The 865,151-nt window shown below is 36.1% G+C and overlaps 29 protein-coding genes, 2 long non-coding RNA genes and 1 pseudogene across 47 annotated transcripts; 18 read left to right on the top strand and 14 right to left on the bottom strand.

The window, feature by feature from the left end:
- Positions 1-7,624: 7,624 nt before the first annotated feature.
- On the bottom strand, positions 7,625-451,069 carry LOC129748583 (uncharacterized). 2 transcript variants are annotated; one of them, XM_055743239.1, is made up of 12 exons: positions 449,796-451,068; positions 430,211-430,358; positions 393,912-394,823; positions 213,318-213,421; positions 142,403-143,130; positions 62,321-63,096; positions 53,068-53,225; positions 52,865-52,986; positions 52,686-52,749; positions 43,309-43,488; positions 18,536-18,640; positions 7,625-10,435 (listed from the first exon to the last, which is right to left on the bottom strand). In XM_055743239.1, exons 1-12 carry the CDS (start codon positions 449,956-449,958, stop codon positions 10,302-10,304), a joined length of 3,594 nt encoding a protein of 1,197 aa, XP_055599214.1. In that variant the 5' UTR covers positions 449,959-451,068; the 3' UTR covers positions 7,625-10,301. The 2 variants fall into 2 exon arrangements, with proteins under 2 accessions (XP_055599214.1, XP_055599216.1); XM_055743241.1 differs by lacking the exon at positions 43,309-43,488 and having other exon boundaries at positions 449,796-451,069.
- Positions 53,731-57,039, bottom strand: LOC129748584 (protein CDV3 homolog). The gene is made up of 2 exons (XM_055743242.1): positions 56,543-57,039; positions 53,731-54,763 (listed from the first exon to the last, which is right to left on the bottom strand). The coding sequence occupies exons 1-2, from the start codon at positions 56,925-56,927 to the stop codon at positions 54,390-54,392; spliced, it is 759 nt and encodes a 252-aa protein (XP_055599217.1). The 5' UTR covers positions 56,928-57,039; the 3' UTR covers positions 53,731-54,389.
- Positions 79,344-80,047, top strand: LOC129748591 (uncharacterized). The gene is made up of 2 exons (XM_055743250.1): positions 79,344-79,420; positions 79,516-80,047. Exons 1-2 carry the CDS (start codon positions 79,382-79,384, stop codon positions 80,002-80,004), a joined length of 528 nt encoding a protein of 175 aa, XP_055599225.1. The 5' UTR covers positions 79,344-79,381; the 3' UTR covers positions 80,005-80,047.
- On the top strand, positions 80,882-81,625 carry LOC129748587 (uncharacterized). The gene is made up of 2 exons (XM_055743245.1): positions 80,882-80,969; positions 81,032-81,625. Exons 1-2 carry the CDS (start codon positions 80,925-80,927, stop codon positions 81,533-81,535), a joined length of 549 nt encoding a protein of 182 aa, XP_055599220.1. The 5' UTR covers positions 80,882-80,924; the 3' UTR covers positions 81,536-81,625.
- On the top strand, positions 100,303-101,008 carry LOC129748586 (uncharacterized). The gene is made up of 2 exons (XM_055743244.1): positions 100,303-100,376; positions 100,441-101,008. Exons 1-2 carry the CDS (start codon positions 100,332-100,334, stop codon positions 100,942-100,944), a joined length of 549 nt encoding a protein of 182 aa, XP_055599219.1. The 5' UTR covers positions 100,303-100,331; the 3' UTR covers positions 100,945-101,008.
- LOC129748588 (uncharacterized) lies at positions 102,439-103,084 on the top strand. The gene is made up of 2 exons (XM_055743246.1): positions 102,439-102,502; positions 102,564-103,084. The coding sequence occupies exons 1-2, from the start codon at positions 102,458-102,460 to the stop codon at positions 103,065-103,067; spliced, it is 549 nt and encodes a 182-aa protein (XP_055599221.1). The 5' UTR covers positions 102,439-102,457; the 3' UTR covers positions 103,068-103,084.
- LOC129748593 (uncharacterized) lies at positions 117,096-117,802 on the top strand. The gene is made up of 2 exons (XM_055743252.1): positions 117,096-117,205; positions 117,268-117,802. The coding sequence occupies exons 1-2, from the start codon at positions 117,161-117,163 to the stop codon at positions 117,742-117,744; spliced, it is 522 nt and encodes a 173-aa protein (XP_055599227.1). The 5' UTR covers positions 117,096-117,160; the 3' UTR covers positions 117,745-117,802.
- On the top strand, positions 130,748-131,487 carry LOC129748595 (uncharacterized). The gene is made up of 2 exons (XM_055743254.1): positions 130,748-130,894; positions 131,104-131,487. The coding sequence occupies exons 1-2, from the start codon at positions 130,850-130,852 to the stop codon at positions 131,437-131,439; spliced, it is 381 nt and encodes a 126-aa protein (XP_055599229.1). The 5' UTR covers positions 130,748-130,849; the 3' UTR covers positions 131,440-131,487.
- Positions 151,522-152,233, bottom strand: LOC129748592 (uncharacterized). The gene is made up of 2 exons (XM_055743251.1): positions 152,115-152,233; positions 151,522-152,056 (listed from the first exon to the last, which is right to left on the bottom strand). The coding sequence occupies exons 1-2, from the start codon at positions 152,157-152,159 to the stop codon at positions 151,580-151,582; spliced, it is 522 nt and encodes a 173-aa protein (XP_055599226.1). The 5' UTR covers positions 152,160-152,233; the 3' UTR covers positions 151,522-151,579.
- Positions 193,740-194,282, top strand: LOC129748594 (uncharacterized). The gene is made up of 2 exons (XM_055743253.1): positions 193,740-193,844; positions 193,907-194,282. The coding sequence occupies exons 1-2, from the start codon at positions 193,809-193,811 to the stop codon at positions 194,264-194,266; spliced, it is 396 nt and encodes a 131-aa protein (XP_055599228.1). The 5' UTR covers positions 193,740-193,808; the 3' UTR covers positions 194,267-194,282.
- Positions 228,379-229,065, top strand: LOC129748590 (uncharacterized). The gene is made up of 2 exons (XM_055743249.1): positions 228,379-228,461; positions 228,529-229,065. Exons 1-2 carry the CDS (start codon positions 228,417-228,419, stop codon positions 229,015-229,017), a joined length of 534 nt encoding a protein of 177 aa, XP_055599224.1. The 5' UTR covers positions 228,379-228,416; the 3' UTR covers positions 229,018-229,065.
- On the bottom strand, positions 237,023-237,832 carry LOC129748585 (uncharacterized). The gene is made up of 2 exons (XM_055743243.1): positions 237,769-237,832; positions 237,023-237,558 (listed from the first exon to the last, which is right to left on the bottom strand). The coding sequence occupies exons 1-2, from the start codon at positions 237,811-237,813 to the stop codon at positions 237,040-237,042; spliced, it is 564 nt and encodes a 187-aa protein (XP_055599218.1). The 5' UTR covers positions 237,814-237,832; the 3' UTR covers positions 237,023-237,039.
- LOC129748589 (uncharacterized) lies at positions 262,030-262,921 on the bottom strand. Its single transcript, XM_055743247.1, has 2 exons — positions 262,842-262,921; positions 262,030-262,770 (listed from the first exon to the last, which is right to left on the bottom strand). The coding sequence occupies exons 1-2, from the start codon at positions 262,884-262,886 to the stop codon at positions 262,282-262,284; spliced, it is 534 nt and encodes a 177-aa protein (XP_055599222.1). The 5' UTR covers positions 262,887-262,921; the 3' UTR covers positions 262,030-262,281.
- An 8,460-nt stretch (positions 451,070-459,529) lies between the features above and the next one.
- Positions 459,530-463,759, bottom strand: LOC129741997 (uncharacterized). Its single transcript, XM_055733841.1, has 3 exons — positions 462,823-463,759; positions 459,927-462,734; positions 459,530-459,711 (listed from the first exon to the last, which is right to left on the bottom strand). The coding sequence occupies exons 1-3, from the start codon at positions 463,757-463,759 to the stop codon at positions 459,530-459,532; spliced, it is 3,927 nt and encodes a 1,308-aa protein (XP_055589816.1).
- A 7,087-nt stretch (positions 463,760-470,846) lies between these two features.
- On the bottom strand, positions 470,847-473,170 carry LOC129745875 (protein brambleberry-like). Its single transcript, XM_055739245.1, has 3 exons — positions 472,805-473,170; positions 472,666-472,748; positions 470,847-472,604 (listed from the first exon to the last, which is right to left on the bottom strand). The coding sequence occupies exons 1-3, from the start codon at positions 472,828-472,830 to the stop codon at positions 470,977-470,979; spliced, it is 1,737 nt and encodes a 578-aa protein (XP_055595220.1). The 5' UTR covers positions 472,831-473,170; the 3' UTR covers positions 470,847-470,976.
- Positions 473,171-474,245: 1,075 nt separating this feature from the next.
- Positions 474,246-476,831, top strand: LOC129747792 (zinc finger protein ZFP2-like). 3 transcript variants are annotated; one of them, XM_055742139.1, is made up of 3 exons: positions 474,246-474,502; positions 474,600-474,771; positions 474,910-476,831. In XM_055742139.1, exons 2-3 carry the CDS (start codon positions 474,631-474,633, stop codon positions 476,677-476,679), a joined length of 1,911 nt encoding a protein of 636 aa, XP_055598114.1. In that variant the 5' UTR covers positions 474,246-474,502; positions 474,600-474,630; the 3' UTR covers positions 476,680-476,831. The 3 variants fall into 3 exon arrangements, with proteins under 3 accessions (XP_055598114.1, XP_055598115.1, XP_055598113.1); XM_055742140.1 differs by having other exon boundaries at positions 474,591-474,771; XM_055742138.1 differs by having other exon boundaries at positions 474,246-474,771.
- Positions 476,832-476,884: 53 nt separating this feature from the next.
- LOC129747791 (zinc finger protein 62 homolog) lies at positions 476,885-479,316 on the bottom strand. 2 transcript variants are annotated; one of them, XM_055742137.1, is made up of 4 exons: positions 479,048-479,316; positions 478,523-478,969; positions 478,425-478,457; positions 476,885-478,360 (listed from the first exon to the last, which is right to left on the bottom strand). In XM_055742137.1, the coding sequence occupies exons 1-4, from the start codon at positions 479,162-479,164 to the stop codon at positions 476,954-476,956; spliced, it is 2,004 nt and encodes a 667-aa protein (XP_055598112.1). In that variant the 5' UTR covers positions 479,165-479,316; the 3' UTR covers positions 476,885-476,953. The 2 variants fall into 2 exon arrangements, with proteins under 2 accessions (XP_055598112.1, XP_055598111.1); XM_055742136.1 differs by having other exon boundaries at positions 476,885-478,363; positions 479,048-479,315.
- Positions 479,317-480,028: 712 nt separating this feature from the next.
- On the top strand, positions 480,029-480,734 carry LOC129749080 (uncharacterized). The gene is made up of 2 exons (XR_008737919.1): positions 480,029-480,421; positions 480,489-480,734. It is a non-coding gene; the product is annotated as an uncharacterized LOC129749080 (long non-coding RNA).
- A 2,757-nt stretch (positions 480,735-483,491) lies between these two features.
- Positions 483,492-487,598, top strand: LOC129741996 (uncharacterized). The gene has a single exon (XM_055733840.1). The coding sequence runs from the start codon at positions 483,492-483,494 to the stop codon at positions 487,596-487,598; it is 4,107 nt and encodes a 1,368-aa protein (XP_055589815.1).
- A 933-nt stretch (positions 487,599-488,531) lies between these two features.
- Positions 488,532-491,463, bottom strand: LOC129745367 (zinc finger protein 678-like). Its single transcript, XM_055738392.1, has 3 exons — positions 491,007-491,463; positions 489,629-490,942; positions 488,532-489,506 (listed from the first exon to the last, which is right to left on the bottom strand). The coding sequence occupies exons 1-3, from the start codon at positions 491,239-491,241 to the stop codon at positions 488,677-488,679; spliced, it is 2,379 nt and encodes a 792-aa protein (XP_055594367.1). The 5' UTR covers positions 491,242-491,463; the 3' UTR covers positions 488,532-488,676.
- Positions 491,464-496,846: 5,383 nt separating this feature from the next.
- LOC129748699 (guanine nucleotide-binding protein-like 1) lies at positions 496,847-499,822 on the bottom strand. 3 transcript variants are annotated; one of them, XM_055743383.1, is made up of 5 exons: positions 499,671-499,814; positions 499,513-499,598; positions 498,564-498,910; positions 498,359-498,505; positions 496,847-498,298 (listed from the first exon to the last, which is right to left on the bottom strand). In XM_055743383.1, the coding sequence occupies exons 2-5, from the start codon at positions 499,589-499,591 to the stop codon at positions 497,108-497,110; spliced, it is 1,764 nt and encodes a 587-aa protein (XP_055599358.1). In that variant the 5' UTR covers positions 499,592-499,598; positions 499,671-499,814; the 3' UTR covers positions 496,847-497,107. The 3 variants fall into 3 exon arrangements, with proteins under 3 accessions (XP_055599358.1, XP_055599357.1, XP_055599356.1); XM_055743382.1 differs by having other exon boundaries at positions 499,665-499,812; XM_055743381.1 differs by having other exon boundaries at positions 499,513-499,822.
- Positions 499,823-499,932: 110 nt separating this feature from the next.
- Positions 499,933-502,132, top strand: LOC129748702 (40S ribosomal protein S5). 2 transcript variants are annotated; one of them, XM_055743388.1, is made up of 4 exons: positions 499,933-500,031; positions 500,516-501,015; positions 501,271-501,369; positions 501,840-502,132. In XM_055743388.1, the coding sequence occupies exons 2-4, from the start codon at positions 500,521-500,523 to the stop codon at positions 501,906-501,908; spliced, it is 663 nt and encodes a 220-aa protein (XP_055599363.1). In that variant the 5' UTR covers positions 499,933-500,031; positions 500,516-500,520; the 3' UTR covers positions 501,909-502,132. The 2 variants fall into 2 exon arrangements, with proteins under 2 accessions (XP_055599363.1, XP_055599361.1); XM_055743386.1 differs by lacking the exon at positions 499,933-500,031 and adding an exon at positions 500,290-500,425.
- A 162-nt stretch (positions 502,133-502,294) lies between these two features.
- LOC129748703 (uncharacterized) lies at positions 502,295-511,789 on the top strand. The gene is made up of 21 exons (XR_008737792.1): positions 502,295-502,606; positions 502,855-502,916; positions 504,383-504,440; positions 504,679-504,740; positions 504,996-505,041; positions 505,231-505,289; positions 505,520-505,558; positions 505,803-505,873; positions 506,189-506,236; positions 506,425-506,467; positions 506,679-506,734; positions 506,990-507,065; positions 507,896-507,956; positions 508,324-508,362; positions 508,745-508,821; positions 509,093-509,137; positions 509,324-509,379; positions 509,660-509,710; positions 509,926-509,978; positions 510,228-510,263; positions 510,444-511,789. It is a non-coding gene; the product is annotated as an uncharacterized LOC129748703 (long non-coding RNA).
- A 4,133-nt stretch (positions 511,790-515,922) lies between these two features.
- LOC129748701 (uncharacterized) lies at positions 515,923-574,153 on the bottom strand. Of its 2 annotated transcripts, none has more exons than XM_055743384.1 (6): positions 573,760-574,153; positions 534,759-535,273; positions 534,528-534,694; positions 520,958-521,426; positions 520,371-520,778; positions 515,923-517,476 (listed from the first exon to the last, which is right to left on the bottom strand). In XM_055743384.1, exons 1-6 carry the CDS (start codon positions 573,784-573,786, stop codon positions 517,443-517,445), a joined length of 1,620 nt encoding a protein of 539 aa, XP_055599359.1. In that variant the 5' UTR covers positions 573,787-574,153; the 3' UTR covers positions 515,923-517,442. The 2 variants fall into 2 exon arrangements, with proteins under 2 accessions (XP_055599359.1, XP_055599360.1); XM_055743385.1 differs by having other exon boundaries at positions 515,923-517,095.
- Positions 574,154-587,044: 12,891 nt separating this feature from the next.
- On the top strand, positions 587,045-589,720 carry LOC129745375 (dnaJ homolog shv). Its single transcript, XM_055738430.1, has 4 exons — positions 587,045-587,465; positions 588,300-588,957; positions 589,021-589,231; positions 589,296-589,720. The coding sequence occupies exons 1-4, from the start codon at positions 587,323-587,325 to the stop codon at positions 589,358-589,360; spliced, it is 1,077 nt and encodes a 358-aa protein (XP_055594405.1). The 5' UTR covers positions 587,045-587,322; the 3' UTR covers positions 589,361-589,720.
- Positions 589,721-614,713: 24,993 nt separating this feature from the next.
- On the top strand, positions 614,714-661,586 carry LOC129747787 (uncharacterized). Of its 2 annotated transcripts, none has more exons than XM_055742132.1 (3): positions 614,714-615,802; positions 653,974-654,770; positions 660,065-661,586. In XM_055742132.1, exons 1-3 carry the CDS (start codon positions 615,789-615,791, stop codon positions 661,327-661,329), a joined length of 2,076 nt encoding a protein of 691 aa, XP_055598107.1. In that variant the 5' UTR covers positions 614,714-615,788; the 3' UTR covers positions 661,330-661,586. The 2 variants fall into 2 exon arrangements, with proteins under 2 accessions (XP_055598107.1, XP_055598108.1); XM_055742133.1 differs by lacking the exon at positions 614,714-615,802 and adding an exon at positions 653,720-653,829.
- A 12,384-nt stretch (positions 661,587-673,970) lies between these two features.
- On the bottom strand, positions 673,971-680,102 carry LOC129747482 (enhancer of mRNA-decapping protein 4 homolog). Of its 5 annotated transcripts, XM_055741728.1 has the most exons (11): positions 679,910-680,102; positions 679,751-679,856; positions 679,495-679,663; positions 679,218-679,423; positions 677,856-678,492; positions 676,834-677,798; positions 676,525-676,767; positions 675,493-676,460; positions 675,206-675,371; positions 674,609-675,143; positions 673,971-674,545 (listed from the first exon to the last, which is right to left on the bottom strand). In XM_055741728.1, exons 3-11 carry the CDS (start codon positions 679,548-679,550, stop codon positions 674,362-674,364), a joined length of 3,960 nt encoding a protein of 1,319 aa, XP_055597703.1. In that variant the 5' UTR covers positions 679,551-679,663; positions 679,751-679,856; positions 679,910-680,102; the 3' UTR covers positions 673,971-674,361. The 5 variants fall into 5 exon arrangements, with proteins under 5 accessions (XP_055597703.1, XP_055597702.1, XP_055597701.1 ...); XM_055741727.1 differs by having other exon boundaries at positions 679,751-680,102; XM_055741726.1 differs by having other exon boundaries at positions 679,495-679,856.
- A 359-nt stretch (positions 680,103-680,461) lies between these two features.
- Positions 680,462-681,507, bottom strand: LOC129741994 (probable methyltransferase-like protein 15 homolog; annotated as a pseudogene).
- On the bottom strand, positions 681,326-682,446 carry LOC129747455 (ubiquinol-cytochrome-c reductase complex assembly factor 2). The gene is given in 3 exon segments (XM_055741692.1): positions 681,326-681,831; positions 681,924-682,188; positions 682,252-682,446. A coding segment is annotated over 1 exon segment (306 nt). The 5' UTR covers positions 681,813-681,831; positions 681,924-682,188; positions 682,252-682,446; the 3' UTR covers positions 681,326-681,506.
- A 6,275-nt stretch (positions 682,447-688,721) lies between these two features.
- On the top strand, positions 688,722-769,856 carry LOC129749969 (rRNA-processing protein UTP23 homolog). The gene is made up of 4 exons (XM_055745128.1): positions 688,722-689,056; positions 689,571-690,543; positions 690,608-690,734; positions 769,735-769,856. Exons 1-2 carry the CDS (start codon positions 688,937-688,939, stop codon positions 690,222-690,224), a joined length of 774 nt encoding a protein of 257 aa, XP_055601103.1. The 5' UTR covers positions 688,722-688,936; the 3' UTR covers positions 690,225-690,543; positions 690,608-690,734; positions 769,735-769,856.
- LOC129749967 (protein PALS2-like) lies at positions 702,157-864,250 on the top strand. Of its 4 annotated transcripts, none has more exons than XM_055745126.1 (10): positions 734,684-734,767; positions 759,965-760,318; positions 769,735-769,856; positions 843,687-844,373; positions 854,445-854,702; positions 854,771-854,981; positions 855,042-855,212; positions 855,278-855,441; positions 863,037-863,111; positions 863,218-864,250. In XM_055745126.1, the coding sequence occupies exons 2-10, from the start codon at positions 760,222-760,224 to the stop codon at positions 863,392-863,394; spliced, it is 1,962 nt and encodes a 653-aa protein (XP_055601101.1). In that variant the 5' UTR covers positions 734,684-734,767; positions 759,965-760,221; the 3' UTR covers positions 863,395-864,250. The 4 variants fall into 4 exon arrangements, with proteins under 4 accessions (XP_055601097.1, XP_055601099.1, XP_055601101.1 ...); XM_055745125.1 differs by having other exon boundaries at positions 734,718-734,923; XM_055745122.1 differs by lacking the exons at positions 734,684-734,767; positions 759,965-760,318 and adding an exon at positions 702,157-703,225.
- On the top strand, positions 793,175-810,977 carry LOC129749968 (uncharacterized). The gene is made up of 2 exons (XM_055745127.1): positions 793,175-793,531; positions 809,672-810,977. The coding sequence occupies exon 2, from the start codon at positions 809,707-809,709 to the stop codon at positions 810,487-810,489; it is 783 nt and encodes a 260-aa protein (XP_055601102.1). The 5' UTR covers positions 793,175-793,531; positions 809,672-809,706; the 3' UTR covers positions 810,490-810,977.
- Positions 864,251-865,151: the final 901 nt, after the last annotated feature.

Genomic DNA, 865,151 nt, shown 5'->3' with positions numbered 1-865,151 from the left:
CCTAGTGGCTCCAGAGAATCGTATCAGGAGCCACTTTTGTTGCAAGAAGTCATAAAAATATTTTTTTTGAAGAAGAACACTTCTGGAAGTCAACTACATAATGGGGTAAAGCTTTTTCAACCCCGTTGGATACGATATCACCACTGCGCAAATTTTGTGGAGTAGAACATACCTGAATCGTCTAAAAATAGGAAAGGTACAAGTCACAATAAAAAGGTATAATAATAATGTGTAACTTTTTCAGTAAATTCAGTAAATAAAACCCAAGCAACCAAATGTCTCGTTAAACACTCAGGTTTAACAAAGCTTAATCAGTTCAACCAATTAGCTGAAGTTCGTTTTACAAAGCCCAAAATTTAAGTTCTCATTCATTATTGTTGTTGGTATACCGACTACATAAAATAAAATTGCTTTTTAATCGGTTAGGTTTAGTATTTGTTCAGGATAATTAAGATTTCCCACACAGAAGTGGGATAAGACTTTATAAACACTCAGTACATAAAATGATCTTTAACATTGTCTTTAGAATCATTTATACATTTATCTCATGAAACTGTGTACAACAATGTACAGCTCTGTTTAGTCTGTTCATTTTATTGAATTTTGTGAAAAATTAGAGATTCCTATGTCATTGATAGACTTTGTATGATAATTTAAAATGTCAATTTAGATTCTCGGTCAGGGCGAGTTTTTTCAAGCAATTCACTTGCTCCCAACTTTGTGGACAATAATTACTTTTGAGCCGAAGAAAAAATTCTTCAAATGGTTTGATCTTTAAACGGTGAGAAACGATGAGTATTTGGAATTTTTTTAAATATCAGAGTCTATTAGTTTTATTTTTCATAGCCAAATTAACAGAAGTTTGCGTCAAATTTTTTAAGGAAAATGGTTTTTTTTTGATTATCATCGTGGACCGACATCTGTTCATTGGAACTTTTCGCTTTTTGAAATGAGAAGCAGCATTACCATTTTTGAAAATTTTATATTTTTTTCGTGGCTGAGCTCCGCATCGAATAATTTTCAAATAGTTTTTTCACATAATAATAACTGTCTTCGAATTTTGAATAAGTTTGATCATACTTAGAAATAAGTAATTGCTGTTTCAAAAATGTGTCACAATGTATTTAAAAAATTACAATTTTTGTAGTTACACTTCATAAAATGTTCATCATGTTTACTTTCAGTCATCTTTATGGGAATCAGTAATATCTTAAATTGATTTGCGAATTAGTCGATGCAATAGGGATCACAATTAGAGAAACCAGCTAGCCTTATTATGGCTATAATTTTCATTAATTGGACAGCTTTATTACACGATGATGCCAATAAATGCCTCTTAGATTGAAATACGAATTTCCTTAAGAAATATAGAGGATCATAGAAGGTTTAGAAAAACCCCACAAGATCATACCATTTTCCAAAGTGAATCCTGACTCAAGAAACAGTTTTAGCTTTATTGTGGTTAGCACAACTTCGTAAGAGCTATAGCATTAGCAAAAGCGCATTCTATATATCACCAGAAGTCTAATAAGGCTATTTGGCTCTGTTCTAGAAACGTCATCATAAAAATAATAAGTAAGTTAGTGTTAGCAATTTTAGTTTTTGTTTCGATTCCTTAGGTTTTCCGATTTTTTAAATTTTTTCCAGCATTAATGATGGTTGATGAATGATTATTACATTATTGAGATATGATGGTCTGGTAAAATTAATACAAAAAGCAATATTTTAACACCATATTATGAGTATCTTTTCTACTGCCAGTCGATGTGTATGGAATAGTATCTTAAAATAAATACGCCTCTTCGAACCTTTAGAATAAGGGAATTTTTACGAAATATTTAGTTAAATGAAAAAATAAAATTAAAAATATGATAATTTATCAAAAAATCTTTTTCAAAAGTTTATTTATTTAATTATCATTGCCGTTTCTGTGTTGGTTATGAAAAAATGCACGGTTTTTTAGCGTGGATTTTCGCAAATAACGCGGTGTCAGTCTTTTTCAATTGAAACAAAATCTAACTGACAATAAACGACCGGTGCCACAATATGTGTATAGGGTGAAGGGGCTGAACGGGCTGAACGGATAGAAGTTGGAATTCGCTGTCCGACGCCATCTTGAAATCCAATATGCCCCCTTCCATTCAACTTTAAAATGCAGGAAGTGACTGAAAAGCACACGAAACTCCCACAATGGGGTGATATTGGGTGAAAGGGCTCAATAAGTAGAAGTCGAATTTGGCTGTTCGACGCCATCTTGAAATCAAAGATGGCGGTTTCCGCTTAATTCAAAGGGCAGCAAATAATTGAAAATCGCATGAGCCATCCACAATATAGGAATTAGTAAAAGGGCTCAAAAGTAGATGAAAAAAGCACTGAAAAAAATAAAAAAAATATGACAAGTGATATAAAAATAAAGCAATAATGACAAAAATATAACAATACTGTGGCAAAAATATGAATAAGTATTACTAAAATTTGACAAATGACAAAAATTTGAAAGAACTACGACAAAAATATGACAAACAAAATAATGACAAATGACAAAACTTTGAATAAAACACGACAAATGTGCTGAAAAAATTATGCCAAAAAATATGACAAATATTACAAAATTAGACAAAAATATGAGAAAAATTTCACATAAATGGCAAAACTATGACAAATGTGAAAAAAATATGACAAAATTATAATAAAAATTTGACAATAAAATGACCTGACAGAACTAATTTAAGAATAAATATTTGACAACTTATTTACAAAAATGACAAAGTAATAAAAAATTTACAATAAAATCACAAAACTGCGACACATATATAAAACTATAAAAAAAATTATTTCAAAGGTGGTAAAAACATGGCAAAAATTTTACATTAAAATGAAAAAAATAAGACAAATGGGCTAGAATATGACAAAGTTCTGAAAAAAATATGACAAAAATTTGACAAAATAATGACAAAAATCTGACAAATTAATAAGAATGAGATAAAAATATAACAAAATACTTTTAAATATATGTAAAAAAAATTACAAAATGATGACAAATACGACAGTCAAATTACAAAAGTTTAACAAAAAATGACAAAAATACTAAAATGTAATGAAGAATGTGTTACAAATATATGGCAAATATGACGAAATAATGACAAAATATGACAAAGACAAATCTATGTTCTTGTAATATGTGTAGCTCAGTTGGCGAGTTCAAACACAAGAGTAATCATCGAACACAGTTGTACCGGGTAAGACTTTCAGTATGAAGAGAAGATAGTAAAACGACTATAATCGAACGAAAAATGACAACTATAAAAAAACTTATAATCAAATGAACAAAAATCTGACAGAACTATGAAAAAAAATACGAAAAATGTTATGATGATGTTATTTATGTTATTTTATTGCAAAATTGTGTCATATTTGTAATTTTTGATTAGTTTTTATATTTGTCATATGCATTTATATTTCATTTGTCATATTTTCCATAATGTTGTCAAATATTTGTCAAAGTTTTTATTTCGTGTTTTGTTATTATTTTAATTTTTTTGTTATTTAGCTTAGTCAGTTTTAATTAATTTTTGTCAGATTTTTTTAATATTTTGGTCATGGCTTTGCCATTTGAATGTCAAATTTATCAAAGTTTTGGTATATTTTTCTAATATTTTTGTAATATTTTTATCACCTTTGCCATATTTTTCTCAAAGTTTTGTCAGCGGTTCGCAATTTTTGTTGTCATAATATTGTAAAATTTCTTTTCATAATTTTGTTATATTTTTGTCATAGTTTTGGTAGATTTTTTTTCATGCGATTTTCAGTCATTTGAAATATTTTAAAGTTGAGCGAAAGCCGCCGAATTGGATCTTAAGATGACGTTTCATAGCGTCAGACTGCAAAATTCGACTTCTACTAATTGATTCCTTTCACCTAATACCCACATTATGGGTGTATGCGATTTTCAGTCCTTTAAAGCATTTTGATGTTAGGCTGAAGCCGCCATCTTGGTTTTTCGAAATTTACGCGGATTGTTTTTTTTTTTCGCGGTACGTATTCCCCGCTCACAGTGTTGATTCTGCAAATAAATTTGCAAAGATTTTTTCACGTGTGAATAATTTTTGCAAAACACAGAAGGTTTTTTTCAGTGTTGAACCGCTTCGCAATTCGCGTGCACTGTGGCCGGCCTTCAAAAACGAACTTGCGAAATTCATCCGGTGAATGAATATTTCGCTTCGCAGTTCGCTTCGCGCTCACTGTGTTCGTACCAAGGGATTGCAGTGGAGAGAGAATTCTTTGCATTTGGAAAGGTAATGATCAAAATTCAACAACTGCTTAACAAATCGCAACAATTTGCAACAAATAGAACATTTTCACTCTCTCTGAGCACCGGTTTCTCTCATTTTAACTTAAACCTTCTAATTCTCTCTAACAAAGTGCAACAAATTACCACAAATTCAATCATTGGAAGCAAAATTTGTTTGATCATTGACGATGATTCTCCGTTTATCTCAGTCCCCTGGTTCGTACCCTTACTGTATGCTGCAAAAGATAAAAATCGCATGAAACTCTCACGATGTGGGTATTGGGCTAAAGGGCTTAGCGAGTAGGAGAAGAATTTCGCTATCGGACGCCATCTTGAAATCCAATATGGCGGCTTCCGCTTAAGTTTAAAACGCTGTCTATCACTGAAAATGGCAATAAACTCCCACATGGGTATTGGGTCAAAGGGCTAAACTAGAAGAAGGCGAATTTCACTATCTGACGCCATCTTGAAATCCAAGATGGCGACTTCCGCTTAACTTTGGAATGCCGTAAATGACTTAAAATCGCATGAAAGCCTCACAATATTGGTATTAGGTGAAACTGCTAAACACGAAGAAACCAAAAATCGCTTTTTGACGTCATTTTGAAATCCAAGATGACAGCTTTTGCTTAACTTTAAAACGCAGTTAATCACTGAAAATCGCATGAAATCCCCACAATATTTGTATCGAGTGAAAGGGCTAAACTAGAAGAAGTCGGATTTCGGTTTCTGACGCCATCATGAAATCCAAGAATGAGCCCAGCAAACAAAAAATCTATCTGAAATGATAAATTAGGTCGTTTGCAGTGTTGGTGTTGCGAATCGCATTTCCAACTGCATAATGAAAAGATCGTATAGAATGTCAGTTTAAATCGGATATGATAGAAAGTCCGCCAAGTTTGTAAATTTGGAAATTATTTAGTTCCCGCACGGGCTTCAATTGAGAAAATCATTGTCATGTTCTCTCTGCAATCAGCAGTGTATCCAGATGGCTGAAAATCAGATGGCAATTGAGTAATATTGACCAATGAGAGAACTGCAAAATATTGTCGCTGGCAACGATTTGAAGGCTATGAGAGCAAAATCTTGCGCTCTCCTGCATTCTTCCGATAGGTACGAATAAGGAGTCGGGTAACGCCCAATTGGTGTAGTTTTCGTCGCTTTAAAAAGAAATTAAATGTATGTATGTATATTGCCTCCACTTTGGTAGGTAAATGGTGTTTTTTCGAGTTTTATACGATCATTCTATAATCTATTGCTACATAAATGTTTGCTGGGAGTTTTCAGTGGGGATTTGGAATAAACAGCCCACATTTCACAGTTCCTCCCAACGTTGAGATGTCGTCGTCGATTTTCGGCCAGTAAACGTGACTTCAGGTTATGGCTTTCATCCGTTCCATCCCCGGATAACCTCGATGAAGTTGTTTCAGAATCCGTTGATGGTAAAGTTCTGGGATGACTAAACGACTCCACATCATGATGTAGTTCTTGTGAATTGCGAGGGCATCACGATGAGGGCAAAATGGCTTCACTCATGGGTTACCAATTTCCCGTTTCGATTAATTGACTGACTTGCTTTAGTGCACTTGCACTTATGTGTTGCATTGGTTACCATTTTGATTGTCATGGGAACCGAACTGATGGCTTCTTGAAGCGGGAACACTACATCTCCTTCCAGTTGGACCGAAACATTAACAAACTCTACGTCTGGATTTCTACGTTCTGTCAATCAGGCGGGAAAGGACGTCTGCATAGCCGAACTGAGATGTGGACATATACAAGAACTCGAAGTCGTAGCATAGCAGTGCTACAACAGCCCACCACTGCAGTCTGTTCGCCGTTTGAACTGGAATTCTTGGATCAAAAAATTCGGAGAATGGGTTGGTGATCTGTTTGCAGCAGGAACCTGCTTCCAAGTAGCATTCGATGAAATTTGATCACAACTTATCCTTTGTTCCGATTTGCTCATACTTTCTCTCGGCGTTTGCGAGGGGTCGGAATATGAGCAACAGTTTTGAATGCACCGTTTAGAAATTTGTGTAAAGGGTGAACACGAAATTATTGCGACACCGAGATGTCTTGCCAATTTTCTTATGATGTTTAGAGTCAAACCAAAATTGTTGGGTAGTTTTATACATATATTTACTTCAAAACTTAAAAGACAAGTTAATCGATGGAGCCTTGATTGTTAAATTGAACGCATTTTCGCTTGATGTGGCTTGATGTCCTCCATCAAAGTCTTTACAGTCTCATCCCCGGTACCAGTTTCTAAGTTTTTTTATTCTCCATTTTTTTACCATGTCCTTCTCGTCTTTGACTGTCTTCTTGCTCAGTTTGGTAGGTTCAAGTCTTTTGGAACAAAACGGACAAAATTGGCCTCATATCACTCCAGGACAAAAGACGCTTCTCGCTTCTCGCGGCACTCAGATTTGTAGATCTCGGCATTTACTTTATCGGCTTTTATATACGTTTCGTCGTCCATCACACAGCAGCCATATTTTGTCAGCATTTTCTCGCTTCCGTTCCTGAGTTTTAGCCGTCGGTTGTTGCCGTTTATCGCGGTTTGGGAAGTTCTGTACCTTGTATGTATGTAGTCCAGCTCTCTTCTTTGCATTCTGGACATAGCTCTGCGACATGCCTATCTTTTTATCCATATCACGGCTTGAGACGTTGGGATTTGCTTTAATCATTCGCTTCACCTTTCCCTCCGTCTTTTCGTTCTCCGGTACCGGTTTTCTACCAGCCGTTTTTTCGTGGTTCAACACGTCAACTGCTCCTGGAACCGCTTCAACACTCTGGAGATGATTGGATGGTGAAAGTTCAACATTTTGCCCAACTGCCGGTGCGACAGGTCAGGAAATTCCAGGTGTTTGGAAAGAATTTGTTCTCTCGACTCGCGTTGGTTCACCTCCATTTTCGTTGAATCGAAATACAAGACTTCGAGTTTGACAGCAGAGAGTGTGCAAAATTTGGTTCATTTTTACCCAATGATAAAAAAGTTATGCCCTGTTGAATAAGTCGCAATTATTTCGTGTTCGCCCTTAATATTATAATAATTGATTCACTTCAAAATTGCTATTTTTCAAATTCAATATTGGTTTTAGTTCAAATTTTGAAGAAAACGATTTATTGTATGTAGAAAATCCCTGCAAATGTAGCTATTTGTGCAAGGTTCCAAAATGGTAGTCACTTACACGGACATCTTTGTTGATGCACTTTCCAGCAATGTTTGGCGATTGACCTAGTAAGCAGTGATGGCATACTTCCATAAATTAATCAACATCTCTTCTTAACATTCAACGACACTTTCGGATGATGAATGACACCTAGGGATTATTTTTTTTTTTCAATTTTATTTCAGCGCGGAAGTACAATTATCATTTTCGGACAAAGTAATATTTTCTTAGAAAATCAAGAAAATAACTACAAGGTTACAATTAGTTAGTAGTGGTGTCAAGAAGTCATAAATACAACGAGGAGAAAACATTTCCGTACAGAAAAAAAAAAATAAAAAAAAAATGATTACAACCTCTTCTTGTAATCGTCTGTTCATCATTGATGGCTAAACAAAGGGTGAAAATTTGTTTTACGTTTAATTTTTCACGTTTACTTTTTTTCTGTACAACTGTTCTGCTCTTCGTTTAGTTTGTCACTTTCACTCTGAGCTGTTCCCAATATTTTTGTCTGTCCTCTACACACATTTCAACAAATAAACTTTCCCTGTTTTTTGTCAGCATTTTTTTTTTACTTTTTAACATGCATGCCTGTTCTCAGATTTTACCTGTTCGTACAAGTTGTGTGAACTAATCGAAAAACTACAAAATCCTAAAAAGTGTATTTGGTAGCAAAATTACACGTTTTTTTTATCTAAATTAGGCGTTTTGTATTTTGCTTTCAAATATTAAAGATACAGCTCATCCGTTGTTTTTGTTTGTTTGCTTGTTTGTAAGTAACATCTAATCTTTGGCTTGATTCTGCTTGCTTTTTTGTTGCTTTTCTGTGAACTTTTTTACCTGTGGTTTATGTTTTGAACCGTTTACTTTCGTTGAAATATTTTTGAGTTGAACCAAAGATTGAACTCGGATAAGATTGTATATCAATTTACAAATAACTAATTACTAATCATTCAAAAATTAATAGAAAATAATTGAAGAAAGGAAAAACTATTCTAAGGTTGTTACTGTGTTGAGTAAAAACCACATCCAATTAACCAAAATGTTGTTCAATTAAAAAAATGTAAATAAATTTAAAAACAATCTTCAACTGATAGAAAGAATTTCGTTCAAATAACTTTTCAAATTCTTTCCTTGGTCGCATCCAGTTTCAATAGTGGTTTTTCTAAAGTTTGTTCCAACGAAGAAGCGTTCGACAATTTTGATTTCAGCCGCCTAGAACAGTAATTTGCTTGTACAAATTTAGAAACGTTTTTGTTAAGCATTTTCGCAGTACTTGATACCAAGACAGAAAAGAAAATAGTTCACAATATAAAATGTTTTAAAATCAAAGATCATCGAATACCTGTTATAGCACAATAAGCGATATATAAATACGTTTGTTTTTTTTCTTGTTTCTAAATCTTTCATATAAACACTTTGTTCATCGTTTTAAGTTTTTGTTTTTTTTTTGGGATTTCAATAAGAGTTTGCAAATTGGGTGTGTGTATATGTATATATTTGTTTTGCTTGATCAGCGTGCAAAATAGTGACCGTGGTGCGGTACTTGAAAGTGTATAGACTTTTTTTTATGTAATAATAATTGGTAATTACTTTTTACTTCGTTTTGCACAAGCAATTATTAAACTACGACAATTTGTTTTCAGCTTTTTAGTTTTTGTTTGTTTGCAGTTGCAAGTTTCGTTTTTGGTTTTGCATTCTTTTCTAATAACTCGAATAACTCTCGCAGGCGTTGTTTTGTCGAAACACATTTTGTTCCGAATTTTTGTTCTTCGATACATTCTCTTAGCTTTTATCTCTCAAGTCTTCCCGATGCGTACGTGTGTGGCATTATCATAATTGAACTGTATTGCTGATATTTATTTTTAAATATACTTACCTGGCGCGAGAAGAACGGGATGCCAAAACATGACCGATTCGATTATGTTGGTGGGGTGCTGAATGATAACGATAACAAGTGATGCGGCTCTTCTTAGAAGGGTGTTCGTCACCCTGAATCGTCTTCCACTGCCATAAATATGTGAATGATATGATGATTTCCATGTAGTATCCATGAGGTAATCAAAAGACGATGGCTGTCGTTTTTTCCGTCAGGTATCTACTGGGACCGAATGCAGCTGCCGATGATCTTGGCCGTGTCCTTGAAACGTAGATATTATTCTTTGTTTTCATTCTATCAGAGATAATGAAGGCGTTTCATTCAGAGAAGAAAAACAACAACATGAAGGACATGCATTCTTTAGAGGCCGGAAAAGCATTCGTCAGCTTCCGACTGAATATAGTAGCTAGTAGTTTCAGAAGAATTCTTCCAGACGACGACGACATAATCCAAAAAGTTCTGAACCAAAAAAAGCAACAATGCCTCGTCGAGATGAGAGTTTAACTAAAAATGAGAGGAAGATGCTCAAATCTGTTTTCCTTTTCCTCTGAGTCCCCCCTCATCTGACCCCCGATGAAGATGATGCGGTAATGACTTCATTGTATCCTTTCTTAGTCGTTGTTTCTGACGAACATGCATTTTCTACTTGTAATTTTGAGTATTCTTTCTGTTTGTGTTCATGCTTCTTTTGTTTTACAATGTTTGTTACTTTTGTTTTCCCCTCTCTGGCTTTGTTTTTGGGGTAGCACAATTTGCACTTTTTTTCACAAAATTTTCTTGCCCCCTCCGGAATTCTGGACATTTGTCTTCAAGTTATTTTTAGTTTCGAAACAGGTTTGGTTTTAGACGTGGGAACGTTTATTTTTTGTTCTACTCTGGGCTGGGTAATGAGGAGATGATGGACGTGGACGTTGTTGTTACTGGGTTATGCTCAGGTGTTTTTTTTGTTGATTTACGTTTACAGTTCCGCTAGTTCCTTACTGTCTAGTTCAAGGCGTTGTTTTCTTCTGTTCCTGTAGCGCATGATGACCGCGAACACGATGCCATTAACAATAAATAGAGCGGCGATGATCAGCGACGGGATCAGGATATCTGTCGGAAAGAAGGAAACAAATTGGGTTCAGTCAAAATTTCAAAGTCGAAATTCAAAAGTAAGAAGTCAACATCCCGAGTTACAACAAGTGAAAAATAAAAGTTAAAAATTATAAAGAAAAATAAAAATAAATAATAAAAAGTAAAAACAGCAAAGAACAAAGTGAAAAGGAAAAATTAAAGAGTAAAATGTTGAAAATTGAAGATAGGAAGTAAAAAAAAATGAATGATAAAAGTTGAAAATTGGAAGCTGAGAATAGGAAGTGGAAAGTTGGAACTTGAAAGCTAAAAGTTGATGGCAAAAGTTGAAAGATGAAAGCAGGAAATTGAAAGTAGAAAGCTGAAGGTTAAAAGTTGAAAGTTGAAAGTTAAGAGTTAAAAGTGTGAAGTAAAACAAAAATTTTTTATTGAAAGCTGAGGTTTGAAATACACATGGATACGAAAAAAACAGTAAAATAAAACATAAATGTGAAATATAAATAAATGTCACTATTTAAAAGTAAAAACAGAAATTTGAATGTTAAAAGTTTGAAGTTGTATGTTAAGTTAAAGCTGAAAGTTGTAAGTGAAAGAAAACAGTTGAAAGTTGAAATCGTTCGTTTAAAGTTCAATGTAAAGTCAAAAGAGGAAAGTTGAAAATGGAAAGCTCAAACTTGAAGGGTTAAAGTTGAAAGTTCAGAAATGAAAGTTGATATTTGTGAGTTTCAAATTAACAGTTTGAAGTATACAGTTGAAATTTAAAGAAGCAGAGCTGAAAACTGGAAGTAAAAAGAGAAATATAAAATGTGAAAAAAAAACAAATGAAAAATAAAAATGGAAAAGTTTTAATTAAAACCTGAATGCAAAAAGTAAAACGAAAATATTGAAAAAACAAATGTTTGAATAAAATAAACCATAAAAGATATTTGAAATTTGAATGATAAATGTTGAAAATAGGCAGTAGAAATTTGAAACTTGTACGATGAAAGTTAAAGGATGAAAGTTGGAAATGGAAAATTACAGGTAGAAAGTTGAAAGGCGAGAGTTACAAGTGAAAAGTTGAAAACTAAGTGTTGAAAGTTGGAAGTAACTGGTTGCAAATAGAAAGTTGCAAGGATGTTGGAGGTTGAAAATTAAAAGTTAAACGTAAAAAGTGAAATTTAAATCTTTAAAAAGAACAGTTGCAAATGAATAAAGAAAAAAATATAATTGAAATCTGAAAGAAGGTAGCAGAAATTCAAACGTTAAAAAAAATTAAGAAAGAGCAAGCCATGATTCGTTGGCAACAGACGCGTTTTATTTTTACTCTGTAGGGGAAAATTTAATTTTTTCAAATATCAGAGGATAAATTAAAATATCGTACTTCCAAATGTGTCAATCGTTAAAAGTGAACGACAGGAAAGTAACAGTCTCCCTCGGCGAAGTATTTAAAGACTTTGAGCATCGTTTGTGTAGAGCGGAAATCCCCCAAGAGCGAACTGGAAAGTTGAATACATGGACGACTACAAGTGCTCAAAGATTATTCGGTGAGTTCGTTCCATTATAATTATTATACGTAAATTTAAAAGAATGAATGTTGCCTGGAATTTTCTCATAGAAATTTCCAAATTTTCAATACATTTGATTATCTCAGATTTTCAAGAATAGTTAGCTTAAAAATGGTTGTACGTTCCAGCATTATCTAGCTCAGCATTTTTTTTTTTCTTTAAAAACGTAGTCCCTTCAATCAATTGAATTTGAATGGTTTTCATTTTTTTTTGTGTTTCTAAAGTTTATTTCCTTTTTCTGGTGGCATTTCGTTTATGGCGTATTTTATGTTTATCACTTCTTTGTGACCCACGTGCGCGTGTGTGAAAACTTTCAGAGTGCTGCGATTGGAATAAAATCTGCGATAGAAGGACAAACGCACTTAATTAGTAAGATTGAAGTAGGTAATTAAGCTTTCAAAGAAATTTTTGGTTCCGTTATTCGTAAGTACAAAGGTTTGTCTAATAAATTCTTTTATATTTACCATTAAATCTTCTGAAAGGGTAAAGTTTAAAAGATTGCATGTATGTTACGATAAAGTTTTTTTCTTTTAAATGTTTTTTTTTCCACGAGCGAGCAATGGCGCTATATCCATGGTCGATGACTAGGTATATTGAAAAATTGATAAGTTCTAAAGTTTGAAATTTCTTTGCAAAATAATCCCGTTCCCACCCAAATAAGAAATATTTATCGGGGATCGGAGTCCAGGAGTACACTACTTTCTAGCATTTGTGCTCCCAACGTTAAAAGGATAAACCTCCTCCCCATGGAGATTTTTTCCAAGTATAATTTTCACCGTAGTATCGGGAAATAACATGATCTTAGAAGGTGCTTAAAAATAAGTGTTAACAAGCAAGTCAGAAATTTGGCTCGCGTCCGGCGGAATTTGATTCTAAATCATCCTAGGTTTGAGCCATTTTCTTGTACAACACTATTTGACGTTCATGAATTGAAACTAATTTCTAATTGTAAATTTCGATTTACAATTCAATTACCACCCTTTTGTATTAATATTCTAAACTTGGCATACAAAAACCTTACCTCGTCTTTTGAGGGGGTTTTTATTAAGCAGCGTAACTAAACAAGAATAAAGTGAATTCATCAAATGTCGAATCGATATTTGAGTATGGAAGCCCCGCTTTCTCCGTTTATCTATATCTTTCCGCTGAAAAAAAGGTGGGGCTTCAATTTATATAGAAACATTTCTCGTATCCAAATACCTTTGCAAGCCAAATATGGTTCCACTTGCTTGATCAGCTCCTATTTATACTGAAAACTGTAAGGGAAACCCCTCCTCCCCCTTTTCATTCGCCTCTTTGAAATAGTGAGGTAAACGAAATATTCATAGAAGCATTCCTCGTACCCAAATATCGTTCCATGCCAAATTTGGTTCCATTTGCTGTTAGAGCTCTCGAGTTCTGCAGTAAAAAATTATGAAACTTCCCTCCCTCTTTCTTTTCTCCACACTGAAAGAAGGAAGAGATCTCAAACAATCATTAGAAGCCGTTCACTAATTACGTAAGCACGATTTTGGAAATTTGGAAGCCCTTTTTAAGTAAAATTGAAAAACTGTTTTTAACAAGCACAGTTTATACAAAACAACAGATGAAATGTTATAAACGATAAAATTGTAGATACCATTACACAATGTATCTACCACTGCAAGGTAGAAGCCCGTGAGGAACAAAACGATGAAATGTGATGAAAAGTTTTTCAAATTAAATTTACCCTTCCGCTCATTTTCAACACCTTTTACCTTATTCTAATCTTCTATCCTTCTATAAACTTTCAATTCTTAAAATATTCTTTCTCAAAGAATATAAAATTTCACCGATATAGCCGATACAATAATTTCAGAAAATAAATTTACGGTGATAAACTCTTAATTTCAAAAATCATAAAAATCATCAAAATAATATCATTCTATACTACTAAAATTGGGGCAAAAATGTTTAACGACAATCACGTTGTCAAGTAACCCAAAAGCTCAGACTCATTCAGCGGTAAGCGATAAAGTTTTAGGATTTTTTTGGTAAATCGTTTGTTTAATTTAGAGTGTCTATCAAAGAAAAAACTGTCTCGAAATTCATTATTGAAAGCGCCTTATACTGATTTTTAAAGATTTTTCTGATTGAAGTCATTTTTGAAACATGATGGATTCAAATCGTGGTGTAACAACGAGCCATTTTCCTTTTTGTTTCGAAAAGCGACGATCTTTTTTAATAATATGATTTAGTGTTATCGATGGCATGTTGGTTTGAATTGGTTCTCTATAAGGTTATAGAACCTGCGATTTTTTTATTAATTCAAAGACATTAAAAGATAAATAACATTGCATAAAAAATAACCAATAAATAGGTAGAGAGTAAAAAAAACCTTAGTAATATGGTTTCGTATGGCTCAGGCTGTGATTAAATTTTAATGTAACATTTCTTACGTAAGATTTTTGGAAACCCCCCCTACCCCCCTAGTAAGAGATCGTAAGCAAATGTGAAACCCCCCCCTCCCCCCCTATGTGCTTACATAATTAGTGAACAGCCCCTTAGAACATGTCTCGTTCCCAAATACCCTTCCATGCCAAATTTGGTTCCATTTGCCTAATTAGTTCGCCAGTTATTTAAAAAATATAAAAATGGTCCCCTCCCCCCTTTATATGTTTCTACTGGAAAGAGGAATGGATCTTAAATAATCATAGAAACATTTTACGTATCCAAATATCCTCCCATGCCAAATTTGGTTCCATTTGCTTAATTCGTTTTTGAGTTATGTAAGAAATTATAAGAAGACCCCTCCCCCCTTTTTATCTTCCTACTGAAAAAAGGGAGGGTTCTCAAATAATCATAGAAATATTTTTCGTATTAAAATACCCTCCCATGCCAAATTTGGTTCCATTTGCTTTATTAGTTTTTGAGTTATGTAAAAATTATAAAAGAGGCCCCCTTCCCTTTTCTACTGGAAAGAGGGAGGGGTCCCAAATAATCATTGAAATATTTTTTGTATCCAAATACCTTCCTATGCCGAATTTGGTTCCGATATCTTGATTAGTTTTCGAGATATATGAAAAATTGTAAGGTAGCCCCTGTCCCCCCTTCCTATCTCCCCACTGAGAGGAGGGAGGGGTGCCTTATATTCATAAAAACATTCGTCGTTCCCAAATATCACTCCATGCCAAATTTGATACCGTTTGCTAGATTGGTTCTCGAGTTATGCAAAAAATTGTCTTTAATTTGGGAGGCCCCTCCCTCTCTTCATGAGAAAGGGAGGGGTCTCAAACCATAATAAGAACCTTCCCCTGCCTCCAATACCCCCATCTGCCAAGTTTCACGCAAATCGGTTCAGTAGTTTCCGAGTCTATAGGGAACAGACAGACAGACAGACAGACAGAAATTCATTTTTATATATATAGATATCTTTTTAATTTTCATATTTTGTATCAATTTTCAAATGAAATTACCGAATTTAGTGCAGTTATTTTTAAATAAAAAAAAATTACCGCATTTATTAGTCAAACTATTTAAATTCAATTTTTTTTTAAAGTTTGTCTATGTTTTTCAATTCTGAATATTTGGTGTTCTAAAAACCTAATCCTTTAGTTTTTTTTCCTATCTATCTATCTATCTCTCTATCTATCTGTCTATTTAGTTTTTTTTCCTAATCAAAAATTCACATTTCAAATCGCGATTTTTTTTTAAATTCAAAACCCTGCACTGGAATTTATCAATCAACCCTTCAGTTGTAAATGAAGAAAAGAAATTAAAATTAAGTTGAATGAATGAAACAATTATAATCATTTTCCTAACAATTAATCATGGTAATTTTTTTACCTGATCTGACATTTATTTAACAACTAGCTGACCCGGTGTGCTTTGCTACACCTTTCAAAATCAAATTATGTTTTCAAAAATTATTCAAATTTTTATTGGTTTGTTGGCATTATTTTAAATCAAATTATAACATAATTCATAAGCAACCGCTATAAAATGAGAGCTGCAGCTGGAGTTTTGAATTGCAACATAAATATGATTGCAACATAAATATAATTTAAACCAATTTTCTGAATCTTTATTAATAAATTTGGGTTGGAGATCTGATAATGTTAATCTGTCTGGAGGGTCTCAAATTAATCGTACGCAAACAATCGAACTTATAAAATATGGTTGTTTTTGCTTGATATGTTCTGGATTTATGATAAAACTGATAAAAGAGCCCCCTCTCCTGTCCTTCCCTTCACCTTCTGCTGAATGGAGGTCGTGATCTTTAATAATCATACCCATTTTTTTCGTTCCCAAAAATCCTTTTATATCAAATATAGTTCCATTGCATTGGTTGATAAGTTTTTAAGCTTTACAACAAAATGTATATGGAGCCTCCTCCTTTCTTCCTCTCTCTACACTGTAAAGCGTAAGGATCTATAACAATCGTAGAAACATATCTCGTGACCAAGTACTTCTCCATGGCATATTTGTTTCCATTTGTTGGCTTCGTTAGCATAAATTGAGAACTTATGCTAACAAAATTGTATTGGGCTCACCTCCCTTCTCCTTTGTACCTACTCACTGAAAATGTGTCAGATAATCATAGAATCATACCAAAATGATTTTCCATGTTAAGTTTTGTCCATTTCTCGGATTTTGTAAAAAAAAAAAAGTTAAATGTAAGCCTCCTCTTCCCTTCCTATATTCCCAATTCTATCATCCTACTGCAAGAAAGGAATTGTTTCACATATAAAAAAAATTATTTTTCGTACTCAAATACTTTGTGATGCCAAATTTGGTTTCATTTGCTCGATTAATTCTCGAGTTATGCAAAAAAATTGTATGGGAGCCCCCTTTTCCCCTTTATATCTTTCCGCTAAAACAGATGGGGCCTCAATTCATAATAGAAACATTTCTCGTATCCAAATACCCTCACATGCCAAATATGGTTCAATTTGATCGATCAACTCTCCAGTTATACTGAAAATTGTAAGGGAGACCTTCCTCCCCCTTTTCATCCACCTCTTTGAAGGAGTGACTGATACCAAATAATCATAGAAGCATTTCTCGTACCCAAATATCGTTCCATGCCAAATTTGGTTCCATTTGCTGTTGTAGTTCTTGAGTTGTACAGTAATAACTGTATGAAACTTCCCTCCCTCATTCTTTTCTCCCCGCTGGAAAAAGGAAGGGGTCTTAAACAATCATAAGAATATGTCACGTTCCCAAATACCCGCCCATGCCAAATTTGGTTCCATTTGCTTGATTAGTTATTGAGATATGTAAAAAATTATAAAAAAGGCCCCCTCCCCCCTTAACATCTCCCTACTGGAATGAGGGAGGGGTCCCAGATAATCGTAGAAATATTTTTAGTATCCAAATACCCTCCCATGTCAAATTTGGTCCATTTGCATTATTAGTTTTTGAGTTATGTGTAAAAATATGAAAGAGGCCCCCTCCCCCTTACTACTGGAAAGAGGGAGGGGTCTCAAATAATCATAAAAATATTTTTCGTATCAAAATACCTGTCTATGTCAAATTTGGTTCCAATATCTTGATTAGTTTTCAAGTTATATGAAAAATTGTAAGGTAGCCCCCCTCCCCCCTTCCTATCACCCCACTGAGAGGAGGGAGGGGTACCTAATATTCATAGAAATATTACCCGTCAACAAATACAACCACATGCCAAATTTGATACCATTTGCTTGATTGGTTCTCGAGTTATGCAAAAAATTGTTTATTATTTGGGAGGCCCCTCCCCCCCTTCCTGTTAGGGAGAGGGGTCTCGAACCATAATAGGAACCTTCTCCGGCCTCCAATACCCCCACCTGCCAAGTTTCACGCAAATCGGTTCAGTAGTTTCTGAGTCTATAGGGAACAGACAGACAGACAGACAGACAGACAGACAGACAGACAGACAGACAGACAGAAATTCATTTTTATATATATAGATAAATTCTATTCTTAAATCAGTGTTTTGGGAGTATTTGGTTTAAATTTTTTAACTAGATTGCTTTGAAATAATTTTGAAGCAAATTTCTAGTTAAGAATAAGAAACATCATTTTGAAAAAATAATCAATAACCTGCCAAAAATACCTTGATTTTGAACTTTCATTGTAATTTGTTTTGGAAGTTTCAATTTATTTTATCAGTAAAAATTATTATTTTTTAGTTTGTGTGAAAATTATGAGAAATAAAATGGTGTAAGAAATCCATTTTCTTATTTATTGTGCATTTTTGGTATTGTTATCATTTTTTGCTTTGATTTCGATTTTGATTTGATTTCGAAACCCCCCACTCCCCATTCATGTACAGGTCCTTCGCACGGGTCTGTTTCAGACACATATTAAAATTGATTTGAGATTTCTAATTCAGATTCGAATTTGAAAGTCAGATTTAAAACTTAAAATTTGAATTTCACACTCAAACTTCAGATACAGAATTTAGATTCAGATGTCGGATGTGTGATTGATATTAAGAAAATTCAGAAATTATTACAAATCTGAATTTGATTCTGATTCGTAGCGACAAAATTCGACAGTAAAAATGGGTACACTTTAACAGTTTTCGTTGTGTTTTTTATCAAAGGAAATAAACTTATTATACTGTTTCACTTACCGTAAATGGTATCCGCTTTTTTGTCAGACATTTCGTCCAAATCACTTATCTTCCGTTTCTGCTCGTAATGAGATACTAGGCCACTTCCTTCGGTGGCTCGTTTTTCTGTAACAAAAAATAAAGAGAAAAAATAGTTTAAGGCAACCAATTTCAAATTGTCATATTTTTTTTTAAATAACAGGTTTTAAAATCACATATTTTACGAAACGCCTTATCACTTGCTTCTTACCGGAGCAAAATACAACCTTCGAGTGATTTTGTGTTGGATTATTCAGTCAATCAGTCTTACCCGACTGTGCTTGTATTTTTGCAATCAACTGACCCCCAGGCAAATGTTTGAATCAATATCAACATAACTGCCGCCCAATGGTAGACGTGTTGAGATTTCCATTTCCGAAAAATGGATTTGTTTCGTTTTCTTTACAAAACTATCCCTTGAACTCAATTTCAAATGTTCCATCAACTTTCCGAATTATAACGACATGCCAAAAGTTGCTACATTTACCACCATCATTCAATCACACACAATACAGCGTCCATAAAAAACCAGATCGTTCGTATGGAAGTGATAACGAAGAAGTCAAGCAAAGCTCTCTATATTGGCCTATACATTTTGTCAAATGTAAAGCTGCGGCTTATCGTTAAAAATGTGCATCAATGAATGAATGATTGTGATAAGTAGCCGTGCCTCTGAAGTATTAATCCTAAAATGTTGATAGCAGTTTATGGATTTTAGAACATTTTTTTTAAAGTTTTATTAGTGACGCTTTACCATTCGAAAATTAAGACAAATGTTTTGTTCTGTAGCTACGTATATTGACAAATCCTTAGCACGCTTCTCTAAACAAGATTTTTCTGCGAAGTTGTCCGTTTTTTACTTAATTCGCTACCTCGCTAGGAGTACCTTAAGGAAGCCACCTCAGACTTCTACTTTTCTAAATTTTCGTGAATGACCTATGAGCAACGCTCTATTTTGAATAACTATGCCGACGATTTGAACCTTTTTAGCAGGGAACACAGTGCAATATACTATCTTGCATTACACGCTAACATCGATAAGCTAAGAAAAGTTCTTTTTTTTTCTATTAAAGGGTGATACGGTCAAAATTTGGTCAATATCAACTTGACGTGTTTCTTTCAATTTTGCATTTAAAAAACCTGAACACCCCACATTTTGAAGGTGTGTGTGTGTGTAGAATGTTGCTCCTATTTTGATATTGGAATTCACTCTTCAGTTGTCAAAATGCCGTCCAAGGAAGACGAGCAGCGTATCAAAATTTTGCTCGCGCATCGCGAAAATCCGAGCTACTCGCACGCAAAGCTGGCAAAACCACTAAAAGTTGCCAAATCAATCCTTACAAATGTAATTAAAGTGTTTGGGAAACGTTTGTCGACAGCCAGGAAGTCTGGATCGGGGGGAAATCGAAAACCGGAAGCCGCTTAGACGACAAAGAGAGTTGCCGGTAGTTTCAAGCGAAACCCTAACCTCTCTCTCCGAGATGCCGCAAATAAGCTGAGTGTATCGTCTACAAACCGTGCATCGAGCCAAAAAACGAGCCGGACTATCGACTTACAAGAAGGTAGTGACTCCAAATCGCGATGATAAACAAAATACGACGACCAAAGCGCGATCCCGGAGGCTGTACACAACGATGCTGACGAAGTTTAACTGCGTGGTAATGGACGACGAAACCTACGTCAAAGCCGACTACAAGCAGCTTCCGGGACAGGAGTTTTATACGGCAAAAGGAAGGGGAAAGGTAGAAGCTATTTTCAAGCACATGAAACTTTCAAAATTCGCGAAGAAATATCTGGTTTGGCAAGCCTTCTGTACCTGTGGCTTGAAAAGCAGCATTTTCATAGCTTCCGGGACTGTCAACCAAGAAATTTACGTGAAAGAGTGTTTGAATAAACGTCTGCTGCCTTTCCTGAAGAAACACGGTTGTTCCGTACTGTTTTGGCCGGATTTGGCATCTTGCCATTACGGTAAAAAGGCCATGGAGTGGTACGCCGCCAACAATTGCAATGTGGGGTGGTTCCCAAGGACAAGAACCCTCCCAACACGCCAGAGCTCCGCCCAATTGAGAAATACTGGGCTATTGCCAAGTGGAACCTAAAGAAGACCAAAAAAACTGCTAAGGACGAGCAACAGTTCGAGGCAAACTAGCTTTCTGCGGCGAAGAAGGTGGACAAGGTGGCTGTACAAAATCTGATGGCAGAGGTTAAGCGTAAGGCCCGGCAATTCGGATTTGGAAAAGCGGAAGCCTAACTGAATATTTTTCCTGAATTTTATACTAATTAAACTTGAAAAAGAAATTTAATTTAATTTTTTAAATAAACGATTTCACCGATTTACACGCGATTCCCTTGTCCAAATTTTGACCGTACCACCCTTTACAAGAAAAACCCAAAATATAAAAAAAATGAAAACTTAAAAGACAAAAACACAGATTATCAAATCAAAACGAATTAAATGAAATGAACAAACATGACATTAATTTAAAAAAAAACAATGGTTACCAAAATTATTATTATTATTTTTTTTATATTATTGCCGTTTACGTTATTTTTGTATTTTTAGGTAATTTCGGAATATTTTGTAAATTTGAAACTTAATTTTCGTAGTGTTTCGTTTTACAAAATATCCTAAACATTGCTTTTAAATCCCCTGAGTTTCGAATTAACTCGACTTATTCGATTTCCTACAAACATTTTTATATTTGAAGAAAACCCAGATCTCGACGTTTTTTAATATCAAAATAAATACAATATTTAGTTTTAAACTGAAATTTAAAAAAATGCCCTATTAACTAAATGTTTCAATAATTCACAAAGTAATACCGATTTCGAAAGGGTTCTCTATCATCATGTAGCCTCCGAATTTCGCTGCCGCTTTTCACTCTGTTTGTGTTTCAGAAAGCAAAGATTTACCTACATTATTCAAGTTGAAATAATTCGTTGCTGTCATCCGAATAATAATTTCGCAGTTTCCCGAAACGGGCGCCAAATTACTACCTTGTTTATCTTTTACCCAATTATTCAACGGGATGACGACGACGACGACGACGGAATGATTTTCCCGCTTTCCGTCATAGCCTAACTTTCTTTCGTCCGCTTGCTGTCGTCACGTCAGGCAATATCAATTTCGAATGCGTAGGAAAAGTCGCAATCGAGGGGAATTGTTTTGGGCGAGCTAGATCCGAAAAAGATGTAGAAAATGTTTGAAATGAAAAGCATTTGGATCTTGCAGTTCGTAATCATAAACAATCAGCTTCTTTCATAAGACATTTTATTACTTTGTGTGATTTGACGTGGTTCATGTTTGATTTTAATGTATACATCATTTCTCAATGTTGATATCGATTTCGGTACCGCGAAATTTTCACCTTCCTTCCTTTCACCAATCACCGACATCAGCCTTAGCACAAACGAAGATATTCTTTCATCTTTGCTTTTTGGGGTATCATAGCATCATTTTGTCACGTTTTGTGACGTTCTCTTAGAGGGAAAATAAATGCTAAGGTAACGTGCCCAATGTGAAGATCATATTTAGGGAAAATGACTTCGCTAAAGTTTAATGCCCTCAAAACACAACGAATTTTGAAAAATTGATCATTCCAGTAACTCCAAATAATATCTTCTACTAGGAGTTACAATCCAAAAAATGTCATCAAACCCCTTCTGTTATTATTAATACACAATAAAGATGTACAAAACCTTTTTAAAATTTTTAATAAAACAGAACCCTTTTCCCGTCTCAATTGAGGGATTTTTTCAACAGTCAAAGTGAAAACAGAAAAAAAACTGACGAAGTTGACGAGAGAACAGCCGTAATTACGGTTATTGGTAGGACAGAAACACTTCACCATATCCTGTTGCTTGCTTGCACAAGAATCCAAAACCAAAAACAACGACAAGCTGTTTTAAAAGAAGGAAACAAGAGGAGGAAATCCGCACTTTCCCTTGATGGGAAATCCTCAAAGCGAGCGACACAAAAACAACAACAATGACACAAGCGTGGGTTTAAAAATACCTCGCACTGTTTTAGGGAAACGGTCTCGTTTTAGAGCGACGAAAGATTTAGGCATTGTTGTTACGTGTTTGAGGAGTTTTTGTTGATTTCCGTAATGGGAATTTCCGAAGTGGGTAAATTACTTGCCGAAGTTAAGTTATGTCAAATGTAGTTTTTAAAAGAAAAGCTAATCAAATATTTTTCGAAACGCTTTGAATAAGGAATCCGAAAAAATAGATAGTAGATTTGCATCCAAGTTCAGGATACATATTCACGATTCAAATTCAAGTTCTAAGGCTATGGTCATTTAGAATCCGGGCAGATACAAACGTGTGTATTTTAAAAACTATTCATTTGATCGAAACACTTTCTATAGAGGAAATGAAGGTGTTAATATGAAATTTGTTGTAAAAATATTAAAAAAAAATTATCATTGCTTACAAGATTTACTCTTACTTTATTATAAAATCTCTTTTTTTATCTTTGCACACTTTCAGTCATATATTGATCTATTATTTTTACCACAGAAGCAAAACCTTTGCATAATCATGATATTTTACACAAATTCACCTGGGAAAAGCAATTGGAATCTGGTTGAAACCTTTTGATGTGTAGGCATCTCGAAGAATTTGACCGCTTAAAGCCGGTTTTAACATAAATTTCTTTGTTCATCAGAACACATCTGTCACATTACGTAAAAAACGGTTGCACAGATTGCGATCTATGAAACTGCTCACTGTTAGTTATTTACTCGGTGTCTACTAGTCACTTTTTCCTGCTGGAAACGGATTTGCTGCATCATTGAAGGGGTCTGCATTCAGTTATCCACAATAACCATAGGTTTTTAACCATATTTGAGATCAAGGGTTCTACTCCGATGCTTGGTTTGAACTTCATGAGCATCCTAGAGTGGCTCCTTATACTTCTTAACCATTTGGGCCAAAGAAAAAATTAAGAAAAATTACAGTTCATGAGTTTTCAAGTCGATAATGAAGAATCTCCGAGGCGACAGTGCAAAATTATTTTTAACATGTCTTTTTGCATCGTAAATATCTCAAACACACGTTAACTTAAAAATCTAAAAAAATAGGCAAGATAGTCCTTTTCATAACCAACACAACGCTGCTAAAGGTTTACATATCCAAGTTCTAGTAACGTAACTATAATCGAAATAAAGTGCCCGGATACTAAATTATCATAGCCTTAATGCAGTTTTCAATTTTGATTTCATTTCTAAATTAGGATTATAACATCTAATTTTGGATTCTGATTTGAATTCAGAATTTCAAACGTGGATAGTTTTTTTAGCTAACTTATGAATAAGAATTTTAAATACATAGGGAAATTTAATTGAAAAAAAGGGGATCACTAATGAAAAAGAAAAAATACATCAAGCAACACTGTAGTGTATTTCTTAGTTTTAAGTATCAAACTTTGTTTTTAAGTACACCAAGGTTTCTTTTACACGGGTATAAAACCATGCTAATTGAGAAAATCGTCTGAAAAAAGTGCTTATTCCGATGCTTTGAAACTTGAGACTATAAGACATGCAACCTGACCCCTAAGGTATCAAACCTGCAACCTGAAACCTTAGATTCCGGAGATGAGACATGAGACCTAACACCTGAAGTCAGAAACTGGTACATGAGAACTAAGAAATGAGATATAAGTTGTGAGACAAAAGAAGTGAGACGTGAGCGTGCGAAGAGTGACATGAAACGTGAAAAGTAAGGAGTGTATGAGGGATGAGAAGTGAGATGTGAGAAATAAGACGTGAGACCAGTCGCATGCATTACTTTTCATTTTTTGCAACCCTCATGTCTCAGGTGAAAAACCCCATTTTTCTATTTTTTGGTCCCATGTGTTAGGTTTTATGTCCTGGTCTCATTTCTCAAATCTCAAAACTCAGGTCTCAAGTCTCTAATCTTCTCATGTCTCAGGTCTCAGCTTTCAGTTCACAAGTCTTATGTCTAGAGTCTAGAACCACTAGTCACCGATACACTTTAAAATCATGATTTCCGAAAATTTGTATCTGACGAATCATTTCTAATGTCCCATGCCTCAGGTCTCAGGCCTCATTTTCTCAAGCCTCAGAGCTAAGCTTCTTCCAGCCAAATCTTAATCCTTACACTCAACCTGATCCTAGCCTCATCCAAATCCAGGTCTTGATCTTGATCCAGATTCCAATCATGACCTTGATCCTGGTCCAGATGCTGATCCTAATATTTATCTTGATGATAATTCTGATCGTGAATCGTTGGTCCTCAATAAGATACTGCACCTTAATCTGGTTCTTATTATCCTAATTCTGATAAGGTAGGTACCTGATTCAGCTCCAGTTCTTGATTCTGATCCATTTCCAGATCTTGATCATGATCATGATCCTGATCATCTTGATCCTGATCCAGATGATTCTTATTTTTATCCTGATATAGAAAACAATAAGTCAAGAACAATGCTTTATTCCAGTTGCAAGGCTAAAAGTTTGTCAATTTTAGTAACTTTGCCACTTTTTTCAAGCTGGTCACTCACCAGTTACTTTTTTTAGACTGGTAACTAAAATCACTCTGAAAAAAATCATACGAATTTGTTATTTAAATTATCTTATTTTTTGTATTTATTTATTTTATTCTATAGGTCGCATTTGATTATCCGTTGGCTCGATTATTTGTGACTCGATTATTCGTAAACAATGAGGTTTTTTTTAAGCGGTATTTTTTACGCGGATTTTCGAATTAACGCGGGTTTTTTACGCGGATTTTCGAATTAACACGTTTTTTTTTCACGGATTTCGCGAATTAACACGGTTTTTGAGAGAAAATATTCGAAAAGTTTTTCAAAGGAAAACACTTAGAATCTTTTTGTAGTTGGGAAAATCTTAGCTTTGAGACTAAGATACATGAGACTTGAGACCTGAGACCTGAGACATGAGACCTTAAATTTGAGACCTGAAATATGAGACCTGAGATCTGAGACACGAAACATGAGACCTAAGGCATGAGACCTTAGACTTGAGACCTGAAATATGAGACATGAGACCTGAGACTTTAGACCTGAGACCTGAGACTTGAGACTTGAAATATGAGACCTGAAATATGAGACCTGAAATATGAGACCTGAGATCTGAGACACGAGACATGGGACCTGAGACTGGAGACCTGAGACTTGAGACCTGAAATATGAAACTCGAAATCTGAGACACGAAACATGAGACGAGAGACCTGAGACCTGAGACATGAGACCTGAGAAATGAGACATGAGACATGAGACATGATACATAAGACACGAGACATGAGACATGAGACATGAGACCTGAGACTTGAGACTTGAGACTTGAGACCAGAGACATGAGACATGAGACATGAGACATGAGACATGAGGCCTGAGACATGAGACGATCTGAATTCCTCAATTCAAAAAAGCCTCACTAAATTCCACTATTCTATTTATCTAATTAAGTTTTGTTTTTTATCTTAAAATTAAACGATCATTGTTTGCAAATTTTTAAATAATCATGGTTCTTACGCGTTTTTTTAGTAACGTGCTTTTTTGCTTTAAATTCAAATGGATTTTTCACGGGGATTTTCGAATTACGGGTTTTTTTACGCAGATTTTCGAATTCACGAGGTTTTTTTACGCGGATTTTCGAATTAACGCGGTTTTTTTTACGCGGATTTTCGAATTAACGCGGTTTTTTTTACGCGGTACGAAACCCCGCGTAAAAAAAACCTCAGTGTATTTAGAACTGAATTTCATTAATAAAAACGTGGAATTCTATGTTCGAGAATATGAATTGGTACATATTTACGTTTTTAAGATATAAAATTTTAAACCTTTTTCGATAGTCAATTGTTTCAAAAGGTTTTGTCAAAAGTCTTATATTTTTGCTTCTTAAATTCCACTTGAGTATTTTTAGCTTAGACGTTTTTCTACACACATAGATATTTTTAAATACAGGTTTGGAATTTATTATTCTCAATTTGAATTTTAAAACAATCATTTCAAATCTTAAATATTTCGAAAATTTATTCAAGTTTTCCTATTTTTTAGTACTTATTTCCTTTAAAAAGTTTTTCTTTAATTTCCTCATGAATCAATGAAGGTCCTCAGGTACAATTTTTTTTTGTTTTGGATATTGTAACTTGTTGATTCTCAACACGGTTGGTCACCTTAAATCTAACGTCACATCTTTTCAACCGGTTCTATTTTGAAGTGTTATCCATGTTGCCAGTCTACCAAGTTTTTAGGCATTGATATGTTTAGGAGGGAAAAGGTGTAATGGTAGATGACCCCATAATGTTTCGCTCTTATTCTCTTAACTTTCAATAAGTGTAGATGTTTTACCAAATAAAATGTTAACGTTAATTTTATTATGTTGTCGATAATGTGTTCGTTTGTGAAAGCCGAGAAAAAAAACCGTTTCACCGACATAGCTCGGGAAATAAACCCTGGAATAAACATAACTAAAAGATACGAAGTTAAGTATGTACAGCGGAAAATTTTGTTTTAAAAATTTATAAATTGGTACAAAAACGATTTCCTAAATAGCTTGGTTCCAAAATAAAGGGAAATATCATTCTTTTTTTCATTTTTTTTATTTTTACGTAATAAACTAAATTATGAGATTTACTCTTGAAAACATAACTTATGATTTGCTTAAAATATGGATGAATTTTGAGCTTAAACATAAACAAAAAAATTTAAACCGCAGGACCTGAAAAATCAAATCACTGGTCAAATTGAAAGTTCCTATTGATGTAATTTTTGACTACACTTTTAACTACACTAAGACGTCACTAATTTCGCCCAAATTTGATTAAAAAGTAACTATTTGCCCTACTTTTTTGCTTCATGGTGACAATTTAAAAAAAACCTGTAAAGGTAAAATCAAATCTAATGTTTTGAATTCGTCTTGGTACATCTTCGTATCTAAAAGTGCTCACATTTTCAAATGTGATGGGAAGTATTAGAGAAACATGAGATACCAAAGAAAGAAAGAACATAAATAGTAAATATCATAAATTTATCGACAAAGATACAACGGCTCCCAGGCAGGGATTTGAACCTGTGTTCTGTTTTTCTTTCTTTGATATCGCTTTTTTCTCTAATACTTCCCATCACCTTTAATCTGTAAAGGGGATTTTGCGTCAACAGTTTCATCAGATGTTTTGACTTTCCAGGAGAAACATGGATTAAAACTCATCTCACCTCTTTCTGGAATCTTAATGTCATTTGGTTTAAGGGTTGACCTAAAATAAAATTTTCCTTAATCTCAATAATCTGCAAAAATGCGTCATATCGTTCTTTTCATAAATGTATAGGGGAGAATGAGGATACTTGATCCCTGGGGATACTTGATTCCTTAGCTATATCTCCAAACTGGAATGTCGTACAGAGCTCAAATGTTCTAGAAAAATGTGCCGCCAAATGGAATAAAACAGCAATGGTTGAAGCTCAAAAATTTTTAACAAAATAAGTTTTTGGGTTATTGAACTTTGTTTGAAAAATTTCACAAAATGTGACTTGAAGATCTTTTTTCATCATTTTAAAATGTTCCTAACATGGAAATATTCTTACAAAAATATTTATTCCAACACATCAATCTTTCGAGTGTAAAATGAACTTCAAAATACAATATTTTTTTTTTTTTTTTTTTTTTTTGATTCTTTTTTCTCAGGGATTTTAAACAATACAATATTTTCAAAGCGATGGAAAACTCCCAACTTTTTTCAGAAAAAGTTTTCTAAAATGTTGATTTTGGGTACAATTGATCCCTAATATATGGGTACAAATGATCCCGGTATATTCTTCTTCTCAATGGATCGTGGTCATTGCTGATTACGAGATTATTAATATTTATCCAATAGCTAATATTCATCCATCAATTATCTGGAGAAAAGGGCTAAAATAATTGACTTTCTCTTGTTTATAAAAAAAAATTGCGCCCGTAAGTATGCAATGTCATAAGGGTTGAGAATAAGCTATAGAATTTATTTTCTGACAATTATAGATTGTGAAATGAGAACAAACATGACCAAAATAGTCAATTAACATTCTATCTTGGGGTTTTGTTTGATTTTTCCATGAATTAGGGCTTCCTGAATAAAGGATCAAGTCTCCCCTAACTTCAAAAATATCGCATTTTTTTTACTCCCACGAAAATGCTACTAGATCATCTACGGGTTCAAGTATCGTTCTAATTTTAGGAGCATAGAAACTTGAAGTTACACGCTGTCAGAAAATGTAAAAGAGTGCTAGTTGCTAATTTTTTCCAAAAAGATATGGAGAAAATAAGAAAAAGGGATCAAGTATCCCCACTCTCCCCTAAACATTAGAGGCGTGCGCACTGTATCTCCAACTTTTAACTTCCATATCTACCAATACCATACTTTCACAAAAATAGTAGTTCTGAAAATATTTTTGACTGATGCGTTTCGTTGTTTCTGAGATATTACAGTTTGAATGGTAAAAATCGAAAAAGTATTATTTTCGTAGAATTGCTGTATCTCAGGTATAACATATTCTGGAAAATTAAATTTTGTGAGAAAGTAGCGTGATAGTCCGTCTAACGTTTGAATAAAAATAGAGCAAAATATATTACAAGAGTAAACAGTTTTGTAAGTTCAAAATTGAAGTGAAAGTGAGCACGCATTTCATTTCTGTATACAATTATGAACGGTAGGGGAGAATTAGGATATTTCATCCTTGGATATACTGCTATATCTCGAAACAGGAATGTCTTAAATAGATCAAATGTTATAGAAAAATTCGCCAAATAAAACAAAACAACAAACCTGTTATCTAAAAATATGTATATATAATTTTTATTTATTTTTAGTTATTGCACTTTGTTTGAAAAATCAAACAAAATGTGACTTGAGGATTTTTTTTTTCATTTTAAAATGTTTCCCTCACGAAAATATAATAAAAATATTTATTCCAATATAACAATCGTATAGAGTAAGGTTGTCAGAATTTTTTCAGCACGTATCCGGGCCGGACAAACCGGTCAATTTTTATATAAAAACCTGGCAAAATCCGGACATTCGATTTCAAATTGATGATCATAAATCCGGGCAAATTTTGTCAAAACTCAGAATTTCCTCAACAAAAATCAAGAAAAAAAAAATAGAAAAAAAAATTTTTTTTCATCAAAACCCATCGATAGATTCTTAAACGTATTTTAGGCTTCCAAAAAACCTTTCATGATTATTTTTATAAAACTTGCTCAAAAAATTTCGTTTTGGAGGTGTTTGTTTGTTTTTTTTTTGTTTAATTTGATGAATAAAGTGAATAAATCCGGGCATTTTTCAATGAAATCATGGCAACCGGGCCGGGCCGGAATGTTCTCAAATTTTGTATTGAATATCCGGGCAAACCCGGATAAAACCGGGCAATCTGGCAACCTTAGTATAGAGTAGAATACGAACTTCTTGACGCCATATTTTCAAAGCAATAGTAAACTCTCAATTTTTTTTTAAGAAAAAGTTTTCACGAAGTTATTAATATCTATCGAATGACTTATATTTATACAGTAATTTCCAGATAAAAATGACACAAAAAGTGCTTTTATCTGAAAATTAGAAAATTGCGCATTTAAGTATGCAAAGAATATAGGGTAGTTTAAGAATTCTTTATTCTGAAACTTATAAACTGTGAAATGAAAACTATTATGGCCAAAACAGCCAATGGAACTTTTATCTTTCGAATTTGCGTGATTTTTGCCAAAGCTTAGGGCACCCTGATTAAAGGGTCAAGTCTCCTTTTACCTTCAAAACGATTCTAGTTCATCTACGGGTTCATGTATCGATATAACTTTTGCAGCATCTAGATATTCTTTAAATAACACGCTGTCAGAAAATGCAAAAGACGGCGATCTGAATTTTTTTTTCCAAAAAGATATGATGAACATAAGAAAAAGGGATCAAGTATCCCCACTCTCTACTACTGTATTTCTACCTTGTTTTACCTATCGTATTGTGTTGAGTTTTATTTTTGTAAACAAACATTTCAACAAAGAAATTACAGTGATAATAATACCATCGTCTAGTCCAGAAGAATCGATTGAACTTTCTTAGTTGAATCGAAAATTGAGAAAAATGATCAAAGGTCAAGCAAAAGTTCAATAGAAAATAGATGGACATATCCGTCAATTGTTGTTCGGGACAAATGATGTTGATTAAATCAATCAATTAATTGAGTTAAACTACCACATACGAACGCATCGAGAAAATATGTATTTACTCGATGTACCAATTATCTACCAACCTCATAAGGGAAGGTAACTTCATTGACCATGTACGGCAAAAATAAATTAGAAGACAATGGCATTGACAATTTATGACCACAATTTCTAAACTTCATGATGGTCCAAAACGTGAGAATCAAAGTCTCGAATTAAAAATTGTCCTACCTCATTCAATGAAGAACTTTTTCATAGAATAAAAAAACATAATTCACTCACCAGCTCAATTCATCACCGACCGTATCAATCAAATGTGAATGAGAGTGCTATTCCTACTAACTCATACATCACTGCATACATATGTTGCATGTCGCTTTCTTTGTTCTTTCATACTGTAATAATCATTTGGAATGGTCTGGGAAAACTGACGACAGTCAGACTGTCTCTCCGATCCAGGCGCGGTCCTATGGGGGGGGTGATGGGGGTGATCACCCCCCCCAAGCGGCAAAAAACCGTTAAAAAATACCCGCAAAAGCTCAAATTTCTATAAAAATTTGGAACTTTTCTTATAAGATGTGCTTATAAATTTTCAAAATTTTCCACTCCGTGGGGGTGTTTATTCAACAAAAAAGTTAATTTATCACTTAAAACGCTCAATATTTAAAATAGTCGGCCCATCAAACTTAAGCAGCAATAACTTACAATTCCCTGGACTGAATGATAGGTACCAAATCACTTTTGTTGATAAGTAACTCAATAAAAGTGTGTTGTTGATTTTTGATTTTGAATTTGCTATTAATGAAATGTAGGGACAATTTTTTTTAAATTGTCAAGAATTTCCCTCATATGCCTAAATTAACACGAGCAAATCGTAATAAATTTTATATTTGCTTCAAATTCAGAGCTTCTAAATTCTTGTTTTTGTTTTGAAATTTAATGAATTGAAAAAATTGAAAAAGTCATATAGGGGGGTGAATATGGTTATAACACTGAAATACTTGAAATATTTGTTCTGCTGTCATCATACATTTATTACCTTCAATATGCAGTTTTTCAGTCGTTAAACTAAAAACGTACGGAATCATGTGATTTTCAATTTTCTTTATTTTTAGAAATTTCTACCATGTTTAATGGATTAACAGATCTTGGTTGTTCTAAGAAGTATAAAAACCTTTGACCTTGAAGTGTTAAATTGCCTTTATTGTAAGAAATTTAAATTTTAGTCAAGTTATCCATCAGAGTGTTCAGTTTTCCAGTAGACGTTTAAGAAACTTACAACTTTAATTTTCTAACTTTCTAATCTTTTTTTTTGTCTTTTAGTCACCAATAAAACAAATTCAATCGTAATAAACAACAAGTGTTCATGCCGGATTAAATTCATTTTTGATGAAGTTTTGAGCAGCGAAAAGCTTCCCGTTAGGATTTTTTTGTGTTTCAAAATATTTCTTAAATCGAAGTAAAATTATCAACTCAGAATCAGGAAAAATCATTATAATAAAACTTTACTTTGAGAATATAAAGCCAATACATATCTGAAATTTAAATATAAATATGGATTTAATTTTTTTTCTTTTGTTTACAGATGGTTTATTGCGAATTTTTAAACTTTACAAAATTATATCAGATGTCTAATGCTTATCTCTTTTAAAAATCTAAAGTAGTACTATTTTTCACTTGCGTTTATAAGGAATGCATGACTTATTGCAAAATAAGAATTCAGGTTCTGAATCACTATAAAGATTCTCTTTCGCGAGTTTTTTTCACCCTGAATTTTCACCATTCAATTATGAATTGTAAACTTAAAATTAATAACCTATTTTATGAAATTCAAAAACATAAATTTAAATTACAAATCTGATTTTATTTAATTCTATTTAAAATGTATCACATCAAACATTCATTTTATGGATGACCATTAAGAAACTACAAGTACTGCCAAACATAAATCGAATATAAAATATTCATAGTAAGAGTTTAAATTAAAAAGAAAATCTTCTCACGAGATTTCAGCAACAATAAATCGAAAAAAGTGATAGCGTGTTATGACTTTTGCGTTCCCTGTGAGTTTTTAGAGCCAAAAAGGAACAAAAAAGTATTTATAAAAGTTGTTTCAATATGAAGGAATTCATCTCCAGAACCCAAATTCTGCATTTAAAACTATAACACAAGGAAACAAAATCTACATTTTCCGAGGTGCAAAGAATTTGAAAACTGTTTTCGTCTTATTTAGGAGCACTAAATGCAAATTTGTATTTTTTTCAGCTCTTGTTTCCGGTAAAAATTTTGAAAATACAAGGTTCATTGAACAAATTTGTGCTTTTTTTTAGCAAAAGTGTAAAATATCAAAAAGATTTAAAAAAAAGGTTTAAACTTAATTTTAAATTTTCATGAAGACTGTGAGTAATTTACCACGAGAAAAAATTAAAGAAGTAAGTATCTTTCCCCATTTTGTAAAGTACGAAGATTATCTAGACGAAATCTGTATTTTTTTCAGGAATTTGTCGATTTTTGGCATTCTTCCCTCTAATCTGTATCGTTGATTGAATAAAGGATCGTGAAAAGATTTTACATATTTTTTATTGTTCATGTTTTGATAGGTTTTAAAATTACTAAATGCCAGTAAATAAGAAAGGAGAGAAAAAATCGGACAAAAAAATCGAAATAAATTTTAAAATATCAGAGCTCTAATATTTGAAAGCTCTGGAAAAAATCAAGATAGCTTGAAATTTTTTTTCTACATTTTCATCTCTCAAGAACGTTTGTATTATTTTCATTGAAAAAATTACATTTATAACGAGAAATTATTTAATGAGCTCTTTAAGTGACAATTTTGAAAACCAGATATGCCTACAAATTAAAAAAAAAAACTATCAACATTTTTTCGCAGTGGATATTATAGATTCGCTGGATAATTTATAAAAGGATGTGTAAGTTGTGTAGAAGGATATTGAAATGAGTAAATATATAGAGAAATTTTGATAAAGTTTTCATTATTCATCTCTGGTTTCATACTTTTTTAAATATCTGTTGCTCAGTGAAATTCATGGGGAAAGGAGGAGCAGTGTGCAGCTTATATTGTAGACTCATTTGCAACTGACCATCCCCCCCGCAACCCCTCCCCCTCTTTTCACTCACCAAATGATTGTTTTGACCAGATATTAACGTTCCTTCACATTGACTGATTTTTTGAAAATTGGAAAATCACCCCCCCCAAGAGCCAGCTCTAGGACCGCCCCTGCTCCGATCACACCCATGAAGTCCCCTCTTTCATGCTCTAGCTTGGCTATAGTTATGTTGGTTGTTGAGTTTGAATCCTTTTACGATGATAGAGCCGAAGTTTTACTCGGTTTGTTGATCCCTTTATTCCGTTCGACTCAATGTGGTCGATGTGTACGTATGCTATACGCGTCCTGTATCATTCATAAACGAAATCCAGCAAATGAAGCATAATTCTCACACATAGACTAAACAGAAAACGCGTGGCCGAGAAGTTGATAAACGGTGAACGTACCAAACATGTGTCGGATTCGAATGCACTTTTATGCAATCAGGAGTAGAATGCATTTAAGCTTCATTTAAAAATTCCCGCTTGTCCTGATTGTTTAAAATTGGTCTATTAAATTTCCTGAATTTTCTTGATTTTCAAAAAAACATCTCAATTATAATCTTATTCGTAATTGAACTTTAGGAACTGCGAACAAATCTGTAAGAGCAAGTTCACTGGTGTTGGGAAAAAGTGGTAGAAATTTTGATACTTACGGCACATTTTGAAAATTTTCCCATGCAAAAACATTTTCAAGATCTGAGGACTTCTAGTTTTTTTACAACACGTGTTGTATTTTCGCATGCTGTGATGCAAAAATAGCAATATTTCTATCACATACGGCTGAAATAGAAACAGTGCTGTAAAAAAATACAACGCCCCAAGATCTTGAAAACATTTTTGCATGGTAAAATTTTCAAAATGTCAAAATTTCTACCACTTTTTCCCAACACCAGTGAACTTGATCTAAGAAAATAGTTAAACCCATTCAACCGATGGAAATCTTCGATTCAGATGATATTTTAATGTCGTTTTTCGACAAGAGCTGCAGGCCAGCCAAGAAGCTGCTCACTTCTGTTGCATAAATTAAGACGTTCACAGCACCTGTATTTTGCCTATATTTAGGCAATCCTAGCAGAGCTGCATATTGTTTCCATAAATCTATAGAGGCGTCCTGAAAAATCCTGATTTTTTTTTCTTCATGGTGTTCTGATTTTTCACAAAACCACCTGGCACCCCTGCTATCAATACAGTATATCAATGCCAACACGTGTTTATTTATGACGTTACAAGAAAAACGCGTTTGAAAATTTTGTCACCTGTAACCCGCATACGAAGAATATAACCTTTCTTTGCTTAGAAAACAAAGAAAGGTTATAACATTTATAAATACTTAAAATTATTGAAAAAAAAAAGATTCTTTGAACCATTTTCGAATTCGGTCTATAGAATTTGTATCAAATAACTACTCGTAATTTTAGAGGCAGTAAAATATTAGAGCAAGTTCACTGGTGTTGTGAAAAATTCGTAGAAATTTTGACACTTATGGCACATTTTGAAAATTTTGACATGCAAAAACATTTTCAAGATCTGTGGACTTCTAGTTTTTTTACAACACGTGTTGTATTTTCGCATGCTGTGATGCAAAAATAGCATTATTTCTATCACATACGGCTGAAATAGAAACATTGTTGTAAAAAAATACAACGCCCCAAGATCCTGAAAACATTTTGCATGGTAAAATTTTCAAAATGTCAAAATTTCTACCACTTTTTCCCAACACCAGTGAACTTGCTCTTATTGGACTTGAAAACCCGCGCGAACTTTTCAACGCAACGATATTTGATAGCTTGAAACAAAGGACACACATAATAAAAATGGATTCTGATAAATACACTAAGAGCAAGTTCACTGGTGTTGGGGAAAAGTGGTAGAAATGTTGTCACTTTTAGCACATTTTGAAAATTCTTCCATGCAAATATGTTTTCAAGATCTTTGGGCGTTGTATTTTTTTACAGCACTGTTTCTATTTCAGCCGTATGTGATGGAAATATTGCTATTTTTGCATTACAGCATGCGAAAATACAACACGTGTTGTAAATAAACTTGAAGTTCGCAGACCTTGAAAATGTTTTTGCATGGCAAAATTTTCAAAATGTGCTAAAAGTGTCGAAATTTCTACCAATTTTTCCCAACACCAGTGAACGCTCTAAGTTAATTTTTTACTAAAAATTGGATTTTGTGAATAGATATTCATAGGAATTATATCGTTTGGTCGTTTCGTTTGGTTTTCAATGCAATTGCAACACTGTTCTTCGTTAACGTAAGCTTTATTGCGTTTGGAACACTGTGAATTATGCTGTGATATCCAAGTTAAAAGAAAAATTTCATCAAGCTTGTTCGAAAGAAAGCATATTTTGATAAAGCTTATTTTGATTTTGTGACCCGCGGGACTTTCTTGTGCAGCCCGCGAAGCTTTTCTCTTATTGAATCAATTTATCTTAATGTTTCTCAAAGACTTCACACCAAGGCTGCTAAATATCAGTCATTATCGGTCCATCTGACTAACGTCTAGTAGTCAATGTTATCGAAAGATTATCAATGTCGTCTACCAGTTGAATGACCAAGCTACAATGTCAGTCAGGCAGCAATGTCAATATTGAATGACATTTTTGAATTCCACGCGACCCACTCATACGATCGACTTTCTATTCCATTTTCAGACTGAGTTGGGATGGATTTTACGTAAGAAGTTGCGCATCAGTTGAAAAAATGTAGTTTTAGGCTGTAAGAAAAAAAAGTCATAGCAAGCACGATGTCGTTCATTCAACTTGGTCATGACATTGTAAGCTTATGTCGCTGACCGAAAATCAGTATCGCATGACATAGACATGCTAAGCAGTATCAAAGTCGGCTGACATTGCCTGTCTGACACTGATAATTTGAAGCTCTGCTTCACACTTCGAAAAAAGCAAAAGCAAATTTAAAAAAAAATCTAAAGACTGCTAATAAGCACATGCAGATGATTATTATTTTTTTCACTTCCGTCAAACAAAGATGAAGCAATATAATAAATCTGCTCAACAAACATTTTTTTAAATATTAATTTAAAATCAAATAAGGTAAAGGCCGCTAATTTCGTGACACTTGAATTCTGAAAAAAAAAAACAATTTAATCCTTAAGAAGTTAAATATATTTTTTACGAGAAATTGAATCATTTCACTTTGAAAACAACAAATTCAAAAGATTCTCATAAATCAGCGATACCAATCCTATCACTGTATTTTTTCCCTTTATAAAAAAATACAAACAGTCTTGATATTTTATCATTTTGAGCCGACCACTTTTTAAACTTTATTAGAAATATTTATACATTCTGGAAAATTGAATATTATTCTTCTTCTTTTGTTTTCAATTGTTTCTATAATTTTGAGATTTTGCAGTTCATTCTACAGTTTTTCAGTCTTGAATTTTGCATTTCCTTATCCAATCTGCAATCGTTGTCGATTTATCCCCAAGTGCATAATTTCTCTTCCGGATATTCAGAGTTGTGGATCAAAATTTTTTTGGAATTTGAATTCCTAATCCTATGCCTTTCCCAGTATTTAGTATAAACATTTAGATTATAAAATCTTTTCGAATCTTAAGAAACAATTAACCAATCAAGAATGTAAACTGTAACCAAGATTCTTTGACATAATTTGTTTAATATTCTGTGAAATTATAGTTTTTCTCGGATATCGACAGCATTTGTTCAAATCAGGGCCTGGATTGCAATTTTTGTTTTTAAACAACGAATCAACGTCCAACTCAGAAAAGACAACGGTTTCGAAAGAAAAAAATAACCTCAGAAAATTTTCGTTTTTGTGGAAAAAAGCTAGTCAAATATCTTTGTTCAAAAGACGATGGTTTGGAAAAAAATCAAATTGCCTATTTGAAAAAAAAAAATCATTTTAAAATGATCACAAAAACTGACTTTTATTTAGTGATCCATCTTATCAATATCGGCTGATATTGCCTGTCAAACTTGTTAAATGATGTGAAATCCATTTCAAGTTTTTCTGCAAGATACTTGTAGTTATAAAAATAAATGGTCTTATGTTCTTGCGCTCTGCTGATTATCTGCAGTGTTATCTCGAATGCGGCCCGCCGACGAAATTTGGAACTCAAATTGGCCCGTTAGCTCAAAAGGTTACTCACCCCTGATCTAGACGATGTAGACCGCTTGCTTTGTTTTGGAGTAAAGGGTGTATAATCAATTTTTCGGGGAGAAATTTTCATTTTATGGTTTTAATTATTTTATATCTTTTGCTCAAAGTACACTTTAAATCTTATGAAACATTTATTTTAAATGGTTTTTGTGACAAGGAAGAGCTTATTTTAATCCACTGAAAACGGTTTTTTTACGTTGGCTTTTATTCCTTTTTTAAAATATTTGTGCTGAAATAATCTTGTTTTATAGAAACTTATTTGTCAACTCAATAAATCATCTCATCGTGTCGAAATGCTCTAGTTCATCAATTTCTAACAAGAGCCCATCGAAAATTGTACAAATTTTGTGATATTTAGAAACCTTTACTGGTCTTGAAAACGACTACGTACCAAATTTCACGTTTGATCAGTTCAGAAGTATTTTAGTAGTCTATAGGGAACATACAGACAGACAAACATTCATTTTTATATGCAGGGTTGGAATAAATATTCCGTAATTTAAAAAAATGCTTCAAAACCGCAATCCTCCTTAGCAATTGTTCAAATTGACTCACCTGAATTAACAAGCAATATTCTTTGGAACCTTGGCAACAACATCAAACACAACAAAAAATTAAGATTAGCTCGAACTTCCCTTCCTTGACCTCAATACAGTTGCGATTGCCTCCGACGATGATCGACGATGATGAAAATTTTTCCTACAAGATGGATTACATGGAAGGTTGTTTTAGGTATACTGCCCTTCTACGCAAGATTGTCCCATGTGGAAAAACGAGCAAGCGAGAAAAACGTGATTGAAATTTTGATCTGTTTTTCGGATTTTCGTTAAATTTATGGCTCTTCCGCACCTTTCATGCATATTGTTTTTGTAGTTGGTCAATTTACATTGGAATCTATACTTACATTTTGATTTTTCCCCAAAGCAGAAGATAATCGTCAAAAACGCTTCGTGTGACACTTTTGCGTAGAATATGAGCGTGTGTTTTTTTGTTTCTATGGAAAAACTGTCACACGAGCTCTTTTTTCTTCTTTGTTATTGTGCGGAAACGGGAAGGATTTTAAAGTTTTCCGGAAAAAAATTATAATTGAGCGTTCAAAACTATAGATAAGATGAGTGCATTATTGATGCTGAAGGTTTACGGTTTGGAGTCAAGTTTAGAGAACAGTGACAGACAGTAATGACGATTTCCTCGGATTCAATGACACCGAAATCAGAATTGGATCAGAACGGTTTTTAAAATGTTTTTTCTAAGTTTAAGGATGATCCGAATCAATCCGATTCAAGTTTTTTTTAAACTTTTTTTAGAACCATGAAAGAAATAATCAAGGAAGATTCTACGCGGAAGCGCAATATTGCGCATGGATTAATTGTTTTCCTGTGGATGCAGGAAGTATTGCCATAACCATATTAGCCGGGATGATCGAGCTCATTTGAATAACACATTCTGGAGCTTCGATAACGTAGGCCAAAAAATACTATAAGTATCCGAAAATATGCTTATTATGAGGAACCAAAAATAAGACAAAATGATGGATCTGAACCGGAAGAGGAGAAAAAGCTTTCACTGAAGTGACCCCCTCTCCCTTGTCCATCCCTCTGACCTTCATTAATAAAAAAAAAAGTACATTTAACGTTCAACATTACAGTACAATGTGTCACTGAAGCGATTTTTGAGGAATTCTGTTACAGTCGAGTGGTGTTTGAAGAGTTTTTCTCAGTGGGACATTCTTGCGTAGAAACATCAACATAGAGACAACCACTTAGATGAAAATATCGTAGATGTTCAGAAGAAAGTATACTTTTTTGTGTTTGTATTCGAAAGATAACACCATAATAAGCAGTTTCCAGCAAAAAAGTGAAAATGACCCAAAAGTCACACGGGACATTCTTGCGTAGAACGACTATGAGCGATTGAATCGAGAAGTTATTTAGAAAAATCCGTAAGATCTGTCAAAAATTGGGTGAAATTTTAGCTGCATCCCATTTGCACCAATGTGAAATCATCACCCAAATTCGGCAGCGCATCCATCGCCTATGGTCGATTTTGCGGAATTCCTCAAGCTCCAAGCCTACTGAAGCTGTGAATAGGAGAAAATGTTCCTAAATGCGCCTACGGCCGTTAGACGAAATGGCTGACAAGACAACAATCAATGCATTTTGAGGGCGATATGCTTTGGACATAAGGCAAGAAAGAATTTTATGAATTTACCAACTAAAAAAAATTATAAATTCATACAAGGTTTTGATACCTTTTGATGTAATATTTGTACTTTTAAAAATTATACGTAAAGAAGCACAAAACAAAAACTTGGGTTATTTTTGTTACTTATACAAATGAACTTAAAAAAGAAAACAAATTTAGGGTTTTTGAAGGTTTTATAACGATAAGAAAGTGGAATGCGGGCGTATTTTTGTGTGACCCTATCATTTTTGTAAAAAGCATCTATCCTTAAAAAACAGGTTAAATAGAATAAGCATATGATTTTTATTATAGACACGAAAGCCACAACCGTGATGAAATGTCTATAATAAATTTAAAAAAAATATATCATTCAAACTTCGAATCTAAGCCCTAATTAACATCTTAAGAGAGAATTGAAGATCTCAAAACAGATTTGCTAAGGTTTTTCTTATGGATGAACTGCCTCCATAGTATTGCATCCCCAATTTTTGACATAAATTTTAAATAAACAGCAGCTTTGTCGTATGAAAGTTATACGGAATTATACGGAAATATTGCCAGCAAAACAGAAATTTTGCCACAACATAAACAGGCGCATTTGCATAGCGGCTCGAGGTTCAGCTTTTTAGACAACAGTTATAATAAAATCGTTTTCTCGAAAACAGAAGGAGATTTCAAACAAAAATGTACTCCAATGCCAATGTATAGAAAACAGATGCCTGCTCATGTTTATATAGTTTTAATACACATATTCGATGTAATATTTGATTGAATCAGTAGTCTACTTAATAGGTGCATATAGCCTGCTTCTTCCCTACATCTGGACCAAAGTGCTCCGTTGTCACGAAAGGTCCGTTGCTAAGTGGTAAGCAGGAAGTATTGGTCTTGAAGTTACATTCAAAAACCAGCACAGGGGTCCTGCCAGGCACACAGGTTTGGTCTTTTTCATGAAATAAGCTGAAATTTTTTGAAGATTTTTTTTGCTGTTGAATGCTTCTGCTGACTCTCCTTGAGGAATTGGTGGTAGTGAAAATCTTGGCGTTGATGAAGAAAACCCTGTGAAGAGTTTTAGTAGCAAACGACGTCGAAACATGTTCGACTTACTGATTAAATGTATTTCAAATGGATTTCATTTTATTTTTCTTCTTTTAGTTTCAAAAGATTCTACGTGTAATTTTTAATATTTCTCAATTCTAAAGGTTATAATCAATGAAGTTCTGCAAATTATTCGGTCCGAATAAATATAAAAGATTTTATAAAAGATATATATTATAAAAGATTTTATAAAAGATATATATTATAAAAGATTTTCTCATCCCAGCTCTAGAATGATGTCTTTTCAAGCAGCGTTTCGTGACGTTCGGCCTGTAATTTGAAACGCTTCAAGTTTTTCTGTTGCTAATATTTTTAAATAACGTCTTTCGGGGCATCATTCAACAGCAGGGTTAGATGCAACATTTTTATACCACAACACTTATTCAATTTTTATTTTAATATTATATAATAAATTTATCATTATATGATCAGAAAAAGATAATGACATAGTTTCTCACAACGTGAGATAGTTTTTTTTTTAATTTTTCATACTCATAGAAAATTTAAAAAATCGAGCAATAGATTTACACATTTTAATATTTTTCGATGCCGTTAAAAACTTTACCCGGTATGACGGATTGGCTTCATGTAATCACCTACAAACGTTATATTGCTTTTATTATCCTTTATCAACACTGTTGGTGGAAAAAAAAAATGTCGGACAATCACCAATCTTTTTTAAAATATTTTTATATATTATATAATATTTTTATAATTCAGTTACCAGTCTGGGCTAAAATGCATCAAAATGCAAATCAAAGATTCGCTTTTTAAATCTCGTTTCCATATACATACTGGAATATGATTGTTTTGCATCACGCGTTTGTGAATTTCAAAATGTCATCCTTGAAAACATTAATTTTTATCATAACAGCTAGTAGAGTTTTGTGCATTATTTTTTACCCCTAAATGTATGCAGCACCCTTAACCTTTAATTCGAACAAAAACAAAAATTACTGCAATTGGTGCTTTATTTATTTGAAACTATAAATTTACAAACGTTTTCATTAGATTTTTCATTTGAAACTTTGTTGCAACTTACCCCTTTTTCTTAGTACGGTGAAAATCGCATGTTTTTCTAAAATTATAAATAACTGGTAAAACCTATAAATTTTCTGACGTCATTTTTTTTTAACCTTAAAACTTTTTATGAACTTAAAACTTTTTATTACTCACAATTAAACTTAACGATAATCGAAATTTTTTCAAACAATGCCCTAACGATTTATAAATGTTTGTTTTTGGGTAACTTCAAGATCCCTGATGCACTTTCCACTGCCAAACTGACATCAAAATAAGTGCATCTACCATTTGTTGATAGTAAAAGCTCGCACACAGCTCTATGGGTACAGCATGCTTATCTTCCCTTCCCGATTGGATGGAGTTCTGCTGTCTGACTGTCAATAAAATGCACCATATGCCCTTCTTATGGGTTTCAGCTGGCCCAGCACAGCACACACAACAACTTCAATATGCTTCATCAGTCTGTCTGCTGACTGCATCACAAACGACTAACGAGCAAGAATTCTTCATCACATTTGCTATCGTCGTCGCCGTTGGTTTGATTTAGGTTTCGATTTCGTTTGTTCGATTGAGACTTTTTTTGTTTTTGTTGCTTGTTGTGTTTGACTGCACACTGTTTTGCTTTATACTAAGAACGACGACGACGACGTCGATTTGCTTCTACTCTGGCATGGGGTTGGGAAAGATTCGATCTAAATTTGACGGTAAATTTCTTTCTTTCCTTAGCACCCCGTTGCATGCTAACCATTTATATGGGTCGTCTTGTATACTATAGGTTCTTTCATGCGTATCGATGCACTAAATAATTATCACGATTAAGAGCTAGGTCACTTTTCACATCGCTCCCAGAATCTATTTGGGAAGAAAGTTTGAACGAAGGCTCACACACAGGTTGCATATCGAGCACGAACACCACCCCGAGTGGGATGATAAATCTGGGAGAAAGGACAATGTCCTGCTTCGAGAGGATATTTTCTATGATGGTATAATGTAATATATCTTAAAGTGGGAGCACTTACCAACACAGGCCGGCAACGGACGGTTCCACGTGTGCCTGGAAGTGCAGACCAGCTCGCGACTGGGCTCAGCTGTGTCGGGAAACACAAACAAGGGATCACAGACGTACTTCGCGCGGTGCTCGCTTCGACGGACCAGCGTCATGTGCGGCGGTGTCGGCGACGGCAACTCGCAGCCGAGAGCTAAGGTAGGTGAATACAAGGATCGTCGTCGTTCGTATCGGGTGGACAAAGGCAGGAACAAGGAACGGCAGGAAGGGTGTGGTGCAAACGGCAGATGGCCGCACGGGTTCAAGTGTAAGGGGGAGAGAAAAAATACGAGAAGCGAATAAGCTATAGTTTCGTGAGGTTGCTGTGCATTGCCTAAGTATGGGTGAGGAAGCGTGGATCAGCTGGTGTGTGAATTAATGGAGTGATTCAATCTTGGAAACATGGATTTATGTAACATTAATGTGAACATCGAAACATAAGAGTACTGTTTTGTTTTAATTTTATTTAATATGGAACTGAACTTCTTTTAAATTTTAGTTCATACAGCTTAAATAAAAATACCTATTATTCACTTTATGGTTTCGAATGAAACCCTCTCGAAAGAGTTTATTGAAAACTTTATTTTAATACAGATAAGTGATCAAGAATTATTAAGAAATTTGATGTACGGAATCATACATTTTTATAAATAAAAATCAGTTTCGTTCAAAACGGTCGTTAATGACAAAGCAATAATTGTTGCAAACAAAACAAAAAACAAGGCAAGTTTTCTATAAGGTGTTCACCCAAATCATAAATTCTTATTAGCGAATTTGTAATCTGTATCTAAAGTTAAAGCGAGTAAACTGACCTCAAGTTCCACGTAAGGCCTCAGGCGACCAGCGCCAAAAGTTGGCCCACCCAACCCCGAATTACTCTTTTCCACTCTGTTGTAGAGGAGGTCATGTCTTATTCGTGTTACTTCTACTGTAGGCACGACAGCACTCGCATGGCCTCCCGAAGGATAGCTACGACTGTGATAATTCCCGGCGCAAATGTCATTCTACACCGACTCAGATGATTCACCCAACATCGAGAGCCACTCTACTTCAGCTGCACACCCTGCAACTCCCTAGTCGAACGCGCCCTCTGTGACGGAGGCTGTGAGGATAAGACAAGACCTTCTCCGCAGTCGAACTCGTAGGGAGAAGAGTATTCACGTCACGGAATACTCTCGGGTTCAGTGGTCTCACGTCGCCGTCGGATGAGCCACTCGAGTCGTAAGCGTAAAAGACCCGTACGTGAGCTGTGACAGGCGCGAGTCCAAGAAAGCTGCTCTCGATTCGGCACACGACGGGCAAATTTGCTAGCCAAAGGAAGGTGGAAGACCGGACCACGGTCGGAGTAGAATGCCCTTTACGCCGTGACTTCACGTCGTCGGCGGGTGAGTCACTCGAGTCGGTGTAGGACAGCCCAAACCAAGGTGTAGCCAAACCAAACGGAGCCAAGATCTCCAGCCGTTAGATGAGATGTCATTGGTCTCTTGCAGTGGTCTCGACAGAGGCGGAGTCGTGGTCGCGATAGTCGTGGAAACCAAGCGAGTCTCGAGTTACGAGTAAAGGCCGTACCTCGATTCGTCAGAGGACAGGTCCTTAGTCTTGAATCGTAACAAGAGGCAGCGTATATATGCTGGAGTTTGGACTTGAAACTGAGTAAACCGATGAGCGCATAAACGTGGACTTGGTCTTCCATCTCGGGTGCCTTCGATGCAGGTCCGGAAGGGAATTATGACCAGGTCCCAGGTGGATTTCATGGCGTAGGGGTACAAAGTATCTAGAGTCGACCAATTGCACCCATGAACCCAGAGTAGCATACTGGGGAGACGCGGTGGCTCGCCGTGCCTTAGGTTGCAATCCTTAAAAAGAATTTATCACCTGGGTGATCAACTAATAAAAAAAATCCTGCAACTCCCTGAGATTCGCTGTGGAGAAGTTTATGTATTACTGTGTTTAGATGATTTCTGTTACCGCAAGTTGAGCAGAATGGCGAGGTAGTCATATGTCCGAATCATGGAGCGTTCGGGGCCGGCCAAGAACTGCGATAAGTAGTACATAACTCACTTCAACGTGTTTTCAGTTTATCCAACTCCCGACATTGAGGATCAGACGCCTTCCTGTCTCTATTATATTGTCCCATCAGCTGCTATCAGTTAGTCATCGAGGCTTCTCAAGCGTATTCCGCACATTGGGCGTGTTCTCTACACGTTCCTTTGAGATGGAAACAAAACCCGCGACTTCGCAGGTCAATTCCGAAGAGACGACGCAGTAACCGCTAATGATCCACAGGCTCATCAGCCATTATACTCAGCAGGTTACTGCTTATCTAACGGGTGGCAACTAAAATTTTGGATCTTTTTCAAAGCCACAGTACTCAAACATAAACGAGCTCAGAGAAAAATGAGAGTGTGTATGTGTGCTTTTCTTCTCCTCTTTTCGTCAGTATTTTTGTTTTGTTTATGTTACCCAGCTTTGCTCAAAATGTTCTACGAACTGCACAAAAATCTTTGCAAAAAGTATACAGTACAACATTTTAAAAGTGAAAATGTGCCGGCCTTCACTGTTTACCATATTCTAATATCCCCAACAACTACTCGCAAGCAAGGTTGTGGCAGACCAGCGAAAATAATCGACGCAAAAGTACTTCGTTCTCTTTCTCGTGCCTTCAAGAACAAGGATTCCCTGAGCCAACGGGATGCCGCCAAAAAGTTAAATTGTTCTAACCAGTACATTGGCTAGACATTGAAAAATGCCCCAGAATACACTGAGGATCAGATATGACTCTTAATTCCCAATACCGGGGTATAGTAAAAAAATATTCCTGAAAATTAATTGTGGATAGTTCTACTGCATCTCCGAACAATAAATACAAGTTCAAACATAAGTTTGACAGAAAGTGATGCCGATGCCATACATCGTCATTTCCGAGAGAGGTATTGAAAAGCCATGGTCCAAGCAATCTGCTTTCGCTATCAATCAAAATGTGTACCAGAATGAATGTTAGAAGAATATTTTTATGCCGTTTTTATAAAATCATCATGCATTTGGACAATAAATGTTTTGACCGGAAAAAGCGTTATCGCATTATGCCAAAAAAACAAACAGAATCCTTTCTGAATACTCATTCGATCCCATTTGTACCCAAGAACCACAACCCGACAAATCTGCATCTGTGTCACCCAATCGAAGATTTTTTCGGAACTTTGAGCTCATTGGTATTCAAAAAAAGTTGACAGCCGAACAGCCGATTATGGACCGTTTTCAACTGTTCACTAATTTTTCTTCAACAATGGACAATGTACCTTTACATAATTCCAATAAATCAAATCTTCTTCAAGTACACTTGAATTTTTGTCACAGCTTGAAAGAGAAATTTCAAAATTGTGGTTGCCACCCGATAGGGCAGCTTTTCAAGCCACTTCACCGTATAGCAGGTTAGACGAAGTCACGCTGCTGGTCACAAGCTGGTCGTCGATCATACATGTCAAAGGTAAAAACGAGATCCAAACAATTTTGGGAAAATCAGCTATTTAAGAGCAGGTCATGTGATTGAATCTAGACTTTACTCCAAAATTCTTAAAACACATTTGAAAGGTCTTTGTTATTCAAAGTTTCAAAATTGTTCAAGATTCAGACTTCAAAATGATCAGTCGAAGAGAGCGCGCTGTAGCTGAGTTTGAAGAACCGCCAGAAAAAAATTTGAAGACAACGTCGTTCCTGAGGAAGAAAAAGTGTTTGAGTCTGCTAATGAGCAAGAAAAGGATTTCGAAAATTCCATCGAGGATGAGTGTGGCATTCGAGACTGGCAATAAAAGGTCCTGGTCAGCTGCCTGCTTGGCTTATCGAAGAAACCAACGAATGTAGGAGAAGAATGAGCACCGGAAGTCGTTGGATATTCAAGATCAAGGCATGACTGATACTCCAAGGCTACTATCAGTGACCAGAAGTAGATTTTGAGGAAGCGTACACTCCAGTAGCAATTCAAACAAAGTTTCGCCCCTTGCTAACTGTAGCCAGTCTTCGTAAAAAGGTCCTGAAGCATTTGACGTTTAAACCGTCTAACTTAACGGTCAATTTTCGAAGAAAGTTTTCATTCGACAACCTCCCGGGTACGCAAAACAGGGTAAGGAAGAATTGGTATGTCGACTGAATAAAAGCGTGTATGGCCTAAGGCAATCAGAAAGATGCTGGTACTTCCGTACGAATGACGTTTTAAAGCAGATGGGATTTACGCCAAGTTTGGCAGATCCTTGCATTTATGAAACTGATCGAAATAGTAAAAAAGCTTGCATTTTATTCTTTATGTTGACGATGTTTTAATAGGATGTGGAGATGAGGCCGAGATCGATCCTATCCATGAAGAGAACGGCAAACAATTTGAAACCACAGGTTTAGGTGCACTGAAGTACCTCCTGTACCTAGAGGTTAGCCGTGTAAATGGTCGCTGCGGCATATGTTCGAAAGGTTACATCTCAAACGTATCTAAGCATTTCGGATTGGGGAAGGCCAAGGTTGCGAAAACTCCAATGGGAGTCCCCGCACGGGACGATAATCATTATCCGAAATTGCCGAACAACGTCGGCTATCGCAGTCTTGTAGGATCGCTGCTCAAATTGTCAGTTAACGTTGAACCGAACATATCAGCTGCGGTTTCCTTTCTTGCCGGAAAAGTCGCGCAGCCTCCAGTTGGCGGACAGTTATTGAAAAACTTATCCGAGACAACTGTCTCTATTATATTGTCCCATCAGCTGCTATCAGTTAGTCATCGAGGCTTCTCAAGCGTATTCCGCACATTGGGCGTGTTCTCTACACGTTCCTTTGAGATGGAAACAAAACCCGCGACTTCGCAGGTCAATTCCGAAGAGACGACGCAGTAACCGCTAATGATCCACAGGCTCATCAGCCATTATACTCAGCAGGTTACTGCTTATCTAACGGGTGGCAACTAAAATTTTGGATCTTTTTCAAAGCCACAGTACTCAAACATAAACGAGCTCAGAGAAAAATGAGAGTGTGTATGTGTGCTTTTCTTCTCCTCTTTTCGTCAGTATTTTTGTTTTGTTTATGTTACCCAGCTTTGCTCAAAATGTTCTACGAACTGCACAAAAATCTTTGCAAAAAGTATACAGTACAACATTTTAAAAGTGAAAATGTGCCGGCCTTCACTGTTTACCATATTCTAATATCCCCAACAACTACTCGCAAGCAAGGTTGTGGCAGACCAGCGAAAATAATCGACGCAAAAGTACTTCGTTCTCTTTCTCGTGCCTTCAAGAACAAGGATTCCCTGAGCCAACGGGATGCCGCCAAAAAGTTAAATTGTTCTAACCAGTACATTGGCTAGACATTGAAAAATGCCCCAGAATACACTGAGGATCAGATATGACTCTTAATTCCCAATACCGGGGTATAGTAAAAAAATATTCCTGAAAATTAATTGTGGATAGTTCTACTGCATCTCCGAACAATAAATACAAGTTCAAACATAAGTTTGACAGAAAGTGATGCCGATGCCATACATCGTCATTTCCGAGAGAGGTATTGAAAAGCCATGGTCCAAGCAATCTGCTTTCGCTATCAATCAAAATGTGTACCAGAATGAATGTTAGAAGAATATTTTTATGCCGTTTTTATAAAATCATCATGCATTTGGACAATAAATGTTTTGACCGGAAAAAGCGTTATCGCATTATGCCAAAAAAACAAACAGAATCCTTTCTGAATACTCATTCGATCCCATTTGTACCCAAGAACCACAACCCGACAAATCTGCATCTGTGTCACCCAATCGAAGATTTTTTCGGAACTTTGAGCTCATTGGTATTCAAAAAAAGTTGACAGCCGAACAGCCGATTATGGACCGTTTTCAACTGTTCACTAATTTTTCTTCAACAATGGACAATGTACCTTTACATAATTCCAATAAATCAAATCTTCTTCAAGTACACTTGAATTTTTGTCACAGCTTGAAAGAGAAATTTCAAAATTGTGGTTGCCACCCGATAGGGCAGCTTTTCAAGCCACTTCACCGTATAGCAGGTTAGACGAAGTCACGCTGCTGGTCACAAGCTGGTCGTCGATCATACATGTCAAAGGTAAAAACGAGATCCAAACAATTTTGGGAAAATCAGCTATTTAAGAGCAGGTCATGTGATTGAATCTAGACTTTACTCCAAAATTCTTAAAACACATTTGAAAGGTCTTTGTTATTCAAAGTTTCAAAATTGTTCAAGATTCAGACTTCAAAATGATCAGTCGAAGAGAGCGCGCTGTAGCTGAGTTTGAAGAACCGCCAGAAAAAAATTTGAAGACAACGTCGTTCCTGAGGAAGAAAAAGTGTTTGAGTCTGCTAATGAGCAAGAAAAGGATTTCGAAAATTCCATCGAGGATGAGTGTGGCATTCGAGACTGGCAATAAAAGGTCCTGGTCAGCTGCCTGCTTGGCTTATCGAAGAAACCAACGAATGTAGGAGAAGAATGAGCACCGGAAGTCGTTGGATATTCAAGATCAAGGCATGACTGATACTCCAAGGCTACTATCAGTGACCAGAAGTAGATTTTGAGGAAGCGTACACTCCAGTAGCAATTCAAACAAAGTTTCGCCCCTTGCTAACTGTAGCCAGTCTTCGTAAAAAGGTCCTGAAGCATTTGACGTTTAAACCGTCTAACTTAACGGTCAATTTTCGAAGAAAGTTTTCATTCGACAACCTCCCGGGTACGCAAAACAGGGTAAGGAAGAATTGGTATGTCGACTGAATAAAAGCGTGTATGGCCTAAGGCAATCAGAAAGATGCTGGTACTTCCGTACGAATGACGTTTTAAAGCAGATGGGATTTACGCCAAGTTTGGCAGATCCTTGCATTTATGAAACTGATCGAAATAGTAAAAAAGCTTGCATTTTATTCTTTATGTTGACGATGTTTTAATAGGATGTGGAGATGAGGCCGAGATCGATCCTATCCATGAAGAGAACGGCAAACAATTTGAAACCACAGGTTTAGGTGCACTGAAGTACCTCCTGTACCTAGAGGTTAGCCGTGTAAATGGTCGCTGCGGCATATGTTCGAAAGGTTACATCTCAAACGTATCTAAGCATTTCGGATTGGGGAAGGCCAAGGTTGCGAAAACTCCAATGGGAGTCCCCGCACGGGACGATAATCATTATCCGAAATTGCCGAACAACGTCGGCTATCGCAGTCTTGTAGGATCGCTGCTCAAATTGTCAGTTAACGTTGAACCGAACATATCAGCTGCGGTTTCCTTTCTTGCCGGAAAAGTCGCGCAGCCTCCAGTTGGCGGACAGTTATTGAAAAACTTATCCGATACAACTGTATTCGATATTTACTCTCGGGCTCGAACTCGCGTTCATCGGCTCAGGAACCAACAGATTTGCCTACTGAGCTATATCAAAAGCCCGATGTCGATACTTAGGCTGTACTATTGATTCGAAGTTTGATGGCGCCGTTATGAAATTTCGAAGATATACGGACGCAGACTAGTTTGGAGCTCAACGAGCCCGGAAATCTACTTCGGGATACGCTCTTACCGTGAGGGGAACTGCCGTGGGCCATAGCCTGGAGGAGCAAGAAAACAAGTTCAGTTCAGTCGAAGCAATCAATGGAACAAATAACAACATACACATAATTAATAAACAACTGGTAATTGTGACCATCAAAATGATTTAATATATGAGGTAGCGAATTATTAGAAATAAAGTATTCCAAGAACAGAACAGTACAAGAACAGAACAAGTCTCTCCTTTCAACAGCCCAAACAGGTTATGGGCCCAGCACTAGTTAAAGGAGGAGTACCGGAATCATCAGTGGCGAATAGAAGAGCCAGCGCCGAAGGAAGGACAACGAACCGAAGCTCGGAAGGACAACGTGCCAGGAACCATTGGAAGGTCATCGAGACAGGAATCAGAACCACTGGAAGGTCGTCGGTGCAGAGCCATTGGAAGTTCGTTGTGTCGGACCCATTGGAAAGTTGGTGAGCCGGGAATCGTGGAAGATTGTCGGATCAGGAGCCAACTGGATGGTCATCGAACCGGGAAGCGAGGGAGAGGTCAACAAGCCAGAAAAAAACACGGGTTGTTGGGTTGGATCTATTGGAAGCGGACCGGAATCCATTGGAAGGTCGGCGAGCCGGGAGCCAGAGGAAGGGCGTCGTGCCATTGATGAAGCGTCGGGTCTAAATAAGAGCGTCGAGCCGGAACCCAACAAGGTCGTCGGACCGGAGCCACTGGGAGGTCGTCGGACCGGTGTCATGGAAGGTAGCTGGGCTGAGACAACGAAGCAGTCGTCGGACCAGATTTACTGGTAGGTCTTCGAAAACCATGAAATGTTGGTAAGCCGGTATCATCGAACGTCGTCAAGTCAAGAACCAGGTGGTGGTCGTCGATCTAGAAGCCACTGGTGGACTTGCGAGTAGGGTATCACGGAAGGTCAAGGTGGTGCCATCAAAGGTCTTCGGATCGGATAGCCAAGTGGAGGTCGTCAGGCTCGAAACACTAGGAGGCACAGAGGAGCTAGATGGAGGCCGTCGGATCAGGGATCATGGAAGGTCGTCGGACCAGGAGCCAATGGGAAGGTCGTCGTACCTGGAGGCCAGTTAGAGGTCGTCGAGCCAGGAATCATGAAAGATCGACGGGCTGGAGCAACTGATAGATCGTCAAGCCGGAAGCCAGAAGTAAGGTCGTCGAGCTGCAATCCGGTGCGTGTGTTGAAGAGGAGAAGTTTCATCTTCAGGTGAAGCCGCGTTCGTACGTTCCGAAATACTAATCGTTCCAAACATATTGAGATGAACCAGATGTTCGCTTGGAATACTTGCGTACCCAAGAAATGATTCCTGACGCGCTGACAAAGCCTTTGGATCGGTCAAGCACCTGAAGTTGATGGAATCGATGGGTAATCGACTGGTAATATATCAAAATTTACTGTAAGTATGCTGTTTTTGAATTATAGGCGTCATAGACAGGAGTCAAACGTTACTTCAGAATCTTTTAAAGCGACTCTTTCAAGTGAAGAATTAACTGATTACTTGCACTTTCCAGCATGTGCCATGCTCTATTCATGTCTTATTGGAGCGCAGCAAAGCTCGAAGATAAGCTTACCCGAGTGACAAACTTGTGGAACAAGAGACGGCATATCGTAGAATTAGTTTGAAAAATGTTTATAAAGCCTTGGTGTTTCAAAAGTAGGAATGTAGCCATTAAGTTGCCTGCTCTGAAAATCCATCGCGCTTACGTTGTCCCATCTCTTATGAGGTATTAACCCTTGATTTAATGATTTTTTTCTTTTTAAATCATTGTAAATAGTTGGAAATGATTTGTACATCAAGAATTTATAACATGTACCTGAATAGTGTATCAGCACTCCCCGTTTAGGATAGGCCACTTTAGTTGTCGTTCGCACGTTGACCTATTTGAAGAAAGATTGAAGAAGGTATGTTGTTAATAAAGCAATTTCTAATGAATGAACGTAAGAAAATCTTAGGGTTATTCGGAAATAATTTTTAGAGTCTACTTTAACTTACTTCCACACGTTCCTGCGCGCTCACCACCACAATAGGGCGCGTGCTCTCGGCGCAACTGCTAAACAGGGTCTGATTTGTGTTCAAATCCCTGATCTCAACGTAATCTCTACATGGTTCATCGACTGGAAAATTTGAAGAAGAAAAACCAATCATTTTAAAATATTGAGATCAACCATTTTTAAATATCAACTCAAGATACTTACACCGCAATGCTAAATCTAGTATAGTTAACCTAATTTTTTGGTGCCGCTGAGCGTAGAGTGTCCACCGGCAGACACTATCACCGATGTAGTACTTGGGATAACCGGGCGTCATCAGGAAGCCCTGGCGCAGAGGGTGCTTTAGAAGCGTGCGCTGAATACTGAAACGAGAACAAGTGGAATGAATAAATTATTAACATGTTACTCAAAACTGTTTGGCATATAAATTAAACACAAACATCATCTTAAACATTATTCATATTATTTTCTTAATAAAAAGTTTACCTACCTAATAAAGGTTAAGTTTACTTAAAGCCAAAAATCTTCCAAAATTCATTTTTAACATAAATATTTTACTCTATACGAGAAAGAAATTATTTACACAGTTGTAACGAAATAGATATTGTTTGATTTTTTAAATTCTTGTAATCCTCATTTTCAGATAGGTACGTGGTAGGTGATAAAATAGTCGATTTTTCCTATATAAAATCACATTTCCAGAAAGGTTCCTTAAAGTTCGAAGAAATAGAGCTAGAGAATTTGCATCGCAAATTTTTGCTATTTAAATTATCATGTTTAATCTAATTATGAGGAGATTTGATTTATGCAGAAAAAAATGTTTTTTAAGTTTGGTAGGATTTCTTTCAAGCAAGCCAATCTAATACAGATTTGTAATAAGTTGTTTATTTTTGTTTTCTCATTTCTATTTTTAATACATTACGAACCAACCAAATATTCAAATGGATCTTGTTGATTAATTATAATAAAACACTGTTATGGAAAAGAGGGACAAAACAAAAAACCACGCGGACTAACAAACTAGAACCAATCCCGCTGTCTGCCTGGCAAATCATAGTTGAAAAAATGAAGAGCAAAACTCCTCTTCTATAAATGCGTTCGATAAAGAAAACCAATTTCTTTGGATGTTTTCTTTTCTGTTTTTGCTATGTCCAAGCGTGTTCCCCAACAGCCCACTAATCCTGGTCAGTCGTCTGCCATGAGTTGCCACGGTTTTAAATAACAGTGAGTTGCAATTAGAAGAGTCTATTTTCCCCTAGTCAGTAATGAGCAGTCTGTGTAGAGCACAAAATACAGAATTGTAGTATTTGCCATATGTATATTTTTTAGTTTCAGAAATAGTAAAAAAAAAACAATACAAAACCTAGAAAGCGCCTAAACGTGGATCGTTGTTGCTCGCGCCGCAAGGAAGATTTTCTTTTTTTTTTTTTTTCATTGGCCAATTTCAACGACCAGTCGATGATGCAAGAGTGTGAAATTCTAATAATCAGAATGGTTTTGTGGTGGCCCCCCTGAGGCGGAAGTCTCTAGCTGGCGTCATTGCTCAGGGAGGTAAATCGATTACCTACAGACAGCGGAGCAGCCGACGGCAGATCCGACTGCCGGACTCGGCCACCGTGTTTCACTTCTTCGAAGGTGGTATCCTTCTTGATCTTCGGATCCGGCACCTCGGTACCGAGTGTGGGGAAGAACTCTTCGTTCTTCAGATCTGGGGCGGTCTTCTTGGTCGGTCGATTGCGCAGTCCCAGGCCCAGTCCCATGTGGATGCTGGAGCCGGGGCGAGGCTGTTGTTGCTGTTCGTGCTGTTGCCGATCTCCTGACGCTGAGCTGTCCAGTTTTTTCCAGGCCCCGGCACCAGTTTTATCCCCACTGCCACCGCCACTTTCGCCATCGTTGCCACCTGTGTTTACGCATAGGGGGATTAGTTTTAATATATGGGGGAACGCCACGTACACATGTGCTGGTTGGCAAAAGACGCTTAAGGATATCGATCCGAAATTTTATTTGCGGTCTCAACAACTTTCTAACAGCTACGGAGATACACGTGACATGTGACTTTTTGCCGCAAGATACTTTTTTACAAAGATTTGAAGAAACTTCTAGCCTCTTGATTCGAGACTCAAGAGGTTGTTCTTATTTGGTTTTGGTTGTTTTCCTAAACAATAGACTAATAATACTTATTCCGTTGCAAGTAAGGATCTGAAGCGCTCATGACTAGAAACGAATCTTTCGGTGGATAAAGATGATTATCACATTCACATATGATTAAAAAAATAGAACGAATTCAAATTTTACAAAGGTGATGGAAAGTGTAAAAGAAAACGTGAGATTCAATGATTTTTTGAAAAAGATACAACGGCTAACCAACGGGACTTGAACCCGCAATATTGAATATCAATGGCATTAGTCTATTCCTCATTTTTTTAGATTACGTTTCAAAAATCGCTCTTATCCATCTTTCAATAAAAACTTTAATAAAATATGAGTTTGTGCCCAAAATGTATGAATGTTTCGGCTCACCGAATATTTCTTTTTGTTTCGGTAAAGCAAGTTTCTTCAATTTATACTACCTATAACAATTATTTTTATTTTTCAAATGTTGTTGGATAAGTCATAAGTCATTTCTAAGAGTAATATTGAAAACAAAAACAAAAAAAAACTTAAGGTTTTGGTTTAAGCATTTTTACGAAAAACATGCTACTTATGAATGCGAAGCTCTTGAACTTATCCCTAAATTAAAAGATATCTTTTACTTTCGATTTTTCTGGCGGATGCTGACAAGTACAACATAAACGCAAATAAAAACTTTGATTATTGTTTATTTTAGCAGGTCGAATTGTCGAAGCAAATCCTGTCCTGTTGTGAAAAACAGCTTAAATTTTGTTTGAGTTTATGCTACTTTGTTCTGGCTTTTCGCACCTTTTTAGAGAACCTTAAATCATATTTTTTATATTTAATTTTCCATTTTATTAGAATTAATTGCACAAGACAACAAAGTTTATTTTTTTTCAAAGTGCAAAGAATTCAACAGCTGATTTTGCTAACTTGGAGTGCTAATGTTTAAATCTAGCCGTACGCGTTGCTGTGCAAGTGTAGTTTTGTTGTTTTAAACATAATTTTAATATTGTTCTAATCTTTTTTGAAAGAATCTACTGGTTTCTCTAATGTAAGGTTTTTCACATACTCTAATTTCTATTATAAACAACATTTACTGATTTTGTGAAGATTATGTTCCCAACTTTGCATAATGATTGACTACATTAATCAAAATTAGACTTAAAGCTGAAATTCAGTTTTGATAAGTTTTGATTTTTGCGTCCAAAAACGGTTTTTTTTAAAGTTAGTTGTTGCAACAACAACAACAACAACAACCTAACAAAATGTTTCCGTTCTTGGAAAAACTAAATGTAAACACATGATTTAAAATGAAACAAAGGACATTGGGATTTACTCTGTTCGTCAAACCGATAAAAATCCATCAATTTTCTGAGGGTTTGTAATATGAACGAAAGTATCCTATTGTTTGTTTACATTCAATCAATGATAATCTTCCTAGCTCGCGATTTTCTGCGTTATCATAGCAATAAATTAAATCCGAATAGAAAATCCCTGCTCCTGGTGCCAACCAGCAGTCTGTCTTCTAGAAACTCAGCTACCCGCACCCGCCCCAGATACTTACCTCCCATTTCGTTTCCGTCCTCACCCGAAGCATTTTCTCTACTGTCCTGGTTCAAAATATTTAGCTGGGCCAACTTCAGTCCACTGTAATCCTTGCGTTCCTCCTCGAATTCCTTCCACTCTTCCTCGACCACCGGTTCGACCGGTTTGCTGGCCACCGGAGGATCGACGGCACCGGTTCCATCACCTCCGGCAGCAGAAGCAGCCGTAGCAGCTGCAGTTCCATCGGCACCAGCTCCCCCGAGAATGGTTGGCTTCCTCTTGGCATCCGCTTTCTTCGCCGTGTCTTCGATCTTCTTGGCCAGTTCCTCGGCCGTGGTAAACTTTTTCACCGTCTTACCCTTTTTGCGGTCCTTTTTAGCGAAGAAATCATCTAAATCGGCCATTATTACCAGAGCAGCTTAACAACAACGTGGTGGCAAGTGTCTTCTTTCTCTCTGTACCAGGCCTGTATGAAATTCTCTGCGACTGACTGAACTGACACGGCCAGCAGCAGCAAAAAGGGGCAACGAAAAATTTACACACACGCAAGGAATATTTAAAGGAGGTAGTGCCGAGGCAGCCTTGCTTTAGTATTAGTACCGCCTGTGACGTCACTGTTGCCAATAGTCTATGAATTTATATGGAAATTTTTCCTTTTTTGTTAGCAATTAAAAAAAAATTGAAGATTTTTTCAACTTTTGATTCACACAATTCTAGAAATATTAGTGTTCTTCAAGACTGATACTAAAAAAGTTGAATGTAGAAGTTGTTTTGCTTTAATTCAGACGATTGCAGTTGCTTAGGCATCCTAACTCAAATTGACAAAACTTGATAATTAGTTCAAAATTTTGCTTATAAATGTTTAAATCAGTTAGGCTTGAATTGTTGATAAAATGAAATAACCAAAAACTGTATTTTTCGAATCCAAACACAATCTTTTATTGGAATTAAGCCAAGTAAGGAAGTAAACCAAAGTTGCAATGGTTTTATTGGGGTTAGTTGTTCTAAACTAGAAATTCATTTGGTACACCATGTTAGATTCAAATCATGACGATGAGGTGCACTACCATAAGCAACCAATCAGACCTTTTGAAAGGGGAAAATTATTATTTTTGCTCGTTTCACATAGAGCATGACTGTACATTCAATAACAAATTCAAGAATAATACACACTGCAGTCTATTAAACACAAAGAAACCTCATAGCACAATCAACTAGTGGCCTTACAACATAATCCGAATCAAATTGGATTTTAATTTAGTTCTTTAATGTGTTTAACTTTGAAATTTGAGTTTTACCAGTATAAACCTGCGACAGCTTGGCAACAGTGACGTCACGAAAAAAATCCAATATGGCTCTCGGCACTACCTTCTTTTAATATTCCTTGACACACACGCACAGCCGCGCACTTTTGACAGCGTTACGATTTCACGGAGAATCTGCACGCATGCGGCTTGCGACCCTTTTTTGGGGGTAATTGTAACCCAATATACCGGGGCGTTACGTTTTTCCGCAATGGGCCAAATGTAGTATTTGGTACTAAAAAAAAATGTGAGCAAATTTTATAAAACGACAACACGCGTTCGGATCAACAGTTTTTTCAATGGTTTGGATATTTTTTTCTGGAATATCTTTAATAAATAAAAATTTTATGTAGGAAAACCTGAAATTTCAATCTTTAACGCTTCTGCAAATTGAACGATGGATGGAAAAAAGTGTCTGCCAAACATCAAATAAAATTATGGGTTTTATTTGATGGTTCTATTCTTCGAATAGAATACACGGAGGTTTTGATACCTTGCCATGAGACGTGAGACTTGAGACATACGCCTAGAGAACTGAGACATGAGATATGAAATGCCAAGATATGCTTTAAAACCTAAGACGTGAGACTTGAGATTTGAGATATAATACCTGGAACCTGAGACATGATAAGTGAGACTTGAGACATGAGACTTGGGACATAATACCTGAACCTTAAGACTTGAGATATGAGACCAGAGGCATGAAACATCCCAAGCAACCAAAAGTCGCGTTCTTTCTGAAAGATGGAACTCCGAAGTTCATATTCGCTGAAAAAATGTTTTACGGGAAGTTCAGGTGACTTATGTCGCGTAAAAGTTATTCAGGAAATTCCATCGCCTTTTGAAAGGTTGAAATATCGATAACGGCACTTCTAAGCGCTTTTAATGAAACTTCTTTAAAGAAGGTCGGTTGCGATCGCTAATCACACCCTGATGAACCATCCAAGATCCTTCTAGGTATTGTGAAGAACTTATTTGGAACTTTCTAGCGACATGTCAAATATTTCTGCCAAAACTTATGTTGATTGTTTACATCAGCAGAAAAACAAAAATCAATAAACGAAAACGAAGCAAAAACGAATAAATAGTTTTCACTCACGCTACGCAATTTTACAACTAAATATATAAATACCATAATCGATGCAAATGGTGCCTTAAAAAAGAGGAACAATATTCCTGGACGATTGGCGCAGTTCATCGATTCCGGCACAATTGACAAAAGGAGTTTGAGAGACACTTTCCAGACAATACACAGCTGATCGTCAACTTCAACAAAGCGTTCCTCCTACCCGGGGAATTTCGAAAACGAGCGCTGTTTTGGCCAAATCCGGTTCAAAAAGAAAACCAAATGCGGTCCCGGCTATTTGGAATTGTTGAGGAGTGTCCTGTGTATGTGTTTATTGTGTGTAAATGTTTGAAAATGATTAATTTAATAAAATTGTTATGATGAATTTTGTTGTTATTTATTTAATGTAGAAAAAACCTTCAAAATAGAAAAAAAAAGTTGATTCATCGACTTCTTAATTTCAATTAATAGGCTTACACGCAAAATAATTTAGAAATTAAATATACGGGATTTTTCACGTAAACTGAGCTTTAGATGCAGCACATCGATTCTACGTTTGCTTTGTAGTAGATACTGTACTTCCATATAACTGACACATGAATAAAGTCTAAGTGGATGGTAGAAATCATTTTTTTGCATTTTTCTCAAGCGTGTAGTGAAGCGTGAAATACCGGTTTTTCATGTGTCTCCCGAACAAATTGTCTCAAAATCCCATACAAACTTTAGGCTCGTTGAGCGACCCCTTCCCGTGATTCGATCTGGCCCAAATTTGGCATGAGATCTTGCACTAGGCCTAGGATGAATTTTAGCCTGCAGCACATAACTTTTCAAAAGTCGGGCCATTTGGGGCACTCTAGTGTTCATTGATGGCAAAAGGAAATGATTCACTGATCCTAACCAGGTAAACTATTTATCAATTTGATAATCTTATATGTATTAGACATTAATTACCTTAAACTTTTACAGGATTCAACAACAAACTCGCCGGTAAAACGTCCCGGAGTTAAGTTTTCATTAAAACTACTAATGATAGTGAAAGTGGTGTGACGATGTGAACAGTAAGGATAATAAAAATAAATTTTATTTGCGATTACAATGAATTTATTTTCATTTTTTGAATAACGAAAGTAAAAACGAATTTAAAAAAATAATAGATTAGATCCAAATATCATTTATATATCAAACACTTTTCACGTAGCTTTCATCATCACATTAAACTTACTAAAAATTCACGTCAGTTGCACGTGATGTTCACAAAGCAAAAATTCCTTACTTATTTTATCCGTATAAATTACGTGAAAATCAATTGGATAAATATTATGTAGTTTTTTACGTAGCAGCTATGTGCAGATTATTTTGAGTGTACTCATGACCTTAAACCACTGACCGCACTGACTGGACACTCGATTTCGATTTTTGGCTGCTCGAAAAATTAACGAGCAATGTCGATACTTGAGGCGCTTCGATCGATGTTGTAGCCCGGCTGGAAAATTAAACCAGACATTTGATAAATATCCTCCTTCCTTTCCTCTAGTTAAATTAACTAACAGTTGAGTAGCCGCGACGATTACGGCCCCCCTCTTACTAACACCACACAAAAGTGTAAATGAATACTCGGCACAAAAAAACTTTATGAGGTAAATGCCTTAATAAAACTACTTGTAAAAAAAAAAATTGATAAATATCGATCAGTTCAGGCTACTCGAACGGACTGAATAGGTTGGAGTCCATGCTATTGAGTTGAATTTTGCTGCCGCGCAATGTCGACGGCAGGAGGCTTTTAGACAAAATTTGAACGAAATTTTGTTTTAAGTGTCATGTCAGTGTGATCAGTGCTTAAACTTTTCATAAATTAAGTTTAAATACTTCTTAAAAAGCAGTTCTATATCTAGTCTCGAGACTATTGCTGGTTTGGTCGAGAGGCTGGTGAAATTCATAGCAACCTGGAGAGTAGCGGTCAAGTCTCATAGCATGACTAGCTTATTTGTTATAAAATCTGTAAAAAGTAAACATTAAATCAATGAGATAAACTTGGACTCTCCCCTACAAGGAAAAAAAAATGAGATAAACTTAGATAGACCGACAGGCTAGCAGTTTGTCATCTGATTGTCAGAGTTTTTTGACATTCTCTTAGAGGCTGAATAGCATTTTCTTCAGCCGCTTAAACGAATTTCAAAGTAGCTTCAAGAACTTAAATTTTGGGCTGATTAGCATGCTCTTCAGACAGAAAGCTGAGAGCTGATTAAGCTTCTATGGAACCTTTTTAAGGGAATTTTGGTTGCTTGGGAAGATACATTGTTCATGAGGCATAATAAGACATGAACCAGACATGAAAAGCAAGGCATTAAATAGGTCTCACGTGCCACCTCTTATGTCCCAGGTCTCACGTACCACCCAACAAACATTTTGGCTGTACAAGAAGAACAAATTGCTGAAAAATTGCTGAAACAAATCTACTTGGCTGAAGACACCATTTATTTGAACTACAAAGATATAGAACGTTACTACAGCAATAGCAGCCACTGTTGTTCATCAATCGATGGATTTGCTGAAAAAAGATGGCGTAAACGTCAGTACACTTCTAACTTCCCACGTTTCACTTTTTACGTCTCACATCTGGAGCATATATAAGTAATTTTTTTCACGTCTCAATTTTCACGGCTTATTTCACGCTTCTTACGTCTCCTGTCTCAGTTCTTAAGTCCCATGTTCCATGTCTTATTTTTTAAATCTTGCTCATGTCTCGTCTCACGATTCAGGTCTCATGTCTTAGGTTTAAGGTCTCAAGTATCAGGTCTCAGTTATTAGATCTCATGTGTCAGGTCTCAGGGGTAAGATTGTCCCAAGTTTGAAATTTTAATTGATTTCGGAATTAGCATGGTTTTTACACGGCTTTCTGCAATTATCACACTTTTACACGGTTCTTAGGAATTTACACGGTACAGTAAAACTATGTTAATATTTTATTTCAATTTCTGTTTCAGAGCTGAGCATTTAGCTAAAGCTGAGGAATTTGTGTTTCAATGGTAATTGGCACGCATGATTACAAATCAAAGAGAGCAGGGCTAAAGTGTTAACACGAAAAGAGTTCGACAGGGAAAGCCCTTTGACCGCATAGAGAAATCGTCAAGTCTTTACATCGGCCCAGGAATTTACCCAGGCCATTGACGGCCGAACCTCTTCGGCTACCATTCCTTCTATCTCTATAACCTGTGCTATAACATCATACACGACCGGGAAAGTAAACGCGATACTCGATCGTAAACATCTCGCTGGTAGCTACAACCCTTACTTCTTCAGACTACCAAGTTGTTAGAAGCTCTGAGCTTCTTGAAGAGGAAATTTGTTTGAGGTAAGAAAAGAGAACGATGAAGTCGTTTCTCTTATGAAGGTGACATTAGAATAGTTTTCAATTCACAAAACTTACCTGATATACTTTTTATGGCCACGCCTTTCACCGTCAGGATAGCCGTCCTCCTCATCTTCTTCGTCATAGTCGTCTTCTTCCTCAACGTCGTCCTCTGAATCATCCTCCTCGTTCTCCTCCTGTCGACCATCGGCCGTTTCGCTGCCGTGTATTCCTTCCATCATTTTTCGGAACGTTTTGTTATTGAAGCTGAAGCTACTCTCATCGATCGCCGATGCTTCGATGCTTTTATTCGGCCGTTCACCGTCCTCTCCTTCGATTTCGTTGGACTTCAGGTCCGGATAGGCTTCCAAATATATTTCGGCAACACCTCTAGTGCTCGTTAACGTTGGTGGCCCAAGGGTGGAAATTGTCGACTTTGGTTCAAGATTTGATGTTGGAGATACATCAATTGGGGTTTTTGAACTTGGGTTTTCAGTGTAATGATGCGTGCTTTGAACTCCGGACGGAATCGTCGTTGGTGTGCTTGGAAGCAACTGACTTGATCTACCAGCGTTAGAGGTGGTTATTCTAGTGCCGATCCCGTCCGGAGTAACATCTTCGAATTCTTCATTGTCGTACACATCGGAGTCCTTCGTTGGCGGAGGAAGAACCACAATGTCCAGTGTTTCTGTAAATTGGTTGTTCGTTGCGTTGCTTTTTATGTCGGATGCGATTTCGTTTTCCGCGTCGTCCACAACTTCGATGTCCTTCTTGAAGAAGTATTCGTTGCCAATTTGTTTGATGTCCTCTACCTGGTCTAGGTTGCTTGGCAGAATTTTTAGAACTCGGAAATCCTGTAATGTATCAAAAAGAAAAACGAAATCAAAATGAAATGTAATTTATTTTCCGAGTTATAGATTTAAAAAATTGAAACAAAATTTTTTGAGCATTTGAAAAAAGAATAAATAAATTTTTTATTTCAAAATCGGTAAACTATAGAAAATTCACCACGAAAATATATACATATTATGTTTACTCATATCAATTCAGATACCTTAAATTTGAGAAACATATGTTCTTGTTTTCAAGCAATTGAAACACTTGTGGGTTTCCTTTGGAAAGTGTATGGTGAATATTAAATACTGAATGTTTTTATATTTAAACAGATGAAATAATTCAATTCTGAACAATGATGTTGTCAAACAAATTGGCTTCTCCATTTGATAATTAAAAAAAAAATAATAAGCTGGACAAATCTTATGAAAAAGATAATTAAAATTTCCTCATTTATGGTTATTCTTTTAAACCAAAACTGTTTTTTATTTGTAAATTCAAAACTTCAAGAAAAGGTTTTGAATCAGAATGTTTCCCTATGATTGTGTTCAACTTCACAAATTTAATTTCAAACTTGAATTCGATACGAAAATTTAAAATAGAATTTTTTATTTTTTTTTTGTATCGTTTATTTAAAGAGGGATTAATCAAGTGTTTTCACTCTCTAGTTTTAATTTGCAGTTTTACAATTTTTCAAATATCACTGTACAATTCACTTAATTTTAGGAATCTAATTAATTTTTCTTCACTTTCTTTGCTATTTTGTAGTATAATTTCCAACCCTCCTTCTGGTAATATATCCTGCCTAAGCTCAGAATATTTTCGACATTCTAGTAGAAGATGTTTCACTGTAATTGTAAAATAGAATTTTTAATTTGAATTCTGAATCCGTATTCCAAATCTGCATTCTAAATGAGAAGTTTGAGCTACGTATTTAAATGGTAAATTCTGTATAGAAATTTTAAAATTTTATATCTAACTTCTTTATTCTGAATCTCAATTTTAATTTTGAATTTCAATTTGAATCCTGAATCTGAATTTTGAATTCATATTCTGAACTCTGTAGAGAATATTGTTGGTGTATAAATATATGGAATTAATTTGTATTTAAAGAAAGTATAAATGTTATACTTTTCATAAATGTGTTACTTCAAACATTATGACACACCCTGTAATCAGCAGAGAGCATTTACACACGGAAAATAATAAAAAGGTAAAATTTACCGAGATAAAAAGGTGAACGCTCGTGAAAGCCAAAAAGGTAACTTCTACCTCTTCGAGGTGAAACTCACCTCACAGCGAGGTAAAGTTTACCTGAATTGAACTGGAAAAAAAGGTTCAATTCACCGAGAAAAAAGGTGAATCCACAAAAGGTAAATCTTACCTCGTTGCGAGGTGAAGTTCACCTGAATTGAGCTGAATAAAAAAGTATAATTCACCTAGAAAAAAAGGTAAATCCAAATAAGGTAAAACTTACCTCGTAGCGAGGTTAAGTTGACCTGGTTTGAGCTAAACAAAACGGTACAATTCTTCTCGAAAAAAGGTAACAATTTGCCGAACCCGTTTATTGAGGTTAAGTTGTTTTGTCATTCAGGAACAAGTTTTGTTGTGTGCCTTATATGTGAAAATCGGAATAGAATGGTAAGTGTTTTCTTAGATATCATTTAGTTGTGCTGGTTGTCGTCATAATATATTGCTTTTGTTCCAGATCGGCACCGGATGACGGTGTATTCCACGTCATCCTCCAGCCGGAAAAGCCGAACCTGACCGGATTAGGCGAACGGAGGAGATCGTGAATGTACGCAACGCAGGAGGATTCAGCGGCCATGGCGGCTCAGAAGAACGCGAAGCCGAATTACCAGTCCTTATTTATCTTCAATAAATATAATTTTTGAATTAATTTTGTATTTTTTTTTATCCTTATTGAAGAAACCATTGCAATCAAACCAACCAGCATCTACCTTTTAAATCAGTAAATGGGAAAACAGTATTATTTACTATTTTGCTAGGTGAATGCGAAAAAGGTAGAATTTACCTTTTTGCTAGGTGAATTGAAAAAAGGTAAAATTTACCTCGAAAGAGGGGTGGAAAAAATTCACCTCGCAAAAAGGTAAATTTTACCTTTTTTTTATTTTCCGTGCACGACAAATAAAATAATGAGAGTGTCTGTAAACTTTTCCGAGTAAGTGGGAGAGCTTCGGCAAATTAGAAGAGAGTGATACAGCTTCGGCAGAAAAACAGCGAGTTTAAGAAAGTCAGTTGACAAAGAGAGCTAAAGAAAAACGGACGATGAAATTTAAACGTTTCTTGATAGTTCAAAAAAAAAGAAAGGTAGAAATAAAAAGTGAAAAGAAAGTGTTTGTGAATGTCCCGGCTAAAATGTATACGGTCAGACGGACCAGTCACGACAATGGCGCGGTCTAGTCTCCCTGAGGGTATGTATTTATGAATAATATGCCGGCTTGTGATGTAAAATATATGACGCCGTATGATAACCAAAATGGCCGAATTGATTAAAAAAAAATAATGGTTTAGGTACCAGGTGAGTGTTCAAGATCCATAAAGACGGAATCTCAGGTTATTATGAAAACCAATGAAAATATTGCAAATATATCATTCAAAAAAATAGAGTTTTTTTAAGTGTTTGTGATTTTAAAGTGATTTTAGCTCGTTCTTTTGAAGATCTAAAAATATTCGGTAAGCTAACTCTGACGGCTATCCAGAAAAAAAATGTGGGTGAAATGAGTATACAGATATATGATGAACAAAAAAAACAAAATCCTAAAGTCCCATAAGGGTGAATTACAGTCCCTTGTGGGTGGGAAAATTGTAAAAATGTATGGTGAACAAAACCGAAAATTCTTAAGTCCCATAAGTGTGAATTACAGTCACTTGTGGGTGGGAAAATTGTAAAAATGTTAATGAACAAAAAAAAGGAAATTCTAAAGTCCCATAAGGGTGAATTACAGTCCCTTGTGGGTGGAATGATTGTAAAAATGAAAATGAAAAAAAAAAACGAAATTCTAAAGTCCCATAAGGGTTAATTACAGTCCCTTGTGGGTGGAATGATTGTAAAAACGTATGATAGAAAAAAAGGAAAATTCTAAAGCCCCATAAGTGTGAATTACAGTCACTTGTGGGTGGGAAAATTGTAAAAATTTTGGAAAAACGGAAATTCTAAAGTCCCATAAGGGTTAATTACAGTCCCTTGTGGGTGGAATGATTGTAAAAATGTTAAAAAAAAGGAAATCCTTAAGTCCCATAAGGGTTAATTACAGTCCCTTGTGGGTAGAATGATTGTTAAAACGTACGATGAAAAAAAAGGGAAATTCATAAGTCCCATAAGTGTGAATTACAGTCACTTGTGGGTGGGAAATTGTAAAAATGTTAATGAACAAGAAAAAAAATGGAAATTCTAAAGTCCCATAAGGGTTAATTACAGTCACTTGTGGGTGGAAAAATTGTAAAAATGTTAATGAGCAAGAAAAAAAAACAGAAATTATAAAGTCCCATAAGGTTGAATTACAGTCACTTGTGGGTGGTTAATTGTAAAAATGTATGATGAACAAAAACGGAAATTCTTAAGTCCAATAAGTGTGAATTATAGTCACTTGTGAATGGGAAAATTGTGAAAACGTATTAGAAACAAAAATGGAAATTCTAAATTCTATGAATGTGAATTATAATCACTCGTGGATGGGAAAATTGTAAAAACATTAATGTACAAAAAAAAGAGGGTGAATTATAGTACCTTGTAGGTGGAATGATTGTAAAAGTGTAAGACTTATAGTTAAACCAAATTTTAAAGTTAAACTCTATAGTCATACCAAGTGCCAAGTTAGCATTAGTGAAACAAACTGCGTTTGAATTTAACAAGGATAAATGATAAGTCTTAATCTGATATTGAAACTGAAATTCAAACTTCAAGTAAGATTGAGAAATTTTAAGTAACAAACTGATGCAGAGTTTCAACATGAGGTATGCATCTTAACTGAATGTCTATGTTAAAAAATGAGTTTGTTCTATTTGAACAAGAATTTCAAAGCTGGATTTCGAACTTAAGCTCTTTGCATAAACATGTGATATGATATGAGTTTGAAATTGAAGTTGGAAGCATTAAGTAAAGATAACTGATTTTAAATTATGTTTCTGTTTCCTACACCTCAAGTTTTAGTTTGAGTCGCGGGATCGGACGTATGTCACTATCAATTCATTATATTGTTGAGAGAATTATGAGAGAATCCTTTTGTCTAATAAATTTGTATTTATAGATGAATAGGTGTTGTAGTAATACATCATAACAAGTATATTAAAAAAAATGTTATCCATTGTTTGCATAATTTTTCTGGTAGGCTTCACAATTTTGCATATAGACAACGATATCGGAAGTTTCGTATTATTTGAGTTTTGGTTTGATATATCTCTTAGTGTAAAATGAAACTTCATTCGATGTTCAAAAAAAATATCCATTTCGGATAGTGCTAGCAAAATGAATAAGAAAAAGTCGTACTATGGTAACGTATAATTTCAACGGAAATATCAATTGTTCTATTCCAAAAATCAACATAAGAATGGCACAGGATTAAAAAAAAAATTAAGATTTTGACTCTTCCCAAATAAAACATATCGAATAAATTTAATCGGAAGAATTCCTAGAGTTGAGATAATTAATTACGGCAGCAAATTGACATAATTTACATACTTTGTCGTTTTGAGTTAACAAAAAAGGCAATTCTCGTTTTGTCAAAAATTGTTCATTCATATTTATTTCTCAATTCATATGAGTGCAGTATGCAGTCCTCAATGTATTCGGATATCTATAATTTAAAATGACTATGAATAAGGTAAAGTCTCTATTGATTAGTTAAAACAAATGTTATTTAAAAATTTAATGAATGCAGTAGTCCCTAAAGGTTAATTAAAAAGCTAGATAATATCGTATGATAAACGACGATGAACTTTCCTGAAATCTGGATTCCAAAGGAAGGTTTAAAAAAACGTCTCAAAAGGTATAAAAATGACTATATAGTTAATAACTATTTCAAATTATAAGGAAAACGTTACGGTGGAAAGTCCCAATAGAATTACTTCAGGTCGGTTTAGTAAAATTCAATATTAAGGCCTGTGTGCGAAAAACGTTTAACGATCATTTAAAACAAGAGTTCCTAAAGGGTAACAGCGGTAATAATCTGCGCTCACGTAATTTAATGAAGATTAAATTAAATTTCATATAGAAAAACAAATAACGATTGAAAGAGTCTAATCCTGAATCTAAAACATTCTAATTGACCTGTTCAGGTTGTCTTATAGGTTACAATTGATACAAACGAATTAATAAAAAAAAACGTTCTGCTTAAAAAAAGGAAGAGAACTTATTCTTCAAAACGGTGGAATGAACATTTACCAAAAGTAAGAGACATATGAAATATAAAGATTAACTGTTCAGCGTTTACGCTAGATATATAAGCATTCATACCTTGAACATTGGTGGTTGAGAATTAGCAGACACCGATAGATCAATGTTAAACCTTATAGAGGTTGACACCCTTAAGAAGTTGCTGTGACTAGCTGACGGATGCCACTGTTAGGCTTAGGTGCAGTTTTCTCAGTAATTCCGCTACCCAAAGATGAGCTGGCTGCACATTTTAAATATTTAGCTTGGATTGTTGGTTGTATAAATCGGAATCTACTGAACACAGCGTTCTAGACGGGAACGTTATAACGATCAACTACTGCGTCAACTGTTGAAACAACTAGTTTTCACGAGTAACATGTCAAGGACTCTGGTGGCGCATCCTTGACGTGCAGGGATCGGGAATCGTGATACCGTAGAGCTACAAATAAATAACCGGCCTGGCAGCGATCTGTACTTTTGTTGGAAGATTGCACTGTTTTGCATGCAGAGAAAAAAAAAGGCGAATTTGAAAGAAAACAAAACAAACTTGTATGCAAATTTCACACGCTTATTAGGAATTACCCAAAGTGTGTAGTAAATTTACAAAATAAATTAATATAACAACAAATCTGAGTAAGTATTTTAGTTCATATGATATGCTGAAGAATAAGAGGTTTCTTATGATTCTTTAGAAAGGTATTTAATAAGGAAATAATTCAAATTTTAACCAATCATAAAAAAGATACAATGATAAAACTATATATGAAAAAAATAGAATTAGAAAAAAAAACAAACAAACAATTACCATCACATTTACAATCACATGATCAGAGCCCAACTTAATGCTTATTGAGTTAGTGTTAATATATTTTTTTGTAACTTCTCTATACTGTTAGTACAAAAAAATTTTTTTTTAGAATTTATAATTCGAACAGTTTGATTATTTATTAAAATTTTATCAGGAAACGAACGCTATAACTAAGTTTAGTTCAATACGAATATTTGCCTATAATCTCTTATAAGAACACTTGAAGTGATAACGATGTCAATAACAAATTTGAAGGGAAATTCCCTGTACTTTTCTTTGAATTGAAATTACACAATATTATTTGAATATAATGGAATACGAATTTCTTTCAATCTTTTCTTCAATGTAAATCTAAAAAATATTAATATTAAACATGTTCATTGTTAAGATAAATAATGAGAGTAGGAGTGAAGGCGAATGTAGAGAATATTGTTGGTGTATAAATATATGGAATTAATTTGTATTTAAAGAAAGTATAAATGTTATACTTTTCATAAATGTGTTACTTCAAACATTATGACACACCCTGTAATCAGCAGAGAGCATTTACACGACAAATAAAATAATGAGAGTGTCTGTAAACTTTTCCGAGTAAGTGGGAGAGCTTCGGAAAATTAGAAGAGAGTGATACAGCTTCGGCAGAAAAACAGCGAGTTTAAGAAAGTCAGTTGACAACAGCGTTGCCAACCTTCCAGATTTTTCTGGAATCTTCCAGATTTTCATGTGTCATCCAGAAATACAGACCTCATGTTGTCTGGTCCAGACTTTTCATAAATTATCCAGATTTGTCCAGAAATTTCTATAAGCTCAACGTTTTAGTAAAAAAAAATGCTATTAAAATCCAATTGCTCATAACTGCAAGACTGAATTAACTGTGAAGCAGAATACAGAAGTTATTTTGACAGGTGAATGGGTCTTAGCTTTCGGTTGTTCAAGCTTTCCGGTCACATAATCTGTAATCAATGTAATAATTGCGATTTGACGACCAAAAAAAAAAAAAAAAAAGGTCATCACCTACAAAGATAGCCATCCAGACTTATCCAGACATTTTTATCAAAATCTTCCAGACTTTTCTGAAAAACAGTTGGCATCCCTGGTTGACAAAGAGAGCTAAAGAAAAACGGACGATGAAATTTAAACGTTTCTTGATAGTTCAAAAAAAAAAAGAAAGGTAGAAATAAAAAGTGAAAAGAAAGTGTTTGTGAATGTCCCGGCTAAAATGTATACGGTCAGACGGACCAGTCACGACACTCAAATACTGGATCTTAATTCTGAATCTGAATCTTTCAACAGAACTCTAATCGGAACCTTTGACCTGAAATCTGATCCTGAATTTTGAGTATAAATACCGAATCATAATTTTGAACTTTGAATCTGAATTACAAATATGACTTCTAACTTAAAATTCCTTTATCTTAATTATGAATTCTGATGATGAACTCTGTTTAAAATTTTAATTTCATTATTTAAAGTATAAAAATTAAAGGGCTTCTGAATTTTGATTTTTGATTAGGTATACTGAATTCTTTACCAAGAGTTTCATCTCTGGGTCAGAGTTTTGATCCATAAATTTCAATATTATTTTGTATTTGCTGATTTGAGTTATGATTTAAATTTTGATTTCTTATTCTCAGCAACAATCTAGATAACCTATCTTTAATTGTATAAACTTTCCTGTTATCTTTGTTTTGTTCTTTTCAACAGTGATTCAAGAAACATGCGGTTCCGATTCTAAATCTGGATATTTTTTGTTTTTGAGCGTTGAATCTAATTTTGAGGCCTGAATTAGAATGTTGCATCTACATTATGTTTAGAATGTTGAATCCAGATTATGTTTCTGAATTTTGAATCTCAATCTGATTTATATTTTTACACTTAAATTAGGTTCTAAATCCGACTTTAATTGGAATTGTTTATTTTTTATACCTTTTTTGGCTTTTCCCTAAAATTGAAGTCCTCAGTATCAGGTAGTCGGAGTAGGCGTCGATTGAAAAGCGAACACGAGAATATTTTTCTTCTGCCAAAAAAAAATTATTTATAGTGAAATAGTGGAAAATAGTTAAATTGGGAATTTTGAACATTTCTTAACACTGATTATTCCTTAAGATGTTTTAGCCGTTGCTTAAGTTCTGAATTAGGTCTGTTGCGCAAAAAAATCCGGGAATACTGTTCCCTGTTCCGGAAACCGTATCCATCGGATCGTTAACCGAAGCACCAATCTTTCAGACAAAATTATTCAACATCTAGAATTGGCCTTTTATTTGGCATTTCCGGTGAGCCCGTACCTTTATGTTACTTTTTTGTAAAACTTTCCATTTATACCAAGGCCGTGCAAACAGCGGAGTTTTAAGGTAGTTGTAGGGTCAAATTTGTACCCATTCAAATTTTTTCAGCTCAAATAATATTTTCAAAACCTTTAACATAGCTGTGATGTTTGTTCCACTTGTTCTATTCACAATGTCGTAAAATTGCCAATTGAGATAAAAGATTCTAGAATTCGATGTATTAAAAATAGGAAGAAAAAAAATGAATTTGTGTCAGCTAGCGACAATAAGATTTACTTTGAATTCAGATATCATCATCGTTAAAAGATAATTATTTTAACACTAGAAAGACCGCACCAGTCAAAATGACTGGTTGGAAACTTTGTTTGTTGAATATCTTTTGCATACTTCGCTTTAAAAATTCGCAAAAAATACGACTTTTCATTAATTTTGAATCTCTACAAAACTGTGTATTTTTTATTTCACGAGTACTTTTAATAAGCGAGAAAAATTTCGCCATGGACACTCGGACCGTGACCAGTCAAAATGACTGGTAAAATTCAAAACCCTATAACTCAAACGAGATAAATTTTTTTCGCTTGCTTTTGGATTCATTTGCAAGCTACATTCAAGACAATGAGTCCTAGTTGATTTATGGTGGGCAGAAGTGTGTCATTCGTTATGAAATTATTGATTTTCGATTCGAAGTCGTGATGATTTGAAGAAAAAGTTCTCGGATTGGCCGCTGTGTGGCGCTTCAAGCACTTGAATCCCAATTTTTTTGGTCTGTTTTGTTGCTCAACTATAATCGAACTTTCTGTCAAAATTTGGCGAAATTTCATCAAGATTTGTAAAAGTTATGTTAGATTTAGTACATGTCCATTCGAGTAATCGAGTAGTTTTAGGTGATAAATATGTTTATACTAAACTAGAATGAGTAAAATTATTTTGAATTGAGTACTTATTTATTCAAATTTGAAGACATCAGCTATGAAACTGAATAATTAAAATGATATTTCAACATGTGTGCACGATATATTCTTATATGTTGGTTATCCACCATGGGTGCACGGATTCATCGCAGTTTCTGCCCAAGTATGCATTCTTAGATTATTAGGCTCGACAAATTTCCAATGCAAGTTCACTTACAGGTATTCCGGCACCCGTGTATATACCTGGCCAGCTGGCAACTGATTGAACATTCTTATTATAAGAGGAAACACATCTTACCTGTCGGAAACTCATGGGGTTTGAACCCAAGACTTTTCTTGCCGATACAAGAAATCGAACCCAGTACGCCTGGCATACCTTGACCAGACTCGCGCCAGCCTATCTGATAGACCTCATCGGATGCGGATATTTCAACATGGGTGCACGGAATGGTTGGAAATCCGCCGTTGTAAATTATATAGAGTGAAATAGTTTCCAAATTGCTTCAAAACACAACATATTTTTGAGTTAGATATGATAGGTATTGGAAATCTAATATTTGTCAATCGTAAAACTTTTAAGAAAAAACAAATCAACGTGTACACTTGACAATGTTGATTCATCACTCACTCAGTCCATGGAAACAGTTTTGCAATTTCTTGGATGTTGATAAGATCTTATCAGATAAATGTACGATTGCAAAAACCTGTTTTGTAATAATGAATAAATAAATTTATTATTTCAAGATAAAATTGAAATATTTCTTTTCCAGGAATGAAAAAACGGAACTTTAAATAAAAATCGTTATTTAAATCAATATGTCTCAACATGAAAGACATGGTTTCGACGTTGGTTTGATTTGTAAAAATGCTTTTTAAAAATTTGTAAAAAGTCCAATATTTGATTGAAACGCGGTGAATCCGTGCACCCATAGTGAAAAACCATGTATATAACACAAATGTTTATTTGAATCTATAAAAGTATTTATTCTTTACCTTTAGCATGCAAAAAAATTGATTTTGGATGAATAGCGGTGAATCCGTGCACCCATGGTAAATTGCTCTACTTATTGAAAAAATACGCTTCAAAACCTACAATATCAGGTATAATTTACAGGCAACGTGTTGAAAAATTTCAGAGCGATGGATGCTAGAAAATATCTACTAAAACAAAATTGAAGTGAAACCGTGCACCCATGGTCAATATCCATAGCCGTCTAACATGATTTTATAATTAGATTGATAATGTGTTTTAATTTTTTGATAATTATTTGAAATATTCATTTTATGACATACATGCATTCGTCAACTATGCGAAATTGAGGTGATACCGTGCACCCATGGTGAAAAAATATTTCCATTTTATAACAAAAATGATATCGAATAAATAACAAAACAATTTCAAAAGAAAAAAGTTTAAAATATTATGATAGAAAAAATTTCCCCTTTACCAGTCATTTTGACTGGTAACGGTCCGAATAGGTATATTCAATTTGCCGGTCCGTCTAGTGTTAAACTATTTGTGAGGGATAGTTTTGCCAAAATCATCGCATTACAAGTTTTCAATTTGTTATCAATGTTCGTCCGTTCATCATCACTAAACTTAATGCTATTCAAGAAAGGTTTTTCATATAGAGCACTTACATTAAACATGGGTTTATCGTCGACTTGATATGCCACTGGATTATTTGACTATTATTCGAAACATACTAATAATAAATAATACATACATTTTCTGTAACCATGCATTTCGGGGTTAACGGTTTAAGATGAACGTAAGTTGTTAATCAAACTAAGCTAAGCTAAAATTGGGGCCTCAAAATCTGCGGGGGATAAGTGCCGAAATAATCGATTTTCAGTTTACTAATCGATTTTTTTAATCTACATACATCTGGTGCAAAACTCAGATATTTTTTTTTAATTTTTTTTCTATACTTTTTCGATTGAATTAAACTTTCTCGAATAAAAATAATATACAAAAAATCGAGCACCTGACAACATGAAAGCGCATTTTCGCAAAACTATCATTTGAGCCCTTATCCCCCTCTGATTCTGAGGGCCTCAATTGTTCATAAGGTGCAGGAAGATGTTTGTGATTGATTCAGACCAAAAATTTTACTATAATTTTGAAATCCGTAAAAAAGCTAATGAATTTTCGAAAAAAAAAATTTTTTTCTTGAGTTTTGCATTTTTTGCATATCTTCTCAAATTTTGAATCTTTGTGTCAAATCAGTTATAAAACAACCATGGGTAAATTCCTTTTAATCTTTTTTGGTAAATAGGGTAAGTGCTCCTACTTTGGACCTAGAGCAAACATATTATAATCAACATTGGTAACTCTCAGCATGCTTCATATACTTCAGCAAGGACATGTATTTCAGCACCACCTCCTGGAGAAAGTTCTTACTAGAAGGAAATTTCAAGCATTGAGGTACTGAGGAAACTCTGATCATTCTTTCCATCAACCGTGGGTTCGCGTCTTAACAACAAAAGTTCGTGTTTGAACTTGCATTTCTATGACCACGCAGAAAATTTTGTTTATGTTTTATTTTCAACATAGGAATTTCAGCCTACTCCAACTTTTCTTCGTGTAGCAAAGTATGTTGCTATGGTTCTTAATTTGTGTTGTTTTCTGCCGAATGGAAAAAAAAGGTCCCGACTGACGGAGTATGCTAATAAATCTACAATTTGAGATTCTAATGTCATTTGAATTGGAAAAATCATTGATGGAAACTTCACTTTTTGGACAATACTGAATTTTTCATAAAAGAGACGTGTTTAAAGAAAATTTTCGAGACCGTTCAAATCCAAGTTTAAACCATATTAAATTTTTGTGAAGTTTATTTCAAGTCGATTCCGAAGGTTTTCCGGTATCAGCCCAACAGGACGGAACATTTTTCAAGAGCTCTCAACCCCTTATTTCAAAACATGATTTGTCCTGTCTTCCTGGAATGCTGTCGGCCACTCATACTAATCGGGGATGAAACCTTCGGAGTCATCCATTGATGTTTGGCATCCGGGAAACGTTTAAGCTAAGTATTCTCATTTTTTTATAATAAGTTGATCAAAACTTGTAAATTATACTTAAATACTAGAATGTTGTCAATGTGAAAAATTATTCACAAATGTTCGTGCCACATTAATAATGTCGTAAAAAAACATTTTGTAATTTTTATAGAATAATTTTAAATGTTTTCAAACCAATCGTTATTTCACAAATTCCAAAAATTAATTTAATCAGTTCTATTACAAAATTGATCCCTTTTTTGGTTTAAAAATACATTTTATTCTTGTATCAAAACTAAACTTGGATTAACTTATTCAATAGCTTGTTTAGAATTTCTTAATTTCCCATCATTTTTTTTTTATTCAAATGTCCAAAACTTTGAAGCGATCGTTATTCATGTACATTATGATTAAATCATAAAAAAGATACAAGTTATTTCTTAATGTTTCTGATCAAATGGTGGAAGTCGTCACATGAATCTTTCAATCAAAATTGCTAAAAAATTAACATAGTTTTTATATGTGATACCATTCTCACCATTTCTCTTTAAAAAAAAAGATAAAATGTCTATTTGGACTAGATTTCTCCAATAGTTCAATTCACTTTTTTTTCAATCTCTTTTTGAATTTTTCTCGAAAAGATTTGAACTTTTACACCTTTCATACGTTTTTTAATTCCTACATAAATATGATTTAGAACATCAGATCGAATATCATTTCGAACTTTGAATTATGTGAGCAACAACTATTATAGATACAGATAAAGATGAAAATCAAGTGTATACGATTGACTTCGAATGTGTTTTAGTCATAATCACCATTCAAAATTGTTGTTTCTTATTTCGCTCAAATGATTTAATAAATAAAAATATATTTCAGGAGAAAAAATTGCTGATAGCCACTACTGAACACTAGTCAAAAGTGTTTCCTTTTTTTCCTTTCCCCCACATTCCCAACCAAATTTTTTGCAAGGGTGCAGAGGTAACCTCGGTCCTTAAGCACAAAGTTGTTCTTTCATCCCTTTCTAATTTTTCTAACCTATCTATTGACTACTAGGACGTGGCCGGCGCCGTAATTGATGTTCAAAGAGAGAGCATCAGTTTTGTGCATTGTGAATGTGTAGCCAATCCCAGGTTCCGTTCATTTGACCTCTGAACAAAATTGATGGCCTCGGTCAATCACGGAGTAGCAACCATTGGCGATGTGGAACTCGTTCTACTGAGCCACGCCTGTGATCTTGGAATCCGAAATGTATTGACTTGTATTTAAACCAAATTTAGAAATCAATCACCGAGTATACTAGAATACTTTTAAATTCTTTATCAAAACATCTTAAGGTGCATTTCGGGTTCAATGATTCAAGGTGGATGTGAGTAGTCAATCAAGCTAAGCTAAGCTAATACTGAATTTTTCATAAAAGAAATCATAAAAAGGCAACAATTTACTAAGTAAATTGATCTGAAAATCTACTTTACAATATAATTTGAGATTTATTGATAACCACATCATCATTGTTGTTTATATTTTTTGTTATCTGAAGCACGTTTGGTAAATGGATATCAGCATTTCTCTAAAATGAATAAATTGGTAAAGGAAAAAGAATCTTCGTGTAGAATTAGCTCTTTTTAATACTTTTCATTTAGGCACATATAATTTTTTTAAAACTCCAAAACATGATGAACCGATAAATCAAAATCATATTTTGAGTATAAAATTTATTAACGAAGTCAACTTACTTATCATGAAATATATTATGAAAAAAAAAAAATAGTAGATATACTTGTGTTGTATTTAGTATAATTGTCAGATCGGGACACAAAGTTTTGGTGATAATGAGCTTAACAGTTTTCACCAGAAGCTTTCGAAATTTAGTCTAAGGCAACTTAGGTCTTCTCGATAGCATTTTTTCATGTTCGTAAGAACTTTCCTCACATGGAGGCGCGTTTCATGTGTCCTTCAAGTTTCTGGGGAGTGAGGAATATTACTACTTTTATTATATTTGCCTAGAGCCTACTTAAGTCCTAAAATGCCGAAAATTGTAAATAATTCATTTTTCTAGCATAGTATAAAGATACTACTATGCACACAATGAACTCTTATTCTTCCTGAATCCAATCATACCGCTTTTTGCCATAAAAAGTGTTTCTAATAAAATTTTCGACGTGTTTAAAAGTGCACCTCCTCATCAGTCGTAAATCAGACAGCTCAATTAGTAGGGTGCGTTTTGTGAAATTTAAATGAACAAGGAAAAATCTCGTTTTTTTTCTGTCCAAGCCAAATTTTTAAGGGAAATTACTCTCACTGTGAAGAATACGAACCATACTACCTATTTTTCCTAAAATAAATTAAAATCAATGGAATATTTGTAATGGGTCTAAATATAGGAGACTTTTGACTATGATGTTCCATTTTTAGACCTAACATTATCAAAACTTTGTTCCAATACCAACAATTCAACAAAAGTGCGAATTTTTAATTGAAGCATTATTCAGAACCCATATTTATAGAACATTTCAGCTCTACACAAAGCTTTACACAAATAAACTTCAAGTAAGTAAACAAAAAAAGTTTCAGCTATTGTTCTGCTGATCAGATAGGGCTGACATGGAGTAAAAGTGTTTGAAATATTCATAACAGAAATTTATGTGTTTTAATCGTTAAAAATCTTTGATATTTTTTTTACGATAATATTTGATTAAAGATTACATTTTTAATGAATTTGTTAATTTGTTTTCGAAAATTCGTACTTTTTATAGGAATTTCAGGTCTAAGTCCAATGAAAGGAACCAGTTAAGTACCAAAATAGGAACAGTAGGTTCGGAAATTTATATCATCCATATTTTTGCAAATCTTTTAATAATGGCGATACTTATGTCGAAAATTTTCATTGATACTTGCAGAACAGATCATGAACTATAAACAAATTTCCTTAAAAATATAAACCTCACGCCTTTTATGAAAAAGCATGATTATTTAAAAACCACCGCTTAAAGGGTCCAAAGTAGGGCAACTAACCCTATATGACTCAAAAAAAATCGCGCTTTTTCCGAAATAATTTTAAGTAGATATTTGTTTCAATTTAAACTTGAATTTTCAATTTTGTATCTGAATTCTACATCTGGATTTTGAGTTCGACTTTTGAATGAATGATTGAAGTCCAAACTGAATCTAATTTGAGTTTTCAATCAAAATTTGAATTTTATTATTTCTAATATTAATCCTAATCTTAAATTTGGGTTTTAAATTACAATTTGAAATTGTGTTCTAAATTACAGGTTGAAATTGTGTTCTAAGTACTGTATCTGAACATGAAAATTCGAAACATGATTTCTTAGTTCGAGTTCTAAGCTACAGTATAACGTGAATTGAGACCTTAGATAGAGGTCTCACTACAGGTTATACTCTAGCAACCGAGTGGAAGTCTTAATCTAAATTTGTATTTTTGAACTAAACTTTTATACGCTCAAACTGATTTTCATTAGGTAGTAACTCAAAGTACTGTGTTTAACGAACATAAATCTCAACCAATTGTGATGTTGTTTCATAAAAACTAAACTAAATTTGCCCTTATTGCGCATTCCAAGAAGTAAAGGATCATGATAGAATTTGTTTCGAATGCAATAAAATTGTTCGATTTCAAGACAATGACGATGGACAAACTGCAAAAACAAATGTTATAACACAGCTCTTGTTTGCGATAGAGATAGGTATTTATTTTTAGAAGAAGAAAAAATGAATCATCCCAACAGAACACATTTTTTTGATAAAAACTTTTCTCTTATCGGTTAGAAGGCAAATAACGTATTATGTAAGTATCATTCGGAAGAAACTTCAGATATATAAATACGGTTATAAACTTCACCAGTTTTAAATCGCTCGAGAGGTTAAAACAACAACATCATAATGAAGTGCCTGTTGTTCATCGGATTCTGCCTCTTGGTGGTAAGTAACTCAAAATAAATTAAAATTATCAGCAGAAATGATTGCTCGAAGAAAAAAATTGACATTGAGATTGTTTCCTGCAATTTGCTTTTCAGGTTTCGTGCAGCCAAGCTGCCCAGTCCCCACTGCTGACGTCCTTCACAAATCTTGCCTTAGCAGATAAAAAGGCTGTCCAAATTGTCCTAAAGAATAAGGATTTTATAATTGCCCAAGGAAATCCGACCTTGGTAACGGCCCTTAAAACCACTCGGGCAAACTTGCTCGCCTTCGTCTCCCAGGTTTCGTACAGTTCCGATGCCATCCAGGCCGAACTCAGCAAGGCTTCCAGAAAACAGCTCATAGCAGCGATGAACGAGCTCACTGTCTTGTCCGACACCTTGACCGCATCGCTGAGTGTCTCATTTGCCGAGGGATCTCCGCTGAATGTTCAGGATGCCCTCAATAGGTTCATCGCGAGTGTGGAACCCATTGTGGAAGCCATTCAGACCATTTTGGTCCAGAGCGGCGGAACTGCCTGCAGGAGCCTAAACGATGCTATTGTTCAGCTGAAAGGTAACTTTCTGGCGATTCAAGCCTCTGGATGAATGATGTTTCGGAATCAATAAACAATAAAAGGTTTTCTATTTAGTTTTTATGTTTCTTTCATTTATCTGTACTTTAACAGCACTTATCTTGTGTGAAATCCTTTGCCAATATGATTTTGTTTTTACATATTTGATGACTGATGATTGTTTAGTCGTAACGATGCATGGTTGATTTAGCTATGTAATTGAGGTTGGTTGGATCAAAATTCATTTTGTTTGTTCTTCATCTATGTCTCTAATATATGGTTTGACCACACTTGCAATTTATTGTGCAAGGTTGATCACAAGAGATAAACTTTGTCATTTCCATTGCCAAACATGTCTTCACGAGGTAAAATAACAAATTTTGATTCTGAAGCTGCTGGATCTCATGCTCAGAGGAAAATCAGTGCATATTTGAATCAGCAGGGTTGAAATAGTTGACTATGCTAAAAGCTAAACTAGCCATGTATTCTTTTTGTATAACACGTCAATTTCAACCTGATTTAATTAAGTTTACTGATTAGAACCAGACAGCCATATTCATGGCTAAATTGAGCGTATTTTTGTGGATTTGTCATATATTTTCCCCTATTTGTTGACATTCTCAACGTTGAGAAGCACCGGTTGAACGACTTATTACGAAATAAATCAACGAAAATATGGGCCATGCTTGGCGAGCACATGTTTGGTAGAAAATATGTTATGTCATTTATGACGCTCGAATAACTGGAACATCATGCGATTTGTTTGGACAAATGCTGCTGGATACAAATGTAATAGAACCATTTTTTTTTTCAAATCAATACATATTTTGATTAAAATCAATATTGACAAACTGATCTGGTATTACCAGGTGGTCTACCACACCGGTATAAATTCACCTCAACTCGGCGATACCTTTACTTAGCTGAGTTCTGCCTCTGAAGGAAAGTCTCAAGATGAAGTTCGTCCTGTATTCCGGTTTGTGTCTCGCCTTTGCCTCGGTAAGTACAATAACATGTTCGATTTGTAGGAGCCAATACCTAAATAATTTTTAAAATTTCAGGTGACTTTGGCCGCTGTTTCGAAGCCCCAGGCCGCTCAACTGGAAACGACGTTCAAGGCCTTTGAAAAGTGCGCTTTCCAGGTGGGCAACATTTTGGATAACAATGAAAAACCCATTCGGAAACTGGCCGGTTCATCTGTGGCCAAGCTCTGTGAGGAGGTTGGAGAATCCGTTGTGGTCCTGAATGAAACGATCTATGGTGCCTGGGATGAGCTGATGGCGGTGAGCAATGACGCTCAGGCAGCTGCGCTCGGTGCCAACGTTAAGACCCTCTCGGATGCTACCTGCAAGCTTGGTACCGACCTGGCCGCAGCTCTCAAGACTAAGTCGTTGACTAACTTCAAGACAGCTACGGCTGGCTATATCAAATCGGCTGGCCTTGCTGGAAATACGCTGGTCAGCAACCTGAACAAGATGAACAATGTTGATGCTAAGAATGTTAGCGACGTCATCGTGGATCTGGTTAAGATTGTTGGCAAAATCCGGAAGGCGTTGAGTATTTGAAGATAAGTACCCTGTTACTGACTCAGTTGAGAATTGAAAAAGGTTTCAAATGGTGGTTTAATAAAATTGTCTAAAACAAAGAGAAGTCAACAGCCCATAAGACATTAAAAAATGCGCTCCATGTTAATATCATTCAATGAAACATTCTGTTCAGCTGATCCTCGTCGATGACCTTTTTTTCTTGACAAATCAACGAAGGCTTCCTTTGTCAAGGCATGTCTTAACGAACATTTTCATTTTCAACCAAACATTTTGAAAACAGCTACTAGTGGCATCAAGTTCCGGTCAGATTTGAAAAACTTACTAAGGTAGCTCAAGGGGACTAAAACTACTAAAACATGGGTGGCCAAAATTTTCGTTGAAATAGCCTGATAGCTTATTTTTAAGCCAGCGACAACAGAAAATGTATTTCTTCAAAATTAAAAATTTCGCAATATGGATCAGGCTGTTGGCTGTTTGGGTATATTGAAGGAAAAAAAATGTTTGCATTCTTCGGGGGGTCATAAAGTGTCTAAAACTTTGTGGTCCGTAGCTTTTAACGAGGCCTTAGATGCCTTGTTGGGGAGAGAGAGATTACTCGGGGAAAGTACTGGGATAATATTTTATCCTTGCAATGGCTCTGCTGGTATAACACTAGGATAAATCTTTTAAACATTTTCTGAAACTAGCTTAAAACTAAAAGTTGCTGGCTACGTTTATGGTTGATTAATCGAAACGCCATCTTGCTGGATTCACAATTTTAACAACGGAAAACTACTTATGTTCAACAAATATCTGATTTTTTGCCATAAAGTAGTATCAAATCGAAAAAAAATCACGTCTTTAATTGAAATCACCTTTTAATGAAAAAAAAAAAAACATTAATTGGCATTGACAATTCATGCGTAAAATTTCGTTAGTTTGAAGGGCGCTTTTTAAGCTTATTGCATATTTATATACTCCACCAAAAATCTCGGGCGGCAGGAGATTTTTATCAAAACATTTCGATGTACTTTTCAAGGACCAACATTTGGTTGGGAACAATATCATGAATCCAAACGTTGATAATAATTTGATTTCATTGTTGATTTCGTAGTTTGAAGGGCTAGTTTATAAGCTTCCATAAAAAAACTCTGTTTTATTGAAGCCTATAAATAAGCTTTATCAGGGCCGTAAGAAGAACCGGCTCAAGGGGGGGGGGGGGGGGGGTGGTCTCGGTGACAATATTTTGTTCTATAACATTTTTGCTTGAACAATGCATACATAAAGAATAGTAAAAAAAAAAGGTTCTTCATAATTTGTCAGGTTTGAGTCGTTTTACAGAAATTGCAAGGTATTTATTTAAATTTCTCACTATCGAAAAAAAAAGTCCTAGAAGAAACCATTTTTTTCAAAAAATTTAAAAAAAATTTAGGATTTGAAGATTTTATTTAAATTTTTTTTTATATTTTCTTAAATAAGAATGTAATAAGCTGGTTCTTTTTTCACCACAAGCATGACCATTTGAAGCATTGGTAAAAAATATCAAATATTTGGGAATAATTAGTAGAGAGATAAGGTTTGCGGTTCAAATCAGATCAATTTTCTACTCTTGTAAGTCAACTAAAATTTTAGATTTAAGTTTGAAATTTTGATTAAAAAGAATCTGCAATATAAAAAATGTTTAACAAAAAACCAGTTAATATGTTTTCAGTTGAATTTAAAGAAATAAAATCTAGTTTTCTCTAAAAAAATATTTAATTTTGTATCTGTTATTTCTTTTGGTTTGTGTTTCAAACTAACTCTGATTGAATGTACAATTTTAGTTTTGAATCCAGAATCAAAATTATGAAACTGCGATCGCATGTAGTTTAAATTCATGATAAAATTTTCACATTGATGTTTGTAAACTGCCTTTTGAATCTAAGTTCGAAATTTGAATTCCGAATTTTGAATCTTAGTTACAGATAATAATTTTTACTAATTATGAGCCAAAAGACGAAAATTTGGATCAGATTTCTCAACCAGAAATTTCATATTTGATTTCAGATATTTCGTGATCATCATGAAACCTTGTTTTGATATCCAGTTCTGTATAAGAATCAAAAATCAAAATTTCAAATCTTAAAAATGGAATGTAATTTTAAATAGTTTTTTTTTCATGATCCGAAAGGATAAGTCTCGAAAAAAAAGTTTGAAATGCAAAACCGAAAATCGAGTCAGGATTTTTTCTTCTATAATGATCCAAACTGAAGTTCTGTAGCAATAAACTGGATTTGATACAGAATCCGAATTCTTATCACAGACATCGTATTTTATTGATCATAATCAAATTTGAAACCCCAAAATCCGGAATTATTCTAGCCAAAGCTTTCTAGATATTTTTCCTCAAGTATACGGGCCGTGCAAATCCGGGATTTTTTTTTCAATATCCGCCAATATCAAATTTATTAAATAAAAATCATGAAGAAAAACGCTTGACTTTTTTTTATCGAAATGCATCAGTAAATTTTATATCATATTTGAAGCTTTAAAAAAATCGTTAAAATAATTTTTATAAAATTTACTCAAAAAATTTAATCGCAAACAACATAATTTTAATGTCTCACTTTAAACTTTTGTTTGATTTTCCAAATAAAGTGCAAAAATTTGGACAAAGTCTGGGCAATTTGGTAAGTTTAGACTTATCTTATCGGAATTCGATACTCGGGACTAAATTTCTATCAAGAAGTTAGATTTTTTTTGCAAAACTGTAGTAGAATTATTCACCTGGGATAAGATTTCAAGGCTCTGAGTCGAGATTGTTACTCCTGAATTCGGAATTTTTCGTTAAGAGAAGAACATTTTGCTTGGCATATTTTGACACTCATGTAGGGGGTTTAGCTAAAGAAATTTGATTCAAATAGGGCTTTTTGAGGTTAGGTTTATGTTTTCGACCGGGAATGATACAATGGTTTTTGAAATACCCGACGTTTCGACCAGTTTTGTTGGTTTTTTTCAAGGGTAGAACGAAAAAGCCAAATAAAACTACTATATAGGGCATTTTTCCGAAGATTTATCGCGGACCTGCCCACAAGCAGAGTTACTGGAAAATGTCCGAGGCATGGATGTCATGAGTTCAATTCCAGGTTTTCTTGAGCCGAAAAAAAAACATTCAAGAAGGAAATTCAACCTGAGAGATTCCCTAATACGCAAAAGCGAATATAAACAAAATCATGGCAGAAAAATGAAACCAAAAAAAATCCTTTCATCAGCCAATGCAAATACAGTGCTTTTATAGGGTTATACTAGGCTTGCCAGATACTTTCAGAAAAAAGCGGGACATTTCACGAAAAAAAAGCGGGACACAGCGGAAAAAAGCGGGACATTTAGGAAAATTTTAAAATGAGCCTAATTGTGTAGCCAAACTTATACGTTAACAATCAGCCAAAGTTATTCATAGAAAGTACACTGAGGTTTTTTTTAAGGCAGATTGATTTTGCTCAGTTTTTCTTACATGACATCAGTTTACAGTGATTCTTGCACCGTGTTGTTTTCCACGATTCACGCAAATAACACGTTATATGGGAGAAAATATTTCAAGTCGTACATGTGAACGGTGGATTTTATACCGCGTTAAACACCATTGTGTAATTTTTATAGAATTAGTTTGTTTGGTAATTTGATTAAAAGTTTGAAAACATGAAGAAAACTTCCATCCATCAAAGTATATAAGGACAATTGAGTCAAAAAAGGTGGTGTACAATATTTGAAAATTTAACTAAGATTCCGTCGAAAGAGTTTATCTCTAAAATTCTATAGTTTATAATTATCTGGAGGCAACTTTAACAAAATATTTTTTCATACATTGGCTTACGTACTGCAAGAACATTTAACTGAATCAGAATCTTACTGTAATGCTAAGAGCTTTTGATTTATTCTGTATTGTCTTATATAAGCTATGAAAAATGCTGCTTATTTGGAGAAAAAAGTTGATTAGAAAAATTTCTGTTCATCATTTAATTAAAAGTGAGACTAAAGTTCGTTTTTTTAATGTGTCAGTCAGTTAACTTTGTAAAAGTTTTCCAAGAAAAAAAAGCGGGACATTTTGAGGAAAAAGCGGGACAGCGGGACATTCAACAAAAAAGCGGGACATGTCCCGCTTTTGCGGGACGGATGGCAACCCTAGGTTATACTAGTTTCTGCACTAGGGCAGCAGTTAATTTCGCTTAATATGGCTCACAGAGCTAATATGATGCACAATATGATGGATCAAGCTCTATAGCTGATGTCTGACATTAGAGCAGAATTGGTACTAGTTTTTCGTGCTTATGGTTACTTGGGTAGCTCAGAAGGTTCATGGGTTGTTACGTTTTTGATCGTTTGAAGTGTGTGTAAAAAACACGCTCTCAAACCATCGGGCTCTCTATAGGATATCTGAAACCATCTTATGCATGGGTAGCTGTATAGACAATAAATTTAATATGGTCTGGCAAGATAATGAAGGGAGCCAATCGAACTGTCATTCGCGCGGAGCCCATCGAGAATTCTATGATAATGTTTAAGCTCCTCAGTAGCAAAATTTAAAAATAGTTTCTCAGATTCGTAAATTTCTTCAACTCAAAATCGCTTTTGAAAACTATTTCAATCATTATGATCTATAGACGACAAAAATAGGGAAAATTATGCTGAATAACTTTAGTTAATGCTCCTTAAAAGCTTTGTGGATAACAATACTTCAACCACGATTTTCCGATATTTAGAAAGTTTACTCGATTGGTCTCCGCGAATGACAGTTCGATTGGCTCCCGTCATTCTCTTTGCCAGACTATATAAAATTATAGTTTCTATAGGTAGCTGATGTAGAGCCAAGGCGGTACAATTCATGGGAGCTTTTCATCAACATGCCCTCAAGCTTAAAATTTCAACACCTATTAGGCTTTCTTCTATTGGCACAAAAATGCCTATCTATCCACCTTGCTTTCATATTCTATATAAATAAATTTCTCTCTAGTGCTCCATTCCGCCGAGCATGCCACCTAAAATTTGAATCATTATTATTGTTTGGTCTTCTTTGATCTTGGTCGCAGAATCGGCCAACTAGCCGCTGGGGTACTGTCAACGCTCTCTCGTGCTCTATTTTTATCGACGAAGTTTCAGAAACTTCTTCTTTCTTCTTCCCTTTTTGAGAACTTGATGCTTTCCTACCACGTTTCCCATTTTCAACCAAACTATCTTCTTAAACCTATATTCTTCTTCGGATTTAAAAAACTTCTACGGATCTACAGGATCGATGCTCGAAATCTACGGATTTTCTACGGACTATCGAAAAAATTAAAGGGAAATTGTCGAGACCGAATGAAAACCATCGCCATTTTCTTTTTAATTATTCGGAACTTTTATTTGCGCGAAACTGACGCGATCCGATGCACACAAAATTAGTCTGTAAACTGATTTCCAACCAAGTTTCTCGTTCTCACCATACATTAATTTTTCCTTCTCTCTTCTGGAATAGACTCGTCTCTTCTTCTCCTTTTCAACATAATGTACTCTCGAAAGGGCACCCAGTCCGTGAGTCCGTTTGTTTCTCGTGCTCCCTCTCTTTGTAAACCGAAGGAAATAGGCACGAATAGGGATGTCAATCTTATAATGTTAATACATTTTCAGATTCGTTTTTCTTTAAAGTATTTTATCTAGCTTTATTCCCTACATTCGCCTCCGCCTCTACACTCTCCGGCGTCAATCACAATTTTAAAATTACACAAATCTAATCTTATCAGATTTTTTGATTTATTTCCGATCTATTTGCAATAAATAGCATTCCAATTAACTAGTTGTATTAAATTTTATCTAGGAAAAAATAAAACTAAGAGTGAATAATCATGGGTTTCATTACCGATCCGAAATTGCTCAGTCTCAGTCCGCTCTCTTAATTTTTTCACGTGAAACGAGAAGCAATCGTTAGATATGTCCGCGAAGCTATGCAAAATATTGTACAAATATTAATACCTCAAATTTTTATTTTTAGATCAACATGACGGATTCTTTTTTTTTTTCGCCTCTCGTACAATAATTAGGTCTCCGAATTCTTAAGTTGCCCATCCACATTCACACATTTATTATGCATTATGACTTCACATTTTTTTTTCAGAGGCCAACTATAAAAAAAGAATTCGCATGTCGAATTCAGATTAAAATAAGGACCATGATTTTCGACTAATAATCGAACCTGGGGTTAACATTTAAGAATAAAAAAAACTCAATCTTTTAGACATAATTTTGGTCAACCCAGCCAACCTACTTGCAACCTTCTATCCTTCCATCCTCTGATTTTCAAATCCTTTCATCTTTTTGTCGTTTCAGCACCCAGTTTGGATCTTTATTATCTATATTTTATTTTCTTATCTCTTTTGTTTCAACCTCTCTTATTTAATCGCCTTTCCCCTTAATCTTCTCATCCTATAATCTTTTCTTCCACTTCTCTTTACATCCTCTCACTTTTTAATATCCAAATTCTTTTTTCGCTAAATTTCTGTTTTTTTTTGTCACCTTTAAATCTTTTCTTTCACTCATTTTGAAATCCGGTTATTTTTTGGTCGTCTCAAAACCCAGCTTCTTATTGTCGTGACCTTTTTGTTTATTTTTTTAATATCTTGGTGTTATTTTATTTTATTTTTTATATATAAATTCACTTGCTTCTGAGCTTAACAAGGTCAATTAATAATACTTTTTATACCGTCTCAATTTTACACCTTATTATTATTATCCCCTTTACTTCATCTTTCCAGGTTAACTATTTTTTTTTAAGTTGTTTCAGTTTCTCATCGTTTTATTTTTCTCACCACATATCTCATCTTCTATTCTTCTAGTCTTCTCATCCTATCATCTATTCTTCTACATTTCTCTTTTTTATCCCTCCATTCTGCCTTTTTTTTATTTGACTTTTTTATATCTTCATTACCTACTTCTTTCTTCTGTTTTAACCTCTCTTATTTTTTATTCGTTTCATATCTCCCGTCTCAATTCACATCTTTTCAACCTACCATCTTTTCTTCCACTATTCTCCTTAGCCTTTCATATTCCAAATTTTGTTTATTCACTAGTTTTTTTTTTTCTCATATCGTCATCTTTCAATCTTTTGAAGTCCAGTTACTTTTCACACTCAATACCCAGCTTCTTCTTTCGTGACCTTTTTATTTATTCAATAATTTTTCTTAATTACTTGTTTTTATTTAATCTATTTTTTTTTGCTCATAAACTTAGCAAAGTCAATGAATAATACTATTTATACCGTCTTAATAATTCATCTAACTATCCTCTTTATCATTCACTTTTTTTTAAAGACTCTTATTTATAATTTTTATCTTTCAATTTTTTTTTCAAATCCTGTCTTCTTTTTTTTCGTCTCAGCACCCAGCTTTGATCTTTATTATCCAATCCTTTCATCTTCCTATCTCTTGTGTTTCAACCTCTCTTATTGAATTGAAAAAAATCATCGTTGCATCCTTCCCGTAACTTCCTTCCAAACTTCTCCTTCACTAACTTTTCATTTTTCTAGTGCCCAGCTTCAATCCTTCCACCTTCTCATTTTGGAATCCAGATATTCTTCGTCTCCTTAATGCCCATCTTTTCATTGTCGTTCTCTGTTTATTTATCTTTTGTACTTCTAGGCACTAACTATCTTCTTGATCAATTCATTTGCTCATGAGCTTAACAAGGTTAATGAATAATACCTTTTATACAGCCTCAAAATCTGATCTTATCAGCCTCTTTTCGTCATCTCACCAGCTTAACTTCTTTTCCTTAAAGCCGTATAGGATTCTCATAGTTTCATTTCTACCATCACCTTTCCCATCTTCCTGTTTTCTCATGTTATTATCTTTTCTTCTACTTTTCTATCCAGCCTCTCATCGTATAGTTCTTATCTTTAAATTTTTTTCAAGTCCTAATACCTTTTTATAGTCCCAGCAACCAGCTTTCATCCCTATTATCTTATGTTTCAATGTTCTTATTTCTTCCGTTTTAAACTTTCCCATATAATTTCCCTTTTCTTTTTTCATCTCTCCCGTTTCAATTCACATCTTTTCATCCTTTCATCTTGTCATCCACTTTTCTCTCTAACCTTTCTTAGTCAGTTCTCTTCCAATTACCAAATTTTTCTTTCACTAGTTTTCTATACTTATATTGACATCTTTCAATCTTTTCATTTTCTGATTTTAAAGTTCGGTTACTTTTCGCCATCTCAATACCCAACTTCTTCTTGTCGTGAGCTTTTTTTTATTTAATTATTTTATTTCTTTATTAGTTATTTTTTTTATTAATCAATTTATCTCATAAGCCAATCAAAGTCAATGAATAATACTATCTCTACCAGCTCAATATCTCGTCTTATTATTCTCTTTTCGTCAACTCTTCAATTTCTTCACTTTCCCATCACACTTCTGATCTTCTTGTCCTCACATCTTGTCATATTTTCTTCCGATTTTCTCTCCAGCCTCTCATTATATTTATCATTCTTTCCATTTGCTCAATTTCAAATCCTGCCATCTTTTAGTCGTCTGAGCTCTGATCTTTATTATCTAATGCTTCGATCTTCCTATCTCTTTTTTTATTTATTTATTTTTATTTATCGTTTCGTATTTCTCGTTTAACTTCACATATTCACAACTTATCATCCTTTCTCTCACTTTTCTCTCCAGCCTCACATCTTTTAATTTTTAAACTTTTCTTTTACCATCCTTCTGTTCTTAAATCGTCCTCTTTTAATCTCATCATTTTCTCATTTAGAATTCCGGTTACTCTTCGTCGTCTCAATACCCAACTTCCAATTGTCGTGGCCCTTCTATTTATGTAATTCCTTTTTCTCAATTATTATTATTTTACCAATTTATCAATGTGTTTGCCCATGACATCCCGTCTCAATATTTTATCCTCTAATCCTCATTACGTCATCTCTCCCACCTTTCTTCCATTCTTTTGTCTTCTCATCTTATCTTCATTTCTTCTACTTTCCTTTTCAGACTCTACTCCAATAATTTTGAATTATTTTCTGATTTTCAAATTCTGTCATTTTTTCTGTAGTCTCAGCATCCAGCTCTTGTTTAATGTTTTTTTTACTTCATCTTGCACTTTTTTCTCAATCCTCTCATCTTCTCACTAACCAAATTTTTCTTTCGCTGATTTTCTGTTCTTTTATAGTTATCTTTCATTCTTTTCATTTTTGCTTTTGAAATCTGGTTATTCTTATTTTCCCGTTTCCATTCTCAGTAAAACTCCTTCTTTCAATACGTACTACCTTTTTTTTCATTGTTAATTTTATTTTTATTCGTGATTTTCAACTCCCTTTTTTTATTAATATTTTATATTTATTTTTCAAACTTGAACCACATTTTATTTTATATTTCTCATCTTTACTTCAACTTTTTTGTCCCACAAATCAAATTATCCTAACTGCCCCACTCAGAGATCTGTCCCATAAAGGAAAACTCTCGACTCAGGAGTCTATCTGTTCCAAAAATCAAAATATCTAGACTGCCTCACTCAGATGTTTGTCCATCAAGAAGTTTCCCGGACTGTCCCGCTCAGGGGTCTGTCCCATCAATTCATTTATTGTGGACTGCCCCACTCAAAGGTTTGTCACATACATCAGACACTTTGGACTGCCCCACTCAGAGGTTTGATTATTTTATCGAATTATTTTGACTGCCCCACTAAGAGATTTGTCCCATGAAGAAAATTTTCAAGACTGCCCCACTCAGGGGTCTGCACATCCATTCATTTATTTGGACTGCTCCGCTCAGAGGTTTGTCCGTCACATCAGACTCTTTTGATTGCCCTACTCAAGGGTTTGCCTATTCCATCAAATTATCTACTGCCCCTCTCAGGGGTTTATATTACAAATCAAACTATTTGCCCCACTCAGAGGTTTGTCCCACACATCAGACTCTCTGGACTGCCCCACTCAGTGGTTTGACTCTTTCATCGAATTATTTTGACTGCTCCACTCAGAGGTATGTCTCATCAAAAAGTTTCCAGGACTGCCCCACTCAGGGTGTCCCATCCATTCATTTATTTGGACTGCCACACTCAGAGGTTTGTCCCTCACATTAGACTCTCTAGACTGCCCCACTCAGGGGTTTGCCTATTCTATCAAATAATCTAGACTGCCCCACTCAGAGCTTTGTTCCATGAAGAAAAAAATCCGGACAGCCTCACTCAGGAGTCAGTCTCTTCCATTCATTTATTTGGACTGCCCCACTCAGGGGTTTGTCCTACAAATCAAAATATCCGGACTGCCCCACTCAGAGGTTTGTCCCATCAAGAAGTTTCCCGGATTGCCCCACTCAGGGGTTTTTCCCATGCACTCATTTATTTGTCCTGCCCCACTCAGGGCTATGTCACACAATCAATAGATATAGACTGTCTCACTCAGAGGTTTGTCCCATCAAAAAGTTTCCTGGACTGCCCCACTTAGGAGTCTGTCCCATCCATTCATTTATTTGGACTGCCCCACTCAGAGGTTTGTCCCTCACATCAGACTCTCTAGTCTGCCCCACTCAGGGGTTTGCCTATTCTATCAAATTATCTGGACTGCCCCACTCAAAGGTTTGTTCCATGAAGAAAATTTTCCGGACTGCCTCACCCAGGAGTCTGTCTCATTCATTCATTTATTTGGATAGCCCCACTCAGAGGTTTGTCCTGCAAATCAAAATATCCGAACTGCCCCACTCAGAGGTTTGCGCCATCAAGAAGTCTCCCGGACTGCCCCACTCAGGGGTCTGTCCCATACACTCAATTATTTGGCCGGTAGGGCCTGTAAAGTTTCCTGGACTGCCCTACTCAGAGGTTTTTTTCCATGAAGAAAAATTTCCGGACCGCCTCACTCAGGAGTCTGTCTCATTCATTAATTTATTTGGACTGCCCCGCTCAGGGGTTTGTCCTACAAAATCAAAATATCCGGACTGCCCCACTTAGAGGTTTGTCCTATCAAGAAATCTCCCGGACTGCCCCACTCAGGGTCTATGTCACACAATCAACATATATAGACTGCCTCACTCAGAGGTTTGTCCCATCAAAACGTTTGCTGGACTGCCCCACTCAGGGGTCCGTTCCATCCATTCATTTATTTGGACTGCCCCACTCAGAGGTTTGTCCCTCACATCAGACTCTCTTGACTGCCCCTCTCAAAGGTTTGCCTATTCTATCAAATTATCAGGACTGCCCCACTCAGAGGTTTGTCCCATGAAGAAAATTTTGCGGACTGCCCCACTTAGGAGTCTGTCTCATTCATTCATTTATTTGGACTGCCCCACTCAGAGGTTTGTCCCATCAAAAAGTTTGCTGGACTGCCCCACTCAGGGGTCTGTCCCATTCATCCATTTATTTGGACTGCCCCACTCAGAAGTTTGTCCCTCACATCAGACTCTCTTGACTGCCCCTCTCAGGGGTTCGCCTATTCTATCAAATTATCAGGACTGCCCCACTCAGAGGTTTGTCCCATGAAGAAAATTTTCCGGACTGCCCCCACTCAGGAATCTGTCTCATTCATTCATTTATTTGGACTGCCCCGCTCAGGGGTTTGTCCTACAAATCAAAATATCCGGATTGCCCCACTCAGAGGTTTGTCCTATCAAGAAGTCTCCCGGACTGCCCCACTCAGGGCCTATGTCACACAATCAACATATATAGACTGCCTCACTCAGAGGTTTGTCCCATCAAAAAGTTTGCTGGACTGCCCCACTCAGGGGTCTGTCCCATTCATCCATTTATTTGGACTGCCCCACTCAGAGGTTTGTCCCTCACATCAGACTCTCTTGACTGCTCCTCTCAGGGGTTTGCCTATTCTATCAAATTATCAGAACTGCCCCACTCAGAGGTTTGTCCTATCAAGAAGTCTCCCGGACTGCCCCACTTAGGAGTCTGTCTCATTCATTCATTTATTTGGACTGCCCCACTCAGAGGTTTGTCCCATCAAAAAGTTTGCTGGACTGCCCCACTCAGGGGTCCGTCCCATCCATTCATTTATTTGGACTGCCCCACTCAGAGGTTTGTCCCTCACATCAGACTCTCTTGACTGCCCCTCTCAGGGGTTTGCCTATTCTATCAAATTATCAGGACTGCCCCACTCAGAGGTTTGTCCCATGAAGAAAATTTTCCGGACTGCCCACTCAGGAGTCTGTCTCATTCATTCATTTATTTGGACTGCCCCACTCAGAGGTTTGTCCCATCAAAAAGTTTGCTGGACTGCCCCACTCAGGGGTCTGTCCCATTCATTCATTTATTTGGACTGTCCCACTCAGAGGTTTGTCCCTCACATCAGACTCTCTTGACTGCCCCTCTCAGGGGTTTGCCTATTCTATCAAATTATTAGGACTGCCCCACTCAGAGGTTTGTCCCATGAAGAAAATTTTCCGGACTGCCCCACTCAGGAGTCTGTCTCATTCATTCATTTATTTGGACTGCCCCACTCAGGGGTTTGTCCCACAAATCAAAATATCTAGACTGCCCCACTCAGAGGTTTGTCTCATAAAGAAGTTTCCCGGACTGCCCCACTCAGAGGTCTGTCCCATCCGTTCATTTATTCGGACTGCCCCACGCAGGGGTTTGTCCCACAAATCTATTTTTCGGAACAGCTCCACTCAAGGGCTTGTCCCTTGTTAGATTCTTCATTCATTTCCTTTTATTTCGATACTAAATTGACTTTTCTTGGCGGATTAAAAAAAAAAATTCAACCATCCTTACTCAAACGATCGTTCATATTTTTCTCATTTTATTATTAATCGCAGAAATATTCTAGAAATCATCTTTGTAATATTTCTAGAGTTAGTTTTGATTACGTCGTATGAACCAATGTAAACAAAATTGAGTTATTGGCTGCAAACGATTGATAAACATGTAATCTATCTTAGAAAAAACTTTCATTTTATTTGATCAATGCATAAATTCTACAAAATGGTTTGAAATTAGGACGTATGATGACTTTCTCATTTTCGAGTGCAATTTGGTTTTTACGACTTTTTGCATTGCACTGGATTGGCGTGCAAAACAAAGGTCGCAAAATATTTGTTCGGTTCGTTGGTTTTTGCGACCTTATGCGTTTTCTCAGAAAATGCAGCGGTGAGTGATGTAATGTTAAAAATTTAAAAAGAAATTGTTTGTGAGAGTTGTTCCAGTTAGTATGATTATACAAACTTCTTCTTTTTATTGTGAGGTAAGTTCAATGCGTATCTTTTATGACTGGACTGATTTTCAGTTTCATCATTTTTACACCACAGATGCTGCCAACAAAACTAAAAGCGTTTCGTAGAAACCGGAGATTCCAAAGAGAGCATACACCCGCGAGGACCTAGACAAAGCTCCAGGGATTCAAACGTAAGTCATTTTTTCTTGTTCTATACTATGCCGATTGGCACATGACGAATTCCTTTAAAACCCATTCCGGTAATTACCATTATTCAGATGAGCCATACATAATGTTAGAACTTGAGTGCTTGAAGCTAAATAGTAAGTGATAGAAATGTTTAAGACACATGTTATACAGTTTAGAGATAAAATTTAACAGCATGCAAAACGACGTTAGAGCCAATCATGCAATGCCAAAAGTCGTAAGTACATGTTCACTCGAACAACTAAATGTATGCCTGAATCAAATACACTAGTCTAATTCTCAACTATTTTCTTATCACATACCGATTTCTAAAGATAATTCCGAGCAATATTTTAAATAGTAGATTTAAAAAGAGGTTACAAAACTTCAACAGTGATTTTCTCGAAACACGTCAGGTGGCTCATACGACTTAATAAAAAAAAACTCTAGATTTTATTTATTTTTTCATTTCCGGTAAGCGGCAATAAAAGAGAAAATTAAACACACCTTTTATGTATCTATTTAAATTCGCATCATCAGCAAAAACTAACTCAGCGCAGAAAACAACACGAAACGCTGGTCTACCCTTTTAAACTTCCTCACTTACTTTTCTTCATTCCACCAGATCGAAACATTTTAAAGTCTGCTTACCCGTTTGAGTCTCCTTTTTTTTTCAAGAAAAACACCACTCGTTGCACGATCGGCGTGCTAATTTCAACTAAATTTTCCGCTAAGACTTATCAAAAAACAACACAGGTACGCTCATCGAACCGACCACGCCATTGTCGAGACCGAATGAAAACCATCGCCATTTTCTTTTTAATTATTCGGAACTTTTATTTGCGCGAAACTGACGCGATCCGATGCACACAAAATTAGTCTGTAAACTGATTTCCAACCAAGTTTCTCGTTCTCAACATACATTAATTTTTCCTTCTCTCTTCTGGAATAGACTCGTCTCTTCTTCTCCTTTTCAACATAATGTACTCTCGAAAGGGCACCCAGTCCGTGAGTCCGTTTGTTTCTCGTGCTCCCTCTCTTTGTGAACCGAAGGAAATAGGCACGAATAGGGATGTCAATCTTATAATGTTAATACATTTTCAGATTCGTTTTTCTTTAAAGTATTTTATCTAGCTTTATTCCCTACACTGACGAACAACAAATTTCAGAATTTTTCAGAAATCCAGTGCACTTTTCTGTTAATAGACGATCGTTCCGGGCATGACGCAAGAGGGTAAACTCCACAACTAAAGCATTTGGAATGCAATTCATCATAGTACAATCTTATCTTATCTTATCATTAAGGTCATTCTTCTTCATGCGATTAAGGGGTTGTGCAAGATGGTAAAAATTGAAATTGTTACTTGGGTTAGAAAAATTCTTGAACGGACTCACAAGATAAGAGTTTCTGAAAAGTCCCGGAAGAATCCCTAAGGTACTCAAAAGGATTCCTAAAGGTACTAGTAAAAGTTGTTCAAGGAACTTAAAAAAGATGTTTTCTGAAGAGGTTCAGAAGAGTTCCTGGAGGAATTTAAAAAATGTCTATCATGGAATCAGAAGGATTTATAGATGGCATCTCAACACTGAACCCAAATTCACTCTTAAAATACACATGATTTTTCACTTAAAAACAAGGATCCAGTGATTTTCTTCCATTTAAGTGAGACATATACATTTCACTTGGCAGTCACTTAAATTTCAAGTGAATTCATCCACATTCACTTCAGTCGTCACTCGAATTTGAAGTGAGAAAAAATGTTCACTGCCCCATCACTTGAATTTCAAGTGAATGTCGGGTTGTAATTGTGTTTATTTTCAGAGTTCAAAATGGCAAATTCTAAAGAGCAGCGTTTAAAGCTTATGCTGGATTTGGATTTTCCCAATTCTTTACTAGGCGATTTTGGCGGTAGTTGTGTTAAACGTGATGTAAGAAAAAGTTTTTTAAAGATGTTATTATGTTTCAGCTTGTGGATTGAACTGGACAGATTTTCTGGTTTGCAGCAGGGAAGATTTAGAAGTCGAGCTATCCGCAGTAACCGATCTGCCTTGGGATTACGATGGAATTTTCCAATCAATAAATTTATGGCGAAAACGTAATGTAAGTATTTGAAATTGAAGTGGTGTTCTATAAATGTTCTTTTATTTAAAAACGCGAGAGATTAATTAGAAATTACTTAGAAATTCAGATAAATTTCACTCGAACGTCATAGTGTAATTCACTTGACCGGTCACTTAAATGAATTCACTTGACCCATCACTTAAAATTCAAATGAAATTACGTATGGCGAGAATTTACTACAGATGTCACTTATATTTTCAGTGAAAATTATTTTGCGTGAAGGTTATCGAAGATATAATAGCGAAAGCACTAAATTTTACTTCGGAAGTCCGGACTTCCGACTTCCGAAAGACATCCGACATAGAAAAGTGAAGTACTAGATTGTCGGAAGTCTGTGTTTTGTTGCCAGTTCACCAACGACGATTCTAAAGTTTTGATTTAAATTCACAATATTGAGAAGAGTTCCGTAAGGGGTCTCAGTAAAGTTTCTGAGAAGACTCTGAAGAGTGTCTGAACGATATCAGAAGTATTCTTGAAGAGGATTGAAAGTGATCCTAACGAAACCCAGGAAGTTTTCTGGAAGGATAGTAAAGATTTTGTGACGCTTCTCAGAAGCATTTCTATGAGCATTTTTATGAAAAACTCAGGAGTTCTTGGAGGTAATTAGAAGGTTGTTAAGTGGGAATCAATATAGTTCTTGAAGGATATCTCTTAAGGAGTTTAGTGGAGTTCCTCAAGAAGGAGTCTCTTGAAAGACTTGAATAAAGAAAATTAATTGAAGTGAATAGAAATAAAACATTCCAGTTTTAACCACTGAGAAAAAACGTTTTTCTGTTTTGAGTTCACTTACAGGTCAAATTGATGTTCTCGATAACTTTCGATGCATTATCACAACAGTTGCCTCTGAGATTTGGGGCTGGACAATTTCTATCGACTTCGTTATAAGGACGATTTATTTTTTTTTTTTCATAGTTTTCCGCCTCACGACATAACTTGATAAACATAATTCCTAAAATTTACTCGGTCCATGACAACCGTTCTCCAATTTTTCGGGTATCCCCATTCGCCAGATCACGCTCCACTTGGTCTAACGACTTCACTCGTTGCACCCATACTCGTCTCGTTCCTACCGGATTCGCAGCGAACATCTGTTTTGCATGAAAGTCGCCCGGAATTCTTGCTGCATGTCCTGCCCAGTGTTTCCGGAGTACCCATCCAGTTTTCGCCACCTTCTGGATACTGGGTTCGCCATAGAGTCGCGCGAGCTCGTGGTTCATTCTACGCACACTCCGTTCTCCAACCCGCCGTCAAAGATGGTCGCTCGAATACTTCTAGTGTGCACAGTCCTCCTCGAGCAATATCCACGTCTCATGCCCGTAAAGGACAATCGGTCTAATGTGCGTCATGTAGAGGTTAGACTCGTGCGAGGGCTAAGTCTTCTCGACCGCAGTTGCTTGTGGAGTCCATAATAGGCACGACTTCCGTCATTGTCTGCAGTCACCAGTAAGGCGAGATAGACAAAGTCTTCGACTCTCTCCAGCTTCGATCGTGACCTTGTTATTACTGGACCGGCAGATGATCTGCCGACTATTTAAATCAATATCGTTGGCAAAGCAGATAAGTTGACTAGATCTGTTGAAAAATTGTGAGCCACATCCGCCTTTTAAGAAGTGTTCATTTTATAAAACGGACACTTTATTTTGACGATATCTTATTCATTTTTTGACCAAATTACATAGAGTTTTCTGTAAAACATTGCAAAACTAATCCAGAACCAGGAGAAAGTGAGAAACTTAACCAAAAGTTTTCAACGATAAAATTGGTGCACTTTTCCTCGAACTCCCCTCATAAGCCTCTTAACAGTTTCCGGCTTGGCTTTTCGGCTGGTTTTTGTCCACATTTTGTTGAATTCGTCGATGGACTGTGCTTCTCTGCCATCCTCCCGAAGATTGCGCTTAATGATTGCCCAGTAACGCTCTACCGGACGCAGCTCAGGACAATTTGGCGGATTGTCCTCTTTCTCAACAAAACATATCTTGAAGGATTTCAGTATTTTGAGGGTAGCTGAAGCGTAGTGTGCGGAAGCAAGGTCAGGCCAGAACAATGGTGGGCTTGTATGATGACGATAAAGAGGAACAAGGCGTTTTTCGATGCATTCCTTACGATCACTTTCACTTTCACTTTCATTGATGGTACCTATTGTGAATATAATGGACTTCTTTCTCCGCAAGAGCAGATTGCTTGCCAAACAAGCACTTTTTTGCCAAACTTTTCGATTTTAATGGATCGTTTATCATGAGGTACCTACCAACAATTGCATTGAAAAATTGCGGCCCAGGAAGTGCGGCTATTTCCAATTTTCAATAAGTTTCATCGTCCATCAAAATGCAACGGTTACTTTGCTTCTTCAAAATCGTATCCAGTCTCCGACATCGCTGCTTTGCTCGTTCGTGCTGTTCCGCGCTCCGTTTAGGATGTCTGTGCTTTCTGTAGGTCTTAATGTGGTTCCTTTGTTTTATGTTTCGGACGGTTCCAACGGAAATTTTCAGTTTTTTGGCAATTCTTCGAACAGAGTTGTGTTCATGTGACAACAAAAGCTTAACACATTTCTTCTCGATTTGTGGATTCACTGTGCCTTTTCAGGTTTCGGATCTTGGCAAATCTTCAAGAGTATGGTGCTCTCCAAACTTCCTGATAATTTGATAAACCGCAGACTTCGATCGTTTCACAAGCTTTGTAATATTTCTTCACGATAGTCCATCTGAGCAGTACTTTTGAATTTAAAAAACACGGGTTCGTCCCATTTTACGGAATCCAGTTGCTTTCTCACAAAAAAATATGTCAGTGCTTTGTCAACAAACTTTTAAACACGATGAAACCAGTTTCATCAAATTTGGGTTAAACGTCAACTTTTTATCGTTGATTGCTTCCCAGCTGGCCCTATTTAGTGAAGTTGCGCATTTATGCAAAGTTGGGAGGAACAGCTTACAGTATAACTTAACATTATAGCATGGGTGTTACAGCACTATTTTGACCATTGGTGAATGAGGCATAAACAGTAAAGAGTTTTCAATCCCACGATCAATTATTTTGGAATACAAATACAAAAATTCGAACTGGCTAGATTAGCGATCCCTCGTTTCAAACTCCTAATTGAAAATAAGTCAATGTCCTATCTATCGGTTGTCCATCACCTTGAAATACTCATTTCGAATTCTTCTATTGCAACTAATTTGTACAGATGTTAACGGATGCAAGTTGAGTCATCGATAAATAAAATAAATTTATTTCCATGAAATATTTTTCACGAAAATCAATATTGACAAACTGCTTCTGTACCACCAGGTGGTCTGCCTCGTTGGAGATATAAATGTATCAAAATTTCATGCTGTCTTTACTTAGCAAGGTTCTGCTTTCCGAGGTAAAGTCTCACGATGAAGTTCGTCCTGTATTCCGGTTTGTGTCTCGTCTTTGCCTCAGTAAGTATACTTTTTCAATTTTTAGAGCGACTAACAATACTTTCTATCGATCGTAATATTTTAGGTGACTTTGGCCGCTGTTTCCAAGCCACAGGTTGCTCAACTCGAGGCGACGTTCAAGGCCTTCGAAAGCTGTGGCTTCAAGCTGAGTACTGCCTTGGACAGCAATGAGAAGCTTATTCAGAAACTAGCTGGTCCAAAAGGGGCCAAGTTGTTTGCTGAAATCAGTGAAACCATTGTTGTTCTGAATGAAACGATTTACGGTGCATGGGATCAGCTTGTGGCGGTAGCTACTGACGCTCAGGCTATCGCAATCGGAACGAACGTTAAAACCATTTCGGATGCCACCTGTAAGCTTTACACCGATGCAGCCGCCGCTATTAAGGCTAAGTCGCTGGCTAACTTCAAGTCGGCTGTGGCGCTCTACGTCAAGTCTTCGAGCCTTGCTTCGCGTACACTGATCAACGTTTTGAATGGGATGAAAAATGTTGACGCCAAGAATGTCAGTGATGAGGTCCTGGAACTGGTCAACATTGCCAGCAAACTGAAGAATGCGTTGGGCGTTTAAAGATATCAACTATGATTTAAAGTTTAAAAAAAAACAATGCTTCAATAAAATTTCTTTGTCCAAATTTTTTGCATGATTTCGTTGTTAAATCAGGCATGGTTTTGTTTAAATTATGGAATCTATATATGGAAGATGTGTAATTTATTCCAACTGTATATTAAATTGAACACATTTTCCAAATTGACTTAAAAAGAAAGCAAAACCAATACAAAACGTATTTCAACCTTATAATGTTCCGTTACGAAAAAAGGACCACATTTTTCAATACGCGGAAACATTTTTTCAAGCAACAATTTCAACGACTATAGATGAGCTGACCACCTGAAAAACAACGCTCAATGAGAGCCTTACATAAATTTGAAGGACATTTATGTAAGAAAGCTTACATAAATGCCCTCCAAATTTATGTTTGATTCTTATTGAACGTTTTTTTTCAGGTGCTCTGCTCATTTGCATTTAAATTCTATAGTCGTTGATATTGTTGCTTGAGAAAGTTTTTCCGCGTATTGAAAAATGCGGTCTTTTTTCCATTACGGCACATTAGAGCAAGTTCACTGGAGTTGGGAAAAAGTGGTAGAAATCTTCACACTTTTAGCACATTTTGAAAATTTTACCATGCAAAAACATTTTCAAGATGTGTGGCCTTCAAGTTTTTTAACAACACGTGTTGTATTTTCGCATGCTGTGATGCAAAAATAGAAATATTTCTATCACATACGGTTGAAATAGAAAAAGTGCTGAAAAAAATACAACGCTCAAACATCTTGTGAACTAGCTCTTATTAGAGCAAGTTCACTGGTGTTGGGAAAAAGTGGTAGAAATTTTGACATTTTGAAAATTTTACCATACAAAAATGTTTTCAAGATCTTGGGTGTTGTATTTTTTATAGCACTGTTTCTATTTCAGCCGTATGTGATAGAAATATTGCTATTTTTGCATCACAGCATGCGAAATTACAATGTTGGTACATGTAAGTAACACAACTCAATTTTGAACATAACATTCAATATTTAGATGAAATCCTTCGCCTCCACGTTCCGTTCTCCTGCACGCTGCCAAAGATGGTTCTTAACACTCGTCGCTCGAATATTCCGAGAGGTTATTTAGAGAGAAATGTTTCCGAAAGATGGAAATAGACAGTATATGGATTTTCACAATGTTTTAAAGGCAGATGAAATGCTGGGCATCTAAATCGTTATTTGTTACAAATTTCAGTAGCATGATTTATGTAGTTTGGATATTTATCTCATTTAAAAACATTTTTTTGCCAAATTCTCGTTGCGTTATTTTTTAGAATTCGTCGCCTTCGAAAATCTCGAAAATATTTGTTTGAACAAATGCTACTGAATGCAAATTTTATGGGATACTTTGGTCATAAACATTTTGGTAAAAATCAATATTGGATAAACTGCCTCGTCGTCATCAGCGTATAATCTTTATACGAAATATAAATTCACCACATGTTTTTCCAGTCTTTACTTATCAAAGCTCTGCATTTGAGGAAGGTCTCAAAATGAAGTTCATCCTGTATTCCGGTTTGTTTCTCGCCTTTGCCTCAGTCAGTATCCAAAATGAGTTTTTTTAAATAAACTTGATAAGAATGCCTCCTTAAATTTTAGGCGACTTTGGCTGCCGTATCGACCCCGGTGGCCACTCAGCTCCAGGCAACACTGCAGACCTTCGAGGGATGTGGCTTCAAGGTAAGCAACTTCTTGGATAATAACGCCAAAACTATTTCCGTGCTAGCGGGTCCGAAAGTTGCCCAGTACTGTGGGGAAGTGAGCGATTCCATTGCCATAATCAATGCAACGATCTATGGTGGCTGGGAAAAGTTGATAGCGGCGGCAACCGACGTTCAGTTCACCGCAATCGGAAAGAACATCAAGACTCTGTCGGATGCTACCTGTAAGCTAAATGTCGACGTGGCCGCAGCTGTCAAGGCAAAGTCGCTGCCGCTCTTCAAGACCACGGTGTCTGTTTACATCAAATCGTGTGCCCTTGCCACCGGCAATTTGATAGACAATCTGAACAAAATTGGGACCGATGAAGCAAAGGATATTAGCGAAGAAGTTGACGATCTGTTATATATCGCCGCGAAGCTGAAGAAAGCATTGAGTATTTGAGGAGTTTGTATCCGTAGACTTGTATTTACTATGCTTAAATAAATTGATTAAGTAGAAAATTCACTTCATTTTACTAGTCTTTACTGCGCTATCCCTTCAGGAAGGGACCTACTCATTCATCATAGATTCATTCCACAGATGTATATATGTTATACACCATGGGTAATAACCGCAGGTTTGGCCTAAGTATGCATTATTTAGATTATTAAGTTCGAAAAATTTGCAATGCATCGCGCCTCCATACCCGAACCCCATGACGTATGAACTGTTATGAAGCGAATGTATTGAGGATGCTGATGTATAGGTATATTTTGGAAAAACGAGTCAATCAGGTGGACTAGTTTATTACAGGTATTCCGGCATCCGTGTATATACCTGGCCAGCTGGCAACTGATTGAACATTCCTATAATAATGTCAGTTAAAAACACATCTTACCTATCGGCCACTTATGGGGTTCGAACCCAAAAAATTTTCTTGTCGATACCGGTGGTCGTTGATATAAATTGTTTGATGTTTTAGAAATAATCGACACGGGAGTTTTACACGGACGGACGACGTATTCCTGATTTCAAATTTTGTATCAGACGACATAAAAAGGGGTGGTCCATAATAAAAGTTCGATGTTTTTGCAATAATTTCGTTATTTAGCATCCGAACAAGACAAAGTTTTTTACACGGATGTTCTTCTTGACGGTCAATCAGGGTTCGCAGCAAGTTGTACTCAAGAACGGTCGAATTTTTCTGTTGTCGCGTTCGTTCTCTTGTTTTTCTTCTGCGGTGTTGAAATTTGTTTGACAGCCAGTTGAGCTCACAATACTTTATTGCAAGTTTTAAAGTCCTGTGATCAAAACCCGCAGACATAAGGTCGAAAGAACAGCGCGTGCGTGATGAGATCTTGCACATTTATCACGAGAACAAAGATCACTCGCATCGTTCCATCGTTAAAACGTTGGGAATCGCGAATTCCACGGTGTCGAGAGTGATTATGCGGTTCGAGGAACGATTGACCACCAATGGGGGAAGCCCAGAAGTGAAGGATAAAGTAAAGAAGGCCAAAACTAAGGTTGAGCTTCGAACGTTCAAGGTACAAAAGGCCCCTAATCGCGACGAAAAGCAGAACAAGTCCGCCAAAACCTGTGCCAGGTAGTTGTACCTCAACATGCTGACGAAAGTTGAATGCTGCATCATGGACGACGAAACATATGTGAAGGCCGTCTTTAAACAGAACCTGTTTTTCACGGCCAGGGATAAGTTAAGCGTTCCGGAGCATGTCCGCACTCAGAAGATGTCCAAATTTGCGAATAAATTCCTGGTTAGTCAAGCCATCTGCACGTGCGGGAGGCGGAGTGCACCTTGACGCAGGACACGTGTTAAAGATTTTCTTAACTTGACTAATGTGTGGGAGTGTGCAAAGGCATCGGAAATAACTCCACAACAACAAAATAGGCCACAACAAAATCAAAACTAATATTCATAGCTTTGCATGTTTTCAGGGAAATTATTATGAGCACTTACTCTTTGTCATCACGTGACCTCCGCAGCATGCAGCGAGACGAGCGCCGCTTAGCAGCGACGATTTTCCGCAACTGGAACACGCATGTGAAGAAGCGTGCCGGCCTCTTCGTAAGCGCTTTCAAATCCTGAGAAGAGCTTTGGTGGATTGTCGAGCATGCCACACCAATGAATTGTCCTCCGCACATCCGGGAGATCCGGGTCAAGCATGCAATGCCCTAGGCACCGAAACTTCTGCTGGTGCTGCCACCTAGCGACGAACGGTAACACTTGACACGGCACTTCTTGGCCTTGGTGACGAATCAAGGACTTTCCCTGAGACAGAGTCCTGTACCGGTCCTCCTATGGTAAGTCAGAGTCCTGCACCGGTTCTCCTATGGTAAGCACTTTTGAATGTCGGAATGCTTTCTCCCTCGATGATTACAACTTTGCTGATGCCGCTTTGACGGTCACTCCTTCCGACGATGCTGGCTCAGATCATTTCTTCCCGAGGACACAATTCGACCAGTATGTTTCCGGACACTGTTGCTTCCGTCCTGTTCTTGGCGATCGGTGAGTGCGACGAATTCTCGATGGTGATGCGTCGCCGGTTGAAGCCAGATTCACCACACGATCTGCGAGGTAACCACATCCACGGACACGCAGTAGCTGAAGTGGCAAAACAAAACCCTGGCGGAGGAGCCAAATTAGTTATCGATTCTGTTTGCTGTTCTTTTCGGAACTTACCATAGATTGGGGTTGTTGTTCAAGGGTTCTGCCTCCTGACCAGTGTGTTGTGCTGCACTCTGCAGTGAATTGTGGTTATCTGCGTGCACAGTAAGCGAAGTGAGGTTAGCTGCATGTGCATGTGCATGTCACATCGAGGTTAACTCACCTGTCTAATTTCGCTTCCGTCCTGACCTTAACACGGACGATTCAATTTGATTGATGCAGCTTTCGTCGGTTGCGCTGCTGGCTGGTCCACCCAATATCAGCGCTTTGTAATCCGACGAACGAATCTGTCCAAAATACTTGGTGAGATTTTGCGTGTCGTGGTTATAGCGATCTTGGCAACTCACCCAACTTTTTCGCTGAATTCTTTTGTCCGGATGGAATCCTGCACTCGCCGATGCCGCGCGGATTTTGTGCTGTACGGATGCTTACTAGCCGCGTCGGTTCTTTTACGGTAGCACCGATTCCGTCCCGCAGCGCACACAAAAACCACACCAACCGAGAACCGACACTCCGACCGATTTTTGCCACGCTAATCGCTTCTTTTTTCCGTTTTTTCATGCACGGAAGGAAATGTCTTTCGTTTTTGACATCTTTCTTTTATTGACACCTACCTCGAACGAGGGGTGTGTGAAACTGTGTGAAACTATGTGAAAAGTCCACACTGAAGCAATTAGAGTATTGGTTTGTTATATTCTTAAGTGCGAATAATTCTTACTGAATACATGAGATATTAAACATAACTGTTACACACGATGAACGGACAGGAGTACATAAAAGAGAACCTCCAGAAGCGGCTGCTTCCTCTCCTGAAGGCCCACAACGTCCCAAAAATCTTATGGTCGGATTTAGCCTCATGTCACTACTCCAAAGACGTGCTGAAGTGGTATGCGGATAATAAAGTAAATTTCGTGCCGAAAATGTTTAACCCTCCCCACACTCCGGAGCCCCGCCCCATCGAGAAGTACTGGGCGATTATGAAGCAGCACCTTGTTAAACGACCTAAGGTTGTGAAGACAATCGAGGAACTGAAGAAAGTATGGGTTGTATGCAAAAAAACGGTTGATTCATAAGTTGTGCAGAATCTTATGGCCGGGGTAAAGGCCAAAATGCGGGCATTTGCGTATAGACTGTAAATAAAATACGAGTAAAATCGTAAAATGAAGTTTAATAATCATTTTTCAATCCCCGAAAATTTGATGACAATCGGATGAAAACTCGAATTTCGCGAATCAATTTTGTGTGTCGCAATTTTGTCGTGGACACCCTTTAGCCTTCATATGAATCCTCGGAAAAAATCACACAAAATCGGTCTATTTTTTATTTTTATTTTCTAGTCCGAATCAGTGTTTTTCTATTTTTTTTATTTACAAAATATAGGGGAATTAGAGATTAAAAAGGCATTGCATCTATAAGCTCATGCGGCGTCTGAAACTATGTCCAATCGATTTTCCGAACATTTTAACTGAATGAAAGTATATTTTCATAGATTTGGAACATGTTGGAAGGAAGTTATTGAATTTCTTCGTGGTTTATACACTTTTTCCCCATTGTGCGTTGTATAAAGGATAATAAAACTTTAATCTGATATCCAGCATAGCTTCAAAGCGTACATGCAGAGTCTTATAAAAATTCTGACGACATCTTAAAAAGTACCAAGCGATTTTTTAGGAGAAACTGAGCTGCAGCTGTCCTGAAACTTAATTTAGCTTGTTATATTTATTGTTGTTCATCTGTGATTGAAGCCTCAATTGTTGAAAATGTTTGGCAAAGTCAACAGTTTATCGTTTCCTCAATTTTCTTCTCAGCTTCTGGACAGTTGAATAAATAAGTTCCAAATCGCTAGAGGCTTTGGGAAGTTTAGGGGATGTTGGTACAAGTACGTAACACAACTCAGTTTTGAATATAACATTATATGAAATCTATGTGAGATGGAGGTTGGATAAAAAAAAAATTCGCTCTTTTCCAGGTTATTTAGAGAGAAATGCTTTCGAAAGATGCAAATAGACAATATCTATAGATATGGATTCTTCCAACCCCCTGGCAACTTGACGTTTCCCATACAAATCGCGTGTGCCAGTTTTTTCTGGTTCTCTGGTTCTGTCAAATCGAAAATCGAGCTACTCAACATGTCGAAAGGACCCATATTGAAATATGTTTTCTGTTACTGGTTCAATAACTAAAAAAAAGTTTTGAAATTAGAACTTTTTTCTATGTTTTATGTGAAGTGAATCTGTTTTCAAAAGTTTAGTCTAAGAAAACGAGTAGAGCGTTAATTTGTGTGTCCTACATAAGGTATAAAAGTTCTGGACTGCTTTAAATAAATTACTGATATCCAGTAGTTTTTTGGGACAAGTTTACCTTCCACCGAAACTGTTGAAGACACTCAAGCACAATAAATGTAAAATACAACACAACCCTATCAAACATTAAGAGATTTTCCTAAAGTGCGATGCATATGAGCATTTTAAATAACAAAACAATCACATTATCGCAGAACTTTTGCCATTTTATAGAAAAACTGTTCCTACACAATATATAAATCGGTAGAATATTGAACAAGATTAACAATTTTGGTTAAAACTTTTTTTTATTCATTCAAAAGTTATGAATTTGCCTGATTCTCACTACATTTAATAGTGTGCCCTTTCCATATGCATGACTCGGAAAGTATGTAAACAAGCGGCACACATGCGACATCTGCGATTTTGAAACAGACACACGAAACTCGACCAAACTGTCAAGTTGCCAGGGGGTTGGATTCTTCAGAATGTTTTAAAGCTAGATAGACTGCTGCGCAGCAACATCATTATTTTATACAAATTTGTTTGGATAATTATTTCATTTGTAAATTTCTTTTGTAAAATTCTCGTTGCATTATTTTTTAGCATTCGTGGCCTTCGCAAATCTCGAACACATTTGTTTGAACAAATGTTACTGAATGCAAGTTTTCTGGGATACTTTTTTCATAAATATTTAGGTAAAAAACAATATTGGATAAACTGCTTCGTCAGCATCGTATAATCCTTATCCGAAGTATAAATTCACCACAACTTTTTGCAGTCTTTACTTAGCATAGCTCTGCATTTGAAGAAAGTCTCAAGATGAAGTTCATCCTGTATTCCGGTTTGTTTCTAGCCTTTGCCTCAGTCAGTATCCAAAATGAGTTTTTTTTAATAAACCTTATACGAACGCCTCCTTGATCTTTACATTTTAGGCGACTTTGGCTGCCGTATCAACTCCGGTGGCCACTCAGCTCCAGGCAACACTGCAGACCTTCGAGGGATGTGGCTTCAAGCTGAGTACCACCTTGGATAATAACGACAAAACCATTTCCGTGCTAGCGGGTCCGAAAGTTGCCCAGTACTGTGGTGAAGTGAGCGATTCCATTGCCATAGTCAATGCAACGATCTGGTGCCTGGGAAAAGTTGATAGCGGCGGCAACCGATGTTCAGGCCACCGCAATCGGAAAGAACGTTAAGACCTTGTCGGATGCTACCTGTAAGCTGAATGTCGACGTGGCCGCAGCTGTCAAGGCAAAGTCGCTGCCGCTCTTCAAGACCGCGGTGTCTGTTTATGTCAAATCGTCTGCCCTTGCCAGCGGTAATTTGATGGACAATCTGAACAAGGTTGGAGCCGATGAGACAAAGGATGTTAGCGAAGAATTTGGCGATCTTGTAAATATCACCGCGAAGCTAAAGAAAGCATTGGGTATTTGAAGAGATTGTACCCGTTGAATTGTATTTCCTATGCTTAAATAAATTGATTAAGTAGAAAATTTACCTCATTTAACTAGTCTTAACTGTGTCAACCTTTCAGGAAGGGACCTACCCATACATTGTAAAGGGCGATCAAAATTTGGTCAATATCAACTTGACGTATTTCTTTCAATTTTGCATTTTAAAAACCTGAACACCCCTCTTTTTGAAGGTGTGTGTGTAGAATGTTGCTCCTATTTTGATTTTGGAATTCAATCTACAGTTGTCAAAATGCCGTCCAAGGAAGAAGAGCAGCGTATCAAAATTTTGCTCGCGCATCGCGGAAATCCGAGCTACTCGCACGCAAAGCTGGCAAAATCGCTAAAAGTTGCCAAATAAACCGTTACAAATGTAACTAAAGTGTTTGGGGAACGTTTGTCGACAGCCAGAAAGTCTGGATCGGGGGGAAATCGAAAACCGGAAGCCGCTGAAACGACAAAGAGAGTTGCGGTAGTTTCAAGCGAAACCCTAACCTCTGTCTCCGAGATGCCGCAAATAAGCTGGGTGTATCGTCTACAACCGTGCAACGAGCAAAAAAAAGAGCCGGACTATCGACTTACAAGAAGGTAGTGACTCCAAATCGCGATGATAAACAAAATACGACGGCCTAAGCGCGATCCCGGAGGCTCTACACGACGATGCTGACGAAGTTTGACTGCGTGGTAATGGACGACGAAACCTACGTCAAAGCCGACTACAAACAGCTTCCGGGACAGGAGTTTTATACGGCAAAAGGAAGGGGAAAGGTAGCAGATATTTTCAAGCACATGAAACTGTCAAAGTTCGCGAAGAAATATCTGGTTTGGCAAGCCATCTGTACCTGTGGCTTGAAAAGCAGCATTTTCATTGCTTCCGGGACTGTCATTCAAGAAATTTACGTGAAAGAGTGTTTGAATAAACGTCTGCTGCCTTTCCTGAAGAAACACGGTTGTTCCGTACTGTTTTGGCCGGATTTGGCATCTTGCCATTACGGTAAAAAGGCCATGGAGTGGTACGCCGCCAACAACGTGCAGGTGGTTCCCAAGGACAAGAACCATCCTAACACGCCAGAGCTCCGCCCAATTGAGAAATACTGGGCTACTGTCAAGCGGAACCTAAAGAAGACCAAAAAAACTGCTAAGAACGAGCAGCAGTGTAAGGCAAACTGACTTTCTGCGGCGAAGAAGGTGGACAAGGTGGCAGTACAAAATCTGATGGCAGAAGTTAACCGTAAGGCCCGGCAATTCGGATTGGGAAAAGCGGAAGCCTAACTGAATATTTTACGATTTTTTTACCAAGAATATGATTCAACAACCAAATAAACATGCTTTTTCTTCATATGATGCATGATCATCTATATATAGAAACATGAATTTCTGTCTGTCTGTTTGTTCCCTATAGACTAGAAAACTACTGAACCGATTTGCGTAGAAGTTGGCAGATGGGGGTATTGGAGGCCGGGGAAGATTTCTATAATAGTTTGGGACCCCTTTCTATCCCTCTCAAATAAATGTAATAATTTTTCATAACTCAAGCAAATGGAATCAAATTCAATATGGGTGATTATTTGGGTACGAGAAAGGTTTCTCTGATTAATTTGGACTCCACCCTCTTCGATTGGGGAGAAATAGAGGGGGGAGGGAATCTTCCATATAATTTAATGCATTATTCGATAACTCACCATGCAAATGAATCCAAATTTCACATAGTAAGGTATACAGTTACGTATAAAGTTTCTACGATGTTTAATACCCATCTGTCCTTTCACTGGGGGTATAAGAAGGGGAAAGGGGTCTCCCTTGTATGCTGTACTCGAGAACTAATCGAATAAAAAACCAAATTTATCATGGAGGTGTATTCGAGTACGAGAAATGTTTTTTTTATGTTTCGAGACCCATCTCTCTCTCTCTCCAACGGGAATACAATATTTTTGGATCACTCGAAAACTTATTCTTCAAATAATATAGGAGAGGGTATTTGAGGAGAATTTTTTCTATGATTGTTTAAGGCATCTTCCTCCTTTCACTGATTTAGTAGGAAGGAGGTCCATACATTTTTTTTAATAACTCTTTTAATCTACGAGATGGTAAAAAATTGGGAAAAGTATTTCAATACAAGAAATATTTTTAAGATGATTTGGTTCCCCTCATTGGGGATTGTAAAAAAGAGAGATGCCATACGTATTTTTTGATTAATTCAAGAGCTCATCAAATAAATTTTACTAAATTTTACAAAGGGAGAGTATAAGGGGACGAGAAATTATTCTATGGTTATTTAAAAACCCTTATCACCTTCCACTGGGGGATAAGAGAGGGGAAAAGGAGTTCTGCACATTTTTTGTATAACTTGAGAACATATCCAACAAATGGAACCAAATTCGAAAGAAAAAGAATTCGAGTACGAAAACTATTTCTGTTTTTCCGAAGAAAAGATTCCATACAGTAAAGAGCCGAGAAAGGGGGATGTTCTATCGCATAGTTCTGAAAACTTTTCAAGCTAAAAAACCATATTTTACATGAGAGGTTTTTTATGATTCAAGACCTTTCCTTTTTCCAAAGGAGAAACGGTAAGAAGAAAAGTTAGTGTAGCTAGAAAAGTTATCAAGCAAATGGAGCCATTTGTGAAATTTGATGGTATTTGGTTACAAAAAATGTTTTATAGCAGTTCGTGGAACCTATCTCCTACAGCAGGGGAGAAAAACGAGTTCTTAATGTCAAATTTTAAACAATTCTTGAAAAACAATTTCAGATCCAGTTAAAAAAAAATTCATTACAGATAAGCTTATCTTTTTTGTATTCCAAAAATAGTTTGATGTGAAAGCTGTCATTTTACAATATCTTTTTTTTGTGGCGTTTAAATAGCTCGGGGAGCTGACGCTGGAAATGAAAATTAGAGATAGTTTTTGGAGAAGAAGATTTTAAAGTTTAGAGTAGGCAGCGTAGAATAGTAAGCGATCATGAGACGTTGGTTAGACCATCATGCACTTCATTATACCCATTCCGGCTGGATATGGACAGAATGCAGTTCAAGATAATAAACCAACCTCTCCCGATACCAGTTGGAGGAAGGAAAAGGGTGGGTTCGAGACTGGCCTCTACTTACTCCCCAAGCATCTACATACTACGGTTTATGGGCGGATTTGGAAACTTTTTTCACCCACGTGTTGGGAAATTCATTACCTTTCACCATGTATTTATGTCATAACACCAAACGATAGCATTTTGTAAACAACCGCCATGGAAGCCGAACGGAGAGATCAAATTGTGCACAGTTTTCTTGAAAATCCATTGTTGTCGGCATCGAAGCTAGCTAAACAGCTTAAAATGCCCAGAAATACCGTATGGCGTGTTATCAAGCAGTACAAGGAAACATTGACGACGGCTCGGAAGCCGCATTCGAAGCGTTGGAGTGGAACTGTCGACCGGAAACTGCGTGGGAAAGTCATGAAGGCCGTCAAGAGGAATCCCAATCTTTCAGACCGCGATTTGGCCAATAAGTCCCAGGCCGCTCACAGTACGGTGCGACGAATTCGTCTCCGGGAAGGAATAAGGTCATTCCGAGCCAGCAAACAGCCAAATCGGACGCTGAAGCAGAACAATGTGGCCAGAATCCGTGCTCGAAAGCTGTACGACCAAGTGCTGACCAAGTTCGACGGATGTAAAGTCTGCTTCATTTAATATTGGAACACAAACAATTGCGTGTAGTTCAGTCATTTATTAACGAATTCATAATTTGTTTTTCATACAAATGTAGCATTTTCTTTACTCTTTCATAAAAAAATTAGAAAAATTATTCATTGCTGTTTCGAAGAAATTCTTGTACTCGTACTCGTAAGAAAACTGTGCACAATTTGATCTCTCCGTTCGGCTTCCATGGCGGTTGTTTACAAAATGCTATCGTTTGGTGTTATGACATAAATACATGGTGAAAGGTAATAAATTTCCCGACACGTGGGTGAAAAAAGCTTCCAAATCCGTCCACTAGGAGCGCCACAATGAGCAAAAGAATTTGTTCCAATATTAAATGAAGCAGACTTTATCATAGAACCATACTATTTTACCAAAATATGGATGTGAGAGCCTGTTTTGCTTTTTGAAGCAAGCCTATTTCAAACTAATAAAAATTCTAGCTCAAATTAATAGTAGAAGTAAGCTACAGGGCCGTAGGAAGAACCGGCTCATGGGGGGGGGGGTTTTGATGACAAATTTTTCTCATTAACTAGGGTATAACGGGTATAAAGAAACACCATTTTCACGATTTATTTCTAGAGCTATCGTTCAAACAAATGTATTCAAATTTTTTGCATTATACAAAGCATTGTTAAAAGAACATTTAGTAATTTTTTCGTAGAAAAATATTGAAAAATGAGCCGCTGACGGAGCACTTTCGAGGATGCCTTTTAGAAATCAGGATTTGCGGTGGACACTGTATCTTAGCACAGAATCATCTGAAGTCAAAATATCAGAGTAAAATATTTTTAATAGATGTTTTTCTGAACCCCAACGTTTTTATTTAACTTAAAAAAAATTTTATGAAATTTTTGTGGCTGTTTGAAGTAAAAACTACGTTTTTTCACGAAAAAATCCGCCATTTTTCACCTGTAAAATCTCCCCAAAGTAAAAAAAAACAAAAAAGAAAAACGTTGGGGTCTGTTATTTTATATGTAGAAAATATGTTCCAAATTTGAAAAGAATCGGATAAGTAGTTTTCAAATGACGATGTCCACGGACTTTAAAAATGTGTCTTCGAGAAAAACGCGTTTGAAGTTTCTGCTCTTGCTTTCTTGCAGTATTAGATAGGAGGAGATAAAGGTCTATAATTTCTACAGTTTTGCTTCAATTGACTAGAAAATTTGACACAATATTCTTGTAATGTTTTACAATAAGAAAATAAAAAAATAAAAAAATCGATTTTTTGAAAGTGTTAGACCCTAACCCCCCCCTTAACATTTTTGCTTAAACAATGCCTACACAAGTGAAAAATTGTATATGTACTTAGTCCAAATTATTCAAATTAAAGTTATTTTGCATAAAAAGTTGTTTATTTTTTGAAATGAAGTCCTACGAGAAGCCAATTTTGTTCATGAAGCTTTCAGAAATTCAGGTATTTGTGATATAGCTCAGTTGGTAAATCAGTTGCCTCCTGAGCTGATATCCGTGAGTTCGAGCCCAAGAGTAAACATCGATCACAGTTGTTCCAGATAGGTTTTTTAATACCTGGTGCGCCAACTGCATCGAAAATCGAGACAAAAAATTGGATTTTGAACCTTCATTCAGAAATTTTTGTTTGTAAACTCACTTACTTTAGCAAGCTTCTGAACCATAAGCATAACCGTTTTATGCATTGGATGAAAATGTATCAAATATTCAGAAATAAAAATAAAAAATAAGATTTGCGGTTCAAATAAGGTTTTTTTACTACTCTTGAAAACTCGATTAAAATTTAAGACTAAGTTAGAACCTTTGATTTTGAAGAATCTGCAATATATGTAAATTTTGTAAATAAAATTTCCAGCTGAATTTTTACATAACGATAAAAAACAAGTTCAAAAATTATCAATTAATATTTAATATTTCATAATTTAAATCCTGTTATTAAAGTTTTCAAAATCAAAATCTAGATTTTTCAGAAAACAAATTCTTTGAAATGCATTCAGATCTTATTTTTTATATGTGGTTTTCACCAGGTTTGTGTTTCTAATCTAACTTTGATAAATTTAAAATTTTAATTTTGAATCAAGAATCAAAGTTATCAAACTCCAATCTCCTTCAATTTGAATCCCTGAAACTTAAATTTGAGCTTAATCTGAATACAAACCTAGAATTTTAGTTCCAAGTCTGAATTCTGCATTTTGAACCCAAATTCTAAGCCTGAATCTAAATTCCGGATAAGAAATCCTATGAATTTGAAAACAAAAAGCGAAATTTGTTTCAGAACCCTTGACCAAAAATCTTTTATTTGAATTTGAACTTATGGTTTTCAATATGATTTTTTTTTCAATTATTTATTCGTAATTGAACTTGAAAAATTTTAATAAAATTGTGAATAACGAAATTTTTACATATTTTTAATTTCTGGACTCATGAAACTTTTTTAATGACTCAACTCTACACATAAATTGAGAATAAAAATTTCAGATCCAAATCTTGAAAGTGGTTTGAATTTCAAATATTTTTTTTCATATTTCGAAATTCAGAGTTTTGAATGTGGAAAATTCATCACATTTAAGATTGAAATGCAACACTTATGTTGGATCAAGTATCCGGGCTTGGCAAATCCAGGCAATTTTATCCTGAAACCTTGCGTAATAAGGGCATATTGTTTTAAGTTTTTCTTAAAAACCCGTCCAATACGCAGGCAAATTTCAGAATTATTCCTCTAAAATAAAGAAGAAAAACACACGGATTATTGTTTTTAACTTTTTCGAAACACATCAGGCGATACAGAATCATTAGAAAAATCAATCTTTCAAAAAATCGTTTATGTTTTTTGATAAAATTTGATTAAAAAAACTATTTGGAGACAAGATGACATGATTCTAAGGACACAATTGAAATTTTCGTTTGATTTTGCAAATAGAGTGAGAAAATCTGGTCCAAATCCGTATAATCTGGTAAGCTTAGTCTAACTTTATTGGGATTCAATATTTGGGACACAATTACTGTCAACAAGTGAGAAATTTTTTGAAAAACTGTTGTAGAATTGTGGTCCTGGAATGAGATTTCGAGGTTTTGGAGTCAAGATTGTTACACTATTGTTACTCTTGATTCATTTACGTAGTTCATCAAAATTTGATTAGAAAATTCATATTTTATGTTTAGTACTACACTTCACTTGGCATCTTCGGGCCTTCATGGGGGGGGTTTAACCCCCAAAACCCCCCCCGTTCCTACGGCCATGGTAAGCTACCTTATTCCTATCATAACATCACAAAATCATGCGAATTTACCAAAATATGGATATAAGCCTATCTTACCGTTTGAGCATCGCCCTACCCTACCTGCCTCACATAGTTGAATGCCTACTTTTGAATGAGATTTAAAAATTGTCAAGACTGTTTGCTTCGAACTATAATACTATCAAAACAACTCAGGAGACAGATCCGTTTCACAAACCTTAAACCACAAAATATCATTTCCATCTAATTAGCCCCCAGTGATTGAAAAAAGCTAGATTTAAGAATAAGCCATCGTAATTCATAAACCGCAAATACACATCCACTGGAGCATTGGGGAGGAATATGGTATTTGAATATATTAACCTACTCCTTTCTTACTTTCCAACTATTTGAATATATCTGAAGAGAAAAAAAAACTTCACCTCCGAATGATCTGAAAAATAGAAAAGAACATTAAGAAAAATAGAAAAGAACATTAAAATAACAATAAAAGGTCAAACAATCATTTCTGATCGGACCAGATTGACCATGTGATTGAGCTTTAGTTAAAAGCCGTGGGACCGGCATCTAGGGGTTCCTTTTCACTTATGGTCGAAAGTGATATAAATGAGCACTCAATCACGCCCACGGTATTCCAAAAATAGTTTGATGTGAAAGCTGTCATTTTACAATATCGAATATTAATTTATAATAAAAATTATTTTCACGCAATTTATTCATTTTTAGAAGGTGTACTTTCCCAAAAACAATAGCTTCATACGTCAATGGTCGAAAATAGGGTAGATTTATTTATTCAAATGTTTCGCATAATGAATCAACACGTAGCAGATATTTGAACAGTTGGTTTTTTTTTTCTACTAGCCTTGAGTACCGTCACTGATTGTGAATTTAATAACTATTCAAAGGAACCAATCATTTGGCGGTAGTAAGAATAATTTCTAAAAACTTTAATTTGTTAGAAAAAAATCTTACATTTCTATAACATATCAAATTTAAACATCAATTCGGTATAGTTTTTACAAATGCGGATTTCAAACCAACAACGAAGGTTGTTTTCATCCACAGAATAAATGTATTCCACTGTACTATGAAACTTATTTTGACTGTTTTCAACAATAAAGCTAGTAAAACCAATAATCTGAAAATAGCTTAAACTGTTCAGCGTAAGTATTTAGCTGGAAACATTCAATCTGTGATTTTCCTTCGATTCAGGTGTATCTCTTGACAAAAAAAAATGAAATCATTAATTTTTGTTGGATTGGTTTTCGGATTGGTGTCTGTAAGTTTCTTAGACTTGTGATAATTTCATCTTTCGAATGTTTCAACCTTTCTTGTTTTTAGGTCTCCCTAGCCGGATCAGCCAAAACCGAACTTAAGACAGCAATCGAATCGCTAAAAAATGCAAGCATCGTTCTGGTCCAGTCTGTGATGCAAAGCTCCGGCCAATTATCGAACGGCAATATGCTAGTCGCCAATAGCCAGCTAGTGATCAAACAGCTGAACAATCTTAACGTTGGTCGCCTGGACGGTTGGATCAATGGACTAACTGATGCTCTGGCCACCAAAATTACCAAAGAAGTGGTAAAGCTAACGGGTACTTTCCAACAGTTGGGACCCAAAATGGTTAAAGCCGCCAGAAGTAACGCTCCAGTCGCCATGCTAGCTCCAACGCTCGACTTCATTAATGCCATTGCTATATCGGTAAAATCTTTTGCCTCACTCATCCCTGGATTTAACTTTAATCCTGTTGCAGTGGGCAGTACGTCCGATCCGCTGGCACAGATCAATAGTTTGCTCAAAGGACTTTTGGTTGGTTAGGGCATTTTAAAAATCATCTGAATTCGAAAGTGGTTCAATAAACTTATTTTCGTATTAATCGGTCGTATTTTTCCTTTTTTGATGGAATTTGCTCTATAACTGAATTTTTCATACATGTGTATGTATGTAAATGAAGCTTTATCTCTGCTAACCTGTTTCGAAAATTGTGAACATTTTCTTAAGGTTAACTAGCTCAACAAGCTTTTCGTTCAATACGATTTTCCAGTGTTCTTCAAAACATTGTTATTTAGGTGCAGAAAGATGTTTGTGATTGATTGAATCTGAAGAAAAAACAGCGTTTGTTTTAAACAATAGATATTTTGCAATTTTTTGCATACATACTTTTATATCTCACACATAACTTTTATTAATATAAAAACGAACACCCATATTTAGGATCTGAGTGATATTTCAGTTTCTTTGAAGAGACCTATTTTTTCCTTGACATCGTATACATCTTTCAAGGATGTGGATGGCAAGCATCTGCTGCATCAAATGCTACACTTGGGTCGATCGATTTTTTTATTTTTTTATTTTCTTATTGTAAAACATTTCAAGAATGTTCTGTCAAATTTTCAAGTCAATTGAAGCAAAACTGTAGAAATTATAGGCCTTTATCTCCTGCTATCTAATACTGCAAGAAAGCAAGAGCAGAAATTTCAAACGCGTTTTTCTCGAAAGCACATTTTTAAAGTCCGTGGACATCGTCATTTGAAAACTACTTATCCGATTCTTTTCAAATTCGGAACATAATTTCTACATATAAAATACCAGACCCCAACGTTTTTCTTTTTCTTTTTTTTACTTTGAGGAGATTTTACAGGTAAAAAATGGCGGATTTTTTCGTGAAAAATCGAAGTTTTTACTTCAAACAGCCACAAAAATTTCATAAAATTTTTTTTAAGTTAAATAAAAACGTTGGGGCCCAGAAAAACATCTATTAAAAATATTTTGCTCTGATTTTTTGACTGATGATTCTGTGCTGAGATGATTCTGTGCTGAGATACAGTGTCCACCGCAAATCCTGTTTCCTAAAAGGCATCCCCCTTAAAGTAATCAGGTTTCGGATACGTTTTCCGATGATGATTTATTTTGGAAATATTCAAGTACAGTGAAGTTAAAGTAAGTATCATGCAAAACAATAAATACTTGTTAAATTTAATTTTTTTTATTATTTTTTCAGAAAAGATCAACCAGAATGTCTCGTCAGGAAGTGAATGATTTTTTCAAACCGAAACATCTATTTGAACCCTAATAAGGAAAAAAGTGAGGGGTTTTACATCGTTTTTTTTAAATAAATATTTTTTTTAAAGAAACTAAGTTGATTCATGTTTGATATTCCGAAATTTCACCTTAAAACTACTACAACTGAAAGATATGACCTGAGAAAACATTTGAAATTGACTTTGTCACTCAATTGAAATTCACTTGATCGGTCACTTAAGCGATTTCACTTGACGGTCACTATCATTTTTTTTTAATATACAAAGCAACTTAATGAATAACTTATTTTCAATGATGATATAACAATATAATTTTTGTTTTCTTTCAAAAATATACAGGTATATATATATATATATATATATATATATATATATATATATATATATATATATATATATATATATATATATATATATATATATATATATATATATATATATATATATATATATATATATATATATATATATATATATATATATATATATGTATATATATATATATATATATATATATATATATATATATATATATATATATATATATATATATATATATATATATATATAAAAGACAGATGAATAAGATTCGGTACAGGTTTCTGCTGTTTCTTCTTGGATTGATTCAAAAAAGAGAATAATTAATTATTGAGAGCTCATTTCTTAGACCAAATAAATTAGAAACATTTCACAACTAAAATAGCATCTGTTTATATCCAGATCCAATTGGATATAGAAATATGTGTCATGGAGCAATAGTTATTTCAAATACATATATTAGTTTTTAATTTTAGGTTGAAACTTCTTTTGGGTTAATTTGGTGCAGAAATGCCTAATAATTTGAATTCTAAAATACATTAAGCCCTTGTCATGGTCGTACAATTTTTCAAAATCTAAAAATTCTGATTTTTATTTTTTGTATATTGTTGAGTTATTTAATTTTTCTTAAAAAAAAAGGCAAAGAAAATGATGTGACTTTTTTTGTTTCGATTATAGTCGTTTTACCATTTTTAAGGCATTCGCGACTTTATCAACGTTGAAGTTGGCAAAAATGACGTGATAATATGTATCAACTGCAAGCGTTCTGAAAAAAATTCAACTCACTTCTAACATGTGCGAACTGCTTCACGAATGTCCATTTCAAATATAGCAATTTTATCGGCAGCAAGAATGAATGATCCTTTTTTTTTTTGGCAAACCAAGTTGTTCAGAAACTTATTTTAAAATTATTAAGTCAAAAGTGATAGTTTCAAAACTGAACTAACTTCAACAATTCAAAATGCAGTTTCAAATGAAAAGCGTACTATAAAATCGGATTTTTAAACAGTGATCGCGGCTATAGAAACATCTGAGGAATTCTTTTTTAGAAATTTGACACTATCCAAACAGATTTTTGAAAACTGAAGAGGTGTTTGATATAAGATATTCCGTAAAACCTGTATTAGAAATCCACATAACTTTGATATTACAATAAGGCACATCAAAACGCATAGTGAAAATCTATGTGAAAATTCATAATCAAGCTGCAAAAACTGTTAAAAAATACCGTCCACAAAAATGAGCAAATTTTAAAATTGAGTGAAAATTCGAAGACATACTGTGCACATTGTCATTTCATGTATCTATTTTTCCGTAATATTTATGGTACGGTAAAAATGAAAAGTGAAGTAATTTCTTCGCTCTAAAACTCACAAAATACTAAACTTTGATGTAAATAAATGTTTTTTTTTTTCGTGTCAATCGCATATCGCTATACTGGCCCTACTTTCATAACAGTCCCATATGCAAAAACAAGCAAGTGAGAAAATCAGCTTTTTCTGTTTTGGAATATATTTTTGAATTGTGACCACAACGTTCAGTATAAACGAAAATCGTTTGATGGAAGGTGTTCTAGGTTGTCATAATAAATCGTTAAACCTGAAATTTTTAAAATTGGAGCATTGATAAGGCCGGGAGCACCATTTTTATTCGTTATGGGACTGTTATGCGAGCATATTTCAAACCTTTTTCCCAAACCCATACAGAATATGTTTTGCTCACCAAGCTACTTCCTAAGACTTAAATTTGATCATTTTAGAACTTCTAAACGCAGTTATCAGAAAAACAAACATATTTTTGGAAAAAATATTGTGAATTTCTTAATTTAAGTTCATGATTTTGATTGTATCTGATAGTTTTTCGCTGAGGAAGACATTCGATCCTTCTGACTGGCCTGCTTTCGAATACTAGTGTGCATAATTCGACATCAAATGAGTTGAATCTTTTTAAAATGATTCAAAGCAATAAATCAATGACTTTTCCGCCGAAAAAAAACTTTGAAAAGTAAATAAACTCGTGGTATTTCACATATGGGACTGTTATGCGGGTATATTTCATATGGGACAGCCACGAGTTGATATTTTTCTCGAAATTTCTAGAACAAAATCTCTTTTTTTTATGTTTTATATTGAAGCCCTATGTTCAAAATGCGAACTGTCAGGTTAGATGAAAAATGACGAAAATTCATATGGGACTGTTATGCGAGTAGGGGCAGTATAACTTCGTACTAAATTTTAGTTTTGAAAAATTCATATTATTCTTTCCATGGAGCCTTCAAAAAATAGTCAAAATTCAAACAAGTTATATGCACTCGTTCAGGAGCTCATAAGGGAAATTCATCGCAATACACATCTGTTATTCGAAAGTACTACTCATGTGTCAAATATTGGAAAATTAAAAAATATACAAGTTTTTCTTCTGCTTTTGTTTCGATACAGATTTTAAAAACCTTCATCTGAAAATGGCACAAACATTCAAAAACCTCAACTATTTAATAGAACTAGGATTCAGTTGACGATCAGACTTGGTTCAAGCAGGACGTGTTATCGTTCAAGCTCTAAGATAAAGCATTTTGCAAGTTGTGGTTTCAATTGTTATAACTTCTTTTTGACGGAACACGTGTTCCAAAATGGCTGACAGCCTGGTAAGAAATACGATATCGTTCTGGTTTCCGGACGGTGCTGCTGGTCCATCTCTGGTAGAGGTGGCCAGATTTGTTAAAGCCTTCGATGCAGATAGAAACACCATGGAAACGACGTACAAAATTGCAGAGGAAAGGTCAGTCTACATAAAGTTTAAGTCTCAAGAATTCATGAAGGACGCTCTGGCACAAAATCCGAAAATGCACACATTTGAATATTCCAACGGTGATAAGGTGTTTGTTAAAATGGGCATTGCTGGAGGACTTACCAAATATGTGAGGATATTTGATTTGCCTCCAGAGATTCCAGACTCAGATTTGATAGCGGTACTTTCGAAATATGGCAGCGTAAAAAGGGTTGTACGTGAAAAGGTTCCAGCAGACTTAGAACTGGATTTGTTTACCGGAGTTCGAGGAGTGTACGTGGAGCTCAAAAAGGAAATACCGTCTACGCTGTATTTTCTCAACCGTCGTGGGCGCATTTACTACGAGGGCTTGAAACAGAAATGCTTCTTATGTAAGATGGATGGTCACCTTAAAATAGAATGTCCACAGAACAAAAAGCAAGAGAAGAAACAAGAAAAGAAAACAAGTCCAGAAACACAATCGGCACAAATCACGGATGGAAACAATAAATGCCAAACATATTCAGCTACTCTGCAAAAATTCGGATCGCCGTCAAAAACAATGGGTAAGGAGTTGAATATCGTTCAATCGGTATCGGTGCGTAGCGGACCAATGGAGACTGTGCCTGAGGGGGGGAAAAAAGACAACCGAGTCGAGGTAAAGGCGTCATCAAAGTCGGGCGAGAAGCTTTCGAATTCTTCGTCTGAAAGCTTAAACGGAGACAATGGCGTTATGGAGACTGATTTCGATACCACTAGTACTGGACTTAAACGAATACACTCAGACGATTCTGCAACATCAGTAAACACCGAAGATGATGGTTTCGTGAGAGCTGGGAGATCTAAGACGCGTCGAGCTAAAAAAAGTTCACTGGAAGCTTTAGAATCAAATTTAGAAATTTTCTCTAAGAGGAAGGTGGGACGAAGATCAAGCAAATAGAATCATTACGTGTTTAGTGCAACTTGAAGATAGTGCCTCGATTGTATAAGTTGGATTAGCTCTTTAAAGTTTAATCTTATAATACTTTTAAAAGATGCTGCTTATTTGTGCGTTCAATTTCATTATGATAATGCAGTCAAATTGAAAATGTTTTTTTTTTCGATAAAGTTTTGTTGAAACTGACCGAGAAAGTTATAATGCTAAAAAAACAGTAAAAATCTATTCTAATGTAATCTAGTTTAAGATGATTGAATAATAAAATTGATGAAATGAAAGAAAAAAAAAAACCTTCATCTGAAAATGGCACAAACATTCAAAAACCTCAACTATTTAAAAGAACTAGAATTGGAACATGGTTATTCTTAAAAAAGCTTCGCGGGCCACAAAAAGACAGCCGTGGGCCACATGTGGCCCGCGGGCCATGGTTTGGCCACCCATGCTCTATATGGTATTCGCGACTTGTTATTAGTGTTGCAGTTGGCGGGCAGTTTTTTTTTTTGGGCTCGAACTCGGCGGACATCTTATCAGGATCGCCCCTGATTGCATGTATCGATAGCATCAGACCTTCTTCCGAAGATTAACAACCGTACACATTCTTTATACAACATTACAAACTTCTAATGGCGGGCTGTATTTTATCGACATTTTACTTAGATTTAATTAAGAAAATGGACTTTTGGCAAACACTGACTTAGGTCTTTCTAGGCCTCCGGCACATATCACAACGAACTCTGACTTTGGCCCCAGACAAGGGCCGCTGATATTGTTACCGTCTCCACTACTGGTGATTGACTTGGAAAAAAGAGATCGAGCCTAGGGCTGAATTTGTCTTCACCCTTTAGCGAATCTGGGCCAAACTAATTTTACTCAGACTCCAGTTTTTAAAAATTCCCAGAAATGAAAAAAAAATGTTTTGCCACATTCAGATTTCCGTATTAAAATTAAGTGTCAAATGCTTGATAGATTTAAAAATCGATTTTCAAAAACAACTCTTAGATCACGAATAGGTCAAATTGAGTTTATATTCTTATCTTGAGTAATGCTCAGACAACTTATATTTGATACACGCAGTTGAGTCTTCCCTTCAAGCCCTTTGGGTGATTGAGCTTCTCGAGTGTAAACGAAATATGATATGTCTAGCTTATGCGATTTTATGAATAAAATCGGTTCAAGCAGAGAAATACAAATTAAAGTGATTTTAGGGTATGAAAATAAGCAGAAGACACATGTCTAATTTTAATTTTTTTTCATTATTTCAAAACATGATTTACAAAAAAGTTTTGAATAATTAAAAAAGACGCCATTGTCAAGTGTATTAAATCAGTTTTGAAGTACCTACATATTATGCATTCAGAAAAAATCCAAAATATGAGCGCTAATAATCATAGCCATAGCAGCTTTGGCTACTAGCGACACGTCGCATACGTCGCGACGTTGAAAATAATAACGACGCACCGCAAGTTTCCTAGGAGACCTGTAGCATGCGATTGATAGCTTAAGGAAAATGTACAGGAAATAACATAAGCAATGTTCGAGTACTGTATGTTGTATGTTGTATGTTGATAATCCACCATGGGTGCACGGATTCACCGCAGTTTGATCAAAGTATGGATTAAAATATATTATATAGACAGCAGAACTCCATACCCGGCACCATGGCTTCGTGTAAGCTGTTATGAAATGAATGTAGTATGTGTTTATGTACGTATATTTGGAAGAATGAATCAATCAGGTACAAAACCAGTTAAAAATGAATATCATATTGAATGACACACATTAACTACAGGTATTCCGGCATCCGTGTATATACCTGGCCAGCTGGCAACTGAATGATCATTCGAATTTATACAGTTATACGGGAAAAATACATCTTACCCATCAGCTACCAACAGAACTAGAACCCTTACAGCCGAACCCAGGATTAAAAAAATAATCTACTTAGAAACGTTGGCCAGGAACACACTACTTTTATAAGTATTATTTTATATTTTTTCTGCTATCTACACTTCCTTCTCACCAAATCACTGTTTAATTCACTCAATTTATTTTGAAAATTACTCATACTCTTCTTTTTCTTCTTTCAATTTTTTCCTTCTTTTTGCTTCACCGCACTAGTTATACAAACTTTTTTCTCTCACATCCCTTCCTTTGCATACACTTCCATTTTTGTGTTTCCTCAATCAGCGTAAATTTTTCTTTTGAGGTAAATTTATTGCATACATTTATAGCATGAACAAAACATTATGCATAATAATTAAACAACGACGCAGGGTTCGCAAGTTGATGTCATATACACAGACATGTCTAAAGCTTTTGACGTTATCAATATTAAAGCTCTTCTGTCAGTGCTGCGCAAAAATGGAATCACCGGTGTTAGTCTACAATGGATACGTTCGTACCTGATGGAAAGAGTTCAGTTTGTAAAACTTGGGAACGCGAGATCCAGCGTATTCCTGGTCAACAGCGGCGTACCTCAAGGGAGTCACTTGGGGCCCCTACTTTTTATAACTGTAATGAACGAGTTCCCCGAAGTGCTGCGTGACGTGTTTGTGCTGATCTACGCGGATGATTTGAAAATGTTCCTTCCTGTTCGGTATCCCAAGGATTGTATGGTTCTACAGAATGCGCTTAACAAATTTTCTGAGTGTTGCAGCCATTTTGGTTTGAAAATCAATGCCTCAAAATGCAGCGTGATCACCTTTTCAAGGAAAATGAGCAACATAGTGCACGATTATTGTCTTGAAAACAACTGTTCCGTAACAAGAAAATTCTCAGTGAAAGATCTAGGCGTAGAGTTGGATGCAAAACTTAGTTTTTCGAAACATATCGAACAAGTCGTTGCCAAAGCCAATTCCATGTACGGTATGGTTAGCAGGATTTGTCACGAGTTGGACAATCCTTATACTATCGTCTCGATTTATGTTGGACTTATCCGAACCACTATCGAATATGCCAGTATTGTGTGGCAGCCATACTACAATGTTCATAAGAATAGAATCGAAAGAGTTCAAAAACGATTTCTAAGGTACGCCTTAAGAAACCTTGGCTGGCAAGAAGATATGCCAGAATATCGAGCTTTGTGTATGCTGGTTGGCTTGGAATCATTAGAAAATCGCAGAAAATCAATCGACATGTTGTTTTTGAAGGATTTGACCTGTGGAAAATATTTTTCACCGTATTTGATGTCACAGATTTCTCCTAACGAAGGACGTAGCAGTCTTCGCAGCATACGACCGTTCCAGCTCCCTAACCGAATTCAAAACTACGCTTGCAATGAACCAATATACAGAATGATGGCGCTCTACAATGCACATGCTAACGTTATAAAACTGAATATGTCCAGAGAACAAATCAAAAATAAACTTAAGCTAGTTCTTTCATAAATATATTGTAAACACCATTAAAGATAAAAGGCTGAAGCCTAGGATCTATCAATAGTAAATAAACATAAACAAAGGAGAACTTTCTTGTTAACTCCACTAACTTCCGGGACGCCATTCGTTTATTTACCAATCTTGCATCTCCCCATGAAAACTCTCCCCCTTCACTTCATCTTACCATTAGCATTTCTTTCACATGTTCTACTTTTTTTTTATCTCCCAGTAAACCACACAATTTTCATACATTGAGTTTGCCTTATTGACGCACGATGGTCAACAGCGCCTGCTCTTTTCACAAATTCATCAAAGCAGGCACTGATTTTCTTTTGAAATTCTAACAAAATCTTCTCTATGTCGATAGTTACCATAGCAACACATTCAAGCACGCGTCACCACACGCATAACCAAGCCATCTGTTTCGAACGCACTAATTTCATTCATATAACTGTTTTATCTTGTACAATGTTGATTCCTTTAAGTATTCGGGCAAACACAAAGCAGCAACATATTTTTCCCTCCCACACTTTGTGCCAGTTCCACTCCAAAAACCATACACACGGCCACACACCATAACACAATTTTCAATTTCCTCTTGTAGATAAATAAAATTTCAAAAAATTTCTATTTTTTCAATTCAACATTTCTTCACAATCAAGATTCAAAATAGAATCCGTTCAAGCTTTTCACAATTCGCTTCAAATCTTCCACTGGCAATTTGTGCGTGTCGTTGCCCTCCAAAGCCTTCACCACACCATCGAAACGATAAGAGAAACCAAAAACCGAACCATTCGCAGAGAATGTTCAATGAAGGCTGACATAAACAATGTTCGAGTACTATATCGAAATCGCCTACTGGACTGAAAAAAGAAAAACAAACCTGCAAATGACAGAAATCTCGCTAGTAAAAAAAGCGTCGCTAGTCCTACTGTCGCTATTCGGTTTGGTGCTATACACATAATATATCATTTTGCTTATTGAAACATATCATTTTCCGTAATAATAATTCCGTAATTCATGTATATCTCGCATGCAGGGTTGCCAACATTTTTTTTTCAAAATTCAGGGACATGAGAAATGGAAATCAGGGCGCATGGATTAACGGAAATTTCACGAAGTGACCTTATTTTTTTATGATTATCGATCCACATTTTGACGTCGACTAATGTCTTTAATGCAGTTCCGTACTACTCATTTTCCATCATATCCAAAAATATCCGGGAAAATCAGACTTATATCCAAAAATCAGGGAAAATTGGAGGCTTATAAGGTTGAGCCTAAAAACATCAGGCGCATTGGTAGCCAGCTCGCATGTGTTCTTGCCTCCTATTGATCTCATATTGTTTCTCTATAATAAAACCACCACCCATCGACTCGGGATTTTAGCCGAACGAGCAAATGGTCGATGGCTTCGGTCTTGCCGCTACTTACTGACAAATTGGTGATCTTCGAGAAAGTCTTTCATTGAGATAAAACTTTCATTTTAAACGTCTCAATAAAATTCTTTTACCAAAACGTGCATAAACTTTTTCACAGTTTTTATTTTTCAAACTTGAATATGTTTTTAAAGTTGACCTTTGATGCTCATAGAACGAAAGCTGGAATCAGCGCCAATTTGCCTATAATAGCTCTTGGATTATTGACATCTCATAAATTTTATTCACATGTGTTATTTGCATGTTTATTCATTCTGGTTTTCGAAGATATAACTACTGAAGTTTGCGAAATAAAATAAAATATTGAACTTCAATGTTTGAATTTTTTTTATTTAATTCAGCCGCTGAGTGTAAACATAAAATAAGAAAATAATTTAAAGAAAATTCTAGATAAAACAGCAATATTTATTTTTTTTCCAAGAAAACTTAAATTTAAATGACTCATTAAAATTTGCTGATTTTACCGTACATGAAATTTCATTTGAATTTACATAAATTATGGATAATTCAGCATTAAAATGAAGATCATTTAGGTCAGGAAGAAAAAAAAAGTTGATTATTATTTTCTTTGCCAAAATCCGTTCAAAGAAATAATTTTTTGTAATAAAAATGAAGAAGGAAAAGCTTTGAATGTTGAAAGGTTTCCTTCTTTAACATAAACAAGCTCGTCTACTGATCATTCTTCTCATGGTTTTGGGATTATAGAGAAATAAAACGGCAATACATTTTTTTTAGAAATAGATTAAGACAAAGGCTTTACTTGCACACGACGACAGATGAAAACAAAATACATATTTTACCAATTGATCAAATTAAGGAGTGTATTTGAAAAAAATATTTCGTGAATAATTTTTGAATTCATTGACGTACATTGATGAAATTTTCAGCAAAGTTACCTGGTTATAAATTTTTGTGATGTTCTATCAAGTGGTTTTTAAGATATGTTGAAAAACGCAGGTTTCAGTGGTGGAATAGAGTTATCTTTATTCATGTTTCGTCTATGAGGTCACTAGATTACAACTATATTAATAAGCGATAGCTAATTGTCACTTCCACATCTTATAATCCATAACCGGGAAAGTACTCATTTCTCTAATTTGCCTCAAAGCATGCGGAACCAAAACAAACTGTTTTGATTTCGCTCGTGGCAGCATAAGTTTGCTGCTGTGCCGCTGTGCTGCTGCTGTTCCGGAGGAAACCGTAAGTTTCAACAAGATAGCGTCCAATGAAGAAATTTCACGTGCGCCATCTATAATGCATACTATGAAACATCTTTTTTTTTCAGATCAAGGATATTTATGATTACGTTTGCTGTTTCCTGAAGCTTGAATTTCAAATTTAGCCGATAGTTCTCTTTCGGCACAAAAATAACATATTTGACTTTTTATCACTCCACCACCGTTTTGCGTAATGGCACGATTTCAGATCCAACTTAAATAGAGTATACACTTTGTGGAACCTTTTAACGAGCTTTGCAGAGAAAACGGTCGCAATTGGAGGCAGTCTTCTTTGTATTTTACGCCATTAATCGTGTCAATCGTTATGAAAAACTGAGTAATTTGCAGTTTCCACATATAGTTAGCCTCCTCAAGTACTAGACATTAAATTTTTCATTTTTTTTCTCCTTTTTTATCTCCGGACCAGTCAACGAAAATTTTCTGGTTGGTAAGCAGTTCGTTTTGCTGTCCATTACAATTAGTTTCAAAATGTCTCTCTACAAGCAGTTTAAATATTTTGCGCACGATTTGACAACCGTATTTTGTACATTTTACCGGTGGGCAGTTTTTCTACCTTGTAGAAATGACGTCAGGCCTATTTATAAGTCACCTAGATGAACCAGTCAGAAAAAATTGACTTTTTATAACTTCCTCTATTCATATTTTGGATTGAGCTTCAAAAAACCAATCCCATTCCTCACACTTCATGAAATCAATAATCTTCACTTTCAGTTAAATTTTGGCTCGAAATCGAGTACTCTATAACTTTCAAAATGATTTACCATGTGAACTTTGACCGAATAGTTGATTTCCAGCTGTTTTATGTCTCCTACTAGGTCTTTCCTGGATTTTTCCTCGATCCTGCCAAAAAAATTTGTCAATAAACTGCAGTATTGGACGCTACCTCAAAAACCACTTGACAAATTGTAACCAAATTTTGTACACTTACACATTACTTTACTAGGTAGCTTCACTGAAAAATTAATCAATTTTCGTCCATGCATTTAAAAGATATTCACGAAACAAAGTGTAACATTTTTTTCGAATACACACCTTATGAGTTCGAACATCAATAACATGGGAGAACTAATTATAAATATTTTTATAAAATCAACCTTAATGAAATAGCCTAAGCTTCTAGCTGATTTAATTTGAATTTCAATTCTGATTGATCGAAATGTGAGGTCTAATTTCAGCCACATGAAAGAACCAACCATGTGAATTTCTTGTAACTATTTATCAGTACATAAAATACGTATAAATGAATGCAATGATAAATATTCGAATAACTGGTACGGCATTTCAATAAAAATTATCAATCCTAGAATGTTTAACCATTGTAAATCATTTACAACTTTGAAAAAAATCCGTGTTTGATTTAAACACCAAGTATTTTACAAATACACCACGAGTTTCCTGGAAACTTCAACCTTACCCTTGCAGTTCACGCATATGTGTATCTTTCAAAACATGTTTACGATCAATCTATTTCCGGTAAAACAATGAGGTCCATTCAATTGAAGACATTGTTTTCACTCGACAACTGAATGAAACCCAGTTTCAAGGACAAGCCTTCTTTTTTTTCAAGAATGATTTCAATTGTTTCGCGGGATTTACGAAATGGTGTCACTCTGACGCTGGGACTTTCCAGAGGGTTACTCAACGTGATCTGGATTAGACAAGTGAGCTTCAGCTGGATTAGGAAAACTTTGTGTGTGGACCCACACGTGGCAAGGTCAGCTACTGGATATAAAATCTACCGGGAGGGGATTCAAACTTTCAGTTCCATTTCTGAACCGGAAGATAATCGATCTGTAACTGCCTCAAAATGAAATCCCTGTTCGTTGTTGCACTGACGCTGAGCGTTGTAGCCGTAAGTTAAAACTCTGGGGATACTGTGCTCGGGTTAAAATCGTTGTTAACTGAAATGCAAGTGAATGTAGGAAGTGACCTCAAGTGAAAATTGTATTTTAAATCAACCATTGATTTTAAAACCTTGAAGAGGATTCTTTCAATTCCAAATTCAAATAAGTGTTTTCCCCTAATCGGTTTACATCAACTCAATTCTATTTTCCTCTTCAGGTGTCCTTTGCCGGCAGACCCCTATTGATAAACGATCTATTCGAGGCTGCTCAAAAGTTGAAGAGCGCTTTGCCAAACATCATCTCGGCAGTTAAGAATGGAGGTGACCAGGACTTGACCAACGCCCTCAACAACACCGCAAACGCCGTCGATGCCGTCTGGGATAACCGATTCAGAACCTCTCCCGAGGATCTGCCAAATATCAAGAAAACTGTCAAACTGCTGGAGAAGATCAGTGACACGATCCAGAATGCCGATGCAGAAGTGGCAAACAAGCTGAACAAGCTGGCCGCCGAAACTCAGGAGCGTGCTAACAACATGAAAACCAAAAATTAAACATTTTATAAATGCCAGACAAATATACAGGAGTTCATTGAAAAAGTATTTTTTCTTATGTTTTTTTTTTGTTGGAAATTTTGATTATAAATTTTGAGAAAAAGAATTTTGAACCAATTTCTGATATTTGTCTGAGTTAGCTAAAAAAATTCCGACTTCTTCATTTTTTTTTTGTTTCGATTATAGTCGTTTTACCAAAGACTTCCTTATTGTTTTTAAAATTTCCTTACTGAAATCTCTTGATTCAATTTATCGTTATTAATTTTAGTGATAAAAGTTTCATTTCCATATTCATAATCCAAAAAAATCCAAAACTTTATAACAAGCAAAAAACAGCAACTTTGAATGTCTTGTATGAATATGGAAAATAGAAAAAAATAATAGTTGATTCTTACTTATTTCGGAATTTCATAATTCGGAACAAAGATCGAATTGAGTGAATATTGGATCGCGGCCGGGCGATTATCCTTGAAATGCGCGTACAGAAAGTGTCTTGATGATTTCTGGAACCCTGGGTTTGTGATATAGCTCAATTGGCAAGTCAGTTGCTTCCTGAGCCGATGTCCGTGAGTACGAGTCCAAGAGTAAACATCGATCACATTTGTACCGGATAAGTTTTTAATTAAATATTGTCTACCAACTGTATCGTTTATATTAGTCGCGAATGGCATAAAGATGTTAAAACGACTCTAATCGAAAAACAAGGTTTCTGGAAATATTGCATTGAAAACAGTTTTTTTCTGGAATCTATTTGTTTAGATACATTATTATTTGTAAACTACGTATAACTTACAATTTTTTCATGCATTCTATCAAATTTCTCTCTTACGGTTTCACTGCCTTTACGTTGTATGTGACTTATTTTGCTCAATTCCCATGAGTGAACTATTTGTACTCATTATTGAACTTGAAAGCTGCAAAAGTGCTTAATATGTACGTTGTAAGGGGCTTAAGTCAAAAAAAAAGGGACAGTCACAAAAATCATATCACCACTTCAAATTTTAGGTTCAGTTAGAACAACATCTAAGCGTGGCCTTGTGGTAGCGTGTTCGATTCTCACCACGAAGGTTGGGGTTCGATCCCCAAGCCGGGCAAGATCTTTTTCAATTTGATATTTGAGTGCCCGTTCTGATGCGATATATGTAGGAAATGTAAAAACGAAGCAATTGAGCAGCAAATTGAACAAATCTCGGCAAAATTTGAAATCCGGTGCGTGGAATCATGGTGCCACGCGGGACCATGCACCGGTGCCCAGGGTGCAATTGAGAAGCTGAAGCTGCTGGAAGCTGAATAGAAGGTCATGAGAACTTGTTTTGAAACTTGAAAGTATCAATAAGAACTAAAACGTTGATCTGCATAGAACGTACTTCATATCAGTGATGAGGCTGAGTTAGCTTTATTGTACTTGTTTAATGGGACTTTTGGTCGCCTGGGATGGAATTCATCAAAATTCTACTTTGACTTCATCTGAAAAATTATATCTGTTGATACTTACGGGTTCGGCAGAGGAAATCTGCCGCTACGTCGGCGAAACCAAAACAGTTTGTTTTGGTTTCGCCGATGGTGGGTTTCTCGGATGAAATGTTTTTCATAGTTTAGGCTTTAAGAAAACCCGTTTTTGAAAGAAATCGGTCGAAGGGAACCAAATTTATTGATGAAAAACTGGTTTTTCATGTTTCTCCCGAACAAAATGTCTCAAAATCCCATACAAACTTCAGGCTCGTTGAGCGACCCCTTCCCGTGATCCGATCTGGCCCAAATTTGGCATGAGATCTTGTACTAGGCCTAGGATCAATTTTAGCCTGCAGCGCATAACTTTTTCAAAGGACGGGTCATTTGGGGCACTCTAGTGTGGGTACATGGAGGTGTCGACGTTCGATGGATTTCAGTATTTCGTCACCTTCATCGACGATTATACACACTCCGTGGTCGTCTATCTAATGAAGCACAACAGTGAGGTGTTCGAGCGCTTCAAGCAGTACGAAGCTATGGCAACTGCACACTTCGGTCAGAAGTTTGCAAGCTGCGATACGACAATGGGCGTGAATACATCACCAACGAATTTCAAAGACATTTTTCAGAGAAAGGAGTTCAGATGGTATTCACGGTCCCGTATACTCCGAAGCAGAATGGCGTCAGCGAGCCAGCCAATCGAACGTTTATGGAGAAGGCAAGGGCGATGATACATGGCAGCAGGCTACCGAAAAGTATATGGGGCGAAGCCGTTTTGTGCGCTGCGTATCTCACAAATCGATCACCGACTAGAGGTCTTGTGGACACCTTTTGAGAGGTGGTTCGGTCGGTGGCCGAGACTGAGCAATCTTTGTATTTTCGGGTGCCCAGCCTATGCGCAGATCCCAAAGGAAAAGCGGCAGAAGCTTGATTCCAAGTCTAAGCGACTCGTTTTCGTGGGATACGCGAATAACGGATATCGGCTTTGGAATGGTTCGAGCCGATCCATCGAGATTCACCGGAACGTGGTCTTCGGCGAAATCAGCGTTTTGGAGCCAGTGCGTGATGGTGCTGCGCCAGAGGAGGGCATTGAGAAGCCTGTCGAAGAACCACCAGAGACCATCACATTTGAGCGGTTAGCTAATGTGTATGAGCCAGAACAACATCCCACATCCGAGCAGCCCATCGAAGTGCGTGCACCTGAAAACACATTCGAGAAGTCAGCTGATGTGCCAACAACAGAAAACACATCTGAGCGGTTAGCCGATGTGCCTACTGATCCCGATCACACTGTGGTTAACAGTGTGGTTGTTGATGATCACGGCGAGAGCGACTACGAGAGCAGCACGGAATTCCCGGACGATGACGATGATGACCAAGATTCCGTCACCCGTGAACCGACCCTGAGACGAAGTCTGCGAACAAGAGGGACTACATAGCAATAACGTAGCTGCTGTTGATGATGAGGAGCTACCTCAGAACATAACGGAGCTGAAGCGCCGGGAGGACTGGGATTCCTCGAAGGTCGCCATCGACGAGGAGATGACAGCCCTGAAGGAGAACAAGACTTGGGAAGCGGTTAGCTTGCGCTCGGGCCACAGGAAACCCATCCTGTCCAAGTGGGTGTTCATCGTGAAGGACGATGGTCGCTATAAGGCTCGATTGGTCGCGAAAGGATGTTCCCAAAGACCAGGATTGGATTACTGGGAAACCTATGCACTGGTTGCCAAGATGGAGAGTGTCCGAACCGTCTTGGCGTTGGCGAACGAATTCGACATGGTCGTTCTTCAGATGGACGTCAAAACTACATTCGTGAATGGAAATTTAGAGAAGTTATGTTTATGCAGTTGCCAAACAATGACGTCGGCAAATAGAATGTCGTTAGATTACAGAAAAGCCTGTACGGCTTGAAGCAAGCGGGTCGTGCTTGGAACCAGCGATCCGACGACGAGATAAGAAAGCTTGGTTTCTATCCGTTGAAGAGTGACTGCTGTGTTTACCGATCCTGCAAGCGAGGACTCACCCTCATCCTGTACGTGGATGACATCCTGATTGCCGGAAAAGACGTCTCAGAGGTTATTTGGATCAAGACCGAGCTTGGAAGGCTATTCCAGATGAAGGATCTCCTAGAAGTCAAGACTTTCTTGGGGATGACCAACAAGCGAGACTTTCCGAATAGCGTCATCGAGATTTCGCAATCAGGATACGTCGAGAAGGTTCTGCAACGATTCGGTATGGCTGACAGAACAACCGTTCAAAGAATTGATCGGTTATCTACAATATCTGGCGACATCTTCGAGGCCAGATATCTGTGCTGCGGTTAGCGCACTGAGCAAGTACCAGGCAAGCCCGGCGGATAGGCACTGGCAAGGCCTGAAGCGTAATCTGCGGTACCTTCGAGGTACGACCGATACGGCGTTGGTATTCCGCAGAAACGCGAAATCGGAACCATTCATCGGATATGCTGATGCAGATTTTGCCAACGACAGTTTTCCGAAAATCACTCGGAGAAACGCTCATGATAGGTTTCTAGTTGGAAAAATTCAAAGCCGAATGCTGCTGCCTGTAGTTCCTTAGAGAGTCGGCAGAGTGACAATGCGAAGTCAATGTAAACAAGATTCAAAAGCGAAAGCAGATTCGCTTAAAGTCTATCTCTCAAGCCCAACGACTCCGATGATCGAAGATCTGTATCAGGCTACGCTTACATGATCTTCGGGAATCTTATTTCGTGGTCAACGAAACGTCAGCAGACGGCCAGTCTGTCATCGACCGAAGCTGAGATAGGAGCCCTTTGCCATGCGGTCAAGGAAGGTTTGTGGTTAACAAACTTCCTTGGTGAATTGAGTGTGGCTAGCACTCCTTTCAAGTTAATGGAGGACAACATCCCTTGTATCCAGTATCTGGAAGAAGCGCGGACTCATCAGCGGATGAAGCATCTGGATGTGAAGTATGCTTTCATCAGAGACATCATAAGAAGCGGTCAGCTATCTTTGCGACACATCTCTACTGAGGATCAGCCAGCTGATGCGTTCACGAAAGCGTTACCAAGGGCGAGGCGCGTGAAGCTGTTCAGCATTCTCAATCTGCGAATTGAGGGGAGGTGTTGATACTTACGGTTTCGGCAGAGGAAATCTGCCGCTACGTCTGCGAAACCAAAACAGTTTGTTTTGGTTCCGCATGCTTTGAGTCAATTCGCAATTGAAACAATAGCGGTGATGATTGATGATGACAGCTGATGATGACACGGTACAAATGTTTACATCATCACACTGTGAAGCCAAACAACTCAATTAAGGTTCGTGTTAACTCACCAGTGTTGCCAGATATTCTGAGTGGTTAGCTCAGAATATCACACGAAAATGAGAAAACTAATGAGTGAGGATATCACTTCAGTGAATAATGTAAATAGCTATCGCTTATGTTATAAGTAGTTATTTAAGGACTTGACGAACAAAACGAATAAAGATTAACTCTATTCCACCACTGAAACCTGCGTTTTCAACAATATCATTATCAAATTCACCTTTATTTAAAAAAACCATCCGTAAAAATAATTTTATTTAAACTTGAATGCTGCGTACGGTGACATGGCGACCGTCAAAAATAGGTTTAACGGCTATAATGTCTTGATGTTGTATGGATTTATCGCTTAAAAGGTTGCCATGGGTCATTTTTTTATTTCTCTAATCCCTTCTCTACGTTTTGGTTCAAATCTCATTCGAGATTTTTTGCATGAGTAAATTTTGACTTTTAGGTTTAAATGTTCTGAAACATCAACATCATTTTTGTTGCTTCGTTGGAACCGATCCAAATGAGTTTTATAAATTTCTCTTTAACAATTTTCCGCTGAACGACTTTGTCCAAGACCATAACTTTGTATCTTATCAGGAAAAAAAGTTATTAACTGTTGAGTAACAGTATGTCTTTTGGCATTGAAAAACAATCAATTCAACTGAAATCATTACTGTACCTAGCGAAGTATCGCTTGAAAAGTAGTCATCATGCAATATCTCGCTAAGCACCATGTTGAATATTTTATAAATGTTGGTGACGAAACTCTACTTTTTTCTCCGTGTTCATCAGAAGACATCAACTCTCTATGAGTTGATTTAAAGAAGTTACGAGGTTTTGTCCTGCACAAAGCAGTCCTACTCCACTGTGCGCCCCCTGGGGGCGTTGAGGTCTGCAAGGGGGCGGTGGAGAGGCTCATGGCTTTTGATTTTCACTGTACATGAAACCACTGCTCTAGTAGTGCTCTGCCAAAATAGTCAGAAATTCATTGATGTGAAATAACAATCAATCAATTGATAAATTAGGTTTTTTTTTTTTTTTTTAATTTTAATGATAATTTGGCTTCTTGTTTTCACATTTTTGGGCCAGGTGTTTCGATTTTACGGTTCACATGTCTATATCACATTTTATAAAGAAGTTTGCCACTGTTTTAAACACTTTAGGGTTCCGGTTTTGAAGGATTAGTTGAATCTGTGGTAACGTTTTCTCCATTCTAAGCGTCGTCCAAACGTCCCTTCGATGTTCTTCGTACATGCTGCATTCGAATAGGAGGTGGTGTGGAGAGGAAACACCGAATCCACACGCGCAGCTATCGTCGTCGATGATGTTGTTCCGTTTGAGATGTGATGGTATTCGAGAATGATTGCTGATGAGTTTTGAAAGTACGACAATTTCTCGGCGATTCAGGTTGAAAGCACCAAACCAAGGCTCAGGGTACACTCGATCAATGATTTTGAAGCAAAATCTTCCTTTAATCCCATTCTGCCATTTTGATTGCCACGAAACTAAAGCCTTCTCTCGGCTAGGGTAGCTAGCATCCCACGTTGTAATAGGTACTGGTGGCTGGTCTCCGTTCATACAAGCCAGTTTGGCCTCGCGATCTGCTTTTTCGTTGAGTTCAACATTGGTGTGTGATGGCACCCAGAGAAAGCTGATATTTTTACCTTCATTCTCCAGCTGATGAATTTTCATTCGGATTTCATACCACACATTTGGTTGATTTGAGATTTTTTTTCTGTTGCTCAGGCTTTTCAAACTGCTTAGGCTGTCCGTAAGTATAAGAAAGTTGCGGTTTGTTGATACCTCTATGTATAAAACAGACTGGTAGATCGCCATCAATTCAGCCAAGTATACGGAGGAAAATGCTGGGATTTTAACACGCTTCACAAAATTATCCTCATCGACAACAGCGTATCCACATGATATATTGTCCTTCGATCCGTCTGTTGCTAATATGGAACAGTTGGAATATTTTCTGCGGATAATGCTACCGATAATTCGTGGAATGTTTCTTTTGGTCTGTCCCTTGATTGCATTCTGAGTTATGAGATCTATTGATAGGATTTTAAATCTGCTCTCTATAGGATACCTGAAGCAGGGCAGAACTGAGTGTGTATCGATCGGTCCAAATGTAGTTCTTATGAGAAGAATGGCCCTCCTTATGTTCGAAAATGGTCTTCGTCCTTCGAGAGCTGGAGTAGCATATTTTGTGTTCCATTCTTGTAAGGCAATTCTTCGATTGACAAACTTTTGTGCAGCGATTTGTCTCCGTTCTTCTAGCGGCATGACTCCCGCCATCACTTCTAGTGAAGCAGTATGTGTCGTCTTGGTTGAACCTAGAGCAATTCGTAAGCAATTCCATTGAATGCGATCAAGTAAGGTGAGTTCCTCTTTTGTCGCATCAGCAAAGAATATTCCACCATATTCGAGAGCTGGTCTAACTGAAGATTTATATAGAGCTAACAGTGCACTAGGATGACATCCCCACTTTTGGCCAGCCACCGACCTCATGAAGTTAGTGTAGAGTGAGGTTTTCTTCTTCAAATGTTTGAAATGAGTTCCCCATGAAAGAGTGGGGGTGAGATATAATCCAAGAAGTTTTACACAATTCTCATAATTAACGAAAAATCGGTTGATTGATAACCGGGGAGCTTCGTCTGCTCTTATTCGGTTTTTTGTGAAGATCATTGCAGTACATTTGCTTGGTGCAATGTCGAGTCCCAATTCTTGAATTCCTTCGATCATTTCATCAAGATCAGTTTGCAGTATTCTGACACTATCAGTAATTAGTGTTCCAGTTACTGCGATGGTTATGTCGTCAGCGAAGCTAATTTTAATTGATCTACTTGTCGTTTGTTCCATTAGTCCACTGATGAGAATGTTGAAGCATAGAGGGCTGAGCGGTGAACCTTGAGGAAGACCCATCCATGTTGATCGATTCACATAAGTGGAACCATCAACTGACGCTGTCAGAATTCTCTCCCGAAACAAAGAATATACCATTTGCACTAGACATTCGTCTACTCTGAGCCTTTTCAGTTCTCGAACTAGTATGTCTATCTTGACATTGTCATACGCGCTTTTGATGTCAACACTACACATCACTACGTGCTTATTCGAACCAAAAGCCGAAGTTACTTCATCAAGTAACCCGTGAAGGGCATCCATAGTTCCTTTCCCTTTCCTAAAGCCGTTGATCGCCATAGGAATTAATTTGTTCGTTTCAAGTTGCAATTCTAGTCGGGTTCTTATCATGTTTTCAAACAGTTTTCATAAACAAGAGGCGAGTGAAATTGGGCGGTAAGAGCTGGGATTGTCTCTAGGTTTACCAGGCTTGAGGATTGGTACCACTTTGAAAATTTTCCAAGAATCTGGGATGCTTTGCGTATGAAAGTTTTCATTGTAGATTTGCAACAAACAAACTTGGGCACAATAAGGTAGATTTCTGATGGCGGAGTAGCTTATCATATCGACGCCTGGAGATGTGTCCTTTCCATCTCTGATGTTGAGTTGTAGGTCATGTATTGTAAAAAAGTTGGTACTTCTTCCACACAAACATTCCGATCTTTCGACACAAGGAGGAATTACTGATGGGGGCGCTAGCCGATCTAAAAATTCGATAAGTTGATCTTTATTTCGAAATGATTTTTGCTCACCTATTTGTCTGCCTTTATAGAGCTTAGCCCATCTCCACAGATGTTGCACGGACGTTTGTGAGTCAATATCATCGCAACGTTTTCTCCAAGACTCTTGTTTTTTGCGTTTTACCATTTGCTTGAAATTATTTTCCGCTTGCCTGTATTCGTTGAAAGCTTCGTATTCCAAACACCTACGCCACAACTTGAACTTGTTTCTCGATTCTCTTAGGGCTGTTGTTAGTTCATCGTCCCAGTAAGGCATTGGAATTTTCCGATGTTTCCGGGAATTCGATGTTGGTGATGCTTGTTGAAGGCTCTGCAGTATTGCTTGGAAAAAATCTTCGTAGGTCATGTTCGTTCTCCTGTCTACTTCCGCTTCCATTTTTCGATTGTAATTTTCCCAGTCTAATTTCGAATAATTAATTGTATGTTCTCGACGTACTCCACTTATGGTTTGCGTTCCAAAGACAATTGGAACATGATCACTGCCGAAAGGGTGTTCTAACGTTTGCCATTCGAAATTAAGGCTGATAGATGATGTCACCAAGGTAATGTCTATTGCACTAGGGGCATGGGATCCATCAAACCTAGTGTAATCTCCGGAATTTAAGACAACGTAATCAGAGGCTTCCAGTGCTGCTTCCAGATGGGTTCCTTTAGAATTTTGTTGATGATCACCCCACAGTGCATGTTTCGCGTTCCAGTCTCCTCCAACAATACATGGTTGTGGTAATGATCGCAGAAATGATTCTATGTCAGCACATGATAACGGAGAGTGAGGGTGGATATATATTGACACAATCGTTAATAATCCGATGTCACATTTGATCTGGCACGCCACACCTTCTATCGTTTCAGGAATGTCAATAAATAGTTGAGTTGCCTGAAATTCTTTCCTTGCTGCTATCAAAACTCCCTTCGAGTTTCGAGTGTGATCTTTCCTGAATGTATAAAATCCCGGTAAATTGTAGCTCATCGAATTCTCCAAATGAGTTTCTGATAGTAATAAAATGTTCGAATTTGTGTTGTTTATTATACTATTTATACTCGCTATTTTTGACGTTACGCCTCTGCAATTCCATTGCATGAATTGTAGTTGGACTGATGAGTTTGAGGTGGTCATTGTGAAGGTGTTATAATCGTAAGGAGCCAATGAGCTGCTTCATTTTCGTCATGAGCAGCTCTTCAGCTTTTGTTCGGAATTTGTCCACATCTGGAGCACTTCCGGAGTTGGCCAACTCTTGAATCAAGATTTCCATGGCCTGACTGCTTACACATTGTTGTACTACTTGACCAACTTGATCTTCAAGATGTAGTTCCAAAGACGGCATATCGAGGCGACTGCTAGAAAGGCATCTTTTCTTCTGTCGTCTAGCAGATGAAATTGTTTGGGTATCACCCGACAAGTTCTTCATACTGCTTGATCTTTGAATCACTATCTGTGGAGTGAGTGTTGCTTGTGATGATTTCACCTCAAGACGGTTGGTTGGTGTATTTGTAAATTGACGAGGAGCTTCTTTTCTCCCCATATTCGAAAACCAGTCAGTCGGTCCTTGGGAGAAACAGTTTTGACGTTGCTTATCCGCTTCTCTTCTTTGTTGAGCTTTCGGACATGCTTTCAGATTGTCAGCTTTGTGGGCACCGAGGCAATTTACACACTCAGGCTGGCTGAGCTGACACTCATGCTCTTCAGTCACTTCATTTATCGTACATGTATTGCATCTTTTTTTGCTCCGGCAGCTTTTCTCAGCGTGACCCAGTCTCCAACACTTTTTACACTGTCGGAGAGGGTACATGTATGGTTTTATAGCATACAGTGTTCTGTTCAGTTCAAGATGAGTTGGGAGTGATAGACCACTAAAAGTAAGGATCACTGTGGTGAGAAAAATATCTTTTTCTCCTTCTTTCTTCTTGACACGTCGAGATTCCAGTAACTTTGGATTATCCACTTGCTGATATTTGTTCTTATCGAAAGCAACCGCGTTGGAGATTTCTTCATCTTCCACGTTCAGTTCAATATGCACTACACCCAGCACTTCTACAAGCCTTTGGGGTATCACAAAACTTAAGTTTTTTGCTTTATAGTCCACAAGGCTATTAGCCGCTTGAGCCGTTTTCATAATAACTTTCATTTTTTGTTTCGACATTGGCATAGCTTTGACAAAATCATCCTTAAACACTTGGATCAACCGTTTTGCTACCGACGACGGCGATAACGTATTTTCATCTTTCGCTTCGACAATAATCACGAAAGGACCATTATGCGACGATTGGTAATATCGTTTTCTAGGTTGACCAGTATTTGGTGCTTCATCGTTCGTCATTTTGCTAACACCGGTAAAGCGATTAGATCACACGATGTGTTTTAAATAGCTTTTCTTAGCTCGAGAGAACACGTCTTGTGTCTTTCGAGCATCAAAGAGAACTGATAAATTAGGTTCGTAATTATGTTACCTATAGGTAAATAACGGGTCTGTCGCTTCTATCATAGTTATGTGATGAACATTTTGTTTATTAACATTTTGTTTATTAACAGCAAATTTCCGCTGCATTAGTTAGCACTGGAAACAAAATAAACTCACCTGGGAGAAAACTTTCTGCCGCTTCCGGTCAATTGTATCGCTGCTTTCTGCCGGCACCGATGGTGGTCGCTGCTGGTTTTCAGTTTCGTTCACTGGAAGTTCTGCCGTTTCCGAGGGGAAAGTTTTCAGTATTTTCAGATTGTGGAAGGCGCGCATCTGCCGGAACTGCTGCCTGGGCTGCTGCTGGATCACAGCCTCAACCCTTGGCTCCCCGGCCGGCACATCGTTGTACTGGTCATCGTCAACATCACCATAATCGTCATCAGCGCCATCGTTGCCATTCCTGCCGTAGTTGGTCCCATAGGCATCGCCATAGCCGTCATCCGGGTTCTGCTCTTCGGAATAATCTTCTCCGTTGTAGTAGACGTCGTCCTGCGGTGTCTGTCCACCGCCATCGTAACTCCACTGATTGCGGTCCCCGGTAAAACTAACCGGGTCGTTAACGTTATCTCCGTAATAGTTCCGGTCCCGTGGCACTTCCAGGAGCAGCTGATGCCGCTGCTGTTGGAACTTGTTGGTATCGTTCAGGGAGCCCTCTCGGGGGACGTCGCCGGTTCCAGCCATCACCGCATCCGAGCCAACGACGGAAACGTCCCGCGGTGACGTGCCCGAAGTGGAACGGTTCCCTCCGGCTGCTGCCGACTGATGCTGATTTTTCCGGCGCTTTTCCCAGCGCCGTTCGTTGCCGATTATCAAATGTTCGTCGCAGTACTTGCTAATGCGAAAATCTGTGAATCGGGAAAAGGAAGCAGATAAAGAAGACAAGAAAAAAGGTTTGAATGATTTGTGACTGTGGGAATTGTTATCGCAGTTTTTCATTTTTTATCAGCGCTTTCTGAGCTTCAGCCATGGAGCTACTTGTGGGATCAACAATGCTTCCATCTAGTAAATCATTCTTTTCCCCGCCAAGAATTTATCGATTCCTTCATTCAAAAAATACATTCTAATAGATTTGTTCAAATCTATTTCAAAATGTTTGATGGGTGCGTTTATTTTAGCCCTTAACACGTTACAAACTTTTCGTTTGTTCATAATATTTATATATCGTTCAAAAATTCAAAGCATTAAACTGAATATCATTTTAAATCTGATAGATATCTTAAAATCCAGAGTCTGTATATCCACAATATCACTTCGACATTGAGCCTTAGGAACTTGCACCCGGGCGTAATTGGCAGAAATTCAAAATAAATTTTCATATGTAGGGGAGTTAAGGGTTTGATTGGAACCTTAAGAAGGTCGCTTATTTAACCATACCAAACAGCTAGGATATGTGAGTTGCATCACTGTTTCGTGTTTAGACACTAAGGAAATTTGTTTAAAAATGTATTTTTAAATATTTTTTCAATTGCTGAAAATTGCAGGAAAAAAATGATAATACTTTTACGTTCGCATAAAAAAAAATAAAAAATTTTTCGAAAATTTAAAAGAAAATTGCCAAGCATAACAATTTGAATGCGTGTTTTTTCGAAATTAGCTTTCATGCACTTATATCCCTTTGGCTCCCAGGACCTCGTATTTGAAGATCAATCGAATATGATTTGGATTTGGTACAAATATTACATTGAAATATTTGTAAGCCACTTTGGACAAATACAGTGGAAGAAATTCCTATACGCGCACACTCATTTTTGAGGTTTCCATTCATCAGTAATTAAATATTTTCAAAAAATTGATACCAATTGATAGATCTTTCAAAATTACACTCATTTTAGCATAACCCAATTAAATTCTTTTCTCATTAGCCGAGCTAATTTAAAAATACACAATTTTGGGGTGAAAATTCCTAAAAGCGCACTTCGTGTTTTATTAAGAAAACATCAAAATTAATAATTTAAAAACCAAAAACGGTTAACAAAAATGATCGATGTGAGTACCTGTTATCGAAAAAGTGTAAAATATTTGATTTGGCATTGAGTCAATTGGATTAACCCGAGGTTTTGGAAACTTTGTATAAAAAAATTGTAAATTTTTTACCTCTGCTAATGATTTCTTAATAAAAGTGTATTTTTCAATTTACTCAGTCAGCTAAAGAAAAAAGCATTTAGTTGTGTTATGGTAAAATGAGTGTATTTTCGAAAGATCTATCGACGATTTTCAAAAACTGTTAAGAATAAATCTAAAAAAATGAAAGTGTGCGCATAATTTTTTTTTACTACTGTATTCATCAAAGCTATAAGTGAGACTAAGCGAAATTGCTATGATTAAAATATTTCTTAAAATATCGATTTAAAAACAAAACATCATGATTGATCCAAGACCCAACCTGTTCAATATATTTGTTTTTGTAAAAGATCAGTGTATGAAAAATCTATTTTACCTCTGATCTTAAATTTCGGAATCAAAATATAATTTCAAAAACCAATCCCATCTAAAGCCAATTTATAATTTCATTTTTGTTTTTTTTGTAATTTTGACAAAATTTTGACTCTTTGGAAATGTCTAAAACTTTGAGTATGTTGCTGAAACAAAGCAATAAATGTTTTTAATATCAATCGGTAGAACAAAACTGAACAATCATTTTATTATAGGACTAGCTGATCCCGTACGAACTTCGTTTCGCTTTAAATCATTGGTACGTCAAAATGAGTTTAGAAAATGAATTCAAAACTTTCTTTCGACAATTTTGGGGAAAAAATTCAACAGTGTTTAAAGTCTACTATTACTATTACTTGAAATTCGAATTTAACGGTTGATTGGCTTTTTATTAAAATTTATGTGAGAGTGTTTTCTTCTCGATCGGTTGCAAAATCTAGACATTATGGCAGAAACATGTACTATTTGTTTGTGTGCACGACTCTTTTGCTTGATCTTCACACTTAAATTGGTATCAATTAACTGCCTCCAACAAAATTATTGCACAAAACACTGAACTTTCAATGAAACCCTCTTTTTCTGTCCCATGGCACGAAATTCAATAATTGAAACCAATTTTACGTTCCTCAAAACTCCCTTGTGCCATTTTTTCTTTTCAAATTATATGTAAAATAACGTCAAGAACTTGAAAACAGTGATCAGTGAATATAGACGCCCCTTTCGCCGACCCTTGACACGGGACATGCTACCTGGAGTCAATTGCTCATAGTTTATAACCCTCATCTGAACATTTTCATCTCAATCCGATGCATGATCACGACAATATCGCGAAAACAGTGAGCGACTAACATGAACGGCCTTTTTTTTGACCACGATTCAAAACTTGACATCTGAAATTAATTATCTTTTCTGTTAAACTCCCATGTGCCAATTTTCATTACAATTCTATGCTCAATCAAGAGAATATCGTAAAAACAGTGAACAGATAATAACCCCTTTTGCCGACCCTTGAGTCAAGATTTGAAACCTGAAAGCAAAAGAGCGTCCCTCAAAACTCCTATGCGGAAATTTTCATCTCAATCCAATGTAGAATAACGTCAAAATCGCAAAAACATTAAAGTTGGGTATGGACGACTCCTTCAGCAGACTTCTGATCCGCAATTCGAAACTTGAAATCGATTGCTCGTCTTTCAAAACACTCGTGTGCAAATTTTCATCACAATCCGGTGTATAATAACACCAATATCGCAAAAACATTAATCAGTGAATATGGACGACCCCTTTGGCCAACCCCTGACCCTAAATTTGATAACTGTAATCGATTGCTCGTCTCTCAAAACACTCATGAGCAAATTTTCATCACAATCCGATGTATAATAACGCCAATATCGCAAAAACATTAATCAGTGAATATGGACGACCCCTTTGGCCAACCCCTGACCCTAAATTTGATAACTGTAATCGATTGCTCGTCTCTCAAAACACTCATGTGCAAATTTTCATCACAATCCGATGTATAATGACGCCAATATCGCAAAAACATAAATCAGTGGATATGGACGACCCCTTTGGCCGACCCCTGACCCTAAATTTGATAACTGTAATCGATTGCTCGTCTCTCAAAACACTCATGTGCAAATTTGCATCACAATCCGATGGAAAATAACGTCAATAACGTGAAAACAATATTTGTCTTGTATGGACGACCCCCTTCAGAAGGGGTCGTCCAAAAATCTAAAAACATTTTTCATCATTCCTGGTCCTAATGAGCATCCATGCCAAATTTCAGATCTCTAGCTCTTAAGACGGCTGAGTCTATAGAGGACAAACAAACAAACAAACAAACAAACAAACAAACATACAGATAATTGCTTTTTATATATATAGATTAAATCTTTGAAATCTTCATTTGCGTTTTATTCTTAAGACACAAATGCTTGAAGCCATACATTCTTATTCATATTATTTCGAAACAACTTTTTATTCCGTTAAAAATATTGAGATATATGATCCTAGTCTATGTAGTCAGAAAAATGGAAAAAAACTGTGAGAAAAGTTACAAAAATGACAAACCCGAATAAACGATCAAAATAACAAAAATGTACCAATTTATACCGCCGAAGGTCAAATGACCCCTAACACTTTTTCCGCTAAAACTATCTTGTTTCTTGTTACAATTATTTATTGCAATGTTATTCAAAGTCGAAGGCATTTTTTGGACAAAACATGCTTCGGGAAAAAGGCTGTAAGCCAGTTATTAAGTGCTCGAAAAAAAAATGCACTTAGTGCCTGAGAAAGTTGCACTTAGAAGCTGAAAGGAAGTGAAGTAGGCGTGTGCCAAGAAAGACGTGTTTTTTTTCATTTGCCAGATTCAAACTTGGAAAATTTTAAAATTTCAGTGGAAAAATCCATGATTTGTTGGAAAATCGTTTATAATTGTCTTCACTAGGATTCGCGGCTCCGGAAGATCGGAAAGGATGGCAAATGAAATGATGATGGAGCATCTGCAAGAACAGCTGCTGACCATTCGGCAGGAGGTACATGAAAAATTTGAAGCCAAGGAGGTCTGAGTTTCAAATTTTCGAGGATGTAAAGCTAAGTCTTCAGTTCTTCTCTTATTTTATTTTTGAGGCCATTTTTCCTAGTAAAATTCACAGATCTTGAAAAGAAACCAAACATGTGTCTTAGATTTTATAAAATAAGTTGAGACTGCTTTGGACTCCCAACTTGTATGAGTGATTTTTTAAATTACGCATTTTTTTTCACTTTTTGTAAAAAAAACTTTACAATTCACAAACATGTGAATTAGAGTGCCCCAAATGACCCGACTTTTGAAAAAGTTATGCGCTGCAGGCAACATTGATCTTAGGCCTTGTACAAGATCGCATGCCAAATTTGGGCCAGATCGGCTCACGGGAAGGGGTCGCTCAACGAGCCTGAAATTTGAATGGGATTTTGAGACATTTTGTTTGGGAGGAACATGAAAATCCTAGTGGGGCTAGTGAACGGTAGACAATGTGCAACTCGAGACACCATACACCCAACCCTCGGGTAGTGGTCATATCACCTCTTGTCTGCAACTCCGATTCTCTACCTCCCCGTGGTGCTAGCTGGGGTGCGAGCAACCTTAGCGGAGTTCGGGTACCCAACCCCGGTGGATGCTTTGGTCGCATGCAGACTGAGTCAGGGGGCTTCGTACGCGTCTGTTCTCCATGTCAGGGGCGGCGTGCGGAGTGCAACAACGTCCTGGTGGTGTTCGGGACCCAAAACAGCAACATCACGACGGTCCTCCTGCGAGATAGTGGGGTTAGCTGCGGGCCTAGCGAGCCTGTGACTACAAAAAACATAAGCAACGAACAACGAACAACAAATTTCGGATGGAAATCGGCAAAGACCCACGCGACGAAAAGGGACTAGCGATTGGAAACTTGGAACATGGAACTGCCGATCTCTAAATTTTGTGGGCAGTACCCACCCCAGTACCCACGAGCTATGGAAAATCATGGACGAGAACGGCTTTTCCGGGAAGCTGATCAGACTGATCAAGGCGACGATGGTTGGAACGCAGTGCTGTGTGCGGATTTCGGGTGAATTGTCGAGTTCATTCGAATCGCGCAGGGGGCTTCGACAAGGTGATGGTCTATCCTGCATGATGTTCAACGTGGCGCTAGAAGGTGTTATTCGACGAGCGAGGGGCGAAATGCGGGGCACGATTTTCAACAGATCCAGTCAACTTATCTGCTTTGCCGATAACATTGATATAGTCAGCAGATGCGGCGGTGGAGGAGATCTACCGCAAACTGAAACGCGAAGCAGGAAGGATTGAGTTGATGATTAATACGTCCAAGACGAAGTATATGCTGGCCTGCGGATCCGAGACCGACCGAACCCGCTTGTCCAGTAATAACAAGGTCACGATCGACGGCGCCGAGCTGGAGATAGTCGAAGACTTTGTCTATCTCGGCTCACTGGTGACCGCAGACAATGACACCAGCCGTGAGATCCGGAGGCTCCACAAGCAACTGCGGTCGAGAAGACTTAGCCCTCGCACGAAGTGTAACCTGTATATGACGCTTATTAGACCGGTTGTTCTCTACGGGCACGAGACATGGATATTGCTCGAGGAGGACCTGCGTACACTCGGAGTATTCGAGCGACGAATGTTAAGAACCATCTTTGGCGACGTACAGGAGAACGGAGTGTGGAGGCGAAGGATGAACCACGAGCTCGCTCGACTCTACGGCGAACCCAGTATCCAGAAGGTGGTGAAGGCTGGCCGGATACGCTGGGCGGGACATGTTGCGCGAATGCCGGACGACTGTCCTGCAAAACAGGTGTTCGCTACGAATCCGGTAGGAACAAGACGAGCGGGGGCGCAACGAGCGAGGTGGTTAGACCAAGTGGAGCGTGATCTGGCGAACGTGGGGTGCCCGAGGAATTGGAGAACGGTTGCCATGGACTGAGTGAATTTTAGGAATTATGTTCGTCAAGTTATGTCGTAAGACGGAATACTATGTAAATAAAAAAAATAATGAAAATCCAGTTTTTCATCAATAACTTTGGTCCCTTTCGGTCGATTTTTTTTGAATATGACTTTTCCTTTAGCCTTAATTATGAAAAATATTTCATATGAAGACTGCATTTCGATTTGTGTTAGGATAAAAAAGTTATTAGGCTTAAAACGCTGTGTCGAACATTGCGACGCACCACAGTGATGAATATCACCCTTAAAAAGATTAGCCCATTTTTAAAGCCTAATAACTTTTTTGTCTTAAATCGAATCGAAATGCTGTCTACGGATGAAATATTTTTCATAATGAGGACTTTAAGAAAACCCGTATTCAAAAGAAATCGTTCGAAGAAGATCAAAATTATTGATGAAAACTGGTTTTTCATGTTTCTCCTGAACACAATGACCCAAAATCCCATGCAAACTTCAGGCTCGTTGAGCCACCTCTTCCCGTGATCCGATTTGGCTAAAATTTAGCATGAGATCTTGTACTAGGCCTATGATCAATTATAGCCTGCAGCGCATAAAATTACACAGTTTGAAATTTCCCATACAAATTTGAGGCAGTCTAATGTGTACTATACGTTAAGGTTTTCAATCAACAACGAACTCAAGAGTTGCGCGATGTTATGAAGTGCCTTTTGACTTTTTTGATTTTTTCACTTTCATTTTCCCTTATGTTCGGTGTTATGATTTTCTGATTAAATGATTTTGTAAATCGTTAACTTGTTGACATAACGACTTTTTGACTTTCTAGTTTTGTGGCCATCTGACTTACTGAATCTCTAGCTTTCTGAATGTTTTATTTTCTGACTTAAATGAATTTTGCTGGAGCAGGTAAAATTATAGAGGCACGGGAGTCTAAAATAAAATTCAAAATGGGTAATAATTTTCTACGTAAAATTTGTACATTACGACTAGCAATTCTCATATGAAATTTTAACTTCAGTATTTATACATTAAAAACGAAAACTATATCAGCTTTTTTAACATATTTCACACATTATACATTTTTTTTTCTTTTAATTATGACCGGGAGAAGAAAATATCAGTTTTCAAGGAATCTTAGTAGCTTAAGGACTTAGGAGCGCAGGTTTTAATAAAGTTGTTCATCACTTACCAACGTGATTTTCTTGCCACATTACCCTTACCCTTTTAACACTCAGCGTGAAATTTATGGAGGGATGGCGTACTGCGCAAAACAAATCATCACATGAGCTGCACCCCCCTTCCTCTTATCGACTACACGGACTTGGCCGGCATCGTTATTGGTTCATATTAAAGTCTGAAATTTTCAAAACTGTACAGTGAGATTGCGCTGCTTGTTTGCAGCAAACTTTCACTTAGTTCATTGTGCAATGTTGATTATTTCGAACCGATCTCCGGAGTGCAACCATTATGCCATTGGCTAGATGGAGCCGTAGGTGGACCGTACGTAGTTGATAACAAGCTCAAGCTTAAGAAAGCTGAAGTTAGAAGCTGTTGCACATATGGAAATATTTTAAATTTTTTTCTTAAGATTATGGCCACAAAAGGTGTAAAAAAATGGTGTAAAAACCGTACTTTTTAAAGAATCAACTGCCATCGTTCATCTGTTTCAGTCCGGCATAGTTATACTGTAATATTCTTATTTTTTCCTTACTTTTCAGGAACATCCAGACGAGACTGTCAACGAAAAATTTCTTATCAAAGCTCGGCAAGGGGCTTGCTCAAAAGTTCGTTTAGCAGAACATTACAGAATTGTTCGACATTTTGTTATTGGTCCTATATTCTTGCACAGGATTCCACCACCGTATTAATCGTGGAACAGCTTTTATACCTTGTTGACATGAAGTCCGGCCTCTTTGAGATCTTGTATCTAAATCTGTTCATCGACTTCAAATCCGCATAGGACACAATCGACCGTGACGAGCTATAGAAAATCATGGACAAGAACAGCATTTCCGGGAAGCTGACCAGACTGATTAAGGCGACGATGGATGGAATGCACTGCTGTGTGCGGATTTCGGGTCTATTGTCGAGTTCATTCGAATCGCACAGGGGATTCGACAAGGCGTTGGTCTATCCTGCATGATGTTCAATGTGGAGCTAGAAGGTGTTAATGCCCTTGACAGGTATTTATTTAGGCGGATATCGAAAAAAAAAACAAGACGAGAAGCTCATGAAGACAAAACCTAGCCGTAGAAATTCGAACTACCGACGATAATCGGCGCTGTTCCCATAAGAAAGTCAGCAAATTCAAGGGTTATAATAAATTCATAGTCTTTAAACGATGAAATCAAAACTATCTGACTTCTAATGTATCGGAAAAATGTTCCTTTTATTCAAAATGAACTCATAACATCCCTTGTTTATCCAAACAAATTTCTGAAGATGTTGAAGGGAGTGGCGATGATTTGGCTCAGGATCGGTGCTGGTTGAACAACTGGAGCAGTGTAGTTCAGGTACAGTTGGTTCAGTTCAGCAGCGATCGCCTGGTACTGGCTGGACAGATTCTGCCACAATGTGGTGTTGTAATTCTGGGTACAGTTCAACGAGGCAGCCAGTTTAGCAGCCAAAGTTGTCGTACGGTTCTGGATTTGGGCGTAAGCAGCCTGGAAATTGGTATTAGCCTGCAAGGCAGCATTTTGGGCGATGGATGTAGCGGTTGCAGTTATGTTGTTGATAGAGTTGTTGATTCCTGTGAGCACTTTGCTGCTAACGGCATCCACATTCTGTATGGCAGAGGTAATCAACGTTTGCACTGCACCGATCACACCAGTAAGTGTGGTACCAACAGCGTTAACAACATCTTGGAAAAGAGTCGCAAGCAGTTGCCCTTGCGTTGCCTGAGAAAAGAATCGCCTTAAAATTCAAATTCATCATATAAAAACCAACGAAACTTACCCCAATCAGGCACAGAGCCAAAACGGAAACAAGAACGAGTTTCATGGTTCAACCTGTGGTATCGATCTGTAAAGCTGCCAACCTTCAAATGATACCTTTGCAACCATTGGTAAGCCAATAAATACAATTCGATGATAAATGAAGCGGTCTGTTCATGTTCTCTATCCTTTAATTGAGTTATGTTGAGCTTGCGCGACAAAACAACATTTGACTAAATAGAGCGTTCTATGTCACTTTCTGAAAAGGAAGCTGGTAAGAGGCCAAATGCGTAAGATATTCGGAAGCTTCCAGACGTTATTTACCACGGACAATGGTTAACATTTATTCGAAAGCTTTAGCGATTCTCATTGGGATTCTCATTGACGTAAACTGAATACGATAACAATGCGCATTCTGCGCATTGACCTGTCTGTTTGCCTATTACTATTTTTAGAATCTAATTTGTCTGATAATCCAGAAATCAGGCATTATTAGACATTATAGTTATTTTTACGAATAACGAAAAATTAATGAACAAACATTTTTCTATAAATCTTTGAGAAAATATTTGCTGAACGATACTAAATAGTTGGTTATCTATTAAACACTTCAGAAATTACCAGATAGTTCTTGTCGAACCACCGGAGACAAATTCGTTCCGTATTCAGCTAGGTTCATCATCATCAGTGAGCCTCTTGTTTTGATTCAAGCAAGCTTGCTATCAACTACAGTCCACCTACGGCCCCTCAGGCATAATGGTTGCACTCCATGATTGGTTCGAGATAGTCAACATTGCACAATGAACCAAATGAAAGGCGCTGGGATCAAGCAACAAAATCTCACTTTACAGTGCTTATGACCCCTTATTTTAATATGAACCAATAACGACGCCGGCCAAGTCAAAGTAGTCGATAGGATGAAGGATGCAGCACATGTAAAGATATGTTTAGCGGAGGCTGGCTGTACGCCATCCCTCCACAAATATCCAGGCTAAATGTGTGGTTAAATGTAATGTGGTATGGAAAATCACCTTTGTGGGCAATGAAACCACTCGAAACCTAAGTTCCTAAAGGGCGAACACGAAATTATTGCGACACATTTAACAGGGCATAACTTTTTTACCATTGAGTAAAAATCAACCAAATTTTGCACAATTTCTCATTGATGTGTATTGTTTACATGTGTCAAACTCGAAGTCGTGTTTTTCAATTCATCGAAAATGGAGGAAAACAAACGCGAGTCGAGAGAACAAATTATTTCCAAACACCTGGATTTCCTGACCTGACGCACCGGCAGATAGGAAAAATATTCAACCGTCTTCAGAGTGTTGAAGCGGTTCTAGGAGCGATTGACGTTGGACGTGGACCACGGCAAAGGAGCTGGAAGAAAATCGGGACCGGAGAACACAAAGACGGTGGGAAAGGTGTAGCGGATGATTAAAGCAAATCCCAACGTCTCAAGCCGTGATTTGGCCAAAAAGATCGGCATGTTGTAGAGTGAGGTCCACAATGCAAAGAAGAGAGCTGGATTACATATGTACATACAAGGTACAAAACTTCCCAAACCGCGATGAACGGCAACAATCGACGTCTAGCTCTACGAGAAGATGCTGACAAAATATTTCTGCTGTGTGATGGACGACGAAACGTATATAAAAGCCGATTTTAAGCAAGTTCTGGTTGGAGTTTTTCACCGGCAAGAGCAAGATGGATGTGGACGACAAATTCAAGAAGAAGAAAATTTCGAAGTTCACCTCCAAATATCTCGTTTGGCAGGCCATCTGCTTTTGCGGACTGAGGAGTGAGCCTTTCGTACATAGCAAAGTAGAAACACACACAGTAAATGGCGAGATCTACATATCTGAATGCCTCGAGAAGTGCCTTTTGCCGTTCTTGCAGCACCACGACGAAGTTCCCCTATTTTGGCCAGATTTGGCATCGTGCCACTATTCCAAAAGTGTCCTGGAGTGGTATTAGGCCAATTCTGTCAATTTTGTTGAAAAGGACATGAACCCGCCAAACTGGCCGGAGCTGCGTTCGGTGGAGCAATACTGAGCAATGATGAAGCGGGAACTTCGGAAGAGCAAGAGGACAGTCAAAGACGAGAAGGGCATGTTGAGAAAATGGAAAAACTGAGAAACTGGCGGATGGGGGGCCTCAAGTAAAAATGCGTTCAATTTGACACTCAAGGCTCCATCGACTAACTTTACTTTTGATTTTTGAAATAAATGAAACTACCCTAAAATTTTGGTTTGATTCTAAACATCATAAGAAAATTGGCATAACATTTTCAGTGGCGCTCTTTAATATCTTAAAACGTTTAAGTTTCCTGTTGAAGCTCCTGATGAAGCCTAGAGAGGCCATAAGAAATACGTACTAATATATTGTAAACTGTACGGTATGCTTTAAAGATAGAAAGGGTTGTTATTCTCTTGTTTTTGAATAGGGTTTCACGTAGAGGGCCCAACGACCCAACTTTTGAAAAAGTTATGCGCTGCAAGCTAAAATTGATTCTAGGCATAGTACAAGGTCCCATGCCAAATTTAAGCCATATTGTACCACGGGAGTTTGTATGAGATTTTGAGACATTTTGTTCGGTAGGAACATGAAAATCCAGTTTTCATCAATAACTTTGGGCCCCTTCAGCCGATTTATTTCGGATACGGTTTTTCTTGAAGCTTAAATTATGAAAAATATTTCATCCGGATACCGCATTACGATAAGAGTTAAGATAGAAAAAGTTTATAAGATTAAAAAATGTGTTTACATATTTAAGAATGGTATTCACTTTTATAATACTTGGCTGTGCATTATATTCACATGATGGATTAAACATAGCAACAAAAATTCAAAACCTCAACGCAATCTTAAACACGAGTGATATATTTTTTTCACCAGTGTAACGTTAAATAGAAAATTTAGAAGGTCCACAAATGTTTAGGAATGCACAGTAGTGTAAATAGAACAGACTGGCATTTTCAGAAATGTTTAAAAAAAATTATTTAGTGCAATACTGACGGTGGCGCATCTTGTCGGCTCTATGCATTTTAAACCCAGTTCCCCCACTGGGTGATCGTGAGTGAAAAGGCAAATAATAAACACATGAATTTTTTTTTTCCAATGCACATTAGCGACATCAATATTTTATCATACAATTTAAAGAAATGTATGCGAATTTATTTCTCTAAAACAAGTTAAAACAATTTGTCATTTGACGCAAAAATCTTGAATTTTGTGAACTTCATTTGAATTTTTAATTTGGATTTTGCTAAAACTGTGAAAAAATCCGGCCAAAAACTGGGTTCTTTCCCCGATAACCGGACCACTTTATTCTTTGAAAATCACAATTTGAACCCAATTACGGTTATTTTTTTTTTTTTTGTACATTTCATTTTGTTCAAAACTTAATGCGTTTTTTTTAACGAAAATCTAAAACGAATGTCTGCCCAGCTAACATGAAATCGTATTAGCAATGATAATCCAAATCGAATATTAAGACATTTTCAATAACCATCGTTAACAGGTTAGTATTGAGTGATTTTCTATCGTTTATTTACGACAAGCTTTACCCAAAAAAGTTGAATCGGATAGCAGATAAGTCAATTCGTAAATATGTCTCCAAATAGTTGAGAATATGCTAATTCGACATTTACGATTTGAGTGAACTAATTTACGATAAATGGGTGATCCTTTCTTCTTTCTTCCTTTCACCGGTTCGTGAACAGAAAATCTTAGATATAGAGCTATAGCGCGAATAATATCAACTGATGAGTTGGTATCGTGGTAAGATTCCGGACAGTGAACTCGGAGGACTGGAGTTCAATTCTCTGTCGGGGAAATTTTTTTTCGTTTTACTAAAATTACTTAAAATCGAATCGTTAAAATCTTGTCATTGTAGATTTATCGCCTCCACTTTTGTAGCTATATGCTATTTTGGTAAGTTTAATACAATCTTTTCATCTGGTATATTTGTTTGTGTAACTCTGTTGTTCCTGCGATATACCCTCTTAAATGTTTGCTGGGTGGTATTACGAACTAATTTCAAAACCATTTGTTTGGAACAATGATTTTATTTTAATTTAACCAATCGAAATTTTTTTTAACCGCTTCTATTATTTTATAATTAGATCTGGTATATAGAAACCTTTTCCGTTACCCCCTGTTTATAGCGCCATGCGCCATATTACATCTCCAGAAATAAAAAAATGATTTGAGAAAAATTGAAGATTACATAAAAAATTGACTATTTAAACGAGAAAAGTCTGATTTGGCATGTTGAGGTTTTATCACTTTAATCTGTTTATTAAATAAATATTCGTTACTGATATTTTAATTTGATTGATGAAATTTATCCACGATTGTGTTAGCTGTTATCGATTAATCAAATAAATTGTAGATCAATAAATTATCCAGCCCCTATGTCAAGGTCGTGATGCAGACGATGGCTTTTCACGATTATGAAGGAAGGGACGGAATTCGCCGTAACGAGGCCATACGTCCGACGCGTGACTCGTGCCATTGACACTGGTGTCGTTTTGGCGTGTCGTCAATCCATCTTCAAATTGGTCACCAGGGAATTATGGCTCAAACAGCGTCGTATCTCATAGTAAGCTGACGTACGTCCGTTCAACGCGCGTCCGGTTGGAAGATTGAAGCAATTCATCAGCAATAAACGTTGGTGATTATCTTATTTTTAAAGACCACAGGTATCGGTTTAGTCGTTTATCAGACCTATCCACTTCAGACCTAAAATCTTTGTTTTTATCTGAAAAGATACTTTACTATTTTCTTGAAAAATCCTAAATGTATAGGTTCATGGAAAAATTCAAATATTTGAAAAAACAAAGACTTTTTGTCCACGAAACACTCCGAGTCGTTGGCTGTTGCTGCCAGCCTGTCGCACATATCAAGCGGAACAACCCATAAAGTCACATAAAATTGGTTGATGGACGGAAATTTATGACCTGGCAATGCCAACGGAAGCCAAAAGTGTCACTGCCTGGCTACGAATTCATTAAACTTTTTCCCTGGCGCTTCTCTCCATCTCTCTCGCGGTATCATTCATGTACCATAGGAGGACCTAACTCAGAACGAAAACCCGAGCAGATACCTTCTGCCTAGAAAGTGGGTACCTAATGGCTACGTTATGTTGTTGCGAGGTGACAAAGTTGAACGGCGACGTTGTCTCGCGGCATGAGTGGGAAGATGCCAAGAGCACGCCGTCATTTCCGACAATTTAAATTCCTCTAACTGATTCCATAACATCTGCGGTTGATTGCGGGAATATTTCAGTCTGTTTATTTGAGGTGGAAAAACATTGAAGCTGGGAACATACAAACATACATATTGGAGGCGAGACATGAAATTTAAGATTAATTTTCATTCATTACAATGGGTAAATGAGTGTAAGTTATTGCTAATGATATTGAAGGTATGTATGTACGTTTATGAATAACTTAAAATAAAATGAAGTAGATGCACATAAACTAAAATTTTAAATTTTTATTATATTTCTGATCAGAATATAAATTTTATCATCCTTGGAATATTTAAACCGAAATGCTTGAAAACAATCCTAATCATCAATTCAAAAAGTTTTGTTGAAAACGCAGGTTTCAGGGATGCTGATTGCTAGTTCCATCAGCAATCGACAATAGGCGAATTGGCCAATCGTGGGTTTCAACTCCTCCCCTCAATTCGCAGATTGCGAATGTTGAATTGCATCGTAGATTGTCGAGCTTTTCCACAATACTAACAACTTCTTACAGTTCTTACAGCTGAATATCGCAAGATCAACTCTGAGCTTTTCCTCCCAAACTCGATTCGCAGTAGTCATCATCACGCTTGGTTCTGGAGTTGGCAATGGGCGAAGGCTGGCAACTGACCGTGCGTCGCTCAAACAACCTTCCCCAAAGTGCCAGAATGCTCTTCCAGCAGTTGAATGCGAGTTCACGCATGCTGACCGCAGTGTAACACTACACCACGAGAGTAACCCTCTCTGGACCATTGAATCTCTGCGCTGACCAATCCTAATTACGGATCACGGGAGTTTTTTCCGGCTGTCGGAAATGAACTCACGCTTCTAACCTCAGATTTATTCGTAACGGCATCGAGAGTAACCCTCTCGAAACTAACTTTTTCGGCCTGGAGCATATCGTGCCCTCTTCGCTGACGATCCTCTGCGCTAGTACCTCTGCATTGGCTCCTTTGGTTGGTGGACTCCCCTGCGCTGGTAACTACCACACTTGCTAACCGCAAGTTTCTTGAGAGTACCCCTCTGGAACCTTTATTCTCATTCTTCGTCTACTCATTAAAATGTAACTTGTAACATTAGTGATAACTTATTCGTCACTTTTCATAATTGGATTCCCTGACCGAAAAAGTACCCATTTCTCATATCAAGAGTATATGGCAACTCTATTGTGTTACCACGTACCTCATTAGAGTAGTCTCGCTTAACGATGTGAGAATGTAAACATTTGTACTGTCATCATCATCACAATTCTCTTCAATTCAATACTCTATTTCCTGAGACACATGGAAAATAATAAAATGGTAAAATTTACCGAGATAGCGAGGTGTACGCTCGTGAAAGCCAAAAAAGGTAAATTCTACCTCTTCGAGGTGAAACTCACCTCACAGGGAGGTAAAATTTACCTGAATCGAGGTTGGAAAAAGGTACAATTCACCGAGAAAAAGGGTGAATCCAAAAAAGGTAAATCTTACCTCGTAGCGAGGTGAAGTTCACCTGAATTGAACTGAATAAAAAAGTATAATTAACCTAAAAAAAGGTAAATTCAAATAAGGTAAAAATGACCTCGTAGCGAGGTGAAGTTGACCTGGATTGAGCTAAACAAAACGGTACAATTCATCTCGAAAAATAGTAACTTTTGCCGAACACGTTTATTAAGGTTAAGCTGTTTTGTCGTTCAGGAAGGAAGTTTAGCTTCGTGCCCAATATGTGAATATCGGAACAGAATGGTAAGTGTTTTCCTAGATATTATTTAGTTGTACTGGTTCACGTCATATTTAATACTTTGCTTTTGTTTCAGATCGGCCTACAGAGCTTCAACGTGTATTCCACGTCATCCTCCAGATATCATTCCGGAAAAGCCGAACCTGACCGGATTAGAATGGTTAAGGGCAAGAATATGTTAACGCAATGCAGGGGGATTAGGTAAAAGGTATTTATTTCAAATAAATATTATTTTTTGAAAATGACACGAATGCCATGAAGATAGTAAATTGTCACTATTAAAACTTAATAATAAAATTAATTTTTGAATGTATTGTGTTTTTATTTTTATTGAAGAAACCAAGTAAACCAACTAGCAATTACCTTCCAAATCAGTGAATAGGAAAACAGTATTATTTACTATTTTGCTAGGTGAATGCGAAAAAGGTAAAATTTACCTTTTTGAAAAAAGGTAAAATTTACCTTTTTGCTAGGTGAAAAAGGTAAAATTTTCCGTGCAGATTGTGGTAGGGTAGCTTTTTGTTTTTGTTTTGAAAAATGTAAACACCAACTGGTCGCCATTTTTATCTTTGATGATATGCACTGTTCAATGCTTTCTTTCAAAAACTTCTTTAATTAAAAGCATCAACAAACCTTCATGTCTTAACTTGTTGTGAATTTACAAATCATTAAATAAAGAATGTATATGCTCCTAACCAAGGTGCGCTTGCAAAACTACTACAATTGCATTGCGAATTTCATATCGTTACTATCTGGTCATTGAACATACGTAATGTTGTTGTTAATGTAAACATGAGAAATCAGTTGTTCGTCTGACAAGTGGGCAAATGCCTTATTGTTCGGCAATCATCAACTGCAATTGCCCCAAGCGTAACAAACATTATTTTGGTGCATCAGAAAACTTCTGCCTCATGGCTAGCGTGTTTGTAATCAGACGATCGGGGATCGAATCCCGCCGCCTCTCACTAAGTTAAGGAAATTTTGTAAGTCCAAAGACGTTAAAATGAACACACAACGAAAAAAGTAACACACGAAGAAGCAATAAAAAAAACTATAAAGATTATAAAAGAATGCAAAATATCTCTACGGAGTATATTCTAATCCCTACGGAGTATAAAAGGAAATGTTGGTCTCTGTAACTGAACCAATATAGGAGCTAGTCGCTAAGACAGTCCCGGTTCCGTGTCGTGATAAAAAAAAAGCACAGGCGAATAGAATAAAGAGTTATGCAGGAACGAGCCTTTTTCTATTAGAGGAACCGAACGGTGCGTTTCAATAAGTTTTGATCGATATTCTAAATCTCCCGGTGGAAAAAAAAATCTAAAAAATACGGACTTTCAATTTTGACTTTGCGTCGCTGTTTTTCCTTATCCAATAATTTTTTTCCCTAACTTATATTTAAGTTTTCTCTCTTTGAGTTCATTACTATTTTTTTTAAATATATTTGATTTCTAAAAAATCTCAGTTCTTCAGTTTATTGGAAATATGATGAAAGCCGAACAGTTTACGGGGGTTAACAACACTTATAACTAATATCATACACGGAAAATAATAAAATGTTAAAATTTACCGAGATAACAAGGTGAACGCTCGTGGAACTTCTACCTTTTCGCGGTGAAACTCGCCTAGCAGTAAGGTAAAGATTACCTGAATCGATCTGGAAAAAAGGTACAATAGACTACCCCAAATTTGTATGGGAATTTACAAGCTTTTGAAATTTAGTACAAGGTCTCATGCCAAATTTGGGCCAGATAGAATCACGGGAAGGGGTCGCTCAACGAGCCTAAAGTTGGTATGGAATTTTGAGACATTTTGTTCCGGAGGAACATGAAAATCCAGTTTTCTTTTGTCCCCTTCAGCCGACTTCTTTTGAAAACGAGTTTTCTTAAAGCCTAAACTTTGACAAATATTTCATCCGAAGACTGCATTTCAATTCGACTTTTGATAAAAAAGTTATTAGGCTTAAAAAATGGGGTAAATTTTTTAGGGCGATATTCATCACTTTTAATGAGAGACACTGCTTCGAACATTTTTTCACGTCATCCTCCAGATACCATTTCAAAAAAGTCGGACCTGACCGGATTATAACGGAAAGGACTTGCCTTAAAAATATTGTTTAACACGGATACATTCCAAGAACAAATATAAGGTAAAAGTCTTATTTATTTCAATGAATTCAATTGTTGAATGAATTTCGTTTCGTTCGTTTTTGAATGGGAAAACGGTATTATTTACTATTGCTTGGTGAACGCATTAAAGATAAAATTTACCTTTTTGCTAGGTGAAAGAAAAAAAATGGTAGAATTTACCGAGAAAGATAAGTGAAAAAAAATTACCTCGTTTCTCGGTAAATTTGACCTTTTTTATTTTCCGTGTACAGTTGCAGTAGCATACTGAAAATAATTATCACTTAAAATGTAAGTGACCTTTTAAGTGAATTTTGGCCATTTATTTATTCATGTGAATTGAAGTGACCGTCAAGTGAAATTCACGTAAGTGACTGTTCAAATGAATTTCAAGTAACCGACGAAGTGAATTCCAAGTGAGCCTGAAGTGAATATGAAATGTATGCTCAGCTTTCAGTAATAGTGATTTTAAGATGAAATTTCGGAATATCAATGATCAATCAACTTTGTTTAATCATAACGATTTTTTTTTATTTGCGAATTGATTGGTTCAAATCAATGTATTAACTTATTTCGTTTTCGTTTTTTCCAAAGTTTTGGTTGATGTTTTCTGAAAATAATAAAACATAAATTATGTTTCGATGCTTTTTCTTTTTCATTATATGTACTTTACTTTCATTTGCTACTGTACATGAAAATTCCCAAATTAAAATATCATCGTTAAGCATTTCCGGAACCTGTTTTAAGGGGGGGGTAGGGTCTAACGGGTATAAAAAAACACCATTTTCACGATTTTTTTCTAGAGCTATCGTTCAAACAAATGTATTCAAATTTTTTGCATTATACAAAGCATTGTTAAAAGAACATTTAGTAATTTTTTCGTAGAAAAATATTGAAAAATGAGCCGGTGACGGAGCATTTTCGAGGATGCCTTTTAAAAAACAGGATTTGCGGTGGACACTGTATCTCAGCACAGAATCATCTGAAGTCAAAAAATCGGAGCAAAATATTTTTAATAGATGTTTTTCTGGACCCCAACGTTTTTGTTTAACTTAAAAATATTTTTATGAAATTTTTGTGGCTGTTTGAAGTAAAAACTACGATTTTTCACTTAAAAATCCGCTATTTTTCACCTCTGAAATCTTCCCAAAGTAAAAAAATCAAAAAAGAAAAACGTTGGGGTCTGGTATTTGATATCTAGAATATATGTTCCAAATTTGAAAAGAATCGGATAAGTAGTTTTCAAATGACGATGTCCACGGACTTTAAAAATGTGCTTTCGAGAAAAACGCGTTTGAAGTTTCTGCTCTTGCATTCTTGCAGTATTAGATAGGAGGGGATAAAGGCCTATAACTTCTACAGTTTTGCTTCAATTGACTTGAAAATTTGACACAACATTCTTGAAATGTTTTACAATAAGAAAATAAAAAAATAAAAAAAACGTTTTTTTGAAAGTGTTAGACCCTACCCCCCCCTTAAAGGAAGCAAAAAGAAAAGTAAAAGTTAAATTGAAATATTTTGGTTATTTAAAATTTATCACAACTCACATCCAACAAAGATTTTGCACCATTGCAAGTTTATTCATAGTTGCTCTGCCGATTCCTATTTTGGTCCCTCATTCGGACGAATAGTTGCACTACGACGTGTTACTCGATTCGCGGGATATTTTTCTTGGGCTCTGGAAGTATATAATTGCTACGAAACTTTTAAATTGCATTTTTTCTGCACCTACCAGCTCAAACACAACTCTGTTACGTTTCCATAATAAAACAATCTTTCAAAACATAGCTGACATTCGCTACCCGTAAATTCATTTCAATTTTAAGTGACCGGTCAAGTGAAATAGATAGTTGAGTGACGGGTCAAGTGAATTTTAAGTGAGCATGTAATGAAATTGAAGTGGGCGGCGAAGTTTGTTGACATTCAAAGGAATTTCAAGTGTCAGTCACTTAATGATGAGCTAGTGAACATTGATTGGATCACTTGAAACTTAAGTGAGGGGTAAGTGAAATATACATGAGCCACTTGAAATGAAGGAATTCACTGAACTATTTTAAGTGTGATTTTGGGTTCAGTGCAGTTGCACTTTTTTGTAAATTTATTTTTCGGCATATCGGTGAAATGTACAGTTGCGTTCAAAAAAGAATGAAATCGCGTGAAGCTGCGCACCCTCTTCCAACTTTTACATGCTGCCATTTCTCTCTCGGTTGATATTTTTTCATGAAAATTTCACACAATCTAGTTCAACTATCCAACAAACACTCCACAAAATTTGAAGTCTTTACAATGACGGAAAACAAAAATACAGCTATTCCCGTAAAAAAAGGAAATTTGGAGTTGCTTCACTAAATTTGCTGTATCTTTGACAATGTTCATTGAAAAATCTTGAAATTTGGTCCAAAGATGTAAAAATGTTTGATCTAATACCAGGCCAAGTTTCGTCGAAATGGATGAACGTGATCAAAAATGGTGCCGGGTTGAAAATGTGGTTCATTATCGCCCAGCAGACGATTTCATTCTTTTTTGGACGGATGTTTATATGGAAACAAAACTAAAATTTATCACAAAGAATGTTGGAAATTTCTAAAAACTTCATTCGTACTTTGTTTTGAAAGAGAAAATGTTTCAACAGAGTTCAAAATTAAAAGAACAGAGTTTCAGAAATGTCCTGCCAATTATACCGATAAACGAATTTGATCCACAATTAAAGCGAAAATTCATTTCGCTCTTGTGTTGCAATACCAGTTCTGTTGGAGCAATTTCTGTTTCCAAACGAAGCAAGAATAAAGTTCCTATAAATTTACACTATTCTTTGTAATAAATTTTGGTTTTGTGAAAGAAAATACCAAGAATACATGGATAACGTTGTTTTCAATATAAACATCCGTCCAAAAAAGAATGAAATCGTCTGCTGGGCGATAATGAACCACATTTTCAACCCGGCACCATTTTTGATCACTTTCATCCATTTCGACGAAACTTGGCCTGGTATTAGATCAAACATTTTTACATCTTTGGACCAAATTTCAAGATTTTTCAATGAACATTGTCAAAGATACAGCAAATTTAGTGAAGCAACTCCAAATTTCCCTTTTTTACGGGAATAGCTGTATTTTTGTTTTCCGTCATTGTAAAGACTTCAAATTTTGTGGAGTGTTTGTTGGATAGTTGAACTAGATTGTGTGAAATTTTCATGAAAAAATATCAACCGAGAGAGAAATGGCAGCATGTAAAAGTTGGAAGTGGGTGCGCAGCTTCACGCGATTTCATTCTTTTTTGAACGCAACTGTATATTCTTGAAGAAAGAATATCAGAAATGAAAATTGATAAAGATGGATAGAGAAGTGAGAAGAAAATTTACAGATGTTGAAAAGAGCAAGAGAACATTTTTGCGAGGAAAACTTATTAACGTACACCATACTTTACCCCGCAACATTTCATTATTTAGGAGAAGTAGGACCGGGATAGAGGTGGCACTACCTCAACCTATACAATGAAATCTGGTTGGTCCGAAGTCTACATGTGGTGAACACGTATACTCCGGATGGGACTGCACTGAAAAATAGACTAAATTTGTCTAGTTTAAGGCTACCAGATTGCCCGAATATATCCGGGTTTGCCCGGATATTTATTTAATAAAAAATTTGGAACGGTTGCCCGGATTTATTCACTTAAACTGTGTTGCAACATTTTTTATTGATATCTTCGAAACGAAATTTTTTGAGAATTTGCAAAAATAATCATGAAAGGTTTTTTTGGAAACCTAAAATACAATTTGAAATCTGTCGATGAGTTTTGATGAATTTTTTTTTATTTTGATTTCTTCATTTTTGTTGAGTAATTTCTGGGTTTTGACAAAATTTGCCCAAATACTGCCCGGATTTTTGGTCGTCAATTAAGAAATCGAATGCCTGGATTTTGCCAGGTTTTTAAATAAAAACTTAGTCTACATTTATTGTTTTTATTGTCGCATTTTTTAATGTTTATTTAGAAATTGAAGTAAATTAGCCAACTTCACATTTTAAGGTATTTTTCAAAACATGCCAACTTTATCCAAATCTTATGATTTTTTATTTAAGTTTTGAGACTAAGAAAGTTTTCGTTTGTAGAGTTCAATTTAAAGACTTTCAAAGTAGGTCGAGGTAAAAACTTTTTCTGAAACTTAATTTAACACCTTCAGATATCGTACCGTCAAATGAGGCATCATTCAACAACAGGGTTAGATGCAACATTTTTATACTACAGCACTTATTCAATTTTTTATTTGTAATTGTTATCATTTGTAATCGAGTTTTCATTTAATGATATAAAAATGGCGATGACACAAGTATTCACATCTTAAGCTAGTTTTCGAAAGTTTCTGATTCTCATAGAAAGTTAAAAAAATCTAGCAAAAAATCTAGAAATTTTTTAACATTTTTCGATGCCGTAAAAAATAATACCCAGTATGTAAATTGGGTGGGAAAATTTCAAATATTACTAAGAATAAAGGACGTCACTCTTCTTTTAACTCTAGAACCAAGTCATTTAATCGTTTTTGTGACGATAAAAAATCCCGAAGATTTTTTTTCTATTGAATAATTTTACCGAAGATCGTAACTTAATGTATCTCTTCAGACACTTTTTTAATGGAGGTTCGTCTTTTGGCATTGAAGGCAGTTCAATTAGATCCACTACACTGCCAGGTACAAACGAGACACTAGGCACATAATATGAATGAGAAACAAGCAACTGCTTCGTAAGCTTTTACTTAGCTCGATTTTTAGAATTGCAGAAAATGAAATTTTCCGATTAACTAGACATTAAAAGTACACAAAAACATTCATTTGACTTCTGATCCACAGTTAAACTTGTCTCACGGAACTGTTTGAAAATACAGTATTGGACGATACAACTGTACCCATTTTTACAACTTCATTAAATTCGCTGAATACACTATTCAAAACATCTATTGGCATAAATTAAAAGTAGGTTACTTTGGAAAACATGTTTTAAATGAATCTCATGAAACACGGAGACGATTTGTTCTACAATGGCGATAGCACTAGGAAACAGCATTTTGGGTGCCAATGTTTTCATAACTGTTATTGGAAGATTTTGGCGTCCTGAACTCGGATCATTTTGCCAGATTTTTTCTATCAGCTCTTGTTCTAGTGATACGGCGTGTGGAAATTTTTAAATTGATCGATTTTGAGTAAATTTGATAATAACTGATGCATCAACGAACCAACATGAAATACAAAAACTGTTTTAGAATCTATTTCTATCTAGAATCCAGAATCAATCATGCTCCATTCAATCAAGGATCCAGATTTTGCCTAGACTTTCAGAGATATATCGCTTTTTAAAAAATTAATTTCTACAATTTTTAGAAATTTTAATAGAAAACATGACAACTATTTTTGACACCGCTGAAGAAATTCTTTGAGTATTTGATGTTGAATGACCGAACTTATTACAAAATTGACACCTATTTTGAAAACCCTTCTTGGAAAACTCATTGTTGCTTGGCCAGTTCTTGGTTTATTTATTGCTATCGATGGCTAATTTGGATCATAGTAAAGTGTTCTCCATCCTTCAATGGAATTTTCGGAGTATTTTGCCGAAACAGGCAAATCTTCGTTCCTTCTAGAAAGAAATTGATGCATCCTGTTTTCACGTGCCTTCCTTTAAAATTATTCGACTAGATCGCGATACCAGAGCTGTAGGAGTATTATTAGGAATAAGAGATGATTTTTCATTTAATAGAATAGTTTTATCCAATACAAGTCAAATTGAAACTGTTGCATGTTCTTTGAAAATCAATAACGAATCAATTTCGGTAGCATCCATTTATATTCCTCCAAACGTTAGATTAAATACAAATATGCTTCGTAACGTAATTTCCCAACTTCCTCCTCCAGTTTTGGTACTTGGGGACTTCAACTCACATGGTTGTGCGTGGGGGGAACCAGAGGATGACAGTAGAGCTGCCATAATATATGATCTGCTTGAAGAATTTGAATTGACAATTTTAAATACTGGACAAATAACCCGCATAGCTTGTCCTCCAGCGAGATGTAGCAGGGTTAATTTATCATTAAGTTCATGTACCCTAGCATTGAATTCTACTTGGTCAGTTCTACATGATCCGGGGGGAAGTGACCATCTGCCTATACCAGGGGTCGGCAACCTTTTGAGTCAGAAGAGCCAAAAACTTAAAATTATCAAAATTTCAGAGATTGAAAGAGCCACATTAAAGATTTATTGTTTTGATGTTTCGATGAACTTAAGTTTTACGAAAATTACTTCAAACCATATAGAGATTTTTCTTACTCATGAATTATTTTTTTAATTTGTTTCTGATTACCATTACGTTTGCAATATTTGCAAGCTTTTTCATGCCCATTCCCCAGAATTAGCAAATACTTGCTAAAATCCAGAAGTTTAAGGTTAAATTAAACTGAGTTTAATGTAGCCAAAATTTTAAATCTTCATAATCATTGTCCTGATAACAGGTTAAATATGTCATTCCAAATTTAAAATTTTCGAAATTCATGACATCAATCGAACGGGTGTTAAAAATTTTTGGGATATGTGAAATTTAAAAATCTCATTTTATGTCACATTTGATATCTTCAGCATTGTGTGTCAAATTAAATAGAAAATGAAATTTCAAGGGTATTAATCCGCGTAATCTCAAATCAATAAAAATTTGTGGCAAATAATAAAGAAACAGTAAGTTTAAACCTGCAGGAATAGTTCAAGGACACTTGGAGTTTCGAAACAAAAATTAATAAAAATAAATCAACGGTAATTACCGAACTCCTAATCAAAAAAAAAAAAATGTACGTTACTGAAACTTTGTGTGCTTTTGATGAATCTTGGCTTCAGGCATCACACTTACAATTTAATTTTTTTTAACATACAATTGAATTAATAATAAAAAACTGCTTCGGGGTGTAAAAGTCAATTTAGTTTTCGATTAAAAGTATTTTAACTGTGATGGGAGTTTCAAATGTATTTTAAAAATTAAATTCTCATTCATTCTCAATGCTAATTCGAGTTTGAAAAGTTGTCAAACTTTGATTAGTAATTCTCAAATCTTAGTTTTGGAATTTGGTATTTGAATTTTATGCATCTATTCACTTTCTAACCCGTTATTTATTGAATAAACTTTGCAGATTTTTTTTCTAGACGTATTCAGGCTTGTCAAATCCGGGCATTGGGTTTCTAAATTTTTAACTCAATACCAGATAATATCCGGGCAATCCAGCCAAAATCTAGGTATTTTGCATGAAAGGTAAGAGAAAAGCTAAAAATTGAACACTCGAAACTCCGAGGCACATCAGCGGCGTTCAAACCTTACAATTATCTCACAGTTTAAAATACTGCATGCGAATTCATTTCGCTAAAACAGGTTGAAAATTTGGAATTTTGTAAAAATTGCGAATATTCCTGGAAAAAAAGTGCCTTTTTCCGTGATATCTGGGTAACCGGACTGGACCTGGCATTCCAATTTTTTTCTTTGAAAATCTGGGCAAGCCCTGTTGAAACCGGGTAATTTGGAATGCTTTTGAGGTATCTGTATTTTTTTAAAAATTATTTAATTTGAAATGGCTCATACGTGGTATCTGTATTCGAAGAGATACATTAAAATTATCATTTTCAATTCATAAAAATGAGAAAGGATTGAGGTAGATTTCCCAAATTTTTTATGTTTTTACGAAGTTGTAAATATTTTCAAAAAGGTTGATTAGTTTAAATACGATTTTGCAGATTTCAACTGATAAATTTTCACAGAGGGCATAAAATGTGATTACGAGTGCTTCAAATATAAAATTTGATAAGGTTTACGTTGTTTGATATCAAAATAGAGGCTGTCTCAAAACCACTTTTTTGTAAATGATAAACTTTGATTTCCCTGTTAGCAACTATTATGTTTGATTTACTCAAAAACATCCACACGTTTTATAAATAAATAAACTGATTTGAGTTTTTTTTTTTATTTAAACAACAGTTATTCATTGCATTTACGGTTCATGATAAATTAAATCTTGATAAACTGTAAATTTAGGCTTCAAAAATGCAATTTTGCCAATTGGTCTTTTTCGCTTGTTTCTACAGCTGATGAAATTTGAAAATTCTCTTCCGGACCTATATAAATCTGTGGGCCAGGTCACAAGGCGCAACTTTCGATTTAGCACGAATTTCTAGATATTTCATTCAAAAATATATGCAAAATTAACGCAGTGAGCTGAAGAGCCGCAGTTTTACATCAAAAGAGCCGCATGCGGCTCGCGAGCCGCAGGTTGCCGACCTATGGCCTATACACATAAGTCTAAATTATTCTCAACAATCCGCAAGTATTTCGATTCTGTTTGATTTTTGTAAAAATATAAATTGGAAAAATTATTCAAAATTTATTTCTGACACAATATCAGACACAAGATCCCTTGATCAAAACGAAATCTATCCATTTCTAACAGCTTTGATCATACAAGCAGCAACACATGCTCAAACAAAGCCTATTTTAAAAAATTCAATTCCACGAAAACCACCTACTCTTTGGTGGGACAAAGAATGTAGTGAAATTGTCAGAAAACGCTCAGAAGCATTTAAAAATTTCCGTAAATTTGGAAGAATAGATTTGTTTCTAACATATAAAGAAATTGAGGCAAAGAGTAAACGAATGTTTAAAATCAAGAAAAGAAATTTTTGGAAAACTTATGTAGAGTCACTTACAAAAAGAAACTGCTATGTCCAGCCTCTGGTCAACAGCAAGAAAAATGAGAAATTTTGTTCCCCCTCCAAACAACATAGACGAAAATAATACAGATTGGTTACTACAATTCTCTAGCAAAATATGCCCATCCTTTGTTCCTGTGGAAAATCCTAAATTTGATCAAAACACTGATAGTTATAGAAGTCTAGCTGATGATTTTTCCGTAATGGAATTGGAATACGCATTGGAAGCTTGTAATAATTCATCACCTGGATTAGATGAAATCAAATTTTCTATGATTAAAAACTTACCTACATCAGCGAAACTGCTTCTCATTCAATCGTTCAATTGGATTTTTAGAACAAACACAATCCCAGATTCATGGAAAAATATAAAAATTGTGGCTATCATTAAACCAGGTAAAAATCCTAACCACCCTGATTCATATCGACCTATCGGACTGATTTCTTGTTGCAGAAAAACTTTGGAAAAAATGATACAATTTCGCCTGGAGTGCGTATTTGAAAGCAAAAATGTCTTATCACCAACTCAATACGGCTTTAGGCAATCGCGTAGTACAAGAGATTGTCAAGTTTTATTAGCAACTGACATACAAATAGCATTTGAAATGAAACATGAACTAGCTTCAGTATTCCTTGATATAAAAGGAGCATACGATGCTGTGTTAATTGATATTTTGTGTAAAAAGAACAACTTTGGAGTACCATGTCAGATGACATCTTTTTTATTTTCTCTCTTATCTTTCAAACGGATGATTTTTTTTTATAAAAATGAAGTTAAAACTATTCGTGACAGTTTTCATGGGTTAACACAGGGTTCTGTACTAAGTCCTTTACTATACAATGTCTATATAAATGATATTGATACATGTATTCAAAATGAATGTATGTTGATTCAATATGCAGATGATAGTTGCCTCTATTCAAAGGGACACAATGCAACACAGATTGAAAGGAACCTTCAAATTTCATTTAATAATCTTTCTGAATGGGCCTTGAAAAAAGGATTTGAATTTTCGTCTTCTAAAACCGAAATGGTTGTATTTTCTAGAAAGCGTTCACCTTCTTCATTCTCTCTTGAGATTAATGGAAATAGAATAAAACAATCTACCAGTTTTAATTATTTAGGAGTGTGGTACGATTCGAAATGTACTTGGAAAATACACGTAAATTATCTCCTGTGCAAATGTCAACGCAGGATGAATTTCCTTCCCTCCATATGTGGAACATGGTGGGGTTCACACCCTAATGATATGATTAAATTATATAAGACTACTATTTTATCAGTACTCGAATACGGATGTTTTATTTTTCATCAAACGCAAAATCTCATTTTTTAAAACTTGAAAGGATTCAATATAAAAGTCTACGAATTTGCTTAGGTTTATTAACATCAACCCACACAATGTCGGTGGAAGTTTTAGCAGGAGTTTTGCCGTTAAATATTCGATTCATGCAGTTAAACAGTCGTTATTTGATTAACATTCATGTAAGAACTTCGAACATTATGGAGAAAATTGATACATTATTTGAATTGAATCCAGAATCATCCTTTTTGAAGTCTTATCGACAATGTTTGTCGATTCCGACGTCTCCAGAAACCCATGTTTATTATTTTAACTTTAAATCAGATGACATTTTTATAAACATTAAAGTTGACACATCGATTCACGAAATCGTTTCTAATTTGAGGGAAAATTTTCCAAGGAGGCAGATTCAGCTTATTTGTGAAGAAAAATTCCTAGGATACTCAACTGAAAATTTATTTTTCACCGATGGTTCATTTAAAGATAACGTTGCGGGCTTTGGGGTTTATAACTCAAACCACTCGGTTCACTTTAAGATGAGAAGCCCCAGTTCAATTTATATGGCGGAATTGACAGCCATTTGGTATGTATGTGAACATATAAAATATTTACCTATAAATAAATATCTGATTGTCACTTGGATCCTTGAATGCTTCAAGTAAATTGACAGTTTGTAGTAAAACCAATCAAATAATTTTCAAAATTAAGGAAATAATATCGCATCTCTTTAAGAAAGGCTCGGAAGTTTCCTTTCTGTGGGTTCCTTCTCATTTCGGTATTGAAGGAAATGAGAATGCTGATACCCTAGCAAAAAGAGGAATCATAGAGGGAGATGAATTTTTATCGCGATTTGGATCCAGCTGACTACTATTCAATTATAAACTCTATTGCATTCGAATCATGGCAACATCAATGGAACGAAAGTCAACTAGGAAGATTTTGCTACAGAATAATTCCAACTGTAAACGATTAATCCTTGTTTTCTCAAATTAAGTGTAACAGAATGTTTGTTAAAAATATGTCACGGATCATGTCTAATCACTCGACTTTGAGTTCGCATCTTTTCAAATTTCATATTACCATTTCCAATCTATGCGAGTGTGGCGAGGACTACGAGCACTTAGACCACGCCGTTTGGAGATGTCCGAGGTTCGAAGAACATCGAACGGTGCTAACCAGGGAAATGGATCGTTTTGGAAAACCTATTAATGTGCCTATAAGGGATATTTTAGGCATGAGAGACACACATGGCATGTTATTGATCCATGAATTTTTAATGAAATCGAAAGTGAAGTTGTAAGAGAGTTATTCATTTTAAATATTTTTTTTTAGTCATAAAAATGTTAATTTCATATATTATTCAAAACAAAATGTAAATGATACCCGGCTCAGTGATGGTTTATACCGATAGAGCCTTTAAATATATTTAGAAGAACAAAAAAAAACAGTAATGAATACCATCCTTAAAAATATTAACCCATTTTGAAGCTCAATAACTTTTTTATCTTAACTCTTATCGAAATGCGCTCTTCGAAAGGAATATTTGTCATAACTAACGCTTTAAGAAAAAGGGTACTCAAACAAAAATCTTTGGTCCTCTTTTTTCATGTTCTTTTCGAAAAAAATGTCTCAAAATCCCATATAAACTTCAGCCTCGTTGAGCGACCTCTTCCCGTGATACGATCTGGCCCAAATTTGGCATGAGACATTGTACTTGGCCTATGATAAATTTTAGACCGCAGTGCTCAACCTTTTCAAAAGTCGGGTCATTCATGCTCTCTACTCTGGATGCAACAAAAAAAAAAAAACTAGAGCGCATAGCGTTTTAAAGCTGGACAGAAAAAGGCCGCCAAAGTTGTAGGAACGGTTTTTGAATTTAAACCACCTAATTATCCACAGACTTTATTCCACAGCGTTTGCCAGTCATAACCGTTTATCAAAAGGCATAGAATTCTTGGAGATGTTGATTAGCTAAAAGCGACACATATCCCAACAAGAACACTTTCGAGTTATAGGACGAATTACTTTGTTAAATAAAATCCTTAATAAATAAGCTAAATAGAATAGAATAGAACTTACGAGTTAGGTTCATTTCCATCGGTATTTTATCCCTTCAATTTGTTAATTTTTTTCCTCTCTCAATAAATTCAGAAAATTTGAAAGTTGAGAATAAGTACTCAAATAAGTAACCTTACCATCAAAAGTGAGTAGGTGATTCCAGCATCTTTTAAGTTAGTCAATGTTTCCAGGCTTCCGGAATTCCTTTCGCCAAGAAAAAGTGGTGACTTACGAAGCCACAAGTAATAAATGTGTTCACGCGGGGGAAAATTTTTCCACTAACTTATTTCTTCCCACAATCAGGTCTGGCTGTGGCGGCGCGAAAAAAATAGTAAAGAAAAACGAATGAAAGCGGATAAGCTGGAGGAAGCATGTGTCAAGTAGCGAAAGGCGAGAAAATGACTCGTGTTTGCTCCTGTTTAACATGGGAAATGTGTCAGGAAAATGCGAGCGCGTCTCTGTTGAAGACTCTAGATGCCAGCAAACATACAAACAAACACACATAAATGAGCTGGTTTGGTGGTGGCGGTGCGGCGCTTCTGGAATGAGAAATTGTAGTGTGAACCCTTACCCGCGCACAAGGCTCTGGCGTGTGATCATCACCTGTTCGTTAGTGTTGAGAGAAAAGTGGTTAATTTATTATCCCGCTGCTGATGCTGTTCGGGGAACAATTTTTCCGGAGGCTAGGGAAGGACGGTTTTTCCTTTTCCGGTAATTGATTATGTAAATAAGAGCGCCTTTGTCGGAAGACATCGAAAGTTAGAGTCAGCTGACGCAAACACCAACCCAATTGTAATGAAGATGGATTAAGATGGAAGGCGGTTTCTATGATGGTGTATTTGAATTAGGAATTGAATTAATTGAAAACTTTGAATTGGAGGATTGAACATTGGGCTCATATGGAAATTTCATTTCCGCAAAACCCACCATTTAAAATCTTCCAATGAATGGTGTAAGTTGATGGAATATTTTTGTTTCAGCTCAAACCATTACGTTTTATTTTTCGGACAGCAGATACCTATAGCTACTAAGCTCAACGTTGCCTCTACATAAGCGTTTAACATCGCTAGCATCCGATAGTACAAAACACTAAAACTTTGGAATCAAAAGTCTAAATAAAAGCACTGTCTTTCAGAAGTTAATGAGCATCACAGTGATATTAAACATGATTTTCGCGTAATGATCAGAAAAAAAATCATACCCGTTGAACATACTCAATTCATTTTCAATTACAGTTCAGCATTCAGCATCGCAAACACTTTAGTGCCAAAGTTACGCCATGAATTTCTTCACTCTAAGATCATAACTTTTCATCCACGAACGGAAAACAGCTGCTCAAACAAACCAACCCGTCTCACGCCAGTTGTCAGCAGCAGCGAGCTAGCAGTAGGTAGTCAGTGACAGGATGAACCTTTTCCGTGGCCCGGGCCGTTCTTTTTTACAAGCCCGGAACACAGATACATAAAATACCAAGAATGACATAATAAAATTTTATGTCATAATCGATAGCTCAGGAAACTAATCCGATCATCACTGGAGCAGCAGATCCAGAACCGGGGCAAGCAGCTTCGCACCATACGATGATGATGATGAGAGCAAAGAAAACAATGGAGCAGCAGCAGCCTGGAAAAAATATGCTGGAAACGTGGCAACCCAACTGTAAAATTGGATACACCGCGACCTTTTTTAATCGTGCGGATAGAGTTGTCGGATGATTAACTTGGATGTTATTTAACGTACTTTTTTGTAAAGTGAATAGATCATCAATTTTCAAATCATCAAGGAAAATCAGTTTTTCAACGCAACTTATTTTTTTAAATGTGTACACTAGGGTGGCAGCTAAATGGGTCATGTCGAATTTCGCAAACCGACCATAAACATTTTGTAGAATGGCTCAAAAAACTGCCCAATGCAAAATTTAAGCTTAATCGTATTTGATTTAGGGCTGCCTCAAAGCTCTCAAAGTTTCGGTTTTTGATCCTTGAAAATCACCTATAGGGGGACCAAAGAAATAGGAAAAAACGGAATTTTCATTTTGATGACAAATGACTTAGAAATGCATGAAACGTCGATCTAGTGTTATCTCAAAAAAGCAAAGACCCAGAAAGTCGATTTTTGGAATATTTTTTGTTTTTTTCGAGATAATATAAGAACTCGACGTTTTATGCATGTCTGAGTCATTTTGCATAAAAATTGATATTTCGATTTTTCGGATTTCCTTTGGTCCCCCTTACGTGGTATTTTAAATCCTTAAGTCGATTTTTCACAAAAAAAAATTGTTTAACCCTCATCCGCATTAGAGTGTCATTTTGACACTATTACAAGTTTGAATGCTTGTCACTTTTTTTCAGAAGCTTCAAAAAAGAAAAATTTCTTCGGGGACCCTAAATGAATTCAAAAGTTCTTTAATATTGCATCTTTACTTTATTTATGGACGAACCCTGGAAGCCTGGACAAAAAAACTCCCTTTTCCGACTTAGAGTGTCATTTTGACACTCCAAAAGTAAAATCTATTTAATTCGTTAGAATTATTTTGAACTTCATACAAAACTTATACCAATAGAAACCTTGTAATGTCAGTAAAATATGTTTAGAACATTATATATAGCTAAAGCTTATAATTTTCTCGTTATTCAGCATGAAATAAAAAAAATCCGAAAAAACATGTCTCAGGAAAAGTGCTGTAGTTTATATACTACACGTCCAAAAAATATTTGTTTTATGCATATGAAAGCTGAAGTCAATGTCTACATCATGAAGCCAAGAAATAATTTTTAAATTTTTTTTCAATGAAATGGTCACAAAAAGTTTAAAAAAAAGTGGTCTGAAAAACCTACTTTTCATTAGATTGCTAGTAATAACTGTTTGAGCGGTGCTAGAGCTTTTGAAAAAATATCATTACAAATTCTATTCTAATTCTGACATTTTGTTGTCTTTAGATTTTTGATGCAACAAAAATTGAATTAACGGGAATTTTGCAAAGTTGACTACTATACGCGATTTTTTTACAAATTGAAATTTCATTTGTTTTTGTGGTCCACCCTCAGGTTGTACTCAGATTTTCAGTGTTTTTACTTTGTTTGGACCAATCAAAAGTATATTCATTGGAAAGCAAATTTAATCTACATTCTAGTGAGGTGCTACAATTCACGCTGTGAGATTTCACAAAAACATGAAAATTATAAACGTAGAATCATTCCTGAATTTCTAGAACCACAAGCAGCGCTTCCAGCAAAACGTGTTTGTTTGCTTTCTGAGTAGGTACGGTGGGTGGTGATTTGGTCAGAGAGCGAAGCCGAGAGACAAAATAATGATGCGTGTCATACGTTTCTTGGTTGGAAATTTTCTATTGATAGTTCACGTTTGCTTGTCACGACACGCATTTTGTAGTCATATTTTTTCAAAAACTCTAACATCGCTCAAACAGTATTTACAAGCAATCGAATAAAAAGTAGGTTTTTAAGACCACTTTTTTGAACTTTTTGCGACCATTCCATTGAAAAAATTTAAAAAAATATTTCTTGGCTTAATGATGTAGACATTAACTTCAGCTTTCATGTGCATAAGGCAAATATTTTTTTGGACGTGTAGTATATGAACTACAGCACTTTTCCTGAGGCATGTTTTTTTCGGATTTTTTTTCTTTCATGCTGAATAACGAGAAAAATAAACGCTTTAGCTATATATAATGTTCTTAACATATTTTACTGACATTACAAGATTTCTAGTTATGTAAGTTTCATTGTAATCGGTTAGATATAAAAAGAGTTATGACGATTTTAGCTTGGAGTGTCAAATTGTCACTCCTAGTGCTGATTAGGGTAATGAAATTTAATGGGGATGAGGGTTAAGTAAACAGCAGATCTCAAAGTTTTATGCATTTTTAATCATTTGATTTAAAAATTCAAGTGTCAACTATCCGATTTCCATTGGTCTCCCCTGAGATGATTTTTGAGGGTGAAAAAAACCGAAACTTTGAGCGCACAGGTTAGTTTTTTAAGCCAATCTACTAAATGTAGGGGAAAACTGTACAAGACGCACCAGCGGGGTAAGATGGCCCACGTCATTTTTTCTCAAATATACACTAACCTAAGGCTTCGAATGATGTTTTTCTTCATTTTAATTGTAGCAAACAAGCTTTTTCATCATTCAATAGATGAAAAGTTCACAAAATCTACTTTAGTTCTTAGAAACAGAGGAATTAATGGAATCAGCGTGAAACTTGTAATTTTTCATATGTAACATATAAGGTTTTATGGTAAAACAGCCTGCGCAATCTGACCAAACTACAACTTTCGGAAGACTATAAATATTTTGTTGTATTTTATTAACTTCGTACAAATTTTATCAAAAATCAATCATATGAAAATTGGGACAGAATGCCCACAAGACCACCAGGCTCAAATTTTGAATGCTGTTAACTTTTGAGAAAACCCGAATATCGAAACAAAATGCCATTCTTTTTATTTGCTGACTCCCAAATAACGATAACAATGCATAATTACAACAAATTTCGTCCTTGTTCGAGTTAAAACGGTGCACCAATATTCGATTCGAAAAAAATATCGGCCGCCATGTTTGCCGCGATATCACTATATCAGTCAAAAAAATTGAATTTCGTTGCCTACTTGAAAGCGTTTTATATATAAGGATATTCAAAAGTGTATTTTGAAAAGCGAAATTTTCGAAGAGTTTAGCAATACTAAATGATTTTTAGCCAAAGAATGGTAGTTTACAAAAATACGATGAACATGTAATTAAACATTTGGTGTTTCAATAATTACATTCCGTATAATCATTGTTCTATTTCTTACCACCCTTCCTGTTTGGTGCGTTCTGTCCACTAGTTTTGGCATTCTACCCCGTGGTTTGTTTTCTGGCTGTTTTATTTTTTTTTACAAAAATATAGTCAAAATCGAGTTTTTATCATATTTTTTCTTTTCGGTAATACGAAACTTTCATCCTTGAATCGTCGTCAACTTTCAATTTGGTTCTTAAATGATTGGTATCGCTATAAATAGCAATTATGCTTGGCTGGTGCGTTTTGTACAGGTTTACCCTATATGGTCGATTTTACAAATTCTATCATGACTTTTTTCGCATACAACCAGTGTACACACCAACCGGGAAACTGATTTTATCAGATAAGTAGTTATTTATAGAACTTCTACGTTTGTTCTTTAATAATTACCGATAAAAGTTTTTCAAATTATCGGCTGATTGGTTAAAATATTCAGTTTTACAAACTATCTATTATTCGATCAAAATAACCGAAAAATCGGAAAAAATTGAATTTGATTGAAATTTTTTTAAGTGGAACAAATTTCGTGTTAGCTTTACAAGTTCAACGAACCTTCACTAAAGGACGATTTTCACACCCTTCCGTGAAGTACCTTCCGAAACTTATATAACTTATAATATATAACTTAAATTTCACGAAAAACGAAAACCAATTTTTGTGGCATTTTTTTGAAACTTTCACAACACTTCTCGATAGAAATTTTACAACCTATGAGCAGAAATCGTTACCTCTTATCAGGACCGTAGGAAGAGCTGACTTATATTGGGGGGGGCAGTTGGGGGGGGGGGGGTGGGGGTTTGGTGTTTGGTGACCTATTTTTTTCTACGAAATTTTCGCTCAAAAATGCATGAATTAGAACTAGAAACTAGTTTTTCGTGTTAAATAGAAACTGTTGGAAAATACATCCTAAGGTCTTTCAGATGATGATGAGAATTTATATAAAGAATCCTTTAGCACCAAAAGGGGAAACTCTCTTTCATGGATGGTTGAAACCTAAATTTACCATAAAATCTGGTGAAGTTAGCTTAAGATTACCAGAAGTTCTGCCGCCCGTATCCGGGCCGGGCAAATCCATGCTATTTTATTTAAAACTTGGCAAAATTCGAACATTCATTTTCCAAATTTTTAAATCTTAATCCGGTCAATATTCGAAATAATTAGACAAAAATCCAAGAACTTTTCAACAAAAATCAAGGAAAAAAATTCGAATAATCTTTTATCGCAGATAAACACAACCATATTTTAAATCGTGTTTCAGTTTCTCAAAAAATCGTTTATATTTATTTTAATAAATCTAGCTTGTAAAATTTTATTTTTGAGCGATCAAATTGAAAGTTATAATGATACTATTTAATTTTTTTTATTTTGCGATAAAATGTGAAAAAATCCGGAGAAAAATAGATTTTTCAAACAAAATTTATGGGGCCGAACCTTTTCCTACTTTTTTATTTTAAAACATCCGGAAGAGTTTGGGTAAAACCGGGAAATCCGGCCAGCTTAGTTTTGTTTATATGATCGGAACTAACAAGAGGTTTTTTTTTTCAAAGAAAGCCTTCAATTTCGAAAGAAAATTTTAAAAATAAATCCAATTTTCAAAGGTAAAAGTAAAAGATTCAAATTTTGAAACACAAATCGGATTTATGCAAACTCAATTTAACTAAATATTTTAGTTTGAAATTTGTCTCTTGAAAATACTATAATATACTATATTAATAATGTTGAACAAAACGCCAAAACATATGGAATCCCCAAAAATTTCTTGAAGAGAAGATACATGTTTCTTTATCATCAATTAATTTTCATTTAAAATCAATTCCTGTGGAAGGATTTTTTTGCACAATGAACTATAATTCTACTAAATTATTGTCATTTTCAGTTGAATTGTGCAAATGAACTGACTTTGACTAAATTTTAAAATCGAAGTAACACTCAGAATTATCATCCTGCAATCTCATGCAAACGTTTTCTGAAATGTAGGCACATAAAAACGATTTCTGATTTTAAAAATATGAGCCAAGAATTTAATCAGTTTCGTAGCCCTTTAGCATGGATTAATAATATAAATTCGGATGTTTTGGGTTTCAATGATTATTTTTTATTTCATGCGTATGAGTCTCGAAAATCGTGAATCAAATTTTGTAGGAAATTTAAAACTAAAGATAAACGACGATTTTAAACACCGCTTTTTTTATGATGATTCGAACCGAAATCAAGAATCCTAAACTGGATACCTAATCCGAAATTTGAAAACACAAATACAATTTTAATTTTGATAGTAAGGAACCAGAATAAAATTTAGTATAAGGAAATGAACAACTATCCATAAGTTAAAAAAATTTGAAAATCTGTAGCTAAATTCTGAACCTGGGATTAGTTTTCAAGGTTTTGAAGTCAGTTTGCAGTCAAGATTGTTACTGTCGAATAACCTTACTCCATCATCAAAATTTCATTAAAAATTTATAATGTTGAGTGAAAAGAAGAATACTTCGCAAGCTTTTGATAAACCCTCATGAGAGGGGGGGGGGGGGGGAGGGGTGCCGTTCCTACGGTCATGCCTGTTATCTATGCTCATGTTGAATATAGTTTTGATATTCATCATATTACACAATTTTTTTTTCTTTTTTTTCGATTACAGTCGTTTTTTAACATTTTTATGTCATTCGCTATTTATATCAACGATGCAGTAGGCGGATAGTCATTGAAAAATTGATCCGGTTCAATTGTGATCGATGTTTACTCTTGGGCTCGAACTCACGGACATCGGCTCAGGAAGTAACTAACTGCCAACTGAGCTATATCACAAGCCCTACACATGTGAGTGCGTGAAAGACCTCTAAGGTTAAAGCGTCAATAAACTATATAAAAATAAGCCCTACACGAAAATACTTTATTGATTTATTATTTTTCTTACTTTAACGATTTTTGACTAAACATTTCGAGGAAGGGCGAAGTACGGCATGACCGTTTATCTACAAACTAGTTCAACAGGCGATGGGCACGCTCGCAATCTCGATATTCTCATGTGTTAAACAGAGAAAGCAATAGCCTTCACTCCAATTTCACTCAGATTAGCCGTCATTTTTTTGGGAATCTGTGTAAGAGTAAAGAGCTAGCTTTATTCTTTTTGCAGGCTTAAGCCCCTACGTTTAGCATGGCCGTATTAGGGGAGGGGGGTTCGGATGTTAAACACCGCCCCCCCCCCCCTGAGGGTCCTTCAAAAGCAAGCGAAGTATTCTACTCTACACTCAAAATTTTAAATTTTTAATCAAATTTTGATAATGAAGTAAGGTTATTCGATAGTAGCAATCTTGACTCAAAACTGACTTCAAAACCTCGAAAACTAATCCCAGGGTTCAGCTACAGATTTTCAAAATTTTCTTACTTTTGGATAGTAATTCATTTTTATAATGTTTATACTAAATTTTATTCAGGTTCCTCACAATTAAAATAGAAATTGTATTTGTGTTTTCTAATTTCGGATTACGTATCCAGTATTTTTATTTTTTTAAATTCATGCATTGTTTGAGCGAAAATGTCATAGAAAAAAAACAGGACACCAAAACCCCCCCATGAGTCAGCTCTTCCTAAGGCCCTGACGTTTAGTCCACTTATAATCACTAATAATCAAATCTCTTCCAAAGAATTTATTACGTTGAATTGGGAACAATGGGAAATGGGAATTTTATGTGAATTTAAGACACATATGCGCACTTTTTACCAAACTAACCGGAAACCATGCTTTAGTAAGCCTGCAAAATTTAACAATCCAGAAAGGTTATATAAATTCTGATGAAGAACAGTCTTTTTTTTAAACTAGTGTCGGATTAACTGGATTATATTCTTTATTTCTAGTAATAAAACAGTCAAATATTGTAGAAGGTATTGTTTTTTTACCATAAAATTTAGAATAAATATGCACAAAATGGTCACCCTTTTTTAAGAATGATAAGTGCTGGTATGCTTTTTTTGCCGACGGTTGCAAATTTTATCCATCCCCAACCTGCTCCATTTCACTGCTCGCATAACAAGCTGCTGCTTCTAAGTGAAATGTTTTCAAAGTTTGCCAAAGGATAGCTTACCCTTTTTTTTCGCTGTCCGTCCACTGTCAGCTGGAGCTGATAGCGTTACAATATGGGCAAACGTTTTAATTCCAAGCGCTGGAAGCGCCATTTTTTTCAATTTTAAATCTTATGGAGCTTGAAATCACGACATGGCTTCTGTTGTATCTGATTTAGAATTATCAATTCAAATTAAAAAAAAATGTTCACGTTATGAGTGTATTACGAAATAAATTAAAATAAAAAAAGCTGATAAACAGATATTTCCATATGGTGCAAGTGACCTTCAGAGAAAGCAGTCAAAGGATTCGGCCAATTTTCCACGGCTTCTGTCTCTAGCCAAAGTCAAAGATCAGCACAACTTGCAGACGTGCTGAGCAGACTACAAAATCGTAGCGCCAGTCGAACGATACCGGCAGACATCCATTTGCTCGGCGGCTCCTCCAAGGCAAACAAAGCCCCAACAAATTAAACGTTAGTAGAGAAGAACCATCGGATTCGGATAAGCAACGACCGACGCTCTGACTAGAGGAACCGTCTTTGATCCAATACGGATTAAATTTCATTTTCTTGCGAAGTTTGGGAAAAATTTCGCCGTTTATTGTAGCCTGGAGCCAACAAAAGTCCGGCATTTGACTCTTGACGGTAGGCCTCCTATCGTGAATATAGGCATTTATGTATGTATGCCTAGGAACATGTTTGTGTTTACCCAATTGACGATGATGTCGGTTGTTTTAGGCTAGGAAAGTCGTTTCGGCGACCTTGAAAGTTGATCCTGAGCGAGGCTTATTTAGGAGGTCTAACAAAGAGAGCCCCGTTCAATCTTCATCAGCTTCTAGATGTACAAGGGATTGCTCGATATTTCAATTTGGACCTTTAGCGTAATGACCGTCAATAAGGTAAATTGCCTGAACTATATCATTTTTTCTTGAAGTCAGTGACTACATAAATGATTGACAATAAAATATTTAAACATTATCTTAGAAAAGTAAGGAAGTAGTAGTTTATTCAACGCATAAAATAGATGATGAAGGTCCCCTACGTTTCTAAACAACGGTGCGCATACAACACTTAATAGTAAAGTTAAAAGCTGTAAACGATATAGTTTGACCGTATGCTGTATTACGGAACATAAAATTGTTATATGATTTTAATCGCCAACATAAAATTTGAATCGTTTGAGACCCAAACCACCTCTCCCCATGGCCAGATCGATCTGGCATGTGACCTTCTGCTTAGCTAATAATTAATTTTGTCTTGGAGCGAGTGAGATTTATTATGTTGAATTCTTCCTTTATTATGATAAGTACACCGGGGTTCTTTAAATTATTTAAAAATGTAAAAATTACTATTATGGTCAAGAAACCATAACTTCTTCAATTTTCAATAAATTTTAATAAATAACCCCTTGAAATCTTTGTTTTGAATTGATTTTTAAGACCAATAGAAAATCAGATTTTTTTGAATGTTACTTTCGAGTCTAAAACTTTCGCCAAAATAGAATTTTCTCTTAAAAATTGCGTTTTTTATATTTTTTTTTCTTTCATAATGTCACTAATATCAACAATATTGTCGATTATACGCAAAGTTGAGATGATCGATAGAAAATTTATTCACCTTTAATATGCAACAAAGAGATTTCGAATGAATGTTATGCAGTCAGGGATATTTGAATTTGAGTACAAGAACCTACATTTTTTATTCCTCCAAAATTTAATATTTGGAGCATAACTTAAAATCTGTTCTTTTGAGATTTTTCTAAATCTCATTTTCGGATTCGGCGTCCGATTATACATTGAAAGTGATCTTCAGTTTACTTAGTTCAAAAATGCTGTAAACAAGTGTTATTAACACTAAACGCACCGGAGGGGGTCAAATGACACTTTTTGAACTTCAAATGACCGTGAATACTGACTGTAATTGTTTTTTTTCGCAATTTTTTTCATTGCTATTTTTATTTTCAAAATGTATTTTTTCATTAAAATAACTTTCTTAAAGTTTGTTGATTCCGAAACCCGTATGTGGTATACCTATTTAAAACACCAGGGGTCAAATGTCACTTTTTCTGCTAAAACTCTCTTGTTTCTCGACCGAGGAGTTGGCCATGAGAAAAATAAGTGATCGTTCGTGTTTGTGACAGCTCCGCGAAAATTATCTTGTAGTTTTTTTAGATAGGAAGTGAAATTTTCAAGTTAGAAAAACGTCAAATCGGACTATGTGAACGTGGACAGAAAAAATCGAAAACGAGTTTTCAAGCAGATATCCGTTTTAATTCACCATGGCGTTACTACATTTCATTTCCGGTAATCGAAGTGCCACCAAATCGGCCAACAAAAGAGCCTCAAGAATTGGACGGGACTGGACTCGATGAATTTGACCTTGAAATGAATCCACTTTTCCTGCCTTGATGAGCCCGTTCTGATCTATTTGAGAATTTGTTTATTAGATAATCTTAAATCTTAAGTCAGCATATTTATTTATTGTTTAACATTCTTCAATCGATTTTCTCCTTATAATATTGACTAAGCATCACGAATTCTACTGATGTGTAAAGAGAGAGCATCAGTTTTGTTCATTGCGAATGTGATGTCAATCCCAGATACCATTCATTTGACCATGGGACATAATAGATGGCCTCGGTCAATCTCGGAGTAGCAATGACGTGGAATTAGTTCTACTGAACCACGCCTGCGATCATGGAATTTTAAATGCGTTTGTTTTTATAGCGATAAAAGATACATTAAAAGGTTGACGAAGCTTATAAGGAACTATTGATTTAGAATATTTTCCATGTTGCATTTCAAGTTCATTGATTTAAGGTGGATGTGAGTAGTCAATCAAGCTAAGCTAAGCTAAGCTGAAACTCTCTTGTTTCTCGACCGATTTCAGCAAGAATTTGTGTTGACTTTTCAAAACTTAGAAGCTACTTCACTGTTTTATCTTATATATATGGAGGCATAAATATGTGCGAACACGAATAACTCTTGCAGGGTTCATCTAATTTCCATGCATTTTTTTAATTTGTTCGTCTTCGCGCGGAGAAAAATACAACGGAGAATTTTTTTCGAAAATGTTTTTGTGGGATAATTAATTTATAGTTTTAATTCGTATTAAATAAAAGTCATGGTACTCCAATGTGGTACAAAGAAGGTGATGAACAAACACGCACACTATTACAGAACTCTTTATTCAAAAAGTAAAAAGGTAAACAAAAGCCTACGTCACTTGCCAGCATGTTTATGTATCCTAGGCGAGAATCTTAAACAGCAGTTGGCAATGATTTGTTCTCTAGTTTTCGCTGGTACAGCGATGATGGTTGTTTGTTTGAAAATGCAACTGACGCCACAAATTGTCTTAGTTACAATGTTTACTAAAAAAAACTTTTACTAACACTTAGCACGGGATTTCCATCGCCACCTGAGATATGTATACAGGTTGATGGCACCCAATTTCCATGATTTTTTTTATTCAAACACCCAGAGTAAGAAGGCGCCAAAAGGCTTGCTAATGCTCATCCATCTTTATATTAGAAGTTTTGGCGTCCATTTTCAATGCAACTGTACTCTTCATGTGGGACCAGTAAAAAGGATACATGGAGGTGATTGTAATTCTTTCTTATGGAGTGAAGAAAACGTTATTAGATCTAAATCAACTAAATATTTTTTTTTTGTTTCGATTATAGTCGTTTTACCATCTTTATGGCATTCGCGACTTTATCAACGTTGCAGTTGGCGGATCGTTATTGAAAAACTATCCGGTACAACTGTGAACGATGTTTACTCTTGGGCTCGAACTCGCGAACATCGGCTCAGGAGACAACAGACTTGCCAACTGAGCTATATCACAAGCCCCCAACAAAATAATGATGATCGTTTTGTGGAAGGGAAGCTAGAATGGGATATTTCGAAATCAAATGCCCGGATATTGTCAGAATTCTTTAAAAATAACCCGGATTGGCTCGGCCCGGATAACTTTAACGGTTATATTCAAGAATATAATTTTGCTCAAGGAAAAAAATATTCAACGATATGACTGTACAAATTTTCACATACTCCGAACAACTAATCGCATTTTACCAGGATTTATTCACTCTGAAAACGCATGATTTAATTTTCAAAAGTGATTTAAAGGAAGAAACAAAACAAATGCTATAATTCTATACGTTAATTGAGAGTTTTCAATGCCTGTTTGAAAATTTCATAACCCTATGATTTCAAGTTGCTGTGAATCAGAATTCTATGAATATTTATACTGTTTTAATATTCTATTCTAAAACATAAGCATTCATATATTGACAAATATAATTAAATGTAAATTGAAAAGATGATCAAGTTATTCAAAGAAGATAATCAATCAAAAGCATTTCAAGAAACAGGTAACTGAAAACAGAATGTGGAAATTTGTTAAAAAAAATACCATGAGATGCCCTTTTTGATAACACTGCAAATAGTAATGTAGTGTCTGCAAATTTGCTACACGGTGAAAAATACATTTAAAATGATTTTAGAGTTAAAGAACATTGATTCAAACTGCTTAAAATGGCAACACATTTCAACAAAACATTGTTTGGCGCTCTTTTTTTTGGGGTTAATCGAAAATTGACTAAACAGTGTAGGATCCTCTGTAAACGAAAAAAAATGTAGAACGGATTCGCAGTCAGCTTCCGCTGGAAATAAAAAAAAATTACCCATTTTAACAATCTGAAAAATGCTAAATGTGTCAAATTACGTCAACTTTTCAATATTCTTTTCAAAATTCATACAATTTTGACGGTTCATTGATTGAAAAGTACGTTTTTTACACCACTTATTTACATTTTTTGTGGCCATATGGTGTTAAAAAATCAAAAAAATATATCCTTATGTGCAACGTATAGCTTCGCACTTCAACTTTTTTGGACACTTAGTGATTTTTTTTGAGCATTCCTTAGCTACAGTTCTACAGTTCAGATCTACAGTGTTCTTTCGGATTTTTTTTTCTTAGACTTTTAATAACGAGAAACTGTTGTACCTGGATATTGTCTAAGGAAACATATTTGAGTTACATAACAAGGCTTCAAAACTATAAATTTTGTAAAAAATTGGTTGGGAAACAAGAGAAATTGATTTTAGTCAGTAGTGTCAAATTCACACTCCAGGCACTGTAATGGGTAAAAATTTCAAAGACGGATGAGGGTAAAAAGCCACTGTCGCTATCGATAGTAACAAATCCGAACTACTTTTTTTTTTCTCTGATTGAGTTTTGTTAAGGAAAGTGGGCCTAAAAGGCTCAACAAAGTTTGACGGGTCATTATCATATTTTTGTCAAGCATTGCACCGCCAATGTAATAACATCACCAGAACCGGTAAAAAATTTCCTTTCTTGTGCATATTGTTTTATTGCCTATTTTAAATATTGCGTTAACATACTCAAAATCCAGTGCTGAATGCAGCTGAATTTGGGTGTTGAAATAGTTTTAGAAAATGCAGATTGATAAACATTTCTTAAAACAGCTACCTTTAAATACTCGTCAAAAATTTTATGTTCCATGTTTGATAAATCACAAGATGCCATATGTCACACTTTCCAACTCACTTTTCAAAGATTTTCTACTGTGACTGGAACCACGTTTTCGGTTGATGCATTAAAAAGTGCGGTTTGTACACCACATTTTTACACTTTTTGTATCATGGCCACAAAAACAAAAAAACTTCAAAAAAATATTTCCATATGAGCAATATATAGCTTCTAGCTTTAGCTTCCTCAGCCACTAAGTGCATTTTTTTAGAGAACTTATTAACTGACATATAGCCTTTTCACCGAAGCATGAATAACTTTGAAATAATCTAGCGGTTTTGCATTGTGCAAAAAAAAAAATACAAGCAAAGTGTGTTACGTGTCTAAATTCTAATATATTTGATCAACTAGAAACGCCTATCAAAATACCAATAAAGTTTAGACCGAAAAAAGAGAAACAAGTGGCCGCCCATTTGGCTATCACACTGAAAACACCATCATGAATGGAAATTGAGCAAGCTGCTCCAAAACATCGCAATACTAAACGAGTTGAAAAAATAACTACGTCGATGTTTGCTTAACTATAGAACAAACGCTACCGCGACATCTACGTACATACTATAACGATCTGTATTTTTGTGATCACATCATTAATTAGGCCCGAAAACTAAAACAAATATACACGCATGGATTCAATGAACGCCGACAATGTTCATGTAGGATTTAGCAATGGAAATGCAAAGCGCGATGCCGTTTTAATCGAATCGATTGAGAGATAATTGGGAGGTTTTTTTTTGGAAAACGTGTTGGAACATTTTTCTAGCTTTACATTTGTCTGTTAAAAATTTAGTGACAATATTCTTTTATATTCCAGCCAACTTTTCATCAAACCCAATACTTTAAGCTTGTAATTTATTCATTTTTATGACAAAAAAGTGTTTGAAAATGGAGAGTTAAATCAACGATATTTAAAAAAACATCTGCTATATCGAAGATATGCCCTCTTTTGATTGTTTCGAATGCTGTTCAGAAGAATACATGTTCTATTCATACTATCCGAGAAGGTTCGATGGAGTTTTCATTCGTAACGCATGGTGATTTATTCTTAACGGTCATTTCCAATCAGAAGAACATGTTCTTTCACATAATTTTCACAAAAATGCCAGTGAATAAGTTTGAAAAGGGAAGATAATTGTTCCCAGATTAGATAACTAATTAATTCGCCCAGCAGAAAACGACTATCAACGCCCTTGGAACAACAAATGCCCAAATGTTCGCCGGAATCCGTTGGACAGGAAATTTAAAAAACGGCCTCCCTCCCTCGCTTTCGTTCGGAAGCAAACCTTGAACATAAAACAGCCCGAAAACCATTCTTGCAACGGTGAATGGTGTAAAATTAATTTGCCACCGAGTGAGTACCTCTACATTTTTCAAATTATCTCGCACCCTCATTCTGTAAATTTGGCCAACCAACATACGCTCGTTCTACCTGTGCACATTCGCTTGACCAACCTCAAATGTACGAAGACGATGAAAATTACGAACGAAAGGTGGAGGAAGGTGCAAACTAGAATCTGAATTATGGCCCTAATTTAAAACACACCAATTCTGCTGTACCGGACAAATGAAAGCTTGAAAAATTGAAGGGTCCCACCGAATTTAAACGGTTTACTTAATCTGGCGAGGTGTTACTTGTTTGTGGTTGCAGTGTCAATTTAAGACACTTCTGTTGTTCAACATAAAGTTTTAAGCTTGACACTTGATTTCTTAGCTGTTATATGTTTTTAATTGTGGATGTTTCTTAAGCAATTAAACTAAAAAGTTCTAAAAAACACAAATTACACGGTCATCTTTTTCTAATTTCTACTAATAATTAATAAGTCCTAGATATTCCTAATTTTTCATTTTCAGGGCTTAATGTACTGCAAGTCTTTCAAAAATAAATTGTATTTGACAAAATTTTGATGAAAGCAATTGTTTAACCAAGCAAATATGTGCAAATTTCAAAGAAATTTTAAAATAACCATTAAAAGTTAGCTAGAAATTTCCTTAAATATTATATTTATAGGCAACACTGTAGCAAATTTAAGAAAGCACTTTCATAAAGGTATATCTTCTATGTTCATTTTAATTTAAGGGGGGGGGGGGGGGGGGGGTAGGGTCTAACACTTTCAATAAATCGATTTTTTTATTTTTTTATTTTCTTATTGTAAAACATTTCAAGAATGTTGTGTCAAATTTTCAAGTCAATTGAAGCAAAACTGTAGAAATTATAGGCCTTTATCTCCTCCTATCTAATACTGCAAGAAAGCAAGAGCAGAAACTTCAAACGCGTTTTTCTCGAAAGTACATTTTTAAAGTCCGTGGACATCGTCATTTGAAAACTACTTATCCGATTCTTTTCAAATTTGGAACATATTTTCTACATATAAAATACCAGACCCCAACGTTTTTCTTTTTTATTTTTTTTTTTACTTTGGGGAGATTTTACAGATAAAAAATGGCGGATTTTTTTTTATGAAAAATCGTAGTTTTTACTTCAAAAAGCCACAAAAATTTCATAAAATTTTTTTTAAGTTAAATAAAAACGTTGGGGTCCAGAAAAACATCTATTAAAAATATTTCGCTCTGATTTTTTTACTTCAGATGATTCTGTGCTGAGATACAGTGTCCACCGCAAATCCTGTTTTCTAAAAGGCATCCTCGAAAGTACTCCGTCACCGGCTCATTTTTCAATATTTTTCTACGAAAAAATTCTTAAATGTTCTTTTAACAATGCTTTGTATAATGCAAAAAATTTGAATACATTTGTTTGAACGATAGCTCTAGAAAAAATCGTGAAAATGGTGTTTTTTTTACCCGTTAGACCTTACCCCCCCCCCTTAAGATAGAATGGTCTTTTGAGGTGAGTGAAGTAAATTAGAACTTATTTTTCAACAGTAAATTGTTTCTTTTAAAAAAAAACTAAAATTATTATCTAACTCGCTTTTTATGAATTCCATGAATGTGGACAGGCTCTTTATGGCAGTAAATCATTTTTAAAGATACAAAATTACAATGCCGATTGTTTGGTAACTCTCATTGCCTTCAAGTCAGTCTGTAGTAGAGTGTCCATTTCCCGGTCATTTAAGCTTTCCCGGGAATCGGAAGATCTGACGATCCTTTTCCCGGGAATTTCCGGGATCCCGGGAAAAATTGAAAATGAAGATTTCTACATGTAGATCTTAACCCTCTACTGCGTAGGAATGCTTATCAATGTGATATTTTTTAATTTAAGGTACTACCTCGTTTTGCAAAACAGTTCAAACTTTTTTAATGCCTCAAAAATTCAATAAGCAAACCAAAAACCCAAAAACAAAGTACTTTTACCGACAAACTGGTCTGATTCTAGCTGCAAAAATTTAAAATAATTGAGAAAGACTTCTTACTATCGATAGAAGTTATTTATCAGGACTTCGCGTTATTCATCAAATATCGTAAATTTTGAGGTAACTATCCATTTGTTTTACAATATGTAATTTCTTTGTTGATTTTGCTACTGTAAACTGTATCCCAAACGGAAGTTCTAAATGATGAGTATTGCAAAATAGAACATTCATAATCTTTCCGTAGCGTTTCATTATTGGAATTCATTGTCATTGTCGTTTTTCTCTTTACACGGAATTTTCATTTGGAAAAACATTTTTTCATCAAATTCAATGTATTAACCAGATTTATGAAAAAAAAAATTGAGATTAAGCCACCAAGGTAGAACCAATGATCAGGTAGGTAGGTGGTGTCGATCGATGCGCACTCTAGAATCGATATTGCGTACTGTTGGAAAAATTATCCAACAAACCAAATCAAGTGCCCAGTCAGTATGGTCAGTGGTAGAACTATCATTTTCCTTGCTCAATCTGATGTGCATTTTGGTCTTTTCGATTTCTAGCTGTTTATAGGTCTTCCACTGGAACTTTTCTGGATTTTTCTCGATTCTGCTCAAAAAATTTTGTCAATGATCTTCAGTATTGAACGCTATCTCAAAAACCACTTGACAGATTGTCACCAAATTTTATTCACGTGCTCATTACGTTACTAGGTAGCTTCACTGAAAAACTCATCATGTCCATGCATTCAAAAGTTATTCACAAAACAAAGTGTAGTATTTTTTTTCGAATACACCCCGTTTATGAAAATCGGTTCAGTAGTTTTGATTTTCTATCTAAAACAATAGGATAGAATGGGATACTTGATCCCTTTTTCTTATTTTCATCATATCTTTTTGGAAAAATTTAGCAACTTGTCGTCTTTAGCATTTTCTGACAGCGTGTAATTTCAAGTTTATATGCTCCAAAAGTTGGAACAATAAATACATGAACTCGTAGATAAACTAGAAGCATTTTCGTAGCAGTAAAAAAAATTGCGATATGTTTAAAGTTAAAGGAGACTTGATCCTGCATGAAGTATCAAGTCTACCTTGATACATAAAAAATATCGCAATTTTTTTACTTCAACGAAAATGCTTCTAGTTCATCTACGAGTTCATGTATCGTTCCAACTTTTGGATCATATAAATTTGAAATTTATGTTTTGATCCTTCATTCCGGAGGCCCTAGTCCTTGGAAAAAATCAAACAAAATTTGAAAATAGAATGTCAATTGACTATTTTGGTCTTGTTTTTTTTTTCATTTCACAAATTATAAATGTCAGAAAAAGAAAATTTTAAAACTATGTCTCAACCATAGTTTCATTGCATACTTCAAGGCGCTTTTTTCTGAATTTAAGAGAAAATCAACTTTCTTAGCCCTTTTTGCCAGACAGTTATTGCATAAATATCAATTATTGGATAAATAATCGTTATCTTGTAATCAGCAATGATCACGATCTATTTAGAAGAAAAAAATACCATTTTGAACTCTAGGGATCAATTGAACCCATAATAAACATTTTAGTAAACTTTATCCAAAAAATGTTGAGAGTTTACCATGGTTTAGAAAAAATGGTAGTATGAAGTTAATATTACACTCTAACGATTTATGTATTGAAAAATATTTTTGTTTTAATATTTTCATGTCAGGAACATTTTAAAGTGATAAAAAAGGGGGCTTGTAATATAATCGCAATAAAAAAAAAGTGATAAAATGCCGCATTTTGTGAAATTTTTCAAACAAAGTTCAATAACTCAAAAAATTATTTGGTTAAAATTTGTAGAGCCTATTGCATAGTTGTTTTGCTCTATTTAGCATATTTTTCTAGAACATTTAATCCTTGTAAGTGATTCCAGTTTCGAGATATAGCTAAGGAAACAAGTATCCCCAGGGATCAAGTATTGTCATTCTCCCCTAATCCGGGTCTGTATGACCCTAATCGGCTAACTGAATTATTTTTGGTTTCGTGACCCTGGTAACCTTATTCAAAAATAAAAAAAAGAGAAATTGTAGAATTTAGTATTTTAGGAAAAGTTAGAAAATTACATGTATCTAGCTTTAACCGATCTTGAGATATCGCATCGAGAAGGTACAGTTTGGGCCTTAACTGCATGGGAAGGTAAAATATAAAAAAAAATTATTACATCTCTAAATTTTTCATTCAGAAGAAATTGAACAAACAAAACTAAGTTCGAAAACAATAATATAGTGATAGAACATATGATTTTTGAATATTTATCTTTCCAAGAAACTTTATGCGCGCGCATCAATGAAAAAATTAAAAAAAAAATTCAATAAAGAAATTTGTAAGCTGGATTTCTGTTTTCAATTACATACAGCATCTTTTCATTTACTCTTTTGAGAATTACCATAACTATAACCAAGGGTATAAAAGTTAATACCTATTTTTCTTAAAAGGTTAATTGACCTAAATATGCTAATTATGATCTGATGTTTATTCGTTCATTCGAAAACAAACTTGTTGAATTACCGCCACCATGCTTAGCCGTTACACCACGCTTGCACAATATCTTTTCTCGGAACTTTTTGGTCTGCAGCTTGTTGCAGATTTATGTCGCCTATCAAAGATCACGTTTCATCAACCAAAACTGTTATCAGTTGAGCACCACGCCCAATGTGTCTGGTGATTTAAAAAGCGGCGCTGTTCGATGGAGCTGTCATATGCAAATTTGCATTGTCGGTAAATAGTTGTTACCTATTATTAGAACGATTCAATTAGAACAGATCAGCAAAAGTAGAAATATGAAATTCCATATTCCACTGCTTTGTTTGATTGGCGTAAGTTATCTAGGAAAAAAAGGAAACGTCAAACAGTAGAATCAAATCCAATTTTTTTTCAGGTCATCGTAGCAGCTCCGGAATATTCGTTCAATGAGACATCTATCCGAGGACCGCGGAACGACTTCCGGCAAACGATTAGCGATGCGCTGGAGGGAATGCACAAGGGTTTGCTGTTTCTTGTGTCCAACTATGAAATTCTGGAAGCATCGGTAACGAATAACTTGGCAGCATTTCCGGACATCCGGGCCACTCTGGATGATTTCACGCTGAACATCAATGGAATTGTCGACACGTTCATGGAGATATCGGCTCGGTTGTTGGATAACGAAACCGTGAAGAGCATGATTCACGGGAAACAGATCGACCAATTAAACAGTAATCAGATTGGTGATGATGAGGTTATCCAGATTGAAATTTAGAATGCTCCAAGCACATAATAGGGAACATTCCTCAGATTAATTTGAAAAAACCAAAGAGTAATGGAAATCCATCCGAATTAATCAATAAAGGAAATTTTGTTTGTAACACGAAATGCAAGTCTCTAGGGATTACACAAGAACAATTAGCACAATTTATTTTTAATTGAGCATAAAAAGGCAAAAATCCAAAAATAGCTGAATAATAGTTACGTCAAAAGCCCTCTGTCCCAAACACGTGTTTGCTCAAGTAGGCGCTTCAATAGCATTGTAACACTTGTATACCCCTCTTAAGTCCCACTAGTCACTTTTCTTTTTCTGTTGTTCATTTCCTAGTGCCAACTTCTAGTATTCGTTCTAAGCCGGCGGGATTTGAACTTGACATTGCTGTCAGTATTAAGGAAACGGCAGCACAACGAAATCCAAGCACAGGAAAACAAAGGGCTTTCTAGTGGCAAATTTCGTTCTTTCAACAATCGGAACGAACAGTTGAAAATGAAAACCATTTCCTCCTCCTCCTGCTGCTCCTTGCTTGGTTTTTTGTTGGCTTAAGAAACATGCTAATACCTTCGGTTGGCCACAGTTTATAGCCGAGTTGTGCCAAAATGTTCCATAGTTATACATATAGCCCAATCCTATCGACAGCTCAAGGGTAACAAATTTGAGACAAAAAATTGCGCATTCTGTAATGAGATTCCCCAAATTAGAATTGAACTTGTTTGCTAAGTTTGTTTGCTGCCTACATCGAAAATTTGAATAAAATGACATCTCAAGAAAAAAAAAACCCGTCACAAATCTTCAAGTGTCCAAATTTGGGAACTTTTAGGTTCTCAGATCGTGCTCGGGAAGGCGGGCGCTTCGCAATGAAGGATCAGGTTTCACCCAAGTGCACCATAGTGAGTGCCATTGGGGACAGAATGGTGTTATACAAGCTATATGCATTGAAATGCTTCTTCGTTCTCGGTTTTCTTTGAAGAACTCTAATCGGATTTTAGCACTGTTTAGCTCGCTGAGGTTTTGTTGCGAAATGTGCTCATTGATGTACGAAATGAATATTGAAAGGCGATTGCGAACAAAGAATGGGAACAGTGAGTCTGCTAATTTTTTTTTCATAGCTTTTTAACAATTTACTTGTGGAAATAAATTCCAGAAAAATTCGATATGAATTGAAAAAAAATTGTAAAAACAAATTTTAATGAAAAAATTCCAAAATACAGTATACAGATACTAAATATCAATCAACAGTACATCCCAATTAAATGTTCACAATAATTGATTTTTTAAATATTGATAAATCGTGCTGGAAAATCTCGTATTGGTACCATCAGCAATTTGTATCACTTCGATAGCTTTGGCAGAGTTGAAGCCAGGTAATTTTTCGACAAGATCGTATTATCGCTTCAAGGCCCAAGATCTTGTTAATTTTTTTTTACAAGTCCTAAAATCTGTTGATTCGCAAAACATGGCAGAATTTCATAAAATTAAAATAAAAAAATGAAAATCACACGATTCCGTACATATATAGTAGACTAGTTCGCTTTTCGGCTTTTTTCGCAGATCAAAATCGGACTCATATGCGTGGTTCCTCATGCATTTTGAAGTAAATAATTCTGCCAAATTTGAGATCTATTGAACTTATCTATGTCCTGCGCTTTGAGTTTTTGTGAAAAAAGTCCGTTTTTTTTACATTTTCTTATAACATATTCCTAACTCGCTTGAAATTTCTATCGATATGATCAGGCTGTCCTCTCAAATCGCCTTTTCAATTTCAAGCTGTTTCTTAACTCGCTTGAAATTTCTAACTATATGTTAAGCTGTCCTCTCATCTCGTTTTTTAAATTTCAAGCTGTCCTCTCATCTCACTTGAATTATTTTCGATATGTTCAGGCTGTCCTCTAAACTCACTTTTTATTCAATTTCAGCTGTCTACTCAACTCGTTTAAAATTTCTATCGATATGTTCAGGCAGTCCTCTCAACTCACCTTTTCAATTTCAAGCGGTTCTCTCAACTCGCTTGAAATTTTTATCGATATGTTCAGACTCTCCTTACAATTCGCCATTCAATTTCAAGCTGTCCTCTCAACTTGCTTGAAATCGTGAACATGGTTAAGCTGTTCCTACGACTCGCTCAGCATTTCAAATTTATTCTTTTTTTTTTAATGAAACTTGAATTAAGCTGAATATATTTTTTCCCATCAATTCCAGTTTCGGCATTATTTTTAACTTGCTCATTTGCTTTTTTCATCAATTTATGCAACTTACAAATCACTATTTACTAATTCTACGACAGTTTTTCGTACTGGGAAATCAATCAAGTGCTTGTTTTTTAAGCAAAATGATGAAAATTATCTCAGCGTGAAGAGTTGATTTTTTTTAAATTTTTGGGTTCAAATTTTTTTAAAAATTGTTCCGCAATCTTACTGGAGGCCTTAAAAACGTCAAATTCATCACTTCGGATATATGTACCTGTCACAAATAGCTACAACCCGATAAGAAATACACCCTACTATTCACCATACTTAGTCGTGTCGCGAAGAGTGCGTCGGCCGATTTTCGTTCATACTAATCGGCCTATTGTTGCAACGTCGCTTATGGGAGTTTTTGCTGGGCATCAGCCGAATAATAAGCCGATTTCATAGGCCTATCAAATAGGGTGATAATTGTGTAGAAACCGATCAAATCGCCTGATTAGTGTGTGTATGGATGGAATCGAGACTTGGTCATCCGACACGAGCGTGTACGCGGGCTAGTGAGACAGTGAGCGAGTGTGAGCGGGAAAGCGAGTCAAGCGGGACATTGCGTAGTTTCCCCGGCTGGGGCAGCCAAGTGGACCGATGGCGTCACTGCGGCAGGCTTGGCCAGTCTGCCCATTTGGCGACCGTGACAGGTAATTTCTCGTGAACTAGATTAAGCGAATCAGGAAAAATAAATAAAAGCGATCAACGATTCACGTTGAACAAATTTTCAGCACAGTTGCTTAAAAACAGACACTTTCTGAATTACCCATTGCGAAATAACTGCGGAAAAATGGGTAGTTCGTAGATTAATTAAAAAAGTTACACAGTCGGATGATTTTCGGAAGCTATTGCGTGCAAAATGAAAACATAGTGCATTATGTGATAGAAAACTAGTGTTTTTGCAAATAAGCAAAAAGTGTTTTATGAAATAGGACCGAAATAAGAATGATAATGAAATAGTAAGCGAGTCGTAGGGATAGCATGGTTATGTTCACAATTTCAAGCGGGTTGAGAGGACAGCTTGAAATTGGAAGGCAAGTTGAGAGGACAGCCTGAACTTATTGATAAAAAAAGCTTGAAATACATTTGAAAATAACACCAATAAGCGATTTGAGAGGACAGCTTGGTGATCAAGCGGGTTGAGAGGACAGCTTGAAATAAATTTAAAAATACACTAAAAAGCGAGTTGAGAGGACAGCTTGGTGATCAAGCGGGTTGAGAGGACAGCTTGAAATAAATTAAAAAATACACCAAAAAGCGAATTGAGAGGACAGCTTTGCGGTCAAGCGAGTGGAGAGGACAGCTTGAAATAAATTGAAAACACCAAGAAGTGAGTTGAGAGGACAGCTTGGTGATCAAGCGGATAGAGAGGACAGCTTCAAATAAATAAAAAAACACCAATGAAAGGGTTGAAAGCACAGCTTGAAAGAAGTAAAAAAAAATCATCTTAGAACGATTTGTTAGGAAAATTTGAAGAAAAAAACTCGTGAAATTATTTAAGAGGACATCTAGGAGAGGATGGAAACTCAAGGGAATTGTATTCATTTTGAAACAAGGCAAAAAAAAAAACCTGTTGAAAAGAGTTGAGGAGACAGCTTGTGATGAATGTGGCTCAATTAGCCTATAAAGAGTAGGTTTTCTAAAAACAATCTTGCTCATCTTTCTTGTGCTTGAAGGTTATTTATGGTTCTTCATGGTATCGAAAAACTTTTTTTTTGTAATAATTTTTTTACATTTTGATAGGACAGGAGGGGGATGTGTGTATGGATGGAACCGAGACTTGGTCATCCGACACGAGCGTGTACGCGATCCAGTGAGCCAGTGAGCGAGTGTGAGCGGGAAAGCGAACCAAGCGGGACAATGCGTAGTTTCCCCGGCTGGGGCAGTCGAGTGGACCGACGGCGTCGCTGCGGCAGGCTTGGCCAGTCTGCACAATTAATAGGGCGATAAAGTTGATGAGATATTCCTACCACACCCTACCCAGTCGTACTAAATAGCCGGATTGATTGACAGCAAAAATCGATTTTTCTTCGTACCACCCAACTCAATCCGACTAAATACCAGAATTGATTGGCTTCAAAAATCGATTGTTTTTCCTACCTCGAAACTCAATCGTACTAAATAGCCGAATTGATTGACCACAAAAATCGATTGTTTTCCTACCCGACCTACCCAACCCTACTCAGTACTAAATAGTCGGATTGATTGGCCGCAAAATAGAACCACCCGACCAAAAAGGTTTGTTAGTCACATGATTTAGTCAAACAAACCTGGGAAGCCATATTCAATAGCAGTATGGACTGGACTGGAGCGAGTCCAGTAGAGATTTTTCTTATGAGAATGCCGAATTCTCCATCTAGAAATTGGCCCACGGTGAGGGCGACGAAATTCATAAACGATGCCTCCATCGAAGTCAGGAACACCTACTATTACGGCTTCAGGCCTATCCGGCAAACGTCCGGGAACTTGATCAGGTTGCCAGTCGTCATGACGGAACCGATAGAAACGCGCTCTCCACTCCAACGAACCGCTGATGAGCACCGACGAGGCCTTCCGTGCTATCGTGGGCCAAGCTTTTCCATCGATGAACTCCATCACACAACAGATGTCAAAAACTAATTCAGTTATGACCATTTCATACTAAAAAGGCTTAAAGTATGCCAATTAAATAGAGTCCTACGAAAACCTACTAAATTGACCGATCCTCCCCGATAACGTAGATCAACATATTATTGTGCTACTTAATCATACGTAATTGTGTTAGCCTACTCATCAGCCGATTTAGTATGGCACCTATTTCATATTCAAGCGTAGCCCGATTAATCGGCAAACTAAATAGGGTCATTGATTTAGTAGGGTTTAGACTAAAACGGCACCCAACTAAATATGTGAACGGCAAAATTTTTCATCTGTCAAATTTCCTATTGGGAACCCCCCTTTTTTAAACCCCCTTTCTGCCAACCACCACCTGCCAGCAACCACCACCACAAACCGCCTCCACCAAACGACACCAAATCGTCACAAATCACCACAACCGCTCTGTTATGTCGTAGGGAAAAAAGAAAAAAAAATACTGAATTCAAACATTGTAAACTATGATAACAAAAAATGAATAAATAGTGAGAAAGTTCTATGCCTACGGGAGAATGATTCTAGAGAGGAAACCAACACGCGTGGCTTTTCCCTACTCTTGAAAATAAATCTTCTAAGTTCAGAATCCAGAGCACTGAATTGAATGCAAATGCTTTACGCTGTATTTGAAATTCTGTACTCTCTAATAATTTATTTTGGTCTGATCAAAGCAAAAATTAATACCATTGCCCAAGCGCAAATTAGAGATTCAATTAGATTGATCAACTTGATTGTCCAAGTCATTGTTAACCAGTAGTGGCATATGGTGAAGTTGAGCTCCATAAAACATGTATGGCTCATATTAAAAGTATAGTTAGAATCATCACTTAGAAACGTAAAAGTATAAATGAACGTGGAAAGAGACGTGATGTACATGCATGATAATAAAATATTCACGGCCTCGAGGCGCATACTGTGAAGTAATAAACGAGAAAGCGAAATGGGTATAACCTTCAGAAGCCCGAAAGGCGAGCATGACAAATTTGGACGGAAAAATATTCCAAAAAGGGCTAAGTGATTAAAATAGTGGAATAGTGACATCACTTTGTTTCAATTTATTCCACAATCGACAATGTGCTACTTGAACTAACGGAAAAATGAATCTCAATGTTTTAGTTAGGACATTTTGAAACTCGTCAGTCGAAGTGATGTAGCCCCAAAAGGTGGCTCCCCGGTGTCTGGTCCCATAAGCTCATTCTACGTAGGGGTACTATCCTCGTGATAATAAAATAACAACGCGGTTGCCATTAGCGAAATATTGTGGAAATATTCTAAAAATGCGTTTTTTAACATTTTGTAATACAATAACTATTTAGAGCTGAAGAATTTTTTTAAAAAATATATTCATCCTATAAAAAATTTGATAAAAAATGAAAAATTCAATATTGTAGTCAATTTTGGCAACAACGTCCCACAAAATTGGCAAAAGAAAAGTCGAAGGGCTGAGACGATGGACAGACAGAACCATCGAAACGACCTTGGCGTCCCAGCCAGCAGCGATGGAGCTGGCCCCATGTTGATGAGTCATTCTTTAGCTCAGCCTTCACATTATTCAGCAAAAACCGGGGGGCCTTTTCTGGCAGAGACTCAACTTTTTCCTGTCTTTCTTCCGAGAGGGACATGACCTTCACTGTGCTACTATATTCATTCATACGCATTTGGTTAACAGGGGAAAAAATACGGCGAAACTTTACGCAGCGATTCGTGATTGCCGGAGATGTCGCATTTGGATCGAAGTTTTGACACACGCGAAAAGGTTGACATTTTAGTAGTTTATTCAGAAATCGCCATTTTGAGATAATCGACTGGAACCTATCTGAAAGATATAAAAAGCAAAGTTCAAATTTTGTCAGTATTTAAAAAAATATGATGTTTTTGCGATTTTATTCTCGCGCTAGACTTTAAGCAAAAAAATTTCGTAAATCTCAAATTTCACCTTACGATTTCGCTCATTTCTTTCGCCAATAGATGTGTACACCTCTTGAATTTGAAAATTAACTATCCTACAATTCAAAATGGTCTTATATGGAACTTAGAGAACTTTCATTTTTTTTTTTCAAAAAAATCTTATTTAAAAAAATAATAGAAAAAACTTATAAAATAGTTTCAACAGTTTGAACATCAAGACTTAAAAACATTGATTCTACATTAGACTGGCCCAAATTTGTATGAGATGATTTTTACAACATTTTTTTAACGTGTCACCCCTTGGATTGGTGTATTTATGTGAAAAAATGACTTTCTGAAAGTTTCAGATCATTTGGCAGTAGCCCGAGCTGGCGCAAAGGACTTGAAAATTGTATGGGGATTTGCGGCAAAATGTATGAAAAATCGACATACTTTCACATTTTGTGTTCTAAAATATGTGTCTGGAAGTAGGCGACGCCTTTTGCGGGCCGCACGCGTTTATTTTTCGCTGACAGTGAAAACTTTCTTTAAAATAAATTTTAAAAGTGATTTTCAAATTAAATTGAGGGAAAAAGTTGCCGATAGTTAGCTAAGTGGAATCCCAATAGTAGTAGTAGTAACTAGTAGTACTTACAGGACGTTTTGAGGAGTTTTTTGTGAATTGAGGTGGAACAGAGGATTTCATTTTTAATTTGATTAAAATGTTGTTTTCCGGTAGCATGAAGACGAAATGGTTTCTATGCATTCTCAATTTGGGGGAGTCGAAATATTTTCGTACGAGTTTTGAATAGTTGGAAAAACAGGTGTTTTTGGTTGCAATAGTGATTTGGCTACCAAGCTGTGTCGCTTTTTAGTGTTTTTATTATGAAATATTGCCGGAAGTTGCCTTCCGAATTTTTTTTTGTGATGTCGTGTGTGGGTTATGAATTAGAAACAAGAAGAGATATGATGAAATCGGAGAAGAAAGCATGGTTGCTGTGATGTGTTTCGGGTTGGATTCCGTTTTAATAGAATGGTTAAGTTTCATCAATCGGACAACTACATAGACGGCACACGAATGTTCACATTTATGCTGATACTACCAAATGATTGCCGGAAGTAAGTAGAACCATTTACATTAGGTCACCTTGTAAGATTGAATTATGTGTTTTTAATGTGGTTTAGATAAGAGTGTTGTTCAAGAATTTTTAAGCCATTTCATTAGCGATCCAATAATAATTTTTCAAAGTTTTCTAGAGCTTCGTAGAACACTTGCCTTTTTGTGTGACTATCCATCTTTCTTGCTATTTTTTGAGCCAAACTACTTCTGCTTTATTTTATACTCACAACACTTTTCATCATTATGTGAAACGTGGGTGAGTGTTCAGGGGGTGTTAAAGTAATCTAGTTGTATTGGCTTAGAATGATTTGAGAAGCGGAAGTGTTTGAGTGAAGATGAATGAGATACCTAAGGGGAGCGATTTCTTCCGATTCTCAATTTTAATGTATCTCATACTGAAGATGAAAAAATTTAATTTTGACTGTATATTGTGTATACATAAATTTTTTATTGACATTTTCACAGGTTTTTTTTTAACACCGCTTTTATTATACTGCCGAACAACGTGACACTTGATTAATTAAACAGTGTATAATGGTTCAAGAAATTTCTTTTATTATTGTATTGTTAAATTTGGGATTCTCTGTAGAAAAACCTCATTTCCATCCCCTGAAGGAAGAATCGCAAGGCCCAACACCAAGGAGCATAGAAATATCTTAGCATCTATGCTCCCAACGAATAAATATCAAATGAATATGGGAACGTATGGTACTGTTGTCCACGTTTCTTCCTCCCCTGGTTCCAGTCGTCTCTGCGTCCAATACTGCACAGTGGGCCCGGCCTTGTAAAGATGTATAGTAAATGTATTTTTACTATTCACCGGGATGCTGACAAGATCTGGCTGTGTATGTATCATAAGCATAAGCATAAGCATAAGCATTGTGTTCTAAAATATGTGTACAGTATGCTAGAAATCTCAGAGTTTTAGGAATTGTAGTTCAAACAATGACAAACAAGTTTGTAGAGGATTGTCACGCGATACGAGTTGACTGTGATGAGTTATCCGCAATTGAATGTGCGATTTTTTTTTCGCATGCCTTTAATAGACTTATAGGTTATGTTCGGCTTTCGGTCTTTCGGTCAAGTTTTACAACACTTTTTATGTGTTCTTCATCCAACGTTTCGAATTAATGGCCTGGGCGGCGGCGCCTAACCCGTATTCCGAATTTGGAATACGGATACGGATACGGAATACGGATTAGGCGCCGCCGCCCAGGCCAAATTATAGTTTCGGATACCCAGAAACCGACGATTGATGAACGCTTTAGGAGCGCATCTGTTTCGGACTATAGCACGAATGTTCGATTCCTTGAAAAAGAATAAATATTAATTCGAAACGTTGGATGAAGAACACATAAAAAGTGTTGTAAATCTTGACCGAAAGACCGAAAGCCGAACATAACCTATAAATTATTCCCGGTCGAAAAATAAATAAGTAGAAAGATGGCTAACTTTTACACCCAGATTTAATAGACTTAAGATATGCAATTTAGTTGTTTAAAATTCTAATCCTGACGCCAAGGGTAGACATATCTACGCAATATTGATACCAGGCAACGTAATAGCAGACATTTCTTATCACGTATACAAATGCGTTATAAAAAATGTCTGCTATTACGTTGCCTGATTTCAATATTACGTAGATATGTCTACCCTTGGCGTCAGGATTAGAATTTTAAACAACTCAATTGCATATCTTAAGTCTCTTCATAATGTTAGGAGACATTACACATTTCCGGACGGGTACCAAAAACACATATCACCAGGCCCGTGCGAAGGACTCATCCTTCTGGGTTGGTTTCAAAATCTAAATCCAGCTTGAAATATGTAAGAAAAATTCCAAAATTGCAGAACAATTAAGCAAATTGATTTCTTAAACCATTTTTTCAAGGAATTTTAACAGCTTTTTACCTCGATTTTTTAAAGAAAAAACTACTGTTTTTGGCTGCAGTCGTTTTTACTTAGAAAATCCGAGTCTGATAGCCGTTAAAAACCTTAAAAATCAATCCAAATCAAATTCATAAATAGAACCAGCATTAAACATGCTACTTCGAATCATTTTTCGAACTTTTCATAGATCAGGGATGAGAAAAGCGCGGCCCTCGAGAGGTGCGGCCGACGATGCTTTTTTCAAATTCCATTCTTTTTTCGACTTTTTTCTCGATAGATTGTAAATTCTAATTAAATTCTTGTCCATCCAAAACCTAAAAAATATTATACGTCTGTAACTTGATCAAACATTTGACTCACAATTATTCCAATTATTAATTTTTTCTAGCGATTTGAGCATTTATTGTATTTTCTTAAGAAAAAATATTAATGTTTTTTTTTTGTTCAGATTACATTTTTTTCCTTTTATTCAATTAGCACTTTAAAATTCACAATACATGAAACTTGGACGGAAGAAAACAAAAACTTGAACAAAAATTGGAAGGATAGAGAGAGATGCTCACAGACAGTGCTAAGTCCTTTGCTCAAATGTTGGCAATTGAAAACCTTTAACAAAAATAAAACTATTTCCGTTCTTGAATATAAAGGGTTCTCGACATGGGATTCTTATCGACATGACTCGACATGAGCTCTTCCCCCTTATTCTGCGCCGCGCGTGAGGTGACGATAGTCTTGTCACCTTATTCCACCTTATCCCGAAGCCGATGTGACAGAGATTCTATTCTCGTCTGTAAACGTCACTACAAGCATCGATTTGTCACACACGGTGACTACTAGATTAGGATAAGAACTCAAAAAATTCATTCTCAAAGACTTTTCTCACCTAAAGCGACTACTGGAATCGGGTGACTCGACTATCGTCACCTCACGCGCGGCGCAGAATAAGGGGGCTTGACAAAAATAATATCTGTGACTTGTCTGATAAAGTCTGGGACGACTATTTTCAGAAATTTCATATGGGAATCATGCCAAAAATCGCAAAATTGCGTCATTTTACTTTGAAATTAGCAATCCACATTATCAAAGTTAGATTAGCTTTAAAAATCCTATCCCAGTGATATCTTAGTTAAATTTAGAAAAATATAAAATTTGAATATAACCTTTGGCGAAGTATGTTTAAAATCTGTAAAATAATTATTTTAATGATGCTAATCATCTCAATGCAATTAGCTCATACGAAACTTCAAATTTAAATACAATTTTTCACCATTTGTTAGAAAAGATATTTTTTAAATAAAATAATAGGAAAGCAAATAGTGGCTATTAAGAGAGGGAAAATGGTAAGCTTTCGATACAATGTTAAACTCTTCCAAAGGCGATGAAGTAACTTTTCGTTATTTAGTCAGTTAATCAGGTTATTGATGATGTTTTTTCTAAGGGAAAATAGCGGGAAGTTTACATGGGATTCAAGAAATTAAGATTAAGAACTGGAACTTTCGCGAAATTTGCTCTTCTGTAATTTCGACAACTTATCTCAACGTCTTATCTCAAACGGAGTTTCAAGTAAAAAAAAACAGGGTTTTCATCGCAAAAAAGTTGGGTCTTCTAGAAAGATTTAAACTACAACAAAATAAAAAAAACGTTAAAAAAAGAACTTTAGTCAATAAATCTTGATAAAGATTCAAAATGTTACGCTTAAAAGAGAATGATTTTAAAAAATATGTTTTTCTTACTGTAACTTATCACTGTGGTATAGCTCCAGAAGACTTTAAAGTGTTTGTTTTTTCAGTAAAAAATTTGTATTGAACTTTACAAAGGCCTCGAAAAATGTTCAGTTTTGATAAAAAAAAATGATGTCTTTTTTTGGGAAAAACAAATTTAAATCAATAAACAAATTGGATTATTCCAAAATTTTCATAAAAACTTACTAAGACTAAGTTATTTACCTGATCAATTTGATCTGGTATTGTTCGTTTTGTGTTTAAAAAATTGTATTGAACTTCCCTTCAAACTGTTATTTTAAAAGAATGACGTTTAATTTGAAAATTTTTTCGAACGCTACCAATGCAGTTTTTTAAATTTTAATAAGTGATATTTTAAGTGCGGCCGCAGGAAAAATTAAAAATTCAAACCGTCCCGTTGGTCCAAAAGGTAGCTTACCCCTGCCATAGATTATTAAGAAAAATATGATCGATTCAAGAGAGATAATTTAAAATAATAAACATTGAAACATTGTTGATTTTTCTGCGCTAAATTTGTAGTTGAAAATTTTAAGCTCTGAGTCTTTTGGAATATTCGGTCCTGAATAGGACAAAATGTAGAAATTATGTTTTCTCATCAAAAAATGAGATTTATAGGCTTCCAAGAATATTATTTTTTCAAAACACAGAAATTGAGGATTGAAAAACGAAAGACAAACTTATAAATAATATTAAAAAAAAAATTTAAAAAGTTTGAATTAAATAAAACTAAATAAACGATTCTTTAAAATTCGGTAAATTTATTTGGTAATTAATACAAAACATGATAATGAAAAAGATATTTTTTTTTAACAAATCAGAAGGAAATTTTTCAAAAAACACATTTTGACATTTTAAAAACTTATTTAAAGAAATAAATTGATTACTCATGGAAAAAGCTTTTGGAGCTTTTTGCCTTTCTAACAGAAAGGTTTGGTTATCGGTCGATTGGGGAGATCATTAATTATGGGTTTTAGGCATACCTTTATAGGTACCTATCGACTCAGCTCGACGAGTTCTGTTGATGTCCGTGGATTTGTATGTGCCATTTTAAAAATGTCAAGAACGTTTTTGCGAAACTGGGCTGCGCAATTAAAATGATTTTAGTCTCAAAAGAATGCATTTTTTTTCCTACACAACCCTTTCAAAAACGGGAAAAAAACAAAATAGTTGAAACCGTTTTCTTTACGAAATACATATCATACTTATTATGGCATAAAAAAAAGTTGCTAGTGGCGCCTCGAAGCAGCAGCACCAGCAATCATTTATAAATTAGAGATAATCAAAATAAAAAATTAAAATTTACTGACTCGAGAATTGAACCGAAACCCTTCAGATCCAAAGTTGCAAGCGCTATCCAATAAACCATCGGCACGCTTGATAAAGAGCGGCTCAAACTCAAATAGGTAAAAGGCATTACTAAGACGCACCGTGGTCTGGGCAGTTTCTCAGTCTGCTGGGGCAAATACGGCAACAGTGTTTATATCTTACACTTCTTGCTTTTCAATGCAGCAAATGGCGGATGGGCGTTTCCTTCAGAGTCCGCCATGCCTATTAGACACTATAATTTCATATATGAAATTATAGTGTCTATAGCCATGCCGGGTGTCAACAAAATGCAGAGCCGTACAGAAAACTGCGTTGGGGGGGAATTTATATGAAGATCTTATGACCCTCGTTTTTTTTACCCGCGTTGAAGAATGAATTTATGTTTTTTTTTTCATTTCTACATACTCATACATAATTTAGATTCAATTTCAGATGCAGAATTCAGATTCAGTTTTCAAATTCAGGATACAGGTTTAGGAATCAGAATTCAGGATTCAGAATTCAAAATTCAGATTCAGAACTCATATTCAGATTCAGAATTTAGATTCAGAATTCATATTCAGAATTCAGATTAAGGATTCAGATTCAGAATTCAGATTCAGAATTCAGATTCAGAATTCAGATTCAGAATTCAGATTCAGAATTCAGATTCAGAATTCAGATTCAGAATTCAGATTCAGAATTCAGATTCAGAATTCAGATTCAGAATTCAGATTCAGAATTCAGATTCAGAATTCAGATTCAGAATTCAGATTCAGAATTCAGATTCAGAATTCAGATTCAGAATTCAGATTCAGAATTCAGATTCAGAATTCAGATTCAGAATTCAGATTCAGAATTCAGATTCAGAATTCAGATTCAGAATTCAGATTCAGAATTCAGATTCAGAATTCAGATTCAGAATTCAGATTCAGAATTCAGATTCAGAATTCAGATTCAGAATTCAGATTCAGAATTCAGATTCAGAATTCAGATTCAGAATTCAGATTCAGAATTCAGATTCAGAATTCAGATTCAGAATTCAGATTCAGAATTCAGATTCAGAATTCAGATTCAGAATTCAGATTCAGAATTTATGTAAATTTATTTTCGGCATATCGGTGAAAAATTTAGATTCATGGAGAAAGAATATCAGAATTAAAAATTGATGAAGCTCGTTGTTGCGAGGTAAAGTATGGTGTACGTTAATAAATTTTCCTTGCAAAAATGTTCTTTCGCTCTTTTCATCATCCGTAAAATTTCTCCTCACTTTATCAATTTTCAATTCTGGAATTGTTTCTCCAAGAATACCAATTTTCACAGTTTTTGATAAATTTGCGATGACTTAAAGATCATTACGCATGAAAACACGATTTTGTTTTGTGAAAACCTTTTTTCACATTTTTTCTGAAATTAAGTTTGCTGCATACTTTTAGGGGTAAAACCATACTACTAAAAGTTGTAAAATCCGAAATCATAAAAAAAAAATTTTGGATGAAAGAAATTTCAATGTTGAAAACCGCGTGATGCAAAACAATCAAAATGAGATTCAGATTCAGAATTCAGATTCAGAATTCAGATTCAGAATTCAGATTCAGAATTCAGATTCAGAATTCAGATTCAGAATTCAGATTCAGAATTCAGGTTCAGAATTCAGATTCAGAATTCAGATACAGAATTCAGATTCAGAATTCAGATTCAGAATTCAGATTCAGAATTCAGATTCAGAATTCAGATTCAGAATTCAGATTCAGAATTCAGAATTCAGATTCAGAATTCAGATTCAGAATTCAGATTCAGAATTCAGATTCAGAATTCAGATTCAGAATTCAGATTCAGAATTCAGATTCAGAATTCAGATTCAGAATTCAGATTCAGAATTCAGATTCAGAATTCAGATTCAGAATTCAGATTCAGAATTTAGATTCAGAATTCAGATTCAGAATTCAGATTCAGAATTCAGATTCAGAATTTAGATTCAGAATTCAGATTCAGAATTCAGATTCAGAATTCAGATTCAGAATTCAGATTCAGAATTCAGATTCAGAATTCAGATTCAGAATTCAGATTCAGAATTCAGATTCAGAATTCAGATTCAGAATTCAGATTCAGAATTCAGATTCAGAATTCAGATTCAGAATTCAGATTCAAAATTCAGATTCAGAATTCAGATTCAGAATTCAGATTCAGAATTCAGATTCAGAATTCAGATTCAGAATTCAGATTCAGAATTCAGATTCAGAATTCAGATTCAGAATTCAGATTCAGAATTCAGATTCAGAATTCAGATTCAGAATTCAGATTCAGAATTCAGATTCAGAATTCAGATTCAGAATTCAGATTCAGAATTCAGATTCAGAATTCAGATTCAGAATTCAGATTCAGAATTCAGATTCAGAATTCAGATTCAGAATTCAGATTCAGAATTCAGATTCAGAATTCAGATTCAGAATTCAGATTCAGAATTCAGATTCAGAATTCAGATTCAGAATTCAGATTCAGAATTCAGATTCAGAATTCAGATTCAGAATTCAGATTCAGAATTCAGATTCAGAATTCAGATTCAGAATTCAGATTCAGAATTCAGATTCAGAATTCAGATTCAGAATTCAGATTCAGAATTCAGATTCAGAATTCAGATTCAGAATTCAGATTCAGAATTCAGATTCAGAATTCAGATTCAGAATTCAGATTCAGAATTCAGATTCAGAATTCAGATTCAGAATTCAGATTCAGAATTCAGATTCAGAATTCAGATTCAGAATTCAGATTCAGAATTCAGATTCAGAATTCAGATTCAGAATTCAGATTCAGAATTCAGATTCAGAATTCAGATTCAGAATTCAGATTCAGAATTCAGATTCAGAATTCAGATTCAGAATTCAGATTCAGAATTCAGATTCAGAATTCAGATTCAGAATTCAGATTCAGAATTCAGATTCAGAATTCAGATTCAGAATTCAGATTCAGAATTCAGATTCAGAATTCAGATTCAGAATTCAGATTCAGAATTCAGATTCAGAATTCAGATTCAGAATTCAGATTCAGAATTCAGATTCAGAATTCAGATTCAGAATTCAGATTCAGAATTCAGATTCAGAATTCAGATTCAGAATTCAGATTCAGAATTCAGATTCAGAATTCAGATTCAGAATTCAGATTCAGAATTCAGATTCAGAATTCAGATTCAGAATTCAGATTCAGAATTCAGATTCAGAATTCAGATTCAGAATTCAGATTCAGAATTCAGATTCAGAATTCAGATTCAGAATTCAGATTCAGAATTCAGATTCAGAATTCAGATTCAGAATTCAGATTCAGAATTCAGATTCAGAATTCAGATTCAGAATTCAGATTCAGAATTCAGATTCAGAATTCAGATTCAGAATTCAGATTCAGAATTCAGATTCAGAATTCAGATTCAGAATTCAGATTCAGAATTCAGATTCAGAATTCAGATTCAGAATTCAGATTCAGAATTCAGATTCAGAATTCAGATTCAGAATTCAGATTCAGAATTCAGATTCAGAATTCAGATTCAGAATTCAGATTCAGAATTCAGATTCAGAATTCAGATTCAGAATTCAGATTCAGAATTCAGATTCAGAATTCAGATTCAGAATTCAGATTCAGAATTCAGATTCAGAATACAGATTTAGAATTCAAATTCAGAGTTCAAATTCAGAATTCAGATTGAGAATTCAGATTTAGAATTCTGATTAAGAATTCGGATTAAAGATCAACCTGGAATTTGAATATATTCAAATATTAGACTAAGTGTTGTAACTCAAAATTCAAACTTTAGAATCAGAATAAGATTTCAGATTTAGTTTCCAGAATGAGATTAATCATTTAATAGTCATATTACTTTCCCGTCCTTTTGTGGGAATTTTTCCTCTATGCATGGTTGAGCTCTAAAAAAGGTATCATGCTAGGGCACGCGTCACGGCTATCCATCAATATTGTAGTTGGTTTTACTTATTCAGTAAAAAAAAGCATAAAAAAACAGTAAGATTCGAACCGTGACCAGCAACGTGAAAGTTCTGGTTGCTACCACGGCACCATTTCAGCGTGTTATAAATCTTGGAAATTCTACTGTTTAAATACCATTCTTTCCATACATAAAATGAGCTCCTTACATACCAGTTCGCTTTTCCCCAAAAAAACGTACCAGGCATCATTTTTTTATATTGAGATTGGAATTTTTCGTGTTTGAATATCTGAAATCATTCTTATATGATTCAGAGGGAAGGAATCTATCATGTATATTCTATATTATTTTATATATTTCCAAATATAATTTAAACTCTGTTAGAAAGGCTCCAATCCACTATTAAGTGTATTAAATCGGGTTTTTTATAAGTGTTAAAATGCAGTTGAGTTAAGCTTTGAGTGCAATCAATCAATGGTAATTAATGAGCTAACAAATCTATTAGCATGGAAAAACTGATCCTGAATTTGTTTATTATACTTATTCAATTAAGAAATTATAATTTGTTAAATATGTATAAAAAATAGTATTAAAAAGTTATATCCTACAGTTTAAAAAAAAATTGAAAACTATCATCACTAGTATTACTGACATTACTGAAGAAAATTTGAAAAAAGGATTTTATTCATTCAAATAAATATGTTAAATCCTGCAAATCCTGTTTGCTTTAAAAAATATCTAAAATTCAATTTGGTTAAACACTTTTTAATGAAACTGTTAAAACACCCGTATTTCACAAAATGAGGGAAAAATAAATAGAAATTCTCTAAAACTTTTTTTCGCAAAAGTTGACGCAGTACTCGCGGTCTTAAGGAAAGTTAATAATTAGTTTCAACCTTTTTCAAAATTATAAAGATTTTGCCAAAAACCGCAGAAATTTTTTAAATTAATTTAACTTATTTTCAAAAGTGATTTCAGGAATTAAAGATGATAGAAAAAAAACTAATTGAATATTTGAATTTAGGGCATCCAAATTAAACAAAATAAATTCCTCAATTCTTGGCACATTGGAAAAAGGTGAATTTTTTGGCCTTGTGTAATTTAACAAAACTCTTTTGAATGTGAAGTTGAGCATTGAGAAGAACAGCAAAAAAATATTCAAGTCCTAAATTGGTTTCTTGAAGAATATTTCATTTTAGCATAAATTTATTAATGACATATTTAAACGATTTTTAATATTATCAAAAAGAAAAGTAATAAAGTAATGGATACTAGGTTTAAGATTTTATTTGCAAATTCTTTTGACTATTGTGAGTATCGAACTCCTGTCATATGACTTATGACAGGTGCATGGGCAGGTGATGTGTAAAATTACTATACGATGCATGAATTTTGAAGTTAAAATTGTTGGTTTCGAATTCTGAACTTATTTTGTTACACTTCTTAATAAAACCCCATTCATAAGGTAAAGTTTTTGTGTGTCAAGATTTGAGTTCAATACAAATGGTTTATTGATTTGCAACGCAATATAGGGGAAATAAGTGCATAACGAGCACCCGGGGCATTATAAGCACTCCTCTTTTCTACAAAAGTACGTATTTTCTTAAATAAATTTTCATGAAGATTTTTTCTAAGCTTACTTTACGTATCAATAAATCTAGTTTATCGCTTTCTTCAGAAAAGAGGAAGGCGGACTGAAAATACGTCAACAAACGTTGACTTTGACAAATTCCTTACATGTAGAAACTAGCTGGGAAAAATTTCGAACTTTTGCATTTACTTTGTTTAATTGGTTAAATATTGTATCAGACGTTTATTCCTAACAAATATAAAATAAATGAGAAAACCGGGATAAGTAAGAAACCTCTTTAAGAGAGAAAATAGTTCAGTCCCTTAGACTCTCGTTTATCCAGGTTCGACTGTATTTAAATATTTAATGTAGATAATGTTGTTCTTTGATCGAGTTCAACAATTCAAGAAAAATAAATCAGAGCTCTGAATTTAATACGAATTCTAAACTTTAAAATTTCCGTTTTATATTCTCAGACATCGATCCTTCGCTCATATTTATGACGTTAATGATAGAGACCCCATAAAGATAATCAATTAAGTGAGGCAGCCGTTTTTCCGGTTCCACTAACACCTTTGATCCCTTGGCAAGGTCATTCAAGAAACCCGAAGAAACACCGTAGCCCCACAGCTGCTTCTCAAAAAGCAGCCTTCCTCCATAGAGTGAGGCGAGGGTTGCTATCGAAATTATCACAAGGTAAAAATCTAGAAACAAGGATCATCCTCTCGAGGTCCTACTCACCATCCATGCAGATGTATTTGACACGTACGGTTCCCTCGCGCCAGACGACCGCAAACGGGTGGTCCTGGGAGAAAACGAAGCTGCAATGATTCTTGCCGGAACATCTGAAAGAAAGAAACCGAATCGAAGGGAAAAAGAAAGAAAGTGAGTGAGAATGCTCGCTACGTGAGAATCACTAATAATGTTGGGGTGTGTCAGTGTCAGAACCATCTAGGCACATTTAGCCAGTTTCAAGTTATTTGATAACGACAGTAAATTCATTGCGAAGAACACTTTTTAGTCGTTGAATTTGGACAAAATTTATTTTGGGAAAAATCGACACGTTCTCTCATTCAATCGATTGACCTACCCAACGTATCGGATCAGAAAAATCTTGGCATCTGATTTCTTTTTCTTTCGCCCCGATTCCTCACATCAGTCGCAAAGCCGTGACTTTTCGATGGAAGAAAAATGGGCGTATGAATTATGGGTGGATGTAATTATCGGGAAATATTCCGTCTTGTATCCGGGCTTGTTAATAACCAACCCCAGCAAAGGCGCCTCGCGTTTTTAGAAGACCGGAATAAAATGTTGTGACACAAACTGTTGAATTTGATTGGGAACCTTTTAATTATGTATGAAGGGAAAAAGGTCGTATTTTACGATGGAAGAACAGTTTTGAAGGACAGGTGAATCTGGATATAAAGGGTGATACGGTCAAAATTTGGTCAAGGGAAAACGCGTGTAAATCGGTGAAATCGTTTATTTAAAAAATCAAATTAAATTTCTTATTCAAGTTTAATGAGTATAAAATTCAGGAAAAATATTCAGTTAGGCTTCCGCTTTTCCAAATCCGAATTACCGGGCCTTAAGCTTAACCCCTGCCATCAGATTTTGTACAGCCACCTTGTCCATCTTCTTCGCCGCAGAAAGCCAGTTTGCCTTGAACTGCTGATCGTCCTTAGCAGTTTTTTTTGGTTTTCTTTAGGTTCCGCTTGACAATATCCCAGTATTTCTCATTTGGGCGGAGCTCTGGCGTGTTGGGAGGGTTCTTGTCCTTGGGAACCACCTGCACGTTGTTGGCGGCGTACCACTCCATGGCCTTTTTACCGTAATGGCAAGATGCCAAATCCGGCCAAAACAGTACGGAACAACCGTGTTTCTTCAGGAAAGGCAGCAGACGTTTATTCAAACACTCTTTCACGTAAATTTCTTGGTTGACAGTCCCGGAAGCTATGAAAATGCTGCTTTTCAAGCCACAGGTACAGATGGCTTGCCAAACCAGATATTTCTTCGCGAACTTTGACAGTTTCATGTGCTTGAAAATATCTGCTACCTTTCCCCTTCCTTTTGCTGCATAAAACTTCTGTCCCGGATGCTGCTCGTAGTCGGCTTTGACGTAGGTTTCGTCGTCCATTACCACGCAGTCAAACTTCGTCAGCATCGTCGTGTACAGCCTCCGGGATCGCGCTTTGGCCGTCGTATGTTGTTTATCATCGCGATTTGGAGTCACTACTTTCTTGTAAGTCGATAGTCCGGCTCGGTTTTGGCTCGATGCACGGTTGTAGACGATACACCCAGCTTATTTGCGGCATCTCGGAGAGAGAGGTTAGGGTTTTGCTTGAAACTACCGGCAACTGTCTTTGTCACCCCAGCGGCTTCCGGTTTCGATTTCCCCCCGACCCAGACTTCCTGGCTGTCGACAAACGTTTCCCAAACACTTTAATTACATTTGTAACGGTTGATTTGGCAACTTTTAGCGATTTTGCCAGCTTTGCGTGCGAGTAGCATGGATTTTCGCGATGCGCGAGCAAAATTTAATACGCTGCTCTTCTTCCTTGCACGACATTTTGACAACTGAAGAGTGAATTCCAAAATCAAAATAGGAGCAACATTCTACACACACACCTTCAAAATGAGGGGTGTTCTGGTTTTTTAAATGCAAAATTGAAAGAAATACGTCAAGTTGATATTGGCCAAATTTTGACCGTATCACCCTTTATAGTCAGTTATATGAGAAAACATATCTTACCTGTCGGCCACTTATGGAATTCGAACCCAAAAGTTTTCTTGCCGATACCGGGAATCGAATCCGAAACGCCTGGCGTACCAAAACCAGACTCGCGCCAGCCTATCCGCTAGACCACATCGGCGCTTCAGCTGAATTCGCTGCAAGATTCTAGGCAAAAAATGCTCATCGTGCCTCGATAATTGGTGCGCTGTTCGCCCCGAGTTAACAAGTTAGGATCTAGTTAGTTTTTTTCAACGTTTCTGTGAAGATGATAAGGAGAATTCTTTTTTGCTGAAAAATTAATGCCATGGGAGCTACAAAACTGTTCTTCGGAAATATTTGTGACTCCGTAGCAATATTTCAACCAGTTTAAAAATAATTATTTATCAAATGAAGAAGAATTTGTTTACTTGAGGAAACCCAGGCACATGCAAAAAATTATTATTTCTGAAAATGTATTAAAAAAATTTATTTTTATTTCGATTTCCTTTAATGTAAAAGAAGAAAAAATGTTGCTTGACCCGCTAGCTGATATTATTTCTTAAATTTGGCCCGCCTGTTAACGTTTATATTACTCGTATCACTTCGTTTCCCAAAAATATGCAAACATAATTTCTTGATTTAGTTTCGTTGAATAATCTAAAAAAAACCGCGGCCAATAACGACGAATTGTATATGGCGAAAATCGTCGCTTGTCTTGTAAACACGATATGCTGTTAACAATGGAACTTTACACGCTCGGCGAACAACCACTACGGATTAATGGAAATTGGAAAAATTCGAACATTTGCGCGGGTGGGAACGATGGCAATCCAAATCCTAGAATCTTCCGAAACCAACTGATCCGTCGCGTTGTTGACAGGTTTTTGCTATCGGCCTGACCCAAATTCAATCAAAATTCGATTTTCCAGCATCAATACAGTTATTTACAGGACCCGAAAGAATGAACGTGGTCGTCCATATGGATTTTTTTCCCTATCGTCGCGCCGTGCGGAGGGCTTTTGTGAATGGATGTAGGATGAAGTTATACAAATGCATAAATTCATGGATGCAGTAAGGCCAAAATAGAGGCATCCGATAGCTATAGGTAGGTACTTGTCGAACGTGTCCATAGAGCATCTTTGCGCTGTTTTGCTGCGATGTATCAATGAAAAGGGCTGAAATAAATTTTATATTTGTCAAAATCGAGTATTTGTAAGAAAAGCTATCTCTATAAAAGTTTTATAAGCTACAAATTTCTTAAGTTCCCAAGCTAGCAGCAAAACAGTCATAAAGCTGCTTATTAGAGTGATTTAAAAGTGTTAATACTTTTTGTTTATTCATCCAACCAGCCCATTCGAGGTGGTAGTCCAACTATCAACATATGACACGAGATATCGTTGTGATGCATTCGCCGCAGCAAACTACCGCATATGCAGAGCTTAGAGCGAGCTGATCTAGGAAAACCGAAAATATGTATAACGAAGAACCCTTAGGGAACGCCCTCTCCGGTCCGGTTATTCTTCCAGTTCGCTCTGTCCTCGCTTCGCGTGCCCCGTCTCGAAATCCCGACATTAACAACAGCAGTGAGTGGCCTCAGCGCAGCACTATTTTCCCTGTTCGTTCTGTTTCCGATGCTGGAAATTCGGATTTGTGAAAACTGTCACTCCGTTTCCCCAGAGCGATCAGAGTGTTTGCTTGTCCTATCTCGTCGCTTAGTTAGCTGGAACAGGGTAAAAGCAAATAGCGAGAGAAGCAAAAAAACCATAAAAGTTATGCCAGGAAACCTTCCTTTTTCTTCCAAACTAACACTTAATTAGTGGACCATTTGGGTTCGTAAATTACACAATTATGCAGTGCAGCACCAGCTGATGGGAGGGCCGCAGAAGAGGGGTGGAATGGGTAGCGTTTTTTGCTTTATAAACCAATTATCTTTTTATTTTGGTCGACCTTCGGACCGGAGACTGGAGGTTTCGACAGAAGATTGTCCGGAACTTTTTCGTGTTGCACGCGGCGTTCCGTAGAAGGCCAAGGCGAGTAGAGGTTTTGCGCCAATTAAAGGATGTACCTACCTGAAGTTGCCACGAACTGGGGGTATATCTTATGAGGGTTCATAAGAGTTTTGTGGTTGAACTGTTATATTTGACGTAACAAAGTAATTTATAAAAACATTGAGAAGAAAAAATTCTCAAAACGATCTTCATCGGCCATGGTGAAGAAAAAAAATCTACAAACATAAACGGGAATAGTGAGCCGAATGTTGGTGTTCAAAATGCCAAAATAAAAGCCTGAAATATAAAACATTTAAAACTTAAAGAAAACCAAAATCAAAATGTATGAATATGTCAATATTCTACATATGAGGCACTTGGAGTCAAAAGGGCTTAAGGGCATGAAAGCTGATTTGGAAGGAAAAGCACTTGAAATTCCTTGGGTTCCAATAAATTTCGTATTCTTTTTTTCATAAATTTGACCTTCTAAATTGAAAACAAAACATTTGATATCATTTTTACAAAAAAAAAAAACATTCGTATATATTATGACCCTTACCTTTACGGAAGCGTTAAACTCTCATACGTCCCTGAAATTTGTACCTGTTACAGTCCCTGGAGTGTCGATTTGACATTCCTGACTAAAACCAATATATATCTCTTGTTTTTCAAATTTATAGTTTTGGTAATGTAACTGAAATATTTTTCTCAGACCCTATAACCTATAACACTTCAGTTTTCCGTGAATCATAGTCTAAGAAAAAAAAATCCGAAAAAACATGCTTCGGGAAAAAAAGTGGCACGGAATTTTTAAAAAAAAATCACTTAGTGTCCAAAAAAGCGGAAGTTAGAAGCTATACGTTGCACATATGGAAATATTTTTTTGAAATTTTTTAAGATCATGACCATTAAGAATGAAAAAGTGGTGTAAAACCGTACTTTTCAATCAACGAATTGTCAAAATTGTTTAAGTCACACCAGATAAATTTTGAAAAGAGGATTGGAAAGTTGATGGAATTTAACACACTTTTTGCATTTTTGAATGGTCGAAAAACAAAACACAGAATTTTTGACGAACTTTCAAAGGTCGCTGTTTTTTTTAACCTTTTTCAACTTACAATTTCTCAGATTTTCCGAAAATCAAATTCAACTTTGCAGTAGATTTTGAGTATATTAACGCAAGATTTTCATTATATTCACCCGAAAGGTTATCTCATACCGATTCTAGTGGAGTAATTACATTAGCGCTGCGATATCTTATAAAAATATAATAAGAAAAAATGTGACTTACTTTCTGAACATTCACAAATCAGGGAAAACTATCGCTAGCAGCTGCTTATTCGTTTCAAAAAGTGGCCGGACTGATCGGCAAAAACGACCAAATCATAAGAATGGTTCATACCAGTTGAGTATTTTGGCGTTGAACGTTGCCTACACTCCTTTATATCTGCGCCAAAAAAGCTGAATCTACCTAAGATTTTGTAATAAAGATTAACAAACAAGTCAGAAATTTGGTTCGCCTCCCTAAATCATTCTAGACTTGAGACATTTAATTTTACAACACTATATGAAATTCACAAATTGAATTTCAATTTACAATTCAATCAACCTTTTGTATTAAAACTCTTAACTTGGCATACAAAAACCCTACCTAGTCCTTAGAATGGATTTTTATTAAAAAATGTAACTAAAAAACAACAGAGTTTAAAACTAACTATTTGAACTTCAGAGAAATTAATCGAATACGAATTTCAGACATCGACAAGTTAGACACCATGTAACAGACATTTACCCTACACGATGGTCCACAGAATTAGCAAAACAAATTTTAAAATCTAATTATCCTCTACTTTATTACAATTAAAATTTATTAAAAAAAAGTCGGTTATTTCAAAGTTATGCTTATATAGAATACTAGCTGACCCGATGTGCTTTGCTACACCTTTCAAAAAATTTTGAAACTTGTGGTACCTAGAAATTTAACTTGTTATTTATTTGCACAAATTTTTAAGTTCAATTTCAAAATCACAAAATTTTTTTTTTTTTTCAAAATGCATTTGAATTTTTTTTTTATTTTGAAATCTTAATTATTTTTTTTTAAATCCGTGTTTTTTAATCCTTTTTATGACTCTTGATTTCTTTGCTTCATAAGTTTATAACTTATGCCAAAATATTTTTTTATATAAATATGAAACTATCTCAAATTATCATATAAACATTTTTAGTAACAAAATAACATCATGGGACATTTATTTTACCTATTCGTTCTCGAATTATCATACAAATTACCCCCAATCCTATATTCCTAATTGAAGGAAAAAGGGTCTTATAACATCAGAAAAACACTTGTTGTATGCAAATACGATCCCCCGTCATATATGGCTCCATTCTCGATAAGTTCTCGAGTTATTCAAAAAATGGGTGACCCTCTCCCCACTGTATATCTCCCCTCTGGCAAGAAAAGGGGTTCTCAAACCATCGAAGAAACATTGCTCGTACAAAAATTTTCTCCCATGGTAATTTAATTCTATTTTCTCGATAAGTTATCGAAACATTAAACAAATTGTATCAATTGTATCAATCCCTCTATATCCTCCACTGATTTGTGGTAGTGATGCTAAACTACCGAAAAAAAAACATAACTTGTGCTCGAATGCCCTCTCATGCCATATTTGGTTTCATTTGATTTATTAGTTGTCGAGTTATGCTATAAAATTTGTATCGGAGCCGCTCTTCCTACCTATCCCCTACCTGAAAGAAGGAGATCAAGATTGAACATTCCGTGTATTCAAATACACTCGTATGCCAAATTCTTCCCCAGTTGCTAAATTGAAAGATTGTTCCCATGTCGTACTTGGTTCCATTTGTTAGATAAGTTTTTGGTTAATGCAAAACAATCATACACATATGAGCTTCCGTCTTCCCTAACTGCATTCTCAATTGAAGGAGAAAAAAGTCTCAAATAAGCTTATAACCAATTTACGTATCCAAATGCTTTCCCAAGCCAAAGTTGTTTCCACTTGCTTGATTAGTTCTCGAGTAATGCGAAAAATTGTAAACGAGCCCCCCCCACCTCCCATTCCCTTCATATCACCCCTGTGCTCAAATACCCTCTCAAGCCAAATTTCGTTCTTTATGCGTATTAAGTTCCCGAGGGATGTAAAAATTATACGGGAGGACCCTCCTCCCTTAAGATTTTCCGACTTGAAGGACGAAGGGTTCTCAATATATCATAGAAACATTTATCGTAATCAAATGGGTGCCATTTGCTTGATTGTTTACCCAGCTATGCCGAAAATTGTAAAGGAGCACCCTCCCCACTTTCTATATCCTCACTGGATGGAGGGAGGGGTACCAAATATTCATAGAACTATTTATCGTACCCATATACCCTTCCTAGCCAAATTTGGTTTCATTTCCTCAAATAGTTTTCAAGCTATGCAATAAAAAAGTTGTTAAGGCCCCCCCCCCCCCTTCTTTCGGTATCTCCAATGAAAGGAGGGAGGGTTCGAAATAATCATAGAACCATTTTTCGTATTCCACTACCATCCAATGATAAATTTTGTTCCATTAGCTTGATTAGCTTCAGTTATGTAAAAAAATGTAAGGTAGGCCCCCTCCCCCCTTTCTATCTCCCCACTGGAAGGAGGGAGGGGTACCAAATATTTTTAGAAACATTCCTCGAACTCCAATACCCACCCATGCCAAATTTGTTACCATTTACTGGATTGGTTCTCGAGTTATGCAAAAAATTGTCTTTTGTTTGGGAGGCCCCTCCCCCCCTTCATGAGAGAGGGAGGGGTCTCAAACCATAATTGGAACCTTCCGCAGCCTCCAATACCCCCAACTGCCAAGTTTCACGCAAATCGGTTCAGTAGTTTCCGAGTCTATAGGGAACAGACAGACAGACAGACAGATTTTAGAGATTTATATTTATACTAGCTGACCCGGTGTGCGTTGCTACACCTTTCAAAATCAAATGATATTTTCAGATTTTATTCAAATTATTATTGTTTTGTTGGCATAATTTTAAATCAAATTATAACATCATTCATAAGCAATCGCTATAAATGAGAGCTGCAGCTGGAGTTTCGAATTGCAACACAATGATAACTTAAAATTATATTCTGAATCTTGATCTATAAATTTGTGTTAAAGATCTGATAACTTTAATCCGCTCTAAAAAAGGAGGGTCTCAAATTAATTGTATGCAATGAATCTAACTTATAAAATATGGTTGATTTCGCTTGATATGTTGTAGATTTATGCAAAAAAAAAAATGATAAGAGAGCCCTCCTGTCCTTCCTTTCACCAACTGCTGAATGGAGGTCGCGATCTTTAATAATCATACCCATTTTTTTATCGTTCCCAAAAATCCTCTTATATCAAATATAGTGCCATTGGTTGATAAGTTTTAAAGCTTTACAACAAATTTTATATGGAGCCCCCTCCTTTCTTCCCCTCTATACACTGTAAAGCATAAGGGTTTATAACAATCATAGAAATATATCTTGCAACCAAATACCATTCCATGCCATATTACCTCCCTCCTCCTATGTACCTTCTCACAGAAAGAAGGATGGGGTGTCAGATAATCATAGAATCATACTAAAATGATTTTCCATGTTAATTTTTGTCCTTTTCTCGGATTTTGTAAAAAAAAAGTTCAATGTAAGCTTTCCTCTTCCCTTCCTATATTCCCAATTCTATCATCCTACTGCAAGAAAGGAATTGTTTCACATAGAAAAATTTCTCGTATTGATGTACCATCCCATACCAAATTTGGTTTTATTTGCGTAGTAAATTCTTGAGTGATGCATAAACTTGAAAGGAAGTACCATTCCTTCTTCCGTTCTCCCCATTGAATGGAGGGGAGAGCTTAATATTCATGAAGTATTTTTCGTACTCATATACTTTTTGATGCCAAATTTATCATTCCGCTGAAAAAAAGTGGGGATTCAATTTAGAATAGAAACATTTTTCGTATCTAAATACCCTCACATGTCAGAAATGGTTCAATTGACCCGATCAGCTCTCCAGTTATGCTGAAAATTGTGAAGGAGAACTCTCCTCCCCTTTCCATCCACCTCTTTGAAGGAGTGAGGGATACCAAATATTCATAGAAGCCTTTCTCGTACCCAAATATCGTTCCATGCCAAATTTGGTTCCATTTGCTGTTGTAGTTCTTGAGTTATGCAGTAAAAATTGTATGAAACTCCACCCTCCCCTCTTCCCTCTCCCCGCTGGAAGATGGAAGGGGTCTCAAACAATCATTAGAACATGTCACGTTCCCGAATACCCACCCATGCCAAATTTGGTTCCATTTGCTCACTTAGTTTCTGAGTTATGTAAAAAATTATAAAAGTGGCCCCTCCCCCCTTTACATCTCCCTACAGGAAAGAGGGAGGGGTCTCAAATAATCATAGAAATAGTTTTTGTATCCAAATACCCTCCCATGCCAAATTTGGTTCTATTTGCTTTGTTAGTTTTTGAGTTATGAAAAAAAATATAAAAGAGGCTCCCTCTCCCTTTCTACTGGAAATAGGGAGGGGTCTCAAATAATCATTGAAATATTTTACGTATCCAAATACCTTCCCATGCCAAATTTGGTTCCAATATCTTGATTAGTTTTTGAGATATATGAAAAATTGTAAGGTAGCCCCCCTCCCTCCTTCCTATCAGCCCACTGAGAGGAGGGAGGGGTACCTAATATTCATATAAATATTCCTCTTTCCCAAATACACCCCCCTTGCCAAATTGGATACCATTGGATTGATAAGTTCTCGAGTTATGCAAAAAAATGTCTTTTGTTCGAAAGACCCCTCACCCCTTTCATGAGAGAGGGAGGGGTCTCAAACCATAATAGGAACCTTCCCCTGCCTCCAATATCCTCACCTGCCAAGTTTCAAGCAAATCGGTTCAGTAGTTTCCGAGTCTATAGGGAACAGACAGACAGACAGACAGACAGACAGAAATTCATTTTTATATATATAGATATGGGGATTTTTTTTTATTATCTGACGGGTTTGCGCCGGGGGTCTTCGGAATTTCTCCAATATTTCAAATTTTGTTCGTTTTAGCACCATAAAAAAACATGTATTTTTGCAGATTTCTAAGACTTTCATTTATCGAGTGAGATAACGTTCAAGTTTTTCTGAAAAAAAAATACCCATTTTTCAAATGCCCATAACTTTGTCAATTTTCAACGTAGAATAAAAAATAACACATCAAAACGCATTAAAATTTTACCAGCTATCCAAATAAAATATTAACAAAAAATTATATATTGATTCTCGGTATAAAATAATGTAAATATGCTAAAAACAACGTCCAAAATTACCGTCTGCACCACCAAAACTTTCTAAACATATTTCATTTTATAGTCCTTTTAATTTCACAACTTTCATCTGAAGACACCAAAGTGGGCCAAAAACTCCTTCAAGAGTTATAAAAGAAACAGTGAAAAGAAATCTCTTTTTTAACGTTAAAAACTACAATTTTCGAACAACTGCACTCACATATAGGGACTTCTTCTCCTATCGTACGCATGTGCACCGGGAGTTGAAAATCTGCAAAAAATACCATCGAATTAGTTTTGCAACTTTCACCTGAAGACACCAAAATAAACCAATCACTCCTTAAAGAGTTATGGAAGAAATAAGGACCATAATGTATTCTTGTGCCCGCGTCAGGGTATAACGATTCTCGCACAGTCACGCGCGTATACGCAGAACACCATTTACACAAACGTCCATTCTTAAGCATACTCTAGAAACGATTGTGTTCATTGATTGTTCTTTGATCTATTTTTTTCAAAAGAGAAGATAAATAACTTATCAATAACATAATATCTACGTGCTTTGTTTACAACTCTGCACCCACACTGGGTACCTCAATTTTAACAATGGTCGCATCGCTAATCGAATCTTTTTGCAGATTTCATAACTTTATACCTTTAGTAATTAAAAAATCAATATCAGATATATTCTTGAATGTAGGTTTGCAAGTTAATCAGCTATCAATTATTGATTTCACTTAAAACTTACACATTTTTGAACTCCATATCGTCAAAGTTGACTTAAAATTCGAGTTCAGGACGCTAACATCTACCAAATCTGAGTCAAAGCAATCTCGATATCTGTGATTCAGTAGAATTATTTAACCAAGTAGGCTCACGATACATATAAGAGTCTACCAAATTAATCATTAAAATATAAGCACCAAAATGCTTCTCCCTTGAGTCAGACCAAGCCCACCGGGCGTTCCTATTTCGGTCGGTATTTTAGATGGTTTAATTGGTTGCCTTTTTATCTACTTTATCTATTTTCGCACCCATTGTAGCCATCCAGGTTGGTATTTTTGTTTGTTTATTTTCTCATAGCGATGGCCGGTTGTGTTGCTACCGGGTTGCTACATAAACGCATCCAGTAACAACCTACTGCTCGAATGCTATTTCTCGAATCAAGTTAGCGACTGTTGGTGCGATGATGGGTTGATAGATATGTTGCTAAATGTACTCGATTCGAGGTTTAGCAACCATTGGTGGGCTTGGTCTTAGACCAAGCCCACCGGGCGTTGCCATTTCGATCGGTATTTTAGATGGTTTGATGGGTTGCGTTTTTATCCACTTACTGATTTTCGCACCCATTGTTGCCATCCAGATTGATATTTGTATTTGTTTATTTTCTGATAGCGACGACCGGCTGCGTTGCTACCGGGTTGCTACATAAACGCATCCTGTAACAACCTACTGCTCGAATGCTATTTCTCGAATCAAGTTAGCGACTGCTGGTGCGATGATCGGTTGATAGATATGTTGCTGAATGTGCTCGATTCGTGGTTTAGCAACCATTGGGTGGGCTTGGTCTCATTAATTAAATTCTATAAAAGAGTTTTTAATGGTACAACGTGTTTATTGAAAAAAAAAATCCTTCTGAAGTGGTAAATAACTTGTCTATACAATCTAATATAATTTATTTTTTATTTTTAAAATTATGTAACGAATTCTAAAGTCAAACTATTTGAAGTTTTATGAAATATTTTTGATATTTTTGTCTTTGTTTTTGCATTCTGTATTTTTTGGTGATCTAAAAACATAAACCTTTTATTTTTTTCCTAAACAAAAATGCACATGTAATATAACAATTAATTGTATTTTTTTTTTTCAAATTCAAAACAAAACGGATTTTTTCAATCAACCCTTCAGTTGAAAATGAAGAAAAGAAATGTAAATTAAGATGAATACTTAAACACAGTTGTTATCATTTTCCTAACAATTAATCATGGATTATTTATTACCTGATCTGACATTAATTTTAGATTAAATTTTTTTTTTCTAAATCTGTGTTTTGGGATTTTTTTTTTCAAATTTTAAAACATGACTTAGCTTAGCATAGCTTAGCTTGATTGACTACTCACATCCACCTTCAATCATTGAACTCGATTTTTCAAATTTTAAAACATGACTGCTTAGAAACTATTTTGAAGCAAATTTCTAGTTCAGAATAGGTAAGTAACATCGTTTTTGAAATTTTTCAATGAATTACAGAAAATATGAATCTTTCATTGTGATTTGTTTTGGAAGATTTGATTTATTTAATCCTTTCTTTTTAGTGTGATTTTTTTTTTTTAAATTATGTTAGAAATCCATTTCCTTATTTATTGTGTATCATAATTTAAATCAACACTAAAGAGAAGCTAAAGTATAATAAAAATATAATATAATAACAATAATTTTCAAAAAGAAATGGTCTTTCCAAACTCCATTGCAAAGTGATAGGTTTCGCCAACGCCGTCTCCCTATTCTTCTTGATTCCGGTTATCTTGAATTTGGTTTCCTTTGAAATACTCTCAACTCAATATCAGCTTCATGTAGAGTGAGAACTTAATGAAAAATTATGGAAATTCTTGATTTTATCATACAGCACAAACAAAATCAAATTATTAACTATCAAAATTTAGATTACTGAAAAAAGTATCCTTGGTTCTCAATGGATCACTGGTAAAATCTTATTTTCTGAGAGGAGTCAACCTCATGATTAAAGTAGTAAAGAAAACACAGAAAATTCAACAAAACATGGCACTGTGTTGTACTATGAGAAATCACGCGGACAAAAATCTAAAAAAAAAAATCAAATCAATTTTTATCAGAAAGTGGAAACTTTGTTTAAAACTAGCTCGTATTTCAGAAATCTTTTATTCTTAAGATATTTTAAAATGAGAGACAATTGCAAAGAAAGAAAAAGTGATAAGTCAAATTTAGGATCACTGATTACAAAAAAAATCTACGTACAATACATTTAGGTAAACGTTAATCTGTTAAAAAAAAACAATTTATTCTAAAGTTATTAAAAGTCCAATTTTTTTAAACATGTTTCGTGTAACTCATTTATTAAGTGCTCGAAAAAAAATTTAACTTAGTTCCTAAGATAGCCGAAGTAAGAAGCTATATGTTGCACATACGGAACTTTAATTTTTTAAATTTAAGATCATGGCCACAAAAAAATACAACAAGTTGTGTAAATCCCGTACTTTTCAATCAACCAACCGCCATAGCTATTCCAGTTTCAGTAGAAAGTTTAAAAAAGTGTATTGGAAAGTTGACGTAATTTATAACATCTTGGCATCTTTAGATTTTTGAAATATAAAACACAAAATTTATGAAGACCTTCCGAAGGTTGCTGTTTTCAAACTTTTTATCGATCTACATTTTCTGAGACGATATTCATACGCCTAAATTCAGCTTTGCACTGGATTTTGAGTAATTGTGAGAATCAAATAATTTCTGAAACGCAACTGTTTAAAGAGCTTTATTTTGATTTGAAGCCATTCAATGAATTTTTGAAGAATTTTATGGTAATGTTTACATAAGTAAATTTCAATTCAGGTTTGTATGGGAAAATTTAATTTTTTTTTCGAAAAACGAACATATTGTTTTAAAATTTTGGAACTCAGCCTTTTAAACGTTTTTGCACTAATTCACTTTGAAGGAAATTTTCTGCGAAACAACTATGTCGAAGCCGTAACTTTGTATCTTTTCAATTAACCGATTTAACCTTTTGAGTGGAGGTATAAATTTTGGCATTAAAGGCAGTACTATTAAACCGACAACGCAAAAATCCCTTTGCAAGATACTTGGCAATTCAGAACGTTTTGGGGTGAAAAATCGGTGAATATATTTTAAATCGTGGAAGAAATTGATGGAGTACCTGTTTTCAGAAGCTTACGTATTCTTCGTTGCCATTTCACAGATTTTTAAACTCCTACACATGTACGTGGACGTGAAAGCCAGCGAAAGCCTATGCGTTTTTATGTTCTGGACATGTCATCAATACTCCAACATATTAGGTTATCGATGCAGTTCTATCTACCTAAATTTGCTAATAATTTTGTTAATTTACAGTTCTAATCAAAACATTTCTACCCAATTTTGCTTATATTTTCGAAAATTATTAACAAAAGGTAAACCAAATACCCAATCACTTGCACTTCCAGATTTTGTAAGTTTCGTAAACACCTGTGCCAATGTGGAAATTGGCAAGGTGGCAAAAATAGCCGATCAAATATAGCTTCAAGTCATTATTTATTGTCTCGATCGGTTATTTACTTTGCAAAAACAGACAAATTTGCACAGTGATTCAAAATTTAAAAAAACCGAATCAAAAGATTTTTTTAATTTGTCTTGTTTATCATTAAAAATCTTATCTAATATTTTAAACTGTTTGAAAGTATGGTTTCAATATTCTTAATAGGATATATTGATTATAGCTCGAGAGATTTTCATGGGAGATCGTTGATTTAGGAGAATCACTCAAAGGTTATTGAGGGATAAAAAATATTTTTTGAAAGTCATGAGCTGGTTATTCAAAAGCAATAATTTCACCGATAATGCTCAAATGGTCAAAGGTAAAACGGTTTCGAATTGACGTATCTTCGCACAATTATTCGTATCAGTAAAAAAAAACACAGCTTTTATCTATTACTTTGTACCACTCTGCTGCAATTCGAAGAATTGATGTGACGCAGAAGATTGCCTTGAACAACAGATTTGTTACATTTCGTGTAGGTATAAATACTCAAAAAATTTCAGTTTAGATGGAATTTTAGGTTTTTGGAGACTGATTCGAAAAGCTGTTCATAATGAAGTTAACCGCGATGTTTGTGTTTGTTACGTGTATAGTGGCGGTATGGTTTAATTTGTTTTTATTTCAAAGTTCCGTTTTTAATTAATTTATTTCTTTTTCTCCGATAGGTTACAAATGGGCAAGTAACTTTTGCCACTATTATCAACGATAACATTAAAGCCATAACAGCTTTTGTCAACACCATTAAGACGAATTCTGTCGCAATCCAGCAAATGTTAGGATTACAGGTGCTTATAAGTTTGCAGAACTTCCAACGAGAACTGGGCACATTTTCTTCCCTTCTGTCGAACAACTCAGCGGAATTGCAGAAAGCATTGCAGACCTCAGCTACTCAAAACCAGGCTAGAAGTTTGCTCATCAGGTTGTCCGATATTGTAGAGGAATTTAACCAGGGCATAACGGCTGCCATCAAAATGAAATCGATTCCCTTGCTGAAAGCGACCGTCAATGCATTCGTGGTGCAAGTAAGTCCAGTGATAACAGCAATTATGAATTGGCTCAAAACGATCAACGGAACGGCTTCCTTCAACATTTATCGGAGCCTCTTGGACTTATTGGTAGATTTTAATGCTCTTAAAAAAATAGTGACTGGATAAAAAATGAAGAAGGATATTTGTGCGCTTGAGAGTGTACTGCTCATAAAATGTGGCATAGTTTTAAAATACTTGAACTTTCCTTTAAGCTAACGATGTAAAATTCTTAAAAATTATAAATACAATGTATTTCATAAAAAAATCTTTTAACCTACTTTTTTGATTGTATGTTGATATATCTGTGTTAATAACACAGATTTCGAAAGATTTGTTGAGCGCGCAACTAGGGATAGTAAAAACGGTTATACCGAAACTAGAAACCAGTATTACCGGGGTATTTTTCGAATACCGTAGCCAAAACCGGTATTGAGAAGTAGCTCAACTTATAAGCTTGCTACTTTTTAGAGGCTTCCTTCGTAAATGTTGCACCAGATTAATTTTATTTGTTTCCTTAAAGCTTTGTCCCAAAACTTTAAATTTTTAAAACTTGTTAGTTCAAATTTCGAAATCGCTTAAATCGCTGTTTATCGATCTACTCTCGACCGATATGTTTAAAATGTAGTTTTTTGAAGTTGTGCTTTATGAATGAAATATGATTCATACACTATATTTGGCTAAGATCATTTGTTTTTACGTGATTCGATGCTGAAGAAAGAAACGACCATTCTTTTGAGGAATTTTGAAAGTACTTTTCATTGATATTTATGGCAAGTTCAAAAAATATCTTTGAGCTTATGCTTTTGCTGCTCACTGAACCGGCATTTAAGTAGCCTCTTCAGGATACAGGTTTCATAAGAAAGGTCCTTAAATTCTGAGTGCAAGTTGAATTGAATTAAGTAAAAAATGTATGAGTATGATGAATAGAACTATTTAAAAACTTATTACAATTTAGAAAAAAATGTTTATTTTCTGACTGAAATACAGTCTTGTCTTTAATATTGTTTTTGGTTTTCGAAAAATTCCTTAATACTGGTATTACCGGTTTGACGAAAAATAAAAATCGAATACCGGTTTTGTGAAAAATTCGCTGTATAATCATTCCTACACTCAGAAAAATACTATTATGTATGCCATAAGATTCTCTTATGAAGTGGCGCCATAAGAAAAATTAATGAAATTCATAAGATTGTCTTATGATGCGAATGAATTCTGAAGATGAACGCCTACTTCAATGAGAGGTTGTTGCTTTTCATAAGAGATTCTTATGGAAACAGTAAACCACTTTCTAATAAGAAATATTCTCGATATTTCATGCTAAAAACATTCACTTTATTGTTTGCCAAATTTGTTTAAAATTATATCCTTCATGGTCACCATCAGCAGCGCATCAACAGACGGCTCCATCAAAGTTTTTTTTTGCCGCATCTTAATCTTCGACCTTTCGTTTTTTGCCGATCAGCTTGCTGAAAAGTAAACAAATAATGTATTTTAGTTTACTAATATATTCAACGTTCACACCAAAAACATCAAATCGAACTTACCTTTCCGGAGATAACAATAACATTTAACATTGAAGGAAAACTATAATAACTATGAACTGGCGATTGCTTCGTACTGTTAGATGATGAAAAAAAAACTGATGCTATGAATGAATGTGTTCATCATTTTTTCACAATGCCGTTTCTTCTATTTTTTATAAGAACATCGTATGAAAATTGAAAGAATTTCATAAGACTCTTATGAAAAATTAGTTTGGACGCAAAAAAGTGGTTCATAAGATGTATCTTATGAAATTTATAATAAGATTTCCTCTGAGTGTACGTGCAACCGACCGATGGAATTCAGCGACAGATCAAGAGGTTATTATTATCATGAGATAAACAACCGTTGTATAAAGGGCTTTCTCTAAAAAGATTTTAAAAATTTCAATACCACCAGATATTACTTAGAAAATGCATTGGAAATCCGTAGATTTCGAGCATCACTCCGTAGGTTCGCAGGAATATTGAAAATTTGGTGATCTACGGGCCACTCGAAGCAACCATAAATCATAAATGAATGAATTTCGAAAATATTGGAGAGCTATTCTGATTTCTCAGTCCACAAGGTCACACGATGAAGTTAATCCAATAATGTAGAACAATCGACTCTTGAGGACAAAATGTCAGCAACAACAGCAACAACCACAGTGACTTTTAAGCGGAATTTATTGAGTTCGTCTTTGGTTAGATAACCGTACAGATTTTGACTTAAAACTAAGGAAAACTGCTTAACTTAAATCTACGCTTACACATATCAAAATTAAAAAGATGATACAATGAATTAAAAAGTTCACAACATTTATCGATGGGATAGCTTCGGCCATATGCAGTACGGTGGAAAGGTATCCAAAGGAATTGACGTTGTCGAAGTGTCCTGGAGGATATGTAAATGTTGACACGTTCTAGCATGTAAGGGAAGTCGATACGATTTGTTAAGACATCAAAAATAAAAACTTGTTGTAGTTCAGTCCGACGTTTTTCTAGTGAAGCCATATTTATCAGGGCACACCTTTGCTCGTAAGGCGGGAGTCGAAGTGGTTCGTTCCAAGGAAGGCGCCGTAGGGCGTACCTTACGAAGCTTCGTTGGACACGTTCAAGGCGGTAGCAGAGTGTGCTCTGTGAGGGAGCCCACACCTGGGCGGCGTATTCCATCATGCTTCGAACAGAGGAGAAGTAAACTGCTTTGAGCGCATAAACGTCGTCGAAATCCTTGGTGATACGACGCAAAAATCCCAGAGCAGCAAATCCCTTCTTGGACGTAAGCGCGATATGCTCAGCGAATGTTAATCTACTATCGATTTTCACACCAAGGTCGAGAATAGATTTCACATCTCCAAAACAGATCCAGAGAGTTGATAGTCGAAATTCACTACGTTGCGTGCACGAGTAAAGTTGACTATCTAACACTTTTTAACGTTTGCCGTCATTCCATTGAAGAGGCCCCAGTTTTCTAATCGTCCGATATCAGTTTGTAGCGTAAGACAGTCAACAGCACTGATAATTTTTCTGAACAGCTCCAGGTCGTCGGCATAGAGCAGTGTATCGGACTGAAGCGTTTGACACAAATCATTCACAAAAATTACGAACAGAAGAGGTCCAAGGTGACTTCCTTGCGGAACACCAGATGGCGTAGCGAATGTTCTTGATCGAGCGTGTTTATTTTTTGTGAACGCATGACGATGAGTGAGGTACGATGCGATCCATTCGAGGGACCAAGCTGGGAAACCTAGTCGATCCATCTTTGCCATGAGATTTCTGTGCGGGACACGGTCGAAAGCTTTCGCAAAGTCGATATACAGTACCGTTCATAATTGTATAGAAATTGGAAGCAAGCGCACTGTCACTTCGACTTTGAACTTCCATCACTTTTTACTCTGATGATATTTTTTGATCAAATTTTCTGCGTTAGATAGATCAACTATCACACTATTATATCACAAAATTTGAGCTTTCTGGAGTTTGTGAGGCCTGAGAAACAGTAATTTTACGAAAATCGGACTTTTTGGACTTTTCTCATTCAAACTGCAATATCTCTGGAACCACGCTACATTTTTTATTGAAATTTTGCACAATGACTGTTGAAATATGAAGCTAGCATGTCTGAAGTTTTCGAAAAGTTCTATCGATGAGATCAAAAGTTACGCGAGGTGCAATATTTCAGGCATGAACCTTGAAATGCGATTTCTATAGAATTTTGGACGATTTATGAGAACAATATCATTTCCTCCACCAATCAGACAAAAAATGTCTGGCAAAAGCAATGAAGAAAAGAAAAAATGGAATAAATGGTCCATTTGTGTTTTGAAATCAGAATCACGCGATATTGTTGTGATTTTTCGGTTGAAATAGATTAACTGGTTGTTAAACAGAGAATATGATTTTCCTATGAAAACATTCGTCCAAAATTCTATAGAAATCGCAATTCAAGGTTCATGCCTGGAATATTGCACCTCGCGTAACTTTTGATCTCATCGATAGAACTTTTCGAAAATTTCAGACATGCTAGTTTTATATTTCAACAATCACTGTGCAAAATTTCAATAAAAAATGTTGCGTAGTTTCAGAGATATTGCAGTTTGAGTGAGAAAAGTCCAAAAAGTCCGATTTTCGTAAAATAACTGTTTCTCAGGCCTCACAAACTCGAGAGAGCTCAAATTTTGTGTGATAATAGTGTGATAGTTGATCTATCTAACGCAAACAATTTGATCAAAAACTATCATCAGAGTAAAAAGTTATGGAAGTTCAAAGTCGAAGTGACAGTGCGCTTGCTTCCATTTTCTATACAATTATGAACGGTACTGTATGTAGATTGAATCCACTTGGCATCCTTTCTTTAAGCTATTACTAAGTAAACTAACGTAGCGCATCAAATTGCTAACAGTCGACTGTTTCTTAACGAATCCCTGTTGGGATTACGAAATTAACGGTTTTACAGCAACATACAATCGTTCGTGCATCATGACTTCAAAGATTTTCGAAGTTGAGTTTAAAATTGAGATGGGGCGATAATTTTCTACACAGTGAGAATTGCCCGATTTATGTATCGGAGTTATGGCAGCAATTTTCCAAGAACTAGGAAAAGTTCTTTCAGCTAGATAGCGGTTTAGGTTGCAACAAATCGGGGCAGCTAAAGATGCAGCGAAATGTTTTAAAATCACGGGAGGTATGCTATCAGGACCAGAACTTTTCGTTGCATCTACTGTTGACAACTTCTCATACACATCTTGTTCACAGAAGCGTGGAATGGGCATGCAAGTTTATATCATGAGAATCCAAAGTTGCGAGGTAGTTTCTATCAGTGCCAATAATTACTGAACAGTAGAAGCTTTGGAAAAAGTCAGCAAACATGTTTGCTGAATCAGTCAGGTTAGATGCAGTGACACCGTTAAAACTCACATCGACCGGAACAGTGGCGTTACGTTTCCTGTTGTTGAAATGTGTTCAAAACGATGACGGATCATTTTTTCAGGTTTTCTCGGAGACGCAAGACATACTGTCGGTGGAGCAGTTCATTTAAATCTTTAAACTCGCGTTCCAGGAGCCGCAGATGACCACGATCAACTTCAGAGCGATTTTGATTGTAACATTTACGAACCTTTCTAAGCTGATTCCGGAGGCGTCTAAGTTCAAAATTCCATCATGGATGTCTCGTTTGTTCGAATCTCTGGGGACGTTTCAAGGGTATGTTGTTTTTCAAAACAGAGTAGAGTTTCACGTAGAAAATCTCGACGGCGGAATCCACATTGTCAGCAGCTCCTACAGAATCCCATTCAGTTGATCCGAATGAAGCGACAACCAGATCTAAGTCGCACCGTTTAAAATCAAAGTCGAGCTCTCCAACGGGCCTCAAGACATAAAATGTACGGCTTGTGATGTCGGTCGACAGGACTTTCCAACTAAGCTGAGTAGTCGGAGTTTAGGTGGCCTATTTATTTATTTATTTATTTTATTTACATGGTATTCCGTCTCGCGACATAACCTGATGAACAATATTCCTCCAATTCACTCGGCGAAGGGCGTAGTTCATAAAACGTCGCTGGATGGTCTCGTTACGCCACTTTGATAATATTGGCATAGGACAGCTAAAGCAAACGAGAAGATCGAAGTTTTTGTCAACGACACCTTCCAAGTGTCGGAAGCAAACAAAAGGAACGGTTGCCGATTGCCGAAGTGTTTGCTGAATTGATATGCATTTTCCATCGTCACTGGCTAGCAAGGTTGCCAATCACCAGCGCCAAAACTTCAGATCTCAACTGCATTGACGATAATTGGTGTGAATCTTAAAGTACAGCATTTGCTTAAAAATTACACCCAAATCTTTTTCGTCCGTACTCGGCTTAGCGCTTCATCACTGAGAAAACACTCGGCAGATGAGTTGAAAACAATTTCATTGCTCATTTACTGCAATTCAATGGCAGAAGGCTGTTAATATGGCTTTGTAGGAAAATAAGATCATCGAATCAGTTGATCGAGTAAAACAGTTTCAGGTCCATCTAGAAGCAACAGCACGTCATTGAAGTATATCAAGAAAATATTGGTCCTAAATAGAGATGTACCGAATAGTGGTATTCGGCGAACGGCCGAATACCGAATATTAACCTTTTCAACTATTCGGCCAAACGAATATTCGGCCGAATATTCGGTCGAATATACTGTTGGGTTTTCAATGAAAATACAAAAGCGATAATTTCATTTTCCTTCTATTTCTTCCATCTTAATACTTTTCATTTTTTTTGAGTCGATTAATTTCAATCAGATGATGTATTACAAAATCTTTTTCAAGTAGGGGTCACTCTGATTTTAAAAAAATCACCAATAACTGAAATGGCATCAGATGATCAAAGAAATGGGTTCCTCTGATATCTGGCAAAAACACGTCGAAACTGATGACAAGCAATACGAAATTGCTTATTTGATATCGAATTAGATGAAAGTCGAATAGTTGTTAAAAAGTATGATGTTTTTTAGCAGTCTGTGCTTTAACCTTGGGCAAATCAGGACAATTTTAGGAAAAATAAAAATTAAAAAACGGCAAATGTGAACAAAATCAAGGCAAAAAACATACAATTGGAAAATGAAAGAAAATAACTTGAAATTGAATATTTTCGTTGAATAGCAGGAGCAGTATTAAAATCGTATCGTATGGATTAAACTAAAATTAATGATCATTTTTGAATTGATTAAAAATCGTGATTCTTGAAATTTTCAAAGAAAAATCAGAATTCTTTATTTGATTTAGCAAATTATTTGAATAAATCCGGGCCAAATTCCGGGATGTTTTGAACAATATCTGAGCATCCTGGTCAGATTCGACTTATCTTGAATTCTTTATTAGATTTACGGGCAAGCCTGGGTATTTCAGAAAAATCTGAAATAAACTATAATCAAAGTATAAAGCATTATTTATCAGCATTCTCCTGTACGATCTACTGTGAAAGATACATGGATACACCTAAGGTGCTTAACTGAAACCATAAGTTTCTGATGATTGTGTAGCTTTTTCAACATTACTTTTGACTATTCTATAAATTATCCAAATTCATTTGAAAAATTTGACAATTATGTTATTGTATAGATTTAAAAAAATAAATATTCGGCCTATTCGGCCTATTCGGCCGAATACCTAGCTCAACTATTCGGTGGGCCGAATATTCGGCTTAACGGTTTTTTGGCGGTATTCGGCGCCGAATATTCGGCCAACCGAATATTCGGTACATCTCTAGTCCTAAATGGCTCCCTCGAGGCACACCTGATGTTGCAAGAAATTGATTGGAAAGTGACTCGGCTATTGGGACCGTGAGCATCCTTCTTACCAGGTAACTTTGAAACCAATCCAGCAGAAGGCCACATGTTACTCCAAACTAGTATGGTTGTGTATTGTTGCCACTGGGGAAGAAGCAGACCAGCTAGCTAGAGAAGGATTTCAGGAACTGTCAATTGAACCTGAACCTTTTTGCGGAGTATCGAGGAGTGCCCCTTGACTATGGAGCTCAAGGACTCGGAAAGCACTACTATTGTTTCCAACTGGAACGGAGCAGCTCAGGCGAAAAGATTCACTGAACCAAGCGTACGACTCTCCAAAAAACATGTTGAACTTAAATAAGCACGAGTTAAGTACTTACAAACTGCAGAGCATCTTCGAGGCTTCATAAGCATCCATGGAGAGGCACAATCTTCAGTGTTCGATATGTCGTCTGGAGTCCCACAAGGAAATCACTTAGGACCGCTAATCTTCGTACATTTTGTATAAATGACTTGGCAACCCTTCTCAACTCTTGATGACTGCTTCTGTGGAGCTTCTGTATGCTGATGACCTGAAATCCGTTCATGATGTGATTTAGCAAAGTGTTCAAGGAAGGAGCATTACTAGCGGTTCTACTTAATTGGCCTTGGCTGCAACGTTACTAACGTTAGTATTAATCGATTGCGAGATTAATCGATAACGTCCAGCCTATGAGAAATAGCAGCAAAATCGGAATTCTCAAAGTCAATACAGACAAGTGCGGGATTTTTGATTTTCAACTGGGCTTTCGAATATATTGACGAATCAAAACTGCAAATAACTAAAACAAAAAGTCTTGTGCATTATCAATTTATGACTACCCTACCCTGCTAGACCAAGAACTGCGTTGCCCAAGGTGTTCACATCAACAATCAGGGCCGTAACACCGCGAAGCACATTGTAGGCTGCGGTTCCGGGAGTAGTTTGCAGCAATGCCAGAATTTTGTTAACCGTCGGGGTAGCCTTTTTATAAAAATTTGCCAAACCGTTAATCAATTCCTGACTGGACAGACCTTTGTCAGCTGCCTTGAGGTCAGCGTTCAGTTTGTTGAGTGTACTGGTCAAACCGTTGAGGGAGATCGCTACTTGGTTTGACGTTACGGTTCTACTTAAGGCCGTCCGCAAGTCCACTGCATTCTTCGACAAAGTGGTGCCAAAATTTTTCAGCTCTGTATTCAAATTCTTCAAAGCGGTCACTGTCTTTGAGCCGGCTAGCTTCTTGATTGTGGTAAGGTTAGCCTTAACCGTCGTGGTTAAATCTCCAAGGGCACGGCCAAGATTTGTTATGGAAACTGCCAGGGAAGATTGTGCGGGTGTTTGCCCAGATTGGCCAGTTGTAGCCTGTGATGAAAGGAGTGGTATAGTTATTGAATCAAAAAATAATGTGAATTAGAATTGAGACTCAAATTTGAATTTTGAAAGTTGGATATTAGTCTTAAGATTCGATCGAAGCCAAAAAAAAACTTGCAAGAAATAACCTTTATAATATAAGGAAACACTGCAACCACTAACTAAAGTTATATTCTATGTTGTAAACACCTTTGTACATACCACAACCAAGAAGCCGCACAGCACGAGGAAATAACCGAATTTCATTTCTGTCGATTTTACTCTACAAACTAGTGCGAAATGTATCTAAACGGCTTAAATAAGGAGCTATTTATACCACTTTTAAGAGCCTATTTTTTCATTCTTGATCAACGTTTAAAAATCCCTAAGAAGCATGTGTTAACCATTTTCATCTTCACCCAGGTGAATTGTATATTTAATCAGATGTTCCAAAGGCAAATCAACTTTCTTATTAATGCACTGAAATATACATCGTTCTTTCTGGGGATCCCCACTCAGTTTATTCGGTGCACTTGGGGATTCCACAATTTTTCGGGAATGAAACTCCTGCTCACTGCTCTATCCTCACCAGTTTATTTTTTGAAAACTTTTACTTAGTTTTCGTTAAATTTATTCTTGAAATCCATTATGTAGTCTTTTTGGTTTTTGGCGAGATAACCTTTCTAAATAATACCGGCGCCTTATCACAGATGCCTTATATAGCACAAAAACGCCTTAAAAAGTAGCCTAAAAATGTTTCCTATATTGACCCAATTATCTCGTACTATCCTTTGTCTCATCTCTACATTCCTTTTCACCTCTTACCTCAAGAAATTTTGTTTAAATTATGGTTTATTGATAGGTATTTGAAATATCAATTACATTTGAATAAAATTGGATTGTTATCAAAGAAATTCATCGAAAACATGTTTCAAAATAAACTCACCAGTCCTTTCGTCCTACTGGCGTGTACAGACGAGAACGGGAAAATTATCCTCCAAAATTTCAGAACAAAAATTGGGCAGATGGGCAGCAAATAGGACTATAACTGCATTTTCCTACAATCAGTATCCATTTTACCTATCCCGACATGATTTTGCATGTGATACAAAAAATTAAAACATATATTGAAGTATGTTGGGAATTGTTGGGAAAAATTTTAATCAATTTCCAAAAAAAATTAAAATGAAAGTAATTCCTAAAATATTTGGTAAAAAGTACTTTTTGACATTTAAAAAATTAGGTTCCGAGCATGGATAACATTACAGTTTTCTTTCTGTGGTATTGTTATTTTCCAATGATTTTTCTTTTGAACCTAAACAAAACTGATTTACAAATGAAAAAATACGAACCAGTAAAACCTACTCACACCTTTACAGATCCTGACTTTAGAAATTTAATGGTGTTCTCGGATTGTGCAGATCATGTCAACTATCCGCTCTTTCGAAGCTGCGCTGCTGCCATCTGGGGTAGTACGATGTAGCGTGAGCAACATTCTGGGTGAACGATAAATTATAGACAACTTTACATTGCTTCGAGTTAAGTTTTCATAAATCCAAATTATTTTGAAAAAAAAACACTCCTTTGAAAAATTGGAGTTTGTTTTAAAGTAAATTTAAATAAATTAGTCTGGTAGGAGAGTCAATTCTATCTGATAATTCCATTTTAAAAAAGTCCTGGACAACTTAGGTCGATGACATAGTGAATGCGATGCGATGCGAATTGGCGGAAAATTTACGGACGCAGCCTATGCGAACTCGAGCGGCGAAACAAATTTACATCTCCTTCGCCGCGTTGAGTATGTCAGGTTTAAGCGATTCACATACATTTTCATCAAATGTGATTCATCGCATTGAATCGCATTCACCGCATCGCATCGCATCGTATTCACTATGTCATCGGCCTTGGGGGGGAGGAGGGGGTATGAAAATATCCGCGGAGAGGGGGGTAGGGGTTTGGGTAGTGTCCACGTGGACATACTTACTTTCAAAACATTTTCTTAAGGTGAATAAATATTAAGATGTTTTAATCAAAATCTTAAAATTGCAAAGCTTCCCAGTTTAAGTTTAAGCAACTAGTAGCCACTTGAAAGCAAGCTAAAAATATGATAATTTTGAAATTAATAATAATTATTACAAATTAGATTAAAAAAACAATTTCAAATCTGTCCACGTGGACATACGGGGAGGGAGGCAGGGGTTTGCCAAATGTCCACGAAGGGGGAGGAGGGGGTCAAAAATCTCATTTTTCTGTCCATGTGATATCTGAACGGCCCCTATGTGAATCAATCTTTTCGTCCATTTTCTTAACTTTTAATTTTTGCCAATAATCAATGTTTTTTATCATATCTTCATATTAAACTTTATGCGATTCTCGTTGGTCTATATAAAAGAACGATTTTCTCGTTGTTACTTTAAACTAGAACTATTGGATTTGGTTTAGTTGTTTCATTTAATAAATACGTTATATAAAAATTTAAATAGTTTCAGCCTAAGACAGTATAAAATGTTAAGTTTTAATTTAAATATAAATATAATTTTCATTAAAATTTTCCATAAAAAAAATGTGATCATGAGGTCCGATAAAAATACAAAAAATTTTATAACCCTTGAACGTTGGCAATTGAAAAGCATTTAAGTAAACTTGAATTGTGTAGTAATCCAAGGATATAATTTTTTTTCATGCCAACCACCATCAAATATAAAAATCCGCTTTCCAGCTTTAAAATTATCACGCCTGATTGTATGCAGCTGCAGAAGGAAACCTAATAGAAAATAGCAAAAATTTATGTTTTTTCGAATAAAAAATTCTACCTTACCAATTGTTGGGTCTTTCCCAAATTTTAAAGGAACGTTAATTGACTACTCTTTTAACAAACTGCAATTGAAAATGTGCATTTGGCTCGAGTTTTCATTCAAAAATATGTGAAATACTCAGAATAGTTTTTGGAGTAGTAAAAAATTGACCTTTTTTGATGTCGTTTTGCGATGCTTCACGGTACATACACATTTTCTCCTATAGCTCACAATAATCTCTGAACCTTCTACTACAAATCTGTATCCGTCATTTTCTGAAAATCCTAACCAAATCAAAGAAAATAATGATTTATTAGAAGCTAGTATTTCCACCCGTTTGTTTACATTTTCTTGCACACACACGAGCTGTCAAAAATTAGCTTCGAAATCGCGAATTAAGTCTACAGGGTGAAAAAAAAGTCCGGTCACACAGTAAAACCTCAATATCTCAAAGAATAAGAAGAAAATCTTAATCTGGCTTTCATAGCTTTATTCAGTAACTCATAAAGATACTTCACAGGCGATATTTCGGAATTACACCTTTGCTTGCTTGTTTGTTACGGGACTTTAACCTTTTAGGTTATTCGTCCCTGGGAATTACACCACCTTTATCTGATCGAACCAGCTTCAGACGTCTCGGAGAGACGTCGCAAGCGGCGCGCACCTGCTCCACCGGCATCTCGTTCCAGATTTTCGTGATAACTCGCTTGAATTGCTCCAAATTTGCTATTTTATAGTCGTTCAGCTTAGACATCATATACTCCCACACGAAATAATCCATTGGATTCAGATCCGGAAACGACGGAGGCCATTCATTCTTCGAAATGAAATCGGTCAAGTTTTCCTCACACCACGTCTGAACAACCTTTGCAGTGTGGGATGCTGCGCCATCTTTCAGGAAGCAAGACTGGCGTCTTATTTTGGAACCAGGAAACGTTCAGCTCATCCGCAGGAGCTTGCTGGAGGCTCACACTCCAAACTCGATCATTTTGAGGATTGACTGTTTGCTCCAAAACGAACAGCTTCTCGTCCGAAAAAAAAGCTCGTCATCTGCGCGCCAAACCGAGCAGCGATAACAGCTGCCCTTAACTCTGCCATAGCTCACAACTCAATGTAAACAAACTGCACAGGAATGAAACTCTGCCACTTTAGGCAGCGGAGTTAGCCCTTTCATTTGACATATAGAAGGCACCCTGTAGTTAATTTTTACAAATCATTTTATTTTATACAAAACAACAAGCAAATACAAACTTTAATCTGCTAGGGACCTTGCTACGAGCAGACATGTTATAGGATTCAAACGCTGGAGTTTGTTTGAAAAAGGATTTTTCATAAGCTGTGTTGTCCATCAGAAATCATTTGTCTCATTGCCTCGGTACGGAATATACAGCTAACGACCTCTGGAATTGGCAAAAACATGTTGTTTGAGGTAAGGTTTGAATGACTCATAACTAGGGAAAAGTTTCGGGTTATCGGAGTAATTTTGTTTGACATTTCAGAGATCTACACTTAGTTTTTCGCTTATTAAAAATTAAAAATTCTAGTATGAGCCTTGACTTTCCTGATGACCTTAAACCATAATTGCCGATCATGTGCTTCACTCCAATGCTTGATTTGAACTTTGTGGACATTTTTGACAGTGTTTGCATACTTTTCCACTAGTTTTACTCAGTAATTATTTGAATAATCAACGGTTTTGTCAGCTATCAATTTGAAACTGATGAATTTTGAAGAAAACTGTGCAAAATATTTTTTTTTCTTTTTCTCTTGCATTGTAAATATCTCAGAAACGCAAAAATTTAAAATTTTGAAAAAAAAAACAGTTCTGATATTACTTTTAACAGGCATCAAAATGCTGTCAAAATTTTGAATGTCCGATTAGTAGTGAACGAGCTATTAGCAAAAGAAAGTGTCCCATTTCTAAAAGAACTAAGCTTAATGTTCGATGTTTTCTCTCGGGCTCGAATTCGCGGACATCGGCTCAGAATGCAACTGACTTGGCAACTGAGCTATATCACAAGCCCCGATGAAAAATACGATTTTCGAATCTTGCACCAAATTGAATATCTCCCTTCCTATTTTTCTTCTTCTTTTTGTTAATTAAGAGCAAAATCATGCTAGCTTGCTCAGTAAACTAGGTTTATTAAAACAAAACAAAAATCTGATTTCTGGGATCCAAAAGTTATTTATCATTGATACACATACACACATCATATTTTTTTAATATTTGAGTTTTTTAATTAAAAGTGTAGCTCTTTGCGATGCTGAAGAAAAAATTATCTAATTTATTGAGTGTGAATTCCACATTTAATTTCAAGGTTCAAGTTGCGATTTTCATACAGAATGCCATAAAAGGAACCAAAAAATCAACCTACAAACCTATTACTTTTATTTCCAATGTTGAAAATTCAATATAAATGCTCACTGATAGTTTTAGAAATAAATATTCTGTGGAATGACTTCAAATTTTTTATCAAAATGCAATTAAAGAATTACTGATTCAATTTATTAAAAAAATCTCTTTTACATTGTTTAAAGTACTATTAGGGTAACGGACCTATTTTGGACCGCTTTGGGAAGTGGCTATGCTATTTTCTGAATTAATTAAGTACACGTTACAATTTTTGACTACTTTATCCGTTCATTACGAAGATCAGGGCTTTTTCTATCGAAACATATCGCCGTTTGTTGTAAAATAACAAGATTTAAGCCTAAAAACTCGATTCTTCGATCATTAGACTGGTCGGTATTTTGGACCACCAGGTTTCTATTTTGGACCACCCTTTGGACCTATTTTGGACCACCCCTATACCTAATACGTTTTTTTTTCTAAATTTTCTATAATCACGACAGCGATGGATACGCAGTTATACGAATGATTCAGTTAATTTTCCCTTTGTTATCCGTGTGGTCAAGTTTGGTTTGTTCACGTTAATTCTTTCCTGAACTAACTTTCTTCAACTTTTCCATAGCCACTATTTAGGTACACTTGTTTGTTGAATATTTCATACTACAATCTTTTTTTTCTAAAACTTATTATATTGTAAAACAATAATTTACGAAAAGATTAGCGTAAAAACCGAAATACTCCTCTGTTAAATATTGTGTTTCATGTTCATGTTTTGAAAATCATGACAGCATCTGGACGAAATTTGTTCTATAATGTTAAATACTGGTCAGTTGGTTGATCTTAGGATATTAAGGATCAATTTTCAGAACGCAATCTCCTTCAGGTGACCCAATTATAAGTAAATAAAGTCTGACATCATCAACTTCGTGACATCAATTGATGCAATTTGTCTTCCAAAACCTTAGTGGATTTGGTTTGGCATCAGCTCTGTATAAAACATAGATTTAAAGAAGACAAAAATGTACGAAAATTATTCGATCCCTTTAAAAATTTAAAAGCCGGGGCTTATATTTCGTCTCTTATACCTAACCAAGAATTTTTTTATCTAGAAAATCAACCCTGAATAGTTGTTACTTTTAGACAAAATTGTCAATGCTATTTCATGAAGAAAAAAAAAGGTTAAGCCTAAAAAATAATGACTTAGTAAAAAAACGGTGCATATCCACATTTTTCAAGTTTTTAAACATCTTTAAGGTGTAACTTCTGACAACTGCTTATCAAACAGTTGCCATAAGTGTGGATTGTTCGATTATTAAAACACAAAAAGTAAGTTAAGACAATAATTGGCTTGGTTTTATGCCGATTGAAGTAAACCCCGTCTAAAGGCGGGTTTGGGCTTTAGCGAGTTGATTGAATAAAATATGCCAAAATAATACCAAAATTCCAAATTTTATTCTCAATAAGCCTTTGAAATAGTGCACAACATTTTTTTCATATCGTCGTACAACGTATTATTAAGTTCATGAGCATTTAACAGCAAGTGTAATACCCTGGTTATATTGAGTGGTCCAAAATAAGTCCCTAAAGAATTAAGTAGGACCTATTTTCGACATGGGTCAAATTACTATCAAAACAAGTTTTTTTTGTTCTTCGAGCTTGTAAACTAGTTTTCAAGTGTTTTTTCATAGCTGTGAACATGTTTGTAGATGTTAAATTCATCACAGCTATACAGAAAACTTCTTGAAAGTTGTCTCCAATAATGACACGTTCTCCTGAAATGGGCTTGATTTGGCCCAACTGTGAAAATTCAAAACTTTATTTTCAATTTACTCTCCCTTACATTCTTAATTAAATAGAATGTTAGATATGATTAGAATCATAAGAAGTAGCTTTGACTATATGTGCTCAAAATTTTCATGATTAAAAAGATTTATGAGCGAAATATTGGAAAAGGCTGAAAGGTGGTCCAAAATATGTACCCGGTCCAAAATAAGTCCGTTACCCTATGTAAAATTGACAAATGTCCTAGAACATTTAAAATTTGTTAAGATATTATGTGTGGTGAATGTATTTGGCAGCGTGACTACTCGCGGTAAATTCTGTTTATAGACTGATCATCGACAAATCCATACATAGCCAAGGGAAATGTCAGACGCTCACCAACACCAATACTATCGTATTAGTGAATTTACAAATTCATAGCACATTTGTCCCAATGAATACAGGATGTCGACACACTAACACTACTTTAAAGGTGCATCCCATCTTTCATTTATTTGTCGACTGCACGGTGAATTTATTTAACCCACAGTGCACGATGGAATAAAATAATTCAATTTTGCATAATTTGTCGTCTTGTATTCAAAATCAAAATTATTTAAACATATTTTGATTATTTTCTAGGCATTTCCCGGATTCCTAATCTACACTACCACATTATGAAAAATATATGAAAACAATAACATATATATTCCGCTATTAAGCCTACCCCTTTTCTGATACCTGATACCTGATACATATATATTTCTTTTTTGTTGTTGTTTTGATTATAGTCGACATCTTTATGTCACTCGCAACTTATATCAACGATGCAGTTGGTGGACAGTCAAAAATGTTATCCAGTACAACTGTGATCGGTATTTATTCTTGGGCTCGAACTCACGGACATCGGCTCAGGAAGCAACTGACTTGCCAACTGAGCTATAGCCCACATGTTAAATGCAATTCTTTTTACACCCTTAGAAAATTTAACATACACAAAATCAAAAATCAATTCATTCTTCCAACCTCCTTAAGGGGGGAGTAGGGTCTAACGGGTAAGAAAAGACACCATTTTCACGAATTTTTTGTTAGAGCTATCGTTCAAACAAATATATTCAAATTTTTTGCATTATACAAAGCATTGTTAAAAGAACATTTAGTAATTTTTTCGTAGATAAATATTGAAAGTTGAGCCGGTGACGGAGCACTTTCGAGGATGCCTTTTAGAACACAGGATTTGCGGTGGACACTGTATCTCAGCACAGAATCATCTGAAGTCAAAAAATCAGAGCGAAATATTTTTAATAGATGTTTTTCTGGACCCCAACGATTTTATTTAACTTAAAAAATTTTTTTTTGAATTTTTGTGGCTGTTTGAAGTAAAAACTACGATTTTTCACGAAAAAATCCGCCATTTTTTATCTGTAAAATCTCCCCAAAGTAAAGAAAAAAGAAAATCGTTGGGGTTTGGTATTTTATATGTAGAAAATATGTTCCAAATTTGAAAACAATCGGTGAAGTAGTTTTCAAATGACGATGTCCACGGGCTTTAAAAATGTGCTTTCGAGAAAAACGCGTTCGAAGTTTCTGCTCTCTCTCTCTCTCTTGCAGTATTAGATAAGAGGAGATAAAGGCCTATAATATCTAGTTCTGCTTCGATTGACTTGAAAATGTGACACAACATTCTTGAAATGTTTTACTATAAGAAAATAAAAAAATTAAAAAAAAATCGATTTTTTGAAAGTGTTAGACCCTACTACCCCCTTAATGCGTTACTGAATGATTTTCTGTTTATCAGTATATTTGTAGATAATCCACCATGGGTCAACGGATTCACCGCAGTTTTGCCATCGTATGTGCGGAATTGTTGGTTATGGCATTCAAAGCTTTAGTAATGAAAATTTGAGTTTTTTTTTTACTATTTAATCTTTTATTTTAAAACCTCAAGGTATGAGCCGTTTCAAATAAAGAATTTACAAAAAAAAAAATCTTTTATTTTAGGATTGAGGCATTTTACAAACATGATGAAGGCAAATATTTGTGCCACAATTATAATGTCGTAAAAATACATTTCGTTATTTTGATAGAATGATTTCAAATGTTTTCAAACCATCCGTTATTTCACCAATTAAAATTATATACTCAATCAGTTATGTATCCACCATGGGTGCACGGATTCACCGCAGTTTCTGCCTAAGTATGCGCTCACATGCATTCTTAGATTATAAGGTTCGAAAAATCTCCGACGTAGCGCATACACCATACCTGGACCACATGGCTTTCTTTGAACTGTTATGGGATGAATGTATTGCGTGTGTTTATGTAAGTATATTTTGATGATAAGTTTTAATCGCCGATAAATTTATTAATTTAATATGTTCATTGACACGTGCGGCGAGATGAAACGCTAGGTAGAAGAATTTGTAAAGGCATGAAGAATAGGCGGATAGGCAAGCATCAGATGAGCTTCGTAGGATAAAGTTTGGATAGGTGTTGAAACTGTAAGTCTAGGGCATTTTTTATTGGAAAGCATGAAAGTGTGGTGGTACGCCTTTGCCGTACAACAGACTACTCTGTATAGGAAGCGTGATCGACTTTTGATCAACACATTCCTAAACACAGCAGGCCAGTTGGATTGTGTACTGTCAATACACAGCCTGACTGTGTATTGACAGTACACAATCCAACTGGCCTGCTGTGTTTAGGAATGTGTTGATCAAAAGTCGATCACGCTTCCTATACAGAGTAGTCTGTTGTATGGCAAAGGCGTACCACCACACTTTCATGCTTTCCAATAAAAAATGCCCTAGACTTACAGTTTCAACACCTATCCAAACTTTATCCTACGAAGCTCATCTGATGCTTGCCTATCCGCCTATTCTTCATGCCTTTACAAATTCTTCTACCTAGCGTTTCATCTCGCCGCACGTGTCAATGAACATATTAAATTAGTAAGTATATTTTGGAAGAACGAGTCAATCTGGTGGGCTAGTTTACTTACAAGTATTCCGACATCCGTGTATATACCTAGCCAGCTGGAAACTGAATGAACATTGTTATTATACAGTCAGTTATATGAGAAAACACATCTTACCTGTCGGCCACTAACGTCATGTTGAATATCATTTCGAACTTTGAATTATGTGAGCCACAACTTTTTGAGATATGAAGATGGAAATCAATCTTATACGTTGACTTGCAATGTGTTTTAGTCATAATCACCAGGCTATCAGCATAACGCTAGTCAAAAGTGTTTCCTAATTATTTTTTTTCCCCACATTCCTAACCATTTTTATTTTTGCAAGGATACAGAGGTGAACTCGGTCCTTATGCGCAAAGTTGTTCTCCGATCCCTTTCTCATTTTTCTTAACCTATCTATTTACTACAAGGACGTGGCCGGCGCCATCATTGATGATTAAAGAGAGAGCATCAGTTTTGTGCATTGTGGGTTTGTAGCCAATCCCAGGTTTAGTTCATTTAACCAATTAACAAAATTGATGGCCTCGGTCAATCACGGAGTAGCAGCCATTATTGGCGATGTGGAACTTGTTCGAATGAGCCACGCCGGCGATCTTGGAATCCGAAGTGTATTTACTTTTATTTCAAACAAATTTAGCAATCAATAACAGAGTATATTAGAATACTTTTGATTCTTCATCCAGACATCTTAAGGATCATTTCGGGTTCAATTATTCAAGGTGGATATGTGTAGTCAATCAACCTAAGCTAAGCTAAAACAAACAAAAATTACCCAAGTTTTTGTTTCGGGATTGGTAACGTACAATTAAAAAAATATCAAAATTTTACCTTAAAAAAGTATCAATTCGAATGAATTTTTAATTTTTTATGAGTATTTAAATTCACAAAATTCTTTCATGCTTTATGTTCAAATCTTACTATTCTCAAAAAGCCATGATAAGATATATTGATTTACCAGTCGTTTCGCCAAAAGATAGTAGGAGCATTTAGAACCCGTTTCCCCTATTAGAATATAGCACAAAAGTTTTGAAAAGAGTCTGCAGTGCGCAAAGTACGACATAATCATCGTATCGAGATTCTCTGCTTCAAGATAGTATAATTGTACTAGCTAGTTAATGATTTTTTTTGAAAAATATTTTAGGATTTATAAATCCGCTATTTTAATCACATTTCAAGTAAAAACATTCGCGTTGGTTCGTGTTATTTTATCTCATGGACTTTTCGTACTGCAGTTTTTCACCTTCTTTTGTCTTTTGATAGGATACTGAGAAAAGCTCCAATTCCTCTTTTTTCTGATAGGTACTCCTAAGATGAGCTGGCAGTCGTGAACGGGTCAACATAGGAAAATTATAAACTAGTCCAATGCAAATTTTCACAATTCTGATTGTTTCATTTGTGGGCATCTCCCTGTGCCAATTTTGCCATCAAGTAGAGATGCCATTTTTGGCGTTAGAGTAGACCTAAGGTGTTCAAAAAAGCTGATTCGCATAGTGGATGATTCGAACGTTTGGCGTCAGCGAAGAATTTATGAGCGAAGCTCGATTTTTGAAGACTATATAATTAATGATCGCGGACTTCAACTCAAATGTCAAATCCGGTGACGACGCGAAAATTGCAAGTATTTGCGAATCGCTGCCTGCAGAGTATAATCCGCGCTTGGTGGCCTGGCAACTGGATCTCGAATAAGGAACTTCATCGCCGATGTCATCAAAGGGCGTTAGAAATCGAGATTCGGGAACGTAAGTGGAGATGAATTGAGCGCACGATGCGATGAGATGGGAACGAGATTTACAGAGATGCGCTAGAATAGAATCCAGAAGGACATCGAAGAAAAGGCAGACTCAGAAACTCGTTGCGGCGAAACCTAGCCGCCGAAATCCCAACTGTCGGAGCGAATCTTGATTAGGACCAAGTGAAGACGTTGGTTCCGGATCGTCAACAGTGAAGGTCTCTTACCACCCTTTGCGCCGAAGAATCGACGCGGGATCATTAAGTTAGGAAATGGTCGTAGAGAAAATGAAAAAATGACTTGTCTGTTTTAAGTTTAGTTTGTTTGGAAGCTACAAATTTTTGTATTTAATAAATTTAAACATTCGAAACAACTTACTTCAAACGAATTAACACAGGTGACATCCACCTAACCATAGATGGCGACGGCAGCACCCAGGGCGTTGACATCGACGACCAGAGCCTGGATACCGGTTAGGACATTGTACGCTGCAGTTCCGGAGGTGTTTTGCAACAGCATAATGATCTGGGTGACCGTCGGGGAAACCGCATTGTAGAAACTGCTCATGGCAGCGATCAATGCTGGGCCGGACTTAACTCTGAAAGCGGCTGCCAGATCAGTATTCAGCTTGTTGAACGCCGGACAGTAGCAAAGTTAGCTTTCACTGTGTTGACAACATTAGCGACGGCTGTTCCAAGATTTTTCAAGACTAACGGAAGGGTGGTTTGTCCTGATGTAGCCTGAATAACAGATTAGAAGAACTTTGTATCGTAAGTACTTTAAATGTACCAACATTTCAATAACATACCACAACCAGGAATCCGCACAACACGAAGCACAAAGCGAGTTTCATCTTTCTTATGGCCTTCAGGTCTACTAACTTGTCCTAAAATGTACCTTTTCGTTCTAGATTAGGACTTATTTATACCCCTTGGTTGAACATCTTCTAATGACTTCTAATGAAAGCTTCAATTGGCAGCGTTTGTTTTCGCAAAATTTTGAGAAACAAATAGGTGTGTTGAACCAGATGGTTTCTAGTTGAGGTGCTTTTTACGATTATGTAATGCTCACATGTTAGTCTTTTTAGTCAATCAACAATCGAACACTTTCAACCTTTTCAATTTATCCAAATAATTGCATGGCACTCTGGAAGGTGTTGTTTTTCCACTTGAAATCGGACGTTGATGTTTACTTTTAGAGCAGAAAATGGCTTCAAATTAGGACTGTACTCGAAAAAAATGCGACTGTTTCTTTTGTGTATGCTGCATAGATGAAAATTAATGAAACTTCCAACAAAGCTTGATTTTAAAAACAAATTTATATTTACAATATTTTATTACAGTCTGTTAGGTGGTTTTTGAGAAAGCTAGCAAACAAGAATTTAATGGACTGAACATTTTTTGGAAATAAATTACGTAATCTTTCTTACACTTTGTGTCTGGGAATTGACCTTTGCCAAGTCTTGGTCATTTTTGAAGATCCTTCATTTAATAACAATTCCATCGATTTCTATACAACACTGCTTGTTAAGGTTTTTTCAAGCACAGCCCTTTTTACCTTTGAATAAAACAAAAATTATATTTACTCATAGCTATCATTTTTAATGATTGTGACTCAAGTCTGATGCTATTATGAAAGCAAAACGATCAGAAAGGCGAAGTTAATTGCTCATTACTTACTAACTTACTTAAAAAGCCAGCGAAATAAAATATGACGCAGTGCGAAGATTTGGATCCGAAAAAAAAATCGAAGCTGCAGGCTTGAGGACCTACAATAACACATACCCTACGTGAAATTTATTCAGCAATTCTAATCTCCCGTCGAATTTGAACCCAGGAATAAGGTGTTTTCTTTAATTGTCCCAGAGACATGAAGTTTTGAGTCATTGCAATTCCGTAAAATAATTGAATGGTTTTAGAACACTTGAAATTATTTGAAAAGCAACGTTTACAAATGATAATGTTTTGACTGGGTGTCTGTTTTGCCTCCTTTTAACCTTATAAAAAAGACGTAGCCTACGCCTAAGAGAAAGCAATGCATTGTTTATTGCAGTGTAAGCATTTCAGATACTTTGGACATGTCTGGATTTTTAGAGTAAACTGGACAAGAATAGTAAACTACAGTCTGGTTGGACCATCTGCCAGAGTATTTACTTATATTGGACTCAATTTTTTGTACAAGGTTTATCTGAATTGTTTTTTTGGGAGTTTCGAAAACAATTTGAATGTGGTCGAAATGTTTTGAAAAAAAAAAAATTATGAGAATTTCAGGTGTTTTTTGCTCATATTCATTTTGATATTTTTTCGCCAAACTGGATTATTGAGATTTGTAACGAACTGTTTGACTCAGAGTTGCAAGTTTTCAGATAATCATTTGAAATTGATACTCACCGTAATGAGTATCAATTCAACAGCACAATGAATTTCGTTGTGACGCTCAAAGCTTTCGATGTCAAACGAAATTCGCTGAACATCACATCTAGAAAAAAATCACAAATCCAGAATCCCATGAGAGAAATCTTCAGCTATATTCCCCACTTTTTCCACTACTATTTTTTGACGACAATTTTATTTGAAACGAATCTATGGAATATTTGAATGTGTCATATAAATAATGTGATTAACTTTTCACACTAGCGGCACGCCAAGTTGAACGACTCCAAACGCTTCGATATAAAAAAAATACGAAAGCGTTTTAATGATTGGAGTTCATGGAAACTTTTTAATAACGAAAGTGTTAAAGCTCGTGGGACCTATGCTTCAAAAACAACAACAACACTTTAGTTTTATAATATTATTTGCAAATACGGCGCTTTGGTATTAAACAATTTTTAACATAATTTTATAGTCAAGAAAACTTAAATGAAATAAATTATAATATTTAGCGCTATATTGGTTTAAAAAAAATTAAAAACAAAAACGTAATATGGGATTAAAAACAATATTTCAAATCGATTTTCTGGCTATTTAAAATCAATAAAATATGCTTGGTTAGCTAAACATAGAATACATTAAATGAAAAATCGATATTTATTTTAACTCTCAAGGGCTGAGATTATAACAAAAAGATACGATCAAAATTCAGTTTTTTATTTTTTTTTTGTATTTTCTCGGCTGTTGACATACAAAAAAATAACATATGTTGAACAATATTATGATCACACTCATCAAATCTCATGAGATCTCTTCTCCAGAGCATGTTGTGTACGAGTGTAACGTATCTAAATTTGGAAATATTAATGAAGATCATGTATTCTAAAAAAAAATGCATCTATACATTCAGAATTACAACCTTTTCTTCTATAAATTAAATCAAAATTTAATGATAGTAGCCGTGATGTCCGTGATAAGCTTTCCTTTGTTTCAACCAGGCTTCGGACGGATCCTGAGGCGCGACTCAAAAGAGGCAGAGCAGTACCACTCATAGAGGAGGAACTCTCAAACTCCTGGCGGTCGAAAATAACTCTTTCTCGCTTCTCTTAACCCTAGAATCTCTAAGAGCGCCAGTCACTCTTTGCTCTCCCAGAGGCTCTGCGTTCCTCCCAAAGAGGCCTCCCTGGGAGGAATCACTTTACGTGTGACGATTCAGAATTGCGTTCGAGTTAGGTACATATTTGATTGCTTCAACTAACTCACAACTTCTGGCTGGCTAATGGGGAGGCTGGGCTGCGATGTAAGCACAACGAATTTAAGACTATTTTTAATTGTAACAACGTTTACATAATTAACTTTATTTACGTTCAATGATCATGTAAAATGTTTGTCGTATTTTAGGTTTTCAGATAATATGTATCACAAAGAAATCGGCCGGTGTTGAAAGAAGTACCGTCAATTGGGCCATCAAGCACACTTTTCACCTTGAATGACTTCTAAAAACTTAACGTACACAGATAATCATTGCTGATTGGACATCAAATTAACGTAGACTGAAAAATTATTGGTTTCCCCAGTTATTTTTGAATTTCGAAAACATGCGATTATCATCCTGCTAAAAAGGGGCAAGTTGAAACGAATTTTGTTTTTAATGAAAAAAACAAATAGAAAAGTTTAAATATTTATAGCTCTAGATATATTTGTGATGTCAAAACGTATAAAGCACTAAATTTATTAAGTTTTGATTTTGTTCGAATAAAATTTTACATTTGTTCTGTCAAAAATGATTTAAAAAAAAAAGCATAAGGGTGCTGCATACATTTAGGGGTAAAAAATACTACAAAAAAAATCAACCAATCATAAAAGTTCATGTTATGATAGATGAAATTTTGAAATCAACAATCGCGGGATGCAAAACAATCATATTCCAGCATATGAAATCGAGATTTAAATTTGATGAATTTTATCCCAGACTGGTAACTGAATTATTATTTTTTACATTCATTTAAATATATTTGCATCAGAGATGTTCTAGGGTAATAAAAGCAGTATGAAGTTTTTATGTGATATCGTAAAGCAAATCCGTCAAACTGGGTAAAGTTTTTTACGGCATCGAAAAAAGTGAAAAATTGTACATTGTACATCTATTGCTCAATTTTTTAAATTGAGAAAATGGAAATCAAGATATTAAAAATCCATCTCGCGATGTTAGAAACTGAGTAATCATCATTCTGTTATCATTAAATGATAATTTTATTACATTTGATATATTTATTCAAATAAAAATTGAATAAGTGTTGTGGGGTACAAAAGTAGCATCTAACCCTGCTGTTGCATGATACCCCGTTTGACGGTTATTGAAAAAATACTAGCTACCCGAACAAAATATCTCTAATTTCTTTACAAACTTGCTATCGGACTTAAATTTTTCATGTAAACTTCACACAGCAATCTGCTTATTTGGGCCACTCTACTCAACAAACTTATCAACAAACGATCGAGGGCCAGCCAGATTCCTCGCATATAACGCTTGCTTTATAAGCGTGCTCCTAGGGAGCTACTCCCGTAGAGCGCTCATTTCTCTTTTCAGAGCAGAGCGAGAGGCTAACAGAACTCCCTAGGCATTGCATCATTGAGGCAAATGGTAACTCCTTCTCATTCCATCTTGCCGCCTAAAGAGTGGGAGCTGATTTGAGCTCTGTGGGTGTTTGCTCTCAAATGAATCCGAAGCCTGGTTTCAACTTCTTTTAATTCTCTTTTCAAACTATCTTTTTTAAACGTCCTTTGTCCTTGACTTCTTTTCTCTTCTCCAATTAACTCATTGGTGGTGTAGTTTTCTGCAGAATTTTTAACAGGAATAATCTCTTAGATACTGTTAAAGATCCGGAACAACCGTAGAGAAAATCAATTTTCGAACAAAATTTTAACATTCCCGGTTTCACAAAGACCAAATTTATCTACTAGGCTGTAAATGATCAATTTACAGTCTAAACAAGCCATTTTACAAAAATAAACAATGTTTTTTTCCAATAATTTCACGATTTTTTTAAGGGTATTTTTTAAACGTACAAAAACTTGTTTAAAATAATCCAGTTGTGATTATTTGATGCATGTGTCTAAGAAGCTCATAAGATCATCTATATACAGTTGCGTTCAAAAAAGAATGAAATCGCATGAGGCTGCGCACCCACTCCCAACTTTGATAAGCTGCCATTTCTCTCTTGTTGTATATTTTTTCATGAAAATTTTACACAATATAGTTCAACTATCCAACTAACACTCCACAAAATTTGAAGTATTTACAATGACGGTAAACAAAGATACAGCTATTCCCGTAAAAAAGGGAAATTTGGAATTGGATCACTTAATTTGCTGTATCTTTGACAATTTTCATTGAAAAATCTTGAAATTTGGTCCAAAGATGTAAAAATGTTTGATCTAATAACAGGTCAAGTTTCGTCAAAATCGATGAACGTGATCAAAAATGGTGCCGGGTTGAAGATGAGATTCATTATCGCCCAGCAGACGATTTCATTCTTTTTTGGACGGATGTTTGTATGGAAAGCATCGTAATCTATGTATTCGTGGTTTTTTCTTTCATAAAACCAACGTTTATTACAAAGAATGTTGTAAATTGATAAAAACTTCATGCTGGCTTTGTTTTGAAACAGAAATTGTTCCAACAGAGCTGGTGTTGAAACAAAAGAGCGAATAGAATATTCGCTTTAATTATGGATCAAATTTGTTTATCGGTATAATTAGCAGGTCATTTCTGAAACTCTGTTCTTCTTGTTTTGAACCCTGTTGACACATTTTCTCTTTCAAAACAAAGTACGAATGAAGTTTTTGGCAATTTACAACATTCTTTGTGATATATTTTGGTTCTGTGAAAGAAAAAACCACGAATACATAGATTACGATGTTTTCCATACAAACATCCGTCCAAAAAAGAATGAAATCGTCTGCTGGGCGATAATGAATCTCATCTTCAACCCAGCACCATTTTTGATCACGTTCATCGATTTTAACGAAACATGGCCTGTTATTAGATCAAACATTTTTACATCTTTGGACCAAATTTCAAGATTTTTCAATGAAAATTGTCAAAGATACAGCAAATTAAGTGATCCAATTCCAAATTTCCCTTTTTTACGGGAATAGCTGTATCTTTGTTTATCGTCATTGTAAATACTTCAAATTTTGTGGAGTGTTAGTTGGATAGTTGAACTATATTGTGTGAAATTTTCATGAAAAAATATAAAACAAGAGAGAAATGGCAGCTTATCAAAGTTGGAAGTGGGTGCGCAGCTTCATGCGATTTCTTTCTTTTTTGAACGCAACTGTATATAAAAATGAATTTCTGTCTGTCTGTCTGTCTGTCTGTCTGTCTGTCTGTCTGTCTGTCTGTTCCCTATTGACTCAGAAACTACTGAACCGATTTACGTGAAACTTGGCAGGTAGGGGTATTGAAGGCCGGGGAAGGTTCCTATGATGGTTTGGGACCCCTCCCCCTAACAGGAAGAGGGGAGGGGCCTCTCAAACAAAAGACAATTTTTTGCATAACTCGAGAACCAATCAAGCAAATGGTATCAAACTTGGTATGGGGTGGTATTTTGGAACGGGGAATATTTCAATGAATATAAGATACCCCTCTCTCCTCTCAGTGGGGTGATAGGAAGGGGGGAGGGGGGCTACCTTACAATTTTTCATATAACTCGAAAACTATTAAAGATATTGGAACCAAATTTGGCATGGGGTGGTATTTTGATACGAAAAATATTTCAATGATTATTTGAGACCCCTCTCTTTCTGCAGTTGAAAGAGGGAGGGGCCTCTTCCATATTTATTACATAACTAAAAAACTTATAAAGCAAATGGAACCAAATTTGGCATGGGAAGGTATTTGTATACGAAAAATATTTCTATGATTATTTGAGACCCCTCCCTCTTTACAGTAGGGAGATAAAGAGGGGAGGGACCCTTTATATAATTTTTACATAACTCAAATACTAGTCAAGCAGATGGAACCAAATTTGGCATGGGTGAATATTTGGGAACGTGATATGTTCTTGTGATTGTTTGAGACCCCTTCCTTCTTCCAGCGGGGAGAAAGGGGGGTAAGAGGGAGGGAAGCTCCATACAATTTTTATTGCATAACTCAAGAACTACAACCGCAAATGGAACCAAATTTGGCATAGAACGAAATTTGGGTACGAGAAATGCTTCTTTGAATATTTGGTATTCCTCAATCCTTCAAAAAGGTGAATGAAAGGGGGGAGAAGAGATTTCCCTTACAATTTTCAGTATAACTGGAGATCTGATCGAGCAAATTTGAGTCATATCTGGCATGTGAGGGTATTTGGATACGAGAAATGTTTCTATTATAAATTGAAGTTCCACCCTTTTTTCAGCGAAAAAATATAAAAAGGAAAAGGGGGCTATCATACATTTTTTGCATAACTTTAGAATTAATCGAGCAAATGAAATATAACTTGGTATCAGAAATTTTTTGAGTACAAAAATACGTTTATGAATATTAAGTTCTCACCCCTTCATTCAATGGGGCGAATGGAAGGGGGTTTGTACTTCCTTTCAAGTTTATGCATAACTCGAGAATTTACATCGCAAATAAAACCAAATTTGGCTTGGGATGGTATTTCAATACGAGAATTTTTTTCATGTCAAACAATTCCTTTCTTGCAGTGGGCTGATAGATTTGGAAATAAAGGAAGGGAAGAGGAAAGCTTACATTTAACTTTTTTTTTTACAAAATCCGAGAAATGGACAAAACTTTACATGGAAAATCATTTTGGTATGATTCTATGATTATCTGACATACCATCCTCCTTTCAGTGAGAAGGTACATAGGAGGAGGGAGGTGAACCCAATACAATTTTGTTAGCATTAATTCTCAATTTATGCTGACGAAGCCAACAGCTGTAAACAAATATGGCATAGGAAGGTACTTGGTTACGAGATATGTTTCTACAATTGTTATAGACCCTTACGCTTCACAGTGTAGAGAGGAGAAGAAAGGAGGGGGTTCCATATAAATTTTGTTGTAAAGCTTAATAAATTATCAACCATTGGAACAATATTTGATACAAGAAGATTTTTGGGAACGAAAAAAAATGGGTATGATTATTAAAAATCACGATCTCCGTTCTCCATGTGCTCTGTTATCAGTTTTTAGCATAAATCCAGAACATATTAAGCAAAACCAATCAGATTTTATCAGTAGGATTGTTTGTTTACGATTTATTTGGAACCCTTCTTTTTTAAGGGCGGAGCATAAAGAAACAGATTTAAATTATCAGATTTTTAACACAAATCAAGATATAGCGGTTGCTTATGAATTATGTTATATTTTGATTTAAAATAATGCCAACAAAACAATAAAAATTTGAATAAATTCTGAAAATATCATTCGATTATGAAAGGTGTAGCAAAGCACACCGGGTCAGCTAGTAATCAATAAATTAGTAGTAAGGCAGCTTAACAAAAGAAGCGATTTTACAATTACTTCAAATGGTAGTACAAAATTATTTTATCTATCTTAATATTCAATAGCACTTTATTATTTCCGTCATATTTTCTATTAAGAATTCTATAAATCTTCTACCTTATACCTTATAAGAAAAAAGGTCGACCGAGTTATACTTGGAGACTTTCACTAGACCAGGATTTTGAAAGATACCCAAACATACCAGAAGAAGAGTGGTTAGAATTGGCAAAAGATAAATTGAAATTGAAAAAAAAGGCAGAAGAACTTTTCAATAGAAGTGATAGTGAGATATCAGATGGAGAGGAAGAATAATCTAGAGGGGAAGTAAGCAAACAAATTCTCGATAAAATCTAGTAGTATAAAATAAACCAAAGTAACTAAATATATTAAACAAAATAAATAAAAATATTTAAAACAAATAAATATAAATATTCATATCCAACTAACACAGGAAAGTTCAACAAGAAACTAGAGTTGCAAATCAAAATCATGTAGCAATATTCAAGAGTACAAGTCATGAATCATTATAGTGTGAAAAAGGTACGGCTTTGTCGGTTTTTTTTTTTTTTTATTTATTTTTTTTTTTTATTTTTTTTTTTATTTAATTGAGGCTAATGGGAAAGTGCAAAAAGAAAACGTGAAACATTAAATTCCAAGAGAAATAAGAAACCCGGTTCAGGTTAGCTAGTAGAGTTAAACCAAAAAGGAAGCTCAAAGCTGGTAAAATTATTGGTTTGTATCAGGTAAGGTTGGTCAAAAACCAGCAATAAGGTAAGATGTTCCAGTCAATATTATATTTTTCAATAATTATATGACTATATAATAGAATTTTCAATCATATGCCAACTGGCCAGGTATATACACGGATGCCGGAATACCTGTGAAAATATATGAAATTAAAAATTTCATAAATTGTGAACTGGTTGAGCAGATGATTGGAACATTCGTCCAGAATATACATACAGCAACACGATATACATACATCCACAACAAAAAACACGAAGCCATGGTGCCGGGTATGTCACATTCTGCATTGGAGATAGGCCGAAACTTTTGATCTAAAGGATGCAGAGATGGTCATACTTTGGTAAAACTGCGGTGAATCCGTGCACCCATGGTGGATTACCTACATACAGAATTCTATAAATCTTCTAGAAGCGCTCCTTATAGAATAAGTGAATTTATCGGACATTAGATAGGCTGGTATGAATCATATCCTACTTTTTGGTGCAACGATCATGTTTTCTACTTCAGAAATTCCACACAGGGAATTTCAAACATCACGCGAGTCGAGATAATATTTGAAAAAGATTTGTGAGCCGGTGCAAATAAAACCAGCTTTCATACTCTTGAAAAAAAATCTTTAAAATGCATAAAAAATCATAAAAATGTCTGTTTTTAAATTGAATTAAAAAAGTATAACCGTTAGGATAGAAGCTACAAACCAGCCGGTTCCAGCCGGTTGCATAAGCTGGGATGCCATGCGTTTTAATTGGAATGGTTTTTTCGTTGGTTATAATCTTTTTATTCAATACTATAAATCAATAAAACTATTTTCTACATTTATATTAAAACTCTACATAGCTACCTAAGAATTACAAATTCGTTTTTTAGGTTGCCACTACAAGTAGAAGCAAAGCATAGCTCGAATGCTATAAATAAAATCTTGAAACTTTTTTCTGCAAAACTGACAATACACTTTCGGTAATTCAAAGTTACTAAATTTGTAAAATCAGGGCCAGTAGATCCTGAAAATTTTAATGCTGAATTTTGGTGTTTTCCAGCTTAGTTGTCTTTGCGGTAATAAATGTGTTAATATTTACATAAAAAATTATAATAATCAAATATGTAGCTATTCAGATTTTGATAATTTTGTTTCTGGTTTCTTGTAATGTCCAGGAGATTTGAGGTGTTTTTTCTGGCAAGCACATTAATTAATTGGGGTTTTTTTTTTGAAGAATTATGAGCTTGGGCATTTCATGGCAAAAACATGAAATGGCAAAAACTTTGCATCAACGTTTTTGAAAGATTTGTACATTACTGTAGGAAATACAATATCATATAACTTGCATGACTTTAATCTTCTGAATACGAGCGAGACTTATCACATCAGAATAACATATTTCAGTGCTAAGTGTGGTCATTCATAGCTTTTGATCATTCTGTAAAGTAATCAAATTCCTACAAGTCATGATAATACATTCTTCAGAAAGATGTTCAAAATGAAAACTTTCATTCACAATCAACGTTAACGTTTCACACTGAGATTCAAAAAGGAAAAACCTCACTCGATAAAATCTCAATCAAATGAGATTTCGCAACCTTGCTTAAGAAAGAAATAAATTAAACAAATTCTTATCATTAACCTGATTAAACTGATTTTTTAAACAGTATGTTCTCTATAAAAATGTTTTAAAAATGTATAACTGCCCTAAACATTCATCAGTTTTAACTGTCAGTGTTTTGGTATGTTTAGATTTTTCTGAACTGGAAAACTCGTTTCATTGTTTCATTGTTCAAGAGTTTGCACAAATATTATTCCATGGCATCTCTGCCCTCAAAAAAGTAGTTTTTCTGCTTGTGACTCTCAGGCTGAGAAGGCGTCGACATTCTAGACTAGAACAGTTTGTGATGCTCACGATGAGATTACCTAACATCACACTGAGATTCAAAAAGGGAAAATCATGAGATTTCGCAACCTTGGTTTGACTAAATAAAATAACACATGATGATCCACCTTATCCAGGATAAGATGTAAGAATCGCGCTGGTCTAATCTGAACCGTTTGTAAGCATTCAGTGCCATCTAATGGCCGATAGCGCTTTAGCCAAGACTCAACCATTCCGGAAGTGGCGCCCTAAAATAAGTTGCTGACATTGTTGGCGAGACAAAATAATTCGTTACAGATTTGTCGGGATTTTGTGTGGCAAAATTTCTGATTAAAAAATAATCTCTGATTTGCTCAGCTCAGCTTTTTTTTCCTAAGGGGGGGGGGGGGGGCACCAGAGCCAGGGGAAAAGCGGTGCAATTAATCCACCTTGGCGAGAGAATCAATAGACCTTCGCTTGACGCCCATATCGAATAGTCGAGGGGGTTCAAATCCGGACTGCTCGGAGGCAAAAGATTCTTCAGCCTATACTTTATATTCTCCTTCAATCAAGTTTGGGTCCGTTTGAAGTATGGCATGAGGCTTCATCTTGTTGAAAAACAACATTCACGGGTTCATCGAAGTTTTTCCGAATCCCCAGAAGCACTTGATTCTTCCAAATGTCCATATAGACTTCAGTACAAACTTTTACCTCAACTTTTGTAAATAGGAGGCATCTTCAAACAATTCGATTCAACCGCTCCAAACGCCTTGACTACCCGGCTTCCGAGGACATGGCCCATTAAAAAGAGAACGTTTCATGTGATAAACAGCCGCTGGATGGCATCCTAGAGCCTCCGAAATCAGTATGGGGGCCGTTGACATACTACGTGGACTGAACAACAAGAATCTCGTGAATAAATATTTAGAAAAGGTAAAATTTAAAACAATAAAGCATTTCGAAAAGCAATAACTTTCTTTTTTTGGGAACTTATTATAGGTTTCCTTTTCAATTTTTGGAGTTGACTAAACAAAATTAGAATATCTATCTGATCTTATATTTGAAAAAGAAACATATCTAAAGTATATTGAAATTATCCAAGTGCCCATACCTTCTTCTCCATGGACAAGCGTGGACATTTTGAAAAACCCCTCCCCATAAGTTGTCCACGTGATATTGGGCCCCTTGGGATATTTTTAGGAGAGAAGCAAACTGGTCACTATCTCCTTCGCGTACATGTTGCCGATATTGCGTTGTACCACTGACATCACACTTAGAACAAAATTTCGATCATTTTCTGGCTTATTTCGACACCTACCGTAGTTATAGCGAACCTGCGAAATTTGATAAAAGAATGTCCTGTAGGAAAAATTTACTTGTTCAGTCCGATTGTATCGTCGTGATAGCCTATTTTTTCTTGAAAGTTTGGTTGCGCTTCCAACTAGGATTGTATTTCATCAAAAGCGATTGATGCGCACTCTGGAATTTCGATTTTTGAACACTATGAGGTCTACTGGGGACGCCATTGGAGTGGGGACAAAATACTGGACTCGCGTATTACAAAAAAAGAAATTTTATTAGTTGCTCTTTAAGAAATGGATGAGACCATCATTATCAATTGATCTAAAAAGTGGTGTCAGTGGTAAAGACCCTACTTAACCAAGGACTGCAACACCCAGTGCGTTGACATCAACGAGTAGAGCCTGGAGACCGGTTCGGACATTGTAAGCGGCAGTTCCGGAAGTTTTTTGCAGCAGCGTCATGATTTGGGTGATCGTCGGCGTAGCCGTTAGGTAGAAATTGCGCATGGCGTTGATCAATGCCTGCCCAGACTTTATTCGGAAAGCTGTTGCCAGATCAGTGTTTAGCTGGATGAAGGCAACTGTCAGACTATTGAAAGCAGAGGTGACTTGAACGTTGGTAACGGTACTGCTCAAAACTTGCGTCAAGTTCACTGCATTGGCGGACAAAGTGAAGGAAAATGTTCCAAGTTCTACTTCCAGATTTTTCAAAGCCGAAACTACATTAGCACCTCCCAGCTGCTGGACAGTGGCAAAGTTAGATTTTAAAGTGTTGGCAACATTAGCGACGGCTGTTCCAAGATTTTTCAGGACTATCGGAAGGGTGGTTTGTCCTGTTGTTGCCTGAGAGATACAAAAAGAGTGATTTTATTCGACAGACCTTGTTTAAATGCGCAGCAAATATAACAACATACGACAACCAAGAATCCGCACAACACGAAGCACAAAGCGAGTTTCATATTATTTGTGGCCTTCTGATGTCTCACTCAGCTCACTTAAAAAAATGTACCTTGTGGTTCAAGATAAGAAGCTATTTATACCCCTAAATTAGTCATAATTATTTAATACTTTATCAACAGTGTTCAGCAGATTTTCATTGTTTGTTTCGCGAAATTTGAGGAACGATAAGGTTTGTTGAATCAGATGATTTCCAGCTGTGGTACTTTCCACGCAGTATTAAATAACATGCTAACCAAACAACAATATTGTCAATGCAGTTGAAATCCGAAATTTTCGCACTTGTGATTGGGAACCTTGCTAACCAGCGAAGATGAAAAATTCATCAAACATATCGACAGTAGTTTTATTTTTAGGTATAATCAATATTTTAAATAGTTTACATTTTATATTATTTTTCTCATTCTAGAAACGTTTACCGAGCTTTGATCTAATGTTTCGAATTTGATAACACCTCTACATATCGAACTTCAAAAGTAAACTTCATCAGATCCGTTGTTTTTTTTTTTTTTGAAGGTTTCTGTTCTAGGGGTTCAAGGTAAAAACGGTCATAAACCCTCAGAAAACATGCGCACTTTTACGCACCCAGTCATTTCACAGACGCGTGTATGCAAAACGGAAGGACCCTTTCAAGAACGAGGCGCTCATTTTCCGTTTCCGTCTGAGGCCGCTTGAAAATTTTGCGTGCACAAAACCTACAGCTGTCGGAAAAACGTCTGCCCTCATGCTTTGTGGTAGCCCCGAATTTTCCTGGCACCGTAAGGTCACGTTTCGGGGGCCGGGCAGGAGGAGAATGAAATAGAAACCGCAATTTAAACGACATTAGAGTATTAGGATGCCCCCAACGATCCCCAACCCCGCCCGAATTCAGTCCTCGTTTTTGGGCGGCTGTTGGTGTTTTTTTTTGTTAAACTTTCCCTTTATTTATTCAAGGTTTTCGAATGAAAGCTTTTCCCAACCAAGCAGCAATGGTTGTTATCTGTTGATTGCATCCCAAGAGGATTGTTTTATTTTTTATAACTGGCAAACCCTTATACGGCTACCTTCATACCTGGCCTGGAATGCTTTCCCGTTTTTGATGAGAGTTTGTTGTTTGTTGTGTGCTATTACATATTTGGCAATTAACAACACCACAAAGATGAGGAAAAGGGTGGCCAGTGGCAAATATTTGTACCGGTTGAGAGCATATATGTTGAAACTCTAATTAAGGCATTGAAAAGTGAAAACATTTTAAAGGAAACATTACATTAATCCTTCAATCTGAACCTTTCTCATCACATGGCTTGAAACTACTTTAAGCAAGCAGATACTGTAAATAGATACTGTATGGTATGCTTAAGGAGTGTTCGAATCCGAAAGTTTGGGTGAAACTATCATGAAGATTTTCAATAATTGACTAGAATACTAAATATTTCGGAACGATTTTCATTTGATATAATAATTCGATCCGAGTAATACAAATGTGTCTCTATTTTCGCCATATTAGTTCTTAATTAGTTGCAATTACCGTTCCTTCAATGCGATAACGAAACGATAACGATACGATAACGATACGATAACGATACGATAACGATACGATAACGATACGATAACGATACGATAACGATACGATAACGATACGATAACGATACGATAACGATACGATAACGATACGATAACGATACGATAACGATACGATAACGATACGATAACGATACGATAACGATACGATAACGATACGATAACGATACGATAACGATACGATAACGATACGATAACGATACGATAACGATACGATAACGATACGATAACGATACGATAACGATACGATAACGATACGATAACGATACGATAACGATACGATAACGATACGATAACGATACGATAACGATACGATAACGATACGATAACGATACGATAACGATACGATAACGATACGATAACGATACGATAACGATACGATAACGATACGATAACGATACGATAACGATACGATAACGATACGATAACGATACGATAACGATACGATAACGATACGATAACGATACGATAACGATACGATAACGATACGATAACGATACGATAACGATACGATAACGATACGATAACGATACGATAACGATACGATAACGATACGATAACGATACGATAACGATACGATAACGATACGATAACGATACGATAACGATACGATAACGATACGATAACGATACGATAACGATACGATAACGATACGATAACGATACGATAACGATACGATAACGATACGATAACGATACGATAACGATACGATAACGATACGATAACGATACGATAACGATACGATAACGATACGATAACGATACGATAACGATACGATAACGATACGATAACGCTATGATAACTGACAGGCTACATTCAAGTTTATAAATTGTTAGGTATTTTTGGATGAGAAAAATATTCATTTCGTTTTAAAAAAGAAACTTCGGTAACGTGGGTTATTTTATTAATTTTTTAAGAAAAAAACTATTTTCTGAAATAAAACGTTGTTTCAATCGAAACCAGTTCTGAGTTGAGAGTTGTAATGTCCGAATTAAGTAAAAAAAAAAATTCATGACGGTATAATTTGAACTCAGATTGAAACCAAAAAAATCCATTCCAAATTAAGGATTAACTATCTGAAAGCAAAAATCAAACGCAGAGGACATCAAAATCATTTTTATCTTGATTTCATAATTGAAAAAAGTAAAAGGATACTCGAAATGAAGACTTTTCTAATGCGTTTCGGATTGAAAAATTTAATTCGACAATTCTTCAAAGGGTACTTTCTAAGGTTTTTTTTGCGAAAATTAAAATACCATTTTCGTACAAGCTAAACGGATAAGTTATATCTACAAACAATTAAAACCGGACATTTTATTAAATTTATGAACCTCATCTCCGCCACAACTTTTCACCTATCCAAAGCCGAAAATTCCTTTTACAATGGCCACAGAACAAAAGACACTCCCCTTGGAACGTTCATCAGCAGCCGGCTGCTATTGAAGAGCAATAAATTGGCCAAATTTTTGTGTTTTTGTTTTTGAAGCATTTGAGGCAAACCCCCAAACCACCCCCACACTCTCTCTTTCTCTGGGAAGGCATGAAAAAACAAAACGTTCAAACAACAAAAGAAATTGACTGTACCGTGCCGTTGTGCTCGCAATAAGTTTGGCTCCCTTTTTTTAGCTGAGTTGGAGCCAGTTCATCCAAACGATGAACATCAGTAAAATTCAAGAAGGAGGAGGCAACGTTATTTACACTTTTGCGGCTGTTTGGTAATGAAAAGGCAAATTGCAACCCATCCTCTTGTGATCCTGTTCCTTCGGCTTTTGTCAATTTTCCTCTAGTGAAAACCATCCGCCTTCATTTAGCCTTACCGCCCCACAACAACCGGGGGTACTGAAATGGCTTTTTTCTGCTGCATTTTCACCAACTGGAAGTAATTGGGAAAATAATGTCCTAGCGCTTCGTTCCGGGGCCATATTTTATCCTTCGGTGAGCTGTTCGATTACTTTTCGAAGAACTGAGTGTTGCAGCATGAGACACTCGAAAAGTTGCGATCCAACCAGATTAACCTTGAGTGTCACGCTTGCTGGTCAGGGTTGTACTGTTGATTTAGCTTTTTTGATAGTTATAAGGATTCTTTGTGAATAATATGAATTTCTATTATTTTGAGAAGTGTTTTGTTCACTTTAACTGTCCAGGATATGTAATGAGGCACAACATTAGACTGAGTCGATTCGGGTTAATTTTTGAATTTCTCAAACCCTGGTATCTTAAAAGCTCCGTTTTGGTTCAAAACTCATCCATAATTTTTTGCAGAATTTTAAAGTAACGTTTACATGAGTAAATTTGAACCTTTGGGTTTGTGTGGGAAATTTGAATATTTTGTACTGAAAAATCAACATCATTTTTGCTTCTTCTGTAGAACCGAGCCTGCTAATAATTTTGTGTGTCAATTTATAAATTCTCGAAAGGAAATTTTCCCATGAACAACTCTGTCCAAGACCGTAACTTCGTATTCTATAAGGCAAAAAAGTTATAACCTATTTAACATGACGATTTTTGATGCAATACCTCGCTATGCCCCCAGCAGTGATGTCAATGAACTTATTGTTTAGCAATGCAAAAAGACATACCCCTGTAAATCAGCTAATAACTTTTTTTTCTAATGAATACAAAGTTACGGTCTTCAAAAAAGTGTTCAGAAATTCATAAATTGGCACAAAATCCATCTGCTGGCTCGGTTCTACAGAAGAAACAAAAATTATGTTGATTTTTCAGTACAAAATATTCAATTCTCCCATACAAACCTAAAAGTTCAAATTGACTCATAAAAACGTTACTTAAAAATTCTGCAAAAAATCATGGATGAGTTTTGGACCAAGGCGAAGCTTTTAAGATCCGAGGGCTTGAGAAATTCAAAAATGACTCAAAATCGACTCAGTCTAGCACAACATACCAATTTTTCTTAATCACAACTCGTTGATTAAAAAAAAAACAGATTAGACCCAATTCTTAGGGATCCATTGCACTTGGAAGAGGATTGATCCAAAATTACATAATTTAAATAGAGTACAGTATTATCGTTTATTTATCCTATTGAAAGGATGCACTTTTTAAGATATCAGACCAAAATTTTTACTGTTTTTTTTTTGTTTCTTGCTCAACACATTTAGGCATCATCTCAAGATTTTGAGTTAGAATGATGTGGATGACTCATAGTAAAAGGCCGATGTAATCATTGATTTGGAGTGTGGTACAACGATTCAGTATCTAAAATATTTTAAAACTGGCTTCTAAAATGATTTCAAACTTACTCAAAACCACATAAAAACAACTTGAAAATGTATGAGGCATCATTAACTAGATTTTGCTTTGGAGTTGTCCATTCATTTTCAATGGGGGTGGTCCAAAAGAAATTAACACATAGAGGACCAAAAACAAGACATGGAACAATTTGTTTTATGTGATTTAAATTATCAAATTTACTAACGAGTTCAACATTTTAAAATGAGCGAGCTAATAAAAAAACAATCGTGAGCGGTACAAGCTCGTGGAATGTGTCAAATGTGGAAAAATCACAAAACAGACTATATTAACACTAAACATACCGACATTTTGTATATACCACTATATACCTATTCATACCGCGAGCGGTCAATGACGACAAACACCATTTTCGCTAAAACTCTCTTGTTTCTCAACCGATTTCTACAAAATTTATAGTTTTGAAAAGCCTATAATCTGACAAATCGCTCAACATAGAACTAAATGATAACGTGATTATAGATCAAACTATTTAAAATATGCCAAGCTAGATCGGACTAGAACCTCACGAAGCTTTCATATGATTGGATAAACAGCAAAGCTATCTCATGAAGACATTTCTTCTAGTCAATTTGTCTATACATGTTAGCTCCAGTGATGAAGGCAAAGATATTCTAAAGGTGAGTCACCGTTGTACTCTCATCGGGCACGCAAGGATGGAACCTTCTAATACATTTTGATTTAAAGAGATCTTAAGGAAAAATAGGAAAATCTTTGAAAATTCGATTTTATTCGGGACGTGCAAATAAAAAGTATTTATCAACGGAAATGTTGTCGATGTGTGTGACTAGTGAAAAAAGCTTCATTTTGATCTGATAAATGTCTGTGAGAAAATGGTAAAAACGAAGAATCTACGAAATAGTTAAATGAAAATTTCCTTTCGAAGTGCTAACAAGTCCGGACATGATTTCCTCAGATTTCATCCATACGTTCGCGGGTCACGCGTGTGCAAATGGTTGCCTGGGCAACATGTGACATAGTTAGTATTTCCTATGCACGAAAATCACCGGTTGCTGCGATGGATTTTTCGTAGAAGTTGCTAAAATTTCTTGCTGCTTGTGGTGGATGTTTCGCTAAATCGAAAATAAAAGAAGTGGAAAAGAATATCGCCAAAATCTCGCATAAAGTGCGTACAGACTTAGAAAATACGAAATTGTTGAGTTTTTTTACAGAAAAAGTTCAAAGTTCATTCCAATTGGATGTGTTTTTATTTCAATAATTTGACCTTGGAGAAGAAAGGATAACTCCTGAAGATTGATTATGAACCAGATGCTCTGGGCAGATTTTGAATTTTGGTTAAGAGTACTGATTAAAAGCGATTATTATTAAAATAGTGAATCGTATAGAGTAGTGACAGCCAGGTTATGGTAGATCTGAATGCATACGGCGCGGGTTGTAAGGGGTAGCTTCAATTAAAAGCGGAAGATAAGAAGTTTTTCAGTTTAGAGGGAAGAAAAAGAAAAAGGGGAGAGAAGAAAAACAGGTGATGATCATAAAAAGGTGGATCGAGAAGAAAAGGGGAAACTTAAAGAAAAGGTTGCCGACTAGGTGAATTTGCGCGATGGGTGTTATGAATAACATTGAGAAAAGTTTAAAACATCCCATTGTATTTTGGAAGAAAATTGCATATGAATAAAAAGCTTCTACAGTGTACAAAAAAAAAGTTAAAATGGTAAAAATTAATTTAATACACGGATGCGGAATACCTGTCGAAGATACATGACATTGAAAATGTTATGAATTTATTTAATTTCTTTATCTATATATATAAAAATGGATTTCTGTCTGTCTGTCTATCTGTCTGTTCCCTATAGACTCGGGAACTACTGAAACGATTTGCGTGAAACTTAACAGATGGGAATATTGGAGGCAGGGGAAGGTTCCTATTATGGTTTGAGACCCCTTCCTCTCTCATGAAGGGAGGGAGGGGCCTCCAAAACAAAACACAATTGTTTGCATAACTCGAGAACCAATCAAGCAAATGGTATCAAATTTAGCATGGGGTGGTTTTTGGATACAAGAAATGGTTCTACGAATATCAGATACCCCTCCCTCCTTTCAGTGGGGAGATAGGAAGGAGGGCTGCCTTACAATTTTACACATAACTCGAGAACTAATCAAGATATTGGAACCAAATTTGGCATGGGAAGGTATTGGAACACAAAAAATGTTTCTATGGTTATTTTTGACCCCTTCCTTTTTTCAGTGAGGATATAGGCAGGGAGAGGGGTCTTCTTTACATTTTTATTACATAACTTGAGAACTATTCGAGCAAATGGATCCAAATTAGGCTTGGAGGAGTATTTGGGTACGAAAAGGGTTTTATGAATACTTGATACTGTTCTCTCCTTTTTGTAGAGAGATAGGAAGGGGGGAGGGGGCTCCTTTACATTTTCGAGCATAATTAGAAGAATTATAAAGCATATGGATCTAAAGTTGGTATGGGAAGGTACTTGAATACGAGAAATGTCTCTATGATATTTTGAAAACTCTCTGCTCTTCCTTCGGGGAAATTTTAACGTGGGAGGGTGTACTCATATAATTTTTTACATCACTCGAGAACTTATCCAGCAAATAGAACCAAATTTCGCCTGTTAGGGTATTTCAGTAGTTACGAGGAATATTTCTATGAATACTACTACTGCCTCCTTCCAGTGGGGTGATAGGAAGGAGAGAAAGAGGCTTCGTTACAATTTTTCGCATAATTCGAGAAATAATCGAGCAAATGGAAAAAAAATTTAACATGGGGGGGGGGGCATTTTGATACGATAATCGGTTATATGCTTATTCGGGACTCTTTTCTCCTACAATTGGGGATAAAGGTAGAGAAGAGGGGAGCTCACATAAAACTGTTTTGCATAGACCAAGAACTTATTAAACAAATGGATCCAAATATGACATTGGAAATCATTTGGGTATGAGGAATAGTCCATGATTATTTGAAACACTATCTTTTTTCCAGTGAGTACATAGGAATGGGGAGGGGTGCAACTTTATTTTTTTGGCATAGAACTAATCAAGTAAAAAATAAATCTAATTTAACATGTGAAGCTATTTAAGTACAAGATATGTTTCTATTGAATTTCATAGACCCTTCTGCCTTGCAGTGTGGAGAGGGGAGGGACGGAGGGTGTTCCATATAAATGTTGATGTATTGCTTAAACCTTATCAACCAATATAACCAAATTTGATAAGAGAGTTTTTGATTACGAAAAACTGGGATCCCTACCACCTTCCAGCATTTGCGGATGGAGAGAGGAAAGGGGGGCTTCCATAAAAGTTTTTTGGCATAATACCTACAAAAAAAAACAAAATTTAAATAATTTCTTGAAATTTCATTTATTTTTGGAAGGTGCTGCAACGCACACCGGGTCAGCTAGTAATTAATAAAAAGAGAAATAAAAATTGCAATACAGGTTCAATAAAAAAAATTGATTGTGTATTTTCAAAATTTATTTGCTCTTCACATTTTCAGGAAATTATGAAATAAAGATTCTTACTATCTGTTTTTATATGTGATTTATCATTTATTTCAGATTCATTTGATACTTCTTAAGGGGGGGGGTAGGGTCTAACGGGTATAAAAAAACACCATTTTCACGATTTTTTTCTAGAGCTATCGTTCAAACAAATGTATTCAAATTTTTTGCATTATACAAAGCATTGTTAAAAGAACATTTAGTAATTTTTTCGTAGAAAAATATTGAAAAATGAGCCAGTGACGGAGCACTTTCGAGGATGCCTTTTAGAAAACAGGATTTGCGGTGGACACTGTATCTCAGCACAGAATCATCTGAAGTCAAAAAATCAGAGCAAAATATTTTTAATAGATGTTTTTCTGGACCCCAACGTTAAAAAATTTTTTATGAAATTTTTATGGCTGTTTGAAGTAAAAACTACGATTTTTCACGAAAAAATCCGCCATTTTTCACCTGTAAAATCTCCCCAAAGTAAAAAAACAAAAAAGAAAAACGTTGGGGTCTGGTATTTTATATGTAGAAAATATGTTCCAAATTTGAAAAGAATCGGATAAGCAGTTTTCAAATGACGATGTCCACGGACTTTAAAAAAGTGCTTTCGAGAAAAACGCGTTTGAAGTTTCTGCTCTTGCTTGCTTGCAGTATTAGATAGGAGGAGATAAAGGCCTATAATTTCTACAGTTTTGCTCCAATTGACTTGAAAATTTGACACATTCTTGAAATGTTTTACAATAAGAAAATATAAAAATAAAAAAATCGATTTTTTGAAAGTGTTAGACCCTACCCCCCCCCTTAAACGTGTTTTAATTTCCGGAGTTCTATCTCAATTTTAAAGATAACAGTTTATGTTTCCTGTTTTGGATTTCTATTGTCCTAAATATTTCTAATTGCACGAATAATAACTTTACATTCTTAGCATTTTCAGTAATTCTCTTTTTTTAATTAAACTTTTTTTTTATTCGATTATAACCGTTTGCACATCTCTGAGTCATTCGCGACTTTTATCAACGATGCAGTAGGCAGACAGTTATTGAAAAACTTAAACGGTACAATTGTGTTCGATGTTTACTTTTGGTTGCACGAAAATCGGCTCAAGGCGCAACTAACTTGCCAACTGAGCTATATCACAAGCCCAATTTAACATTAATTTCTAAAAAATGCAGGTCTTAGTTTGAAGATTATTTTTAAAAAGCATCCTTACATGAATTTTAAAATATGAACTTAAAACTAATGACCCAACCCACAACGTAACATATGAATAAATACATTCTCACACAAAGATTCGGTGGAGAGAAAGATTGGAAGAGAATTCAGTAGCTGTCGATTCTGAATTACCTCAGATTGAGCTTCCACCACTTCAACTGAGCTCGTAATTTTTTCAACCAAATGTAACAATCTCAAGAATTTCACCGTCACCGTCTAACGTTAGCATTTGCTGAGCAACTCCTGGCTGCTCCAGATAAAACGAATAATAACGTTTCGAAAATTGATAAAATCGGCATAATTCAAGGAAAAAAGCCCGCTGTTGATGAACTAAGGGATTTCAGAGCATGATAAAACTGAATGGTGCAGGACATCTAAGTTGTTCAAATTGAGCTAAGAAATACAGATCGATGGGCTCTTTTTCGGTTTTATTTAGTGAAATTGTCACATGAGATTAAACATTGAACAGAAATTTGATTTTATCAAGAATATTTTGTGACCTCGAGTAAATTTAGTTTTCAGATAGATTAGATCAGGGGAAATCAATCAAAAGTTTGCAGCCTGACTTGTAGGATAGGCCCTACTTCAGCTTGGAGTGAAATATTGATTCATTCAAAGGGTGAAAACTATTAAAATTCTTATGATATAGGTTTCAGCGAAAGGTCATAATATTGAAACCATTTTACGAGATACATGCATGTGATAACCTATATAATTACATTATTTTCCAATTCTGCGCAACTTTACAAAGAACTGCTCATCTACTAAATCTAGTCATAAATCTTAATATCTGCAATTTCCGTTGATGTTTTTTTAATAAGACAACACCAAACCATCCTACGCAAATATGTATGAACGTCCCTTTCCAGCTTAAACCCAATGAAAAATCAATCCCTTCGAGATTGGAAGCACCTCAAACGAAACCCCAAATCTTTAACGGCAAAGCTACATAAAATTTTGAAAGTATAATTTACTGCTTAAGCAGCAGGAGCAGCAGCAGAAGACATCCAGACACCCGAACGCAGAAAAGAATAAAAAAATCCCCCCCTTGACAACCGAAGTCAACTGAAGTTGGGGTTCAAGTTTTCCTTTTTTTTCATTCCCCTAACGGCTCTTCCTATCACTCAAGCTGTGACCCAGCCAACCTTTTCCACTGCAGCTTAAAGATTTAAAGCCCTTCGTCCAGGAGTGGTTGCGGAAAAGCGAGAGTTTTCCATCACACAAACTTTGTTGCACTTATCAGCTCCCTAAGCGGGCGAAAAAGAAAAACTGACGAACGATATTTTCCTCCGGTTCCTCGATTTTCCTGGGAAGGTTTTCACCGGGGGAAAACTTCCTTCTATCTATCGAGGCAACACACCTTACCGAGCCACTTTTGCTCCATTCCTTCAGATTATTAGCAGCATAGAGGGGTGAAAAGCGGAAAACTTGTTCTATTATTTTATGTTTTGGTACACGCAGTGGAAAGCCGGCTTTTTTTTGGGTGGATAGGTAGGTACTTGAAACTTGACTGACGACTATCCTGGGGGACGAGAACGAAGAGACGACTACGAGCGACGGCTTTTCCTCGAATTTCCAGCAAAAAAAGCTGCCAAAAATTCCCCTTTTTCATCGACAAAAACAAGGCGGTTTCCATCTCTTCCTAACTTGTCGCTGGCTGGCTGTAAATATGAAAATTGCTTTACATGGGCATTCCAGAGAAGTGTCTGCCTGTGTCTAGTTCCAAAAAATTGAAATTGTTTTACAGGAAAACATGTTTTCGAAACTTTTTGGAATTTTTTAATAAGGTTTTCCGTTAACAACTTTTGGTTTTGTGCTTAGCGAAATGCACTGTATGATTGAATTAGCACTACCAGAGTTTTCCTCAATTGTTTTCATAAATAGTTTTTGTTCAAATTTTACTTTCTAAGTTTCTAAAATGTATTGCAATGAGTTCATCGAGGGGGCTCCAAAGATTCAAAATTAAGCGCGAACCGAACCTATGTATAAAAAATGGCGCTTTACAACGCATATGTCGAAGAAGTTAACACTAACCACAACTTTGAACTAGAGATGTACCGATTAGTGGTATTCGGCGAACAACCGAATACCGAATATTGACCTTTTCAACTATTCGGCCAAACGAATATTCGGCCGAATATTCGGCCGAATATTCGGTCGAATATTCTGTTAAGTTTTCAATAGAAATACTTCTATTTCTAAATGAAATCTTCTATTTCTGTCATCTGAATGCCCCTAAAGTTTTTAAGTCGATTATTCCCAACCAGATGAATCAGACCTTTTTTAAGTAGAGGTCTCTTCGATTTTCAAAATGTCACCGTTAACTAAAAGGACATCAGATGACTTTTCGCTTTTAGGACGTTCATCACAAAAGACATTGGGTTCCGGTGAAATCTTAGACAAAACATCTCAAAATAGGTGCCAAGCTATTTGAAATTGCTTTTTTTTATACCGAATTAGATAAATGTCTAATTCTTGCTAGATGTCATCAACATAGTTGCCAAAAAGAACGATGATTTTTATCCTTAAGCATACAATACTTTCTACGACACGTATCCACACGACCGGGTCTGAATGATTTTTTTTTTTTGAAAAACTTGTAAAAAAGAGAAAATGCGAACAGAAGCTAGTCGTTTTCCTCAAACATACAAGAGGCTAAAAAATTACTTGAAATTGAAAGTTTTCATCGATATATAACAGCAGTGTTCAAATCGTATCCAACGAACAAATTTACTTTAAAAAATTGTTTTGTAACAGAAAATTTAAAAAAAATCATGGAGACATTTGATTTTTTCAATTTGATATAGCAAGAAATCTTAAATATCCGTGTTAAATCCGAAAACCTAAATAAAAAAAAGGGGGCCATCCCGGTCAGATAAACATCTGGGCGGCGCTAAGGCGAAGAGGAGTACCACAAACTACTCCATCTCATCTAAGCACAATAGCCAGATAACGCCTGATGGTGGTACCAGGAAAGACATCGAAACCCGGATCAGCAAGGCCCGATTTGCGTTTGCGAGTCTCTGAAACATCTGGCGATCACGCCAGATCTCTCTACGAACGAAAATCCGAATCTTCAACTCAAACGTCAAATCCGTATCCGGTGCGAAACTTGGTGCACATATCCGGTAACGACGCGAAAACTACAAGTATTTGTAAACCGCGGAATATCATCCACGCTTGGTGGCCTGACAACTGGATCTCTAATGAGGAACTACATCGGCGCTGGACTGGAAGTCGAGATTCGGGAACGTAAGTGGAGATGGATTGGGTACACGCTGCGAAAAGATGAAAACGAGATTTGCAGAGAGGCGCTAGATTGGAATCCAGAAGGACATCGAGGGAGAGGCAGACCCAGAAACTGAAATCCGAACTGTCGACGAAAATCTTGACTTGGACCAGTTGAAGACGCTCGCTCCGGATCGTCAACAGTGGAGTGGTCTTTTAACACGGCCCTATGCACCGGAGGATCGGCGCGGGATCATTAAGTAAGTAATACTTCTAAAATATCCAGTCACATAGAATACGAATCTCATTAGAAATTTTATGCGAATATCAACTTTGTTCCTTTCCTCTTTTCATCATTACTAACATAACTCGTAAAAAAGTTAATAAATAGATGGAAATTGAAATATATGTAACTACACTCACTCTTTTTATCGGAAGATTGCTCGTTTCGTTCCGTACATATTTTCAACTTTAGACCAATCAACCATAGGTCAAAGTGTTACCAGAGCATCGGTAATACGAATCATTTATTGCTGTTCCGGGAGCTATACCGGTCCAAACGAAACAACCAACACCCCTCCGGTTCCGGTTGGCATCGAACCTGATTTCTCTGCCACGATAAATATTGGACCCACACACTGCTGGATTCAGTCAGGAACTTGCGTGCATGCCGGTTGGCCAGACCAGATTCGAACCGACAGCAGTCCCGGGAGCGGATCCCCAATTGGTAGATGAATTATGGGCGTAAATCTGCGTTGCCCCATTTCCGGAAATGTTCCGGGCCGAGGGTCGAGTAAATATTGACATATGTGCACGGATGGGATGTTTTGTGCGTTTTTTTTTGTCCAAAGAATTTTACCCCACTCGAGGCGAATGGTAGTGTGAAATCAGACAACCTGCGACCAAGATATACGTTCAGTAGTAGGACGAATCTTTCTGGTGAAACATGGCTCAAATTTCCACCCCCGCAAGATATAAAATGCGGAAATCACACTCGGCTAAAGTCCGCGAAACCCAACACAACAAAAAAATCAACAACAAGAGCTTTTCCGACGAAGGGTTGCTGCTAGGCGTAAAAATTTTATGACTGATAAGATGCTTCCAAATGATACAGACGTGAAGAAAATGGCCTAAGGATGTGTGGGGGAATGTGTTGTTGGAAATTATCTTAACTGATGGCGTTTTTATATGAGCCTGCCACAGGCACACGGTAGATGGAAATAAAAATATATAAAGCCATTAAGCTGTAAACAGGAGTCACACCAGAGTCATTCGATTGAATTTATCAAAACTCATCTCTGGTAGTGAAGAATCTCACAAACCCGCGCTACAGATTGTCAAAGAGCGGGGGAGTAGGGATGAATATTAAATCATAATACAGTATCTAAAAGAAATTGTAGTACGAATTTACAATAGGAATGCGGAAGCGAAATTCAACAACAGAATAAACAAAATTATTGTATGACTTCCATCATTAACCCAACCACGCCACACCACGGTTTTAAATTCAAATCCTTAAAAAAATAATAAATTTTGCATAGTAATTTTGTTTTGGGTTTTTCGATTTGGATGTAGATCAAACAACGGCGTTTTTTGAAACACCCGGCGTGTCGACCAATTTTTTGGGATTTTTCAAGGGAATTTTCTGTTTGTTGTTTTTGCCGATTTCGTTTTAGTCCAACGGCTAGGAGTCCATTGATTGCTGTTCGTATATTTGAACGGACGGAGAGAAAAACCTATCATTCGCATTAAGGCTATGATCATTTAGTATCCGGGCAGTGACAAACGTGTGTATTTTAAAAACTATTCATTTGATCGAAAAACTTTCTATGATGGAAATGAAGGTGTTAATATGACATTCAATGTAAAAATATAATAAAAAATATTTATCAATGATTTCAAGAAATACTATAACTTTTTCATAAAATCTCTTTTTTATCTTTGCACACTTTTTTCAGTCATGTATTGATTTATTTTTTCTACCACAGAGGCAAATCCTTAGCAAAATCATGATATTTTACACAAACTCACATGGAGAAATCAATTGGAATCTGGTTGGAACCTTTTCATGATTAGGTATCACGAAGAATTTGATCTCTTAAATCCGGTTTTAACATAAATATTTTTGTCCATCAGAACACATCTGTCATATTGTGTAAAAACCGAAGGCACAGATTGCGATCTTTGAAACTGATCATTATAAGTTAATTACTTGGTGTCTACTAGTCAGGTAACACTTTCTGCCTGCCGGAAATGAATATTTTTTATTATTTAAGGAGTCTGCATTCAGTTATCCCCAAAACCATAGACTTTTTACGATATTTAAGACCAAGGGTTGCACTCCGATGGTTGGTTTAAACTTCGTGTGGATCCTAGAGTAGCTTCTTATACTTCTTAACCATTTGGTTGTAAGGCGAGACCTATCCTTGGAAGACTGTGCAGGTTTTGCTAACGGCTTAATGCGCCACTCCCTGAGGAGACCGTTAGCCTGGTTATGGTTTGCCCGGCCAATGAGACCCACCAAAGGGCGAGTTTTTCCTTCTTCTGCTACACTTCTCCTGAAACGACCGTTCCCCAAAAAGTCAAAAAGTACTCCGCCAAAAGCGTCAAGTGCTTCAAAAAAAAATCCAAATATTAGGAAAATTTAATTGATCAACCAAAATAGATCAGGTCGGCAAAAAAGATCTGACATCGCCGCTTAGCATCAGCAGTTGAGCGTCTGCCGACCACCAATCTTAGTCGCATTTCAAGTCCGATGTGAGTTGGAAACAACTGGAGTCCAACGCTCTCCTTAAAAAAAACCGCTGCAAAACGTGAAATGCCTTAAACAGGAAAGTTCTCAAAAAAAGATAAGGCTTCGATTTTAGGGCATTCCACCGTTTATTTAAAAAAAAATCTTCCAAAAAAAATTATTTTCTCGACAAAAAACTTTATTCTATTTCGAGACTCGAACTCATGTTCTCTGGGAAGTTGGAGATTTTTAGGCTGCCACTCTAACCGCTCGACCACATTAGCTGGTGGTGCTGCGGGCTGCTAGCAATCGTTCGGGTTTGGTGGAGGGGCAAAGGTGTAGTGGTCGTGCATATCCCTTACGGCATTTGATTACACAATAGGGTCAACGACCCGAAAAACTGAACACAACTCAGTACCCACCCAAATTTATGCGCATAAATATATTAAGGGGGGGGTAGGGTCTAACACTTTCAAAAAATCGATTTTTTTATTTTTTTATTTTCTTATTGTAAAACATTTCAAGAATGTTGTGTCAAATTTTCAAGTCAATTGAAGCAAAACTGTAGAAATTATAGGCCTTTATCTCCTCCTATCTAATACTGCAAGAAAGCAAGAGCAGAAACTTCAAACGCGTTTTTCTCGAAAGAACATTTTTAAAGTCCGTGGACATCGGCATTTGAAAACTCCTTATCCGATTCTTTTCAAATTTGGAACATATTTTCTACATATAAAATACCAGACCCCAACGTTTTTCTTTTTTGATTTTTTTTACTTTGGGAAGATTTAAAAGGTGAAAAATGGCGGATTTTTAAGTGAAAAATCGTAGTTTTTACTTCAAACAGCCACAAAAATTTCATAAAAATATTTTAAAGTTAAATAAAAACGTTGGGGTCCAGAAAAACATCTATTAAAAATATTTTGCTCTGATTTTTTTACTTCAGATGATTCTGTGCTGAGATACAGTGTCCACCGCAAATCCTGTTTTCTAAAAGGCATCCTCGAAAATGCTCCGTCACCGGCCCATTTTTCAATATTATTTTACGAAAAAATTACTAAATGTTCTTTTAACAATGCTTTGTATAATGCAAAAAATTTGAATACATTTGTTTGAACGATAGCTCTAGAAAAAAATCGTGAAAATGGTGTTTTTTAATACTCGTTAGACCCTACCCCCCCCTTAAGGGAAGGGTACTTACGGCAGTTGGATGTGTTGTTGATGCAGGCTGTTTCGATGTCGTTCTCTACGGGCTCATCGGGAAATCGGCTTGATTCGAAGATGTTTCAGGCGAACATGTGATGTTTTTGTTGCTTCCGCTCTAGCGGAACCTAGTGGTGCTGTTGCTCGATGTCGAACCCAGATGTTGTTATGCTGGCCTTCTTCATCGAGTCTCGCGACGATGGTTGGAAACTTACTTTACGGGCGTTTCCGTTTAGTTTCGAATCCCGTGGTTGTTGTGGGGGAATCCGAAATTGTGTTGGGGGGGTTTCCGGACTATGTTGACGGAGTCCGGATTTCCGGCGGGTTTTGCTCCGGAATAGGTTGGTCCGCGTGGCGTATGGTGTTGTTTCGTGAGCCAGGGGAAGTGTTGTTGGTGCGTACGTCGGGTGCTTGTCGCCTCCTTCTCGCAGGTAAACCTTTTAATGAAACCGTAAGGGATTATTGCGTGCACGTTTCCCTCCCACAAAACTTTTACCTTTTTCGCAAATCGGTTGTTGCGAATGGTTTGCGACGGTTTATTTTCACAGCCTGTCGTACGACCCTAAAATCTAGGCCAGAACCAGTTAGTGATCCCTTTCCCATGAAAAACACCTCACGTTTTACCTTCTACTAATCGAAACTCTAGCCACACACCTGACTCAATCCACGGTTTCAGACCAAATGATCGAACTGCTCCAGGTCTTCAGAAAATTGCAGCCGTCTATTCATTCTTTAACCGGAACTGCGTAAAGCGAATACTTTACGAAGTTCCCCGAAATATTTTCTTAACCAACTCTTATTTTTCTGATAGTTTGGCTTTCTCCCGAAACTCTCTCTTCCCTTTTAACAATTCAAGTCCCGATCGTTCAAGAGAAAGCTCGCTGCGAAGTAGAGAAAACTTGCGCTCTGATGTTTTCATCGGCGATGCAATTCCACCCAGGTGGGAGGTTGTTTGTCAGATAGTGGCAATTAAGGCGTTATAAACCTGCACTCTAAATATTTGGTGTTTTGCTCGAGTGAAATGTTGGGTAGCTAATTCTAAATAACTGTAGCTTGCTACATGGTCCGAAAAAATAATCAGAAAAAATCAACAGTTCATGAGCTTTCAAGTCAACAATGAAGAATTTTCGAGGCGCAAAATGCGTAAAATGAGCAAATTTGTGCAAAATTATTTTTACCATGTCTTTTTGCATCGTTAATATCTCAAACACACGTTAACTTAAAAATCTCTCAAAAATAGGCAAGATAGTACTTTTTATAACCAACACAACCGCTACTAAAGTTTTGCATATCCGAGCTCTATTAACGTAGCTGTCACCGAATTAAAGTGCCCGGATACTAAATGATCATAGCCTTACTATGATCACACTGTTAACGTTCGGTTTGAATTCGGATTTTGCCTTTTTTATTGAATTCTTATTAACAGTAAAATATCAATAATCGAAATTGCAAATCAGTAGATATTTTCCAAGCAAACAAGGTTATTTTTTTTCTTTATTATAGAGACTTTCAGCCTCGGGCTGGTTCGTCTCTTTAGCAAACAAGGTTCCTTATATAATGATAAATGCCCAATTTTGAAAAAGAGATTTTTCAATTCAATTTCCCCCAAAAATTTCATATCGAACTTCAAAATGGCGACTTACGTGACTTCAAGATGTATTTAGTGATGGATGTTCAACAATGATGACGACAATGATGATTTTTTTTAAGAGTTTCATAAGGTTTCCATTCTAATTTATTACTACTAAATTTCAATTTTAAGCAGAATATGCGAATAATTTCTAAGCGCTTTTCTTTTAAATCATTGTGAAATTCAGAGGTTTACCAACAACTTCTTTAAAGAGAAAACTTTCGATAATTAACCAAATTTGAATCAATCCCTCTGAAATTTCAAAAATAATGACGATTATCAACCTTTATCCTAAAGTGGTTCCCATTCCTGAACTTTTTTTTCGAAACTTTGCATTCAACTGCTAATCTTTTTCATATCATTTATAAAACAAGAACAAGAAATCGTGGAATGGAGCGCACAAGAAAAATCGAAAAAAAGACTAGAAAACATACCCGTAAACAAATATTGACCGCAAGGTGAAATCGCTTGGCTCGTCGAAGGACCTCGGATAGTGGAGAACGGAAACGGAAAGGCCTGGTAACGATAAACTCACTCCGAAAAGGTATTTATACTTAAACAACTAATAAAAACGCGAAACCAAAGTTACACCGCCCGTCGTTGTTCGTCCATTGTTTCTGGCTCTTCTCGACGTTGTGTCATCAAGTGAGTTGTGAGTGCAATATTCGACGCGCCAGTCCAACCGTTGCGATGCTTTAACTCACTCTCGGTTTTCGCTATCAGTGGTGCCAAATTAGCTGGGAAATAGTTTACAAATATGAGTTTCAATGATAATGATGATGTAAATGTAATCATCTGCTTCGTTTGTGGCTTTACCGAAAAAGATCCGCTACGCGTAATCGAATGCGTTTCATGCAATATATCCGTTCATTTTCGATGCAAACAGATTCGTCGAAATGCTATTGCGCGTACTAGGAAAAAACCCTTCTATTGCTCAACGGAATGTTTTGAAAAACAGTCACAACCTTAAACACAACAAGGAAATTTCAATGAGATTATCGAAGCACGGAGAAAAAAGACGACAGTTGTTTCAATTATTCCAGCTTGTTATACCAATAATCGAAATGCAGTTGATTTTTTCGCATTCAACTACTTATATAATAGATTCAACTACAAACTTCTAATTGTTCTTACGCAATCAACTATCAATATAATGCATTCAACTGTATGATTTATTATATGCATTCAACGATAAATACAATGGATTCAACTACAAACTGCTGATTGACCTTATGCAATCAACTATGAATATAATAGATTCAATTGTAATGGTATAATTGATTCAATTGTAATGGTATAATTGATTCAACTGTAGATATGGTAGATTCTATTACAATTGTATGATTGCAATTGCAATTGTATGATGACGAAGTACATGCTGGCCTGCGGATCCGTGACCGACCGAACCCGCTTGTCCAGTAATAAGAAGGTCACGATCGACGGCGACGAGCTGGAGATAGTCGAAGACATTGTCTACCTCGGCTCGCTGGTGACCGCAGACAATGACACCAGCCGTGAGATCCGGAGGCGAATTATCAGCGGAAGTCGTGTCTACTATGGACTCCACAAGCAACTGCGGTCGAGAAGACTTAGCCCTCGCACGAAGTGTAACCTGTATATGACGCTCATTAGACCGGTTGTTCTCTACGGGCACGAGACATGGATATTGCTCGAGGAGGACCTGCGTACACTCGGAGTATTCGAGCGACGAGTGTTAAGAACCATCTTTGGCGGCGTACAGGAGAACGGAGTGTGGAGGCGAAGGATGAACCACGAGCTCGCGCGACTCTACGGCGAACCCAGTATCCAGAAGGTGATGAAAGCTGGCCGGATACGCTGGGCGGGACATGTTGCGAGAATGCCGAACGACTGTCCTGCAAAACAGGTGTTCGCTACGAATTCGGTAGGAACAAGACGAGCGGGGGCGCAACGAGCGAGGTGGTTAGACCAGGTGGAGCGTGATCTGGCGAACGTGGGGTGCCCGAGGAATTGGAGAACGGTTGCCATGGACCGAGTGAATTTTAGGAATTATGTTCGTCAAGTTATGTCGTGAGACGGAATACTATGTAAATAAAAAAAATAAAATAAATGTTTGATTGATTATAGGCATTCAACTATAAATATAATAGATTCAACTGTAGTGGTATAATTGATTCCACTGTAGATATGATAGATTTAACTACAATTGTATCATTGATTTTAGGCAATCAACTATAAATATAATAGATTCAACTGTAGGGGTATTATTGATTCAACTGTAAATATGATAGATACAACTGTAGTGGTATAATTGATTCAATTGTAAATATGATAGAATTAAGTACAAATGTATGATTGATTCTAGGTATTGAACCATAAATATAGTAAATAAAACTGTATTGTTATGATAGATTGTGTGTTACTTGAATACTATAGTGTTCATCAGCAAAAACAAAAAAAAAAGTAAGTGTGGGACCCAATACGTGTTCCCTGTAGCGATCGGATCGCTGTTTTTAGGGCTCTCTCCGGTGATGGGGATACATTTTCCTCTACCAGTTCGTGGCAGCGGTCTTGTAGAAGGCCGACAGTTCCTGCAATTGGGAAAAGTACACCTACTTTAGCTACCCGGGAAATCGACGTGGGTCTCGACGTTCTTTTACACGATCCTGGCAATATCCCATAGGAAACATTACGGTAAGTCAGCGTATGATAGATTTATGTCATGATATTGAAAAAATTTCCCCCCCACTAGGTCAATCTTCGCCGAGTGCAGAAGCATGGACATCTTCCGGGACCGATTAGTTAAGACGCAAAATTTCCTGGGCAACCATGCATCAAGATCCAAAAAGAAAAACAGCGGAGGAACCAGGACATGGATATCGGGATTTCCGGTCAGGTTTTCTAGCATCATGGCGGCTAAAACGAACTAAATGCAAAATGCTGAAATAATAAATTTAAAAAAATTAAAACGTAGCCATAAAATTATTCTGAAAAAGTGCTTCAGATATGATAATTTCCAACAGAAATTAACACCCTTATTCTTGTTTACGGCGTATCTGTCGTTCGTTCGAACGGATACATTCGATCGAATTCGAAAAACCTATTCTTGTTTTCGTTCGAACGCGATACGTTCGATGTTGGTGTTACCAGATGAACTTCGAAACTTCTAAGCACCGTTGCCACAAAAAAGTTGTATCTATCAGTGTATTTTTTCGGTTTCACTGGAACTCTTATGGGAAAAAATGAGATAATTGACAAAAAAACTATTTTGTGGCATCGCTGCTTCAAAATGACAGCTCTGTGAAAACATTTTTATTTTTGCTGTTGTGGAAAAAATCATCGGCCCGCGACGCGAGAAATGTATCCTGATGTCAGGATACAAACGGATCTTAGTGTGCTTGTGCTCATCCAATTTTTAGAATGGTTTCCGAAGATACCGAAAAAATCATCAGTAGTGTCTGCTGGAAGGTCGGAAGGAGTTTCGGCAACGAATCTAGCCCACCAATCATACCGTGGTCAGCAACAACAAACGAAGCTCAATATCAAGGCTGTTTGCCATCGCAACAAGGTGCCATCCGGTGATAATGAAGGCGCCGGTGCTAGTTGTGCTGTTGTGAAAACCAATTCCGCCGAGATGTTAGAAGGATTAAAAAAACGCATAGATCTGACGAGTTTGGTTTAAAAATAAAGCCCAATTTTGAATAAAATGCCTTATTTGTTTTTAATTTCAAACCACACATTTTGCCTTATGTAAATTTAAAAAAATGTATTTTACCTCACAACATTTCATTTACACATTTTGAACCCAAATTATTCTCTTCTTCACAAACGCGCCCCGTTCGCAGCATCAGACTCGCGTTTGTCTGGCGGTAGAACAAATACGTTCGATCGAAAACGAGAATGCATAAATTCGTTCGATCGAACTATGTTCGAAAGATCGAACTGTTCTTATACGTTCGAACGAAAACAAGAATACGAATTGGGGAAACTTTCGAACGAATGTCATTCGAACGAAAACAAGAATAAGGGTGTAAATGTACAATATTTATAGTTGACCTCAGTGAATCAACCATAGAAATAAATTTGAATTTATCATATTTATAATTAAATCAATCATATTATTATAATTAAATCTATCATATTTATAACTAAATCAATTATATTATTATAGTTAAATCTATCATATTTATAATTGAATCAATCATATAATTATAATTGATTCTACTATAATTATTGTTGAATGTATAACATCAATCGCACATTATAGTTGAATCTATTATATTTAAAGTTGAATGCACAAAATTAATCATACAATTATAGTTGAATGTATTATATACATTGTTTACTGTACGAAATCAATCAGATTGTCTATTATATGTATTGTTGAAATTTTAATAATTATAGTTAGCCGAGAATTAATCAGATATATGATTGAATATAAGTGGATTATTGTTGGAAATACTATACTTTTTTTTCCGTGAGAGATACGTGCCTTAGGGCAATCGGTAAGGGAGTCAAGACAGGAATCTTCAAATGTACGAATCGCACTAGAGCAGTCTAAGCAAACAGATTGAAGAACTTATTGAAACTAATAGACATATAGAAGATAGTTCGCAAGAGTTCTTAGCAGATAAGTTCGACCAAATTAGCAGAGGATTTGGAAATTTGAAGTTAGAGCTAGCTGCCCTAGATCTGAAAACCAGGAACTAAGGATGGAGATAATCAATTGCAAGGACCAAAACGGCGCTTTGACGAACCGGGTTGATGTGTTGGAGCTGGAATTGGATCGGCTTAATCATAAGGAGATTTCTCGTAACGCAATAGTTCTAGGTATCCCAATAATGGTAAACGAAAATCCGCGAGCCCTTGTTCAACAAATAGCGGTGGCTGCGATATTGATGAGAAGGAAATTTTAAGTGCAAGGCGTTTAATCGGAAACAAAGCATCAAACAATGTACCTCCAATGCCAGTTGCCTTCAGTTCTGAAGATATAAAGAATAATCTGTTTGATAAAAAGCGTGCTCATGGTGCCCTTAAAACATCCGCAATAGGAAATATATTCAACAAATCGTCCCAAACAGTTACAATGCGGGATGAAATGACAGCATTTGGAAAGGATCTACTGAAAGAAGCAAGAAAACTACAAGAAGACGCTGGAATTAAATATGTATGGCCAGGACGGGATGGAAAAATTCTAATCAAACGAACTAACGGTGCAAGAGTCGAAAAAGTTAGCTCTAAACAGGAACTGATTAAACTAATGGAATCTAAAAAGCGTGCCCTAAACTTCTCAAACGCTTCATCGTTCACAATGTCTTCGCCGAAGCGTCCCCACGTACAGAATTAGCTTCACAACACAGACAACAAAATTACTTTTTATATAAAAACATGGATTTTACACCCAATAATAATTATTATAATATGGGAGAGTGGGGAATCATGGGCCACATTTTTTCGTTGTTCCATAACTTCTTTATTATGAAAGATAAAATGAAAATAAAAAATGGTATGGTTTTCTACATTTTCAAGGTAAAATAAGGTATTTTTTTAAAGTTTTTAATAAATTATTTTCCCCAAATTCTGACTGTTTGAAAAAAAGCAATATTTTTTGGATTTTGAAAAATGGTGGGGAATCGTGGGCCACCGAATCCAAATTGACCAAATAACATGCAAAGTTTATGAGTTTACCCAAAACTGTGATTTCATAATTCATTTAGTTATTTTAAAGCAATTTCAGATGATGAAATAAAAAAGAGAGCTGTGTATGATCGAAAAGATTTCAAAACCTGGCTCGCAAACGTGTTGGCAAAATTTCTTATATAGGATGGACAAAATATTTTTCATAACTCTTCAATTGGCATAAGAAAACTTTAAAGATAGGAAAAACGTATTTTAAGTTCTGAATGTGTATTAAAACATAAAAATATCGGTGGTTCAAGATGTGTGGCCCACGATTCCCCACAAGCTATGATTTGCAAATTGGTTGCGTTTGTGTGACTTATTGATGTTTCATTAAAAATTCCTTTTCCACGTGAAAGAACATGACAAAACTAAGATCATAAGCGTTTAAGCATATTTTTGTTATGCACTATAGGTTCCCCGTCGATGAAATTAGCGGATATTTTTTTAATTATGTAAGTAAATTTTTTCTAACTTTTTTTAGCTTGATAAATAAAAGAAGCATATGATGCGTATTTCAGTTAACAACATATAAAAATATATGTTCACGCGAAGCGACGACGATGACAGTTGGATTGAGATTTTTTTCTCATCATACATCTGAGATATTAAAAGTGGCCCACGTTTCCCCATGGCCCACGATACCCCACTCTCCCCTACAATGTACAAATCCAATATAATAAACGATACTGTTTTGTCTGACATCAGCGATCATTGCCTTATTATTTCCTCAATATCCTTGAAAAAAAGGTAACCACTCGCAAACTTGAAAAAGTGATTGTTAACAACACAATATTAAATCAACTGTTTGCTGAAAAAGCTCGTGATCTTCAAGCTAATTCTGCAGAAGAACTTCTTGCTAAAATAATCTCATTCTACGAAGAACTTAAGATCAAATGTTCTAAAGCTATTGTAGTAAACGCCAGAGTTAAAGGAATATGCCCCTGAATGACAGCTGAGGTTTGGGAATGGATGGAAATCAAAGATAATCTGTTCGTTAAATACAAAAGAAATCCTTTCGATTTAAACACGCGTAGCTTATTGCAAAATGCAAAAAAAACTTGCTAAAGTAATCTGTTCCACAATTCCAACAGAAAAAATATATGGAAGTGTCTGAATAGCCTGACTGGTAACGGATCCAAAGAAACTGCTCCGCTGAAACTAGTAGTCAACGGTAATGTCACAAGTCATGAGAAAACTGTTGCTGACACCTTCAACACTCTTTTTAGCAATATTGGCATAAATACGTACTTCACCTAGAATCGTTACTAGATGCATTCAAAAGCCGTTTTCGTGACTTTAATTCATTCGAGCAAGAATTTTCGTTGTTTGTAGCTATCTATGTGAGCAGTTTTTTTCCATAATGAAAGCTACAAAAACTCCTCATCGTTCGAGATTATCTGATAAAAATTTATCATCAATAATGAAAGTGTCAGTGACAAATAAACTTCAACCTGATATCAGGACAGTAGATATAATGCATTATAATATAAGAATGTTAAACATTTTAAGCTTACATAAAAATTTAACGCAAAATTTCATTCCAAGTTTACTTATACCTATTTATATTCCATTTTATTGTATCTAATTTCCACGAAACTAATATGTTATGTTTTCTAACTGATTTAATTGGCCCTCTACGTCATAGAAAATTTTTAATGCGTCCCGCACACTTAAACGAGTTTGACAAGCCTGGCTTAACCCGTTTAACCGGTGATAATTTTCGGGTCCGATGATATTTGAATGGCGTTTTTAGTATAAGTGCAGATCAGTCTAGATTCAACTCGCTTCAGTTGCATCAATTAAGGCGTTTACAGTACCTGTATTTCGCCTTCACTTATGCAACCTAAACACAGCAGCATGTTTTTTACATCGTTCTAATAGTGTCCTGTAAATTCTGATTTTTTTTTCATTGCAGTGTCCTGGTTTTTGCGAAACCTCCCTAGCACCTCTGAACATTTGTCCCCCAAATATTTATCTTATTCCTTTGGAGCTGTTTGTGGATAACAATCTGCTCTGCTTCTTCTACAAATCCCGTTGAGGATTGATGTGCATAAATTATGTTACCTACCAGCTTCGATTTGAATGGTGTTTCAACTATGTACATACCTGAAAATAGATCGAAAAATTTAAAATTAATAAACTATTGGCAGTAGGAGCAAATAAGAACATGAGTATGTTTCAGTATATTTAATTCCAATAGGTTTAAAATATTTCATAAAAATCTGCTGTTAGTTACACGATATTGCTGAAATACTTCAGAATTAAATTTTACTTTCTAAGTTGTGTACAAACTTGTGGCTCCCACATGCTAGAAGATTAGGTTAAAATATTTTTCTCAGCAGTTTTACATTTGATTGCTACACGACACTAAATTTTTTGCTTATAAATAAAAAAAGGAAAGGGATTTAAAACTTCCCCTTTTTTGACCGGTTCCGGGCTCTTTTTTGTCTCTGCTCAGAATTTACTTTCGCCTTTAAAGTTTGTAAAAAAACTTTTTAATAATGTGTAAGCACGGAACAGAGACAAAGTGCAATTGTTTAAAAAAAAGTGACCACTGCTGCAATCCCAACTTCAATTTGCGCTTTGCCATCGAAATGTTTCAAACAATCTACCAATACCCAAAGCTTTCAAAATCTTTTACAGCTGATATGTGAGACCAGCACTGAATGGAGAGGTGCTTTGTGGAAATCGAATTCCGAGCTGCTGCTTTTACTGGTACTGTTCTCAGTTTATCTGGCACCATGCACTCTGGTGCCAAAACTTATCAGCAAACTTATAGACAACAGACAGCAGTAACTAGTTTTGGCAACAGTGGGGGAATGTGGGGGTGGTAAGTATCAGAAATACCAACGCCAGCCAGCTAGCAGTTTCTAGCTACCAACGTTTTCCTCCCCAGGGCGATTCCTTTATTCTATGCTGAATCCCAGCATAAGGTGGAGGTTAAGCTGCTGCTGTTGCTACATTTTCGGTACCATTATTGCATTGACTTTGCAGCATGGCGTTGGTACATAAGTACGAGTGCTTTCTTCAAGTAAGTAGAACATGTGTGGGTAGGTGCCTTGGGGGAGGTCTCTAGATCTAGCCAACAGATGTACACACAGTTGTTCATTGCTTGGTGAAAAGATAGATACCTACTCACTTATTAGGTGGCTGCTAAGCTGCCAAGTAGATTGTTAGCACTCCATTGTTTCCTAATGGACGTGGAGTTTGGGTTAAACCCATTCCGAAATTTCTTCTTCCTGTCAATTTCAGCGATATTTGTTTTTATCCTTACTTTCCCCACACTTTATCCACGTACTCAGAAAAATTCTTCTTATAAAAAGAAACACGTAACAAATCCTTCTGAAATTGCTTTACGCAGTTCCCTCACAAACGTTTCCCGATACTTGAACTTCAAATCTGACAGATACAACCTAAGAAGCTTATGACCGTAGTTTGATTGCAATGGCATCGCTCATTCGTTCGTGGATACGATTCTATACAAAGTTTGAAACCCTTACAGCTGTATCTCGGTTCGCTCATTAGGTTGGCTTTACATCATCCTCCCTAACTTTATGTAGTTGCTAAATTTCCACTCGGCATGATCCAGTCGGAAAACCTTGTCACTTTGGCAAACAATTAGGAACGGCCTCAAACACTCAGAAGAGCATTAGCATCGACTTTCGCAAACCGAGGAATGTTTGCGATCAACTTTTACCCCAATACCGGCGAAGTTTGTGTCCCTAAAGGAAGGCATCACCAAAAATTCCGACAGGCCCCCCATGTTCTTGGTAGCTACATAGTACATTTTGGTGGTCCATAAACTGGAATGCGACACGAATACGAGGGCGAATGATTTTCGGATCGAACAACCGGAAGGCGGTAGTTCATTGAACTGTAAGAAAAGCCGCCAGTGGGCTAGCAATTTTTCATGTGCTTCGTTCAAGAGTTTTCTTTTGCGTGCTCTCTTTCTCTGCTCCTGCTTCATCAATAGTCAATGGCACGTGTCAGCTTCCGGGGAGGAGTTTTATTCCACCAGGAATGGAACGATGTGTTACTTGCAACACAAAAATAACAATAACGGTTGAATATAGAATCATTGAAATAAACACTTGTAGGACTTCGTTACAGAATATGACTTTTAAATTGTATAAAGCCCAATAAACTATAGAAAAATAAAAATATTCTTCTTCTATTGCCCTTTAAGACTACAATAATTTTCTCGAAAACAAAGTTTACACATGTCAACATCATGCTGTGTTGAAAAAAAGAGTAGGCGGGTGCTGAACCGTCAGCACGTGTTTTTTTTTTCGTGTGATAAAATTTCCATCAAATTTATTTGCAGAAATATTATAATTTCGATAATTTCTGTAACAGAAAATATAGTGATCGCTAGGAATTCGTGAAGAAAGTATTTGTTACTAGTTGGGGGCTTAGTTTGATTACAGGAGCTGATCCAAGTGCCGAGAGAAACGAGCGAGGTTTTGTTTGCTCTGTGTGTGTAGTTGACTTGGGGAAAGTGTTCAAAATTATAATTAAATTTTAAAATTATATACTAAATAATGTGAAAAACATGTTTTAGAGCGTTTTTGTTCTACTGAAGAAATGATGAAAAATGTGAATTATTGGCGGCATGCCTTGAAATTATGGGAGAAAGTGAGAACATATTGATTCGTTCATGGGGACGAGAAGTAGTATTCAATTCAAGAACAAGCTCGAAATAATGAAGATTGAATTTTGAAGAATAAGTCGGATATTCGATTTTTTTTGGGTTCTTAACGAAAAAACAGGGGATGATATTTTTCATCGGTCAATCTGTGGTTTCCGATGTTGGATTTCGTGATAATAGCGATATTTAAAGTATTGGGGGAAAAGCGATGCTGATGGAAAATGATTGGAACTAAAAAAAGGATAAAGTGTAGTGTCTTCTGTTTTTCTTATGGGTATAAAATGATAAAGTTTTTTTTTTTTTTTTTTTTTTTTTTTTTTTTTTTTTTTTTTTTAATTAAAATTAATTATTTAAAACTAAATGTTCGGGTTAACAATTCATCGTTTTAACTTGCTCTATTCTACTCTTCCAGCTCTCGCAACACGACTCATAAAGGTTCATCAACAAATATTCAACTCATTACCGAATTCTTTACTGAACCATCTACTTTTGTTCCATCTCATTTCTCTTATTTCTTTTTTGAAAACATACAAATCAGGTTCTTTTACCCTCAAATTGAAAGATATTACTTTCGTTAACAACCATAATGAAGCCACAGATTTTTTTGACTTCCTTGAAACAGGGATAAACAAAATCTCTTCTATATCATGACAACTTATTTTGTAACGACTTTTGATTATTGAAGTACACCAATTCCAGACAAATTTCGATTTGGGGCAAAGTTCAATTCTATGTTCGATCGTATCCATTACATGACATTTATCACAGGAAATGTTAGTTAAATTACCGATATTATATTGTTTTAATTTATATTTATTCGGGATCAGATCATTTACAAACGTAAAAATTATTTCACGGTCTTTGAGAGATATAACTTTATCATTTAAATTTTCCCATACAATATTCCAAGGAGCTATTATCTTCTTTTCAATCTCAGGTTGATAATTTTGTTCTTTGATGAAGTATTCATAAAGTGATTTGGTAGATGTTAAATCAAAATTATTATCTAAGAACTTACCTACAGATATCCAATCTCTTGCATTCCGTGTGAGTCTTTGTTTAGAATTGAAATCAATTAAATATTTATCTTTCGGGTAAGTACCATCCTCATTTAAATTGTAAAAAATATTTTTCAAAAATAATGCCTTTGCTTTGGACTCTGGATCTATCAAACGTAAACCACCTTTACAATAATCCAAATAAAGTTGTCTTCTATCCAATTTAAACATATACCCGCTCCACAGAAACATTCCGCAAGCTGATTTGATTTGTGCTAAGTGCTTATTTGAAGGAGGAAATATTTGAGCAGTGTACCACAACTTAGATAATATAAAAACATTTAGAACAATACATCTTTGATAAATATTCAAGGAACGGATGCTGTGTAGCTGTAACGTCGATTTCATTGTATTTATCAAACGGTCAAAGTTAGTTGTAACTGAAGATGTCCAATTTTTTTCAAACGTAACTCCTAAAACTTTGAGACTTTCTAACTCTTGAATTTTTTGAGGACCCACTCGGGCATTATTTAATCGGATGAAACCGGATTTTTTATCATTTAATTTAATATTAGCAAACAAACTATAAGAATCAAGTATTTCCAATAACTTATCAAATTCACAATCATTTCGAACAAAAATCAATAGATCATCGGCGTAAGCAATTACATTAAGGAATTTTTCATCAACAAGAACAGCAGAAATGTTTTGTGAAATACTACGAATAAGGGGTTCAATATATAGAATGAAAAAAATCATACTCATCGGACAACCTTGGCGAACTGAACTTTTTATTGATATTTCTTTAGTGAAAAAACCATTAATAAGAATTTTTGAAGAGGCGTAACCATACATATTTTTAAAACAATTAATTAGACATTGGGGAAAATTAAATTTTTCTAAAATTGTCCAAAGATAACCATGATTTACCCTATCAAATGCCTTGTTTAAATCTAAACTCACCAAACAGCCCTTAAATTTTTTTGATTCTACAGATTTTGTTATAATTTGTCTGACATCTTTTAAATTTTCTATACATGGATTTACGTTTAAATATGCTGCTTGACCAGGCCCTATTATTTTCCCTAAAACTGTTTTTATTCGTTCTGATATAAGTTTCATGAAAAGCTTATAGTCCGTATTTAGTAAACTGATCGGGCGATAATCGTTAAGCTTATACGATTTTTTACCTTGTTTTGGAATAAGTGTTATGATTCCTTCAGTGAAACTTTTAGGTGGTTTACTAGCCCCTGAAAGATATGAATTGAAAATATGTAACAAATCGTTTTTTATAGAATCGTAGTTTTTTATATAAACCTCATAGGTTAAACCATCTGGCCCGGACTCTTTTTTTTAGAGCAACCTAACAAGACAGTTTTCAATTCCTCTTCCGTTATAATACTCATAAGCATATTTTTATCATTTTCTGATAGTTGTTTTTGTAACATATTAACTGGGTCATTATATGTATTATTCAAAGGCGAACAGTTTTTAAATAAATCAGCATAATAATCGTATGCTTTATTTAAAAGTATATTGTTATCAGTTACCATAATATTATTTTCTTTCAATTTAAATGAGCCACTATATTCTAAACGTTTGATGTGAGCTGAAACATGAAAAATATTAACTAATTCATCTTGTACTAAAGTAGTTTCAGGTAAATGATTTGTAAAATGTTTAAGTCTTTTTGCTTCAATTTCCATTAATCTCGATTTTATTAGTTTTATATCCAATAACGTTGGAATATCATTATTTTTTTTATCCATCCATTCATACAATTTCCCATAGAAATAATTTTTTTCGTTAGTTATCATGCTATTAAGAATCCAACTTTCATGTTTAAAAAATTGCCTTAGTTTGATTTTTGCTACCTCATTCCACCATCTATTCCTATCGCCTGTGTAAGATTGCTGCAATTGCCAGTTTTGATAATTTTCTTGGAGACGATCACACACTTCCGGATTGTGAACGATAGAGCTGTTTACCTTCCAATACCCACGTCCTTTGAGGGAAACTTGATCAATTTTAAGTTTCAACATTATTCCACAATGATCAGAAAAGGGAGCTGGGATGGTGTCAAAAGAAAGAGAGTTTTCGAGTACATTTGAAGAAACATAGAACCGATCTAGCCGAGATGAAAACTCACCGCGGTAAAAAGTAAAACATTTTTTCTTGAGTTCAATTGCAACATCTTTCAACTTTACTAAATCAACAAGTTTTTTCAAAGCCGTGAAATAATTTTTACTGCTCCCTGTAGAATCCATAGAATGTAAAATACAATTGAAATCACCCCCTATTATTATGCGAGTGAATTGTTTTTTGCTTAAATGTAAACTAATATTATTTGTAAACAAATTTTCTCTTTCTTTTTTTTTTTTTTAAATATGTCTTTATTTGTATCAAATCATGATTACACTTATATTACATTATTGCATTAAACTAGGTGTTCAGCTCAATAATGAACTGTTCATAGCCCTATAAGTAACTAGATTATAAAAATTTATTTATAAGATTTAAATTTGCTGAGCGCAATCAAGTTTTTAATGTAGGAGAACATCCTGTAATAGCAAAAATATTTTATACTTAAAACTAAACACTATCTTAAAATTAAACTAAACATAAAGAGAACGAATCTCTGCGATGGAAGACTGCATCGATTTGCTTCTGAAGTTGGAGATGATTTTGTTGGCCATCTCTTCGATAGATTCAATGCCTGCAATCCGATGAAGATCTTCGGTGCTGTGCCAAGGTGGAAGCCGCAAAATCATTTTCAGAACTTTGTTCTGAATCCTCTGGATGACTTTCTTCCTCGTCGCGCAGCAGCTAGACCAAATCGGAACTGCATACATGATCGCTGGTCGGAAAACTTGTTTGTAGATGAGCATCTTATTTCGCAGACACAACCGGGATTTCCTGTTGATGAGAGAATAAAGAGATTTAGTGTATTTATTACATTTAGATTGAATAGCTTCAATGTGATTTTTAAAAGTAAGATTCCGATCAAGTGTAAGTCCCAAGTACTTCACGTGATCAGACCATTCTAATGAAACCCCATTAAAAGTTATGGAATGATTTTCATTAGGTTTTAAAAAATTTGCTCTTGGCTTATGGGGAAATAAAATAAGTTGAGTTTTGGAAGCGTTAGGAGAAATTTTCCACATTTTCAAGTAATTCAAAAAGGAATTTAAATTTTGTTGCAATCTACTGCGTACCACCCGTAAATTTCGACCTTTGGCTGAAAGCAAAGCATCATCAGCAAATAATCTTCTACCTTTTCCTTCTGGTACATCAGGAAGATCAGAAGTAAAAATATTGTATAAAATTGGCCCAAGTATACTGCCTTGAGGGACACCAGCTCTAATGGGTGTCCTTTCAGAGCATGAATTTTGATAGCTAACTTGTAAGGTTCGGCTAGTCAAATAATTTTGAATAATTTTGGTGAGATATACAGGAAAATCAAATCGAGCTAATTTAGCTACTAAACCTTTGTGCCAAACACTGTCAAAAGCTTTTTCAATATCAAGAAGAGCAACACCAGTTTAATAACCTTCAGATTTGCTAGCGTTAATCATATTAGTTACACTCAAAAGTTGATGTGTAGAAGAATGTCCATGACGAAAACCAAATTGTTCATCAGGGAAAATGGAATTCTGATTAATGTGAATCATCATTCTATTCAAAATAACTCTCTCAAATAGTTTACTTAAAGATGGAAGCAAACTAATTGGTCGATAACTTGAAGGCTCTGAAGCACTTTTTCCAGGTTTCAAAATTGGAGTTACTTTGGCATTTTTCCATTTATTGGGAAAATAGGCCAAAATTTTCTCTTTCAATTTTTCGATTTGTTCCGGAATGGGCATACACATTTATGAAATTTATGTTATTTACAACAACAGAAATTATTCTACCACCTGGATCAAGCAACGGTTGATCAAACTCCAGCGAAGCTCTTATCAAAATGGCGGTACCAGAACCTGTATCATTTAAATTTACCAAAGACACATGAGATGGGACAAAAGAAAAATTTGCAAAACAAACTTCTTGAAGAAATAAAATATCTACATCATTATAATAAATAAAATCGCGCAACAAACCTTTACTTACCGTGTTGTTTGAGCTGTTCAAGTTGATAGAACCTACTTTTAGAACAAAATTCATTTTTAGATATGATACAAATTTTCAAATTCGATTCACTTATTATTTGCCGCACTGTTCGGATTTGTTTCAGACGTACCGTCTCTGCTAGGCGTACATGAAGTGTTGTCCACGTTCCCATTACTGAGGCGCATCTTCAGTATTTTTTTCTTTTGGTTCCTGGTGCGAGCGGACTGCATTCCGCTTAGAGTGTTGAGTTTCTCCGTTCCACTGTCGGATTCCGATGCGTCGTACGATGTAGACTCCGTTTCGACGTTTATTCCACGCCTCTCGCCCTTCCGGTCCCGTTTCAAGCTGCTTTCCGTCACTTCCATTTGCTCGCTAGCGGTTGAAATTTCCTTCGGCTTCGTGGCATCGTTTTGCAGTAACGAAGATTCTCCGATGATGGGTGTAACATTCGATGTTGTTTCCAGTGGCTTGTGTGTTCCAGCCCCAGCAGCAGCTGGAAGTGAGTTCCGTCTTGGTTTAGAATCCGGAAATAACACATTCAGGTTCGTCAATTCACTCTGAGCGGCTACATTTTCTGTAGTCGCTAGAGGAGATGTGTTATGAACTCTCACTTTTGTCCACACGCTTGCTACTTGACTGTACGTAGGTTGCGTTTGGACAGTATCAGCGTTGACCACGTGGCTTATCTCATCATCGTTGGTGAGGCGTAATCTGTCGTTAACCGATCGTCTACTCGAACAATCGGCTTTTAAATGACCAACATTACCGCATTGGAAGCACTTGTTGATAAGGCCTTCGTAAAATATACGGGCACGAATGTTACGAACGTGCACTGATGCTGGGATCTCCACTCCTTCGTTAAGCTGGATATATACTCCTCTCGCCGAAGTCCAAATCGGGAAACCCGATTCCGCCCCATACTTTTCGCGAACCGTTCTTTGAACTTTCCCAAATCTCGCCATAACCGACCAAACTTCTCGATCTTCAATTTCTGGTGGTAAATTGAAGAGCCGAACATAACGAACCACTGCATTGGCTGCGGATAATTCCACTTCACAACTAGAGTGTTCATCGAAACAAAAAACCATAGTACCACGATGGATATCCAATATGGCTTTCAGGTCACTTTCAGATTTGAACTTAACAATCACCGAGAGTTCCAATTTTTCTTTGTACATGGCCAGTAACATTTCATGTTTCAAACCAAGCTTCGTCTTCATAAATTCGAATATTTGCTTATCATTTGGTTCTTTGCATCCACGTGGGAAACGAATGCGTAGCGAATTAGATTTTAGCTCCAAGTCCGCCATCTTCCTTTATGTTCACTTTAATAAACTCCAGTAACAAAGGTATAGATCAGCACTTGGCTGAGAACTTTTACAAAGGGCACTCAAACTAGCCAGGTTGTATAACGCATCTGACTTGCACGAGATCTAAACACGAACTGATAAAGTTCAAATATAGAAGAGGGATGTGATTATATTTTCACTTGAATCAAATTACAATGGCGAATGACTTTGAACGAGTTGTGTTTTTTTTCTGCACCGGTAACCAAAACGTCGTTTTTGTCACGGCTTGCTTTTACCTAGAAGATTACTAAAGATGCTGAACAAAGATAAGTATCCTTAATATTTTTTGTTGATGGTATTATATTATCAAATGTATTATAGCTTAACTCTATTACTGGGGATAAGTGGGGGGGTAGGACAGGACATCAAACGAACTGAAAACTGATATACAATGGATTGTGGGTTCAAGCCAGCCGGAGTATCTCGGCAAACTTGGAATCATGAGTAGGTTACTTAGGTACCTTTTCAGGATTCTTGATTTGCTTCGAACAGTTGGAAGGGAGTAAGATTAGTCAAGCCTGTCCCAAACCAGTGGTAACGGACCCCTTGGTAGTGCTGCAATTATTGTTGATGAGTTAAGCATGAACAATATTTGAATGTGCGATCGAGACTTCCCGTACCGCCTCGGGTCGAAAGACCTATCAGCCACTGGTGGGTTTTCATACATACATACATACATACATGTCAACATCATGCTGTGTTCAACTCATTGTGTTTCTCATAATAAGAATGAAAAAGGTAGGTAACCGTATGAAAAAAAAGTCAAAACATATTATTAATATTAAAAACAGCCAAAATTATACAATAAAGCATCAAGTATAACCACCTTTGGTATTCACGAGTGCACGAGAGCGTCTTGATGAAGTTTTGGTTGGTTCTCTCTGGTCTTCTTAGTGTTCCTGTGTCTTTTTTCGGAGATTCTTACCCACCATTGAAAATGCTCCTCAAAGTTGAATTTTGACGATTTGAAGGTTTTTTAAACGTTCAGGAATTTTTTAAAGTAGTTACTCTCGTTCTTAATAAACAATATCCTCGGGTTCCATTATTACCGTATTGGGAAGAGTTATCACGTGACAAACCTAATTTCTTCGCGATAAGTTGCAGGTTATGTAATAGAATGGTTAAAAAAAAAGCTTTTGGAACGCCGTTTTGCGGAAAAACTCCATCTCTACAGATCTATCTTTAAACCAAAATATGTATATCACAGTGTCTTTTTTGGACTTTTAAACAGAAAAAAATTGGCATCTCTGAAATTTGCCAAATTATAGAGGAGACTCTACCCTATCTAACGGACTACTCAGTTAAAAAATCGATTAGGGGGTCTAGAACAACTTTATTTTTGAAGATTTGCGAGCAAAATAAACAAATTTTCAAGTTTTCACTAATATTTCCTGAGATCTTCAAATTTTACATTTTTGAGCTTTGATGTGTTAAGATTTCTTCAAAAAAAAAAAAAAATTGCAAAACTTCAAATAAAAATGTTGAGTTTTGAAGAAAATTTAATGATTACCGTAAAACGGGATAACATTGATCACCGGGGTAACTTTGATCAACATGAAATTTTTCCACATAGTCAGCAATAACTAAGTCTAGAGTTGAAATATCTTAAAACTTTTTTCTACGTTTAAAAACCTACATGTTGAGTTTAAAATTGGGAAAAATTTGGTTTGTTTTTGAAATTTAAAATGTAAGTAAGCATTTTAATTCAAAATCTTGAAATGTCGATTTTTTTTAAAGGTCGCAAACAAACACCCTTCCTGATAAAATCAAAGCGTTTAGAAGCAGCAGGTTGATTTATGTGACAGTTGAACTTTTTTTCTTAATAAATTTATAGTTTTTTTTGTCGAGTCGTGAAATATAGAAAAAAGTTATCAATTTTACCCCGTGTAATTGTAATACTATTATCTAAAATATTCTTTCAATTCACTTTAAGTTGTCAGATCTAAAATCATCAGATTTTTTGAGAATTTTTTATTTCATTTTCTGTAAATTTTACATTTTTGTTTAAACCTTCAATGCATGACTTTTTTTAAATGAGAATTGCAGTTATTTATTCAGTGAAAAAATAACATTTTAATTCGAATAACAAAACTCATAGGTTTGAAGTCGTTATTTGGAGTATTATAAAAGTTGTATCCTTTCAAAGATGAAAAATCTTGCTTATTTCTTCAAAACCTTGTTAATTGGGTGCAGGAAGGTGTTTGTGATTGATTGAGATTAAAAAAATTCGTAAGAACTTGTAAATCTGGAGAAATAACAGCAATTTTTATAAAACTACTTTTTTTTAAGAAAAATAACAAATAAATTCGATTTTTGCAATTTTTCCGCATACTTTATTCGATTTCTCACACATACATCAAAATTTCGTGATAAAAAACCCCGGGCTATTTTATTTTGATCTCTAGAATATTTTTTGTAAATACATCACTCAAAACTATCCACGCGTTTTCGAGATATTTGGATTTTGATTAGTGTTGTTTTAAAACAACATTAGTTTTAAAACAACAAAAAACCGTTTAAAGATAAAAAATTTGGAAAAAATAAAATGTTCTAGACTCCCCGGTGGATCATTTCAAATTTGGGCTCAAATGAAAGGGGAAAGTCCCAGCATTCGAATGGTGCAAAAATTAGCGATGCTAATTTTCGATAAATAGAATCGTTCCATCAGAGACACCGTGACCTTATAATCGCAACGATTGGGTTATTAGAAATTTTCCAGTTTTTGAAAAACATATATTTGGATCGTCAGAGAACGAAAAAAACGCTCACCTATCTTAAAATATATATATACGATTTGAATTAAAATGATAAATTGCAACGAGCTTTGAAAATTATCTCAAAGATAAGCCTTAAATCTTGGTTTAATAGATTATACCTGAGTCGGAATTTTATTCGTATATTTTCGCATCTCATGTCCAATCATTATTCCTTCAATATGGTACTCTATCGTATAAATATTGCTGGCAGCAATGTATACGGTTGCGGCCTAGGTTACCATGACATCGACCATATTGTTTGGTCTTTTTCGACGTGTTTCGATCACCGTTTGATTATATTTTAGGATTTTTTGTTGATATTGTTCGTTGATATAAATGACTATATGCTTTGTTCTTTTACGTTTCGATTTACTATTACTTTTCAATCATCTTCAGATTTACAATAAAATATTTAAAAAATTAATTAAACTAATTATAAAATGAATTACAATACTAATGGTACACTAATTTCTATTCCCCTATCTATGCGCATGGGGCCACAGATTTTTGGTCTTGTTAGGACCATCATGTCGTGAGCTGTGATGGACTTGGAATACATGAACGAAATTTTTTGAAATAGTGTCGGACGCTAGCCCTTTATCCAAACTGCCGAGCCACGTTTCAAGTGGAGAAAAGGAGAAGAAAAAGTAGGTGTATATTAGGGTGGCCCAAAATTGTACTACGTCTGGAATTTTGGGGGCTCAAGCTCCAAATGATAGCTTAGGGTGTAAGAAACAATATTTCATATGGCGGCGACTCAGAAAAATGATGTTTAGAGGTCGCACTGGTTCGCTTTTTGGAAAAAGGCCATTTTTTCGTCATTTTGTCCTAATAACATTTTCAGATCTTGAACAAGTATCAAACATGTGTCCCTAATATTTTTTAAATTTTCATTATAATGTAAGTTTTAAACTAAAAATTTATTGAGACTGTTTTGGACTCTCAATTTGTATGTATGATTTTTTAAATTACGCAATACTATGAATTTTTGTGAAAAAAAATTTACAATTCACAAAAAAGTGTACTTTGGATTGAGATTTTTAATCAACATTGAATTCAAAAGTTGCGCAACATTATGATGTGCAACTTAGCAAAAGAAAGTGTATAGCTATGACTTGTCGTTTCAAAGTAATTCAAGTTTCACTGTGGGAAAAAGTCACAATTTTTAAATTTTTGCTAAGAATTGCTCTATATTATGATGCGGATGAATTTCGAGCAATCTAAACTTCTGATATCAAACTTTTTCATCTTTTTATCGATCCTTCAATCAGCAGAAACAACCATGACTAGTTCCTAGATTTTTATTTTAAATTTATTTAATGATTGTAGCCATAACACATTCACCAAACCGTCACCCAAGTATGGGTAACACGACCTTCAATCAATAAAAAATCTAGAAACTTGGAATGTTTCTTTCTGGTGATTTAAGGATCGATAAAAAGATGAAAAAATTGGATATCTGGAGTTTATTTGGTTCTTGGATTGCTCGAAACTCATCCACATCATAATATAGAGCAATTCTTAGCAAACATTTGAAAATTGTGACTTTTTTCCACAGTAAAACTTGAATTACTTTGAAACGACAAGTCATAGCTATACACTTTCTTCTGCAACGTTGCACATCATAACGTCGCGCATCTTTTGAAGTCAATATTGATTAAAAATCTCAATCCAAAGTACACTTGTTTGTGAATTGTAAATTTTTTTTTCACAAAAATTCATAGTATTACGTAACTTAAAAAATCATACATACAAATTGAGAGTCCAAAACAGTCTCAATAAATTTTTAGTTTAAAACTTACATTATAAAGAAAATTTAAAAAATATCAGAGACACATGTTTGATACTTTTTTAAGATCTGAAAATGTTATTAGGACAAAATGACGAAAAAATTGCCTTTTTCCAAAAATCGAAACAGTGCGACCTCTAAACATCATTTTTCTGAGTCGCCGCCATATGAAATATTGTTTCTTACACCCTAAGCTATCATTTGAAGTTTGAGCCCCCAAAATCCCAGACATAGTACAATTTTGGGCCACCCTAGTGTATATAGTAGAGATGGACCGAATAGTGGTATTCGGCGAACGGCCGAATACCGAATATTGACCTTTTCAACTATTCGGCCGAATATTCGGTCGAATATTTTATTGAGTTTTCAATGAATAAACCTTAAGGGATTATTTCAATGCTTTCTATTTCTTCCATATTAATGCCCCTCATGTGTTTTTTTGTCGATTATTTTCATCCAGCTGATATTATCGGATGATGTTTTACAAGATATTTTTCAAGTAGGGGTCTTTCTGATTTTTAAAATGTCACCAATAACTGAAAAGACATCAGATGACTAGTCGCTTCTAGGGCGTTTATCATCAAAGAGATTGCGTTCCTGTGAAATCTGCGGTAAAACAGTTCGAAGCAGGTACCAAGCTATTTGAAATTGCTTCTCTGATATTGAATTAGATGAAGGTCGAATTTGAGCAAGATATCTTCAAAATAGTTGTTGAAAAGATAGATAATCGTTAACATTAAGCAAACCATACTTTCAACTACACTAATGACCAGACGGCCAGGCATTCAGAAACATTTTTGAAAAAAAAAATAAAAAAGGGCAACATTTATGTATGTATACTTTGAAATTTTTGAAAAGTTGAACACAAAATCTAAGAAATTTTAAAGAAGAATTTCAGTTTTCTAATTGATGTAGCAAATAATCTGAATTAAGCAAAACTCGGGAAGTTTTAAACAATATCTGGATATCCCGTCCAGTTTGACTTATCTGGATTCTATACTGGATTTATGGGCAAGCCCGAATATATCCAGAAAATCTGGAATAAGCAATAACCAAAGCATAACGCGATATCGTACAGGAGGATGCTTCTACAGTAAAAGATACGCTGATACACCTTAGATGTTTAGCTGAAACCATCAGTTTTTAATGATTGTGTAGCTTTTACAACATTACTTTAGGATAATTTATAAATTACCAAAAATTATTTGAAAAAATTACAAGTCTGTAGAAGATATTCGACCTATTCGGCCGAATACTTTACTCAACTATTCGGTGAGCCGAATATTCGGCTTAACGGTTTTTCGGCGATATTCGGCCGACCGAATATTTGGTACATCTCTAGTATATAGCGTCCAATGAAGAAGTGCATCGACTTCGGTTTTTAGGCGGTACGTGCACCATTTTTATTCCACACTATGAACCAATCCTTTTTAAAATCAAGGTAACTATGGATGACGTTCTCTATATCTTGGCACTTGACCTTCAGAATATTTAAATCTCTATTAGTTTAAATCAAAGTCGAAAAAATACAGCCTACTATTGTTAATGTTTTGGGAATGAATGTGTGCAGTATCATTTCATGAAAGAACGGTTTGATGCTATCGATCAATGCCATCAGGGGTGATCCTGCAAAGAAACTTTATCGAGTTATTCACGAAGGCACCCAAAAACGCTAATCCATGGACTTCTTCATTGGTTCTATTTAAAAAAAATTACTACTAAACAGATCACTAAACAGCAATGCATATTACATTACTAAGAATCGAGGAAGCCATCTGGATGTATCCAATTTCAACGTGGAATAACTCCGCTATTTTTCAGCCGATTTTTAAAAATAAACAAGATTTTTTTGTAGAGAAATGAATCCAACTTAGATGAAATTTCAGGGACTAAATAAGAGAAAATCGATGTTGAAAAACATGCGAAAAAATTCGCCTTGTCTCCCGGTAGGACTTGAACCCACATCTTGCGCCTCTCCGGGGCCCATGTATTAACATTCTACTACAGAAATAGACCAAGAAAAATGATTATGATCACATGGGAGAACTATTCCCTTCATTCCGATAGACATCGGCACTCAACCAGTATAATATTCATACGCCAGGTTGGTCTCCTGTAGTAGAATGTTAATACATGGGCCCCGGAGAGGCGCAAGATGTGGGTTCAAGTCCTACCGGGAGACAAGGCGAATTTTTTTCGCATGTTTTTCAACATCGATTTTCTCTTATCTAGTCCCTGAAATTTCATCTGAGTTGGATTCATTTCTCTACAAAAAAAGTTTCGCTGACTGAATGTTTGAGTCAAGACCCATCTCTGGGTCGCAGTTTAAAAATAAACAAGATTCTTTCAGGATATTTTATGCCTATCCACCTCCATTTGATACGTAAAAGCAGGTCTTTTGAGGGTTATTTCAGCTTGTAAAGACTGGCTTGACGAACCTTGCAATGTTTTCGGTTTGCTGGTGTAAAGTTTACTTTAAAAATGTAATAGGTACCTTCAAATCTGGAGAACAAGGAGGACAGTTCAAATCACCATTTTTTAAGACAATGAATTTTACGAAGAGTATGCACAGTTTTCAGAATTGAAAGATCGTTTTCGATGTAAAGCATTACAATTTCAGCGTGTTCTTTTGTTCTGTATCGAATCATAGCTAAAATGGCACTAAATGACGTTTTGAGAATATGTTTATCTGTTAAAATCGGCTGAAAAATGGCAAAGTTCTGGGACGTTCAAAGCGCATACATCATGGTGGCGCACTCTGTAGTTTCACTAAAAATTTCACCATTTTATTTGTATTGATACTGATTGATGCTATCCCCTAGGCCACGGTTGGCGGCTTCAAATTTTAGTAACATAATTTTGGTTCCCTTTTGTATGTACATACATAAACATTTCTCTTTGTTATTTTGACAGATTTGAACATTTTGATTCCATTTTTCCGTATATCTCCAAAAATAAAAACAGAAAGAAGATTGGCAAATTTAGTCTTCGGCTGTACACACGGATATGAAATAGACTGTTCGAAAAATCTTGACAAGACAAGACAAAGTTACTACCGAGCCTGGAAAATCAACCATGGAAAAAAAGTTTTTAATTGAAGAAGTTGTAAATATTATATCAAGAAAAAGAGCGGAAGAGTTTTTCTACAGGCCAATTTTCAAATGTAGTCGACATGTAGATGGAAGTTTATTTTGTAGTGATTTTAAAGCAATAAAAACTTCCTAAAATCCTAACCCTTTCTCCCCAGTATTTTTTTTGTCCTATAGTGACCTGTTCTTGCCTTGTCAAGATCTTTCAAACCATATATTGTACATCCGAGTACGTCCGAGAACGAAATGTCATGCATTTTTACCCAATCTCCTTTGTTTCTACATATAATGATTACATGGCATATTAATCAGGAAACAGAACCACAAGAATTATGGAAATATAATTGCTTCGGGACCCTAACCATCCGAGCATAACCCTTAGTTACCATATTGCTATCGTAAGCCGAAAACCCCGAGAGAAGCGAGATTTTACTTATGCTAAATAGTGTGTCCTTCAGATTCCAAGAGGACCCCATTAAATGCTGACAAGTGAAATTAATTAGGCTCATAACTTGTATGTATTTGATTACCAATCCATTCGTACGTAAACTTATAGCCTTCGGAGTGTGGGTGTGGATGTTTGAAAATTGCTGACAAGTAGCAAGCAACTGAAATCTAATTGCTGGAATCGGTTTTATGCACTGCATATCATGTAGATGCGATAAATTATATTCTACCGGCTGTTTCTGACATGGCTGCCTTTTGGCACTTCAAGCTGTGGTGTATGAGTGTAAGCTCTAATCGGTATCATTTCATAGCTCATTTGCTGAATTATACGCAGTCGGAAGCATGTGAACTGAATCTGATATCCATTAGGTAATTGAGCTACTTTAAACGAATGCATTGTTTGGAATTTTTTTTTCAAAGTCGATATCCAAATCGTATGAATAATTCATCCATAAAATGTTTTATTGCGGAGATATATTTAACGCCTAGGCACGGGTCAGCGGATCGCTCGTAAACAAATTTTATTAATGCTCAATTACTCATTACCATCATGACACTTCGTCTATGAAAATTTACACCGGACCATTCATATGACTTTGCCCGCTTCGACTAGCTCTTCCTAATGAAGTATTCAACCATAAAATGGACACGTTTTAAATAATTTCATGCCATCCTCCCATATCGGCGCCTCGCTCTCTATATTATTTAAGTACGCTTCAACTCCCACACGTTCATAAGTAGCACAGCACAGCATATATGCTTAACTCTTCGGGGTTCCATGAAAGGGAAAATTATTGCTTCCACTTAGTGCCATTTCCCATGGAAAGCGGTAGTGATTTTGAGTTATTATTCACATTTCCATATGTGGCCACACAGCATGAAGGGGGGACTGTAAACTTTTCCCTTCTCCTAGCTTTTTCACCCACATGTACCCAGCATAGTTTGTAAGTGCATCAAAAACCGCTTCTGTCATAAAAATCCCATAAACCTTTTCCCAGATAGTTAGTTTCGGCTGCGGTTTTTCCTTCCCGTTTGAGAAAAAAATATCTTCCAAAGTAGCGCCATAACGTCTCAATAAAAACAAACATTACCGAATTACTCTCGGCTCATCAGAGTTCGCGGGACGTGTGATGAGATTTGTGGAAAGATTTAAAACCATTTGTCATTTTTGCCGAATCCGGACGGATCCCATCTGACTGCGTAAAATAAAACATGTCAGTAAAGATTTTTTCCTAAACTTCCTCCCCACCAACGATTTTTTGTTCCATCAATTTTCTATTTTGTCGAGGGCGGGAAATTTGAAAATCATTTAGCCAACCGGATGTTGCTAGAAATGGCAGAGGGCAGCTTTAATTAAAAATTGTCAAGCGTTTTGAGGAACCTTCTTTAAGACCATGATAAAATGATTGACAGCTGGAAGAGCTGCTTTTAGATACGAATCTTCTAGATAGATGGGTTCTAGATGGGTTTTAAAAGCTTTCAATCAACCGAATCGCAAATAAATTTTGCTAGCTAACGATATTTGATCTACAGTGTTTCTTGTATATATATGAGTATGACTACTAATCGGAAATCTGAAATCTGAATCTGAATCTGAAATCTGAATCTGAAATCTGAATCTGAAATCTGAATCTGAAATCTGAATCTGAAATCTGAATCTGAAATCTGAATCTGAAATCTGAATCTGAAATCTGAATCTGAAATCTGAATCTGAAATCTGAATCTGAAATCTGAATCTGAAATCTGAATCTGAAATCTGAATCTGAAATCTGAATCTGAAATCTGAATCTGAAATCTGAATCTGAAATCTGAATCTGAAATCTGAATCTGAAATCTGAATCTGAAATCTGAATCTGAAATCTGAATCTGAAATCTGAATCTGAAATCTGAATCTGAAATCTGAATCTGAAATCTGAATCTGAAATCTGAATCTGAAATCTGAATCTGAAATCTGAATCTGAAATCTGAATCTGAAATCTGAATCTGAAATCTGAATCTGAAATCTGAATCTGAAATCTGAATCTGAAATCTGAATCTGAAATCTGAATCTGAAATTTGAATCTGAAATCTGAATCTGAATATGAAATCTGAATCTGAAATCTGAATCTGAAATCTGAATCTGAAATCTGAATCTGAAATCTGAATCTGAAATCTGAATCTGAAATCTGAATCTGAAATCTGAATCTGAAATCTGAATCTGAAATCTGAATCTGAAATCTGAATCTGAAATCTGAATCTGAAATCTGAATCTGAAATCTGAATCTGAAATCTGAATCTGAAATCTGAATCTGAAATCTGAATCTGAAATCTGAATCTGAAATCTGAATCTGAAATCTGAATCTGAAATCTGAATCTGAAATCTGAATCTGAAATCTGAATCTGAAATCTGAATCTGAAATCTGAATCTGAAATCTGAATCTGAAATCTGAATCTGAAATCTGAATCTGAAATCTGAATCTGAAATCTGAATCTGAAATCTGAATCTGAAATCTGAAATCTGAATCTGAAATCTGAATCTGAAATCTGAATCTGAAATCTGAATCTGAAATCTGAATCTGAAATCTGAATCTGAAATCTGAATCTGAAATCTGAATCTGAAATCTGAATCTGAAATCTGAATCTGAAATCTGAATCTGAAATCTGAATCTGAAATCTGAATCTGAAATCTGAATCTGAAATCTGAATCTGAAATCTGAATCTGAAATCTGAATCTGAAATCTGAATCTGAAATCTGAATCTGAAATCTGAATCTGAAATCTGAATCTGAAATCTGAATCTGAAATCTGAATCTGAAATCTGAATCTGAAATCTGAATCTGAAATCTGAATCTGAAATCTGAATCTGAAATCTGAATCTGAAATCTGAATCTGAAATCTGAATCTGAAATCTGAATCTGAAATCTGAATCTGAAATCTGAATCTGAAATCTGAATCTGAAATCTGAATCTGAAATCTGAATCTGAAATCTGAATCTGAAATCTGAATCTGAAATCTGAATCTGAAATCTGAATCTGAAATCTGAATCTGAAATCTGAATCTGAAATCTGAATCTGAAATCTGAATCTGAAATCTGAATCTGAAATCTGAATCTGAAATCTGAATCTGAAATCTGAATCTGAAATCTGAATCTGAAATCTGAATCCGAAATCTGAATCTGAAATCTGAATCTGAAATCCGAAACTGAAATCTGAATCTGAAATCTGAATCTGAAATCTAAATCTTACTCTTCACGTTCTGGTTTACGTTTCCAACGTTTCGATCTTCATTCGAACTTCTTCAGGGACTAGTAAAGTGTTTATTTAGTTGGTTTTGCTTATTACAATTTACGATATAATCTCGAAAAAAAATTGCAGTTTTCTTGTGTTTTATTTTATTTTTATTTTTTTGGGATTTTAAACCTATAGGTTTATTCATCCCCATTTCAATGTTTTATTTCAATTTATTCATAGTAAGCTCTTTTTTTAATTGAAATTATCTTTTGAAACTTTCCTCTTTATTCATTCAAGCTATAAAATTCTTTCTTGTCGCTTCATTGATGACAGGTAACATTATTGATAACATTTTCCCTCCTTTGGCTATCAACGGAGAACCGGAAAAGATACTTAAAATCTAAAGAAACTGGAGAAAACACTCAGTGGTCATGTATAAATAATGCTACCCGACGATGATGGCGTGACGAAATATCGAATGCTACTTGGGCCTTTAAGAGGCTGAAATTGGGAAGTAAATTTTTTGCTCCTTTTTGTATGCCCACGTTTGTTTGACCCAACTTAGATCTTTCGGACAGATGGTGTTAGTGCAGTTCTGAAGATTTTATGCTGCGAGTAGGAATATTTTATTTATTGACACTAAGTTTGGAAGAAAATCAGAGAATGGTTCGATTCGTATAAGTAGAAATGGATTTTTTATGCTGTTACGAGAACGAACAAATACCAAAAAAATGTTTAAATTTGTCCTCAATTTAGTAATCTTAAATTTTTCTGGATCACATTGCTAGAATATTCATATATCAACAAATGTCTCGAAGCCAGGCTCGGTAGAATAACTTTATTCCTATCGATTTATGGAAATATTTTCCGGTTTCCATATTTTTTCCTGTGACTTCAATTCCCCTTTCTGTTGTTGAATTTTAGGGCATGGATTCGGACAATAAAAAAAAAACCCCATCTGGTGGATATCGCACTCAACCTTCAACGGCGTTAAGAGAAAGTTGTCGATTGTCGTCGCCATCGTCGTCGTTTTACACTTAGAAAAGGGGAAAATCGTTGGCCTCTTCAAACTAACTTTCCTCGGGGTTGAATGGAAAGAGTAAGTACCCTTTCCTTCAATTCTAATACCGGTGCTCAGCTCAGTGTTTTATCTAACCTTTGGGAAAGAACTTCAGGCTGACGAAAGACGTGGAAAGATTCCCGGGAGTTCTCCATCTTCCTAAGACTGTTCCTGCTGTTCCAAACAAACACGTTGGAAAACATTTTCCTTTACAAAGCTAACACCAAACAACCAACCTGAGCAAAGAAAGTTTTCCACTCTAGGTTTTTTTCCCTTCATCTTTGTCGTTGGTATGTACATTTGTTTGAATGGCGCATCGATGCGATTGAGGTTTCACTGCTGCAAATTATTTTTGTGATCTTTCTTTCATTCTCGAGAAGTTGGTACCATAAACACGTTTGAAGAATTACCCCGGAATATATTCAGTGTTTAGTAAGTACGATTTTCCAGCCACCAAAACTAAGTTTGTTTGATTATTGAGGGGGTGGTGACTCTGGCTGGCTAGAAATGATTGAGCTAAACTTCTCCGACGACGACTGTTGCCTAATTGATAAATTTTCCTGCAGAACTTTTATGATTTCACCTGCCAATGGCTCGTCAGTCGAGCAGGTTCATTAACAGTTCGATTCTGATGGGATGTGTCCCGTTTTCCGAAAGAGCATTTGTTTCCGAAAATTAGAAGTGTAAGAAACCAATCAAAGGGAGTATTTCAAAAGGGCTTGTGATATAGCTCAGTTGGCAAGTCTGTTGTCTCCTGAGCCGATGTCCGCGAGTTCGAGCCCAAGAGTAAACATCGAACACAGTTGTACCGGATAGTTTTTCAATAACGATCCGCCAACTGTAACGTTGATAAAGTCGCGAATGCCATAAAGATGGTAAAACGACTATAATCGAAACAAAAAAAAAAAGAGTATTTCAAAAACAAATTTTAAAGAAAAATTGAACGGCTTTCAATAGACAACATAAGAATTTGGTTCCTATATTTGGTGAAAGGTTTTCACAGATAATAATGTGACGTATTTGTATGGCGACCGTGGCAGGACTATATTCGATTTTTTGTCAGTTTTTCTAACTAATTTTATTGGACGAATGATAGTATATGTGCGATATGTTTCATAATGGGAAACACATGTTTCCGTTATTGCTCAAATTATAATTTATTTTCTAAATTTTCTATTTTAAATGATAAAATGATGGCATTTGATAACAGATAGTTGGAGGATCACTAAGATTAGTTTGAGAGTTATTTAAGAAGAGTAGAAGAGTGTCAAAACAACTGCACCATAAAACAAACAATCCAAAGCAGAATTTTTGTCAAATTCTTTTGCCTCTGGAATGCCTAAATCCAAAGAAATCCAAATTCTCTTAATAAGAAGGATTCCCAACCCTCTGTAAGAAAATACTAAATACAAATGTTTTAAATTGCAGTAACAGCTGCACACAAGCTCAAATCTAGATCCACTTAAGCTTTTATCCGCTTAAATGATTCCAGCCTAGCTTAAATCTTAGATGAAAATAATTCCTAATTCGCTCTTACTGTTTTATCATCAAAAGTCTTAATCTACGAATTTCACATAATTTCAAATCATAAGTAGCCTAAATCATCTTTCACAATGAGTCCATGTCTGAGAATTTGAGTGTAAGAGTAAACATTTAACACAGTTGTACCGGAGTTTTTCAATAACTCTCCGCCAACTTCAACGTTCATATAAGGTCGCGCCATAAAGATGATAAAACGACTAGACATATAATCAAAACAAAAAAAAGGTAACGAAGTTTTTTTTCTTTTTTCAGCTTAACTCATTACTTTTAATTATTGAAAACTTATTGCAAAACCAAAATTCAATAAACAACAAGTAAATTCAAAAAATATGTTTAAGTTTTTGTATCTCGTTTCTAACACTATTTAAACAAATAAAAAAATGTAATAAACAGTTTTATTTTATTTTATTTTTTTTAATTTTTTTTTTTGCTCAAATCTTATTGTTAGAAAAAAAAGTTATTTCCAACGACAGAAAAATAAATTTTCAACGGATTCATAGTTCAGGCAAAAGAAGGTTGAGCGAACAGAGATTTTAAGTTGCTGTTATACTTTTTCATAAAAAGAAATATTAAACTGCGCTTAGCACCCACTAATACAACAACGGCCCCCACGAATTCGTTGATAATATCTCGGAAGGAAGCACAACAATGTAGAGGAGAATGGGGATATTTGATCCCTTTCTCTTTTTTTATCATATCTTTTTGGAGAAATTTTGCAGACCGCCGTTTTCTGACAGCGAGTAATTTCAAGTTTATATGTTGCAAAAGTTAGATCAATACATGAACCCATAGATGAACTAGAAGCATTTTCGTGGGACTTAAAAAATTGTGATATTTTGAAAGTTAAAGGAGAATTGATCCTTTGTTAAAGGAGACTTGATCCTTGAATCAGGGTGCCCTAAGCTTTGGCATAAATTATGCTAAATCTAAAGATAAAAATTCAATTCAGTTTATATGTGCAGATAAAAAGAATTCTGAAAGTTTGTTAACTACACTATATTCATTGCAAACTTAAAGGAGCAATTTTTTTTAATTTTATGTATAAAAGCACTTTTTTGAGTTCATTTTTATCAGGAAATTATTGAATAAATATTAATCATGGGATAAATATAAGCAATTTCGTACTACATTGATCAACATCCATTCAGAGGAAAAAATATCTTTTTGGACTCGAGGGATCAAATGTACCCATAAAATACATTGTGGAAAAACTTTTTCTTGAAAATATTGTGAGTTTACCATTGCTTTAAAAGCATGTTTATAAGATGTTTATATTATACTCTTACGATTGACATATTGGAATAAATATTCTTGTTGTAACTTTTCCTGTGGGAAACATTTTGAAGTGATAAAAAAGAATCAAAATTCAAAGTTAAATTTGATGACAATAAAAAAAATACACAATAAATTAGGAAATTGATTTTTAAAACCAATTCTACATCATGAACCTCACAAAAACTCGAAAAAATGATAAATTTCACAGATACGATCATAATAAATCAGAATTGAAGCTTCAAATGCTTTCTATTTCCGATAAGTCATAGATAAATTTTCCAGAACAACGTTTCTTATTCTAAACTAGAAATAAGCTCAATAATAAATTTTAAGCAGTCTAGTTTTCAAATTTGAAATCAATACTTCCAAATCACCAGTAATCAAATCATAATTAACATTTTGAATAAAACCAGAATTTGAAACTTCATCAGTGCACTCAGAAACTTCAATCAGTGCACTGGAATAAAAAACATGAAGTATAATAATACCAATAATTAAAAAAAATTAAATAAATTTAAATTTCAGATCATTTTAAAAATAAACCGTGATTTAAAATTGTAAGGATAATGATAATTATTGTTAATTATTAACCATGTTATTTAACATTCCTTCCAAGAAGATCATGTTTTTGGAACACAACAAATCAGATTTGAATAACAAAGATCGATTTTGGATTATATATTTGAAAAGTAAAACAAAATACGAAGATAAATTTTTTTAAACATTTTAGAATGATTTTCTAAATGAAAACTAATTTGTAGAATTTGACTGATAACTCAAGGGAACAGAATTTTTGTGCCTATGTTTTTATTGATTTGGTAGGTTTTGGCGTTCTGAACTTGAATCTTTTGTCAGATCTTGCCTGCCAGATCTTGCAAATTTGTTACTTTATGAAACAAAGGGCTAACACCTCTAGTTTTTTTTTAATGGATTTTATAAGTTTGGAAATGAGTCTTCGCGATATAAAAAAACAAATCTACACGATAGAGAAAACCCGATTCTGAAATTGTTTTTAATACTTCATTCAATTAAGGAATAATATTTTGAATGTGATGACAAAAGAATGATCTGAAAAAGTTAAATTCAGTTGAAAAAGTTCAGTTCAACAAATTTGTTGAAGCCTTCAAAACGATTTGCAGAAGTTAAAAAAAACTTAAATACGATTTGGTTTAGATCTTCTTTGAACGTTCGTTAAAATTCAGAATGGAGAAATTTAAAAAAAAAATCTATAACTTTTTATTCGCAGAAGTCAAAATAAAGTGTGGTCTTGGTAAAACCGATAGTTGAATTAAAATGTTCATTTTGAAAATAATTGTAATGTTTTAAAGTTTTGTTAAAAAAAAGCAGAAATTGTTAAAAGAGTTTTACCTTCTTTTAATTTTATTTCGATAACTAAAGCTGATATTTAATGCAAATTCGGATTCAGGGCACCCAAATTAACCAAAATTATCTCTTTAATACTTGAACATCGGGAATTGTGAATTATGGGTATAGGGTTGAACATTTAGGAAATTTTAAAAATAAAATTTAGGCTGAAATTGGTTTCTTGAAGAATGTTTCATATTAGCTTAACACATTACGGACCAAATACGAGATATCTCGTTTTTCTACTCACCGCTAGTCTGCTACACCGCTAGTGTATATCGAGAAGCATAACTCTAATGTTATAAATTTAATAATGAAACTGTATTCGACAAAGTTCAACTCTATGCTTTTGGTAATTTAAAGGTACTAACTTCGATCAATTTGGTCCAGCGATTTCTTAGATATCAAATGCCAAATTTCGGTGTTTCTCGGCTTAAATTTCTTCGTGGTTATTAATGTGGGGGGGATTGGTTTGGAAATCAAAATACGTCGAGCCTTATTTCAAAATGCTGAATTTTTAGGTAGGCATTGTTATAATAATTTCAACAGTGAGAACCAAGATATCAATAGGCTCAGGATCCGGAAGATTTTTGACTTAAAAGTTAATTTCAATTAGGAGGGATTCCTGAAGTCGTGGCAGTGTTGTTAAGTTTTCCAAGTATGGTGCCGGAAAATAAATAAAATTTATATACCATGAATAACGAAAGTTTCACGACATTCTAATATAACATTTTATTTTTTTATGAAAAATTGAGCATTTTGATTAACGGTTTTTTATCAGATCATCAGGTCAGGTCGATATAATGCTGATCAATTTTTGCTGCAAAATTGGTGCTATCTGTACTGAAAGTGAACTAGTTGGATGTCCAGCATAATACTTCCCCAGAGAGTTCCCCACAATCATTAACAAGATAAGTCATTGAACTGTAGATAACTACTTTGTTTATTATTAATATTTTTCAATGTTTACATAACTGTAGGAATCGTCCCGCTGGCACGAGCGTACGGAATGTTTTTTTTTTCACGAAAAATTTAGTTTTGTGGTAGTGTGCAGGGAGTCACTGTAAAACAGGTGAAAATAAATACTGTTACTTAGACATTTTATTGTTTTACCATAAGGGGCCGTCCATAAATGATGTCACGCGTTAGGGTGGGAGAGGTGGTTTCGATTTTTGTGACAATTTGTGACATGGGGGAGGGGGGATCAGCTTGAACGTGACATCACATATTGTTACAAAAAAAGGCAAAACAATAACAAATAATCTTATCATAAATTCAATTATACTACGTAAACTTTATGATCATAAGTAAGGACACAAGAACACTTCCACTGCAACACTCAAGAAAGTCCACCCCACTAAAATTGTGGCAAAACGTGAACAGGAATGCTTGGCTATTCTAACCTGGGAAGAAGATTTGGATTGCGAATTGATTGAAGAAAAGGAACTAGATTTGAATGGTTTCTCAGACATTGTTGCTGATGATGCAGCTACTGCCTCAACATTCCCGGTCATTGACATGGAAAGTCATCAACATAATCTTTGGACTAATGATTGAAATGTGTTTTAAGCAATGATTGAAGGCATGTAAAAAGTTGGTAACCTTTTTTTCAATTCTTTGCATAAAACTGATGAATTTAAAATAAAGATACATTTTTAATAAAGATAAATTTTTAATCTAATTTCTCCTTGATAAAAATAAATCAAATTTCAAAAGAGCTGAAAATTTTATCCCGGGGGACGGGGGGTTCAAGAAACGTGACGTAATACTCAAAGGGGGGGGGGGGGGTGACGGTAGTTGTGAAAATTTGTGACAAGGGGAGGGGGAGGGGGTCTATTTTTTTCCAAATTTGGCGTGACATCCTTAATGGACGACCCCTAAGGACGGAACAAATGTCAATTTATTTTTTGTCAACTCTTGTCAAGACTTTAAAACTTGCAGGATGTTCATGCACTATGAACTAAACCCACCAAAATTTTCATTAAATTCTACCCAACGGTTAAAAGATAGAGCAATTGCATAGTGTGGCAATTTTATCGTGGACATATGGGCTTGTGATCTAGCTCAGTTGGCAAGTCTGTTGCTTCCTGAGCCGATGTACGTGATTTCGAGCCGAAGCGAAAACATTGATCACAGTTGTACCGAATAAGTTATTCAATGACTGTAGGCCAATTGCATCGTTGATATAAGTTGCGAATGAAATAAAGATGTTAAAACGACTATAATCGGAAAAAATATGAGGGTGAGTATTGCAACCATATATTTGCATCGTCCCGGGTGACGATTTTGTTTGTTTATTAAGAAAAGGTTTGCCCCCGTGCCCGTGGAGAAAACGAAAACGCTAATAGACTCAAATTCTTTCTGTTCTCATCATAAAAGCAGGATTAAATTAAGGTAAAAACAAGATAAATTTGTAATGCGTCAGCACTGCACGGTGGTCCAAAACCCCAAAAAGTTGGCAGAAACTAAATTTCGAAACGGTTAAAATTATACATTCGAATATTTTAACATGTTCCGACTTTTTCAGGCTACATGAAACCTTTAATTATAGTGATGAGTTTACCCGTTTTGAATTCTTAATCAAATCCATAATTTTACTATTTTTCAGAAATTTCAAAATTTTTCTTACAAAATTTGCTTACTGAGAAATAAAATCACGGATGTATTTTATTTCAATTTCAATCAACTTTTTTATTTTTAAACATATTTTACACCTAATATAAAAAATCAGTAAAAAAAGATTTTACGGGTTAAAGCTTTCATCATATACTTAAAAAAAATCCACATAAGTTTCTCTCTCTCTTACTCTTATATCTCATATTATCTAAAGAGCTTAAAATATACAGAAGCTTGAAACACGTCCAAACAGATACATTCATTCTTATTAGGGGAGATGGGGGCATAATGGCCACCTTAAGGAAAACGCTTATTTAACCATAGAGAACAGCTGTAATATGTGAATTACATCATTGTTTCGTGTTCAGACACTCAATTAGTCTATTGCCTAAATGGATGAAACTTGAAAAAGTAGATAAAAACGTTTAAAAATGAATTTTAAAAATTTTTGCCGAAAGCTGAAAACCAGTCACTGTAGAGGCATAATGAGAAACCCCCCCGAGGCAGTATGTGCACCATTGATGAAGGCATAATGAGCGTTTTCTGCCGGGGATTCTAGCAGCGAATTCGACTCGATGAAGTCAACTGACTAATAGAGCTACAGCTTAATTTGTATCGTCTGACGATTTGGCCCATTGGTTAGATGTCGGAGAGGTAATCAGTAGGCTCGAATTCGATTCCTGGTCGAGGTGATTTTTTTTTTCATTTATCATTCGTGATCATGATTGCACTAAACGGTGAGGCGTAGATTCATCAAACAAAGCAATAACAAAATAATCTAGATCTGTTTGTAGAATTCAAAGGATTAACACATACATTATGTTTCTGGTGTTTTGTTTGACGGATGATGCTTTGATGCTATTAGCCGTATAATGTAACAATAAAAAAAATCACTCATGAATGGTATGTGCAAAAAAAAATCCCCTCGAACAGGAATCGAACTCGAGTCTACTGATTACCTCTCCGACACCTTACTAATAGGCCAAATTGACAGACGAAACAAGTCAAGCTGTAGCTCTATTATTCAGTTGACTTCATTGAGTTGAATTCGCTGCTAGATTCCCCGGCAGAAAATGTTCATTATGCCTTCATTGCTAGTGCTCTGTTCGCCTCTAGTGAATAAATTAAAGTAAAAAAGCGTTTTAAAATTGATTAAAGTGAAAAATCAAAAATTTTATGATGTCGAAAATTGAGAAACAATGTGTAGATCATGTTGCAGTGCGTACATTTCAGATCAAGATGATTTAAAGGTCATAAAAGCTTATTTGGTGGTGGTCAAAAATTATAATATTTTCGTCACTGGAGAACCTAGCTGATTATTATTTAATATTTCTATAAAGATGAAAAGGATATTTCTTGTTTGGTGAAAAATTAATACTATGGGTAGTACGAAACAAGTCCTTATGAAAATTTGTTTAAGAAAATACGTACTTATGTAGAAAAAAGAGTGCTCATTATGCCCTGGGTGCTCGTTATGCCCTCATCTCCCCTACTTTATTGGTTTTAATATGGTTTTGAATAGCACAAAAATTCGCCTGGACATTTTTTTAAAGAATCTGAAGCAAGCAAATCATGACTTGATTTTGGAGTGAAAGTGAAAATGATTTTAAACAATTGGAGATTCTAATATTTAGAATGTCTTCGAAACTAAGCCAATAATAATCATCATTCATTCCATCCATTTCTTCCTTCGCGTTCGGAGACACTTCAAAATTAAAATTAAAAGCAATGCAAAAGTGCAAAGGTAGCACTAGTTCATGCAGGTCGTTTTTTTTTATGTGTGGCACACTCATGGCCTACTACGACGTTGCGCTGAAAATTGATTAGAAGAGCAATGTTCAATCGTCTAGAAAGAATACCAAGGAGAGTGAGGGTTCCCTATGCTTGGATAAGACGGTAATGTCTGCTGTTCGATTGTCGGTTTGCTTAACTGATGTTTCACGCGGCTCAAAAAAGCCCAATTTGTGAGAGAAGTGTGAGAAGAAGAAAGCAGTGAATTTGGAGGCTAATCCAGGGTTGAATGTTCTTTGAAGAAGAAGTTAGAATTTGCTAGCACATTGAGATGTTGGCTTTATGTAGGAGCTGTTACCCATTGTAGATTAGTGAAGCTATACGAAAAATGTAGGAATCAATGCCTACAACTTGGTGAGAGTGTTCTTTTTTTGTATGATTATATGATATTTTTGATTCGATTAAAAAATAAAAACGTTCAATCAGGTGCCCGCTGGCCAGGTATATACACGGATGCCGGAATACCTGTAGTAAATGCATCTGTTTGAATTGTTCGTCCGAATATAAACTTACATTTGAACACTATACAAACACTACATAACAGATCGCACGCAGCCATGGTGCCGGGTATGGAGTTAAAACTTACTTAAATAATGCATGTTAATCCATACTTTGGTCAAACTGCGGGAAATCCGTGCACCTATGGTGGATTATCAACATACATACATATACAAAAATTCGCCTGAACATTTTAGAAAAGTTCCGAATTAAAATATCAAAGAAGTTGCATTTCAACAAACCATCATTCGGGAAAACTGATTTCCGGATATCCTACCTAGAAAGAGACCTTCAGAGCAATTTCCGTCTCGAGTCTGGCTGATGATGGGGCTGAAAGTTTACCCTCTCACACCAGCCAACCAGCCAATATTCTTCGTAAAATCCAAATACGGCAGGAACTTTTGCTGATTTCCGAGTTCTTGATATCAACAATACAGCCGGAAAAGTAAAGGAATCATTCCATGGCCAATGTACAAATATATTTATATAGGAACACTTTCTAGGTAGGTACCTACCTACAAATAGAAACGGAAACAACCCAACTGGTTCAACAAAATTTTGCTCCTGCCAGCAGCTAACAAATCTATTCTGAGAGTCGGGGTTTTGAGTGCAAATGACACCTGTTTACGAAAAAATAATTGGAATGCTATTTTGATAGAGACTAACATAATTCAATTTAAACACAGTCTCAAAGATCTGAAAGTTCCAAAATTTAAGACTCAGTTTACCCTTCAATACCCAGAATCTCAAATTAATCCAGTCTGCAAGTTTTCCGGGTCCTATCCGTTCCTAGAAGTTTTCTCTATCTTGTATTTCTTTCTGTTCCTGTGTCTGATTTCGTTTGTTTGCCCGATAACGGAAAGCTATTTGTAAGGTCTAGTAAGGCGAACAACACAGAAGTAAAATATTTGCATCATCTATTGAACCAATCGTGTTCGGATCGGTTACACTTTTCAAATGTGTTGAATTTAAATGCGGCATGCTGTTTTACAGTTCTTTATTTTTAAGACAACGTAAACTCAAAGTTTTATAACAGGCTAAAAAACAATTAGTTTTATAAAGCTCCGAGTTCACATTGCCTATATTTGTATATACATTTTCAAAAGGATGTTGTTGCTAAACATTGTTTATTATTTACGCTGTGAAATCTGGTTGGTTTGATCATGCGACATCAAACAAGCTAGTTTATCATAATAACCACCAATGAAAATGAAGCAATTACATTTCGATACCAGTAACGTTCCCCTATTCCTAGATATTGACATCGAACAATATTTGTAATGTTACGATGAGAAAAGAACTTAATAGAGGAAGTTGAAAAAAACAATCAAATCCTGCTTCCGAAAGCTTTTCTCCCTTTTCTAAAGAAATTAGGTCCAAGATTCGACGCCATTCCCTTACATTTCTAAATCCATTTGAAACATTCACTGCCAACGAGAAACCCCGCGATGCGTTTGCTGATGGCAAACCACAACAATTGGGCTAGCGAAAATGAGATTAATTTATTATGCGTTGAACTAAATTTTCTCTCCGGGCGACACCGACAAGCTTGTTTGGAAAATTGCAGATATTTCCCGGGGCAGTCGCCGGGAGACAATTTGAGGGGTGAAAAGTCGTTTAAAGTTTGCTCAAATCTGATTGAAGCAAGCCGGGCGGGATTGCAATTTAAGACCGTATCGTTGCCGAAAATCTGGGGTCTCCCATTTTTGGGTTGAGAATTGTTCGTTCAAAATTGTATCGGTATGGTTCAAGGTTTTAGCTCTAACTTTTCAAATTAGAAGGTTCCTGATCTAAGCTGAATGTTCCTCAGATGAGGACACAATTTATTGTGCTATTCGGTTTTATGGTATTGAAAGAAAAGTTTCGATTGCATTATTGAAACAGAGTTGCTTGAACCTACGATATTCGTTTGATTAAATTGTAAATAATAGCATTTTACGGTCTAGACCAGGAATGAGCAACTCGCGGCCCACGGGCCGCATGCGGCCCTTGAGACATGTTTGTGCGGCCCGCGGAGCTTATCTCACATTAAATTTATTTCAATATTTTTTTAACGATAGATTGTTAATTATCATAAAATAGCAGTCCCTACTTTACCAAAAGTATGATATACCAATAAGTTGATATACACCTCACTTGTTTGCATTTGCATTTGTCTTTTAATCATCCAGATTGCTGACTGTTTTATAGGATTTGAGTTTTTTCTTGAGTTCTCTGAGATGCAATAATATTTATAGGAAAAACGTAATATTTAGTAGCATTTCAAGCAAAGTTCAAATTGTATGATTAAGTTTAGAATTTTTATTCTGGATTAGTGCCGGAAATGAGGAAAATTTTACAATAAAGACTTGGTGAACGATTATAGATTTCTTATCGACATGACTCAGCGAAATTCTAATTTTTCGACAAAAAAGATATCTGTAATTCTGTGATTCATCCCAAAAAGTTTGTAACGATTACACAGGGGAACAGCATTGTTGGTGCCTATGTTTCAATAGCTGATTTTGTAAGATTTTGGCGTCCTGAATTAAAAACGTTTCACAGATTTCGCCTATGACTTCTAATTTCGGTGATATGGCAGGTGGAAATTATTATATTGATCAGTGTTGGGTACAATTGAACTTTCCTAACTGATAAGCCAATAAACCTACATCAAAACCAAAAGCTGATTTTCAATCCATTAACTACCCTTCATTCAATCAAAGACTCAGATTTTGCCAAGATATACTTGTATCAGAGATACAACGCTTTAAAAAAATTGAATTCTACAATTTAAAAAAAATCCCAAAAATAATATTACAAACTTCTTCTGACGTCGTTGAAGAAAGTTATTGAATATTGGATATTAAAGATTAAACTCATTCAACAACTTTGTTGAAGACTTCGGAATGATTTGACTTTCGGGTTTGAAAATATCTAAGGTTCAATTTAGTTTAGTTTTCCTTTAAAATTTCGTCAAAACTACCGTTTTGTGCAGGTACCTTTTTTTTTAAATTAAATTAAATTAACTTTAAAATCAGTTCAATTTTGGGATTCGCCCCTGTCTTGTGTTATGAATGATGCTGTTTTCAGAAATCAGGCAAATCATGTCAAACATTGATTAAATTGAGTGATTTTACTTCAAAATTACCAATTGACATTACCAAAGTCATGAGATTTTCATGATTCAGTAAACAAAAGCCTATCCGAAAGAAATCTAAATTAAATTGATTGAAAAAATCTGTAAAAAAATTCCAGAATAAAAAATGTAAACTGTAACATTGACAAATCTGGTTAAAAATATGTGAAAGTATGAATTTTCCATGATAATGAAACCTTGCTCAATATCTCAATGCAATGATTTCATACGGAACTTCAAATAAAAAAAATCATCGTTTATAGAGGCTCGCGAGGCTTCACGACAAAATTTAAATAAATTGTGAAAAACTTTTCGAAAATGTAAACAGAAAAAATGGCCATGGTTAAGCTCCATGAAACTTTTAAATAAAAGTGATGAAAAAAATACCATCACATTGGTTCGAACAAAAAAGGGATTTTCTCAGGAAACGGCTCATAGAAAAACTTTCAAAAAATTTCGTTATTAATAAATAAAAGGGAAGCAAATAATGTTATTTTTTGTTAAAAAAAATAATATTCTCTTTACATATCAAATCAATTAAAACAATTAAGTAATTGAAAAATTATCAAGAATGAGTGATGAACCTATTAAATTTCTGGTTTAATCACCTTAAATTTAAAAAATGTTTATGCAAGTACATGAATTCGTTTTATTTATCTTTTTCCAGTTTTGTGGTGTTAAAAAATTTTCTTTATACAAAAATACATAAAGCTCTGCAAACTATTATTATTTAAATTTTATTTTAATGCGGCCCGCTAAAGCAATTTCAAATTAAAAGTGGTCCATTGCTTCAAAAGGTTGCTCAACCCTGGTCTAGAATGTTAACACTGTCGACAAATAGGGTTAAAGACATCTCTTGCTGAATTCATATGAAAAATATTGTGAGTGAAAAGTAAGAATAATAAAAATGAAATTGGATAAGCGCCTTATTAAAATATCTCAAAGTGTAAATTTCCTATTCATTCTGCGCAATCTAATTTTAAAATTTAAAATGTCAAATTGGATTTTGTTATTACTAAGTTCGAACAGAATTTGAACATGTTTGTTAACCTAAATTTTAAATTGAAGCTAGTTTTTTTATATAAAAAAATATAATAAGGATGCCGTTAGAAGTTATTTGAGGTTATAGGCAATTGATGTTAAAACACCATATGTATCAGTTGAACCTTACCCTTTTTGTGGTTTTTTGAAGCGATGCGGTAAGTTTTCGTCTTACTCATAGAAAGTCAGAAAAACTTGAATCCTTCATTTCATGATGATTATTTTTTTCTGGTTCTAGAACCAAATTTTTTTCTGAAAAATTTACAGAAGTTGTTTTTTGTGATAACAAACAACTTTTGTTCTACGAAAAACAAAAAACATATTTCTAGGCAAGTTTTTCAATTCATCATTTTTAACCAACTTCGGTTGGTTTTTTTGATTTTTTTTTAAGATCAATCCACATTTTTAAGGAATCTTTAAGGCTAGGCATATTTATATTTTTATCAGAACGAAAAACTTTATGAAACTATGGAACAGTAGGCGAGTGCTGCACCGTCAACGCGCGTGTTTTCGTTTTGCGGAAAATTTTCCTAAATAAGGTGGGGTAAGAGCAATGTGGTGAAAAGAGAGGTGATGAGAAGGCAACATTGCAAAAGTAGAAGTAAAGTTTTTTCTTCGTATACATAGTTACCATGACAGAAGTGACGTCACTACCGACCATTTTCGTGGCGCATTTTGCCTAGGATAAATGAAGCTCCCTGACAACGACGCGTCACGACGCAGGGCTTGTTTATGTTTATTTTTATTTTTCTCTCCGGCATGCAATAGTGTGTGTTCCTTTGCGCCACCTTAGTAAAAGTGTACCTCATTGGGGTAAGAGTACGTTTCGATAGCAGTCAGGAATTTTCACTTCACTGCTATCAAATGCGTCGATCGATTATCTTCGTATTTTTTAGAAGAGAGATAAAAGTCTAAGAAATTGAAAACTGTTCTTGGTTTTTAGATAAAAATAACTGCAAAATTTTCTAAGAATAGGATAGCACTAAGGTCGTACTTTTACCCCACCATACTCTAATATTTGATTTGGTAATAGAATATTTCATAGTTATCTAATTGAGTTGTTTTGATCTGAAAAAATTTTAGCCATTCAGTTGTTATGTTATTTTCCTTGAGTTTCTTAAATAATATGACACTCACTGATATGACCGCAAAATCTACAAATCAAATAAACAGTTACCAATCATCTTTAAAAATGTCATGATTCTTTAGCAAATACTAACAATTTTTGGCAATATGCTCCGTACCGTCTAGTTGCGTATTTTTTACCCAATAGGGGAAAATGGGGGTCAAAACTTCAAACATACAGAAGGATGTGCATCCGTAAGCCTTAATTGCTTATGACGCCTTCTTATTTTGGGTGATTTGGATGAAAAAAATTGACGGAAAATTCGACTTTTATTTTTTACTAATAACAACTTAAAATGAAATATCTAACTCAACAAAGCATTTCGAAATTACACCTCCAGTGTGTTTTTTTACGAAGACAAATAAACGAATTGCATGCGAATCAGATGAACCCTGCAAAAGTAGTTCGTGTTTGCTCATATTTAATCCTCCATTTTTATATACAGGAAGATGAAGGGGAGATGATGGCATAATGGGCACCTTAAAGAAGAGGCTTATGTAACCATACAAAACTCTTATAATATGTGAATCACATCACTGGATCTTGTTCAGGCATTGAAAAAGTTCCCCCCTTATTCTGCGCCGCGCGTGAGGTGACGATAGTCGAGTCGAGTCGGAGTCACGTGAATCTTGTCACCTTATTCCCGAAGTTGATGTGACAGAGGTTCATGCCCAGCTGACTACTAGATTACGATAAGAACTCAAAAAGTTCATCCTAAAAGACGTTTCTTCTAGGTGACTAGGGTGATTCGGCTATCGTCACCTCACGCGCGGCGCAGAATAAGGGGGTTCATTTCGTGTCTGGTTGAAAATTTTAAAATTGGGTAGGGGAGATGAGGGCATAACGAGCACCCAGGGCATAATAAGCACTCCTTTTTTCTACATAAGTACGTATTTTCTTAAACAAATTTTCATAAGGACTTGTTTCGTACTACCTATAGTATTTATTTTAAACAAAAAAAGAAATATCCTTTTCATCTTTACAGAAATATTAAGTAATAACCAGCTAGGTTCTCAAGTGACGAAAATATTATAATTTTTGAGCACCACCAAATAAGCTTTTATGACCTTTATATCATCTTGATCTGAAATGTACGCACTGCAACATGATCTATACATTGTTTCTCAATTTTCAGCATCATAAAATTTTTGATTTTTCACTTTAATCAATTTTAAAACGCGTTTGTTCACTGGAGGCGAACAGAGCACTATCAATGAAGGCATGATGAGCTTTTTCTGCCGGGGAATCTAGCGGCGAATTCAACTCGATGAAGTCAACTGAATAATAGAGATACAGCTTGATTTGTTTCGTCTGTTCGATTTGGCCTATTGGTAAGGTGCCGGAGAGGTAATCAAGGTTGCCGAAATCACAGAAAAATCTGTAATTTCACAGAATTTTGAGCAAATTTTCATCACAGAATCTGTGTCACAGAACACAGAATTTTGAAATTTTCACAGATTTCACAGAATTTTTAAATTTTGAATGGATTTTCGAAATTGTAATTTTTTTGGAATAGTATCAAATTTAGATTTCTAACCTTGAATTAGAAACGTATGATAAGATTGGTAATGGTAATTGATTTTGCCCAACTAAATTGTGAAAAATACCCAACTTATCATGAATTTTCTATGAAATTCAAGAAAATAGCATCACAGAAATCCATCACAGAAATTTTAGGTAAAATCACAGAAAGTCAGAATTATTTTTCTCAAAATCACAGAATTTTTTTCGGCAACCTTGGAGGTAATCAGTAGACTCGAGTTCGATTCCTGTTCGAGGGGATTTTTTTTTGCACATACCAACCCGGTTTTCCTCCTGTTTGTTTGCACCATACTGAACTACTATATTGATAAAATGAGCAAACAAAATTACAGTAGTTTTCCGATTTTATCACTGTTTGATTTTATCAATACTCGCCAAATTCACCCTCGATTTTATCACAGTTATTGTTTCGATTTTATCACGTTTTTTTAGAAATCATTCCGAATGACCCGGGTGGTTAAAAGGTCTCACTTTTTTGGTTATGAAAATTCTTTAAAGATGTGGGTGAATTTAAACGTTTTTGAAAAGAGGTAAGTGTCTCAGATTTCATTGTTTAATTTGTTTATTTAAAAGGATGGCGTGCGCAATTCTGAATTGGACAGCCTTTAGTATTGTCTAAATGGATAATTTTGAAAGATCAAAATGAAACTCTGCTAGCTTTGCCTTAAATTATGTAAAAAAAAGACTAAGATTTCTGTTTTTCTACATATGAAATCCAAAGACTCATCAGCCCATAAAGCAAATTTCGAGAAACACACATTAAAAGTCTAAGTTGAGCAAATTTCAAAATATTTTTCGAAAAAGTAAACTTTTTAGTTAATCAAAAGTGTGAAAATAAAAATATTGAAATTTGAAATTTGCAGAAGAAATTTTTTTGATGCATTTTTCAAAATCGACATAAGAGATAACGACTGTTAAATTTCCATAAAAACTAAATAATTCACTTTAATTAGATGTAGACTATCAAATGGATATTCTATATGGTTTTATTTCAAGAAAAAACCTTAAAATTGCTAAAGAGAAGAATAATTTGAACTAAAATCAATCCATTGTGTTCAGTAATCTTGATAATTACAGCTTATTATCAAAATTTATTGATACTGAACGTTTTCATTACTGAAAATATTATAAATTATTGATTAAAGACATTCTCCACATTAATTTTTAGTTTCGCCAAATTCACGGTGAATTTTTTTCTGACCGTTATAAAATCGAAAAACTACAAGCCTACCGAGTTGGGTAAGCTGTAGAATTCTACGTGGAAGGTGTTTAATTCGTCAAAACTAATGGTGTTCTTTTTGTCTCTAGTCCCCAAGTTTAAGTAAAAACGAATTTTGACATTAAGTTAAGTGAAAAATCAAACCATGAATAAAAATGGAACTTGAGGAACATTCGCACTGCAAGTTTTCTTCTTGTGGGGAGAACCACGCTTGGCCTACTTATGTAATGTGATGCAACTCTATCTGTATATAAGGCTTTGATCATTTAGTATCCGAACATTTTATTTCGGTGATAGCTACGTTAAAAGAGCTCGAATATGCAAAACTTTAGTAGCGTTGTGTTGGTTATGAAAAGGGATATCTTGCCTATTTTTGATAGATTTTTAAGTTAACGTGTGTTTGAGATATTTACGATGAAAATAGGCATGGTAAAAATAATTTTGCACAAATTTGCTTTTTTTACGCATTTTGCGCCTCGAAAATTCTTCATTGTTGACTTGAAAGCTCATGAACTGTTGATTTTTTCTGATTTTTTTAGGACCAAATGATTAAGAAGTATAATCAATATATGGCTGAAAAAAGTGTGCAAAGATAAAAAAGAGATTTTATGAAAAAGTTAGAGTATTTCTTGAAATCATATATAAATATTTTTTTTTATATTTTTACCTTAAATTTCATATTAACACCTTAATTTTCTCCATAAAAAGTTTTTCGAACACATGAATAGTTTTTAAAATACACACGTTTGTAACTGCCCGGATTCTAAATGATCATAGCCTTACCACTTCATAGTAGTTGGCCTGTGCTGAACAAAAGTTTTATATGTGATGATCATGTTTCTAAATAAATTCTACCCGTTTATTTTCACTATCTTTCATTTCTTCTAGTTTTCTATCCATCTTTAAAAATGTCATTATCTCGAGATGTCTCTACTAAAAAGAACATCACTTTTCTCCTATAAAGCCGATAAATTAAATAAAAAACCAACATTACGGTGATTAATCTCTTCATAAAGTTAAACTGATGAAATAGCTAGATTAGAATTCGCTCAGCAGCAGGTATGCCTTCCACAAAAAGGAGTCACAACACGATTTTTTTTTTTGCTATCAATATTATTTTGGCTGAATCTAATTGTTTCATGTAGATCAAACATACGCTGCAAATCTAAAAAGAATCATATTCCTCCAACTCCTAAATGTAAATCATTTGTGGCAACGTTTGGATGCAAGTTGAATGTGACAGTTGTACAATGGCAGTCAGAAATATTCTGCACGACCTTCCCTTGCTTGAAGTTTGAGGTTTTCCGGCACTGCGGGAATCAACTCACAGATCAACAGATTGGGCACTTGCAGAATTTAGGTTTTTGCAAAACATTTTGTATTATTTTTCCGCCATCAGAAGCAGCTGCTGTGGCATGGCGTGAGTAAGGATCCGGCTAAATCCTTTTTATCACGTCACTGAGCTGTATCCCTCACAAAAACGTTGCTGTCTACTCGAATGTGCAAGTTGTGCTTCGTCCTCAGCTAACCTAAACGGATTTTGCAGTTTCACCCTCGCTCTTTTGCGACCTTCCGTTCATAATTTGCGTGACATGGCAGAAAAAAAAAACGTAGAACCTTTGGAAAAACGAAAGTGAATTTCTCCGAATGATGGTGGGTGAGTTGGCGTGTATACATTATGTACGTTGTCACCGGATGGCTTCACCTTTGATCGCGTGTTGGCACGAAAACTTTGCCACAAATGGCATATTCGGTGGCGTTCCATTTTAAAACATTGCATTTTTAGCTACGGGTTCTGTTTCTCTCAATGTTATGCTCCCACCCAATAACCGATGCGGTGTGGTAGAAGAAGTTCTTTTGCAATTCTAACGCATGCATGCTTGGGGGGAAAATGCGTGGACAGGTCTTAATGACCGTTAACGAATGCGAATTACGTTAAACCGAATGCAATTTTCGGCAACAGATGTGAATGTGCGATTTGTGATGGGAAAATAATGGGTCCCGCTGTTCAATTGGTTTTGAATTGGTGCCCGCGCCGCGAGGGAGGGTTGATTTTAAAATCGGACTTCAATGCCATGTTCAATTGGTTGAATCGAAATCTAGGTCGATCCGAGGACCGAAGAATGTGCGACATTGAAATTTGATTGTTTTGCGGCAGTAATCAATAACCTCAAAGGAGGAAAAAATGTTTAAAAATATTTTAAATTGATTTTAACATTTTTGCACGATTGATATCATGTAGCAAAATTATTTTTTCTGGAGTATTTGAATAAGCATCTCTAAACGAATAAAGGGTGCCCTACTAGACTGAGTCGATTTCGAGTAATTTTTGAAATTCTCAAATCTTGGGGCCTTAAAAGCTTTGTTTTGGTCCAAAACTCATCCATGATTATTTACCGAATTTTTAAGTAACGTTTACATGAGTAAATTTAGACTTCTATGTTTGTATGAGAAAATTTAATATTTTATACTGAAAAATCAACATAATTTTTGTTTCTTCTGTGGAACCGAGCCTGCTCATGGTATTTTTGCCAATTTATAAATTCACTAAAGGAAATTTTCCGCGGAACAACTTTGTTGAAGATCATAACTTCATATCTTATTAGACAAAAAAGTTCTTAGGTGTTAAATCGGGGCATGATGTCATTTGGCATTAAAAAACAATAAATTCAATTTACATCACTGCTGGGTGCCTAACGAAGTATTGCATGACTACTTTTCATGTAACACTTCGCGAGGTACCAGCAGTGATGTCATTTGAATTCATTGTTTTTCAATGCTCAATGCCCCTGTTAAACAACTAATCAGAATCACTTTTTTGCCTAATAAGATACCAAGTTACGGTCTTCGACAAAGTTGTTGAGCGGAAAATTTCATTGAAAAAAAATTATAAATTGGCACAAAAACCATGAGCAGGCTCGGTTCCACAGAAGAATCAAAAATGATGTTGATTTTTCAGTACAAAATATTCAATTTTACCATACAAATCTAAAATTCCAAATTTACTCATGTGAACGTTAATTAAAAATTCTGCAAAAAATCATGGATGAGTTTTGAACCGAAATGAGGCATTTTAGACCCCAGGGTTTGAGAAATTTAAAAAAATGACCTCAAATCGACTCACTCTAGTGTCCCACATCAAATTGCATCACTTCGCAAATGCTGTCAAAAATCACCCATCGAGTATTTTTTACTTGAAAACTTGTATGAAAATAGCTGAAAGTGAATTGTTTACTATACATTTCTTTTATTTTTCTTTTTCGTACACTAGATTTTTTTTTGAACGATTTTGTGTACGTGTAAAAGAAATCGTTTGAAAAAAGTTCAAAACAACCGGGCAAAAAGCATCGCTCATTTCGAGTAGTGGCCAACTTGGATTGTAAATAGATCATTTTCAACCTGGTAGCCCATTCTAAAGTGAGGTTGCCAGATTTTTTTCAGCGCGTATCCGGGCCGGACAAATTCGGGCAATTTTATATAAAAACCTGGCGAAATCCGTGCATTTGATTTTATAATTGACGAACAAAAATTCGGGAACTATCCGGGCGAATTTTGTCAAGTTGGTACACCCACAAGGGTATATACGATAGATGGTATTGATGACTGGTTGGCCTCATCAGAGTTGCCAGGTTGTTATGACAAAAATGAATATTTGCTCGCTTTTTACTCGAACATTTGAACTTCATTTTCAACTATCAACATTACCTACACATTTGATTGCAACTTTGGAGATTTTTAAGATTCACGTACGCGCCTTGCGTATGCAAAAACTTATTTAAAGTAGATAAAGAAAATGTATAATTTCTAAGCATGGTATCCTTGGAAATTTTGAATGTTTTTGCTGTAGTAAGTGATAGAGACACTGAAAATGTTTCATATTATGATACAAACTACAAGAAGTATGTGCATATTTCACATGTGCATATTTTTTCAAATAAGTAACAATTACAAACCTAAACAAATTGAATACGGAATCGAGGAATGAAGTTACTACTAAACATAAATACATTTGGCGTAATTTTTTTTAACTTGAACTGAAATATGAAGAGGACTTTTCAAAACATTGTTAAATTTGTTTTGAATTATGATTTTCAGATGAGATTTAAAAAAAAAATCAGTACGAATATTTAAAAATTGTTTGAGTTAGCTCCACTGGGTAGAATTCAAAACCAAAACAATGAAAACTCAACCGGTTTCTCGAAGGGGAGAAAACGGTAATTTTGTGTTAGGAAAATCGGGTTTTGAATACGTCCTTCTGATTAAATTCATCTTTTCATTCTTGTTTAGAGGTTAGGACTGAGGCCTTTCGGTAAGTTAGAATTCGTTCGCCAATAATAGAAGAGGTTGCAAAAATCCAATGCCAATCTCTGTGCCAAAGCGCTGAAAAGTGCACTGTACCAAAGACGATATAATTGGAAAGCACTACTGACATTGAGACTCGAGCTCCCAAGCAAAATGATGCATGACCACTACATTTAAGCGCAACAAGAAGAACTTCATCCTATAAGGGTTTATACGGACGATAATATTGGCGAAAAGTTTTCCTCAGCCATAACCTCAAATTTTGATTTGCTGGTGGCCTCACGAGCAAAGTTGCCGAAAAACAAATTCTGTGTTTTTGAGAAAAATTATTCTGACTTTCTGTGATTTTACCCAAAAATTCTGTGATGAATTTCTGTGATACTATTTCCTTGAATTTCACAGAAAGTTCATGATAAACTGGATCTTTTCCACATTGTAGTTGGGAAAAATCAATTAGGGGAACTAGGGGTAAGACGCCCACGTTAAGAAAAATCTTTTATAACTCATAAATGAAGAATGCAATCCAGTAAATTCGATAAAAGTTTTGAAAGTTTTTCATCATCATAAATATATAAACTGGAACACCTAAACCAATAATATAAGCCTTAATAATTAAATTATGAAAGGCTTATGACAGGTGAAAACACTTGTATTTTACTTTACAGATTAAAAAATCTTTTTCTGTGGGCTGGTGGTGTTAGCATGAGTAAGATGCTAGCCATTATATCCCTGAAACTGGGGAAGGAAGACTGCAATTTTCTGCATCGTTTTCTGCATCGTTTTTTTTTACTGTTCGGCAAAAAGCCAGCAATTGTTGAAAAGATTTGTAATCGTTCAAATTTTAACTTCAGATGATCAGTTTCGTGTTGCTAGTCATGTAACTCAGTTGTTTGGGTGCTAAATTTAGATTTAGCTAAATTTTTAGAACAACAATTAATCAAACCATTTTTATTTATCAGCTTAAAAACTTTGACGAAATTTGAGCGAATTAATACGCCATATCATGCAAGAATTTTCCAGAGCAAAACAAAACCTAATTAAATCATTGTTTTATACAAAACAAGTGCTTTTCAGCATCAAACAAGTTCTATTAAAAATCACTAAATATGAAAGTAAAATTTTGAACCTCCGCACTGGTCGGTAGATTGATGAGAGAAATTTGACGTTTGAAAGATTTTTTTCTTTTTTTGATCAGTCTTCCTCCCCCAGCCCTGAAAGATGTACGCTTTAGTGTTAAGTGAAATTTAGATCTCTTCAAATAAACATGAAGTTCCACAGAGATCCTATATATGTGTGTTCGTTAAATGTATTGCTACGCGCAGTGCTGCCAGATATACTGACATTCTTGTGAAAAGTTAATTAAATCTTTATGAATCTTTATGAAATTCCGGAATTTCAATTAATTCAGTTTATATTAAAGTTCTGTATTCCAAATAAAAACATAGAAATTTGTATAGTATTGCGATGAAAATTGTACATATATTTAAACAAATATGAAACATGCTTGAAGATAAGCGGACATGGCGCGCTTTACCCCTCCTCGACATTTTTATTTAAAATCGCCAACAATATAAATAATAATTGAATTACGAATTTTTTTTTTTATGAATGTTAAGACCCATGTTCGTCATTAGAACAGATAACAGGTGTTTTTTTTTGCTTTTAGATGCCTTACGAGAAAAGTTGAACAATTTTAAGAAAAACTCCTAAAAAACTTTGATTTCGTTTTTCGTCAAATTTACGTGAAATAAGAAACTTAGAATATTGGCTAATGTTTATGAACGCATAAAAATTTAAATAGAACGCATTCTGGCATTTTCAGAAATGTTGAAAAATGTTTGATTAGTGAAATACTGATGTACCTAATTTGTACCTATTTCTTTTCTAATTCGAAATAAAAAATCTAAATTTGATAATATCCAAAAAATATATAATTTCGGAAATCCATTCAAAATTTGAAAATTCTGCAAAATATGTTAAAATTTCAAAATTCTGTGTTCTGTGACACAGATTCTGTGATGAAAATTTGCTCAAAATTCTGTGAAATTACAGATTTTTCTGTGATTTCGGCAACCTTGCCCACCAGTGAAGCTATGTGCGTTAATAAAATCAGTATTTGCTTGTTTTAAACTAATTATAATAGCAAGGTCACTCGTGTAAGGAAAATGCGGTAGAAATTTTGACACTTGTAGCACATTTTGAAAACTTTACCATGCGAAAATATGTTCAAGGTCTTTGGGCATTGTATTTTTTTACAGCACTGTTTGTATTTCATCCATATGTGATAGGAATATTGCTATTTTTGCATCACATCATGCGAAAATACATCACGTATTGTAAAAAAAAAACTTGAAGGCCACAGATCTTGAAAATGTTTTTGCATGGCAAAATTTTCAAAATATTTGAAAAGTGTCAAATTTTCTACCACTTTTTCCCAACACCAGTGAACATGCTCTAATATTTCTGAATTGATTAAATTTTTTAACTATCAACAGCTAAACGTTTGAATTCATTACGGGGCGTCCCTAAATGGATGAAGATAAGCCATCTTTTGCAGATGAATTTACAAGGTGCATTCAAAACATCTGAAGTATATTTTCATGTACAGCTTGGTAGATTAAAAAAGAGTTGTTTATAACTTCTAAACGAACGCAAAATCATTCACTGTTACAAACAAGTAAATTAACGAAAGCCCCGTCTCTGATTAGTTAAAAATATCCACATAATTTGCTGCATCGTTTATATGTATTATACTGAAAGTTGTTATTTCGTTCAGATAAATGATGCGTTTAATTTGACATTAATAGAAATCTACGGGAATGCAATTCTCTACAAATTCTCAGTACTCATGAAAAGGTTTTTCAATAACAATGCAATAAAAAAAATAAAATATAATCATTTTTTCAAACATCAACTTGGCACCCCTGAACACACTGAAAAATCAAAACACGAAAATCTGTGTATTGCTTTTCCACAGGGCGAATTTGTAGATATTAGTACAGGAAAATCGCGTTTATCGTGCACCATTCTCAACAATCAATTCAGTTCTCCCATGGTTTTAGCACTGACCATACTGACTGGACACACGATTTTGTTTGTTCGATAATTTTTTTCAAAAGTACGCGATAGCGATTCCAGAGTGCGCATCGATCGATTTGAAGAAATGCTCTTCCAGCTAGAAAGTGCCACCCAACTTTCAAACAAAAAAAGGCAATTCCTACGATAAAATCGGGCTAAACAAGTACATTTTACCTACAGGGCATTTGTATCGGAAAATGGTAGGTTCGCCACCTACCCGCGGCAATTAGTCAGAAAATTGTCGAATTTTTGTTCTAAGTGTCCTGTCAGTGTGATCAGTGGTTTGAGGTTAGGGCTGAGGCCTCCTGCTAAGGTGGTGTTCATGTAGAACTGTCAATATATCCTAATTGGATAATTCATTTAAAAAATAAAATACAGTGAGAATCGAACTCACTGCAACATCTCATCTCTGCTTGCCAGTCCGGTATCATACCCAGTGTACCATCTGAGTCGGTTAGCAAACGAAAGTTTATTGTCATAGCCCTTCTTCCACTGCACAGTGGTCCAAAAAGGCTAAAAGTGGAACTTTTTTCGTAGTGCCTCTGTTTTTCATTTTATCTCTTAAGTGTCTTCAGAACATTTGCTTCTTCAAACATGCTTCATAATTTGAAATTATCAAAAGTTAGTCAAAGCCTACGATGAGGATTTACATGAATAAAATGTTCTAAACATTTGTTGAGACATTAAAATCACACGTTTTGCACAAGATTGCAACATTCTACATTCGACCAAGAACATTGTTTGCTGCAAAGTGAAATAAATAATATTTAGGTATTATAAGAAGATTGTTTTTTATTTCAAAATGAGAAAACTCCATTGAGTCAGATTAATGCAAAAATAAACAAAACAAAATCCAACAGGATTTTCCCCCAAATTCAGTGCTTTCAAAATTTGCATCGTTTTTATTTTACACGTTGCAAAATTTTACCGGCATGTAATATTTAACTCGCACTGAAAATTACGTCATATGTGATGCTTCTTTTTATTTACATCATATGTGATGTTATTTTACAGATTTTTTTCGTAGTGTGTAGGATATGTAATACGGTTGCGCTGCTTGGGAGGAAAATGCCAGTTATAAGAAAGCTTGTTAATACCGGTCCGCCATAGAATGTTATGCCGATAATTCCACCTATAAGGAAGTCCAGTAGAGTCTGATTTGTGGGTATGGTAGAGCATAACAGAGGTATTCAATTCAAAAATAAGTTGATATTTCAGAAAAGTCGATTGTTTTGAAATTATAATCGAAGTACTAAATAATTTAGTTTTTTTTTCTCGAGTCTCACAATAGGGGGAAGTGTTCCTAAATGCGCATGTTGGGTAATATGCGCATACAGCCGATTGACGATATGGCTGGAGATTCATCATATCTAATCAGTGCAAATTGAGGGTAATACGCTTTTAACACATGGCATGAAAAATTGAATTGTTATATGAAGTCGAAAAAATTTAAAAATTCAAACAAGATTTTTGTCAGTTTTGTTAGAATATATTGAACTTTAGTTATTGTGCGTACATATTCTGGAAAAATTTTTTTTTATAGATTTTCTTTCTTATTCATCTGGAAATCGGAAATTAAACAAATTGAAGCTTTTGGCAAAGTTGTAAATGATAAGGTATTGGAATAAGAGACAGGTTCTTAATGCCCATATCAAGGCAGGTGAAATGCCTATATCAAGAAAAATAGATTAGTTTTATAATTTTTTTACTTTTTATCATTCAAACACTAAAGCTACGCTCAAATCACCATCTTACAGCGAAAAAATAAGAACTTCATACTGATCCGATAAAAATACGATATGAACAAAATATTACCATGAAATATGGCCATATGGCATACTTAACAATGAAACAAAAGAACTAGTAATGTAAAAAATTTCACCGAAATTTCAGCCCTGACGTATGCTTAACACCCGTTTCTACCATTTTCAATTAAATAATATCAAAACATTGCAAGCGTTAATGAAATATAGCTAAAAACAGAAATATGCGCATTTAGCCCGCCAGTTTCGGAAATCGGCTATTTTGACTTCTTTTATTATAAAATTAATTTTCACAAAAACTGTAAGAGATTTTAACAGAAAAATGGCTCTAACGTATATAAAACAGATGTCCGCTCGTGTGTATAAAGTTTTCAGACTCCTATCTATTGGAATATGGGAGAAATTGAGTGCTTTCCTTAATATGCGCATATAGCCCGCCTCTCCCCTAACTATCTTCTTCTTCTTCTTTCTACTTGAACTGCTTATGCAGCATCGCACAGTAACTATAAAAATCGTAAGAATACATTTTGTCTTTTTAGGGGGCCTGACTCAAACATCGTCATTCTTTGAATATAAATTATAAAACACAACATTAGTTTGTGTGGAAGTCTTGATGTGTCTTTCCTTATATCAGATTTCTATTAAAATGAGTTAAAAGTACTTGGTATCTAATGTGAAAACTGATCTGATTCTTCACATTAAATATCTAGTAATTGAAACTCAATTAAAAAAATCAGTTTAAAGTCCACCCTTCACGTTACTTCAAGATGACCCGATAATTGATTTTTTTTCTAACAGCAGCAACAAGTCCCCCAAAACACAACTTTGCTCATGAATTTTCCCTCCGATAATGTTAACGAGTTGACAAAACGTCTAGCAGCTCGAAAGAACAGCCGTTCGAATTTACAACACACGTGCAAACACGCACACTTGCTTGATAGACACACCCACACAAACTGATTGACTGATCCAGAGTTTAATGAAATTTTCTCAGGTAGCGCTCCCTCGTTACTGATACGAGAAACAGCTCCCCCGATGGCAAGGTGGTTCGAGATTCTTGGGTCAGAGTTTTCCATATGTTTTCCTAGGGGTGGCTTAACTTTTTACAATGTTAAACCACTCTACTAGCACAGGTAGTTTCCCTCGATCCCCGGTTAAAGGGCGTGGGAGTAGTCGTCGTCATCACATCGACTACACCTGGAGGCGTAATTTGCAGCCGGCTCTCAAGTACGGTACCTACCCAAGTCAAGTGAACTCACCTGCACATTTTTCCCCGGTCCTGTTGTCGTTTGCCGCTAAGATTCAAATGAGCAGTAGGTAGTGGTCCTCCCTGATGGCATTCTGCCGTTTACCAGGGCCAGATTGTTGAGCAGCAAGCAGAATCCCCCTTTTCCCAGCCAGCCAGCCAGGATGTTTTCCTCGCCTGAGGCCATCATATTTAGGAGGACGCGATCGCAAATTTGATTTATCGGTTCAATTAACAATCAAAGCCGATTAGATTGGCGATGAAAGAGCATCTGCATTGCATTTTCGCGCGGGGGTGATTCTAGTTTCTAGTGACTCTGAATGACTATGACGCCCTTTTGTTTGGTTTAATTGGAGTAACCTGCAGCATCGTCACATACAAATTGGATATCGAGTTTAGCACTTGAAGGTGTAAACTAGAAATGCAAACATAGAATAGTTTCTGGCAATCTAGCAATTTTGAATAGTTTTCCAATCAAAAATTAAAAAAATATTGAATTTTTAGAAACAGAAGCTTCCACCTTATTCCATCTATCTGTTTTTTTTTTTTTGTAGAGAAATGAATCCAACTTAGATGAAATTTCAGGGACTAGATAAGAGAAAATCGATGTTGAAAAACATGCGAAAAATGCGAATATTTTTCGTATCGCTTATCCATATGGGCCGAATTTTCCTAAAAAATTAAAAAAAATAAATTTTTTTTGAAGCTGTGGGATTGCTCATATTTTTCATTAATTTTGGTAGTACTTACAAGCCAAACAAATGTAGCTGAGGTCCGTAATCCGTTGCTTAATTTTTGAAATGAAATCAAATTTGAACGTCAACAGAGGAAAACATTGACTACTTGATGTGATATCACATATAAGGTTGTGATATTACACTTCAAGACGTATTTAGATGTATCATTGCAACAGAAATCTGTAATCCCCATAAATTACATCGTCCATTGTTACATAATTTTTTGCTGTGTACGTGAAGATGCATTTTCTTGACAATATTGCGGACATTTAACAGGGCATAGTGGTCTAAGACGGAACTTTGTCGTGACAAAATTAATTACGAAGACACTATCAGAGAAAGCCAAATAGTGTCTTCAGCAAAAATGCTAGGGCGTGTCATTTTTGCATGACTTACACATAAAAACTTTTTCCAGTGAAAAGAACTGGAGTGCCAAACTGTCTTGTGCAAAGTTGTAGTCAATGCTTTTTGAGGCAACTAAAAGGTTGCCAGATTGCTCGGTTTTATCCGGGGTTGCCCGAATATTTAATACTAAAATTGAGAATAGTCCGGCCCGGCTCGGTTGCCCGGATTTCATTGAAAAATGCCCGGATTTTGTCCGGATTTATTCACTTTATTTGGAAAATCAAACGAAAAAAAACAACAAATATCTCCAAAACGATTTTTTTTAGCAAGTTTCATAAAAAATATCATGAAAGGTGTTTTTGAAGCCTAAAATACAGTTCAATATCTATCGATGAGTTTTGACGAAAAAACATTTTTTTTCATTTTTTTCTTGATTTTTGTTGAAGAATTTCTGAGTTTTGAGAAAATTTGCCCGGATATTGCCCGAATTTATGTTCGTCAATTTGAAATCGAATGCCCAGATTTTGCCAGGTTTTTATATAAAAAAAATCTGGCAACCTTCTAAACCCAAGACACACATACGATTATTCGTATGCGAGTTATGATTTTTTTCAATGTTAAAATATTAGGGTGTTTCGAAAAATCAGCATTCATTGTGAAGAATTCAAGAAAAATGTCTCTTAAGCATTAATATTTAAATCAAAACGCGCACATTTTTTCTTTCAGAGAGCAAACTTGTATCAGGAGGCGATCGTTAGTTACAACAGATTTCTTAACATAAACTTGTATTTTTTTAGATTGTCGTTTAGAACTCAAGGTAAAAAATCCAAAGTTTGTTGATTTTCAATACAAATTCATACATTCAAAGAAACATTTCACGCGCTTGTCCGTTCGCGTATCAAAAAATCTCAAAAAACCTTGCCAAATAATTTTGAAAATTCAAATCACACAAAACCATCGGAAAAAGAGGAAAACATTTTTTAACATGATTTATATAATTTTGAAAATCAAATTATTTGTTGAATAAAGTGAAAATGTTGACATGTTTTACAAAATAATTTGTTCAAATAAATGGATTGATTTGTTTTTCAACTTGTTTTGAAGCCAACAAATGCTGCTCCATTATAAAGAAACGAGAACTTGTTTATATCGAATGGGGTTGTTTTTAAAAAGCGATCAAAAACAGTCGCAAATTAGTTGATTTACGTCACAAGAAAAAGATTTTTTTTAATTAACGAGAAAACTTTGACATTTTATAAAAAAAAATCATTTTAGAAAATGATGAGACGATTCTAAAACACTAAATTTTACACTTAAGAAATCGGTAGGAATCCAGCTGAGTTACAAAAGCGCGAATGAGTCAATCAATTCTCGTCACAAAATTTGATTTTTTGTAAAAATTTATAAAGGAAATATGCTCTAAAAGCTTTTTGACCTTCCACATGATCCGATGTTTACAAATCGAACATAATTTAGTTGATTTTTGAATTAGTTTGTTATTTTCAAATAAAAAAACAAACACATTGAAACAAAAATTTTTAAAAAATCTTTGTGAATCTTTAAATAAAGACTGTGAGAAACAGTAGTAATTTTAACGATATGATTCCTCAATATGTTGCTATTCAAGAGCCAGTCAAAATAAGGAAAAAGATAGGTAAAGATACTGAAACTTTATGATTGTACAAGTCCGAATGAGAAATTATCACTTTTTGAAACGTACCTACATAAAATTTGAAAGCTCTAAAGCATGGGTGGTCAACATTTTCAACAGGTGGGCCAAATTTTGGAAATTAGATTTGCTCGCGGGCCAAACAACTAATTTTTCTTTAATATTTCAAGAAGCAAAAAAAACAGATTTTTGAATACGCTAAAAAATAATTACAATTTATGTAAGAGGGTGAAAACATTAAGTTAATCCCTCTTTAAATAAAGTGGACAAAAACACAATTTATTTAAGTGCAAAAATTGTACTTAGGTAGTAAGCAGTTTTTATTCCAAGCATTTTAACAAATTCGTTTGTTTCTGGCAACTCGCCCGGCAATTTTATGTTGCCAAAGTTGAATGTTGCTTAAATCCAACGTTTTTTTGTCACTTTTTTATTTTTTATTCTCATTTCAAATTAGCTGACCCGGTGTGCTTTGCTACACCTTTAAAAAATAAACGACATTTTCTAAAAATTATTCAAATTTTAATTGTTTTGTGAGATTTATTTTGAATCAAATTAAAACATAAATCAAAAGTAACCGCTTTAGAATGAGTATCTTAATAATGTTAAATGCCACATTTGGCTCCATTTGTTAGATAAGAGTTTTCAAGTTATCTTCTTCTTTCTTTTTCTTTCTTCTAATATATAAAGATGAGTTGGACTATATATGTTTGTTTGTATGCACCTTATACAAATCCACACCGCTTAACCGATCAGCCTGAAATTTGGTACAGTTATGTGTTTGGGCCATGGTAAGGTTTTAGTAATAGTTCTGAGCCCCTCCCACCGAAGAAAAGGGACCCTCCCATGCAACTTTCGTTTTTATTCAGACGAATCAAAAGTCATGGCACCCATTTTGCCAACCGTTTTTCGTTTCCTTTGGCGGGGTTGTTTTCACCATCACCATGCGCTGGGCATTAGAAACGACCATCCAGAGTTCACGTGTACCGGATAGCAAATCAAAGCCTGCTAGCGATTTAAAAATTCATAGCGAAGTTTTTGGCGGGTTTTTTTCTTTCTACTGTTCTAAGCACGTGGCACTGGTACGAGGTATTTGATTGCAATAATGAGCCTTAATTAAGGATTGAAAAATACAATTACCCTTTTAGAAATATATTGACTAGAATTTCAGTGGTTTTCAAGTGTTCCCTACCGCCGCCCGGGGGCTTTGAGAGTCTACAAGGATACACAGTGAACTGAAAAGTGAACAGTGAATAACTATTTGGACTGGAGGCTGAAAAATAATGAACAGCGTTTTCAAAGATCCCAGCTTTTAAAAACCAACCATTTTCATATTTTTAGGATTCCTTATAAAGAAAGAAAAAATTAATAAGATTCAGAGTTATACGTTGAAGGCTGCAATTTCAATGCTTTGATAGCCGCCGGGAAATTTAAACGGGGGAGTAGAAATTTTATTAGATGGTTAAATTTCATTGACCAATTTTAACTTTGATTTATTTTTGGCCATCAATGTGTTCAATTCTACCATCCAATTTGGAAAAAAAATCGTTTGGTAATGCGAGTTCAAACAAATGATATCAAAGAATTTTAACATTGATCACTCTTCAAAATAATTAATAGAATGATTGTGTCCGAGGATAAAAAAAACTTAAATAGAACTCAAATAAGACCATTTCCATAACATTTAAATGGTAATTTCGGTTTAGAGATGATTTATTTTTGATAACTTCAAGAAACTTTTAGTAAAACCTTCTACATATAAGAAAAACTAATTATAAAACAGTGTTCAATTAAAAAGCGAAAAAAGCACACATACAATTAAAAACATGCAAAATGAGTCTTAAACATAGTTCAACAAGGTTCGGAAGTGTTTTCTGGAAATTTTTAAGTGAATAAAACTTAAATATACCATTGTACAAGTAGATCATCCATTTTGAAAAGTGGGATAATCTCCAAAAGAGATTTTCATCGAATGGAGGATGGGAAAGATAGAAAATTATTTTATCATTTGCATTTAAAAAATTAAAGGCCAAATCTATTCGAGATACTTAGAAAAAAGGTGGGTTAAAAAAAAGTTTTTCGTGATAGGGAATGGGAAAGAAAATTATTTTGAAATGCTATTGATAATCCTCAAAACTATATGCTTCTTCAAAAAAAAAAATCGATAAACACAGTGAATAATCTCAATAAAATCTTTCAAAAGACTTACAAAACATACGTGGCCAAACATGACCCAAATTTCTTAAAATGATGAATATAAAGCTTCCAACATTTCAAAAAATTAAACGACTCACTTTGATTTATATTTTTTGTGAACCCGAGCAAGGCCGGGTAAAATAAGCTAGTCTAATATATAAAGATGAGTTGAACTATATATGTTTGTTTGTTTGTATGCACCTTATACAAATCGATACCGCTTAACCGATCAGCCTGAAATTTGGTACAGAGATGCATTCGGACCAGGGTAAGGTTTTAGTAATAGTTCTGAGACCCTCCCACCTAAGAAAAGAGACCCTCCCATACAACTTTCGTTTTTATTCCCACAAATCAAAAGTCATGGCACTCATTTTATCAACCGATTTTTTTTTCCTTGGCGGGTTATTTTCACCATCACCATGGGCCGGGCATTAGAAACGACCGTCCAGGAGTTCACGTGTACTGGAAAGCAAATCAAAGCTTGCTCAGCATTAAAAATTTGAACGGTAAAATTTTGGCGGGTGTTTTTTGTACATTCTACTGCTGAAAGCATGTGGTATTGGTACGAGATTTTTGGATGCAATAATGAGCTTACATTTTGGATTGATACAACTAGCCTGTTAATTACTTACTTATTGACTAGGACTTGAAGTGGTTTTCAAAGTACTGGGGGACTTCGAGAGTCTACAAGAATATACAGTGAACTGAATAGTGAACAGTAAACTGACTACTTCAGCCGAATAACAATTTGGACTGAGTGTTGAAAAACTATTGAACAGATTTTCATAAATTTCAGCTTTTAAGAACAAACTATTTTTATATTTTTAGAATTCCTCAGGGAGAAAGAAAAAATAATAAGATTTATAGTTAAAAGTTGAAGGCTTCGATTTCAACGCTTTGATAGCCGTTGGGGAATTTAAACGGGGAATTAGAAAATCGATCAGATAATTAAATCTGAGATTTTTAGTGGTAGGTATACATTTCAAATTCATTGACCAATTTATAATTTTTGAGTTATTTTTGGTTATCAATGTGTTCAATTCTACTTTCCAATTTTGAAAACAATTATTGTAAAACCATTTAGAACTGCGAATTCAAACAAATGATATCTAAAAAATTTAACATTGAATTTAACAAGAATAGAAACATTGAAATAAAACTCAAATAAAACCTTTTTCATAACATTATAATAGTATCTTCAGTTAAGATGATTCTTTTTCGAAAACTTCCAAAAACTATTAGTGGAACTTTCAACATTTAAGAACAAATACTCATAAAACAGTGTGAAATTAAAAAGCGGTAAGGCAAACATACAACTGAAAACTTGAAAAATAGGCTTTCAACACGATTCCACAAGATTCGGAAGTCTATTAAGAAATTTTTCAGTAAGTAAAACTTTAATATACCATTGTACAGGGAACCATCATGAAAAGTAAGAGATTTTTTTTAGAGGGGGGATGGGAAAAATAAATAACAATTTTACCATTTGAAGATAAAAAAAATAAGACGAAATGAAACAAATAAGCGCAGTGAAAACGATAAACACAGTGAATAACCGCAATAAAAACTTTAGAAAGACTAACAAATTTCTTATAATGATGAATAACTTCTTATTATGGAAATATTTCTCATATTGAAATACTATCCCATGCCAAAATTGGTTCCATTTGCTCGATAAGTTCTCGATTTTTTTCCCCCGCTTTCCAGCCTCCCCGCTGGAAGACGGGAGGTGTCTCTAATAACTATAGAAACATTTCTCGTATTGAAAAATCCTTACATGCAAATTTTGGTTTCATTTGCTTGATCAGTCCTCGAGTTATGAAAAAAAAATCTCTCCGCTCATCTTCCCATCTCCCCACTTTAGCAAAGGAGAGGTAGGTACCGAACCATCATAGAAACATTTCTCGTACCGAAATACACTCTTATGCCAAATTTGGTTCCATCTGCATGATCAGTTCTCGAGTTATGAAGGCTTATTACTTTTATTTGAGAGACCCTCTCCCCATTCCAGGGAGAGGGAGGGGTCGCAAACTATTATAGAAACCATCCCCGGCCTTAGAAGCCTCCACCTGCCAAGTTTCACGTAAATTGCTTCAGTAGTAGTAACCAGAAATCGTAAAATAGTGTTCATTGTAGATTGTATAAGCATCCAGTTTAGATTGGAATTGTATAAACATCATGTTGTAGCTAAACCAAGTTATATTTTATCGGTTATGGTTTGTATAGTTCATTATATACGATAACATTTTGTAAATCGTATAGAAAGTTCAATAAGGTTGTTTTGAAACGCAGTAGAATTGTGTAAAGCTTAATATTTAATCCCACTGTACAATTAAGCAATCTTTCATGCTTGCGATCTATGATGACATATTATTTCCATGAAAGGTCGTACAGTAATTGTAAGAATATCGTATAATGGAATTAAAAAAATCTGCAGATTGTTGAATTGTTTAACAGTACAGCACTGAATACAATTATTGATTGTAATAGAATTGTCTATGAGATAGGTTAATGTTGTATATCAAAAAACGGCATCTATAAATAGATTTGGAGTCCGAAATGATGCAGTCAGTGGTATTTTAAACGATCAACTGAAATTTAAACGGCACTCTCAACTGTACATGAACAAATTTGCTTGTTTGTATCAACATGAAATGGCGTCGAGGAAGTATCGAAGGACAGGGATCGGAACGTTGTGAGTTCGAGACTGATGGAAAGTATAGATGAAGTTGTATATGGTTCAATTTTATTTTTGCAGTAAACATTAAATTCTATTGTATTTATGTTCACGGCGTTTCATAGTAAAATCGTTGTAAAGAAAAAATATAATTGCTTTGGGATACAGTAACAATAAATTGTATTAAATGGCGAAGAAAGTTCTACAAACCTCAGGCTACCTGCAAATGGAAATTGTAATCAAATTGTAAGACAGGCAATTGAAAGTTGTACGTTGTACAATCCTAAGATTTTGTGCAAAGCAAAGTTGCTATCAAATTGTTGAAAACGCAATACACAGAAACTGCTGCAAAAGTTATTACAACAACTTTAAAGTTTGTATTTTACATGTAAAATATGTTGTTAAGACTACAACTAACCTAAATGGAAAGAAGTTGCGACTAGTTTATGTCAATTTTTGTGTTATTCTGTGATAAAACTGTTTGTTTACATTTTGTTTATACGACGTAATGAAAGCTCACGCGAGATATGTAGATCTTAATGTATACATTTCTTTTCATAATTTTCAACTGAAGGTTTGATTGAAAAATTCCGCTGTAGTGTTTTGAATTTCAAAAAAATAATCGCGATTTGAAATAAGAATTTCTAATAAGGAAAAAATTTAAAGGTATGATAATTTTCAGGTACGAAGTTGTACCGAGACAAACTCAGAACATCGATTTGAAGGTTTAGGTTTTTAGAACACGAAAATTCAGAATTGAAAAACATTGGCAAACTTCTCAAAAATATTTCTAAAAGTTTAAAAAAATATTAACTTTAAAATTTGGTAAATTTATTTAAAAATTTTAAAACTATAGGTATTATTAAACGGTAAATTCGTTTGAAAATTAAAACAAAATATGAAGATGAAAAAAAATGTTTTTTTAACATTAAGTGTGATTTTTTTAAGAAGTTAATTGATGACTCAAGGGAACAACATTTAGTGCTTATGTTTTAATGATTGATTTGGTTGATTTTAGCGTCCTGATCTAAAATCATTTGTCAAATTCGGACATTAAGTTTTGGTATTATGGAGTTTTAAATTGTGTCAATTTTAAGTGAAATCAATCATTGATAATTGATTAACTATCAAACCTACATTTAAGAAAAATCTGATTCAGATTTTGTTTATTAAACATTTCATTTAATTAAAAAATAAAATGTTGATGATGATGAAGACGTTACAGCAGAAAGATCTAAAAAAAACTAGATTTCATTTTACAAATTTGTTGAAACCTGGAAAACAATAAGATTTATGCTCTTAAAATCATCTTAAATTCAATTTTTCTTTCAAAATTCGTTGAATGAGGTAAGTAAACAAATAGAGACTTCTTAAACTTTTCGCAGAACTCAAAATTACTTAAAGTCTTTGGGAAAGTTGATAATTGATATAAAACTTTATTTTTAAAATGTTATGTTTTGTCAAAAAAGTGCAGATTTTTTAAAATATTTTAAACCTATTTTCAAAAGTTATTTCAGTAACAAAACCGGATAGAAAAATTGCATATTTACATTTAGGGCACCCTAATTAGTCAAAAATACGTTTTAAAACCAATACACCTCAGAGAAATGTAAATCGCAAGAACTTTGAAATACATTTAACCTTGAAATAATATCTTCAACTTCTAGGGATCGATCGAAAACGATCAATCAGTAAATCGAAAACGCTCACTAAAGCCGATAGTAAGTTGCTATCGAAATACCGGTATGCGGTATCAACATTTTTCTAATACCGTGGTTGAATTAAAAGGAACCTTTCGATTGCTTTGAATCAGTTTGTTACCATCTTTCTAAGAAGGAATTGGCTTCTGGGGCTTGTTCAATATTTTGGTTAATTTACAAAATGACTGAGTAGTGTTTTATCTTCTATTGTATTTGCATAATTTTCATTACGAATAAAATTTAAACGACGATTGATCTCTTTTTGAAGGTCGCAATAAATAAATTTTAAAGAAGGATCTATAGTTCGTTAATATTGGCGTTGGCGAATGCTTTTCATTTGTTTAAAAAACTGAAGATTATCATTGATGAAAGATTGATTAACGGCGTGTACGTAAATTGATTTTTTCTATCGAAGTGATTCTTTCTATCGATGCTGGCGTTCATAAATTAAACAAACTGTATGCAAAAGCATTGGAAGGTGATTTGACATTTACCAAACAAATCGATGCATCACCCAAAAAATCAGTTTACGAACGCGCCGTAAATTTATGTTTAACTTTGGGTATAGAAGCGGCATTTGCATTGATTATTGAGAATTTTAATCCAACCTTAAAAAGAAGTTCTTAAAAGAAAATACTGTATAACAAAAGTTTAACAGCAATTAAAAATGTCAAAACTCTAACTACATTTCAACTAATTTAGTTCTGTAAACCATCATGGTATTCAAAAAAAAGAACTTTAACGATTTTGTTTTACTTTTTATAATGTACATTTATTTAAAATAACAGAAAAGGATTTTCAAAATTTTACCATACTTTTTGTGAAAAAAATAAAATTTTGAAATTTAAATCCCAACCGTATCCATCCCGTCTAAAAACCTTTTCAGGAACAGTTAATTGCCTTTCCCTCTTAAGTTAAATCGTTTGAAGCGTTCTTCAAAAAGTGAAATCGTTGGTAGATAAGTAAAAGGCCATTCAGTAAATTGGACCAAATTAATTGTATCCATCATGCCCGTGTCGATGGTCCACTACATAGTTGTGGAGTGGAATGTCCGACTGTCCGTTGCGATGACGCGTGAGTTTCTTTCCAAGGATTATGTAGAAGGGGGGCCGGACATTCGGCCGAAGGCCGATAGGCCGAAACATGTTAGGCCGAAGGTCGCTAGGCCGAATGGGTTGAAAGGCCGACGGATGTTCGGCCGAATAGGACAATAGGCCGAATGCGACATTAGGCCGAAGGTTATTTGGCCGAATATTATTTGGCCGAATGGTCATCAGGCCGAATGGGCGATAGGCCGAATGGTCATTAGGCCGAATGGTCACTAGGCCGAATGGTCATTCGGCCGAAAGGTCACTAAGCCGAATGGTCATTAGGCCGAATGATCGTTAGGCCGAATGGACATTAGGCCGAATGGTCATTAGGCCGAATGGTCACTAGGCCGAATGGTCGTAAGGCCGAATGGTCATTCGGCCGAAAGGTCACTAAGCCGAATGGTCATTCGGCCGAATGGTCATTAGGCCGAATGGTCGTTAGGCCGAATGGTCATTAGGCCGGATGGTCACTAGGCCGAATGGTCACTAGGCCGAATGTTCATTAGGCCGAATGGTCACAAGGCCGAATGGTCGCTAGGCCGAATGGATGCTAGAAGGTCGTTAGACCGAATAGCCACTATGCTGAATGATTGTTAGGCTGAATGGTCGTTGGACCGAATTTATGCTAGGCCTATAAGGCCTACTTCAACCATTCGGCCTAGTAACCATTCGGCCTTACGACCATTCGGCCTTACGACTATTCGGCCTAATGACCATTCGGCCTAATAACCATTCGGCTTTATGACCTTTCGGCCTAGTGATCATTCGGCCGAACATCCTTTCGGCCTTGCGTCCTTTCGGCCTAACAGCATTCGGCTGGATAACCGTCGGCCGAATAACCCATTCGGCCTAGTGGCCTGTTCGGCCAGGTAGCCCATTCGGCCTAATGTCCATCGGCTGAATGACCTTCGGCCGAATGGCTTTCGGCCTCATGACTTTCGGCCGAATGACCCAGCCTCATGTAGAAGCTCTTTTCCTCTCTTTCCTCAAGCAACACACTTAATATGACTTGTTTATTCATCATTATTTTGATACGAGTTTAAGCGTTAGGAAAATAAAAATGGACATATAACTTTCAAACCGATCTGTTTTAAAACTAATATTTGTTATATCAGAAACAAATACATTAACGGCGTTTGTATCTGCTTTGTGATGTGAGTATTTGAAATTTACTATTTTACCAGAACTACTTAACCAATATTGTCAAAACTGCAAAATTCTGTTCACCAAACAGGATTCATACACCGCTTTGATAAGTTTTCAATTCCACAAAACCGAAACGTTTGTGCGCCCAATAGAAAAGTTTAAATTAACAATTGGCGATGGCAACCTTACCGAGAAAAAAAGAACCTTTACGTACCCGGACCCGGAAAAGCCACCGGACAGCGAGCAATGAACGGTCAATTACCTATTTATTGCTGCAAACAACGAACCAACATCCGGTGCGATCTGTCGTCGTCGTCATCGTGCGGTATTTCGTGACAAGTGTCCGTTTCCTGCTGCATCGAGGGAAAAGGATAAAAAAAAACGGTGACCGTGGGGCGATGAAGTGAAAGCTATATTTTGCTGACGTGCCACTTGCCATTCTACCAAATACTATTTGTTCGATGCGATTGTTCCAATGCAGCACGTACTACATGGTAGTTTCACTTTATGAAGGTGACGACGACGACGAGGGGTGCCACTCGGAGGTTATTCCAGTCAATTTGTTACAGTAGGTTCACAGAGAAAAAATGGTTTCTTGCTGGATGTGCTTCTACTAAAACCTTTTCACTCGTGTTTAGTAGCCATTAGTCGAATAAAGTGCATTATGAATGTTCTCCATCAGTCATAAACTTCGTATAAAATACCTTCAATAACATGATGATGGGCGTGATGTGCAAGCATCACGAATTTCAATCAATATGGTGTTGAAATCTTTATGTCTGCAAATCGAAATATTATTACTACACATGCTCATTAGGAGTTCTTTCAGATAAAGGTAACAAAATAGTTACATTTTAGACTCATTCCTTAGTGGACAAGTTTGAACGTGTGTATATATTTAGTAAGCCCTCCCGAAATGTTCTCGTGAACATTTAAGAAAAAGCATTTTAAAAAGTATTGAAAAAAAAAAATATATTAAGCTTAACGTTTCTTCTAGTTCATAGAGCCTATGCTTATCACATCGCAATTTTTATTTTATTTCTCAAGCAAGAAGGCATCGGCTTTTCCTCTCTTTACTTTTTTTTGCAGAAAGGAAAGGCATCATTCCTAATTTTGTTGTGCACCCGTTATAATTTGGTTGTCAATTTAAGCATTTCAAAAGTCACATTCGAGCATTTTTTTTTTTTTTCATAAAAAGAAAATGATTCTCTTTTTTTTTTTGAAACATTCTACGACTCAAGTCGAACTATGATCTTATTTTGATCATGAACTTTCAATTATGTATAAGCAGTAATTTTGATATTGAGTTTTCGATTACCCGTTTGCGTTTTGATATTTGTTCAAAACTAAAGACAGTTCATAAGCTATTCATTTACATTTTTATTCTTCTTTTTAGACACCTGCCATCAGATTGTGTACAGTCACCTTATCCACTTTGTTTTGCGGCAGAACGCCAGTTTAAGGCCTACGGGTTCTGCTTAGCTATCACATAATATTTTTCGATCGGGCAAAGTTCTAGTGTGTTGGGAGGGTTCTTATCTTTGGGCACAACCTGAATGTTGTTAGCGGCATACCACTCAATGGCCTTTTAACCATAATGGCAGGATGCCAAATCCGGCCAAAACAGCACAGAAAAGTAATTTTTCTTAAGGAATAGGAGCAAACGCTTTTGTGTCTGTGTTCGTTAAAATGTTGATAGTTTAATAATATGCTTGATAATAATATGCCCCTTATTGATTCTTTCGTTCAGCATTCAATCGAGCAAGTAGGATTTGCTCCAACAAAACTTATTCATGATGTTGATTTTTTAGTTTTCGACTGTATGTTTTGATACTTTAAGGGGGGGGGGGGGGGGGGGGTAGGGTCTAACACTTTCCAAAAATCGATTTTTTTATTTTTTTATTTTCTTATTGTAAAACATTTCAAAAATGTTGTGTCAAATTTTCAAGTCAATCGAAGCAAAACTGTAGTAATTATAGGCCTTTATCTCCTCCTATCTAATACTGCAAGAAAGCAAGAGCAGAAACTTCAAACGCGTTTTTCTCGAAAGCACATTTTTAAAGTCCCTGGACATCGTCATTTGAAAACTACTTATCCGATTCTTTTCAAATTTGGAGCATATTTTCTACATATAAAATACCAGACCCCAACGTTTTTCTTTTTTGTTTTTTTTTTACTTTGGGGAGATTTTACAGGTGAAAAATGGCGGATTTTTTCGTGAAAAATCGTAGTTTTTACTTCAAACAGCCACAAAAATTTAATAAAAAAATTTTTAAGTTAAATAAAAACGTTGGGGTCCAGAAAAACATCTATTAAAAATATTTTGCTCTGGTTTTTTGACTTCAGATGATTCTGTGCTGAGATACAGTGTCCACCGCAAATCCTGTTTTCTAAAAGGCATCCTCGAAAGTGCTCCGTCACCGGCTCATTTTTCAATATTTTTCTACGAAAAAATTACTAAATGTTCTTTTAACAATGCTTTGTATAATGCAAAAAATTTGAATACATTTATTTGAACGATAGCTCTAGGAAAAAAAACCGTGAAAATGGTGTTTTTTTATACCCGCCCCCCCCTTAAATTAACGGCAAATCAGTCCAATTTTATTGAATCCAAAAACATTTATTTTTGATCCAAAGTTTCGGTGTTGGTTAACACCTTCATCAGGGATCAAAATGATTGATTCTGAATTGCTTTAGTAAAAGCGTATTATCCGGATGTGTTGTGGTGGAGTTTTAATTCAAATTTGAAATTTAAAATTTTTCTAACACTAAACACAAATAAGGACATTTACGTAGAATTGCTTAGAACAAACCCTTATAGGTGAGATAGAAAATCTAAGTTCTATACCTAATCCTTCCAATCTCTTTGCAGTCTTCGATCAACTTGTACAGAATTCAATGTTATGAGAGGTGTTGGACGTTGAGTTTCTAAATATGCATCTTCCGAGTTACATAGTAAAATATGAAAATAACCCACAAAAATCAGTTTTTTTATCATAAATTTTCTTCGATAATTTTTAAATTTTCAAAATATTCAACAAAATTGTTCAGATAAACCAAATACATATTTGTATTGAACATTATAAGTATGTAAAATGTAAGCTTTAAGAGTTATGTTAAGAAAATTCATAAAAAAAGGTGCTATTTCAGCCTCAATTTTATGAACTTTCGACAACTTTCGGCAGCTCGCACTATATGCAAATCGATTATCAAGGTTTTGCGGATGAATATTTTAGAAACTCAATGTCCAAGACAAAGTTCCATTGGATTGTATCCTGAACAAGTTTGTCGAAGACTGCAAAGAGTTTGGACTATTAGATTTTCTATCTCACTTATATGGGGATGAATAAAAAAAAACATTATAATTTATTCAGCTCATTATACTGTAAAACTTCTTCGAAAACACCAAGAAGATCAAATGTAATACAAAAAGTTATAAGCAAACGTAATATTTTTTACATTTTTGGCCACTGTGCTATGCTTTAAAACTACAACCTTCTATAATTAAAAAAAAAACCGAAATCTCCGGAGAAGTTTGTTCCAATCATATAAACAAATTTCTTGAATTATCCCAGGCACAGAAGAAAATCCATGCCTATGATTGTTTAAGATGGAGAGGGTTAACTTTGAAACGCTCAATAACTTTGAAAAGCTCAAACGCTGCATAATTTTTATGTCAAACAACACATCTGATTCAACTGAGTTTGCGAGTCATAGGCGATATAAGGGCATAACGAGCTACCGGGGCACAACAAGCACTTTTCTTTTCTACAAAAGTACGCATTTTCTTAAATAAATTTTCATGAGAAATAGTTTCGTAACTCCTATAGTATTAATTTTACACAAAAAAAAAGAAATCTCCTTATCATCTTTACAGAAATATTTAAATAAAAACATCAAGAATCTCAAGTGACGAAAATATTATAATTTTCAAGCACCAGGAAATAGGCTTTTATGATCTTTGAATCATCTTGATCTATAATCAGGGCCGGATTAAGCCATCGGGGGGCCCCTATAATTCGATTTTTTTTTTCAAATGCTACTTAGAAAATAAAAAACCTTTCAAACGTGTAAAAAAACTGCAGATGAGTGCAGTATACTATCTTCAAATAGCCATGTTGTCTGCGTAGAACATAGTTTCTGGTATATTCAAATAAAAATTGGTAATCAATCACGTGCAAACATTGGGGAAGAGTTTAGAATTTTTTTAGCAATGAAAACTCTGATTTAAGCTGCAAAATGCAAAATTTAATTCTCTTTTTTTAACCCTTATCACCAACTAAAATTCTTTAATTTCAAAAAATGACCGGATTGTATTATAAATGATTTTCATATCATCATTGATCGTTTGATTTGTGCTTGTTCGAGAAATATTTACCTAGTGACAATTATCAAGTATCATGAAGATTTGAAACATAGAAAACAAAATTTAAAAAAAAACTAAATAATTAAACCTACATTCTATAGTGATACAGATATAAGAGTCCAAGAATTCAAAACTTTTAATCACTTATATTCAGAACCAAAATTCAGTTTTTCAAATCTAATCATAATTTCAAATCAAGTTTTGAAAAAAAAAGAATTAAATTTAAAAAAAGATACAAAGTTACAATCAGAGCAAAAGCAGAAATTGCACCAAATGTTAATTTCAATTCTATGTCTTTGAAACACAAAAAAAAAATCTTTTCCTGAGATGTTTTTGAATATGATTCTCATCACATAAATTTTTTTTAATCAAATTGTTATTCTAAATGTGTCGAAAGTTTCATTCGATTTCCTCAAAGCCAAAGGGGTGTTAGTGCAAAAATGATCGGTTGAAAAAATTGAGAATAAAGATTAAATGTTCAAAACACAGAATCAGTTATTGAAAAAATCAAATAAGGAAACCAAATAAATTTAGTACCTTAAACAAAGATCCTGAATTTTCAAAAATCTGAAAAATGATGAAACTGAACTTCAGTAACTGAAGAAACAACACAAGACTTGAAAATTCCAAGGAATTGAATCGGAAAAGATAAGATTAAGATCATAGAAATATTCATCTTAAAAAAATCACTCAATGATACTAGCAACTCAACTATCAGATCGTTTTTATGATAATTTAAGAATCATCATTCACTTCAATGGATGATAAAATTTTGGCTGAATCAGTTGCAAATGTTCCAATACCAATTTCAAGTCTAAGACAGATATTGGGATGGAAATTTAATCAAGAAACTCTGTACTGTCGATTGATCCAATTTTAGCAACTACAGTTTTTTTTTTAATATTTTACTTTCAAAAATAGGGAGGGAAAAGGGTTTAGAATTTCTAAACCAATGAAAATTTCAATAATAATGATTGAAAGGTGAAAATTTATTATAAAACACGGTATTAACTCGGATACTTCCCGGGTAAAATTCTGAAATGTTTCTCATAAAGCGAAATTAGCTGCTATTATAGTGCAGTAAACCATAACTTGGAAACTTAACGTAACAACAAACATTATTGTTGTTCAAGACGTTTGAATGTAATGATAATGAGGAGATGTTTTTTTTTATTTTACCTGTTCTGTACAGAATATCGTAACTGATATTCTTCGATAAAAAATAAAAATTTGAGGTGTTTTGCCTCAAATTTTTCTTAATTTTTTTTCGAATTCGGTTCTGTCCAAAAGATTTTGATATTCTTAGCTCGCAAATAGTGGTAGAGCTCCTCACTGTTAACTCTAGGGAGCCCCCTTAAATTTTTTTAAGACAAAAGCTAATCTAGATACTATTTCACGGGGGCTCTTTAGTTTTTATATTTCAAGTTTTCATCCAGATTTTCTAGTTTTGATTTCTTTTCATGGATTTGTAGTAGTATGATGATGTATGATTTTAGTAATGTTAAAACTTTTTTTTCCCTCGGGGGGGGGGGGGGGGGGGCTGAGCCGGGGGGCCCGCGGCAATTGCCCCTTTTGCCCCCCCCCCCTTTAATCGGCCTTGTCTATAATGTACACACTGCGACATGATATATACATTGTACCTTAATTTTCACCATCATTTTCCACTTTGTTCAATTTTAGAACGCGTTTTTACTTTAATTTGTTGACTAGGGGTGAAAAGAGCACAACTAATCGGAGCACAATGAGCGTTTTCTGCCGTAGAATCTAGGAGCGATTCAACTCGATATAGTCAACTGAAGTTACAGCTTCACCAGTTTACATCTGACGATTTGGCCTATTGGTAAGATGCCAGAGAGGCAATCAGAGGACTCGAGTTCAATTTCTGGTCGTGGATTTTTTTTTTTTCATTTACCATTCATGATCGATTATTTTGGTTGTTGCTTTATACTGCTAGTAGCATCTTCCGCAACAAAAAGTACCAGAAACCAGAAATGCATGAGTGTGTGTGTGAATTGTTTGTATTCTACAAACAGTCATACATTATTTTAGTATTGCTTTGTTTGATGGATCTATGCCTCACTGTTTAGTGCAAAATGATTGATGAATCATGAATGGTAAATGAAAAAAAATGCCTCGACCAGGAATCGAGCCCGAGTCTTCTGATAATCCCTCCGACACCTAAGCAATAGGCCAAATCGTAAGATGAAACAAGGCAAACTGTAGCTCTTTTATTCAGTTGACTTGATCGAGTGAAATTCGCTCCTAGATTCCACGGCAGAAAACGCTCATCGTGCCCGATTAATAATGGTTATTTTTTCAAGTATCAGTCAGTTAGAAAATAGACTTTTTTAAGTATCTGAACACGAAACAATGATGTAAGTCACATAGTACAGCTGTTGTCTATAGTTAAACAAGCATCTTCCTTAAGGTGGCCATTATGCCCTTATCTCCCCTAACCAGATTTTTTTATCACTGTTTTTATGCCAGTATAAAATACCAAAACTTCTCCAAATAATGAATCTGAATGTCTTGTAGTATTCTCGGAGTAAACGAATAAAGAAAAAATGCAATCCATTTTTGATTGTTGAGTTTTGGAGAAAAAAAAACTTGATTTGTTTTCTAATTTCCAATAACAGTTGCCTCTAAATTTCAACTCTGAGTGTTAAATCTGGATTTGCAATTCTAAATAGGAGTTCTGATGTTCGATTCTATCTTAATTGTTGATTCATTTCTGTTGTAAATTTGTTATTCATACATGTTCCAATCACATTCAATGATGTTGGACTCTTGTTTCTATTTTGACTGTTTGCATCTGAAATGAGTTCATCGGATGATTCTGACCTTCCGAGAAAACCTGCTCAACTAACATTTTATGTCATTCAAATTCCAACATTAGGGAAAACTCTAAGCTCTGACATATGTATGTTTGCATGACTTATGTAGGTATTCTATTTTCAGATTACAAAAACCAAAGAAACACAATTTTACCATAGAAAGCACAAGCACTGACCGGTCCCAAACTGCAACCCATCTACACGAGCAGCAGTTCTCCAGTGCCAGTCAGTGGAGCCGGAGATTTTGATTGACAGTCGGCCAAAAAGTTGATCCTATAATGCTCCACCCGTCGTGCCTGTGACCCGTTAAAGGGGGAGGGAACGAATGGGCCTCAGTGAATCTTTTTGGGTGGATCAGGTTTAATCTCATGTGAGAGAAGAAACACCTGTGGTTGTACGGCCATCGAGTCGGGTACGATTCTTCAGTTTGGCATTGAATTACAGCCGCTGCGAAATATTTGGTTTATGAGAACAAAATCGAAAGGTGATATATGCGTTTGTTTATCTTGTTTTGAGGAAGAATCTTAATCGAAAATGAGACCTAACCCATACCTAATACTTTTAAATCCATTCAGAAAATTCAAAGGATTTGAAATTAGTTCAAAAATCAATCTGAATAGATAGGTTTGTCCAATAAAAATGAATCCTAGAACGGAACAAAACCAACGCGAGATCATTAAATAAAATCAACCTACCGATTTTTAACTACCAAAATAGTCTTTATGCAACCTTCGCAACCTACCGATGATTCTCCATGACCGCGGCTCCGAAATCTGATAAACCCATATCCAATCTCAATCAGCATTTCGCCAGTTCCCCTGGTTCCTCATAAAATGAATGGAAGTCACAATCTGGATAAACGGATCGGCACTTTGAACCGAATCCAATTACAGGGTACCCATTTTCCAAAGTGGTAACGAAATTTTGCCAAAGAATCGAAACCACATAAAAACGATAGAGTTCCACCGACCTCCCCTTCTTCTTTAATAAAAAAGAAAAAAAGAAAACGGAAAAAGCAAATAAGAGGAGCAAAAATATACACCGCAACGAACAGTTCATGGCAAATTTCGTTGAAACCACATCAGTAAACAATTACACCCACGAAGGCCGCCTTTTTTTGGGCTGTTTCGCAGCTTTGTTGGCACAGTTTTCTTGGTATTGTATGGGTCCCACAACCAAATTCGTATAAAGTGTTTTTCAAATAAAAATTATTTTTGCGCCAACATCTCCTGTTGTGTACCAACAGCAGCAGGTTCAGCTGAAGTACCAACTTCATTGTGTGTAATATTTTTACGCTTCAATTGCCACGTTTTTTCTCCTCTTCTGTAAATTCGAATAAATCTTTGTGAGAAATTTTTCATTGCCACCGGGTAACGCAAACATCTGACCAAAGTTTTTTGTCCATTTCTCTATTGTGGTTATTGATAGCAGCGTGTGGTACCTACAGCATAAAAAAAAGCCGTGAATGAACATAAATTGGGCGTCTGTCAATAGAAACGCAAATCCTTTATGATCCCCATGGAAGCGGACCAACACACAGCACAATACGCCATCGAGTTTTAACGTACAGATTTTTTTATCAACAGTTTTGGGAGCTTTTTTATCGACAGTTTTCGGGAGCTCAATAGTTGTCCCGGTATTGAATTTCATATTCATTGAGTGGAGATCGAAAAACAAGCTTCCTAAAATTGATTCGTTCTTTGAAGTGAAAACTATTTGTTTGTTTTTATTTTAAACTAGCTGATCCCATACGAACTCCGTTTCGCTTTCAACTTGGAATATGTCATGAAAGTTTGTATTAAAGTCAATTGCCAAGAATTTTACAGATTCATTGTTAAGTAATAATTGCAAAAATATTGGACGATCACTTCGTCTGTCGTCTGTAACTAAATATGAAATCAGGAATCAAAAACCATGTGTATAAATTTCGACTAAATCACTGCATAACAACGCAATTATTGCCAAAAAGCTAAACCCCTTTCGGGGGCTCTTATATAAACTTTGATATCTGAAATCGATTGCCCTTCCCTCAAAACTCCCGTGTGCAAATTTTCAAAGCAATCTATTTTATAATAACGTCAATATTGCTCAAAAAAGTGAAAAATTAATTTATATGGACGACCCCTTCCGTCGACCCCTGGCAAAATATTTGACATCTGAGATCGATTGTCCGTCCCTGAAAACTACCGTGTGCCAATTTTCATCCCAATACGATGTATAATAACGACGATATTGCAAAAATATTGAAAGGTTTATATGGACGACCCCCTTTGCCGGACCCTTAAACTGAATTGAATACCTGAAATCCATTGCTCATCTCTCAAACCTCTCGTGTACCAATTTTCGTCTGAATCCGATGTATAATAACGAAAATATTGCATCAACAGTGAATAGTTAACATGGACGACCCCTTTGGCCGACCCCTGATTTTAGTTTGGATAAGTGAAATCAGTTATTTGTCCTCCTAATAACTCCTATGTGAAAATTTTCATCCCAATCCGATGTATAAAAACGACAATATCACTAAGATACTGAAAATTTAATATGAACGACCCCTTTTGCCGGCCCCTTACACTAAATTTGATACCTCAAATCGATTGCACGTCACTCAAAACTATCATGTACCAATTTTCATCTGAATACGATGTAAGGAAATTGTAATATCTGTGATAAGCCAGAAAATGCAGAACATCTGATTTTATTTTGCCCCCGATTCAATAGAGTTAGAAGCAACTACACATTCGATGGAAAATATGGAAATATTATTGATATACTAAAGCAAAAAAAATATTGACCAACTGAAAGAAATATTAAGTTTCATAAAAACTGCCAAAATCCATATATAATAAAACCAAACGAAGATGGCTGTGAGGAGTGGACATCAAGTTCGTCGCCACTACCATATCGGCCTAGTTTGGAAGTAAGCCTGTAGACCTTTAAAAAATACGGATTCTATGAAAAACAAAAGTGATAAACCAAACCCACATCGTTAACAAGAACCGACAGTCAAATGACTTTAAACGATATTACTGGACATATGGTCAGAGATACCGGTCCACAAAACTTCAGCAGACCCCTGCTGAAACCAGAAAGAAGAAGAAGAAGAAGAAATTGCTTTTTATATCTATATATATAAAAATGAATGTTTGTCTGTCTGTCTGTTCCCTATAGACTCGGAAACTACTGAACCGATCATCGTCAAAATTGGCATCTGAGGGTTTTTGAGGCCGGGGATGGTTTCTGTAATAGTCAAAACTCCATCCGACTTAAGGGAGGGCGGACTTCCATACAAAATTTGTAGTTTTTCGGAACAAATTAAAGTCATGACATCCATATTCTCGAGATTTTTTCTTCCTTTGGGCGGTTTGTTTTTCGTTTCCAAGGTCTCGCGACGCCTCGACCTCGACCAACGTCGCAAAAGGATAGTAACCGTGTCATAGCATACTGATCAGTGGGAATATTTTGGCGCGTATTTCTCAACCAAGAATATTTTCAATGACAGGGGTGGCGATATGAAGCCTTGATGTGATTTTTTTTCTACATGATTCCTAGCTCATTTGTACAGCACATGGTTATGAATGACGCCTAGATGAGACGCAGATTGACATTTTCTTTTATTTGAGGGGTTTGTTTTTCGTCTCTTTGGTCAAGCAAACGTCGTCGCAAGTGGATAGTAACTAAAGCATACTGTTCATTGATCGCTGGAAAAATTTAACAATTAGGCGCCTGTTTCTCAACCAAGAACCTATGTTTCTTATGCACGTGGGAGCGATCTGCAACCTAGATGTGTTGCGGATTGGTATTTTATCAATCGAATCAAAACCAATTGAAAGCTTTTCAAAAATACAGTCCCCCCACAATCATGGGTCACACACAATTATTAGTCACCGATCATTAGAACTGCTGATATCTACTAAACCATAAGAAATTATATCATTTTATTATTTTTAGTTAATCGACAATATCATCAAAATGCATTCAAAATATTATTTGTGCGTTTAATAACAGTAGAATTGCTGTTTGAATACTTTTCATCAAAGGTGAACTATAAGCTGTGGAACTATCGCATAAAATTCCAAAGTTATAAGGTTGACATCTAAAACCGTTAAACCCCTTATGCGGGTATTTCAAAGATTCCAACCAAATAAATTGGTCCCATATAAGCACAAAAGAAGAGTTTACATTTTCCAAATAAAACTGAGCGAATGCAATGCGAAAATTCAATAATATTTAGCTAAATAAAAGTGACCCATAATTGTTACAGAATCCACCAAGTTCTACACAATCATGGGTCACTTTTTCGCAAGCAAAACAAAACATTTCTTGGTTGCTAGCTCAACCCAATTGCCCCTTGAACGTATACTAGCAAAGAATGCCCCTGAATGTTTGCCAGAAACTTGTTGATTTTCATTTTGATATTCGGATGTTGCCATGGACTTCTATGTGACTAATAATTGTGGGCAATATGACTAATAATTGTTACAAGCTTCAATTTTGACCCATAATTGTGGTTTTGAAAAACGTTGATTGTTTCGGTAAATTATTTTATTTTTCAACAAAATTGGAAACAAAATCATGTTTGAAATCAAAGAGGGAATATTTAATGACTGAAATTCATGCAAAGCTTGATGTTTGGTCCACTAACACCCGAATGAACGAACATTTTGTGGTGAAATGATACGTTAAGTGACTAATGATTGTGGGGGGACTGTACATACTTCCATGTTTAATTCGTGTTAATGTAGGTAGCATTCGACTTTTCATTCAAGGAACATTAGAACATGTTCAAACGTTCAACTTTTTATGTTAAAAAAAATTAAAAATTATGTTTTCTTCTAGAAATTGTTACTTTGGCCCATAAACACAACTGAAACGAATTTAGAAATGAAACTGGGTGCTTTTTATTTAAAAAAAATTCTGAAAAAACCATCGTACTTTTTGATTACATACCAATTCAAGTACGTACTTAAAATGAAAAGTGTTTTTGTGTTACATGGCTGCATAAAAGAGACTTTTGATCCGCTTCGTTTTTGAAAAGCGAGACTTTAGAACTGATATTCAACTGGACGCAAAATTTTTATTAGAAATTTTTAGTATACCCTTAAAGTGTTAAAAACCATATTCCCTTCTGTCAACTTACACGGTAGGGCAAGGGCAAACGTCGAACTTTTAAGAAATTCATCTTCAAAATGATTCAATATGTTGAAAAGACCAGAAGGGGTATTCCGAATGTTGAAACTGAAGCGGATATCGAAAATTCTTAAATGTCTTTGTAAATGAAGGTCATTCCCTTTAAACGGCATTCGTTAAAAGTGGAGTAAAAACATAAATTTATACTGCAGGAATACTGAAGATATATCGTTGAAACTTGATAGAACAAAAAACAGGAATACGTATTATATTCATTTTAAAGCCATTACTCTGACGCATCTGTAAATAAGCTTTGCATTGACACTTGCCCCAATATACGGGACAAATGTAAACTTAAAAGTTTGTTTTTGCCAACATTTTTGAATATTTGACTTTCTGCAACTGATATTTTTTTGAATATTTATATTTTTTGCCGTAGTAAATTTATTAAAAAAAAGAAATTTGCACTGTATTTAATACATAACTTACTTAATATATTTTTCATTACCATAATAAGTGCTGTTTGGGAAAACTCCAAGCTATAATGTCTTATGTCCACGAGTTTGGAATATGGCAAAACATTTTTTTAACATAATTTTGGCGCAAAAAGGATAGATATTCAAACTGCTTCGTAGGCGAGGATGATGAAAAAGCTGTTTGAAAATGGTTATTAAAAAACCTTTTCATCGTTTTTTTTTTTAAATTTCCTTAGCTTATTTTTTCAAACCCAAAAAATACCCCGTCTAAAGCTTAACAGGAGCTGGAAGTGCTCATAATACAGACTATTTGGAATATACTCAAAAAACTGTCACGATTCACGCTATTCATCGATTTAAAAAATTCCATAAAGTACAACTTGCATTAATTTCCAATATGCAAATCTTTTTCTTTCCATTAGTATTATGTAAACTCGAGCCTGTTAAATTTGCCTACCTTCTTCAAGCAGTGTGTGACAAAATTGGAAAAGATGGGAGAGCTCCCATGTAAATTTGAGATAAAGAGCTTTTGAAAGAAGGGACCATATTTAAAAAGGGTTTTTTGGGTGCAGAGTACAAATTTCAGATCTTGAAAAACGAGTTTAGAGATCAAGTTTCAGTAATTAATATATACCATCTTTGAATTGCAATTCAGAACTGCAGCTGCAGCTGTCATTTCAAAGTTGTTGGTTCTGAAGTATGATAAGGTTTGATTTAAAAAAATGCTCTCTTAAATCTAAATTTGAATAGATTTTTATAAATTAAATTTATTTTCGGAAGGTGTGGCAAAGCACAACGGGTCAGCTAGTATATAGATAAAGCACAATAATCGAATGATTGTTTGCATTGGAAAAGCATTCATAAATGTTTGGTACACAAACAAGCTTTGACATAACGCGATGATTTGTTTACCTAAGGATCCTTTCCAAAACGGGGAGGTCTTAAACGAAATCAACACCAAACAAGATTCAACTCGAAAAAAAATCAATTGATTTAAATCAAACTTAGAAGTTTAAACAAAACAAAATGGGAGGCTCTCATAGAAAATAAATATGAAAACTACTAAACTCAAAATTTTTCAATTAGTTTTTAACAGATTTCAAACGCAATGACCCCTGAATGACCCGTCCCTTCTTCCAAAACAGGAAGGTCCTATACAATATCAAAAATAAAACGAAAACTGTCATGAATTAACGAGAGTCACGTCTAAAACAAATAAAGCGTGGCAACTTAAATTTTGATTTTTTTCGAGGCCCCAATACTCAAACATAAAGGTGCTCTGAGAAAAATAAGAGTGTGCATGAGTCAGCTTTTTTTTTACCTCTGTTACCAGTGTTTTTAGTTTTGTTTATGTTTGCCCAGTTTTGCCCAAAATGCCGTCGAAACAAGAAGCGTTTCGGCAAAAAGTATACAGTACAACATTTTAAAAGTGAAAATGTGGTGGCTTCTACTGTTTACCATATTCTAAAATCCCTAACAACTACTCGCAAGCAAGGTAGGAGCAGACCAGTGAAAATTATGGGCGCAAAAGGACTTCGTTCTCTTTCTCGTGCCCTCAACAACAAGGATTCACTGAGCCAACGGGTTGCCGCCAAAAAGTTCGATTGTTCTCACCAGTACATTGGCAAGACATTGAAAAAAGTTGGAATTAAGTGCAGAAAGAAGACAAGAGCTCCATGTAGGAACAATAGCTTATAGTGTAAATCAATTATTAGGTGTAACAATTTCATAGCGTGAGAGATAAATATTCAAATAAATTTTGGTTGCACTGGTAGGCTGACTGCGCAGAAATGAGCCGTTATCGGAAAGAGAAAAATAACGGCGAGAGGAAAAGGGAAATCAATAGAGAAAACAAACGGCTGTAACAGGGAAAGAAAAAGGAAATAAAATCAGTTTGCAAAACGTTGTTGACAGGAACGGTTGTGTTTTGAATGAAATCCGAAAATCCAACAGACGCGAATCTGAAGTTGTTTCGAGGCTGGTGTGTTGTATGTGGTAAAATGGAGTGCAAAAATCACGACACTCCAGAATACTACGAGGATCAAATTTCGACTCTTAAATCCCAATGCCGCTGGATGATCATCAGCCGTCCCAGCCCTGAGTTCGATCGTGGTAATGAGGCTCTCCAGCCTGCATTCCAGGCAAGTATTTATTTTCTTCGAGAATATTATCTCTGTATGAAAATATTTTTCACCATCACAGACGCTTCGAGGGCTACCAGCATTTATTGCCCGCAAGTGCCTCGGCATTCTCTTCTTGGGATTCAACACCAGGATGCATCGACTTCAGCTTTATGGAGACCCCAGAGCCCATCAACTCAGTCGCGCTGTTTCCTGCCTGCGTCTTCAGTCGTCCTGGCCCTGAGTTCGTTGGAGGTGATGGGGTTCTCCAGGCTTCTTCTCCAGGCAAGTACCAGTTTATGTTAAGAACATGCCCCTCGCGTATCCTGTATCCACTCTACCACAGATGCACTCCGTCAAATCTTCCGGACCTCGTTAATCCTTCGACTTCTTCTGGGCCTCCAGCACCGGGACGCAACGAACTAGGAATTACGGAGACCCTTGAGCCCTTCCACACAGTCGTGCTGTTTCCTGCCAGCGTCAACAGTCGTTCCGGCCCTGAGTTTGTCTGTGGTGAAGGGGTTCTCCAGCCTGCGTTATCTGGCAAGTATTATATATTGATGGTGTCAATTCTTGCTTGATTGACTATTTCCTCGCCACTTCGTGTTCCTGCTACGACATTATCGCTTTTACCGAAACATGGCTCAACGACCGCACTCTATCTAGTCAGGTTCTGATTACGAAGTGTTTCGTTGCGATCGAAGTCCACTCAACAGCAAAAAATCGACCGGATGCGGTGTGTTACTTGCTGTTAAATCTAAACTCCCCGCCATGCTTATTGAAGACGACTCCTGGGTTAATCTGGAAATTCTTTGGACCCGCATCGATCTTGGTGATCGGAAACTCTATATGTGCGTAGTGTACGTGTCTCCTGATCGTTCCAGTGACCTGGTTGTAGCCGTATCTTTTCACGTTGCCTCTCTAAAGTCAGTTCCATTTGCTGAAGATGACATCCTCGTCATCGGCGACTTCAACATGCCTGGCTTGAAATGGTGCTTTTCACAGGGCGGATTCCTGTTTCTAGATCCTGCGCGTTCTTCTTTCACGGCACCTTGCAGCGTCTACTTAGATGCCTTAAGCACAGCGACTCTACGACAGATAAATAACATTGAAAACGAGAACGGCAGGATGCTCGACCTCTGCTTTGTTAACGAAGGGTTCAGGATTCCGACGATCGATTTAGCTCCCGCTCCACTCGTCAGAGATGTCCTACATTACCGAGCACTAGTGGTCTCACTCGGTGCCGCTAGGTTATATTCTTCCATTGAGAAAACGCCTTACTATAAAGATTTCAATAATATGGATTCCGATGCTATCTTGCGCGTTCTGGAATCCATCGAATAGGAAGTCGAGCTCGATCTTTCTGATTCAACGCAGCTGCAGACATTTACGAATATCCCTAATTATACCATCGATCGCCATGTGCCGAAACGCAGCGTAGGTGCTTATCTACGGGCTCCGTGGGTCACGAAAGAGTTGCGCGAACTGAAGACAGCTAAAAAACGTGGCCTTCGTAACTATAACAAGCACAAGTCGCTCTACGCTCAGAACGAATACCGCAAAATGAACTCGACTTATAAAAAGACCAGTAAGCGCTGCTACCAGAATTATCTTAATTGGCTCCAGCGAAATTTCAAGACCAGTCCGAAAAATCTTTGGAAGCACGTAAAAAATCAGCGGAAAGAAACAGGGCTCCCGTCCCACATGTTTCTGGACAACAACACAGCTGCTTCCGACCCCGAAATTTGTGAGCTCTTCGCCGGAAAATTCTCAAGCGTTTTAACCACCGAGGGCATTTCTTCAGAGCAACTATCCAGGGATGTCCGGAATATTATACCTCTAGGTTCATCTTTGAATGGATTCCTAATTGAAGATGCAGTCATCTTGAAAGCGACAGCAAAGTTGAAAAATTCTACCTCTACGGGCCCGGACGGTATACCAGCAACTTTTTTGAAGCGTTTCATACCACTTTTGCTGACTCCCATCAAATGTATTTTTCAATCATCGCTGGACAACGCAATTTTTCCTACACTGTGGAAGGAAGCTCATATGTTTTCCGTCCATAAAAAAGGGGACGAGAGAGATGTGAGCAACTACCGTGCGATATCAGCTCTATGCGCGATATCCGAACTCTTTGAACTGGTCGTCATGGATTCTGTTTTCTGGTTTTGCAAGCCTCACATTTCCAACGACCAGCATGGATTCATGCCTAAACGATCCAAAACTACCAACTTACTGAGCGTCACATCTTTCGTTCAAGACTGTTTTGCCAGAAAGACCCAAACTGACTGATATCTCAGCTGCGTTCGACAATGTGAACCATGATATTGCTATCGCAAAGCTCGGACGCTAGGATTCTGTGGATCTCTACTGAATTGGTTCCGGAGTTATCTAACGGGACGGAAATTATCCGTTCGAACTGGTGAATCCTTTACCAGGAATCTCCCTGCCCCCTCAGGAGTACCCCAAGGAAGCCATTTAGGACCGATAATTTTCGTAATCTACTTCAATGACGCGTTCTCGCTCCTTGAAGGCTCAAAACTTGCTTATACGGATGACCTGAAACTTTTTCACGCCATAAACAACCAAGACGACATCGACTTTTTACAGCAGCAATCAACTGCTGGAGTTCAAGACTCACACGAACTATGTTGTTGACAAAGCTTCTAGAAACCTTGGATTGATGTTTCGCATGACCAAAGACTTTAAAGACGTGTACTGCCTTAAAAGTCTTTATTGCTGCATAGTTCGTTCCATTCTCGAGTACGCATGAGCTTTCAGAACGGAGCTGAACAAATTGAGGCTATCCAGCGGCGCTTCCTGCGGTATGCCCTACGTCACTCGAATTGGCATGATCCGTTTCGTGTGCCAAGCTACGAAAATCGTTGTCGCCTCATAGACCTGGATACGCTTCAAATTCGTAGGAACGCTACTCGAGCTCTCGTTGTGGCCGACCTGCTGACATCGAGAATAGACTCTCCCGCGCTGCTGGAGGCTGTCCCTCTCAGTGTACGACCCCGAGGATTAAGAAATCAGCATTTTCAGCTCTTCTTTCCCATTCGTCTGAACAACTATGGAGCCAACAGCGCTTTTGTCGGAATCTTGAAAACTTTTAATAGTTTTTCTGAGCATTTCGACTTTGACGTTTCGAGAAATGTGTTCCGAAGGAAAATATTAGACGTGTCCAAAACTGTGTCGAGTGGATTTTAATTTTGATAAATTGTTTAGGATTAAGTTTTCATTATGATCAAAATTGGAGAACGGTTGCCATGGACCGAGTGAATTTAAGGAATTATGTTCGTCAAGTTATGTCGTGAGATAAATAAATAAATAATTGGATCAACATGTGATCCGTTGATTTTTTATACAGATAAACAAAAAATCAAAAATTATTCCGGAAAATGTTTGTTTCGGACGACCAATGTTACTCCCCTCATCCGAAGACGCAAATCCCCGGAAACGATCGACACTATTCCAAGGATAGTTCTACTACATCTCCGAACATTGAATACAAGTTATAAATACAAATACATCGCCATTTCCGAGAGAGGTTTTTCTAAGCCATGGTTCAAGCCGTCTGGTTTGGCTACACCCAAAATTCAGCCTCTGTGCCAATGGCGTGTAGTCAATTTCATAGCATCATTGGTACAAGAAGATAACGCGACCGGCACTGATTCGATTTGCGCCCACCGGCATTAACCTCCCAAGTGACCCGAATTGCGTATGTCTGAATGAAACAAATAAAAACGTTTTCGCGTCCCTCCCCATCGCATCACAAGCCGAAGAAGGATGGAAATAAATACCGGCCAACACCAGGCAGCCAGCGAACCGAGCACTGTGCGTGTGAATGTAGCAAAAGCAACAACAAAAACATCCTTCTAATTCAATCAACCGGCAAACACGGCTAAGCTGTGCGTGTGTATGTAGCAAAAGCAACAACAAAAACATTCCTTCGATTCACCAGCAAACAACCAACGGCCAAGCTGCCCGGCTTTAGCAGCTGTGTATATGTAGCGTGTGTATGTAATAGCAGGCAGTAAGCAAAGCACAGTTCTCATTCAATGGGTTTCCCGTTCCTTCACTCCCGTTCCCTTTCCCGTTTCCATCTTAAGGCAAAGGAATGCATTGAAAGGAGGCCAAACGCCGGGAAGCCGCTGTTGTACGTTTTTTGTGATTGATCGGTAACAGAAAGCCTATGACAAATATCCCTCGTCCTGCATGAAGCTCGAATAGTACACTGGTTAGAATGTCGGACTGGCAAGACGATACAATTGGTGATGTGAGTTCGATTCTCACTACAGCGCTGTGGTTTTAATTTTTATTTTCTTGTTTCTGGGATGAATTATCCAATAGGAAAGAAATCCCATAAAATGTTTTTCTTGTTTCGCTTGAATGTAGTGGTCATCATTTTGGTTGGGAGCCGAGTCCTTATGCCAGTTACGGTTTTTCAAACATACCGTCTTCGGCACAGTGCACATTTCAGCGCATTATCGGCACAGAGATATGCTAAATAGGCATTGGATTTTTGCAACCTCTTCTATGGGTGTATCAATCAAGAAGTGTATCAGAATGAATGTTTGAAGAAATTTTTGATGCCGTTTCTACACAAACATCATGCAGATGGACAATACGTGTTTTGACCGTAAAAGCGTCATCGCATTATGCCAAAAAAACACAATCCTTCCTGAATAACCATTCGATTCCATTTGTACCCAAGAACCACAACACGACAAATCTGCCTCAGTGTCGCCTAATCGAAGATTTTCTTTGGAAATTTGAGCTCATATGTGTACAAAAATAATTGGTGAGTCAAGAACTGCAAACAATTGAGTTGATATGAAGGCCGTACAACGCTCCTGTTCCGACATCAAACGGAAGCTTCGCCGAACAGTCAATTATGGACCGTTTTCAATTGTAAACTAATTTTTCTTCAACAATGCACAATGTACCATTAATTTCAATAAATCAACTCTTCTTCAAGAACACTTGACTTTTTTCACAAATTGGAAGAGAAATTCCATAATTTTAATTGCTTCCAGTAATACAAATTCGATAAACTTTTGATGCAACCCAAGAAATATAGGCTGCATCAAAAGTTTATGCTAATAGAGGAAGGATAATAATAAAAAAACAATTTTTCTATGAATTGGAACGATTTGGACGAAAGCTTCATCAAACTTGCACAATTAGATTAGATCGGAAATTTGAACAGATCTCGGTTACTATTAGTTTAGACTTGTGCGGAATTCACCATGATTAAAAATTGTTCACCAAAATAATAACAATTGATCATTTCAATTTTAATTTTTAATTTCTTCATTTTCAATTGACGGGTTCATAAGGAGTGTATTCGAAAAAAATGCAACACTTTGTTTTGTGGATAAATTTTGAATGCATGGATGGAAATTGATGAAATTTTCAGCAAAGTTATTTGGTAATGTAATGTTTACTTGTGCAAATTTGTGTGATGATCTGTCAAGTTGTTTTTGAGATAGCGTCTGATGAAGAAATTTTTTGACTTTCATTTTTGGGCAACACGTGTGCCATCTATAATGCATACTGTATACTTATTTACAATTGAAGCTATGCTTGATTTCGTTTTCTGTTTCCTAAAGCTTGACTTTCAAAATAACTCAAAAAATTTTATTTGGTCGCAGTATAATGAATTTAGCCGATTGTCCTTCTTCGGCACAAAAACCACATAATTGACTTTTTATCACTCCATCACCTATTGAAGTGATTTTCAGGGAAAACAGTGGCATTTCGAGGCAGATTACTTTGTATATTCAACCATTTATCGTGTCAATTGATATGAAACACTGAGTGATTTGCAGTATCCACAGATCTTTAGCCTTCTCAAGTACTAGACATAATTTTTTTAAATATTTTTCTTTGTTTATCTCCGGAAAATACAAGCTAGACTTTTCAACGAAAAGCTTCTGGCTGGAAACCTGTCAGATGACCGCTAAAGAGTTCGTTTTGCTGCCCATTACGACTCTTTTCAAAATATGTCCCCGCTAACAGTTCAAATACTTTGCGCACGGTTTGACCACCGTATTTTGTTTATTCTATCGGCGCGGGCAGCTTTTCTACCTTGCCTTGTCAGGCCAGTTTATTTATCAACTAGACGAACAAATCAGAAAAATTTATCTTTTTTATCACTTCCTTTATTGATATCTACGGATTGAGGTGGAAAAAACCCCTCACATTCCTTAACTTGATGGAATCAATCATCTTCACGATTATTTGAATTTTAGCTCTCTTTTGGATCCTCTAGGACTTCTTGAACGATTGTCTAAGTGAACTTTAGTCGAATAGTTGATTTCCAGCTGTTTTTGGGTCTCCCACTAGGACTTTCCTTGATTTTTTTCGATGCTACTCAAAAAATTTTGTCAATTAGCTTCACTTTTGAGCGATATTTCAAAAACCACTTGACAGATTGTCACCAAATTTTATACACGTACACTTTGCATTACTAAAGCTTAGTTCTTTTAGAAATGGGACACTTTAATTTGCTGATAGCTCGTTTACTAGTTATCGGATATTCAAAATTTGGACAGCATTTTGTTGCCTGTAAAAACTACTATTCGACCTATTTTTTTCAAAATTTTAAATTAACGCGGTTTTTAATTATCTACGATGCAAGAGAAAAAGAAAAAAATTATTTTGCACAGTTTCCTTTAAAATTCGTCATTATCAAATTGTTAGCTGACAAAACCGTTGATTATTCAAAGAATTACTGAGTTTTTGTGGTGGATAAGTATGCAAACACTGTCAATAATGTTCACAAAGTTCAAATCAAGCATTGGAGTGAAGCACAAGATTGGCAACTACGGTTGAGGGTAATCTGGGAAGTCAAGTCTCATACCAGTATTTTTAATTTTCAATAAGCGAAAAACTAAGGGTAGATCGCTGAAATGTCCAAAACAATTTTCTCCGATAAGCTGAAAGTGTTGCCTAATGATGACTCATTCAAACCGAACCTCAAACATTCATTTTTTACTAGTTCCAGAGCTCGTAAGCTGTATAGCCGGTACCGAAGCTATGGGACAGATGATTTCTGATGAACGACAAAACTTATGAAGTACCCTATTTTAAATAAATTCCAGCGTTTGAATCCTAACCATGTCTGCTCGTTGCAAGATCGCGAGTATATTAAAGTATGTATTTGCTGGTTATTTTGTATAAAATTATAATGATTTGCTAAAATTCTTCTCCTGCGAAAAATTAACAAAAATTTTCAAAACGAAACTTTGGTTTTCGCTGTTTTGAAAAGCCAAAAAAGAGTAATCTTGTATGTACCACCCGCAACCTACGATTTATACTAACCGATTTTATCTTATTATAACATCTTATGATGGTTTTACTTCGTTTTTGTCAGATTTTGCCAGAAGAAATTCCATTAAAAACGTTCAAAAATGTGGTCGAAAATAATCAAATTTGTTCATTTCGAAACTACTGTATCCACTAAAATGCTTCCAGTTTCTTTTAAAAGAGAAGTATTGGACCAAAAAGTATCAGAAATTGAAGAATGAGGGTGAATCCACCTAAAATATAGATTTAACGAAGTATAAGTTGGAAAAACTGATCAATACCATGACTGAAAAAAGTGTGCGCCGGCCAATGGGAAATACCAAGAATAAAATAGAAATTTCTCTAACAAAAAACTATAAACAATTTTTTTCAAATTTTTTCAGGAAATATCATAACATTACCTTCATTTTCTTCATAGAAAGTATTTCGATCAAACGAATGGTTTTTGAGATACACGCATTCGTAACTGTCCCATTTCTAAAAGAACTACGCTTTACTACACTGAAAATTTCATCAATTCACAATAAGGTATGCATTCAAAAGTTATACATAAAACAATTGTGGCATTTTTATACTTCTTTTGAAAATCTTTTGGGATCAAAATTTCAGGTTACAATGGTAAATTCATTTCTTGATTTGAAAATATTACTTGAAATCTCCATGCTCGCATCAATCGAAAACGTTCACTAAATAATATAGTAAAGGATCATGCTCTATTATGCCCCACCTAAGCGAATCGCTGATTTGCTATGTATTTTTCTTACATTTGGGTAAGAAACGAGTGTACTCGATGAAGAATAGTGTTTTCTACAAGTTACTATCATTTTTTATAACTCAAATTCAGTTTTCGAAAAGGCGTAATCGTATATGAACTCACAAAAAGTTACAGCAATGTCTCAGTAAAGTGGACGGCTTTAACTTATTGCTAAATAAATGAAATCAGATTTTCTTTTGACTGGGCGAAATTTAACTTTCTTATGTTTTCACTTCTATGACAGTTAACATAACTAACAGCTTTGGTATAAGTTTTCGCGCTTCTTGAACAGTAATTTATGTTAGAAAATGCATCACCTATGTCCAGTCAAATACAAGAACATTCTTAACGATCAGTCTCATCCAGCAGTACTGATTCTAGGCTTCTCAAAGCGGGTTACTTTCACATATCACTTTACCATCCAGCTGTTTTAGATGTGAAGGAAAAATATAATAACTTTTATGATTATTTTTTTCTTCAACATGATGAACGTATAACGAAACTTCAACAGCGATTTTATTGAAGCATGCTAAGCAGCTCATACGATACGATCTATAGAAAATTGACTAAAACTTAATCAATTTTTCTTAGCTTTGTTTAGACAGTTCTCTTTAGTGTGTTTGGAGACATCTGGTGAATCATCCAAAAAACAAACATTGGTTTCAAAAAGGGTGGTGGAATTTTTACACAAGTTTCGTGAGCTAGCTTGTATGTCTGTTCTCTGTGATTTTAGTAAGAACATTTCAATATTTCAAAATTATAGATGGAAAGATGAAGAGTATAAGATCAATGACAGGTATCTAGAATGTGCGAGAAGTCATTTTTATCATCAGACATCTACATACATTGTGATGAATAGTAAATAATCAATGACTAACAATTTGGAGAAAAGACCGACAACGTTTTACAGCTAGTTTTGTACTTTAATCTTCCACATCAATTCGAAGCTGATTCGATCTTCTGAAATTGATATATGAAATGAGCTTAGAGCTAGTGTTAAAAATCACCAACTAATTCATTAACTCATTCGATTCCCATAATTGCCAATTAGTTAACGTAGGCACCAAACAGTTTTGAGGATACCAAAACACATTAGCTTGATGTATCATTTTCGATATAACTAGTGGGTCAACTAACTAATCAATCCATCTGCTAAATCATGCACAATATTGCAAACGCATAACCCAACTCAATGTGGGGTTTACCAATCTATGAAAATGTTTACCGATTTATAAGCAAACCAAACCCTTACTCAATGTAATTGGTTTGCTGCATGTAGTGGTACATCAAGTTGAGTTATCATTTAAATTCTTCATTTAATAATCTAGAAGTTTAAAAATGAAATAGAATAGAAAAAAAGAACAGTTGAACGAATATGAATTTTCACCAGAATTCGTTGCAGGTTAAGTAAAAAGTTATCTGCATACCATGCAAACCAATAACAAATTCAGACCACTTCGTTCGTTGTCCAAGTAAGCAAATTTTATTTATTTCGTATAAATCAACCGTTGCATGAATCGGATTCCGTAACTCATGTACGTGCATAAACCCAACTGGCCCTCAGAAAACTGCCCGACTTCTGACGTTCTGCTGATGATCTTTTTCGGAAGGAATCTCATCCATGTGGAAATTAAGATGAACAGCTTGTGTCATGGGAAAAGAACGAATCAATATTATTCGGTAGAGGAAACCCAACTGTTGTTGGTAGCTACAAAGTTGTTTGGGATTTTTTTTTCTTGGTCCATTCCTTCGTTTCGTTTCGTTCAATCGTCAAAGTCACTGGAATCTTCCAGTCTCTAAACCTCCAGACCCATTCCTCCGCATCTTCGAAAGAACCCAAAGAGAACGTAGGTAATACTCTCTCAGCAAAGCGCCATACATATTCCGATTCCGACGGATATAAATTTCTACTCTATTAACTCGCAATCGATTTCGGCTCATTTGAATTGCTGAACGCAACTCGACTCGACTCGAATCCGGAGGGAAAAATTCCGGTATAGACGATGGAAATTGTCCAATCAATCAATTCGCTGCTCGGAACTGATCCAAAAGACAAATCGTGTTTGGTGCAACAATTGCTGTACCTATGGTGGAACAGATTTATTTCAGGTTCTGAGGGGAATTTTATTTTATTTGGGAAGTAGGTCAGTAGAAATTGGTGAAGTGCCTACTAAGTTTAATAAGTTAGATGTATGTAATTGTACAAAAACTTCTAACTACTTACTCCTCTACGTATCTGATAAGTTCATTGATAAGTGAAATCAGAAATTCAAGCAAACCCTATATCCCAACTTTAGAAGACACCAGTTAATAATTTTGTAACCTTGAAGACTTTTGAGATAGAAAATTCGACTAGAAATATGCTTTTTTGGGAAGTTTTTTCGGCTTGCAGTCTTGTTTCAGGCAAAAACTCGACGTAATGAATTACGTTCTCAACGTTTCGTTCCTTATTGGATCTTCTTCTGAGACGAAAAATGCCGTTTTCTTGTGAGTGTGGACTCGGCTGGTCTTTTGAGATTGCGTACAGATGTTTGCGGATCGTTTTACGTTAGAAACGTAAATAAATACGTCGTTTTTGCTGAAAACAAGACTGCAACCCGAAAAATGTCTCCGAAAAAAATGTTACCTTTAAAAAAATCAATACCTATTATTTAAATCTATGAACCTAACATGAATAAAGTTCAATCTGTTTATAAACTGAGCTAAAGAAAAATAATTAAGTAAATCCATTGGAGCGCGATCGAATGGGTGTAGGTAGGCATCGAAAATCTTCATCGTAGTATTCATTCGTTGTCCTCTCCGGCTGGTACGGATGGAATTCATCAATCATCAAGTAATTTCGCTAACCTTTTCATGGCATCCGTGCAAATCCATTACCATGCTTTTCGAAACAGTATGACTCGAAAATGGTTTCCCATCTTCTGAGGGCGGATGAAATCAAAATTGAACATGACTAACCTGATAGAAAAGGAAATTTAATCTACATTCGGGATGCTAGATAAATGGCTTTTTCTAAATTTTTTTGTTTTTTTTTAAGGTTTTCCTTTCTTTGACGTTTTGCAGTTAGGAGAAAATATATGGCTATTCCCAAAAGCTTTCTTACTAATCTAAACTCTACTATGGAGGACATGGTTTCGTCAGTGTTTGTTTAATAACTCCCATTATTCTGTATTGTTCAAAACACAATCATACCCCATCGTAAAATAAAGAAGAATGCTGGACACCCTGTTTCCAGGTGAACGCGTTTTTTGTTGACAGTTTTAATACACGATTTGGAGGTGTTAGAAATAGTTTTTTGAAGAAATAATTTATTTGAAAATGTGAGTGAAGTGTATGTTAATGTGAAAAGAATGTAGTCAACCATCGAGATATCTGAAACGCACCTGTTTTGCATTTAACAATTATTTAATGAGGATTCGTTTTGTTCTAGCATTTTCTGGCAGGTTCATGCGTGTGTATTCGCTCAAATTTCGTTGAAGTTTTTGAAGCTGATAAATAATAATTGTTTGGTTAAAGGATGATCTAAAATAGTCAAAATAACAGATTCAAAATTTTTGGTAGTTGACATGAACCGAACAACATTTTTATATATGTAGTTGAAAATTTATAATTAAGACAGAGTTGGCAAACTGACATTGAATAATCTAGCTGGTGTAATCGATTTCGATATTTTTTTAACGAAAAACGAACACAAACACATACAGGATCTCAATGAAATATGACGTTTCCTCGAAGAGATACCTTTTATCTTAAGTCTAAGTGTACATCTTTCGATGATATGATGGCTAGCATCTTCCAAATGCTAAAACCACCAACACACCGAAAGTGTCCTATGTATGCCGTGACCGGGATTCGATCTCATACCCCCTGGCTTAGAAGACTTGAAGGCTATCCTCTACGCCACGGGTGGCGGCTATTTACTTTTGCATTAGCTGCCATCAACTTAGAAGACTTAAATTTAGCGCCTAAACAATTGAATAATGCCAGATGAACATATTCGAATTGCATTACGAGGTTTCCAAACTATAAATTTTGTAAAAATCGGTTGAGAAACAATAAAGATATATCGGTTTTGAGCGAGGAGTGTCAATTTGACACTCAAGGTCTGATTAGGTACTTTTTTCCTGGGATTTCAGAGTGCGTCATTAAAAAGGTAATGACGAAAAATTGTAGATTATAAGAATTCATTGAGTAACCAGCCGCCAAACTTCCGAAAGTGTCATATTGGCACTCAAGGGCGGAACAGGGTTAAACGATTACAAATCTTTTAGAAAATTGCTAACTTTTTGTAGCGTTATCATGAATTACATTTTTCAACTTACCGTACTGACCCAGGACAGGAAGACTGAAATTCGCTGCATCGTTTTTTTTTTTTGCTGTTTGGTAGATGGTCAGCAATTTTTCGAAAAAATTTGCAATCGTTTAAATTAAAACTTTCGATGATAAATTTCGTGAAGCGAGTCATGTAACTCAGTTATTTTGAAGCAAAATTGAAGTCTCCTGAGTTGATAACAGTGAGAGAAATTTGTCGATAAAGATTTTTTTTATTCAGTCTTCCTACCCTGGGTTTTGACATGTGGTTAGTATTTTTTTTCCTTCTTTTTTATTTGACATCTGGAGAAGAAAAGGAAAAGTTTACTTATGAATCCAAAAGGGGTAAATTTCACGTTCAATGTCTTTGTCGAGATTTAATGTAAAATATAAAAATTATATTGATTTTTTTTTTCTTGAAATTAAAATTTAGGCTTTGCAGAAGATAACATACATTCATTTGCCTTCATTGACTTGAGCTTATAGAATTCTACGAAATATTGCCACATTCACAGTTTTTTTATGGAATTGTGATTACAGAAAAAAAAAGTTTTAAAGCCAAAATTAGAAAGTGGACAAAAAGTTGCAACAGTTTTCTATGGAGTTTAACAGAAATAGCATACGTTAAGTTCTTTGATGTCAGGAGCGGCTAAAGCTAGATAGTGTAAGTTGCTCTACTTTGGACCCTTTAAGTAGTGGTTTATATAAACCCCTATTTTTTCTCATACATGGAAGGGTATTTAGTGGTTTAAAAAAATCCATTCGTAGTTAATGGTCTTATCTGCAGATTTCAATGAAAATTTTCATCCTTGGTTTTGCTGTTTTTGATTGATTCAAGGAAGGGCAGCGGATGTCCATAATCAAATTCCCGTTTTTTGCGGTTTTCCTGATAAAGATTTGAATCTTATTTCTGGTTTCAATATACCCAGATAAATACTTTTTATACCGTAGAAAAGGCATTTTACAAATTTTTAAGGTAAAAGTGAATGAATCGAATTTAAATTTCCAAATTTTATTCTAAATTCAATTACTAACACAGGTTTACAAAGGATTCTTTTAAGTAAAAAAAATACAAAAATAAAATAAAGGTTTACAAATTTTACCCTTTCGGAAGAGTCAAGAATTTAAGAGCTGATTTCTATTTGAGGCGCTGAATCTATGCAATCAGCTTTTTTTATCAGCTAAAGAGTTGATTGAGGTTTTGTTAACCTTTTGAAATACCGTTTTTTAGAAAACTGAACATCATTCGAAGGATTTAAAAATTTTAGATGTTTTGTCATATCGATTTCATTGAAAATCGTGAGTTGTATTGATTTCCGAGTAACATCAGTTTGAATTTCGTTTATTTTTTTTCCTATTCTGTAAAATACAGAAATTTCGAAGACATTCTAAAGAATTTAACGCCAAAAGGAAGGCATCGTTTTATGAGATCTACAACATCTAGGAAACATCTGAATCCTCGAGGGCAACATAAGTTGATAGAAACCAAAGGGATTTAAGTGCATAAAAGATAATTTCGAGAAAACACACTTTTAAGATGTGGTGTTCGGTTATTTTTCGTATATAAAAAAAAAACTTTTGAATGTTCAAACACGTAAATAAAATTCTTCAAATCTCAAAAATCACAAAATATGGTTTGAAATATAAAAAATCGATTGGCGTTATTGAACATTTTTAACTAATTCAGGATTGAAAAATCCAATGAAATAAAAAAAAAAGATTTGTATTTTTGCTTTTTCATTTCAAATTTTCAACTTTAAAATCTAGGTAAATTTAAGTTACATAAATTGATTTGTTTTACAAAAGTTTATCTTTTCCACAGAAATTCTCAAAACAGCCTCTGATTTTGAAGCTGAAAATTTGTTTGAAAATGGCAGTTCATTCTCAATCTTAGATTGTAAATTTGAAATTTCAGTCTGATTTCTGAATAAGAAATCTTAACCTTAAACCTGAATTCTGAATTAGAATTCTTCATCTGCATTTTAAGACGGACTTTGGTATAAATAATTGAAATTTCAATCCTATCTCTTAATTTGAATTTTCAACCTAAACTTTGAGTTCAAATCGAAAATAAATTTCCTACTTTTAGCCTAGTGTTTCTGTTTTGGTACTGGACTTGTACCCTTTATTGGACCTAGATCTAAAATGCCAGTAAAAAGTTAGATTTCTCAAAAAACATAAAAAATCCGGTTATCAGGTATCAGAATGGGGGTAGGCTTAATAGCGGCACGTTATCCAAACATACGGGAAAATTGTACCTAGCCTTTTTTTTTATCCAAGATTTCATCATTTACCTGAGAAACCTGAAAAACCTATAAAAGGAAGAAATAAATTCAATCTATTTAAGATGGCATAAAGCCTTTCCACTAGGGATTATTAGCATTAAAGCTCTTTTCTACATTCGGTAAGGAATGATAGAATGTTTTTTAAGTTTAATTTCTTAAACTCAGATTCGCTTAAAGCGTAAGATCCCAGAGTACGAAAACGTAGTCTGGCAAATGAGGGACAGTTACATATAAGATGGAAGGGATCTTCCACATCTGATTCACAACTACCACATACTGGAGATTCAGCACGCTGAATGTTGTGCATGTGATAGTTGAGTTTACAATGACCGGAGAGTGCTCTGATCAAGATGCTGCAATGAGATTTATTTAAAGTTAATAAGTAACTCGATATGATTGGAGATGGTTTTTCAAAAAATAATTTTGTTTGACGACAAGTGTCCAACTCTTCCCAGTATCGTTCATGCTGGTTAGAGGACCAAGTTTGAATTTGGTTTCTGAACCAACATGGCGATATTGGGACAGCCGGCTCTGGTCCGTAAAATTCCTTTTCCGACCCAGCTCTAGCGAGTTCGTCGGCGCATTCGTTTCCAAAAATTCCCTTATGTCCGGGTACCCATAGAAGGTTTAATCCATTGCCTTCAGCAAGTTCTTCGATTGCTTTCCGGCATGCGATTACCAGTTTTGATCTAGAACTGGAAGCACTGAGTGATTTGATAGCTGCTTGGCTATCTGAACAGAAATAAATTGTTCTGAACATAATCTTCTTTTGAAGTGCAATTTGCACTCCATACATAATAGCATATAGCTCAGCCTGAAAGACTGTACAATATTTTCCTAGAGGTTAAGCATGTTCTATGTTCAACTCGTGACAGTAAATTCCTGCACCTGCACGGCCGTTTGATAATGAACCGTCAGTATAGAATACAATATGAGAGGACATTTGGTCCTCTACGAAACCTGATAACCATTCTTGAGGAGAAGGAAATTTGACTTTAAACCCCATGTAGGGAAAACTACTCGAGAGTGTTAAATCGTTTGGCGCTAAATTAAACTTGTTTAATCTAACTAATTCAGGCCACACATTTGTATGACTCGATGATCTTTCGATATTTCCTGACAGCCAGAGACCAACTGCCTGTAGACGAAAAGCACATGAGAAGGCTTCCTGTTTTAGGAACAAGTGTAGAGGTTTGATAGAAAACAGAGCCTCTAGTGCTGCAGTAGGAGTTGTAGTAAACGATCCGGACATCCCCAAAAGACACATTCTTTGAAGGTGATTTAGTTTAGTCCGAACTGTTGCAACTTCTCCTTTCTGCCACCACACTAGACACCCATAGGTCAGAATTGGTCTTACTATTGTGGAGTAAATCCAGTGAATATGTTTGGGTTTGAGTCCCCAGTTTTTCCCGATTGCACGTCGGCATTGTCCGAAGGCCATGCATGCTTTTTTGATTCTGAATTCGATGTGATCAGACCAGTTTAATTTGGAGTCAAGAATGACACCCAAATATTTAACTTGATTAGACACGGTGATTTCGGAACCATAAAACAGCAGAGGGCGCACCCCGCGGGTGATACGTTTTTTAGTAAATAAAACAATATTAGTTTTTAGAGGATTAACTGAAAGTTCTACATGAGAACACCATCGTTCAACGGAGCGCAGAGCTTGTTGCATTATATCAAATAATGTGCTTATGCACAAACCTCTTACCAGCAGAAGATAATCATCTGCGAATCCATAGGTTGGTATTCCACGGTCATTGAGTTTTCTCAACAAGCCGTCTGCAACTAGGTTCCACAAAAGAGGTGATAGTACACCTCCCTGTGGGCAACCACGTGTGCTAACTTTTGTTATTGAAGCCTGTCTTAAAGACGAATGAAGATTCCTGTTACTTAGCATTGCGCTAATCCAGTTAGTTATAACACTAGGCACTCCATGAAGTAGTGCCGCATCCATTATTGATGTAAACGAGACATTATCAAATGCTCCTTCTATGTCTAGAAATGCTCCTAGACATGATTCTTTCTGTGAAAAACTATTTTCAATATTATGTACTACGTTGTGCAGAAGAGTTAATGTTGATTTTCCTGTTTGGTATGCATGTTGTGTCACATTAAGCGGATGTTGGACAAGGCATTCTTGCCTGATATGATGATCAATTAAACGTTCAAGTGCTTTTAATAGAAATGAACTTAGACTAATAGGACGAAAACTTTTGGCTTCGTCGCGTGATGATCGTCCCCCTTTAGGGATGAATTTCACGGCTATCTGCCGCCAAAGTTTAGGAATATATCCATGAGCAAAACTGCTTATCATTATTTTTCTTAATATGTGTTTGAAATGATCGAAACCTTTTTGAAGCAAAACTGGAAATAAACCGTCACTTCCAGGAGATTTGTATTGAGCAAAACCATCGATTGCCCATTTGATCGATTCTGTAGTAACTATTTTCCGAGCAAAATGCAAGGAATCTAGACTTCCAGAAAAGAACTCAGGCTCTATCGATGAATCTTGATCAACACATCCTGGAAAGTGAGTGTTGAATAGACAACTTAATGTTTCTTCGTCGTTTGATGTATAATCACCACTAGGGGTTTTAAGGTATGAAACCTGATAATCTTTTGATTTGGCTAAGACTTTATTTAACCTACTTGCTTCGTGCAAGCTTGAAATGTTTGTGCAGTAGTTCTGCCAACTTGAGCGTTCGGCAGCTCTTGTTGCTTTCCGGTAAGCTCTGCGAGCCAACTTGAAGGCATCAAAACCTTCCGTGCGCCTTCGGTTCCAAGAGCGTCTGCAGTTTTTTCTTAATTTACTGAGATTTGAGTTCCACCATGGTGTACTGTTTTTGTTGAATTTCAACGTTCGTACGGGACACGCTTCTTCATAAGAATTTAAAATAATTTCGGTGGTTTTTGCAACCACTTCATCCAACTCAGAAGGAGTAGTAATTTCAGGTGTATATCCATGAAATTTAATAGCAATATGCTCCAAATATAGGTCCCAATTAGTTGTTCTTGGGTTTCTGAATGTAATTGTTTCTAAAAACTCACCTGAGTGTTCAAAATAGATAAACCTGTGGTCAGAAATCGATTCTTCGTTAGGCACATGCCAATTTGAAATTTCCTGAGAAATTGTTCTAGAACAAAGTGTGATGTCAATCACCTCTTCTCTGTCACACCTAACAAAAGTTGGTTTATTTCCTACATTTAGAATTTCTAAATCAGTGCTGCTTAAATATTCCATTAAATTTAAGCCTCTCAGATTGATATCTGAGCTACCCCATACAAAATGATGGGCATTGGCATCACAGCCAATTACAAGAGGTATATTTTGTGATTCACAGAATGAAATGACATTTTTTAAATCATCCGTAGGGGATGATTGTTCATATGGTGAGTATGCTGAACAGTAGATGTATTTTCTATCAGGCAGCGAAACCTGAACGACGCAAATGTCTCTTGTTGTTAGATTGGGTATAAGTGTTGCATTTAAAGAATTGTTTATCAATATACATGCACGAGGCATTAATCGGGCACTAGTCATTCCAATTACACTGAACACAGTAAAGTTTGGTTTGAGCAAATTCCCTAAGTAAAAAGTTCCATTTCGGAAATAGGGTTCTTGGACCAAGGTGATTAATGCAGTTCCATTAAGGATTAAACGACATAAGTTAAGTGTAGCGGTTCTCTTGTGCTGCAGATTTATCTGTGCAACCTTAATAGAAAGCATTTCTATCAAAGAATTCCACACATATTTCCATCACACACAAGAACCTCTGCACCTTCATATCGACGCATGAAGCGGGGTATCCCATACAGGATGAAAATTTAAAAATCGTGTGTATAATCTGAATCCCACGAGTTGCCAGGAAAAATACGGCCCTTTGCACCAGTGCCTGGCTATAGTGCAGACCTTAACAACGTTCTGCTTAAGATAGGATTATTATACACCCTCCTACCCCCACTTTGGGGCCCGCAGGCACAGAACCACCTTGAAGCGGGTGTTTACAAAATTTAGGAGAATACAACTCGTGCATGCGCATTAATAGCAATAAGCACAATTGGTGAATCCTCCCTGAAGAAACTTGGCTTGGAACCAAGCCAAGGTTCCCCCCTCCCAATGTGATAGTCGCATTTGAAGAATGACTAACGCATATGGGAAGTACTGGATAAGTCGCCTTTTACGACGTGGACCAGTATCCCAGTGGTAGTATTCTATAAGCCGCCACCACACAGCAATAGATTGTAAATTTGAAATTTCAGTCTGATTTCTGAATAAGAAATCTTAACCTTAAACCTGAATTCTGAATTAGAATTCTTCATCTGCATTTTAAGACGGACTTTGGTATAAATAATTGAAATTTCAATCCTATCTCTTAATTTGAATTTTCAACCTAAACTTTGAGTTCAAATCGAAAATAAATTTCCTACTTTTAGCCTAGTGTTTCTGTTTTGGTACTGGACTTGTACCCTTTATTGGACCTAGATCTAAAATGCCAGTAAAAAGTTAGATTTCTCAAAGAACATAAAAAATCCGGTTAAATATTTTATTTAAAATTTAAAAAAAAATGTAATAAACTAATACCACCGACCGCACTGACTGGACACTCGATTTCGATTTTGGCTGCTCGAAAAATTAACGAGCAATTTCGATACCAGAGGCGCCTTGATCGATGTTGTAGCCCGGCTGGAAAATAAAACCAGACATTTGATAACCATCGATCAGTTCAGACTACTCGAACGAATTGAACAGGTTGGAGAACATGCTATTAAGTCAAATTTTTATGCTCGAATTGCAGCCGCGCAATGTCGACGGTAGGAGGCTTTTAGCCAAAATTTGAACGGAATTTTGTTCTAAGTGTCATGTCAGTGTGAGCAGTGCTAATATTAGGGATTATTACCGCTTTGAATAAACTTCTTAATTTCTGTTATGGATGTCTCATACTTTTCCCTTATTAGCACATTACTCAGTAGCATACTAGTAGGAGGGATTTTTATATTTACTTCTAGCTTATTTACCAAAACCTGACAAAAATGTTGGAAATGTTCAATATAGGTTCTTTATTAAGCTTTTATGAAAATTTGCCCCAAATTGATTGATTAGTATTGAAAACAAATGATGTCAGGTCTAAAAATGGAACATCATGGCCGAAAGTTTCCTATTTTTGGACCCTTTTCTATTTTCCGGATTTTCCAATGATTGTCTATTATTTTAGGAAAAATAGATAGTATAGTTCATATCACAGCAATGGTAGTTTTCCGTTAAAATTAGGCCTGTTAAAAACGTGATTTATTCTTAATCTTTCTGCTTTCTTGAAATGCTACTTTTTATAAAACGTTTAAAATTTTATCAGATTAGCGTTTAGCGTTAATAGCGCAAATAGCGTTTTGATAGTATAAAGGAAGAATGAGAGTTCATCATTTGCAAAGGAGTGTCTTGAATCTAGGCAAACTGAAAGAGTAATTTCCGATTATCGGAATTTTAGAAGTAAAGTCGGTCCAAAGTAGGAGCACTTACTACCCTACATGAAATTTTGTGACTTTTCCTAAAATGAAGAGCACAAATAAATCAGTATAAAAATAGGCCCTAATAGTATAAAAATTTCGCTCATGGCACTATTTTTATGACGGTCCTGTCTTGATATTAAGTAAATTGTTGAGAAAACAGTATCTGAATGATGAGAGAAAAAACGCGCTGAAAAAATTTCTTGTCCCATATTTACACATTGCGCACAAAAACATTGAAGTTTTCTTCTGATATAAGTTTTCTTCAAATGTTAAATTTTTCAGAACAGTATAATGTTTATTATTATTCTAGAATTTATCTGTTTTTCTACCTTTTTTTTTAATTTTAGCTAAGATTATAGTTTTAAATTAAAGTTCGCTAATTTTTAAAAGTACATTTTGAGTTTAAGATAAGAGATCGCTAACTTGATCAAGTTATAGATTTAATTAGCGCCGCTCACTTTTCTGTGACCATACACCATGCTCAAAAACTTAACATTCAGTACTTTAATAATACCTATACATGCACGTAATAATTTTCTAAGCCTAGATTTCTTTGTAAAATTGATATCAAACTTACTTCCTCGAGAATATGTTATTTCGATGAAAAAAAATCTATGTTAATGAGCTCAAAATCTGGCTACTAGGAAGAGGAGAAAAATGGGAAAAAATGGCATGGTAAGCTTGAAAAAACAGCTTCCTTTCAAATGGTCAAAAATTGCGATTTTCGCTTTTCTAAGGATCTTAATCTTTGCTTTATTTTTCACATAGAAGTTATGAGTTTTCGGCTGTGATATACTTTTTAAAAAAGCAACTATCAATCTGACGGTCAACCAAAAACTGAACTGGTCAATCAATTTTTATTTCTATTTATGTCAATCGCATACATATTTTTCTTACTACTAATGATACGGTTTTCCCACGCGCCGATAGCGTCAGCATAGAATGTGTCTCTGGATACGCGCAGCTAGCGTCAGCATAAAATGTGCCTCTTGATCCCGATGCGTCGCTGGATTTCTTCTGTCGTATGATTTAGGCTGGCTTAGATTGAAATGGTGATAACTGCTCACCCTCTAAGTGTTGAACCTCCTGGTTCAATATTAAACTGCTGATAAAGATGAATGAGCGGAAGCCGGTTGGTAATAATGATAACTTTTGGTTTCTACTGGTTTCTGAGGTTCCTTTGTTTGTTCAATCTGAACGATTGCGCCTTGGGAATGCGATTTTTTCAGAGTGTAAACTATGATCATAATGATAATCATGGATGAACATGAAAATCCTCCTAATAGCGACCAGCCATGTACTGTGGTTGTTGATTTTAGATGATCCAAGTGCTTTAGGTGTTTTTGTTGCATTTGGTGAAGTGTTTGGATATCGATTTTATATTCGATGTTTTCTTGCATCGCTACCAAACTAGTTGATGGGATGAAGATTCGTTGGCTTATTGTTTTGATGATATCATTTGTATACGTGAAGTTTTCAACTGTTATTGAACAGTTTTGGAATACAATGATGAATGATCCTGTTAAGTTTCTGTTGGCGATTCCACATGTGGAATGTAAAGTTGTACTGACATCGTTTACAAGTACTGTCGTTTGGCTCATCTCGACTGTAGGTGCATGTTGAGAGAAATGTTCGTAAGAACAACTGCTTTCGACTCCTTTCACTATCTTTGAAATGCAACGGTCATTGGAAACATCTTCTAAGTCTGATCTGTGACATAAACTCCAATTTCCGAATCGTTCGCAATGGCTTGTTTGGCGGAATAGTTCAATTGATCCTCTGATATAATCGTTACCCTTCAGTTGGATGCGTTGAGAGTTTTTGTAGATTGCCTCAATTTTTAGTTCCTCGTATGTTTCCGGATAGAATTTTGGAATTTTTATGATGTAAAGTAGTGTGTCTTTGTGCGATCCGATGGTGATTCTCGCTAGGTTGAGCGCTTCTTCCAAGAGTTCTAGATGTACGCCTTGACTGCTCATGATCCCGTCAATTTGATTTATCTCCTCCGTTGTTAGTAATTTGTAATTAACTATGCCTATCTTTGCTAATGTTATCGATTCTTGGATAGCTGCTATTTCATCGTTTAACATATTTATGTTTAAAATAAGTTTTAAAATCGTGTTGTCTTCAATAGTTATTTTGGAATTGACTGACTCTATTTCAATAAGTTCATTTATTGTTTTTGTTAAGTTGTTTATACTACCATATAATTGATCATTTATTGATATCTGTTTGTTGCTATTATCGGATATGGAATTAATTCCATTTGTCATCAATATCAAATCATCAGCGTCTGGTGAGCCGGACATCCATTTCCAAGCACGTCCGAGGGCATCCCAGCGACTTTGTCTTGTTCTGGGTTTAAGCCTTCTCACATTGTCAATTAGGTCATTAGTTTTTTGGTCGAGAAGTCTTTTTAACTCGGGGTTACTAATATTCGTAGATGCAGCTTCGATTTGGTATATAGTGTTTTCTATGACTGTAATGTTTATTGTATGTATAAATTTTTGATATCCTTCAATTATCTTAGCCTCTCCTGTTTTGACAATGGCGACTACATCTTCTCTCACATTGTGAATCTCGATATTTTGTCCACTAATCAGCGGTAGCCTGTAAATGTTTAATATTTATATTTTTGACATTAGATTTGTGTAATTTCGCATTATGTTCATTTCTAAAAGTGACTTCGTTATTTAGTTGTACATAGTTTTTCTTAAATCTCGGCTTGTGTTTAGCTTTAATAATTTTGTCTTTTACAAATACCTTTTTCCCTACTGTGAACTGAGGAGCATCTGCTCGATTTTTATTAACTTTCGATAGTTGATTTTTTTGAGTTTTTGTCAGGCTTGCTAAAACGTCATCGTATCGTTTTTGTCGGATTTCTTCTAGTTTGTCGGGGTCAATTTGTTCATCAGTATTTCTCGTCTTCCCAAATACAATTTCTTTGGGGGTCATGGATGTTGAGGAATGTATCGTATTGTTATATTTTTCGACGACAGTTTGAACAAGATTTCGAACAGTTGCGTCTGGGGTTATCTGTTTTTGAATACGGTACATTTCGATAACAGTAGAATGGAATCGTTCTACTGCGCCGTTAACTTCTGACTTATGGGTAGGTGTCAAATACACTTGAATTCCTAAATCTATCATCCAACCACGAATATTTGGTGATTGAAGACTTCTTTCATTGTCTAAAACGATCGATTCCGGTACTACATGGGATGTAAGAGTCGTCCACATTCCTTTTTCAATGTGTGGTGCGTTTCTGGACTGTACGGGCACCATACGACCATATTTACTGAACTTGTCAATACTTGAAAGAAAGTATTGTTCTTGAATAAGAAAAATATCAATATGAACAATTTGGAATGGATATCTGGGAATGGGCGTTTCCTGAATTGGTAAAACAAGTGGGTGTCGATCGTATTTTGATTCGTTACAGACGTCACAGACTCGGATGAATGTTTGAATTTGATGGGTAATTTTTGGAAAGTAGAACTCACGCATAATTTGTTCTCGATTTTCATTAACACCGCGATGAGCTCTCAAATGAGTTTCTCTAATGATTTTTTGTTGTTCCTCTGGATCTGAGACGTCTTTCAGAATTCTTTGTGTAAAGCGGATTTTAAGAAGACCAGCCTGACTGAAAAACTGTTTGTATACTTCTTGAAGTTTCCCCAAAATCTCCTCGGAGGTATGCAAACCGTTTAATTTTGTAGGATCAAAAAATTCCTTAAGTAATGTTGCCAAAGTTTGGTCAGTTGAGCAGGTTCTCTTAATGACAGTCCGTCTTATTCCTGGAAAAGGATGTGTTACTATTGTGTCCGGTTTATCGTTTACTTTCTCGATAATTACTTGGTTTCTAAATGCGTTGAGTGGGGCCTCTGTTGATAAAATGTAATTACTATCATCGTCCTCTGCGGAATGTTGCGTTGGCGTGAGCGAGTGGATTTGAATGCGACTTAAAGCGTCTGCTACCACATTGCTTTTTCCGGGTTTATACACGATTTCATAGTCGTGCTCTTCTAAATACGATTTCCAATTCTTCAATTTTGCATTAATATTTCTAGGTGACAATGAAAATGTCAATGGTTGATGGTCCGTGACAATCTTAAATGTCTGACCATAAATGTAATTCCTAAACACTTTAAGAGCCCAGTAAATGGCAAGCATTTCTTTCTCCGTTGCCGAATAATTCTCTTCAGCTCTATTCAATGTTCTTGAAGCAAAATGAATTGGTTTGTCTTTTCCCATTTCACCTTGACTTAACACGGCACCAATAGCGAAGTTTGATGCGTCGGTAGTTATTAAAAAGGGCTTTTTGAAATCTGGATAAATTAAAATGTGACTTCCAGTTAGTATCGTTTTCATGGTTTCGAAACAATCTCTTTCCTGTTGGTTTAACGTGATTTTTTTCTTGGAACTATTTGAATCCGAATTCCTCTCACCTCTCAAAAGATTTGTTAAAGGTTTTGCTACCTTAGCGAAATCTTTCACGAATCTCCTGTAGTATCCTACCATGCCTAAGAATCCTCTTAGTTGTTTGAGGTCTTTAGGTTCTGGATAGTTTTTAATTACTTCAATTTTTTTCTCATTTGGTTTAATTCCATTGTCGGCAATTACATATCCTAAAAATTCAATCGAGTTATGTAAAAATTCAGATTTGTCCAATTGGACTTTGAGGTTGGCATTTTTTAGAGTTTGTAGGACAACTTTCAAGTTTTGATTGTGTTCTTCTAAATTTTTCCCAAACACAATAACGTCGTCAATATAGACATAACAACGTTTTCCAATTTCTTCTCGAAGGACATCATTCATAGCTCTCTGAAAGATCGCAGGAGCGTTTTTAAGGCCAAATGGCATACGAAGGAACTCGTATTTGCCATAGTTGACAGAAAAAGCAGTTTTTTCAATGTCCTTTGGGTTCATCTTAATTTGATGAAAACCAGAAGCTAAGTGCAAAGTAGTAAAGTATTTGTTCCCTCCAAGTTGGTCAAGAATGTTGGATATTTCCGGCATCGGATATTTATCAGATACCGTTTTTTGATTTAATTTCCTATAGTCTATGACCAGTCTAAATTTTTTCTCTCCGGAGGCATCCATTTTTTTGGGTACAATCCATACCGGAGAATTCCATGGTGATCTAGATGGTCTAATTACACCAGAATTAATTAGTTTTAACATTTGCTTGTCCACTTCATCTTTGTACGCCATAGGATATGGGTATGATTTTTGGTAAATAGGTAAATCATCGATGGTACGAATGTCACATTTAACATTTGTAGCACACGACAGGGTATCATCCGGATCGTGGAAAATTTCTTGGAATTGTTCTAAAATTGGGACAAGTTCTGACACTTCTTGTTTTGTAAGGTGTTGAAGTCGCAATTTTTCAGTAACAAGTGCCGAATTGATTTTTCGTGGCATTGGCGAAGGTTTATAAAAATGAATTGGAATATTCAGCGTATAGCCTTTGCCAAAAACTTGTAGTACTTCTTGATTAGATATTAGATTGAAAGCGTTATTGAAAATAATGCCTGTTCCAATGATTCCGTCAAAAAATGTATGGAAATCAAAAATGGAAAATTCGAAAGTGTCCTTAATTACTGGTTCAAATATTGGAAGATGAGTTACTTCTGAAATAACGTTTTTTCCAGTTACTCCTTTTACAGTTTGTTCTGGAATTTTCAATATATTAGTTCTACTATTATATGCCCATTTTTTTGAAATTATATTAATATTGGCTCCACAATCAACTAGTAATTTTATATCGCCTTTAGTTGTAGGTATTTTTATATATGGAAGTGGAGAAATAGGTTTCAGTTGTACCATTTTGTTACCCAATGAGTTTTTTCTAAAAAATTATTTTCATGTGAACTTGCATTTTCTTCTTTATCTGTGTTTCTTAAATCTAGATTCGCCAAGGATTCCAAATTCTCTTCATAATCAAAATAGTTTTGATTTGATTGAGATTGTTTATCGTACCACTGTTGGTACTCTGCGGAATTGGCGGTTTTCTCTAATGTGTGTGCTGTTCGCTTGGGTTGAGGGTCATGAACTCTCATAGAGTCACTTGCCCTTCGGCGTTGGGCTACTGGCCGATTGCCATAATTAATATTATGAGTCCGAATAGTACTCGTGTCCATAGGTTCAGGACGAGGTTGAGCCTGAGCAAAAGTCCTATTTGGAGCAAAAACATTCCTTTGAGCTTGTGGAATAAAATTTCGATGATAATGACGCGGTGGAGCTTGTGGGTGTGGTCTTTGTGGAAAGTGTTGAATTTGCCGAGGGGGTAGTGGCGGTTTATCATGATAATTTCTAGGAAACACCGGCGGTGCATTGTGCTGCCTTGGTGCTGCTGATGGAATGGGGTGCCAACTTGCGATGCCTACTGGGGCATTTCGTGCGTCTAAATTTAGATAATCAACACAATAACTGTATGCCTGTGCCAAGCTTTGCGGTCTAAAATTTTTGCAAAACCTGGAGAGTGGATCTCCAAGTCCCCTAATAAAAGTATCCAATGCTATTTGGTTATACAATTTCATCAAAATAATTTCATTACCACGCCACTGGTCATCCATCGAGATGGCTGAGCTTATAAGGGTGACAAGCTCCCTTACTCTAGAGTAATAGCTCTCGATGCATTCCTGCTTGTTCCTGCTCAAAGATTTAAGCTGGTTGTCGAGGGTCATAAGGTCCCTCTTATCAGCGTAATAAAGTTTCAGAACTTCTTTAATATTTTCCCATTGTGTGGGGGTGTTGCTGGTTATGAGCGCATCATTGGCCTCACCTTTTATCTTCCTACGGATGGTTTTGATTAACAGGTGATACTGAAATGTATCCCTTAAATCGTCGAAAAGTTCAAGAACGTCTTCGACGTCCAGCATCCACGAGCTTAAATCTCTCGGATTGCCATTAAAATCAGGTAAATCCCTTACAACTTGAGGGATTTTACCGCGATCTTCAAAACTAATATTCCTATCAACTTGGAATCGGTTATTTTGGCTAGCGGGCCCCGGGTTTGGAACCGAAAGCCGTGGTGGCCTAAGAATCTGGCTAGGTTCCACCATCTCAATAAAAAATAAATATTTTATCGTTATTACACTCGCGGTTCACTATCGCTGTTGCTGTTTGATCGTTATTACACTCGCGGTTCACTATCGCTGTTGCGTCGCGTCGCGGGGAGGTTTTTTTTTGTTTTTGTTTGGATTAGTTTGTTCACTTTGTGATATTATAGCAGGTCGCTTACGGTTGGTCCGGGCTTGCTGCTGTGTTATTAGTATGCGATTTCGCGTTTATAAGGTTTTAATTATTTTCAAAAGATTTTTAGTTTGTTTCAACTTTGGTTTAGTAAATCACTTTGTGATATTTTAGCAGGTCGCTTACGGTTGGTCCGGGCTTGCTGCTGTGTTATTAGTAGGCAATTTCGCGTTTATAACGTTTTAATTTTACTTAAAATTATTTCTTTCATGAAAGTTATACTTACAGGAAGTACAATAAAGTACTGCGGGACATCGCTTAGATCCTTTTGGTCCTATTTAGTTTGTCCGGGTTGGTTCCTTTTTTCCAGCGTGCGTCTTTGCCTTCCTTCGGGGACGCAAGTCGATCGGCTTGGCGATGATGGAGCTGGGTCCGGTCCTCGAAGTCCTACTCGGTGGCTCAGGGCAGCTTCGCTTACTAACTTAGTTTTGCTAAGTTTTGGGCTTATCCTTTTACTGGAAGATGGTCCCGACTTTCGGGCGCCAGTTATGAGTTTTCGGCTGTGATATACTTTTTAAAAAAGCAACTATCAATCTGACGGTCAACCAAAAACTGAACTGGTCAATCAATTTTTATTTCTATTTATGTCAATCGCATACATATTTTTCTTACTACTAATGATACGGTTTTCCCACGCGCCGATAGCGTCAGCATAGAATGTGTCTCTGGATACGCGCAGCTAGCGTCAGCATAAAATGTGCCTCTTGATCCCGATGCGTCGCTGGATTTCTTCTGTCGTATGATTTAGGCTGGCTTAGATTGAAATGGTGATAACTTAGATAAGTTTTTATATTTTGAGGAATTCTAAAGCAATAAAATTTGTCGGGTCTGAGAAATTTGTAAATACAGCGATTTAAAATCTGGAGTTTAAAATTTATAACATAAAAGATTTTGCGAATTCATTAGTAGTCTTTCCACGGATATATTAAGACTACTCCGGATGAGGGTACGTGAACCATGAAATCTCAAATATTAACCAACGCATAGAAAATTTCCACCGAAACCGAAATAATGATTTGATCTTTTAATTGGCAGAAAAGTTGTTTATCGAGTTGTTGGTATGACATCAAAACACAAACCACTCTGACCTACTTTTCAAAATTCATTCATCCGTTCTAAAGCTCTTCAAACACACCTCTGGCGTCTCGTCTCAAAATTTTACTCCTACACTCATACATATGTGAAGACCTTTTGTCAAATAAATTTCATCTCCTTCCTACCGGGGCGAGGTGCAGCACTTCAACGGAACAAGACGCCAGAAAGTCATTACGGATTCAGTAGCTTCACAACTGACTGTACGCAAGTAGAATTCGGAACAACGACGTTCAGAGGTTTTTCTTTCTTTTTTTTTTTTTTGGTTGGTTCTCTAGTCTCGTGTTTCCGATAGCATGCTTCGAACAGCTCCATTGCAAACCGCCTCCGGTGCTGTAGTAGAACTCCCGAGACATATTAACATCATTCAAAACGCGTGCCACACACCCAGCAGCACTCGGTTCCGTTTAAGAAGGTACGAACGTGCTGCTCTTCTTGGCATATGTCCGAAAAAATAACTTGAAGAGGGAACAATCCCGAAACGGTTATCCCGTTACTCATCTTTACGGGTTATGCTCCGGGGGAAAAACAATGCAGTACTAAACTGAATCGATATGGGGTCATTTTTTAATTTCTCAAACTCTAGGGTCTAAAAAGCTTCGTTTTGGTTCAAAACTCATCCATGGCTTTTTGCAGAATTTTTAAATAACGTTTACATGAGTAAATTTTATCTTTTAGGTTTGTATGGAAAAATTGAATATTTTGTACTGAAAAAATCAACATTATTTTTGTGGCAAATTAAAAATTCTTTAAAGTAAATTTTCTGCTGAACAACTCTGTCGAAGCTCTTAACTTCGCATCTTATTAGGCAAAAAAGTTATTAGCTGTTTGAAAGGGGTCATCGAGAGCGAAATTAAAAACCTGAATTGAATTAAAAATTTAGGATACAAAAAATGTTAAATCTATCATTTCGGGTTTTCTAGTTTGACATCAAGTCATCCACGTTTAAAATATTTTTTCGCGGTGGTCCCTTGAAATCAGCTTGTCAGCCCATCGTTATGGTCAAATGACTATTCATTCTTTCAACCAAATTGACCGAATGAGCAGTAAATTATTTCTAGGAAATAAATTAGAAACTTACCTGTAATTGAGTGCATTCCGAATGTTGTACTCCCGCAAGGAATCATTCTGCATTGATTTCTCCAACTCAAATCGATCCAGCTGTGAAATCCGTTTGCGAATACTGGTACACTCTGGCTTCTTGTGGCCTTTATGACGATGTTTGCCACCACCCCCACCACCAATCACTAATTTGGAACTTTTCTCATCAACTACTACTGGCTCAGCAGCAGAGACTGGCAACACACTTGTCACTGCACTTTCCGAAGTCGAAGTCGGAATCTTTGTGGCCTCCCCTTCCCGTGGCCCCTCTTCCCTACCCCAATCACTACTTCTACTACTGGCACTGGTCATGCTACTATCGTTGCCAATATCGGAATCATTGGTCAGCAATGTGATATCCACCAAACTGTCCGGCCCTTCATTTCCGGTGACATTGGCCCGAGCCGCAAAGCTTCCGTTGTCATCCTGCTCCTCTTCATCCGAGCTTGTACCATTCATAATCACATCCAGCAGGGCGGCCTGTCGACGGTATCGTACCGAATCGGTCGATTCATATCCGCCAATCTCGTCCTCCTCTTCATCTTCCCCATCAGTGGTAATCCGCCGCAAATAGCGAACAATCAGGTGCTCCAAAGTGGCCCTCAGGGAGCTTCGTTTATCTTTGGCATTGACCCGGACGATGCTGGTGGTGCCGTTTGCCGGTGGTGGTCCAGCAGCCGGTGATCCCACAAAACCACCGGAAGGCACCGGGGAAGACTGGACCGCTTCAACTGTCGGCATCGTTTCACCATTCTTGCTACCATCATGGTGCCATTTCTTCTGCTGTTTGTGCTCGTGATTTCTCCGGAGCGTCTGGAGAAACCGCTGTCCAGCTTCCCGCTCTTCCAGCGTCAATTTGTCCACCTTCCGGGCAGCGTACGATTGGGCCAGGCTAGAATGAAGATAAAATATAGGTATTTTCTTTAGCAAAACGGTCGGTCCGAGGGCATGATTTATTCATTTCGAAAGCTATATATTTTAACCGGGTCCGGGGATTGCATCAACCGGCCACGCAGCAACTTTTTCCTTATTTCCCACGGGGAAGATTAAACTTAACACGGTAACAGTGTCAGCGGGAAAAATGATTCCAATTTTTTATCCAACTCTTATAGAAATATTTGTTGAAACATTTATTGATAGAAAAAAATAAAACCTAAATTTTTGTGCAATTTTTATTTCATATTCATTGAAATGGACATCCTAGGAAAAAGTATTGTATTCTTCAAGAACGCTACACCCAAAAAAGAAGTTGCAAAATTTCAAATTGCATTGCGCCAACGATGATATGATTGCTTTTCCGTCACTCTGTCATAAAAACCTGAGCTCTCCAGCAGATTATGCAGGAAACCATTAGACACAGAGATGCCAATATGCCTGATTTTTCAGGGATTGCCTGATTTTTCGAGGCTCTGCCTGACAACCTGAAAAGCCATTGAATTTCCCTGATTTTTCAAAAAATGCCTGATTTTTGCGAATGTGATGAAAAATGGGTAGTAAGGAACTAAATTAGGTACCATTACTGAAGTTAAAAAGCGAAAATGTGGCTGAATGAAACCAATCGAAAGATTCCCATTAATTCATATCTTAAAAAGGGAATGAAAAGGAATCTTTCGGCTTTGATTCAGTAGAATTATGCAACCAAGTAGGCCCACAACACAGTAAAAATGTAGAGTGATGACCAAAAAAAAAAAAAAAGGTCATCACTTTTAGAGGAATTTCCGTTACTTATGTAGCCTGATTTTGCATGATTTTTATTTCACCAGTTCCCTGATTTTTGAAAATATATGTTGGCAACCCTGATTACACACAAACATTCTATCGAAACAAAAAAAAACATTTTATGGAATTTTCCTCCTACTGGATAATTCATCCCAAAAACGAGAAGAAAAAATACCATCGTTAAGAGTCGAACTCCTCACAATTTTCCAGCATCATCTTGCACATCGGACAGCTTAGCCAGTGTACCACCCTGGTTTGTCAGATGCCCTGATTTGTAAGTAAAACACAGACTTTTGACCCTTCGTCCAGGTTTTACACACTTTCAAAATCGAATTTTGAAGTCAATACAGTGACCGAAATAAGAATAGTACCACTATGTGTATTGCTTGATAAAACACAAATGATTGTAAATCACCAAAATTTTCTTCTACAATTTGTTTTGAATTTTTAACGGATATATCAAGCATAACTTTACCTTTTTTCGGACGTAGCAATTGGCGTTGAGGACCAAAAATATGAAAAAAGGGTGCAAAATAAGAATAGTACCACTTGTTTGTTCAACTAAAAGAAGATTATTTCTAAAAAAATACTGCATAAAAATGAATAATAATATTTCTACGAGTTATTTGAATAGATAATTGCATTTTAAGGAGTTTTCTAGAATTCCAAAGGTTTCAAAGGTTTTAAAAGAGGGTTTTATGAGATGCTCCTCTAGCGTTAAGGGATTTGATGGTTGAGCTTGAATTGAATCGGAAGTTGAGTTGAGCAGGAATTTTTGCGGTGGTATATTCTTGTGCTTGTGATTTTTCACAAATCCGGAAAAGCTTCTGCAGCGTGAAGTCGAAATGATGAATATGGACCTAAATAATCTGGAAAAACAATATGAAGACGACTTGAAACTGGAAAAAGTGTGGTTTACTGAAAATAATCTAAGTTTTTGAATTCTAACATGTTTTTTTCTGATTCACAATAAATCCAGAATGTTTGTTTCATCATTTCACGTCATTTTAGCTTAGCTTAGCTTAGCTTGATTGACTACTCACATCCACCTTAAGTCATTGAAACCGAAATGTCGTTAAAAATTCGGAATCATACCTTTAAAATGATATAAAATTCTTGCTTTCCATAGTTTTCATCATAATAGTACTCAAGCATTTCGAATTCCATTACCGCTGGTGTGGGTCAGTAGAATGAATTCTACATCACCAATGGTTGCTAGGGTAAGTGAGCCTTAACTTGGCATGCTCCTTATCTTGGCATGCCAAAATGCATTTTGGTAATTTATATGTCAAACATATGCCTAAAAATATAAAATAAATCAAACATAAAAGAAAATCGCATTTGCCTACATTCTGCATAGCATTTGTCCGCAATTGAATCCAAATAACTGCGTAATAATTTTTTTTCGCATGACAAACTGGAAGTAAAATTACGATTTTCGCAGAAAATCTGAAATGAACCTACCTTGCTAGTGCATCTGCCATCTTCGGATCGATTTTAAAAACACACTTCCCTATAAAAAAAATTACTAAAAATTACCGTTGGTTACAGCAAAACGTGGCAAAAAATATAAAATTATAACCTATTCCAAACAACGTACATATTTGATCTAAAATTGAAGAAAATAGAAACATTTTTTTCGCCTAATCTTGGCATGAAATTCCACTAATTGAGGTTTGTATGTATGTGTGAGAACGAAATCAGCAGGCAGACGGTAGCCTGCAGTCGGCAGCCGAATCGTCGGCCGTTAGTGCACAGTGGTCTGGAAATTAGAAAGCCGGTCGAAAGTAAAAAGAATGGTTTTAATAACTTAAGAATACCATAAATGTATTTTGGACTATAATCAATTAATTTGTCTCTCAAGCGTATTTGGCATCTTAGTTTTAATGCTTCAAGTGCCTTTTTTTTTTAGCTGCCTTTTTCTTTTGTAAATTTCTAAAACTTTTCCTCTCAACAAAATTTACTACTGAGCATGAAATCAACCGGATCCGGATCCGAATCGATATCTTGGATCTCAACCTTGAAGTTACTTTATCCATACACAAAAAAATCTACATTTGGAAATAAGGTTCAACGTATTTTGATTTCATTTTATTTGTGCTGGAGACGAACATTCGCTGCATATGTGTCGCTTTGAAAGGAATGGTTACAAAGTTCCAATTATGACATTCTAAATATTATTTTAATTAAAAAAAGTAATTACATTACAATGTTGAAAAACTATGTTATTAAGAGCTAAATTTTATTGTTTTCAATTTCATGTGAATTCAAAAATAATATTTTGACCAAGATTGTTTTATATTATGGATCACTGTGCATCAGCAGAGGTGACGACGTTTGTTTCCCGTATGAAAAGAATATGCGAAGGAAGCGCTGCCGAGTTTGGGTGATGATTTTGCATGAGTGCGAGTGGGATGCAGCTTGAATTTCACCCAGCTTGTAAATTTGCTGTTCGCTTCCATTGACTATAGTTCCCAAACGAACGACTGAGATGCAATTTATTTCTATCAGGCTGGCTGTAGGAGCGATAGTTTGTCTTGTTTTGCTATCCGGGTGTACGATTGCTTGAAAATTCCTAAGGGCGACATTTTAAATACATATGATTCAAAGATTCGTTCGCTGACTTGAGTTTTAGCTTTAGCTTGCTGCTTGCCTCGGTCATAATGGTTTTTAAAATGTCTCTCCTCCTTTTATGGGAGTTGAATAAAAAAAAATATGAACATTCACTATCGTATGTTAACTTCAATGGGAACAGATCTATCATGATTTTAAAAAAATTGAACAAACGATTTGTTTGCTCGGTTAATAAACATATTTATGTTAACCAATGCAATATTTTGGAACCTATTTGTTCTAGATCGTCATTCTGATAATAGAAATTTTAAACACACCAAAAACTGAAACAAACAAGTGAAACTTTTTAACGTAAGGTTATAATTCTGCACGCAAATGTCAATTCTTAAAATTGATTGACACTTTGTACTTTCGACTTTTTGAAAATAACACAGAACATTGTTGTGCTTCCTTCCAGGATATTACACTGAAAATCGAAAATACCCAAACTTGAGAACTGCCACCCGCCAAACCTAAGTTCAAGATTGACAACTTAAGTTTGTGAAAAAATCACAGCTTGCCAATAAGCCAAACTTGTCCTTAAAGCGAAGAACTGTTTTTTTGGGGGGTTTTGTTGTAAGCGCATCTGATTCTGTTACCTCCATCGTGGCAGATTTAGGTTTGGGGGGTAAGTTGAAAGCGAAGAACTGTTTTTTTTGGGGGACAATTTTTATTCTCGCTTCATTCGCAGAAAGTCTCACATATACGATGATGTAGCTGCCTCTCTCAACAACTCTCCGGTGGTCGAGCGGTTAGCATCCTGAGATGGTAATCGCAAAGCCATTGCAGGTATGGGTGTGATTCCTGTACCTGGCGATATTTTTTTTTTTATTTTGATTTCCATTTTATTGTGGTATCAGATTTTGGGGGATGAGTTCTCCTTTAAGAGCTTAACTTTGTGCTATGCCACCAATAGCCAAACCTGTAGGGAGGGAATTTCATTCGGGTTGGCGGGGAAAGTTCTCAAGTTTGGGTATTTTCGAGGTTCAGTGTATCAACGAATTCGTGGGGGCTGTTGTTGTATTAGTGAGGAAAATTTCTTTTAGAGGCGGCCAATTTAAGGAACTCATAAAGGGCCACAATTCGGAACGGGGGCCACAATAAGGAGCATTTCAATCAATAGTTTGATCAGATTTATCTCAAATTATCCACCGCTTTAAAGCAAGGACATATTTTTACTACATTTCAGGCTAGTTAGCAATCATATTTGTCGAAGGACTTTTGAAGGTACATATTACAGGAAGACAACAATCATGGGAAATATAGCCAACCATGCCTTAGGGGCCAAGTTCGGGTACATTCACCCTACTCCGTGATTGACCGGTCAAAAGAATGGTGTCTGGGATTGACAACACATTCACAATGAACAAAACTGATGCTCTCTCTTTATACATCAATAACAGCGCCGGCCACGTCCTAGAAGTCAATAGATAGAGAGGAAAATAAGAGAAAGGGATGATAGAATGTAAAATTATGCTTTAGGACCGAGGTCACCTCTGCATCCTAGCAAAACAATTTTTGTAGGGATGGGGGAAAAGGGATATGATCAGGAGACACCTTTGACAAATGTATAGATCTTAGTAAACCTATTTTCCGGTGCTTTCATTGTTCCTTACAAAATGTTTTTTAACTCTACACAACAAAACAAAAAATCAAGAGACATGTACATCAGTTAACGGAAAAATCATAAAACTTGTTGTGAATAATATATATCGGCCCACTAGTGTAACAATCTCTCTATAAAAACAGTGTAGATAAAATAAAAATAACAAATATTTAATTTAAAGTTTTTCTTCAACTGATATTTGTAAGCTACTTGGTACGCGATTGACCACTTTAAACAAAAACTCCTAAGCTTCTGAACTTTGTAGGTTTCCTAATCAAACTTCTGAACAATCATAAAACACCTTTATTTAATAATAATGATGAGAGAGTAAGCTTGGTAGAATTTTCAAATGATTTCTTTCAATTATGATACATTATGAATTTTACAGGTTTGAAGGCCTCAGCCTAACCTCAAAATATGATAGATCAGAATCGATTTTCGAAAAGGGTTGTTGTAATACAACAATGTTGTATGCTAAAATGCGCCATTTCGGGAATAATATTGACATAATCTTCCTTTTAATAAGCGACACACGAATGTTTAAGCTATGTTTTTTGCGAAGTTCAGTCGTGCCTTGTATTTTGAAAATTATCATGTTTTTAATGAATTCTTTTAATGATTTTTAATTTTTTTTGTATTCGTATAGTATAGTATAGTTTAATATTTTTTTCGATTTAATTCTATTGAAGTCTGAAATTGTGCACGAAATAAAATTAAAACTTAAAGCTGACACAAAATGATACCAAAAGATTATAAAATAATATCATATGTCATTATGTTGTATGCTATTTAAATCCAAATATGAAAATGACATTTGTTGCCCAAAAAGCATTTTTGGGCCGGTTCAAAAAAGAAATTAGTATTTAGTTGGATTCGACCCAAGTAACTTTTTAAATTCTCAACTATAATATATTTTGAAGTATCCACAGTAAATTCTTTCAGATAAAAAGGCAAATAACATCTTAGATGAAATAGAAGTCAACACTATAAAAGAAAAATTTCAAATAAGTTCTTGTATGAAATTTATAACTTTTAGAATATTTTGTGATTATTGAAAAATAAATATTATGTTTAAAAATGGTTGGGTCTTACCAATTGCTGCCATAGTTTTTGTAATTCTTCTGCTTCTTATTTCATTTGATGTCTCTTGAAAGACACGTCTGTTGATTCAGATAAAACATTTTGATCAAATGATACACATAGCTAAAATTTAAAACTTGCTAAATTTCCTGCTTTGAGTTCTGCAATAAAATATATTAAAATTTATTTAAAAAGAGTTCATAAAAAATATGTCTGTTTACGATGGAAAAAATAATGACGCCCAAGAAAAAACATGATAATTTAAATAAAAAACAGCTAATGAATGATTTTGATGGAAGATAAAACAAATAATGAAATAATAATACTTAGCTTTTGATATGAGTGTAAAGTTCAGATCTGCTTCGCAGAAAACCAAGGAATACAGATTCCATTTCTATGCAAAACCACGAGTTCACATCCCTGTCGGAGACCTTGGATCTGTCCGTCTCTTGAATATCCGTCCACAATTGCTAAGCTCGAAAGGATCGAAATATCCATTCATCAATATTCTTCAATACCATTGAAACAAAACTAAAACAACAAATTCTCGAAAAAGTTGATGAGCTTGAAAACTGTGCGTCATTTCTTGGCGATGATTACTTTGATCTCTGTTTCATCATTTCACGTCATTTTAATGGAGAAAGTAAGTAGTTCGATAAAGAATTACAGCTCAAATACCAAATTCCTTAGTTCTAGAAGAGCATCTCTTAAAACCCCCTTTTAAAACCTTTGGAATCCCAGAAACATTGTGGTACTATTTTTGTTTCGCTCACTGTATTTATGTACTGATGTAAGATCGGCTTGCTATGGCGAAATCTGTGTTTGTTAATAGTTCTTAAATAGAAAACAACCCAATTAAAAAACCACCAAATTACTAATCTAGAATTAGTAATCGCACTAAAATTAAACCAGGAAAATAAAGAATGAGCATCAAATTTAAAAGTAACCAGGGAATTCTCACTTTTTAAAATTCTTGGTAGTCCCACCTGAAACTAAAACTTCAGAATTTCTAGAACAAATTTAGACGACCAGGCCAGACTACCAGACTGTTTTAATAAATTCACGACTATATTGGTGAAGTTTACAGACGAATAAGGGGTTAGAAGAAAACCTCAAAGAAAAATTACCAAATTTGTTCATTCAACGCTTGGTATGCGCGTCACGAAAATAGAATAATAAGGGGGTATTCAGATACCACGTGGACCGAAAATGGGACTTTTGACCCCCTCCCTCCTCCTCCGTGGACAAGCGTGGACATTTGGGCGGCGAATCCCTACCTTCCTTCCCAGATGTCCACGTGGACTAAACTGAAAATCAAAAATACCCAAAGTTGAAAACTCTCAATCCTCAAACCTGAGTTCAATATTGACAACTCAAGTTTCTGAAAAATTACAGCTTGTCAATATGCCAAACTGGCCCTTCAAGCAGAGAACTGTTTTTTGGGGGATATTTTAAGGCTATGATCATTTAGAATCCGGCAGTTACAAAAGTGTGTATTTTAAAAACTATTCATTTGATCGAAAAACTTTCTATGGAGGAAATGAAGGTGTTAATATGACATTTAATGTAAAAATATAAAAAAAAAATTTATCAATGATTTCAAGAAATACTCAAACTTTTTCATAAAATCTCTTTTTTATCTTTGCACACTTTTTTCAGTAATGTATTGATTTATTTTCTTTACCACAGAAGCGAAACCTTTGCAAAATCATGATATTTTACACAAACTCACCTGGGAAAAGCAATTGGAATCTGGTTGGAACCTTTTCATGAGTAGGCATCTCGAAGAATTTGATCTCTTAAATCCGGTTTTAACATAAATTTTGTTGTCCATCAGAACACATCTGTCATATTGCGTAAAAACCATATGCACAGACTGCGATCTTTGGAACTGATCATTATAAGTTATTTATTTGGTGTCTACTAGTCAGGCAACACTTTTTGCCTGCCGGAAATGGATTTTTTGCATTATTTAAGGAGTCTGCATTCAGTTATCCCCAATAACCATATACTTTTACCATATTTAAGATCAAGGGTTGCACTCCGATGGTTGGTTTGAACTTCGTGTGGATCCTAGGGTGGCTCCTTATACTTCTTAACCATTTGGTCCGAAAAAAAAAATCTGAAAAAATCAACAGTTCATGAGCTCTCAAGTCAACAATGAAGAATTTTCGAGGCGCAAAATGCGTAAAAGGAGCAAATTTGTGCAAAATTAATTTTACCATATCTTTTTGCATCGTAAATATCTCAAACACACGTTAACTTAAAAATCTATCAAAAATAGGCAAGATAACCCTTTTTATAACCAACACAACGCTACTAAAGTTTTGCATATCCGAGCTCTATCAAAGTACCTATCACCGAAATAAAGTGCCCGGATACTAAATGATCATAGCCTTATGTTGGCAAATCTTATTTTACTACCATCATCGTGGCAGATCTACGTTCAAGTTCAAATCAAGAACTGTTTTTGGGGGGTAATTTTTATTCCTGCTTTTATTCTTAGAAATTGATGTAGCAGCTCATCCCAACAACTCCTTGGTGGTAGAGCATCCTTAGATGGTAACCGCCGTGCCACTGCAGGTATGGGTTTGTTTCCCGTACTTGTAGTGATTTTTTGTTTCCATTCTATTGCAGTATCAGATTTTGGGGTATGAGTTCTCTTAAAACAGCTTAGTTTTGGGCTAAGCGGTCAATAGTCAAACCTGTAGGGAGGGAATTTCATTCGGGTTGGTGGGGAAAGTTCTCAAGTTTGGGTATTTTCGAGGTTCAGTGTATTGGTTGCCTGAGGAAATCAAGATTTTCTTTTTGTTGGTAAACAAACTCCATGTTTCTTTTGTTCAGAGGTTTGTTGGTAAACAAAATCCATGACTTTTGCAGTTGCAAAACCAAAATGTTCAAAATGGCTGAATCGGGAATTTTACATGCGGTAACACCTCGTATATATTTATTTATTTATTTATTATTAAATCAACAGATCATATATTGATCCAAATGATATTTTAAAATTAAAAACTAACAACAAATACAAATCTACACTGAACTTAGAACACTAAGAATTCTTCTTCGGAATAAAACCTTCGAAACGTCAAAATCAAAATGTTCTGAGAAGCGGTTAAAAGTCTTGATGACGCCAATTATTGCAGAGTTGGCCCCGTAATTGTTTAGTCTAACAGGAACGAAGAGCTGAAGATCCCGATTCCTCAAACCACGAGGTCGGACGCTAAGTGGAAGAACTTCCAAAAGTGCAGGAGAGTCGATTCTTGATGAAAGCAGATCAGCGACGAAAGAAGCACGAGTGGCGGTCCTGCGGGCTTGCAGCGTGTCGATGTCGATCAGGCGGCAGCGGCTTTCGTAGCTGGGAAGTCGAAAAGGGTCTTGCCAGTTTAAGTGTCGAAGGGCATACCTCAAAAAACGTCGTTGGATGGCTTCGATGCGATCAGAGCCGTTTTGATAATATGGGCACCAAACCGCAGAAGCATATTCGAGGATCGATCGAACCAGACTGCAGTAAAGACTCTTCAGGCAGTAGATGTCCTTAAAGTCCTTCGTCATGCGGAGAAGAAGACCCAGGCTTCTGGAGGCTTTGTCAACGATATAGTTGGTGTGATTCTTAAAATCCAGCCGCGCGTCGAGGATCACACCAAGATCTTTCACGTGTTGAGCTCGAGAGATTGCATCGTTTCCAAGGAAATAAACGGCTGAGAGCGGGCGTCGTTTGCGGGAAAATGATATTACTACACATTTATCACGGTTTAAAGGTAGGCGATTGGCATCACACCAGGAGGCAAAGAGGTTAAACTGGTTCTGCAGGAAGTTCACATCCTCGGAGCCATTGATAGAGTAGTACAGTTTCAAGTCGTCGGCATACGCCAATTTTGGTCAATCGAGGAGTTGCAGCACGTCATTGAAGTAAATTAGGAATACTAACGGCCCTAAGTGACTTCCCTGAGGCACGCCTGATGAAGCTGAGAACTGCCTGGAAAAACAGTTACCCGTACGAACTGTCAATTTACGTCCCGTAAGGTAACTGCGGAACCAGCCAATGAGAGATCCACAGAATCCTAAACGCGCGAGCTTTCCGATGGCAATATCATGGTTCACCTTGTCGAATGCGGCAGACAGATCGGTATAGATGGCATCAGTTTGGGATTTCTTTGCAAAACTTTCATGCACATACGAGGTAAAGGTTAGTAAGTTAGTTGTAGTTGAGCGTTGAGGCATAAATCCATGCTGGTCGTTGGAGAGGTTGTGCTTGCAGAACATGAAAATGGGATCTAAAACCACCAATTCGAAAAGTTTGGCAATAGCACACAGAGCTGAAATTCCTCGGTAATTATTAACATCTTTCCTATCTCCCTTTTTATGAACCGGGAACATGTAAGCTTCTTTCCACAGTGAGGGGAAGGTGGCCTGGTCGAGCGAAGCTTGGAAGATAAGCCTGATAGGAGTCAGCAAAGAAGGCATAAAACGCTTCAGGAAGGTAGCTGGTATCCCATCCGGGCCCGTAGAGAAGGAGTTTTTGAGCTTAGTGGCTGCTTTAGAGATGATTGTGTCCTCGACTGTTATACCGTTTAAAGAAAAGCCCAGTGGTGAAACACTCCTGACGGCGCGATTCAGTTGGTCGTCGGTTATTGAAGATGTATCAAAGATGCTCGAGAATTTATTGGCAAAGAGATCGCAGATTCCGGAGTCGGAGTTCGCCATGATGCCATCTAAGAACATGCAGGACGGTGTTCCAGGTTCATTCCGCTGATTTTTAACGTGATTCCAGAAGGATTTTGGGCTAGTCTTGAGATTTTGCTGAATTCGACGAAGATGGTTTTGATAGCTACGTTGGCAGGCTTTTTTATAGGCGGAGTTGAGTTTGCGATATTCTTCCTTGGTATGCGGCGATTTGTGCTTGTTGAAATTTCGAAGGGCACGCTTTTTTGTCGCTTTCAGTTGTCGTAAAGCTGCTGTAGCCCATGGAGTCCGAGGATTAGCATTGGCGGTGCGTTTCGGCACATGACGGTCGATTACGTAGTTGAGGATGTGCGAGAAAGTTTCGGCTGCAGCATTAGGGTTAGCTAGTTCGAGTTCGGATTCCCAGTCTATAGTGGCCAGTACGCGAGAAATGATATCGAAATCGGCGTTTTTATAGTCCAAGTAGAAGGGTGTGAGTTTATCAGCGGGGTTACACAATCTAGAGATATTAATTGTAACCAGTAAAGCCGGGTGATGTGGGCCTACTTTAACTAGCGGTGCCGGTGCTGATTCGATAGTTGGTAAACGGAATCCGTCATTGGCAAAGCAAAGATCAAGCATCCGGCCGTTCTCGTTTACAACACTGTTGATCTGACGTAAGGTTGCTGTACTCAAAGAGTCTAGAATAATGTTCGAGGAAGCCGAAAAAGTGGAGCGTTCAGGATCGGGATACAGGAAGCTAGCTTGGCTGGAACACCACTTTATACCTGGCATGTTAAAATCGCCTAAGACGATCATGTCATCTTCTGGAGCGCAGAAAAAGCTTATTTTAGAAATGCAACTAGAGAATGATTCAGCTAAGGTAACGTCTCTCGAGCGATCAGGAGGCAAATATAGTACGCCAACGTAAAGCTTCCGGTCGCCGAGCTCGATGCGGGACCACACCATCTCAAGATTATGCCAAGATTCATCATCGATTGGCATGGCTCTGAATTTGGACCTTACGGCGAGTAACACCCCACCACCTGTGGCCTTTCTGCTGTTACGGGAGCTTCGATCGCAGCGGAACACTGAATAATCGGATCCGAAGATCTGGTTGGAGAGAGTGTGATCGTTCAACCATGTTTCGGTAAAGGTGATAATATCGTAGCAGGAACATGAAGTAGCAAGCAGATAATCAGTCACGCAGGAATTGATACCACCGACATTCTGATAGTAGATGTTGATGAAATCAAGCGGTTCTGATGCCGATCTGGAGCCGTTGTCACTGAAATGGAGAATACCATCACACGGAGGAAGGCAGTCAGGAGCAGCGTACTTGCCTGGTAAAGCGGGCTGGAGAACCCCTACGCCACAGACGAACTCAGGGCCGGGACGACTGGTGACGCTGGCAGGAATCAGCTCGACTGAGTCGAAGGGCACAGGGGTCTCCGTGAGGCCCGATACGTTGCGTCCCGGTGATGAAAACTCAGTACCAGTACCAGTACCAGAACCTCCAAGGTGTGGTAAAAAATCGATGAATCTGTCGAAAGGCAGGAAAACATCAGGCGCAGGAAGCGCTCTCAAGATTGACGAATACTTGCCTGTAAGGGCAATCTGGGGAGCCTCATCACCACAGACGAACTCAGGGCCGGGACGACTGAAGACGCTGGCTGGAAACGGCGCGACTGAGACGAAGGGCTCCGAGGTCCCCAAAGTGCCAGATTTGTTGCGTCCCGGTGATGGAACCCGTAATGCGGCAGCAATAAGATCAAACTGGAGGATGTCGTCACAACAATCGAACTCAGGGCCGGAACGACTTTAGATAAGGGCGGGAAGCAGCGCGACTGAGTCGACGGGCTCGGAGGTCTCCGTAGTGCTGGCTTTGTTGCGCTCCGGAGAAGAAACCCTGGGAGACGCTGGCGGGTTCAGTTCGGACGAGAAACACGGAGATTTTATGATGAAACTAGAAGCATTTGATGTCGAGGCCATCGAAGGCCCGCTGTCAGAGAACGTTGAATCTACGGTTGTGGCGGTCAATGAAGCGGTGTGACTGGAGTTGTCGAACCACCTGGAGTTGACCTCATCTATACACACACCTTGGGAGAATAATTCTTGAGCCATATTATTAGAATAGTAGCACTTATCTAAGCTCTAGTAGTACTGATTTTAGAAATCTTAGAGTTGTAACTAGGCTTAACGAATCAATAAAATTTTCACTCTTGATAGAACTCTTTTAAAAGCAAGTATCGTAAAACGGGGTAACTTTGATCACCGGGGTAAGTTTGACCATCGATAAATTTTTCTACATTATCATCAATAACTTAGTCTATAGTTTGAGTATTTGAAAACTGTTTTCTACGTTTGAAAGCCTATTAATTGAGTATCAAATATAAAAAAAATGATTTGTATTTGAAATTGTTTTCTGTTAGTAAAAATGTAATTTCTAAAACATAAAATATCTATTTTTCCAAGGCTCGCAAAGAAACAGCTCTCCTGATGATACCAACAAGCATTCAGATGCAAACGGGTGATTGAATGTGAAAGAACAACTTTTTTTTTTGTATGTGTATAGTTAAAGTGCTGTTTTTAAAGTCATTCAATGATAAATTTTTGATATTTGAAAAGTAAGGACATTTTACAAGAGTAAGCCCTTATTAGACAAATGGATAGGAATCCTATCAAATGATAAACTTTGAAGAAAAAAATGATAATGGTAATAGTGGGAGGGCCTAGGATAATGTGTGAAGGAAAAATTTCATTGGAATTTTGAAGCTTAAACTATTTAGCAATTATTATAATTTTTGCCCCTAGATGTATGCAGCATGATTGTTTTTTTTTCGATTAATTCGAATAATAAAATGTTTTGAAAAGGAAAACGTTCAAAAGCATGTTAAAATTAATAAATTAGAATTTGTAAACAATTATGAAGGTGTTTCTTATCCTTTATGAACAAGAAAACTCGTTAAAACCTTAAAAATGCAGACTGATCAATGTAACCCCAAAGCATCAATTCCTCAACAGCGACGAAATCGATTTTTAAATCAAATTTAAAGGAGTCAAATAAATTTCTTCAACCATGTTTTACGTTCGTAGAAGTCCAGTACTGGTTTAAAAAATATGAAACATGTCACATTCCTATTATTAGGAAAAATATTCGAAAAATATTCGAAAAATATTGAAAAAAGTGATCAATATTACTCCGGATTACAGTAACCTTTATTCTTTGCGCCCCACATCTGCTTAAAGGTAATGGGCCTATTCTAAAGAGTTTTTAATCAAGATTTGCAATAAGTGAAACTTAATCGAAATGGCTTAAAGTTTTTCAAGCAATTCCTCAAGCGCAGCTGGGAAATAACGGAGTCCCGAATTCGGCGGGTTTTTCTGGAATCGAACGCCTACAAAATATCAAGAATTGATTTTTCATTTAAAAAAATTCTAGGACAGAAAAAAAAAAGAATTATTTATGTAACATAATTACCGAATGAAATTCGGAGTGAAGTTATGTGATTGTTTATCTGAAGAGAATAATTTGAACATGAACATAGAAAAAATATTATCATGATTTTTTTTGTAAGATGAATTCAGGAGAACTACATTTGAGGATAATTTTAAGAAGGAATGCTAAGAATAAAAAAAGAAAACATCGTTTATAGCAGTTCAAAAACTTTCAAATCGATTTTCATAATCTAAGCATGAACCGAAAAACTGTATCGTGAAATATGGACAAAGACTACGTCGTTTGGTCCGCTGTGAACACCAAAAATAAAGTTGAAACAAATAACGAAGAGAAAATGTTGTTTGATTTTTTCAAAAGTAAGCATTCCAGGATGCCGGATTCATCAGAACTACCCCGAGTTTAAAAAAAAAAAAAAAAAACAATTTAAAAAAAATCTGTCCCGACTCGATTGGCAGAGGTATTCTTTGAAATAAATTTGATATTGGCCAGAAATCTACGTTATGATTGTTTTAATTTCACTTTTAAATACGATTTCAACACTGCTGATGTCCTTTGCTTAAAAAAATACATTCCAAGGGTTATTCTTCACATCCCCTATTTTTTTCTGAAAATGAAACCTTCAAAATCTCTAATTTATGTTTAAAAAGCATTGGGAACTTCTATGACTTATTTTCGAAAGTGAGGATTCGAAATAAATTACCAACTTTACTTTTTTTACTATTAGTTATGCATGAATTGCTCAAGCAAAAATGTTTAAGGAGAAATTTTGCCATCAAACTCCCTATGAGCTGCTTCTTCTTACGCCCTTGCCCCCAAATATTCTCAAAATTTCGCAAACCGTCCATATATATTTTGTAGATCGGCCCGAAAAACTGACCTGCGCAAAATTTCGAAGTTTCAATTTTGATGCCAACCCAGCCACCATGAAATCGTAAAAGAAATCATCACAAAACTCGTATATGAATGCGACTCGAATCGGAGTCGTAAATCTATACACTTTACATTGGACAATATCGTAGAAGATGTTAAAAACCAAATGAAATACGATTAAGTTTCGATATATTGGTAGAAGTCGTATTTAGTATGGCCGATGTCAAATGAAATCTTATAACAATCACATAAGATATTTTATATCGCATGTTACTCGTACATAAATTACTATCGTATCGAAATCGTAATTGACTACAGACAGAATCATAAAGAATCTCACATAAGAATCATTCATTCTCACTTTTGTATATTGCAAACAATCTTCGCATAAAGGGGCGATTCAATGTCACTTAGTGTAACATAATGAGTAGCGGCGTTTAGCCGTGCAATCATCATCGCAAAAAATGATGAAATTTGATTTGTTTGCGTTCGGCGTTTTCGGGAAGTTGTTTTTGGCCAATTTTTCGCGGTGGATCGATTCCCACCGGTTTATAAATGATTTCCGAGGAGTTCTATCTGTTCGGAAGGTCTCAGCAGTAGGCTGGAGCGAGATCCAGCATGTCAGCCCTGAGGATGTCGGCTTTGGTTATTCTCGGAGATTCATCGCCCAGAAGAAGATTATTTAATTCGCTGTCATCGATGTCGAAGTTTTGTTTTAATTCCCCCAGAGTAAAATGAATCAGGTGAGTGGTAATCAGATTTGAGAATCTAACATAATACTAAAGTTAAATTTGTCCTGACAGGTACTACTGGAGTCGCGCATGTTGTCCCGAGCTTGTGGAAGATAAACTAGACTACGTTGCAATGAAGAACAGAACAAGTAACTTGAATTCATCCGAAGCATCACGCCCGGATGGGCGAGAATTTTACTAGAAGGTGAATTTTTTATTTGATAGTTTTTATGTGAAAAAAAAATATCAGTGAACTCAATTCGATAATTAAAACTTTAATAATAATTATTATAATATTATAATATTATTATTATAATTAAATCCAATTGTTTTTTATTTGCATGCGTATCATTATTCCAGAATCGTATTTGAATCACAATACTACACATAACATGCTACATACAGAGGTTCGCAAAATCCTTTTACGCTCCATTTCGTACAAGACTACAATACACCTCGCACAAAGTGTCGCTTAAACAATCAATCGAATATCAAATTACTTCACATCGTACATCGTACATCGTACGTACATGTTCAGGATCGCCCCTGATGGCAGGATCGATAGCATCAGACCTTTCTTCGATAAATGAAAAACCGCACACATTCTTAACACTAGAAAGACCGCACCAGTCAAAATGACTGGTGGGACACTTTGTTTGTTGAATATCTTTTAAACACTACGCTATAAAAATTCGCAAAAAATACGACTTTTCATGAATTCCGAATCTCTACAAAACTGTGTATTTTTTATTTTTCTAGCTCTTTTAATAAGCGAGAAAAATTTCGCCATGGACACTCGGACCGTGACCAGTCAAAATGACTGGTAAAATTCACAACCCTATAACTCAAACAAGATAAAAAATTTTCGCTAGCTTTTGGTTTTATTTGCAATCTTCATTCAAGACAAAGAGCCTTAGTTGATTTATGGTGGGCGGGAGTGTGTCATTCGCTATGAAATTATTGATTTTCGATGTGAAGTCATGAAAATTTGTAGAAAAAGTTCTCGGATCGACCACTGTGTGGCGCTTCAAGCACTTGACTCCCAATTTTTTTAGTCTGTTTTGTTGCTCAACTATAATCGAACTTTCTGTCAAAATTTGGCGAAATTTCATCAAGATTTGTAAAAGTTTTGTTAGTTTTAATACATGTCCATTCGAGTAATCGAGTAATTTTAGGTGATAAATATGTTTTATACTGAACTAGTATGAGTAAAATAATTATGAATTGTGTACTTATTTATTCAAATTTGAAGACCTTATGTCTATGAAACTGAACAAATTAAATGATTTTTTTTATATTTGATTATTCTTCATATGTTGGTTATCCACCATGGGTGCACGGATTCACCGCAGTTTCTGCCCAAGTATGTATTCACATGCATTCTTAGATTATTAGGTTCGACAAATTTCCAATTCAAGTTCCCTTACAGGTATTCCAGCACCCGTGTATAAAGCTGGCAACTGATTGAACATTCTTATTGAACATTCTTTTTATAAGAGGAAACACATCTTACCTGTTGGCAACTTACGGGGTTTGAACCCTAGAGTTTTCTTGCCGATATCGGGAATCGAACCCAGTACACCTGGCATACCTAGACTAGACTCACGCCAGTCTATCTGATAGACCACATTGGCGCTAAGATTTTTCAACATGGGTGCACGGAATGGCTGTAAATTCGCCGTTGTTAATTATATAGAAATAAATAGTTTTCAACTTGCTTCGGAACACAAAATATTTTTGAGTTAGATATGATAAAATGCAACATTAGTCAATCGAAAAACTTTTAACGAAAAACAAATCAATGTGTACATTTGACAATGTTGATTCATTATTTTTATTTCCACTGTTTTCCGTCGCACGACATAACTTGATGCATATAATTCCTAAAATTCACTCGATCCATGATAACTGTTTTCCAATTTCTTGGATGTTGATCAGATCTTATCAGATAAATATACGATGGCAAAAATATGTTTTTTAATAATAAATAAATAAATTTATTATTTCAAGATATAATTGAAATATTTCTTTTCAAGGAATGAAAAAATGGAGCTTAAAATAAAAATCGTTATTTAAATAATTATGTCTCAACATGAAAGACATGATTTCGACTTTGGTTTAGTTAAGATTTGTAATAATACTTTTCAAAAAATGGCAAAAAGTCCAATATTTGATTAAAACGCGGTGAATCCGTGCACCCATAGTGAAAAACCATGTTTATAACAAAAATTTTCATTTGAATCTTTAAAAGTCTTTATTCTTTGCCTTTAACATGCAACAAAATTAATTTTGGATGAATGGTGGTGAATCCGTGCACCCATGGTAAATTGCTCTACTTATATAAAAAATATGCTTCAAAACCTACAATATCAGGTACAATTTATAGGCATCGGGTTGAAAAACTTCAGAGCGATGGATGCTAGAAAATATCTACTAAAATTAAACTGATGTGAAACCGTGCACCCATGGTCAATAATCATAGCCATCTAACATGTTTTTATTATTAGATTCCCGATCAGAAGGGAAAAACAAAATTATATCAAAATGAGATATTTTGATACTGATTTTTTTTGTATCTGAATGAGTTATAATTCAGTACTCGTAGGATGTTAAAATATCTCAAATAATATCAAAAAATCTATACGATTATAGCTAAATTATATCAGTTTTTGATATACTCCTATCAAGATTATATCTCGTTCAGATAGCATAGTTTGATATTGGGCAGAACAAATCCTATCAAAATTATAACTTATCAAGATATGAATGTTTCGAAAAAAATTTCTATTGGAATGTCAGTAACCCACACTATTTGCTTGAACCATGCTCCATTTTTGGTTTCCCGAAGATTCGGTTCAATTTTATGAATCTGTTAAGCGAAACTCGTTAAAGTACGGTTTGGGCCGTTGACTTCGATGTCCGTGTTTCATAAAAAGTTGTACGCATATCAAAATAAGATATAATCATTTTATTTTAGGAAAATCCAAAAAAAATCTTTATCATTGAAAATGAGCTCAACACCATTCAAGTCTGTCAATCAGAATAAGATATAATTCAGATTGGAGCACTTTTAAATCAAAATGATCGAGTACTTAATTATAACTGAATCAAATGTAAATATCTTGGTAAGATACGTTTGAGTTATTATTTTGATATGATCTCCTGATCGGGTTGATAATGTGTTTTAATTTTTTGATAATTATTTGACATATTCATTTTATGACATACACGCATTCGTCAACTATGCCAAACTGAGGTGATTCCGGGCACCCATGGTGATAAAATATTTCAATTTTATAACAAAAATGTTATCGAATTAATAACAAAATAATTTAAAAAGAAAAAATTTAAAAATATTTTGATAGAAAAAATTTTCCCTTTACCAGTCATTTTGACTGGTCACGGTCCGAATAGGTATATTCAATTTGCCGGTCCTTCTAGTGTTAAAAACGTTACAAAAAGTGGACTGTATTTTAAAGACATAACATAAACTGATACAAACTAGTCCCTTATGGACTTCTGACAATGGCCTTTCCGGCCTCTGAATTGGCCTCTTGGGCCTCTGACTCTGGCCACACGGGCCGCTGATAGTTACCGTGGTCCGTCTCCGATGGTGGTTGGTTGGAATAAGCGTTCAGATATACACTAGACTGCCCCAAATTTGTATGGAAAACTCAAAACCTGTGAAATGTTATGCGCTGCAGGCTAAAATTGATCCTAGGCCTAGTACAAGATCTCACGCTAAATTTGGGCCAGATCGGATCACGAAAAGAGGTCGCTCAACGAGCCTGAAGTTTGTATGGGATTTTGAGACGTTTTGTTCGGGAGAAATATGAAAAACCAGTTTTTCATCAATAACTTTGGTTCCCGTCGGCCGATTTCTATCAAAAATAGTTTTTAATAAAGCCTGAATTATGAAAAATATTTCGTCCGAAGATTGCATATCGATAAGAGTTAAGATAAAAAAGTTATTAGGCTTCAAAAATGGGCTAACTTTTATAAGGGTGGTATTAATCACGGTTTATGCTGCGATGAAATGTTCGACCGCCCCGACTCATTAACAATGATGAATACCATCCTTAAAAAAGTAAGCCCATTTTTGAAGCCTAATAACTTTTTTATCTTAACTCTTATGGAAATGCAGTTTTCGGGTGAAATATGTGTCATAATTTAGGCTTTAAGAAAAACTGTTTTCAAAAGAAATCGGCCGACGGGAACCAAAGTAAATGATGAAAAACTGGTTTTTCATGTTTCTCCCAAACAAAATGTCTCAAAATCCCATACAAACTTCATGCTCGTTGAGCGACTCCTTCCCGTTATCCGATCTGGCCCAAATTTGGCATGAGGTCTTGTACTAGGCCTAGGATTAATTTTAGCCTGCAGCACATAACTTTTTCAAAAGTCGGGTCATTTGGGGCAGTCTAATATACACTTTATAAAAAATACCATGTTCAGGATCGCCCCTGATGGCATGGATCGATAGCATCAGACCTTTCTTCCTTCGATAAATAACCGCACACATTCTTTCAAAAAACATTACAAAAAGTGGACTGTATTTTAGAACTACAATACAATTTTGGACTTCCGACAACAATTATTCTGACACAAACTATGGCCATGCTGGCCTCTGACTTGGTCGCTCGGGCCTCCGACTTGTTACCGTGATGACAAGTCAGAGGCCCGATGGTGGTTGGGTGCGAAAAGAGAACGAGTCAAGGATCGACGGTGGCTCGATTCGGACGGAGCTCCTTCGTTCCAGAACAATGTCCAAATCTCTGAACATCGTATAAGACCGTAACACACCTCGCATTAAGGGTGACTTAAATCGTTAATTTATCATCAGATCGCTTCAAGTCGTAAAACGGTAAAACACACATCGCATAAAGTGTGGTTGGAACTGTTAATCATCCCATTATCGTAAATGTGTATGAATCGAATGGTATAATGTAACGTACAACATACCACCAATGCAACGTAACGTACCAAAGTAAATCAATCATCGTAATAACATTGTATATTAATTGTCGAAGTCGTAAACCAAAAAATCATCGTATATGTACGTATATCGCCTTCACTTTTGGTAGGTATATGCTTTTTTCTAACATCATATACGATGGTTATTACCGACATAGATGTACGTATATCTTTTGATATACCTACCAAATTGTTGGCTGGGAAATGACTTAAAAATACATAAAACGTCAAAACGTGTTGTTATCTTGAAAACAAATTTTTAGTAAAAAAAAATCGACAATGGAATTTCGAATATCACTTAAAATACCAAAGGAAATCAGGAAAATCTAATTTTACAATTTTTAAAGCCAAATGACTTAAAATGCATTAGACGCGAGATCTAATGTTATCTAAAAAAAAATGTAGGCCAAAAATCGACTTTCTGGTAGAGAAACGGCCGGTTTCCTGAAAAACGGTGAATTCCCTTAAGGTTTTTTCTATTGAAATTTTTTTTCGAGATAAAACCAGATCTCAACGTTTTACATATTTTTAAGTAATTTGGCATAAAAATTCAAACTTCGATTTCTCAAATTTCTATTGGATTTTTGAGGGTCAATAAATCGAAACTTTGAGCGCTTTGAAGCATCTCTAAATCAAGTCCGATTAAGCTGAAATATTGCACAGATAACTTTTTTTGGACCAATCTACAAAACGCATCTGGTCGGTTCTTGAAACTCGACATGAACCATTTGGGTGCCACCCAAATGAACATAACTGAAGGACGCACATTGAAAAATTTGGAAACAATATATGATAGGAGTTATTAAAAAGCTTATTAAATTTTTCGTCAATTTCACTTTTTCGGCATTAGACAAGCATCTGAAATATTAATAAATAAATATCAACACAATTATCCCCGAACTCGCAGTAACAATTGTTTTTTCCAACATTCACGTACCTACTCCTTCCAACCAGCCATGAATGTTCAACTTATACTTCTGCTAAGCACCATTTTTGCAGCCGTAAGTTTTAACAGCTGTTTTTTTTCGAAATTGATTGTTTTTGTTCTTCCTCATTTTTTCAGATTGTTTTCGCTGCTCCGGTACCCCAGACTCTTCTCTCCGTAGCATTATCCGACGCACCAACGTTCTGGCGGGTAGTTATGGATACACCAAGTTTTTTACTCTCAAAAGTTGTCACCACGTTTAGCACTATGATTCCTATGTATCTTGGATTGATATCGGGTTAAATGTTAAAGTTTGGTTCGAATTGTAAAAAAATATAATAAAACCACTTGTAACAATAATTTTACAATTCTTTTCAACAAAGTAGGGTATCTTACACAAAGATTAGTAACTTTGGTTCGCTAAAATACATTTCTGATGGAGATTTAAAGATTTGAAAAAGTGAACAGAGCATCCGCCCTCACCTGAGGCCGTATATTTCCATGTCGGCAGACAGTAGTCTCGTGCAACTGACCAATTATGCTCCGGGTTCAAGGAAGAAAATTATAGCCGAACCTTGAAAGCGGTCGATCAAATTCACAGACCCCCGACGTCGATGACGACCGACACGCCGGCCGACATTGCGACAATCAAAATTACAGCACCGACAACGACGACGACCAAACGATTCCGAAAAACAACACGTGGAATGATGGAAAGGAACACTTCTGGGTTGCGTTCGATTTCGTGGAAAAGTATTAGGACGGTGGCTCCACAGAAGGTTCGGTCTGTTTCTACCAATCCAATCACGTGCGTGCGTGATAGGAATAATTTCTTTTCCCGGCTTCTGTTAGAGCTGTCAACGATGAATCCCGAAACAGCCCATTGAAAAAGGTCCCGTTCCGATGCAGAGACTTTCTCAGGCACCACCGTTTAGATTCCCATATCGGGGTTACTATTTATTTACAATATTCAGCTGGCTTGCGGTCGATTTCAAAGGGGAGTCGTTTCCCATTAACGGAAATTATCTTCAAATGCAAATTTCAATCGATTATTGTATACTTTTGTTTAATGAAGTGGCTGTATAAATCTGAATGAAGTAACTGGACTATAAACTCCCGATGAATCAAGTTACAGGTTTTACGTAAACTTAGTTTTTAATCTCCACGGTGGTTAGTCTCAAATTGTTGGGCAAATTTTTAAGCTTTTTCTGCGTTAGTTAAAAGAAGTTTATCTCCATTCTTGATGTCCCCGTTTTGTTTTCGACTCCGCTTCGGCTTCTTCTGTTTTTTTTTTTTTTTAATATTTCTTATGAGCCATTCTAATCTTGGCACGATGAACGGTGCTGAGAGGGCATTCCACTTTTTTGACCACATCCCGAAGTGAGGCAGTTTTCTTACCGGCGTAAGCACGCATGACTTTCCAGTCTGAAGTTTTGTCCACCGGACCAGTGTTGTATCAAAATAATGTTTAAACACAATGAAACACCCTTTTGATTACACAAGGTATTTAAACAAAGTTCAAGACAAACTGGTGCCTGCATCATAGAAAACGCAAAAATAGCGTAAGAGCGTTAAAATCCCTAACAAAATAAAAAAGAAATAGAAAAAACGAAATTTAAAGAAAATGTTTGACCCTGATAATATGGACATCACATTTTATGATAAAAACACTATCAAATCTTGATATCTTTTATTACGAAAAAAAATCGGTATTTTTTTAACCAGAAGAAGTGGCTTGACCGAATACCATGGATATGAGTAGATTAGAAATGGTGGACAAGTAGCTCAAAATTATTCCCACATAGTCCGTTATGAAGGTAAATACGGCATTGGCAGTTGTGGAAGATCCTGTTAGGAGACCGGCTAGCCCAGTGGAAACGGCGCTCAAAACCGAGGCTCCACTCGTCAGCAAGGCTGCTGCTCCAGTTTGAGGAACAGGCACGGCCAGAGCGACCTATTGGGTATAATAATATAAGGGTATCATTAGTTATCCTTAATAAGTTGGGTTCATATTGGGCAGAGCAGTTATTTGGGATTTTTGTCGAGGATTCCAATTTTTTATTACGTTTTTTTCTTTTTCATAAGAATTTATTCCAATTGAAACAGGTTCAAATATTTCTTCATCTAAGTTTTGCTCCTTCATTGAATCACTTTTTAAGAAGGATCATGCATCTTTAATGTTAAAAAAGAAACTTTTTATCAATTGTTCAAACTTTTATTTTATCCCAAGTTTCATTCGCCCAATGCTCTACCAACATAAACCCTCGAAACCGAATGCAAATACTATCGATCGATTGATTGAATGAATGAGTGATTGATTGATGGCAATACTCACCCCCGCCAAGGCAAGGCACACAGCAGCGAATACGAATGACTTCATCTTTGGGGACGATAGATTTGAATGTGCAGAAATTTTTCCCAACTAACTGGCCGCGGACGGCGGAAAGTGCCACATTTTTATCGCAGATTTGTTTTTTCAGCTAAGTTGAAGGCTGTGGGCAGGTGGTTCAAAATGCTTGCAGTTTCAAATTTTTAATTTTCTTTGAATTATTTTTAAGAGAACAGCAATTAAGAGGTTCTTGCAATAATTTAGTTTAAAATTTTAAGACAAGTCATCATTACTGATCTGAACCTCGAAAATTCGGTTAAAGTTTCATTATGACAAGAATTGAAAGCTTTCCCAAGAAAAATATACGAAGTGGAAAAACGTTCAACAGTAATTCAGAAGAAATTTGCACTCTGCTAAGCTCAATTCTACATATTTTTTTGCCATCCCAGGTTTCAAATGAAAGTTGACCTTTGATCATTTTCAACCTCCTCTATAAATAATGCCGATTTGAAGAGTTTTTAAAGAGCGAACAGTGGAGGGTCAAGTTTCAATCCAATTAATATTAACTTTCTTGTAATATTCTACATCCCTGACATTATAACTGGTCTAGCATAGGTTGCCGGTTTTATCCGGGTTTGCCCGGATATTTAATACAAAATTTAGGAACATTCCGTCCTCGCTCGGTTGTTCGGATTTCATAGAAAAATGCCCGTATTTTGCTCGGATTTATTCACTTAATTTGCCAAACCAAACTAAAAACACAAATTGTGTGTATTATTTTTTATCAATGCCTCTGAAACGAAATTTTTTGAGCAAGTTTTATAAAAATAATCATGAAAGGTTTTTTGGAAGCCTTAAATACAATTTAAAATCTGGCGATAAACTTTGACGAAAAAAAAAATATTTTTTAAATTTTTTTTTCTTGATTTTTGTTGAATGATTTCTGTGTTTTGACAAAATTGGCCGAATATTCCCCGGATTTTCGGTCGTCAATTTCGAAATCAATTGCCAGGTTTTATATAAAATTGTTCTGAAAAAAATTTAGGCAACCTTAGTCTAGCAGCTGGCTAGTTACAGCTAAAACCAAAAAAATATGTTGCTCTTTAATATTTATTCTGAACTGAACCAAATTATTATTTTCAGTTGTTTCTGCTTCAAAATCTTTTTATGTTTGTTCAATTTGTGATCAGTTAAAGTACGTGTCTTAAGTACAATGGATTGAATAATAGATTTTTTTATATATTCTGTTAGTCAATTACGAAAGGGAGTATTTTACACCAAACTTCCTTTTTCTTTAAATTTTTGTACATTTTAATAAGTCGAAAATAACCATCATCAAACAAAAAAACGATCTATTTTGGCCTTCCTTTTATGAATACAAGTGGTACCAAATCTGGGTTAATTTGCAGAGATTGTTTCGTTTTGATAAATTTCAATCGTTTAAGCAAAAGAGAACCAAAATATGTTTTCCACTTTGGATACTTTTTCAGACTCTATAGTCCTTGGCGATAGCCGTACTTTAAAATCTCTAGTATAACAATTTGCCTTTTTAGTCAAAACGAACGACAGAATTTTTGCGGATTTTTAAAGTAAAATTAAGGTACCCGGATTTGAATTCGAAATTTTGCCTGAAAAAACGTGAGAATTCTCTCGGAGAATGTCACATTTTTGGTTTTTTCTTGAACATTTTTTTTCTCACGCCAATATACGAAAACCAATATACATTTGATAATTCTTGGATTACAACTTTGCCAAAGACGGCAAAGTGGTAGGAGTAGCGAGAAAATAGTTATAACGCCCCAAACAGAGCATTCTTTTTTATGAAAATAAACTAGCAACACTGACAGATTTGTGATCATCTGTTTCTTAATGTCTATGGAACTCCGTCACAAAATTCAAACATCCCTGTACAATTTCGTAAACCCTACAACGGTCGCCCTTTATCAGCGCTGCTCAGATCGACATTTATTTACTGCAGCGCCTCTAGTTGTCGTACCGAGAAACTAATGACAGTTTATCAAATGCTGAAAATTTCTTGAGGATTGATAAAAGCGTTCAAACTCCCGAAATCAACTGTAAGCTCTGTGACGGTAGTTTGTGCTAAACAAACCGAATGTAGAAGTGGAATATAGAACCAGGAACTACGAGTGAAGGTCCTCAGGGCAGTCCGAAATCCTGAAAATCCTGAGGTTTCCGTCCGTAACTAAGCGAACAGGTTTGATACAGCGCAGTCTGTCGAATCTAAATGCGTTGAGAATTACGGTCGTATCATACCTGCAAACAACCCAACAGGACGCTGAAACAGAACCTAGTTGCAAAAACCCGAGCAAGAAAGCTAAGTTCTGACAGAGTACAACGGTTCCCGATATTGTGGGACATCGTTTAAGATGAACTGCTGAGACTGCGTCTCCCTACGGGAGTGAGACTTGTGAGATTCGCCGACGACGTGGTTCTCCCCGCATCGGGCCCATCAACTGAAGAGTCCAGCTACTCGCCACAGTAGCGATCGAGAAGGTGGAAAGTTGGATGCGCTGCAAGAGCTAGCATCTGGCTCACCACAAAACCGAGATCACCAACCTGAATTCAGCATAATCAGGGACGATTGCAGCTGGACCGTGCACAATCGTATCCAAGCGTGCGATCAAAAGCGGCAATGGCGACAGCAGCCCTCTCACGGGCCGCGATCCGCTGTAGCAGAAGGAGGATCCTGGGGAGCGTGACCTCGTTCATTTTATGGCACGGAGCGGCAGCCTGGAACGCAACCACAGCCTGATCAGGCAGAGGAAAAGGATGCAAGCCCTAATCCGTCCGTTGGTAGGAGTCTACGGCGATCTCCAGCAAGGCAGCTTGCTGTCCAACTAGTAGAAACTCCAGAAGGCTCCATAGCGGAAGAAGGAAGAGAGCCTGTCTGCTCTTCAGAGAAGGAGGAAGTTACTGTGCCAAAGGCAATGATGGAAGCGATGACAGAAATGGAGGCTTTGACTAGCTTGGTTTTGAGCAAAGCAAACAGGTCAAGGACAAGCTTGTAAAGGCCATGGCTTTTTCAACAGAGGCAAACAAAGCAGTCCGAGAGATGGTAAGAGCGCTAAATGACAGCGTTTTTAGTAGAGGAACAGAGGTGGAGAACCCCTCTAAGGAGAATGTCAGTCGCCCGAAACGGATCGATGCCTTCGTTCAAACGATAAGGAATAAGCTCATTACTCCGAGAAGCTCTAAGAGTGTGAAGAGGAAACGAGAGTCGCCAGATGATCCAAGACCTGACCCCTTAAAGAAGAGGGCCCGATGATTATACAGGACCCTGGCCAAAGGCCAGGACGACAGATCCAGCGAAGGGGCGCCCTCCGAATAGCAGACAGTGACGCGTAAACACCGTAAGGGGAGGGCTGCGAAAACAAACCCCAAGCCCAAGAAGCAGCGAAGCCGCGTAAGGAAAAAAGGTGTAGATAACGTAGTTAAGACGCCAGAGGGTACGTACGCGGACGTGTTTCGCCAGATGCGCGCCGACGACAAGCTTGCTGAACTAGGTAAAACCGTGAAAAGGATCCGCCGTCTTCGTTCTGGTAATATGATCCTCGAGCTGAAACGAAGTTCAGCAACAAAGAGTGTATCCTTCAAGATGCTAGCGGAGGAAGTGCGTATCAAAAACCTCGACGAAATTACGACCGAAGATGAAGTCAGAACAGCGCTAGTCGACTAGTGTAAAATCGGCGAAGATCAGCTCTCGATCCGATTGAGACAGGGTCCTTCCAAATCCGGATACAGGTTACAATTGTGAGGCTTCCAGAGTGGTAGCAGCCAGCGCAGCCCTCGAGTGCAAGCGGCTAAAGGTGGGATGGTCAGTTTGTAAGATAACCATCTCCCAACAACCAGGGGTATGCTTTCGATGCATGGAATACGGCCACATGTCGTTTGACTCCAAAGGAATTAACAGACGAGGATTACGCTTGGGGTGCGGGGAATCCGGTTACATAGCAGCCAGCTGCAGTAAGCTGACGAAGTATCTTATTTGCACTGGTGACCACGTAACTGGCAACTCAAGGTGCCCTGCAGGCGCTAGCAGCGATACCAAGGGCCTGGAAGTAATCCGAATCAACATCAACCACCCTGTCACGAAGCACAATAGCTTCTGCGACAAATGGCGGTGGGAGAAAAGCTAGACATGGAGTTAGTAGCAGACCCCTATTATAGAGCCCTGAATGGCACAAATTGGGTAACCGATAGTGCCAATCTGGCCGCAATAGGGGTGACAGGAAAGTTTTCCATACAAAAAATGGTCACATCGAATGAGGAAGGCTTTGTGATAGCCAAAGTCAATGGGATCTTCTTCTGTAGCTGCTACGCTCCACCGAGGTGGACCTTGGAGAAATTCAGCGCTACGATGGATAAGATATTAGAGGTGCTCACAGGTCGAAGCCCCGTTATTATCGCAGGGGATTTCAATGCGTGGACCCATAAATGGGGTAGTTCCCTTACGAATGCCAGAGGACAGAGTCTACTTGAAGCAGTGGGACAGCTCGGAACGAGGCCGGTGGACCCATCGCTAACGTCGGATTTTGGATGGATCGGAAACATGGACAGGTGGATTTCTGCATGTCGCAGTTCTTGACTGCTCACGGATGCTTCTTGCAGTACCACCATCGGTTTGGACATGTGGCCCCGCCATTCTGCCTAACCTGCGGTGACACAGTTGAAACACCAGGGCACGTAGTGTTCAACTGTTCGATGTTCGAAGAGGTACGCACTAACATGCTTGCCGCCTGTGGATCCGACAAGACAGTCGACGAAATCGTGTAAGGATGCCAATACTTGGCGTGTGGTCAGCGATAGGTTCACCGAATCATCCCAAATTCGCGACCGGTGTAGGGTGACTCCTTCGCCGGGGAGCATCTGAGTAGTGTGCGTCCGAACCTAGCAGTAAAGCACACAAAGATTAGACTTTACCTTCTGCGTATTCCGAGCTGCCTAATATGTCGCGTGCATGTGTAGAATATCTCCACCGTTACCGTCTAGGAGTATCCGAGTAGAACGCGACCTCTGCGACGGAGGCTGCGGGGATAGGACATGATCTTTTCCGCAATCGAACTCGCAGGGGGAGGAGTATTGGAGGAGTATTCACGCCGCGGAATAATCTCGCGTAAAGTGGTTTCACACCGCCGTCGTTTGAGCCACTCGAGCCGGGTAGGATGACATCACCGTCGGGATTCATCTGAGCCGTAAGCGTAAAAGACCCGTACGTGTGCTGTAACAGGCGCGAGTCCAGGATAAGCTGCTCTCGATTCGGCACACGGCGGGCAAAAAGCCTAGGGTTGCCAGCCCAAAAGTTGCCAGGCAAATGAAGGAGGAAGCCCGGGCCACGGTCGGAGTAGAATGCCCTTTCGGCGGGGGCTTTCGAGTAGAGTGCGTCCGATTCTAGCAGTAAAGCATAAAAAGATAAGACTTTACCTTCTGCGTATGCCGAGCTGCTAGGTACGTTGCGAAAACGTTGCGTACGATACCTCCACCGCCGCGGAGTATACGAATAGATCGCGCACCCTAGGACGGAAGCTGCGGGTATAAGACTTGGATAGAGTGACTTTACGTCATAGGCGTGTGAGTCAATCGAGTCGGTTTAGGATGACGTCTTTGTCGGGAATCAACCGAGTAGTTTCGTTAATGCCCTGAACGTGTGCTGTGAAAGACGCGTGTTCATGATAAACTGCTCTCGATCGGCAAAAAGGAGAGGGCCTCGAGTCAAACGAAGCGGGGCCAAGACCTCAAGTCGTTAGAGGAGAGGTCATTGGTTTCTTACAGTGGTATCGAACAAAGGCGTGACTCACGATAGTCGTGGTAACCAAGCGAGTCTCGAGTTACGAGTAAAGGTCGGACTTCAAGTCGTCAGAGGAGAGGTCTTGAAGCGTAACAAAAGCCAGGGTATATACGCTGGAATTTTGACTTGAAACCAATAAGTAAGCCGATGAGCGCAGAAGCGCGGACTTGGTCTCCTATCACGGGTACATCCTTCGTTGCAAGTTCGGATGGGAATTATGGCTATAGGCCCCAGGTGGACTTTATGGGCGTAGGGGTACATAGTATCTAGAGTCGACCAATTGCACCCATGGACCCAGAGTAGCATACTGGGGAGACGCGGTGGCTCGCCGTGCCTTGGAATGCAATACGTAAAAATGATTTACCAACTAACCACTTAATAGAAAAAAGAGTACAACGGCTGTATTTTGATGGACGATGAAACATATGTACGTCAAATGGACTTTAAATTTTTAACCGTAGGAGCAAGTTCATTCGTGTTGGAAAAAGTGGTAGAAATTTTGACACTTGTAGCACATTTCGAAAATCTTACAACGGTGTTTGACGAAAAGTTCCAGAATTCATCAAAACAGCGGACAAATATTTTTTATAGTATTTTTCCTTAAAGTTTCCTTAAACATATCAATTTATTTTTTATTTAAGGATATATGGGCCGAGCCCGTCATCCGAACCACTTAAAAAAGGTCTTACATAGAGTTGATTTCTTAAATATAGCACATAGAGCTTCTTGATTGTCGGGATGCTTAAGTTAAGCTCTTTTACACTGTGAATATTATTCACCTCTCTCATAAACGGAAAGCTGGTTCGTTGCGGCTGTAATTCGTCCTGCGATGGTCAAGCGCATAACGCCTGCGTCGTCTTAAAGTCGAAGTGCTTGTGTTCGCTGTCAAGTGGAAACATAGAACCGTTGAGACCACCATGCCTCTATCTACCTTAAGAAGAAAGGTTGAATCATTTATGCGGTGCCGACTTTCTAAAATGTCCAAATCTAGCAGATAACAAAAATGTTCATATTCCGGTAAACTCTCTCCCCAAGCAAGATTCCTCATTCTAACTTGACGAAACGCTTCTGAACAGCTTCCATTCGGTTTATGTGTGTTTGGTACATGGGCCTCCAAACTGTACTCTTTAAATCGAACCTCGATCGCACTAAGCTAACTTATAAGCTTTTGATGGTGTGTGGGTCCTTCAATTCTCCAGCGAAACGTCTCACGACTCCGAACAAAGCAAGCCAATCTGCTACTACACTGCTGATGTGATCCCTGAAGCTCAATTCAGAATCCAATTTGATGCCTATTTGATCCTTAACACAGGTAACTCTTGAAATATTTTCCTCACTTAGGGAACACATAAACTGGATCGGTGTACCACTTCGTGCAAAAAAATATTGCTGCGCATTTTGAATTATTCACTTTCAGCTTGGTTTTGATCATAAACTCAGAGAACACATTCAAATCGCTCTGAAGTCTTCTACAATCTTCTATCCTTTTTACTGGCAAAAATAGTTTCACATCATCTGCGTAAACCAGTACGAAAGCATCCGAAAGGGGGTCCGGTAAATTGTTCATCAGAAGAATGAAAAGAAAAGGTCCCAAGTGACTGCCTTGAGGCACTCCGGAAGACGTTTCAAAGGGTGCCGAGCACACAGAATTAACAGACACGTACTGTTGTCTATTCACCAAATAAGACTCGATCCAAGGTATGATGTTTCCTCCAATACCAATTCGCAATGATGCTTCCAAAATTTCGTTGATTCGTGCTGCATCAAAGGCCTTCGACATGTCGGTGTAGATGCAGTCCACTTGGAATCCCTTGACCATCAAATCTAATACGCGAGTGGTGAACTCGCTAAGATTTGTGACCAACGATCTTTTTCTGAAGAATCCGTGCTGATGGGGCGGAATTGTATTCGCTACTGCTGGATATAGCCGGTCATCTACCAACTTTCCAAAAAATTTTGGCAAAGCAGATAATATTGCTTTGCTACACCCCTGTAATTTTCTGCAATATTTCTGGATCCCATTTTTGTGGATGGGAGTAACTCGCAACAATTTCCAAACAAACGGGAATAATCCCGAATGTAACGATGAATTGAACAGAAAAGTCAAAGGACGTACCAGCTCATTGCAGCAAGCCTTTAAAAATCTGTTTGGTATTCCATCAGGACCAGATGGTTTACCTGCATCTAGCCTTTCCAAACCAAATATCGTGTATGACAGGATCGATGGGCATCATTATTGGACCAGAATTTTCCGTTGTTTGATAGTTCGTTATGAAAAACTCAGCAAAAAGCTGCGCTGTATTTTGTGAATTCATCGACATATTGTTTTGATACTTCACGTTCATAAATTTTCTTCTATTCTTCTTTTTCGAGTTAACAAATTTCCAAAATTGCTTTGGGTTGGACTTAATTTCCCGTTCGACTCTCGCAATGTAAGCCGGGTAAGCCTCTCGGTGGGCCTCTTTGAAGAGGCCGAGGATCATTTTGTATTTTTTTGATAATCCTGTAAATGGCTTCTCTTCATTCGATTGTATGACTTCTTTTTCTGTTGTGCAAAGCAATGAGGCTTCTATCAAACCACTCGGGAAATTCCCGCTCTGAAAATGTGCGCAATGTTATGACGGGTGCGTGGGCAGAACAAATTTTGTATAACATTTTGTGGAAAATCAACACATTATAATCTTCAAAGCCTATCCCTGGCATACCATCAATGCAAATATTTTGAAAAGCAACGACTGATTTCAAATATTGAACGATAAAAAGCATTTCGTTAATATAATAGCCCATATTTCTGGCATAATTATCAGCCGTTATGAAAATTTCTCGCCATACAATTTTGTACGTTATTTCGTCATGTAGAAATAGGGAAGGCATTTGGTACATCCCAATGCTAGGATAAAATTTAATCCACTCTTAAGTCATGGCAGCCATAGAAACCAAAGCCATCTTTCCAAACTAGGAATTGTTTAAATCTGAACCTGCTCTACGGGATCTTGTCCCAACAGTCAACAATGTTGACTTCGCAGTCAATGGTAAATTAGGATACCCGCAATTTGTTCCAAAAATTCGCAGTTAATCTGTGACCTTAACTTTTCACAAATTTAGAAAATAATGAGCAACACTAAATTTCATAGGTTTATTTCCGTCACATAACCATCTATTGATCGAACTCTAACCAGTCAACACCGAGGTCAACGCCGACGTTACCCAACCTGCGACGGTGCTCAGAATAAGGGACAAAACGGCCGACAGGAATCCGAAACCGGCGGAACCCGTTTGAACTAAGCTGGAAAATGCCGATTGTATCGTCGAAACGATGCTGGTTGTAATGGCCGTGGCATCCTGGGCTAGCAGAGCCGTCCCAGTTGGTCCAACTGGTATAGCCAACGAAACCTAGAGAGGTGTTCAAAATAAAGGTAAATACACAACATAAGGCATACCCCAACTCAAAACGCAATACTTACAGCAAAAATTGCTAGGCAAAATCCTAAACGTATAAACGCTCTCATGTCTGCTGAAGTCGAAAAACTCTTTTCAAATGTTTGATGAAGACTGAGATTTTTGCGAAATCTTCCTATAGCTTAGTTGCCAAAGTGATAAAGTAATTTGGAAGCAAAATCTGTTTTTTTTGTTTATTCAATTGTTTGAAACATATGCAAATTTTATCAATATACATAGTGTGCTACTGTGTGGGGCATACAGCAAATTCAAACTTTTCGATACCACAAACCGAGGAACATCTCAATCTATTTTTAAACATACGCATTTGAGCATTTCAATGAAACTCAATATTATTCTAAGCCGAAATATGTGTATGTCGATTTTCCGTCGAATTCCGTTCAATTTCAATAAATTATTGAATTCTACCTTTGGAGATTCACATTCTTATTTCATACACCCAAAAAGAAGGGTGCAAAATTTCAATGCCGATCGGAGCTAACTATTTGTTGTATGAATTGTATGTATGTTTTTCTACCACCCAGCTAGCAATGCACAGTCGGTAGCAGCGAGCAACTTGTTCTCTATAACTTGACAAAGTTTCATAAACTACATGAACTCAATATGTCTTTGAATGGACTGTTTCAAGGGATGAGAGATGCAAGCAGAGGCATTTGCACATCTGATTTGGGGAAAGGATCAGGATTTTTCCAACGAAAAACCATATTGAAATTATAAAGCTTCTGAATCAAGCCCTTATAAAGAATAGTGCTCCACTGGGTGGGGAGACAAGCCCGTCCTCAAACCACGGTTCATTATATAAAGTTTGCTACATGTAGAACTGCAACAAACTTTTGCTCATATTTTGGCGCTCCTGGTGGACGGATTCGGAACAGATTTTGGCAGCTTCACGTATGCATTTTTGACATTCTGCAAATCGACTGTACTTTGTAAACATGGAAGCCGAAAGAAGGGAAAAAATTGCGTGGTAAGATTTAAATGACGATTAAGAGGAAATCCAATCTGTCAAACCGTGATTTGGCCAGTGAGGAAAATTCAATTCTGGGAAGGAATCAAGTGGTATCGAGCTAGCAAACAGCCAAATCGGACTATATAACAGAATAGTGTGGCCAAATCCGTGCTTGGAAGATATACGCCCAGATGCTAACCAAGTTCGACGGGTTCGATAAGTTCTGACGGACGATGAAACCTATGTCAAGGCTGACTTCTGGCAAATCCCAGACAAAAGCTCGGAGGATGTTCCAGCCAAGTTTAAATTGGTTTATGCCGACAAATTTGCGCGGAAAATTATGATTTGGCAAGGCATTTGCAGCTGTGACAAAAAAAAACGAAAGTTTCCGTTACAAATAAGACAATGATGTCAGAACTATACCAAAAAAGAGTGTCTCCAAAAACGAATTTTGCCGTTTATTCGATCTCACGACCATCCCGTAATGTTTTGTCCAGATTTGGCAAGCTGTCATTACAGCAAAGTCGTTCAAGAGTATGCAGAGAAAGGGTCCAGTTTGTTCCGACAAACCTTAACCCACCCATGAAGAGGAGACTCTAGGCAAAGGGAAAGGTTGTTAAAGACATCAATCACATGAAGAGCTGATGGAATAATATAGCTAAACCGATGGACAAAGAAGGTGTGCGCCGCCCAATGAGCCGTGTTACAGGAAAAATTCAAGAATTCCTTCGAAACTGTGACGAATAATTTAATCCTTATTGTAAGAAAACGCTACATTTGTATAAAAAAGTTCTTGAATTCAATAACAAATAACTGAAATACAGCCAATTGTTTTTGTTCCAATTCAACCGGAGGCAAGCTTTATGCCGGCGATTGTTTCCATCCCCTTTTATCTTGTAATGGGATAGGAAGTGACATGAAAACGATTTTATTTTGTTTCTTCGTTGAAATTTTGAAAACTCATGATTGGAAAACAGATTTTTTGGTGTAAACTTCATTCTAAGTACCAAATAAGGTAAAATTAAAAGAATTGTAAATAAAAAAAACATTTGTGTTTTTTAAACAAAAAATATTTAAAAAAAAAAACACTCACCTCTGTTCATCCACGTGCACACAATCTTCGGGCCGTTCCTCGGTGCACCGGGGGACGAATTTGGCCTCCAGAATGGCCACTCTAGACTCCAGACTGGCACAAGTTAGTCGAATTTCGGTGTCGTAACATCCCCACTCCTCGATGACTTCTGTTAAATGTGTGGGGTTGAAAGCAGGTCGCCACCATGTGTGATGTCATCCCATCATCAATCGATTCCGATCCGGCAGATATCGAACAGCCAAACAGCAGCATCCACCATGGCAGATAAGAATAAAACCGAAAAAGAGAAAGAAAATTGACTTTAGTTTTACCAGGGTAGGTACGTCATGACGGGCAGTGTTGAAAGGATTAAATGGTTTATTGCGATGAGTTTTTGGCCCCATCAAGGACCATGACAAACGGTCGATTATATTAGAAAGAGTGCCCCCTATTGGGAGGATACTGTTGAAGTTATCTAAAGCAGTATTTGGAAATCAGCTCACAAATCTCCGACAGAATTTATCGTTGGAATGATAAAAGGAAACGGTGATTCGATGAACTTTATCAGTACGCGTTAATCGAAATCGAATGTTGTTATACAGTTTTTCATTAAGAGTTGGTTAAAAAAGGGAAATTGTCTCCGAAACGTAAAAAATAACAAAAATGGTGAAAAGGTTATTTCGTAAGCATCGAGCAGGATCTTCTCGAAAAAATCTCATGATCTGTAAAGCCTTAAACTCATCTTTTGGATTGTTTGAATTGAAGATTTTGTAAATTTCAATAAACCCTAAAAATGTAACATTCTTGAATTTGTATGTTTACACTCAATTCTGCTATGATTTGCTCTACTCTACTACTACTTTATTTTATTCTTTTCTATTCTACTCTACTCTACTCTACTCTACTCTACTCTGCTCTACTCTACTCTACTCTTCTCTACTTTACTCGACTCCACGCTACTCTACTCTACTCTACTCTACTCTACTCTACTCTACTCTACTCTACTCTACTCTACTCTACTCTACTCTACTCTACTCTACTCTACTCTACTCTACTCTACTCTACTCTACTCTACTCTACTCTACTCTACTCTACTCTACTCTACTCTACTCTACTCTACTCTACTCTACTCTACTCTACTCTACTCTACTCTACTCTACTCTACTCTACTCTACTCTACTCTACTCTACTCTACTCTACTCTACTCTACTCTACTCTACTCTACTCTACTCTACTCTACTCTACTCTACTCTACTCTACTCTACTCTACTCTACTCTACTCTACTCTACTCTACTCTACTCTACTCTACTCTACTCTACTCTACTCTACTCTACTCTACTCTGTATTCTGGATCTGCATTCTGGATCTGCATTCTGGATCTGCATTCTGGATCTGCATTCTGGATCTGCATTCTGGATCTGCATTCTGGATCTGCATTCTGGATCTGCATTCTGAATCTGCATTCTGGATCTGCATTCTGGATCTGCATTCTGGATCTGCATTCTGGATCTGCATTCTGAATCTGCATTCTGGATCTGCATTCTGGATCTGCATTCTGGATCTGCATTCTGGATCTGCATTCTGTATCTGCATTCTGTATCTGCATTCTGGATCTGGATTCTGCATTCTGGATCTGGATTCTGCATTCTGGATCTGGATTCTGCATTCTGGATCTGGATTCTGCATTCTGGATCTGGATTCTGCATTCTGGATCTGGATTCTGCATTCTGGATCTGGATTCTGCATTCTGGATCTGGATTCTGCATTCTGGATCTGGATTCTGCATTCTGGATCTGGATTCTGCATTCTGGATTTGGATTCTGCATTAAGAGTCTGAATTCTGAATTAAGAGTCTGAATTCTTAATAATGAGTCTGAGTTCTGAATTATGAGTCTGAGTTCTGAATTATGAGTCTGAGTTCTGAATTATGAGTCTGAGTTCTGAATTATGAGTCTGAGTTCTGAATTCTGAATGAAGTCAGAGTTCTGAATTCTGAGTGAAGTCAGAGTTCTGAATTCTGAGTGAAGTCAGAGTTCTGAATTCTGAGTGAAGTCAGAGTTCTGAATTCTGAGTGAAATCAGAGTTCTGAATTCTGAGTGAAGTCAGAGTTCTGAATTCTGAGTGAATTCTGAGACTGAACTCTGAATTCTGAGTAAAAAGTAAATATAAGAATTTTTTTGTTTTTAAATAAAAAATAAAAAAGAAAACTCTGAATTCTGTGTTTAAAATCAGAATTCTGAGTCTGGAATTCGGAATCGCAGAAGCACTTTTAAGTTACGTTATTTTTGTAAAATCATTCAAACAATTATAAACCACGCTCCTTCGTTCGCACGATCCGTAGAAAAGCTACGAATATATGAACCGTAAAATTGGCACGGAAACACTAGTGGCGGAAAGTGAAAAATGGTTCCGAAGATATTTGCTGTGCCCAACTTTTCTCTCTAGATAGGTATTATTTTTCCCGAACGACTTTTATCTTTTCTTTTCCTTTCATCCACGAGCACAGTTTCCTTTTATTTAGCCCAGTTTTTCTTTCAACCATCATCGGTACGGGGATGCGGGTATCGGGCAAGATGTAGTGACCGTGGCCGTGGTGATTTATGAGGTTAAGCTGGCAAAAGTAACACGGAACATTTTACAGGACAAGTTGGACAGCGGGAACAAGTTTGGTAAGAAATGTGTATATGAATTTACGTCCTTTTCTATACTACTAACAGTAGTAGGTACATAGAATCATTGTATTTTACTTTTTGAAACAGGTGATGTTGAATTGTTCTGACATTTGTTATATCGTTTGCTGAACAAATTTATTACGATTTTCTCTTCGCTTCCGGGTAGCTGTCGCTGAGCTTTGATTGACTGTTCATAGTTTTAACTTGTGGTGGATCCTGGAAAGCTATACAAAGCAATTGAGTTCTATGAGAAATACTTTGTTTGTGTGGCGCACTTGCTGAAAATTACTTTAAATTGTTTGAGTTAGGTTATATTTAACGTTGATTTAACACTTTAACCAGTTTGTTTATTTACATTTCGTTTGCTTTACACCCCTCCCAAGCGGGAAAAACCGTTACAAAATATACGAAAACGCTCGAACTTTTATTAAAATTTAGAAATTTTCCTAGTCTGTAAAACCTTGAATTTACAAAATTTTTCACTCCATGGGAATGTTGAGAAAACAAAAGAGGTGAGCAGCCGTGATGATAAGAAAATTTTATCTGCTCAAGAGGTCCCAAATATTGAACATATTTTTCGCTTTTTGTCGTTTTGTTCCAACCTTGCCTTTAAAAGTTTTAGATTTCTTCTTTTCTACCTAACATAGGATCATGCTTTTGACCAACTCTAGTAATAAATCATAGAATTTCAACATATTGAGGAACAAATCTGAGCTTTATCGACTTTTACTTTACGCTTTTTGTTACCCTGAGCATATCTACTCTGAAATGTGAAATTTATTTTTAAATAATACTATAAGAAATCAAATAAGACACTTCAATTAACTCAAAAATTTGATATCTGCACATTTATTCCATTCTCTGTTGAATACGGCTCAGCGAGTTTCTGGAATCTCTCGTTGAATGTTTTCATGGTTCTTGATGCGATAAAAATATCACAAAAATAAAATTTAGTCAGTTTCCATCAGTCTTCATGTTTTATAGATTAAATAATTAATCAGTCCAGTTTTATAGATATAAGCTAATTATTCAGTTAAAAAATACAATGGTTTTCAAGAAGAAATTCAATCATTTTTTATTTTTCCTTATATTTCCATGCATAAGAAACCAAAAATTTTTATTACTTCAAATGAATCTTAAAATTAGCCTCAATTTAGCTGACATAGTGAAATTTCATTACTCGAACCGAGATAGACACGATTTTTGTACAAAAAAAAACGCTATCTTTTTTAGACCATTTTGTCTTTCAGTTCAATTTTCAGACGCCATAAATTATAATGAATTTCTTTCTTCGTAAATAACATGTAGACATGTAAACATGTAGAAGATTCCAAAATCGTATACTTTATGGAAATCGGTTCAGTAGTTTTGAATATACAGCCTAAATAGTATATAATCCGGGCCTATATGACCCTAACCGGTTAATTGTCCTTTTTTACCGCAAAGGAAGGTTAATGATGACAGCTGTTTGACATGCACGTGGCATTCGTTTTGGCTCAGAGAAGCTTAAAAGCCAATAAAAATGAGAAAATATTCCATTTTACCAAAAATCATCACTTTCGAAGTCTTAGAAAACTTGGATCCATATACTTTTCCGTTCTGGGAAAAAAAAATAAATGTAGCCTTAAATGTAACAAACTTGCCGAGTTTTTTTTAAACTCGTTCCTGAAAATATTTTGATTGATACATCAAATACATCAAATGGCTTTTTGAAGTACAAAAATTGATTGTAATCACAAAATAAAACTTCTGAGAATTTTGCAGCGAAGATGATCCTGGTTAAGATGATAATTTTGGAACACATACAAAGAGAAAAAGAGCTATGTTTGCACTTGCCGGCAATTTCGAAAAAAAAGAATAGATTTTTGATACCAGTATCGTAAATCAGATTTTTATTTCTCAATCATCTTTTAATTAGGTATAAATAACTAGTTCTCAAACTCGAAAATGATAAAATATCAGGAATTTCATGTGAGGTTTTTCATTTGAAATTCAAAAATCATTATTAAAATTTTAGTTCCGATTTACATTTTTCCGTTTTAAATATTTTAAATATTCATGTGATGGTCATATTAATAAAAAAAAATACTGCCTTTGCAAAACAGATTGCACACCTGAATATAAAATATCACGGATTTTAAATTTGAGTTGGAACGTTGAATCTTTAGAGATTCAGAGTCAAGAAGGGATAATCAGTATGGAAAAATGCTTTTTAAAACATGAAAAAAAACATGAAATAGTTACTTTGACAATACACATTTCAATTTAGATCTAAAATGATTTTACGCACAGCAATTATTTAAACTATCCCATTATCAGTCGACTATTTTCTAGGCAACGAGGCAATCGCTCGAATTGAACACTGAACAGAAACCATATTGTCAATATTGTTTCCAGATCTCACACATAATGACAATTTAAATTAAAAATTATAATTCAGTTTCATATTTGACAAAAAAACGGCTGATTATTCCAACTGCAACTGACAAAGACTCTACATTGAAGAATAGTATCAAAAACACAAGAAAACATTTTTTTTTTGGTATTAAAAATACCTTATTTGGGAAGATTATGGCATCCTGAATTCAAGAGGGATGAATCCATCCTTCGGGATGAAAATCCCGAGAAAAAAAAATCCTGATTTTAAATCGTTTGTCATATTTTATCTATCACCTACAGTTTTGGTGCTATGGCTCGTGGAAATTTTAAAATTTACCAATTTCTACTTTAATTAGTCATTTTTACCTGATATTTTTTTTTTAATTTAATTAGAGAGACTTTTAAATTTTTCAGTTAATTCGTCTCTGGATTTCCTTATAAAATAATAAACCTACATAAAAACCTCATACTGATCTAAATCATATAATTATCATTTATTCAATGAAGGGTCAGAGATACAATGTTTTAAAAAAATAATCTCTACAATTTTTTGAAAATTTAACTTTAAGGAACATAACTTCTGACAGCACAAAAGGCCTTTCAAGTATGTTTGCTTCACACCGGGTGATGTTCAGTACATATTTTCTAGCTGAATTAAATTAATTTTATCTTAAAAAATCAATCAGAATGGTAGAAAATGTTAGACCTAACTGACAATAGCTTTTTTTCATTTATTTAGATGTTTCATTTGACAACTGCTTGTCAAAGTTTTTTCATTAGTATGGATAGTTAGATGAACGTGTTTTCAAAAGTTCTTCGAAAAAGGTAAATATAACTAATTGGATATGGTGCTACGAAAGTGTTAGTGTACCCCGTCATGGTTGAATAAAAATCAAGAATAAAAGCTGGAAACTCAAAAAACAATCAATGAAGGTGAAGTTCAAAAAGAATGCTAACTTTTTTGTTTTTCAAATAACCGCTATCATGTATTCGACAAAGTTGTTTATCTGTTCAAAATACATAAGATTGTTGAATATGTCAAAGTCCTATCACATCACCCTGAGGAGTTACAGTCAAAGTTAAAAATATCTCTTGAAAAATCAGGTTTTTGAACCTGACACGTTGTAGATTGGATAAAATGGTTCGCTGACTCTAAAACAAAGTTGTAACATGCCACGATCTACAATTGTTCCATACATTATGGTGGGTTTAAAAGTTGCCCTGTTGAAGCCATGAAAGCATTTGTGATTATTTTTGATGATAAGCAGAACCATTTCCATTTGAAATAAGTCGGGAAATCCGTGGAACTAGTAGAGATTTGAATGATTGAAAATACACTTTTAAATAAAAATTACCCATTTTTCTCATAGAAAAAAAAACGTTGAAAACATTTAATTTATTAATAAAGTGTTGCACTTTTCTTTTATATGTTATTTTTTCTTAAAAGCAATTTAAATTCGATTTTTCAAATCATTTAAACTCCAAAAAATAATGGAACTAATCTGCTAAAATTGATAAGCACTAAATTAGTATTTGATATCATATAAATGAATAATAAAATCGGTTTTTCGCAGTCCCAGCTTTCGAATGGTGCAAAAATTAGCGATGCAAATTTTCGACAGATAAAATCGTTCCATCAGAGAGACCGTGCCTGGTATACAAAAAACGAAAATCATATTATTAACATTTTCTCGCATTGAACACTATAGATTCGCAGATTGAATTTGTATCAAAGGATATCGAAATAAGTTTATAATAAAAATAAATTATTTTTTTTTAAATTTTGTCAATATGTGCCTTTGATTTAGTTCAATGCGATTAATTTGTAGAGAAGGAACAGTCTGAAGCACTTACTATCAGTGTCAACAGCAACCAGTTTTCATATTCCAACTATATTTTAATAAAATTCGTAGAATTGAGACTGCATAAACAGCAATAATTATCAGTCGTTCATTGGCGTGACATTCCGGTTCTAATTATACACACACTAATTCCCTTATCATATTTTCGGCTAAAAAACAGCCTGCAGTACCTATTTTAATGAAAAATCCGTCAACCAATCCATTAATTAGCAAATTCATCACATATCATAGGGTATTTCAGAGTCAAAATGCCCTGTTTTGGCACCATCGGGCTCGATTTATTCTGGGACGTGTAGTCATACCGGTAGGAAAATTTGTAAATATTACTGCTGATTTAGGGAGGGTTGCAAAATCACCTGAACTGAACCGTAACATTCGAACAGCTCACTATCACACATCTGCCTAATTTGAGAGCCTGTGGGTAGGTCGAGCGAAATTTTTCGATATGGCTCAAATGACATTCGACAACATTGCTCAGTGCCTACATGTTGAATTTGAAGAGCAGAGGGCTTTTGTTTAAAGCGATCTGTATTGAAAAAAGAAAAAAAAACAAAAACAATCGAACCATCAATTAAATAAGACCAGCATTGAATATCGATATATGAAGGAACCCAAAAAAACAATGGTTGATAACTCTGCAGAGTTCAGTTCGGAATTAAATTCACAGAGCAGTGCTTTCCCCATAATGCAACCGGAAGTTTCGATCGTCACAAAGAAAGGGAACATACATCCATATAAACAAACAATTAAAAGGTGCCACCTTAATTTGTGCAAAATTGCCGCGCGTACCGGGCAACATTTTCCCTAAAAACAAAGCTAACGAAAATTTTGGCAACCTCTTCTCAGTCGGTTCAAAAAATATGTTATGCGGTGCAGCGCTTTACTGAACGTTACTACCTACTTCCTAGTTGTTTTAATATTTTCAGTCGAATTCGATCGAGGGTTGGCTGGGAGAAAGTTGTCGAAAGAAGTTGTTGCTGCTCCGCCATATGTGCAGCAGTAGCATTCCATAATATAATAATTAATGCAGTTTTCGGAGGGGACTTGCTTCTATACATTTGGGTTGTTCCTGGATTTAACTACCTTTGTAGAATAAAGCTTTCGCCATGGAACAATAAAGTTGTGGTTGTATTTTTTTACTTTTTTTTCGTAGGGAGTATCGCACTTGTCCACCAGTTGTTAACCTGGACTTTGTAAGGACTTTGCAAATCATGGACATTGTTCTTAGTAAAAATATTCGAAATTGAACATTTTCATTTTAATTTGTATAGAGATTAATAATTTACTAATGTAAACAAAAACAAGTAATACAAAAACAACCTCAAAACTTTTATAAACTTGTGTAATTTATTTTTCTATCTAGGTATACGACTATTTATAATTTTTAGAATAAATTGGGAATGAAACTGATGAACTTAATTCATCGGCCTTATCGGTATCACTGATACGGTATCAGCGCGATATATACTGTTCCGAGAATCATGAATATACTTTCTTTCTTAAATGAAAGAAACAATGATTTAAAAAAACATTTCATTCTAAAACATCAGGTATCTGAATAGGGGTAGGCTTAATATCGACACGTTATCCAAACATACGGCAAAATTGTGCTATTTTTACCACTTTAAGTCTATCTTTCTTGAATTTTTCAACACTGTCCGGTGGTTTCATGTATTTCACGGTGTATTTTGTAGAAGGACTTAAAGAAAAAAAAATTCAGTAACGCTAATTTTTGCATCTTTTTCCGGTTCATTTTCACCAAAAGTTAAAATATTTTGTCGGTGACCCCCCATACAAAATATTTTTTTGAACATTTTCCATTTAAATTTTTCAAAAAATAAATATATTTTTGATGTTTTACAATTTTAGAGATGCAAATTCTCTTAGTTTTTACTTTCAATACTTTTAAATTGAACTGGTTACTCAACAATCTCAGTTGAAAAATTATTTCAAACTAGTTACTTAGCTATTAAAATATAAAAAAAAAATTGTAAAAACCTCTTCTAATCCTAAGATATATAAATTGACCGACAAATCCTGTCAGTAGACTGAGAGGATAAAAATATCTGGAATTATAAGAATTATCAAGAATTAATAAGAACCCATATATGAATCCATTAGAATCCATTATCTTTAGATTTTCAAGATTGTGGCAACACTGGAGGGAATTTTATTGAAAAAAGCTCAATGGTTAAGAAAATCAGTTAATACTTGGAACCGCTATAACTTTTTTATGATAACGCTTATCGTGATGAAATCTGGAGTAGAAACGTTTGCTTTAATTTAGGCTTTCAAAAAAAAAGACATTGAATATTGAAAAGTAAACGATACGTTAAAAACTATTTTTGATGAAAAATCACTTTTTATACTTCTTCTGAGTAAAATGTCATTCGCACTCCAGACTCAACGCAAATCGCTACGCAGTTCAATCTGGTTTAAATTTTGCTTGTTACTGTCTTTTGATATAATGATCATTATAAGCCTGGAGTTTTCCTTAACCCTTTTTTTATTATTCTCTAGCCCCATTTTTGTAAACCTGCTGTACACTGAGATTCTTACTTTTGATTCAAAGAGCTAGCATTACTGTTAAGGTTAAACAATCTTAGCTTCTACAGTTTCCAACCTTCTACATTATTTAATAACCTCTTGAATTCTTTGTTTTAAATTGAATTATATAGTTTTCAGAAAATAATTTTATTTTATGGATGAATCTTGTCTAAAATTGTGAAAAATTTCAAAATTTTCCGAAAAAATGCCTTTCAATCTTTTTGTCCATCTTTAATTTACAAAAAATAGCAGTATGATTGGCAAAAGTGAATTGCAAATGATCGATAGCATGCAAGCCTGCAGCGCGCATGATTCATCATATTTAGTTCATCCCTTACTAATTTCAGTTATTCAACTGTACACTGAAGTTCTTCTTCTCCTTTATTATTAAATAGAACATTAATGAAGCATTAATGTTACAGCAAAACACTCATCACTTCTACAATTTTATACTAATTATCTTAAAACTTATAGAAATCATTGGTTTGAATTAACGTTAGAAATCCATGAAAACAAAAAATTGAAATGCATAAATCTGGTCTTACACCGTTGATGAAATTGAAATTTCCTTTGAAAAAAAATCGTTTTTCATCATGTTGTTTATCATGCATTCGAAAATATCAATAGTACTTCAATTCCTAATCAAAAATGAAGTTCAAACGATTGATAGAAAACATAATCACCTTCAATATGAGAAATTTTTTTTTAAATTGTTTTTATGTAGCGGAAGATGTACTGATTTAAGTGCAAGTTTAGCTTTAATTTTTTTCTAAGTTTTAAATTTTAAATTTTATTGAAATCTGGTCTGCTCAGATATGTTTAAATTTAATCAGAGGTTAACAAAATTCAAAATGCCAAAAACGAGTGATACGATCTAAAAAAAAATTTTCTCCTAAATTGCGTAGCCATGTGCATCAGAGCTTGCAAATATTGTGGAATTATTTCAAAGAACAATTAAAAAAAAATAGAAAAGATTTTTAATATTTCGTAAGAAATCAATCAAAGGGTGTATGACTGTTCTTATTCATGTGTCGTCAAATTTCATTTATTGAGAATTAGTTTTCCAAGATAAACACATTTCAATATAAATTAGTTATATTTGGATAACACCAATTATAAGAAGGATATTCAAAATATTAAATTTTAAATAAAATGTTCTTTTGAAATAAGTTTTTTAAAAAATCCAAATACCTTCTCTCCCCGCGTTGATATTTTTTATTGTTTCAGGGTGACAAGAATTTGGATTACAATAAACAAATAATTTGCAATGAATAAAGTTACTATTCCATTGCACTAATTTTACAGATAAAAATTTCTAAATATGGACTACAAATCTTCAAAAAAAAAACTAAACCTATGGGAACTCACCGACCAAATATTTTAATTTTGCTTGAAAATGATTCAGAAAAGGCTAAATTTTCTATTAGAGTTACTGTTTTTTTTTTTTTAATCATCTTCTATAAACACACCGTGATTTCCTCAGATTTGCATTCGTCAAAGTCCAAAAACTTTCGATTGGTCGAAGCTCTGGACAGTTTGGTGGGTTAATTAGTGGTATGAAAAAAAAACCTAGCAAATTGCTTTTGCTGAACCAAATCGAGCAGTCACTTGAAGCAATTGCTGCGGTTGCTATGAATAAAGTTTGTTTTGACAGTTTTTTTCTCTGACAGAATCTTTTACTTTTAGAACAAGCTAGTTTGGTATGAATAAAGCCCAAATCTGAAGCAATTGCTCGACAAATCTCCAAGCAATTGCTTTATTTTCTAAGCTTGCTCGGTAGCAGACTTTTCTAATAAAAAATTCTTTTATAACGTCATAAATTTATAAAATTGGCAATATTGCACTTCAAAACAATTCAAATAGGCATTTTCAACATGGATAAACAAGAAAAAGTGAAACCCCAATTTGTTTTCATATTCTTGGCGTTGTATGGAATGACTCGTCTTACATGAAATTGAACGAATCGAATAGCAAACATTCCAGATTACCAGGAATAGTGGAAGAATTCCTAACTGGCCCGAACTTGCAATAACATTTTAATAATTTTTAGCGATTTTTTTTAAGTTTTAACAATATAAACATTTTTGATTGATTTTAAAGTAGCTAATTTTAATTGATAAAACATTTTGCTTTTCAGGTGAACTAAGTGTTTCTTGCTCACTAGACCAATTGGAATTGTCCTTTCATATATCATATTCGAATATGTATTCATTTTTTTTAAAACATCAACGAGCACGCAATAACCAAAAAAAATCCGGTCGTTCTTACACCCACCAACCGCAGCATCGACTTCATGGCTATTTTAGCCGTTTTTTCAATTTTCTAATCGTCTTCTTTCATATTACTTTAGAAAACTTCAGATACTGCTGGTTGGATAGCTATATTTTTCGAAGCAAAAGCTATGTTCTAAGACTTTAGTACACATCCACTAAGCAAATGTTTATTCATACCAAAATAAGCAAATGCTTTGGGCTTTTGCTTTGCTTGATTTCGAGCTAAGTAAAAGCTACCGAAGCAATTGCTAAACCTTATACTTACCACTAAATGTCTTTAGGTAAACATGGTACCTTGTGGACTTCATACCACTTTAATGCATCCTTACCTTAGAGTAGTAGCACTATGCGAGATCAGGTCAAAACATTGTAGAATTGCTATGCTGTTTGATTAAGGGGGGGGGGGGGGGGGGGTAGGGTCTAACACTTTCAAAAAATCGATTTTTTTATTTTTCTATTTTCTTATTGTAAAACGTTTCAAGAATGTTGTGTCAAATTTTCAAGTCAATTGGAGCAAAACTGGAGAAGTTATAGGCCTTTATCTCCTCCTATTTAATACTGCAAGAAAGCAAGAGCAGAAACTTCAAACGCGTTTTTCTCGAAAGCACATTTTTAAAGTCCGTGGACATCGTCATTTGAAAACTACTTATCCGATTCTTTTCAAATTTGGAACATATTTTCTACGTATAAAATACCAGACCCCAACGTTGTTTTTTTTTGTTTTTTTTTTTACTTTGGGGAGACTTTACAGGTGAAAAATGGCGGAATTTTTCGTGAAAAATCGTAGTTTTTACTTCAAACAGCCACAAAAATTTAATAAAATTTTTTTTAAGTAAAATAAAAACGTTGGGGTCCAGAAAAACATCTATTAAAAATATTTTGCTCTGATTTTTTGACTTCAGATGATTCTGTGGTGAGATACAGTGTCCACCGCAAATCCTGTTTTCTAAAAGGCATCCTTGAAAGTGCTCCGTCAACGGCTCATTTTTCAATATTTTTCTACGAAAAAATTACTAAATGTTCTTTTAACAATGCTTTGTATAATGCAAAAAATTTGAATACATTTGTTTGAACGATAGCTCTAGAAAAAAATCGTGAAAATGGTGTTTTTTTATACTCGTTAGACCCTACCCCCCCCCCCCCCCCCCCTTAAGGGTAGCAACCTTTTTTGTAAACATTCTTGCACGTAAATTTCGCCATTCATTATATCTATGGTTATGAATGTACGAGAAATTTTACCGCATTCACATATGGCTTGCCACACGGCCACACCATAACCTTCTTTCCAAATTTTTCAGTGTTAATGGCTTTCACTGATGCAGGAACATCCTTCCCCTTCGGTGAGGTATATAATTGTGGTCCAGGCAGAATTGAACTGTCGAGTTTGATGTACACTGCCGGCCAAAAGTTTGGGATCACCCGCTAAAAAACATGCAAATTTTGATCGTTCATCTCTCAGCCGTCTTAGAACATATTGCAAATCTTCTGATCTCATTTGAAAGATAATGAGCAATAGCTATTTTGGAGGTATTTTGCCCAGAAATAATGTTTTAGTTTTGCACATAAAACTTAACCTAAAGAACATTTTCAAAAAATCGCACTCAATGTTCAAAGCCGATCATTTTGAGATAGGGTGGACAAAATTTCAAAATTTGAGTTGCATTAGAATCCTTATTCTATACTTCTCAAAACATAATCAAAAATGTTTGTGCAAAAATTTAAGAATGTACTTTTAATTAATAATATAGACACTTAAGTTATCGTCCAAAAGTTTGGGATCATCCCTAGTATGGTGTATCGGCCAAAAGTTTGGGATCATTCTTTCAAAAACATGCAAATTTAACTCATTCATATCTTTCTCACCTAACATCGTATTGCTGATCTAAAGGGTGCATTGTTGTTTTTTCGTAAAATCATTATAAAATTATATTTCAAATCCATAACCATAAAAAATTCAGAATCATAAGTGTGAATTTAAAAAAAAAAACAATTAATTTCAGTTAAATTTTTCAATTATCACTTTAAAATATAATGAATATATGAATTTAAAAAAAAAATGACAATTCTTAAGCTTTCAAATGTACCCTTCAGATCTGCAATACGATGTTAGATGAGAAAGATATGAACGCCCCAAACGGCCCAAAATTTTGGCCGATACACCATACCCAAACTTTTGGACGGTAACTTAATTGTCTATTTTATTAATTAAAAGTACATTCTTAAATTTTTGCACAAAATTTTTTGATTGTGTTTTGAGAAGTATAGAATAAGGATTCTAATGCAACTCAAACTTTGAAATTTTGTCCACCCTATCGCGAGATGATCGGCTTTGAATATTGAGTGCGATTTTTTGAAAATGATCTAACTTTAGGTTAAGTTTTAGGTGCAAAACTAAAACATTATTTCTGGGCAAAAACCTCCAAAATAGCTATTGCTTATCATCTTTCAAATGAGATCGGAGGATTTGCAATATGTTCTAAGACGGCTGAGATATGAACGATCAAAATTTGCATGTTTTTTAGCGGGTGATCCCAAACTTTTGGCCGGCAGTGTAGGTTTGATCATTCATGATAAAACAAACCGATTTTCAGCCAGAAATTTGTCGTAGAGTTTCCGAGCCCTCGATTTCACGTTTTCAACCTGATTGGTACTCCTTTTTGGCTTTTTCTGTTTCCGATGGGTCTGCTGAAGTCAAATTTTCTCTCTGGCACGCATAATCTTAGCAGATGAGGTACGTAGTTTCTAAGCCATATCCCGTACTGATGCAGAGGGATGCCGTTTGAAGTCACCCTTGATTGTCTTGTCCATTGTATTCAGGGTCAGCAGGGCCAGATTTCCTACCACACCTCGGGGAATCTACGGAAGTACACCTGTTCTCCATGCGCGGTTTGAATTGCCCAATGGGGGCCATGCCCATACACTCACACCTTCTTCCTTAGCTAGGTTTCTGATAAAAAGACCAATCACAGTGCCCCATTTGTGTACAATCCGTTTTCTTTGCTCGGGAGTAAAAACTTGCATTTAGGTACAGATTTCTTCGCGAAAAAACGACAACAAATGACAACGCTTACATCACTTGGATGTAAACAACAGTACGTAGCCAAAATTTGGTTGGACACTACGATATAACGGTTTTTTTATAGTGTATTTATAATTATATCGGAACAACCTATATCGTTTCAAACGAATTTTACTTTTTGGTTCGATGAAACTCTCCTGTCAAATAACAGATTTCACAGGAACCCAACATCTTTAATGATAAACGCCCTAGAAGCCACGAGTCATCTGATGTCCTTTCAGTTATTGGTGACATTTTGAAAATCTGAGAGATCCCTACTCAAAAAGATCATCTGGTAATACTGTCGCTGAATCCCAAAACCGGAGTTTTCGTCAACATCAGCGGCGACGGCGACATCACTGATCAGAAATCTATCAAACATCTTCCAAGAGTCGGAACCAAACCAAAGAAAGGGTTGCGGATTGCCGGGGTGTTTGATAAATTTTTCATCATCACTGGTTGGCAAGGTTGCCAATCACCCGCGCGAAAACTTCGGATTTCAACTGAATTGACAGTATCATTTGGTTCAACATAATCGACTCAAAAACATGAGGGGCATTAAATGGAAGAAATTGAGAGAAATTTAAATAATCGCTTTTGATTTTTTCATTTATAACTCAATAGAATATTCGTTTGAACGAATAGTTGAAAAGGTATGTATATTATATAGTATTTTTTATAATAAATCAAACGACAATTATTTTTCCACAAAAGCTGTTTAAGCACAAAATTTACGCTTGAACAGTTCAATCCTTTTCCCTAAAATGATAATCGAGCTCTATGAGGTATAATCAATAAGTCAACATATTACATCGCTAGACGTTATTAAGTTCCAAGAAAGCGTTCTCCACCATCAACACAACCCAGCTTGATCCCCCAGCTGTCTGCGAAGAATGGAAACAGCTCTGCGTGCCCCAAGAGGAAGGAGTCCAACAAAGCAAAAATTCAATTATGCTTCCGAAGAAAGCAGCAAAGGATTATCATCTACCTACTCCTGTTTCGTTGGCTGCGAAAAAGAACAAGCAACAACAGCAAACTGAAATGACAAAAATCTCGATCAAATCCCCCGTCTGCCATTGGCAAGAGCTATTGCTGCCTGGAAGACCATCGTCAGGACCAGGAGAGATGAAAAGCATAAAGCATATCAATGGGGAAAAATCGGGGAAAACTGTTTGATAGATATACGTTTTGTTCATTCGGTAAAAAGGCTTGACTAGTTCGATATCGAAAGTGATAACTTTTAGAAAACAATAAATTGACCACTATGTTATCAGAAAAATTGAAAAATAAAAATCTCTCTTTCTGGTTTTATATTTATCATATTTTTGTAAAGTATTTTAGCGCTTATGTAATTACATCACTAGAATCGGTATAAAATTACCTTTCTGATGAATCTAAATTTATTGCGGAAATCTTGCGTTAATATACTCGAAATCCATTGCAAAGTTGAATTTTTGTGCAAGAAAATCTGAAAAATTGCTAACTGACAAAAAGTTCGAAAACCAGCTAACTTCGAAAATTCGTCAAAAATTCTATGTTTCTTATTTTGAAAATCTATAGATGCGCAGTTGTGCCAAATTACGTCAGCTTTGCAATTTCTACCAAAATTCATCTGGTGTGACTTAAACAATTTTGATGATTCATTGATTGAAAAGTACGGTTTTAACACCACTTTTTTACATTTTTGTGGTCATGGTTTTAAAAAAAATTTTAAAAAAGAATATTTCCATTTGTGTAACGTATAGCTCCAAACATCAGCTTTCTTGGACACTAAGTGAATTTTTTCTTGAGCGCTTCGTAGCATACTACAGTCTTTTTATCCGAAGCATTTTTTTTTTCGGATTTTTTTTCATAGACTTTGAATAGCGGAGAACTGAAATGTTGTAAGTGAATAATGTCTGAGTTCCAAAACTATAAATTTTGTAAATTCGGATGAGAAACAAGGGAGATATAGATAGCAGTTCTAAGCGGGGAGTGTCAAATTGACACTCAAGGTCTAGGGAGTAAAAACCTGATTTGGATTGGTACCAGAGAGGTTCAAACGCTACACTTGTACCTATGGCCGTAGGAAGTTTGATAAAAAATCAGTAATGAATCGGAGGAGGTTCTGATTCCATATAATAAAACTAAAATGGTATTTTTGTTTCCATATTTCTAAGACTCTAGATATCGGTTCAAGATCCTTGAATTTCAATTAGAATCATGATAAGACACAAGAAATGAAAAACTGTTTTGATATTCTGATTCAAATAGGGTTTAGAATTTCGTACGAAAACTGATTCAAGATTTTCGAAACTAATACGCATTTTCGTATTAAGATAATTATTAAGAATACTATTAAAAATAAGAATAAGAATACGAAATTCTTGAACTTGATTCTTGTGTAAAATTTAAACAAAACAAGGTTTCAAAATGGCGATGAAAGTTTGAAATCGTCATACGAAATTCATATCATCAAAATACATGGTCTCAAATTAAAAAAAAATTAATCAGATTCGAAAGTCGGATAAGCAATTAATATTTGAAAAAAAAGAATTTATATTGAAACCCTAAACTATCAAATAAAGGATTCATTTTTGAGGGTCCTGAAGAAAATTCCACTTTTTGGTTTATATTTATTACTCTGATCAGAAATTTATTTTTAAGTTTTGACTCAGACTCAGCATTCATATTCAAAATATTATTCAAAATTCAGATTCTGATTGAACTCGTTAAAGACTTTTACAATGAAGATGAAAATATCATGTTTGATGTCGAGGAAACTCAAATGTTGAGGAACTCAAATCACAAAAGATGGCAAATTTAAAATTAGTTTTGTTCATCTAATTTCAAAATTCAAATTATTTATAATCAAAGTTTAAATAAATCAGTTGAAAATTACAAATACTAAATTGAAATTAAATTTACTTTGCCTGTTTTGGTATATGAAAAAAAAACCTTTTTTATAAAGAAAAATGCAATCTTCATCTAAAAAATCGGTAGGAAATTCCATATAGTTTCGGTGTACTATTAAACGTTATTAATATTGCAGTTTTTCAAAGCCATGTTTCAAACTAAAATCTTTAATTTGGATCTAGTTTGAAAGAATGAGATTGGAACCGCAAAATTATTTTTACATTTGGAAAATTCATTTACGTATTTTCTTCGATGTATTAAATCTTTGAATTTGTATTTGTGAATTTGAGTTTGTAAGATATAGCTTATTTGATTTAAGCATATAATTTTGTTTTAAGAAACTTGAGGTGTTCTTAAAAAAAACTTATTATATGCTCAAAACAAATGAGCTTAATCTACCAGACTCTTGAGAAAATTCAAAGAATTTTATTTAAGGCTTCATTATACAAATTAAGGTTACCATTTTGGAGATTAATATACTATTTTTTTGAGTTTGTGTTATATTTATGAGTTCGAAAATGATGTTGGAAATCCATTTCCATATTTATTGTGTATTTTTGGAAGGGTTATTATTTTTACAAAGATTTGAATTTAGAAACCCCCTCACCATGCACGGGTCCTTCCGTCTCACGGGCCTGCTTCCTCCAATACATCGTGAGTTCTAAAAATTACTCAAGCAAAACGAATTCACTTCATATTGCGACTCGTATTCAACTATTCAACAGCTAATAACATTTTTTCTGATAAATTGTTCAACAGAAAATTTTCTTTAATGAATTTATAAATTGGCACAAAACCTATCAGCAGGATCGTTCCAGAGAGGAAACAAAAATGATGTTTATCATGAATTCAATTGAATTGAACAAAATATTTAATATTTCTATACAAACATAATACCTAATTTACTCATGTAAACGTTACTTAAAAACTCTACTAAAAATCAAGGCTGAGTTCTGAACCAACACGAAACTTTTAAGACCCCATGGTTTGAGAAAATCGAAAATTATCCCAAATCGACTCAGTCTAATATGGTCAGGATTTCAGTAACGTTGATCTTCCTTGGTGTCAGATAATGTTTTTTTGGAAATCAAATCTCCCATAATAAAAAAATAGCCCATAATAAAACATAGCGAGGGGGAGGACAATAAAAAATAATGCAAAAACTTATAAATTTTGATTAATTGCACGAAAGCTTGCATACAACAAGATTGCAAACTATATCATTGCACAAAATCAAATTTATTTTTTGCTCTTGTAATCTTTCGAATATTTGATAATTTTTTCAAGATTCCATAAAATACTTGAAACTTTATTTATTCCCTTTATTTATTTCTTTATTATTCTGGTTTTTGGAAATTGTAAAGGGGGGGAGGGGGGAGGATGGGTTGATAAAAGAAGAAATTGATAGCTTTTAAAAATTGCGCAATGATTGTACAGTGGTAATCGATGGACAATTTACCCTACGCGGAATGGTTAGGAAAAATTCTTTCGTACAACTGTCTATAAAATTCTCCTAAAATACATCTCGGTTCATAAACACGTTTTGAAATTTACTAGACGAACGAAATGTACTATCGGCACATAATTCCACCAGGATTATTATTATTCGTTACTACATGTGTCTGCTCTTATCGGGGTTACTAATCGAAACCTTGAGGACGATTGTTCTACGGCTTGGAGCAAGGCAAGGTGGTACTCGGAAGGGGTTCATAAATTCTATAAATTATCTCCCAACCATCTCACTAGCTAACTGTTATATAAAGGAGAAATATCGTGTACCTACACCGCAGCAGAGATACAATTTAGAGGAGACGAAAGCAACAGAAACGGAACCGAAAGAAAAGAAAAAAAGATCACCGGAACCGAGCTGCTTTAGCTGCTTCCCACAAAGGAACTTTTCGAGCACATTAGATACGTACCGATGGGAGCGACCAGCCCTCCGAAGGTGGTTCTGGCACTGTCAACAGCAGCAGGTCCTTGGAACAACCCCAGCGCCAGCACCAAAACGATGACCGCCACACACCGAGGCATACTTCTGGGCGTTAGTTTTGTTGTTTTCGTTGTTGTTGTTGTCATAGCCATGGTGGATTTGTTGTGTTGTGTAATAAATTAAGCTTATGAATAAATAACTTAAATAAATAAACTCGGTAACACTATATATCAGAAAACTTTTTCACTGGGATTAGCGGCGGCGATAGCCGTTTCCAGAAGGGGAGGGGTCTGTGGTCACAAACCTCACACAATAATCAGGCTCCCGTCTAGGAATGAAATAACTGGGGGGTCCCCTGGACTAGTAACCAAACACACTGATGATAATAGTAGGTTGAATCCCCTTTCGTAACAGCAGCCGGTTGCCGGGAGAATCTCCAAGGGATTAATTTACACAAGTATAGCTTCAAATTATCTCGTCGCAGGATTTACACTGCGGCATCAATCGTCGTCGTGGCTCTTTGATATCCAGCTAGAAAGCAACCACCGAATCGCCGTTGAATAAAGCCACCCACCCAGTAGTGGGTGACGGTTGTGGGTGGAACCATTAATGATTGAAACATTGACTGTGCTGTGCAACGATCCGAAAGTTTCGCGCGATCAATCGTTGTTCAATCAACTTTTAAATAAGATCAAACTGCTTTGAATATTCCAATTCTACTACCATATCGCTTTAGGGCGGAATAATATTGGTTTTACGTTTGCTTTTTTGCCTAATCACATCTGCTACACAAGTAGAATTCACTTCCTCCGAAAGGACACACCGTCCCACAATTCCCCTTGAAGAATATACACACAATCTCGCTCACACTTTTCTATCCCAAGGAAAGCGCCGTTTAACTACATTTTCACCGATGTGCGGATATATCCAATTTTTTCCGCACGAAGTTCCGACTTTCACCCTCACAGAACAACCACCTCTAGACCAAAGCTAAAGCGCAAGGACTAGCGCAAAAAAATCGCACATAGAAGGGGGAGTACAAATGCGGTTATATTCCTCCGCTGCCTCGTCGTCTCGGTATAGAAAGTATAGAAAGTGTACAACAACGGGATCAAAGGAAAAATCTAGCGCCCGGAACGTGTCTACAACCGTAACAGGTCGCGCGCGCCGTACTTTCTCACGGTTTTCCCGGTCACACCACAGTTAAAACGAAAAGGTCCAGTCCACTGCACTGCTCGCGGACAACTGAGAATCCGATTTGGCCGTCATCACCCGCGCGTCAACCGACCAAGAACCAAGCACCGTAACGTTCTCGATATCGGCCGGTTCCCGATTTTCCGATCCAAAAACCTCTCGAATTCACGGAGCATAACATGCTGTACGCAAACGCACCGCACCACCAACATACTCTCTCTTGCTCGCTTTTCACACTCTCTCCTACGCGTATTCCGTCAGCTTCACGCGTTTTATGTTCATCGGATTGCCGGTGCAGCATGGTTCATGGCATGGCCCGGCCAGAATCACATGTTTTGCCTCTGCTCTAATTCCAACTAGAGCCGGTGGTTGGGTCAGATGAACACCCGACCCACTGATAGATACCTTTCTCTCCAGGAATCCATCCACAACCAAAAACACGGGATTCTTTCTCCCATCATCATCAACGTTTCGCTCGAATCCGTCGCAGGACCATGAAATTTTATGGCTTTTGTAGAGAACGTGGTGTGTAGAAGAGAGCGGACAAAAACATAAAACAGTCCATGTGGATTACGTTGTTTGGGACCCATTCCACAAACTTATTTATCATAATTCGGTGTGAGGAGGGAGGGTATTCCATCCTAACTATATTGGTTCATACTGAAGCGCGCGGAAGCAAACGCCGTCATCCTGCTGTGAGAGCTGTTGAAAAGAGCCGCACGGTCCCGGCCCGGCTGAAACTGGAAGTAATATCCGTCCGTACCTAGAGGAAGTTGACGCTATTTTGCTGCTGCTGCGGGATGATGACGACGCCGCGCGCCGTAGGCCCTTTACGGCGCATAGCGCACGATATAATTTGGTTAGGGTGGCCACTGACCACCTTTGTCTTTCATTTTAGTGTCTTCAGAACATTTGCTCTTTCAATTATTCTTTATAACTTGAAAGCATAAAAAAGGTTAAGGTTAAGGTTAAGGTCTACTAAGAAAAATTGAAAATTCTAACTTCTTTGTTTCAAGAGAAAGAGCTGTATTTTGTTCTACAAAGTTGTAAAATACACAAAAATATGAAACTTAGTTGTAAGCACCAAAACTCTATCTCTGTTCAGAGCAGAGTTCGAGAGGTTTTATTTTGAAAGTTTTTGAAAAGTTTCTTAAAGTAGTTTTTTGAACAAAACTATGGTTAGATGAGGGTTTTCATGAATAACATTTGTTGAGAGTTCGAGACTGGCTTTCACTAGAATCAAGAAGTACGCGGTATGGTAGTAACGACCCTTTACGGTCCACAAAAATTACACAGGAAAAATTTTTGACTATTACGTGTCACTGAAACTGCAACCTTTAAAATAAATCAACCTGTAATTAACAAAACCTGTAATTTTAAATTTTTTTCCTAGAAAGTAAACGAAGCTCCTTTTTGTTGCAGGAAATAATTTTTGCTGTGTAGCTTCATACGATTTTATACACTTTTTGACTTCAATGTATGTACTACAACTTACAACCTTTAAACGACATAATAAATCTTATCCAAGAGACCAATTGAGAAATAATAATTGAACAATCAATACAATTTATTCATGTAACCTCAAAAGTTTATCATCAGATGATTTAAAAACAACAATAAAACATAACTTTTTTCTCCAACGATAGATTTTCATGACCCCATAGTAAATTCTTTTTTGTCACGTCAAGATTTTTCGAACCGTGAATTAATCATCCGTGTACCCACATCAGAAAACTTAATTGGCTTTTTTGGCCAATCCAAGTCAGTTTTGTACTGAATTTATACTAAAAACAGCTTGATTGTTTCATAACTATTTTCTCTCACGGTAAACTTTCATCGTAGCCAGATTAAGAACACGGGTTAGAAACCTTACTATGGTCCAGTGTTATGCGCCAACTGACGTTGCCGATTTGCAGGAAAAAGAGCAGTTTTACAGTCAGCAGCGTGGTTGAGAAAATTACGAAGAGTGCCATTCAAATCCATTTGGGCGACTTCAACGCAAAGATTGGCTCCGATAATCAGGACCTTGAGCGCATCATGGGGCGGCTAGGACAGATGAGCGAAAACGGAGAGCTGTTTGTAGAATTTTGTGGCAACGAGAACATGGTGATCGGTGGATCGCTCTTCCCCCATCGACCAGCACATAAGTCACTTGTGTATCTCCCGATTCCTCTGAATTTACCACATCTGCATCAGCCGAAAATGGAGAAGGAGCCTTCTTGATGTCCGCAAAAAACGAAGCGCAGACATCGCACCTGACCATCACCTCGTCCTTGGCGAGATACGGTTGAGAGTTGCGCGTGTCTAACAGCGAGAGGAGAAAGTCGGGTGTCGATACGACGTCCACCGGTTGGAGAATCCAGAGGTGAAAAGGGCATATGTCGAACTGCTAGAGTCGGATGTCGGATGAAACCTGGAGGATGATCGATGATCGGAGAAAGGCGAAAGTCGGAATTTAGTAGGCATGAACCGTGTCAGCCAAAGCAAGAGACAAGAGAGCCTGGACAAACTCCCTAGCCGAAGAGGGAGAAAGAGCCGCCGCCATTGGAGATATCCGATTATTATATGATATTTCTCGCCGCCTTAGTGGTGCAAGGACTAATGCAAGAATACCGCTGAAAGACCGAGCAGGTCAGTTATTGACCGATCGGACAGATGTAGCGATGGTCAACAGAACCCGCAGCTCGTAGCGCCAACAGTAAGCCGCATAAATGGCGTCAACTCGGAAGCGCCCTCGCTGGCTGAAATAGAAACGGCAATCAAAGACATGAAATCCAACAAAGCACCTGGGATCGATTGCATCCCTGCTGAAATGCTGAAAGCCGACCCTGCCTTGTCAGCAGAAATGTTGCACCGTCATTTCGCTGAAATTTGGGATACTGCAACATTCCCGGCCGACTGGTACCTATCTCTTGAAACGCCAAAATCCAAGTGTAGAAGAAATACGAATTAGAACTGTATTGGCCCCGTAATTGTTCTGAAGGAGGGAAGAAGGACAAAGAGATTTCGGTCTCTCAGTCCTCAAGGTCGTACGCTGAGTTGGAGTTGCGCGGGCAGTCGGTTCTAGACGACAAAAGTCAGTGTTGGTAGTGACCCGAGTAGAGCCCTGCTGGCTTGAGGCATGTTATTGTCGATTAGGCCGCAGCGGCTTGCGTAGCTGGGTAGGCGAAACGGGTTAGAACTTTGTCAAATTGTGTCCAAATCTCACAAGTTTTAGAATATAGGTAAATCTTTATACCGATTCTAAAAAAACATTAAGTTGAAACTGGTATAATGAACCACGGATGCGTTTGCTTTGGTCGGAATTTTGATCTAAATAACGGGCTGTTTGGACCACAGGTACAGATGCTCTTAATTTATATTTACTCTTACGTATTAAAATATCTGATAAATATTGTATTCTATTTTATTAAAATCCTTGCAACATTTCTATCTTCTCTGCAAACCCTAACCACCCACCAGAGCTAACTTCAGTTCGCTATCAAACCACCACTTGCTGGTCCCCTTTTCTTTCAACGCAAAAAAAAAACTAGCTACTCCGAATGTTTATGCTGCTCCATACCCACTCCACACTCCACCCCACAGTTATTCGGTCATCGCAGCTAAAGACTCTGCATGTTGCTCGTACCTATGTATGTATGTAGAAAAAGCATTGGAGGAGCACTTGAACAATAATTTTTTTCTCACTTTCCTTCCACACTTTTTATGCTCCCGTCTGCCCGACAAAAGAATAGCCATTCTCCCCGGTCATGCCTTATTAATAGCAACATACATAGCGATGACAGAAATAAGGGAAAAAGCACCGGTATATATTGCATAACTTACCGACCGAAAGGAAGGAAAACATAAACAACCATATTCCACGCCTGGAACGAAATGTTCATCAAACGTCTAGAACGTTCATGCAGAAATGAACGCTCTCCTCTTGAACACATGGCGATACGATCGAATTGATAAACGAGAGAGAATTTTCGAGGTATGGTGGAAAATAGAAAGAAAAATAGAAAATTCAACAATGCTCAATTTTCAGCCGATACGATTCATTGCTCATCTATTAAACCGCATCGCTATGTTTTGCTACCTTTCTCTCTGGGTAGCATGAGAAGAAAATAACATCCTCACCCGATGGGTAACGATAGCAACAAACAGCATCCGCTCGTGGAGGAAAAAAACACGCTGTTTGGAGGATAACCTTCACCTGACATAGGATATCGATACGCCAGGGCACGCACGATATCCTTTTGGCGATGACACAATGTCCAGGAAGCGCTAATGCGGGCATGAGAAAAAAGTGAAAAGTTATGATAACTAGCAAGGTTTGATAAAAAACACGTAGGTAGATTCAAAACATTTGGTTTTAAAAATTCAGATTTCAGATTCAAATTTGAGATTCAGATTTAAGATTTCAGATTTACATTTGAGATGCAGATTCAAATTTCAGATTCGACTCCAAAACCACAAAATCTCATCCCAGAACCACAATTCTATATCAGTTTTTCAAAAAAATTCTCACTTGTTGATGATAATTCAGTCCCAAATATTGAATCTCAATGAAGTTAGACTAAGCTTACCAGATTGTCCGGATTTTGACCAGAATTACTCACTCAATTTGCAAAATCAAACGAAAATTTCAATAAAGTCATAAGAATTATGTATCTTGCGGTCTTGCGTCCAAATTTTTTTTAAGTAAATTTAGCCAAAATAAACATAAACGATATTTGGGAAACCTTAAATATAATCGGCTGATGTATTTCAATTAAATAAAACAGTTTTCCACGTGTTTTTTCATTTCAATGAAATAATTCTGTAGTTCGCCTGCATATTGGCCGGATTTTTGGGAAAATTATGAAACAATATGTCCTCATTTTGCAAGGTTTTGAAATAAAATTGCCTGGATTTTCCCAGCCCAGATACATGCGGAAAAATATCTAGTAAGTATCCAGTTCATTGTTCTTGATTTTCAGTTTTTATCATCTTTGGTGAAGAATCCTGCTTTGAACCTTAATTATGCATTTCAATCTAAAATTTGATGAATTTTTAAGATTCGAGACTCATAATTTCGGAATATGAAAAGATAATATAAAAATTGCAAACCATTTTTAAGATTTTGATCTGAAATTTTTTTCCTTAATTTTTATGCAAAGTTGAAACATAAGAAAGTTCAGATTTAAAAAATGTGAAACAATTTCATCCTTCAAAATGTTGTTTAAATTTACAAATTCAATTACGAATAAACAATGGAAACAAAATCATATTGGAAACCATAAATTCAGAACCTAATAAAAGATTTCTGGTTAAGAGTTCTGATACAAATTTCGTTTTTTGATTTCAAATTCATAAAATTTCTTATCTGGAATAAGATAAGGATTTGATTTTGGGTTCAAATTGCAGAATTCAGACTAGGAAATAAAATCCCAGGTTTGTATCTAGATTTAGCTCAAATTTAAGATTTTAATCAATATCAAAATATCAATGTTTAAATTTTATCAAGTATTCAAATTGTAGGAGATCGCAGTTTCATTACTTTGATTCTTGGTTTCAAAAAATTAAAATTCAACCAAAATCAGTTGGGAAACACAAACCTGATTAAAATCACACATAAAAAAGTAAGATGTAGATTCATTTAAAATAATTTGTATTTTCAAAAATCTAGATTTAAATTTTCACAGGCTCACAGGATTATAATTATGAAATATAAAAAAATTTAATGATAATTTTTGGATTTGTTTTTTATTCTCAAGTAAAATTTCAGCTGGTAATTTTATTAAACATTATTAACATATTTTGCAGATTCTTCATTCTTCAAAATCAACGGTTCTTACTAAAATCTTTATTTTTAATCGAGTTTACAAAAGTAAAAAATAAACCTTATTTGAACAGTAAACCTAATTTTTTACTTTTATTGCTGAATATTTGCTACATTTTCACCCAAGCTTAAAATTGTTATGCTTGTGGTTCAAAAGAATGAGCTCCCTCATGTTATGAGTAAAAAAGTTTTTTTCTAAATGAAGCGTTCAAAATCCTTTTTTTTTGTTTCGATTATAATAGTAGTTCCTACATCATTGTTCCATTCGCGACTTTTCTCAACAATGCAGCTGGCACACCAATCACTTATCAGGAACAACTGTGTTCGATGTTTACTCTCAAACTCACGGACATCAGCTCAGAAGGCAACTGATTTACCAATTGAGCTATATCACAAGTACCTATATTTTTTAAGCTTCATGAAAAAATGGACTAGGACTAGAACTAGGACTTATTTTCAAAATTAAAAAACTTTTCATGCAAAATAACTTTAACTTGAATCATTTGTACTTAGTACATGTACATTTTTTCACGTGTGTATGCATTGTTCAAGCAAAAATGTTTTAGGAAAAAAAATTGTTATCAAACCATCGGTTTTCGAATTGCTGGATTTTTCAGCATTCAGTTGTGTTCTTGTCATTTTTGCTGTTTTCACATTGCTGGACTTTCCAGCAATTGATCTAGTTTGCTGGAAAATCAGCAATCGAGTTGTCAATTTCGAGTTTGTTTTTGTTTCGTACGCTGTAAGCAAGGTGAGATTCTATTTTACGAATTTTGGTTAAATTAATATAATTATTTTATTTTCCTCTATATTCTAGCAACCAGATAACAAGTCAAGGGTGAGTTTTTCTTAGACAGATAGATATTCTCTAAAATATTCTTATCAAAACTAGTTTTACAGGTGGCGGATGATCAACACTTTGGCACAAAACTGCCAGCTCAGAGCCGGATTTATAGAATATTTTTAAAAAAATATCGTGTTTCTGGAAATAAATGTATCCCTTTATGGAAAAATGGGAGGAAATAATTGTTTTTATTACTTATTATATGCACAGCCAGTAATCAAAATTTAATTTTGAAATAAAATATAAATTTGATACTAAATACAGCCGGTTGTGTTGAAAGAAATAGCTGGTTTCCAGCAATCTGGATTGCTGATTTTCCAGCAATTTTAAGTGCTGGAAACCAGCATTAACGTTTGCAGTTTTTTCCAGAAATTTAAGTTGCTGGAAATTTTGCTGGAAAGTCAGCGGGACAAAAACCAGCAAAAAAAAATTTGCTGTGTATATAAAAAGCAATTTCTGTATGTTTGTTTGTTTGTCCTCTATAGACTCAGCCGTCTTAGGAGCTAGAGGTCTGAAATTTGGCACGGATGCTCATTAGGATCAGGAATGACGAAAAATGTTTTCAAATTTTCGGATGACCCCTTCTGAAGGGGGTCGTCCATACAAGACAATTATTGTTTTCGCGATATTGATGTTACTTTTTGTCGGATTGTGTTGAAAATTTGCACATGAGTGCTTTGAAAGACGAACAATCGATTTTAGCTGCCAAAATTTGTGTAAGGGGTTAGCCAAAGGGGTCGTCCATATTAACTATTCGCTGTTTTTGCGATATTGACGCACGCTCTTTTTTTTAACTCAAAATTAAGTATGACCGAGGTTCAAAACATAGTTCGATTCTATGAACTTAAAGTTAAGTACCATTTTTCCTCCTTGCGATGTATCAAAACGGAGTTCAAACTGCGAACTCAAAATTGATCCCTTTTTTTCCTTCGACGAGGGATCAAAGCTGAGTTCGATCTTATGAACTAAAAATTGAACTCTCTTTGTTGGACTGAAAACACTTAGCGAGTTCAGTTCGAACCGGAACAGCAACCAACGAACACGTCGCAAAATTTTGTCGTTCCGGAACGATTACCGGAAGACTATGAATAATGAAATGCATGTTCACCGTGTCAGCGTAAAATTCTGTCCGTCATTGTCATCATATGGTGAGCGGCTTGGAATGTCCGGAAACTTCCGGATGTTGTTTACTTCCCTTAGGAAGTAACATCCGGAAGTTTTCTTTGACCGGGAGTGTCAAAACTTTCCACCGCTCTGTAATTGCAATGCAATGTACCGGAACAGCAACATCCGGGTACAACAAATTTTAATCAACCTTTAATTCCCTGAAAATAAGCTACCCTCGAAAAAAAGGATAAATTCGAGTTCGGCTGCCGAACTTAGTATTGAGTATGCCTATCAGAACTTAGTATTGCTATTGCCCAGTCAAACTCAAAGTTGAGGGCGGCCACCGAAGAGCTGTTTTGAACCAAAACTACTTAATTTTGAGTTTAAAAAAAGAGCGTGCGTTATTATACATCGTGGTTTCCCCCGAAACTAATGGTCCTGAAATGTACAAAAACTTCTTCCGGGAAGCCTCCCGGAGGAGCAAGGGATGTGATAAAAAATCAGAACCAACTCGTCTGACGGGAGAAACTGGATTGAATTTTATTTTCCAAATTTTACATAAGTCCACTTGAACGATGATGACGGTTGATGATGCGTCCGTCATCGATGTTCCGTTGATGATGCCTCCGTTGGCATAAAATGTGCACTTTTCTGGAGTGGCGTGCCACCAGCACCTTCGATGGTGTCCAGTTGGGTTAGTGTCTGTCATTTTGGTGCTGCTGACCTCAGCACCAAATATGCTGCCCGTGTCAGCATCAAATGTGCACGGCTTCTACACTTGAGCGATGCCAAGCTTCGCTCGCTTGGCATGCTCTTCCAGTTGGCGCAGCCTGCGTTGGCTGCGCCGCCAATGAAATACGAGCGCGGCTATCAACAGAGCCACGATGAAGGCCCCGTCCACTGAATACGATGCCACATCGTGCATCGTGATGGAATTGGAAACGTTCGAGTCTCCTTCAAATGGCCACATAGTTTTCTTTGTAACAAATAACTGATCGATAAATCGAATTATCAATTCGATTTATTCGATCAGTTTGCTGATGTAGCACTTGAATCTGTTGCTTGTCGCTGGTGTTTCCATCGGCGGGGATGTTTTCATAGGGTGGTCACCCACTCTGAATTTGAGTGCTTCCATTTTCTCCCCCCTTTGGGACGAGGGCGTAGCCTACCGTCCCAAATCATTTGTGGTGCTTGCGGCGGGGGGTCATCTTCAAGTTCGATTATTTCGGGTGGAGGTGGTCGTTCATCAGAGGCCACACCTTCTGGTTGTTGAGTTGTTGATGCAATTTCGGGATCTTCGTCTTCTTCTATTGGTAAAGGGGCTAGCGTTCTTACGTTACGCTTGTAGATCCCGGAGGAGGTTCGCACGACTGCCACTCGGACTATTCCATCCTCGCCTGGATACACTTGAGTAATGATTCCCATAGGCCATCTTGCTACAGGAATGTTGTCGTCTCCGACCAGTACTACTTGACCAATTTTGACGTTAGCTTTTTGTTTGGTCCATTTTGCATAATCTCGCAGTTGATGAAGATATTCGTCTCTCCACCTTCTCCAGAATTGTTCGATTTGTGATTGTATTCGTTTCCATCTAGTCGTTAGGTTGTTTGCGCTTTCATTTTGTGTTGGAATAGGTACAGTCAGCATTGGCCGACCTATCAAAAAATGTCCAGGCGTGAGTGCGGTTGGTGCATCAGGCGTCGTGTAGATCGGTGTTAGCGGCCGCGAGTTCATTACTGCGGCTACTTGATAAAATAGTGTTTGAAGTTCCATTATATTCAGCTGAACTCCTCTGGCGGCTGCGCTGAATAGACGTTTGGCTACTTTTATGTTCGATTCCCAGAGTCCCCCGAAGTTCGGACTTCGAGGCGGGATAAACGAAAATCGTATTCCATGACTGGCTGCTGAGTCAACTAGTTTGTTCTGAAATACTTCGTTGTTGTATGTTTTTCGTAGGCGATTTAGTTCTCTGCTAGCTCCTACGAAGTTGCGTCCGTTGTCGGAGTAAATAATATCTGGAACTCCTCTTACAGCTGTGAATCGAAGCAGCGCTGATATGAAGGCTGCTGCCGTCTGGTCCTCGACGACTTCTAGGTGTACGGCTTTTGTGGCGAAACATACAAAAATACATGCATAAGCCGTTGTCTTGCATTTTGATTTTTGGTTTATCAGCACCTCAAATGGACCGCATAAATCCACTCCAGTATGAGTGAATGCTGATGATTCTGTTACTCTTGGTGTTGGTAATTGTCCCATCTGCTGCTGTAGGCGTTTGGGGCGTGCTCTTGTACACAATATGCATTGTTGGATGACTCCCTGAACTGTTCTTCTCAGGTCCTTCATCCAGAACTTTTGTCTGAATTCGTTTATTATTATGTTCATTCCTGCGTGAAAGTTACTTTCATGGATATGTCGAAGTATGACTCTTGAAAATGGGTGCGATTTAGGAATGAGCACGGGATTCTTTTGAGATGCAGGCATTTCTGCACTATTTAATCTTCCTGAGACGTGTATTACGCCATTTTTCACGTTTGCGTTCAAGTGTTGGAATGGTCCCTTTGAAGTTACCTCTCCCTTTTTCCTTAATTCTGCCACTTCATTTGGGTAGATAGTGGCTTGCATGATTTTGGATATTAGCAATAATCCTTCTTCTAATTCATTCGCGGTGAGTGGCCCGGACCGTTTCTCATATGTGATGTCCGAATAACCTTTGCTTCTTTGCATGTTGTGGATTGCTCGATTGATCCACGCGAAATGTCTTACTGTTTTGCTGAATGAGTTGTGATGAGGGAATTCTGATATGTAGTCTTTACACTCCTTTCCCTTGGCTGCTACAAGCAGAACAGCAGGTCTTTTGATTTTCTCTTGTTCAGCTGTCACATCGTATTGGTATCCTGGTAGGGGATATCTCTCTCTTTTTTGGATGGATTCTGGTCCGTGTGACCAGAAGTTCAACTTTGATTCTATCAATTTCTTGACTGGTACTCCTCTGGAGACCATATCTGCAGGGTTTTCTTTGGTCGAGACGTACTTCCAACGGTCTGGGTCCGTCCATGCATGTATTTTTTCTACTCTGTTTCTGATGAATGTCCCCCAGCGTGTACTAGAAGATTTTATCCAACTCAGTGTCACCTGGGAGTCGCTGTAGTAATATTCCGATGTGATTCGTTGCCCTAGTATTCCTTTTATTCTGGAGGCGAGTTCTGCTAGCAATACTGCTGCTAGCAGTTCTAGACGTGGAAGAGTAACCTTTTTTAGAGGTGCTACCCGTGACTTGGCGCATAACAGGTTTGTGCGTTCTTCGCCTTGCAAATCGATCGAATGCATGTAGATGACGCATCCGTAAGCTTTCTCCGATGCGTCACTGAATCCGTGCAAGTCAAGGACAATGGTTTGGCTTGGGATTGTCATCCTTTGAATCTCGATAGATTTCAATTCTGTTAAAGATGCTTCAAAGATTCTCCACTGCTGAAGAGAACGGTCTGGAACTTCGTCGTCCCAGCTAATGTTGTGAGTCCATAAATCCTGCATTAGGATCTTGGCCGTGATGATTACTGGTTGGATTAGACCAATGGGGTCGTACAACCTCAGTATCTTCGAGACCATTTGTCTTTTCGTTAGTGATCTGATTACTTCGTTCGAATTCTTTACATTGATGAACTGGAACACATCATTCATGGGGTTCCAGCCCACTCCTAGAGTTTTAATAACTTCCTGGTCTCCTACTTGAATCAGGGGTTCCAGATCTTTCTCCGGAATGCCCTCCAGTACACTGTTATCATTTGAAGCCCACTTTCGTAGTGGAAATCCGTGGAGTGATAGGGCATGTTCGATGCCTTCCTTTAATTCAATAAGTTCGGAGGTGGAGGAGGCTCCGATCATGAGATTATCAACGTAGAATGAGTTTTGAATTGCATCTGCTACTTTTGCGTTTACTTCACGATAGTCTTCTGCAGCTTCATGTAGAGCTCGACAGGCTAAAAACGAGGAAGACGCTTCACCGTATGTGACAGTCGTATCTGTATGCTCTCATAGGCTCGTTGGGGTTGTTGCGCCACAATATGCATTGTAGCCAAGTGTCTTCGTATGCGACAAGTGTTTGTCTGTACATTTTGGCGACGTCTGCCACTAATACCTTGTTGTGAGTTCTGAACTCAATCAGTAGATCGAAGAGTTCCTTTTGGATGGTGGGTCCCACCATTTGAATATCGTTGAGGGATATTCCGTTCGATGTTTTCGCGCTGGCATCAAACACTACCCTTAATTTGGTAGAGGTTGATTCAGGCTTTACTACACATGAGTGAGGTATAAAGTATTTAACTTTATGAAAATCGTCAGCTGTGATGGGTGCCATGTGTCCCATATGTTCATATTCGTTCATAAATGTGCGATATTCTTCGTAGAGATCTTGGTTGTTTTGAAGTCTTCGCTCCAGTGAGAGAAATCTTCTGTGAACTTGTTGATACGAGTCCCCCAATGATGATGGATCTCCGCATAATGGTATGCGGGTGATATATCTGCCATCAGCAGCTATTTGCAACGTTTGTTTAAAGTGTAATTCGGCTTCACTTTCATTTGTTTGTTTTGGTTCCCACTCGTGGGGACTACATTCTTCGAGACGCCAAAACTTCTCGATAAGTTTGGCTAATTCATCTTGGGGGAAATTTGATTCATTTTTGGCAACATAAACTATTGCTGTGTCAATTGTTGTGGAACTCCCTTGTTGAAGTACTCCACATGCTACCCAACCTAGGATCGTTTCCTGAAAGTTGGGGCCATTCATAGTGTTGAGTCGACCGGGCCCTAATATTTTGAAGAACACTCTCGCTCCTAGGAGAATGTCTATTTCGCCGGATTTGTAGAACGTCGGATCTGCGAGTTCTAGTTCGTTCGGGATGGTCAGCTCATTTTCATCTAATGTTGTGCAGGGTTGGTTTTCCAAGATCTTGGGCACTATCATCAATTCCAGTGCCTCTTCGAAATTATTGTATTTGGAGGTCATTATTGTGCTAATGCCTCTTCTCACAGTTAATTGTCCACCAATTCCATTTATGGTAATATTGGTGGGGTGCGTGGGGATTCCTAGCGTACGAGCAGCCTTTTCTGTGATCGTTTCTATCTGGCTGCCTGAATCTAATAAGCATCGAAGAGAATGCCACTCATTCTCTCCTGAAACGTTTACGATCGCCGTGCCTAGGAAGACATATTCTTCTCGTTCTAGTCACTTTTGTGATGACGATGTGGACGCCTGAGCGACGTCTTTTCCTGGAGTGGTGCGAGATTCGGATTCCCCTTTGTATACGGTGTCCCTGTGCAGCAAAGTGTGATGCTTGCCGTTACAGGTTTGACATTTTTTGTTTGATTTGCATGTTTTAGTAGAGTGTCCTTGTAGGAGGCAATTGAAACAGTGCCTCCCGTATTTTACGGATTCCCATCTTTCCGAGATGTCCATCTTCGTGAATTTTGGACACATAAATACCGTGTGTCCGTCATTGGAGCAGAAGAAACATCGCAGGGTGACTCCTTTCTCATTGTTTGCAGGGGCCTTGACGCTGACTACAGCAGCGCTTCTAAACTGAGGCCGATGATTAACATGGGCAGCTTCGGCAGCTGCCTTGCACGTAAGTTGATTTGCGAGTTTTTCCAATTCTGATTTAAAATCAGCCCACGAATAAATCTTCTGCAAGTCCATTTTCTCTTCAATCTTCAGTAAGGTGGATTCATCCAATCGCTCTTTAACGATGCAGACAAGTAAACCGCTGGCAATGCAGCCTAGATTGCCGACCTGTTCATTGGCTATCTGCTTTGTGGCAGATAGCAATGTGTCGACGGCATCGATCAGTGTTAGAATCGCTCGTTGCGATGGTTTAGTCATCTTTTTTAATTTTAGTAGGTTGAAGAAGTAGCCTTCGAATGCTACTCTCTTTTTGTAAAATCTTTCCTCCAGCTTAGCCCATGCCTCGTGGAAGGGTAGGCCAGAGTTCTCGAGTGCCTCACAAGTGTTTCTGGCAGGCTCGTACTCGAGACATTTTGCGAGAAATGCGTATTTGTTTGCATCCTCTGTGAGAGTGGAGACTCGTTTATCAAACCGAGCCTTAAAGGATATCCACTCTGTAGCTGCTCCGTGGAATTTGGGCAGCTCCAATCGAGGTAAATGATCCGTGCGAGCATTTACTGTTGCCATCGTCTGGTCGAGCAGATTGGCCGTACCTCCCGGGGAGGCATCTCGTCTTTCTGCTTTTTCTTGTTTGCGGATCCACCCAAGCAGATCCGTTTTGGTGTCGCAATACATGGTCATCAACGGGCCCCGTCGGTGGCTGCCCGTGCCGTTGCCTTCCAGCTTAAGCATTACGCTAGAAGCCTGTTGGAACAAGGATTCCAACAGGTCATGTTTCGATTGTAAGTATATTACCGATGGCAGCGCATCGGCAGTAATACCTTTTGCATAATTGTTTAGACTTTTTATTGCCCCTTCAAGGGCGGCGAGTTGCGCCGAATAAACGGCAAGAGTGGCTTCGTCAGCCATTTTTGTGTTCTACTTACGATTTCGTAGTTAATTTATGCTGGGAGTGCCGTCGGCGCCTTCTAACTTTCTTGGTGTTACCTCATGGCCCCCTGGACCGTGTGTGGGTCCACTGTGTACCTTGCCGAAAAACGTCAAATATTCGTCTGCAGGTACCTTTCTGTATTTTCTCCCCTTCTTTGGGGGTTTCACTTTTTGTTCCGAATTACCCGGTTTATCCGGGGTGTTCATAGTTCAGTTTTCACTTTAGTATCGACGGGAAACACTTTTTTTTTTTTTTTACACTACGATTGAATTTTCCGGCATTTACGCCAGTCCACGTATGCAATAAACTGTGTGCACATTGTATTTTCCCATCTTGCACTCACTCACTTGGTTATATTGGTGGGTTCAGAATTTTTGGTTTGATTTGACATTTTGGCAAACGTGATTGTTGGGAAGACTGCTCCCCCACCGGGGGAGTTTGAGCACTTAACAATCTACAGGTTACATGGCTTCCAGCGGCACTTCTTGCTTTAGTCACTTCACTATTCTTAAATTGTCATCAGGGCAGCGCCCGAACTGTTCTTTGCCGCGTAATCGGCTCGTTCACTTTTCACTCGCGCGCGTCGATTTATTACTCAAAGACCTCGATGGCCTGTTCAATTTTGTGATTGCATTTCTGAAATCACGTCGGGGTCACCAGAAATGGTTTCCCCCGAAACTAATGGTCCTGAAATGTACAAAAACTTCTTCCGGGAAGCCTCCCGGAGGAGCAAGGGATGTGATAAAAAATCAGAACCAACTCGTCTGACGGGAGAAACTGGATTGAATTTTATTTTCCAAATTTTACATAAGTCCACTTGAACGATGATGACGGTTGATGATGCGTCCGTCATCGATGTTCCGTTGATGATGCCTCCGTTGGCATAAAATGTGCACTTTTCTGGAGTGGCGTGCCACCAGCACCTTCGATGGTGTCCAGTTGGGTTGGTGTCTGTCATTTTGGTGCTGCTGACCTCAGCACCAAATATGCTGCCCGTGTCAGCATCAAATGTGCACGGCTTCTACACTTGAGCGATGCCAAGCTTCGCTCGCTTGGCATGCTCTTCCAGTTGGCGCAGCCTGCGTTGGCTGCGCCGCCAATGAAATACGAGCGCGGCTATCAACAGAGCCACGATGAAGGCCCCGTCCACTGAATACGATGCCACATCGTGCATCGTGATGGAATTGGAAACGTTCGAGTCTCCTTCAAATGGCCACATAGTTTTCTTTGTAACAAATAACTGATCGATAAATCGAATTATCAATTCGATTTATTCGATCAGTTTGCTGATGTAGCACTTGAATCTGTTGCTTGTCGCTGGTGTTTCCATCGGCGGGGATGTTTTCATAGGGTGGTCACCCACTCTGAATTTGAGTGCTTCCACATCGTATTCAACTGAAAATTTGCATACGATAGTTTTGAGTGACGTGCAATCGATTTGAGGTATCAAATTTTGTGTAAGGGGCCGGCAAAAGGGGTCGTCCCTATTAACTTTTCAATATCTTTGTGATATTGACGTTTTTATGCGGTTCAGATGAAAATTGGTACACGAGAGTTTTGAGGGACGAGTAATCGATTTCAGGTATTAAATTCAGCGCCAGGGTTTGGCAAAGGGGGTCGTCCATATTAACCTTTCAACATTTTTACAATATCGTCGTTATTATACATCGGGTTGAGTTAAAATTTGCAGACGAAAGGGGTCGTCCATATTAATTAATTTTTCATTGTTTTAGCAATATTGACGTTATTATGCATTGGATTGCTTTGCAAATTTGCACACGGGAGTTTTGAGGAGAGGGCAATCGATTTCAGATATCAAAGATGGTATAAGAGGTTGTCATGCAGCACTCGAATCGAAATTTATACACGGGGTTTTTTTGGCACGGTCGATTGGTTCCTGATTTCAAATTAAGTAGCAGATGACTGAAAAAGAGATCGTCCAATACTTTTGCAATTATTGCTCAACAATGAATTTGAAAATGCATCTGGGAAATGCTTGGCAATTGACTTTCATACAAACTGTTCATGATATATTCCAAGTTGAAAGCGAAACGGAGTTCGTATGGGATCAGCGAATGTAGAAAATCCCATCTTCCCCCGGAGCTTTCATATTTTTTAATTTTTTGAAAATCAATTAAAGTTCATCAATATTTGTCTCACAAGAACTTTCAAATATATTTTGTTTAGAAGTGTAGATAGAATATCATCAAATTCTAGGGAAATTTGAGCATTAATTGAACTTACAACTTTAAAATTAAAATCATGAGCAGAATCAAACTGTTGGGCTAATTTTTGAGCTTTTTCTGCGTTAGTTAAAAGAAGTTAATCACCATCTTTCAAAGTAGGAATTGGCTTCTGTGGCTTTTTCAGAATTTTAGCGAATTTCCAAAATGCTTTTGAGCAGGGTTTTATGTCCTCTACTGCTTTTGCAAAATTTTCTTTACGAATAAAATTTAAACGACGTTTGATCTCTTTTTGAAGGTCGCAATAAATAAATTTTAAATAAGGATCTCTAGTTCGTTGATACTGGCGTCGACGTATGCTTTTCAGTCGTATTAAAAAATGAAGATCATCATCGATCAAAGGTTGATTAAATTTTTATTTTACTTTGGGCATTGAAGCGGCTTTAGCATTGACTATTGAAGTTGTCAATTTTTCTACAGTCAAATCAATATCTTCTTTTGAATTCAGTGGAACGTTTACATCTAAATTACGCTCAATAAAATTTCTACATTGCTCCCAGTCAGCTTTTGGAAAGTTAAATGTTGACTTAATTATTTTTTTTTAATTTATTTATTTGATCATTGGGATTTTAACATCTATGGAGCCATTCGTCCCTCACATTGTTAACTTTAAAGGGTTTTCAATGGGACTTAGGGATAAAGAAAAAGTTACTAGAAGATGGTCTGAATTGAGGTCTGCATGAGTAACTAAAGGGTGATACGGTCAAAACTTGGTCAAGGGAAAACGAGTGTAAATCGGCGAAATCGTTTATTTAAAAAATCAAATGAAATTTCTGTTTCAAGTTTAATTAGTATAAAATTCAGGAAAAATATTCAGTTAGGCTACAGCTTTTCCAAATACGAATTGCCGGGCCTTACGCTTAACACCTGCCATCAGATTTGGTACAGCCACCTTGTCCACCTTCCTCGCCGCAGAAAGCTAGTTTGCCATGAACTGCTGCTCGTCCTTAGCAGTTTTTTTTTGGTCTTCTTTAGGTTTCGCTTGACAATAGCCCAGTATTTCTCAATTGGGCGCAGCTCTGGCGTGTTGGGAGGGTTCTTGTCCTTGGGAACCACCTGCACGTTGTTGGCGGCGTACCACTCCATGGCCTTTTTACCATAATGGCCAGATGCCAAATCCGGCCAAAACAGTACGAAACAACTGTGTTTCTTCAGGAAAGACAGCAGACGTTTATTCAAACACTCTTTCAAGTAAATTTCTTGGTTGACAGTCCCGGAAGCTATGAAAATGCTGCTTTTCAAGCCCCAGGTACAGATGGCTTGCCAAACCCGATATTTCTTCGCGAACTTTTACAGTTTCATGTGCTTGAAAATATCTGCTACCTTTCCCCTTCCTTTTGCCGTATAAAACTCCTGTCCCGGAAGCTGCTTGTAGTCGGCTTCAGGGATGCCAGGTGTTGAGGAGAAAAAATCTGGGCAATTTTGAAAAAAAGTCTGTGTGTGTCTGTGCATAGGGAAGATCACAAATTCGGTACTAAACAAGAAATTTGACAATGCGTGTGAGCGGGAGGGGGGGGGGGGGGTTAGGTTATTTTGTGGCATTCGGGTTATTTTCTAGTAGAGAATTATATAACAAAACTGTTTCGTACCACTTACCATGCCGATCTTATTTTAAAAAATAATTGTTTAATGAATGATTGGTCAAATACCAATGAATACAAGCGAGATTTCAGTCTAATCTGGCATTTAAGGATCAAATCCTATGCATGAATATTGATTTCATTACTTAATTTTGAAAGTCTGTAAAATCTGGGCACTCTCAGCAAAAATCTGGGCAAAATCTGTGTCTGACCAATATCTGGACGAAGGGTCAAAAGTCTTGGTTTTACAGACAAATCTGGGCACCTGGCAACCCAGGTCGGCTTTGACGTAGGTTTCGTCGTCCATTACCACGCAGTCAAACTTCGTCAGCATCGTCGTGTACCTTTATCATCACGATTTGGAGTAACTACTTTCTTGTAAGTCGATAGTCCGGCTCGTTTTTTGGCTCGATGCACGGTTGTAGACGATACACCCAGCTTATTTGCGGCATCTCGGAGAGAGAGGTTAGGATTTCGCTTGAAACTACCGGCAACTCTCGACGAAATCGAATCACCCTTTAATTGACTACAATGCTCGCCTAAATCCGTTAGAACCAAATCAATAGTGGAGGGATTTCTAATAGAAGAAATGTTTTTATGATAATTTCTTCATGTTGGAAGATCTTTAACCCTCTACTGCATGAATTATGAAATATGTAGTTGAAAGCAATTTTTTATCGGTGAAAATAACTGCACAGAAAACATAACTGTGTCTACCACTAACTAAGAGACCAAAACAAACAAATCTATTTTTTCAATAGTTTTAATTGTTTAATTAGTGTAAAAAATTAAATAATTTTTCTTAACAATTTTTTGGGTTTTATAAATGCGGATTAAGTTTTTCAGACATCAAAACAGTTTGAAATGTTTTACAATATTTTTTTTAATATCTTTATTATAGAGATTTTCAGCTTTCAGCTGGTTCATTTCTTTTTTACAATAATGAAATTCGAACCATACGTACCACTGCAGTTAACGAAAATTACCGAACTCGATAATAAACCCGATGAAATCATTTCTCAAAATATTGACAGTTGCACAGCTCGTTGAAACCGAATAAGTATCGGATTGTGTTTACCGAAATATGTACCTGTATTTATTACCAAAAAACCGGTACGATTCAACCGAAAAATTCTATGCTCGCCAAATGGAATATCTCTATTGTTCGCCGACACATAAGCTTAAAAATTAAAAATTAAACCAAAAAAAGTTACCTCTACCTTCATCTTGATTTTTCGCTCATAATACTGAAACATAATAAAAAAGTTTTGTGTGACTAAAAAATCTTGAGATCATGTAGAAATCGGTTCAGTAGTTCTTCAGATATAAGGTGCAATATCTAGCGCTCCCACTTTTTTCTGAGCTAGGGCTTTAGTGTAACTTAAACAGATACCAGGTCTTTTAGTTCTGTTTTTCATGTAGGCTTTCAGAGAGCATCCTTGAAAAATTTAAAATACCATAAATTCGTTAGGGTTTCCATAAAACTTTTTTGGGACATAAAAATATAAAGGGTCGATTGAACTTACCAAACTTATTCTTATCTAGGGGGTTTAACAAGTTAATCATCTGAATTTAAATATCAACACTATTTTTTTATATGTAAACATAATTTATTCCGAATTATTGGGAAAAACACATGTACCAGCAATTATATATACAACTTAACTATTTACTTATTCCACAAGTTGTGGTTAAGGTAGATTGTTGTCTATTTCTCAAATCTAAAAATTATTATTGATTGTACTCAACTGGTGAAAAAACTTTTAGAGTAGAAAATAAAAAAGAAAGAAAAAACACGCGAGGATAAAAACTACCGCTAGATGAGAAAATGAACTGCAACTGAGTTCGTCACAATCCTCTCTGGTCATGCATTCTGCAAAAATCTCTTCCGGTCAGGGCAACACTTCGGCACCGTTCGCCACGTAATGTTCTTGCAGTGCATTGCTGCTGCCTCTGTTGCAATTCTTCGCCTTCATCTTCCTCCGAATCACCGTGTTCAGTTAGTGGAGTCATACTTCGTCTCCCAACTGAACCGTTTCTAGTTAAAGGAGTTTGAGATCTCTCACGTGAAAACCTCGATCGTAAAGTCCCAAGATAAGATAACCGGTCATTCTCTTCCTCTGTTTGATCTTGCGAACGGCTCGCAGGAACAGGAACTTCAAGATCACGCCTGGAAGTGCCCGGTTGCGGTTGTGATGGTACTGAGGGCTCGGTTTGATTATTACGGCGCCTGTGTCTTGATTGATTGGATCTTGGCGGTTTTGGGACGAACTTGAGCGCTATTCGACAGATTACGTCGGCTAAAATGAAGCTTACTAATACTACGCTCAACTGGATGACATCAGATTCGAAAAGATCAAGTAAGTTAACCATAAGGTTTCCCGGTACCAATAATATGAAGAAAATTCTAATGAATTTATCTACCCCGATAAAGGACAAACAAATCATTCCTAAAACAAGGTAACAGAAGTGTACAACAATAGTGTTCATCTTTCTTAAGATGTAATCACTTCCTCCAACTTTTTCCGTAATCCAGTTAAGTTTTTGGTTAAAATCTTTCTGTAAGGCACCTATCATTGTCAACATGTTGGCAACTGTATTGTTAATTTTTTGCAGCTGTCCTAATGTGTATTGGTATTGTTCTTCCGCTGCTTTGTGATGAGATGCAAAATGTGTTCCTGTCTCGTCAATTTTGTTCGATATCATGGCAGCATGTTTTTGTAAAGTTTCCATATCTGAAAGCAACGAAGCATGATTCAGTTTGCTCCTTTTGGATTGCGACTCCAGTTGCTTGATACTATCGTCGATCCTAGTACGTAAATCTGTCAGCAAAATTGCTACCTCTTGTTGACCAGCACGAATCAAACTTTTCTCGCGTACTAGTTCTCGGAAGTTTGATTCAACTTTGGCCCTATGGGTTTCGGACAGTCTCATAATATCACCCTGCTGACTGATGATTCGATCATTATTAGCCGACATCTCATCAATCGCTTCCTGTGTGACACTTTGCAATTCTTTCTGGTTTTCCGCGAGCTGACCCATCATTGTTATCTGTTCGTGCGCCGTACTCATCAATTTGTTAACGGTAAGCTCGGTTAGTCCTCGAAACTGATCATGGCGTACACTAGCGCAAACGGCTTTGGCACGATTCGTCACCAAATGGTAGGCATTCCATGTATCTGGATCCATATTAGACGTACATTCCTTCAGGCTCATCTGCTCAGTGCAAGGATAGATACGACGTCCTTCCGAGTCAGACTGACAGTTCAGTAACATGACGGCCAGTTTGCCAATCTCCTCAGCATTCAACTGGTTGCAAGAGTTTTTCAGCTTCAAGATTACCCTATGATGGCAAAAATCCAATTTGGACAAATTATTCCCGATCCATTTTGAAGCCTCTCGCAAAAACGCTTCATCACCTTCGGCCAATTCGTACGGCACCCCTGGCAAAGTGTCTACCGCGGTGTCGGGATTAGCTGAAATTTTAAGAATTATTTAAAAAAGATTTTTTGTCAAAATATTGTTACTCTAACTTACAATTTTCAGATGAAGGCCATATATAATCAACAAACGAGGTTTTTCCGCAAGTTAAAAAAAGCATCAATACAAGAACTGTAAACCTAAAAAAGAATGAACATAACATTTCCGTATTTCTAATAAATTGTATTGTATTTACCTTGACTTATATTTCCAAAAAATCATCTCGCTGAAATGTTTTGTCGGGCTATTTTTCCGATTCACTTTTGTTCTTTAACCGGTGCCAAGTTAACCTTCATCAGAATTCGCATCACAAAACAAAAATGAGTGAAAACGTTTATAAATAGCCCCGTTACACTTTAAGGTTTTTATGGACAACGCCAAAGCATTTTGATTAAAAAGAATTAACGCATTAAACAGTAATCATAATCTTTGGGAAGTAAGTTAATATAAACGCTGTAAATAAAGCAAAACAAACGTAATGGAGTCGATAATTTAGCGCGGCAATTAATTTGTTACTTTTTCCTGGAGCGTTTGTGTCGTTTGTGTACAAAATCTACAAAAAGCAAAGTGAGTGTGTTTTGATTTGAAACCGCGTGCGACATCGACATCCGAAAGGAACTCTTTTTCAGGTAGCTCAGATTTTGACAGCATAACAATGTAGAACCAGCTGTTCCAGGGTAGAGAATTTATTCAGTTTATTTAAGCAGAAGTTTTAGTTCAACTTAGTTACTATTCAATTAAAATGGTATTTGGAACGCAATATACATATCAATGCGTGTTTTTCTGTACAAATAAGTATCCTAAACCTTAATCCCAGCAAGGATATTATATTCTATCCCAGTCAACACTATAAGCAACGCATTTTGATGGCTGCAAACGCTTGTTTGTGAAACCTGAGACTCTACCAAGCCTTTCGAACAAAATGGGTGCACGTCCAGTAACTCGTTAAAGCAACCAGAATAACCTAATATCAACTACAACTAAGGCTTGAATATTGTTCAACCAAAAAGCGTTGAAAATTTCTTACTTGAAATCCGGTTTTCGCTTTCCAATTAAACTGTCTTTTTTCAAATCAACTTAAATAAACCTACATATACTTACTTACTTAATGGTCCAGCGTCGATTCTCCGGCACATAGGGCCGTTTTAAAAGACCTCCACTGTTGACGATCCGGAGCCAGCGTCTTCACTTGATCCTAGTCAAGATTCATGTCGACAGCTCGGATTTCGGCGGCGAGGCTTTGCCGCCACGAGTTTCTGGGTCTGCCTCTTCTCCGATGTCCTTCTGGATTCCATTCAAGCGCCTCTCTGCAAATATCGTTCGTCAACCCATATACGGATTTGACGTTTGAGTTGAAGTTGAAGATTCGGATTTTTGTTCGTACTGAAATCTGACGTGACCGCCAGATATTCCGGAGACACGCAAACGCGATCGGGCTTTTCTGATTCGGGTTTCGATGTCTTTCAAGGCGTTATCCTACATATAACTATTGACTAAATTCACATTTTATTAGAAATAACAAAAATTTAAAACCGGTGCTATTATCACAGCTATTATTGCTCTTAGAAGCATAATTGATGTGATTATGTTGCACATCAGTGCGATGAGTTCCTGATGTAGGGCACTCATTATAAAAGGGGATCCTCAGTGAGGAACGAAAGTGTACAAAAACAACAAACAATTTTGTATGTTTATTGGAATCACTGAAATCAAACAAACCGCAGCACCACTTAAGCACCTTTTTACATCAACATTATTTACTCAAGTTTAACAAAGGAAGTGATTTTTTTAATGAAACAAACTACTATTCAAGACATAGTTAAAGTTTAATGCATTGTCTTCTTTCTGGAGAAAGCTTCAACCAGTTCAGTCAAGACAAGTGTAGATCGTTCAGGTAAGTATAAAAATGATAATTGGTTACACATTGAGGAAATTATTAGTCGGTATGCACCCGCTGATTATAGTAATGCAATAGAACTAAGCCTTTCCAGATAGTATTGGGACAGCAGAATCCAAACCACAATGGACGTTCTCATTGAACCCGACTGTTACAAAGTATGTCGGATCTGCATGGAAACGTGTGAAGAAGATTTTGTCTGCGTATATGATGAGTTCGAAGACCTAATAATGATGGATGTGATTGCGGAATGCGCACGAGTTGAGGTAACAAATTTTGCTTTCATCAACAGTATGTGGCACAAGCACAACTAACGTATCTATCTAGGAGATTAATAACTACCTTATCTTCGATTTCATTTCATGATTCATCGATCGGAAACTTTCTTGTGTCGGGCCTAACAGATAAGGAAGGATGATGCTCTTCCGAGAAACATCTGTAGAAGCTGTGCTGAATACATGATAATAGCTTATCACATCATTCAAAAGTGTCGTGATTCCGATCAAAGCTTGAGATCCATATTTAAACACGAGATTGATTTACGAGCCAAACACGAAAATAAGGAACATAACTTCGGTAGTTCTGAGCTCCATGAAGACGAAATCAACCCCGAGGAGTACGCATTTCTTTTAACCGAAGCATACGACGATATGTTAGACCACGTGGGAGACTTCATTAATGAAGGTTCAAACGTTTTGGATGGTCAGGTCAATGTAAAACGTGAAATTGAATTTGTCAACTCAGCATCTAATAACGTGGCAATCAACGAAGGTACAGAGAAGAACAATGAACTACCTCAAACTGACCCAATCATAACTCCTATGCCGATCAAATGTTGCGGATGTAAGCAATACTTTTCGGATGAAAATGAACTGAAAACCCATTCCGAAGTTTCGCACTTCAAAGAGGGCACTGGTCAGGACCCAGCGAAACCGTTCGTCTGCACAATTTGTTACAAAACGTTTTCCGCGTCTCATCTGTTGAAGGAACACAAGAGAACCGTGAACCGGAAATTCGCCTGTCGCCATTGTGGGAAAAGCTTCATGACACAGGCAAATCTAGATACCCACTTCAAACACCACGAGCAATACAAAAATGGCATCAAGTGTTGCGGATGTCGGAAGGAATTTGAAAATGCAGATGAATTGTTTTATCATTCACAGCAGGTTCACAAACCAGAGCAAACTTCCAACACAGAGAAGCCATACGAATGCGATGTCTGTTTCCGTAGATATCCTACCCGGAAATCCTTAGTTAGCCATAAACGTCTTATCCAACAGTATCAATGCGAACAATGCGGCGAATTTTTCTTGAAACACTCTTTTCTCATTAATCACGAACAAACATACCATCCTCCGAAGAAACAACAGGAGGATATAGCACGTTGCTGTGGTTGCCGAAAGGAGTTTTCCAACGCGCAAATGCTTATGGAGCACATCTCAATCCATCATCCACCAGTTCCAGAGGACAAACAGAAACCGTACGTGTGTGAAACGTGCCACAAAATATTCAAATTCGAAGTGAACCTCAAAATACATCGGAAAAAAGCTACGCAAACTAGGAAATATGACTGCAGAGTTTGTGGCCGCAGCTTCAAACGGTCTTGTGACAAGAGCAACCATGAAGCGACACATTCCACCGAACTTCCGTTTGCATGTTCGATTTGTTCAAAACGTTTCAAGAAAAAAATCTACCTCCGGACCCATTTAAAAATCCACGATACAAATGCCCCGAAAAGTTTCATCTGTCAACATTGTGGCAAAGCATTTCGTACCAGGGACCTCCTTCGGATTCACAGCATTTCCCATAGTGAGGAGCGCAAGTACATTTGTCCTTCCTGTCCGGCTACGTTCAAGAGGCTGTACTGCCTTAAAGTGCACACCAAAACCCATTTGCCTGAAAAAGCCTACGCCTGCCATATCTGCCCGAAACGTGTATCGCAACTATCGGACCTCAAGCGTCATCTACGTACTCATGCTCCAGGCGACGAAGCCAAGCCGTTCCAGTGCGAGTACTGTTTGAGGCGCTATCCTCGCAAGGATTATCTTAAGCAGCACATCCGCAAGCAACATCTGGAGAAGGCTGACATGATACTTGTCGAAGAAGTTGCGTTGGAGTTCAGGGAGAACGAACAAGGGGCGGAATTGCTATTTCTGGAGGAGGCGGCTGTCTGATATTTCACTAGGAAGGAACATATAGTTCGAATGAACGGGTTATTTTTCTATACATTGAGATACGTTTTATCCAGCTTTTTCTAACTCGTGAAATTTAAGTTTGAATATTTTAAGAAGTAAACTGAAAAACAGTCGTTGGTTAAATTTAAATAAAGAGCTTATAATACATATAAGGCTTTCTCTATAGATGATGTTATAGTTGAACTTCAATTAAAAAAAGATTTATGTATTATGAAAAGGTATGAAATTTCAATTACCTGGGAGGTCCTGTTCTTTAAATAACGTCGAGAATCACGTCTTCTTGTTCTTCCATCAGCACCGTTTCTTCTTTTACCACCTCGACCGGACCGTGAATATCATTCTGCTTTTTCTTCTTCTTTTTGATCACTTTTGTCGTACCAGCAAAGGCCGGATTTAATTCATTCAGCTCAGGGATTTTACTGCGGCGTGGCCTGGCTAGTCGATTCTTCGGGTTAGAATGGGACCGAATATGTTTTTTCAGAGCAGCTCTTGTCACGAGCCGTGATCCGCAAATAGGGCAAACATGCTGTCGGTTGTCCGTGTGCAAGCGTTCGTGTATCATCAAATTTGACGAATGGGTGAATGTTTGGCCGCAAAATCGACACTGATGCGCTCGAATACCTTTATGGGCATCCATATGCTCTTTGTATTTGTGCTGATAACCGTACTCTTTGCCGCACAGTTCACATTTAAAACGGCGGATTTTTTTGTGAATTATTTGGACATGGTTTTTAAGAATCGTTGCCGTTGCAAACTTTCGATCGCATTCGTTACATGGAAATTGCTTGTAATGTTTACGATAATGGGACCACATTAGCACATAAGTCGGAGCCACATAAGAACAACCGGGCTCTTCGCAAGGCCTAGGGTAAGAGCTGGAATCTTTCAATGTAGCCGGCAAAATATCGGCTGTTTTGGGGCTGTAAAGCGGATTGTCAGGAAAGTGGGACCGCATATGTACTCTCAAATCGGGAAGAGTGGTGAAATGCATTTTGCATTCCTTGCAATTATGACCCTTTTCTGCATCTTGCATCTGCTCAACGTGTCGTATTTTGTGCTTGTGCATGTTATTTTCATTATTGAACGTTTTTTCACATATCGGACACGCGAACGTCGGTCCAGTCGAATGGGTTTGTTGGTGTACATTCAAAGCAGTGAATGACTGACAAACTTTTCCACATGATTTACATTTATAGCGTTCGGTTCGGCGATATTTGTGGATCCGCATGTGGACCTGAAAACAACGGATTTTGGCAAACACTTCACCGCATTCCTCACAAGTGTGGCCTTCCGGATTCAACTCGTGTGAATTTCGGGTATGATCATAGAGCGGCTGATGAGAACGAAACTTGAGTGGACAATGCTTACAGCAGTACTTGAAGCCATGCGATTCAAAGTGCCTATTGAGCAACATCAGTGTCTTTATCTTGATTGGAAATTTTGCAGTGCTGCACAAGTCACACTCAAATGGTAACAAATCTTTATGCTCCAACAAATGGATATCAAAATGATCTCTGTTTTCACATTGAAGCTGGCAGATGTAACACTTGTTTGGAATCGTTTTGACTATTTCAAGCTTGGGTACCTTTTGTTTCGGCTTCCTTTTTCTTTTCTCGGATGTTTTGGCAATCTCGAGTTTCACCGGAACAGTTTCTTCAATCTCCTAAAACAGAAAAAAGGTTACTCAACCTACTGAACATAAACTCAATGAATATATGTGGTACCTCAATCTTCACAGGAATAGTTTCTTCGAAGCCCTGGAAGTAAATCAAAAGAAATACCTCAACTATAAGTACTTTAACAAAACGGGTTAATAAATTACTATAAAATCTTCCTCGAATTCAATGTCCGTTTCTGCCTTCAGGACCACCAGCTCCGGTTCAACTGCCTCGATTTTAATACCAATGAGTTGTTCTTCGAACTGTTTTTCTTCCTCAAATACTACAGTTTCTATTTGGGTATCTTTCACATCGCCTAGTTCATCCAGCCCCAGTTCCAGGTGATTATCATAACTGACCGTATCTGTTGGTTCTTCTTCCGTTTCTTCCAACTTCTCCACCTCTTCGAAGATGCCATCGCTATACTTATCGCCTGCTACTTCGGCGAGCATTTGCTTCCGGGACGATGTTATGTGGTGATCGGCTTCGTCAAGCAACATCTGCAGAACCGATTGACATTTGGTCAGCTCCTGGTAGAAGCTGTAAAAATAGTCTACCTTTTTAAGACAACACACGCAAATGTGCTGCGGAAGATTCGGCCGTTCGTCGAACTAAAGATTAATTAAGGTTGGAATCAGTTAAAATAGATTTTGAAAGCGTTTATGTTAAAAAGATTGAATCAGAATTACCTCTACCCTGAGCACGTTCAATATCATATCGGTGACGAAGTCTTCCCCGATTTTGGCTTCAAATAAGGGCAGCAATTCATCCGAACTGCGCAAACAAGTTCGACATAGCTGATTCATTTTGAAATTGAAATTTTTAGCGTAAATTTAACAGTAATTTACGTTACTCAATAAAATTACAATTTATACAAAAAATAAACGATTTTATCGCGGATCCACGCACAAATTAAATTTTGTTAACTTTGGAGTTTGTTTACATTAGTTCTGTTCAATAATTTTTCGCGTGAGCAAAGATGCCAGGTGTCCTATTTTTTCAGGATTTGTCCTGACCGTTCTGATTTTAAAAAAAACGCTTGTTTCGCGGAAGACTATATAGTTGGTCAATTTGCAAGGGGCCGTTAACGAGCCTATAGTATGTAGCCTCTTTAGGGGCCACATACCACGTGGACAACTACGGTGGAGGGGGTTGAATGGAAATGTCCACGCTTGTCCACGGAGAGGGGGATAGGGGTTTGGGTCATGTCCACGCTTGTCCACGGAGGAGGGGGTCAAAAATCTCACTTTTCTGTCCACGTGGTATCTGAACGACCCCCTACCAGATACACTGTTGTATCGATTTAAAAGGGGACTAAAGCGACCGAAATAGACCGAAACAATACGCGTGCTTTCACCGAAGCTTCTCTTTCTCAAATCACAAGTCATGAGATTGATACACTTATAAAACAACACAACGAATACACATATAGAAATGGTTTTTTTATTATTTGTAAATAATAAGTCCATCTATCATTTCTGAAACAGTTTAGTTCACCAATGTAATGCGTTTTAATTCAATAATTGCATTAATATTCTACTGCTTATATCCTTTGTTATCGGCGCCGTGTCGAATCCCTCGATCAGAAACGTCCGATCGTAACCACCAACACAATTGTACGATGGAAAACGTCATTAGACTTCCCGCATGACGAAAAACCGTACGCTGAATCTTCCGTATTATTCTATTCTGATCACATTAATAGTTACGTTCTATATCGCATCTTGGCTTAATGTGCCTTCGCTAGAACGTATAAAATATTATTCCCGAAAGATACGATGAATATTCTAAGGAACAAAATGATTAATTTAGCAACGCAATCAAATGATAAAGAATTATTTAAGAAAGATACAATGAATGGTCTTTAAAAATTAATAGATTATTTTAGCAACACGCACCAACTTCTCTGCTGTCACGTCATCACACGTGGCCAAACTTTGTGAAAAAAAGTTTCTCCCGGCTGAGTTCGGGCAAAAATCATTAAAGAGATCGCCTAGTTCCGTAGCTGGAATGCTGAAAGTGGAAGACGGAGGCTACGAGGAAAGATGCTGTGATCTATGAGAGTAAGTAAAATGCCTTTTTTTGTGTATATAGCGAGAAACTAAAACCTCTTTTTATTCTCGATCATAGACTGGAGGAAAAATGCGAAGAAACTCTTTTTCTATGGAGGCAGTATTACTATCAAGGCGAGGAGCACCATCACCAGCGGCCAACCGCTATGTAGCAGCAGCGTTAAGAATGGCTCGGCAGTGCTGCAGCAGCAGGCGAAAGCGCTCAGAATACATCCGGAAGCTGTTCCTGCGAACATCCGCGGATGGTCACGGAAGGTTTGTTTTTTTTTTAGAGCAAAAATAAAATGAATGTATGTAATATAAACCTTTTTTTTTATTTATTTTGTCTGGAAATCATACTGAAAATGAATAAAATCAACAAAACCTCAAATTGGGTTCGAATCTTATCATTGTTAGGTGACGATATGCTCTATCGTCTATGATCAAATCGTTCCAGAACGAATAGAAAAAAGCAAAAAAATGAATCGTTTCTTTACTTAACAACCCGTTCCCTGTATCGTTATTCGTGTCTAAGCGATTCCATTTGATGAAAAAACGATTAGCATAATCGTTCATTAATAATCCAAAACCATTAAGGGAATCTTTTGGGTGTCTTGGGAAGAAGATAATGGGGATCGTTATTGTATAATACTGCTTCATGCGGGTTGTCAAGTGATAGGCGGAAAACGAGGGTGATTTTTCTAAAGCTGGCGTCTTAAATGATAGCGTGATTTTTGCGAGAGTTCCGAGTTGAATACTCATTGATTATATAATTAATTCGAAAAGTGTAAAGTTATAAAAAGGTTAGTAGATTATATAGATATTTGCGAATCGCCTCTAATAATAACAATATCTAAACAGAGGGCAGATTATCGAAGGTTTTCTTGTGAAGGTTAGGAGTTGCATTTGATTGCACTCGGTGCAGCAACAAACGGTGAGCAACCATGTGGAAAATAAAATGAACATAATGTTATCAAAGTTTATATCCATATAGGAACCGATTATATTTCAAACCGACGAGAATAGTACAGGGAAAAAGGATTTAAATGTACACTAAACGTAAGTTCTTTCTTATAATTCGCGATTTATTTGCTAACCCTAAACTACTATTGCAGGAGAATTTTAATCGTTCCTGAAATACACGATTAAAAATTCCGGAAAAAAGCATTTCATTAATCCGAAGTTGGCACTATCAACATTTTAAAATTCTCGTTTAATCGGTGGAAATGCCTGGACCCGGTTCCAAGAAGTCATCACGTTCGGTGCAGAAAGATGTTGATGGCAATGATGATGCGTTTGTACCTGCAGTGGAAATCCTAACCTCACATGATGATGGGAAGCAGTCATCGGAAAACACAATTGTCGGGCTGATTGATGATCGTTCGGCCAAGGATCAGAAGAAGAAAACGGGTGCCAAGCCCAAGGGCAAGAAAGCACCCACTTTCAGCTGTGCTCTCTGCAAGTGGCCCGACAATAACGATATGGTTATGTGCGATTCGTGCAATCTATGGCACCACTTTATCTGCGTGGGTGAAACCCAGGGGGTTAGTAACCGGCCATGGATTTGCGAGAAATGTCTAGCAAAGGAAAAGATTCAACAAAAAGGTAATTCTAGCGTGGGTAGCATTATAGATGTTCCAGTCAGTATTGGTAAGAACCACGACCAGAGGGTTCTATTGAAAAGGTTAAAAGAAGAAGCCAAGTTGAAGGAGGAATTCGCGATGAAAAGGTTAGAACTACAAGAGAAGTTGGCTAGCGAATTTCTTCTGAAGAAATATGAACTGCTCGGCATAAACGGTGATGATAATGGTAGCATAGTAGGAAGCGAAATATCCGAATCGGGGAATAGTAGGCAGCGCATCAGGGACTGGATCGATGGCGTCGAACAATGCGTTGAACCAGGAAATCCTTCTTCAGAAAAATCTTTCGTTATGCAAAGCGGAAATCCAAGAAAACAAAACTCGCGAATGGGAACTGGTATCCCAAGTGTTTTGAATTCACTATCTTTGACGCCGTTTGTGAATGGGCAGATGGTGAGCAACAATCAATGTCGGCAGCCTGTTGGAAACGATACCAGCGGTCGGCATTTCCTTCCCGAGCAGAAATCTACGCCAAATAACCGAAGATTGGCTGGTGGGTGCGTACTTCCTGAGCAGCACAACGATTTGGAATCTTTCGTGTTGAACCGAAGCCAACTAGCGGCCCGGCAGGCGGTGTCCAGGGACTTACAGGAGTTCAGTGGTGACCCAGAAGACTGGCCGTTATTTTACGGCACCTTTATTTCATCGACCGCAATGTGCGGATTCTCAAATGAGGAGAATATGCTCCGTTTGAGAAAATGCTTAAAAGGAAGAGCGCTTCAAGCAGTGCGCTCTCGCCTGTTACATCCCTCGAATGTTGGCGGAGTATTGGCTACACTAAAAATGGTTTTCGGTCAGCCGGAGTCGATTGTACAAGCGATAACTTTCAAAATTAGAAGTCTTCCTCCCCCCGATATGGATCGGCTGGAAACATTAGTTGATTTTGCTCTATCGGTAGAGAATTTGCGCGCTACAATAGAGGCATGTGAGGTAGATGGTTTTATGCATAATGTATCCTTACGCAACGAACTTATTAATAAATTACCCACAATTCTAGCGATGCAATGGGCTAAATATGCCCGTGAATCGAAGTCTCAAACACTGTCTGATTTAAGCTCTTGGCTCTATTCTATGGCTGAAGATGCTAGTTGGGTTCTGAAATCTTCCCCACCAATTCGAAAAACTAGGAAGAATGATAAGCATGTGAATGTTCATGCTAGCTTAGAGTACCACAATGCATTACCTTCAAGTTCTTCGTTCAATTCCCAACAGCATAGTTCTCAAATGGTTAAGCCGCTCAAGACCAAAGAATGCAGCGTATGTAAGGGTTCGTGCGCTTCCATTGCCAAGTGCCAGAGATTCAGCGGACTAGATTATGATTCTAAGTGGGCAGTTATCCGAGAACTGCACTTGTGCAAAAATGTCTTCGACGTCACACCGGATATTGTAGGTCACAGTCAGTATGCGGCGTAAATGGGTGCGACTTAAAGCACCATCCATTGATGCATAAGTCGTTAACACCACCAGCAGCACCGGCGCCGGCTCCACAGAACTACGACGAAACAAACTGCAACATACACCGGAATCAATCGAACGAGGTTTTGTTCAGGGTTGTACCTGTCACGCTTCATGGAACAGGTACGGTCGTCCACACGTATGCACTTCTAGATGACGGTTCAGAGTTATCGCTAATAGATGAAGACTTGGCTGAGCAGTTGCAGCTGGAAGGTGCGCGAAAGGCATTTTGCCTGAAATGGACAGGAGATACCCGACGCTATGAGGAAAATTCCAGAGTTGTAAACCTTTGTATTTCTGGTGCAGGAGGTGCTTTACATGCTTTGAATGGAGTTCGTACAGTTCACGAGTTGAATTTGCCACATCAGTCTTTAGTTGTCGAGGAGCTAACAGTAAGGTATCCCTACCTGAAAGGGCTGCCAATTCAATCGTATCACGACGCCGTTCCGCGTATTCTCATTGGGTTAGATCATGCTCATTTGGGAAATACACTCAAGCTACGCGAAGGCAGTGTCAATCAACCGATCGCTGCAAAATCCAGGTTAGGGTGGCTAGTTTTCGGAAGTTGTGTGGAGCGCAGACCAGCTAGTGTTTATGCTAACGTTCACTACCTTCCGCAATGCGAATGCATAGATGATGCTGAACTTCATAAGGCGATGAAGAATTATTTTTCCTTGGACAGCATGGGAGTGGTGCAACGAGAAGCTATGCTTTCAACAGACGATCAGAGGGCACTTCATCTACTCCAAACGAAAACCCTTCGACTACCTGAAAAGTATGAAGTTTGTCTCTTGTGGAAGTACGAAAATGTTAGGCTACCAGACAGTAAGGTGATGGCACTTCGTAGATGGGAATGTTTAGAGAAACGTTTGTCAAAAGACCAATCGCTCGCTCGGATACTGAAGGAGAAAATAGAGGATTACTTAGAAAAGAACTATATTCGCAAGTTAACTAAATCTGAACTTGAATCCTGCTTCCCACGGGTTTGGTATCTTCCGATCTTCCCGGTGGTAAACCCGAACAAACCAAGCAAAGTCAGAATTGTTTGGGATGCTGCGGCGAAGGCCCATAATGTATCGTTGAATTCCGTATTATTAAAAGGTCCCGACCAGTTATGCTCGCTTCTATCAGTCCTACTGAAATTTCGCGAATTCCGGGTGGCATTCTCAGGTGACATCCGTGAGATGTATCACCAAGTGATGATCAACGAAACTGACCAGCAATGTCAGAGATTTTTTTGGAAGGATGATCCTTCAGCACCTGAGCCTAGTGTCTTCGTAATGCAGGTGATGACCTTTGGGGCTAGCTGTTCGCCGAGTTGTGCCCAATTTATAAAAAACACCCATGCCCGAAAATTTAGTGATCGGTTTCCAGAAGCAGTCGATGTAATTATAAACAAGCACTACGTAGATGATGCTTTAGTCAGCGTAGAGAATGAAGAAGATGCAATACGGGTAGCGAAAGAAGTTCATGAAATTCACCGATCAGGAGGGTTCGAAATTAGAAACTGGATTTCCAACTCCCAAAGATTTCTGAACGCCTTGTCTGGTCAAATGAACTCCGAGAAAAACTTGAATATTTGTTCAGAACTAGCCACCGAGAAAATATTGGGGATGTATTGGGACACCGCATCCGATATGTTCAGATTTAAGCTCTCCTCACGCCACGATCCTGAACTTCTGTTGGGGAAACGTATACCAACGAAGAGAGAAGTGTTAAGAACTCTGATGATGATATTCGACCCTCTCGGATTAATCGGGCATGTCCTCATGTATTTGAAAGTGATCCTCCAAGAGATTTGGCGAGCTGGCACAGCTTGGGACGAAGCTATAGATAACGATCCTTTCAGGAAATGGTTGCAATGGTTAAAAGTGTTACCCAACTTAGAAGATATTCGCATTCCTCGCTGTTTTCGGGCATTGACCTCCGCCTCGAGTGCAACAGAAGTGCAGCTCCATACGTTTGTAGATGCCAGCGAGAGTGGATTCGCTGCAGCTGTATTCTTGAGATTCGAAGAGGGTGTACACATAGAGTGCTCGCTAGTTGGAACTAAAACGCGTGTTTCACCACTGAAATTTTTGACCATTCCTAGGTCTGAGCTGCAAGCGGGAGTTCTTGGGGCAAGATTCGCTTCGAGTGTCATCAAGTCTTTATCGATCCACATCTCCCATCGTTTTTACTGGACCGACTCTAGAAATCTATTATGCTGGCTTAAATCCGATCATCGTCGCTACAGCCAGTTTGTCGGCACGCGCGTGAGTGAAATATTAGAGCTGACTGACATCAGTGAATGGAATTGGGTACCAACCAAGGACAATGTTTCTGACGACGGTACGAAATGGAGAGGTGTTCCTGATATCTCCGAGAACAGCCGATGGTTCAAAGGTCCACCATTTATCTACCAGCAAAAGCAAAAGTGGCCTAAAATTCCATCGACTCTAGGGGCTACCGAAGAAGAACTACGACCGAGATTGATGCTGCACTACGCTACCTGCCAGCCGATCGTTGAAGTTGAAAACTTCTCCAAATGGGTCAAACTGTACCGATTGACTGCAATGTTCTTGAGGGCCGTTAAAAAGTTCATCGTTTTCTTGAAGATCAAAAGAGAGTCGCAGAGACCATGCATTTTATTACCACTAAGTCAAGATGAGCTTATTGCAGCACAAAACCTTTTGTATCGTCAAGTTCAAAGCTATGCCTACCCCGAAGAATATTCCCTTCTACAGAAACCATCGAATACTTCCTTACCTAAACGCAGTTCACTTTTTCGCGTATCACCGTTTCTAGACGAACATCAAGTTATGCGCATTCATAATCGCGCTAAAAATTGCCAATTTACTGACCTAGAATCTAAAAACCCAATAGTTTTGCCACCCACGCACCATCTTACCAAACTAATCGCACAACATTACCATCGAAATCTGCTACATCGCAATCATGAAACCGCAATCAACCGTCTACGTTTACGTTATTATATCCCAAAATTAAGAGCTTTCTTCCGTAGAATGAGAGGAGATTGCCAACAATGTAAAAACGCAAACGCTAAACCACAACCACCAGCAATGGCCGATCTTCCTGCTTCGAGGTTGGCTGCATTTTGTCGACCTTTCACGTACGTGGGTGTGGACTATTTCGGTCCGATACCAGTTTCTGTAGGTCGTCGGTCAGAGAAAAGATGGGGCGTCTTAGTCACCTGTCTAACAACCCGAGCAATCTACATCGAGCTGGCGCATTCCCTTACAACAGATTCCTGTATAATGGCCCTAAGAGTGTTCATGGTTCGACGAGGTGTTCCTGCAGCCATTTACAGTGATCGTGGAACGAATTTTATAGGAGCTTCGAAAGAATTGTCCATAGAACTGGATAAGATGAATCAAAACAAATTGATAGCAGCAATCGTATCTCCAGATACCAGATGGGAGTTCAATCCGCCAGCTTCTCCGCACATGGGCGGTTCGTGGGAGAGACTCATACAAAGTGTAAAAAAGAACCTGCAAAACATGACGTTGACTAGACTGCCATCTGATGAAGTACTCCGGTGCGCATTGACCGAAATTGAAGGGACAGTCAACTCCAGGCCTCTCACCTTTGTTGCATTGGACGACGAGGATTCACCTGTTCTAACGCCGAATCATTTCATCCTGGGATCGTCGGATGGCCTGAAACCGTTGGCTCTCTTTGACGATAGTTCTAAAGCGTTGAAGAAATCCTGGCACACCTCTCAGTTGATCGCGAATATTTTCTGGAGACATTGGCTCAACGACTATCTTCCGTGTCTTACACGGCGGTCCAAGTGGTTCAATCTAGCTCGTCCGATTTCCGTAGGAGATGTCGTCGTGATTGCTGATCCCAACTCACCCCGGAATACGTGGCCTAAGGGCAGAGTCATCGGGACAAGCCATGCCAAAGATGGACAAGTGAGATGGGCGGTCGTCCAGACGGCGCATGGTATTTATGAGCGCCCTGCAGTTAAGATCGCGGTTCTCGACGTTGGCGTTCAACCTATTGCGTCCCAGGAGGAATGTGGCCGCACTACCGGGGGGACTGTTATCGGCGCCGTGTCGAATCCCTCGATCAGAAACGTCCGATCGTAACCACCAACACAATTGTACGATGGAAAACGTCATTAGACTTGTCAAGTGATAGGCGGAAAACGAGGGTGATTTTTCTAAAGCTGGCGTCTTAAATGATAGCATGATTTTTGCGAGAGTTCCGAGTTGAATACTCATTGATTATATAATTAATTCGAAAAGTGTAAAGTTATAAAAAGGTTAGTAGATTATATAGATATTTGCGAATCGCCTCTAATAATAATAATATCTAAACAGAGGGCAGATTATCGAAGGTTTTCTTGTGAAGGTTAGGAGTTGCATTTGATTGCACTCGGTGCAGCAACAAACGGTGAGCAACCATGTGGAAAATAAAATGAACATAATGTTATCAAAGTTTATATCCATATAGGAACCGATTATATTTCAAACCGACGAGAATAGTACAGGGAAAAAGGATTTAAATGTACACTAAACGTAAGTTCTTTCTTATAATTCGCGATTTATTTGCTAACCCTAAACTACTATTGCAGGAGAATTTTAATCGTTCCTGAAATACACGATTAAAAATTCCGGAAAAAAGCATTTCATTAATCCGAAGTTGGCACTATCAACATCCTTTTATGAGTATATTCTTTTTAGCCAAAAGGTCTTGACAAAATTAATTTCAAGCAATTAAAATTCTTAATGAACAAATGTAACTGTTCTTCTTAATTTCTTTATTTGAAACGGCGCATAACTTTTGAGTTTTAAGGAAATGTATCTGCTTTGTAAATTGTGAATAACAATTAAGTAGTGCTGATGCAAAATGTATTTGCAATAAGAACATTAAATGTTAAAATTTTTAATTTGCTTTTTGAATTGAACTTTGTTTGTCATTCACGGTTAAATAAATGTTTATCGATTTTTCTCTTGTGTGCAAATATTCATGTTAGCGACATCTCATACAGAGTGTGAAATTTTATCAAGTAGGGTGCACTGGAATTAAATTTCTCATAAAAAACGTTTAAGAAATAATTCGGCACTGATTTTTTTAGCAAGTTTATTTCGTTAATTTGGGAGGTTAACTTAATACATACAATATCTGCTAGTGCTAGTCGAATTAGTCTCTACACGACTGGAACTAAACGAACTCGACAACCTGCTCTTGTGCTGGTTCTGCCTCGTACTCTTCGTAATATTCGTCAGCTTCCTCAACTTCGTAAACCTGTTCATCATCAGCACTAGTCTGTTCGACTTCCACCTTAATAATATCTTTGTGCGTTGCTTCGTGCTTCTTGCGGCCGGACGAGGTGATGAACGCTGCAGAGCATACTCTACAAGGGTACGGCCGTTCTCCTGTGTGAATGCGTTCGTGCGCTCTGCAATTGGCTCTCTGGACGAAACTCTTAGTGCAAAAGCTACACTTGTAACGGCGATTGTCTTCATGTGTATCGATATGCAGCTGAAGTTTCTGCTTGTGGTTAAACAATTTTGAACAGTACGGACAAGCCAGATTCCGGTCCAATGTTTTGCCTTCATGCACGAATTCTACGTGTTTTTGCAAAGTGCTTCGGAAAGGGAATCTACGATCACACTTATCGCATTTGAAACGTTTCTTATGCATATGCTGGTGATAGAAATGCTGTCTATACAAAAGCGTTTCGAAGCCGCAACCTTCAACATTGCAAATGTATAACTTTTGACCGGAAGTGGTGAGACGAACTTTGCTCTCTGCATCCCTCAAAGTTTCCGGATATCGTTGTTTTTTAATAGAAGTTTGTATTCTGTACTGCGGGTCATCCGGAAAATGTTCGGCCATGTGATAGCGGAGGGATGTGCTGTTGGTGAAGTTCTTTCCACATTCTTGGCAGATATAACCTTTCTCACCAGTGTGAATGCGTTTGTGGCTCAAAAAATTTGCTTCATGGTTAAATCGACGACCGCAATGTTTACATTCGTACGGCTTTTCACCTAGCAAAAAAAAAATAATAATCGACTTTTCTCTCCAATATATTATATTTTCATGTTCCTGATAACTTTTAAAACAATCTTCAATGGTTAAAAAATCATGTAAAACTACTATCTCTACATACCTGTGTGAATTCTTCTGTGCCGCTTCAGTAGCGACGAGTTCCCAAAGACCTTCTCACAGAACTCACATTTGTACCGTCCATCCTCCACGGCTTGATGTTTGGCTAGATGACATTTGAATGGTCTTCGAAGTCTGAAATGCTGTCCACAATAGTCGCACGTATAGCCATCTGTTGCATCTCGTGGTGCGTGACGATCTTTGAAATGCGCGTTATTATTGTAAGAATTCAAAAATCGCAACGGACAGTGATCGCATTTGTATGGATACAGATGGCTCTGCCGATGCTTATTAGCACTGACGAGCGTCCTGAACACTTGCGGATATTCTTCGGTTCCGCAATCACAAGAATATGGAAGCAAATCGATGTGATCAACCATGTGGGCATCCAATGCATCCGGATCGGCGTGAACCGTATCGCATATATAACATGTATTTGGCACTATAACCGGTTTTGGAGGTGCAGTTTTCGGTGTATTTGATTTGGGTCTCGGTTTCGACTTTGGTTTATAGAGCTCTTTCCATGAGTACACAAACTTAGGACCTTCTTCTTCTGATCCGGAAGAAGCTTCTGCCTTCAACCGATTGGCTGAATTATCGTGGCTCGCGAATGGCTTCCTATCCGAAGTTTTATTTTCTGTTTCCATCTGGGGATGCAATTGATTATCATCAGGACCTGTAAGATCTGCTTCTTCACACAAGGCTTCATCTAGATATTCGATAGACTCTTCAGGAATTTGCAAAGGACTTTCGGGACAATCCAGGGGTGCTTCATGTTTCACGATAGTCTCTGAAGCTTGCACAGGTTCAAATTTCTTCTCTGCTTTTGCATTAGCTATTAAATTTTGCAAATAGTGCTCGTTAAACCCTTGTTGCTTAAACCTATGGTTATCGTACGATTTGTAATAATTTTCTAGCTGATCGCCATCTAGTAAATTCTTTAAAACTTTCTCTTTATGAATAAAGTCCAATCGAACATTGAAGGCTAAGTCTAATTTACCAACGCAATCTGAGCAAACTTTGTCAGGAAGAATATTAACGGTGTCTAGTTTTATTCCTGTTGTGATGAAGACTATATCTGCAAGTGTTACGTTGTGTAGCTTTGATGAAAGCGGAAAGAGATCTGTCCTTTTTCTAATACAAATCCTACAGAAAAGCGACCTCAGTTTGATTATTTCATCCATCGTAGAGCAAGGTGCTTCGGCTTTAGAAGCTACTGTAGTGTTGGATGCAGGATTTCTCACTTCGGAAACCATCACTACATCTTCTTCCGTATCTTCCTCCTCATTGCTCTCCGTAACAAAAATCATAGGAACAGCTTAAGAATGAGACGAATATTAAACAAACAACGTATTAACAGTATTATTTTCCTTCAAACTTACCGCCCTCCAATAGTTTGGGTTGGCCGTTTTCCGTGGTCAGCTCCGAGTGGACAAAGTGCTCCGAGCAGATGTAACGCATTCTCCAGCGAAACCTTCCGGGATTGGCACAACCGACAAACTGAATCCATTTGGCACGCAGCTCTTCATCGTTAGCCGGAAATGGATGCAGTCCGACGCTTTCGTCGGTGCCGGCTTTAGCGTTGCGGCAGATCGGGATGCAGCATACTTTTGCCATTGTTTTACGATGTGAATCAATGACCAAACACAGTAAATTAAGTTGGTGAATTTAAATTTTATCTTCTTTTCTCTGTAACACCAATCGCTGCAATAAAACACAATCTCACAAATTAATCAATTCAGTTTAAAAAGCGAACTGTGGCCTATTTTCTGCCCACAAAATTCAAAAAGAATTCCCAAAATCAAAACATCTGCGAGAAGACCGGGAGCTGATGGGCAGTGACAGTTTGATCGATAAATATTACATTGAAAACGTATTGTACCCAAACTTGAGGAGTCTGTCCCCCTCGTATATGGAAGTTTGAAAGTTTTAATTTCATTTGAAGCACATCCCAACAAACATTTTTGCTGATTAAAAACGCCAATTCTCTGATCGTATGCTGTTTTGAGGTGCTGATTGCTGTTTCAGCTTTCTGGCTGAAGAAAGAAATATTTCAGCGCTGTTTCAGCGTATAAAGAAGTTTTATTTCAGCCAATAGAAAGTAGGGGAAAATTGGCTGAAGAATAACTCGTTCAGCCTTTGTCCAACCATTTTTGACACCTTCAAATTTGACAGCCGTCAGCTGTACAAGGGTAGCTTCGAAAGCGTCTTTCAGCAATACCAAACTTTTTGTTATTCATGACGAATCAAAATAATTATCTTTTGAATCGTCTAATGATTCGAAATTTCTCATATTGCATGATAAAATGGCCTTGCCGGGAAATTAACATTTTATTCTCGTAGCAATTTCAATTTCTTCATATGAAATTGACCTTGGTTGAGAAATATTTTGGTCGCTTAAGAGCGACACTTTTCTGTTCCTTCGCAGAATGCATGGTTGGTTCTGCCTTCTGCGGCATGCGACCAACAAGACGTAGGTTCAAAGTTCGAGACAAGTTCAAATGAAGAAAAAATAACACGGGAGGGGAAAAGTAGCTGGCAAACATCGGACATACATCGGTCAACATTCTTTTTGTTTTTTTTTTTTGTTGCTCCGTCAATTGACGTTTCATGTGGTTTCATGTCATCTTCGCTGATTAATTTCTCCAGATCTCGATGTTTAAGGGCTGAACAGCAGCTTCTCTCTGAATTTGGGTTGCCTTCTTTCAGCAAGATAGCTGATTTAAAATTAGAACTAAACAATGTTTCAGCGGTTGTTCAGCAAAAAATGTTTGTTGGGATAATCTTAAAGCGGGCCACAGACTACCCAAGCAACCAGAATTCCCTTAAAAAGGTTCCATAGAAGCTTAATCAGCTCTCGTTTGTGTCTGAAGAGAATGCTAATCAGCCCAAAATTTAAGTTCTTAAAGCTACTTTCAAGTTCGTTTAGGTGGCTGTAGAGAACGCTATTCAGCTTCTAAGAGAATGTCAAGAAACTTCTACGCGCCGAAAAAAAAAATCAATTGACAGATTGCTCTGACAACCACATGTCAGATTGCTAGGTTGCCGGTCTATCACGGTCTATCTCATTGATTTTAATTATATTGTTTTGATTACAAAAGCTGCTTACACGCCTAGAGAATTGAACCGCTGCTCTCTAGGTTGCAATGAAACTCACCAGCCTCTCGACCAATCCAGCAATAGCTAATTGCCACTGTAATGATTAGTATTTAAACTTAATGTCATTTGAGATGATTGAGTGGGTTGGTCAATAGAAGGTACCTTATTTCGTTCAAAGGACTTTCAGTACACAATATGAATCATAACAAAAATTCGCATAATCAAAAATTTATTCGAATATCTTATTTAACATTTATAAGAAAAATTCGAAAAAATCTTGAATTCCATTTGTAAATATCAGTACAGATATAAACAAAACAAATACCATGACAAGAAATTGACAGACATTTCTGACATGTCGCTTAGAATTCCCATATAGGTTCTTTAAAACACCTTCAAGTATCTTAATGGTGCGCTTTATAATGTTACGCGAACGATATCGACCTTCTTGAAAAACATTTTTGACATGTCGCTTAGAATTCCCATACAGGTTCTTTAAAACACCTTCAAGTATCTTAATGGTGCGCTTTAGAATGTTACGCGAGCGTTATCGACCTTCTTGAAAAACATTTTTGACATGTCGCTTAGATTTCCCATATAGGTTCTTTAAAACACCTTCAAGTATCTTAATGGTGCGTTTTGGAATGTTACGCGAACGTTATCGACCTTCTTGAAAGAAGTTCCATTAAAAGCGCTTAGAAGTTCCGTTATCGATAGTTTAACCTTTCAAAGGGCGATGGAAGTTCCTGAGTAACTTTTACGCGACAAGAGTCACCTGAAGTTCCCGTAATACATTTTTTCAGCCAAATGTGAACTTCGGAGTTCGGAGTTAAGTAAAAATGCGACTTTTGGTTGCTTGGGAGTTCCATTAAAAGCGCTTAGAAGTTCCGTTATCGATAGTTTAACCTTTCAAAGGGCGATGGAAGTTCCTGAGTAACTTTTACGCGACAAGAGTCACCTGAAGTTCCCGTAATACATTTTTTCAGCCAAATGTGAACTTCGGAGTTCGGAGTTAAGTAAAAATGCGACTTTTGGTTGCTTGGGTATATACACAACATTTGTACAAATGCGATGAAATTCGATGAAATTTTGTCGCTGTAAACACGATTTACATAGTGTATGGCACTGCTTGAATGAGCGCCCAAACGGTTGGAGTAAAATCGGTCGGGATCGAAATATTTTGTACAAACCATCTTCACAGATGAACAGATGTACAAGCTCGAACAAAAAATCTTCAGAAACTTGTGTAAAATTTCCAGTGCTCTAATTCAAATAAGCCGTTAAAAAATGACGAAAAACAGTGCCATCTATTGCTTGATTTCTAACTTTTGAACGGCGCAACAGATGGCACTGTTTCTAGATAGCTCTTTTCAATGTAACAATTTTTCGAAAGGACGCATTGGTATTTGAAATCAAAAAATGAATAAATTTAAATACAATACGAGGAATTATTCTATATAATTAGATTAACCACGAATAATCTCAAGCTGAGGAAAAAAGCATCATCATATTTTTTCACTACAGAGTCTGCCAAAATAACAAACAGATGTACAAGCTTGAATTTTAATATTCCAGAAACCAGTGAAAAATTTCAAATGCTATTATTTAAACAAACCGAATAAACTTTTAAAGTACCTCATTCTTTGAAGAGCACAATATCGTATATGATCTCAAAAATTAATAAATTAACATCGTAGCAGAATGGACGGCTTCAATATATCACTACAAGGTAAATTTGCGTGGTTCATTTTACCTTCATATTTTTTACTAAAAAAGACTACACTGAACCCAAATCCACTCTTAAAATACACATGATTTTTCACTTAAAAACAAGGATCCAGTGATTTTCTTCCATTCAAGTGCGACATATACATTTCACTTGGCAGTCACTTAAATTTCAAGTGAATTCATCCACATTCACTTCACTCGTCACTTGAATTTGAAGTGAGAAAAAATATTCACTTCCCCATCACTTGAATTTCAAGTGAATGTCGGGTCGGTTGTGTTTATTTTCAGAGTTCAAAATGGCAAATTTTAAAGAGCAGCGTTTAAAGCATATGCTGGATTTGGATTTTCCCAATTCTTTACTAGGCGATTTTGGCGGTAGTTTAAAATTGTGTTAAACGTGATGTAAGAAAAAGTTATTTAAAGGTGTTATCATGTTTCAGCTTGTGGGTTGAACGGGACAGATTTTCTGGTTTGCAGCAGGGAAGATTTAGAAGTCGCACTATCCGCAGTAACCGATCTGCCTTGGGATTACGATGGAATTTTCCTTTCGCCATAAATTTATGGCGAAAGCGTATATGTAAGTATTTGAAATCGTAGTGCTGTTCTATAAATGTTCTTTTATTTAAAAACGCGAGAGATAATTAACTAGAAACTTACTTAGAAACTCAGATAAATTTCATTCGAACGTCATAGTGTAATTCACTTGACCGGTCACTTAAGTGAATTCACTTGACCCATCACTTAAAATTCAAATGAAATTACGTATGGCGAGAATTTACTACAGATGTCACTTATTTTTTAAGTGAACATTATTTTGGGTGTAACTTTAAGAACTTCAGACAAGTCAGACGAACCAGTTATTTTATCCAGTTGAGTTTAAACTTAACAATCTCATGAAACAATACCGATTCTATGCTGTTTCTATTTTGTGCTTAATGCTTTGAAACAATTAGAAAAAGCTTAATGCTAAAAATTTTCATTACGTAAATTATAAATGTGTTGCGAATCTTTATCATCAATTTGCTCAAAATTTGTCAGATAGTAATTCGACATATTCATAACTGACTAATAGTTTGTTATTTTGTTTTGTTTACATTTCACTTTCTTCTTGACAGTTCTCTCTGGTGTCCTTGGAGACATCTGGTGGCTCAACCAAAACACATAAAATTGATTGAAAATGGTCGTTGGAACTTTACACACGCTTCAAGGCTTAGCTTGTACATCAGTTCATCAGTGCCATCCTCCCAGCCGAGGTGGAGATGGTTTTTTTTGTTGCTGTTTTTGTTTTCGCCAGCAATCGTTTGTGTTCGCGTGAAAAATGTTTGTATAGTGTGTGGGCGAGCATAGATCAAACAATCGTCTTGAAATCATCGAATTTGTACAGGCCATTTGTGTAGTCTATGGCCCGCTTAAAAGAGCATCGATACCGGTAAGTGCTATCCCAGGTGTTAACCCGGGAAACATTCTAGGTCTTATTTTAGCCTTAGCAGCTCATTTGCTCACCGTTAAGTGCTAAACTGGCTTTCATTTTTGCCACTGGTGACGCACCGATAAGTGTTGTTGTTGTTTGTTGGCAGTTGCTCTTGTATATTTCCCTAGACACTTCAGTACCTGTCAAATCAGGAGCTGGTCGGTATTCAAATTTGGCACCTGGTTCGCTTTTTTAACACCCAGGAGCAAGATAACACCTGGTTTGAAACCTTAAAGTCTTAAAGTCAAACTCAAAGCTGAGGGCGGCCACTGATGAAGTGCTGTTTTGAACCAAAACTACTTAATTTTGAGTTTTAAAAAAAGGAGCGTATGGGCCACCGCCCGTAAGCGTGCTCCACCAGGTCAAAACCAGTGCAACTGTCCGAATAAACAAACAACATGACAGTACCTAGTGGTGCACCAGTGCAACACTCGGCATAAACAAATACGGTGTCCGAAAGCCGAACTCCAAATTTTGAACTTTTTTCATGCCTTTTGCCCTCAGTTCAACATGCATGGTGCCCTAAAAATTAAATTTTAAAGATTTGACGGCTCACATCTTTATATAGGTTACCACCATACCGAAGATACACTCAAAATAATGTTGGCATCATTTTTCGGGCAATAAATTACATGAAATTTATACAAAAATGCCCTGTTTTTTTATTTCACCTTTATGATTAATGGAATTGAAATTGATTTAATTTGAAGCAGTTCATGTTTATGTTAAAATAGTTTAATTAGAAAGCGAAAGGATTTTTCCAGCTACCCGCTTAAATGCGAATTAATATGAGTTTAGGCGATCATGTTTGTACTTTTACTCGATATTATAGAGTATCATCTGTGTTCATGTTGATACCAACCTATCAATACCTTGAATATTTTCGAGTTGCTGTGGTAATATTTCGAGTTAAATAAAAAAAAATCTAGTGCTTGTATATTTATTACAGATTTGAAAATACAGTGTTTCACTTACATGCGAGATATCCTTTAGAACCATGCAGCAGATAACTTTTATAAAACGCGCACGTAGAAGATAACAATAAATATGTAACAAATAAAATTTAATGTGCTCTTATCAGTTCATTTAGGTAATCATCTGTGTGGTAAGAGGTTGGACATTCAAGCGTATATAAATAGAAATATTTAGCACATTTGTTTATCTCCGTTATTTTGAGGATATCATTCACTCTGGACTTCCCAGCAGTTCGAATGGGTTGATCGTGGTGCTAGAAGGGCCAGGCGAAAGGGTCGAATTACCATCTTCGTCCTCTTCATTATCGGCATCGTTGCTAGCAGCGCCTGCAATATCTTCTGTATCCGTATCCGACAAGTAATCATCGTCATCTTCTTTGTCACCTAGGTCTGAAAGGGCCTGAATTTCACGAACAGTGGCCAGTTCGGGGTCAGCTTGCAATCTCTCTACTGCCTGATGAAAGCCAATTGGCTTGAGAGATAGTGTAATTTTTCCATCGAGCGCCATTCTGAGGATGCTGTTTGCACCACGATATGTATCAGGACGAGCGGCTTTAGCAGTCAAAAAACCTCGTTTGAGAGCCCAAGTGTCACAGACATCAATAGCCGACCATTCTTCACAGGATTCATTATCCGGGTGTTTCAAAGCCAGTAAAGCCACAAGATTGACACGTTCGGCAAGAAACTTGATTGAAGCATACGGTTCCCGAAGTTGAGCAATCGGATAACTTCCCATCAGGACTTGTAGTTTACGAGGGATTGATGATGGGAAAACCAGACCTGGACAATCGCACAGTCTCACTGTATTTGTGAGGAATATTGTTTGAAAATGTTTAGTATGACCAGGAGTCCTACTAACGGAGACAACTTTTTTGCCCATAACCGCATTAAGAAGTGAAGACTTTCCAACATTAGGAAAGCCAACGCAACCAATCGTGAGGACTCCATCTTGAAAACGAACGTGCTCCTCAAATGAAAAATCTTTTTCCTCTTCGTGTGTTCGTTCCGATTCGATTGGTTCATCAAAATCTCCATCGATATCCATTGGAACGCTTCGTTCCTCTAAAATCTTCTGTTGCCATGAGCTTAAATCTACCTCATCACCAGCGTATTCTCGACATATGTTGAATATCTGTTGCGCTCCTTCGGCTGCCATTCGCATTCTTCCTTTGCGTCGTCTAATCTGCAAACCATGCTTGTTCGCATGTTTGTCTCGTAGGTTATATGATGGATATGAAGTAAACATTACAATTTTGATGTTTTTATATTTTTCTTGGAAGTAACGCTTCCAGCCAAGCACCACTTCCGGTAGTACCAGGTCAATTTTGTTCAGCACCAGGATCATACTCTTTCCGATACATTCGGTTACATAGTAATATAGAGACGGAGGAAACATCAACGTCTGAAAAGAGTGAAACTTTCAATGAATTTTCAGATAGAGAATATACTAACATTAAGCTACCGGAAAACGTGCATCAACAATAATCAATACTATATCGGACAATTCAAGGACACGCCACAACTGACGCCAGGTTTCCAAATTCAGTTCACAGAAACTCAACGACTTCATATCGTCGAAGTGAGTTTTCTCCAGGTATGTTATGTATTTCTGTAAGATAAAATAAGCGCTCTTATTCAAAGAATTAACTTTCTGAAAATCACCTTACAAAAAAGTACAGATTCTCATTCGCATCCAGTTGCTCCTTGGACATCTCGTAGGTCCACTTCGGGCGCTTGGGGAAATCATACCCAGTAAAGTATCCATCACCGAGTTCCGTTTCCGCCGGCGGGCACGGAACCAATGCCTTGCGGGCTTCCTCCTTCATCTCCCGCAGCTCCTTGCCCGTTTCTCGATGGAACTGCAGTACATAGCGGTTGGCCTTGCTACGTGGATCCTTGATCGGTTGCAGATTAATACGTTCGACCTTCTCGTGTAGCGGAAAATCGCTGTCCTCGCTAATGTCACTCGATTCTTCATCGCGCAGCTTGCGGATAATGTTGTGCGAGGTGCTCGCTGAAAACAATAATGGAATATAAAGATGATAAAAACCAAAGGTTCTGCCTCCTAGACTCATTTTACATAAGAATTTTTTTTTGTTTCGATTATAGTCGTTTTATTGTGTCGCCAGTCCAGCGCTGTAAAATCAGTTGAGCGACAATGGATTTTTCTCAGAGTAGGTAAGTTAAACCTAACGTCGGAAGTAGTGCGCTGGAATCGTACGGTGACCCGCCATCCAGCGCACTACTTCCGACGTTAGGTTTAACTTACCTACTCCGAGAAAAATCCATTGTCGCTCAACTGATTTTACAGTTTTTCCCTGTAACGACAATACCATATTTATGGCATTCGCGACTTTATCAACGTTACAGTTGGCGGATCGTTATTGAAAAACTTATCCGGTACAACTGTGTTCGATGTTTACTCTTGGGCTCGAACTCGCGGACATCGGCACATAAGAATCATTAGAATAAAATGTTCAGAAATTCAGATTTCCAGAAAACACAAAAATTACAAAAATTAGCTGGTTTAAAATTTCATTAGAAAGTAATCCCATTCGCTAGGGTAGTTTACGAATTATTAAATAGAAAGAATCAAAAAGAACAAAAACTACTTACATTTAGCCTGCTTTTTTGCCAGCAGCTGTTGCTTTTTTTGTTTTCCGCTAAAGGGAGTTTTCCTTCTGCCTTGCGGCATGATATCGCTTTAAAAAGAATCTCAATTTAAGAAAAAAAAAACAATATTCTAACTCAGACAATTCTAATCTCACGGGAACCTTCTTTGGGTGCTGCCAATTTTGGCACTCCTGTTTGCGCTTAAGCTAACCGGTCGTTAATAGGAAATCAAATCCGATAAAAACGAATACGTGAACAAATTTTGCGAGAACGCGGATGGGTTTTATTTATTTTGATTCGAAAATGCATAAAAAACGTCAAAATGACGCAATCAGCTGATCGACAGTCGCGGTTACAAGAGGTTACAAACATTGAAGTTTGGTCGGCTAGCATCTCTGCTCGAGTTTCCGCGCAAACTTCAAAGTGACAACCAGTTTGGCCAACATGAGAAAACGAAAAATTGAAGTTTCCTCTTTCCGGCGTACGCCATTGTCAAACACAGACGTGTTTAAATCAAAATAAGTAAATAATTTTTGTAATTTTCTGGCGTACTTTGAAGATTATTGTAGAATGTTAAGTGTAAAAATAGAAGTTTTCGTTTCAACCAAGCCAACGGAAGTGAAGTTCAGGAATTCATAGGTATAAATCCAGATAAATTTTGTAGCCGAAAGTTTGTTTCTCAACTGTTGACATAAAAAAAATTTTGGTACTCTTGAAAGCAAGTTGACCAAGAGGTGGGTTATGTTGCGATCTACTCGTTCATTTGCTCCTGAACCATCGTCAGCACGTGTCGCGTTTCTTGTGCTCGGGAATCTTGATCCCCGGTATACTTGGATGATATTCTTGAATTCTAAAAAAGTTAAAGCTAACTGTGTTGTAAAGTGAACTAAAGATAAATCTGCTGGAATTTTGATAGGTATGCGCTTGGTTGAAACGGAAACTTGGAATAATTTTTAGTTCGGTGAAAGCGTGTGATGTTCATTAATTTTTTTTTTCCTTTGCTTAGGAACCATGTCTGAAGTTGAAGCATTTGAAACCTTCGATAACGAGGCCCCGGCTCAGGTTTTCGAGCAGGCTCCGGTTGTTCAACAAGCGGAACTGCCCGACATCAAGTTGTTCGGTCGCTGGAGCAGCGAGGATATCCAGATTTCGGATATTTCCGTGTCGGATTACATTGCCGTCAAGGAGAAGCACGCCAAGTACCTTCCCCATTCGGCCGGTCGTTATGCGGCCAAGCGGTTCCGCAAGGCCCAATGCCCCATCGTCGAGCGTCTTACCAACTCGCTGATGATGAAAGGACGCAACAATGGCAAGAAGCTGAAGGCCGTCCGTATCGTGCGACACGCTTTCGAAATCATGCATCTGATTACCGGTGAAAACCCGCTGCAGATCGTGGTCCAGGCCATCATCAACTCCGGCCCCCGTGAAGATTCGACTCGTATCGGTCGTGCCGGTACCGTTCGTCGTCAAGCCGTGGACGTGTCCCCGCTGCGACGTGTCAACCAGGTAAGCCGGGGAAATGGCCTTCATTTTTGCTTTTAGTAAATTCCGATTCTATGCAGGCATATTCGGTGGGCCTTACTTATGCTCCCTGTCAATTCCATTGGGATCGGATAGTGACCCCCAGAATGAATGGTGGTTTATGCTAGATCCGCCTTTGGCATCATGGATCAAGTGTTCGCATCGTTTAGTTACATTTCCTTAATTCTAACTGGCGTTATGAACTTGATTTAAATATTCTATTCTCCCTCCACCCCGTAGGCTATCTGGCTGTTGTGCACTGGTGCCCGTGAAGCTGCATTCCGTAACATTAAGACCATTGCTGAATGCTTGGCCGATGAGCTGATCAACGCCGCTAAGGTTAGTAAAATTTGACAATTTTCCCATTTTCAAAATCAAAATATCGTTCACAAAATGGCGGATGGTGTGTTTTGAGGTACCCAAAAGTATTGCTCAAGGTCACTTAAAAGAGGATTGAGGAGCACCAGAAGAGTAGAAGAAAAGGATCGAGGGATTAGCTTGTCGCGTTTATGTTGCCAGACGTTCTGGATTCGAATCCCCGGGTAGACCGTTCATTTATATTCGAATGCCATTATCACAATACATGTTTTAAAATGAAGAAATTGAAGATACTATTGCAAGCCAACTATGTAATTGCCAATTATTGTTAGGTTTCTGAAGTTTGTAGATGTCTTTCTTTGACGAACCATCGGCCATGAAAACTTTTAATTCTCGGAAAGCTTTATTCAATTGAAATGATCAGATGCCAATTTTAGCAAATCGTATTTCATAAATCACAATTTGCCGCCTCTCTCTTTTCATCTCCCCAGGGTTCCTCCAACTCGTACGCCATCAAGAAGAAGGACGAACTGGAACGTGTCGCCAAGTCCAACCGATAAGAAAAAAATGCTTTCAGCTTGGGCGCATTCCCAAAAACATCTGGATACAGTGTGTGTGCTTTTTTGTTTCGCGCTCAAAAACCACCCGACATCATCAGCGGCACCACATTGATTACTTTAAGAATTGCTGTGTTGTGTAGAAATGTTACACATGGATCTACTGCAGCGCAATAGAGATAAACCTATGGGAATAAACTCCAAAAAAATTGAAAAACTCTACTAAACTTTTGTTATTGTGGGAAGACGGGTTTGGTTGAAAACATGAATCGTTGTGGTGTCGTGGAGGTTTTTTCAGTTAATTTTGTTTTTGAAGTTTCGTTACAGGTACAATAATCTCCTTTTGATGGATGCTAGCTTGCATGCTTCATTCATAGGTAAGAGTTGTTTATTTTATTCTTTTGATTATTTCTACGTCTGGGGTTTCTTTTTTCAATGTTGATCGCTCTTCAAGTTCAACGTCGTTACACCTGGACAAGAGTAAAGTTGATATATCTGCATAGGAATTTGACTCCATTCGAATTTCTTTCTCGCAAAATCACGACAGTTCTGTTAAACCAGAAAATCTCTTATTGGACTATTCTTAACGCTATTCCTATCACTAACGTTTTTTTTTTAATTTTTTACAGCAATGCAACTCTCCGGTGCTCTATCGGACCAAAAGCAGCGACGACGAAACTTGAAGAGGCCACCTCAAAATGGTAGGTTGAAAATTTTCAAATTGAACTATCGGATCAGTCCAAAACATTTTTTTCTGCTCTTTCCACCCTCAATTCGATTGGGCATTCCCGTTTTGGACCAGAGCAATGTTCTCAGGTATCTTGGAGTCTCGACTTCATTTGTGACTCTACATCGCACGGTGTAACGACATTTCATTCCTGTTACATAGGATTTTCAAAAACAATCAAGTTCGTTAAGTTGAAACTAATATTTTGTTCCATTGTTATAGGCTCTGTCTGCAAATGGATTCCACTCTGGAGTGAAAACATTGGTTCGAGTAATTTGCCACTGGTAAGTGTGTTTTTATCAAAACATGTTCTAAAAACTGTTTGAATATTCATTAGATGATAAATGTAAATCAAATGCATGAGTTGTATTCAAATTTGGATTAAGTTTTGTTAGACTTTATTCCTTCTTTTATGATCTTTTCAATTCTAGAGAAGTTTATGTTTATACCAACCATCTATTAGGGATTAATTTTGTGTCCTTCTTGACACAGGTTGTTCTTCACAAAGTTACATTGAACAATTCTGACGCTGAAAGGACTAGAACAATTGCTGATTAGTTCGTTTCCGTTTCAATCATTTGTTAAATTGAAACATGCTGTAACTCATCTGACATTTAGTGGTATGAATAAGGTTTAGCAATTGCTTCGGTAGCTTTTACTTAGCTCGAAATCAATCGAAGCAAAAGTCCAAAGCATTTGCTTAGTTTGGTATGAATAAACATTTGCTTAGCGGATGTGTACTAAAGTCTTAGAACATAGCTTTTGCTTTGAAAAATAGAGCTATCCAACCAGCAGAATCTGAAGTTTTCTAAAGTAAAATGAAAGAAAACGATCAGAAAATTGAAAAGTACGGCTAAAGTAGCCTTGAAGTCGACGAAGCGGGTGGTGCGTGTAAGAACGACCGAATTTTTTTGTTAATGCGTGTTCGTATGTTGATGTTTAAAGAAAAATGAATACATATTCGAATATTGTCAAACAAAAAATGGCCTTTAATGGACTTTAATATTTATCATAAGCTCTCCCACATGTATTCGGATCGGGATAATCCGATGTATAAAAAAAATTGGCAATAAGCGCGCATTTTAATTTAGATTTTTTTTTAATCTTAGGATTATAAAAAATTATAAAAAAAATGAGAGATCTGTATTATGTTTTAAATTATTACAATTTATTTCTAACTTTGAGCCATTGGGACTTCTTCCACTATTATAGCCGGTTTTTTTTTTAATTTGAAATATTTACTAATTGATTTGTTTATTGTCATCTTAGACGAATGATTTTATACAACGACAGGAATATGAAAAAAGTTGGGTTATCACTTAGACTTTTCTTTATCCATGTTGAAAATACCTTTTTGAATTGTTTTGAAGTGAAATATTGCTAATTTGATAAGTTCATGACGTTATTAAAGAATTTTTTATTGGAAAAGTCTGCTACCGAGCATGCTTAGAAAATAAAGCAATTGCTATGAGATTTGTCGAGCAATTGCTTCAGATTCGAGCTTTATTCATACCAACTAGCTTGTTCTAAAAGTAAAAGCTCCTGACTGAGAAAACAGCTGTCAAGAAAAACTTTATTCATAACAACCGAATCAATTGCTTTAAGCGACTGCTCGACTGCTCGATTCAGTTTAGCAAAAGCAATCACTAAGTTTTTTTCATACCACCCATTTTCTTAAAAAATTATTTCCATCACGAAACGGCGGCTTCCTATCTCTAAAATTAACTTCTTTTTTTTCTCATTGTTTCAGATGACTAACAACGCGGCGAATTTTCCGAAGATTTAAAGTTCTTATCGTCATAAGCCAGGTGAGTCAAAGTTTTTATTTATCAATACTTTTGTCCAAGCAAACCATTCGAATCCGGGTCAAAATAACAATACTGTGGTTTGAAAGGACGCTTGGACCAGATCAAAACTAGGTAACATCCTTCAGCAGCGGTCTAGAATACCCTCTGGTCAGGTGCCTGAAATTGTTATCTACAGTTCAATACTCGAATCTTAAAAAACTCTAAAGTAATTATTAATTTTTTTCTGTTTTTTTTTCAGATAATTCAGATCGAATCCTTCTAACAGATGATTTTCTTCAAGAAGCATCTAAATTCAATGAGGTAAATAAAATTTCGTGATATGTTAATTTCGGTGTTTCCGTCCAGTTGGCCATGTTACGATTTCTTTGCAACTTTTCAAAGCTATCAATTCCACCCCAATGGACAAGAATAATAGTTAGTCATTTTGCAGGGTATTTTCAAACTTATTTCCAGTACCCATCATAAGGCTAATAACAGTTTCACTTTAGAAAAAAAAAACAATATTCACAAATGAGTTTGCTTGAAAATTGAGCTAACTGTATTTTTCTTTTCCAGATCTAACATTATGGAAAAACTGCATTTCCGCTTGACAAAATGAGAGGTGAGTTAAATTACTTTTTTTTTAGATTTGTTCTGCTTGTTTCGATGATGATCTATGGATTTTTTGTACCGCTCCAGGCAGAATGCACAAATGTTGATTTCCATAAACTGAAACATGATTTTCTTCTAAATCATCTTCTTCCTCAATATACAAATATGTATTAATATCTACTTTTTGTATTATTTTCAGGCTTTAATCGTTCGTTCCTGTTCAATGGAACTAATTGCCGATGTAACCACAATGTTAAGGTAAGGTTTTATTTCTTGCGTAAAATTAGCTCACTCTGATTTTTTGTTTTCTGCTTTTTGTCAAATAACACCTTCCGAATGATGATATTTATTCTTATTAGAACATTTTGTACCGCTCCAGGCTGAATGTTTATATGTTGTTAGTTCTAATCTGAAGTCAGCTTATCAACACAATATAAACACGTATAATTTGAGAACAACCCATTAATTAGGTTTTCTATTTCTTGCAGAGTTTCAACCGCCTCGAAAATCAACTCTTTCTAACAGAGGTAAGTTTCCATATTAACTGAATTATTATTTTTTTTAACAAGATGTTTTTTTCTCTACCGTGATGAACTTTCATTTTTCAGTTATCCCTGTCTTAGGCTAATAACTGCTGACTTAAGTAATCTTTTTTTCTGAAAAAATATGAAATCAATCTTGTTACAAAATTAGAGTTCAATAATATATCAGATAAACGATTGATGGATGGATCATTTTACCAATTTTTTTTTGTTTTCTCGCTTATTGCAGGTAGCCGTTTCATCTTCATACAAATGCAAGCTCAGAAATGCGCAAATTGGCAATACTTGGTGTTTTAAGAGGTAAATAGATTTCATTCTATCAATGAGCTTAAAAACAGTTGCCTTCTTTAGCATATTTGAATGATGATTTATTCACAATATACGCATTCGGGGACAGAATTCCGTTGTTGAAACTCCAGTTTACCCAGACTTGCCCTATCTGATATAAATATGCTAAAGATTTTAAATTATCTCGACAAATTTCAACATTACATTTTTGTTTTGGAAGACAGTGGACTTAAAGAATTTGAAAACTATGTTGTTGAAATTTGTAACACTTAATTTAGCTTGATTTAGAATTTAAAAAAATATTAATTTTTTTCAAACATTTCCCAGGAATACAACGAGCGCATAAGGACCAAAAAAGTCGTGGTGTAACTAAAAGTAAGTTTTGAATAATTTTCCGGCTACTAGTAATCCTTTTTCTATGATGAACTTTGCTGAATATTGCTTAAATATAATGTTGAATAAAATATTCGATTGGTCTTACTGACGAAGATGACTTTAATCAAATGCAGTTCACATTTTATAGCGTATTTTTAATGAAAAACTATTTTTCTGTCTTTTTTCAGACCACATTACCGGAAGTCAAACATTGATTAAACTCTATCTAAGGTAGGTTTCTCTTCTTATATTTTCTTAAAAAAAATACGATTTTAATGATGATTCATTCCCAATATACGCAATCGGGGTCAGAATTTTTCTGTTGTTGAAACTCCAGTTTACCCAGACTTGCCCTATCTGATCTAGTGATTTCACATTACCATTAATTTTGTAAGTTTACTGCCATTGACTAAAACATTTCTTTTTTGCTCCTTTTTTATAGATTCTTCAAACTCGAAAGACAAATGAGTGATGTAACACTTCGTTAATCTTTGTTAGGTAAGTCTTATCCCATTCTTTTCTCCAAGCAATTCGTCCAATCTAATGTGGATCAAGCCATCTATTACTGGCTTAATTCGCTTCGCTTCTGGACAAGAGTAAATTACTTTATTATTCTGGTGATAGGACGGACACACGTCCAATGTCCTTTCATCCTGGAAAGTACTGTTACATTTTTTTCTTTACATCTATTGAACTTTTTTGGAAAACTAAGTAAATAAATAATAAATATTCTATTATTCTTGTATATTACAGAATTAGTCGAAAACGGAACAACCGACTCAGCTGGAATGGAATATCGATGGATGAAAAATTGAAGCTAAATTTTTTGGTAAGTTTCGTGCCGCTTTTAAATACCTACCCCTTCCCCCTTATTTCAAATAAATGTCTCTCGCACAGAACGACGAATGATCCCAAATGCTCCATACATTCGTTGCCCTTCACGGAGACGACAGAACGCTTGTTACTGCATCCACAGTGTCAGATTGGTTCGGTTCTGTTCACTGTCAGCTTTCAATAGCTAACTACAGTTAAACACAAGCAAATAAAAAAATCCGCTGAAATCAACTAGAATTGTAAGTTAATTTTACACCCTCAAGTGAATTGAAAATGTGAAAAAAATTGTAACGATTTGTTTTTTTTTTTAACTTATGATTGAAAACATTGCAAATTTTGTAGGAATAAAACACGTTTGTGTTAATTCAGCCTAAATAAAGATACCAATAATATAAAAACTTTCCACAAGCTAAGAAAACCATACGCCACGAATGTATTTGTTAATTACCTAAATATTGTGTCGATTTTTGGTTCAATCTTTGCTTTTCAAACGAAAAAAAAAAGAACAATTCGTTACCTGGTTTTGGATGTACCAATATTACAATCGGTCCTCTCTAGTCAATCACTCAACGTGTATCAAAGAAAGTATCTAGTTGTGTGATCTCCGATGTGGACAAAAGTAGAACGTTGGTAAACTACTAAGAGAGGTTTTTGTCACTTTTTTGTGAAATGCTTCTCTACTCGGTTTACGAACAATTGAACAAGCTTTTCTAAACTAACGAAGGTGTGAAGTCAATTTCAAATGCTATTCAAATTGATGTTCTTCCAAATACATGATCTCAATCTGTTTTACTCTATTTCAAAATTGTTTTTGTCTATTTCTAGATCACTACTCTTAGCCGGATGTCCAGATTCTATTTCGACCGACATGAATCAACTAGACAAGGTAATTTCAATCACTCTAATCAACACCAGTATCTCGAACTGCAATTGATAATAAGAAACTTCAGAAATATTTTGTCTGGTGTTGTTCAACATCTCGTCAAAAGTCATTGTTTCAATAAAACAACAGATCAATTGGTCCTCTCTAGTCAATCACTCAACGTGTATCAAAGAAAGTATCTAGTTGTGTGATCTCCGATGTGGACAAAAGTAAAACATTGGTTAACTACTAAGAGAGCCATTTGACACTATTCTGTGAAATGGTTCTCTACTCGGTTTACCGACATTTGGAAAAAGAGAAAAAAAATCATTTTTCATTTATTTCAATGACGGTAGTCTAATTGTTTCTTTTTTTTCTATTTTTTTTACAGTTTGGCACGTTCCTGGATAATCTCCTCCAGGCAATCAATGTAAGTATTATTTATATCGTTTTCAGTTTACAAACTTGAATTTGCGTCCTACGCTTTACACTTTTGTTGCGCTAAATTTTTCTCTTGCAACATAAGACGATATACGGGACGAAGATTAATTCGTTTTGTGGAAATCAAAGTGGAAAGCTTGATTGATCGAAACAATATTCGGTTGAAATTTCCATTGATGATCTACTTCAATGCACACAATTCTACTGTGTTATGTAGGAATATGATAGACTAACATGCATATCTTCACGAGTATTTTTCCAAAACGATAATGAGCACGTAACTGTTAAAGCAAATTAATTAACGTTAAATATATTTAGTTTTGCTTTTTAAAAAATGCAAAAAAACCTAACTTTTTTTTCTTTTTTTTCAGATCGGTTATTTGCATTCATTTTGAAAATAACAATTCGTTGTTCAAGCCAGGATACTGAAAATCTGAAGCCATGATAAGTAAGCACAATAATAATCTTTATTAGAAATGAAATCATTGCAATCTTTAGTAAAAAAAAAGTAAAAAAAACTTATTTCTTCAAACACTTCTGAAATTGCAAAGACCGATCGTAATCCTAATGATGATAACTATTTTCATATAGAACAATTGATGTACCGCTCCAGGCTGAAAGTTCATATGTTGTTAGTTCTATTCTGATAACATTCATTGATCTACCCAGCCAAATCTTAGTGTTTCCTTATGTTAATCATATATTTCTCTTCATTTCAGGTATAGTGGCAGTTGAACGTCAAATGTCGATCTGCAAATTTGATGGTAAGTTTAACAAACTACACACTTCAAAACTGCCAAAATGATTAGATGATGAACTCAGAATATTTCAGTTATCCCTGGCTTAGGAAATTATGCTGATAAAAATTCGTTCTGAAATTTTCAACATCTTGAACCTATTTAATATTACCGCTTCAACAAAGCCTAACCCCGTTTTTATTTCTTTTACAGGTTAAATAATATTAGTTCAGCGTCCTCGAGGTTTTTACATCTGAGGGAAAAACAAGGTAGGTACCTCAACATTGAATCTCCTATAGAATAATATATCAAGGCCATATTTGACGAGTGTATTAAGCATAACCATATGGTTCATATTGCTTCATATACTGACTGAACAATGGCAGATTAATTTTTGTTTTACTTTGGAGTCTCTTTTCATTGCCTTATTGGAAAGTGGACTGTACGTTTTAACATACAGCTCTTTTATTTTCTAAAACGTTCTTCTAAGAAGACGTTATCTAAATATAATCAAAATAGTTAAAGGTTATCCTTTCTGCTTTATTTCAGGTTTCGTCGTGTTCTCTAAACGAGGCAACAGTGTACGATTTCAATGAATCGGTAAGATATCAATTTATTATCATCTCTGTCCCGTACTTTTCTTTTAACAATTCATTTGTTGTATAATGTGTTGGAAAGTTTTGGACAAAATTAACACGCTCATATTCCTATCCTGTACAGCAATGCATAATTTTTCTGTCCATCAAACTTTGAGCAATAATTGTTTTTGTAAAATAAACATTAATTTTAACAGAAGTATTTCATTTTGTTTTCAGGTTTTGATTTTCGAAAAAGTCAAACAAAGCAACAGCTGGACAGATTTACATAGGTAAGATTCTGCTCTCTCCCTTTTTTATACCTAAGTCCTGACTAGAGCCACTCGATGATGTTTGCAAAATCTTTAGCCGAGTGGTCTCGAGATGGACAAAATTAACGTTACCCCTTTGACACTCCTGTCGGATGAATTCGATCAGTTTGTGTGGTTAATTCATCTTGGATGCATTGGGTACAAAACAGTAAAAATGTAAAAGGCTAGTTGAAGTCTGACAAAACTCTTTCTTTGTTTTTTTTTTTTCAGAGTATTCTTCGGAAGGCAATCTCGGCCGAGCAAAAGGTTGGTTTCTCATATGTTACTGTTTCTACTTTTTTCAATGATGATACACTTGAAAATATCCTTACCTACATTGGTTGAGAATTCATGAAACGAAGAGACTACTGATAATCTTTTCACAACCAACTATGAATGTCTTTATAAATGTGGTATCTAATCAGATATTTTATTTTTATTTTTCAGATTTTCTTTTGGTGAAATATTCTTAGAAGACTTCGAGAGCTCAACCATGTTGAAGGTGAGTTTTAAATTCATACTTCTACTAACATCTGGTTGATTGACACGTTTTCCAAGCTTGCAATTTTACTACTTAAATGTTGACAGTTTTCAATTTTAAAATTTAATATGTCAAGTACGGAAAATTACATTTCTATGATGATACTACTTACAAAATCCTTACCTACATTGCTTGATCAATATGAAATAAACAAAAAACTGATCACTGACCAATACAATTGATAACTTCAGTCTTAAAATTCAAGGCATTTTATAGTTGTGTGTTGTTTTCTCATTACAGATTTTTCTTTGGCATTTAACCCTTTCCTTCCCACGAGGTTTTTCACGTTTTAAAAATAGAAATATTGCTTTACAGCTGAAGTTATAGAACAAAAGATGCTTAATTTAAACCTACTTTAATGATCCATTTGATAAATTTGGGTTTTGAGGTGGATCATATGTGCTCCATTGGGAAGATAACAACACATAGGGTGCAAATGAAAAACAGGAAATAATTGCAAAAAAACATGGAATTTCATCACTTCATTGATCACAAACTAAAACGATCCTATTTGATAGAAAACTTCTTTGGTATACGCATCCCTCGAAAGTCTATTTATTGAAATATTTGACATTTTCATTTTTGCCTTGAACAATGGCCGCCATGACAGTTTGCGCAAGGAAAACAAAACATGCCGTTTTTCGAGAATATCACGAACTTTTACAAATATTTCGAGACATGTGGTCATTTAAGCAGATGAAATAACTACCCTGAAGCGATTTTTTTGTTGACAAAATGCTTTTCATGAGTTTTGATAAGAAGCTTCACAAGAAGAAAAGTACGTTTTGTTCCCAGTGTATCACCAGTGATCCACTTTACTTACTCAAAAATTTATATGTTTTAGTTGAAATCTAAGTAAACCATCATTTGATTCTGCTTGCATAAGCAACCTTCTTCACGTCAGTATTTTTATTTGAAGGAAATTATGAAAACTTATCAAGTTATTGAACAACAAATGACGACTTGATTTAATTTCGAAAAAAATCCGACTTTTATGCAGTTTTTGATCAGTCCAGCAAAACCTAGCGAACCGATTTTCTTCGAATTTTGTGCAATGTTTCTTCACTCATATCTACACATTCGGTGAAAAAATGGTGTTGATCCAACGCGTCTAGTTCAAATGCGAGCTGTGCAAAGTTGTGGATCATCTGTGCTACCATGGGAAGGAAAGGGTTAAGTTAAGATAACATGGTGTATAGTGTATACGTCAACCTATTTATATAGAAAATATACTGTGGTAAGAATATTAAAATTCTCTATTATGTTGTTATTTATCCGAAAACTATTGATCAGTCGAACTGAAAGAAAAATGCAAAGGAATAATCGATTTTATCAGAACTACATAGTAAGAGATGGGAACTAGTATTTGATAGCTTTAATCGAGTTCAATCGTAAAATATCAAAAGTTGACCTCATTTGCTTAATTTCATATGAATCACCATTTACTTTGCTTGCTTATTCATCATCAGAAATAAATAAAGCCGTGACAAATATCGAATTTTTTTTCAGTTGATATATATCTTTTTTTACAATTCGTTTATTTGAAACGGCTCGTACCTTAGGTTTTAAAGAGTCAATGTCTGATTTGTGTAATTACATTTAATAGTTTTCGATAGATTTAAATTTGAAGAAGTAGTTATCAACGGAGATCAATAGCTTTGAGAAAGAGGTAGATTTCGAGCATGTAATCAATGTCTTATCACAGCTAATAACATCTCTCACTGGGATGTTGGGTGGTTTTTCCTCGGGCCCTAAGGGAGTCTATTAAATTTGCACTGGCGATAAGGGTGGTCCTCACACGACCAAACAATATGCTGCAAATTGCTGCCATCAAGGTTAAAACGATAGAGTAACGCGTTTAAGGAACAATGATTGGACATGAGACGGGAAAATATTCGAATAAAATCCCGACTCAAGTCCAACCTATTGAACCATGGTTTAAGGCTTATCTTTGGGATAATCGAGTGGAGCCTCCGAGCCAACTCATCTTCGTTCCATTTTCGCTGCCAGTTGACAAGAGCATTTCTTCGATTTAAAAAGTAGAATTTGTTAAAAACGATTTGTAGCTGATAGATGTCGCCTTCTGATTTGATATATTTGATTGGAAAAAAAAAATCATCAATTGTTCGAAAATTCAAACAGTTAAAAAATCGAAAGTCAAACCAAAACCAGAGATAATGGGAATGCGATATTTTTCAAATTTTTGATCTTAAATAACTCAATTTTCCAATTTTGTGAAATGAAGATTGTATGCGAGTTTGTTGCATGCAAGTTTTTTCACAATCTGTTTCGTTTTATTGAAAATTTGGATTATTTTTTATTATCCCCCCTTCGCGATGGATATCAACTCCAAGTGACAAAAAAAAAAGATTTCAACCGGCCTAACAGGGTACATATATGTACTATATACAGCCCCTTTCGTTTTTGGCAACTGGCTAGAAAATTGTGTATTGCCAAAATCGAACGGTTTTCTTCAACAACTTTTTTCTTACCTAGGTATTAATAAAAATAAATCATTGTTATTATTATCAACCTAATTAGTCTTTTTTTAAATTTTTATCATGTTTTTGACACATTTAGACTTTTTTTTTTGTTATGTTTGAAATGTTTGCTATTTTTATCATATTTGTTAATTTTGTCATTTTGAATTATCTAGATATTTTTTGTCATTTCTTTTGTTTGTATTTGTATTTAAGTTTTTTTTTTATTTTGCATTCTTTTCTTAATTTTAGGTACTATTTTTTTTTAAATTTTTATGTCATTGTTGTTATATCTGTACCAACACGGGAAAAGGATCTATCTGCAATAGTCTCCATTTTCAGTACCTCATGATAGGCCAACATTTGCACTACTTAACGGTAAAACCCTTTTAAGAAATAAACATTCCGTTACATTAAAAACTCAATTTGAGTAAAGGATCTATAAACATTATGAAACCAGAACTGCCATCACATGGATATACACTAGACTAGTTCACTTTTCGGCTTTTTTCACTGATCACAACGCCACGTACAGGGTTTGATCCTCATTCATTTTCAAGTACACTGAGGTTTTTTTTACGCGGTATTTCGTTCCGCGTAAAAAAAATCCGCGTAAAAAAAGCCGCGTAAATTCGAAAATCCGCGTAAAAAAACCGCGTTAATTCGAAAATCCGCGTAAAAAAACCCGTTTATTCGAAAATCCGCGTAAAAAAAACCGCATTAATTCGAAAATCCGCGTAAAAATACCTCGTTAATTCGAAAATCCACGTAAAAAACCCCAAAATTCGAAAATCCACGTAAAAATCCATTTTAATTAAAAAATTCGCGCAAAAAAGCATGTTACTAAAAAAACGCGTAAGTACCATGATTATTTAATAATTTGCGTACAATGATAGTTCATTTTTATGATAAAAAACAAAATCAATTAGATTAATAGAATAGTAGAGTATAGTGAGGCTTATTTGACAGTGTGGAATTCAGATCGTCTCATTTCTCATGTCTCAAGTCTCATGTTCCATGTCTCAGGTCTCATGTCTCATGTCTCAGGTCTCAGGTCTCATGTCTCATGTCTTATGTCTCAGGTCTCATGTCTCATGTCTTAGGTCTCATGTCTTAGGTCTCATGTCTCATGTCTCGAGTCTCAGATCTCTTGTCTCATATTTCAGGTCTCAAATCTCAGGTCTCATGTCTCAGGTCTCAGGTCTCAGGTCTCAAGTCTCAGGTCTCAGATCTCATGTATCACGTTCTTAGTCTCAGAGCTAAGATTTTCCCAACTACAAAAAGATTCTAAGTGTTTTCCTTTGAAAAGTCTTATATTTTCGCTCAAAAACCGCGTTAGTTCGAAAATCCGCGTAAAAAAAACCGCGTTAATTCGAAAATCCGCGTAAAAAAAGCCGCGATAAAAAAAACCGTGTAAAAAAAACCGCGTAAAAAAAACCTCAGTGTACTCTGGCCAAATTTGAGCTCATTTGAGTAAATTTCCAGCGTGCGCTAGAAGTTTTATTGAAAAAAGTCCATTTTTCTGTAAAATTTTCGTAGATGTGTTCTAGCAAACTGTTTTTAATATAAAATGATAGTTCTATAGCGCATGATGATTGGTATGACAAGCATTTGTATAGACCTGTTTTAGATAATTGACTAAATCATACCGAAAAAATTTAAAAAATCATAAACCAACAACTTGTACAGAAAATTTCCTTCAAGTTGAGAGCTTAAAATCAGCTGTAAATAGAAAAAATAATATTTTTGATATGAACTTTACATAAAAAGATGCTTGCAAAGTTATTCAAATATCAGTGCAACAAATTTGATTTGATAAAAGATTTTACATTCAAGTTTTCTCCCCACGTACTTGTATACAAGTCTTCCCGTTTGCGCGTGCTTTTATATAGAGTAGGTAGTAGGCAATCATTTCAGATGCCACGTTTTCCAGGTTGCATGATGTTAAAACTTGAATGGAAACAACATTATGATTCGAAGAATGTTATATGAATGTTTGAATATCTTTGCTCTTACTGTTGCGATAATTAAGTGTAATACAGAACAGCTTCCGGGACAGGAGTTTTATACGGCAAAAGGAAAGGGAAAGGTAGCAGATACTTTCAAGCACATGAAACTGTCAAAGTTCGCGAAGAAATATCTGGTTTGGCAAGCCATCTGTACCTGTGGCTTGAAAGCAGCATTTTCATAGCTTCGGGGATTGTCAACCAAGAAATTTACGTGGAAGACTGTTTGAATAAACGTCTGCTGCCTTTCCTGAAGAAACACGGTTGTTCCGTACTGTTTTGGCCGGATTTGGCATCTTGCCATTACGGTAAAAAGGCCATGGAGTGGTACGCCGCCAACAACGTGCAGGTGGTTCCCAAGGACAGGAACCCTCCCAACACGCCAGAGCTCCACCCAATTGAGAAATACTGGGCTATTGTCAAGCGGAACCTAAAGAAGACCAAAAAACTACCAAGGACGAGCAGCAGTTCAAGGCAAACTGGCTTTCTGCGGCGAAGAAGGTGGGCAAGGTGGCTGTACAAAATATGATGGCAGGGGTTAAGCGTAAGGCCCGGCAATTCGGATATGGAAAAGCGGAAGCCTAACTGAATATTTTGCCTGAATTTTATACTAATTTAACTTGAAAAAGAAATTTTATTTGATTTTTTAAAAAAACGATTTCACCGATTTACACGCGTTTTCCCTTGACCAAATTTTGACCGTATCACCCTTTAGTCCCTTTTCCGGCTACCTTGGAACAGGTGCTTGGATATATAAACAAATGGATTGTTCTTAATTGCTAATTCAACCTAAAATGTCCCTTCAAAGTATGGCTTTCTACACAGATTTTAGCGCTCTGTTGCCAATGTAGGAATCTCTGGCTTTCGGAAAACTTCTTAAAACATTCAGGGTGTGTGCATTATTATAAATTTATTTATTCGCAAATAAGTTCCATCTCCACATTCACGATCAATTTGCATTTAGTAACTTTTATCATGCTAGAATTTGTTGTGGTTGTTGTTATTGTGATTTTATCATTATTGATCTGTTTTGTTTGTTTTTATTTTCATTTGTTCTACACACGTGAGATCGCTATTTACTTCGCGTCGAACTCTAGAATGTATGATGAGGAAAATTTCCTTCGACAGAAGTCAAAAATATGTAGTTTGAACTTGTTCGACAATGTTTCTGCTATCGAGAGTAGAGGAATCTTTTGAAAAAAAGTCTGATTATTATCATCTTTGCTATCAGGACTCAAGCTGAACAAGGCTATGATTTCAACGCTGAAGAGTTTTGGTTTATTTGAATTGAAAATTGCCTAGCTCTGTTTCATTCATTTACTATTTTTTTTATACGAAGCAAAGATGAAAACACTGTACAATATAATACTTGTTTGTACTGTTTAATGTTGGTAAAAAATCGAATTTCTTTATATTAAAAATTTAGTTATATTTCTTAAACGGAATATTGAGTTGCCTTTCGGCTTGGTCTTAGTTTCTAATAGTACTTGTGTGCAGGTTTGTGCTAATTTTGTCTCCATTGCAGGAACTCGCTAAATGAACTATACAAAAATCAAATAGAAATTTAAACCACTAGAATTTGGTGTGATGCTAATTGGAAAATAAACTATTTTTTACATCAGTCTACGAAACTATACATGACAAGTGATGATAAACCTATATTTGCTACATTTATAAATGCAATTTTGTTCAAATGCTTTGAAATCTGCCTATTAAGCAATTATGCATTTGACAAAGACTAGATCGAACCTTTGAAAAGCGCTTTCTAGTGAATGCTCTTACATCTAAGTTGCATCAAATTTCCTATATGACACTATAGTGTATCTATCTTTAGTTACATTCAGCTCTAATATTCCGGTAACCATTCAATTAGTCGTTATGACAATTTATAGTATTTTTCCGCTGTAGAGCTCGAACCTCCTCTCTGTTGATTTCGGTATTCATTTTTTTTTTTTCTAAAATTTACTTAAACCGAAATACATTCCATTGTTTCACTCTGTTTCGTTTTCTGATTTTCAGTTTTGATCTCTAACTCATTCTAATTTCAAAGACGGGTGGTTCTATTGTAGCAGCTAAAGGAAGAAAGAAAATCGAACGAAACAAGAAGAACAAGAAAATGTTTGATTTACTAACTATTTCAACGAATTTATTTGTCAATTCAAACATCAGATCAAGCTTGGTAGGTTAAATTTATACACATGTTTGACACAGTTCAATAGGCATAGTCGGAGATGCGGCGTACGAAGAGTTAACGGTGAAACAGAGGAAGTAGAGGGAACACGTTCTAGAAGAGGGGTGTGTGTGTGTAACAAATAGAATTGCGCGCACACATGAGAGTTGGTGGTGTGATGTAGTAGTAGTAGTGGCATGCGCTGCAGGATGTGGCGGTTCGAGGCTCTCGCACCCACCCGCTTACCACTCAATCAAAATGGCTAAAAAAGGTTGCCGAGTTCCTAAATCCGGTGACGTCAGGATAATTTTTGGAAGAGAAGTGTTAGTGCACGAGGCTTAAGATTCAGATTATGTTTCGTACATCAAGATTCTACTTAGCTACACTAATAACAGTCACTATCAAAGGACGAAGATTGTGTGGTTACCTCAACGAATACTCTATTTTGCTTGCAAGTCTATTTTACAACGCTATGATACACTTAGGTACTGGAAGGAAGGAAACAGTTATTTGGGTGTATAAACGAAAAAAAGGGACTCATGCGGAAAAGCTGTAGGTGTTAGAAACTATGTAAAATAATAAAGGAATATCAATTGAATTGTTATTTTGGCAACTAATTTGAGCTGTTTTGTTCAGTTAGTAGATTAGATGACATAAAATGGGTTTTTTCACATTATTTTTTGATCTAGGTACTAATAGAGAATTTGTTTTCGTGTGGTGGTGCACCGGGGCACTACCGGTAGTGCACTTTTTGCTGTTTTCATGCTCGTTTTCACGATGAGTAGTCCACTGGTAGTGCACCATAAAGTGGACGGTGGAACACTCTGAAAATATTCGGTGTTGCTTGCGCTCTCACCAATACTATCATGAATTTTGACAGCACATGCTTCCCGTTGTAAACAAATATCAGCTGGTTGGTTTATTTCTATACCGCAAAAATTGCGTTCGAGCTGTTTTTTTCTCTTTATTATCCCGAAGAACGGAAACTTGTTCCGGATTCAATACCAGTGCCGTTTCCAACAGAGGCGGAGAATTTCACCTGGATGGCACGTTCCAAAGCAAACAACGCTCCCAAGAAGAAATGTGCCCAGAAGGTTTGCTGCAATCGGTTCCAGGCGATGCCGGAAAAGAGGAGCAAATCCGAGTGCAAAAAGGCCAACTCAAAGATTTGGTGGAATCGCCCAAACCGAAAAGTTTTCTTGTTCGGGAGGGTCCTATAAGTTGGTCTCCACAGCAAGAAGCGTTCAGCTGCATCGAAGCTACTCTGCTTCGAGCTGTGCCTTAGGGTGACGATGCTCGGTTGCGTCAAGTCCCGGATTCCCACCCGTTGCCCTTCAAAAACGGTAGTTCGAGACTACACCCGCATTGGGAGCTTGAATTTCGTTCGTTTCGGTCCGTTAGCACAATTTTCTCCCCCGACTTCCGCGATCTGAGTTCGCCAATTTGACTTCCAAGAATTTTTCTTTTTGTCATCTGAAAACGGAAATAGGTACTCGAGGTATTTGCGAGGAATAAACGTTCAAAATACCGGAACCTTCAAGCTGGGGTAACTGCAGTCTAGCAGCAGCAAACATAGACCACCCAGAATCAGCCGGTATTGCAGTTATCATCAGAGCCAGAGGCGAATCTACCAAGCAAAATAAATCTGAAATTTTCACAATTCAACATAATATATAAATTCATGATAAATTTTCATATTATTCAAAAGATAATGATCAACTAAAGTAAATTTCATTTCAATTTTCGATGTCAAACGAAAACAAATACCAGCTGTAATGGATTTTTGACAGCTTGATGTTTTCTGTTGACCCTGCCCATTTCACGTACACCAACAAAGGTGGGTGCAAAACTCGATTCATGCTCGTTTTCAGCGGGGATGGTGCAACACTTTCGGGTGGTGAAAACAAATACGGTATACGGTGAAAACAAATACGGTTTCACACGGTATTTTTTCAAATAAAACGTATCTTTTGTAGTTTTTCCTCCCAACACAAATTCTTTTGAACTTTTTTGTCGTATCCAATGTGACTTTACATCTCACTTCACTTTCAAACTATCAGTACCAAACAAGATTAAAGTTAAGTTGAGTAAAAAACTCCAAAGAGTGCGTTATATAGTTAACGGTTTTTAACGTATCTTTGGAACCGACGAAAAAATGGAGAAAGATTAAAGTTGTGAGATTTTTTTTACATAAAAAAGAAGGGATGAATCATTCTTAAGGATGAAAATCCGGGAATTGTTTTTTACATAGGATTGGGTAATAAAAACAAGGATGAATTTCTCAAAAGAGTAGAAACCCTAGGAAAAATGGCCCTATACTTTGCGAAGGATAACATGAGAAAGGAAGTAATATTCAAGTTTCCTTTAATTCTGTACTTGTTTGTTATTCCCAAAGAAAGGCTTAACAAACTTCTTCTCAGCTTTATAACGAGACTAATAAGTAAAAAGATTTTGAAAATTTGAAATCAGATTTTAGGAAGAAATACACGAAACAAACGCTCAAGGGTCAGCAAAACAAAACTTTCATTGACATTCTACAAAAATGTATAAAAAGCAGTAAAATTAGTTGTCCATGCCCACTTCTGGGTGAACATAGAGGATACGTTTTCAAAGAGTGCTCGTATTTCTCTGGAAGCATCAGAAATTGAAGTTTTGTGGCTGCTCTTCTGGAATGAAAGTCCATTCAAAGAGAAGAGTTGACGTACTACATATGTTCCATACTAGTCTGTCTTGTAAAAGTGTTCGAAATAAGACTGCAGAGACGATTTTTTTTCTATCTTCTGCTTTTAACAGAAGTTGAAAAAAAAAACTTTTCCTTGGCTTAAAACAGGAACTAAAATAACCGAAAGCTTGACGAAGGCTATATGCTAACTTTTATGTTTGATAATACTGTAATCATTGTTATAGCTATTCAAAGATTTGTTTCGGCAAACATTTTCCCTATAATGGTGCATGGTGTCAGCATGGAATCATTTCATTTGGAAGTAGGGAGAGTTGGTTTGGAGCTTTACGGTCATTCGAAGCATCCAATCCTCTTCAGGTAGATCACGGGGGAATCAGCTAGGGGATAACATTCAACGGAAATAACATTCAAACACAACACCCAAAGAAGGCAACAACTAATAATATTCGTACGCATCCTTCCGCAAAAGTTGCATATAGATGTCACTACCGTACCTTTCTAAAAGTCTTCGTTTCAGTTCTGGCGGATAGGTCACGTAGATGTAATGTTCGCTTTGACCCAGTTCGTTGAATTCGGCTCCACCTCCCGCAATAGCTGGCCCACCATCCGTAACGATGGCCGTCGATGCACCGGAGCTGTACCCGTAGCCACCTTCATCGCCGTAGCCCACCTGCGTGGCGTGGATCTGCGGGGTGTGCTGGAGGTCATTACTACCGGGGACGCCAACGGTGGCCACATTCAGGTTTGACATTTGTCCCAAGCTGTTCAGACTGGTGGCCGAATGACCACCATCCTGCAGATGGTAGATACTGGATGATTGAGGCTGAAGATAATGCCGACCATGGGTAGGACTCGGTTGGGTAGGTATCTGGTTGCCCATCAATGGACCATGATCCTCGCTGCTACAGTTTCCGTACACCAACAATCAGGATGAAAAATAAACACACAGGGAAAAGGAAATGCAATTGGACTATAGATAGAAATACACATTCAACGATCAAATCTAATATGTTGTGAAACAGCTACGAGATAAAAAAAAAAAAGTGGACAAGCTAAACGATTTCAGCATGGTTCTACTTACTCAAACAATATCCAAATGATATAGTAGCATAAGCACACTCCTAGGGATAGAACCATTACTAGCACAAATACCAAGCCCCACGGGAATGGTCTTTGATCCAAGGGTCCATCCTCCCAGTATCGTTCGCATGTCAGATACCAACAGACGGCTCTGTTCATTTCCTCTTCCATGTTTTTGAAGTCTTCGACCGAAAGCTGCACTAGCAGTCCCACAATGCAGTCTCGTACCAGAATCTCACAGCGAGTTTTCAACTGTTCCAGCTCTTCGGTTTTACAGTTGGCCTTCATCCGTTGCATTTCGTTTAGCCGTTGCTGCTTCCGATCCACCGGCGGTAACGCGGAATCCACAAGATTCTGCTCACACTGGGACGTTGCGTTGCTGTCGTTGTCGTTTTCATCCTCCTCTTCATCATCGTCGTCCTCATCGTCTTCGTCATCTTCTACGTCGGCCTCTTGATCGTCCTCATCGTCTGAAAGCATGAATTTGATAGTTGATAATTGGAACTTCACAATCTTATTGAGGACCATAAGAAAAACGAATGTGAATTACTTATTTTTCGTGAAATAATTTGCAGAGGTAGCTGAAAACAAGCCGATTTACGTTTCTCCCAGTAACTAGGTTTTGACATCATCGAAGTTTTCTGGAGCCACTATTGAGTGTATACATACTGTACAAACAATATGTGCTGTCTGCAAACTTTTGATCAAATGAACTAATGAAAATAAAAAAAAAGTCGAATTCATCGGTTTTAGGCACTTTCTGGTAGAATATGCCGAAAAGGCACAACATAAGCCGATTCAAGTTTCCTCAATATTTTACTTTTGAAATCATCAGGGGTGTCTGGAGCCACTCTCTAGGGTACACAACAAGTATTGTGTAACTATTATCTGTTGTACAAACTTTTGATAAAGTGCCCTTAAAAGTGTAAAAAACAATTCATTCGTTTTAAATCAGATAAATCCATGTAGCTTGTTGCTGCTTTTTCACTTAACCTCCTAATCCGTCTCTGAAATGTTTACCTTTTAAAGGGTGGTACGGTCAAAATTTGGTCAATATCAACTTGACGTATTTCTTTCAATTTTGCATTTAAAAAACCTGAACACCCCTCATTTTGAAGGTGTGTGTGTGTGTGTAGAATGTTGTTCCTATTTTGGTTTTGGAATTCACTCTTCAGTTGTCAGAATGCCGTCCAAGGAAGAAGAGCAGCGTATCAAAATTTTGCTCGCGCATCGCGAAAATCCGAGCTACTCGCACGCAAAGCTGGCAAAATCGCTAAAAGTTGCCAAATCAACCGTTACAAATGTAATTAAAATGTTTGGGAAACGTTTGTCGACAGCCAGGAAGTCTGGATCGGGGGGAAATCGAAAACCGGAAGCCGCTGAGACGACAAAGAGAGTTGCCGGTAGTTTCAAGCGAAACTCTAACCTCTCTCTCCGAGATGCCGCAAATAAGCTGGGTGTATCGTCTACAACCGTGCATCGAGCCAAAAAACGAGCCGGACTATCGACTACCAAGAAGGTAGTGACTCCAAAACGCGATGATAAACAAAATACGACGGCCAAAGCGCGTTCCCGGAGGCTGTATACGACGATGCTGACGAAGTTTGACTGCGTGGTAATGGACAACGAAACCTACGTCAAAGCCGACTACAAGCAGCTTCCGGGACAGGAGTTTTATACGGCAAAAAGAAGGGGAAAGGTAGCAGATATTTTCAAGCACATGAAACTGTCAAAGTTCGCGAAGAAATATCTGGTTTGGCAAGCCATCTGTACCTGTGGTTTTAAAAGCAGCATTTTCATAGCTTCCGGGACTGTCAACCAAGAAATTTACGTGAAAGACTGTTTGAATAAATGTCTGCTGCCTTTCCTGAAGAAACACGGTTGTTCCGTACTGTTTTGGCCGGATTTGGCATCTTGCCATTTCGGTAAAAAGGCCATGGAGTGGTACGTCGCCAACAACGTGCAGGTGGTTCCCAAGGACAAGAACCCTCCCAACACGCAAGAGCTCCGCCCAATTGAGAAATACTGGGCTATTGTCAAGCGGAACCTAAAGAAGACCAAAAAACTGCTAAGGACGAGCAGCAGTTCAAGGCAAATTGGCTTTCTGCGGCGAAGAAGGTGGACAAGGTGGCTGTACAAAATCTGATGGCAGGGGTTAAGCGTAAGGCCCGGCAATTCGGATTTGGAAAAGCGAAAGCCTAACTGAATATTTTTCCTGAATTTTATACTAATTAAACTTGATAAAGAAATTTAATATGATTTTTTAAATAAACGATTTCACCGATTTACACGCGTTCACCCTTTACAGTCACTGGAGTGTCAATTTGAAACTCTTGACTTAAACCAATATATCTCTTGTTTTCCAACTATTTTTTTTACAAAATTTATAGTTTTGGAAACCTTGTAATATAACTCAAATATGTTCTGTAGACAATATTCAGCTAAAACACTCCAGTTTTCCGTTATTCAAAGTCTAAGAAAACAAATCCAAAAAAAAACTGCTTCGGAAAAAGAGTGTAGATCAGTTACAGAATGCTCAAAAAAATTTCAGTAAGTGTCCAAAAAACCTGAAGTTAGAACTACTTTTCAATCAATGAACCGTCAAAATTGTTAAAGTTAACCAGATAAATTTTGAAAAAAGGACTTGAAAATTGACGTAATTTGGCACATTTTTGCATTTTTAGATTGTCAAAATACGAAACACAGAATTTTTTAAGGAATTTTCATAGGAAGCAGTTTTTTGAAGTTTTTGTCAATTTGCAATTTCTCAGATTTTCTAGCATTTAAATTCAACATTTATAATCACCAAAAAGCCAATTTCATACCGATTCTAGTGGTGTAATTACATAAGCGCTGCGATATTTTACAAAAATATAATATGAAACTAAAGTAAATCCAGAAAATTTCCGGTGAATATAAATTTATTGCGAAAACCTTGAGTTAATATGAATACTCAAAATCAAGTGCAAAGTTGTATTTTAGTGCAAGAAAATCTGAAAAAAAATCGCAAATTGACAAGAGCTCAAAAAACAGCAACCTTTGGAAATTCGTCCAAAATTCTGTGTTTCTTATTTTGATAATCTAAAAATGTAAAAATGTGCCAAATTACGTCAACTTTTTAATTCTTTTTTTTTTTTAATTGACTAACAATTTTGAAAAGTACGGTTTTTACACCACTTTTTTTTTACATTTTTTGTGATCATGATCTTAAAAAATATCAAAAAAATCATTGTCAATGAGTTTCAAAGGTCTGATTAGGGATTTTTTTTCCTGGGCAGTGAAGTAGACAATGTGCAACTCGAGACCCCATACACCCAACCTTCGGGTAGTGGTCATATCACCTCTTGTCTGCAACTCCGATTCTCTACCTCCCCGTGGTGCTAGCTGGGGTGCGAGCAACCTTAGCGGAGATCGGGTACCCAACCCCGGTGGATGCTTTGGTCGCATGCAGACTGAGTTAGGGGGCTTCGTGCGCGTCTGTTCTCCATGTCAGGGGCGGCGTGCGGAGTGCAACAGCGTCCTGGTGGTGTTCGGGACCCAAAACAGCAACATCACGACGGTCCTCCTGCGAGATAGTGGGGTTAGCTGCGGGCCTTGCGAGCCTGTGACTACAAAAAACATAAGCAACGAACAACGAACAACAAATTTCGGATGGAAATCGGCAAAGACCCACGCGACGAAAAGGGACTAGCGATTGGAAACTTGGAACATGGAACTGCCGATCTCTAAATTTTGTGGGCAGTACCCACGTGCTCTCCAACGAATTGAAGAGCCGCAAATTCGACATCGTAGCGCTGCAGGAGGTATGCTGGAAGGGCTCCACGGTACGAACGTACCCAGATGGTCGTGCCATCTACCAGAGCTGCGGCAACACACACGAGCTTGGAACAGCTTTTATAGTGATGGGAAAGATGCAAAAGCGCGTGATCGGGTGGTGGCCGATCAACTCACGAATGTGCCGGTTGAGAATCAAGGGCCGGTTCTTCAACATCAGCATCATCAACGTGCACAGCCCTCACCTCGGAAGTACCGGTGACGACAAAGACGAATTTTACGCGCAGCTGGAGCGTGAATACGACCGTTGCCCAAAACATGATATCAAGATCGTCATCGGGGATTTCAATGCTCAGGTCGGCCAGGAGGAGGAATTCAAACCGACAATTGGAAGGTTCAGTGCACACCAGCTGACCAACGAAAACGGCCTCAGACTTATTGATTTCGCCGCCTCCAAACGAATGGCCGTACGTAGTACCTTTTTCCAGCACCGCCTCCCACACAAGTACACCTGGAGATCACCGTACCAAACTCAATCACAGATCGACCACGTTTTGATCGACAGCCGGCACTTCTCGGACATCATCGACGTCAGATCCTGTCGGGGCGCCAACATCGAGTCGGACCATTATCTGGTGATGGTGAAGATGCGCCCAAAACTCTCCGTAGTGAACAACACGCGAAACCGGCGCCCGCCTCGGTTAAATATCGCGCGACTGAAGCAACCTGAGGTCGCGGCAGACTACGCGCAATCGGTCGAAGCAGCGCTGCCGGCAGAGGGCGAGCTTGACGAAGCCCCTCTCGAGGACTGTTGGGATACCATCAAAACAGCCATCAACAGTGCTGCGGAGAACGTCATCGGTTATGTGGAGCGATCTCGACGGAACGACTGGTTCGACGAGGAGTGTAGGAGGGTGATGGACGAAGAGAATGCCGCGCGGGCGGCAGTAGTGCAGAGAGGCACTCGTCGAAATGTGGAAAATCACCGACAGCGGAAGAGGCAGCGAGTCCGACTTTTCCAGGAGAAAAAGCGCCGCCTGGAGGAGGAGGAGCTCGAGGAGCTGGAGCAGCTGCATCGTTCCCAAGAAACACGAAAGTTCTATCAGAAACTCAACGCATCCCGCAAAGGCTTCGTGCCGCAAGCCGAAATGTGCCGGGATAAGGACGGGGGTATCCTGACGGACAATCGTGAGGTGATGAAAAGGTGGAAGCAGCACTTCGATGAACACCTGAACGGCGCACATGCAGGAGATCAAGGCGGTGGGGGAAGGTATATCGCCGGCGTAGCCAACGACGAAGACGAGCCACTCCCAACGATGAGTGAAGTTAAGGAAGCCATTCGCCAGCTGAATAGAAACAAGTCGGCTGGGAAGGATGGCATCGCAGCTGAACTCATCAAAATGGGCCCGGACAGGTTGGCCGATTGCCTACACCGGTTGATAATCCGGATCTGGGACATAGAACAGCTACCGGAGGAGTGGAAGGAGGGGGTAATATGCCCCATCTACAAGAAGGGCGACAAATTGGACTGTGAGAACTACCGAGCGATCACTGTCCTCAATGCCGCCTACAAAGTGTTGTCCCGAATCCTACTCCGCCGCCTAACGCCACAAGCAAACAGATTCGTGGGAAGTCATCAGGCCGGCTTCATGGAGGGACGGTCTACGACGGACCAGATATTCACATTACGGCAAATCCTCCAAAAATGCCGTGAACACCAAGTCCCTACGCACCATCTATTCATCGACTTCAAAGCCGCATACGACACGATCGACCGTAACGAGCTATGGAAAATCATGGACGAGAACGGCTTTTCCGGGAAGCTGATCAGACTGATCAAGGCGACGATGGATGGAACGCAGTGCTGTGTGCGGATTTCGGGTGAATTGTCGAGTTCATTCGAATCGCGCAGGGGGCTTCGACAAGGTGATGGTCTATCCTGCATGATGTTCAACGTGGCGCTAGAAGGTGTTATTCGACGAGCGGTGGGCGAAATGCGGGGCACTATCTTCAACAGATCCAGTCAACTTATCTGCTTTGCCGATGACATTGATATAGTCGGCAGATCATCTGCGGCGGTGGAGGAGATCTACCGCAAACTGAAACGCGAAGCAGGAAGGATTGGGTTGATGATTAATACGTCCAAGACGAAGTACATGCTGGCCTGCGGATCCGAGACCGACCGAACCCGCTTGTCCAGTAATAACAAGGTCACGATCGACGGCGACGAGCTGGAGATAGTCGAAGACTTTGTCTATCTCGGCTCACTGGTGACCGCAGACAATGACACCAGCCGTGAGATCCGGAGGCGAATTATCAGCGGAAGTCGTGCCTACTATGGACTCCACAAGCAACTGCGGTCGAGAAGACTTAGCCCTCGCACGAAGTGTATCCTGTATATGACGCTCATTAGACCGGTTGTTCTCTACGGGCACGAGACATGGATATTGCTCGAGGAGGACCTGCGTACACTCGGAGTATTCGAGCGACGAGTGTTAAGAACCATCTTTGGCGGCGTACAGGAGAACGGAATGTGGAGGCGAAGGATGAACCACGAGCTCGCGCGCCTCTACGGCGAACCCAGTATCCAGAAGGTGGTGAAGGCTGGCCGGATACGCTGGGCGGGACATGTTGCGAGAATGCCGGACGACTGTCCTGCAAAACAGGTGTTCGCTACGAATCCGGTAGGAACAAGACGAGCGGGGGCGCAACGAGCGAGGTGGTTAGACCAAGTGGAGCGTGATCTGGCGAACGTGGGGTGCCCGAGAAATTGGAGAACGGTTGCTATGAACCGAGTGAATTTTAGGAATTATGTTCGTCAAGTTATGTCGTGAGACGGAATACTATGTAAATAAATAAAATAAATAAAAATTCCTGGGCATTCATGGTGCGTCCATAAAAGTAATGATGCAAATTGGTTTATGTGGATGCAACCGAATAAAGTTACAAGCCGCCAAACTTCAATAGTGTCATATTGACCCTCAAAAGCGGATTGGAGTTTAGGTACACCGTGGAAAAAAATGAAAAAAATATTTTTTCTTCTAGAAGTTGTTGATTGGTCTGATCTGACATGATAAACTAAACTTATTCGAAATTTTTTATCCATAACACCGTGCTGTTTGTTTGCATACAAATTCGAGTACGTTCTAGGTAGACATGAAAAGTTTGATAAGCAAAAACTTTTCCAATTTCCCTAATCCAGACAATGGAATCTTTGACCTGAAGAAATTACTGGTGAAAACAGCAATAAAATAATCACCGAAACTTCCAGCTTTACCTTCAACTACAGAGAAAAACACCCAAATTTTCTCGACGTAAATATGTTTGATCGATTTCACGCAAATGGTTTGCGTTTACTCAAATTACACAAGGGAACAGCATTTTTGGTGCCTTTGTTTCAACAACTGATTTTGTGAGATTTTGGTGTCCTGAATTCAAAACATTTTTGTAATTTTTTCTATCATCTCTAGTTTTGATGATATGACATGTGGAAATCTTAAAATTTGTTAGTTTTGGATGAAATCAATTTTTGATAACTGATAAAGTGTGGTTTTCTAAGTGGTCCCTACCACGCCCTTGGGGGCGTTGAGAGCTTCCAGGGGGGCGGTGAACTCAATTTTGAAATTTGGGGGGCGTTGGACACTTCACACTTTCCAAAATCACGAAACAACGTAGATTTGAAATAACAACGAGTAAGTTCGATACAAAACAATGAAATAACGTTACAGAATTAAACATCAGGTACAAGACTTAAATATCTATATTTTCATAGAGCTTCAAGAAAATTCCAGTATCTCAATGATTTTTCTATGAAAATGTATCTTAAAGATTTTTTTTTGAATTGTCACAGATTTTGTATGCGCTCTACAAGTTGATCTTGTTTTGTAGATTATTTTGGATTATACTAAAAAAGATTATTCTTAGAAGGCATTGCCTGATAATCTGTGAAATGTATCGTCTCAAAAAATTTGCTAAACAGAAGAAACCTTCAAAAAATTTGTATTAACAGGCGTCATCTGTGATTTAGTGATAGATAGTTTTTGGATAGAAAATATGCGATTCGCAGTTGACCTTGATCGGGTACGGTTGTTTTTTTCGTGCTTGAATGGAAAGGAATGAGAAATCGCTCTCGGTGTTATCTTAAGCGGGCCATAGACTACACAAATTGGCCTGTACAAATTCGATGTTTCCACGACGATTGTTTGATCTATGCTCGCCCATACACTATACAAACATATTTCACGCGAACACAAATGATTGCTGGCGAAAACAGCAACAGCAACAAAAAAAACCATCTCCACCCCGGCTGGGAGAATGTTTTGTACAAAATATTTCGATCCCGACCGATTTTACTCCAACCGTTTGGGCGCTCATTCAAGCAGTGCCATACACTATTAGACTGAGTCGATTTGGGGTCATTTTTGAATTTCTCAAACCCTGGGGTCTTAGAAGCTTCGTCTTGGTCCAAAACTCATCCATGATTTTTTACAGAATTTTTAAGTAACGTTTACATGAGTAAATTTGAACTTTTAGGTTTGTATGGGAAAATTGAATATTTTGTACTGAAAAATCAACATCGTTTTTGTTTTGTCTATAGAACCGAGCCAGCTGATGGTTTTTGTGCCAATTTATAAAATTCCTAAGGGAAATTTTCCGCTGAACAACTTTGTCGAAGACCATAACTTCGTATCTTATTAGGCAAAAAAGTTATTAGCAGTTTAATAGGGGTATGTCTTTTCGCATTGATAAACACCAAATTCAATTGACATCACTGTTGGAGCCTCGCGAAGTATGGCATGAAAAGTAGTCATGCAATACCTCGATAGGCACCCTGCAGTGATGTCAATTGAATTTACTGTTTATCAATGCGAAAAGACATACCCCTATTAAACTGCTAATAACTTTTTTGCCTAATAAGATACAAAGTTATGGTCTTCGACAAAGTTGTTCAGCGGAAAATTTCTCTTAGGAATTTTATAAATTGGCACAAAAACCATCAGCTGGCTCGGTTCTATAGACAAAACAAAAACGATGTTGATTTTTCAGTACAAAATATTCAATTTTCCCATACAAACCTAAAAGTTCAAATTTACTCATGTAAACGTTACTTAAAAATTCTGTAAAAAATCATGGATGAGTTTTGGACCAAGACGAAGCTTTTAAGACCCCAGGGTTTGAGAAATTCAAAAATGACCCCAAATCGACTCAGTCTAATACACTATGCAAATCGTGCTCACAGCGACAAAATTTCATCGAATTTCATCGCATTTGTACAAATGTTGTGTAGTCTATGGCCCGCTTTATGACAAATTTACCTATTGTGATTATCAAGTGTATTTACCGATTTAAAAATGTGCTTAGTGGTTGATTGCTGGTGAAGTTAGAAAACATTGTTTTAAAAGACATAGTGATCCGAAGATTCTGGATAAACAGCAAAGCAGTGGAGCAGCCCAATTTTTAGGCTACAGTAAGAGAGAATGGGAAAAGTCCGCGATGGACGAAAAAATGCGGTTCTTTTTTATCTGATTGCTGCGATGTGCGTTGCTTGAAGTAGACAGATATTTTCAAAAATATTTGGTTGTAACTCGTTAAAGTTGACTCCTGTCAGGAAGAGTTGGGAGCCGGTCTAAACCTACTATACTTTTTAATGGACTTTGGTGAGATCGTTTCTTTTTAGATATTTAATGCTTTTACTTATTTCATCAATCCTATTTGCCAAGTAGGAATTCCCATATAAATATCCCTTCCCCTTCCAATCTGAATACAGCAACCTGGGTCGTATGAGTTCTCTGCACCTGAAAAGTTTATTTTACTGTACCAGATCATCCCCATTTTTACTTCATTGACTTGTCGCGGTGTGCATTATTGTACAACATTTATTTTTGAAAGAAACGCTTATTGAAACGAATATTGAATCCAGATACTCGTTTTGGCATCTTGTGTTTGTTTTGATGTATGAGTTTTGCTTTGTGTATCAGACAATGGAAGATGTGTGTAGTCACCCAATGCTATGCTATGCTAGATAGTTTTTAGAAAGAAAATATGAAAGATTTTTTTTCAGTTATAAGAATCCTATATTAAGTTCTTATTTGTTCAACTTTATTTCAATGGATTCAAAAAATCAATTGTGCTATTTGCCAAACTTTTAATCTATTCGGTTATCACTAACATTGCCGGAATTCAGTAATTAGAATCTTATTCAAGCTTTAAGACCCGTGAATGCTTAATATTTTTGAACAGGACTCAAATTCATATAATATATCAGGAAATAATACTACTTTTACGTTATTTCACCGGCTTGACAGTAATTAGTTTATATTCAATAATGCAAATTGATGGTTAGTGAATTTTGTTTAACAAAATGTAAGATATATGATTTTATATCCAAAAAACTGATCAATCAGTTGAGGTAAGTGTCCAAGAAACTTAAGGTTTGAAGCAATATTAGGCCCTTAGATCCAAAAGGGTATTTTCAAAGTATTGATGATGTTCTAAAGCTTTGCCAAAAAAGTGCACAAATTTATTTAATGAATTTTTACTTATTTTTTCTATTTATCTCGAAAACTAGAGCTGATAGAAGAAAAAAAACTAGTTGAATATTCGAAATCAGAGCGCCCCAAAATTAGTCATAATCTTATTTTCTTTGCACCTCGATAAAATGTGAATTTTGTTGCCGTGTGTGATCTACGCAAACACGAAATTTAATCGTATTTGTGCAAATATTTGCATTATGTATGAGTTAAGGGAACCATGTTGCGCAACAACCCCTCGTTGCATCGTGTACGGTGCAGTATGAGCAAATATTGGGCCAATTTCCCGAGGGATAAATGACCCCATAGTTGTTAAAATCCCAATGATCAAATAAATTTAAAAAAAGCCAGTTTTCTCTGTTTTTGCCATCAATCGTTTGCGTTCTAGAGACATATGTTTGTATCATTTGAGAACTAGCATACAGGGTGCGCCATCAGGGTGTATCCAAATTTAACGTCGAATAACTTCGCCTTTTTTCAGCCGATTTTGATTGATAAACACAATTTTGAAATGTCATTTAATGCCATTTTAGATAGATATGAGTGAATACAGATCAAAAGAATGCGCTGAAATTGTATTGCTTCACATCTAAAGCTTGCTTTCAGATAGAATTGAAACAAAAAACAATTGTCTGTATTTCAGTTATTTGTTATTGAATTCATCTGATTGATGTCTTCGACAACCTTTCCCTTTGCCTTGAGTCTCCTCTTCATGATTTCCCAGTATTTCTCAATAGGGCGGAACTGAAGGCCATATTTAAAAAGTAAAATTTTGGCAGCAAACCGAAAAATATTGAAGAACTTTCAGCTAGTCTAAGAGCTTAAATAACCATATAAATGTCGAATTGCTGGCCAATGTTATGCAGAAGCCTCGTAGCAGAGGCAGAGCTGCAAAATATCAGTGTCAGACATCCAATATCAGTCGACTTTGATACTGCTTAGCATGTCTATGTCATGCGATAATGATTTTTGGTCAGCGACTTAAGCATACAATGTCATGACCAAGTTGAATGAACGACATCATGCTTGCTATGACTTTTTTCTTCTTACAGCCAACAACTACATTTTTTCAACTGTTGTACAACTTATAACGTAAAATCTCTCCCAACACAGCCAGAAAATGAAATAGAAAGACGATCGTACGTGTGATGCGGGTGGAGTGCAAAAATGTCATTCAATAATGACATTGCTGCCTGACTGACATTGTAGCTTGGTCATTCAACTGGTAGACTACATTGATATTCTTTCGATGACATTGACTACTAGACGTTGGTCAGATGAAACGATATTGACTGAAATTTATCAGCCTTGAGCAGAGGTGCTTTTTGCGTATCAAATGGGGATGGTCATTTGATCGATGTTGTATTCTAAAGGTGGTTTGGAATCAATGGTATAAAATATCCTGAAAAAAACTTGTCTATTTATTTTAAATCGGCTTAAAAAATTGCGGAGTTATTCGACGTGGACAATGTTTAGTTAGAAGTTTGAAAAAACAACGAACTTAAGCTAAACCAGGGGTGAGCAACCTTTTGAAGCAACGGGCCACTGTAAATATGAAATTCTTTCGGTGGGCCGCATTAAAAATAAAATTAAGTTAATGGTATTTTGCAGAATTTTATGTATTTTTTAGTTTCTACACTGAAACTGGATCATTTTTCAATAATTTGAATTTTTCTAAAGATTTGAAATGTTTAGCAAAGATTCTATTTTTACAAAAAGCAAACATCATTTGCTTCCCTTTCATTTATTAAAAAAAACACGGGTGACGCCCTCTGACACCAGATACCCGCTCAGTTTAGCAACACAAATTTCGGAGTTTTCCCTCTTTTCTTCCTCGCTCCGAAAAATTTTTGGGACTGACTAGTAAAACTGTCAAAATGAGCGTGGCGACGAACTTGTTAAAAACGAAAACTTTCGTAAGTCTTTCGAAGGTTCGTAAAAAGATGTTAACCGTTTTCTGAAACACCCCCTTTTTTGTTCGCACCGATGCGATGGTATTTTTCGTCATCACTTCCATTGAAAAGTTTCATGAAGCTTAACCATAGCGATGTTTTTCTGTGCCCATTTTCGAAAAAGTTTTCTTTACAATTTATTTAATTTTTTTTCGTAAAGCCTCCTTTTTCTTATCAACGGTTTTTTTATAATTTGAAGTTTCGTATGAAACCTTAGCATATCCATTGCATTGCATATGCATTGAGATGGTGAGCATGGTTTCAAATTCATGAAAAACTCATAATTTCACAGATTTTAAACCAGATTTGTCAATATTACAGTTTACATTTTTGATTCTAGAATTTTTCTACAAATTTCATAAATTTTCTTAATTTAATTCAGATACCTATGGTAAGGGCTTTCTAAGGCTGAGCCATGCAAATCTTGGTAATGTGGAGCTAATTTTGAAGTAAAATGACTCAATTCAATGAATTTAATTTAATCAATGTTGTGCTTGATTTACCCATGAAATTTCCGAAAAAAAGCATTACACAAGACAACAAAATTCTCATTTTCCGAGGTGCAAGGAATCTCAAAATTGGTTTTTACTTATTCGGAATTGCTGAGTCCAAATTTTTTTTTTTGTCAGCACTAGATTTCGAAATAACTTTAAAAACTAGGTTAAAAAATATGTTATTTAATTTGCGAACTCTTTTGACAAAACTGTAAAATACAAATACCTATTTACTCAATGATCAATTTTCTCAGAGACCGCGAGTAATTTTGAATTCTGAGAAAAAAGTTATGTAAGTTTTCATTTTGTTATTTTTTTTTCAATCCTGCAAAAAAAAGGAATTTTGGCAGTTTTATAGAAAAATAAAACTAAATTAAATCTTTGATATCTTTCAAACCGTAAGTCCAATCATTTCGCAGTCTTCAACTAACTTCGGGATGAAAAAACCATAAGGACGCTTAGAATCCCTCGAGAGAAAAACTAAGTTGTTGAATGAATTTAAATTTTAATATCCAATATTCAATGACCTTGTTCAATGATGTCAGAAGAAGTGTAATCTAATTTTTTTGAATTTCTGTAAATCTGGATCAACAATCTGGATAATTATGGGACTGTTGCAACAAGAATTTTTGTTTTTTGGTTTTCTTTTGCATTTTTTTCGGTTAGTTGTGACGTCTATTTTATGATAATTACAAAAACAAAAAAAAAAAAATTTCAAACTTGCTTCGCGGGCCGCACAAACATGTCTCGAGTGCCGCATGCTGCCCGCGGGCGCGATTTGCTCACCCCTGAGCTAAACTGTTGGTAATATTCTGCGTTACCTTTATTTCTTCTACGGCTGCTCTGGTGAAGACTCCCAACCCTGTGCTTTGGCTGTTCGGACGCCTCACAGTTGGAAACACTCTTTGTGCTGATGGCTGAAGGTGACGGTCGTTCGTTTAGGATATCGTTCTTTATTGTTTGTAGAATTTTTGGAAGAAACGATTTTCTGAAACAAAAATAAAATAGATAACTCGATAGCTTCTGTTAAAATTCTCTCGCAAAATGCCTACCTTACTGGCACCTTCGCTAAATCTCTGGGACCTGAAGGGGTTAAAGCCGTCCTGTAGGCCGTCGATTCGCTCCACACCTCGATGTCGGTCGACATCATGTTGGGATCGTTCCCGAACGACAGTGTGGCGTCCTTCGCAATCAGGACCTCACACCGCATCATGTCGCAGTACTCGGCCAGACAGATTGCGTCCTCTGCCATGTTGATGTTACCCTTGTGGCGATTCTCGAAGTGCATGTCCAGATGCTTCTCCTCGAAGAAACTTTTACCACAGAACCCGCAGGTCCATTGGCTGGGACGGTGCTGTTTTTTGGCTGCTTGTTGGGGCCCAAAAATGTCCCGCAGCGGATGAAATGGGCACTCCAGCGGTAGCTTGACCTGGTACTTCTCCAGTATCGGGAGCCATTTCGATTGTACGATCTTGCGCACTACTCGGGAACTGTCGCGAGAGCAGGATATTTTGAAGACGCTCGGACCGGGCCATGGTATGATCGATAAGAAGCAGATTACTATCACCTGTAAGATGAAAATAGCATAAATCATCATTCATTAGCTTTAAATTTTCTGAACAACTTCAAATTTACGTGTGTCTTGCTTTTAATTTAGCTGTTAGTAAGTTGTTAAATAAAGGCTACTCTCTGGAGCCACTATTTCAACCTTTTGATTATCAAACAACTCCAGTATCAAGTATTTTATATCATTTAATCTCCAATCTGATGTTCGGAATAATGGATCTTAAATTAATGTCATGTTTTTTTTTCTTTTCTATCTTCTAGCATAATTCTGTGCCGAGCAGCATGGCCATGTGATGACTAATGGGTGATGTGATGTCAAATGTAGCATATATCAGCATTTCTTATACATTCGATGTTAAACAGAAATATCGACAAGAAGATGTCCAGCTGAGTGAGAAGTTTTCAACTTCTGGTCCGTGAAGTGAAGGTGGAAGATACATTTTTTTTAACCTGGTGAGTCCAACCCATTTTACTTCTATTCTCATAAAACTAACTGATCGGCAAACTTCGTCGAGCCTTTGAAATTTTACAAAAATAACGATCAATGATTAATTATTTCCATGAAATTGGATTGGAACCGCAAAATGGGACAAAATCGGAGCAGATTTCGAACTATTTTCATAATATTTCTGTCCAATTATATTGAGTGGGGCTTAACCAGACGAAGTGACGTATATGTCATTTTTTAGTTTTCGCCAATAAGAGTGTTTTTCTCTTGTTCCCCCTTTTCTACTTTTCGGGAATTTTCATGAAATGTGATGTTGTATACAGATCACATTTTATTAAAAGTCCCGGAGAAGCGAAAAATGGAGAAAAAATATAAAAACGCTCATATTTGCGAAAGCTTTAAATGGCAAATACGTCACTTCGGCAGCACAGATCTCAATCAAAATGAAAGTTGTAAGTATTTTTACTATCAATCTTCCAACAGTTATTTCTATTCACTCCCTAAGTCGGGTGAATAGAGACAGTGGCTAATTAATTGAGGAAAATGTTTATTCTAGCTTCCATAATATTGGACGTGGATAATGCGTTGTTTTTCGCCAGTTTTCGCACCTTTTTCAACACCTATATCTATCTATATTCTAAGGATTTTTTATGCTGGTGCCTTCCTCTAGAGGCAAAAAATTATTAATTTTTATTTCTTGATTTTCAGCGTTTCTTTTTTCGTCAAAATCATGTTAGAAGTATTCTTCACTGCATTTGCGAATATGGCACATCCCTATTTGCAATGTTTCTAAACAACACTTCCATGGTATAAAATTTCGCGATTTTTTATGCTAATATTTATTATAAACAAATTCCAAATGACATTCTGTTTTTCAATATCTGTTACCTGAAATGCATTTTATTATCTACTCTTAATTAGATGATATTTTTTTCAATTTACATTTCACAATATTTATCAAAACACGAATGCTTAAGTTCTGGTCAAATGAAGTTAGCACATTAACAATATTCATCGAATTATGATTCACAGCAACTTCAAATCAAATGGTTAAAAAGCTTTTTTTTACAAAAAGACATTGAAAACTCTCCATTTAAGTAGATAATTAAGTGATTTCTATTTCATTCTTGAATTCACTTTTGAAATTCAAAGAACGCGTTTTCACAGTCTTTTAATAATTTTAGAGACTTTGATTTAAGCTCAAGGAATATTTGATTACATTTTTTAACGTTTATTAAATAGCCCGATTTCATTTGTAATCTTGATTTCAAAATCATTTAGGGGAGATAAGGGCATAACGAGCACTCAGGGCACAATAAGCATTTCTCTTTTCTACATAAGTGCGTATTTTCTTAAATAAGTTTGCATGAGGATTTGTTTCGAACTTCCTATAGCATTAATCTTTCACAAAAACAGGAATCTTCTTATCATTTTTACAGAGATATACAGTACCGTTCATAATTGTATAGAAATTGGAAGCACGCGCACTGTCACTTCGACTTTGAACTTCCATAACTTTTGACTCTGATGACATTTTTTGATCAAATTTTCTGCGTTAGATAGATCAACTATCACACTATTATATCACAAAATTTCTGAGCTTTCTGGAGTTTGTGTGGCCTGAGATACAGTCATTCTACGAAAATCGGACTTTTTGAACTTTTCTCATTCATACTGCAATATCTCACGAACTACACTACATTTTTTGTTGAAATTTTGCAGAGTGATTGTTGAAATATAAAGTAAACATGTCTGAAGTTTTTGGAAAGATTTATCGATGGGATCAAAAGTTACGGGAGGTACAATTTTTCAGGCATAAACCTAAAAATGCGATTTCTATAGAATTTTGGACGATTCATGAGAACATAATCGTTTCCATCCACAAATTAGTCAACAAATGTGTGGGAAAAGCAATGATGAAATGAAAAAATGAAATTAAAGATCTATTTGTGTTTTGAAATCAGAATCTCGCAATATTGTTTTGAGTTTTTGGTTGAAATAGATTTACTGGTTGTTAAACATAAAATAGGAGTTTCCTATGAAAACAATCGTCCAAAATTCTATAGAAATTGCATTTTTCAGTTAATGCCTGAAAAATTGTACCTCCCGTAACTTTTTAACCCATCGATAAAACTTTCCAAAAACTTAAGACATGATAGCTTTACATTTCAACAATCACTCTGCAAAATTTCAATAAAAAATGTAGCGTAGTTTCTGAGATATTACAATTTGAATGAGAAAAGTCCAAAAAGTCCGATTTTCGTAGAATGACTGTAATTCAGGCCACACAAACTCCAGAAAGCTCAAATTTTGTGATATAATTGTGTGATAGTTGATCTACCTAACGCAGAAAATTTGATCAAAAAATATCATCAGAGTCAAAAGTTATGGAAGTTCAAAGTCGAAGTGACAGTGCACGTGCTTCCAATTTCTATACAATTATGAACGGTACTGTATAACAAAAATCAGCTAGGTACTCAAGTAACGAAAATGTTACAATTTTTTAGCATCACGAAATAAGCTCTTATGATCTTAAAATAACCTTGATCTATAATGTACGCGCTGCAACATGATGTACACATTGTTTCTCAATTTTTACCATCATAAAATTTTTGATTTTTCACTTTTATCAATTTTAAAACACGTTTCTACTTAAATTTGTTGACTCGAGGCATATAGAGCACCACTGATCGAGGCACAATGAGCATTTTCTACCGTAGAATCTAACAGTGAATTAACATTGATTTATAGAGCCACAACTTGACTAGTTTACATCCGACGATTTAGCCTTGTCGGAGAGGTTATCAATAGACTTGAGTTCGATTTCTGTTCGAGGTGATTTTTTTCCATTCACAATTCATGATCGATTTTTTTTATTGTTATATTATACGGCTAGTAGCATCATCCGCCAAACAAAGCACCAGAAACATAATGTATGAGCGTTAGACTGGCCCATAACGAAAAAAATCCTTATATTCCACGCGGCACCCCCTAGTTTGGTGCCTTTAGATGAAAAAATGACTTTCTGAAAGTTTCAGGTCATTTGGCAGAAGCACGAGCTGGCGCAAAGGACTTTAAATTTGTATGGAGATTTTCGGCAAAATGTATGAAAAATCGACATACTTTCACTCTTTGAGATCTAAAATATTTTTCAGATATGCTAGAAAGCTCAGAATTTCAGGAATTGTAGTTCAAACAATGACAAACAAGTTTGTAGAAGATTGTGATGCGATACGATTTGACTGGGATGAGTTATTTGCAATTGAATGTGTGTGTTTTTTTCTCATTTCTTTGATATATCGTGAACGGTGTATGGGCTAATAGTCACACTAACTTGATCGCATTGTCACACAATGAGAATAAAAGATAGAATGGTTTGTGAATACAAGAAGGTCTAAATACCCCACAATAATGTTCGTCAGAACTTTTTCCGCAACTTTGCCGAAGACACAAGCTTTTTATTTGTTATTCTCATTGTGTGACGATGCGATCAAGTTAGTGTGACCCATACACCGCTCACGATATATCAAAGGAATGCGAAAAAAAATCACACATTCAATTGCACATAACTCATAACAGTCAACTCGTATAGCGTCACAATCTTCTACAAACTTGTTTGTCATTGTTTGAACTACAATTCCTGAAATTCTGAGTTTTCTAGCATACTGGAAACAAATTTTAGAACAGAAAGAGTGGAAGTATGTCGATTTTTCATACATTTTGTCGAAAATCTCCATACAAATTTCAAGTCCTTTGCGCCAGCTCGTGCTTCTTCCAAATGACCTGAAACTTTCAGAAAGTCATTTTTTGACCAAAAGGCACCAAACTAGGGGGTGCCGCTTTGAAAAAAATGTTTCAAAAATCATGAAATACAAATTTGGGCCAGTCTAATGAGCGTGTGTGAATTGTTTATATTCTTCATACAGACCTAGATTATTTTGTTATTGCTCTGTTTGATGAATCTACGGCTCACCTGACTTCATTGAGTTGAATTCGCTGCTAGATTCCCTGGCAGAAAACTGCCCTGATTAATGGTGCTTATACTTCCTCAGGGGAGTTCTCAGCTTTTGGCAATTTTTTTTAAAGTTTTCATCTAGTTTTTCAAGTTTCAGCCCGTTAGGACACTGACCATATTGACTGGACACTCGATTTCGTTTTCTGGATAATTTTTCCAACAGTACGCAATATCGATTCCAGAGTGCGCATCGATCGATTTGAAGAAATGCTATCCCAGTAAGGAAATGCCACCCAACTTTAAAAAGAAAAAACAGGCAATTTCTACGAAAAAATCGGGCTAAACAGGCACATTTTTCCTACAGGGCTTTTTTGTCACATTTTTCAGGTTCGCCACCTGCCATTGGTATTGCGAACCTACGAAATCTGACAAAATAAATTAGACAGAAAATTGTTGAATATTTGTTCTAAGTGTCATGTCAGTGTGATCAGTGTTATAGCTATGGTTAAAAAAGCGTTTTCCTAAAGGTGGCCATTATGCCCTTATCTCCCTTATCATCATCATTATTGAGTCAAATAAGATACACTGGGGTAAGTGTGGACGGTGGCTATTAAAACAATACTGTGAACTATTTTTTCAAACTTTTAATGCAGAATGTTAAATTTACTTGTAATCTATCCAATAACTGTAAAAGAGATACGGTTCCGACAATTGCGGATGTTTACGGTGACTTTTTATAAATTTTCTATTTTTAACTACGATGTGGAGTTGACGTGCATCGTTTTCAATCGCAAATTTCTCGTAAACTAGCTGGCTCTTGACGAAAAACTCTACATTGAAACAATCCTTACATTCGAAACAACCAGTTAGGAAAAGAAACGGCGGTTAAAAATTGAGAAAAAGGGTTTACTTGCAAAAATCTAAAATTTTGTCTCCAAACCCTACCTGGGGTAAGTGGGGACGGCTTTATACATACTTGATGTTTAAACATTTTTTCAATTTTCTCTCCTTCATTCAATACAATTTAGCTTTATTTAGCATTCAGTTGGGAAAAGCACTTGTTATTTCTAAAATAAGTATATATTTTCGATAATATCGAATTACACACTATAATCATTGAAAGATTCCTTATTAATAGTACCATGAACTTTTTAAAAAATTTCGGACCGTTCGAGCAATAAAGTAACGTATTCAACCAAAAAAACACAAATTTGTTGAAAATTTCCTGAGAAATCAAAGGGAAAATCTACCGTCCCCACTTACCCCATAAAGCGGAAAAAAAAATTTGAGCAGAATCGGACAACAGGAAGGGGTTGCACTGAATCTTAAGTGTGAAAGGGATTCTGAGACATAGTGTTCTAAAGAAGCATAAAAAACTGGTTTTTTTTATCATACATTTTTGTCTTTACTAGTCGATTGTTTGATTATGAAGGTTTTATTAAAATTTCAATTCAGACTGACATTTCACTTGAAGACTGCAACTCGATTGGACTTAAAACAAAAAAGTTATGGCTGTTCAAAGATTGTATTTTGGTTACAAATTGTCCTGTAAAACGCAATGAGTAAAAAGTACTCATTGTGTGTTAAACGACAATTTGCCACAAAAATACAATCTTGGATGTAACAGCCCTAACTTTTTTGTTTTAAGTCCAATCGAGTTGCAGTCTTCAAGTGAAATGTCAGTCTTAATTGAAATTTTAATAAAACCTTCATAATCAAACAATCGACTAGTAAAGACAAAAATGTATGATAAAAAACCAGTTTTTTATGCTTCTTTAGAACACTATGTCTCAGAATCCCTTTCACACTTAAGATTCAGTGCAACCCCTTCCTGTTGTCCGATTCTGCTCAAATTTGGCATATGGCTTTCTGATGACTCCTTTAAACCATCAAAGTCTTTTTTTTGCAAGTATTTTGATTTTAAAGTAGGTATTTATTAAGACAAATTTGATAAATTAAATAAAAAATATCCTAAATTGTGATTTTTGTTAAGCATTAAATCGTGAATAGCTGTTCACACGTTGATACAAACCGCATATTTGTTCAGCAAAGTTTAAGTGCACAAAAATCCGCATCTTTTAATGGCATTGGTATCAAAAATATTCTACGCTTGGTACACATTTTGGTCAGTTGAATTCAAATTTTTGGACCAAAAAATTTTGTTTTCTTAAAAATAGCTTGCTAGTTTTACATTCTGATACAAATTTGGTTCATTCTGTATTTTTTACGTGTAGTTTTTAACTCAAACAAAATTAAGAAAAAATAAAATATATAAGTTTTATGAAAGTTTTTGGACCCAGAATTTATTTAAAATCAAATCTTTTGAAAGTGGACTTTTTTTAAAGATTGCGCTTGCGGAACCTCTAAACATGATTTTTTGTAGTCGGCTCTATACAAAAGTTTGTTCTGCACATCCTAATCTACCATTTGGAGGGTGAGCCCCCAGATTCCCAGAAGTTATGCAATTTTGGGACACCCTAACCAGCAGTCCATAACAGTTAACGTGATAACTTTTTTTCGCGTTGCGTCTATCAAACCCATCTCTTCAGCATTTGTGAAAAACATGTTCTGCATCACATTGAGCGCGATTTTATCAAAATTGACCCAATTGTTTTTTAAAAGTTGAATATACCAAAAACCCGTCCCCATCTACCCCGGTGTACCTTATCTGATTCTTAAGATGTTTCATACGACGTAATGAAAGCTCACGCCAGTATTCTAGTTTTCCTATACTAATTACATTTAAATAAAACCTTCTTGTGATGTTACCATAAATATGAAGAGAAGATTTTTCAATGAAACATTTCATCGTTATCAAAACAATTAAGAGTATATCGAAAATTTTGTAGTCATATCGTTGACTATTATTCTCCTTGAGTAATGTGACATTCATTAATATGGCCGTATAATTTACAAAATAACATAACGAGGTAAATAGAGGCTACCAAATTTTTTCCCACAACATCCGGCATTTGATTTCAAAAATTTTAATCCAAATTTGCTTAAAATTCAGAAGAAAAACACCTGAATCATTTTTTTATCTAACCACATAAGCTAATGTTGAATTGTGTTTTAAGCTTCGTGAAACCGTTCATGATCATTTTCTTAAAAATCTCATTCTTATACGCCAAAATCATAAAAATTAATTATAAATTTTTGTTTGATTTTGCAAATAAATTGAATGAAGCCGGGTTAAATTCAGGTTTTTCCGGGCTACCGGGTCGGACCGGATCTTTCGCAAAATTTGAATCAAATATCCGGACATGCCCGGGTAAATACGGGCAATCGGGCAAGTTTTGGGTTAATCAGATTAAAAAACGTTGGAGTTGCCTTGATCCTGAAGCAAAAATGACTATTCGGCAGTATCTTCCTTTGCGGCTAGAAGCGTTTTTTTCACCTTATAAATAAGGAAGATTAACAATCACATCCAAGTATCCATTTATTGGTGCCACGTGAAAAGTACAGTGGCAATGAAAATGGGCGCCAAAATTTCCTAAACGGAGATGGATGAGCATCAGTAAGCCTTGATTGCCTTTGGCGCCTTTTTACTCTGGGTAGAGAAAAAAAAAATGGAAATTGGCTACCATAAGTCATAACATTTATTAGATACGAATAAAAACTTAAAATTAACTATCGATTTCCACAAAAACATTTTCGAAATTATCTCTCCGTTGTGTTTTTCTTCTCGCGAAGACTAACTCAACGAAAAAAATTGCATGCAAATCGGATGAAGCCTGCAAAAGTTATGCCTAGTGTTCGCACATATTCATGCCTCCATTTTTATATTATAAGATGTGTGTACATTAGGGTGGCAATTGATGTAGGAACAAAAATTTTTCACCGAATTTCGAAAACGGACTTTATACATTCGGGCTAATCTACCCACAAAACTGACCTGTGCAAAATTTCAGCTTAATCAGGATGACTAAGGTTGCCTAACAAAACAATTTATAAAAAAAAAGGTAAAAAAAATTATCTTAAAAATGATGGAAAATTACCAAAAATATAATAAAAATAACAAACATTAATGTTATGGGTTCAATTGATCCCAAAAAGATATATTTTCTTCTGAATGGATCGGGATCATTGGTTATCATGAACCTACTAATATTTGTCCAATAACTAATCTTTATCCAGTAATTATCTGTTAAAAAAGACTCAAAATACTGTATTTATCTAAAAGCTAGGAAATGGCGCCTTAAAGTATGCAATAACTCTAGGATAGTAGACAAATTTTTAGAAGTCTCTTTATCTGATACTTACAAACTGTGAAATGAGAACTAATATGGCAAAAAATTGTCAACAGACTTTTTATCTTTGGATTTTGCTAGATTTTTGCCTAGGGTCACGGCACTCTGAATGAGGGATCAAGTCTCCTTAAGTAAAGGATCAAGTAATCAAGTCTTCTTTAACTTAAAACATATCACAGTTTTCACGAAATAAGAAAAGGGGATGAAGTATTCCCATTCTCCCCTACTCTATTTGGAGATATTTCAACCTGATTAGATTATTTAAAAAAAGATGCCCGCTTTTCTCGTACTCCTTATATCATCTTGGAAAATCAATTATTTACATTTGCTCTGAATACTGAAAAAAAGAAAAAAATGTGTTTATCACTTGTGTGAATAAAAACTCGGCTCGTTGCTAAATTAATAACAAACAATTAAAATTTATTGAAAACCACCTTACGATCTATGGAACACAAACTTTTCTAACAACTATTCCTCAAATGTTGTTCGAACTCTGAGGCTCAAGCTGCAATGGAGTGCGCTTTCATCTGGTGATTTCGATAGTTCACTGCACTTTCCGCATTCAGCATAACTGGCAAAGGTTTTCTCGGGGGTGAAAGAGCGACCACATAAACTGTGGAAAGCATTATGCTGCCCCAGTACAATATCAGAAAAATCAAATGTCTTATCGTGTACATTTTCGTAAGATGTGACATCCGGACACAAACGAACACACACTAGGAGTCTTCTGTTGGGTGAAAGATGAGCCGAGCGTCTTGTTTGAGTTGCTGAAGCGAACTGAAAGCGCCCTTAGAACAACGCTTCGATTCGCGAAATAGATAACGATGCCGCGTTATTGAATATTAATTTCTCATTAATACCCTTTTTTGTTTGGGTGAGTTGGTGCGGTAGGATCAACACTCGCATTCTTACTCACTGTGTTTATTATTTATAATTTGAATTGGGTCGAAAGTACATCACGCCGGCTTATTACCTTAATCAGAATTATTACGTAGTGAGCCTTGATGAACAGACAACACATTCTACCGAGTTCCGTCAAGCTTTAAACACTATCTTGTTACAACTATTTGTGAGAAGTTTCTTGATAAATAAGCTGAGTAGGTTTGCATCCCGGTTGGTCAACAGGACAGGACTGAATCGGCCCGCCTTGTTGACCATACACATATCGGGAATCACCCACAGAGGGTTCATCAAAGGGGAAATCCAGTTACCCACTATTAAAAGGGGCAACGAGTTGCTCCAAGATATGCCATGCTAGGGGCCTATTACAGCTTGAGAGCTTCATTTCCATACGTTCCGCTCCTTGTCGTTAAGAATTCGATGCCTAGGTTCTTGGAGATCCCTAGTAAGGAGCGCAGGGAACGGAAAAATGTGGTGGGCAGAATAAAAAAATATAAATCGGTTTGAGCAAAAAAAAAAATGTGTCCGCCTGTGCATGAATAACCAACACCTGATGGTGGAACCAATTTTGCAACTACATGCTGTTTTCCAACACTAGGGATGTTCCAAGTGGATTTCGTTTTGGGTGTTTTCAGTTCACGAATGCAGTTCTGATAAACTTAAACGACTTAAACTGAAAATCAAGACCTGAGAGTCAGGGTGGATAATCAATGCATGAATAATCATATAATCACAGATGATTTCAATTTTTAACGATAAAGATAAGATTTGTTCAAAGATTTTTCGATAGTCCAATATTTTTTTCTTCAAATTTAACATTCGTTTTCTGTAGAAATTTCATAGATTTTATCAGTTTCAAACAGAATGAATCTATAAAAATTTAAATCTATCTATGACAAAAACCTCATTGGGACACATATCGTGCGACTTCCTTCTGATTTTGGACTCAATCACATTTAGATACTGCGCGGTCTTTGAACATGGTAAATGTTGTTTGTGATTTTATTCTAACAGGAGGTGCAAAACAATTTTTAAACACGAGAAGCTTTTCGTTTGACTAGCTAGGAGATTGCTGATACCTTCATTCGAGAAAACATGCTTGAAGGTTTTTACTTTACGAAATTTTGCTTTTTTTTTTCGAAGAGTTTTCGATTAATCAAAGAAGTATGGAGATAAGAATCTAAAAATCCGAAATTTGTACCAATTTCAATGTGAAGGTATCGTTGGTTATCACTCATGATACGGCAAGTCAACAGTACGAATTGAGGAAGCTTGCATAAAAAATAAATTTGGTGCTGTGAGTAGTACTTAAATTGCTAGTTGTTCAATGTTCCACAATTTGGATAAAAGAAAAATCATACAACGTTTAAGGAAAATATCCTCTTTCCACAGCCAATGGCTTAAAGTCGCTTTCAAAATAATAAATAACCCAGGAAAACAGAATTTTTAAGTGCCTATATTAAAAACTGAACTTGGAAGAATTTTGCGTATGAATTCGAAAATTTAGTTACATGTTGGCTATAACCGCTAATTTGGATTATATGTCGTTGGATGAGTCGAAAATAATTTTAAAACTGCAATTCCATTTTTTGAGAAGTTCAATAGAAAAAGTCGATATAATTTTCTGACATCACTGAAAGACGTATGGAGCCTTAAGTATTATAGATTTTAATTATTTTTACTACTTAGTAGTAGACATGTATTGTTTAAACTTGTACTTTGAAAACTAATAAAGATTTAATTTGTGAATGAAGCTTACTTCAAGATTTCTTTGAAAGTATTATATTTTACCGATTCGAAAAAAAAATTCTAACTCTTCAATGCATGGTTTTGTTTTAAAACAATTACTGCATTTCAATTTATTTGCAAAATAAAAGAGAACATATGTTACGTATGCAGATAGCTAAAAATCATATTTAATTTTTTTTATATGAGTAGCTAAACAATTTTTAGTTTCAATCAATCATGAACATAAACCTGCGCTTAATGAAGAGTGTTTGGCCAAAATTGTCAATATCCTATTAAAATAAATAATAAATTTCTAAAATAACACAAAGAAAATTTACATTTTTCCGATGTGCAAAGAACTTGAGAACTGATTTAGACTAATTTGGGGCGCTGATTCTAAATATGCAATTAGTGTTTTTTTCTAGCAGCTGATGTCGAAATAGCTTTAAAAAAATAGGGAAAAATCATTTCATCAATTTGAACTTTTTTGGTAAAACTGTAGAACATTACAAATAAATATTTAGATATTGAAGGTTTTAATTCAATGATTAACTTCCCCGAAGATTGCGAGTAATTTTTATTTCTCAGAAAAGTTATAGAAGTTTTTTTTTATTGTTTGTGTTTCCCAATTTTGCAGAATACGGTAATTCGACGAAATTGTTAACAAATTTTAACGCAAATTGAATCTTAGATATTTCTTAAAATCCAATCGTTTTGCAGTCTTCAACAAAGTTTCTAAATGAATTCAAATCTTCAATATGAAATACTCGAAGACTTTCGGCAACGGTGTCAAGAATAGTTGTAATGTTATCTATTAAAATTTCTAAAAATTGTAGATTTATATATGTATATATCGGAACCTATAATATCTAGAAAAAATCTGAATCCTTGATTGAATGGAGGATTATAAAAAGATTCAAAATCAGTTTTTGTTTTTCATGTAGATTTGTGGGTTTATCAGTTATCAATGATCGATTTTAATCAAAATCCATAGATTTCAAAATTTCCACTCGCCATATCATTAAAACAAGAGCTGATTTTTCTCAACAATAGTTGAGAAAAATCAGCTCTTGTTTTAATGATATGCACTGTCAACACTGAGCACTTGTCAATACAAAAAAAAAACTGTTATTATTACTACCATTGCGCAATTTTTAGTCAATTTTCGACTACTTTTAGTTTTTTTTAAATCATGTTTTGAACGCATATAGCACTGTTTTTTTTATTTTGTTTTTGTCATATTTGATGTTTTTGATCACCGGGGAAACTTTGATCAACATGAATTTTTCCACATAATCATCAATAAATAAGTCTAAAGTTAAAATATCTTAAAACTTTTGCCTACGTTTAAAAACCTAAAAGTAGAGTTTCAAATTGGGAAAAATTTGGTTTGTTTTTGAAAATTTCTAATGTAAGTAAAAATGTAATTGCAAAATCTTGAAATATCTATTTTTCCGAAGGCTCACAAACAAACACCTTTCCTGATGAAATCAAAGTGTTTAGAAGCAGCAGGTTGATTTTCCTTAGTAAATGTTTATCTTTGGAAAAGTTTGTACCAACAGTTTTGGTGTAGTTTTTGCTGTATTTTGAAGTTAATTTTTGAGGAGGAGTAGGCGATGCCTTTTGTCAATCGCACGCGTTTTTCTGTCCGTCCTCGAAAAATTTCGAAATATGTCAAATATGTACATCGTAAAATAGATTAGAATATGTAAAAAAAAGTGTTTTGAAGTGATGGCGTGAATGAAATGTATGAGTGTCTAACGAATGATCCGTGAATCCCCGGCGAAATAAGTACAATTTAATAAAAATAGTTGCCAACCGGGTGGCTGCGTAAGTGCGTAATGAATTCAATTTTGTTGCTTAGCAAAATTCGAGTTCTGGAGGAAACGCGCTTAATGTGAGGAGGAGTGTCCGGTAAAGTTGTTTAAATGAGAACAGGTTTAAATCGGTCGAAGAAACCGGATTTAATGCGGTAAAAGCAGATTTAGGAAAATGTCATGTAAAAAATAAATCATTAGCAAGGTTTAAACTTTACTAAATAAACTTGGGTAGTTGTGTTTACTTATATGTTTGATTACTCTTTCTACATCATACAGTCAAATAGTACTATGCCTCTTAAAACCCTAACGAAATTTTTACCGTTTCAGATCTGTATCCTTTTGAAAATATTTAACAAAAATATAGTTTACATATTTTAATTATATTATGTATATATTATATTCGTTTATCACAATATTTCATTCATCATTATTTTATATATTACTATTTTATTTTGTAATTTTCCTTACTATCACCAAATCATTTCATATATTTATAGAATTAATGCATCTGGGGATAATCCGAAGAAACCATTGCAAGCGGAGTGGGTTGCCAACCATTGTAGGTTTCTGAGGGTTGGATGCCTTTCTTCGACGAACCATCGGCCGTGGAAGCCCTAGAAGCAATTCGAAGGCCAAGCCACACAGACATAGGCAGGACCTTGCTACCGATGGGGGAACCATACATACATAAATACATAAAAGCAGAATTTAGGAAAATGTGTCCGTTTGGTCCTAGCTCGTAAACGGTTGTGTTTTTAGTCTAGAGGTGTGTCGCAGAAGTTAATTGGTGGTTATTAAGAGATATCAGAACGGTGATAAGAAATTGAATAGACGCGGGAAGGTTCATCAAAGTCGGTTATAAAATTCGATAAGAGAGTGTCCTGAAAAGTGTCAGTTAAAACTAGGATTTGGGAAAGGCGATCGTGGTGCCGTGGTGTATTTGGGGTTTCATTTGTTCCAAGGAAAAGAAGCAAAAAGTTCGCTCGGGACGAATTCGTGAAAATCCATTTCTTGGTTGCTGAGATGCGTGTTGATTTTAAGAGTTTAACGTAAACTCGAGTTCTGCAACGAGTTCGCAAATAAAAAAACAATCATTGTAAATACATCCGAAGTTTTGTTAAATGGAGAGGTTCAGATGAACAATGAATGGGTGGTGCCCGGAAAAGATTGTGTAGAAAAGTGAGCTTGCCTTGAAATTGGCAGTTTGAAGAATCTAGACGTTAACGACTGTGATCAGCAAAATGGAGGAATAGGCTTTGTGGCGGTGATGACGGGCGCATTTTTCTCATCAGCGAAATTCAAAACAGAGAAAAATGTCAAAAAAGTACGTTTTAACAATAAAAGAATTGAATTGTGCATCCAAATTTACCGGTTTGTTTGGAATGAAATTGGGCAGGAATAGCTTTCCGGAGAAGCTAACTTCAAGATTATGGCAGATAGGGAAACAGTTAATCACTTACAAGTGTTCTCAAGATGTATCGAAAACAAACGGACAAAAAAAATGTGTTTGTGGTTTTCAACCGATTTCTCAGGTGTCCGAATGTTTTCACAGCATATGGGATCGAAGCTAAGTAGTTTTTGAATTATTTTATCGATTTTTCATTAATTTTATGTAAAGCTGAATACTGATTTAATCAAATATTACATCGAATATGTGTACAAAAACTGTATACACATGAGCAGACATCTGTTTCTATACATTGGAGTAATTTTTATGTTAAAATCACTTTCAGTTTTTGTGCAATCGATTTTATTATAGGCGATTTGCAGCAAAACTTTTTGACATGCAGCACCAACTGATTTTCACTTATGGTACTAACAAAAGGGTGATGATAGCTGTTTTTTAACATGGCAGTGAATATAAATTGTTTTCAAAATTGAAGTTTTCTTTAAAACTGCCAAATTTCAGATAATTTAAATGACAGGATCTTGTAAGAAAATCAGTTATTAACTTATTTCAATGCTTTTTGCATGCAAAAATAGATTTTTTCATGTTTATTCCTACAAAATTCAACTTTTAATTTTTCAGATTGAATTATATAGAAGCTGTTTCGATAGATAACGGTTTTGAATAATTTCTTCGACTACGTAAGAGATTATGTTCGGTCAATTCATCTTGATTTCAAAATAGGTCTACTGTTTAGAATTTGAAGTAGAATTTTCAAAAAATCATTACACTGATGTTCTTAAGTTGAAACTTTTTCTCTAGTTATGTTCAAATTAACTTTTGCTGAAAACTTTGCTGAAAGCACTGGAGAGGTACAAAGAAAAGTTTAAGTTCAGATAAACGGAACAACATTTCAGTAAGAGGCTTTTTATTTTCTCTACGATTGTCTTTTCGATGTTCTTAAATTGCTTAGCTTAATATTTTTAATTTATGAGTGAAAATGTTATTATTCAGAGTTTTTAATATAAAGATAGAAACTTTGAGCATTTTCTCGAAAATTTTCATCTTTTTCATAATTCTCTTTTTTGGATTTGGCGCTATTTTTTATAATTTTGGTATTCAATCTGGATTTCTAAATTTGCTCGAAGTTTTTCTATAAAAAATCACTCCACATTTTGAATACATAACTAGCTGTCTTGGTTCACGAATCGGCATTCAATCTGCGGTGCACCATGGTATCGGTAAACGATAATTTTAAGCACTCGTTTCGCCAAATGCCTTAAGGTTTTGGGGAAGCAACCTTATTTACGCTTTTTTATGAATGTTTTAAATATATTTTGCTGAGAATACTTCTTCAAGACTCGGCATGGATCTAGAAATAAATCAAAAACATGTTAATTTTGTTTTTAAAACTGACAAATGTTGAAGATTATCAATTCATGAGTGCTTTATTACCAGTCCTAAGAAAATCCTTGTGATCTAAACTGGAAAGATTCTGATTCCTGGCAGGCTTTCCACGTTATTGCACAGAGTTTTTCGCCAACTGAAAATTAATGAATATAAGCTCAAACACGGGTTTTAAAAGTATACACGATTGCGTAGTTCACTTTTTCTTACCCTATTCTTAAATTTAAACTTGAATTATTAACCTTTGAACACCGAAATTCTACAATTTTCTTCTTTGTTTTGAAAAAATACTATGTAGCTTGACGTTTCTATCCATAATATCATCCTTTTGATCGCAGCGCTCTCTGAGTGTGATTCCGAGCTGCAAATCGCCAATAACTGTTGTCACTGTTTAGTTTAGTTGAATTATTCAACCGAGTAGGCTCACAACACAATAGAGTGGTCAAAATGATCAAATTCAACCATTCATTATACTACACCCTTCAAATAAAAGAATTTCAAATCAAAATCAATATAGGGGAACATGCCCTATTATGCGCCACCTAAGCGAATCGCTCATATTCTATGTATTCCACGTACAAATTGTGTTAAAAATGGGTGTAATCGTTGAAGAAAACTGTTTTCTACAAATTCCTATGATTTTTCATTACTCTAATTGCTATAGTTTCTTCAAAAACATGATTTTTAAAAACCATATTCAAAGCCACAGAACAAAACTGTGTTGCGAATACGCGCCGCTGTGTATTCAATACGCGCCTAGCAGCCGAACACACCCGAGAGCAGCCGAAGTCCGAAAACACACCAATACTTACAGACACTTTGACTGAAAAGAAAATCAAAATGGACTAATAGAAATTTAACAAAAAATGAAAAATAGATTTTTTGGGCTGAATTAACGCTCAAAATATGGTTTTAGACTTTTTGTTCATTTTCAATGAAAATTGGCCTTTTTGAAAAATTAATGCTATTTTCAGCCTACTACGATTGGCGCGTTATAAAGAGCGCATGGGCCGTGATAGAACATACCCATGAAAAGCATACCTTAGCGAGTTCAGTATGATTTTTTAGCATAAAATCATAATTTAGATTCTCCTCTATCGATGTGTCAGAAAATATTGTCTTATTCGTTTTTCTCCGCTTGGTGACACCTTATTAAAAGTGTTTTAAAATTTAGATCGAAATGAAGAAAAACCTAAATTGTGAAATTATCACGACACAGGGGCATTTTAAGGAAAAATTCATACTTGCCATGACCAATCACAGCATTTGAAACAAATTGGTAGGGGAACATGCCCTATTATGCGCCACCTAAGCGAATCGCTGATATTCTATGTATTCCACGTACAAATTGTGTTGAAACTGGGTGCAATCGTCGAAGAAAAGTGTTTTCTACAAATGCCTATGATATTTTATTACTGAAATTGCTATAGTTGCTTCAAAAACTTGATTTTAAAAAACCATATCCAAAGCCACAGAACAAAACTGTGTTGCAAATACGCGCCGCTGTGTATTCAATATGCGCCTAGCAGCCGAACACACCCGAAAGCAGCCGAAGACCAAAAACACACCAATACTTACAGACACTTTGACTGAAAAGAAAATCAAAATGGACTAATCAAAATTTTGAAAAAATTGAAAAGTAGATTTTTTTGGGCTGAATTAACGCTCAAAATATGGTTTTAGACTTTTTGTTCATTTTCAATGAAAATTGGCCTTTTTGAAAAATTAATGCTATTTTCAGCCTACTACGATTGGCGCATTATTACGAGCGCATGGGCCGTGATAGAACATACCCATAAAAAGCATACCTTTGCGAGTTCAGTATGATTTTTTAGCATAAAATCATAGTTTACATTCTCCTCTATCGATGAGTCAGAAAATATTGTCTTATTCGTTTTTCTCTGCTTGGTGACACCTTATTGAAAGTGTTTTAAAATTTAGATCAAAATGACAAAAAACCTAAATTGTGAAATTATTATGACACAGGGGCATTTTAAGGAAAAATTCATACTTGCCATGACCAATCAAAGCATTTAGAACAAATTGGTAATATTTTGCAGGCTTAAAATGTTTCAGATTCTTCAAAACAAAGGTGGCGCGTATTAGCCACATGGGGCGTTATATGAACTTTTCCCCTAATATTTTGCAGGCTTAAAATGTGTCAGATTCTTCAAAACAATAGTGGCGCGTATTAGCCACATGGGGCGTTATATGAACTTTTCCCCTACTTTGATATCGAGGAACAGTTTGGATGTGAAATAAGGTTATTCAAAAACAATTGAAACGGGGCAAGTAGGGGAAAAGTTCATATAACGCCCCATGTGGCTAATACGCGCCACTCTTGTTTTGAAGAATCTGACACGTTTTAAGCCAGCAAAATATTACAAATTTGTTCTAAATGCTGTGATTGGTCATGGCAAGTATGAATTTTTCCTTAAAATGCCCCTGTGTCGTGATAATTTCACAATTTAGGTTTTTCTTCATTTCGATCTAAATTTTAAAACACTTTTAATAAGGTGTCACCAAGCAGAGAAAAACGAATAAGACAATATTTTCTGATACATCGATAGAGGAGAATCTAAATTATGATTTTATGCTTAAAAATCATACTGAACTCGCTAAGGTATGCTTTTCATGGGTATGTTCTATCACGGCCCATGCGCTCTTTATAACGCGCCAATCGTAGTAGGCTGAAAATAGCATTAATTATTCAAAAAGGCCAATTTCCATTGAAAATGAACAAACAGTTCAAAACCATATTTTGAGCGTTAATTCAGCCCAAAAAATCTATTTTTCATTTTTTGTTAAATTTCTATTAGTTCATTTTGATTTTCTTTTCAGTAAAAGTGTCTATATGTATTGGTGTGTTTTCGGTCTTCGGCTGCTCTCGGGTGTGTTCGGCTGCTAGGCGCGTATTGAATACACAGCGGCGCGTATTCGCAACACAGTTTCGTTCTGTGGCTTTGAATATCGTTTTTAAAAATCATGTTTTTGAAGAAACTATAGCAATTTGAGTAATGAAAAATCATAGGAATTTGTAGAAAACACTTTTCTTCAACGATTACACCCAGTTTTAACACAATGTGTACGTGGAATACACAGAAAATCAGCGATTCGCTTAGGTGGCGCATAATAGGGCATGTTCCCCTATCCCGATCATGTATCGATGTTGGGAAAACAGTTAGTATCTGATGAAAAATCTTAGTTTTGAATTTTTGTTATTAAGGCACAAACAAACTTTCTAATGCAGTTTTTTCAATTGAATTCAACTTATGTTTAAATTAGGATACTGAGGACCGAATGAGATATCTCGTTTTTTGCTTTCACCTTAGTTCACAGAAAACTGCTGCAAAATTTATCAAAACAACTTTAAAATTTGTATCTCACATATAGAATATGTTGTCCCGGCTACAAATATTTCAAATGGAAAGAAATTATTGACTAGTTTATGTCAGTATTTGTATTTTTTCGTAATCAAACTTTTGTTTACTTTTTGTTTCATACGACGTAATGAAAGCTTACGCGAGAAAAAGTGCTTGAAAGAAATGAAAAATGGCTATCGGTGTGATCGGATTTTGGCTTACGCAATGCTAAATTTTTCGATTGATTTTCAAGCGTATTTCCCGATATAAAAATGTGGTCGTGTTGTGGTCGTTGCTGGTGAAGTCATTTTTAAAGCCAACACTTTTATTTATTTATTTATTTAAAATAAAATCATCTGACAATGGTGTCTTAATGATCATCTTAATATTAGTTGTACAAAACATGATAGTTCTACTTTATTTCGTAGTTGATTACTTAATTCAGATTCAATACGGCGTCGAAATGTTAAAGTGGATACATTAAAGTCAAAGATAGTATACCTAATAACTTAAGAAGCATATTTTTGCTGAACGGAGAGGGTCGTTGCTGCCATAACGTGTACTTCTCGGTTCCAGAGATAACCAGTTTCTATTTCGTAGAGTTCGTTCTGGCGCATAAATATTACAGCTAGAAAGTAGCCAGGAGCAGTCAATTCCGTTCCGAAGAATTTTTGCCACGAACAGCGATTGACCGATGGAACGCATATTGAATCCAGATACTCGTTTTGGCATCTTGTGTCTGTTTTGATAATTGAGTTGTTCTTTGTGTATCAGCTAATGCAAGATGTGTGTAGTCACCCAATACTATGCTATGCTATGCTTAAAAACGTATGGGACACCTATAAACAGAATCTTTGAAGCGTGTGTTCCGAAATAGAAAAGATTTATACAATTATAGCCCTTTAGCTCTCAGGATTTAACATATTGGATTGGAAATTTCGTCCAGATTAGAGCAAATTGGTTGTCAATATCAAGAAATATCAAGAATAGAAGCCAGAAAATGTTCAACCGCAAACTATCATCGTTATGCCCCTAAATTTAGTAAATTCGGTACATTCTCAATTTTTTTTTTTCGGGTGAGCATTGCACATTTTCCTTTTTCTTTTATGATTAAATTTAAAAAAAATCTAGAAATCTGAATCAGAATAAGATTTCCCAATTTTGAAGGATTTTGCGACACCTCTAGCTATTACTGAATCTTCCGATGCACCCCACCTCCATGCTCAGGAAGGGGGTCCCCATGCTCAGGAGGATGAATGAAAAAGCATTTTTTCTTTGCCTGCATGTGGTGGGCTCGGCAAAGAACCTATGACTTCATTATACTATTTGGCTAGCCGATTGAAAACTTTATCCAGTCGCGTTTCGTCCGAACTGGCAAGCAAACAGCAGGGTTGCACGGGGAATGATTGGAAGTTTTCGGAGGAAAGTATCAATTTCAGTCACTCTGCTGTGATGGATGATTGACCATTTCGCCGGGCTCATAGTAAGTTTATCTTTAATGAAAATCAACAGAACTTTGTGGGAATTTTCCGAGAAGGAGACTTGTTTCGAACTATATGTAACACGTGTCAATCATTATTGATTTTTTTATATCTCTTGTTCAGTTATCATTGAGAAAAGTCCTTTTCTGCACTGTCGGTGGGTTACTCAGAATCATTGAACTTTTATTGCGTGATATCCCGCTGATAGTATCTCGTCCTGGGTTGAAATGAAAAAAACAAAAAACACTTGCCGAGTCAAAACAGCAAAGACGGAACCATGGCTGAGTACCAAGCTGACGGAATGCCGGCTTATTTAGTATAGACAAAAATGGCACACGCTAGCCCCCAGCCAGTCAGTCAAGTCAGCTGGACTAATTAATTTAATCCGGAGGGCCTCAAACAATGAGCAGCCACTTTGCCAACATTTGAATGGGTTCGGTAGAGGTGGTGTGGCCAACAACGGAAGGTTCCATTGACGGCATCCGGCACCGGTAGAAGATTTTGCATACAAGGAGGGAGGCGTGATTTCCGTCGCCATCATAATTTCGATGAAAACTACGGGCGAAGGAGAAAGCTCTTGGCTGGATTCTAAGGGCGGGCCCAGAAACTCTCCAAAGCAATATTTATTTACCGATTTAGAAGAAAAATGCCTCGCCACCTCCCGTTGAGCACGCAATTTCACCGGAAGCGATTATCGGGATCTTGATGCGGTAGCCAGTTGTGGACTTCTCTCTACAAATTCACAGTGAAAGGTTGAGCCGTTCCAGCGGGGGAAAAATCGTCAATGGTGCGGATAAATTGCATTGGGCAATAAAAAAAGCGCAACCAATATGGCTTGGTCCTGGGAAAGGTTGGATTTTTTTTCTCAAGAAGTAAGTACATATTTGGGGCGGTGCTTTTATGCAAATTCAGGCTCTTGTACTTGCATCGGCGGTGTTTACTTGAAGATGTTGTCGACGATCAATATGTGAATTTCCGTGTACCATTTCCGCTAAGAGAACATTTCTTCACGAGATTTATGGTCAGATGAACATATGGCAATTATACGTATACCCAGGCATCAGCAGAAAAACGCTAATTGTTGGGAGAACAAGACGATTTGATCGACTTAGCTGCAGCAATTTTTATAACGCGCTCTCGTTAAAGCCAATTAGCGCCCTAATTGTAAAATAACCTTTGGAGGATTAAACAAAACTGTGATTTTATAAATGCACTCAAAACCAACATCAACAATATCAAATTATTCGGTTGATGGTTGAGGGTTTTGGACGAAGGTCAGGATTGAATGGTCACATGTTCAAGCTTAGGAGAAGAAGTTTTTATACCTTTCTAAAGTGCATAGACCATTTTAAATCCGTTGTCCTGTGTAAATACCTGTTCAGACTAAATTCTCTTAGCATTCTCTATGAGATCTAGGTCCGAATGACAAGCTGACCGATTTTGAATAGGGATATTATGGGCCTCTAGCATGTTTTTGTGTGTTGTTGGTTGGCGTTTTCATGTTTAAAAAATCATTCTTGTTGATAATAAAGCAAATTGGTGTTTTTTTTTCTGCACCACTTATGTCTGCCCAAATCTTTACCGATATCAGTATCAAGTGGGTTCTCTTTTGAAAGAAGACCAACACGAAAATCTCTAAAGTTCTGAGGAGGGACCGCAATGTTTTGATCAGGCATAAGTAGTGTACACTAGACTGAGTCGATTTGGGGTCATTTTTGAATTTCCCAAACCCTGGGGTCTTAAAAGCTTCGTCGTGGTCCAAAAACTCATCCATGATTTTTTGCAGAATTTTTAAGTAACGTTTACGTGAGTAAATTTGAACTTTTAGGTTTGTATGGGAAAATTGAATATTTTGTACTGAAAAATCAACATCGTTTTTGTTTCTTCTGTGGAACCGAGCCAGCTAATGGTTTTTGTGCCAATTTATAAAATTCTTAAGGGAAATTTTCCGGTTAACAACTTTGTCGAAGACCGTAACTTCGTATCTTATTAGGCAAAAAAGTTATTAGCAGTTTAATAGGGGTATGTCTTTTCGCATTGATAAACCATAAATTCAATTGACATCACTGCAGGGCGTAACAATGCGAAAAGACATACCCCTATTAAACTGCCAATAACTTTTTTGCCTAATAAGATACGAGGTTACGGTCTTCGACAAAGTTGTTAACCGGAAAATTTCCTTTAAGAATTTTATAAATTGGCACAAAAACCATTAGCTGGCTCGGTTCCACAGAAGAAACAAAAACGATGTTGATTTTTCAGTACAAAATATTCAATTTTCCCATACAAACCTAAAAGTTCAAATTTACTCATGTAAACGTTACTTAAAAATTGTATGTATGTATGTATGATTCCCCCATCGGTAGCAAGGTCCTGCCTATGTCTGTGTGGCTTGTCCTTTGAATTGACTTCTCGGGCTTCCACGGCCGATGGTTCGTCGAGAGAAGGCATCCAACCCTCAGAAACCTACAATGGTTGGCACTCCACTCCGCTTGCAATAATTGCTTTGGGTTATCCCCAGATGCATTCCCTCTAGTTCCCAATCCCCGATATGAAAATATAATACAGATTCAAAATATTATTTTACATATATATATATATATGTATATATATATATATATATATATATATATATATATATATATATATATATATATATATATATATATATATATTAAGCTTGCCAGATTGCCCGGTTTTATCCGGGTTTGCCCGGATATTTGATGCAAAATTTCGAGAAAGTCCGGTCCGGCCCGGTTGCCCGGATATCGTGAAAAAAGTCCGGATATTGCCCGGATTTTTTAACAATTTTCACAAAGAAACCAAAAAAATCAAAGTTTTTGGGTACGTTTCAGCAAAATCGATTATTTGTATGAAAATTTTCAACGATTGTTTCAAATAATTTCGCTGATTTACTTTTATAAACCTTTAAATATTTAAGTGTTCCAAAAAGTTGTTGGAAGTCTGCAATTACCTTAATAAAATATTAATTTCGATTTTTTTGCATTTTTTCTTTGCTTTTATATATAATAACACCTAAATTTTGCCCGGTTTTTGCCCGGTTTTTGGATTTGAAAAATTGAAATCCATGCCCGGATTTTGTCAGGTTTTTTTGAAAAAATGCCCGGAATTGCTAGGCCCGGATGGTAGTGAAAAAAAATCTGGCAACCTTAATATATATATATATATATATATATATATATATATATATATAATATATATATATATATATATATATATATATATATATATATATATATATATATATATAATATATATATATATATATATATATATATATATATATATATATATATATATATATATATATATATATATATATATATATATATATATATATATATATATATATATATATATATATATATATATATATATATATATATATATATATATATATATATATATATATATATATATATATATATATATATATATATATATATATATATATATATATATATATATATATATATATATATATATATATATATATATATATATATATATATATATATATATATATATATATATATATATATATATAATATATATATATATATATATATATATATATATATATATATATATATATATATATATATATATATATATATATATATATATATATATATATATATATATATATATATATATATATATATATATATATATATATATATATATTATATATATATATTATATATATATATATATATATATATATATATATTATATATATATATATATATATATATATATATATATATATATATATATATATATATATATATATATATATATATATATATATATATATATATATATATATATATATATATATATATATATATATATATATATATATATATATATATATATATATATATATATATATATATATATATATATATATATATATATATATATATATATATATATATATATATATATATATATATATATATATATATATATATATATATATATATATATATATATATATATATATATATATATATATATATATATATATATATATATATATATATATATATATATATATATATATATAACATAAAAATTACCTGATACCTGAAAAAGAAATGATATTAAGTTTAAGTTTGAAAATTTAAGTTATCTTGAAGGGCAGTCAATTTAATGTGAAACAAAATTTAGGTTAAAAAAATTTAAATTAAAAACAAAAAGTTTGAATAGTAGTTTGCAGTATTATCTAACATAAAAAGTTAACAAAGAAAAATCAACGCTCTTTTCTGTCTTTTTAAAATCAGATTCAATTATCCCGATGAAATAAAAAAGTGTTCCAAAAGTTTCTTTTTTTAATTTAACAACATCAAAAATCTTTTCCCTAATTTAAGATTTAAAAAATAGAGGTTACAAAACTATTGACATAACTAATTAGTTAAACTTTTATTCTACCAAAAAAAAAATTATAAAATATAAATAAATAAATAAATAAAAATCCTAATCTTCAGAATATTCATCCATGATGTGAAAATATGTGAGAATTTGAATTACACATAATTAAGTATTTAATGTTGTCGATTAACAGTTTTCAACATATTAACAATTACATACTGATAACTAAATTTTAAGGGTCTTGTTAAGCAAATTTTAAGGTTGAAACTCACCTTAACAAGAGAAGGTTTTGAAGTTTGAGTTGATTGACAATTTGATGTTTTTCATTGCTCTGAAGCTATGTTTGTCATGACTATAGAGAAAGGAAATAATAAAATATTTTTGAAAAAAAAAAAATTTGAAATTCTATAACAAAAAAAAATATTGAAAATATAGAAAGATAAAAAATTGCTAAATATTTTAATGCTAGAAGTCGAAATACAAACAAAGCTAGGAAATTTGTTAAACAAATTGTTTTATTATGTAATGCGAGAAGTTGCAATTCAAAATCAAACAAAGCTAAAAAATTTAAAAAAAAATATTATGTCAGACTACATGAACTATGTTATATTTAATTTTGTTCATGAAAACAGATGAAGAGTTATTGAAAACAGGAACAGAAACGAATTATGATTTCTTATCTAAATTATTTGATACGCTTAATTTTTATTAGACATTGAAGATGATGACGATTTTTAACTTCTACTAAAAAACAAAAGATGAAATGAAATGCATTACATATTTTTCATTCGATTGTTAAAATCCTCTAATTTTGATAAATGAATTATTACTTTAGTTTATTAACTATTACTTGGGTATCAAAATATCGTTCTTACCTATGAATAGCAAAATATTACCTACTGAACGATTGATTTTATTTCCAAACCAAGAAGAAAAACTCAAAAATTACACTATTACACACAAAAAACTGCTTGAAAATGCTTAATAATGTACATATAATGAACATCCAAATAAGAAAATGAACAACAAATAAAAATCGAATAAATCAATTTCCAATTGGAGACATGATAAAAATAAAATTGTACTTAGCTGATATTTGGATGATTTATTCATTTATTTTCGAGCACACATGCCCTTTACCGTCGGAAAAAAACACAGCAGGCTGTGCAATCTTGTTTTGCCGCTTGCATGCAACTGCTCGATTTTTTTTCGCGCAGCCCTCGGTTGGTATTTTTTGCTCCCGTCGTACCGTACCACTTTGACGGTGCGGTATCTGGTGTTACGCCTCCCACGTACGTACTTGCTCGCGCCACAAGCCCCGTTGGCCTTTTTCGCTTCACTCAAGAAAATATTCTCCCCCCAATTCAGACGAAACCTCCGAACTTTCTTTCACTGCCCTCTCATTACACCCATTAAAAATGGGAAACATTTTAACCACCTGAAAATATTGTATGTCGAAACACGCACACCGAGATACCTCTTCAGGGCGACACCCGAGCCCCGAACTTGCTTTCGGGGGTCACGACGATTTTGGAAACCTCTCGCCATTTTCCTAAGATTTCACACATTTATCGCGATGATTTGTCAAGATTTTAAAGAATCGCAAACTTAAAACCACATAAACATGAAATCTACTAAACACTAAACTTGAATCACACATTCGGATCATATTAGAATACACGTTCATTCTTCCGAACCGGTACCCGGAGCACATCGTATCAGCAAACCGTACTGATCGGCCACACGCACGCGACTGCTCATGTAAACGTTACTTAAAAATTCTGCAAAAAATCATGGATGAGTTTTGGACCCCGACAAAGCTTTTTAGACCCCAGGGTTTGAGGAATTCTAAAAAGATCCCAAATCGACTCAATCTAGTGTACACACTAAACTTTTGCCACGATTTCCAGCAAAAAAAAATTGCTGGAAACGTTCATCAATCCAAATTTTTGCTGAAGACCAGCAAACGGTTTTCTAATTGCTGGAATTTTCAGCATTCGGTTGTGCTCTTGTCATTGTTGCTGGAAAATCAGCCAGCGGTTTTCAAATTGCTGGACTTTCCAGCAACTGATCTAGTTTGCTGGAAAATCAGCAATCGAGTTTTCAAATTGGAGTCTGTTTGTTTTCGTACGCTGAAGCAAGGTGAGACTCCATTTTACGTATTTTGATTAGTTTAATATAATTATTTTTATTTTCCTCTGTATTCCAGCAACCAGATATCAAGTCAAGGGTGAGTTTTTATTGGACGGGTAAATATTCCATAAAAGATACTAATCAAAATTATTTTTAACGGTGGAAGATGATTAAAACATTGGCACAAAGCTGCCACCCCAGCCGATGTTAGCATATTGAAAAAAATATCGTGTTTCTGGAAATGAATAAATCTCTTATTGAGAAATGGTATAAATAATTGTTTTTATTGCTTATTACATGCACAGCCAGTATTTAAAATTTAATTTTGAATTGAAATATAAATTTTATATCAAATACAGCCGGTTGTGTTGAAAGAAATAGCTGGTTTCTAGCAATCGGGATTGCTGATTTTCCAGCAATTTGAATAGTTGAAAACCAGCATTAACGTTTGGGAAAATTTCGAATATGCTTCATATCAGGATGAGCTGTAGATGTAGAGTACCGAAAAGTCACCAGTTTTGCGTTCTTCCAAAACAAGTATTTTTAATGTTGAGAAATACATATGAAATAATAAGTTAGACCAAAGGAATTATGTTAAGAGATATATTTTATTAATTTACCACGTTTAAGGATAAATAAAGGTATTATGGCTACACGAAGAAAGATAGGTTCTTTCAGTTTGGCAAAACTCCAAGCGCCCGCTCCTCATAACTTTTTTCTCTCTAATCAAACAATCAATCAATCAATCCTCATAACTTGGTTTAATGACGAAACCCCTTTTTTTGGGTTTAAAATCAATATTTCAACCACTTAAAAAAATGCCAAAGAGTATGACCACAGTTAGTGCTAAAATAAATCACAAGTCGTTGCAAATTAGTTTGCAGAACCATAATTGGGAGCGGAAAACCGCGTAGGCCTTGCGAATTCCAATGCCGTAGAAACAAAACCACAGGGATTTTAAAGAGAAATCTTGAGAAAATCAGAACACGGTGCCAGGACCTTGTGAAGACGTTGGAAAATAGATTTTCGACTCCATTTTGAAATTGAAGATGGCGGCTTCCGCCTAACTTAAAAATGCTTTAACACGTGCGTCGCCAAGAGTGGGTGACGCAAAACACGTCTTAATTTGAAAAGTTAAAACACCAATTTGAAGATATATTTTTTAATCGAAATTATCTCGGATTATAACCGTATTCTTTATTGTTCTCTAGCCGAAATTGGGAGTCGAAACGATATATCACGTTGATGTTTTGGCTTTTCAAAATTAGAGGTTTTTGAGTGGATTACGCTTGGCGACTAACGTGTTAAATGACTGCAAATTGCATGGAACTTCCACAATATCCGTATAGGGTGAATGGACTGAACTAGTAGAAGTCGAAGTTCGCTGTCTGACGCTTTGGTACGCCATCTTGAAATCGAATATGGCAGCTTCCGCTGAACTTGAAAATATCCGAGATATTAACCAAACAGTAGCGCTACAAAGTGCTCCATACAAGAGTTTAGAGAATTTGGGAAGCTTTTAGGAACAGGCATATAATTAAAAGGGAATTAGCTCCTAATGTTTTTTTTAAAATTATTTTTGGGCAAAATTTTGTCATGAAAAGGTACTTGCAAGACACGCCGACAGAAATACATTTGATTTTTTTACAAAAATTTTCGAAAAATGTGCAAACAGTTCTCACATAAGAGCAGACATTCCAAAGGTCCTTTTTCCATAATGAAATACCACTCTTAAATAAATCTATAAAAAATCTAAATCATTATAAATCTTCTTCCAGTACAAAAACTACTCAAACACTCCATTGTGTAAAAAAAAATCATCAAATTTGTTACTTTGGTTAACAGAAAACAGGATAAAATTCCAGTTTTCAACCAGGTTTTTTCCTTGTTAGTATGCTTTCCAAAACAGAACTTTCGTAAATTTAGCTTACAAATATCTCCAACAATTTTTTTGAATGAATGTTTTTGCGAAAATATCACTTTTCCATTCAAAAACTTTTGAAATAAATAGGGGTGTTTTCAATTGCAAGAAAAACGCCAGTTTTTAAAACTCAATTTATCGCTTAGCAGCTATCAATATTTTTTCAAAAAATATTTAAAACACTAGAAGAAGGTCTAAAAGTTGAATCCACTTACTTTTTAAGAGATCTCTGAAGTAAAAAGCCGTAGTAAAATGAGTTTTAAATACATCGAAAATTTACACCCTTTTGTTTACCTTTTTTCCTAACTACAAAACGTCAAACATTTACCTGGCATCGCGGATTGTTAATGACTGAAAAAACGCATGAAGAAAATCTAAGAAAACTATGATAAAACTGTAAAAAAAAAACAATATAAAAATATTGCAAAAATATGATAGTTTATGACAAAACTAGCAAAAAAAAAAAAAAATTAGACAACATTATGGAAAATATTACGAATATGATAAACATATTACTACTACAATAACTAATAAAAAATGACAAATATCATCAAGCATCAGCATCAGCAGTCAAGACGTGTTTACTTTCGTCCTTGATTTTTGATTGTTTTTAATGGTTTTATTTGTCGCTTAGCCTTTTATTGTTGTTTCTTACCTTTACTGAGTGTGTCCGATAAAGTTACCAGTGCACAGTGGTGCAGAACATCAATCTAGCTGTACGAAATTAATAGCGCCCAGGGATGAAGAGATAGACATTTGATGTCTTCAGCAACATTGTTCAGTTTTACATGGAGCATATTCTTGTATCAAAATTTTTGCCGAGGGGTCCACCAATAGCGAGATAAAAATGCTAACTTTTTTGTTTTTCAAATTAGGGCTTTGATGTCTTCGACAAAGTTGTTTATCTGATCAAAATACATAAGTTTGTTGAAGATGTCAAAGTTCTATCACATCACCCTCAGGAGTTACAGTCAAAGTAAAAAAAATCTCTTGAAAAAACAGTTTTTTGAACCTGACACGTTGTAGATTGGATAAAATGGTTCGCTGTCTTTGAAACAAAGTTGCAACAAGCCACGATCTACAATTGTCTCATACATTATGATGGGTTTAGAAGTTGCTGAAGCTCTATAGAAAGCATTTAGTGTATTTTATTGGCAATTTTGGAAGGCTCGTCCATCGAAAAGTGCACATTTTCGCAACACCCCCTTTTTTGTGATTATTTTTGATGATAAGCGGAACCATTTCCATTTGAAATTAGCGGGGAAATCGGTGGAACTAGTAGAGATTTGAATGATTGAAAATACACATTTCATGTAAAAATTACCTATTTTGCTTATAGAAAAAACGTTAAAAAAATTTAATTTATTGATAAAGTGTTGCTGTTTTCTTTTATATATTTTGTTTAATTAAAAGGCATTTAAATTCGATTAAAACTTATGACTCAACGAAAAGACAAAAGCAAATTGCATGTAAGATTAGTTACTTGGAACCAGTTGAAGCAGTTATATTGTAATGGCAAAATTCTATTATTCATTTATATGATATCAAATACTAATTTAGTGCTCTACCAAATTTAACAGATCCATTCATTTTTTTGGGGTTTAAATGATTTGAAAAATTGAATTTAAATGTCTTTTAATCAAACAAAATATATAAAAGAAAACAGCAACACTTTATCAATAAATTAAATTTTTTTAACGTTTTTTCTATAAGCAAAATAGGTAATTTTTACATGAAATGTGTATTTTCAATCATTCAAATCTCTACTAGTTCCACCGATTTCCCCGCTAATTTCAAATGGAAATGGTTCCGCTTATCATCAAAAATAATCACAAAAAAGGGGGTGTTGCGAAAATGTGCACTTTTCGATGGACGAGCCTTCCAAAATTGCCAATAAAATACACTAAATGCTTTCTATAGAGCTTCAGCAACTTCTAAACCCATCATAATGTATGAGACAATTGTAGATCGTGGCTTGTTACAACTTTGTTTCAAAGACAGCGAACCATTTTATCCAATCTACAACGTGTCAGGTTCAAAAAACTGTTTTTTCAAGAGATTTTTTTTACTTTGACTGTAACTCCTGAGGGTGATGTGATAGAACTTTGACATCTTCAACAAACTTATGTATTTTGATCAGATAAACAACTTTGTCGAAGACATCAAAGCCCTAATTTGAAAAACAAAAAAGTTAGCATTTTTATCTCGCTATTGGTGGACCCCTCGGCAAAAATTTTGATACAAGAATATGCTCCATGTAAAACTGAACAATGTTGCTGAAGACATCAAATGTCTATCTCTTCATCCCTGGGCGCTATTAATTTCGTACAGCTAGATTGATGTTCTGCACCACTGTGCAGTGTTTTCGCGTTCTTTTTAAGTGCTTGTGATCCGTTTTTTTGCTTGCAAAATCGACGATTAATTTTCGCTTTTGATGCTATTGTCCGCCATCACAACCGCTGTTTGTTTTGGTTACTCGATCGGCACAGATATTCGGCGAACAGACTGCAGCTCAAACACTGACACAAATCGGTATCCGGTAATCACGTGATTTGTCGAATCGGAATTTTTTTTTCTTCAACAAGATCTTACGACATGGCGTGCGATAAATGCTCGAAGCCGGTAAGTGAAAACGACAGCGTCAGGTGCCAAGGCTTTTGTAGCTTCGTTTCTCACTTTAAGTGTGCTGGCCTTACTCCATCGCTCTTCAAGGCCAAAAGTGAAGTGAGAGGTTTTCTTTGGCTGTGCGATGAATGTACTAAGCTTATGACGAACGTGACTTTCAAACGTGCTTTAGCAAGTTACGAAACTGTGTTTCGTGATATGAGAGAAAAGAATGATTCAGTCATTTCCGATGTCCAAGCTGAGCTAGTGAAGATTAATGCTAGCTTGGAAAAGATTTCTAGCTCTCGTCCGAACGTTTCGTCAAATCGTGCAAGCCCCTGGCCGACCCTCGATAGTCAGCCGAATAAACGTCGTCGCACCGATAACCTTCCAAGGGCCTATCACGAGTCAATGGGAACCCCTGTAGTGGGCACTAAAACAATAACAGCAAAAAGTGTTGCTACCGTCGCCCCCCCGGAAAAGAAATTTTGGATTTATTTAGCCAGACTTCAAAATACCGTCACGACCGATGACATCGTAGACCTCGTAAAGGAATGCCTATCTTGCGATTCCGCCGAGGCTCATCTTCTGGTAAAGAAAGACACCGACTTGTCTCTACTCAAGTCAGTGTCATTCAAAGTCGGCGTGAACCTTAGCCTGAAATCTGTGGCATTAGACGCGAGCACATGGCCAGCCGGTGTACTGTTTCGTGAATTCGAGGACTCCGGCTCAAAAAACCTGTACAGGCAAACCACTCGAAATCGCATCCCGCAAATAGCACCCACAAGCCAAATCACTCCGATTGGTACATCCGGTCGACTTGTTCATGTGTTGGGCAATGTTACTCCGGGGTTTTAACCAACACTCACGATAATGATGGACCATCTGCTATCCCTACAACGCTTCGACTTGACGACGACCTCCTACTATCCTTCTCCCGTATCGACAATGGGGATATGAACGATTCGTACGGACTACCGACTTTATCAGATTCTTCACCGGGACGCAACGCATCAGGCCTTTCGGAGACCTTAGAGCCCATCGACTCAGTCAGCGACGAGGTTCTCCAGCCTGCAAAGACAGGCAAGTATAAATTGTTTTTCGGAACTTTTCCACTGCGTGACGAAATTTTGATCCCCAGCTGTTTCAATTTTAACAAAAATTGACAAAGCTTTGTTTAAGGGGGGGGTAGGGTCTAACGGGTAAAAAAACACCATTTTCACGATTTTTTTAGAGCTATCGTTCAAACAAATGTATTCAAATTTTTTGCATTATACAAAGCATTGTTAAAAGAACGTTTAGTAATTTTTTCTTAGAAAAATATTGAAAAATGAGCCAGTGACGGAGCACTTTCGAGGATGCCTTTTAGAAAACAGGATTTGCGGTGTACACTGTATCTCAGCACAGAATCATCTGAAGTCAAAAAATCAGAGCAAAATATTTTCAATAGATGTTTTTCTGGACCCCAACGTTTTTATTTAACTTAAAAAATAAGTTATAAAATTTTCGTGGCTGTTTGAAGTAAAAACTACGATTTTTCACGAAAAAATCCATTTTTTATCTGTCAAATCTCCCCAAAGTAAAAAAAAAAGAAAAACGTTGGGGTCTGGTATTTTATATGTAGAAAATATGTTCCAAATTTGAAAAGAATCGGTGAAGTAGTTTTCAAATGACGATGTCCACGGACTTTAAAAATGTGCTTTCGAGAAAAACGCGTTTGAAGTTTCTGCTCTTGCTTTCTTGCAGTAATAGATAGGAGGAGATAAAGGCCTATAATTTCTACAGTTTTGCTTCAATTGACTTGAAAATTTGATACAACATTCTTGAAATGTTTTACAATAAGAAAATAAAAAATAAAAAAAAAACGATTTTTTGAAAGTGTTAAAACCTACCCCCCGCCCCTTTTAAGTTCGGTCATATCACATTTGTCATATTTTTGTAACATATTTTTCATTATTTTTTTTGGGGTTTTGTCATATTTTGTTAAATTTTTGTCATTTTATTGTCGTATTTCTCATCATTTTGTTATTTTTTTTTTTACATATTTTTGTAAGAATGTTGTTATAATTTTATCAAATTCTTCATAATTTTGCCAAATTTTTACTGGTATTCAGTCATATTTTTACCAAAACTTTTTCATATTCTACCATATTTGCCATATTTTTGTCATTTTCATGTTAAATTTTTACCACCTTTGTTCAAAGTTGTTCAAATTTTCATTATAGTTGTAAATTGTTTGTCAAATAATTGACCTTATTTTATTGTCAAATTTTGATCATAACTTTGACATATTTGTGAAAATTTTGTCATATTTTTATCAAAATTGTCATAGATTTGTTATTTTTGTAAAAAATTTTGTCGATTGTTGTTTGTTTTGATTTTACGAATCTCAATTCAGAGATTCACCTAGGCACGACTGTCGAGACGAGACGAGACGAGATGAATGACTCACTTCGTTTTGTTTGTTTGCCTAGTGTTGCCAAAATAGCGAACGTTGCCTTAGAAATTTATTTTATTTTATTTATTTTCAGTGTTGCCGAATACAACTATTATTTTATTTTATTTTTAATTCAATTTGATTTATTTTATGCATATCCTTCATCTCATTCCTACAGTTTTGTAATTTTTATTTCCCATTTTTTGTCATAATTTTGTTATATTTGTCATATTTATGGCTTTTTTACCTCATTTGTCATTTTTCAGTTTTTCATATTTTTGTTATAATTTTTTCAAATTTTTGTCATTTGATAGTCAAATTTTAGTCATAGTTTTTTTTCACATGTTCGTCACAATTTTATTATATTTTTGACATTTTTCCCATTTTTTGTAAAATTTTTGTCAGGCAGTTATTTTATATTTACTCCATATTGTGGGGGGTTTCAGTTATTTACGACACTTTGAAGTTTAATGGAAGCCACCATATAGGATTTAAAGATGGCGTCGACAAAGAATTTCAACTTCTATCCCAACAACTTAACACCCTATACACATATTGAGGGGGTTTCATGTTTATTGCCAGTTCCAATTTATTTCCATTGAAAAAGACTGATATAGCTTTTATTTTTTTTTTTTTGCGAAAATCCGCGCTAATAACTTTGTCTTTAACCTCGACCAAAGGCACACATCTCGAGTGAGCTTTCATTAAGTCTTATGAAACATCTTTAAATTTCACAGAGAAGTGCTGAAAAAGTTATCATAACAACTTTAAAATTTGTATGTTACTTATATAAGGAGTGTGTTCGAAAAAAATGTGTTTTTTTTTAAGTAGAGGCTATTTTTGATTACGTTTTCTGTTTCCTGTAGCTTGACCTTCAAAATATCTCAAAATTATTGCTAGGATCGAAGTTGCGACAATTTTAGCAGATTGCCCTTCATCAACACAAACACAACATATTAAACTTTAAATCACTCCACCTCTATTTTTGAGCAAATGCACCATTCCAAATCCAACCAAAACATAGTATCAACTTTGTAGGATCTATGAACGTGTTATTCAGCGAAAAAGTCTTTGTATTTATATTTAACCATTCATTGTGTCAATAGTTATGTAACACTGATTGATTTGCAGCTTTCATAGATCGTCAGCCACCTCAAGTGCTAAACAAAAAACTTTTCAATTTTTTTTTCTTTGTTCATCTCCGAAACATCTAGCCGAGACTTGTCAACGAAAAGTTTCAGGTTGGAAAACTACCAGGCGTATTTTAATTAATTTCTACGCCGGGCAGCTTTTTTTTCTTGCAAAAAATGAAGTCAGGCGTGTTTACTAGTCAGCTAAATGAACAAGTAAAAAAAATGTGTTTGTCATTTCCCCAATTGAAATTTTTGATTTGCGCTTGATAAAACCTCTAATATTCCCTACCTTCATGGAATCAATCCCAAGTAACACCGATAGTCCCTTATAAAACCAAAACTTGATCTAGAAGCCTGCTATAAAATTTTAAATGTTACTTGGGAATCATCTTTACTTCATGAATAGTAAAAATTAGAATGAATTAGCACACTTTTAGATCCTCTGGGACACTTCAAACGATTGACTATGTGAATTTTAGTCGAATAGTTTATTTCCAGCCAGTTTTGAGTCTTCCACTGGGACTTTCCTGAATTTTTTGTGATACTGCCCAAACAATTTATTCAATAACTTTCTGTATTGGACAATATCTCAAAAACCACATGACAGAGAGTCACAAAAATTGGCACATCCAAACATTAGGTAGGTAGCTTCACTGAAAATTTCATCACTTTTCATTCATGCCCGCAGAATTTATTATTAAAACGAAGTGTTTGTTTCGGATACACTTCTTAGAATATGTTGTCCATGCTACAAATATTGTAAATAGAAAAAACAAAGAAGTTACGACTAGTTCATGTCATTTTTTGGTTTTTTTCGTAATAAAACTGTTTATTAACAACTGGAATTACTTCTTATAAATTGAGCAACTATGCCTCGACTCGATTAACGTAAGGAAAATCAACCGTATAAAAAGATCTAAAAATAGCTGTAAAAATCACAACAAATAATTAAATCTTTGAATTATTCTGTAGCAACGTAATAAGTCTGTGTTCAATGTGAGAAAAGAAAATCCAATATTGGAATCCTCAACCTTTAACTCACGATGTAGAATTCAGAAACCTTTATCCGAGATAAAATGAATTTTAAATTAACAAGACAAGAGAACAAGAGAATTTTAAACTGAAAAGACGCACCAGCGCACAGTGGTTTAAAATTCGAAAAACGTGATCGTGGGCTTTTTGAAGGCTTAAATGTCAAAATATCTTAATGGTATGTTCTACAATGTTTCATCACTTTAAAATGCGCATATTTTATTGTAATTTTTCTGATCAATTCACCTATAAGTGAGATAATTTTTCTTTTTTTTGTATTTATCTTTTTATCTTTATGACGTCTTCGAAAAAGTTGTAGATCATTACGTTTAAAAAAAACTTTGTTGAAGACGTCAAAGCTCTATCTTTTGAAACAACATGTTTTAAAGACATTTTTTCAAAAACTAACCTCAAAAACGTAAAATTCGTTTAACTTTTTGCGAAGCGAGTTTTGAGACCAACTTTGTATGAGAGAGTTGTGACGATTGTAAAACTACACAACTTCATTGAAGGTGTCAAGTCACTATTTTGAACTTTAATGGTACTTTTTGGGTTATTGGGTTAAGTTGCAAACATGCCAAAACAAAAGTTGCGACTAGTATATGCCAGTTTTTGTACTTTTTCTTGATAAAACTGTTTGTTTACAATCTGTTTCATACGACGTAATGAAAGCTCACGCGTGAATTAATGATTTTTTTGCCAAAGTATAGTTTGTTTTTATCATGTTATTTCTTTTTGATAAGACGTAAATCTAATTCCTGAATCGTCGTAAACTTTCAAATTGGTTCTTAGTTGATTGGTTTGGCTGTAAATAGCGATTATGCTTAACCTGTGCGTCTTGTACAGTTTTTATTTTTTCCACTATAATAATGTTAGCGGTCTTTGATTAATTGATTACGATTGATCAATGTACAATAATCCTTTTTTACATTTACATCGTTGACCATATGCAAAAACATTATTGAAGCCGCTATGAGAAAACCGCATAACCTCTCTGCATGTAATCGACATACCATCCTTTTGCCAAGGTAAAGGAACTGCGACAGCTGCACTACGACCTGGTTGCCCCGGCCGGAACGGGGAGCGAGGATAGGATTTGCGTTTGTGAACATGAAGCGGGATGATGACATGAAATCGATTTTTCCACCATCATCATCCACATACACACTTGGCCGGCCGACGAATCACACCGATGATGCGATGGAGCAGTCGACCGTCTTTCCGAGCCTTCACAAAAAGACGGAAGCGGTACGCGGGATCCGGAAGCGTCCAGAAGGGGGCAACAGTGGTGGTCTCCATGCTGTATACATATCCATAGATGTTTCGGGAATAAACTTTGGGGCTCCTTTAATGTACAAGTGGCGAGCCGCAAGAGTTATACACTAAATTATAGATAGCAGCAAGTTACCACTTGCTTCTTGCCCAGAAAAGAAACATCCTGGAGATTTCCGAACGAAAACTATACTTACATTAACCTCGAAATGGGGAAGAAAAATGGAAGACTAGTTTTTGCATTCGGTATAAACTTAAACCGAAGTCATTCTTATGAAGCTTGTTTTTTGCTACATTTACTTTTGGCAACAGTTCTGAAACCCAGTTTTTGGCTCAGAGCCGTCGAGAGTTTTTATGCCTTTCGACTTTAACCCCAGTTTCGATTATTAAGCTCTTCGGGTTAGCTCGTTGCATCAGAATACTACTGAAGTAAGTAAATCAACAATCTGCAGGGACTCCAATCATTCTTTTGCCTTTGGTTCCAAACTCAGCCCAAATGTATGCAGTCAACAGATGAAAAATTGGAAAAACTATGACTCTCAATGGGAAACTACCTGTGAGAGCTCATGATTTATGTAAAATTGGTGTCCTGCGGAGTCCTCTGTCGCAAAAATGATACATAACAAACCATCTTCCGGTTCATTCCGCCATTGATTGATACGCAACCACATTCAATCATCCAAAAGAAAGAACTAGTGTTTCTAAAAATATCCAACCACCTTCACTCTTCCTACTTGACCCCACTCGAGTCCACCTGAACTCCCCAGAATTCTATCGAACCCTCGAAACGCAACTTTATTACAGTGTGCCATTTACCTCGATATTAATTGATTTATTCCACATTCACAATCCTGTTTCATATATGATGGGGGTGGGAATATTTTTCACTACACTTTTCGGAAAATTAGCCCCTGCGGATAGGCAAAACACGTTTAGCTGACCTCGTTTATCCTGCTCAGCTGTACTACCGTTTGGCGAATGCTGTGCTACCACAGGTCAAAACTAGGCAAGAGATCAAGGTAAATTCAATTGGAAAAACCACCGAAAATTTCACTTCCTCCCCGTTCACAGTTCCAATTAGAAGAACCTGATGGCCAAGTAGCAGCAGCAGCGCCTAAATGTTTGCTTTACACAAGTACTAGGTAGGAACACGGCGACGGTCGCGAACCGAAAATCTGACTGGAACAGCATAGGTTCATCTGACATGATGGCCCAAGGATGCGAAAGTTTTCCTATCAGAGCCCGCAACGTGTTAGTATTGGTGTACACAATTCGGGGGCTTTTCCTTTTTCGAACAGGCGCGTTGACGCGAAAATCCTTTCCTTCGGACAGGGGAAAAGCACCCTTCCGTTTGAATGGACCGTTTCTGCCGTGTCTAGCAAATTCTTATGTAGAATTTTCAAGTAGTTAGGAAGTGATTATAGTCTATTTAGAATGATTTGCTGTAATGGAAAAATAGGATTTTTGCTCATTCAACATCACATATAACATTTTCTATAAATACAAAAAGGATGAATTACTCAAAAGAGTAAAATTCCTAGGAATAAAAAAGCCTATTAATACGAGAGGTAAATATTGTCGATTTCATCGATCCACATCCGACCATGGTTTCTCCACTTATATCAGTTCTAGGAGTTCTGATTTGACACTACCTAATTGCTGAGCTCGCTGTGCTTAAACTCTCAATAAATGTGAACAAAACTTGCCGAACAGCAAAGATGAAAAATTAAGACTAGAAATGACTAGGGACAATTTTCTTCACGCTTTAAGGGAGATTTCTTTTAAGCAAAAGTTAGATGAATAAAAAAAACTCTAGTTCGGGTGAGGAATTAGCTATTAGTCACACTCGATAAATAAGCTTATCCATTGTGTATCATAAGTTTGGTATATGAGTTCACTGATTTTTAATCAAAGATAGCTTTATAATAAGTTTGACTTAATAAAATAAATATAAAAAATAAATAAAGAAAATAATTTAAATAGTTATAAATGATGGGAAACCCGATTTTTATGAATTTTTGTTTTTATTTCGCTCCATCTTTGTAGGATCCATAATCGTAAGTGTTTAAGTTTAATCATTAAGCCCCTTTTGTTGATTTTGCACTTCGTTGCTCCCTTTAACAGATGCCTTCAGCATCAAGCCAGAGGCAATTAGGGCAAAATTTATCAATTTGGAGTAATTTGGCAAACCAAAAAATTTTAAACTCTTAAGCTTCATACGAATACAGTTTTTTATATTTTTAAATTCTAATATATGAAATAATTTAAAAAAATCATAAAATTTTAAAATTGATTAATATGAAACAAGAATGTAAAACATTCAAAAGTGAATTTGCAATGCCCAAAGCATTCAATTCCGAAATTCAGAATATCCATTATGGTTATTAAAATTTTAATTTCAATTTTAAATCGGTATTCTGAATTGGGACTTGTCATAGGATATGGGGATGGGTTTGAATAATTCAACTGAATTGTGAAATTTGAATTGTGATTCAACTGGAAAATTCTTCTTCTGCATTTTGTAAAATTTGTGTTTTAATTCTGCATTTTCTATTTCAATTAAAAATTCTGTATCTCAATCCAGAATTTGAAATCTGAATCTGAATCCAAATATTAGAAAAAAAAATTGAATCCGAACTCGTGAATTTCTGTGTTCTGATTTTCAATCTGAGCTTGAAATTTTAAACAGAAGTTTGAATCCTAAATTTGAGTATATAATGTGAAATTTAAGTCTGAATTCATTTGTGAATCTGAATACATTACAATCAAACTGGAACTGATATTAGAAATCTGATATACCAATTTGAAGTTAAAATATTTATTTTGTATCTGAATTTGAAATCTACTTTCTATTTTGAATGAAAAAATCATGAAATTTTGAATGCATAGGGGAGAGTGGGATACTATTTTTTTCGGATTAACTGCAGATTTGAAACCTTTAACTTGTAAGTAAAATTTCTGTACAAGTTGGTACTTTATGATTTAAAAAAATTGGTTTGTTTTGAACGATTATCTAAAACAGATCCATTATTATGCAAATAATATCAACCACCATGCATCTTAAAATTATCGTTTCATATTAACAGGGGCTTGCTAGAACTCTCATAAGAAAATTTTGAAGCAAAATGGACTTTTTTCACAAAAACTCATTGCGCAGAACAGAGATTAGTTCAATAGATATAAAATTTGGCAGAAATACTTGAAAATGCATGAGAATCAACCCATATGAGTCCGTCTGTGATCTGGGAAAGAAGCCGAAAAGTGAAATAGTCAAATGCATGCTGATTGAATTTGCATTTATATTCTGAATTCTGTTTCGTTATAATTTAAACCTATTCAAAAGTTCATTTCAAAATAGAATTCTGAGTCTGATTTTGACACTTATAGGGCATCTTAAACATAAATTTCGAAAACGAATGCAGATTGTAAGGTCTGAATCCGAATTCTAATTATACGCGCTTGGTTTGTTCTAATGCTCGAATCGAACTCGGGTTTTCGGTCTAAGGCTGTGTCCTATTTGTTCGGCCAGTTAGTTGAAGCTCTGATTCCGAATTCCAATTCTAAATCTGAAGTAAATCCGAATTTTTATTTAAAACCTAAAATTCTTATTTCAATCTGACTTTTGCATCTGAATTCTGAATTTGAACATATATTCTAGATTTCTTGAACATACATTTGTAATTTTCTAGTTCGAATTTTCATCTGAAATCCGTGTTTGAGTTCTTAAACTAGACTGAGTCGATTTGGGGTCATTTTTTAATTTCTCAAATCCTGTGGTCTTAAAAGCCTCGCTTTGGTCCAAAACACAAACGTTTACATGAGTAAATTTGAACTTTTGGGTTTGTATGGAAAAATTGAATGTTTTGTACTGAAAAATCAACATCAATTTTGATTCTTCTGTAGAGCCGAGCTTGCTTATGATTTTTGTGCCAATTTAAAAATTCTCCAAAGGAAATTTTCCGCTGAACAACTTTGTCGAAGACCTTAACTCTGTATCTTATTAGACAAAAAAGTTATTAGCTGTTTAACAAGGGTATGTCTTTTGGCATTGATAAACAATAAATTCAATTGACACCACTGTTGGGTGCCTAACGAGGAATTGCACATATTCTGCAAGAAATCATGAATGAGTTTTTGACCAAAACGAAGCTTTTAAGATTCCGGAGGAGTAAGCCATGACTTGTTGGCAACTGACGTGTTTTTTTCGCTCCTGCGTAAAATTTTTTATTTTAAATATTTTGCTTGTGTTTTATTTTAAAATTTGTCTAATTATTCTTAAATCTAACGGCCAGATAATCCAGTGTACCAGTGCTAGTCAGGAGAAATGTTATCATCATCGCTGGAATAATTGAATTGTTCAAATTCTTCAGGGTTTTTGGATGCAGCGAGGAATTCTTGGTGGAAATAAAAAAACCAAGCTTCTGTATTAACAATCATTTTCTGAATAAAAAGTGTTTTCAAATTCAAATTAAGTATACCAACGTATGGCTTTAGTGATGCCCAGCAGATGAATTTGGAAAAACACCAGACAGGGCGAAGACTTGCGTGAAAATTGTGTCTCAAATAGGCCAATGGAAAACGAAATTTAAAAAAATTTTTTTTTGAGCAAACGTGTTGTTATTACCCTTCCGTGAACGTGCATGAGTCGGTATGAAATACTAGAATGCTGCGGTAAGTTTTAAAAAATTTCTCAACAGAAGAATATTTAGCTTTCTGAGTGGATCGCCGAAAAACTGCTGAATAAGCCATTTGATAGCTTGAGAATAAGTATCCTTTCATTGCATTACTTCTTCATGAAAATGTTTTTATACAATAGGGGATTAGTGGGGGGTGGGACAGGACATCAAACGAGCGGAAAACTAATATACAATGGATTGTGGGTTCAATTCAACCGGAGTATCTCGGCAAATTGGGAATCATGAGTAGGTTACTTAGGTACCTTTTCAGGATTCTTTATTTGTAACGGTCCCCTTGGTTGTGCTGCAAATATTGTTGATGAGTTAAGCATGAACAATATTTGAATGTGCGATTGAGACTTCCCGTACCGAGTCGGGTCAAAAGACCTACCAGCCACTGCACTATGGGACAGCCCCATACAATGAGGCGGCAAAAAGTATATTTTTGTTATCTATGAACTTTTTTGAAGATGAAATGAGTTGTTTACATTCGAAACCCAATATAAACTATTTTCGGCTTTGGTTTTACATGTGTGCTCAGAAAAGACAATGAAATTGGAACATTTACTCGTAAAAATGCATAGTTTAGTTATGAAACAATAATTGTTTCAATAAACATATTTCGGAAACGCGTGCATATTTTTAAGTTCTGTGTTCACAAAAAATATTTGAGAGATTAAAGCAAAACCACTCAGGGTGTTATTGTTCAATATTATTCAGTTTTGTCTGAAGAATTAAAGAGAACACGCAAAAAAATGCAGTATAAACATTGTATAATTTTTGGGAAATAAGTAGTTTTTAAAAAATCTCAGTTATTTCTACAGATATCAAAACTCTATCGTAACTTTTGGTAACAATCAATTACAATCATCTTCCTGCACGTTATGAACAATGTTTGCTTAATGATGTTTAATATAAAACATACTATTTTTCCAAAATGGTTAAAAATTACCCATTTTTTGTTTTTATTATAACTATGAAGGATGCAAATATATGCAACTTTTTTGTCTTGCATTCGAATTATTAGACCTTAAGCTATGTTTAAAAGTCAAAAAAAGTTTTGGGAAACGTAAGGCTTTTTTCTTAGAGACCAAAATGTGTAAACCTTTTGAGTAAATCATAAAATTACTCAGTTTTTACACTTTTTTGTTAACCGTGTAAAAATGAAAAATATTTCGAAAAAAAGCTTAGAAAATAAGCTTTCTAACGATGTATTAGAAGTTAGTGTAGCATTTCATTTAAAGGAGAAAAATTGATTTGAATATTATTGGATCTAAAGTATATTTTTCATAATTTTCTAAGTCTGATGTCTGTGAAACGATAAGTGCTCATGATAATGATCTGAAAAATTGAAGATATCTTAGTTAAATATAAAGCTACAAACTGGTGTATGACAAATACCATTACGATGAAGTTAATTTTCGACTTTTTGCCGCCTCAAACCCCATAGTTCTCATACGTACATACATACATACATACAAAACGAAAATTTTAAGATTCCAGGGTTTGAGAAATTAAAAAATGACCCCAATTGACTCAGTCTATTCTTAAATCTAATTAAACACCAGAATTTTAAATTCTGGATCAGAAGTAGGTATAATTTTTTTATACGAATTTCGAATCTGATTTTTTTAAATCATGTATTCAAGATAAACCCGTTCGTCGTTTTCGTACAAATGTTTTCTCGGCTCGTCTCACTCTCTTGAGCTCACTTGTAAAGTGGAGTGGAAATGATAAGTCGTGTAGTTTGGTTGCAGAGCTGAAGAGCATGTTTTTATACCCGACAGAAAACTTATCGCATAGATACAATAACTTGTTTCTCTTGACAACGGAGTCATATGAAAATATTTAAACTCAATAAGCTCTGGTCGAATCCTAATCAAAATGTTGAAAATGATTTCCAAATATCAACATCAAATTGAATGCAGTCAGTTGCCTCCTGAGACGATGTCCGCGAGTTCGAGCCCAAGAGTAAACATCGAACACAGTTGTACCGGATAAGTTTTTCAATAATTGTTAGCCAACTGGAACGTTGATTAAAGTCGCGATTGCCACGAAGATGGTAAAACGACTATAATCGAAACAAAAAAATTCTGGAGTGAATCCAAAAATTCATTTTAATTTAACCTAAAGTTGCCAGAATTTTTTGAGCACGTATCCGAGCAAATTTATATAAAAAACCTGGCAAAATCCGGGCATTTGATTTCAAAATTGACGACCAAAAATCCGGGAAATATCCGAGCAAATTTTGTTAAAACCCAGAATTTACACAACAAAAATAAAAGAAAAAATTTTTCCTAAAAATTTATCGAAAAATTTTGAATCGTTTTTAAGTCTTCCAAAAAATCTTTCATATTTTTAAAACTTGCTCAAAAAATTTTGTTTTAAAGGCATAAAAAAAAAATTTTTGTAACACAATTTGTTTTTTTTTGTTTGATTTTCCAAATAAAGGGAATAAATCTGGGCAAAATCCGAGCAACTTTCAAAGAAATCCGGGCAACCGGACCGAGCCAGACTTTTCTTAAATTTTGTATTAAATATTCATGCAATCTGGCAACCTTAAAGCATGGATCACTACAAATCTGGACGCATTAAAACGGGTCTATCTCGGAGCTATATAAACGAAATAAAAATGTTTTGTACTTGAAATGTAGGGTTTTTATTGCACTTTAAAGGAAAAATAATAAAAAAATTATTCCGATGTTGTTTTGATGAATTTTCGTTATAGTTTGAACACCCTATTCGCTGACCTCAGCGGCCATTTTGTTCCACAATCTCTTCATCTCTGTTGCTTCCCGAGTCGTCCTACCATTCTTCTTCATCTTCTGCTTGACAATTGCCCAAAATTTTTCGATAGAGCGGAATTGAGGGCAGTTGGGTGGGTTGATGTCCTTTTCGACAAAATCCACCCGTTGGCCCAATACCACTGTAGAACCTCCTAGCTGTAGTGGCAGCTTGCCAAATCTGGCGCAAACTTAACTAGTCCTTTGTGAGATCTAATGTACGAAAAAAAAAAGTTTTTCAGGCATTCCTCCTTGTAAATTTCGGAGTCCATGGTCTTGTTTTTCACAAAAACCGGAATTTTTCGTCCGCAGCTGCAAATACCTTGCCATATCAAACACTTTCTTGCACACTTATCAGCAAAAACGAATTTGAAGTTGCCGGGGACATCACCATGACCAGTGCAGTGCACCACTGCAGTGGCTTTACATAATTTTTGGCCAGAAAGCTGCCCAAAATCCATCTTCACGTACGTTTCGTCATCCATGAGGATGCATCCGTCGAACTTCGTTGGAATCTTCTTGTATAACTTGCGGGCACGTCCTTTGGCTACTAAATTCTGCTTCAATGTCCGGTTTGGTTGCTTACTGGTCCGATAGGATCGTATTCCTGCGCGTAGACGAATTCTGCTGACGGTGCACCGGTCGGCGTTGAATTTCTTGGCAATGTCATAGTCCGACTACCCTGTGTTTTCCTTGATCGTTCTCAACACCTTCAAATGCAGTTTCCGATCCTTAATTCCACTATGACGCTTGGTATGAACCTGTACGCATCTCACGGAAACGTTTGAGAACGCTACACACGGTTGATTTGACCATTTTTAACGATTTCGCGATTTTTGAACCCGACCACGCCGGGTTTTTGACGTGGGTGTTCAAAATTTATTTTCATCTCGCGGCTTCCATCACGTGTAACTTTTTTGAAACAAAACGAATCGTAATGAAATTTTCGGCACTGTTAGAAGAAACATTCCTCTACAAAGTGCTGCCAAAACATTCCAGATCCGACCACTAGGAGCACCATGGTAAAATAAATAGTGCGTCCAGATTTGTAGTCATCCATGCTTTAGTTTAACCCTTTAATGCAAAGTGAACTTAAGATTTAACTCTTTAATGCATAGTGTTGTTTTAAAATTACACTAGCTTAAATTAAAATTATCTCGGCAATCCGTGGATATTTTCGAGTCATATTTCTAGTCACAAAAAATATTTCAGAAATTACAAAAGAATTGACCCAAGGTATTTCTATCACTGTTTTCTTATTTATGTGTGACATGTTAGAGAAAATTTGCCAAAGAAAACTGCAAAAATCTAAATTAAATTTTTGTTTAAATGTACATTTGTTAAATAGCTATTATTTCTATAGATCCTAAAAAAATCCTAACAATTTTACCAGTCTCTATCAATCGTTAACATCCTTCGCGCGTAAAATTAACAATGCATGACAGAAATGTGCAAAATCGTATTAATAACAATTTAAAAACTATTTTATTAAAAACTTTGATGATTGATAACTTTCATTAGACCAAAAGTCACTGTTTCAAACCTGTTCAATTGTGTAATTCGAATGAAAATATCAATTTACTGAAGCAATAATTGCAACATCCATGTTAATAAATTCATGCGATAAAAGATTGAGAATTTTAGTTGAGTAAAATTAGAATTTGATTTACGTTTTGAATTCTGGAATTAATTGTTTGAACGAAAAGTTTTGAAGCCATAGTCGAATTCTTAAGAGCAAGTTCACTGGTGTTGGGGGAACGTGGTAAAAATTTTGACACTTGTAGCACATTTTGAAAATTTTACCATGCAAAAATGTTTTCAAGATCTTTGGGCGTTGTTTTTTTTTACAGCACTGTTTCTATTCCAGCCGTATGTGATAGAAATATTGCTATTTTTGCATCACAGCATGCGAGAACACAACACGTGTTGTAAAAACTCTTGAAGGCCACAGATCTTGAAACGTTTTCGCATGGTAAAGTTTTCAAAATGTGCTAAAAGTGTCAAAATTTCTACCACTTTCTCCCAACACCAGTGAACTTGCTCTAACTGTTCCTAAATTCTGTTATAAATTGAAGAATCATCTGTGCCAAAGATATGTGAATATTCATATGAGTAACCAATTCAAACCTTCTATAACTGTGATTTTTTGTGATTGAAATGCTTTAAAGCAGTGTTGATGTAGTCTAAGTGATATTAAATCGGAAAATTTAATTAAATGAATAAAAAGAAATTGGTAGGTAGACGAGTTTTTAATGATTCTTCACCTGATCTTATCCTTTAATCTGAATGAAGAATTCAATTCTAGAAGGATTTAATAAGTTTATATAAATTCTATCCACACTGTAAATTTTTGCCTCGATTTCCAGCAAAAAAAATTGCTGGAAACGTTCAGCAATCCAAATTTTTGCTCGATTTTCGAATTGCTGGATTTTTCAGCATCCGTTTGTGTTCTTGTCATTTTTGCTGAAAAATCAGCAATCGGTTTTCAAATTGCTGGACTTTCCAGCAATTGATCTAGTTTGCTGGAAAATCAGCAATCGAGTTGTCAATTTGGAGTTTGTTTTTGCTTCGTACGCTGAAGCAAGGTGAGATTCTATTTTGCGATTTTTGGTTGAATTTATATAATTATTTTATTTTCCTCTATATTCTAGCAACCAGATAACAAGTCAAGGGTGAGTTTTTCTTGGACAGATATATCTAGAATTTGTTTTGATTAGGTCGTAAGAGCCAACATAAACAAAATTGAGTTATTCACTGCAAACGATTGAAAAACATACTTTCTACGTTAGGTAAAATTTTGGTTTCATTTGATCAATAAATAAATTTTAGAACATGATTTGAATTTAAGACGTATAAACACTTTCTCATTTTTGAGTGCAATTTGGTTTTAACGACGTTTTGCGCAGCACTGGATTGCCGTGATGCAAAATGACGCAAAACAACATTTCGTCGGGTTGGTTTTTGCGACGTTTTGCATTTTGGAAGGAAATTCTTTGCCAGGTGCTAAAATGTTTATTTATTTCAACGGGAATCGTTTAAAAGAGTGTTTCTGATTTTCGCAGTGAAATAAATTTCTTCATCTTGTGACTGGGTAAGTGCAATAATCGTTAGTTTGGAGTCTAAACTTTTTTTCAACCTGATAATTTTTCTCCCAACAGTGGCAGCCAACATAAAAGCTTCGGATGAGCTGAGCTGTGGTTTCTGCACTCCTTGAATGGTTATTAGAGTTATCAGAGGTAGTAATCAGCCATTTCCAGTTGAATAGGAACCAAGTTCACAGTCCCTCGCAGCACAGATTCCAAGCTGCAGCACAGATATGATTAGAAGATAGCTAAACTCCAATGTTAAGAGACTTGGATGGGGCCCTCTTACCAATTTTGTAGAGCGCATATCACCCGCAGACAACGCTTCAGGGATTCGAACGTAAGTCCACTTTATTTAATCCTCTTTTTTAAGATGCTTGAGAAATTACTACTGGAGGAATTACCTCAAATTACCTTACACAAATTATAAATAATTCAGTCATACCCCAGAGGAATCATAATATGTTACAGTTTTAGAAATTTAGTTCTTGAAGCAAATTAGCAGAAAAAAGCGAAGGTTAGGACAAAATAAGTCATGTTGTCAGATAAAACAAATCAATTTGAGAAACGTCGTTTGCGCCAAAAACCTAATGCAAAAGGTCGTAAGTACTTTTTTACCCGAACATCTAAATTTCTGCCCGTATCTCTCTCACTGGCATATTCCTCATCTATTACTGTATCGCATACCAATTTTTAAGACAATTCTCAGTCACATTTGAAATATAAGATTTGAAAATGTGTTTCAAAACTTCAGCAGCGATTTTCTCGAAACAAGTCGGGTGGCTCATACGACCTAATCAAATCAAAATCTAGATATATTCTCTAAAATATTCTAATCAAAGCTATTTTTACAGGTGGCGGATGATCAACACTTTGGCACAAACCTGCCAGCCCCGGTGTTATAGTATATTGAAAAAAAAATCGGTTTCTGGAAATAAATATATCCCTTTATTGAAAAAAGTTAGGAAATAATTGTTTTATTGCTTATTATATGCACAGCCAAATCTAAATTTAATTTCGAATTAAATATAAATCTGATACTAAATACAGCCGGTTGTGTTGACAGAAATAGCTGGTTTCCAGCAATTTGAATTGCTGGAAATCAGCATTAACGTTCCTGCATCAGCATTAAATGTTCCTGGAAAGTCAGCGGGATAAAAACCAGCAAAAAATTGCTGGTTTCCAGCAAAAAAAAAAAAATTGCTGTGCAGTATTTATATCTCACGTAGTCCTCGTGGAAACCCTCAAAAACTTTACTTTGTTTCTACAAACCACATTTGGAAACAGAAAAAAACATGAAATCAAGTTAATAAAAACTCCTGTTTTGTTGCTGAAAATGTGAGCCAGTTTTATTTAAAAGTCAATAATCGTACAGCACCAGTAATTGCATCTCTGCTTAAATGTGAGGTGACAGTTTTTTCATAAGGGAAAAGTGTTCCTGAATGCGCCTACGGTCGTTTGAAGAAATGGCTGACAAGACAACATATTTAATCAATGCATTTTGAAGAAGATACGCTTTGAACATAAGGCACGAAAGAAAGAAGCTCAAAACAAAATCTTGGGTGGTTTTTGTTTCTAATTCTAATAAACTTAAAAAGGAGAACAAATTTAAGCTTTTATGAAGATTTCATCACAAAGAACGCTTCATAATGATCAGAGAGTGGAATAAGAGAGTGATAATGTTGTATGCCCCCTTCATGTTTGTAAAATGCCTCTATTCTAAAATAACAGTTATAATAGAATGAATATACGATTTCTGTCATTAAAACTTCGAATCAAAGCTCTAATTAACATATTAAGAAAGAATTGAAGGTCTCAAAACATATTTGTTAAAGTTTTTCTTATGGATGAACTGCCTCCACAATATGGCGACGCTAACTTTTGTTTTACTTTATAAAATTATAAAAGATGAAGTTTTTTATAAAACTTCATGTCGTATGAAAATTATCAATCACCAGGACTTTCAATGAAATTATACGGAAATATTGCCACTGCCAGAAAAACAAAAATTTTGACCAAAACATAAATAGGCGCATTTAGCTCGTTCCTCATTTTAGACATCAGTTATAATAATATAATTTTCTCGAAAACTAAAGAGATTTTAACATCAAAATCACTCCAATGTACATAGAACAAATGTCTGCTCAGTGCTCGTGTATACACACAAAAAAAGCATAGTAAAATTACTAAATCCGTGGTTTAAACGAACAACAGGCGACCATATTTTTGAGTCAAATATGTTTTGTTGTTTATAATACCTTACGCATAGCTATTTTACCATGTGCTCAATTTGGCTGCGCATAGTAAATTCGACTGCGTTTTAGTAAAATTGTCAATGAAATGATGCATTGTTTTACTTCGTCCCTAGTAAAATTAATATGTTTCATGATGCAATTAGTATGTGTTATGATAAAGATTAGGAGGAGCGAGGAGCTTGATTTAAATAGTAAAATTACTATGTATGTTTGTTTGTTTATTTGCATGCATGCATTATGACATTATTTGAAACATGAAAATTCACACTTCCGACACACGTCGGTCAATGTTAGTGTGTTCTCCCGATGCTCTGGAATGATTTTCAAAGTTATGTAATTATAAAGTAGCTCAAAATTAGTTTTTTTTACAAACGGGTTTGATGATTAATGATCCTGAATTAGTGTAAACAACAAGAATGTTTACCATAGTAAAATGATCATACGCACTTATGTTTTTGAGTCAAATATGTTTTGTTCTCAAAAGTACGATGTGCGTAGTATTTTGTTGATATGAATTGGTGCCACAATGTCAAAATTACTATGCGGACGGTAGTTGTGATAAAAATTATGATGAAATTATCATGACCATAGTATTTTCGACAACAACCATTGAGAGTTATAGAAAATTACCAGGTATATAGTAATTTCAATATTGTTTCATGCGCACTTTCACAAAATCAATGTTAAACTTTTCGTGGTTGAAAATACTATAGCGCTGAAATGGTAAAATTATCATGACAGCGTCTTTGGGATGACCACTCAATTTTTTTCCGTGTATATAGTTTTTGTACACATATTCGATGTAATATTTGAGAAAATCAGGGGTGAAATTATGAATCTTATTCGATTCGAGATACTCGTTTCGAGTTTCAACTCGAATCGAATTAGAATCGTTTTACGTATCTCATTTGAGTTCTAAATTTAACGTACTAAATTTCAAGTAAACCGGGTAGTAGATAATTTCGAAAAGTTCCATTCGAATCGAGCTCGTTCAAGATCGGTAATGCCAAAGTCGGTCGAATTGAACGAAACTCGATTGTTTCGAGTTCCATAATACCGCCCCAGTATTCTGCTTAAAAGGCACATAAAGCCTGCTTCTCCCAACACGTGCTCACTCACAAACAGCACTCTCGCACATGTTCAGTTGAGCTTGTGTAACGGTCAATTCAAATTAGTTCGTTTCCCGAAGTTGGCTGTACCGAACGTACAGTGAAGGCTCGCTCCGTACCTGTCAAGTTCGGCTCCCTTTCGGTTCGCAGCTCGACCAATCAGAAAGCACCAACAAATGCCGACGAATCGCCGCCTGTCAGAATACGACACGAACGAAATTGACTGACCCGATAGGTAGAAGACGACCAAAAGATAGAATCTGATGACGGGACACGGAATTCCCTGAAATTACAGGCCAAAAAAATTGGCAAATTTGTCTTCTTCAGTTAAGCTTTTGAATAGTTTGTAGTTGAAGTAAATCTTAAGGGAAATAACGCACAGTTTTGGGGTCAGTCCAGGGCTAGGTGGGGTTTGATTCGTGAAAGTCGTGTGAAAAAGTAGTTCCAGCTTACGGTTTTATATCACAGTCACTATGAAATTCGGAGTGTGGAGTACGGTTCTTTTATATTTGGTGTTGGCATTCCTTCTGGAGGAAGCCTCCGCTGGTAGGGATTTCTACAAAATCCTAGGCGTACGGAAAACTGCCAACAAGAATGAAATTAAGAAAGCTTACAGGTATGTACAAATCTTAAAATTGTTTTCATCGATTTATGTTGATGAAAGTATCCTCCCACCCAAGTCTCGAAAGTTAAAATCACAAACCTATTGGAGGGAATGTGATACAGTAGAACCATGCTTATCTGAGTTTCGGCGTTATCCGAGCATTCATACAAGATTATCGCATTCACCGAGCTATGCCCCTGGAAATATGCAGAACCGGTGCAAAAAGGATGGTGTTTTCCTTGTATTTCGTGTTATCCGAGGGTTCACTTATCCGAGGTGATTCTTACTGTATTTAGGTAAACTATCTGTTCATAAGGCGAACAAGATAATTTATTCAAGTTTTAGAGATTTTCAAACCGATTTTACTATCAAGATTCTCTCAAAAATAAAAACCTATACGTAAACCAGAGTTTTTTTTCTAAATGGGTGTATTTCGTACGAAGAGTAATTCGATGTATTTGATCTGAAGATTATCTTGATACAAACATAAAAATGTATGAGTTTTTGTTTTTTAAACAAACGTCTTGTAGTAGGTAATATCTTCTAAATTAATATGATGCAATTCTAATTTTTGTATACTTATATGAATTAGAAAATTGATTCCTAATGCCTTTCAATATATTCTTATCACTGAGACTTATAGCCTTAAAGGTAGTTCATTTGTGCTTATGGGTAATATGGGTAAAGCAAAAGAAAATTACAAACTACATATTTTTAATAGATTTCTCAAACACAAAATCGTACAAGACTGACAATAGTTTGTGCTTTGAATCGATTAGCACGATATCAAAATTTTGATTATTAAACCTTATCAGTTGGAACTAAATAGTATTTCGCATTTTGCAGAAAATTAGCGAAAGAGCTACATCCGGACAAAAACAAAGACGATCCGAATGCTTCGGAGAAGTTCCAAGATCTAGGGGCGGCCTACGAGGTCCTATCGGACGAAGACAAACGCAAACTGTACGACCGATGCGGGGAGGAATGCGTCAAGAAGGAAGGCATGATGGACGGAGGCATGGATCCGTTTGCTCAGTTCTTCGGAGATTTCGGATTCGGTTTCGGTGGCCAGGAACAACGGGAAACACCGAAGGGTGCCAACATCGTGATGGACCTGTACGTCAGCATGGAAGAGCTGTACAATGGAAACTTTGTGGAAATTACACGGAATAAACCGGTCATGAAACCGGCCAGCGGCACTCGAAAATGTAACTGCCGGCAGGAGATGGTCACGAGGAATTTGGGCCCCGGTCGGTTCCAGATGATGCAGCAAACCATTTGCGATGAATGTCCGAATGTGAAACTGGTCAATGAGGAACGTACGATCGAGATTGAGATTGAGCAGGGCATGGAAGACGGTCAGGAAACGCGATTCAGCGGCGAAGGTGAACCTCACATTGATGGAGAACCCGGGGATCTGATCATGAAAATTAAAACCATCCCGCATCAGCGATTCGAACGACGAGGTGATGATTTGTATACTAATGTCACCATAAGCCTTCAGGTTCGTACTTAAGAAAATCAAGATAACAAGCCTAAGTTTTACCGTAACATTTTTTCCTTACAGGATGCCCTGGTAGGGTTCACGATGGATATCGACCATCTGGATGGCCATAAAGTTAGCATTGTTCGGGAAAAGATCACCTGGCCGGGGGCGAGAATCCGCAAGAACGGTGAAGGTATGCCCAACTACGAGAACAACAACCTTCGAGGCACCATGTACATCACCTTTGATGTGGAGTTCCCCAAAACGCAACTGAGTGACACGGAAAAAGAAGGTAATATACCTACTTATTCTTTCTTATTTTTGTAATTTACTGATAAGAAATTTTCATTTTTCAGACATTAAAAATCTTCTCAACCAATCATCGATCAATCGAGTCTACAATGGGCTGCGGTTTTCGTAAAACAAAAGACTTTAGGATCAACCTTAAATAAATATCGATCTAGAGAAAAACAAATAAAAAGTGTTTTCGAGTCTAAGTTCGTTTAGACTTCGAAACAGGTCTTTATTTTCTGTAGGGATACATTTGTGACGCTTGCTATTAATTTATTTACTACCTGTTTTTTTTCTCAGTAAGGAAAAAGATCCAACACTAAAATAGTTTGTTCACCTTAGATTATTCGTTTTCTGATTTCTTGTCTCGTTTTATGTGTAAACGAATTGGTAGTTGAACAGAGAATTTTGCTATTTATCTTACAAACTATGTTTTGTAAATATGTGCTTTAGGATAATTAATTAAATACAACTCAATGGTAAAAGTCGAGCTTTTTTGTTTTCTTGTTTGTGCATTTGAAAATTTATCCCTGAAACTTATTCAATTTGGAATGTACGGTCATACATACCTCTTAAAGTGATCCTGCAAGTAAAAGTTAGTAGAATATCGTTCTTGTGTCGTTAGTTAATCAATATAGACATTATGAGTTTTATCATATGTTTGTCTTTCTCTCATTTTTTTTAAATACATAGTTATTTATAGTTTTGAAAGTTTAACTTGTTTTTTCATGTTTTTAATTTTTTTTTCTTATTTCGCTGTCTTTGTTATTTTTTAAAACTCGGAGTAGTTTTTCATTCCAAATTTGTTATTTTTAGGACCACCCTTGTAGAAAACAATTGTACAATCTTAACAAAAATTCAAGTATTAAATGCCTCATAAACATCAAAATTGATCACATGTGGTTTGAAGCGAGTTGGGTTTTCAAAAAATTTTTAGACCATTATAAACTTTTCGAAATTGGTATAAGATTTCCAAATCTCATGTATCCTCAAAGTGAACCGGGAAAACGTCTAGGTGGCCGATTGGTTAGTGTGATAAGACGGTAATCGCTGGTCCATTGGTGGCATGGGTATGATTCCCAACTCGGTACACCTCTGTCACTTCACTGAATAAGGTGACTAGAGTTCCGTGACTGTGAGGTAACTCGACTATCATCACCTCACGCGCGGTGCAGAATAAGGGTCATGGCCATGTCTTTTCATAAAGATAAAAAAATCCGGGTACAACTTTGGTATTTCGTTGCTTTACTGGGAAACCGGAAACCTTAAAAAAAATTAAAATATTTTCATAATTCCTCAGTTTAAACTAATATGCATTTCCAACCAAAGCATCTCATAAACTCAATAATTTAAAGAAAGTCAACCTTTAAAAATTCTTTTGAGAGGTTTTAAAATACGTAAGCCCATTGAAAAAGAAAATAGAGAGATGTTTTTTAGTAAAAATTAAATTAACTTTGTTAAGTTTTACGGTTTTTTTAACAAAAGGATTTTTTCACACCTAACAGTCTTTGATGCCTAAATCGATAGCAAATAGTAGGCAAAATTAACTATTTACCGATGCCAAGATGATAAATTAAATGATAATTGAGTGTTATGTTTTTTTTTTCCCGATGTCAAAACTAGGTTTCATTAAAGGATCATTATGCTAAAATTCGATGACAAACCAATATCAAATTAAAGCATCGATAGCTATGGATGGCACGATAAGGTGTTGATTTTACTACAGCAGCTAAATAATTAAGGATCCATTTACTTTCATAAATTAGAAAAGGTAGATCAAAATTATGACATGATTTGGTATCCAATTAACATCAGGTTTATTAAGGTTTTTGGATTTAAATTAGGTAACCCTCCAAAGCTGTTCGGGTCAATATGACCCAAATCGCTCATTCCAAACAACTTTATCATCATTCCAATATACTGAAGAACTGGGAATTTTGACAGACCAAGTATGTTCTATGAAAATAATTATCAAATTAACGATAAATAACTAAAATTTGAGTTTTAAAAATCGGTTCATTGGAAATGAAATACAGCTAAGCAAAGCCAAAATTGGATGTCGTTTTTTAAAAGTGTGATTTTTTTTTCTACCGATAGATCTTAGATAGCGGTCAAAACTTTTATTGGACTCTAACATAGCTATACATTGTCGGATAGATGGATTCTTGATGATTTCAAACATCAATGAAACACTTAAATACAGAAATGCTGTCAGAAGTTGTACAGCGTCAGAAGTATTTTAAAAATAAAATTGATTTTTCGGACTTTATACTTTCTGAACCAGTTTTTGATAATCTGGTAATACATACCCCATGTGGTTTAACTATAGGTGGGGACAACCAAAAACTTTAGTGTTAGTTTGTTGTATCCATACAGTTGTTTATGAACGATTGTGACGTAACACGACGCCGTCGCGGTGGCGAACGTTCAACGCACCAAGGAAGCCGTAGCAACGTCCCAGAATGTTTGTTATTGACGTTGAAGCATGTTGCTAAATTTTCGAGATGCCGTCGTGTTTTGAATGCATAATTATTCTCGGTGCGTTTAAAATTTAATTTTTCAATTTCATTTTTCGGGTTCTCGAAGTAGTTTGACGGATTCCGCTGCAAAAGGGAGTAGTTTGCTCCCAAAATTCTGTCCGGCAAAAACTCTTCTGAAATCGGAACCAGCAACAACGGCTGCGTTTTGGTGCGTCAAAAGTTCCTAGAAGAAACTGGCGGAGCAAAATAAGTTGTGGACTTAAGAGGAATCCGTTCGAACTTAGTTTTTAAATAGAAATCTTTGGTCTGTTTTCATTTTTTCAGAACACAAATAAAAAATATTTCTTTATTTCATAAACATCTTCTGTTTCAAAAATTCCGAAAATGCAATAAAAAATACAAAAAGTAAGATGTTCTTTTCGATTGAGAGTTCAAATTTTGAATTTCACGTTTCCCATATCCGATATGATACTCAAATCAAGATTTCACACGCAGTTTTCAGGTTCAGGTTAAAGATTGTCTTTTTAAAATAAAGTGCCAGTGCCAGTTTCTCGAATTTCTTACAAAAATTTCATGATTGAACTACTCAAAATGTACAAACAGTACAAGATGTGTTAGTATTTGAAATCATTTGGAAATTATTTAATCGCTTTTGCGAGAAAGGATAATGCAATTCAATTTTGAACATAAGTACTTTGATTATCACTTCCATTTCCATACGTATGAAAATGGTCGTCGCAAGGCGACCTCAACGTCGAGACGCCAATGAACGTTTGTGACGTAGCAATCAAAACATTGAAAAAACTGATTCTCACACTCGTGCAACGGTAGTCTTGTCCCCACCTATACATAAACCACATGGATACATACCGACTTTATTTTGAAATATTGAGTAATAAGAATAAATTACCTATACAATGAATGTAATATCATCAAAATCGGTTAACATTTGCAGCCCGGAGAACGAAATCAAACTACAACTCAAATTTACCTGAAACGGAGATTTTGCAAACGGCTTTGGAAGAGTAAACTGAATACAAATTCAGTCATATCCAGCGTAATGCGCGTATTATTTAGTGTTGATTTCTCTACACAAATAACACACGACGTATTACAGGACACGACACTTAACGTTTTTACTAACGGAAAAAGGAATTAAATTTACCTTTTTTGTCGACCGGTTTCGGGCTCGATGTTGCCCATCTACAGGACGATGTCCGACTGACTAGATGAAGGAAAACACTAATACATGTTCATACTATCCAATAGTATTCGTCGAAGGGTGGTCGGGTTGTTGAAAACTTGGTTTGAGCAGGTTGAAAAGCGGTGATATGATTGGAGCCTCATCCTCGTTCATAAGTGGCCTTTCTAGAAAAGAAGATAACACGGTGAAATTCGGAATTTACCGTAAACCCACGTCAACAGATCGCTATATTACGGTTGATTCAAACCATTTTGGAGCGCAAAAGCAAGCTGCCTTTCATTCGATGGCCCACCGTCTGTACAACATACCGATGGAGAGCCATGAATTCGAACTAGAAAAGCAAAAAATCTTGCAGGCTGGTGAATTAAACGGATACGATCAAGAATTCGTCAGCAAAATCCTCCGAAAACACGAAAGAAAAAAGCTCCGTAGCAACGCAACCACATTCAAACCAGAAAGAGATGAATCCCAAAGAGTCAGCCTGCCGTACCACCCACCACTGACAAATAGTATCAGTAAGATTCTCTCTAAACATGGTCTGAAAGTGGCTTACAAAAGTTCAAACACTTTGAAAGATCGACTGGTTTCTCTAAAAGACAAAGTGCTACCGGAAGAGAGATCTGGAATTTATGAGATTCCATGTCAAAACTGCCCGGCCGTCTATATTGGGCAAACCAGACGGAAATTCAGAACCAGAATCAAAGAGCACAAAAACGCAGTAGATAACAACAGGAGCAACGAATCAAGTGTAGCTGCCCACGCGTCAGAACTTAATCATCACATAGATTGGGGAAAGGTTAAGTTCAAAAAATGTGTACGCAAAGCGTCACATTTAAACGCATGGGAATCAATGTATATCACAACATCGGAAAGGCCACTTATGAACGAGGATGAGGCTCCAATCATATCACCGCTTTTCAACCTGCTCAAACCAAGTTTTCAACAACCCGACCACCCTTCGACGAATACTATTGGATAGTATGAACATGTATTAGTGTTTTCCTTCATCTAGTCAGTCGGACATCGTCCTGTAGATGGGCAACATCGAGCCCGAAACCGGTCGACAAAAAAGGTAAATTTAATTCCTTTTTCCGTTAGTAAAAACGTTAAGTGTCGTGTCCTGTAATACGTCGTGTGTTATTTGTGTAGCATAAGTTTTTACGTTTAGCACAACCAGTAAAATGAGTTGATTTCTCTGTCATAGCAAAACTTGGGATCATTAAGGTATCGTAGTGCTAAAGCATGGATCCTCCAAAATCTGGACGCACTGTTTATTATACCATAGCGCTCCTAGTTGTCGGATCCGGAATGTTTTGACAGTACTTTGTTCGGAAATGTTTCCTCTATCAGTGCTGAAAATTTCATAACGATTCGTTTTGTTCCAATAAAGTTACACGTAATGGAAGCCGCGAGGCGAAAATTATTTTTGGACACCCACGTCAAAAACCCGACGTGGTCTGGTTCAAAAATCGTGAAATCTGATTTTGGGCGGCTTCCTGCCAAAAATTTTACAAAGCCACTGGTCGGGGTGATGTGCCCGTCAAGTACAAATACGTTTTTGCCGATAAGTTGGCAAGAAAGTGTTTGATCTGGCAAGGTATTTGCAGCTGCGGACGAAAAACCCTGGTTTTTGTGAAAAACAAGACCATGGACTCCGAAATGTATAAAAAGGAATGCCTGAAAAACGTTTTTTTCGTACATTAGATCTCACAAAGGACCAGTAAAGTTTTCGCCAGATTTGGCAAGCTGCCACTACAGCTAAGAGGTATGTATCGGGCCAACGGGTGGAATTTGTCGAAAAGGACATCAACCCAGCCAACTAAGCTCAATTCTGGGCAATTGCCAAGCAGAAGATGAAGAAGAATGGTAGGACGACTCGAGATGCATCAGAGATGAAGAGATTGTGGAACAAAATGGCCGCTAAGGTAGTGAAAAGGGTGTCCAAACTATGATGAGTGCTTCTCGACGAAGAGTTCGAAATTTCATCAAAACAACATCGGAATAATTTTTTTCTTATTTTTCCTTTGAAGTGCAATAAAAACTCTACATTTTGATTACAAAACATTTTTATTTCGTTTTTAAAGCTCTGAGATAGACCCTTTTTAATGCGTCCAGATTTTGCGTGATCCATGCTTTATTTACTATGATTTGTTATGAAAATTATTATCATTTTGACCGAATAAAGGAGGTATAATACAAAAATTTTGAACTCATTTATCTTATACAGATCGTTAAATTATGCCAAATTTTGGTTGAAAAAAAAACTAATTGATACCTCGTTTAGTTGCTATTTTTAAAGAAGTTTCAAGAGCCAAGAGATGTCAAATTTTGGGTTGCATTTGATACTTTAAACTGGTATCGTGGTCTCAAATTATGAAGCGGTGGCTTATCAAGAGGTATCATTAAGGTTTCAGTGAAACCTACACTTGGTTTAACTTTTATATCCGTATAAGAAAATTGAGACACAAGTTTTAGCATTGTACCATCTTTATTCGGACATAATGATACCAAATTTTACTACCAGGGCATGATGGCAAAATTAGGTACCATTTTGTCATGAAAGTCTGCTCGTGCGTTCAAGAGTTATCCGAAAAACGTACAGTGTTATGATTCGTTTTCTAAATCATCACAGTTCTTATAATCACAATATTAGAATAATAGAATTTTCATCGAACCCTTACATACTTATACCTCGTTGAACAAATCACTTAATTTGGAAACATTGAGAAACTAGAATGAATTACCTACACAATGAATCTATGACCATCAGAATCGGTCAACATTTGCGGCCACAGGAACGACAACAAACTATAGGTAAAATTTCTCCTAAACGGATATTTTGCGAACAACTATATATCATCTGAGAGGCTTAATTTTTCCTTCAAAACTTCAAAACATTTTCTCATCTTTGGAAAAAAAATGTTTTTTGTTCCGAAAAAAACTCATTTCTAAAATCATGAATTTTTTTGAGATATCAGCCAAATTTTTGTTGTTGAAACTTTGACGCAATACTATGAACTTCGTTGGATGAAAGTATATTGCAGTTGAAATCCGAAGTTTTCACGTTTTTGAAGAATTGTCAGTTTGGTGTGAAAAGATTACCTGTTGAAGGACATTGAAAAGCTTATAGTTCATTTAGAAACGGGATAGTTACGAATGCGTGTATCTAAAAAGCTATTCGTTTGATCGAAATACTTTCTATGAAGGAAATAAAGGTAATCTTATGATAATTCATGAAAAAAAAAAAACATTTATTGTTTTTTGTAAGAAATATTTCTACTTTATTCTTGGTATCTCCCATCGGCCAGCGCACACTTTTTTAATTGATGATATTGATCAGTTTTTCCCACTTATATTTCGTCAAATCAGTATTATGGGTGGCTGCATCTGCATCCTTCATCTTCAATTTCCGCTACTTTTTAGCCCAACACTTCTCTTTTAGAAGAAGCTAAGAACCATTTGGTGGATTAAGCTGTTTCGAAATTAACAAAACTTGATTATTTTTGTGCAACTGAAAATGTTTTACTGGAATTTATGCTGACAAAATCTGACAAAAACGAAGCAAGACCAGCAATGAGATCGAACTTCAAGTTTATCGGTTAGTTTAGATTGTAGGTTGCGAAATATAACATTGCCTCGGTGCGCTATACAGCTTACGAGTTCTGGAACTAGTAAACATTTTTTGTTTGAGGTAAGGGGTTAATGACGTAAATGACTGTCAGCGTAAATATCTCAACAACGAGTTTATTTTAAAATTAGAAAAAATAGATAGGATAGTACTTTTAAAAGGCAACAAAATGCTGTCAAAATGTTGTATGTCCGATAACTAGAAAATGAGCTATCAACAAAAGGAAAAAAATGGTATTTCAAACAAAATCGCTAGCAACCCTGAATTAAGGATGATCCAAAAGGGGTATGTTTCCTATTTCAAACCTTGGGGGCTCTAATTGATATGGAAGCGGTAAAGCTTCCGGCCATCTGCTGAATCTATCCACGATCGTCAGGTTGTATCTTTGGTGATGGTTGATATTCGTAACAGTTCCTTGCAAATTCCTTATTTTTTGTAAGAAATCCTAGCGATACGAGGCTTGTTGTATTATCGATGAGTTGGTTACATTATAAATCGATGAGTACCTGAATCATAATGACGGATAAAATCCGCTCCAATAATTCCTGATGTAACTATACAACAAGTAAAAAGGTTCATAAAAACTCGTGCCGAAATCCTAAGTTTACCTTGAGATCCGGCGCAAAGTGGTTCAAAATCAAAAAAAAAGTTGGAAAAAATTACTAATAAGCTTTTTTGTCAAAGATTATAGGTGGAAAGGTGAAAAAAAATATAAAATTGATTTTTTTTTAAAGTTTGCTTTTTTTCTGGCATTGTTAAAACAGGGTTCGAGCCATATACTGAAAAATTGAATATTTTTCATTTTTCGATACTAAAACTGATGTTTAATGGTGAAGTTGCATATACATATATCGAAGCAAACAATGCTTGGTATACTCTGTATAAAGACTATAAAATTTCCATTTTTGAACCAAACAGCGTTCCACTCAAAGACATCGTATTCAAAATATAGCAAAAACTAGCAGCTGATTTCAAGATATGTTTTTGATGAGGTTTTCACCTAACCGAAAAATAAATAGAGTAAATCGAAATAGTTTTAACATCAAATTTTGAGTTCCAAATTAAGCGAAACTTTATAAGTTCATGAAATTGAGGACGTTTTTAATCTCTAAACTGTGAAATAGATTATAATATAACATTTGTACGTCTCGGTGGGCGAGTGGTTAGCGTGGTGAGACGATAACCGCTAGTCCATTGATGGCATGCATGGGTTCGATTCCCATCTCGGTACTGGGTGTTAAATGTGTCATTCTTAAGTTGTCCTCGTCTGTATTCAGTCTGTTGAGCCTAAATCGGCTAAGACGGTGTACCTACACCCAAAATAATTTAGAAATTTATTCTACGGTATTTTTCACGTAAACGAAGATTTTGTTGCATCTGATAGATTATACGTAATTTTGTAATACCTTCATTCCTTCCACTAGACGACACATAAGATTCACGTAAAGTCTAAGTGAATTCAATTTTTTCATTTTTCTCAAGCGCATGGTTGAAAAGCCTTATTAGAAAAAGCATTTGTCGGCCAGTTGATTTTGTTAGCCGTCGTGAAAAATGTTTTGTCAGTTGACAAAGGAATTTGTTTTCAATCGTCTTGCATCTTTGCCATATATTTAGCTTTGTCTTCTGTGCAAATGATGCTTCATTATAACTATTTCATTTTTGATTTAACATCTTTCAGCAATCGCTGTGGCTGCAAGTGCTCTTCTGTGGAACTAGTGGCGGTCATTCGTTCTTTGGTTCGAGTCCCACCGTAGGATGTCCGGGTTAAACGCAACAAAATTACGCAATTTTCAATATCATTAATTCTATTTTTATTATTGATTTTTTTTTTCTATTTTCTACAGGATCCCATAAAGCAACTCGCCGGCCAAAGGTCCCGCATTTTGTTTAGATTACGAATAAGTGTAGTGTGTGACGAAAGATAATTAAATCAATTTTTTTTACGAAAAATTCATTATATTTTCATTTTACTGGAGAGAATAAATACTTAAAAATTAGTAGAAGAGATCCAAATATCATAACATGTTGAACGTACTAGGAATTCACGTAAATTGTACGTGATGGTCATAGAGCGAAAATTCCTATTAGGGGAGCGTTTACTTATATTATTCGTACAAGTTACGTGAATATCAATTGGATAAAAATTATGTAGTTTTTCATGTATGTCTTTTTAGTTGTTTTGGGATGAGAATAAAAAATCCTATTTTTAATTCTTGTGTTTAAGTTTTCGTTCATGTTTGTTCCATAGAAGGTGTAGAAAAGGTCCTAGAAAATATCTAAATACATCATAATGTTCCTTAAATATTGGAGATTCGATTCCAACATGAAAAATTTGGTTGTCGCTGACTTTAAAAATTGACTTTTTTCCAGCTTTTGGGGGATTTGAACCAGTGATGGTAAATTTCGCCCGTCACGCTTGACCCGACTAGTTTTGTTTCATCAAACGACTGGCACTGTTCTCAATTGACGGAGCCTCACTACTCGCATGACGGATAAAGCACGACAACAATCAACATTTCTCCATCATCGACTGGCGAAGCTCCTACACATGGTCAAAATTTCTCCTGAGAGTGACTGGCAAATCTCTTCACACTTCGATCGGCTGCTGACGGCAGGTACAACTAATTGAACGACTTGCTGGCAGAGAGCAACAATAGCAATAAAAAACTGAAAACGAGCTTGCTGGCAGGAGCAACAATAATAATAGATGCTTTTCTATTCGTCTTTGGTCGTCTTCGGCTTGCTGGCAGGAGCTACAATAATAATAAATCTGTTTCTTTTTCGTCATCAGTCGTTTGAATGCGATTGCTTGACTAGGTTATTATTTTAGCTTCAAATGACTGGGGAATGAATGACTGGCAAACGAAGTGACTGGTCGTTAAGGAACAGTCAATTGAGTTTGACGGACCAAGAGGCTTCACAGTCACAGCTTCACGCCTCATGACGATGACTTTTGCCAAGCCTGGGGCGGGATTATGGAACTCGAAACAATCGAGTTTCGTTCGATTCGACCAACTTTGGCATCATCGATCTCGATTCGAATGGAACGTTTCGAGATGATCTACAACCCGATTTACTCGAAATCTAATACGTAAAAATTAAGAACTCGAACGAGATTCGTAATACTGATTCTAATCCGATTCGAGTTCAACTCGAAACGGGTAACTCGAATCGAATAGGATTCATAATTCCACCCCTGATTTGAACCACTGTGCGGCGTCTGAAATTTCGGTGATACCAGCATGGACATCAACAGGTGGTGTTTCACAACACGAGTATTCTTAGTCGTATCTACCACAAGAAAGTGATAGGTTCCTAGCAAATATTTAAGCTCTATCAAACCACTTGATAAGCTATGCAATTTCGTATTTGCAAAGCATGGATGCCAGAGGTTGTTGATGGTTCGTCTAGTCTAGATCTTGGACAAGGCATCTCAATTAAGGTTATGAGGTTTCAAAGGTTTATTGACTCGACAATTGCATCCACAATGCGGTGTTTCTTCGCTCGCATTTGATCCCTGTGATGCGATAACGGCAGCTTGGGCATATGGAAGTAGTTTATCTTGCGGCCCATAAACCCAACAAAATTGTTTTACATAAATCAGCACCAGCTACTCTAAAGCTTAGTTCTTTTAGAAATGGGACAGTTACGAATGCGTCTATCTCAAAAACCTTTCGTTTGATCTAAATACTTTCTATGAAGGAAATGAAGGTAATCTTATAATAATTCATGAAAAAATTTGAAAAAAAATATTTATCGTTTTTTTGTAAGAATAAATTCTATTTAATTCTTGGTACCTCCCTTCGGCCAGCGCACACTTTTTTCAGTCATGATAATGATTAGATTTTCAAATTAATACTTCGTCAAATCTGTATTTTAGGTGGCTACATCCCCCTCTTTCAATTTCTGATACTTTTCGGACCAATACTTCTCTTTCAAAAGAAACTGAGGCCACTTTAGTGGATACAGCTGTTTCGAAATTAACAAATTTGATTATTTTTGAGCCACTTTTTGAGCGTTTTTAATGGAATTTCTGCTGGCAAAATCTGGCAATAACGAAGTAAAACCATGAGCAGATTGAACTTAATGTATAATTGGTTAGTATAGATCGTAGGTTGCGAAGGGTACATAAAAGATTACTCTTTTAAGGCTTTCGAAAAGAGTGAAAATCATAGTTTTCGTTTTGAAAATTGTTGTTTTTTTCCACAGGAGCAGAATTCTGGCAAATCATTATATTTTATACAAAATAACCAGCAAAAACATACTTCAATATACTCGGGACCTTGCAACGAGCAGACGTGGTATAGGATTCAAACGCTGGAATTTGTTTAAAAAGGGTTTTTCATAAGTTTTGTCGTTCATCAGAAATCATCTGTCCCATATCCTGGGAACCAGATATACAGCTTACGAGCTGTGGATCTAGCAAAAAATTTTTGTTTGAGGTTAGGTTTGAATGACTCATAACATGGCAACACATTCAGCTTATCGGAGAATTTTTTTTTTGGATATCTCAGCGACCTGCACTTAGTTTTCCGCTTATTCAAAATTAAAAATGCTGGTATGAGACTTGACTTCCCTGATGACCCTTAGCCGAAGTTGCCGATCATATGCTTCACTCAAATGGTTGATTTCAACTTTGTGGACATTTTTGACAGTATTTCCATACTTTTCCACCACTCACACTCAGTATTTCTTTGAATAATCAACGGTTTTGTAGGCTATCAATTTGATAATGATGGATTTTGAATGAAACTGTGCAAAATTATATTTTCCTTTTTCTCTTGCATCGTAAATTTCTCAAAAACGCGTAAATTTTAAATTTTGAAAAAAATAGGTCGGATAGTACATTTTACAGGCAACAAAATGCTGTCAAAATTTTGAATGTCCGATTACTAGTAAACGAGCTATGAGCAAAAGAAAGTGTCCCATTTCTAAAAGAACTAAGCTTTAAGCATCTCATTCAACAAGTGACTAGGTTTCATGTCACCATGGTGATATGTCGGACCAAATATTTGACGCCCATTTTTGTTGCCTATCTGAAAAATTAGCTTTTAACCTAGTTATTAGATAGGTTTATTTAATGGAACTGTCTGTCGCGTCTATGATGGGGCGCAGTTATGGTCGATACCCGTTGCAGCGAACTAGAGTACGAACGACATAAAATACGACTCGACGTTAATGTCTGTCATATACCTAAATGAAATGGCATCCATGTTCAGTTCTTGGCTCACTGAACTCGCGCCTGCTTCACCGAAATTCGCAAAATTCATACTCGCTTTAAAAAACGTGTTCGAAACTGTAATTTATCCGGGTTATCAATATAGTATCCGGTACGGAAAGAAAGATGCGACGCTTACAATTAGAACTTTATTAAAACTCCTCTCTAGGTTTACTTGGCAGAAGAGCGAAACTAGTACAATACTGAAGTATAATACAAAGTATAGTAACTTTGCAAACCTTACTTCATTAAAATAACATTTTAGAAAAGCCGCGCGTCTAACTTTCCCGAAAATCGTGAAGTGAATGAGCTACTACACAAAGGTCTATTTGTTAACCAAATAGTTTTGATGATTAATATTGTACTAGCACAAGTAACTCTGCTTGAAAAAAAAAACTTCAATGTGAAACTCTACGTGAAGAAATATAATCTTTTTGAGCCGGTTGAGCATACAACAAAAGACTGAGAAACAATCTATCGACGGGAAAAACTTCATAGCTGATTTTTTTGAATTTGTAATGTTTCAAATACATAATTATTTTTTTACTCTATGAACAATTTTTTTTTTTTCATAAAATCTATCAACAAGATTCTCTAGCTTTAAAAGATTCCTAGCTTGTTGCTCTGCTGATGATCGCCACATGTTTGCTGTAAAATGCAGCCGGAAATAGGCTAACACAGTGTGTGTTTATGATGTTTTTGAATCATGTATGTCATGTGGCTCCTCAAAGCATGCATACTCCACCCACCTGTAGCCTATTTTTATCAATTGACAAGAAAGTGCATCCGACCGACCATTCCTTGGAAAAAAATGGACAGGACGAAACACATAGGAAAAGTTTAGTTTGATGCAAGAGCGATGCGGAGAGGAGAAATTGAATCAAAGTGTTTTGCTGACAAGAGAGCAAAGTGCAATGCACTAGTGCTCGGTGAAAAGAAAACATGGTTCAGTTCACACACCCCTTCTAAGAATGTCATCTGTCTTTTTTGTCGTTGATTTTCTGGTTCTGTGTGTGATCGTTTTCGTTTTCAAACCCTGTACAGCTTTTACTTCTTCCGGTGGCGTGTCGCTAGCAGCCATTTAGAGCAGAAAGTTTTATGCAGGTTGAATTTGTCTTTTTAGAGAAAGCCACCTAGGGTGGATGAGGTTTTCTACGAGCCTCCGGAAATTGAACGATGCCTCGTTGCACAGTGAGAGTTTGTAGCATTTTTAACGTGTTCTGTCTTATTTCAAATTTTATTTTTGTAAACGTTTTATACGTTGAAGTTTGAACACAACCAGAGAAATGAACTGTGTGACAATGCAAAGTTTATAAGAACTTTTGGTACACATTTGTTAAGTTAAATTCTCTCCTTGTCTCGAAATTCTGTAAAGTAAGAAATTCAGTAGTATATAAAATATTGTTTGGTGTTAAAACATGTCGATCAATAATTTGAGTTTCTAGCTGTTCAGGCAGATTCATTCAACCTGAAGGCTCAAGAGAGTTGAAACTTCTCTCCGTCAGGCTCTCGGTCATCTGACACTATTTTACGAAAACTGACTGTGTTTTTATTTAAAGTAGACAAGTATCTTTTGCTGAAAACCTTTTAAGTTTGAATCCCTCCTCCATCTTATGATAGTTTGACCAAATCATGGTAAAATTTTAAAAATCCGGATCATTTTTAATAAGCCTGTGTATCTATTCACTAATTGTAAATGTATTTACAACTTTCAATTTTGCTATCCTGTAAAAATGAAGATTTTGTTATAAATCGAACTCTTATCAATGGAATCATAACAGATATTTTCATTTTTTTGCCAAATTTCGCAACATGGGTACTTAAGGTCATCCTCCTCCGAGTGAGAAAACTCATTATAGGTGAATAAAGTCTGCCTACAAAGTATCTACATGAGGGTTCAGCTCAAGCGCTCTAAGGAAAAATTTGATTTTTTAAAACTTTGTTCCGCTCGGTTCCCCACTGATGATCAATGAAAAATCAAAATAATAGTTCTATTTGAAAGAAGATGATTAGAAATACAATCGATGACTGTTTATCATATACAAATTGCAAAGATTTTAGAAAAAAATCAACATTTCAGTTTAACTTAAGCGAAATTGTGAACAAAATCTTTAATGTGTGCCCAACAGCCCTCTTGTATGTATGTGTAGCAAGAGCCCTATCTATAAACCAAACATGATTTGGTGATAAGATCAAGGGAAAAAGCAAATGTCGTTACATTTAACTGTTCTGGCAGATTTCCTCAACCTGGTTGCAGTGATGCAAACTGTTTTTCAGAAATGTCTGGAAGATTATGAAAAATTGTCTGGAAAAGTCGGATGGCGAACTTTATTGGTCGCCAAATCGCTATATTGTAGTCTAGGGAATAACACTCATTACTTGATTATAATCATACATTTTATACACTATCAAGGCCTGAGACGATTGTGGTGGTGTCGGCGAAAGTACGTTTTATGCTTAACTTCTTGCTTTACTACCATCTTCGTTGGATTTCTCACTCTTCAATTACTAATTCGAATCATTTCCTGCCATTTTGCATGGAAAATTTGGAATTTCGACTGTTTTGTATGATGTCGTATCATGTCCTATCATGTCGAAACTCGAAAGTCTGAAAATGTCTGGAAGAAATGAAAAAAGTCTGGAAATCAGGAAACCTAAAAAAATGTCTGGCAAAGTCCAAAAAGTCTGGAAGATCCAGACAAAATCTGGAAGGTTGACATCACTGCCTGGTGGCTCCAGAGAGTTGCAACTTCTCGCCATCAAGCTCTCAATCATCGGACCTTTTTCGACTTAGTTTTCATAAATTGATAAATCTTCTAATTTTTCTAATGAAAAAAAAAATACAATTAAACTTAATCATACAATGTCTGCCAGCTCTAACATCAATAACATGTTATTTTTACTGTTGCCGATATGAATGAAGTACCCTACCAGTAAGACTTAAATTCGAGTGTTATAACTAGGTAAATTATTTAGTTTCGGTAAGTTTTTAACGAGATGTTAATCCATATCACATATTAAAAATTTCGTGCCCAGTAACGCTAATTATATTGACGTATTCTCTCAAAGTTTTGCCGTATACGACTTGTGCGGGCGGACGTTTCTAATGGATTATTAACATTTCACACTTCTAAAGTTCAAACAAGATATTTCTGCAGCCCACCAAAAAGGCAATGTTATGACTAACGGAAAATTGCTCTGATAAGGTTAATGGCATTTCTCACCCAATAATGAAGGCTGTGAAATTGTTTTCTCCACTTATCTCGTGTTTTTTTGTTTTGAACGTTTCTACTTTTTTCATTTTAAAATTCGATGGAAAAACTGTCAGTGCTGCTCGTTTCTTTTTATGGAAAAATAATGCTTTGTTTGGGATGTTATAACATTTTTCTCACTACTCCTATCGCTTTGTTATCTTTTAGAGCCAGAGAATTTTTCAGTAAACTAAATAGGTATGTATATTGGAATTTCATTTGCATTGCGTAAGTACAAAATAGTAAATAGAAACCCGAAATGTATACTTTTAACAAATTTTCGCGTTTTTCCATACAAAATTTCAAATCATAACCCAGGTTCCTAACCCCCCTTTTTTTAAATCTGCGAAAATTATGTTGTTCGTTTTGACCAAAAAGGAAACTTTTCAGGCCACAGGCTTTTTGAAATACGAAAAAAGTTGCAATTCGACGCACCTTAATGTGCAGTGCAGAATCAAGAATTAAGAATCGATGGAAAATAAAAGCTGTTTGTTTGTTTTGTTTATTAAAAAACTCTAAGATTAAAGCTCACAAAAGTGCTCAAATGGTGCTAAAAATTACTACGAATTTTTATTGTGAATTAAAAAAGGATGAATTCCAGTTTTAACAAATTTATATCACGAATACCAAAAAATCTATGAAAAATCTTAATGCTGCTTTGAATAAAGAATAACAAATTAAATTTAAAAAAAATTGCTTTTTATATAGGTTGCTCGTTCATCAGATATTTTGAAGATTTTTTTTTTATTCAAATACTATACCACCAAAACCTGAGTTAAAAATTTACAAAATCATCTAAAATGTTAAAACGGTTTGTTCTTTTGGTTTGAAAGAAAAGAAAAACGTTTCATCTGAATTTTTTGTCTGAGAACGGAAAAACAAACTCTGAAATTTTTTATTCATAATTATATTGTTAATCCAAAGCTAATTTTAAAAACTTTAAATCCGCATTTAAGAAATTCAAATCTAATTCATATTTTGTAAACATTTTTCAAAACTGGAATTTCATTATGATTTTTGAATCCAAAATCTGATAATAAATTACTTATTTGACTGTTAAAATTTTGATGTACTTATTTTTTTTTTATCTAATTCTCAATTCAAAGCATTTTTTTTCTTTTCTCTGATATCTAATACTGTATTGGTATGCTGGTTGTGCCATTAGAGTTGGCTTCAGATATATATTTTTTCCAATAACTTATAATTAAAGCTGACAAGCGAAGCAGAACAAATATTAGAAGGCTTTAAATGAAACATTCCAGAACTTTTTCTGCACATTTATTCCAAAAAAAAACTAGGCATATGATTTCAAACTTTTCTATAAATAACGCACAATATCCATGCAAAATGAAGCAAAAGATGAAATCAAATCACTTGAATTTAAAATATTTGTTAAAAACTCATGAAATAGTTAAAAAAAAACAAGTTCATTTAAAAAAAATCAAATCTAAAAATCTATTTTTATTATCTATATATATAAAAATGAATTTCTGTCTGTCTGTCTGCCTGTCTGTCTGTCTGTCTTTCTGTCTGTTCCCTATAGACTCAAAAACTACTGAACCGATTTACGTGAAACTTGGCAGGTGGGGGTATTGGAGGCCGGGGAAGGTTCCTATAATGGTTTGAGACCCCTCCCCCTAACAGTAAGGGGGGGAGGGGCCTCCCAAACAAAAGACAATTTTTTGTATAACTCGAGAACCAATCAAGCAAATGGTATCAAATTTGGCATTGGGTGGTATTTGGGAACGGGGAATATTTCTATGAATATAAGGTACTTTTCTCTCCTCCCAGTGCACAGTGGTGCAGAACATCAATCTAGCTGTACGAAATTAATAGCGTCCAGGGATGAAGAGATAGACATTTGATGTCTTCAGCAACATTGTTCAGTTTTACATGGAGCACATTCTAGTATCAAAATTTTTGCCGAGGGGTCCACCAATAGCGAGATAAAAATGCTAACTTTTTTGCTTTTCAAGTTAGAGCTTTGATGTCTTCGACAAAGTTGTTTATCTAATCAAAATACATAACTTTGTTGAATATGTCAAAGTCCTATCACATCACTTTCTGGAGTTACAGTCAAAGTGAAAAAAATCACTTGAAAAAACAGTTTTTTGAACCTGACACGTTGGAGGTTGGATAAAATGGTTCACTGTCTTCGAAACAAAGTTGTAACAAGTCACGATCTACAATTGTCTCATACTTTATGATGGGTTTAGAAGTTGTTGAAGCCCTATAGAAAGCATTTAGTGTTTTTTATTGGCAATTTTGGAAGTCTCGTCCATCGAAAAGTGCACATTTTCGCAACACCCTCTTTTTTGTGATTATTTTTTATGATAAGCGAAACCATTTCCATTTGAAATTAGCGAGGAAATCGGTGGAACTAGTAGAGATTTGAATGATTGAAAATACACTTTTTTTAAACAAAAAATACCTATTTGACTTATAGAAAAAACGTTGAAAACATTTAATTTATTAAAAAAGTGTTGCAGTTTTCTTTTATATAATTTATTTTATTATAAGACATTTTAGTTCGATTTTTTCAAATCATTTAAACCCAAAAAAAATTAATGGAACTAATATGTTAAATTTAGTAGAGCACTACTGTGTACTGCAAAACCTGTTCTATTATTCAATTATATGATATCAAATACTTATTTAGTGCTCTACCAAATTTAACAGATAAGTGTTTTGGGTTTAAATGATTTGAAAATTTGAATTTAAATGTCTTTCAATAAAACAAAATAAATAAAAGAAAACTGAAACACTTTATTAATAAATTTAATGTTTTCAACGTTTTTTCAATAAGTAAAAACGGTAATATTTATATAAAAAGTGTATTTTCAATCATTCCAATCTCTACTAGTTCCACCGATTTTCCCGCTAATTTCAAATGGAAATGGTTTCGCTTATCATCAAAAATAATCACAAAAAAGAGGGTGTTGCGAAAATGTGCACTTTTCGATGGACGAGACTTCCAAAATTGCCAATAAAAAACACTAAATGCTTTCTATAGGGCTTCAACAACTTCTAAACCCATCATAAAGTATGAGACAATTGTAGATCGTGACTTGTTACAACTTTGTTTCGAAGACAGTGAACCATTTTATCCAACCTCCAACGTGTCAGGTTCAAAAAACTGTTTTTTCAAGTGATTTTTTTCACTTTGACTGTAACTCCAGAAAGTGATGTGATAGGACTTTGACATATTCGACAAAGTTATGTATTTTGATTAGGTAAACAACTTTGTCGAAGACATCAAAGCTCTAACTTGAAAAACAAAAAAGTTAGCATTTTTATCTCGCTATTGGTGGACCCCTCGGCAAAAATTTTGATACTAGAATGCGCTCCATGTAAAACTGAACAATGTTGCTGAAGACATCAAATGTCTATCTCTTCATCCCTGGGCGCTATTAATTTCGTACAGCTAGATCGATGTTCTGCACCACTGTGCAGTGGGTTGATAGGAAGGGGGGAGGGGGGCTACCTTACGATTTTTCATATAACTCGAAAACAAATCAAGATATTGGGACCAAATTTGGCATGGGAAGGTATTTTGATACGAAAAATATTTCAATGATTATTTGAGACTCCTCCCTCTTTCCAGATCAAAGGGGGAGGGGCCTCTTTCATATTTTTTTTATAAAACTCAAAAACTAATAAAGCAAATGGAACCAAATTTGGCATGGGAGGGTATTTTAATACGAAAAATATTTCTATGATTAAAAGACATACACCGTCTTAGCCGATTTAGGCTTTACAGACTGAACAAAATGACATGGACAACTTAACTAACATTTAACACCCAGTACCGAGATGGGAATCGAACCCATGCCATCAGTAGGCTAGCGATTAACGTCTTACCACGCTAACCACTCGACCACCGAGACGTATTATTTGATTATTTGAGAACCCCCCCTCTTTTCCGTAGGAAGATTCAAAGGGGGAGGGGTCTTCTTATAATTTTTAACATTACTCAACAAATTATTGAGCAAATGGAACCAAATTTGGCATGGGAGGATATTTGGATACGTGAAATGTTTCTATGATTATTTAAGACCCCTCCCTCTTTACAGTAGAAACATATAAAAGGGGGAGGGGACTTTTTTATAATTTTTTTAAATAATTGGCGAACTAATTAAGCAAATGGAATCAAATTTGGTATGGAAGGGTATTTGGGAACGAGACATGTTCTAATGATTGTTTGAGACCTCTTCCTTCTTCCAGTGTGGAGAAAAGAAAGAGGGAGGGGAGTTTCATACAATTTTTACTGCATAACTCGAGAACTACAACAGCAAATGGAACCAAATTTGGCATGGAACGATATTTGGGTACGAATTAAAGGGGGGGAAGGGGTCTCCCTTACAGTTTTCAGTGTAAATGGGAGCTGATGGAGCAAATGGAACTATATTTGGCATGTCAAAGTATTTGGATACGAGAAATGTTTCTATTATAAACTGAAGCCCCACCTTTTTTTCAGCGGAAAGATATAGATAATGGGGGAAAGCGGGGCTTCCATACAAATGCATTTTTGCATAACTCGAGAATGATTCGAGCAAATGAAACCAAATTTGGCATCAAAAAGCATTTGAATACGTAAAAAAGTTCTATGAATATTAAGTTCTCACCCCTACATTCAATGGGGAGGACGGAAGGGGGGATGGTACTTCCTTTATGTTTATGCATAAATCAAGAATTTACTACGCAAATAAAACCAAATTGGGCATGAGATGGTATTTCAAAACGAGAAATATTTCTATGTGAAACAATTCCTTTCTTGCAGAAGGATAGAATTGAGAGTATAAGAAAGGAAGAGGAAAGCTTACATTTAATTTTTTTTAAACAAAATCCGAGAAATGGACAAAACTTAACATGGAAATCATTTTGGTTTGATTCTATGATTATTTGACACACCATCCTCCTTCCAGTGAGTAGATACATAGGAGGAGGTGGGGGTCCATATGACATGGAAAGCTATTTGGTTACGAGATATAATCCTACGATTGTTATAGCCTTATACCCTTACGCTTTACAGTGTAGAGAGGGGAAGAAAGGGAGGGGGACTCCATATAAATTTTGTAGTAAAGCTTGAAAACTTATCAACCAATGGAACTATAGTTGATATAAGAGGATTTTTGGGTTCGAAAAAAATGGTTATGATTATTAAAGATCACGACCTCCATTCAGCAGGGGGTGACGGGAAGGACAGCGGGGGCTTTCTTTTCAGTTTCTTAACATAAACTCAGAACATATCAAGCAAAAATAACCATAATTTGTAAGTTAGATTGTTTGCGTATGATTAATTTGAAACCCTCCCAGCTCAGGGCGAAGATTAAAGAATCAGATAAAAATTATTAGATCTTAGACAAAAATTTATAGATCAAGATTCAAAAAAATAGTTTTAGTCATCTTTGTATTGCAATTCAAAACTCCAGCTGCAGCTCTTATTTTATAGCGGTTGCTTTTGAATTATGTTATAACTTGATTTCAAATAATGCCATCAAAACAATAACAATTTTAATAATTTCGGAAAATACATTTGTTTTTGAGAGGTGTAGCAAAGCACACCGGGTCAGCTAGTCTGATATAAAAATTGAATTGAATTTTTAGAGGCGAACCATGCTTGTGGCTGGTCACACAAAAGCAATAAAAAAAGAGAAAACAAAATTTTAAACATGTTTTATATGATTTAGAAAATTAATTTTTTTTTTGTTGAAAAAAGTGGTTATTTTGACAACTTTTCCAAAATAATTTATTAATATACATATATGGATTAATTTGTTTCGAATTTTTTTAATAAGTTTTGAAGTAAAAAAAAACACTGCTTGATTTTGTAGGAAAGAGAATTTGTTTATATACAATAGTTATTTGAAAAGCGAACAAAAACAGCCGCAAATGAGGCAATTAACGTCACAATAAAAAAGAACTTTTTAATTGTACGAGAAAACTGACATAAAGAAATGAAATCTTCTTTGAAAATGATAAGACGATTCTAAAACATTAAGATTTATAGAAATCGGTTGAAATCTAGCTGAGTTACAACAGCGCGAATGAGTGAATTCCGGTCAGAAAATTTGATTTTTTGTAAAATTTCATAATGGGAATATGCCCTGAAAGCTGTTTTGACCCTCCAGATGGTCGGATTTTAAAAATCGGACATAATTTATTTGATTTTATAATAAGTTCTTTTTGGTTATATAAAAATACAAAAAGATCGAAATTTTTTTTTTTTCAAATGAATCTTTAAATGAAGAGTGTAAGAAACAGTAGTTATTTTAAAGTATGACTCCTCAATAAGTTGCTATTCAATCAAAATAAGGAAAAAGTTAGGTGAGGATACTAAAAATTTATGATTGTAAAAGTCGGATCAACAAAATATTGTTTTTGAAAGTGCGCATAAAATTTGAAGACTCTGAAGAATGATTCAGAGTAACTTGATATTTCGTGACGTGAATTCAGTCAACTACCCTGTTCTGTTACAGAGTGATCAAGTCAGTGCAGTTTAAGCTACTCATTATAATAAAGTAATCAAAACACAAATTTTTATACAAAACTATCGGCATTTTAGTAATCTTTAATTGATGTTTATTGTTCTACATAAGAATTGTATATGGTAAACCGGTTGGATAAAAATCATGACACTCGGTTGAACACTCAATAACTACTAGCTAGACCTTTTCGAAGCTGAATGTTTCTTCATTTTTTCGCGTTTTACCTTCAAGGTGATATTGCATTTATAAATAAAATAAGAAAAAAATAACATAGTGAAATGGAGGCGTTACAACACAATCAAAATGAAATTGGAATTCATTTTCGTTCTAAAACGTGGTTTTCTTTGAAATTTTTGCCATTCTCATATATAATTTCGATACAATTGCTTTCGTGACGTCACAAAAAATCCAATATGGCTATCAGGGGGGTTTTCAGATTTTAAATTTTGCAAGAAATAATAACAGACCCAAAAATGCATAATAAATAAGGAAATTGATTTCATAAAATCATTTTCTTACTCATGACCATCACACAAACTCGAAAGAATAATAAACTTTACTGATACTATTCAAAATAAATGAGAAACTTTTCCAGGCAGTTAATAAAAAATTATTCAAAATTTCAGTCCTTATTTTGAACAAAAACTTTTAAGTTAATATTTTCGAATCGCCAGAAAACCAATGTGAATAAAAATTTAGGATAAAATCAGAATTTAAAGCATAAAAATCAATGCACCGAAATAGAATACATAAAATTTAACACCAGATTTTGAAACAAATTAACTCTGAGTTATAAAATAAATTTAAAGTCAGGTCTGAAATGAAGCATGATTAAAATAATATATTGAATCAAGAAAAAAATCTATTTGAAATAAAAATAATTATTCAAAACACATAGATGGAGATAATGATTAAATTTAAACTGATAAAAATGAGAATATCAGCCAGTGATCAAAGTCAGAGATGAAGTCCAATTTAAAATTAAAATTCTTACAATTATCGAGATAAATGGCTAAAAAAGTTTATGTTTGATTGAAATTCACATTAATAACCCAAGCAAAAAAAGTACTATAAAACAGGTACAAAAGGCTTACAGCCCCATCATGATATGAAGTACGTTCTAAGCAGTTAAAAATTTAAATTCTTATTGATACGTTCAAGTTCCAAAACAACTCTTAATGACCTTCTATTCAGCTTCCAGTGGCCTTTTCAATTCAGCTTACAAAAAATCGTTAAAGTGAGCAAAAAAAGCCGGATTTTAAACTCAACAAATTGCGGTATGCCGAGATTTGTTCAATTTTCTGCTCAATTATTTCTTTCCTATACATATATATATTGAAGAAAAAAAACTGATTCCGAATTTATTTATTTATCACGTTTTATTCAATAAAGATAAAATTATTTCATGATGATGATGATGATGACGGTGAATAATCTAAAAAAGTTAATTTTTTTTTTGTAAATTTGGAAAGCAAGTATTTTTGACATTAATTTATGAAGAAAGTTTAAAGGAAGCATTTATTTCATTTAACAAATTTGTTGAAGTCTGCAAAACGATTACATTTTCGCTTATTAAAATATCTTTGATTAAACTTAGTTAATACTTACTGAAAAATTCTTAAAAATTCTAATATTTTGAAGAATTTAAAAAATGAACCAAATAATTTTTGTTTTGCAAAAGTAAAATGTAATTGCGGTGTTTTGTCAGGAAAGCGCAGAATTTTCTCAAGTAATTTCTACATATTTTCAACAGGGGCAACACAATTCATTAGAATTAGCGCTTTAATTCTTGACACCTCAGAAAAATGTGATTTTTTTGACCTTATGTAATTTTTCAAAACCCCTATGAATGTGGAGTTGAGCATTTAGACTAACAAGAAAAACAAAATAAAATTGAGGTAGAAAATAGTTTCCTGAATATTTCATAAAAGCATAAAATTTGTAATTAAATAAACATTTTTTTCATCATCAAATTGATTATCAATAAAGTTATGGATGAACTTGTCGAGATACTCCTCTTAATAGACATCAATTTTAAAGACGGTAGGGTTTTGTGTGTCAAGATTTGAGTTTTAGTACGAAAAGCTTATAAAATTGCTGATCGAAATTGACAATTGAAAATAAGATTCAATTGCTGAACGTCATGTAGTGTCGTAGAATGAAATTTCTAAGGTCTAGAGTGATCTAGGACTTAATACCGCCGGAGACGATTCAAGTTTCTTGATATGTTTACTTAAACTTATTTTTAAACCCCTTTATTTGGGATCAATTAATTTCACGTTTCTACGGTAAATTCATTTTTTGAACAGATCATTTTACTTGAAAAAAATCTCCATGGTGGGGGTAAAACTCCAAACCCCCTCCCCGTTCGCATGGCCTTGTTAGAGTCGAATGATTTTTGATGAATTTTATTCAATTTGGGAAGTTAATTTTTGAGATGTTGCAAATGCACTTAAAAATACAGATAGATTTATACCCAGAACTTTGATAAATCAAAATTAGATTTGTAATGTTAAATTTGGATTTTATTTTAAAATAAAAAAGACACATTTGAAATTTAAAATTGAGATTCAGAATTCATATGCAGAATCAAATTTCGAAATTCAAAACTAAGACTTTGAATAAAAATCTCTTTAGTTTGGGGAACAGAAAGCAGTTATAGAAAAAAATTTATAAACGACCAAAATAATGAAGATTTCACTCAACAAACGCCAGAAACACGTTTAAGATACACATAATTCCACTGTGCGCCTCCAGGCGACCGGAAAGAGGCCATTGTCCGCACTCACAGGCAGGGCAGAACAGCTGCAAGGCTGAGCAGCACTCAAACAGGCGGGGGTGGATAACTGTGACTGTGGCGTGGAGCCTGTGTAAATATGTAGGCTCCTTTTTCCCGGAACTGCTCGCACGTGAAACAACAACACTAGTTAAGCATCGGCAGCAGGAGGAAAACGTAAATCTGCTCTACGTTTGCTACGTCATATTCTCATACTCTCGCTCTCCGGCGCAGCTGGCTGTTGATAAGAAGCGTAGTTTTTTTCCCTCAGATTCGATTCGGTTTCCATAGTGATACGGCGGAGGAAAATCTTTCCGCTCTGAGCGTTTGGGAGTTTTCCGGAATTCTCCCATCATCGCCACCAGAAGTGACTCGCTCTTTTGCTGCTGGCTTGATGGATATATAATAAGACAGGCTCTGGTGGATGCTGGACTGGAATGGATGTTGTTGGCCCATCTGGCACATCCGATAGGATATCGCTGGAGAACTTTTACTTTTCGTGCGTGACAAAGTGCATCCTCCCCGCCTCTTTGCTTGGGATGGATTCGAATGCCAATCGCCCCGTCCACCAGCTAGCTAGCTAGCTAGCTAGTTAGGTTCCGGTTTGGGTTCAGTCGGAGCCTGGAGATCGTCGCGTGTGGATGTTGTTAGTTTTATAAACTTCTGGTCGTCTTGTCGCCAATCCAAGAGTGATGGTGTAGAGTGATTTCGAGTTCGGAATGTTCAAATCGGATGCTGTGCTGATTTCAATTGGATTTTAATGTGGATGCGGTTTGCTTAAAGGAAATTTGATGAAGGTCTCTCTGGAGCCACCCCGGGTGAAATTTTGGTGTGGTTTTGGAGCATTTTCGAGGTTTATCGATCAACGCCAGCAGCAGCAGTTGGCAAGAAAATATAGTAAAGTGATTTTCCTCTAGAATGGCGGAAGGGATAGGTCAAATTCCCTCGAGGGCAACCTGGTACGCAGTGAAGACCGCATTGAGGCAATGAGCCATCCGAAAATAAAAATGGGTCCATTTTCACTAGATGTAACATTGCTATCACACCAGCTTCAGTAGGATAAACCAAAGAAGAAAAAAAAATTAAGAAAACAAGATAATTGAGATGTGTCGTACTAAAAAAAGTGATTCGGATTAATTTACCCGAGAGTTAGTTTGAATGGTATCTAATTCCAGCTCAGCCAATTTATCAACTTGTTAAACAACATACTTTTCGACGGGCCAAACAGCCCTCGTAGGGCCCTTAAATTCTGCGCCGTTACCGTGAAGAGGACGCATCCTACAGCGTAATTGGAAAAGTTTTCTGTTCTGTTTGCTCAACGGTACAAATTAATCCACTTGGCAGTGGGAAAAAGTGATACACCTACCTACTACAGCTAAGTTGGTAACAAAAGTAGCAGAGCAGTAAGAAGCAAGAAACAACGTACGCTGACATCGTGGCGTTGAAAGATCCAAGGACTCAGCCTCGCTGGATACGCCTGATAAATTCTCGTCGGAGAACGACCACTTCGCATATGACCAAAGCTAGGTAAGAAGGAAGGAACGGGCTATAATAATCGGGTGGGTGGTTTTCGGATAGCCCTCATAAAAATCACTACTGAAGGAAAATTATACCTTGAGGAGCCTACTAAAATATTTTATCGTACTAGTTGCATGAGTGAAGCAAAAAGTCATATTGTTTTGTCGCTAGTTCATCTGAAATGAGACAATCAGAGCCAAAATGGTACCGTAATCTGGGGTAAGATTGATCACTTTTTTCAATATTTTTCGATTATTTTATCTGTTAAGGGGAACGCAGCATGTTTCATATTTTTAAAACCAGTACTGGACTCCTATGAACGTAAAACATGGTTGCAGAAATTTACTAGACTACTATAAATTTGATTTAAAAATCGTTTTCATCTCTGTTTATAATTTGATGCTTTGGGGTGACATTGATCAGTTTCTATTTTGACGGATTTAACGAGTTTTCTTGAGCATAAAGAATACAAAACACCTTCATAATATTTACAAATGTTAGTTTATCGATTGCTAAGGCAGTTGGCAACATTTAGGATATTTTAAACCAAAAGAAACCAATAAAATAAATAAATAATTAAATTAAACAAATAAAATAAACAGCAGTTAGAAAAAAACTCGTGAAGAACTAGATTGCTACTGCTTATAATCGCATAAGTCAAATGATTCAAAATTAATCAGGGAAATTAACAAAATTTTTACAAACACTTTCGGTGGTTCCAAGATACTAAATTTGTAACTTTTTTCCCAGTGAATTCTGCTGAATTCCGGTGTTTCTTCGTTTAGATTTTTTCGTGGTTAAAAAAAAAAAATCGCTGTCCTTAATGTGTTATAAGGCCGAACAACAATTAAAATCGAAAGATGGACAATGATGCTGCATAAATTAAGGGACTAATTTTTTTTTCTATAAAAATGGAGACGTTTTCTTTGTAACACCATCACGTATGGATGGTCAGTCGGAATGAAGTGAAATTTGGTATCCCAGGGCCAGAGATGGTTTGTATAATAGTTTCGAGATTATTACTTTTAATGGACGGGGGGCTCCTATACAAAATCAACTAGAAACGGGACAAAATTCGAACAACTTGAAGACGATTTTCATAAAAACTGATTCACGAGCACGAAGAAGTTAAAGTACTGTAAACATTTTCCAACGATTTTTTAGGCAACGGGTATTACTATGGTTATCGAGTCAGCTAGTTTCTAATAAAATTTTAACTACTAAAACAAATAAATTTTTTCCTTCATTCCCCAAGCCCTCTCACTATGCTCCTCTTATTTTCCCCTTAAAACTTTACAATTTGATAGGGTTTCTAGCCTATCAGAAATATCAGAAATTTACCTCGAACTACAACAAAAACTACACCAAAATCAACCTATTTGCTTCTAAATGTTTCGATTTCATCAGGAAGGGTGTTTGTTTGCGAGCCTTCGAAAAAATAGATATTTCAAGATTTTGAAATTATATTCCTGCTTACATTTGAATTTTTACAAAAAAACCGAGTTTTTCCCAATTTGAAACTCAACTTATTGGTTTTTAAACGTAGAAAAGTTTTAAGATATTTTAACTTTAGACTTAGTTATTAATGATTCTGAGAAAAATTTTTATGTTGATCAAAGTTACCCCGGTTTACGGTATAATGATTGATTTTGAGTAAATAATGCCAAAAGATTTTTCATATTTCAAACTATGTTTGGTTTTTTTTAAGATTTTTAGAATTTTACTTCTTATTTTCACGTTTGATCTAAAAATATTTTTTTTTTCAAAAAATATATCTCGATATATCGGATAAAAATAAACAATCAGAAGACTTCTTTGACTTTATTCTAAGAATAAGGTGTTCGTTTTGTAACTTTTTTCGAATTTCAAAAACCCTGTAGCCTAAAAAGTTTCCTTTTTGCTCAGAACAAACGACTGATTTTTTGCAGACTCTTTCATATTTTTTTTTCATTTTCAAATTGAAATAAAATGAAAAGGCTATTATAAGAAAGAGCAGTCTTGTAGTTGGATGTCCAAGGCCATGAGCCTGTTATCTTCAATACGATCGATTTCCCGGAAGAATCTTGATTGAGAAAAAGGAAGCACACAGCTAAGTTTTCTATATTTTAAATTATTCCAAGAAGTTAATCGCATTCATGAGTTGCAATCAGAAAATCGACACTAATATCATCGTATTGCAATAAAAAAAATTTATTGGTTAGTGGGCAACTTTTACGACGTTTAAGGAGTGTATTCGAAAAAAATGCAACACTTTGTTTTCTGAATAACTTTTGAATGCATGTTTTCACCCATGAAATTTTCAGCGAAGTTACCTGTTGATGTAATGTTTACATGTGCAAATTTTTGTGCAGTTTGGTCAAGTGGTTTTTGAGTAAGCGTCCAATGTAGAAAAAAATTTCGACTTTATTTTTTGGGCATCACGTGCGCCACCTATAATATATAGGGGTAAGTGGGGATACTTGATCCCCTTTTCTTATTTTCACCATATCTTTTTGGAAAAATTTAGCAACTCGCCGTCTTTGACATTTTCTGACAGCTTGTAATGTCAAGTTTCTATGCTCCAAAAATTAGAACGATACTTGAACCCATTGATGAACTAGAAGCATTTTCGTGGGAGTAAAAAAATTGCGATTTTTCTGAAGTTAGGGGAGGCTTGATCCCCTATTGAAGGAGACTTGATCTTTTATTCAGGAAGTCCTAATACTTGTATAAAAATCAAACAAAACCCCAAGATAGAATGTTAATTGACTATTTTGGTCATGTTTGTTCTCATTTCACAATTTATAGCAGACATAAGAAGAAAATTCTATAACTTTGTCTCAACGCTTAAAACATTGCATACTTAAAGGCGCGATCAATTCAGAAGAAGAATATGCCGTTTGTAAGGGGGATCAATTGTACCCAACTCTAGGGGATCAATTGTACCCATAATCAACATTTTAGAAAACTTTTTCTGAAAAAAGTTGAGAGTTTTCCATTGCTTTAAAAATATGGCATTATGAAGTTCATTTTACGCTCGAACGATTGATACATTGGAACAAATATTTTTTTCATAATTTTCCATGTAAGGAACATTTTAAAGTGATGAAAAAAGATCTTCAAGTAACATTTTGTGAAATTTTTTAAACAAAGTTCAAATACTCAAACAATTATTTTGTTAAAAAATTTTAAACTACAAGCATTGTTATTTTGCTCATTTTGGCACATTTTTCTAGAACATTTGATCTTTGTAAGACATTCCAGTTTCGAGATATAGCTAAGGAATCAAGTATCCCCAGGGATCAAGTATCCTCATTCTCCCCTACTAATAAAATTTCAGCAACAAAAACAAATAAAATTTTTCCTTCATTCAATTCCTCAGATTCTCGCATTATTCTCCTCTTATTTTCTCCTTTAAACTTTACAATTTGATAGGGTTTCTAGCCTATCAGAAATATCGGAAATTTACCTCAAACTAGAACAAAAACTACACCAAAACTATACATTTACTAGAAAGAATCACTCTCTATATTTTCTATATTCTCTATTTCTATATTTTCAAATTATTTCAAGAAGTTAATCATTTATAAGTTGCAATCAGAAAATCGACACAAATACTATCGGGTTGCGTTAAAAAAACAATTTTTAAGGGTTAGTGGGCGACTTTAACGTTGTTGGATCGGTAATTACGTTTTCATTAAGTATTGAGCGTTTGCAATTTAATTATGGGATTTTGATGATGTTTTAGATTGAATTCTTTTCAAATTCCAAATAATTTTAAATTTAAAAAATATGATGTTTATGTCAGTTTTTGAACGAAATATGCAATCAATCAACGTGTATAAATTCACAAAAAATTGCTGTTTGGTTTCAAAATTTGAATTGTGTTATTTGCGTAAAATTGTGCATAAATATGCAAAATGAGTTGCAGAGAAGATAATAAAAGCAGCACAACTCGACAAATAAGTGATACGCTCATCTGATCGGTAAACGAATGTTTAAATCCAGAAGGAACGTCGAAGGAGAACCCCAGAATTATATTCAGATAAGTGTTTCTCATTGTTTTCATTTTATTTAATTTTTTTTTCACATGTTTTCGGCAAATATCTTTCGCACCAGCCAGTTGATTTTTTCTTTACAAGTTGTGAAATATTTCTACACGGGATGTATTTCACCGTTGAAAACATAGTTTCATGGAAAACTGGTACACAATTTAGACATTTCTGCATCCTAAATTTATGTTAAAATACTTTTTCAGAAATTTGATATGAAAAGATTATTCTTAACATATTTAAAAAAATATTCTTGTCGATTTTTGTTTCCTAGGTTGTTTGTTTACTTTTTGATGTAAAAAGTAATTTCAAATTCATTGGCTTGGAAAATCAATTTAAATACAAAGGTGCAATCAATCACGATTAAAAGAAATGAAAGAAAGGTTTTTAAATCAATTATTTTGTACCCTTGTCCATGTAAAACAATTTTAATGTTAATTTTTAAATAATTTCTTTCAAATAAGAACTAAGCATTCTTTTCTTTCTGAATAAAAATGAAGGGCTAATGCCATAATATTGTCGGTAAAATATAAATTCCACAGTAAGGACTGATTTTGATATCCAAACCTCAAAGGAAACTTCTAATATCTGTTGCCCCGTAAACGAGTTTCAAGACAAATTGAAAATCTAGCAAAATAAGAAATAAGAACAATGAACCATTCAGAAATTAAAAACTTATAGTTAAACACAGGAATCATTATTTAATTTCAAAGCAAAAAAAAATGTATCAAGGACTTTGGAGGAATTATTATTAATGGAATTGTTTAGGCGATTTTAATTAAAAAATATGAATTTTCAAAAATCGAAGTTTATTTCAATTAAAAACTAGAAACGGATTTTGGAAAACGCGAAATTTTGAATTTTTGTAAATGTAAATATTTTAAAAATTGTGTTCATTAACTTAATATTTGGAAATTAAAAAATATGCATTTTAAGTAGGGGAGAGTGGGGTATCGTGGGCCATGGGGAATCGTGGGCCTCTTTTAATATCTCAAATGTGTGTTGAGATAAAAATCTCAAACCAACTGTCATCGTCGTCGCTTTACGTGAGCATATATTTGTATATGTTGTTGACTTAAATACGCATCATATGTTTCTTTTATTTATCAAGCTAAAAAAAAGTTAGAAAAATTTCCTTACATAATTAAATAAAACACCCGCTAATTGCATCGATGGGAAACCTAAAGTTCATAACAAAAATATGCTCATACGCTTATGATCTTAGTTTTGTCATGATCTTTCACGTGGAAAAGGAATTTTTGATGAAACATCAATAAGTCACACAAACGCAAGTAATTTGCAAATCATAGCTTGTGGGGAATCGTGGGCCACAAATCTTGAATCACCTATATTTTTATGTTTTTATACACATTCAGAACTTAAAATACGTTTTTCCTATCCCTAAAGTTTTCTTATGCCAAATGAAGAAGAATGAAAAATATTTTGTCCATTCTATATAAGAAAAGGAAAGTTTTGAAAAAAAAAAGGTTGGCGAACCAGGTTTTGGAATCTATTCGATCATACACAGCTCTCTTTTTTATTTCACCATCTGAAATTGCTTTAAAATAACTAAATTAATTATGAAATCACAGCTTTGGGTCAACTCATAAAGTTGGAAGTTATGTTGGTAAATTTAGATTTAGTCGCCCACGATTCCTCACCATTTTTCAAATTAAAAAAAATATGGATTTTTTTAAAACAGTCAAAATTTGGGGAAAATAACTTATTAGAAAATTAAAAAAAATACCTACGAACTCCGTTTCGCTTTCAACTTGGAATATATCATGAACAATTTGTATGAATACGTCAATTTCCAAGCATTTTCTAGATGGACTTCCAATTTCATTGTTTAGTAATAATTGCAAAAATATTGGATGATCACTTTTTCTGTCTTTTTCTACTAAATTTGAAATCAGCAATCAATTGAACGTGCCAAAAAAGGCCCGTGTATTTATTTCGACTCAATCGTTGCATAACAACGCAATTATTGCCAAAGAGTTAAACCCCTTTCGGTGGCCTTTTATACAATCTTTGATATCTGAAATCGATTGCCCTTCCCTCAAAACTCATGTGTGCAAATTTTCAAAGCAATCCATTGCATAATAACGTCAATATTGCTAAAAGCATTGAAAAATTAATTAATATGGACGACCTCTTTCGTCAACCCCTGGCGAAACATTTGATATCTGAAATCGATTGCCCGTCCCTGAAAACACCCGTGTGCTAATTTTCATCCCAATCCGATGTATAATAACGACGATATTGCAAAAGTATTGAAAGGTTAATATGGACGACCCCCTTTGCCGGCTCCCTGCACTGAGTTCATTATCTGAAATCAATTGCCCGTACCTCAAAACTCTCGTGTACCAATTTTCATCTGAGTCCGATGTATAATAGTAACACTATCGCATTAACAGTGAATAGTTAATATGGACGACCCCTTTGGCCGACCCCTGACTTTAATTTGGATAAGTGAAATCAATTGTTTGTCCCTAATAACTGTTATATGCAAATTTTCATCCCTATCCGATATATAAAAACGACAATATCACTAAGATATTGAAAAGTTAATATAGACGACCCCTTTTGCCAGTCCCTCATACTAAGTTTGATACCTTAAATCGACTCACGTCACTCAAAAAAAATATCGTGTACCAATTTTCATCTGAATACGATGTATAATAACGTCAAAATTGCAAAAACATCGAATAGTTAAGATGAACGACCCCTTTGGCGGACTCTTTGCACAAAATTTGACACCTGAAATCCATTGCTCGTCTTTCAAAACACTCATGAGCAAATTTTCAACACAATCCGACGAAAAATAACGTCAATATCGCGAAAACAATATTTGTCTTGTATGGACGACCCCCTTAAGAAGGGGTCATCTGAAAATCTGAAAACATTTTTCATCATTCCTGGTCCTAATGAACATCCATGCCAAATTTCAGATCTCTAGCTCTTAAGACGGCTGAGTCTATAGAGGACAAACAAACAAACAAACATACAGAAATATATAGATAACTAGCTGATCCCATACGAACTCCGTTTCGCTTTCAACTTGGAATATGTCATGAACAGTTTGTATGAAAGCCAATTGCCAAGCATTCTCCAGATGCACTTCTGAATTCATTGTTAAGTAATAATTGCAAAATTATTGGACGATCACTTTGTCTGTCGTACTGTCGTCTGCTACTAAATTTGAAATCAGGAATCAAATGACCGTGCCAAAAACCATGTGTATAAATTTCGACTAAATCATTGCATAACAAAGCAATTATTTCCAAAAAGCTAAACCCCTTTCGGGGGCTCTTATATAATGAAATCGATTGCCCTTCCCTCAAAACTCCCGTGTGCAAATTTTAAAAGCAATCCATTGTACAATAACGTCAATATTGCTAAAACCAGTGAAAAATTAATTAATATGGACGACCCCTTTCGTCGACCCCTGGCAAAACATTTGACATCTGAAATAGATTGCCCGTCCCTGAAAACTACCGTGTGCAAATTTTCATCCCAATCCGATAATAACGATGATATTGCAAAAATATTGAAAGGTTTGTATGGACGTCCCCCTTTGTTGGCCCCGTACGTGAATTTAAAACCAGAAATCCATTGCTCATCTCTCAAAACTTTTGTGTATCAATTTTCGTCTGAATCCGATGTATAATAACGACAATATCGCATCAACAGTGAATAGTTAATATGGACGACCCCTTTGGCCGACCCCTGATTTTAGTTTGGATAAGTGAAATCAGTTGTTTGTCCCTTATAACTCATATGTGCAAATTTTCATCCCAATCCGATGTATAAAAAAGTCAAAATCACAAAGTTACTGAAAATTTAATATGGACGACCCCTTTTGCCGGCCCCTTACATTGAATTTGATACCTCAAATCGATTGCACGCCACTCAAAACTATCGTGTACCAATTTTCATCTGAATACGATGTTTAATAACGTCAATATCGCAAAAACAGTGAACAGTTTATATGGACGACCCCTTTGGCTGACCCCTTACACAAAATTTAACGCCAGAAATTGATTTCTCGTCTTTTAAAACACTAATGTGCAAATTTTCAACATGATGCGACAAAAATTAACGTTAATATCGCGAAAACAATATTTGTCTCCTATGGACGGCCCCCTTCAAAAGGGGTCATCCGAAAATCCAAAAACATTTTTCATCCTTCCTGGTCCTAATGAGTATCCATGCCAAATTTCAGCTCTCTAGCTCTTAAGACGGCTGAGTCTATAGAGGACAAACAAACAAACAAACAAACAAACAAACAAACAAACAAACAAACAAACATACAGAAATTGCTTTTTATATCTATACTAGCTAATCCCGTACGAACTTCGTTTCGCTTTAAATCATTGGTACGTCAAAATGAGTTTAGAAAATGAATTCAAAACATTCTTTCAACAATTTTGGGGAAAAAATTCAACAGTGTTTAAAGTCGCTATTATTACTATTACTTGAAATTCAAATTAAACGGTTTTTATTAAAATTTATGTGAGAGTGTTTTCTTCTCGATCGGTTGCAAAATCTAGACATTATGGCAGAAACATGTCCTATTTGTTTATGTGCACGACTCTTTTGCTTGACCTTCACATTTAAATTGGTATCAATAAACTGCCTCGAACAAAATTATTGCACAAAACACTGAACTTTCAATGAAACCCTCTTTTTCTGTCCCGTGGCCCGAAATTCGATAATTAAAACCAATTTTACGTTCCTCACAACTCCCTTGTGCCATTTTTTTTTCAAATTATATGTAATATAACGTTAGGAACTTGAAAACAGTGAACAGGGCGTCCTTTCGCCGACCCTTGACACGGAACATGCTACCTGGAGGCAATTGCTCATAGTTTATAACCCTCATCTGAACATTTTCATCTCAATCCGATGCATGATCACGACAATATCGCGAAAACAGTGAGCAACTAACATGGACGGCCTTTTTTTTACCACGATTCAAAACTTGACTCCTGAAACCAGTTATCTTTTCTGTTAAACTCCCATGTTTCAATTTTCATTACAATTCTATGCTCAATCAAGAGAATATCGTAGAAACAGTGAACAGATAATAACCCCTTTTGCCGACCCCTGAGTCAAGATTTGAAACTTGAAAGCAAAAGAGCGTCCCTCAAAACTCCTATGCGGAAATTTTCATCTCAATCCAATGTAGAATAACGTCAAAATCGCAAAAACATTAAAGTTGGGTATGGACGACTCCTTCAGCCGACTTCAGATCCGTGATTCGAAACTTGAAATCGATTGCTCGTCCCTCAAAACACTCATGTGCAAATTTTCATCACAATACGATCTATAATAACGCCAATATCGCAAAAACATTAATCAGTGAATATGGACGACCCCTTTTGCCGACCCCTGACCCTAAATTTGATAACTGTAATCGATTGCTCGTCTCTTAAAACACTCATGTGCAAATTTTCATCACAATCCAATGTAAAATAAAGCCAATATCGCAAAAACATTAATCAGTGGATATGGACGACCCCTTTTGCCGACCCCTAACCATAAATTTGATAACTGCAATGGATTGCTCGTCTCTCAAAACACTCATGTGCAAATTTTCATCACAATCCAATGTAAAATAAAGCCAATATCGCAAAAACATTAATCAGTGGATATGGACGACCCCTTTTGCCGACCCCTGACCCTAAATTTGATAACTGTAATGGATTTTTCGTCTCTCAAAACACTCATGTGCAAATTTTCATCACAATACGATGTATAAAAACGCCAATATCGCAAAAACATTAATCAGTGAATATGGACGACCCTTTTTGCCGACCCCTGACCCTAAATTTGATAACTGTAATCGGTTGTTCGTCTCTCAAAACACTCATGTGCAAATTTTCATCACAATCCGACGGAAAATAACGTCAATAACGTGAAAACAATATTTGTCTTGTATGGACGACCCCCTTCAGAAGGGGTCGTCCAAAAATCTAAAAACATTTTTCATCATTCCTGGTCCTTATGAGCATCCATGCCAAATTTCAGATCTCTAGCTCTTAAGGCGGCTGAGTCTATAGAGGACAAACAAACAAACAAACAAACAAACAAACATACAGATAATTGCTTTTTATATATATAGAAGATATATAAAAATGAATGTTTGTCTGTCTGTCTGTTCCCTATAGACTCGGAAACTACTGAACCGATCATCGTCAAAATTGGCATCTGAGGGTTTTTGAGGCCGGGGATGGTTTCTGTAATAGTCAAAACTCCATCCGACTTAAGGGAAGGGGGGCTTCCATACAAAATTTGTAGTTTTTCGAAACAAATGAAAGTCATGACATCCATTTTCTTGAGATTTTTTTTTTCCTTTGGGCGGTTTGTTTTTCGTCTCTATGGTCGAGGCGTCGCGAGCCAAAGGAAAGTAACCCAGGCATAGCATACTGATCAGTAGGAATATTTTGGCGCGTATTTCTCAACCAAGCATATTTTCTTTGAGGGGTTTGTTTTTCGTCTCCATGGGCGAACAAACGTCGTCGCAAGGGGATAGTAACCAAAGCACACTGTTCATTGATTGCTGGAAAATTTAACAATAAGGCGCCTGTTTCTCAAACACGTTGGGGCGATATGCAACCTAGATGTGTTTTTTTCTTGCTTATTTGATTTGTACACAGCACGTGGTAATAAATGACGCCTAGATGTGACACGGATTGATATTTTATCAATCGAATCAAAACCAATTGAAAGATTTGCAAAAATATATACTTCCATATTTAGTTCGTGTTAATGTATGCAGCATTCGACTTTTCATTCAGGAACATTAAAACATGTTCAAACGTTCAACTTTTTCTGTTAAAAAAATTAAAAAATATGTTTTCTTCTAGAAATTGTTACTTCGGCCCAAATACACAACTGAAACGAATTTAGAAATGAAAATGGAAGCTTTTTATTTTAAATAATTCTGAAAAAACCATCGTACTTTTTGCTTACATACCAATTCAAGTACCGTAAACTGGGGGAACTTTGATCACTTTTTTCATTCATTTTTGAATATTTTGGAAGGGGCTACTTTTTCGTAATACCTTAAAAGCTTTAAAACCCTTACTGAGGTGAGGAGTATTAAACATGATCATTGATTGCATTGAATTCAAACGACATTGGTGGTTATAATTAAATGTTTGTTACAAAACCGGATTTCGAGTTTCGGGGTAAATTTGATCACTATGGTTTTTACGTATCTCAATATCTTCAAAATTATTATTTTGATGCCATTCAGCACAGGAGGCTCCTAACATCGATAACAGTAATTTTTGTTTGGACTCAATTGAATTTCTTAACGTTTTCTTTCAAAATCAAATATACAATTAGTGGCAAAAATTATAAACATTTTTCAATATTTTTTTGCCTCAAAAACAAATGAAATTTTACCTTCATGCAATTACCTAAGTCCTCGCACTGTTCCCATGTTCTTTTTTTCTTCAAACTAAACCATTTGATAGGGTTTTTAGCCATTTTTTCTATACCGGCTTTTTTATGGAAAATGACCGTTTTTTACAATATCCAAAAATTATCATCAAATGACCATAAAAATTACATACAACCTAAACCAAGAAAAAAAGTTAAATTTTCTCATTAAACAATCCATTTCCTCCTAAATGCTTAAATTTGATCAGGAGAGATATTTGTTTGTGAGCCTTCAAAAATCCAGATATATTAAGATTTTGGAATGAAATTTAAATTAATATAAAAAATCTTCTTACAAAAACCAAACTTAGCTTATTTGTAACTCAATTTACAGGCTTTCAAACGTAGTAAACAGTTTTCAGATATTTTTACTTTTTACTTAGTTAATGATGATTATCTGCAAAAATTACATGTTGATCAAAGTTACCCCGCTGATCAAAGTTCCCCCAGTTTACGGTACGTACTTAACATGAAAAGTGTTTTTGTGTTACATGGCTGCATAAAAGAGACTTTTGATCCGCTTCGTTTTTGAAAAGCGAGACTTTAGAACTGATATTCAACTGGACGCAAAAATTTTAAGAGAAATTTTTAGTATACCCTTAAAGTGTTAAAAACAATATTCCCTTCTGTCAACTTACACGGTGGGGCAAGGGCAAACGTCGAACTTTTAAGAAATTCATTTTCAAAATGATTCAATATGTTGGAAAGACCAGAAGGGGTATTTCGAATGTTGAAACTGCAGCGGATATTGAACAGCATTCGTTAAAAGTGGAGTAACCAACACAAATTTATATTGCAGGAATACTGCAGATCGATCAGTGAAACTTGATAGAACAAAAAACAGGAATTCGTATTAAATCCATTTGAAAGCCATTACTCTGACGCATCTGTAAATAAGCTTTGCATTGACACTTGCCCCAATATACGAGACAAATGTAAACTTAGAAATTTGTTTTTGCCAACATTTTTGAATATTTGACTTTCAAAGAGAAAATAAAAAAAACACGCTGAGAACTTATTTAGTGATGCAACTGGTATTTTTTTTAAATATTTATATGTTTACCGTAGTAAGTTTATTTAAAAAAAAAGAAATTTGCACTGTATTTAAAACACAACTAATTTAATATATTTTTCATTACCATGATAAGTGCTGTTTGGGTATCGAGCCGGTTAAATTTGCCTACCTTCTTCAAGCAGTGGGGAAAAGATGGGAGAGTTCCCATGTAAATTTAAGAAAAAGAGCTTTTCAAAGAAGGGACCATATTTAAAAAGGTTTTTTTTGGGTACAGAGTACAAATTTCAGATCTTGAAAAAAGAGTTTAGAGATCAAGTTTCAGTAAATAATATATACCATCTTTGAATTGCAATTCAGAACTGCAGCTGCAGCTCTCATTTCAAAGTTGTTGGTTCTGAAGTATGATGAGGTTTGATTTAAAAAAATGCTCTCTAAAATCTAAATTTGAATAAATTTTTACAAATAACATTTATTTCCAGAAGGTGTAGCAAAGCACAACGGGTCAGCTAGTATATAGATAAAGAAGTTATGGAACAACGAAAAACAGTGGCCCATGGTTCCCCACTCTCCCATACTTTTTTGAACTTCCACAACCGTATAAATGTGGACTATTGGAATCTCTTAGGAACAGGAAGTTTTAACATATATAGATTAAAAAAAATTGAATCATTAACTTTTGTAAATGTTGAATTAGAATTTTCGAAAACTTGGGAAAACAAAATAATTAGATGTGATAAAAAATAGTTATCGGTAGGTAGTACCCGATTTTTCAAAAATTTCAATGTGAAGGGTAAACGAAAACAAAAATGTACCAATTGAATCCTAAATGTTCAATTTGCAATATTTTTTATCATAAGAAATTAGGTGACTACTCTAACACTTTACATGAAAGAATCATCAAGCAAAAATTTAGCATCTTTTGAGTTTCATAAGGAAATTACAGGAGAGTTTGATATTACAGTTTAGATTTTATTTGAAGATCATTACAGTAATAAAAAGTGTATCCCGATCATTTTCTCCATTCCTCCAACCAATTCATTAGCTCACGGTGTCTCTGATAGAACAATTTGATTTATCGAAAATTAGCATCGCTTATTTTTGCACCATTTGGAAACTGAAACTTTTATTTGAGCCCAAATTTGAAAAAAAATCCATCAGGGGGCCAGAACCATTTATTTTTCTGAAGTTTTTTTTTAACCTTTTTAATAATTTATTCAAAGGTAAAATCATACTAACTGTAAGTGTCAAACTTGTCTTATCTTCAGCGTTATTTTAACACCATATGTCAATAACATGATCTAATAGTAAAATTTCCTGGCTACAACTTAGTCGAAGACATCAAAGTTATACAAACCAATTGTACCAAAACTAGATACCAAAACTAGAAATAGTACCCTTACGACTTAGTTATATTTTAAAGTATTAAATAATCAGAACGGGTCCTTTACAAATGAAAAATCCATCATTTGTATAAGTTTAAGCAGGATAATCTTAAAGGGTGACACGGTCAAAATTTGGTCAAGGGAAAACGCGCGAAATCGTTTATTAAAAAAATCAAATTAAATTTCTTTTTCAAGTTTAATTAGTATAAAATTCAGGAAAAATATTCAGTTAGGCTTCCGCTTTTCAAATCCGAATTGCCGGGCCTTACCACCTTGTCCACCTTCTTCGCCGCAGAAAGCCAGTTTGCCTTGAACTGCTGCTCGTCTTTAGTAGTTTGGTCTTCTTCAGGTTCCGCTTGACAATAGCCCAGTATTTCTCAATTGGGTGGAGCTCTGGCGTGTTGGGAGGGTTCTTGTCCTTGGGAACCACCTGCACGTTGTTGGTGGCGTACCACTCCATGGCCTTTTTACCGAAATGGCAAGATGCCAAATCCGGCCAAAACAGTACGGAACAACCGTGTTTCTTCAGGAAAGGCGGCAGACGTTTATTCAAACACTCTTTCACGTAAATTTCTTGGTTGGCAGTCCCGGAAGCTATGAAAATGTTGCTTTTCAAGCCACAGGTACAGGTGGCTCGCCAAACCAGATATTTCTTCGCGAACTTTGACAGTTTCACGTGCTTGAAAATATCTGCTACCTTTCCCCTTCCTTTTGCCGTATAAAACTCCTGTCCCGGAAGCTGCTTGTAGTCGGCTTTGACGTAGGTTTCGTCGTCCAGAGAGGTTAGGGTTTCGCTTGAAACTACCCGCAACTCTCTTTGTCGTCTCAGCGGCTTCCAGTTTTCCAGACTTCCTGGCTGTCGACAAACGTTCCCCAAACACTTTAACTACATTTGTAACGGTTGATTTGGCAACTTTTAGCAATTTTGCCAGTTTTGCGTGCGAGTAGCTCGGATTTTCGCGATGCGCGAGCAAAATTTTAATACGCTGCTCTTTTTCCTTGGACGGCATTTTGACAACTGAAGAGTGAATTCCAAAATCAAAATAGGAGCAACATTTTACACACACACCTTCAAAATGAGGGGTGTTCAGGTTTTTTAAATGCAAAATTGAAAGAAATACGTCAAGTTGATATTGACCAAATTTTGACCGTATCACCCTTTAAGTAAAGAGCATGTACGTGGTTTTATTAGGAATAAAAATGTCTTCTGCTCTCTTGAAATTTTAGTTATTTATATTTTGTGCTAAGTTTGTGTTAGGACTTTTATGTATGTATGCACAGAGATGTTAAAATCGCGAGTCTACATACTCGCACTTTGCCCTTCTTTGCAGAACGATTTTATTTTTTTAAACTCAAACTGCAATGATGCTATCGATAGTTCAACTCGGAAAGCCTCAGGAAGTAAGCTTCGGGTAGATTCGGCAGAAGTAAACAGCAATCGGGGGCAGTGATGTCAACCTTCCAGATTTTGTCTGGATCTTCCAAACTTTTTGAACTTTTGCCAGACATTTTTTCAGGTTTCCAGACTTCCAGAATTTTGACATTTCTTCCAGACAATTCCAGACTTTTGGGTTTGGACATAAATTGTTCTAAGAAACTATGAAAATTCTATTTGGCCATGGTGTAATATGGCAGAAAATGATTAGAATTTATGCATTATGAATTCATAAGTGTTCGAAACCTATTAAAATTAGCAAATTCTTTGAAGATGTTTGTTAAATTGAGACTCAGAACGTGACTGATATGGTGACAGAAAAATACTATAGCAACATTGAGATCTGGGGACCAAAATAAAAGGTCGACACCTTCAAAACTAAGGTGTCCAGACATTTCCACAGATTTCCAGACATTTTGGAAAAATATTCCAGACTTTTCTGAAAAATAGTTGACAACCCTGATCGGGGGAAACATCAGCGAAGCGAACGTACAGTTCTGCGAATTCAAAATTCAAAACGTTTTCGTTCGGCAGCCGAACACATCAATCGGACAACGCATGGGGGCGTGGCTAAAAGTGATAGATACAAGGGAACGGTAAACGAGCGGGAGAAGGGTGCGAGGCAATGTTCAGTCGGTCCGTCGGGCAACGATCGCTCGTGTGCATTCGTGTACAGTAAGCTTCGTTCTGTTGCTTCGTTGGTGTGATTTTATTCGTGCGAGCAGGGTTGCCAACATTTATTTTCACAAATCAGGGAACTTGCGAAATAAAAATCAGGCAACGTTAGAGTAACGGAAATTTCGCTCAAAGTGATGAATTTTTTTTTTTGGTCATCGCTCCACATTTTCACTCCAATATGTGTTGTGAGCCTACTTAGTTGAATAATTCTGCTGCATCAAAGCAATCCCTTCAATTCTCTTTTTCAATAAGAATTAACGGGAATCTTTCGATTGCTTTGATTCAGCCACATTTTCACTTTTTCACTTCGGCTATGGTACCTACTCCAGTTCCTTACTACCCATTTTTCATGACATTCGCAAAAATCAGGCATATTTTCAAAAATCAGGGTAAATCAATGGCTATCAGGTTGTCAGGCAGAGCCTCGAAAAATCAGGCACCGCCTGAAAAATTAGGCACATTGGCATATCTGCCTGCGAGGCATTGAAAACATCAATGCAGGTCCAGCCAATTTCTGTGTGGCTTGGCCTTCGAACTGCTTCTCAGGCTACCATAGCCGATGGTTCGTCGAGGGAAGGCATCCAACCTTCAGAGATCTACAATGGTTGGCAATCCACTCCGCTTGCAATAGTCTCTTCAGATTTAACCCAGATGCATTCACTTTGAAATATATAATTATTTATACAATGAAACACATCTTACCTGTCGGCAACTTATGGGATTCGAACCCAAAAGTTTTTTTCTTGCTGATACCGGGAATCGAACACAGTACGCCTGGGTTACCAGACTCGCACCAGCCTATCCACTAGACCACATCAGCGCTCGTCTAAGTTTGTGTTAGGACTTTTAAGAACAAATATTTGGAATTTAAGGGAAATGCAACTTTTTTGGTTTTTATTTAATATTTTGTTTCCAAGTAATGCAAATGAAATTCCATTAATACTGGAAAATTCTCTGGCTACAACTTTTCCGAAGACGGCAAAGCGGTAGGAGTAGCGAGAAAATACTTATAACGCACCAAACATAGCATTTTTTTTAAAGAAACTAGCAACATTGACAGATTTTCCGTCCAATTTTCATAAATATTATTTGAACAAGAAAATTATTGATTTTAGAGCATTGAAATGTTCTTCCTAAGATTCTCTACCATCTGCAAAACAAAAAGTTGGAGTTTCCAAAAATGTTGAGTCACCATTTTTTTTTGCAAAAATTGAACTAATGTTGTGTGGACCTGTCTTGTAGCCAGAGAATTTTCCAATAAGCTTCATATATTGAAATTTCATTTGCATTGCGTTAGAACAAAATATTCCAAAGAAGAAAAACCAAAAAAGTGACTATCTCAGAACAAATTTTCGCGTGATTTTTTCATGGATCGTCCCAAGATTTCAACTGTTGAAAATTCTGGACAAATTGTATTCCACGAGAATACAAAATGAGTAGGTACCTATTTGGTTAAATTTGTTTCAGGAATGTATAGGAAGCCTCCAAAAACTCTTCCCGTCATGTCTCATTACCTTTTTTATAAGGTGATAAAAAGCGTCAAACGGATATCTTGCAGTGGCACTAAATAGGTACATTCACAGATATTTTAAAAAAGGTTCGAACTATTTTTACGGCTCTTTCTCTTCCAAACTATGCTCCTCTGGTGACAAAAGTTCAAGGCATCTTTTTCGACATGCTTAATGCGCTTCTGCCTTTATGCTGCAGTATTGTAGTGCTGCTGTAAATACTCATAAATTGTAATCCACTTTTCAATTTGGGGGCCCACAGTCTACATAAATATACAGATCTGCTGAGCTAGGTATGTACCTATAACTATCTAGTACCTAGTTGTTCTGGCGCGAGCGTGGGATATAAATCAGTAGGAACTTTCCTGGCCCGATGCCAACAGTTGCAGTTATTCGCTTTAGCCTGACTGACTAAAGAGAAGCCACAAATATTTGTCCTCTTGCAAACAAACAGCCAGCCAGCAGCCCTCAGGGCTGCATTTATAGGCTTTGGATGGAATATTCCGAAAGCCTCTAATGATGGTTTATCCCGGGAAAATGCCCGACAGCCATTGGATGTGTTTTTGTTCTCTGAAGACATATTGGAAGCCTGAGTTTCCTGTTTTCACAACGTCAAGAAGCTTTATGCTATCTTTCTATATTCTCGAGATTCGAATGCTGTATAGTATAATATAGGGATTGTTTTTGTACGGATCTATAAAAATAACAAAACATATTACTTCCACAGAGATCTGAAAAATACGAAAAACACAAACTGCCAAAGATCGATAAAAATCTGAAAAATTGACAATTGATTATTGAAACAGGGAACATTTGATCAAACAAGACATTTGAAATTTAAAATTGGAAGCAGCTCTCTTTTAAAGCAATTTGGCACTGAGTACAAGTAGCATATCAAATGCAGTCTCCATATTGTCTGGATCCGGGACAGTTGCATTTCAAGAGGACACATTGCAAAAGGCCGAAGGCAAGTATTTCCGTTTTGTTCGCCTTCAAGGAATGAGATCATTGCATAGGTTTATTTAATTTCAACGACTCAGTTTTTCTTTAATCGAGGCCATTTATCGACTAAGTTAGGCGTGTTATGTCATTGAAGGGTGACCCTTATTTAAAATATTCTTTCAAGTTTTACTCTTCCATCTTATGTTTATGTAACTGTCCCTCATTCGCCAAATTACGTTGTTCGTACTGGGTATAACGCTATACATGATTTTATAACTATATTTTTTATGAGGATCAAGCAATTTTGATGAAAAAATTGCCGTTCTGTTCAATACCATTAAATTCCAACCAATAGTGTTGAATTAATAATGAAGAGACTGATAAGGTGACCAATTCTAGTATTAATTCATAGAATTTCAACATATTGAGGACCAAATCTGAGGTATATCGACTTTTACTTTACGCTTTTTGTAACCCTGAGCATATCTACTCTGAAATGTGAAATTTATTTTAAATAATATTATAAGAAATCAAATACGACACTTGAATTAACTCAAGAATTTCATAACTACATATTTAATCCATTTTCTGTTACAATACGGCTAAGCGAATTTCTAGAATCTCTCGTTGTATGTTTCGCGGTTCTGAATGTGATAAGATTATCAAAAATAAATCAATAAATAAAATTAAGTCTGTTTCCATTGGTGTTTATGTCATTATGTCATATATAAAATAACTTATCAGTCCAGTTTTATAAATATAAGCTAATCATCAGTCAAAAAACAGCGGTTTCAAGAATAAAATCAATGATTTTCCATATATTTCCATTCATGACATGTGACAAAGGAAACCAAAAACTTTAATTACTTCAAATGAATCTTTAAATCAGCCTCAATTTAGCTGACATAAAGAAATTTCATTATTAGAATCGGGATGGTCACGATCTTTGTTAAAAAATGCCATCTTTTTTGGCCATTTTGCCTTCCTGCTCAATTCTTAGACGCCATAAAAAATATAATGATTTTTTTTCGTCAATAGATTCTGAACATGTAGACGATTCCAAAATGGTAAAATTTATGGAAATCGGTTCAGTAGTTTTGGAGAATTCAGCCAAAATAGTAATCCGGGTATATATGACCCTAACCGGCTAATTGTCCTTTTTTAACCGCAAAGGAAGGTTAATTTAACTTAGTTCACACATAAGAGATTCTAAGTGTAACATTATGTGCTTCCATATCTATGTACTCAAGAGTACAAACTTCCAGTGGCAACTGGCCAAGGAGTATTTAAAGGAGGTAATAGTCCTATTTGCCGCTGATAGTGTTCGTGATATTATGCAGGTTGTTTCATCAACACTTTTCAGTTTTGGGACAATCAACCTCAAAAACGACCATGTATGTCGACCGGCTGCCCGTTTTTTGTACTGAGAGTTTTTGAGGTTAATCGTCCCGTCTCATCTGTACACGCTCAGCAAGTGTGCGTAAGAAATGTCAAAAACAACTCTATGCCGAAGCAGCCCTGATTTAGCATTGGTTGAGGTTGTGACGTCACTGTTGCTAATAATCTTCTAATTTACATAGAAAATTGTTAGCAATTCAAAAAATCTGTAGAATTTTTTGAACTTTGAAGGCGTGAAATTCTAGAAGGATTCTTTTTTCAAGGGTTGCTAGCGATTTTTCATTTTGAAATTCCAAAGTTTTTTCCCGGTTATAAACGATGATTTTCCCGGTTGTCCTCTACGGGCACGAGACATGGATATTGCTCGAGGAGGACCTGCGTATACTCGGAATATTCGAGCGAAGAGAGTTAAGAATAATCTTTGGGGGCGTGCAGGAGAACGGAATGTGGAGGCGAAGGATGAAACACGAGCTAGCGCGACTCTACGGCGAACCCAGTATCGAGAAGGTGGTGAAGGCTGGCCGGATCAGGGAAGCAAATCGAGCAGATCTGATAATGATAACTGGTTTATCACTTTTGTAACAGTTAGCGATAAATATGAGAATGCGATGACTTCTCATCCCTTTCCAATGCCGATCCAGACAACTAGTCCGAAATTATTTTCTCTCGGTCAGTTCTAGTTCTGACAATATTCCCCCGGCAAAACTGAAAGCGATCTAAACAACAAATGCACAGAGACCACCAGTCCGATTGCTCGGGTCGGAATTTGGGTCTAAACCGGCTGTTTGGACCACGGATGCAGGTGCTCTTACGTCCATTCTGACTCTCCGCGCCCTTAACTCCATGCAAAATAGTGAGAAATTTTCTCTAGTCCGGGAGCGAGAACTTATCCTTAATGTTACAAGCAGGGTTGCCAACATTTTTTTTTCAATAATCAGGGAACTTGTCAAATAAAAATCAGGAAAAATCAGGCTACGATAAAGTAACGGAAATTTGCTAAAAGTAATGACCTTTTTATTTTTTTGGTCACCGCTCCTCATTTTCTCTCTAATCTGTGTTGTGAGCCTACTTGGTTGAATAATTCTACTGAATCAAAGCATCAAAGCAATCGAAAGATTCCCTCTAATTCCCTTTTTAAAATAAGAATTCAAGAGAACCTTTCGATTGCATTTATTCAGTCACATTTCCACTTTTTCGCTTCAGCAATGGAACCTAATCCAGTTCCTTACTACTTATTTTTCATCACATTTGAAAAAATCAGGCAAAATTAGGCATATTTTCAAACATCAAATTCAATGGCTTATCAGGTTGTCAGGCAGAGCCTCGAAAAATCAGGCAATACCTGAAAAATAAGGCACATTGGCATCTCTGATTACAAGAGACGATAATTTTGAATCGGAATGCATAGCTTATCGAGAACAAAATTGAAGTTGATAAACGCTAGTATAGTGTTCTTGCGGATGAAAATCTCTCTCACAGGTGTTTTAATCGGCAAATTCTATCGGAGGAAAACGATTTTTTGATTCCCTGGGACGGATACGATGGGCAGGATATGTTGCTAGAATGCTGAACGACTGTCCTGCAAAACAGGTGTTCGCAAATCCGGTAGCGAACGACGCGAGCAGAGCAGAGGCGAGCAGAGGCGCAACGAGCGAGGTAGTTAGACCATTCGTGGAGCGTGATCTGTCGAATGTGGGATGTCCGAGAAATTGGAGAACGGTTGCCATGGACCGAGTGAATTTTAGGAATTATGTTCGTCAAGTTATGTCGTGAGATGGAATGCTATGAAAATAAATAAATAACACAAGAACAACATTGAAAAACCAATATCTTTTTCTGGTGAAAAAGTGGTGTAATTTTGCTTAAAAACGTCATACGCTGCCGAATTATTTGCTTTTTGACTAAAATTATTTTATGAAATATGTATATCAAACACTGAATCATTTGACGTCTCAAACTAAAACTGGTACAGTTGAACCTGAATATTCAAGCGAGAAACCTCTATATTTAAGTGAGAGAAAACACCAAGTCCCAAGCTTTTCAAAGCACAGAACCTCTTTAAGTGAGAGTGTAAAACCTCTATAAACTAGAGCCGTTTTCCTGATAAGACCAAAGAAATCAGAGAAAATACCACTTTTGTGTTGAAGTTTTGATAAAGAAATGATATTGGGTTAACAAAGAACAAATATCGATAGTTCCGTATAAAAACTCTCTCGAGAAAACTTCGAACTGATGCATAAACCGGTTTCTTTTATTAAAATTAGTAGATTTTTATCAAATACACATTGAATACTTGTATTTCTAGATCACTTTAATGCATATGCATGCAGCTGACTCTCTCTAAAAGAATACCTGAGTAAGTTAGAAACCTCTTTAAGCGAGAAAAAAAGTTCAGTTTTTTGGACTCTCACTTGTCCAGTTTCGACTTTAGTTAGTTTTGTGTTAAGTTTTGTCGATAAAATATTGATTATTTATATTATTTGAATTATTCTGCGGAGCGATAAAATGAGATATCTCATAGTGCTCTGTAATTAGTTAAAAAAGCGATTCAATATTCGTTAATTTACTAATGAAAAAATTTCCAACGTGACAAATTTCCCGGTGAGGTGCCAAAATTCCCGGTTTCCCGGTGACGCGTTTAAATTCCAAAGTTTTTCCCGGTTTACCCAGTATCCTAGCATTCCTTTAGAAAATTAAACAATCAAAATAGTATATTTAAATATAAACCACAATCTTTCATTAAAATTTAGAAAACCAAATTAAAAATGATTTTCAATTATGTCAATAATTTAAAATGAGAAATGTTTATGGTACACCAGCTAGATTTAAATCTGAATATGACCCAATACTAAGCAAAAATACCAATGTATAGCCCAACTTTAAAAGTTATAAAAGAAATAACGACAGTAAATCTCTTTTTAAACAATGGTCAAACAACTGCACTCACATATACAGGTAGCGCGCGCTTCTAATAACATGAGAACAAAAGTAGGTATATCAAACCAGGTGAAAACACTGTTTTTTCGTGCTTTCTTGAGTGTTTGCAGCAAAACTGACTTCAAGTTTCAGTTGGTATTTTTTGCAGAATATTCGGCGATGCAGACGGTTTTTTAGACACCATTGAAAGCTTAAATGAACGAAAATATAACGAAATGAAACAATGTAAAAAAGAAAAAAAGATATTGTAAACTCTACGCAGGATAAATGATCGCAGAGACGAACTACACAGCAAAAATTATTTCCTGTAAAATTACGCAAATGTTCTGTAACAAAAAGGAGCAGGACATTTACCGGACATTTGCATCCGCTCATTGTCACCATCTTTAATTTCTTCTAACTTTTTATCCGTCTATAAAATTTCGTAATCTTAAAATGTTCTTACTAAAAAGGACATCACTTTTCATCGATGAGGCCGATAAAATTGGGTAACAAAAGTTTTCATAGATTATTCGAAAAAAATAACTTTCTTCCGTGGTGTCATATTCGTTTAACATGAACCTGTCACTTTTATTTGCCCAACGGCTTACTGATACTAATACCACCTAATACACTGTGCAAAAGTCCAATTGGACTTGTTTTAAAAATATTGTTGACTGAAATCCTTTTCACATAAAACAAAGTTGGCCTGTAGGTACACTTGCTAGAACTTGAAGTATTCTATGCTATTCTTGTTAATACAGGATTTCAATTCATCTGCGTGTTGATTAACTTGGGCATTCATCATCTGGAAATTATTTAGAATTCAGAATCTCAATTCTTTATATTTAAGATGAAGAATCAAGAGTATGAAATCAGCAGTAGAATACAAAAACGGGTTAGTTATGGCTCAAATCTAAAAATCAGAATTCAAAAAGTTCAATTTTCAAACTTGCTGTAATTGAAACTATACAACTTTGTTTTTCTATATGTTAAATGTTTATAGTGAAAATTACAAGTCAGTGCAATTCTCCCTGATGCGTAGCGGAGATTTCGTTTCCTGTCATTTGCACAAGCGAAATTTATCTAAAAAAGGCTGAAAATCTCTCTTTCCGAGCGAGGAGATTACGAAAGAAGAAGGAATAATTATAATTTCAATTTCATCTTTCCTGCCTGCCTGCTGGCTCTTTCTGGTATCTATGAAGGTATTAAAAGACCCATGAAGAAGGAAGCTTGTTGAATACTATACGTCGTGACATGGGCGTAGCTAATGATTTATTGTAGAGAGGTTTGAGTTACAAACCGTTTTTACCGACATGTAATTAAGAAAAGCTCCATCATATTTCATATTGAGTTTTTGTCAGACGAAATTTAGACATTCCATAAATATTTTCCTGAAAATCTAGACCACGTGTCCCTTCTTCAGGCTCCGCCTTTGGTTCAAATACAGACTGGGAACAAAAACCGTAAAGCTGATTCTAATTTATGACTTTGTTAGCGTCCTACCAACAACAGTCCCTTCATTCCATCGTCGCCATCTTCAAGTAAGTTCAACTGTATAGAAATGGTGAAGCTTTTCAATTGAGCTTAGAAACGGATGCTGGAGTCTGCCTATTATTGGAACACACAGCAGGAGACCGTGAGGGACCTTCTCCTATCAACAGCAGCCACAAATCATCGGAAGTGGGAAGCTGTGAAGTTCAATGAATAAAATTAATCTATCACTTTATTTCGAATCGATTTGAGCTAAACGACATTAGATATCTTGGTACAAGTACGATCTCGTACAAGTGAATGGGTGTGACGAGTTGAGCTCAATGGTGCTACCTCGTTAAGCCTTTATTGGCATTCAATTATTGATACCGCATCGAAATTGAGACATCATTGTCTCGGACAGGGCCGAGGGAAAACCTCCTCTAAGTGTATCGGATCAGATATCGATATCGTTTGAACCATTTGGTGCCAGCATCTTTCCCCGTCATTCCTTTTGACTCAACTCTTAAGAAGAACATGAAACACTTTTGTTCTTCTGTTAACCTGAGCAGAATTTTCCTTCAACCTAACTCATCTATAGACTAGAATGAATTCTTTCGATACACAAGTGTTGTGAGTCACAACTTGTGACGAATGGAAAGCTTTCCACTTATCAACTGCAACGTTAACGATTATAAACGGACAGCTGGGTGTCGTTTTATGGCCTAATAAAGGGCTGTTGAAGACTTCGAGGAGCAATAAATTGGCGCATATGGCGATGGAAACGTGTTCTTATTTGATTACTGCAAGCGGAAAATAATTTAAAAATATATAATTAGAGTAAATAGTAAACAATGAATTTTTTATTAATGTTTTCATACTTTGCTAGAAAATTTGGTTCATGTTGAATACGAATCGTTTATCGTGTTTACCGGGATGGCATTTCTTATGAAACGGATTTGAAATAAATGGATCTTTCTTAATAATTATGTAAGGAAAGATTGAGTATCGTGGGCCATCGGTTAATGTGGCCCATCAAAATATCTCGGAAGGGTGTGGAGATAAAAATCATGCTCAACATAAGTTGTTGAATTGTTTACGCAATATATGCTGATCTTATATATATAAAAATGGAGGTATTTTCTTTGTAACAACATCACGTATGAATGGTCGGTCGGAATGAAGCGAAATTTGGTATCCGAGGGTTTTTTGGGTCAGAGATGGTTTGTATAATAGTTTTAAGAATCTCACTTTTTATGAAAGGGGGGTCCCCATACAAAGTTATCTCTTCCCATCTTATATATAAAAATGGAGGTATTTTCTTTGTAACAACATCACGTATGAAAGGTCGGTCGGAATGAAGTGAAATTTGGTATCCGAGGGTTTTTTTTGGTCAGAGATGGTTTGTATAATAGTTTCAAGAATCTCACTTTTTATGAAAGGGGGGTCCCCATACAAAGTTATCTCTTCCCATCTTATATATACAAATGGAGGCATTTTCTTTGTAACAACATCACGTATGAAAGGTCGGTCGGAATGAAGTGAAATTTGCTATCCGAGGGTTTTTTGGGTCAGAGATGGTTTTTATAATAGTTTCAAGGATCTCACTTTTTATGGAAGGTGGTCCCAATACAAATTCAACATTATTTGTTACGATTTCCAGAAGAATGCAGTTAAGGACGTGTAGATGAAATTAAACACTTATTACAATTTTTACTTTAGAAGGTAAAACGAAGTTTACCGGGTCAGCTAGTTTTATTTAAAATGCCAAAACATGTATCTGCAAATTTTTCCGTCTTTCGCCAATTGTATTTGGTGTGAAACCCCATCTTTTATAACAAAAATATGCCTACCTATATGCATATATGATCATAGTTTGGTTTTGTTCTTTCATGTGGAAAAGGATTTTTTTAATGAAATACCACTCAAACGCCACCAAATTGCAAATTAAAGCTCATGGAAACTTGATGTGAGGTATCGTGGTCCATCTATTTTTTCGATTTTTACACATTTGAATCAAAATACATTTTCCAGGCTGTTAAATTTTCTTATGCCAAATGAAGACTTAAAGGTATTGAAGACTTCATTTAACCATTTTACTCATATTTTATTTACAGTCCATACGCAAATGCCCGCGCCTTGGCCTTAATTCCGGCCATAAGATTCTGCACAACCTGTGAATCAACCGTTTTTTTGCATGTAAACCAATACTTTCTTAGGTTCTTCGACTGTCTTCACTACCTTAGGTCGTTTGAAATTGGGAGGGTTGAACATTTTCGGCACTAAATTGACCTTATTGCCCGCATACCACTTCAGCACGTCCTTGGAGTAGTGGCATAAGGCCAAATCAGGGTGGCCAGGAGTTTCCATTTTCAAATTTCCGGTTTTTTCCCGGTTTTTCGATCGAGATTTTATGATTTTCCCAGTATTTAAAAATATGAATGTGATAAGCAGGGTTTTTTTTAAACCAAAATAAGTCCTTTTTTCATGTCAAACGTAAGAATATTCTGATAACGAAGATGTTTGTTGGAATTTCTACAGATATTGTTTAAACAAATTATGAAGAAAATAATTGAGGCCCTTAGAATCAGAGGGTGAGGTGCCAAAATCACCAACTTTGAGTTAAGTACTTACACCAATAAATTCTTCAATTTGAAATTACTTTATCGCACACAAAATTTGATTATTCTGATTTCTGAATTATGAAATATCGAAATATAATCATCGACGATAAATTTCGGGTGAACTATGGGTCTATAAATCAAATCTAAGTTAAGTTTGGATTCATGATTCGAATTTTAACTGATTAATGCTGATTGATATTCTAACTAAATTCTTTTTCTCTGTAATCTTGAGAACGGAATCCACTTAACTTTATTTCTCCTATTATTTTAAAAGTTTGATTTTCTTCTCGTCTTGAATACTGAGTGAGCCTGAGTCTGAGTTCTAAGAGCTTGACTTTGAACTTAGCATGTTAATCTAAACTCTGAGTTTGAATTTGCAATCCAACCAAAAAATTTTAATATCGTAATTCAAATTTTAAATTTGAAGTTCTAACACAAATTCACAAAAACTTTAAGGCTTGAATTTGCTTTTCAAATAAGCCTTTTTATTGTGATAATATCTTAATGTGATTCTTAAATTTAAACAATCTGTATTTTTCAAATTTTTAGTCAATAATGAATGCGATTACCAGTAAAAGCGCAAAATGTTAAATAGAATCACGCAAGCATCTTGTTCTACCGTTTGGGCATTTTATGAATTAACCATGTAACATGGTAGCAATTTATTTTGAATTTTTCTGTTTTCTTGCATTTTTCCCCGCAGAATTTAAAGAATTCCCGGCTCTAAAAGGTTAAAAATTGAATTTATTTGTGAAAAACAAATTTTTTGAACATATGAAAGATAAGTTCTTCACGCTTTCGACGCTTATAAAAAAATTGTAAAATTGTAAATGTCCAAAATTAGTAAATTAACAAAAGGAAATTTCAATATATTTTTGAACTCGAACACTTCAGAGCACTAAAAGGTATGTGCTTAACTAAAAATTTCCGATTTTTCAAGAAATCATCGACTTTTGCCCACATTTTCCCCATGGAATTTAGAGTCCAATTTTATTTCGCTTTTGAGAAAAAAAAATTATAATATGAATTAATTTTCAAATTCAATTGGTTTATTTTATACAGGGGAAAAATGATTCATTCCCGGTTTTGATTTGGAATTCCCGGTTTTTTCCCGGTTTTCCCGGTCCCATTTTCAATTCCCGATTTTTTCCCGGTTCGCTGGCCACTCTGCCAAATCCGACCAGAAGATTTTTGGGACGTTGTGGGCCATCAGGAGATGAAGCAGCCGCTTCTGGAGGCACTGGTACACGCCAATTTGGACATCTTCTGATTGCGGACATGCTCCGGAACGCTGAACTTATCCTTGGCCGTAAAAAACAGGTTGCCGGGGATCTGTTTGAAGTCGACCCTACATATGTTTCGTCGTCCATAATGCAGCATTCAACTTTCGTCAGCATGTTGAGGTACAACTTCCTGGCACGGGTTTTGGCGGACTTGTTCTGCTTCTCGTCGGGATTAGGGGCCTTTTGTACCTTGAACGTTCGAAGCTCAGCCTTAGTTTCGGCCTTCTGGACAAAATTTCGGCATAGGTGCAGCTTTTTAGCCACATCCCGAACGAAGGCGTTCGGGTTTCGGTTGATTTTTGGGCTTCCGATCGGTGGTCAATCGCGACACAGTGGAATTCGCGATTCCCAACGTTTTAGCGATGGAACGACGCAAGAACGATGTTCTCGTGATGAATGCGCAAGATTTCAGAACGCACAAGATGTTCTTTCAACTCCATTTCCGTGAGTTTTGATCACAATACACTATACACAATACACTTCGTTACGAGCTTCAAAAATCCTGGGAGGTTATTGTACTTCAATCTGCTATAATATTCGGGTGATCCCTTCATCTTCTCTGTATTGGCTCTTCTGTGTACTTGGTTCCCCCTTGATCTTGTGGGAAATCTGGGTATCAAATACTGAATTGGTTGGTTATGGTGAAAAAGCGGATTATGTAGCATGTTGTGGATCTGAATGACGCTTTGGAGTTCCCTTAATGCGGCTATTGGTAGTATCGACTGCTGATCCCCAAATCGAAGCCATGTATTGCAAATTGGCTTGCACAAAAGCATGGTATAAACAAGTTAACTGTTTGGTTTTTTTTCCTGTTGGTGAGAGAGTCCACTGTGACCATTAAGTTGATCTATTGTAGTATTACCTCGTGTTATTATTTTTACTTTGCTATGCTACTTGACTGACACCCCTGCTCTATTGGTTGAAGTTGCAATTGTTTACCGGTAGCACTACGAGCATACACATAACTAGGTAGGATCTCCAAGTGCAATCTAAGTTCCCTTGAAAAGATCCATCCACATGCATGTGCTGCATCATTGAGGCGTACAATTCCAAGGTATACCCGGCTAGCATTTCACTAATGCTAAAACCGCCAACCTTCATCATACTATGTGTGCCAGGTTATGTCACGACCGGGATTCGATCTCCTGAACGTTGGCCACGATCTGCTGGCAAACTGTTTGGTTGGTACGAACCTCGATATTTTCCTGATGATACTGTGTATTGCACTTAATTCTTTTCGAAGGCCATTTACGTGTACGTTCCATCTTATACGCTCGTCAAAGTTAAGACCCAGATACTTGAACGTTTTAACTTGTTCAATCGTGGTTTGATCAATTTTTAACTGAGAGTGGTCCACAGACAGGCGATTCGTTGATCTGAAGATCATATATTTGGTTTTATCTAGGTTCAGCGAGAGAAGTTTGGCGTCGAAAAACGCTTTCAGCTTTTCCAAATCAGTTGACATCTGGGAAGTTATTGATAACGATGTATCGTCAGCAAACAGCCTGGGTTTACCATACAAATTTAACTCATGCAAATTGTTAAGATAGATGATAAACAGGAGAGGCCATAAGTTCCTTGAGGAACCCCAACTGGAAGTTCTCCAAGGTCACTTGTTGCTTGATTGACTTGGACGTATTGCCTCCTGTTAGCTAGGTAACTAGCAAGTAGGGAGTTCGCGTTACCCCTGATTCCATGAGCATCCAGTTTTTGAAGGAGAATTGAGTGATCGATGGTGTCAAAAGCCTTTTTTAGGTCCAAGAATAGCACGCCCATAAATTTGCGATTATCCAGAGCAGTGTAAATGGCATCAACTAGTTTGGTTGCTGCTGTTTGAGTACTCGATCCTTCACGAAATCCGTATTGATAGCTATACAGTAGGTAGTTTATGGTGATTTAGAAATTGCGTGACACGATCTGCTATAAGCTGTTCTAGGATCTTACTAAAGACCGATAGTATTGAAATTGGGCGATAGTTACTACGATCCGTTTTATTTCCTGCTTTAAAGATCGGTAAAACTCGTGCCATTTTCAGGAATTCTGGGAATACACCGTTCTGTATGCAGTCGTTAAAAATATCCTTTAACAAGAAGCCACAAAGATATGATTCGCATTGACAAAGTGCGCTGGAATCCCATCTGGTCCCGGAAGAAGAATCAAGCTTGTTAATTTTCAGAATAACTTCTTGTTCTGTTGCTGGATGAAGATAGATAAATACTATTACCGCTTCCGATGTATCGATGTTCATTACTATGGAAATGCTCGGGGGTGCGAGCAACCTTAGCGGATATCGGGTACCCAACCCCGGTGGATGCTTTGGTCGCATGCAGAATGAGTTAGGGGGCTTCGTACGCGTCTGTTCTCCATGTTAGGGGCGGCGTGCGGAGTGCAACAACGTCCTGGTGGTGTTCGGGACCCAAAACAGCAACATCACGACGGTCCTCCTGCGAGATAGTGGGGTTAGCTGCGGGCCTTGCGAGCCTGTGACTACTAAAAAACATAAGCAACGAATAACGAACAACAAATTTCGGATGGAAATCGGCAAAGACCCACGCGACGAAAAGGGACTAGCGATTGGAAACTTGGAACATGGAACTGCCGATCTCTAAATTTTGTGGGCAGTACCCACGTGCTCTCCAACGAATTGAAGAGCCGCAAATTCGACATCGTAGCGCTGCAGGAGGTATGCTGGAAGGGCTCCACGGTACGAACGTATCCAGATGGTCGTGCCATCTACCAGAGCTGCGGCAACACACACGAGCTTGGAACAGCTTTTATAGTGATGGGAAAGATGCAAAAGCGCGTGATCGGGTGGTGGCCGATCAACTCACGAATGTGCCGGTTGAGAATCAAGGGCCGGTTCTTCAACATCAGCATCATCAACGTGCACAGCCCTCACCTCGGAAGTACCGGTGACGACAAAGACGAATTCTACGCGCAGCTGGAGCGTGAATACGACCGTTGCCCAAAACATGATATCAAGATCGGCATCGGGGATTTCAATGCTCAGGTTGGCCAGGAGGAGGAATTTAAACCGACAATTGGAAGGTTCAGCGCGCACCAGCTGACCAACGAAAACGGCCTCAGACTCATTGATTTCGCCGCCTCCAAACGAATGGCCGTACGTAGTACCTTTTTTCAGCACCGCCTTCCACACAAGTACACCTGGAGATCACCGTACCAAACTCAATCACAGATCGACCACGTTTTGATCGACAGCCGGCACTTCTCGGACATCATCGACGTCAGATCCTGTCGGGGCGCCAACATCGAGTCGGACCATTATCTGGTGATGGTGAAGATGCGCCCAAAACTCTCCGTAGTGAACAACACGCGAAACCGGCGCCCGCCTCGGTTAAATATCGCGCGACTGAAGCAACCTGAGGTCGCGGCAGACTACGCGCAATCGGTCGAAGCAGCGCTGCCGGCAGAGGGCGAGCTTGACGAAGCCCCTCTCGAGGACTGTTGGGATACCATCAAAACAGCCATCAACAGTGCTGCGGAGAACGTCATCGGTTATGTGGAGCGATCTCGACGGAACGACTGGTTCGACGAGGAGTGTAGGAGGGTGATGGACGAAGAGAATGCCGCGCGGGCGGCAGTAGTGCAAAGAGGCACCCGTCGAAATGTGGAAAATCACCGACAGCGGAAGAGGCAGCGAGTTCGACTTTTCCAGGAGAAAAAGCGCCGCCTGGAGGAGGAGGAGCTCGAGGAGCTGGAGCAGCTGCATCGTTCCCAAGAAACACGAAAGTTCTATCAGAAACTCAACGCATCCCGCAAAGGCTTCGTGCCGCAAGCCGAAATGTGCCGGGATAAGGACGGGGGTATCCTGACGGACAATCGTGAGGTGATCAATAGGTGGAAGCAGCACTTCGATGAACACCTGAACGGCGCACATGCAGGAGATCAAGACGGTGGGGGAAGGTACATTGCCGGCGTAGCCAACGACGAAGAGGAGCCACTCCCAACGACGAGTGAAGTTAAGGAAGCCATTCGCCAGCTGAATAGAAACAAGTCGGCTGGGAAGGATGGCATCGCAGCTGAACTCATCAAAATGGGCCCGGACAGGTTGGCCGATTGCCTACACCGGTTGATAATCCGGATCTGGGACATAGAACAGCTACCGGAGGAGTGGAAGGAAGGGGTAATATGCCCCATCTACAAGAAGGGCGACAAATTGGACTGTGAGAACTACCGAGCGATCACTGTCCTCAATGCCGCCTACAAAGTGTTGTCCCGAATCCTACTCCGCCGCCTCACGCCACAAGCAAACAGATTCGTGGGAAGTCATCAGGCCGGCTTCATGGAGGGACGGTCTACGACGGACCAGATATTCACATTACGGCAAATCCTCCAAAAATGCCGTGAACACCAAGTCCCTACGCATCATCTATTCATCGACTTCAAAGCCGCATACGACACGATCGACCGTAACGAGCTATGGAAAATCATGGACGAGAACGGCTTTTCCGGGAAGCTTATCAGACTGATCAAGGCGACGATGGATGGAACGCAGTGCTGTGTGCGGATTTCGGGTGAATTGTCGAGTTCATTCGAATCGCGCAGGGGGCTTCGACAAGGTGATGGTCTATCCTGCATGATGTTCAACGTGGCGCTAGAAGGTGTTATTCGACGAGCGGTGGGCGAAATGCGGGGCACGATTTTCAACAGATCCAGTCAACTTATCTGCTTTGCCGATGACATTGATATAGTCGGCAGATCATCTGCGGCGGTGGAGGAGATCTACCGCAAACTGAAACGCGAAGCAGGAAGGATTGGGTTGATGATTAATACGTCCAAGACGAAGTACATGCTGGCCTGCGGATCCGAGACCGACCGAACCCGCTTGTCCAGTAATAACAAGGTCACGATCGACGGCGACGAGCTGGAGATAGTCGAAGACTTTGTCTATCTCGGCTCACTGGTGACCGCAGACAATGACACCAGCCGTGAGATCCGGAGGCGAATTATCAGCGGAAGTCGTGCCTACTATGGACTCCACAAGCAACTGCGATCGAGAAGACTTAGCCCTCGCACGAAGTGTAACCTGTATATGACGCTCATTAGACCGGTTGTTCTCTACGGGCACGAGACATGGATATTGCTCGAGGAGGACCTGCGTACACTCGGGGTATTCGAGCGACGAGTGTTAAGAACCATCTTTGGCGGCGTACAGGAGAACGGAATGTGGAGGCGAAGGATGAACCACGAGCTCGCGCGACTCTACGGCGAACCCAGTATCCAGAAGGTGGTGAAAGCTGGCCGGATACGCTGGGCGGGACATGTTGCGAGAATGCCGGACGATTGTCCTGCAAAACAGGTGTTCGCTACGAATCCGGTAGGAACAAGACGAGCGGGGGCGCAACGAGCGAGGTGGTTAGACCAAGTGGAGCGTGATCTGGCGAACGTGGGGTGCCCGAGAAATTGGAGAACGGTTGCCATGGACCGAGTGAATTTTAGGAATTATGTTCGTCAAGTTATGTCGTGAGACGGAATACTATGTAAATAAATAAATAATAACTATGGAAATTTCTCGGGATTGTGGCCACGAGTTGAGCCCCAATGTTACAAAAATAGTTATTGAATGCATTGGCTAAGGGTTTTCCTTCCGCCGTTACCAATCCATTTAGCTCTAACTTTAGCATACTCCCTTTTCGATTAATTCGCTCCTATCAAGAGATTCAAGTTTTTCCACATAATTTTCTGATTCGAGTTGTGGAATAGTTTGTCGTAATAAATTTTCTTTGCCTCAGCTTTGGCACGAATGGGGTTTTTCGATACTAGCATCAAAGCATTTTTGAATTCATCGTTAGCAGGGTACTTTTTGCTACGTACAAGAGCTTTTTCTTTCATTCGCCTCAGATTCCACACGTCTAGCGACATCCACGGGCAATATCCTTTGACCTTGGCTTCGATCGATTTCGTTTTTGAGTATTTTTCTTTTAATTGATCATACAATATGTACTGAGCTTTTCTAGTTTTTCGGCAGGGCTGTTCGCTTAAAGGTTATAAAACTCTACACGAAACGCTTCGTTAAGTTTTTCATGTTGCACCACTACTTTTTCCAACTTGCTGAGAACTATCGATTTTTTCAAGATTCAAGGTGGTCAAAACCATGCTGTGGTCGCTAATATTGAGTGGAACTGTTTCATTTAATATTTGTTCGAATAATAAATCTGGGCAAACAACGTGATCCAGAATGTTACAGCTTGCTGGACGGGTTATAAATGTATTCGATACTCGACATCCGTAACAGCTTAGAAGATCTACGTACTGGTCGACTACGGGGCAATTCGTTTTATTGATTGGAATGTTCATGTCACCTACCGGCAAAAAAATGGGAATTTGACTTCAAGGATGCAAATACGGAATCAAGTTTGTCGAAAAAACTGTACATTTTGAGAAAGAGGTCGGTATGGCATGGACGTCGATTGGCGAGCAACCTGGTTTAGTGAAAGCCATCAATATGTAAATTTTCGATCTCTGAGACAATAAGGGACTCTTTTACAAGAACAGCAAGTCCCTCGCTGCTAGAATCAGGACGACAGGAAAGGAAGCTGCGATATCCATCAATAGCGGCCAGGTACTTTTTCTCCTTTCTGAACCATGTCTCACCAAGAACTAAGACTTCGATAGACGCAGGAAATTCTAACAACATTTTTAAGGAATCCAACTTATTTGGATCGTTAAGGCCTCTGATGTTAAGTTACAGAACTTTTAAGAAGTGACGATTGTTTTTATTTCGGTTATTTGTATACAAAGAATCTAACGAATCGTGTAATATATTTTATTTGAATCAATCATTATTATAATTTTATACAGGTACAAATAGGAACAATATCGTTTTTTACAGTTCTCTGAACCCAGCAACACGTTTTGGTGAAGACATTTCCGGCAGTGTGGTGTTTGATGTTCCCATGTCGAGTGAGTGATTCAAACAGCGCTTCTGCGTCGATTTGACAAGCACGCATATATCATTCCGGTTCCCAATTTGTTCAATTTTTGCCCCTTCATGGCGCTTGAACAGGATTTTTCCATCTCGTCCAAGCCAAACAAACTTAATGCCGAGCTCACTCTGCATGCTCTTCGCTTCGGACAGCAATTCTTTCCCGAGAGTAGTCAATTTATCTCGAATTGTCACTTTGTTCGAAGATCCAGCAAAAATCTCATCGATCTGCGATGCCTGTAGAACTCCCCGTTCACGTTTCTTTTGGAAAAGCAACTTTTTGGTTTGTGTACGCTCAAACGTAACAAGTATTGGTGTAGTTCTCATCGATGAATTTTTGCTCAATAACCTTTTCACCTCGGTGACATCACCATCCTTCAGTGGACATCCGATTGTAGTTGCTAGTTTTTTCAAAAGTTGACCTGACATCTTTCAAACATCTGAGAAGTGTCGGAATTAAACAACAGAAAGGGTTGCCGATTGTCGAGGTGAATTCATACACTGCCGGCCAAAAGTTTGGGATCATCCCCACAAAACACAAAAATTTTGTTCAGCCATAGCTCAGCCATCTTATGACATATTGGAATTCTTCTGATCTCATTCAAGAGATCGTGAGCAAAACCTTATTTCTATTTGAATGTTTTATGAAAATTGTTAATATTGAGTTTATATGGCGTAAATCACAGAGAACTTAAATCTAGCTTAAAGTTGGGACATTTTTCAAAAACTGAACTTAACAAAATTTCAAAATTGAAGCTGCATTCGAATCCTTTTTTATACTTATTAAAATACATTTCTCGCGTGAGCTTTAATTACATCGAATGCAACACTCATTACATCGTATGGACATCTTGAGATTTCACAGAAAAGTGCAGCAAAAGTTATCAAAACAATTTTGGTTCACCCCACCCTGTGATGATCTGGTTTGAATTTCAAGTTCGGTTTTAGAAAAATTCCCAACTTTGAGCTAAATTTAAGTCAATATTAACATTTTGTCAAATACATACAAAGAACGTTTGCTCACGATCTCTTGCATGAGATCAAACGAATTCCAATATGAAAAAAGATGGCTGATCAAAATTTTTATGTTTTTGGGGGGATGATCCCAAACTTTTGGCCGGAAGTGTATGTCATTTATCATTGTTGCTGGTTGGCAAGGTTGCTAATCACCAGTGCAAAAACTTCGTATTTCAATTGCATTGACAATAGTTTATGTCAGAAAGATTTATTCGTGAGATCTTAGTATGCTGAAAACCAAATGTCCTATCCTTCTATGGAGAGATCAATGGCCTGGTAGACTTAGTCGATTTGGGGTCATTTTTTTCAATTTCTCAGACCCTGGGGTCTAAAAAACTTTATCCATGATTTTTTGCAGAATTTTTAAATATCGTTTATATGAGTAAATTTGAACTTTTAGGTTTGTATGGGAAATTTGAATATTTTGAACTGGAAAATCAACATCATTTTTGTTTCTTCTGTGGAGACGAGCCTGCTTATGATTTTTGTGTCAATTATTAATTCTCCAAAGGAAATTTTCCACTGATCAACTTTGTCGAAGAATTTAACTTTTTTTTTTTTAAACGAACACAAACACATACAGGATCTCAATAAAACTTGATGTTTCCTCGAAGAGATAAAATGTCTGTACATAAAGTTCAAGAGCCTCGAATAAACACTGATGGCGTTCAGTTCGTATATTTAGTATTTAGTGAAATCCCGACCAAATTCTTTACAAACACTGATTTGTGTTTTTCTTTTCATTTTTATGATATAAATATTATCGCCCAAACTCAAACGATGCCTGGTCCAAAAATATAGCTCGGTTAATTTCGGCACAGTAAACAGACACGAGAAAAAGAACCTTTTCCCCGAGCTTTGATTGCTACATTGAAGGAAGAAGGAGCATGTTTACTCAAAAATAAAATCCCGAGAGCAAGTGCTAATCCTTTTCCCATTTATTTCCTCTTCGAGTAAGACGGTATCCACTGCTTGGAGGTAGGTGTAGATAGGTCGCTTCCATGTTAGGAATCTACTTTATTTATTTTCCGGATCCAACTCCGATCCAAATGTGAATCGAAAAGAAGCAGCAATTTCATCCTATTCCCGGTTTGAAGCTTAGCTGCTATTGTCAATGTCCGGTGAACTTCTTTACAGTTGATTTCCGGCTATAAATGGCATTCGAATGCGGCAATGTTGACTCTAGTCACATTCGTTTACTGGAAAAATTTTACGCTTAGGGTAGTGTATCTGTTTGCTAGAAATTTTTCTTTTAGATTCTGAATGAGGTATGGACTTTTTCTTCTTGATTATCGAGTGAAGTTAAAAAGGCCTTCATGAACCATAAACATAGTAAAAAGTTGCCCATGATAAAGGTTTATCAGCCTAAGCTCGAATGCATACACCTTGAAAAATAAGTTAATGTAAGGTGTGAAATTGGAAAAGTTTTAATTATAAACTTCATCTCATGAAGGAGTGAGTTGTGCATTCTAAACCAATTTGAGATAACCGTACCGTTTGATCTACACGATTTAGAAATGCTTCTACTCAATTGATTTTCGGGATGCTTATTGTCTCATAAGAGCAAATTCACTGGTGTTGGGAAAAATTGGTAGAAATTTTGACATTTTTTGAAAATTTCCATCACACACGGCTGAAATAGAAACAGTGCTGTAAAAAATACAACGCTCAAAGAACTTGGAATCATTTTTGCATGGTAAAATTTTCAAAATGTGCTACAAGTGTCAAAATTTCAACCAATTTTTTCCAACACAAGTGAACTTGCTCAATGAAGCTTTTGTGGAGGGACTAAAAAAACAAAGTATGCAAGATTTCCGAGAATAGCTTCAAATTTTATGATTAGATTTTTTTGTTCCATCGCAAATCAATTCAAGCTGAAAATATGGTTGTTCCTTAAAGTTTAAACTTTTCGTCAAGGCAATTTTCTCATGCAATGGTAATTGCTTACAGTTTGATGACCGTAGTTCATTTTCCGCCAATTCTCGGCTAGTTCATAATAGAATCTAACATCAGAATTAAAACTGATACTTTGTGTATGTCCTTCCAACAAATAACTTTCTTTAATTTTCCTTTCTTTCAGAGCCATGCCAAAAGGAGTTGACTATCGGACTTTGATGGCCCGCGGCAGTGCATCGGGAAGCACTCGTAGCCTGAGGATTCCCTCAAGAAAAGCTCGCTGCAAGTTGGCCATCATATTGGCAACCATATTGCTGGTGTTCCTGTATACCATTAGTTTACCTTGGCTGATGTACGGTGACGGTTCCGGGGCACACTACGTACACGAGACGTTTCTAACCGGAGACGACGAGCAGTATTTCAACTACAACAATTCGTATTTCGTCAACACCAAGGGCTGTAAGATGCCCAGTCTTCCGATAGTGGACTCGTACATCGAAAAGTACTTGAAAAAGGAAGACCCCCTGAATTGCACTCCACCGCTGCTGGAATCGGACAGCAGTTCGGTTTGGTTTCATCTGACCGACGAAGAGGCCGACAAGTACTACGGTGTTCAGAACGCTAGCCTGATCACTTGTTGCGGTCTTCCGTTCGAGCGGAAAAACAACGACGTGGACCAATTCATCGAACCGGACAGCTGCTTTCGATACGGCGAACGAATGCTGGTGGAACACGAGTTCATCATCGTTGTTTGCAACCATCCTAGCAAACCCATTTTTTATAAGGATTTTTTCGTATTTGTACCACTGAAACCGGCCGTTGAGCAACGCGCTGAACGAGCCTTTGACAAATTTAAGGCCAAAACAGGTGGTGTGGCGGAGCAACTCAACATTGTGATCCTGGGTCTCGACAGTGTATCGAGACTGAACTTCCATCGCCAAATGCCACTGACGGCAGAATTTGTGATAGATAAAGTGAAAGGTAAATTTCCTTTTTTTTTTTTCCATAAATCGATTTAAAATTGAAACAAAAAAAATCAAAATTAAACCTTATTAATTTTTTTTGTGAATAAAATTTACAAAAAAAGAACACAGATTCAGAATTTCAGCTGAAAATTTTGTAAGAATCTTGAACCATAATTTCGAAAGTTTAATTTGTGCCTAATAGTTTTGAAATGTGAAGATGAAGAGGAATTGAAAACTCGATGAGTCCATCACAAACAACACGCTGCCGGAGGTAATCAGTGTGTGAAGTCACTGTCGGCTGACGATGGATTTTGGTGAGATTGTTTTATGTTGAAACTTTTCAATCCTATCTGCCAAGCAGGATTTCCTATATTGTGCTTTTCCAGCTCCCTTGTGAATCAGCTTTCTGGGGCGTATGAGTTCTGTTTTTTGTGTTAAATTTTTCCAATGTCACTAAAACAGTTGAAAAAGTCTTTAAAATTATATTGAAAAAAAAGTTAACAATTCGAAATAAATTAACAGACACCAAAATTTTCAACAAAATTGTTATATGTGAGAGATCTACAAATGCAAATAAAAAACAGCACATGTTAAACGAAAAGTTTAAAGAATTTACTTGAAATTTAGTTAAGATTTACATTTATAGAAATTTCAATTCATGAAAGAGTCATGAAATTATAAATTGGGAGGTCCTCATGAAAAAGTGACAAAACAATGATAGAGGCTTGAAAAAAGATAAAGGACAAAATGTTGACAGAAGATTGACAATGACTTAAAGAAGTTTAGCGAATAAATGACTTAAGATGATAATAACAAAAAAAAGGCTCAATGATTTTACGAGACTAATCTTCAAGGTAGAATATAATTTTTCAAATTTAAAACTAACTCAAAGAGAATTTACTTACAAAAATGGATAATTTGTTTAAAAAAATTAACACATCCAAGAAACACCTCAGAAATATTGTATACATCCAAGAAACACCTTTTGGAGTATTGTAGAAAATATATCAGTAAACCTCTAAAAAGGTACAAAAAATACGGAAAGTTATCGAAAATTTCGAAAAGGTTTTGAAATCTAAGTATTATCTACCAATCTTTCAAATGATTCGAAAATGTCTAGAAATAAGGGAACTTAGAAATGAAATGTCTAGTATATTCGATTTTCACAAGTTTACCCTTCCAATTAATACAACCAAGAGCATTTAAAGCATGGAATGTTTCCTGCCATGTGATAAAGTGCACTGTACAGATTTTGATTGATTTTATCAAAATTAAGTTTTTTTTTAACAAATTCAAGCTTTAAAAGTCATAACACTTCAAATATTGGTTAAACACGTTGTAATAGTGTCACTTTAGGAATTTTGTTTTGACACGAATGCCAAAACGTTAGTAAAGTGTCTAAAATAAACAAAAAACCACTTACTTTTTTAGGCGAAAATCTATTTTTGTTTAAATTCCAATTGTCATCCATATAATGTTGAAGTGTAAGCGATATATCAAAGCAAAACAAAACAATAATCTTCCTTACTGAATCTGAGCCATTCTCTCAATTTAGGTCGTGTGAATTCCCACAGGACTCAAAAGGAAAGAAAAGGAACCCGTCAAATAAATAATAAACGAATAACCTAATAATGAACTAATGAATACATACCACTTTTCGTGAAACAATATAATGTTTTAATAATGAGTAGAAAAAGTTTAAGAAAATAAGCTCAGTTGTAAGGAAACTATATAAAAAATAGTAACTTTAGGGACCAAATAAAAAAAGTACCTTGTGAGTGACCAGCCTGAAAAAGTGACAAAGTTACTTAAAAGTGACATACTTTTAGCCCTGTAATAAAAATAACACAAATTATTAAAAATTTGAATTTATTTTCAAATAAAACAAATTATTAAAAATTTGAATTTATTTTCAAATAAAACACTTCCACAATAACAATCACTATCACTACATCATACACTGTCACTATAATGAAAAACAATCTGAATTCCGGGTGGTTCAACAACGCATCAGCTTTGTTTTTAGGATCCTGTTAAAATTGAAAAAAATTAAATTGTATATCTCGATGATAGACAATTTACCTTGTCCGTACCCAAAGTCAGAGATATTTTTTATGTTTAAATTTCTCTAGTTATCTGAATAAAAGGCTAAAAATTCATATTTGAAGATCACAATAATAACCTAATATCTATGTGCGTGCTTATTATGCCCCTCCAGTAATTTATTTTCAAAATTTTATTTTAAAAATTTTTAAAATGCATTTTTAAAAGTTTTTATCTACTTTTTTAAGTATGGAAGTAGACGTTTTTAGTATCTTAATACGAAACAATTATGTAACTCACATACTAAAGCTGATTTCTAGGTTAAATAAGCGTTTTCCTTAAGGTGACCATTATGCCCTTATTCCCCCTACTGACAAAGTATATGTTGGAGAATTTGATTTCTTGATTGATAAAATTTAAATAAGGGAAAATTTAAAATAAGGAACTCCAAGTTTTGTTGTATACTGCCCTCCTCTTACTAACTCAAAGTTAGGAAAAATACTCCCGGCCCATAAAAACTTTATAAGTAAAATGCCTTAATAAAACCATTTGTAAATAATAAGTTTTGTTGTAAATATTGAAAGCACAAAGCAAATAGTAATTCAGCTTACATTGCACATTAAAATTAATCTTTTAAGATGTCACTTAACATTATTTTTCAAACTTTTCATAGATTAAATAAAAATCATGATCGATTCAAAAAACAAGATTTGAAATAATAAAAATAAGTGTTTATAAATGTTCAAGCACAAGTTTTATAGTTTAAAATTTCAAGCCCCTGAATTGAACAAAAGGTATAAACGTTAAATTTAGGAAATTAATTTGCGGCTTTATCGGTGAGGGTTAAAGAGTTGAAATGAAAGACGGATAGAATTCAGAAGAAAATTCTAAGGTGGTGAAAAGAGCGAAGAGCATTTGAAATAGAAGCTTGACCACATACTAAATTCTTTGTCCCACACCAATTAACTGTATCTTTTCACCACCTTAGAATTTTCTTCTGAATTCTATCCGTCTTTCATTTCAACTCTTTAACCCTCACCGATAAAGCCGCAAATTAATTTCATAAAACAAACTCACGGTGATTTCTCTTCTTAAAATAGTTAAATTTAGGTTCATAGGCTTTAAAGAAGATTATGTTTTAAGAACACAAAAGTTCAGAAATTCAAAACATATTTAATGAAAAAATTCAAAAAAAATCAATAGTAGGACTATAAAAGTCGGTTGAATTGTTTGAAGATAAATACAAAATGATTAGTTATTACCATTTTAAAAGATTTATTTTTTTAATTAAACCATCTTATCATTTCAGAAACTTATTCTTGAATTTTATTGATAACTCAATAGAACAATATTTTTTGGTGCCTATGGTTTAATGATATTTTTGGAAGATTTTACTCGAATTTTACTCAAAGTTTGTTTATCACTTCTTTGTTTTTATAAGTTTGAAAATGAATCAGGAATGAGAGCAACCATCGATAACTAATGAACCAACAAACCTACATAAAAGAAAACAAACTGATTCTGAATTTAATTTAATCCTCCATTCAATAAAATAAACATATTTTACCTAGATAATCTGATTTCATAGACACAATGTCTCAAAAAAAATGTATCCATTTTTTAGATATTCGAAAAGGTATGACAACAAGAAAAGTATTTCAGACATTTCAAAAGAAAGTAATAAAAGAATTTAATTCATGAACAAATTTGTTGAAGACTGCAATACGATTTGACTTTTGCGTTTAAAATATCTGAAACATAATTTGGTTTAAAACTTTTCCGTATTGTACATGAATAACTTGCCCTCCTTGGGAAAGTTGATTATTTGTTGAAAATCCTTATAATCAAAATTTTGGTAATGTTTGACAGTTTAGCCAAAAAAGTTCAAATGAATTTTCCACATTTTCAAGTAATTCAAAAAGGAATTTAAATTTTGGTGCAATCTACTGCGTACCACCCGTAAATTTCAACCTTTGGCTGAAAGCAAAGTATCATCAGCAAATAATCTTTTGCCTTTTCCTTCTGATACATCAGGAAGATCAGAAGTTAAAATATTGTATAAAATTGGCCCAAGTATACTGCCCTGAGGGACACCAGCTCTAATGGGTGTCCTTGCTGAGCATGTTTTTTGATAGCTTACTTGCTAAGTTCGACTAATCAAGTAATTTTGAATCATATTAGAAACATATATATGAAAATCAAAACGAGCTAATTTAGCAACTAAACCTTTGTACCAAATACTGTCAAAAGCTTTTTCAATATCTAGAAGAGCAACACCAGTTGCATAACCATTAGATTTGCTAGCGTTAATCATATTGGTTAGACTCAAAAGTTGATGTGTAGTATAATGTCCATGACGAAAACCAGATTGTTCATCAGGGAAAATAGAATTCTGATTCATGTGAATTATCATTCTATTCAAAATAACTCTCTCAAATAGTTTACTTAAAGAAGGAAGCAAATTAATTGGTCGATAACTTGAAGGCTCTGAAGCACTTTTTCCAGGTTTCAAAATTGAAGTTACTTTGGCATTTTTCCATTTATTTGGAAAATAAGCCAAGTGAAAACATTTATTGAAGATTTGAACTAAAAAATTTGAAGTGCTTTTGGGCAACTTTTTAATAGGAATAAAGAAAATCCCATCTTCCCACGGAGCTTTCATATTTTTAAATTTTTTGAAAATCAATTTAAGTTCATCAATATTTGTCTCACAAGAACACTCAAATACATTTTGTTTAGAAAGAATATCATCAAATTCTATGGAAATTTGAGCATCTATTGGACTAACAACGTTTAATTGCATGAGCAGACTCAAATTGTTGGGCTAATTTTTGAGCTTTTTCTGCATTGGTTAAAAAAAGTTTAACCCCATCTTTCAAAGTAAGAATTGGCTTCTGGGGCTTTTTCAGAATTTTAGTCAATTTCCAAAATGGCTTTAAGTAGGGTTTTATGTCCTCTACTGCTTTTGCAAAATTTTCATTACGAATAGATTCTGAACTTGTTTAGTAACACTTCCTAAAGAAACTCCATTCTAAAGACTAGGTGTGTGTCAAAATTTGAGTTTCAATACAAAAAGCAATTACAACTAACATTTTTTGACCTAAAGTGAAGGATTGAATTCCGCCGGAGGCGAGCCAATTTTCTGACATGTTTGTTAACATATAACCCTTAAAAACCCCCCCATCGCACGGCCTAGTCCAGGAAAACATTCAAAAAGCTAGATAGAAGTCAAATATTTCGAACTGTAATTTTTCTTTGTGCTTCCAGGCGTGGAAATGTTCGGGTACAACAAGGTTGCCGACAACACCTACCCCAACCTGGTGCCGATGCTCACTGGGCTGGATGTCGACGAGTTGGCAGCCGTTTGTCTTCCAAATTCTGTTTCAAATAGTACCTTCGATTTGTGTCCGTTCATTTGGAAGCGGTTTGCGGAGGCAGGTTACAGAACCTTCTACGCCGAGGATATCAGCGGACTGGAAACATTCAATTACCTCCGGAAAGGGTTCAGCAGTCAACCAACGGACTACTATCTGCGAAGTTTTTTCAAACGAGCAGAAAGCAATATCGGTTACAATAAGTTTTTGAACGCGAAGTTGTGTCTTGGGGGTCGCAATCCTACACAAATACTAGCCGAATACGGGTCTAAGATGGTGTCATCGATGAAAAATCGATTGATATTTGCGTTGCTTTGGGGATGCGCCATGACCCACGATTCGCTAAACCATCCAGCTTTGATAGATAATTCGTACAGACAGCTGCTGGAAAACATGGAACAGGAAGGGTTTCTGGATAGATCGGTGGTAATATTGGTGAGTGATCATGGAATCCGATGGGGAAGCTTCAGGAACACATATCAAGGAATGATGGAAGAACGCCAACCAATGCTGTTTTTTATGCTACCGAAATGGTTCCAAGCCAAATATCCGGAGGCTTATGCAAATATCCGCAAAAACCGTCAACGACTGACATCGCATTTCGATTTTTTTGAAACACTGAAAGACTTTCTAGGTATGTCTTCGTTGTCTCACAAATATCTTAAGCAGCGCATGTATGAAATACAGGAATCGAAACCAGTTCCACGTGGTATCAGCTTGTTTTTGCCGATTTCTGATAACCGAACGTGTGAGGATGCTGGGATTGTTGCCCATTGGTGCACCTGTCACGATCATAGACCAATTCCAACCAACGATCATCGAGTCATAGCTGCTACCAGATATACCATAAACCATCTGAACCAAAAGTTGAAGAAATATCCACAGTGCGGAACGTTGTATCTGCATGCTATTGTGGACTCTCGGATAGGAGTATCTGCAGATGCGATACTCTCCAAGAAACCGGCGAACCAATTCAGTGATATCAGTATACGCTTCGTGACGAGACCCGGCGGAGCCGAAATGGAAGCAACGGTCAGAATAAACTCCAACAATCGCACAACTCTGACCGGAAGTGTGAGTCGAACAAATCGATACGGAAGCCAGAGCTACTGCGTTGACGATTTCCTGATGAAGTTATACTGTTACTGCACCCGATAATGGCTGATCCCGTTCGGATCAACTGTTTAGGAGCATTTTGTAACGTGAAGCAATTTTTTGTATGTTTCAGAAAACTAGTGAGAAAGTTCGTTTTCCTATAGAACACCGCGGAGTAATAGAGTAGAAATAAGTTATTGTATGTATATTCATCTAATCAGTTTTCTATCGGAATGATTGAGAACCTGGAACAATAGTGTTCTGTCGAGTGGAAGAGCTTATTGTTGATTCGAATTTTTAATTGGGACATTGCAATTTGTTGTCGAAATCAATAAACGTAATATTTTATTAAAAGCTATTTCGTTTTGAATATCACATTCCTTTTACTTTCACCATATGAGAAAGGTCTGTGTTTTGAAAAAAAAATCCTGACTTTCTGTGATTTAAACTAAAAATTCTGTGACAATTTTCTGTGATACTTTTCCCAATAATTTCATTCAAAAGTCACGTCTTACCGAGTCATTTTCACAATTTACTTAAGAAAAATAAATTAACATAACCAATTTTATGATATTCTTGCAATTCAAAGTTAATAATCAAAAATATATATTGACACTAGCTGACCCGGTGTGCTTTACTACACCTGAAAAAACCATAATAGGAACCTTTTTTCCACATTAGTCAGCAGTGTTGTAGATTCAATATCCGCCTCAACAGGGAACTGTTTACGCAGAGTAAAGTGATTTTTATTTGAACTCCTTGTCGTACGGAACTCAACGGCCGAAGCATTCGCCGTTATATCGATGATCTATATTTAACCCTAAAGGGTGATCGGTCAAAATTTGGTCAAGGGAAAACGCGTGTTAATCGGTGAAATCGTTTATTAAAAAAATCAAATTAAATTTCTTTTAATTTGAATTTAGTATAAAATTCAAGAAAAATATTAAGTTTGGCTTCCGCTTTTCCAAATCCGAATTTCCGGGCCTTACGCTCAACCCCTGCCATCAGATTTTGTACAGCCACCTTGTCCACCTTCCTCGCCGCAGAAAGCCAGTTTTCATTCGTTTCGCATCTTCAGTCGAAGACGTTCGTGTTTTTCCCTCTTGTGTTATTTACAACAAACAGCAGTGAGTGAAAAGTATAGTTTAGCTGTTTATCCGGGTATGTATACCGTAAGAACAGTCTAAGTGGAAAAGTGTGCCAGAGAATCATTTAGTGGACACCGTTACGGAAATTCGTGATCGAAACATTGATCATTATCATCGATCCTCCAGCACAGCAGAAGACAAAAGGCCCTGCTGCTGCAGAAAGCCACCAGTAGGGGAGGAGCGGGCTATATGCGCCTATTAAGCAGAACACTGATTTACTCAAATATCACATCGAATATGTGTACAAAAACTATATACACGTGTGCAGGCATCTGTTTTCTATACAATGAAGTAATTTTTATGTTAAAATTTTCTTCTGTTTCCAAGAAAACGATTTTATTGTAAGTGTTGTCTAAAATGCCGAACCTCAAACCGTGCGGGCTAAATGCGCCTATTTATGTTTTGAACAAAATTTCTGTTTTTTGAGCAATATTTCCGTATAATTTCATTGAAACTGCAAGAAAGTAATAATTTCCGAACGACAAAACTGAAGTTTTATAAAAATCTATGCATATTATAATTTTATAGAATAAAACAAAAGTTAGGGTTGCCATACTATGGAGGCAGTTCATCCATGAGAAAAACTTTATCAAATCTGTTTTTAGATCTTCAATTCTCTCTAAAGATGTTATTAAGAGCTTAGATTTGAAGGTTCAATGATAAAAATCATTTATTTATTCTATTTAACCTGTTATTTTAGGATGGAGGCATTTTACAAACATGATGGGGGCATACAGAAACACTCTATTGTTCCACTATATAATCATTATTAAACCTCCACAAAAGCTGAAAAATATTTAATTTATTAAGTTCATTTGAGTTAGAAACAAAAGCCATCCTAGTTTTTGTTTTAAGCTTCTTTACTTATAATTTTCAAAAGTCGAAATATTACATCAAAATGTATCAAAACCTTGTATGATTTTTTAAATTTTTTTGAGTTTGTAAATTCATTAAATTCTTTCTTGCCTTATGTTCTAAGCGTATCACCCTCAAATTGCATTGGTCAGCTAAGCTGTCTAGTCAGCCATTTCATCAAACAGCCGTAGGGTCATTTAACCCGATAGGCCCATTTAGGAAACCTTTCCCCTACTAATCGGTCAACAACAAAAGACCACGTTGTTGATTCGGCAGCAGATTGGTGTAGGGTGGTTCGTCCACCTAGGGTGGTCCAAAAAAAATATTTTTTAATTTTTTTTTTCCAAAAGTTTTTTGGTTTTTTTTTGTTATAGTTCCTTACTTCTTATTCGCTTTAGTTATTAATACCTCTTAAAATAATATTATTTAGATATTATTATAGTTAATTTTATTCTTTTTTTTTTAACTATATTACATTTTGTACAAGGTTTTGTTCTCCGATACCTATTAAGTCGGAAGTTTCCGGCTAATGGATGACGATGGCGAGGCGGGGGAAGATCCCCCTTTTCAGGAGGATGGTTCCGAGGAAATAGTTTCCGAGGAACTAGTCGAACATGTACCCATGTACCTATCGGATACGGAAAATGCCACTACCTCCTCTCCGCAGCCCTACAATCTCTCTATCTCCCTAGTTCCCTTTGTATTCGGCAACTCCGCATCATTATCAACTCCTCAAGAACATTCCCCTGTTGAAAAAGCTAACGAGATGCCCTTCCGCAATCAGCTATCAGCCGATGAGACCGCACAAGATGCGCATTGTTGTTGGTAGCGTGAAGGAAGCAAATGCCATTGCTTGTGACCCGAAGTTTACGATCGAATACCGTGTTTACGTTCCCGCTCGTGACGTGAAAATCGACGGAATGGTAACCGTGGAGTGTTTGACCGTCGATGATCTTGTGGAGTCCGGGGTTGGCCGATTCAAAGACCCTGGTCTCCCCACGGTCAAGGTACTGGACGCGCGTCAGTTGAAATCAGCATCAGGCGAGGGGGAAGAACGAACATTTTCCCTGTCGAACTCCTACCGTGTTACCTTTTCCGGCACTGCACTTCCTGATTTCGTTGCGATCGGGAAGGTTCGTCTACCTGTGAGACTCTATGTGCCTTCGGTCATGTTCTGCCAGAATTGCAAGCAGTTGGATCATACGGCCGCCTACTGCTGCAATCGGGCACGCTTCTCTAAGTGCGGGGAGAAGCATGCGGAAACTTCGTGTGAAATACAAGCAGTAAGCAAGTGTTTGTATTGCACAGGCGAGGAATCTCATGCTCTCTCGGCGTGTCCGAAGTATATATCGCGCCGGGAAAAAATCAAGACTTCTTTGAAAACTCGCTCTAAAAATCATATAGAGACATGCTGATAAAGTCTTTGCCAATCGTCTCAGAGAACCAGTTTGGCCTTCTAAGTGACTATGAATCCGAAGGGGAGGATTCATGCGAAGGAACATCAGCTGGGCCATTTGTTTAAAAAAATGTTTCACAGGCTCCAAAAAGGAAACGCACAACTAACACACAACCCAGATTTGCTGCCAGGAAAGTTAATAAAACAAAAAATCCTCAAAGTGGAAATAGTAATTCTACCCCTTCTATTCAGAGACCTCCGGGTTTCAATCCGTCCCCGAAGGACTTCCCTCCACTTTCTGGGAAGTCAAAACCCCAGGCTTCCCTTCAGAATTCAGGACCATCAGTAACTAACAAGAATGTAACAATTCCCAGAGAAACCGCATCTGATCCATCGTCGAATGATTTTCCCAGCTTTTCGTCTGATGGTAAGATGAAATTTTCGGAAATTGTTTCGTTCATCCTGGACTTTTTCAGTGTACCAGCAGGTTGGAGGACTATGATTAATATGTTTGTACCTCTTTTAAGAGAAGTCTTGAAAAAGAAAGCTTGCACTATGACTCTCATCGCAGAAGCAATTTCTTTTAATGAATAACTCGTCCACTGAGGTAAGAGAAATTGTTTCTGTATTGCAATGGAACTGCAGAAGTATTTTACCAAACTTCGATTCCTTTAAAGTATTGGTACACAATTTGAATTGTGATGTGTTCGCCTTATGCGAAACTTGGCTCTCTCCAAACATTGATTTCAACTTCCATAGTCACAATATTATTCGCCTGGATCGAGATGGGCAAAGAGGGGGTGGTGTTCTTTTGGGGATCAAGAAATGCCACTCTTTCTATCGTATTCCACTAAAACCATCTCCAGGTATTGAAGTCGTCAGTTGCCAAGCTAGAATTAAAGGCCAAGACCTTTGCCTAGCCTCGGTATATATTCCGCCAAATTTAAGCGTGAGCCGGAACCAATTGGCGAATATTGTTTCACTTCTTCCAGAACCCCGGTTAGTTCTGGGAGATTTCAACTCCCGTGGCGTGGGCTGGGGTAGCTCACGTGATGATGATCGTGCTAACATTATCTATTAGCTGTGCGACGACTTCAATACGGCTGTCTTAAACAATGGGGAAGTGACTAGAATCAATAGAACCCAATCACAGCATAGTATTTTAGACCTTTCTTTAGCTTCTTCCTCTCTGAGCTTGGATTGTACGTGGAAGGTAATCCAAGACCCTCAGGGAAGCGATCATTTGCCTATCAATATTTCTATCACCAGTGGTCGTAGTCCATCCGAAGAAATCAATATTCCTTATGACCTCACAAAGAATACCGTCAACTGGGGCAACATGCAACAATTTTCAACTTCAATGGCTTCTAAAAAACTTATGTTCACAATTAATCCTACCCTTAATGCATCAAAAGTTTTAAGGATGCTGGGGTATCAAATTGGCGTAGTTAGAAAAATTATAGGTGTCTTCAGTTTTTTTTAATTTTCTAAAAACATGCGATTTTCACCCTCCTTAGAAAATGGGGTAACATGCAACAAACTTTGTTTTTAATGAAAAATCTTATGAACACGTACGAAAATTTATAGTTTTTAATATATTAGCGATGCCTAAAAGATCATTACGCATGACAACACCAATTGCAGTAGTTTTTGGGTCTGTAATAACTAATTTTCAGATTTTTTCTGAAAATGAAGATGCTGCATACATTTAGGGGTTAAATAATACTACGAAAAATTCTAAAAGCTGAAATCATTAAAATAAATGTTTGTATGAATGAAATTCCAATGTTTACAAACGCGTGATGCAAAACATTCATATTCCAACACATGGAAACGAGATTTACAAGGTATTTCTTTGATTTGCATTTTGTTGCATTTAACCCCAGACACCTAACGGAATTTTAAAAATATTTATTTAAAAAAATTGGGTGATTGTTCGAAAAATATTTTTACACCAACAATGTTGGTATAACATGAGGAAACCAGTAAAAAGTTTGCAGGTAATATTATCAAGCCGATCCGTCATACTGGGTAAAGTTTTTTTCGGCATAAAAAAATGTTAAAATTTGTACATTTATTGCTCGATTTTTCAAATTTCACATAAAAATAAAAAACTTAAGAAAACTAGCTTAAGATTTGAGAAATTATGTCATCATCATTTTGTGATCATTAAAAGATAACTTTATTACAATACATTAAATAAAAAATTGATTTAATGTAGTGTTATATAAATGTTGCATCGAACCCCGCTGTTGCATGATGCCCCGTTTGACGGTATAGATTGGAAAAAGTATGCATCAGGTGTCATTGAAGCCATCGACTCAACGGATGAACTGCCTCCGGAGGCAGAGTACAGCTTTATGTTCGGGACAATTGTGGACTGTGCAATCGGGGCACAGGTCAGACGGAATGACAATCCGACGATACAGAAACGGCCTCCCACTCCATGGTGGGATGGAGACTGCTCACGCGCACGAGGAGAAAAATGCAAGGCGTTTGTTGAGTTTCGCAGAACTGGATTGCCAGAGAAGTTCCAACGTCGTCCTTGGAACGCAAGTTCAAGAACTTGATCAGGGGCAAGAAACGTGGGTACTGGCGGCGATTCGTGGATGGGTTATCTCGAGATACGTCTCTGCACACGCTTTGGAAAACAGCTCGAAACATGCGAAATCATACACCTTTGAACGAAAGTGAGGAAAGCTCGAGTCGTTGGCTGACACAGTTCGCGAAAAAGGTCTGTCCAGACGCAGTACCAGCTCAGAAAAACTATCGGGATACAGAGAATAGTTTCGAAACGGAGGATCAATTCTCGATGGTCGAACTTTCACTTGCGCTCTGGTCATGTAACAATTCAGCTCCCGGACTGGACAGAATCAAATTCAACTTGTTGAAGAATCTGCCAGATACCGCTAAGAAACGCTTGTTGAATTTATTCAATAAGAGTTTAGAGAGGAACATTGTGCCGCATGAATGGAGACAGGTGAAAGTTATCGCCATTCAAAAATCGGGAATACCAGTTTCTGATTACAATTCGTATAGGCCGATCGCAATGCTCTCGTGTCTCCGGAAATTGCTCGAAAAAATGATTCTCTTTCGGCTGGATAAATGAGTTGAATCAAACAATCTCTTGTCAAGTACTCAATTTGGATTCCGCAGAGGAAAGGGTACGAACGACTGTCTAGCATTACTTTCATCAGACATTCAATTGGCGTTTGCCCAAAAAGTGCAGATGGGGGCAGTATTTATGGACATCAAAGGGGCATTCGATTCGGTGTCCATAGAAGTGCTATCTAGTAATCTTAACTCTTGCGGACCAGGCTTCGGACTCTTTTCAGAGCCCAACAAGAGCGGTGCAAAAATCAGCTCCGCTCTTTGAATTTAGTTTTGAGCGGAGCTAGAGCGGTCGATAGGAGCGGAGTGACCATACACACAGGGAGCGTTTTTCGTCACTCACAAAACACTCAAAATTGAAATGAGCGCTCTATAAGAGCGTCACCTAAAGAGTACTCCTAATGTGTACACAATGTGCGTCCAAGTAATTAATTGATGGTGCTGTTCGCTTTGGTTCGTATCCAGCTGTTTTTTTTTGGAAGATGAATCAAAAAGATAATAACATCAAGCCGGAATAGATGAGAACAATATATTCTAATATACTTTGGTTCAATATAAGTCTCTATCAAACAACAAACCAAACAAGTCACGCTTAGAACCGATCCGAAAGTTCTTTACCGGGTGAAACTAAATTGCTCCCCCACGGTGGTAAAGGTAGCATAAGTCATCTGCAGTATAGTGGTGCTGATTGAACATTGAAAGTTAATTTTGCAGTCCGCTAGCTAGTGTCGAGGGTGTTATCAACAAGATTTTTTTTTGGATTTAGATTGTTTTGAATTCGTGAAATAAAATCAATACCTACTAGCCTATACTAGCAAAGAATGTTCCTAAATGTTTGTCAGAAACAAGTCTTTTTCATGGAGTTCTATGTGACTAACAATTGTTACAGGCTACAATTTTGACCAAAGCATGCGTTTTTGAAAAACGTTGTTTTTAACAAAATTTAAAATAATAACATATCGTCAACTGGGGCAACATGCAACACTTTCAACTAAAATGGCTTCTAAATAACCCACGTCCACAGATAATCATAACCTTTATACATCTAAAATTTTAAGGTTGATGGGATATCAAATTGGCGCAGTCAGAAAAATTATTGGTTTTTTCAGTTATTCTTAATTTTCAAAATACATTTGATTTTCACTATACTAAGAAAAACTGATAACATGCAACAAACTTAGTTTTAAATGAAAAATCTAATGAAAAAGTATATAAATGTATTGTTTTTGATAAATTTTTGATGCCATAAAAACCATTACGCATAAAAATACCAATTTCAGTAAATTTAGGATCTGTTGAAACTGATTTTTGAATATTTTTGTGAACATAAGGATGCTGCATACATTTAGGGGTAAAAAATACTAAAAAAATACTACAGAAAAATTAAACCAGAAAAAAAGTTTGTAGGTGCTATCATTAAGCCAATCCGTCATATTGGGGAAAGTATTTTACGGCATCGAAAAATGTTAAAATTTTTACATCTATTGCTCGATTTTTTAATTATTTTTAATTTTTTTTTAATTTTTTTAAATTTTGAATGAAAATGAAAAACTTTAAAATACTAACTTAAGATGTGAGTAATTATTTCATCATCATTTTGTAGGCATTAAAAGACAACTTGATTGCATTATATAATATTAAAAATAAAACAGGGCTGTAGTAATCAAATGTTGCATTTAACCCCGCTGTTACATGATGCCCTGTTTGACGGTACTTGAACTCAAAGAGGAAGTATTTTGTGACTAAAATTCACGCAAAGCTAGATATTTGGTCTACTAACACCCGGATAAACGAAAAATTAGTGGGAAAAGGAAACGTAAAGTGATCAATGATTGTGGAAGGACCGCAGTTCAAGATTTTTTTTTGCCAAAAATTGACTTTGTGGGACTTTTTCGGTTTTCTGAAACATAGTTTAATATGCATTATGAAAATTCAAATGATTAACATGTGATTTTCAGCGAGTTGTGAAATTCTTAAATATTCTATATAAATCCCTTAGAGATCTAAAAAAATGGCAGTGCCAGATGTTTTATACAATTTCTAAGTCAAGTGACATCAAACAGTCATCAAAATGTACGTACAAGTTTTTTTTTAAATTTTATAATGAAATTTTCCCCATTCATCTATTGTCATAATAATGTAGATATATGTATTGAGTAACTGTAAACGATTACTTTACATTACATAAATTTCATTAAACCATTGGAATTTGAATCTCGGCACCAAGCGCGCTTTGCTTTCAAAGCGCTGCCTTAAGAATTACATTAATGAGCGTCTTTTTTTGCTATGCAGATGATGGGAAGGACGGTTTCCTAAAAACACACTTAATTTCCCTAAGAGCACGCTCTAAGAGCTACACTGACGGAGCACACATCACTCATGTAAGTGAGTGTCGAACATTTATTTTCCGGGAAGCATGAGCAGAGTGTGTGCGGTTTAGCGCTCACAAGAGCGTGGGTTCCACTCCTCTTTGTGAAGCTTTGCTCTTGTACTTATGAGTGACACCTCAAGAGTCGTCCAAAGCCTGTTGCGGACTTTCACCAATATTGAATAATTTTCTTTATAACCTGTTGCCTGAAAAAATCATGCATTTTAGTCATGGAGAAACCAAAGTTGAACGAATTAGTTACATGGGTCTACCCCAAGGCTCATGTTTAAGCCCCCTGCTATACAACTTTTATGTCCGAGAGATCGATGCTTGTATGGCACAAAATTGCACGCTAATACAGCTTGCGGATGACTGTGTTGTTCATATCACAGGTAAAAAAGGCACTCAAATTAAACCTCCGTTACAAGAAACTCTAAATAACTTATCAAATTGGGCCAGGAATCTAGGCATTGAGTTTTCGCCAAGTAAAACCGAGTTAGTAGTTTTTTCAAGGAAGCATTCCCCTCCTCAAATAGAGCTCCTTATGATGGGTAGAACTCTAACTCAATCTCTTAGTTTTAGAAATTTGGGTGTCTGGTTCGACTCTAAATGCCTCTGGGGAAAACATATTAGGTACTTGACTCAAAAATGCCAAAAGAGAATCAATTTTCTTCGAACGATTACTGGAACCTGGTGGGGTGCTCATCCACAGGAGCTCATCAGGTTATATCAAACAACGATACTATCGGTCATAGAATACGGAAGCTTTTGCTTTGGGTCCGCCGCGCAAACCCACTTGATTAAACTAGAACGAATACAGTATCGCTGTTTGCGTATTGCCATGGGTTGTATGCAATCGACACATACGATGAGTCTCGAAGTACTGGCGGGAGTAATGCCGTTGAAAAATCGGTTTTTCGATTTATCCCTACGTTTCCTAATTCGAAGTGTTACTATGAATCCTTTGGTGATAGAAAATTTGGAAAGGCTTATGAATATTAATTCGCAAGTAAAATATGTAAACAATTATCTTACTTTTAGTCAATTAGAAATAAATCCTTCTTTATTAAATTCGGACACAAGTCACTTTTACCCGATTATCAGTTCCTTGATAAAATTCGATCTATCCATGACCGCTGACATCCGTGGAATTCCAGATCACGTCCGACCCAACGTCATTCCTTCAATCCTTGCATCAAAAGTACGTGAAATTGACCCTACAAAAATGTTCTTTACTGATGGTTCTAGAATCGACAGCGCGACTGGTTTCGCAGTGTATAATGAGCGCTTTGAAGCTTCGTTCAAGCTTCAAGAGCCATGCTCCGTTTACGTTGCCGAACTGGCCGCAATTTATTGTACCTTGGAACACATTCGCACACTGCCCGTAGACCACTATTTTATCTTTTCGGATAGTCTCAGCTCCGTTTAGGCGATTCGATCGATGAAACTGATGAAGCGCTCTTCCCATTTTTTGCTGGAAATTTCAGGGATATTGGGCGCTTTGATCGAAAATTCGTACAGGATTACCTTAGCTAGTCTCATTGTCTTATTCAAGGCAATGAGAATGCGGACTCATTGCCTAAGGTGGGCGCGTTACAAGGTGAAATCTTTGAGAGGATAATCACTTACAATGAATATTTTTCAATACCTCGCACTTTAGCGATTAACGCTTGGCAGTCTAGCTGGGACAATGGCACAATGGGACGTTGGCTCTATACGATTATCCCTAAGGTTCCGACGAAGGCATGGTTTAAGCATTTTAACATGAGTCGCGATTTAATTCGCGTGGTTTCTCGGCTCATGTTAAATCACTGCCGGCTTGACGCGCATTCGTTTCGTATACAACTAGTTACAAGCAATGTTTGTGTTTGTGGGGATGGCTACCACGACATTGATCATGTTGTGTGGACGTGTGAACGGTTTGATCGATCGCGGGCTTGACTACTGGATACCCTTAGGGCCCGAAGTAAACTACCTGGTGTTCCAATTCGAGACATCTTGGCAAACTTAGATTTAGAATATTTGTATCCCATCTACAAATATCGTCGAAAGTCGAAAACCCTGAGGTAGCTATCGAAACCACAGCTACAGGAAGCCACCACCGGACCCTAACGGAAACTGTTCTTGGAAGTGACCCCAGTTAATCCCCTTTCGTTTCCTATAATAAGTTGAATTAACAGTTGAGTAGCCGCGACGATTACGGCCCCCTCTTACTAACCCAAAGTTAGAAAAAATACTCCCGGCACATAAAAACTTTATAAGTAAAATGCCTTAATAAAACCTTTTGTAAATTAAAAATTATTTGAAATATAAAAACATACCATTTACCCGCATGGGCGGTTAGATCTCCTAAGGCCTGACGAGTGGTCGGTTATCTCTTTGTCTAACGGCTTCAGTGGAGGGTTTTTATTGAGCATTTTCCTCATTCCAGATTTCTCCTTCCTCCCTAAGGGAAAAAAATCTTTTTTCCACACAATTTTATACAATTTCAATCAATGGCTACACAGTGACTATAATTTTCTCCCCAATTTTTGTTATTTTTTATTTTTAGATTTTTAATTGGCTGGTTTATTCATTCCCATTTATGTGATCATTGGCGTAACTTTTCGATTTAAGTATAGCAATTTTTAGGTGCTGGTAATATTTATCGAAAAAAACGGGATTAACTTTTGTTTTTCGCAATTTCTAGCCTCTAAGGATTTAAATAGATTTTGATAGAAAAGACAGGATTATTTTTATTACTTGAAGTTCTTTTGTTAACATTCAAACTTTAATAACTGATAAATGAAGTCAGTTGAAAATTTTTGTTATTCGAAGACTTCGAAAACTCCCGTCTACAGTATTATAATAGCTGTGTTACTATTTTTTCATATTATCACCTTTTCAAATCCCATATGTGATATAAGTAATCAAAATCATGTTTGAAGGTATAAACTCACCTTTTCGCTGAAATCTGCTAGTAGGTTGATACGTTCCGTTCCGAGCGTTACGCCTTTCACAATGTCACAACATCATTGCGGCTTCGATCTTTTTCATACCAGCGAGAATTCAGTTGTCCTGGGCTAAGAAGATTGAAGATAGGTTGTTGATAAAATTTATGACACATTTGCACATGTTTTAAGATTTTTTAATTGGGATTTTAAACCGTTAGGTTTATTCTTCTCCGCTCAGTGAAATTTCAATGAATAGGTACCTACTTACTTTTCTGCCCTTTTCAATGTTTTGAGTGGAAGTTCTTCCCGCCCTGAGATTTCACGGTATCTAATTGCTTGATTCTGTCTGTACTCTGGTGTTCTAGTCTTCTTTTGACAGCCGAAGCTTTACTGCTTAGGGATTCTAAGAGGTGCTGTGCATGTAAGAATGGGGGTGGCGAAATTTTCGGCCTGTGTCTCGCAAACTAATACCTTACTTATTGTTGAACAGCTTTCTCCTAGATGGCGGATTTCGGTGAATCGTTATATTGACATTGTTGTCCCGAAAGTGGTGTACCCATTGTAAACTTTTCTTTGATAGCTAGCAATTCTCACGATGATGACGCTCTTCACTTTTTTACATAAAGATATTAAAATCATTCTCATTTTTATTGATCATGTGCTAGAAGAGGCAGGTATCAGAAAAGGGGTTACCATTTAACATTGACTGAATGAATGTACAACCCATTGAAAAATAATTGAAATATATGAAAGACCTGAGATACTAATTACCACTTAGAAATTCGTTGCTGACCATATCCTTAATGTAAGAAAATTTAGGAACTCAAGAACGATTTCTACAAAAAAAAAGAAATGGTGATATCTGGTACGCGAACAAAAATAATAAGACCCAGTTTATCCAGAAACAATAGATTACACTTGATTTATTTTGTATACTATTCGATTTCAGTGTCACAGAAATGATACAAGTCGAATGTTTCAAAAGTGGAAAATAATCAGAAGCACTGCTACGTTTTAGCTTGGAAACACTTTTGAAGTTAGGAAAAAAAAGATAATAAATGCAGGTCATTTATTGCCAATAGACTTCCCACAAGGAAAGCTTAGAATAAGATGAAACGTCAACTACCTTAAAAGAACTAGTCTTATCATGGTAAAACATTGTGAGATCGAAATCGTAACAAAATAGTATAAAAAGTGTAATTCTAAACAGGACAAAGGTTGTTAATGATGTGTAACGCCTGTCAGGTCCTCGCGAACCTTTTACTGGTGTTGCTTCCACAAAGATCAGGCATATTTACAGCCTTGGATGGCAATCATTAACAACTTAAGGCTGGTAGCAAGTGCGTGATCGGGATTCATTGACAAAAAGGCCTGAATGTTACGAGCTACCTCCTGAAGGACCTTATGAATGTGTTCATTCATAAGGGGGTCGAAGAACGTCAGATTAACGATGGCGTCAGAGAGATACCTGTTGAAGAAAAAAATTGAAACTGATTAAAATATCAACTGTAACGCAACCATAATTCCAAACCTGTGCTTAAGCTCGTTAATATTGGACATGTCGGCTGCAATCTGCTGAATCAGTGACAGCAGCACCCGTTGTTCTAGAGCACATGGATTGAACACCTGCTTGTAATTGGCGTGCTTTATTGTGAACTCCACTAGTTTCAAGTCGTTGGACTGAAGGGCTATAACGAATGCATCGTTTATGCGCCCCGTTGCTAGTAGTTGCCGGATGTGTTCGGGATGATCCAAAATAGCGGGCGCTGGGGTTTGTGCTTGCGACCGCACCGCTGACAATACTGAGTCCTCTAGAGTAGAAGCTTGAGCCTCCAAACCCTTCTCGATTTCCGTCCTTACGTTTTCCCGAATCATTTTTAGCAAATTTCCTTGGAATTCTTTAAAATCATTGCTTAGTTCTTTACGCAAGGCAGCAACACTGGCGGGTTGGACTAGATCATTGACAGTTAAGTTCTGCCGCAGCTTATTGAACTGTTCCTTTAGTGCGGTTTCGAACTCTTCGTTCACTTTTCTGCATGATATATATGTTTCCGTTTTTTCGAGGTCTGCAAGATGAAAATATAACAGTAAAAATAATGTATTTCAAAAAGATGACTTTGAACATTACATTCTTTTAACCCTGCCGAAAATTCTTTATTCAGCTGCCAAAACAGTTCCTGTGAGCATCGTTCATAATTCGGTAGAATGATGTTTCGTAACGCTTCATGGAATGATGTTTCCATTGCTTTTCGAACACTTTTATAGACGGAATTACCGATAGCATCAATAGTTACCTAAAAATAAATATAAAAAAAATGATTCAATGTTCTTACAATTTGCAATATTTTCACACCTTCAACAGAAATTCAAGACCAAAAGCGGTGATTTCGATTTAAAAAAAACAATAATACTCACCTGATTGCGCATAGTTTTTTGTACACCCTCTTGGAGGGCGCTATCGAATTTTTGCAGCAACTGTTGTTCGATCGACATCGTAAATTGAAGCATTATTTTGCCCACGACCTGTTCGCAAGTCTTCTCCAGGTGAGTGTTCAGGCTCGTCCCTAATCGGTTGACAATCTGGTGCGTCAATCTCGGTTCCAGTGTGTTCATGATGGTAAAGTTCAAGCTGCTAAAATGTTTGCTGTACATAGTTTCGATTTTCTCACTATGAATATCAAACAGAGTTCGCTTTTCGGAACTCGTTTGCTCGATGACGTTGGATTCCATTTCCCGCAGAGTATCATTGAGTAACTTCGAATCATCTGTACGCGTTTTTTGTAGATCGGACACCTGCGAACGCAGTTCAGTTATTTGTCGAGATTGTAATTCTACTACGTTTAACAGCCGATCCATTTTTTGAGCTAGCTCGTCCATCTGTTTGTTCGGTTGTATAGCAGCAATGCCGGAAAGCATGGAAGGCTGTGGAAGATCTTTCAACGGAGGAAGTGGCACTCCAGGAACCTTCGGCCAGTCAATGGTTCTACTGCTAGGAGATTCAGTAGTAGCAAGAGATTTTTCGGGGATGGAATCGGCTTTTACGTTTATAGGATTTATATCAGGCAACTTTCGTTCGGTTTGTTCTGGTTGATCCCTTCGGGGCTGAATATCTTCTTTTTCATCGTCATCATCGTCTATGTTTTTGAAATTGTACCGTATTTCCTCGTCTTCGTCGTCGATGATTTCGTTTTCCAAATCATTCAACTCGTCATCATCACCAGCAATCCCATCGGTATCATCCAAAAGGATATTGTCGGAGTCATAGTACTCATTAAGACAGTCGTTTTCCTTGAGCGATAAAATTTCCTGAACTTCACGCGATGGACTGGAGCCACCGCTAGCTAACATTTCTGCAGAAGGCATAGGCGGAACAGGTGGCGTCACTAAGAAGGGAATTTACATTTCGAGTTTAGTAAACGGTAGTGTAAAATAACTCGATATACTTACCCAATAAAGTCTTTTGTTGTAGTTCGACTGACTTGCGAACTTTAGCTTGTTCCTGTTCCTCTATCATTGTGCTGTTGACAATGTTGAGCATGCTCAGCGGCGAAGGTTTTTCCTTGATAGACTCGTTTGGCGATGTACCGTTTGCAGCTTGTTTCTGCTGTTGCTGTTGCTTGGTTACATTTGCAAGCATGAAAATGGTGTTCAAAACATCTGGATTTACTGTATCGTCATGTTTGGATTTTTCTACACAAAAATGAAGAGATATTCGATATATTTTGGAAGAAATTGGCGGATATAAAATATTATTACCTAATTTATCAACAGTCGGAGTAAACGAGTCAGGCGTCATAAGATGTACCGCGGGTTTGGGCGGCATTACGGGAGCACTTCCGCTGTTGTTCAACGATATATTTCCGCTGATATTGGTTGCCGTGACATGAGGAGATTGTATCCTATCTAGTTCTTTCAATCTGTCGGATTCGTTCGATACACTTTTGATCGAACTTGACAATGAAGTGTCCTTTTTGTTGAGTGCGTTCACAGTGTTTGTTACAATGTTGCTTACATTTCCCACTGATTCAGAATCTTTGTTGGATGTCGCTGATTGTGAACTATGCGAAATGTTCCGATATTCACTGCTTATGTTTGAGATTGTGCTGAGTACATCGGTATCAAAGTGCACATTAGGTTGATAGAACAGATAACACTCCTGGACACTTTTAGGTTGTACCAGGAAAATTCGCAAAACCACACAATACAGAGAATTGTTTTCCTCATCATAATCATCCAATTCTTCGATCAAATATGCATCACTTGTCTTGCACTTTCGTACAGCAACTTTTAGAATATTGAAACTGAGGATAGGCGAAGATAGTGGAAACTCAGCGATCGAACTCACGTACGCCTTTGATACCGAACCAGAACTGCTTGAGCTTACTTCTGATGTGGATGTGGAATTTTGTTCAGATGATTTTAAATCTTCAGTTAAACTTTTTCCATTAGCGGTGGCTAACGAGGCAAGGGTACCATTTCCTGTAGTAGTCGAGGTACACAGGTCTTTGCGTATTTGTAAAACATATAACTCCCGGGTGTTCATATCCGAGAGAACCAAAAACGAAGAAGTTGGATCAATTTCGGCTTTTAAATTCAATTCCGGTTGATTAACGGCTGGTTCGAATGTGATCGTTTGTGTGCACTCCCACGTTTCACAAGACCACACTTTAATCTCGGTGTTATTTTCTGCGCAGGTGATGGCATGTTTCCAGAGAGTTTGACTGAAAAAAATGTAAACGTTTGCACTAGTTTTGTAGTTATTACTTCTAACTACTTACTCTCCCGCCTGTTCCGTATAGTTATCCAGGAAAAAGAAACTGGTAACAGCTTTGCCACCGTGAGGTTTCCACTGATGGAGACACCGCATTCCTTTCTCATTAGCATGTTCATAAACTTGATAGAATCGAATTATACCGTCCTCGCAGCTCACGGCCAATGTAGAGCCGTCAGCTGAAAAAATAGCTCCCAAAACGACGGGCAATGGCTCACGAAACCGGAATCCACCCTCGGTAATGTCCTGGCCGAAGATCTCCCGGGCACCGTAGTGCCGTACCACGGAACTAATACTGTAACACTGGAAGGTGGTGCCCCGGGTCCAAACGACCAGGGTGCTGGCGTATTCATCCTCGCAACCGTTATGCTGCAGGTACGGGCACCAGGATATTTTGTCACCCCGGGGAACATGGTCCTCGATTTTGTCGTCTATTTTGATAACCAAGTTGCAGATAACCTTTTCGTTGATGATCTCGACCGAATGCACGTGGAGCGCAACTTGATCGATCATGCCGAGTAGCACGTTCGATGAAATGTGCGCAAACTGCAGATCCAACACCTCGCCAGTCATCTTCCGGATGAGAGCCCTCTGTCCCAACAGCAAATGCACGATCCTGACCACGCCTTCGGCTCGATGGTTTACTGTGAATAGTTAAAAAGAAGTTGGTATGGGATATCGGTAAAGCGAGTTTTTTTGCAGCATTTTCAGAATCAACTACACGCAAAATAATTTAGAAATGATTTCTACGGGATTTTTCACGTAAAATAATATTTTTCTGCATAACACAGATTCTACGTGTGTCTTGTATGTAAGCACAGCCTATGAAGGATGCCCTGGTAGTATCTATTTTACTTCCACATAACTAACTCGTAAATTTCACGTAAAAGGTAAGTGGATGATTAATACCCGTTTTGTCCATTTTTCTGAAGAGTGTTGTAAACTCTTATTAGAAGGAAATGTCAGCCAGCAAATTTCGTTAGCTGTTGTGAATTTTTTTTGTGTCTGTTGACTAGAAAGAATTGGAAATTCTTCAAGCGTTTTTCGGGAAAATGAAGAAGTTTGATTATGGGTGCACCGCATCCCTAACGAAGCCCCACCTATATATGGAATATCTTAGGAAGCACCGTGGCTCTGAAGATCGTCAAAAGTGTTTTTCGACTTCCTCGAACTTTTAAGATATTGAGTCGAGTTTGACAGCTCTTCTTAAGCTGCCTGGTGTGTTCAGTGAAGTTTAAAAGTCTCTCGTAAGTGATCGATAGATCGATCAGACAAGATGTTGGCATTGCAGATCTGAAGAAAATCTGAGTTTCTTTTAGAACCATACTACCAACAGCATCGAGCTCAGTTTCTAGCAAACAATACTCACCAGTAATAGCGTATGCAATTAGCTTCCCATCGCGATGGCACGCGATCAGTCGGCCCGGATAGTTTTTCTGTTCCCACTTGTAGTCCACCAGATTCTTCAGTTTGACCTTGGAGCTGCCATGATCATGTTTTCCATCATTTCCGACCACGGTCACACTTTGGCCTCCGATTTCGAAGCAATGTTGCTTCTCGTCCCTATCAAACACTCTGAAATGTACAAATCAACATAATGAACGAGAAATACAAAACAGCAAAAAAAAAACCCAATGCCAACTCACATCTTAGCTGTGGCCGCATTTCCGGTGGTTGATCCGGCCTTGCCCATCTTGTCCATGCGAAGAAACTTACGCCAAACGTTGGAAACGCGTCGAGATAATATTAAGAGCCAGAAATAAGAGCCTTGTTGTCCGCCCAGCAAAAGCCGTTCTACGATCCGTCCAACCTGTGCTGCTCCGATGAAAATAAGAATTAGCATAGCATCCCTGCCGAGTGAAGTAGTGATCCGGGAGGACTTCTGCTTTTGTGATATTTCACCTTTTAAAGAGTTTCTTCAGATTTCGTTAGTCGATGAGAGTAGATTATCCCACAGCAAATATCGGGACCGGTCACGAAGTAATTTCAATTCGAAAAGAAAAATGGCCTAATCAGGAAAACAATGACGGCAAGCTTTTCCGGTTATGTTACGCGTCTTACATGAAATTTGTTTCCGGTTTATTGCTTTAGAAAACACCGACCGCAACGAAAAAACTCTTGGTTCGGATTTGGCTGCTGCACGGCTAGCTATTTCGCTACCTTTAATCGTTATGCCCTCGAGAATTCCGGACAAATTACGGAAAATTAAACGCACCGTACAGAAGATTTCAGGAATTTTGCAGATTTTTTTTTGCTTTTTGACGCCTCTCGGACCAACGCACACGCTGGAAATTATTTAACCAATTATCGTTAAAAAGTAACCATTTTCACACCTTTCCGCGTTAAGTTATTTTTTGGTTTCTTCCATAGAAGTCATTTTTTGACTTCTCTTGAGAAGTGGAAATATGGTTACTTTTTAACCGCAAGAAATTATTGCGGAGAAGTTGAAAAACGGTTAATTTTGAACCATATCGCAGAATGGAAGGAAAACAGGTAATTTTTTTCTTAAAAATACTAGAATTGAGATTTCGGATCGAAAGATAAATCATCATCCAGCGTTCTAATACGAATTTATTGGCAATTTCTTAGCACACCTGACCAGGAACACGAAATTTAACTCACCCTTACCGCCGCTCTCAGTTTGGCCGACCGACTCCGTGGATTTCGTTCGACCTCCTCGTCACCCGGAAGCACCACATGTTTGGTCAGTTGCTGCCATCCGGAGCACGGTTTCGCTAGACTGTCCATCGCCTGCCGTTCGTGATAAACGGTGTGGCTGGAGTAGCGCAGCGGCAACCGATTGGCCATATCGTTCAACACGTTACCCATGACGTGCCGCTTCACGATAGTGTCCTCGAGCGAGTGGAACGTTATGGCCACCAGTTTGCCACTAAGCTTTAGATATCGCTGGGCCAGCAGCATCCCGTAGTTGGTTTCGTTCAGTTCGTTGTTGACAAAGATTCGCAGCGCCTGGAAAGTTTTCGTGGCCGGATGGCTTGGTCTTTTAAATTTGTCCAATCGGTGCATTCCCGTTCCGAAGCAGGACTGAACGATGTCGGCCAGCTGGTGTGTGGTTTCGATTGTACGCATTGAGTGACGAGCCTCGATTATGGCAATTTTCCTGTACTGTTTTTCTTCCCCGTAAATTTTCAATATCCGGCTCAAATCGGTTTCGTCAATTTTGGCCAAGACTTCAGCGGCCGTTGGACTGTCCTGGTATCGATCCTTATCTATTCGCATATCCAGGGGACCGTTTCTGCTAATTGAAGAACCACGCAGTCCTTCATCGAACTGCATCGAGGAACAACCGAAATCGAATATGAATCCGTAAATGGAATTTTGTCGAATCTTTAATTCTCGCAATTTTGCGGGAAGCTCGGAAAACCTCCCAAGTACAGGTATGATTTGTTTCGGGTAACAGGAAGCCAAATCAGTTGCAATCCTATGAGCAATTGGATCTCGATCCAATGCAATAGTTTCGGCTTCCGGAGCAGTTTTTTAAATTTCTTTGGTGTGACCTCCCGCGCACACAAATAGCTCTCCTTTCTGAGGTTTCAAAAACGTGACCGGGCCATAACCGGAACATGGCCAACATTCGTGGCAAAGTTTCTGCTTAAAACTAATCCTAATCTATGAACACCGCCGGCTAATACCTTCATCATTGCTTGTTCAAGTATTCCATAAACTCCGATGAAAGCACGTCCCGGCACTGCTCTTCGGACAGCCCGGTGGCAGTCGATTGAAGCATCCTCGGGTGTGCCTTCAGGTGCACGTCGTTAACCAGATTTTCCAACGCTCGATGCTGTCACGATAGATTTTCGTCGTTCACGGCAATAATGTTGACACCACCCAGCACTCCGGCCAGCTGATCCCGCAAAAACTGTCCCAGATCCCGCCCGATTTTACTCTGATCCACCGGCCAACGTTCCAGCAGCTTGAGAAAGCGATTGTAGTGCTGGGACATTATACGCACCGACCGGAAGCTGTAATATAAATTCTTGTATAACTATAATAGTTAATTGTAACTGCAAGGCTACGTTAAACACTTCAGAGACAAATTAGGTAGAATACTTACAATAAGTTGTATAACTTTGGCTTCAAAAAACTTTTGATAAATGCTGCCGTGTTTGGGATGCACCACGGGTTAGTAACCGATTCTAGGGCAGCGGCTTCCAAGCAGTTTTGTTCGCCTCCCGAATGATGTGGACCATTTGCTATGCCATGATGCTGATTTCTTCTGACCGGAGCTTTTCGGAGTGGCTTTTTTTCTCATTTTCGATTGATTTTCACCGGCGGATTTAGCCAAAATTTACCAAAAACTTGGCAAAAAAATCGACAGGCTGAAAAAAATATCCAATAGTTATAAACATGAAATATTGAAAACCGAATACAAGAAAAATTACCAGTCCAAGTTTTCTGCTTCTAGCACTGAATGTACCGGGAGTTTCCTGAGACAGTGATATTCCAGCGGAGACGCCGACCGACCAGCCCCAGCTCCATCCGGATCACAGGAACAGATTTACTTTTAAACATTTAATTCGTTCGCGTTCGGTTTGCTCTACGCGTTAACTATAAAATGGCGAGGAAAAGTTTTTCAACCGTTTTGTGGTTGTATGTATGTATGTATCAATTTGACTGGGTTGGCCGAGAGTATGATACTCTATATCACCACTTTTTGTTTGTGTTTGTATTTCTGTTTTTCATCGTAGGGTGTTCCTTAATTATTTGTGTTTTTGATTTGTCGTTCCAGACTCTAGATTTTAAATCTCGCTTTTTCCAGAAAACTAAGAATTTCTCTTAGTTTTGATTCTTCGAAATTTTGAACCATCTCGAGTAGATTGGAGTAACGATCCCAATCATAATGGTTTCTGATATGGTTGAACTGAACACAGTTCAACAGGGCATGCTCTGTGGTGAAGTTTGTATCGCATAGTTCACATAGTTTCGAGTCACGAATTTTCATAATTCCCAGGTAGTACGGTGAGTAGTCGTGCCCGCTGAGTAATCGGTTTAATGTTCGAACTTGGATATTGTTAAGCTCAATATTCCAATACCATGGTTTCTTGTTAAAATTCGATTGGAATTCATAAAATTTGATTCCTTTTTTGTCTTTATTTGCGATGTTTTTGTACCAAGAGTTTGTATTTTGCAGCGATTCAAATTTAAATTGTCTGTATGCGTCATCAAGTCGTAGTTTATTTTCTATCATGATCGGTCCATCTAATCCTTGTCTAGCCAGAGTATCTGCGTGTTCATTGCCATCAATTCCAACGTGTGATGGAATCCATTGGATTGTGGCGTTTTTCATTGTCGCTATTGTGCATATATCATGGGTGATTTTATCAAATTTCTTATTTTTCAGGTCTCTACTGAGGATTTTACAGGCTGTTTGGGAGTCGGTAAATATTACCACACCAGTGATTGTGTTGTCTGCTTGTTCTAGTGCTTCTCTAATTGCTATTAGTTCTGCAGTCGCTATACTTACTTCATTAGCTAGACTCATGCTTATCTTGGAGCCGGAAGTTGCGTCATAAATTCCTATTCCACATTTGTTTGTTCTAATTGAAGCATCTGTGTACCATTGATCGAGGTGGCTGTAGTGATTATTAATCATTTCTTGTGCAAGTTTTTTCAGAACAATAGGGGACGTTTGTTTCTTTTTCATTCCCGATCCTATCATTTGTTCTTCAATTTTTACTTTAATCTCTATTCTAGGTTTTGTTTCTGTGTAAATCTTCTGGTATTTTTCAGCATTTTGTATGTAAATTTTCTCTATGAATGTGTATTGGGCTTCGTTTTTTATATTTAACAAGTCTAAAGAATGAAGTTGTTGCGCGATTAAATCGTTTCGGTGTATGTGAAGGGCAATTCGTTTTTTGGCTAAGTAGTTTCGTTTGATTGTTAGTGGTTCTTCTCCTGCTATAGCAGCTAGGGTATTTATGGGTGTAGTTTTCGTGCATCCTGTAGCAATACGTAGACATTGTCTATTCGTGATTTCCAGCATATCACAGTATTTTTTTGGTGATGATCCATAGATAACAGCTCCATAGTTTAAAAAATTTCCATATAAAGCTTTATGGTATAGCATTAATACTCTTGGAGTGCCGCCGTATTTGATACCACTTATTATTTTCAGCATGTTTTGTTTGTCCAGTATACTGTGCTTTAGTGTTTTGATGTGTATGCCGTATTTTAATGTCTGGTCAAGTGTTATTCCTAGATATTTGTAATTTCTGACTGTTTCCAATGTTTCACCTCCCATCGTCAAATGGAGTTGTTTATCACTATCTTTAAATAGCATTGCTTTTGTTTTTGAGCTATTAAGATGTAACCCCAACTCTGTAGCTTTAGTCACAAATTTGTCTATTTCATATTGCATTTTCTTTGTTGCTTGTGACAGTGATTTTGCTTTAACAATTTTGAAAAAATCGTCGGCAAATTGTAGTGTAGTTACATCTGGGTCAAGGTTAGTATTGTGTAGTGAAGCAGTATAAATATTGAATAACACAGGCGACATGACATCTCCTTGTGGTACTCCAGAGCAAATTTGATGACTTACAATTCCTTGCTCTGTGTAGACTAGAGTTTTACGGTTCATCAAAAAATTATAAATCCATGTGCAAGTATCCTGTTTGAAACCATTGTACAGCATTATTCTGTATAATTTTTCAACATTAACTGTGTTAAAAGCGTTTGAAAAATCAAAAAAGACACCAATTGTTGTGTAGTTTTCTCTTCTTGCTGCTTTTATCGTATTAGTAGCGAATGTCACACAATGTTCTGTGGACATTCCCTTTCTAAATCCAAAAGAGAGGTCTGGAAGAATATTGTTTCTGTTGCATGTTTCTTGGATATCTTCTAGGACTGCTGCATTTAAAATTTTTACTAATGTTGGTAGTAGTGCAATAGGTCGGCTAGAGCGTACATCATTGGAAGGCTTATTAGGTTTGAGAATGGGTATAATTTTTATTTCTTTTAGATGATTATCTAACGTGGACTTTCTCCACATTTCATTTAAAAGATCAATTATTTTTGTTACCGAGTGGAAATCAAGATTTTTTAGATCACCGTAATTGAGATTATCAGTGCCTGGTGATGATGATGGTAATTTGTTTTTAAGAAAGTTTTTCCAGTTTTGGTATTTTAATATAGTTGGTCTTGTGTTATTTTCAGGTGGTAGTGGTTCTACTGAATTGGATGGTCCAAAGTTCAGCGATAGGAATTCTGTTGCCATGTCTTTACTATTAATTATTGGGTTATTTTTAGGGTTAACTACAGGTCGCAGTTTCAATCTTTTTACAAGCTTCCAGTTTTCTTGCGTGTTTCTCGGATCAATAGAACCAGAGAGTTCCTCCATTTTGTTTTTAATGTGTTGAAGTTTGGCTTTTTGAAATATTGCAGAAGATTTTTTCCATTGTATCAAATTTTCACTGCTACTGTATTTGTTGTATTCTTTAAGGGCGTTTTGTTTTTGTTCATATAGTTTTGATAGATCTGAGCTCCAGTAATATTTTGGAGTATGTGTGCTTATTTGTTTGTGTTTTTTGCTAATGTTTTGAGTAAGCTTGGATATATCTTTCAGATTGTCAAATTCCCAATGTTTTATTAGTGCTATTTCTTCGTTTATCTTTTTTCTATTGTAGAAGTATTTTTGTTTGGTTTTGATTCGCAGATCTAAGTTTGTTTCGATTATCAAATGTCCACTTCCACCAAAAGCTTTCTCTATCACTTTCCATTGAACTATGTCGAATAGATTTGTTGAACATAGTGTCAGGTCTATCGCACTTGACCTCTGATTAGCTATTGGAGGTAAATAAGTGGAGACTCCAGTGTTAAGTAGCATGAGATTAGAACCCACTATAGCATCATGGACTATTTTTCCTTTGGTATTGGTGTCATTACAACCCCATATCACATTGTGACTATTGAAGTCTCCTCCTACTAAAATTTTTTCAAATTTCGAGAGTTCGTTGAAAAAGATAGTTATTGCTGCTTCTAAAATGTTTGTTGATATTCTTGGATTTACGTAAATAACCACCAAAGCTAATTTTATCGTAGGTATGTATAATCCTAATGTTTCAAAATCTTCTGATTTGGATAGATTAATTTCTTCAAATTTCAAATCTTCATTTAAAAATATTCCTACTCCTCCAAACCCGTCTCTACGGGGAGCAAGAATACGATGGTAACCTTGAATGTTCCATCTACCTGTGGATATTTGTTCCGGTTTAACCCAAATTTCAGATAGTAAAGCCGCATCGTATTTTTGTGTATACAACTCATGGCTTAGCTCGTTTTTATTTCTAAACAAGCTTTGAATATTCGCTTGTAGAACCTTGAATTTGATAATATAAGCCTAACTGTCTCCTGACAGTCCCACCAATTTATTCAATTCACCAATAATGCATGCTGAAACATCTCCTCCTGCTTTGCCATGGGTTTTTGTTATAATTTCTAATTTCGTGTATACTGTAGCTATTAGTTTTTTCCACTCTTCTTGTGATTGTTTTTTAACCGATTCTTCTATTTCTTTTCTCAACCTTTCTAACTCTTCAGTTTTGTGTTTATTGTTTAAACCCATTCCTCTAGGTTCCTCTTCCATTTTTCTTTTTTTGGCGAATTCTTGTTGATTCATTCCCAACACACTTGCCACTCCTGGCACTATTTCTTCATTTTTATTTTCTCTTCTTGACCTATTTCTCTTATCATTATGATTCCAATCACTATTTTTCTGTTGTGATTGTTGGGTAAATCTTGGGCCCTTTGCTGCTACTCTAGAAAAGGATTCTGCTGGCGTAGGAAATTCTTCGGAAACTCTTAGTACATCGAACATATTTTCTGTAGGTATCTCGTAGTATTGTTTCGCTTCTTGATAAGTCATGCTCTTTTTTGCCATAATTGCCTGAATATTTATTTCTTTTTTCCATCGGGGACATGTTTTATCAATCGTCTTATGATTACTACTTCCACAATACAAACATTTTAAAATATTACAACTATTGTCAGCAGGATGCTCCGTTGCACAGTTTAAACATTTTCCATTGGACGCTTTACAGTTTTTGGACAAGTGGTTGTAACGTAAACATTTAAAACAAATCACAGGTTTTCGAACAAACGGTTGAACTCTGTGAATTACGGAACAAATACTAATGTCAGAAGGTAAAATGTTGCTACGAAAAACTACACCCATTTTGTAAGTTGGTTCTTTTTTTTTTTCTTTAAAACGATGCATTCTAAAGACTGATTCCACTTCTACTTTTGCCTTAATGTAATCTTTAATTTCTTCATCTTTCAACTCCAAGGGTATCCCTGAGATCACACCTGTTACTGTAACGAATTGCTTAGGAATATATGCTTTATAGCCTTTTAAGTTTAAATTTTTACAGTTTGCCAATCTGTTTGCGTCTTTTATGTTCCCAACATACACCGTAACCTTATTTTTACCTGTTTTATTTATATCCTCTATCGATTTGTCAAACCCATTTTGGTGTAAAAGAATTCCGACTTGTAGCCTATTTACGACTTTCTGTTTTTCCGTGCTCTCTACTACTACTCGATACGGCCGGCAATCACCTGTCTTGTAGTTATAATTTATGTATACTTTTTCCGATTCTGTCTTGTCCTTGTTTACTCCTTCGTTGTTGACCGGTGTTTCTGTGTTTCCATCTTCCATCCGCTCTAAAGATCCGGAACTCTCCATCGGTTGATTGAAGTTGTTTGTTGATGCTACTCCATCTGGAGCAGCATCTTTCTCCCTCATTTCGGGACGAATAATAATAATTCGTCACTCCACTTGCACTCTATCACAGGAAATATCACAGATCTTTATTTCGAATATATCACAGAATCTCTAAGGCTAATAACAATACGACAATTTAAAATTTGGTTTTATAAATAATCCACGTTAAAAACACACATGTACACCCTATCGATGTAAACACCGCAATCCGTTTTGTGGTTAATACACGAAAACTACCAAAATGGTTAAAATTCCGCGAAGAAAAAATCTTAAAAAATAACCAAATTGATAGTTTGGGAGCAAAAACCATAAAATAGTTATTTCGTAACCATAAATGGTTAGATAAAAATGAGCGTGCAGGCCTGCTGCTCTGTCAAAACTTTCGTCGATTTTGCTCTAAAATCGATCAAACAAATAACACTCTCAGAAAAATTAACTTCAAGTGATTTGCGGAAACCCAATGTTTCCCGAAATTGAGATGTGTGAAACTTCTCAAAATTCAATAAAATTGACAACTTCCCTGTCAGGAACTCGATCGGGCGAGAGTAGTTTTTAACATCCTTTTCGCACACTTGTAACGCGTGTTCAGATGAGACGAGAAAAATAACATCAAAGACTTGCATTGCAGTACAAAAATCGGGTAGTCGGCCTACAAAATGGTCGTTTTTGGGATTTGTTTTAGTTGTGTTGATTATCATCGTGGATTAGTGAAATGAAACCACTGATGAAACTGTTCCATACCATTTCCATTTTGACCATTGAAGGTAAATTGTGGTTTAAAAGTCAAATTACTATGGGAAATACAAAAAATTAGGATTTTTGGTTTACAAAAGTTGTCCATTTTTTTTAAATTTTGTTCCCAAGTTTGAGTTTTACGTGGGTTTCACAGCCGCTGGCATTTGGCATTGATTTTAACTTTTATGAAAGGGCCCCTTGTTCATCAATACTCGAGCACGTGCTCGAATCATTTTTCGAGCAGTTCAAATTTCATTGGCAGTGATGCCAATTCAACTAGTAAGAAAATCAATCCAAAGTTATAAAGGATATTGCATCTTGCTTGATCATACAGATTAAAAAGCTTATAATTTTATTTGTTTATTGAAATAATACGTTCAGAATCGTTTCATGCAATTTTATTTCTTTATAAATTTATCATTTTCCACAAATCTTCGTAAAATTTTTGAAGAGGATAAGATTGCAAAGTCGCAATAAGAGTATTTGGCAACACTGATCAGTTCCTTCAAAATCAAAATATACGGACGTAAACAGTTCGAATGCAGCATAACTATTTCACGTTTTTAGCGTAATTCCGCTGTTTTATAAAGCAGAATTGGTCATATTCGGTCAGAATGAAAGTTACCAAACATAAAAAAGCTCGGAAGTATATGAGCTTCTATATAAATAATTTCGGTTTCCGGGAACCGCTGCTGGTGCTCATCGATGGCACGTTTTGCCATGCTGCTTACAAGGTAAGAAACAGCATCATATTTCAAAATAGCACATTTATTAGCACATTATTAATGTTTTATTAAGGCATTGAACTATTTTTTTTGCCGAGTAAACTGCCACCAGGTACAAAAAAAACTTAACGTTGATTCTCCAATGTTAAATTGCTTCCTCATAGTTTCCTCAACCTTATGTAGTTCCAAAGAAGGCTATCGTTACTCAATAAAATTAAAATTAGAATTAAACTTCAAAGTTGTCTTTTGCTAATACATTGTTCAAATACTTCAAGCTATAAATTTGGCAGGTAGTCTGAATTTTGGACTCTTGATATGTCTTGATTTTCAAATTCTTCTTTGTAATCTGAATCGATATTTCAAATGTTCTATGATAAGATCTTTTTGAAACATAATTTTAAAACGCGATCTCCCGGCACATAAAATCTTTATAATTAAAATTCCTTGTTAAAACCATTTGTAAATAAAGAAATTACCTTATGTTTATATAATATACTAAAGCAAACTATTCCAACGGTTCTAGGCGCGCATCCAGATAGAAGACCAGTTGAAGAAATACTTCCAATGTGAGCTGAAGCCCATCGTTACCGCGTGCATCATCACGGAAACGGAAAACATCGGTGGACCCCTGGTGGCAGTTTGTCAGCTGCTCAAAAAATTTCTGGTACACAAATGTGGCCACGAAAAGCATCCGATCCCCGGGTCGTCCTGCATCCGGGCCATGACCAAAACTTGCAATTACATCGTGGCCTCGCAGGATCGCGACCTGCAGCAGTGGATCCAATCGAGGCCGGGAATCCCGCTGTTCTATTTGCACAACGATTTGGTTCCCACCTTGGTACAGCCATCGGACTCCAGCGTTCGGGCAGCGTCGAATAAAAGTCGAGCTAAGGTAGACCTTCGCCAGGTGGACGAAAAAACGTTGACCGATCTGAAGCGCAAGGAGGGAATTCTGGTCGACGATAGCCAACACAAACCGATAAAGAAGAAAAAGAAGCATAAAAATCCGAATCCACTGTCCTGCAAAAAATCTAAGAAAGAGAAAAAAATAACCGCTGTGTCACCGAAGGATTCATCTACGCAGGGAGGTGGTGTCGAAAAACGTAAACGGAAAAGAGTAAAATTGTCGAAACATGTCGTCGAGCATTTGAAGCAAAATAAACCCATGGCTGTTTAATAATTACATTTTTTGTATGAACACCGAACTGAAGTGAAGAATGTCATGTATCTGTTAAGCAGCAACCGTAGTTTTTGCCCCGAACTACCCATAGTTACGGTTGAGTAGCAACCGCTATCAAGTTGATTTTTTCCAACAACTTAGTAAGCCGTGGAACAGGATGTGAAAATTTTCATCATTATTCAAATGATTAGATAGCGAAAAGAATAAACTTGTGTTACTCTCGAAGAATTGAAGGTGATTGAAACTGAAGTCAGAAAGAAACACAACTGAATATTTGAAAAGCCGTCAGAGTCAGGAACAACAGATGCAGCTAGTGGTAATCAACAATCCGATCAATAGTAACCAAATTGCTGACTTACATTTTGGTGGTATTTCGATAGGTATCTATCAACATTTCGACCAATAGAGAAAATAGTCTGAATAGCTGAAAAACAGTCAAGAATAAAACGCCAACCTAGTCGAGTGACGGAGAGGATTGGGTTTGAATTCCTGTATCAATAGAAAAAGGTAAGTTATATTTTTTGTCCATTTTTATTTTGAAACTAGCTACATAGTTTCAAGTTGATGTACTTGGGATTGACGTAAAAATGGTTCATTTTATCGACGAAATCTAACACTAACCGTCAAACCACAGACTAATACAGACATGACTCTCTAAAGAATATTTCGTCCAATTTTTCGCAAAAGCGACTGCACTGCCACCTAGCGTCGACATTGCTCCTCAATTTCAAAATTCGCAGAATGATCCATGGTAGCCAGAAATTTGTGATATTTGTTATACAAGCGTAAATAAACAACCGGGCGTTGTGATGACAGTAACACGTTGAATAACTGCCAAACCTTCAAAATCTCTTAAATCCAGACTACAATTAAAGAAAAATTGGACCATTTGTTTAAGTATTGTGGTTTGGTTGGTGAATTGTATTTAACCCATTCGAGACGGAGGCCTTTTCATGACATTCGAACTCATAGTACTCTACTCTTAAATAACTTAAGCCGTTTGATTTTGATAAAAACCAATTGTTAATACATTTTGCCTAAGCTTTGCGGATTCCATCAGTATAGGAATATCATTTTTCCGAGCAATAGTAAACTAATATTAACTAATTGTTCTGGCAAAAACACAAAAATTCCATTTCTCACACGGTGTGCAATCGGTTTCGAGCAGGTTAAGATTGCAAATCAGTGGTATGGTAACATTAAGGTGTTAAGCCATCAAACAAGCGAAAAAACCTGGTTAAGTTAATAGATTTATGAAGATTTTGAAGACACGTTGCTGTGCCAGATTTGTTCATTGAACTGTATCCAAAAACTGTTGAGGAGGACCCTCCTCGGAGACGGCGGAAAGAATGGCCAAGCTGACGATGAGCTGCCAACTGACCGGGTAGCCACAATTAAGGTCCGTTGTAATAGTGATGCATAACAACGACTAGCGAGTTAGAGGAAAGGGTACTCATATATGCTCAGGGCATTAGTAGTATTCAGTATAACCCACACAGCCTTCAAGCAGATGGACGAAAATACCAAGGCGTTATTGGAGCATTCATCGCCGATTGCCACCTGGAATACGTCCGAGATAAACCGAGAGCCAAAAAGATGTGGACTTCGTTGGCCAAAACATTTGATGCTCAAAATGGGTTTGCTGCTCAAACCTACATTCGACGATCGCTGGCTCTTCTACGAATGGACGAAGGAACCGCCCTGAAGGACCACTTCCGAAAATTCAGCGAGTTAGTTCGGCAACTCAAGGATGCTAGGGCAACTCCGACGGAACTGAACCAGGTGAGCCAGTTATTCATTTTGCTTCCGGCATCGTACGATGTGGTCACCACGGCTTTCGAGAATCTTCCATACCAAGATCCAGCTTGGGAGTGTGAAGGAGCGTTTATTGGCGAAAATACAGAAGTGGAATGCTGATGGAAAGACGGAAGTTTGCTAGCAAATGCTTCGGATGTAGAGTTTATGGCCACAGGCGGTCGGATTGCTCAGGAAAAAGAAGTTCTTAGGATGCTCAGGCCCGATAAGTCCAGATGCAATCCGAATCTTAACTTGCTTTCTTTGGCTGCGTTGCTTCAAGTCGGAGTGCAAGTCGAATTCAAACCGGATGGTGCTGTTATGAGGAAGGATGGCCAAATCATTGCGGAATGCAAGGAAATCTATTTTACGTCCATATGAAGGTAAAAGTATATGGTTGCAGAAAATGTGACAAGTGGTTTAAGAAGATAAAAAAAAAGTAATGGAGAAAAGAAATCAATATCTTTATTATTAGATAAAATCGATACATGTAATTAAAGTTCTAAATTCAATGGATTCTAATCAGATATAAAATAATCTGTTCGTGATTTGTAATTGAACATTTATATTATAAACGTTCTAAAGGAGGAAGAACTGTAGAATCCACCTCGAAATTGAGCTTAACAAATAGTTTTTGCTGTTTACAAAAGCTCTTTCACATTCATCATTCCATTGAAAGTGGACATTTTTCTTTAATAAATTATACAAACAACTCAATTTGGTGGACAAATGTGGAATAAATTTACCATAGAAATTCAGCAAACCCAAAAACGGCTTCAGTTCCGTTATGTTTCTTGGAGACTTGGCTTCTCTTATAGTTTCAATTTTCTGAGGACACGGTTTTAGACCATCCTCAGTCAAAATATGGCCAAGAAAAGGTAAAGACGAAACAAAAAACTTGCATTTCTTAAAGTTTACCTTTACATTTGCTTTAGTCAATCTCTCTAAAACAATATAAAGCTTCTTTTTACAGTCTTCGAAATTTACTCCTGCTATTAAAGCGTCATCCAAATAGCAAAATACCATTGATAAATTTTTCAAAATTTGGTCCATTATTTTCTGGAAAATAGAGGCAGATGATGATGCCCCCTGAGGCAAACGATTGTAACAAAAAAGTCCTTTAATAGTATTAATTGTCATGAATTTCCTAGATTTTTTTGTCAGTAAAAGTTGCGTATATGCTCCTGCAAGATCCAACGAGCAAAACACCTTAGCTCTAGCCAAAGAAGCGAACAAATCTTGCGCTACTGGGAGTGGGTATGTATTAGGTATAATTAATTTATTAATAGATACTTTACAATCAATGACCAAACGGATGTCATTATCTTTTTTCATCACCGCAATAACTGGAGAAGCCCACTCACTGACTTCAACTGGTGTGATAACTCCCTCTTTTTCAAGAAAATCCAGATGATCAATTACCTTTTGTCTCAAACGCAACGGAACCCCATATGCTTTTTTGAGTATTGGTCTATCTTACTTCAGAAACAACTCTGCTTTGTAACCAACTATATGATCAGAAAAGGTTTTGTTAAATATATGTTAAAACTTACACTTGATATATTCCACCACCTCATCAGATATCTGGTAGATATCTGGTTGACTGAAGATAAAGAAAAGGTGGTTCTCAAACCTGAGAAGAAAGCATCCAGCCATTTGCGGCCAAAAAGAGGAGTAATTCTGCGTAAGTTTGAATTATTTCTCAACACCACCAGCTCTAAGTATTTTTTTCCAAGACCTTTCATGAAGACTTCCACCTTTACCTAAAACTTCAAGTTTGGTACCATCAACAACGATTAGATGGTTTTTGTATGGCGAAAGGTACAAATGATTCAAATTACTCTTGAAATCGTTCTCATCCATTACCGACACAGCCGAACCGCTATCGATCTCCATGCGGAAAAAACGACCTTCAACCCGACCTCCACCACGCAACCTAGCTACCTACCTGAGGGTCCGGCGCCGATTGACCGACGCATAGGGCTAAGATAAAAAATCTCCACTGCTGGCGATCCGGAGCCAGCGTCTTCACTTGCTGCCAGCCAAGGTTCTCGTCAACTGTGCGGCTAGACTTCGCTGCCACGAGCTTTTGGGTCTGCCTCTTCTTCGATGCCCATCTGGATTACAGTCAAGCGCCTCTCTGCAAATCTCGTTTTCATCTCTTCGCAGCGTGTGCGCAATCCATCTCCACTTACGTTCCCCAATCCCGATTTCTAGCACCTTTTGATGACACCGGCGATGAAGTTCAACGTTTGAGATCCAGTTGCCAGGCCACCAAGCGCGGATGATGTTCCGCAGGCAGCGATTCACAAAAACTTGCAATTTTCGCGTCGTCAGCGCATATGTGCACCAAGTTTCACACCCGTACAGCAATATGGATTTTACGTTTGAGTTGGAGATTCGGATCTTAGTTCGTAGAGAGATCTGGCGTGAGCGCCAGATGTTTCGGAGACTCGCAAACGCAAATCGGGCTTTTCTGATCCGGGTTTCGATGTCCTTCTTGGTACCACCATCAGGCGTAATCTGGCTACCAAGATACTGGAAGCACTCCACTGTCTCAACCTGTTGTCCAGCTATCACGAAATTGGAACGATTTTCTGAGTTGATTTCCATCGACTTGGTCTTTCCGACATTGATTTTGAGACCTGCTGCCTTGGAGCTTCCGGTGAGGTCGTCGAGTTTGCTCTGCATGTCTTGTTGTGTTTGGGCGAGCAAAACAATATCGTCTGCCAGGTCAAGGTCGTTCAGTTGCTCCATTGATGGATTCCACGGCAATCCTCGGTTTGGTCTACAGTCAATCGATCCAGTCAAGATCTCATCCATTACGATGAGAAAAAGCAGCGGTGACAAAATACATCCTTGTCTCACTCCAGCAGCTACCGGGATTGGTTCGGACAAGACACCGTCGTGCAAGACCTTGCACGAAAATGCCTTCGATGAGATGGACTAGTTTCTCTGGGACCCCTCGTCGTCTAAGAGCAGCCCAGATGTTTTCGTGGTTCAGTAGGTCAAATGCTTTTTCGAAATCAACGAACACAAGCAGAAGAGAGTCCTGGAATTCGTTGATTTGTTCCAGTATTATTCGTAGCGTTGTGATGTCGTCCACACATGATCGTCCGGATCGGAATCCAGCTTGTTGCCGACGGAGTGTAGCGTCGATTTTCTCCTGAATCCTGTTGAGGATCACTTTGCAGAGTACTTTGAGGGTTGTACAGATCAAAGTTATGCCACGCCAGTTACCGCACTCTGTTAGGTCTCCTTTCTTCGGGACCTTTACGAGGATACCCTGCATCCAGTCGGCCGGGAATGTTGCAGTATCTCAAATGTCAGCGAAAAGACGGTGCAGCATTTGTGCTGACAAGGCAGGGTCGGCTTTGAGCATTTCAGCAGGAATGCAATCAATTCCAGGCGCTTTGTTGGATTTCATGTTTTTGATTGCCGCTTCTATTTCAGCCAGCGAAGGCGCTCCCGAGTTGACGCCATTTATGCGACTTACTGTGGGTGCCTCGAGCTACGGGTTCTGTTGGCCATTGCTATTTGTAACTCGGAAAAGTTGTTCGAAATGCTCAGTCCAACGCTTGAGCTGATCTGTTCGATCTGTCAGCAGCTGACCTGCTCGGTATTTCAACGGCATTCTTGCATTAGTCCTTGCACCACTAAGGCGGCGAGAAATATCATATAATAATCGTATATCTTCAATGGCGGCTGCTCTTTCTTCCTCTTCGGCTAGGAAGTTTGTCCAGGCTCTCTTGTCTCGTCTACAAGCTCGTTTAACTGCCTTTTCCAGCTCCGCATATCGTAAGCGGGCGGCTGCTTTGGTTGACCCGGTACATGCCTGCTCAATTCCGACTTTCGCCTTTCTCCGATCATCGATCATCCTCCAGGTTTCATCCGACATCCATTCACTTCGTCTTCCACAAACTTTACCGAGAGCACCATGGCTCGTCGTGATAAAGGCATTCTTGATTCCACACCACTGTTCTTCGACTGTTCCGTCTGTCGGCAGCTCCGAGGCTCGGGATTCTAGCTGCTCAACGTATGCCCTTTTCACCTCTGGATTCTCCAACCGACGGACGTGGTATCGACATCCGACTTTCTCCTCGCGCCGTTGGACACGCGCAACTCTCAGTCGTATCTCGCCAAGGACGAGGTCAGATGCAATGTCTGCGCTTCGTTTGATGCGGACATCAAGAAGGCTCCTTCCCCATTTTCGACTGATGCAGATGTGGTCAATTTGATTTTCTGTTCGGCCATCTCGGGATACCCAAATGACCTTATGTGCTGGTCGATGGGGGAAGAGCGATTCACCGATCACCCTGTTGTTGTTGCCACAAAATTCTACAAACAGCTCTCCGTTTTCGCTCATCTGTCCTAAGCCATGGCGCCCCATGATGCGCTCAAAGTCCTGATTATCGGAGCCAATCTTTGCGTTGAAGTCGCCTAAGTGGATTTGAATGTCACCCTTCGGAATTCTCTCAACCACGCTGTTCAATTGACTGTAAAACTGCTCTTTCTCCTGCAAATCGGCAACGTCAGTTGGCGCATAACACTGGACCATTGTAAGGCCCGTGTTCTGAACCCGTGTTCTGAATCTGGCTAAGATTATTCGATTCGATCAGTTCCCAACTTATGAGGGCCGCATGGGCCTGCGGACCACCACGCAAGGTTCACTAATTAGATTTATGGTATAAATCTGCAGGTTTCCTCATCCGACTCCGATTCACTGGATTTTACTTCCTCTCGTAGCTTTTCGAAATAATCCGTGCTGCTCGACGTTTGGGCAACTGGGCTCGATACAAAGTTGACCCGTTAATTTCTTTTTTTATTTCTTAATTCAAAACAATACTTCTTTAGTAAGTACAATAAAACGACCGTCGACCACCGGAAACCGAACGACTTCTGCTTCTACTGCGACTGTTGCGGAAATTACGATATCTATTTTCAGGCATTCTAACATCACGATTTCTTGATCGGTGCTCAGATTTAAAAACGTTTCTTTCTTTGGTATCGACGTTAGCTACAACTGTTAATCGCCGGTCATTTATCTCACGAGCTCTAATTCCTGCACTTTCAGTATTGACAATAAATTTTTCCACTCTCGCTAGAGTTAAATCTTCAAGTTCTAGCAGTTTTTGTTGAACATCTTTGTCAAAAACTGACAAACCAATTTATCCCGAATCGCGGTGTCTTTAAAATCCCCAAAAGCACAACTTTCAGCTTGCAGCTTCACATTCAGGATGAAGTCCTTCGCCTTCTCACTTTCCTCTTGTGCCATATTATAAAATTGGTATCTTTGGAACATATCAGCTTCAACTTTATCAAAACGCCTTTTTAATGAGGTTATGATGTCTTCGTAGGTTTGATTTGATAAATCCTGACCTGGATGAAGCAACTTTAATTCGCTGTAAGTTTCTTGACCACACATTGCCAAAAAATAAGTTTTGCGATCAACTTCCACAATTTTATTCCAACGAAAAACCCATTCCATTTGCTCAACATCTTGTGCGAACGAAATAGAATTGGGAATGAAAGGGTCAATGTTGCCGATGTGTGGCATTTTTGCAAAAAAAAATTAACGCAACAATGGAAATGTGCTTGAAACACAATCAAATTGTTGATATGTATAATTTGATGAAATGCACGCTTCGAATCAAAGAAAAATTAAAAAAAAACGTACCTTTATTTGCTGAAGCCCAGCCAAAATCCGACCGAGGCTAACCCAAGCTCACTTATTCGGCAAAAAAAACCAAATCCAAAGGCACAACAGCAACCTCCACAGCACAGCAACAGCGGTGATTCGACGATGGCCCAACTCGCAGCAACAACAGCAACAGCAGATGATTTTTTGTTCCGCCCGGAAGAAAAAGCACGCAACGGTAATAAGCTTTACCGGAAGTCACGCACGATAACCACAAATAGACCGTGGCTCGGCTTTTTAATGGTTACACCGTGAAAAAAAAAACCACGTGGTTTGTAAAAAAATGTCTTGCACGGGAATTAATATAGAGAAACCGGTAAGGCAAAACACACTACGGCCTTCGATTCTCACTTAATATAATAAACTCACTTTGAATTACAAAACTTGAGGAATTTTCCTCGTCGCCACTAAAAGTTTTCGGACAGCGTATAAAAATACGTGTTGTCTGGTGAAGAGCGGAAATCCAAAGAAACCGATTTTTAATTTTTTTTCCGCACGTCAATTTCATTTAACGTTTTCGTTGACGTTAAACGAGATGGATTCTACAATGTGTATTACACGCTGATTTGTTAAACTCAATTTCGAGGTGGATTCTACAGATGGAAGTGCAAACTGGAAGGGCATTGGCGACACGAGATGTGAGGTTCAACGAAACGACATTTCCCTTAAGGTTGGGCGAAGCGAATATTCGAAAACTGACCATTCCAACCCGCCAGTCACCAGAACAAGAGGGGGAAATGACGGTAAATGCAAGATAGGAAGCTCTAATCGAGGTCGAAGATGTCGAGGAAGAACAGCTGGATGAAACGATCGGTGCACCAGATGTAGATGATGCAGATCTGATAACGTCCGATGGTTCAGCGAATCAAGGAGAATCCGCACTCCTTCCACAAATCGATAAGAGCAGCCCTCAGCTTGCGGATACCTCTAAATCGGTAGAAATCTCTCTCAGGTTCCCATGTGTTGTGCTGACATGATAACATAATTCCTAAAATTCACTCGGTCCATGGCAACCACTCTCCAATTTCTCGAACATTCTACACTCGTCAAATCACGCTGCACTCGGTCTAACCACCTTACTCATTGCGCCCTACTCTTTTGTTCCTATCGGATTCGTAGCGACCACCTGTTTTGCACAACAGTCGTCCGGTATTCTTACAAAATATTTTGCCCAGTGTATCCGGCCAGCCTTCACCAACTTCTTGATACTTGGTTCGCCGTAGAATCGCGCGAGCTCGTGGTTCATCCTTCGCCTCCACACTCCGTTCTCCTGTACGCCGCCAAAGATGATTCTTAACACTCATCGCTCGAATACTCGGAGTATACGCAGGTCCTCTTCGAGCAATATCCATGTCTCGTGCCCGTAGAAAACAACCGGTCTAATGAGCGTCATGTCTTCTCGACCGCAGTTGCTTGTGGAGTCAACAGCAGGCACAACTTCCACTGATTCGCCGCCGGATCTCACGGCTGTTATCATTGTCTGCGGTCACCAGTGAGCCGAGATAGACAAAGTCTTCGACTATCTCCAGCTCGTCGCCATCAAGCGGGCTCGGTCGGTCTCGGAACCGCAGGCCAGCATATACATCGTCTTGGACGTATTAATCATTAACCCAAACCTTCCTGCTTCGCGTTTCAGTTTGCGGTAGATCTCCTTCACCTCCGTAGATGATTTGCCGACTATATCAATGAAGTCGGCAAAGCAGATAGGTTGACTGGATCTGTTAAAAATCGTGCCCCGAATTTCGTCCACCACTCGTCGAATAACACCTTCAAGCGCACGTTGAACATCATGCAGAATAGACCATCACCTTGTCGAATCACCCTGCATGGTTCGAATGAACTCGATAATTCATCTTAAATCTACACATAGCACTGCGTTCTATCGATCGTCGCCTTGATCAGTCTGGTCAGCTTCCCGGAAAAGCCGTTCTCGTCCATGAATTTTCATAGCTCGTCACGTTCGATCGTGTCGTATGTGGCTTTGAAGTCGATGAATAGATGGTGCATAGGGACTTGGTGTTCATGGCATTTTTGGAGAATTTGCCGTAATGTGAAGATCTGGTCCGGCCTTATGACTTCCCACGAATCTGTTTGCTTGTGGCTTTAGGTAGCGGAGTAGGATTCGGGACAGCATTTTGTAGGCGGTATTTAGGGCAGTGATCACTTGGTAGTTCTTACAGTCCAATTTGTCGGTCTTCTTGTAGATAGGTCATATTACCCTCTCCTTCCGGCGATGTTTCTTTCCCCACCGTCTTGGTCTCCTGCATGTGCGTCGTTCAGGTGTTCATTGAAGTGCTGCTTCCACCTTTTGATCACCTCACGATTGTTCATCAGAATACCTCCTTATCTCGGCAGATTTCGGCTTGCGACAAACCGGTGATCCGTTGTATCATTTCGAAAAAAATATTATATTTACGTTTATTTTCTTTCTCTTAAAAATTTTGCATCATCTTAAATTTTTTTTAACGTTAAACTTGTTCGAAGAAAAAAAAAAGGAAATTTCAATATTTGTAAACGTCACTTATAAATCAATCAGAAATAACTGTGACAATGCCATCCAACCAGGTGGTGTAGGTAATCCATCCGTGCTATTCATTTTCGAATTCATAAAACGCTGGGCGCGTACACACAAAGTAACAAACTTAAGTTGTCAATTATGCTGACGTCTCTCAATTCGTCTGTGTCGAATTTTATTGTGGTAAAAATTAAATAAAATCTTCGAAAAGGATACATTTGTATGTTGAAAATGTTATTTTTCAAATGCATTATAAATTTCATACACATCAATATTTAGTCAATAATCTATCAATAAGGTTTTCAAAATAAATGAAAAATGAACAATCCAGTTGAATGAGTATCCACATTCTTTGGCAAGTGTTCGGCAGCTTTGTTTGCCAATCACCACGGATGTGTAAAGTCGTTGTTGTTTTTTTCGCGACTAACACCCCGGCCGGTAGTAGTCGATGGAGGTGGGATGAGTTAGGGAGGAACCTCCCTTATGTACCCAGCACCAATAAGATGGTGACGTCTAAGAAAGGTGAACCAAGAATAGCTGGGTACCGTCAATAGGCAGTAGGTTCCTCTACCCGTTGCTGCCATTAGTGCTACTGTGAATCAGTTAATGCCGCTTAGAGTAGCCAGGTTTGCATAACGACGATTCTAGACATTTTAGATGTTGTGATTAGGTTGTTTGAACACAAAACAGTGATTATTGCGGTTTATAGGTGTCCATAATGCCCCTATTTTCTTTAATTAAAATGAAAACATTTTTTTAAACCAGCTGGCATATCAGGAATCTGTCATATAAAATCCAGCATTGAACATTTGGAATGTGGAATTTAAAACCTAACATGCGCAAAATATAACCCATAATCTAAAATTCTATTTCGAAACTTGAATCCAAAATTTTAAAAGTAAATAAAACCAAAAATTGGGAATTCAATATGGAAACTGGTTTTCTCCAAAGGAAATTTTTCGCTGAACAACTTTGTCCAAGACCGTAACATCGTATCATATTAGGCAAAAAAGTTATTAGCTGTTTAACAGGGTATGTCTTTTGGCATTGAAAAATTATAAATTCAATTGACATCACTGCTGATGCCTCCAGGCTTCAGGCAAAGTAGTGTCATACAATGACCTCGCTAGGCACCCAGCAGTGATGTCAATTGAATTTATAGTTTTTCAATGCCAAAAGACATGCCCCTGTTCAACAACTAAGAACTTTTTTGCCTAATAAGATACGATGTTACAATCTTCGACAAAGTTGTCTAGCGGAAAATTTTCTTAGAGAAATTTTTAAATTGACACAAAAACCATTAGCAGGCTCGGTTCCACAAAAAAAAACAAAAATGATATTGATTTTTCAGAACAATTCAGAACAATATTCAATTTTCCCATACAAACATAAAAGTTCATATTTAATCATGTAAACGTTACATAAAAATTCTGCAAAAAATCATGGATGAGTTTTGAACCAAAACGAAGCTTTTGAGACCTCAGGGTTTGAGAAATTCAAAAATGACCCCAAATCGACTAAGTTTAATGAACCAGTATCTCAGTGGCAGTATTCTTTATGTCACTGCCACACAGCGTTTTGCAACAAAGATAACTAATTTTCAACAAACAGCAACTGAGAAATTTTGCATTGTTGAATCAATCACATATAATGATTGAATTTAGTTGGTTGTTGATATAAATCAAACCAAATATGAGATTCAAATCAGTGACATGGAAAAAACAACCTTATGCTTTTTTTTAACATTAACATTGAAATGTTTAAGGTTACATTTTGAATTTTTTTTCGTTTGAAGCATTTTCAAAACATCAGAAGATCAACGAGCATGGTAACTCTAGAAGTAGTAGACGTTTCCCAAAAGGGTGGCAGCGCAGTACTTTTCCCCATTATTGTTGTGAACATCAAGTGTACGTGTATGGAGAAGGTATGTAGGAACCCAGAACACTAAAAAAAACAGTCCGGCTGATATGGCCGCGGAACCGCCAACCACATGCCGTTTTGCCAGCCTTAGAAGGGACTTGGAACAGAACAGGAAGAACATTTCGTGCGGGTAGTTCTGTTTTGTAGTAGGTACCTACTATTTCGTTTCGTGCTTTGTAGTGGTCGGTCGGAAAAAATATGTTTCAGATTTTGTGAACGGATTGATCCCCCACCCACCTCCTTGCACTTGTTATTATTGTTTTGCCAGTTAGCGCTGCGCTGACCTAGAAGGGTCGATTTATGTTCGGTCAGAGCAGTTAAGAAGTCAAGGGGAGTCCGCAGAAAAATTGCACTATTCTCGCGTGTGTACACTTTTTCATAAGGTTTATTGGACCGTTACGTGCCGTAATACGTGGAATGTCATAAAGCATGGTTTGAGTGTGGAATTACGATTTACATGTTTGTCCCTTCAGTTCAGTGAACCTGGGCTGGAAAACAAAAACCGGCGGGAAAAGGCTCCGGATTAGTCCGGTGAGATGGGTCAGTTTTCTTGCTACGGAGTTGGTGAAATGTTGTAAAAATAATTTTCTCGAGCGATATTGAGTGCCTAATTACGCTGGGAAATGGTTCAAATAGGTAAAAATGGCTCGGCCAAAAGTGCCGGTTTTTTCGGTAGTTTTAAATCGCTGTTTCGAAAGAAATCGGAAGCCACAAAAGTCATCAACTTCCCAACGGCAACCGGGAGAGCTCCGATTGCCGATCCTGAAGCAAGCGAACCTTCTTCGTTGGTTTCGAATGTAGCCGAAGAAAATAACAACAAAAACGACGGCAACACCATATCGATTCCGGTCGATGTGAATCGTTATGAGATTAGAAAACCAGTGAAAGCGAGGAAAGCGCTGCGGCAAACAACAAAAAACAAATGTTCTGTCGTCGATGGAAACCAGGAAGCCCGTTCCGTTTTGCCACCGGTGCGGAGAAAATCCTTCGGCCGTCGAATAAATAACCTGTGGAATAATTTTGGGCTGCTGAAAAGTTCGGAAAAGATTGCCGAATTTTCCACCGGATACGGTAAGTCTCAATCTTTTTTAATGAACCATGTTAAGTATGCATTTTTCCTTCATACGACTATTGGTCATTAGACTGAGTCGATTTGGGGTCATTTTCGAATTCTCAAACCCCGGGGTATAAAAAACTTCGTCTTGGTTCGAAACTCATCCTTGATTTATGCAGAATTTTTAGATAACGTTTACATGAGCAAATTTGAACTTTTATGTTTGTATGGGAAAATTGAATATTATGAACTGAAAAATCAACGTAATTACTGTTTCTTATCTGGAACTAACCTGCTCATGGTTTTTCGTGCTAACTAATAAATTCTTTAAAAGAAAATTTCCGCTGGATACTTTGTCAAAAACCGTAACTACATATCTTATTAGGCAAAAAAGTTATTAGCTGTTAAACAGGGGTATGTCTTTTGGCATTGCTAAACAATAAATTCAATTGACATCACTGCTGAAAAGTAAGTGAAAAGTAGTCATGCAATACCTCGCTAGGCACCTAACAGTGATGTCAATTGAATTTATTGTTTATCAATGCCAAATGGCATGCCCCCATTCAAAACCTAATGACTTTTTTTTGTCATGTAACAAATGTATCTAAAATAAGTGAAAATGACATTGGGACTCGTCTAATATTTTTATTTATCCGAAGCGTCAAACCGCTTTTGGAGGGCAACATTATTTAAACAAGCGGTTACTATTGTAATGCCAAACGTTGTAGATATAAGGTCTGTACTCGAAAAAAGCAACATTTTGTTTTCTGAACAATTTTGAATGCATTGATGGAAATTGACAAAATTCCAGTGAAACCACATTTTCGAATAAAAGTTTGCAATAAAACAGTCCATCCACTTTTGGGCATGATTATGAAATACCTAGAAAAAATTTATTGGGAGACCTTAAACAGTTGGAAATCAATGATTTCACCACAGTTCATGAGGATCATGTGTGTAAATATGACCTTAAATTTGAATAAAATGGAAGAAGGATTGCTTCAATGAAGGTATGGAATGTGAAGATTTAATCTATTGGAATAAAGAAGGTAATTTTTTTCAGTCTGGTTCGTCCAACAGACAAAGGCATTGATCGAATTTCATGTTTTAAAGGTAAAAAGCTGTCCACAGATAAATAAACAAAATAAGGTGGTTAAATCAAAATATGCCAAATAATTGGAAGAGTAGCGGGGCCAATGGACTGCGAAACGAACCTTTTTAGAGAGCGCTTGGCAGCTCTCCAGCGGTCAGCCAGATGTTTTTCTTCAACAAATCTCGCCTTTATGTTTCGTAGAACACAAAGATAGAAAATTGAAACATTTTATTTCCTGTACTTCAGATGACCCATTTATCTGTGAAAGCTGGTAATGAGTACTTGAATGGTATAATTTCACTGAAAATTTCATCAATTTCCATCAATACATTCAGAAGCTATTTACAAATGAAAGTATTGCATTTTTTCGAGTACTGTCCTTATTTAAACAAAAGTTCGAAGTTTTATTCTTAAACAAATAGTTTAAAGCATAGATTATCTTCAATCTGGATGCATTAAAACAGGTCTATCTCAGAGCTATGTAAACGAAATAAAAATCTATTGTACTAAAAATCTAGGTTTTGTATTGCACTTTGAAGGAAAAATAATAAAAAAATATTCCGCTGTGGTTTTGATGAAATTTCGAACATTATAAAGTTCAGGGATTAAAAATAAAAATAAACTATCATTTTCTATTAGGACTTTGATAAAATTTATTCTAGATAAAGTCCTGTTCAAATCCTCATGGAGCCGGTTCTGTCTTATTGTATTATACGGAAAATATTTCTTCTGCCCAAAGTTTTTTGGTTCCATCGGAGACTTTCCTATTCAAGATTGATACATATCTGTATTCGATTTAAAGGTTTGAAAAATGTATACAGAAATCTTATCTTTTTTTTCACGGAACGAGTGAATGAAAACCTCTAATTGAATTCCATATTTTGAGACCTTAATCTCTAAATTATTGATTCACACATAATTCGTTCATGTTAAATCCTCGAAATTTAATTAAAAAAATTGAAACTGTAAAAATAATCAATGAAACTTTATTTAATAAAACTAATACTGCCCGAGGGCGGGATTTTTTATTCCTTTTTGACCAGCCAATCTACGTCGACCAGACTTGATGATGGCGTCATGTCTTTTATATATGATATCTTTAAGAGGAGTCAATTTCGTGATTCGAATTTAAAAAAAATGTGAACCAAAAGTTAAGTTCTATGATCGATAGAAAATTTTGTTACTTTTATATGGGAAAGAGAGATTTGAAAACGGACGCACACACATAGGATCTCAGTAAAACTTCATGTTTCTTTGAAGAGATTTTTTTTCCTTAACTGTAAGCGTACATCTGTCGAAATTATGACGGTTAGCATCTTACAAATGCTAAAACCACCGGACCCCAGAAAGTGTACTATGTACACCTTGACCAGGATTCGAACTCATAAATCTTGGCGTAGATGACTTGAATACTACGCCAAAGTTGCTGGCTTGATGCGATCGGAGATGTTTAGATTTATGTAATAAGAAGGCAAGTGTTTTTTTTTGCTTTTATAGCAATATTTCAAACTTTAAGTACAAACCCACCTTGTATTGCCAAAGTTCAGCCGTGCCCTAATCTAACGTTAATTTTCTCAATTTTTTACTATTAAAACCATTGTTACTGTCATTAGCGTCAATTTTTGGCAAATTCGTCATTTTTCATTTTTTTTTATCATGTTTTATAGACACATTTCGTACTTCTCGCGGGAGTTTTCATTACGTCGTATGAAACAAAATGTAAACAAAAGTTTTATGACGAAAAAAATACAAAAACTGACATAAACTAGTTGCAACTTCTTTCTATTTAGAATATTTGTAGCCTTGAAAACATATTTTACGTGTGGAATACACATTTTTAAGTTGTTTTGATAACTTTTGCAGCAGTTTTCTGTGAATTCTCAAGATGTTTCATACTACGTAATGAAAGCTCACTCTAGACTTGTTTAATTTGAAAAAAAAGTATGTTATTTTTGTCGTTTTACATCAGTTTTTTGGCAAATTTTTAATGTTTTCGAAATACAATTTGATTTTATAAAATTTTAATCAACATTGTCAATTTTGAGTACCTCAAAATTTTTTATTATTTTTGTTGTTATATTTTATCAACATTGAAGAAACATGCAAGTGTTTGTCTAAATTGGTTTCTTTTTTTCCTTTATTGACAAAAATATTTACATACATTAAAGGCTCTTGATTTGGGATCATTTCGAGCCGAACACTGATAATAACTGATAAACTTTGAGTTATTGTTTTCCGTTTGTAGTTCCAGGATTCCATGATATTCCTTCAGTTTCCGGGGGTTCCGTCTTTGTGTACTGTCGTAACCTGGTGATTTCGTTTTAGTAACAATTGCTTAGCCAATTCAAGATAAATCTCTTTGTTTGATTTAATGGCAGCAGTGAAAACTGCTGAACCATTATCGCAACGTTCTGCTTCGTCCTGGTGTCCGAACAAGGTGACCTCGACCAGCTTGCGGGCGACCTCCGTCTTCAAAGCTGTCGGTTTTGTTTCGATTTTCGAACCGCTGCTTCGACCCGGCGCTTCCTTCTTCTTGGTTGTGGTGATGGTATTTGGATTATCCCTTTTGGCAGAGGGACCCGGGGCTTCCTTCTTCGTCTGCGTCTCCATCTTTATTCAATTTATCACTGGTTATAAACAACCGTCACAAGAATATCTTCCAAGGTGTGCTCTGACATGAACTATCGAAGAGATGTCCGTGATAGTGAACACCATCTCAGAGCTCTTGCGAAACCAAACAACTTTTGAAGAATTTTATACCCAAAATTAAACTTTTCTTCAAAATCACACTTAAATCAATGTTTGTTTAGTGATGAATTGTTCGTTTAGGTAAATCCCTTATTAACAGGGATGTAAATTACTAACATTTACATAGATATTCAAGCAAACGAAGGAGATATAGCCATGAATCTGTGTGATTTTAGTGGGTTTTCGAATGACTTCTACTTCATAGTCTTATTGTGCTATGTTTAATTTCAATTTTATTTTCTTTATTATTAATCGCCTATCTCTACATGTACATTCCGTCCTTTTTCGTTAGTTTTCCAGGTATTCGTTGAATGTTCTTGATTTATTTCATAATTTCAATCTATAAGATCTGCTCTATAGCGTTCATATTTTGAACAGTGCCATACAACATGATCTTAATCTTCGTAGACTTTACCATAATAACAAATGTTCGTGTTTGATAGTCTGATCCGAAACAAATGGGATGCTAGTAGATAATGAATTGAGATAATCCGCGAAGAAATTTGAAATCTCTTTCAAAAAACTACACGCAAAAGAATTTAGAAATTAATTTTACATCCGTGAAAATTTTTGAGAACGGCGTGTCTATTTTTGCTTATTTTGAATTTTTCCCTTGTACCTGCTGAGGTGTACACAGTTTTGCTTTCTGGTATGGTGCCGTAGGACAAGCTGAATTGACAATTCGTCGGCAAATAAAACGTTCGAAAAAATTTATAAGTAAGTGTTGCGATTTTCTAATTATTTTAAATTATTTTTTGATTAATCGTTTTATTTGGTCAGGTCATATCGATATGTTGCTGATCACTTTTCGCTTCGAAATTTGTGCTGCGGGTTCTAACAAGGTAAATTATTTATTATTTATCTTTTTTATTTGATTTTTTTGGATTTTTTACTGAATTTCACGACCTAATTCGCTGGCAAGAGCCCTCCAGAATTGAGGATTCATTACATAACAAAATCAGTGTAGTGATAGCGTACAGTAATTCTAAGTGTATAGTAATAGGAAAAATAAATCTTATTTTCGAAGAAAATTAGTTGGATTTCTATTATTATGATAAATCATGTCAATACCTAATACATTCTACGTAGCGTTCATCATCACATCGCGTTGAACTCATTAAAAATTTACGTAATATGTAGGTGACTTCTATGAAACACAAATTCTTATAGGAGCGCGTTTACATAATGTTTCCGTAGCATATACGTGAAAATCAATTGGATAAAAATCATGTGTTTTTCACGTAGCCGCTACGTGCAAATTATTTTGCGTGTACTTGAGGTAAAATTGAGAAACAAAATCTTCCTGAGTCGCTAGTATTCCACTTACTTTGCCACATATACAACGCTATGGAATGTGCAATGGAGTAAAGTTCAAAATGTTGGAAACCTCTACAATAAATCGAGTCACTAATAGCTCCCTGCTTAGGTAGATGATGAGCTTCTTCATTCCCCAAAATAATTAAATTGGCCTTGTAAGAGTGAAAGTTCTAAATCACGTTTATAAAAAACGTGCCAGAATCAATACCATACCAAAATCGAGCGGGGTCTGTTTAGGGGGCATCCATTAGTTACGTAACGTTCTTAGGGGAGAGAGAGGAGGTAATCTCGAGCGTTATGAAGTGTGACAATTTTATATAAAACCAGGCAAAATCCGGGCTTCTGATTTCAAAATTGACGACCAAAAATCCGGGCAATATCCGGTAAAGTTTTTGTCAACATCCAGAAATTACTCAACAAAAATCAAAGAAAAAAAAATTTAAAAACACTTTTTTCATCAAAACTTTTTTCAAACTTTTTGTATGATTTGCTAAATAAACTGAATTTTTCTATGAAGTCTAGGCAACCGAGCTGGGCCGAACTGTTTCCAAATTTTGTATTAAATATCCAGGTGAACCCGAATAAAATCGGGGAAGAAGAATTTTGTAAGTACATATCCAGGCCGAAAAATCCGAACAATTTTGTATACAAACCTGGCAAAATCCAGGCATTTGATTTAAAAATTAACAACCAAAAATCCGGGCAATATCCGGGCAAATTTTGTTAAAACCCAGAAATAACTTACAAAAATCAAGAGAAAAATTGTAAAACAAAATGTTTTTTTTTTATCAAAATTTAGAGGCGTTCATAAAACGATTTTACAACATTATTTGTTTTTTGTTTGATTTGCCAAATAAAGAAAATAAATCCGGGTTTTTTTTCAATGAAATTCGGGCAACCGGGCTGGGCCGGTCAGTTTCCAAATTTGGTATTAAATATCCGGGCAATCTGGCAACCTTATGTTAACATTGTTATAAATGTTGCAATCCGACAAAATGCTCTCATTTACTATGAAGAACGTTAAAACTATTTTGTTGAAAAAAATTTCCGAACCTAAAAAAATAAATCTGTTAAGGTAACAGTGGAGAGGGGTCGGGTATATCGCAGCGTAACGATTTGTGACATACGGGGGGAGGGGGTCAAAAAAGTGTATTTCAAACCTTCAAACCTCTGAAATACAGCAATTTACTTTTATTTGGATTGAACATCATTTCTAATATTCTCTATTGTCTTCGCAATCTGCGGATACGTCTCTTTTAAGTTAAAAATATTAAGTCTATTAAGTTAAAAATAATTTCGAAATCAGGGATAGCGATATTTAAAATGGTGAGTACCTCAGCGTAGGGTAAATGATAAAGTTAAAAAAAGATTCCTAATATAGGAATCGCATGTCACTCATGTCGATGAGAACTGACCTATTCAAAAATCGATCCTAGTAATTGGTGTAACGATTGACCCACTTTATTTTACGTTGTACCTACTGAAGAGACTCTTGTAAACAAAGGGAAGAAATGTCACGATTTGAATGTTCAATTTCCTTTCAGTGTCATTCCAATCGATCAAAAAACCTGGTCAAACTGAAAAATTTGAATTGAAATTTTTGCTGTAGTTAATTTTTTTGATTTTACTTAGAAGGCTTTTTGATTTTTATTAGAAGGGCAAATCACTGCTTTATGAGTTCTCATCAATTTCAAACAAAGTAAATGTTATCAAAATATGAAGTAATAAAATATAGATAAACTTTATCCGTTCATCCAAAACAACAGCCACGAGAAGTTTTATTAATGACAATCTTGGATCAACACTGCAGAATGGTTGCTGATAGTATTATTTTGAAACGGATCAGAAGGCGCCTCTTTGTTTACTGTAGCCTCTTCAGTACCTAGCTACGCAATGAAAGGCAGGAGGTCAGTTAGGAGTTCGTTCATTAATTGGAATAACGTTCTCTCAATCAGCGATTGATGGTAGAGGAAGGACAGTTCTGCATCTGGATCGATAGTAACCTCTTGGCAATCCAAAATTGAATATAATTTATGCATGACGAAAACTCAACCGAAACGAACCATATGTAGTACGGTAGGCAACGTACGATTGTGACAGTAATTGCTCATCGATTGTGAAGAATTTTCATTTGTTCGATTTGAAGATTCTTTTATATTCCAAGCAGAAAGAGGAAAGTTCTGCGTCTAGATCGACAGTAGCGTCTGGACAATCTTAAAACAAAATATAATTTATGCACGACTCAATCGAAACTAACCATATTTGCAACGGACGATTATGACAGTAATTAGTAAGAGCAAGTTCACTGGTGTTGGGTAAGTAAGTAGTAGAAATTTTGACATTTTGAAAATTTTACCATGCAAAAATGTTTTCAAGATCTTTGGGCGTTTTATGTTTTTACAGCACTGTTTCTATTTCAGCCGTATGTGATAGAAATATTGCTATTTTTGCATCACAGCATGCGAAACTACAACACGTGTTGTTAAAAAACTTGAAGGTAGGGGAGATGGGGGCATAATGGCCACCTTAAGGAAAACGCTTATTTAACCATAGAGAACAGCTGTAATATGTGAATTAATCATTGTTTCGTGTTCAGACACTCAAATAGTCTATTGCCTAATTGGATGAAACTTGAAAAAGTAGATAAAAACGCCGAAAGCTGAAAACCAGTCACTGTAGAGGCATAATGAGAAACCCCCCGAGGCAGTATGAGCACCATTAATTAATTCACAATGAGCGTTTTCTGCCGGAGATTCTAGCAGCAAATTCGACTCGATGAAGTCAACTGAGTAAAAGAGCTACAGCTTGACTTGTATCGTCTGACGATTTGTCCTTTTGCTAAGATGTCGTACAGGCTCGAGTTCGATTCCTGGTGGAGGTGATTTTTTTTCATTTATCATTCATGATCATGATTCCACTAAACGGTGAGGCGTGGATTCATCAAACGAAGCAATAACAAAATAATCTAGGTCTGTTTGTAGAATTCAAAGAATTAACACATGCTCATACATTATGTTTCTGGTGTTTTGTTTGACGGATGATGCGTTGATGCTTTTAGCCGTATAATGTAACAATAAGAAAAATCAATCATGAATGGTATGTGCAAAAAAAAATCCCCTCGAACAGGAATCGAACTCGAGTCTACTGACTACCTTTCCGATACCTTACCAATAGGCCAAATCAAGAGACGAAACAAGCCAAGATGTAGCTTCAGTTGACTTCATCGAGTTGAATTCGCTGCTAGATTCCCCGGCAGAAAATGCTCATTATGCCTTTATTGATAGTCCTCTGTTCGCCTCTAGTGAACAAATTAAAGTAAAAAAGCGTTTTAAAATTGATTAAAGTGAAAAATCAAAAATTTTATGATGTTGAAAATTGAGAAACAATGTGTAGATCATGTTGCAGTGCGTACATTTCAGATCAAGATGATTTAAAGGTCAAAAAAGCTTATTTGGTGGTGCTCAAAAATAATATTATTTTCGCTGGTTAGCTGGTTTAGCTAGTTATTATTTAATATTTCTGTAAAGATGAAAAGGATATTTCTTTTTTGGTGAAAAATTAATACTATGGGTAGTACGAAACAAGTCCTTATGAAAATTTGTTTAAGAAAATACGTACTTATGTAGAAAAAAGGAATGCTCATTGTGCCCTGGGTGCTCGTTATGCCCTCATCTCCCCTACAGATCTTGAAAATGTTTTTGCACGGCAAAATTTTCAAAATGTGCAAAAAGTGACAAAATTTCTACCACTTTGTCCCAACAGCAGTGAACTTGCTATAAGAAGAGAGGCAGGCTTAGTGCACATACTGAGGAGAATACTTTTTCCTCCAATAAGTATCTGAAAACGATGTGCACATGAGCAGAATTATGTGCTCCACACATTGGAGCAATTTTAAAGTTGAAATCTCTTACAGTTTTTGAGAAAATGATTTTCTAATAGGGGAAAGTCGGGTAAGACGGACACAGCGGGTAAAACGGACATTTTCGATATTTCGAAAATTACAATGTTTGGCAAAAATCTAATGATGGGAATATGTTCACCAAAGTGTATCAACACTTTCGAGACTCTTTGTTTATTCATAGCAAGCAAAGTCCCATAATAGTAAACAAAACAAACAAAAACTTTGAGGATCCATTATTTGATGTAATTTTTTCTCCTCATTTAATAGTTCATAACTCGCAAAATTTTAAAAAATTTCAACCGTTTTCAAAGGTAGACTGTTCATTAGGCTTCTTTTTAACCATCTGGAGGAAAATCAGCGAATTTCCGTCAAAGGGCTTGAACAACAAACGTTATGAAAAAAAGTTGCTAAGGCGGGTAAGACGGACACCTCAAGGTCGGGTAAAACGGACACACAAGTTTCTTCAGGTATTTTAAAATTTTCATCGGTTCGATCCTCCATACGCCTTCGAAAGGCCTTAGCAAGAGCAATTGTCGGTCGAAAAGCACTCGGCATGTCAAACAGGCCTTAAAAACTGCAAAAATCGGATCTCCGGTTGAGAAAGCGCCTATAAAATACGAAATTTCGAAACCACACTGTTTCGCTGCTGGACTTGTTGGTTCTATTTTGGTTTTAAAACGTTTTCAAATACTTAACTCACAAAAATATCTACTTTAACAGCAATTTTTGCGACATAATGTACCTTTTCTGAGCAGTGTCCGTTTTACCCGACCATTTTTGAAAAGTGTAATTTGCAATCATGTTTTAAATTGCTATAAAAACAGTCAAGATGAAGGATATTTACCAATTCCAATGGTTGATGCGATAGCAAACAACCTAAACTGCCCATCTGCACGAAAACTGCGATGAAAAAAGCAATATCTGATTTTCTCTAGCGGTTCTACCTTAAGGTGTCCGTTTTAACCGACTTTCCCCTACCAGTAGTCACAATAGCCGATTTCCAAAACCAGGCGGTTTATATGGGCACGTCTATGTTTTGAGCAATATTTAATTTCCACTTGCAATATTTCGTAAAGTCTGCTTCATTTAATATTAAAACACAAACTATAACTATAACTATAACTATAACTATAACTATAACTATAACTATAACTATAACTATAACTATAACTATAACTATAACTATAACTATAACTATAACTATAACTATAACTATAACTATAACTATAACTATAACTATAACTATAACTATAACTATAACTATAACTATAACTATAACTATAACTATAACTATAACTATAACTATAACTATAACTATAACTATAACTATAACTATAACTATAACTATAACTATAACTATAACTATAACTATAACTATAACTATAACTATAACTATAACTATAACTATAACTATAACTATAACTATAACTATAACTATAACTATAACTATAACTATAACTATAACTATAACTATAACTATAACTATAACTATAACTATAACTATAACTATAACTATAACTATAACTATAACTATAACTATAACTATAACTATAACTATAACTATAACTATAACTATAACTATAACTATAACTATAACTATAACTATAACTATAACTATAACTATAACTATAACTATAACTATAACTATAACTATAACTATAACTATAACTATAACTATAACTATAACTATAACTATAACTATAACTATAACTATAACTATAACTATAACTATAACTATAACTATAACTATAACTATAACTATAACTATAACTATAACTATAACTATAACTATAACTATAACTATAACTATAACTATAACTATAACTATAACTATAACTATAACTATAACTATAACTATAACTATAACTATAACTATAACTATAACTATAACTATAACTATAACTATAACTATAACTATAACTATAACTATAACTATAACTATAACTATAACTATAACTATAACTATAACTATAACTATAACTATAACTATAACTATAACTATAACTATAACTATAACTATAACTATAACTATAACTATAACTATAACTATAACTATAACTATAACTATAACTATAACTATAACTATAACTATAACTATAACTATAACTATAACTATAACTATAACTATAACTATAACTATAACTATAACTATAACTATAACTATAACTATAACTATAACTATAACTATAACTATAACTATAACTATAACTATAACTATAACTATAACTATAACTATAACTATAACTATAACTATAACTATAACTATAACTATAACTATAACTATAACTATAACTATAACTATAACTATAACTATAACTATAACTATAACTATAACTATAACTATAACTATAACTATAACTATAACTATAACTATAACTATAACTATAACTATAACTATAACTATAACTATAACTATAACTATAACTATAACTATAACTATAACTATAACTATAACTATAACTATAACTATAACTATAACTATAACTATAACTATAACTATAACTATAACTATAACTATAACTATAACTATAACTATAACTATAACTATAACTATAACTATAACTATAACTATAACTATAACTATAACTATAACTATAACTATAACTATAACTATAACTATAACTATAACTATAACTATAACTATAACTATAACTATAACTATAACTATAACTATAACTATAACTATAACTATAACTATAACTATAACTATAACTATAACTATAACTATAACTATAACTATAACTATAACTATAACTATAACTATAACTATAACTATAACTATAACTATAACTATAACTATAACTATAACTATAACTATAACTATAACTATAACTATAACTATAACTATAACTATAACTATAACTATAACTATAACTATAACTATAACTATAACTATAACTATAACTATAACTATAACTATAACTATAACTATAACTATAACTATAACTATAACTATAACTATAACTATAACTATAACTATAACTATAACTATAACTATAACTATAACTATAACTATAACTATAACTATAACTATAACTATAACTATAACTATAACTATAACTATAACTATAACTATAACTATAACTATAACTATAACTATAACTATAACTATAACTATAACTATAACTATAACTATAACTATAACTATAACTATAACTATAACTATAACTATAACTATAACTATAACTATAACTATAACTATAACTATAACTATAACTATAACTATAACTATAACTATAACTATAACTATAACTATAACTATAACTATAACTATAACTATAACTATAACTATAACTATAACTATAACTATAACTATAACTATAACTATAACTATAACTATAACTATAACTATAACTATAACTATAACTATAACTATAACTATAACTATAACTATAACTATAACTATAACTATAACTATAACTATAACTATAACTATAACTATAACTATAACTATAACTATAACTATAACTATAACTATAACTATAACTATAACTATAACTATAACTATAACTATAACTATAACTATAACTATAACTATAACTATAACTATAACTATAACTATAACTATAACTATAACTATAACTATAACTATAACTATAACTATAACTATAACTATAACTATAACTATAACTATAACTATAACTATAACTATAACTATAACTATAACTATAACTATAACTATAACTATAACTATAACTATAACTATAACTATAACTATAACTATAACTATAACTATAACTATAACTATAACTATAACTATAACTATAACTATAACTATAACTATAACTATAACTATAACTATAACTATAACTATAACTATAACTATAACTATAACTATAACTATAACTATAACTATAACTATAACTATAACTATAACTATAACTATAACTATAACTATAACTATAACTATAACTATAACTATAACTATAACTATAACTATAACTATAACTATAACTATAACTATAACTATAACTATAACTATAACTATAACTATAACTATAACTATAACTATAACTATAACTATAACTATAACTATAACTATAACTATAACTATAACTATAACTATAACTATAACTATAACTATAACTATAACTATAACTATAACTATAACTATAACTATAACTATAACTATAACTATAACTATAACTATAACTATAACTATAACTATAACTATAACTATAACTATAACTATAACTATAACTATAACTATAACTATAACTATAACTATAACTATAACTATAACTATAACTATAACTATAACTATAACTATAACTATAACTATAACTATAACTATAACTATAACTATAACTATAACTATAACTATAACTATAACTATAACTATAACTATAACTATAACTATAACTATAACTATAACTATAACTATAACTATAACTATAACTATAACTATAACTATAACTATAACTATAACTATAACTATAACTATAACTATAACTATAACTATAACTATAACTATAACTATAACTATAACTATAACTATAACTATAACTATAACTATAACTATAACTATAACTATAACTATAACTATAACTATAACTATAACTATAACTATAACTATAACTATAACTATAACTATAACTATAACTATAACTATAACTATAACTATAACTATAACTATAACTATAACTATAACTATAACTATAACTATAACTATAACTATAACTATAACTATAACTATAACTATAACTATAACTCAATTGAAAACGGTACAAACTGATGATAAGCATACGTCAAACCTGAAATTTTAGGCAAAACTTCAGATATCGCACGTAATTTGCATAAAACAAAATTGGGGATGCCATTTCATGTTCATATTTCGTTTATATGATTTTTTTATGGAGCGCTGATGTGGTCTTGTGGATAGGCTGGCGCAAGTTTGGTAACTCAGGCGTACTGGTTTCGATTCCCGGTATCGGCAAGAAAAACTTCTGGCTTTAATTGTATTATTTACTAAATTGACTAAATATTTCAGAGGGAGTGCATCTAGAGGTAATCTGAAGAGACAATTGCAAGCAAAACGGATTGCCAACCATTGTAGGTCTCTGAAGGTTGGATGCCTTCCCTCGACGAACCATCGGCCGTGGAAGTCCTAGAAACAATTCGAAGGCCAAGCCACACAGACATAGGCTGGACCTTGCTACCGATGGGGGAACCATACATACATACATATTTCGTTTATATGATTTTTTTAACATTTCATTATTATGCTCATACATATATTTTCACTGTGAGATTATGATTAAAGCTTAGATTTATGGTTTCAATTATTTAAAAAAACATAAATTTGATATGGTTAACCTATTTTTCCCTAACACATTGTGGGCCAAATACAAAGCGCCGATGTGGTCTAGTGGATAGGCTGGCGCGAGTCTGGTATTGGTACGCCAGGCGTACTTTTGGGTTCAAATCCCATAAGCGGGCCGACAGGTAAAATTGTGTTTCATTATATAACTGACCATATAATTGGAATGTTCAATAAGTTGCCAGCTGGCCAGGTATATACACGGATGCCGGAATACCTGTAAGTAAACTAGCCCACCTGATTGATTCGTTCTTCCAAAATATATCTACATCAACACACTCAATACATTCACCACATAACAGTTCATACGAAGCCATGGGGTCCGGGTATGGTGGCGCGCTGCATTGGAGATTTGTCGAACCTAATAATCTAAGGAATGCATGTGAACCCATACTTTGGCAGAAACTGCGGTGAATCCGTGCACCCATGGTGGATTACCAACAACACATTGTGGGCCAAATACGAGATATCTCGCTCTGCGCTTGCCGCGAATTTGCTTAATACAGAATCATAACTCAAATGTTATCGATTTAATCATGAAACTATATTCTGCAAAATAAAACAACACTTTTTAAAACTCAGATACTAAATTTGAAAATTCGATTCATTAGATTCTGAAATATAAAATGCTGATTATCGGTGTTTTTCGGCTTCGATTTCTTCGTGGTCCTTTAAGTATTAATAGAGGCAAAATTTCGGTTTTCTGGCAATATTTCCGTATAATTTCATTGGAAATGCTAAAAACTGATAACTTTCATGCGGCAAAGCTGAAATTTTATAAAAATCTATTTCTTTTTATATTTTATAGAATAAAAAAAAGTTAGGGTTGCCATATTATGGAGGCAGTTCATCCATAAGAAAAACTTTATCAAATCTGTTTTGAGATCTTCAATTCTCTCTAAAGGTGTTAACAAGAGCTTAAATTCGCAGTTTTTATGATAAAGATCATATATTTATTCTATTTAACCTGTCATTTTAGGATAGCGGCATTTTACAAACATGATAGGGGCATACAGAAACACCCTCTTATTTCACTTTCCAATCATTATGAAAGCATTAGGCTATCATTAGGATCAACATGTGATCCGTTGATGTTTTACAAATAAACCAAATCATAAAAGCTTATATTTGTTTTGCTTCTATGGTTCATTTGAATAGGAAACAAAAACCACCCAACTTTTTGTTTTGAGCTTTTTTACGTATAATTTTTAAAAGTCAAAATATTACATCAATATGTATCAACCCCTTTTATGAATTTTTAAAATTTTTTGAGTTGGTTTATTCATAAAATTCTTATTGCCTTATGTTCAAAGCGTATTTCCATCAAAATGCATTTATTAGATATGTAGTCTTGTCAGCCATTTCATCAAACGGCCGTAGGGTCATTTAACCCGATAGGCCCATTTTAGAAACCTTTCCCCTATATGTATTACCGGATATACGCATTTTAGAAGACTCCCCTTCACTCATCAGTTAGGAGCAATTTTTATTGGTTCGATTCGATTCGAATTTGAATGAACTCTATAACACCTTTATCACCCACTGAATAAAATACAATTATCTGGTACATAGAAATACGAATCGTTTATTATACGGTTGCTTGCCAACATATTTAGTATGATTAGATTCTGCCTTATTTGACAAATAATATTTCTATTTAATCCGCTGGCAATTAAAGTTCCTTGGAAAATCTACCTGTTGGCAGCTAACGTTCTCTAGTGATTCTGAAAAGCACAATTGTCACTCACTGGAAGTTTGAATTCCACCTTTGGATAGGGAATTGAAGCAAATTGGTTCTCAACATTGTTGGAAGTAGAAAAATGAAGCGATTCTGGTGAGGTGAGTTCGAAGCGAATTATGAGCGAGACCTATTTCACCACAACTGCCTGTTAAATTTGCGATCCTCGATAGCAGTTGAGGCAGAATGATTTCATTCTTTGCTGGAGATTTCTTTTGACTGGTCGTTTATTGCGATATAATCACTTTTTGGTTTCTAATTCTTTGCCTTTCGTTTAGTTAGTATATTGAGACAATTAATATGTTTCAGGCTTAAGAGTGTTTAAAAGTTTATAAACAATTCAATACAGAACAACGGTGTATCAGCAAAAGTACTTTTCGAAATTGAACGGTTTTTTGGAACGACATTCCCTTATGGTTTTCGTTATAACAGGACCAATATAATTTAGACAAACAACCATACATACGTTTTAACGTTCAGAAATGGTGAAAAAATATAATAACAAAAACGAAAGAAAAATAAAGAACTTAACAATGACAAAATCTATTAAAATTTCATATAGGGGAGATAAAGGCATAACGAGCCCCTCCCCCCCCCCCTTTTAAGGAAATACGTATTTTTTCAAATAAATTTTCACAAGGAACAGTTTAGTAGATCCTATTGTATTCGTTTTTTACAGAAATACTAAAAACCAACGCGGTTCTCAAGGGACTTAAAAAACTATTTAATTTTTGAGGATTGTCAGCATTGTTGAATCATCTTGATCTAGAATGTACGCATTGTTCCTCAATTTTCACTATCATTAAATTTTGGATTTTTCACTATAATAATTTTTAAAACGCATTTTTACTTTAACTTGTTTACTTGGGGCAGACAGAGCATCATTGATCGGGGCACGATGAGCATTTTCTGCCGTAGAACCGAGCAGCGAATTCAACTCGATGAAATCAACTGAATTATAAAGCGACAACTTGACTAGTTCACATCTGACGGTTTACCCTATTGGTAAGGTGTTGGAGAGGAAATCAGAAGCCTCGAGTTCGATTTCTGGTCGAGGCGATTATTTTTCATTTACCATTCAAGATCGATTATTTTGATTGCATTATACGGCTAGTAGCATCATTCGTCAAACAAAGCACCCGAAACATAATGTTTGAGTGTGTGTGAATTGTTGGTATTCTACAAACAGAGAAACATTATTTTGTTATTGCTTTGTTTGATGGATCTACGACTCACCGTTTAATGCAAAATGCATCGATCATGAATGGTTAATGAAAAAAAAATCGCCTCGACCAGGTATCGAACTCGAGTCCTCTGATTATCTCTCCGACACCTTACCAATAGGCCAGATGGAACTAGTCAAACTGTAGCTCAGGCATGTCAAACTCGTTTAGGTGTGCGGGCCGCATTAATAATTTTCTACGACGTAGAGGGCCGCAGCCAAAATCAGCTAAAAAACATAACATATTAGTTTCGCGAAGATTAGATACAATACAATGGAATATAGTTAAAAGTTAACTTGGAATGCAATTTTGCGTTAAATTTTTATTTAAGCTTTTAATGTTTAACATTCTTATATTATAATGCATTATATCTATTTTTCTGATGCTTGACATCTTTTCTGAGATACTAGTTCATTAATATCAAATTGAAGTTTATTTGTCACTGACACTTTTATTATCTATATATATAAAAAGCAATTTCTGTATGTTTGTTTGTTTGTTTGTTTGTTTGTTTGTTTGTCCTCTATAGACTCAGCCGTCTTAAGAGCTAGAGAGCTGAAATTTGGCATGCATACTCATTAGGACCAGGAAGGATGAAAAATGTTTTCAGATTTTTGGATGACCCCTTCTGAAGGGGTCGTCCATACAAGACAAATATTGTTTTCACGATATTGACGTTATTTTTCGTCGGATTGTGTTGAAAATTTGCACATGAGTGTTTTGAAAGACTAACAATCGATTTCAGGTGTCAAATTTTGTGTAAGGGGACAGCCAAAGAGGTCGTCCATATTAACTGTTTTTGCGATATTGACGTTATTATACATCGTATTCAGATGAAAATTGGTACACGATAGTTTTGAGTGACGTGCAATCGATTTGAGGCATCCATTTTAGTGTAAGGGGCCGGCAAAAGGGTTCGTCCATATTAAATTTTCAGTATCTTAGTGATATTGTCGTTTCTATACATCGGATTGGGATGCAAATTGGCACATAGGAGTTATTAGGGACAAATAACTGATTTCACTTATCCGAACTAAAATCAGGGGTCGGCCAAAGGGGTCGTCCATGTTAACTATTCACTGTTGATGCAATATTATCGTTATTATACATCGGATTCAGACGAAAATTGGTAAACGAGGTTTTTGAGAGATGAGCAATAGATTTCAGGTATTCAATTCAGTGTAAGGGGCCGGCAAAGGGGGTCGTCCATATAAACCTTTCAATATTTTTGTAATATCGAAGTTATTATACATCGGATTGGGATAAAAATTTCCATAGGTAGTTTTCAAGGACGGACGATCGATCTCAGATGTCAAATATTTTGCCAGGGGTCGACGAAAGGGGTCGTCCATATAAATTAATTTTTCACTGTTTTAGCAATATTGACGTTATTATACAATTTATTGCTTTGAAAATTTGCACACGGGAGTTTTGAGGGAAGGGCAATTGATTTCAGGTATAAAAGTTTTTATAAGAGCCTCCGAAAGGGGTTTAGCTTTTTGGCAATTGCGTTGTTATGCAATGATTTAGTCGAAATTTATGCACGTGGTTTTTGATACCTGATTTCATATTTAGTAGCAGACGACAGACGAGGTGATCATCCAATATTTTTTCAATTATTACTTAACAATGAATCTGGAAAATGCTTGGCAATTGACTTTCATACAAACTGTTCATGACATATTCCAAGTTGAAAGCGAAACGGAGTTCGTATGGGATCAGCTAGTTGATGATAAATTTGTATCAGATAATCTCGAACAATGAGGAGTTTTTGTAGCTTTCATTATGGAAAAAAAACTGCTCACATAGATAGGTACTTGCAAAGATAGCAAGAATTCCGGCAACAAATTTCCGGTGTAAGCATTATAAGTTTTTTTGTCGCTAGAGTAGTGTCCTTTGACATTGTACTCTTTTGGCACACTCATGCAGAAATTACATATCAAGCAGATTATTTTGTTTAATATCGATGTGCAAAAATAACTCAACTCCCATTTTGCCTGAAATTTTCCTTTTTTGTCCTGAATTTATCTCCTCCTAGTAGATGGTGCTGTAGTAACTAATTCTTTATCTGTATTAATTTCCATTTTTCTGAAAAATTAAAAAAAAAGCTCTGACATATTGGCTTATATATGAGGCTCTTGGAACCAAAGGGGTGTAAGTGTAAAAATGATCGTTTTTTAGGTAATCACTCTAAACAATTAGTTGTATTTAAATCTTTATTCAGTGCTTATTTCAGATTTTTATAATTTTATCTTCATACTTTTTTGAACGGAAAAACACTACAACTTCCCAAAAAGTATATGGAAAATCGCACATCAAAGAAACTTTGAAGCGTGCTATCTCGAAAGTAGCTTTTGTGCACTAATACCCCTTTTGCTTTGAGGCCCTCATATGATGTGATAGCAATTGTTTACAAAAAACTTAACTTTATTTATTGACGTCAAGTTTCAAATTTAAAATCGATCTCTGAATCCGGAAAGATGTCAAAAAAAATATCTGCGAAGAGCATTTTATTGGTCAGATTATAAAAAATGATAATTTTATGAAAAGTAGCTGAAGATATTTAAAAAAAAAACACAATTATTTTTTTTTTCATTTTACAGTATTTCAAAAACTGCGATTATCAGAATTTTCAAAATTTTTTTCATTTCAGTGACCGGTATGGTATTAAAAATGACTCTCAATTTACGAATTAAAAATATTGTTAACTACCCAAGAAACCATAAGCACTAAAAACTAGCACCAATTCTGCTCTAACATCAGCTCTAGAGCTTGATTCTGTGCATCATATAAGCCCTGTGAGCCAAGTTAGGCGAAATTAACTTCTGCTTTAGTGCAGAAACTGGTATAACCCTATAAAAGCACTGTGCTATGCTAAGTTGGTGCTAGAGCGTTGGCGGGCAAAATGCTGGGAAAATGCAAATGGCGTTCAAATGAGGTACAACCATGCGGGTAAAAAAAAAATCGATTTTTATTTTGGCTCCATTTTCTGCCATGATAATTAATTTGGCTTATGTTGGATATTCGCTTATTCATGTTATGGGGATCTCTCGGGTTGAATTTTCTACATGATTTTTTTTTTTCATTTTTCGGGTGAAGATGACCTGGAATCGAACTCATGACATCCATGGATCGGACATTTTTCAGTAACTCTGCTTGTGGACCTATCAAGTCCGCGTTAAATCTTTGAAAAAAAGCCCTATTTGAATCAAATTATTGGCAACCGGTGCCCTAAATTTACATTATTTCTGCATCAATCAATGCTAATGTGCTTTAGCCTGATGCCACTGTAGTGCTTACACACTTAGATTGCCTTTATCTCGCTCGGGACCATGATTCTCTATATCACAGGAAAACTGCTCAATTCAAACGAAGTTCGAATGGGAACTCACCCGAATGTCGGGACGCTTCATGTCTCCTGAAATCTGAGACAAACTTGCTACGAGAGCACAGGAACTCAAAGTATCCCCGTGAATTCAGGATAGTGTACGCCGGAAACACGGGAGGCCCAATTCTTGTCAAATTTTCTGTCTCTTGCTCTCCTGTATAAAAAAACAACACGTTTGTTTTCTGTCGCTTTCAGCAGTGCATTGGGCAAAAACCGCGAAACATTTTGACTCGCCATTTTTTTTTTTGCAGTTTTCGTTTGTTGGTTTGCAGTTTTCGTGCAGAGTTAAAGTTTTGTTCGGTAGTAGTTTCGAAAAATTAAGGAAGTGAAAATCGCTTTTCAGCTCTTCCGGAAATCTTAAACGGAAACTTCACACGACTGGTAAGCTGATTCGATCGGGTGCCAAATTCCTGGTTCAGGATTTTGGACCATGGTTGACTGATTAACCTAGATTCAGTTGCTAGACACGAAACTCAAGGATTCGCCAGTGTCTGGCGTTTTAGTAAATATTGTAACAATTTATTTTTATTTTTTATTTACAGGAGAACAGTCCCAGCGGGCGTGTTGTGTTGTGTGTGATAGTTCAAAATTGTCGACAATGTCAAAAGTTATAAATGAATAAATTAAAAAATATATTGGTTAAAATATTTGGAAATAAATTTCAATTGTTTGTTTTAACTAAGTTTTTTTTCATTCAAACATTGCATTGGAATTATTTTTAATAACAGAAAATATACAAGGGGAAAGGATTCCTTAATTCACTACAAATCTCAGGAGATAGCTGTTTCGAGCTCCCAGAACTGTTTCGAAACTCCCTGCAAATTACAGGAAAACATCGTTCAGAGTCTACAGGTGATTTTGACAGTTGTTTTCCTGAGCTGTTTTTCTGTCCTGAAATCGTCCTGTAATTTCTGCTGTTGAAAATACAGGACGAAATCGTTCCGACCACAGGCGAAAAGATTGAGTGTGTACATAGTGCTAAAAAGCATTAAAGCAAGCTTAAGTGATGCAAATTTAATGCTTAGAAATTATAGCATTTTTTTTCTGACTTAGAGCTATATTGCATTTCAAACGCATTGTGAAAAGCTGATAAAATGCTGGTTGCATTTTAAAATAGTGGTATAATTCTAATATGATGCAGCATTAGCACTCGAAGGGCTATTATGATGCGAAATTGCACCCGATGTTCTGATATCGTGTAATTTAGCACTTGAATGCTGGTATATAGCTATAAAAAGGCAAAGCTTTAGTGCTTATGGTTACTTGGGTAGTGTTATTAAAAATGTAGGTATGCTGCTTATACTCACGTATTCGGATAGGTTTGATACAATAAGAAGACTCCAGCGGTGGGATATGTTTTTGTTCATTTCCGGTGCAACCAACAAACTTACCGCGAAATTAACTAAACGTCAGACAAGTGGTCACTGAAATAAAATTATTCAGAGCTACAAATTTGATCACGAAAAATTTCTGATTATTAAGCACGTGCTTTTTTACAACGAATAATGTTTTTTTTGAAAAATATCACAATATGTCTGTTGTTCCTTCGGTAAAGCAAAAATAATAGTACCAAAATACTTGGAAGATATTTATGTTGTTTACGCTATGAATGTTTACGCACAATCTTACACGGAAGCGGAATCTCACCTCAATCTGTGGTTCAGAGCAACAATGTTACACGTGTTTTTCTGATAGGAAATTTGAACTTCGAAAAACATTTGCATTAAGTTGAAAACGTTACTTTCAACTTTAGTTTTTTGGAGTAATATTTTGCATAAAAATCAGTGGTGTTTTTTTATGTGACAATTTAAGACGGGACTATGCGGGCCGCATTGACCAAGGCCGCGGGCCGCATGCCCCCAGTTTGACATGCCTGCTGTAGCTCTATAATTCGGTTCACTTTATCGAGTTGAACTCGCTGCTAGATTTTCGGCAGAAAACGCTCATCGTGCCCTGACTAATGGTGTTTATACTGCCTCAGGGGGGGTTCTCATAATGCCCCTACAGTTACTATGTAATTTTCACCATTCTGCAAACTCACATATTATAGCTGTTTTCTATGGTTGAATAAGCGACCTTCTTAATGTGGCCATTTTGATCTTATCTCTCCTAACTAAAAAACATATACAACCCTAAAAATGTTTCGTGTTCCCAATAAATCATTGAAGTACTCTTGATTTTGCTGTTTTTTTTTAGAAAGGTAGGCTCACAATACATATTAGAGTTTAGAAATGCCTTAACCTGTGCCACATTTTTTTTATAAATAGAATGAGAACTTCCAAACAGATTTTATAGTGTTTCGACGCGGCGAGGAAACTTTTTTGTGTTTTGTTCTTAAATCAATTATGTGTGATGGAAGTACCGTATTACAACTTGAAGACTTTCAATACAATAAACCATTTAGAAATCTGAAACATTTCCTATAAGGATGAAAATCAGTTCAAAATAGTTCGAGTTGTGTCATAATTTCGAAAAGCGATCTCCTCTTTTACTAACTAATAGAATGTATTTAGTTTGGATACACTCGGCACATAAAAACTTCATTAGGTAAGCAAAATGCCTAGTAAATTTATTTGATTAACAAAAATATTTTAGAAAGGCATCTTGTGCCCTTTTGAAACTTTTTTCTATACAATAAATTTATTGCCTATCACAAATCTTGTCTTCAGGGTTGTCAGATGGTTTTTTAAAAAATCTGTATCGGCCTCATGAAAAAATCTGTATTTATCTGTATTTGAACTTTTACGACCAAAAACTTATATTATTGTTTTCTATGTAAGCTTATCGCTTAATATGCTATTTGGAAATCAGTTTTGATGGTTTTAACGTATTCATTATTCACAAATTGACAATTTATTTCTAGAGCAGGGGCGAGAAAACTATTGAACCAACGGGCCAGTTTTATTTCAAAATAATCTCGGCGGGCCGCGCTAATATGAAATAAAACTCGTCAATCATTTATCGAACTCTATAGATAATAACAAAAAGATTTGCTAGATAATAAAAAGTCGAATCGTAATAATCACAAATTTTAAGCGATTTTTTTATTTCAAATCATTTATTTTTAATCTTAACTTCTTCGCAAACATTCGTTCTTCCAAACATAGACATCATTTGCATCACATTTTTCCTTAAAAACGTACGATGCACAAACACGTTTAACGCCTTTCCATATAATAATCATTTTTATCTTAACTGGCGGTATCTACTCATTACTTTCTTTAAAAGTCTTCTGGAGCTATGTATCTATATCATAGCAATAACTAAAAAACTAGAGATATATTTTTTTATTTTTGTGGTTCAAATTCACTGATCTAAATTTCGGATTTCTGTACGTATTTCCAGAAAAAAAATCCACAGTTTAAATTGGCCCTACGAAGCCCTGATTTTTTTTCCTGCAATTCGCGAAAAACATTTTTAATATAACGTGTCAACCAAATTCACTGAAATCCTGGGAATAACAAAAATTTCACAGATTCCCAAGCAAATTTTAGGAGAGTTTACATTCTTTATTGTTTTTTAGCATTAGCAATAGATTTTATTAATTAAATTTTAGTGTCACTGGGAAAAGATTTCGAAGGCCTGTTGAAGAAAATATCTTTACGTTTTGAATATGAATTGTTATTTACCAAGTGAAAAGACTGAATTTGTCAACGTTTGGTATAACATCAGAGAACATTTCCACAGATTTTTTGAATCAAATACAAAATTAGAATACAGGGTTTTATCATGAATGTAAATTTTTTTTCTGGCACTTTTCATGCTGAGTTTTAATTCAATTGCTAACAAAATTAGTATTTTTTCCAATTTGATAAAATAATAATGTTTTCAATAAAATTTTCTGCTGATTTAATTTATCATACAACTTTATCTTTGACAAAAATATGAAAATCATCATTATGTGCTCATAAATATTCTTCCGATTTTTTTTTTAATTTGGGTTTGCCGACTTTTATTTAGTTATCGATTTTAAATTTAAAAACGCTGAAGAAAAATTAGGAAAATTTTATTTTAAATGAGAATAAACTCCAATATTTCAATTCTAACAATGATATTGCACTTATCCCTTTAAAAAACACATTGAATGTTACATTTCTGGAAAAAAGTTATCAATATGAATGATTGAGGGATAAATGCAAACAGAAACACGTAAATTACATATTTAAACGAGTCATCGCCGTATCAACTATTTCTGGTTTATTGGCTGGTTTTTTATGATATCTAATGAACTACCGCAGGCAAAAATTGCGAAAATAATTCAATTCGGAAAGGCTTCGTGGGCCGCACATTGGGGTCTCGAGGGCCGCGAATTGCTCATCTCTGATCTAGATTGCTAAGTTTTTTTTGGTAGATATAAAATTATTATTAAAGGCTAATTAACTCACACCAGATGAAAACATGCAATTTTGTTGGCCGCAACCTAACAACCTTAGGACAAATTTTAAAAGTTTGTCACATTTGAATAGCATTTTGTTGAGCATCTTTTCATTTTAATACAGAAAACTTTTAAACTATGTATTTAATTGTCTAAATCGGAAGGCAAAATGCTTAAGATTTAGCTCAATGATTTTGAGTTATAATTCTAAATAATTAACCATATAATTATGATGGTTATTCTGAATTCAGAATCTCATTTCTGTTTTCTAAATTTTTCCAACCTTATTTCTAAAATCTTAAAATTCAAAAATGTATATTTAAGTACGAAAATTGAATTCAAGTTATGATTGAAAGTTACACAAGGGAAAGTCATTTATGTTTCCTATGTTTTCATACTTAATTGATTTTGAAAAATTTTGGGTTCCTAAATTCAAATCAATCGATTTCAAAAAGAAATTTTAATATATATTTTTTTAACCCCAAAAATAAACCTACATGAATACGTACAACAGATTTTAAACCTTTCTGTTGTCTTTCATTCAATCAATCTTGCTTATATATATATATATATATATATATATATATATATATATATATATATATATATATATATATATATATATATATATATATATATATATATATATATATATATATATATATATATATATATATATATATATATATATATATATATATATATATATATATATATATATATATATATATATATATATATATATATATATATATATATATATATATATATATATATATATATATATATATATATATATATATATATATATATATATATATATATATATATATATATATATATATATATATATATATATATATATATATATATATATATATATATATATATATATATATATATATATATATATATATATATATATAAGTTTCAGAAACACAACGCTTTAACAAATTAAATATTATCGAAATAATAAATCTGGTATCATTCCAAAAAAGTTTTTGAGAATTTGATATTTAGGATTTTAACTTATTTCCCAACCTTGCCGAAGACTACAAAACGTTTTGACTGGTGCCTCAAGAAATATGAAAGATTTATTTTGTTCATTAAATTTAGTTCAAAATTTCCATTTTTTGTTGAATTGGAACAAAAATGACAAAACGGAAACTTTTATCACTTTTTCCTCCAAAGTCAAAATTACTCGCGGTCCTCGAGAAAGTCGATAACTAAATTGAAACAATTTTTTTATATCTTTGTCATGTAGTTTTGCCTGCGCATAAATTCATTGAATGCATTTCTTAACCTATTTTTAGTATTTATATTTAAAATAAGAGCTTATATCACTCTTATATTGCTTGAAATTTTCTGCCTTGTGCTATCGATGAAAATTGTAAATCTAATTTTTAAATCCTTAGCACATTTAGGACTAACTATGAAAAGTTTCGTCTAAGAAACATCACGCCTGATTTTTTCTTGTATTTATGAACTAAAACTGGTTTCAATAAGTGGGCTGGCTTAAAAAAAATTACTGCATATCGTATAAGAAATGAATTTGTTTTAAAATTCTAAAGTGTTCTCCTAGTTTATTCAGTTAAAGAGTTTTGAATTAAAAAACTGAGGATGCAATCCTAATTGAATCTGAAATAAGAATTTTCTATATGATTCTCAATATTTTTCTTTTTATGTGATAATCTTGAATACCACCCTACTTTATAGATATCAAACTTAAGGAGAAGAGATTTTATACTGATTTTATTATCAAAATTTGTGTACTCTGTTTGGGGGGGGGGGGGGGGGGGGGCTATCATCCGCCGTTAAAACCATAAAGTTATGCTGTTGAGAAAAAGAGACTATTAAAGCTCCTACTAACCTATAATAAATGATGGTTACAGTCTTCACAAAAGCTTACTTGTAGAAGTTAATGGTCTGGATAAATTATATGTGCTGTTGCAAGCATTTGCGGTATACTGCAGTTCGAAAGATAAAGGTTTAAAAAGATTTAGCTCAGTCAGCCCGTGGAAACCATTTCATCAACAATTGATTAAGATTTTCTAAAAAATCTGTATAAATCTGTATTAATGTTCTAAAATCTGTATAAAAATCTGTATCTGTATCTTATCTGTATTGACGTTGAAAAATCTGTATAATACAGAAAAATCTGTATATATGACACCGCTGCTTGTCTTCCAATATTATAATTCATTTATCTCATCATGTCAAAACTCGTTTTTTTTTATTACACCCAAAATAATTTGCACGTATTGGCTACATGAAAAACTACATAATTTTTATCCAACTGATTTTCACGTGGATGCTACAAAATCATTATGTAAACACATCCCTATAAGAATTCGTGCTTCATGGAAAATACCTACATATTACGTGAATTTTGAATAAGTTCTACGTGGTATGTTTATGAAAATTACGGGGAATGTTTTTAGTATTGGAATGAAAACTGTGTTTTGTGGGTGCTTTTTTCTTTTGTATTTTTGTTATTTTTTTATAATAATGATAATTGAACAAAGCTTTTATTTGTAAATAAACTTTATTTTCACTATCATTGCACATTATTTCGCTAGCACTTTCTTTAAATGTAGAAATGTGAAAGAATGCATTAATAAGTAATGAATGATTTAAACGAAAATGTTTTACCTTGTCTGTTGTTTCGTGAATGTTATTCTGTTGATTATTCTGACAGCCCTACCAAACAAAACGACGAATCTGAATCGGATTATTACGCGTTTTTCCTCGCCAATACGGAGCTCCTCTTCCGGGGAAAATTATTTAGTTCGTCAAAGTAAAATAGAACCGTTTGTCAGTAGAGACAACGGTTTTAAAATCCTAACAGCCAACAAAATCAGCTGCCTGTCGACAATTCCATTTTCTAATAAGAATTTTCCACCACACAAATAATAATAATTCACAAAACAGAATTGAAATCATCTACTTAGATTCTACGTGAAATTCGTGAGACTGTCATGTGGAAGTAAAAAAGCTACTACCAGGGCGTCCTTGATGAATTGTGAATTACTACAACCTACCTAACCTACCTACAATATTCACGTAAAATCGATATGATGCAACAAAATTTACGTGAAAAATACCGTAGTAATAATTTCTAAATTATTTTGCGTGTAATATTGCTGAAAATCAATTAAAAATTGTTGGTTTGCCATGTTTATTGTGGATTCTGTATGGGTTCCCATTCTTTAAAAAAAACGTTCAGAGTATTTAAATAAATATTTGTACGTTTGCCAAACTTGATCAACATCGTTTGAAATTTGAAAGATTTTTCCATTTTTTTTTCATTGAATTTGTTTGTGAATTTTCCTTCAGGAATAGGCTTTTACAGGTCAGATCGAGACAACCATGTCGATAGCTGAACAGACGCGTATTATGACTGATGTTTTTTTTCAAAAATTTTCTACTTGTTTGTAAATTGAAAGTTTTTCTTTAAAAGATTGGTAATCATGAATTAAACATATTCATATTACAACGATTTCAAAACTTGCAGTTTTGTTCAGATTGATTGAGGGTTAAGAGAAAGTTGATTTAGGAGAGTTGGGTTAAGATAGAGTTGGAATTGACACTCTGCACTGCAATTTTTTTATTGCTGGAAACCAGCAAAATTTTGCTGGTTTTTGTCCCGCTGACTTTCCAGCAAAATTTCCAGCAATTAAAATTGCTGGAAAATACAGCAAACATTGATGCTGTTTTCCAGCAATTTGAATTGCTGGAAATCAGTAATCCAGATTGCTGAAAACCAGTTATTTGTTTCAAAACAGCCGGCTGTATTTGGTATCAAATTTATATTTCAATTCAAAATTAAATTTTGAATACTGGCTGTGCATATAATAAGCAATGAAAAACGAATATTTTCTCCCGTTTATCACTAAGGGATGTATTTATTTTGTTATCTTATTTTGATCGCCGCTGGGATATATTCTTATCTAAGTTTGTGGCATATCGGCGAATTGAAAATCTAGTTAGAGAGCAATTAAGACAGATATGAAAATTGATAGGTGGAAAGGTCAAAGCTAGAGCGCTTTGGGTAGAAGAAACGAATAGATGGTGAAACTGTGAGCTAGGGCATTGTTTCTTATCGACAGCATGAAACTGCTTGTGTGATTCTTTACCCGGCACCTGCTGGCTGTTTGTAGTAAGTGACGAAGAAGCCACATTGCTACCCACAACCAGCTTAGATGGGTCGAACACATGAGGTTGCGTTCGACTACAAACAGCCAGCAGGTGCCGGGTAAAGAATCACACAAGCAGTTTCATGCTGTCGATAAGAAACAATGCCCTAGCTCACAGTTTCACCATCTATTCGTTTCTTCTACCCAAAGCGCTCTAGCTTTGACCTTTCCACCTATCAATTTTCATATCTGTCTTAATTGCTCTCTAACTAGATTTTCAATTCGCCGATATGCCACAAACTTAGATAAGAATGTATTTATTTTCAGAATTTTTTTTCTACATTCCAACACCGGCTTTGTGCCAAAGTTTTGATTAGTACTCCAATTTGACAGCTCGATTGCTGATTTTCCAGCAAACTAGACCAATTGCTGTAAAGTTCAGCAATTTGAAAAGCGATTGCTGATTTTTCTGCAAAAATGACAAGAACACGACCGAATGCTGAAAAATCTAGCAATTAGAAAACCGATCGCTGGTTTCCAGCAAAAATTTGAATTGCTGAATGGTTCCAGCAATTTTTTTTGCTGGAAAGCGAGGCAAAAATGTACTGTGTAGACTGTAGTTCTAATTAGGGTTAAGCAATGGTGGAACTGCAGTTGATATTCAAAAACGACTCATGTTTTCAGCAAAGCAAGTGATGTTTAACCTATTGCTAAAAAAAGGTCAGAAATTTTGTAAAGTGCTGGACATTTTTTCACTTTTCTCACTTGGACCATCTGTCTATCTAAATTTTAAAGTATTTTTTGTTGTTTATTCTTTTTTACTCAAGCGATTTTCAACCAAGTTGGGTTATTCAACCCGAATGTTTATTTATTACCTATTCCAGTCCAAACCTATTTTTTGTTCTTTATTTTTGGAGTTCCTTTCTGGTGAATATAAATTTATTGCGGAAATCTTGCGTTTATATACGCAAATTCCAGTGCAAAGTTGCATTTAAGTGCAAGAAAATCTGAGAAATATCCAATTGACAAAAAGTTCGAAAAACAGCTGCATTTTGAAATTCGTCAAAAAATCTGTGTTTCGTGTTTTGACAATCAAAAATGCAAAAATGTGCCAAATTACGTCAACTTTCCAACCCTCATTTCAAAACACATTTTGACACCGTGACAATTTTGACGGTTCTTGATTGAAAAGTATGGGTTTTACAACACTTTTTTTTAATATTTTTTGTAGTCATGATCTTAAAAAATAAAAAAAAAAAACCTTATGCAACCGTTGCAACGAATCGCTTTTAACTTCAGCTTTTTTGGACACTAAATGAAATTTTTTTTGAGCATTCTGTAGCTGATCTACAGTCTTTTTTACCGAAGCATGTTTTTTTTCGGATTTTTTCTTAGACTTTGAATAACGGAAAACTGAGTGTTGTAGGTGAATAATGTCTGAGAAACATATTTGAGTTACATTACGAGGCTTCCAAAACTATAAATTATGTAAAAATCGGTTGACAAACAAGAACGATATAGCAGTTTTAAGCGAGTAGTGTCAAATGGACATTAAAGGTCTGATTAGTGAGTTTTGCCCGGGCTTTCAGGGTGCGTTCATAAAAAAAAGTAATTTAATAAATTTAAAATAATAAAAGATTTCAAGGACCTCGAAGTATTTTTTTTTATTTGGATGCAACCGAATAAAGTGACAAACCGCCAAACTCTCAATAGCGGATTAGGGTTAAAAGAAACCTCAGTTTGAGGTATTCCTCTGACTTAGTTATTCGATGCATTATTTTTTTGAAGGGGAGATGTGAGGTTTCTTCTATTATTATCGTGTTGAGTGTGTAGTGTGCATTTTAAATTATGTGAGCAATTGTATTGTCCCACTATTTAAGTTGTCAAGATTCTAGGTATGTAGGTGACAACATTAATAACATCAGAAAGGATCACTTCTCTTTAGTTCAGGAGGTTCAATGTAGTCTCGCACTGCCCCCCGTAATTGAGTAACTGACGTTAGGACTTCACAACCTTAGCCGAAGCCTTACGAGCCCCCTTTGTGTTCTGCTGTTCATGTTCCTTCGGTTTACATCTGGTGGCGATTGGTTGGTTGGTTGGTGGCTCGAGTTGCATCTAGCTGGGGGCTCTCTTTCTCCCTGATCGTTTCGTTAAGGGCCTCCATCCGTTCAAGTATCGGACTGAGTCTGATCGGTCCGCCCGGGTTAGTTAGTTGGGCTACCGCGGATCAGAGCGCGCTCAGTCTAGCCGGTGGTGTTGAACTTAAACGACACGCCGCCGTTTTCCTCTCTCTGGCCGGAGAATTTTTCCTGAATGCGAGGTATAGTTTTTTTACGCGTCCACGCGCGTGGTTTGAGAGTTTCGTGTGTTCGCCGTTTTCGACGACTCATCGACCGGGGTCTCATGTAGTCTCTTCTTTGTGTCAGTTGGGATAGGCTTGAAGGTGGCCTAGCAGTTTGTGAAGGGGGCAAATGTGGTGAGAGTCTGTGAGATTGCAAACAGCAGTGAGTTGAGGCGGAGAAGTGAAGAAACCTGTTCTCGGAAGAATTCCGAAGTTGTTTCAAGTGAAACAAAAGTGCTTTGAGATAACCGAAATTTCAGTGCTTGGCTATGCGTTTACTAATGTATGGAAATAAACATTTCGAAAATATTATGCTTTCTACACTGAAGATTTGAGGGCACTCATCTTGTTCCAGAGAGAGAGCTATGAAATTCAAATGTTTAGTGGAATCTAGAGAGCGCGCGTGTTCGTCTGTAATTTATGACCTAAGAAATATGTGACATTGTGACATCTTACTGAAATGGCGTGAATGTGTATAGTGATTTCAAAGCAGAGAGTTAATTCTATCAACGATTTCATGTGCTAGAGACGAGGTTTTGCTGCTAAACGTTTTTGGAGAAATTCTTACTGTCTGGCAAAGGATATCTGCAACAGAACAAACCAGAGAAAGACGATTCTTGTTGCCAAAGATGACGATGATGATGGGTGATGATGCTGAGGGAAATTGACCGAAACTTGTTTCGTTAGTCTTTTTTTTGTTGTTCCGAAAAGCATGGGAGGAGACGGTTTTGCATCAGTTTTGTTGTTATTTTCGCTGTATCTTGGAATCTCGTTTGGGTGGATGTTTCTTTTTTTTTCTGAGCGAGTCTTTACGAAGGAAAATGGGTGGGAACGAAATAAAGTGCTTAAAGATTTTTTGAATGCGACTTTTACATGTAGCGGAAGGAATGAGTTATAGCCAACAAACAGAACTTGCACAAAATTGAATTAAAAACTACTTTTCTTGTATTTTTTTAAAAATTAATTACAATAAATTATATCTCAATTCAAAGCAGACTAAATTTCTCATGAATGATGTCTAATGCTTAACTTCCTGCATTTGCTCACTCATAGAAAAAACGGCGGAAGATGTCATTAGTAACGTAAACAGCTCGGAGAAGGTCGTGAGACGCAACATTATCGGATATCATTTTTTCCCTTGGACAGTCTTTCCTAGTCCGACAGCTCTGAGCCGTCACGTTACACGTGTTCCGCGTCATTAAAAGTTCGTTATTTTCTTTTGACAAGCTTATTTTCTCTTCTCGACGATTGTTTTTCCCAGTGAGAGAGCGAAAAAAATAACCGATCTAAAAATGATACTATAGGTGTGATATGTTACAGTAGGAAAGCACAGATTTTTTTTCGGTTATGTATAACAACCGTGGTGTGTTGAACAAACTAATATTTGTAGAACTGCGGAAATGGCGAACGCCTTTTTTTTACAGTGAAATTTACTGTTTACACTTTCTTCCAATTTGTTCTGAATTTTTGTAAAAGTCATAAAACCAAAAATAATTTTTCTCCTGTTTATGCTTTGCAGACAAAGTGTCAGTTATGACAAAAATGATTAGAAGTTTTTTTTTTCTACTTCTACTTTCCGAAGTATACACAATGCTGCAACATTTTGTCGTATTTATTTACCAGTCTTTCGATCTGCTGCCGTAAATATTTGTATCAACAAGTTTTCTTGTGTTGGTTTGGTTTGTTTGGGTGCTTGTGACGAATCTATCCCACAATTTAGTTGCTCTAATATTAACACAGGGTTGATTATAAAACCTTAAACCATTTGTGTGTCATTTTAACTGTAAAGAAACTCATAAGTAAACATTTGGTTAACCTACTTATCATCACAAAGCTATAAAAACAGCTGATGCATGAACTAGCCCATTTCGGAAAAGGCATCGTTTGTCCGAGAAAGGGCTCGAACGTAACGGGATAAGGTGTTTAACCAACCCTGAACAACCGTGTTTTACGTTTGTTGGTTTTGAATCGAAATGCTTTCATCAGGTACAATATAACATGTGAACGGGCGATCGAACTTTTTTTTTATGAACATATCCGATGGAAAAAGGCAAACATGAAGCTACCAAAAACATTTGGACCTAGTGTTTTGAAAAATATTCTATGGGGAATGAAATAAGGATTATTATAAAGGTTCTCTACATTCTGTTAATAAATTTGAAGCTTGAGGAGTTTTTGTCTGTTCAAGGTGGATATCTCTGGCTGCAACGCCAGACAAGAAAGAATGGCTTGGTAGTTCTCACAATCCAATTTGTCGCCTTCTTGTACAGGGTCCGGCAATTGAACTGCTACATTACTTCAACAGTAATTATTTTGTTGCATACGAAAAAGTATTGAACGACCCCTCATCGCTTTGTTTACATTAAGTCTTAGCTATCATTGGATGTAAGTGTTACTTTTGTAATCAGGTGTTATCCGGAAAAATGGATCTCGAACAGAAACGTAGCGCTGTGATTGCCTTGTTCCTAGCTGGCAAATGGGAGAAGGTATGGTGGGGGACGTCGACCTGCCATGGCGAAGATCGTCAAGAAACGCCTTAAGAGAAATCCTCGTCCTAGTGCCAGAGGATCTCAACATATCGGATCGAAGTCTCCATTGGATCCTGAAAGATAAACTTCAGATCAAGCCCTACAAGATCCAAATCCTTACGGTGAAGCAGAAACAAGAACGGATTAAAAGAGCGAAGACGCTGCTGAAGAGGGCCGCGGAAGGAAGGTTGAAGAATATCGTGTTTACCGACGAAAAACTCTTAACAGTATAGCAGTTCGTGAATAAGCAGAACGACACAGTTTGGTTGCCAGACAGATCACGAAGCCATCAGCCGCTGGTTTTTGTCCCTGAAGGAGTGAAGATCAACCAAAATACATATCGGGAACTAGTTCTACAGAATGTCATCGAACCGTGAGCACGTCGACATTTTGGTTCCAGGGTTTGGGTTTTCCAACAGGACTCGGCGCCGGCTCACAAAGCGAAGAAAACCCAACTTTGGATTGCGCAACATTTTCCAGGGTTCATTTCGAGCTCCGAGTGGCCGGCCAATTCGCCAGACCTGAACTCTATGGACTTCGCTGTTTGGAGTATGTTTTAGGCCGAAGTCTGCCCTAAGAAACATGAAGGTGTGGAGGTCCTGAAGCGACATCTCGTGGCAGCCTGGGATAAAATACCACAAGAACACCTGCGGGCCTCATACAATGCGTTCCTCGACCATCTGCGGCGAGTGGTTAAACTCGAGGGCGAACAAGTCGAACTTTACCAACTTTGCCGATACCGGAAATCGAACCCAGTATGCCTGGCAAAACCAGACTAGCGCCAGTCTATCCGCTAGACCACCTCGGCGCTCTATTATAAAGGTTCTCTACATTCTGATCATAAATTTCAAGCTTTCAACTATGTTCAAGAGTGCGGAATCTAAACCATTGATTTGAGTAGTTTTTAGTCAATGGTAAATATCGAGGCCTGTCACGCGAGAGTCAGGGGTCCGTAAGACAGGTCAAAGAATTTATCCACTGCCCTTGTGTTACCAGCTCTCAAATGAAACTTTGCCCCTTGTCTCGGAATAACTCTTTTCGCTGAGTGTACTTTTTCTTCACGTCTAGCTTCCGCTTTGATGAATGCAGGTACTCGTCTATGATTCCAAACATTACGCTCAATCATCACCAAAACTCCCTCGTTTACGGAAGGCGTGTCCTGACATCATTTAGTGCGTCGGGAAATAGTAGACAAGTTCTTCTCCATAGCATCCTAAATCGATCGACCGTTACGTTCGAGTGACTGTTCTTCTAGGTGGTTCGTTTAGGAGTCTGTGATACGGCGCTAGAGGTCAAAATAGCTCGGTGTTAGAACTTTCAGGTTTCTTCATCTGGGTTTCAGCGAATTTGCATTGAAGGCATTGTCATTTTAAACGAACGTATTTACAATTCCCACGCACTTCTGGTATGCAATGCTGATCCACATCGTCGACAAACTTTAGGCGTGTTGCTCGAAACACATTTCAGTGGTGGCGATCCACGACAAGAACCGTCTAGCATGTGAATAACAGTAACTGGATGAAAACATTCCCCCAACATAGCGAATGGCATGCAGCATGCTTTCTTGATCTCACACACTTGATATTAGTTGGCTACCATTCTTACCGCACTTCGAAGAACCGGGTACGAAAAAGCTGCAGTATTCCGCTCAACGCTCGTCGCTCGAATACTTCTTCCTTTAAGCCGAGGTCTGATGACTTCCCACGAATCTGTTTGCTTGTGGCGTTAGACGGCGGAGTAGGATTCGGGACAACACATTGCTGCCGGCATTGAGGACAGTGATGGCTTGGTAGTTCTCACAGTCTAATTTGTCGCCCTCTTGTACATGATGTATGTTACCCTCTCCTTACACTCCTCTGGTAGCTGTTCTGTGTCCCAGGTCCAAACCATCAAACGGTGTGTAGGCAATCGGTGTCCGGGCCCATTTTATTAAGTTCAGCTGCGATGCTATCCTTCCAAACCGGCTTCCAAATGGCTTCCTTTACTCCACTCAATGTTAAGAGTGACCTCTCTCATCATTGGCTACGCTGACGATGTACCTTCCCCCATCGTATTGGTCTCCTGCATGTGCGCCGTTCAGGTATTTATCGATTGTACGTCAGGATACCTCCGTTCTTATTCAGGCACATGTCGGCTTGCGGCACGAAGCCTTTGTGGGATGCGTTGAGCTTCTGATAGACCTTTAGTGTTTTTTGGGAACAATACAGCTGCTCCAGCTCTACGAGGCGCTTTTTATCCTGGAAAATTTGGACTCCCTGCTTCTTCCGCTATTGGTGATTTTCCACGTTTTGACGGGTGCTTCTCGCCCGGCGTTCTATCCGTCCATTCCCTCCTCCGCGTCGAGCCAGTCGTTCCGTCGAACCGGTCGTTCCGTCGAATTCGTTCCACATGCCCGATAACGTTCTCCGCAACGTTGTTGATGGCTGTCTTGATGGTATTCAACAGTCCTCGAGAAGGGATTCGTCATGTGCCGGCAGTGATACCACTGATAAACTGATGTAATTCCCTAAGCAAACGAAAGAATATTTTATCGCCCAGAAATTTTGGGCGACATCTAGCTCATCATTCCCGAACCATAGGCTCCTGTGTGAGCATTTCCTATTCTACTAGCGCCATCACTATCAACGGTGTAATCACTAACTTTTGAAATGATGGTTGATGAAAAGGGAGCCCAGAGTTACATCAGCTTATCAGTGCTGATACTTAACCGAGACGTGCGTCGGTTTCGTATGTTGTTCACTACAGAGAGTTTTGGGTGCACCTTTACCATCACCAGATTGTGGACTGAATCTAGGTTGGTGTTTCGAGGATGTCCAAGAAGTGCCAGCTGTCTATCAGATGTATTTGTGTGGGAGGCGGTTCTGGAAAAAGGTTCGTTTGGAGGCGGCAAAATCTGTTAGTCACAGGCCATTTCCGTTGGTCAGCTGGTGCACGCCTCTCAATTGTCGGTTTGGCCAGCGGTCATATTCACGTTCCAACTAAGCGTAAAATTCGTTGTTGTCGTCACCAGTACTTCCGAAGTGATGGCTGTGAATGTTGATTATTGAAGAACCGGCCCTTGATTTTCAACCGACACATGTGTTGGTCGATTGACCACAACCCGATTACGCGCTTCTGCATCTTCCCCTGCTGTTCCCAGCTCGTGTGTGTTGTCCCAGCTCTGGTAGACAGTATGACCATCATGGAACATACGTACAGTGTATGTAGTTCTTCGATACCTGATGCAGCGTTACGACGTCGAATTTGCGGTACTTCAATTCGTGGGAAAGCATGCGGGTTTATTTTTGGAGTATTCCGTCTCAGGACATGACTTGAAGAGCATAATTCCTAAAATTCACTCGGTCCATGGCAACCGTTCTCCAATTTCTCGGACATCCCACATTCGCCATATTACGCTCCACTTGGTCTAACCACCTCGCTTGTTACGCCCCTGCTCGTCCTTCCGGATTCGTAGCGAACACCTGGTTTGCAGGACAGTCGTCCGGCATTCTTTCAATATGTGTTGGCCAGCGTATCCGGCCAGCCTTAACCACCTTCTGGATACCGGGTTCGCTGTAGAGCCGCGTGATCTTGTGGTTCATCCTCCGTCCCACACTCCGTTATCATGCACGACGCCAAAGATGGTTCTTAACACTCGTCGCACGAATACTTCCGAGTGTTCGCAGGTCCTCATCGAGCAATATCCATGTCTCGTGCCCGTAGAGAACAACTGGTCTTATGAGCGTTGTGTACAGATTACACATTGTGCGGAGGCTAAGTCTCATTGGCCGCAGTTGCTTGTGGAGTCCATAGTGGTAGCTCGCTAGTAACTTGCCGTCGGATCTCACGACTGGTGTCATTATCTGCGGTCACCAGTGAGCCGAGATAGACAGAGCTTAACTCCACTATTCACAGGAGGACCATCGTTATGTTAATGTTTTGGGTCCCGAACACGACGTTGTTGCACGCCGCCCCTGGCATGGAGAACAGACTCGTACGCCTCCTATTCAGTTAGCATGCGACCAAAACATCCCCCGGATAAAAATTAAAAACGTTTGACACTTCGTTAAAAACACGACAACAATTATACAAGGGGTGGTTTTGTGCAAAAACGGTGCGACTGAGTGGTATCCACAAAAAAATCTGTTGTCGAAGTCGTCTCGTTGGTGCGTGAATGTTAATGTTTTGTAGCAGTTGTGGGCAGTCTATGTTATTCATTAACAGGTCAAAGATAAACATTCTTTGAATGTATGTCCGCCTGCAACGAAGGGTTTCGAGGGATAATAAAGAGCATCGCTCTACGTACGGTGGTAGTTTAACAGCATCATTCCATGGCAGTCGTCGGAGTGCATATCTTAAAAACTTCTTTTGAACCCTTTCAATCCTTTCGATTTGTACTTGCTGATAAGGTGTCCAGACTATCACTGAATATTCCAATACACTACGAACCAAATCAGCAGTGTTTCTCCGGATGAAACCAAAGATGGCAAAAGCTTTTGCGGTGGTGGTGGCTATGTATTCCGTAAAAGTAAGTTTGTGATCAAACACTACGCCCAAATCTTTTATGGAAGTCACTCTCTCCATTTCTTCTGTGTCCATGGTGTAAGCATAGCGGATGTGCTCTCTTGATCTATGGAAGATTATACATTTACACTTATTCGAGTTAGCTATCATCCCATGTGACCTGCACCAGTCCAAGAGTATCAAGATGTCAGCTTCAAGTGCTGCACAGTCCACAAGTGATCCAATAATTCGGTATATTTTGAGGTCGTCTGCGTACATCAACTTCGAAGATTTAAGTATCCAAGCAAGATCGTTCACGAAGAGTATAAAGAAGAGTGGGCCTAAGTGGCTTCCCTGAGGAATGCCGGACGGAACGTTGAATGGCTGAGATCTGATTCCTCGTAAGTTTTCAAATGCTTGACGTTTCGTCAGGTAAGAGTACAGCCACGATGTGGACCACGACGGGAAACCAAAGCGTGCGATTTTTTTTTAATTGCGAGCTCGTGCGGTACTTTGTCGAATGCTTTAGAAAAGTCCACGTAAATAGCGTCAACTTGTTGTTTTTTGCTCATAGCCGAATGCAGTGTATTAGAATAGCACAACAAGTTGGAAGCAGTTGATCTTTTCTGCACAAACCCGTGTTGATATTCTGATATTATCGGTTTAGCGGCGTTGTACAGTCTTCCATACATAATTGTTTCGAAAACCTTTGATAAACAGCAGAGTATTGCGATCGATCTGTAATTTGTCACATCATGTAAATTTCCTGATTTGTGAATAGGAGTTACGCGCAGACACCAGATACCCAGACTGATCAGTGACGCTTGAATCCATACAACTACAAGTCGCCCAGAATCATACGCCATCTGACGGGGCATCGTGAAACTACTGTGCTTCATCAAGAAAAAAAATACACTTGATAATTAACAAGCCAAATGAAATCCGTCTTGATTGAATCACCTATTAGTATTTGAGATTCTTTCTAAAACATTTTTATTTTCGTTTTTGTCTTCAATGTTAGTTTTTTACTTTAATTTACTGTATCATAGTAAGAGATGAATGTTATACAAACAATGAGTGTTGATCGATTGAGATGAAAAAAAAAAATACAAACGCAACGTTATAGCTGTCCTTAGTTCGGAGCCAATCAATTATAAGATTCAGTTTTGATTTCAAAATTAATTTATCCGGCTGAGTAACACTATGAAAATTATATTGTCTGTTATAAATAGTTCATTGAGTTCGGAATTGTTTGTCCTAATCTGAATGGTTGACTGCTACCAAAAAGACAAACTACATAAAACCACAGAGAATATAACTCCTTGGAAAACTGAATTCTAATTTATCTTAACTGTTTCTTGGCTCGTACCTAGATAGGTAAGGAGTGAAATAAGTTATTAAAATTCTCGTTGGGTTGATTGGAACATGTTCAGACAATATAAAAAATGAATAATTTGAAAATAACCTCAGCAACGACTTTGTTTGTCGACCGGTTATTTTTCCCTGCTCAAATGTGCGTGAGAAATGTCAAAAAACAACTGTAATGACCATTTTGGCATAATTCTGGACTGGACTAGAAAATTAACCTTAAAAGCGACCACGTTTTTAGACATTTTTCCCCATCTTAATCCGTACACGAGAGCAAGTGCGCGTGAGAAATTTTCACTTAAAAATCTTTTATTCAAAAAAAAAAAAAAAATGTTGAAAAACTGCACTGACTCTGGAATATTTCAAAATGTATGTTTCAAATCCATTTCTCTTTGCTTCCGAATTTTTTTCACCTTTGACATTCAACTAATTTCTTTGATTCAAAGTTTTGTTAAAATCATATTTCGGAAGTAATCAGTTTACAAAATGAATCCATTCTTCAAAAAACTATAATTTTGAATAAGGGTCATTTTATAATGTTCCTTAACCGCTGCCCAGTAAATTAGTAATAATTTCGCTGTAACTAAACTTATATATCGATTTCAATGCTTTTCCACACCACCAAAACGAATTTTGAATGGTAAAAGAACAGTACTATCTTGATGCAAACGAAGGTCAATTTTATTTTCCTGCCGTTGCATGGAATGTCAAATATCGTATGACTGTTTGAGTGAATTCATTTAATGTTTTGATTTTGATGTGACGAATTCACGTTTGTTTTATTTTACCCATGGACAAAATCAATTACACGTGCGATATTCAAAAAATGGTTCGAAATTCAATCAAAAAAAAAAAAAAAAAATAATTTAACAACAGAACAGGAAAAGCTAAGTTATTCTTGCTAAACAGATTCGGATGATTGAGATAGTTTGTCAAGAATCATCATTATGTCAACCAAGGCACTTTGTGAGAAATTGTACTAAATTTGCGGGAAAATGCATCATCTCGAAGCCCAAAATATTGTTTCTACAACTGCCTCTTCCAGTGGGCGGTAAAAAAGTTAGTTTGATATCCAAGTTTAGTTAAATATTTTGAAAAGAAGACATTTCTCAAATGTGACTAAATTATTCATAGAAAGGGAAGTTTTAGGATTTATTGGTTAAAAAAGTGAATAAAAATCTGCCACCGGTTTTTTGTTGTAGATGGGGACTTAATGGTATATTTCGTTGTTGCGATTTTCATTAGTTTCTACTGTTAACAGAACATTGCTTTAGAGATTTTGTACATATCACCTCTACTTTTGTTTTATACAGTTTTTGTAAACCTCTATAAATTCGAATAGGTGAAGGGTTTTGAAAAACTTTAGCTGAAACAGATGGTTCGAAAAATTTTTGTAAGAATCTCGTCCATTCAACTGATTCACATTCATTCATTCATATATACTGTAGTTTTGTAATATACAATCAGTGGAATGTTTGTATGATGTCATTTGTCGTTTTCTCAACAAGTCCTAGATCGTTTTACAAATAATTGGGTCGTCACGATATTTTTCTACTCGGCAAACTTGAACTTACCCTTGACGAGATTAACGAAATCTTGCAGTTGAAAGTGATCCTCACAAATGAAGCCAAAGATGTCATAAAATGGTTATTTTTCAACCACAACGCAATAAGGAAGTGCAGCATAAAACCCCAAGTTTTCATTCAATTTTCATTTCTGTCGAAGTCGATGTATTTTTTATAAGCTTTATGGTTGAATTCTAGCCACATTTGGTTAATGCGCTTCAATTCAAAAATGGTTTTCGAAATATATCGTGTTATTTCTTTTCTATCAAAAGTAGGTAATCAAAAACGACCGTGTTCATCGCTTGATGTAAAAAAACAGCAAATGTGTGTGTGATATCTCGAGATTTTTCCTTTTGTGTATGTAGCCGTTAGTTTCACGATAACCCGTAGATAGCGCTGCGGAACAAGCGCCAAAATCAGCCTTCAGTGGTCAGTCTGGGTATTTGGTGTCTGCGAGTTACGGCAGCCATTTTCCAAACACTAGGAAAAACACCATCAGTAAGCGATCGATTGAAAATTATCCGTAATGGCTCGGCCCAGCTAACATGAAATCGTAATGGAAATGATAATCCAAATCGAATATTAAGACATTTTCAATAACCATCGTAAACAAGTTTGTATTGAGTGATTTTCTGTCATTCATTTACGACAAGCTTTGTCCACAAAAAGTTAAATCGGATAGCAGTTTAGTCAATTCGTAAATGTTTCTCCAAATAGTTGAGAATATGCTAATTCGACATTTACGATTTAAGTAAACTGATTTACGATAAATGGACGATCCTTCCTTCTTTCTTCCATTGAGCGGTTCGTGAACAGAAAATCTTACATAAAGAGCTATAGCGTGAATCATATCAACTGATGAATTGGCATCGTGGTAAGACACCGGACAGCCAACTCGGAGGACCTGAGTTCAAATCTCGGTCGGGGAAAGTTTTTTTTCGTTTTACTCAAATTACTTAAAATCGTATATTTTGCTTTTTGTGGGGAAATCGAATCGTTAAAATCTTGTCATTGTAGATATATCGCCTTCACTTTTGTAGCTGTATGCTATTTTGGTAAGTTTTATAGAATCCTTTCATCTGGTATATTTGTTTGAATAATTCTGTTGTTCCTGCGATATACCCTCTTAAATGTTTGCTGGGGGCGTGCCACCGTGTCGTGCAAGATCTTTCACGAAAATGTCTCGTACTGTGCATCGACGAGATGGACAAGTTTCGCTGGGACTTCTCGTCACCTTACACACCAAGAAAAAATCGTGTAAATTTAGATCGAAAACGATGCACGAAATCGAAAACAATGCACGAAAACGGATGACATAAACCGTCGTGTAAAAATACACAATGATGTAAATTTTAAAACATATTACCGTTAATATTACAAATCTTTTTTTAAATAATCAGATTTTGAGTGTTGTTCATGAATAAATACGCCACATGTGTCATTTTATTTAACATATATTGCCGATACACTGCAAATTCAAAAAACACCCACCATCACTGGCAGCTGGAATTGTGGTTGTGTCCGATGATCCCCAGCAGGGCGATGTTTTGCCGTTAAGCGTCAGGCAGCATTCTTGAATCCTTCCGGAACAGCAAAGTAATCCCCTAAACCAGGCATGTCAAACTCGTTCAAGTGTGCGGGCCGCATTAATAATTTTCTATGACGTAGAGGGCCGCATCCAAAATCAGTTAGAAAACATAACATATTAGTTTCGCGGAGATTAGATACAATAAAATGGAATATAGTTATAAGTAAACTTGGAATGCTTGGAACTTTTGCGTTCAATTTTTATGTAAGCTTTTAATGTTTAACATTCTTATTTTATAATGCATTATATGGATTGTCCTGATATCAGGTTGAAGTTTATTTTTCACTGACACTTTCATTATTGATGATAAATTTTTATCGGAAAATCTCGAACGATGAGGAGTTTTTGTAGCTTTTATTTTGAAATAAAAACTGCTCACATAGATAGCTACTTGCAAACATAGCAAGAATTCTGGCAACAAATTTCCGTAACTCGATGTAATTTTATATTGAGATATATTTTTTAGATCAGGGCGTCTAAACATACATCATACAAAATTAAGTTTATACCAACGATTCAAAAATAGATCAAAAAGAGTGTAAAATTACATCAGTTTTGAATTACACTGGTCAAAAAATAGATCACTCGTATTTTAGATTGCGTATACTTTTTAGAAATTTTTTGCTGTGTAGTGCCGCCCAGATGTTTTCGTGGTTCAGTTGGTCAAATGCTTTTTCGAAATCAACGATCAAGGTTATACTTAGTTACCGCACTCGGTCAGATCTCCTTTCTTCGGGACCTTTACGAGGATACCCTGTCTGCATTCAGTCGGCAGTGAATATTGAAGTATCTCAGATGTCAGCAAAAAGACGGTGCAAAATCCGGCTTTCAGCATTTCAGCAGGGATGCAATCGATCCCAGGCGCTTTGTTGGATTTCATGTCTTAATAATTATTGATTAAAAATGTCCATCGCTAGTAGTGTACTTTTTCCCTTTTTGATAACTCAAAGGATAAGCTTCCAAATGAAACTTTCAATCGTAAAGACGCAGTTTTAAATGTGTACTCCCATTATCATTTACCTTGGACGTATATTTCTAAACATGCTAAAAAATTCTATTAATTCAGTACAAATCAATTGACTCTTAATGTTAAAAAAAATTAAAATGGTAGTTTGCCTTTAAAAACACTAATATTGACGAACATAATTCCCCCGAATAATCAATATACATAAGATACCTACTTGACATTGACATTGAAAAGTACTAATACTCATTGCATATAACTATCTCATTTAACCTTCCTTAAATTGAGCTTGAATTAACCCCACAATTAGCAGCAAGTATCAAAATGATTGCTAAAACCTGATACAACGACGATCTCTAGAGTGGGAAAGAAAAAAAACGCCGGATCTAGATGTCTCAATCTCCAAGGCGCGAAGAAAATCTTCAGAACGAAAAAAACAAATTCAAAATCCCCGAACCGCCAAAAGAAAACTAATAAATTTGCGCCCGTCATCGTTGTCGGAAAAGCGTGACTGTTGGACTTTTCTCCGCTGCTCCGAGAAGAACGAAGAAGAGAAGTGGACGGACGCCATCGATGACGATTGGCGATGATAGTGTGGTGTATCCGGCACCTTACACTGTGTATACCTACTTACAAATTTTCGATGACGGTGACGGCGGCGGCAGAGAGATGACGCCATCATTGAACGAGTGAGTGTGGTCCGAATGGAGGAAACCTGACGCACTGGCGTGGAAAATCTTTCGGCAATGCCGGGATCAGACCCGCCGCAAAGGTTTAGTATTTCGGAAAATCTCGAGTTGGACGGTTTCGGTTTTCGGTGCAAGATTTCTTCCGAATCGGTATCCACAAAAAAGACGGGTTGTCACGCACGGACGGACGGGTTTTTTTTCGGTTGATCTGTGGACTTTACGAAAATTCATGGTATTCGTTTAAAAAGTGACGGGAGGACATTCGTCAGAGTCCGAGAAAGAATTGTCCTCGGGCAGTAGAGCAGTGATCGGTCAGACAGATCTCTGTTCGGTGGTGGCAAGTGGCCAAATCGGATGGCGCTTTGATTTTTGCAAGAGCTATTTGGCCGCGAGGTACCTACTTTTACCTATTGGATTGGCACACATGTCTCATATGACGAGTTCATGGTTTTTCCTGTTTGTTTTCCCTCCCGAGTGGGCGCCAAGGGGCATTTCCCTCCGTTTTCATCCTACCCACTTCCCCGCCCACGCACAATGAAGTGTCACATTCTAGTTAATTGTATTTTCGCGTTTTACGAGGGCTGAAGAGCTGAAGTGTGCTGTTTATACCTTCCTAGTGTATTCTCTTTAGTGTTGTGCCCTGTGGTCTTGCTCGGCGTTTGGGAGCACGGGTTTATTTTTCGGTTAGACCATTTCTTCAACCTCGGCGCTGCTATTTTCACTCTACAATTCAGGCGAATAATAAATGTTTTATATTTTGTTATTTTTACCGCTGTCTGCTACTACGGTGCATGAGATTTGTGTGTGCGATTGATGAAACTTTCCTGTTTTCTTTTCAGCCTGCTTATTGGCAATTGATTAATTAGGAGGTATGCGCGCGGTATTTGCTGTGGACATGCACTGCAGAGAATTTCCCAAGAGTAAATTTGCACTTTCGTTGTAGGAAAGGTCAGCATAACTGAAAGTTAAATACATATTTCATAGTTTTTTTTTCACAAAACATTTACACTAGACCTCAAAACGAGAATACTTACCATGCAATTCAGTTCTATAAAGTTTTTTTTTTCAACTCTAAAACAGTATCAAAAAGTGTTTTTATACTGTTTTTTTCTTGCCAAAGTACTGTCAACGACCTTCTTGATCAGAAATTTTCACGACTCGTGGTAGCAAAAAATCACTTTTTGTGTATAAATTACTTCATGCTACATATTACAAACAGATATTTTTTCAGCACGAGTTGTTCATCCATTCAACGAGGCTCGCCGAATAGAATTATAACGTTGAGTGATAAAATTATTGAGTTTGAACATACATATTTTTTGAGATGCCGGAAAATGCCAAGGAAATTGCCAAGAACCAATTTATTATTCCTATGGCAACGAATCAAAACAGTGTATAAAAGTACTACATTTCGACACTGTTTTTAAAGTATAGAAATGCAGGCGTTTTCGAAACCAAACTTCGTATTTAAAAACCAACTCTGTAGTGCGCGTTTGCAAAATGGTCCTATTTATGAATTAAGTTGCAAAAAGTGAATATTTTCAGAACGAGCAGTAAATTTATCCAACGAGGCTTGCCCGAGTGTACAAGATCTCTATACTCAAAAGTTTCTCAGGAGTGATTAAAGCTTATTCATTTTTTTTATTTGCGCTGAATATAAGAATATGCTGCACATCTGCATGGAGGAGGCCATTTTCACACACTTTCTTCTCTAGCGACTAATTCGGATAATGTATAAATTCAAAACTTGCTTGGTGTGTAAAAATCAAACTTCATTTTGACATTTGCCGATAAAGTGTGGAACAATTTTGCAAAATGTGTTTAATGATTTATCAGTGAAGAGTTCGGTTATAAAGGTGTGTTCTCTATGATCATTTCTATCGAAGACAGAATGTATTTAGTTTTGAGTTGAGTGAAGAAAGTTAAAATTCAATCGTTCAACTGTATATTGTTTCCCCCTCACGATTTATTTGTTCTTGGGTGGGACACCTGTGGGTATGGTTCTAGAAAAATTAATATAAAAACTATCTGTTTTGATAATCATTGTATTCAATGACATTGTTTGCTTGCGGAAAACCCTTTTTTTATGAAGGAAATAATTTTTTTTATGTGTTTCCATGGAAATTGTTTCTTTTCAACATCGAGTAACCTGAAAAATTTTCAGAGATGCAATTTTTCCTTTTTAAAGGTCTAAAAAAAGTCACCATGCTTCTACACGGCTCTCGTGAATCGACATGTTTTTTTTTGTTTTTTGAACGAAAATATTAAAAGTCATGTACGTTAACGATGGATTTTATACCACGTAGTGAAGTGTCACTTTCTTGTTAGTCAGCATTTTTCTAATTTGGAAGAACATCACAAATGAAGTAAACAACTTCATTGGAATCTAGAGAAAAGACTTCAGAAGGATCTAATATTCCGTTACCGGGTAGATTAGTTCTTTTTGATATAAGTCAAGGGCATTCACATAGTAGGTTCAAAATAGGACCAAAAAACGGAGTTGAAGAGCCTTGTCTAGCTAGCATGTCAGCTTTTTCGTTGCCTTCAATTATGTACTTACTTACTTACTTAACGTTCCCGCGCCGATCCCCCGATGCATAGGGTCGTGGTAAAAGACCTCCACTGTTGACGATCCGGAACCAGTGTCTTCACTTGGTCCCAGTCAAGATTCTCGTCGACAGTTCGGATTTCGGTGGCTACACAGTTAGAAAAATCCATGTAGCATTACATGCAAGTACATAGTTAGAAGGGAATCGGCCTTTTACATGTGATGATACTGCATATTTCATGTAAAATCCCAATAGCATTCATCTGCTTTGTTTATTGTAAGTTTACATTTTTTTATCACCCCAATTCAAAATTCCTATTGGATTGCAATGTTCGAAATAAGATCGGAAACACAAGTTTGACCATGCAGGTATTCATCCTTTATTAGCAGATCATATGTTTGAAATTTACACCTGTTCATAAGTGTTCGAAGTTCCTCCGGGAATTCGACAGCAGATTGTAGAATACAAACAAATTACTCCTAACTAAGTCCTTAGCTGCATTTACCCGCTGCTTTTGGCTCTAATGGTTTCTGAAAAAAAAGATCAATCGATGTGAAAAGATTAGTGACGATTGACACAAACATTTGGATAGATTTTAGATCAGAACTTACCTTGCTAGAATATTCTGCGAGCAGCAAACGGAATTCAATTCCTACGGGAATTGGAGCAAAACAACAAGTGTGTTGACAGCTTGAAGCACATGCAGCTTCATGTAAATGTCCTTTAGAACATGCGTTCCCATTGAGTTTCTGCGTGTTTTGCTCGCATTTTCATGTAAATTTCTTTGCAATTGCAAAGATACTATAGTCTTTTCCATATTTTTTCAGAAATGATGCGGAAACGTAAATGCACTTGTAAAGTAGGATTCAATTTTTTTTCTGTGTAGGCTTCGTCGCCACGAGCTTCTTGGTCTGCTTCTCCTTCGATCTTCTTTTGGATGCCATTCAAGCGCTCTTTGCAAAACTCGTTCTCATCTTTTCGCAGCATGTGCCCAATCCATCTTCACTTACGCTCCAGAATCTCGATTTCTAGCGCCCTTCGACGTCACCGGCGATGTAGTTCCTCATTTGAGATCCAGTAGCCAGACCACCTAGCGCATATTCCGCAGGCAGCGATTTACAAAAACTTGCAGCTTTCGGGTCGTTTCCGCATATGTGCACCAAGTTTGCACCGTACAATACGGATTTGACATTTGAGTTGAAGATTCGAATTTTCGTTCGTAGAGAGATCTGGCGTGAGCGCCAGATGTTTCACTCCACTTTTTTAACCTCTTGCCCTGCTACCACGATGGAACAATTAACTGTGTTGATTTCTATCGACTTGGCTTTCTGACATTGAGTTTGAGACCTCTTACCTTGGAGTTTTCGGTGAGGTCGTCGAGTTTGCTCTGCATGCCTTGTTGTATTTGGGCGAGCAAAACAATATCGTCAGCCAAGTCAAGGTCGTTCAATTGCTCCATTGTCGGACGATTCCACGGCAATCCTCGGCACGGTCTACAGTCAACCGATCCAGTCAAGATCTCGTCCATTACTATGAGAAAAAGCAGCGGTGATAAGATACATCCCTATCTCACTCCAGCAGTTACCGGGATTGGATCGGACAAGACACCGTCATGCTGACATGCCTCATACTGTGCTTCGATGATATGGACTAGTTTCTCTGGGTTTCTCATGGTTCAGTTGGTCGAACACCAGCAGACGAGATTCTTGCAGTAGTTCGTAGCGTTGTGATGTGGTCCACACATGATCGTCCGGATCGGAATCCAGCTTATTACCTTCGAAGTGTAGCGTCAATCTTCTCCTGAATTCTTTTTAGGATCACTTTGCAGAGTACATTGAGAGTTGTACTGATCCAAGTTATGCCACGCTAGTTACCGCACTTGGTCAGGTCCTCTTCGGGACCTTTAAATACGAGGATACCCTGCATCTAGTCGGCCGGGAATGTTGCAGTATCCCAGATGTCAGTGAAAAGACGGTGCAACATTTGTGCTGACAAGGCAGGGTCGACTTTGAGCATCTCAGCAGGAATGCAATCGATTCAAGCCGTTTTGTTGGATTTCATGTATTTGATTGCCACTTCTATTTCAGCCAGCGAGGGCGCTTCCGAGTTGACGCCATTAATGTGACTTACTGTTGGCGCTTCGAGCTGCGGGTTCTGTTGGCCATCGCTATTTGTGATTCGGAAGGGTTGTTTGATATGCTTAGTCCAACGTTCGAGCTGATCTGTTCGATCTGTTAACAGCTGATCTGCTCGGTCTTTCAGCGGCTTTCTTGCACCACTAAGGCGGCGAGAAATGTCTTTTAGTAATCGGGTATCTCCAATCTTCAATGACGGCGACTCTTTCTCTCTTCGGCTAGGTAGTTTGTCCAGGCTCTCTTGTCTCGTCTACAAGCTCGTTTAACTGACTCTTCCAGCTCCGCATATCGTAGGCGGGCTGCTACTTTGGCTGACTGGTACAAGCCTGCTCAACTCCGGCTTCTCCTTTCTTCGATCGTCGACCATCTTCTAGGTTTCATCCAACATCCATTCGTTTCTTCTTCCACACACTTAACCGAGAGTACCATGGTTCGTCGTGATAAAGGCATTCTTGATTCCACACCACTGTTCTTTGACTGTTCCGTCAGCCGGCTGTTTCGAGGCTTGTAGCCGATTGCTGCAGAAGTTCGAGGGGGCACATATCTTACGTAGAGTTTTATCCCAGGATTCAGCTAGATGGCGCTTTCAAACCGTCATGTAGACTTAGTCCTTTAATGTACTCTAGACAGCCAAGTCCATTTTATTCAGATCAGGCGAATTCACTTGTCACTTCGAGCTCAAAATGAACCATCAAACATTTTTTTTTTAAATGGGGTTTTCTTCTCTTCGAAAGCCAGTTCGAAGTTAAGCCAGTTAAAACCATCTGTTGAAACTGAAATGGAGGCATGTCCACGGCTCGAGACATGCTCTTCAGGGTGTTTGGATGATCTTCGTCAGAGAAGAATGGCTATTACGAGTGATTCCGGCCCAGACGTTCAACGATGCAGGCTTATGTCGCCTGGTAGCTTGTAATACGTCAGCATAGGTTTGTGATATTTTCGGCAAACAAAATCTGTCGTTCCGAAGGTCTTGAAACCTAAGGATCTTGTAAAGCTTGATTTGTAGTAGTGGTATTTCCGATCTCCAGGGATCTTCACAGCATGGTCTCTAATTTTCATTCAATCATTTGAATCTGGGCTGCTTTGAAAGTTCACAATCGAATTTCTTTATTATTCTGCCAAAAGAAAACATTTAAGTTTCAGGTTGCTATGAAAGACAGTAAACGAAACATTCCATAGTTTTTCGTTTGCAAAAATGTTTTTTTTTTTTAAATTTTCAGGTCTTGTTGAAAATCATTATTTTGTGAGTTATTTGTCTAAAAAATTTAATTTTTGGAACGTATTTTATAGAATCAAAATTAAAAAGAGAACATTTTTTATTAAATTTTCGTATTTTTGTTACTTTAAAACCGATTCCTCTAACTTAACACTGCCGAATTTCGACTGAAAGCATCGTAAATAAATTACCAGTAGTAGGCTATTCCTTTCATTTGACAAATTTTTGTGTTGGAAATTGGAGGTGGTGCTTTCAAGAGCAAAACGATAGAAAAAAATACATTCACGGATTACTCAGCATTTTCCCAATTTGGAAGAACAACGCGTGTGAAGTTAACAACCTTATTGGAACCTAGAAAAAATACTTTAGAAGGATCTAATATTTTTTTTACCGAGTAGACTAGTTCTTTTTGATATAACACAAGAGCATTCACATAGAAGGTGCTCCGATGTTTCCTTCTCAGCCTGACACAAACGACAAAAATCAGATTGACTTCTTCCTGTTAGTTTAACCTTCCCATGCCGTTCGCAAAATATCCGTTTCGGGGAAATTTGAGTTGTAGTTTGATTTCGTTCTCCTGGCTGTAAATGTTAACCGATTTTGTTGATATTATATTCATTGTGTAGGTAATTTGTTCTTTTTACTCAAAATTAAAAAATAAAGTCGATATGTATAACCAAGTTATCAGAAACTGGTTCGGAAAGTAAAAAGTCCGAAAAATCAATTTTATTTTTAAAATGCTCATAACTTTTGACAGCTTTTCTGTATTTAAGTGTTTCAAAGATGTTTGAAATCGTCAAGAATCCATCTATCCGACAGTGTATAGATATGTTGGGGTCCAATGAAAGTTTTGACCGCTATCTCAGATCTTCCGGTAGAAAAAAATCTAACTTTAAAAAAACGATATCCAATTTTTGCTTTACTTAGCTGTATTTCATTTCCCAATGAACCGATTTTCAAAACTCAAATTTCAACTTTTTGACGTTAATTTGATCATTATTTTCATAGAACATACTTGGTCTGTCAAAATTCCAAGTTCTTCAGTATATTGGAATGATGATAAAGAGATTTTAAATGTGCGCTTCGGGTCATATTGACCCGAACGGCATGGGAAGGTTAAGATGATATCTTTTTTGATTTGTAAATATTTGGAACAATCATTCGCTTCTATTGTATTGCTCCTTCAAGGTTTCCGTGTTTCTTAAAACCATGTTTTTTTCTATACTTCTTATTTCCATTTTTTAAATGCAAAAAGGTTCAGAACCTAAAAACGGGGTTGTAGAGCCCTGTCTAGCTAGCATGTTAGCTTTTTCGTTGCCTTCAATTGATTGCTTATAGGTATTATTTACTAGCTGACCCGGTGTGCTTTACTACTCCTTCCAAAATCATTATAAATGATATATACTTCTTTTAAAATTATATTTTAACATTATTGAAAAGTAAACTATTTTTCATGGTATCTGAGCTTCTAGTTTGTCTTGAGTCTCAACGTAACTTGAAGGTTGAAGGTTGAATGAGTCATCTTTAAGAAAAAAGAAGGGGTCTTCAGTACAATAAACAAAACCTTTAATTATAAACAAAATCGTTCTTTTTTGAAGCAGGAGGAGTATTAATATACAGGCTAATTTGTACATTATAAAAAAAATGAGTCAACCATTATGAAAACACGAAGACATTGTTTTTGTTAAAAATATGTATGTTACATTTATTGAATACTAGCTGATCCCGTACGAACTTCGTTTTGCTTTAAATCATTGGTACGTCAAAATGAGTTTAGAAAATGAATTCGAAACATTCTTTCGACAATTTTGGGGAAAAAATTCAACAGTGTTTAAAGTCGCTACTATTACTATTGCTGGAAATTCAAATTAAACGGTTGATTGGCTTTTTATTAAAATTTATGTGAGAGTGTTTTCTTCTCGATCGGCTGCAAAATCTAGACATTATGGCAGAAACATGTGCTATTTGTTTATGTGCACGACTCTTTTGCTTGACCTTCACACTTAAATTGGTATCAATTAAAAAAAATATTGCACAAATCACTGAACTTTCAATGAAACCCTCTTTTTCTTTCCCATGGCCCGAAATTCGATAATGGAAACCAATTTCACGTTCCTCAAAACTCCCTTGTGCCATTTTTTCTTTTCAAATTATATGTAAAATAACGTCAGGAACTTGAAAACAGTGAACAGTGAATATAGACGCCCCTTTAGCCGACCCTTGACACGGAACATGCTACCTGGAGTCAATTGCTCATAGTTTATAACCCTCATCTGAACATTTTCATCTCAATCCGATGCATGATCACGACAATATCGCGAAAACAGTGAACAATTAACATGGAAGGCCTTTTTTTAACACAATTCAAAACTTGACACCTGAAATCAATTATCTTTTCTGTTAAACTCCCATGTGTCAATTTTCATTACTATTCTATGCTCAATCAAGAAAATATCGTAAAAACAGTGAACAGATAATAACCCTTTTGCCGACCCCTGAGTCAAGATTTGAAACCTGAAAGCAAAAGAGCGTCCCTCGAAACTCCTATGCGGAAATTTTCATCTCAATCCAATGTAGAATAACGTCAAAATCGCAAAAACATTAAAGTTGGGTATGGACGACTCCTTCAGCCGACTTCTGATCCGCAATTCGAAACTTGAAATCGATTGCTCGTCCCTCAAAACACTCATAGGCTGATTTTCATCACGATACGATCTATAATAACGCCAATATCGCAAAAACATTAATCAGTGAATATGGACGACCCCTTTGGCCGACCCCTGACCCTAAATTTGATAACTGTAATCGATTGCTCGTCTCTCAAAACACTCATGTGCAAATTTTCATCACAACCCAATGTATAATAACGCCAATATCGCAAAAACATTAATCAGTGAATATGGACGACCCCTTTGGCTGACCCCTGACCCTAAATTTGATAACTGTAATCGATTGCTCGTCTCTCAAAACACTCATGTACAAATTTTCATCACAATCCAATGTATAATAACGCCAATATCGCAAAAACATTAATCAGTGAATATGGACGACCCCTTTGGCTGACCCCTGACCCTAAATTTGATAACTGTAATCGATTGTTCGTCTCTCAAAACACTTATGTGCAAATTTTCAACACAATCCGATGTAAAATAACGTCAATAACGCGAAAACAATATTTGTCTTGTATGGACGACCCCCTTCGGAAGGGGTCATCCAAAAATCTTTAACATTTTTCATCATTCCTGGTCCTAATGAGCATCCATGCCAAATTTCAGATCTCTAGCTCTTAAGACGGCTGAGTCTATAGAGGACAAACAAACAAACAAACATACAGATAATTGCTTTTTATATATATAGATGAGAGTTTTCATTCATTAAAATGGCAAGCGTCTAATTCAATACATATATCATCTAATTTTGTTATTTGTCATTTCAGTAGGGGAAGAGCGGGCTATATGCGCCTATTAAGCAGAACACTGATTTAATCAAATATCACATGGAATATGTGTACAAAAACTATATACACGTGTGCAGGCATCTGTTTTCTATACATTGGAGTAATTTTTATGTTAAAATTTTCTTCTGTTTCCAAGAAAATTATTATATTATAAGTGTTGTCTAAAATGCCGAGCCTCAAACCGTGCGGGCTAAATGCGCCTATTTATGTTTTGAACAAAATTTCTGTTCTTTGGGCAATAATTCCGTATAATTTCATTGAAACTGCTAGAAAGTAATAATTTCCGTCCGACAAAGCTGAAGTTTTATAAAAATCTATGTATATTATAATTTTATGGAATAAAACAAAAGTTAGGGTTGCCATACTATGTAGACAGTTCATCCATGAGAAAAACTTTATCAAATCTGTTTTTAGATCTTAAATTCTCTCTTAAGATGTTATTCAGAGCTTAGATTTGAAGGTTCAATGATAAAAATCATTTATTTATTCTATTTAACCTGTTATTTTAGGATGGAGGCATTTTACAAACATGATGGGGGCATACAAAAACACTACTATTTATTCCACTATTTAATCATTATTAAACCTTCACAAAAGCTGAAATATGTTTAATTTCTAAAGTTCATTTGAGTAAAAAACAAAAACCATCCTAGTTTTTGTTTAAAGCTTCTTTACGTATAATTTTTAAAAGTCGAAATATTACATCAAAATGTTACAAAACCTTGTATGATTTTAAATTTTTTTTTGAGTTTGTAAATTCATAGAATTCTTTGTTGCCTTATGTTCTAAGCGTATCACCCTCAAAATGCATTGGTCAGATAAGCTGTCTACCCAAGCAACCAAAAGTCTCATATGTACTTAAACTCGTTCCTCCAGAGTTCGAATTTCGCTGAACAAAGGTTTCAAAGGGAATTGGTACCGAATTTTCTCGAATGTGAGCATTAAAGTTACAAAATGTTCCTCAAATAGCCTTCTATGGACTTGAAGTTCCAAAAAGTTCCTCAAATAGCTTTTTTGTGACATGTCAAACGCACCCACACAGTTTAAAAGTTACAAATTAGGTCTCGAATAGGCTTCTGTGAACTTCAAGTTCCAAGAAGTTCCTCAAATAGCCTTTTTTGTGACATGTCAGTCGCACCCACACAGTATAAAAGTTACAAACTAGGTCTCAAATAGCCTTCTATGGACTCGAAGCTCCAAAAAATTCCTCAAATAGCCTTTTTAGAGACATGGCCGCCATTACATGAATATGTAATGTGAACGTACATCACAAAAGGGCATATAATAAATAAATCATTTTTTTGGAGCTCGGAAATTGTTGAAATGTATAACTTTTATTGAAACTTCAACTCAGAACAACTTAAAGCTAACTCGCAAATGATTGTTTTTGAAAAGAATAAATACTTTGATTTTATAAAATTTCGTCCAACTGTATTAACTTACCATGAATTTATCACACATTGAAAGTCAGTTGAAGCAATTCATTAATAAAATATCAAGATAAACTCAAGAAATTGAATAATTTTATGCTTAACAGTTATAAACATGGAATTTCATTTTTTTTAAATCGATATTATTTTTATGGATGATTGATTGATTTATACGCCGTTTCGTAATGTTTCTTAGTAATAATCAACATGCATCCTTACTGCTGGCCGCTGGCTGCCCTTGCTGGTATTTTAGGAAGCTTACAACCACTTCGAATTTTAGCAGCCGGCAAGGCAATATCTACGCATGGCGTCGTGGCAGCGTGTTCGGCTATCATCTCGGAGGATCGGGTTCAAATCTGGTACCAGAACTAATTTTTTCCATTAGGTTGTTTGATTGCTTGAGTAAGCGAATCAAATAATTGTGTAGCAGAACTGGCGCGCGTGCCGGCATGTATCGAACAAAGGTAAAAACAAAGCAATTAAGTGAGATCAATTGAGGGATATGATGGGAGGAATAACGATGGATGCCGAGAAACCGGCAGCACCATATGGGCTTACCAAAGTAAGAGAGGAGAGGAAAATTATTTTTTTGTTTTCGCTGATTAAACGTTTACTTGTGGGCTGAATAGAAGGCCGTTCAAATCTGTAATGGAACTTCAAAGTTTCAATAAGAACTTAAATTTTGGGCTGAATGAAAGGAACTTCAGCACATTGGTTATGCTGATTAAGCTGTGTTCGACCTTTTTAACGAGACTTTTGGTTGCTTGGGTAGTCAGCCATTTCATCAAACAGCCGTAGGGTCATTTAATCCGATAGGTCCATTTAGGAAACCTTTCCCCTAAATCATCTCATCAATGACGTTTATAAATTTTTTAACAAAATCCTTCGAGGATTGTTAAAATATTGTCAATTTTTTGTTAATTTTGTATGAGGGCCCCCCTTTTGGATTCGGAGGGATTTGAAAGTATTTAAGAAACCATTTGTGGTCTTCACTTTTTTACATTCACTTTTATATATTTGGATAAATGCCGATGAATTTTTATTTTTAGTCTTGTTTTTCATCTAACATCGTCTTCATATAAGTAACTTTTTAAACAAAAATAGTCAAACGAATCCCTCATCATCATTCCCGCATTTTTTTAAAATGATTCTTGATCCTCGTTTATTTATTTTTTTTGATCTTATTTCAACTCCTTCTTCTTAAGTTATTTGGATGAAAGCGAAAATGCAAGTAAATTATAGAACTTGAAGTGTAAATTAGTGTAGGACTCCAATTGAGCCTAGAATATGAGAGTGAAAATTGTTGCCGCCTGGTATCCAACGATTGAGGCCGGGGTTCATTGAGTGATAATTTGTTTTCCGTTTCTGGTGCAAAATTGTGGCGGTGAAAATTGGTAATGATTTGCTGAAATCAAACATAAATTGAAATACAAAATACTTCGACACGCAACCATTGGGAAAAATGGTTCGCTTCGGCAAGAAGGAGAACACCGATAGGCGGCACCTGTTGGCCAGCATGAACTCAATGCACTACAATAGCTCCAAGCAGCTCGACAACGGTAAGTCACAACCTTTCGTGTCTGATGAATGTCAAGAAAATTTGAACTCCTTTTTTTAATTCTATTTTGAACCGGAAAGTATTGCATGAAAAGTACTCTTGAGTGGGACTATTTATAGAAAATTTACTCATCTTTGGCTCATAATTAGCTTGCAGGAAATTTACTCATCAGAGTGAAAGTAATCCTTTGAGTTATTTTGAGTAGCCGTTCTATTCTTACCGGTTCAAATTTTGTACGCCATAACTGGGATCGACTTCTGACATGAGGGCAATTGGAAAACTTAGGTAAAAATTAATTTCAGCCTCAGCTTTTCCTGAAAATAATTTTCATGAATCACTAGTTAACTCTATTTTCAGAGCTCAAAAACAGGACCTGAAGCTTTCATTATTTTTCAATTTATTTATTTTTATTAATTTTATAAAAAAAAAATTCTCCATGAATTTCAGTAGATTGGATTTTAATTTGCGACAGTAATTATTTAAAATTATACTTTTTCCAAACCGTTCAAATTGTTCGCAAAGCAACTTATTACCGTACACCGAGCAGATTGCAATTCTTAGCAGGATACGCGCATTCAATAGCCTGTAATAAATGCCACACTAGAGACATATTTCAGATACCATTGGACAGAAGAACAACAAACGTCTTCCGCGTACTTCAAAGCCGTTAGAGACGAAAATTCGGTCTGTTTATGCGAAATATCATTTCACACCAATTGGCAGGAAGGGGGAAAAGGCGAAAATGGTGCGCTCAAAATGCGGGTGTGTGAAAAAATAATAAGAGGAACAAGCAAAACGACGCCGCCTCACCCTGCCAAATGAGAACATTATTTAGAGATGATTGTTTGTTTATAATAAAATAAAAAGTAACTATAAACGAAACGATACCAGCCCAGTCAAAGTGGGAAAACGGTTTATTGACGATGAACACTTTCGCTGGGAGGCAGTGGCACTTTTTCGGATATTCGTGCGTTTTTTTCGAGATGATATACGAACCAATATGTCTGTGGAAAATCGATCAGATCTCATATGTTTATTATTGGCTTGCTTCCGGAAAAACTTCCTCGCGCTGATATGAGACATTCAGCTTGGAAAAACGAAACATTTCACCAAGTTTCTAGAGAACGTGATAGATTCACTATTTTTGCTCGTATGACATTTGACAAACAACGAAATCGTCATACGCTCGAGTTTTTATTTCTTTATAAATTTGTTATAATTAAGTGTCAAAACCCCGACGTTGATCACGACAAAGCAACAAACAAACAGGGATGAAAGTTAATCTTAGAGTCATCATTTATCCTCAATCACCCCTCCTTTCCCTAGCTATAAGAGTGTTGCTAAGATTTACGATATCCGAATTTTATTGCTGGACGTGACCACTGCTTTCTATATATGTAGGATGTGTCCCCAAGGACATTTTTTGTTGTTTTTCAAACACATTTTCATGGGTGTTGACGATGAAAAACAGTTAATCATTGCTTAAATGATTTCTTTTAAGAATTATATCGCCGTTCCAAACAAGATTGTTCTATTAGAATAAAACGTGCAGTCGATAAAAACACGATTTAAATTTATGAAGTATTTTAAGTTTTTCCTTTCAAATGTCTGTATTGAAGATATAAGTGAAGTATTTAAATAAGGGATTTTGAAGGCTTCAAACAGGCAATAAGAAATTGTTCATTTTTAATATTATTCATAATTAAAATATAAGTGATTTCCTCTTGGTCGTGTTGCCAAATTGACTCTGAGAGAGTATAAAATTTTAATTTCGAATCAAGAATCAACAAACAAACAACTGCTAATTTTAAGTTTAAATTTCGAACCTGAATCATGTATTTTTTTTGTTTAAAAATTGAATTCCGAATTTGAGGACGATTTTATAATCTGATTTCCAAATAAATATAAATAAAAGTAAAGCTAAATGTGTGTCAGAGCCCTCAAACAGATATTTCTTATTCGGATTCTGAATTTTTGGTTTGCAATATACAGTACCGTTCATAATTGTATAGAATTTGGAAGCACGCGCACTGTCACTTCGACTTTGAACTTCCATAACTTTTTACTCTGATGATATTTTTGATCAAATTTTCTGCAAAAGATAGATCAACTATCACACAATCATGTCACAAAATTTGAGCTTTCTGGAGTTTGTGTGGCCTGAGATACATGAATTCTACGAAAATCGGACTTTTTGGACTTTTGTCATTCAAACTGCAATATCTCAGAAACTATGCTACATATTTTGTTCAAATTTTGCAGAGTGATGAAACATGATAACCTTCTATCCACTTATATAAAAACACTTCATAATCTTTAGATGTCCCTACTAAAAAGGACATCACTTTTCACCGCTAGGCCGATAAATTAAATCTACAAGTAATTCAACTTAGGAATCTGAAAGAAAATAGCGAAGGATGAAACTGTTGAACTATTGTGAAACTTAATTGATTCCAATTCCTAATGAGTTAAAAGTGTAAATTTCAAATCCAAATTTTAAAATGGTTTTGAATATTATCTTTTAGAACCCCGAAACGATGAGTTCGAATATGGCAATTGCATCTAATTTTTGTTTGAAATACAAAACCAAGATTAGAGTCGGGATTTGGTCCCAACCGGTCAGAACCCGAAACTTTTATTCCGGATTTTTCCCCAAAATCCGGCTAGTATTCTGGCAAATTTGGAAATTTTTCAATGAAAATCATTCAGGAAAACACTTGAAAAATGCTGGAGATGAATTCTTTTCAAAATTCTTTCAAAAATTCTTTTCAAAATTCATAACTTTAAAGACGAAATTGAAATTTTTGTTTGATTATGCAGATAAAGTGAAAATATTCTGACAAAATCCTATTGAATTTTGATATTCGGGACTAAATGTGTATCAACAAGTGAGAATATTTTTGAAAGACGGTAGTAGAATTGTGTACCTTGGAAAAGATTTCGAAAGTTTGGCTTTAGTCCTGAGTCGAGAGTGTTACCCTTGAATCATATTAGTCGTTATTAAAAATCTGATTAGGAAATTGAAGTTATGAGTTTGAAGAAGAACATTCCGCTAGGCAGTTTGGGACCCTCATTGGGGGAGGGAAATGATGTCTTAACTCCCAAACCCTCCGTTCCTACGGCCATGCTGTATGCTCCTTAAACGCCTGAAAAAAACTCCAAATCGTCAAATTTCAACTCAATCGTGCATTTTAGAGGCAGGTAGATTTTATACATATTTTTTAAAATTTTTTGTTTAAATTTTAGCTTTTTTGACTGCTTATTTGAAAGCTGTGTAACCATAAGATGAAAACAAAAGAATTCAAAGAACTGCTTTGCATAGCCAGGGAATTAATCGATTTTTATCCTATATAACCTTTGCAACTTATGAAATTATTAAAAGCTCTAACAAGCACTGTCTGCTGTTTTTAAATACTTTTTAAATATTTAAAATTCAGATTTTTTATTTTGAAATGGTTCCACAGACCCTGTTTGTTTTTGGCAACATTTAATATTGGCTTAAAATAAAATATATGTAAAGCACTCAACAGACGAAAAACAAAAAAAAAACAAAAGAATCAAAAACAAAAACAAACAAAGGAATAGAAATGTTAAAAAATATCTTAAAAAAGATGCAAAAGAACAAAAATAACAGATATAAAAAGTAACAGACAATCTAGACATAACAAAAAAGTTCTAAATGTGAAACATGATAAAAAAAAACAAAAACTGACTAAAAATTATCAAAAAAGGTGAAAAATTGAGCTAATAATTATAACAATGGTTTATTTTCATCAATAGGTAAGAAAAAAGTTGACGAAAAAAAACCGTTCGATTTTGGCACGGTTTGATTTCGGCAACAACAAAATTCTCGAGCGTGTTGCCAAAAACGAAAGGGGCCTGTAACTTTTTTCATGAAATGCTTAGCTGCTTGTCACGCTAGCAAAAAATTAAGCTTAAGAATAGTCAAAACCAAAAATTTAAGACCAACTTCATTCAAGCTTATTGAATTTTCTGGATGTTTTGATGTGCAAAAATTTCTTCTTCCATACAAAATTCCAATCAAAATTGAAACGCGTTGCGCTAACTCAGGAAACTACCAAATCATCTCTAATTTTACGTTGATGCTTGGTGAACCAAAAGGCATCGAAAAAACATATGGCAGCAAACAGTCAGCTAGCAATTAGGCGGATTCATCTCATTCGGTACGATCTGGACTTTTTTGAATTGGTACCAAGCCATCGTGTCATTTGAGTAGTGAACTGAACGGCTCGCAATGCATGCCACAGTTACATATGGCTTGACAAACCTCTGTATTTTCACCGAATTTTTCTGTAAACATTGATGTCTCCGTCTCGTCAACACTTTGGCCATCCTTTGTAATACTGGTTACCTGGAAGCGTTTTGTAATCAAGCTTGCAAGAGGTTCCGTCGTCGATGATAATGCACACCGATTTTCCACACAACAGTTGATCATATTATTTACGAGCTCTTGGTTTGACATAAGTGGCTGATTTTTGACTCCGCTTCGGCTTCTTCTGCTTCTTATACGTCTTGAAGCCCAATCTTACCTTGGCGCGATGGGAGGTGCTGGAAGGGGATCCTAATTTTTAGTCACATCCCGAACTGCGGTAGTCTTCCTACAGGCGTAGGCACGCATGACTTTCCGGTCCAAAGTTTTGTCCACCCGGTTTCCACTCAGATTTTTTGTCCACGAAGCTGCTTTCCTTTTCATACTTCATCGTCAACACATAGCAGAAATCAGCCGTTTAAACGTAATCTGGAAAGAGTAGCGTATAAAAATCTAGCTAAGACATAATAGGACACCCTATAAAAAATTGAAACAACAACAAATGAAGTAAAGATGAGAATAGTACAATCTCAAATACGTTAGAAGGTTGGGGTCTACGTCGATCTTCAATAAAGCAGCCCGTAGAACTGGAAGATACTTCAGAAGACACAACAGAGGGAATAGAGCTTTCACTCACAGAGGGGAAATAGGGCTTTCATAAAGACGTAATGCGCTTAATGGCACCGTAACTAGCAAAGCAATAGAGGCGGAGAATCGGAGGCCATCATCCGAACAGTGGGGAGTGAGCTCAAAAAGAGAAATAGGGTCGCCTAATTATCCTACACCTGGTACGTCCAAAGAAACAAACCCAGGGCAGGGATTAGAGAACCTTTGAAAAAGTGTCCATCGAATGGCAGTCCGTGACCCGAAGGTACAAATAAATAGACCACAAACTCAAGGAGCTGCGTAGTCGCGTTAGGGGAAAAGGTGAAGCGATCGCAGTCAAACCACCAGAAGGAACGTGTGCTAACGTGCTTCGTCGGATGCAAATCCATGATATCCTAGACTGGGAGAAACCGTAAGGAAGATCAGTCGTACTCATTCCGCTGAGATGATCCTCGAGATGAAAAGAGGTTTGCAGTGCATCCTTCAATGTGCTGGCGGAGGTGAGAATACTTGATACTCTATGCCTTTATGTGAGGATTCGAACAAGACCTATGTTTTGGTAACATCATGTTAGCTAGTGGTAGTGCAGCAGTAAAGGTAGAAGTCGATAGATTTTTCAGTCAGAATGGCTAAAAATGTTCAGTTGAAGTTGTTGCAGAAAAGTGAACGGCAAATAGAACTTCTCATGGACAGTGTGAAAATATTCGAGCAGAATTATAATCCATAACGAGATGCGTGTCAGATAAGTTCTAGGCTTGAGGCTTTAGAACCTGTGTTTGATGAATTTCAAGTGCGTAGTAAAATTGAAATGATTGTGTTAGTGAGGAGAAAAAAAAGGCAAGGAGCTCTACGGTGAAGCAAAGGAAGAAGCTGAAGCCCAACATGAAGAAGAAAACGACGAACTGCTGCTTATTTTCGGGGATCGTTTCTTCCAGTTGAAGGGTCCGCTGTCGAAATTACGAAACAAATCGGAACGAGCTCCAAACGTAGACGACTCTTCTCACAGACAAGGGCATGCAACCATGGGGTCGAGAGTTAAGCTGTCAGAAATTCGATTGTCCAGATTTTGTGGAAAACTCCGCGAATGGGTCTCATTCCGCGACAGTTTTCAAAGTTTGATCCACAATAACGGACAACTCGCCCCCATGGAGAAGTTCTCCTACCTCAGGTCAACACTAAGCGGCGAGGCACTCGAGGAAGATTTCTCTATTGAACTCTCAACGTTTAAGTCCTCAAACCAGTGTCCATTTTGTATCGAAATGTGGCACTCACCAATCCACTGCCAGAGATTCCTTCGATTGCAGATATCAGAACGTGTTGAAGCCGCCAATCGAAGTCGAGTCTGTGGAAATTGCCTGCAGCCTGGTCATTTTGCGACGAACTGTACTCGTAGCAGTTGCCGGTTGTGTCAACAAAAACATCACACTATGTTGCATGCTACGCGATCCTCCGTTCCAAATCCGTCAAATCCGAGACTCAGTCAACTGTCAAACGCACAACCAACTCAAGAAAGCAGCCATAATAACCCACAGCAAGCTTATCAACAACAAAGACAACAAACCATGCCAATAGTTACGGAAACACACACTCAATCCCAAAATGCAATACACAATTCGTCAAACACAACCACACAAATCACCGTTAGAATGATCGCAGGAAATTAGCTCAATGTTCAACCAAATCGATAGTTATAGAAAAGTACCGTTGTTTTGAAATGAGATTTCTAGGCGGGTGGCGTATGTTGTGGTAATATCTTGTTAGCTAGTGGTAATGCAGTAAATAGTAAAGGTAGAAGAACAGACAGACATCAAAGGCTGATCAACCGAAAGTGATCTAAAAAGGGAAAGCTCACTTAAGCTCTGTTCAATTACTCGAATTCGAGTTTATTTTCTCTCTGAAAAATAATACTATCACAAATTGTAACTGTGTAATTCTACATTAATACGAAATGTTTGCTCTATACCTGTGCCACCGTTCCCCACCTTGTACACAGAAAATTGTGAACACAGTCCAAACCAATCCGCCGCACAGTGGTCCAAAACCCAGAAAAGCTGGCAGAAAGTCGATTTTTGAAGCGCTCGTAATTATCTATCCAAATATTTCATCGTGTTCCGGCATTTTTAAGCTACATGAAACCATGAAAATGATAGTCTAAAGTTTTCCCGTTTCGGAGTTCTCAAAGAAATGCTAAGAAAAGATTGAAATTTTGTTTTTAAATTCGCAAAGATTTGCTTACATTGAAAAACGAATAGATATTCAAATCGCGAATATATATTGCTTTGTAATTATTTTTATATTTTTTCTAGGCATATTTTAATCTTTATCTAATAAAAGTTTGTCATTTGGAATAAAGTTGAAATTTTTTATATGGAATTTAGTTGCAAAAAACGATCAATATTTTGAATTTTATAACTTCAACTAGAGATTTAAAAAAAACTCCACATAGCTCCACTCTAATTTTACATTGGATAGATTCCCACATTTCTGGGCTACAAAATATGGCAAATTGGGCTGCCTTTTTTCGCCATTTTTGGAGAACGACGTCAAAGAGTTCAACAACTTTTTTCATCAAATTTAACTTCTAAGCCATTAACCTCCCGGATTACGAACTAAATTGATATTTAATTGGATCTCTAGGTTGATTTATCTCAAATATCCATTAATAAAACATCCTTTTCATATTTTTAAGCACTATAAGTATGAATTTCTGTGTTATTTTTAACTATTAGGAAAACTCCCAAAACATAATTAAATTACGGTTTCTCAAATATTCTTCTGATTATTGTTCAAATCATAGAACCTTTTGTGCAGTTCGTTATTCATGAGAACCAATTGAAACTATGAAAATTGTTAGAATTTTTTATGGTATTATTTTAAAAATATTAAATATGAAATAAATTTAAAAATAAATATTAAAAGTTAAATTAAAAAAATTAGAAAATATGAAGCAAAAAGTGTGTATTTCTAGTTTAAAATGTAAATTAAGTGTTTTGTGTTAAAACAACCATTGATATAATAAATGATTATTTAAGAAAAAAAAGCCTACAAACCTCAATTTCATTTGGATCAGTAGTGGCGAAATTGTTGAACAATTCTCATCTATCATAAAATTTCTATATTGACTCGTTAATGAAAGAAAAATTAAAAAAGTGATCGGTACTAGAGCGTTGTCAGGTCAATCTGTATTGATTTAATTTCATATGTATTGTAATTTTGAGATAATTTTAGATTCAATTAACCTTTCTAGGATGTGATAGATTTTGCAGCAATCTGTTGGATAATTTTAATACAAGAATTAACTTACTGAGATATTAAAATAACTTATTTTTTTCGAATTCTTACAATAAAAATAGAAATTTAAAAGAAAAAACGAAAATAATATGTTATTTTTTGTGAAATTATGATTATTGAACAATTTTGAAAGGTTTCAGAGCAAAAATAGTTGAAAATAGACTTTTTGCCAGCTTTTTTGAGAATTGGACCACTGTGCGCCGGCTTGTACACAACGCCAAATAAAACTCCCCTATTCGAATTGAATAGACTTGTCGTTTTAAGTAAAAAGTAACTAAACTGTGTCCGAAAAGTGTTCCGGTCCCAAAACAAACTCCACACGAGATAACGACAGATGGTGAGGTGAGGACAACAGTGTGAAATCTTCAGACTAGAACTCGATCCGTTCAAAGTGGAGTCTTGTCAAAAGTGGAATAGGTGTCGTTATCGTCAGACTTCGGGTTGCAGGCAAGGCTGGTCGTAGCGTTAGAAGCAACAACATGATTACTGAGCAAAAATGAGTTTTCAATCCCATGCAAGAAGTGGTCACATCGAACGAGGAAAGCTCCGTTATAGCCAAAGTCAATGGTCTCCTTTGGAAGCTGCTACAATCCAACAAGATGTATATTGAAGAAATATAATGGATAAGATATGCAAAAGTTAACTTGAAATTCTGACAAGGGAGAAGAATACCTGGTTTACGTTGGCAATATTAGAACCTACCAGATTTAAGGACAAGAATCCATATTAGATATCACATTTGGAAGTCCAGGTTGGACAATTGGAGGATGATTCTTAATAGCCACTACTATGCGATTCGCTATCGTCTGGGTCAGAGTAAACAGCCATGAAGGGCGAACTTCGCTGAAAAACAGCAAAATTTGACCTGAATGTCTTTACTGGGGTTTGGGATTAAACATAACTGCAGAAAACCGACGTGCGGTGCATCCTCTTTAAAAAGAACAGTTTTGGCGCTAATACATTACTCATTGGGCTAGTTAAGATGTTAACCGTTTCCCCGACTACATAAATTTTGACGTTACGAAGGATGTCAAGCAAATTATAAATCTTTGTAATTTTAGTTCGTCACTAACTCTTATTATGGGATTCGTTGACATCCAATAAATTTTCTCGATAATTTTAAATTTTTAAAATTCAATATGTTATGTAACGCAAACGTTTAATTTTGTACCCTTCTCAAATTTTTCCAGCTGCTTTCCAACATGTGCGCGATAACCTCGAGGACCTCAACGGAAAACCCGAGGTCAACGATACGGATTTGGTGTTTTTGCAGGGAATTCTGGAAAACCCCGCCGTAACCCAAGTGATCAAGGTAAGTGCTGCCAATATACGATGGGTAACTTTTCTAGGGAATCCGGTAATTTACTTACCAGCCAGTGGCAATGCGAATTTATTACATCATCTGTGCCTCTCTCTGCCTGGGCGTTGTTAAATGGAGAAAGAAAAAAAAGACACAGATTAAAGAGGAAAATTGAGGGTTTGGCGGTACCAAATGATTGTTTTTCTTCGTTTTCCATCCAAACCCGGCATGTGCGTGTGAAATTTATGTACCAGCAATTAGTTAGTCGTGGATGACGCTGTCAGTATGTGGCTATGTCGTAATGTGTTAATTGAATTATTTATTAGACAAGCCGGGTGTGAAACGTTACATCTTCTCATGTGCATCCGTAGAGATGAAGACATACCTACAGTATGCAGATGGTTGTTGTCTATGGACCGTGTCACAGAAATGACGTTGAAGGGCAGCAGCGGTTGAAAAATGAGTTGTGATTCGCCTGTCACGTTTTGAGATTGGATAGAAAATATCCCTTCATATGATGGAGTTTATTTATGTTATTGATAAATAATTCAAGAAAGGACATTTTATTGGGTAGTTTATTTGCGAGCGGTTTCCTAACGAAACGACGAAACTGGACAACCCTCGAGACTTTACGAGACATTTGGGAAAAGCGTGTTTGTTTTCCCGTCGCTAATTGGATCTCTTGACTTGGTGATTTTCCCAATGTCGTCGGTAAAACGCACTGTTTGAGGCTAATTTTGGCGACCTCCATACACGCCCATAAAGTGACAGACTTAATTGGCCCGGTGACACATTTATACCGGAAACGTGTAATGGTATAGTTTTTGTCCATCTCTCCAGAAGATGATATTTCTTAGCATCGAATCTCGAATGTAGTTTCTGGTTGTTGTTTTTGTAATTGAATCAAATCTTTCGAAACATTTAAGATGAAGTAATAGAAAAAAAAAACAATTGACATAGACCTACCCGAACTCGAATACATTCCATAATTTCCGACCAAGTCACTATCACTCATCATAGCATTCGAGGTAGAGTACTGCCAATGAATGAATCACTAACCTTTTGACAGCCAGCGTAAAACGGGGGGAGGGAAAAGGTCATAATTTCCCACTTAACACGCGGCACTTCTCGGCGCTGGCTAGCTGACTGGCAGGGCGAAACGGTCACTAATTAAATCAGTTTACTTTAAATTGATTGAGCGCGTTCCGTTGAGCAGCAGCAGCATCTTTCTGAGAATGACGAGGCGGCGGCGTGGTCAGTTTTACTACCATGTTGATTCTACTTGGTCTGATCCGCACAACCCCTTTCTCTATATAGTAGAAGAGGAGCAAAACAGCGGCATCCGCGAAAACCGGGAGATGTTTATGGACACGGCGATGAAGATGATGATGATGATCATGATCATGGTGGTTATAAAGTCGCGACACCAGACTTAGTGTCCGCGCCGCCGTTGGTTGGCGATGTTAGAAAGAATTAACAACTGAAACATCGCGAACTCTTAAATGAAAGACCAATTAAACCTCCTGACCCCTGCTGGGAATGGACCAATTCCGATTAAAGTCACCGTACTGTCACTTGTAGGATACAGATGAGCAAGGTAAAATATCAGTGTATAAAATGGTATTGATTGCTGATTCTTTCTCAAGCGTGCAATGAGCGAGAGCCGCATGAGTGGCTGAGTGAAAATTAACGATTAACGGTAAAAGACCAACGAGCAACGACCAACGAACAACGTCAGTCTATTGACGAATTTTCTAGACGATAGATGTGTCTTGATTTTAGGAGTTATGGTTTCACTGACTCATAGACGTGTGCTGTGTTAAGGAGTTATGGTTTCACCGAATCCGACAATGGCGCAGCCGTGACTCCACGGATCAGGTGAGTATTGTGAAAAATGAAACTGAAAATCGCAGAAAATATACTTGAAAAAGGACTCCGATGAGAAGGCGGAGATCCTTGCAAACTTAAAAAAAAAAAAAATAATAATAGAAAGTAATAGAATTATGGGACTTCGATGGGAAGGCGAAGTTCCTGATGAAAGTAAATAAACGGACTTCGATGAGAAGGCGAAGATCCAAAATTAATGAATTACAAAAAAAAAGAAAAGAAAATTGCATTAAAAAAAATAATATAGGACTTCGATGAGAAGGCGAAGATCCTGGTGAAAATTTAAAAAAAAAATTATAAAAAAATTACGGACTTCGATGGGAAGGCGAAGATCCAAAAATAAGATGAAAAAAAATTGTTATAGAAGTATACAAAGGGCTTCGATGGGAAGGCGAAGTTCCTAACAAAAAAAAACAAAAACAATAAAAAAACAAGAAAAAATCTAGTTTCCTTAAAAAAAAAATGAAAAAAGAAAAGTTACATCTGAGGATACCAAGTTTTGAGAAACAAGAAACAGTCCCGACACTCCTGGCGAAGATAAACAAAAAAATCGTTAGGAAAACGAAATATTACACTCGACTGGTAGACTTGACTGATAACGTCGAATTTTTAAATATGGCTAATTCAAAATAAGTTGGAATATTTCAAATGGTGAGTATGGTGACTATCATCAATTTTGGTGAAGTACTCTCAATTTAAAACTCGATATTTGTTATAGCAGGATTCAGAATACTACACTTATTTTTTCAAATAATATTATCTTGTTAATACGATGCCGAAAATAAAACAAACGTTTCATAAACACAATGAAAGAGGAGTCATCAGTTTTATCCTGAATGTTAATCCGTGATATTTAATTAAATTTAATAATATCTGACATTTGATTCCAAACAAAACGCATGATTACAGATTACAATTTATATCATGTGTCTTAAAACCACCTGGCTTATTTAGAAGCATTAATCTTCAATTCGGTACTGACCTAAAATCAAAATAAGATTTTAAATAAAAATAATAATAATAATAAATAATCAAGGTAGTAATTAATTAACACCGAATTACAAAAAAAAAGTTTAAGGGTTGAATTATTTGCTTCATTCTGACATACAATTTTCAGTAATTTAAAATAAAAATAAACGAATCTTGAAAGTCAGGAAGCATTTAGCTAGGAAGTCACATTTTAAAAGGAAAAGCAGATTTGACATCAGCCTAAGGTGTGTATTTGAGACGTAAGTTGAATATAAATATATAAGTCGGAAATTTTGATTCAATAAAAGCGTCTTGTTTTGTAAAAGGATACAAAACAAAAAAAATATATTACTTAGAGCAAGAAATGGGCCCTTATTTATTTTATTATCTATGTAAAGTTAAAAAAAAAAGGTTTGTTGGAATTATTAACCATAGCAAATTTACATAACATTCTATTCTAAATGTTTCATTATTTTTAACTGATTGAAAGAAAGTTAGGCAGACAATTCCTTTCGCGTTCGATAGCCAATTGATAGGCTGCATACAAAATTCAAAAATAAAATTGGATACACATACGTTTGAATCAAAAGAAAGAAAAGTAAAATTGTATGAAATATGCTAAAAACATGTGTTTCAGTTTTGAATTTAATGTTGAACTTTTTTTCTAATATGAATTTGAATAATGAAGCCCGGATCTAAAACTCGAGTTTGGAAAACCCTTTAACCTCGAAACTAATTTGATCTGTGTTTGAATTGATGAAACTTTTATGACTAAAATAGGTAAGAAGGTTCAATCGTATCTAGCTTATATTAAGAAAGAGTTCTAACTGAATCTGAACGTGAATCCAAAATATACAAAGGTTATATTAGTCCTGGGAATCTACTTAAAATAGGAATCAAACTACTGGTTCTTCAATTGAATCATAGTCTACATCTGCAACTAGAGCCTGAGTTATAAATACCTATTTATCTGAGATCTGAATAGGTACAGTTCAAGAAATTTGAGTCAATGAGTATAATATGCTTTTTGAGACTACGTGAGTAATATCATATGAAAAAAGTCTGAAACCTGAATCTACAAACGAATGAATACAATGTCAGTCAAAGACAAAAAGTCAAAAAGATCTGTGAAATAATTTTAGCCTGAAGTGATAATTCTGTAAATAAAATCTTCATGTGCACTTGCATTTCAAGCCTGTATTTTAGTCTAAACTTAACTCTGCAGATTTCAAGTCTCTCTTAATTCTGTCTCAATTTCCTTTGGTATATTTAATTCAATTTACCTGCATCTGAAAACTACATCTGGAAGCGAATTGCCTCAATTAGCAATAAGTTTAGAAATTATAATAAAGTCAAATTTTATCTATATTAAATTTATTCTGAAAGGATAATTTGGTAATGCATACAAATATTGAATTTAAAATACAACAGCTTAATTTAGATTCAGTTGTCTAAATCTGTTATCCAGATAGAAACATGTATAGAATCTGAAACCGAAGTTATAAGTTAGAAAAATGTTTCCTGATGATCCTGAAAAATGTAAACCTGATGAGCAACTATACAGTGGTCGAATTGCTTTTCTGTTATTTTAGATCTGACATAGAATAGGGAGAAAATTATAGAAATTAAGAATCTGCGAAGTCGGTCACGATTTTTACCTGGTTTTTTAATCTTGTTGCTGTGTACTTCGGTAGGATGGATAAGACTGGAAGCTGATGTGATTCCGAAAAGTGCTGTGTTAACCGCATTCCACGAAGATGAAGCTTCTCAATATGGATTGGTTCACAGCAAGGTCGATCTCTACAAAGACCAAAATTTTTGTTGGAATGATGGGGTTCTCATTGAACCGCAAGCCCTGGAGGAACTTATAAAGAATTTTATATCTGCTCAGCCAAATTAACGATGTTTGATTTCTTTTGCTTCTGTATTTCTCCTTTTTCTGTACTATTACGAGTTTGTTATTGTATGGTTTGCTTTTATGACGTTTAATTGTAAGTTTCACATGCGTTACTTGCGTTACGGTACACTATAATTCTCTATTGTTCATATTCAAGGTAAAATAAATTCAAAATGTGTTCAGATTTTCGTTTTTCTCAAAAAGGCCAAAAGATCGATTGATGAATGTGTTTAAAAACAGAATGTAATAAAAATTAAATTTGGATTGAAGTATTTTGTGCAAAAAAGTGATTTAAAGGAATGAAACAAGAACCAACTATTTTCATAAAATAATAAGTTTGAAAGATTTTCTCTGATCTGCTAAATTAAAAAGTATTAAGCAGTGCAGTAAGTTAGCAGAAAGATTATCTAATAACGGTAGTAAGTGATGAGGTGAAATGAACAGAAGTAAAAGTCTGAAAAGTTATGAAATGTTTTCAAGTTATAACTATAGAGTTCTACTTGTTCGCCGAAAGAATAACACCTTTTAATCTTCAAACACTCTTTATTTCACCTTCTAATTTTCCCCGTATCGGAACCGCACGACCTCTGTCTTGCACGCTCTTTCTTCCTCTCTTCTTCCTCTCCTTTTCTCTTTTCCTATCGAGTCGAGGGGCGCCCCTACAATCCCCCCTTAACAAACGATTTTTTTTTTAAATATTAATGCATAAGATAATCTTTGAAACGCAATGGCTCTTTCCTGCAACGTCCCTCTCGCAACGATTGTTCACTGTCAACTCCAGAATTTGGTTGTGGATTTGAAACGCTTGTTTTCGGAGTTTGTGAGTTTAACTGAGACATAGTCTGGGAATTCGTGACATCTAACGCCCTTTCTGGTGATGATAGTCTCTTGAGGTGACTTATATGCCGACGATACACCTTGCCGCTTGCCGTTGACTTAACCCGAACATCTGCTCCTGACCTGTGCTCGACAATGTATTCTTCAGGATCGTACTCGGTACTCAATTTATTATCTTTTCGAAACCGCTTCACTAGTACGCGATCGTTCTCCTGAATATCATTAGAACAAGCTCTCCTTTTCTTATCCGCGTAGATCCTCCCCAAGCAACCAAACGTTCGGAAAACATTCCTCTATCAGGTTTAATCAGCTTAATCGAGTATGCTAATACAACTTCTTTTCAGCTCAATTTTTAAGTAGTTAAGCGAACTTTAAAGTTGAAAAAAAGTTCGCATAAATCGCCAAACAACTTCTAACCAGCTTCAAAATCCACTTTATAAGCAGGATAATTAATCGAAAAAATTACTTTTCCGCTCCTTCAATTGCCTTCTCAAGTCTGCTATTTTGATTCATATTAATCAACTATATTTGTTACTAACTCACATTACATTTAAAAAACATGTTCTTACCAAGCCTCGAACCCGAGCTCACCGCTTGAAAGTTGAGATCCATACTTGTTGCCCTATATGAACATCATGAGTAGGCAACGATTTTACTTGATGTGATGATTTTCTTTAAAACGACTTTCAGGTTCTTTATTTCTACTTAATTCCCACTTTCAAGCTGTTAAAAAGTTCTTCCGGAACTTAATGTGTACTTCATATAGTTGTTTCCCAAGTAACGATGTGTTTATTTATGCAAACACGTGTTGAAGTTCGAAAAAAGTAGATTTTAGCCTTTAAATCTACTTCAAAGTTTCTATAATACAAAGTTGCTTTTGAACGCCCGTTGGGACTAATTAAAAACTTTCAAGTTTACAAAATAGTACAACAGAGACTTTTTACGAACTATTGAGCTGTACAAAAAGACTTGCAACCCTTTGATAGCTACTTGATTTTGAAAAAAATGAGAAGTACGTAACAAGTAGATTGTTTTTCTTCATACAAACTTTAAAGTTCCCAAAAAGTAGAAACAGAAACCAAAACAGTACTTTAAAGCTTTTTTTGAGTATTGGCTGAACTTGATAAAGAATGAAGTTCCATGAACCTCGAAAAAGCATTTTTAACAGCAAAAAAGTTCCACAGAACTTTTGTACAGCTATATATGAACTTATTAGTTCGTTCCTTAAGTGATATTCGAACTTTTGGTTGCTTGGGTCCCCTTCTCCTTTTGAATTCGATCTTGATCTCGCATTTCTTCATCTTGGTGAGAGAAACGTGGGACTTGAGGAAGTTTGTTTCTGATACATCTCCCAAACATCAGTTCAGCAGGTGTTTTGCCAGTGGTGGGGTGCGTGGTAGAATGATAGGATAGAAGATATTTATGCAGAACCCTTCTCCAGTTTTGACCTAGGTCATTTGCAATTCGCAGTCTCTTTAAAATGGATCGATTCTGACGTTCTACTTCCCCATTTTGCTGAGGCCAATAAGAGATCGTATTGATGAGCTGTATTCCATTTTCTTGACAGAACAATTTGAATTCTTCGCATCCTGCATTAAATTGTGGCCCATTATCTGCTCGAATCGTGCTTGGTAATCCAAATGTGCTGAATATTTTTGCTAAAACAGTTATTGTTTCTGAAACAGTAGTATTTTGCATTTCTGATACTTCGACGTAACGACTGTAATAATCGACCACAACTAAGAGATTCTCCCCATTCGGAAGTGGACCTAATAGTCTATGGCAATATCTTGCCATGGTCTACAAGGCAATTCCTTGCGGATCATTGGTATTGGAGGATCTGGAGCTGACACCAAAACACAGGATCGACATGATTTTACGAATGTTTCGACATCCGTGTCCATTTTTGGCCACCAAACTGAACTTCGAAGATGCTGTTTCATCATCCTTGATCCTATGTGACCTTCATGGGCAATTTGTAGAACTCGATTCCGTAAACCCGATGGTATTACAATTCTGTCAGTTCGCAGTAAAATTTTCCCAACTCTACAAAGTTCATTGGCAATCATACGATAGGAAAGCGGAAGCGAATTTGAATCTGAATTATCCAAACAACGCAGAATTTCCACAATTTCAATATCCTTTTCAGAGGCTTCTTCCAATTCTTCCCATCTGATAGCTACTGCTGTAGACGCTGTTATGGCCAAATGCTGTATCATAAGTTCTTCGGCTGGATCAAATGGTTTTGCGTCTAAAGTACTCAATCGAGATAGGACATCAGCGATGTTTTTCTCTCCCGGAATGTGAACAACTCGATATTCAAATGCCTGTAGTCTCAACACCCAGCGCTCAATTCGAGCACAAGGTTTTGATCGTTTGGTAAATAAATATAGAAGAGCTTTGCAATCTGTGACTACTTCGAACTCTCTACCGTACAAATAGATGTAGAATCGCTCTACACTCCAAACGATTGCCAGCGCTTCCTTTTCAGTTTGACAGTAGCGTTTTTCTGTATTTGTCAGTGATTTAGAAGCACAGCACACCATTCTAGTAGACCCCGTGCGATCAGTTTGCAACAGAATAGCTCCCAGTCCCGTTGGGCTTGCATCAGCCATAACAGAGGTACGATCATCTTTGTTGAAAAACCCCAGTATTTGAACTCTTTTTAATGCTGCTTTTATATCTTGGAAAGACTTCTGTTGGGCTGAAGTCCAAACAAACGAGGAATCTTTTCTTAATAAAACTCGGAGGGGTTCATCTAGGGTGGCTAAATCAGGTATAAATTTGTTGAGATAATTCGCTAACCCCAAAAAACTTCTTACTTCTGCTTCATTAGCGGGAGGGCGGAAAGAAGTTATTGCTTCAATCTTTTCATGCGATGGAGAGACACCTTGTCTTGTTATTTTGTGCCCTAAGAAATTGATCTCAGAGACCCCAAACAAACACTTATTCCAGTTTAACTCGACATTCCTGTCTTTAAATCTTCGTAGCACCTGATCAGAACAAAAAATGTTATTAGAAGAAAAACAACCATATGAAAAGTAACACGAATATATTTATTTTATACCAGAAAAACATTTATCATCAATTTGAATTTGCCGAAATTATGAAATCTTACAAGTTTATATGAGTCTTACCTCCTTGACGCGTTGATCGTGCTTCTCCTTGTTTTCACCTTCGATTATAACGTCATCAAGATACCAGTACGTACCACTACATCCCATGAGAATTTCGTCCATCACCTTCTGGAACAATTCCGGTGCTGATACTAAACCGAACGGCAGACGTTTGAAACGGAATAGTCCCTTGTTCGTTATAAAAGTCGTTGCGTTCCTTGACTCTTCCGCCAATTCCACTTGTAGAAAAGCCTCCTTTATATCCAATTTGCTCCAATACATTCCACGACCTAGTCGGGCCAGATATTCATCCACGATAGGCATCGGATGTCGTTCACGAAGTACGGCTTCGTTCACACGGCGTAGATCTAAACAAATACGTGGTTCACCGTTGGATTTCCCGACAACTACTAAAGGCGATACCCAAGACGCAGGACCACGATGCTCTTCAATAATGTCCCTTGCCAACAACTGTTCGAGTTTCAAATTTACAGCATTTTCAAGTGGTATTGGAACTCTTCGGATTGGTTGAAATACCGGCTTAATATCGGGATCCAGCAGAATGTGCACCTTAATATTTTTAATTTTAGCGAAAGGTTTGATTTTCTCATTGACTTGATTTACTTCTGAGTCCATATCTAGTCCAATTTTAAGAACTCCCAATTCTTTCGAAGTCTTATCTCCAAGCAGACATCGTTGACCTCCATGTATTACAAAAAATTCGGCCTTCACTGCCTTTTTTCCTAGCACAACATCGGCTATAAAGGTTCCAACTATGTTCAGAGGCTTATCACTAGCATAGGCTTTGAGAACTTTTGAGCTACCTTTTTTTGATTCATATATTTGAATATTTCGATGCTTAAGCGATTCCCAGGCTTTGTCCGAAATAAGATTCACATCAGACCCTGAATCAATCAACATATCCAGATCAGCTCCACCTAATTTACAGGTTACCACATTCGAAGAATTTCCAGAATAAAATGCATAATAATCTTTTGGGTCTGTCGGAGTTTTTGGTTCATCTGGGATGCACGGTTGCTCGACTACCTGCCTCACTTTCTTGGTTGTATTCAAATTTGGCAAAGATTTTGGCTTTCTAGATCTACAGTGATCATCAAAATGACCAACAACATCACAAATACGACACTTTACATTTCGTGCTGGACATATTACTGATGAAGCGAAATGATCACGACGTCCACAATTGTAACATGCGTATTCGCGTCTTGGTGGAACCGAAGAATTATTTCTGGAATATTTTGGATCGTATCTTTGATTGAATCGTTGAAAAGGACGTGTTACTGTTTTTGAGTTGGTAATTTTGTGCACAACGTGATCATTTTTTGTGTTGGCATGATCTCGATTAAAATCTTCGATTTGAACTTCAAGGCCTTCTAAAGCCACTCCCAAAATCTCGATGTCGCTAAGCGATTTATCTTCTTGGAACATACGCTTACGTAATTCTTGTGAAATACAACCTTCCACTATTGCATCCGTTAAGTAAATTTCTGTTAATACAGTACGTGTTTCCTCAGAGTATTTGTCAAACCCACAATCCTGCATTTGCTGACGCAAACGAAGAATAAAATCAGCAAACCGTTCCCCTTTGTTTTGTTTCAAATGTCTCAACTTATTTCTTTCGAAACAATCTCGCCTAGATGGTTGGAAGAATCCATCTAATGCATCTACAGCAACATCGTACCATTTTTTCTCAATTGCAACAATTGGAAAATTTTCTCGATCTGGTAAATTTTGAAAAATGCGTTGTAGTTGAGGTCCACCAAAATGTAGGAGCATCGCTCTTTTTTTCTTTTGATCGATCACATCAAAAGCTTCAAAATAACATTCTAATGAGCCTTTCCATGTTCTCCACTCCTTGTTCAGCTTATGCTTCTCGATTTCGTCACAACGAAACGATGGTACCGGACGATGTTCATTCATCTGTAAGATTATTTTTAAAAACAAATTCGTCTAAATAATTTTTTTTTGTTTTTTTTTCTTTAATTTTATTTTATTCTTTTTTTTTATGTATTTAATCAAGGTTTGAATAAAATCCACCGGTGTTGCAAATAATCACCAAAAAGGGATATTTATAAAAACGTAAAAATAATAAGATCACAGTTTGTATCGATTTCTTATTTTACCAAGATCCGGAAGATTTTCAGTTTCATAATCCTGTGAATATAGAAATGTTCACCACACAGCAGCATAGTACTTTCCGAACATAAAATGAGGCTCATAACATAAAAATGTTAATGATTAAGTATTGAAATACTTTGAGTGCGTTCGAACGGTCATCTAAATGGCCACACCGAGTGTAGAAATACTCTTTCTGTTTTTTTTTTTAGAAAAAAAAATTTTGTTTTAAATCCTGAAAACATATTTTATTTCTTTATTATATCATGGAAATGATTCAATTTTTTTTTCATATTTGGATTTATTTGAATCATGGAAATGATTCTATTTTCCATATTTGAATTTATTGGAATCATGGAAATGATTCTATTTTCCCATATTAGAATCATGGAAATGATTCTATATTTTTTTTTTTTGCATTTGAATCATGGAAATGATTCTATTTTTCCATATTTGAATCATGGAAATGATTCTACTCTCCATACTAAAAATCATGAAAATGATTCTTTGCTATATTTTATCAGTTCTATGATGCATCTAGAAATATTCAACGATTTTTATATTGCATTTATATTTTCAAGAAAATAAAACAATTTTCCTTCCGTATATTCATTTTTATTTATTAAATTTGCACCCTGCAGCCGTTTGCTATATTCAACACCATATAAAACTTGTCCCACAACGCTTTGTGATTATGCATGAAACAAATAAAAAAAAAAACAATTATTAATAAATACTTTCAATTTTTTGAACAATTTCTATGAATTTGTTTTAGCGTTACCCATTTTTGGGATTCTACACTGCGTTTGCGATGTGCTCGAAAAAAAAAAAAAAACACACAAAAATTCAATTTCATGTATTGTTGTCTGAGCGTGTAACAGCTCGAAATTTTTCTTCAAACTGCCATTTTGGAAGATTTTAACTTTGCATCAATCTTCATTTCAATTTTGTCTAAAAATAACATTTTACTCACCATTCCATGCATCCTAGTCGCCAATTATAGAGTTCTACTTGTTCGCCGAAAGAATAACACCTTTTAATCTTCAAACACTCTTTATTTCACCTTCTAATTTTCCCCGTATCGGAACCGCACGACCTCTGTCTTGCACGCTCTTTCTTCCTCTCTTCTTCCTCTCCTTTTCTCTTTTCCTATCGAGTCGAGGGGCGCCCCTACAATAACATAGTATTAGAAAAATAGCTGAAGGAAATAAGGTTAAGCGGTTGAAAAATGATTAAAATTTAGCTAATAAAAATATTCAAAGAAAACACGCATGAGCGCGTAAAACAGAATAGATAGGAAGGTTGAAAGAGAGGAATGAAAAATTTAGGCATTCAATTCAATTTAGCAATTATGTAGTGAAGTCGTGTATCTGTTAAGCTCCGAAGAAATTAAAAGTTGAGTAGTGGTAATAATATCACGATTACTTCAAAGGTGAATATGAAATACTATTCGTTGCTTTAAAGTCAATTTCGTACGTTTAGATTTTTGCTTCAAAGCAGGCCGAACTCTAAAAAAAAATACAATTACATGCTATTATTCATCTTATACCATGGATTCCTATTTTTATGCCACCTTACTTTATTGGAGAGTAGGGGCAAGGGAGATTGTAGGATACAGATGAGCAAGGTAAAATATCAGTGTATAAAATGGTATTGATTGCTGATTCTTTCTCAAGCGTGCAATGAGCGAGAGCCGCATGAGTGGCTGAGTGAAAATTAACGATTAACGGTAAAAGACCAACGAGCAACGACCAACGAACAACGTCAGTCTATTGACGAATTTTCTAGACGATAGATGTGTCTTGATTTTAGGAGTTATGGTTTCACTGACTCATAGACGTGTGCTGTGTTAAGGAGTTATGGTTTCACCGAATCCGACATCACTGAATTGGGAGAATCGCTTTCGAATTGAAGAGAGAGCAGAAGTCATATAGTTTGCCGGGTGCGTTCGATAAGTTTAATCCGAGTGAACTCTATGTAAGTATTATCAATTTTCCAAGCTCGGTAAAGAAGCAATAATGATTTTAGTAGATCACTTTAGGGAACTTGCATAGATATGTATACCCATCGGCATATGATAAGGCCCAGTTTCAATTTTTAAAAACTTTCAGCCGCTTATATCGTTGATATGAAGCCGCGAATGACACATTTTATCAAAAAAAAAAAATCACTTTTTTTTTTTAAATATCTTTATTTGAAACAGGCTTTAAGGAGCTATGGTTTTTTTTTGTCTTTACATTGTTCTGCTTAACTGAAAACTTTTGTTTTATAATTTTAAAGAAAAAGGAGGATGGAAAGGGAAAAAATAAATTAAGAAGAATTAAAGGCGAAGATCAATAGCTTTGAGGAAAAGGTAAATTTCGAAAAATGTAGTCCAAATCTAACACAGCCAACACATCTCTCACTGAAACATTGGGTGGTTTACGTCGGCCCCGAAGGGAGACTATTAAATTCGTTCTGGCGACAAGATGGGCCTCGCAAGACAAAAAACAATCACTTGATGTGTCCACTTTAGTTCTCAATTGCTCTTTCCAGACGAGATTTCAATCATGGAATCGAAATTTGGGTTTCGAAATTTGGGTAAAGGGATAAACAGGTCTGCGCTCTAACATACGCCCATATCGAATAGTCAAGAGGACTAAAATCTGTACTGCTCGGAGGCCAAAGGTTTTTCGACCAAAACGTTGTACTCTCCTCCAGCCAGGTTTGGGTCTGTTTTGAAAGATGTCATGGAGCTCCATCTTGTTAGAAAACAGCATTCTCGAGTTCATTGAGTTCACTACCCGGTTTCAGAAGACATGATTCATTAAAAATAGAATGTTTCATGCGATAAACAGTCGCTAGATGGCATTTTACTCAGCTGAATGAGTCTGAACCTAACAACTGGACTACGCTAGACTATTAGCGTAGTTGGTCGGATCAAGACCTGTCAGGGTAGCATTTAACTTAAATAAATATGAACTTTTTAGCGAGTGTTGCGTTTGTAGCGCTGTAGCGCGAGTGTGATCTCCCGTCCAAAGTATTGCCTCAGGTTAGTTATCGGATTGGGTTATGGTCTGAGGCCCCAGGTGGAGTTATTGGTTGGCGTATGTATCGGGGGATTGCAATAGAGAGCGAATTCTTTGCGTTTGGGATGGTAATGATCGAAATTCCCGAACGAACCGTATAAATCGTGTGTGTGAACCGTAGGAACCGTAGAAACCATACAAACAGTAGGAACCGTACGAACCGTAGGAACCGTGTGAACCGTACGAACCGTGTGAATCGTAAAGACCGTGTGATTCTTAGAAACCGCACGAACATTAAGAACCATACGAACCGTGTGAACTGTAGGAATCGTACGAACCGTGTGAACCGTAGGAACCGGGGGAACCGCAGGTACCGTGGGAACCGTAGAAACCGTAAGAACAGTAGGAATCGTATGAACCGTAGGAACCGTGTGAACCATTGGAACCGTACGAACCGTATGCACCGTGAGGATCGTACGAACCGTACCGTGTGAACTGTAGAAACCGTACGAACAATACGAACCGTGGACTGTAGGAATCGTACAAACTGTACGAACCGTGTGAACCGTGAAAACCGTACGAACCGTGTGAATCGTAGGAACCTAACGAAACGTGTGAGCCGTGGGGACCGTGTGAACAGTAGGAACCGTAGAAACCATGTGAACCGTACGAACCGTAGGTACCATAGGAACCCCACGAACTGTGAGAACCGTATAAACCGAAGAATACGTACGAAACGTACGAACCGTAGGAACTGAACGAAACGTGTGAGTCATAGGGACCGTATGAACCATAGGAACCGTAGAAACCGTACGAATTGTAGGAACCGTACGAACCGTAGAAACCGCGTGAACCGTATGAAAAGTAGCAACCGTTGGCACCGTACGCACCGTAGTAATCATAAAATCCTATAAACCGTAGGAACCGTACAAACCATAAGAATCATGCGAACTGTAGGAACCGTATGAACCGTTGGAACCGTCGAAACCGTACAAACAGTAAAAACCGTACGCACCGAAGGAACCGTGTGAACCGTTGGAGCCGTACGAAACGTAGGGACCGTACGAATCGTACGAACCGTAAGAATCGTACGAACCGTGAAAATCGTACGAACCGTGTAAGCTGTAGGAACCGTGGGAACCGTAGGAACCGTAGAAAGTGTACGAACAGTAGGAACCGTACAAACAGTAGGAACCTTACGAACCGTAGGAACCGTACAAAACGTAGGAATCGTACGAACCGTGTGAACTGTAGGAACCGTGTGAACCGTAGGAACCGTAAAGGGTGATACGGTCAAAATTTGGTCAATATCAACTTGACGTATTTCTTTCAATTTTGCATTTAAAATACCTGAACACCCCTCATTTTGAAGGTGTGTGTGTGTAGAATGTTGCTCCTATTTTGATTTTGGAATTCACTCTTCAGTTGTCAAAATACCGTCCAAGGAAGAAAAGCAACGTATCAAAATTTTGCTCGCGCATCGCGAAAATCTGAGCTACTCGCACGCAAAGCTGGCGAAATAGCTAAAAGTTGCCAATTCAACCGTTACAAATGTAATTTAAGTGCTTGGGGAACGTTTGTCGACAGCCAGGAAGTCTGGAACGAGGGGAAATCGAAAATCGGAAGCCACTGAGACTACAAAGAGAGTTTCAAGCGAAACCCTTATCCCTCTCTGAGATGCCGCAAATAAGCTGGGTGTATCGTTTACAACCGTGCATCGAGCCGAAAAACGAGTCGGACTATCGACTTACAAGAAGGTAGTGACTCCAAATCGCGATGATAAACAAAATATGACGGCCAAAGCGCGATCCCGGAGGCTGTTCACGACGATGCTGACGAAGTTTGACTGCGTGGTAATGGACGACGAAACCTACGTCAAAGCCGACTACAAGCAGCTTCCGGGACAGAAGTTTTATACGGCAAAAGGAAGGGGAAAGGTAGCAGATATTTTCAAGCACATGAAACTGTCAAAGTTCGCGAAGAAAAATCTGGTTTGGCTAGCCATCTGTACCTGTGGCTTGAAAAGCAGCACAGCTTCCGTGATTGTCAACCAAGAAATTTACATGAAAGAGTGTTTGAATAAACGTCTGCTGCCTTTCCTGAAGAAACACGGTTGTTCCGTACTGTTTTGGCCGGATTTGGCATCTTGCCATTACGGTAAAAAGGCCATGGAGTGGTACGCCGCCAACAGGTTTTCAAGCCCCCCCCCCCCCCCCCCCGCAAGTGGTTCCCAAGGACAAGAACCCTCCCAACACGACAGATCCGCCAAATTGAGAAATGCTGGGCTATTGTCAAGCGGAACCTAAAGAAGACCAAAAAAACAACTGCTAAGGACGAGCAGCAGTTCAAGGCAAACTGGCTTTCTGTGGCGAAGAAGGTGGACAAGGTGGCTGTACAAAATCTGATGGCAGGGGGCTAGAGTGTCCTACCCGGGAATTCCCGAATCCCGGGAAACGCTTTAAAAAATTCCGGGAGTTCCCGAAGCCAGTAAAATGTTCTAAATTACTACCAATTTACACGATCATAATTGGAAAAATTAATCATAATGAGCAAGGAAAATGATAGTTCTACCACTGACCATACTGACTGGACACTCGATTTCGTTGATTGGACAATTTTTCCAACAATACGCAATATCGTTTCCAGAATGCGCATCGATCGATTTGAGAAATGCTATCCCAGTCAGAAAGTGCCTTCCAACTTTCAAAAAATGGCAATTTCTACGATAAAATCGGGCTAAACAGGTTAATTTTTTCGTCGATTTTGCAAACCTACAAACTTTGACAAAAAAAATAGCCTGAAAATGGTTGAATTTGTGTTCTAAGTGTCATGTCAGTGTGATCAATGACCTTTATGATTTAGTCTTAATTTTTTTTTCTTAAATCTGATTAACACAAGGAATTTGATAAAAACATGTTTTTCCGAAAACTTAGTGTAGGTAATAGTGAAAAACGCCAAAGAATCTATAAAACCAATAATACAACGCTACGGAAAGAATCTGAATGTTCTATTTTGCAACACTCATCATTTAGAACCTCCGTTTCGGATACTGTTTACAGTAGCAAAATCATCTGCAAAGGTTAAACAAATGGATAGTTATTTGAAAATTTACGATGTTCGATGAATAACAGTCTAGCTGACTAACTTCTACGGATAATGAGAAATCTTTCTCAATTATTTCAAATTTTTGCAGCTAGAAGATTGCTAGAGATTGCTACGAATTACAACAATACCTTGATACAGTAGTGAACTGGTGTGCTGTCAACTCTCTGGTTTTGAGTGTTGCTAAGTGTTTTATCATAACATTTGGACGCAGGAAACAACCTTTCTTGTACGATTACTCAAACACATGAGACATATATTACAAAGCAAAGGGTGTATAAAGAGTTTAGACAAAATTAACACTCCAGCTAGGTTCAATAAGAAATTGCGAGCTATTCTCCTTAAAAATATCCGTTTATCGATAAAAAACATATAGACAATGCTCCTACGCATCGTTTGGCTCATATAATCTGGACAGATTCCACGTGAATTTTAATGAGCGATTCAAAAAAAGGCCATATATATCTAGACCATTTTTCGCGTGATTTTACTGAAATCATTGAACATTCAAAATAATCATCTTTGAATTGGACCTTAAAATTCAACATGCATCTGCATCTCTTATCTGAATGAATCCTTGAAACCATGTTGAAAAACGAATATCATTTATTCAGTTTTTGGCCTGTTATAAAGCCAGTAATGAGTAAATATTTTCTTTGAAATATTTCATTAGGGCAATTGCAATGTAGGGTATGATGGCCACCTTAAGGAGGACGCTTGTATAACCATAGATAACAGCTATAATAAGTGAGTTACATCATTGCTTTGTGTTTAGACACTACAAAGTCTATTTCCTAACTGGCTGAAAAGTTGATAAAAACGTTTAAAAATGCATTTTAAAAATTTTTGACGAATGCTGAAAATCAGTCACTGTAGGGGCATAATGAGAACCCCCTTGGGGCAGTATAAGCAGTGGTATAAGCTCTGTTCTTCAATGATGTTCTAGCGGTTCTTCCCGAGGATTGTAGAATTGTCTACGCCGATGATCTAAAGTTGTTTACAAAAATTAAACATGAAAACGACTGCCTAACCCTCTAATGTTATGTTGACCAATTTGCAGACTGGTGTAGTCTGAATCATATGATCATAAGTATTCCAAAATGCGCGGTTATTTCGTTCGGCAGAAAATCTTCTCCGACTAGATGGAACTATCAAATATCTGACACTCCGCTGTTGCGAGTCTCAGTCATCAAGGACCTTGGTGTTCTACTCGACGAGAAACTGACCTTCAGAGACCACTACTGCTACATTCTGGCCAAAGCAAATCGAAACCTTGGGTTTATCATGAGAACCGCCAAAGAATTCCGGGATCCATATTGTATACGAGCTCTTTACTTTTCGCTGGTTCGGTCGATCCTCGAAACCGCTTCCGTTATCTGGTGCCCCCACGCAGTTTACTGGTCGAACAGGATTGAAGCCGTACAGGCACGCTTTGTTAAGTTTGCCCTTCGTCGCCTTCCCTGGAGAAATTATCAGGAGCTCAACGATTACAAACATCGCTGCCAATTGCTGGATATAAACACACTTCTTGAGAGACGCTTTATCGCTCGCGCTGTTTTCATGAAGAAATTAATCGACGGTGAATCTGATGCCCCATGTCTTCTATCCCATGTGAACTTCAACGCCAGGCTGCGTATACTTCGAGAACATGAGTTCCTACGCATCGACTTTCGCAGAACGTGCTACGGGCAGAATGAACCAATTAGAATTATGTCCAAACTATTTAATTGGTTCTACCCTCTCTACGACTTCCAGATGTCCACTGAAACCTTCAAACACAAAATCAGAAAATCTTCCGAACTGCAGAGTAGTATCAACCTGTTTTTAAATCGTTCACTATAGACTTTTAAATTTATGTGTCACTAGCTGACCCGGTGCTACACCTTTCAAAATCAAATGATATTTTCAAAAATTATTCAAATTTCTATTATTTTATTGGCATTACTTTAAATCTAATTATAACATAATTTATAAGTAACCGCTATAAAATGAGAGCTGCAGCTGAAGTTTCGAATTGCAACACAAAGATAAGTTAAACGAATGTTCTAAATCTTGCTCTATAAATTTGTGTTAAAGATCTGATAATTTGAAGCTGTCTGGACGGTCTCAAATTAATCGTACGCAAACAATCTAACTTATAAAATATGGTTGTTTTTTCTTGATATAATCTGGATTTATGCTGAAAAACTGATAAGAGAGCCCCTCGTCTGTCCTTACCTTCACCCCAGCTGAACGGAGGTCGTGATTTTTAATAATCATACCTAATTTTTTCGTTCCCAAAAATCCTCTTATATCAAATATAGTTCCATTGGTTGATAAGTTTTTAAGCTTTACAACAAAATTTATATGGACCCTCCTCCTTTCTTCCCCTATCTACACTGTAAAGCGTAAGAATCTATAACAATCGTAGAAAGATATCTCGTAACCAAGTACCTTTCCATGCCATATTTGTTTCCATTTGTTGGCTTCGTTAGCATAAATTGAGAACTTTTGCTAACACTTTTGCTAACACACTGGCTTACCTCCCTCCTCCTATGTACGTATTCACTGAAAGGAGGATGGTGTGTCAGATAATCATAGAATCATACAAAAATGATTTTCCATGTAAAGTTTTGTCCATTTCTCGGATTTTGTAAAAAAAAGTTAAATGTAAGCCTCCTCTTCTCGAATCCAAGTTCCCTCATATGCCAAATATGGTTCAATTTGCTCGATCAACTCTCCAGTTATACTGAAAATTGTAAGGGAGACCTTTCCTCCCCCTTTTCATCCACCTCTTTGAAGGAGTGAGGGGTACCAAATATTCAGAAAAGCATTTCTCGTACCCAAATATCGTTCCATGCCAAATTTGGTTCCATTTGCTGTTGTAGTTTTTGAGTTATGATGTAAAAATTGTATGAAACTCCCCTCCCTCTTTCCTTTCTCCCCACTGGAAGAAGGAAGGGTTCTCAAACAATCATTAGAACATGTCACGTTCCCAAATACCCGCCCATGCCAAATTTGGTTCCGTTTACTTAATTAGTTTTTGAGTTGTGTAAAAAATTATAAAAGAGGCCCCTCCCCCCTTTATTTCTCCCTACTGGAAAGAGGGATGGGTCTCAAATAATCATAGAAATATATTTCGTATCCAAATACCCTCCCATGCCAAATTTGGTTCCATTTGCTTTATTAGTTTTTGAGTTATGTAAAGAAATATGAAAGAGGCCCCCTCCCCGTTTCTACAAAAATGGGGGAGGGGTCTCAAATAACCATTGAAATATTTTTCGTATCGCAATACCTTCCCGTGCCAAATTTGGTTCCAATATCTTGATTAGTTTTCGAGTTATATGAAAAATTGTAAGGTAGCCCCCCTCCCCCCTTCCTATCACCCCACTGAGAGGAAGGAGGGGTACCTAAAATTCATAGGAATATTCTTCGTACCCAAATACAACACCATGCCCATTTTGATACCATCTGCTTGATGGGTGCTCGAGTTATGCAAAAAAATGTCTTTTGTTTGGGAGGCCCCTCCCTCCCTTATTGAGAGAGGGAGGGGTCTCAAACCATAATAGGAACCTTCCCCTGCCTCCAATACCCCCACCTGCCAAGTTTCGCGCAAATCGGTTCAGTAGTTTCCGAGTCTATATGGAACAGACAGACATACAGACAGACAGAAATTCATTTTTATATATATAGATGTTTAGCTTATTTGCATTGTATAGACTTAGGTTAGTTAAATATTAGGATTAATAATTGTCATGGAGACCATAGGTTGTCAGATGATGTAATAAATCAAATCAAATCAAATCAAATTAATCGGGGCACGATGAGTGTTTTCTCCCGTAGATTCTAGCAGTGAAATCAACTCGATGAAGTCAACTGAATTCTAGAGCTACAGCTTGAATTATTTAATCTGATAATTTGGCATATTAGTAAGATATTTGAGGGATAATTAGAGGACTCAAGTTCGATTCTTGGCCTATGGGATTTTTTTTTCATTTATCATTCGTGATCATTTTGCACTAAACGGTGAGTTGTAGATCCATCAAACGAAGCAATAACATAATATGTAATGGTTTTTTTTGGCGATTTGCTAGGGGAAATAAGGGCATAATGGCCACCTTAAGGAAAACGCTTATTTAACCATAGAAAACAGCTATAATATGTGAATTACATAATTGTTTCGTGCTCAGACTCTAAAATAGTCTATTTCCTAATTGGCTGAAACTTGAAAAAGTAGATGAAAACGTTTAAAAGTGCATTTTTAAATTTTTTGCCGAAAGCTGAAAACCAGTCACTAAAGGGGCATAATGAGAACCCCCACTGTGGCAGTATAAGCACCTTTAATTGGGGCACGATAAGCTTTTTCTGCCGGGGAATCTAGCAGTGAATTCAACTCGATGAAGTCAACTGAATAATAAAGCTGACTTGTTTTATCTGACGATTCGGCCTAGAGGCGATGGGCGCGCTCGCTTTCCCGGTATACGATTTCTCATGTGTTCACTCCAATTTCACTCCGATTAGCTGTCATTCTTATGAATATCTGTGATATCTGTGGCCCAAGCCCAATTGGAAGGTGTCGGAGAGATAATCCTCAATCGTCAGATGTAAACTAGTCAAGCTATAGCTCTATAATTCAGTTGACTTACATCGAGTTGAATTCGCTGCTAGATTATACGGCAGAAAACGCTCATAGTGCCCCGGTTGATAGTGCTCTGTTCGCCCCGAGTTATCAAATTTAAGTAAAAACGTATTTTAAAATTGATCACAGTGAAAAATTAAAAATTTATTGATGGTGATTATTGAGAAACAATATGTACATAATGTTGCAGTGCGTTCATTATAGATCAGGATGATTTTAATGTCATAAAAGCTTATTCCGTGGTGCTCAAACATTATAATATTTTCGTCTCTTGAGGACCTAGCTAATTTTTTGTAAATATTTCTGTACAGATGATAAGAAGATTTCTTTTAAATGATAAATTAATACTATAGGAAGTACGAAATAAATCCTCATGAAAATTATTTTAAGAAAATTCGTACTTTTGTAGAAAAGAAGAGTGCTTATTATGCCCCGGATGCTCGTTATGCCCTTATATCCCGTATAGGTACCTAATATCGAAAAAATCACTGATTTTACGGTTCTGAATTTGAACCCGCAATTTTCCGGCGTTTGTACCCAAATTCTGGGTCAAATCATCATTTCAAAATCAATGTTGATTTTCGAAAAAAGGCTCTCTTTAAATTGAATAAATTTGGTTAGACTTCCCAACTCTCTCAAATGCTCCTGTTGTAAAAACCCGTTATCGAAATAGGTTGTATCCAGCCAACCGCAAATCAAACAGGTCCCCTAAAATTTTCCGTTTGTCAAACGCCAGTACCATGCCGTTCATCAGAAAGGGAATCCATCAGGAGGGGTCCGTCATTCGATAGGAACACTGCCATGCTCTGCCAAATCGGCATAATGGACACCGAAAACAGAAGAAAAAAAACACCCACCTGAACATAAACAGGCATTCTGAACTGGCTGGAGTAGTTATTGACAAAACTGTTCCCGGTTGTTCGCCCACCTTCCCGTACCCAGACGAAAATTAAGGAGAAGTTTCGTTGTCATTATTCGTTCATTGCCTCGGACGGAACTCACGTGTTTGAGCTCTGGAATTGTAGATTGTGAAACCCATCGCTTTCGTTAATTAACAGGGGACTGTTAACGAACGGCTAGAAATGCAAGTGCGAGTGATGGTGAATTGAAACTTGTTTACGTTTCGTTGTTACACGTTCACATGAGTAATTCAAAGCACATCGGAATTCTTGACTTGAACGACTGTTGTCGCCACCGGAGGAAAAATGCAGCGATACGAATCGTCGTTCGTCACAGAGCACGAGACGGGAATCGCAAACAATTAATTGATTCACGATGCTCGTAAAGGGAGGGCTGAAAAAAAAGGAAATATGGCATGTGGAGTGGTCAATAAAAGTTGAAGAGCGCGCGCTGAGAATGCTCAGGCGCTCACTTGATCTTCGAAGTTGCGCCTAGAGAGGTGAGCAGAGAGATTAAAGATCGTTATCCACCTCACCACAACCTCGTTGTGGCCACCTGGTGAGAGGTTCCAGTGGGCCGAGAATTTTCTTTATGCTGCGAATTTCCGAAGGGGGAACTCAACATTACTCACCACTTATGCGGTTGTCGTACCTTCCTTTTGTGGTAACCGGTCGTTGAGCGTTTATGAGTTTGAGTGCCGCGCCAGTTGGAGTGGCCGGATGAGGGTGGTGTTGTTGATTCGCGTTGACGAAGGTGGAAAAGTGGGGGAGCTCGCGCTCTGGAAAAACTTGGACTTGGCGACTTCTGCCGTGGAGCCTCAACTCACCACAGTTGGGCGTGCTGCCTGTCAGTTTCGAGAGAACCGCGTTCGTTACAGGTTGCGTGTTTGAGGCGTTCTCGGCCGGTCGCGTCACCTTGAATAGCTGCAACAGTGCTGCTACCTTTAGCATTGTCCATACACTGCCCTTTTCCCCCTTTTCGTGATTGTTTTTGCTGCATCTTTTATGTGCCTGTTTTTTCATTATATATATGGAGTGATTAATTCCCCCTTCTTACCTGGGGTATTTTGTGTTTTGCGTGCCTTTTTTGGATTTTGCTGGATGAATGTTAAGTAAGACACAAAGCCATTCGGAATCGATTGCGGGCTGTGGTTTGGATTTGTGAACGCGTAGCATCGAGACAGTTGTGTCCACAGTGAAAATAAGGTTAAACTAAAGGTGTGTACCATCAACAGATATTTAACCTAGTTTTAAAATTTTGGGTGAAGAAGTCATATGAACTGTTACAAACCATGTGATAATTATATTTCGCAACAAAGCAAAATTTCAATTTCATCTCGATCGCAGCCCAAAAGCCATGATGAGTCAACCGATGATCTTTAAACGCCTAATGGCCGCGCTACGTCACCGTTCGTACCCTCTCAGAGGTTGAATTGCGCGGAGTTTCACCACCCCGAAATTGCAACGAACAATAGTAACGACAGTCGCTGCAGTAATGATGAATGACAACTTTCTTCCTCGAAAACAATCAAAAAAAGAAAAACAAAACGCCATTGTTGCCATTGTGGGCACCACGGGAAAAATACAGGGCGGTAGCCGAGAGAAGTTTCCCAAAATTTACGAAAAGGGTTTTCCGTGCTGAGGTATCCACCCATGTTTCGGGGGAGCATCACACGAATACACACCTGAATGATCATCTCGCCATAAGTATGAGTGAGTGTGGTAGTGTGGCGCGTCGCTCCAAGTCGATTGGAATTCTTCTCCCAAAAGGGGAGACAACACCTTAAGATGCATCATCATTAGGCTAGCTAGGCAGGGGGCGGGGGTCGATTATCGTAATATAGGTAACCACCATGCGATGTGGCGAAACTAGTGACGGGTTGTGTGCGTTTCGCCGCCCGTTAAACTTGCCAGGTTGTTTGGCTGCGTTGAGGAGTTTGTATGGGAAAAACAGGTTTCGGTGTTTATTTTTTTTTGTTATTGTGGGGCAGCGTCGCGTTGTGTTGGGGCTTCAGTGCTGCCTACATTTTTGTTAAAGTACATACTATAAAAAAGTTAAAGGGGAGTCATTGATACTGATAATAGATAGTTGAAATATTAAACCTATACCTACATTTATAGGGTGTAATAAAATGAACTATAGGTTTATAATAATTTCACAACAATTTCACAAATTCAGGTTTGTTTAAAGTGATTGTGATAAATATGGTTAAGGATTAAGCAACTGCACTGGTTAGCTTATCTAGAATCTGCAAATTTCGTCAATATTGAATTAAAATCGATAAAACCCGGATGAAACAGCCAATGTTTTTGTTGAAAAGTCGGTTTTTGTCGCTTAGTCGTTAGCATTCTAATCTGCTGTCTTCTGTATTTTGACAGTTTTAGCATTTGATTTTTTTTATTAGTTGATAACCCAGGTGGTATGGATTGCATTTATTAATCAGGGTCCATGGGTGCAATTGGACGACTCATGATACAGACCTTTGTTCCCACCTCTAACAAGTTTAGATCCGACATCTTACCGTATGGAAAGAGATCCACATTTTAGCGCAACTATTTGTTTTGCGAATCTGATTCAGGAAGTCCAGAGACAAAAACGAGTTGTCGACGACACTTTCTTTGGTCGCACAAACGAATCAAGGAGGGAGACCTCCTGAGTTACGTGTAAAACCCAAACTCCTTCGACACCTCTAGTTTAGACCTCTAGTCTAAATTTGAGCCACCACTTTGCGCAACTATTGGATATGCGGACCAGGGGGTTAATGTACCCAAGCGCAAATCTAGCTGTCGATTGCACTTATTCATGTCGCACATGCGATTCGGGCGTATCAATTCCCGATACGCCTGTCGAACCCTGACACCTCTGGCACTGCACTGTGCCTCGTCTGACACCTCTTGTGCCTGACACCTCTATAAGTATTGACTTGTAAATAGTTACCAACTAGGGGAAAAGTTCATATAACGCCCCATGTGGCTAATACGCGCCACTGTTGTTTTGAAGAATCTGAAACATTTTAAGCCTGCAAAATATTACCAATTTGTTTTAAATGCTGTGATTGGTCATGGCAAGTATGAATTTTTCCTTGAAATGCCCCTATGTCGTGATAATTTCACAATTTAGGTTTTTCTTCATTTCGATCTTAATTTTAAAACACTTTTAATAAGGTGTCACCAAGCAGAGAAAAACGAATAAGACAATATTTTCTGACACATCGATAGAGGAGAATCTAAATGATGATTTTATGCAAAAAAAATCATACTGATCTCGCTAAGGTATGCTTTTCATGGGTATGTTCTATCACGGCCCATGCGCTCTTTATAACGCGCCAATCGTAGTAGGCTGAAAATAGCATTAATTTTTCAAAAAGGCCAATTTTCATTGAAAATGAACAGGACGTCTAAAACCATATTTTGAGCGTTAATTTAGCCCAAAAAATCTATTTTCCAATTTTTGTTAAATTTCTATTAGTCCATTTTGATTTTCTTTTCAGTCAAAGTGTCTGTAAGTATTGGTGTGTTTTCGGTCTTCGGCTGCTCTCGGGTGTGTTCGGCTGCTAGGCGCGTATTGAATACACAGCGGCGCGTATTCGCAACACAGTTTTGTTCTGTGGCTTTGAATATGGTTTTTAAAAATCATGTTTTTGAAGAAACTATAGCAATTTGAGTAATGAAAATCCATAGGCATTTGTAGAAAACACTTTTATTCAACGATTCCACCCATTTTTAGCACAATTTGTATGTGAAATAGATAGAAAATAAGCGATTCGCTTAGGTGGCGCATAATAGGGCATGTTCCCCTACTTTGCGCAACTAGGGGAACATGCCCTATTATGCGCCACCTAAGCGAATCGGTGATTTTCTATGTACTCCACGTACAAATTGTGTTAAAAATGGGTGTAATCGTTGAAGAAATGTGTTTTCTACAAATGCCTATGGTTTTTTATCACTCAAATTGCTATAGTTGCTTCAAAAACTTGATTTTTAAAAACCATATTCAAAGCCACAGAACAAAACTGTGTTGCAAATACGCGCCGCTGTGTATTCAATACGCGCCTGGCAGCCGAACACATCCGAAAGCAGCCGAAGACCAAAAACACACCAATACTTACAGACATTTTGACTGAAAACAAAATCAAAATGGACTAATCAAAATTTTGAAAAAAAAAAATGAAAAGTAGATTTTTTGGGCTGAATTAACGCTTAAAATAAAGTCTGCTTCATTTAATATTGGAACAAATTTTTTTGCTCATTGTGGCGCTCCTAGTGGACGAATTTGGAAACTTTTTTCACCCACGTGTCGGGAAATTCATTACCTTTCATCATGTATTTATGTCATAACACCAAACGATAGCATTTTGTAAACAACCGCCATGGAAGCCGAACGGAGAGATCAAATTGTGCACAGTTTTCTTGAAAATCCATTGTTGTCGGCATCGAAGCTAGCTAAACAGCTTAAAATGCCCAGAAATACCGTATGGCGTGTTATCAAGCAGTACAAGGAAACATTGACGACGGCTCGGAAGCCACATTCGAAGCGTCGGAGTGGAACTGTCGACCGGAAACTGCGTGGGAAAGTTGATGGTTGATTGGCCGTCAAGAGGAATCCCAATCTTTCAGACCGCGATTTGGCCAATAAGTTCCAGGCCGCTCACAGTACGGTGCGACGAATTCGTCTCCGGAAAGGAATAAGGTCATTCCGAGCCAGCAAACAGCCAAATCGGACTCTGAAGCAGAACAATGTGGCCAGAACCCGTGCTCGAAAGCTGTACGACCAAGTGCTGACCAAGTTCGACGGATGTAAAGTCTGCTTCATTTAATATTGGAACACAAACAATTGCGTGTAGTTCAGTCATTTATTAACGAATTCATAATTTGTTTTTCATACAAATGTAGCATTTTCTTTACTCTTTCATAAAAAAAACTTAAAAAAATTATTCATTGCTGTTTCGAAGAAATTCTCGAACTCGTGGGTGAAAAAAGTTTCCAAATCCATCCACTAGGAGCGCCACAATGAGCAAAAGAATTTGTTCCAATATTAAATGAAGCAAACTTTATGGTTTTGACTTTTTGTTCATTTTCAATGAAAATTGGCCTTTTTGAAAAATCAATGCTATTTTCAGCCTACTACGATTGGCGCGTTATAACGAGCGCATGGGCCGTGATAGAACATACTCGTAAAAAGCATACCTTAGCGAGTTCAGTATGATTTTTTAGCATAAAATCATACTTTAGATTCTCCTCTATCGATGTGTCAGAAAATATTGTCTTATTCGTTTTTCTCTGCTTGGTGACACCTTATTGAAAGTGTTTTAAAATTTAGATCGAAATGAAGAAAAACCTAAATTGTGAAATTATCACGGGACAGGGGCATTTTAAAGAAAAATTCATACTTGCCATGATCAATCATAGCGTTTACAACAAATTGGTTAAATTTTGGAGGCTTAAAATGTTTCAGATTCTTCAAAACAAAGGTGGCGCGTATTAGCCACATGGGGCGTTATATGAACTTTTCCCCTACTCATTTTATGAGGCGGGTCCCGAAACCAAAACGAATTGTCGAACGAACTCTTTTCGTTCACATCCGCCGTTGAGGGACATGAACCCCTAACGCGAGACGGACCCTCACGTCTTTTTTATTAATTGATCACCTAGGTGGTAAATATTTTTTACGAATTGCATTCCAAGGCACGGTGAGCCATCGCGCCCCCCAGTTAGCTACTCTGGGTTCAGGGTGCAATTGGTGACTCATGGTACTATGTACCCCTACATAATAAAGTCCACCTGGGACCACTGACCATAATTCCCATCCGGACCTGCAACCCTGATGTGAGCCATACTCGCGCAAAGCACCATACTCTACACCAGCAAAGCCTTCCCCCTCTACTGTCACGATTCGAGACTCACTGGACAACTGATCGTTCGCCGCTACACTTGACTCGAGGCCCAGATTTGGCCTCTTGTCACAACTTGAGACGTTAGCAAAGCGCCTCTCTTCGTGAATCGAGACCCGTTTACACTCCGTCCTTTTGACCCAATTCAAGACGAGAACAACTCGCCTCTCTTCGTGTCTTGAAGGCCCTCTTTCTCTCCGTCTCTTGGCCCAACTCAAGACGAAAACAACTCGCCTCTTCTCGTGTCTGGAGATCCACACCTCACTAAACATGTTCTCCGTCTCAACTCTTTGAGTTTGAGATTCAATCTGAGGCCAAACCTCCAAGGCACCCAGTTGCACCACGATTGTGCCACACCACATGGTACGCAGGTTGTCATCGAAGCTTGACTGTACATGTAGTTCTCTCGGCCGTACACCTGCAGGTGGCAAGTCTTCAAACACGTTTCCACTCTGTACTTCGGGGAGGTGGAACTACTTCGCAGAGTAGGACCAGACTTGTAAACAGTGATGCCACATTTCTATCGGTATTTTGAAACCCTAAAAAATCTTTTATCGGTATGTAAATCCTAAAAATCGGTATGAAAATCGGTATTTGAGGTGGATATTCAAAAATGCTTACATTTTCAATTTTCTAACATATTTTTCTTTAAATAGAAGCTTGCAATAAACAGCAAGTCTAAGAACTCTTATGAATTTTGTATTTTTAGTTCAAAACTAGCTGACTAAATGTGTTTTAGCATATAAAGCATGGATCACTACAAATCTGGACGCACTATTTGTTTTACCATAGTGCTCCTAGTTGTCGAATCTGGAATGTTTTGGCAGCACTTTGTAGAGAAATGTTTCTTCTACCAGTGCTGAAAATTTCATTACGATTCGTTTTGTTTCAAAAAAGTTACACGTGATGGAAGCCGCGAGATGAAAATAAATTTTGAACACCCACGTCAAAATCCCGACGTGGTCGGGTTCAAAAATCGCGAAATCGTTAAAAATTGTCAAATCAACCGTGTGTAGCGTTCTAAAGGGTTCCGTGAGATGCGTACTATAGATCGGCAGGTTCATACCAAGCGTCATAGTGGAATTAAGGATCGGAAACTGCATTTGAAGGTGTTGAGAACGATCAAGGAAAACACAGGGTAGTCGGACTATGACATTGCCAAGAAATTCAACGCCGACCGGTGCACCGTCAGCAGAATCCGTCTACGCGAAGGAATACGATCCTATCGGACCAATAAGCAACCAAACCAGACATTGAAGCAGAATTTAGTAGCCAAAGGACGTGCCCGCAAGTTATACAAGAAGATTCCAACGAAGTTCGACGGATGCATCCTCATGGATGACGAAACGTACGTGAAGATGGATTTTGGGCAGCTTTCTGGCCAAAAATTATGTAAAGCCACTGCTGTGGTGCACTGCACTGGTCATGGTGATGTCCCCGGCAACTTCAAATTCGTTTTTGCTGATAAGTTTGCAAGAAAGTGTTTGATCTGGCAAGGTATTTGCAGCTGCGGACGAAAAATTCCGGTTTTTGTGAAAAACAAGACCATTAGATCTACATTAGATCTCACAAAGAACTAGTTAAGTTTTCGCCAGATTTGGCAAGCTGCCACTACAGCTAGGAGGTTCTACAGTGGTATTGGGCCAACGGGTGGATTTTGTCGAAAAGGACATCAACCCACCCAACTGCCCTCAATTCCGCTCTATCGAAAAATTTTGGGCAATTGTCAAGCAGAAGATGAAGAAGAATGGTAGGACGACTCGGGAAGCAACAGAGATGAAGAGATTGTGGAACAAAATGGCCGCTGAGGTCAACGAATAGGGTGTTCAAACTATAATGAGTGATACTCAACCAAAAGTTCGAAAATTCATCAAAACAACATCGGAATAATTTTTTTATTATTTTTCCTTTAAAGTGCAATAAAAACCCTACATTTCAAGTACAAAACATTTTTATTTCGTTTATATAGCTCCGAGATAGACCGGTTTTAATGCGTCCAGATTTGTAGTGATCCATGCTTTATTACAGAAAGGTTTTTTTTTACACTGATATACGTACCGCGTAAAAAAAACCGTGTTTATTCCCGAAAACCGTGTAAAAAAAACCCTGTAAAAAAAGAACCTTGGTGTATTGCATTTTCTTTGTAACTTAGTTCTAGGTAACACTAGTTTACCCAAAATGACAGTTTTGAAATTTTAACAACTTTATGTTTGTTATGACTTGTACAACTTTTTTAAAAATTTTAATCTATCTGCTTTTGCTGACGAAAGCAAAATTCACAAATGAAAATTCAGCAGAAAATCCGAAATAAATAATTTTTTAACAGTACTCATAACTCATAACATAATTTTTTTTAAAGTTACCGTTTGATAAGAAAAATAGGGGCATGGCGAGCACTTTCAGGTTACACGTTGTTTAGGCATATAAATTAAGTAAAAACTTGAGACTTTAATTGATGTTTGGCTTAAGTGGGATGTAAATTTGATAAATTCGATAAGGCAGTAGAACAAGGTCAACCTAAAAGAAATTTCCATTTAGTAAACACTTACAAATCCAATGGCTTTTTGACGTTCGAGGTAAATATGGGCCCAAGTTGATGTTCTTCGTTTATTTATGGATTTTCGCCAATGTGATCTAAAAGAAGGTGTTCTTCCGAAAAAGATTTGATACACATAGTTTTACTATAACTGAAAGTACCCATTTTGTCTGGCGTTTGTCTGCAGTTAGGTACTTATGATATCATTTATTTGGCTAACAAGGTGCAGAAGGATTGAAGATTATACCGATGATATGACATACTGTGTATCTGATTCCACTTCAATTCTCGACATACCCCATCTGGCGACGAGTTGAACAAGGATTCCTTGAAAAGTTAGCATCTCACGAGACGAGAACATTGATGCGATCGTCAATTGAGATTGATCTTTAGAAACTTCTATTGGCAGTCGCAGAAGATCAAATATCAGCCTAGAGCTTAGTCCATTGCCTTTAGGTTGAGTTCCATAATAGTGCATCATTTGATAGAACAAAGGAACAAAACAGCGCGAACAACTGAACGAATTATGAGAGTGAGCCGTGGAGATCTTTGCAGTATACTTTAAAAGTTGTACAGATCAAAGTTACGCCACGCTAGCTACCGAGTATTGTCTTCTTTCTAAAGGACCTTTTCGAGGATAGCTTGAATGAAGTGGGAATGTTGAAGTGGAATGAATTTTGAGCTGAAATCTTAAAAATCGGTATGAAATCGGTATGTTTTGCCAAAAATCGGTAATCGGTATATACCGATTCTTGGTCAAAATTTTGCTCAAAAATCGGTATAAATACCGGAAAATCGGTATGTGTGGCATCGCAGCTTGTAAACCATCGACATTTTCTCTGACAGTCGCACAGCCTGCTTTTATCAGTATCATTGTTCGTGCCATCAAACGAATGCGACCGAAAACTTGCCGAACAGTCGACTACCATCAAACGAAACGACATTCATTCTTCTTTGTGTGATTGTCGAACGAAATTTCGTGTCTTGGTACACGAGAGCGATAATTTGGTCAACGATGATAATTCCCGATAGTTTACGACATCGCCTATCTCTTTCACGCAGCAGAACTTATAGACTCAATAAGGAAATGCAATCTTTTCTATTCACTCCCTCCTGTTGAAAAAAATTTCGCCACTCTGCAGCGCCGGGTGATGTTTGGATGTGTTGGTCGAACAATGTGGAATGATTATCTCGATTATCTACGCAAAAGGGATGAAAGTCAAACGACTAACCACAACAAAGATCAAAATTTCATTTGACATTTTTTTGCTCTCCGATCAAACGATTGCGCTCTCCACGATTGTCACGAACGATGTGTGGTGGTTGTCTCCGGAAAAATTCAAACGATGGTGACCACTTACAAGCCTGAGTAGAACTCTCACGTCTTTTTTTTTAGTTTATCACCCAGGTGGTAAGTCCTTTTTACGGATTGCATTCCAAGGCACGGTGAGCCACCGCGACCCCCCAGTATGCTACTCTGGGTCCATTGGATGCGATTGGTGCCCACGCGATAACGAATCGCAAAGTGATCGCTATTGGAGAACGCGTCGCTCACCCTCCAGTAAGTGACGTCAATGATGGACTCGCTTCCATTCCTGTGGTAGGCCTACATTCCCCAGGTCTACATTCAGCCTTGCTAGGACTTCCAGTAGGAGTTGTCTCCTGAGGTTTGTAAGGCGACTACCTCATTCTGTCATTCTACGGCCCACGTGTTGAAGTACCAGCTACAGACGAAGACCCCGTTGACTTTGGCTATCACGAAGCCTTTCTCTCTAGCCGACACTACCTCTTATATGGGGTATCTTCCTGTAACTCATATCGGGGAAGTTTGGCTTTATCGTTTACACAATTATTGCCATCCGAGATCCTGCGATACGGATCTGCGATACGGAAACACCTTTCCGGTTGTTGGGTGATGGCTACTTGGCAGATAGACCACCCCACCTTTAGCCGCCCACACTTCAGTGCTGGGCGTGCAAGTCAGTCAAGTGCAAGTCACTCTCGGGTAGGGTGACTTCACGTCGTTGCCGGATGAGTCACCTGAGTCGGTGTAGGATGAACTCTTCGCTGGGAATCATCCGAGTAGTTTTTCGTAAAGCCCCGGACGTGTGCTGTGACAGGAGCGTGTCCAGGATAAGCTGCTCTCGATCGGCACACGGACGGGCAAAGAGGAGAGGGCTTCGAGCCAAGCCAGGCGGATCCAAGATCTCGAGTCGTTAGAGGAGAGGTCATTGGTCTCTTGCAGTGCCTCGAACAGAGGCGGAGCGCACGATTTTCGTGGGAACCAAGCTAGTCTCGAGTTGCGAGTAAAGGCCGGATCTCGAGTCGTTAGAGGAGAGGTCCTTAGTCTTGAATCGTAACAAGAGGCAGGGTATATATGCTGGAGTTTGACTCGAACTAGAGTTGCCGATGAGCGCTTAAGCACGGACTTGGTCTCCCATTTCAGGTTTAGCCTTCGTTGCAGGTCTGGGTAGAAATTATGGCCAGAGGCCCCAGGTGGACTTTATGGCGCATGGGTACTTTGTATCATGAGTCATCCGATTGCACCCATGGACCCAGAGTAGCATACTGACGGGACACTACAGTGCTGCGTTTGCTGCCGCAACCGAAAGTTTCGCGAACGCCACCTGTGTCCCCGATTTGGGAGGGCCTTCCCGTATCCTGATCGAAATCTCATCCGCTTAGGTATTACACAGATCCTTCAACGCGTTCTTTACCTCTACCCCCGTGGCTATCTCGTCATGATTCTCGATCCTGACGGTAACCGTGGTGCTCAGGGCACGGATCTCCGCGGTCTCTACGACAATCTCCTGTGTAAGCGTGCTGTATTCCTCGCTTTTGACGGTTGAGCCACGTTGGAGCTCAAGGATCATCTCGCCGGAGCGTGTCCGGTGGATTCTCCTGGAGACCGTCTTTTCCTTTCCGGCAAACTCCTCTTCGCCATCCGTCTGCACGAAGACGCTGACCTTCTTCGACCGAATCGTTTCCGCCAGCAGAAGGGTCACAACGTCTCCACGTGCCTACCTCCGGCACCACCGCTCGGTTCGCCGTGACAAACAGTGCCATCATGTTGGCGAGTTTCTCTCGGACCTCCTTGTGGGTGTTAGACTTCTTTCTAACGCATTCCACAAGGTTCTTAATGCCCGCCATTGCCGCCGCTAGTTCAGCAGGAGCCTCAGGGTCCTGAAGCTCCGGGGAGCTTAGGAGTTCCTCGACTGAATGCTGGACTTCGACGAAGGGGTCAACGCTCTCTCCAACATTTACCGGCGCCCTCAACGGCTCGGCGGGTTGCCTAACCGACGAACACATTAGTCCGCTCCTACCAAACGGATTGGGACAATCGTCTTTCTCTGACTCCAACTCTTCCTTCCGCAATTTTTTGTTTAAAATTGGATTTCATGTTTGATCTCACGAGTCGTAGCAAGGACTGGGATACTGTGGAGTGTGTCCTGGTGTCCCACAGGCTACCGTTAGAGACTGACGTGATTTTTCGACCCGCCAGCCTTCCAGGCTCATCGGCATGGTTCTGCATCACACCTTGGTCAAATGAAGTCGGTTTCCAATAGGGAATCCATGGTCATAATCCAGGTTCGTTTGCAAGGGTCTTCACAAGGAGGAAGGTGGATTTAGTTCTCTCGGCCGTACATATGCAGTAATGCAGGCACGTTTCCACTCTGCACCACGGGAAGGTGGAACTACTTCGCAGAGCACGTCTGACACCTGGATACTGGAAACTGCCCATATGCATCACTTCTTCCGCGCAGATTTGGCTAGGATCTATCGACGGTCTTTAGTAGATTTAGTTGTAGTTCTTTTAGCTGGACATCTGAAATCGCGGACACTTGCAGACACTTTTTCGTCCGGGACCACGAGGAGGTGAAACTATCAGTCCAGAGCCATAGCATTTGAGTATGAGTTCATGGGACATGGATTGATCTTTTCCAGGGTTAATAAGATGGTTCTGAGGTCCTGAGGGCAAGATTTGTGTTTTTTTTTTCAATGCATACTTGGTCAAAATTGAGACGATCTTACCTGTCATCTTGGCAACACTGTTTAGCAGTGCCCACTTTTACCGGTCTGTTCACTGAGACACCTTAGGTCGCAAACCGGACTATAGCCACTCATTTCTGTGGTATTGGTGTTGCGGTTTTACATCTTCACTCAGCTTCGAGATGGCTCCTGGCTCTGTCAACTCAATCAGGTTTACATACCTACCAGATTCTCTACTTCTGGTTGTACCGAAGACCTCAACTGCCTTATAGTTAGTCAAGTATTGGTAATGTGAGGGAGACTTCAACAAACCATCCATAAGATGAGAAAACCTGTTTCTCGAAGCAACTACTTTCAGACAGACAGACAGAGTCAGTCAGTCAGTGAATCGGTAAGCAATGTTTGCACTTTTGTAGGTTATTGCGTGCTGCTCGCAAGCCTTCGATTGAGGTGGAACTAAATAAACTTAAGCCGCGTTCTTTGCGGCTCAAGCTCGGCTGATGAATGTTGTTACTTGCTAGGGGTAGTACTATTATTGTTACATAATTTGTAATCTGGTTAGCTAAAGTCTTTTTGCGCCCGCAAGCTGTACCCGGGTATTGTTTGTATGGACTGACGCGGTTCATGTTGATGCGAGGAAAATTGTTTATTATCTCATTTGTTGTTTTCATCGGATGTTGTCATGCATCCAAAACCGGAAAATATGACGTAGAGGGAAAGTTTTGTTTTTAAATTATAGTCATTTGAAGGTTCTTTGGAAAACATTTTTACAACTAGTTCAAGTTATTGGAATGGCATTCAAAAAATCTTTTAGGTTTTATTGAAGTCTTGTTTCAAACTCCAGCTTGTATTAATTTAATATGAGCTTCACTATCATTAATAACAAAGGTTTGTCAGTGAGTCTTCAGTTTAGGAATAAATTATTTACAAGACGAGTGCGATTATAAATAAATGGTAGAGTTGAGCGGAGAAAAACCAAAACAACCGACTGAAAGCGAGGAAAACAAAACAATGGAAGTAAAATTTGATTAAATTTGCCGGCTGCCGGATCGAGACTGTTGTGAATTCCGTTTTTCTTCGTTTCAACTCAATTTTAGCTTATTATTCAAATGAGGTTAGCGGTGTGTTTTCGTTATGGCGTTTTGAATGCGGTGGACATACTTGAACGCTTCATGTGACTAGTTTGAAATTTTGTTTTAAAAATAATAACGTTAGTTTTAAGTTTGCATTCTATAGAAAATGTGAGGAGAGTTGATTCGATCATCGTCGATTACTGATTGTTACTTTTTTTTTACATTTTATGACTTTGTCGTTGCGATGATAAAAAAAACACTTCATATGACTTCTGATCCTCTAACAACCAATAAGTACTAATTCAAATCGTGCAGTATTAATTGATCCACCCGCTTAAAATGGCACTACGGTACATTCGAAATGAAAGGGAAGGAGAAAAAAGACTCGAATAAAACTCTGATGACGAGAAATTTTACAGCTGAGCAATAATCAACACAAGAACAGAAAAAAACCAAACGACTCGCATGGGAGGTGAATGGGCTTGCTTCTGCTTAGACTTTGCTCAATGTAGTCATTCTAAATTAAGAGTGTTTTTTTTCTTTTTTGTCTATCCTTTGAAGTAATTAAAAATTTTCTGTTAATTTTTCAATTAGAACATAACTCAGCTCACCTCTGCTCCGATAAAATGGCACACACTTTTATCGTTCTTCTGTTTATATGATCTCTAACATTTTTCAAATTTCATGCAAATATTTTCCAAATTTATTGTTTTTGTCCTAACCCAAATTTCGAACCTCTCACACTCTCCACCAGACACGCATCCCTCGTCGTTTTGTTTTGTCGGTTGTAAATTTCTCGTTTGATCGATAGAACGTTATGTTTTGTTTCTCCTTACATACACATCTGGATTTTTGTTATTTTTCTCACATGCTGACTGGTGCCATTTTATCGCGGGTGTGTATTCCAATTCCGATAACTGAAACGGCGAAAGGGCAACTTTCGATTTTTATCTCTGTCAAATGCCGTCGCGCGACCATTGCTAAATGAAGCAATCATGCAATTTAAATATTCGTATTTTGAATCGCTCGAAACCCGTCCGGCTGTCATCCTCACGCGAGTCGCAAGTTCAAGTGTAAATATTTCTCCGTCATCGAGTTTGTCTGTGTTTTGATGATTCATGATTTTTTTCCTGTGGATTCCAATGCACTTCAACGGTCCCAGTTGATAAGAGATTCGAACACTTTTTAGCGTTCGAAGTATTTAAAACTTTAGCTTTCTAGCAGCAAACATCAGAATTCAGTAAAGAGAATCAAACGTCTCACACTTCTAATTTCAAGCTAAATACTTCAGATTTTGTAATTCATATTTCAGACTGCTGACTTCAGACATTAGTTAAGAGTTAAGATGTCAGGTTTCGGACTATAGATTTTACACTTCAAGCTTCGGGCTTTAAAATTTAGACTTCAGACCCCTGACTTTGGATTTAAGACTTCAGACTCAGACTTCAGATTCAGACTTCAGACTCAGACTCTTCAGACTTCGTTTTTCAGATTTCAGCGTACAGACATAGACAAATCATGTTTAGGACTTCAAATTAGAGATGAGAGAAAAGACTTCAGGTTTCAAACTTTTGATTTCAGATCTCATTATGAAAATGTTTAGAATTCACTTCAGATTTAAGATTTTTAAAATCAGACTTCCGACTGTAAAACTTACTAATGACTTACTCAAAAATTACTAACTACTAACAGACTGCAGACTAAAGACCGCAGACTACAGACTGTAGACTTCAGACTTTAAACTTCATACCTCTGATTTTTGACTTTAGAGCTTAAACTTCATATTTCAGACGTCAAAATTCAGACTTCAAACTTCTGAAGTTTAACTGCAGACTTCACACTTCAAAATTTGAAACTTGAGACATAAAACACTCGATTTCAGACTACAGACTGCAGACTTCACACTTCAGATTTCAATCTTCAAACTTTTAATTTCAGACTTGAGATTTCAGAATTCAAATTTAGACTTTAGATTTCAGATCTCAGACTTCAAGCTCCATGCTTTCAAGATTCAAAATTCTGACTTCATACTATTTTTCATACTTCAGAATTTTGACATTTCTTTAAGACTCATAACTGAACACTTCTATTAAAATTAGACTGAGATATACATAAGAATTCAATAAATTAAAAGAATCAAGAATAAGGAACGGCTACGTACAAAAAATTGATAATTGAAAATTCAAAATTGAAAATAGAAATCGAGAATCGCGAATTGAAAACTAAGAATGAAAAACTGAGAAATGTAAATTCTGGATCTAAAAGCGTGAATTGTTAATGAGAATTGAGGATTGAGAAAAAAGAAATTTGAAATCAGAAATGAGAATTCAGAAATGAGAAATGACACTTTTGAATGATATGATAACTGAGAAATGAAAAATATGAAATAAGAAATGAGAAATGAAAAAGGTTAAATATCAGAAATGAGAAATGAAAAATGAGAAATGAGATATGTATAAGAAATGAGAAATGAGAAATGAGAAATGAGAAATGAGAAATGAGAAATGAGAAATGAGAAATGAGAAATGAGAAATGAGAAATGAGAAATGAGAAATGAGAAATGAGAAATGAGAAATGAGAAATGAGAAATGAGAAATGAGAAATGAGAAATGAGAAATGAGAAATGAGAAATGAGAAATGAGAAATGAGAAATGAGAAATGAGAAATGAGAAATGAGAAATGAGAAATGAGAAATGAGAAATGAGAAATGAGAATTGAGAATTGAGAATTGAGAAATGAGAAATGAGAAATGAGAAATGAGAAATGAGAAATGAGAAATGAGAAATGAGAAATGAGAAATGAGAAATGAGAAATGAGAAATGAGAAATGAGAAATGAGAAATGAGAAATGAGAAATGAGAAATGAGAAATGAGAAATGAGAAATGAGAAATGAGAAATGAGAAATGAGAAATGAGAAATGAGAAATGAGAAATGAGAAATGAGAAATGAGAAATGAGAAATGAGAAATGAGAAATGAGAAATGAGAAATGAGAAATGAGAAATGAGAAATGAGAAATGAGAAATGAGAAATGAGAAATGAGAAATGAGAAATGAGAAATGAGAAATGAGAAATGAGAAATGAGAAATGAGAAATGAGAAATGAGAAATGAGAAATGAGAAATGAGAAATGAGAAATGAGAAATGAGAAATGAGAAATGAGAAATGAGAAATGAGAAATGAGAAATGAGAAATGAGAAATGAGAAATGAGAAATGAGAAATGAAAAATGAAAAATGAGAAATGAAAAATGAAAAATGAAAAATGAAAAATGAAAAATGAAAAATGAAAAATGAAAAATGAAAAATGAAAAATGAAAAATGAAAAATGAAAAATGAAAAATGAAAAATGAAAAATGAAAAATGAAAAATGAAAAGTTATAAATGAGAAATGAGAAATGAGAAATGAGGTATAAGAAATGAGAAATTACAAGTGTTTAAAGTTGAGAGTTGAGAGTTGAAAGTTGAGAGTTGAGAGTTGAGAGCTGAGAGTTGAGAGTTGAGAGTTGAGAGTTGAGAGTCGAGAGTTGAGAGTTGAGAGTTGAGAGTTGAGAGTTGAGAGTTGAGAGTTGAGAGTTGAGAGTTGAGAGTTGAGAGTTGAGAGTTGAGAGTTGAGAGTTGAGAGTTGAGAGTTGAGAGTTAAATTTGACTGTGGTGAGTTGAGAGTTGAGAGCTTTTAAGATTGTGAAAGTATTGTATTGAAATCAAATGGAAGATTTCAAAAGTCGAGTGTATTTCAAATCCACAGATTAAAAAAAATCAATGAATCATACAAAAAAAACTGAGAAAAAGTACGTTGGTGTCATTTAAAGTGAAAGTGTAAACATAATTTTTTTTCACTAGAACATTGTTCGTTCGCTTTATCGATTCCAGCTGATCCCCAGTCTTGGACTTTCGAATCATCCACCATGAACTATGGTCGAAAGACTCCGTCGACCTTCCGGTCGACACCGTCCGTCTATTCAAACATCACCAGCCGATCCCAGTCCAATCTGCACTCGCAGCGATCCAAATCGATGAAATCCATCCGGATACCTTGGTACCAGAAGCCAATTCTGCACAACAACAAGTACATGGATATCCAACGGGGTGCCATCATTACCGGAACCTGTTCGATTTTTGTGGCTCTGTTTACGATTGCTACATCGATCTTTGATATTTATTGCCTATCGATGGCCGCTCCTGGATCGACGCATTATGGTTATTATATTATTTCGTACGAGTTTGTTTACGTGGGGAATGTACACGTTAGAAATGCCTTGATGATCGCGGCCCTCTTCTCGTTACTTGGAGCTTTGGTGGTTTTCGTGACCGGAGTCATGTTGGTCCATGCCCTAAGAAAAGAGCACGAAAATCGGATCGTTCCATGGCTGTGGAGCTTCGCCGTTTTCACGTTGTTCCGATTCCTGGCCCTGTTGTTGTTTTCGATCGTGAACGATCTGATCTTCGCGTACAACATACTGATCACGCTGATTTGGATTGTGATCGTGCTCGGATCCTTCTACGGTTGGTTGATGGTTTACTCGCTCTATCTGGAACTTTCGGATCTCACTAAGCTGGAGGATTTGGCCCACTTACGCATGGGAACCATGCAATCGCTCAACGCCTCGGTGGCCCACTCGCTGGCCGGATCGAGGCCCACAACACCACACAGCACCGTCTCCACCATGCCAGTTGGAGGGGTTGTTTGATAGTGCCGGGACCCCACCCGAATCCGGACCCGGACCAAGGCCAGAATCGCAAACAGTAACACAACAAAACACAAACGACGCAGCAAATCGTTAGAAACTAATAAGCGACGAACCTGCGACGAATCGGACGCAGAGACACAAGATAGTTGCTAAGTCCGTCCACGTATTTTTAAAAATTGAAAACAAAAAGTAAAGTTACGAAATTGACAATCGTCTGAAGCGATTGTTCGATACTAAAAGACACTTACTTTTAGTCAGTGCGCGAGTACATTGAACATTGTGCGTAAAATCCAATCGAATCTCTAAGCTTAAAGTGCCTTTCCGTCTATTTTGGTGTTATTTAACCCATAACATTGTTTAGCTCGTAAGGTCGCAACATTACAAATCTGGTTTTAAAAGATTTTTGTCTAATAGTTGTTAACTGGTAACGTAAACAAAAACGAGGTGAACAAACGAAGATGTTCAAATAAAATAAATATAAAAACAAACTCATCAAACCCCTATCGTTCTTTTATCCATCAATCCATCTTTCCGAGGCTAGAGGTCTGGCACCGATCATCGTACCTATACAAACTATTTGGTAAAATGCTGTAAAACCGTTCAGTGGGCGAGGTCAATGTTTTTATTTATTTCCTTTTTTTCGGTTAGGTCATTTCTCACCTTTTTCCCCATAGCAGTGAGGGTTTTTTCGAGAAGCTACACCATGGGTCATCAACCTCTTTTCACGTTTTTTCTTTGTGGTGCGTAAATTCTTTAAAATAGACAGAAGGAAAAGAACTTTCTATTTTTTTAAGGTATTCTGTTGCCTTTTCATCATTAAGTGGATGGTTCTTGCGTATTTCGTTGTTGCCTAATTCGAGTTGCATTCGAACGAGGCTTATCTGATGATGTTCATCACACTTTTTTTCGGTCTACCTATGCTGGCGCACGTGTTTATGAGTTAAACAGTTTTTTTTTCTTTCTTTACACTTTGTTGACTGGTGCATTGTGCGTTTGGAGATAACGTGTTGACCATATGGTTCATTCATTATGGTTTCGGAAGTTTGAATTTTAAGTTATCTGAAAACGGAAGAAGGGAACGATTTGGCAATAGCTTCGGAGTAGTTATGACTATGTTAATATAAAATTAATTCTAGAATCTGTTTTATTTTGCGATATAAATTTAAGAAACGGAATAAAACGTCAAACCAAGAATGAGGTTTAAGATTATGTATTAATTTAAAAAAAAAAAAACAAATCATACCTTTTTATTGTAAATAAGAGCTAGTATTCAGTATTAGGTGTATAAAACATATAAGTTTTGAAGCTTTCTGTCTTAATTGTTTGCTTTTTCCATGCATTTCTGCAAAGGTTGTATACTTTTGATAGAAATTGATGTACTCAATTGTTGCTGGTAAACATTATTTTCGTATTATTGTTAAAAACTAAAAACTAAACAAATTAAGAAACTGATGTTTGGATACAATGAGCAAATTTGGAAAATCATTTTAAAGTTGACTGTTAAACATTACATGAAATTACCAAACAAGTTTTGTCAACACAATTTAATATTATAATAATCTTTGATAATATCATTCAAATTTCAGATCATCGTTGAGAGCTTAAAGTTTATAATTTAAAAAACGAATACATAGGAATGAAATTTGATCTAGAATTGAAAGCTGATTTTGGTCCAGGTTTAATACAGGTCGGACTCGATTATCCGGAGTATCGATTTTTTTTCACTCCGGATAATCAAATCCTCCGGATAATCGAATCAAAAAAAAAATTTCTTTTTTCAGTCTGAGGACGTTAAATTGTAATTTTGTTGTGCATTATTTTTGTGAAATGCAGTGGCGTAGCCAGAAATAATTTTTATAGGGAAAAGGGGTAAAGTCGTGATAAGAAAAAACCAAATATGTAATATTAAACAATTACTGGTTTCACTTTACCTTGACCTGACACATCTCGGAAGTGATTAAAAATCAGAAGGGTTGAGTACAAAACCACGACTGCAAGGTTCACGTTGAACTACAGCTGTTTATTACTATTTCTCAGGTCGTTTGCGTTTCAACAAGGCTTGACATTTGACATTATAACGTAAGTAAGCCGAACATGGGACAAAATTTGTCTTGATTGTCCTATTTAATATCGATATGACGGCAGCGTAGTTACATTACATTTATTGCTTGGGCAGAGGAGAATGGACTACCATTGGAATGACAGTTCCTGCTGCGAGAAGTACGTGGAAATATTCTAGAGAAAATTATTGATCCACGAAATGTTAATGTTTAATTTTAATTTCTCTTGCATTGTTACTTTCTTTTCTTCTGAAATGTTATAATGAAAATTTGATTTTTGTTCTCATGCTTCATTATTCAATGAATGAATTTGATTTTAAGCTTAAATAAACGAGGAGTTTCCTGACAAGAAATATGAATTTTATTCAACCAAAATGAAAATGTAACAAAAAAGAATATCAAAAGGGGAACATACTGAAATGACACCCTAGCTTAGGTCCCTCTTTTTCTTGCTACGTTCACGTTTGTTCATTTGATCATACTATGTAAGTAAACTAAAATACATTTCAAAATCCACTTATTTTCAACCGAAGACTATCGATAATTAATTAAACTAGATAATAAATAATTAACCCGTTACTTCCCACGATTTTTTTTTTAAATATTTGAACAACAAAAAAGCTTTTGTAAGGAAAGAGCTTGAACAAAAATTGTTCCCCATGGCCTCAAAAGTTGTAATTCGTTGAAAAAAGTTTTTGATTGTTTCAATAGTTGCTAGATTGTTTTTCAATAGTTACTATATCTAAATTTCAAGAAGGCTAATAGACAAGCACAATAAGTACACAAGGAAGTTTATACAATTATTGACTGCATCATAGTAGATTTACAAATTTGATAAAGACGCAAATGTTGTGGGTCACTTGTGCTACCATGGGATGTAGAGGGTTAAACACATTGACAACTCTTATTCTTACCCCTCCTGTTCCTAGCTTCGTTATTGCTTGACCACATATTTATATTATGTATTATAAAGTTAATGAGTTTGATCTTGAACAATACACTGTGGATAACCGAGTTTTAATAAGGTTATGATCATTTAGTATCCGGGCAGTTACAAACGTGTGTATTTTAAAAACCATTCATTTGATCGAAAAACTTTCTATGGATGAAATGAAGGTGTTAATATGACATTTAATGTAAAAATATAAAAAAATATATTTATCAATGATTTCAAGAAATACTTGAACTTTTTCATAAAATCTCTTTTTTATCTTGCACACTTTTTTCAGTCATGTATTGATTTATTTTTTTTACCACAGAAGCAAAACCATTGCAAAACCATGATATTTCGAACAAATTCACCTGGAAAAATCAATTGGAATCTGGTTCGAACCGTTTCATGAGTAGGCATCTCGAAAAATTTGACTTCTTAAATTCGGTTGTATCATAAATTTATTTGTCCATCAGAACACATCTGTCACATTGCGTAAAAACCGGTTTCACAGATTGTGATCCATGGAACTGCTTATTATTAGTTATTTACTCGTTGTCTACTAGTCAGGCAACACTTTTTGCCAGCCGGAAACGGATTTACTGTATAGTTAAGCGGTCTACTTCTAGTTATTCTCAATAACCATAGTATTTTACCCATATTTGAGATCAGGGGTCCCACTCCGATGCATGGTTTGAACTTCGTGAGCATCCTAAAGTGGCTGCTTATACTTCTTAAACATTTGAGATAAAAAAAAATTTAGAAAAAATCAACAGTTCATGAGCTTTCAAGTCAACAATGAAGAATTTTCGAGGCGCAAAATGCGTAAAAGGAGCAAATTTGTGCAAAATTATTTTTACCATGTCTTTTTGCATCGTAAATATCTCAAACACACGTTAACTTAAAAATCTATCAAAAATATGCAAGATAGTCCTTTTCATAGCCAACACAACGCTACTAAAGTTTTGCATATCCGAGCTCTAGTAACGTAGTTATCACCGAAATAAAGTGCCCGGATACTAAATGATCATAGCCTTATAAAGTACAACTACTATACTATCCCCTGACCCCCCTAACTCCGTCCAAAGCTGATAAAATTATTATTTTGTGAATTATAGTACTAAACTATTTGAAAAAATAAAAATAAAAATTTAAAAACAAATTGTAAAAAAAATACTCCGGATAATCGAGTCTGAAATTCCGGATAATCGAACCCCGGACAATCGAGTCTCCGGATAATCGAGTCCGACATGTATAAGATTTTTAATTGAGGTTCAAAATGTTGAACTTTGAAGAACTGATTTAAAGTTAGCAAGATTTTTTCTGAATCAAGGTAATCGAAAAATTCCCTTTAATTCAACCACGGTAAAGTTCAGATACCGGTATTTCGATAGCAACTCACTATCTTTTTCAGTGAGCGATTTTGATAGAATCCCTCCGCAGTGAATTTTTTATTCATTTTCAAAAATTTGAAAAAAAATGGACAGAAGGTTGTATGCAACAAACTTTTATACAATATACATTGTAAACAACCTCTCTTATAAGAAACGGTCCTTTTTGCTTGATAAGAACTCGATTTATGCCAAAAAACTTGCATGGAAGCCCTTCTTTTCCCTTTGTCATTTCTTCCTGCTGAAAGGAAAAATATCCTCTCATATCAAATTTCGTGTCATAGGTTGAAAAAGTTTTTAAGCTATACAACAAAATATATATATGAAACCTCCAACATTTCTTCCCATAGAACCATATCTTGTACCCCAATGAATTCCCATGCCAAATTTGATTCCATGTGCTTGATCAGTCCTCCAGTTATACCAGTAAAATTTTATTGTGACCCCCTTGCCCTTTTTTATGTATTCCATCCACCTGTCTAGTTTAAAGCAAATCGGTTAGTAGATTCTGAGTCTGTAGAGAACAGACAGACAGGAATCCATTTTTATATAGATTCAAAACTCAGTTTAAAAATTGAAATTGAGTAATCAGAAACGAAAAAAGTTTTCGCAGTAGGAAACTCGAGATAACTTCTGATTCCCTATTTTGATTGTCATTTTATAATTATGAATCTGAATCGAATCATCAGAATCGATTTTTTTTTCTTCAACCTACCTAATGATTCAAAAAACCTTTTAAGTTAAGGGCTTCTATTTAAAAGCCGAAATCTCAATATTGGTTTCGGTGGCCGATATTTTACATATTACAACGATGCAAAGTTTCAATTTTCTTTTCCAGAATCTTCTGCAGAAGTTTTTTTATAACACTAAACGTACCGGAGGGGGTGACGTTGTTTAAACTTCAAATGACTATAACTCCTATTAGAATTGTTTTTTCGCAAATTTTTCTTCATTACCTTCCTTATTTTCAGTATGGACGTATTTTTTCACTACATTTTTTTAAAGTTTGTATATTTTGAAAAACGTATGTGGTATACCTATTTAAACCACCGGGGGTGACCCCTTACACTTTTTCCGCTAAAACTCTCCTGTTTCTTGACCGATTTTTTTTTACAAAGCTTATAGTTTTAGAACTCTTGTAATGTGACTGAAATATGCTTCTCAGTAAATATTCAGCTACAATAATTTATTTTAAAGTTATTCAAAGTCTGAGAAAAAAATCCGAAAAAACATGCTTCGGTAAAAATGCTGTAAGTCAGTTATTAGGTGCTTGAAAAAAAAATTCACTTGGTGTTTAAGAAAGCTGAAGTTAGAAGCCATATGTTGCACATATGAAAATACTTTTTTTTAAATTTCTTTAGATCATGACAACAAAAATGTAAAAAAGTGGTGTAAAACCGTACTTTTTAATTAATCAACCGCCAAAGCTGTTACAGTCACAATAAAAAAAGTGGATTGGAAAGTTGATATTTTTTAATTTTTGAAACACGAAACACAGAATTCGGTTGAAAAACAAGAGAGTTTTAGCGGAAAAAGTGTTAGGGGCCATTTGACCCCGGCGCACAGTGGTCCAATTCTCAAAAAACCTGACAAAAAAGTCTGTTTTCAACATTTTTCGCTCTGAAACCTTTTGAAATTGTTCAATAATCATAATTTCATTAGAAAGAACATAATATTTTAATATTTTTTGGGTTTTTTTTTTGTTACTGTAAGAATTGAATTTTTTTTTTGAAAGCTCAGTAAGTAAATTCTTGTCTTAAAATTTTCCAGCTTATTGCTGCAAGACCTTTCACAGCCTAGACAGGTTAGCTAATTGAATCTAAAATTATCTCAATATTACAATACATATGGGTCATTCCATGTCAAGTGTGCACAGCGAAAAAAAAAATCTTATCGAAAATTCGCCAAACTTGGCCGAAAGACTTTCTGAGGCCTACAAAATAAATCCTCAATTTATGAGAATGATCCGCCCACCCCTCGTTCCAGGACCCTCCCTTCTTTTTTTCACGATTTCGAAAAATTCATCATTTTTAAAATACTATATCTCCGGACTGAAAAATCATACCAAAATGACAAAATATGCGTTGTGTAGATTTAATTAAAATCTATCAATTGATGTTAATCATTTTGTGAAATAGTGACGTTTTAAACGTCAAAACATAGCTTTAAAAATAAAACGTTATTTTTCGCAAGGAAAGTATATTTTTTTCTTGAAATTAATGATTTCATTTATTTTTTGAGAAAATTTTACGTAAGAACCAACCAAAATCCCAATATAATATTTCTTGTTTTCGAGATATGAAAGATTTAAGTTGAATTGTATAACAATTATTTACTCGCAGTACTCAGCGGTTTCACTAGAGTGCAACAATCGTCGAAATTTTCAGTCACATCTTTCATGCTTGAACAGATTTTTTGTTTTCATGATTTGTTTTATAACTAAAAAAAAATTTGAAATAACATTTTGAATGAAAGAATATTTTAAATTCCGTGGAGCTTGAAAATGTTTTCATTCCTATTTTTCCACCATCTAAAGGGATTGCGGCGTGAAACGAACGAATTCCTTTGATTACCACAGATGCTTCAAACCTTCTAGTCAATGTTATTCTGATTTGAAAGCAACATAAGCAACATTTTGCGAAACAGGATACAAGCTCCACTCCCTTGAGGTGAAAAGTCGTGTGTTCTTGAAAAATGTATCCACTGAACATCGCTTATGAAGTTCTTTTCCAATTGAACGCGTTGCTTTTGCCATGCTCGGAAAACTGTTACCGTATCCCACTTTTATGTTCAATATTTCGGCAGATTGTTCTTGTGGAGTAATGACAAGACTAAATTTAAACTTAGCAAAATTCCAAATTTATTTGGCGAAAAGACGAAACGCGGTTCAAATGTACTGTGTGGCACTTTATTGGCTACTGAAGGCAAATTCCTATTCCACTGCCTTTTTTAAAAATACTTCTGACAACGTTATCTACCTAGACTTAAGAACAATAGGCACGAACAACTGGATATTTCAACCGCAATCTTCGATTATAGAAGTTGTATTCATAACTACTAGCAAGTAGCAGCAAGCGAGCAGTTGCGGCAACAATTCGTTCACAATGGTCAGTGAATCAGTTAAAAAAATTGCTATTATTCACTGCCACTCGGCGTCAACAAAAACAATCTGCTGCGCTTACTTTGCATATCTAAATAAAGGCTATATACAATGAACAAATGCTGTGCGTCAATAGTCAGTATTGTTAGACCAGTATCGCCATAATTCATGTAAGTTTAGTAGGTTATCAACATACGAGCAAATTCTCGACATTTACACATTTTCTGTGAATAAGTTTAACAGTTTTATGGAAAAAAGAACCAAATCCTCACATTAATTCATCCGCAGCATTCGCTAAGGAAGCTCTTGCTTAATGATTTTTATACAGTGTGATAATGAATAAAATTATTATCCAATAGCAAAACTAATTGGAACAAAAAGTGTTACATTACTTTTTAAGCATCTTATCTTTACAAAAATTTGCTGATCACTAGAAGGTAACATCATTTGTATGCTGATTTTATATTTGATTCGTCCAGAAAATCGTGAATAGGATTGCCAAAAGTTTAAGAGGATACAGTAAGAAAATATTTGATGACAATAAAACTTAAATCTTTCATATCTCGAAAACAAGAAATATTATATTGGGATTTTGGTTGGTTCTTACGTAAAATTTTCTCAAAAAAACAATGAAATCATAAAATTCAAGAAAAAAATATACTTTCCTTGCGAAAAATAACGTTTTATTTTTAAAGCTATGTTTTGAAGTTTAAAACGTCACTATTTCACAAAATGATTAACATCAATTGATAGATTTTAACAAAATCTACACAACGCATATTTTGTCATTTTGGTATGATTTCTCAGTCCGGAGATATAGTATTTTAAAAACGATGAATTTTTCGAAATCGTAAAAAAAGAAGGGAGGGTCCTGGAACGAGGGGTGGGCGGATCATTCTCATAAATTGAGGATTTATTTTGTAGGCCTCAGAAAGTCTTTCGGCCAAGTTTGGCGAATTTTCGATAAGATTTTTTTTTTCGCTGTGCACACTTGACATGGAATGACCCATATGAAATTAAATTAAAACAGATTGATATGACAACGCTCTGGTGCTGATCACTTTTTTAATTTTTCATTTATTAATGTGTCAATATAGAATTTTTATGACAGATAAGAATTGTTCAACAAATTTTGCCAAAATTGATCAAAATTTCGAAATTAAAGTATGTAGGCTTTTTTTCTTAAATGATCATTTATTTTACCAATAGTTGTTTTAACACAAAACATCTATTTTTTTTGTAGCGGCCCACCATACTCCCCCACAACAAAAGGCTCAATTGAGCCCCCTGGTAATGGAAGCTACTGTTTAAACGAGAAAAACAATCTTTGCGCTTAATATTTTCTTAATTTTTTTCAATTTAACTTTTAGTTAAGTTGATTTTATTTCGTATTTCATTTCTTCAAAATAATACCATAAAAGTTTTTAACTATTTTTTCGACTTTCAATTAGTTCTCATGAATTTTGTGCAGCAAAAAAAGTTCTATAGTTTGCTCAATAGACAGAAGAACATTTGAGAAACCGTTATTAAATTATGTTCTGGGAGTTATTATAGAAAAAATAACACAGAAATTCATACTGATAGTGCTTTAAAATGTTAAAAAGATGATTTTTGAACAGATTTTTGAGAAAACTTTACCTAGAGATCCAATTAAATATCAATTTAGTTCGTGAAGTCCGGGAAGTTATAGGCTCAGAAATCAAATTTGAAGAAAAAAGTGGTTCAACTCTTTGAAATTGTTCTCCAAAAATGGCAAAATAGCAGCCCAATTTGCAATGTTTTGTAGTCCAGAAATGTTGGAATCTATCCAACATAAAATTAGAGTGGAGTTACGTGGAGTGTTTTTAATCTCTGTTTGAAAACTTCAAATATTTATCGTTTTTTGGAACTAGAGTCCATATAAAAAATTACAACTTTATTCCAAAGTTTTTATTGCATAAGGTGTAAAATATGCCTAGCAAAAATATAAAAATAATTGCAAAGAAAAATATATTCGCGATTTGAACATATATTCGTTTTTCAATGTAAGCAAATATTTGCGAAATTTTCAAAAAATATTCAAACTTTTCACGGCATTTCTTTGAGAGCTCCTAAACAGGTAAACTTATGACTATCATTTTCATGGTTTAATGTAGCTTTAAAAATGCCGGAACACGATGAAATATTTGGATAGATTATTATGAGCACTTCAAAATTCGACTTTCTGCCAGCTTTTCTGGGTTTTGGACCACTGTGGCGGTATAAATAGGTTTATGTTTATACAAAGTATCGGTATGTTTAGTGTTAAAATTCAGATAGAAGATAAACGGTTCAATTGAATTTCTCGTCAAACACTATATTAGCAGGATTGATTGTATAATCTTTTCAATGTGATGATTTTTTGTAAAATATATTCAGAACACAAATTATAAATTTAAGATTGCAGTGGAAAGGCATTAAACAAATTTTAACTGCGAACTTTCAATCTCTAACTTCTAGTTCTGTTCAAATGAGGTGTACATTATTAATTTTCTTGAGGATTTCATATAAATCATGAGGATAAGAATATTAAGTTCTAAATTTTTAATGTTTGTGCTTTCGTTTTGTAATTTTTAAGTTGAAAAAAAATTAACAAAAATGGTTCTCCTAATTTAAACAATTCAATTTCACAAATGTACATTTTACATTCATATATGAATAATAAGATTTTCTAGACGTTATAATTCTTATAATTCAAAGTATGTTTTGAAGTACAATAAGGGCAAACATTACTATACAATTGAATCGGAAGTTGAGATGAGCAGGAATTTTGGCAGTTGTACATTTTTGTGGTGGTGATTCTTTTGCAAATCCGGAAAAGCTTTCTGCAGCGTGAACTTCCACAAAACTGTGATGAGAAAATACCTCAAAATGATGAATATGGGTCTAAATAAACCTGTAAAATCAATATTTAGACTAAATTTGGTTTTAACTGCAAGATAGTGCTGCCATCTACGACTTGAAACTGGAATAAAGTGTGGTTTACTGAACAAATTCAAAGTTTTTGATTTCCAACCTATTTTTTTCTCATTCAAAATCAATCCCGAATGTTTGTTTCATCATTTCACGTCATTTTTATGAAGAAAATAGGTAGTTTGGTAAAGAATTACAGCTCAAATATCAAATACCTTAACGCTAGAAGAGCATCTCTTTAAACCCCCTAATTAAAACCTATGAAAACCTTTGGAATTCTGGAAAACTCCTTAAAATGCAGTTATTCATTCAAATAATTCGTAAAAGCATTATTATTCACTTTTACACAGTAAATTTTTAAAAATAAGCTTGTTTCTGTTTAAAAACTCAAGTGGTTCTATTCTTATTTCGCACCCCTTTTCCACATTTTTGGTCCTCAACGCCAATTGCTACGTCCAAAAAAAGTAAACTTATGCTTGATTTATCCGTTGAGTAATTCAGAACAAACTGTGTAAGAAAATTTTCATAATTTTCAATCATTTATATTTTAACAAGCAAAACACATAGTGGTGCTATTCTTATTTCGCTCACTGTATGTTCTTCTTGTTTGGGAGCTAGCCACTAGACAGATTATCACCCAATTTTGCAAATGCACTCATAACATTCCAGGCTTATTTGGATTGAAGTTTCACACGCAATTAAAATTTATTCACAAAAGTAAATGGTGAATTTTTTTCGAGTACAGTCCTTATCTTATCCAGTTGAATTTGAGGGAGATTCTGTAGCTATAAATTCAGCTCATTTTTGACGGATGCTTTTTACAACAGAATAAAAATTAATGCATTTTATTGGTGCCGGCAAGAGATTATTTCTTATAACCAAAATGTCAACAACCTCTTTCCGAATTCATTCATCACAACCTGTAAAGCTCAGCACACCTGCATAGTTATTTATTATTATAAAATTCATCAACGCTCACCCTGTGTTTTGTGTCTCCGTTGCATTCTGGGTTGAATTCTAAATTCCATCTGACGCCTACGCCAGAAGGCAGCGAGAGTGCAGTGGTCTGGTGCGCAAGTGTTTCTGCACTTCAATTGCACCTTTCAAATGCCAGTTAAACGTTTGCAAACTGGCTGTCAAAACAGAGAGTCCAAGTAATAACAAATGCCAGAATTGGATCGTTCAGTCAAACAATGACTTTTTCATTTGAACTTTTCATAAACTTTTACTCCCTGAAGTGTCATTAGACTGATTGTTTCATATTCTGAGTTAATGAAATTAACAACAAATTACGTTTAAATTTGTGGAAAGCATGTATTTTCCTAGGAATTCATCATCTATAAAGTGCTGCATATTTACGTACGTAATATTTGATTTGAACTCACAACGCTGCACAAGTGCAAGATAATTGTAAGGGCGTTGGTCGTTATAGTTTCACGATGGCGCCCACTTTCATTCATAACAGTAACGAATAAATCAAGCGTAGCATAACAAAATGACACTTTCTTTTATGAATAAGTTTCTTAAAAATTTGACTATAACATTCCAAAGCAATAAATTAAAAAAACTTAGCTCAAAATCTCCGTTTGTCGGAAATTAGTCTAAACAACGTCTCATAAGGGTATGTGCCCTTTCGTTCTGCGTAGAAAAGTAGACCGATCAAAACAAAAGTGACGCAAGAGCACGCAACCCGTTTGGTTCGGTCTGGTTGGAGGAGTGCCACACCCTCATCGCAATTGACGTCACGTGATTGTTGTTCCGGTAATTCCTATAGATATTCTGTATAGAAGCCCTAATGCCTAATCGTGCTCAAATGGGGCTTGTGGCTTTGGTGACAGTTCTTATCCAACAGGTGTAAAATACGGTATCTACTTGGGTATTTAGATACCAACTCCGTTAGGGTGCTTTCCACTCGTAAACCTCAAAACCGGTTCAAAACAGAATCAACATATTGCATTACAACTGCTGCTGCAGTTGGTCAGAAGAATGTTTCAGGTAAATGGAAGCTAAGCAATATGGAAACACTTCTTTAGAAAAGTTACTCCATTTGGAAACCGGTTTCCGAGCTTTATTTTACTTACCTATTTCCATTCACTTCCACCGCACGGAATGGGATTGTACCTAGATATGCGAGACGGTTCAATTAACCCTAATTCGTTGCTGATGTGATAATTCCGTATGCAAAGAGCGGAAACCAATAATCTCTATTTGGGGCAGGCCTGCGTTTGCTTTTAAATATAATTTAAAATTAAAAACTTAATTACTTAGTGATTATTCAAAGTTCTCTAAATTAAAAACTTGCTAAGCCTACCAAATCGACTAAAGAGACATTCCACGTGATTGTACCGCTCACAAGTGACTTTTATACGTTAGCGTATAAAATATTCTCAAACTTGTCAATAATTTGGATAAGGGGGCATCCATAAATTACGTAACGCTCTAAGGGGGGGGAGGGGGTAAGCTCGAGCGTTACGAATTGTGACATAGGGGAGGGGGGAGGTACGCTCATCGTTACGTAACGATTTTTTCCTTCAAATTTTGTCATGCATGTCTTGCAAATTTTGCAGAATGATTTGCAAACCACAATCAGTTTAAAATTTGTAAGCTGATTGAAACTGGTTTGTATCCTTTCCTCTTCAAAGATTCTGAGATAGACTCCTTGAAATGTGTATTGCATATACGTGAAATAACCGTTGGAAAACATTTACCACCAAGAACTCTATTTAGCCTTAAGACGGAAATTCAACTATTTTTTGTCAATTAGTTAAAAAAAATGCAATTTTGATTATTCCGACGAATATTTCTAAGTGGAGTATATTTTGCATAAAAAGTTATGCTCCTTGAACAAAATAAAGTAAACAAGATACCTAGATCATCAGTTAACAAGCACAGCACAACTCGTAATAAGACAATCAATTCATTTTATCAGAGAGTTACCTTTAATCAGTGCTAAGAAACGATTTGGATAGATAGTATTTCCGTTTCGAGAGCGTTAATAACATTTTACAGAAAAATCTTTTTTTTTTACTTTCGAAAATCAGTATTTAAAAACATGAGAAGATGAGGGGGGGGGGGGGTAATTATCAGCGTTACGTAATTTTCATAGGGGGGTACGTTGAAGCGTTACGATTTGTGACATACGGGGGGGAGGGGGTCGAAAAAGTGCATTTTTTGCGTTACGTAATTTATGGATGCCGCCTAATTCATATCACACAAAACCAACGAAAAAAGCGAAAAAAACATTGTTTTACATGTTTTATATAACTTTGATTTTTTTTTTGAAAAAAGTGTAAATGTTGACAATTTTGACACAATAATTAATTAAAATATATGGATTGATTGTTTTTGATTTTTTTTTAAACGATTTGAAGCCAAAAACTACTCCTTGATTGTGTAAAAAAAAAGATTTTTTTTTTAAATATCCAATGGGTTTGATTTAAAAAGTGAACAAAAACAGTCGCAAACGAGTGAATTCACGTCACAAAAACAGGTAACTGTTTAATTTTACGCGAAAACTTTTATATTGTAATACAATAAAAAACAAGATCTTTTTTGAAAATGATGAGAGGATTATAAAATACTAAATTTTATAGAAATCGGTTGGAATCGAGCTGAGTATCAACAGCACGAATGAGTGAATTTGCGCCACTAAATTTAATTTTTTGTAAAATTTAAAAGAGAAGAGCATACCATCCAAATGGTCGGATTTTTACAAATCAAAAATAATTTGTTCTTTATAAAAAAATATTGTAAAAAAATGTTTAACGTTCACAAGAAAAGAAAAATTATTGCAAACATACCATTTAGAAGAATAAAGTTGATAACACCACAACTTCGTTAGACGGATAAAAAATGACTAGTGGAATGAATGTGTTCATTATTTTTTCACAATGCCTTTTTCCTATTTTTCATAAGAACTTTGTATGAAAATTGAAAGTTTTTCATAAGACTCTTATGAAAAATAATTTTAAACTTTAAGAGGCGTGCCAATCGAAATAAGGAAAAAGTTAGGGAAACATACTGATAATTAGTGATTCTACAAGTCTGAATAACAAAACATAACTTTTGAAAGGGTACATAAAATTTGAAGGCTCTAAAGAATTTTCCATAATAACTTGAAATTTCGCGATGTGAATTCAGTACACTACCCTGTCCTGTTTTAATTGAGTGAATTCACGTCACATTTTTTAAGAAGCACAATTTTGTTCGTTATTGTTCAATCGAGAAGCTATGAACGTCAAATTGTGAAAAATTGTTTTCTCTACAACTTATTCGAAGACACCAATATCCTATTTCCACACAGAAGACAGGAAATCGAAGTGATATGTATTGAAGTCGAAAATGGTCAATTCTAACGTGCATTCACGTCACAAAAGTAATCGATCACATCACAAACAACTTTAATCACGGTGGAGTGCGTCTATAGATTGTCTATAAATCTCAACTGATTTTTTTCACTTTTCAATTGGGAGCTGCGTTATATCAAAAGATTTTTTTTTTAAAAGACAGGTTTCAACAACTAAATTCAATAAATTTTTTCTTCAAACGAACACATACACATACAGGATGTTAATGAAACACAGGAGGATGCAACTTTATACAATTACTCAATAAAATATATTTTTGTTGAGTGTCAGTGAATGTCATTTTTAAGCTTTTTTTTTTATTCAGTTTCAGACTCTCTTTTTGCCTTGAGAGCATTGGAACTGAAAGCTTTAACGTCTAAAAAGCTTAAATTTTAGAGATGTTTGCCACATGGCTTGTATAAGGATGCATCCTCCTGATGAAATACGATGTTTCCTCGAAGGGATTCCTTTTACTTAACTCTAAGCTTACGTCTTTCGAGGGTATGATGAAGATGATGATGATCATCTTACAAACGCTAATATCACCAACCCACAGAAAGTGTACTACGTTACCGCGATTCGATCTCAGGACCGTTGACTTAGAAGACTTGAAAGCTATCCTCAAGGCCACGAACTGTGGCGAATCATGAATGCGAGAAATGAACAAGAATAATCTGAATATTTTATTGAGACGTAGTCTTCCTTTTTTATGATATTCAATTTGTAAAAATTTAAATTTAATTAAATGATGAAGAATTAACTGCTGTTAATTGAGAATAAAAAATTGTTGGAATTTTTTAACGTTATAATTATTTCTTCATTAACATAAACGTTATCTTAAGAGAATTTTACTCAAATATCCAACATCAAACTAAAATTCAAATAGGTCAAATGTCACTGTTTACTGTCTACTGTTGCGTAATTAAAAACTGTAAAAAAACTATCCAAATTGAGGGTTTGTAATATTGAAACAGATTTTAGTAACCTTGCGAATAAAATTTCTGTGACAGACTATAGAACAAAAGTTTTAGATTTTTTGAAGCTTCGGGAAGAAAAATAAACCTTTCAATGTTCAAATTCTTTAATTCAGACCTACTTTTTGCTTGGATCAGAGGGATGCAAGTAATTAAATGTTTCTAGAATATCTAGGAAACAGATAACGAAGTTTAGATGAGATTTAAAAATTTCAAAAATACTTTAATTATCAGATTTTGGTGGGCGTAACGTTTTAGAAGTTGATTAGTTTGGATGAAAAAATAATTCCTTCTTAGTTTTATGATAAATTTCGTTGATCCCTGAAGCGGGCTGAAACATTTGCCCGCATCTTTTTGGCAGCTATATCTATTGAGCTCTCATATTGTGTGATTTTTTGATATCGATACCTTTTAATTTTAGATTATTAAAAAAAATCATATCGTGTATTTTTTGATGATTCCTCAATGGAACATCCAGGCTAACAATCAGGCTGAGAAATTCAATATCTTCCCTCCTAAAAGAACCAAATCTATCAATATATACTTTCCCTTGTCCCGAAATGTCCCTTGTCCAAACCTTTCTTGTGTGATTTTTGACAAGCATCGGATGGAGACTGTTTAAACTACAGGAATGCTTCGGAAATAATTTTACCCTCGATTCCCCTATATATTTTTCAAATAATTATGAAAAATAAAGTTCGAGCTTGAAAATTTTGAACCAAATGATACCATTCTTGTGTGATTGTTTATCCGAGAAATCCGAGAATATTTCTAAAAAAGCGTGTTCGGACTTGAAAAGTTTAAACCGAATGAGACTTATCTTCAGCGATTTTTTCCGAGAAATCAAGTGAAGGCTGTTTGAGCCACCGAACGCTTCGTAAAATGGAATTATGGCTGATTTAACCCTCGACTCCCCTATATTTTGAACTAATAATGAAAACAGACATAAATTTTTTGAACCAAATGATACCTATCTTGTGTGACTTTTTCCGACGAATTCAATGAAGACTGAGCCACCGCACGTATAGAAAAATGGAGTTATGGCTGTTTTTACCCACAATTCACCTACACTTTTTCAAATGGTTAAGCTTTAGCTTTAAATTTTCAAGTCCAAACATGCACTGACATTTTTGAAAAATGTAGGGGAATAGAGGGTAAAACAGCCATAACTCCATTTTTCGATGCGTGCGATGGCAGGAAACAGCCTTCATTCGATTTCTTGGAAAAATCCCACAAGATAGGTATCAATTGGTTCAAAATTTTCTAGTCCGGACTTACTGTTTTCGTAGTTAATTGAAAAAATTAGGAGAATCAAGAGTCAAATCAGCCATAACTTCTTTTTCCAAAGCGTGTGGTAGCTCAATCAACCTTCATTTGATTCCTCAGAAAAAATCACACAAGGTAGGTCTATTTTTGTTCAAATCTTTTTAGTACAAATCAGTGTTTTTCTGGATTGTTCACAAAATAAAGTGGAACAAGGGGTTAAAAAGGAACTACACACATCTGTTATTATGTCCAATCGAGTCTCCGGACATTTTAAGTCAAGGAAAATATATTTTCATAATTTTTTTCATGTAGGATGGGAGCTATTGAAATTCTTTATGGATTATACACTTTTTTCCCATTGTACGATGTCTACAAAATTTATAGTTTTGGGAACCTCGTAATGTAACTCAAATGTTTCTCAAACAATGTTGAGCTACAACAGTTCAATTTTCCGTTATTCAAAGTCTAAGAAAAATAATCCGGGATAACATGCTTCGTAAAAAATACTGCAGATCAGCTAAGAAATGCTAAAAAAAATCCTCTTAGTTCCGAGAAAGCTGAAGTTAGAAGCTATACGTTGCGCACAAGAATATTTTTTTACTTTTCAATCAATGAACTGTCAAAATTGCTTGAGTCATACCAGAAAAAAATTGAAAAAAAGATTGAAAAATTGACGGAATTTGGCACCTCTTCACATCGTTAGATTTGAAAAATACAAAACACAGAATTTCTGAAAATTTTCAAAATTGGTTGTTTTTTGAACTTTTTATCAGTTTACAATTTCTCAGATTTACTTACACCTTAATTCAACTTTGCACTAATTTTGATATTATATACGCAAGAATTTCGCAATAAAAAAAGTTGGAGCTTGAAGACTAAGTTGGGTTTTCTTAAATATTTCTGTAAAGTGTAAATGAAGATTGCGTTTTTTGCTAAACTTTAATACTATAAGAACTACAAAACTGTTCTCATGAAAATTTATTTAAGAAAATACGCACTTCCTTAGAAAAGAGGGGTGTCCAATTCACCCCGGATTATTGTTAAATTAAAATAAAAAATACAAAATTTCCTACTTTAGAATGTGAGTTAAGTCAATCATCATCAAAATTTAAATTTAGCTAAAAATGATAAAAATACGAAAAATTCACACTTGATAATGAAATGAATTTCTTACAGCATTTTCTTACTCATTATTATCACATACTCTAAAAATTTCCAAAACAGATCTTCATAAAAGTCATGAAAGTAAAACTACTTGAGTCTTGATGAAAGTTGATAATAGATCTAAACTTTAATTTAGAATGCAATGTTATTGTTTTCAAGTAAAAAAAAAGTGCAGAACTTCCTTCAATAATTTTAACCAGTTTTGAAAAGTAATTTCAATAACAAAAGGGGATAGAATAATTGCATATTTAGATTAAGAGCACTCAAATTAGTCAAAAATACGTTTTAATTGCATTGCACCTCGGAAAAACGTAAATTTTGTGAACTTGAATAATTTATCAAACCCTTTTGCATTTGGAAGAAAAAGAAACTCAAAATAAGTTTCCGACCTAAATTGGTTTCGTGAAGAAGAATATTTCATGTCAGTATAAAATAAAATTTTAAGTTAAAAGGTAGAGAATATTAGATTTTAGATTTTTCTGCAAATTCTGTTTCCATTGTGAGAGGAAAACGCATGTTGGTTTATAAATGGTATAAATTAGTATTCGATGAGCTAATTTTGAAGTTAAAATGGTTCTTTTCAAAATCTATTCTTGTTTAGTTACACTTCTCAATAAAAACCCATTCTGAAGACGAGGTAGGATTTTAGTATGTCAAGTATAGAGTTTCAATACAAAAGGTCAATTGAATTGCAACTCGAAATTTTCAATTAAAAATAAGTTTCAATTCGTGAACGTTATATAGTGTCGTGAAATAAAATGTCTCAAGCCGTGAGTGATTAAATACATAATTCCGCCGGAGGCGAGCCAAAATTCTGACTTGCTTGTTTACACTTATTTAACCACCTTTTAAGATAACGTAATTTTCAGATACAACGGAAAAAATTTGTCTTTGAAAAAAACCCCATTGGGGGGGGGGGGGGGGGGGGGTGGGGGCGGGGGTTAAGCTCCTAAAACCCCCCCGTTCGCACGGCCTTGATTGTAACTACTTAGTCCCTCGTTAAATAATGCCTTCAAGGATAATTACGTCAAAATAAATTCCAAATACTGCAAAAGTTTTTCGGCGATTTCAGTCTTAAAATACCATAAAACAATGTTTTTTTACTAAATCTGACGTTATTAATCGAAATCATTACATGTAACGAAGTGCTTATTTTGCCAACCTCAAGGAATCTGACTCGTTGCCAAATATTGATTTGACAAAGAATTTTTCATAGAAGGACAATATGGATCGTAATGTTCTTTCAGGATCATTGGGATTTGAACAGAACTTCGATGAAAAAGGACTTATTTTGAAAATTGATTTCCTATTTTTTTTTCAATAAGAATTGTGAACGATTTGAAATCTTATTTTAAACTTGCTGACCCGGTGTGCTTTGCTGCCTTGGTAAATTGATATAAATTTTAATACTGTATTCAACTTTTGATTTGCTAACACAAATATTTAAATTTCAACATCCATCAAAATCATCTTCTCAAAATAAATGGTGTAATTTGAGTTTCAACAATAAGATAATTTCTTATTTTCTTAATTTTTTGTTTTCAAAATCTGATCTTTGAATTTATTTTCCAATCACTATTTTGTATCTGAAATTAAGATTCTGTATGTATTTACTTATAAGTTCTACTTATTCTACTATATATTCTACTAAATAAAATTATTTTTTCACTAGTATTAAATATCTCTCTCATGCTAAATTTCTTCCCATGGGGTTAATCAGTTCCCGGGTCATTAGAAAAAGAGAGCATTAGAGGTACATTTCTCGTACCCAAACTTTTTCTAAGCTAAATTTAACTCGATCATTTCTCGAGTAATGTTAAAAAAAAGGAATGCGTTCACCCAGCCTTTTTTCTTTCTCTTCACCGAAAATCAGTAAGGAGTCTCCAATAATCATTTCTTGTTTCCATATATTCTGTCAACCCAATTCGACCCCATAAACTTAAAAAGTTATCGAGCAAAGAACTATTTGAGAGCCTCTTTCTTTCCTATTTATCTCCCCACTGAACTGAAGGAGAGTTCCCAAATATGCATAGAAATCTTCTCATTGCCAAATACTCTCCCATGTGGTTTCGTTTTTTCGAATAGTTTCAGAGATCCATTTGATCAATTAGGCCGGAAAAAAATATTCATTTCTTCTCTTGTCACACCACTCCCCTCCCCCCCCACCCTTCGAAATTTATATGGAAGGTGCTCCATTGGGAACACCAAATTTCGTTCACCGAAATAGCCTCACATGCCAAATTTGGTTAATTTCGCCGCATAAGTTATAGAATTATGTAAAAAATGGTATTAATGCTTCCCTTCCCCTTCCTATCCTCCCAATGAAAGTCGGGAGGGGCCTTAAATAATCATAGAACCTTTTTCCCATATCAAAACATCCTCCCATGCCAAATTTGGTTCAATTTGCTCGATATTCTCGAGTTATTCAAAAATCTGTATGGGAGCCCCCTCTCCCCTTTGAATCACCCCACTGAAAGGAGACAGGCGTATCAAACTATTTTAGAAATGTTTGATCTACTCAAAAATACCCTTGCATGCCAAGTTTGGTTCCATTTGCTTCCATTTATCGAGTTATTCAATCATGTTTCTTTTATTTGGATGACCCCTCCCCCTTCCCGTTAAAGGAAGGGGTCTCAAACCAAACAAACAGAAATTCATTTTTAAATATAATGATTGTTAGAAAACTTTATTCTAAAACATTCGTTCTGAATTTTTCTCGTCAGCACTTGTTATTTCGTCACTATTCTTCATGAAACACTGACATCATAATAGCAGGTGCCCTCATGTTATGTTCCTACAGGTACCGAAGGAAACTTGCAAGTCACGCTCAGAAAGTTTCTCAATTGCATGTACCCACAGCTGAAGACCGGAGAAAACGCCACCATGCCGAGGGAAAATAATTCGTTCAATGACCCAATAAACTCGAGAATCCTTCTTTCCTAACCTTTCTTTATTTCACTTACCTGGCAAGTGAAACCGATTCCACCGATCAGTTCCGGTTGATTTGTCGACAGCTCGAGTTCGACGAGTTCGCTCTACGGTTTGTTTTGATTGATGTTTGTTCAATGTAAAGCCATAAAGTTGCGCCCGGCTAAGCAGAAGGTGGTGAGTTGCAGTTCCAAGTTATTAAATTGAAACATGATTCTAGCTGCTAGGAAATCGAAAACGAAAACGAAAGTGGTGCACGGATGTTAGAAATCATCTTATAATCCAAGATCCATGGGAAAGACAATTACTTTTATTTTTTTCTTTCTAAAAATCAAACCGTAAGTAGGAACTCCATTGCGGAAACCATTTCAAATGAAGCAGCTCAAGTTGTTATGAGTCCATTGCTGCTGCTTACTGTTCAAAATGAGACACGTAATTCAATAAATGTAAAGGGCAGTGTTGTCGGTGAACCACAAATTATACCTTCCTGCATCTAAAAGCAGTGTTCAGTTCAACTTAATGGGGGAGAAAAATTTGGGATCTATGACTTGGAGGTGCTTTTTATGTCTATGAGAAAATCTTTGGTTATGAAATGATTCAGTAGTGTATTTAGATTGCGTAAATGTTCTCATGAAAACTTTGAACTAGCTACTTCTTCAAGAAAATCTTCACATGTAGGTATCTACTCAAAATCTTTGAAATGGTGAAAACACGGTCAAATAATTTCAAAAAATCATTCAACAACCAGCTTGAATCAACTTAGACTAAGATGTGAGAATATGATGGAAATGAAATCTGGGACAAATTTCCTCATTTAGAAAAATGATTTGACATAATGTTCCAACCTGTTCTTAGATTTTCTCGTTGATTTGTTTTTTATCAACACTTTCCAATTTCCGGCTCAATTAAGCTTTTTTCTATAAAGCTCACCAAACAATCAACCCCTTAATTGTGGCCTAATCACACTTTTTATTTTCAAAATTTCTCCCTAATGAGATTCATTTGCATGGCTCGCTACCGCTTCCGGTAGCACAGATTCTATTTTTTGATTGCACCGACTACCCAAAACATTTAAATGGTTGCGTGACGACGGGCGGAAAACGATAAGTTGAAAAGTTTGGGTTTGGTTGAAAATTCAATTCACTTGTTAACTTTTCACCTGATATCTGCGAAACAATCTCTCGGCATCTAAAAGTTAGAGTTCTAGTTTTTCGAGAGCCAGCCCCTGGAATGTTTGATGTTTTTTCGTTGAGCTTGCATGTTTGAAGTTAATGCACTTTAAAAATTGCTTTTGGATAATGTAGTTGAATCGCGCTGTTTAGATGTGTTAGAAATGTAAGCAAAACGTACTTAGATTTTGCACAATTGGCACATCAGTAAACATATGAAGGTCTAAGTTATTTTGTTATCGCATAAAGATTTTTTTTTTATCAAACTGGTAGTTGACTTTGAAGATTAGGGGAGTGTGGGGTATCATGGGCCACTTTTTTCATTGCTTCATAACTTCTTTATTATAAAAGATAAAAATAAAAATATAAATGGAAAGGTTTTCTACATTTTTAAGATATCGTTAGGCAATTTTTTTAAATTTTTTAATACATTATTTTCCCCGAGTTCTGTCTGTTTAATAACCAAAATTGTGTAGTTAAGTTATTACGTTGTCACAAATCCGCTCAAAAATGACTTTAAGCTTTATAAATAAAAGCAGAATATGATGCGTATTTAAGTCAACAACATTTAGAAAAATATGCTTACACAAAGCGACGGCGATGACAGTTAGACTGAGATTTTTATCTAAACACACATCTGAGATATTCAGAGTAACCCACGTTACCCCACTCTCCCCTACTAATTAGTCGAATGTTTCGAACCAAACTAATAGTTTTGTGAAAAAAAATAAACTCAAAAACTCTCTTCTATGTTAATCAAAAGTTCGTCAATTATTTGTAGGCACTTCTAAGCTATTGGTGGTGGTGGTCTTGATATTTTTGTATTTTGAAATTGATGAAAATCGTTTCAAATAAAGAATTATAAAAAAAAATAAAAAAAATTGATGAAAAAAAAACAAATATGCAAACTTCATGAACATTTTTTCTGTCATTTTTAAGAATTTCTTTAGACTAGTATTTTTTTCTGTAGATCTGTTTCAAGATTCTAGATATTCAATGGAAATATGTTCGGATGTTTCCCAGATTTTCATCGCAAAACTAAACAAACGACACAAACAGAGATAATACATTTTTCTTATTTAAATTAAATTTAAATTAATCACTACCTGTTTTTGGAAGCTTTTTGGACCAAATTAGCCTGGATATTGCCCGATTTTTGGGGTTTTAAATTTTGAAAACAAATGCCTGGATTTGCCAGGTTTTGTAGATAATATAGCCCGGATACGTGCACGAAAAATTTTGCTACTAAGGCGTTTAAAATAAAGAGCTTTCCGAGAAAGACAGCTCTTCCGAGGACTGCTTTGCAAGGTGATTAGTACTTCACACAGACACGAAATGACTGTTGAATTAGTAAAATTTGATTTCGATAGGTTTCAAACCGTTGGTACTATTATTATTTCCCCAATGTTCTGTTAGCAGCTTAATGATAGTTTTGTAGCAGTTTTTTATTGTTTAATATAGCTCCTTAATACTTTGAAAGAACGAATACCTACCGTAAAAATAGTTTAGTTTAAAGTTTGTGTATCTTGAAAGTGTTTATCTATGTTGGAAACTGATACCTACATCAATCTTCAAATGAATGAATTTTGGCTTTTATTCATAAAATTTTAAAAAGGTTGAAATTGGAACTTCAAACTCCTAAAAATGTACATTTTTCCGAAGACCTACAGCAAAGATTTCTGCTAATAAACTTGAAGCACTTGGAGGGCTATGATAGATTTTACGGGATTCAACTTTTCAGCGTTGTAAGAGTTTAGTTTTTGTGCTTATATTAAAGTTATTTTGCGAAAAAGCACTAAGTTCGTCCGAAAGAAAACCTGGTCAGAAAAAGTGTTGAGAAATAAATCTCAGCAGTGAAATTTGAAAAAAAAGATAACTGAAATGTTTGATTTGTGTAGAAAGTTCTAGAAGATTATAATTTTGTTATTTTTCGTAGTCAATTTTTTTTTTGAAAAATTTCATATTTTAAATATTGAAATGTATGCAGCACCATAATACTTTTTCGAATACAGTCGACGAGATGGCTCAAAATGTCAAAAATTTTAAACAAAACAAAAAATGATTGCATCTGATATTTTCAAGCTTTGAAAGTTGAATGGCATTAAATGTAAGAGATTGGGCCTCAAATAAGTTGGATGATCAAATTGTAATTTTTTTGAAACTTTCAGTTGTAACCAAAAAGAAACCCCTTCGAGATTTTTTTTAATTAATAAAAAAGTGATCAAGCCACCCCAGTTTACGGTACTTTATAAAGTGTTCCTAGAACACTTGTATTTGCTTAGAAAACCGTCAGTTCCTGTAAAGTGCCAGAAAGTTAATTTTCGGCAACAATTTTTTTTCGGTATAAAACCAAATCTTGACGTTTAAAGTCATTTGGAATTGAATTTTCATTTTCCCTAGTTTATTTAGTTCCCTTAAAAAGGTGAATTTTTAGGGTGAAAAATCAAAACTTTGAGCTCTCTTCAGCACCCTTAAATCAAGTCCAACTAAGCAGAGATTTTGCTCAGATAATGCATATGGCCGTTTTTTTTCCATGATGAAATTTTTCTCATAAATCTGTTGCTAACACTCAATTGAAAAAAAAGTGATTGCTACCCCCAAACAGAAGAGGAAAACAAAATAATATCAAGATTTGATATTTCAATATTATTTTTTTCCTATAAAAATCTATTATATAAAATTCTCTTGTAACGGTGTTTGTAGTACTACTTCTCCGAAACTACACAAAGGATGCAAATAAAATTATTTTTAGAATATTCTGTAGGCATGCGAATCGTTTTATATCGAATAAAATTAACCAAAAGTCGCATCGATTGTCCGTTTTAATTAAATTTGTAGTTTTTTCAATTAAAATAAAGTCATGGCTTCCATTTTTTCGAGATTTTTTTTCCTTTGGGCGCCGGCCGGGCGGTTTGTTTTTACGTCTCCATGGTCGAGGCGTCGCGAGCAAACGTCGAGAGAGGGTAGTAACCATGGCATAGCATACTGATTGTGATTAGTGGGAATATTTGTGCGCGCATTTTTCAACCAAGCATAATTTCAATGCATGTGGTGGCCATATGAAGCCTAGATGTGTTTTTTTTTCTTCTTGATTCCTATATCATTTGTACAGCACATAGTAATGAATGACGCCTAGATGTTACCCAAATTGATATTTTGCCGATCAAATCAAAACCATTTAAACGATTAAAAAAAATTAAACTTTAATTCGTATTATTTAAAGAAGGAATTTTTGTCTGGAAAATATGAATTTAGTACTGATGCATATGAAATAATGGTATGACTCTTTACGGACATTTGAAAAAAGAAAAGTCGAAAGATTTGGTTCATAATCCAATACGCCTAGAAACATTTTTCGAACATGTACAAATGTGCTTTACTGAAGTTGTATCAAGCGCCTTTAAATTAACAGAACAACTACAAAATCCGTTGAAAATGAACAGACACATGAACTGAACAAGACCCTGTCCTTTAAAATGGATTATATAGGATTGATGTTTATTTAAAGGCCGAATGTAAAGAAGTGCAAACCTTCAACATTTACAAAAAATGTATGCACGATTTTTCAATTTATAAATGGTTGGGCCCAAATAAACAATCTGACTAAATAAACTCAACTTTTTTCAAATCTTTCACCGAAAAACTGTTTACAGGCTCCCTGTTTGTCTACACAAAATTCTTAAAAATAACTTAAGATTCGCGCTTTTGTTGAAATTTTTTTTGTGATTGATATTCCAGAAGCAAAATTTTTTTGATAGCAGAAGCAGTATTTTTTTTTGATAAGTTTTAATGATGACCTGAAAGTGTTGAAAATAATATTAACTCCTGTCATTTCACACGGTGAAACAAGTGGCAGCGCGGTATTAGCCATGAAACATATACCTACCAATTTTTCTCTAAAATAGTCAGAAAGGGTATCCCGAGTGTTAAATCTGAAGCGGATGTTCAAAAACTAATAAATGTCTTCGTAATTTATTTATTTATATAGTATTCCGTCTCACGACATAACTTGACGAACATAATTCCTTAAATTCATTCGGTCCATGGCATGGACCATTTACAAATGTCTTCGTAAATAAAGGTCTTTTGGTTAAACAGTATTCAGAAAAATTGAAGTACCAAGAATTATTTTATTCTGGAGAAAAACTGCAGATATATCAATGAAAGGTGATAAAAAAGACAAACAGGAACAAGTATTAAATTCATTTTAAAGTCTTTCTTTTTCATTTTGAAAGAATATGAAAGTTGAACTGTAATGATATCCATTTGCACTTGCCCCGATGTTTCTTTAATAAAAATAACAATGTATAATAAAGAAAGACACTTAAATGTTAAAGGTTTCGAGGTGAATTTACATGAAAATTTCTAGAAAATAGAATGAACACATGAAATCATCGTAGCCTTAACAGATTAGTTCTTTTTATGTATTAAATTTTTTAAAACCTGCATTCCAATTTAATTTTATTGAATCTTGAAAATATTACATAATCTTAAATGAAATCGCAAATCACCTTCAACACTGTTAATAACAAAAAATTTAAACATATTTTTCTCCTTTCAAAACCAAATTAAAGTCCTTTGAACATTAAACCAATAAATCAAGAAAACTTGATTTATTGAGTTAATATTTTGTGGAATAAAATTTGCAATTTTTGTTCCGTCAAATAAAAAAAAGACCAATTTTTTTTTGAACGTGGTTTTGATGAAAATATGGATATTAATAACCACTGCTTGGGTGAGGAAAGTGAACAGCAAGCTGCTTGAAAATGATTTGTAAAATATCTTCTCTAATGTTTTTTATTTCTTCAGTTCTAAAAAATGTACCATCCAAAGCTGTCGGAAGCTAAAAGTGCTGCGCTAGGCAGAATATTGGGCAAATACTCCAAAAATTGTCCCGATATTCAAAATTCTTCTTCCATAAAGTTTCATATGCAATATATTCCAATAAATGATTTTTTTTTATTTTGGTTTCAACCTTAAAGTGATCTTGAGCAAAGCGGAGTAAATCAACTAAATGGTATACAATAAATGATATAATCAAGATTAAAAGGACGAATGACCAAGTTGGTTAAAATCCTCTATAAATAAACAAAATAGAATAGAATAGATATAATCAACGTATGTTTTTTTATGGAACTAGTCACAAAGAATGGATTTCTTTTAGCATAAGGCTTACCAAGTTTGATGGTTACGTTGAGTGCTGAAAAAATCGAATATGCAACGGGAAGCTGATACCTGATACCAATTCGGCAATATTCAAAGCATCCGAATCAAAGAAATGTAAATGAAAAACATTCATGTAGGATGCATGTAAGATTGATTGGAACAAATTTTTTGATAATTTATGAAAAGACCCATAGAATTGAGTAAAAATTCTTAGATTTGATTCCGATATAATTAAGCGGGACATTTCGAGCAAACGGAAAAGTTGGATATGGGAAACAACTAGGACATGTTCAAGAAAGCGAGACTTTTAACAACTCAAGATTTGATGCTTTTTTGAAGTTAAACAGCGAAGAAAAAATGGAAATAGACGCCATGATAAGACGAAGTTTACCGGGTCTGCTAGTGAGATATAAAAAAATTTACTACTCGTAGATTGTAAAAATATTACAAAAAGTCCATGCAATCATATCCAAATTATATCACCTCTTGATGGCTTTATATCAAGATTATTACTCAATCAGATAGGATTATAACCACCAACAAACTGATGCAAGATTTCATACAATTTTGGTATTGTATCATTCACTTGTAAGCAAATGTAAACTTGCACTCAAACTTTCATGCATTCCCAGGATCTTATCATAACAAACTCAAACCCATCACAGAGCGATATTATTATCTTATTTGTCGTTAAGAAAAAAAAAAAATATCTCCTTTGATACAAGCAGTTGTTTTTTCTTCTACTTCAATTTACCTGCTTGCATTACTTTTGGAAATTTTTTGTACAGCCAGCCAGCAGGATTCGAATCTCGACCATTAGGTTGAGAGGCGCGCACGCTACCACAGAACCATGCCTGGTGCATTGGAATGTGAGCTTATAAATTCTTATAAAAGTCTTCAAAACGGACAAATTGAGCCAGAAAAAACCACTGATTGTATCAAAGAAGATATATTCTTCTTTTTTTCGAAACAACAAACGTGGCGATTTTTACGACAACAAATCAACTGATATAATAAATGTTTGCAACCGACAAAGTACTGAAATTAAGTTATTTGGCCAATGTGGTTATGTAGTTTTTAGAGAAAAAAAATTTAAACATTGTTTCCTAGACAATTAATTTATTCGTAGAACTTAAATGGTAAGTTACTAGGTATAAGGCTAAACTTGTATGATTTTTTCAGCAAAAAAAAGGTTTAACATGAAGTAATAATGTCTATGTTAAAAGTATGATACGAAAGTCCTATACTTCTGGAGTGCCTATTGGAAAATTGATCACCCCAATGGAAAATTTTACTGCAATTTGTTTGAGAAACATTCCCACGGAGTGAAAATTTTTGAAAATTCAAGGGTATTCCAACTAAAAAAAGTTCTAAATTTTTATGAAGCTCGAGCATTTTCGTATTTTTTTCAACAGGTTTTTCCTGCTTGGGGGGGTAATCACCCCTCCTCATAGAACCGCGCATGATTGAAATTAAATTTCACATGTTTGGTTTTTGGTTGTCACTTATGTTAACTCCCATTTTGTGCAACCAGCATCGATACGCAAGGTGAATCAGCTATCACATGAGGTTTAATTTATAATGCAGGATTTAAGAACAATCGATTTTCGAAAGAAAACGGTAACAAGAACTAAAATAAAAATTGTTTAAGAATCTTCATTATTCCTTTCCAAAAAATTAATTTGTGATTTTAGTTTCTAGAAACAATAAAATTTATGGTCGATTTGCTGTGTATAAAGATGTTGAATTCTCTTTCAGAACAAATAGGTAGTCTTTCTCTACTATCCACCAAGACAACAAACATGCATCACTTTTAAACTTCAATGACCTCTAGGAAATTTATAGCTACAGCAAATTATAGATACACGGATTATGTAAACATGCATAATTGCTACGTGTAGGTTTAAGTGCCCCAAATGACCCGACATTTGAAAAAGTCATGCGCTCCAGGCTTAAATTAATCCTAGGCCTAGTAAAAGGTCTCATGCCAAATTTGGGCCAGATCGAATCACGGGAAAGGGTCGCTCAACAAGCCTAAAGTTTGTGTGGGATTTTGGGAATTTTGTTCGAAAGGAACACAAAAATACAGTTTTTCATGAAAAACTTTGGTTCCCTTCGGCCAGGAGAAGTGAAGTAGGCGTGTGCCGAGAAAGACATGTTTTTTTTTCATCTGCCAAAATCAAGCAAGTGAAAAAATAAAAATTAATTGAAGAACTTGAAACTGAACTTGAAGAACTGTTGAAATGAAAAAAATTGCTATAAATTGCAACACATCAAGTTTAACCAGGGATTTTCAAAAACGCGTACCGATCGAGCAGCGAGGGCAATCCTACAAGAAATGGATCCACGATGGATTAAAAGGAGTCTCCCATGATGTCCATTTTACGCACAGGGTTAGTGACTCAGGAAGTTGGATGAAAATTTTTGGAAAGCAGTTTTTTTTCATTCAAGGATAAGTACACATTCTTTTCTTTCAACTAAGACGGATTTAACGTAATGCATTTGATTTGCTTTTTCTTGTTAGTAGTGAATATTTAGTTTTCTTTTCATTCATCCCATTTTCTACCTTTTTTCGTTAACAAACCTAACTGATTCCTTTGAATTGATTTTCGGTATCAAATATTCACGCTTCCATGAGAAGTTCAATATCTTTCAAACGATTAAAGTTCAGACCTGTTTTATTCACGATTTTCTATATTTTGACGAATTTTCCGATCAAATAACTAGAGCATTACTAAAGTTATTCATTTTTGTACAAAAATATGACAATCTAATTTGACATTATATTTTGACATCTATACATACTATACAAATTTTTCATCGAATACGTACAAACTCTAGTAAAACTTAAATTTTCATAGTGACAGGAAAAACCCAAAACCATTTAAATTTTGAGATAAAATTAATAGAATTTGCGAAAAGACTAAGTATTTGTCATACTTCCATACTGGTTAACAAGTTTTGGGAAACAGATGTAAGATATTTTAGGGCCTTACGTTGAATTTATTTTTTCATCTTTACTTTATATTCAAAAACCAGTGTAAAAAACCAACAAGCTTAGAATTCATCATTATTTGAAAATAATGATCAATAAGGCCTCATCCTTTTGATTTCTGATAAAATTTTGATATGTAGTTATCTAAAAAAAACTCATCTGAATTGAACAGTTTTAAAACCAAATAACAGGAGCTTAGGAGAATAGAATTTAACACTGATTACATAACACTAGTCAAAAGTGTTTCCTAGTCATATCCTTTTTACCCAATCCAAACAAAAATTGATTTGCTAGGATGCAGAGGTAACCTCGGTCCTAAAGCATGAAATATTATTCTTTCAATCCCTTTCTCTATTTTCCTTCTATCCATTGACTACTAGGACGTGGCCGGCGCCGTTATTGATGTATAAAGAGAGAGCATCAGTTTTGTTCATTGTGGATGTGCTGTCAATCCCAGATACCATTCATTTGACCTCTGGACAAAATTGATGGCCTCGGTCAATCACGGAGTAGCAACCATTGGCGATGTGGAATTAGTTCTACTGAGCCACGCCTGCGATCATGGAATTTGAAATGCGTTTGCTTAATATCGATAAAAATGTATTTAAAGTTTCACGAAACTTATAAAAAACTACTGATTGAGATTATATTGCATGTTGCATTTCGCGTTCAATGATTTAAGGTGGATGTGAGTAGTCAATTAAGCTAAGCTAAGCTAAGCTAACAACTTTGGTTCCCTTCGGCCAATTTCTTTTAAAAATAGTTTTTCTTAAAGCCTAAACTATGACAAATATTTCATCCGAAGACTGCATTTCAATTTAAGTTAAAACACAAAAGTTATTGAGCTTCAAAAAATAGTTATCTTTTTCAAGGTTGATATTCATCACTATTAATTACAGACACTGCTTCGAACAATTTGACGCAGCATTAACAGTGATCGATATCACTCTAAAAAAAGTTACCCCATTTTTGAAGTTCAATAATTTTTTTTTATCATAAGTCGAATCGAAATGCAGCCTTCGGATGAAATATTTGCTTAGTTTAGGCTCTGAGAAAAATCGTTTTCAAAAGAAATCAACCGAAGGGGACCAAAGTTATTCATGAAACACTGGATTTTCGTATTCCTCCCGGACAAAATGTTCCAAAATCCCATACAAACTTCAGGCTCGTTGAGCGACCCTTTTCCATGATCCGATCTGGCCCAAATTTGGCATGAGACCTTGTACTAGGCCTAGGATGAATTTAGACCTGAAGCCCATAAGATTTCACAAGCTTGAAATTTCTCATCCAAATTTGGGGCAGCCTAGTGTAGGTATTAAACAGATAAAAAAAAATAAAAAGCGCTGTTGTATGCAAGTGTTCTAAATTTTCTGAACGTTGCAACGCGTTGGGTAAAACAAAGTTTAGTGAAACGTTTGTTAGATTTCAGTAAAGATTAACAAACGTTTGGTGAAAAATTACCAAACGTCCGATGATATAATATTGAATTAATAAAATTCGAATTTCTTTCGGTTAAAAAATACCGGTATCCCGTTTTTTTTACCGAAAAATAGCTGTTATTCCCAGACGATAGGAACCACTTCAATCGATAACCACTGGCTGTACACAAATCATTCTTGATCTTAGTAATTTTCTAGCTCATGATATCAAATGATATCCGATCTCTATTTTTATTTAACTTTCCAAAACTTGTTTTGTTTATGGCTATACTTCCTGGAATAAAGCATTTGCAATTTTTTTGGGCTTAGAAATCGAACCGTTATCGGATTCATTGATTTGATTTTTTTATAACAGTTCGAAAACAAACGAAAAAGACATTTAACCACTGCACTGCCTTATAGAATTTATCTTAAGATTTTACGAACGAATATTTCAGCGCACATTAAACGCCGCAATTTATGCAATTCCCTCATTTTAATCACTTCATAGAATAAGGTATCAATGGTGTCGATTATTAGAAACCTTAAGCACAACCCGTTTGTTATCATGTATTCTAGTAGGAGGTAATGCTTCGAATGTAGTTTAACCTAAATTAAAACCATTCATGCCAGTTGTTGGGCAGAATTTTATTCCGATGATTCATCCGGGCACGATCATTCATTCCAAGTTGATTGTCGTACAATTGTTGATTACAATTCTCTCGTCTAGTCGTTTTTGAATACTTATGGTAGATATCTGTTTTCATTCTGTGGATAGGTGTATACAAACAATGGCACTAATGAACAGCAAACTTCGGCTTCATTGAGCGAATGCATGTTTCATAAGACTAGTTCAAATTTATTTGTGTTACAGTTCAGAGTTTATCTCAGAAATTTTTTAAATTTAAAAAATCTGCTCATTAAAGTTTGAATCCAGCGAAAATCTGTTGAAACATAATTCACTTATAAAATTTTCGTGATTTACCGTGAATCAATCTAGTGTCACGGTTAGTGGTGCAGCAAATGTGTCACCGTGCGATCGTGATCGTGAACATATCTCACCTCTGGGAGTGGCTTTTGCCCGTAGCAGCATATGAGAGCTATAACAATATGTTAGCTCAGTTGATCAATGCTGCACCACTACCTATAATGATGTCGGCAACAGTTCAACGTGTTTTTTCAGCTGGCTGCCAGCAATTAACTTCATTATTCACTTGAATTTGAACCACTGAGAGAAACGAATCGTGGCCACCGACTGGTCTACAGGTTAAGCTTCGAGCGCATTTTTCAGTTTGACCTTGTCGATTGATCTTGATTATTATCATTAATTTTTTTGTTCTGTTTCATTCACTTTCCAGATCCAGGATAAGCTTGAAGAAGTAGCGCCCCCGATAAAGCCAACGCGCCTCAACAATATTCCATTGCTGCGTGAAGTCGTCGATCGGTGCAGTTTGTCTCGGAATCCCCATGCCCGGGAACTAGCTCGAATATTCCGCTATCCACACTTCCGGGCCCTGATCGAATCCCACGACGAGGTCGGCGAGATCACAGTACAAAAGCTCCTGCATCCACCCGAGCCGGAATCGCCCGGAAGTAGCGGCGCCAGCAGTTCCGAGGAAATAGACGGCGGAGGCCCATTGGCTTCAGCAACGATCACCACATCCACGACGGCCAGCAAAAAAGGCAAGGGCGGAGGGATGCCGGGGGAAACGATCAAAATGGTCGGAATCCGGCGGAATCCGAACGAACCCCTGGGGCTCACCGTCGAGGTGGACGATCACGAGCAGCTGGTGGTGGCCCGAATCATTGCCGGTGGGATGATCGATCGCCAGGGCCTTCTGCATCCGGGTGACGTCATCTTGGAAGTGAACGGAGTCGAGGTGCGGACACCGGAAGATCTACAGACTGAAATTTCCCGGGCCAAGGAATCGGTCACCCTCAAGATCGGTCCCAGCCTGGAGGAGGAGATGAAATCTGCCCGCATTGTAATGGCCGGTGGCAAGGTAAAAAGTGGGAAAAATTTAGAGCCAGGGAAGAAACTGACGGTAAGTGACGTGTTTTTTATGCTTTTTTATTACATTTCTTTCTAGCTCGATGTAGCTTTTAGCAGTTAAATAGCTTTTTTGCCAGAATCAGTTGATCGTAGGTAATTATTTGGACTTTTTAAGTTTGCGGTGTTTCATTTGAAATTTTGTTGAAGTGTGGTTTTAGTTTGATTTTTATTATATAGTTTTTACAAGTTTATTTAAAATAAGAGTTTTTTTTTCAACAAACTGGATTGAAATTTTGAAGTTATTTTACAGCAGCTTGATCTAACAAATGCTGAAGTGTTTTTTTATACCTCTAGCTTGTAGGGTCTTTTTCATTTTTCAAAGCTAGAAAAACATACACTGCGTTTTTTCAAGTTTTTCAAGTTCTTGAACTTGGCATGGAAGACCAAGAGAGATTGTGAATAATGTGTAGCGATGAGATGAAGAATGTACAGAATAAAATTAAAAGTTATAAAAATAAATAGATACATGGCAACACTGAAATAGCAGCTTCAAACTGTAAACAAAAACACAAATCAGTAATTGGTCTAATCTTCTGAGAGACGGGCGTATTAAAGCTAGATTTTAAATTATGATTCATAATTAATCGTCAGTTCACGACAGATATCTCACATTACGACTATTTCTGTCGGACGTGTTAAAGCGAGATTCGGAATTAGGACTCGCAGATTCGAAAGGCTGCTGCTTTGTTTGTTTTGAAATGATCCCAGTTTCGGTAAATAATACGGATTGAAGAAGCGCAGATTAGAAAAGCTTTGTTTGTTCTGAAATGACGCCGTTCCGGTAAATAAAACGGACTGAAGTGCAGATTAAAAAGGCTGCGGCTTTCACGGAGAAAAAAGTATTGTATTCCAACAATAATCCTCTTATATTCAATCATATATCTGATTGCTTCTCGGCCAACTATAATTAGCGAAATTTCAACAATACGTATAATGGAAAATCTGATTGATTTCGTACATTAAACAATGTATGTAATACATTCAACTATAGATGTATGATTAATTTTGTGCATTCAATTATAAATATAATAGACTGTAATGCACGATTGCTGTCATAAATCCAACAATAATTATAGAAGAATCAACTGTAATTATATGATTGATTTAATAATAAATATGATAGATTCAACTATTATAATATAATTGATTTAATTATAAATATGATTGATTCAACTATAATAATATGATTGATTTAATTATAAATATTGTAACTTTAAATTATGTTTATTTTGGATGTTATCGTATCTAAAGCGTTTTTTTTGGAATAATTTTATGGCTACGTTTTATTTTCTTTTAATTTATTATTTCAGCTTTTTGCATCTAGTTCGTTTTAGCCGCCATGATGCTAAAAAACCTGACCGGATATCCCGATATCCACGTCCTGGTTCCTCCGCTGTTGATCTTTTTGCATAGTTTAATTTACTATATTTATAGTTCAATACCAAGAATCATACATTTGTTGTTGCCGCAGCCCGTGGCGTAGAGGATAGCCTTCATGTCGTGTTTGTGTTCTCTTTAAAAAAAATCTATCATATTTACAATTGAATCAATTATACTATTACTGTTGAATCTACCGTATTTACAGTTGAATCTATTATATTTATAGTTGAATTCCTAAAACCAATTATACAATTGTAGTTGAATCTATCATATTTTCAGTTAAATCAATTATACCATTACAGTTGAATTCATTTCATTCATAATTGATTGCGTAAAGCCAATTATCAGTTTGTAGTTGAGTGTCTTGTATTTAACTATAAATTGAGTCTATTGTATTTAACTATAAGATGAGAAAAATCAACTACGTGTTGATGATTGGTATAACTAGCTGAAATAATTAGAACAACTGTGGTCTTTTTTCTCCATGTTGTTTTGAAATGATGTCAGTTCCGGTAGATAAGACGTTGTTTTATTTATTTTGAAACTTCATTTAACTTCTTCCGTTCGGAATTTCGTAGAATTTTAAAACTTCTTACCGAACGACTCGTCTCTGCAAAATTTTCCATTTTTTTTGTTCCCGACGCGCAAACTAGTTTTCTCATATAAAAAACTTCTCCATTCAATTTTAAATCAAACAGATATAATTTTACATTGTTTTTCATAAAAATTTCATTAATCGCTTGGTGTGAAATTATATCAAAACATTTTTTATCTTTTTACTTTAAAAAAAGAGGTTGAAAATTATATCTTTTTTCAATTACACTTGTGAAAAAAACAGATTCCTCGTGTTTTAGATTCCGTATATTTTTGAAAATTTTTTGCTGCGCAGAATTACAAAAGACTGTTATTTGTCGCTGTTTTTTTTTCTAGTAATAATATTAGCGTGTCGTATAAAATGTCAAGTGTTTTTTTTCTTAACTTTAAAAAAATATCTATTCACCTATTTTTTTTTGGATCTTTTTTGTATGAAAGAGCATTCGAAAATGTATATTTTGGTTTATTTTCAGTTTTTGTCTTTTTCAGCAAACGAAGAAAAAAGCCAAAAAGTAATTGAAGTCCAGCCCGATCGAAAAAGGCATAACATACGCGTACGTCTACTATGATCAAAAGTTTACAAACAACCAGAAAATCGTTTAAGTGTTGTTTTTATATGCCAAAAATATCAAAGCACGTACAATACATCTATGATACGGTTGCCAGGTTGCCCGATTTTATCCGGTTTGGCCCGGATATTTCATACAAAATTTGCGGACAGTTTTGTTCGGGCCGATTGCCCGGATTTCATTGAAAAAGCTCGGACTTTGCACGGATTTTTCACTTTCTTGACAAATCAAGCGAAAAAATTGTGTTGCAAGTTTTATAAAAAAAATCATAAAAAGGTTTTTCGGAAGCCTAGAATACGATTTTAAATCTGTCAATGAATTTTTAATACATCATTTTTTTCATAGATTTTTTTTAACATGATATTTATTGATTTGTTTCTGAGTTTAAACAATTTTTTCCAAGATTTTGCCCGGATTTTTGGTCGTCAATTTTGGAATCAAATGCTCAGATTTTGACAGGTTTTGTCCGGCCCGTGAATGTACATTCAGGTTGCTACATGTACGGATCTATCTAGAAAGGTACAGACTTCTAAACTAATTTTTTGTACAGATTGCGTACGTGCAGATGACAGATTTTAAAAATTTGGTACAGATTTGTAAAGATTTTTTGTCTTTGGTGTAATTTATAGGGTTGCGCTTTACAAACACTGGAGTTGTAAAAATAAAGCAATTTTTGTAATAATTGCATCGAGTTTTCATATATCGATGGTACAGATTTTTCTCATAAAGGTACAGATGAAAAAGATTTATTTACTTAAAAGTACAGATTTTAATGTGGCAATACTGCGCTCAGGGTATCGATGAAATAAAACCATTTTTCCCAGTTGCTTTTTGGCAGTCGTTTTTGGGTATGAGAATATTTGAGATACCTACTATATTTTATGATTTGAAATCTTATTTTATTGTTTCAGGACTGAGCAAAAATGTATTTATTATTCTTTTGTAAGTACTTTTAATGCTATTCCTCATCGCGGCGTTGAGTTTTTTTATTCTTAAGAAATTTTGTATACAGACATTTTTTTTAAATTATCTTACAATTTGCACCAGGTGTCTTCAGAATTTTCCCATAATTACAAATTTTGTTAATTTTGCTGACTGTTTTTTTGACACGAGAGTTTTAACAGATTTACAAATTTTTACTATGTTAGATTTTTGTGGTTCGATCTGTCCTTAAAAAATAAACTTATTCATATTTCAAATGCACATAATTTTGTTTTTTTTTTCAACGAAAAACACAAAATAGCACATAAATCCGCATTGGAATTTTAGCAGCTTTTCAAATAAATTTAAAAAAAAAACAATCTTCTACATGAAAATCGTAAAAATGTTTTTATTTTGCATTGCTTAGCTTCTGTTAGAAGCGCACGCAACCTGAATATATGAGCTAATGAGAATTGTTCGTTTTCCACACCTAAATAAATATTTCATTACTTCTTTCATAACTCTTGAAGAGGTATTTTTTTTCACGAATAAAAAGACTCGGAAAATATTTATTTTATCAATCTAATATAAATCATGTGTATTTTTGAATCGGAAAAATTAACCATATTTGAAATTTTGGGGACATCTGAAGACTCTCGACGCAAACCGTGAGATAATTAAAAAAAATCCATGCTTAAAACATTTTTTAAAATCTTGGCTTTTATTATGAACAGATGTAATACTGAATGCAAAAATCTGAATCTGCATGATTTTTTACTTAGCATGTTTTTATAAAATTAAGATATTTGAATAATTTATTCAAGAATATTGTTGTTCTTTTTTTAGCAATAACTTCGAATGAAATGTAATCAAGTTCATAAAGTAAACTGCTTTAAAAACAAGTGTTACTGCCTACTTTTTTTTTGGATTTTTAAGGATATTTTCTTGATCTGAATTTAAATAAAAGCAGAACTGTATGCATTATCTTGTTCATTCCGGGATTGGTTTGAACATCCAAGAACTTTGGAAAGAATCATAAACAATAATTTGGCAGAATTTGTACAAGCAATTTTTAAACGAATGGTCTGCCTGAGTTGTTTTTGCTGATTTTTTTTCAACCCATTTGCAGTGTTTTGTTCAAGTGTGCTTTCTGCTGTTTTGCTTCGCCGTTTGCGTTATTTTAGAGTTGTACAATACTGTTTTGAAGCCTTTGCACCAAGCAAAAGAACACGAGTGATCCGTTGTGAGCAGATCGTCACAAGCAACTGTGTAGAAGATAAGTACACCTATTTGATGTTAAATATTTTGTTTAGGTAAATAACGTTGTATTTCTGATGTTATTTAAAGGAGATGACGGAAACTGTATATAAGATTTGTTGATCAGGCTAAAAAAACACTTCTTCAATGTTTTAAATGTTAGAAAACCCATTTTGAAAAGCTAGATTACAGATGAACTAAGAGAAGGTTGAAAAATTGTCCACAATTAAAGGTGTCTAGAATTTCAAATTCAATTTGATGTAAATAAAGGTACAGTGTCGGAAATAACTTTGAGACCACTTCTCACTAAAATCGAATCAAGGATCAATACCTACTTTAGGGCTAAACAATAAATGTTATTTTTTTTTGTTTAGTTCATACAGTTATTAATCTCACAAACAACATCATACGATTTGTCTTAGGAAGCCCTAAAATTGAATGACCTTATTACAAAATACGAAAATTTTTCTAAAAAGTGCGACAAAATATATGACTATTTTTTATGGTTCGATAGTCTTTTTGGCCATGATATTTAACTGACAACCTCCAGTTCCCATTTTAGCATTGATTTTCTTAACTTTTTGCACATAACTTCGCCATGGTGCCTCAACGACAAAAAAAAATGATACCAGTCCTGAAGGTCTGGAGTGAAATGACACTTGGTATACCCAGCCAAGTTTACTCACCTATAGTTCTTACCCTGAAATCCATCAGAATTCTCTGACCTTTGGTCCCCAAACCGCGGTTGAGCTGGAAGATTACTATTAGACGAATCATCCTTTTCAGCAAATACTCTTCTCTCGGCGACTCAAGGTCTGATATCTTCTCGTGATGACTCGAGCTCCACACTACTGTTCGAAGTCTACTTGACTTAACTGATTCGCCTGACGCCGGATAATCTGCTATTGTAAGTACTTTTTCCCAACGATATCCACTACGGAGAAGGTCATTTCTTATCTTCGCAGTTTCACTTGAATAGAAAGGCGCTTCTCCCAGGATTTGAAGGTTCTTACAACAAAGACTTCACTCCATTCCGACTCCGGTTTGGGATGAGCATGTTTCAACAGATCGCCTCAACTTCTGCTTTGCCGACGACATTGACATAGTCGGCAGATCATCTGCGTCTGTGGAGATAACCTACCACAAACTGAAACGCGAAGCAGGAAAGATTGAGTTGATGGTTATACATCCAAGGCGAAGTATACGCCAGCCTGCGGATCCGAGACCGACCGAGTCTGCTTGTCCAGTAATAACAAGGTCAAGATCGACGGCGACGACCTTGAAATGGTCGAAGACTTCGACTTTCTCGACTCAAGGATGACCGAAGACAACGACGCCAGCCGTGAGATCCAGCAGCGAATGAGCTGCGTTATACCTTCATGGATTCCACAAGCAACTGCGGCCGAAAAGACTCGCACGAAGTGTAACCTGTACACGACGCTCATTAGACCGAGATTATTCGAGTGAAGAGTTTTAAGAATCATCTTTGATGACGTCCAGGAGACCGGAATGTGGAGGCGAAGGATGAACCGCGAGCACACGCGTCTGTATGGAAAATCTAGTATCCAGAGTGCCTTATCCCATGGTTATAAGACACTTAACTTGTTTCGTGCAACTGGCTAATAAGTGACCAGAAGTACTACACTATCTTTACTCAATGCGCTTTGTTGTACCGACCGACTCTTGTTTTGCATTCCAAGGCACGGCGAGTCACCGCCTCCCTCCATTTTGCTACTCAGGGTTCATGGGTGCTATTGGGTGACTCGTGATACAATATTACAAGTAACATGCTACCTTCTACGCTACTAATTTTGATTCCCACCTCAAACGGTTTAGCGCTATCTTTTAATAGTTGCAGGTCTATTCGCACTAGTGCGCTTCAAAGCATAACTCTAAGTCGAATACACTTCAACAGCGACGACCTCGCATCTCTACGACTCAAGGCCCTCATGGACTTTTTGTCCTTAGTGTGCTAAATCGAGAGTAGCTTAACCTAACACGCGCTGTCACAGCACACGCACGGAACTCGACGCAACTACTCCTAATATTCCTGACGAAGGCGATTCTCAAACGAAGAAGGTATTGTCTTATCCCCGCACTCCCCGCTGGTAGAGTTATCTTACCACGCTGTCGACGTCTTCTCGAGATCCACTACGCAGAAGGTGTTGCCTTATCGTAGAAGGTTTACTCGTGGGATCGTACACACTCTATTCCAAAGTCCCTCTACGACGGGATATTCTATGCCATTTCGCCATACCGTATCTGTGATGATACACTCGCACCTTGTTTCGACGCTACACGGACACTTCCGACAGCGTATCGACGACGACAACGAGTATATGCCGACCGACTCTTTCCTTTAGTTGGTAACCACAGGTGGTAAATCCCGGTTTACAGATTGTATTCCAAGGCACGGCGAGCCACCGCGTCCTCCCAGTTTGCTACTCTGAGTCCATAGGTACAATGGGAAGACTCATGATTTACTCCGTGTATACCTCATATTTACTCCCTGAGCTCCACCTGGGGCCGCAGAGCTAGTTCCCACCTCGAACTGTTTGACACACTATGCTTCAATAGTCAGAGGTCTATTCGCGCTAGTGCGCTCCAAGGCAATACTCATAGACGAGACCACTTTCAGCAATACCTCTCATCATTACGACTTGAAGTCTGAACTCTCCTCTAACGACTTGAGAACCGACATCTCTCCTCTTACGACTCGAGACCCGACCTCTTAACGTAAATACTCGAAGTTGACCACTCAAACATCTCCTCTTGAGGACTCGAAGCCTGACCTCTCCTCTAACGACTCTAACCTCAGGATTTGACCTCTGGGGTTTGTGAGATGGCTATTCCATAGCCCATTCCTCGGCCCACATATTAAAGTAGTTTTTCAGTTCTTCAAGCGAACATACAGTTCCACCAGCAATTCCCCCTCTATTGTGGCTCGTCCAGTTGTTTATTCCGGATGGCCACCTCTTTACAGACGGTGAAGGTTCCACTGGAGTTCCTTGCGCCACGTTTAAGCTCCAGGATGACCTCACCGGTGCGAGTCCGACGGATTCTTCGGACGTTGTTGCCGTGATTCGCGCTCGTAGGCTTGTCTGCATTTCCTGCAGGATCTTCTTCCCTCTTTTTAGAGCTGGCCACAGGGTCCTCCCGGATAGAATGGTCCTGGGCTATTTTCTTTGGTTTCCCGGGTCTAAGTTCTCCTGAAGACCCTCTCTTTGGGTGGATGGTATCCGCCCTCAGAGAGTCTCTGCCGGGCCGCGCTCTTTAGCTTTGGCCTCGGGTTCTGCAAGACGTTTCAGCACAGCGAAAGCTGCATCACCCTGATTAGCTTTTCGCGTATATCCTTATGGATGTTGGACTTGCCCTTCAAATATTCCACAAGGTCAGCGATGCCAGCCATGGTGTCACGAGTTCCATCGTTGCTTCCGGGTCTTGGAGCTCAAGCTCTTCCTGTACGGCCTCGTACGAGTCCGCACGCACCATCGACTCGCCGTTAGGTCCACTGGGTTGGCAGGTTGCCTGACCCGTGAGCGCCTAAGGCTACTCCATCCTAACGAATTTCGGCTCTTGCTCTTCTCCGTTCCATCATCTTTCCGTATTTTCGATATTTTATTCTTTTTGAATCCCACAAGCTGCTAGGTAAAAATATGGTCCACTGCGCCAGCGACCTGCTTAGCTCAGTAAGGGCTAGTATACTGTGGCGTATGTCCTGGTGCTTCACATGCTACCGTTTGTGACAGACGTGATTTGATGACCTGCCAGCCTTCCGAGCTCATCGGCACGGTCTAATGTACTGGGAAGATTTCTCAACCTAGTCAGCAGCACATCTTAGCCGACTCTAACCCGACTCACTAGCACAGTCCTTGGTACACGAGTAGGCACATGCTAGTACAGCACTGACAGTGCTTTGTGATTATTGGGCGTTGCTCCTTTACGCAACAGATGGGTATCAACTGCACGGCTCCATCGATTTCCTAGGCGTTTTTGCCCAAATCGGTACCCAAACCTCAGTTTTTCCCATCTGTCGCAATCATATAGAGAACGTGTTCACCATATGGGTCAGACCAAGGGTGATACATTAGACTGAGTCGATTTGGGGTCATTTTGGAATTTCTCAAACCCTGGGGTCTTAAAAGCTTCGTCTTGGTCCAAAACTCATCCATGATTTTTTGAAACTTTTTGTAAATTTTCAAGTAACGTTTACATGAGTAAATTTGAACTTTTAGGTTTGTATGGGAAAATTGTATATTTTGTACTGAAAAATCAACATCATTTTTGTTTCGTCTGTGGAACCGAGCCATATGATGGTTTTTGTGCCAATTTATAAAATTCCTAGCGTAAATTTTCCGCTGAATAACTTTGTCGAAGACCGTAACTTCATATTCTATTAGGAAAACAAGTTATTAGCTGTTTAACAGGAGTATATCTTTTCGCATTGATTGACAGTAAATTCAATTGACATCACTGCTTGAGCCTCGCGAAATGTTGCATGGAAAGTAGTCACGCAATACCTCGCTAGGCACCCTGCAGTGATGTCAATTGAATTTATTGTTTATCAGTGCGAAAATATATACCCCTGTTAAACAGCTAACAACTTTTTTTCCTAATAAGATACGAAGTTACAGTCTTCGACAAAGTTGTTCAGCGGAAAATTTCCTTTAGGAATTTTATAAATTGGCACAAAAACCATCATATGGCTCGGTTCCACAGACGAAACAAAAATGATGTTGATTTTTCAGTACAAAATATTCAATTTTCCCATACAAACCTAAAAGTTCAAATTTACTCATGTAAACGTTACTTAAAAATTTTGCAAAAAATCATGGATGAGTTTTGGACCAAGACGAAGCTTTTTAGACCCCAGGGTTTGAGAAATTCCGAAATGACCCCAAATCGATTCAGTCTAGTGATACATACCATATGTTACAACTGGAACTTTGTCGAAGCAGTGAATTCGAGTCCGGTTGGTCGACATGGCAAAGGATTTTCTTAGCACTTGGACGTGAATTTTTTTATGTCAAGTACCACCAACCAATGCTTAGCAACATAATTAGTCTACAAACAATTTAAGCAGACCTGAACGAAATAAGTATCAGGATGAAATCTCACTGGGTTGAAATTCAAATGCTTCAACCAACGCTATTTTTCATGGTAAAAACTACTCTTCCATCTCTTAGTTCATCTGATTATCAAAGTTGCAGTAAAAAAATTCGAATGTACAGTTCAAATCCACGAATAGGATAGTTAAGTTTAGTATTCATAAACATAAGACATACTTCTAATATCAAAAACGTGCAATAATTGATCTTAATCTCAATCACCATCTCCTACAGTGCTACATGCGGGCTCTGTTCGATTACGATCCGGCCGAGGACAATCTGCTGCCCTGCCAGGAGATTGGCTTATCATTCCAGCGGGGTGACATCCTGCAGATCATCAACGTGAAAGATCCCAACTGGTGGCAGGCCCGTCATGCCGGCGAGGACGGATCCATTGGGCTGATTCCATCGCAGGAGCTGGAGGAACGTCGGCAGGCCTACGTTCCACCGGAGGCCGACTTCGTCCACAAGATCAGCATTTGCGGAACGAGGGTAGAGTTTTGAAATTTTTGAATTCGAAACATTATTTTTTATTTTTTCGAAATTTCTCTCAATTCTAGATCTCTAAGAAGAAACGTAAAACGATGTACAAAACTAAGCAAAACAACGAATTCGATAAGGCAGATCTGATGCTGTACGAGGAAGTTACCAAAATGCCACCCTTCAAGCGGAAAACTTTGGTCCTGGTCGGTGTTGCTGGGGTGGGTCGTCGAACGTTGAAGAACCGGCTGATCAACAGCGATCCGGATAAGTTTGGCTCGGTGTTACCACGTAAGTAAAATTAGTCTAAAAAAACTTTTTCGAGATTTTTTTAAACAATCTAAATTACAGATACCACACGACAGCCGAGACCCTTGGAGGAAAGTGGCAAGGCCTATTGGTTTACCGATCGGGAAACCATGGAAGATGAGATACGGCTGAATAACTTCCTGGAGCATGGATCACACAACGGTAATCTTTACGGAACACATTTGGACTCCATTCGGGACGTCATTCGACAAGGTTGGTCATGATTAGTTTGTCGGTTGGTGGTTTTAAGAGTTTTACTAACCGCTGTAATGTTTTAGGTAAAATGTGCGTCCTGGATTGTTCGCCGCAGGCTTTGAAAATTCTGCACAACAGTGCCGAGTTTATGCCGTACGTGATCTTCATTGCCGCCCCCGGGATGGAACAGCTTAAGCAGCTGTACTCGGAACGTCGATCCGCCCAGGGGTCCATGAGAAGTTTGCAGGTTCGAACATTTGTTTCATTTCCTTAAACAATTTGTGGAGTTTTGTTTATTTTGTTTTTTTTTTATGAATTTTTATAACATCTAATATTTTTCAACATAATATGTCTTTTTAAGCATCATAACACAATTAACAGACGACGTATTACAGGACACGACACTTAACGTTCTTACAAACGGAAAAAAGGATTCAAAATTACCTTTTTTGTCGACCGGTTTCGGGCTCGATGTTGCCCATCTACAGGACGATGTCCGAGGTCGGACATCGTCCTGTAGATGGGCAACATCGAGCCCGAAACCGGTCGACAAAAAAGGTAATTTTGAATCCTTTTTTCCGTTTGTAAGAACGTTAAGTGTCGTGTCCTGTAATACGTCGTCTGTTAATTGTGTAGTTAAGTTCTTACGTTGGCACAAATCCGCTTGAAAATGAGTAAGCATCATAAATTATAAAATATTAACTACTTTGAACATGTTTCAAAACTAAGGTTGCCAGAGTGCCCGGTTTTATCCGGGCTTGCCCGAATATTTAATACGAAAGTTGGGAAATAAACGGGTGCCCGAAATTCATTGAAAAAAGCCCGGATTTATTCAAAAAAGGGGTAGGCTAAACATACTCCAAATATTAGGAAAAATTGGGCCTATATGTGCAAAATGAAATTCCGGAGCAAGTTTTATAACAATAATTTTAAAGGTTTTTTTGGAAGTCTAAAAATAATGAAATTTTTCAAGATAGTGCTCAAATTTTTGGGTGACAATTTCGAAATCGGCAACCTTATTCTAAACTTTCTATGGAAAACGCGAAAGTTTGTTCGGGGAATGACACTTTTTTCTCCACATGCGATGCAAAACAAATGTCAAAGTATGAAATTTCCTGGATAATGTTCAAGCTAAATTTTAAAAAAGATTGTTATACGATAGGAAAAGACAAAAACATTGAAACGTTGCAAATAATTCAGTCTTATTTTTCATTAAACGAATCTAGCAACACTGTCAGATTGCCAGAAGCAAAGCGTCCAATGTTCAGAAATGTCTTTCTATAAGAGGTTGGCATTAAAAGGCAATTCGCTTGTTAGTCCGCTACATTTTTTTTGTATCTTTATTATTAAAATTAATATCTGAGGAACTTACGGCTAGTAAAACTCCATCACCTTGTAGAAAATAACATTCATCAAAATTCTTGTTTGAATAATTGCACCTAGTTGCAGTTTGTACATCCGTTACTTCACCAGAAATCTTGTGAGAAAATAAATTTGTCAACAAAAAAGTAGCAGTCTAATAAGCGATTTGCGATTTAACGCCAGACACTTGAAAGGAGTTTGTCTATCCACTAGTAGAAAAGTTTGGTAAAAAGATAATTAAAAACGAATATTATCTAACAAAAACGGAGCAGACAAAGCGGTTAGCTTTTTAATACCGAAAACTGCTTTCTATCGGAAAGTTATTGAATTGAAGTTCTTGAAATGATCAAATAAATTGATCTACAAAAACAATTCTACCATTTGCAAAAAAAAAATGTTTAAGGATTATAGAAAACTTAGTGACAATGAAGTTCTAGTTTTTCAAAAAATCTTCTTAAAAAAAGGGTTTAATTAGTTTATGTTCTTAAAATTTCTCATGAAGAACGAATAAAACCTTACAATAAAATGTACAAATAAAATTGTTGACCAAGTTTAAGCATTTCCGATCGAGCTGTTTTCGAGTCCGGAATAATTGATGATTTTTCTTTCAAAAACATGGCTAACTTGAAGTGCTTCCATGTCGAATTTCTTGTTGACATTGAATAATGATTTTCCCGATGCTTTACATGATAATTTTTTACATTGACAATACTTCAATTTGGAAAGTATCGTAAAGAACGGCGTATAACTTGTTTAGTTGAACCTTAAAAACTTTTTTAAAGTCTTCGTTTATCTGTCTACAGCAAATAATACCTTTGTAACAATTGATAAGTAATTTCAAGTAAATTTCTAACACTTTCTTACACGAAGTTACGAGGTGCAAAAATAGCTATTAAGATTTGAATATTCATCGGGTAGGTATGTTCTTCTCCCTCTTTTCAAAATTTGTAGGAAAACTTTAACCTCGATTTGCTTTTAGAATGCTTATTCCTTATGCTTGAATTTCTATTTTTTTGATTCAAAAGTCAAAACTCACAACTTTTAAACTAATCCGCTCTTGAGTATCAGTGTTGACACTATTGGAAGTTCCGCGGCTTTTAACTATATTCGGGTGCATCCAAATAAAAAAAAATCTTAGCGGAATCCTCAATTAAATCTTTTGTTTTGCATCATTACTATTTTATGAACGCATCTTGAAAGCCCAGAAAAAAAACTCTCAGATCAGATCTTGACGTCACTTGACTAGCACCCACTTTTGGAAACGAACAAGCAGCTGCTAGCGATAATTTATTTATTTACCCCGAAAGTGCGATGTTGAATTTAAGTGTTAGAAAATCTGAGAAATCGCGAATTGCAAATAGTTCGAAAATCTTTTGAATATTCGTCACAAATTCTGTGTTTCGTATTTTGACAATCTAAAGATGCGAAAATGTGTCGAAATACGTCATCTTTCCAATCTTCATTTATCAAAATTTACCTAGTGTGACTTAAACAATTATTACGGTTCATTGATTAAAAAATGCGGTTTTTGCACTACTTTTTACATTTTTTGTGGTCATGATCTTAAAAACAATAAAAAAAACAGATCCTTATGCGCAACGTATAGCTCCTAATTTCAGCATCAAATAAATTTTTTTTGAGCATTCTGTAGCTGATCTACAGCCTTTTTCCGAAGCATGTTTTTTCGGATTTTTTCCTTAGTCTTTCAATGACGGGAAACTGAAGTGTTGTAGCTGACTAATTTCAGTGAAACATATTTGAGAAACATTACGAAATTTCCTAAACTATAAATTTTTATAAAAATCGGTTAAAAACAAGAGATAGAACGGTTTTAGTCAAGAGTGTCAAATTGACACTCCAGGAACTCTAACGGGTAAAAATTTCTGGGACGGATGAGGGTTAATGAAGGATTCTTCAATCAGAGTTATTTATCCTTAAATTATGTTATAAGAAATCACTGCATCAATTTAAGCACCTCCTGCGCAGTTTTTCGCTAGAGAGGTACAAATCTGCTATCTGTCGTTTTTATATATAAGCGACATCAGGTTAGGGTGCCATGAAATTTTTTAGATTTCAGATAAAATTACTGTTAAATAAAAAAAACATTTGAATTACTTCAATGGAATGGAAAAGATTATTTTCAATAATATAAAAAAAAAATCCAAGTATTGAAACTGCCATTCAGCTATTGAAAAAGATGTCCGTTTTTTGAACACAAGTGTCTTATTATACCGATACCTTCAGAGCAATGATATTGATTCTAAATTGAAAAACTTTTCTATATTTTTATCAATAAATTTCATATTTACAGTAAGCATTCCAGATTTTCCGGTTTCATTCGAGCGTTTTCGGATATTTAGTGCAAATATCTCCGTATTGTCCCGGATGCCCAGTTTTGCCTGGATCTAGTCACATTATATGCTAAATTTACAAAAAAAAAATCAAATTGCATTGATAAGTTTTAAATTTCTGGTCCTAATCCGAATTTTTAAGGAATTATTTTTATCCAAATTAATTAGAAAATTAGAACACAATTTGATGTGCTTCGACGAAAAATGAAAAGTTGTAATTGAAATTCTCCTATCTTTTTGGTAATTTTTCTTTAGTAATGGATAATTTTTTAACAGGTTCGACCGGAGTTTGCCCGTTTTTTTGTATTTGAATATTTGCCTGGATTTTGCTAGGTTTAAAACAAAATCTGCCGGAACTGTTCAGCCCGGAAACGTGCGCTGGAAAATTTCTGGAATGCTTAGTATAGAATCACATAGTTTTTGGCACCGCTCGTACTCGATTCACTCAGACGAGTACACATAAAGAAATTCTAGAGCAGATAATTTTAATTTCGTTGAGAAAAAAACGGATTTCAATATGAATTAAAACCTCATAAAATCTGCCAGCCTATCTTTACATGTTAACTTCATGTCTCTCCTTTACGCTGATTCTTATTTATTATGAAAATAAAAAAAATCCTGGGGTAACTATGGTAACAATCGTGACTATGGGAGATTACCATATAAGCAAACGGACAAACATATTTCAAAATGTGTTTAATAACTCGACTGCCATTTCTTTTTGTTACGATCGTAAGATTATAAGTTGAAATTTTACGATATTTTTTTTGGAATTTTAAAACGATTGGTTTATTCATCCCAGTTTCACGGTCACATTTTGGAAGTGGCTTAGGTTTATAGAAAACCCTTTCATTTTCTAAACACTTATAGCCAGCTCTTATTGAAAAAAAAAACTCGTTTGAAAAGTTAGATTAATAAAGGTAGCCCATTAGGGTGAATATGTTCAAAATAGGGTGACCTGAAAAGTCGACGCTCGTTTTATATTTACCTTTCATGAAGGTAGGTCCAAAAAACTGACCATGGTGCAATTCTCAAAAAAGCTCCAAATCTCTGTATCATAACTAAACCAAAGATAGTAGTTATAAAGATACCCATCTCTTAACATTTTTCATATAAATTCCAAAAAACATCCTTTCTACAAACATCAGCGCCATCTACTGACGAAGGTCAAATTTTTCACAAATTATGTTTGATGATCGTAGCGTGTGTAAAAAATGACGTAAACGTCAGTTAATTAACTCATAATGCAATCTGATAATAGTTTAGTCAATTTCATTTAAAAACTATGCATAATACACTCTGAAGTAATTTGATGCAATTTTGAAGAAACATGTGCAACTAACTCAATAAAATTTAGTAACTCACAATGAAATTCCTCTATTGAGAACGTTGAACTAAAATTAAGAACTCAATTTAGTAAAACTTAAGGGAGTCAGTTAGAAAAATTCCGTAATTCAAAGTGCTATATGAAAGAAATTGCTGTACCAAATTCTACAAATTTGGTATTTTCGGTCACTCCAAGTGCCGTGTTTAATTTTGAAGAAGATTATTTCATACAAAATATTATAAATTTTGAGTCTTTCTTAAAGTGTAACAATCGCACTGAATGTTGGTTTTTGTGTGATCTTTTGCTGTCACAAATAGCGGCCATCGTGTAGCAAAATAACAAAATTTATACTGATTTCACATGTCGTACAAATGCAGCGATCCATAGGTTGGATGCTGTGTTTAAATACTTCCAATTGAGTACATGTTTCTTATCGTATCATAAAAACTGCAATACATGAGTTTTCTCTGCTAACAGTGTCAACTGATTTTTAGTTGCATTTATGCCGTTATATTTGATGGTGTCGCTTATTTTTTTGTCTCCCGGTTTTCGTAAGAGTGAGAAATCTTTATATGAACCATTTTTGACTAAACTCTTATAATTTTGTAAAAATATCCACTTAAAACTTGAATAAAATCAACAGGAATTAAATGATCTCGTCTGAAAACTTTGATTATTTCCTTTTTTCTGATTTTCTTCATTTTCCCATGCTTTTTGGCTTTCTTACAGAAAGGCATAGCGAACGGTCAGTTGGGGATATCATTAATTAAGGGTCCAAGACCCCACTTTGTATATACCAATCGACTCACCTCGACGACTTACAAAGATGTCCGTGGATTTGTATGTTCCATTGAAACGTTCTTACCACCCTAACTCCTATTCTAGGTTTTACGATTTTGATGAATTTAGTTTAAAAAATTGGATTTTTTTTTCCTGTAGGTCATATCTTAAAAACAAAAAAAAAAAACAAAATTGTTTAAAATTGTTCTATTCCATAGTAAATATCATGCTTATGTTGGCTCCAAAAAAGGTAGCCATTTGCTCAGCAGCAGTCACTAAATTAATTACAAAGGCGATCGAAAATTTGACAAAAAGTTTATCAAACAGCCGAGAATTGATCCCACGCCATGTATCAAGAGTTTAGGAGGCTAACCCCTTGACCACTATAGTGCACTAGTGAGCGTCGAGAAATGTGGCTCTCAAACTTAAACAGTTTGAAATATTTTGATAGTAAATCGTTGAATATCAGTTCGCTTATCCTCCAAAAACCGTACTGGCTATATTTTTTTTATATTGAGTTTAGTAATTTTTGCTTTTGATTTTCTTTAACCATAATCTTTTTTATAGATTAATCATATAGAATTCAGAAATAAGGAATTCATTATTGTTTCATATGTTTCCAAAGATAATTTACACTCTGTAAGAAAGCCTCCAATCCACTGTTAGGTGTATTAAATCGGGTTTTCATATTACATCGCTTACTCGTTGAAGCCTGAACACTTTTTTTTACGGAGATTAACGTTTACAACAATATATTGAACATAGAAGTTTTTCGTTATCAGTGATCCAAAATGTGCGTTTTTAGTAGTTCTTTTCAAACATATATATTTTTGCAATTTTTCTCCATTTTTCAATGGAATGGGAGAGTTTGAAATTTGAAATTATCTCAATCAAAATGTCTTCTTTCTATTGAAAATGTATTAGATTTTTTTCCCAATTATTGTCTGCGTGATCTCCCACAGTACAACATAGTGCCATGTTATGTTGATTTGCTGTGTTTTCTGTGCTACTTTGATCCTGAGGTTTGACAGCTCTGTGCGCTGGTGGCGACTTCCCTTGAAAAATAAGCCTTTTCCAGTGATCCATTCTCGATCCATTAGAAAGTCAAATTGCTTCAAATATTCAAAGATTAATTAAATCCGTAAAACAAGTCGAACAAAGCTAGACTGAAGTATTTTTGTAACATTGTAGTGTTAATTGTTGTTTGATTTTAGTCATAACTTTTTTTTCATTAATTTCAGTATTACTGTTTATATAAATTTTAAATTTTTCTTAAACATGAATCTCTTAAAAAGATTTTTTTTTCTATTGAGATTCATAGTATAAATTAGTTTAATGTATCGCCGCATTTCCCGCATTTATCGCATAAGATAAAAAATTTTGAGTTCTCAGCATGAATAATGTGTAGCTCGCGTCTCGTATTGGTTATTTTGTTTCATATTTTTGCTACCAGACGTGCTGAGTTCAGTAGCGTCCATTACCAGGGGGGCAATGTACCTTTTTTGTATGGAAGAGTGTGGTGGGCCGCTACAATATAAAAAAAATCTAATAATGATAAGATAGCATATTAAGAGTAGGTATTAATTTGAATATAAAACTTTCACCCTGAATCTGATATTCAATTCAACGATTATCGTAATATTGATTGATTTTCAAATGCTATTTGAAAATGTCTCTTGCAGATCTTGTTTGGTAAAACATAAAACGGGTTCGTTTCTTTTGAAATTGAAATCTTGTATACAAACTTCCAAGCAAACCCATAAGAATTCTATTAAATGTTAGACATTACATGGATCTGTCATAGAATAAATATTTTAACCTCCTATTTAAATATGCTAAACGATGTTTTTCATGTAATATTTCTAATGCTATCAATTGCTATCTTGATACTTCAGGCGGTGAGGGTAAGACATCATTTAAAATTTTTTTTTGCACAACTGCTTTTCTAGCTCCATTTGCATGATTTTTTTTTAACATTATTCGTTTTTTATCTTTTTTTGTGTCGTCCTCAAAACTAAACAGTTCGACCGTCAAAGCTCCATCCGGTTCAGTTCCCGCCGGGCCAGAACCCTGGAATCGCTGGCTTCTTTGTACGAGGTAAGTTTGTGCAAAAGCTTGGATGCGCACCCCCTGCTTGTCAAAAATTTAACTCTAAGATATTAAGGCTCGTTTCCAATTGTTAACTTTTCTCTTCCCATCCCAGGATGATGATTTGGTGTCGGCCGTAGAGGAAAGTGCCTTGCTGCAACGAAAGTACGACAAATATCTGGACATGGTGATCATCAACGAGGACTTTGATGTGACGTTCCGTGCCGTAACGGACGCACTGGAAGCGCTCAGCCACGAGCACCAATGGGTTCCGGTTAATTGGATCTACTAGTTTGGGACAAAAAGTTCTGAAACAAAAATAAATAAATAAAAAAAACGCAGCGAATCATGTGTTCAAATATCGAATCGAAAGTATCAATCTCTGTAGTGTTGTAGCCATAAAAACGCGCATGCATTCGAGAAACATTTAAAATATAAATCTACCCCTAGGGTGAGAGACATCGTTTTACAAAACTTATATTTCCATATCCTCAAATAATAATCAACAATACAATCGTGTTACGAATGAAACCGTATCAGTCATTTTAGATCTATTCGTGTAGAAAGGGACAAAATCCCTCCTCCGTCATAAATCGTACTAACTATACAGCTAAGTGATACTCAGCTACTGAATCTAAACTTTACTTCTCTCGAGATAAGATTTGGAGGAAAGTCAGGGAGAGTATAAATCAAAATAAATATTTCCAAAAATCGGAAGCAGCAAACCACGATAGCATTTAAGAGCTTAGGCTGTAGGCATTTTTTTACCAGAAAGATCTGTTTCGTCCATTATTTTTTAGTTTTGTGTTAAGTTTAGATCTAGGTTGAACATCTTTCGCTGATTATTTTTAAATGTTCCCAATTCTTAGGAAATCAAACAATCAAAATTTTCTAATGAGTTATAGCAAAAGATAATCTCTCAACTTCTCAATTGAGTTCATGTTTTTCTCTTCTAAAACAGTTCAACTACCTTTATTATGAAAAATTTTAAAAGTCACCAAGTGAAGATGAAAACCGTAGTTACAAAATCGTAAACCACGTTTAGTAGTGTTAAGTTCAAGATCTGTTTCAAACTTTTATTCGTTGTATATTTTCAGAAGCTCTATCGACTAGATTTATCTAAAACAAATAAAAACTTGAACGACAAATCCATGCGTAAAATGTTGAAAGAAAACACCCTATTTGATAACTGTTTCCACAAAACGAATTCCATTCAAAGTAATTTTCTTAAACTAACAATCAGTTTTGCGGAAAGTCGATTTTAAAACAATTTATTTTGAAATAAAGAAAACAAAAATAGGAATTATACCCAATTGAATTTAAAAAATTCTACACTTGAGGCATCCATATCAATTTATACAGGAATAGGACAACCGAAATAAGATCTAATTCAATGAATAATCTGCCCCCACGTTTATTCTATTAACTGGTAAGCTGTTTATTGCTGTGAAAAATTAAAATAGTCCGAATCGCATCGGTTTAGGACCAATCATTGTACCAGTTCTGAAAAATGTCGATCACGAACTGGTGCAATAGCCCACCAGTAGTACGCCTTATTTGGCCGAAAATTCGGTCCAAACCTGCCATTCAGACCAGGGCTACCAGTCTCCCCTTGATGACTGAGAACTGACCTCAACTCTAAAGACTCACAGTCCAACCTATCCTCGTTACGACTTATGAATATAACGAATAACATAGGTAATGAACCCTGGGAACTTTATATAAAGGCTAATTTATTTTTTCCTGAACATTTAATCTTTTTTCTTTGTTAAACTATCACGAAAAAGTGATGGTCGGAAGAACATGAATTTTTTACTCGAGGATTTAAGCAATAAATGGGAGTTCTCTTAAAAAAAATATCTAAGCAATGACTAAACTGTGTCAATTTTCATGTGATTTTCACAAACATCTATTCATTCGCCTTTTTTAACTCAACAAGATAACTAATAAAACAAAATGAGCCGTTCCGTTTTTGAAACACGGGATATCATAAAACAATTCATCGAAAAATTAAATTACTCATATAATTTTCATGGGATATTAACATTT

Source organism: Uranotaenia lowii, chromosome 2, assembly GCF_029784155.1.
Source record: "Uranotaenia lowii strain MFRU-FL chromosome 2, ASM2978415v1, whole genome shotgun sequence".
In the NCBI taxonomy this organism is placed as follows: domain Eukaryota; kingdom Metazoa; phylum Arthropoda; class Insecta; order Diptera; family Culicidae; genus Uranotaenia; species Uranotaenia lowii.
This window is presented reverse-complemented; position numbering and strand designations above follow the sequence as displayed.

What these genes read in the sequence shown, in the direction of transcription:
- LOC129748584 (XM_055743242.1), bottom strand. Translation starts at nt 56,927, where the DNA reads ATGGCCGATTTAGATGATTTCTTCGCTAAAAAGGACCGCAAAAAGGGT. An exon ending in GGACGGAAACGAAATGGGAG is followed by an intron (nt 54,764 to 56,542) that starts GTAAGTATCTGG and finishes GCGTAAACACAG; the next exon opens with GTGGCAACGATGGCGAAAGT.
- LOC129748591 (XM_055743250.1), top strand. Translation starts at nt 79,382, where the DNA reads ATGAAGTGCCTGTTGTTCATCGGATTCTGCCTCTTGGTG. An exon ending in TCGGATTCTGCCTCTTGGTG is followed by an intron (nt 79,421 to 79,515) that starts GTAAGTAACTCA and finishes TTTGCTTTTCAG; the next exon opens with GTTTCGTGCAGCCAAGCTGC.
- LOC129748587 (XM_055743245.1), top strand. Translation starts at nt 80,925, where the DNA reads ATGAAGTTCGTCCTGTATTCCGGTTTGTGTCTCGCCTTTGCCTCG. An exon ending in TGTGTCTCGCCTTTGCCTCG is followed by an intron (nt 80,970 to 81,031) that starts GTAAGTACAATA and finishes TTAAAATTTCAG; the next exon opens with GTGACTTTGGCCGCTGTTTC.
- LOC129748586 (XM_055743244.1), top strand. Translation starts at nt 100,332, where the DNA reads ATGAAGTTCGTCCTGTATTCCGGTTTGTGTCTCGTCTTTGCCTCA. An exon ending in TGTGTCTCGTCTTTGCCTCA is followed by an intron (nt 100,377 to 100,440) that starts GTAAGTATACTT and finishes GTAATATTTTAG; the next exon opens with GTGACTTTGGCCGCTGTTTC.
- LOC129748588 (XM_055743246.1), top strand. Translation starts at nt 102,458, where the DNA reads ATGAAGTTCATCCTGTATTCCGGTTTGTTTCTCGCCTTTGCCTCA. An exon ending in TGTTTCTCGCCTTTGCCTCA is followed by an intron (nt 102,503 to 102,563) that starts GTCAGTATCCAA and finishes CTTAAATTTTAG; the next exon opens with GCGACTTTGGCTGCCGTATC.
- LOC129748593 (XM_055743252.1), top strand. Translation starts at nt 117,161, where the DNA reads ATGAAATCATTAATTTTTGTTGGATTGGTTTTCGGATTGGTGTCT. An exon ending in TGGTTTTCGGATTGGTGTCT is followed by an intron (nt 117,206 to 117,267) that starts GTAAGTTTCTTA and finishes TCTTGTTTTTAG; the next exon opens with GTCTCCCTAGCCGGATCAGC.
- LOC129748595 (XM_055743254.1), top strand. Translation starts at nt 130,850, where the DNA reads ATGAAATCCCTGTTCGTTGTTGCACTGACGCTGAGCGTTGTAGCC. An exon ending in TGACGCTGAGCGTTGTAGCC is followed by an intron (nt 130,895 to 131,103) that starts GTAAGTTAAAAC and finishes TTTCCTCTTCAG; the next exon opens with GTGTCCTTTGCCGGCAGACC.
- LOC129748592 (XM_055743251.1), bottom strand. Translation starts at nt 152,159, where the DNA reads ATGAAACTCGTTCTTGTTTCCGTTTTGGCTCTGTGCCTGATTGGG. An exon ending in TGGCTCTGTGCCTGATTGGG is followed by an intron (nt 152,057 to 152,114) that starts GTAAGTTTCGTT and finishes TTCTTTTCTCAG; the next exon opens with GCAACGCAAGGGCAACTGCT.
- LOC129748594 (XM_055743253.1), top strand. Translation starts at nt 193,809, where the DNA reads ATGAAATTCCATATTCCACTGCTTTGTTTGATTGGC. An exon ending in CACTGCTTTGTTTGATTGGC is followed by an intron (nt 193,845 to 193,906) that starts GTAAGTTATCTA and finishes ATTTTTTTTCAG; the next exon opens with GTCATCGTAGCAGCTCCGGA.
- LOC129748590 (XM_055743249.1), top strand. Translation starts at nt 228,417, where the DNA reads ATGAAGTTAACCGCGATGTTTGTGTTTGTTACGTGTATAGTGGCG. An exon ending in TTGTTACGTGTATAGTGGCG is followed by an intron (nt 228,462 to 228,528) that starts GTATGGTTTAAT and finishes TTTCTCCGATAG; the next exon opens with GTTACAAATGGGCAAGTAAC.
- LOC129748585 (XM_055743243.1), bottom strand. Translation starts at nt 237,813, where the DNA reads ATGAAATTCGGTTATTTCCTCGTGCTGTGCGGCTTCTTGGTTGTG. An exon ending in TGTGCGGCTTCTTGGTTGTG is followed by an intron (nt 237,559 to 237,768) that starts GTATGTACAAAG and finishes CTTTCATCACAG; the next exon opens with GCTACAACTGGCCAATCTGG.
- LOC129748589 (XM_055743247.1), bottom strand. Translation starts at nt 262,886, where the DNA reads ATGAAACTCGCTTTGTGCTTCGTGTTGTGCGGATTCTTGGTTGTC. An exon ending in TGTGCGGATTCTTGGTTGTC is followed by an intron (nt 262,771 to 262,841) that starts GTATGTTGTTAT and finishes TGTATCTCTCAG; the next exon opens with GCAACAACAGGACAAACCAC.
- LOC129748583 (XM_055743239.1), bottom strand. Translation starts at nt 449,958, where the DNA reads ATGGCTATGACAACAACAACAACGAAAACAACAAAACTAACGCCCAGA. An exon ending in AGGGCTGGTCGCTCCCATCG is followed by an intron (nt 430,359 to 449,795) that starts GTACGTATCTAA and finishes CACATTTAACAG; the next exon opens with AAGTCATCGAGGAGTGGGGA. An exon ending in AAAAGCGGATACCATTTACG is followed by an intron (nt 10,436 to 18,535) that starts GTAAGTGAAACA and finishes TCTTTCCGACAG; the next exon opens with ATATCCTGATCCCGTCGCTG.
- LOC129741997 (XM_055733841.1), bottom strand. Translation starts at nt 463,759, where the DNA reads ATGACCTCCAAATACAATAATTTCGAAGAGGCACTGGAATTGATGATA. An exon ending in CGAAGACACTTGGCTACAAT is followed by an intron (nt 462,735 to 462,822) that starts GCATATTGTGGC and finishes CCTCGTTTTTAG; the next exon opens with CCTGTCGAGCTCTACATGAA. An exon ending in ACCACAAATGATTTGGGACG is followed by an intron (nt 459,712 to 459,926) that starts GTAGGCTACGCC and finishes GGCCATTTGAAG; the next exon opens with GAGACTCGAACGTTTCCAAT.
- LOC129745875 (XM_055739245.1), bottom strand. Translation starts at nt 472,830, where the DNA reads ATGATTTTTTGGAAATATAAGTCAAG. An exon ending in TTTTGGAAATATAAGTCAAG is followed by an intron (nt 472,749 to 472,804) that starts GTAAATACAATA and finishes ATTCTTTTTTAG; the next exon opens with GTTTACAGTTCTTGTATTGA. An exon ending in ATGGCCTTCATCTGAAAATT is followed by an intron (nt 472,605 to 472,665) that starts GTAAGTTAGAGT and finishes TTAAAATTTCAG; the next exon opens with CTAATCCCGACACCGCGGTA.
- LOC129747792 (XM_055742139.1), top strand. Translation starts at nt 474,631, where the DNA reads ATGGACGTTCTCATTGAACCCGACTGTTACAAAGTATGTCGGATCTGC. An exon ending in CGGAATGCGCACGAGTTGAG is followed by an intron (nt 474,772 to 474,909) that starts GTAACAAATTTT and finishes CGGGCCTAACAG; the next exon opens with ATAAGGAAGGATGATGCTCT.
- LOC129747791 (XM_055742136.1), bottom strand. Translation starts at nt 479,164, where the DNA reads ATGAATCAGCTATGTCGAACTTGTTTGCGCAGTTCGGATGAATTGCTG. An exon ending in AATTCGAGGAAGATTTTATA is followed by an intron (nt 478,458 to 478,522) that starts GTAATTTATTAA and finishes ATTTACTTCCAG; the next exon opens with GGCTTCGAAGAAACTATTCC. An exon ending in CTATTCCTGTGAAGATTGAG is followed by an intron (nt 478,364 to 478,424) that starts GTACCACATATA and finishes TTTCTGTTTTAG; the next exon opens with GAGATTGAAGAAACTGTTCC.
- LOC129741996 (XM_055733840.1), top strand. Translation starts at nt 483,492, where the DNA reads ATGCATAAGTCGTTAACACCACCAGCAGCACCGGCGCCGGCTCCACAG.
- LOC129745367 (XM_055738392.1), bottom strand. Translation starts at nt 491,241, where the DNA reads ATGGCAAAAGTATGCTGCATCCCGATCTGCCGCAACGCTAAAGCCGGC. An exon ending in ACCCAAACTATTGGAGGGCG is followed by an intron (nt 490,943 to 491,006) that starts GTAAGTTTGAAG and finishes CTCATTCTTAAG; the next exon opens with CTGTTCCTATGATTTTTGTT. An exon ending in GCACAGAAGAATTCACACAG is followed by an intron (nt 489,507 to 489,628) that starts GTATGTAGAGAT and finishes TTTTTTTGCTAG; the next exon opens with GTGAAAAGCCGTACGAATGT.
- LOC129748699 (XM_055743381.1), bottom strand. Translation starts at nt 499,591, where the DNA reads ATGCCGCAAGGCAGAAGGAAAACTCCCTTTAGCGGAAAACAAAAAAAG. An exon ending in GGCAAAAAAGCAGGCTAAAT is followed by an intron (nt 498,911 to 499,512) that starts GTAAGTAGTTTT and finishes TATTGTTTTCAG; the next exon opens with CGAGCACCTCGCACAACATT. An exon ending in ATGAGAATCTGTACTTTTTT is followed by an intron (nt 498,506 to 498,563) that starts GTAAGGTGATTT and finishes TTTATCTTACAG; the next exon opens with AAATACATAACATACCTGGA.
- LOC129748702 (XM_055743388.1), top strand. Translation starts at nt 500,521, where the DNA reads ATGTCTGAAGTTGAAGCATTTGAAACCTTCGATAACGAGGCCCCGGCT. An exon ending in CGCTGCGACGTGTCAACCAG is followed by an intron (nt 501,016 to 501,270) that starts GTAAGCCGGGGA and finishes TCCACCCCGTAG; the next exon opens with GCTATCTGGCTGTTGTGCAC. An exon ending in AGCTGATCAACGCCGCTAAG is followed by an intron (nt 501,370 to 501,839) that starts GTTAGTAAAATT and finishes TCATCTCCCCAG; the next exon opens with GGTTCCTCCAACTCGTACGC.
- LOC129748701 (XM_055743384.1), bottom strand. Translation starts at nt 573,786, where the DNA reads ATGTGGAATAAATCAATTAATATCGAG. An exon ending in CAGCCGTAGAAGAAATAAAG is followed by an intron (nt 521,427 to 534,527) that starts GTAACGCAGAAT and finishes TCATGCTTTCAG; the next exon opens with ACGATGAGGACGATCAAGAG. An exon ending in ATCATTTGGATATTGTTTGA is followed by an intron (nt 520,779 to 520,957) that starts GTAAGTAGAACC and finishes CGGAAACTGTAG; the next exon opens with CAGCGAGGATCATGGTCCAT.
- LOC129745375 (XM_055738430.1), top strand. Translation starts at nt 587,323, where the DNA reads ATGAAATTCGGAGTGTGGAGTACGGTTCTTTTATATTTGGTGTTGGCA. An exon ending in ATGTCACCATAAGCCTTCAG is followed by an intron (nt 588,958 to 589,020) that starts GTTCGTACTTAA and finishes TTTTCCTTACAG; the next exon opens with GATGCCCTGGTAGGGTTCAC. An exon ending in GAGTGACACGGAAAAAGAAG is followed by an intron (nt 589,232 to 589,295) that starts GTAATATACCTA and finishes TTCATTTTTCAG; the next exon opens with ACATTAAAAATCTTCTCAAC.
- LOC129747787 (XM_055742132.1), top strand. An exon ending in TGTGATAGATAAAGTGAAAG is followed by an intron (nt 654,771 to 660,064) that starts GTAAATTTCCTT and finishes TTGTGCTTCCAG; the next exon opens with GCGTGGAAATGTTCGGGTAC.
- LOC129747482 (XM_055741725.1), bottom strand. Translation starts at nt 679,691, where the DNA reads ATGCTAATTCTTATTTTCATCGGAGCAGCACAGGTTGGACGGATCGTA. An exon ending in ACAACAAAAGACTTTATTGG is followed by an intron (nt 676,461 to 676,524) that starts GTAAGTATATCG and finishes TTCCCTTCTTAG; the next exon opens with TGACGCCACCTGTTCCGCCT. An exon ending in ATTAACGAGCTTAAGCACAG is followed by an intron (nt 674,546 to 674,608) that starts GTTTGGAATTAT and finishes TTTCTTCAACAG; the next exon opens with GTATCTCTCTGACGCCATCG.
- LOC129749969 (XM_055745128.1), top strand. Translation starts at nt 688,937, where the DNA reads ATGAAAGTTACCAAACATAAAAAAGCTCGGAAGTATATGAGCTTCTAT. An exon ending in TTTGCCATGCTGCTTACAAG is followed by an intron (nt 689,057 to 689,570) that starts GTAAGAAACAGC and finishes CAACGGTTCTAG; the next exon opens with GCGCGCATCCAGATAGAAGA.
- LOC129749967 (XM_055745122.1), top strand. Translation starts at nt 702,778, where the DNA reads ATGGTTCAAATAGGTAAAAATGGCTCGGCCAAAAGTGCCGGTTTTTTC. An exon ending in AGCCAGGGAAGAAACTGACG is followed by an intron (nt 844,374 to 854,444) that starts GTAAGTGACGTG and finishes CATCTCCTACAG; the next exon opens with TGCTACATGCGGGCTCTGTT. An exon ending in CGCTGGCTTCTTTGTACGAG is followed by an intron (nt 863,112 to 863,217) that starts GTAAGTTTGTGC and finishes TTCCCATCCCAG; the next exon opens with GATGATGATTTGGTGTCGGC.
- LOC129749968 (XM_055745127.1), top strand. Translation starts at nt 809,707, where the DNA reads ATGAACTATGGTCGAAAGACTCCGTCGACCTTCCGGTCGACACCGTCC.